Source organism: Ranitomeya variabilis, chromosome 2 (assembly GCF_051348905.1).
Source record: "Ranitomeya variabilis isolate aRanVar5 chromosome 2, aRanVar5.hap1, whole genome shotgun sequence".
In the NCBI taxonomy this organism is placed as follows: Eukaryota; Metazoa; Chordata; class Amphibia; order Anura; family Dendrobatidae; genus Ranitomeya; species Ranitomeya variabilis.
In genome coordinates this window covers 357464936-358440110 of record NC_135233.1, presented here as the reverse complement: position 1 = coordinate 358440110, position 975175 = coordinate 357464936, and the positions used below count along the sequence as shown (strand labels likewise).

The window sequence follows — 975175 nt, the reverse complement described above, 5'->3', positions numbered from 1 at the left end:
ATATGTGTTTTTCTGCTTGTGAATGCATATTTAATGTGGATCAATTTAGTATCCAAAAGAGTTGGCTCTATTTGGTGATTGAAACCAATTGATTCTGCTCACTAAAAAGTGGCCTGACGATCACTAACCCTGACTTCACGCCAAGCTGAGACTGAGTATGCACTGACAGCAGAAGTATTGTGCAACAGCTGTAACTCTGCACTTTACCTCATCTAACCTGGTTTTATTGATTACATGTTGGAACACTGCCCTGTACTTGCAAGAATATAAATACACAAGCATAGAAAACAGAAGGAGCTGTAGGGGCTGAGGCTCAAGATGGCTCTGTCTATTTCAGCAACGATTCTCCTGGCTACTGGAGTCACTCTCCTTATTTATCTCATGAAATGGTGGGGTAAGGTCAAACAGAAGGACCTGCCACCAGGACCTACCCCTCTGCCCGGCTTGGGGAATATCCTTCAGATCAGCACTACAGAAATGCCACAGTCATTAATTAAGGTAAGAAAACTTATTTGTAATCTTACTCTTCATACGGAACTGGTTATATAGTGATTCCAACAATAACTTTGCTGTGAAAGTAACAGTAGTTTCAGCATAATCCAGTGATAGATAAAGGAAACCTTAGGGATTGTGAGTACTCTAGGTGAAATGCCGAGAGACAAAGAAAACCCTATATTAAGGGTCACCTATCTAACCCAAGAAGAGGTATGAAACCTGCTAAATAAGATTAAAATAGATAAATCTCCGGGTCCCGTCGACATACACCCACGAGTACTAAGAGAACTAAGTAATGTAATAGTGTAGCGCCCCCACCGCCGCAGGGCCGAGGAGTACCCGGTACCGGGCCTCTTTGAGTCTCTGCTCTGGGGTTGTCACGGTGGCTAGACCCGGCCTGTGACCCTGCTGAGGGGCGTACAGTAATAGTTGTGGATAATGGTGATAAATGGTGCGGTGTAGTGCCGGTCGCAGTTAATAACGAGGACACCAAGTTGCAGTCTCTTTACCTCTTTACTGAAGATCTCTGCGTCCTCAGTCCGGAATCCAGATAACCAGGCTGCGCAAGTCCGGCCAGTCCAATGGCACCTCCGGAGTTCTCTTAACAGGTGGAAATCTGTGCCTTCCTTCTAGCGCTAGGTGTTGCGGTCCTTCCCTGCTGTGCTTACGGAAAGTCCCCACAACTGTTGTGTCCGTTTCTTAAGTTCCCTCACAACTCGATTAGATGATGTTCTGCTAATCCTCCGTCCCTCCCTGATGTTACGGTTGGGACGGCACCCGTTTGACGGGTAGGCTCGGAGCTCTTCCGGGACCCTAGAGTCGCCCCTCTCCACAAGTTGCCCCCCAAGACTGCATAGGTGATTTTGATGAGACAGCCCGCCTTTGACTGACTGTCCTGCCATTGGTTTAGAGTATTGCTTGAAGCTAGATATTGTAATCCTCCCTCGGCGTTCCGGCCGCCGGTTGTGCGCCTCAGTAGGATGTTGCCTCGGTCTTACAGCACGACCCCTACTGGTATTCTCCTTGTTGCTTTGATCTCGTTTCTCACTCAGCACAATCTATCTCGCTTCCAATCCCTCCTTGGGCACCGCCGCTATGCTGAGCAGGCACGGTCCCGTTACGTTCGCTCAAATTGCCAAGCCTCTGTCAGGATCCCACCCCTGACAGGGACCCTACCGAATCTTCTCCCGCAACACCCTCTGCCACAAGGTGTTGCCTGGCTCCAACCCAGTCAGCTTTCTGTCTAACTTCCTGCCCGACCCCCAGTTTACCCGCAATGGTGGGGAGTGGCCTAGTGAATAGAACCCTTAGCTCCCCCCGGTGGCCCGGCTGTGAAATGTATTGGTGTCTGTGATACCTGGTCAGATGAACTCCTTCAGTGCCATCAGACGTACCATAGCTCCCCTTAGTGGCGGAGCCACAGTACTGCAACAACCAGGACTCTGGGGCGCTGCACTCCCCCCTGGTTAAATCCAGTACTCCTGGACTGGGAAGAAAACAACAATACAGGTTAGCAAAAAGACATACAATTTTGTTGAGTGCAATAACAATAAGCATATTTGAACAGAGCTTCCCTTTATGGGAGGTGAGGACACTTGAACGTTACAAACATGGTTAAATATCATAGCAACGTGCTATAAATAACTTTTCTTACCCAACCGGGTATTCTACTTAGTACAAACTCTTGAACAATAATTTAACATCGCCTTTAAGGACGTACACTCTGAATCCGCTAAAGACCTTCTTATAATCACATTATAAGGCAATTTAACTTTTACATTCTCCTTCTTTAAATCTGCAGGACCGCCTGTCCTAACGGCACCAGACCTACTGCCTCTCCTTTCTTACAGGACCGCTCCTTTCAGCCCGAGCCTTCTGTCTTTTCAACTACTATACATAGTATAGAACATAACATTACTTTCAGTTTAGGATCAATGAGCCATCTCTATATGGCTCCTAAGAGGACTCACTAACTAACCCCAGTAGGGAGCACCTTTAAGAAGGTGCAAACTATTTACAAAGAGTTTGTATCATGCACTGTTCATGATTGCGGCAGTTCTGGAAACTTGTGCAAAACTTAGAAGAAGTAAACAAAACAATAGGGATCCCGGGTCAACAAAGGGATCCCTTTAAAAGTTAACCCAGGACGGGTTTAGCAGCAAACAGTAGACAAACAGTTAAGCAAGGAACTATTTACATTCTCGTGGTATCGAGGTTTATCCTTCCAAGTCTGGAGGTGGCCTCCGTGAGTACTGCTCTCCTCCCGCCACCACATAAAGGGTGTCTGCCCCCTGGATAGGGGTCTGGGTACTCACGGTTCTCCTCGGAGTGATGGTCCGCAGACATTTGGCACACAGGGAGATTGGAGCAATGACCGCTGGTCTTGGTGAATCATCGGAGGGTGGTGCTGTCACTTCCGGCTTGTATTTACGCACGTGCAAGGCATACCACCCTTTGTCTCCCCAGTGGCAGGTATACCAAACTCGGTCTCCCGGGTAGAGATCCCGGCCCGGGTGTCCCTCGATGAGGTGCGCCTCCACATCCCTCCGGTTTACAAACACTTCCAAGGCAAGACCGGGCTCCTTAATGAAGCCCCAACCTCCCTGCAGCCGGAAGGTGCTGATCATGCCATAGCGCTGCGGGCCCCAGTTCTCCTCGGCAGTCTGCCTGATCTGGGCTTTAGCTTGAAGGTCCTTCTCCCGCTCTGCCTGTTGCCGGAGCTCCTTCTTGCGGGCCCACTCCTCTTCCTGCTGGCGCAGCTGCTGACGGTATTCCCTCTGGCGGATGACCTCGATACTCTCCCCCTCCTCCTGGGCGTCCCCTGGGAACCCAATCAGGTTGGTGGCGGCCGCGCGGGTCCACTTGAAGGTCACCCATTCTCCCTGGAGCTTCACGGGCTGCTTGATTGGTCGCAGGGGGCTGTCGGCCGCCTGCAGAGTTTCCCAGAGCCTCTCGCATTCAATGCGGCTACACACCCGCCCGGGTGGTCGTGGTGGAGGTAAGTCCACATCCACTAGCAAGGGCCCTTCGATCGCCGCGGCAGGATCGGCGTTGTTACCTGCCTCCGGAGCATCTCCGGTGCCGGTCTCCTCTGCCGTCGGCTGTGGGATCGGTGCCTGGTGCTGGTGCGGCCCCTCGCCGGTGATGGTCGCTCGCTGGCACAGACTCCGGAACTGCCGGCACAGCTCCTCTACCTCAGCCCCGAGGATTTCCTGATCTGCGCAGCCTGGTAAGAGTTCCCTCGGCTCCCATTGGCAGGGCCTGGTACGGGTCTTCTCCCCCTCTCCTGGGTGACTTCCGCGCTCCATGCTGCCAATCGGATTCTGCCTCGTGGCGTCCAGCGGTTCTTGCTCCTCCCCGTCCGGAGGGCGGCCTCTCTCTCCTCCACCATCCCACACTAGGAGGCGGGCCTTTCTCGTTGATGGGCATATCTTCCGGACATAGTAGTATCTGTGAGGGGCGGGTTCCATCTTCGCGCCACTCTTCCAGGCTATGCCCACGATGACACGCCCCATCCTTCCTGCGCGCCACATAGTACTGTAATGGCGGCGGTTTTGGCGGGGAATGGCGCAGCACGGTCTTTGTAACAGAGTACAGTCCAAGCACAATAAATCACAGTTCCAAGGCACACATGACCTGATTCTTCAGGCTTAAGTAGATCCTGTTCGTGACGCCAAGTTGAAGCGCCCCCACCACCGCAGGGCCGAGGGGTACCCGGTACCGGGCCTCTTTGAGTCTCTGCTCTGGGGTTGTCATGGTGGCTAGACCCGGCCCGTGACCCTGCTGAGGGGCATACAGTAATAGTTGTGGATAATGGTGATAAATGGTGCGGTGTAGTGCCGGTCGCAGTAAATAACGAGGACACCAAGTTGCAGTCTCTTTACCTCTTTACTGAAGATCTCTGCGTCCTCAGTCCGGAATCCAGATAACCAGGCTGCGCAAGTCCGGCCGGTCCAATGGCACCTCCGGAGTTCTCTTAACAGGTGGAAATCTGTGCCTTCCTTCTAGCGCTAGGTGTTGCGGTCCTTCCCTGCTGTGCTTACGGAAAGTCCCCACAACTGTTGTGTCCGTTTCTTAAGTTCCCTCACAACTCGATTAGATGATGTTCTGCTAATCCTCCGTCCCTCCCTGATGTTACGGTTGGGACGGCACCCGTTTGACGGGTAGGCTCGGAGCTCTTCCGGGACCCTAGAGTCGCCCCTCTCCACAAGTTGCCCCCCAAGACTGCATAGGTGATTTTGATGAGACAGCCCGCCTTTGACTGACTGTCCTGCCGTTGGTTTAGAGTATTGCTTGAAGCTAGATATTGTAATACTCCCTCAGCGTTCCGGCCGCCGGTTGTGCGCCTCAGTAGGATGTTGCCTCGGTCTTACAGCACGACCCCTACTTGTATTCTCCTTGTTGCTTTGATCTCGTTTCTCACTCAGCACAATCTATCTCGCTTCCAATCCCTCCTTGGGCACCGCCGCTATGCTGAGCAGGCACGGTCCCGTTACGTTTGCTCAAATTGCCAAGCCTCTGTCAGGATCCCACCCCTGACAGGGACCCTACCGAATCTTCTCCCGCAACACCCTCTGCCACAAGGTGTTGCCTGGCTCCAACCCAGTCAGCTTTCTGTCTAACTTCCTGCCCGACCCCCAGTTTACCCACAATGGTGGGGAGTGGCCTAGTGAATAGAACCCTTAGCTCCCCCCGGTGGCCCGGCTGTGAAATGTATTGGTGTCTGTGATACCTGGTCAGATGAACTCCTTCAGTGCCATCAGACGTACCATAGCTCCCCTTAGTGGCGGAGCCACAGTACTGCAACGACCAGGACTCTGGGGCGCTGCAATAGACAAACCATTATTTCTTATATTTAGGGACTCTATAGCAACAGGGTTTTTCCACAGGACTGGCACATAGCAAATGTGGTACCAATATTCAAAAATAGCTGTAAAAGTGAACCTGGAAATTATAAGCCAGTAAGTAACCTCTATCATTGGTAAAATATTTGAAGGGTTTCTGAGGAATGTTATTCTGGATTATCTCAATGAGAATAACTGTTTAACTCCCTATCAGCATGGGTTTTTGAGGAATCGCTCCTGTCAAACCAATCTAATCAGTTTTTATGAAGAGGTAGCTATACTGGACCAAGCTGAGTCACTGGACGTGGTATATCTTGAGTTTTCTAAAGTGTTTGATACCGGGCCACACAAGAGGTTGGTACAAAAAATGAGAATACTGGGTCTGGGGGAAAATGTGTGTAAATGGGTAAGTAGCTGACTTAGAAAGCAGAGAGTGGTTATAAATGGTATATTCTCTAACTGGGTCGCTGTGACCAGTGGGGTACCGCAGGGGTCGGTGCTGGGACCTGTTTTCTTTAACATATTTATTAATGATCTGGTAGAAGGTTTACACAGTAAAACATATTTGCAGATGATGCAAAACTATGTAAAGCAGTCAATACAAGAGAAGATAGTATTCTGCTACAGATTTATCTGGATAAGTTGGAAACTTGGGCAAAAAGGTGGCAGATGCGGTTTAACAATGATAAATGTAAGGTCATACTCATGGGAAGAAGGAATCAATATCACCATTACACACTGAATGGGAAACCACTGGGTAAAGCTAACATGGAGAAGGACTTGGGGATCCTAGTTAAGTCTATGTTCACATTTGCGGTCTGCGCCGCAGCGTCGGGCGCCGCAGCGTCGCCGCATGCGTCATGCGCCCCTATATTTAACATGGGGGCGCATGGACATGCGTTGCACTTGCGTTTTGCGACCCATGCGTCACTGTGGCGCACGCGTCCGGGCGCAGAGGACGCAGCAAGTTGCATTTTTGCTGCGTCCAAAATCAACCTAAAAAAGGACGCATGCATCGCAAAACGCAGCGTTTTGCATGCATTTTGCTGCGTTTTTGTTTGCGTTGTGCATTGCGTCGCCAACGCTGCGGCGCACAACGCAAATGTGAACGTAGCCTAAGATAGATATACCTGGAGCAGCCAGTGCCAGGCAGCGGCTGTCAAGGCAAACAGAATCATGGGGACCATTAAAAGAGGTCTGGATACACATGATGAGAACATTATACTGCCTCTGTACAAATCCCTGGTTAGATCACACATGGAGTACTGTGAACAGTTTTGGGTACCAGTGCTCAGGAAGGATATAATGGAACTAGAGAGCGTAAAAAGGAGGGCAACAAAATTAATAAATGGGAGAGGGAACTACAATACCCATAGAGATTAGCAAAAATAGGATTATTTAGTCTAGAAAAAAGACGACTGAGGGGCGATCTAATAACCAAGTATAAGTATATAAAGGGACAATACAAATATCTCTCTGAGGACATGTTTATGCCAAGGAAGGTGACGGTCACATGGGGGCATTCTCTGGAGGAGAGAAGGTTTTTCCACCAACATAGAAGATTCTTTACTGTTACGACAGTGAGAATCTGGAATCTAACTATGTTACTATGTTACTCTATAAAATCACTGTTACATTGGCTAATTTATCACAGTTTGTTCCTCCTGCTCAGTTGGCTAAATACAGATGGCCATAAACAGCAGCCTATACTCCCCTGTCAAAATTACAGTGTGAAAGAAAAGAGAAAAAGAGGGGTATTTGATGCCCCCACTTCTTATGTTGGACTGATAAATACTTAAAAAGGAAGATATTATGATGATTATTGAAAGTTAGACAACCTGAAAACCTAATTCCAAAAAGATGTGACACTGTGTAAGATGATACAATTACAATCTATGTATATAAAAATGTGTGTGTGTGTGTGTGTGTGTGTGTGTGTGTGTGTGTGTGTGTGTGTGTGTGTGTGTGTGTGTGTGTGTGTGTGTGTGTGTGTGTGTGTGTGTGTGTGTGTGTGTGTCGGCAACCAATCACTAAGCATCTTTCATTTCACCAGAGCTGTTTATAAGAAGCTGAGCTGTGATTGGTTGCTATGAGCAACAGTTTTCCTTGTAGAAAGTTGTAGTAACTGAGGCCTATTATTCTTATAATTTCTATGGTGCTATCGTCCTTCTGTAAAGCTGGAAATAACATCATTTATTACTGTGCCGACACAGACTGCAGGTGGAGCCCAGGGAGAGCCCAGTATCATACAAGATAGGATTAGATACAAGGCTCAGCAGACTGTATCACACAGGATAGGATTAGATACACGACCCAGTATCACACAGGACAGGATTAGATACATGGCTCAGCAGACAGTAACACACAGGATAGGATTAGATGCACAGCCAAATATCACACAGGATAGGATTAGATACACAGCTCAGCAGACAGTATCACACAGGATAGGATTAGATACACGGCTCAGCAGACTGTATCACACAGGAAAGGATTAGAAACACGGCTCTGCAGACTGTATCACACAGGATAGGATTACAGACACAGCTCAGCAGACAGTATCACACAGGACAGGATTAGATACGTGGCTCAGCAGACAGTAACACACAGGATAGGATTAGAGACACAGCTCAGTAGACAGTATCACACAGGATACGATTAGAGACACAGCTCAGCACACAGTATCACACAGGATAGGATTAGAGACACAGCTCAGCACACAGTATCACACAGGATAGGATTAGTTACACGACTCAGCGGACTGTATCACACTTCATATGATTAGTTACATGACTCAGCAGACAGTATCACACAGGATAGGATTAGAGACACAGCTCAGTAGACAGGATCACACAGGATAGGATTAGAGACACAGCTCAGCACACAGTATCACACAGGATAGGATTAGTTACACGACTCAGCAGACAGTAACACACAAGATAGGATTAGATACATGGTTCAGCACACAGAATCACACAGGATAGGATTAGAGACACAGCTCAGTAGACTGTATCACACATGATAGGATTAGTTACACAGTTCAGGAGACAGTATCATACAGGATAGGCTTAGGTATACAGCTCAGCAGACAGTATCACACAGGACAGAATTAGATACACAGTTCAGCAGACGGTATCACACAGGATAGGATTAGATACACAGCTCAGCAGTCAGTATCACACAGGATAGGATTAGATACACAGCTCAGCAGACAGTAACACACAGGATAGGATTAGATACACAATTCAGGAGACAGTATCACACAGGATAAGATTAGGTACACAGCTCAGCAGACAGAATCACACAGGACAAAATTAGATACACAGCTCAGGAGACGATATCACACAGGATAGGATTAGATACACAGCTCAGCAGCAGGATTTGCCAAAGGAGAGGACCTTTTCATTCCAAGAATTCCACTTATTCCATCTGATTTGCCTTTTGATTTTAAACGCCTCCAGTTTCCACTTCGACTGGCATTTGCAATGTCCATTAACAAGGCTCAGGGACAGTCCTTGAAAGTAGTGGGGATTAGGGTTGAGCGAAACGGGTCGATCATTTTCAAAAGTCGCCGACTTTTGGCTAAGTCGGCGTCTCATGAAACCCGATCCGACCCCTGTGCTTGTCGGCCATGCGGTACGCGACTTTCGCGCCAAAGTCGCGTTTCAATGACGCGAAAAGCGCCATTTCTCAGCCAATGAAGGTGAACGCAGAGTGTGGGCAGCGTGATGACATAGATCCTGGTCCCCACCATCTTAGAGAAGGGCATTGCAGTGATTGGCTTGCTGTCTGCGGCGTCACAGGGGCTATAAAGGGGCGTTCCCGCCGACCGCCATCTTACTGCTGCTGATCTGAGCTTAGGGACAGGTTGCTGCCGCTTCATCAGAAGCAGGGAGAGCGTTAGGCAGGGTCCACTAACCACCAAACCGCTTGTGCTGCAGCGATTTCCACTGTCCAACACCACCTTCGGTGTGCAGGAACAGTGGAAGCTATTTTTTTTTTTTTTTCCCCTCAGCGCTGTAGCTCATTGGGCTGCCCTAGAAGGCTCCGTGATAGCTGTATTGCTGTGTGTACGCCACTGTGGAAACCAACTGCTTTTTTCAAAGCACATATCCTCTTGTTCCTTCCTTTCTGCACAGCTATCTTTTTTGTTTGTCCACACTTTTTATTTAATTTGTGCATCAGTCCACTCCTATTGCTGCCTGCCATACCTGGCTTACATTACTGCAGGGAGATAGTAATTGTAGGACAGTTTTTTTTTTTTTTTTGTTTTTTTTTTGTGGGAGATTAAGATTGGCATTTCTGCTACAGTGCCATCCCTGTGTGTGCCATCTCTCACTGAGTGGGCCATAGAAAGCCTATTTATTTTTTCCGTGATTTGTGTTCTAAAATCTACCTCAACACAGAAACACTACATCAATCAGTGGGAGAAAAATATTGGCCTCAGTCAGGGCTTGTGTGCCACTGCTGTGTGTGCGCTATCTCTCATTCAGTGGGCTATAGCAAGCCTATATTTTTTTTTTTTTTTTTTTTTTAATATTATTTGGTTTCAAAAGTCTCCCTGAAAAAAAAAAAAAACCTAAAAAAACAGTGGGAGAGTAATATTGCCCTTTCAGCTTGTGTGCCAGTCTTGACTCCTGGGTGTGCCACCTCTCTCCCTCTCATTCAGTGGGCCATAGAAAGCCTATTTATTTTTTTTTTTAAATATTATTGGGTTTCTAAAGTCTCCCTGAAAAAACAAAAAATACATAAAAAAACAGTGGGAGAGTAATATTGCCCTTTCAGCTTGTGTGCCAGTCTTGACTCCTGGGTGTGCCACCTCTCTCCCTTTCATTCAGTGGGCCATAGAAAGCCTATTTTTTTTTTTTTAATATTATTTGGTTTCTAATTCTCCCTGAAAAAAAAAAAAAAACCTAAAAAAACAGTGGGAGAGTAATATTGCCCTTTCAGCTTGTGTGCCAGTCTTGACTCCTGGGTGTGCCACCTCTCTCCCTCTCATTCAGTGGGCCATAGAAAGCCTATTTATTTTTTTTTTTAAATATTATTGGGTTTCTAAAGTCTCCCTGAAAAAACAAAAAATACATAAAAAAACAGTGGGAGAGTAATATTGCCCTTTCAGCTTGTGTGCCAGTCTTGACTCCTGGGTGTGCCACCTCTCTCCCTTTCATTCAGTGGGCCATAGAAAGCCTATTTATTTTTTCCGTGATTTGTGTTCTAAATTCTACCTCAACACAAAAACACTACATCAATCAGTGGGAGAAAAATATTGGCCTCAGTAAGGGCTTGTGTGCCACTGCTGTGTGTGCTATCTCTCATTCAGTGGGCTATAGCAAGCCTATTTTTTTTTTTTTTTTTTTTTTTTTTTTAATATTATTTGGTTTCTAAAGTCTCCCTGAAAAAAAAAAAAAACCTAAAAAAACAGTGGGAGAGTAATATTGCCCTTTCAGCTTGTGTGCCAGTCTTGACTCCTGGGTGTGCCACCTCTCTCCCTCTCATTCAGTGGGCCATAGAAAGCCTATTTATTTTTTTTTTAAATATTATTGGGTTTCTAAAGTCTCCCTGAAAAAACAAAAAATACATAAAAAAACAGTGGGAGAGTAATATTGCCCTTTCAGCTTGTGTGCCAGTCTTGACTCCTGGGTGTGCCACCTCTCTCCCTTTCATTCAGTGGGCCATAGAAAGCCTATTTTTTTTTTTTTTAATATTATTTGGTTTCTAATTCTCCCTGAAAAAAAAAAAAAAACCTAAAAAAACAGTGGGAGAGTAATATTGCCCTTTCAGCTTGTGTGCCAGTCTTGACTCCTGGGTGTGCCACCTCTCTCCCTTTCATTCAGTGGGCCATAGAAAGCCTATTTTTTTTTTTTTTAATATTATTTGGTTTCTAATTCTCCCTGAAAAAAAAAAAAAAACCTAAAAAAACAGTGGGAGAGTAATATTGCCCTTTCAGCTTGTGTGCCAGTCTTGACTCCTGGGTGTGTCACCTCTCTCCCTCTCATTCAGTGGGCCATAGAAAGCCTATTTATTTTTTTTTTTAAATATTATTGGGTTTCTAAAGTCTCCCTGAAAAAACAAAAAATACATAAAAAAACAGTGGGAGAGTAATATTGCCCTTTCAGCTTGTGTGCCAGTCTTGACTCCTGGGTGTGCCACCTCTCTCCCTTTCATTCAGTGGGCCATAGAAAGCCTATTTTTTTTTTTTTTAATATTATTTGGTTTCTAATTCTCCCTGAAAAAAAAAAAAAAACCTAAAAAAACAGTGGGAGAGTAATATTGCCCTTTCAGCTTGTGTGCCAGTCTTGACTCCTGGGTGTGCCACCTCTCTCCCTCTCATTCAGTGGGCCATAGAAAGCCTATTTATTTTTTTTTTTAAATATTATTGGGTTTCTAAAGTCTCCCTGAAAAAACAAAAAATACATAAAAAAACAGTGGGAGAGTAATATTGCCCTTTCAGCTTGTGTGCCAGTCTTGACTCCTGGGTGTGCCACCTCTCTCCCTTTCATTCAGTGGGCCATAGAAAGCCTATTTTTTTTTTTTTTTTAATATTATTTGGTTTCTAATTCTCCCTGAAAAAAAAAAAAAAACCTAAAAAAACAGTGGGAGAGTAATATTGCCCTTTCAGCTTGTGTGCCAGTCTTGACTCCTGGGTGTGTCACCTCTCTCCCTCTCATTCAGTGGGCCATAGAAAGCCTATTTATTTTTTTTTTTAAATATTATTGGGTTTCTAAAGTCTCCCTGAAAAAACAAAAAATACATAAAAAAACAGTGGGAGAGTAATATTGCCCTTTCAGCTTGTGTGCCAGTCTTGACTCCTGGGTGTGCCACCTCTCTCCCTCTCATTCAGTGGGCCATAGAAAGCCTTTTTTTTTTTTGGTTTTTTTAATATTATTTGGTTTCTAAAGTCTCCCTGAAAAAAACAAAAAAAACATAAAAAACAGTGGGAGAGTAATATTGCCCTTTCAGCTTGTGCGCCAGTCTTGACTCCTGGTTGTGCCACCTCTCTCTCTCTAATTGTGGGCCATAGAAAGCCTTTTTTTTTTTTTTTTTTAATATTATTTGGTTTCTAAAGTCTCCCTGAGAAAAAAAAATAAATAAATTAGGTGGGAGATTAATATTGACATTAGTGCTTGAGTGACAGTCCTGCGTGTGTGTCATCTCTGTGATTTTGTGCCACAGAAAACAGAGTGTGTAACATTGTGCCTGATTTTCCTTGTGGTCTCACCAACCTGTTAAGGGATATTGAAATCATACTGAAGTTATAGCTCACCGTGTAAGTTGTTTGATAGCAACAAATAAAGTTACTTTGGTTAAGATTTTAAAACAATGAGGAAGTCTGGTGCAAGAGGTCGTCGTGGGCGTTCATTGTCAGCTGGTAATGATGGTAGTGGTAGTGGAGCATCAGGTGGTCGTGGGGATAAAAATATTCCACCTAAGTCTGGAGCTGTGGAGCCAGTTTCGTCGTCAGGCTACACAAGGCCTCGAACGCTCTCTTTTCTGGGAGTAGGAAAACCGCTTTTAAAGGCGGAGCAGCAACAGCAAGTTTTGGCTTACATTGCAGACTCAGCCTCTAGCTCTTTTGCCTCCTCTTCCGAAACTGGTAAATGTAAAAGCAGCGCGTCGCTTGTGGATGTTCACGGTCAGGGACAAGTCGCTTCCTTGTCCTCCTCAGCAAAAACTACAACAAGAGAGAAGGATGCAGCAGGCGACACAACGGGTCACTCCATGGAGCTCTTTACACATACCGTCCCTGGCTTAGAAAGTGAAACATTTAACAGGCCATGCCCATTACAAGTATATTCTGACATGGAGTGCACTGATGCACAGCCACAGCCAGAGTACTATGCTGCTCCTTTGACTCAGACCACCACATTGCCCTCTCAGGGTACAGATCCACAATCAGACCCTGATGAGACTATGTTGCCCCGCCACGAACGCTATACCACCGACCGACACAGTGACACAGACGAAGTTGCACACGAGCTCGAAGAGGAGGTAATAGATGACCCAGTTATTGACCCCGATTGGCAGCCATTGGGGGAACAGGGTGCAGGCGGCAGTAGTTCAGAAGCGGAGGTGGAGGAGGGGCCGCAGCAGGCATCAACATCGCAACAGGTTCCATCTGCCGGGCCCGTATCTGGACCAAAACGCGTGTCAAAGCCAAAACCTGTTGGAGCACAGCGTTGCCATCCGGTTAAAGCTCAGTCTGCAATCCCTGAAAAGGGATCAGAGTCTAGGAAGAGTGCAGTCTGGCATTTTTTTAAACAACATCCAACTGATCAGCGCAAAGTCATCTGTCAAAAATGTTCAACTAGCTTAAGCAGAGGTCAGAATCTGAAAAGTCTAAATACTAGTTGCATGCATAGACACTTAACCACCATGCATTCTCAAGCCTGGACTAACTACCAAACGTCCCTCAAGGTTGTAGCACCCTCGGCCAATGAAGCTAGTCAGCAACGCAACATCCCTTCCGTCACTGTAAGGCCACCATTTTCCGCACCACCGGCAGTATCTGTGCAGGTTTCTTTGCCAGCCAAAAGCAGTCAGGGTCAGGGAATCACCAGTTTTGTAGGAGGAAATATTGCATGTAGGGCACCGGCGGAAACAATACCGTCTCCAACCGTCTCTCAGTCTGCCATGTCCACCGGCACACCCGAAAGTTCCACGATCTACAGCTCTCCAGTCCAGCTCACCCTACATGAGACTCTGGTTAGAAAAAGGAAGTACTTATCCTCGCATCCGCGTACACAGGGTTTTAACGCCCACATAGCTAGACTAATCTCGTTAGAGATGATGCCCTACCGGTTAGTTGAAAGCGAAGCTTTCAAAGCCCTGATGGAGTACGCTGAACCACGATACGAGCTACCCAGTCGACACTTTTTTTCCAGAAAAGCCATCCCAGCCCTGCACCAGCATGTTAAACAGCGCATCGTCCATGCACTCAGGCAATCTGTGAGTACAAAGGTGCACCTGACTACAGATGCATGGACCAGTAGGCATGGCCAGGGACGTTATGTGTCCATCACGGCACACTGGGTGAATGTGGTGGATGCAGGGTCCACAGGCGACATCAATTTAGGGACAGTTGTGCCTAGCCCACGGTCTAGGAAACAGTTGGCTGTAGGCGTTCGCACCCCCTCCTCCTCCTCCTCGTCCTCCTGCAGAAGCTACAGCTCTTCCACAGAACGCAGTCGGCCAACCACTCCATCGGCAGATGACACTGTTGCACACCAGTTGTCCCATTATGGGCCAGCTACTGCCAAGCGTCAGCAGGCTGTATTGGCTATGAAGTGTTTGGGCGACAACAGACACACCGCGGAAGTTCTGTCCGAGTTCTTGCAACAAGAAACGCAGTCGTGGCTGGGCACAGTAGATCTTGAGGCAGGCAAGGTAGTGAGTGATAACGGAAGGAATTTCATGGCTGCCATCTCCCTTTCCCAACTGAAACACATTCCTTGCCTGGCTCACACCTTAAACCTGGTGGTGCAGTGCTTATTGAAAACTTATCCTGGGTTCTCCGACCTGCTCCTCAAAGTGCGTGCACTTTGCTCACATATCCGACGTTCGCCTGTACACGCCAGCCGTATGCAGACCTATCAGCGGTCTTTGAACCTTCCCCAGCATCGCCTAATCATAGACGTTGCAACAAGGTGGAACTCAACACTGCACATGCTTCAGAGACTGTGCGAACAGAGGCGTGCTGTTATTTATTTGTGGGAGGATACACGGGCAGGCAGTAGGATGGCAGACATGGAGTTGTCAGGTGTGCAGTGGTCGAAGATACAAGACATGTGTCAAGTCCTTCAGTGTTTTGAGGAATGCACACGGCTGGTTAGTGCAGACAACGCCGTAATAAGCATGAGCATCCCCCTAATGCGTCTGCTGATGCAAAGTTTGACGCACATAAAGGAGCAGGCGTCTGCACCAGAGGAAGAGGGAAGCCTTGATGACAGTCAGCCATTGTCTGGTCAGGGCAGTGTACAGGACGAGGTAGCGGGCGAAGAGGAGGTGGAGGACGAGGAGGATGATGGGGATGAGTATATTTTTAATGCGGAAACTTTCACGGGGGCACAGGAAATTGGTTGCGTGTCACGGCCGGGTTCTGGTTTTTTGAGGGACACAAGTGACGTAGATTTGCCTGCAACTGCCCCTCAACCAATCACAACCGGAGATTTGACAAGTGGAACTTTGGCCCACATGGCGGATTATGCCTTACGTATCCTACAAAGGGACACACGCATTACGAAAATGATGAACGATGACGATTACTGGTTGGCCTGCCTCCTTGATCCACGCTATAAAGGCAAATTGCAAAATATTATGCCACATGAGAACTTGGAACTAATATTAGCAACCAAACAATCAACTCTTGTTGACCGTTTGCTTCAGGCATTCCCAGCACACAGCGCACGTGATCGTTCTCACACGAGCTCCAGGGGGCAGCAGACTAGGAGTGTTAGGGGTGCACACATCAGAAGTGGCGTTGGACAGAGGGGTTTTCTGACCAGGTTGTGGAGTGATTTTGCTATGACCGCAGACAGGACAGGTACTGCTGCATCAATTGAAAGTGACAGGAGACAACATTTGTCCAGTATGGTTACTAACTATTTTTCATCCCTTATCGATGTTCTCCCTCAACCGTCATTCCCATTTGATTACTGGGCCTCCAAATTAGACACCTGGCCAGAATTGGCAGAATATGCATTGCAGGAGCTTGCTTGCCCGGCAGCAAGTGTCCTATCAGAAAGAGTATTCAGTGCTGCAGGGTCAATATTAACCGAAAAAAGGACTCGTCTGGCTACCCAAAATGTTGACGATCTAACATTCATTAAAATGAACCACAACTGGATTTCAAAATCTTTTGCCCCACCTTGCCCGGCCGACACCTAGCTTTCCTATGAAAAGCTCTTGCCTGTGAATTACTTTTCTAATGTCTAATTTGCTGCTGCAGATTGTACAGCATACGACATGTTTACACCTCCCTAAATGGCCAAACTCCCCACACGGGGCCGTGGTATCGCGACTTGGCGCAAGCACCCGTGAGACTGCTGTTTGTCTGAAGAGGTGGGTGTGCTCGCTTTTGGTTGACGGCATTGCTACTGGGTCCCTCATAGTACAATGTAGTGTCTCTGGCGGTGGTGGTGCGCACCCAACGTCAGACACACCGTTGTAACATGAGTGGCCCTGGGGCGGTCCCGCCGGCCTCAAGAGAGTTCCCCCCTACCCCAGCTCAAACTGGGCTCTACTACGTGCAAAATTATGTCGCACAGCTCCACCAATCTTTAGTCTATTCGCTGACATCATTCAATGTCTGGCACTGACAATACAAATTTGTAGACATCTATGATGCAACTTAAAGTAGTCTGTGTCTGTGTCCTATATTGGCACCATTAAATAGTTACTGCCAAATTACTATGTCAGAAACACAGCAGATGAGCCCACCCCTGTACCTAAGTATGCCATCTTTTTTTTTGTTTTGGTTGTTTTGCGAGACATTAACATCTATTTATATTTTGGGAGTACTGGGACAGACACTCCTTGCACTACTCCTCCACTCAGCACCAAGCTGCCTGCCCGTGTATCCATGTAACCGCTGTAAAACTGCCATGAGCCTATTGTTTGTTATTTTAGGCCTTTGATAGCCTGTCTGCGGTCCCTACTCCTCCACTGACCACCAAGCTGCCTGCCCGTGTATCCATGTAACCGCTGTAAAACTGCCATGAGCCTATTGTTTGTTATTTTAGGCCTTTGAAGCCTTTCTGCGCTCCCTCCTTCCACTAGTCCTCCACTGACCAGACCACTGCTGCCCGTGTACCCCTGGAACCAATTTTAAAGTGCCTACAGCCAGCCCATTTTATTGTGTTAGGCCTTCGAAGCCTGTCTGCGGTCCATACTTCCACTAGGCCTCCACTGACCAGACCACTGCTGCCCGTGTACCCCTGGAACCAATTTTAAAGTGCCTACAGCCAGCCCATTTTATTGTGTTAGGCCTTCGAAGCCTGTCTGCGGTCCATACTTCCACTAGTCCTCCACTGACCAGACCACTGCTGCCCGTGTACCCCTGGAACCAATTTTAAAGTGCCTACAGCCAGCCCATTTTATTGTGTTAGGCCTTCGAAGCCTGTCTGCGGTCCCTCCTTCCACTAGGCCTCCACTGACCAGACCACTGCTGCCCGTGTACCCCTGGAACCAATTTTAAAGTGCCTACAGCCAGCCCATTTTATTGTGTTAGGCCTTCGAAGCCTGTCTGCGGTCCATACTTCCACTAGGCCTCCACTGACCAGACCACTGCTGCCCGTGTACCCCTGGAACCAATTTTAAAGTGCCTACAGCCAGCCCATTTTATTGTGTTAGGCCTTCGAAGCCTGTCTGCGGTCCATACTTCCACTAGGCCTCCACTGACCAGACCACTGCTGCCCGTGTACCCCTGGAACCAATTTTAAAGTGCCTACAGCCAGCCCATTTTATTGTGTTAGGCCTTCGAAGCCTGTCTGCGGTCCCTCCTTCCACTAGGCCTCCACTGACCAGACCACTGCTGCCCGTGTACCCCTGGAACCAATTTTAAAGTGCCTACAGCCAGCCCATTTTATTGTGTTAGGCCTTCGAAGCCTGTCTGCGGTCCATACTTCCACTAGGCCTCCACTGACCAGACCACTGCTGCCCGTGTACCCCTGGAACCAATTTTAAAGTGCCTACAGCCAGCCCATTTTATTGTGTTAGGCCTTCGAAGCCTGTCTGCGGTCCATACTTCCACTAGGCCTCCACTGACCAGACCACTGCTGCCCGTGTACCCCTGGAACCAATTTTAAAGTGCCTACAGCCAGCCCATTTTATTGTGTTAGGCCTTCGAAGCCTGTCTGCGGTCCCTCCTTCCACTAGGCCTCCACTGACCAGACCACTGCTGCCCGTGTACCCCTGGAACCAATTTTAAAGTGCCTACAGCCAGCCCATTTTATTGTGTTAGGCCTTCGAAGCCTGTCTGCGGTCCATACTTTAAATACTCCTCCACTCAGCACCAAGCTGCCTGCCCGTGTATCCATGTAACCGCTGTAAAACTGCCATGAGCCTATTGTTTGTTATTTTAGGCCTTTGATAGCCTGTCTGCGGTCCCTACTCCTCCACTGACCACCAAGCTGCCTGCCCGTGTATCCATGTAACCGCTGTAAAACTGCCATGAGCCTATTGTTTGTTATTTTAGGCCTTTGAAGCCTTTCTGCGCTCCCTCCTTCCACTAGTCCTCCACTGACCAGACCACTGCTGCCCGTGTACCCCTGGAACCAATTTTAAAGTGCCTACAGCCAGCCCATTTTATTGTGTTAGGCCTTCGAAGCCTGTCTGCGGTCCATACTTCCACTAGTCCTCCACTGACCAGACCACTGCTGCCCGTGTACCCCTGGAACCAATTTTAAAGTGCCTACAGTCAGCCCATTTTATTGTGTTAGGCCTTCGAAGCCTGTCTGCGGTCCATACTTCCACTAGGCCTCCACTGACCAGACCACTGCTGCCCGTGTACCCCTGGAACCAATTTTAAAGTGCCTACAGCCAGCCCATTTTATTGTGTTAGGCCTTCGAAGCCTGTCTGCGGTCCATACTTCCACTAGGCCTCCACTGACCAGACCACTGCTGCCCGTGTACCCCTGGAACCAATTTTAAAGTGCCTACAGCCAGCCCATTTTATTGTGTTAGGCCTTCGAAGCCTGTCTGCGGTCCATACTTTAAATACTCCTCCACTCACCACCAAGCTGCCTGCCCGTGTATCCATGTAACCGCTGTAAAACTGCCATGAGCCTATTGTTTGTTATGTTAGGCCTTTGATAGCCTGTCTGCGGTCCTTACTTTAAATACTCCTCCACTCACCACCTAGCTGCCTGTGTATCCATGTAACCGATGTAAAACTGCCATGACTGCCTACTGTTTGTTATTTTAGGCCTTTGATAGCCTGTCTGCGGCCCCTACTTGCAATACTCCTCCACTGACCACAATGCTGCCTGGAGTGCCTGCCTGTGTATCCATGTAACCGATGTAAAACTGCCATGACTGCCTACTGTTTGTTATTTTAGGCCTTTGATAGCCTGTCTGCGGCCCCTACTTGCAATACTCCTCCACTGAGCACAATGCTGCCTGGAGTGCCTGCCTGTGTATCCATGTAACCGATGTAAAACTGCCATGACTGCCTACTGTTTGTTATTTTAGGCCTTTGATAGCCTGTCTGCAGCCCCTACTTGCAATACTCCTCCACTGACCACACCAATGCTGCCCGTGTACCCCTGGAACCTATTTAAAAGTTCATAGAGCCTAGTTATATATTTTATTTACTATTAATAAGGCCATGATGGACTACGCTGTACCACGCTACAAGCTAACCAGTCGACACTTCTTTTGCGAGAAAAGCCATCCCAACCCTCCACCAGCATGTAGAAGACCGCATTGTCCATGCACTCTGGCAATCTGTGAGTACAAAGGTGCACCTGACAACAGACGCATGGACCTGTAGGCATGGCCACGGAAGATTACGTGTCCATTACGGCGCAATGGGTTAATGTGGTGGATGCATGGTCCACAGGGGACAGCCTACTAAGTCTGTCTGCAGTCCCTAATTCAAATTGTCCTCCACTGTCTAAATCGGAACTTCCACCTTCTGGCTTTCGGCCTATAGTATCAGAAATTAAACTGCATTTGGCCTTCAACTTTGGTTAGGGCCTACTAACGGCTTCTGCCCCTCCCTGGTGTTGCCCTCAACTAAATAAAGCTGAGCTTCAACCTTCCGGCTCTCATTATGTGGTTTTAAAAAAAAAAATGGTGGTTAGGGCCTACTAACGGCTTCTGCCCCTCCCTGGTGTTGTCCTCAACTAAATAAAGCTGAGCTTCAACCTTCCGGCTCTCATTAAGTGGTTTTAAAAAAAAAATGGTGGTTAGGGCCTACTAACGGCTTCTGCCCCTCCCTGGTGTTGTCCTCAACTAAATAAAGCTGAGCTTCAACCTTCCGGCTCTCATTAAGTGGTTTTAAAAAAAAAAAAAATGGTGGTTAGGGCCTACTAACGGCTTCTGCCCCTCCCTGGTGTTGTCCTCAACTAAATAAAGCTGAGCTTCAACCTTCCGGCTCTCATTAAGTGGTTTTAAAAAAAAAAAAAATGGTGGTTAGGGCCTACTAACGGCTTCTGCCCCTCCCTGGTGTTGTCCTCAACTAAATAAAGCTGAGCTTCAACCTTCCGGCTCTCATTAAGTGGTTTTAAAAAAAAAATGGTGGTTAGGGCCTACTAACGGCTTCTGCCCCTCCCTGGTGTTGTCCTCAACTAAATAAAGCTGAGCTTCAACCTTCCGGCTCTCATTAAGTGGTTTTAAAAAAAAAAAAAATGGTGGTTAGGGCCTACTAACGGCTTCTGCCCCTCCCTGGTGTTGTCCTCAACTAAATAAAGCTGAGCTTCAACCTTCCGGCTCTCATTATGTGGTTTTAAAAAAAAAATGGTGGTTAGGGCCTACTAACGGCTTCTGCCCCTCCCTGGTGTTGTCCTCAACTAAATAAAGCTGAGCTTCAACCTTCCGGCTCTCATTAAGTGGTTTTAAAAAAAAAAAAAATGGTGGTTAGGGCCTACTAACGGCTTCTGCCCCTCCCTGGTGTTGTCCTCAACTAAATAAAGCTGAGCTTCAACCTTCCGGCTCTCATTAAGTGGTTTTAAAAAAAAAAAAAATGGTGGTTAGGGCCTACTAACGGCTTCTGCCCCTCCCTGGTGTTGTCCTCAACTAAATAAAGCTGAGCTTCAACCTTCCGGCTCTCATTATGTGGTTTTAAAAAAAAAAATGGTGGTTAGGGCCTACTAACGGCTTCTGCCCCTCCCTGGTGTTGTCCTCAACTAAATAAAGCTGAGCTTCAACCTTCCGGCTCTCATTAAGTGGTTTTTAAAAAAAAATGGTGGTTAGGGCCTACTAACGGCTTCTGCCCCTCCCTGGTGTTGTCCTCAACTAAATAAAGCTGAGCTTCAACCTTCCGGCTCTCATTAAGTGGTTTTAAAAAAAAAAAAATTGGTGGTTAGGGCCTACTAACGGCTTCTGCCCCTCCCTGGTGTTGTCCTCAACTAAATAAAGCTGAGCTTCAACCTTCCGGCTCTCATTAAGTGGTTTTAAAAAAAAAAAAAATGGTGGTTAGGGCCTACTAACGGCTTCTGCCCCTCCCTGGTGTTGCCCTCAACTAAATAAAGCTGAGCTTCAACCTTCTGCTCCAAATTACCATTTTAAAAAATGCAATAGGCTTTTCCGGCCTACTAAAGGTGTCTGCCCCTCCCTGGTGTTGTCCTCAACTGAACAAAGCTGAGCTTCCACATTCTGGCTTTCGCCCTATACTATCAGATATTAAACTGCATTTGGCCTACTAGTGTGGTTAGGCCCTTGAAACAGTGTCTGCTGCTCTTGGGTTTGCTACTCCACTGAACAAAGCAATGCCGCCTGTTTAGTCCTGTTACCAATTTTGAACTGCATGTAGCCTACTTTATTCTTTGGCCCTATATCTGTTTCCTCCTCATCCTGCCCATTGCCCAGCCACTGCTAAATGAGTCTGCTGGTACATTGACCTAGACCACTACATTCCCCTTGTACTCTACACAGCCAGAATCTGTCCCTGCTGAAAGTAAGGTTCCCCTTCCCGCATGTTATACCACCTTACACAGGGACAAAGAGGAAGGTGCAGATGAAAGTGCAGGTTCCTTCATCAGGTGGGGGGGCATACTCGTTGGCGACGTCACTGGCACAGGGCCCCTCAGAGTACGCAAAAGTGTCGCTGCTGGTGGGAGGCGCCCCCGCCATGCAAACACACCGCCGTACTTTGAGGGGCCCTGTGCCAGTGGCAATGCGAACGAGTGGGCCCCCCCTGCTTGCTCAGGATCACAGCACTTGCAACTTTTAAATACTTACCTTTCCCTGCAACACCGCCGTGACGTAGTCCGCATTTCCTGGGCCCACGAAAAACTTGAGCCAGCCCTACTCCCCCCACAACTTTCCCCCAATTCCCTATGCCCAACTATTATTATACAGTTAATTAAGATTGGCAAGCTTCAGAAACAAGAATGGATGTTTTTGGCATTAAAATGGGCACTGTAGGTGTTTTCCTGGCCTCCACTCACTGCCGACTATGCTTCCCCATTGACTTGCATTGGGTTTCGTGTTTCGGTCGATCCCCGACTTTTAGCGATAATCGGCCGACTGCACTCGACTCGACTCTGGACAAAATCGGGTTTCCCAAAACCCTACTCGATCTTAAAAAAATGAAAGTCGCTCAACCCTAGTGGGGATCAATTTGCAATCTCCATGGTTTTCCCATGGTCAACTTTACGTGGCCTTTTCAAGAGTTGGAACTGCCAAAAATCTGTTCATCTTTGCAATGGCAGTGATATCCCTAAAGAATGTGCTTTCGGGGTCGGGGTGAGGGGACGCAGAACGGACACACAGCATCTCCGTTATAGGTAATATCTTCATTTAGAATTGATTTTTGGGACTAGTATTTGACTTGCTGTGGGCAACGCTGACATTGTGATTTGCTTTAGCCCTACATTTGTATTGATCAATAAGTGGATGTTACATTTATATAATACTGCTTTATTTCATTATATTATTAACCCCACATGGCTAAATGTCATATCTGTGTGCCTCTCACAAGCAAATTCTTTAGGGATATCACTGCCATTGCATGTTTAGTCCCAGTTTTCATTGATACATATAGGGAGCACATATGTTGATCATATAACATTTAGTATCATTACACTTGTTTAATATATCTGTGGTGCCTCATAAATTATTTCTTATAAGCATAGCAGTGTTTTTGTGTCTGCATTATGATTGTTAATGTACAATATCCCTCGCACCATTAACTTTAGTTTATTATTGATGTGTTCATCTGTTCAGTGTCACTTGACAGTAATTTTGCTTTTTAATTGGTTTTATGTATTACTAAATAAAAGTTATTTTTTATTCCTATTGTGGAGCGCCCCCAGATGCAGGGCCGCAGGGTACTCGGTACCGGGCTTCTCTGTCTCAGTTCTGGGGTTGTCACGGTGGCTAGACCCGGTCCGTGACCCTGCTAAGGGGCGTCCAGTGAAAGGTGTAGGTGAGGCGTGGTGCAAGTCGCGATGAATAACGAGGACACAGGGTTGCAGTCTCTTTACCTCTTTACTAAGGGCTTCGGGATCCTCAATCAAGTGGTTGAGAAAATATTGGATTCTCGTTTTTCGAGGCGGAGGCTTCAGTATCTTGTCAAGTGGAAGGGTTATGGCCAGGAGGATAATTCTTGGGTGGTTGCCTCCGATGTTCATGCCGCCGATTTGGTTCGTGCTTTTCACTTGGCTCGTCCTGATCGGCCTAGGGGCTCTGGTGAGGGTTCGGTGACCCCTCCTCAAGGGGGGGTACTGTTGTGAATTCCGCTCTTGGGCTCCCTCCGGTTGTTGTAAGTAGCACTTTTGTGAGTTCTGCTCTTGGGCTCCCTCAGGTGGTTTTGAGTGGTATGGCTGCTTCTTGGATTTAGCATCAGCAGCTGCTTCCACTGATCGTCTTTCTGGCTCGGCTATTTTAGTCTGGCCTTATCCCTCAATCAATGCCAGTTGTCAATTGTTCCTGCTTGGAGTCACGGCTCTTTTGGATTTCCCTGACACTCTGACCTGTTCAGCAAAGATAAGTCCTTGCTTGTCCTTTTGCAGTCCTCTTGTTGTGGACTTATTGTTCAGCACATTCTATGTTTTGCTCATTTGTCCAGCTTATCAGTATGGATCTATTCAGCTAAGCTGGAAGCTCTGGGCAGCAGATTTTGCCCTCCACACCTTTAGTCAGGTGTGGAGATTTTTGCATTTCTCTGCGGTGGACTTTTTCTAGTTTTTATTACTGACCGCACAGTGTTCTGTCCTGTACTATCTATCTAGCTAGAAGTGGCCTCCTTTGCTGAATCTTGTTTCATTCTATGTATGTCATTTCCTTCTCCTCTCACAGTCATTATTTGTGGGGGGCTGTCTGTCCTTTGGGGATTTTCTCTGAGGCAAGATAGCTTTCCTGTTTCTACCTTTAGGGGTAGCTAGTTCTCCGGCTGTGACGAGGTGTCCAGGGAGTGACAGGAACATCCCACGGCTACTTCTAGTGTTGTGTTAAGATCAGGAACTGCGGTCAGTATAGTTACCACCTGCTCAGAGCTAGTCGCATGTCGCTCCTAAATCACCAGTCCATAACAACTGTAATGGCGGTGGTTTTGGCGGGAATTTTTGGCGGTAAATAGCAATACACAGTTTTCGCAATAAGTCACAGTTCAAGCACAGTTCAAGCACAATTCAGACACAGTTCCAAGGCACACGTGACCTGATTCTTCAGGCTTAAGTAGATCCTGTTCGTGATGCCAAAATTGGAGTGGCCCCCAGACGCAGGGCAGCGGGGTACTCGGTACTGGGTCTCTCAGTTCCAGGGATGTCATGGTGGCCCGACCCGGTCCGTGGCCCTGCTAAGGGGCGCCCAATTAAAGATGTAGGTGACGGTGTAGGTCGCAGTAAATAACGAGGACACAGGGTTGCAGTCTCTTTACCTCTTTACTGAAGGCTTTGGCATCCACAATCCAGAGCACTGCTAACAGGGCTGGCTGAGACCGGCCGGTCCGAATGCACATCCAGAGTTCCCTTTGCAGGTGGAAATCAGTAGCCTACCTACTAGCGCCTGGGTGTTGTAGTACTTCCCTGCTGAGCACCACGGGATAGTCCTCACAACTGTCGTGTATGTTTCTGTTCTTTCTCTCTCTTCGTCCCCCAGATGATATGGCTAGGACGCACCCGTATGACGGGGTAGGCCTGGAGCTATTTTATAGGGACCCTAGGGACGCCCCTCTCCCACAGTTTGCCTCTGTTGTCTTCGTTAGGTGTAATGGTGAGACAGCCAACCTGTAGTTAACTGCCCGGCCGTAGTCTAAAGTAATGCGTGGAGTCTCTTACTTTCTCTGCGTTCCGGCCACCGGCTACGCGCCTCAATAGGATGTTGCCTCGATCTTACAGCATGACTCCTACTGGTGTTATCTCCTTTTTGCTGTATTCCCGTTTCTCACTCTTCACAATAAACCTCGCTTCTTGTCCTTTCCTAGGACTCTGCCAGGATCCCACCCCTGACAGGTCCTCTCTCTAGCTCTTCCCAGCTACTTTCTCCCCCACTTCCTGTCCAACTTCCCAGTTTTACCAAAGTGTGAGGGGTGGCCAACTAGATAGAACCACTCCCCCTGGTGGCCGGAGTGTGAAGTGTAATGTGTGTCTGTGATACCTGGTCATGTGAACTCCTTTAGTGCCATCAGACATACCATCACTTCCCTTAGCGGCGGAGCGACAGTACTGCAATGACCAGGACTCTAGGGTGCTGCACTCCCCCCCGGTTAAATCCAGTACTCCCGGACTGGGAAAAGAAAAACAATACATGTTAACAACAAACATACAAAGTTTTGAAATGCAATAAACAAGTAATAAGTAATAATAACAGTGCTTCCCTTTATGGGAGGTGAGGACTCTTGAACGTTGCGAAAGTTTGGTCATGCACAGTTTATGACTCTCAGTCCAGTGGCTGTAACTTTAAAACAGCAGGGACCCCGGGTAAACAAAGGGGTCCCTTTTGAAAGTTTTTGGAGCAATTCACTGTCCATTGCCCCGTTGTCCATTTTTAAACTTATAACAAAGATATTTACACAAACACAATTAGCAACTTTTGTTAATACCTCCAAGTTTTGTAGCGAAGGGGACTTTGATTCTTGGTGCTACGTGTAGACCTCCGTAGTGCAGGGATTGCTATTGGCCTAGCAGGGCTCGCTATGCTTGCTACCACTGGTGTAGTGCACTGCCTTCTAGCTACGCTTCTAGTGAGTCTGGGTAGCACTGGCATGCTGGATCTCTCAGAGCTGCTGCTAGCAACAGTGGGTATGGCAGATTCGCCGATAGCAGAGTGAGGCTCCGCCGCTCCGACGGTGGGCATGGCATCGTCCGGCGGGGTCTGTGGTGATGGTGGGTCTGGGGGATCTGGCACCACGTTTAGTTCAGGGGGTTCGGTTGATGAAACGTTAATACAGGTACCACGATGGCCTGGTTTATCTGAGTCCACGACGGGAAAATCGCCAAGAACAGTGTGTATCATCTTCTCCTCTTCTACAGGTGGAGAGGTTCTTGGATCTGTTTCCTTCTCTCTCAACTTGTCAGGGCATACCTTAAGGTGGTCTCTGGATATTGCCGTTGAGGTTTCCCCCCCATCTTTGCTGATGATGACACAGACTTTAGTATTGTCGAAATCGGACGGCAGGATGGTATACGGTTCTGCTTCCCATTGGTTGTCAAGCTTGTGTAGCCTTCTCTTCCGCTTGAGTACTTGCTCACCAGGTGGCAAGGGAATCGCAGGAGCATGCTGGTTGTAGTTCCTTTCCTGTTTTTGCCTGGCCTGAGCGAGACTTCTTTCCATGCACTCCTGTACTTTGCGGTACCTTTGCTGCCTCTCTGTATCCCAATCGGCATCCGGCGAGGCATCTTTGGGGGTTAGATCCCCCATATCCAGATCAATGGGCAACTTGCTAGACCTTCCTCGCATGAGGTACGCCAGAGTGCAGTTAGTAGAGTTCACTGGGATGTGATTGTACATGTCTACCAGGTCGGGCAATTTTGTGGGCCACAAGTTCCGTTCTTCTACAGGCAAGGTCTTCAGTAAGTTGATCACCACTTGGTTCATCTTTTCACGCATCCCGTTGGTTTGTGGATGGTACGGTGTGGTTCTGATCTTCTTACACCCGTACAGATGGCAGAACTCCTGGAACACCTCTGCCTCGAATGCTGGTCCCTGATCGGTCAGTACCTTCTCCGGATACCCATGGGGCCTACAGAAGTACTGCTGGAAGGCTTTGGCGGCCGTCCTGGCCGTTAGATCCTTGACAGGTACAACCACCAGGAACCTGGAGTAGTGATCCACTATGGTGAGAGCATAGATATAGCCCGACCGGCTAGGCGTCAGCTTCACGTGGTCTAGCGCGACCAGTTCTAGCATCCGTTTGGTCATGATGGGCTGCAAGGGAGCCCGTTGGCTGTCATGGTCCTTCCGGCGTAGGCTGCACGGGCCACACTCCCAACACCACTGCTCAATGGCTCTTTTCATGCCAATCCAATAGAATCTTCCTCAGAGCAGTCTCTCCAACTTCCTCCACCCGAAGTGTCCAGCCCCATCGTGGTACGCTCCCAGTACCATGGGTGCATCTTGCCTTGGAACCACTATCTGCCATACCAATTCATGGGTGCGGGGGTCGATACTCCTTCGGCACAGCTTACCATCGTGAATAAACAGCTTGATTCTCCCCTTCCACAGCTGTTGGGTTTCTTGTGGATCATCCGGGCTGGGATGCAAACCTGCCTGCGTCAGGAGCTCTTTCACCCGACGGACCGCAAGGTCACCATCCTGGGTCTCTGCCCACCCGTGACGGGGCAGGGGATTCAGCGTGGCATACTGGTTGTTTTTGTGCCTGTTCTTCACATGATGGGAGCATTGAGTGGCTTTGGGGCGATGGAAAGCCGGCAGTTCTACTTCCTCAAGGGCCTCCGGGTCCTCCCCCGTTTCTGGCAAATTGGGCATTCGGGACAAGGCATTGGCATTCGCATTCTTGTGTCCTGCCCGGTACTGGATGGTGAAATCGTAATTGGACAGCCGGGCCATCCACCGCTGTTCCAAGGCCCCGAGTTTTGCCGTGTCCATGTGCGTTAGTGGATTGTTATCCGTGAAGACGGTGAATTTCGCTGAGGCCAGGTAGTGCTTGAACTTCTCCGTCACTGCCCAAACGATGGCGAGAAATTCCAGCTTGAAGGAACTGTAGTTGTCAGGGTTCCTTTCCGTGGGACGAAGTTTCCTGCTGGCGTAAGCGATTACCCTCTCCTTGCCTTTCTGAACCTGGGACAACACAGCTCCCAGTTCTACGTTGCTGGCATCCGTATACAGTACAAACGGTTGATCATACTCAGGTTAGGCCAGTACCTCGTCTCCCGTCAGCGCCATCTTCAAGCAAGTGAATGACTCTTCCAGTCCTTCGTTCCAATCAAATGGGGTGCTCTTCCCCTTGGTCTTCTTGGATTGGCCCACCAACAGATCTTGCAATGGCGCGGCCTTCTTGGTGAAGTCCTTGATGAACCTCCTGTAATAGCCTACCAACCCGAGGAACTGCCGGACTTCATGGAGGTTGCTGGGTTTTGGCCAGTCCTTAATCACTGTAACCTTGTCGGGGTCTGGGGCCACTCCTTCAGCACTCACCACATGGCCGAGGTACTGCACTTTGGGTTTCAGCAGGTGGCATTTGGATGGTTTCACCTTCAAGCCAAAGTTGGACAGGGCTTCAAACACCTCGGCCAGGTGCTTCAGATGGTCTTCATAGGCCTTGGAGAAGACAATGACATTGTCCAGATACAGCACTACGGTTTCAAAGTTCTTGTACCCCAGACAGCACTCCATTATCCTCTGTAACGTCCCCGGGGCATTGCACAATCCGAAGGGCATGTAGTTGAATTCACAGAGACCCATCGGCATCGTGAAGGCCGTCTTCTCCTTGTCCGCCTCCGCTACGGGAACCTGCCAGTACCCACTGGTGAGATCCAAGGTAGAGAAGTAGTTAGCAGATTTTAACGCAGCCAGTGACTCCTCTTTCCTGGGCAGTGGGTATGCATCTTTACGTGTAATGCGATTTAACTGTCTATAATCCACACACATTCTTATTGTGCCATCTTTCTTCTTAACGAGGACTAATGGAGCTGCCCAGGGGCTACAACTGTCCCTCACTACCCCAGCCTCCTTCATCTCTCGCAACATGTCCTTTGCACACTGATAATGAGCTGGGGGTACAGGACGGTATCTCTCTTTTATGGGTCGATGATCCCCTGTGGGGATATGATGTTGGATCCCTTTCACCTGCCCAAAATCTAGGGGGTGTTTGCTAAAGACCCATTCGTACTCATGAACCACCCTGTAGGCCCCCTGTTTCTGGTGAGGTGGGGTAGAGTCAGTGCCCACGTGTAATTCCCGACACCAATCTTTCGGTTGCCCTGCAGAACCGTTGTTCTCTGCCGGATCAGACGGGACAAAGGGCCCAGGTGCCTGTATCACACTACTATTAACAGTAAACAGTTTGGCAAGTGTGGCATATTTGGTTAGCTGGACTTCTTCCTCCCCACAATTGAGAACACGTACTGGCACCCTCCCCTTGCGGACATCAACCACCCCTCTGGCTGTCAGGAGGGTAGGCCTATTATCTGAATATACAGGTTCTACCAGGGCCTGATAGTCTTTACCCCTGAGGCCCATGGCTGCCCGACACCATATTAACATTTCACTCCTGGGAGGTATCGTAATGGGGTTTGAATCACTCACTGTGACACGACCAATTTCACCACCAGTCAGCTCTACCTGCTGTCTTTGCATTAGGGCCCTGATTTCTTTTTGCAGGACACGTTGTTCACTGTAGCCAGCTATTTCTGCGACCTGTTGTAATAGGACAATAACTTCTGCAAGACAATTTTCTATAACATTAGTACCAATGGTCATGATGGGATTACACTCACGGCGGTCAATATCAACAATTACAATCCCTTGGGCCTTCAATTCCACCCGCCCCACTTTGATGGTGACCTCTTTATACCCCACTTGTGGCAATGGCGGACCATTACTGGCTATTATGGTGAAATCATTATCGGGGCCACGAGTAATATCGGTGTCCTCCCAATACCGTCTATAAAGCACGTAAGGCATAGTCGTCACCTGAGAACCGGTGACCAGCTGAGCGTTCATGGGGATACCGTCGATCACAACAGGAAGAACTGGTCGCCCTCCAACGTATTTGGCTCTCCAATGCTGCGGGCCTGATCGTCCTACTCCTGGGGGTTGGCCCTTTGCCCCAGGGGTTGCTCATTTAAAGGACTGTACCTTGCAAGGTGGCCCACCTGGTGGCAGCGGCAGCAGATAGGTCGTCCGTCCCGATGGAAGCGATTGTCGTCCCTGCCTCTGGTCGGTGGAGTCCTCCTCTGTCGCATCCAGGGGAAATCCTCTGGTCTGGAGGCCAGCTGGATCTTCTCCTTGGGGGCCTCCTGTAGGGACTGCACGGTCCGGGCTAGGGCAGCATCGCTCTTGGTCAGCTCCTGCATCTGGAGGCGGAGTCCTGCAGGGAAGTCATCCTCTAGGCTCTGGGCATCGGCCTCGGCGGCAACTGGGGCATCCGACGCCACCTCCTGGTGGTATGTGAGAGCGGGACGCCTGGGAGGCACTGCACGGCTGGGCTGTTGCTCTTGTAGCGCCTGGATGGCTTTATCCTTGAATTGCGCAAAAGTCAGGTCTGGATTCTGCATGGCCAGGAAGTGCAATTGACCCCTTTGGTGGCTGCACAGGAGCCCCTCAATGAACCGCTCCTTCAGGAGTTTTTCTTCATCTTGCATGCTGCCGGGGTCACTCTGTTTGATGGCCCGCAGCGCCTCCTGGAGGTTAAGGGCATAGTCCCGTAAGCTATCCTGTGGCCTCTGCTTGCACCCATAGAAAGTCAGCTTAATTTCTGTAGCGGTGCAGGTGTCAAAGGTGGCTTTAAGCTTTTCAAAGTCCCTTATCCGCGGCAGGCCAGGACTTCACTTCCCTCAGAGCCGCCCCAAGGAGTTGGCCTGTTATCATATGAACTTTCTGGGGCTCTGTCAAGGGATAGAACTCAAGCAGGCTGCAGATCCCCTCTTTAAAGTCAGTTAATGTATGTGACGCTCCAGAGTATTGCGGGAGCCAGGTTGCTCCAGGTAGGTACGGCATGGAGAAGGGCATGATGGCTGTTGTAGCCGCAGCAGCCTCCAGCTGGCGGATAGGGGCGGCGAGCTGCGGCAACCGGCTGTGGTACAAGGCCCGCGGCAGCGTCTACTGTGGGGGCCGAAGATGCCTCCGGGTCTGCGGCTGCAACCGCCGCCTCTGCTCCCCCCGACTCAGACATGGCCACTCCTTCCCCCTGCTAACCTGCTGGAAGTTGGTGTTCCTCTTCCGGGATCGTCGCTTTACCGCATCTTCTGGTTCCGTGCTCTTTTTGCCCAGCTCCGCCCACGAAGCCATGGCTCCTCCCTTCGTGCGCGGCGATGGCGGATTTTGGCGGCAAATAGCAACACACAGTCTGTGCAATAAATCACAGTTCAAGCACAGTAAATCACAGTTCCAAGGCACACATGACCTGATTCTTCAGGCTTAAGTAGATCCTGTTCGTGACGCCAAGTTTGGAGCGCCCCCAGACGCAGGGCCGCGGGGTACTCGGTACCGGGCTTCTCTGTCTCAGTTCTGGGGTTGTCACGGTGGCTAGACCCAGTCCGTGACCCTGATAAGGGGCGTCCAGTGAAAGGTGTAGGTGAGGCGTGGTGCAAGTCGCGATGAATAACAAGGACACAGGGTTGCAGTCTCTTTACCTCTTTACTGAGGGCTTCGGGATCCTCAATCCAGAGTACTGTTAACAGGGCTGGCTGAGACTGGCCGGTCCGAAGGCACATCCAGAGTTTCTTTTGCAGGTGGAAATCAGTGTCTACCTTCTAGCGCCTGTGTGTTGTAGTACCTCTCTGCTGAGCACCACGGGATAGTCCTCACAACTGTCGTGTATGTTTCTGTTCTTTCTCTCTCTCTTCGTCCCCCAGATGATATGGCTAGGACACACTCGTATGACGGGGTAGGCCTGGAGCTATTTTATAGTGACCGTAGGGACGCCCCTCTCCCAAAGTTTGCCTCCGTTGTCTTCGTTAGGTGTAATGGTGAGACAGCCAACCTGTAGTTAACTGCCCGGCCGTAGTCTAAAGTGTCATGAATCCCCAATGGCTAGGGATAGCACAGGACAAGCAAAGTACAAATAAATAACGGACGAGCTCTAGGGTGATGGAACCTGGGCTGACCGCTGCCCTACGCCTGACAAACGCAACTAGAGATAGCCAGAGAGCGTGCCTATGTTGGTTCTAGACGCCACGCACCAGCCTAAGAGCTAACTAGTACTGCAGAGAAAATAAAGACCTCACTTGCCTCCAGAGGAATGAACCCCAAAAGATATAGTTGCCCCCCACATGTATTGACGGTGAAATGAGAGGAAGGCACACACATAGAGATGATATATATAGCTTTAGCAAATTGAGGCCCGCTGTAAACTAGAAAGCAGAACGATACAAAAGGGGACTGAGCGGTCAGCAAAAAACCCTAATCAAAAAAACCATCCTGAGATTACAAGAACCCATGTGCCAACTCATGGCACATGGGGAGAACCTCAGTCCACTAGAGCTACCAGCTAGCATAGAGACATAATAAGCAAGCTGGACAAAAAACCAAACAACTGAAAATCAGCACTTAGCTTATCCTGAAAGATCTGGGAGCAGGTAGGCAGGAACCAAACAGAGCACATCTGAATACATTGATAGCCGGCAAGGGAATGACAGAAAGGCCAGGTAAAATAGGAAACACCCAGCCTCTGATGGACAGGTGGAAACCAAAGGCCGCAACCCACCAAAGTCACCCAGTACCAGCAGTAACCACCAGAGGGAGCCCACAAACAGAATCCACAACAGTACCCCCCCCTTGAGGAGGGGTCACCGAACCCTCACGAGAACCCCCAGGGCGATCAGGGTGAGCTCTATGGAAGGCGCGGACCAAATCAGTCGCATGAACATCGGAGGCGACCACCCAGGAATTATCCTCCTGACCATAACCCTTCCACTTAACCAAATACTGGAGTTTGCGTCTGGAAACACGAGAATCCAAGATCTTTTCAACAACATACTCCAATTCTCCCTCCACCAGCACCGGAGCAGGAGGCTCAACCGAAGGAACAACGGGCACCTCATACCTCCGCAACAACGACCGATGGAACACATTATGAATAGCAAACGATGCTGGGAGATCCAAACGAAAAGATACAGGGTTAAGAATCTCCGAGATCCTATAAGGACCGATGAACCGAGGCTTGAACTTAGGAGAAGAGACCTTCATAGGGACAAAACGAGAAGACAACCACACCAAATCCCCAACAAGAAGTCGGGGACCCACGCGGCGACGGCGATTAGCAAACTGCTGAGTCTTCTCCTGAGATAACTTCAAATTGTCCACCACCTGATTCCAAATCTGATGTAGCCTGTCCACCACCACGTCCACTCCAGGACAATCCGAAGACTCCACCTGACCAGAGGAAAAACGAGGATGAAACCCCGAATTACAAAAAAAAGGAGAGACCAACGTGGCAGAACTAGCCCGATTATTAAGAGCAAATTCGGCCAGTGGCAAAAAAGCAACCCAGTCATCTTGATCAGCAGAAACAAAACACCTCAAATAAGTTTCCAAGGTCTGATTAGTTCGCTCCGTCTGGCCATTCGTCTGAGGATGGAATGCAGACGAGAAAGACAAATCAATGCCCATCTTGGCACAAAACGTCCGCCAAAATCTAGACACAAACTGGGATCCCCTGTCAGAAACGATATTCTCCGGAATCCCATGCAAACGAACCACGTTCTGAAAAAATAAAGGGACCAACTCAGAGGAGGAGGGCAACTTAGGCAAGGGCACCAAATGAACCATCTTAGAAAAGCGGTCACACACAACCCAGATAACGGACATTTTCTGTGAAACCGGGAGATCAGAAATAAAATCCATGGAAATGTGCGTCCAAGGCCTCTTCGGGATGGGCAAGGATAACAACAACCCACTGGCCCGTGAACAGCAAGGCTTAGCTCGAGCACACACTTCACAAGACTGCACAAAGGTACGCACATCCCTAGACAAGGAAGGCCACCAAAAAGACCTGGCCACCAAGTCTCTCGTTTTTAAATATTCCAGGATGACCAGCCAACACAGAAGAATGGACCTCGGAGATGACTCTACTGGTCCAATCATCCGGAACAAACAGTCTTTCTGGTGGACATCGATCCGGTTTATCCACCTGAAACTCCTGCAATGCGCGTCGCAAGTCTGGGGATACGGCGGACAATATTACCCCATCCCTAAGGATACCAGTAGGCCCAGAGTCTCCAGGAGAGTCAGGCACAAAACTCCTGGAAAGAGCATCTGCCTTCACATTCTTTGAACCTGGCAGGTATGAAACCACGAAATTGAAACGAGAAAAAAACAACGACCAACGAGCCTGTCTAGGATTCAAACGCCTGGCAGACTCAAGGTAAATGAGATTCATGTGATCAGTCAAGACCACCACACGATGTTTAGCACCCTCAAGCCAATGACGCCACTCCTCAAATGCCCACTTCATGGCCAAAAGCTCCCGATTACCCACATCATAATTGCGCTCGGCGGGCGAGAATTTTCTAGAGAAGAATGCACATGGCTTCATCACCGAGCCATTAGAACTTCTCTGTGACAAAACCGCCCCCGCTCCAATCTCGGAAGCATCAGCCTCAACCTGAAAAGGAAGTGAAACATCTGGTTGACACAACACAGGAGCAGAAGAAAACCGGCGCTTAAGTTCCCGAAAGGCCTCCACGGCCGCAGGAGACCAATCAGCAACATCAGCACCCTTTTTAGTCAAATCAGTCAAAGGTTTAACAATACTGGAAAAATTAGCAATGAACCGACGATAAAAATTAGCAAACCCCAAGAACTTCTGAAGGCTCTTAACAGATGTAGGTTGTGTCCAGTCACAAATAGCCTGAACCTTGACGGGATCCATCTCAATAGTAGAAGGAGAAAAAATGTACCCCAAAAAAGAAATCTTCTGGACTCCGAAGAGACACTTTGAGCCCTTCACAAACAGAGAATTGGCCCGCAGAACCTGAAACACCTTCCTGACCTGTAGAACATGAGACTCCCAGTCATCAGAAAACACCAAAATATCATCCAAATACACAATCATAAACTTATCCAGATATTCACGGAAAATATTGTGCATAAAGGACTGAAAGACTGACGGAGCATTGGAGAGTCCAAAAGGCATTACCAAATACTCAAAATGGCCCTCAGGCGTATTAAATGCGGTTTTCCACTCATCACCCTGTTTTATCCGCACCAGATTATACGCACCGCGAAGATCTATCTTAGTGAACCACCTAGCCCCCTTAATGCGAGCAAACAAATCAGTTAATAATGGCAATGGATACTGATATTTGACTGTAATCTTATTCAGAAGGCGATAATCTATACAAGGCCTCAGGGAACCATCTTTTTTTGCCACGAAAAAAAAACCTGCTCGCAGAGGGGATGAAGATGGACGAATATGTCCCTTTTCCAAGGACTCCTTAATATAATTCCGCATAGCAGTATGCTCTGGCAGTGACAGATTAAATAAACGACCCTTAGGGAACTTACTGCCAGGAATCAATTCTATAGCACAGTCACACTCTCTATGAGGAGGGAGCGAATTGAGCTTAGGCTCCTCAAAAACATCCCTATAGTCAGACAAAAACGCAGGGATCTCAGAAGGAGTAGATGAAGCGATTGAAATCGGAGGTGCATCATCATGAACCCCCTGACATCCCCAGCTTAGCACAGACATTGTTTTCCAGTCCAGGACAGGATTATGAATTTGTAACCATGGCAGACCAAGCACTAGTACATCATGTAAATTATACAGTACAAGGAAGCGAATCACCTCCTGATGAACGGGAGTCATGCGCATGGTCACTTGTGTCCAATACTGCGGTTTATTCATAGCCAATGGTGTAGAGTCAATTCCCTTCAGAGGAATAGGAACTTCCAGAGGCTCCAGACTAAAACCGCAGCGTTTAGCAAATGACCAATCCATAAGACTCAGGGCAGCGCCCGAATCCACATAGGCATCGACGGAAATGGAAGACAGTGAAAAAATCAGAGTCACAGACAAAATGAACTTAGGCTGCAGAGTATCAATGGCAAAAGATTTATCAACCCTTTTTGTGCATTTAGAGCATGCTGATATAACATGAGCTGAATCACCACAATAAAAACACAATCCATTTTTACGCCTATAATTTTGCCGTTCACTTCTGGACTGAATTCTATCACATTGCATAGTCTCAGGTGCCTGTTCAGAAGACACCGCCAACTGGTGCACGGGTTTGCGCTCCCGTAAACGCCGATCAATCTGAATGGCCATAGCCATAGACTCATTCAGACCAGTAGGCGTAGGGAACCCCACCATAATATCCTTAATGGCCTCAGAAAGACCATTTCTGAAGTTTGCAGCCAGGGCGCACTCATTCCACTGAGTAAGCACCGACCATTTCCGAAATTTTTGACAATATATTTCCGCTTCATCATGCCCCTGAGAGAGGGCTAATAAAGCCTTTTCAGCCTGAATTTCCAGGTTAGGTTCCTCATAGAGCAATCCCAATGCCAGAAAAAACGCATCCACACTGAGCAATGCAGGATCCCCTGGTGCCAATGCAAATGCCCAATTCTGAGGGTCGCCCCGCAGGAAAGATATGACAATCTTGACCTGTTGAGCAGGGTCTCCAGAGGAGCGAGATTTTAAAGAAAGAAACAATTTACAATTGTTCCTGAAATTCAGGAAGGTAGATCTATCTCCAGAAAAAAACTCTGGAATAGGAATTCTAGGTTCAGACATGGGAGTGTGAACAACAAAATCCTGTATGTTTTGAACTTTTGCCGCGAGATTACTCAGGCTGGAAGCCAAACTCTGGACATCCATGTTAAACAGCTAAGATCAGAGCCATTTAAGGGTTAAGAGGAGGTAAGAAGCAGCTAGACAGCAATCAAGGGCTAGGCAGCAAACTCTGAAGGGAAAAAAAAAAATTTCCCTTGAACACTTCTTTTTCTCCTGCTTCAGCCCAAACAATTAACACTTTGTGGGCCGGCTATACTGTCATGAATCCCCAATGGCTAGGGATAGCACAGGACAAGCAAAGTACAAATAAATAACGGACGAGCTCTAGGGTGATGGAACCTGGGCTGACCGCTGCCCTACGCCTGACAAACGCAACTAGAGATAGCCAGGGAGCGTGCCTACGTTGGTTCTAGACGCCACGCACCAGCCTAAGAGCTAACTAGTACTGCAGAGAAAATAAAGACCTCACTTGCCTCCAGAGGAATGAACCCCAAAAGATATAGTTGCCCCCCACATGTATTGACGGTGAAATGAGAGGAAGGCACACACATAGAGATGATATATATAGCTTTAGCAAATTGAGGCCCGCTGTAAACTAGAAAGCAGAACGATACAAAAGGGGACTGAGCGGTCAGCAAAAAACCCTAATCAAAAAAACCATCCTGAGATTACAAGAACCCATGTGCCAACTCATGGCACATGGGGAGAACCTCAGTCCACTAGAGCTACCAGCTAGCATAGAGACATAATAAGCAAGCTGGACAAAAAACCAAACAACTGAAAACCAGCACTTAGCTTATCCTGAAAGATCTGGGAGCAGGTAGGCAGGAACCAAACAGAGCACATCTGAATACATTGATAGCCGGCAAGGGAATGACAGAAAGGCCAGGTAAAATAGGAAACACCCAGCCTCTGATGGACAGGTGGAAACCAAAGGCCGCAACCCACCAAAGTCACCCAGTACCAGCAGTAACCACCAGAGGGAGCCCACAAACAGAATCCACAACACTAAAGTAATGCGTGGAGTCTCTTACTTCCTCAGCGTTCCGGCCACCGGCTACGCGCCTCAATAGGATGTTGCCTCGATCTTACAGCATGACTCCTACTGGTGTTATCTCCTTTTTGCTGTATTCCCGTTTCTCACTCTTCACAATAAACCTTGCTTCTTGTCCTTTCCTAGCACTCTGCCAGGATCCCACCCCTGACAGGCCCTCTCTCTAGCTCTTCCCAGCTACTTTCTCCCCCACTTCCTGTCCAACCCCCCAGTTTTACCAAAGTGTGAGGGGTGGCCTACTAGCTAGAACCACTCCCCCTGGTAGCTGGAGTGTGAAGTGTAATGTGTGTCTGTGATACCTGGTCAGGTGAACTCCTTTAGTGCCATCAGACATACCATCACTCCCCTTAGCGGCGGAGCGACAGTACTGCAATGACCAGGACTCTGGGCCGCTGCAATTGCATTCAAGATCTCTTCATATTTCCATAAGTACTATGTAAAATATGGAATTGTGTGGTATTGTATGTAGAAGTGACCCTTTTATTACTTTGGACATATTGGTTGATAAACTGAACATTTTGCAGTGGTCTCTAATTTTTTTCTATATAAATATATATATATATATATATATATATAGTACAGACCAAAGGTTTGGACACACCTCCTCATTTAAAGATTTTTCTGTATTTTCATGACTATGAAAATTGTACATTCACACTGAAGGCATCAAAACTATGAATTAACACATGTGGAATTATATACTTAACAAAAAAGTGTGAAACAACTGAAATTATGTCTTATATTCTAGGTTCTTCAAAGTGGCCACCTTTTGCTTTGATGACTGCTTTGCACACTCTTGGCCTTCTCTTGATGAGCTTCAAGAGGTAATCACTGGGAATGGTTTTTACTTCACAGGTGTGCCCTGTCGGGTTTAATAAGTGGGATTTCTTGCCTTATAAATGGGGTTGGGACCATCAGTTGTGTTGTGCAGAAGTCTGGTGGATACACACCTGATAGACCTACTGAATAGACTGTTAGAATTTGTATTATGGCAAGAAAAAAGCAGCTAAGTAAAGAAAAATGAGTGGCCATCATTATTTTAAGAAATGAAAGTCAGTCAGTCCAAAAAATTGGGAAAACTTTGAAAGTGCCCCCAAGTGCAGTGGCAAAAACCATCAAGCGCTAAAAAGAAACTGGCTCACATGAGGACCGCACCAGGAAAGGAAGACTGTTATGGTTCTCAATGGCAAGAGAACATAGCCCAGCAAACATAAGAACTAGCTCTTGGAAGGATGGAAACTAAACTGACCATGAACTAAACCTGCCGCACAACTAACAGTAGCCGGGTAGCGTTGCCTACGTTTTATCCCTAGACGCCCAGCGCCAGCCGGAGGACTAACTAATCCTGGCAGAGGAAAATATAGTCCTGGCTCACCTCTAGAGAAATTTCCCCGAAAGGCCGACAGAGGCCCCCACATATATTGGCGGTGATTTTAGATGAAAATGACAAACGTAGTATGAAAATAGGTTTAGCAAAATTGAGGTCCGCTTACTAGATAGCAGGAAGACAGAAAGGGCACTTTCATGGTCAGCTGAAAACCCTATCAAAACACCATCCTGAAATTACTTTAAGACTCTAGTATTAACTCATAACATCAGAGTGGCAATTTCAGATCACAAGAGCTTTCCAGACACAGAAACGAAACTACAGCTGTGAACTGGAACAAAATGCAAAAACAAACGAGGACTAAAGTCCAACTTAGCTGGGAGTTGTCTAGCAGCAGGAACATGCACAGAAAGGCTTCTGATTACAATGTTGACCGGCATGGAAGTGACAGAGGAGCAAGGCTAAATAGCGACTCCCACATCCTGATGGAAACAGGTGAACAGAGGGGATGATGCACACCAGTTCAATTCCACCAGTGGCCACCGGGGGAGCCCAAAATCCAATTTCACAACAGTACCCCCCCCCTCAAGGAGGGGGCACCGAACCCTCACCAGAACCACCAGGGCGATCAGGATGAGCCCTATGAAAGGCACGGACCAGATCGGAGGCATGAACATCAGAGGCAGTCACCCAAGAATTATCCTCCTGACCGTATCCCTTCCATTTGACCAGATACTGGAGTTTCCGTCTGGAAACACGGGAGTCCAAGATTTTTTTCACAACGTACTCCAACTCGCCCTCAACCAACACCGGAGCAGGAGGCTCAACGGAAGGCACAACCGGTACCTCATACCTGCGCAATAATGACCGATGAAAAACATTATGAATAGAAAAAGATGCAGGGAGGTCCAAACGGAAGGACACAGGGTTAAGAATCTCCAATATCTTGTACGGGCCGATGAACCGAGGCTTAAACTTAGGAGAAGAAACCCTCATAGGGACAAAACGAGAAGACAACCACACCAAGTCCCCAACACAAAGCCGAGGACCAACCCGACGCCGGCGGTTGGCAAAAAGCTGAGTCTTCTCCTGGGACAACTTCAAATTGTCCACTACCTGCCCCCAAATCTGATGCAACCTCTCCACCACAGCATCCACTCCAGGACAATCCGAAGATTCCACCTGACCAGAAGAAAATCGAGGATGAAACCCCGAATTACAGAAAAAAGGAGACACCAAGGTGGCAGAGCTGGCCCGATTATTGAGGGCAAACTCCGCTAAAGGCAAAAAAGCAACCCAATCATCCTGATCTGCAGACACAAAACACCTCAAATATGTCTCCAAGGTCTGATTCGTCCGCTCGGTCTGGCCATTAGTCTGAGGATGGAAAGCAGACGAGAAAGACAAATCTATGCCCATCCTAGCACAGAATGCTCGCCAAAATCTAGACACGAATTGGGTTCCTCTGTCAGAAACGATATTCTCCGGAATACCATGCAAACGGACCACATTTTGAAAAAACAGAGGAACCAACTCGGAAGAAGAAGGCAACTTAGGCAGGGGAACCAAATGGACCATCTTAGAGAAACGGTCACACACCACCCAGATGACAGACATCTTCTGAGAAACAGGAAGATCCGAAATAAAATCCATCGAGATGTGCGTCCAAGGCCTCTTCGGGATAGGCAAGGGCAACAACAATCCACTAGCCCGAGAACAACAAGGCTTGGCCCGAGCACAAACGTCACAAGACTGCACAAAGCCTCGCACATCTCGAGACAGGGAAGGCCACCAGAAGGACCTTGCCACCAAATCCCTGGTACCAAAGATTCCAGGATGACCTGCCAACGCAGAAGAATGAACCTCAGAAATGACTTTACTGGTCCAATCATCAGGAACAAACAGTCTACCAGGTGGGCAACGATCAGGTCTATCCGCCTGAAACTCCTGCAAGGCCCGCCGCAGGTCTGGAGAAACGGCAGACAATATCACTCCATCCTTAAGGATACCTGTAGGTTCAGAATTACCAGGGGAGTCAGGCTCAAAACTCCTAGAAAGGGCATCCGCCTTAACATTCTTAGAACCCGGCAGGTAGGACACCACAAAATTAAACCGAGAGAAAAACAACGACCAGCGCGCCTGTCTAGGATTCAGGCGTCTGGCGGACTCAAGATAAATTAGATTTTTGTGGTCAGTCAATACCACCACCTGATGTCTAGCCCCCTCAAGCCAATGACGCCACTCCTCAAAAGCCCACTTCATGGCCAAAAGCTCCCGATTCCCAACATCATAATTCCGCTCGGCGGGCGAAAATTTACGCGAAAAAAAAGCACAAGGTCTCATCACGGAGCAATCGGAACTTCTCTGCGACAAAACCGCCCCAGCTCCGATTTCAGAAGCGTCGACCTCAACCTGAAAAGGAAGAGCAACATCAGGCTGACGCAACACAGGGGCAGAAGAAAAGCGGCGCTTAAGCTCCCGAAAGGCCTCCACAGCAGCAGGGGACCAATCAGCAACATCAGCACCCTTCTTAGTCAAATCAGTCAATGGTTTAACAACATCAGAAAAACCAGCAATAAATCGACGATAAAAGTTAGCAAAGCCCAAAAATTTCTGAAGACTCTTAAGAGAAGAGGGTTGCGTCCAATCACAAATAGCCTGAACCTTGACAGGATCCATCTCGATGGAAGAGGGGGAAAAAATATATCCCAAGAAGGAAATCTTTTGAACCCCAAAAACGCACTTAGAACCCTTCACACACAAGGAATTAGACCGCAAAACCTGAAAAACCCTCCTGACCTGCTGGACATGAGAGTCCCAGTCATCCGAAAAAATCAAAATATCATCCAGATACACAATCATAAATTTATCCAAATAATCACGGAAAATGTCATGCATAAAGGACTGAAAGACCGAAGGGGCATTTGAAAGACCAAAAGGCATCACCAAATACTCAAAGTGGCCCTCGGGCGTATTAAATGCGGTTTTCCACTCATCCCCCTGCTTAATTCGCACCAAATTATACGCCCCACGGAGATCTATCTTAGAGAACCACTTGGCCCCCTTTATGCGAGCAAACAAATCAGTCAGCAGTGGCAACGGATATTGATATTTAACCGTGATTTTATTCAAAAGCCGATAATCAATACACGGCCTCAAAGAGCCATCTTTCTTAGCCACAAAGAAAAAACCGGCTCCTAAGGGAGATGACGAAGGACGAATATGTCCCTTTTCCAAGGACTCCTTTATATATTCTCGCATAGCAGCATGTTCAGGCACAGACAGATTAAATAAACGACCCTTAGGGTATTTACTACCCGGAATCAAATCTATGGCACAATCGCACTCCCGGTGCGGAGGTAATGAACCAAGCTTAGGTTCTTCAAAAACGTCACGATATTCAGTCAAGAATTCAGGAATCTCAGAGGGAATAGATGATGAAATGGAAACCACAGGTACGTCCCCATGCGTCCCCTTACATCCCCAGCTTAACACAGACATAGCTTTCCAGTCAAGGACTGGGCTATGAGATTGCAGCCATGGCAATCCAAGCACCAACACATCATGTAGGTTATACAGCACAAGAAAGCGAATAATCTCCTGGTGATCCGGATTAATCCGCATAGTTACTTGTGTCCAGTATTGTGGTTTATTACTAGCCAATGGGGTGGAGTCAATCCCCTTCAGGGGTATAGGAGTTTCAAGAGGCTCTAAATCATACCCACAGCGTTTGGCAAAGGACCAATCCATAAGACTCAAAGCGGCGCCAGAGTCGACATAGGCGTCCGCGGTAATAGATGATAAAGAACAAATCAGGGTCACAGATAGAATAAACTTAGACTGTAAAGTGCCAATTGAAACAGACTTATCAAGCTTCTTAGTACGCTTAGAGCATGCTGATATAACATGAGTTGAATCACCGCAATAGAAGCACAACCCATTTTTTCGTCTAAAATTCTGCCGTTCACTTCTGGACAGAATTCTATCACATTGCATATTCTCTGGCGTCTTCTCAGTAGACACCGCCAAATGGTGCACAGGTTTGCGCTCCCGCAGACGCCTATCGATCTGGATAGCCATTGTCATGGACTCATTCAGACCCGCAGGCACAGGGAACCCCACCATAACATCCTTAATGGCATCAGAGAGACCCTCTCTGAAATTCGCCGCCAGGGCGCACTCATTCCACTGAGTAAGCACAGCCCATTTACGGAATTTCTGGCAGTATATTTCAGCTTCGTCTTGCCCCTGAGATAGGGACATCAAGGCCTTTTCCGCCTGAAGCTCTAACTGAGGTTCCTCATAAAGCAACCCCAAGGCCAGAAAAAACGCATCCACATTGAGCAACGCAGGATCCCCTGGAGCCAATGCAAAAGCCCAATCCTGAGGGTCGCCCCGGAGCAAGGAAATCACAATCCTGACCTGCTGTGCAGGATCTCCAGCAGAGCGAGATTTCAGGGACAAAAACAACCTGCAATTATTTTTGAAATTTTGAAAGCAAGATCTATTCCCCGAGAAAAATTCAGGCAAAGGAATTCTAGGTTCAGATATAGGAACATGAACAACAAAATCTTGTAAATTTTGAACTTTCGTGGTGAGATTATTCAAACCTGCAGCTAAACTCTGAATATCCATTTTAAACAGGTGAACACAGAGCCATTCCAGGATTAGAAGGAGAGAGAGAGAGAAAGGCTGCAATATAGGCAGACTTGCAAGAGATTCAATTACAAGCACACTCAGAACTGAAGGAAAAAAAAAAAAAAAAAAAAAAAATCTTCAGCAGACTTCTCTTTTCTCTCCTTTCTCTGTCAATTAATTTAACCCTTTGTGGCCGGTCAAATTGTTATGGTTCTCAATGGCAAGAGAACATAGCCCAGCAAACATAAGAACTAGCTCTTGGAAGGATGGAAACTAAACTGACCATGAACTAAACCTGCCGCACAACTAACAGTAGCCGGGTAGCGTTGCCTACGTTTTATCCCTAGACGCCCAGCGCCAGCCGGAGGACTAACTAATCCTGGCAGAGGAAAATATAGTCCTGGCTCACCTCTAGAGAAATTTCCCCGAAAGGCCGACAGAGGCCCCCACATATATTGGCGGTGATTTTAGATGAAAATGACAAACGTAGTATGAAAATAGGTTTAGCAAAATTGAGGTCCGCTTACTAGATAGCAGGAAGACAGAAAGGGCACTTTCATGGTCAGCTGAAAACCCTATCAAAACACCATCCTGAAATTACTTTAAGACTCTAGTATTAACTCATAACATCAGAGTGGCAATTTCAGATCACAAGAGCTTTCCAGACACAGAAACGAAACTACAGCTGTGAACTGGAACAAAATGCAAAAACAAACGAGGACTAAAGTCCAACTTAGCTGGGAGTTGTCTAGCAGCAGGAACATGCACAGAAAGGCTTCTGATTACAATGTTGACCGGCATGGAAGTGACAGAGGAGCAAGGCTAAATAGCGACTCCCACATCCTGATGGAAACAGGTGAACAGAGGGGATGATGCACACCAGTTCAATTCCACCAGTGGCCACCGGGGGAGCCCAAAATCCAATTTCACAACAGAAGACCAAGAGTCACTTCTGCTTCTGAGGATGTTTATCCAAGTCACCAGCCTCAGAAATCACAGGTTAACAGCAGCTCAGTTTAGAGACCAGGTCAATGCCACACAGAGTTCTAGCAGCAGACACATCTCTACAACAACTGTTAAGAGGAGACTTTGTGCAACAGGCCTTCATGGTAAAATAGCTGCCAGGAAACCACTGCTAAGGACAGGCAACAAGCAGAAGAGACTTGTTTGGGCTAAAGAATACAAGGAATGGACATTAGACCAGTGTAAATCTGTGTTTTGGTCTGATGGGTCCAAATTTGAGATCTTTGGTTCCAACCACGGTGTATTTGTGCGACACAGAAAAGGTGAATGGATGGACTCTACATGCCTGGTTCCCACCGTGAAGCATGGAGGATGAGGTGTGATGGTGTGGGGGTGCTTTGCTGGTGACAATGTTGGGGATTTATTCAAAATTGAAGGCATACTGAACCAGCATGGCTACCACTGCATCTTGCAGCGGCATTCTATTCCAATCGGTTTGCATTTAGTTGGACCATAATTTGTTTTTCAACAGGACAATGACCCCAAACACACCTCCAGGCTGTGTAAGAGCTATTTGACCAAGAAGGAGAGTGATGGGGTGCTACGCCAGATGGCCTGGCCTCCACAGTCACCAGACCTGAACCCAATCGAGATGGTTTGGGGTGAGCTGGACCGCAGAGTGAAGGCAAAAGGGCCAACAAGTGATAAGCATCTCTGGGAACTCCTTGAAGATTGTTGGCAGACCATTCCCGGTGACTACCTCTTGAAGCTCATCAAGAGAGTGCCAAGACGGTGCAAAGCAGTCATCAAAGCAAAAGGTGGCTACTTTGAAGAACCTAGAATAAGAATAAGAATGCCTTCAATGTGAATGTACAATTTTCATAGTCATGAAAATACAGAAAAATCTTTAAATGAGAAGGTGTATCCAAATTTTTGGTCTGTACTGTATATATATATATATATATATATATATATATATATATATATATATATATATATTATGCAAACCCATAGTTCTGTGCCAACATTTTATGCAGATATGATGATAATTGTAAGTTGATGTCACTGCACAATCCCACACAAAGTACTGTGAAAAGTGTCAGACAGTTGTGGAAAAAATGCTGCAAGATAAGAATTCTATCTATCTATCTATCTATCTATCTATCTATCTATCTATCTATCTATCTATTCTATCTGTCTATACATTATAACATTAGTTTCACTGTCAAAAATTAAAAGTGCTTAGGACAGTATACTTTTATTAGGATCCTGTATAATAAGCTGATTATAAAGGATGCCTGCCACTATGTACCATCAGCATTTAGCTGTGAGCTGTGAAAAAACCCTGCAACAAGTATTTAATGTGTCTGCAGCACCTCCACAGGAGAAATGAAGTATTACATTTTGCCCTTAATTGACTAAATGTAATCCAAGCACATGTTGGCTCCTCCAGTGATAAGCTCTTTGTACATTCTACTCTTCTCACCAGCTAATAAATTTGGCACCTACTATGGGATTCCTACTATAAACTCAAAAATGTATACGTCTGTGTACAGTAAAGATATATATCTTTGTACCGTGTTAGCCAGTGGATAGAAAAATATTTAGAATTGAGAGTCCTCAGTGGTTGATACCTTTTAATGGCTAACTGATATCTATCCACTGGCTAACACGGTACCAAGATATATATCTTTCCTGTATCCAGTTAGCCATTAAAAGGTATCAACCACTGAGGACTCTCAATTCTAAATATTTATATATGTCTGTGTAGCAATTACATCTTTTCTTCAGGGATCTCAACATTATTTACATTTTTAGGCTGGCTTCACACTTGCGTTGGGCAGAGCTGCAAAGGGCTGCGTAGTTCCTCCATTAAGCCCTGCCCACTGCCGCACCTCTTCCATTCATATCTGCCTATGTCGGCAGGCGTCCTGAGTACCTATCCTTAACATTGGGTATGCAGGCTATGCGAATGTATGCAGATGCCTACGCATGCATCGTTTTGACGCTGCACCGAACTGCATCGATCGCAACATGTTGCATTTTGTTGCCGTCACGCAGCGTAAAATGAGCGTAGCCCTCCTCAGCTGTGCCCACTGCAAGTGTGAAACCAGCTTTAGATAGTAAATATACAGTTTTTGCCTACAGTATATCTTACTTGTTTGGAGGATAAATTCACCAGATTTTAAGATTTTTATTTCTCTCTAGCTAAGTGAGACGTATGGACCTGTTTATACCATCTATTTTTCAAACCATCGGACCATAGTACTGATTGGGTATGATGCCGTGAAGGAAGCATTGGTGGACTGCAGTGACGCATTTAGTAACAGGGGAGACATAGGAACAGGAGAGCTTTTTTTTAAAGATTTTGGTAAGTTAAAGTAAATTTGTGTAATACCAAAAATATGATACTTTGCCATGATATTAACTTCTGCCATCTGACATACTATCCCATCCATGTACCCTGGCCCGTCTGACCATGGACAGGATAGCACATCGTTGGCGATCATCCGCGCACACGGGTGGTATGTTGCCGATAACAGGCGGATGTCAGCTGATTCTCACAGCTGATACCTGGCCCTTTAACCCCCGGAACACTGCGATGATGGAAGATCGCAGTGTTCTGGTGCCGACAGAGGCATAGAGAAGCATTGCGCAGGGAGGGGGCTCCCTGCGTGCTTCCCTCAGAACAATGCGATGTGATCGCGTTGTCCTGAGGTTCTCCTTTCAAACCTCCAGCTCCAAGATGGCCTTCCGGGTACTGCAGGGAGGTGGCCTCTCAGTGCCTGTTGAGAGCAGGCATCGGCAAGCCTCCTTCACTTCCTGTCAGATCGCTGATCAGATACAGTGTAGTGCAAAGTGTCAGATCAGCGATCTGACTTTATATAGTGATGTCTCATCCTGGGACAATGTAAAAAAAATATATATATATTAGCATATGTAAAAATATTTGTTTTCAAATTCCTAAATATAGAAAAAAATTTCCAATAAATATATTTCTTTATGCAAATAAAAAAAACAATAAAAGTACATATATTTAGTATCGCCGTGACTGTAATGACCCGACCTGTAAAGCTGTCCCACTAGTTAACCCCTTTAGTGAACCCAATAAAAAACAAAAAAAGGCTCAAAAACAATGTTTTATCATCATACCGCCGAACAGCAAGTGGAATAACACTCGATCAAAAAGCCGGATATAAATAAACATGTTACCGGTGAAAACGACATCTTGTCCCGCAAAAATCGAGCTACAATACAACATCATCATCGAAAAATTAAAAAAGTTATAGCTCTCAGAGTAAAATGATGCAAAAATAATTATTTTTCTATAAAATAGTTTTTATTGTATAAAAGCGCCAAAACATAAAAAAATGATATAAATGAGGTATCGCTGTAATAGTACTAACCCAAAGAATAGAACTGCTTTATCAATTTTACCACACACGAAACGGTAAAAACGCCTCTCCAAAAGAAATTCATGAATTGCTGGTTTTTGTTCATTCTGCTTCCCAAAAATCATAATAAAAAGTGATCAAAAAATGTCATGTGCCCTAAAATGGTACCAATAAAAACGTCAACTCGTCCCACAAAAAACAAAACCTCACATGACTCTGTGGGCCAAAATATGGAAAAATTATAGCCCTCAAAATATGGTGATGAAAAACTATTTTTTGCAATAAAAAGCATCTTTTAGTGTGTGACAGCTGCCAAACATAAAAATCAGCTATAAATAGTAAATCAAACCCCTCTTTATCACCCCCTTAGTTAGGGAAAAATAATAAAATAAGAAGTTATTTATTTCCATTTTCCCATTAGGGTTAGGGTTAGGGTTGAGCCTAAAGTTAGGGTTAGGGTTGGGGCTAAAGTTAGGGTTAGGGTTGGGGCTAAAGTTAGGGTTAGGGTTGGGGCTAAAGTTAGGGTTAGGGTTTGAATTAGGGTTAAGGTTGGGATTAGGATTGGGATTAGGGTTAGGGGTGTGTTAGGGTTAGGTTTGTGGTTAGGGTTATGGTTAGGGTAGGGATTAGGTTTAGAGGTGTGTTGGGGTTAGGGTTGGAGTTAGAATTGGGGGGTTTCCACTGTTTAGGCACATCAGGGGATCTCCAAATGTGACATGGTGTGCAATCACAATTCCAGCCAATTCTGAGTTGAAAAAATCAAATGGTGCTCCTTCCCTTCCGAGCTCTGCTGTGTGCCTAGTGACTTACCCCCACATATAGGGTATCGGCATACTCAGGACATATTGAACAACTTTTGGAATCCAATTTCTCCTGTAACCTTTGTGAAAATAAAAAATTGGGGGCGAAAAGATAATTTTTGTAAAAAATTATGATTTTTTAGTTTTACGGCTGTACGTTATAAACTTCTGTGAAGCACTTGGGGGTTCAAAGTGCTCACCACACATCTAGATAAGTTCCTTAAAGGGTCTAGTTTCCAAAATGATGTCATTTGGGGGCTTTCCACTGTTTAGGCACATCAGGGGCTCTCCAAACGTAACATAGCGTCCAATCTCAATTCCAGCCAATTTTGCCTTGAAAACTCAAACGGCGCTCCTTCAATTCCAAGCTCTGCCATGTGCCCAAAAAGTGGTTCACCTGCATAAATGGGATATCAGCGTATTCAGAACAAATTGTACAACAACTTTGGGGTCCAACTTCTCCTGTTACTTTTGGTAAATAAAACAAATTGGATCAGAAGTAAATGTTTTGTGAAAAAAAATTAAATGTTCATTTTTTTTAAACATTCCAAAAATTCCTGTGAAGATCCTGAAGGGTTAATAAACTTCTTGAATGTGATGTTCAGCACCTTGAGGGATGCAGTTTTTAGAATGGTGTCAATATTGGGTATTTTCTATCATATAGACCCCTCAAAGTGACTTCAAATGTGATGTGGTCCCCCCAAAAAAATGGTGTTGTAAAAATGAGAAATCTCTGTTTAACTTTTAACCCTTATAACTTCCTAATAAAAAAAATGTTGTTTCCAAAATTGTGCTGATGTTAAGTAAACATGTGGGAAATGTTAATTATTAAGTATTTTGTGTGACATATCTCTCTGATTTAAGGGCATGAAAATGCAAAGTTGGAAAATTGTGAAATTTTCGCCAAATTTCAGTTTTTTTCACAAATAAACATGTCATATCAAATAAATATTACCACTATCATGAATTACAATATGTTACTAGAAAATAATGTCAGAAACACTGGGATTCATGCAAGCATTCCAGAGTTATTACCTTATAAAGGGACAGTGGTTAGAATTGTAAAAATTGGCCCGGTCATTAACATGCAAACCACCCTCGGGGGTAAAGGGGTTAATATAAAATATTCAACATCACTACATGTAAACCATATAATTATAGTACACTGCTCAAAAAAAATAAAGGGAACACTAAAATACCACATCCTACATATCACTGAATGAAATATTTCTGTTGCAAATCTTTATTCATTACATAGTTGAATGTGTTGAGAACAATAAAACATAAAAATTATCAATGTAAATCACAACTGATATCCCATGGAGAAGGTATGGAGTTGGAATGATGCTCAAAATCAAAGTGGAAAATCAAATTACAGGCTGATCCAACTTCAGTGGAAGTGCCTCAAGACAAGGAAATGATGTTCAGTTGTGTGTGTGTTGCCTACATGTGCCTGTATGACCTCCCTATAATGCCTGGGCATGCTCCTGATGAGGCGGCGGATGGTCTCCTGAGGGATCTCCTCCCGGACCTGGACTAAAGCATCCGCCAACTCCTTGACAGTCTGTGGTGCAAAGTGACGTTGGTGGATGGGGCGAGACATGATGTCCCAGATGTGTTCAATCAGATTCAGGTCTGGGGAATGGGTGGGCCAGTCCATAGCTTCAATGCCTTCATCTTGCAGGAACTGCTGACTCACTCCAGCCACATGAGGTTTGGCATTGTCCTGCATTAGGAGGAGCCCAGGGCCAACCGTACCAGCATATGATCTCACAAGGGGTCTGAGGATCTCATCTCGGTACCTAATGGCAGTCAGGCTACCTCTGGTGAGCACATGGAGGGCTGTGCGGCCCTCCACCCCACAGCATTACTGACCCACTGCCAAACCGGTCATGCTGAAGGATGTTGCAGGCAGCAGATTGCTCTCCATAGCGTCTTCAGACTCTGTCACATCTGTCACATGTGCTCAGCATGAACCTGCTTTCATCTGTGAAGAGCACAGGGTGCCAGTGGTAAATTTGCCAATCCTGGTGTTCTTTGGCAAATGCCAATCATCCTGCACGGTGTTGGGCTGTGAGCACAACCCTCATCTGTGGACGTCGGGCACTCAGACCATTCTCATGGAGTCGGTTTTTAACTGCTTGTGCAGACACATGCACATTTGTGGCCTGCTGGAGGTCATTTTGCAGGGCTCTGGCAGTGCTCCTCCTGTTCCTCCTTGCACAAAGGCTGAGGTAGCGATCCTGCTGCTGGGTTGTTGCCCTCCTACAACCCCCTCCACATCTCCTGCTAGTTCCTCCAGCCTCTGGACACTACTCTGACAGACACAGCAAACCCTCTTGCTACAGGTTGCAATGATGTGCCCTCCTGGATGAGCTGCACTACCTGAGCCACTTGTGTGGGTTGTAGAGTCCGTCTCATGCTACCACGAGTGTGAAAGCACAACCAACATTCAAAAGTGACCAAAACATCAGCCAGAAAGCATTGGTACTGAGATGTGGTCTGGTCCCCACCTGCAGAACCACTCCTTTATTGAGTGTGTCTTGATAATTTCCAATAATTTCCATCTGTTGTCTATTCCATTTGCACAACGGCATGTGAAATTGATTGTCAATCAGTGTTGTTTCCTAAGTGGACAGTTTTATTTCACAAGAGTTTGATGTACTTGGAGTTATATTCTGTTGATTAAGTGTAGCCTTTATTTTTTTGAGCAGTGTATTATCTACAATACTTGATTGGTGATGGTGATGATAGTGGGCAGAATTATTATGCAAGGGATTATTATGACTATGTCATCATTTTTATATAGATTTTACAACTACAGCAAGTTTTGCACTTTGGATGAAGCAGATCAGGTGACTTGTATTTGTGTAATGAAGGGGGATGGAGTCTAAGGATACAACACCCTTTATGAAGGTGTGCATAATTTTGAAGAACCTGTGCCTGGATCAGTAATGGGAACAGACCTCCACTTCCACTCAGACAATAGCAAGATATAGTTGGGGGACATTTATGTGCTGAAATTATTAAAGATGAGCTTACTGGATGGTTACAGATTGAAGATGGACTTAAAATCAACTCCCAAACCTGCTGCCAGGTTTTAGAATACAAGCAGTGGCACAGGTCAAAGTCTGTATCTTTCAGGAACATCATGGTTCTTCTGCAGGACAATTCTCCAAAAATGTCAGAAATGTATTTTTGTACATTGTGAGATACTTAATTATTATTTTCATGTTAGCAGATGAAAATACATAATTGAGCTGGAAAAATTTATGCTTTTTCATTCATAATAATTCTGCACACTAATAGTTGTTCGATAATTCTGCACACAGATATTCTCCTAAAAGAGACAAATTCTCATTTTTACTTTCTTAATTACCACATATACTTGTGTATAAGGGTGGTTTCAAACTTGCGTTTTTGTCTGCAGCGTTTTTTGCACAAAAAACGCATGCGTTTTTTCCCCTATATTTAAAATTGAAAACGCATGCGTTTTTTTTGTACGCGTTTGGTCGCATTTTCAAACGCATGCGTTTTTTTCTGCATGCGTCATTTTCAGAAATGCTGCCTGCAGTATTTTCTTGCGCGTTTTTTTTGCCGCGAAAAAACGCATGCGTTTTTTCACGGCAAAAAAATGCATTGCTGTCTATGTAAACGCATGCGTTTTTAAGCACATGCGTTTGTTTGCGTTAAAAACGCATGCGTTTTTATTGGAAAAAAACAGAAAACACACTGAAAAGTCACCCACCACCATCAAGGTGATAAAGGGATCCAAACCCTAACCCTAACCCTACCCCTAACCTCACCCCTAACCGTTTAATGAACATTTTCTGACAGTCATAGTGCCACGTATTTCAGTGCCACGTATTTCAGTGCCACGATATTTCAGTGCCACGATATTTCAGTGCCACGTATTTCAGTGCCACGTATTTCAGTGCCACGTATTTCAGTGCCACGTATTTCAGTGCCACGTATTTCAGTGCCACGTATTTCAGTGTCACGTATTTAGGGTAGGGTTAAGTGTAGGGTTAAATATGTGGCACTGAAATATCGTGGCATTTATGTGAAATACGTGGCACTTAAATACATGGCACTTATATACGTGGCACTTAAATACGTGGCACTTATATACGTGGCACTTAAATACGTGGCACTTATATATGTGGCACTTAAATACGTGGCCACTGAAATATCGTGGCACTTATATACGTATATACGTATATAAACGTATTTCAGTGCCACGCATTTCAGGTTAGGGTTAGGGGTAGGGTTAGGGGTAGGGTTAGGGGTAGGGTTAGGGTTAGGGGTAGGGTTAGGGGTAGGGTTAGGGGTAGGGTTAGGGTTTTTTGTTTTTTTCTTGTTTTCTTGGGGTTTTCTATAAAAATGCATGCGTCTAAAAAACGCATGCATTTTACCGCGTTTACATGCGTTTTTTCACACATGCGTTTTTTTAAGAAACGCATGCAGATAAAAACGCAAGTGTGAAACCAGCCTAAGCCAAGTTTTTCAGCACTTTTTAGTGTTGAAAATGCCCCCCTCGGCTTATACACGAGTCAATTGTCCCAGAGGGCCGGCTGTTGAGGGGGAGCACTCAAGCAGCGGGTGACTGAGGCAGGAGCCGGCGGCTGTGGCTGCAACTGTGCACGTTGCTAAAGAGAAATTAATATTAATTTCTCTTTTAGCGTGCACAGTGACACCCGCAGCTGCCAGCATCCAGAAGACATCCTACTCACGTCCCTGCAAGCCCTGCCTCTCTTTGGTTCCGGTGTCCAGCAGCTCTTCCTGTGCCGTGAGATCATGTGGCCCTGCTCATTAAGGTAATTAATTTGCATGCATCTCCACTCCCATAGGCGTGGAGATGTGGGCATATTCATTACACTAATGAACGGGGCCATGTGATTGGCTAGCACAGGAGGAGCTGCTGGACGCCGGAACCAAAGAGATGCAGGGCGTGCAGGAGGTGAGTAGGATGGTTTTTTTTTTCTTCTTTTTGTAATAGAAGCCATGCATACCAGGACGGGAGGGGGGAGCCATGCATACCAGGACAGCGACGAGGGGAGCCATGCATACAAGGACAGCGATGAGGGGAGCCAGGTATGCAAGGAGAGGGACGGGGGAGCCACGCATACCAGGACAAGGATTAGGGGGACAATGCATACCCGGCTTATACTCGAGTCAATAAGCTTACCCAGTTTTTCGGGGCAAAATTAGGTGCCTCGGCTTATACTCGGGTGGCTTATGCTCAAGTAAAAACGGTATTAAGGTTTCAGGTTTATTAACCAACAACACTACAGTCATTCAATAATAATAATAATAAAAAAAAAAATAATCATGAAAAATACAAATTGGAGAACAATTGTGCTCACAGTGTACGTCTTGCTGATGTTGACCTGACAGGTGTGTAGGGCCCGTAACCTTTGTCAGGGCATGGTTATCAGTTGGAAACAGTAGCTTGTAAAATGGAGAATGGAAACCAAGAAAGCTGACCTGTTTCACTCAAGCTGCTCTAGCTACTATAATAAGGTCTACTGTGCAAATAAAGACTAAGGGTACCGTCACACAGTGCCATTTTCATCGCTACGACGGAACGATTCGTGACGATGCAGCGTCGTATAAGTATCGCTCCAGCGTCGTATACTGCGGTCACACGTTGCAATACACGGCGCTGGAGCGATAATTTCATGACGTATTTGCGATGTAGAAGCCGTTGGTTACTGTGCGCACATCGTATACAACCTGTGTCACACAATGCAATCATGCCGCCACAGCGGGACACTAGACGACGAAAGAAAGTTTCAAACGATCTGCTACGACGTACGATTCTCAGCGGGGATCTGGATCGCAGTAGCGTGTCAGACACTTCGATATCGTAAATGCATCGCTGGAACGTCACGAATCGTGCCGTCGTAGCGATCAAAATTGCACTGTGTGACGGTACCCTTAGAATACAAACTTCCACAATCTAGATTTAGAAACTATTTAACCAAATGATTGATCTTACAGGGGTAATTGCAAGCAGTGGAGAAAGGTGGAAAATCCTTCGTCGATTTTCCTTAACAACTTTGAGAAATTTTGGAATGGGAAAAAGAAGCATTGAAGAAAGAATCCAAGAAGAGGCCAAATGTCTCACCAAGAAATTTATGAAGGATAAAGGTGGGTGCTAATTATATACTACACTAGCTATGAACCAGCATCTCTCAACCTGGACCATCATTTCAGAGTTTGACAACTTAAAGGGTTGTGCCACCATAATAAACTCAGCAGAAAAGGTGGAAATAAATAGTTTTGTACGTTACATTTATTAAAAATTATACTCCAATCAAAAAATAACAAGGTTTCGTCTTTTGAAGCAAGCACTCCCTGGCATTATTCCATTCCGCCATCCCACTGACCAATTAGCTGGCCAAGCATGCACAGTTCCTGACATAATATGAGTTCCCCCCAACTGCCCACCTCCAGTGTGTACAACGTATGGTCCCTGCGCTCAACCCTCATTGGTCTGACAGCTAGCGCAAGGAGCAGATTCCGGAAAGCACAGAAGTGTGTCAGTGATTTTCCCCTTGCTTTTGCAGGTCTGACCCCTAGGTGAGATTGTTCTGCTTCACAGAGCTGTGTGATCACAATTGCAGACAAACAATTCCCGCATTCAAACAGGTCTGTAAAGCAGGACTATCTCATCCAGCGGTCAGACTTTTTTGAAACTTCTGGATGGTTGGGAACCCTGGTCACTAGGAATATGAAAAGATTGACTGGGAAAACAAAAGATTAGATATGGTGAAATATACCATTATCGATCATTCTTTTTCTCTGTGTACAAATAAAAAATTGTTCGAATACTCACTGCAGTATTAGCTCAATGGCTTATCCACTGATGGGTACAGTTAACTTTACCATGAGCTCACATGTCACAACACACTATAGATCTGAAGTCCTACTGTGTAAAGTTTGCCATTGTCCATATTTTCTTACTATATGTATTGCATTGTATAGTAATGACTGACCACATGGTTATATTTGCCTACAGACTCTCCAATTAATCCAGTTCATATAATGCGACTCACTGTTTCCAATGTCATTTGCTCCATTGTATTTGGTGAAAGATTTGACTATGAAGACAAAACATTCTTAACCCTCATTTCACTTTTTAATGAAATTACAGAGCTGTTGAACAGCACTTCAGGACAGGTAAATAATTGCATGCTACCAACTACAACCAAACTCTATGTTGTCCTATTTTGCAGTCATATTCCATTCTGTCAGACCTGTGTAACACCCCAGGTAACTGGTTGTTACAGTGATGTTGCCTTCCCTTTGGGGAGGGTGATATCATTCTTTGAGGCAAGGAGGATTCCCTTTATCGGGTAACGCACCTACATACAACACATTCTGAATTCAGGCCTGAAGGGGTAGCTCTGAACCTGGATTCAGGGGAGCTTTCCCAGCTTTAAGTATTCTGGTCTGGAGGAGGAGTTAGTCAGTTGGTCCAGGGAGACCAGAGAGATGAGTCTGAAGAGACAATGGAGGAGTGAGGACTGAGAGCAGAGTTGCCGTGCATGCACGAGAAAGTGGTGCAGTCCTTGGAAAGGAAGAGAGTTGGACAGAGATTGCCAGAGAGGAGCTTGTCTGGGAACATCAGCTTGGGTGGAGCTGGTAAGAAAGGAGTATAGCTGAGTAGATATGGGAGTCTGCAGCTCCTGGCAGAAAGTGGAAGAGAGCAGTGAAAAGGACCAGTTGGGCCGTGCAGCAGGCGTGCGAGCTGCAGCTCCAGGAAAGGAAGATAACTTGAAGGGTTACATGTTAGTGAGCATCAGAGGAAAGAAGCACAGGAGAAGGAAAAGGCTTGGAGGGGAATTGTGACCGGGCACCCTCTGGGCCAAAGCACAGAAACAGGGCACCAGGAGCCTGAGGCTGTGTTGAACTCCAGGTCGCATGGCAGAACCAAAGGGCATAGGACTTTAGGTAATTTGCCTGCACCCAGACCTGAAGGTGCAGCAGTATACAAGGAGCCCAGGTCGTAATAGAGACCCTATAAAAATGCTCACACTGCCCACCATATAGATAACTGTCCCAGGACAGGAAAGGGAGGACTTTGCCAGCAAGCTACAGGCAGCAAGGACCTCGCATACCAGCACGAGTAGGAAGGCTTATGGACCTCACCTGGTAGAGGGATACACCACTGCCTCCAGGCCGGCCGGACGATATCACCACCTGTTTATGGTACCCTAGACTGTGGCCTACTACCACCAGTAAACCAAGTAAAGATGTTACAACTCTGTGTCCTCCATTTATTTTCCGGCATACACCATTCCTGCCCGACACACTGGGAGCCCTGGAGACTTCGCTTCACCTGTGGGAAGCGTCACTATCTTTGCTGCATTAACATCACCCCAGAGAACCCTGTTAAGCAGTGTCGGTCCCCGCTGACCGAGAACCACAGGTGGCATCACAAACAAAAACTTTATTAAACCCTTTAAAGACCTTTCCCCCCTTTTCCTTGAGCACTCAGAGCCACGAACCGAGTCGCTGCCACTGTGACCACCACTTTAATTGCGACCGAACCCAGTGACCGAGTACGCCACTGCCCTGGCGGGAGGCTCACCTCTATATCGGTATATTGACAAAAATAGGGGGAAAATAACAGGGAACATGGAGCCCGATTCAACAAGACTGGCATTTATTTTTACATTGATCTTGATGAAGAGAAAAGGTGGAGTCCAAGGCACTTGAATGCTTAAGAGGGGCACACCTCTTAATGAATCAAGTGAGGCACAAGGTGGCATGCCCATCCGTATCCACCTTGCCACAAAGCTTATTCCTGTTAGAGACCATACTAAGATTTGTGGCATAAATATCGCTACCATGCATCATAAATTGGACGAGATAGAGTTGTCTTGCTCGTCACACCCCACTCCCAGGTCTGCTGAGTTTGTCAGAACTGGGCAAAATGGTCTTTGTTCAAAAATTGGGTCTTTTTGAAGCTTTTTAATGCCAGAATTCTGTCATGAAGGTTTTGTTGATTTGGGGCAATGGGCCATTTGAAGTCTGAAATCATGGGGACATGTATGATTTTTAAGTGTAGATTCACTGTATCATCAGCAACTTCTTTTCAAAAAGTAGGGCATAGAATTTAAATATGACACTGACGTAACAAAATAATAGTAAAATCATGTTTTTCTATCACTTCTTCTCTTAATAAGCTCCTCTTCATGTTCCCAAGAATAATGTCCCACATTCCTGGTCCTCATCGGAGGATCATTCAAATTATGAATAATTGGAAGCAATTTATTAAGGAGATGACAGAGACACATCGAGCCACCCTGGATGAAAACTGCCCTCGCGACTTCATAGATTGCTTTCTCATGAAGATGGAAGAGGTACGTTTCTTGATAATGTTAGATATTTTGAGATTTGAAGGAATTTAAAATTCAACTAGCTTTGAAAAACGGCTTTGAAATAAACGTGAATGAATTGATCTTCAGAAAACTGACCTTGAGTCAAATTTCCTGAAATATGCAGAAACTCACAAGTTCAAATCCAAATATGCAAAGTCGCCATTTAACACTGCTGAAGGTTTAGAAAGTGGAATAATATCAAGTGCGGCTGCACAGGCTTCCCGTTAATGTCCTTCAGCTATCACATTACTTAACTCAGCCAATGAGGAAGGTTATCACGGCTACTATAGAATATGGGGGGAGGCCAGAAAGCACAATATGCGGCCTGTACTGTGTAGGGACAGGAGGTCAGAGAGCACAGATTTTTCCACGTAGGGATAAAAAAAATACCTAATCTGAATGTGATGTACTAATTCAGTGCTCAAGTACCGAATATACTTGAGTTTAAACTAACCGGAGTGTAAGCCGAGGCACCTACATTTGCCACGGAAAACTGGGTAAGCTTATTGACTCGAGTATAAGCCGGGTATGCATTGTCCCCTCATCCCTGTCCTGCTATGAATGGCTCCCCCTTCCCTGTCCTGGTATGAATGCCTCCCAATCCCTGTCCCTGTCTGCATGCCTCCCCTATTCTTGTCATTGTTTTGCATGCTTACCCCTTTCCTGTCCTGGTATGAATGCCCCCCATCCCTGCCCCTGTCTGCATGCCTCCCCCATTCCTTCCCTGCATGCATGCCTCCCCTGTTCAGTCCCTGTATGCATGCATGCCCTGTTCAGTCCCTGTATGCATGCCTCCCCCGTTGAGTCCCTGTATGCATGCCTCCCCCATTCCTTCCCTGTATGCATGCCTCTCACATTCAGTCCCTGTATGCATGCCTCCCCCATTCCTTCCCTGTGTGCATGCCTTTCCCATTCTGTCCCTGTATGCATGCCTCCCCCATTCAGTCCCTGTATGCATGTCTCCCCAATTCAGTCCCTGTATGCATGCCTCCCCAATTCAGTCCCTGTATGCCTGCCTCCCACGTTCCATCTCTGTTTGAATGCCTCCCCTTTCCCTGTTCAGGTATAAATGCCTCCCTTCGTTCTGTCTCTGTATGCATGCCTCCCCGTTGAGTCCCTGTATGCATGCCTCCCCCATTCCTTCCCTGTATGCATTCCTTTCCCATTCTGTCCCTGTATGCATGCCTCCCACATTCAGTCCCTGTATGCATGCCTCCCCTATTCAGTCCCTGTATGCATGCCTCCCACGTTCCATCTTTGTATGAATGCCTCCCCTTTCCCTGTTCAGGTATAAATGCCTCCCTTCATTCTGTCTCTGTATGCATGCCTCCCCCATTCCGTCCCTGTATGCATGCCTCCTTATTCCCTATCCTTGTTTGCATGTTTCCTATTGAAAAAAAAAAAAAAAAAACTTCATACTCACATACCTGCGCGCCCTGGGTGCTGGCACTGCTGGGAATCTAATTCTGGCCGCCGGTGCCTGCCTGCAGCTCTTCCTGTGCTCAGCGGTCACGTGGTACCGCTCATTAAGGTGATGAATATGCGCTCCATGCCTATGGGAATGGAGAAACGTCCATATTCATCGCCTTAATGAGTGGTACCACGTGACCGCTGAGCACTGGTAGAGCTGCAGACAGGCGCGGGTGGCTGGAAGAGATGCAGTGCCAGCACCGAGGGCATGCAGGTAGGTGAGTACGATGTGTGCACCCGCTCCTGGAACCCGCTGCTTCGCCGCCCCCCTTTCCCCCACCGGCTTTCTGTACCGTGACTTGTGTATAAGCTGAAAGGGGCGTTTTCTTCACAAAAAATGTCCTGAAAAACTCGGCTTATACACTAGTATATACGGTATATTAAAAGTGTGATTTGCAGTGCTAGTGATATATAGTGAAGTGCTGGACCTGTATTCAGTGTGACAGCAAATAGATTGATATGTGATAATCTGTAGTAACAGAACCTTAATAAAAGCCTTTTTTTTAAATTCTTTACCTACTGTAAAATAGGGCAATATTAAACCCCACAGTGTTATTTTTGATACTAATAGAAAATATTGCATCCATAGCTTGTGAGTCATAGAAAGTGTGATTCTTGCAATGTAAGATGGGCAAGCCACATTTTTTACATCTTAAAGAAAAATGTCTTTAATATGCGAATTGTAAAAAAAAATATTTTGTATACTTTGTTGTTGTAATAGTCCAAAATTAGACTGGTACACATCACTCAAATACAGCAGTTAGTTACTACTGGTTACCATCTGTTTTTTCCTAGAGAGAAAGGTTGAGGTCACTTGGACATTACTAAGGCTTTATAAACCTCAAAATACAGTTCAATACAGTCCTATCAGATGTCACAGTTTTATATACATGTTTTCTGGGCAATCAGAGGCTTTTTAGTGTCATGATTCACAGAAAATATATTCACTATGAATCAAACCTTTCTGCAAAATTCTGAAATCAATCATTCCTTTTCATTGCTCTTGTTTTGACTCTTATTTCATCTTTAAAGAGCTTAAAGGCTTGTGATAAATTTTCATATTTAAAATAATGGTGAGTTTTATTTATTTTTTGTAGGAAAAAAAGAATCAAGATACAGAATTTCGTGAGGAGAATCTACAGGCAACAATAGCAGACTTATTCCTTGCTGGAACAGAGACGACAAGTTTGACTCTGAGATACGGTTTTCTTATACTCATGAAACATCCAGAAATGCAAGGTAATAATTTTAATGTATTTTTATATAATTTAATAAAGTCCTCTCATAGCATCATGGCACGAGTAGTGGTAGAATTTTAGCGTTGCCCATCAGGGTACATGGTAGCCTTGGGGATCTTGTTAAAGATTTTGCATTGGAGCCTAGGAGTTTCATATTGAAAATTAAAATGTTATCTGTATTTAATTTGCTTAATAAAAGAACATAAATATGATGCTGAGTCAATTCATACAGACAAGAGATGAGTTGGGATAGTCAAGGAGTCCAAGGGCAAAAACCAAGAGGATACGTCGTAAACAGAGGGAAGAGATAAACGCATAGTCAGGTAACGGACCAAGGTCAAAATACCAAGAAGATAGGAGATCAGAACTGTTGTGAATTCTGCTCTTGGGTTCCCTCCGGTGGTTGTTGGTGGTAATACAGTTGTCCCTGGGTTGCAATCCTGGGCAGGTGTCCATGCTGATTGCTGCTCTGACTGGGGTATTTAGGTGTGCAGGATTCATTAGCCCTTGCCAGTTGTCCATTGTTCTTGGAGGGTTTACATCTCTGTCTGGTTCCTCCTGCCCTGCTGCCTTCAGCAAAGATAAGTGTCTGGTTTTGTTTCTACAGCACGCATGCTGTGTTCTTTTTACAATTCAGTGCTATTTATTGTTTTTTCTTGTCCAGCTTAGACTGTGTTTGGATTTGTTCAGTCAAGTTGGATTCTCAGGAGATGCAGATATACATTCCATGTCTTTAGTTAGATGGTGGAATTTTTGTATTATCTGCTGTGGATATTTTTAGGGTTTTAATACTGACCGCTTAGTATTCTGTCCTATCCTTTCCTATTTAGCTAGCGTGGCCTCTTTTGCTAAATCCTGATTTCTGCCTGCGTGTGTCTTTCCTCTAATACTCACAGTCAATATTTGTGGGGGCTGCCTATCCTTTGGGGTTCTGCTCTGAGGCAAGATAGAATTCCCATTTCCATCTATAGGGGTATTTAGTCCTCCGGCTGTGTCGAGGTGTCTAGGATATGTTAGGTACACCCCACGGCTACTTCTAGTTGCGGTGTCAGTTTAGGGTTTGCGGTCAGTACAGATTCCACCTACTCCTGAGAAAGTCTCATGCTGCTCCAAAGTCACCGGATCATAACACAGAACACAAGGGTTAAACAGACGGATGGTCATAGCAAGGCCCAAGGTTAGGCAACGAAAGATCATCTAGCACAGAAAAAAACAACCACACCTGGATAAAACTACGCTTGGCAGAGGTCTGGTACTAACAGCAAAGCTAAGTAGCTGGACAATCACCTAGGACAATGAACACCTAGAGACAACCAGCAGCTCCCAGTCTCAGACTGGACAGCCAAGCTGTCAATCTAAATGCCCACAGCTCAGCACACCCCTGCACTAGACTGGTCACTGAGCTGTCAAAGTACTGACAGCTTCAGCACCAATAACCTCAACCTTCTCTCTGTGTGACGCCATATTGTGCCTCCGTCTGCAATGCTTTTTGCATAAAATGGCTTGTGATGAAACAACATAAGAAATTTAATCTCAAGAATGTTATTTAAATCCACAAAAAATATTTCTATGGAATTGGAAGCATAAGGATGTATTTAATAAGCTACAAAACACAGCCTGGGAGAAAAATGTGGTCTGTGGTGCCGTTGCTGATGGTGTCCAACAATATGGCTGCATAGTTTTCTGTCAAATCAGAGCAAAGAGGAGCAGCTTGGGAGCAGGGATGAGTAAGTACAAATTATGTATTTTATAGCCATCTGTGACCCCCATATATATGGCATCCCTTGACCACTAATTGTCACTTTATAAAGGTGTATATTGGTTAGAAGTAGCTGCCTATGAATCTGGCTCTCTCCATTTCAGATAATGGGAGTTGCCAATCTGTTGTATACCAATGATATTAAACTGGCAGTCTATAATGGAGAAAGTCACATGCAGGGTCTTCTCCCCTCTGGAGTACTGATTAAGAGGGAAGAACCCACCAGTCTCCTAAAAGGTACAGTAGGAGTCTGGAAGTGGAACTTGCATCTATCATACATATGGATACACGGGGGGGTCAGCGAGTGCTGTAGTCCGCTAGTCAAAACCACATGGACCAGGTATGATCCCAACGAATGCCCGCTCTCCTTTTATCGTGGGCATAATTCTACTCAGACAACACAGGGTGAGGGTAAAACAGTGTGGTAATACTTTATTGAACCACAAAACAGACAAATAACACATAGAACAGTCCCAGCAAAATACCCAAGATGTTGCAAAATTAAAGAGACTCACCGTTCAGTTGACTCACAGGGAAAAAAACAACTGTGATTTCAGAGCTTCCAGGGTCAACTATCCCACCTGTGGCAGGAACAGAGAGGAGGCAATGACGTAAAAACAAGCTTAGGAAGCTGACAGTCCATTGAGGTACAACACCATGTAGGAGGGAGGATCACAACCTGGCTTCTCTGAACATTTCCATGGAATCAGGTGACGGTGGGTCCAAACGTATCCATGGATTCAGTGATGGTCAATGGAGCAAATGTGTATTCTTTCAGCCTGAGCCATGGTCCCCTAAGCTGGCATCCTGTAGAATGTCAAATCTGTGTCCCTTGTGATTGGGCCATAATGTCATGGCTGACTGCTGTCTTGTAGAGTGTTCCTCGGTGTGGTTTTGTAGAGAGTCTCTGGTAGGGTTGAGCGAAACGGGTCGATCATTTTCAAAAGTCGCCGACTTTTGGCTAAGTCGGCGTCTCATGAAACCCGATCCGACCCCTGTGCTTGTCGGCCATGCGGTACGCGACTTTCGCGCCAAAGTCGCGTTTCAATGACGCGAAAAGCGCCATTTCTCAGCCAATGAAGGTGAACGCAGAGTGTGGGCAGCGTGATGACATAGATCCTGGTCCCCACCATCTTAGAGAAGGGCATTGCAGTGATTGGCTTGCTGTCTGCGGCGTCACAGGGGCTATAAAGGGGCGTTCCCGCCGACCGCCATCTTACTGCTGCTGATCTGAGCTTAGGGAGAGGATGTTGCCGCTTTGTCAGAAGCAGGGATAGCGTTAGGCAGGGTCCACTAACCACCAAACCGCTTGTGCTGTAGCGATTTCCACTGTCCAACACCACCTTCGGTGTGCAGGAACAGTGGAAGCTATTTTTTTTTTTTTTTCCTCAGCGCTGTAGCTCATTGGGCTGCCCTAGAAGGCTCCGTGATAGCTGTATTGCTGTGTGTACGCCACTGTGGAAATCAACTGCTTTTTTCAAAGCACATATCCTCTTGTTCCTTTCTGCACAGCTATCTTTTTTGTTTGTCCACACTTTTTATTTAATTTGTGCATCAGTCCACTCCTATTGCTGCCTGCCATACCTGGCTTAGATTACTGCAGGGAGATAGTAATTGTAGGACAGTCCCTGTTTTTTTTTTTTTTTTTTTTTTGTGGGAGATTAAGATTGGCATTTCTGCTACAGTGCCATCCCTGTGTGTGCCATCTCTCACTGAGTGGGCCATAGAAAGCCTATTTATTTTTTCCGTGATTTGTGTTCTAAATTCTACCTCAACACAAAAACACTACATCAATCAGTGGTAGAAAAATATTGGCCTCAGTCAGGGCTTGTGTGCCACTGCTGTGTGTGCTATCTCTCATTCAGTGGGCTATAGAAAGCCTATTTATTTATTTATTTATTTTTCTTATTATTTGGTTTCTAAAGTCTCCCTGAAAAAAAAAAAACATAAAAAAACAGTGGGAGAGTAATATTGCCCTTTCAGCTTGTGTGCCAGTCTTGACTCCTGGGTGTGCCACCTCTCTCCCTCTCATTCAGTGGGCCATAGAAAGCCTATTTATTTTTTTTTTAAATATTATTGGGTTTCTAAAGTCTCCCTTAAAAAACAAAAAATACATAAAAAAACAGTGGGAGAGTAATATTGCCCTTTCAGCTTGTGTGCCAGTCTTGACTCCTGGGTGTGCCACCTCTCTCATTCAGTGGGCCATAGAAAGCCTATTTATTTATTTTTTTTTTCTTATTATTTGGTTTCTAAAGTCTCCCTGAAAAAAAATAAAAAATAAAAAAACAGTGGGAGAGTAATATTGCCCTTTCAGCTTGTGTGCCAGTCTTGACTCCTGGGTGTGCCACCTCTCTCTCTCATTCAGTGGGCCATAGAAAGCCTATTTATTTTTTTGGTTTTTTTAATATTATTTGGTTTCTAAAGTCTCCCTGAAAAAAAAAAAACCATAAAAAAACAGTGGGAGAGTAATATTGCCCTTTCAGCTTGTGTGCCAGTCTTGACTCCTGGGTGTGCCACCTCTCTCCCTCTCATTCAGTGGGCCATAGAAAGCCTATTTTTTTTTTTTTTTTTTAAATATTATTGGGTTTCTAAAGTCTCCCTTAAAAAACAAAAAATACATAAAAAAACAGTGGGAGAGTAATATTGCCCTTTCAGCTTGTGTGCCAGTCTTGACTCCTGGGTGTGCCACCTCTCTCTCTCATTCAGTGGGCCATAGAAAGCCTATTTATTTTTTTGGTTTTTTTAATATTATTTGGTTTCTAAAGTCTCCCTGAAAAAAAAAAAATACATAAAAAAACAGTGGGAGAGTAATATTGCCCTTTCAGCTTGTGTGCCAGTCTTGACTCCTGGGTGTGCCACCTCTCTCATTCAGTGGGCCATAGAAAGCATTTTTTTTTTCCTTGATTTGTGTTCTAAAATCTACCTCAACACAAAAACACTACATCAATCAGTGGGAGAAAAATATTGGCCTCAGTCAGGGCTTGTGTGCCACTGCTGTGTGTGCTATCTCTCATTCAGTGGGCTATAGAAAGCCTATTTATTTATTTATTTTTTTTCTTTCTTATTATTTGGTTTCTAAAGTCTCCCTGAAAAAAAAAAAAAAAAAAAAACAGTGGGAGAGTAATATTGCCCTTTCAGCTTGTGTGCCAGTCTTGACTCCTGGGTGTGCCACCTCTCTCTCATTCAGTGGGCCATAGAAAGGCTATTTATTTTTTTGGTTTTTTTAATATTATTTGGTTTCTAAAGTCTCCCTGAAAATAAAAGAAAAAAAACTTAAAAAAACAGTGGGAGAGTAATATTGCCCTTTCAGCTTGTGCGCCAGTCTTGACTCCTGGGTGTGCCACCTCTCTCTCTCTAATTGTGGGCCATAGAAAGCCTTTTTTTTTTTGTTTTTTTTTTAATATTATTTGGTTTCTAAAGTCTCCCTGAGAAAAAAAAATAAATAAATTAGGTGGGAGATTAATATTGACATTAGTGCTTGAGTGACAGTCCTGCGTGTGTGTCATCTCTGTGATTTTGTGCCACAGAAAACAGAGTGTGTAACATTGTGCCTGATTTTCCTTGTGGTCTCACCAACCTGTTAAGGGATATTGAAATCATACTGAAGTTATAGCTCACCGTGTAAGTTGTTTGACAGCAACAAATAAAGTTACTTTGGTTAAGATTTTAAAACAATGAGGAAGTCTGGTGCAAGAGGTCGTCGTGGGCGTTCATTGTCAGCTGGTAATGATGGTAGTGGTAGTGGAGCATCAGGTGGTCGTGGGGATAAAAATATTCCACCTAAGTCTGGAGCTGTGGAGCCAGTTTCGTCGTCAGGCTACACAAGGCCTCGAACGCTCTCTTTTCTGGGAGTAGGAAAACCGCTTTTAAAGGCGGAGCAGCAACAGCAAGTTTTGGCTTACATTGCAGACTCAGCCTCTAGCTCTTTTGCCTCCTCTTCCGAAACTGGTAAATGTAAAAGCAGCGCGTCGCTTGTGGATGTTCACGGTCAGGGACAAGTCGCTTCCTTGTCCTCCTCAGCAAAAACTACAACAAGAGAGAAGGATGCAGCAGGCGACACAACGGGTCACTCCATGGAGCTCTTTACACATACCGTCCCTGGCTTAGAAAGTGAAACATTTAACAGGCCATGCCCATTACAAGTAGATTCTGGCATGGAGTGCACTGATGCACAGCCACAGCCAGAGTACTATGCTGCTCCTTTGACTCAGACCACCACATTGCCCTCTCAGGGTACAGATCCACAATCAGACCCTCATGAGACTATGTTGCCCCGCCACGAACGCTATACCACCGACCGACACAGTGACACAGACGAAGTTGCACACGAGCTCGAAGAGGAGGTAATAGATGACCCAGTTATTGACCCCGATTGGCAGCCATTGGGGGAACAGGGTGCAGGCGGCAGTAGTTCAGAAGCGGAGGTGGAGGAGGGGCCGCAGCAGGCATCAACATCGCAACAGGTTCCATCTGCCGGGCCCGTATCTGGCCCAAAACGCGTGTCAAAGCCAAAACCTGTTGGAGGACAGCGTGGCCATCCGGTTAAAGCTCAGTCTGCAATCCCTGAAAAGGGATCCGAGTCTAGGAAGAGTGCAGTCTGGCATTTTTTTAAACAACATCCAACTGATCAGCGCAAAGTCATCTGTCAAAAATGTTCAACTAGCTTAAGCAGAGGTCAGAATCTGAAAAGTCTAAATACTAGTTGCATGCATAGACACTTAACCACCATGCATTTTCAAGCCTGGACTAACTACCAAACGTCCCTTAAGGTTGTAGCACCCTCGGCCAATGAAGCTAGTCAGCAACGCAACATCCCTTCCGTCACTGTAAGGCCACCATTTTCCGCACCACCGGCAGTATCTGTGCAGGTTTCTTTGCCAGCCAAAAGCAGTCAGGGTCAGGGAACCACCAGTTTTGTAGGAGGAAATATTGCATCTAGGGCACCGGCGGAAACAATACCGTCTCCAACCGTCTCTCAGTCTGCCATGTACACCGGCACACCCGAAAGTTCCACGATCTCCAGCTCTCCAGTCCAGCTCACCCTACATGAGACTCTGGTTAGAAAAAGGAAGTACTTATCCTCGCATCCGCGTACACAGGGTTTTAACGCCCACATAGCTAGACTAATCTCGTTAGAGATGATGCCCTACCGGTTAGTTGAAAGCGAAGCTTTCAAAGCCCTGATGGAGTACGCTGAACCACGATACGAGCTACCCAGTCGACACTTTTTTTCCAGAAAAGCCATCCCAGCCCTGCACCAGCATGTTAAACAGCGCATCGTCCATGCACTCAGGCAATCTGTGAGTACAAAGGTGCACCTGACTACAGATGCATGGACCAGTAGGCATGGCCAGGGACGTTATGTGTCCATCACGGCACACTGGGTGAATGTGGTGGATGCAGGGTCCACAGGCGACATCAATTTAGGGACAGTTGTGCCTAGCCCACGGTCTAGGAAACAGTTGGCTGTAGGCGTTCGCACCCCCTCCTCCTCCTCCTCCTCGTCCTCCTGCGGAAGCTACAGCTCTTCCACAGAACGCAGTCTGCCAACCACTCCATCGGCAGATGACACTGTTGCACACCAGTTGTCCCATTATGGGCCAGCTACTGCCAAGCGTCAGCAGGCTGTATTGGCTATGAAGTGTTTGGGCGACAACAGACACACCGCGGAAGTTCTATCCGAGTTCTTGCAACAAGAAACGCAGTCGTGGCTGGGCACAGTAGATCTTGAGGCAGGCAAGGTAGTGAGTGATAACGGAAGGAATTTCATGGCTGCCATCTCCCTTTCCCAACTGAAACACATTCCTTGCCTGGCTCACACCTTAAACCTGGTGGTGCAGTGCTTATTGAAAACTTATCCTGGGTTCTCCGACCTGCTCCTCAAAGTGCGTGCACTTTGCTCACATATCCGACGTTCGCCTGTACACGCCAGCCGTATGCAGACCTATCAGCGGTCTTTGAACCTTCCCCAGCATCGCCTAATCATAGACGTTGCAACAAGGTGGAACTCAACACTGCACATGCTTCAGAGACTGTGCGAACAGAGGCGTGCTGTTATTTATTTGTGGGAGGATGCACGGGCAGGCAGTAGGATGGCAGACATGGAGTTGTCAGGTGTGCAGTGGTCTAAGATACAAGACATGTGTCAAGTCCTTCAGTGTTTTGAGGAATGCACACGGCTGGTTAGTGCAGACAACGCCGTAATAAGCATGAGCATCCCCCTAATGCGTCTGCTGATGCAAAGTTTGACGCACATAAAGGAGCAGGCGTCTGCACCAGAGGAAGAGGAAAGCCTTGATGACAGTCAGCCATTGTCTGGTCAGGGCAGTGTACAGGACGAGGTAGCGGGCGAAGAGGAGGTGGAGGACGAGGAGGATGATGGGGATGAGTATATTTTTAATGCCGAACCTTTCCCGGGGGCACAGGAAATTGGTTGCGTGTCACGGCCGGGTTCTGGTTTTTTGAGGGACACAAGTGACGTAGATTTGCCTGCAACTGCCCCTCAACCAATCACAACCGGAGATTTGACAACTGGAACTTTGGCCCACATGGCGGATTATGCCTTACGTATCCTAAAAAGGGACACACGCATTACGAAAATGATGAACGATGACGATTACTGGTTGGCCTGCCTCCTTGATCCACGCTATAAAGGCAAATTGCAAAATATTATGCCACATGAGAACTTGGAACTAATATTAGCAACCAAACAATCAACTCTTGTTGACCGTTTGCTTCAGGCATTCCCAGCACACAGCGCACGTGATCGTTCTCACACGAGCTCCAGGGGGCAGCAGACTAGGAGTGTTAGGGGTGCACACATCAGAAGTGGCGTTGGACAGAGGGGTTTTCTGACCAGGTTGTGGAGTGATTTTGCTATGACCGCAGACAGGACAGGTACTGCTGCATCAATTGAAAGTGACAGGAGACAACATTTGTCCAGTATGGTTACTAACTATTTTTCATCCCTTATCGATGTTCTCCCTCAACCGTCATTCCCATTTCATTACTGGGCCTCCAAATTAGACACCTGGCCAGAATTGGCAGAATATGCATTGCAGGAGCTTGCTTGCCCGGCAGCAAGTGTCCTATCAGAAAGAGTATTCAGTGCTGCAGGTTCAATATTAACCGAAAAAAGGACTCGTCTGGCTACCCAAAATGTTGACGATCTAACATTCATTAAAATGAACCACAACTGGATTTCGAAATCTTTTGCCCCACCTTGCCCGGCCGACACCTAGCTTTCCTATGAAAAGATCTTGCCTGTGAATTACTTTTCTAATGTCTAATTTGCTGCAGCTGATTGTACAGCATACGACATGTTTACACCTCCCTAAATGGCAAAACTCCCCACACGGGGCCGTGGTATCGCGACTTGGCGCAAGCACCCGTGAGACTGCTGTTTGTCTGAAGAGGTGGGTGTGCTCGCTTTTGGTTGACGGCATTGCTACTGGGTCCCTCATAGTACAATGTAGTGTCTCTGGCGGTGGTGGTGCGCACCCAACGTCAGACACACCGTTGTAACATGAGGGGCCCTGGGGCGGTCCCGCCGGCCTCAAGAGAGTTCCCCCCTACCCCAGCTCAAAATGTGCTCTACCACGTGCAAAATTATGTCGCACAGCTCCACCAATCTTTAGTCTATTCGCTGACATCATTCAATGTCTGGCACTGACAATACAAATTTGTAGACATCTATGATGCAACTTAAAGTAGTCTGTGTCTGTGTCCTATATTGGCACCATTAAATAGTTACTGCCAAATTACTATGTCAGAAACTCAGTAGATGAGCCCACCCCTGTACCTAAGTATGCCACCTTTTTTTTTGTTTTGGTTGTTTTGCGAGACATTAACATCTATTTATATTTTGGGAGTACTGGGACAGACACTCCTTGCACTACTCCTCCACTCACCACCAAGCTGCCTGTGTATCCATGTAACCGCTGTAAAACTGCCATGAGCCTATTGTTTGTTATTTTAGGCCTTTGATAGCCTGTCTGCGGTCCCTACTTTAAATACTCCTCCACTCACCACCAAGCTGCCTGTGTATCCATGTAACCGATGTAAAACTGCAGTATTTTGCTTATAAAAAATAAAATACTGGAGAGATATCAAATGCAGACATTTTAACATTAAAAACAAAAACACATACAACAAAAAACTGGTACAGTACAAAAATTGGCCACCAGCTACAAAAACTTTCTCCTGCAAGTAGTTAACTGAAAGGTTTTTTTCCATTGAAAACACAGATATGGCATCCACCGAGTGTTGTCCTGTCGCGTCTTCTTTATATTATTGCCAAGAAGCTGCAACTGAATAAAGCTGAGCTTCTACCTTCTGCCTCTTATTAACTGCTTTTTTTAAAAAAAATTGTCCACCAGCTACAAAAACTTGCTCCTGCAAGTAGTTAACTGAAAGGTTTTTTTCCATTGAAAACACAGATATGGCATCCACCGAGTGTTGTCCTGTCGCGTCTTCTTTATATTATTGCCAAGAAGCTGCAACTGAATAAAGCTGAGCTTCTACCTTCTGCCTCTTATTAACTGCTTTTTTTTTATAAAATTGGCTGTTCCGGCCTACTAAAGGTGTCTGTCTGCCCCTGCCTGGTGTTGTCCTCAACTGAATAAAGCTGAGCTTCAACCTTCAGTTCCAAATTACCATTTTTAAAAATGCAATTGGCTGTTCCGGCCTACTAAAGGTGTCTGTCTGCCCCTGCCTGGTGTTGTCCTCAACTGAATAAAGCTGAGCTTCTACCTTCTGCCTCTTACTAACTGCTGTTTTTTTAAAAAATTGGCTGTTCCGGCCTACTAAATGTGTCTGTCTGCCCCTGCCTGGTGTTGTCCTCAACTGAATAAAGCTGAGCTTCAACCTTCAGTTCCAAATTACCATTTTTAAAAATGCAATTGGCTGTTCCGGCCTACTAAAGGTGTCTGTCTGCCCCTGCCTGGTGTTGTCCTCAACTGAATAAAGCTGAGCTTCTACCTTCTGCCTCTTACTAACTGCTGTTTTTTTAAAAAATTGGCTGTTCCGGCCTACTAAAGGTGTCTGTCTGCCCCTGCCTGGTGTTGTCCTCAACTGAATAAAGCTGAGCTTCTACCTTCTGCCTCTTACTAACTGCTGTTTTTTTAAAAAATTGGCTGTTCCGGCCTACTAAAGGTGAATGTCTGCCCCTGCCTGGTGTTGTCCTCAACTGAATAAAGCTGAGCTTCTACCTTCTGCCTCTTACTAACTGCTGTTTTTTTAAAAAATTGGCTGTTCCGGCCTACTAAATGTGTCTGTCTGCCCCTGCCTGGTGTTGTCCTCAACTGAATAAAGCTGAGCTTCAACCTTCAGTTCCAAATTACCATTTTTAAAAATGCAATTGGCTGTTCCGGCCTACTAAAGGTGTCTGTCTGCCCCTGCCTGGTGTTGTCCTCAACTGAATAAAGCTGAGCTTCTACCTTCTGCCTCTTACTAACTGCTGTTTTTTTAAAAAATTGGCTGTTCCGGCCTACTAAATGTGTCTGTCTGCCCCTGCCTGGTGTTGTCCTCAACTGAATAAAGCTGAGCTTCAACCTTCAGTTCCAAATTACCATTTTTAAAAATGCAATTGGCTGTTCCGGCCTACTAAAGGTGTCTGTCTGCCCCTGCCTGGTGTTGTCCTCAACTGAATAAAGCTGAGCTTCTACCTTCTGCCTCTTACTAACTGCTGTTTTTTTAAAAAATTGGCTGTTCCGGCCTACTAAAGGTGTCTGTCTGCCCCTGCCTGGTGTTGTCCTCAACTGAATAAAGCTGAGCTTCTACCTTCTGCCTCTTACTAACTGCTGTTTTTTTAAAAAATTGGCTGTTCCGGCCTACTAAAGGTGTCTGTCTGCCCCTGCCTGGTGTTGTCCTCAACTGAATAAAGCTGAGCTTCTACCTTCTGCCTCTTACTAACTGCTGTTTTTTTTAAAAATTGGCTGTTCCGGCCTACTAAATGTGTCTGTCTGCCCCTGCCTGGTGTTGTCCTCAACTGAATAAAGCTGAGCTTCAACCTTCTGTTCCAAATTACCATTTTTAAAAATGCAATTGGCTGTTCCGGCCTACTAAAGGTGAATGTCTGCCCCTGCCTGGTGTTGTCCTCAACTGAATAAAGCTGAGCTTCAACCTTCAGTTCCAAATTACCATTTTTAAAAATGCAATTGGCTGTTCCGGCCTACTAAAGGTGTCTGTCTGCCCCTGCCTGGTGTTGTCCTCAACTGAATAAAGCTGAGCTTCTACCTTCTGCCTCTTACTAACTGCTGTTTTTTTAAAAAATTGGCTGTTCCGGCCTACTAAAGGTGTCTGTCTGCCCCTGCCTGGTGTTGTCCTCAACTGAATAAAGCTGAGCTTCAACCTTCAGTTCCAAATTACCATTTTTAAAAATGCAATTGGCTGTTCCGGCCTACTAAAGGTGTCTGTCTGCCCCTGCCTGGTGTTGTCCTCAACTGAATAAAGCTGAGCTTCTACCTTCTGCCTCTTACTAACTGCTGTTTTTTTAAAAAATTGGCTGTTCCGGCCTACTAAAGGTGAATGTCTGCCCCTGCCTGGTGTTGTCCTCAACTGAATAAAGCTGAGCTTCAACCTTCAGTTCCAAATTACCATTTTTAAAAATGCAATTGGCTGTTCCGGCCTACTAAAGGTGTCTGTCTGCCCCTGCCTGGTGTTGTCCTCAACTGAACAAAGCTGAGCTTCCACATTCTGGCTTTCGCCCTATACTATCAGATATTAAACTGCATTTGGCCTACTAGTGTGGTTATGCCCTTGAAACAGTGTCTGCTGCTCTTGGGTTTGCTACTCCACTGAACAAAGCAATCCCGCCTGTTCAGTCCTGTTACCAATTTTGAACTGCATTTAGCCTACTTTATTCTTTGGCCCTATATCTGTTTCCTCCTCATCCTGCCCATTGCCCAGCCACTGCTAGATGAGTCTGCTGGTACATTGACCTAGACCACTACATTCCCCTTATACTCTACACAGCCAGAATCTGACCCTGCTGAAAGTAAGGTTCCCCTTCCCGCATGTTATACCACCTTACACAGGGACAGAGAGGAAGGTGCAGATGAAAGTGCAGGTTCCTTCATCAGGTGGGGGGGCATACTCGTTGGCGACGTCACTGGCACAGGGCCCCTCAGAGTACGCAAAAGTGTCGCTGCTGGTGGGAGGCGCCCCCGCCATGCAAACACACATCGCTGTACTTTGAGGGGCCCTGTGCCAGCGCCAATGCGAACGAGTGGGCCCCCCCTGCTTGCTCAGGATCACAGCACTTGCAACGTTGAAATACTTACCTTTCCCTGCAACACCGCCGTGACATAGTCCGCATTTCCTGGGCCCACGAAAAACTTGAGCCGGCCCTACTCCCCCCACAACTTTTGCCAAATGACCCCCAATTCCCTATGCCCAACTATTATTATAAAGTTAATTAAGATTGACAAGCTTCAGAAACAAGAATGGATGTTTTTGGCATTAAAATGGGCACTGTAGGTGTTTTCCTGGCCTCCACTCACTGCCGACTATGCTTCCCCATTGACTTGCATTGGGTTTCGTGTTTCGGTCGATCCCCGACTTTTAGCGATAATCGGCCGACTGCACTCGACTCGACTCTGGACAAAATCGGGTTTCACAAAACCCGACTCGATCTTAAAAAAATGAAAGTCGCTCAACTCTAGTCTCTGGTTCTTTGGATCGCTTGGATGTCTTGTAACACAGGCATATCCCCTTTTTATAGTTCACAACTATCATCCTTAATACCATCTTCCACAGGTCAAGTTGAAGTGGTAATGAGGTTAGCACGCATTGTTAGGGTTCGAGTTCCCATCTCTGCACAGGGGGATTCTCGGGCCATCTCCACTGCGGTCTCCCATTCTTCTCCTGCCGCAGTGGAGTCTGCTCAGCGGAGACATCGGTCCCAGCGTCTCGCTCAGTCTGACTCTGTACAGAGAGTTACTGCTGCCTTTCCTGCTTCTGCCATTGAAGTCAGGGCTGGGCAGCGGCGAGCAGATGCTTCTGGGACTAAGTCCTGCTTTTCTCGTTCTGAGCATGCCCAGAGTAAGATCTCTCAGTGGAGATCGAGGGTCACATGATCAGACACTGCAGCTAAGGTCCTATTGGTGCTCACGCTCTGTGGCAGCTTCTCATTGGTCCTTTCTGGAAGGTCCTGTACGTACTGCAACTATTTAAGGCTCGCATAGCCGCACGGCCATGCGCTAGTATTGCCCTTTATTTATGTACTTTGCGCCAGTGTGGTCTTGTATGAGTGTGTTCAGGGACCCGGCTGAAATAAGCCCCTAGAATGCTGGCACCTCCGGCGAGGAGTTTGTATGCTTGGTTATTCAGGGACCTGGCGTTAATAAGCCCCTAGAATGCTGGCATCTCCAGCGAGGAGTTTCGTGTGCATGCATGACCACTGACTGCTCTTGTTTAGGCAGTTAGCCTGTGCCTCTGTGGAGTCTAACAGGGCACAGTGCTTTGAGTTCACGGCTGCTCTGTGAAGTAACAGAGTTAGCTAACACCGCCATTTAGTTCCGCTATTTGCTAGCAGCAGGTTCTCCTGCACGGTGGACCCCGGGCTGCGAACGCATCTATCATAATAAAATCTATATATTCATTTGGTGCGTTCCTCTAGCCCTAACATAATACTAGCGCCAGGGTCTGGCTAGTAAATGGCGGACATACAGCAATCTTTGCGGTATATCCAGCAGCTGGAGGGTAGGTTGGTGGCTCTCTAGAGCTCAACCTCAGCTGTGGATATTTCCACAGTTGCTATACAGGCTGCTAGCGTGGCTGCAGCAACCTTGTCCATTGCCACCCCTGTTCCGACATTTTCGCGCCTCCCGCTGCCAGAAAAATTTTCTGGAGAAAGCAGATCTTGTAGGGGATTTGTGAGTCAGTGCTCTATTCACCTCGAGCTACTGGCTGCACGTTTTCCTACAGAGCGGGCTAAGGTGGGATTTATTGTGTCCCTCTTGTCGGACAGGGCGTTGGAAAGGGCTGTGGGAGTGTGACGATCGTGTGGTGCAGAGTGCTCCGTTGTTTCTGAGCACTCTGAAACAGGTCTTCCTAGGATAGGACCTCAAGTCACCCATGATATGGCGCTCCAACTGCTGGCATTAACTCAGGGTGAGTCCTTGGTCAGCCAATTTGCCATCCGTTTCCGAACTTTAGCTTCCGAGCTGGAGTGGTTGGATAAAGACCTTATCCCCATATTTTGGAGGGGGCTGGCTGATCACGTTAAGGACGCTCTGGCCACTAGGGAGATTCCAGCCACACTGGAGGAGTTAATATCTGTCTCTACCCGTATTGACCTCCGTTTTAACGAGCGGAGGTTAGAGCGAGCCCAGTGTAGGCAGAGATTTTGGCTGGCTCCCACCTTCGCCAAACCTCTGGAATCTCCGGTCCAGTTTCCTGAGTCACATGAGTCCAGGGAGGTGTCTCGAGCGGGTTCTAAGTCCCAGACCGCTTGGTCACCCAAGGTCTGTCATGTTTGCCAGCAGTCTGGACATCTTGCCACCAGATGTTCCCAGCGGTCGAGGAGACGTCAGCCTCTAGTGGTAGTCGGTGGAGGTACACTAGATACGGCGACGTTTGCCTCAAAATTGTCCTTTAAGGGGACAATTATTATTGGATCATCTTCCCACTCAGTAGAGCTCTGCGTGGACTCTGGGGCGGAGGGCAATTTTATGTCTTCCGCCTTCGCCCAACATCACGCAATACCCCTGGTTACGCAACCAGTTACGGTACGAGTGGTGAATGGATCGACACTGCCCTCACAGATAACTCACCAGACCATTCCTTTTACTCTGTCCATGTCGCCATCCCATCAGGAGACAATATCTCTGCTCGTCATACCTGAGGGAATTGATGAGGTCCTGTTGGGAATACCTTGGTTACGGTACCACTCTCCACATATCGAGTGATCCTCAGGCAGAATTTTGGGATGGGGTGAGTCTTGTGAGGGTAGGTGTCAAAGGGAGTGCTTTCAGGTTGCTACTACAAAGGTACCCGCAGATCTATCCTCTCTCCCCAAACAATACTGGTCTCATGCGGATGTGTTCTCCAAAAAGGCGGCGGAGACCCTTTCGCCTCACTGCCCCTATGACTGTCCTATTGACCTCTTGCCTGGTGCTGAGCCTTCCCGGGGTCAAGTTTATCCGTTATCTCTCCCGGAGATGGAGGCTATGTCTCAGTACATCCAAGAGAATCTGGCAAGAGGGTTCATCAGGAAGTCAGTGTCGCCTGCTGGGGCTGGGTTCTTCTTTGTTCAGAAGAAGAATGGAGAACTGCGTCCATGTATAGATTACAGGGGTCTTAACGCCATCACCGTTAAGAACAAGTACCCATTACCCCTGATATCTGAGCTTTTTAATAGGCTATGGGGAGCAAGGGTATTTACAAAATTAGATCTGCGGGGTGCTTTCAACCTGATTCGCATCCGTGAGGGGGACGAATGGAAGACGGCTTTTAACACCAGGGATGGGCACTATGAGTATCTGGTGATGCCCCTCGGGCTCTGTAATGCCCCAGCTGTTTTCCAAGACTTTGTGAACGACATCTTCCGGGATATGCTCACCACCTCGGTCGTAGTCTATCTGGATGATATTCTCATCTACTCTCCAGATATTGACTCCCATCGGAGAGATGTTCGCAAAGTCTTTGACCTCTAACGGGCAAACTCCCTCTACGCTAAGTTGGAGAAGTGTGTGTTTGAGCAGGAGTCCTTGCCATTTCTTGGTTATATCATCTCTGCCCAGGGTTTGGCTATGGATCCTGCCAAGCTACAGGCTGTGAAGGACTGGCAGGAACCCCATTCTCTTAAAGCGGTGCAGCGCTTTATGGGGTTCATTAACTACTATCGACAGTTCATTCCACACTTCTCAACTTTGGTAGCTCCCTTGGTTGCCCTTACCGAGAAGGGAGCAAATCCCAAATTGTGGTCTGAGGAGGTCTCCAAGGCCTTTAATTCCATAAAGTCACACTTCGCCAGCGCTCCCATCCTACATCGCCCCGATGTAGACAAACCATTTATCATGGAGGTGGATGCCTCATCTGTTGGTGCTGGAGCAGTCCTCTTCTAAAAAGATGCTCAGGGTTGGAAGCATCCTTGCTTCAACTTTTCTAAGACCTTCCCACCAGCAGAGAGGAATTATTCCATCGGGGACAGGGAGTTGCTGGCCATGAAGTTGGCTTTCTCGGAGTGGAGACATCTCTTGGAGGGATCTCGTTTTCCTTTCCAAGTCTTCACAGACCATAAAAATTTGGTGTACCTGCAGACAGCCCAGCGGTTAAATTCTCGCCAGGCTAGATGGTCCTTGTTCTTCTCCCGGTTCCATTTCACCCTCCATTTTCTTTTGAGGGAGAAGAACATTCATGCCGAAGCTCTCTCTCGCTCCGTTTTGTCATCTGTGGAGGAGGAAGAGGAGCCTCGGCTTATTGTCCCCACGGAGAGTCTGAGAACCGTAGCTCCGGTTTCGCTAGTGTCTGAGCCTCCGGGCAAGACTTTCGTACCATCAAGTTTGCGACCGGAGGTTCTCTCGTGGGCTCATTCGTCCAGGGTGGATGGACATTTTGGGACAAAAAGGACATCTGAGCTGTTGGCGAGGACGTACTGATGGCCATATATGGTCTGTGATGTCAGGGATTATATTCAGGCGTGTGTCTCCTGCGCCAAAAATAAGTCTCCTCAACAACGGCCAGCTGGGTTACTCTATCCATTGCCGGTGGCAGACAGGCCCTGGGAGATGGTCGGGATGGACTTTGTGGTGGGTTTGCCCAAGTCTCAGGGCTGTACCATCATTTGGGTTATCACTGATCATTTTTCCAAAATGGTGCATTTGGTGCTGCTTCCATGGTTTCCTTCGGCATGTGCCTTGGCAGCATTGCTCAAAAAGCACATCTTCCACCTACATGGTATGCCAGACAAAATTATCAGTGACCGGGGTCCCCAGTTTGCGTCTTGGTTCTGGACAGAGCTTTGCCGTCTTCTCAGCATTGAGTTAAATCTCTCTTCCGCATATCATCCCGAGACGAATGGATTGGTAGAGAGGGCCAATCAGACCTTGGTCACATACCTGCGACATTTTGTCTCAGCCAGGCAGGATGACTGGGCGTCCTTGCTACCATGGGCAGAGTTTGCGCTGAACAATGCGGTAGCCGACTCCACTGGACAAACCCCATTCCTCCTCAACTATGGTCAGCATCCGCGGGTACCAGTGCCTATGCCCGTGTCTTCTGCTGACTCCAGGGTGGCAGACTGGGCTGTGGAAGCATGGGATATTTGGGACCGCACTCAGGATGCCATTCAGGCCTCCAAGGAGAGAATGAGGTCCTCCGCCGATGCACATCGGCGCCCCGCTCTGACCTTTGCTCCTGGCGACTTGGTGTGGCTCTCCGCCCGTAACATCAGGCTGCGTGTTGAGTCCACTAAGTTTGCACCTCGCTACTTGGGTCCTTTCAAGGTCCTTGAACAGGTTAACCCTGTGGTCTATCGTTTAGCCCTTCCGCCACGACTGGGTATCACCGACACCTTTCATGTGTCCCTCTTGAAACCTGTATACATGTCCTGGTTTTTCGAGTCATCTGCCTTGACATCGGGTTTGTCTACGGATGATTACGAGGTGAATGCTATTTTGGGGTGCAAGGTGGTTCGTGGCAAAAAAATAGGGTTCAAGTTCCCGTCTCTGCACAGGGGGAATCTCGGGCCATCTCCGCTGCGGTCTCCCATTCTTCTCCTGCCGCAGTGGAGTCTGCTCAGCGGAGACGTCGGTCCCAGCGTCTCGCTCAGTCTGACTCTGTACAGAGAGTTACTGCTGCTTTTCCTGCTTCTGCCAATTGAAGTCAGTGCTGGGCAACGGCGAGCAGACGCTTCTGGGACTAAGTCCTGCTTTTATCGTTCTGAGCATGCCCAGAGTAAGATCTCTCAGTGGAGATCGGGGGTCAAATGATCAGACACTGCAGCTAAGGTCCTGTAGGTGCTCACGCTCTGTGGCAGCCTCTCATTGGTCTTTTCTGGAAGGTCCTGTATGTGCTGCAACTATTTAAGGCTCGCATGGCCCCTAGAATGCTGGCACCTCCGGCGAGGAGTTTCGTGTGCATGCATGACCACTGACTGCTCTTGTTTAGGCAGTTAGCCTGTGCCTCTGTGGAGTCTAACAAGGCGCAGTGCTTTGAGTTCACGGCTGCTCTGTGAAATAACAGAGTTAGCTAACACTGCCATTTAGTTCCGCTATTTGCTAGCAGCAGGTTCTCATGGTGGACCCCGTGCTGCGAACGCATTTATCATAATAAAATCTATATATTCATTTGGTGCGTTCCGCTAGCCCTAACAAGCATAATTTGATTATTTATAGTTTACCCTTCAATGATTGCAAGTCAACAAACTGCATGGCCTGGTATAATGTGTAATCAACATATTAGCAAACATCATTGTTCAGTGACCTTGCATCCATGTTTTGCAAATATAACGGTACAATAAACTGTGGGAGCTGATAAAAAAGGTAAATAACCATTAATCAAGTTAAAAATATTAATTCAACCTGCAAGAAAAGTCAGCATAAAGATAACAGTTTATGACTCCTGCATTATTGAATTTATGTCTGGGTAATTAAGATTAAATGCTGTATTGTCACAATGCACATACCCTTATGGCATATTCTGTTGGTTCTTTTGATATTGTATAAATGTCTCAATCTATATATATATAATCGTCTAAGGTCCATTTCCGTCTGTTTGTCTGTAACTGAAATCCCATGTCGCTGATTGGTCGCGCCCGGCTGGCAGCGACCGATCAGCGATATTGGGGTGGGATTTAAACACCGCTTCACTTTTTACTATTGATGCTGCCGTGGCAGCATCAATAGTAAAAAGATATAATGTTAAAAATAATAATAAAAAAATTGTGATATTCTCACCCTCCCTGCATCCCTGGCAGCTGTTCCCGCTCCTTGCGATGCTCCGGTCCCAGTAATGCTTTGCAGTAATGACCCCAGATGACTTAGTGGTCTCGTGAGACCGCTACATCATCACGGGTTATTGCCACAAAGCATCACTGGGAAAGGACCTGGCGGGAGCATCACTAAAGGCCTGGGCTGGATCCGGGGGCCGCCGGAAGGTGAGTATATAACTATTTTTTATTTTAATTATTTTAACAGGGATATGGTGCCCACACTGCTATATACTACGTGGGCTGTGTTATATACTGCATGGACTGTGCTATGTACTACATGGGCTGTGCTATATACTACATGGGCTGTGTTATATGCTACGTGGGCTGTGTTATATACTACGTGGGCTGTGTTATATACTACGTGGGCTGTGTTATATACTACATGGGCTGTGTTATATGCTACGTGGGCTGTGTTATATACTACGTGGGCTGTGTTATATACTACGTGGGCTGTGTTATATACTATGTGAGCTGTGCTATATACTATGTGGCTCTGCTATATACTATGTGGCTGTGCTATATAATAGGTGGCTGTGCTCTGTGCTATGTGGGCTGTGTTATATGCTATGTGGGCTTTTATATACTACATGACTGTGCTATATACTACGAGGCTGTGCTATATACTACATGGCTGTGCTATATACTACGTGGGCTGTGTTATAGGCTACGTGGGCCATGCAATATAATAAATGGCTGTGTTATATGCTATGTGGCTGTGCTATATGCTATGTGGGCTGTGTTATATGCCGCATGGCTGTGTTATATGCTACATGGCTTTGCTATATACTACATGGCTGTGTTACATACTACGTGGCTGTGCTATATACTATGTGCTCTGTGTCGTATGCTACGTGGGCTGTGCAATATACTATGTGGCTGTGTTATATACTGCGTGGCTGTGTTATATGCTATGTGGTTGTGCTATATGCTATATTAGCTGTGTTATATACTATGTGGGCTGTGTTATATGCTACGTGGCTGTGCTATATTTCTCTGCTGTATCTGTGCATCATGAATTGTGGTATGTGTTAAAGGGGGGCCCACTAAGACTCTTTCGCCCGGGGCCCTCAAAACCTGGAGCCGGCACTGGCTTCACTGATTGGCGCGGGATTTGAACCACACTTTGCTGATTGGTAGCGCCCGGGCCAGCCGCGACCAATCAGCGATATTGGTGCAGATTTAGACACCGCTTCACTGATTGGTAGCGCCTGGCTGGCCACTGCCAATCAACGACAGGTGCAGTCCAGCCACGAATTGGCGCGAGATTTGAACCACGTGTTAGGGCTGGCAGAATGCACCGAGTAAATATAGAGATGTTATTTGGTGCGTTCGCAGCATGGGGTCACCGTACAGGAATAGAACCTGCTGCTAGCAAAAGGCGGCACTATATGGAGGTAGAAGCGATCTCTGTTGCTTCACAGAGTCGCTATAAAGAAAGGACTGTTGTTATGATCCGGTGACCCTGGAGCCGCATGAGACTATCTCTGGAGTAGGTGGTACCTGTACTGACCACAATCCTAAACTGACACCGCAACTAGAAGTAGCCGTGGGGTGTTCCTAACATGGCCTAGACACCTCGACACAGCCGGAGGACTAAATACCCCTAAAGTTGGAAATGGGAATTCTATCTTGCCTCAGAGCAGAACCCCAAAGGATAGGCAGCCCCCACAAATATTGACTGTGAGTATTAGAGGAAAGACACACGCAGGCAGAAATCAGGATTTAGCAAAAGAGGCCACGCTAGCTAAATAGGAAAGGATAGGACAGAATACTAAGCGGTCAGTATTAAAACACTAAAAACATCCACAGCAGGAAATACTAATATTCTACATCTAACTAAAGACATAGAATGTATACCTGCATCTCCAGAGTTACCAGCAAGACAGAAAAATCCAAACAAAGTCTAAGCTGGACAAAAACACAATAAATTGCACTGAACAGAAAAGCACACTGCATGCATGCTACAGAGAAAAAAACAGACACTTATCTTAGGTGAATTGACAGCAGGGCATGAGGAGCCAGACAGAGATGTAATCCCTCCATGAACAATGAACAACTGGCAGGGAATGCTGGATCCTACACACCTAAATACCTAATAGAGCTGCAATCAGCAGAAACACCTGCCCTGGACTACAATCCAGAGACAACTGCACTACCACTAACAACCACCGGAGGGAGCCCAAGATCAGAATTCACAACAGTACCCCCCCTTGAAGAGGGGTCACGGAACCCTCACCAGAGCCCCCAGGCCGATCAGGATGAGCCAGATGAAAGGCACGGACCAAATCAGCAGCATGGACATCAGAGGCAAAAACCCAAGAATTATCCTCCTGGCCATAACCCTTCCATTTGACAAGGTACTGAAGCTTCCGTCTCGAAAAATGAGAATCCAAAATCTTCTCAACCACATACTCCAACTCCCCATCAACCAACACAGGGGCAGGAGGATCAACAGATGGAAGAACAGGCACCACATATTTCTGCAATAAAGATCTATGGAAAACATTATGAATAGCAAAAGAGGCCGGAAGGGCCAAACGAAAAGACACCGGATTGATAATCTCAGATGTCCTATAAGGACCAATAAACCGAGGCTTGAACTTAGGGGAAGAAACCTTCATAGGAACATGACGGGAAGACAACCAGACCAAATCCCCTACCCGAAGCCGGGAACCAACACACCGATGACGGTTAGCAAAATGCTGAGCCTCCTCCTGAGACAACACCAAATTGTCCACCACATGAGCCCAAATTTGCTGCAACCTGTCAACCACAGAATCCACACCAGGACAATCAGAAGGCTCAACCTGCCCTGAAGAAAAACGAGGATGAAAACCAAAATTACAAACGAAGGGCGAAACCAAGGTAGCCGAACTAGCCCGATTATTAAGGGAAAACTCGGCCAATGGCAAGAAAGCCACCCAATCATCCTGATCAGCAGACACAAAGCATCTCAAATAAGTTTCCAAAGTCTGATTAGTTCGCTCGGTTTGGCCATTTGTCTGAGGATGAAATGCAGAAGAAAAAGACAAATCAATGCCCAGCCTAGCACAAAAGGCCCGCCAAAACCTAGAAACAAACTGGGAACCTCTGTCGGACACAATATTCTCCGGAATACCATACAAACGAACCACATGCTGAAAAAACAATGGAACCAAATCAGAAGAGGAAGGCAACTTAGAAAAAAGGCACCAAATGAACCATCTTAGAAAACCTGTCACTAACCACCCAGATAACCGTCATCCTCTGGGAAACCGGAAGATCTGAAATAAAATCCATAGAAATATGCGTCCAAGGCCTCTCAGGGACCGGCAAAGGCAAAAGCAACCCACTAGCGCGGGAACAACAAGGCTTGGCCCGCGCACAAGTCCCACAGGACTGCACAAAAGAACGCACATCCCGCGACAAAGAAGGCAACCAAAAAGACCTACCAACCAAATCTCTGGTACCAAAAATACCAGGATGGCCAGCCAACACAGAACAATGAACCTCAGAAATCACTCTACTAGTCCATCTATCAGGAACAAACAGTCTCCCCACTGGACAGCGGTCAGGTTTATCAGCCTGAAATTCCTGAAGAACCCGTCGTAAATCAGGGGAGATGGCAGAAAGGACCACCCCTTCCTTCAGAATGCCGACCGGTTCAAGGACCTCAGGAGAATCAGGCAAAAAGCTCCTAGAGAGGGCATCAGCCTTAATATTCTTAGAACCCGGAAGATACGAGACCATGAAATCAAAACGGGAGAAAAACAGGGACCATCGAGCCTGTCTAGGATTCAGCTGTTTGGCAGACTCGAGGTAAATCAGATTTTTATGATCGGTCAAGACCACAATACGGTGCTTGGCTCCCTCAAGCCAATGTCGCCATTCCTGGAACGCCCACTTCATAGCCAACAACTCCCAATTGCCGGCATCATAATTACGTTCAGCAGGCAAAAACTTTCGGGAAAAGAAGGCACATGGTTTCATCAAGGAACCATCAGAATTCCTCTGAGATAAAACGGCCCCTGCCCCAATCTCAGAAGCGTCAACCTCAACCTGAAATGGAAGAGAAACATCCAGCTGACGCAACACCGGGGCAGAAGTAAATCGGCGTTTAAGCTCCTGAAAGGCAGCGACAGCCGCAGAGGACCAATTCGTCACATCAGCGCCTTTTTTCATCAAATCGGTCAGGGGTTTAACCACACTGGAGAAGTTAGCGATAAAACGGCGATAAAAATTAGCAAAGCCCAAAAATTTCTGAAGGTTCTTCACGGATGTGGGCTGAATCCAATCATGAATGGCCTGAACCTTAACCGGATCCATCTCTATAGATGAGGGAGAAAAAATGAAGCCCAAAAAAGAAACCTTCTGCACTCCAAAGAGACACTTAGACCCCTTCACAAATAAAGCATTATCACGAAAGATCTGAAATACCATATACCTAACCTGTTTCACATGAGACTCCCAATCATCGGAAAAAATCAAAATGTCATCCAAATATACAATCATGAATTTATCAAGATAATTCCGGAAGATATCGTGCATGAAGGACTGAAAAACAGATGGAGCATTAGAGAGCCCGAATGGCATCACAAGGTATTCAAAATGGCCTTCGGGCGTATTAAACACAGTTTTCCATTCGTCACCTTGCTTAATACGAACAAGATTATATGGCCCTCGAAGGTCAATCTTAGTAAACCAACTAGCCCCCTTAATCCTAGCAAACAAATTGGAAAGCAAAGGCAAAGGGTATTGAAATTTGACCGTGATCTTATTCAAGACGCGATAATCAATACAGGGTCTCAAGGAACCATCCTTCTTGGAAACAAAAAAAAATCCCGCACCCAATGGTGAAGAAGATGGCCGAATATGCCCTTTCTCCAAAGACTCCTTAACATAACTCCGCATGGCGGTATGTTCAGGCACAGACAGGTTGAAAAGTCAGCCCTTAGGAAACTTACAGCCTGGAATCAAGTCAATAGCACAATCACAGTCCCTATGCGGTGGAAGGGAACTGGACTTGGGCTCATCGAATACATCCTGAAAATCAGACAAAAACTCTGGAACTTCAGAAGGGGGGAAGAAGAGATTGACATCAAAGGAACGTCATTATGAACCCCCTGACAACCCCAACTAGTCACAGACATAGATTTCCAATCCAACACCGGATTATGTACCTGCAACTATGGAAAACCCAGCACAATAGCATCATGCAAATTATGCAACACCAGAAAACGACAATCTTCCTGATCGGCTGGCGCCATGCACATGGTCACCTGTGTCCAAAACTGGGGTTTATTTTTAGCCAAAGGTGTAGCATCAATGCCCCTTAAAGGAATAGGATTCTGCAAAGACTGCAAGGGAAAACCACAACGTCTAGCAAATTCAAAGTCCATTAAGTTCAAAGCGGCGCCTGAATCCACAAACGCCATGACAGAAAATGACTATAGTGAGCAGATCAAGGTCACAGATAACAGAAATTTAGGATGTACAGTACTGATGGTAACTGAACTAGCGATACTCTTTGTACGCTTAGGGCAGACCGAAATGACATGAGAAGCATCGCCAGAGTAAAAACACAACCCATTCTGACGTCTGAATCCCCGTTGTTCCGCTCTAGACAGAATCCTATCACACTGCATAGGCTCAGGTATCAGCTCTGAGGACAATGCCACGGTGCGCACAGTTCTGCGCTCACGCAAGCGACGATCAATCTGAATGGCCAGAGACATAGAATCACTCAGACCAATAGGCGTGGGAAACCCCACCATAACATCTTTAACCGATTCAGAAAGACCCTTTCTGAAAATGGCCGCCAAAGCATCCTCTGTTGTGAATTCCGCTCTTGGGCTCCCTCCGGTGGTTGTAAGTGGCACTTTTGTGAGTTCTGCTCTTGGGCTCCCTCTGGTGGTTTTAAGTGGTACGGCTGCTCCTTGGATTTAGCAGTTAGCAGCTGCTTCCACTGATCGTCTATTCTGGCTCGGCTATGTAGCCTGGCTCTATCCTTCAGCCAGTGCCAATTGTCAATGGTTCCTGGTTGGATTCACATCTCTGTTTGGATTTCCCTGATATTCTGACCAGTTCAGCAAAGATAAGTCCTTGCTTGTTCTTTTGCTGTCCACTTATTGTGGACTTTATCATTCAGCACATTCTATGTTTTTTCTTGTCCAGCTTGTCAGTATGGATTTATTCAGTTAAGCTGGAAGCTCTGGGAAGCAGATTTACCCTCCACACCTTTAGTCAGGTGTGGAGATTTTTGTAAACTCTGTGGTGGATTTTTTTAGTTTTTAATACTGACCGCACAGTATTCTGTCCTGTTCTATCTATCTAGCTAGATTGGCCTCCTTTGCTACATCCTGGTTTCATTTTGCGTATGTCATTTCCCTCTCCGCTCACAGTCAATATTTGTGGGGGGCTGGCTATCCTTTGGGAATTTTCTCTGAGGCAAGATAGCTTTCCTGTTTCCATCTTTAAGGGTAGTTAGTCCTCCGGCTATGACGAGGTGTCTAGGGAGTGACAGGAACATCCCACGGCTACTTCTAGTGTTGTGTTAAGCTCAGGAACTGCGGTTAGTACAGGTACCACCTCCTGCAGAGCTCGTCCCATGTTGCTCCTAAACCACCAGTTCATAACAGTACAACTGGCCAAAAATGAATTAAATGCATCTCCAAAGAAGGAAAAAAAAAGTTCTGAGCCATTTTTTTTTCTGCAGTCTGTTTTGTCTTTTTTTTCCTCTTAATCTCTGGGTGGTTCAGGATTTTGGCGCTGGCATGGATGTTCAGGGTTTATTTTCTCGTGTGGATCAACTTGGTGCAAGAGTACAGAGTATCCAAGATTATGTTGTCCAGACTCCGGCTTTAGAGCCTAGAATTCCTACTCCTGATTTGTTTTTTGGGGACAGATCCAAGTTTTTGAAATTTAAAAAGAACTGCAAATTGTTTTTTGCTTTGAAACCCCGTTCCTCTGGTGATCCCATTCAGCAGGTTAAAATCGTCATCTCTCTGCTGCGTGGTGACCCTCAGGACTGGGCATTCTCCCTTGAATCAGGGGATCCGGCATTGCTTAATGTAGACGCATTTTTTCAAGCGCTCGGATTATTGTATGACGAACCTAACTCTGTGGATCATGCAGAAAAAATCTTGTTGGCCCTGTGTCAGGGTCAGGAAGCGGCAGAATTATACTGCCAGAAATTTAGAAAATGGTCTGTGCTCACTAAATGGAATGAGGAGGCTCTGGCAGCAATTTTCAGAAAGGGTCTTTCTGAAGCCCTTAAAGATGTTATGTTGGGGTTCCCCACGCCTACTGGTTTGAGCAAATCTATGTCTCTAGCCATTCAGATTGATCGGCGCCTGCGCGAGTGCAAAGTCGTGCACCATATGGCAGTGTCCTCTGAGCAGAGTCCTGAGCCTATGCAATGTGATAGGATTTTGACTAGAGCAGAACGGCAGGGATTCAGACGTCAGAATAGGCTGTGTTTTTACTGTGGTGATTCTGCTCATGTTATTTCTGATTGCCCTAAGCATACTAAGAGGGTCGCTAGGTCTGTTACCATCAGTACTGTACAGCCTAAATTTCTCTTATCTGTGACCCTGATTTACTCGTTATCTTCCTTTTCTGTCATGGCATTTGTGGATTCAGGCGCTGCCCTGAACTTAATGGACTTGGAATTCGCCAGGCGCTGTGGTTTTTCCTTGCAGCCTTTGCAGAGCCCTATTCCTTTGAGGGGCATTGATGCTACACCGTTGGCCAAAAATAAGCCTCAGTATTGGACTCAGCTGACCATGTGCATGGCTCCAGCACATCAGGAAGATTGCTGTTTTCTGGTGTTGCATAATTTGCATGATGTTGTTGTACTGGGTTTTCCATGGTTACAGGTACATAATCCGGTGCTGGATTGGAAATCTATGTCTGTGACTAGTTGGGGTTGTCAAGGGGTACATAGTGATGTTCCTTTGATGTCAATTTCCTCTTCCCCCTCTTCTGAAGTTCCTGAGTTTTTGTCGGATTTCCAGGATGTATTTGATGAGCCCAAGTCCAGTTCCCTTCCTCCACATAGGGACTGTGATTGTGCTATTAATTTGATTCCTGGCTGTAAGTTCCTTAAGGGCTGACTTTTCAATCTATCTGTGCCAGAGCATGCCGCCATGCGGAGTTATGTTAATGAGTCTTTGGAGAAGGGGCATATTCGGCCTTCTTCGTCACCATTGGGAGCAGGATTCTTTTTTGTTGCCAAGAAGGATGGCTCCTGGAGACCCTGTATTGATTATCGCCTTCTTAATAAGATCACGGTCAAATTCCAATACCCCTTACCTTTGCTTTCTGATTTGTTTGCTCGGTTAAGGGGGCTGGTTGGTTTACTAAGATTGACCTTCGAGGGGCATATAATCTTGTTCGTATTAAACAGGGTGACGAATGGAAAACTGCATTTAATATGCCCGAAGGCCATTTTGAATACCTTGTGATGCCTTTCGGGCTCTCTAATGCTCCTTCTGTATTTCAGTCCTTCAAGCATGATATTTTCCGCAATTATCTTGATAAATTCATGATTGTGTATTTGGATGATATTTTGATTTTTTCCAATGATTGGGAGTCTCATGTGAAGCAGGTCAGGATGGTATTCCAGATCGTTCGTGATAATGCTTTATTTGTGAAAGGGTCTAAGTGCCTATTTGGAGTTCAGAAGGTCTCTTTTTTGGGTTTTATTTTTTCTCTCTCGTCTAGAGAAATGGATCCTGTTAAGGTCCAAGCCATTCATGATTGGATTCAACCCACATCTGTGAAGAGCCTACAGAAATTTTTGGGCTTTGCTAATTTTTATCGCCGTTTCATTGCCAACTTTTCCAGTGTGGTTAAGCGCCTGACCGATTTGACGAAGAAGGGCGCTGATGTGACGAATTGGTCCTCTGCGGCTCTTGAGACCTTTCAGGAGCTTAAACGCCAATTTACTTCAGCCCCTGTGTTGCGTCAGCCGGATGTTTCTCTTGCTTTTCAGGTTGAGGTTGACGCTTCTGAGATTGGGGCAGGGGCCGTTTTGTCTCAGAGGAGTTCTGATGGTTCTTTGATGAAACCGTGTGCTTTTTTTTCCAGAAAGTTTTCGCCTGCGGAGCGCAATTATGATGTCGGCAATCGGGAGTTGTTGGCTATGAAGTGGGCATTTGAGGAGTGGCGACATTGGCTTGAGGGAGCCAAGCACCGTGTTGTGGTCTTGACCGATCATAAGAATCTGATTTACCTCGAGTCGGCCAAGCAGCTGAACCCTAGACAGGCTCGATGGTCCCTGTTTTTCTCCCGTTTTGATTTTGTGGTCTCGTATCTTCCAGGATCTAAGAATGTTAAGGCTGATGCCCTCTCTAGGAGTTTTTTGCCTGATTCTCCGGGAGTCCTTGAGCCGGTTGGAATTCTTAAGGAAGGGGTGATTCTTTCTGCCATCTCCCCTGATTTAGGGCGGGTGCTTCAGGAATTTCAGGCTGATAAACCTGACCGCTGTCCAGTGGGGAAGCTGTTTGTTCCTGATAGATGGACAAGTAGGGTAATTTCTGAGCTTCATTGTTCGGTGTTGGCTGGTCATCCTGGGATTTTTGGTACCAGAGATTTGGTTGCTAGGTCCTTTTGGTGGCCTTCCTTGTCGAGGGATGTGCGTTCTTTTGTGCAGTCCTGTGGGACTTGTGCCCGGGCCAAGCCTTGCTGTTCCCGCGCTAGTGGGTTGCTTTTGCCTTTGCCGGTCCCTGAGAGGCCTTAGACGCATATTTCCATGGATTTTATTTCGGATCTTCCTGTTTCCCAGAAGATGTCTGTTATCTGGGTGGTTTGTGACCGGTTCTCTAAAATGGTCCATTTGGTACCTTTGCCTAAATTGCCTTCCTCCTCTGATTTGGTTCCATTGTTTTTTTAGCATGTGGTTCTTTTGCATGGCATTCCGGAGAATATTGTGTCTGACAGAGGTTCCCAGTTTGTTTCTAGGTTTTGGCGGGCCTTTTGTGTTAGGATGGGCATTGATTTGTCTTTTTCTTCGGCGTTCCATCCTCAGACAAATGGCCAAACTGAGTGAACTAATCAGACCTTGGAAACCTATTTGAGATGCTTTGTGTCTGCTGACCAGGATGATTGGGTGGCTTTCTTGCCGTTGGCCGAGTTTGCCCTCAATAATTGGGCTAGTTCGGCTACTTTGGTTTCGCCTTTCTTTTGTAATTTTGGTTTTCATCCTCGTTTTTCTTCGGGGCAGGTTGAGCCTTCTGATTGTCCTGGTGTGGATTCTGTGATGGACAGGTTACAGCAGATTTGGACTCATGTGGTAGACAATTTGACGTTGTCTCAGGAAAAGGCTCAACGTTTTGCTAACCGCCGTCGGTGTGTTGGTCCCCGGCTTCGGGTGGGGGATTTAGTCTCGTTATCTTCTCGTGATGTTCCTATGAAGGTTTCTTCCCCTAAGTTCAAGCCTCGGTTTATTGGTCCTTATAAGATTTCTGAGATTATCAATCCGGTATCTTTTCGTTTGGCCCTTCCAGCCTCTTTTGCCATCCATAATGTTTTCCATAGATCTTTGTTACGGAGATATGTGGTGCCCGTTGTTCCCTCTGTTGATCCTCCTGCCCCGGTGTTGGTTGAAGGGGAGTTGGAATATGTGGTGGAGAAAATTTTGGATTCTCGTTTTTCGAGGCGGAGGCTTCAGTATCTTGTCAAGTGGAAGGGTTATGGCCAGGAGGATAATTCTTGGGTTGTTGCCTCCGATGTCCATGCCGCTGATTTGGTTTGTGCTTTTCACTTGGCTCGTCCTGATCGGCCTGGGGGCTCTGGTGAGGGTTCAGTGACCCCTCCTCAAGGGGGGGGTACTGTTGTGAATTCCACTCTTGGGCTCCCTCCGATGATTGTAAGTGGCACTTTTGTGAGTTCTGCTCTTGGGCTCCCTCCGGTGGTTTTAAGTGGTATGGCTGCTCCTTGGATTTAGCAGTCAGCAGCTGCTTCCACTGATCATCTATTCTGGCTCGGCTATATAGCCTGGCTCTATCCTTCAGCCAGTGCCAGTTGTCAATGGTTCCTGGTTGGATTCACATCTCTGCTTGGATTTCCCTGATATTCTGACCAGTTCAGCAAAGATAAGTCCTTGCTTGTTCTTTTGCTGTCCACTTATTGTGGACTTTATCGTTGAGCACATTCTATGTTTTATCTTGTCCAGCTTGTCAGTATGGATTTATTCAGTTAAGCTGGAAGCTCTGGGAAGCAGATTTACCCTCCACACCTTTAGTCAGGTGTGGAGATTTTTGTAAACTCTGTGGTGGATTTTTCTAGTTTTTAATACTGACCGCACAGTATTCTGTCCTGTTCTATCTATCTAGCTAGATTGGCCTCCTTTGCTACATCCTGGTTTCATTCTGCATATGTCATTTCCCTCTCCGCTCACAGTCAATATTTGTGGGGGGCTGGCTATCCTTTGGGAATTTTCTCTGTGGCAAGATAGCTTTCCTGTTTCCATCTTTAGGGGTAGTTAGTCCTCCGGCTGTGACGAGGTTTTCTAGGGAGTGACAGGAACATCCCACGGCTACTTCTAGTGTTGTGTTAAGCTCAGGAACTGCGGTTAGTACAGGTACCACCTCCTCCAGAGCTCGTCCCATGTTTCTCCTAAACCACCAGTTCATAACAATCCTCATTCCATTTAGTCAGCACAGACCATTTTCTAAATTTCTGACAATACAATTCTGCTGCTTCTTGACCCTGAAACAGGGCCAACAAGGTCTTCTCAGCATGATCCACAGAATTTGGTTCATCATATAATAACCCCAGAGCCTGAAAAAAGGCGTCTACATTAAGCAAGGCCGGATTCCCAGATTCCAGGGAAAATCCCCAATCCTGAGGATTGCCACGCAGCAGGGAGATGACAATTTTAACCTGCTGAATGGGATCACCAGAGGAACGAGGTTTCAGAGCAAAAAACAGTTTACAGTTATATTTAACCCCTTCACCCCGAAGCCTGTTTTCACCTAAGTGACAGGGCCAATTTTTAGAATTCTGACCACTGTCACTTTTTGAGGTCATAACTCTAAAACTCTTCAACGGATCCTGGTGATTCTGACACTGTTGATATATTGTACTTCATTATAGTGGTAAAACTTATTCGATATGACTTGCATTTATTTGTGAAAAAAGCAAAAATTTGTCGAAAATTATGAAAATTTAGCAATTTTCAAACTTTTAGTTTTTATGCCCTTAAATTAGAGTTATATCTCATAATATAGTTAATAAACAACATTTCCCACGTGACTGATTTACATCAGCACAATTTTGGAAACATAATTTTTTTTGTTAGGGAGTTATAAGGGTTAAAATTTGACCAGCGATTTCTCATTTTTGGAACAAAAATTGCAAAACCATTTTTTTTACGGACCACCTCACACTTGAAGTGACTTTGAGGGGTCTATATGACAGAAAATGCCCAAAAGTGACACCATTCTAAAAACTGCACCCCTCAAGGTACTCAAAACCACATTCAAAAAGTTTATTAACCCTTCAGGTGCTTCACAGGAATTTTTGGACTGTTTAAAAAAAATTGAACATTTAACTTTTTTTTCACAAAATTTTTACTTCAGATCCAATTTATTTTATTTTACCAAGTGTAACAGGAGAAATTGGACCAAAAAAGTCATTGCACAATTTGTCCTGAGTATGCCGATACCCCACATGTTGGGGTAAACCATTGATTGGGCACATGGCAGAGCTCGGAAGGGAAGGAGCGCCATTTGACTTTTCAATGCAAGATTTGCTGGAATTGAGATCGGAACCCATGTCGCGATTGGAGAGCCCCTGACGTGCCTAAACAGTGGAAACCCCCACAAGTGACATCATTTTGGAAAGTAGACCCTCTAAGGAACTAATCTAGATGTGTGGTGAGCACTTTGAACCTCCAAGTGCTTCACAGAAGTTTATAATGTAGAGCCGTAAAAAAAATTCATATTAATTTTCACAAAAAAATGATATTTTTGCCCCAAATTTTTTATTTTCCCAAGGGTAACAGTATAAATTGGACCCCAAAAGCTGTTGTGCAATTTGTCCTGAGTACGCTGATACTTCATATATGGGGATAAACCACTGTTTGAGCGCATGGCAGAGCGCGGAAGGGAAGGAGCGCCATTTGACTTTTCAATGCAAAATTGGCTGGAATTGAGATCGGAACCCATGTCATGTTTGGAGAGCCCCTGACGTGCCTAAACAGTGGAAACCCCCACAAGTGACACCATTTTGGAAAGTAGACCCTCTAAGGAACTAATTTAGATGTGTGGTGAGCACTTTGAACCTCCAAGTGCTTCACAGAAGTTTATAATGTAGAGCCGTAAAAAAAATTCATATTAATTTTCACAAAAAATGATATTTTTGCCCCAAATTTTTTATTTTCCCAAGGGTAACAGGATAAATTGGACCACAAATGTTGTTGTGCAATTTGTCCTGAGTACGCTGATACTTCATATATGGTGATAAACCACTGTTTGAGCTCATGGCAGAGTGCGGAAGGGAAGGAGCGCCATTTGACTTTTCAATGCAAAATTGGCTGGAATTGAGATCGGAACCCATGTCGTGTTTGGAGAGCTCCTGACGTGCCTAAACAGTGGAAACTCCCACAAGTGACACCATTTTGGAAAGAAGACCCCCTAAGGAATTTATCTAGATGTGTGGTGAGCACTTTTAACCCCCAATTGTTTTACTAAAGTTTAGAATGTAGCGCTGTGAAAATTAAAAAATCATTTTTTCTTTCCACAAAATGATGTTTTAGCCTGCAATTTTTTTTCCCAAGGGTAACAGGAGAAATTGGACCACAAAAGTTATTGTCCAATTTGTCCTGAGTATGCTGATACCCCATACATTGGGGGGAACCACTGTTTGGGCGCACGGCAGAGCTCGGAAGGGAAGGAGCGCCGTTTGAAATGCAGACAGATGGATTGGTCTGCAGGTGTCATGTTGCATTTGCAGAGCCCCTGATGTACCTAAACAGTAGAAAACCCCCACAAGTGACCCCATATTGGAAACTAGACCCCCCACCGAACTTATCTAGATGTGTTGTGAGAACTTTGAACCAACAAGTGTTTCACTACAGTTTATCACGCAGAGCCGTGAAAATAAAAAATTTTTTTTTTTCCACGAAACTGATATTTTAGCCCCCACGTTTTTATTTTCCCAAGAGTAACAGGACAAATTGGACCCCAAAAGTTGTTGTCCAACTTGTCCTGAGAACGCTGATACCCCATATGTTGGGGGGAACCACTGTTTGGGTGCACAAGAGAACTCGGAAGGGAAGGAGCACTGTTTTAGTTTTAGTTAGCCACTTTCACACTAGCATTTTTTTGCATACGTCGCAATGCGTCGTTTTGGCGAAAAAACGCATCCTGCAAAGTCATCTGCAGGATGCGTTTTTTCCCCATAGACTAACATTAGCGACGCATTGGGACGTATTGACACACGTCGCAACCGTCGTGTGACGGTTGCGTCATGTTGTGGCGGACAGCCGGCAGCAAAAAACGTTACATGCAACTTTTTTTGTGCCGACGGTCCACCATTTCCGACCATGCATGCGCGGCTGGAACTCCGCCCCCACCTCCCCGCACCTCACAATGGGGCAGCGGATGCGTGGAAAAACAGCATCCGCTGCCCCCATTGTGCGGCGCTTGCACAGTATGCGTCGGTATGTCGGGCCGACGCAGCGCGACGGCCCCGTACCGACGCTAGTGTGAAAGTGGCCTAACGGGAAAATGAAAATAAATATATTTTTTAAAATTTTATTATTTTTCCCTAACTAAGGGGGTGATGAAGGGGATTTTTATGGTTGGCAGCCATCAAAAAATAGTTTTTGCATCACCACATTTTGAGAGCTATAATTTATCCATATTTTGGCCCACAGAGTCATGTGAGATCTTGTTTTTTTTTGGGACGAGTTGACGTTTTTATTGGTACCATTTTCGGGCACATGACATTTTTTGATCGCTTTTTATTCCGATTTTTGGGAGGTGGAATGAACAAAAACCAGCAATTCCTGAAATTCTTTTAGGGGGGCGTTTATACCATTCCACGTGTGGTAAAATTGATAAAGCAGTTTTATTCTTCAGGTCAGTACGATTACAGCAATACCTCATTTATGTAATTTTTTTATGTTTTGGCGCTTTTACACTATAAAAACTATTTTATATATTATTCTGAGAGCTATAACTTTTTTATTTTTCTGCTGATGATGCTGTATGGCGGCTTTTTTTTGCGGGACAAGATGACGTTTTTAGCGGTACCATGGTTATTTATATCCGTCTTTTTGATCGCGTGTTATTCCACTTTTTGTTTGGCGGTATGAGAATAAAGCGTTGTTTTTTGCCTCGTTTTTTTTTTTTTTTTTTTTTTTTTTTTAAACGGTGTTCACTGAAGGGGTTAACTAGTGATATAGTTTTTATAGGTGGGGTCATTACGGACGCGGCGATCCTAAATGTGTGTACTTTTATTGTGTGATTTTTTTTATTTAGATAAAGAAATGTATTTTTGAGAATATATATATATATTTTTTTCTTTATTTAGGAATTTTTTTTTCTTTTTTTTTTACACATGTGAACATTTTTTTTTTACTTTTTTACTTTGTCCCAGGGGGGGACATCACAGATCGGTGATCTGACAGTGTGCACAGCACTCTGTCAGATCACCGATCTGAGAGGCACGTTCCAGAGGCTTGCCGGCTCCTGCTATTAGGAACTCTCAGCAGCTGCCGGCAAGCTCATCTTATGACCTGGAAGGAGTCCCGCGGCCATCTTGGATCCGGGGACTCCTTCCAGATCACCGGAGCAGCGCGATCTCATCGCGTTGCTCCGGTGGGAGAGCGCAGGGAGCCCCCATCCCTGCGCGATCCCCCTCTATGCTACTGTCACTATTGACAGTGGCATCAGAGGGGTTAAATGCCCGCGATCGGCGATAGCACCGATCGTGGGCATTGCTGCGGGGTGTCAGCTGTCATGTACAGCTGACACCCACACCCGATCACCGCGGTGCTCAGTGCGAGACCGCGGTGATCGGTGCGCCGTACTAGTACTGCGGCTGGCACAAATGCAGTGCCGGCAGCGCCATTGGCACGAAGGGGTTAAAACTCAAAAATTTGGACCTGTCCCCAAAAAACAAATCAGGAGTAGGAATCCTAGGTTCTAAAACCGGAGTCTGAACAATATAATCGGAAATACCCTGTACCCTAGCAGCAAGTTGGTCTACACGAGAAGCTAATCCCTGAACATCCATGCCAGCACAAAACTCCTCAGTCACCCAGAGGAAAAGAGGGAAGAAAAGACAAAACAGACTACAGAAAAAAAAATGGCTCAGCACTTTTCTTCCCTTCTTCTGAGATGCTTTTAACTCATTGTTGGCCAGTTGTACTGTTATGATCCGGTGACCCTGGAGCCGCATGAGACTATCTCTGGAGTAGGTGGTACCTGTACTGACCGCAATCCTAAACTGACACCGCAACTAGAAGTAGGCGTGGGGTTTACCTAACACGGCCTAGACATCTCGACACAGCCGGAGGACTAAATACCCCTATAGATGGAAATGGGAATTCTATCTTGCCTCAGAGCAGAACCCCAAAGGATAGGCAGCCCCCCACAAATAATGACTGTGAGTAATAGCGGAAAGACACACGCAGGCAGAAATCAGGATTTAGCAAAAGAGGCCACGCTAGCTAAATAGGAAAGGTTAGGACAGAATACTAAGCGGTCAGTATTAAAACCCTAAAAATATCCACAGCAGACAATACAAAAATTCCACCATCTAACTAAAGACATGGAATGTATATCTGCATCTCCTGAGAATCCAACTTGACTGAAAAATCCAAACACAGTCTAGCTGGAGAAGAAAAAACATTGAATAGTACTGAATTGTAAAGCAAACAGCATGTGTGCTGCAGAAACAAAACCAGACACTTATCTTTGCTGATTTGGCAGCAGGGCAGGAGGAACCAGACAGAGATGCAAAACCTCCAAGAACAATGGACAACTGGCAAGGGCTAATGAATCCTGCACACCTAAATATCCCAGTAGGAGCTGCAATCAGAAGGGACACCTGCCCAGGATTGCAACCCAGGGACAACTGTATTACTACCAACAACCACCGGAGGGAACCCAAGAGCAGAATTCACAACAGTACCCCCCCTTGAGGAGGGGTCACCGAACCCTCACCAGAGCCCCCCAGGCCAATCAGGACAAGCCAGATGAAAGGCATGGACCAAATCAGCAGCATGGACATCAGAGGCAAAAACCCAAGAATTATCCTCCTGGCCATAACCCTTCCATTTGACAAGGTACTGAAGCCTCCGCCTCGAAAAGCGAGAATCCAAAATCTTCTCAACCACATACTCCAACTCCCCATCAACCAACACAGGGGCCGGAGGATCAACAGAGGGAACAATGGGCACCACATATTTCCGCAATAAAGATCTATGGAAGACATTATGGATAGCAAAAGAGGCCGGAAGGGCCAATCGAAAAGACACCGGATTAATAATCTCAGAAATCTTATAAGGACCAATAAAGCGAGGCTTAAACTTAGGGGAAGAAACCTTCATAGGAACATGACGGGAAGACAACCAGACCAGATCCCCAACCCGAAGCCGGGAACCAACACACTGACGACGGTTAGCAAAACGTTGAGCCTCCTCCTGAGACAACACCAAATTGTCCACCACATGAGCCCAAATCTGCTGCAACCTGTCAACCACAGAATCCACACCAGGACAGTCAGAAGACTCAACCTGCCCCGAAGAAAAACGAGGATGAAAACCAAAATTACAAACGAAGGGCGAAACCAAGGTAGCCGAACTAGCCCGATTATTAAGGGCAAACTCGGCCAATGGCAAGAAAGCCACCCAATCATCCTGATCAGCAGACACAAAGCATCTCAGATAAGTTTCCAAAGTCTGATTAGTTGTTGTGAATTCCGTTCTTGGGCTCCATCCTGTTGTTATGAATGGTATTTTTGTGAGTTCTGCTCTTGGGCTCCCTCTGGTGGTTTCGAGTGGAACTTAGCAGCTGCATTCACTAATCGGTTCCCTGGTCTTGTTATTTAACAGGGCTCTAGTCTGTAGTCAATGCCAGCTGTCAATGTTTTTCCTGTGGATTCAGTCCTCTCCTGGAAGTACTCTGTTGGCCAGTCCATTTCAGCTTAAGATAAGTTCTGCTAGTTCTTGGGTGTATCCCTGCTTTTGACCTTCTGTTCAGGTTTAAGTTATGTCTCTTTTGTCCAGCTTGTCATTATGAATTATTCAGGCTAGTTGGAAGCTCTGGGGTAGCAGATTTGCCCCTCCACACCGTGAGTCAGTGTGGAGGTTATTTTTTGTAAACTCTGCGTGGACATTTAGTTTTTATACTGACCGCACAGTAGCCTTTTCTATCTCTGTCTATTTAGATAGTAATGGCCTCCTTTGCTAAAATCTAGTTTCATTTCTGAGTTTGTAATTTCCCTCTCCACTCACCGTCAATATTTGTGGGGGGCTATCTTTCCTTTGGGGGTTTCTCTGAGGCGAGATAGTTTTCTGTTTCCATCTTCAGGGGTAGTTAGTTCTTAGGCTGTGAAGTGGCGTCTAGGCAGAGATAGGAACGCTCCACGGCTATTTCTAGTGTTGGTGTTAGGTGTAGGGATTGCGGTCAGTAAAGCTACCACCTCCTCAGAGCTTGTACATTATTTGTTTTACCCACTAGGTCATTTCAGTGCTGCTCCGTAATCACCAGGTCATCATAGTGATTACTGTCGGTGGAGCTGCCACCTCCTCTGAGCTTGTCCATGATTGGTTTTACCCACCAGGTCATCTCAGTGCTGCTCCATAACCACCAGGTCATAACAGTACAGCTGGCCCACAATGTGTTAAATGCATCTCAAAAGAGGGAAAAGAAAGTTCTGAGTCAGTGTTTTTTTTTTCTTGTTGCTTGTTTTGTCTTTTTTTTCCCCTTGATCTTTGGATGGTTCAGAATTTGGGTACTGAGATGGAGGTTCAGGGTCTGTCTGCGCGTGTTGATCATCTCGCTGCAAGGGTACAGAATATCCAAGAATATGTTGTCCAGACTCCGGTTTCTGAGCCTAGAATTCCTATTCCTGATTTGTTTTCTGGGGATAGATCAAACTTTTTGAACTTCAAAAATAATTGCAGATTGTTTTTTGCTCTGAGACCCCGTTCCTCTGGTGACTCCGTTCAGCAGGTGAAGATTGTTATTTCTCTGCTCCGTGGAGACCCGCAAGACTGGGCATTCTCCCTTGAGCCAGGGAATCCTGCATTGCTCAATGTAGATGCATTTTTTCAAGCACTCGGAATGCTTTATGATGAACCTAATTCTGTGGATCAGGCAGAAAAAATCTTGCTGGCTCTTTGTCAGGGGCAGGAAGCAGCAGAAATATATTGTCAGAAATTTAGAAAGTGGTCTGTGCTTACAAAATGGAATGATGATGCCCTGGCAGCTATTTTCAGAAAGGGTCTTTCTGAAGCCATTAAAGATGTTATGGTGGGGTTCCCCACGCCTGCTGGTTTGAATGAATCAATGTCTCTGGCCATTCAGATTGATCGGCGCCTACGTGAACGTAAGGTGGTGCACCATTTGGCGGTGTCCTCTGGGCAGAGTTCTGAGCCTATGCAACGTGATAGGATTTTGACGAGAACAGAACGGCAGGAGTTCAGACGTCAGAATGGGCTGTGTTTTTACTGTGGTGACGCTACTCATGCCATCTCTGACTGCCCGAAGCGCACTAAGAAGGTCGCTAGGTCGGTTACCATCAGTACTGTACAGCCTAAATTTCTCTTGTCTATTACCCTGATTTGCTCATTGTCGTCCTTTTCTGTAATGGCATTTGTGGATTCTGGCGCTGCCCTGAACTTAATGGACCTAGAATTTGCCAAGCGCTGTGGTATTTCCTTGGAGCCTTTGCAGAGCCCTATTCCCTTGAGGGGGATTGATGCTACGCCATTGGCCAAGAATAAACCTCAGTACTGGACACAGTTAGCCATGATCATGGCTCCGGCACATCAGGAAAACATTCGCTTTTTGGTGTTGCATAATTTGCATGATGTGGTTGTGCTGGGGTTTCCATGGTTACAGGTACATAATCCAGTGCTGGATTGGAAATCTATGTCTGTGACTAGTTGGGGTTGTCAGGGGATACATAGTGATATTCCTCTGATGTCAATTTCATCATCCCCTTCTTCTGAAGTTCCTGAGTTTTTGTCGGATTTCCAGGATATATTTGAGGAGCCCAAATCCAGTCCCCTGCCTCCTCATAGGGACTGTGATTGCGCCATTAATTTGATTCCTGGCTGTAAGTTCCCTAAGGGCCGACTTTTCAATCTGTCTGTGCCAGAGCATGCCGCTATGCGGAGTTATGTAAAGGAGTCCTTGGAGAAGGGGCATATTCGCCCGTCTTCGTCACCGTTGGGAGCGGGGTTCTTTTTTGTTGCCAAGAAGGATGGATCCTTGAGGCCCTGTATAGATTATCGCCTTCTCAATAAGATCACGGTCAAATTCCAGTACCCTTTGCCTTTGCTCTCTGATTTGTTTGCTCGGATTAAAGGGGCTAGCTGGTTTACCAAGATTGACCTTCGAGGGGCATATAATCTTGTCCGCATCAAACAGGGTGATGAATGGAACACAGCATTTAATACGCCCGAAGGCCATTTTGAATATCTTGTGATGCCTTTCGGGCTCTCTCTAATGCTCCATCTGTGTTTCAGTCCTTTATGCATGATATTTTCCGGGAGTATCTGGATAAATTCATGATTGTATATTTGGATGATATTTTGGTTTTTTCCGATGATTGGGAGTCTCATGTGAAGCAGGTCAGGATGGTATTTCAGATTCTTCGTGCTAATGCACTGTTTGTGAAGGGGTCTAAGTGCCTTTTTGGAGTTCAGAAGGTTTCTTTTCTGGGGTTCATTTTTTCCCCTTCGGCTATTGAAATGGACCCTGTTAAGGTCCCGGCTATTTATGATTGGACTCAACCCACATCTGTGAAGAGCCTTCAGAAATTTTTGGGCTTTGCTAATTTTTATCGCCGCTTCATTGCTAATTTTTCTACTGTGGTTAAACCTCTGACCGATTTGACCAAGAAAGGTGCTGATGTGGTGAATTGGTCCTCTGCGGCTGTGGAGGCCTTTCAGGAGCTTAAGCGTCGTTTTACTTCTGCCCCTGTGTTGCGTCAGCCAGATGTTTCTCTCCCTTTTCAGGTTGAGGTTGACGCTTCTGAGATTGGGGCAGGAGCTGTTCTGTCTCAGAGAAGTTCTGGTGGCTCTGTATTGAAACCATGTGCTTTCTTCTCTAGAAAGTTTTCGCCTGCTGAGCGTAATTATGATGTCGGCAATCGGGAGTTGTTGGCTATGAAGTGGGCATTTGAGGAGTGGCGACATTGGCTTGAGGGAGCTAGGCATCGTGTTGTGGTCTTGACCGATCACAAGAATCTGATTTACCTTGAGTCTGCCAAGCGGTTGAATCCTAGACAGGCTCGGTGGTCTTTGTTTTTCTCCCGTTTCGATTTTGTGGTCTCGTATCTTCCGGGATCTAAGAATGTGAAGGCTGATGCCCTGTCTAGGAGTTTTTTGCCTGATTCTCCGGGAGTCCTTGAGCCGGCTGGTATTCTCAAGGAGGGGGTGATTCTTTCTGCCATCTCCCCTGATTTGCGGCGGGTGCTTCAGGAGTTTCAGGCTGATAGACCCGACCGCTGTCCTGTGGGGAAATTGTTTGTTCCTGATAGATGGACTAGTAAGGTGATTTCTGAGATTCATTGTTCTGTATTGGCTGGTCATCCTGGGATCTTTGGTACCAGAGATTTGGTTTCCAGGTCCTTTTGGTGGCCTTCTTTGTCACGGGATGTGCGTTCCTTCGTGTAGTCCTGTGGGATCTGTGCCCGGGCTAAGCCCTGTTGTTCTCGTGCCAGTGGGTTGCTTTTGCCTTTGCCTATCCCTGAGAGGCCCTGGACGCATATTTCCATGGATTTTATTTCTGATCTTCCTGTTTCCCAGAAGATGTCTGTCATCTGGGTGGTTTGTGACCGGTTTTCTAAAATGGTCCACTTGGTACCTTTGCCTAAGTTGCCTTCCTCCTCTGATTTGGTTCCTTTATTTTTTCAGCATGTGGTTCATTTGCATGGTATTCCGGAGAATATTGTGTCTGACAGAGGTACCCAGTTTGTCTCTAGGTTTTGGCGGTTCTTTTTGTGTTAGAATGGGCATTAATTTGTCTTTTTCTTCGGCATTTCACCCTCAGACAAATGGACAGACGGAGCGAACCAATCAGACCTTGGAAACCTATTTGAGATGCTTTGTGTCTGCTGATCAGGATGATTGGGTTACCTTTTTGCCGTTGGCCGAGTTTGCCCTTAATAATCGGGCTAGTTCGGCTACTTTGGTTTCGCCTTTTTTTTGTAACTTAGGTTTTCATCCTCGTTTTTCCTCAGGGCAGGTTGAGCCTTCGGACTGTCTTGGGGTAGATTCTGTGGTGGACAGGTTGCAGTGGATTTGGACTCATGTGGTGGACAATTTAACATTGTCTCAGGAAAAGGCTCAACATTTTGCTAACCGCCGTCGGTGCGTTGGTCCCCGGCTTCGGGTTGGGGATTTGGTCTGGTTGTCTTCTCGTCATGTTCCTATGAAGGTCTCTTCCCCTAAGTTCAAGCCTAGTTTTATTGGTCCTTATAGGATTTCGGAAATTATCAATCCGGTGTCTTTTCGTTTGGCCCTTCCAGCTTCTTTTGCCATTCATAATGTGTTCCATAGATCTTTGTTGCGGAGATATGTGGTGCCCATGGTCCCCTCCGTTGACCCTCCTGCTCCGGTGTTGGTTGAGGGGGAATTGGAATATGTGGTGGAGAAGATTTTGGATTCTCGTCTTTCGAGGCGGAAACTTCAGTATCTGGTCAAGTGGAAGGGTTATGGCCAGGACGATAATTCTTGGGTTTTTGCCTCCGATGTCCATGCTGCCGATTTGGTACGTGCTTTTCATTTGGCTCGTCCCGATCGGCCTGGGGGCTCTGGTGAGGGTTCGGTGACCCCTCCTCAAGGGGGGGGTGCTGTTGTGAATTCCGTTCTTGGGCTCCATCCTGTGGTTATGAATGGTATTTTTGTGAGTTCTGCTCTTGGGCTCCCTCTGGTGGTTTCGAGTGGAACTTAGCAGCTGCATTCACTAATCGGTTCCCTGGTCTTGTTATTTAACAGGGCTCTAGTCTGTAGTCAATGCCAGCTGTCAATGTTTTTCCTGTGGATTCAGTCCTCTCCTGGAAGTACTCTGTTGGCCAGTCCATTTCAGCTTAAGATAAGTTCTGCTAGTTCTTGGGTGTATCCCTGCTTTTGACCTTCTGTTCAGGTTTACGTTATGTCTCTTTTGTCCAGCTTGTCATTATGAATTATTCATCAAGCTAGTTGGAAGCTCTGGGGTAGCAGATTTGCCCCTCCACACCGTGAGTCGGTGTGGAGGTTATTTTTTGTAAACTCTGCGTGGACATTTAGTTTTTATACTGACCACACAGTAGCCTTTTCTATCTCTGTCTATTTAGATAGTAATGGCCTCCTTTGCTAAAATCTAGTTTCATTTCTGAGTTTGTCATTTCCCTCTTCACTCACCGTCAATATTTGTGGGGGGCTATCTTTCCTTTGGGGGTTTCTCTGAGGCGAGATAGTTTTCCGTTTCCATCTTCGGGGTAGTTAGTTCTTAGGCTGTGAAGAGGCGTCTAGGCAGAGATAGGAACGCTCCATGGCTATTTCTAGTGTTGGTGTTAGGTGTAGGGATTGCGGTCAGTAAAGCTACCACCTCCTCAGAGCTTGTACATTATTTGTTTTACCCACTAGGTCATTTCAGTGCTGCTCCGTAATCACAAGGTCATCATAATGATTACTGTCGGTGGAGCTGCCACCTCCTCTGAGCTTGTCCATGATTGGTTTTACCCACCAGGTCATCTCAGTGCTGCTCCATAACCACCAGGTCATAACATTAGTTCGCTCGATCTGGCCATTTGTCTGAGGATGAAATGCGGAAGAAAAAGACAAATCAAGGCCCAGCCTAGCACAAAAGGCCCGCCAAAACCTAGAAACAAACTGGGAACCTCTGTCGGACACAATATTCTCCGGAATACCATACAAACGAACCACATGCTGAAAAAACAATGGAACCAAATCAGAAGAGGAAGGCAATTTAGGCAAAGGCACCAAATGAACAATCTTAGAGAACCGGTCACAAACAACCCAGATGACCGACATCCTCTGGGAAACCGGAAGATCAGAAATAAAATCCATAGAAATATGCGTCCAGGGCCTCTCAGGGACCGGCAAAGGCAAAAGCAACCCACTAGCATGCGAACAACAAGGCTTGGCCCTCGCACAAGTCCCACAGGACTGCACAAAAGAATGCACATCACGTGACAAAGAAGGCCACCAAAAGGACCTACCAACCAAATCTCTGGTACCAAAAATACCAGGATGGCCAGCCAACACAGAACAATGAACCTCAGAAATCACTCTACTAGTCCATCTATCAGGAACAAACAGTTTCCCCACTGGACAGCGGTCAGGTTTATCAGCCTGAAATTCCTGAAGAACCCGTCGTAAATCAGGGGAAATGGCAGAAAGGACCACCCCTTCTTTCAGAATGCCGACCGGTTCAAGGACCTCAGGAGAATCAGGCAAAAAACTCCTAGAGAGGGCATCAGCCTTAATATTCTTAGAACCCGGAAGATACAAGACCACGAAATCAAAACAAGAAAAAAAAGGACCATCAAGCCTGTCTAGGATTCAGCCGTCTGGCAGACTCGAGGTAAATCAGATTTTTATGATCGGTCAAGACCACAATACGGTGCTTAGCTCCCTCAAGCCAATGTTGCCACTCCTCAAACGTCCACTTCATAGCCAACAACTCCCGATTTCCGACATCATAATTGCATTCAGCAGGCGAAAACTTACTGGAAAAGAAGGCGCACGGTTTCATCAAGGAACCAACAGGATCCCTCTGAGACAAAATGGCCCCTGCCTTAATCTCAGAAGCGTCAACCTCAACCTGAAACGGAAGAGAAACATCCGGTTGACGCAACACCAGGGCAGAAGTAAATCAGCGTTTAAGCTCCTGAAAGGCAGAGACAGCCGCAAAAGATCAATTCGTCACATCAGCGCCTTTCTTCGTCAAATCGGTCAAGGGTTTAACCACACTGGAGAAGTTAGCAATGGAACGGCGATAAAAATTAGCAAAGCCCAAAAATTTCTGAAGGCTCTTCACGGATGTGAGTTGAATCCAATCATGAATGGCCTGAACCTTAACCGGATCCATCTCTATAGATGAGGGAGAAAAAATGAAGCCCAAAAAAGAAACCTTCTGCACTCCAAAGAGACACTTAGACCCCTTCACAAATAAAGCATTATCACGAAGGATCTGAAATACCATCCTGACCTGTTCCACATGAGACTCCCAATCATCGGAAAAAATTAAAATGTCATCCAAATATACAATCATGAATTTATCAAGATAAGTCCGGAAGATATCGTTCATGAAGGACTGAAAAACAGATGGAGCATTAGAGAGGCCGAATGGCATCACAAGGTATTCAAAATGGCCTTTGGGCGTATTAAACGCAGTTTTCCATTCATCACCCTGCTTAATACGAGCAAGATTATATGCACCCCCCGAAGGTCAATCTTCGTAAACCAACTAGCCCCCTTAATCCTAGCAAACAAATCGGAGAGCAGAGGTAAAGGGTATTGAAACTTGACCGTGATCTTATTCAAGAGGCGATATTCAATACAGGGTCTCAAGGAGCCATCCTTCTTAGCAACAAAAAAATCCCACTCCCAACAGTGAAGAAGATGGCCGAATATGTGCTTTCTCCAAAGACTCCTTAACATAACTCCGCATGGCGGTATGTTCAGGCACAGACAGGTTGAAAAGTCGGCCCTTAGGAAACTTATAGCCTGGAATCAAATCAATCGCACAATCACAGTCCCTATGCGGTGGAAGGGAACTGGACTTGGGCTCATCGAATACATCCTGAAAATCAGACAAAAACTCTGGAATTTCAGAAGAGGAAGAAGAGGAGATTGACATCAAAGGATCGTCATTATGAACCCCCTGACATCCTCAACTAGTCACAGACATAGACTTCCAATCCAACACAGGATTATGTACCTGCAACCACGGAAAACCCAGCACGATAGCATATGCAAATTATGCAACACCAGAAATCGACAATCTTCCTGATGGGCTGGCGCCATGCACATGGTCACCTGTGTCCAGAACTGGGGCTTATTTTTAGCCAAAGGTGTAGCATCAATGCCCCTTAAAGGAATAGGGTTCTGCAAAGACTGCAAGGGAAAACCACAACGCCTGGCAAACTCAATGTCCATTAAGTTCAAGGCGGCGCCTGAATCCACAAACGCCATAACAGAAAATGATGACAATGAGCAGATCAAAGACACAGATAACAGAAATTTAGGTTGTACAGTACTGATGGTAAATGAACTAGCGATCCTCTTGATACGCTTAGGGCAGACTGAAATGACATGAGAAGCATCGCCACAATAAAAACACAACCTATTCTGACGTCTGAATCCTTGTTGTTCCGTTCTAGACAGAATCCTATCACACTGCATTGGCTCAGGCATCTGCTGTGAGGATAACGCCACAGCGCGCACAGTTCTGCGCTCCCGCAAGCGCCGATCAATCTGAATGGCCAGAGACATAGAATTACTCAGACCGAAAGGCGTGGGAAACCCCACCATAACATCTTTAACGGATTCAGAAAGACCCTTTATGAAAATTGCCGCCAAAGCATCATCATTCCATTTAGTCAACACAGACCATTTTCTAAATTTCTGACAATACAATTCTGCCGCTTCTTGACACTGAGACAGGGCCAACAAGGTCTTCTCTGCTTGATCCACAGAATTTGGTTCATCATATAATAATCCTAAAGCCTGAAAAAAGGCATCTACATTAAGCAAGGCTGGATTCCCAGATTCCAGGGAAAATGCCCAATCCTGAGGATCACCACGCAGCAGGGAGATGACAATTTTAACCTGCTGAATGGAATCACCAGAGGATCGAGGTCTCAGAGCAAAAAACAGTTTACAATTGTTTTTAAAACTCAAAAATTTGGACCTGTCCCCAAAAAACAAATCAGGAGTAGGAATCTTAGGCTCTAAAACTGGAGTCTGAACAATATAATCAGAAATCAGGATTTAGCAAAAGAGGCCACGCTAGCTAAATAGGAAAGAATAGGACAGGATACTAAGCGGTCAGTATTAAAACCCTAAAAATATCCACAGCAGACAATACAAAAATTCCATCTAAATAAAGACATGGAATGTATATCTGCATCTCCTGAGAATCCAACTTGACTGAAAAATCCAAACACAGTCTAGCTGGACAAGAAAAAACATTGAATAGTACTGAATTGTAAGCACACAGCATGTGTGCTGCAGAAACAAAACCAGACACTTATCTTTGCTGATTTGGCAGCAGGGCAGGAGGAACCAGACAGAGATGCAAAACCTCCAAGAACAATGGACAACTGGCAAGGGCTAATAAATCCTGCACACCTAAATATCCCAGTCAGAGCTGCAATCTGCAGGGACACCTGCCCAGGATTGCAACCCAGGGACAACTGTATTACTACCAACAACCACCGGAGGGAACCCAAGAGCAGAATTCACAACAGAGTGTATAATGTTGCCTTAAGAAAGTTAAATAGTAATAATGTTACATATGAATAGTATGTAGTTGGTAGGTAGTAATAGGAAATGTTTGATGATGTTCTTTGAAAATTGAGGACCAGAGAAAGTTGAAGACTTTCAATAAAGTGAACCCGTAGGGGTTAGTGAGTCCTCCGGAAAGCCATAAGGAGATGGTTGGTGAATCTGTACTTAGGAAGATAAAGAAGAGTTAGTTTGCACTGTAGCGTTTTATAGTATGCTTTTAGTGGGTACCTGCCCTTACGCCCTTGAAGGAAAAGTTAAATTATTGTTCAGAATTTGCACTTAGTAGATAGAATGCCCGGCTGGGTAATGATGGTTATTTATAGTTAGATATTTAATAAGTGTTATTTAAAAATGTAAGCCCAATGCAAATATGTTTCTGTTTGTAACGTTCAAGTGTCCTCACCTCCCATAAAGGGAAGCACTGCTAAATTTACTTGTTTATTGCACATTTCAAAATTTTGTATGTCTTTTGCTAACATGTATTGTTGTTCTTCTTTCCCAGTCCGGGAGTACTGGATTTAACCGGGGGGAGTGCAGCGTCCCAGAGTCCTGGTCGTTGCAGTAACGTCACTCTGCCACTAAGGGGAGTGATGGTACGTCTGATTGCACTAAAAGAGTTCACCTGACCAGGTATCACAGTCACACATTACACTTCACATTCTGGCCACCAGGGGGAGCAAAAGGTGCTATGTATTACGCCACTCCTCACACTCTGGGGGTTGGATAGGAAGTTAGAGAGAAGCTGACTGGGTTTTGCCCAGGTAACATCTAGTGAGAGGAGAGCGTTACTTGGGAAGATTCAGGGGGGTCCCTGTCAGGGGTGGGATCCTGACAGTGGCCTAGCAAAAGGACAGATCGTTATGGAGCCGTGCCTGCATCTCATTGCGGCGGCATCTTAAGAAAGGACATGAAGAGATATATATTGTGGAGAAGTGAGAAACGAGATCACAGCACGAAAGAGATAGAACCAGTAGGAGTCGTGTCCCGAGATCGGCAACATCCTATTGAGGCACGTAGCCGGCGGCAGGAATGCCGAGGATGTATTGGGCTCTACGCATTACTTCGAACCAATGGCAGGGCAGTTAACTATAGGTTGGCTGTCTCACCTTTTACACCTAATGAAGACAACGGAGGCAATTGTGGGTGAGGGGCATCTCTAGGGTCCCTATAAAATAACTCCAGGCCTACCCCGTCATACGGGTGTGTCCCATCCATATCATCTGGGGGACGGAGAGAGAAAGAACAGAAACTTACATGACAGTTGTGAAGACTATCCCGTGGTGCTCAGCAGGGAAGTACTACAACACCCAGGCACTAGTAGGTAGGCTACTGATTTCCACCTGCAAAGGGAACTCTGGATGTGCCTTCGGACCGGCCGGTCTCAGCCAGCCCTGTTAGCAGTGCTCTGGATTGCGGATGCCGAAGCCTTCAGTAAAGAGGTAAAGAGACTGCAACCCTGCGTCCTCGTTATTTACTGCGACCTACACCGTCACCTACATCTTTAATTGGGCGACCCTTAGCAGGGCCACGGACCGGGTCGGGTCACCTTGACATCCCTAGAACCGAGAGACCCGATACCGAGTACCCCACTGCCCTGTGTCTGGGGGCCGCTCCACTTTACAATTTAATTTTTACATAAGTTACGATCAATTACTGTGGTGTACATATGCATTATGCTTTTACTCTAGGTTATATTTGGAGCGCCCCCATGGTCGCAGGGCTGAGGGGTACCCGATACCGGGCCTCTCTGTCTCAGTTCTGGGATTGTCACGGTGGCTAGACCCGGTCCGTGTCCCTGCTAAGGGGCGTCCAATGAAAGTTGAGAATGATAATGTGTGGTGCAGGTCGCGATGAATAACGAGGACATAGGGTTGCAGTCTCTTTACCTCTTTACTGAAGGCTTCAGGATCCTCAATCCAGAGTACGGTTAACAGGGCTGTCTGAGACCGGCCGGTCCGATGGCACCTCCAGAGTTCCCTTTGCAGGTGGAAATCTGTGCCTTCCTTCTAGCGCCTGTGTGTTGTAGTCCTTCCCTGCTGAGCACCACGGGATAGTCCTCACAACTGTTGTGTCTGTTTCTGATGTTCCCTCACAACTGATTCTGATGTTCTTCTCCGTCCCCCAGATGATATGGCTAGGACGCACTCATATGACGGGTAGGCCTGGAGTTCTTCCGGGACCCTAGTGACGCCCCTCTCCCACAATTGCCCCCTATGTCTGCTTAGGTGATTTAGGTGAGACAGCCCCCCTGTAACTGACTGTTCTGCCGTTGGTTTGAAGTAAAGCCTGGAGCCAATACTTCCTCGGCATTTCCGGCCACCGTCTACGCGCCTCAGTAGGATGTTGCCTCGATCTTACAGCACGACTCCTACTGGTGTTTTCTCCTTGTTGCTATGATCTCGTTTCTCACTCTTCGCAATAAACCTCGCGTCTTGTACTTTCTTGGGGTACCGCTGCAATGAAGTGCAGGCGCGGTCCCGTAATGTTCTTTCTTGTTCGCTAGGCCTCTGTCAGGATCCCACCCCTGACAGGGACCCCCCTGATTCTTCCCCTGCAACACCCTCTGCCACAGGATGTTGCCTGGTTCCAACCCAGTGAGCTTCTCCCTAACTTTCTATCCAACCCCCAGTTTTACCAGATTGTGAGGAGTGGCCTAATGCATAGTGCCCTTTGCTCCCCCTGGAGGCCAGACTGTGAAGTGTATTGGAGCCTGTGATACCTGGTCAGGTGAACTCCTTCAGTGCAATCAGACGTACCATAGCCCCCCTTAGTGGCGGAGCAACACTACTGCAATGACCAGGACGCTGGGGCACTGCACTCCCCCCCGGTTAAATCCAGTACTCCCGGACTGGGAAGAAAACAACATTACATGTCAATAGTGTTGAGCATTCCGATACTGCAAGTATCGGGTATCGGCCGATACTTGCGGGTATCGGAATTCCGATACCGAGATCCGATACTTTTGTGGTATCGGGTATCGGTATCGAAACAACATTAATGTGTAAAATAAAGAATTAAAATAAAAAATATTGCTATACTCACCTCTCCGACGCAGCCTAGACCTCACCGAAGGAACCGGCAGCGTTCTGTGCTTAAAATGCGCGCGTTTACTTCCTTCCGTGACGTCACGGCTTGTGATTGGTCGCGTGCCGCCCATGTGGCGGCGACGCGACCAATCACAGCAAGCCGTGACGTAATTTTCAGGTCCTGGATGCCTAATTCTAGGCATTCAGGATTTTAAAATTACGTTCCGGCTTGTGATTGGTCGCGTCGCGGTCACATGGGCAACGCGACCAATCACAAGCCATGACGTCACGGGAGGCAGGACACGCGCGCATTTTAAAATTACGTCACGGCTTGTGATTGGTTGCGTGCCGCCCATGTGACCGCGACGCGACCAATCACAGCAAGCCGTGACGTAATTTCAGGTCCTGAATGCAGAAATAGGCATTCAGGACCTGAAATTACGTCACGGCTTGCTGTGATTGGTCGCGTCGCGGCCACATGGGCGGCACGCGACCAATCACAAGCCGTGACGTCACGGAAGGAAGTAAACGCGCGCATTTTAAGCACAGAATGCTGCCGGTTCCCTCGGTGAGGTCCAGGCTGGGTCGGAGAGGTGAGTATGGCAATATTTTTTATTTTAATTCTTTATTTTACACATTAATATGGATCCCAGGGCCTGAAGGAGAGTTTCCTCTCCTTCAGACCCTGGGAACCATCAGGAATACCGTCCGATACTTGAGTCCCATTGACTTGTATTGGTATCGGGTATCGGTATCAGATTAGATCCGATACTTTGCCGGTATCGGCCGATACTTTCCGATACCGATACTTTCAAGTATCGGACAGTATCGCTCAACACTACATGTCAACAAAAAGACGTACAATTTTTGAAATGCAATAACAAGTAATAAGTAATAAGAACAGTGCTTCCCTTTATGGGAGGTGAGGACTCTTAAACGTTACAAACATGGTTAAATATTTTAAATAACATACTATAAATAACTTCTATTACCCAGCCGGGCATTCTACTTAGTGCAATTTCTGAACAATAATTTAACTTTGCCTCTAAGGACGTATAAGCTGAATCCACTAAAGGCTTACTATAAGACTAACTTTTTCTTTAAGGGCGTATAAGCTAAACCCACTAAAGACTTACTCATAAAACACTACAATGCTAATCAACTTTTCTTCATTTTTCCAACTTTACATTCGCAGGACCGCCTGTCTATCTGCCCCAGGCCTACTGCCTCTCCCTCTTTTGCAGGACCGCCTAGTTCCTCGTCTGGGCCTACTGCCTTTCTCTTTCTATACACAGTATAGGACTTATCAACCTTCTCTCAGCACAAGATCACTGAGCCATCTCTGTATGGCTCCTAGGAGGACTCACCATCTAACCCCGTACGGGTTCACTTCCCTGTCCTCAGTCTTTAACAACATTATCAAACATTTTCTATAACTAACTAGCTAACTACATGTTACTTCTACATATAAACATTATTACTACTTCTCTTAAGGCAACATTATACTTTAAGTGCTATTGGTGAAAGTTCCCTTTAAGAGGGAACCAAGTCTCTTGGAGGTAGCGCAACTTCTCAAGCTGCAAGTTTGTGTAAGGCAGGGACTCCTGTACTGTTTCCAGGAACAGATTCTTCGCAGAGTCCTTTTTCCTGTAAAACCAGTAGGGGACACCTTTAAGAAGGTGCAAACTATTTACAATAAGTTTGTAATCATGCAGTGTTCATGATCCAGTAGTTCTTTCCAACAGTGATAAACAAAAACAAGACAAAAAGGCAAAAATAGGGATCCCGGGTAAACTAAGGGATCCCTTTAAGAGTTAACCCTGGTTGGGTGGTAGCAGCAGAAACACATGGAAAGACAAACAGTTAACTATATACATTCTGTAAAGCATTCATGCTTACTCAGGTTCAGGCGGCCTCCACCGAGGCTTCACCTGGCAGGTGGCCCTCTGCGGCCCAGGCAGGCCGGACTCCAATTCTACTCCTGATGCCAGGTGTACCCCATGGGCTTGGGTCTTCTGCATGAACAGGTCGTGCGCTGCGATGAGTGTCTGCGTGGGTCGATGGATGATGCTGGCGGCGGCAGAGGCTGCAGCAGCTACTTCAGCGGCAAGCTCCTCCCCCTCGGTTCGGGATACCACCAGGACGGCCGTACAGCGCTGCATATCCTGGGCCCACCAGCTGCTTCCCTTTAGACGCCGGCGATACGTCACCACATCTCCTGGCTTCAGGAGGGACTTGGCGCCGTCTCCACACAGGCAGGGCTCCACTTCGTCCCGGGTGATGCAGACCCTCAGGGCTGCTCCAATCTCCTGCACGAAGCCCTTCCCTTCCTGGGGCTGGTAAACGATTACGATGCCCCATTTCGGCAGGGAGCCCTCCAGCAGCTCGCCTCGCGCCTCCCGCTCCACTTCCCGCTGGAACTCCGCGACCAGGTGGTTCCTATATTCTCCCCAAGGGAAGGGCCCCAGGTCTGCCCCCCCCGGTGCTTTGGGGCCAGGCAGCGGGAACACTGGGGCACCAGTGGTCGCAGCGGCGGCCGGGTCTGGTGCAGAGGTGAGGCGGCCTCCCTGGGGGTCGCGGCACTCAGTACCCCCACTTGGGGTAACTCCTCTGGCACCACTTCACTCTCCTGAGGGAGGCACACGGGCTGGGGACCGTTCAGGAAGAGGATGCCCCATCGACAGCTCCCACGGATCCAAATCCTCCAGCGGGGGCATATCGGAATAATCCTTGGGTGACAGGGGTCGATGCGGGGCCATCCTTTTCTGTAGGCCTTCTCTGGTCTCCAGTCCTACCTCATCTGAGTCATAGTTTCGTTTATGTGGTCTCCACCCGCCATAGAGGATCAGGAGGCAGATCTCCCATGCTGACGGGCACGTCTCCAGGACACAGAAATATTCAGACTGGGCGGCCATTGCCTTTCGCGCTCTCCAGCTCAGGTTCGCCCACTCCACGCCCTTCTTCTTCTCCTGCGCTTCTCGGAGTGCTGTAATGGCAGCGGTTTTGGTGGGCATTTTGGGCGGCAAGCGGCAATGCACAGTCTTTGCAATAAGTCACAGTCCAAGCACAATAAATCACAGTTCCAAGGCACACATGACCTGATTCTTCAGGCTTAAGTAGATCCTGTTCGTGACGCCAAGTTGGAGCGCCCCCACGGTCGCAGGGCCGAGGAGTACCCGGTACCGGGCCTGTCTCAGTTCTGGGATTGTCACGGTGGCTAGACCCGGTCTGTGACTCTGCTAAGGGGCGTCCAATGAAAGTTGAGAATGATGATGTGTGGTGCAGGTTGCGATGAATAACAAGGACACAGGGTTGCAGTCTCTTTACCTCTTTACTGAAGGCTTCAGGATCCTCAATCCAGAGTACGGTTAACAGGGCTGTCTGAGACCGGCCGGTCCGATGGCACCTCCAGAGTTCCATTTGCAGGTGGAAATCTGTGCCTTCCTTCTAGCGCCTGTGTGTTGTAGTCCTTCCCTGCTGAGCACCACGGGATAGTCCTCACAACTGTTGTGTCTGTTTCTGATGTTCCCTCACAACTGATTCTGATATTCTCCTCCATCCCCCAGATGATATGGCTAGGACGCACCCGTATGACGGGTAGGCCTGGAGTTCTTCCGGGACCCTAGTGACGCCCCTCTCCCACAATTGCCCCCTATGTCTGCTTAGGTGATTTAGGTGAGACAGCCCGCCTGTAACTGACTGTCCTGCTGTTGGTTTGAAGTAAGGCTTGGAGCCAATACTTCCTCGGCGTTTCCGGCCACCGGCTACGCGCCTCAGTAGGATGTTGCCTCAATCTTACAGCACGACTCCTACTGGTATTTTCTCCTTGTTGCTATGATCTCATTTCTCATTCTTCGCAATAAACCTCGCTTCTTCTCCTTTCTTGGTGTAACGCCGCAATGAAGTGCAGGCGCGGTCCCGAAACGTTCTTTCCTGTTCGCTAGGCCTCTGTCAGGATCCCACCCTTGACAGGGACCCCCCTGAATCTTCCCCTGCAACACCCTCTGCCACAGGATGTTGCCTGGTTCCAACCCAGTCAGCTTCTCCCTAACTTTCTATCCAACCCGCAGTTTTACCAGATTGTGAGGAGTGGCCTAATGCATAGTGCCCTTTGCTCCCCCTGGAGGCCAGACTGTGAAGTTTATCAGTGTCTGAGATACCTGGTCAGATGAACTCCTTCAGTGCCATCAGACGTACCATAGCCCCCCTTAGTGGTGGAGCAACAGTACTGCAACGACCAGGACTCTTGGGCGCTGCATATTCATTAGACAGCATGGGGATTGCAAATTACTTCTTTTATCTGCTTTAGTTGTGATATGAGCACTTTTTTATAACATATACTTTATTGGTTCCAGAGTAAGAAGATATATTGACAACAGCCATTCAAATAATTCCAATCATTAACTAATAGTACAAGGTTTGGTCAATATTCCAAACTACTTCCGTACAAGGAACCAGAAATTTTTTAACAATAACCCAGACTTAAATAAATAACACAAATAATTGCTCTTTTTGGTAATGTCAGTTATGAAGTGCTAACCTTGACAATTTGTAATGTTACATAACAAATATCAGGAATTCTATGCTGCCTATTTGTAAACAAAGGATTATAATGGACATTTATGTTAGGAGTTTTAATTTCTATCAATCACAAGAGTACTTCGAGTAAATAAACCATTTTTCGCAGATAACTTTAAATTATTTAACCCTGCCAGGCGACTGGCTATCATGTGTACCATAATACAATTAGGCCGGCATCACACTAGCGAGTTTTACGGACGTATGAGCGCAGAATATACGTCTAGAAAATACTCATTGCACACGGCCCAACGATTCTCTATGGGGCAGCTCCTATCTGCCGTATATTACGCATCCGTAATACACGGTATGTTACGGGCGTAGAAAATCGCAGCATGCTGCGTTTGTCAGGGTATTGTGCAAAAAATACGCCAATGAAAGTCTAAGGGTGCGAGAAAATTACAGATTACACACAGACCATGCGTGTGACTTGCGAGAAATACGCAGCGGTGTTCTCTAGAAGTGCCAGTAATTCAGTGCAGTGTACAGTAAAATCACACTGACAGGTTAGAATAGAATAGGTAGAATAAATGTGTACACATAGAATAGGTATATATATATATATATATGTCAGTGAGACACACAGGGCTGTGGAGTCGGAGTCGTGGAGTCGGAGTTAGTTTTGGTTGGAGTCGGAGTCGGTAGAAATGTACTCCAGCTTTACAAAAATGTATTAATATTTCATAATTGAACTTTCATATGAATTTTATAAATGTTACTCAAATATATATGTTCTATCAAACTATGAACAACAGTGATAAGTAGTGTTGAGCATTCCGATACCGCAAGTATCGGGTATCGGCCGATACTTGCGGTATCGGAATTCCGATACCGGGATTCCGATACTTGCCGCGTATCGGATACCGGAATCGGAAGTTCCCAGATTCAAAATTCCGAAATTCAGCCAATGAGAATGATTCCAAGTGTGGGCACATCCTGTTTAGCATGGAGGGCATGAAACTACTGGCAAGGCTGTGATTGGCTGCTGAAATGATGTCATGATGCAGTTTAAAAGTCGCTGGCGCCATTTTCTGATCACTCTGCTGTGAATTCAGTTAGTGACAGGACGCTGTTTGCTGACTGAGGGCCAGTTTAGAGATAGCGATTTGCTTCTTTGTGCTTTCCAAAGGCTAATTTAGCAACCGCTGTGTTCACCTACTATTCACCTTGCTTTTGCCTTGTAGCGCTGTTTTCACAGCGATCTGCAAGGTCTGTGTGTGTGCGTGAGTGCAGCCCACTCTCTAGTCTGAGTGCAGCCACATAGGCCATCCATAGCTGGTTGTATTCAGTTCAGGGAGGGTGGTTCATTGCCTCATACTGTTCTTTTTTTTTTTTTTTTTTCAAGTAGTGTAGTCTGCTGCTAATTTATTCAAAAAAATCCTATTAGTGTCTTTCCACCCGTCTCCAGCTAATTTGTGGAAAAACACTACATAGGATAAAGTAGAGGAGGGTTTTTGGGCCTTGCAGCGCCGTTTACGGCTGTCTGCACGGTCTCCGTGTGACTGCAGCTCGCCCTGTAGTCTGTGAGCAGCCGTAGCCTGGTTGTCTCCAGCTCAGGGTTGTTCACTGCGTCATACCGCCAAATCAATTTTAATTTTTTTTCAAGTAGTGTAGTCTGCTGCTAATTAATTTAAAAAAATCCTATTAGTGTCTTTCCACCCGTCTCCAGCTAATTTGTGGAAAAACACTACATAGGATAAAGTAGAGGAGGGTTTTTGGGCCTTGCAGCGCCGTTTACGGCTGTCTGCACGGTCTCCGTGTGACTGCAGCTCGCCCTGTAGTCTGTGAGCAGCCGTAGCCTGGTTGTCTCCAGCTCAGGGTTGTTCACTGCGTCATACCGCCAAATCAATTTTAATTTTTTTTCAAGTAGTGTAGTCTGCTGCTAATTAATTTAAAAAAATCCTATTAGTGTCTTTCCACCCGTCTCCAGCTAATTTGTGGAAAAACACTACATAGGATAAAGTAGAGGAGGGTTTTTGGGCCTTGCAGCGCCGTTTACGGCTGTCTGCACGATCTCCGTGTGACTGCAGCTCGCCCTGTAGTCTGTGAGCAGCCGTAGCCTGGTTGTCTCCAGCTCAGGGTTGTTCACTGCGTCATACCGCCAAATCAATTTTAATTTTTTTTCAAGTAGTGTAGTCTGCTGCTAATTAATTTAAAAAAATCCTATTAGTGTCTTTCCACCCGTCTCCAGCTAATTTGTGGAAAAACACTACATAGGATAAAGTAGAGGAGGGTTTTTGGGCCTTGCAGCGCCGTTTACGGCTGTCTGCACGGTCTCCGTGTGACTGCAGCTCGCCCTGTAGTCTGTGAGCAGCCGTAGCCTGGTTGTCTCCAGCTCAGGGTTGTTCACTGCGTCATACCGCCAAATCAATTTTAAATTTTTTTTCAAGTAGTGTAGTCTGCTGCTAATTAATTTAAAAAAATCCTATTAGTGTCTTTCCACCCGTCTCCAGCTAATTTGTGAAAAACACTACATAGGATAAAGTAGAGGAGGGTTTTTGGGCCTTGCAGCGCCGTTTACGTCTGTCTGCACGGTCTCTGTGTGACTGCAGCTCTATCTGTTGTCAGTTCAGCCCCCAAAAAAGAAATAAATAATAAAGTTCACCAAACACACCAGTGACACCACTTTACATTTCTGTAGGCCACATTAGCTCATATTAAAGTCTAGTCCACACTTTAGAAAATTAGTGTTTCTTATACCTGTTAGGAGGAGTTGCTCAGGAATAAGCACACAAATCCGTTAGTACTTTTCTGCTTATCTTTATCAGTCAACCAAGATGAAGAAGGCAGTGAGTAAGGCACGTGGGCGTGGGCGTGGGCGCGGAGCAGGGAGGGGACGTGGGGATTCTGTGCCTGCTGCGGGCACCGGTGACTCATCAGCACCCACTGTCACCAGGCAACAGTCGTTCATGCGCAGCTTTGTGTCAGAGCGTCGTACACCGCTGCTGCGTCAAGACCAAATTGAAGCTGTTGTCGGATGGATGGCAGCTAATGCATCAAATTCCATTAGTGCCACATCCTCTCAGACACAGAGCACTGGAGAGCAGCCATCTGTCTCTTCACCACCTGCCAAATTGCCCAGGCAGACAGAGAGCCCAGGACAGGAGCCGTCTCTACTTCTGTTCTCTGAATCTCTTGGCTTGGAAACAGGGGGCCAGCCAAGCAGCATTGGAGAAATGGAAGAAGAGGCAGGGTGCAGTGATGCCCAACAGCTTTTTCTGTCTTCCTCTGAAGAGGCGGGTGGGCCAGTGGCTCCGGTCACCACATCGCAGGCCGCATCAGCTGATGATGACACTCAGGTGCCACTTACTGGTGCGTGCTCTGCTGCTGAGACTACCCAGGAGGAGCAGTTGGGGGCAGAGGGTAGTGTAGATGATGAGGTCCTCGACCCATCTTGGCGTGAGGGACAGGAAGGTGGTGGGAGCAGCTCTGAGGAAGAGATTCCCCGTACGGCCCAAAGAGGGAGAGGGAGGGGGAAGACCGCGGATCCTGCAGCCTCCGCTTTGGCACCCGTTAGGAGCATGTCTCTTCCAAAAGCCAAAAAGGGCGCTCCCAAGACTTGCAGTGCCTGGTCCTTTTTTGACACAGTTGCAGATGACATTTGCTATGTCAGATGCAACGTGTGTCATCAAAAAGTCAAAAGAGGGAAAAATGTCAGCAACCTCAATACCTCCAACATGTGGAAACATGTGCGCAACAGGCACCCGGCGGAGTTAGAAAAACACACTGAAGAGGTAGGCCAACCAACAGCGGCAGCTACCACCTCTTCAGCTCGTGTTGCCTCTTCCTCTAGCTCACACGCAGCTGGTTCGGCTTCCTCCCAGGATCGCCGTGGAAGAACCTCTGGCCCTGTTGTCCAGAAACCCGCTGTAATTCCACCCGCAGCACCACTTTCCCAGTCATCCACACACTCCCAGCCCAGTCTACAGCCATCGGTAGTACAGGCATGGGAGAAAAGGCGGCCTTTCTCGTCAAACCACCCACGAGCACAGGCTCTGACTGCAGGCATTGCCAAACTGCTGTCACTGGAAATGCTGTCATTCAGGCTGGTGGAGACTGACAGCTTCCGTGACTTGATGTCATTGGCAGTCCCACAGTACAATGTGCCCAGCCGCTTTTACTTCAGCAGGCAAGCCGTCCCTGCCCTGCACAAGCATGTGGAGGGACACATAAAACACGCGCTTCTGAACGCCGTCAGTAGCAAGGTCCACCTCACCACCGATGCGTGGACCAGTCAACATGGACAGGGGCGATACCTTTCCCTCACTGCCCATTGGGTTAATGTCGTTGAGCCAGGTACAGACCGTGCGAGTGGCGCAGGACGTGTCCTGCCCACTCCAAGGATTGCAGGAATCCATTCTGTACGCATTGACTCCTCCTCTTACACCAGTTCCTCAGAATCATCGCTGCAGGAGCCGTCACAGTCCACCTCCACATGGACCCGTGATGAACATGTACCTGTTACGACCGACATGAGCACAGCCGTGGCCAAACGTCAACAGGCCGTGTTGAAATTAATTTTTTTGGGGAATCGTAGCCACACAGCGCAGGAGCTCTGGAATGCCATCAAGCAGGAGAGCGATGTGTGGTTTGTGCCAGCGAATCTCCAGCCAGGCATGGTAGTGTGTGATAATGGCCGAAATCTGGTGGCAGCTCTGGGCCTCGGCAACCTCACTCACATCCCATGTCTGGCACATGTGCTCAATTTGGTCGTGCAGAGCTTTTTGAGGGACTATCCGGATCTTGATGCACTGCTGCACGAGGTCCGCCTAGAGTGTGCTCACTTGCGGCGTTCCAGCACGGCAAAAGCACGCATTGCGGCTCTGCAGCGCCGACACCGCCTGCCGGAACATCGCATCATATGTGACCTACCTACCAGGTGGAATTCCACGTTACATATGTTGGAGCGGTTGTGTGAGCAGCAGCAAGCTGTAATGGAGTACCAGCTGCTTCAGGCGCAAAAAAGTCGCAGTCAGCGCCGTACAGACTTCACAACCACAGAGTGGGCCACTATGAATGACGTCTGCCAGGTTTTGCGTCCCTTTGATTATTCCACGCGGATGGCGAGTGCAGATGATGCACTAGTCAGCATGACTGTCCCCCTTATCTGCCTGCTTGAAAAATCACTGCAAGCGCTAAGGGATGATGTTGTGGAAGAGGTGGAGGATGAGGATTCACCATTTCCATCATCTTCTGGACAGTCAGCGCCACGTGGTTCCTCACAAACGCGTAGGCAGGGGACAGTTTGTGAGGAGGATGAGGAGGAGTCAATGGAGGAGGAAGACGTCCGTCCAGAGGAGGGAGTTACCGAATTGTCCAGTACTCAGTGTGTACAGCGAGGGTGGGGTGATGACGAGCAGGCAGAGATCACGCCTCCAGCAGGGGACAGCGTTTCTTGGGCAGTTGGCAGTCTGCAGCACATGGTGGATTACATGCTGCAGTGCCTGAGAAACGACCGCCGCATCGCCCACATTCTCAACATGTCTGATTATTGGGTGTTCACCCTCCTCGATCCTCGCTACCGGGACAACGTAGAAAGCCTCATCACACCGTTGAACCGGGAGCGAAAAATGCGGGAGTACCAAGACACACTGGTCAATTCCATCATCTTCTCCATTCCAACTGAGAGAAGTGCTGCTAGTGCATTACAAAGCAGCTCAGTGCGTCCAGGCAGTGGAGGAGGTTCTGCACAAAGAGGGAGCAGAAGCAGTGCCTCTGCCCAAGGCAAGACCAGTATGGCCCAACTGTGGCACAGTTTTCTGTGCCCCCCACAAAAGTCTACACCATCACAGACGGCTCCAGTCAGCAGGAGGCAACGGTTCCGTCAGATGGTGACAGACTACATGTCTTGCCCTCTTGCTGTACTCCCAGACGGCTCTTCCCCTTTCAAGTTTTGGGTCTCAAAGCTGGATACATGGCCAGAGCTAAGCCAGTATGCATTGGAGGTGCTGTCTTGCCCTGCGGCCAGTGTATTATCGGAACGTGTCTTTAGTGCTGCAGGTGGTGTACTAACTGACCGTCGCATGCGACTATCCTCCGATAACGTTGACCGGCTTACTTTCCTGAAAATGAACAAGGCCTGGATCTCGCAGGAATTTGCCACTCCTCCTCCTGATTAAATAATTAGGTCACTGTATACGTTATCCAGGTCTCCTGTTGTGTTCATCTTTCTACCACCTGAACTTAAATTCCTGTGCTCCAACACCGCCAGTTGAGGCTCAGAAGTGCCGTCTGCACAGTCAAAACATACGACCCAGTGTTATTGGGTTTCAGTAACGTCAGCTGATCCCCAGCTGTGTAGCCGGCAATGTGTCATGCGACCGCCACGCTGACACAACAACTGAAATGTAAGGGAATCTGTCCCCCCCCCCCCAAGGCGTTTGTTACTGAAAGAGCCACCTTGTGCAGCAGTAATGCTGCACAAGGAAAAGGTAGCTATTTTTGTTTAGCTCCTTGCACACGCAGAACTTAACACTTATAAAATGTGTCCACTGATACCGTAAAACCGTCCCGGAGGTGGGACTTTCCTTCGTAATGTGACGCAGCACAGCCGTCATTCCTACCCCCACGGCGCCGCGCACCGGCTCCTCAGCGTTGTTTTATTCCGTCCCGGAGCCTGCGCTGTTATGTTATCCCGTGGCCAGGCACACTTAGCGCTGCCCGTCTTCTGGCATCATTTGGTGTCAGGATGGCTGCGCCTGTGCGGCCGCGCTGGCAGAGAGCCCGCCTCGCAGTGTCTTCTGATTTAATCCCACTGGGGGCCTGGGATCCATGGACATGCGCAGTGCATATCTGAACCTCCACCTCTCACTCATTTCCCTATGGCTTCTTCAGACTGTTCGGTGTCAGCTGGTCCCTAATAGCATGCCACGGCCGTGACACCGCACAGTCTTAAGAAGCCGTAGGGAGGGGAGTGAGAGGCGAGGATATGCACTGCGCATGTCCATGGATCCCAGGCCCCCAGTGGGATTAAATCAGAAGACACTGCGAGGCGGGCTCTCTGCCAGCGCGGCCGCACAGGCGCAGCCATCCTGACACCAAATGATGCCAGAAGACGGGCAGCGCTAAGTGTGCCTGGCCATGGGATAACATAACAGCGCAGGCTCCGGGACGGAATAAAACAACGCTGAGGAGCCGGTGCGCGGCGCCGGGGGGGTAGGAATGACGGCTGTGCTGCGTCACATTACGAAGGAAAGTCCCACCTCCGGGACGGTTTTACGGTTGCAGGGGACACATTTTATAAGTGTTTAGTTCTGTGTTTGCAAGGAGCATGATGAAAAGAGCCACCTTTTCCTTTTGCATCTTTTGTGCTGCACAAGCTGGCTCTTTCAGCTACAAACGCCTTGGGGGGGGGTTAAAGGTTCCCTTTCGACTTTCTCAGGCTTCGGCCTACATTGTGTTCCTCTGCTTTTCCACCTGTCCCTGGGCTCCAACACCGCCAGTTGCCGTCCAGAAGTGCTGTACGCACAGTCAACAGTCCCTCCTCTGTTATTGGGGTTCAGTAACGTCAGCTGTTCCCCTGCTGTGTGTGTGGCAATCCCTCCTACCTCCTCCAACCTCCTCCAACCTCCTCCTCCTCCACCTGTCCCTGGGCTCCAACACCGCCAGTTGCCGTCCAGAAGTGCTGTACGCACAGTCAACAGTCCCTCCTCTGTTATTGGGGTTCAGTAACGTCAGCTGTTCCCCTGCTGTGTGTGTGGCAATCCCTCCTCCAACCTCCTCCAACCTCCTCCTCCTCCACCTGTCCCTGGGCTCCAACACCGCCAGTTGCCGTCCAGAAGTGCTGTACGCACAGTCAACAGTCCCTCCTCTGTTATTGGGGTTCAGTAACGTCAGCTGTTCCCCTGCTGTGTGTGTGGCAATCCCTCCTACCTCCTCCAACCTCCTCCAACCTCCTCCTCCTCCTCCACCTGTCCCTGGGCTCCAACACCGCCAGTTGCCATCCAGAAGTGCTGTACGCACAGTCAACAGTCCCTCCTCTGTTATTGGGGTTCAGTAACGTCAGCTGTTCCCCTGCTGTGTGTGTGGCAATCCCTCCTACCTCCTCCAACCTCCTCCAACCTCCTCCTCCTCCACCTGTCCCTGGGCTCCAACACCGCCAGTTGCCGTCCAGAAGTGCTGTACGCACAGTCAACAGTCCCTCCTCTGTTATTGGGGTTCAGTAACGTCAGCTGTTCCCCTGCTGTGTGTGTGGCAATCCCTCCTACCTCCTCCAACCTCCTCCAACCTCCTCCTCCTCCACCTGTCCCTGGGCTCCAACACCGCCAGTTGCCGTCCAGAAGTGCTGTACGCACAGTCAACAGTCCCTCCTCTGTTATTGGGGTTCAGTAACGTCAGCTGTTCCCCTGCTGTGTGTGTGGCAATCCCTCCTCCAACCTCCTCCAACCTCCTCCTCCTCCACCTGTCCCTGGGCTCCAACACCGCCAGTTGCTGTCCAGAAGTGCTGTACGCACAGTCAACAGTCCCTCCTCTGTTATTGGGGTTCAGTAACGTCAGCTGTTCCCCTGCTGTGTGTGTGGCAATCCCTCCTACCTCCTCCAACCTCCTCCTCCTCCACCTGCCCCTGGGCTCCAACACCGCCAGTTGCCGTCCAGAAGTGCTGTACGCACAGAGCCAAACACCTCGCCAATGTGTTAGTGGGGTTCAGCACCGCCAGCTGTTCCCCTGCTGTGTATACGGCAACGTGTACTGCGACCGCCACGCAGGCACAACAAGTTAAATTTAAGGGAACCTGTCCCCCCCCCCCAGGCGTTTGTTACTGAAGGAGCCACCTTGTGCAGCAGTAATGATGCAAAGGGAAAAAGTGCCTCTTTTCGTGGTGCTCCTTGCAGATGCTGAACCTAACACTTATGAAATGTGTCCCCTCACAGCGTTCAACCGTCCGGTAGGTGGAACTTTCCTTTGTCATGTGACGCAGCACAGCCGTCATTTTTACCCCCTTGTCGCCGTGCGCCGCCTCCTCAGCGTTGTTTGAATCTGTCCCGGAGCCTGCGCTGTTAGGTTACCCCTTGGCCATGCACACATTTTGCGCTGCCCGTCTTCTGACATCATTTGCTGTCAGGCTGGCTGCGCCTGTGCGGGTGCGCTGTCCGAGATTCAGCCTCGCGGTGTCGTCTAATGTAATCCCACCGCGGGCCTGGGATCCGTGTCCATGCGCAGTGCATATCCTCGCCTCTCACTCCCCTCCCTACGGCTTCTTCAGACTGTTCGGTGTCAGCTGATCCCTAATAGCATGCCACGGCCGTGACACCGCACAGTCTTAAGAAGCCGTTGGGAGGGGTGTGAGAGGCGAGGATATGCACTGCGCATGGACACGGATCCCAGGCCCGCGGTGGGATTACATTAGACGACACCGCGAGGCTGAATCTCGGACAGCGCACCCGCACAGGCGCAGCCAGCCTGACAGCAAATGATGTCAGAAGACGGGCAGCGCAAAATGTGTGCATGGCCAAGGGGTAACCTAACAGCGCAGGCTCCGGGACAGATTCAAACAACGCTGAGGAGGCGGCGCACGGCGACAAGGGGGTAAAAATGACGGCTGTGCTGCGTCACATGACAAAGGAAAGTTCCACCTACCGGACGGTTGAACGCTGTGAGGGGACACATTTCATAAGTGTTAGGTTCAGCATCTGCAAGGACCATAATTAAAAGAGCTAAGTTTACCTTTTCCAGCATTAGTGCTGTACACGATGGCTCTTCCAGCTACAAACGCCTGGGGGGGGGGTTAAAGGTTTCCTTTCAACTTGCTCCAGTGCAGGCTTCGGCCTACACTCTGCTCCCCCTGCAGAGCCCGGGCTCCAACACCGCCAGTTGGGGCCCGGTACTGCTAGCTGCACAGAGAAAAACACCTCGCCAATGTGTCAGTGGGGTTCAGCACCGCCAGCTGTTCCCCTGCTGTGCAGCCGGCAACGTGTCCTGCAACTGCCACGCAGGCACAACAGACCCAAAAGCTGCCGCCAGTGCAGGCTTCGGCCTACACTCTGCTCCATCTCCTCCTCCTGCTGACCCCGGGCTCCAACACCGCCAGTTGGGGCCCGGTACTGCTAGCTGCACAGAGAAAAACACCAGCCAATGTGTCAGTGGGGTTCAGCACCGCCAGCTGTTCCCCTGCTGTGCAGCCGGCATCGTGTCCTGCAAAAGCCACGCAGACACAAGAACTGAAATTGAAGGGAACCTGTCCCCCCTCCCCCAGGCGTTTGTACGTTTTTAAGGCCACCTTGTACAGCGGTAATGCTGCATGTGTGCAAGGTGGCTCATAAACGTATTCTCCTCGCACATGTGGAACGGAAAACACGTCTAAAATGTGTCCTCTGTGTGACCATTTAACCGTCCCGGTGGTGTGACTTTCCTTTGTAATGACACGCTGCAACCCCCTTGGTAGCGCTGCCCGTCTTCTGGCATCATTGTTTGGCTGCCTGCGCCTCTGCGGCCGCCCTGACCCACACAACGCCCCTCGGTGTCTTATTTCTTGGGACTGCGAGGGTGTGTTTGATGGGCATGAGCAGTGCATCAGTTCGCCTGTCCCTCATCTCCTTCCGCCTTCTTCAGACTGTGCGGCTTCATGGCCGTGGCATGCGATAAGGGATCAGCTGACGCCACATAGTCTGAAGCAGGTGTAAGAACCCAAGCGAGAGGCGAACATATGAACTGCGCCAGGCCATGAATCCCAGCCCCGCAGTGTTTTAACTATGTCAATACACTGCGGGGCTGTGATTCATGGGCATCGCGAACCGCACCAGCCAACATTAAATGAGGTCAGAAGATGGGCAGCGCTAACAGCGCTAGGCCAGGGGATAACACGACAGCGCAGACTCCTGTACAGCAAATAACAACGCTCAGGAGGCTGCACCCAGCACCAAGGTGGGATTCTTGACATCTGTGCTGCGTCTCATTACAAAGGGAACTCGCGCCTCCAACACAGTTTGACTGTATAAAGGGCTAAATGTTATACGTGTTCCATTCAGCGTGTGCAAGGAGCCAAATTAAAAGAGCAACCTTTGACTTGTGCACCACTACTGCTGCATAAGCTGTGGCTCTTCTACTTTGTAACCCCTGAGGGGGGGTTAAAGGTTACCTTTGAAATTGGTTCGATTAGGCTTCGGCCTACACTCTGCTCCCCCTGCAGAGCCCGGGCTCCAACACCGCCAGTTGGGGCCCGGTACTGCTAGCTGCACAGAGAAAAACACCAGCCAATGTGTCAGTGGGGTTCAGCACCGCCAGCTGTTCCCCTGCTGTGCAGCCGGCAACGTGTCCTGCAACTGCCACGCAGGCACAACAGACCCAAAAGCTGCCGCCAGTGCAGGCTTCGGCCTACACTCTGCTCCATCTCCTCCTCCTGCTGACCCCGGGCTCCAACACCGCCAGTTGGGGCCCGGTACTGCTAGCTGCACAGAGAAAAACACCAGCCAATGTGTCAGTGGGGTTCAGCACCGCCAGCTGTTCCCCTGCTGTGCAGCCGGCATCGTGTCCTGCAAAAGCCACGCAGACACAAGAACTGAAATTGAAGGGAACCTGTCCCCCCTCCCCCAGGCGTTTGTACGTTTTTAAGGCCACCTTGTACAGCGGTAATGCTGCATGTGTGCAAGGTGGCTCATAAACGTATTCTCCTCGCACATGTGGAACGGAAAACACGTCTAAAATGTGTCCTCTGTGTGACCATTTAACCGTCCCGGTGGTGTGACTTTCCTTTGTAATGACACGCTGCAACCCCCTTGGTAGCGCTGCCCGTCTTCTGGCATCATTGTTTGGCTGCCTGCGCCTCTGCGGCCGCCCTGACCCACACAACGCCCCTCGGTGTCTTATTTCTTGGGACTGCGAGGGTGTGTTTGATGGGCATGAGCAGTGCATCAGTTCGCCTGTCCCTCATCTCCTTCCGCCTTCTTCAGACTGTGCGGCTTCATGGCCGTGGCATGCGATAAGGGATCAGATGACGCCGCACAGTCTGAAGCGGGTGTAAGGACCCGAGTGTGAGAGGCGAACATATGTGCTGCGCCAGGCCCTGCATCCCAGCCCCGCAGTGTTTTAACAATGTTAAGACACTGCGGGGCTGGGATTCATGGTCATCGCGAACCGCACCGGCCGACATTAAATGATGCCAGAACATGGGCAGCGCTAACAGCGCTAGGCCAGGGGATAACACGACAGCGCAGACTCCTGTACAGCAAATAACAACGCTCAGGAGGCTGCACCCAGCACCAAGGTGGGATTCTTGACATCTGTGCTGCGTCTCATTACAAAGGGAACTCGCGCCTCCAACACAGTTTGACTGTTTAAAGGGCTAAATGTTATACGTGTTTCATTCAGCGTGTGCAAGGAGCGAAATTAAAAGAGCAACCTTTGACTTGTGCAGCACTACTGCTGCATAAGCTGTGGCTCTTCAACTTTGTAACCCCTGAGGGGGGGTTAAAGGTTACCTTTGAAATTGGTTCGATTAGGCTTCGGCCTACACTCTGCTCCCCCTGCAGAGCCCTGGGCTCCAACACCGCCAGTTGGGGCCCGGTACTGCTAGCTGCACAGAGAAAAACACCAGCCAATGTGTCAGTGGGGTTCAGCACCGCCAGCTGTTCCCCTGCTGTGCAGCCGGCAACGTGTCCTGCAACTGCCACGCAGGCACAACAGACCCAAAAGCTGCCGCCAGTGCAGGCTTCGGCCTACACTCTGCTCCATCTCCTCCTCCTGCTGACCCCGGGCTCCAACACCGCCAGTTGGGGCCCGGTACTGCTAGCTGCACAGAGAAAAACACCAGCCAATGTGTCAGTGGGGTTCAGCACCGCCAGCTGTTCCCCTGCTGTGCAGCCGGCATCGTGTCCTGCAAAAGCCACGCAGACACAAGAACTGAAATTGAAGGGAACCTGTCCCCCCTCCCCCAGGCGTTTGTACGTTTTTAAGGCCACCTTGTACAGCGGTAATGCTGCATGTGTGCAAGGTGGCTCATAAACGTATTCTCCTCGCACATGTGGAACGGAAAACACGTCTAAAATGTGTCCTCTGTGTGACCATTTAACCGTCCCGGTGGTGTGACTTTCCTTTGTAATGACACGCTGCAACCCCCTTGGTAGCGCTGCCCGTCTTCTGGCATCATTGTTTGGCTGCCTGCGCCTCTGCGGCCGCCCTGACCCACACAACGCCCCTCGGTGTCTTATTTCTTGGGACTGCGAGGGTGTGTTTGATGGGCATGAGCAGTGCATCAGTTCGCCTGTCCCTCATCTCCTTCCGCCTTCTTCAGACTGTGCGGCTTCATGGCCGTGGCATGCGATAAGGGATCAGCTGACGCCACATAGTCTGAAGCAGGTGTAAGAACCCAAGCGAGAGGCGAACATATGTACTGCGCCAGGCCATGAATCCCAGCCCCGCAGTGTTTTAACTATGTCAATACACTGCGGGGCTGTGATTCATGGGCATCGCGAACCGCACCAGCCAACATTAAATGAGGTCAGAAGATGGGCAGCGCTAACAGCGCTAGGCCAGGGGATAACACGACAGCGCAGACTCCTGTACAGCAAATAACAACGCTCAGGAGGCTGCACCCAGCACCAAGGTGGGATTCTTGACATCTGTGCTGCGTCTCATTACAAAGGGAACTCGCGCCTCCAACACAGTTTGACTGTTTAAAGGGCTAAATGTTATACGTGTTTCATTCAGCGTGTGCAAGGAGCGAAATTAAAAGAGCAACCTTTGACTTGTGCAGCACTACTGCTGCATAAGCTGTGGCTCTTCTACTTTGTAACCCCTGAGGGGGGGTTAAAGGTTACCTTTGAAATTGGTTCGATTAGGCTTCGGCCTACACTCTGCTCCCCCTGCAGAGCCCTGGGCTCCAACACCGCCAGTTGGGGCCCGGTACTGCTAGCTGCACAGAGAAAAACACCAGCCAATGTGTCAGTGGGGTTCAGCACCGCCAGCTGTTCCCCTGCTGTGCAGCCGGCAACGTGTCCTGCAACAGCCACGCAGGCACAACAGACCCAAAGCTGCCGCCAGTGCAGGCTTCGGCCTACACTCTGCTCCATCTCCTCCTCCTGCTGACCCCGGGCTCCAACACCGCCAGTTGGGGCCCGGTACTGCTAGCTGCACAGAGAAAAACACCAGCCAATGTGTCAGTGGGGTTCAGCACCGCCAGCTGTTCCCCTGCTGTGCAGCCGGCATCGTGTCCTGCAAAAGCCACGCAGACACTTGCTCTTGTACCTTCTGCTCCCCATCCTGGTTCCAGTACCGTCAGCTGGTTCCGGGCAGAGCCTTTGGCTTAGGTGCCTCCCTCTGGGTATCCGAGTTCCACCAACGTCAGGTGGTCCTTGGTAGTGCTTTCAGGCACGGGTACCTCCTGCTTAGTAACCGGGTTCCAGTAACGTCAGCTGGTCCTCGGTAGTTCCATTGGCTCTTGGACCTTCGGCTACCCATCCGGGTTCCAGCACCGTCAGCTGGTTCTCGGCAGTGTCTTTTGCTCTTGTACCTTCTGCTCCCCATCCTGGTTCCAGTACCGTCAGCTGGTTCCGGGCAGAGCCTTTGGCTTAGGTGCCTCCCTCTGGGTATCCGAGTTCCACCAACGTCAGGTGGTCCTTGGTAGTGCTTTCAGGCACGGGTACCTCCTGCTTAGTAACTGGGTTCCAGTAACGTCAGCTGGTCCTCGGTAGTTCCATTGGCTCTTGGACCTTCGGGTAGCCATCCGAGTTCCAGTTCCATCAGCTGGTTCTCGGCATTTTCTCAGCCTTCTTGTACCTTCTGCTACATTTCCAAGTTCAAGAGACTAAACACGATGACCCGGAAGACCACCCCTAAGATGACGACGACACCAGAGACGACAACCACCGTGATGACGACGACCCTGGAGACGATGACCCCGAAGACCACCCCGATGACGACGACCCCGGAGACGACGACCCTGAAGACCACCCCGATGACGACGACCCCGGAGACGACGACCCTGGAGACGACGACGACCTGGAAGACCGAGAAGCAGAAGAACAAGAGGCTGCAGAACAAAGAGCAGAAGAACATTAAGCATAACACTAAATATCAGAGCAAAAAATATTATCTAAATTATAAGCAGAAGAAGACTAAGCAGTGTATGGGGGTGAGTCCGTTCCTCCTCGTGGTGCCCCTGGATAAAGCCTGATGCTGCAGGCCAAACTGAACGCGGACAAATGTAACTCTTTTGTGACAGGCAGAACGGAAGGTGTAATCTTCAAAGTTTTATAGATAACAACTACGGGAATGCCTGTCACAAATAAGAATATGATGAAGAAGTAGAATATGATGAAGATAATAGTAAAATAAAAAGAATATGAACAATGTAACCAAAAAAATAATAGGTAGAAGATGAAGAAGAAGATGAATAAGGTGAAGAAGTTGATGTCAAAGAAGCTGATGATGAGGATAATGAAGAAGAAAGTGTGGGAGAAGTAAAAAAGAAGGTGAAGGGCGTGGAAGTAGTGAAACATCAATATCTGACAAAATAAAAAAAAAAATTAACATAGTCAAAATCTTTCTACCGCCGAACGTCATAAAAAACCCCCAAAATCCTGCTATTCTATTACATTGGGCTAAACCTCTGTGCCTTTAATGTCTCCGCCACGTCCCCCAATACATCCTACATTATTCTTAGTTGTTTTCCTTCATGTAGAATGAACCTACAAGTTTATAAAGGGTTTATTTTAATTCCGATATTTTCGTCCCATTGACTTGCATTGGGATCGGGTATCGGTATCGGATTGGATCCGATATTTTGACGGTATCGGCCGATACTTTCCGATACCGATACTTTCCGATATCGGAAAGTATCGCTCAACACTAGTGATAAGCAGTTCTGCTGGAGATAGAGACATTTCTTACTTATTGTGTGTCACTGTTCTCCACTATCCTTATCTAATCTTATACTTGGTTAACCTCATGCTGCCCCAACCCCCGTACTTACAATGTATTAAATTGAAAGTGAAAATGTGTTGCAAATTCTTAGTAGTAAAGCTCCTCCTCTAGACTAGATGTTTACTAGGTATGCGTCTTTCAAGCATCTCACAGCTGCTACTCAGAAGAGGAAGACTTTAAGAAGTATTATCCTTTCAACAAACTTTGCATCAGTTAACTGTGAGTACATGAGGAATAACAGTATTACTGACCACTATATCAGTTGTACAGCCTGGCAATAATTTTGTACAATTGTTTTTAGGAAAAACAATTGTCATTTGGATTGTGAATGCAGAATTAAAAACCTGAGAATGTCAAAGAAGCGTCACATTAAATCAGCTGTATTTGAACATTTCACAATCACTCAAGATAGAAAACATTATGTCTGTCAGTGTATGACAAATGATCCAGACGAAAACAAATGTTGTGAAGCCAAGATCAGTGCATATTCAGACAAAGATAAAAATGCTCCTATCAGAGCTTCTAATCTAAAGAGACATTTGCAGCGCTTTCATCCAGAAGTACTGAAAGCAGTGGATGAGAAAGACTGCATCCAAACCAATGAACCAGTGCCCAGCTCTTCCAGCCAAACAAAGGAGCAGAGAACTTTGCAGCCATCAGTTGCAAGATATTTTGTCAGTGACAAAGTTACTGTGACAATGACAGTAGACACATTTAAAAAACAGATTATAGAGCTTGTTGTAAAGGATAGTGTGCCTTTTTCATTATTTTCACGACCAGCTTTTATGTGTCTGAATGGGGAAATGGCCCGCAAGCTTGGTGTTTCTCTGGAGAGAGTATTAGAAAAGTAGTAATCGAAGAAGCTTTTAAACAAAAGGAAGAACTTAAAAAAACTCTCAAGGGGCGCTTTCTGTTTCTTAAAATGGATGCCTGCACACGTCACAGAGTGATCTATTTTGCCATCAATGCCCGATTTGTTTGTGACAAAAATGAAATAGTTACCAAGACATTGGCAGTAAAAGACACCAAAGCTCATCACACCAGTGAGTTTCTCCAGGTCTTGGTGGAAAAGGTTCTGCAAGACTATGAACTATGCTTCAAATATGATAAGTACTATTAAGCTAATTAATGATAGTAATGATGGTGACCAGCAGCTAGAAGAACATTCTGGGTCCACAGACACAGAAATGTTTGAAATAGAGGAACACAGTATTGTAACTGAGGAGCAAACTCAAGTTGCTTCAGATGAACAGCAACATGATAGTTTAGATGATCTTGTTGAAACTGTGTCAATACGTTCTTTCATTCATCACATGCGCTGTGTTGTGCATACGCTACAGCTGGCTATAAGAGACAGTCTGCAAGAAGGACATGCTGCTGCACTGATTGGCAAGGTAAGAAGATTGGCTATTGTTGCCAGAACCCCTAAAGTTGACTCAATTTTGAAGAGACGTGCTGGAAAAAGGGCAATTATTGATCAAGCCACACGATGGGGCAGTACTTACTTAATGATTCAGCGCTTGGTTGAACTGAAAACCTTTCTTGTAGACATGGCTAACCCTCAACTGACGCTAAATGAAAGTCAGTGGAATCAGGTGACTGAGCTGGAAAAATTGCTAGAGCACCCATTTACAGTGACTAAAAAATTACAAGCAAAGGACTTACCTCCAGGTATTTTGTTAAAGGAGTGGAAGAACCTGATGTTTCGCCTGTCCCAAAGAGGAGGGTTAATTGCTAGTGGCATTGCTACATCAATGAAACAGAGAGAGGAGCTACTATTACAAAATAACATTCTTTTGGCAACTGTTTATGTAGACCCAATGCATCAGATTCTTCTAGATGATCAACAGCTAACTAAAGGAAAAGAAGCTCTGTTTGAAATAGCAGTAATGATGAAATGGTTGCAGAACAGTCAGGAGGAACAAGAAGAATTTGGTCGTCCTGCCACATCTTCACCCTCATCAACTGATGAAGAATTTAATTTTGAAAAATATTTGGATCACAAGGACCGTGCAAAGCGTTCCCGCATAGAAGAAGAGTCATCCCCATCAAAGAACACAGCCAGTACATTTCAGCAGAACTTTTCATGTTCACTAAAAGAAATTGAGAAATTTGACCGTTCATCAAAAATAACAGAGCAACAAGCGACTCCTCTGTATCCTGACATTGTCAGAGATGTTGCCCGCGTGGTTACTGCTTTGCCACCAACCCAAGTTAGTGTAGAGAGGCTGTTCTCTGCTCTCAAAATAATTAGATCAGATTTGAGGGCTTCCATGAAGGAGGATCTGACAGAGGCAATACTTTTTCTGAGGACAAATTTATAGATTTCTTCTTATTAACTGCATAACAGTATTTATTGCATATTTACTTACAAGAGTTTATAAAAGTTTATAAAAGTTATTTGCTTTATTCTTATTGTATTCTATTAAATATAGTTTTTGCTGTAAGTGGTCTGATTACACTTATGTGATGGTGAGAAACTGAATAAGCACCATGTTAATATTTTACAACAGTAAATTTATTGTTACAAATTGGCTATTTATGAAGGACTCGGAGTCAGAGTCGGAGTCAGAGTCAGAGTCAGAGTCGGAATCAGAGTCAGAGTTGGAACCTGATAAAATCCAGGAGTCGGAGTCGCAACTGTGGCTTACCGTCTCCACAGCCCTGGAGACACATACTGTATATATATATATATGTATATATATATACAGTATATATATATATATATATATATATATATATATATATATATTTAATTTAGCGCTAGATAGCAGAAAAGCTGGGGAATGCAGGGGAATGTACTGTGGTTACCTCGAGTCGCGATGATGCACCCTCTGCTGGATGAACTCATATGAACTCGAGCCTGGGAACGTTTCAGAATATTTTCCCAGGCTCGAGTTCATATGAGTTCATCCAGCAGAGGGTGCATCACCGCGACTCAAGGTAACTACAGTACATTCCCCTGCATTCCATTCATTCACCAAGTTTTACAGGCAGAAGCACAGCTGCATTAGCAGAGCTCCTGGGTGTAAAATCATTTAACCCTTTCAGATGGATTTACAGCGTGGGACAAGACTGAGTGACGGAAGGTATGGAATATTGTTGTTTGTTTTTTTAACTTTATTTCAGGTGACAAGGGTCTTCAGGTGGATTAAGAGTATAATGAAATATTAAAACACTATGTGTCTTTATTTCATTCAAATACTTTTTAATAATGTGTGTGTGTTTTATTAACCATTTCGTACTATTGGATTAATAAAAGATAGGTGTCATAATTGACGCCTCTCCATTATTAAACTGGCTTAATGTCACCTGTTATGACCTGGTGGTTACGGAGCAGTACTGAGATGACCTGGTGGGTAAAACCAATCATGGACAAGCTCAGAGGAGGTGGCAGCTCCACCGACAGTAATCACTATGATGACCTGGTGATTACGGAGCAGCACTGAAATGACCTAGTGGGTGAAACAAATAATGTACAAGCTCTGAGGAGGTGGTAGCTTTACTGACTGCAATCCCTACACCTAACACCAACACTAGAAATAGCCATGGAGCGTTCCTATCTCTGCCTAGACACATCTTCACAGCCTAAGAACTAACTACCCCTGAAGATGGAAACGGAAAACTATCTCGCCTCAGAGAAACCCCCAAAGGATAGATAGCCCCCCACAAAGATTGACGGTGGGTGGAGAGGGAAATGACAAACTCAGAAATGAAACAAGATTTTAGCAAAGGAGGCCATTACTATCTAAATAGACAGAGATAGAAAAGGCTACTGTGCGGTCAGTATAAAAACTAAATGTCCACGCAGAGTTTACAAAAAATAACCTCCACACCGTCTCACGGTGTGGAGGGGCAAATCTGCTACCCCAGAGCTTCCAACTAGCCTGAATAATTCATAATGACAAGCTGGACAAAAGAGACATAACTTAAACCTGAACAGAAGGTCAAAAGCAGGGATACACCCAAGAACTAGCAGAACTTATCTTAAGCTGAAATGGACTGGCCAACAGAGCACTTCCAGGAGAGGACTGAATCCACAGGAAAAACATTGACAGCTGGCATTGACTACAGACTAGAGCCCAGTTAAATAACAAGACCAGGGAACCGATTAGTGAATGCAGCTGCTAAGTTCCACTCAAAACCACCAGAGGGAGCCCAAGAGCAGAACTCCCAAAAATACCATTCATAACCACAGGATGGAGCCCAAGAATGGAATTCACAACAGTCACCTTACAATTGCAAGGTGACATTAACCCTTCATTACCCCATATCCCACCGCTACAGGGGAGTGGGAAGAGAGAGGCTAAGTGCCAGAATAGGCGCATCTTACAGATGTGCCTTTTCTGGGGTGCCTGGGGGCAGATGCTTTTAGCCAGGGGGGGCAATAACCATGGTCCCTCTCTAGACTATTAATATCTGACCTCAGTCACTGGCTTTCCCACTCTTGTGGAGAAAATTGCGTGGGAGCCCACGCCAATTTTTTCCGGGATTTAACCCTTTAATTTAATAGCTAGAGACCCCAAATTTGACACAAAGACACTTCTTACATTAGTAAAGAGGAATATGTAATAAAAGAAGGGATATGAGATGGTTTACTGTATATAAACCATGTCTCATATCCTGTCGGGTTTGGAAAGGAGATAGGAAAAGCCGGCAATTGAATTACCGGCTTTTCTGCTATCTAGCGCTGAATTAAATATAAATATATATATATATATATATATATATATATATATATATATATATATGTGTGTCTCACTGACATATATGTATATAGACTGTACTGTATATATGTTTTTAAGAATATTTGAGCAGATGGATCCATGATATGTCCATTTTGCAAGCCTGCGAGAAAAAAATCGCTGTACGGAAGCCATACAGATGCCATACGGATGACACACGGATACATTTGTGTGTAAAAATCGCATCCTCACATTGAATACGAAACAGTGTTTTGGGACAATTACTGCGTATTACGGCCGTAAAAAACGGACCGTATTTACTTACGCCTAGTGTGACGCCGGCCTTATAATGAATTTTTCTCATTGTCTCCTGCAGTAAAGGAATTGTAACACTTTTCCAATTCTTTGCTATATTGACTCTTGTAGCTATAAGGATGTGGCTTGTAATTACTGCGTCCTAGTATTGGAGTTGCTCTAATTTCAGAGATAATAAAGCTGATGCAGGATCCCACACTATGTCATATCCCAGTACCCCTGAAATCAAACTATAAATCTGTAACCAGTAAGTGCGGATTAGGGGCCATGACCACCAAATATTCAACAAATTACCCGCCTCTGATTGACACAATACGGGGTGAAATACCACCTGTATAAAATCTTCCTAGAAGATTCCAAATGGTTTATGCAATGTGAAGACTTTTTGTCTATCTGGAACGCCTGTGACCATTCTTCCTGGGTATTCCTGAGAATTTATAGCTTATTATGCTCTAGAAATCCCTTTAGAAGAGTCCCTATTAATAGAAAAATAGTATTCATACTCAGATTTTAAGCTTTCTGACCCATTATTCATACTGTTCATAAAATGTCTAAATTGAAGGTATTTGAAAAAGTCTCTCTTATTAAAGCTATATTTATCCACTAGTGAAGAAAATGGAGATAGAGCATTAGCTTGCATCAAGTTCCCCAATCGAGTTATTGCACTTTCTATCCAATTATCTAGCTTAAGGAATGGGATGGCATACTGCAGTGTTTCAAGCGGAACATTATCCAATCTAAAGGGGACCAGTTTATATCCTATATTTTTATTCCTCCAAAGGTTTATTCCAGCTATAATTGTAGGGGAAGTATTGGAAGAGAAATTCCTAGATAATCTTAGGTGCCATAGGAAGTGGGACAATATGAGCATTTTTGTGTTACATTGTTTACATTTTGTTGCTACGGCGATTGACTACCTTTCCACTCAGCTCCAGATCCAGATCTACTGTTATCAGTCTTGCATAGTAATAAGTATCTTGACCACATCATTGGCTGTTTACAGAGCAGTTCTCCTATTCACCACTCACTTTCCTGAAATTTTCCAATGGCCCTTCTATCTCTATATACAAATACAGTGATAAAAGTGTAAACTTTAGAACATGCCACTGTCACACCTGAATGTTTTATAGAATCACATTCAACTCAGAAGAAGGACAAATCTACTAAACTAGAAATGTCAGTCAAGAAGGAGCGATGGATTCCCAGCAACAAGGAACTGAATAGCCTGGGTAGCTGTGGGCTCCTAAAGACACATATTGAGCATACCCATTTTAGGCTATGTGCCCACAATCCGGATATAGCAAAGTTTTGGAAGTAGCACATTTTAGCTGCATCCAAAATGTTGCATTCTAATCACGCAGGTAAATCCGCATGTGTTCATTGAACAATGAGGATTTATCGCATATAATGAGCACAGTGGGCATCAGGTTTCTATAAATCCCATCCACTGTGCTTGTAACCAATAACTCAGCAGTTTGGACACATCGCAGGTGAGCTGCCTCCAAACTGCTGCTATTCTGGATTGTGGGCACATACCCTTAACTTTTCAAGCAATCTTCAGCTGTTATTTGGTTGTAATTGCAAAATAGATATAATTTGAATATAATTCTAGATTGAAAAATATTTCCATTGTTCCATTTTTGTTAACTTCAGAGAAGATCCACAATGAAATTGACAGTGTAATAGGGAAAGACCGCTGTCCATCAATAGAAGACAAAAGTAAAATGCCATATACAGAAGCCGTAATCCATGAGATCCAGAGATTTGCTGATATTGTTCCTGGAGGAGTTCCACATGCTGTCAGCAAGGACACAACCTTCAGAGGATTTCACATTCCAAAGGTAGAGTACGCTGATCCTCTCAATCTTTGATCATATTTGCCAGCCTTTGGTGGTTGGTATCCGCAAGATGGGTAGCTTAGTGGTATGAGAAGAGAGCCTTCACAAATTTTCAAACATGGTCACTCTCTCTTTTAGGGATCTTGGTCCTCCCTGCACAAACTCCACCCAATCGTCTTTCCAAGTCCAGTCTCAACCTTTCAGAAACATAAGAACCTTCTCAGGGCCAGAAATATTTCTTAACTGTAGTACAGGAGGTCTCACCTTTTTTTCTGGAGCTTCCTAAGCATACAATCTTCTCAGTCTATGAATCAAATGCAGTATGTAGGAATCGAGTACATCGGACAGGATTGGATCCCTTTGTCTCTAGTGGCGGCCATACCTACAATGGAGGAAATAAGTATTTGATCTCTTGCTGATTTAGTAAGTTTGCCCACTGACAAAGACATGAACACTCTATACTTTTAAGGATAGGCTATTTTTAACATTGAGAGATAGAATATCAAAAGTAAAATCCAGAAAATCACGTTGTATAAATTATATTAATTTATTTGCATTTTGCAGTGAGAAATAAGTATTTGATCCCCTACCAACCATTAAAGATCTGGCTCCTACAGAGCAGTTAGATGCTCCAAATCAACTCGAGACCTGCATTAAAGACAGCCGTCTTACATAGTCACCTTTATAAAAGGCTCCTGTCCACAGACTCAATCAGTCAGACTCTAACCTCCACAACATGGTTATGACCAAAGAGCTTTGTAAGGATGTCAGGGACAAGATCATAGACCTGCACAAAGCTAGAAATGGCTATAAAACCATAAATAAGATGCTGGGTGAGAAGGAAACAACTGTTGGTGCAATAGTAAGAAAATGGAACAAATACAAAATGACTGTCAATCGACATCGATATGGGGCACCATGCAGAATCACACCTCTTGGAGTATCCTTGATCATAAGGAAGGTGAGAGATCAGCCTAAAGCTACACAGGGGGAGCTTGCTAATCATCTCAAGGCAGCTGGGACCACAGTCACCAAAAAAAAAACATTTGTAACACATTACGCCTTAAAGGTTTAAAATCCTGCAGTGCTTGCAAGGTCACCCTGCTCAAGAAGGCACATATGCAGGCCCATCTGAAGTTTGTCAATGAACACCTGTATAATTCTGTGAATGATTGGGCGAAGGTGCTGTGGTCAGATGAGACTGAAAATTGAGGTCTTTGGCATTAACTCAACTTGCTGTGTTTGGAGGAAGAGAAATGCTGCCTATGACCCAAAGAACACCATCCCCACTGTCAAGCATGGAGGTAAAAACATTATGTTTTGGAGCTTTTCTCTGCTAAGGGCACAGGACTACTTCACTGCATCAATGGGAAAATGGATAGAGCCATGTACCGTAAAGTCCTGAGTGACATCCTCCTTCCCTTCGCCAGGACTTTAAAAATGGTTTCAGCAAGACAATCACTCAAAACATACAGCCAAGGCAGCAAAGGACTGGCTCAAAAAGAAGCACAATAAGGCCATAGAGTGGCTATAGAAAACTTATGGAGGGAGCTGAAGCTTGGAGTTGCCAAGCAAAAGCCTCAAAATTTTAAAGATTTAGAAATGATCTGCATAGAGGAGTGGACCAAAATTCCTATTTACATGTGTGCAAACCTCATCATCCACTACAAAAAACGTCTGACTGCTGAGCTTGCCAACAAGGGTTTTGCCACCAAATATTAAGTCTTATTTGCCAGAGGGATCAAATGCTTATTTCTCACTTCAAAATGCAAATACATTTATATAACTTAAACAATGTGATTTTTCTGGATTTTATTTTTTATATTCTATCTTTTAATGTTAAAATTAACCTATCCTTAACCCCTTCGCGCCATCCGCCGTACCAGTACGGCGCTGCCGGCACTGCATTTGTGCCAGCCGCAGTACTAGTACGGCGGACCAATCACCGCGGTCTCGCGCTGAGCGCCGTGGTGATCGGGTGCGGGTGTCAGCTGTATATGAGAGCTGAAACCCCGCAGCAATGCCCACGATCGGCGCTATCGCCGATCGCGGGCATTTAACCCCTCTGATGCCGCTGTCAGTAGTGACAGCTGCATAGAGGTGGATCGCGCAGGGACGGGGGCTCCCTGCGCTCTCCCACCGGAGCAACGCGATGAGATCGCACTGGTCCGGTGACCTGGAAGGAGTCCCTGGATCCAAGATGGCCGCTGGACTCCTTCCGGGTCATTTACTGACCTGGCTTGCCGGCGCCTGCTGAGAGTTCCTAATAGCAGGCGCCGGCAAGCCTCTGGAACGTGCCTGTCACATTGTTGATCTGACAGAGTGCTAAATGCCAGAAACCGGCAGCCCAGCAAGGAAATAAAGTAATGCTATAAAGTGCAAACGTGCTATAAACAATAGCCGGGAGCTGCAGTGCACACAGAATAAGTAAAATCAGTTAATTACCCATGTGGGATGATGTAGAGGTCTCGTCTGGCACCCAGTCACATACCCCAACGCGCGTTTCGCGTTTGAACGTTGCCGCTTCCTCAGGGGGCGTGGCCTAATTGCGATCCCAGTCCCATATACATAGTGGTCACATCCGATCATGTGACCGAGTAACAACTGTGACAATGCGCATGCGTGAGCCGCAAATTCAACTCCGTGCATCCCAAGCCTCACTCCCATCACGTCGGCGCCGGTCACGTGAGCGGGCGGGCGCCACGCCCCCAACACATGACACGGGACCGCGCTACAGGAAGAGGACAGGAGATAACACAGGATGGATTATGCGGTGTGTGAACAGGTGACTGTATAACAAAGTGATGGAATAAATAGTGAAAGGATCATATTGCATTAAAAACCATACTCCTTTATATATATAGAAACACATGCGTGAATGATAATAATTAGTGATAGATTCCCTGAACTTCAGTCTCTAAGATCCATGAGAGATATCAGGACTAAAACCCAACATAATGCAAGGTATAAGGATCAGAAGAAGACTGAACAGGGAAAATTAATAATGTGCGATACAAAGAGGTGTTAAAATAAATGGTAATAGCAAAAGATAACGAGATTAACAAGAATAAAATATCCAAACGGCGTAAATGGTCAGGCCAACCATAGAGGGCATACAACATGAAAAAGAGAGCACATCCACAGATAGGTAATGTAGAGCAATTAGCCATAAAACGTATGTATAAAGTCCTCAGTCGGTTATATCTACAATGGCCATCTTTCCAATTTATAATGTCCACTCTAAATTCTGTATAGTACTCAGATGTTAAATCTTGTGGATCTTCAGTTCCATTACAGCCACAAATTGGTATCCACGGCTGGTAAATATCACATAAACGCCGTCAAGAAATAATCACACACTAAAATATGAGACAAAAACACACAATTAAAAACTGATGAGACATGATGAGGACAGCAGGAAATGCCAAAGACAAAGGAAAAAAGCCCATAATATGCTACATCTCTTAAAGATAAGAGGAAAATCCATGTGCCTCGTTAAGGCCTGTGGGTGTCATAGTGCCCAATGTGGAAATCCAGCGACACTCTCTTTGTGCCAAGATGCGCTTGGTATTTCCCCCTCTAATGCCACATTTCACAAGATCGATACCCCGTACCATAAAGGATTTCGGGTTACATCCATGGGACTGCAAAAAGTGACGTGGTATTGTTTTAAGTTGTGTTATATCTGTCTCATTTGCCGCTGCCAGTATGTCCCGTACGTGTTCCCGAGTACGGGTACCAAGACGGCGGGAAGTTAGACCAATATAAATCTTAGGACAGCTACAAGTAGCATAATATACCACATGCGTGGTGTTACAATTTATGTGGTAATTGATGGAAAAGATTTTTTGGCCATCAGCAGATTCAAAAGTGGCAGTACGACAGATATTCACACAAGAGATACAGTCCCCACATTGATAGCAGCCATGAGGAGGTCCACCAGATCCAAAATTATATGTACGTATTTTGGGGACATAGTGACTTGACACCAATAAGTCCCTAAGATTTTTACTGCGTCTTGCGGTCATTAGAGGATACTTGGTCAGACATTTAGACAATACCGGGTCACTATGGAGAATGCTCCAATTTTTCTGGAGACAGTCCCTCATAGTGGACCACTCACCATTAAAGGTAGAGATAAATCTTACCGCATTTTGCTGTTCAAAGGTTTTCAATTTGTTTTTACCAGTGTATAGCAATTCATCACGTGGTGCATATTTAGCTCTTAGATATCCTTTCTTAATGCTTCTATTACTATATCCCCTGGCCTGGAACCTGACTTTCAAGTCAGCTGCCTGTGCCTCAAATTTAGTGGTGGAGGAACAGATCCGCTTCATCCTGAGGTGTTGGCCAACTGGGATGGCCCTAACTGTACTATACGGATGGCTTGATTCTGCATGTAACAGGGAGTTGACCGACGTGGACTTCCTAAAAACATCGGTCTGCAAATACCTGTCACCATCAACCTCAATCTTGATGTCCAGGAAGTCCACCTCGGTCCTACTCACCTGGTACGTCAATTTGATGTTATACGTATTTTCATTGAGCTGATCCATGAACTCATGTAAAGCCACATCAGATCCTTGCCATATAATGAACAGATCGTCAATGTAGCGCAGCCAGCACTGCACATGGTCCGCGGCCCGCGGCCCTCCCCCGCCAAAGATCTCCCTCTCCCAATATCCTAGGAAGAGATTGGCGAAAGAGGGCGCACAAGCCGCGCCCATGGCAGTGCCGCGCTGCTGTAAATAGAAAACATCCTTAAAAACAAAAAAATTCTTTGTCAGGATAAATGTCAAGAGTTCCATGATCAGCTCACAAATGGCCCCATCCCAGTTGCTGGTACCCAGGAAGAAGCGGACCGCCTCCAAACCATCGTCATGGCCAATGCAGGTATATAGGGACTGTATGTCTGCAGTCACAAGATACATATCCTCCTCCAATTGTATCCCATTGATCCGACACAGGACGTTCGACGTGTCTCTGGCATACGAGGGGAGCGACTCAACCAATGGTTTTAAATAGTAATCCACAAATTTACATATGGGGTCGCTCAACCCCCCTATGCCAGAAACTATCGGACGGCCCGGTGGGTCAATGGGATTTTTATGAATCTTAGGGATAAAATAGAGTGTTGGAACCCTGGGGAATTTTGTCAATAGGCCGTCCAACACATGTTTGGGAATAATACCTCTATCATAGGCATCAACCAAAATCCCCTCCAGTTGGTGAGAAAAGGCCTCAGTGGGGTTATACTCCAGTTTCTTATATGTCTCCTTGTCCCTAAGATGTTTGAATGCCTCTTTCTCATAGAGAACATTGGTCCAGATCACCACGTTTCCCCCCTTGTCCGCCGGTTTGATAACTACATCATCATATTTTCTTAATTGTTCCAAGGCCAGTCTTTGCCTAGATGTTAAATTGTCATGTTTACGCCTTGTTGAAATTCTTTGAAAGTCCTGCAGGACCATCTTGGTAAAAATCTCCACTGCTGGACACGCAGACAAGGGAGGAAACCTGGTAGATCTAGGCCGACAATCACTCGGGAAAGTACTTACCACTCCTGAGGTCTGTTCTTCCAAGAGGTCCTCCAATGCCATGAGCGCCTCCCTCTCCACATCATCATCACCCACAGACAGGTGACCATCCCTCTCAAATAATTTTCTAAAGATCAATTTCCTTGAGAACAAGTATAAGTCCTTGGTAGCTGTAAAGAGATTAAATTTATTAGTAGGGGAAAAAGTCAAACCCCTCTGTAGCACATCCAATTGATCTTTAGACAATGTATAATGAGAAAGGTTAATCACCTCAAGACCTTTGTTACTTTTTTTATTCTGTTGAGTGGCTTGGGTATTTTTGCGTTTAGCCCCACCTCTCTCACGATTAAGGCCAGAATTACGTAGGTCATAAAATCTTGGTTGATTTTTATTTGACTCTTCACTTGAAGCAATGGATACCGTGGAGGCAGATCTGGCACGGGAGGACCCCCTCGAACGATGACCCCTTCTATTCCATCTATAGATCATATTGGACTGTTGGTCACCCAGGTCACGTTGAAACTTGCGTGATTTATTTTCACATATGTTTTTTTCCCACTTACTGAATTCACTCTCCAGTTCAGTATTAAATTGAGTTAGAGCATCAGTGGACAGATCTTGCTTAAGTTTACTCTGAAGTTCCTCAATTTTTTTGTCCAATATGTCCAGATTAGATTGATTATTGTGGGCTAACAATTCCATAAAGCCTCTAGAACAGGTAGTGGCTAATTCCTCCCATTTTTCTCGAAAATTAGCATCCTCTACTTCGAATGAGGGGAATACCTGCACCCTTAATCCCCGTGGTATGAGTTGCTTTTCCAAATATTTATTTAAAAATGCCCGATTCCACCAAATACGTAGGCGTTTGTTAAGATGGTCTTTCAATTGTCTAAAAATTTCCTGCTTATCACCACCATTACCCATCAGAGATGCACCAGGATCGTCACAGAACACATCATTAAGTTGTATCAGCCACGTCTGTTCACGGGCTTTGTAATCCATGTGGGAGCTGATTTTAGATGCTGTAAAAATATACAGAGATGAGCATACATATAAAGGAACATCAGCCGTATGTTGCTTAACCAAAAAATAGCGACTCAACCATAGATATAAAACTAATTGGAGAACCATGAGTCAAAAAAGGGTTGCCAAACGTATTTAAATCAAATAGTACAAACTTTATTAAAGGTACAATCAGATAATGAATAAAATATTACCACTTATAATAAAGTGACACAGTGACTACATCCGTGGATACAATGGTGAGCTGAGAACACCAGTACGAGACCTAAAAAGTCCTAAGGTATATACATATATAAGGTTCGTATATTTTCACAGTCATGTGTGCTAACAGCTAAATGCCAGAAACCGGCAGCCCAGCAAGGAAATAAAGTAATGCTATAAAGTGCAAACGTGCTATAAACAATAGCCGGGAGCTGCAGTGCACACAGAATAAGTAAAATCAGTTAATTACCCATGTGGGATGATGTAGAGGTCTTGTCCGGCACCCAGTCACATACCCCAACGCGCGTTTCGCGTTTGAACGTTGCCGCTTCCTCAGGGGGCGTGGCCTAATTGCGATCCCAGTCCCATATACATAGTGGTCACATCCGATCATGTGACCGAGTAACAACTGTGACAATGGCACATGGTTAGGGTTAGGGTTGGGGTTAGGGCTAGGGTTAGGGCTGGGGTTAAGGTTGGGGTTAGGATTTCAGTTAGAATTGGGGGTTTCCACTGTTTAGGCACATCAGAGTCTCTCCAAACGCAACATGGCGTCCGATCTCAATTCCAGCCAATTCTGCTTTGAAAAACTAAAACAGTGCTCCTTCCCTTCCGAGTTCTCCTGTGCACCCAAACAGTGGTCCCCCCCAACACATGGGGTATCAGCGTTCTCAGGACAAGTTGGACAACAACTTTTGGGGTCCAATTTGTTCTGTTACCCTTGGGAAAATAAAAACGTGGGGGCTAAAATATCATTTTCGTGGAAAAAAAAAAAATTTTTATTTTCATGGCTCTGCGTTATAAACTGTAGTGAAACACTTGTTGATTCAAAGTTCTCACAACACATCTAGATAAGTTCCGTGGGGGTCTAGTTTCCAATATGGGGTCACTTGTAGGGGGTTTCTACTGTTTAGGTACATCAGGGGCTCTGCAAATGCAACATGACACCTGCAGACCAATCCATCTAAGTCTGCATTTCAAACGGCACTCCTTCCCTTCCGAGCTCTGCCGTGCGCCCAAACAGTGGTTCTCCCCCCACGTATGGAATATCAGCATACTCAGGACAAATTGGACAATAACTTTTGTGGTCCAATTTCTCCTGTTACCCTTGGGAAAAAAAAAATTGCGGGCTGAAACATCATTTTGTGGAAAGAAAAAAATGATTTTTTTAATTTTCACAGCGCTACATTCTAAGCTTTAGTGAAACAATTGGGGGCTAAAAGTGCTCACCACACATCTAGATAAGTTCCTTAGGGGGTCTTCTTTCCAAAATGGGGTCCATTGTGGGGGGTTTCCACTGTTTAGGCATGTCAGGGGTAGGGTTGAGTGAAACGGATTCTTCATTTTCATAAGTCGCCGACTTTTGGCAAAGTCGGCGTCTCATGAAACCGAGCCGATCCCTGTGTGGGGTCGGCCATGCGGTACGCGACTTTCACGCCAAAGTTGCGTTTCAATGACGCTAAAAGCGCCATTTATCAGCCAATGAAGGTGGACGCAGAGTGTGGGCAGCGTGATGACATAGATCTCAGTCCCCACCATCTTAGAGAAGGGCATTGCAGTGATTGGCTTGCTTTCTGCGGCGTCACAGGGGCTATAAAGGGGCGTTCCCGCCGACCACCATCTTACTGCTGCTGATCTGAGCGTAGGGAGAGGTTGCTGCAGCTTCTTCGGAAGCAGGGATAGTTTTAGGCAGGGTACATAAAGCCACAAACCGCTTGTGCTGTAGCGATTTCCACTGTCCAATACCACCTTTTGTTTGCAGGACAGTGGAAGCTACATTTTTTTTTCCTCAGCGCTGTAGCTCATTGCTTTGTGTGTACGCCGCTGTGTAAACCAACTGCTTTTTTCAAAGCACAAATCCTGTTTTTCCTTCCTTTCTGCACAGCTATCTTGTGTGTTTGTCCACACTTTTGTGTGCAGCAGTCCTTTTTACAGCTGCCTGCCATACTTTTCTGAGATAACTGCAGGGAGATAAATATTGGCAAGTCTGCCTCCGTTCCATTGCTGTGTGTGGCATCTCTCTCTCATTGTGTGGCACCGAAAACACTGTGTAATACTTGGCCTTTTTTTTTTTTTTTTTCTAAATTCTCCCTTTTCCAAAAAAAAAATTAGTAGGAGATAAATATTGTCAAGTCTGCCTCCGTGCCATTGCTGTGTGTGGCATCTCTCTCTCATTGTGTGCCACTGAAAACACTGTGTAATAGTTGGCCTTTTTTTTTTTTTTGGGGTACATTCTCCCTTTTAAAAAAAAAAAAAAGATATTGGGAGATAAATATTGGCAAGTCTGCCTCCGTGCCATTGCTGTGTGTGGCATCTCTCTCTCATTGTGTGCCACTGAAAACACTGTGTAATACTTGGCCATTTTTTTTGGGGGGGGTACATTCTCCCTTTTCAAAAAAAAAAAAATTATTGGGAGATAAATATTGGCAAGTCTGCCTCCGTTCCATTGCTGTGTGTGGCATCTCTCTCTCATTGTGTGGCACCGAAAACACTGTGTAATACTTGGCCTTTTTTTTTTTTTCTAAATTCTCCCTTTTCCCAAAAAAAAATTAGTGGGAGATAAATATTGTCAAGTCTGCCTCCGTGCCATTGCTGTGTGTGGCATCTCTCTCTCATTGTGTGCCACTGAAAACACTGTGTAATAGTTGGCCATTTTTTTTTTTTTGGGGTACATTCTCCCTTTTCAAAAAAAAAAAAAGATATTGGGAGATAAATATTGGCAAGTCTGCCTCCGTGCCATTGCTGTGTGTGGCATCTCTCTCTCATTGTGTGCCACTGAAAACACTGTGTAATACTTGGCCATTTTTTTTTGGGGGGGTACATTCTCCCTTTTCAACAAAAAAAAAATTATTGGGAGATAAATATTGGCAAGTCTGCCTCCGTGCCATTGCTGTGTGTGGCATCTCTCTCTCATTGTGTGGCACCGAAAACACTGTGTAATACTTGGCCTTTTTTTTTTTTCTAAATTCTCCCTTTTCCCCAAAAAAAATTAGTGGGAGATAAATATTGTCAAGTCTGCCTCCGTGCCATTGCTGTGTGTGGCATCTCTCTCTCATTGTGTGCCACTGAAAACACTGTGTAATACTTGGCCTTTTTTTGGGGGGGTACATTCTCCCTTTTCCCCAAAAAAAATGAGTGGGAGATAAATATTGTCAAGTCTGCCTCCGTGCCATTGCTGTGTGTGGCATCTCCCTCTCATTGTGTGCCACTGAAAACACTGTGTAATACTTGCCCATTTTTTTTGGGGGGGGTACATTCTCCCTTTTCCCCAAAAAAAATTAGTGGGAGATAAATATTGGCAAGTCTGCCTCCGTGCCATTGCTGTGTGTGGCATCTCTCTCTCATTGTGTGCCACTGAAAACACTGTGTAATAGTTGGCCATTTTTTTGGGGAGGGGTACATTCTCCCTTTTCAAAAAAAAATAAAAATATTGGGAGATAAATATTGGCAAGTCTGCCTCTGTGCCATTGCTGTGTGTGGCATCTCTCTCTCAATGTGTGCCACTGAAAACACTGTGTAATACTTGGCCATTTTTTTTTTTGGGGGGGTACATTCTCCCTTTTCCAAAAAAAAAATTAGTGGGAGATAAATATTGTCAAGTCTGCCTCCGTGCCATTGCTGTGTGTGGCATCTCTCTCTCATTGTGTGCCACTGAAAACACTGTGTAATAGTTGGCCATTTTTTTGGGGAGGGGTACATTCTCCCTTTTCAAAAAAAAATAAAAATATTGGGAGATAAATATTGGCAAGTCTGCCTCTGTGCCATTGCTGTGTGTGGCATCTCTCTCTCAATGTGTGCCACTGAAAACACTGTGTAATACTTGGCCATTTTTTTTTTTTGGGGGGTACATTCTCCCTTTTCCAAAAAAAAAATTAGTGGGAGATAAATATTGTCAAGTCTGCCTCCGTGCCATTGCTGTGTGTGGCATCTCTCTCTCATTGTGTGCCACTGAAAACACTGTGTAATACTGGGCCTTTTTTTTTTTTTTTTTTTAGGGTTAATTCTCCCAGAAAAAAAAAAATAGTGGGAGATTAAGATTGGCATTTCTGCTTGAGTGCTGGGCCTGTGTGTGCCATCTGTCTCAAATTATTGGGCCACAGAAAACCTAGTGTGTAACATTGGGCCTGATTTTCCTTTCAGTGTCAGGCACCTATAAAGGTATATGTAAATCCTACAGAAGTTTGAGTTCACCTTATAAGTTGTTTTACAGTAACAAATAGTGTTACTTTGGTTACGTTTTGCAAGCAATGAGGAAGTCTAGTGGAAGAGGTCGTGGCCGTGGGCAGTCATTGTCAGCTGGTAATGATGGTAGTGGTGGTGGAGCATCAGGTGGTCGTGGTAAAAGCAGTACAGCACCTAAGTCTCGATTTGTTGAGCCAGGTTCGTTGTCTGGCTACACAAGGCCTCGAACGCTCTCTTTTCTGGGAGTAGGAAAACCACTTTTGAAGCCGGAGCAGCAGGAACAAGTATTGGCTTTCATTGCTGACTCTGCCTCTAGCTCTTTCGCCTCCTCCTCGGAAAGTGCCAAGTGTCAGAGCAGTGCATCGTCAGTGGATGCTCCCGGTCAGGGACAAGTCGCTTCCTTGTCTTCTTCACCCAGAACAAGAGAGAAGGATGCGTCAGGAGACACAACGGGTTACTCCATGGAGCTCTTTACACATACCGTTCCTGGGTTAGACAGTGAAACAGTTAACAGGCCATGTCCATTAGAAGTTGAATCGGACATGGAGTGCACAGATGCACAGCCACAGCCAGATTACTATGCTGTTCCTTTGACTCAGACCAGAACATTGCCCTCGCAGTGTACTGAGGCAGAATCAAACCCAGCAGAGACTATGGTGCCCCGTCACGGGCGCTATACCACCGGCTTACACGGTGACACAGACGAAATCGCACACGACATAGAAGAGGAGGTCATAGATGACCCAGTTGTGGACCCCGATTGGCAGCCATTGGGGGAACAGGGTGCAGGCGGCAGTAGTTCTGAAGCGGAGGAGGAGGAGCCGCAGCAGGCATCAACATCACAACAGGTTCCATCTACCAGGCCCGTATCTGGCCAAAAACGCGTGGCAAAACCAAAACCAGTTGGAGGACAGCGTGGCCATCCGGTTAAAGAAGCTCAGTCTGCAATGCCTGAAAAGGTATCCGATAGTAGAAAGAGTGTAGTCTGGCATTTTTTTAAACAACATCCAAATGATCAGCGCAAAGTCATCTGTCAAAAATGGTCAACAACCTTAAGCAGAGGTCAGAATCTTAAAAGTCTAAATACAAGTTGCATGCATAGACATTTATCCACCATGCATTTGCAAGCCTGGACTAACTACCAAACGTCCCTAAAGGTTGCAGCACCCTCGGCCAATGAAGCTAGTCAGCAACGCTACATCCCTTCCCTCCCTGTAAGCCGACCATTTCCCACACCACCTGCAGTATCTGTGCAGCTTTCGTCGCCAGGCCAAAGCAGTCAGGGAATCACCAGGTTAGTAGTAGGAAACACTGCATGTAGGGCACCGGCAAGAATACCATCTCCAACCCTCTCTCAGTCACCCATGTCCACCGGCACCACCGCTAGTTCCACGATCTCCCGCTCTCCAGTCCAGCTCACCCTACATGAGACTCTTGTTAGGAAAAGGAAGTACTCATCCTCGCATCCGCGTACACAGGGTTTGAATGCCCACATTGCTAGACTAATCTCATTAGAGATGATGCCCTACCGGTTAGTTGAAAGCGAAGCTTTCAAAGCGCTGATGGACTACGCTGTACCACGCTACGAACTACCCAGTCGGCACTTCTTTTCTAGAAAAGCCATCCCAGCCCTCCAACAGCATGTTAAAGACCGCATCGTCCATGCACTCAGGCAGTCTGTGACTACAAAGGTGCACCTGACAACAGATGCCTGGACCAGTAGGCATGGCCAGGGACATTACGTGTCCATCACGGCACACTGGGTGAATGTGGTGGATGCAGGGTCCACAGGGGACAGCAATATTGGGACAGTTTTGCCTAGTCCACGGTCAAGGAAAGAGTTGGCTGTAGGCGTTCGCCCCCCCTCCTCCTCTTCCTCCTCCTCATGCAGAAGCGAGAGCTCGTCCACACACCGCAGTCGCACATCCACTCCATCCGCAGCTGCCACTGTTGCACACCAGGTGTGCCATTATGGGACAGCTAGTGGCAAGCGTCAGCAGGCTGTATTGGCAATGAAGTGTTTGGGCGACAACAGACACACCGCGGAAGTTCTGTCCGAGTTCTTGCAGAATGAAACTCAGTCATGGCTGGGCACTGTACATCTTGAGGCAGGCAAGGTTGTGAGTGATAACGGAAGGAAATTCATGGCTGCCATAGCCCTTTCCCAACTGAAACACATTCCTTGCCTGGCTCACACCTTAAACCTGGTGGTGCAGTGCTTCCTGAAAAGTTACCCGGGGTTACCCGACCTGCTCCTCAAAGTGCGCAGACTTTGCTCGCATATCCGCCGTTCGCCCGTACACTCCAGCCGTATGCAGAACTATCAGCGGTCTTTGAACCTTCCCCAGCATCGCCTAATCATCGACATTTCAACAAGTTGGAACTCCACACTGCACATGCTTCAGAGACTGTGCGAACAGAGGCGTGCTGTTATGTTTTTGTGGGAGGATACACATACACGGGCAGGCAGTTGGATGGCAGACATGGAGTTGTCAGGTGTGCAGTGGTCGAAGCTACAAGACCTGTGTCAAGTCCTTCAGTGTTTTGAGGAATGCACACGGCTGGTTAGTGCAGACAACGCCATAATAAGCATGAGCATCCCCCTAATGCGTCTGCTGATGCAAAGTTTGACGCACATAAAGGAGCAGGCGTCTGCAGCTGAGGAAGAGGAAAGCCTTGATGACAGTCAGCCATTGTCTGGTCAGGGCCGTGTAGAGGACGCGGTAGCGGGCGAAGAGGAGGAGGAGGACGAGGAGGATGATGGGGATGAGTACTTTTTTAATGAGGAAGCTTCTCCTGGGCCAACAGAAATTAGTGACGTTGCAAGGCCGGGTTCTGTTTTTTTAAGGGAGACAAGTGACGTAGATTTGCCTGTAACTGCCCCTCAAACCAGCACAACCGCAGATTTGCCAACAGGAACTTTGGCCCACATGGCGGATTATGCCTTACGTATCCTCAAAAAGGACCCACGCATTACTAAAATGATGAGCGATGACGATTACTGGTTGGCCTGCATCCTTGACCCTCGCTATAAAGGCAAATTGCAAAATATTATGCCACATGAAAACCTCGAACAAATCTTAGCAACCAAACAAACTACTCATGTAGACCGTTTGATTCAGGCATTCCCAGCACACAGCGCCGGTGATGGTTCTCACACAAGCTGCAGGGGGCTACATGGCAGAGGTGTTAGAGGTGCACAGATCAGAAGTGGCGTTGGACAGAGGGGTTTTCTGACCAGGTTGTGGAGTGATTTCGCAATGACCGCACACAGGACAGGTACTGCAGCATCTATTCAAAGTGACAGGAGACAACATTTGTCCAGTATGGTTACTAACTATTTTTCAGCCCTTATCGATGTTCTCCCTCAACCGTCATTCCCATTTGATTACTGGGCATCAAAATTAGACACCTGGCCTGAATTGGCAGAATATGCGTTGCAGGAGCTTGCTTGCCCAGCAGCTATTCTGCTATCAGAAAGAGTATTCAGTGCTGCTGGTTCAATATTAACCGAAAAAAGGACTCGTCTGGCTACCCAAAATGTGGATGATCTCACCTTCATTAAAATGAACCACTCCTGGATTTCGAATGATTTTGCCCCACCTTTCCCGGCTGACACCTAGCTTTCCTATAAAAAGGTGTTGCTTGTGGACTGGTCTTACTGAGTGTTCAAATCTCTTAATTTGCATACGACATGTTTACACATCCCCCAATGGGAAAACTCCCCCCACGGGGCCGTTGTCTCACTCTCGACACTTGGCGCAAGCACCCGTTAGTTACAGTACTGTTTGTCAGAAGAGGTGGGTGTGCTCGCTTTTGGTCGACAGCACTGCCACTGGGTCCCTCATAGTACAATGTAGTGTCTCTGGCGGTGGTGGTGCGCACCCAACGTCAGACACACCGTTGTAACATGAGGGGCCCTGGGGCGGTACCGCCGGCCACAAGAGAGTCCCCCCCCAGCTCAAACTGTGCTCTACCACGTGCAAAATTATCTCGCAAAGCTCCAACAATGTTTAGTCTATGCGCTGACATCATTCAATGCTTGGCACTGACAAACAATAACAATTTCTTGACATCTATGATGCTAGTTAAAGTAGTCTGGGTCAGTGTCCTATATTGACACCAGTACATACTAATTTACTGCCAAATTACTGTGTCATAAACTCTGCAGATGAGCCCACCCCTGTACCTAAGCATGCCACCCTTTTTTTATTTATAGTTGTTTTGCGAGACATTAACATCTATTTATTTTTTGGGAGTACTAACTGTGTCACACACTTCTTGCAATACTCCTCCACTGACCAGTGACCACAATGCTGCCTGGAGTGCCTGCCTGTGTATCCATGTAACCGATTTCAAACTGCCATGACTGCCTACTGTTTGTTATTTTAGGCCTTTGTGAGCCTGTCTGCGGCCGCTACTTGCAATACTCCTCCACCGACCACAATGCTGCCTGGAGTGCCTGCCTGTGTATCCATGTAACCGATTTCAAACTGCCATGACTGCCTACTGTTTGTTATTTTAGGCCTTTGTGAGCCTGTCTGCGGCCCCTACTTGCAATACTCCTCCACTGACCACAATGCTGCCTGGAGTGCCTGCCTGTGTATCCATGTAACCGATTTCAAACTGCCATGACTGCCTACTGTTTGTTATTTTAGGCCTTTGTGAGCCTGTCTGCGGCCCCCACTTGCAATACTCCTCCACTGACCACAATGCTGCCTGCCTGCCTGTGTATCCATGTAACCGATTTCAAACTGCCATGACTGCCTACTGTTTGTTATTTTAGGCCTTTGTGAGCCTGACTGCGGCCCCTACTTGCAATACTCCTCCACTGACCACAATGCTGCCTGCCTGTGTATCCATGTAACCGATTTCAAACTGCCATGACTGCCTACTGTTTGTTATTTTAGGCCTTTGTGAGCCTGTCTGCGGCCCCTACTTGCAATACTCCTCCACTGACCACAATGCTGCCTGCCTGCCTGTGTATCCATGTAACCGATTTCAAACTGCCATGACTGCCTACTGTTTGTTATTTTAGGCCTTTGTGAGCCTGTCTGCGGCCCCTACTTGCAATACTCCTCCACTGACCACAATGCTGCCTGCCTGCCTGTGTATCCATGTAACCGATTTCAAACTGCCATGACTGCCTACTGTTTGTTATTTTAGGCCTTTGTGAGCCTGTCTGCGGCCCCTACTTGCAATACTCCTCCACTGACCACAATGCTGCCTGCCTGTGTATCCATGTAACCGATTTCAAACTGCCATGACTGCCTACTGTTTGTTATTTTAGGTCTTTGTGAGCCTGTCTGCGGCCCCTACTTGCAATACTCCTCCACTGACCACAATGCTGCCTGTGTATCCATGTAACCGATTTCAAACTGCCATGACTGCCTACTGTTTGTTATTTTAGGCCTTTGTTAGCCTGTCTGCGGCCCCTACTTGCAATACTCCTCCACTGACCACAATGCTGCCTGTGTATCCATGTAACCGATTTCAAACTGCCATGACTGCCTACTGTTTGTTATTTTAGGCCTTTGTGAGCCTGTCTGCGGCCCCTACTTGCAATACTCCTCCACTGACCACACCAATGCTGCCCGTGTACCCCTGGAACCTATTTAAAAGTTCATAGAGCCTAGTTATATATTTTATTTACTATTAATAAGGCCATGATGGACTACGCTGTACCACGCTACAAGCTAACCAGTCGACACTTCTTTTGCGAGAAAAGCCATCCCAACCCTCCACCAGCATGTAAAAGACCGCATTGTCCATGCACTCTGGCAATCTGTGAGTACAAAGGTGCACCTGACAACAGACGCATGGACCTGTAGGCATGGCCATGGAAGATTACGTGTCCATTACGGCGCAATGGGTTAATGTGTTGGATGCATGGTCCACAGGGGACAGCCTACTAAGTCTGTCTGCAGTCCCTAATTCAAATTGTCCTCCACTGTCTAAATCGGAGCTTCCACCTTCTGGCTTTCAGTCAAAAGCAGGAAGACTCAAAGATCAATCCAAAGACTGAAAGGGCCAAGCAAAGGAGCTGTGTCTTCTGGAGAAACCTCATAGCATAGTAAAAAGTATTTTTGGGGCATTTTCAATTTGGACTAAATTTGATTTGGACTGAATCGATTCTGCCCAAGACAAATTTCAGCAGATTCGTTCATCTCTACTTCATAGGAACAACTTAACAGACCTCACTTTTAACAATTCCATTTTTTCTAGATATGCATATTCATACATTCTCTTTCAGGGAAGCTTGGTGCTCCCAGTTCTGACTTCTGTTCTGAAAGACCCCAAACATTTCAAGAACCCAGAGGAGTTTGATCCCGGACGCTTTCTTAATGAGAAAGGCTGCGTTAAGAAGAGTGATGCCTTTATGCCATTCTCTACAGGTAAGATGTTATTACTTGATTGTGCTTTGTTAATACTGAATTTAAGCTTCAGTATGTGAAAATATTTTTATATGGTTGGTTGACAGACTGGTATTAGGAAGATCAGAAATATTACTTGATATGATTTAGGAATCAATTGTTTGTGTGTTTTTAAACCCACTGAATACATTTACATTTATCACATAAAACAGTGTAACACATGACTCAAAGGTTTTTTTGGACTGAGAAATTTTCTGCATCTCAGAAAAGGTCTGAGCTATTGTCTATGGTAGGAAGGTGCTAACCTGGCATGTCATGACTCATAACCAGGATTATCAATTTGATTTTGAACTATTTCTGAACAGTTTATCAATAAATCAAGGACAGGCAATATTTTTTACAGACACATTGTAAAACCATGGCAAATCATTAAGATTATCTAATATAAATTACAGGCAGTACATTGAGACTTTTGACATTATTGCAAAGTTATAAACTTAAAAGTGTTTTCCAGGAATGATCATTTTTATCCAAAAGCTCATTCTGGATGAAAATAATAAACTGAGCATTATTTATTTACTTGCTCCATTACTTTACTTGCTGCAGCGTCCGCACTTCACTGCTGCCTTCAATGATTGCTTAGAGGCTGCACCGCTGACTCCACAATGGTGACTTCACAAATGGCAGTAAATGTCCGAGCTACAGCCAATTATTCAGCTCGGAGTTTTTGCTGATTTAGATGGCATGAGCACCAGAGCTTATTGTTTGGCTGCTGTAATCGTAACATCACACCTGGAGCCTGTGGACTATCACTGGAGGCAGTGGTGAAGACCGGCGCTGGAAAGCAGTAAGTATTTAGTTCTCCAATTAGGGAAGTGAAAATTACATACTGACCCTTCAAATCATTCTTCAAACTGTATTATGCTAAAAAGAAAACAGGACGCCTGCCCATCCATCCTCTGTTGATTTACAAAAAGGCAATTAAAAATGTTTTTTCTAAATCAAACAACGCCTTTAACTTGACTACTTATGGTGTTTGCTCTTTCTGTTTTCTCAGGCAAACTTATGTGTTTGGGAGAAGGCCTGGCTCGCATGGAGCTCTTCCTCTTTCTAACCACCATACTGCAGAAGTTCACCCTGGAGCCCACTGTAGACAGAAAGAATCTGAGCATAAGACCGCTGCCCAACACCAATGCTTCAAGACCTCAGTCCTACCAGATGAATGTTGTCCCTCGTTTCTGAGCTGAAGATGAACTTATTGACTAAAGGAACCTTATAAGTTCTAGAAATTAGAAAATAAGAAAGCTGCTCTAATATAAAAAAAAAATTGAAATAAATACAAAGATTGTGTGCAAAAAATTATACATTTTTTAATTCTATTTTTAATATCTGTTATGCCTGTACGAGTGTACAAAATATCATATAACTCTCAAGAACTGTAATCATTTTACGCTAAAATAAAGATTAAGCTTGTATGACAAATGTTTTATTTTATGCAAAGGAGTCACAACTTTGGCTAAGTTCACATCTACACTGGAGGCTTTGTTTGTAGCTCGGCTATTTTGACCGGTAAAATAGAACAAAAATGACAAAGGCTCAATTGAGCACATCATAGTCAACTGAGTCTGTCTGGTGCTGCTATTGTCCATCATGTAGCTGCCATTAATTTCTGTTCCTACGATGGAGTGAAACAATAGGTTAAACAGGATAAATATGAATGAAGCTTTATTTTGCTTGTTGCATGTGCATTATTTTGGTGAAAGTTCAGTCTTTAGGTATCTAATATTTCCCATGCGAATTGTGGATTATTGGATCGTGCATATGAGCAGCAACTCACACATTATCCAAAGTGGATGGGATAAAGAAATATCAGGCAGATATCTTTTACCATTTCAAAATTCTTTCCTTCTTAACTGAGTTCATCTATTAACCAGTTGATACATCTATTATTGTCAACAAATAAACATGACTATTATAGCCAATGGTCAATTTGTCCATTATAGTTAATTAATGAACATAACCATCAACTAATGCCATGATAGTCAAGTGCCAAACATGCCTCTGATAATAAAATGATCAAACTCTCCTTGATAGTCAAACTTTGAAGATTGTCTAAACATTCTGTATCCTTGTTCACCCAATATGAGCTATTACTCTCTACCAAAAACAAGTCCGTAATTTGAGTTTTTGGAAAATGAATAAAAGTAGACAAATTTAAAGATCCATTGAGTACTTTTCATTTTCAGAAAGGTAACTAGCAAAAAAATATATAATATTTTTGGAGGGATTTGCAAGTTTGGCAGTGGGGAGAATCCCTCCCTCCACTCCGGGTTTTGGGAGTGGCTCTATGTCCACGAGTCACTTTTAAAATTCTCAGTTTTTTCTTGGGTGTGTCAGCTTTTGGTTTGCCAGCTACAGAGCAGGAGGCTCTGTGCAACCCAGGTCTGTGTGAAGATAATACAGTGCCAGGTACTTCAAAGCTGCTGATGCATCCAAGAGACACGGTGGGCCCACAGTAAAGCGTTAGGACATGGACTGTTTTGAGGACCTGGCTTTGTACTATTGGATATCGCTTGCCTGTTTTGTGAGTTTTCTGGAATAAAGACATTTTATGATGAACTTTCTTGGGTCCCTGCCTATCTATTGCACTGTGTGAACACCGCTGCACTACAATATGTCCTCAGCAATCAGCAAATCTGGGTAGTATTCCATGAGAATAGTAAGAGGAGGATTCAGCCATAGTATTCTCCATTAGAGTTTTGGCTGTCAGAGGGGTGGGTGTCATGTCTGATTAATCAAGGAGAAGTAGCTAGAGGACAAGATAGCTCAATAAGGTGTTATCCACATAACAGTATTGGCCATAGAAGCAGTTTTGCTCACCTGGTTCGGTTGTGTGAGATACAACACTTAGAGGGCATAGATAAATGGAATCCCAGCTGCTGTAGTGCCACAGGTTGGAAAATCCAAAGCAATGATTGATTAAGAAAGGTAAAACTCCCTTTGTCCTACTTGTGTTTGATTTGTTTCTTGAAAGGATTCATGCCAGCAGTGCAGCAGACCTGTTTTTCCTCCCTCCATTAATCCATGCCAGATTTATCATAGCACTCCAAACTAGTGACAGACCATACTCCACTGATCCAGTACAAAGAGCCAGCTCTTATCTGTGAATGATGGGAGCCAGCAGCCCACTGAGAGCCACTTGCAGTTTCTAATTGACTCTCACTGGGGGTAAAATTACTGTTAGTCCGCCAGTGGTATAAATTCTCAGTTTTCACTGTGTCATACTGTGAGGAGTTTCCATAAATATGTGTTTTTCTGCTTGTGAATGCATATTTAATGTGGATCAATTTAGTATCCAAAAGAGTCGGCTCTATTTGGTGATTGAAACCAATTGATTCTGCTCACTAAAAAGTGGCCTGACGATCACTAACCCTGACTTCACGCCAAGCTGAAACTGAGTAAGCACTGACAGCAGAAGTATTGTGCAACAGCTGTAACTCTGCACTTTACCTCATCTAACCTGGTTTTATTGATTACATGTTGGAACACTGCCCTGTACTTGCAAGAATATAAATACACAAGCATAGAAAACAGAAGGAGCTGTAGGGGCTGAGGCTCAAGATGGCTCTGTCTATTTCAGCAACGATTCTCCTGGCTACTGGAGTCACTCTCCTTATTTATCTCATGAAATGGTGGTGTAAGGTCAAACAGAAGGACCTGCCACCAGGACCTACCCCTCTGCCCGGCTTGGGGAATATCCTTCAGATCAGCACTACAGAAATGCCACAGTCATTAATTAAGGTAAGAAAACTTATTTTTAATCTTACTCTTCATACGGAACTGGTCATATAGTGATTCCAACAATAACTTTGCTGTGAAAGTAACAGTAGTTTCAGCATAATCCAGTGATAGATAAAGGAAACCTTAGGGATTGTGAGTACTCTAGGTGAAATGCCGAGAGACAAAGAAAACCCTATATTAAGGGTCACCTATCTAACCCAAGAAGAGGTATGAAACCTGCTAAATAGGATTAAAATAGATAAATCTCCAGGTCCCGTCGACATACACCCACGAGTACTAAGAGAACTAAGTAATGTAATAGACAAACCATTATTTCTTATATTTAGGGACTCTATAGCAACAGGGTTTTTCCACAGGACTGGCACATAGCAAATGTGGTACCAATATTCAAAAATAGCTGTAAAAGTGAACCTGGAAATTATAAGCCAGTAAGTAACCTCTATCATTGGTAAAATATTTGAAGGGTTTCTGAGGAATGTTATTCTGGATTATCTCAATGAAAATAACTGTTTAACTCCATATCAGCATGCGTTTATGAGGAATCGCTCCTGTCAAACCAATCTAATCAGTTTTTATGAAGAGGTAGCTATACTGGACCAAGCTGAGTCACTGGACGTGGTATATCTTGAGTTTTCTAAAGTGTTTGATACCGGGCCACACAAGAGGTTGGTACAAAAAATGAGAATACTAGGTCTGGGGGAAAATGTGTGTAAATGGGTAAGTAGCTGACTTAGAAAGCAGAGAGTTGTTATAAATGGTATATTCTCTAACTGGGTCGCTGTGACCAGTGGGGTACCGCAGGGGTCGGTGCTGGGACCTGTTTTCTTTAACATATTTATTAATGATCTGGTAGAAGGTTTACACAGTAAAACATATTTGCAGATGATGCAAACCTATGTAAGGCAGTGAATACAAGAGAAGATAGTATTCTGCTACAGATTGATCTGGATAAGTTGGAAACTTGGGCAAAAAGGTGGCAGATGCGGTTTAACAATGATAAATGTAAGGTCATACTCATGGGAAGAAGGAATCAATATCACCATTACACACTGAATGGGAAACCACTGGGTAAAGCTAACATGGAGAAGGACTTGGGGATCCTAGTTAAGTCTATGTTCACATTTGCGGTCTGCGCCGCAGCGTCGGGCGCCGCAGCGTCGCCGCATGCGTCGTGCGCCCCTATATTTAACATGGGGGCGCATGGACATGCGTTGCACTTGCGTTTTGCGACGCATGCATCACTGCGGCGCACGCGTCCGGGCGCAGAGGACGCAGCAAGTTGCATTTTTGCTGCGTCCAAAATCAACCAAAAAAAGGACGCATGCATCGCAAAACGCAGCGTTTTGCATGCATTTTGATGCGTTTTTGTTTGCGTTGTGCGTTGCGTCGCCGACGCTGCGGCGCACAACGTAAATGTGAACGTAGCCTAAGATAGATATACCTGGAGCAGCCAGTGCCAGGCAGCGGCTGTCAAGGCAAACAGAATCATGGGGACCATTAAAAGAGGTCTGGATACACATGATGAGAACATTATACTGCCTCTGTACAAATCCCTGGTTAGATCACACATGGAGTACTGTGAACAGTTTTGGGTACCAGTGCTCAGGAAGGATATAATGGAACTAGAGAGCGTAAAAAGGAGGGCAACAAAATTAATAAATGGGAGAGGGAACTACAATACCCATAGAGATTAACAAAAATAGGATTACTTAGTCTAGAAAAAAGACGACTGAGGGGCGATCTAATAACCAAGTATAAGTATATAAGGGGACAATACAAATATCTCTCTGAGGACATGTTTACGCCAAGGAAGTTGACGGTCACATGGGGGCATTCTCTGGAGGAGAGAAGGTTTTTCCACCAACATAGAAGATTCTTTACTGTTACGACAGTGAGAATCTGGAATCTAACTATGTTACTATGTTACTCTATAAAATCACTGTTACATTGGCTAATTTATCACAGTTTGTTCCTCCTGCTCAGTTGGCTAAATACAGATGGCCATAAACAGCAGCCTATACTCCCCTGTCAAAATTACAGTGTGAAAGAGAAAAAGAGGGGCATTTGATGCCCCCACTTCTTATGTTGGACTGATAAATACTTAAAAAGGGAGATATTATGATGATTATTGAAAGTTAGACAACCTGAAAACCTAATTCCAAAAAGATGTGACACTGTGTAAGATCATACAATTACAATCTATGTATATAAAAATGTGTGTGTGTGCGTGTGTGTGCGTGCGTGCGTGTGTGTGTGTGTGTGTGTGTGTGTGTGTCGGCAACCAATCACTAAGCATCTTTCATTTCACCAGAGCTGTTTATAAGAAGCTGAGCTGTGATTGGTTGCTATGAGCAACAGTTTTCCTTGTAGAAAGTTGTAGTAACTGAGGCCTATTATTCTTATCATTTCTATGGTGCTATCGTCCTTCTGTAAAGCTGGAAATAACATCATTTATTACTGTGCCGACACAGACTGCAGGTGGAGCCCAGGGAGAGCCCAGTATCATACAAGATAGGATTAGATACAAGGCTCAGTATCACACAGGACAGGATTAGATACATGGCTCAGCAGACAGTAACACACAGGATAGGATTAGATGCACAGCCAAATATCACACAGGATAGGATTAGATACACAGCTCAGCAGACAGTATCACACAGGATAGGATTAGATACACGGCTCAGCAGACTGTATCACACAGGAAAGGATTAGAAACACGGCTCTGCAGACTGTATCACACAGGATAGGATTAGAGACACAGCTCAGCAGACTGTATCACACAGGATAGGATTAGTTACATGGCTCAGTAGACAGTATCACACAGGATAGGTTAAGAGACACAGCTCAGCACACAGTATCACACAGGATAGGATTAGAGACACAGCTCAGTAGACAGTATCACACAGGATAGGATTAGAGACACAGCTCAGTAGACAGTATCATACAGGATAGGATTAGAGACACAGCTCAGTAGACAGTATCACACAGGATAGGATTAGAGACACAGCTCAGCACACAGTATCACATAGGATAGGATTAGTTACATGACTCAGCGGACTGTATCACACTTCATATGATTAGTTACAAGACTCAGCAAACAGTATCACACAGGATAGGATTAGATACACAGCTCAGCAGCAGGATTTGCCAAAGGAGAGGACCTTTTCATTCCAAGAATTCCACTTATTCCATCTGATTTGCCTTTTGATTTTAAACGCCTCCAGTTTCCACTTCGACTGGCATTTGCAATGTCCATTAACAAGGCTCAGGGACAGTCCTTGAAAGTAGTGGGGATCAATTTGCAATCTCCATGCTTTTCCCATGGTCAACTTTACGTGGCCTTTTCAAGAGTTGGAACTGCCAAAAATCTGTTCATCTTTGCAATGGCAGTGATATCCCTAAAGAATGTGCTTTCGGGGTCGGGGTGAGGGGACGCAGAACGGACACACAGCATCTCCGTTATAGGTAATATCTTCATTTAGAATTGATTTTTGGGACTAGTATTTGACTTGCTGTGGGCAACGCTGACATTGTGATTTGCATTAGCCCTACATTTGTATTGATCAATAAGTGGATGTTACATTTATATAATACTGCTTTATTTCATTATATTATTAACCCCACATGGCTAAATGTCATATCTGTGTGCCTCTCACAAGCAAATTCTTTAGGGATATCACTGCCATTGCATGTTTAGTCCCAGTTTTCATTGATACATATAGGGAGCACATATGTTGATCATATAACATTTAGTATCATTACACTTGTTTAATATATCTGTGGTGCCTCATAAATTATTTCTTATAAGCATAGCAGTGTTTTTGTGTCTGCATTATGATTGTTAATGTACAATATCCCTCGCACCATTAACTTTAGTTTATTATTGATGTGTTCATCTGTTCAGTGTCACTTGGCAGTAATTTTGCTTTTTAATTGGTTTTATGTATTACTAAATAAAAGTTATTTTTTATTCCTATTGTGGAGCACCCCCAGACGCAGGGCCGCAGGGTACTCGGTACCGGGCTTCTCTGTCTCAGTTCTGGGGTTGTCACGGTGGCTAGACCCGGTCCGTGACCCTGCTAAGGGGCGTCCAGTGAAAGGTGTAGGTGAGGCGTGGTGCAAGTCGCGATGAATAACGAGGACACAGGGTTGCAGTCTCTTTACCTCTTTACTGAGGGCTTCGGGATCCTCAATCAGAGTACTGTTAACAGGGCTGGCTGAGACCGACCGGTCCGACAGCACATCCAGAGTTTCCTTTGCAGGTGGAAATCAGTGTCTACCTTCTAGCGCCTGTGTGTTGTAGTACCTCCCTGCTGAGCACCACGGGATAGTCCTCACAACTGTCGTGTATGTTTCTGTTCTTTCTCTCTCTTCGTCCCCCAGATGATATGGCTAGGACGCACCCGTATGACGGGGAAGGCCTGGAGCTATTTTATAGGGACCCTAGGGATGCCCCTCTCCCACAGTTTGCCTCTGTTGTCTTCGTTAGGTGTAATGGTGAGACAGCCAACCTGTAGTTAACTGCCCGGCCGTAGTCTAAAGTAATGCGTGGAGTCTCTTACTTTCTGTGCGTTCCGGCCACCGGCTACGCGCCTCAATAGGATGTTGCCTCGATCTTACAGCATGACTCCTACTGGTGTTATCTCCTTTTTGCTGTATTCCCGTTTCTCACTCTTCACAATAAACCTCGCTTCTTGTCCTTTCCTAGGACACTGCCAGGATCCCACCCCTGACAGGTCCTCTCTCTAGCTCTTCCCAGCTACTTTCTCCCCCACTTCCTGTCCAACTTCCCAGTTTTACCAAAGTGTGAGGGGTGGCCAACTAGATAGAACCACTCCCCCTGGTGGCCGGAGTGTGAAGTGTAATGTGTGTCTGTGATACCTGGTCATGCGAACTCCTTTAGTGCCATCAGACATACCATCACTCCCCTTAGCGGTGGAGCGACAGTACTGCAATGACCAGGACTCTAGGGCGCTGCACTCCCCCCCGGTTATATCCAGTACTCCCGGACTGGGAAAAGAAAAACAATACATGTTAACAACAAATGTTGTGAATTTGCTTTTTGGCTCCCTCTAGTGGTTACTAGTTATTTGACTCTGGGTTTTTCTGTCATCCCTTGTATTCTCACCTGGGTCGTTAGTTCAGGGGTGTTGCTATATAAGCTCCCTGGACCTTCAGTTCAATGCCTGGCAACGTAGTAATCAGAGCTAATCTGCTGTGCTCTTGTCTACTGATCCTGGTTCCTGCTAGATCAAGCTAAGTCTGCTTCTTTGCTTTTTTTGCTATTTGTTTTGATTGCTTTTTTTGTCCAGCTTGTCCTAAACTGTTCCTGACTTTGCTGGAAGCTCTAGGGGGCTGGCGTTCTCCCCCCGGACCGTTAGTCGGTTCGGGGGTTCTTGAATTTCCAGCGTGGATTTTGTTAGGGTTTTTGTTGACCATATAAATTATCTTTCTATATTCTGCTATTAGTGAAGCGGGCCTCTCTTTGCTAATCCTAGTTCATTTCTGTGTTTGTCATTTCCTCTTACCTCACCGTTATTATTTGTGGGGGGCTTGTATCCAACTTTGGGGTCCCTTTCTCTGGAGGCAAGAGAGGTCTTTGTTTTCCTCTTCTAGGGGTAGTTAGATTCTCCGGCTGGCGCGAGTCATCTAGCGATCAACGTAGGCATGATCCCCGGCTACTTCTAGTGTTGGCGTTAGGATTAGATATATGGTCAATCCAGTTACCACTGCCCTATGAGCTGGATTTTTGTATTTTGCAGACTTACTAGTGCCTCTGAGACCCTCGCCATTGGGGTCATAACAAACAAACATACAAAGTTTTGAAATGCAATAAACAAGTAATAAGTAATAATAACAGTGCTTCCCTTTATGGGAGGTGAGGACTCTTGAACGTTGCGAAAGTTTGGTCATGCACAGTTTATGACTCTCAGTCCAGTGGCTGTAACTTTAAAACAGCAGGGACCCCGGGAAAACAAAGGGGTCCCTTTTGAAAGTTTTTGGAGCAATTCACTGTCCATTGCCCCTTTGTCCATTTTTAAACTTATAACAAAGATATTTACACAAACACAATTAGCAACTTTTGTTAATACCTCCAAGTTTTGTAGCGATGGGGAGTTTGATTCTTGGTGCTACGTGTAGACCTCCGTAGTGCAGGGATTGCTATTGGCCTAGCAGGGCTCGCTATGCTTGCTACCACTGGTGTAGTGCACTGCCTTCTAGCTACGCTTCTAGTGAGTCTGGGTAGCACTGGCATGCTGGATCTCTCAGAGCTGCTGCTAGCAACAGTGGGTATGGCAGATTCGCCGATAGCAGAGTGAGGCTCCGCCGCTCCGACGGTGGTCATGGCATCGTCCGGCGGGGTCTGTGGTGATGGTGGGTCTGGGGGATCTGGCACCACGTTAAGTTCAGGGGGGTTCGGTTGATGAAACGTTAATACAGGTACCACGATGGCCTGGTTTATCTGAGTCCACGACGGGAAAATCGCCAAGAACAGTGTGTATCATCTTCTCCTCTTCTACAGGTGGAGAGGTTCTTGGATCTGTTTCCTTCTCTCTCAACTTGTCAGGGCATACCTTAAGGTGGTCTCTGGATATTGCCTTTGAGGTTTCCCCCCCATCTTTGCTGATGATGACACAGACTTTAGTATTGTCGAAATCGGACGGCAGGATGGTATACGATTCCGCTTCCCATTGGTTGTCAAGCTTGTGTAGCCTTCTCTTCCGCTTGAGTACTTGCTCACCAGGTGGCAAGGGAATCGCAGGAGCATGCTGGTTGTAGTCCCTTTCCTGTTTTTGCCTGGCCTGAGCGAGACTTCTTTCCATGCACTCCTGTACTTTGGGGTACCTTTGCTGCCTCTCTGTATCCCAATCGGCATCCGGCGAGGCATTTTTGGGGGTTAGAACCCCCATATCCAGATCAATGGGCAACTTGCTAGACCTTCCTCGCATGAGGTACGCCAGAGTGCAGTTAGTAGAGTTCACTGGGATGTGATTGTACATGTCTACCAGGTCGGGCAATTTTGTGGGCCACAAGTTCCGTTCTTCTACAGGCAAGGTCTTCAGTAAGTTGATCACCACTTGGTTCATCTTTTCACGCATCCCGTTGGTTTGTGGATGGTATGGTGTGGTTCTGATCTTCTTACACCCGTACAGATGGCAGAACTCCTGGAACACCTCCGCCTCGAATGCTGGTCCCTGATCGGTCAGTACCTTCTCCGGATACCCATGGGGCCTACAGAAGTACTGCTGGAAGGCTTTGGCGGCCGTCCTGGCCGTTACATCCTTGACAGGTACAACCACCAGGAACCTGGAGTAGTGATCCACTATGGTGAGAGCATAGATATAGCCCGACCGGCTAGGCGTCAGCTTCACGTGGTCTAGCGCGACCAGTTCTAGCGTCTGTTTGGTCATGATGGGCTGCAAGGGAGCCCATTGGCTGTCATGGTCCTTCCGGCGTAGGCTGCACGGGCCACACTCCCAACACTACTGCTCAATGGCTCTTTTCATGCCAATCCAATAGAATCTTCCTCGGAGCAGTCTCTCCAACTTCCTCCACCCGAAGTGTCCAGCCCCATCGTGGTACGCTCCCAGTACCATGGGTGCATCTTGCCTTGGAACCACTATCTGCCATACCAATTCATGGGTGCGGGGGTCGATACTCCTTCGGCACAGCTTACCATCGTGAATAAACAGCTTGATTCTCCCCTTCCACAGCTGTTGGGTTTCTTGTGGATAATCCGGGCTGGGATGCAAACCTGCCTGCGTCAGGAGCTCTTTCACCCGACGGACCGCAGGGTCACCATCCTGGGTCTCTGCCCACCCGTGACGGGGCAGGGGATTCAGCGTGGCATACTGGTTGTTTTTGTGCCAGTTCTTCACATGATGGGAGCATTGAGTGGCTTTGGGGCGATGGAAAGCTGGCAGTTCTACTTCCTCAAGGGCCTCCGGGTCCTCCCCCATTTCTGGCAAATTGGGCATTCGGGACAAGGCATCGGCATTCGCATTCTTGTGTCCTGCCCTGTACTGGATGGTGAAATCGTAATTGGACAGCCGGGCCATCCACCGCTGTTCCAAGGCCCTGAGTTTTGCCGTGTCCATGTGCGTTAGTGGATTGTTATCCGTGAAGACGGTGAATTTCGCTGAGGCCAGGTAGTGCTTGAACCTCTCCGTCACTGCCCAAACGATGGCGAGAAATTCCAGCTTGAAGGAACTGTAGTTGTCAGGGTTCCTTTCCGTGGGACGAAGTTTCCTGCTGGCGTAAGCGATTACCCTCTCCTTGCCTTTCTGGACCTGGGACAACACAGCTCCCATTTCTACGTTGCTGGCATCCGTATACAGTACAAACGGTTGATCATACTCAGGTTAGGCCAGTACCTCGTCTCCCGTCAGCGCCATCTTCAAGCAAGTGAATGACTCTTCCAGTCCTTCATTCCAATCAAATGGGGTGCTCTTCCCCTTGGTCTTCTTGGATTGGCCCACCAACAGATCTTGCAATGGCGCGGCCTTCTTGGTGAAGTCCTTGATGAACCTCCTGTAATAGCCTACCAACCCGAGGAACTGCCGGACTTCATGGAGTTTGCTGGGTTTTGGCCAGTCCTTAATCACTGTAACCTTGTCGGGGTCTGGGGCCACTCCTTCAGCACTCACCACATGGCCGAGGTACTGCACTTTGGGTTTCAGCAGGTGGCATTTGGATGGTTTCACCTTCAAGCCAAAGTTGGACAGGGCTTCAAACACCTCAGCCAGGTGCTTCAGATGGTCTTCATAGTCCTTGGAGAAGACAATGACATTGTCCAGATGCAGCAGTACGGTTTCAAAGTTCTTGTACCCCAGACAGCACTCCATCATCCTCTGGAATGTCCCTGGGGCATTGCACAATCCAAAGGGCATGTAGTTGAATTCACAGAGACCCATCGGCATCGTGAAGGCCGTCTTCTCCTTGTCCGCCTCCGCTACGGGAACCTGCCAGTACCCACTGGTGAGATCCAAGGTAGAGAAGTAGTTAGCAGATTTTAACGCAGCCAGTGACTCCTCTTTCCTGGGCAGTGGGTATGCATCTTTACGTGTAATGCGATTTAACTGTCTATAATCCACACACATTCTTATTGTGCCATCTTTCTTCTTAACGAGGACTAATGGAGCTGCCCAGGGGCTACAACTGTCCCTCACTACCCCAGCCTCCTTCATCTCTCGCAACATGTCCTTTGCACACTGATTATGAGCTGGGGGTACAGGACGGTATCTCTCTTTTATGGGTCGATGATCCCCTGTTGGGATATGATGTTGGATCCCTTTCACCTGCCCAAAATCTAGGGGGTGTTTGCTAAAGACCCGTTCGTACTCATGAACCACCCTGTAGGCCCCCTGTTTCTGGTGAGGTGGGGTAGAGTCAGTGCCCACGTGTAATTCCCGACACCAATCTTTCGGTTGCCCTGCAGTACCGTTGTTCTCCGCCGGATCAGACGGGACCAAGGGCCCAGGTGCCTGTATCACACTACTATTAACAGTAAACAGTTTGGCAAGTGTGGCATATTTGGTTAGCTGGACTTCTTCCTCCCCACAATTGAGAACACGTACTGGCACCCTCCCCTTGCGGACATCAACCACCCCTCTGGCTGTCAGGAGGGTAGGCCTATTATCTGAATATACAGGTTCTACCAGGGCCTGATAGTCTTTACCCCTGAGGCCCATGGCTGCCCGACACCATATTAACATTTCACTCCTGGGGGGTAGTATCGTAATGGGGTTTGAATCACTCACTGTGACACGACCAATTTCACCACCAGTCAGCTCTACCTGCTGTCTTTGCATTAGGGCCCTGATTTCTTTTTGCAGGACACGTTGTTCACTGCAGCCAGCTGTTTCTGCGACCTGTTGTAATAGGACAATAACTTCTGCAAGACAATTTTCTATAACATTAGTACCAATGGTCATGATGGGATTACACTCACGGCGGTCAATATCAACAATTACAATCCCTTGGGCCTTCAATTCCACCCGCCCCACTTTGATGGTGACCTCTTTATACCCCACTTGTGGCAATGGCGGACCATTACTGGCTATTATGGTGAAATCATTATCGGGGCCACGAGTAATATCGGTGTCCTCCCAATACCGTCTATAAAGCACGTAAGGCATAGTCGTCACCTGAGAACAGGTGACCAGCAGAGCGTTCATGGGGATACCGTCGATCACAACAGGAAGAACTGGTCACCCTCCAACGTATTTGGCTCTCCAATGCTGCGGGCCTGATCGTCCTACTCCTGGGGGTTGGCCCTTTGCCCCAGGGGTTGCTCATTTAAAGGACTGTACCTTGCAAGGTGGCCCACCAGGTGGCAGCGGCGGCAGATAGGTCGTCCGTCCCGATGGAAGCGATTGTCGTCCCTGCCTCTGGTCGGTGGAGTCCTCCTCTGTCGCATCCAGGGGACATCCTCTGGTCTGGAGGCCAGCTGGATCTTCTCCTTGGGGGCCTCCTGTAGGGACTGCACGGTCCGGGCTAGGGCAGCATCGCTCTTGGTCAGCTCCTGCATCTGGAGGCGGAGTCCTGCAGGGAAGTCATCCTCTAGGCTCTGGGCATTGGCCTCGGCGGCAACTGGGGCATCCGACGCCACCTCCTGGTGTTATGTGAGAGCGGGACGCCTGGGAGGCACTGCACGGCTGGGCTGTCGCTCTTGTAGCGCCTGGATGGCTTTATCCTTGAATTGTGCAAAAGTCAGGTCTGGATTCTGCATGGCCAGGAAGTGCAATTGACCCCTTTGGTGGCTGCACAGGAGCCCCTCAATGAACCGCTCCTTCAGGAGTTTTTCTTCATCTTGCATGCTGCCGGGGTCACTCTGCTTGATGGCCCGCAGCGCCTCCTGGAGGTTAAGGGCATAGTCCCGTAAGCTATCCTGTGGCCTCTGCTTGCACCCATAGAAAGTCAGCTTAATTTCTGTAGCGGTGCAGGTGTCAAAGGTGGCTTTAAGCTTTTCAAAGACCTGCTGTGCAGTTCCCTTATCCGTGGCAGGCCAGGACTTCACTTCCCTCAGAGCTGCCCCAAAGAGTTGGCCTGTTATCATATGAACTTTCTGGGGCTCTGTCAAGGGATAGAACTCAAGCAGGCTGCAGATCCCTTCTTTAAAGTCAGTTAATGTATGTGACGCTCCAGAGTATTGCGGGAGCCAGGTTGCTCCAGGTAGGTACGGCATGGAGAAGGGCATGATGGCTGTTGTAGCCGCAGCAGCCTCCGGCTGGCGGATAGGGGCGGCGAGCTGCGGCAACCGGCTGTGGTACAAGGCCCGCGGCAGCGTCTACTGTGGGGGCCGAAGATGCCTCCGGGTCTGCGGCTGCAACCGCCGCCTCTGCTCCCCCCGACTCAGACATGGCCACTCCTTCCCCCTGCTAACCTGCTGGAAGTTGGTGTTCCTCTTCCGGGATCGTCGCTTTACCGCATCTTCTGGTTCTGCGCTCTTTTTGCCCAGCTCCACCCACGAAGCTATGGCTCCTCCCTTCGTGCACGGCGATGGCGGATTTTGGCGGCAAATAGCAACACACAGTCTGTGCAATAAATCACAGTTCAAGCACAGTAAATCACAGTTCCAAGGCACACATGACCTGATTCTTCAGGCTTAAGTAGATCCTGTTCGTGACGCCAAGTTTGGAGCGCCCCCAGACGCAGGGCCGCGGGGTACTCGGTACCGGGCTTCTCTGTCTCAGTTCTGGGGTTGTCACGGTGGCTAGACCTGGTCCGTGACCCTGCTAAGGGGCATCCAGTGAAAGGTGTAGGTGAGGCGTGGTGCAAGTCGCGATGAATAACGAGGACACAGGGTTGCAGTCTCTTTACCTCTTTACTGAGGGCTTCGGGATCCTCAATCCAGAGTACTGTTAACAGGGCTGGCTGAGACTGGCCGGTCCGAAGGCACATCCAGAGTTTCCTTTGCAGGTGGAAATCAGTGTCTACCTTCTAGTGCCTGTGTGTTGTAGTACCTCCCTGCTGAGCACCACGGGATAGTCCTCACAACTGTCGTGTATGTTTCTGTTCTTTCTCTCTCTCTTTGTCCCCCAGATGATATGGCTAGGACACACCCATATGACGGGGTAGGCCTGGAGCTATTTTATAGGGACCCTAGGGACGCCCCTCTCCCACAGTTTGCCTCCGTTGTCTTCGTTAGGTGTAATGGTGAGACAGCCAACCTGTAGTTAACTGCCCGGCCGTAGTCTAAAGTAATGCGTGGAGTCTCTTACTTTCTCAACGTTCCGGCCACCGGCTACGCGCCTCAATAGGATGTTGCCTCGATCTTATAGCACGACTCCTACTGGTGTTATCTCCTTTTTGCTGTATTCCCGTTTCTCACTCTTCACAATAAACCTCGCTTCTTGTCCTTTCCTAGCACTCTGCCAGGATCCCACCCCTGACAGGCCCTCTCTCTAGCTCTTCCCAGCTACTTTCTCCCCCACTTCCTGTCCAACCCCCCAGTTTTACCAAAGTGTGAGGGGTGGCCTACTAGCTAGAACCACTCCCCCTGGTAGCTGGAGTGTGAAGTGTAATGTGTGTCTGTGATACCTGGTCAGGTGAACTCCTTTAGTGCCATCAGATATACCATCACTCCCTTTAGCGGCGAAGCGACAGTACTGCAATGACCAGGACTCTGTGGCGCTGCAATTGCATTCAAGATCTCTTCATATTTCCATAAGTACTATGTAAAATATGGAATTGTGTGGTATTGTATGTAGAAGTGACCCTTTTATTACTTTGGACATATTGGTTGATAAACTGAACATTTTGCAGTGGTCTCTAAATTTTTTCTATATATATATATATATATATATATATATATATATATATATATATATATATATATATACACTCACCGGCCACTTTATTAGGTACACCATGCTAGTAACGGGTTGGACCCCCTTTTGCCTTCAGAACTGCCTCAATTCTTCGTGGCATAGATTCAACAAGGTGCTGGAAGCATTCCTCAGAGATTTTGGTCCATATTGACATGATGGCATCACACAGTTGCCGCAGATTTGTCGGCTGCACATCCCAAAGATGCTCCATACAAGGCAGGATGGATCCATGCTTTCATGTTGTTTACGCCAAATTCTGACCCTACCATCCTAATGTCGCAGCAGAAATCGAGACTCATCAGACCAAGCAACGTTTTTCCAATCTTCTACTGTCCAATTTCGATGAGCTTGTACAAATTGTAGCCTCAGTTTCCTGTTCTTAGCTGAAAGGAGTGGTACCCGGTGTGGTCTTCTGCTGCGGTAGCCCATCTGCCTCAAAGTTCAACGCACTGTGCGTTCAGAGATGCTCTTAGGCCTACCTTGGTTGTAACGGGTGGCGATATGAGTCACTGTTGCCTTTCTTTCAGCTCGAACCAGTCTGCCCATTCTCCTCTGACCTCTGGCATCAACAAGGCATTTCCGCCCACAGAACTGCCGCTCACTGGATTTTTTTTCTTTTTCGGACCACTCTGTAAACCCTAGAGATGGTTGTGCGTGAAAATCCCAGTAGATCAGCAGTTTCTGAAATACTCAGACCAGCCCTTCTGGCACCAACAACCATGCCACGTTCAAAGGCACTCAAATCACCTTTCTTCCCCATACTGATGCTCGGTTTGAACTGCAGGAGATTGTCTTGACCATGTCTACATGCCTAAATGCACTGAGTTGCCGCCATGTGATTGGCTGATTAGAAATTAAGTGTTAACAAGAAGTTGGACAGGTGTACCTAATAAAGTGGCCAGTGAGTGTATATATATATAGTACAGACCAAAAGTTTGGACACACCTCCTCATTTAAAGATTTTTCTGTATTTTCATGACTATGAAAATTGTACATTCACACTGAAGGCATCAAAACTATGAATTAACACATGTGGAATTATATACTTAACAAAAAAGTGTGAAACAACTGAAATCATGTCTTATATTCTAGGTTCTTCAAAGTGGCCACCTTTTGCTTTGATGACTGCTTTGCACACTCTTGGCATTCTCTTGATGAGCTTCAAGAGGTAATCACTGGGAATGGTTTTTACTTCACAGGTGTGCCCTGTCGGGTTTAATAAGTGGGATTTCTTGCCTTATAAATGGGGTTGGGACCATCAGTTGTGTTGTGCAGAAGTCTGGTGGATACACACCTGATAGACCTACTGAATAGACTGTGAGAATTTGTATTATGGCAAGAAAAAAGCAGCTAAGTAAAGAAAAATGAGTGGCCATCATTATTTTAAGAAATGAAAGTCAGTCAGTCCAAAAAATTGGGAAAACTTTGAAAGTGCCCCCAAGTGCAGTGGCAAAAACCATCAAGCGCTACAAAGAAACTGGCTCACATGAGGACCGCGCCAGGAAAGGAAGACCAAGAGTCACTTCTGCTTCTGAGGATGTTTATCCAAGTCACCAGCCTCAGAAATCACAGGTTAACAGCAGCTCAGTTTAGAGACCAGGTCAATGCCACACAGAGTTCTAGCAGCAGACACATCTCTACAACAACTGTTAAGAGGAGACTTTGTGCAACAGGCCTTCATGGTAAAATAGCTGCCAGGAAACCACTGCTAAGGACAGGCAACAAGCAGAAGAGACTTGTTTGGGCTAAAGAATACAAGGAATGGACATTAGACCAGTGTAAATCTGTATTTTGGTCTGATGGGTCCAAATTTGAGATCTTTGGTTCCAACCACGGTGTCTTTGTGCGACACAGAAAAGGTGAATGGATGGACTCTACATGCCTGGTTCCCACCGTGAAGCATGGACGATGAGGTGTGATGGTGTGGGGGTGCTTTGCTGGTGACACTGTTGGGGATTTATTCAAAATTGAAGGCATACTGAACCAGCATGGCTACCACTGCATCTTGCAGCGGCATTCTATTCCAATCGGTTTGCATTTAGTTGGACCATAATTTATTTTTCAACAGGACAATGACCCCAAACACACCTCCAGGCTGTGTAAGAGCTATTTGACCAAGAAGGAGAGTGATGGGGTGCCTCCACAGTCACCAGACCTGAACCCAATTGAGATGGTTTGGGGTGAGCTGGACCGCAGAGTGAAGGCAAAAGGGCCAACAAGTGATAAGCATCTCTGGGAACTCCTTGAAGATTGTTGGCAGACCATTCCCGGTGACTACCTCTTGAAGCTCATCAAGAGAATGCCAAGAGTGTGCAAAGCAGTCATCAAAGCAAAAGGTGGCTACTTTGAAGAACCTAGAATAAGAATAAGAATGCCTTCAATGTGAATGTACAATTTTCATAGTCATGAAAATACAGAAAAATCTTTAAATGAGAAGGTGTGTCCAAATTTTTGGTCTGTACTGTATATATATATATATATATATATATATATATATATATATATATATAGTATGCAAACCCATAGTTCTGTGCCAACATTTTATGCAGATATGATGATAATTGTAAGTTAATGTCAGTGCACAATCCCACACAAAGTACTGTGAAAAGTGTCAGACAGTTGTGGAAAAAATGCTGCAAGATAAGAATTCTATCTATCTATCTATCTATCTATCTATCTATCTATCTATCTATCTATTCTATCTGTCTATACATTATAACATTAGTTTCACTGTCAAAAATTAAAAGTGCTTAGGACAGTATACTTTTATTAGGATCCTGTATAATAAGCTGATTATAAAGGATGCCTGCCACTATGTACCATCAGCATTTAGCTGTGAGCTGTGAAAAAACCCTGCAACAAGAATTTAATGTGTCTGCAGCACCTCCACAGGAGAAATGAAGTATTACATTTTGCCCTTAATTGACTAAATGTAATCCAAGCACATGTTGGCTCCTCCAGTGAGATGCACTTTGTACATTCTACTCTTCTCACCAGCTAATAAATTTGGCACCTACTATGGGATTCCTACTATAAACTCAAAAATGTATACGTCTGTGTACAGTAAAGATATATATCTTTGTACCGTGTTAGCCAGTGGATAGAAAAATATTTAGAATTGAGAGTCCTCAGTGGTTGATACCTTTTAATGGCTAACTGATATCTATCCACTGGCTAACACGGTACCAAGATATATATCTTTCCTGTATCCAGTTAGCCATTAAAAGGTATCAACCACTGAGGACTCTCAATTCTAAATATTTATATACGTCTGTATAGCAATTACATCTTTTCTTCAGGGATCTCAACATTTTTTACATTTTTAGGCTGGCTTCACATTTGCGTTGGGCAGAGCTGCGAAGGGCTGCATAGTTCCTCCATTAAGCCCTGCCCACTGCCGCACCTCTTCCATTCATATCTGCCTATGTCGGCAGGCGTCCTGAGTACCTATCCTTAACATTGGGTATGCAGGCTATGCGAATGTATGCAGATGCCTACGCATGCATCATTTTGACGCTGCACCGAACTGCATCGAACGCAACATGTTGCATTTTGTTGCCGTCACGCAGCGTAAAATGAGTGTAGCCCTCCTCAGTTGTGACCAATGCAAGTGTGAAACCAGCTTTAGATAGTAAATATACAGTTTTTGCTTACAGTATATCTTACTTGTTTGGAGGATAAATTCACCAGATTTTAAGATTTGTATTTCTCTCTAGCTAAGTGAGACGTATGGACCTGTCTATACCATCTATTTTTCAAACCATCGGACCATAGTACTGATTGGGTATGATGCCGTGAAGGAAGCATTGGTGGACTGCAGCGACGCATTTAGTAACAGGGGAGACATAGGACCAGGAGAGCTTTTTTTTAAAGATTTTGGTAAGTTAAAGTAAATTAGTGTAATACCAAAAATATGATACTTTGCCATGATATTAACCCCTTTCTGCCATCTGACGTACTATCCCATCCATGTACCCTGGCCCGTCTGACCATGGACAGGATAGCACATCATTGGCGATCGTCCGCGCACACGGGTGGTATGTTGCCGATAGCAGGCGGATGTCAGCTGATTCTCACAGCTGATACCTGGCACTTTAACCCCCGGAACACTGTGATGATTCAAGATCGCAGTGTTCTGGTGCCGGCAAAGGCATAGAGAAACATTGCGCAGGGAGGGGGCTCCCTGCGTGCTTCCCTCAGAACAATGCGATGTGATTACGTTGTCCTGAGGTTCTCCTTTCAGACCTCCAGCTCCAAGATGGCCTTCCGGGTACTGCAGGGAGGTGGCCTCTCAGTGCCTGTTGAGAGCAGGCATCGGCAAGCCTCCTTCACTTCTTGTCAGATCGCTGATCAGATACAGTGTAGTGCAAAGTGTCAGATCAGCGATCTGACTTTATATAGTGATGTCCCATCCTGGGACAATGTAAAAAAATAAAAAAAAATATTAGCATGTGTAAAAATATTTTTTTTCAAATTCCTAAATATATAAAAAAAATTCCAATAAATATATTTCTTTATGCAAATAAAAAAAACAATAAAAGTAAACATATTTAGTATCGCCGTGACTGTAATGACCCGACCTGTAAAGCTGTCCCACTAGTTAACCCCTTTAGTGAACCCAATAAAAAACAAAAAAAGGCACAAAAACAATGTTTTATCATCATACCGCCGAACAACAAGTGGAATAACACTAGATCAAAAAGCCAGATATAAATAAACATGTTACCGGTGAAAACGACATCTTGTCCCGCAAAAATCGAGCTACAATACAACATCATCATCGAAAAATTAAAAAAGTTATAGCTCTCAGAGTAAAATGATGCAAAAATAATTATTTTTCTATAAAATAGTTTTTATTGTATAAAAGCACCAAAACATAAAAAAATGATATAAATGAGGTATCGCTGTAATAGTACTAACCCAAAGAATAGAACTGCTTTATCAATTTTACCACACACGAAACGGTAAAAACGCCCCTCCAAAAGAAATTCATGAATTGCTGGTTTTTGTTCATTCTGCTTCCCAAAAATCATAATAAGAAGCGATCAAAAAATGTCATGTGCCCTAAAATGGTACCAATAAAAACGTCAACTCGTCCCACAAAAAAACAAAACCTCACATGACTCTGTGGGCCAAAATATGGAAAAATTATAGCCCTCAAAATGTGGTGATGAAAAACTATTTTTTGCAATAAAAAGCATCTTTTAGTGTGTGACAGCTGCCAAACATAAAAATCAGCTATAAATAGTAAATCAAACCCCTCTTTATCACCCCCTTAGTTAGGGAAAAATAATAAAATAAAAAGTTATTTATTTCCATTTTCCCATTAGGGTTAGGGTTAGGGTTGAGCCTAAAGTTAGGGTTAGGGTTGGGGCTAAAGTTAGGGTTAAAGTTAGGGTAGGGGCTAAAGTTAGGGTTAGGGTTTTGACTAAAGTTAGGGTTAGGGTTGGGGCTAAAGTTAGGGTTAGCGTTGGGACTAAAGTTAGGGTTAGGGTTGGGGCTAAAGTTCGGGTTAGGGTTTGAATTAGGGTTAGGGTTGGGATTAGGATTGGGATTAGGGTTAGGGGTGTGTTAGGGTTAGGTTTGTGGTTAGGGTTATGGTTAGGGTAGGGATTAGGTTTAGGGGTGTGTTGGGGTTAGGGTTGGAGTTAGAATTAGGGGGTTTCCACTGTTTAGGCACATCAGGGGATCTCCAAATGTGACATGGCGTGCGATCACAATTCCAGCCAATTCTGAGTTGAAAAAATCAAATGGTGCTCCTTCCCTTCCAAGCTCTGCTGTGCGCCTAGTGACTTACCCCCACATATAGGGTATCGACGTACTCAGGACAAATTGAACAACTTTTGGAATCCAATTTCTCCTGTTACCTTTGTGAAAATAAAAAATTGGGGGCAAAAAGATAATTTTTGTAAAAAATTATGATTTTTTATTTTTACGGCTGTACGTTATAAACTTCTGTGAAGCACTTGGGGGTTCAAAGTGCTCACCACACATCTAGATAAGTTCCTTAGAGGGTCTAGTTTCCAAAATGATGTCATTTGGGGGCTTTCCACTGTTTAGGCACATCAGGGGCTCTCCAAACGCAACATAGCGTCCAATCTCAATTCCAGCCAATTTTGCCTTGAAAACTCAAACGGCGCTCCTTCAATTCCAAGCTCTGCCATGCACCCCAAAAGTGGTTCACCTGCATAAATGGGATATCAGCGTATTCAAAACAAATTGTACAACAACTTTGGGGTCCAATTTCTCCTGTTACTTTTGGTAAATAAAACAAATTGGATCAGAAGTAAATGTTTTGTGAAAAAAATTTAAATGTTCATTTTTTTTAAACATTCCAAAAATTCCTGTGAAGATCCTGAAGGGTTAATAAACTTCTTGAATGTTGAATGTTTTTAGAATGGTGTCAATATTGGGTATTTTCTATCATATAGACCCCTCAAAGTGACTTCAAATGTGATGTGGTCCCCCCCAAAAAATGGTGTTGTAAAAATGAGAAATCTCTGTTTACATTTTAAACCTTATAACTTCCTAATAAAAACAAATGTTGTTTCCAAAATTGTGCTGATGTTAAGTAAACATGTGGGAAATGTTACTTATTAAGTATTTTGTGTGACATATCTCTCTGATTTAAGGGCATGAAAATGCAAAGTTGGAAAATTGTGAAATTTTCGCCAAATTTCAGTTTTTTTCACAAATAAACATAAGTCATATCAAATAAATATTACCACTATCATGAATTACAATATGTCACTAGAAAATAATGTCAGAAACACTGGGATTCATGCAAGCATTCCAGAGTTATTACCTTATAAAGGGACAGTGGTCAGAATTGTAAAAAATGGCCCGGTCATTAACATGCAAACCACCCTCGGGGGTAAAGGGGTTAATATAAAATATTCAACATCACTACATGTAAACCATATAATTATAGTACACTGCTCAAAAAAAATAAAGGGAACACTAAAATACCACATCCTACATATCACTGAATGAAATATTTCTGTTGCAAATCTTTATTCATTACATAGTTTAATGTGTTGAGAACAATAAAACATAAAAATTATCAATGTAAATCACAACTAATGTCCCATGGAGAAGGTATGGAGTTGGAATGATGCTCAAAATCAAAGTGGAAAATCAAATTACAGGCAGATCCAACTTCAGTGGAAGTGCCTCAAGACAAGGAAATGATGTTCAGTTGTGTTTGTGTTGCCTCCATGTGCCTGTATGACCTCCCTATAATGCCTGGGCATGCTCCTGATGAGGCGGTGGATGGTCTCCTGAGGGATCTCCTCCCAGACCTGGACTAAAGCATCCGCCAAATCCTGGACAGTCTGTGGTGCAAAGTGACGTTGGTGGATGGTGCGAGACATGATGTCCCAGATGTGTTCAATCGGATTCAGGTCTGGGGAATGGGTGGGCCAGTCCATAGCTTCAATGCCTTCATCTTGCAGGAACTGCTGACTCACTCCAGCCACATGAGGTTTGGCATTGTCCTGCATTAGGAGGAGCCCAGGGCCAACCGTACCAGCATATGATCTCACAAGGGGTCTGAGGATCTCATCTCGGTACCTAATGGCAATCAGGCTACCTCTGGTGAGCACATGGAGGGCTGTGCGGCCCTCCAAAGAAATGCCACCCCACAGCATTACTGACCCACTGCCAAACCGGTCATGCTGAAGGATGTTGCAGGCAGCTGATCGCTCTCCATAGCATCTTCAGACTCTGTCACATCTGTCACATGTGCTCAGCATGAACCTGCTTTCATCTGTGAAGAGCACAGGGTGCCAGTGGCGAATTTTCCAATCCTGGTGTTCTTTGGCAAATGCCAATCATCCTGCACGGTGTTGGGCTGTGAGCACAACCCTCATCTGTGGACGTCGGGCACTCAGACCATTCTCATGGAGTCGGTTTCTAACTGCTTGTGCAGACACATGCACATTTGTGGCCTGCTGGAGGTCATTTTGCAGAGCTCTGGCAGTGCTCCTCCTGTTCCTCCTTGCAAAAAGGCTGAGGTAGCGATCCTGCTGCTGGGTTGTTGCCCTCCTACAACCCCCTCCACATCTCCTGCTAGTTCCTCCAGCCTCTGGACACTACGCTGACAGACACAGCAAACCCTCTTGCTACAGGTTGCAATGATGTGCCCTCCTGGATGAGCTGCACTACCTGAGCCACTTGTGTGGGTTGTAGAGTCTGTCTCATGCTACCACGAGTGTGAAAGCACAACCAACATTCAAAAGTGACCAAAACATCAGCCAGAAAGCATTGGTACTGAGATGTGGTCTGTGGTCCCCACCTGCAGAACCACTCCTTTATTGAGTGTGTCTTGATAATTTCCAATAATTTCCATCTGTTGTCTATTCCATTTGCACAACAGCATGTGAAATTGATTGTCAATCAGTGTTGTTTCCTAAGTGGACAGTTTTATTTCACAAGAGTTTGATGTACTTGGAGTTATATTCTGTTGGTTAAGTGTAGCCTTTATTTTTTTGAGCAGTGTATTATCTACAATACTTGATTGGTGATGGTGATGATAGTGGGCAGAATTATTATGCAAGGGATTATTATGACCATGTCATCATTTTTATATAGATTTTACAACTACAGCAAGTTTTGCATTTTGGATGAAGCAGATCAGGTGACTTGTATTTGTGTAATGAAAGGGGATGGAGTCTAAGGATACAACACCCTTTATGAAGGTGTGCATAATTTTGAAGAACCTGTGCCTGGATCAGTAATGGGAACAGACCTCCACTTCCACTCAGACAATAGAAAGATATAGTTGGGGGACATTTATGTGCTGAAATTATTAAAGTTGAGCTAACTGGATGGTCACAGATTGAAGATGGACTTAAAATCAACTCCCAAACCTGCTGCCAGGTTTTAGAAAACAAGCAGTGGCACAGGTCAAAGTCTGTATCTTTTAGGAACATTATGGTTCTTCTGCAGGACAATTCTCCACAAATGTCAGAAATGTATTTTTGTACATTGTGAGATACTTAATTATTTTCATGTTAGCAGATATTTTCATATATAATACATAATAATTATAATTATAATTATATAATAATAATTACATAATTGAGCTGGAAAAATTTATGCTTTTTCATTCATAATAATTCTGCACACTAATAGTTGTTCGATAATTCTGCACACAGATATTCTCCTAAAAGAGACACAATCTCATTTTTACTTTCTTAATTACTATATATACTTGTTGCATATAAGAAAGAAAAAAGTTGCAGCACTCACCCCGTGTATTTCTTCTGTTCTTTATTCAAACATACATATCCTCAGTGGGATGTGGCACATAGGACGGCTTGGGCTTGTGAGGGGAGCAGGGATGTGCAGAGACGAGACGGACGAACGGCCGTCGTCCGTCTCGTCTCTGCACATCCCTGCTCCCCTCACAAGCCCAAGCCGTCCTATGTGCCACATCCCACTGAGGATATGTATGTTTGAATAAAGAACAGAAGAAATACACGGGGTGAGTGCTGCAACTTTTTTCTTTCTTATATGCAATTCTTATCAAATGCGGTACTATTTTTGCAAAGCACCACCCTTATCCTTCAATATACTGCTTCATAAAAGAAACCCTCAGCTAAGGAACGATTCCTATGCCGGCATTACGTACAAATTTTACACGCCTTAATCAGTGCCAGTATTTCACTCTTTTTATGGTCAGCTATATATACTTGTGTATAAGCCGAGTTCTTCAGCACTTTTTAGTGTTGAAAATGCCCCCCTCGGCGTATACACGAGTAAATTGTCCCAGAGGGCCGGCTGGTGAGGGGGAGCACTGGAGCAGCGGGTGACTGAGGCAGGAGCCGGCGGCTGTGGCTGTAACTGTGCACGCTGCTAAAGAGAAATTAATATTAATTTCTCTTTTAGCGTGCACGGTGACACCCGCAGCTGCCAGCATCCAGAAGACATCCTACTCACGTCCCTGCAAGCCCTGCATCTCTTTGGTTCCGGTGTCCAGCAGCTTTTCCTGTGCCGTGAGATCATGTGGCCCTGCTCATTATGGTAATTAATTTGCATGCATCTCCACTCCCACAGGCATGGAGATGTGGGCATATTCATTACACTAATGAATGGGGCCATGTGATTGGCTAGCACAGGAAGAGCTGCTGGACGCCGGAACCAAAAAGATGCAGGGCGTGCAGGAGGTGAGTAGGATGTTTTTTTTTCTTCTTTTTGTAATAGGAGCCATGCATACCAGGACGGGAGGGGGGAGCCATGCATACCAGGACAGCGACGAGGGGAGCCATGCATACAAGGACAGCGATGAGGGGAGCCAGGTATGCAAGGAGAGGGACGGGGGAGCCACGCATACCAGGAGAAGGATGAGGGGTCAATGCATACCCGGCTTATACTCGAGTCAATAAGCTTACCCAGTTTTTCGTGGCAAAATTAGGTGCCTCGGCTTATACTCGGGTGGATTATGCTCGAGTAAAAACGGTATTAAGGTTTCAGGTTTATTAACCAACAACACTACAGTCATTCAATAATAATAATAATTTAAAAAAAAATAATCATGAAAAATACAAATTGGAGAATAATTGTGCTCACAGTGTACGTCTTGCTGATGTTGACCTGACAGGTGTGTAGGGCCTGTAACCTTTGTCAGGGCATGGTTATCAGTTGGAAACAGTAGCTTGTAAAATGGAGAATGGAAACCAAGAAAGCTGACCTGTTTCACTCAAGCTGCTCTAGCTACTATAATAAGGTCTACTGTGCACATAAAGACTTAGAATACAAACTTCCACAATCTAGATTTAGAAACTATTTAACCAAATGATTGAACTTACAGGGGTAATTGCAAGCAATGGAGAAAGGTGGAAAATCCTTCGTCGATTTTCCTTAACAACTTTGAGAAATTTTGGAATGGGAAAAAGAAGCATCGAAGAAAGAATCCAAGAAGAGGCCAAATGTCTCACCGAGAAATTTATGAAGGATAAAGGTGGGTGCTAATTATATACTACACTAGCTATGAACCAGCAACTCTCAACCTGGACCATCATTTCAGAGTTTGACAACTTAAAGGGTTGTGCCACCATAATAAACTCAGCAGAAAAGGTGGAAATAAATAGTTTTGTAAGTTACATTTATTCAAAATTATACTCCAATCAAAAAATAACAAGGTTTCATCTTTTGAAGCAAGCACTCCCTGGCATTATTCCATTCTGTCCTCCCACTGACCAACCACTGACCAATCAGCTGGCCAAGCATGCACAGTTCCTGACATAATATGAGTTCCCCCCAACTGCCCACCTCCAGTGTGTACAACGTATGCTCCCTGCGCTGAACCCTCATTGGTCTGACAGCTAGCGCAGGGAGCAGATTCCCGAAAGCACAGAAGGGTGTCAGTGATTTTCCCCTTGCTTTTGCAGGTCTGACCCCTAGGTGAGATTGTTCTGCTTCACAGAGCTGTGTGATCACAATTGCAGACAAACGATTCCCGCATTCAAACAGGTCTGTAAAGCAGGACTATCTCATCCAGCGGTCAGACTTTTTTGAAACTTCTGGATGGTTGGGAACCCTGGTCCCTAGGAATATGAAAAGATTGACTGGGAAAACAAAAGATTAGTTATGGTGAAATATACCATTATCGATCATTCTTTTTCTCTGTGTACAAATAAAAAATTGTTCGAATACTCACTGCAGTATTAGCTCAATGGCTGATCCACTGATGGGTACAGTTAACTTTACCATGAGCTCACATGTCACAACACACTATAGATCTGAAGTCCTACTGTGTAAAGTTTGCCATTGTCCATATTTTCTTACTATATGTATTGCATTGTATAGTAATGACTGACCACATGGTTATATTCCCCTACAGACTCTCCAATTAATCCAGTTCATATAATGCGACTCACTGTTTCCAATGTCATTTGCTCCATTGTATTTGGTGAAAGATTTGACTATGAAGACAAAACATTCTTAACCCTCATTTCACTTTTTAATGAAATTACAGAGCGGTTGAACAGCACTTCAGGACAGGTAAATAATTGCATGCTACCAACTACAACCAAACTCTATGTTGTCCTATTTTGCAGTCATATTCCATTCTGTCAGACCTGTGTAACACCCCAGGTAACTGGTTGTTACAGTGATGTTGCCTTCCCTTTGGGGAGGGTGATATCATTCTTTGAGGCAAGGAGGATTCCCTTTATCGGGTAACGCACCTACATACAGCACATTCTGAATTCAGGCCTCAAGGGGTAGCTCTGAACCTGGATTCAGAGGAGCTTTCCCAGCTTTAAGTATTCTGGTCTGGAGGAGGAGTTAGTCAGTTGCGGACTGAGAGCAGAGTTGCCGTGCATGCACGAAAAAGTGGTGCAGTCCTTGGAAAGGAAGAGAATTGGACAGAGATTGCCAGAGAGGAGCTTGTCTGGGAACATCAGCTTGGGTGGAGCTGGTAAGAAAGGAGTATAGCTGAGTAGATATGGGAGTCTGCAGCTCCTGGCAGAAAGTGGAAGAGAGCAGTGAAAAGGACCAGTGGGGCCGTGCAGCAGGCGTGTGAGCTGCAGCTCCAGGAAAGGAAGATAACTTGAAGGGTTACATGTTAGTGAGCATCAGAGGAAAGAAGCACAGGAGAAGGAAAAAGCTTGGAGGGGAATTGTGACCGGGCACCCTCTGGGCCAAAGCACAGAAACAGGGCACCAGGAGCCTGAGGCTGTGTTGAACTCCAGGTCGCATGGCAGAACCAGAGGGCATAGGACTTTATGTAATTTGCCTGCACCCAGACCTGAAGGTGCAGCAGTATCCAAGGAGCCCAGGTCGTAATAGAGACCCTCTAAAAATGCTCACACTGCCCACCATATAGATAACTGTCCCAGGACAGGAAAGGGAGGACTTTGCCAGCAAGCTACAGGCAGCAAGGACCTCGCATACCAGCAGGAGTAGGAAGGCTTACGGACTTCGCCTGGTAGAGGGATCCACCACTGCCTCCAAGCCAGCCGGACGATATCACCACCTGTTCATGGTACCCTAGACTGTGGCCTACTACCACCAGTAAACCAAGTAAAGACGTTACAACTCTGTGTCCTCCTTTTATTTTCCGGCATACACCATTCCTGCCCGACACACTGGGAGCCCTGGAGACTTCGCTTCACCTGTGGGAAGCGTCACTATCTTTGCTGCATTAACATCACCCCAGAGAACCCTGTTAAGCAGTGTCGGTCCCCGCTGACCGAGAACCACAGGTGGCGTCACAAACAAAAACTTTATTAAACCCTTTAAAGACCTTTCCCCCCTTTTCCTTGAGCACTCAGAGCCATGGACCGAGTTGCTGCCACTGTGACCACCTCTTTAATTGCGACCGAACCCAGTAACCGAGTACGCCACTGCCCTGGTGGGAGGCTCACCTCTATATCGGTATATTGACAAAAATAGGGGGAAAATAACAGGGAACATGGAGCCCGATTCAACAAGACTGGCATTTATTTTTACATTGATCTTGATGAAGAGAAAAGGTGGAGTCCAAGGCACTTGAATGCTTAAGAGGGGCACACCTCTTAATGAATCAAGTGAGGCACAAGGTGGCATGCTCGTCCGTATCCACCTTGCCACAAAGCTTATTCCAGTTAGAGACCATACTAAGATTTGTGGCATAAATATCGCTACCATGCATCATAAATTGGACGAGATAGAGTTGTCTTGCTCGTCACACCCCACTCCCAGGTCTGCTGAGTTTGTCAGAACTGGGCAAAATGGTCTTTGTTCAAAAATTGGGTCTTTTTGAAGCTTTTTAATGCCAGAATTCTGTCATGAAGGTTTTGTTAATTTGGGGCAATGGGCCATTTGAAGTCTGAAATCATGGGGACATGTATGATTTTTAAGTGTAGATTCACTGTATCATCAGCAACTTATTTTCAAAAAGTAGGGCATAGAATTTAAATATGACACTGACGTAACAAAATAATAGTAAAATCATGTTTTTCTATCACTTCTTCTCTTAATAAGCTCCTCTTCATGTTCCCAAGAATAATGTCCCACATTCCTGGTCCTCATCGGAGGATCATTCAAATTATGAATAATTGGAAGCAATTTATTAAGGAGATGACAGAGACACATCGAGCCACCCTGGATGAAAACTGCCCTCGCGACTTCATAGATTGCTTTCTCATGAAGATGGAAGAGGTACGTTTCTTGATAATGTTAGATATTTTGAGATTTGAAGGAAATTAAAATTCAACTAGCTTTGAAAAACGGCTTTGAAATAAACGTGAATGAATTGATCTTCAGAAAACTGACCTTGAGTCAAATTTCCTGAAATATGCAGAAACTCACAAGTTCAAATCCAAATATGCAAAGTCGCCATTTAACACTGCTGAAGGTTTAGAAAGTGGAATAATATCAAGTGCGGCTGCCCAGCTTCCCGTTATTGTCCTTCAGCTATCACATTACTTAACTCAGCCAATGAGGAAGGTTATCACGGCTACTATAGAATATGGGGGGAGGCCAGAAAGCACAATATGCGGCCTGTACTGTGTAGGGACAGGAGGTCAGAGAGCACAGATTTTTCCAAGTAGGGAAAAAAAAAAAAAAACCTAATCTGAATGTGATGTACTAATTCAGTGCTCAAGTACCGAATATACTTGAGTTTAAACTAACCGGAGTATAAGCCGAGGCACCTACATTTGCCACTTAAAACTGGGTAAGCTTATTGACTCGAGTATAAGCCGGGTATGCATTGTCCCCTCATCCCTGTCCTGCTATGCATGGCTCCCCCATCCCTGTCCTGGTATGAATGCCTCTCCATCCCTGTCCCTGTCTGCATGCCTCCCCTATCCTTGTCATTGTTTTGCATGCTTACCCCTTTCCTGTCCTGGTATGAATGCCCCCCATCCCTGCCCCTGTCTGCATGCCTCCCCCATTCCTTCCCTGCATGCATGCCTCCCCTGTTCAGTCCCTGTATGCATGCCTCCCCCATTCCTTCCCTGTGTGCATGCCTTTCCCATTCAGTCCCTGTATGCATGCCTCCCCCATTCAGTCCCTGTATGCATGCCTCCCCCATTCCTTCCCTGTATGCATGCCTCTCACATTCAGTCCCTGTATGCATGCCTCCCCCATTCCTTCCCTGTGTGCATGCCTTTCCCATTCAGTCCCTGTATGCATGCCTCCCCCTTTCAGTCCCTGTATGCATGCCTCCCCCATTCAGTCCCTGTATGCATGCCTTCCCAATTCAGTCCCTGTATGCATGCCTCCCACGTTCCATCTCTGTTTGAATGCCTCCCCTTTCCCTGTTCAGGTATAAATGCCTCCCTTCGTTCTGTCTCTGTATGCATGCCTCCCCGTTGAGTCCCTGTATGCATGCCTCCCCCATTCCTTCCCTGTATGCATTCCTTTCCCATTCTGTCTCTGTATGCATGCCTCCCCCATTCAGTCCCTGTATGCATGCCTCCCCTATTCAGTCCCTGTATGCATGCCTTCCCTATTCAGTCCCTGTATGCATGCCTCCCACGTTCCATCTTTGTATGAATGCCTCCCCTTTCCCTGTTCAGGTATAAATGCCTCCCTTCATTCTGTCTCTGTATGCATGCCTCCCCCATTCCGTCCCTGTATGCATGCCTCCTTATTCCCTATCCTTGTTTGCATGTTTCCTATTGAAAAAAAAACAAAAAAAAAACTTCATACTCACATACCTGCGCGCCCTGGGTGCTGGCACTGCTGGCAATCTAATTCTGGCCGCCAGTGCCTGCCTGCAGCTCTTCCTGTGCTCAGCGGTCACGTAGTACCGCTCATTAAGGTGATGAATATGCGCTCCATGCCTATGGGAATGGAGAAACGTCCATATTCATCGCCTTAATGAGTGGTACCACGTGACTGCTGAGCACTGGTAGAGCTGCAGACAGGCGCGGGTGGCTGGAAGAGATGCAGTGCCAGCACCGAGGGCATGCAGGTAGGTGAGTATGATGTGTGCGCCCGCTCCTGGAACCCGCTGCTCCGCTGCCCCCCTTTCCCCCACCGGCTTTCTGTACCGTGACTTGTGTATAAGCTGAGAGGGGCGTTTTCTTCACAAAAAATGTCCTGAAAAACTCAGCTTATACACTAGTATATACGGTATATTAAAAGTGTGATTTGCAGTGCTAGTGATATATAGTGAATAGTGTTGAGCAATACCTTCCGATATCGGAAAGTATCAGTATCGGAAAGTATCGGCCGATACCGTCAAAGTATCGGATCTAATCCGATACCGATACCCGATCCCAATGCAAGTCAATGGGACGAAAATATCGGAATTAAAATAAACCCTTTCTTTCCTTGTAGGTTCATTCTACATGAAGGAAAACAACTAAGAATAATGTAGGATGTATTGGGGGAGGTGGTGGAGACATTAAAGGCACAGAGGTTTAGCCCAATCAAATAGAATAGCAGGATTTTTTTTTTTTTTTATGACGTTCAGCGTTAGAAAGATTTTGACTATGTTATTTTTTTTTTTATTTTGTCAGATATTGATGTTTCACTACTTCCACGCCCTTCACCTTCATTTTTACTTCTCCCACACTTTCTTCTTCATTATCCTCATCATCAGCTTCTTTGACATCAACTTCTTCACCTTATTCATCTTCTTCTTCATCTTCTACCTATTATTTTTTTTGTTACATTGTTCATATTCTTTTTATTTTACTATTATCTGCTTCATATTCAACTTCTTCATCATATTCTTATTTGTGACAGGCATTCCCGTAGTTGTTATCTATAAAAGTTTGAAGATTACACCTACTGTTCTGCCTGTCACAAAACAGTTACATTTGTCCGCGTTCAGTTTGGCCTGCAGCATCAGACTTTATCCAGGGGCACCACGAGGAGGAACGGACTCACCCCCATACACTGCTTAGTCTTCTTCTGCTTATAATTTAGATAATATCTTTTGCTCTGATATTTAGTCTTATGCTTAATGTTCTTCTGCTCTTTGTTCTGCAGCCTCTTGTTCTTCTGCTTCTCGGTCTTCCAGGTCGTCGTCGTCTCCAGGGTCATCGTCTCCGGGGTCGTCGTCATCGGGGTGGTCTTCAGGGTCATCGTCTCCAGGGTCGTTGTCATCTCAGTGGTTGTCGTCTCTGGTGTCGTCGTCATCTTAGGGGTGGTCTTCCGGGTCATCGTCTTTAGTCTTTTGAACTTGGAACTTGGAAATGTAGCAGAAGGTACAAGAAGGCTGAGAAAATGCCAAGAAACAGCTGATGGAACTGGAACTCGGATGGCTACCCGAATGTCCAAGAGCCAATGGAACTACCGAGGACCAGCTGACGTTACTGGAACCCGGTTACTAAGCAGGAGGTACCCGTGCCTGAAAGCACTACCAAGGACCACCTGACGTTGGTGGAACTCAGATACCCAGAGGGAGGCACCTAAGCCAAAGGCACTGCCCGGAACCAGCTGACGGTACTGGAACTAGGATGGGGAGCAGAAAGTACAAGAGCAAAAGACACTGCCGAGAACCAGCTGACGGTACTGGAACCCGGATGGGTAGCTGAATGTCCAAGAGCCAATGGAACTACCGAGGACCAGCTGACGTTACTGGAACCCGGTTACTAAGCAGGAGGTAACCGTGCCTGAAAGCACTACCAAGGACCACCTGACGTTGGTGGAACTCGGATACCCAGAGGGAGGCACCTAAGCCAAAGGCTCTGCCCGGAACCAGCTGATGGTACTGGAACCAGGATGGGGAGCAGAAGGTACAAGAGCAAAAGACACTGCCGAGAACCAGCTGACGGTACTGGAACCCGGATGGGTAGCTGAAGGTCCAAGAGCCAATGGAACTACCGAGGACCAGCTGATGTTACTGGAACCCGGTTACTAAGCAGGAGGTACCCGTGCCTGAAAGCACTACCAAGGACCACCTGACGTTGGTGGAACTCGGATACCCAGAAGGAGGCACCTAAGCCAAAGGCTCTGCCCGGAACCAGCTGACGGTGCTGGAACCAGGATGGGGACCTATTCAAGCTTGTCTTCCTAGAGCCCCAACTAGCAGTGTTGGAGCAAAGGGTCAGCAGGGGGAGCAGAGTGTAGGCCGAAGCCTGCACTGGCGTCAGCTTTGGGTCTGTTGTGTCTGCGTGGCGTTTGCAGGACACATTGCCGGCTACACAGCAGGGGAACAGCTGGCGGTGCTGAACCCCACTGACAGAGTGGCGGGTGTTTTGCTCTGTGCAGCCAGCACTTCCGGACAGCAACTAGCGTTGTTGGAGCCCAGGGTCAGCAGGAGGAGTAGAGGGAGCAGAGTGTAGGCCGAAGCCTAATTGAACCGAGTTTAAAGGTAACCTTTAACCCCCCCTCAGGGGTTACAAACTACAAGAGCCACAGCTTGGGCAGCAGTAATGCTGCACAAGTCAAAGGTTGCTCTTTTAATTTTGCTCCTTGCATACGCAGAAAGAAACACGTATAACATTTAGGCCCTTAAGCAGTCAAACTGTTTTGGAGGCGTGAGTTCCCTTTTTAATGAGACGCAGCACAGCTGTCAAAAATCCCACCTTGGTGCTGGGCGCGGCCTCCTGAGCGTTGTTATTTGCTGCACAGGAGTCTGCGCTGTCGTGTTATCCCTTGGCCTTGCACTGTTAGCGCTGCCCATCTTCTGACATCATTTAATGTTGGCCGGTGCGGTTCGCGATGACCATGAATCCCAGCCCCGCAGTGTCTTTACATTGTTAAAACACTGCGGGGCTGGGATTCATGGCCTGGCGCAGTACATATGTTTGCCTCTCACACTCGGGTCCTTACACCTGCTTCAGACTGTGCGGCGTCAGCTGATCCCTTGTCGCATGCCACGGCCATGAAGCCGCACAGTCTGAAGAAGGCCGAAGGAGATGAGGGACAGGCGAACATATGCACTGCTCATGCCCATCAATCACACCCTCGCAGTCAAAATAAATAAGACACCGAGGGGCGTTGTGTGGGCCAGGGCGGCCGCAGAGGCGCAGCCAGCCAAACAATGATGCCAGAAGACGGGCAGCGCTACCAAGGGGGTTGCAGCGTGTCATTACAAAGGAAAGTCACACCTCAGGGACGGTTTAATGGTCACAGAGGACACATTTTAGACATGTTCAGTTCCATGTGTGCAAGGGGAATAAGTTTCTGAGCCACCTTGCACACATGCAGCATTACTGCTGTACAAGGTGGCTTTGAAACATACAAACGCCTGGGGGAGGGGGGACAGGTTCCCTTCAATTTCAGTTCTTCTGTCTGCGTGGCTGTTGCAGGACACGATGCCGGCTACACAGCAGGGGAACAGCTGGCGGTGCTGAACCCCACTGACACATTGGCGAGGTGTTTGGCTCTGTGCAGCCAGCACTTCTGGGCCCCAACTGGCGTTGTTTGAGCCCAGGGCCAGCAGGAGGAGGAGAGGGAGCGGAGTGTAGGCTGAAGCCTGCACTGGTGGCAGCTTTGTGTCTGCGTGGCTGTTGCAGGACACGATGCCGGCTACACAGCAGGGGAACAGCTGGCGGTGCTGAACCCCACTGACAGAGTGGCGTGTGTTTTGCTCTGTGCAGCCAGCACTTCCGGACAGTAACTAGCGGTGTTGGAGGCCGGGCTCTGCAGGTGGAGCAGAGTGTAGGCCGAAGCCTAATTGAACCGATTTTAAAGGTAACCTTTAACCCCCCCTCAGGTGTTACAAACTACAAGAGCCACAGCTTATGCAGCAGTAGTGCTGCACAAGTCAAAGGTTGCTCTTTTAATTTTGTTCTTTGCACAAGCTGAATGAAACACGTACAACATTTTGGCCCTTATACAGTCAATCTGTCTTGGAGGCGGGAGTTCCCTTCGTAATGAGATGCAGCACAGCTGGCAAAAATACCACCTTGGTGCTTGGCGCGGCCTCCTGAGCATCGCATTTTGCTGTACAGGAGTCTGCGTTGTTGCGTTATCCCTTGGCCATGCGCTGCCCGTCTTCTGACATCATTTCATGTCGGCTGGTGCGTTTCGCGATGCCCATGAATCCCAGCCCCGCAGTGTCTTTACAGTGTTTTTACAGTGTTTCACACTGCGGGGCTGGGATTCGTGGCCTGGCGCAGTACATATGTTCGCCTCTCGCTCGTGTCCTTACACCTGCTACAGACTGTGCGGCATCAGCTGATCCCTTATCGCATGCCACGGTCATGAAGCAACACAGTCTGAAGAAGGCGGAAGGAGCAGAGTGACAGCCTGGCGAAGATATGCACTGCTCATGCCCGTCAATCACACCCTCGCAGTCAAAATAAATAAGACATCGAGGGGCGTTGTGTCGGGCAGGGCGGCCGCAGAGGCGCAGCCAGCCAAACAATGATGTCAGAAGAAGGGCTGTGCTACCAAGGGGGTTGTTGCGTGTCATTACAAAGGAAAGTCACACCTCAGGGACATTTTAATGGTCTCAGGGGACACATTGTAGACGTGTTCTGTTCCACGTGTGCAAGGAGAATAAGTTAATGAGCCACCTTGCACACATGCAGCATTACTGCTGTACAAGGTGGCTGTAAAACATACAAACACCTGGGGGAAGGGGGACAGGTTCCCTTCAATTTCAGTTCTTGTGTCTGCGTGGCTGTTGCAGGACACGATGCCGGCTACACAGCAGGGGAACAGCTGGCGGTGCTGAACCCCACTGACAGAGTGGCGTGTGTTTGGCTCTGTGCAGCCAGCACTTCTGGGCCCCAACTGGCGGTGTTAGAGCCCAGGGTCAGCAGGAGGAGTAGAGGGAGCAGAGTGTAGGCCGAAGCCTGCACTGGCGGCAGCTTTAGGTCTGTTGTGTCTGCGTGGCTGTTGCAGGACACATTGCCGGCTACACAGCAGGGGTACAGCTGGCGTTGCTGAACCCCACTGACACATTGGCTGGTGTTTTTCTCTGTGCAGCTAGCACATCTGGGCGCCAACTGGCGGTGTTAGAGCCCAGGGTCAGCAGGAGGAGCATAGTGTAGGCCGAAGCCTGCACTGGAGCAAGTTGAAAGGGAACCTTTAACCCCCCCCAGGGGTTTGTAGCTGAAAGAGCCATATTGTACAGCACTAATGCTGGAAAAGGTAAACTTAGCTCTTTTAATTATGGTCCTTGCAAACGCTGAACTTGACACTTATGAAATGTGTCCCCTCACACCGTTAAACCGTCCGGTCGGAGGGACTTTCCTTTGTCATGTGACGCAGCACAGCTGTCATTCTTACCCCCTTGGCGCCGTGCGCCGCCTCCTCAGCGTTGTTTGAATCTGTCCCGGAGCCTGCGCTGTTATGTTAGCCCTTGTCCATGCACACATTTTGCGCTGCCCATCTTCTGACATCATTTGGTGTCAGGCTGGCTGTGCCTGTGCGGCTGCGCTGGCCAAGATCCCGCCTCGCTGTGTCATCTAATGTAATCACTCTGCGGACCTGTGATCCATGGGCATGCACAGTGCATATCCTTGCCTCTCACTCCCCTCCTTCCATCTTCTTCAGACTGTGCGGCGTCATGGCCGTGGCATGCTATTAGGGATCAGCTGACGGCGCACAGTCTGAAGAAGGCTGAGGGAGATGAGAGAGAGGCGGAGGTTAAGATATGCACTGCGCATGTCCATGGATCACAGGCCCGCAGTGGGATTAAATCAGAAGACACTACGAGGCGGGATCTCGTCCAGCGCGGCCGCACAGGCGCAGCCAGCCTGACACCAAATGATGTCAGAAGATGGGCAGCGCAAAATGTGTGCATGGACAAGGGCTAACATAACAGCGCAGGCTCCGGGACAGATTCAAACAACGCTGAGGAGGCGGCGCACGGCGCCAAGGGGGTAAGAATGACAGCTGTGCTGCGTCACATGACAAAGGAAAGTCCCTCCGACCGGACGGTTTAACGGTGTGAGGGGACACATTTCATAAGTGTCAAGTTCAGAGTGTGCAAGGAGCACCACAAAAAGAGCCACTTTTTCCTTTTGCATCATTATTACTGCTGCACAAGGTGGCTCTTTCAGTAACAAACGCCTGGGGGGGGGTGGCTTTCAGGTTCCCTTAAATTTAAGTTGTTGTGTCTGCGTGGCTGTTGCAGGACACGTTGCCGGCTACACAGCAGGGGAGCAGCAGGCATTACTGAACCCCACTAACACATTGGCGATGTGTTTGGCTCTGTGCGGACAGCACTTCTGGACAACAACTAGCAGTGTTGGAGCCCAGGGACAGCAGGATGAGGAGGAGGAGGTGGAGGAGATAGGAGGGATTGCCACACACACAGCTGGGGAACAGCTGACGTTACTGAACCCCAATAACAGAGGAGCGACTGTTGACTGTGCGGACAGCACTTCCGGACAGCAACTAGCGGTGTTGGAGCCCAGGGACAGCAGGAGGAGGAGGTGAAGGAGATAGGAGGGATTGCCACACACACAGCTGGGGAACAGCTGACGTTGCTTAACCCCAATAACAGAGGAGCGACTGTTGACTGTGCGGACAGCACTTCCGGACAGCAACTAGCGGTGTTGGAGCCCAGGGACAGCAGGAGGAGGAGGTGGAGGAGATAGGAGGGATTGCCACACACACAGCTGGGGAACAGCTGACGTTACTGAACCCCAATAACAGAGGAGCGACTGTTGACTGTGCGGACAGCACTTCCATACAACAACTAGCGGTGTTGGAGCCCAGGGACAGCAGGATGAGGAGGAGGAGGTGGAGGAGATAGGAGGGATTGCCACACACACAGCTGGGGAACAGTTGACGTTACTGAACCCCAATAACAGAGGAGCGACTGTTGACTGTGCGGACAGCACTTCCAGACAACAACTAGCAGTGTTGGAGCCCAGGGACAGCAGGATGAGGAGGAGGAGGTGGAGGAGATAGGAGGGATTGCCACACACACACCTGGGGAACAGCTGACGTTACTGAACCCCAATAACAGAGGAGCGACTGTTGACTGTGCGGACAGCACTTCCGGACAACAACTAGCGGTGTTGGAGCCCAGGGACAGCAGGAGGAGCAGAGGAACACAGTGTAGGCCGAAGCCCGATTGGAGAAAGTCGAAAGGGAACCTTTAACCCCCCCCCAAGGCGTTTGTAGCTGAAAGAGCCAGCTTGTGCAGCACAAAGGATGCAAAAGGAAAAGGTGGCTCTTTTCATTATGCTCCTTGCAAACACAGAACTAAACACATATTATAAAATGTGTACCCTGATACCGTGAGAGTGTCCCGGAGGTGGGACTTTCCTTCGTAATATGACGCAGCACAGCCGTCATTCCTACCCCCTTGGCGCCGTGCGTTGGCTCCTCAGCGTTGTTTGATTCTGTCCCGGAGCGTGCGCTGTTATGTTATCCCTTGGCCAGGCACACTTAGCGCTGCCCATCTTCTGACATCATTTGGTGTCAGTCTGGCTGCGCCTGTGTGGACGCACTGGCCGAGAGCCTGCCTCGCAGTGTCATCTAATGTAATCCAACTGCGGGCCTGGGATCCGTGGCCATGCGCAGTGCATATCCTCGCCTCTCACTCCCCTCCCTACGGCTTCTTCAGACTGTGCGGCGTCACGGCCGTGGCATGCTATTAGGGATCAGCTGACGGCGCACAGTCTGAAGAAGGTGTAGGGAGATGAGTGAGAGGCGGAGGTTCAGATATGCACTGCGCATGTCCATGGATCTCAGGCCTGCAGTGGGATTAAATCAGAAGACACTGCGAGGCGGGATCTCGGCCAGCGCGGCCGCACAGGCGCAGCCAGCCTGACACCAATGTCAGAAGACGGGCAGCGCTAAGTGTGCCTGGCCAAGGGATAACATAACAGCGCAGGCTTCGAGACAGAATCAAACAACGCTGAGGAGCCGGCACACGTCACCGGGGGGTAAGAATGACGGCTGTGCTGCGTCACATTACGAAGGAAAGTCCCACCTCCGGGACAGTTTTACGGTATCAGTGGACACATTTTATAAGTGTTAAGTTCTGCGCGTGCAAGGAGCAAAACAAAAATAGCTACCTTTTCCTTGTGCAGCATTACTGCTGCACAAGGTGGCTCTTTCAGTAACAAACGCCTTGGGGGGGGACAGGTTCCCTTACATTTAAGTTGTTGTGTCAGCGTCGCGGTCGAAGGACACATTGCCGGCTACACAGCTGGGGATCAGCTGACGTTACTGAAACCCAATAACACTGGGTCGTATGTTTTGACTGTGCAGACGGCACTTCTGAGCCTCAACTGGCGGTGTTGGAGCCCAGGAATTTAAGTTCAGGTGGTAGAAAGATGAACACAACAGGAGACCTGGATACTGTAGACAGTCACCTAATTATTTAATCAGGAAGAGGAGTGGCAAATTCCTGCGAGATCTAGGCCTTGTTCATTTTCAGGAAAGTAAGCCGGTCAACATTATCGGAGGATAGTCGCATGCGACGGTCAGTTAGTACACCACCTGCAGCACTAAAGACGCGTTCCGATAATACACTAGCCGCAGGGCAAACCAGCACCTCCAATGCATACTGGCTTAGCTCTGGACATGTATCCAGCTTTGAGACCCAAAACTTGAAAGGGGAAGAGCCGTCTGGGAGTACAGCAAGAGGGCAAGACATGTAGTCTGTCACCATCTGACGAAACCATTGCCTCCTGCTGACTGGAGCCGTCTGTGATGGTGTAGACTTTTGTGGCGGGCACACAAAACTGTGCCACGGTTGGGCCATACTGGTCTTGCCTTGGGCAGAGGCACTGCTTCTGCTCCCTCTTTGTGCAGAGCCTCCTCCACTGCCTGGACGCACTGAGCTGCTTTGTAATGCACTAGCAGCACTTCTCTCAGTTGGAATGGAGAAGATGATGGAATTCACCAGTGTGTCTTGGTACTCCCGCATTTTTCGCTCCCGGTTCAACGGTGTGATGAGGCTTTCTACTTTGTCCCGGTAGCGAGGATCGAGGAGGGTGAACACCCAATAATCAGACATGTTGAGAATGTGGGCGATGCGGCGGTCGTTTCTCAGGCACTGCAGCATGTAATCCACCATGTGCTGCAGACTGCCAACTGACCAAGAAACGCTGTCCCCTGCTGGAGGCGTGATCTCTGCCCGCTCGTCATCACCCCACCCTCGCTGTACACACTGAGTACTGGACAATTGTGTAACTCCCTCCTCTGGACGGATGTCTTCCTCCTCCATTGACTCCTCCTCATCCTCCTCACAAAGTGTCCCCTGCCTACGCGTTTGTGAGGAACCACATGGTGCTGACTGTCCAGAAGATGATGGAAATGGTGAATCCTCATCCTCCACCTCTTCCACAACATCATCCATTAGCGCTTGCAGTGATTTTTCCAGCAGGCAGATAAGGGGGACAGTCATGCTGACTAGGGCATCATCTGCACTCGCCATCCGCGTGGAATAATCGAAGGGACGCAAAACCTGGCAGATGTCCTTCATAGTGGCCCACTCTGTGGTTGTGAAGTCTGAACGGCGCGGAGTGCGACTTCTTTGTGCCTGATGCAGCTGGTACTCCATTACAGCTTGCTGCTGCTCACACAACCACTCCAACATATGTAACGTGGAATTCCACCTGGTAGGTAGGTCACATATGATGCGATGTTCCGGCAGGCGGTGTCGGTGCTGCAGGGCCACAATGCGCGATTTTGCCGTGCTGGAACGCCGCAAGTGAGCACTCTCTAGGCGAACCTTATGCAGCAGTGCATCAAGATCCGGATAGTCCCTCAAAAAACTCTGCACGACCAAATTGAGCACATGTGCCAGACATGGGATGTGAGTGAGGTTGCCGAGGCCCAGAGCTGCCACCAGATTTCGGCCATTATCACACACTACCATGCCTGGCTGGAGATTCGCTGGCACAAACCACACATCGCTCTCCTGCTTGATGGCATTTCAGAGCTCCTGCGCTGTGTGGCTTCGATTCCCCAAAGAAATTAATTTCAAGACGGCCTGTTGACGTTTGGCCACGGCTGTGCTCATGTCGGTCGTAACAGGTAAACGTTCATCACGGGTCCATGTGGAGGTGGACTGTGACGGCTCCTGCAGCAATGATTCTGAGGAACTGGTGTAAGAGGAGGAGTCAATGCGTACAGAATGGATTCCTGCAATCCTTGGAGTGGGCAGGACACGTCCTGCGCCACTCGCACGATCTGTACCCGGCTCAACAACATTAACCCAATGGGCAGTGAGGGAAAGGTATCGCCCCTGTCCATGTTGACTGGTCCACGCATCGGTGGTGAGGTGGACCTTGCTACTGACGTTGTTCAGTAGCGCGTGTTTTATGTGTCCCTCCACATGCTTGTGCAGGGCAGGGACAGCTTGCCTGCTGAAGTAAAAGCGGCTGGGCACATTGTACTGTGGGACTGCCTATGACATCAAGTCACGGAAGCTGTCAGTCTCCACCAGCCTGAATGACAGCATTTCCAGTGACAGAAGTTTGGCAATGCCTGCAGTCAGAGCCTGTGCTCGTGGGTGGTTTGACGAGAAAGGCCGCCTTTTCTCCCATGCCTGTACTACCGATGGCTGTAGACTGGGCTGGGAGTGTGTGGATGACTGGGAACATGGTGCTGCGGGTGGAATTACAGTGGGTCTCTGGACAACAGGGCCAGAGGTTCTTCCACGGCGATCCTGGGAGGAAGCCGAACCAGCTGCGTGTGAGCTGGAGGAAAAGGCAACACGAGCTGAAGAGGTGGTAGCTGCCACTGTTGGTTGGCCTAGCTCTTCAGTGTGTTTTTCTAACTCCGCCGCATGCCTGGTGCGCACATGTTTCCTCATGTTGGAGGTATTGAGGTTGCTGACATTTCGACCTCTTTTGACTTTGTAATGACACACCTTGCATTTGACATAGCAAATGTCATCTGCAACTGTGTCAAAAAAGGACCAGGCACTGCAAGTCTTGGGAGCGCACTTTTTGGCTTTTGGAAGAGACATGCTCCTAACGGGTGCCAAAGTGGAGGCTGCAGGATCTGCAGTCTTCCCCCTCCCTCTCCCTCTTTGGCCCGTTCGGGGAATCTCTTCCTCAGAGCTGCTCCCACCACCTTCCTGTCCCTCACGTCAAGATGGATCAAGGTCCTCATCATCTACACTACCCTCTGCCATCAACTGCTCCTCCTGGGTAGTCTCAGCAGCAGAGCACGCACCAGAAAGTGGCAGCTGAGTGTCATCAGCGGATGCGTCCTGCGATGTGGTGACCGGAGGCACTGGCCCACCCGCCTCTTCAGAGGAAGAGAGAAAAAGCTGTTGGGCATCACTGCACCCTGCCTCTTCTTCCATTTCTCCAATGCTGCTTGGCTGGCCCCCTGTTTCCAAGCCAAGAGATTCAGAGAACAGAAGTAGAGACGGCTCCTGTCCTGGGCTCTCTGTCTGCCTGGACAATTTGGCAGGTGGTGAAGAGACAGATGGGTGCTCTCCAGTGCTCTGTGTCTGAGAGGATGTGGCACTAATTGAAGTCGATGCGTTAGCTGCCATCCATCCGACAACGGCTTCAATTTGTTCTTCACGCAGCAGCGGTGTACGGCGCTCTGCGACAAAGCTGCGCATGAAGGACTGTTCCCTGGTGAAACTGGGTGCTGAGGAGTCACCGGTGCCCGCAGCAGGCACAGAATCCCCACGTCCTCTCCCTGCTCCGTGCCCACGCCCACGTGCCTTACTCCTTGCCTTCTTCATCTTGGTTGACTGATAAAGATAAGCAGAAAAGTACTAACGGCTTTGTGTGCTTATTCCTGAACAGCTCCGAGTCCTAACAGGTATAAGAAACACTAATTTTCTAAAGTGTGGACTAGACTTTAATATGAGCTAATGTGGCCTACAGAAATGTAAAGTGGTGTGTTTGGTGAACTTTATTATTTATTTATTTTTGGGGGGCTGAACTGACAACAGAGAGAGCTGCACTCACACGGAGACCGTGCAGACAGCCGTAAACGGCGCAGAAAGGCCCAAAAACCCTCCTCTACGTTATCCTATGTAGTGTTTTTCCACAAGTTAGCTGGATACGGGTGGAAAGACACTAATAGGAATTTTTTGAAAAAATATGCAGCAGCCTGCACTACTTAAAACAAAAGGAAAATTGATTTTACGGTATGACGCAGTGAAGAACCCTGAGCTGGATACAACCAGGCTATGGCTGCTCACAGACTACAGGGCAAGCTGCAGTCACACGGAGACCGTGCAGACAGCCGTAAACGGCGCTGCAAGGCCCAAAAAACCTCCTCTACTTTATCCTATGTAGCGTTTTTCCACAAGTTAGCTGGATACGGGTGGAAAGTCACTAATAGGAATTATTAGAAAAAATGAGCAGCAGACTACACTACTTAAAAAAAAAAAATAGAACAGTATGAGGCAATGAACCACCCTCCCTGAACTGAATACAACCAGCTATGGCCTATGGCTGCACACAGACTAGAGAGTGGGCTGCACTCACACACACACACAGACCTTCTAAGAACAGGCACCACTGATACATAACTTAGAGAAAAGTACCGGGAAAATATACCCTATACATTGGACAAAAATTCCTGTAACAAGGACACTCCGAGACAATCTAACCTACAGCATACTATGGAGTACATAGTCCCATACACAAATGTAAGATTTGTAACACGATTTTATTAATAGTCATAAACTAAATAATGATTAAATAAATACATACAAGCTGACAATACAAGGTACAGAAATGGTGCAAATACAGGCAGACACAGACTACCATAGTGGCAGTATGGGATATAGCAGCTGAATTTCAGATTCCTCCTAAAAAGTGCTTAGTGCATAACAAAATGCCAATAAGTATGTGGCTAAGTCCCTATATATGCTGGGATTGCTTCTGTAGCATCCTACCAAACCACTACTCTAGAGAAGGGGAGGGAAGGAGGAGGAAAGTGCCGCTAATCTTACCCATGTGTAAATGCCGGTAGTGTGTCTCCAGCAGCCCCGACGCGCGTTTCGTGTTGGGCTTCCTCGGGGGGCTGTGAATGTGTGTGCTTTGAGCGTTTATTTATATCGTGGGTGCACCTGTGTTTGATTATCGGCGCCATTATTGGCGCATGCGCACCGTCGCACAGGCCCGTTCTTGTGCATCGGCTCCTGCTCTTCCTGTGACAGGGCGGGGAGAGGGAAATCCCTCGTGACGTCACTAAACCGCCGCGTCACATCCTGGAGGCAGGAGGAGATGCACACCGGGTTTCTGCCGCACTGCGCATGCGCGCGCGCCGCTATCGCCATTTTGGAGAAGGGAAGACTACTGCTGGTGAGTATTAAGTGCAATCATAAAGTGAAGTTACGCTATCTAGAAAAGTAAGCGTAAATAAAGTGTCTAAGTGCAGTATGGATTGCTGATAGGGGAAAGGGGAAACCCTCAACTGCAGCCACACTACAATGTGCAAAAAAAAAAAAAATAAAAAAAATAAAAGAAATATATACCTTAGTAACTGCTCCTGGTGACTACTACATAAAATCTTATAATAGTACCACTGACTAAAAGGGGTAAACACCCTTACACTGTCTAAATGTGATATAAAGTGCTAGTGAAGGGGGAAACAACCCATATCTTCAGCCTCACAATTTATAGACCGCTCACAAGAGTGATGTGGCAAAAAAATATATATTATAAATATTAATAGCTGCTCCTGATAAATACTACATACAGACAAAAATAAGAATGCTAGATAAGAGGGTCAACACACATACACTAACAAAGTGTGATATACACTCACTGGCCAAAGTGTGATATACACCTGTCCAACTTCTTGTTAACACTTAATTTCTAATCAGCCAATCACATGGCGGCAACTCAGTGCATTTAGGCATGTAGACATGGTCAAGACAATCTCCTGCAGTTCAAACCGAGCATCAGTATGGGGAAGAAAGGTGATTTGAGTGCCTTTGAACGTGGCATGGTTGTTGGTGCCAGAAGGGCTGGTCTGAGTATTTCAGAAACTGCTGATCTACTGGGATTTTCACGCACAACCATCTCTAGGGTTTACAGAGAATGGTCCGAAAAAGAAAAAAAATCCAGTGAGCGGCAGTTCTGTGGGCGGAAATGCCTTGTTGATGCCAGAGGTCAGAGGAGAATGGGCAGACTGGTTCGAGCTGATAGAAAGGCAACAGTGACTCAAATCGCCACCCGTTACAACCAAGGTAGGCCTAAGAGCATCTCTGAACGCACACTGCGTCGAACTTTGAGGCAGATGGGCTACAGCAGCAGAAGACCACACCGGGTACCACTCCTTTCAGCTAAGAACAGGAAACTGGGGCTACAATTTGTACAAGCTCATCGAAATTGGACAGTAGAAGATTGGAAAAACGTTGCTTGGTCTGATGAGTCTCGATTTCTGCTGCGACATTCGGATGGTAGGGTCAGAATTTGGCGTAAACAACATGAAAGCATGGATCCATCCTGCCTTGTATGGAGCATCTTTGGGATGTGCAGCCGACAAATCTGCGGCAACTGTGTGATGCTATCATGTCAATATGGACCAAAATCTCTGCGGAATGCTTCCAGCACCTTGTTGAATCTATGCCACGAAGAATTGAGGCAGTTCTGAAGGCAAAAGGGGTCCAACCCGTTACTAGCATGGTGTACCTAATAAAGTGGCCGGTGAGTGTAAAGTGCTAATGGAGGGAGAAGCGAACCCATATCTTCAACCTCACTATAATGTGAAAGAATATAGACTACTCACATCAGCGGAATTACATAATAAAATATTAATGAAGGAAAATATTACATGAACATGTATACATAATTTAGGACCTAGATCCCATTAAACTAGTGCACACTAAATGAAAAACATATACATAGACAAAATATAAAAACACCCAGACAACAGGGAGATAAATACAACAATATACTCTCGTCTTCAATCAGAAGGTCTTCAGCAGAGTTTTTTTCCCCTTTTTCATATGATGTCTTGCTTGAAGTGCCATTTAATGCCACGACAGAACTCAAACGCTCAAAGGGTAGATACATGGGAACAGTAAACCAATAGGACGAAATTACTGCATAAAAGAAGATAAAAACACACAAAATTAAAATCCAGAAGATCACAGAGACTTTGAACCGACCCGACCACACCTAGAGGAAAGATGAAAAGCTCAATTGCTCGTTTAAACCGTGTGGGGACATAGGGCCTAAAATAGCTATCCAGCGACATTCCAATTGTGCTAATGTCCGTTTCATATCCCCACCTCTAATACCACACCTCACATGGTCAATACCAAAGATTTTTAATTCCTTTGGATTGCACTCATGATGGAGCCTAAAATGGCGTGGTATGGTTTTTAAAGTGGCGATGTCTTCCACCTCATTTGCCACCATTATGTCTCTAATATGCTCACGTGTCCTGATTCTGAGTTCTCGTGAAGTGAGACCCACATAGAATAGGCCACATGAGCATTTAGCCAGGTATACTACAAATGTAGTACTACAGCTAATGTAGTCCGTGATTTTAAATTCTTTACTCCCGTCAGCCGAGGTGAAAGACACCGCCCTCATATGGTTACGGCAGGCTAGACAATCTCCACATGGATAGAATCCCCACCTACGTTTACCTGCTCCGAAAATAGCCGGGGCCTTAGTTACGTAATGGCTCCTAACCAAGATGTCTCTCAGATTCTTCCCCCTCCTTGCTGTCATGAGAGGTTCATCCGAGAGACATTTAGCAAGTGTGGGTTCGGTTTTCAAAATAGGCCAATGTCTGCTAAGAATTTTTCTCATCACTCCCCATCGGTGATTAAAAGTGGATATATATCGAATTTTACCCCCTTCTTCCTTTTCAGGTTTTCGCAATTGGGAAAGTAAATCTCGTCTCTTCTGATTTTTGGCACGGGTCAATCCCCGTTTTATGCTCCTATTGCTGTACCCTCGTGCACAAAATCTCTCCCCAAGGTCCACAGACTGTCTGTCAAACGCCTCCTCTGTAGAGCAAATTCTTCTCATCCTCAAGAATTGCCCAATCGGTATGGCCCCAATCGTGGAGCCGAGGTGAGATGATGAGGCATGGAGGAGTGAGTTGACAGATGTTTCTTTCCTAAACACATCCGTGTGTAAGTAGCCATCCTCTTGAACCAGCAGCAGAATATCCAAGAATGATATTTGTTTGCAGCTATAATTATAGGTGAGCCTGATGTTGAGGCTGTTGCAATTCAAATCCTGCATGAACAGCTTCAATTGTTCCGCCGAACCATGCCAAATAAACAGAATATCATCGATATACCGATACCACCCCAGAATCCACGAGGCGGAATGCACGCCCCCCTGAAATATGCCCCTCTCCCAAAAACCAAGGAAGAGGTTGGCATAGGAGGGCGCGCACGCTGCCCCCATAGCTGTTCCGCGGCTCTGGAGGTAGTATCGGTCCTTAAAAGTAAAAAAATTGTGTGTAAGGATGAAATGCAACAGCCTCAACACCAGGCCACAGGTCTCCGGTTCAATGCTGCTGGATCCAAGAAAGAAGTCCACCGCCTCCAAACCATCATCATGGCGGATGGAGGTATAAAGCGTCTCAACATCCGCCGTGACTAAAAGCATCTCTGACTCCAGTGTGAGGCCATCCAATCTTCTCAGGACGTCCGTAGTGTCTCTGACATAGGAGGGTAGGGTTTCCACTTGTGATCTAAGGTAATGATCTATGAATTTGCATACAGGATTACACAGGTTCACAGCCGTTTCCATTGATCAAATGGACTTCAAAGCGCGTGAAAAGACGTGGCTTTTACAGCTGGACAAGGTTTTCAGCGGTGGTGCTGGTACAGTTTTAGATTCCAGATCCAGAGATTTATCCGACCTGACTACTAAATATAAAGATTTATTACAAAAAAGGACCCGCCTGTGGTGGAACAAGTCCTTTTTGGAAAGATATATTTCATGTGGTCTGATCCCCAGAGGACTTCGTGTCCAGGTCTTCCCTTCATTTTTTATAGAGGACGATACATTTAAAAATCAATGGGAGGAAGCCGCATCAACATGCTCCAAAAGCTTCATGGCACTTTTGATTAAAAATAATGAGTTAACTATGAGTGGGATTGATAAAGACCTGGGTGAGATTCAGGAAGAGATTAACAACATGCTCACTCCTGAGAATGAGACTGTGTTTAAGAACGATCTGGACGCAGAAATTCAAAAATGGGAGAAGGAGATTGTGGCCACTAAAACAAAAAAATACCAACGAGACGTTTCAGATGCCCAGAATAACAGGGTATATAGATGGAGGACGAACCCCACCAATAGGAGACTAACATCAAGGGCAAGGTCAGTGTCCTTCTCATCTGTTTCATCAGTGGATGAGAGGGCATCTGTTAGTGATAAGGGAAGAAACGGACCTGAGAAGGTTGATATACAGAAGGATCGGTGGTAAAAAGTGACTAGATTTGGAAATAAAAGGAAAACCCCCACATCTCCACAGAAGGAGAAAAGACCTAAAAATGCTAATCTAGAGGTAATAAATCTCTCACAAATTCCACTTACGGAGGCACAATGTGAAGTGTTGAGTTTGGGTTTATCGTTTTCTCCCTGTAATAACTATGATTACTTCACAGCACTAAAGGACCTCCACCTTTTTGCACGAAAGCTTGTCCTGAAAAAGCTTCACTTCCGTTCTGCAACGGAGAGTACATATATCACTGAACAGGAAGCTATTTCCATATTGGAGGAGTTGGAGAATGAGGCTACAGGCCTATCTACAGGTATTCCCCCTCCACCCATTTCTGCTAAGTCCACCACGTTTCCTCCCTTGTCACTCTGCCCACAGGTGGAAATCTTTACAAACCTGGTTGCCGCAGATCTAAAGCATATTAATAATAAAAACAAAAAGGATAATCTCACTATGCGCCAGAGGAATGCCCTGCGTGAGATTATGGCATTTGAAAATGTGGTAATTAAACCTTCGGACAAGGGTGAAAACGTGGTGGTGTGGCTTTCTGATAAGTATGAAAGGGAGGCCTTTAAACAACTGCGAAATAGAGAAACATACACGTTACTCACTAAAAATCCCCTCTCTGATTTTATGTCTGAGCTTGTTGAGATTTTTGAGGAAGCTTTGTATAAGGGGACCATCAACAAGAAAACATTTGATGGACTGGTGGTCAAACATCCGGTAGTACCTACCTTTTATCTCCTCCCCAAGGTCCACAAGGATTCTGTCAACCCTCCAGGGCGTCCGATTGTCTCTGGCATGGGAGGGATGTGTGGTCCTGTATGCAAATTCATAGATCATTACCTTAGATCACAAGTGGAAACCCTACCCTCCTATGTCAGAGACACTACGGACGTCCTGAGAAGACTGGATGGCCTCACACTGGAGTCAGAGATGCTTTTAGTCACGGCGGATGTTGAGACGCTTTATACCTCCATCCGCCATGATGATGGTTTGGAGGCGGTGGACTTCTTTCTTGGATCCAGCAGCATTGAACCGGAGACCTGTGGCCTGGTGTTGAGGCTGTTGCATTTCATCCTTACACACAATTTTTTTACTTTTAAGGACCGATACTACCTCCAGAGCCGCGGAACAGCTATGGGGGCGGCGTGCGCGCCCTCCTATGCCAACCTCTTCCTTGGTTTTTGGGAGAGGGGCATATTTCAGGGGGGCATGCATTCCGCCTCGTGGATTCTGGGGTGGTATCGGTATATCGATAATATTCTGTTTATTTGGCATGGTTCGGCGGAACAATTGAAGCTGTTCATGCAGGATTTGAATCGCAACAGCCTCAACATCAGGCTCACCTATAATTATAGCTGCAAAGAAATATCATTCTTGGATATTCTGCTGCTGGTTCAGGAGGATGGCTACTTACACCCGGATGTGTTTAGGAAAGAAACATCTGTCAACGCACTCCTCCATGCCTCATCATCTCACCTCGGCTCCACGATTGGGGCCATACCGATTGGGCAATTCTTGAGGATGAGAAGAATTTGCTCTACAGAGGAGGCGTTTGACAGACAGTCTGTGGACCTTGGGGAGAGATTTCGTGCATGAGGGTACAGCAATAGGAGCATAAAACGGGGATTGACCCGTGCCAAAAATCAGAAGAGACGAGATCTACTTTCCCAATTTCGAAAACCTGAAAAGGAAGAAGGGGATAAAATTCGATATATATCCACTTTTAATATGCGAACTGTAAAATAAAATATTTTGTATACTTTGTTGTTGTAATAGTCCAAAATTAGACCGGTACACATCACTCAAATACAGCAGTTAGTTACTACTGGTTACCATCTGTTTTTTCCTAGAGAGAAAGGTTGAGGTCACTTGGACACTACTAAGGCTTTATAAACCTCAAATTACAGTTCAATACAGTCCTATCAGATGTCACAGTTTTATATACATGTTTTCTGGGCAATTAGAGGCTTTTTAGTGTCATGATTCACAGAAAATATATTCACTATGAATCAACCCTTTCTGCAAAATTCTGAAATCAATCATTCCTTTTCATTGCTCTTGTTTTGACTCTTATTTCATCTTTAAAGAGCTTAAAGGCTTTTGATAAATTTTCATATTTAAAATAATGGTGAGTTTTATTTATTTTTTGTAGGAAAAAAAGAATCAAGATACAGAATTTTGTGAGGAGAATCTACAGGCAACAATAGCAGACTTATTCCTTGCTGGAACAGAAACAACAAGTTTGACTTTGAGATACGGTTTTCTTATACTCATGAAATATCCAGAAATACAAGGTAATAATTTTAATGTATTTTTATATAATTTAATAAAGTCCTCTCATAGCATCATGGCACGAGTAGTGGTAGAATTTTAGCATTGCCCATCAGGGTACATGGTAGCCTTGGTGATCTTGTTAAAGATTTTGCATTGGAGCCTAGGAGTTTCATATTGAAAATTAAAATGTTATCTGTATTTAATTTGCTTAATAGAAGAACATAAATATGATACTGAGTCATTTCATACAGACAAGAGATGAGTTGGGATAGTCAAGGAGTCTGAGGGCAAAAGCCAAGAGGACACATCGTAAACATAGGGAAGAGATAAAAGCATAGTCAGGTAACGGACCAAGGTCAAAATACCAAGAAGATAGGAGATCAGAACACAAGGGTTAAACAGACGGATGGTCATAGCAAGGTCCAAGGTTAGGCAACGAAAGATCATCTAGCACAGAAAAAAACAACCACACTTAGATAAAGCTACGCTTGGCAGAGGTCTGGTACTAACAGCAAAGCTAAGTAGCTGGACAATCACCTAGGACAATGAACACCTAGAGACAGCCAGCAGCTCCCAGTCTCAGACTGGACAGCCAAGCTGTCAATCTAAATGCCCACAGCTCAGCACACCCCTGCACTAGACTGGTCACTGAGCTGTCAAAGTACTGACAGCTTCAGCACCACGAACCTCAACCTTCTCTCTGTGTGACGCCATATTGTGCCTCCGTCTGCAATGCTTTTTGCATAAAATGGCTTGTGATGAAACAACACAAGAAATTTAATCTCAAGAATTTTATTTAAATCCACAAAAAATATTTCTATGGAATTGGAAGCATAAGGATGTATTTAATAAGCTACAAAACACAGCCTGGGAGAAAAATGTGGTCTGTGGTGCCATTGCTGATGGTCTCCAACAATATGGCTGCATAGTTTTCTGTCAAATCAGAGCAAAGAGGAGCAGCTTGGGAGCAGGGATGAGTAAGTACAAATTATGTATTTTATAGCCATCTGTGACCCCCATATATTAGGACAATGGCATCCCTTGACCACTAATTGTCACTTTATAAAGGTGTATATTAGTTAGAAGTAGCTGCCTATGAATCTGGCTCTCTCCATTTCAGATAATGGGAGTTACCAATCTGTTGTATAACAATGATATTAAACTGGCAGTCTATAATGGAGAAAGTCACATGCAGGGTCTTCTCCCCTCTGGAGTACTGATTAAGAGGGAAGAACCCACCAGTCTCCTAAAAGGTACAGTAGGAGTCTGGAAGTGGAACTTGCATCTATCATACATATGGATACACAGGGGGTCAGCGAGTGCTGTAGTCCGCTAGTCAAAACCACATGGACCAGGTATGATCCCAACGAATGCCCGCTCTCCTTTTACCGTGGGCATAATTCTACTCAGACAACACAGGGTGAGGGTAAAACAGTGTGGTAATACTTTATTGAACCACAAAACAGACAAATAACACATAGAACAGTCCCAGCAAAATACCCAAGATGTTGCAAAATTAAAGAGGCTCACCGTTCAGTTGACTCACAGGGAAAAAAACAACTGTGATTTCAGAGCTTCCAGGGCCAACTATCCCACCTGTGGCAGGAACAGCGAGGAGGCAATGACGTAAAAACAAGCTTAGGAAGCTGACAGTCCTTTGAGGTACAACACCATGTAGGAGGGAGGATCACAACCTGGCTTCTCTGAACATTTCCATAGAATCAGGTTACGGTGGGTCCAAACGTATCCATGGATTCAGTGATGGTCAATGGAGCAAATGTGTATTCTTTCATTCTGAGCCTTGGTCCCCTAAGCTGGCATCCTGTAGAATGTCAAATCTGTGTCCGTTGTGATAGGGCCATGATGTCATGGCTGCTGTCTTGTAGAGTGTTCCTCGGTGTGGTTTTGTAGAGAGTCTCTGGTTCTTTGGATTGCTTGGATGTCTTGTAATACAGGCATCTCCCCTTTTTATAGTTCACAACTATCATCCTTAATACCATCATCCACAGGTCAAGTTGAAGTGGTAATGAGGTTAGCACGCATTGTTAGGGTTCGAGTTCCCGTCTCTGCACAGGGTGAATCTCGGGCCATCTCCGCTGCGGTCTCCCATTCTTCTCCTGCTGCAGTGGAGCCTGCTCAGTGGAAACGTCGGTCCCAGCGTCTCGCTCAGTCTGACTCTGTACAGAGAGTTAGTGCTGCTTTTCCTGCTTCTGCCATTGAAGTCAGTGCTAGGCAGCGGCGAGCAGACGCTTCTGGGACTAAATCCTGCTTTTATCGTTCTGAGCATGCCCAGAGTAAGATCTCTCAGTGGAGATCGAGGGTCACATGACCAGACACTGCAGCTAAGGTCCTGTAGGTGCTCACACTCTGTGGCAGCCTCTCATTGGTCCTTTCTGGAAGGTCCTGTACGTGCTGCAACTATTTAAGGCTCGCATGGCCCCTAGAATGCTGGCACCTCCAGCGAGGAGTTTCGTGTGCATGCATGACCACTGACTGCTCTTGTTTAGGCAGTTAGCCTGTGCCTCTGTGGAGTCTAACAGGGCGCAGTGCTTTGAGTTCACGGCTGCTCTGTGAAGTAACAGAGTTAGCTAACACCGCCATTTAGTTCCGCTATTTGCTGGCATCAGGTTCTCACGGTGGACCCCGGGCTGCGAACGCATCTATCATAATAAAATCTATATATTCATTTGGTGCGTTCCGCTAGCCCTAACACGCATAATTTGATTATTCATGGTTTACCCTTCAATGATTGCAAGTCAACAAACTACATGGCCTGGTATAATGTGTAATCAACATATTAGCAAACATCATTGTTCAGTGACCTTGCATCCATGTTTTGCAAAGATAACGGTACAATAAACTGTGGGAGCTGATAAAAAAGGTAAATAACCATTAATCAAGTTAAAAATATTAATTCAACGTGCAAGAAAAGTCAGCATAAAGATAACAGTTTATGACTCCTGCATTATTGAATTTATGTCTGGGTAATTAAGATTAAATGCTGTATTGTCACAATGCATATACCCATTATGGCATATTCTGTTGGTTCTTTTGATATTGTATAAATGTCTCAATCTATATATATATAATCGTCTAAGGTCCATTTCCGTCTGTTTGTCTGTAACTGAAATCCCATGTCGCTGATTGGTCGCGCCCGGCCGGCAGCGACCGATCAGCGATATTGGGGTGGGATTTAAACACCGCTTCACTTTTTACTATTGATGCTGCCTATGCAGCATCAATAGTAAAAAGATATAATGTTAAAAATAATAATAAAAAAAATCGTGATATTCTCACCCTCCTGCATCCCTGGCAGCTTTTCCCGCTCCTTGCGATGCTCCGGTCCCAGTAATGCTTTGCAGTAATGACCCCAGATGACGTAGTGGTCTCGTGAGACCGCTACATCATCACGGGTTATTGCCACAAAGCATCACTGGGAAAGGACCTGGCGGGAGCATCGCTAAAGGCCTGGGCTGGATCCGGGGGCCGCCGGAAGGTGAGTATATAACTATTTTTTATTTTAATTATTTTAACAGGGATATGGTGCCCACACTACTATATACTACGTGGGCTGTGTTATATACTGCGTGGACTGTGCTATATACTACATGGGCTGTGCTATATACTACATGGGCTGTGTTATATGCTACATGGGCTGTGTTATATACTATGTGGGCTGTGTTATATACTACGTGGGCTGTGTTATATACTATGTGAGCTGTGCTATATACTATGTGGCTGTGCTATATACTATGTGGCTGTGCTATATACTAGGTGGCTGTGCTATGTGCTATGTGGGCTGTGTTATATGCTATGTGGGCTGTTATATACAACATGATTGTGCTATATACTAAGTGGCTGTGATATATACTACATGGCTGTGCTATATACTACGTGGGCTGTGTTATATGCTACGTGGGCCATGCAATATAATACATGGCTGTGTTATATACTATGTGGCTGTGTTATATCTTATGTGGCTGTGCTGTATGCTATGTGGGCTGTGTTATATGCTACATGGCTGTGTTATATGCTACATGGCTTTGCTATATACTACATGGCTGTGTTACATACTACGTGGCTGTGCTATATACTATGTGCTCTGTGTCATATGCTACGTGGGCTGTGCAGTATACTATGTGGTTGTGTTATATACTGCGTGGCTGTGTTATATGCTATGTGGTTGTGCTATATGCTATATTAGCTGTGTTATATACTATGTGGGCTTTGTTATATGCTATGTGGCTGTGCTATATTTCTCTGCTGTATCTGTGCATCATGAATTGTGGTATGTGTTAAAGGGGGGCCCACTAAGACTCTTTCGCCCGGGGCCCTCAAAACCTGGAGCCGGCACTGGCTTCACTGATTGGCGCGGGATTTGAACCACACTTTGCTGATTGGTAGCGCCCGGGCCAGCCGCGACCAATCAGCGATATTGGTGCAGATTTAGACACCGCTTCACTGATTGGTAGCGCCTGGCTGGCCACTGCCAATCAACGACAGGTGCAGTCCAGCCACGAATTGGCGCGAGATTTGAACCACGTGTTAGGGCTGGCAGAATGCACCGAGTAAATATAGAGATGTTATTTGGTGCGTTCGCAGCATGGGGTCACCGTACAGGAATAGAACCTGCTGCTAGCAAAAGGCGGCACTATATGGAGGTAGAAGCGATCTCTGTTGCTTCACAGAGTCGCTATAAAGAAATTACTGTGTCCTGTTAAACTCCACAGGAATACACAGTAACTGCTGAGCAAATAGCAGCTTCTGGTCACGCAGTCAAGGAGGCAAACATACAATCTCCTCACCGGAGGTGCCGGTATTCTAAGTGGCTTATTTGTTATGGAACCGGTGATTAGGTGCACCAGAAATGACCTGATAGTTAAACACGGAATCGGGACGAGCTCTGGGGAAATGGGAACTCTGCTGACCGCAAACCCTACTCCTATCAACACAACTAGAAATAGCCGTGGAGCGTGCCTGACTCTGCCTAGATGCCTCTTCACAGCCTAAGAGCTAACTTCCCCTAAAGAAAGAAAACACAGCCTCACTTGCCTCAGAGAAATTTCCACAAAGGTAAAAGCAGCCCCCCACAGGTATTGACTGTGAGATAAGAGGAAATCACAAACACAGGATGAAATAGGTTTTAGCAAAGAGAGGCCAGTCTAACTAAACAGATTTGAGGACAGAAAAGGTATCTTTGCGGTCAACACAAAAAGCTACAAAAAACCACGCAGAGTGTGCAAGAAATACCCCCGCACCGACTCACGATGCGGTGGTGCCACTCTGCACCCCCAGAGGTTCCAGCTAGCCAGATAATTTCATGATAGCAAGCTGGACTAAAACTTAGCAAGAAAAACAATATGTATCAGATGAACAAGCAGGAACTTAGCTTGAGCTGGAGTAGACAGGTCCACAGAAAGATCCAGGAGGGATCCAAACCAGTACTAGAACATTGACAGCTGGCATGGAGTAATGATCTGAGTGGAGTTAAATAGAGAATCCAGCCTAGCCCATAACGAGGGCAGCTGGAGAAGGAATCTCAGAACCAGCAGCTCCACTCACAGACACCAGAGGGAGTCCACGGACAGAACTCACCGAAGTACCATTCATGACCACAGGAGGGAGTTCGAGAACGGAATTCACAACAGTACCCCCCCTTGAGGAGGGGTCACCGAACCCTCACCAGAGCCCCCAGGCCGATCAGGATGAGCCAAATGAAAGGCACGAACTAAATCGGCAGCATGGACATCAGAGGCAACAACCCAGGAATTATCCTCCTGACCATAGCCCTTCCATTTGACCAAGTACTGAAGTTTTCGTCTCGAAATGCGAGAATCCAAAATCTTCTCCACCACATACTCCAACTCCCCCTCGACCAACACCGGAGCAGGAGGATCAACGGAGGGAACCATAGGCGCCACATATCTCTGCAGCAACGACCTATGGAACACATTATGGATGGCAAAAGAAGCAGGAAGGGCCAAACGAAACAATACAGGATTAAGAATTTCAGAAATCTTATAAGGACCAATGAAACGAGGCTTAAACTTAGGAGAAGAAACCTTCATAGGAACATAACGAGATGACAACCTAACCAAATCCCCAACACAAAGTCGGGGACCAACACGGCGACGGCGGTTAGCGAAACGTTGAGCCTTCTCTTGGGACAAAGTCAAATTGTCCACCACATGAGTCCAAATTTGTTGCAACCTGTCCACCACAGAATCCACACCAGGACAGTCCGAAGGCTCAACCTGCCCTGAAGAAAAACGAGGATGAAAACCAGAATTACAAAAAAAAGGCGAAACAAAAGTAGCCGAACTGGCCCGATTATTAAGGGCGAACTCAGCCAATGGCAAGAAGGTCACCCAATCATCCTGATCCGCAGAAACAAAGCATCTCAGATAAATTTCCAAAGTCTGATTGGTTCGTTCGGTTTGGCCATTTGTCTGAGGATGGAAAGCCGAAGAAAAAGACAAATCAATGCCCATCTTAGCACAAAAGGACCGCCAAAACCTTGAAACAAACTGGGAACCTCTGTCAGACACGATGTTCTCTGGAATGCCATGCAAACGAACCACATGTTGGAAAAATAATGGAACCAAATCAGTGGAAGAAGGCAATTTAGGCAAGGGTACCAAATGGACCATTTTAGAGAAGCGATCGCAAACCACCCAGATGACCGACATCCTTTGAGAAACAGGAAGATCTGAAATAAAATCCATGGAAACATGCGTCCAAGGCCTTTTCGGGACCGGCAAGGGCAAAAGTAACCCACTGGCACGAGAACAGCAGGGCTTAGCCCGAGCACAAGTCACACAAGACTGCACAAAAGAACGCACATCCCGCGACAAGGAAGGCCACCAAAAGGACCTAGCCACCAAATCTCTGGTACCAAAAATTCCAGGATGACCAGCCAACACCGAACAATGAACCTCAGACATAACTCTATTAGTCCATCTATCAGGGACAAACAGTTTCTCCGCTGGACAACGGTCAGGTCTATCAGCCTGGAACTCCTGCAGCACCCGCCGCAAATCAGGGGAGATGGCAGACAGAACTACCCCCTCTCTGAGAATACCAGCCGGCTCAGGAACCCCAGGAGAATCAGGCACAAAACTCCTTGAAAGGGCATCAGCCTTCACATTCTTAGAACCCGGAAGGTACGAAACCACAAAATTGAAACGGGAGAAAAACAGCGACCAACGAGCCTGTCTAGGATTCAACCGCTTGGCAGACTCGAGATAAGTCATATTCTTGTGATCTGTCAAGACCACCACGCGATGCTTGGCTCCTTCAAGCCAATGTCTCCACTTCTCGAATGCCCACTTCATAGCCAACAACTCCCAAGAGGCATTCAGGACCTGAAATTACGTCACGGCTTGCTGTGATTGGTCGCGTCGCGGTCACATGGGCGGCACGCAACCAATCACAAGCCGTGACGTAATTTTAAAATGCGCGCGTTTCCTGCCTCCCGTGACGTCATGGCTTGTGATTGGTCGCGTCGCCCATGTGACCGCAACGCGACCAATCACAAGCCGGAACGTAATTTTAAACTCCTGAATGCCTAGAATTAGGCATTGAGGACCTGAAAATTACGTCACGGCTTGCTGTGATTGGTCGCGTTGCGGCCACATGGGCGGCACGCGACCAATCAACAAGCCGTGACGTCACGGAAGGAAGTAAACGTGCGCATTTTAAGCAAAGAACGCTGCCGGTTCCCTCGGTGAGGTCCAGGCTGCGTCGGAGAGGTGAGTATAGCAATATTTTTTATTTTAATTCTTTCTTTTACACATTAATGTTGTTTCGATACCGATACCCGATACCACAAAAGTATCAGATCTCGGTATCGGAATTCCGATACCCGCAAGTATCGGCCGATACCCGATACTTGCGGTATCGGAATGCTCAACACTAATCTCGATAGTAGAAGGGGAAAAAATGAAGCCCAAAAAGGAAACCTTCTGAACTCCAAAGAGACACTTAGATCCCTTCACAAACAAGGAATTAGCACGAAGGACCTGGAAAACCATTCTGACCTGCTTCACATGAGACTCCCAATCATCAGAAAAGACCAAAATATCATCCAAATATACGATCATGAATCTATCCAGATACTTTCAGGAGCTGTCATGCATAAAGGACTGAAACACAGAGGGAGCATTTGAAAGGCCGAATGGCATCACCAAGTACTCAAAATGGCCATCGGGCGTATTAAATGCTGTTTTCCATTCATCGCCCTGTTTAATACGCACGAGATTATACGTCCCTCGAAGGTCTATCTTGGTGAACCAACTAGCCCCCTTAATCCGAGCAAATAAATCAGACAGTAGAGGCAAAGGGTACTGAAATTTGGCCGTGATTTTATTAAGAAGGCGGTAATCTATACAAGGTCTCAGAGAACCATTCTCATTGGCCACAAAAAAGAACCCTACTCCCAATAGTGACGACGACGGGCGAATATGCCCTTTCTCCAAGGACTCCTTTATATAACTCCGCATAGCGGCGTGTTCTGGTACAGACAAATTGAAAAGTCGTCCCTTAGGGAACTTGCTACCAGGAATCAAATTAATAGCACAATCACAATCCCTATGAGGAGGTAGGGCACTAGACTTGGGCTCATCAAATACATCCCGGTAATCTGACAAAAACTCAGGGACTTCTGAAGGAGTGGATGAAGAAATTGACAATAATGGAACATCCCCATGTACCCCTTGACAACCCCAACTGGACACTGACATTGATTTCCAATCCAATACTGGATTATGGACCTGCAGCCATGGCAAACCCAACACGACCACATCATGCAGATTATGCAACACCAAAAAGCGAATATCCTCCTGATGCGCAGGAGCCATGCACATGGTCAACTGGGTCCAGTACTGAGGCTTATTCTTTGCCAAAGGCGTAGCATCAATTCCCCTCAAAGGAATGGGATGCTGCAAGGGCTCCAAGAAAAAACCACAGCGCCTGGCAAACTCTAAGTCCATCAAGTTCAGGGCAGCGCCCGAATCCACAAATGCCATAACAGAGTAGGACGACAATGAGCAAATCAGAGTAACAGATAAGAGAAATTTAGGCTGCACAGTACTAATGGTGACAGACCTAGCGAACCTCTTAGTGCGCTTGGGACAATCAGAGATAGCATGAGAGGAGTCACCACAGTAAAAACACAGCCCATTCTGACGTCTGTGTTCTTGCCGTTCAACTCTGGTAAAAGTCCTATCACATTGCATAGGCTCAGGCCTCCGCTCAGCGAGGGCAGCTGAGAAACCCAACCTCAAAAATCTGTTCCACTCAAAGCCACCAGAGGGTGTCCAAGGACAGAACTCACCAAAGTACCATTCACGACCACAGGAGGGAGCCCGAGAACGGAATTCACAACAGTACCCCCCCCTTGAGTAGGGGTCACCGAACCCTCACCAGAGCCCCCAGGCCGATCAGGACGAGCCAAATGAAAGGCACAAACCAAATCGGCAGCATGGACATCGGAGGCAACAACCCAGGAATTATCCTCCTGACCATAGCCCTTCCATTTAACCAGGTACTGAAGCTTCCGTCTCGAAATACGAGAATCTAAAATCTTCTCCACCACATACTCCAACTCCACCTCAACCAACACCGGAGCAGGAGGATCAACGGAAGGAACCATAGGCGCCACATATCTCCGCAACAACGACCTATGGAACACATTATGGATGGCAAAAGAAGCCGGAAGGGCCAAACGAAACGACACAGGATTGATAATTTCAGAAATCTTATAAGGACCAATGAAACGAGGCTTGAACTTAGGAGAAGAAACCTTCATAGGAACATAACGAGAAGACAACCAAACCAAATCCCCAACACGAAGTCGGGGACCAACACAGCGACGGCGGTTAGCAAAACGTTGCGTCTTCTCCTGAGACAACGTCAAATTGTCCACCACGTGAGTCCAAATTTGCTGCAACCTGTCCACCACAGAATGCACACCAGGACAGTCAGAAGGCTCAACCTGCCCTGAAGAAAAACGAGGATGAAAACCAGAATTACAAAAAAAAGGCGAAACCAAAGTAGCAGAACTAGCCCTATTATTAAGGGCGAACTCGGCCAATGGCAAGAAGGTCACCCAATCATCCTGATCAGCAGAAACAAAGCATCTCAGATAGGTTTCCAAGGTCTGATTGGTTCATTCGGTTTGGCCATTTGTCTGAGGATGGAACGCTGAAGAAAAAGACAAATCAATGCCCATCTTAGCACAAAAGGACCGCCAAAACATAGAAACAAACTGGGAACCTCTGTCCGACACAATGTTCTCCGGAATGCCATGCAAACGAACCACATGCTGAAAAAATAATGGAACCAAATCAGAGGAGGAAGGCAATTTAGGCAAGGGTACCAAATGGACCATCTTAGAAAACCGATCACAAACCACCCAGATGACAGACATCCTTTGAGAGACAGGAAGATCAGAAATAAAATCGATGGAAATATGCGTCCAGGGCCTCTTCGGGACAGGTAAAGGCAAAAGCAACCCACTGGCACGAGAACAGCAAGGTTTGGCCCGAGCACAAGTCCCACAGGACTGCACAAAAGAACGCACATCCCGTGACAAAAAAGGCCACCAAAAGGACCTAGCAACCAAATCTCTGGTACCAAAAGTCCCAGGATGACCAGCCAATACTGAACAATGAACCTCAGAAATAACCCTACTAGTCCATCTATCAGGGACAAACAGTTTCTCCACTGGACAGCGGTCAGGTCTATCAGCCTGAAACTCCTGCAGCACCCGCCGCAAATCATGGGAGATGGCAGACAGAATCACTTCCTCTTTGAGAATACCAGCCGGCTCAGGGACTCCCGGAGAATCAGGCAAAAAACTCCTAGAAAGGGCATCAGCCTTCACATTCTTAGATCCCGGAAGGTATGAGACCACAAAATCGAAACGGGAGAAAAACAGTGACCATCGAGCCTGTCTAGGATTCAACCGCTTGGCGGACTCGAGGTAAGTCAGATTCTTGTGATCAGTCAGGACCACCACGCGATGTTTGGCTCCCTCAAGCCAATGTCGCCACTCCTCGAATGCCCACTTCATAGCCAACAACTCCCGATTGCCGACATCATAATTACGCTCAGCAGGCGAAAACTTTCTAGAAAAGAAAGCACATGGCTTCATCAAAGAGCCCCCATCAGATCTTCTCTGAGACAAAACAGCCCCTGCCCCAATCTCAGAAGCATCAACCTCGACCTGAAAAGGGAGCAAAACATCTGGCTGACGCAACACAGGGGCCGAAGTAAAACGACATTTAAGCTCCTGAAAAGCCTCAACGGCCGCAGGGGACCAATTCACCACATCAGCGCCTTTCTTCGTCAAATCAGTCAAAGGCTTAACCACACTAGAAAAATTAGCGATGAAGCGACGGTAAAAATTAGCAAAGCCCAGGAACTTCTGAAGACTCTTCACAGATGTAGGTTGAGTCCAATCATAAATGGCCTGAACTTTAACAGGGTCCATCTCGATAGTAGAAGGGGAAAAAATGAAGCCCAAAAAGGAAACCTTCTGAACTCCAAAGAGGCATTTACACCCCTTCACAAACAACGCATTAGCACGAAGGACCTGGAACACCATCCTGACCTGCCTCACATGAGACTCCCAATCATCCGAAAAGACCAAAATATCATCCAAATATACAATCATGAACCTATCCAGATACTTCCGGAAGATGTCGTGCATAAAGGACTGAAACACAGATGGAGCATTAGAAAGCCCGAATGGCATCACCAGGTACTCAAAATGGCCCTCGGGCGTATTAAATGCTGTTTTCCATTCATCGCCCTGTTTAATACGCACAAGATTATACGCCCCTCGAAGGTCAATCTTGGTAAACCAAGTAGCCCCCTTAATCCGAGCAAACAAATCAGACAACAGAGGCAAAGGGTACTGAAATTTGACCGTGATTTTATTGAGAAGGCGGTAATCTATACAGGGTCTCAGAGAGCCATCCTTCTTGGCCACAAAAAAGAACCCTGCTCCCAACGGTGAGGAAGACGGGCGAATATGCCCTTTCTCCAAGGACTCCTTTACATAACTCCGCATAGCGGCATGTTCTGGCACAGATAAATTGAACAGTCGGCCCTTAGGGAACTTACTACCTGGAATCAAATTAATAGCGCAATCACAGTCCCTATGAGGAGGTAGGGCACTGGACTTGGGCTCATCAAATACATCCTGGTAATCCGACAAAAACTCAGGGACTTCAGAAGGAGTGGAAGAAGAAATTGACATCAAAGGAACATCACTATGTATTCCTTGACAACCCCAACTAGACACAGACATTGATTTCCTATCCAGTACTGGATTATGAACCTGTAACCATGGCAAACCCAACACGACAACATCATGCAAATTATGCAACACCAAAAAGCGAATATTTTCCTGATGTGCGGGAGCCATGTACATGGTCAGCTGAGTCCAGTACTGAGGTTTATTCTTGGCCAATGGCGTTGCATCAATCCCCCTTAAGGGAATAGGACTCTGCAAAGGCTGCAAGAAAAAACCACAGCGCCGGGCAAACTCCAAGTCCATCAAGTTCAGGGCAGCGCCCGAATCCACAAATGCCATAACAGAGTAGGACGACAATGAGCAAATCAGAGTAACAGATAAGAGAAATTTAGGCTGCACAGTACTAATGGTGACAGACCTAGCGAACCTCTTAGTGCGCTTAGGACAATCAGAGATAGCATGAGAGGAGTCACCACAGTAAAAACACAGCCCATTCTGATGTCTGTGTTCTTGCCGTTCAACTCTGGTCAAAGTCCTATCACATTGCATAGGCTCAGGCCTCCGCTCAGAGGACACCGCCAAATGGTGCACAACTTTGCGCTCGCGCAAACGCCGATCAATCTGAATGGCCAAAGACATTGATTCATTCAGACCAGCAGGCGTGGGGAACCCCACCATAACATCTTTAAGGGCTTCAGAAAGACCCTTTCTGAAAATTGCTGCCAGGGCACACTCATTCCATTGTGTAAGCACAGACCACTTTCTAAACTTCTGGCAATATACTTCTGCTTCATCCTGACCCTGACATAGAGTCAGCAAGATCTTTTCTGCCTGATCCACAGAACTTGGTTCGTCATAAAGCAATCCAAGCGCTAGAAAAAATGCATCTACATTAAGCAATGCAGGATTTCCTGGCTCAAGGGAGAATGCCCAGTCTTGCGGGTCGCCACGCAACAAAGAAATATTAATCTTTACTTGCTGAATGGGGTCACCAGAGGAGCGGGGTTTCAGAGCAAGAAACAGTCTGCAATTATTTTTGAAATTCAAAAATTTAGATCTATCCCCAGAAAACAAATCAGGAATTGGAATTCTAGGCTCTAACATCGGATTCTGAACTACATAATCTTGAATACTTTGTACCCTTGCAGTGAGTTGATCCACACAAGAGGACAAACCTTGAATATCCATATCTACACCTGAGTCCTGAACCACCCAGAGGTTAAGGGGAAAAGAAAGACAAAACAAGCTGCAAAGAAAAAAAAATTGACTCAGAACTTCTCTTATCCCTCTTTTGAGATGCATTAACACTTTGTTGGCCAGCTGTACTGTTATGGACCTGGTGGTTAGGAGCACCCAAAATGACCTGATGGTTAAAACAGGAAAACCTGGGACAAGCTCTGAGGAGGTGGTAACTCTGCTGACCGCAATCCCTAATCCTATCACACACACTAGAAATAGCCGTGGAGCGTGCCTAACTCTCCCTAGACGCCTCTTCACAGCCTAAGAGCTAACTACCCCTAAGGATAGAAATAGCAGCCTACCTTGCCTCAGAGAAATTCCCCAAAGTAAAGGTAGCCCCCCACAAATATTGACTGTGAGTTAAGAGGGATGTAACAAACACAGGAATGAAACAGATTTTAGCAAAGGAGGCCGAATCTTCTCTAGATAGACAGAGGATAGGAAAGAGAATTGTGCGGTCAGTATTAAAAACTACAAAAACCACGCAGAGTGTGCAAAAAGACCTCCACACCGACTCACGGTGTGGAGGTGCAGCTCTGCACCCCCAGAGCTTCCAGCTAGCACGGAAATATCATAATAGCAAGCTGGACTAGAAACATAGCATGTACTGAGAAATATATTCAAAAAACAATGAACAGCAAATGAACTAGCAGGGACTTAGCTTCTGCTGGAGTAGACAGGTCATCTGAGAAATCCAAGAGAGATCTGAACCAGTACTGAGACATTGACAGCTGGCATGAACTAACGACCTGGGCAGAGTTAAATAGGGAAGCCAGCAGAAGCAATAAGCGAGGGCAGCTGAGAAAGCCAACCTCAAAAATTAGCAGTTCCACTCAAAGCCACCAGAGGGTGTCCAAGGACAGAACTCACCAAAGTGCCATTCACGACCACAGGAGGGAGCCCGAGAACGGAATTCACAACAGTAGACCACAGGGTTATCCTGTTCAAGGACCTTGAAAGGGCCCAAGTAGCGAGGTGCAAACTTAGTGGACTCAACTCGCAGCCTGATGTTACGGGCGGAGAGCCACACCAAGTTGCCAGGAGCAAAGGTCGGAGTGGGGCGCCGATGTGCATCGGCAGAGGACCTCATTCTCTCCTTGGAGGCCCAAATGGCATCCTGAGTGTGGTCCCAAATATCCTGTGCCTCCACAGCCCAGTCTGCCACCCTGGAGTCAGCGGAAGACACGGGCATAGGCACAGGTACCCGCGGATGCTGACCATAGTTAAGGAGGAATGGGGTTTGTCCAGTGGAGTCAGCTACCGCATTGTTCAGCGCAAACTTCGCCCACGGTAGCAGGGAAGCCCAGTCATCCTGCCTGGCTGAGACAAAATGTCCCAGATATGTGACCAAGGTCTGTTTGGCCCTCTCTACAAACCCATTCATCTCAGGATGATATGTGGAAGAGAGATTCAACTCAATGCTGAGAAGACAACAAAGCTCTCTCCAGAACCGAGACGCAAACTGGGGACCCCGGTCACTGACAATTTTGTCCGTCATACCATGTAGGCGGAAGATGTGTTTTATGAACAACGCTGCCAAGGCCCGTGCAGAAAGTAGCTGTGGAAGCGGCACCAAATGCACCATTTTAGAAAAATGATCGGTGATAACCCAAATGATGGTACAGCCACGAGACTTGGGCAAACCCACCACAAAGTCCATCCCGACCATCTCCCAGGGCCTGTCTGCCACTGGCAAGGGATAGAGTAACCCAGCTGGCCGTTGTCAAGGAGACTTATTTTTGGCGCAGGAGACACATGCCCGAATATAATCTCCGACGTCACGGACTATATGTGGCCACCAGTACGTCCTCGCCAACAGCTCAGATGTCCTCTTTTTCCCAAAGTGTCCACCCACCCTGGACGAATGAGCCCAAGAGAGAACCTCCGGTCACAAATTAATGGGTACAAAAGTCTTGCCGGAGGCATAGACTCTAGCAAAACCGGAGCTACGGTTCTCAAGCTCTCAGAAGGGCAATAAGCCGAGGCTCCCCTTCCTCCTCCTCCTCAGATGACACAACAGAGTGAGAGAGGGTGTTAGCACGAATTTTCTTCTCCCCAGCTAGATAATGGAGGGTGAAGTGGAACCGGGAGAAGAACAAGGACCATCTGGCCTGACGAGAATTTAGCCGCTGGGCTGTTTGTAAATAAACCAAATTTTTATGGTCCTTGAACACCTGGAAGAGAAAGCGAGCCCCCTCCAAAAGATGTCTCCACTCCGAGAAGGCTAACTTCATTACTAGCAACTCCCTGTCCCTGATGGAATAATTCCTCTCCGCTGGTGTGAAGGTCTTGGAGAAGAAGAAGCAAGGATGCTTCTGAACTTGAGCATCCTTTTGGAAGAGGACTGCTCCTGCACCAACGGATGAGGCATCCACCTCCATTATAAACGGCTCATCAACATCGGGATGATGTAGGATGGGAGCGCTAGCAAAATGAGACTTAATAGAAGAAAAAGCCTTGGAGACCTCTTCAGACCACAATTTGGGATTTGCTCCCTTCTTGGTGAGGGCTACCAAGGGAGCTACCAAAGTTGAGTAGTGGGGAATGAACTGATGATAGTAATTTAGGAACCCCATAAAGCGCTGCACCGCTTTAAGAGAATGGGGTTCTTGCCAGTCCATCACAGCCTGTAGTTTGGCAGGATCCATAGCCAATCCCTGGGCAGAGATGATATAGCCCAGGAAAGGTAAAGACTCCTGCTCAAACATACACTTCTCCAACTTTGCATAGAGGGAGTGTGCCCTAAGAGGTCAAAGACTCTGGTGGTAACATCTCTCCAGTGGGAGTCAATATCTGGAGAGAAGATGAGAATATCATCCAGATAGACTATGACCGAGGTGGAGAGCATATCCCGGAAGATATCGTTGACAAAGTCTTGGAAAACAGCTGGGGCATTACAGACCCCAAAGGGCATCACCAGATACTCATAGTGCCCATCCCTGGTATTAAATGCCGTCTTCCACTCGTCCCCCTCACGGATGCGAATCAGGTTATAAGCTCCCCACAGATCTAATTTGGTAAATACCCTTGCTCCCCATAGCCTATCAAAAAGCTCAGAAATCAGGGGCAATGGGTATTTATTCTTGACGGGGATGGCATTAAGACCCCTGTAATCTAGGCAAGGACGTAATTCTCCGTTCTTCTACTGCACGAAGAAGAACCCCGCCCCTGCAGGTGACACAGACTTCCTAATGAACCCTCTTGCCAAATTCTCCTGGATGTATTGGGACATAGCCTCCGTTTCCGGGAGAGAGAGGGGATAGACCCGTCCCCGAGGAGGTTCTGCTCCAGGCAAGAGATCAATAGGACAGTCATAGGGATGGTGAGGCGGAAGGGTCTCCGCAGCTTTTTTGGAGAAGACGTCTGCATAGGACCAATAGCACTTGGGAAGGGAAGAGAGATCTGCGGATATCTCAGCAGAGGAAACCTGAATGCACTCCCTCACACATCTGCCCTTACATGAATCACTCCAACCCAATATCCTCCCAGAGGTCCACTCAATATGTGGGGAGTGGAAACGGAGCCAGGGTATTCCCAGCAGAATCTCGTCCATTCCCTCGGGAAGAACAATAAGGGAAATAATCTCCTGGTGGGAAGGGGACATAGATAATGTGAAAGGGACAGTCTGGTGTGTGATTTGTGAGGGAAGTGTCGACCCATTCACTACTCTAACAGTCACCGGATTGGCGAGCATCACCAGAGGTGTTGCATGGTGCAGAGCAAAAGCAGAGGACATAAAATTCCCCTCTGCTCCAGAGTCCACACAAAGCTCTACTGTTAGAGAGGATGAGCCTAACATGATTGTCCCTTTGAAGGACAGCTTGGAGGAAAACGCTGCTGTGTCTAGTGAACCTCCTCCAATGGTTACTAGACGCGATCGTTTACCCGACCGCCGTGGAAATTTATTTGCATAATGTCCTTGTTGTTGGCAATTTCTACAAACCACGGGTACTCGAGCGGTTCAATACTTAGGTCCCGCTCGAGAAACCTCCATGGCCTCATGGGAGTCGGATGCCTGAACGGAAGATTCTAGAGGTCTGGCGAAGGTGGGAGCCAGCCGAAACCTCTGCCTACACTGGGTCCGCTATAACCTCCGCTCGTTAAAACGGAGGTCGATGCGGGTAGATATAGTAATGAGCTCTTCCAGTGTGACGGGAATCTCCCTGGTGGCCAAGGTGTCCTCCAAATGGTCTGCCAGTCCTTTCCAGAACACCGGAATAAGGACTTTATCTGGCCACTCCAGCTCAGAGACCAGAGTCCGGAATTGGACGGCAAACTGGCTGACCATGGACGAACCCTGTGCTATTGCCAACAATTGGAGCGCGGTATCGTGGGTGACACGAGGTCCCAAAAAGACCTGTTTCAGAGCGTCCAGGAAGAGAGGAGCACTCTGCACCACACAATCATTACACTCCCATAGCGGCATTGCCCACTCCAACGCCCTGCCCGACAAAAGGGATAAAATAAATCCCACTTTTGCCCGTTCCATAGGAAAACGTGCAGCCAGGAGCTCAAGACTTATGGAGCACTGACTCATGAATCCCCGACATAGCTTACTTTCACCAGCAAACTTGTCTAGAAGCTTGAGACGGGATAAAGTCAGAGCAAGGGTGGCAGAGGGCAAACTGGCTACAGCAACACTGGCAGCCTGAGCAGCGACTGCGGTAACATCCACAACTGAGGTTGCGCGCTCAAGAGCCGCCAACCTAACCTCCAGCTGCTGGATGTACCGCTGATCATCCGCCATTTACCAGCCAGACCCTGGAGCTAGTATACTGTTAGGGCTGGCGGAATGTACCGAGTAAATATAAAGATGTTATTTGGTGCGTTCGCAGACCGGGGTCCACCGTGCAGGAAAAGAACCTGCTGCTGGCAAACAGCAGCACTATATGGCGGTAGAAGCGATCTCTGTTGCTTCACAGAGTCGCTATAAAGAAAGGACTGTTTCCTGTTAAACTCCACTGGAATACACAGTAACTGCTGAGCAAATAGCAGCTTGTGGTCACGCAGTCAAGGAGGCAAACATACAATCTCCTCACCGGAGGAGCCGGTATTCTAGGTGGCTTATTTCAGCCGGGGCCCTGAAACCATACACACAATCTCCTCACCGGAGGTGCCGGTATTCTAAGTGGCTTATTTCAGCCAGGTCCCTGAATCCACACAAGTGTGACCACATTGGCACAAAACTCATAACATGCATTGATACTAGCGCATGGCCGTGCAGGCATGCGAACCTTATATAGCTGCAGCCAGTACAAGACCTTCCTAGAAGGACCAATGAGAGGCTGCCACAGAGCCTGAGCACCTTCAGGACCTTCCTGGAGAACCAATGGGCTTTGCTGCAGTATCCAAGCATGTGACCCTCGATCTCCAATGAGAGATCTTACCCTGGGCATGCTCAGAAGGAGAAAAGTGGGACTTAGTCCCAAAAGCATCTGCTCGCCGCTGACCAGCACTGGTTTCAATGGCAGAAGCTGGAAAAGAAGGAGTAAGTTAGTAACCCTTTGCACAGAGTCAGACTGAGCGAGACGCTGGTACCGACGTCTCCGCTGAGGAGGCTCCACTGCAACAGGGGAAGAATGGAAGACCACAGCCCGAGATTTCCCCTGTGCAGAGGCAGGAACTCGACCCCTAACACCACGCTTCGCTGATTGGTCGCACCTGGCCGGCCTGCCGAATCCAGTATATTCATTGCATTATTCTTAAATCTTCATAAATAAACTACATTCATATTCTAGAATACCCAATGCGTTAGAATCGGGCCACCATCTAGTTTTTAATATAATTGTTTTACTTACTTAAATACTTATTTATATAGCACCATCATATTCCACAATGCTTAGTGCAGCACCCCAGAGTCCTGGTCGTTGCAGTAACGTTGCTCTGCCACTAAGGGGAGTGATGGTACGTCTGATTGCACTAAAAGAGCACCTGACCAGGTATCACAGTCACACATTACACTTCACATTCTGGCCACCAGGGGGAGCAAAAGGTGCTATGTATTAGGCCACTCCTCACACTCTGGTAAAACTGGGGGTTGGATAGGAAGTTAGAGAGAAGCTGACTGGGTTTTGCCCAGGTAACATCTAGTGAGAGGAGAGCGTTACTTGGGAAGATTCAGGGGGGTCCCTGTCAGGGGTGGGATCCTGACAGTGGCCTAGCAAAAGGACAGATCGTTACGGAGCCGTGCCTGCACCTCATTGCGGGGGCATCTTAAGAAAGGACACGAAGAGAGGTATATTGTGGAGAAGTGAGAAACGAGATCACAGCACAAAGGAGATAGAACCAGTAGGAGTCGTGCCCCGAGATCGGCAACATCCTACTGAGGCGCGTAGCCGGCGGCAGGAATGCCGAGGATGTAATGGGCTCTACGCATTACTTTGAACCAACGGCAGGGCAGTTAACTATAGGTTGGCTGTCTCACCTTTTACACCTAATGAAGACAATGGAGGCAATTGTGGGAGAGGGGCGTCTCTAGGGTCCCTATAAAATAACTCCAGGCCTACCCCGTCATACGGGTGCGTCCTATCCATATCATCTGGGGGACGGAGAGAGAAAGAACAGAAACATACACGACAGTTGTGAGGACTATCCCGTGGTGCTCAGCAGGGAAGTACTACAACACCCAGGCGCTAGTAGGTAGGCTACTTATTTCCACCTGCAAAGGGAACTCTGGATGTGCCTTCGGACCGGCCGGTCTCAGCCAGCCCTGTTAGCAGTGCTCTGGATTGCGGATGCCAAAGCCTTCAGTAAGGAGGTAAAGAGACTGCAACCCTGTGTCCTCGTTATTTACTGCGACCTACACCGTCACCTACATCTTTAATTGGGCACCCCTTAGCAGGGCCATGGACCGGGTCGGGCCACCTTGACATCCCTAGAACCGAGAGACCCGGTACCGAGTACACCACTGCCCTGCATCTGGGGGCCGCTCCACTTTACACTTTAATTTTTACATAAGTTACGATTAATTACTGTGGTGTACATATGCATTATGCTTTTACTCTAGGTTATATTTGGAGCGCCCCCACGGTCGCAGAGCCGAGGGGTACCCGGTACCGGGCCTCTCTGTCTCAGTTCTGGGATTGTCATGGTGGCTAGACCCGGTCCGTGACCCTGCTAAGGGGCGGCCAATGAAAGTTGAGAATGATGATGTGTGGTGCAGGTCGCGATGAATAATGAGGACACAGGGTTGCAGTCTCTTTACCTCTTTACTGAAGGCTTCAGGATCCTCAATCCAGAGTACAGTTAACAGGGCTGTCTGAGACCGGCCGGTCCGATGGCACCTCCAGAGTTCCCTTTGTAGGTGGAAATCTGTGCCTTCCTTCTAGTGCCTGTGTGTTGTAGTCCTTCCCTGCTAAGCACCACGGGATAGTCCTCACAACTGTTGTGTCTGTTTCTGATGTTCCCTCACAACTGATTCTGATGTTCTTCTCCATCCCCCAGATGATATGGCTAGGACGCACTCATATGACGGGTAGGCCTGGAGTTCTTCCGGGACCCTAGTGACGCCCCTCTCCCACAATTGCCCCCTATGTCTGCTTAGGTGATTTAGGTGAGACAGCCCGCCTGTAACTGACTGTCCTGCCATTGGTTTGAAGTAAGGCTTGGAGCCAATACTTCCTCGGCATTTCCGGCCACCGGCTACGCGCCTCAGTAGGATGTTGCCTCGATCTTACAGCACGACTCCTACTGGTGTTTTCTCCTTGTTGCTATGATCTCATTTCTCACTCTTCGCAATAAACCTCGCTTCTTGTCCTTTCTTGGGGTACCGCCGCAATGAAGTGCAGGCGCGGTCCCGTAATATTCTTTCCTGTTCGCTAGGCCTCTGTCAGGATCCCACCCCTGACAGGGACCCCCCTGAATCTTCCCCTGCAACACCCTCTGCCACAGGATGTTGCCTGGTTCCAACCCAGTCAGCTTCTCCCTAACTTTCTATCCAACCCCCAGTTTTACCAGATTGTGAGGAGTGGCCTAATGCATAGTGCCCTTTGCTCCCCCTGGAGGCCAGACTGTGAAGTGTATTGGTGCCTGTGATGCCTGGTCAGGTGAACTCCTTCAGTGCAATCAGACGTACCATAGCCCCCCTTAATGGCGGAGCAACAGTACTGCAACGACCAGGACTCTGGGGCGCTGCACTCCCCCCCGGTTAAATCCAGTACTCCCGTACTGGGAAGAAAACAACAATACATGTCAACAAAAAGACGTACAATTTTTGAAATGCAATAACAAGTAATAAGTAATAAGAACAGTGCTTCCCTTTATGGGAGGTGAGGACTCTTAAACGTTACAAACATGGTTAAATATTTTAAATAACATACTATAAATAACTTCTATTACCCAGCCGGGCATTCTACTTAGTGCAATTTCTGAACAATAATTTAACTTTGCCTCTAAGGACGTATAAGCTGAATCCACTAAAGGCTTACTATAAGACTAACTTTTTCTTTAAGGGCGTATAAGCTAAACCCACTAAAGACTTACTCATAAAACACTACAATGCTAATCAACTTTTCTTCATTTTTCCAACTTTACATTCGCAGGACCGCCTGTCTATCTGCCCCAGGCCTACTGCCTCTTGCTCTTTTGCAGGACCGCCTAGTTCCTCGTCTGGGCCTACTGCCTTTCTCTTTCTATACACAGTATAGGACTTATCAACCTTCTCTCAGCACAAGATCACTGAGCCATCTCTGTATGGCTCCTAGGAGGACTCACCATCTAACCCCATACGGGTTCACTTCCCTGTCCTCAGTCTTTAACAACATTATCAAACATTTTCTATAACTAACTAGCTAACTACATGTTACTTCTACATATAAATATTATTACTACTTCTCTTAAGGCAACATTATACTTTAAGTGCTATTGGTGAACGTTCTCTTTAAGAGGGAACCAAGTCTCTTGGAGGTAGCGCAACTTCTCAAGCTGCAAGTTCGTGTAAGGCAGGGACTCCTGTACTGTTTCCAGGAACAGATTCTTCGCAAAGAGTCCTTTTTCTTGTAAAACCAGTAGGGGGCACCTTTAAGAAGGTGCAAACTATTTACAATAAGTTTGTAATCATGCAGTGTTCATGATCCAGTAGTTCTTTCCAACAGTGATAAACAAAAACAAGACAAAAAGGCAAAAATAGGGATCCCGGGTAAACTAAGGGATCCCTTTAAGAGTTAACCCTAGTCGGGTGGTAGCAGCAGAAACACATGGAAAGACAAACAGTTAACTATATACATTCTGTAAAGCATTTATGCTTACTCAGGTTCTGGCGGCCTCCACCGAGGCTTCACCTGGCAGGTGGCCCTCTGCGGCCCAGGCAGGCCGGACTCCAAGTCTACTCCCGGTGCCAGGTGTACCCCATGGGTGTGGGTCTTCTGCACGACCAGGTCGTGCGCTGCGATGAGTGTCTGCCTGGGTCGATGGATGATGCTGGCGGCGGCAGAGGCTGCAGCAGCTGCTTCAGCGGCAAGCTCCTCCCCCTCGGTTCGGGATACCGCCAGGACGGCCGTACAGCGCTGCATATCCCGGGCCCACCAGCTGCTTCCCTTTAGACGCTGGCGATACGTCACCACATCTCCTGGCTGCAGGAGGGACTTGGCGCAGTCTCCACACAGGCAGGGCTCCACTTCGTCCTGGGTGATGCGGACCTTCAGGGCTGCTCCAATCTCCTGCACGAAGCCCTTCCCTTCCTGGGGCTGGTAGACGATTATGACACCCCATCAGGAATTCTATGCTGCCTAATTTTAAACAAAGGATTATAATGGACATTTATGTTAGGAGTTTTAACCCCTTAAGCCCCGAGGGTGGTTTGCACGTTAATGACAGGGCCAATTTTTACAATTCTGACCACTGTCCCTTTATGAGGCTATAACTCTGGAACGCTTTGACGGATCTTGGTGATTCTGACATTGTTTTCTCGTGACATATTGTACTTCATGTTAGTGGTAAAATTTATTCGATATAACTTGCGTTTATTTGTGAAAAAAATGGAAATTTGGCGAAAATTTTGAAAATTTCGCAAGTTTCCAACTTTGAATTTTTATGCCCTTAAATCACAGACATATGTCATGCAAAATACTTAATAAGTAACATTTCCCACATGTCTACTTTACATCAGCACAATTTTGGAACCAAAATTTTTTTTGTGACCGAGTTATAAGGGTTAAAAGTTGACCAGCAATTTCTCATTTTTACAACACCATTTTTTTTTAGGGACCACATCTCATTTGAAGTCATTTTGAGGGGTCTATATGATAGAAAATACCCAAGTGTGACACCATTCTAAAAACTGCACACCTCAAGGTGCTCAAAACCACATTCAAGAAGTTTATTAACCCTTCAGGTGTTTCACAGGAGTTTTTGGAATGTTTAAATAAAAATGAACATTTAACTTTTTTTCACACAAAATTTATTTCAGCTCCAATTTGTTTTATTTTACCAAGGGTATCAGGAGAAAATGGACCCCCAAAGTTGTTGTACAATTTGTCCTGAGTACGCTGATACCCCATATGTGGGGGTAAACCACTGTTTGGGCGCATGGCAGAGCTCGGAAGGAAAGGAGCGCCATTTGACTTTTCAATGCAAAATTGACTGGAATTGAGATGGGACGCCATGTTGTGTTTGGAGAGCCCTTGATGTGCCTAAACATTGAAACCCCCTACAAGTGACACCATTTTGGAAAGTAGACCCCCTAAGGAACTTATCTAGATGTGTGGTGAGCACTTTGACCCACCAAGTGCTTCACAGAAGTTTATAATGCAGAGTCGTAAAAATAAAAAATCATATTTTTTCACAAAAATTATCTTTTCGCCCCCAATTTTTTATTTTCCCAAGAGTAAGAGAAGAAATTGGACCCCAAAAAATGTTATGCAATTTGTCCTGAGTACGCTGATACCCCATATGTGGGTGTAAACCATTGTTTGGGCGCATAGCAGAGCTTGGAAGGGAAGGAGCGCCATTTGACTTTTCAATGCAAAATTGACTGGAATTGCGATGAGACGCCATGTTGCGTTTGGAGAGCCCCTGATGTGCCTAAACACTGAAATCCCCTACAAGTGACACCATTTTGGAAAGTAGACCCCCTAGGAACTTATCTAGATGTGTGGTGAGCACTTTGACCCACCAAGTGCTTCACAGAAGTTTATAATGCAGAGCCGTAAAAATAAAAAATCATATTTTTTCACAAAAATTATCTTTTCGCCCCCAATTTTTTATTTTCCCAAGGGTAAGAGAATAAATTGGACCACAAAAAATGTTGTGCAATTTGTCCTGAGTACGCTGAGACCCCATATGTGGGTGTAAACCATTGTTTGGGCGCATAACAGAGCTTGGAAGGGAAGGAGCGCCATTTGACTTTTCAATGCAAAACTGACTGGAATTGAGATGGGACGCCATGTTGCGTTTGGAGAGCCCCTGATGTGCCTAAACATTGAAACCCCCCACAAGTGACACCATTTTGGAAAGTAGACCCCCTAAGGAACTTATCTAGATGTGTTTTGAGAGCTTTGAACCCCAAAGTGTTTCACTACAGATTATAACGCAGAGCCGTGAAAATATATATATTTTTTTTTTCACAAAAATGATTTTTTAGCCCCCAGCTTTGTATTTTTACAAGGGTAACAGAACAAATTGGACCCCAAAATTTGTTGTCCAATTTGTCCTGAGTACGCTGATACCCCATATGTGGGGGGAACCACTGTTTGGGTGCATGACAGAGCTCGGAAGGGAAGGAGCGCCATTTGGAATGCAGACTTAAATGGATTGGTCTGCAGCCGTCACATTGCATTTGCAGAGCCCCTGATGTACCAAACAGTACAAACCCCCCACAAGTGACCCCATATTGGAAACTAGTCCTCCCAAGGAACCTATCTAGATGTGTTGTGAGAACTTTGAACCCCCAAGTGTTTCACTACACTTTATAACGCAAAGCCGTGAAAATAAAAATTCTTTTTTTTTTCACAAAAATGATTTTTTAGCCCCCAGTTTTGTATTTTCACAAAGGTAACAGGATAAATTAGACCCCAAAGGTTGTTGTCCAATTTGTCCTGAGTATGCTGATACCCCATATGTGGGGGGGAACCACTGTTTGGGCGCATGACAGAGCTTGGAAGGGAAGGAGCGCCATTTGGAATGCAGACTTAAATGGATTGGTCTGCAGGCGTCATGTTGCATTTGCAGAGCCCCTGATGTACCCAAAACAGTACAAACCCCCCACAGGTGACCCCATATTGGAAACTAGACCTCACAAGGAACTTATCTAGATGTGTTGTGAGAACTTTGAACCCCCAAGTGTTTCACTACACTTTATAACGCAAAGCCGTGAAAATAAAAATTCTTTTTTTTATTTCACAAAAATTCTTTTTTAGCCCCCAGTTTTGTATTTTCACAAGGGTAACAGGATAAATTAGACCCCAAAAGTTGTTGTCCAATTTGTCCTGAGTACGCTGATACCCCATATGTGGGGGGGAACCACTGTTTGGGCGCATGACAGAGCTCAGAAGGGAAGGAGCGCCATTTGGAATGCAGACTTAAATGGATTGGTCAGCAGCCGTCACGTTGCATTTGCAGAGCCCATGATGTACCCAAACAGTACAAACCCCACACAAGTGACCCCATATTGGAAACTAGACCTCCAAAGGAACTTATCTAGATGTGTTGTGAGAACTTTGAACCCCCAAGTGTTTCACTACAGTTTATAACGCAGAGCCGTGAAAATAAAACATTTTTTTTCTCACAAAAACAATTTTTAGCCACCCAAATTTTTAATTTTCCCAAGGATAACAAAAGAACTTGGACCCCAGAAGTTGTTGTTCAATTTGTCCCGAGTACGCTGATAACCCATATGTTGGGGTAAACCCCTTTTTGGGCGCACGGGAGAGCTCAGAAGGGAAGGAGCACTGTTTCACTTTTTCAACGCAGAATTGGCTGGAATTGAGATTGGACGCCATGTCGCGTTTGGAGAGCCCCTGATGTGCCTGGACAGTGGAAACTCCCCAATTCTACCTGAAACCCTAACCCAAACACACCCCTAACCCTAATCCCAACGGTAACCCTAACCACACCCCTAGCCCTGACACACCAATAATTCTAATCCCAACCCTAATCCAAACCGTAAATGTAATTCAAACCCTAACCCTAACTTTAGCCCCAACCCTAACCCTAACTTTAGCCCCAACCCTAACCCTAACTTTACCTCCAACCCTAGCCCTAACCCTAACCCTAGCCACAACCCGAACCCTAGCCCTAACCCTAACTCTAGCCCTAACCCTAACCCTAGCCCTAATGGGAAAATGGAAATAAATACATTTTTTTAATTTTATTATTTTTCCCTAACTAAGTGGGTGATGAAGGAGGGTTTGATTTACTTTTATAGCTTTTTTTATATCGGATTTTTATGATTGGCAGCTGTCACACACTAAAAGACGCTTTTTATAGCAAAAAAGTTTTTGCGTCTCCACATTTTGAGACCTATAATTTTTCCACATTTTGCTCCACAGAGTCATGTGAGGTCTTGTTTTTTGCGGGACGAGTTGACGTTTTTATTGGTAACATTTTCGGACACGTGACCATTTTTTATCACTTTTTATTCCGATTTTTGTGAGGCAGAATGACCAAAAACCTGCTATTCATGAATTTCTTTTGGGAGAGGCGTTTATACCGTTCCTCGTTTGGTAAAATTGATAAAGCAGTTTTATTCGACGGGTCAGTACGATTACAGCGATATCTCATTTATATCATTTTTTTATGTTTTGGCGCTTTTATACGATAAAAACTATTTTATAGAAAAAATAATTATTTTGGTATCGCTTTATTCTCAGGACTATAACTTTTTTATTTTTTTGCTGATGATGCTGTATGGCAGCTTGTTTTTTGCGGGACAAGATGACGTTTTCAGTGGTACAATGATTATTTATATCAGTCTTTTTGATCGCGTGTTATTCCACTTTTTGTTCGGCGGTATGGTAATAAAGCGTTGTTTTTTGCCTCGTTTTTTTTTTTCTTACGGTGTTTACTGAAGGGGTTAACTAGTAGGGCAGTTTTATAGGTTGGGTCGTTACGGACGCGGCGATACTAAATATGTGAACTTTTATTGTTTTGTTTTTTTTATTTAGATAAAGAAATGTATTTATGGGAATAATATATATAAAAAAATAATATATATATTTTTTTTATTAATTATTTAGGAATTTTTTTATTTTTTTTTTTACACATGTGGAAAAAATTTTTTTTTTACTTTTTTACTTTGTCCCAAGGGGGGACATCACAGATCGATGATCTGGTGTCAGATCACCGATCTCACTTACATCGGTGCAGGCTTACCAGCGTCTGCTCTGAGCAGGCGCTCGGTAAGCCACCTTTCTCCCTGCAGGACCCGGATGCCGTGGCCATCTTGGATCCGGGACCTGCAGGGAGAAGGAGGTAGGAGACCCTCGGAGCAACGCGATCACATCGCGTTGCTCCGGGGGTCTCAGGGAAGCCCGCAGGGAGCCCCCTCCCTGCGCGATGCTTCCCTATACCGCCGGTACACTGCGATTATGTTTGATCGCGGTGTGCCGGGGGTTAATGTGCCAGGGGCGGTCCGTGACCGCTCCTGGCACATAGTGCCGGATGTCAGCTGCGATAGGCAGCTCCTATCTGCCGTATATTACGCATCCGTAATACACGGTATGTTACGGGCGTAGAAAATTGCAGCATGCTGCGTTTGTCAGCGTATTGTGCAAAAAATACGCCAATCAAAGTCTATGGGTGCGAGAAAATTACAGATTACACACAGACCATGCGTGTGACTTGCGAGAAATACGCACTGGTGTTCTATAGAAATGCCGGTAATTCAGTGCAGTGTACAGTAAAATCACACTGACAGAATAGAATAGAATAGGTAGAATAAATGTATACACATAGAATAGGTATATATATATATATATATATATATATATATATATATCCACAAAATGAGAAGAAAATCGGACCGCACCAACAGCCTGTACAAAAGACGTGATGGGAACCGCTCACCTGCGTGCTGATAGCCAAAGCCTCCAGTCCTGGGTGCGAAGCTCCGTGAAAGAGATGCATCAATGGATTACGATGGGAGAAGAAGGCACGCACCCACAGGATGTCCGATGCAGGTAACTTTATTGTAGTAAAAGACACATCTTCACAGCCGGGGGTGCTGTACAAGGAGTGCGGCGATGCTAGACAACAGCTGTTTCGCGCCAGCCAAGCACGAAACAGCTGTTGTCTAGCATCGCCGCACTCCTTGTACAGCACCCCCGGCTGTGAAGATGTGTCTTTTACTACAATAAAGTTACCTGCATCGGACATCCTGTGAGTGCGTGCCTTCTTCTCCCATCATAATATATATATATATATATATATATATATATATATATATGTCAGTGAGACACACAGGGCTGTGGAGTCGGAGTCGTGGAGTTGGAGTTAGTTTTGGTTGGAGTCGGAGTCGGTAGAATTGTACCAACTCCGACTCCAGCTTTAAAAAATTTTTATTAATATTTCATAATTGAACTTTCATATGAATTTTATAAATGTTACTCAAATATATATGTTCTATCAAACTATGAACAACAGTGATAAGCAGTTCTGCTGGAGATAGAGACATTTCTTACTTATTGTGTGTCACTGTTCTCCACTGCCCTTATCTAATCTTATACTTGGTTAACCTCATGCTGCCCCAACCCCCCTACTTACAATGTATGAAATTGAAAGTGAAAATGTGTTGCAAATTCTTAGTAGTAAAGCTCCTCCTCTAGACTAGATGTTTACTAGGTGTGCGTCTTCCAAGCATCTCACAGCTGCAACTCAGAAGAGGAAGACTGTAAGAAGTATTATCCTTTCAACAAACTTTGCATCAGTTAACTGTGAGTACATGAGGAATAACAGTATTACTGACCACTATATCAGTTGTACAGCCTGGCAATAATTTTGTACAATTGTTTTTAGGAAAAACAATTGTCATTTGGATTGTGAATGCAGAATTAAAAACCTGAGAATGTCAAAGAAGCGTCACATTAAATCAGCTGTATTTGAACATTTCACCGTCACTCAAGATAGAAAACATTATGTTTGTCAGTGTATGACAAATGATCCAGACGAAAACAAATGCTGTGAAGCCAAGATCAGTGCATATTCAGACAAAGATAAAAATGCTCCTATCAGAGCTTTGCAGCGCTTTCATCCAGAAGTACTGAAAGCAGTGGATGAGAAAGACTGCATCCAAACCAATGAACCAGTGCCCAGCTCTTCCAGCCAAACAAAGGAGCAGAGAACTTTGCAGCCATCAGTTGCAAGATATTTTGTCAGTGACAAAGTTACTGTGACAATGACAGTAGACACATTTAAAAAACATTATAGAGCTTGTTGTAAAGGATAGTGTGCCTATTTCATTATTTTCATGACCAGCTTTTATGTGTCTGAATGGGGAAATGACCCGCAAGCTTGGTGTTTCTCTGGAGAGAGTATTAGAAAATTAGTAATCGAAGAAGCTTTTAAACAAAAGGAAGAACTTAAAAAAACTCTCAAGGGGCGCTTTCTGTTTCTTAAAATGGATGCCTGCACACGTCACAGAGTGAACTATTTTGCCATCAATGTCCGATTTGTTTGTGACAAAAATGAAATAGTTACCAAGACATTGGCAGTAAAAGACACCAAAGCTCATCACACCAGTGAGTTTCTCCAGGTCTTGGTGGAAAAGGTTCTGCAAGACTATGAACTATGCTTCAAATATGATAAGTACTATTAAGCTAATGAATGATAGTAATGATGGTGACCAGCAGCTAGAAGAACATTCTGGGTCCACAGACACAGAAATGTTTGAAATAGAGGAACACAGTATTGTAACTGAGGAGCAAACTGAAGTTGCTTCAGATGAACAGCAACATGATAGTTTAGATGATCTTGTTGAAACTGTGTCAATGCGTTCTTTCATTCATCACATGCGCTGTGTTGTGCATACGCCACAGCTGGCTATAAGAGACAGTCTGCAAGAAGGACATGCTGCTGCACTGATTGGCAAGGTAAGAAGATTTGCTACTGTTGCCAGAACCCCTAAAGTTGACTCAATTTTGAAGAGACGTGCTGGAAAAAGGGCAATTATTGATCAAGCCACACGATGGGGCAGTACTTACTTAATGATTCAGCGCTTGGTTGAACTGAAAACCTTTCTTGTTGACATGGCTAACCCTCAACTGATGCTAAATGAAAGTCAGTGGAATCAGGTGACTGAGCTGGAAAAATTGCTAGAGCACCCATTTACAGTGACTAAAAAATTACAAGCAAAGGACTTACCTCAAGGTATTTTGTTAAAGGAGTGGAAGAACCTGATGTTTCGCCTGTCCCAAAGAGGAGGGTTAATTGCTAGTGGCATTGCTACATCAATGAAACAGAGAGAGGAGCTACTATTACAAAATATATACAATAAACCAGTTGAGTGGCGCTGCGTATTACAGGGTACTTATTTCTGCTGCGAATAAAACAATCTCCACCATTGATTGTGTATGTAATAAATGAATCTAAAAATTGGATATATGTTATATCCGTATTCGCGCTAATAAAAACCCAAGGAGAAAAAAATGAAAGAATATGAAGACTTGCGCTGGACTGCAGCCTGTGCTGGATTACTTCATTGCTGAGAATGCAGGATGGCATAACAAAATATGAAAATAACTCCAGATTAGATAAATGGTAATGAAAATCTTACCCTGCACCAGCGTTCAGACTGACATGAAAAAGTGCTTGATTGCAGACTGTATTCCTCACACTGGATGGAATGCTTGGTTGTAGGCTGTCTTTTTTCCAGCAACGGCTGGCAGCGTTGTGCTGAAAGAGTAGTGAATCACTGGGTCTGCCCGCATGCGGTGGCTGCCTCGGCCGATGTCAGCTCACCGTTGCGTTCAGCTTGCACTTGCGGCGACTGTTATTCGTGCATGCAGGTGAATTTCCCTCTAGGTGCGCGAGGTGAGGCGACGCCACGGAAGGACTTGCTTGCCGATGTGAGTAACGTGACCGCCCACGTGAGTAGAAAGTGCACTACGGATGGCGGTAGGGACCACAACAGTTCAACGTGTTTCGGAGACGTCTGTCTCCTTCCTCAGGAATGAGCCCTACCCCATAGTCACTGTCCTTATAACCGCCATCCGTCCATTCAAATCACTGAAATCCAAAAAGCTCCACCCCGCTGTTTAGTCCATTAGGGATAACAGTATTTAGGGTGAAGATCCATCTTGTCTCTGCTCTTGACATGGCTTTGATGTAATTACCCCCCCTCCAGTGTGGAACTATTCTATCAATGCCTGTAACCTCTGTACCCCACAGGGATCCATTGTGATGTTCGGAAAAATGCTTTGAAAGGGGATGCCCTGTAAAGTTCTTCTTTATGTTCTGAATATGCTCGCTAATCCTTATTTTTAACGGTCTTTTTGTACGACCTATATAGACCTTTTTGCATGGACATCTTATAGCATATATAACCCCTTTAGTAGAGCAAGTAATGAAATCCTTTATAGTAAATTCAGCCTCATCTTTACAAAAATTGCTTTGTTTTTTAGTTTTTACCTGTTTACACATGGTACATTTTTGACAGGGAAAAAAACCTTTTAACAGCTCCCGAGATAGAGTGGTTTGTTTGAAGTTAGAATTATTTTGTATAGTGGGAGCTATAAGGTTGCCTAGATTCCGGCATTTTTTGTATATAAAGCGGGGCTGATCTGATATTAGGTCCCCCAAAATCTTGTCGTTTTTTAGAACGTGCCAATGTTTTTTCACTATTTTTCTCAGAATATGTGAATTGGCATTATACTGAGTAATAATTGGGGTAGAGTTTAGTTCATCCTTGCTTTTAGTACTTGAGTTAAAAAACTCCTGACGGGGTTTAGAGAAAGCATCTTTCATGGCCTTCTCCAGCATTTCTTCGTTATATCCTTTTTGAAGAAATTTTTTGGTGAGAATTTCTGCCTCTTTGTCAAGGTCCAGAGGTTTTGAGCAGTTTCTATGGATTCTCATGTATTGACTTTTGGGAATGTTCAACAGCCTTTGAGGGAGGTGACAACTGTCTAGAGGAATAAAACTATTGGAGTCTGTCGGTTTATGAAAGGTGCGCGTGTGGATAGTACCTTCCTCTATAAAAATGGTGAGATCCAAAAAATTAATTTCCAGATTTGACCGTTCATCAAAAATAACAGTGCAACAAGCGACTCCTCTATATCCTGACATTGTCAGAGATGTTGCCCGAGTGGTTACTGCTTTGCCACCAACCCAAGTTAGTGTAGAGAGGTTGTTCTCTGCTCTCAAAATAATTAGATCAGATTTGAGGGCATCCATGAAGGAGGATCTGACAGAGGCAATACTTTTTCTGAGGACAAATTTATAGATTTCTTCTTATTAACTGCATAACAGTATTTATTGCATATTTACTTACAAGAGTTTAGAAAAGTTTATAAAAGTTATTTGCTGTATTCTTATTGTATTCTAATAAATATAGTTTTTGCTCTAAGTGGTCTGATTACTTATATGATGGTGACAAACTGAATAAGCACGATGTTAATATTTTACAACAGTAAATTTATTGTTACAAATTGGCCATTTATGAAGGAGTCGGAGTCAGAGCCGGAGTCGGAGTCAGAGTCAGAGTCAGAGTCGGAGTCGGAGTCAGAGTTGGATCCTGATAAAATCCAGGAGTCGGAGTTGCAACTGTGGCTTACCGACTCCACAGCCCTGGAGACACATACTGTATATATATATATACACTCACTGGCCACTTTATTAGGTACACCTGTCCAACTTCTTGTTAACACTTAATTTCTAATCAGCCAATCACATGGCGGCAACTCAGTGCATTTAGGCATGTAGACATGGTCAAGACAATCTCCTGCAGTTCAAACCGAGCATCAGTATGGGGAAGAAAGGTGATTTGAGTGCCTTTGAATGTGGCATGGTTGTTGGTGCCAGAAGGGCTGGTCTGAGTATTTCAGAAACTGCTGATCTACTGGGATTTTCACGCACAACCATCTCTAGGGTTTACAGAGAATGGTCCGAAAAAGAAAAAAAATCCAGTGAGCGGCAGTTCTGTGGGCGGAAATGCCTTGTTGATGCCAGAGGTCAGAGGAGAATGGGCAGACTGGTTCGAGCTGAAAGAAAGGCAACAGTGACTCAAATCGCCACCCATTACAACCAAGGTAGGCCTAAGAGCATCTCTGAACGCACAGTGCGTCGAACTTTGAGGCAGATGGGCTACAGCAGCAGAAGACCACACCGGGTACCACTCCTTTCAGCTAAGAACAGGAAACTGAGGCTACAATTTGTACAAGCTCATCGAAATTGGACAGTAGAAGATTGGAAAAACGTTGCTTGGTCTGATGAGTCTCGATTTCTGCTGCGACATTCGGATGGTAGGGTCAGAATTTGGCGTAAACAACATGAAAGCATGGATCCATCCTGCCTTGTATGGAGCATCTTTGGGATGTGCAGCCGACAAATCTGCGGCAACTGTGGATGCCATCATATCAATATGGACCAAAATCTCTGAGGAATGCTTCCAGCACCTTGTTGAATCTATGCCACGAAGAATTGAGGCAGTTCTGAAGGCAAAAGGGGGTCCAACCCGTTACTAGCATGGTGTACCTAATAAAGTGGCCGGTGAGTGTATATATATATATATATATATATATATATATATATATATATATATATATATATATAAATATTTATATTTAATTCAGCGCTAGATAGCAGAAAAGCCGGGGAATGCAGGGGAATGTACTGTAGTTACCTCGAGTCGCGATGATGCACCCTCTGCTGGATGAACTCATATGAACTCGAGCCTGGGAACTTTTCAGAACGCCAATTTTTTCCGGGATTTAACCCTATAATTTAATAGCTAGAGACCCCAAATTTGACACAAAGACACTTCTTGCATTAGTAAAGAGGAATATGTAATAAAAGAAGGGATATGAGATGGTGTACTGTATATAAACCATGTCTCATATCCTGTCGGGTTTGTGAAGGAGATAGGAAAAGCCGGCAATTGAATTACCGGCTTTTCTGCTATCTAGCGCTGAATTAAATATAAATATATATATATATATATATATATATATATATATATATATATATATATATATGTGCCTCACTGACATATATATATATATATATATATATATATATATATATATATATACAGTATTTATATATATATATATAGACTGTATATATGTTTTTAAGAATATTTGAGCCGATGGATCCATGATATGTCCATTTTGCAAGCCTGCGAGAAAAAAATCGCCGTACGGAAGCCATACAGATGCCATACGGATGACACACGGATACAATTGTGTGTAAAAATCGCATCCTCACATTGAATATGGAACAGTGTTTTGGGACAATTACTGCGTATTACGGCCATAAAAAACGGACCGTATTTACTTACGCCTAGTGTGACGCCGGCCTTATAATGAATTTTTTCTCATTGTCTCCTGCAGTAAAGGAATTGTAACACTTTTCCAATTCTTTGCTATATTGACTCTTGTAGCTATAAGGATGTGGCTTGTAATTACTGCGTCCTAGTACTGGAGTTGCTCTAATTTCAGAGATAATAAAGCTGTTGCAGGATCCCACACTATGTCATATCCCAGTACCCCTGAAATCAAACTATAAATCTGTATCCAGTAAGTGCGGATTAGGGGACATGACCACCAAATATTCAACAAATCACCCGCCTCTGATTGACACGATACGGGGTGAAATACCACCTGTATAAAATCTTCCTAGAAGATTCCAAATGGTTTATGCAATGTGAAGACTTTTTGTCTATCTGGAACGCCTGTGACCATTCTTCCTGGGTAAAAGTACAGCCTAAGGCTCTTTCCCACCTTGTAACAAAAGGCAAAGATTAAAGCTCAGTGAAAGAATTTATCGCTTATTATGCTCTAGAAATCCATTTAGAAGAGTCCCTATTAATAGAAAAATAGTATTCATACTCAGATTTTAAGCTTTCTGACCCATTATTCATACTGTTCATAAAATGTCTAATTTGAAGGTATTTGAAAAAGTCTCTCTTATTAATGCTATATTTATCCACTATTGAAGAAAATGGAGATAGAGCATTAGCTTGCCTCAAGTTCCCCAATCGAGTTATTCCACTTTCTATCCAATTATCTAGCTTAAGGAATGGGATGGCATACTGCAGTGTTTCAAGCGGAACATTATCCAATCTAAAGGGGACCAGTTTATATCCTATATTTTTATTCCTCCAAAGGTTTATTCCAGCTATAATTGTAGGGGAAGTATTGGAAGAGAAATTCCTAGATAATCTTAGGTGCCATAGGAAGTGGGACAATATGAGCACTTTTGTGTTACATTGTTTACATTTTGTTGCTACGGCGATTGACTACCTTTCCTCTCAGCTCCAGATCCAGATCTACTGTTATCAGTCTTGCATAGTCATAAGTATCTTGACCACATCATTGGCTGTTTACAGAGCAGTTCTCCTATTCACCACTCACTTTCCTGAAATTTTTCAATGGCCCTTCTATCTCTATATACAAATACAGTGATAAAAGTGTAAACTTTAGAACATGCCACTGTCACACCTGAATGTTTTATAGAATCACATTCAACTCAGAAGAAGGACAAATCTACTAAACTAGAAATGTCAGTCAAGAAGGAGCGATGGATTCCCAGCAACAAGGAACTGAATAGCCTGGGTAGCTGTGGGCTCCTAAAGACACATATTGAGCATACCCATTTTAGGCTATGTGCCCACGATCAGGATATAGCAAAGTTTTGGAAGTAGCACATTTTAGCTGCATCCAAAATGTATTCTAATCACGCAGGTAAATCCGCATGTGTTCATTGAACAATGAGGATTTATCGCATATAATGAGCACAGTGGGCATCAGGTTTCTATAAATCCCATCCACTGTGCTTGTAACCAATAACTCAGCAGTTTGGACACATCGCAGGTGAGCTGCCTCCAAACTGCTGCTATTCTGGATTGTGGGCACATACCCTTAACTTTACAAACAATCTTCAGCTGTTATTTGGTTGTAATTGCAAAATAGATATAATTTGAATATAATTCTAGATTGAAAAATATTTCCATTGTTCCATTTTTGTTAACTTCAGAGAAGATCCACAATGAAATTGACAATGTAATAGGGAAAGACCGCTGTCCATCAATAGAAGACAGGAGTAAAATGCCGTATACAGAAGCCGTAATCCATGAGATCCAGAGATTTGCTGATATTGTTCCTGGAGGAGTTCCACATGCTGTCAGCAAGGACACAACCTTCAGAGGATTTCACATTCCAAAGGTAGAGTACGCTGCTCCTCTCAATCTTTGATCATATTTGCCAGCCTTTGGTGGTTGGTATCAGCAAGATGGGTAGCTTAGTGATATGAGAAGAGAGCCTTCACAAATTTTCAAACATGGTCACTCTCTCTTTTAGGGATCTTGGCCCTCCCTGCACAAACTCCAACCAATCATCTTTCCAAGTCCAGTCTCAACCTTTCAGAAACATAAGAACCTTCTCAGGGCCAGAAAGATTTCTTAACTGTAGTACAGGAGGTCTCACCTTTTTTTTCTGGAGCTTCCTGAGCATACAATCTTCTCAGTCTATGAATCAAATGCAGTATGTAGGAATCGAGTACATTGGACAGGATTGGATCCCTTTGTCTCTAGTGGCGGCCATACCTACAATGGAGGAAATAAGTATTTGATCTCTTGCTGATTTAGTAAGTTTGCCCACTGACAAAGACATGAACACTCTATACTTTTAAGGATAGGTATTTTTAACATTGAGAGATAGAATATCAAAAGTAAAATCCAGAAAATCACATTGTATAAATTATATTAATTTATTTGCATTTTGCAGTGAGAAATAAGTATTTTATCCCCTACCAATCATTAAGAGATCTGGCTCCTACAGAGCAGTTAGACGCTGCTAATCAATTCGTTACCTGCATTAAAGACAGCTGTCTTACATAGTCTCCTTTATAAAAGGCTCCTGTCCACAGACTCAATCAGTCAGACTCTAACCACCACAACATGGTTATGACCAAAGAGCTTTGTAAGGATGTCAGGGACAAGATCATAGACCTGCACAAAGCTAGAAATGGCTATAAAACCATAAATAAGATGCTGGGTGAGAAGGAAACAACTGTTGGTGCAATAGTAAGAAAATGGAACAAATACAAAATGACTGTCAATCGACATCGATCTGGGGCACCATGCAGAATCACACCTCTTGGAGTATCCTTGATCATGAGGAAGGTGAGAGATCAGCCTAAAGCTACACAGGGGGAGCTTGCTAATCATCTCAAGGCAGCTGGGACCACAGTCACCAAAAAAAAACACATTTGTAACACTACGCTGTTGTGAATTCCGTTCTCGGGCTCCCTCCTGTGGTCATGAGTGGTACTTTGTGAGTTCTGTTCATGGGCTCCCTCTGGTGGCCTTTAGTGATATGGCTGTCTGTAGCTGCTCCAGCTGCCTCGTTTTCTGCTATGCTGGTTCCCTATTTAACTCCGCCTGGACCTTTACTTGTTGCCAGCTGTCGTTGTATTCAGTACTGGTTCAGAACCCTCTTGGACTTCCTTGTGACCTGTCTCTTCGTGGAGAAGCTAAGTTCATGCTAGTCCATTTTTGCTCATTGCAATTTGTAAATGTTTCTCTGTATATGATGAGTTCAGTCCCGCTTGCTTATATGCTATTTGATTGCTAGCTGGAAGCTCTGGGGTGCGGAGTTGCGCCCCTCACATCGTGAGTCGGTGTGAGGGTCTTTTGCATTCTCTGCATGGATAATTTTCGTAGTGTTTTATACTGACCGCACAGTTCCCTTACTATCTTCTATCTATCTAGTGATTAGCGGGCCTCATTTGCTAAAACCTGTTTTCATTCTATGTTTGTGTTTTCTCCTTAACTCTCCGTTATTATTTGTGGGGGGCTGTCTAAACTTTGGGGGAAATTTCTCTGAGGCAAGTGAGGCTTTGTTTCTCTCTAGGGATAGCCAGTTTCTCAGGCTGTGAAGAGGCATCTAGGCACTTAGGAACGCTCCATGGCTGCCTTTAGTGTGTGTTTGATAGGATCAGGATTGCGGTCAGTAAAGTTCCCACATTCCCAGAGCTTGTCCTTATGTTCTAGTTTACCCATCAGGTCATTCATGTGTCCTTACCACCAGGACCATAACAGTACAGCTGGCCAGTAAAGTGTTAATGCATCGCAAAAGAGGGATAATTTGAAGAAAATTTCTACCAATCCAAAAAAATATTATTTGCCAGCAAGGTAGTAATGGTAATGAATTGGGCTAAAATGTAACTTTTAATTATACTATTTAAAACCAATTTGAGACAAGAACAACAAACCAACAAACACTAAAATGGAAAACACCCACTAGGCCCAATATTTAATGGTATATGTGGGCAGTAATATTGCTTAATTAAATACTCTTAATCTCTCATAAGATGACCTCATATAAATATATCAAAGCAATATAAGGACAAGTGCTCTTTTTTACCACGCGGAATCTTACTGAACCATATATAATTATACCAGATATTCTCAGTAATCTACAACTATCATGTGTCACCCAGTAGAAATGTTGTTTATATTAAATCTAAGCAACATTGCTAGATAAATTACCGCATGGTGATATTAATTACAAAAAGCATCTTTTTTTATATATAAAATGGAACAGTCTCACCCAGATATCATGTTCAGCAGACTTCCTGGTCTCGAGGACCGCTCCATACAATTCCTCTGTTGGTCCACAGATGGGGGATGGACGTACACAAAACAAACCCACCAGCTTTCAACCCACCAGTTGGATCCTCAACTAGAGGCAATTGTTAACCCCCTGGCCTCCCGACGCGTTTCCTTTCATCATCAGGGGAGGATTAAATAAACTGCCAACTCGGGGAGAAGGTGTTTTCCTCACAGGGAATAAACAACCTTCTTATTTGACTTCATCTTGCGGTCTGCCGCCGCTCTTGTCTCCGTCATTTATACTGATTCCCTTATTCAGGGTAACTCCTTCTAAACATAACAAAAACCCACCTCTTCATTTCTGGAGTCAGAGAATATGCTCCACGTGCGTTTCTTCTAGGAGACGCCAAAGAGGATCAGCCCCCTCACTACAGCGTCATACAAACGCCCACTTTATGTGTCATCCCCAAACGCCTGTGTAAATCTGCGTTCCAGGCGGCCGATATGTGCCTCACTTCCGGTGCACAAAACCGGGGGTAACAATTGCTACTCTTCCCACTGCAACTTAAATATCCCGGAACCAAAAGTCAGCACATTTCTACCCGTTCCTAGAAATTTCTCCAAACTCAGTTTTTTTTGGGAAAAAACCGAAAGAGAGGTGCGGTACTTCTCAATTTCATAAATTACACTAAAAATGTTTCTTAGAATTCATTTTTGACTCAATTTTAATATCATTATCCTGCCACCTCAAAATATAAGGGAGGAAGAAAAATTGGCATATACTAATTCTGGTTTAGACGCATCACACGGTATACATGGATCTGAAAGAAAGAAAAGTAAAGAGAGGTGCACATACTACAATAACACCCTACTCTTCACTATCTGTACCCTACCTAACTGCGGGGGTTGGCACCCTACATAAACGAGATGGCGCCCCCACTCCACGACGGCTAGCCCTAGACTCACCCTATAGCACCCTATCTCATGGTGATGAAAAATAGAAAAGATGACTAAATTATATTGTATAGAGTGCAGAAGCAAAGATTATCACTCTATTTATAAGAAAAATTCAAATATCATAGATGATAGGGGCCAGGGGTATGTGCCTGTTATCAAAACTGCACTTTACCCTGCCTATACAGTGGAGGTTGGCACCCTACATAACACGACAATAGTGGCGCCCCCACTCAACGGCGGCTATACCCTGTGTCTCCCTAACTCAAGCTGTTTATAAAAAACAACTGAAGGTGAGGGTCTCGTTGAGGCCTGTGGGTGACTGTGTTTTCAAACGATGTATCCACCTTGCTTCACACTGCAACACCCTCTGATCCCAATCTCCCCCCCTTTTTGGCTTTTCAACTTTATCAATACCCATGAATCTCAAATGGGAGTAGTTTCCATTATGGACGGCATTAATATGTCTAGAAAGCGGAGTGTCTCTCTCGAGCTCAATATCTCTCAGATGTTCGCCTACTCTTCTACGTAATTCTCTGATCGTCTTTCCTACATATTCTAGACCACAAATGCAATCCACCTTATAAACCACTCCCTTTGTCCTACAATTTATGAAATGTCTTATTTCAAATTTCTTTTTTGTATTATTGCTCTCAAAGAATTTTCCTTTGGTTATTACTGGACAAGCCACACATCCACTGCCAGTGTAGCACCCCTTTATCTCTTGTGTCAGCCACATTTCCTTTTTTGGTGCAACATAGTGGCTAGACACCAATCTGTCCTTCAAAGATCTCCCCTTTTGGAATGTAATTTTTGGCTGAGGTCCCACCACATCACCAATGTCCTCGTCCATTCTCAGAATTGGCCAATGTCTCTTCAGAATTGATCGTATCTGATCTGCTCCATTATTATAGGTAGTGATGAACCTGCAACTTTGTGACTCTGGCTGGGATACCACAGGTCTTAAAAGCTGTGTCCGATCAAGTTTTTTTGTTTCGTTAAATGCCTTCTTTAGGACTCCCTGTGGATATCCCCTATTCAGGAACCGTTTACGCAGGTCCTCTGCCTGATCTAAGAAGTCAGTCTCCAGGGTACAATTCCGTTTCAGACGGAGATATTGCCCTTTCGGAATGCCCTTCCTCAGAGGTATTGGATGGTGACTCTCCCATCTGAGGAGGGCATTCGTGGAGGTAGGTTTTCGATAGACTTTGGTGTTAAGCAGGCCATTCACATCTTTCCGGATTAGCACATCCAAAAAAGCCAGTTCTGTAGAATGGCATTCAAAAGTAAAAAACAGACCCAGGGAGTTATTGTTCAGTTTTGTCACAAAACTTCTCAAGCTCAACAAATCACCATTCCAAATTACCAGGACATCATCTATATAGCGTGCCCATATCGCAATTTTGGCCGATTCTTCCACAAAATCATCCCCGAAGACACAGTTCTCCTCCCACCAGCCCAGGAGCAAGTTTGCATACGAGGGCGCACAAGGGCTACCCATCGCAGTGCCCCTGAGCTGGTGGTAAAAGTGACCGTCAAATAGAAAGAAATTAGTGGTCAGACAAAAGTCCAGCAAACTCAGGACAAATTGGTTATGTGGCCCAAATTGTCGGCCCCTTGTATTCAAAAAGGACTCAACAGCTTTTAATCCATCCTGATGGTTAATGGATGAATAGAGGGCCTCCACATCAATACTACACAAGAGGGATTTTGGTTCCACCTGTATGCCCTCCATTCTCCTTAGTAAGTCTGTTGAGTCTTTCACAAAAGAGTTCAAGGACATAACAAAGGGTTTCAGGATCTCATCAATGTATACTCCCGCATGGTGACCAATACTGCCAATTCCCGAGACTATAGGCCTCCCCTTCAGAGGGGATAGGCCCTTGTGGATCTTGGGTAGGCAGTAAAAAGTCGCCAAGACGGGGTGAGTGGGGAGTATGAAATCATGTTCATTTTTATCAATAACCAACTTATCTAAACCCTCTCTCAGAATGAGTTTCAACCATTTCAGAAACTCCGGCAAAGGATTCGAAACCAGATGTTCATAACCTTCCTTATCTTTCAAGATGTTATGGCACATCTCCTGATAGGTTTTATTGTCCATCACTACGATCTTGCCTCCTTTGTCAGAAGGCTTCACCGTGAGATCTTTATCATTCTCAATAGATTTTAGTGCCTCCATTTCCATTTTTGTCAGGTTTCGATGGCCACCCAGCCTTTTACCTTCCAATTTCTCAAAATCTTTTGAAACCAATTCTAGAAACACATCAAATGTTGATTGATCACCTTGTACAGGAGGCATTCTTTTACTTTTAGATTTTAATTGAGTAAACGGACCTTCCCCTGTAGATCCCGGGACTGGTTCTGATAAGTCATATAGTAATCTCACGTCAGATAACAGAGAGTCAGGAATATCCATATTCTGACAAAGTCTTTTATCTTCTCTAATGAAGTGCTTTCGCCACTTCAGCTTTCTTACAAAGAGGTGAAGATCTTTTAAACTGTCAAAAGTTTGGAAGTCAGATGTCGGGACAAACTTTAGGCCTTTATTGAGGACTTTAGTTTCATTATCTGTCAGACTTTTTGAGGATAGATTAATAATCTGGGATTCCTCTATGGGTTCTGCCCGCTGAGGTTCATCCGATTCCTCAGGGGGTACCCCTGATCTAAAAAACGACCCCCAGTTGGTCTCTCATTTGGTCGCCCCCTCTGGCCCCCACGTCCCCGTTATCTGTTTCTCCCAGACTTGTGCCGTGACTCAACGTCTGACAAATCAGTATCCGTCGAGGAAAGATCAGTCTCGAAATTTCGTGATGTGTTTCTACTGGTAGAGAATTGATATGCTTTTTTATCTCTAAAGTCTTGTAAATCTCTTACGAAGTTACGATGCTTACTTTTAATTATACTATTTAAAACCAATTTGAGACAAGAACAACAAACCAACAAACACTAAAATGGAAAACACCCACTAGGCCCAATATTTAATGGTATATGTGGGCAGTAATATTGCTTAATTAAATACTCTTAATCTCTCATAAGATGACCTCATATAAATATATCAAAGCAATATAAGGACAAGTGCTCTTTTTTACCACGCGGAATCTTACTGAACCATATATAATTATACCAGACTAGATGGCAGCCCGATTCTAAAGAATCGGGAGTCTAGAATCCATATATACTTTATTTATTCAAATGTAAGAATAATACAATTAATAAATAATAGTAAGAAAGAACAAAAAATGGCTGCACTCACCAGCTCTTGACAATTCTTGTTATTTAAGGTACAGTTACACAGGATCCATGAACATGCTTATGAGGGGAGTGATGAAAGACATCAGACAACAACTTTGCGTGTTGTGGCAAATGCCACAACAACGGTTCTTTGCTTAAGAACAATAATGTAAATAATAAATAATATGTATCAATAACTATGTATATTGGTATGTTCTTTCTTGGCACAAATTGCAGGAAGTTGTATTCTAGGCAATTATATATTAGATGGGCATTTCCTGAAGGAAATACATGGTGCTTGAACAGTGCTACCAGCTTTACAGCAGCACTTTTCACACACGGGACTGGGGGGCGCACTTACTTTTGCACCCGGGGGCGCGCTTACTTTTGCACCCGGGGGCGCACTTACTTTTGCACCCGGAGGCGCACTTACTTTTGCACCCGGGGGCGCACTTACTTTTGCACCCGGGGGCGCACTTACTTTTGCACCCGGGGGCGCACTTACTTTTGCACCCGGGGGCGCACTTACTTTTGCACCCGGGGGCGCACTTACTTTTGCACCCGGGGGCCCACTTACTTTTGCACCCGGGGGCGCACTTACTTTTGGGGCCGCACTTACTTTTGCTGGACGGGGCTCCTCGGCCTCCGATTTGGTTGGTGGGGCCCCTCGTCCTCCGATTTGGTTGGTGGGGCCCCTCGGCCTTCGATTTGGTGGGCGGGGCCCCTCGGCCTCCGATTTGGTTGGTGTGGACCCTCGGCCTCCGATTTGGTTGGCGGGGACCCTCGGCCTCCGATTTGGTGGGCGGGGACCCTCGGCCTCCGATTTGGTGGGCGGGGACCCTCGGCCTCCGATTTGGTGGGCGGGGACCCTCGGCCTCCGATTTGGTAGGCGGGGCCCCTCGGCCTCCGATTTGGTGGGCGGGGACCCTCGGCCTCTGATTTGGTGGGCGGGGCCCCTTGGCCTCCGATTTGGTGGGCGGGGACCCTCGGCCTCCGATTTGGTGGGCGGGGCCCCTCGGCCTCCGATGTGGTGGTCGGGGCCCCTCGGCCTCCGCTTTGGTGGGCGGGGCCGGGCCCCTCGGCCTCCACTTTGGTGGGCGGGGCCGCTCGGCCTTCGATTTGTTGGGCGGGGCTCCTCGGCCTCCGATTTGGTTGGCGGGGCCCCTCGGCCTCCGATTTGGTTGGCGGGGCCCCTTATCCTCTGATTTGGTGGGCGGGAACCCTCGGCCTCCGATTTGGTGGGCGGGGACCCTCGGCCTCCGATTTGGTGGGCGGGGCCCCTCGGCCTCCGATTTGGTGGGTGGGGACCCTCGGCCTCCGATTTGGTGGGCGGGGACCCTCGGCCTCTGACTTGGTGGACGGGGACCCTCGGCCTCCGATTTGGTGGGCGGGGACCCTCGGCCTCCGATTTGGTGGACGGGGACCCTCGGCCTCCGATTTGGTGGGCGGGGACCCTCGGCCTCTGATTTGGTGGGCGGGGACCCTCGGCCTCCGATTTGGTGGGCGGGGCCCCTCGGCCTCCGATTTGGTAAGTGGGGCCCCTCGGCCTCCGATGTGGTGGGCGGGCCCCTCGGCCTCCGCTTTGGTGGGCGGGGCCAGGCCCCTCGGCCTCCGCTTTGGTGGGCGGGGCCGCTCGGCCTTCGATTTGGTGGGCGGGGCTCCTCGGCCTCCGATTTGGTTGGCGAAGCCCCTCGGCCTCCGATTTGGTTGGCGGGGCCCCTCGGCCTCCGATTTGGTGGGCGGGGACTCTCGGCCTCCGATTTGGTGGGCGGGGACCCTCAGCCTCCGATTTGGTGGGCGGGGACCCTTGGCCTCCGATTTGGTGGGCAGTGACCCTCGGCCTCCGATTTGGTGGTCGGGGACCCTCGGCCTCCGCTTTGGTGGGCGGGGCCCCTCGGCCTCCGATTTGGTGGGCGGGGTCCCTCTGCCTCCGATTTGGTGTGCGGGGACCCTCGGCCTCCGCTTTCGTGGGCGGGGCCCCTCGACCTTCGATTTGGTGGGCGGGGCTAATCGGCCTCCGATTTGGTTGGTGGGGCCCCTCGGCCTCCAATTTGGTGGGCGGGGACCCTCGGCCTCCGATTTGGTGGGCGGGGACCCTCGGCCTCCGATTTGGTGGGCGGGGACCCTCGGCCTCCGCTTTGGTGGGTGGGGCCCGTTGGTCTCCGATTTGTTGGGCGGGGCCCCTCGGCCTCCGATTTGGTTGGTGTGGACCCTCGGCCTCCGATTTGGTTGGTGTGGACCCTCGGCCTCCGATTTGGTGGGCGGGGACCCTCGGTCTCCGATTTGGTGGGCGGGGACCCTCGGCCTCCGATTTGGTGGGCGGGGACCCTCGGCCTACGATTTGGTAGGCGGGGACCCTCGGCCTCCGATTTGGTAGGCGGGGCCCCTCGGCCTCCGATTTGGTGGGCGGGGACCCTCGGCCTCCAATTTGGTGGGCGGGGACCCTCGGCCTCCGATTTGGTGGGTGGGGCCCCTCGGCCTCCGATTTGGTGGGCGGGGCCCCTCGGCCTCCGATTTGGTGGGCGGGGCCCCTCGGCCTCCGATGTGGTGGTCGGGGCCCCTCGGCCTCTGCTTTGGTGGGCGGGGCCGGGCCCCTCGGCCTCCGCTTTGGTGGGCGGGGCCGCTCGGCCTTCGATTTGTTGGGCGGGGCTCCTCGGCCTCCGATTTGGTTGGCGGGGCCCCTCGGCCTCCGATTTGGTTGGCGGGGCACCTCGGCCTCCGATTTGGTGGGCGGGGACCCTCAGCCTCCGATTTGGTGGGCCGGGCCCCTCGGCCTCCGATTTGGTTGGTGGGGCCCCTCGGCCTCCGATTTGGTTGGTGTGGTCCCTCGGCCTCCGATTTGGTTGGTGTGGACCCTCGGCCTCCGATTTGGTGGTCGGGGACCCTCGGCCTCCGATTTGGTGGGCGGGGACCCTCGGCCTCCAATTTGGTGGGTGGGGACCCTCGGCCTCCGATTTGGTGGGCGGGGACCCTCGGCCTCCGATTTGGTAGGCGGGGCCCCTCGGCCTCCGATTTGGTGGGCGGGGACCCTCGGCCTCCAATTTGGTGGGCGGGGACCCTCGGCCTCCGATTTGGTGGGCGGGGACCCTCGGCCTCCGATTTGGTGGGCGGGGACCCTCAGCCTCCGATTTGGTGGGCGGGGCCCCTCGGCCTCCGATTTGGTGGGCGGGGCCCCTCGGCCTCCGATGTGGTGAGCGGGGCCCCTCGGCCTCCGCTTTGGTGGGCGGGGCCGGGCCCCTTGGCCTCCGCTTTGGTGGGCGGGGCCCCTCGGCCTCCGATTTGGTTGGCGGGGCCCCTTATCCTCCGATTTGGTGGGCGGGGACCCTCGGCCTCCGATTTGGTGGGCGGGGACCCTCGGCCTCCGATTTGGTGGGCGGGGCCCCTCGGCCTCCGATTTGGTTGGCGGGGCCCCTCGGCCTCCGATTTGGTGGGCGGGGACCTTCGGCCTCCGATTTGGTGGGCGGGGCCCCTTGGCCTCCGATTTGGTTGGTGGGGCCCCTCGGCCTCCGATTTGGTGGGCGGGGACCCTCGGCCTCCGATTTGGTGGGCGGGGACCCTCGGCCTCCGATTTGGTGGGCGGGGACCCTCGGCCTTTGATTTGGTGGGCGGGGACCCTCGGCCTCCGATGTAGTGGGCGGGGCCCCTCGGCCTCCGATGTGGTGGGCGGGGCCCCTCGGCCTCCGCTTTGGTGGGCGGGGCCAGTCCCCTCGGCCTCTGCTTTGGTGGGCGGGGCCGCTCGGCCTTCGATTTGGTGGGCGGGGCTCCTCGGCCTCCGATTTGGTTGGCGAAGCCCCTCGGCCTCCGATTTGGTTGGCGGGGCCCCTCGGCCTCCAATTTGGTGGGTGGGGACTCTCGGCCTCCGATTTGGTGGGCGGGGACCCTCGGCCTCCGATTTGGAGGGCGGGGACCCCCGGCCTCCGATTTGGTGGGCGGGGCCCCTCGGCCTCCGATTTGGTGGGCGGGGACCCTCGTCCTCCGATTTGGTGGGCGGGGACCCTCGGCCTCCGATTTGGTAGGCGGGGCCCCTCGGCCTCCGATTTGGTGGGCGGGGACCCTCGGCCTCCGATTTGGTGGGCGGGGACCCTCGGCCTCCGATTTGGTTGGTGGGGACCCTCGGCCTCCGATTTGGTGGGCGGGGACCCTCGGCCTCCGATTTGGTGGGCGGGGACCCTCGGCCTCCGATTTGGTGGGCGGGGACCCTCGGCCTCCGATTTGGTGGGCGGGGCCCCTCGGCCTCCGATTTGGTGGGCGGGGCCCCTCGGCCTCCGATGTGGTGGTCGGGGCCCCTCGGCCTCCGCTTTGGTGGGCGGGCCGGGCCCCTCGGCCTCCGCTTTGGTGGGTGGGGCCGCTCGGCCTTCGATTTGGTTGGCGGGGCCCCTCGGCCTCCGATTTGGTTGGCGGGGCCCCTCGGCCTCCGATTTGGTGTGTGCTCTGCCTGGGGCCACTGTGCTCTGCCTGGGGCCCCATATGCTGCCTGGGGCCCCTGTGCTCTGCATGGGGCCCCATGTTCTGCCTGGGGCCCCTGTGCTCTGCCTGGGGCCACTGTGCTCTGCCTGGGGCCCCATGTTCTGCCTGGGGCCACTGTGCTCTGCCTGGGGCCCCATAAGCTGCCTGGGGCCCCTGTGCTCTGCCTGGGACCACTGTGCTCTGCCTGGGGCCCCATATGCTGCCTGGGGCCCCTGTGCTCTGCCTGGGGCCACTGTGCTCTGCCTGGGGCCCCATATGCTGCCTGGGGCCCCTGTGCTCTGCCTGGGGCCCCATATGCTGCCTGGGGCCCCTGTGCTCTGCCTGGGCCCCCTGTGCTCTGCCTGGGGCCCCTGTGCTCTGCCTGGGGCCACTGTGCTCTGCCTGGGGCCCCATATGCTGCCTGGGGCAACTGTGCTCTGCCTGGGGCCCCATATGCTGCCTGGGGCCCCTGTGCTCTGCCTGGGGCCCCTGTGCTCTGCCTGGGGCCCCATATGCTGCCTGGGGCCCCTGTGCTCTGCCTGGGGCCCCTGTGCTCTGCCTGGGGCCCCATGTTCTGCCTGGGGCCCCTGTGCTCTGCCTGGGGCCACTGTGCTCTGCCTGGGGCCCCATATGCTGCCTGGGGCCCCTGTGCTCTGCCTGGGGCCCCATATGCTGCCTGGGGCCCCTGTGCTCTGCCTGGGGCCCCTGTGCTCTGCCTGGGGCCCCATGTTCTGCCTGGGGCCCCTGTGCTCTGCCTGGGGCCACTGTGCTCTGCCTGGGGCCCCATATGCTGCCTGGGGCCCCTGTGCTCTGCCTGGGGCCCCATATGCTGCCTGGGGCCCCTGTGCTCTGCCTGGGACCACTGTGCTCTGCCTGGGGCCCCATAGGCTGCCTGGGGCCCCTGTGCTCTGCCTGGGGCCACTGTGCTCTGCCTGGGGCCCCATATGCTGCCTGGGGCCCCTGTGCTCTGCCTGGGGCCCCATATGCTGCCTGGGGCCCCTGTGCTCTGCCTGGATGTAGGACACTGGTGACGTCACTTATCTCCGGACATTAGCTCCGGACATTAGCTCCGGACATTAGCTCCGGACAAAGCCACGGAAGTTGGCACAAATTGCAGGAAGTAGTATTCTAGGCAATTATATATTAGATATTCTCAGTAATCTACAACTATTATGTGTCACCCAGTAGAAATGTTGTTTATATTAAATCTAAGCAACATTGCTAGATAAATTACCGCATGGTGATATTAATTACAAAAAGCATCTTTTTTTATATATAAAATGGAACAGTCTCACCCAGATATCATGTTCAGCAGACTTCCTGGTCTCGAGGACCGCTCCATACAATTCCTCTGTTGGTCCACAGATGGGGGATGGACGTACACAAAACAAACCCACCAGCTTTCAACCCACCAGTTGGATCCTCAACTAGAGGCAATTGTTAACCCCCTGGCCTCCCGACGCGTTTCCTTTCATCATCAGGGGAGGATTAAATAAACTGCCAACTCGGGGAGAAGGTGTTTTCCTCACAGGGAATAAACAACCTTCTTATTTGACTTCATCTTGCGGTCTGCCGCCGCTCTTGTCTCCGTCATTTATACTGATTCCCTTATTCAGGGTAACTCCTTCTAAACATAACAAAAACCCACCTCTTCATTTCCGGAGTCAGAGAATATGCTCCACGTGCGTTTCTTCTAGGAGACGCCAAAGAGGATCAGCCCCCTCACTACAGCGTCATACAAACGCCCACTTTATGTGCCATCCCCAAACGCCTGTGTAAATCTGCGTTCCAGGCGGCCGATATGTGCCTCACTTCCGGTGCACAAAACCGGGGGTAACAATTGCTACTCTTCCCGCTGCAACTTAAATATCCCGGAACCAAAACTCGGCACATTTCTACCCGTTCCTAGAAATTTCTCCAAACTCAGGTTTTTTTGGGGAAAAAAACGAAAGAGAGGTGCGGTACTTCTCAATTTCATAAATTACACTAAAAATGTTTCTTAGAATTCATTTTTGACTCAATTTTAATATTATTATCCTGCCACCTCAAAATATAAGGGAGGAAGAAAAATTGGCATATACTAATTCTGGTTTAGACGCATCACACGGTATACATGGATCTGAAAGAAAGAAAAGTAAAGAGAGGTGCACATACTACAATAACACCCTACTCTTCACTATCTGTACCCTACCTAACTGCGGGGGTTGGCACCCTACATAAACGAGATGGCGCCCCCACTCCACGACGGCTAGCCCTAGACTCACCCTATAGCACCCTATCTCATGGTGATGAAAAATAGAAAAGATGACTAAATTATATTGTATAGAGTGCAGAAGCAAAGATTATCACTCTATTTATAAGAAAAATTCAAATATCATAGATGATAGGGGCCAGGGGTATGTGCCTGTTATCAAAACTGCACTTTACCCTGCCTATACAGTGGAGGTTGGCACCCTACATAACACGACAATAGTGGCGCCCCCACTCAACGGCGGCTATACCCTGTGTCTCCCTAACTCAAGATGTTTATAAAAAACAACTGAAGGTGAGGGTCTCGTTGAGGCCTGTGGGTGACTGTGTTTTCAAACGATGTATCCACCTTGCTTCACACTGCAACACCCTCTGATCCCAATCTCCCCCCCTTTTTGGCTTTTCAACTTTATCAATACCCATGAATCTCAAATGGGAGTAGTTTCCATTATGGACGGCATTAATATGTCTAGAAAGCGGAGTGTCTCTCTCTCGAGCTCAATATCTCTCAGATGTTCGCCTACTCTTCTACGTAATTCTCTGATCGTCTTTCCTACATATTCTAGACCACAAATGCAATCCGCCTTATAAACCACTCCCTTTGTCCTACAATTTATGAAATGTCTTATTTCAAATTTCTTTTTTGTATTATTGCTCTCAAAGAATTTTCCTTTGGTTATTACTGGACAAGCCGGTTTTGTGCACCGGAAGTGAGGCACATATCGGCCGCCTGGAACGCAGATTTACACAGGCGTTTGGGGATGACACATAAAGTGGGCGTTTGTATGACGCTGTAGTGAGGGGGCTGATCCTCTTTGGCGTCTCCTAGAAGAAACGCACGTGGAGCATATTCTCTGACTCCGGAAATGAAGAGGTGGGTTTTTGTTATGTTTAGAAGGAGTTACCCTGAATAAGGGAATCAGTATAAATGACGGAGACAAGAGCGGCGGCAGACCGCAAGATGAAGTCAAATAAGAAGGTTGTTTATTCCCTGTGAGGAAAACACCTTCTCCCCGAGTTGGCAGTTTATTTAATCCTCCCCTGATGATGAAAGGAAACGTGTCGGGAGGCCAGGGGGTTAACAATTGCCTCTAGTTGAGGATCCAACTGGTGGGTTGAAAGCTGGTGGGTTTGTTTTGTGTACGTCCATCCCCCATCTGTGGACCAACAGAGGAATTGTATGGAGCGGTCCTCGAGACCAGGAAGTCTGCTGAACATGATATCTGGGTGAGACTGTTCCATTTTATATATAAAAAAAAGATGCTTTTTGTAATTAATATCACCATGCAGTAATTTATCTAGCAATGTTGCTTAGATTTAATATAAACAACATTTCTACTGGGTGACACATGATAGTTGTAGATTACTGAGAATATCTGGTATAATTATATATGGTTCAGTAAGATTCCGCATGGTAAAAAAGAGCACTTGTCCTTATATTGCTTTGATATATTTATATGAGGTCATCTTATGAGAGATTAAGAGTATTTAATTAAGCAATATTACTGCCCACATATACCATTAAATATTGGGCCTAGTGGGTGTTTTCCATTTTAGTGTTTGTTGGTTTGTTGTTCTTGTCTCAAATTGGTTTTAAATAGTATAATTAAAAGTTACATTTTAGCCCAATTCATTACCATTACTACCTTGCTGGCAAATAACATCGCAAAAGAGGGATAAGAGAAGTTCTGAGTTCATTTTTTTTTCTCTGCAGTGTGTTTAGCCTCTCTCCTCCCCTTAATCTCTGAGTGGTTCCAGACTCAGCTGCAGATATGGACATTCAGAGTCTGTCCTCTAGTGTGGATCATCTCACTGCAAGGGTACAAAGCATTCAGGATTATGTAGTTCACAGTCCTGTGTCAGAGCCTAAGATACCAATTCCTGAGTTGTTCTATGGAGATAGATCTAAGTTCTTGAATTTCAAAAATAATTGCAAATTGTTTCTTTTTCTGAGACCCCGTTCCTCTGGTGATCCTGTTCAGCAAGTTAAAATTATTATTTCTTTGTTACGTGGTGACCCTCAAGATTGGGCATTCTCCCTGGCACCAGGAGATCCTGCATTGCTAAATGTGGATGCGTTTTTTCTGGCGCTTGGATTGCTTTATGAGGAACCTAATCTAGTGGACCAGGCAGAAAAGATTTTGCTGACTCTGGCTCAGGGTCAGGATGAAGCTGAGGTTTACTGTCAGAAGTTTAGGAAGTGGTCTGTGCTCACTCAATGGAATGAGTGTGCCCTGGCAGCAATTTTTAGAAAGGGTCTTTCTGAAGCCCTTAAGGATGTTATGGTGGGGTTCCCCACGCCTGCGGGTCTGAATGAGTCAATGTCTTTGGCCATTCAGATTTATCGACGTTTGCGGGAGCGCAAACCTGTGCACCATCTGGCGGTGTTTCCTGAGCAGAAGCCTGAGTCTATGCAATGTGACAGGATTCTGACCAGAAGTGAACGGCAAAATCACAGACGTCAGAATGGCTTGTGCTTTTACTGTGGTGACTAGTGTTGAGCATTCCGATACCGCAAGTATCGGGTATCGGCCGATACTTGCGGTATCGGAATTCCGATACCGGGATTCCGATACTTGCCGCATATCGGATACCGGAATCGGAAGTTCCCAGATTCAAAATTCCGAAATTCAGCCAATGAGAATGATTCCAAGTGTGGGCACATCCTGTTTAGCATGGAGGGCATGAAACTACTGGCAAGGCTGTGATTGGCTGCTGAAATGATGTCATGATGCAGTTTAAAAGTCGCTGGCGCCATTTTGCGATCACTCTGCTGTGAATTCAGTTAGTGACAGGACGCTGTTTGCTGACTGAGGGACAGTTTAGAGATAGCGATTTGCTTCTTTGTGCTTTCCAAAGGCTAATTTAGCAACCGCTGTGTTCACCTACTATTCACCTTGCTTTTGCCTTGTAGCGCTGTTTTCACAGCGATCTGCAAGGTCTGTGTGTGTGTGTGTGTGTGAGTGCAGCCCACTCTCTAGTCTGAGTGCAGCCACATAGGCCATCCATAGCTGGTTGTATTCAGTTCAGGGAGGGTGGTTCATTGCCTCATACTGTTCTTTTTTTTTTTTTTTTTTCAAGTAGTGTAGTCTGCTGCTAATTTATTCAAAAAAATCCTATTAGTGTCTTTCCACCCGTCTCCAGCTAATTTGTGGAAAAACACTACATAGGATAAAGTAGAGGAGGGTTTTTGGGCCTTGCAGCGCCGTTTACGGCTGTCTGCACGGTCTCCGTGTGACTGCAGCTCGCCCTGTAGTCTGTGAGCAGCCGTAGCCTGGTTGTCTCCAGCTCAGGGTTGTTCACTGCGTCATACCGCCAAATCAATTTTAATTTTTTTTCAAGTAGTGTAGTCTGCTGCTAATTAATTTAAAAAAATCCTATTAGTGTCTTTCCACCCGTCTCCAGCTAATTTGTGGAAAAACACTACATAGGATAAAGTAGAGGAGGGTTTTTGGGCCTTGCAGCGCCGTTTACGGCTGTCTGCACGGTCTCCGTGTGACTGCAGCTCGCCCTGTAGTCTGTGAGCAGCCGTAGCCTGGTTGTCTCCAGCTCAGGGTTGTTCACTGCGTCATACCGCCAAATCAATTTTAATTTTTTTTCAAGTAGTGTAGTCTGCTGCTAATTAATTTAAAAAAATCCTATTAGTGTCTTTCCACCCGTCTCCAGCTAATTTGTGGAAAAACACTACATAGGATAAAGTAGAGGAGGGTTTTTGGGCCTTGCAGCGCCGTTTACGGCTGTCTGCACGGTCTCCGTGTGACTGCAGCTCGCCCTGTAGTCTGTGAGCAGCCGTAGCCTGGTTGTCTCCAGCTCAGGGTTGTTCACTGCGTCATACCGCCAAATCAATTTTAATTTTTTTTCAAGTAGTGTAGTCTGCTGCTAATTAATTTAAAAAAATCCTATTAGTGTCTTTCCACCCGTCTCCAGCTAATTTGTGGAAAAACACTACATAGGATAAAGTAGAGGAGGGTTTTTGGGCCTTGCAGCGCCGTTTACGGCTGTCTGCACGGTCTCCGTGTGACTGCAGCTCGCCCTGTAGTCTGTGAGCAGCCGTAGCCTGGTTGTCTCCAGCTCAGGGTTGTTCACTGCGTCATACCGCCAAATCAATTTTAATTTTTTTTCAAGTAGTGTAGTCTGCTGCTAATTAATTTAAAAAAATCCTATTAGTGTCTTTCCACCCATCTCCAGCTAATTTGTGGAAAAACACTACATAGGATAAAGTAGAGGAGGGTTTTTGGGCCTTGCAGCGCCGTTTACGTCTGCCTGCACGGTCTCTGTGTGACTGCAGCTCTATCTGTTGTCAGTTCAGCCCCCCAAAAAGAAATAAATAATAAAGTTCACCAAACACACCAGTTACACCACTTTACATTTCTGTAGGCCACATTAGCTCATATTAAAGTCTAGTCCACACTTTAGAAAATTAGTGTTTCTTATACCTGTTAGGAGGAGTTGCTCAGGAATAAGCACACAAATCCGTTAGTACTTTTCTGCTTATCTTTATCAGTCAACCAAGATGAAGAAGGCAGTGAGTAAGGCACGTGGGCGTGGGCGTGGGCGCGGAGCAGGGAGGGGACGTGGGGATTCTGTGCCTGCTGCGGGCACCGGTGACTCATCAGCACCCACTTTCACCAGGCAACAGTCGTTCATGCGCAGCTTTGTGTCAGAGCGCCGTACACCGCTGCTGCGTCAAGACCAAATTGAAGCTGTTGTCGGATGGATGGCAGCTAATGCATCAACTTCCATTAGTGCCACATCCTCTCAGACACAGAGCACTGGAGAGCAGCCATCTGTCTCTTCACCACCTGCCAAATTGCCCAGGCAGACAGAGAGCCCAGGACAGGAGCCGTCTCTACTTCTGTTCTCTGAATCTCTTGGCTTGGAAACAGGGGGCCAGCCAAGCAGCATTGGAGAAATGGAAGAAGAGGCAGGGTGCAGTGATGCCCAACAGCTTTTTCTGTCTTCCTCTGAAGAGGCGGGTGGGCCAGTGGCTCCGGTCACCACATCGCAGGCCGCATCAGCTGATGATGACACTCAGGTGCCACTTACTGGTGCGTGCTCTGCTGCTGAGACTACCCAGGAGGAGCAGTTGGGGGCAGAGGGTAGTGTAGATGATGAGGTCCTCGACCCATCTTGGCGTGAGGGACAGGAAGGTGGTGGGAGCAGCTCTGAGGAAGAGATTCCCCGTACGGCCCAAAGAGGGAGAGGGAGGGGGAAGACCGCGGATCCTGCAGCCTCCGCTTTGGCACCCGTTAGGAGCATGTCTCTTCCAAAAGCCAAAAAGGGCGCTCCCAAGACTTGCAGTGCCTGGTCCTTTTTTGACACAGTTGCAGATGACATTTGCTATGTCAGATGCAACGTGTGTCATCAAAAAGTCAAAAGAGGTCGAAATGTCAGCAACCTCAATACCTCCAACATGTGGAAACATGTGCGCAACAGGCACCCGGCGGAGTTAGAAAAACACACTGAAGAGGTAGGCCAACCAACAGCGGCAGCTACCACCTCTTCAGCTCGTGTTGCCTCTTCCTCTAGCTCACACGCAGCTGGTTCGGCTTCCTCCCAGGATCGCCGTGGAAGAACCTCTGGCCCTGTTGTCCAGAGACCCGCTGTAATTCCACCCGCAGCACCACTTTCCCAGTCATCCACACACTCCCAGCCCAGTCTACAGCCATCGGTAGTACAGGCATGGGAGAAAAGGCGGCCTTTCTCGTCAAACCACCCACGAGCACAGGCTCTGACTGCAGGCATTGCCAAACTGCTGTCACTGGAAATGCTGTCATTCAGGCTGGTGGAGACTGACAGCTTCCGTGACTTGATGTCATTGGCAGTCCCACAGTACAATGTGCCCAGCCGCTTTTACTTCAGCAGGCAAGCCGTCCCTGCCCTGCACAAGCATGTGGAGGGACACATAAAACACGCGCTTCTGAACGCCGTCAGTAGCAAGGTCCACCTCACCACCGATGCGTGGACCAGTCAACATGGACAGGGGCGATACCTTTCCCTCACTGCCCATTGGGTTAATGTCGTTGAGCCAGGTACAGACCGTGCGAGTGGCGCAGGACGTGTCCTGCCCACTCCAAGGATTGCAGGAATCCATTCTGTACGCATTGACTCCTCCTCTTACACCAGTTCCTCAGAATCATCGCTGCAGGAGCCGTCACAGTCCACCTCCACATGGACCCGTGATGAACGTGTACCTGTTACGACCGACATGAGCACAGCCGTGGCCAAACGTCAACAGGCCGTGTTGAAATTAATTTTTTTGGGGAATCGTAGCCACACAGCGCAGGAGCTCTGGAATGCCATCAAGCAGGAGAGCGATGTGTGGTTTGTGCCAGCGAATCTCCAGCCAGGCATGGTAGTGTGTGATAATGGCCAAAATCTGGTGGCAGCTCTGGGCCTCGGCAACCTCACTCACATCCCATGTCTGGCACATGTGCTCAATTTGGTCGTGCAGAGCTTTTTGAGGGACTATCCGGATCTTGATGCACTGCTGCACAAGGTCCGCCTAGAGTGTGCTCACTTGCGGCGTTCCAGCACGGCAAAAGCGCGCATTGCGGCTCTGCAGCGCCGACACCGCCTGCCGGAACATCGCATCATATGTGACCTACCTACCAGGTGGAATTCCACGTTACATATGTTGGAGCGGTTGTGTGAGCAGCAGCAAGCTGTAATGGAGTACCAGCTGCTTCAGGCGCAAAAAAGTCGCAGTCAGCGCCGTACAGACTTCACAACCACAGAGTGGGCCACTATGAATGACGTCTGCCAGGTTTTGCGTCCCTTTGATTATTCCACGCGGATGGCGAGTGCAGATGATGCACTAGTCAGCATGACTGTCCCCCTTATCTGCCTGCTTGAAAAATCACTGCAAGCGCTAAGGGATGATGTTGTGGAAGAGGTGGAGGATGAGGATTCACCATTTCCATCATCTTCTGGACAGTCAGCGCCACGTGGTTCCTCACAAACGCGTAGGCAGGGGACAGTTTGTGAGGAGGATGAGGAGGAGTCAATGGAGGAGGAAGACGTCCGTCCAGAGGAGGGAGTTACCGAATTGTCCAGTACTCAGTGTGTACAGCGAGGGTGGGGTGATGACGAGCAGGCAGAGATCACGCCTCCAGCAGGGGACAGCGTTTCTTGGGCAGTTGGCAGTCTGCAGCACATGGTGGATTACATGCTGCAGTGCCTGAGAAACGACCGCCGCATCGCCCACATTCTCAACATGTCTGATTATTGGGTGTTCACCCTCCTCGATCCTCGCTACCGGGACAACGTAGAAAGCCTCATCACACCGTTGAACCGGGAGCGAAAAATGCGGGAGTACCAAGACACACTGGTCAATTCCATCATCTTCTCCATTCCAACTGAGAGAAGTGCTGCTAGTGCATTACAAAGCAGCTCAGTGCGTCCAGGCAGTGGAGGAGGCTCTGCACAAAGAGGGAGCAGAAGCAGTGCCTCTGCCCAAGGCAAGACCAGTATGGCCCAACTGTGGCACAGTTTTCTGTGCCCCCCACAAAAGTCTACACCATCACAGACGGCTCCAGTCAGCAGGAGGCAACGGTTCCGTCAGATGGTGACAGACTACATGTCTTGCCCTCTTGCTGTACTCCCAGACGGCTCTTCCCCTTTCAAGTTTTGGGTCTCAAAGCTGGATACATGGCCAGAGCTAAGCCAGTATGCATTGGAGGTGCTGTCTTGCCCTGCGGCCAGTGTATTATCGGAACGTGTCTTTAGTGCTGCAGGTGGTGTACTAACTGACCGTCGCATGCGACTATCCTCCGATAACGTTGACCGGCTTACTTTCCTGAAAATGAACAAGGCCTGGATCTCGCAGGAATTTGCCACTCCTCCTCCTGATTAAATAATTAGGTCACTGTATACGTTATCCAGGTCTCCTGTTGTGTTCATCTTTCTACCACCTGAACTTAAATTCCTGTGCTCCAACACCGCCAGTTGAGGCTCAGAAGTGCCGTCTGCACAGTCAAAACATACGACCCAGTGTTATTGGGTTTCAGTAACGTCAGCTGATCCCCAGCTGTGTAGCCGGCAATGTGTCATGCGACCGCCACGCTGACACAACAACTGAAATGTAAGGGAATCTGTCCCCCCCCCCCCAAGGCGTTTGTTACTGAAAGAGCCACCTTGTGCAGCAGTAATGCTGCACAAGGAAAAGGTAGCTATTTTTGTTTAGCTCCTTGCACACGCAGAACTTAACACTTATAAAATGTGTCCACTGATACCGTAAAACCGTCCCGGAGGTGGGACTTTCCTTCGTAATGTGACGCAGCACAGCCGTCATTCCTACCCCCACGGCGCCGCGCACCGGCTCCTCAGCGTTGTTTTATTCCGTCCCGGAGCCTGCGCTGTTATGTTATCCCGTGGCCAGGCACACTTAGCGCTGCCCGTCTTCTGGCATCATTTGGTGTCAGGATGGCTGCGCCTGTGCGGCCGCGCTGGCAGAGAGCCCGCCTCGCAGTGTCTTCTGATTTAATCCCACTGGGGGCCTGGGATCCATGGACATGCGCAGTGCATATCTGAACCTCCACCTCTCACTCATTTCCCTATGGCTTCTTCAGACTGTTCGGTGTCAGCTGGTCCCTAATAGCATGCCACGGCCGTGACACCGCACAGTCTTAAGAAGCCGTAGGGAGGGGAGTGAGAGGCGAGGATATGCACTGCGCATGTCCATGGATCCCAGGCCCCCAGTGGGATTAAATCAGAAGACACTGCGAGGCGGGCTCTCTGCCAGCGCGGCCGCACAGGCGCAGCCATCCTGACACCAAATGATGCCAGAAGACGGGCAGCGCTAAGTGTGCCTGGCCACGGGATAACATAACAGCGCAGGCTCCGGGACGGAATAAACCAACGCTGAGGAGCCGGTGCGCGGCGCCGGGGGGGTAGGAATGACGGCTGTGCTGCGTCACATTACGAAGGAAAGTCCCACCTCCGGGACGGTTTTACGGTTGCAGGGGACACATTTTATAAGTGTTTAGTTCTGTGTTTGCAAGGAGCATGATGAAAAGAGCCACCTTTTCCTTTTGCATCTTTTGTGCTGCACAAGCTGGCTCTTTCAGCTACAAACGCCTTGGGGGGGGGTTAAAGGTTCCCTTTCGACTTTCTCAGGCTTCGGCCTACATTGTGTTCCTCTGCTTTTCCACCTGTCCCTGGGCTCCAACACCGCCAGTTGCCGTCCAGAAGTGCTGTACGCACAGTCAACAGTCCCTCCTCTGTTATTGGGGTTCAGTAACGTCAGCTGTTCCCCTGCTGTGTGTGTGGCAATCCCTCCTACCTCCTCCAACCTCCTCCAACCTCCTCCTCCTCCACCTGTCCCTGGGCTCCAACACCGCCAGTTGCCGTCCAGAAGTGCTGTACGCACAGTCAACAGTCCCTCCTCTGTTATTGGGGTTCAGTAACGTCAGCTGTTCCCCTGCTGTGTGTGTGGCAATCCCTCCTACCTCCTCCAACCTCCTCCAACCTCCTCCTCCTCCACCTGTCCCTGGGCTCCAACACCGCCAGTTGCCGTCCAGAAGTGCTGTACGCACAGTCAACAGTCCCTCCTCTGTTATTGGGGTTCAGTAACGTCAGCTGTTCCCCTGCTGTGTGTGTGGCAATCCCTCCTACCTCCTCCAACCTCCTCCTCCTCCACCTGTCCCTGGGCTCCAACACCGCCAGTTGCCGTCCAGAAGTGCTGTACGCACAGTCAACAGTCCGTCCTCTGTTATTGGGGTTCAGTAACGTCAGCTGTTCCCCTGCTGTGTGTGTGGCAATCCCTCCTACCTCCTCCAACCTCCTCCAACCTCCTCCTCCTCCACCAGTCCCTGGGCTCCAACACCGCCAGTTGCCGTCCAGAAGTGCTGTACGCACAGTCAACAGTCCCTCCTCTGTTATTGGGGTTCAGTAACGTCAGCTGTTCCCCTGCTGTGTGTGTGGCAATCCCTCCTACCTCCTCCAACCTCCTCCAACCTCCTCCTCCTCCACCTGTCCCTGGGCTCCAACACCGCCAGTTGCCGTCCAGAAGTGCTGTACGCACAGTCAACAGTCCCTCCTCTGTTATTGGGGTTCAGTAACGTCAGCTGTTCCCCTGCTGTGTGTGTGGCAATCCCTCCTACCTCCTCCAACCTCCTCCAACCTCCTCCTCCTCCACCTGTCCCTGGGCTCCAACACCGCCAGTTGCCGTCCAGAAGTGCTGTACGCACAGTCAACAGTCCCTCCTCTGTTATTGGGGTTCAGTAACGTCAGCTGTTCCCCTGCTGTGTGTGTGGCAATCCCTCCTACCTCCTCCAACCTCCTCCAACCTCCTCCTCCTCCACCTGTCCCTGGGCTCCAACACCGCCAGTTGCCGTCCAGAAGTGCTGTACGCACAGTCAACAGTCCCTCCTCTGTTATTGGGGTTCAGTAACGTCAGCTGTTCCCCTGCTGTGTGTGTGGCAATCCCTCCTACCTCCTCCAACCTCCTCCAACCTCCTCCTCCTCCACCTGTCCCTGGGCTCCAACACCGCCAGTTGCCGTCCAGAAGTGCTGTATGCACAGTCAACAGTCCCTCCTCTGTTATTGGGGTTCAGTAACGTCAGCTGTTCCCCTGCTGTGTGTGTGGCAATCCCTCCTACCTCCTCCAACCTCCTCCAACCTCCTCCTCCTCCACCTGTCCCTGGGCTCCAACACCGCCAGTTGCCATCCAGAAGTGCTGTACGCACAGTCAACAGTCCCTCCTCTGTTATTGGGGTTCAGTAACGTCAGCTGTTCCCCTGCTGTGTGTGTGGCAATCCCTCCTACCTCCTCCAACCTCCTCCAACCTCCTCCTCCTCCACCTGTCCCTGGGCTCCAACACCGCCAGTTGCCGTCCAGAAGTGCTGTACGCACAGTCAACAGTCCCTCCTCTGTTATTGGGGTTCAGTAACGTCAGCTGTTCCCCTGCTGTGTGTGTGGCAATCCCTCCTACCTCCTCCAACCTCCTCCAACCTCCTCCTCCTCCACCTGTCCCTGGGCTCCAACACCGCCAGTTGCCGTCCAGAAGTGCTGTACGCACAGTCAACAGTCCCTCCTCTGTTATTGGGGTTCAGTAACGTCAGCTGTTCCCCTGCTGTGTGTGTGGCAATCCCTCCTACCTCCTCCAACCTCCTCCAACCTCCTCCTCCACCTGTCCCTGGGCTCCAACACCGCCAGTTGCCGTCCAGAAGTGCTGTACGCACAGTCAACAGTCCCTCCTCTGTTATTGGGGTTCAGTAACGTCAGCTGTTCCCCTGCTGTGTGTGTGGCAATCCCTCCTACCTCCTCCAACCTCCTCCAACCTCCTCCTCCTCCACCTGTCCCTGGGCTCCAACACCGCCAGTTGCCGTCCAGAAGTGCTGTACGCACAGTCAACAGTCCCTCCTCTGTTATTGGGGTTCAGTAACGTCAGCTGTTCCCCTGCTGTGTGTGTGGCAATCCCTCCTACCTCCTCCAACCTCCTCCAACCTCCTCCTCCTCCACCTGTCCCTGGGCTCCAACACCGCCAGTTGCCGTCCAGAAGTGCTGTACGCACAGTCAACAGTCCCTCCTCTGTTATTGGGGTTCAGTAACGTCAGCTGTTCCCCTGCTGTGTGTGTGGCAATCCCTCCTACCTCCTCCAACCTCCTCCAACCTCCTCCTCCTCCACCTGTCCCTGGGCTCCAACACCGCCAGTTGCCGTCCAGAAGTGCTGTACGCACAGTCAACAGTCCCTCCTCTGTTATTGGGGTTCAGTAACGTCAGCTGTTCCCCTGCTGTGTGTGTGGCAATCCCTCCTCCAACCTCCTCCAACCTCCTCCTCCTCCACCTGTCCCTGGGCTCCAACACCGCCAGTTGCCGTCCAGAAGTGCTGTACGCACAGTCAACAGTCCCTCCTCTGTTATTGGGGTTCAGTAACGTCAGCTGTTCCCCTGCTGTGTGTGTGGCAATCCCTCCTACCTCCTCCAACCTCCTCCAACCTCCTCCTCCTCCACCTGTCCCTGGGCTCCAACACCGCCAGTTGCCGTCCAGAAGTGCTGTACGCACAGTCAACAGTCCCTCCTCTGTTATTGGGGTTCAGTAACGTCAGCTGTTCCCCTGCTGTGTGTGTGGCAATCCCTCCTACCTCCTCCAACCTCCTCCAACCTCCTCCTCCTCCACCTGTCCCTGGGCTCCAACACCGCCAGTTGCCGTCCAGAAGTGCTGTACGCACAGTCAACAGTCCCTCCTCTGTTATTGGGGTTCAGTAACGTCAGCTGTTCCCCTGCTGTGTGTGTGGCAATCCCTCCTCCAACCTCCTCCAACCTCCTCCTCCTCCACCTGTCCCTGGGCTCCAACACCGCCAGTTGCCGTCCAGAAGTGCTGTACGCACAGTCAACAGTCCCTCCTCTGTTATTGGGGTTCAGTAACGTCAGCTGTTCCCCTGCTGTGTGTGTGGCAATCCCTCCTACCTCCTCCAACCTCCTCCAACCTCCTCCTCCTCCACCTGTCCCTGGGCTCCAACACCGCCAGTTGCCGTCCAGAAGTGCTGTACGCACAGTCAACAGTCCCTCCTCTGTTATTGGGGTTCAGTAACGTCAGCTGTTCCCCTGCTGTGTGTGTGGCAATCCCTCCTACCTCCTCCAACCTCCTCCAACCTCCTCCTCCTCCACCTGTCCCTGGGCTCCAACACCGCCAGTTGCCGTCCAGAAGTGCTGTACGCACAGTCAACAGTCCCTCCTCTGTTATTGGGGTTCAGTAACGTCAGCTGTTCCCCTGCTGTGTGTGTGGCAATCCCTCCTCCAACCTCCTCCAACCTCCTCCTCCTCCACCTGTCCCTGGGCTCCAACACCGCCAGTTGCCGTCCAGAAGTGCTGTACGCACAGTCAACAGTCCCTCCTCTGTTATTGGGGTTCAGTAACGTCAGCTGTTCCCCTGCTGTGTGTGTGGCAATCCCTCCTCCAACCTCCTCCAACCTCCTCCTCCTCCACCTGTCCCTGGGCTCCAACACCGCCAGTTGCCGTCCAGAAGTGCTGTACGCACAGAGCCAAACACCTCGCCAATGTGTTAGTGGGGTTCAGCACCGCCAGCTGTTCCCCTGCTGTGTATACGGCAACGTGTACTGCGACCGCCACGCAGGCACAACAAGTTAAATTTAAGGGAACCTGTCCCCCCCCCCCAGGCGTTTGTTACTGAAGGAGCCACCTTGTGCAGCAGTAATGATGCAAAGGGAAAAAGTGCCTCTTTTCGTGGTGCTCCTTGCAGATGCTGAACCTAACACTTATGAAATGTGTCCCCTCACAGCGTTCAACCGTCCGGTAGGTGGAACTTTCCTTTGTCATGTGACGCAGCACAGCCGTTATTTTTACCCCCTTGTCGCCGTGCGCCGCCTCCTCAGCGTTGTTTGAATCTGTCCCGGAGCCTGCGCTGTTAGGTTACCCCTTGGCCATGCACACATTTTGCGCTGCCCGTCTTCTGACATCATTTGCTGTCAGGCTGGCTGCGCCTGTGCGGGTGCGCTGTCCGAGATTCAGCCTCGCGGTGTCGTCTAATGTAATCCCACCGCGGGCCTGGGATCCGTGTCCATGCGCAGTGCATATCCTCGCCTCTCACTCCCCTCCCTACGGCTTCTAAAGACTGTTCGGTGTCAGCTGATCCCTAATAGCATGCCACGGCCGTGACACCGCACAGTCTTAAGAAGCCGTAGGGAGGGGAGTGAGAGGCGAGGATATGCACTGCGCATGGACACGGATCCCAGGCCCGCGGTGGGATTACATTAGACGACACCGCGAGGCTGAATCTCGGACAGCGCACCCGCACAGGCGCAGCCAGCCTGACAGCAAATGATGTCAGAAGACGGGCAGCGCAAAATGTGTGCATGGCCAAGGGGTAACCTAACAGCGCAGGCTCCGGGACAGATTCAAACAACGCTGAGGAGGCGGCGCACGGCGACAAGGGGGTAAAAATGACGGCTGTGCTGCGTCACATGACAAAGGAAAGTTCCACCTACCGGACGGTTGAACGCTGTGAGGGGACACATTTCATAAGTGTTAGGTTCAGCATCTGCAAGGACCATAATTAAAAGAGCTAAGTTTACCTTTTCCAGCATTAGTGCTGTACACGATGGCTCTTCCAGCTACAAACGCCTGGGGGGGGGGTTAAAGGTTTCCTTTCAACTTGCTCCAGTGCAGGCTTCGGCCTACACTCCGCTCCCCCTGCTCCTCCTGCTGACCCTGGGCTCTAACACCGCCAGTTGGGGCCCAGATGTGCTAGCTGCACAGAGAAAAACACCTCGCCAATGTGTCAGTGGGGTTCAGCACCGCCAGCTGTTCCCCTGCTGTGCAGCCGGCATCGTGTCCTGCAAAAGCCACGCAGACACCAGAACTGAAATTGAAGGGAACCTGTCCCCCCTCCCCCAGGCGTTTGTACGTTTTTAAGGCCACCTTGTACAGCGGTAATGCTGCATGTGTGCAAGGTGGCTCATAAACGTATTCTCCTCGCACATGTGGAACGGAAAACACGTCTAAAATGTGTCCTCTGTGTGACCATTTAACCGTCCCGGTGGTGTGACTTTCCTTTGTAATGACACGCTGCAACCCCCTTGGTAGCGCTGCCCGTCTTCTGGCATCATTGTTTGGCTGCCTGCGCCTCTGCGGCCGCCCTGACCCACACAACGCCCCTCGGTGTCTTATTTCTTGGGACTGCGAGGGTGTGTTTGATGGGCATGAGCAGTGCATCAGTTCGCCTGTCCCTCATCTCCTTCCGCCTTCTTCGGACTGTGCGGCTTCATGGCCGTGGCATGCGATAAGGGATCAGCTGACGCCACATAGTCTGAAGCAGGTGTAAGAACCCAAGCGAGAGGCGAACATATGTACTGCGCCAGGCCATGAATCCCAGCCCCGCAGTGTTTTAACTATGTCAATACACTGCGGGGCTGTGATTCATGGGCATCGCGAACCGCACCAGCCAACATTAAATGAGGTCAGAAGATGGGCAGCGCTAACAGCGCTAGGCCAGGGGATAACACGACAGCGCAGACTCCTGTACAGCAAATAACAACGCTCAGGAGGCTGCACCCAGCACCAAAGTGGGATTCTTGACATCTGTGCTGCGTCTCATTACAAAGGGAACTCGCGCCTCCAACACAGTTTGACTGTATAAAGGGCTAAATGTTATACGTGTTCCATTCAGCGTGTGCAAGGAGCCAAATTAAAAGAGCAACCTTTGACTTGTGCACCACTACTGCTGCATAAGCTGTGGCTCTTCTACTTTGTAACCCCTGAGGGGGGGTTAAAGGTTACCTTTGAAATTGGTTCGATTAGGCTTCGGCCTACACTCTGCTCCCCCTGCAGAGCCCGGGCTCCAACACCGCCAGTTGGGGCCCGGTACTGCTAGCTGCACAGAGAAAAACACCTCGCCAATGTGTCAGTGGGGTTCAGCACCGCCAGCTGTTCCCCTGCTGTGCAGCCGGCAACGTGTCCTGCAACAGCCACGCAGGCACAACAGACCCAAAGCTGCCGCCAGTGCAGGCTTCGGCCTACACTCTGCTCCCTCTCCTCCTCCTGCTGACCCCGGGCTCCAACACCGCCAGTTGGGGCCCGGTACTGCTAGCTGCACAGAGAAAAACACCTCGCCAATGTGTCAGTGGGGTTCAGCACCGCCAGCTGTTCCCCTGCTGTGCAGCCGGCATCGTGTCCTGCAAAAGCCACGCAGACACTTGCTCTTGTACCTTCTGCTCCCCATCCTGGTTCCAGTACCGTCAGCTGGTTCCGGGCAGAGCCTTTGGCTTAGGTGCCTCCCTCTGGGTATCCGAGTTCCACCAACGTCAGGTGGTCCTTGGTAGTGCTTTCAGGCACGGGTACCTCCTGCTTAGTAACCGGGTTCCAGTAACGTCAGCTGGTCCTCGGTAGTTCCATTGGCTCTTGGACCTTCGGCTACCCATCCGGGTTCCAGCACCGTCAGCTGGTTCTCGGCACTGTCTTTTGCTCTTGTACCTTCTGCTCCCCATCCTGGTTCCAGTACCGTCAGCTGGTTCCGGGCAGAGCCTTTGGCTTAGGTGCCTCCCTCTGGGTATCCGAGTTCCACCAACGTCAGGTGGTCCTTGGTAGTGCTTTCAGGCACGGGTACCTCCTGCTTAGTAACCGGGTTCCAGTAACGTCAGCTGGTCCTCGGTAGTTCCATTGGCTCTTGGACCTTCGGGTAGCCATCCGAGTTCCAGTTCCATCAGCTGGTTCTCGGCATTTTCTCAGCCTTCTTGTACCTTCTGCTACATTTCCAAGTTCAAGAGACTAAACACGATGACCCGGAAGAACACCCCTAAGATGACGACGACACCAGAGACGACAACCACCGTGATGACGACGACCCTGGAGACGATGACCCTGAAGACCACCGTGATGACGACGACCCCGGAGACGACGACCCTGAAGACCACCCCGATGACGACGACCCGGGAGACGACGACCCTGGAGACGACGACCCTGGAGACGACGACGACCTGGAAGACCGAGAAGCAGAAGAACAAGAGGCTGCAGAACAAAGAGCAGAAGAACATTAAGCATAACACTAAATATCAGAGCAAAAAATATTATCTAAATTATAAGCAGAAGAAGACTAAGCAGTGTATGGGGGTGAGTCCGTTCCTCCTCGTGGTGCCCCTGGATAAAGCCTGATGCTGCAGGCCAAACTGAACGCGGACAAATGTAACTGTTTTGTGACAGGCAGAACGGAAGGTGTAATCTTCAAACTTTTATAGATAACAACTACAGGAATGCCTGTCACAAATAAGAATATGATGAAGAAGTAGAATATGATGAAGATAATAGTAAAATAAAAAGAATATGAACAATGTAACCCAAAAAATAATAGGTAGAAGATGAAGAAGAAGATGAATAAGGTGAAGAAGTTGATGTCAAAGAAGCTGATGATGAGGATAATGAAGAAGAAAGCGTGGGAGAAGAAAAAAATAAGGTGAAGGGCGTTGAAGTAGTGAAACATCAATATGTGGCATAAAAAAAAAAAAATTAACATAGTCAAAATCTTTCTAACGCCGAACGTCATCCAAAAAAAAAAAAAACCCTGCTATTCTATTACATTGGGCTAAACCTCTGTGCCTTTAATGTCTCCGCCACGTCCCCCAATACATCCTACATTATTCTTAGTTGTTTTCCTTCATGTAGAATGAACCTACAAGTGTATAAAGGGTTTATTTTAATTCCGATATTTTCGTCCCATTGACTTGCATTGGGATCGGGTATCGGTATCGGATTGGATCCGATATTTTGACGGTATCGGCCGATACTTTCCGATACCGATACTTTCCGATATCGGAAAGTATCGCTCAACACTAGTGGTGACTCCACTCATGTTATCTCTGATTGTTCTTAGCGCACCAAGAGGTTCGCTAAGCCTGTCACCATTGGTACTGTACAGCCTAAATTCATTTTGTCTGTTACTTTGATTTGTTCTCTGTCATCCTACTCAGTTATGGCCTTTGTGGATTCAGGCGCTGCCCTGAATTTGATGGATTTGTCATTTGCCAGGCGCTGTGGTTTTATTTTGTAGCCTTTGCAATTCCCTATTCCATTAAAGGGAATTGATGCTACGCCATTGGCCAAGAATAAGCCTCAGTACTGGACTCAAGTGACCATGTGCATGACTCCTGCACATCAGGAGGTTATTCGCTTTCTGGTGTTACATAATTTGCATGATGTTGTCGTGTTTGGTCTGCCATGGCTGCAGGTTCATAATCCAGTCCTGGATTGGAAAGCAATGTCTGTGTCTAGTTGGGGTTGCCAAGGGGTACATGGCGATGTTCCTTTGTTGTCAATAGCTTCTTCTACTCCTTCTGAAGTCCCTGAGTTTTTGTCGGATTACCAGGATGTATTTGATGAGCCCAAATCCAGTGCCCTACCTCCTCATAGGGATTGTGATTGTGCTATAAATTTGATTCCTGGTAGTAAGTTCCCTAAGGGTCGACTTTTTAATTTGTCTGTGCCAGAACATGCCGCTATGCGAAGTTATATAAAGGAGTCTTTGGAGAAAGGGCATATTCGTCCATCCTCGTCACCTTTGGGTGCAGGGTTCTTCTTTGTGGCCAAGAAGGATGGATCTCTGAGACCCTGTATAGATTATTGCCTTCTTCCTCTGATTTGGTTCCGCTGTTTTTTCAGAATGTAGTTCGTTTGCATGGTATCCCGGAGAATATTGTGTCTGACAGAGGGTCCCAGTTTGTGTCCAGATTCTGGCGGTCCTTTTGTGCTAAGATGGGCATTGATTTGTCTTTTTCTTCGGCCTTCCATCCTCAGACGAATGGCCAAACCGAACGAACTAATCAGACCTTGGAAACTTATCTGAGATGTTTTGTTTCTGCGGATCAGGATGATTGGGTGACTTTTTTGCCATTGGCTGAGTTCGCCCTCAATAATCGGGCTAGTTCTGCTACTTTGGTTTCACCTTTTTTTTGTAATTCTGGTTTTCATCCTCGTTTTTCCTCAGGTCAGGTTGAACCTTCTGACTGTCCTGGGGTGGATTCTGTGGTGGAGAGGTTACAGCAGATTTGGAACCATGTTGTGGACAATTTGGCTTTGTCACAGGAGAAGGCTCAGCGCTTTGCTAATCGCCGTCGCTGTTTGGGTCCCCGACTTCGTGTGGGGGATTTGGTTTGGTTGTCTTCTCGTTTTGTTCCCATGAAGGTTTCCTCTCCTAAGTTCAAGCCTCGTTTCATCGGTCCATATAAGATTTCAGAAATCCTCAATCCTGTGTCATTTCATTTGGATCTCCCGGCAGCTTTTACCATTCATAATGTTTTCCATAGGTCACTGTTGCGGAGGTATGTGGTGCCGGTGGTTCCTTCTGTTGATCCTCCTGCTCCGGTGTTGGTCGAGGGAGAATTGGAGTATGTGGTAGAGAAGATCTTGGATTCTCGCATTTCGAGATGGAGGCTTCAGTATTTGGTTAAATGGAAGGGCTATGGTCAGGAGGATAATTCCTGGGTGGTTGCCTCTGATGTCCATGCTGCCGATTTGGTTCGTGCCTTTCATTCGGCTCATCCTGATCGGCCTGGGGGCTCTGGTGAGGGTTCGGTGACCCCTCCTCAAGGGGGGGTACTCTTGTGAATTCCGTTCTCGGGCTCCCTCCTGTGGTCATGAGTGGTACTTTGTGAGTTCTGTTCATGGGCTCCCTCTGGTGGCCTTTAGTGATATGGCTGTCTGTAGCTGCTCCAGCTGCCTCGTTTTCTGCTATGCTGGTTCCCTATTTAACTCCGCCTGGACCTTTACTTGTTGCCAGCTGTCGTTGTATTCAGTACTGGTTCAGAACCCTCTTGGACTTCCTTGTGACCTGTCTCCTCGTGGAGAAGCTAAGTTCATGCTAGTCCATTTTTGCTCATTGCAATTTGTAAATGTTTCTCTGTATATGATGAGTTCAGTCCAGCTTGCTTATATGCTATTTGATTGCTAGCTGGAAGCTCTGGGGTGCGGAGTTGCGCCCCTCACATCGTGAGTCGGTGAGAGGGTCTTTTGCATTCTCTACGTGGATAATTTTCGTAGTGTTTTATACTGACCGCACAGTTCCCTTACTATCTTCTATCTATCTAGTGATTAGCAGGCCTCATTTGCTAAAACCTGTTTTCATTCTATGTTTGTGTTTTCTCCTTAACTCACCGTTATTATTTGTGGGGGGCTGTCTAAACTTTGGGGGAAATTTCTCTGAGGCAAGTGAGGATTTGTTTCTCTCTAGGGGTAGCCAGTTTCTCAGGCTGTGAAGAGGCATCTAGGCACTTAGGAACGCTCCACGGCTGCCTTTAGTGTGTGTTTGATAGGATCAGGATTGCGGTCAGTAAAGTTCCCACATTCCCAGAGCTTGTCCTTATGTTCTAGTTTACCCATCAGGTCATTCGTGTGTCCTTACCACCAGGACCATAGCACTACGCCTTAAAGGTTTAAAATCCTGCAGTGCTTGCAAGGTCCCCCTGGTCAAGAAGGCACATATGCAGGCCCATCTGAAGTTTGTCAATGAACACCTGCATAATTCTGTGAATGACTTGGCGAAGGTGCTGTGGTCAGGTGAGACTGAAAATTGAGGTCTTTGGCATTAACTCAACTTGCTGTGTTTGGAGGAAGAGAAATGCTGCCTATGACCCAAAGAACACCATCCCCACTGTCAAGCATGGAGGTAAAAACATTATGTTTTGGAGCTTTTCTCTGCTAAGGGCACAGGACTACTTCACTGCATTAATGGAAAATGGATGGAGCCATGTACCGTAAAGTCCTGAGTGACATCCTCCTTCCCTTCGCCAGGACATTAAAAATGGTTTCAGCAAGACAATCACCCAAAACATACAGCCAAGGCAGCAAAGGACTGGCTCAAAAAGAAGCACAATAAGGCCATAGAGTGGCTATAAAAAACTTATGGAGGGAGCTGAAGCTTGGAGTTGCCAAGCAAAAGCCTCAAAATTTTAAAGATTTAGAAATGATCTGCACAGAGGAGTGGACCAAAATTCATATTTACATGTGTGCAAACCTCATGATCAACTACAAAAAACGTCTGACTGCTGAGCTTGCCAACAAGGGTTTTGCCACCAAGTATTATTTGCCAGAGGGATCAAATGCTTATTTCTCACTTCAAAATGCAAATACATTTATATAACTTAAACAATGTGATTTTTCTGGATTTTATTTTTTATATTCTATCTTTTAATGTTAAAATGAACCTATCCTTAACCCCTTCGCGCCATCCGCCGTACTAGTACGACGCTGCCGGTACTGCATTTGTGCCAGCCGCAGTACTAGTACGGCGGACCGATCACCGCGTATATGACAGCTGACACCCCGCAGCAATGCCCACAATCGGCGCTATCGCCAATCGCAGGCATTTAACCCCTCTGATGCCGCTGTCAGTAGTGACAGTGGCATAGAGGTGGATCGCGCAGGGACGGGGGCTCCCTGCGCTCTCCCACCGGAGCAACGCGATGAGATCGCGCTGCTCCGGTGACCTGGAAGGAGTCCCCGGATCCAAGATGGCCGCGGGACTCCTTCCGGGTCATTTACTGACCTGGCTTGCCGGCGTCTGCTGAGAGTTCCTAATAGCAGGCGCCGGCAAGCCTCTGGAACGTGCCTGTCACATCGTTGATCTGACCGAGTGCTATGCACACTGTCAGATCAACAATCTGATCTAAAACAGTGATGTCCCACCCTGGGACAATGGTAAAAAGTAAAAAAAAAAAAAATACAATGTATAAAAAATAAAATAAAAAAATCCCCAAAATAAAGAAAAAAAAAACATTTCCCAGTAATTCCATTTATTTTTGTAAATAAAAAAAAAAACAATAAAAGTACACATATTTGGTATTGCCGTGTCTGTAACGACCCGCTCTATAAAAGTATCCCACTAGTTAACCCCTTCAGTCATCACCGCAAAAAAAAAAAAAAAAAACAAGGCAAAAAACAACGCTTTATTATCATACAGGCGAACAAAAAGTGGAATAACACGCGATCAAAAAGACGGATATAAATAACCATGATACCGCTGAAATCATCATCTTGTTTAGCAAAAAAAAAGCCACCATACAGCATCATCAACAGAAAAATAAAAAAGTTACAGCTCTCAGAATAAAGCGATGCAAAAACAATTATTTTTTTATATAAAATAGTTTTTATTGTGTAAAAGCGCCAAAACATAAAAAAATTTCATAAATGAGGTATCGCTGTAATCGTACTGACCTGAAGAATAAAGCTGCTTTATCAATTTTACCAGACGTGGAACGGTATAAAAGCCCCCCCTAAAAGAATTTCAGGAATTGCTGGTTTTTGTTCATTCTGCCTCCCAAAAATCGAAATAAAAAGCGATTAACAAATGTCATGTGCCCAAAAATGGTACCAATAAAATTGTCAGCTCGTCCCGCAAAAAACAAGATTTCACATGACTCTGTGGGCCAAAATATGGATAAATTATAGCTCTCAAAATGTGGTGATGCAAAAACTATTTTTTGTAATAAAAAGCGTCTTTTAGTGTGTGATGGCTGCCAACCATAAAAATCCACCAAAAAAATGCTATAAAAGTAAATCAAACCCCCCTTCATCACCCCCTTAGTTAGGGAAAAATAATAAAATTTTAAAAAATGTATGTATTTCCATTTTCCCATTAGGGTTAGGGCTACGGTTAGGGCTAGAGTTAGGGCTAGGGTTAGGGTTAGGGTTAGGGTTGGGGTTAGGGCTAGGGTTAGGGCTGGGGTTAAGGTTGGGGTTAGGATTTCAGTTAGAATTGGGGGTTTCCACTGTTTAGGCACATCAGGGGCTCTCCAAACGTGACATGGCGTCCGATCTCAATTCCAGCCAATTCTGCTTTGAAAAACTAAAACAGAGCTCCTTCCCTTCTGAGTTCTCCTGTGCGCCCAAACAGTTGTCCCCCCCCAACACATGGGGTATCAGCGTTCTCAGGACAAGTTGGACAACAACTTTTGGGGTCCAATTTGTCCTGTTACCCTTGGGAAAATAAAAACGTGGGGGCTAAAATATCATTTTCATTGAAAAAAAAAGATTTTTTATTTTCATGGCTCTGCGTTATAAACTGTAGTGAAACACTTGTTGGTTCAAAGTTCTCACAACACATCTAGATAAGTTCCTTGGGGGGTCTAGTTTCCATTATGGGGACACTTTTGGGGGGTTTCTACTGTTTAGGTACATCAGGGGCTCTGCAAATTCAACATGACGCCTGCAGACCAATCCATCTAAGTCTGCATTTCAAACGGCGCTCTTTCCCTTCCGAGCTCTGCCGTGCGCCCAAACAGTGGTTCCCCCCCATATATGGGGTATCAGCGTACTCAGGACAAATTGGATAACAACTTTTGTGGTCCAATGTCTCCTGTTACCTTTAGGAAAATAAAAACGTGGGGGCTAAAATATCATTTTTGTGGAAAAAAAAATATTTTTTATTTTCACGGCTCTGCGTTATAAACTGTAGTGAAACATTTGTTGGTTCAAAGTTCTCACAACACATCTAGATAAGTTCCGTGGGGGGTCTAGTTTCCAATATGGGGTCACTTGTGGGGGTTTCTACTGTTTAGGTACATCAGGGGCTCTGCAAATGCAACATGACACCTGCAGACCAATCCATCTAAGTCTGCATTTCAAACGGCGCTCCTTCCCTTCCGAGCTCTGCCGTGCGCCCAAACAGTGGTTCCCCCCCCCCATGTGTGGGATATCAGCATACTCAGGACAAATTGGACAATAACTTTTGTGGTCCAATTTCTCCTGTTACCCTTGGGAAAAAAAAAAATTGCGGGCTGAAACTTCATTTTGTGGAAAGTAAAAATTATTTTTTTAATTTTCACAGCGCTACATTCTAAGCTTTAGTGAAACAATTGGGGGTTAAAAGTGCTCACCACACATCGAGATAAGTTCCTTAGGGGGTCTTCTTTCCAAAATGGGGTCCATTGTGGGGGGTTTCCACTGTTTAGGCATGTCAGGGGCTCTCCAAAGGCGAAATGGGTTCCGATCTCAATTCCAGCCAATTTTGTATTGAAAAGTCAAACGGCGCTCCTTCCCTTCTGAGCTCTGTCATGTGCTCAAACAGTGGTTTATCCCCACATATCAAGTATCAGCGTACTCAGGACAAATTGCACAACAACTTTTGAGGTCCAATTCATCCTGTTACCCTTGGGAAAATAAAAAATTGGGGGCAAAAAGATCATTTTTTGTGAAAATTAATATGAAATTTTTTTTACGGCTCTACATTATAAACTTCTGTGAAGCACTTGGAGGTTCAAAGTGCTCAACACACATCTAGATTAGTTCCTTAGAGGGTCTACTGTCCAAAATGGTGTCACTTGTGGGGGTTTCTACTGTTTAGGCACGTCAGGGGCTCTCCAATCGAGCCATGGGTTCCGATCTCAATTTCAGCAAATCTTGCATTGAAAAGTCAAATGGCGCTCCTTCCCTTCCGAGCTCTGCCATGTGCCCAATCAATGGTTTACCCCAACATGTGGGGTATCAGCGTACTCAGGACAAATTGTACAACAACTTTTGTGGTCCAATTTCTCCTGTTACCCTTGGTAAAATAAAACAAATTGGATCTGAAGTAAAAATTTTGTGAAAAAAAAGTTAAATGTTCAATTTTTTTTAAACATTCCAAAAATTCCTGTGAAGCACCTGAGGGGTTAATAAACTTTTTGAATGTGGTTTTGAGTACCTTGAGGGGTGCAGTTTTTAGAATGGTGTCACTTTTGGGCATTTTCTGTCATATAGACCCCTCAAAGTCACTTCAAGTGTGAGGTGGTCCGTAAAAAAAATGGTTTTGCAAATTTTATTGCAAAAATGAGAAATCGCTGGTCAACTTTTAACCCTTATAACTCCCTAACAAAAAAAAATTATGTTTCCAAAATTGTGCTGATGTAAAGCAGACATGTGGGAAATGTTGTTTATTAACTATACTATGTGACATAACTCTCTAATTTAAGGGCATAAAAACTAAAAGTTTGAAAATTGCTAAATTTTCATAATTTTCGACAAATTTTTGTTTTTTTCACAAATAAATGCAAGTCATATCGAAGAAGTTTTACCACTATCACGAAGTGCAATATGTCATATGAAAATAATGTCAGAATCACCAGGATCCGTTGAAGCGTTTCAGAGTTATGACCTCATAAAGTGACAGTGGTCAGAATTGTAAAAATTGGCCCTGTCACTTAGGTGAAAACAGGCTTCGGGGTGAAGGGGTTAAAATTATAGACTATTCATGTCTTTGTCAGTGGGCAAACTTACAAAATCAGCAAGGAATCAAATACTTATTTCCACCACTGTATAGTGTGTGTAAGTTGTTATAGTCAACAGGTTTCTCGCTCTCTTTCTTGCTCACTGTGTCTCTATCTCCTGTGGAGTGCGAGCTGTTATGATCATTAGGGTCCCTTTTCTATCTCTTCTTTAGTTTGTAAGCTATTATGGTTAGCATGGTCTTCCTTCCTATAGGGTGTAAGCTCTTATGTTCTGCAGCTTCCTCTCTCTCTTTCCAGTAGTTGTAAGCTCTTATTTTCTTCAAGGTCTATTCTCTCATCTGTAGAGTGTTAGCTCCTATTGTCAGCAGGGTCATTTTTTTCTCTCTCTCTCCTTTAACCCCTTCACCCCAAAGCCTGTTTTCACCTAAGTGACACGGCCAATTTTTACAATTCTGACCACTGTCACTTTATGAGGTCATAACTCTGAAACGCTTCAACGGATCCTGGTGATTCTGAGATTGTTTTCTCGTGACATATTGTACTTTATGATAGTGGTAAAACTTCTTCGATATGACTTGCATTTATTTGTGAAAAAAACAGAAATTTGTCGAAAATTATGAAAATTTAGCAATTTTCAAATTTTTCGTTTTTATGCCCTTAAATTAGAGAGTTATATCACATAATATAGTTAATAAACAACATTTCCCACATGTCTGCTTTACATCAGTACAATTTTGGAAACATAATTTTTTTTGTTAGGGAGTTATAAGGGTTAAAAGTTGACCAGCGATTTCTCATTTTTGCAACAAAATTTGCAAAACCATTTTTTTTACGGACCACCTCACACTTGAAGTGACTTTGAGGGGTCTATATGACAGAAAATGTCCAAAAGTGACACCATTCTAAAAACTGCACCCCTCAAGGTACTCTAAACCACATTCAAAAAGTTTATTAACCCTTCAGGTGCTTCACAGGAATTTTTGGAATGTTTAAAAAAAATTGAACATTTAACTTTTTTTTCACAAAATTTTTACTTCAGATCCAATTGTTTTATTTTACCAAGGGTAACAGGAGAAATTGGACCAAAAAAGTTGTTTTACAATTTGTCCTGAGTACGCCGATACCCCACATGTTGGGGTAAACCATTGATTGGGCACATGGCAGAGCTCGGAAGGGAAGGAGCGCCATTTGACTTTTCAATGCAAAATTGGCTGGAATTGAGATCGGAACCCATGTCGTGTTTGGAGAGCCCCTGACGTGCCTAAACAGTGGAAACCCCCACAAGTGACACCATTTTGGAAAGTAGACCCTCTAAGGAACTAATCTAGATGTGTGGTGAGCACTTTGAACCTCCAAGTGCTTCACAGAAGTTTATAATGTGGAGCCGTAAAAAAAATTAATATTAATTTTCACAAAAAATGATCTTTTTGCCCCAAATTTTTTATTTTCCCAAGGGTAGCAGGATAAATTGGACCCCAAACGTTGTTGTGCAATTTGTCCTGAGTACGCTGATACTTCATATATGGGGATAAACCACTGTTTGGGCGCATGGCAGGGCTCGGAAGGGAAGGAGCGCCATTTGACTTTTCAATGCAAAATTGGCTGGAATTGAGATCGGAACCCATGTCGTGTTTGGAGAGCCCCTGACGTGCCTAAACAGTGGAAACCCCCACAAGTGACACCATTTTGGAAAGTAGACCCTCTAAGGAACTAATCTAGATGTGTGGTGAGCACTTTGAACCTCCAAGTGCTTCACAGAATTTTATAATGTGGAGCCGTAAAAAAAATTAATATTAATTTTCACAAAAAATGATCTTTTTGCCCCAAATTTTTTATTTTCCCAAGGGTAGCAGGATAAATTGGACCCCAAAAGTTGTTGTGCAATTTGTTCTGAGTACGCTGATACTTCATATATGGGGATAAACCACTGTTTGGGCGCATGGCAGAGCTCGGAAGGGAAGGAGCGCCATTTGACTTTTCAATGCAAAATTGGCTGGAATTGAGATCGGAACCCATGTCGTGTTTGGAGAGCCCCTGACGTGCCTAAACAGTGGAAACCCCCACAAGTGACACCATTTTGGAAAGTAGACCCTCTAAGGAACTAATCTAGATGTGTGGTGAGCACTTTGAACCTCCAAGTGCTTCACAGAAGTTTATAATGTGGAGCCGTAAAAAAAATTAATATTAATTTTCACAAAAAATGATCTTTTTGCCCCAAATTTTTTATTTTCCCAAGGGTAGCAGGATAAATTGGACCCCAAAAATTGTTGTGCAATTTGTCCTGAGTACGCTGATACTTCATATATGGGGATAAACCACTGTTTGGGCGCATGGCAGAGCTCGGAAGGGAAGGAGCGCCATTTGACTTTTCAATGCAAAATTGGCTGGAATTGAGATCGGAACCCATGTCGTGTTTGGAGAGCCCCTGAAGTGCCTAAACAGTGGAAACCCCCAGAAGTGACACCATTTTGGAAAGTAGACCCTCTAAGGAACTAATCTAGATGTGTGGTGAGCACTTTGAACCTCCAAGTGCTTCACAGAAGTTTATAATGTGGAGCCGTAAAAAAAAATTAATATTAATTTTCACAAAAAATGATATTTTTGCCCCAAATTTTTTATTTTCCCAAGGGTAGCAGGATAAATTGGACCCCAAAAGTTGTTGTGCAATTTGTCCTGAGTACGCTGATACTTCATATATGGGGATAAACCACTGTTTGGGCGCATGGCAGAGCTCGGAAGGGAATGAGCGCCATTTGACTTTTCAATACAAAATTGGCTGGAATAGAGATCGGAACCCATGTCGTGTTTGGAGAGCCCCTGACGTGCCTAAACAGTGGAAACCCCCAGAAGTGACACCATTTTGGAAAGAAGACCCCCTAAGGAACTTATTTAGATGTGTGGTGAGCACTTTTAACCCCCAGTTGTTTCACTAAAGTTTAGAATGTAGCGCTGTGAAAATCAAAAAATCATTTTTTCTTTCCACAAAATGATGTTTTAGCCCGCAATTTTTTTCCCCCAAGGGTAACAGGAGAAATTGGACCACAAAAGTTATTGTCCAATTTGTCCTGAGTACGCTGATACCCCACACATTGGGGGGAACCACTGTTTGGGCGCACGGCAGAGCTCGGAAGGGAAGGAGCGCCGTTTGAAATGCAGACTTAGATGGATTGGTCTGCAGGTGTCATGTTGCATTTGCAGAGCCCCTGATGTACCTAAACAGTAGAAACCCCCCACAAGTGACCCTATATTGGAAACTAGACCCCCCACGGAACTTATCTAGATGTGTTGTGAGAACTTTGAACCAACAAGTGTTTCACTACAGTTTAACACGCAGAGCCGTGAAAATAAAAAATATTTTTTTTTCCACAAAAATTATATTTTAGCCCCCACATTTTTATTTTCCCAAGGGTAACAGGAGAAATTGGACAACAAAAGTTGTTGTGCAATTTGTCCTGAGTACGCTGATACCCCATATATGGGGGGGAACCACTGTTTGGGCGCATGGCAGAGCTCGGAAGGGAAGGAGCGCCGTTTGAAATGCAGACTTAGATGGATTGGTCTGCAGGTGTCATGTTGCATTTGCAGAGCCCCTGATGTACCTAAACAGTAGAAACCCCCCACAAGTGACCCCATATTGGAAACTATACCCCCCACGGAACTTATCTAGATGTGTTGTGAGAACTTTGAACCAACAAGTGTTTCACTACAGTTTATCACGCAGAGCCATGAAAATAAAAAAAAATTTTTTTTCCACGAAAATTATATTTTAGCCCTCACATTTTTATTTTCCCAAGGGTAACAGGAGAAATTGGACAACAAAAGTTGTTGTCCAATTTGTCCTGAGTACGCTGATACTTCATATATGGGGATAAACCACTGTTTGGGTGCACGGCAGAGCTCGGAAGGGAAGGAGCGCCGTTTGAAATGCAGACTTAGATGGATTGGTCTGCAGGTGTCATGTTGCATTTGCAGAGCCCCTGATGTACCTAAACAGTAGAAACCCCCCACAAGTGACCCCATATTGGAAACTAGACCCCCCACGGAACTTATCTAGATGTGTTGTGAGAACTTTGAACCCCCAAGTGCTTCACTACAGTTTATAACGCAGAGCCGCGAAAATAAAAAATATATTTTTTTCCACGAAAATTATATTTTAGCCCCCATGTTTTTATTTTCCCAAGGATAAGGCTGGTTTCACACTTGCGTTTTTTTTAAAAACGCATGTGTGAAAAAACGCATGTAATCGCGGTAAAACGCATGCGTTTTTTTAGACGCATGCGTTTTTATAGAAAAACACAAGAAAACAAGAAAAAACCAAAAAACCCTAACCCTACCCCTAACCCTACCCCTACCCCTAACCTGAAATACGTGGCACTGAAATACGTGGCACTGAAATACGTTTATATACGTATATAAGTGCCACGATATTTCAGTGGCCACGTATATAAGTGCCACGTATATAAGTGCCACGTATATAAGTGCTACGTATATAAGTGCCACGTATTTAAGTGCCACGTATTTAAGTGCCACGTATTTAAGTGCCACGTATTTCACGTAAATGCCACGATATTTCAGTGCCACGTATTTCACTGAAATACCGTGGCACTTAAATACGTGGCACTGAAATATCGTGGCACTGAAATATCGTGGCACTGAAATATCATGGCACTGAAATACGTGGCACTGAAATACGTGGCACTGAAATACGTGGCACTATGACTGTCAGAAAATGTTCATTAAACGGTTAGGGATGAGTTTAGGGGTAGGGTTAGGGTTAGGGTTTGGATCCCTTTATCACCTTGATGGTGGTGGGTGACTTTTCAGTGTGTTCTGTTTTTTTTCTATAAAAACGCATGCGTTTTTAACGCAAACAAACGCGTTGAGATCGGACGCCATGTCGCGTATGGAGAGCCCCTGATGTGCCTAAACAGTGAAAACTCCCCAATTCTAACTGAAACCCTAACCCCAACCCTAACCCTAGTCCTAACCCTAGCGCTACTTTCACACTAGCGTTTTTTTTGCATACGTCGCAATGCGTCGTTTTGGCGAAAAAACGCATCCTGCAAAGTCATCTGCAGGATGCGTTTTTTCCCCATAGACTAACATTAGCGACGTATTGACACACGTCGCAAGCGTCGTGCGACGGTTGCGTCGTGTTGTGGCGGACAGCCGGCAGCAACAAACGTTACATGTAACTTTTTTTGTGCCGACGGTCCACCATTTCCGACCGCGCATGCGCGGCTGGAACTCCGCCCCCACCTCCCCGCACCTCACAATGGGGCAGCGGATGCGTGGAAAAACAGCATACGCTGCCCCCGTTGTGCGGCGCTTGCACAGTATGCGTCGGTATGTCGGGCCGACGCAGCGCGACGGCCCCGTACCGACGCTAGTGTGAAAGTAGCCTAACGGGAAAATGGAAATAAATATATTTTTTAAAATTTTATTATTTTTCCTAACTAAGGGGGTGATGAAGGGGGATTTGATTTACTTATATAGCGTTTTTTGGGCGGATTTTTATGGTTGGCAGCCGTCACACACTAAAAGACGCTTTTTATTGCAAACAATAGTTTTTGCATCACCACATTTTGAGAGCTATAATTTTTCCATATTTTGGTCCACAGAGTCATGTGAGATCTTGTTTTTTGCGGGACGAGTTGACGTTTTTGCTGGTACCATTTTCGGGTACATGACATTTTTTGATCGCTTTTTATTCCGATTTTTGGGAGGCAGAATGAACAAAAACCAGCAATTCCTGAAATTCTTTTAGGGGGTGCGTTTATACCGTTCCGCGTTTGGTAAAAAGGATAAAGCAGTTTTATTCGTCGGGTCAGTACGATTACAGCGATAACTCATTTATATAATTTTTTTATGTTTTGGCGCTTTTACACAATAAAAACTATTTTATATAAAAAATAATTGTGTTTGCATCGCTTTATTCTGAGAGCTATAACTTTTTTATTTTTCTGCTGATGATGCTGTATGGCGGCTTTTTTTTGCGAGACAAGATGACGTTTTCAGCGGTACCATGGTTATTTATATCCGTCTTTTTGATCGCGTGTTATTTTACTTTTTGTTTGGCGGTATGAGAATAAAGCGTTGTTTTTTGCCTCGTTTTTTTTTTTTTTTTTTTTACGGTGTTCACTGAAGGGGTTAACTAGTGATATAGTTTTATAGGTGGGGTTGTTACGGACGCGGCGATACTAAATATGTGTACTTTTATTGTGTGGTGTTTTTTTTATTTAGATAAAGAAATGTATTTATGGGAATATATTTTTTTTTTTTTCTTTATTTAGGAATTTTTTTTTTTTTTTTTTACACATTTGGAAAAATTTTTTTTTTACTTTTTTACTTTGTCCCAGGAGGGGACATCACAGATCGGTGATCAGACCGTGTGCACAGCACTCGGTCTGATCACCGATGTGACAGGCACGTTCCACAGGCTTGCCGGCGCCTGCTATGAGGATTCTCAGCAGACGCCGGCAAGCAGGGTCATCTTATGACCCGGAAGGAGTCCCGCGGCCATCTTGGATCCGGGGACTCCTTCCAGGTCACCGGAGCAGCGCGATCTCATCGCGCTGCTCCGGTGGGAGAGCGCAGGGAGCCCCCGTCCCTGCGCGATCCCCCTCTATGCCGCTGTCACTATTGACAGCGGCATCAGAGGGGTTAAATGCCCGCGATCGGCGACAGCGCCGATCGTGGGCATTGCTGCGGGGTGTCAGCTGTCATATACAGCTGACACCCGCACCCGATCACCGCGGCGCTCAGCATGAGACCGCGGTGATCGGGGCGCCGTACTAGTACTGCGGCTGGCACTAATGCAGTGCCGGCAGCGCCGTACTAGTACGGCGCATGTCACGAAGGGGTTAATGTGTAAACACTTATGGTCAGCAGGGTCCTCTCTCTTTTTCTCTCTATCTATATCTCTCCTAAGGGTTGTAATCTCTTATGATCATCTGGGTTGTTTCTCTATCTCTTCTGTAATGTGTAATCTCTTAAAGGTACCTTCGCACTGAACGATATCGCTAGCGATCCGTGACATTGCAGCGTCCTGGATAGCGATATTATTGAGTTTGACAGGCAGCAGCGATCAGGATCCTGCTGTGCCATCGTTGGTCGGAGCAGAAAGGCCAGAACTTTATTTTGTCGCTGGATCTCCCGTAGACATCGCTGAATCGGCATGTGTGACGCCGATTCAGCGATGTCTTCACTGGTAAACAGGGTAAACATCGGGTTGCTAAGCGCAGGGCCACGCTTAGTAACCCAATGTTTACCCTGGTTACCAGCGTAAACGTAAAAAAAAACAAACACTACATACTTACATTCTGGTTTCTGTCCCCTGGCGCTGTGCTTCTCTGCACTGTGTCAGCGCCGGCCGGAAAGCAGTGACGTCACCGCTGTGCTTTCCGGCTGGCGCTTACACAGTGCAGAGAAGCACAGCGCCGGGGGACAGACACCGGAATGTAAGTATGCAGTGTTTGGGGTTTTTTACGTTTACGCTGGTAACCAGGGTAAACTTCAGGTTACTAAGCGCGGCCCTGCGCTTAGTAACCCGATGTTTACCCTGGTTACCAGGGGACTTCGCATAGTTGGTCGCTGGAGAGCTGTCTGTGTGACAGCTCTCCAGCGACCACACAGCGACGCTGCAGCGATCGGGATCATTGTCTAGATCGCTGCAGCTTCGCTAAATGTGACGGTACCTTAAGAATAAGCTCTTATCATCAGTGGTGTTTTCTCTCTTTTTTAGTGCGTAAGCTCTTATGGTCAGAGTAATTTTCTCTCTACTGTAGAGTGTAAACGTTTATGATCAGTAGGGTCCTCTCTTTCTCATCTGTAGTGTGAAAACTCTTCTTATGGTCAGTGGGGTCCTCTCTCTCATCTGAAGTGTGTAAGCTATCATGGTCACCGGAGCTCTTTCTCTTCTCTCCTTTACATATATTTTCCAAGAAAATACAAGCTTTCCAATATGGAAATTCGCACAAATTTACTGAAAATCAAATTTTGGGGGAGAAATTTGGCAAACTCAGTGAATTTAAATTTTAAAACATGTGCTCAACCTTACATAGGACTGATAACAGCATCTCATGAGGAGAATGGTAAAGAGGAAGGTGACTGAGATTTTAGAAGTTAACTCATCTCCTGGAATGCAAACCAGGGTCTAGGAAAATTTTGTGGCTTGATCTCCTTTTGCAGTGATTGTCTTGTCAATATCAATAAGCCTACAGTCACTCTGTGTGACTGCAGACTTATGAATTCCCTCAGTACACTCACTTTACGCTGCGGGAATTCACCATTTTTTAAGTCCGGACCAGTGGGTATATATGTGTTATACATAATCCCTGCCAGAACCGGCCCAGTTGGAGTGGTGTCGCTTCCATACACTAGCATAGACTGGGGCAGCGCCCTCTAGTTGGCCACACCCACTGGACTACTGTGTTGAGGACTCACTGCTATTCATTTAAATAGCAACTAAAATTGCAACTTTAAATTAACTAGGCCCCATCCATCTACCTGCTTACTTCCAGATAGCTAAGTGTTGTTAACAACCCTGTATTATGTAGTGCTGAATCATACATCTTAAAACAAACATACACTTTCATTAAGCATTTATCATAAAACATCTTCCTCTTGCTCCCTCTTGTCTTTGAGTTGGTCTTTAGATTGGTCTTTGGATTTTCTGTCACTGACTATCCTCACATATTATTGATGTCAATGACGTGTATCGTGTTCCAAGTGACTAAGTGAGGTCTAGTCAAAGCCGGAAGACTCAAGGATCAATCCAAAGACTGAAAGGGCCAAGCAAGAGCTGTGTCTTCTGGAGAAACCTCATAGCATATTAAAATGTCTTTTCAGGGCATTTTCAATTTGGACTAAATTTTATTTGGACCAAATCGATTCTGCCCAAGACAAATTTCAGCAGATTCATTCATCTCTACTTCATAGGAATAACTTAACAGACCTCACTTTTAACAATTCCATTTTTTCTAGATATGCATATTCATACATTCTCTTTCAGGGAAGCTTGGTGTTCCCAGTCCTGACTTCTGTTCTGAAAGACCCCAAACATTTCAAGAACCCAGAGGAGTTTGATCCCGGACGCTTTCTTAATGAGAAAGGCTGCGTTAAGAAGAGTGATGCCTTTATGCCATTCTCTACAGGTAAGATGTTATTACTTGATTGTGCTTTGTTAATACTGAATTTAAGCTTCAGTATGTGAAAATATTTTTATATGGTTGGTTGACAGACTGGTATTAGGAAGATCAGAAATATTACTTGATATGATTTAGGAATCAATTGTTTGTGTGTTTTTAAACCCACTGAATACATTTACATTTATCACATAAAACAGTGTAACACATGACTCAAAGGTTTTTTTGGACTGAGAAATTTTCTGCATCTCAGAAAAGGTCTGAGCTATTGTCTATGGTAGAAAGATGCTAACCTGGCATGTCATGACTCGTAACCAGGATTATCAATTTGATTTTGAACTATTTCTGAACAGTTTATCAATAAATCAAGGACAGGCAATATTTTTTACAGACACATTGTAAAACCATGGCAAATCATTAAGATTATCTAATATAAATTACAGGCAGTACATTGAGACTTTTGACATTATTGCAAAGTTATAAACTTAAAAGTGTTTTCCAAGAATGATCATTTTTATCCAAAAGCTCATTCTGGATGAAAATAATAAACTGAGCATTACTTATTTACTTGCTCCATTACTTTACTTGCTGCAGCGTCCGCACTTCACTGCTGCCTTCAATGATTGCTTAGAGGCTGCACCGCTGACTCCACAACGCTGACTTCACAAATGGCAGTAAATGTCCGAGCTACAGCCAATTATTCAGCTCAGAGTTTTTGCTGATTTAGATGGCATGAGCAGCAGAGCTTATTGTTTGGCTGCTGTAATCGTAACATCACACCTGGAGCCTGTGAACTATCACTGGAGGCAGTGGTGAAGACCGGCGCTGGAACGCAGTATTTAGTTCTCCAATTAGGGTAGTGAAAATTACATACTGACCCTTCAAATCATTCTTCAAACTGTATTATGCTAAAAAGAAAACAGGACGCCCGCCCATCCATCCTCTGTTGATTTACAAAAAGGCAATTAAAAATGTTTTTTCTAAATCAAACAATGCCTTTAACTTGACTACTTATGGTGTTTGCTCTTTCTGTTTTCTCAGGCAAACGTATGTGTTTGGGAGAAGGCCTGGCTCGCATGGAGCTCTTCCTCTTTCTAACCACCATACTGCAGAAGTTCACCCTGGAGCCCACTGTAGACAGAAAGAATCTGAGCATAAGACCCGAGCCCAAAACCAATGGATCAAGACCTCAGTCCTACCAGATGAATGTTGTCCCTCGTTTCTGAGCTGAATATTAACTTATTGACTAAAGGAACCTTATAAGTTCTAGAAATTAGAAAATAAGAAAGCTGCTCTAATATAAAAAAAAATGAAATAAATACAAAGATTGTGTGCAAAAAATTATAAATTTTTTTAATTCTATTTTTAATATCTGTTATGCCTGTACGAGTGTACAAAATATCATATAACTCTCAAGAACTGTAATCATTTTACGCTAAAATAAAGATTAAGCTTGTATGACAAATGTTTTATTTTATGCAAAGGAGTCACAACTTTTGGCTAAGTTCACATCTACACTGGAGGCTTTGTTTGTAGCTCGGCTATTTTGACCGGTAAAATAGAAGAAAAATGACAAAGGCTCAATTGAGCACATCATAGTCAACTTGGTCTGTCTGGTGCTGCTATTGTCCATCATGTAACTGCCATTAATTTCTGTTCCTACGATGGAGTGAAACAATAGGTTAAACAGGATAAATATGAATGAAGCTTTATTTTGCTTGTTGCATGTGCATTATTTTGGTGAAAGTTCAGTCTTTAGGTATCTAATATTTCCCATGCGAATTGTGGATTATTGGATCGTGCATATGAGCAGCAACTCACACATTATCCAAAGTGGATGGGATAAAGAAAGATCAGGCAGATATCTTTTACCATTTCAAAATTCTTTCCTTCTTAACTGAGTTCATCTATTAACCAGTTGATACATCTATTATTGTCAACAAATAAACATGACTATTATAGCCAATGGTCAATTTGTCCATTATAGTTAATTAATGAACATGACCATGACAATCAACTAATGCCATGATAGTCAAGTGCCAAACATGCCTCTGATAATAAAATGATCAAACTCTCCTTGATAGTCAAACTTTGAAGATTGTCTAAACATTCTGTATCCTTGTTCACCCAATATGAGCTATTACTCTCTACCAAAAACAAGTCCGTAATTTGAGTTTTTGGAAAATGAATAAACGTAGACAAATTTAAAGATCCATTGAGTACTTTTCATTTTCAGAAAGGTAACTAGCAAAAAAATATGTAATATTTTTGGAGGGATTTGCAAGTTTGGCAGTGGGGAGAATCCCTCCCTCCACTCCGGGTTTTGGGAGTGGCTCTATGTCCACGAGTCACTTTTAAAATTCTCAGTTTTTTCTTGGGTGTGTCAGTTTTTGTTTTGCCAGCTACAGAGCAGGAGGCTCTGTGCAACCCAGGTCTGTGTGAAGATAATACAGTGCCAGGTACTTCAAAGCTGCTGATGCATCCAAGAGACACGGTGGGCCCACAGTAAAGCGTTAGGACATGGACTGTTTTGAGGACCTGGCTTTGTACTATTGGATATCGCTTGCCTGTTTTGTGAGTTTTCTGAAATAAAGACATTTTATGATGAACTTTCTTGGGTCCCTGCCTATCTATTGCACTGTGTGAACACCGCTGCACTACAATATGTCCTCAGCAATCAGCAAATCTGGGTAGTATTCCATGAGAATAGTAAGAGGAGGATTCAGCCATAGTATTCTCCATTAGAGTTTTGGCTGTCAGAGGGGTGGGTGTCATGTCTGATTAATCAAGGAGAAGTAGCTAGAGGACAAGATAGCTCAATAAGGTGTTATCCACATAACAGTATTGGCCATAGAAGCAGTTTTGCTCACCTGGTTCGGTTGTGTGAGATACAACACTTAGAGGGCATAGATAAATGGAATCCCAGCTGCTGTAGTGCCACAGGTTGGAAAATCCAAAGCAATGATTGATTAAGAAAGGTAAAACTCCCTTTGTCCTACTTGTGTTTGATTTGTTTCTTGAAAGGATTCATGCCAGCAGTGCAGCAGACCTGTTTTTCCTCCCTCCATTAATCCATGCCAGATTTATCATAGCACTCCAAACTAGTGACAGACCATACTCCACTGATCCAGTACAAAGAGCCAGCTCTTATCTGTGAATGATGGGAGCCAGCAGCCCACTGAGAGCCACTTGCAGTTTCTAATTGACTCTCACTGGGGGTAAAATTACTGTTAGTCCGCCAGTGGTATCAATTCTCAGTTTTCACTGTGTCATACTGTGAGGAGTTTCCATAAATATGTGTTTTTCTGCTTGTGAATGCATATTTAATGTGGATCAATTTAGTATCCAAAAGAGTTGGCTCTATTTGGTGATTGAAACCAATTGATTCTGCTCACTAAAAAGTGTCCTGACGATCACTAACCCTGACTTCACGCCAAGCTGAGACTGAGTAAGCACTGACAGCAGAAGTATTGTGCAACAGCTGTAACTCTGCACTTTACCTCATCTAACCTGGTTTTATTGATTACATGTTGGAACACTGCCCTGTACTTGCAAGAATATAAATACACAAGCATAGAAAACAGAAGGAGCTGTAGGGGCTGAGGCTCAAGATGGCTCTGTCTATTTCAGCAACGATTCTCCTGGCTACTGGAGTCACTCTCCTTATTTATCTCATGAAATGGTGGGGTAAGGTCAAACAGAAGGACCTGCCACCAGGACCTACCCCTCTGCCCGGCTTGGGGAATATCCTTCAGATCAGCACTACAGAAATGCCACAGTCATTAATTAAGGTAAGAAAACTTATTTGTAATCTTACTCTTCATACGGAACTGGTTATATAGTGATTCCAACAATAACTTTGCTGTGAAAGTAACAGTAGTTTCAGCATAATCCAGTGATAGATAAAGGAAACCTTAAGGCCCCGTCTCACATAGCGAGATCGCTAGCGAGATCGCTGCTGAGTCACAAGTTTTGTGACGCAACAGCGACCTCCATAGCGATCTCGCTATGTGTGACACGTACCAGCGATCAGGCCCCTGCTGCGAGATCGCTGGTCGTGTCGGAATGGCCTGGACCTTTTTTTGGTCGTTGAGGCCCCGCTGACATTGCTGAATCGGTGTGTGTGACACCGATCCAGCGATGTCTTCACTGGTAACCAGGGTAAACATCGGGTTACTAAGCGCAGGGCCGCGCTTAGTAACCCGATGTTTACCCTGGTTACCAGCGTAAATGTAAAAAAAAAAAAACAGTACATACTCGCCTTCTGATGTCCGTCAGGTCCCTTGCCGTCTGCTTCCTGCTCTCACTGACTCCCGGCCGTACAGTGAGAAGTGAGAGCACAGCAGTGACGTCACCGCTGCGCTCTGCTCTCAGTGTACGGCGGCTCAGTCAGAGCAGGAAGCAGACGGCAAGGGACCTGGACACCGAAAGGCGAGTATGTAGTGTTTGTTTTTTTTGGTAACCAGGGTAAACATCGGGTTACTAAGCGCGGCCCTGCGCTTAGTAACCCGATGTTTACCCTGGTTACCCGGGTGCTGCAGGGGGACTTCGGCATCGTTGAAGACAGTTTCAACGATGCCGAAGTCGTTCCCCTGATCGTTGGTCGCTGGAGAGAGCTGTCTGTGTGACAGCTCCCCAGCGACCACACAGCGACTTACCAACGATCACGGCCAGGTCATATCGCTGGTCGTGATCGTTGGTAAATCGCTATGTGAGACGGGGCCTTTAGGGATTGTGAGTACTCTAGGTGAAATGCCGAGAGACAAAGAAAACCCTATATTAAGGGTCACCTATCTAACCCAAGAAGAGGTATGAAACCTGCTAAATAAGATTAAAATAGATAAATCTCCAGGGCCTGTCGACATACACCCACGAGTACTAAGAGACCTAAGTAATGTAATAGACAAACCATTATTTCTTATATTTAGGAATTATATATAGCAACAGGGTTTTTCCACAGGACTGGCACATAGCACATGTGGTACCAATATTCAAAAATAGCTGTAAAAGTGAACCTGGAAATTATAGGCCAGTAAGTCTAACCTCTATCATTGGTAAAATATTTGAAGGGTTTCTGAGGAATGTTATTCTGGATTATCTCAATGAAAATAACTGTTTAACTCCATATCAGCATGTGTTTATGAGGAATCGCTCCTGTCAAACCAATCTAATCAGTTTTTATGAAGAGGTAGCTATACTGGACCAAGCTGAGTCACTGGACGTGGTATATCTTGAGTTTTCTAAAGCGTTTGATACCGGGCCACACAAGAGGTTGGTACAAAAAAATGAGAATACTGGGTCTGGGGGAAAATGTGTGTAAATGGGTAAGTAGCTGACTTAGAAAGCAGAGAGTTGTTATAAATGGTATATTCTCTAACTGGGTCGCTGTGACCAGTGGGGTACCGCAGGGGTCGGTGCTGGGACCTGTTTTCTTTAACATATTTATTAATGATCTGGTAGAAGGTTTACACAGTAAAACATATTTGCAGATGATGCAAAACTATGTAAAGCAGTCAATACAAGAGAAGATAGTATTCTGCTACAGATCGATCTGGATAAGTTGGAAACTTGGGCAAAAAGGTGGCAGATGCGGTTTAACAATGATAAATGTAAGGTCATACTCATGGGAAGAAGGAATCAATATCACCATTACACACTGAATGGGAAACCACTGGGTAAAGCTAACATGGAGAAGGACTTGGGGATCCTAGTTAAGATAGATATACCTGGAGCAGCCAGTGCCAGGCAGCGGCTGTCAAGGCAAACAGAATCATGGGGACCATTAAAAGAGGTCTGGATACACATGATGAGAACATTATACTGCCTCTGTACAAATCCCTGGTTAGATCACACATGGAGTACTGTGAACAGTTTTGGGTACCAGTGCTCAGGAAGGATATAATGGAACTAGAGAGTGTAAAAAGGAGGGCAACAAAATTAATAAATGGGAGAGGGAACTACAATACCCATAGAGATTAGCAAAAATAGGATTATTTAGTCTAGAAAAAAGACGACTGAGGGGCGATCTAATAACCAAGTATAAGTATATAAGGGGACAATACAAATATCTCTCTGAGGACATGTTTACGCCAAGGAAGGTGACGGTCACATGGGGGCATTCTCTGTGTCTGGAGGAGAGGTTTTTCCACCAACATAGAGGAGGTGGTGATGGCGAACTCAGTCTAGGGGTTCAAGAGAGGCCTGGATGTCTCCCTGGAGTGTAACAATATTGTACCTTACAGTTATTAGGTTCTTTAGAAGGACGTAGATCTGGGGATTTATTCTTACAGAATATAGGCTGAACTCGATGGCAAATGTCTTTTTTCGGCCTTGCTAACTATGTTACTCTATAAAATCACTGTTACATTGGCTAATTTATCACAGTTTGTTCCTCCTGCTCAGTTGGCTAAATACAGATGGTCATAAACAGCAGCCTATACTCCCCTGTCAAACTTACAGTGTGAAAGAGAAAAAGAGGGGCATTTGATGCCCCCACTTCTTATGTTGAACTGATAAATACTTAAAAAGGGAGATATTATGATGATTATTGAAAGTTAGACAACCTGAAAACCTAATTCCAAAAAGATGTGACACTGTGTAAGATGATACAATTACAATCTATGTATATAAAAATGTGTGTGTGTGGGTGTGTGTGTGTGTGTGTGTGTGTGTGTGTGTGTGTGTGTGTGTGTGTGTGTGTGTGTGTGTGTCAGCAACCAATCACTAAGCATCTTTCATTTCACTAGAGCTGTTTATAAGAAGCTGAGCTGTGATTTGTAGTAACTGAGGCCTATTATTCTTATCATTTCTATGGTGCTATCGTCCTTCTGTAAAGCTGGAAATAACATCATTTATTACTGTGCCGACACAGACTGCAGGTGGAGCCCAGGGAGAGCCCAGTATCATACAAGATAGGATTAGACACAAGGCTCAGCAGACTGTATCACACAGGATAGGATTAGATACACGACCCAGTATCACACAGGACAGGATTAGATACATGGCTCAGCAGACAGTAACACACAGGATAGGATTAGATACACAGCCAAATATCACACAGGATAGGATTAGATACACGGCGCAGCAGACAGTATCACACAGGATAGGATTAGATACACGGCTCAGCAGACTGTATCACACAGGATAGGATTACAAACACGGCTCTGCAGACTGTATCACACAGGATAGGATTAGAGACACAGCTCAGCAGACAGTATCACACAGGACAGGATTAGATACGCGGCTCAGCACACAGTATCACACAGGATAGGATTAGAGACACAGCTCAGCAGACTGTATCACACAGGATAGGATTAGTTACATGACTCAGCAGACAGTAACACACAGGATAGGATTAGAGACACAGCTCAGTAGACAGTATCACACAGGATAGGTTTAGAGACATAGCTCAGCAGTAGTGTTGAGCGATACCGTCCGATACTTGAAAGTATCGGTATCGGAAAGTATCGGCCAATACCGGCAAAGTACCGGATCTGATCCGATACCGATACCTGATACCAATACAAGTCAATGGGACTCAAGTATCGGAAGGTATCCCTGATGGTTCCCAGGGTCTGAAGGAGAGGAAACTCTCCTTCAGGCCCTGGGATCCATATTAATGTGTAAAATAAAGAATTAAAATAAAAAATATTGATATACTCACCTCTCCGACGCAGCCTGGACCTTACCGCTGTGAACCGGCAGCCTTCTTTGCTTAAAATGAGCGCGTTCAGCACCTTCCATGACGTCACGGCTTCTGATTGGTCGCGTGCCGCTCATGTGACAGCCACGCGACCAATCAGAAGCCGTGACATCATCCCTCAGGTCCTAAATTCCTAGAAGGTTCTTCAAAGTGGCCACCTTTTGCTTTGATGACTGCTTTGCACACTCTTGGCATTCTCTTGATTAGCTTCAAGAGGTAATCACTGGGAATGGTTTTTACTTCACAGGTGTGCCCTGTCGGGTTTAATAAGTGGGATTTCTTGCCTTATAAATGGGGTTGGGACCATCATTTGTTTTGTGCAGAAGTCTGTTGAATACACACCTGATAGACCTACTGAATAGACTGTTAGAATTTGTATTATGGCAAGAAAAAAGCAGCTAAGTAAAGAAAAACGAGTGGCCATCATTATTTTAAGAAATGAAGGTCAGTCCGAAAAATTGGGAAAACTTTGAAAGTGTCCCCAAGTGCAGTGGCAAAAACCATCAAGTGCTACAAAGAAACTGGCTCACATGAGGACCGCGCCAGGAAAGGAAGACCAAGAGTCACCTCTGCTTCTGAGGATGTTTATCCGAGTCACCAGCCTCAGAAATCAGAGGTTAACAGCAGCTCAGATTAGAGACCAGGTCAATGCCACACAGAGTTCTAGCAGCAGACACATCTCTACAACAACTGTTAAGAGGAGACTTTGTGCAACAGGCCTTCATGGTAAAATAGCTGCCAGGAAACCACTGCTAAGGACAGGCAACAAGCAGAAGAGACTTGTTTGGGCTAAAGAATACAAGGAATGGACATTAGACCAGTGTAAATCTGTGTTTTGGTCTGATGAGTCCAAATTTGAGATCTTTGGTTCCAACCACGGTGTCTTTGTGTGACACAGAAAAGGTGAATGGATGGACTCTACATGCCTGGTTCCCACCATGAAGCATGGAGGATGAGGTGTGATGGTGTGGGGGTGCTTTGCTGGTGACACTGTTGGGGATTTATTCAAAATTGAAGGCATACTGAACCAGCATGTCTACCACTGCATCTTGCAGCGGCATTCTATTCCAATCGGTTTGCATTTAGTTGGACCCTAATTTATTTTTCAACAGGACAATGACCCCAAACACACCTCCAGGCTGTGTAAGAGTTATTTGACCAAGAAGGAGAGTGATGGGGTGCTACGCCAGATGGCCTGGCCTCCACAGTCACCAGACCTGAACCCAATCGAGATGGTTTGGGGTGAGCTGGACCGCAGAGTGAAGGCAAAAGGGCCAACAAGTGATAAGCATCTCTGAGAACTCCTTGAAGATTGTTGGCAGACCATTCCCGGTGACTACCTCTTGAAGCTCATCAAGAGAATGCCAAGAGTGTGCAAAGCAGTCATCAAAGCAAAAGGTGGCTACTTTGAAGAACCTAGAATAAGAATAAGAATGCCTTCAATGTAAATGTACAATTTTCATAGTCATGAAAATATATATATATATAGTATTCAAACCCATAGTTCTGTGCCAACATTTTATGCAGATATGATGATAATTGTAAGTTAATGTCAGTGCACAATCCCACACAAAGTACTGTGAAAAGTGTCAGACAGTTGTGGAAAAAATGCTGCAAGATAAGAATTCTATCTATCTATCTATCTATCTATCTATCTATCTATCTATCTATCTATCCATTATAACATTAGTTTCACTGTCAAAAATTAAAAGCGCTTAGGACAGTATACTTTTATTAGGATCCTGTATAATAAGCTGATTATAAAGGATGCCTGCCACTATGTACCATCAGCATTTAGCTGTGAGCTGTGAAAAAACCCTGCAACATGTATTTAATGTGTCTGCAGCACCTCCACAGGAGAAATGAAGTATTACATTTTGCCCTTAATTGACTAAATGTAATCCAAGCACATGTTGGCTCCTCCAGTGAGATGCTCTTTGTTCATTCTACTCTTCTCACCAGCTAATAAATTTGGCACCTACTATGGGATTCCTACTATAAACTCAAAAATGTATACGTCTGTGTACAGTAAAGATATATATCTTTGTACCGTGTTAGCCAGTGGATAGAAAAATATTTAGAATTGAGAGTCCTCAGTGGTTGATACCTTTTAATGGCTAACTGATATCTATCCACTGGCTAACACGGTACCAAGATATATATCTTTCCTGTATCCAGTTAGCCATTAATAGGTATCAACCACTGAGGACTCTCAATTCTAAATATTTATATACGTCTGTGTAGCAATTACATCTTTTCTTCAGGGATCTCAACATTTTTTACATTTTTAGGCTGGCTTCACACTTGCGTTGGGCAGAGCTGCGAAGGGCTGCATAGTTCCTCCATTAAGCCCTGCCCACTGCCGCACCTCTTCCATTCATATCTGCCTATGTCGGCAGGCGTCCTGAGTACCTATCCTTAACATTGGGTATGTAGGCTATGCGAATGTATGCAGATGCCTACGCATGCATCATTTTGACGCTGCACCGAACTGCATCGAACGCAACATGTTGCATTTTGTTGCCGTCACGCAGCGTAAAATGAACGTAGCCCTCCTCAGCTGTGCCCAATGCAAGTGTGAAACCAGCTTTAGATAGTAAATATACAGTTTTTGCTTACAGTATATCTTACTTGTTTGGAGGATAAATTCACCAGATTTTAAGATTTTTATTTCTCTCTAGCTAAGTGAGACGTATGGACCTGTCTATACCATCTATTTTTCAAACCATAGGACCATAGTACTGATTGGGTATGATGCCGTGAAGGAAGCATTGGTGGACTGCAGCGACGCATTTAGTAACAGGGGAGACATAGGAACAGGAGAGCTTTTTTTTAAAGATTTTGGTAAGTTAAAGTAAATTAGTGTAATACCAAAAATATGATACTTTGCCATGATATTAACCCCTTTCTGCCATCTGACGTACTATCCCATCCATGTACCCTGGCCCGTCTGACCATGGACAGGATAGCACATCATTGGCGATCATCCGCGCACACTGGTGGTATGTTGCCGATAGCAGGCGGATGTCAGCTGATTCTCACAGCTGATACCTGGCCCTTTAACCCCCGGAACACTGTGATGATGCAAGATCGCAGTGTTCTGGTGCCGGCAGAGGCATAGAGAAGCATTGCGCAGGGAGGGGGCTCCCTGCGTGCTTCCCTCAGAACAATGCGATGTGATCGCGTTGTCCTGAGGTTCTCCTTTCAGACCTCCAGCTCCAAGATGGCCTTCCGGGTACTGCAGGGAGGTGGCCTCTCAGTGCCTGTTGAGAGCAGGCATCGGCAAGCCTCCTTCACTTCCTGTCAGATCGCTGATCAGATACAGTGTAGTGCAAAGTGTCAGATCAGCGATCTGACTTTATATAGTGATGTCCCATCCTGGGACAATGTAAAAAAATTAAAAAAAATATTAGCATGTGTAAAAATATTTTTTTTCAAATTCCTAAATATAGAAAAAAAATTCCAATAAATATATTTCTTTATGCAAATAAAAAAAACAATAAAAGTACACATATTTAGTATCGCCGTGACTGTAATGACCCAACCTGTAAAGCTGTCCCACTAGTTAACCCCTTTAGTGAACCCAATAAAAAACAAAAAAAGGCACAAAAACAATGTTTTATCATCATACCGCCGAACAACAAGTGGAATAACACTCGATCAAAAAGCCAGATATAAATAAACATGTTACCGGTGAAAACGACATCTTGTCCCGCAAAAATCGAGCTACAATACAACATCATCATCGAAAAATTAAAAAAGTTATAGCTCTCAGAGTAAAATGATGCAAAAATAATTATTTTTATATAAAATAGTTTTTATTGTATAAAAGCGCCAAAACATAAAAAAATGATATAAATGAGGTATCGCTGTAATAGTACTAACCCAAAGAATAGAACTGCTTTATCAATTTTACCACACACGAAACGGTAAAAACGCCCCTCCAAAAGAAATTCATGAATTGCTGGTTTTTGTTCATTCTGCTTCCCAAAAATCATAATAAGAAGCGATCAAAAAATGTCATGTGCCCTAAAATGGTACCAATAAAAACGTCAACTCGTCCCACAAAAAAACAAAACCTCACATGACTCTGTGGGCCAAAATATGGAAAAATTATAGCCCTCAAAATGTGGTGATGAAAAACTATTTTTTGCAATAAAAAGCATCTTTTAGTGTGTGACAGCTGCCAAACATAAAAATCAGCTATAAATAGTAAATCAAACCCCTCTTTATCACCCCCTTAGTTAGGGAAAAATAATAAAATAAAAAGTTATTTATTTCCATTTTCCCATTAGGGTTAGGGTTAGGGTTGAGCCTAAAGTTAGGGTTAGGGTTGGGGCTAAAGTTAGGGTTAGGGTTGGGGCTAAAGTTAGGGTTAAAGTTAGGGTAGGGGCTAAAGGTAGGGGCTAAAGTTAGGGTTAGGGTTGGGACTAAAGTTAGGGTTAGGGTTGGGGCTAAAGTTAGGGTTAGCGTTGGGACTAAAGTTAGGGTTAGGGTTGGGGCTAAAGTTAGGGTTAGGGTTTGAATTAGGGTTAGGGTTGGGATTAGGATAGGGATTAGGGTTAGGGGTGTGTTAGGGTTAGGTTTGTGGTTAGGGTTATGGTTAGGGTAGGGATTAGGTTTAGGGGTGTGTTGGGGTTAGGGTTGGAGTTAGAATTAGGGGGTTTCCACTGTTTAGGCACATCAGGGGATCTCCAAATGTGACATGGCGTGCGATCACAATTCCAGCCAATTCTGAGTTGAAAAAATCAAATGGTGCTCCTTCCCTTCCAAGCTCTGCTGTGCGCCTAGTGACTTACCCCCACATATAGGGTATCGACGTACTCAGGACAAATTGAACAACTTTTGGAATCCAATTTCTCCTGTTCCCTTTGTGAAAATAAAAAATTGGGGGCAAAAAGATAATTTTTGTAAAAAATTATGATTTTTTATTTTTACGGCTGTACGTTATAAACTTCTGTGAAGCACTTTGGGGTTCAAAGTGCTCACCACACATCTAGATAAGTTCCTTAGAGGGTCTAGTTTCCAAAATGTTGTCATTTGGGGGCTTTCCACTGTTTAGGCACATCAGGGGCTCTCCAAACGCAACATAGCGTCCAATTTTGCCTTGAAAACTCAAACGGCGCTCCTTCAATTCCAAGCTCTGCCATGCGCTCCAAAAGTAGTTCACCTGCATAAATGGGATATCAACGTATTCAAAACAAATTGTACAACAACTTTGGGGTCCAATTTCTCCTGTTACTTTTGGTAAATAAAACAAATTGGATCAGAAGTAAATGTTTTGTGAAAAAAATTTAAATGTTCATTTTTTTTAAACATTCCAAAAATTCCTGTGAAGATCCTGAAGGGTTAATAAACTTCTTGAATGTTGAATGTTTTTAGAATGGTGTCAATATTGGGTATTTTCTATCATATAGACCCCTCAAAGTGACTTCAAATGTGATGTGGTCCCCCCCAAAAAATGGTGTTGTAAAAATGAGAAATCTCTGTTTAACTTTTAACCCTTATAACTTCCTAATAAAAAAAAATGTTGTTTCCAAAATTGTGCTGATGTTAAGTAAACATGTGGGAATTGTTACTTATTAAGTATTTTGTGTGACATATCTCTCTGATTTAAGGGCATGAAAATGCAAAGTTGGAAAATTGTGAAATTTTCGCCAAATTTCAGTTTTTTTCACAATAAGTCATATCAAATAAATATTACCACTATCATGAATTACAATATGTCACTAGAAAATAATATCAGAAACACTGGGATTCATGCAAGCATTCCAGAGTTATTACCTTATAAAAGGACAGTGGTCAGAATTGTAAAAAATGGCCCGGTCATTAACATGCAAACCACCCTCGGGGGTAAAGGGGTTAATATAAAATATTCAACATCACTACATGTAAACCATATAATTATAGTACACTGCTCAAAAAAAATAAAGGGAACACTAAAATACCACATCCTACATATCACTGAATGAAATATTTCTGTTGCAAATCTTTATTCATTACATAGTTTAATGTGTTGAGAACAATAAAACATAAAAATTATCAATGTAAATCACAACTAATGTCCCATGGAGAAGGTATGGAGTTGGAATGATGCTCAAAATCAAAGTGGAAAATCAAATTACAGGCTGATCCAACTTCAGTGGAAGTGCCTCAAGACAAGGAAATGATCTTCAGTTGTGTTTGTGTTGCCTCCATGTGCCTGTATGACCTCCCTATAATGCCTGGGCATGCTCCTGATGAGGCGGTGGATGGTCTCCTGAGGGATCTCCTCCCAGACCTGGACTAAAGAATCCGCCAAATCCTGGACAGTCTGTGGTGCAAAGTGACGTTGGTGGATGGTGCGAGACATGATGTCCCAGATGTGTTCAATCGGATTCAGGTCTGGGGAATGGGTGGGCCAGTCCATAGCTTCAATGCCTTCATCTTGCAGGAACTGCTGACTCACTCCAGCCACATGAGGTTTGGCATTTTCCTGCATTAGGAGGAGCCCAGGGCCAACCGTACCAGCATATGATCTCACAAGGGGTCTGAGGATCTCATCTCGGTACCTAATGGCAATCAGGCTACCTCTGGTGAGCACATGGAGGGCTGTGCGGCCCTCCAAAGAAATGCCACCCCACAGCATTACTGACCCACTGCCAAACCGGTCATGCTGAAGGATGTTGCAGGCAGCTGATCGCTCTCCATAGCATCTTCAGACTCTGTCACATCTGTCACATGTGCTCAGCATGAACCTGCTTTCATCTGTGAAGAGCACAGGGTGCCAGTGGCGAATTTTCCAATCCTTGTGTTCTTTGGCAAATGCCAATCATCCTGCATGGTGTTGGACTGTGAGCACAACCCTCATCTGTGGACGTCGGGCACTCAGACCATTCTCATGGAGTCGGTTTCTAACTGCTTGTGCAGACACATGCACATTTGTGGCCTGCTGGAGGTCATTTTGCAGAGCTCTGGCAGTGCTCCTCCTGTTCCTCCTTGCACAAAGGATGAGGTAGCGATCCTGCTGGTGGGTTGTTGCCCTCCTACAACCCCCTCCACATCTCCTGCTAGTTCCTCCAGCCTCTGGACACTACGCTGACAGACACAGCAAACCCTCTTGCTACAGGTTGCAATGATGTGCCCTCCTGGATGAGCTGCACTACCTGAGCCACTTGTGTGGGTTGTAGAGTCCGTCTCATGCTACCACGAGTGTGAAAGCACAACCAACATTCAAAAGTGACCAAAACATCAGCCAGAAAGCATTGGTACTGAGATGTGGTCTGTGGTCCCCACCTGCAGAACCACTCCTTTATTGAGTGTGTCTTGATAATTTCCAATAATTATAGTGCTTTGGAACAAAGCACTATACTGTTATTCCATCGTGGATAACTTCTTCTTATTATAGTGCTTTGGAACAAAGCACTATACTGTTATTCCACCGTGGATAACTTCTTCTTCTTATTATTCTTATTATAGTGCTTTGGAACAAAGCACTATACTGTTATTCCACCGTGGATAACTTCTTCTTATTATAGTGCTTTGGAACAAAGCACTATACTGTTATTCCACCGTGGTAAACTTCTTCTTATTCTTATTATTCAGTCCGCACGTAATGCGGCCCGAACCGCTAAACTCACAGACTCCAGTGAGGTGTCATTTCGAAGCCAGCGTTCCTGAGAGGTGTGCTAAGTATTTTTCGTGCCGATCGGATTTGTAGTTTTTGCGCAATTTGTGTTTGAAAAAAGTCTTTCAATGCGTTTCAATAGGGAAATTGTCCCATACGTTTATAATGGGCTGGTTTCTGAGGCAATTTCTAAAAATAACTGCCACCTGGCTGATTAGCTCATTGATATGCGCAGTCAGACACAGTTACTATGCCAACGCCTATGAAGTCTACATCAGCTCACCAGGTCACAAGTTTTGTCAGATAATATCAGCTCTTAAAGTGACAGTACAGCACAATTCCAAACCACTATCTGTAGTCTTATGATTATTAGACTGTGGCCCGATTCTAACTCATCGGGTATTCTAGAATATGTATGTCCACGAAGTATATTGCACAGCCACGCAGTATACAGTGCAGAGCCGCGCAGTACACAGCGCAGAGCCGCGCAGTACACAGCGCAGAGCCGCGCAGTACACAGCGCAGAGCCGCGCAGTACACAGCGCAGAGCCGCGCAGTACACATCGCAGAGCCGCGCAGTACAAAGCGCAGAGTCGCGCAGTACACAGCGAGCCGCGCAGTATACAGCGCAGAGCCGCGCAGTACACAGCGCAGAGCCGCGCAGTACACAGCGCAGAGCCGCGCAGTACACAGCGCAGAGCCGCGCAGTACAAAGCGCAGAGCCGCGCAGTATAAAGCGCAGAGCCGCGCAGTACACAGCGCAGAGCCGCGCAGTACACAGCGCAGAGCCGCGCAGTATAAAGCGGAGAGCCGCGCAGTACACAGCGCAGAGCCGCGCAGTACACAGCGCAGAGCCGCGCAGTACACAGCGCAGAGCCGCGCAGTACACAGCGCAGAGCCGCGCAGTACACAGCGCAGAGCCGCGCAGTATACAGCGCAGAGCCGCGCAGTACACAGCGCAGAGCCGCGCAGTACAGAGCGCAGAGCCGCGCAGTATACCGCGCAGAGCCGTGCAGTGCACAGCGCAGAGCCGCGCAGTACACAGCGCAGAGCCGCGCAGTATAAAGCGCAGAGCCGCGCAGTGTAAAGCGCAGAGCCGCGCAGTACACAGCGCAGAGCCGCGCAGTACACAGCGCAGAGCCGCGCAGTACACAGCGCAGAGCCGCGCAGTACACAGCGCAGAGCCGCGCAGTACACAGCGCAGAGCCGTGCAGTACACAGCGCAGAGCCGCGCAGTATACAGCGCAGAGCCGCGCAGTACACAGCGCAGAGCCGCCCAGTATACAGCGCAGAGCCGCGCAGTATACAGCGCAGAGCCGCGCAGTACACAGCGTAGAGCCACGCAGTATACAGCGCAGAGCCGCGCAGTATACAGCGCAGAGCCGCGTAGTATACAGCGCAGAGCCCCGCAGTATACAGTGCAGAGCCCCGCAGTATACAGCGCAGAGCCGTGCAGTACACAGTGCAGAGCCGTGCAGTACACAGCGCAGAGCCGCGCAGTATACAGCGCAGACACACGCAGTACACAGCACGGACACGTGCAGTACACAGCGCAGAGCCGCGCAGTACACAGCGCAGAGCCGCGTAGTATACAGCGAAGAGCCACGCAGTATATAGCGCAGAGCCGCGCAGTACAAAGCGCAGAGCCGCGCAGTATACAGCGCAGAGCCGCGTAGTATACAGCGCAGAGCCACGCAGTATACAGCGCAGAGCCACGCAGTATACAGCGCAGAGCCACGTAGTTATACTGCCCAGTCACGTAGTATATTGTCTAGTCACATAGTATACTGCATATCCCTGTTAAAAAAAAAAAAAGAATTAAAATAAAAAAGTTACATACTCACCTCCTGGAGCGGCCGGTATCTGATGGTTGTTGCACCTCCTAGAGCGGCCGGTACACGATGCTTGTTGCACCTGGAGTGGCCGGTACCCGATGCTTGTTGCGCGCTCCGGTCCCAAGAGTGCATTGCGGTCTCATGAGATGATGACGTAGCGGTGTTGTGAGACAGAAAGACGGAAGTGCCCTTAGACAATTATATAGTAGATTACCCCGCTCACCAAATCGGACCCCGAGGGGCCCGGCCCACCAAATCGGACCCAGAGTGACCCCGCCCACCAAATCGGACCCAGAGTGACCCCGCCCACCAAATCGGACCCAGAGTGGCTCCGCCCACCAAATCGAACCCAGAGTGACCCCTTCCACCAAATCAGACCCAGAGTGACCCCTTCCACCAAATCGGACCCAGAGTGACCCCACCCACCAAATCGGACCCTGAGGTGCCCAGCCCACCAAATGAGACCCTGAGGTGCCCAGCCCACCAAATCGGACCGAGTGACCCCACCCACCAAATTGGTCCCTAAGGTGCCCCGCCCACCAAATCGGACCCAGAGTGGCTCCGCCCACCGAATCGGACCCAGAGTGGCCGCGCCCACAGAATCGGACCAAAAGTGACCCCGCCCACCGAATCGGACCTAGATTTACCCCGCCCACAAAATCAGACCCAGATTGACCCAACCCACCAAATCGGACCGCCTGAGGGGCACCCAAGTGTGAAAGTCTTGCAGGGGCAGCCCGGGCACCATTCCAAAGCACTATCTGTAGTTCCTTCAGGAAATACCCATCTAGTTATTATTATAGTGCTTTGGAACAAAGCACTATACTGTTATTCCACCGTGGATAACTTCTTCTTCTTCTTATTCTTATTATAGTGCTTTGGAACAAAGCACTATACTGTTATTCCACCGTGGTAAACTTCTTCTTATTCTTATTATTCAGTCCGCACGTAATGCGGCCCGAACCGCTAAACTCACAGACTCCAGTGAGGTGTCATTTCGAAGCCAGCGTTCCTGAGAGGTGTGCTAAGTATTTTTCGTGTCGATCGGATTTGTAGTTTTTGCGCAATTTGTGTTTGAAAAAAGTCTTTCAATGCGTTTCAATGGAGAAATTTTCCTATACGTTTATAATGGGCTGGTTTCTGAGGCAATTTCTAAAAATAACTGCCACCTGGCTGATTAGCTCATTGATATGCGCAGTCAGACACAGTTACTATGCCAACGCCTATAAAGTCTATCAGCTCACCAGGTCACAAGTTTTGTCAGATAATATCAGCTCTTAAAGTGACAGTACAGCACAATTCCAAACCACTATCCGTAGTCTTATGATTATTAGACTGTGGCCCGATTCTAACTCATCGGGTATTCTAGAATATGCATGTCCACGTAGTATATTGCACAGCCACGCAGTATACAGTGCAGAGCAGTGCAGTACACAGCGCAGAGCCGCGCAGTACACAGCGCAGAGCCGCGCAGTACACAGCGCAGAGCCGCGCAGTATAAAGCGCAGAGCCGCGCAGTACACAGCGCAGAGCCGCGCAGTACACAGCGCAGAGCCGTGCAGTACACAGCGCAGAGCCGCGCAGTATAAAGCGCAGAGCCGTGCAGTACACAGCGCAGAGCCGCGCAGTACACAGCGCAGAGCCGTGCAGTACACAGCGCAGAGCCGCGCAGTATAAAGCGCAGAGCCGTGCAGTACACAGCACAGAGCCGCGCAGAGCCGCGCAGTACACAGCGCAGAGCTGCGCAGTATAAAGCGCAGAGCCGCGCAGTACACAGCGCAGAGCCGCGCAGTACACAGCGCAGAGCCGTGCAGTACACAGCGCAGAGCCGCGCAGTTTAAAGCGCAGAGCCGTGCAGTACACAGCGCAGAGCCGCGCAGTACACAGCGCAGAGCCGTGCAGTACACAGCGCAGAGCCGCGCAGTTTAAAGCGCAGAGCCGTGCAGTACACAGCGCAGAGCCGCGCAGTATAAAGCGCAGAGCCGTGCAGTACACAGCGCAGAGCCGCGCAGTACACAGCGCAGAGCCGCGCAGTACACAGCGCAGAGCCGCGCAGTATAAAGCGCAGAGCCGCGCAGTATAAAGCGCAGAGCCGCGCAGTACACAGCGCAGAGCCGCGCAGTACACAGCGCACAGCCGTGCAGTACACAGCGCAGAGCCGCGCAGTATAAAGCGCAGAGCCGTGCAGTACACAGCGCAGAGCCGCGCAGTACACAGCGCAGAGCCGTGCAGTACACAGCGCAGAGCCGTGCAGTATAAAGCGCAGAGCCGTGCAGTACACAGCGCAGAGCCGTGCAGTACACAGCGCAGAGCCGCGCAGTACACAGCGCAGAGCCATGCAGTACACAGCGCAAAGCCGCGCAGTATAAAGCGCAGAGCCGCGCAGTAGAAAGCGGAGAGCCGCGCAGTACACAGCGCAGAGCCGAGCAGTACACAGCGCAGAGCCGCGCAGTAGACAGCGCAGAGCCGTGCAGTACAGAGCGCAGAGCCGCACAGTATAAAGCGCAGAGCCGCGCAGTATACCGCGCAGAGCCGTGCAGTACACAGCGCAGAGCCGCGCAGTACACAGCGCAGAGCCGCGCAGTACACAGCGCAGAGCCGCGCAGTACACAGCGCAGAGCCGCGCAGTACACAGCGCAGAGCCGAGCAGTACACAGCGCAGAGCCGCGCAGTACACAGCGCAGAGCCGCGCAGTACACAGCGCAGAGCCGCGCAGTATACAGCGCAGAGCTGCGCAGTACACAGCGCAGAGCCGCGCAGTACAGAGCGCAGAGCCGCACAGTATAAAGCGCAGAGCCGCGCAGTACACAGCGCAGAGCCGCGCAGTACACAGCACAGAGCCACGCAGTATACAGCGCAGAGCCACGTAGTTATACTGCCCAGTCACGTAGTATATTGTCCAGTCACATAGTATACTGCATATCCCTGTTAAAAAAAAAAGAATTAAAATAAAAAAGTTACATACTCACCTCCTGGAGCGGCCGGTATCTGATGGTTGTTGCACCTCCTAGAGCGGCCGGTACACGATGCTTGTTGCACCTGGAGTGGCCGGTACCCGATGCTTGTTGCGCGCTCCGGTCCCAAGAGTGCATTGCGGTCTCACGAGATGATGACGTAGCGGTGTTGTGAGACAGAAAGACGGAAGTGCCCTTAGATAATTAGATAGTAGATTACCCCGCTCACCAATTCGGAACCCGAGAGGCCCGGCCCACCAAATCGGACCCCGAGGGGCCCGGCCCACCAAATCGGACCCAGAGTGACCCCGCCCCCTAAATCAGACCCAGAGTGACCCCGCCCACCAAATCGGACCCAGAGTGGCTCCGCCCACCAAATCGGACCCAGAGTGACCCCTTCCACCAAATCAGACCCAGAGTGACCCCTTCCACCAAATCGGACCCAGAGTGACCCCTTCCACCAAATCGGGCCCAGAGTGACCCCGCCCACCAAATCGGACCCAGAGTGACCCCACCCACCAAATCGGACCCTGAGGTGCCCAGCCCACCAAATCAGACCCTGAGGTGCCCAGCCCACCAAATCGGACCGAGTGACCCCACCCACCAAATTGGTCCCTAAGGTGCCCCGCCCACCAAATCGGACCCAGAGTGGCTCCGCCCACCGAATCGGACCCAGAGTGGCCGCGCCCACAGAATCGGACCAAAAGTGACCCCGCCCACCGAATCGGACCTAGATTTACCCCGCCCACAAAATCAGACCCAGATTGACCCAACCCACCAAATCGGACCGCCTGAGGGGCACCCAAGTGTGAAAGTCTTGCAGGGGCAGCCCGGGCACCATTCCAAAGCACTATCTGTAGTTCCTTCAGGAAATACCCATCTAGTTCTTATTATTATTCAGTCCGCACGTAATGCGGCCCGAACCGCTTCACTCACAGACTCCAGTGAGGTGTCATTTCGAAGCCAGCGTCCCCAAGAGGTGTGCTAGGTATTTTTCGTGTCGATCGGATTTGTAGTTTTGGCGCAATTTGCGTTTGAAAATGTTTTTTCCCCTCATTGTAATGCTTTTCAATAGGGAAATTTTCACATAGGTTATAATGGCCGGGTTTCTGAGGCAATTTGAAATGTACCTGCCACCTGGCTGATTAGCTCATTGATATGCTCAGTCAGGCCCAGTTACTATGCCAACGCCTGCGAACTGTACATGACCCTAGCAGGACAGTTTTGGCAGATAATATCAGCTCTTAAAGTGATAGCACAGCACAATTTCAAAGCACTATCTATAGTCTTATTATAATTATTGCCCCGCTCACCAAATCGGACCCAGCCCGCCAAATCGGACCCAGAGTGGCGCCGCCCGCCAAATCGAACCCAGAGTGGCGCCGCCCGCCAAATCGGACCCAGAGTGGCGCCGCCCGCCAAATCGGACCCAGGGTGGCGCCGCCCGCCAAATCGGACCCAGGGTGGCGCCGCCCGCCAACTCGGACCCAGGGTGGCGCCGCCCGCCAAATCGGACCCAGGGTGGCGCCGCCCGCCAAATCGGACCCAGGGTGGCGCCGCCCGCCAAATCGGACCCAGGGTGGCGCCGCCCGCCAAATCGGACCCAGAGTGGCGCCGCCCGCCAAATCGGACCCAGAGAGGCGCCGCCCGCCAAATCGGACCCAGAGTGGCGCCGCCCGCCAAATCGGACCCGGAGTGGCGCCGCCCGCCAAATCGGACCCGGAGTGGCGCCGCCCGCCAAATCGGACCCGGAGTGGCGCCGCCCGCCAAATCGGACCCGGAGTGGCGCCGCCCGCCAAATCGGACCCGGAGTGGCGCCGCCCGCCAAATCGGACCCGGAGTGGCGCCGCCCGCCAAGTCGGACCCGGAGTGGCGCGGCCCGCCAAATCGGACCCGGAGTGGCGCGGCCCGCCAAATCGGACCCGGAGTGGCGCGGCCCGCCAAATCGGACCCGGAGTGGCGCGGCCCGCCAAATCGGACCCGGAGTGGCGCGGCCCGCCAAATCGGACCCGGAGTGGCGCGGCCCGCCAAATCGGACCCGGAGTGGCGCGGCCCGCCAAATCGGACCCGGAGTGGCGCGGCCCGCCAAATCGGACCCCGAGTGGCGCGGCCCCCCAAATCGGACCCCGAGTGGCGCGGCCCCCCAAATCGGACCCCGAGTGACCCGGGCCACCAAATCGGACCCAGAGTGGCCTCAACCCTGAGGGGCTACAACTACCAAACCAGCACCTGAGGGGCACCCAAGTGTGAAAGTCTTGCAGGGGCAGCCCGGGCACCATTCCAAAGCACTATCTGTAGTTCCTTCAGGAAATACCCATCTAGTTCTTATTATTATTCAGTCCGCACGTAATGCGGCCCGAACCGCTTCACTCACAGACTCCAGTGAGGTGTCATTTCGAAGCCAGCGTCCCCAAGAGGTGTGCTAAGTATTTTTCGTGTCGATCGGATTTGTAGTTTTGGCGCAATTTGCGTTTGAAAATGTTTTTTCCCCTCATTGTAATGCTTTTCAATAGGGAAATTTTCACATAGGTTATAATGGCCGGGTTTCTGAGGCAATTTGAAATGTACCTGCCACCTGGCTGATTAGCTCATTGATATGCTCAGTCAGGCCCTGTTACTATGCCAACACCTGCGAACTGTACATGACCCTAGCAGGACAGTTTTGGCAGATAATATCAGCTCTTAAAGTGATAGCACAGCACAATTTCAAAGCACTATCTATAGTCTTATTATAATTATTGCCCCGCTCACCAAATCGGACCCAGCCCGCCAAATCGGACCCAGAGTGGCGCCGCCCGCCAAATCGGACCCAGAGTGGCGCCGCCCGCCAAATCGGACCCAGAGTGGCGCCGCCCGCCAAATCGGACCCAGAGTGGCGCAGCCCGCCAAATCGGACCCAGAGTGGCGCCGCCCGCCAAATCGGACCCAGAGTGGCGCCGTTCGGCCAAATCGGACCCAGAGTGGCGCCGCCCGCCAAATCGGACCCAGAGTGGCGCCGCCCGCCAAATCGAACCCAGAGTGGCGCCGCCCGCCAAATCGGACCCAGAGTGGCGCCGCCCGCCAAATCGGACCCAGAGTGGCGCCGCCCGCCAAATCGGACCCAGAGTGGCGCCGCCCGCCAAATCGGACCCAGAGTGGCGCCGCCCGCCAAATCGGACCCAGAGTGGTGCCGCCCGCCAAATCGGAACCAGAGTGGCGCCGCCCGCCAAATCGGACCCAGAGTGGCGCCGCCCGCCAAATCGGACCCAGAGTGGCGCCGCCCGCCAAATCGGACCCAGAGTGGCGCCGCCCGCCAAATCGGACCCAGAGTGGCGCCGCCCGCCAAATCGGACCCAGAGTGGCGCCGCCCGCCAAATCGGACCCAGAGTGGCGCCGCCCGCCAAATCGGACCCAGAGTGGCGCCGCCCGCCAAATCGGACCCAGAGTGGCGCCGCCCGCCAAATCGGACCCAGAGTGGCGCCGCCCGCCAAATCGGACCCAGAGTGGCGCCGCCCGCCAAATCGGGCCCAGAGTGACCCGGGTTGACCAAATCGGGCCCAGAGTGACCCGGGCCACCAAATGGGACCAGAGTGACCCGGGCCACCAAATGGGACCCAGAGTGACCCGGCCCACCAAATGGGACCCAGAGTGACCCGGCCCACCAAATGGGAGCCAGAGTGACCCGGCCCACCAAATGGGACCCAGAGTGACCCGGCCCACCAAATGGGACCCAGAGTGACCCGGCCCACCAAATGGGACCCAGAGTGACCCGGCCCACCAAATGGGACCCAGAGTGACCCGGCCCACCAAATGGGACCCAGAGTGACCCGGCCCACCAAATGGGACCCAGAGTGACCCGGCCCACCAAATGGGACCCAGAGTGACCCGGCCCACCAAATGGGACCCAGAGTGACCCGGGCCACCAAATCGGACCCAGAGTGACCCGGGCCACCAAATCGGACCCAGAGTGACCCGGGCCACCAAATCGGACCCAGAGTGACCCGGGCCACCAAATCGGACCCAGAGTGACCCGGGCCACCAAATCGGACCCAGAGTGACCCGGGCCACCAAATCGGACCCAGAGTGACCCGGGCCACCAAATCGGGCCCAGAGTGACCCGGGTTGACCAAATCGGGCCCAGAGTGACCCGGGCCACCAAATCGGGCCCAGAGTGACCCAGGCCACCAAATGGGACCCAGAGTGACCCGGCCCACCAAATGGGACCCAGAGTGACCCGGCCCACCAAATGGGACCCAGAGTGACCCGGCCCACCAAATGGGACCCAGAGTGACCCGGCCCACCAAATGGGACCCAGAGTGACCCGGCCCACCAAATGGGACCCAGAGTGACCCGGCCCACCAAATGGGACCCAGAGTGACCCGGCCCACCAAATGGGACCCAGAGTGACCCGGCCCACCAAATCGGACCCAGAGTGACCCGGCCCACCAAATCGGACCCAGAGTGACCCGGCCCACCAAGCCTCAACCCTGAGGGCTACAACTACCAAACCAGCGCCTGAGGGGCACCCAAGTGTGAAAGTCTTGCAGGGGCAGCCCGGGCACCATTCCAAAGCACTATCTGTAGTTCCTTCAGGAAATACCCATCTAGTTATTCTTATTATTATTCACTCCGCACGTAATGCGGCCCGAACCGCTTCACTCACAGACTCCAGTGAGGTGTCATTTCGAAGCCAGCGTCCCCAAGAGGTGTGCTAAGTATTTTTCGTGTCGATCGGATTTGTAGTTTTGGCGCAATTTGCGTTTGAAAATGTTTTTTCCCCTCATTGTAATGCATTTCAATAGGGAAATTTTCCCATAGGTTATAATGGCCGGGTTTCTGAGGCAATTTGAAATGTACCTGCCACCTGGCTGATTAGCTCATTGATATGTGCAGTCAGGCCCAGTTACTATGCCAACGCCTGCGAACTGTACATGACCCCAGCACAGTTTTGCCAGATAATATCAGCTCTTAAAGTGATAGCACAGCACAATTTCAAAGCACTATCTGTAGTCTTATTATAATTATTGCCCCGCTCACCAAATCGGACCCAGAGTGGCGCCGCCCGCCAAATCGGACCCAGAGTGGCGCCGCCCGCCAAATCGGACCCAGAGTGGCGCCGCCCGCCAAATCGGACCCAGAGTGGCGCCGCCCGCCAAATCGGACCCAGAGTGGCGCCGCCCGCCAAATCGGACCCAGAGTGGCGACGCCCGCCAAATCGGACCCAGTGTGGCGCCGCCCGCCAAATCGGACCCAGTGTGGCGCCGCCCGCCAAATCGGACCCAGAGTGGCGCCGCCCGCCAAATCGGACCCAGAGTGGCGCCGCCCGCCAAATCGGACCCAGAGTGGCGCCGCCCGCCAAATCGGACCCAGAGTGGCGCCGCCCGTTAAATCGGACCCAGTGTGGCGCCGCCCGCCAAATCGGACCCAGAGTGGCGCCGCCCGACAAATCGGACCCAGAGTGGCGCCGCCCGCCAAATCGGACCCGGAGTGGCGCCGCCCGCCAAATCGGACCCGGAGTGGCGCCGCCCGCCAAATCGGACCCGGAGTGGCGCCGCCCGCAAAATCGGACCCGGAGTGGCGCCGCTCACCAAATCGGACCCGGAGTGGCGCCGCCCGCCAAATCGGACCCAGAGTGGCGCCGCCCGTTAAATCGGACCCAGTGTGGCGCCGCCCGCCAAATCGGACCCAGAGTGGCGCCGCCCGCCAAATCGGACCCAGAGTGGCGCCGCCCGTTAAATCGGACCCAGTGTGGCGCCGCCCGCCAAATCGGACCCAGAGTGGCGCCGCCCGCCAAATCGGACCCAGAGTGGCGCCGCCCGCCAAATCGGACCCAGAGTGGCGCCGCCCGCCAAATCGGACCCAGAGTGGCGCCGCCCGCCAAATCGGACCCAGAGTGGCGCCGCCCGCCAAATCGGACCCAGAGTGGCGCCGTTCGGCCAAATCGGACCCAGAGTGGCGCCGCCCGCCAAATCGGACCCAGAGTGGCGCCGCCCGCCAAATCGGACCCAGAGTGGCGCCGCCCGCCAAATCGGACCCAGAGTGGCGCCGCCCGCCAAATCGGACCCAGAGTGGCGCCGCCCGCCAAATCGGACCCAGAGTGGCGCCGCCCGCCAAATCGGACCCAGAGTGGCGCCGCCCGCCAAATCGGACCCAGAGTGGCGCCGCCCGCCAAATCGGACCCAGAGTGGCGCCGCCCGCCAAATCGGACCCAGAGTGGCGCCGCCCGCCAAATCGGACCCAGGGTGGCGCCGCCCGCCAAATCGGACCCGGAGTGGCGCCGCCCGCCAAATCGGACCCGGAGTGGCGCCGCCCGCCAAATCGGACCCGGAGTGGCGCCGCCCGCCAAATCGGACCCGGAGTGGCGCCGCCCGCCAAATCGGACCCGGAGTGGCGCCGCCCGCAAAATCGGACCCGGAGTGGCGCCGCTCACCAAATCGGACCCGGAGTGGCGCCGCCCGCCAAATCGGACCCGGAGTGGCGCTGCCTGCCAAATCGGACCCAGAGTGGCGCCGCCCGCCAAATCGGACCCAGAGTGGCTACAACTACCAAAACAGCGCCTGAGGGGCACCCAAGTGTGAAAGTCTTGCTGGGGCAACCTAGGCACCATTCCAAAGCACTATCTGTAGTTCCTTCAGGAAATACCCATCTAGTTCTTATTATTATAGTGCTTTGGAACAAAGCACTATACTGTTATTCCACCGTGGATAACTTCTTCTTATTATAGTGCTTTGGAACAAAGCACTATACTGTTATTCCACCGTGGTAAACTTCTTCTTATTATAGTGCTTTGGAACAAAGCACTATACTGTTATTCCACCGTGGTAAACTTCTTCTTATTATAGTGCTTTGGAACAAAGCACTATACTGTTATTCCACCGTGGTAAACTTCTTATTATAGTGCTTTGGAACAAAGCACTATACTGTTATTCCACCGTGGTAAACTTCTTATTCTTATTATTATTATTCAGTCCGCACGTAATGCGGCCCGAACCGCTAAACTCACAGACTCCAGTGAGGTGTCATTTCGAAGCCAGCGTTCCTGAGAGGTGTGCTAAGTATTTTTCGTGTCGATCGGATTTGTAGTTTTGGCGCAATTTGCGTTTGAAAAAAGTGTCTCAATGCGTTTCAATAGGGAAATTTTCCAATACGTTTATAATGGGCCTGATTTCTGAGGCAATTTCTAAAAATAACTGCCACCTGGCTGATTAGCTCACTGATATGCGCAGTGAGACCCAGTTACTATGCCAACGCCTATAAACTCTACATCAGCCCACCAGGTCACAAGTTTTGTCAGATAATGTCCGCTCTTAAAGTGACAGTAGAGCACAATTCCAAAACACTATCTGTAGTCTTATAATTATTGCCCCGCTCACCAAATCGGACCCAGCCCACCAAATCGGACCAGAGTGCCCCCTCTTGCCAAATCGGACCCAGAGTGGCGCCGCCCGCCAAATCGGACCCAGAGTGGCGCCGCCCGCCAAATCGGACCCAGAGTGGCGCCGCCCGCCAAATCGGACCCAGAGTGGCGCCGCCCGCCAAATCGGACCCAGAGTGGCGCCGCCCGCCAAATCGGACCCAGAGTGGCGCCGCCCGCCAAATCGGACCCAGAGTGGCGCCGCCCGCCAAATCGGACCCAGAGTGGCGCCGCCCGCCAAGTCGGACCTAGAGTGGCGCCGCCCGCCAAATCGGACCCAGAGTGGCGCCGCCCGCCAAATCGGACCCAGAGTGGCGCCGCCCGCCAAATCGGACCCAGAGTGGCGCCGCCCGCCAAATCGGACCCAGAGTGGCGCCGCCCGCCAAATCGGACCCAGAGTGGCGCCGCCCGCCAAATCGGACCCAGAGTGACCCGGCCCACCAAATCGGACCCAGAGTGACCCGGCCCACCAAATCGGACCCATAGTGACCCGGCCCACCAAATCGGACCCAGAGTGACCCGGCCCACCAAATCGGACCCAGAGTGACCCGGCCCACCAAATCGGACCCAGAGTGAGCCGGGCCACCAAATCGGACCCAGAGTGACCCAGGCCACCAAATCGGACCCAGAGTGACCCGGGCCACCAAATCGGACCCAGAGTGACCCGGGCCACCAAATCGGACCCAGAGTGACCCGGGCCACCAAATCGGACCCAGAGTGAACCGGGCCACCAAGTCGGACCCAGAGTGACCCGGCCCACCAAGTCGGACCCAGAGTGACCCGGCCCACCAAATCGGACCCAGAGTGACCCGGCCCACCAAATCGGACCCAGAGTGACCCGGCCCACCAAATCGGACCCAGAGTGACCCGGCCCACCAAATCGGACCCAGAGTGACCGGGCCCACCAAATCGGACCCAGAGTGACCCGGCCCACCAAATCGGACCCAGAGTGACCCGGGCCACCAAATCGGACCCAGAGTGACCCGGGCCACCAAATCGGACCCAGAGTGACCCGGGCCACCAAAATCGGACCCAGAGTGACCCGGGCCACCAAATCGGACCCAGAGTGACCCGGGCCACCAAATCGGACCCAGAGTGACCCGGGCCACCAAATCGGACCCAGAGTGACCCGGGCCACCAAATCGGACCCAGAGTGACCCGGGCCACCAAGTCGAACCCAGAGTGACCCGGCCCACCAAGTCGGACCCAGAGTGACCCGGCCCACCAAATCGGACCCAGAGTGACCCGGCCCACCAAATCGGACCCAGAGTGACCCGGCCCACCAAATCGGACCCAGAGTGACCCGGCCCACCAAATCGGACCCAGAGTGACCCGGCCCACCAAATCGGACCCAGAGTGGCCTCAACCCTGAGGGGCTACAACTACCAAACCAGCGCCTGAGGGGCACCCAAGTGTGAAAGTCTTGCAGGGGCAGCCCGGGCACCATTCCCAAGCACTATCTGTAGTTCCTTCAGGAAATACCCATCTAGTTCTTATTATTATTATTCAGTCCGCACGTAATGCGGCCCGAACCGCTAAACTCACAGACTCCAGTGAGGTGTCATTTCGAAGCCAGCGTTCCTGAGAGGTGTGCTAAGTATTTTTCGTGTCGATCGGATTTGTAGTTTTGGCGCAATTTGCGTTTGAAAAAGGTGTCTCAATGCATTTCAATAGGGAAATTTTCCAATACGTTTATAATGGGCCTGATTTCTGAGGCAATTTCTAAAAATAACTGCCACCTGGCTGATTACCTTATTGATATGCGCAGTGAGACCCAGTTACTATGCCAACGCCTATAAACTCTACCAGCCCACCAGGTCACAAGTTTTGTCAGATAATATCAGCTCTTAAAGTGACAGTACAGCACAATTACAAAGCACTATCTGTAGTCTTATCATTATTGCCCCGCTCACCAAATCGGACCCAGCCCACCAAATCGGACCAGAGTGCCCCCGCTTGCCAAATCGGACCCAGAGTGCCCCCGCCCGCCAAATCGGACCCAGAGTGGCGCCGCCCGTCAAGTCGGACCCAGAGAGGCGCCGCCCGCCAAATCGGACCCAGAGTGGCGCCGCCCGCCAAATCGGACCCAGAGTGGCGCCGCCCGCCAAATCGGACCCAGAGTGGCGCCGCCCGCCAAATCGGACCCAGAGTGGCGCCGCCCGCCAAATCGGACCCAGAGTGGCGCCGCCCGCCAAATCAGACCCAGAGTGACCCGGCCCACCAAATCGGACCCAGAGTGACCCGGCCCACCAAATCGGACCCAGAGTGACCCGGCCCACCAAATCGGACCCAGAGTGACCCGGCCCACCAAATCGGACCCAGAGTGACCCGGGCCACCAAATCGGACCCAGAGTGGCCTCAACCCTGAGGGGCTACAACTACCAAACCAGCGCCTGAGGGGCACCCAAGTGTGAAAGTCTTGCAGGGGCAGCCCGGGCACCATTCCAAAGCACTATCTGTAGTTCCTTCAGGAAATACCCATCTAGTTTCCATCTGTTGTCTATTCCACTTGCACAACAGCATGTGAAATTGATTGTCAATCAGTGTTGCTTCCTAAGTGGACAGTTTTATTTCACAAGAGTTTGATGTACTTGGAGTTATATTCTGTTGGTTAAGTGTAGCCTTTATTTTTTTGAGCAGTGTATTATCTACAATACTTGATTGGTGATGGTGATGATAGTGGGCAGAATTATTATGCAAGGGATTATTATGACTATGTCATCATTTTTATATAGATTTTACAACTACAGCAAGTTTTGCATTTTGGATGAAGCAGATCAGGTGACTTGTATTTGTGTAATGAAGGGGGATGGAGTCTAAGGATACAACACCCTTTATGAAGGTGTGCATAATTTTGAAGAACCTGTGCCTGGATCAGTAATGGGAACAGACCTCCACTTCCACTCAGACAATAGCAAGATATAGGTGGGGGACATTTATGTGCTGAAATTATTAAAGATGAGCTAACTGGATGGTTACAGATTGAAGATGGACTTAAAATCAACTCCCAAACCTGCTGCCAGGTTTTAGAAAACAAGCAGTGGCACAGGACAAAGTCTGTATCTTTCAGGAACATCATGGTTCTTCTGCAGGACAATTCTCCACAAATGTCAGAAATGTATTTTTGTACATTGTGAGATACTTAATTATTTTCATGTTAGCAGATATACATAATTGAGCTGGAAAAATTTATGCTTTTTCATTCATAATAATTCTGCACACTAATAGTTGTTCGATAATTCTGCACACAGATATTCTCCTAAAAGAGACACAATCTCATTTTTACTTTCTTATTACCATATATACTTGTGTATAAGCCCAGTTTTTCAGCACTTTTTAGTGTTGAAAATGCCCCCCTCGGCTTATACACGAGTCAATTGTCCCAGAGGGCCGGCTGGTGAGGGGGAGCACTGGAGCAGCGGGTGACTGAGGCAGGAGCCGGCGGCTGTGGCTGTAACTGTGCACGCTGCTAAAGAGAAATTAATATTAATTTCTCTTTTAGCGTGCACGGTGACACCCGCAGCTGCCAGCATCCAGAAGACATCCTACTCACGTCCCTGCAAGCCCTGCATCTCTTTGGTTCCGGTGTCCAGCAGCTCTTCCTGTGCCGAGAGATCATGTGGCCCTGCTCATTAAGGTAATTAATTTGCATGCATCTCCACTCCCACAGGCATGGAGATGTGGGCATATTCATTACACTAATGAATGGGGCCATGTGATTGGCTAGCACAGGAAGAGCTGCTGGACGCCGGAACCAAAGAGATGCAGGGCGTGCAGGAGGTGAGTAGGATGTTTTTCTTTTCTTCTTTTTGTAATAGGAGCCATGCATACCAGGACGGGAGGGGGGAGCCATGCATACCAGGACAGCGACGAGGGGAGCCATGCATACAAGGACAGCGATGAGGGGAGCCAGGTATGCAAGGAGAGGGACGGGGGAGCCACGCATACCAGGACAAGGATGAGGGATCAATGCATACCCGGCTTATACTTGAGTCAATAAGCTTACCCAGTTTTTCGTGGCAAAATTAGGTGCCTCGGCTTATACTCGGGTGGATTATGCTCGAGTAAAAACGGTATTAAGGTTTCAGGTTTATTAACCAACAACACTACAGTCATTCAATAATAATAATAATTTAAAAAAAAATAATCATGAAAAATACAAATTGGAGAATAATTGTGCTCACAGTGTACGTCTTGCTGATGTTGACCTGACAGGTGTGTAGGGCCTGTAACCTTTGTCAGGGCATGGTTATCAGTTGGAAACAGTAGCTTGTAAAATGGAGAATGGAAACCAAGAAAGCTGACCTGTTTCACTCAAGCTGCTCTAGCTACTATAATAAGGTCTACTGTGCAAATAAAGACTTAGAATACAAACTTCCACAATCTAGATTTAGAAACTATTTAACCAAATGATTGAACTTACAGGGGTAATTGCAAGCAATGGAGAAAGGTGGAAAATTCTTCGTCGATTTTCCTTAACAACTTTGAGAAATTTTGGAATGGGAAAAAGAAGCATCGAAGAAAGAATCCAAGAAGAGGCCAAATGTCTCACCGAGAAATTTATAAAGGATAAAGGTGGGTGCTAATTATATACTACACTATCTATGAACCAGCATCTCTCAACCTGGACCATCATTTCAGAGTTTGACAACTTAAAGGGTTGTGCCACCATAATAAACTCAGCAGAAAAGGTGGAAATAAATAGTTTTGTAAGTTACATTTATTCAAAAATATACTCCAATCAAAAAAATAACAAGGTTTCATCTTTGGAAGCAAGCACTCCCTGGCATTATTCCATTCTGTCCTCCCACTGACCAACCACTGACTAATCAGCTGGCCAAGCATGCACAGTTCCTGACATAATATGAGTTCCCCCCAACTGCCCAACTTCAGTGTGTACAACGTATGGTCCCTGCGCTGAACCCTCATTGGTCTGACAGCTAGCGCAGGGAGCAGATTCCCGAAAGCACAGAAGGGTGTCAGTGATTTTCCCCTTGCTTTTGCAGGTCTGACCCCTAGGTGAGATTGTTCTGCTTCACAGAGCTGTGTGATCACAATTGCAGACAAACGATTCCCGCATTCAAACAGGTCTGTAAAGCAGGACTATCTCATCCAGCGGTCAGACTTTTTTGAAACTTCTGGATGGTTGGGAACCCTGGTCCCTAGGAATATGAAAAGATTGACTGGGAAAATAAAAGATTAGTTATGGTGAAATATACCATTATCGATCATTCTTTTTCTCTGTGTACAAATAAAAAATTGTTCGAATACTCACTGCAGTATTAGCTCAATGGCTTATCCACTGATGGGTACAGTTAACTTTACCATGAGCTCACATGTCACAACACACTATAGATCTGAAGTCCTACTGTGTAAAGTTTGCCATTGTCCATATTTTCTTACTATATGTATTGCATTGTATAGTAATGACTGACCACATGGTTATATTCCCCTACAGACTCTCCAATTAATCCAGTTCATATAATGCGACTCACTGTTTCCAATGTCATTTGCTCCATTGTATTTGGTGAAAGATTTGACTATGAAGACAAAACATTCTTAACCCTCATTTCACTTTTTAATGAAATTACAGAGCTGTTGAACAGCACTTCAGGACAGGTAAATAATTGCATGCTACCAACTACAACCAAACTCTATGTTGTCCTATTTTGCAGTCATATTCCATTCTGTCAGACCTGTGTAACACCCCAGGTAACTGGTTGTTACAGTGATGTTGCCTTCCCTTTGGGGAGGGTGATATCATTCTTTGAGGCAAGGAGGATTCCCATTATCGGGTAACGCACCTACATACAACACATTCTGAATTCAGGCCTGAAGGGGTAGCTCTGAACCTGGATTCAGAGGAGCTTTCCCAGCTTTAAGTATTCTGGTCTGGAGGAGGAGTTAGTCAGTTGGTCCAGGGAGACCAGAGAGATGAGTCTGAAGAGACAATGGAGGAGTGAGGACTGAGAGCAGAGCTGCCGTGCATGCACGAAAAAGTGGTGCAGTCCTTGGAAAGGAAGAGAATTGGACAGAGATTGCCAGAGAGGAGCTTGTCTGGGAACATCAGCTTGGGTGGAGCTGGTAAGAAAGGAGTATAGCTGAGTAGATATGGGAGTCTGCAGCTCCTGGCAGAAAGTGGAAGAGAGCAGTGAAAAGGACCAGTGGGGCCGTGCAGCAGGCGTGTGAGCTGCAGCTCCAGGAAAGGAAGATAACTTGAAGGGTTACATGTTAGTGAGCATCAGAGGAAAGAAGCACAGGAGAAGGAAAAAGCTTGGAGGGGAATTGTGACCGGGCACCCTCTGGGCCAAAGCACAGAAACAGGGCACCAGGAGCCTGAGGCTGTGTTGAACTCCAGGTCGCATGGCAGAACCAGAGGGCATAGGACTTTATGTAATTTGCCTGCACCCAGACCTGAAGGTGCAGCAGTATCCAAGGAGCCCAGGTCGTAATAGAGACCCTCTAAAAATGCTCACACTGCCCACCATATAGATAACTGTCCCAGGACAGGAAAGGGAGGACTTTGCCAGCAAGCTACAGGCAGCAAGGACCTCGCATACCAGCAGGAGTAGGAAGGCTTACGGACTTCGCCTGGTAGAGGGATCCACCACTGCCTCCAGGCCAGCCGGACGACATCACCACCTGTTCATGGTACCCTAGACTGTGGCCTACTACCACCAGTAAACCAAGTAAAGACGTTACAACTCTGTGTCCTCCATTTATTTTCCGGCATACACCATTCCTGCCCGACACACTGGGAGCCCTGGAGACTTCGCTTCACCTGTGGGAAGCGTCACTATCTTTGCTGCATTAACATCACCCCAGAGAACCCTGTTAAGCAGTGTCGGTCCCCGCTGACCGAGAACCACAGGTGGCGTCACAAACAAAAACTTTATTAAACCCTTTAAAGACCTTTCCCCCCTTTTCCTTGAGCACTCAGAGCCACGGACCGAGTCGCTGCCACTGTGACCACCTCTTTAATTGCGACCGAACCCAGTAACCGAGTACGCCACTGCCCTGGTGGGAGGCTCACCTCTATATCGGTATATTGACAAAAATAGGGGGAAAATAACAGGGAACATGGAGCCCGATTCAACAAGACTGGCATTTATTTTTACATTGATCTTGATGAAGAGAAAAGGTGGAGTCCAAGGCACTTGAATGCTTAAGAGGGGCACACCTCTTAATGAATCAAGTGAGGCACAAGGTGGCATGCCCGTCCGTATCCACCTTGCCACAAAGCTTATTCCAGTTAGAGACCATACTAAGATTTGTGGCATAAATATCGCTACCATGCATCATAAATTGGACGAGATAGAGTTGTCTTGCACGTCACACCCCACTCCCAGGTCTGCTGAGTTTGTCAGAACTGGGCAAAATGGTCTTTGTTCAAAAATTGGGTCTTTTTGAAGCTTTTTAATGCCAGAATTCTGTCATGAAGGTTTTGTTGATTTGGGGCAATGGGCCATTTGAAGTCTGAAATCATGGGGACATGTATGATTTTTAAGTGTAGATTCACTGTATCATCAGCAACTTATTTTCAAAAAGTAGGGCATAGAATTTAAATATGACACTGACGTAACAAAATAATAGTAAAATCATGTTTTTCTATCACTTCTTCTCTTAATAAGCTCCTCTTCATGTTCCCAAGAATAATGTCCCACATTCCTGGTCCTCATCGGAGGATCATTCAAATTATGAATAATTGGAAGCAATTTATTAAGGAGATGACAGAGACACATCGCGCCACCCTGGATGAAAACTGCCCTCGCGACTTCATAGATTGCTTTCTCATGAAGATGGAGGAGGTACGTTTCTTGATAATGTTAGATATTTTGAGATTTGAAGGAAATTAAAATTCAACTAGCTTTGAAAAACGGCTTTGAAATAAACGTGAATGAATTGATCTTCAGAAAACTGACCTTGAGTCAAATTTCCTGAAATATGCAGAAACTCACAAGTTCAAATCCAAACATGCAAAGTCGCCATTTAACACTGCTGAAGGCTTAGAAAGTGGAATAATATCAAGTGCGGCTGCACAGGCTTCCCGTTAATGTCCTTCAGCTATCACATTACTTAACTCAGCCAATGAGGAAGGTTATCACGGCTACTATAGAATATGGGGGGAGGCCAGAAAGCACAATATGCGGCCTGTACTGTGTAGGGACAGGAGGTCAGAGAGCACAGATTTTTCCACGTAGGGATAAAAAAAATACCTAATCTGAATGTGATGTACTAATTCAGTGCTCAAGTACCGAATATACTTGAGTTTAAACTAACCGGAGTATAAGCCGAGGCACCTACATTTGCCACTTAAAACTGGGTAAGCTTATTGACTCGAGTATAAGCCGGGTATGCATTGTCCCCTCATCCCTGTTCTGCTATGCATGGCTCCCCCTTCCCTGTCCTGGTATGAATGCCTCCCCATCCCTGTCCCTGTCTGCATGCCTCCCCTATCCTTGTCATTGTTTTGCATGCTTACCCCTTTCCTGTCCTGGTATGAATGCCCCCCATCCCTGCCCCTGTCTGCATGCCTCCCCCATTCCTTCCCTGCATGCATGCCTCCCCTGTTCAGTTCCTGTATGCATGCCTCCCCCGTTGAGTCCCTGTATGCATGCCTCCCCCATTCCTTCCCTGTATGCATGCCTCTCACATTCAGTCCCTGTATGCATGCCTCCCCCATTCCTTCCCTGTGTGCATGCCTTTCCCATTCAGTCCCTGTATGCATGCCTCCCCCATTCAGTCCCTGTATGCATGCCTCCCCCATTCAGTCCCTGTATGCATGCCTCCCCAATTCAGTCCCTGTATGCATGCCTCCCACGTTCCATCTCTGTTTGAATGCCTCCCCTTTCCCTGTTCAGGTATAAATGCCTCCCTTCGTTCTGTCTCTGTATGCATGCCTCCCCGTTGAGTCCCTGTATGCATGCCTCCCCCATTCCTTCCCTGTATGCATTCCTTTCCCATTCTGTCCCTGTATGCATGCCTCCCCCATTCAGTCCCTGTATGCATGCCTCCCCTATTCAGTCCCTGTATGCATGCCTCCCCTATTCAGTCCCTGTGTGCTTGCCTCCCACGTTCCATCTTTGTATGAATGCCTCCCCTTTCCCTGTTCAGGTATAAATGCCTCCCTTCATTCTGTCTCTGTATGCATGCCTCCCCCATTCCGTCCCTGTATGCATGCCTCCTTATTCCCTATCCTTGTTTGCATGTTTCCTATTGAAAAAAAACAAAAAAAAAACTTCATACTCACATACCTGCGCGCCCTGGGTGCTGGCACTGCTGGCAATCTAATTCTGGCCGCCAGTGCCTGCCTGCAGCTCTTCCTGTGCTCAGCGGTCACGTGGTACCGCTCATTGAGGTGATGAATATGCGCTCCATGCCTATGGGAATGGAGAAACGTCCATATTCATCGCCTTAATGAGTGGTACCACGTGACCGCTGAGCACTGGTAGAGCTGCAGACAGGCGCGGGTGGCTGGAAGAGATGCAGTGCCAGCACCGAGGGCATGCAGGTAGGTGAGTATGATGTGTGCGCCCGCTCCTGGAACCCGCTGCTCCGCCGCCCTCCTTTCCCCCACCGGCTTTCTGTACCGTGACTTGTATATAAGCTTAGAGGGGCGTTTTCTTCACAAAAAATGTCCTGAAAAACTCAGCTAATACACTAGTATATACGGTATATTAAAAGTGTGATTTGCAGTGCTAGTGATATATAGTGAATAGTGTTGAGCGATACCTTCCGATATCGGAAAGTATCGGTATCGGAAAGTATCGGCCGATACCGTCAAAGTATCGGATCTAATCCGATACCGATACCCGATCCCAATGCAAGTCAATGGGACGAAAATATCGGAATTAAAATAAACCCTTTCTTTCCTTGTAGGTTCATTCTACATGAAGGAAAACAACTAAGAATAATGTAGGATGTATTGGGGGAGGTGGCGGAGACATTAAAGGCACAGAGGTTTAGCCCAATCAAATAGAATAGCAGGAATTTTTTTTTTTTATGACGTTCGGCGTTAGAAAGATTTTGACTATGTTAATTTTTTTTTTATTTTGTCAGATATTGATGTTTCACTACTTCCACGCCCTTCACCTTCTTTTTTACTTCTCCCACACTTTCTTCTTCATTATCCTCATCATCAGCTTCTTTGACATCAACTTCTTCACCTTATTCATCTTCTTCTTCATCTTCTACCTATTATTTTTTTTGTTACATTGTTCATATTCTTTTTATTTTACTATTATCTGCTTCATATTCAACTGCTTCATCATATTCTTATTTGTGACAGGCATTCCCGTAGTTGTTATCTATAAAAGTTTGAAGATTACACCTTCTGTTCTGCCTGTCAAAAAACAGTTACATTTGTCCGCGTTCAGTTTGGCCTGCAGCATCAGGCTTTATCCAGGGGCACCATGAGGAGGAACGGACTCACCCCCATACACTGCTTAGTCTTCTTCTGCTTATAATTTAGATAATATCTTTTGCTCTGATATTTAGTCTTATGCTTAATGTTCTTCTGCTCTTTGTTCTGCAGCCTCTTGTTCTTCTGCTTCTCGGTCTTCCAGGTCGTCGTCGTCTCCAGGGTCGTCGTCTCTGGGGTCGTCGTCATCGGGGTGGTCTTCAGGGTCATCGTCTCCAGGGTCGTTGTCATCTCAGTGGTTGTCGTCTCTGGTGCCGTCGTCATCTTAGGGGTGGTCTTCCGGGTCATCGTCTTTAGTCTCTTGAACTTGGAAATGTAGCAGAAGGTACAAGAAGGCTGAGAAAATGCCAAGAAACAGCTGATGGAACTGGAACTCGGATGGCTACCCGAATGTCCAAGAGCCAATGGAACTACCGAGGACCAGCTGACGTTTCTGGAACCCGGTTACTAAGCAGGAGGTACCCGTGCCTGAAAGCACTACCAAGGACCACCTGACGTTGGTGGAACTCGGATACCCAGAGGGAGGCACCTAAGCCAAAGGCTCTGCCCGGAACCAGCTGACGGTACTGGAACCAGGATGGGGAGCAGAAGGTACAAGAGCAAAAGACACTGCCGAGAACCAGCTGACGGTACTGGAACCCGGATGGGTAGCCGAATGTCCAAGAGCCAATGGAACTACCGAGGACCAGCTGACGTTACTGGAACCCGGTTACTAAGCAGGAGGTACCCGTGCCTGAAAGCACTACCAAGGACCACCTGACGTTGGTGGAACTCGGATACCCAGAGGGAGGCACCTAAGCCAAAGGCTCTGCCCGGAACCAGCTGATGGTACTGGAACCAGGATGGGGAGCAGAAGGTACAAGAGCAAAAGACACTGCCGAGAACCAGCTGACGGTACTGGAACCCGGATGGGTAGCCGAAGGTCCAAGAGCCAATGGAACTACCGAGGACCAGCTGATGTTACTGGAACCCGGTTACTAAGCAGGAGGTACCCGTGCCTGAAAGCACTACCAAGGACCACCTGACGTTGGTGGAACTCGGATACCCAGAAGGAGGCACCTAAGCCAAAGGCTCTGCCCGGAACCAGCTGACGGTGCTGGAACCAGGATGGGGACCTATTCAAGCTTGTCTTCCTAGAGCCCCAACTAGCAGTGTTGGAGCAAAGGGTCAGCAGGGGGAGCAGAGTGTAGGCCGAAGCCTGCACTGGCGTCAGCTTTGGGTCTGTTGTGTCTGCGTGGCGTTTGCAGGACACGTTGCCGGCTACACAGCAGGGGAACAGCTGGCGGTGCTGAACCCCACTGACAGAGTGGCGGGTGTTTTGCTCTGTGCAGCCAGCACTTCCGGACAGCAACTAGCGTTGTTGGAGCCCAGGGTCAGCAGGAGGAGTAGAAAGAGCAGAGTGTAGGCCGAAGCCTAATTGAACCGATTTTAAAGGTAACCTTTAACCCCCCCTCAGGGGTTACAAACTACAAGAGCCACAGCTTGGGCAGCAGTAATGCTGCACAAGTCAAAGGTTGCTCTTTTAATTTTGCTCCTTGCACACGCAGAAAGAAACACGTATAACATTTAGGCCCTTAAGCAGTCAAACTGTTTTGGAGGCGTGAGTTCCCTTTGTAATGAGACGCAGCACAGCTGTTAAAAATCCCACCTTGGTGCTGGGCGCGGCCTCCTGAGCGTCGTTATTTGCTGCACAGGAGTCTGCGCTGTCGTGTTATCCCTTGGCCTTGCGCTGTTAGCGCTGCCCGTCTTCTGACATAATTTAATGTTGGCCTTTGCGGTTTGCGATGACCATGAATCCCAGCCCCACAGTGTCTTTACATTGTTAAAACACTGCGGGGCTGGGATTCGTGGCCTGGCGCAGTACATATGTTCTCCTCTCACACTCGGGTCCTTACACCTGCTTCAGACTGTGCGGCGTCAGCTGATCCCTTGTCGCATGCCACGGCCATGAAGCCGCACAGTCTGAAGAAGGCCGAAGGAGATGAGGGACAGGCGAACATATGCACTGCTCATGCCCATCAATCACACCCTCGCAGTCAAAATAAATAAGACACCGAGGGGCGTTGTGTGGGCCAGGGCGACCGCAGAGGCGCAGCCAGCCAAACAATGATGCCAGAAGACGGGCAGCGCTACCAAGGGGGTTGCAGCGTGTCATTACAAAGGAAAGTCACACCTCAGGGACGGTTTAATGGTCACAGAGGACACATTTTAGACGTGTTCAGTTCCACGTGTGCAAGGGGAATAAGTTTCTGAGCCACCTTGCACACATGCAGCATTACTGCTGTACAAGGTGGCTGTGAAACATACAAACGCCTGGGGGAGGGGGGACAGGTTCCCTTCAATTTCAGTTCTTGTGTCTGCGTGGCTGTTGCAGGACACGATGCCGGCTACACAGCAGGGCAACAGCTGGCGGTGCTGAACCCCACTGACACATTGGCGAGGTGTTTGGCTCTGTGCAGCCAGCACTTCTGGGCCCCAACTGGCGTTGTTAGAGCCCAGGGTCAGCAGGAGGAGGAGAGGGAGCGGAGTGTAGGCCGAAGCCTGCACTGGTGGCAGCTTTGTGTCTGCGTGGCTGTTGCAGGACACGATGCCGGCTACACAGCAGGGGAACAGCTGGCGGTGCTGAACCCCACTGACAGAGTGGCGTGTGTTTTGCTCTGTGCAGCCAGCACTTCCGGACAGTAACTAGCGGTGTTGGAGCCCGGGCTCTGCAGGTGGAGCAGAGTGTAGGCCGAAGCCTAATTGAACCGATTTTAAAGGTAACCTTTAACCCCCCCTCAGGGGTTACAAACTACAAGAGCCACAGCTTATGCAGCAGTAGTGCTGCACAAGTCAAAGGTTGCTCTTTTAATTTTGTTCCTTGCACAAGCTGAATGAAACACGTACAACATTTTGGCCCTTATACAGTCAATCTGTCTTGGAGGCGGGAGTTCCCTTCGTAATGAGACGTAGCACAGCTGGCAAAAATACCACCTTGGTGCTTGGCGCGGCCTCCTGAGCATCGCATTTTGCTGTACAGGAGTCTGCGTTGTTGCGTTATCCCTTGGCCATGCGCTGCCCGTCTTCTGACATCATTTCATGTCGGCTGGTGCGTTTCGCGATGCCCATGAATCCCAGCCCCGCAGTGTCTTTACAGTGTTTCACACTGCGGGGCTGGGATTCATGGCCTGGCGCAGTACATATGTGCGCCTCTCGCTCGTGTCCTTACACCTGCTACAGACTGTGCGGCGTCAGCTGATCCCTTAACGCATGCCACGGCCATGAAGCCGCACAGTCTGAAGAAGGCGGAAGGAGCAGAGTGACAGCCTGGCGAAGATAAGCACTGCTCATGCCCGTCAATCACACCCTCGCAGTCAAAATAAATAAGACATCGAGGGGCGTTGTGTCGGGCAGGGCAGCAGCAGAGGCGCAGCCAGCCAAACAATGATGTCAGAAGAAGGGCTGTGCTACCAAGGGGGTTGTTGCGTGTCATTACAAAGGAAAGTCACACCTCAGGGACGTTTTAATGGTCTCAGGGGACACATTGTAGACGTGTTCTGTTCCACGTGTGCAAGGAGAATAAGTTTATGAGCCACCTTGCACACATGCAGCATTACTGCTGTACAAGGTGGCTGTAAAACATACAAACACCTGGGGGAGGGGGGACAGGTTCCCTTCAATTTCAGTTCTTGTGTCTGCGTGGCTGTTACAGGACACGATGCCGGCTACACAGCAGGGGAACAGCTGGCGGTGCTGAACCCCACTGACAGAGTGGCGTGTGTTTGGCTCTGTGTAGCCAGCACTTCTGGGCCCCAACTGGCGGTGTTAGAGCCCAGGGTCAGCAGGAGGAGTAGAGGGAGCAGAGTGTAGGCCGAAGCCTGCACTGGCGGCAGCTTTAGGTCTGTTGTGTCTGCGTGGCTGTTGCAGAACACGTTGCCGGCTACACAGCAGGGGTACAGCAGGCGTTGCTGAACCCCACTGACACATTGGCTGGTGTTTTTCTCTGTGCAGCTAGCACATCTGGGTGCCAACTGGCGGTGTTAGAGCCCAGGGTCAGCAGGAGGAGCATAGTGTAGGCCGAAGCCTGCACTGGAGCAAGTTGAAAGGGAACCTTTAACCCCCCCCCAGGGGTTTGTAGCTGAAAGAGCCATATTGTACAGCACTAATGCTGGAAAAGGTAAACTTAGCTCTTTTAATTATGGTCCTTGCAAACGCTGAACTTGACACTTAAGAATTGTGTCCCCTCACACCGTTAAACCGTCCGGTCGGAGGGACTTTCCTTTGTCATGTGACGCAGCACAGCTGTCATTCTTACCCCCTTGGCACCGTGCGCCGCCTCCTCAGCGTTGTTTGAATCTGTCCCGGAGCCTGCGCTGTTATGTTAGCCCTTGTCCATGCACACATTTTGTGCTGCCCATCTTCTGACATCACTTGGTGTCAGGCTGGCTGCGCCTGTGCGGCTGCGCTGGCCAAGATCCCGCCTCGCTGTGTCATCTAATGTAATCACTCTGCGGACCTGTGATCCATGGGCATGCGCAGTGCATATCCTTGCCTCTCACTCCCCTCCTTCCAGCTTCTTCAGACTGTGCGGCGTCATGGCCGTGGCATGCTATTAGGGATCAGCTGACGGCGCACAGTCTGAAGAAGGCTGAGGGAGATGAGAGAGAGGCGGAGGTTAAGATATGCACTGCGCATGTCCATGGATCTCAGGCCCGCAGTGGGATTAAATCAGAAGACACTATGAGGCGGGATCTCGTCCAGCGCGGCCGCACAGGCGCAGCCAGCCTGACACCAAATGATGTCAGAAGATGGGCAGCGCAAAATGTGTGCATGGACAAGGGCTAACATAACAGCGCAGGCTCCGGGACAGATTCAAACAATGCTGAGGAGGCGGCGCACGGCGCCAAGGGGGTAAAAATGACAGCTGTGCTGCTTCACATGACAAAGGAAAGTCCCTCCGACCGGATGGTTTAACGGTGTGAGGGGACACATTTCATAAGTGTCAAGTTCAGAGTGTGCAAGGAGCACCACAAAAAGAGCTACTTTTTCCTTTTGCATCATTATTACTGCTGCACAAGGTGGTTCTTTCAGTAACAAACACCTGGGGGGGGGGGGTGGCTTCCAGGTTCCCTTAAATTTAAGTTGTTGTGTCTGCGTGGCTGTTGCAGGACACGTTGCCGGCTACACAGCAGGGGAGCAGCAGGCATTACTGAACCCCACTAACACATTGGCGAGGTGTTTGGCTCTGTGCGGACAGCACTTCCGGACAATAACTAGCGGTGTTGGAGCCCAGGGACAGCAGGATGAGGAGGAGGAGGTGGAGGAGATAGGAGGGATTGCCACACACACAGCTGGGGAACAGCTGACGTTACTGAACCCCAATAACAGAGGAGCGACTGCTGACTGTGCGCACAGCACTTCTGGACAGCAACTAGCAGTGTTGGAGCCCAGGGACAGCAGGAGGAGGAGGTGGAGGAGATAGGAGGGATTGCCACACACACAGCTGGGGAACAGCTGACGTTACTGAACCCCAATAACAGAGGAGCGACTGTTGACTGTGCGGACAGCACTTCCGGACAGCAACTAGCGGTGTTGGAGCCCAGGGACAGCAGGAGGAGGAGGTGGAGGAGATAGGAGGGATTGCCACACACAGCTGGGGAACAGCTGACGTTGCTGAACCCCAATAACAGAGGAGCGACTGTTGACTGTGCGGACAGCACTTCCGGACAGCAACTAGCGGTGTTGGAGCCCAGGGACAGCAGGAGGAGGAGGTGGAGGAGATAGGAGGGATTGCCACACACACAGCTGGGGAACAGCTGACGTTACTGAACCCCAATAACAGAGGAGCGACTGTTGACTGTGCGGACAGCACTTCCAGACAACAACTAGCGGTGTTGGAGCCCAGGGACAGCAGGATGAGGAGGAGGAGGTGGAGGAGATAGGAGGGATTGCCACACACACAGCTGGGGAACAGCTGACGTTAGTGAACCCCAATAACAGAGGAGCGACTGTTGACTGTGCGGACAGCACTTCCAGACAACAACTAGTGGTGTTGGAGCCCAGGGACAGCAGGATGAGGAGGAGGAGGTGGAGGAGATAGGAGGGATTGCCACACACACAGCTGGGGAACAGCTGACGTTACTGAACCCCAATAACAGAGGAGCGACTGTTGACTGTGCGGACAGCACTTCCAGACAACAACTAGCAGTGTTGGAGCCCAGGGACAGCAGGATGAGGAGGAGGAGGTGGAGGAGATAGGAGGGATTGCCACACACACAGCTGGGGAACAGCTGACGTTACTGAACCCCAATAACAGAGGAGCGACTGTTGACTGTGCGGACAGCACTTCCAGACAACAACTAGCGGTGTTGGAGCCCAGGGACAGCAGGATGAGGAGGAGGAGGTGGAGGAGATAGGAGGGATTGCCACACACACAGCTGGGGAACAGCTGACGTTACTGAACCCCAATAACAGAGGAGCGACTGTTGACTGTGCGGACAGCACTTCTGGACAGCAACTAGCGGTGTTGGAGCCCAGGGACAGCAGGAGGAGGAGGTGGAGGAGATAGGAGGGATTGCCACATACACAGCTGGGGAAAAGCTGACGTTACTGAACCCCAATAACAGAGGAGCGACTGTTGACTGTGCGGACAGCACTTCCAGACAACAACTAGCGGTGTTGGAGCCCAGGGACAGCATAATGAGGAGGAGGAGGTGGAGGAGATAGGAGGGATTGCCACACACACAGCTGGGGAACAGCTGACGTTACTGAACCCCAATAACAGAGGAGCGACTGTTGACTGTGCGGAGAGCACTTCCGGACAACAACTAGCGGTGTTGGAGCCCAGGGACAGCAGGAGGAGCAGAGGAACACAGTGTAGGCCGAAGCCCGATTGGAGAAAGTTGAAAGGGAACCTTTAACCCCCCCCCAAGGCGTTTGTAGCTGAAAGAGCCAGCTTGTGCAGCACAAAGGATGCAAAAGGAAAAGGTGGCTCTTTTCATTATGCTCCTTGCAAACACAGAACTAAACACATATTATAAAATGTGTCCCCTGATACCGTGAGAGCGTCCCGGAGGTGGGACTTTCCTTCGTAATATGACGCAGCACAGCCGTCATTCCTACCCCCTTGGCGCCGTGCGTTGGCTCCTCAGCGTTGTTTGATTCCGTCCCGGAGCATGCGCTGTTATGTTATCCCTTGGCCAGGCACACTTAGCGCTGCCCATCTTCTGACATCATTTGGTGTCAGTCTGGCTGCGCCTGTGCGGACGCGCTGGCCGAGAGCCCGCCTCGCAGTGTCATCTAATGTAATCTAACCACGGGCCTGGGATCCGTGGCCATGCGCAGTGCATATCCTCGCCTCTCACTCCCCTCCCTACGGCTTCTTCAGACTGTGCGGCGTCACGGCCGTGGCATGCTATTAGGGATCAGCTGACAGCGCACAGTCTGAAGAAGGTGTAGGGAGATGAATGAGAGGCGGAGGTTCAGATATGCACTGCGCATGTCCATGGATCTCAGGCCTGCAGTGGGATTAAATCAGAAGACACTGCGAGGCGGGATCTCGGCCAGCGCGGCCGCACAGGCGCAGCCAGCTTGACACCAAATGATGTCAGAAGACGGGCAGCGCTAAGTGTGCCTGGCCAAGGGATAACATAACAGCGCAGGCTTCGAGACAGAATCAAACAACGCTGAGGAGCCGGCGCACGTCGCCGGGGGGTAAGAATGACAGCTGTGCTGCGTCACATTACGAAGGAAAGTCCCACCTCCGGGACGGTTTTACGGTATCAGTGGACACATTTTATAAGTGTTATGTTCTGCGCGTGCAAGGAGCAAAACAAAAATAGCTACCTTTTCCTTGTGCAGCATTACTGCTGCACAAGGTGGCTCTTTCAGTAACAAACGCCTTGGGGGGGAACAGGTTCCCTTACATTTAAGTTGTTGTGTCAGCGTGGCAGTCGCAGGACACATTGCCGGCTACACAGCTGGGGATCAGCTGACGTTACTGAAACCCAATAACACTGGGTCGTATGTTTTGACTGTGCAGACGGCACTTCTGAGCCTCAACTGGCGGTGTTGGAGCCCAGGAATTTAAGTTCAGGTGGTAGAAAGATGAACACAACAGGAGACCTGGATACTGTAGACAGTCACCTAATTATTTAATCAGGAAGAGGAGTGGCAAATTCCTGCGAGATCCAGGCCTTGTTCATTTTCAGGAAAGTAAGCCGGTCAACGTTATGGGAGGATAGTCGCATGCGACGGTCAGTTAGTACACCACCTGCAGCACTAAAGACGCGTTCCGATAATACACTAGCCGCAGGGCAAGCCAGCACCTCCAATGCATACTGGCTTAGCTCTGGACATGTATCCGGCTTTGAGACCCAAAACTTGAAAGGGGAAGAGCCGTCTGGGAGTACAGCAAGAGGGCAAGACATGTAGTCTGTCACCATCTGACGAAACCGTTGCCTCCTGCTGACTGGAGCCGTCTGTGATGGTGTAGACTTTTGTGGCGGGCACACAAAACTGTGCCACGGTTGGGCCATACTGGTCTTGCCTTGGGCAGAGGCACTGCTTCTGCTCCCTCTTTGCGCAGAGCCTCCTCCACTGCCTGGACGCACTGAGCTGCTTTGTAAGGCACTAGCAGCACTTCTCTCAGTTGGAATGGAGAAGATGATGGAATTCACCAGTGTGTCTTGGTACTCCTGCATTTTTCGCTCCCGGTTCAACGGTGTGATGAGGCTTTCTACGTTGTCCCGGTAGCGAGGATCGAGGAGGGTGAACACCCAATAATCAGACATGTTGAGAATGTGGGCGATGCGGCGGTCGTTTCTCAGGCACTGCAGCATGTAATCCACCATGTGCTGCAGACTGCCAACTCGCCAAGAAATGCTGTCCCCTGCTGGAGGCGTGATCTCTGCCCGCTCGTCATCACCCCACCCTCGCTGTACACACTGAGTACTGGACAATTGTGTAACTCCCTCCTCTGGACGGATGTCTTCCTCCTCCATTGACTCCTCCTCATCCTCCTCACAAAGTGTCCCCTGCCTACGCGTTTGTGAGGAACCACGTGGTGCTGACTGTCCAGAAGATGATGGAAATGGTGAATCCTCATCCTCCACCTCTTCCACAACATCATCCCTTAGCACTTGCAGTGATTTTTCAAGCAGGCAGATAAGGGGGACAGTCATGCTGACTAGTGCATCATCTGCACTCGCCATCCGCGTGGAATAATCGAAGGGACGCAAAACCTGGCAGACGTCCTTCATAGTGGCCCACTCTGTGGTTGTGAAGTCTGAACGGCGCGGAGTGCGACTTCTTTGCGCCTGATGCAGCTGGTACTCCATTCCATTACAGCTTGCTGCTGCTCACACAACCACTCCAACATATGTAACGTGGAATTCCACCTGGTAGGTAGGTCACATATGATGCGATGTTCCGGCAGGCGGTATCGGCGCTGCAGGGCCGCAATGCGCGATTTTGCCGTGCTGGAACGCCGCAAGTGAGCACTCTCTAGGCGAACCTTATGCAGCAGTGCATCAAGATCCGGATAGTCCCTCAAAAAACTCTGCACGACCAAATTGAGCACATGTGCCAGACATGGGATGTGAGTGAGGTTGCCGAGGCCCAGAGCTGACACCAGATTTCGGCCATTATCACACACTACCATGCCTGGCTGGAGATTCGCTGGCACAAACCACACATCGCTCTCCTGCTTGATGGCATTCCAGAGCTCCTGCGCTGTGTGGCTTCGATTCCCCAAAGAAATTAATTTCAAGATGGCCTGTTGACGTTTGGACACGGCTGTGCTCATGTCGGTCGTAACAGGTAAACGTTCATCACGGGTCCATGTGGAGGTGGACTGTGACGGCTCCTGCAGCAATGATTCTGAGGAACTGGTGTAAGAGGAGGAGTCAATGCGTACAGAATGGATTCCTGCAATCCTTGGAGTGGGCAGGACACGTCCTGCGCCACTCGCACGATCTGTACCCGGCTCAACAACATTAACCCAATGGGCAGTGAGGGAAAGGTATCGCCCCTGTCCATGTTGACTGGTCCACGCATCGGTGGTGAGGTGGACCTTGCTACTGACGGTGTTCAGTAGCGCGTGTTTTATGTGTCCCTCCACATGCTTGTGCAGGGCAGGGACAGCTTGCCTGCTGAAGTAAAAGCGGCTGGGCACATTGTACTGTGGGACTGCCAATGACATCAAGTCACGGAAGCTGTCAGTCTCCACCAGCCTGAATGACAGCATTTCCAGTGACAGAAGTTTGGCAATGCCTGCAGTCAGAGCCTGTGCTCGTGGGTGGTTTGACGAGAAAGGCCACCTTTTCTCCCATGCCTGTACTACCGATGGCTGTAGACTGGGCTGGGAGTGTGTGGATGACTGGGAACGTGGTGCTGCGGGTGGAATTACACACCTTGCATTTGACATAGCAAATGTCATCTGCAACTGTGTCAAAAAAGGACCAGGCACTGCAAGTCTTGGGAGCGCCCTTTTTGGCTTTTGGAAGAGACATGCTCCTAACGGGTGCCAAAGTGGAGGCTGCAGGATCCGCAGTCTTCCCCCTCCCTCTCCCTCTTTGGCCCGTTCGGGGAATCTCTTCCTCAGAGCTGCTCCCACCACCTTCCTGTCCCTCACGCCAAGATGGATCAAGGACCTCATCATCTACACTACCCTCTGCCATCAACTGCTCCTCCTGGGTAGTCTCAGCAGCAGAGCATGCACCAGAAAGTGGCACCTGAGTGTCATCAGCGGATGCGTCCTGCGATGTGGTGACCGGAGGCACTGGCCCACCCGCCTCTTCAGAGGAAGAGAGAAAAAGCTGTTGGGCATCACTGCACCCTGCCTCTTCTTCCATTTCTCCAATGCTGCTTGGTTGGCCCCCTGTTTCCAAGCCAAGAGATTCAGAGAACAGAAGTAGAGACGGCTCCTGTCCTGGGCTCTCTGTCTGCCTGGGCAATTTGGCAGGTGGTGAATAGACAGATGGGTGCTCTCCAGTGCTCTGTGTCTGAGAGGATGTGGCACTAATTGAAGTCGATGCGTTAGCTGCCATCCATCCGACAACGGCTTCAATTTGTTCTTCACTCAGCAGCGGTGTACGGCGCTCTGCGACAAAGCTGCGCATGAAGGACTGTTCCCTGGTGAAACTGGGTGCTGAGGAGTCACCAGTGCCCGCAGCAGGCACAGAATCCCCACGTCCTCTCCCTGCTCCGCGCCCACGCCCATGTGCCTTACTCCTTGCCTTCTTCATCTTGGTTGACTGATAAAGATAAGCAGAAAAGTACTAACGGCTTTGTGTGCTTATTCCTGAACAGCTCCGAGTCCTAACAGGTATAAGAAACACTAATTTTCTAAAGTGTGGACTAGACTTTAATATGAGCTAATGTGGCCTACAGAAATGTAAAGTGGTGTGTTTGGTGAACTTTATTATTTATTTATTTTTGGGGGGCTGAACTGACAACAGAGAGAGCTGCACTCACATGGAGACCGTGCAGACAGCCCTAAGAGGCGCTGCAAGGCCCAAAAACCCTCCTCTACGTTATCCTATGTAGTGTTTTTCCACAAGTTAGCTGGATACGGGTGGAAAGACACTAATAGGAATTTTTTGAAAAAATGTGCAGCAGCCTGCACTACTTAAAACAAAAGGAAAATTGATTTTACGGTATGACGCAGTGAAGAACCCTGAGCTGGATACAACCAGGCTATGGCTGCTCACAGACTACAGGGCGAGCTGCAGTCACACGGAGACTGTGCAGACAGCCGTAAACGGCGCTGCAAGGCCCAAAAAACCTCCTCTACTTTATCCTATGTAGTGTTTTTCCACAAGTTAGCTGGATACGGGTGGAAAGTCACTAATAGGAATTATTAGAAAAAATGAGCAGCAGACTACACTACTTGAAAAAAAAAAAAAAATAGAACAGTATGAGGCAATGAACCACCCTCCCTGAACTGAATACAACCAGCTATGGCCTATGGCTGCACACAGACTAGAGAGTGGGCTGCACTCACACACACACACAGACCTTGCAGATCGCTGTGAAAACAGCGCTGCAAGGCAAAAGCAAGGTGATTAGTAGGTGAACACAGCGGTTGCTAAATTAGCCTTGGAAAAGAACAATGAAGCAAATCGCTATCTCTAAACTGGCCCTCAGTCAGCAAACAGCGTCCTGTCACTAACTGAATTCACAGCAGAGTGAGCGCAAAATGGCGCCAGCGACTTTTAAACTGCAGCATGACATCATTTCAGCAGCCAATCACAGCCTTGCCAGTAGTTTCATGCCCTCCATGCTGAATAGGATGTGCCCACACTTGGAATCATTCTCATTGGCTGAATTCATGCAAATTTGTGCAGTTTGAATCCTGGGAACTTCCGATTCCGGTATCCGATACGCGGCAAGTATCGGATCTCGGTATCGGAATTCCGATACCGCTAAGTATCGGACGATACCCGATACTTGCGGTATCGGAATTCTCAACACTAATAGTGAAGTGCTGGACCTGTATTCAGTGTGACAGCAAATAGATTGATATGTGATAATCTGTAGTAACAGAACCTTAATAAAAGCATTTTTTATTCATTCTTTACCTACTGTAAAATAGGGCAATATTAAACCCCACAGTGTTATTTTTGATACTAATAGAAAATATTGCATCCATAGCTTGTGAGTCATAGAAAGTGTGATTCTTGCAACGTAAGATGGGCAAGCCACATTTTTTACATCTTAAAGAAAAATATCTTTAATATGCGAACTGTAAAATAAAATATTTTGTATACTTTGTTGTTGTAATAGTCCAAAATTAGACCGGTACACATCACTCAAATACAGCAGTTAGTTACTACTGGTTACCATCTGTTTTTTCCTAGAGAGAAAGGTTGAGGTCACTTGGACATTACTAAGGCTTTATAAACCTCAAATTACAGTTCAATACAGTCCTATCAGATGTCACAGTTTTATATACATGTTTTCTGGGCAATTAGAGGCTTTTTAGTGTCATGATTCACAAAAAATATATGCACTATGAATCAAACCTTTCTGCAAAATTCTGAAATCAATCATTCCTTTTCATTGCTCTTGTTTTGACTCTTATTTCATCTTTAAAGAGCTTAAAGGCTTTTGATAAATTTTCATATTTAAAATAATGGTGAGTTTTATTTATTTTTTGTAGGAAAGAAAGAATCAAGATACAGAATTTTGTGAGGAGAATCTACAGGCAACAATAGCAGACTTATTCCTTGCTGGAACAGAAACAACAAGTTTGACTTTGAGATACGGTTTTCTTATACTCATGAAATATCCAGAAATACAAGGTAATAATTTTAATGTATTTTTATATAATTTAATAAAGTCCTCTCATAGCATCATGGCACGAGTAGTGGTAGAATTTTAGCATTGCCCATCAGGGTACATGGTAGCCTTGGTGATCTTGTTAAAGATTTTGCATTGGAGCCTAGGAGTTTCATATTGAAAATTAAAATGTTATCTGTATTTAATTTGCTTAATAAAAGAACATAAATATGATGCTGAGTCATTTCATACAGACAAGACATGAGTTGGGATAGTCAAGGAGTCCGAGGGCAAAAGCCAAGAGGATACGTCGTAAACAGAGGGAAGAGATAAAAGCATAGTCAGGTAACGGACCAAGGTCAAAATACCAAGATAGGAGATCAGAACACAAGGGTTAAACAGACGGATGGTCATAGCAAGGTCCAAGGTTAGGCAACGAAAGATCATCTAGCACAGAAAAAAACCAACCACACTTAGATAAAGCTACGCTTGGCAGAGGTCTGGTACTAACAGCAAAGCTAAGTAGCTGGACAATCACCTAGGACAATGAACACCTAGAGACAGCCAGTAGCTCCCAGTCTCAGATTGGACAGCCAAGCTGTCAATCTAAATGCCCACAGCTCAGCACACCCCTGCACTAGACTGGTCACTGAGCTGTCAAAGTACTGACAGCTTCAGCACCACGAACCTCAACCTTCTCTCTGTGTGACGCCATATTGTGCCTCCGTCTGCAATGCTTTTTGCATAAAATGGCTTGTGATGAAACAACATAAGAAATTTAATCTCAAGAATTTTATTTAAATCCACAAAAAATATTTCTATGGAATTGGAAGCATAAGGATGTATTTAATAAGCTACAAAACACAGCCTGGGAGAAAAATGTGGTCTGTGGTGCCGTTGCTGATGGTCTCCAACAATATGGCTGCATAGTTTTCTGTCAAATCAGAGCAAAGAGGAGCAGCTTGGGAGCAGGGATGAGTAAGTACAAATTATGTATTTTATAGCCATCTATGACCCCCATATATTAAGACAATGGCATCCCTTGACCACTAATTGTCACTTTATAAAGGTGTATATTAGTTAGAAGTAGCTGCCTATGAATCTGTCTCTCTCCATTTCAGATAATGGGAGTTGCCAATCTGTTGTATAACAATGATATTAAACTGGCAGTCTATAATGGAGAAAGCCACATGCAGGGTCTTCTCCCCTCTGGAGTACTGATTAAGAGGGAAGAACCCACCAGTCTCCTAACAGGTACAGTAGGAGTCTGGAAGTGGAACTTGCATCTATCATACATATGGATACACAGGGGGTCAGCGATTGCTGTGGTCCGCTAGTCAAAACCATATGGACCAGGTATGATCCCAAAGAATGCCCGCTCTCCTTTTACCTTGGGCATAATTCTACTCAGACAACACAGGGTGAGGGTAAAACAGTGTGGTAATACTTTATTGAACCACAAAACAGACAAATAACACATAGAACAGTCCCAGCAAAATACCCAAGATGTTGCAAAATTAAAGAGACTCACCGTTCAGTTGACTCACAGGGAAAAAAACAACTGTGATTTCAGAGCTTCCAGGGCCAACTATCCCACCTGTGGCAGGAACAGAGAGGAGGCAATGACGTAAAAACAAGCTTAGGAAGCTGACAGTCCATTGAGGTACAACGCCATGTAGGAGGGAGGATCACAACCTGGCTTCTCTGAACATTTCCATGGAATCAGGTGACGGTGGGTCCAAACGTATCCATGGATTCAGTGATGGTCAATGGAGCAAATGTGTATTCTTTCAGCCTGAGCCATGGTCCCCTAAGCTGGCATCCTGTAGAATGTCAAATCTGTGTCCCTTGTGATTGGGCCATGATGTCATGGCTGACTGCTGTCTTGTAGAGTGTTCCTCGGTGTGGTTTTGTAGAGAGTCTCTGGTTCTTTGGATCGCTTGGATGTCTTGTAACACAGGCATATCCCCTTTTTATAGTTCACAACTATCATCCTTAATACCATCTTCCACAGGTCAAGTTGAAGTGGTAATGAGGTTAACACGCATTGTTAGGGTTCGAGTTCCCGTCTCTGCACAGGGGGAATCTCGGGCCATCTCCGCTGCGGTCTCCCATTCTTCTCCTGCTGCAGTGGAGTCTGCTCAGCGGAGACGTCAGTCCCAGCGTCTCGCTCAGTCTGACTCTGTACAGAGAGTTACTGCTGCTTTTCCTGCTTCTGCCATTGAAGTCAGTGCTGGGCAGCGGCGAGCAGACGCTTCTGGGACTAAGTCCTGCTTTTCTCGTTCTGAGCATGCCCAGAGTAAGATCTCTCAGTGGAGATCGAGGGTCACATGATCAGACACTGCAGCTAAGGTCCTGTAGGTGCTCACACTCTGTGGCAGCTTCTCATTGGTCCTTTCTGGAAGGTCCTGTACGTGCTGCAACTATTTAAGGCTCGCATAGCCGCACGGCCATGTGCTAGTATTGCTCTTTATTTATGTACTTTGTGCCAGTGTGGTCTTGTATGAGTGTGTTCAGGGACCTGGCTGAAATAAGCCCCTAGAATGCTGGCACCTCCGGCGAGGAGTTTGTATGCTTGGGTATTCAGGGACCTGGCCGAAATAAGCCCCTAGAATGCTGGCACCTCCGGCGAGGAGTTTCGTGTACATGCATGACCACTGACTGCTCTTGTTTAGGCAGTTAGCCTGTGCCTCTGTGGAGTCTAACAGGGCGCAGTGCTTTGAGTTCACGGCTGCTCTGTGAAGTAACAGAGTTAGCTAACACCGCCATTTAGTTCCGCTATTTGCTAGCAGCAGGTTCTCCTGCACGGTGGACCCCGGGCTGCGAACGCATCTATCATAAAAAAATCTATATATTCATTTGGTGCGTTCTGCTAGCCCTAACATAATACTAGAGCCAGGGTCTGGCTAGTAAATGGCGGACATACAGCAATCTTTGCGGTATATCCAGCAGCTGGAGGGTAGGTTGCTTTCGAGAGCTCAATCTCAGATGTGGATATTTCCGTAGTTGCTGTACAGGCTGCTAGCGTGGCTGCAGCAACCTTGTCCATTGCCACCCCTGTTCCGACATTTTTGCGCCTCCCGCTGCCAGAAAAATTTTCTGGAGAAAGCAGATCTTGTAGGGGATTTGTGAGTCAGTGCTCTATTCACCTCAAGCTACTGGCTGCACGTTTTCCTACAGAGTGGGCTAAGGTGGGATTTATTGTGTCCCTCTTGTCGGACAGGGCGTTGGAAAGTGCTGTGGGAGTGTGACGATTGTGTGGTGCAGAGTGCTCCGTTGTTTCTGAGCACTCTGAAACAGGTCTTCCTAGGACCTCAAGTCACCCATGATATGGTGCTCCAACTGCTGGCATTAACTCAGGGTGAGTCCTTGGTCAGCCAATTTGCCATCCGTTTCTGAACTTTAGCTTCAGAGCTGGAGTGGTTGGATAAAGCCCTTATCCCCATATTTTGGAGGGGGCTGGCTGATCACGTTAAGGACGCTCTGGCCACTAGGGAGATTCCAGCCACACTGGAGGAGTTAATATCTGTCTCTACCCGTATTGACCTCCGTTTTAACGAGCACAGGTTAGAGCGAGCCCAGTGTGGGCAGAGGTTTGAGCTGGCTCCCACCTTCGCCAAACCTCTGGAATCTCCGGTCCAGTTTCCTGAGTCACATGAGTCCAGGGAGGTGTCTCGAGCGGGTTCTAAGTCCCGGACTGCTTGGTCACCCAAGGTCTGTCATTAGTGTTGAGCGATACCGTCCAATACTTGAAAGTATCGGTATCGGAAAGTATCGGCCGATACCGGCAAAGTATCGGATCTAATCCGATACCGATACCCGATACCAATACAAGTCAATGGGACTCAAGTATCGGAAGGTATCCCTGATGGTTCCCAGGGTCTGAAGGAGAGGAAACTCTCCTTCAGGCCCTGGGAACCAAAATAATGTGTAAAATAAAGAATTAAAATAAAAAATATTGATATACTCACCTCTCCGACACAGCCTGGACATCACCGCTGGTAACCGGCAGCCTGCTTTGTTTAAAATGAGCACGTTCAGTACCTTCCATGACGTCACGGCTTCTGATTGGTCGCGTGCCGCTCATGTGACCGCCACGCGACCAATCAGAAGCCGTGACGTCATCCCTCAGGTCCTAAATTCCTAATTCTAGGAATTTAGGACCTGAGAATTACATCACGGCTTGTGATTGGTCGCGTGGCGGTCACATGGGCGACCGCGACCAATCACAAGCCGTGACGTCATCTAAGGCCCTGAACGCGCTCATTCTTAGGAAGGAAGGCTGCCGGAAAGAAGCCGAGGGTGAGTATATTCCTATTAGGTATATACTCACCCTCAGACGCGCCCTGCTTCTTTCCGGCAGCCTTCCTTCTTAAGAATGAGCACGTTCAGGGCCTTAGATGACGTCACGGCTTCTGATTGGTCGCGGCCACCCATGTGACCGCCACGCGACCAATCACAAGCCGTGACGTAATTCTCAGGTCCTAAATTCCTAGAATTAGGAATTTAGGACCTGAGGGATGACGTCACGGCTTGTGATTGGTTGCGTGGCGGTCACATGAGCGGCACGCGACCAATCAGAAGCCGTGACTTCATGGAAGGTACTGAACGCGCTCATTTTAAACAAAGCAGGCTGCCGGTTACCAGCGGTGATGTCCAGGCTGCGTCGGAGAGGTGAGTATATCAATATTTTTTATTTTAATTCTTTATTTTACACATTAATATGGTCCCGATACCGATTCCCGATACAACAAAAGTATCGGATCTCGGTATCGGAATTCCGATACGGCAAGTATCGGCCGATACCCGATAATTGCGGTATCGGAATGCTCAACACTATCTGTCATGTTTGCCAGCAGTCTGGACATCTTGCCACAAGATGTTCCCAGCGGTCGAGGAGACGTCAGCCTCTAGTGGTAGTCGGTGGAGGTACACTAGATACGGCGACGTTTGCCTCAAAATTGTCCTATAAGGGGACAATTATTATTGGATCATCTTCCCACTCAGTAGAGCTCTGCGTGGACTCTGGGGCGGAGGGCAATTTTATGTCTTCCGCCTTCGCCCAACATCACGCAATACCCCTGGTTACGCAACCAGTTACGGTACGAGTGGTGAATGGGTCGACACTAGTGTTGAGCGATACCTTCCGATATCGGAAAGTATCGGTATCGGAAAGTATCGGCCGATACCGTCAAAGTATCGGATCTAATCCGATACCGATACCCGATCCCAATGCAAGTCAATGGGACCAAAATATCGGAATTAAAATAAACCCTTTCTTAACTTGTAGGTTCATTCTACATGAAGGAAAACAACTAAGAATAATGTAGGATGTATTGGGGGACGTGGCGGAGACATTAAAGGCACAGAGGTTTAGCCCAATCTAATAGAATAGCAGGATTTTGTTTTGTTTTTTATGACGTTCGGCGTTAGAAAGATTTTGACTATGTTAATTTTTTTTTTATTTTGTCAGATATTGATGTTTCACTACTTCCACACCCTTCACCTTCTTTTTTACTTTTCCCACACTTTCTTCTTCATTATCCTCATCATCAGCTTCTTTGACATCAACTTCTTCACCTTATTCATCTTCTTCTTCATCTTCTACCTATTTTTTTTTTTTTTACATTGTTCATATTCTTTTTATTTTACTATTATCTTCTTCATATTCAAATTCTTCATCATATTCTTATTTGTGACAAGCATTCCCGTAGTTGTTATCTATAAAAGTTTGAAGATTACACCTTCCGTTCTGCCTGTCACAAAACGGTTAGATTTGTCCGCGTTCAGTTTGGCCTGCAGCATCAGGCTTTATCCAGGGGCACCACGAGGAGGAACGGACTCACCCCCATACACTGCTTAGTCTTCTTCTGCTTATAATTTAGATAATATCTTTTGCTCTGATATTTAGTGTTATGCTTAATGTTCTTCTGCTCTTTGTTCTGCAGCCTCTTGTTCTTCTGCTTCTCGGTCTTCCAGGTCGTCGTCGTCTCCAGGGTCGTCGTCTCCGGGGTCGTCGTCATCGGGGTGGTCTTCAGGGTCATCGTCTCCAGGGTCGTTGTCATCTCAGTGGTTGTCGTCTCTGGTGTCGTCGTCATCTTAGGGGTGGTCTTCCGGGTCGTCGTCTTTAGGGTCTTGAACTTGGAAATGTAGCAGAAGGTACAAGTAGGCTGAGAAAATGCCGAGAAACAGCTGATGGAACTGGAACTCGGATGGCTACCCGAAGGTCCAAGAGCCAATGGAACTACCGAGGACCAGCTGACGTTACTGGAACCCAGTTACTAAGCAGGAGGTACCCGTGCTGAAAGCACTACCAAGGACCACCTGACGTTGGTGGAACTCAGATACCCAGAGGGAGGCACCTAAGCCAAAGGCTCTGCCCAGAACCAGCTGACGGTACTGGAACCAGGATGGGGAGCAGAAGGTACAAGAACAAAAGACACTGCCGAGAACCAACTGACGGTACTGGAACCCGGATGGGTAGCCGAAGGTCCAAGAGCCAATGGAACTACCGAGGACCAGCTGACGTTACTGGAACCCGGTTACTAAGCAGGAGGTACCCATGCCTGAAAGCACTACCAAGGACCACCTGACGTTGGTGGAACTCGGATACCCAGAGGGAGGCACCTAAGCCAAAGGCTCTGCCCGGAAACAGCTGACGGTGCTGGAACCAGGATGGGGACCTATTCAAGCTTGTCTTCCTAGAGCCCCAACTAGCAATGTTGGAGCAAAGGGTCAGCAGGGGGAGCAGAGTGTAGGCCGAAGCCTGCACTGGCGGCAGCTTTGTGTCTGCGTGGCTGTTGCAGGACACGTTGCCGGCTACACAGCAGGGGAACAGCTGGCAGTGCTGAACCCCACTGACACATTGGCGGGTGTTTTTCTCTGTGCAGCTAGCAGTACCGGGCACCAACTGGCGGTGTTAGAGCCCAGGCTCTGCAGGGGGAGCAGAGTGTAGGCCGAAGCCTAATTGAACCAATTTTAAAGGTAACCTTTAACCCCCCCTCAGGGGTTACAAACTACAAGAGCCACAGCTTATGCAGCAGTAGTGCTGCACAAGTCAAAGGTTGCTCTTTTAATTTAGTTCCTTGCACAAGCTGAAGGAAACACGTACAACATTTTGGCCCTTATACAGTCAATCTGTCTTGGAGGCGGGATGTTATGACCCCAATGGCGAGGGTCTCAGAGATATCGGCAAGTCTGCGAAGTACAAAAATCCAGCTCATAGGGCAGTGGTAACTGGGTTGACCATATATCTACTCCTAACGCCAACACTAGAAGTAGCCGGGGAACATGCCTACGTTGGTCGCTAGATGTCTCGCGCCAGCCGGAGAGCTAACTACCCCTAGAAGAGGAAAACAAAGACCTCTCTTGCCTCCAGAGAAAAGACCCCAAAAGTTGGATACAAGCCCCCCACAAATAATAACGGTGAGGTAAGAGGAAATGACAAACACAGAGATGAACTAGGTTTAGCAAAGAGAGGCCCACTTACTAATAGCAGAATGTAGTAAGATAACTTATATGGTCAACAAAAACCCTATCAAAAATCCACACTGGAGATTCAAGAACCCCCGAACCGTCTAACGGCCCGGGGGGAGAACTCCAGCCTCCCTAGAGCTTCCAGCAAGGATAGGATACAGATTATGTACAAGCTGGACAAAAATGCAAACACAAACAAATAGCAAAAAGCAAGAAAGCAGACTTAGCTTAATCAAGCAGGAACCAGGATCAGTAGACAAGAGCACTACAGATTAGCTCTGATATCAACGTTGCCAGGCATAGAACTGAAGGTCCAGGGAGCTTATATAGCAACACCCCTGACCTAACGACCCAGGTGAGCATACAAGGGATGAATGACATACCCAGAGTCAAATCACTAGTAGCCACTAGAGGGAGCCAAAAGGTAAATTCACAACAGCGGGAGTTCCCTTCGTAATGAGACGCAGCACAGCTGGCAAAAATACCACCTTGGTGCTTGGCGCGGCCTCCTGAGCATCGCATTTTGCTGTACAGGAGTCTGTGTTGTTGCGTTATCCCTTGGCCATGCGCTGCCCGTCTTCTGACATCATTTCATGTCGGCTGGTGCGGTTCGCGATGCCCATGAATCCCAGCCCCGCAGTGTCTTTACAGTGTTTGACACTGCGGGGCTGGGATTCATGGCCTGGCGCAGTACATATGTTCGCCTCTCGCTCGTGTCCTTACACCTGCTACAGACTGTGCGGCGTCAGCTGATCCCTTATCGCATGCCGCGGCCATGAAGCCGCACAGTCTGAACAAGGCAGAAGGAGCTGAGTGACAGCCTGGCGAAGATATGCACTGCTCATGCCCGTCAATCACACCCTCGCAGTCAAAATAAATAAGACACCGAGGGGCGTTGTGTGGGTCAGGGCGGCCGCAGAGGCGCAGCCAGCCAAACAATGATGCCAGAAGACGGGCAGCGCTACCAAGGGGGTTGCAGCGTGTCATTACAAAGGAAAGTCACACCTCCGGGATGGTTAAATGGTCACAGAGGACACATTTTTGACGTGTTCAGTTCCACATGTGCAAGGAGAATAAGTTTATGAGCCACCTTGCACACATGCAGCATTACCGCTGTACAAGGTGGCTGTAAAACATACAAACGCCTGGGGGAGGGCGGACAGGTTCCCTTCAATTTCAGTTCTTGTGTCTGCGTGGCTGTTGCAGGACACGATGCCGGCTACACAGCAGGGGAACAGCAGGCGGTGCTGAACCCCACTGACACATTGGCTGGTGTTTTTCTCTGTGCAGCTAGCAGTACCGGGCACCAACTGGCGGTGTTAGAGCCCAGGGTCAGCAGGAGGAGGAGAGGGAGCAGAGTGTAGGCCGAAGCCTGCACTGGCGGCAGCTTTGTGTCTGCGTGGCTGTTGCAGGACACGTTGCCGGCTACACAGCAGGGGAACAGCTGGCGGTGCTGAACCCCACTGACACATTGGCGGGTGTTTTTCTCTGTGCAGCTAGCAGTACCGGGCACCAACTGGCGGTGTTAGAGCCCGGGCTCTGCAGGGGGAGCAGAGTGTAGGCCGAAGCCTAATTGAACCAATTTTAAAGGTAACCTTTAACCCCCCCTCAGGTGTTACAAACTAGAAGAGCCACGCCTTATGCAGCAGTAGTGCTGCACAAGTCAAAGGTTGCTCTTTTAATTTAGTTCCTTGCACAAGCTGAAGGAAACACGTACAACATTTTGGCCCTTATACAGTCAATCTGTCTTGGAGGCGGGAGTTCCCTTCGTAATGAGACGCAGCACAGCTGGCAAAAATACCACCTTGGTGCTTGGCACGGCCTCCTGAGCATCGCATTTTGCTGTACAGGAGTGTGCGTTGTTGCGTTATCCCTTGGCCATGCGCTGCCCGTCTTCTGACATCATTTCATGTCGGCTGGTGCGTTTCGCGATGCCCATGAATCCCAGCCCCGCAGTGTCTTTACAATGTTTCACACTGCGGGGCTGGGATTCATGGCCTGGCGCAGTACATATGTTCGCCTCTCGCTCGTGTCCTTACACCTGCTACAGACTGTGCGGCGTCAGCTGATCCCTTATCGCATGCCACGGCCATGAAGCCGCACAGTCTGAAGAAGGCGGAAGGAGCTGAGTGACAGCCTGGCGAAGATATGCACTGCTCATGCCCGTCAATCACACCCTCGCAGTCAAAATAAATAAGACACCGAGGGGCGTTGTGTGGGTCAGGGCGGCCACAGAGGCGCAGCCAGCCAAACAATGATGCCAGAAGACGGGCAGCGCTACCAAGGGGGTTGCAGCGTGTCATTACAAAGGAAAGTCACACCTCCGGGACGGTTAAATGGTCACAGAGGACACATTTTTGACGTGTTCAGTTCCACATGTGCAAGGAGAATAAGTTTATGAGCCACCTTGCACACATGCAGCATTACCGCTGTACAAGGTGGCTGTAAAACATACAAACGCCTGGGGGAGGCTCCTCAGCGTTGTTTGAATCTGTCCCGGAGTCTGCGCTGTTATGTTATCCCTTGGCCAGGCACACTTAGCGCTGCCCGTCTTCTGACATCATTTGGTGTCAGGATGGCTGCGCCTGTGCGGCCGCGCTGGACGAGATCCCGCCTCGCTGTGTCATCTAATGTAATCACTCTGCGAACCTGTGATCCATGGGCATGAGCAGTGCATATCCTCGCCTCTCACTCCCCTCCCTACGGCTTCTTCAGACTGTGCGGCGTCACGGCCGTGGCATGCTATTAGGGATCAGCTGACAGCGCACAGTCTGAAGAAGGTGTAGGGAGATGAGTGAGAGGCGGAGGTTAAGATATGCACTGCTAATGTCCATGGATCACAGGTCCGCAGTGGGATTAAATCAGAAGAAACTACGAGGCGGGATCTCGTCCAGCGCGGCCGCACAGGCGCAGCCATCCTGACACCAAATGATGTCAGAAGACGGGCAGCGCTAAGTGTGCCTGGCCAAGGGATAACATAACAGCGCAGACTCCGGGACAGATTCAAACAACGCTGAGGAGGAGGCGCACGGCGCCAAGGGGGTAAGAATGACGGCTGTGCTGCGTCACATGACAAAGGAAAGTTCCACCGACCGGACGGTTTAACCATGTGAGGGGACACATTTCATAAGTGTTAGGTTCAGCATGTGCAAGGAGCACCACGAAAAGAGGCACTTTTTCCCTTTGCATCATTAATGCTGCACAAGGTGTCTCCTTCAGTAACAAACGCCTGGGGGGGGGACAGGTTCCCTTAAATTTAACTTGCTGTGCCTGCGTGGCGGTCGCAGGACACGTTGCCGTATACACAGCAGGGGAGCAGCAGGCATTACTGAACCCCACTAACACATTGGCGAGGTGTTTGGCTCTGTGCGGACAGCACTTCTGGATGGCAACTAGCGGTGTTGGAGCCTAGGGACAGGAGGAGGAGGAGGTGGAGGAGATAGGAGAGATTGCCACACACACAGCTGGGGAACAGCTGACGTTACTGAACCCCAATAACAGAGGAGGGACTGTTGGGACTGTGCGGACAGCACTTCTGGACGGCAACTAGCGGTGTTGGAGCCCAGGGACAGGAGGAGGAGGAGGTGGAGGAGATAGGAGGGATTGCCACACACACAGCTGGGGAACAGCTGACGTTACTGAACCCCAATAACAGAGGAGGGACTGTTGGGACAGTGTGGACAGCACTTCTGGATGGCAACTAGCGGTGTTGGAGCCCAGGGACAGGAGGAGGAGGAGGTGGAGGAGATAGGAGGGATTGCCACACACACAGCTGGGGAACAGCTGACGTTACTGAACCCCAATAACAGAGGAGGGACTGTTGGGACTGTGCGGACAGCACTTCTGGACGGCAACTAGCGGTGTTGGAGCCCAGGGACAGGAGGAGGAGGAGGTGGAGGAGATAGGAGAGATTGCCACACACACAGCTGGGGAACAGCTGACGTTACTGAACCCCAATAACAGAGGAGGGACTGGTTGGGACTGTGCGGACAGCACTTCTGGATGGCAACTAGCGGTGTTGGAGCCCAGGGACAGGAGGAGGAGGAGGTGGAGGAGATAGGAGGGATTGCCACACACACAGCTGGGGAACAGCTGACGTTACTGAACCCCAATAACAGAGGAGCGACTGTTGGGACTGTGCGGACAGCACTTCTGGACGGCAACTAGTGGTGTTGGAGCCCAGGGACAGGAGGAGGAGGAGGTGGAGGAGATAGGAGGGATTGCCACACACACAGCTGGGGAACAGCTGACGTTACTGAACCCCAATAACAGAGGAGGGACTGTTGGGACTGTGCGGACAGCACTTCTGGACGGCAACTAGCGGTGTTGGAGCCCAGGGACAGGAGGAGGAGGAGGTGGAGGAGATAGGAGGGATTGCCACACACACAGCTGGGGAACAGCTGACGTTACTGAACCCCAATAACAGAGGAGGGACTGTTGGGACTGTGCGGACAGCACTTCTGGACGGCAACTAACGGTGTTGGAGCCCAGGGACAGGAGGAGGAGGTGGAGGAGATAGGAGGGATTGCCACACACACAGCTGGGGAACAGCTGACGTTACTGAACCCCAATAACAGAGGAGGGACTGTTGGGACTGTGCGGACAGCACTTCTGGACGGCAACTAGCGGTGTTGGAGCCCAGGGACAGGAGGAGGAGGAGGTGGAGGAGATAGGAGGGATTGCCACACACACAGCTGGGGAACAGCTGACGTTACTGAACCCCAATAACAGAGGAACGACTGTTGGGACTGTGCGGACAGCACTTCTGGACGGCAACTAGCGGTGTTGGAGCCTAGGGACAGGAGGAGGAGGAGGTGGAGGAGATAGGAGGGATTGCCACACACACAGCTGGGGAACAGCTGACGTTACTGAACCCCAATAACAGAGGAGGGACTGTTGGGACTGTGCGGACAGCACTTCTGGACAGCAACTAGCGGTGTTGGAGCCCAGGGACAGGAGGAGGAGGAGGTGGAGGAGATAGGAGGGATTGCCACACACACAGCTGGGGAACAGCTGACGTTACTGAACCCCAATAACAGAGGAGGGACTGTTGGGACTGTGCGGACAGCACTTATGGACGGCAACTAGCGGTGTTGGAGCCCAGGGACGGGAGGAGGAGGAGGTGGAGGAGATAGGAGGGATTGCCACACACACAGCTGGGGAACAGCTGACGTTACTGAACCCCAATAACAGAGGAGGGACTGTTGGGACTGTGCGGACAGCACTTCTGGACGGCAACTAGCGGTGTTGGAGCCCAGGGACAGGAGGAGGAGGAGGTGGAGGAGATAGGAGGGATTGCCACACACACAGCTGGGGAACAGCTGACGTTACTGAACCCCAATAACAGAGGAGGGACTGTTGGGACTCTGCGGACAGCACTTCTGGACGGCAACTAGCGGTGTTGGAGCCCAGGGACAGGAGGAGGTGGAGGTGGAGGAGATAGGAGGGATTGCCACACACACAGCTGGGGAACAGCTGACGTTACTGAACCCCAATAACAGAGGAGCGACTGTTGACTGTGCGTACAGCACTACCAGTCAACAACTAGCGGTGTTGGAGCCCAGGGACAGCAGGAGGAGCAGAGGAACACAGTGTAGGCCGAAGCCTGATTGGAGAAAGTCGAAAGGGAACCTTTAACCCCCCCCCCCAAGGCGTTTGTAGCTGAAAGAGCCAGCTTGTGCAGCACAAAGGATGCAAAAGGAAAAGGTGGCTCTTTTCATTATGCTCCTTGCAAACACAGAACTAAACACTTATAAAATGTGTCCCCTGATACCGTGAGACCGTCCCGGAGGTGGGACTTTCCTTCGTAATATGACGCAGCACAGCTGTCATTCCTACCCCCTTGGCGCCGTGCCCCGGCTCCTCAGCGTTGTTTGATTCCGTCCCGGAGCCTGCGCTGTTATGTTATCCCTTGGCCAGGCACACTTAGCGCTGCCCATCTTCTGACATCATTTGGTGTCAGGCTGGCTGCGCCTGTGCGGCCGCGCTGGCCGAGAGCCCGCCTCGCAGTGTCGTCTAATGAAATCCCACCGCGGGCCTGGGATACGTGGCCATGCGCAGTGCATATCCTCGCCTCTCACTCCCCTCCCTACGGGTTCTTCAGACTGTGCGGCGTCACGGCCGTGGCATGCTATTAGGGATCAGCTGACGGCACACAGGCTGAAGAAGGCGTAGGGAGATGAGTGAGAGGCGGAAGTTCAGATATGCACTGCGCATGTCCATGGATCTCAGGCCCCCAGTGGAATTAAATCAGAAGACACTGCGAGGCGGGCTCTCGGACAGCGCGGCCGCACAGGCGCAGTCAGCCTGACATCAAATGATGTCAGAAGAGGGCAGCGCTAAGTGTGCCTGGCCAAGGTATAACATAACAGCGCAGGCTCCGGGACGGAATCAAACAACGCTGAGGAGCCGGGGCACGGCGCCAAGGGGGTAGGAATGACAGCTGTGCTGCGTCATATTACGAAGGAAAGTCCCACCTTCGGGACGGTTTTACGGTATCAGTGGACACATTTTATAAGTGTTAAGTTCTGCGTGTGCAAGGAGCTAAACAAACATAGCTACCTTTTCCTTGTGCAGCATTATTGCTGCACAAGGTGGCTCTTTCAGTAACAAACGCCTTGGGGGGGGGGGACAGGTTCCCTTACATTTCAGTTGTTGTGTCAGCGTGGCGGTCGCAGGACACATTGCCGGCTACACAGCTGGGGATCAGCTGACGTTACTGAAACCCAATAACACTGGGTCGTATGTTTTGACTGTGCAGACGGCACTTCAGAGCCTCAACTGGCGGTGTTGGAGCCCAGGAATTTAAGTTCAGGTGGTAGAAAGATGAACACAACAGGAGACCTGGATAACGTAGACAGTCACCTAATTATTTAATCAGGAAGAGGAGTGGCAAATTCCTGCGAGATCCAGGCCTTGTTCATTTTCAGGAAAGTAAGCCGGTCAACGTTATCGGAGGATAGTCGCATGCGACGGTCAGTTAGTACACCACCTGCAGCACTAAAGACGCGTTCCGATAATACACTAGCCGCAGGGCAAGCCAGCACCTCCAATGCATACTGGCTTAGCTCTGGCCATGTATCCAGCTTTGAGACCCAAAACTTGAAAGGTGAAGAGCCGTCTGGGAGTACAGCAAGAGGGCAAGACATGTAGTCTGTCACCATCTGACGGAACCGTTGCCTCCTGCTGACTGGAGCCGTCTGTGATGGTGTAGACTTTTGTGGCGGGCACAGAAAACTGTGCCACAGTTGGGCCATACTGGTCTTGCCTTGGGCAGAGGCACTGCTTCTGCTCCCTCTTTGTGCAGAGCCTCCACCACTGCCTGGACGCACTGAGCTGCTTTGTAATGCACTAGCAGCACTTCTCTCACTTGGAATGGAGAAGATGATGGAATTCACCAGTGTGTCTTGGTACTCCCGCATTTTTCACTCCCGGTTCAACGGTGTGATGAGGCTTTCTACGTTGTCCCGGTAGCGAGGATCGAGGAGGGTGAACACCCAATAATCAGACATGTTGAGAATGTGGGCGATGCGGCGGTCGTTTCTCAGGCACTGCAGCATGTAATCCACCATGTGCTGCAGACTGCCAACTGGCCAAGAAACGCTGTCCCAGTGCTGGAGGCATGATCTCTGCCCGCTCGTCATCACCCCACCCTTGCTGTACACACTGAGTACTGGACAATTGTGTAACTCCCTCCTCTGGACGGATGTCTTCCTCCTCCATTGACTCCTCCTCATCCTCCTCACAAACTGTCCCCTGCCTACGCGTTTGTGTGGAACCACGTGACGCTGACTGTCCAGAAGATGATGGAAATGGTGAATCCTCATCCTCCACCTCTTCCACAACATCATCCCTTAGCGCTTGCAGTGATTTTTCAAGCAGGCAGATAAGGGGGACAGTCATGCTGACTAGTGCATCATCTGCACTCGCCATCCGCGTGGAATAATCGAAGGGACGCAAAACCTGGCAGACGTCATTCATAGTGGCCCACTCTGTGGTTGTGAAGTCTGAATGGCGCTGAGTGCGACTTCTTTGCGCCTGATGCAGCTGGTACTCCATTACAGCTTGCTGCTGCTCACACAACCGCTCCAACATATGTAACGTGGAATTCCACCTGGTAGGTAGGTCACATACGATGCGATGTTCCGGCAGGCGGTGTCGGTGCTGCAGAGCCGCAATGCGCACTTTTGCCGTGCTGGAACGCCGCAAGTGAGCACACTCTAGGCGGACCTTGTGCAGCAGTGCATCAAGATCCGGATAGTACCTCAAAAAACTCTGCACGACCAAATTGAGCACATGTGCCAGACATGGGATGTGAGTGAGGTTGCCGAGGCCCAGAGCTGCCACCAGATTTCGGCCATTATCACACACTACCATGCCTGGCTGGAGATTCGCTGGCACAAACCACACATCGCTCTCCTGCTTGATGGTATTCCAGAGCTCCTGCGCTGTGTGGCTTCGATTCCCCAAAGAAATTAATTTCAAGACGGCCTGTTGACGTTTGGCCACGGCTGTGCTGATGTCGGTCGTAACAGGTAAACGTTCATCACGGGTCCATGTGGAGGTGGACTGTGACGGCTCCTGCAGCGATGATTCAGAGGAACTGGTGTAAGAGGAGGAGTCAATGCGTACAGAATGGATTCCTGCAATCCTTGGAGTGGGCAGGACACGTCCTGCGCCACTCACACGATCTGTACCCGGCTCAACGACATTAACCCAATGGGCAGTGAGGGAAAGGTATCGCCCCTGTCCATGTTGACTGGTCCACGCATCGGTGGTGAGGTGGACCTTGCTACTGACGGCATTCAGTAGCGCGTGTTTTATGTGTCCCTCCACATGCTTGTGCAGGGCAGGGACGGCTTGCCTGCTGAAGTAAAAGCGGCTGGGCACATTGTACTGTGGGACTGCCAATGACATCAAGTCACGGAAGCTGTCAGTCTCCACCAGCCTGAATGACAGCATTTCCAGTGACAGAAGTTTGGCAATGCCTGCAGTCAGAGCCTGTGCTCGTGGGTGGTTTGACGAGAAAGGCCGCCTTTTCTCCCATGCCTGTACTACCGATGGCTGTACACTGGGCTGGGAGTGTGTGGATGACTGGGAAAGTGGTGCTGCAGTTGGAATTACAGCGGGTCTCTGGACAACAGGGCCAGAGGTTCTTCCACAGCGATCCTGGGAGGAAGCCGAACCAGCTGCGTGTGAGCTGGAGGAAGAGGCAACACGAGCTGAAGAGGTGGTAGCTGCCGCTGTTGGTTGGCCTAGCTCTTCAGTGTGTCTTTCTAACTCTGCCGCGTGCCTGGTGCGCACATGTTTCCACATGTTGGAGGTATTGAGGTTGCTGACATTTCGACCTCTTTTGACTTTGTGATGACACACCTTGCATTTGACATAGCAAATGTCATCTGCAACTGTGTCAAAAAAGGACCAGGCACTGCAAGTCTTGGGAGCGCCCTTTTTGGCTTTTGGAAGAGACATGCTCCTAACGGGTGCCAAAGCGGAGGCTGCAGGATCCGCAGTCTTCCCCCTCCCTCTCCCTCTTTGGGCCGTACGGGGAATCTCTTCCTCAGAGCTGCTCCCACCACCTTCCTGTCCCTCACGCCAAGATGGGTCAAGGACCTCATCATCTACACTACCCTCTGCCCCCAACTGCTCCTCCTGGGTAGTCTCAGCAGCAGAGCACGCACCAGAAAGTGGCACCTGAGTGTCATCAGCAGATGCGTCCTGCGATGTGGTGACCGGAGGCACTGGCCCACCCGCCTCTTCAGAGGAAGAGAGAAAAAGCGGTTGGGCATCACTGCACCCTGCCTCTTCTTCCATTTCTCCAATGCTGCTTGGCTGGCCCCCTGTTTCCAAGCCAAGAGATTCAGAGAACAGAAGTAGAGACGGCTCTTGTCCTGGGATCTCTGTCTGCCTGGGCAATTTGGCAGGTGGTGAAGAGACAGATAGCTGCTCTCCAGTGCTCTGTGTCTGAGAGGATGTGGCACTAATTGAAGTTGATGCATTAGCTGCCATCCATCCGACAACGGCTTCTATTTGTTCTTCACGCAGCAGCGGTGTACGGCGCTCTGCGACAAAGCTGCGCATGAAGGACTGTTCCCTGGTGAAAGTGGGTGCTGATGAGTCACCGGTGCCCGCAGCAGGCACAGAATCCCCACGTCCTCTCCCTGCTCCGCGCCCACGCCCACGTGCCTTACTCACTGCCTTCTTCATCTTGGTTGACTGATAAAGATAAGCAGAAAAGTACTAACGGCTTTGTGTGCTTATTCCTGAACAACTCCTAACAGGTATAAGAAACACTAATTTTCTAAAGTGTGGACTAGACTTTAATATGAGCTAATGTGGCCTACACAAATGTAAAGTGGTGTCACTGGTGTGTTTGGTGAACTTTATTATTTATTTATTTTTTGGGGGCTGAACTGACAACAGAGAGAGCTGCAGTCACACGGAGACCGTGCAGACAGCCGTAAACGGCGCTGCAAGGCCCAAAAACCCTCCTCTACGTTATCCTATGTAGTGTTTTTCCACAAGTTAGCTGGAGACGGGTGGAAAGACACTAATAGGAATTTTTTGAAAAAATGTGCAGCAGCCTGCACTACTTAAAACAAAAGGAAAATTGATTTTACGGTATGACGCAGTGAAGAACCCTGAGCTGGAGACAACCAGGCTATGGCTGCTCACAGACTACAGGGCGAGCTGCAGTCACACGGAGACCGTGCAGACAGCCGTAAACAGCGCTGCAAGGCCCAAAAACCCTCCTCTACGTTATCCTATGTAGTGTTTTTCCACAAGTTAGCTGGAGGCGGGTGGAAAGACACTAATAGGAATTTTTTGAAAAAATGTGCAGCAGCCTGCACTACTTAAAACAAAAGGAAAATTGATTTTACGGTATGACGCAGTGAAGAACCCTGAGCTGGAGACAACCAGGCTATGGCTGCTCACAGACTACAGGGCGAGCTGCAGTCACACGGAGACCGTGCAGACAGCCGTAAACGGCGCTGCAAGGCCCAAAAACCCTCCTCTACGTTATCCTATGTAGTGTTTTTCCACAAGTTAGCTGTAGACGGGTGGAAAGACACTAATAGGAATTTTTGAAAAAATGTGCAGCAGCCTGCACTACTTAAAACAAAAGGAAAATTGATTTTTCGGTATGACGCAGTGAAGAACCCTGAGCTGGAGACAACCAGGCTATGGCTGCTCACAGACTACAGGGCGAGCTGCAGTCACACGGAGACCGTGCAGACAGCCGTAAACGGCGCTGCAAGGCCCAAAAACCCTCCTCTACGTTATCCTGTGTAGTGTTTTTCCACAAGTTAGCTGGAGACGGGTGGAAAGACACTAATAGGAATTTTTTGAAAAAATGAGCAGCAGACTACACTACTTGAAAAAAAAAAAAAAAAAAAGAACAGTATGAGGCAATGAACCACCCTCCCTGAACTGAATACAACCAGCTATGGATGGCCTATGGCTGCACTCAGACTAGAGAGTGGGCTGCACTCACACACACACACAGACCTTGCAGATCGCTGTGAAAACAGCGCCACAAGGCAAAAGCAAGGTGATTAGTAGGTGAACACAGCGGTTGCTAAATTAGCCTTTGAAAAGCACAAAGAAGCAAATCGCTATCTCTAAACTGGCCCTCAGTCAGCAAACAGCGTCCTGTCACTAACTGAATTCACAGCAGAGTGAGCGCAAAATGGCGCCAGCGACTTTTAAACTGCATCATGACATCATTTCAGCAGCCAATCACAGCCTTGCCAGTAGTTTCAGGCCCTCCATGCTGAACAGGATGTGCCCACACTTGGAATCATTCTCATTGGCTGATTTCGTACAAATTTGTGCAGTTTGAATCCTGGGAACTTCCGATTCCGGTATCCGATACGCGGCAAGTATCGGATATCGGTATCGGAATTCCGATACCGCTAAGTATCGGCCGATACCCGATACTTGCGGTATCGGAATGCTCAACACTATTCGACATTGCCCTCACAGATAACTCACCAGACCATTCCTTTTACTCTGTCCATGTCGCCATCCCACCAGGAGACAAAATCTCTGCTCGTCATACCTGAGGGAATTGATGAGGTCCTGTTGGGAATACCTTGGTTACGGTACCACTCTCCACATATCGAGTGGTCCTCAGGCAGAATTTTGGGATGGGGTGAGTCTTGTGAGGGTAGGTGTCAAAGGGAGTGCGTTCAGGTTGCTACTACAGAGGTACCCGAAGATCTATCCTCTCTCCCCAAACAATACTGGTCTCATGTGGACGTGTTCTCCAAAAAGGCGGCGGAGACCATTCCGCCTCACCGCCCCTATGACTGTCCTATTGACCTCTTGCCTGGTGCTGAGCCTCCCCGAGGTCAAGTTTATCCATTATCTCTCCCGGAGATGGAGGCTATGTCTCAGTACATCCAAGAGAATCTGGCAAGAGGGTTCATCAGGAAGTCGGTGTCACCTGCTGGGGCTGGGTTCTTCTTTGTTCAGAAGAAGAATGGAGAACTGCGTCCATGTATAGATTACAGGGGTCTTAACGCCATCACCGTTAAGAACAAGTACCCATTACCCCTGATATCTGAGCTTTTTGATAGGCTATGGGGAGCAAGGGTATTTACAAAATTAGATCTGCGGGGTGCTTATAACCTGATTCGCATCCGTGAGGGGGACGAATGGAAGACGGCTTTTAACACCAGGGATGGGCACTATGAGTATCTGGTGATGCCCTTCGGGCTCTGTAATGCCCCAGCTGTTTTCCAAGACTTTGTGAACGACATCTTCCGGGATATGCTCACCACCTCGGTCGTAGTCTATCTGGATGATATTCTCATCTACTCTCCAGATATTGACTCCCATCGGAGAGATGTTCGCAAAGTCTTTGACCTCTTACGAGCAAACTCCCTCTACGCTAAGTTGGAGAAGTGTGTGTTTGAGCAGGAGTCCTTGCCATTTCTTGGTTATATCATCTCTGCCCAGGGTTTGGCTATGGATCCTGCCAAGCTACAGGCTGTGATGGACTGGCAGGAACCCCATTCTCTTAAAGCAGTGCAGCGCTTTATGGGGTTCATAAACTACTATCGACAGTTCATTCCACACTTCTCAACTTTGATAGCTCCCTTGGTTGCCCTTACCAAGAAGGGAGCAAATCCCAAATTGTGGTCTGAGGAGGTCTCCAAGGCCTTTAATTCCATAAAGTCACACTTCGCTAGCGCTCCCATCCTACATCGCCCCGATGTAGACAAACCATTTATCATGGAGGTGGATGCCTCATCTGTTGGTGCTGGAGCAGTCCTCTTCCAAAAAGATGCTCAGGGTTGGAAGCATCCTTGCTTCATCTTTTCTAAGACCTTCCCACCAGCAGAGAGGAATTATTCCATTGGGGTCAGGGAGTTGCTGGCCATGAAGTTGGCTTTCTCAGAGTGGAGACATCTCTTGGAGGGATCTCGCTTTCCTTTCCAAGTCTTCACAGACCATAAAAATTTGGTATACCTGCAGACAGCCCAGCGGTTAAATTCTCGCCAGGCTAGATGGTCCTTGTTCTTCTCCCGGTTCCATTTCACCCTCCATTTTCTTTTGGGGGAGAAGAACATTCATGCCGACGCTCTCTCTCACTCCGTTGTGTCATCTGTGGAGGAGGAAGAGGAGCCTCAGCTTATTGTCCTCACGGAGAGTCTGAGAACCATAGCTCCGGTTTCGCTAGTGTCTGAGCTTCCGGGCAAGACTTTCGTACCATCCAGTTTGCGACCGGAGGTTCTCTAGTGGGCTCATTCGTCCAGGGTGGATGGACATTTTGGGACAAAAAGGACATCTGAGCTGTTGGCGAGGACGTACTGGTGGCCACATATGGTCTGTGATGTTAGGGATTATATTCAGGCGTGTGTCTCCTGCGCCAAAAATAAGTCTCCTCAACAATGGCCAGCTGGGTTACTCTATCCATTGCCGGTGGCAGACAGGCCCTGGGAGATGGTCGGGATGGACTTTGTGGTGGGTTTGCCCAAGTCTCAGGGCTGTACCATCATTTGGGTTATCACTGATCATTTTTCCAAAATGGTGCATTTAGTGCCGCTTCCATGGTTACCTTCGGCATGGGCCTTGGCAGCATTGCTCAAAAAGCACATCTTCCACCTACATGGTATGCCAGACAAAATTGTCAGTGACCGGGGTCCCCAGTTTGCGTCTCGGTTCTGGAGAGAGCTTTGCCGTCTTCTCAGCATTGAGTTAAATCTCTCTTCGGCATATCATCCCGAGACGAATGGATTGGTAGAGAGGGCCAATCAGACCTTGGTCACATACCTGCAACATTTTGTCTCAGCCAGGCAGGATGACTAGGCGTCCTTGCTACCGTGGGCAGAGTTTGCACTGAACAATTCGGTAGCCGACTCCACTGGACAAACCCCATTCCTCCTCAAATATGGTCAGCATCCGCGGGTACCTGTGCCTATGCCCGTGTCTTCTGCTGACTCCAGGGTGGCAGACTGGGCTGTGGAAGCATGGGATATTTGGGACCACACTCAGGATGCCATTCAGGCCTCCAAGGAGAGAATGAGTTCCTCCGCCGATGCACATGTTTTGCCACGTACCACCTTGCACCCCAAAATAGCGTTCACCTCGTAATCGTCCGTAGACAAACCCGATGTCCTGGCAGATGACTCGAAAAACCGAGACATGTATACGGGTTTCAAGAGGGACACAAGAAAGGTGTCGGTGATACCCAGGCGTGGTGGAAGGGCTAAATGGTAGACCACAGGGTTATCCTGTTCAAGGACCTTGAAAGGGCCCAAGTAGCGAGGTGCAAACTTAGTGGACTCAACTCGCAGCCTGATGTTACGGGTGGAGAGCCACACCAAGTTGCCAGGAGCAAAGGTCGGAGCGGGGCGCCGATGTGCATCGGCGGAGGACCTCATTCTCTCCTTGGAGGCCCAAATGGCATCCTGAGTGCGGTCCCAAATATCCCGTGCCTCCACAGCCCAGTCTGCCACCCTGGAGTCAGCGGAAGACACGGGCATAGGCACAGGTACCCGCGGATGCTGACCATAGTTAAGGAGGAATGGGGTTTGTCCAGTGGAGTCGGCTACGGCGTTGTTCAGCGCAAACTTCGCCCATGGTAGCAGGGAAGCCCAGTCATCCTGCCTGGCTGAGACAAAATGTCCCAGATATGTGACCAAGGTCTGTTTGGCCCTCTCTACAAACCCATTCATCTCGGGATGATATGCGGAAGAGAGATTCAACTCAATGCTGAGAAGACGACAAAGCTCTCTCCAGAACCGAGATGCAAACTGGGGACCCCGGTCACTGACAATTTTGTCCGTCATACCGTGTAGGTGGAAGATGTGTTTTATGAACAACGCTGCCAAGGCCCATGCAGAAAGTAACCGTGGAAGCGGCACCAAATGCACCATTTTAGAAAAATGATCGGTGATAACCCAAATGATGGTACAGCCACGAGACTTGGGCAAACCCACCACAAAGTCCATCCCGACCATCTCCCAGGGCCTGTCTGCCACTGGCAAGGGATAGAGTAACCCAGCTGGCCGTTGTCGAGGAGAGTTATTTTTGGCGCAGGAGACACATGCCCGAATATAATCTCCGACGTCACGGACTATATGTGGCCACCAGTACGTCCTCGCCAACAGCTCAGATGTCCTCTTTGTCCCAAATTGTCCACCCACCCTGGATGAATGAGCCCAAGAGAGAACCTCCGGTCACAAATTAATGGGTACAAAAGTCTTGCCGGAGGCATAGACTCTAGCAAAACCGGAGCTACGCTTCTCAAGCTCTCAGAAGGGACAATAAGCCGAGGCTCCCCTTCCTCCTCCTCCTCAGATGACACAACAGAGTGAGAGAGGCGTCAGCACGAATTTATTTCTCACCAGCGAGATAATGGAGGGTGAAGTGGAACCGGGAGAAGAACAAGGACCATCTGGCCTGATGAGAATTTAGCCGCTGGGCTGTTTGTAAATAAACCAAATTTTTGGGGTCCGTGAACACCTGGAAGGGAAAGCGAGCCCCCTCCAAAAGATGTCTCCACTCCGAGAAGGCTAACTTCATTACTAGCAACTCCCTGTCCCCGATGGAATAATTCCTCTCCGCTGATGTGAAGGTCTTGGAGAAGAAGAAGCAAGGATGCTTCTGAACTTGAGCATCCTTTTGGAAGAGGACTGCTCCTGCACCAACGGATGAGGCATCCACCTCCATTATAAACGGCTTATCAACATCGGGACGATGTAGGATGGGAGCGCTAGCAAAATGAGACTTAATAGAAGAAAAAGCCTTGGAGATCTCTTCAGACCACAATTTGGGATTTGCTCCCTTCTTGGTGAGGGCTACCAAGGGAGCTACCAAAGTTGAGAAGTGGGGAATGAACTGATGATAGTAATTTATGAACCCCATAAAGCACTGCACCGCTTTAAGAGAATGGGGTTCTTGCCAGTCCATCACAGCCTGTAGTTTGGCAGGATCCATAGCCAATCCCTGGGCGGAGATGATATAGCCCAGGAAAGGTAAAGACTCCTGCTCAAACATACACTTCTCCAACTTTGCATAGAGGGAGTTTGCCCATAAGAGGTCGAAGACTCTGGTAACATCTCTCCGGTGGGAGTCAATATCTGGAGAGAAGATGAGGATATCATCCAGATAGACTATGACCGAGGTGGAGAGCATATCCCGGAAGATATCGTTGACAAAGTCTTGGAAAACAGCTGGGGCATTACAGACCCCGAAGGGCATCACCAGATACTCATAGTGCCCATCCCTGGTATTAAACACCGTCTTCCACTCGTCCCCCTCACGGATGCGAATCAGGTTATAAGCTCCCGAGTCCCCACAGATCTAATTTGGTAAATACCCTTGCTCCCCGTAGCCTATCAAAGAGCTCAGAAATCAGGGGCAATGGGTATTTATTCTTATCGGTGATGGCATTAAGACCCCTGTAATCTATGCAAGGACGTAATTCTCCGTTCTTCTTCTGCACGAAGAAGAACCCCGCCCCTGCAGGTGACACAGACTTCCTAATGAACCCTCTTGCCAAATTCTCCTGGATGTATTGGGACATAGCCTCCGTTTCCGGGAGAGAGAGGGGATAGCCCCGTCCCCGAGGAGGTTCAGCTCCAGGCAAGAGATCAATAGGACAGTCATAGGGACGGTGAGATGGAAGGGTCTCCGCAGCTTTTTTGGAGAAGACATCTGCATAGGACCAATAGCACTTGGGAAGGGAAGAGAGATATGCGGGTATCTCAGCAGAGGAAACCTGAACGCACTCCGTCACACATCTGCCCTTACATGAATCACTCCAACCCAATATCCTTCCAGAGGTCCACTCAATATGTGGGGTGTGGAAACGGAGCCAGGGTATTCCCAGCAGAATCTCGTCCATTCCCTCGGGAAGAACAATAAGGGAAATAATCTCCTGGTGGGAAGGGGACATAGATAATGTGAAAGGGACAGTCTGGTGTGTGATTTGTGAGGGAAGTGTCGACCCATTCACTACTCTAACAGTCACCGGTTTGGCGAGCATCACCAGAGGTGTTGCATGGCGCAGAGCAAAAGCAGAGGACATGAAATTCCCCTCTGCTCCAGAGTCCACACAAAGCTCTACTGTTAGAGAGGATGAGCCTAACATGATTGTCCCTTTGAAGGACAGCTTGGAGGAAAACGCTGCTGTGTCTAGTGAACCTCCTCCAATGGTTACTAGACGCGATCGTTTACCCGACCGCCGTGGACATTTATTTGCATAATGTCCTTGTTGTTGGCAATTTCTACAAACCACGGGTACTCGAGCGGTTCAATACTTAGGTCCCGCTCGAGAAACCTCCAAAACGGAGGTCGATGCGGGTAGATATAGTAATGAGCTCCTAAAGTGTGGCGGGAATCTCCCTGGTGGCCAAGGTGTCCTCCACATGGTCTGCCAGTCCTTTCCAGAACACCGGAATAAGGACTTTTTCTGGCCACTCCAGCTCAGAGACCAGAGTCCGGAATTGGACGGCAAACTGGCTGACCATGGACGAACCCTGTGCTATTGCCAACAATTGGAGCGCGGTATCGTGGGTGACATGAGGTCCCAAAAAGACCTGTTTCAGAGCGTCCAGGAAGAGAGGAGCACTCTGCACCACACGATCATTACGCTCCCATAGCGGCGTTGCCCACTCCAACACCCTGCCCAACAAAAGGGATAAAATAAATCCCACTTTCGCCCGTTCCGTAGGAAAACGTGCAGCCAGGAGCTCAAGACTTATGGAGCACTGACTCACGAATCCCCCACATAGCTTACTTTCACCAGCAAACTTGTCTGGAAGCGGGAGACGGGATAAAGTCAGAGCAACGGTGGCAGAGGGCAAACTGGCTGCAGCTACACTGGCAGCCTGAGCAGCGACTGCGGTAACATCCACAACTGAGGTTGCGCGTTCAAGAGCCGCCAACCTACCCTCCAGCTGCTGGATGTACCGCTGATCATCCGCCATTTACCAGCCACACCCTGGCGCTAGTATACTGTTAGGGCTGGCGGAATGCACCGAGTAAATATAGAGATGTTATTTGGTGCGTTCGCAGCCCGGGGTCCACCGTGCAGGAAAAGAACCTGCTGCTGGCAAACAGCAGCACTATATGGCAGTAGAAGCGATCTCTGTTGCTTCACAGAGTCGCTATAAAGAAAGGACTGTGTCCTGTTAAACTCCACTGGAATACACAGTAACTGCTGAGCAAATAGCAGCTTGTGGTCACGCAGTCAAGGAGGCAAACATACAATCTCCTCACCGGAGGAGCCGGTATTCTAGGTGGCTTATTTCAGCCGGGGCCCTGAAACCATACACACAATCTCCTCACCGGAGGTGCCGGTATTCTAAGTGCCTTATTTCAGCCGGGTCCCTGAATCCACACAAGCGTGACAACATTGGCGCAAAACTCATAACATGCATTGATACTAGCGCATGGCCGTGCGGCCATGCGAACCTTATATAGCTGCAGCAAGTACAAGACCTTCCTAGAAGGACCAATGAGAGGCTGCCACAGAGCCTGAGCACCTTCAGGACCTTCCTGGAGAACCAATGGGCTTTGCTGCAGTATCCAAGCATGTGACCCTCGATCTCCAATGAGAGATCTTACCCTGGGCATGCTCAGAAGGAGAAAAGCGGGACTTAGTCCCAAAAGCATCTGTTCGCCACTGACCAGCACTGGCTTCAATGGCAGAAGCTGGAAAAGCAGCAGTAACCCTTTGCACAGAGTCAGACTGAGCGAGACGCTGGGACCGACGTCTCCGCTGAGGAGGCTCCACTGCAACAGGGGAAGAATGGAAGACCGCAGCGGAGATGGCCCGAGATTCCCCCTGTGCAGAGGCGGGAACTCGACCCCTAACACCACGCTTCGCTGATTGGTCGCACCTGGCCGGCCGCCGAGTGCTGTGTATTCATTGCATTATTCTTAAATCTTCATAAATAAACTACATTCATATTCTAGAATACCCAATGCGTTAGAATCGGGCCACCATCTAGTTTTTAATATAATTGTTTTACTTACTTAAATACTTATTTATATAGCGCCATCATATTCCACAATGCTTAGTACAGCACCCCAGAGTCCTGGTCGTTGCAGTAATGTCGCTCTGCCACTAAGGGGAGTGATGGTACGTCTGATTGCACTAAAAGAGTTCACCTGACCAGGTATCACAGTCACCCATTACACTTCACACTCTGGCCACCAGGGGGAGCAAAGGGTTCTATGTTTTAGGCCACTCCTCACAATCTGGTAAAACTGGGGGTTGGATAGGAAGTTAGAGAGAAGCTGACTGGGTTTTGCCCAGGTAACATCTAGTGAGAGGAGATCGTTACTTGGGAAGATTCAGGGGGGTCCCTGTCAGGGGTGGGATCCTGACAGTGGCCTAGCAAAAGGACAGATCATTACGGAGCCTTGCCTGCACCTCATTGCGGCGGCATCTTAAGAAAGGACACGAAGTGAGGTATATTGTGGAGAAGTGAGAAACGAGATCACAGCACAAAGGAGATAGAACCAGTAGGAGTCGTGCCCCGAGATCGGCAACATCCTACTGAGGCGCGTAGCCGGCGGCCGGAACGCCGAGAAAGTATTGGGCTCTACACATTACTTCGAACCAACGGCAGGGCAGTTAACTATACGTTGGCTGTCTCACCTTTTACACCTAATGAAGACAAAGGAGGCAATTGTGGGAGAGGGGCATCTCTAGGGTCCCTATAAAATAACTCCAGGCCTACCCCGTCATACGGGTGCATCCTATCCATATCATCTGGGGGACGGAGAGAGAAAGAACAGAAACATACACGACAGTTGTGAGGACTATCCCGTGGTGCTCAGCAGGGAAGTACTACAACACCCAGGCGCTAGTAGGTAGGCTACTGATTTCCACCTGCAAAGGGAACTCTGGATGTGCATTCGGACCGGCCGGTCTCAGCCAGCCCTGTTAGCAGTGCTCTGGATTGTGGATGCCAAAGCCTTCAGTAAAGAGGTAAAGAGACTGCAACCCTGTGTCCTCGTTATTTACTGCGACCTACACCGTCACCTACATCTTTAATTGGGCGCCCCTTAGCAGGGCCACGGACCGGGTCGGGCCACCATGACATCCCTGGAACTGAGAGACCCAGTACCGAGTACCCCGCTGCCCTGCGTCTGGGGGCCACTCCAATTTTGGCATCACGAACAGGATCTACTTAAGCCTGAAGAATCAGGTCACGTGTGCCTTGGAACTGTGTCTGAATTGTGCTTGAACTGTGCTTGAACTGTGACTTATTGCGAAAACTGTGTATTGCTATTTACCGCCAAAAATTCCCACCAAAACCACCGCCATTACAGTTGTTATGGACTGGTGATTTAGGAGCGACATGCGACTAGCTCTGAGCAGGTGGTAACTATACTGACCGCAGTTCCTGATCTTAACACAACACTAGAAGTAGCCGTGGGATGTTCCTGTCACTCCCTGGACACCTCGTCACAGCCGGAGAACTAGCTACCCCTAAAGGTAGAAACAGGAAAGCTATCTTGCCTCAGAGAAAATCCCCAAAGGACAGACAGCCCCCCACAAATAATGACTGTGAGAGGAGAAGGAAATGACATACATAGAATGAAACAAGATTCAGCAAAGGAGGCCACTTCTAGCTAGATAGATAGTACAGGACAGAACACTGTGCGGTCAGTAATAAAAACTAGAAAAAGTCCACCGCAGAGAAATGCAAAAATCTCCACACCTGACTAAAGGTGTGGAGGGCAAAATCTGCTGCCCAGAGCTTCCAGCTTAGCTGAATAGATCCATACTGATAAGCTGGACAAATGAGCAAAACATAGAATGTGCTGAACAATAAGTCCACAACAAGAGGACTGCAAAAGGACAAGCAAGGACTTATCTTTGCTGAACAGGTCAGAGTGTCAGGGAAATCCAAAAGAGCCGTGACTCCAAGCAGGAACAATTGACAACTGGCATTGATTGAGGGATAAGGCCAGACTAAAATAGCCGAGCCAGAAAGACGATCAGTGGAAGCAGCTGCTGATGCTAAATCCAAGAAGCAACCATACCACTCAAAACCACCTGAGGGAGCCCAAGAGCAGAACTCACAAAAGTGCTACTTACAACAACCGGAGGGAGCCCAAGAGCGGAATTCACAACAGTACCCCCCCTTGAGGAGGGGTCACCGAACCCTCACCAGAGCCCCTAGGCCGATCAGGACGAGCCAAGTGAAAAGCACGAACCAAATCGGCGGCATGAACATCGGAGGCAACCACCCAAGAATTATCCTCCTGGCCATAACCCTTCCCCTTGACAAGATACTGAAGCCTCCGCCTCGAAAAACGAGAATCCAATATTTTCTCAACCACATATTCCAACTCCCCCTCAACCAACACTGGGGCAGGAGGATCAACAGAGGGAACAACGGGTACCACATATCTACGCAACAAAGATCTATGGAAAACATTGTGGATGGCAAAAGAGGCTAGAAGGGCCAAACGAAAAGACACTGGATTGATAATCTCAGAAATCTTATAAGGACCAATAAACCGAAGCTTGAACTTAGGGGAAGAAACCTTCATAGGAACATGACGAGAAGATAACCAGACTAAATCCCCCACCCGCAGCTGAGGACCAACACACCGACGGCGGTTAGCAAAACGCTGAGCCTTTTCCTGAGACAATGTCAAATTGTCTACCACATGAGTCCAAATCTGCTGTAACCTGTCCATCACAGAATCTACACCAGGACAATCAGAAGGCTCAACCTGCCCTGAAGAAAAACGAGGATGGAAACCAAAATTACAAAAAAAAGGCGAAACCAAAGTAGCCAAACTGGCCCGATTATTAAGAGCAAACTCGGCCAACGGCAAGAAAGCCACCCAATCATCCTGATCAGCAGACACAAAGCATCTCAAATAGGTTTCCAAGGTTTGATTAGTTCGCTCAGTTTGGCCATTTGTCTGAGGATGGAACGCCGAAGAAAAAGACAAATTAATGCCCATCCTAGCACAAAAGGCCCGCCAAAACCTGGAAACAAACTGGGAACCTCTGTCAGACACAATATTTTCCAGAATGCCATGCAAACGAACCACATGCTGAAAAAACAATGGAACCAAATCAGAGGAGGAAGGCAATTTAGGCAAAGGTACCAAATGGACAATTTTAGAGAACCGGTCACAAACCACCCAGATAACAGACATCCTTTGGGACACAGGAAGATCCGAAATAAAATCCATGGAAATATGCGTCCAGGGCCTCTCAGGGACAGGCGAAGGCAAAAGCAACCCACTAGCGCGGGAACAACAAGGCTTAGCCCGGGCACAAGTCCCATAGGACTGCACAAAAGAACGCACATACCGCGACAAGGAAGGCCACCAAAAGGACCTAGCAACCAAATCTCTGGTACCAAAAATCCCAGGATGACCGGCCAACACCAAACAATGGACCTCAGAAATTACCTTACTTGTCCATCTATCAGGAACAAACAGCTTCCCCATAGGACAGCGGTCAGGTTTATCAGCCTGAAATTCCTGAAGCACCCGTCGTAAATCAGGGGAGATGGCAGAAAGAACCACCCCTTCCCTAAGAATGCCAACCGGCTCAAGAACTCCAGGAGAATCAGGCAAAAAACTCCTAGAGAGGGCATCCGCTTTAACATTCTTAGATCCCGGAAGATATGAGACCACAAAATCGAAACGGGAGAAAAACAGGGACCATCGAGCCTGTCTAGGGTTCAGCCGCTTGGCCGACTCGAGGTAAATTAGATTCTTATGATCGGTCAAGACCACAACGCGGTGCCTGGCTCCCTCAAGCCAATGTCGCCACTCCTCAAATGCCCACTTCATAGCCAACAACTCCCGATTGCCAACATCATAATTGCGTTCCGCAGGCAAAAACTTTCGGGAAAAGAAGGCACATGGTTTCATCAAGGAACCATCAGAATTCCTCTGTGACAAAACGGCCCCTGCCCCAATCTCAGAAGCGTCAACCTCAACCTGAAAAGGAAGAGAAATATCAGGCTGACGCAACACAGGGGCAGAAGTAAATTGGCGTTTAAGCTCCTGAAAGGCCTCAACAGCCGCAGAGGACCAATTCGTCAGATCAGCGCCTTTCTTCGTCAAATCGGTCAGGGGTTTAACCACACTGGAGAAGTTGGCAATGAAACGGCGATAAAAATTAGCAAAGCCCCAAAATTTCTGAAGGCTCTTCACAGATGTGGGCTGAATCCAGTCATGAATGGCTTGGACCTTAACAGGATCCATTTCTATAGACGAAGGAGAAAAAAAATAAACCCCAAAAAAGAGACCTTCTGAACTCCAAATAGGCACTTAGACCCCTTCACAAATAGGGCATTATCACGAAGGATCTGGAATGCCATCCTGACCTGCTTCACATGAGACTCCCAATCATCGGAAAAAATCAAAATATCATCCAAATACACAATCAAGAATTTATCAAGATAATTGCGGAAAATATCATGCATGAAGGACTGAAATACAGAAGGAGCATTAGAAAGCCCGAAAGGCATCACAAGGTATTCAAAATGGCCTTCGGGCGTATTAAATGCAGTTTTCCATTCGTCACCCTGTTTAATACGAACAAGATTATATGCCCCTCGAAGGTCAATCTTGGTAAACCAACTAGCCCCCTTAAACCTAGCAAACAAATCTGAAAGCAAAGGTAAAGGGTATTGGAATTTGACCATGATCTTATTAAGAAGGCGATAATCAATACAGGGTCTCAAGGAGCCATCCTTCTTGGCAACAAAAAAGAATCCCGCTTCCAATGGTGACGAAGACGGCCGAATATGCCCCTTCTCCAAAGACTCCTTAACAAAGCTCCGCATGGCGGCATGCTCTGGCACAGATAGATTGAAAAGTCGGCCCTTAGGGAACTTACAGCCAGGAATCAAGTCAATAGCACAATCACAGTCCCTATGTGGAGGAAGGGAACTGGACTTTGGCTCATCGAATACATCCTGGAAATCTGACAAAAATTCAGGAACATCAGAAGAGGGGGAAGAGGAAATTGACATCAAAGGAACGACACTATGTACCCCTTGACAACCCCAACTAGTCACAGACATAGATTTCCAATCCAGCACTGGATTGTGTACTTGTAACCATGGAAAACCCAGTGCAACAACATCATGTAAATTATGCAACACCAGAAAACGGCAATCTTCCTGATGTGCTGGAGCCATGCACATAGTCAGCTGAGTCCAATACTGAGGTTTATTCTTGGCCAACGGTGTAGCATCAATACCCCTCAGAGGAATAGGGCTCTGCAAAGGCTGCAAAGAAAAACCACAGCGCCTGGCGAATTCTAAGTCCATTAAGTTCAGGGCAGCGCCTAAATCCACAAATGCCAAGACAGAAAAGGATGACAATGAGCAAATCAGGGTCACAGACAGGAGAAATTTAGGCTGTACGGTACTGATGGTAACAGATCTAGCGACCCTCTTAATACGCTTAGGGCAATCAGAAATAGCATGAGCAGAATCACCACAGTAAAAACACAGCCCATTCTGACGTCTGTATCCCCTCTGTTCTGCTCTAGTCAAAATCCTATCACATTGTATAGGCTCAGGACTCTGTTCAGAGGACGCTGCCATATGGTGCACCACTTTGCGCTCGCGCAGAGGCCGATCAATCTGAATGGCTAGAGACATAGATTCGCTCAAACCAACAGGCATGGGGAACCCCACCATAACGTCTTTAAGGGCTTCAGAAAGACCCTTTCTGAAAATTGCTGCCAGAGCGTCCTCATTCCATTTAGTGAGCACAGACCATTTTCTAAATTTCTGGCAGTATAATTCTGCCGCTTCCTGACCCTGACACAGGGCCAACAAGGTTTTTTCCGCATGATCCACAGAGTTAGGTTCGTCATACAATAAACCGAGCGATTGAAAAAATGCATCTACATTAAGCAATGCCGGATCCCCTGACTCAAGGGAGAATGCCCAGTCCTGAGGGTCACCACGCAGCAAATAAATAACTATATTAACTTGCTGAATGGGATCACCAGAGGAACGGGGTTTCAGAGCAAAAAACAATTTGCAGTTATTTTTAAAGTTCAAAAACTTGGATCTATCCCCATAAAACAAATCTGGAGTAGGAATTCTAGGCTCTAAAACCGGAGTCTGAACAACATAATCTTGGATACTCTGTACTCTTGCAGCAAGCTGATCCACACGAAAAAACAAACCCTGAACATCCATGCGCGCGCCCAAATCCTGAACCACCCAGAGATTAAGAGGAAGGAAAAAGACAAAACAGACTAAAGAAAAAAAAATGGCTCAGAACTCTTTTTCTTTTCCTTCTTTTGAGATGCATTCAACTCATTTTTGGCCAGTTGTACTGTTATGGACTGGTGATTTAGGAGCGACATGCGACTAGCTCTGAGCAGGTGGTAACTATACTGACCGCAGTTCCTGATCTTAACACAACACTAGAAGTAGCCGTGGGATGTTCCTGTCACTCCCTGGACACCTCGTCACAGCCGGAGAACTAGCTACCCCTAAAGGTAGAAACAGGAAAGCTATCTTGCCTCAGAGAAAATCCCCAAAGGACAGACAGCCCCCCACAAATAATGACTGTGAGAGGAGAAGGAAATGACATACATAGAATGAAACAAGATTCAGCAAAGGAGGCCACTTCTAGCTAGATAGATAGTACAGGACAGAACACTGTGCGGTCAGTAATAAAAACTAGAAAAAGTCCACCGCAGAGAAATGCAAAAATCTCCACACCTGACTAAAGGTGTGGAGGGCAAAATCTGCTGCCCAGAGCTTCCAGCTTAGCTGAATAGATCCATACTGATAAGCTGGACAAATGAGCAAAACATAGAATGTGCTGAACAATAAGTCCACAACAAGAGGACTGCAAAAGGACAAGCAAGGACTTATCTTTGCTGAACAGGTCAGAGTGTCAGGGAAATCCAAAAGAGCCGTGACTCCAAGCAGGAACAATTGGCAACTGGCATTGATTGAGGGATAAGGTCAGACTAAAATAGCCGAGCCAGAAAGACGATCAGTGGAAGCAGCTGCTGATGCTAAATCCAAGAAGCAGCCATACCACTCAAAACCACCGGAGGGAGCCCAAGAGCAGAACTCACAAAAGTGCTACTTTCAACCACCGGAGGGAGCTCAAGAGCGGAATTCACAACATACAGTGCCACGAGGAGCGCAGGAGAAGAAGAAGGGTGTGGATTTGTGGGCGTGAACAAACTGAAGAACGCGAAAAACAATGGTCGCCCAGTCTAAGTATTTCTGTACTTTGAGGATGTGTCCGTCAGCAGCCGAGATCCGCCTCCTGATTCTCAACGGAGGGCGGAGACAAAGAAAGCGAAACCGCCCATGAAGGAGAGATCGGGAAAAGGACCAGGAAGAAGAAAACCACGTGGAGGACGCCATGGCGAGCTGCCCAGGACCAGAGCGTGGGAACGGAGCAGAGTACTCCCCCAGCTACCCGGAGGGGCACCGTAACCAGGCCTCCATGGCTGATACTGATTTCCTGCAGGCCGGAATGGAGGAGTTGATTGACCAGCTCCTGCGGATGTGGGTAACCACCAGGGCCGCATACCGGATGACACTTGCGGAGGATTCCTCAACACCGCCACCGCTTCCTACATCGCTACAGGAGCCGTTGCCAACACCGTCGCGGACTCCACCACCAGCAGAACCAGCCGACATCGAGAACACCGCTGCGGCAGGTAAGAATGCCGACCCTGCTCCAGTGACTGAGAAACTATTGATAGGCCCCGTCGCATCGCCACCTGCTGCCCTGACTAACACTACCTCTGCACTAACGAGTCCCAGCACTACTACCACTGTGTGCATCATTCTTACTACTGAACCTACTACCAAGACTGACAACCAAACCCAGAGTCCTGATGACTTAACTATACCTGAAAAACCGATTAGTGACATTGATACCGCATCGGATGAGAAGTCGAACACAGATCTTCCCAGACCAGGAAGTGTTTGCTACCAACTGATGCCTTGCAACCTACAACAAGAATAAACCTCGGAGCCATGAAGATGTAAATAGTTAACTGTTTGTTTTCCTGTTTTTGCTGCTTAAAACCCGACCAGGGTTACTTCTTAAAGGGATCCCTTTGTTGACCCGGGATCTCTATTGTTTTATGTTTTTGCACAAGTTTTCCACGTTTATCAAAGACTTCCGAATCATGGACGGTGAATGATTCACAAACTGATGTTGTATATAGTTTGCACCTTCTTAAAGGTGCCCTCTACTGGTTTTACAAAAAGAAGAGCTTTTTGAAGAGACTGTTCCGGATTACAGCGCAGGAGTTCTTGCTTTATCAGACTTGCAAATCGATAGTTTGCACTACCTCAAAAAGACTTGAGATGTCCCTCTTAAAGGGAATGTATAATGTTGCCTTAAGAAAGTTAAATAGTAATAATGTTACATAGGAATAGTATGTAGTTGGTAGATAGTAATAGGAAATGTTTGATGATGTTCTTTGAAAATTGAGGACCAGAGAAAGTTGAAGACTGAGTTTCAATAAAGTGATCCCGTAGGGGTTAGTGAGTCCTCCGGAAAGCCATAAGAAGATGGTTGGTGAATCTGTACTTAGGAAGATAAAGAAGAGATAGTTTGCACTATAGCGTTTTATAGTATGCCTTTAGTGGGTACCTGCCCTTACGCCCTTAAAGGAAAAGTTAAATTATTGTTCAGAATTTGCACTTAGTAGATAGAATACCCGGCTGGGTAATGATGGTTATTTATAGTTAGATATTTAATAAGTGTTATTTAAAAATGTAAGCCCAATGTAAATATGTTTCTGTTTGTAACGTTCAAGTGTCCTCACCTCCCATAAAGGGAAGCACTGCTAAATTTACTTGTTTATTGCATTTCAAAATTTTGTATGTCTTTTGCTAACATGTATTGTTGTTCTTTCCCAGGAGTACTGGATTTAACCGGGGGGGAGTGCAGCGCCCCAGAGTCCTGGTCGTTGCAGTAACGTCACTCTGCCACTAGGAGGAGTGATGGTACGTCTGATTGCACTAAAAGAGTTCACCTGACCAGGTATCACACTCACACATTACACTTCACATTCTGGCCACCAGGGGGAGCAAAAGGTGCTATGTATTAGGCCACTCCTCACACTCTGGTAAAACTGGGGGTTGAATAGGAAGTTAGAGAGAAGCTGACTGGGTTTTGCCCAGGTAACATCTAGTGAGAGGAGAGCGTTACTTGGGAAGATTCAGGGGGGTCCCTGTCAGGGGTGGGATCCTGACAGTGGCCTAGCAAAAGGACAGATCGTTACAGAGCCGTGCCTGCACCTCACGGCATCTTAAGAAAGGACACAAAGCGAGGTATATTGTGGAGAAGTGAGAAACGAGATCCAGCACAAAGGAGATAGAACCAGTAGGAGTCATGCCCCGTGATCGGCAAAATCCTACTGAGGCGCGTAGCCAGCGGCAGGAATGCCGAGGATGTATTGGGCTCTACGCATTACTTCGAACCAACGGCAGGGCAGTTAACTATAGGTTGGCTGTCTCACCTTTTACACCTAATGAAGACAACGGAGGCAATTGTGGGAGAGGGGCGTCTCTAGGGTCCCTATAAAATAACTCCAGGCCTACCCCGTCATACGGGTGCGTCCTATCCATATCATCTGGGGGACGGAGAGAGAAAGAACAGAAACATACACGACAGTTGTGAGGACTATCCCGTGGTGCTCAGCAGGGAAGTACTACAACACCCAGGCGCTAGTAGGTAGGCTACTGATTTCCACCTGAAAAGGGAACTCTGGATGAGCCTTCGGACCGGCCGGTCTCAGCCAGCCCTGTTAGCAGTGCTCTGGATTGCGGATGCCGAAGCCTTCAGTAAAGAGGTAAAGAGACTGCAACCCTGTGTCCTCGTTATTTACTGCGACCTACATCGTCACCTACATCTTTAATTGGGCGCCCCTTAGCAGGGCCACGGACCGGGTCGGGCCACCTTGACATCCCTAGAATCGAGAGACCCAGTACCGAGTACCCCTCTGCCCTGCGTCTGGGGCCGCTCCACTTTACACTTTAATTTTTACATAAGTTACGATTAATTACTGTGGTGTACATATGCATTATGCTTTTACTCTAGGTTATATTTGGAGCGCCCCCACGGTCGCAGGGCCGAGGGGTACCCGGTACCGGGCCTCTCTGTCTCAGTTCTGGGATTGTCATGGTGGCTAGACCCAGTCCGTGACCCTGCTAAGGGGCATCCAATGAAAGTTGAGAATGATGATGTGTGGTGCAGGTCGCGATGAATAACGAGGACACAGGGTTGCAGTCTCTTTACCTCTTTACTGAAGGCTTCAGGATCCTCAATCCAGAGTACGGTTAACAGGGCTGTCTGAGACCGGCCGGTCCGATGGCACCTCCAGAGTTCCCTTTGCAGGTGGAAATCTGTGCCTTCCTTCTAGTGCCTGTGTGTTGTAGTCCTTCCCTGCTGAGCACCACGGGATAGTCCTCACAACTGTTGTGTCTGTTTCTGATGTTCCCTCACAACTGATTCTGATGTTCTTCTCTGTCCCCCAGATGATATGGCTAGGACGCACCCGTATGATGGGTAGGCCTGGAATTCTTCCGGGACCCTAGTGACGCCCCTCTCCCACAATTGCCCCCTATGTCTGCTTAGGTGATTTAGGTGAGACAGCCCGCCTGTAACTGACTGTCCTGCCGTTGGTTTGAAGTAAGGCTTGGAGCCAATACTTCCTCGGCATTTCCGGCCACCGGCTACGCGCCTCAGTAGGATGTTGCCTCGATCTTACAGCATGACTCCTACTGGTGTTTTCTCCTTGTTGCTATGATCTCCTTTCTCACTCTTCGCAATAAACCTCGCTTCTTGTCCTTTCTTGGGGTACCGCCACAATGAAGTGCAGGCGCGGTCCCGTAAAGTTCTTTCCTGTCGCTAGGCCTCTGTCAGGATCTCACCCCTGACAGGGACCCCCCTGAATCTTCCCCTGCAACACCCTCTGCCACAGAATGTTGCCTGGTTCCAACCCAGTCAGCTTCTCCCTAACTTTCTATCCAACCCCCAGTTTTACCAGATTGTGAGGAGTGGCCTAATGCATAGTGCCCTTTGCTCCCCCTGGAGGCCAGACTGTGAAGTGTATCGGTGTCTGTGATACCTGGTCAGATGAACTCCTTCAGTGCCATCAGACGTACCATAGCCCCCCTTAGTGGCGGAGCAACAGTACTGCAACGACCAGGACTCTGGGGCGCTGCATATTCATTAGACAGCATGGGGATTGCAAATTACTTCTTTTATCTGCTTTAGTTGTGATATGAGCACTTTTTTTATAACATAAACTTTATTGGTTTCAGAGTAAGAAGATACATTGACAACAGCCATTCAAATAATTCCAATCATTAACTAATAGTACAAGATTTGGTCAATATTCCAAACTACTTCCGTACAAGGAAACAGAAATTTTTTAACAATAACCCAGACTTAAATAAATAACACAAATAATTGCTCTTTTTGGTAATGTCAGTTATGAAGTGCTAACCTTGACAATTTGTAATGTTACATAACAAATATCAGGAATTCTATGCTGCCTAATTGTAAACAAAGTATTATAATGGACATTTATGTTAGGAGTTTTAATTTCTATCAATCACAAAAGTACTTCGAGTAAATAAACCATTTTTCGCAGATAACTTTAAATTATTTAACCCTGCCAGGCGACTGGCTATCATGTGTACCATGATACAATTAGGCCGGCGTCACACTAGCGAGTTTTACGGACGTATGAGCGCAGAAAATACGTCCAGAAAATACTCATTGCACACGGCCCAATGATTCTCTATGGGGCAGCTCCTATCTGCCGCATCCGTAATACACGGTATGTTACGGGCGTAGAAAATCGCAGCATGCTGCGTTTGTCAGCGTATTGTGCAAAAAATACGCCAATGAAAGTCTATGGGTGCGAGAAAATTACAGATTACACACAGACCATGCATGTGACTTGCGAGAAATACGCACCGGTGTTCTATAGAAATGCCGGTAATTCAGTGCAGTGTACAGTAAAATCACACTGACAGAATAGAATAGAATAGGTAGAATAAATGTGTACACATAGAATAGGTATATATATATATATATATATATATATATATATATATATATCAGTGAGATACACAGGGTTGTGGAGTCGGAGTCGTGGAGTCGGAGTTAGTTTTGGTTGGAGTCGGAGTGAGTAGAAATGTACCGACTCCGACTCCAGCTTTAAATAAAATGTATTAATATTTCATAATTGAACTTTCATATGAATTTTATAAATGTTACTCAAATATATATGTTCTATCAAACGATGAACAACAGTGATAAGCAGTTCTGCTGGAGATAGAGACATTTCTTACTTATTGTGTGTCACTGTTCTCCACTGCCCTTATCTAATCTTATACTTGGTTAACCTCATGCTGCCCCAACCCCCCTACTTACAATGTATGAAATTGAAAGTGAAAATGTGTTGCAAATTCTTAGTAGTAAAGCTCCTCCTCTAGACTAGATGTTTACTAGGTGTGCGTCTTCCAAGCATCTTACAGCTGCTACTCAGAAGAGGAAGACTGTAAGAAGTATTATGATTTCAACAAACTTTGCATCAGTTAACTGTGACTACATGAGGAATAACAGTATTACTGACCACTATATCAGTTGTACGGCCTGGCAATAATTTTGTACAATTGTTTTTAGGAAAAACAATTGTCATTTGGCTTGTGAATGCAGAATTAAAAACCTGAGAATGTCAAAGAAGCGTCACATTAAATCAGCTGTATTTGAACATTTCACCGTCACTCAAGATAGAAAACATTATGTTTGTCAGTGTATGACAAATGATCCAGACGAAAACAAATGCTGTGAAGCCAAGATCAGTGCATATTCAGACAAAGATAAAAATGCTCCTATCAGAGCTTCTAATCTAAAGAGACATTTGCAGTGCTTTCATCCAGAAGTACTGAAAGCAGTGGATGAGAAAGACTGCATCCAAACCAATGAACCAGTGCCCAGCTCTTCCAGCCAAACAAAGGAGCAGAGAACTTTGCAGCCATCAGTTGCAAGATATTTTGTCAGTGACAAAGTTACTGTGACAATGACAGTAGGCACATTTAAAAAACAGATTATAGAGCTTGTTGTAAAGGATAGTGTGCCTATTTCATTATTTTCACGACCAGCTTTTATGTGTCTGAATGGGGAAATGGCCCGCAAGCTTGGTGTTTCTCTGGAGAGAGTATTAGAAAATTAGTAATCGAAGAAGCTTTTAAACAAAAGGAAGAACTTAAAAAAACTCTCAAGGGGCGCTTTCTGTTTCTTAAAATGGATGCCTGCACACGTCACAGAGTGAACTATTTTGCCGTCAATGTCCGATTTGTTTGTGACAAAAATGAAATAGTTACCAAGACATAGGCAGTAAAAGACACCAAAGCTCATCACACCAGTGAGTTTCTCCAGGTCTTGGTGGAAAAGGTTCTGCAAGACTATGAACTATGCTTCAAATATGATAAGTACTATTAAGCTAATGAATGATAGTAATGATGGTGACCAGCAGCTACAAGAACATTCTGGGTCCACAGACACAGAAATGTTTGAAATAGAGGAACACAGTATTGTAACTGAGGAGCAAACTCAAGTTGCTTCAGATGAACAGCAACATGATAGTTTAGATTAGGGTTGAGCGAAACGGATCGTTCATTTTCATAAGTCGCCGACTTTTGGCAAAGTCGGCGTCTCATGAAACCGAGCCGATCCCTGTGTGGGGTCTGCCATGCGGTACGCGACTTTCGCGCCAAAGTCGCGTTTCAATGACGCTAAAAGCGCCATTTCTCAGCCAATGAAGGTGGACGCAGAGTGTGAACAGCGTGATGACATAGATCTCAGTCCCCATCATCTTAGAGAAGGGCATTGCAGTGATTGGCTTGCTTTCTGCGGCGTCAAAGGGGCTATAAAGGGGAGAGGTTGCTGCAGCTTCTTCGGAAGCAGGGATAGTGATAGCCAGGGTACATAAAGCTACAAACCGCTTGTGCTGTAGCGATTTCCACTGTCCAACACCACCTTTTGATTGCAGGGACAGTGGAAGCTACATTTTTTTTTCCTCAGCGCTTTAGCTCATTGGGCTTCACTAGAAGGCTCCCTGACCCTGATAGCTGCGTTGCTGTGCCTGTGTGTACGCCGCTGTGCAAACCAACTGCTTTTTTCAAAGCACAAATCCTGTTTTTCCTTACTTTCTGCACAGCTATCTTGTGTGTTTGTCCACACTTTTGTGTGCAGCAGTCCTTTTTATAGCTGCCTGCCATACTTTTCTGAGATAACTGCAGGGAGATAAATATTGGCAAGTTTGCCTCCGTACCATTGCTGTGTGTGGTATCTGTCTCTCATTGTGTGCCACCGAAAACACTGTGTAATACTTGGCCCTTTTTTTTTTTTTGCTAAATTCTCCCTTTTCCCCAAAAAAAATTAGTGGGAGATAAATATTGGCAAGTCTGTCTCCGTGCCATTGCTGTGTGTGGCATCTGTCTGTCATTGTGTGGCACCGAAAACACTGTGTAATACTTGGCCATTTTTTTTTTTTTGGGTACATTCTCCCTTTTCCAAAAAAAAAATTAGTGGGAGATAAATATTGGCAAGTCTGCCTCCGTGCCATTGCTGTGTGTGGCATCTGTCAGTCATTGTGTGGCACCGAAAACACTGTGTAATACTTGGCCATTTTTTTTTTGGGGGGGGGGTACATTCTCCTTTTTCCAAAAAAAAAAAATAGTGGGAGATAAATATTGGCAAGTCTGCCTCCGTGCCATTGCTGTGTGTGGCATCTGTCTGTCATTGTGTGGCACCGAAAACACTGTGTAATACTTGGCCATTTTTTTTTGTTTGGGTACATTCTCCCTTTTCCAAAAAAAAAATTAGTGGGAGATAAATATTGGCAAGTCTGCCTCCGTGCCATTGCTGTGTGTGGTATCTGTCCCTCATTGTGTGCCACCAAAAACCAGTGTGTGATACTTGGCCTTTTTTATTGTTTTTGGGTACATTCTCCCTTTTCAAAAAAAAATAATTTGTGGGAGATAAATATTGGCAAGTCTGCCTCCGTGCCAGTCCTGTGTGTGGCATCTGTCTCTCATTGTGTGCCACCAAAAACCAGTGTGTGATACTTGGCCATTTTTTTTTTTTTTGGGTACATTCTCCCTTTTCAAGAAAAAATAATTAGTGGGAGATAAATATTGGCAAGTCTGCCTCCGTGCCATTGCTGTGGGTGGCATCTCTCTCTCATTGTGTGCCACCGAAAACCACTGTGTAATACTGGGCCTTTTTTTTATTTTTGGGTAAATTCTCCCTTTTAAAAAAAAAAAAATTTGTGGGTGATAAATATTGGCAAGTCTGCTTGAGTGCTGCTCCTGTGTGTGCCATATGTCTCAAATTATTGGGGCACAGAAAGCCTAGTGTGTAACATTGGGCCTGATTTTCCTTTCAGTGTCAGGCACCTATAAAGGTATATATAAATCCTACAGAAGTTTGAGTTCACCTTATAAGTTGTTTTACAGTAACAAATAGCGTTACTTTGGTTACGTTTTGCAAACAATGAGGAAGTCTAGTGGAAGAGGTCGCGGCCGTGGGCGGTCATTGTCAGCTGGTAATGATGGTAGTGGTGGTGGAGCATCAGGTGGTCGTGGTAAAAGCAGTACAGCACCTAAGTCTCGAGTTGTTGAGCCAAAAACGTCGTCTGCCTACACAAGTCCTCGAACGCTCTCTTTTCTGGGAGTAGGAAAACCACTTTTGAAGCCGGAGCAGGAGGAACAAGTATTGGCTTTCATTGCTCACTCTGCCTCTAGCTCTTTCGCCTCCTCCTCGGAAAGTGCCAAATGTCAGAGCAGTGCATCATCAGTGGATGCTCCTGGTCAGGAACAAGTCGCTTCCTTGTGTCCTTCACCCAGAACAACAGTGAAGGATGCGTCAGTCGACACAACAGGTTACTCCATGGAGCTCTTTACACATACCATTCCTGGGTTAGACAGTGAAACAGTTAACAGGCTATGCCCATTAGAAGTTGAATCGGACATGGAGTGCACAGATGCACAGCCACAGCCAGATTACTATGCTGTTCCTTTGACTCAGACCAGAACATAGCCCTCGCAGTGTACTGAGGCAGAATCAAACCCAGCGGAGACTATGGTGCCCCGTCACGAACGCTATACCACCGGCTTACACGGTGACACAGACGAAGTTGCACACGACATAGAAGAGGAGGTCATAGATGACCCAGTTGTTGACCCCGATTGGCAGCCATTAGGGGAACAGGGTGCAGGCGGCAGTAGTTCAGAAGCGGAGGAGGAGCCGCAGCAGGCATCAACATCACAACAGGTTCCATCTACCGTGCCCGTATCTGGCCAAAAACGCGTGGCAAAACCAAAACCTGTTGGAGGACAGCGTGGCCATCCGGTTAAAGAAGCTCAGTCTGCAATGCCTGAAAAGGTATCCGATAGTAGAAAGAGTGCAGTCTGGCATTTTTTTAAACAACATCCAAATGATCAGCGCAAAGTCATCTGTCAAAAATGTTCAACTACCTTAAGCAGAGGTCAGAATCTTAAAAGTCTAAATACAAGTTGCATGCATAGACATTTATCCACCATGCATTTGCATGCCTGGAATAACTACCAAATGTCCCTAAAGGTTGCAGCACCCTCGGCCAATGAAGCTAGTCAGCAACGCTACATCCCTTCCCTCACTGTAAACCCACCATTTCCCGCACCACCTGCAGTATCTGTGCAGCTTTCGTCACCAGGCCAAAGCAGTCAGGGAATCACCAGGTTTGCAGTAGGAAACACTGCATGTAGGGCACCGGCAAGAATACCATCTCCAACCCTCTCTCACTCACCCATGTCCACCGGCACCACCGCTAGTTCCACGATCTCCAGCTCTCCAGTCCAGCTCACCCTACATGAGACTCTTGTTAGGAAAAGGAAGTACTCATCCTCGCATCCGCGTACACAGGGTTTGAATGCCCACATTGCTAGACTAATCTCATTAGAGATGATGCCCTACCGGTTAGTTGAAAGCGAAGCTTTCAAAGCGCTGATGGACTACGCTGTACCACGCTACAAGCTACCCAGTCGGCACTTCTTTTCTAGAAAAGCCATCCCAGCCCTCCAACAGCATGTTAAAGACCGCATCGTCCATGCACTCAGGCAGTCTGTGACTACAAAGGTGCACCTGACAACAGATGCATGGACCAGTAGGCATGGCCAGGGACGTTACGTGTCCATCACGGCACACTGGGTGAATGTGGTGGATGCAGGGTCCACAGGGGACAGCAATATTGGGACAGTTTTGCCTAGTCCACGGTCAAGGAAAGAGTTGGCTGTAGGCGTTCGCCCCCCCTCCTCCTCTTCCTCCTCCTCATGCAGAAGCGAGAGCTCGTCCACACACCGCAGTCACACATCCACTCCATCCGCAGCTGCCACTGTTGCACACCAGGTGTGCCATTATGGGAAAGCTAGTGGCAAGCGTCAGCAGGCTGTATTGGCAATGAAGTGTTTGGGCGACAACAGACACACCGCGGAAGTTCTGTCCGAGTTCTTGCAGAATGAAACTCAGTCATGGCTGGGCACTGTACATCTTGAGGCAGGCAAGGTTGTGAGTGATAACGGAAGGAATTTCATGGCTGCCATAGCCCTTTCCCAACTGAAACACATTCCTTGCCTGGCTCACACCTTAAACCTGGTGGTGCAGTGCTTCCTGAAAAGTTACCCGGGGTTACCCGACCTGCTCCTCAAAGTGCGCAGACTTTGCTCGCATATCCGCCGTTCGCCCGTACACTCCAGCCGTATGCAGAACTATCAGCGGTCTTTGAACCTTCCTCAGCATCGCCTAATCATCGACATTTCAACAAGGTGAAACTCCACACTGCACATGCTTCAGAGACTGTGCGAACCGAGGCGTGCTGTTATGTTTTTGTGGGAGGATACACATACACGGGCAGGCAGTTGGATGGCAGACATGGAGTTGTCAGGTGTGCAGTGGTCGAAGCTACAAGACCTGTGTCAAGTCCTTCAGTGTTTTGAGGAATGCACACGGCTGGTTAGTGCAGACAACGCCATAATAAGCATGAGCATCCCCCTAATGCGTCTGCTGATGCAAAGTTTGACGCACATAAAGGAGCAGGCGTCTGCAGCCGAGGAAGAGGAAAGCCTTGATGACAGTCAGCCATTGTCTGGTCAGGGCCGTGTAGAGGACGCGGTAGCGGGCGAAGAGGAGGAGGAGGACGAGGAGGATGATGGGGATGAGTACTTTTTGAATGAGGAAGCTTCTCCTGGGCCAACAGAAATTAGTGGCGTTGCAAGGCTGGGTTCTGTTTTTTTAAGGGAGACAAGTGACGTAGATTTGCCTGTAACAGCCCCTCCAACCAGCACAACCGCAGATTTGACAACTGGAACTTTGGCCCACATGGCGGATTATGCCTTACGTATCCTCAAAAGGGACACACGCATTATTAAAATGATGAGCGATGACGATTATTGGTTGGCCTGCATCCTTGACCATCGCTATAAAGGCAAATTGCAAAATATTATGCCACATGAGAACCTCGAACAAATATTAGCAACCAAACAAGCTACTCTTGTAGACCGTTTGATTCAGGCATTCCCAGCACACAACGCCGGTGATGGTTTTCAGTCTCACACAAGCTGCAGGGGGCTACATGGCAGAGGTGTTAGAGGTGCACAAATCAGAAGTGGCGTTGGACAGAGGGGTTTTCTGACCAGGTTGTGGAGTGATTTCGCAATGACCGCAGACAGGACAGGTACTGCAGCATCTATTCAAAGTGACAGGAGACAACATTTGTCCAGTATGGTTACTAACTATTTTTCTTCCTTTATCGATGTTCTCCCTCAAACGTCATTCCCATTTGATTACTGGGCATCAAAATTAGACACCTGGCCTGAATTGGCAGAATATGCGTTGCAAGAGCTTGCTTGCCCAGCAGCTAGTGTGCTATCAGAAAGAGTATTCAGTGCTGCTGGTTCAATATTAACCAAAAAAAGGACTCGTCTGGCTACCCAAAATGTGGATGATCTCACCTTCATTAAAATGAACCACTCCTGGATTTCAAATTATTTTGCCCCACCTTTCCCGGCTGACACCTAGCTTTCCTATAAAAAGGTCTTGCTTGTGGACTGGTCTTACTGAGTGTTCCAATCTGTTAATTTGCAGCAGCTGTTTGTCCAGCATACGACATGTTTACACCTCCCCCAATGGGAAAAATCCCCCCACGGGGCCGTTGTCTCGCCACTTGGCGCAAGCACCCGTTACAGTGCTGATTGTCTGAAGAGGTGGGTGTGCCCGCTTTTGGTCAACGGCACTGCCACTGGGTCCCTCATAGTACAATGTAGTGTCTCTGGCGGTGGTGGTGCGCACCCAACGTCAGACACACCATTGTAACATGAGGGGCCCTGGGGCGGTACCGCCGGCCACAAGAGAGTTCCCCCCCCCCCAGCTCAAACTGTGCTCTACCACGTGCAAAATTATCTCGCACAGCTCCACCAATGTTTAGTCTATGCACTGACATCATTCAATGCCTGGCACTGACAAACAATACCAATTTGTTTGCATCTATGATGCTAGTTAAAGTAGTCTGGGTCAGTGTCTTATATTGACACCAGTAAATACTAATTTACTGCCAAATTACTTTGTCATAAACTCTGCAGTTGAGCCCACCCCTGTACCTAAGCATGACACCCTTTTTTTACTTATAGTTGTTTTGCGAGACATTAACATCTATTTATTTTTTTGGAGTACTAACTGTGTCAGACACTCCTTGCAATACTTCTCCACTGACCACAATGCTGCCTGCCTGTGCATCCATGTAACCGATATAAAACTGCCATGAGCCTATTGTTTGTTATTTTTGGCCTTTGATAGCCTGTCTGCGGTCCCTACTTGCATTACTCCTCCACTGACCACAATGCTGCCTGCCTGTGCATCCATGTAACCAATGTAAAACTGCCATGAGCCTATTGTTTGTTATTTTAGGCCTTTGATAGCCTGTCTGCGGTCCCTACTTGCATTACTCCTCCACTGACCACAATGCTGCCTGCCTGTGTATCCATGTAACCGATATAAAACTGCCATGAGCCTATTGTTTGTTATTTTAGGCCTTTGATAGCCTGTCTGCGGTCCCTACTTGCATTACTCCTCCACTGACCACAATGCTGCCTGCCTGTGCATCCATGTAACCGATATAAAACTGCCATGAGCCTATTGTTTGTTATTTTAGGCCTTTGATAGCCTGTCTGCGGTCCCTACTTGCACTACTCCTCCACTGACCACAATGCTGCCTGCCTGTGCATCCATGTAACCGATGTAAAACTGCCATAAGCCTATTGTTTGTTATTTTAGGCCTTTGATAGCCTGTCTGCGGTCCCTACTTGCATTACTCCTCCACTGACCACACCAATGCTGCCCGTTTACCCCTGGAACTTATTTTACAGTGCATAGAGCCTATTTTTTTATTTTATTTAATATTAATAAAGCCATGATGGACTACACTGTACCACGCTATGGGCTACCCAGTTGACAATTCTTTTGCGAGAAAAGCCATCCCACCCCTCCACCAGCATGTAAAAGACCGCATTGTCCATGCACTATGTCAATCTGTGAGTCCAAAGGTACACCTGACAACAGACACATGGACCTGTAGGCATGGCCACGGAAGGTTACGTGTCCTTTGTGGCGCAATGGGTTAATGTATTGGATGCATGGTCCACACAGGGGACAGCCTGGTAAGTCTGTCTGCAGTCCCTAATTCAAGTTGTCCTCAAATGAATAAATCTGAGCTTCAACCTTCTGGCTCTCATTAAGTGCTGTTGTTTAAAAAAGAATTGGTGTTTAGGGCCTACTAACGGTGTCTGCCCCTCCCTGGTGTTGACCTCAACTGAATACAGCTGAGCTTCAACCTTCTGGCTCTCATTAAGTGCTGTTATTTAAAAAAAAATGGTGTTTAGGGCCTACTAACGGTGTCTGCCCCTCCCTGGTGTTGACCTCAACTGAATACAGCTGAGCTTCAATCTTCTGGCTTTCGGCCTATAGTATCAGATATTAAACTGCATTTGGCCTTCAACTTTGGTTACAGCCTACTAACGGTGTCTGCCCCTCCCTGGTGTTGAGTCTGACCTCAACTGAATACAGCTGAGCTTCAACCTTCTGGCTCTCATTAAGTGCTGTGTTTTTAAAAATTGGTGGTTAGGGCCTACTAACGGTGTCTGCCCCTCCATGTTGTTTGTCCTCAACTGAATAAAGCTGAGCTTCAACCTTCTGGCTTTTGGTCTACAGTAGCAGATATTAAACTGCATTTGGCCTACTAGTGTGGTTGGGCCCTTAAAACAGTGTCTGCTGCTCTTGGGTTTGCTACTCCACTGAACAAAGCAATGCCGCCTGTTTAGTCCTGTTACCAATTTTGAACTGCATTTAGCCTACTTTATTCTTTGGCCCTATATCTGTTTCCTCCTCATCATGCCCATTGCCCAGCCACTGCTAGATGAGTCTGCTGGTACATTGACCTAGACCACTACATTCCCCTTGCACTCTACACAGCCAGAATCTGACCCTGCTGAAAGTAAGGTTCCCCTTCCCGCATGTTATACCACCTTACACAGGGACAAAGAGGAAGGTGCAGATGAAAGTGCAGGTTCCTTCATCAGGTGGGGGGGGCATACTCGTTGGCAACGTCACGGGCACAGGGCCCCTCAGAGTATGCAAAAGTGTCGCTGCCGGTGGGAGGCGCCCCCGCCATGCAAACACACCGCTGTACTTTGAGGGGCCCTGTGCCAGTGCCAATGCGAACGAGTGGGCCCCCCCCTGCTTGCTCAGGATCACAGCACTTGCAACGTTGAAATACTTACCTCTCCCTGCTCCACCGCCGTGATGGAGTCCACATTTCCTGGGCCCACTAAAGCCTTGAACCAGCCCTACCCCCCACAACTTTTGCCAAATGACCCCCAATTTCCTATGCCCAACTATTGTTATAAAGTTAATTAAGATTGACAAGCTTCAGAAACAAGAATGGATGTTTTTGGCATTAAAATGGGCACTGTAGGTGTTTTCCTGGCCTCCACGCACTGCCGACTATGCTTCCCCATTGACTTGCATTGGGTTTCGTGTTTCGGTCGATCCCCGACTTTTAGCGATAATCGGCCGACTGCACTCGACTCGACTCTGGACAAAGTCGGGTTTCACAAAACCCGACTCGATCTTTAAAAAATGAAAGTCGCTCAACCCTAGTTTAGATGATCTTGTTGAAACTGTGTCAATACGTTCTTTCATTCATCACATGCGCTGTGTTGTGCATACGCTACAGCTGGCTATAAGAGACAGTCTGCAAGAAGGACATGCTGCTGCACTGATTGGCAAGGTAAGAAGATTGGCTACTGTTGCCAGAACCCCTAAAGTTGACTCAATTTTGAAGAGACGTGCTGGAAAAAGGGCAATTATTGATCAAGCCACACGATGGGGCAGTACTTACTTAATGATTCAACGCTTGGTTGAACTGAAAACCTTTCTTGTAGACATGGCTAACCCTCAACTGACGCAAAATGAAAGTCAGTGGAATCAGGTGACTGAGCTGGAAAAATTGCTAGAGCACCCATTTACAGTGACTAAAAAATTACAAGCAAAGGACTTACCTCCAGGTATTTTGTTAAAGGAGTGGAAGAACCTGATGTTTCGCCTGTCCCAAAGAGGAGGGTTAATTGCAAGTGGCATTGCTACATCAATGAAACAGAGAGAGGAGCTACTATTACAAAATAACATTCTTTTGGCAACTGTTTATGTAGACCCAATGCATCAGATTCTTCTAGATGATCAACAGCTAACTAAAGGAAAAGAAGCTCTGTTTGAAATAGCAGTAATGATGAAATGGTTGCAGAACAGTCAGGAGGAACAAGAAGAATTTGGTCGTCCTGCCACATCTTCACCCTCATCAACTGATGAAGAATTTAATTTTGAAAAATATTTGGATCACAAGGACCGTGCAAAGCGTTCCCGCATAGAAGAAGAGTCATCCCCATCAAAGAACACAGCCAGTACATTTCAGCAGAACTTTTCATGTTCACTAAAAGAAATTGAGAAATTTGACCGTTCATCAAAAATAACAGTGCAACAAGCGACTCCTCTGTATCCTGACATTGTCAGAGATGTTGCCCGAGTGGTTACTGCTTTGCCACCAACCCAAGTTAGTGTAGAGAGGTTGTTCTCTGCTCTCAAAATAATTAGATCAGATTTGAGGGCATCCATGAAGGAGGATCTGACAGAGGCAATACTTTTTCTGAGGACAAATTTATAGATTTCTTCTTATTAACTGCATAACAGTGTTTATTATATATTTACTTACAAGAGTTTAGAAAAGTTTATAAAAGTTATTTGCTTTATTCTTATTGTATTCTAATAAATATAGTTTTTGCTCTAAGTGGTCTGATTACTTATATGATGGTGAGAAACTGAATAAGCACGATGTTAATATTTTACAACAGTAAATTTATTGTTACAAATTGGCCATTTATGAAGGAGTCGGAGTCAGAACCGGAGTCGGAGTCAGAGTCAGAGTCAGAGTCAGAGTCAGAGTCGGAGTCGGAGTCGGAGTCGGAGTCGGAGTCGGAGTCGGAGTCGGAGTCAGAGTTGGAACCTGATAAAATCCAGGAGTCGGAGTCGCAACTGTGGCTTACTGACTCCACAGCCCTGGAGACACATACTGTATATATATATATATATATATATATATTTATATTTAATTCAGCGCTAGATAGCAGAAGAGCCGGGGGAATGCAGGGGAATGTACTGTAGTTACCTTGAGTCGCGATGATGCACCCTCTGCTGGATGAACTCATATGAACTCGAGCCTGGGAACTTTTCAGAATATTTTCCCAGGCTCGAGTTCATATAAGTTCATCCAGCAGAGGGTGCATCACCGCGACTCAAGGTAACTACAGTACATTCCCCTGCATTCCATTCATTCACCAAGTTTTACAGGCAGAAGCACAGCTGCATTAGCAGAGCTCCTGGGTGTAAAATGATTTAACCCCTTCAAATGGATTTACAGCGTGGGACAAGACTGAACGACGGAAGGTATGGAATATTGTTGTTTGGTTTTTTAACTTTATTTCAGGTGACAAGGGTCTTCAGGTGGATTAAGAGTATAATAAAATATTAAAACACTATGTGTCTTTATTTCATTAAAATACTTTTTAATAATGTGTGTGTTTTATTAACCATTTCGTACTATTGGATTAATAATAGATAGGTGTCATAATTAACGCCTCTCCATTATTAAACTGGCTTAATGTCACCTTACAATAGCAAGGTGACATTAACCCTTCATTACCCCATATCCCACCGCTACAGGGGAGTGGGAAGAGAGAGGCTAAGTGCCAGAATAGGCGCATCTTACAGATGTGCTTTTTCTGGGGTGGCTGGGGGCAGATGTTTTTAGCCAGGGGGGGCAATAACCATGGTCCCTCTCTAGACTATTAATATCTGCCCTCAGTCACTGGCTTTCCCACTCTTGCGGAGAAAATTGCGTGGGAGCCCACGCCAATTTTTTTCGGGATTTAACCCTTTAATTTAATAGCTAGAGACCCCAAATTTGACACAAAGACACTTCTTACATTAGTAAAGAGGAATGTGTAATAAAAGAAGGGATATGAGATGGTTTACTGTATATAAACCATGTCTCATATCCTGTCAGGTTTGTGAAGGAGATAGGAAAAGCCGGCAATATTGAATTACCGGCTTTTCTGCTATCTAGCGCTGAATTAAAATATATATATATATATATATATATATATATATATATATATGTGTGTCTCACTGACATATATATATATATATATATATATATATATATATATATATAGACTGTACATATGTTTTTAAGAATATTTGAGCCGATGGATCCATGATATGTCCATTTTGCAAGCCAGCGAGAAAAAAATCGCCGTACGGAAGCCATACAGATGCCATACGGATGACACACGGATACATTTGTGCGTAAAAATCGCATCCTCACATTGAATACGGAACAGTGTTTTTGGGACAATTACTGCGTATTACGGCTGTAAAAAACGGACCGTATTTACTTACTCCTAGTGTGACGCCAGCCTTATAATGAATTTTTCTCATTGTCTCCTGCAGTAAAGGAATTGTAACACTTTTCCAATTCTTTGCTATATTGACTCTTGTAGCTATAAGGATGTGGCTTGTAATTACTGCGTCCTAGTATTGGAGTTGCTCTAATTTCAGAGATAATAAAGCTGATGCAGGATCCCACACTATGTCATATCCCAGTACCCCTGAAATCAAACTATAAATCTGTAACCAGTAAGTGCGGATTAGGGGACATGACCACCAAATATTCAACAAATCACCCGCCTCTGATTGACACGATACGGGGTGAAATACCACCTGTATAAAATCTTCCTAGAAGATTCCAAATGGGTTATGCAATGTGAAGACTTTTTGTCTATCTGGAACGCCTGTGACCATTCTTCCTGGGTAAAAGTACAGCCTAAGGCTCTTTCCCACCTTGTAACAAAAGGCAAATATTAAAGCTCAGTAAAAGAATTTATAGCTTATTATGCTCTAGAAATCCATTTAGAAGAGTCCCCATTAATAGAAAAATAGTATTCATACTCAGATTTTAAGCTTTCTGACCCATTATTCATACTGTTCATAAAATGTCTAATTTGAAGGTATTTGAAAAAGTCTCTCTTATTAATGCTATATTTATCCACTATTGAAGAAAATGGAGATAGAGCATTAGCTTGCATCAAGTTCCCCAATCAAGTTATTCCACTTTCTATCCAATTATCTAGCTTAAGGAATGGGATGGCATACTGCAGTGTTTCAAGCGGAACATTATCCAATCTAAAGGGGACCAGTTTATATCCTATATTTTTATTCCTCCAAAGGTTTATTCCAGCTATAATTGTAGGGGAAGTATTGGAAGAGAAATTCCTAGATAATCTTAGGTGCCATAGGAAGTGGGACAATATGAGCACTTTTGTGTTACATTGTTTACATTTTGTTGCTACGGCGATTGACTACCTTTCCTCTCAGCTCCAGATCCAGATCTACTGTTATCAGTCTTGCATAGTAATAAGTATCTTGACCACATCATTGGCTGTTTACAGAGCAGTTCTCCTATTCACCACTCATTTTCCTGAAATTTTCCAATGGCCCTTCTATCTCTATATACAAATACAGTGATAAAAGTGTAAACTTTAGAACATGCCACTGTCAGACCTGAATGTTTTATAGAATCGCATTCAACTCAGAAGAAGGACAAATCTACTAAACTAGAAATGTCAGTCAAGAAGGAGCAATGGATTCCCAGCAACAAGGAACTGAATAGCCTGGGTAGCTGTGGGCTCCTAAAGACACATATTGAGCATACCCATTTTAGGCTATGTGCCCACGATCAGGATATAGCAAAGTTTTGGAAGTAGCACATTTTAGCTACATCCAAAATGTTGCATTCTAATCACGCAGGTAAATCCGCATGTGTTCATTGAACAATGAGGATTTATCGCATATAATGAGCACAGTAGGCATCAGGTTTCTATAAATCCCATCCACTGTGCTTGTAACCAATAACTCAGCAGTTTGGACACATCGCAGGTGAGCTGCCTCCAAACTGCTGCTATTCTGGATTGTGGGCACATACCCTTAACTTTTCAAACAATCTTCAGCTGTTATTTGGTTGTAATTGCAAAATAGATATAATTTGAATATAATTCTAGATTGAAAAATATTTCAATTGTTCCATTTTTGTTAACTTCAGAGAAGATCCACAATGAAATTGACAGTGTAATAGGGAAAGACCGCTGTCCATCAATAGAAGACAAAAGTAAAATGCCGTATACAGAAGCTGTAATCCATGAGATCCAGAGATTTGCTGATATTGCTCCTGCCGGAGTTCCACATGCTGTCAGCAAGGACACAACCTTCAGAGGATTTCACATTCCAAAGGTAGAGTACGCTGCTCCTCTCAATCTTTGATCATATTTGCCAGCCTTTGGTGGTTGGTATCAGCAAGATGGGTAGCTTAGTGGTATGAGAAGAGTGCCTTCACAAATATTCAAACATGGTCACTCTCTCTTTTAGGGATCTTGGCCCTCCCTGCACAAACTCCACCCAATCGTCTTTCCAAGTCTCAGTCTCAACCTTTCAGAAACATAAGAACCTTCTCAGGGCCAGAAAGATTTCTTAACTGTAGTACAGGAGGTCTCACCTTTTTTTCTGGAGCTTCCTGAGCATACAATCTTCTCAGTCTATGAATCAAATGCAGTATGTAGGAAGCGAGTACATCGGACAGGATTGGATCCCTTTGTCTCTAGTGGCGGCCATACCTACAATGGAGGAAATAAGTATTTGATCTCTTGCTGATTTAGTAAGTTTGCCCACTGACAAAGACATGAACACTCCATACTTTTAAGGATAGGCTATTTTTAACATTGAGAGATAGAATATCAAAAGTAAAATCCAGAAAATCACATTGTATAAATTATATTAATTTATTTGCATTTTGCAGTGAGAAATAAGTATTTGATCCCCTACCAACCATTAAAGATCTGGCTCCTACAGAGCAGTTAGACGCTCCTAATCAACTCGAGACCTGCATTAAAGACAGCCGTCTTACATAGTCACCTTTATAAAAGGCTCCTGTCCACAGACTCAATCAGTCAGACTCTAACCTCCACAACATGGTTATGACCAAAGAGCTTTGTAAGGATGTCAGGGACAAGATCATAGACCTGCACAAAGCTAGAAATGGCTATAAAACCATAAATAAGATGCTGGGTGAGAAGGAAACAACTGTTGGTGCAATAGTAAGAAAATGGAACAAATACAAAATGACTGTCAATCGACATCGATCTGGGGCACCATGCAGAATCACACCTCTTGGAGTATTCTTGATCATAAGGAAGGTGAGAGATCAGCCTAAAGCTACACAGGGGGAGCTTGCTAATCATCTCAAGGCAGCTGGGACCACAGTCACAAAAAAAAAACATTTGTAACACATTACGCCTTAAAGGTTTAAAATACTGCAGTGCTTGCAAGGTCCCCCTGCTCAAGAAGGCACATATGCAGGCCCAGCTGAAGTTTGTCAATGAACACCTGTATAATTCTGTGAATGATTGGGCGAAGGTGCTGTGGTCAGATGAGACTGAAAATTGAGGTCTTTGGCATTAACTCAACTTGCTGTGTTTGGAGGAAGAGAAATGCTGCCTATGACCCAAAGAACACCATCCCCACTGTCAAGCATGGAGGTAAAAACATTATGTTTTGGAGCTTTTCTCTGCTAAGGGCACAGGACTACTTCACTGCATCAATGGGAAAATGGATAGAGCCATGTACCGTAAAGTCCTGAGTGACATCCTCCTTCCCTTCGCCAGGACATTAAAAATGGTTTCAGCAAGACAATCACCCAAAACATACAGCCAAGGCAGCAAAGGACTGGCTCAAAAAGAAGCACAATAAGGCCATAGAGTGGCTATAGAAAACTTATGGAGGGAGCTGAAGCTTGGAGTTGCCAAGCAAAAGCCTCAAAATTTTAAAGATTTAGAAATGATTTGCAAAGAGGAGTGGACCAAAATTCCTATTTACATGTGTGCAAACCTCATCATCAACTACAAAAAACGTCTGACTGCTGAGCTTGCCAACAAGGGTTTTGCCACCAAGTATTAAGTCTTATTTGCCAGAGGGATCAAATGCTTATTTCTCACTTCAAAATGCAAATACATTTATATAACTTAAACAATGTGATTTTTCTGGCTTTTATTTTTTATATTCTATCTTTTAATGTTAAAATTAACCTATCCTTAACCCCTTTGCGCCATCCGCCGTACTAGTACGGCGCTGCCGGCACTGCATTTGTGCCAGCCGCAGTACTAGTACGGCAGACCGATCACCGCGGTCTCGCGCTGAGCGCCGCGGTGATCGGGTGCGGGTGTCAGCTATATATGACAGCTGAAACCCCGCAGCAATGCCCACGATCGTCGCTATCGCCGATCACGGGCATTTAACCCCTCTGATGCCGCTGTCAGTAGTGACAGCTGCATAGAGGTGGATCGCGAAGGGACAGGGGCTCCCTGCGCTCTCCCACCGGAGCAACGCGATGAGATTGCGCTGCTCCGGTGACCTGGAAGGAGTCCCTGGATCCAAGATGGCCGCAGGACTCCTTCCGGGTCATTTACTGACCTGGCTTGCCGGCGCCTGCTGAGAGTTACTAATAGCAGGCGCCGGCAAGCCTCTGGAACGTGCCTGTCACATCGTTGATCTGACAGAGTGCTATGCACAGTGTCAGATCAACGATCTGATCTAAAACAGTGATGTCCCACCCTGGGACAATGGTAAAAAGTGAAAAAAAATAAAATACAATGTATAAAAAATAAAATAAAAAATCCCCAAATAAAGAAAAAAAAAACATTTCCCAGTAATTCCATTTATTTTTGTAAATAAAAAAACAACAATAAAAGTACACATATTTGGTATCGCCGCGTCCGTAACGACGCGCTCTATAAAACTATCCCACTAGTTAACCCCTTCAGTGAACACCACAAAAAATAAAAATAAAAAACAAGGCAAAAAACAACACTTTATTATCATACAGGCGAACAAAAAGTGGAATAACACGCGATCAAAAAGATGGATACAAATAAAAATGGTACCGTTGAAAACGTCATCTTGTCCTGCAAAAAAAAAGCCACCATTCGGCATCATCAACAGAAAAATAAAAAAGTTATACCTCTCTGAATAAAGCGATGCAAAAACAATTATTTTTTTATATAAAATAGTTTTTATTGTGTAAAAGCGCCAAAACATAAAAAAATTACATAAATGAGGTATCGCTGTAATAGTACTGACCTGAAGAATAAAGCTGCTTTATCAATTTTACCACATGTGGAACGGTATAAATGCCCCCCCTAAAAGAATTTCAGGAATTGCTGGTTTTTGTTCATTCCGCCTCTCAAAAATCGGAATAAAAAGCGATCAAAAAATGTCATGTGCCCGAAAATGGTACCAATAAAAACGTCAACTCGTCCCGCAAAAAACAAGATCTCACATGACTCTGTGGGCCTTAATATGGATAAATTATAGCTCTCAAAATGTGGTGATGCAAAAACTATTTTTTGTAATAAAAAGCGTCTTTTAGTGTGTGATGGCTGCCAACCATAAAAATCCACCAAAAAACGCTATAAAAGTAAATCAAACCCCCCTTCATCACCCCCTTAGTTAGGGAAAAATAGTAAAATTTTAAAAAATGTATGTATTTCCATTTTCCCATTAGGGTTAGGGTTAGGGCTACGGTTAGGGCTAGAGTTAGGGCTAGGGTTAGGGTTAGGGTTAGGGTTGGATTTAGGGCTAGGGTTAGGGCTGGGTGTCGTGGTTCTCAATGGCAAGAGAACGTAATTAAGCATACAAAAGGACTAGCTCTTGGAAGATGGGAACTCGAGCTGACCATGAGCTAAACCTACCGCACAACTAACAGTGGCCGGGTAGCGTGCCTACGTTTTATCCCTAGACGCCCAGCGCCAGCCGGAGAACTGACTGACCCTAGCAGAGAAGCATAACCCATTTTTTCGCCTAAAATTCTGTCGTTCGCTTCTGGACAGAATTCTATCACATTGCATAATCTCTGGCGTCTTCTCAGTAGACCCCGCCAAATGGTGCACAGGTTTGCACTCCCGCAAACGCCGATCAATCTGAATAGCCATTGTCATGGACTCATTCAGACCTGTAGGCACAGGGAACCCCACCATAACATCTTTAATGGCATCAGAGAGACCCTCTCTGAATTTCGCCGCCAGGGCGCACTCATTCCACTGAGTAAGCACAGACCACTTACGAAATTTTTGGCAGTATATTTCAGCCTCATCTTGCCCTTGAGACAGGGCCATTAAGGCTTTTTCAGCCTGAATTTCTAAATGAGGTTCCTCATAAAGCAACCCCAAAGCCAGGAAAAACGCATCCACATTGAGCAACGCAGGATCCCCTGGTGCCAAAGCAAATGCCCAATCCTGAGGGTCGCCCCGGAGCAAGGAAATTACAATCCTGACCTGCTGTGCAGGATCTCCAGCGGAGCGAGATCTCAGAGACAAAAATAATTTACAATTATGTTTGAAATTCTGGAAGCGAGATCTATCCCCAGAGAAAAATTCAGGTAAAGGAATTCTAGGTTCAGATGTAGGAGCATGAATAACGAAATCCTGTAAGCTTTGAACCTTCATAGCGAGATTATTCAAACCTGTAGCTAAACTCTGAGGATCCATATTAATCAGGTGAAATCAGAACCATTCAAGGATTAGAAGGAGAGAGAGACGAAGGCTGCAGTAAGCAGAGATGCTAGTGAATCAACTAATGAGCAAACTCAGGAAAAAGAAAAAAAAAAAAATCTCTGCAGACTTCTTTTCTCTCCTTTCTTCTGCCAATTATTTTAACTCTTGGCCGGCCAAACTGTCATGGTTCTCAATGGCAAGAGAACGTAATTAAGCATACAAAAGGACTAGCTCTTGGAAGATGGGAACTCGAGCTGTCCATGAGCTAAACCTACCGCACAACTAACAGTGGCCAGGTAGCGTGCCTACGTTTTATCCCTAGACGCCCAGCGCCAGCCGGAGAACTGACTGACCCTAGCAGAGGAAAATACAGACCTGGCTTACCTCTAGAGAAATTTTCCCCAAAAGGCAGACAGTAGCCCCCACATATATTGGCGGTGATTTTAGAGGAAATTGACATACGAAGTATGAAGATAGGTTTAGCAAATTGAGGTCCGCTTACTAGATAGTAGGAAGACAGAAAAGGGAACTTCACGGTCAGCTGAAAACCCTTTCAAAATACCATCCTGAAATTACTTTAAGACTCTAATATCAACTCATGACACCAGAGTGGCAATTTCAGCTCACAAGAGCTTCCAGCCTCAGAAATATTCAATCACAGAGAACTGGAACAAAAATGCAAAACAAACTTAGGACAACAAGTCCAACTTAGCTGATAGTTGTCTAGGAGCAGGAACATGCAACAGAAAGGCTTCTGGTAACATTGTTGGCCGGCATAGAAATGACTGAGGAGCAAGGCTAAATAGAAAACTCCCACATCCAGATGGAAAACAGGTGAACAGAGGAGATGAAGCACACAAGTGCAGTACCACCAGAAACCACCGGGGGAGCCCAGAAACCAAATTCACAACAGCTGGGGTTAAGGTTGGGGTTAGGATTTCAGTTAGAATTGGGGGTTTCCACTGTTTAGGCACATCAGAGGCTCTCCAAACGCGACATGGCGTCCGATCTCAATTCCAGCTAATTCTGCTTTGAAAAACTAAAACAGTGCTCCTTCCTTCCGAGTTCTCCTGTGCACCCAAACAGTGGTCCCCCCAACACATGGGGTATCAGCGTTCTCAGAAAAAGTTGGACAACAACTTTTGGGGTCCAATTTGTTCTGTTACCCTTGGGAAAATAAAAACGTGGGGGCTAAAATATCATTTTCATGGAAAAAAAAAGATTTTTTATTTTCACGGCTCTGCGTTATAAACTGTAGTGAAACACTTGTTGGTTCAAAGTTCTCACAACACATCTAGATAAGTTCCTTGGGGGGTCTAGTTTCCAATATGGGGTCACTTTTTGGGGGTTTCTACTGTTTAGGTACATCAGGGGCTCTGCAAATGCAACATGACGCCTGCAGACCAATCCATCTAAGTCTGCATTTCAAACGGCGCTCTTTCCCTTCCGAGCTCTGCTGTGTGCCCAAACGGTGGTTCCCCCCCATATATGGGGTATCAGCGTACTCAGGACAAATTGGATAACAACTTTTGTGGTCCAATTTCTCCTGTTACCTTTAGGAAAATAAAAATGTGGGGGCTAAAATATCATTTTCGTGGAAAAAAATATTTTTTATTTTTATGGCTCTGCGTTATAAACTGTAGTGAAACACTTGTTGGTTCAAAGTTCTCACAACACATCTAGATAAGTTCCGTGGGGGGGTCTAGTTTCCAATATGGGGTCACTTGTGGGGGGTTTCTACTGTTTAGGTACATCAGGGGCTCTGCAAATGCAACATGACACCTGCAGACCAATCCATCTAAGTCTGCATTTTAAACGGCGCTCCTTCCCTTCCGAGCTCTGCCGTGCGCCCAAACAGTGGTTCTCCCCCCATGTATGGGATATCAGCATACTCAGGACAAATTGGACAATAACTTTTGTGGTCCAATTTCTCCTGTTACCCTTGGGAAAAAAAATTGCGGGCTGAAACATCATTTTGTGGAAAGAAAAAAATGATTTTTTTAATTTTCACAGCGCTACATTCTAAGCTTTAGTGAAACAATTGGGGGCTAAAAGTGCTCACCACACATCTAGATAAGTTCCTTAGGGGGTCTTCTTTCCAAAATGGGGTCCATTGTGGGGGGTTTCCACTGTTTAGGCATGTCAGGGGCTCTCCAAAGGCGACATGGGTTCCGATCTCAATTCCAGCCAATTTTGCATTGAAAAGTCAAACGGCGCTCCTTCCCTTCTGAGCTCTGCCATGTGCTCAAACAGTGGTTTATCCCCATATATGCAGTATCAGCATACTCAGGACAAATTGCACAACAACGTCTGAGGTCCAATTTATCCTGTTACCCTTGGGAAAATAAAAAATTTGGGGCAAAAATATCATTTTTGTGAAAATTAACATGAAATTTTTTTTACGGCTCTACATTATAAACTTCTGTGAAGCACTTGGAGGTTCAAAGTGCTCAACACACATCTAGATTAGTTCCGTAAAGGGTCTACTTTCCAAAATGGTGTCACTTGTGGGGGTGTCCACTGTTTAGGCACGTCAGGGGCTCTCCAATTGAGCCATGGGTTCCGATCTCAATTCCAGCAAATCTTGCTTTGAAAAGTCAAATGGCGCTCCTTCCATTCTGAGCTCTGCCATGTGCCCAATCAATGGTTTACCCCAACATGTGGGGTATCGGCGTACTCAGGACAAATTGTACAACAACTTTTGTGGTCCAATTTCTCCTGTTACTCTTGGTAAAATAAAACAAATTGGATCTGAAGTAAAAATTTTGTGAAAAAAAAATTAAATGTTCAATTTTTTTTAAACATTCCAAAAATTCCTGTGAAGCACCTGAGGGGTTAATAAACTTTTTGAATGTGGTTTTGAGTACCTTGAGGGGTGCAGTTTTTAGAATGGTGTCACTTTTGGGCATTTTCTGTCATATAGACCCCTCAAAGTCACTTCAAGTGTGAGGTGGTCCGTAAAAAAAATGGTTTTGCAAATTTTGTTGCAAAAATGAGAAATCGCTGGTCAATTTTTAACCCTTATAACTCCCTAACAAAAAAAAAATTATGTTTCCAAAATTGTGCTGATGTAAAGCAGACATGTGGGAAATGTTGTTTATTAACTATATTATGTGGTATAACTCTCTAATTTAAGGGCATAAAAACTAAAAGTTTGAAAATTGCTAAATTTTCATAATTTTCGACAAATTTTTGTTTTTTTCACAAATAAATGCAAGTCATATCGAAGAAGTTTTCCCAATATCATGAAGTACAATATGTCATGAGAAAACAATGTCAGAATCACCAGGATCCGTTGAAGCTTTTCAGAGTTATGACCTCATAAAGTGACAGTGGTCAGAATTGTTAAAATTGGCCCTGTCACTTAGGTGAAAACAGGCTTCGGGGTGAAGGGGTTAAAATTATAGACTATTCATGTCTTTGTCAGTGGGCAAACTTACAAAATCAGCAAGGAATCAAATACTTATTTCCACCACTGTATAGTGTGTGTAAGTTTTTATATTCAACAGGTTTCTCTCTCTCTTTCTTGCTCACTGTGTCTCTATCTCCTGTGGAGTGCGAGCTGTTATGATCATTAGGGTCCCTTTTCTATCTCTTCTTTAGTTTGTAAGCTATTATGGTGAGCATGGTCTTCCTTCCTATAGAGTGTAAGCTCTTATGTTCTGCAGCTTCCTCTCTCTCTTTCCAGTAGTTGTAAGCTCTTATTTTCTTCAAGGTCTATTCTCTCATCTGTAGAGTGTTAGCTCCTATTGTCAGCAGGGTCATTTTTTCCTCTCTCTCCTTTAATGTGTAAACACTTATGGTCAGCAGGGTCCTCTCTCTATTTCTCTCTATCTATATCTCTCCTAAGGGTTGTAATCTATTATGATCATCTGGGTTGTTTCTCTATCTCTTCTGTAATGTGTAATCTCTTAAAGGTACCTTCACACTGAACGATATCGCTAGCGTTCCGTGACGTTGCAGCATCCTGGCTAGCGATCTCGTTGAGTTTGACAGGCAGCAGCGATCAGGATCCTGCTGTGCCATCGTTGGTCGGAGCAGAAAGGCCAGAACTTTATTTCGTCGCTGGATCTCCCGCAGACATCGCTGAATCGGTGTGTGTGATGCCGATTCAGCGATGTCTTCACTGGTAACCAGGGTAAACATCGGGTTACCGAGTGCAGGGCCGCGCTTAGTAACCCGATGTTTACCCTGGTTACCAGCGTAAACGTAAAAAAATCAAACACTACATACTTACATTCCGGTGTCTGTCTCCCGGCGCTGTGCTTCTCTGCACTGTGTCAGCGCCGGCCGTCCGGAAAGCAGAGCACAGCGGTGACGTCACCGCTGTGCTTTCCGGCTGGCGCTTACACAGTGCAGAGAAGCACAGCGCCGGGGGAAAGACACCGTAATGTAAGTATGTAGTGTTTGTTTTTTTTTACGTTTACGCTGGTAACCAGGGTAAACATCAGGTTACTAAGCGCGGCCCTGCACTTAGTAACCCGATGTTTACCCTGGTTACCCAGGGACCTCGGCATCGTTGGTCGCTGGAGAGCTGTCTGTGTGACAGCTCTTCAGCGACCACACAGCGACGCTGCAGCGATCGGGATCGTTGTCTAGATCGCTGCAGCGTCGCTAAATGTGACGGTACCTTAAGAATAAGCTCTTATCATCAGTGGTGTTTTCTCTCTTTTTTAGTGTGTAAGCTCTTATGGTCAGAGTAATTTTCTCTCTACTGTAGAGTGTAAACTTTTATGATCAGTAGGGTCCACTCTTTCTCTTCTGTAGTGTGAAATCTCTTCTTATGGTCAGTGGGGTCCTCTCTCTCATCTGAAGAGTGTAAGCTATCATGGTCACCAGAGCTCTTTCTCTTCTCTCCTTTACATATATTTTCCAAGAAAATACAAGCTTTCCAATATGGAAATTCGCACAAATTTACTGAAAATCTAATTTTGGGGGAGAAGTTTGGCAAACTCAGTGAATTTAAATTTTAAAACATGTGCTCAACCTTACATAGGACTGATAACAACATCTCATGAGGAGAATGGTAAAGAGGAAGGTGACTGAGATTTTAGAAGTTAACTCATCTCCTGGAATGCAAACCAGGGTCTAGGAAAGTTTTGTGGCTTGATCTCCTTTTGCAGTGATTGTCCTGTCAATATCAATAAGCCTACAGTCACTCTGTGTGACTGCAGACTTATGAATTCCCTCAGTACACTCACTTTATGCTGCGGGAATTCACCATTTTTTAAGTCCGGACCAGAGGGTATATATGTGTTATACATAATCCCTGCCAGAGCCTGCCCAGTTGGAGTGGTGTCGCTTCCATACACTAGTATAGACTGGGGCAGTGCCCTCTAGTTGGCCACACCCACTGGACTACTGTGTTGAGGACTCACTGCTATTCATTTAAATAGCAAATAAAATTGCAACTGTAAATTAACTAGGCCCCATCCATCTACCTGCTTACTTCCAGATAGCTAAGTGTTGTTAACAACCCTGTATTATGTAGTGCTGAATCATACATCTTAAAACAAACATACACTTTCATTAAGCATTTATCATAAAACATCTTCCTCTTGCTCCCTCTTGTCTTTGAGTTGGTCTTTAGATAGGTCTTTGGATTTTCTGTCACTGACTATCCTCACATATTATTGATGTTAATGATGTGTATCGTGCTCCAAGTGACTAAGTGAGGTCTAGTCAAAGCCGGAAGACTCAAAGATCAATCCAAAGACTGAAAGGGCCAAGCAAGAGCTATGTCTTCTGGAGAAACCTCATAGCATATTAAAATGTCTTTTCAGGGCATTTTCAATTTGGACTAAATTTTATTTGGACCAAATCGATTCTGCCCAAGACAAATTTCAGCAAATTCATTCATCTCTACTTCATAGGAATAACTTAACAGACCTCACTTTTAACAATTCAATTTTTCTAGATATGCATATTCATACATTCTCTTTCAGGGAAGCTTGGTGCTCCCAGTTCTGACTTCTGTTCTGAAAGACCCCAAACATTTCAAGAACCCAGAGGAGTTTGATCCAGGACGCTTTCTTAATGAGAAAGGCTGCGTTAAGAAGAGTGATGCCTTTATGCCATTCTCTACAGGTAAGATGTTATTACTTGATTGTGTTTTGTGAATACCGAATTTAAGCTTCAGTATGTGAAAATATTTTTATATGGTTGGTTGACAGACTGGTATTAGGAAGATCAGAAATATTACTTGATATGATTTAGGAATCAATTGTTTGTGTGTGTTTTTAAACCCACTGAATACATTTACATTTATCACATAAAACAGTGTAACACATGACTCAAAGGTTTTTTTGGACTGAGAAATTTTCTGCATCTCAGAAAAGGTCTGAGCTATTGTCTATGGTAGAACGGTGCTAACCTGGCATGTCATGACTCGTAACCAGGATTATCAATTTGATTTTGAACTATTTCTGAACAGTTTATCAATAAATCAAGGACAGGCAATATTTTTTACAGACACATTGTAAAACCATGGCAAATCATTAAGATTATCTAATATAAATTACAGGCAGTACATTGAGACTTTTGACATTATTGCAAAGTTATAAACTTAAAAGTGTTTTCCAAGAATGATCAGTTTTATCCAAAAGCTCATTCTGGATGAAAAAAATAAACTGAGCATTACTTATTTACTTGCTTCATTACTTTACTTGCTGCAGCGTCCGCACTTCACTGCTGCCTTCAATGATTGCTTAGAGGCTGCACCGCTGACTCCACAACGCTGACTTCACAAATGGCAGTAAATGTCCGAGCTACAGCCAATTATTCAGCTCGGAGTTTTTGCTGATTTAGATGGCATGAGCAGCAGAGCTTATTGTTTGGCTGCTGTAATCGTAACATCACACCTGGAGCCTGTGGACTATCACTGGAGGCAGTGGTGAAGACCGGCGCTGGAAAGCAGTAAGTATTTAGTTCTCCAATTAGGGAAGTGAAAATTACATACTGACCCTTCAAATCATTCTTCAAACTGTATTATGCTAAAAAGAAAACAGGACGCCTGCCCATCCATCCTCTGTTGATTTACAAAAAGGCAATTAAAAATGTTTTTTCTAAATCAAACAACGCCTTTAAACTTGACTACTTATGGTGTTTGCTCTTTCTGTTTTCTCAGGCAAACGCTTGTGTTTGGGAGAAGGCCTGGCTCGCATGGAGCTCTTCCTCTTTCTAACCACCATACTGCAGAAGTTCACCCTGGAGCCCACTGTAGACAGAAAGAATCTGAGCATAAGACCTGAGCCCAACACCAATGCTTCAAGACCTCAGTCCTACCAGATGAATGTTGTCCCTCGTTTCTGAGCTGAAGATTAACTTATTGACTAAAGGAACCTTATAAGTTCTAGAAATTAGAAAATAAGAAAGCTGCTCTAATATAAAAAAAAATTGAAATAAATACAAAGATTGTGTGCAAAAAATTATAAATTTTTTTAATTCTATTTTTAATATCTGTTATGCCTGGACGAGTGTACAAAATATCATATAACTCTCAAGAACTGTAATCATTTTACGCTAAAATAAAGATTAAGCTTGTATGACAAATGTTTTATTTTATGCAAAGGAGTCACAACTTTTGGCTAAGTTCACATCTACACTGGCGGCTTTGTTTGTAGCTCGGCTATTTTGACCGGTAAAATAGAAGAAAAATGACAAAGGCTCAATTGAGCACATCATAGTCAACTTGGTCTGTCTGGTGCTGCTATTGTCCATCATGTAACTGCCATTAATTTCTGTTCCTACGATGGAGTGAAACAATAGGTTAAACAGGATAAATATGAATGAAGCTTTATTTTGCTTGTTGCATGTGCATTATTTTGGTGAAAGTTCAGTCTTTAGGTATCTAATATTTCCCATGCGAATTGTGGATTATTGGATCGTGCATATGAGCAGCAACTCACACATTATCCAAAGTGGATGGGATAAAGAAAGATCAGGCAGATATCTTTTACCATTTCAAAATTCTTTCCTTCTTAACTGAGTTCATCTATTAATCAGTTGATACATCTATTATTGTCAACAAATAAACATGACTATTATAGCCAATGGTCAATTTGTCCATTATAGTTAATTAATGACCATGACCATCAACTAATGCCATGATAGTCAAGTGCCAAACATGCCTCTGATAATAAAATGATCAAACTCTCCTTGATAGTCAAACTTTGAAGATTGTCTAAACATTCTGTATCCTTGTTCACCCAATATGAGCTATTACTCTCTACCAAAAACAAGTCCGTAATTTGAGTTTTTGGAAAATGAATAAACATAGACAAATTTAAAGATCCATTGAGTACTTTTCATTTTCAGAAAGGTAACTAGCAAAAAAATATATAATATTTTCGGAGGGATTTGCAAGTTTGGCAGTGGGGAGAATCCCTCTCTCCACTCCGGGTTTTGGGAGTGGCTCTATGTCCACAAGTCACTTTTAAAATTCTCAGTTTTTGTTTTGCCAGCTACAGAGCAGGAGGCTCTGTGCAACCCAGGCCTGTGTGAAGATAATACAGTGCCAGGTACTTCAAAGCTGCTGATGCATCCAAGAGACACGGTGGGCCCACAGTAAAGCGTTAGGACATGGACTGTTTTGAGGACCTGGCTTTGTACTATTGGATATCGCTTGCCTGTTTTGTGAGTTTTCTGGAATAAAGACATTTTATGATGAACTTTCTTGTGTCCCTGCCTATCTATTGCACTGTGTGAACACCGCTGCACTACAATATGTCCTCAGCAATCAGCAAATCTGGGTAGTATTCCATGAGAATAGTAAGAAGAGGATTCAGCCATAGTATTCTCCATTAGAGTTTTGGCTGTCAGAGGGGTGGGTGTCATGTCTGATTAATCAAGGAGAAGTAGCTAGAGGACAAGATAGCTCAATAAGGTGTTATCCGCATAACAGTATTGGCCATAGAAGCAGTTTTGCTCACCTGGTTCGGTTGTGTGAGATACAACACTTAGAGGGCATAGATAAATGGAATCCCAGCTGCTGCTGTAGTGCCACAGGTTGGAAAATCCAAAGCAATGATTGATTAAAGAAAGGTAAAACTCCCTTTGTCCTACTTGTGTTTGATTTGTTTCTTGAAAGGATTCATGCCAGCAGTGCAGCAGACCTGTTTTTCCTCCCTCCATTAATCCATGCCAGATTTATCATAGCACTCCAAACTAGTGACAGACCATACTCCACTGATCCAGTACAAAGAGCCAGCTGTTATCTGTGAATGATGGGAGCCAGCAGCCCACTGAGAGCCACTTGCAGTTTCTAATTGACTCTCACTGGGGGTAAAATTACTGTTAGTCCGCCAGTGGTATCAATTCTCAGTTTTCACTGTGTCATACTGTGAGGAGTTTCCATAAATATGTGTTTTTCTGCTTGTGAATGCATATTTAATGTGGATCAATTTAGTATCCAAAAGAGTCGGCTCTATTTGGTGATTGAAACCAATTGATTCTGCTCACTAAAAAGTGGCCTGACGATCACTAACCCTGACTTCACGCCAAGCTGAGACTGAGTAAGCACTGACAGCAGAAGTGTTGTGTAACAGCTGTAACTCTGCACTTTACCTCATCTAACCTGGTTTTATTGATTACATGTTGGAACACTGCCCTGTACTTGCACGAAAAATACACAATGAAACAGAACAGACGGAGCTGTAGGGGCTGAGGCTCAAGATGGCTCTGTCTATTTCAGCAACAATTCTCCTGGCTACTGGAGTCACTCTCCTTATTTATCTCATGAAATGGTGGGGTAAGATCAAACAGAAGGACCTGCCACCAGGACCTACCCCTCTGCCCGGCTTGGGGAATATCCTTCAGATCAGCACTACAGAAATGCCACAGTCATTAATTAAGGTAAGAAAACTTATTTGTAATCTTACTCTTCATACGGAACTGGTTAGGCTACGTTCACATTAGCGTTAAGCTAATGTGCGTCGGGTTTGCGTCGGCGACGCAGCGGCGACGCATGCGTCATGCGCCCCTATACTTAACATGGGGGACGCATGCGTTTTTTTTCGTTGCGTTGTGCGACACATGCGTCTTTTTTGCCGCAAGCGTCGGACCAAGAAAACGCAACAAGTTGCATTTTTCTTGCGTCCGATTTTCAGCAAAAACCGACGCATGCGTCGCAAAACGCAGCGTTTTTGCGTGCGTTTTGACGCGTTTTTGCGTGCGTTGTGCGTTGCGTCGCCGACGCAACGGTGCACAACGCTAGTGTGAACGTAGCCTAATATAGTGATTCCAACAATAACTTTGCTGTGAAAGTAACAGTAGTTTCAGCATAATCCAGTGATAGATAAAGGAAACCTTAGGGATTGTGAGTACTCTAGGTGAAATGCCGAGAGACAAAGAAAACCCTATATTAAGGGTCACCTATCTAACCCAAGAAGAGGTATGAAACCTGCTAAATAAGATTAAAATAGATAAATCTCCAGGTCCCGTCGACATACACCCACGAGTACTAAGAGAACTAAGTAATGTAATAGACAAACCATTATTTCTTATATTTAGGGACTCTATAGCAACAGGGTTTTTCCATAGGACTGGCACATAGCAAATGTGGTACCAATATTCAAAAATAGCTGTAAAAGTGAACCTGGAAATTTTAGGCCAGTAAGTCTAACCTCTATCATTGGTAAAATATTTGAAGGGTTTCTGAGGAATGTTATTCTGGATTATCTCAATGAAAATAACTGTTTAACTCCATATCAGCATGCGTTTATGAGGAATCGCTCCTGTCAAACCAATCTAATCAGTTTTTATAAAGAGGTAGCTATACTGGACCAAGCTGAGTCACTGGACGTGGTATATCTTGAGTTTTCTAAAGCGTTTGATACCGGGCCACACAAGAGGTTGGTACAAAAAAATGAGAATACTGGGTCTGGGGGAAAATGTGTGTAAATGGGTAAGTAGCTGACTTAGAAAGCAGAGAGTTGTTATAAATGGTATATTCTCTAACTGGGTCGCTGTGACCAGTGGGGTACCGCAGGGGTCGGTGCTGGGACCTGTTTTCTTTAACATATTTAATAATGATCTGGTAGAAGGTTTACACAGTAAAACATATTTGCAGATGATGCAAAACTATGTAAAGCAGTCAATACAAGAGAAGATAGTATTCTGCTACAGATCGATCTGGATAAGTTGGAAACTTGGGCAAAAAGGTGGCAGATGCGGTTTAACAATGATAAATGTAAGGTCATACTCATGGGAAGAAGGAATCAATATCACCATTACACACTGAATGGGAAACCACTGGGTAAAGCTAACATGGAGAAGGACTTGGGGATCCTAGTTAAGATAGATATACCTGGAGCAGCCAGTGCCAGGCAGCGGCTGTCAAGGCAAACAAAATCATGGGGACCATTAAAAGAGGTCTGGATACACATGATGAGAACATTATACTGCCTCTGTACAAATCCCTGGTTAGATCACACATGGAGTACTGTGAACAGTTTTGGGTACCAGTGCTCAGGAACGATATAATGGAACTAGAGAGCGTAAAAAGGAGGGCAACAAAATTAATAAATGGGAGAGGGAACTACAATACCCATAGAGATTAGCAAAAATAGGATTATTTAGTCTAGAAAAAAGACGACTGAGGGGCGATCTAATAACCAAGTATAAGTATATAAGGGGACAATACAAATATCTCTCTGAGGACATGTTTACGCCAAGGAAGGTGACGGTCACATGGGGGCATTCTCTGTGTCTGGAGGAGAGGTTTTTCCACCAACATAGAAGATTCTTTACTGGTAGGGCAGTGAGAATCTGGAATTCCTTGCCCGAGGAGGTGGTGATGGCGAACTCAGTCTAGGGGTTCAAGAGAGGCCTGGATGTCTCCCTGGAGTGTAACAATATTGTACCTTACAGTTATTAGGTTCTTTAGAAGGACGTAGATCTGGGGATTTATTCTTACAGAATATAGGCTGAACTCGATGGCAAATGTCTTTTTTCGGCCTTGCTAACTATGTTACTCTATAAAATCACTGTCACATTGGCTAATTTATCACAGTTTGTTCCTCCTGCTCAGTTGGCTAAATACAGATGGCCATCCCCTGTCAAACTTACAGTGTGAAAGAGAAAAAGAGGGGTATTTGATGCCCCCACTTCTTATGTTGGACTGATAAATACTTAAAAAGGGAGGTATTATGATGATTATTGAAAGTTAGACAACCTGAAAACCTAATTCCAAAAAGATGTGACACTGTGTAAGATGATACAATTACAATCTATGTATATAAAAATGTGTGTGTGTGTGTGTGTGTGTGTGTGTGTGTGTGTGTGTGTGTGTGTGTGTGTGCGTGTGTGTGTGTGTGTGTGTGTGTGTGTGTGTCGGCAACCAATCACTAAGCATCTTTCATTTCACCAGAGCTGTGTTTATAAGAAGCTGAGCTGTGATTGGTTGCTATGAGCAACAGTTTTCCTTTTTGAAAGTTGTAGTAACTGAGGCCTATTATTCTTATCATTTCTATGGTGCTATCGTCCTTCTGTAAAGCTGGAAATAACATCATTTATTACTGTGCCGACACAGACTGCAGGTGGAGCCCAGGGAGAGCCCAGTATCATACAAGATAGGATTAGACACAATGCTCAGCAGACTGTATCACACAGGATAGGATTAGATACACGACCCAGTATCACACAGGACAGGATTAGATACATGGCTCAGCAGACAGTAACACACAGGATAGGATTAGATACACAGCCAAATATCACACAGGATAGGATTAGATACACGGCGCAGCAGACAGTATCACACAGGATAGGATTAGATACACGGCTCAGCAGACTGTATCACACAGGACAGGATTAGATACGCGGCTCAGCACACAGTATCACACAGGATAGGATTAGAGACACAGCTCAGCAGACAGTATCACACAGGACAGGATTAGATACGCGGCTCAGCACACAGTATCACACAGGATAGGATTAGAGACACAGCTCAGCAGACTGTATCACACAGGACAGGGTTAGTTACATGACTCAGCAGACAGTAACACACAGGATAGGATTAGAGACACAGCTCAGTAGACAGTATCACACAGGATAGGTTTAGAGACACAGCTCAGCACTAGTGTTGAGCAATACCGTCCGATACTTGAAAGTATCGGTATCGGAAAGTATCGGCCAATACCGGCAAAATATCGGATCTGATCCGATACCGATACCCGATACCAATACAAGTCAATGGGACTCAAGTATCGGAAGGTATCCCTGATGGTTCCCAGGGTCTGAAGGAGAGGAAACTCTCCTTCAGGCCCTGGGATCCATATTAATGTGTAAAATAAAGAATTAAAATAAAAAATATTGATATACTCACCTCTCCGACGCAGCCTGGACCTTACCGCTGTGAACCGGCAGCCTTCTTTGCTTAAAATGAGCGTGTTCAGCACCTTCCATGACGTCACGGCTTCTGATTGGTCACGTGCCGCTCATGTGACCGCCACGCGACCAATCAGAAGCCGTGACATCATCCCTCAGGTCCTAAATTCCTAGAAGGGAATTTAGGACCTGAGGGATGACGTCGCGGCTTGTGATTGGTCGCGTGGCGGTCACATGAGCGGCACGCGACCAATCAGAAGCCGTGACGTCATGGAAGGTGCTGAACGCGCTCATTTTAAACAAAGAAGGCTGCCGGTTACCAGCAGTGATGTCCAGGGGCCTCCGGACAGGTGAGTATATCAATATTTTTTATTTTAATTCTTTATTTTACACATTCATATGGATCCCAGGGCCTGAAGGAGAGTTTCCTCTCCTTCAGACCCTGGGAACCATACACTGGAAACTTCCAATTCCGATTCCCGATACCACAAAAGTATCGGATCTCGGTATCGGAATTCCGATACCGCAAGTATCGGCCGATACCCGATACTTGTGGTATCGGAATGCTCAACACTACTCAGCACACAGTATCACACAGGATAGGATTAGAGACACAGCTCAGTAGACAGTATCACACAGGATAGGATTAGAGACACAGCTCAGCACACAGTATCACACAGGATAGGTTTAGAGACACAGCTCAGTAGACAGTATCACACAGGATAGGATTAGATACACGGCTCAGCGGACTGTATCACACTTCATATGATTAGTTACAAGACTCAGCAAACAGTATCACACAGGATAGGATTAGTTACACCACTCAGCAGACAGTAACACACAAGATAGGATTAGATACATGGTTCAGCACACAGAATCACACAGGATAGGATTAGAGACACAGCTCAGTAGACTGTATCACACATGATAGGATTAGTTACACAGTTCAGGAGACAGTATCATACAGGATAGGTTTAGGTATACAGCTCAGCAGACAGTATCACAGAGGACAGAATTAGATACACAGTTCAGCAGACGGTATCACACAGGATAGGATTAAATACACAGCTCAGCAGTCAGTATCACACAGGATAGGATTAGATACACAATTCAGGAGACAGTATCACACAGGATAAGATTAGGTACACAGCTCAGCAGACAGAATCACACAGGACAGAATTAGATACACAGCTCAGGAGATGATATCACCCAGGATAGGATTAGATACACAGCTCAGCAGCAGGATTTGCCAAAGGAGAGGACCTTTTCATTCCAAGAATTCCACTTATTCCATCTGATTTGCCTTTTGATTTTAAAAGCCTCCAGTTTCCACTTCGACTGGCATTTGCAATGTCCATTAACAAGGCTCAGGGACAGTCCTTGAAAGTAGTGGGGATCAATTTGCAATCTCCATGCTTTTCCCATGGTTAACTTTACGTGGCCTTTTCAAGAGTTGGAACTGCCAAAAATCTGTTCATCTTTGCAATGGCAGTGATATCCCTAAAGAATGTGCTTTCGGGGTCGGGGTGAGGGGACGCAGAACAGACACACAGCACCTCCGTTATAGGTAATATCTTCATTTAGGATTGATTTTTGGGACTAGTATTTGACTTGCTGTGGGCAACACTGACATTGTGATTTGCATGTATTGAATTTGATGTATTGATCAATAAGGGGATGTTACATTTATATAATACCGCTTTATTTCATTATATTACTAACCCCACATGGCTAAATGTCATATCTGTGTGCCTCTCACAAGCAAATTCTTTAGGGATATCACTGCCATTGCATGTTTAGTCCCAGTTTTCATTGATACATATAGGGAGCACATATGTTGATCATATAACATTTAGTATCATTACACTTGCTTAATATATCTGTGGTGCCTCATAAATTATTTCTTATAAGCATAGCAGTGTTTTTGTGTCTGCATTATGATTGTTAATGTACAATATCCCTCGCACCATTAACTTTAGTTTATTATTGATGTGTTCACCTGTTCAGTGTCACTTGACAGTAATTTTGCTTTTTAATTGGTTTTATGTATTACTAAATAAAAGTTATTTTTTATTCCTATTGTGGAGCGCCCCCAGACGCAGGGCCGCAGGGTACTCGCTACCGGGCTTCTCTGTCTCAGTTCTGGGGTTGTCACGGTGGCTAGACCCGGTCCGTGACCCTGCTAAGGGGCGTCCAGTGAAAGGTGTAGGTGAAGCGTGGTGCAAGTCACGATGAATAACGAGGACACAGGGTTGCAGTCTCTTTACCTCTTTACTGAGGGCTTCGGGATCCTCAATCCAGAGTACTGTTAACAGGGCTGGCTGAGACCGACCGGTCCGACGGCACATCCAGAGTTTCCTTTGCAGGTGGAAATCAGTGTCTACCTTCTAGCACCTGTGTGTTGTAGTACCTCCCTGCTGAGCACCACGGGATAGTCCTCACAACTGTCGTGTATGTTTCTGTTCTTTCTCTCTCTTCGTCCCCCAGATGATATGGCTAGGATGCACCCGTATGACGGGGAAGGCCTGGAGCTATTTTATAGGGACCCTAGGGACGCCCCTCTCCCACAGTTTGCCTCTGTTGTCTTCGTTAGGTGTAATGGTGAGACAGCCAACCTGTAGTTAACTTCCCGGCCGTAGTCTAAAGTAATGCGTGGAGTCTCTTACTTTCTCGGCATTCCGGCCACCGGCTACGCGCCTCAATAGGATGTTGCCTCGATCTTACAGCACGACTCCTACTGGTGTTAGCTCCTTTTTGCTGTATTCCCATTTCTCACTCTTCACAATAAACCTCGCTTCTTGTCCTTTCCCAGGACTCTGCCAGGATCCCACCCCTGACAGGCCCTCTCTCTAGCTCTTCCCAGCTACTTTCTCCCCCACTTCCTGTCCAACCCCCCAGTTTTACCAAAGTGTGAGGGGTGGCCTACTAGATAGAACCACTCCCCCTGGTGGCCGGAGTGTGAAGTGTAATGTGTGTCTGTGATACCTGGTAAGGTGAACTCCTTTAGTGCCATCAGACATACCATCACTCCCCTTAGCGGCGGAGTGACAGTACTGCAACGACCAGGACTCTGGGGCGCTGCAATTGCATTCGAGATCTCTTCATATTTCCATAAGTACTATGTAAAATATGGAATTGTATGGTATTGTATGTAGAAGTGCCCCTTTTATTACTTTGGACATATTGGTTGATAAACTGAACATTTTTGCAGTGGTCTCTTAATTTTTTCTATATATATATATATAGTACAGACCAAAAGTTTGGACACACCTTCTCATTTAAAGATTTTTCTGTATTTTCATGACTATGAAAATTGTACATTCACACTGAAGGCATCAAAACTATGAATTAACACATGTGGAATTATATACTTAACAAAAAAGTGTGAAACAACTGAAATTATGTCTTATATTCTAGGTTCTTCAAAGTGGCCACCTTTTGCTTTGATGACTGCTTTGCACACTCTTGGCATTCTCTTGATGAGCTTCAAGAGGTAATCACTGGGAATGGTTTTTACTTCACAGGTGTGCCCTGTCGGGTTTAATAAGTGGGATTTCTTGCCTTATAAATGGGGTTGGGACCATCAGTTGTGTTGTGCAGAAGTCTGTTGGATACACACCTGATAGACCTACTGAATAGACTGTTAGAATTTGTATTATGGCAAGAAAAAGCAGCTAAGGAAAGAAAAACGAGTGGCAATCATTATTTTAAGAAATGAAGGTCAGTCCGAAAAATTGGGAAAACTTTGAAAGTGTCCTCAAGTGCAGTGGCAAAAACCATCAAGCGCTACAAAGAAACTGGCTCACATGAGGACCGCGCCAGGAAAGGAAGACCAAGAGTCACCTCTGCTTCTGAGGATGTTTATCCGAGTCACCAGCCTCAGAAATCAGAGGTTAACAGCAGCTCAGATTAGAGACCAGGTCAATGCCACACAGAGTTCTAGCAGCAGATACATCTCTACAACAACTGTTAAGAGGAGACTTTGTGCAACAGGCCTTCATCGTAAAATAGCTGCCAGGAAACCACTGCTAAGGATAGGCAACAAGCAGAAGAGACTTGTTTGGGCTAAAGAATACAAGGAATGGACATTAGACCAGTGTAAATCTGTGTTTTGGTCTGATGAGTCCAAATTTGAGATCTTTGGTTCCAACCACGGTGTCTTTGTGTGACACAGAAAAGGTGAATGGATGGACTCTACATGCCTGGTTCCCACCATGAAGCATGGAGGATGAGGTGTGATGGTGTGGGGGTGCTTTGCTGGTGACACTGTTGGGGATTTATTCAAAATTGAAGGCATACTGAACCAGCATGTCTACCACTGCATCTTGCAGCGGCATTCTATTCCAATCGGTTTGCATTTAGTTGGACCCTAATTTATTTTTCAACAGGACAATGACCCCAAACACACCTCCAGGCTGTGTAAGAGTTATTTGACCAAGAAGGAGAGTGATGGGGTGCTACGCCAGATGGCCTGGCCTCCACAGTCACCAAACCTGAACCCAATCGAGATGGTTTGGGGTGAGCTGGACCGCAGAGTGAAGGCAAAAGGGCCAACAAGTGATAAGCATCTCTGAGAACTCCTTGAAGATTGTTGGCAGACCATTCCCAGTGACTACCTCTTGAAGCTCATCAAGAGAATGCCAAGAGTGTGCAAAGCAGTCATCAAAGCAAAAGGTGGCTACTTTGAAGAACCTAGAATAAGAATAAGAATGCCTTCAATGTAAATGTACAATTTTCATAGTCATGAAAATATATATATAGTATGCAAACCCATAGTTCTGTGCCAACAGTTTATGCAGATATGATGATAATTGTAAGTTAATGTCAGTGCACAATCCCACACAAAGTACTGTGAAAAGTGTCAGACAGTTGTGGAAAAAATGCTGCAAGATAAGAATTCTATCTATCTATCTATCTATCTATCTATCTATCTATCTATCTATCTATCTATTCTATCTGTCTATACATTATAACATTAGTTTCACTGTCAAAAATTAAAAGCGCTTAGGACAGTATACTTTTATTAGGATCCTGTATAATAAGCTGATTATAAAGGATGCCTGCCACTATGTACCATCAGCATTTAGCTGTGAGCTGTGAAAAAACCCTGCAACAAGAATTTAATGTGTCTTCAGCACCTCCACAGGAGAAATGAAGTATTACATTTTGCCCTTAATTGACTAAATGTAATCCAAGCACATGTTGGCTCCTCCAGTGAGATGCTCTTTGTTCATTCTACTCTTCTCACCAGCTAATAAATTTGGTAGCTACTATGGGATTCCTACTATAAACTCAAAAATGTATACGTCTGTGTACAGTAAAGATATATATCTTTGTACCATGTTAGCCAGTGGATAGAAAAATATTTAGAATTGAGAGTCCTCAGTGGTTGATACCTTTTAATGGCTAACTGATATCTATCCACTGGCTAACACGGTACCAAGATATATATCTTTCCTGTATCCAGGTAGCCATTAAAAGGTATCAACCACTGAGGACTCTCAATTCTAAATATTTATATACGTCTGTGTAGCAATTACATCTTTTCTTCAGGGATCTCAACATTTTTTACATTTTTAGGCTGGCTTCACACTTGCGTTGGGCAGAGTTGCGAAGGGCTGCGTAGTTCCTCCATTAAGCCCTGCCCACTGCCGCACCTCTTCCATTCATATCTGCCTATGTCGGCAGGCGTCCTGAGTACCTATCCTTAACATTGGGTATGCAGGCTATGCGAATGTATGCGGATGCCTACGCATGCATCGTTTTGACGCTGCACCGAACTGCATCGAACGCAACATGTTGCATTTTGTTGCCGTCACGCAGCGTAAAATGAACGTAGCCCTCCTCAGCTGTGCCCAATGCAAGTGTGAAACCAGCTTCAGATAGTAAATATACAGTTTTTGCCTACAGTATATCTTACTTGTTTGGAGGATAAATTCACCAGATTTTAAGATTTTTATTTCTCTCTAGCTAAGTGAGACGTATGGACCTGTCTATACCATCTATTTTTCAAACCATCGGACCATAGTACTGATTGGGTATGATGCCGTGAAGGAAGCATTGGTGGACTGCAGCGACGCATTTAGTGACAGGGGAGACATAGGAACAGGAGAGATTTTTTTTAAAGATTTTGGTAAGTTAAAGTAAATTAGTGTAATACCAAAAATATGATACTTTGCCATGATATTAACCCCTTTCTGCCATCTGACGTACTATCCCATCCATGTACCCTGGCCCGTCTGACCATGGACAGGATAGCACATCATTGGCGATCGTCCGCGCACACGGGTGGTATGTTGCCGATAGCAGGCGGATGTCAGCTGATTCTCACAGCTGATACCTGGCCCTTTAACCCCCGGAACACTGTGATGATGCAAGATCGCAGTGTTCTGGTGCCGGCAGAGGCATAGAGAAGCATTGCGCAGGGAGGGGGCTCCCTGCGTGCTTCCCTCAGAACAATGCGATGTGATCGCGTTGTCCTGAGGTTCTCCTTTCAGACCTCCAGCTCCAAGATGGCCTTCCGGGTACTGCAGGGAGGTGGCCTCTCAGTGCCTGTTGAGAGCAGGCATCGGCAAGCCTCCTTCACTTCCTGTCAGATCGCTGATCAGATACAGTGTAGTGCAAAGTGTCAGATCAGCGATCTGACTTTATATAGTGATGTCTAGGGTTGAGCGACTTTCATTTTTTTAAGATCGAGTAGGGTTTTGGGAAACCCGATTTTGTCCAGAGTCGAGTCGAGTGCAGTCGGCCGATTATCGCTAAAAGTCGGGGATCGACCGAAACACGAAACCCAATGCAAGTCAATGGGGAAGCATAGTCGGCAGTGAGTGGAGGCCAGGAAAACACCTACAGTGCCCATTTTAATGCCAAAAACATCCATTCTTGTTTCTGAAGCTTGCCAATCTTAATTAACTGTATAATAATAGTTGGGCATAAGGAATTGGGGGAAAGTTGTGGGGGGAGTAGGGCTGGCTCAAGTTTTTCGTGGGCCCAGGAAATGCGGACTACGTCACGGCGGTGTTGCAGGGAAAGGTAAGTATTTAAAAGTTGCAAGTGCTGTGATCCTGAGCAAGCAGGGGGGGCCCACTCGTTCGCATTGCCACTGGCACAGGGCCCCTCAAAGTACGGCGGTGTGTTTGCATGGCGGGGGCGCCTCCCACCAGCAGCGACACTTTTGCGTACTCTGAGGGGCCCTGTGCCAGTGACGTCGCCAACGAGTATGCCCCCCCACCTGATGAAGGAACCTGCACTTTCATCTGCACCTTCCTCTTTGTCCCTGTGTAAGGTGGTATAACATGCGGGAAGGGGAACCTTACTTTCAGCAGGGTCAGATTCTGGCTGTGTAGAGTACAAGGGGAATGTAGTGGTCTAGGTCAATGTACCAGCAGACTCATTTAGCAGTGGCTGGGCAATGGGCAGGATGAGGAGGAAACAGATATAGGGCCAAAGAATAAAGTAGGCTACATGCAGTTCAAAATTGGTAACAGGACTAAACAGGCGGCATTGCTTTGTTCAGTGGAGTAGCAAACCCAAGAGCAGCAGACACTGTTTCAAGGGCCTAACCACACTAGTAGGCCAAATGCAGTTTAATATCTGATAGTATAGGGCGAAAGCCAGAATGTGGAAGCTCAGCTTTGTTCAGTTGAGGACAACACCAGGGAGGGGCAGACACCTTTAGTAGGCCGGAAAAGCCTATTGCATTTTTTAAAATGGTAATTTGGAGCAGAAGGTTGAAGCTCAGCTTTATTTAGTTGAGGGCAACACCAGGGAGGGGCAGAAGCCGTTAGTAGGCCCTAACCACCATTTTTTTTTTTTTTAAAACCACTTAATGAGAGCCGGAAGGTTGAAGCTCAGCTTTATTTAGTTGAGGACAACACCAGGGAGGGGCAGAAGCCGTTAGTAGGCCCTAACCACCATTTTTTTTTTTTTTAAAACCACTTAATGAGAGCCGGAAGGTTGAAGCTCAGCTTTATTTAGTTGAGGACAACACCAGGGAGGGGCAGAAGCCGTTAGTAGGCCCTAACCACCATTTTTTTTTAAAAACCACTTAATGAGAGCCGGAAGGTTGAAGCTCAGCTTTATTTAGTTGAGGACAACACCAGGGAGGGGCAGAAGCCGTTAGTAGGCCCTAACCACCATTTTTTTTTTAAAACCACTTAATGAGAGCCGGAAGGTTGAAGCTCAGCTTTATTTAGTTGAGGACAACACCAGGGAGGGGCAGAAGCCGTTAGTAGGCCCTAACCACCATTTTTTTTTTTTAAACCACATAATGAGAGCCGGAAGGTTGAAGCTCAGCTTTATTTAGTTGAGGACAACACCAGGGAGGGGCAGAAGCCGTTAGTAGGCCCTAACCACCAATTTTTTTTTTTTTAAAACCACTTAATGAGAGCCGGAAGGTTGAAGCTCAGCTTTATTTAGTTGAGGACAACACCAGGGAGGGGCAGAAGCCGTTAGTAGGCCCTAACCAAAGTTGAAGGCCAAATGCAGTTTAATTTCTGATACTATAGGCCGAAAGCCAGAAGGTGGAAGTTCCGATTTAGACAGTGGAGGACAATTTGAATTAGGGACTGCAGACAGACTTAGTAGGCTGTCCCCTGTGGACCATGCATCCACCACATTAACCCATTGCGCCGTAATGGACACGTAATCTTCCGTGGCCATGCCTACAGGTCCATGCGTCTGTTGTCAGGTGCACCTTTGTACTCACAGATTGCCAGAGTGCATGGACAATGCGGTCTTCTACATGCTGGTGGAGGGTTGGGATGGCTTTTCTCGCAAAAGAAGTGTCGACTGGTTAGCTTGTAGCGTGGTACAGCGTAGTCCATCATGGCCTTATTAATAGTAAATAAAATATATAACTAGGCTCTATGAACTTTTAAATAGGTTCCAGGGGTACACGGGCAGCATTGGTGTGGTCAGTGGAGGAGTATTGCAAGTAGGGGCTGCAGACAGGCTATCAAAGGCCTAAAATAACAAACAGTAGGCAGTCATGGCAGTTTTACATCGGTTACATGGATACACAGGCAGGCACTCCAGGCAGCATTGTGCTCAGTGGAGGAGTATTGCAAGTAGGGGCCGCAGACAGGCTATCAAAGGCCTAAAATAACAAACAGTAGGCAGTCATGGCAGTTTTACATCGGTTACATGGATACACAGGCAGGCACTCCAGGCAGCATTGTGGTCAGTGGAGGAGTATTGCAAGTAGGGGCCGCAGACAGGCTATCAAAGGCCTAAAATAACAAACAGTAGGCAGTCATGGCAGTTTTACATCGGTTACATGGATACACAGGCAGCTAGGTGGTGAGTGGAGGAGTATTTAAAGTAAGGACCGCAGACAGGCTATCAAAGGCCTAACATAACAAACAATAGGCTCATGGCAGTTTTACAGCGGTTACATGGATACACGGGCAGGCAGCTTGGTGGTGAGTGGAGGAGTATTTAAAGTATGGACCGCAGACAGGCTTCGAAGGCCTAACACAATAAAATGGGCTGGCTGTAGGCACTTTAAAATTGGTTCCAGGGGTACACGGGCAGCAGTGGTCTGGTCAGTGGAGGACTAGTGGAAGTATGGACCGCAGACAGGCTTCGAAGGCCTAACACAATAAAATGGGCTGGCTGTAGGCACTTTAAAATTGGTTCCAGGGGTACACGGGCAGCAGTGGTCTGGTCAGTGGAGGCCTAGTGGAAGTATGGACCGCAGACAGGCTTCGAAGGCCTAACACAATAAAATGGGCTGGCTGTAGGCACTTTAAAATTGGTTCCAGGGGTACACGGGCAGCAGTGGTCTGGTCAGTGGAGGCCTAGTGGAAGTATGGACCGCAGACAGGCTTCGAAGGCCTAACACAATAAAATGGGCTGGCTGTAGGCACTTTAAAATTGGTTCCAGGGGTACACGGGCAGCAGTGGTCTGGTCAGTGGAGGCCTAGTGGAAGGAGGGACCGCAGACAGGCTTCGAAGGCCTAACACAATAAAATGGGCTGGCTGTAGGCACTTTAAAATTGGTTCCAGGGGTACACGGGCAGCAGTGGTCTGGTCAGTGGAGGCCTAGTGGAAGGAGGGACCGCAGACAGGCTTCGAAGGCCTAACACAATAAAATGGGCTGGCTGTAGGCACTTTAAAATTGGTTCCAGGGGTACACGGGCAGCAGTGGTCTGGTCAGTGGAGGCCTAGTGGAAGTATGGACCGCAGACAGGCTTCGAAGGCCTAACACAATAAAATGGGCTGGCTGTAGGCACTTTAAAATTGGTTCCAGGGGTACACGGGCAGCAGTGGTCTGGTCAGTGGAGGACTAGTGGAAGTATGGACCGCAGACAGGCTTCGAAGGCCTAACACAATAAAATGGGCTGGCTGTAGGCACTTTAAAATTGGTTCCAGGGGTACACGGGCAGCAGTGGTCTGGTCAGTGGAGGACTAGTGGAAGGAGGGAGCGCAGAAAGGCTTCAAAGGCCTAAAATAACAAACAATAGGCTCATGGCAGTTTTACAGCGGTTACATGGATACACGGGCAGGCAGCTTGGTGGTCAGTGGAGGAGTAGGGACCGCAGACAGGCTATCAAAGGCCTAAAATAACAAACAATAGGCTCATGGCAGTTTTACAGCGGTTACATGGATACACGGGCAGGCAGCTTGGTGCTGAGTGGAGGAGTAGTGCAAGGAGTGTCTGTCCCAGTACTCCCAAAATATAAATAGATGTTAATGTCTCGCAAAACAACCAAAACAAAAAAAAAGATGGCATACTTAGGTACAGGGGTGGGCTCATCTGCTGTGTTTCTGACATAGTAATTTGGCAGTAACTATTTAATGGTGCCAATATAGGACACAGACACAGACTACTTTAAGTTGCATCATAGATGTCTACAAATTTGTATTGTCAGTGCCAGACATTGAATGATGTCAGCGAATAGACTAAAGATTGGTGGAGCTGTGCGACATAATTTTGCACGTAGTACAGCCCAGTTTGAGCTGGGGTAGGGGGGAACTCTCTTGAGGCCGGCGGGACCGCCCCAGGGCCACTCATGTTACAACGGTGTGTCTGACGTTGGGTGCGCACCACCACCGCCAGAGACACTACATTGTACTATGAGGGACCCAGTAGCAATGCCGTCAACCAAAAGCGAGCACACCCACCTCTTCAGACAAACAGCAGTCTCACGGGTGCTTGCGCCAAGTCGCGATACCACGGCCCCGTGTGGGGAGTTTGGCCATTTAGGGAGGTGTAAACATGTCGTATGCTGTACAATCTGCAGCAGCAAATTAGACATTAGAAAAGTAATTCACAGGCAAGAGCTTTTCATAGGAAAGCTAGGTGTCGGCCGGGCAAGGTGGGGCAAAAGATTTTGAAATCCAGTTGTGGTTCATTTTAATGAATGTTAGATCGTCAACATTTTGGGTAGCCAGACGAGTCCTTTTTTCGGTTAATATTGACCCTGCAGCACTGAATACTCTTTCTGATAGGACACTTGCTGCCGGGCAAGCAAGCTCCTGCAATGCATATTCTGCCAATTCTGGCCAGGTGTCTAATTTGGAGGCCCAGTAATCAAATGGGAATGACGGTTGAGGGAGAACATCGATAAGGGATGAAAAATAGTTAGTAACCATACTGGACAAATGTTGTCTCCTGTCACTTTCAATTGATGCAGCAGTACCTGTCCTGTCTGCGGTCATAGCAAAATCACTCCACAACCTGGTCAGAAAACCCCTCTGTCCAACGCCACTTCTGATGTGTGCACCCCTAACACTCCTAGTCTGCTGCCCCCTGGAGCTCGTGTGAGAACGATCACGTGCGCTGTGTGCTGGGAATGCCTGAAGCAAACGGTCAACAAGAGTTGATTGTTTGGTTGCTAATATTAGTTCCAAGTTCTCATGTGGCATAACATTTTGCAATTTGCCTTTATAGCGTGGATCAAGGAGGCAGGCCAACCAGTAATCGTCATCGTTCATCATTTTCGTAATGCGTGTGTCCCTTTGTAGGATACGTAAGGCATAATCCGCCATGTGGGCCAAAGTTCCACTTGTCAAATCTCCGGTTGTGATTGGTTGAGGGGCAGTTGCAGGCAAATCTACGTCACTTGTGTCCCTCAAAAAACCAGAACCCGGCCGTGACACGCAACCAATTTCCTGTGCCCCCGTGAAAGTTTCCGCATTAAAAATATACTCATCCCCATCATCCTCCTCGTCCTCCACCTCCTCTTCGCCCGCTACCTCGTCCTGTACACTGCCCTGACCAGACAATGGCTGACTGTCATCAAGGCTTCCCTCTTCCTCTGGTGCAGACGCCTGCTCCTTTATGTGCGTCAAACTTTGCATCAGCAGACGCATTAGGGGGATGCTCATGCTTATTACGGCGTTGTCTGCACTAACCAGCCGTGTGCATTCCTCAAAACACTGAAGGACTTGACACATGTCTTGTATCTTCGACCACTGCACACCTGACAACTCCATGTCTGCCATCCTACTGCCTGCCCGTGTATCCTCCCACAAATAAATAACAGCACGCCTCTGTTCGCACAGTCTCTGAAGCATGTGCAGTGTTGAGTTCCACCTTGTTGCAACGTCTATGATTAGGCGATGCTGGGGAAGGTTCAAAGACCGCTGATAGGTCTGCATACGGCTGGCGTGTACAGGCGAACGTCGGATATGTGAGCAAAGTGCACGCACTTTGAGGAGCAGGTCGGAGAACCCAGGATAAGTTTTCAATAAGCACTGCACCACCAGGTTTAAGGTGTGAGCCAGGCAAGGAATGTGTTTCAGTTGGGAAAGGGAGATGGCAGCCATGAAATTCCTTCCGTTATCACTCACTACCTTGCCTGCCTCAAGATCTACTGTGCCCAGCCACGACTGCGTTTCTTGTTGCAAGAACTCGGACAGAACTTCCGCGGTGTGTCTGTTGTCGCCCAAACACTTCATAGCCAATACAGCCTGCTGACGCTTGGCAGTAGCTGGCCCATAATGGGACAACTGGTGTGCAACAGTGTCATCTGCCGATGGAGTGGTTGGCCGACTGCGTTCTGTGGAAGAGCTGTAGCTTCTGCAGGAGGACGAGGAGGAGGAGGAGGGGGTGCGAACGCCTACAGCCAACTGTTTCCTAGACCGTGGGCTAGGCACAACTGTCCCTAAATTGATGTCGCCTGTGGACCCTGCATCCACCACATTCACCCAGTGTGCCGTGATGGACACATAACGTCCCTGGCCATGCCTACTGGTCCATGCATCTGTAGTCAGGTGCACCTTTGTACTCACAGATTGCCTGAGTGCATGGACGATGCGCTGTTTAACATGCTGGTGCAGGGCTGGGATGGCTTTTCTGGAAAAAAAGTGTCGACTGGGTAGCTCGTATCGTGGTTCAGCGTACTCCATCAGGGCTTTGAAAGCTTCGCTTTCAACTAACCGGTAGGGCATCATCTCTAACGAGATTAGTCTAGCTATGTGGGCGTTAAAACCCTGTGTACGCGGATGCGAGGATAAGTACTTCCTTTTTCTAACCAGAGTCTCATGTAGGGTGAGCTGGACTGGAGAGCTGTAGATCGTGGAACTTTCGGGTGTGCCGGTGGACATGGCAGACTGAGAGACGGTTGGAGACGGTATTGTTTCCGCCGGTGCCCTACATGCAATATTTCCTCCTACAAAACTGGTGATTCCCTGACCCTGACTGCTTTTGGCTGGCAAAGAAACCTGCACAGATACTGCCGGTGGTGCGGAAAATGGTGGCCTTACAGTGACGGAAGGGATGTTGCGTTGCTGACTAGCTTCATTGGCCGAGGGTGCTACAACCTTGAGGGACGTTTGGTAGTTAGTCCAGGCTTGAGAATGCATGGTGGTTAAGTGTCTATGCATGCAACTAGTATTTAGACTTTTCAGATTCTGACCTCTGCTTAAGCTAGTTGAACATTTTTGACAGATGACTTTGCGCTGATCAGTTGGATGTTGTTTAAAAAAATGCCAGACTGCACTCTTCCTAGACTCTGATCCCTTTTCAGGGATTGCAGACTGAGCTTTAACCGGATGGCAACGCTGTGCTCCAACAGGTTTTGGCTTTGACACGCGTTTTGGTCCAGATACGGGCCCGGCAGATGGAACCTGTTGCGATGTTGATGCCTGCTGCGGCCCCTCCTCCACCTCCGCTTCTGAACTACTGCCGCCTGCACCCTGTTCCCCCAATGGCTGCCAATCGGGGTCAATAACTGGGTCATCTATTACCTCCTCTTCGAGCTCGTGTGCAACTTCGTCTGTGTCACTGTGTCGGTCGGTGGTATAGCGTTCGTGGCGGGGCAACATAGTCTCATCAGGGTCTGATTGTGGATCTGTACCCTGAGAGGGCAATGTGGTGGTCTGAGTCAAAGGAGCAGCATAGTACTCTGGCTGTGGCTGTGCATCAGTGCACTCCATGTCAGAATATACTTGTAATGGGCATGGCCTGTTAAATGTTTCACTTTCTAAGCCAGGGACGGTATGTGTAAAGAGCTCCATGGAGTGACCCGTTGTGTCGCCTGCTGCATCCTTCTCTCTTGTTGTAGTTTTTGCTGAGGAGGACAAGGAAGCGACTTGTCCCTGACCGTGAACATCCACAAGCGACGCGCTGCTTTTACATTTACCAGTTTCGGAAGAGGAGGCAAAAGAGCTAGAGGCTGAGTCTGCAATGTAAGCCAAAACTTGCTGTTGCTGCTCCGCCTTTAAAAGCGGTTTTCCTACTCCCAGAAAAGAGAGCGTTCGAGGCCTTGTGTAGCCTGACGACGAAACTGGCTCCACAGCTCCAGACTTAGGTGGAATATTTTTATCCCCACGACCACCTGATGCTCCACTACCACTACCATCATTACCAGCTGACAATGAACGCCCACGACGACCTCTTGCACCAGACTTCCTCATTGTTTTAAAATCTTAACCAAAGTAACTTTATTTGTTGCTATCAAACAACTTACACGGTGAGCTATAACTTCAGTATGATTTCAATATCCCTTAACAGGTTGGTGAGACCACAAGGAAAATCAGGCACAATGTTACACACTCTGTTTTCTGTGGCACAAAATCACAGAGATGACACACACGCAGGACTGTCACTCAAGCACTAATGTCAATATTAATCTCCCACCTAATTTATTTATTTTTTTTTCTCAGGGAGACTTTAGAAACCAAATAATATTAAAAAAAAAAAAAAAAAGGCTTTCTATGGCCCACAATTAGAGAGAGAGAGGTGGCACAACCAGGAGTCAAGACTGGCGCACAAGCTGAAAGGGCAATATTACTCTCCCACTGTTTTTTATGTTTTTTTTGTTTTTTTCAGGGAGACTTTAGAAACCAAATAATATTAAAAAAACCAAAAAAAAAAAAGGCTTTCTATGGCCCACTGAATGAAAGGGAGAGAGGTGGCACACCCAGGAGTCAAGACTGGCACACAAGCTGAAAGGGCAATATTACTCTCCCACTGTTTTTTTAGGTTTTTTTTTTTTTTTCAGGGAGAATTAGAAACCAAATAATATTAAAAAAAAAAAAAATAGGCTTTCTATGGCCCACTGAATGAAAGGGAGAGAGGTGGCACACCCAGGAGTCAAGACTGGCACACAAGCTGAAAGGGCAATATTACTCTCCCACTGTTTTTTTATGTATTTTTTGTTTTTTCAGGGAGACTTTAGAAACCCAATAATATTTTAAAAAAAAAATAAATAGGCTTTCTATGGCCCACTGAATGAGAGGGAGAGAGGTGGCACACCCAGGAGTCAAGACTGGCACACAAGCTGAAAGGGCAATATTACTCTCCCACTGTTTTTTTAGGTTTTTTTTTTTTTTTCAGGGAGAATTAGAAACCAAATAATATTAAAAAAAAAAAAAAAAAAAAAAAAAATAGGCTTGCTATAGCCCACTGAATGAGAGATAGCACACACAGCAGTGGCACACAAGCCCTTACTGAGGCCAATATTTTTCTCCCACTGATTGATGTAGTGTTTTTGTGTTGAGGTAGAATTTAGAACACAAATCACGGAAAAAATAAATAGGCTTTCTATGGCCCACTGAATGAAAGGGAGAGAGGTGGCACACCCAGGAGTCAAGACTGGCACACAAGCTGAAAGGGCAATATTACTCTCCCACTGTTTTTTTATGTATTTTTTGTTTTTTCAGGGAGACTTTAGAAACCCAATAATATTAAAAAAAAAAAATAAATAGGCTTTCTATGGCCCACTGAATGAGAGGGAGAGAGGTGGCACACCCAGGAGTCAAGACTGGCACACAAGCTGAAAGGGCAATATTACTCTCCCACTGTTTTTTTAGGTTTTTTTTTTTTTTTCAGGGAGAATTAGAAACCAAATAATATTAAAAAAAAAAAAATAGGCTTTCTATGGCCCACTGAATGAAAGGGAGAGAGGTGGCACACCCAGGAGTCAAGACTGGCACACAAGCTGAAAGGGCAATATTACTCTCCCACTGTTTTTTTATGTATTTTTTGTTTTTTTCAGGGAGACTTTAGAAACCCAATAATATTTAAAAAAAAAAATAAATAGGCTTTCTATGGCCCACTGAATGAGAGGGAGAGAGGTGGCACACCCAGGAGTCAAGACTGGCACACAAGCTGAAAGGGCAATATTACTCTCCCACTGTTTTTTTATGTATTTTTTGTTTTTTTCAGGGAGACTTTAGAAACCCAATAATATTTAAAAAAAAAAATAAATAGGCTTTCTATGGCCCACTGAATGAGAGGGAGAGAGGTGGCACACCCAGGAGTCAAGACTGGCACACAAGCTGAAAGGGCAATATTACTCTCCCACTGTTTTTTTAGGTTTTTTTTTTTTTTCAGGGAGACTTTAGAAACCAAATAATATTAAAAAAAAAAAAAAAAAAAAAAAAAATAGGCTTGCTATAGCCCACTGAATGAGAGATAGCACACACAGCAGTGGCACACAAGCCCTTACTGAGGCCAATATTTTTCTCCCACTGATTGATGTAGTGTTTTTGTGTTGAGGTAGAATTTAGAACACAAATCACGGAAAAAATAAATAGGCTTTCTATGGCCCACTGAATGAAAGGGAGAGAGGTGGCACACCCAGGAGTCAAGACTGGCACACAAGCTGAAAGGGCAATATTACTCTCCCACTGTTTTTTTATGTATTTTTTGTTTTTTTCAGGGAGACTTTAGAAACCCAATAATATTTAAAAAAAAAAATAAATAGGCTTTCTATGGCCCACTGAATGAGAGGGAGAGAGGTGGCACACCCAGGAGTCAAGACTGGCACACAAGCTGAAAGGGCAATATTACTCTCCCACTGTTTTTTTATGTATTTTTTGTTTTTTTCAGGGAGACTTTAGAAACCCAATAATATTTAAAAAAAAAAATAAATAGGCTTTCTATGGCCCACTGAATGAGAGGGAGAGAGGTGGCACACCCAGGAGTCAAGACTGGCACACAAGCTGAAAGGGCAATATTACTCTCCCACTGTTTTTTTAGGTTTTTTTTTTTTTTCAGGGAGACTTTAGAAACCAAATAATATTAAAAAAAAAAAAAAAAAAAAAAAAATAGGCTTGCTATAGCCCACTGAATGAGAGATAGCACACACAGCAGTGGCACACAAGCCCTTACTGAGGCCAATATTTTTCTCCCACTGATTGATGTAGTGTTTTTGTGTTGAGGTAGAATTTAGAACACAAATCACGGAAAAAATAAATAGGCTTTCTATGGCCCACTGAATGAAAGGGAGAGAGGTGGCACACCCAGGAGTCAAGACTGGCACACAAGCTGAAAGGGCAATATTACTCTCCCACTGTTTTTTTATGTATTTTTTGTTTTTTCAGGGAGACTTTAGAAACCCAATAATATTTAAAAAAAAAAATAAATAGGCTTTCTATGGCCCACTGAATGAGAGGGAGAGAGGTGGCACACCCAGGAGTCAAGACTGGCACACAAGCTGAAAGGGCAATATTACTCTCCCACTGTTTTTTTAGGTTTTTTTTTTTTTTTCAGGGAGAATTAGAAACCAAATAATATTAAAAAAAAAAAAATAGGCTTTCTATGGCCCACTGAATGAAAGGGAGAGAGGTGGCACACCCAGGAGTCAAGACTGGCACACAAGCTGAAAGGGCAATATTACTCTCCCACTGTTTTTTTATGTATTTTTTGTTTTTTTCAGGGAGACTTTAGAAACCCAATAATATTTAAAAAAAAAAATAAATAGGCTTTCTATGGCCCACTGAATGAGAGGGAGAGAGGTGGCACACCCAGGAGTCAAGACTGGCACACAAGCTGAAAGGGCAATATTACTCTCCCACTGTTTTTTTAGGTTTTTTTTTTTTTTCAGGGAGACTTTTGAAACCAAATAATATTAAAAAAAAAAAAAAAAAAAAAAAATATAGGCTTGCTATAGCCCACTGAATGATAGCGCACACACAGCAGTGGCACACAAGCCCTGACTGAGGCCAATATTTTTCTCCCACTGATTGATGTAGTGTTTCTGTGTTGAGGTAGATTTTAGAACACAAATCACGGAAAAAATCAATAGGCTTTCTATGGCCCACTCAGTGAGAGATGGCACACACAGGGATGGCACTGTAGCAGAAATGCCAATCTTAATCTCCCACAAAAAAAAAACAAAAAAAAAAAAAAACTGTCCTACAATTACTATCTCCCTGCAGTAATGTAAGCCAGGTATGGCAGGCAGCAATAGGAGTGGACTGATGCACAAATTAAATAAAAAGTGTGGACAAACAAAAAAGATAGCTGTGCAGAAAGGAAGGAACAAGAGGATATGTGCTTTGAAAAAAGCAGTTGGTTTCCACAGTGGCGTACACACAGCAATACAGCTATCACGGAGCCTTCTAGGGCAGCCCAATGAGCTACAGCGCTGAGGGGAAAAAAAAAAAAAAATAGCTTCCACTGTTCCTGCACACCGAAGGTGGTGTTGGACAGTGGAAATCGCTGCAGCACAAGCGGTTTGGTGGTTAGTGGACCCTGCCTAACGCTCTCCCTGCTTCTGACGAAGCGGCAGCAACCTGTCCCTAAGCTCAGATCAGCAGCAGTAAGATGGCGGTCGGCGGGAACGCCCCTTTATAGCCCCTGTGACGCCGCAGACAGCAAGCCAATCACTGCAATGCCCTTCTCTAAGATGGTGGGGACCAGGATCTATGTCATCACGCTGCCCACACTCTGCGTTCACCTTCATTGGCTGAGAAATGGCGCTTTTCGCGTCATTGAAACGCGACTTTGGCGCGAAAGTCGCGTACCGCATGGCCGACAAGCACAGGGGTCGGATCGGGTTTCATGAGACGCCGACTTAGCCAAAAGTCGGCGACTTTTGAAAATGATCGACCCGTTTCGCTCAACCCTAGTGATGTCCCATCCTGGGACAATGTAAAAAAATTAAAAAAAATATTAGCATGTGTAAAAATATTTTTTTTCAAATTCCTAAATAGAGAAAAAAATTTCCAATAAATATATTTCTTTATGCAAATAAAAAAAACAATAAAAGTACACACATTTAGTATCGCCGTGACTGTAATGACCCAACCTGTAAAGCTGTCCCACTAGTTAACCCCTTTAGTGAACCCAATAAAAAACAAAAAAAGGCACAAAAACAATGTTTTATCATCATACCGCCGAACAACAAGTGGAATAACACTCGATCAAAAATCCAGATATAAATAAACATGTTACCGGTGAAAACGACATCTTGTCCCGCAAAAATCGAGCTACAATACAACATCATCATCGAAAAATTAAAAAAGTTATAGCTCTCAGAGTAAAATGACGCAAAAATAATTATTTTTCTATAAAATAGTTTTTATTGTATAAAAGCGCCAAAACATAAAAAAATGATATAAATGAGGTATCGCTGTAATAGTACTAACCCAAAGAATAGAACTGCTTTATCAATTTTACCACACACGAAACGGTAAAAACGCCCCTCCAAAAGAAATTCATGAATTGCTGGTTTTTGTTCATTCTGCTTCCCAAAAATCATAATAAAAAGCGATCAAAAAATTTCATGTGCCCTAAAATGGTACCAATAAAAACGTCAACTCGTCCCACAAAAAACTCAACCACACATGACTCTGTGGGCCAAAATATGGAAAAATTATAGCCCTCAAAATGTGGTGATGAAAAACTATTTTTTGCAATAAAACACATCTTTTAGTGTGTGACAGCTGCCAAACATAAAAATCAGCTATAAATAGTAAATCAAACCCCTCTTTATCACCCCCTTAGTTAGGGAAAAATAATAAAATAAAAAGTTATTTATTTCCATTTTCCCATTAGGGTTAGGGTTAGGGTTGAGCCTAAAGTTAGGGTTAGGGTAGGGGCTAAAGTTAGGGTTAGGGTTGGAGCTAAAGTTAGGGTTAAAGTTAGGGTTGGGGCTAAAGTTAGGGTTAGGGTTGGGACTAAAGTTAGGGTTAGGGTTGGGGCTAAAGTTAGGGTTAGGGTTTGAATTAGGGTTAGGGTTGGGATTACGATTGGGATTAGGGTTAGGGGTGTGTTAGGGTTAGGTTTGTGGTTAGGGTTATGGTTAGGGTAGGGATTAGGTTTAGGGGTGTGTTGGGGTTAGGGTTGGAGTTAGAATTAGGGGGTTTCCACTGTTTAGGCACATCAGGGGATCTCCAAATGTGGCATGGCGTGCGATCACAATTCCAGCCAATTCTGAGTTGAAAAAATCAAATGGTGCTCCTTCCCTTCCAAGCTCTGCTGTGCGCCTAGTGACTTACCCCCACATATAGGGTATTGGCGTACTCAGGACAAATTGAACAACTTTTGGAATCCAATTTCTCCTGTTACCTTTGTGAAAATAAAAAATTGGGGGCAAAAAGTTAATTTTTGTAAAAAATTAAGATTTTTTATTTTTACGGCTGTACGTTATAAACTTCTGTGAAGCACTTGGGGGTTCAAAGTGCTCACCACACATCTAGATAAGTTCCTTAGAGGGTCTAGTTTCCAAAATGATGTCATTTGGGGGCTTTCCACTGTTTAGGCACATCAGGGGCTCTCCAAACGCAACATAGCGTCCAATCTCAATTCCAGCCAATTTTGCCTTGAAAACTCAAACGGCGCTCCTTCAATTCCAAGCTCTGCCATGCGCCCAAAAAGTGGTTCACCTGCATAAATGGTATATCGTATGGTATTCAAAACAAATTGTACAACAACTTTGGGGTCCAATTTCTCCTGTTACTTTTGGTAAATAAAACAAATTGGATCAGAAGTAAATGTTTTGTGAAAAAAATTTAAATGTTCATTTTTTTTTAAACATTCCAAAAATTCCTGTGAAGATCCTGAAGGGTTAATAAACTTCTTGAATGTGATGTTCAGCACCTTGAGGGATGCAGTTTTTAGAATGGTGTCAATATTGGGTATTTTCTATCATATAGACCCCTCAAAGTGACTTCAAATGTGATGTGGTCCCCACAAAAAATGGTGTTGTCAAAATGAGAAATATCTGTTTAACTTTTAACCTTTATAACTTCCTAATAAAAAAAAATGTTGTTTCCAAAATTGTGCTGATGTTAAGTAAACATGTGGGAAATGTTACTTATTAAGTATTTTGTATGACATATCTCTCTGATTTAAGGGCATGAAAATGCAAAGTTGGAAAATTGTGAAATTTTCGCCAAATTTCAGTTTTTTTCACAAATAAACATAAGTCATATCAAATAAATATTACCACTATCATGAATTACAATATGTCACTAGAAAATAATGTCAGAAACACTGGGATTCATGCAAGCATTCCAGAGTTATTACCTTATAAAGGGACAGTGGTCAGAATTGTAAAAAATGGCCCGGTCATTAACATGCAAACCACCCTCGGGGGTAAAGGGGTTAATATAAAATATTCAACATCACTACATGTAAACCATATAATTATAGTACACTGCTCAAAAAAAATAAAGGGAACACTAAAATACCACATCCTACATATCACTGAATGAAATATTTCTGTTGCAAATCTTTATTCATTACATAGTTGAATGTGTTGAGAACAATAAAACATAAAAATTATCAATGTAAATCACAACTAATATCCCATGGAGAAGGTATGGAGTTGGAATGATGCTCAAAATCAAAGTGGAAAATCAAATTACAGGCTGATCCAACTTCAGTGGAAGTGTCTCAAGACAAGGAAATGATGTTCAGTTGTGTGTGTGTTGCCTCCATGTGCCTGTATGACCTCCCTATAATGCCTGGGCATGCTCCTGATGAGGCGGCGGATGGTCTCCTGAGGGATCTCCTCCCAGACCTGGACTAAAGCATCCGCCAACTCCTGGACAGTCTGTGGTGCAAAGTGACGCTGGTGGATGGTGCGAGACATGATGTCCCAGATGTGTTCAATCGGATTCAGGTCTGGGGAATGGGTGGGCCAGTCCATAGCTTCAATGCCTTCATCTTGCAGGAACTGCTGACTCACTCCAGCCACATGAGGTTTGGCATTGTTCTGAAATAGGAGGAGCCCAGGGCCAACCGTACCAGCATATGATCTCACAAGGGGTCTGAGGATCTCATCTCGGTACCTAATGGCAGTCAGGCTACCTCTGGTGAGCACATGGAGGGCTGTGCGGCCCTCCAAAGAAATGCCACCCCACAGCATTACTGACCCACTGCCAAACCGGTCATGCTGAAGGATGTTGCAGGCAGCAGATAGCTCTCCATAGCATCTTCAGACTCTGTCACATCTGTCACACGTGCTCAGCATGAACCTGCTTTCATCTGTGAAGAGCACAGGGTGCCAGTGGTGAATTTGCCAATCCTGGTGTTCTTTGGCAAATGCCAATCATCCTGCACGGTGTTGGGCTGTGAGCACAACCCTCATCTGTGGACGTCGGGCACTCAGACCATTCTCATGGAGTCGGTTTCTAACTGCTTGTGCAGACACATGCACATTTGTGGCCTGCTGGAGGTCATTTTGCAGAGCTCTGGCAGTGCTCCTCCTGTTCCTCCTTGCACAAAGGCTGAGGTAGCGATCCTGCTGCTGGGTTGTTGCCCTCCTACAACCCCCTCCACATCTCCTGCTAGCTCCTCCAGCCTCTGGACACTACGCTGACAGACACAGCAAACCCTCTTGCTACAGGTTGCAATGATGTGCCCTCCTGGATGAGCTGCACTACCTGAGCCACTTGTGTGGGTTGTAGAGTCCGTCTCATGCTACCACGAGTGTGAAAGCACAACCAACATTCAAAAGTGACCAAAACATCAGCCAGAAAGCATTGGTACTGAGATGTGGTCTGTCGTCCCCACCTGCAGAACCACTCCTTTATTGAGTGTGTCTTGATAATTTCCAATAATTTCCATCTGTTGTCTATTCCATTTGCACAACAGCATGCGAAATTGATTGTCAATCAGTGTTGTTTCCTAAGTGGACAGTTTTATTTCACGAGAGTTTGATGTACTTGGAGTTATATTCTGTTGGTTAAGTGTAGCCTTTATTTTTTTGAGCAGTGTATTATCTACAATACTTGATTGGTGAAGGTGATGATAGTGGGCAGAATTATTATGCAAGGGTTTATTCTGACCATGTCATCATTTTTATATAGATTTTACAACTACAGCAAGTTTTGCATTTTGGATGAAGCAGATCAGGTGACTTGTATTTGTGTAATGAAGGGGGATGGAGTCTAAGGATACAACACCCTTTATGAAGGTGTGCATAATTTTGAAGAACCTGTGCCTGGATCAGTAATGGGAACAGACCTCCACTTCCACTCAGACAATAGCAAGATATAGGTGGGGGACATTTATGTGCTGAAATTATTAAAGATGAGCTAACTGGATGGTTACAGATTGAAGATGGACTTAAAATCAACTCCCAAACCTGCTGCCAGGTTTTAGAAAACAAGCAGAGGCACAGAACAAAGTCTGTATCTTTCAGGAACATCATGGTTCTTCTGCAGGACAATTCTCCACAAATGTCAGAAATGTATTTTTGTACATTGTGAGATACTTAATTATTTTCATGTTAGCAGATGAAAATACATAATTGAGCTGGAAAAATGTATGCTTTTTCATTCATAATAATTCTACACACTAATAGTTGTTCGATAATTCTGCACACAGATATTCTCCTAAAAGAGACACAATCTCATTTTTACTTTCATAATTACCATATATACTTGTGTATAAGCCGAGTTTTTCAGCACTTTTTAGTGTTGAAAATGCCCCCCTCGGCTTATACATGAGTCAATTGTCCCAGAGGGCCGGCTGGTGAGGGGGAGCACTGGAGCAGCGGGTGACTGAGGCAGGAGCCGGCGGCTGTGGCTGTAACTGTGCACGCTGCTAAAGAGAAATTAATATTAATTTCTCTTTTAGCGTGCACGGTGACACCCGCAGCTGCCAGCATCCAGAAGACATCCTACTCACGTCCCTGCAAGCCCTGCATCTCTTTGGTTCCGGTGTCCAGCAGCTCTTCCTGTGCCGAGAGATCATGTGGCCCTGCTCATTAAAATAATTAATTTGCATGCATCTCCACTCCCATAGGCATGGAGATGTGGGCATATTCATTACACTAATGAATGGGGCCATGTGATTGGCTAGCACAGGAAGAGCTGCTGGACGCCGAAACCAAAGAGATGCAGGGCGTGCAGGAGGTGAGTAGGATGTTTTTTTTTTCTTCTTTTTGTAATAGGAGCCATGCATACCAGGACGGGAGGGGGGAGCCATGCATACCAGGACAGCGACGAGGGGAGCCATGCATACAAGGACAGCGATGAGGGGAGCCAGGTATGCAAGGAGAGGGACAGGGGAGCCACGCATACCAGGACAAGGATTAGGGGGACAATGCATACCCGGCTTATACTCGAGTCAATAAGCTTACCCAGTTTTTCGTGGCAAAATTAGGTGCCTCGGCTTATACTCGGGTGGATTATGCTCGAGTAAAAACGGTATTAAGCTTTCAGGTTTATTAACCAACAACACTACAGTCATTCAATAATAATAATAATAATAATTTTAAAAAAAATAATCATGAAAAATACAAATTGGAGAACAATTGTGCTCACAGTGTACGTCTTGCTGATGTTGACCTGACAGGTGTGTAGGGCCTGTAACCTTTGTCAGGGCATGGTTATCAGTTGGAAACAGTAGCTTGTAAAATGGAGAATGGAAACCAAGAAAGCTGACCTGTTTCACTCAAGCTGCTCTAGCTACTATAATAAGGTCTACTGTGCACATAAAGACTAAAGGCCCCGTCTCACATAGCGAGATCGCTAGCGAGATCGCTGCTGAGTCACTAGTTTTGTGACGTAACAGCGACCTCAGTAGCGATCTCGCTATGTGTGACACGTACCAGCGATCAGGCCCCTGCTGTGAGATCGCTGGTCGTGTCGGAATGGCCTGGACCGTTTTTTGGTCGTTGAGGTCCCGCTGACATCGCTGAATCGGTGTGTGTGACACCGATCCAGCGATGTCTTCACTGGTAACCAGGGTAAACATCGGGTTACTAAGCGCAGGGCCGCGCTTAGTAACCAGATGTTTACCCTGGTTACCAAAAAAAACAAACAGTACATACTCACCATCTGATGTCCGTCAGGTCCCTTGCCGTCCGCTTCCTGCTCTGAGTGCCGCCGTACAGTGAGAGCGCAGCACAGCAGTGACGTCACCGCTGCGCTCTGCTCTCACTGTACTGAAGCTCAGTCAGAGCAGGAAGCAGACGGCAAGGGACCTGACGGACACCGAAAGGCGAGTATGTACTGTTTGTTTTTTTTGGTAACCAGGGTAAACATCGGGTTACTAAGCGCGGCCCTGCGCTTAGTAACCCGATGTTTACCCTGGTTACCCGGGTGCTGCAGGGGGACTTCGGCATCGTTGAAGACAGTTTCAACGATGCCGAAGTCGTTCCCCTGATCGTTGGTCGCTGGAGAGAGCGGTCTGTGTGACAGCTCCCCAGCGACCACACAACGACTTACCAACGATCACGGCCAGGTCGTATCGCTGGTCGTGATCGTTGGTAAATCGCTATGTGTGACGGGGCCTTTAGAATACAAACTTCCACAATCTAGATTTAGAAACTATTTAACCAAATGATTGAACTTACAGGGGTAATTGCAAGCAATGGAGAAAGGTGGAAAATCCTTCGTCGATTTTCCTTAACAACTTTGAGAAATTTTGGAATGGGAAAAAGAAGCATCGAAGAAAGAATCCAAGAAGAGGCCAAATGTCTCACCGAGAAATTTATGAAGGATAAAGGTGGGTGCTAATTATATACTACACTAGCTATGAACCAGCATCTCTCACCCTGGACCATCATTTCAGAGTTTTACAACTTAAAGGGTTAAGTTACATTTATTAAAAAATTATACTCCAATCAAAAAATAACAAGGTTTCATCTTTTGAAGCAAGCACTCCCTGGCATTATTCCATTCTGTCCTCCCACTGACCAATCAGCTGGCCAAGCATGCACAGTTCCTGACATAATATGAGTTCCCCCCAACTGCCCACCTCCAGTGTGTACAAAGTATGCTCCCTGCGCTCAACCCTCATTGGTCTGACAGCTAGCGCAAGGAGCAGATTCTGGAAAGCACAGAAGTGTGTCAGTGATTTTCCCCTTGCTTTTGCAGGTCTGACCCCTAGGTGAGATTGTTCTGCTTCACAGAGCTGTGTGAACACAATTGCAGACAAACAATTCCTGCATTCAAACAGGTCTGTAAAGCAGGACTATCTCATCCAGCGGTCAGACTTTTTTGAAACTTCTGGATGGTTGGGAACCCTGGTCCCTAGGAATATGAAAAGATTGACTGGGAAAACAAAAGACTAGTTATGTTGAAATATACCATTATCGATTATTCTTTTTCTCTGTGTACAAATAAAAAATTGTTTGAATACTCACTGCAGTATTAGCTCAATGGCTGATCCACTGATGGGTACAGTTAACTTTACCATGAGCTCAGATGTCACAACACACTATAGATCTGAAGTCCTACTGTGTAATGTTTGCCATTGTCCATATTTTCTTACTATATGTATTGCATTGTATAGTAATGACTGACCACATGGTTATATTTGCCTACAGACTCTCCAATTAATCCAGTTCATATAATGCGACTCACTGTTTCCAATGTCATTTGCTCCATTGTATTTGGTGAAAGATTTGACTATGAAGACAAAACATTCTTAACCCTCATTTCACTTTTTAATGAAATTACAGAGCTGTTGAACAGCACTTCAGGACAGGTAAATAATTGCATGCTACCAACTACAACCAAACTCTATGTTGTCCTATTTTGCAGTCATATTCCATTCTGTCAGACCTGTGTAACACCCCAGGTAACTGGTTGTTACAGTGATGTTGCCTTCCCTTTGGGGAGGGTGATATTCTTTGAGGCAAGGAGGATTCCCTTTATCGGGTAACGCACCTACATACAACACATTCTGAATTCAGGCCTGAAGGGGTAGCTCTGAACCTGGATTCAGGGGAGCTTTCCCAGCTTTAAGTATTCTGGTCTGGAGGAGGAGTTAGTCAGTTGGTCCAGGGAGACCAGAGAGATGAGTCTGAAGAGACAATGGAGGAGTGAGGACTGAGAGCAGAGTTGCCGTGCATGCACGAGAAAGTGGTGCAGTCCTTGGAAAGGAAGAGAGTTGGACAGAGATTGCCAGAGAGGAGCTTGTCTGGGAACAACAGCTTGGGTGGAGCTGGTAAGAAAGGAGTATAGCTGAGTAGATATGGGAGTCTGCAGCTCCTGGCAGAAAGTGGAAGAGAGCAGTGAAAAGGACCAGTGTGGCCGTGCAGCAGGCGTGTGAGCTGCAGCTCCAGGAAAGGAAGATAACTTGAAGGGTTACATGTTAGTGAGCATCAGAGGAAATAAGCACAGGAGAAGGAAAAGGCTTGGAGGGGAATTGTGACCGGGCACCCTCTGGGCCAAAGCACAGAAACAGGGCACCAGGAGCCTGAGGCTGTGTTGAACTCCAGGTCGCATGGCAGAACCAGAGGGCATAGGACTTTATGTAATTTGCCTGCACCCAGACCTGAAGGTGCAGCAGTACACAAGGAGCCCAAGTCGTAATAGAGACCCTATAAAAATGCTCACACTGCCCACCATATGGATAACTGTCCCAGGACAGGAAAGGGAGGACTTTGCCAGCAAGCTACAGGCAGCAAGGACCTCGCATACCAGCATGAGTAGGAAGGCTTATGGACCTCACCTGGTAGAGGGATCCACCACTGCCTCCAGGCAGGCCGGCTGGACGATATCACCACCTGTTCATGGTACCCTAGACTGTGGCCTACTACCACCAGTAAACCAAGTAAAGACGTTACAACTCTGTGTCCTCCATTTATTTTCCGGCATACACCATTCCTGCCCGGCACACTGGGAGCCCTGGAGACTTCGCTTCACCTGTGGGAAGCGTCACTATCTTTGCTGCATTAACATCACCCCAGAGAACCCTGTTAAGCAGTGTCGGTCCCCGCTGACCGAGAACCACAGGTGGCGTCACAAACAAAAACTTTATTAAACCCTTTAAAGACCTTTCCCCCCTTTTTTTGAGCACTCAGAGCCACGGACCGAGTTGCTGCCACTGTGACCACCTCTTTAATTGCGACCGAACCGAGTACGCCACTGCCCTGGCGGGAGGCTCACCTCTATATCGGTATATTGACAAAAATAGGGGGAAAATAACAGGGAACATGAAGCCCGATTCAACAAGACTGGCATTTATTTTTACATTGATCTTGATGAAGAGAAAAGGTGGAGTCCAAGGCACTTGAATGCTTAAGAGGGGCACACCTCTTAATGAATCAAGTGAGGCACAAGGTGGCATGCCCATCCGTATCCACCTTGCCACAAAGCTTATTCCAGTTAGAGACCATACTAAGATTTGTGGCATAAATATCGCTACCATGCATCATAAATTGGACGAGATAGAGTTGTCTTGCTCGTCACACCCCACTCCCAGGTCTGCTGAGTTTGTCAGAACTGGGCAAAATGGTCTTTGTTCAAAAATTGGGTCTTTTTGAAGCTTTTTAATGCCAGAATTCTGTCATGAAGGTTTTGTTGATTTGGGGCAATGGGCCATTTGAAGTCTGAAATCATGGGGACATGTATGATTTTTAAGTGTAGATTCACTGTATCATCAGCAACTTCTTTTCAAAAAGTAGGGCATAGAATTTAAATATGACACTGACGTAACAAAATAATAGTAAAATCATGTTTTTCTATCACTTCTTCACTTAATAAGCTCCTCATCATGTTCCCAAGAATATTGTCCAACATTCCTGGTCCTCATCGGAGGATCATTCAAATTATGAATAATTTGAAGCAATTTATTAAGGAGATGACAGAAACACATCGAGCCACCCTGGATGAAAACTGCCCTCGCGACTTCATAGATTGCTTTCTCATGAAGATGGAAGAGGTACGTTTCTTGATAATGTTAGATATTTTGAGATTTGAAGGAAATTAAAATTCAACTAGCTTTGAAAAATGGCTTTGAAATAAATGTGAATGAATTGATCTTCAGAAAACTGACCTTGAGTCAAATTTCCTGAAATATGCAGAAACTCACAAGTTCAAATCCAAACATGCAAAGTCGCCATTTAACACTGCTGAAGGCTTAGAAAGTGGAATAATATCAAGTGCGGCTGCACAGGCTTCCCGTTAATGTCCTTCAGCTATCACATTACTTAACTCAGCCAATGAGGAAGGTTATCACGGCTACTATAGAATATGGGGGGAGGCCAGAAAGCACAATATGCGGCCTGTACTGTGTAGGGACAGGAGGTCAGAGAGCACAGATTTTTCCACGTAGGGATAAAAAAAATACCTAATCTGAATGTGATGTACTAATTCAGTGCTCAAGTACCGAATATACTTGAGTTTAAACTAACCGGAGTATAAGCCGAGGCACCTACATTTGCCACGGAAAACTGGGAAAGCTTATTGACTCGAGTATAAGCCGGGTATGCATTGTCCCCTCATCCCTGTCCTGCTATGCATGGCTCCCCCTTCCCTGTCCTGGTATGAATGCCTCCCCATCCCTGTCCCTGTCTGCATGCCTCCCCTATCCTTGTCATTGTTTTGCATGCTTACCCCTTTCCTGTCCTGGTATGAATGCCCCCCATCCCTGCCCCTGTCTTCATGCCTCCCCCATTCCTTCCCTGCATGCATGCCTCCCCTGTTCAGTCCCTGTATGCATGCATCCCCTGTTCAGTCCCTGTATGCATGCCTCCCCCGTTGAGTCCCTGTATGCGTGCCTCCCCCATTCCTTCCCTGTATGCATGCCTCTCACATTCAGTCCCTGTATGCATGCCTCCCCCATTCCTTCCCTGTGTGCATGCCTTTCCCATTCAGTCCCTGTATGCATGCCTCCCCCATTCAGTCCCTGTATGCATGCCTCCCCCATTCAGTCCCTGTATGCATGTCTCCCCAATTCAGTCCCTGTATGCATGCCTCCCACGTTCCATCTCTGTTTTAATGCCTCCCCTTTCCCTGTTCAGGTATAAATGCCTCCCTTCGTTCTGTCTCTGTATGCATGCCTCCCCGTTGAGTCCCTGTATGCATGCCTCCCCCATTCCTTCCCTGTATGCATGCCTCTCCCTTTCAGTCCCTGTATGCATGCCTCCCCCATTCCTTCCCTGTATGCATTCCTTTCCCATTCTGTCCCTGTATGCATGCCTCTCCCATTCAGTCCCTTTATGCATGCCTCCCCCATTCAGTCCCTGTATGCATGCCTCCCACGATCCATCTTTGTATGAATGCCTCCCCTTTCCCTGTTCAGGTATAAATGCCTCCCTTCATTCTGTCTCTGTATGCATGCCTCCCCCATTCCGTCCCTGTACGCATGCCTCCTTATTCCCTATCCTTGTTTGCATGTTTCCTATTGAAAAAAAACAAAAAAAACTTCATACTCACCTACCTGCGTGCCCTGGGTGCTGGCACTGCTGGCAATCTAATTCTGGCCGCCGATGCCTGCCTGCAGCTCTTCCTGTGCTCAGCGGTCACGTGGTACCGCTCATTAAGGTGATGAATATGCGCTCCATGCCTATGGGAATGGAGAAACGTCCATATTCATCGCCTTAATGAGTGGTACCACGTGACCGCTGAGCACTGGTAGAGCTGCAGACAGGCGCGGGTGGCTGGAAGAGATGCAGTGCCAGCACCGAGGGCATGCAGGTAGGTGAGTATGATGTGTGCGCCCGCTCCTGGAACCCGCTGCTCCGCCGCCCCCCTTTCCCCCACCGGCTTTCTGTACCGTGAATTGTGTATAAGCTGAAAGGGGCGTTTTCTTCACAAAAAATGTCCTGAAAAACTCGGCTTATACACTAGTATATACGGTATATTAAAAGTGTGATTTGGAGTGCTAGTGATATATAGTGAAGTGCTGGACCTGTATTCAGTGTGACAGCAAATAGATTGATATGTGAAAATCTGTAGTAACAGAACCTTAATAAAAGCCTTTTTTTTAAATTCTTTACCTTCTGTAAAATAGGGCAATATTAAACCCCACAGTGTTATTTTTGATACTAATAGAAAATATTGCATCCATAGCTTGTGAGTCATAGAAAGTGTGATTCTTGCAATGTAAGATGGGCAAGCCACATTTTTTGTACATCCTAAAGAAAAATATCTTTAATATGCGAATTGTAAAAAAAAATATTTTGTATACTTTGTTGTTGTAATAGTCCAAAATTAGACTGGTATACATCACTCAAATACAGCAGTTAGTTACTACTGGTTACCATCTGTTTTTTCCTAGAGAGAAAGGTTGAGGTCACTTGGACATTACTAAGGCTTTATAAACCTCAAAATACAGTTCAATACAGTCCTATCAGATGTCACAGTTTTATATACATGTTTTCTGGGCAATTAGAGGCTTTTTAGTGTCATGATTCACAGAAAATATATTCACTATGAATCAAACCTTTCTGCAAAATTCTGAAATCAATCATTCCTTTTCATTGCTCTTGTTTTGACTCTTATTTCATCTTTAAAGAGCTTAAAGGCTTTTGATAAATTTTCATATTTAAAATAATGGTGAGTTTTATTTATTTTTTGTAGGAAAAAAAGAATCAAGATACAGAATTTCATGAGGAGAATCTACAGGCAACAATAGCAGACTTATTCCTTGCTGGAACAGAAACAACAAGTTTGACTTTGAGATACGGTTTTCTTATACTCATGAAACATCCAGAAATGCAAGGTAATAATTTTAATGTATTTTTATATAATTTAATAAAGTCCTCTCATAGCATCATGGCACGAGTAGTGGTAGAATTTTAGCATTGCCCATCAGGGTACATGGTAGCCTTGGTGATCTTGTTAAAGATTTTGCATTGGAGCCTAGGAGTTTCATATTGAAAATTAAAATGTTATCTGTATTTAATTTGCCTAATAAAAGAACATAAATATGATGCTGAGTCATTTCATACAGACAAGACATGAGTTGGGATAGTCAAGGAGTCCGAGGGCAAAAGCCAAGAGGATACGTCGTAAACAGAGGGAAGAGATAAAAGCATAGTCAGGTAACGGACCAAGGTCAAAATACCAAGATAGGAGATCAGAACACAAGGGTTAAACAGACGGATGGTCATAGCAAGGTCCAAGGTTAGGCAACGAAAGATCATCTAGCACACAAAAAACCAACCACACTTAGATAAAGCTACGCTTGGCAGAGGTCTGGTACTAACAGCAAAGCTAAGTGGCTGGACAATCACCTAGGACAATGAACACCTAGAGACAGCCAGTAGCTCCCAGTCTCAGACTGGACAGCCAAGCTGTCAATCTAAAAGCCCACAGCTCAGCACACCCCTGCACTAGACTGGTCACTGAGCTGTCAAAGTACTGACAGCTTCAGCACCACGAACCTCAACCTTCTCTCTGTGTGACGCCATATTGTGCCTCCGTCTGCAATGCTTTTTGCATAAAATGGCTTGTGATGAAACAATATAAGAAATTTAATATCTAGAATTTTATTTAAATCCACAAAAATATTTCTATGGAATTGGAAGCATAAGGATGTATTTAATAAGCTACAAAACACAGCCTGGGAGAAAAATGTGGTCTGTGGTGCCGTTGCTGATGGTCTCCAACAATATGGCTGCATAGTTTTCTGTCAAATCAGAGCAAAGAGGAGCAGCTTGGGAGCAGGGATGAGTAAGTACAAATTATGTATTTTATAGCCATCTGTGACCCCCATATATTAGGACAATGGCATCCCTTGACCACTAATTGTCACTTTATATAGGTGTATATTAGTTAGAAGTAGCTGCCTATGAATCTGGCTCTCTCCATTTCAGATAATGGGAGTTGCCAATCTGTTGTATAACAATGATATTAAACTGGCAGTCTATAATGGAGAAAGTCACATGCAGGGTCTTCTCCCCTCTGGAGTACTGATTAAGAGGGAAGAACCCACCAGTCTCCTAACAGGTACAGTAGGAGTCTGGAAGTGGAACTTGCATCTATCATACATATGGATACACAGGGGGTCAGCAAGTGCTGTAGTCCGCTAGTCAAAACCACATGGACCAGGTATGATCCCAACGAATGCCCGCTCTCCTTTTACCGTGGGCATAATTCTACTCAGACAACACAGGGTGAGGGTAAAACAGTGTGGTAATACTTTATTGAACCACAAAACAGACAAATAACACATAGAACAGTCCCAGCAAAATACCCAAGATGTTGCAAAATTAAAGAGACTCACCGTTCAGTTGACTCACAGGGAAAAAAACAACTGTGATTTCAGAGCTTCCAGGGCCAACTATCCCACCTGTGGCAGGAACAGAGAGGAGGCAATGACGTAAAAACAAGCTTAGGAAGCTGACAGTCCATTGAGGTACAACACCATGTAGGAGGGAGGATCACAACCTGGCTTCTCTGAACATTTCAATGGAATCAGGTGACGGTGGGTCCAAACGTATCCATGGATTCAGTGATGGTCAATGGAGCAAATGTATTCTTTCAGCCTGAGCCATGGTCCCCTAAGCTGGCATCCTGTAGAAAGTCAAATCTGTGTCCCTTGTGATTGGGCCATGATGTCATGGCTGCTGTCTTGTAGAGTGTTCCTCGGTGTGGTTTTGTAGAGAGTCTCTGGTTCTTTGGATTGCTTGGATGTCTTGTAACACAGGTATATCCCCTTTTTATAGTTCACAACTATCATCCTTAATACCATCATCCACAGGTCAAGTTGAAGTGGTAATGAGGTTAACATGCATTGTTAGGGTTCGAGTTCCCGTCTTTGCACAGGGGGAATCTCGGGCCATCTCCGCTGCGGTCTCCCATTCTTCTCCTGCCGCAGTGGAGTCTGCTCAGCGGAGACATCGGTCCCAGCGTCTCGCTCAGTCTGACTCTGTACAGAGAGTTACTGCTGCTTTTCCTGCTTCTGCCATTGAAGTCAGTGCTGGGCAGCGGCGAGCAGACGCTTCTGGGACTAAGTCCTGCTTTTCTCGTTCTGAGCATGCCCAGAGTAAGATCTCTCAGTGGAGATCGAGGGTCACATGATCAGACACTGCAGCTAAGGTCCTGTAGGTGCTCACGCTCTGTGGCAGCTTCTCATTGGTCCTTTCTGGAAGGTCCTGTACGTGCTGCAACTATTTAAGGCTCGCATAGCCGCACGGCCATGCGCTAGTATTGCTCTTTATTTATGTACTTTGCGCCAATGTGGTCTTGTATGAGTGTGTTCAGGGACCCGGCTGAAATAAGCCCCTAGAATGCTGGCACCTCCGGCGAGGAGTTTGTATGCTTGGGTATTCAGGGACCTGGCCGAAATAAGCCCCTAGAGTGCTGGCACCTCCGGCGAGGAGTTTCGTGTACATGCATGACCACTGACTGCTCTTGTTTAGGCAGTTAGCCTGTGCCTCTGTGGAGTCTAACCGGGCGCAGTGCTTTGAATTCACGGCTGCTCTGTGAAGTAACAGAGTTAGCTAACACCGCCATTTAGTTCCGCTATTTGCTAGCAGCAGGTTCTCCTGCACGGTGGACCCCGGGCTGCGAACGCATCTATCATAATAAAATCTATATATTCATTTGGTGCATTCCGCTAGCCCTAACATAATACTAGAGCCAGGGTCTGGCTGGTAAATGGCGGACATACAGCAATCTTTGCGGTATATCCAGCAGCTGGAGGGTAGGTTGCTCTCGAGAGCTCAACCTCAGCTGTGGATATTTCCGCAGTTGCTGTACAGGCTGCTAGCGTGGCTGCAGCAACCTTGTCCATTGTCACCCCTGTTCCGACATTTTCGCGCCTCCCGCTGCCAGAAAAATTTTCTGGAGAAAGCAGATCTTGTAGGGGATTTGTGAGTCAGTGCTCTATTCACCTTGAGCTACTGGCTGCACGTTTTCCTACAGAGTGGGCTAAGGTGGGATTTATTGTGTCCCTCTTGTCGGACAGGGCGATGGAAAGGGCTGTGGGAGTGTGACGATCGTGTGGTGCAGAGTGCTCTGTTGTTTCTGAGCACTCTGAAACAGGTCTTCCTAGGACCTCAAGTCACCCATGATATGGTGCTCCAACTGCTGGCATTAACTCAGGGTGAGTCCTTGGTCAGCCAATTTGCCATCCGTTTCCGAACTTTAGCTTCAGAGCTGGAGTGGTTGGATAAAGCCCTTATCCCCATATTTTGGAGGGGGCTGGCTGATCACGTTAAGGACGCTCTGGCCACTAGGGAGATTCCATCCACACTGGAGGAGTTAATATCTGTCTCTACCCGTATTGACCTCCGTTTTAACGAGCGGAGGTTAGAGCGAGCCCAGTGTAGGCAGAGGTTTCAGCTGGCTCCCACCTTCGCCAAACCTGTGGAATCTCCGGTCCAGTTTCCTGAGTCACATGAGTCCAGGGAGGTGTCTCGAGCGGGTTCTAAATCCCGGACTGCTTGGTCACCCAAGTTCTGTCATGTTTGCCAGCAGTCTGGATATCTTGCCACCAGATGTTCCCAGCGGTCGAGGAGACGTCAGCCTCTAGTGGTAGTCGGTGGAGGTACACTAGATACGGCGACGTTTGCCTCAAAATTGTCCTTTAAGGGGACAATTATTATTGGATCATCTTCCCACTCAGTAGAGCTCTGCGTGGACTCTGGGGCGGAGGGCAATTTTATGTCTTCCGCCTTCGCCCAACATCACGCAATACCCCTGGTTACACAACCAGTTACGGTACGAGTGGTGAATGGTTCGACACTGCCCTCACAGATAACTCACCAGACCATTCCTTTTACTCTGTCCATGTCGCCATCCCATCAGGAGACAATATCTCTGCTCGTCATACCTGAGGGAATTGATGAGGTCCTGTTGGGAATACCTTGGTTATGGTACCACTCTCCACATATCGAGTGGTCCTCAGGCAGAATTTTGGGATGGGGTGAGTCTTGTGAGGGTAGGTGTCAAAGGGAGTGCGTTCAGGTTGCTACTACAGAGGTACCCGCAGATCTATCCTCTCTCCCCAAACAATACTGGTCTCATGTGGACGTGTTCTCCAAAAAGGCGGCGGAGACCCTTCCGCCTCACCGCCCCTATGACTGTCCTATTGACCTTTTGCCTGGTGCTGAGCCTCCCCGAGGTCAAGTTTATCCGTTATCTCTCCCGGAGATGGAGGCTATGTCTCAGTACATCCAAGAGAATCTGGCAAGAGGGTTCATCAGGAAGTCAGTGTCGCCTGCTGGGGCTGGGTTCTTCTTTGTTCAGAAGAAGAATGGAGAACTGCGTCCATGTATAGATTACAGGGGTCTTAACGCCATCACCGTTAAGAACAAGTACCCATTACCCCTGATATCTGAGCTTTTTGATAGGCTATGGGGAGCAAGGGTATTTACAAAATTAGATCTGCGGGGTGCTTACAACCTGATTCGCATCCATGAGGGGGACAAATGGAAGACAGATTTTAACACCAGGGATGGCCACTATGAGTATCTGGTGATGCCTTTCGGGCTCTGTAATGCCCCAGCTGTTTTCCAAGACTTTGTGAACGACATCTTCCGGGATATGCTCACCACCTCGGTCGCAGTCTATCTGGATGATATTCTCATCTACTCTCCAGATATTGACTCCCATCGGAGAGATGTTCGCAAAGTCTTTGACCTCTTATGGGCAAACTCCCTCTATGCTAAGTTGGAGAAGTGTGTGTTTGAGCAGGAGTCCTTGCCATATCTTGGTTATATCATCTCTGCCCAGAGTTTGGCTATGGATCCTGCCAAGCTACAGACTGTGATGGACTGGCAGGAACCCCATTCTCTTAAAGCGGTGCAGCGCTTTATGGGGTTCATTAACTACTATCGACAGTTCATTCCACACTTCTCAACTTTGGTAGCTCCCTTGGTTGCCCTTACCAAGAAGGGAGCAAATCCCAAATTGTGGTCTGAGGAGGTCTCCAAGGCCTTTAATTCCATAAAGTCACACTTCGCTAGCACTCCCATCCTACATCGCCCCGATGTAGACAAACCATTTATCATGGAGGTGGATGCCTCATCTGTTGGTGCTGGAGCAGTCCTCTTCCAAAAAGATGCTCAGGGTTGGAAGCATCCTTGCTTCATCTTTTCTAAGACCTTCCCACCAGCAGAGAGGAATTATTCCATCGGGGACAGGGAGTTGCTGGCCATGAAGTTGGCTTTCTCGGAGTGGAGACATCTCTTGGAGGGATCTCGTTTTCCTTTCCAAGTCTTCACAGACCATAAAAATTTGGTGTACCTGCAGACAGCCCAGCGGCTAAATTCTCGCCAGGCTAGATGGTCCTTGTTCTTCTCCCGGTTCCATTTCACCCTCCATTTTCTTTTGGGGGAGAAGAACATTCATGCCGATGCTCTCTCTCGCTCCGTTGTGTCATCTGTGGAGGAGGAAGAGGAGCCTCGGCTTATTGTCCCCACGGGAGGAGAGTCTGAGAACCGTAGCTCCGGTTTCGCTAGTGTCTGAGCCTCTGGGCAAGACTTTCGTACCATCCAGTTTGCGACCGGAGGTTCTCTCGTGGGCTCATTCGTCAAGGGTGGATGGACATTTTGGGACAAAAAGGACATCTGAGCTGTTGGCGAGGACGTACTGGTGGCCACATATGGTCCGTGATTTCAGGGATTATATTTAGGCGTGTGTCTCCTGCGCCAAAAATAAGTCTCCTCGACAATGGCCAGCTGGGTTACTCTATCCATTGCCGGTGGCAGACAGGCCCTGGGAGATCAAAAATAAAAAATAGGAAGTCAGGCCGCACCCTAAATTAATAACGTCTCTATGGACAACAGGGTGCCCGTCCACACCAGGGGATCCATCCCAGTATAACGTCCAAATGCAAAAGAAGAAACAGACAGCACCACAGCAATTGTGACAGAACAGCTTACGTGTTTATTCTGCCATCTGCAACGTTTCGGTCCTGAGACCTGCTTGATAAAGGTCTCAGGACCGAAACGTTGCAGATGGCAGAATAAACACGTAAGCTGTTCTGTCACAATTGCTGAGGCCCTGGGAGATGGTCGGGATGGACTTTGTGGTGGGTTTGCCCAAGACTCAGGGCTGTACCATCATTTGGGTTATCACTGATCATTTTTCCAAAATGGTGCATTTGGTGCCGCTTCCATGGTTACCTTCGGCATGGGCCTTGGCAGCATTGCTCAAAAAGCACATCTTCCACCTACATGGTATGCCAGACAAAATTGTCAGTGACCGGGGTCCCCAGTTTGCGTCTCGGTTCTGGAGAGAGCTTTGCCGTCTTCTCAGCATTGAGTTAAATCTCTCTTCCGCATATCATCCCGAGACGAATGGATTGGTAGAGAGGGCCAATCAGACCTTGGTCACATACCTGCGACATTTTGTCTCAGCCAGGCAGGATGACTGGGTGTCCTTGTTACCGTGGGCAGAGTTTGCGCTGAACAATTCGGTAGCCGACTCCACTGGACAAACCCCATTCCTCCTCAACTATGGTCAGCATCCGCGGGTACCTGTGCCTATACCCGTGTCTTCTGCTGACTCCAGGGTGGCAGACTGGGCTGTGGAAGCATGGGATATTTGGGACCGCACTCAGGATGCCATTCAGGCCTCCAAGGAGAGAATGAGGTCCTCCGCCGATGCACATCGGTGCCCCGCTCCGACCTTTGCTCCTGGCGACTTGGTGTGGCTCTCCGCCCGTAACATCAGGCTGCGTGTTGAGTCCACTAAGTTTGCACCTTGCTACTTGGGTCCTTTCAAGGTCCTCGAACAAGTTAACCCTGTGGTCTATCGTTTAGCCCTTCCGGCACGCCTGGGTATCACCGACACCTTTCATGTGTCCCTCTTGAAACCTGTATACATGTCCCGGTTTTCCGAGTCATCTGCCTTGACATCGGGTTTGTCTACGGACGATTACGAGGTGAATGCTATTTTGGGGTGCAAGGTGGTTTGTGGCAAAAAAATTTATTTGGTGAACTGGAAGGGTTACGGTCCTGAGGATAGGTCCTGGGAGCCTGCTGAGCGCATTCGGGCTCCGTAGCTCATTGCTGCCTTTGAGCGTAGCGGGGCCCAAGGACAGGGGGGCCCTAGGGGGGGGGTTATGTTAGGGTTCGAGTTCCCGTCTCTGCACAGGGGGAATCTCGGGCCATCTCCGAAGTCTCCCATTCTTCTCCTGCCACAGTGGAGTCTGCTCAGCGGAGACGTCAGTCCCAGCGTCTCGCTCAGTCTGACTCTGTACAGAGAGTTACTGCTGCTTTTCCTGCTTCTGCCATTGAAGTCAGTGCTGGGCAGCAGCGAGCAGACGCTTCTGGGACTATGTCCTGCTTTTATCGTTCTGAGCATGCCCAGAGTAAGATCTCTCAGTGGAGATCGAGGGTCACATGATCAGACACTGAAGCTAAGGTCCTGTAGGTGCTCACGCTCTGTGGCAGCCTCTCATTGGTCCTGTACGTGCTTCAAATATTTAAGGCTCGCATGGCCCCTAGAATGCTGGCACCTCCGGCGAGGAGTTTCGTGTGCATGCATGACCACTGACTTCTCTTGTTTAGGCAGTTAGCCTGTGCCTCTGTGGAGTCTAACAGGGCGCAGTGCTTTGAGTTCACGGCTGCTCTGTGAAGTAACAGAGTTAGCTAACTCCGCCATTTAGTTCCGCTATTTGCTAGCAGCAGGTTCTCCTGCACGGTGGACCCCGGGCTGTGAACGCATCTATCATAATAAAATCTATATATTCATTTGGTGCGTTCCGCTAGCCCTAACACGCATAATTTGATTATTTATAGTTTACCCTTCAATGATTGCAAGTCAACAAACTGCATGGCCTGGTATAATGTGTAATCAACATATTAGCAAACATCATTGTTCAGTGACCTTGCATCCATGTTTTGCAAAGATAATGGTACATTAAACTGTGGGAGCTGATAAAAAAGGTAAATAACCATTAATCAAGTTAAAAATATTAATTCAACCAGCAAGAAAAGTCAGCATAAAGATAACAGTTTATGACTCCTGCATTATTGAATTTATGTCTGGGTAATTAAGATTAAATGCTGTATTGTCACAATGCACATACCCATTATGGCATATTCTGTTGGTTCTTTTGATATTGTATAAATGTCTCAATCTATATATATATAATCGTCTAAGGTCCATTTCCGTCTGTTTGTCTGTAACTGAAATCCCATGTCGCTGATTGGTCGCGCCCGGCCAGCAGCGACCGATCAGCGATATTGGGGTGGGATTTAAACACCGCTTCACTTTTTACTATTGATGCTGCCTATGCAGCATCAATAGTAAAAAGATATAATGTTAAAAATAATAATTAAAAAAAATCGTGATATTCTCACCCTCCTGCATCCCTGGCAGCTTTTCCCGCTCCTTGCGATGCTCCGGTCCCAGTAATGCCTTGCAGTAATGACCCCAGATGACGTAGTGGTCTCGTGAGAACGCTACATCATCACGGGTTATTGCCACAAAGCATCACTGGGAAAGGACCTGGCGGGAGCATCGCTAAAGGCCTGGGCTGGATCCGGGGGCCGCCAGAAGATGATATAACTATTTTTTATTTTAATTATTTTAACAGGGATATGGTGCCCACACTGCTATATACTAGGTGGGCTGTGTTATATACTGCGTGGACTGTGCTATGTACTACATGGGCTGTGCTATATACTACATGGGCTGTGTTATATGCTACGTGGGCTGTGTTATATACTAAGTGGGCTGTGTTATATACTACATGGGCTGTGTTATATACTATGTGACCTGTGCTATATACTATGTGGCTGTGCTATATACTATGTGGCTGTGCTATATACTAGGTGGCTGTGCTATGTGCTATGTGGGCTGTGTTATATGCTATGTGGGCTGTTATATACTACATGACTGTGCTATATACTATGTGGCTGTGCTATATACTACATGTCTGTGCTATATACTACGTGGGATGTGTTATATGCTATGTGGGCCATGCAATATAATACATGGCTGTGTTATATACTATGTGGCTGTGTTATATGCTATGTGGCTGTGTTATATGCTACATGGCTGTGTTATATGCTACATGGCTTTGCTATATACTACATGGCTGTGTTACATACTACGTGGCTGTGCTATATACTATGTGCTCTGTGTCATATGCTACGTGGGCTGTGCAATATACTATGTGGCTGTGTTATATACTGCGTGGCTGTGTTATATGCTATGTGGTTGTGCTATATGCTATATTAGCTGTGTTATATACTATGTGGGCTGTATTATATGCTACGTGGCTGTGCTATATTTCTCTGCTGTATCTGTGCATCATGAATTGTGGTATGTGTTAAAGGGGGGCCCACTAAGACTCTTTCGCCCGGGGCCCTCAAAACCTGGAGCCGGCACTGGCTTCACTGATTGGCGCGGGATTTGAACCACACTTCGCTGATTGTTAGCGCCCGGGCCGGCCGCGACCAATCAGCGATATTGGTGCGGATTTAGACACCGCTTCACTGATTGGTAGCGCCTGGCTGGCCACTGCCAATCAACGACAGGTGCAGTCCAGCCGCGAATTGGCGCGAGATTTGAACCACGTGTTAGGGCTGGCAGAACGCACCGAGTAAATATAGAGATGTTATTTGGTGCGTTCGCAGCATGGGGTCACCGTGCAGGAAAAGAACCTGCTGCCAGCAAAAGGCGGCACTATAAGGAGGTAGAAGCGATACCCTCCAGCTGCTGGATGTACCGCTGATCATCCGCCATTTACCAGCCACACCCTGGCGCTAGTATACTGTTAGGGCTGGCGGAATGCACCGAGTAAATATAGAGATGTTATTTGGTGCGTTCGCAGCCCGGGGTCCACCGTGCAGGAAAAGAACCTGCTGCTGGCAAACAGCAGCACTATATGGCAGTAGAAGCGATCTCTGTTGCTTCACAGAGTCGCTATAAAGAAAGGACTGTGTCCTGTTAAACTCCACAGGAATACACAGTAACTGCTGAGCAAATAGCAGCTTGTGGTCACGCAGTCAAGGAGGCAAACATACAATCTCCTCACCGGAGGTGCCGGTATTCTAAGTGGCTTATTTCAGCCGGGTCCCTGAATCTCCACAAGCGTGACCACATTGGCGCAAAACTCATAACATGCATTGATACTAGCACATGGCCGTGCGGCCATGTGAACCTTATATAGCTGCAGCAAGTACAAGACCTTCCTAGAAGGACCAATGAGAGGCTGCCACAGAGCCTGAGCACCTTCAGGACCTTCCTGGAGAACCATTGGGCTTTGCTGCAGTATCCAAGCATGTGACCCTCGATCTCCAATGAGAGATCTTACCCTGGGCATGCTCAGAAGGAGAAAAGCAGGACTTAGTCCCAGAAGCGTCTGCTCGCTGCTGCCCAGCACTGGCTTCAATGGCAGAAGCTGGAAAAGCAGCAGTAACCCTTTGCACAGAGTCAGACTGAGCGAGACGCTGGGACCGACGTCTCCACTGAGTAGGCTCCACTGCGGCAGCAGGAGTATGGGAGACCGCAGCGGAGATGGCCCGAGATTCCCCCTGTGCAGAGGCGGGAACTCGACCCCTAACATCACCCCCCCTAGGGCCCCCCTCCCTGGATCCCGCTACACTCGAAGGCAGCAATGAGCTGCGGAGCCTGAATGTGGTCAGCAGGCCCCCAGGACCTGTCCTCAGGACCATAACTCTTCCAGTCCACCAAATAAAATGTTTTGCCACGTACCACCTTGCACCCCAAAATAGCGTTCACCTCGTAATCGTCCGTAGACGAACCCGATGTCCTGGCAGATGACTCGAAAAACCGAGACATGTATACGGGTTTCAAGAGGGACACAAGAAAGGTGTCGGTGATACTCAGGCGTGGTGGAAGGGCTAAATGGTAGACCACAGGGTTATCCTGTTCAAGGACCTTGAAAGGGCCCAAGTAGCGAGGTGCAAACTTAGTGGACTCAACTCGCAGCCTGATGTTACGGGCGGAGAGCCACACCAAGTTGCCAGGAGCAAAGGTCGGAGCGGGGCGCCGATGTGCATCGGCGGAGGACCTCATTCTCTCCTTGAAGGCCCAAAAGGCATCCTGAGTGCGGTCCAAAATATCCCGTGCCTCCACAGCCCAGTCTGCCACCCTGGAGTCAGCGGAAGACACGGGCATAGGCACAGGTAACCGCGGATGCTGACCATAGTTAAGGAGGAATGGGGTTTGTCCAGTGGAGTCGGCTACGGCGTTGTTCAGAGCAAACTTCGCCCACGGTAGCAGGGAAGCCCAGTCATCCTGCCTGGCTGAGACAAAATGTCCCAGATATGTGACCAAGGTCTGTTTGGCCCTCTCTACAAAACCATTCATCTCGGGATGATATGCGGAAGAGAGATTCAACTCAATGCTGAGAAGACGACAAAGCTCTCTCCAGAACCGAGATGCAAACTGGGGACCGCGGTCACTGACAATTTTGTCCGTCATACCGTGTAGGTGGAAGATGTGTTTTATGAACAACGCTGCCAAGGCCCGTGCAGAAAGTAACCGTGGAAGCGGCACCAAATGCACCATTTTAGAAAAATGATCGGTGATAACCCAAATGATGGTACAGCCACGAGACTTGGGCAAACCCACCACAAAGTCCATCCCGACCATCTCCCAGGGCCTGTCTGCCACTGGCAAGGGATAGAGTAACCCAGCTGGCCGTTGTCGTGGAGACTTATTTTTGGCGCAGGAGACACATGCCCGAATATAGTCTCCGACGTCACGGACTATATGTGGCCACCAGTACGTCCTCGCCAACAGCTCAGATGTCCTCTTTGTCCCAAAGTGTCCACCCACCCTGGATGAATGAGCCCAAGAGAGAACCTCCGGTCACAAATTAATGGGTACAAAAATCTTGCCGGAGGCATAGACTCTAGCAAAACCGGAGCTACGGTTCTCAAGCTCTCAGAAGGGACAATAAGCCGAGGCTCCCCTTCCTCCTCCTCCTCAGATGACACAACAGAGTGAGAGAGGGCGTCAGCACGAATTTTCTTCTCCCCAGCGAGATAATGGACGGTGAAGTGGAACCGGGAGAAGAACAAGGACCATCTGGCCTGATGAAAATTTAGCCGCTGGCCTGTTTGTAAATAAACCAAATTTTTGGGGTCTGTGAACACCTGGAAGGGAAAGCGAGCCCCCTCCAAAAGATGTCTCCACTCCGAGAAGGCTAACTTCATTACTAGCAACTCCCTGTCCCCGATGGAATAATTCCTCTCTGCTGGTGTGAAGGTCTTGGAGAAGAAGAAGCAAGGATGCTTCTGAACTTGAGCATCCTTTTGGAAGAGGACTGCTCCTGCACCAACGGATGAGGCATCCACCTCCATTATAAACGGCTTATCAACATCGGGACGACGTAGGATGGGAGCGCTAGCAAAATGAGACTTAATAGAAGAAAAAGCCTTGGAGACCTCTTCAGACCACAATTTGGGATTTGCTCCCTTCTTGGTGAGGGCTACCAAGGGAGCTACCAAAGTTGAGAAGTGGGGAATGAACTGATGATAGTAATTTATGAACCCCATAAAGCGCTGCACCGTTTTAAGAGAATGGGGTTCTTGCCAGTCCATCACAGCCTGTAGTTTGGCAGGAGCCATAGCCAATCCCTGGGCAGAGATGATATAGCCTAGGAAAGGTAAAGACTCCTGCTCAAACATACACTTCTCCAACTTTGCATAGAGGGAGTTTGCCCATAAGAGGTCGAAGACTCTGGTAACATCTCTCCGGTGGGAGTCAATATCTGGAGAGAAGATGAGAATATCATCCAGATAGACTATGACCGAGATGGAGAGCATATCCCGGAAGATATCATTGACAAAGTCTTGGAAAACAGCTGGGGCATTACAGACCCCGAAGGGCATCACCAGATACTCATAGTGCCCATCCCTGGTATTAAACACCGTCTTCCACTCGTCCCCCTCACGGATGCGAATCAGGTTATAAGCTCCCCGCAGATCTAATTTGGTAAATACCCTTTGTGATGCAGTGACCCCTGTAACAGGTAGGGGGCGCTGCATGGTCTCCCCGGTATGTGCACGGAGTCGTATTGAGGCCGTAAGGATCGACCTGCAGTGATGTCAGGATCACGTGACCAGCCCATGTGATCCCTTACTGTGGGTGTGCTTACAGGTACATAACGTGACCAGGGTGTGGGTCACAAGGGGTTCCGGAGGGCCTGTGCATGGGCTGTGTATGCACATGGTTTGGACCTGGTGGCCTGGGTGTTGGACTAAGTCCTGAATAGCACCCAGACAGGCCACATGCCTCTGTGGTGCACGGTCCCCGGTGGGATGGACGTTCTGAAGACCACAGTGTGATCATGGTCCTGGACAGTCTGTGCTAGAAGCTCCTGTGAGTGGAGTCTTCTTGGAGCACCTGAGAGACTGTGGACCTGGATGATCGGTGTTGGGGAAGCTACCGTCCTTCGGTGGCTCTGGACTGACTGATGTGTGCCGGCCAGGCAAGTTGGTGAACCCCGTAAGGCAGTTTCCCCAGGCGAGAGGACTGACAAGGAGTCAGCAGACGGAGCAGGAGCTCCCATAAGGTACCATTCACTGGTGGTGCTTGTTATGTTCTATGAACTGTGTGGTAACCCACCGCAACTGGTCAGGAGAGGACCAGCATGTTTAGTTGCTGCAGACTAAGGATATGAAACCTGATGTGATGTTCCGGTACAGTGTGTAATTGGACTGTTCATGATGTGGTTTATGAGGCATAATAAACCAAATAGACTGTTTTGTTTTAAAAACCCATGCCCGTGTGCTGAATATCGCGGCCAAGCGAGTGTCCCCCAATACACTCAGTAGGAATAGTCTTACACCTTGCTCCCTGTAGCCTATCAAAGAACTCAGAAATCAGGGGCAATGGGTATTTATTCTTAACGGTGATGGCATTAAGACCCCTGTAATCTATGCAAGGACGTAATTCTCCGTTCTTCTTCTGCACGAAGAAGAACCCCGCCCCTGCAGGTGACACAGACTTCCTAATGAACCCTCTTGCCAAAATCTCCTGGATGTATTGGGACATAGCCTTCGTTTCCGGGAGAGAGAGGGGATAGACCCGTCCCCGAGGAGGTTCAGCTCCAGGCAAGAGATCAATAGGACAGTCATAGGGACGGTGAGGCGGAAGGGTCTCCACAGCTTTTTTGGAGAAGGCGTCTGCATAGGACCAATAGCACTTGGGAAGGGAAGAGAGATCTGCGGGTATCTCAGCAGACGAAACCTGAACGCACTCCCTCACACATCTGCCCTTACATGAATCACTCCAACCCAATATCCTCCCAGAGGTCCACTCAATATGTGGGGAGTGGAAACGGAGCCAGGGTATTCCCAGCAGAATCTCGTCCATTCCCTCGGGAAGAACAATAAGGGAAATAATCTCCTGGTGGGAAGGGGACATAGATAATGTGAAAGGGACAGTCTGGTGTGTGATTTGTGAGGGAAGTGTCGACCCATTCACTACTCTAACAGGCACCGGTTTGGCGAGCATCACCAGAGGTGTTGCATGGCGCAGAGCAAAAGCAGAGGACATGAAATTCCCCTCTGCTCCAGAGTCCACACAAAGCTCTACTGTTAGAGAGGATGAGCCTAACATGATTGTCCCTTTGAAGGACAGCTTGGAGGAAAACGCTGCTGTGTCTAGTGAACCTCCTCCAATGGTTACTAGACGCGATCGTTTACCCGACCGCCGTGGACATTTATTTGCATAATGTCCTTGTTGTTGGCAATTTCTACAAACCACGGGTACTCGAGCGGTTCAGTACTTAGGTCCCGCTCGAGAAACCTCCATGGCCTCATGGGAGTCGGACGCCTGAACGGAAGATTCTAGAGGTCTGGCGAAGGTGGGAGCCAGCCGAAACCTCTGCCTACACTGGGTCCGCTATAACCTCCGCTCGTTAAAACGGAGGTCGATGCGGGTAGATATAGTAATGAGCTCCTACAGTGTGGCGGGAATCTTCCTGGTGGCCAAGGTGTCCTCCACATGGTCTGCCAGTCCTTTCCAGAACACCGGAATAAGGACTTTATCTGGCCACTCCAGCTCAGAGACCAGAGTCCGGAATTGGACCGCAAACTGGCTGACCATGGACGAACCCTGTGCTATTGCCAACAATTGGAGCGCGGTATCATGGGTGACACGAGGTCCCAAAAAGACCTGTTTCAGAGCATCCAGGAAAAGAGGAGCACTCTGCACCACACGATCATTACGCTCCCATAGCGGCGTTGCCCACTCCAATGCCCTGCCCGACAAAAGGGATAAAATAAATCCCACTTTCGCCCATTCCGTAGGAAAACGTGCAGCCAGGAGCTCAAGACTTATGGAGCACTGACTCACGAATCCCCCACATAGCTTACTTTCACCAGCAAACTTGTCTGGAAGCGGGAGATGGGATAAAGTCGGAGCAAGGGTGGCAGAGGGCAAACTGGCTGCAGCTACACTGGCAGCCTGAGCAGCGACTGCGGTAACATCCACGACTGAGGTTGCGCGCTCAAGAGCTGCCAACCTACCCTCCAGCTGCTGGATGTACCGCTGATCATCCGCCATTTACCAGCCAGACCCTGGCGCTAGCATACTGTTAGGGCTGGCGGAATGCACCGAGTAAATATAGAGATGTTATTTGGTGCGTTCGCAGCCCGGGGTCCACCGTGCAGGAAAAGAACCTGCTGCTGGCAAACAGCAGCACTATATGGCGGTAGAAGCGATCTCTGTTGCTTCACAGAGTCGCTATAAAGAAAGGACTGTGTCCTGTTAAGCTCCACTGGAATACACAGTAACTGCTGAGAAAATAGCAGCTTGTGGTCACACAGTCAAGGAGGCAAACATACAATCTCCTCACCGGAGGAGCCAGTATTCTAGGTGGCTTATTTCAGCCGGGGCCCTGAAACCATACACACAATCTCCTCACCGGAGGTGCCGGTATTCTAAGTGGCTTATTTCAGCCGGGTCCCTGAATCCACACAAGCGTGACCACATTGGCGCAGAACTCATAACATGCATTGATACTAGCGCATGGCCGTACGGCCATGCGAACCTTATATAGCTGCAGCAAGTACAAGACCTTCCTAGAAGGACCAATGAGAGGCTGCCACAGAGCCTGAGCACCTTCAGGACCTTCCTGGAGAACCAATGGGCTTTGCTGCAGTATCCAAGCATGTGACCCTCGATCTCCAATGAGAGATCTTACCCTGGGCATGCTCAGAAGGAGAAAAACGGGACTTAGTCCCAAAAGCATCTGCTCGCCACTGACCAGCACTGGCTTCAATGGCAGAAGCTGGAAAAGCATCAGTAACCCTTTGCACAGTCAGACTGAGCGAGACGCTGGGACCGACGTCTCCGCTGAGGAGGCTCCACTGCAACAGGGGAAGAATGGAAGACCGCAGCGGAGATGGCCCGAGATTCCCCCTGTGCAGAGGTGGGAACTCGACCCCTAACACCATGCTTCGCTGATTGGTCGCGCCTGGCCGGCTGCCGAGTCCTGTGTATTCATTGCATTATTCTTAAATCTTCATAAATAAACTACATTCATATTCTAGAATACCCAATGCGTTAGAATCGGGCCACCATCTAGTTTTTAATATAATTGTTTTACTTACTTAAATACTTATTTATATAGCGCCATCATATTCCACAATGCTTAGTGCAGCACCCCAGAGTCCTGGTCGTTGCAGTAACGTCGCTCTGCCACTAAGGGGAGTGATGGTACATCTGATTGCACTAAAAGAGTTCACCTGACCAGGTATCACAGTCACACATTACACTTCACATTCTGGCCACCAGGGGGAGCAAAAGGTGCTATGTATTAGACCACTCCTCACACTCTGGTAAAACTGGGGGTTGGATAGGAAGTTAAAGAGAAGCTGACTGGGTTTTGCCCAGGTAACATCTAGTGAGAGGAGAGCGTTACTTGGGAAGATTCAGGGGGGTCCCTGTCAGGGGTGGGATCCTGACAGTGGCCTAGCAAAAGGACAGATCGTTACGGAGCCGTGCCTGCACCTCACTGCGGCGGCATCTTAAGAAAGGACACGAAGAGAGGTATATTGTGGAGAAGTGAGAAACGAGATCACAGCACAAAGGAGATAGAACCAGTAGGAGTCGTGCCCCGAGATCGGCAACATCCTACTGAGGTGCGTAGCCGGCGGCCGGAACGCCGAGAAAGTATTGGGCTCTACACAATACTTCGAACCAACGGCAGGGCAGTTAACTATAGGTTGGCTGTCTCACCTTTTACACCTAATGAAGACAACGGAGGCAATTGTGGGAGAGGGGCATCTCTAGGGTCCCTATAAAATAACTCCAGGCCTACCCCGTCATACGGGTGCATCCTATCCATATCATCTGGGGGACGGAGAGAGAAAGAACAGAAACATACACGACAGTTGTGAGGACTATCCCGTGGTGCTCAGCAGGGAAGTACTACAACACCCAGGCGCTAGTAGGTAGGCTACTGATTTCCACCTGCAAAGGGAACTCTGGATGTACCTTCGGACCGGCCGGTCTCAGCCAGCCCTGTTAGCAGTGCTCTGGATTGCGGATGCCAAAGCCTTCAGTAAAGAGGTAAAGAGACTGCAACCCTGTGTCCTCGTTACTTACTGCGACCTACACCGTCACCTACATCTTTAATTGGGCGCCCCTTAGCAGGGCCACGGACCGGGTCGGGCCACCGTGACATCCCTGGAACTGAGAGACCCAGTACCGAGTACCCCTCTGCCCTGCGTCTGGGGCCGCTCCACTTTACACTTTAATTTTTACATAAGTTACGATTAATTACTGTGGTGTACATATGCATTATGCTTTTACTCTAGGTTATATTTGGAGCGCCCCCACGGTCGCAGGGCCGTACCCAAGGTTGAGGGGTACCCGGTACCGGGCCTCTCTGTCTCAGTTCTGGGATTGCCACGGTGGCTAGACCCGGTCCGTGACCCTGCTAAGGGGCATCCAATGAAAGTTGAGAATGATGATGTGTGGTGCAGGTCGCGATGAATAACGAGGACACAGGGTTGCAGTCTCTTTACCTCTTTACTGAAGGCTTCAGGATCCTCAATCCAGAGTATGGTTAACAGGGCTGTCTGAGACCGGCCGGTCCGATGGCACCTCCAGAGTTCCCTTTGCAGGTGGAAATCTGTGCCTTCCTTCTAGCGCCTGTGTGTTGTAGTCCTTCCCTGCTAAGCACCACGGGATAGTCCTCACAACTGTTGTGTCTGTTTCTGATGTTCCCTCACACCCGATTCTGATGTTCTTCTCTGTCCCCCAGATGATATGGCTAGGACGCACCTGTATGACGGGTAGGCATGGAGTTCTTCCGGGACCCTAGTGACGCTCCTCTCCCACAATTGCCCCCTATGTCTGCTTAGGTAATTTAGGTGAGACAGCCCGCCTGTAACTGACTGTCCTGCCGTTGGTTTGAAGTAAGGCTTGGAGCCAATACTTCCTCGGCGTTTCCGGCCACCGGCTACGCGCCTCAGTAGGATGTTGCCTCGATCTTACAGCACGACTCCTACTGGTGTTTTCTCCTTGTTGCTATGATCTCGTTTCTCACTCTTCGCAATAAACCTCGCTTCTTGTCCTTTCTTGGGGTACCGCCGCAATGAAGTGCAGGCGCGGTCCCGTAAAGTTCTTTCCTGTTCGCTAGGCCTCTATCAGGATCTCACCCCTGACAGGGACCCCCCTGAATCTTCCCCTGCAACACCCTCTGCCACAGGATGTTGCCTGGTTCCAACCCAGTCAGCTTCTCCCTAACTTTCTATCCAACCCCCAGTTTTACCAGATTGTGAGGAGTGGCCTAATGCATAGTGCCCTTTGCTCCCCCTGGAGGCCAGACTGTGAAGTGTATCGGTGTCTGTGATACCTGGTCAGATGAACTCCTTCAGTGCCATCAGACGTACCATAGCCCGCCTTAGTGGCGGAGCAACAGTAATGCAACGACCAGGACTCTGGGGCGCTGCATATTCATTAGACAGCATGGGGATTGCAAATTACTTCTTTTATCTGCTTTAGTTGTGATATGAGCACTTTTTTTATAACATAAACTTTATTGGTTCCAGAGTGAGAAGATACATTGACAAGAGCCATTCAAATAATTCCACTCATTACCTAATAGTACAAGATTTGGTCAATATTCCAAACTACTTCCGTACAAGGAAACAGAAATTTTTTAACAATAACCCAGACTTAAATAACACAAATAATTGCTCTTTTTGGTAATGTCAGTAATGAAGTGCTCACCTTGACAATTTGTAATGTTACATAACAAATATCAGGAATTCTATGCTGCCTAATTTTAAACAAAGTATTATAATGGACATTTATGTTAGGAGTTTTAATTTCTATCAATCACAAGAGTACTTCGAGTAAATAAACCATTTTTCGTAGATAACTTTAAATTATTTAACCCTGCCAGGCGACTGGCTATCATGTGTACCTTAATACAATTAGGCCGGTGTCACACTAGCGAGTTTTACGGACGTATGAGCGCAGAAAATACGTCCAGAAAATACTCATTGCACACGGCCCAATGATTCTCTATGGGGCAGCTCCTATCTGCCGTATATTACGCATCCGTAATACACGGTATGTTACGGGCGTAGAAAATCGCAGCATGCTGCGTTTGTCAGCGTATTGTGCAAAAAATACGCCAATGAAAGTCTATGGGTGCGAGAAAATTACAGATTACACACAGACCATGCATGTGACTTGCGAGAAATATGCACCGGTGTTCTATAGAAATGCCGGTAATTCAGTGCAGTATACAGTAAAATCACACTGACAGAATAGAATAGGTAGAATAAATGTGTACACATAGAATAGGTATATATATATATATATATATGTCAGTGAGATACACAGGGCTGTGGAGTCGGAGTCGTGGAGTCGGAGTTAGTTTTGGTTGGAGTCGGAGTCAGTAGAAATGTACCGACTCCGACTCCAGCTTTAAATAAAATGTATTAATATTTCATAATTGAACTTTCATATGAATTTTATAAATGTTACTCAAATATATATGTTCTATCAAACTATGAACAACAGTGATAAGCAGTTCTGGAGATAGAGACATTTCTTACTTATTGTGTGTCACTGTTCTCCACTGCCCTTATCTAATCTTATACTTGGTTAACCTTATGCTGCCCCAGCCCCCCTACTTACAATGTATGAAATTGAAAGTGAAAATGTGTTGCAAATTCTTAGTAGTAAAGCTCCTCCTCTAGACTAGATGTTTACTAGGTGTGCGTCTTCCAAGCATCTTACAGCTGCTACTGAGAAGAAGAAGACTGTAAGAAGTATTATCCTTTCAACAAACTTTGCATCAGTTAACTGTGAGTACATGAGGAATAACAGTATTACTGACCACTATATCAGTTGTACGGCCTGGCAATAATTTTGTACAATTGTTTTTAGGAAAAACAATTGTCATTTGGATTGTGAATGCAGAATTAAAAACCTGAGAATGTCAAAGAAGCGTCACATTAAATCAGCTGTATTTGAACATTTCACCGTCACTCAAGATAGAAAACGTTATGTTTGTCAGTGTATGACAAATGATCCAGACGAAAACAAATGCTGTGAAGCCAAGATCAGTGCATATTCAGACAAAGATAAAAATGCTCCTATCAGAGCTTCTAATCTAAAGAGACATTTGCAGCGCTTTCATCCAGAAGTACTGAAAGCAGTGGATGAGAAAGACTGCATCCAAACCAATGAACCAGTGCCCAGCTCTTCCAGCCAAACAAAGGAGCAGAGAACTTTGCAGCCATCAGTTGCAAGTAGTGTTGAGCATTCCGATACCGCAAGTATCGGGTATCGGCCGATACTTGCGGGTATCGGAATTCCGATACCGAGATCCGATACTTTTGTGGTATCGGGAATCGGTATCGGGATTAATATCAATGTGTAAAAGAAAGAATTAAAATAAAAAATAGGGATATACTAACCTCTCCGACGCAGCCTGAACTTTACCGCCGTAACCGGGAGCCGTTGTACCTAAAAATGCGCGCTTGAAGGGCCTTAGATGACGTCACGGCGCTCTGATTGGTCCGTAGCGGTCGCGTGACCACTACGGACCAATCACAAAGCCGTGACGTCACCTAAGGTCTTTCAAGTGCTTGAAAGACCTTAGGTGACGTCACTGCTTTGTGATTGGTCGCGTAGCGGTCACGCGACCGCTACGCTACCAATCAGAAGCTGCGGACGTCTTCTAAGGTATTTCAAGCGCTTGAAAGACCTTAGGTGACGTCACGGCTTTGTGATTGGTCCGTAGCGGTCACGCGACCGCTACGGACCAATCAGAGCGCCGTGACCTCATCTAAGGCCCTTCAAGCGCGCATTCTTAGGTACAACGGCTCCCGGTTACGGCGGTAAAGTCCAGGCTGCGTCGGAGGGTGAGTATATCCCTATTTTTTATTTTAATTCTTTCTTTTACACATTGATATGGATCCCAGGGCCTGAAGGAGAGTTTCCTCTCCTTCAGACCCTGGGAACCATACAGGATACCGTCCGATACTTGGTGTCCCATTGACTTGTATTGGTATCGGGTATCGGTATCGGATTAGATCCGATACTTTGCCGGTATCGGCCGATACTTTACGATACCGATAATTTCAAGTATCGGACGGTATCGCTCAACACTAGTTGCAAGATATTTTGTCAGTGACAAAGTTACTGTGACAATGACAGTAGACACATTTAAAAAACAGATTATAGAGCTTGTTGTAAAGGATAGTGTGCCTATTTCATTATTTTCACAACCAGCTTTTATGTGTCTGAATGGGGAAATGGCCCGCAAGCTTGGTGTTTCTCTGGAGAGAGTATTAGAAAATTAGTAATCGAAGAAGCTTTTAAACAAAAGGAAGAACTTAAAAAACTCTCAAGGGGCGCTTTCTGTTTCTTAAAATGGATGCCTGCACACGTCACAGAGTGAACTATTTTGCCATCAATGTCCGATTTGTTTGTGACAAAAATGAAATAGTTACCAAGACATTGGCAGTAAAAGACACCAAAGCTCATCACACCAGTGAGTTTCTCCAGGTCTTGGTGGAAAAGGTTCTGCAAGACTATGAACTATGCTTCAAATATGATAAGTACTATTAAGCTAATGAATGATAGTAATGATGGTGACCAGCAGCTAGAAGAACATTCTGGGTCCACAGACACAGAAATGTTTGAATTAGAGGAACACAGTATTGTAACTGAGGAGCAAACTCAAGTTGCTTCAGATGAACAGCAACATGATAGTTTAGATGATCTTGTTGAAACTGTGTCAATACGTTCTTTCATTCATCACATGCGCTGTATTGTGCATACGCTACAGCTGGCTATAAGAGTCAGTCTGCAAGAAGGACATGCTGCTGCACTGATTGGCAAGGTAAGAAGATTGGCTACTAGTGTTGAGCGATACCGTCCAATACTTGAAAGTATCGGTATCGAAAAGTATTGGCCGATAACGGCAAAGTATCTGATCTAATCCGATACCGATACCCGATACCAATACAAGTCAATGGGACTCAAGTATCGGACGGTATCCCTGATGGTTCCCAGGGTCTGAAGGAGAGGAAACTCTCCTTCAGGCCCTGGGATCCATATTAATGTGTAAAATAAAGAATTAAAATAAAAAATATTGATATACTCACCTCTGCGACGCAGCCTGCACCTTACCGAGGGAACCGGCAGTCTTCTTTGCTTAAAATGCGCGCGTTTACTGCCTTCCGTGACGTCACGGCTTCTGATTGGTCGCGTGCCGCCCATGTGACCGCGACGCGACCAATCACAACAAGCCGTGACGTAATTTTCAGGTTCTGAATGCCTTAGGCATTCAGGACCTGAAAATTACGTCACGGCTTGTTGTGATTGGTTGCGCGCGGTCACATGGGCTGCACGCGACCAATCAGAAACCGTGACGTAATTTTCAGGTCCTGAATGCCTAGAATTAGGCATTCAGGACCTGAAAATTACGTCACGGCTTGTTGTGATTGGTCGTGTCGTGGTCACATGGGCGGCACGCGACCAATCAGAAGCCGTGACGTCACGGAAGGCGCTGAACGCGCTCATTTTAAGCAAAGAAGGCTGCCGGTTACTACCAGGGCGCGTCAGAGGGTGAGTATATCCCTATTTTTTATTTTAATTCTTTATTTTTTACATGGATATGGATCCCAGGGCCTGAAGGAGAGTTTCCTCTCCTTCAGACCCTGGAAACCATACACTGGGAACTTCCGATTCCGATTCCCGATACCACAAAAGTATCGGATCTCGGTATCGGAATTCCGATACCCGCAAGTATCGGCCGATACCCGATACTTGCGGTATCGGAATGCTCAACACTATTGGCTACTGTTGCCAGAAGTTGACTCAATTTTGAAGAGAAGTGCTGGAAAAAGGGCAATTATTGATCAAGCCACACGATGGGGCAGTACTTACTTAATGATTCAACGCTTGATTGAACTGAAAACCTTTCTTGTAGACATGGCTAACCCTCAGCTGACGCTAAATGAAAGTCAGTGGAATCAGGTGACTGAGCTGGAAAAATTGCTAGAGCACCCATTTACAGTGACTAAAAAATTACAAGCAAAGGACTTACCTCCAGGTATTTTGTTAAAGGAGTGGAAGAACCTGATGCTTCGCCTGTCCCAAAGAGGAGGGTTAATTGCAAGTGGCATTGCTACATCAATGAAACAGAGAGAGGAGCTACTATTACAAAATAACATTCTTTTGGCAACTGTTTATGTAGACCCAATGCATCGGATTCTTCTAGATGATCAACAGCTAACTAAAGGAAAAGAAGCTCTGTTTGAAATAGCAGTAATGATGAAATGGTTGCAGAACAGTCAGGAGGAACAAGAAGAATTTGGTCGTCCTGCCATATCTTCACCCTCATCAACTGATGAAGAATTTAATTTTGAAAAATATTTGGATCACAAGGACCGTGCAAAGCGTTCCCGCATAGAAGAAGAGTCATCCCCATCAAAGAACACAGCCAGTACATTTCAGCAGAACTTTTCATGTTCACTAAAAGAAATTGAGAAATTTGACCGTTCATCAAAAATAACAGTGCAACAAGCGACTCCTCTGTATCCTGACATTGTCAGAGATGTTGCCCGAGTGGTTACTGCTTTGCCACCAACCCAAGTTAGTGCAGAGAGGTTGTTCTCTGCTCTCAAAATAATTAGATCAGATTTGAGGGCATCCATGAAGGAGGATCTGACAGAGGCAATACTTTTTCTGAGGACAAATTTATAGATTTCTTCTTATTAACTGCATAACAGTGTTTATTGCATATTTACTTACAAGAGTTTAGAAAAGTTTATAAAAGTTATTTGCTTTATTCTTATTGTATTCTAATAAATATAGTTTTTGCTCTAAGTGGTCTGATTACTTATATGATGGTGAGAAACTGAATAAGCACGATGTTAATATTTTACAACAGTAAATTTATTGTTTCAAATTGGCCATTTATGAAGGAGTCGGAGTCAGAGCCAGAGTCAGAGTCAGAGTCGGAGTCAGAGTTGGAACCTGATAAAATCCAGGAGTCAGAGTCGCAACTGTGGCTTACCGTCTCCACAGCCCTGGAGACACATACTGTGTGTATATATATATATATATATATATATTTAATTCAGCGCTAGATAGCAGAAAAGCCGGGGGAATGCAGGGGAATGTACTGTAGTTACCTCGAGTCGCGATGATGCACCCTCTGCTGGATGAACTCATATGAACTCGAGCCTGGGAACTTTTCAGAATATTTTCCCAGGCTCGAGTTCATATAAGTTCATCCAGCAGAGGGTGCATCACCGCGACTCAAGGTAACTACAGTACATTCCCCTGCATTCCATTCATTCACCAAGTTTTACAGGCAGAAGAACAGCTGCATTAGCAGAGCTCCTGGGTGTAAAATGATTTAACCCCTTCAGATGTATTTACAGCGTGGGACAAGACTGAACGACGGAAGGTATGGAATATTGTTGTTTGTTTTTTTAACTTTATTTCAGGTGACAAGGGTCTTCAGGTGGATTAAGAGTATAATAAAATATTAAAACACTATGTGTCTTTATTTCATTAAAATACTTTTTAATATTGTGTGTGTGTTTTATTAACCATTTCGTACTATTGGATTAATAATAGATAGGTGTCATAATTGACGCCTCTCCATTATTAAACTGGCTTAATGTCACCTTACAATAGCTAGGTGACATTAACCCTTCATTACCCCATATCCCACCGCTACAGGGGAGTCGGAAGAGAGAGGCTAAGTGCCAGAATAGGCGCATCTTACAGATGTGCCTTTTCTGGGGTGGCTGGGGGCAGATGTTTTTAGCCAGGGGGGGCAATAACCATGGTCCCTCTCTAGACTATTAATATCTGCCCTCAGTCACTGGCTTTCCCACTCTTGCGGAGGAAATTGCGTGGGAGCCCATGCCAATTTTTTCCGGGATTTAACCCTTTAATTTAATAGCTAGAGACCCCAAATTTGACACAAAGACACTTCTTACATTAGTAAAGAGGAATATGTAATAAAAGAAGGGATATGAGATGGTTTACTGTATATAAACCATGTCTCATATCCTGTCGGGTTTGTGAAGGAGATAGGAAAAGCCGGCAATTGAATTACCGGCTTTTCTGCTATCTATCGCTGAATTAAATATAAATATATATACAGTATATATATATATATATATATATATATATATGTGTGTGTCTCACTGACATATATATATAGACTGTACTGTATATATGTTTTTAAGAATATTTGAGCAGATGGATCCATGATATGTCCATTTTGCAAGCCTGCGAGAAAAAAATCGCCGTACGGAAGCCATACAGATGCCATACGGATGACACACGGATACATTTGTGCGTAAAAATCGCATCCTCACATTGAATACGGAACAGTGTTTTGGGACAATTACTGCGTATTACGGCTGTAAAAAACGGACCGTATTTACTTACTCCTAGTGTGACGCCGGCCTTATAATGAATTTTTCTCATTGTCTCCTGCAGTAAAGGAATTGTAACACTTTTCCAATTCTTTGCTATATTGTCTCTTGTAGCTATAAGGATGTGGCTTGTAATTACTGCGTCCTAGTATTGGAGTTGCTCTAATTTCAGAGATAATAAAGCTGTTGCAGGATCCCACACTATGTCATATCCCAGTACCCCTGAAATCAAACTATAAATCTGTAACCAGTAAGTGCGGATTAGGGGACATGACCACCAAATATTCAACAAATCACCCGCCTCTGATTGACACGATACGGGGTGAAATACCACCTGTATAAAATCTTCCTAGAAGATTCCAAATGGGTTATGCAATGTGAAGACTTTTTGTCTATCTGGAACGCCTGTGACCGTTCTTCCTGGGTAAAAGTACAGCCTAAGGCTCTTTCCCACCTTGTAACAAAAGGCAAATATTAAAGCTCAGTAAAAGAATTTATAGCTTATTATGCTCTAGAAATCCATTTAGAAGAGTCCCTATTAATAGAAAAATAGTATTCATACTCAGATTTTAAGCTTTCTGAACCATTATTCATACTGTTCATAAAATGTATAATTTGAAGGTATTTGAAAAAGTCTCTCTTATTAATGCTATATTTATCCAATAGTGAAGAAAATGGAGATAGAGCATTAGCTTGCATCAAGTTCCCCAATCGAGTTATTCCACTTTCTATCCAATTATCTAGCTTAACCCCTTCACCCCCAAGGGTGGTTTGCACGTTAATGACCGGGCCAATTTTTACAATTCTGACCACTGTCCCTTTATGAGGCTATAACTCTGGAACGCTTTGACGGATCTTGGCGATTCTGACACTGTTTTCTCGTGACATATTGTACTTCATGATAAAGGTAAAATTTATTCGATATAACTTGCGTTTATTTGTGAAAAAAATGGAAATTTGGCGAAAATTTTGAAAATTTTGCAATTTTCCAACTTTGAATTTTTGTGCCCTTAAATCACAGACATATGTCACGCAAAATACTTAATACGTAACATTTCCCACATGTCTACTTTACATCAGTACAATTTTGGAACCAAAATTTTTTTTTGTGACGGAGTTATAAGGGTTAAAAGTTGACCAGCAATTTCTCATTTTTACAACACCATTTTTTTTTAGGGACCACATCTCATTTGAAGTCATTTTGAGGGGTCTATATGATAGAAAATACTCAAGTGTGACACCATTCTAAAAACTGCACCCCTCAAGGTGCTCAAAACCACATTCAAGAAGTTTATTAACCCTTCAGGTGTTTCACAGGAATTTTTGGAATGTTTAAATAAAAATGAACATTTAACTTTTTTTCACACAAAATTTATTTCAGCTCCAATTTGTTTTATTTTACCAAGGGTAACAGGAGAAAATGGACCCCCAAAGTTGTTGTACAATTTGTCCTGAGTACGATGATACCCCATATGTGGGTGTAAACCATTGTTTAGGCGCATGGCAGAGCTTGGAAGGGAAGGAGCGCCATTTGACTTTTCAATGCAAAATTGACTGGAATTGAGATGGGACGCCATGTTGCGTTTGGAGAGCCCCTGATGTGCCTAAACATTGAAACTCCCTACAAGTGACACCATTTTGGAAATTAGACCCCCTAAGGAACTTATCTAGATGTGTGGTGAGCACTTTGACCCACCAAGTGCTTCACAGAAGTTTATAATGCAGAGCCGTAAAAATAAAAAATAATATTTTTTCACAAAAATGATCTTTTCGCCCCCAATTTTTTATTTTCCCAAGGGTAAGAGAAGAAATTGGACCCCAAAAAATGTTGTGCAATTTGTCCTGAGTACGCTGATACCCCATATGTGGGTGTAAACCATTGTTTGGGCGCATGGCAGAGCTTGGAAGGGAAGGAGCGCCATTTGACTTTTCAATGCAAAATTGACTGGAATTGAGATGGGACGCCATGTTGCGTTTGGAGAGCCCCTGATGTGCCTAAACATTGAAACTCCCTACAAGTGACACCATTTTGGAAAGTAGACCCCCTAAGGAACTTATCTAGATGTGTGGTGAGCACTTTGACCCACCAAGTGCTTCACAGAAGTTTATAATGCAGAGCCGTAAAAATAAAAAATCATATTTTTTCACAAAAATGATCTTTTCGCCCCCAATTTTTTATTTTCCCAAGGGTAAGAGAAGAAATTGGACCCCAAAAAATGTTGTGCAATTTGTCCTGAGTACGCTGATACCCCATATGTGGGTGTAAACCATTGTTTGGGCGCATGGCAGAGCTTGGAAGGGAAGGAGCGCCATTTGACTTTTCAATGCAAAATTGACTGGAATTGAGATGGGACGCCATGTTGCGTTTGGAGAGCCCCTGATGTGCCTAAACATTGAAACTCCCTACAAGTGACACCATTTTGGAAAGTAGACCCCCTAAGGAACTTATCTAGATGTGTGGTGAGCACTTTGACCCACCAAGTGCTTCACAGAAGTTTATAATGCAGAGCCGTAAAAATAAAAAATCATATTTTTTCACAAAACTGATCTTTTCGCCCCCAATTTTTTATTTTCCCAAGGGTAAGAGAAGAAATTGGACCCCAAAAAATGTTGTGCAATTTGTCCTGAGTACGCTCATACCCCATATGTGGGTGTAAACCATTGTTTGGGCGCATGGCAGAGCTTGGAAGGGAAGGAGCGCCATTTGACTTTTCAATGCAAAATTGACTGGAATTGAGATGGGACGCCATGTTGCGTTTGGAGAGCCCCTGATGTGCCTAAACATTGAAACTCCCTACAAGTGACACCATTTTGGAAAGTAGACCCCCTAAGGAACTTATCTAGATGTGTGGTGAGCACTTTGACCCACCAAGTGCTTCACAGAAGTTTATAATGCAGAGCCGTAAAAATAAAAAATCATATTTTTTCACAAAAATGATCTTTTCGCCCCCAATTTTTTATTTTCCCAAGAGTAAGAGAAGAAATTGGACCCCAAAAAATGTTGTGCAATTTGTCCTGAGTACGCTGATACCCCATATGTGGGTGTAAACCATTGTTTGGGCGCATGGCAGAGCTTGGAAGGGAAGGAGCGCCATTTGACTTTTCAATGCAAAATTGACTGGGATTGAGATGGGACGCCATGTTGCGTTTGGAGAGCCCCTGATGTGCCTAAACATTGAAACTCCCTACAAGTGACACCATTTTGGAAAGTAGACCCCCTAAGGAACTTATCTAGATGTGTTTTGAGAGCTTTGAACCCCCAAGTGTTTCACTACAGATTATAACGCAGAGCCGTGAAAATAATTTTTTTTTTTTTCTCAAAAATGATTTTTTAGCCCCCAGCTTTGTATTTTTACAAGGGTAACAGGATAAATTAGACCCCAAAAGTTGTTGTCCAATTTGTCCTGAGTACGCTGATACCCCATATGTCGGGGGGAACCACTGTTTGGGCGCATGACAGAGCTCGGAAGGGAAGGAGCGCCATTTGGAATGCAGCCTTAAATGGATTGCAGGCGTCACGTTGCATTTGCAGAGCCCCTGATGTACCCAAACAGTACAAACCCCCCACAAGTGACCCCATATTGGAAACTAGACCTCCCAAGGAACTTATCTAGATGTGTTGTGAGAACTTTGAACCCCCAAGTGTTTCACTACAGTTTATAATGCAGAGCCGTGAAAATAAAACATCTTTTTTTTCCCACAAAAATGATTTTTAGCCCCCCAAATTTTTATTTTCCTAAGGATAACAAGAGAACTTGGACCCCAGAAGTTGTTGTTCAATTTGTCCCGAGTACGCTGATAACACATATGTTGGGGTAAACCCCTTTTTGGGCGCACGGGAGAGCTCGGAAGGGAAGGAGCACTGTTTTACTTTTTCAACGCAGAATTGGCTGGAATTGAGATTGGACGCCATGTCGCGCTTGGAGAGCCCCTGATGTGCCTGGACAGTGGAAACCCCCCAATTCTACCTGAAACCCTAACCCAAACACACCCCTAACCCTAATCCCAACGGTAACCCTAACCACACCCCTAGCCCTGACACACCCATAATTCTAATCCCAACCCTAATCCAAACGTAAATGTAATCCAAACCCTAACCCTAACTTTAGCCCCAACCCTAACTTTAGCCCCAACCCTAACTTTACCTCCAACCCTAGCCCTAACCCTAACCCTACCCCTAACCCTAACCCTAAACGTGACTGAAATACGTGGCACTGAAATACGTGGCACTGAAATACGTGGCACTGAAATACGTGGCACTGAAATACGTGATACGTGGCACTTAAATACGTGGCACTGAAACACGTGGCACTGAAATACGTGGCACTGAAATACGTGGCACTGAAATACGTGGCACTGAAATACGTGGCACTGAAATACGTGGCACTTAAATAAGTGGCACTGAAATATGTGATATGTGGCACTGAAATACGTGGCACTGAAATACGTGGCACTGAAATACGTGGCACTGAAATACGTGGCACTGAAATACGTGATACGTGGCACTTAAATACGTGGCACTGAAATACGTGGCACTGAAATACGTGGCACTGAAATACGTGGCACTGAAATACGTGGCACTTAAATACGTGGCACTTAAATAAGTGGCACTGAAATATGTGATATGTGGCACTGAAATACGTGGCACTGAAATACGTGGCACTGAAATACGTGGCACTGAAATACGTGGCACTGAAATACGTGGCACTGAAATACGTGGCACTGAAATATGTGATACGTGGCACTTAAATACGTGGCACTGAAACACGTGGCACTGAAATACGTGATATGTGGCACTGAAATACGTGGCACTGAAATACGTGGCACTGAAATACGTGCAACTGAAATACGTGGTACTAAAATATGTGGCACTGAAATACGTGATACGTGGCACTGAAATACGTGGCACTGAAACACGTGGCACTGAAATACGTGATACGTGGCACTGAAATACATGGCACTGAAATACGTGGCACTGAAATACGTGGCACTGAAATACGTGGCACTGAAATACGTGGCACTGAAATACGTGGCACTATGACTGTCAGAAAATGTTCATTAAACGGTTAGGGGTGAGGTTAGGGGTAGAGTTAGGGTTAGGGTTTGGATCCCTTTATCACCTTGATGGTGGTGGGTGGCTTTTCAGTGTGTTTTCTGTTTTTTTTCGATAAAAATGCATGCGTTTTTAACGCAAACAAACGCATGTGCTTAAAAACGCAAGAAAATACTGCAGGTTGTATTTCTGAAAATGAACGCATGCAGAAAAAAATCGCATGCGTTTGAAAACGCGACCAAACGCGTACAAAAAAACCGCATGCGTTTTCAATGTTAAATATAGGGAAAAAACGCATGCGTTTTTTTGTGCAAAAAACGCTGCAGACAAAAACGCAAGTGTGAAACCAGCGACGCTTTTTATAGCAAAAAAGTTTTTGCGTCTCCACATTTTGAGACCTATAATTTTTCCACATTTGCTCCACAGAGTCATGTGAGGTCTTGTTTTTTGCGGGACGAGTTGACGTTTTTATTGGTAACATTTTCGGACACGTGACCGTTTTTGATCGCTTTTTATTCCGATTTTTGTGAGGCAGAATGACCAAAAACCTGCTATTCATGAATTTCTTTTGGGAGAGGCGTTTATACCGTTCCGGGTTTGGTAAAATTGATAAAGCAGTTTTATTCGTCGGGTCAGTATGATTACAGCGATATCTCATTTATATCATTTTTTTTATGTTTTGGCGCTTTTATACGATAAAAACTAAAATATAGAAAAAATAATTATTTTGGTATCGCTTTATTCTCAGGACTATAACTTTTTTATTTTTTTGCTGATGATGCTGTATGGCGGCTTGTTTTTTGCAGGACAAGATGACGTTTTCAGCGGTACCATGGATATTTATATCAGTCTTTTTGATCGCGTGTTATTCCACTTTTTGTTCGGCGGTATGGTAATAAAGCGTTGTTTTTTGCCTCGTTTTTTTTTTTTTTTTCTTACGGTGTTTACTGAAGGGGTTAACTAGTGTGGCAGTTTTATAGGTTGGGTCGTTACGGACGTGGCGATACTAAATATGTGTACTTTTATTGTTTTTTTTTTTTAATTTAGATAAAGAAATGTATTTATGGGAATAATATATATATTTTTTTTTCATTATTTTGGAATATTTTTTTTTATTTTTTTTTACACATTTGGAAATTTTTTTTTTAACTTTTTTACTTTGCCCCAGGGGGGGACAATACAGATCGGTGATCTGCCAGTTTGCATAGCACTCTGACAGATCACCGATCTGCGAGAAGTACAGGCTGCTTCACAGTGCCTGCTCTGAGCAGGCGTCTGTGAAGCCACCTCCCTCCCTGCAGGACCCGGATCCGCGGCCATCTTGGATCCGGGTCTGGAGCAGGCAGGGAGGGAGGTAAGACCCTCGCAGCAACGCGATCACATCGCGTTGCTGCGGGGGGCTCAGGGAAGCCCGCAGGGAGCCCCCTCCCTGCGCGATGCTTCCCTGCACCGCCGGCACATCGCGATCATGTTTGATCGCGGTGTGCCGGGGGTTAATGTGCCGGGGGCGGTCCGTGACCGCTCCTGGCACATAGTGCCGGATGTCAGCTGCGATATGCAGCCGACACCCGGCCGCGATCGGCCGCGCTCCCCCCGTGAGCGCGGCCGATCGGCTATGACGTACTATCCCGTCGGCGGTCATACGGGCCCACCCCACCTCGACGGGATAGTACGTCAAATGTCGGGAAGGGGTTAAGGAATGGGATGGCATACTGCAGTGTTTCAAGCGGAACATTATCCAATCTAAAGGGGACCAGTTTATATCCTATATTTTTATTCCTCCAAAGGTTTATTCCAGCTATAATTGTAGGGGAAGTATTGGAAGAGAAATTCCTAGATAATCTTAGGTGCCATAGGAAGTGGGACAATATGAGCACTTTTGTGTTACATTGTTTACATTTTGTTGCTACGGCGATTGACCACCTTTCCTCTCAGCTCCAGATCCAGATCTACTGTTATCAGTCTTGCATAGTCATAAGTATCTTGACCACATCATTGGCTGTTTACAGAGCAGTTCTCCTATTCACCACTCACTTTCCTGAAATTTTTCAATGGCCCTTCTATCTCTATATACAAATACAGTGATAAAAGTGTAAACTTTAGAACATGCCACTGTCAGACCTGAATGTTTTATAGCATCACATTCAACTCAGAAGAAGGACAAATCTACTAAACTAGAAATGTCAGTCAAGAAGGAGCAATGGATTCCCAGCAACAAGGAACTGAATAGCCTGGGTAGCTGTGGGCTCCTAAAGACACATATTGAGCATACCCATTTTAGGCTATGTGCCCACGATCAGGATATAGCAAAGTTTTGGAAGTAGCACATTTTAGCTGCATCCAAAATGTTGCATTCTAATCACGCAGGTAAATCCGCATGTGTTCATTGAACAATGAGGATTTATCGCATATAATGAGCACAGTAGGCATCAGGTTTCTATAAATCCCATCCACTGTGCTTGTAACCAATAACTCAGCAGTTTGGACACATCGCAGGTGAGCTGCCTCCAAACTGCTGCTATTCTGGATTGTGGGCACATACCCTTAACTTTTCAAACAATCTTCAGCTGTTGTATTGGTTGTATTTGCAAAATAGATATAATTTGAATATAATTCTAGATTGAAAAATATTTCCATTGTTCCATTTTTGTTAACTTCAGAGAAGATCCACAATGAAATTGACAATGTAATAGGGAAAGATCGCTGTCCATCAATAGAAGACAAAAGTAAAATGCCGTATACAGAAGCCGTAATCCATGAGATCCAGAGATTTGCTGATATTGTTCCTGCAGGACTTCCACATGCTGTCAGCAAGGACACAACCTTCAGAGGATTTCACATTCCAAAGGTAGAGTACACTGCTCCTCTCAATCTTTGATCATATTTGCCAGTCTTTGGTGGTTGGTATCAGCAAGATGGGTAGCTTAGTGGTATGAGAAGAGTGCCTTCACAAATTTTCAAACATGGTCACTCTCTCTTTTAGGGATCTTGGTCCTCCCTGCACAAACTCCACCCAATCGTCTTTCCAAGTCCAGTCTCAACCTTTCAGAAACATAAGAACCTTCTCAGGGCCAGAAAGATTTCTTAACTGTAGTACAGGAGGTCTCACCTTTTTTTCTGGAGCTTCCTGAGCATAGTTACATAGTTACATAGTTACATAGTTACATAGTTATTAAGGTTGAAGGAAGACTTTAAGTCTATCTAGTTCAACCCATAGCTAGTGTTGAGCATTCCGATACCGCAAGTATCGGGTATCGGCCGATACTTGCGGTATCGGAATTCCGATACCGAGTTCCGATACTTTTGTTGTATTGGGAATCGGTATCGGATCCATATTAATGTGTAAAGTAAAGAATTAAAATAAAAAATATTGATATACTCACCTCTCCGGAGGCCCCTGCACCTTACCGCTGTTAACCGGCAGCCTTCTTTGCTTAAAATGAGCGCGTTTAGGGCCTTCCATGACGTCACGGCTTCTGATTTGTCGCGTGCCGCTCATGTGACCGCCATGCGACCAATCACAAGCCGCGACGTCATTCTCAGGTCCTAAATTCCTAATTCTAGGAATTTAGGACCTGAGAATGACGTCACGGCTTCTGATTGGTCGCGTGCCGCTCATGTGACCGCCACGCGACCAATCACAAGCCGTGACGTCATTCTCAGGTCCTAAATTCCTAATTCTAGGAATTTAGGACCTGAGAATGACGACACGGCTAATGATTGGTCGCGTGGCGGTCACATGAGCGGCACGCGACCAATCAGAAGCCGTGACATCATGGAAGGCCCTAAACGCGCTCATTTTAAGCAAAGAAGGCTGCCGGTTAACAGCGGTAAGGTGCAGGGGCCTCCGGAGCGGTGAGTATATCAATATTTTTTATTTTAATTCTTTATTTTACACATTAATATGGATCCCAGGGCCTGAAGGATGGTTTCCTCTCCTTCAGACCCTGGGAACCATCAGGATACCTTCCGATATTTGGTGTCCCATTGACTTGCATTGGTATCGGGTATTGGTATCGGCGATATCCGATACTTTTCGGGTATCGGCCGATACTATCCGATACCGATACTTTCAAGTATCGGATGGTATCGCTCAACACTACCCATAGCCTAACCTAACATGCCCTAACATGTTGATCCAGGGGAAGGCAAAAAAAACCCATGTGGTAAGAGTAAGCTCCACCATGGGGAAAAAAATTCCTTCCCGACCCCACATATGGCAATCAGACTAGTTCCCTGGATCAACGCCTTATCAAGGAATCTAATATATATACCCTGAAACATTATACTTTTCCAGAAAGGTATCCAGTCCCCTCTTAAATTTAAGTAATGAATCACTCATTACAACATTATACGGCAGAGAGTTCCATAGTCTCACTGCTCTTACAGTAAAGAATCCGCATCTGTTATTATGCTTAAACCTTTTTTCCTCCAGACGTAGAGGATGCCCCCTTGTCCCTGTCACCGGTCTATGATTAAAAAGATCATCAGAAAGGTCTTTGTACTGTCACCTCATATATTTATACATTAACATAAGATCACCCCTTAGCCTTCGTTTTTCCAAACTAAATAGCCCCAAGTGTAATAACCTATCTTGGTATGGCAGACCCCCCAGTCCTCTAATAACCTTGGTCGCTCTTCTCTGCACCCGCTCCAGTTCAGCTATGTCTTTCTTATACACCGGAGACCAGAACTGTGCACAGTATTCTAAGTGTGGTCGCACTAGTGACTTGTATAGAGGTAAAATTATGTTCTCCTCATGAGCATCTATGCCTCTTTTAATGCATCCCATTATTTTATTTGCCATTGTAGCAGCTGCCTGACACTGGCCACTGAATATGAGTCTGTCATCCACCCATACACCCAGGTCTTTTTCATTGACGGTTTTGCCAGAGTTTTAGAATTAAGCACATAGTTATACATCTTATTACTTCTACCCAAGTGCATGACCTTACATTTATCCCCATTAAAGCTCATTTGCCATTTATCAGCCCAAGCTTCTAGTTTACATAAATCATCCTGTAATATAAAATTGTCCTCCTATGTATTGATTACCCTGCAGAGTTTAGTGTCATCTGAAAATATTGAAATTCTACTCTGAATGCCCCCTACAAGGTCATTAATAAATATGTTAAAAAGAAGAGGGCCCAATACTGACCCCTGTGGTACCCCATTACTAACCGCAACCCAGTCCGAGTGTGCTCCATTAATAACCACCCTTTGTTTCCTATCCCTGAGCCAGCTCTCAACCCACTTGCACATATTTTCCCCTATCCCCATTATTCTCATTTTATGTATCAACCTTTTATGTGGCACCGTATCAAAAGCTTTTGAAAAGTCCATATACACTACATCTACTGGGTTCCCTTGGTCCAGTCCGGAACTTACCTCTTCATAGAAGCTGATCAAATTAGTCTGACATGAACGGTCCCTAGTAAACCCATGCTGATACTGGGTCATGAGGCTACTCCTCTTCAGATACTCCAGTATAGCATCCCTTAGAATGCCCTCCGGGATTTTACCCACAGTAGAGGTTAAGCTTACTGGCCTATAATTTCCGAGTTCAGTTTTTGTCCCCTTTTTGAATATTGGCACCACATTTGCTATACGCCAGTCCTGTGGTACAGACCCTGTTATTATGGACTCTTTAAAGATTAAAAATAATGGTCTATCAATGACTGTACTTAATTCCTGCAGTACTCGGGGGTGTATCTCATCCGGGCCCGGAGATTTGTCAATTTTTGTGATTTTTAGACGCCGCCGTACTTCCTGCTGGGTTAAGCAGGTAACATTTAATTGGGAATTTTTATCACTAGTCATATTGGCTGCCATGGGAATTTCTTTTGTAAATACTGATGAAAAAAAGTCATTTAGCATATTGGCTTTTTCCTCATCCTCATCCACCATTTCACCCAGACTATTTTTAAGGGGGCCAACACTATCATTTTTTAGTTTCTTACTATTTATGTAGTTAAAGAATATTTTGAGGTTATTTTTGCTCTCTCTGGCAATGAGTCTCTCTGTCTCAATCTTTGCTGCCTTGATTTGCTTTTTACAGAATTTATTATTTTTTTTTGTATTTATTTAATGCCTCCTCACTACCTACTTCCTTTAATTCTCTAAATGCTTTCTTTTTGTCACTTATTGCGCCCCTTACAGCTCTATTTAGCCATATCGGTTTCCTCCTATTTCTAGTATGTTTATTCCCATACGGTATATACTGTGCACAGGTCCTATCCAGGATGCTAATAAACGTCTCCCATTTTCTTTGTGTACTTTTATGTCTCAGGATATCGTCCCAGTTAATTGCACCAAGATCCTCTCCCATCCTTTTGGAAATTTGCCCTCCTGAAGTTTAGTGTCCTTGTCACCACTCTACTACACATCTTATTAAAGGAGCCATGAAAACTTATTATTTTGTGATCACTATTCCCCAAGTGACCCCCAACCCTTATATTTGATATGCGGTCTGGCCTGTTGGTTAATATTAGGTCTAGCAGTGCCCCCCTTCTTGTTGGGTCCTGAACCAGTTGTGAAAGGTAATTGTCTCTCATAGTTGTCAAAAACCGATTACCTTTACTGGAACTGCAGGTTTCTGTTCCCCAATCTGTTTCAGGGTAGTTGAAGTCCCCCATAATAATGACTTCTCCTTGAGTCGCAGCTTCATCTATTTGCTTTACGAGGATATTCTCCATTGCTTCCATTATTTTTGGGGACTTATAACAAACCCCTATCAGTGATTTATTATTTTTTCCCCCATACAAGGGGAGCATACAATCTTCTCAGTCTATGAATCAAATGCAGTATGTAGGAATCGAGTACATCGGACAGGATTGGATCCCTTTGTCTCTAGTGGCGGCCATACCTACAATGGAGGAAATAAGTATTTGATCTCTGCTATTTTTAACATTGAGAGATAGAATATCAAAAGTAAAATCCAGAAAATCACATTGTATAAATTATATTAATTTATTTGCATTTTGCAGTGAGAAATAAGTATTTGATCCCCTACCAACCATTAAGAGATCTGGCTCCTACAGAGCAGTTAGACGCTCCTAATCAACTCGAGACCTGCATTAAAGACAGCTGTCTTACATAGTCACCTTTATAAAAGGCTCCTGTCCACAGACTCAATCAGTCAGACTCTAACCTCCACGACATGGTTATGACCAAGAGCTTTGTAAGGATGTCAAGGACAAGATCATAGACCTGCACAAAGCTAGAAATGGCTATAAAACCATAAATAAGATGCTGGGTGAGAAGGAAACAACTGTTGGTGCAATAGTAAGAAAATGGAACAAATACAAAATGACTGTCAATCGACATCGATCTGGGGCACCATGCAGAATCACACCTCTTGGAGTATCCTTGATCATGAGGAAGGTGAGAGATCAGCCTAAAGCTACACAGGGGGAGCTTGCTAATCATCTCAAGGCAGCTGGGACCACAGTCACCAAAAAAAAGACATTTGTAACACATTACGCCTTAAAGGTTTAAAATCCTGCAGTGCTTGCAAGGTCCCCCTGCTCAAGAAGGCACATATGCAGGCCCATCTGAAGTTTGTCAATGAACACCTGTATAATTCTGTGAATGATTGGGCGAAGGTGCTGTGGTCAGATGAGACTGAAAATTGAGGTCTTTGGCATTAACTCAACTTGCTGTGTTTGGAGGAAGAGAAATGCTGCCTATGACCCAAAGAACACCATCCCCACTGTCAAGCATGGAGGTAAAAACATTATGTTTTGGAGCTTTTCTCTGCTAAGGGCACAGGACTACTTCACTGCATCAATGGGAAAATGGATGGAGCCATGTACCATAAAGTCCTGAGTGACATCCTCCTTCCCTTCGCCAGGACATTAAAAATGGTTTCAGCAAGACAATCACCCAAAACATACAGCCAAGGCAGCAAAGGACTGGCTCAAAAAGAAGCACAAGAAGGCCATAGAGTGGCTATAGAAAACTTATGGAGGGAGCTGAAGCTTGGAGTTGCCAAGCAAAAGCCTCAAAATTTTAAAAATTTAGAAATGATCTGCAAAGAGGAGTGGACCAAAATTCCTATTTACATGTGTGCAAACCTCATCATCAACTACAAAAAACGTCTGACTGCTGAGCTTGCCAACAAGGGTTTTGCCACCAAGTATTAAGTCTTATTTGCCAGAGGGATCAAATGCTTATTTCTCACTTCAAAATGCAAATATATTTATATAACTTAAACAATGTGATTTTTCTGGATTTTATTTTTTATATTCTATCTTTTAATGTTAAAATTAACCTATCCTTAAAATTATAGACTATTCATGTCTTTGTCAGTGGGCAAACTTACGAAATCAGCAAGGAATCAAATACTTATTTCCACCACTGTATAGTGTGTGTAAGTTTTTATAGTCAATAGGTTTCTCTCTCTCTTTCTTGCTCACTGTGTCTCTATCTCCTGTGGAGTGCGAGCTGTTATGATCATTAGGGTCCCTTTTCTATCTCTTCTTTAGTTTGTAAGCTATTATGGTGAGCATGGTCTTCCTTCCTATAGAGTGTAAGCTCTTATGTTCTGCAGCTTCCTCTCTCTCTTTCCAGTAGTTGTAAGCTCTTATTTTCTTCAAGGTCTATTCTCTCATCTGTAGAGTGTTAGCTCCTATTGTCAGCAGGGTCATTTTTTTCTCTCTCTCTCCTTTAATGTGTAAACACTTATGGTCAGCAGGGTCCTCTCTCTTTTTCTCTCTATCTATATCTCTCCTAAGGGTTGTAATCTCTTATGATCATCTGGGTTGTTTCTCTATCTCTTCTGTAATGTGTAATCTCTTAAGAATAAGCTCTTATCATCAGTGGTGTTTTCTCTCTTTTTTAGTGTGTAAAGGTACCTTCACACGAAGCGACGCTGCAGCGATAGCGACAACGATGCCGATCGCTGCAGCGTCGCTGTTTAGTCGCTGTGTGGTCGCTGGGGAGCTGTCACACAGACCGCTCTCCAGCGACCAACGATGCCGAGGTCCCCGGGTAACCAGGGTAAACATCGGGTTGCTAAGCGCAGGGCCGCGCTTAGTAACCCGATGTTTACCCTGGTTACCAGCATAAAAGTAAAAAAAACAAACAGTACATGCTCACCTGCGCGTCCCCCGGCGTCCGCTTCCTGACACTGACTGAGCTCCGGCCCTAACAGCACAGCGGTGACGTCACCGCTGTGCTTTCACTTTCACTTTAGGGCCGGTGCTCAGTGTCAGGAAGCTGACGCTGGGGGACGCGCAAGTGAGTATGTACTGTTTGTTTTTTTTAATTTTACGCTGGTAACCAGGGTAAACATCGGGTTACTAAGCGCGGCCCTGCGCTTGGTAACCCGATGTTTACCCTGGTTACCAGTGTAAAACATCGCTGGTATCGTTGCTTTTGCTTTCAAACACAACGATACACGGCGATCGGACGACCAAATAAAGTTCTGGACTTTATTCAGCGACCAGCGACATCACAGCAGGATCCTGATCGCTGCTGCGTGTCAAACTAAACGATATCGCTAGCCAGGACGCTGCAACGTCACGGATCGCTAGCGATATCGCTACAAAGTCGTTTCGTGTGAAGGTACCTTAAGCTCTTATGGTCAGAGTAATTTTCTCTCTACTGTAGAGTGTAAACTTTTATGATCAGTAGGGTCCACTCTTTCTCATCTGTAGTGTGAAAACTCTTCTTATGGTCAGTGGGGTCCTCTCTCTCATCTGAAGAGTGTAAGCTATCATGGTCACCAGAGCTCTTTCTCTTCTCTCCTTTACATATATTTTCCAAGAAAATACAAGCTTTCCAATATGGAAATTCGCACAAATTTACTGAAAATCAAATTTTGGGGGAGAAATTTGGCAAACTCAGTGAATTTAAATTTTAAAACATGTGCTCAACCTTACATAGGACTGATAACAGCATCTCATGAGGAGAATGGTAAAGAGGAAAGTGACTGAGATTTTAGAAGTTAACTCATCTCCTGGAATGCAAACCAGGGTCTAGGAAAGTTTTGTGGCTTGATCTCCTTTTGCAGTGATTGTCCTGTCAATATCAATAAGCCTACAGTCACTCTGTGTGACTGCAGACTTATGAATTCCCTCAGTACACTCACTTTACGCTGCGGGAATTCACCATTTTTTAAGTCAGGACCAGAGGGTATATATGTGTTATACATAATCCCTGCCAGAGCCTGCCCAGTTGGAGTGGTGTCGCTTCCATACACTAGTATAGACTGGGGCAGTGCCCTCTAGTTGGCCACACCCACTGGACTACTGTGTTGAGGACTCACTGCTACTCATTTAAATAGCAACTAAAATTGCAACTTTAAATTAACTAGGCCCCATCCATCTACCTGCTTACTTCCAGATAACAACACTTAGCTAACAACCCTGTATTGTGTAGTGCTGAATCATACATCTTAAAACAAACATACACTTTCATTAAGCATTTATCATAAAACATCTTCCTCTTGCTCCCTCTTGTCTTTGAGTTGGTCTTTAGATTGGTCTTTGGATTTTCTGTCACTGACTATCCTCACACATTATTAATGTCAATGACGTGTATCGTGTTCCAAGTGACTAAGTGAGGTCTAGTCAAAGCCGGAAGACTCAAAGATCAATCCAAAGACTGAAAGGGCCAAGCAAGAGCTGTGTCTTCTGGAGAAACCTCATAGCATATTAAAATGTCTTTTCAGGTCATTTTCAATTTGGACTAAATTTTATTTGGACCAAATCGATTCTGCCCAAGACAAATTTCAGCAGATTCATTCATCTCTACTTCATAGGAATAACTTAACAGACCTCACTTTTAACAATTCCATTTTTCTAGATATGCATATTCATACATTCTCTTTCAGGGAAGCTTGGTGCTCCCAGTTCTGACTTCTGTTCTGAAAGACCCCAAACATTTCAAGAACCCAGAGGAGTTTGATCCCGGACGCTTTCTTAATGAGAAAGGCTGTGTTAAGAAGAGTGATGCCTTTATGCCATTCTTTACAGGTAAGATGTTATAACTTGATTGTGATCTGTGAATACTGAATTTAAGCTTCAGTATGTGAAAATATTTTTATATGGTAGGTTGACAGACTGGTATTAGGAAGATCAGAAATTTTACTTGATATGATTTAGTAATCAATTGTTTGTGTGTGTCTTTAAAGCCACTGAATTAATTTACATTTATCACATAAAACAGTTAAAGACACGACTCAAAGATTTTTTTTGGACTGAGAAATTTGCGGCATCTCAGAAAAGGTCTGAGCTATTGTCTATGATAGAAAGGTGCTAACCTGGCATGTCATGACTTTTAACCAGGGTTATCAATTTGATTTTGTACTATTTCTGAACAGTTTATCAATAAATCAAGGACGCTCAATATTTTTTACAGAGACATTGTAAAACCATGGCAAATCAATAAGATTAATATAACAAGCCAAAAAGCAAGATGTATCCAGTCAGAATACTTCAAGAAAATCTCTAGTAGAAAGTATATAAATAGCCAAGAGAATACCTTATGAACAAAGTTAAAACATAACCTTTAATACTACTAATATAAAAACATTTTTATGGACAGTAAACGTGATAAAGTGCAGGCAGTGCATAAATACCAGTGCTCAATAAAAAAAATGGTTTAGTCTCACCAAATCAGTTGTTTGTTCCTGGCAGGAGCTTATTGATGCTTGGAGGGGGAAGGGGGAAAATTGGTTACTATACTACCCCAGTCGTGCCCCTGTATTGCTCCTGCCCTGACAAGGGCAGTAAACAAGTCAGGCTAGATACTTGTACCCACCACACATAAATTAGACTTCCCTACGCGTTTCCTCTCACATAAGGGAGATTCATCAGGGGAATATAAGAATATAAAGAATTGTGGGATATTCTACTTAGAAAAAGTGCCCCTCCATCGGGAGGTGACTACTATGTGTCCGATGCACCCGGTTTTAGGTATGGACCAATAGTAGTCACCTCCCGATGGAGGGGCACTTTTTCTAAGTAGAATATCCCACAATTCTTTATATTCTTATATTCCCCTGATGAATGTCCCTTATGTGAGAGGAAACGCGTAGGGAAGTCTAATTTATGTGTGGTGGGTACAAGTATCTAGCCTGACTTGGGTACTGCCCTTGTCAGGGCAGGAGCAATACAGGGGCACGACTGGGGTAGTATAGTAACCAATTTTCCCCCTTCCCCCTCCAAGCATCAATAAGCTCCTGCCAGGAACAAACAACTGATTTGGTGAGACTAAACCATTTTTTTTATTGAGCACTGGTATTTATGCACTGCCTGCACTTTATCACGTTTACTGTCCATAAAAATGTTTTTATATTAGTAGTATTAAAGGTTATGTTTTAACTTTGTTCATAAGGTATTCTCTTGGCTATTTATATAAATCAATAAGATTATCTAATACAAATTACTGGCAGTACATTGAGACTTTTGACATTATTGCAAAGTTACAAACTTAAATGTGTTTTCCAAGAATGATCATTTTTTATCCAAAAGCTCATTCTGGATAAAAATAATAAATGTGCGTTACTTATTTACTTGCTCAATTACTTTACTTGCTGCAGTGTCCGCACTTCACTGCTGCCTTCGATGATTGTTTACAGGCTGCGCCGCTGACTCCACAACGCTGACTTCACAAATGACAGTAAATGTCCAAGCTACAGCCAGTTATTCAGCTCGGAGTTATTTGCTGATTTAGATGGCATGAGCAGCAGAGCTTATTGTTTGGCTGTGCAGTGATGTCTGCTATAATCATAACATCACCTCTGCAGCCTGTGAACTATCACTGGAGGCAGTGGTGAAGACCGGCGCTGGAACGCAGTAAGTATTTAGTTCTTCAATTAGGGAAGTGAAAATGACATACTGACTCTTTAAATTATTCTTCAAACTGGATTATGCTGAAAAGAAAACAGGATGCCTGCCCATTCTCTGTTGATTTACAAAAGGGCAATTAAAAATGTTTTTTCTAAATCAAACAACGCCTTTAACTTGACCACTTATGGTGTTTGTTCTTTCTGTTTTCACAGGTAAACGTATGTGTTTGGGAGAAGGCCTGGCTCGCATGGAGCTCTTCCTCTTTCTAACCTCCATACTTCAGAAGTTCACCTTGGAACCCACTGTAGACAGAAAGAATCTGAGCATAAGACCCGAGCCCAACACCAATGCTTCAAGACCTCAGTCCTACCAGATGAATGTTGTCCCTCGTTTCTGAGCTGAAGATGAACTTCTTGCCTAAAGGAACCTTAGAAGTTCTAGAACTTAAAAAATAAGAAAGCTGCTCTAATATTAAAAAATATAAATTGAAATAAATACAAAGATTGTGTGCAAAAAAATTAGAATTTTTCTTTACTCTATTTTTTATATCTACCATGCCTGTATGACTGTATAAAATATCATATAACTCTGAAGAACTGTAATCATTTTATGCTAAAATAAAGATTAAGCTTGTATAACTATTTTATTTTATGCAAAGGAGTCACAACTTTGGCTAAGTTCACATCTACACTGGAGGCTTTGTTTGTAACTCAGCTATTTTGACCTGTAAAATAGTAGAACAATGACAAAGGCTCAACTGAGAACATCATAGTCAACTGGGTCTGGCTGGTGCTGCTATTGTCCATCATGTAACTGCCATTAATTTCTGCTCCTATGATGGAGTTGTTAGAGAAGGGATTTCCAACCCACTCAGGTATTCTGTCTTTTAGGTACCTACGCAATGAAGCAATAATCAGAGAGACACACGCTCGTTGTCTGTCCAAAATATTCTCTGGTCTTTATTTTTAGGGCTGAGCTTTTAAAGGCCCAAGACCAAAAGGAAATGTAGAGTGACATAATAAATTGGCAAGGAGATATATTATACAAAGAGTTGTCATACACATCCTGGTATCCAAGATAGATCACGTGAGAAGAATGTTGGGGGGGGGGTCTTTGCACATGCCTGTGGTTTCATAAGATGTTGGCTGGACATTGACATTCTTGGATGGATAAAGACAGAAACAGACATAGAATCGGCGATTCTGAGAAATTCTGACCACTACTATGTGGAATGTCCAGGAAATTGTCCACAAGGGGAGGTGCAGCGCCCCAGAGTCCAGGTCGTTGCAGTATTGTCGCTCTTCCACCAGGGGGAGTGATGGTACGTCTGATGGCACTAAAGGAGTTCACCTGACCAGGTATCACAGTCACACACTACACTTCACACTCCAACCACCAGGGGGAGCAAAGGGTTCTATGTATTAGGCCACTCCTCACACTCGGGTAAAACTGGGGGTTGGATAGGAAGTTAGAGGAGAACGCTACTGGGTGAGACCCAGGAAAGACCTATCAGGCAGACAGGGGAGAAGGAGGAACATCTGAGCTGCAGACAGAGGTCCCTGTCAGGGATGGGATCCTGGCAGAGACTCAGCAAGAGATAGAACGTTATGGAGCTGCGCCTGCACCTCATTGCGGCAGCATCCTAAGAAAGGACAAGAAGCAGAGTATATATAACTGGGCTGTCTGAGACCGGCCGGTCCGAAGGCACATCCAGAGTTCCCTTTGCAGGTGGAAATCAGTGCCTACCTACTAGCGCCTGGGTGTTGTAGTACTTCCCTGCTGAGCACCACGGGATAGTCCTCACAACTAGGGTTGAGCGAAACGGATCGTTCATTTTCATAAGTTGCCGACTTTTGGCAAAGTCGGCGTCTCATGAAACCCGACCCGATCCCTGTGTGGGGTCGGCCATGCGGTACGCGACTTTCGCGCCAAAGTCGCGTTTCAATTACGCTAAAAGCGCCATTTCTCAGCCAATGAAGGTGGACGCAGAGTGTGGGCAGCGTGATGACATAGATATCTGTCCCCACCATCTTAGAGAAGGGCATTGCAGTGATTGGCTTGCTTTGTGCGGCGTCACAGGGGCTATAAAGGGGCGTTCCTGCCGACCGCCATCTTACTGCTGCTGATCTGAGCGTAGGGAGAGGTTGCTGCCGCTTCGTCAGAAGCAGGGAGAGCGTTAGGCAGGGTACATAAAGCCCCAAACCGCTTGTGCTGTAGCGATTTCCACTGTCCAACACCACCTTTTGTTTGCAGGGACAGTGGAAGCTACATTTTTTTTCCTCAGCGCTGTAGCTCATTGGGCTGCCCTAGAAGGCTTCCTGATAGCTGCGTTGCTGTGTGTGTATGCCGCTGTGCAAACCAACTGCTTTTTTCAAAGCACAAATCCTGTTGTTCCTTCCTTTCTGCACAGCTATCTTGTGTGTTTGTCCACACTTTTGTGTGCAGCAGTCCTTTTTATAGCTGCCTGCCATACTTTTCTGAGATTACTGCAGGAGGATAAAGATTGGCAAGTCTGCCTCTGTGCCAGTCCTGTGTGTGGCATCTGTCTCTCATTGTGTGCCACCGAAAACCACTGTGTAATACTGTGCCATTTTTATTTTTTTCTAAATTCTCCCTGTAAAAAAAAAAAAAAATTAGTGGGAGATAAAGATTGGCAAGTCTGCCTCTGTGCCATTGCTGTGTGTGGCATCTGTCTCATTGTGTGCCACTGAAAACCACTGTATAATACTGGGCCATTTTTTTTTTTTTTCTAAATTCTCCCTGTAAAAAAAAAAAAAATAGTGGGAGATAAAGATTGGCAAGTCTGCCTCTGTGCCATTGCTGTGTGTGGCATCTGTCTCTCATTGTGTGCCACCGAAAACCAGTGTGTAATACTGGGCCATTCTTTTTTGGGCGGTAAATTCTCCCTGTAAAAAAAAAATAATTAGTGGGAGATAAAGATTGGCAAGTCTGCCTCTGTGCCAGTCCTGTGTGTGGCATCTGTCTCTCATTGTGTGCCACCAAAAACCACTGTGTAATACTGGGCCATTTTTTTTTTTCTAAATTCTCCCTGTAAAAAAAAAAATAATTAGTGTGAGATAAAGATTGGCAAGTCTGCCTCTGTGCCATTGCTGTGTGTGGCATCTGTCTCATTGTGTGCCACCGAAAACCACTGTGTAATACTGGGCCATTTTTTTTTTTCTAAATTCTCCCTGTAAAAAAAAAATAAATAGTGGGAGATAAAGATTGGCAAGTCTGCCTCTGTGCCATTGCTGTGTGTGGCATCTGTCTCATTGTGTGCCACCGAAAACCACTGTGTAATACTGGGCCATTTTTTTTTTTTTCTAAATTCTCCCTGTAAAAAAAAAAAAATTAGTGGGAGATAAAGATTGGCAAGTCTGCCTCTGTGCCATTGCTGTGTGTGGCATCTGTCTCTCATTGTGTGCCACCAAAAACCAGTGTGTAATACTGGGCCATTATTTTTTTGGGGGGTAAATTCTCCCTGTAAAAAAAAAAATTAATAGTGGGAGTCTGGGAGATAAAGATTGGCAAGTCTGCCTCTGTGCCAGTCCTGTGTGTGGCATCTGTCTCTCATTGTGTACCACAGAAAACCACTGTGTAATACTGGGCCATTTTTTTTTTTCTAAATTCTCCCTGTAAAAAAAAAAAAAATAGTGGGAGATAAAGATTGGCAAGTCTGCCTCTGTGCCATTGCTGTGTGTGGCATCTGTCTCTCATTGTGTGCCACCGAAAACCAGTGTGTAATACTGGGCCATTCTTTTTTTTGGGGTAAATTCTCCCTGTAAAAAAAAAATAATTAGTGGGAGATAAAGATTGGCAAGTCTGCCTCTGTGCCATTGCTGTGTGTGGCATCTGTCTCTCATTGTGTGCCACCGAAGACCACTGTGTAATACTGGGCCATTTTTTTTTTCTAAATTCTCCCTGTAAAAAAAAAAATAATTAGTGGGAGATAAAGATTGGCAAGTCTGCCTCTGTGCCATTGCTGTGTGTGGCATCTGTCTCATTGTGTGCCACCGAAAACCACTGTGTAATACTGGGCCATTTTTTTTTCTAAATTCTCCCTGTAAAAAAATAAATAGTCGGAGATAAAGATTGGCAAGTCTGCCTCTGTGCCATTGCTGTGTGTGGCATCTGTCTCTCATTGTGTGCCACCAAAAACCAGTGTGTCATACTGGGCCAATATTTTTTTTGGGGGTAAATTCTCCCTGTAAAAAAAAAATTAATAGTGGGAGTCTGGGAGATAAAGATTGGCAAGTCTGCCTCTGTGCCAGTCCTGTGTGTGGCATCTGTCTCTTATTGTGTGCCTCAGAAAACCACTGTGTAATACTGGGCCATTTTTTTTTTCTAAATTCTCCCTGTAAAAAAAAAATAATTAGTGGGAGATAAATATTGGCAAGTCTGCCTCTGTGCCAGTCCTGTGTGTGGCATCTGTCTCATTGTGTGCCACCGAAACCCAGTGTGTAATAATGTGCCATTCTTTTTTGGGGGGTAAATTCTCCCTGTAAAAAAAAAATTAATAGTGGGAGTCTGGGAGATAAAGATTGGCAAGTCTGCCTCTGTGCCAGTCCTGTGTGTGGCATCTGTCTCTCATTGTGTGCCACAGAAAACCACTGTGTAATACTGGGCCATTTTTTTTTTCTAAATTCTCCCTGTAAAAAAAAATAATTAGTGGGAGATTAATATTGGCAAGTCTGCCTCTGTGCCAGTCCTGTGTGTGGCATCTGTCTCATTGTGTGCCACCGAAACCCAGTGTGTAATACTGGGCCATTCTTTTTTGTGGGGTAAATTCTCCCTGTAAAAAAAAAATTAATAGTGGGAGTCTGGGAGATAAAGATTGGCAAGTCTGCCTCTGTGCCATTGCTGTGTGTGGCATCTGTCTCATTGTGTGCCACCGAAAACCACTGTGTAATACTGGGCCATTTTTTTTTCTAAATTCTCCCTGTAAAAAAAAAAATAATTAGTGGGAGATAAAGTTTGGCAAGTCTGCTTCTGTGCCATTGCTGTGTGTGGCATCTGTCTCTCATTGTGTGCCACCGAAAACCAGTGTGTAATACTGGGCCATTCTTTTTTTTCTGGGTAAATTCTTCCTGTAAAAAAAAATTTATAGTGGGAGTCTGGGAGATAAAGATTGGCAAGTCTGCCTCTGTGCCCGTCCTGTGTGTGGCATCTGTCTCTCATTGTGTGCCACCGAAAACCACTGTGTAATACTGGGCCATTCTTTTTATTGGGTAAATTCTCCCTGTAAAAAAAAATAATAATTAGCGGTAGATAAAGATTGGCAAGTCTGCCTCTGTGCAATCGTGTGTGTGGCATCTGTCTCTCATTGTGTGCCACCGAAAACCACTGTGTAATACTGGGCCATTCTTTTTTTTGGGTAAATTCTCCCTGTAAAAAAAAATAATAATTAGCGGGAGATAAAGATTGGCAAGTCTGCCTCTGTGCCATTGCTGTGTGTGGCATCTGTCTCTCATTGTGTGCCACCGAAGACCACTGTGTAATACTGGGCCATTTTTTTTTTTTCTAAATTCTCCCTGTAAAAAAAAAAATAATTAGTGGGAGATAAAGATTGGCAAGTCTGCCTCTGTGCCATTGCTGTGTGTGGCATCTGTCTCATTGTGTGCCACCGAAAACCACTGTGTAATACTGGGCCATTTTCTTTTCTAAATTCTCCCTGTAAAAAAAAAATAATAGTGGGAGTCTGGGAGATAAAGATTGGCAAGTCTGCCTCTGTGCCAGTCCTGTGTGTGGCATCTGTCTCTCATTGTGTGCCACAGAAAACCACTGTGTAATACTGGGCCATTTTTTTTTTTTCTAAATTCTCCCTGTAAAAAAAAATAATTAGTGGGAGATTAATATTGGCAAGTCTGCCTCTGTGCCAGTCCTGTGTGTGGCATCTGTCTCATTGTGTGCCACCGAAACCCAGTGTGTAATACTGGGCCATTCTTTTTTGTGGGGTAAATTCTCCCTGTAAAAAAAAAATTAATAGTGGGAGTCTGGGAGATAAAGATTGGCAAGTCTGCCTCTGTGCCATTGCTGTGTGTGGCATCTGTCTCATTGTGTGCCACCGAAAACCACTGTGTAATACTGGGCCATTTTTTTTTTCTAAATTCTCCCTGTAAAAAAAAAAATAATTAGTGGGAGATAAAGTTTGGCAAGTCTGCTTCTGTGCCATTGCTGTGTGTGGCATCTGTCTCTCATTGTGTGCCACCGAAAACCAGTGTGTAATACTGGGCCATTCTTTTTTTTCTGGGTAAATTCTTCCTGTAAAAAAAAATTTATAGTGGGAGTCTGGGAGATAAAGATTGGCAAGTCTGCCTCTGTGCCCGTCCTGTGTGTGGCATCTGTCTCTCATTGTGTGCCACCGAAAACCACTGTGTAATACTGGGCCATTCTTTTTATTGGGTAAATTCTCCCTGTAAAAAAAAATAATAATTAGCGGTAGATAAAGATTGGCAAGTCTGCCTCTGTGCAATCGTGTGTGTGGCATCTGTCTCTCATTGTGTGCCACCGAAAACCACTGTGTAATACTGGGCCATTCTTTTTTTTTGGGTAAATTCTCCCTGTAAAAAAAAATAATAATTAGCGGGAGATAAAGATTGGCAAGTCTGCCTCTGTGCCATTGCTGTGTGTGGCATCTGTCTCTCATTGTGTGCCACCGAAGACCACTGTGTAATACTGGGCCATTTTTTTTTTTTTCTAAATTCTCCCTGTAAAAAAAAAAATAATTAGTGGGAGATAAAGATTGGCAAGTCTGCCTCTGTGCCATTGCTGTGTGTGGCATCTGTCTCATTGTGTGCCACCGAAAACCACTGTGTAATACTGGGCCATTTTCTTTTCTAAATTCTCCCTGTAAAAAAAAAATAATAGTGGGAGTCTGGGAGATAAAGATTGGCAAGTCTGCCTTTTTCCCATTGCTATGTGTGGCATCTGTCTCATTGTGTGCCACCAAAAACCACTGTGTAATATTGGGCCATTTTTTTTTCCAAATTCTCCCTGTAAAAAAAAAATAATTAGTGGGAGATAAAGATTGGTAAGTCTGCCTCTGTGCCAGTCCTGTGTGAGGCATCTGTCTCTCATTGTGTGCCACCGAAAACCAGTGTGTAATACTGGGCCATTCTTTTTTTTGGGGGGTAAATTCTCCCTGTAAAAATAAAATAATTAGTGGGAGATAAAGATTGGCAAGTCTGCCTCTGTGCCATTGCTGTGTGTGGCATCTGTCTCATTGTGTGCCACCGAAAACCACTGTGTAATACTCGGCTATTTTTTTTTTCTAAATTCTCCCTGTAAAAAAAAAAAATTAGTGGGAGATAAAGATTGACAAGTCTGCCTCTGTGCCATTGCTGTGTGTGGCATCTGTCTCTCATTGTGTGCCACCAAAAACCAGTGTGTAATACTGGGCCATTATTTTTTTGGGGGGTAAATTCTCCCTGTAAAAAAAAAATTAATAGTGGGAGTCTGGGAGATAAAGATTGGCAAGTCTGCCTCTGTGCCAGTCCTGTGTGTGGCATCTGTCTCTCATTGTGTGCCACTGAAAACCAGTGTGTAATACTGTGCCATTCTTTCTTTTGGGGGTAAATTCTCCCTGTAAAAAAAAAAATAATTAGTGGGAGATAAAGATTGGCAAGTCTGCCTCTGTGCCAGTCCTGTGTGTGGCATCTGTCTCTCCTTGTGTGCCACGGAAAACCACTGTGTAATACTGGGCCATTTTATTTTTCTAAATTCTCCCTGTAAAAAAAAAAATAATTAGTGGGAGATAAAGATTGGAAAGTCTGCTTCTGTGCCATTGCTGTGTGTGGCATCTGTCTCTCATTGTGTGCCACCGAAAACCAGTGTGTATTACTGGGCCATTCTTTTTTTTCTGGGTAAATTCTTCCTGTAAAAAAAAATTTATAGTGGGAGTCTGGGAGATAAAGATTGGCAAGTCTGCCTCTGTGCCCGTCCTGTGTGTGGCATCTGTCTCTCATTGTGTGCCACCGAAAACCACTGTGTAATACTGGGCCATTCTTTTTTTTTGGGTAAATTCTCCCTGTAAAAAAAAATAATAATTAGCGGGAGATAAAGATTGGCAAGTCTGCCTCTGTGCAAGTCCTGTGTGTGGCATCTGTCTCTCATTGTGTGCCACCGAAAACCACTGTGTAATACTGGGCCATTTTTTTTTTCTAAATTCTCCCTGTAAAAAAAATAATGATTAGTGGGAGATAAAGATTGGCAAGTCTGCCTCTTTGCCATTGCTGTGTGCGGCATCTGTCTCTCATTGTGTGCCACTGAAAACCAGTGTGTAATACTGGGCCATTCTTTCTTTTTTGGGTAAATTCTCCTGTAAAAAAAAAATAATTAGTGGGAGATAAAGATTGGCAAGTCTGCCTCTGTGCTATTGCTGTGTGTGGCATCTGTCTCATTGTGTGCCACCGAAAACTACTGTGTAATACTGGGCCTTTTATTTTTTTTTTCTAAATTCTCCTTGTAAAAAAAATAATAATTAGTGGGAGATAAAGGTTGGCAAGTCTGCCTCTGTGCCATTGCTGTGTGTGGCATCTGTCTCTCATTGTGTGCCACTGAAAACCAGTGTGTAATACTGGGCCATTCTTTCTTTTTTGGGTAAATTCTCCCTGTAAAAAAAAAATAATTAGTGGGAGATAAAGATTGGCAAGTCTGCCTCTGTGCCAGTCCTGTGTGTGGCATCTGTCTCTCATTGTGTGCCACCGAAAACCACTGTGTAATACTGGGCCATTTTTTGTTTTCTAAATTCTCCCTGTAAAAAAAAAAATAATAGTGGGAGTCTGGGAGATAAAGATTGGCAAGTCTGCCTTTGTCCCATTGCTATGTGTGGCATCTGTCTCATTGTGTGCCACCAAAAACCACTGTGTAATACTGGGCCATTTTTTTTTTTCCAAATTTTCCCTGTAAAAAAAAAATAATTAGTGGGAGATAAAGATTGGCAAGTCTGCCTCTGTGCCATTGCTGTGTGTGGCATCTGTCTCTCACTGTGTGCCACCGAAAACCAGTGTGTAATACTGGGCCATTCTTTTTTTGGGGGGTAAATTCTCCCTGTAAAAAAAAAAAATTAATAGTGGGAGTCTGGGAGATAAAGATTGGCAAGTCTGCCTCTGTGCCAGTCCTGTGTGTGGCATCTGTCTCTCATTGTGTGCCACCGAAAACCACTGTGTAATACTGGGCCATTTTTTTTTTCCCAAATTCTCCCTGTAAAAAAAAAATAATTAGTGGGAGATAAAGATTGGCAAGTCTGCCTCTGTGCCATTGCTGTGTGTGGCATCTGTCTCATTGTGTGCCACCGAAAACCACTGTGTAATACTCGGCTATTTTTTTTTTTCTAAATTCTCCCTGTAAAAAAAAAAAATTAGTGGGAGATAAAGATTGACAAGTCTGCCTCTGTGCCATTGCTGTGTGTGGCATCTGTCTCTCATTGTGTGCCACCGAAAACCAGTGTGTAATACTGGGCCATTTTTTTGGGGGGGTAAATTCTCCCTGTAAAAAAAAAATTAATAGTTGGAGTCTGGGAGATAAAGATTCGCAAGTCTGCCTCTGTGCCATTGCTGTGTGTGGCATCTGTCTCATTGTGTGCCAACGAAAACCACTGTGTAATACTGGGCCATTTTTTTTTTTTCTAAATTCTCCCTGTAAAAAAAAAAAATTAGTGGGAGATAAAGATTGGCAAGTCTGCCTCTGTGCCATTGCTGTGTGTGGCATCTGTCTCTCAATGTGTGCCACCGAAAACCAGTGTGTAATACTGGGCCATTCTTTCTTTTTTGGGTAAATTCTCCCTGTAAAAAAAAACATTAATAGTGGGAGTCTGGGAGATAAAGATTGGCAAGTCTGCCTCTGTGCCAGTCCTGTGTGTGGCATCTGTCTCTCATTGTGTGCCACAGAAAACCAGTGTGTAATACTGGGCCAATCTTTTGTTTTTGGGTAAATTCTCCCTGTAAAAAAAAAAATAATTAGTGGGAGATAAAGATTGGCAAGTCTGCCTCTGTGCCATTGCTGTGTGTGGCATCTGTCTCATTGTGTGCCATCGAAAACCACTGTGTAATACTGGGCCATTTTTTTTTTCTAAATTCTCCCTGTAAAAAAAAAACAATTAGTGGGAGATAAAGATTGGCAAGTCTGCCTCTGTGCCATTGCTGTGTGTGGCATCTGTCTCTCATTGTGTGCCACTGAAAACCAGTGTGTATTACTGGGCCATTCTTTTTTTTCTGGGTAAATTCTTCCTGTAAAAAAAAATTTATAGTGGGAGTCTGGGAGATAAAGATTGGCAAGTCTGCCTCTGTGCCCGTCCTGTGTGTGGCATCTGTCTCTCATTGTGTGCCACCGAAAACCACTGTGTAATACTGGGCCATTCTTTTTTTTTGGGTAAATTCTCCCTGTAAAAAAAAATAATAATTAGCGGGAGATAAAGATTGGCAAGTCTGCCTCTGTGCAAGTCCTGTGTGTGGCATCTGTCTCTCATTGTGTGCCACCGAAAACCACTGTGTAATACTGGGCCATTTTTTTTTTTCTAAATTCTCCCTGTAAAAAAAATAATAATTAGTGGGAGATAAAGATTGGCAAGTCTGCCTCTGTGCCATTGCTGTGTGCGGCATCTGTCTCTCATTGTGTGCCACTGAAAACCAGTGTGTAATACTGGGCCATTCTTTCTTTTTTGGGTAAATTCTCCTGTAAAAAAAAAATAATTAGTGGGAGATAAAGATTGGCAAGTCTGCCTCTGTGCTATTGCTGTGTGTGGCATCTGTCTCATTGTGTGCCACCGAAAACCACTGTGTAATACTGGGCCTTTTATTTTTTTTTCTAAATTCTCCTTGTAAAAAAAATAATAATTAGTGGGAGATAAAGATTGGCAAGTCTGCCTCTGTGCCATTGCTGTGTGTGGCATCTGTCTCTCATTGTGTGCCACTGAAAACCAGTGTGTAATACTGGGCCATTCTTTCTTTTTTGGGTAAATTCTCCCTGTAAAAAAAAATAATTAGTGGGAGATAAAGATTGGCAAGTCTGCCTCTGTGCCAGTCCTGTGTGTGGCATCTGTCTCTCATTGTGTGCCACCGAAAACCACTGTGTAATACTGGGCCATTTTTTGTTTTCTAAATTCTCCCTGTAAAAAAAAAAATAATAGTGGGAGTCTGGGAGATAAAGATTGGCAAGTCTGCCTTTGTCCCATTGCTATGTGTGGCATCTGTCTCATTGTGTGCCACCAAAAACCACTGTGTAATACTGGGCCATTTTTTTTTTTCCAAATTTTCCCTGTAAAAAAAAAAAAATTAGTGGGAGATAAAGATTGGCAAGTCTGCCTCTGTGCCATTGCTGTGTGTGGCATCTGTCTCTCACTGTGTGCCACCGAAAACCAGTGTGTAATACTGGGCCATTCTTTTTTTGGGGGGTAAATTCTCCCTGTAAAAAAAAAAAATTAATAGTGGGAGTCTGGGAGATAAAGATTGGCAAGTCTGCCTCTGTGCCAGTCCTGTGTGTGGCATCTGTCTCTCATTGTGTGCCACCGAAAACCACTGTGTAATACTGGGCCATTTTTTTTTCCCAAATTCTCCCTGTAAAAAAAAAATAATTAGTGGGAGATAAAGATTGGCAAGTCTGCCTCTGTGCCATTGCTGTGTGTGGCATCTGTCTCATTGTGTGCCACCGAAAACCACTGTGTAATACTCGGCTATTTTTTCTTTTCTAAATTCTCCCTGTAAAAAAAAAAAATTAGTGGGAGATAAAGATTGACAAGTCTGCCTCTGTGCCATTGCTGTGTGTGGCATCTGTCTCTCATTGTGTGCCACCGAAAACCAGTGTGTAATACTGGGCCATTTTTTTGGGGGGGTAAATTCTCCCTGTAAAAAAAAAATTAATAGTTGGAGTCTGGGAGATAAAGATTCGCAAGTCTGCCTCTGTGCCATTGCTGTGTGTGGCATCTGTCTCATTGTGTGCCAACGAAAACCACTGTGTAATACTGGGCCATTTTTGTTTTTTTCTAAATTCTCCCTGTAAAAAAAAAAATTAGTGGGAGATAAAGATTGGCAAGTCTGCCTCTGTGCCATTGCTGTGTGTGGCATCTGTCTCTCATTGTGTGCCACCGAAAACCAGTGTGTAATACTGGGCCATTCTTTCTTTTTTGGGTAAATTCTCCCTGTAAAAAAAAACATTAATAGTGGGAGTCTGGGAGATAAAGATTGGCAAGTCTGCCTCTGTGCCAGTCCTGTGTGTGGCATCTGTCTCTCATTGTGTGCCACAGAAAACCAGTGTGTAATACTGGGCCAATCTTTTGTTTTTGGGTAAATTCTCCCTGTAAAAAAAAAAATAATTAGTGGGAGATAAAGATTGGCAAGTCTGCCTCTGTGCCATTGCTGTGTGTGGCATCTGTCTCATTGTGTGCCATCGAAAACCACTGTGTAATACTGGGCCATTTTTTTTTTCTAAATTCTCCCTGTAAAAAAAAAACAATTAGTGGGAGATAAAGATTGGCAAGTCTGCCTCTGTGCCATTGCTGTGTGTGGCATCTGTCTCTCATTGTGTGCCACTGAAAACCAGTGTGTAATACTGGGCCATTCTTTCTTTTTTGGGTAAATTCTCCCTGTAAAAAAAAAATAATTAGTGGGAGATAAAGATTGGCAAGTCTGCCTCTGTGCCAGTCCTGTGTGTGGCATCTGTCTCTCATTGTGTGCCACCAAAAACCACTGTGTAATACTGGGCCATTTTTTGTTTTCTAAATTCTCCCTGTAAAAAAAAAACATAATAGTGGGAGTCTGGGAGATAAAGATTGGCAAGTCTGCCTTTGTCCCATTGCTATGTGTGGCATCTGTCTCATTGTGTGCCACCAAAAACCACTGTATAATATTGGGCCATTTTTTTTTTTCCAAATTCTCCCTGTAAAAAAAAAATAATTAGTGGGAGATAAAGATTGGCAAGTCTGCCTCTGTGCCATTGCTGTGTGTGGCATCTGTCTCTCACTGTGTGCCACCGAAAACCAGTGTGTAATACTGGGCCATTCTTTTTTTGGGGGGTAAATTCTCCCTGTAAAAAAAAAAAATTAATAGTGGGAGTCTGGGAGATAAAGATTGGCAAGTCTGCCTCTGTGCCAGTCCTGTGTGTGGCATCTGTCTCTCATTGTGTGCCACCGAAAACCAGTGTGTAATACTGGGCCATTCTTTTTTTTGGGGGGTAAATTCTCACTGTAAAAAAAAAATAATTAGTCGGAGATAAAGATTGGCAAGTCTGCCTCTGTGCCAGTCCTTTGTGTGGCATCTGTCTCTCATTGTGTGCCACCGAAAACCACTGTGTAATACTGGGCCATTTTTTTTTCCCAAATTCTCCCTGTAAAAAAAAAATAATTAGTGGGAGATAAAGATTGGCAAGTCTGCCTCTGTGCCATTGCTGTGTGTGGCATCTGTCTCCCACTGTGTGCCACCGAAAACCAGTGTGTAATACTGGGCCATTCTTTTTTTGGGGGGTAAATTCTCCCTGTAAAAAAAAAAAATTAATAGTGGGAGTCTGGGAGATAAAGATTGGCAAGTCTGCCTCTGTGCCAGTCCTGTGTGTGGCATCTGCCTCTCATTGTGTGCCACCGAAAACCAGTGTGTAATACTGGGCCATTCTTTTTTTGGGGGGGTAAATTCTCCCTGTAAAAAAAAAATAATTAGTGGGAGATAAAGATTGGCAAGTCAGCCTCTGTGCCATTGCTGTGTGTGGCATCTGTCTCATTGTGTGCCACCGAAAACCACTGTGTAATACTCGGCTATTTTTTTTTTCTAAATTCTCCCTGTAAAAAAAAAAAAAATTGGTGGGAGATAAAGATTGGCAAGTCTGCCTCTGTGCCATTGCTGTGTGTGGCATCTGTCTCTCATTGTGTGCCACCGAAAACCAGTGTGTAATACTGGGCCATTCTTTTCTTGGGGTAAATTCTCCCTGTAAAAAAAAAATTAATAGTTGGAGTCTGGGAGATAAAGATTCACAAGTCTGCCTCTGTGCCATTGCTGTGTGTGGCATCTGTCTCATTGTGTGCCACCGAAAACCACTGTGTAATACTGGGCCATTTTTTTTTTCTAAATTCTCCCTGTAAAAAAAAAAAATTAGTGGGAGATAAAGATTGGCAAGTCTGCCTCTGTGCCATTGCTGTGTGTGGCAACTGTCTCTCATTGTGTGCCACCGAACACCAGTGTGTAATACTGGGCCGTTCTTTTTTTGGGGGGTAAATTCTCCCTGTAAAAAAAAAATTAATAGTGGGAGTCTGGGAGATAAAGATTGGCAAGTCTGCCTCTGTGCCATTGCTGTGTGTGGCATCTGTCTCATTGTGTGCCAACGAAAACCACTGTGTAATACTGGGCCATTTTTTTTTTTCTAAATTCTCCCTGTAAAAAAAAAAAATAGTGGGAGATAAAGATTGGCAAGTCTGCCTCTGTGCCATTGCTGTGTGTGGCATCTGTCTCTCATTGTGTGCCACCGAAAACCAGTGTGTAATACTGGGCCGTTCTTTTTTTTTTTGGGTAAATTCTCCCTGTAAAAAAAAAAATTAATAGTGGGAGTCTGGGAGATAAAGATTGGCAAGTCTGCCTCTGTGCCATTGCTGTGTGTGGCATCTGTCTCATTGTGTGCCAACGAAAACCACTGTGTAATACTGGGCCATTTTTTTTTTTCTAAATTCTCCCTGTAAAAAAAAAAAAATAGTGGGAGATAAAGATTGGCAAGTCTGCCTCTGTGCCATTGCTGTGTGTGGCATCTGTCTCTCATTGTGTGCCACCGAAAACCAGTGTGTAATACTGGGCCATTCTTTCTTTTTTGGGTAAATTCTCCCTGTAAAAAAAAACATTAATAGTGGGAGTCTGGGAGATAAAGATTGGCAAGTCTGCCTCTGTGCCAGTCCTGTGTGTGGCATCTGTCTCTCATTGTGTGCCACAGAAAACCAGTGTGTAATACTGGGCCATTCTTTTGTTTTTGGGTAAATTCTCCCTGTAAAAAAAAAAATAATTAGTGGGAGATAAAGATTGGCAAGTCTGCCTCTGTGCCATTGCTGTGTGTGGCATCTGTCTCTCATTGTGTGCCACCGAAAACCAGTGTGTAATACTGGGCCATTCTTTTTTGGGGGGGTAAATTCTCCCTGTAAAAAAAAAATTAATAGTGGGAGTCTGGGAGATAAAGATTCGCAAGTCTGCCTCTGTGCCTTTGCTGTGTGTGGCATCTGTCTCATTGTGTGCCACCGAAAACCACTGTGTAATACTGGGCCATTTATTTTTTTCTAAATTCTCCCTGTAAAAAAAAAAATAGTGGGAGATAAAGATTGGCAAGTCTGCCTCTGTGCCATTGCTGTGTGTGGCATCTGTCTCTCATTGTGTGCCACCGAAAACCAGTGTGTAATACTGGGCCGTTCTTTTTTTTTTGGGTAAATTCTCCCTGTAAAAAAAAAATTAATAGTGGGAGTCTGGAAGATAAAGATTGGCAAGTCTGCCTCTGTGCCATTGCTGTGTGTGGCATCTGTCTCATTGTGTGCCACCGAAAACCACTGTGTAATACTGGGCCATTTTATTTTTTCTAAATTCTCCCTGTAAAAAAAAAAATTTAGTGGGAGATAAAGATTGGAAGTCTGCCTCTGTGCCATTGCTGTGTGTGGCATCTGTCTCTCATTGTGTGCCACCGAAAACCAGTGTGTAATACTGGGCCATTCTTTTCTTGGGGGGTAAATTCTCCCTGTAAAAAAAAAATAATAGTGGGAGTCTGGGAGATAAAGATTGGCAAGTCTGCCTCTGTGCCATTGCTGTGTGTGGCATCTGTCTCATTGTGTGCCACAGAAAACCACTGTGTAATACTGGGCCATTTTTTTTTTCTAAATTCTCCCTGTAAAAAAAAAAAAATTAGTGGGAGATAAGGATTGTGTTAATCAGCTGAAAGAGTATGACCCATTATAAAACATAACTTTTACTAGTATTATTAAAATGGACAAATATACAAATAAAGGTGCTCACGCCAAAAACTGTGCACGTTAAAAAACTGGTTCAATCTCACCGATTGTAGACTTGGGGTACCCACATAGATGAAAAAAGGGGGTCCCAGGGAGGGTCCAGTGAAGCAGTAGGAATATGGGGCGGGGACCTGTTCCCTACTCCCCTGTCGTGCCCCAGCAATTACTCCTGTCCTTACAAGGACAGGCCCAAATAAGCCCTGCTATGGACACCCCCCACCAAATGTAATGTACTAAGCGCCTCCCAACGCGTTTCTTCTCCAGTAACGGAAATTCATCAGGGGAGTTTAAAGAGATCCATGAATAAAGTATGCTCAGATGTCCATAATATTCAAGGTATAAGCAGTGGCTGTATACCATCCAAACAAATAGGTCTTCCAATGTGGCCGTCTGCCACAATCAGTGAGTGAGCCGACCATGGCACCCGCTGCCTGCTTATAAAGTGATCGTGCCGCCCCTAGGGGGGGTTTACATGATCAATAACCACCCCCACCATCCCTAGTTTCTGCACCTTACCGGACCGCTCCGGAACACACGCCGGCTTATTTGCATGACACCCGTGCTAACGCAGCCTATTCCCAGCATATCGCCCATACCGGAAGTACCGGCGCCATCTTGGAAGACTCATTTCCGGTGCATCGCTGTAATTATGCGCTCCAGAGATGGAACGCAAGCTTCAAAGATGCTGACGTCACATGGGTGGCTGATTTACAATGCGCCGCTGTATTACTGCGCTCCACATAGTGGAACGTAAGCGGCTACCCAGACGGGCGTAGCCGCATGCGCAGTGCTGCATACAGTCCCCGCTTCATGTAAGTGCACAAAGCATCCCAAGCTGTATTGAACGGCACTACAGAGTACAATCTGAACATATCTTATGTATACCATTTGACAACAACCTGTTATATGTATAAATGTACAAACATACACCTACCGGAAGTATCCAGATAAAGGTGTTATCTATTATATAACAAAAGGTATCACGACACAGATGGCTAGAAGTGTCCAAACACAATCTTGTCACATATATAAATATAGGAGCACAAACCAACCGAGAGTGTCCAGACGGAGATATTTACTATTGTATAGCAGGGGCCATTACAGGTAGCTGGAAGTGTCCAAACAAAATAGTATATAAAATTAGATTCTGTTTGCATTGCAGAAAAATTCAACATATGTATTGTTGGAAATGTCCAACCGGTATGATAACGTGGTGTGTCCAAACGGTATGATACACAAAAAGTGTATCCTGTTAAACAACAGGAGATACAAATACGTAAGATAGCAGCCGTATCAGTGGCTTAGAGATGGAGATGTGAGGAGCAAAAAACATAGGGCAGTTGAAAAGCCCAGGAAGAAATTAGATACTAGCAGAAGACAATTGTCACTTAGCAGCAAGAGTAATTTCATAGTTATCATAAAATATGTCCTAAATACCATCCATGTCCCTCATTTCCTGGAAAATCGCCCGATATAACAGAAAAACTTTAAGCTATCGGTACCAGTTAAATTATAAAGAGGGAGGGAAGAGGAGCAGAATAGTGATCCTGCATAAACAGATTGCAGACGTTTTGTTTATTATGACTAGCTTAGAGATCAGCAGGTAGAAACACCGCCCCACGTGTAAACACATCATGAGGACAATATTATTTCCTAAAAAGGATTAGAAGTGGGGTAAGGACAAACATTCTCGGAAGAGAGGGCTACATAATCACGGGAGAGAACACCAGGAGGAGCACAGGGAATTAGAATCAACCACAGCTTATAGAAAACAGCCAAAGTTGAGCTGCTCGTTGAGTCCATGGGGATGACAGGTATCCAGCAAAAATATCCACCTTGCCTCTCTTTGTAGTAGGATTTTATCAAAATCACTTCCCCTAGGTGGCGGGGTAACCTTGTCGATCCCCATGAAACTCAAAACCCCGACATCTCCACCATGGTCCGCATTCACATGTCTGGCAATGGGGGTATCTCTCTGGTTACGGATGTCCCCCAGATGCTCCCCTACCCATCTCCTGAGTTCCCGGGTAGTTTTACCAATATAGGAGATGCCACAGGTACACACAGCTCGATACACCACTCCTTTAGATTTACAATTAATAAATTGGATTGGATTGGCAAGTCTGCCTCTGTGCCATTGCTGTGTGTGGCATCTGTCTCTCATTGTGTGCCACCGAAAACCAGTGTGTAATACTGGGCCATTCTTTCTTTTTTGGGTAAATTCTCCCTGCAAAAAAAAAAATAATAGTGGGAGTCTGGAAGATAAAGATTGGCAAGTCTGCCTCTGTGCCATTGCTGTGTGTGGCATCTGTCTCATTGTGTGCCACCGAAAACCACTGTGTAATACTGGGCCATTTTATTTTTTCTAAATTCTCCCTGTAAAAAAAAAAAATTTAGTGGGAGATAAAGATTGGAAGTCTGCCTCTGTGCCATTGCTGTGTGTGGCATCTGTCTCTCATTGTGTGCCACCGAAAACCAGTGTGTAATACTGGGCCATTCTTTTTTTGGGGGGTAAATTCTCCCTGTAAAAAAAAAATAATAGTGGGAGTCTGGGAGATAAAGATTGGCAAGTCTGCCTCTGTGCCATTGCTGTGTGTGGCATCTGTCTCATTGTGTGCCACAGAAAACCACTGTGTAATACTGGGCCATTTTTTTTTTCTAAATTCTCCCTGTAAAAAAAAAAATAATTAGTGGGAGATAAGGATTGTGTTAATCAGCTGAAAGAGTATGACCCATTATAAAACATAACTTTTACTAGTATTATTAAAATGGACAAATATACAAATAAAGGTGCTCACGCCGAAAACTGTGCACGTTAAAAAACTGGTTCAATCTCACCGATTGTAGACTTGGGGTACCCACATAGATGAAAAAAGGGGGTCCCAGGGAGGGTCCAGTGAAGCAGTAGGAATATGGGGCGGGGACCTGTTCCCTACTCCCCTGTCGTGCCCCAGCAATTACTCCTGTCCTTACAAGGACAGGCCCAAATAAGCCCTGCTATGGACACCTACCACCAAATGTAATGTACTAAGCGCCTCCCAACGCGTTTCTTCTCCAGTCACGGAAATTCATCATGGGAGTTTAAAGAGATCCATGAATAAAGTATGCTCAGATGTCCATAATATTCAAGGTATAAGCAGTGGCTGTATACCATCCAAACAAATAGGTCTTCCAATGTGGCCGTCTGCCACAATCAGTGAGTGAGCCGACCATGGCACCCGCTGCCTGCTTATAAAGTGATCGTGCCGCCCCTAGGGGGGGTTTACATGATCAATAACCACCCCCACCATCCCTAGTTTCTGCACCTTACCGGACCGCTCCGGAACGCACGCCGGCTTATTTGCATGACACCCGTGTTAACGCAGCCTATTCCCAGCATATCGCCCATACCGGAAGTACCGGCGCCATCTTGGAAGACTCATTTCCGGTGCGTCGCTGACTGTAATTATGCGCTCCAGAGATGGAACGCAAGCTTCAAAGATGCTGACGTCACATGGGTGGCTGATTTGCAATGCGCCGCTGTATTACTGCGCTCCACATAGTGGAACGTAAGCGGCTACCCAGACGGGCGTAGCCGCATGCGCAGTGCTGCATACAGTCCCCGCTTCATGTAAGTGCACAAAGCATCCCGAGCTGTATTGAACGGCACTACAGAGTACAATCTGAACATATCTTATGTATACCATTTGACAACAACCTGTTATATGTATAAATGTACAAACATACACCTACCGGAAGTATCCAGATAAAGGTGTTATCTATTATATAACAAAAGGTATCACGACATAGATGGCTAGAAGTGTCCAAACACAATCTTGTCACATATATAAATATAGGAGCACAAACCAACCGAGAGTGTCCAGACGGAGATATTTACTATTGTATAGCAGGGGCCATTACAGGTAGCTGGAAGTGTCCAAACAAAATAGTATATAAAATTAGATTCTGTTTGCATTGCAGAAAAATTCAACATATGTATTGTTGGAAATGTCCAACCGGTATGATAACGTGGTGTGTCCAAACGGTATGATACACAAAAAGTGTATCCTGTTAAACAACAGGAGATACAAATACGTAAGATAGCAGCCGTATCAGTGGCTTAGAGATGGAGATGTGAGGAGCAAAAAACATAGGGCAGTTGAAAAGCCCAGGAAGAAATTAGATACTAGCAGAAGACAATTGTCACTTAGCAGCAAGAGTAATTTCATAATTATCATAAAATATGTCCTAAATACCATCCATGTCCCTCATTTCCTGGAAAATCGCCCGATATAACAGAAAAACTTTAAGCTATCGGTACAAGTTAAATTATAAAGAGGGAGGGAAGAGGAGCAGAATAGTGATCCTGCATAAACAGATTGCAGACGTTTTGTTTATTATGACTAGCTTAGAGATCAGCAGGTAGAAACACCGCCCCACGTGTAAACACATCATGAGGACAATATTATTTCCTAAAAAGGATTAGAAGTGGGGTAAGGACAAACATTCTCGGAAGAGAGGGCTACATAATCACGGGAGAGAACACCAGGAGGAGCACAGGGAATTAGAATCAACCACAGCTTATAGAAAACAGCCAAAGTTGAGCTGCTCGTTGAGTCCATGGGGATGACAGGTATCCAGCAAAAATATCCACCTTGCCTCTCTTTGTAGTAGGATTTTATCAAAATCACCTCCCCTAGGTGGCGGGGTAACCTTGTCGATCCCCATGAAACTCAAAACCCCGACATCTCCACCATGGTCCGCATTCACATGTCTGGCAATGGGGGTATCTCTCTGGTTACGGATGTCCCCCAGATGCTCCCCTACCCGTCTCCTGAGTTCCCGGGTAGTTTTACCAATATAGGAGATGCCACAGGTACACACAGCTCGATACACCACTCCTTTAGATTTACAATTAATAAATTGGATTGGATTGGCAAGTCTGCCTCTATGCCATTGCTGTGTGTGGCATCTGTCTCTCATTGTGTGCCACCGAAAACCAGTGTGTAATACTGGGCCATTCTTTCGTTTTTGGGTAAATTCTCCCTGCAAAAAAAAAATTAATAGTGGGAGTCTGGGAGATAAAGATTGGTAAGTCTGCCTCTGTGCCAGTCCTGTGTGTGGCATCTGTCTCTAATTGTGTGCCACAGAAAACCAGTGTGTAATACTGGGCCATTCTTTTTTTTTTGGGTAAATTCTCCCTGTAAAAAAAAAATAATTAGTGGGAGATAAAGATTGGCAAGTCTGCCTCTGTGCCAGTCCTGTGTGTGGCATCTGTCTCTCATTGTGTGCCACCAAAAACCACTGTGTAATACTGGGCCATTTTTTGTTTTCTAAATTCTCCCTGTAAAAAAAAAACATAATAGTGGGAGTCTGGGAGATAAAGATTGGCAAGTCTGCCTTTGTCCCATTGCTATGTGTGGCATCTGTCTCATTGTGTGCCACCAAAAACCACTGTGTAATATTGGGCCATTTTTTTTTTTCCAAATTCTCCCTGTAAAAAAAAAATAATTAGTGGGAGATAAAGATTGGCAAGTCTGCCTCTGTGCCATTGCTGTGTGTGGCATCTGTCTCTCACTGTGTGCCACCGAAAACCAGTGTGTAATACTGGGCCATTCTTTTTTTGGGGGGTAAATTCTCCCTGTAAAAAAAAAAAATTAATAGTGGGAGTCTGGGAGATAAAGATTGGCAAGTCTGCCTCTGTGCCAGTCCTGTGTGTGGCATCTGTCTCTCATTGTGTGCCACCGAAAACCAGTGTGTAATACTGGGCCATTCTTTTTTTTGGGGGGTAAATTCTCACTGTAAAAAAAAAATAATTAGTCGGAGATAAAGATTGGCAAGTCTGCCTCTGTGCCAGTCCTTTGTGTGGCATCTGTCTCTCATTGTGTGCCACCGAAAACCACTGTGTAATACTGGGCCATTTTTTTTTCCCAAATTCTCCCTGTAAAAAAAAAATAATTAGTGGGAGATAAAGATTGGCAAGTCTGCCTCTGTGCCATTGCTGTGTGTGGCATCTGTCTCCCACTGTGTGCCACCGAAAACCAGTGTGTAATACTGGGCCATTCTTTTTTTGGGGGGTAAATTCTCCCTGTAAAAAAAAAAAATTAATAGTGGGAGTCTGGGAGATAAAGATTGGCAAGTCTGCCTCTGTGCCAGTCCTGTGTGTGGCATCTGCCTCTCATTGTGTGCCACCGAAAACCAGTGTGTAATACTGGGCCATTCTTTTTTTGGGGGGGTAAATTCTCCCTGTAAAAAAAAAATAATTAGTGGGAGATAAAGATTGGCAAGTCAGCCTCTGTGCCATTGCTGTGTGTGGCATCTGTCTCATTGTGTGCCACCGAAAACCACTGTGTAATACTCGGCTATTTTTTTTTTCTAAATTCTCCCTGTAAAAAAAAAAAAAATTGGTGGGAGATAAAGATTGGCAAGTCTGCCTCTGTGCCATTGCTGTGTGTGGCATCTGTCTCTCATTGTGTGCCACCGAAAACCAGTGTGTAATACTGGGCCATTCTTTTCTTGGGGTAAATTCTCCCTGTAAAAAAAAAATTAATAGTTGGAGTCTGGGAGATAAAGATTCGCAAGTCTGCCTCTGTGCCATTGCTGTGTGTGGCATCTGTCTCATTGTGTGCCACCGAAAACCACTGTGTAATACTGGGCCATTTTTTTTTTCTAAATTCTCCCTGTAAAAAAAAAAAATTAGTGGGAGATAAAGATTGGCAAGTCTGCCTCTGTGCCATTGCTGTGTGTGGCAACTGTCTCTCATTGTGTGCCACCGAACACCAGTGTGTAATACTGGGCCGTTCTTTTTTTGGGGGGTAAATTCTCCCTGTAAAAAAAAAATTAATAGTGGGAGTCTGGGAGATAAAGATTGGCAAGTCTGCCTCTGTGCCATTGCTGTGTGTGGCATCTGTCTCATTGTGTGCCAACGAAAACCACTGTGTAATACTGGGCCATTTTTTTTTTTCTAAATTCTCCCTGTAAAAAAAAAAAATAGTGGGAGATAAAGATTGGCAAGTCTGCCTCTGTGCCATTGCTGTGTGTGGCATCTGTCTCTCATTGTGTGCCACCGAAAACCAGTGTGTAATACTGGGCCGTTCTTTTTTTTTTTGGGTAAATTCTCCCTGTAAAAATAAAAATTAATAGTGGGAGTCTGGGAGATAAAGATTGGCAAGTCTGCCTCTGTGCCATTGCTGTGTGTGGCATCTGTCTCATTGTGTGCCAACGAAAACCACTGTGTAATACTGGGCCATTTTTTTTTTTCTAAATTCTCCCTGTAAAAAAAAAAAAATAGTGGGAGATAAAGATTGGCAAGTCTGCCTCTGTGCCATTGCTGTGTGTGGCATCTGTCTCTCATTGTGTGCCACCGAAAACCAGTGTGTAATACTGGGCCATTCTTTCTTTTTTGGGTAAATTCTCCCTGTAAAAAAAAACATTAATAGTGGGAGTCTGGGAGATAAAGATTGGCAAGTCTGCCTCTGTGCCAGTCCTGTGTGTGGCATCTGTCTCTCATTGTGTGCCACAGAAAACCAGTGTGTAATACTGGGCCATTCTTTTGTTTTTGGGTAAATTCTCCCTGTAAAAAAAAAAATAATTAGTGGGAGATAAAGATTGGCAAGTCTGCCTCTGTGCCATTGCTGTGTGTGGCATCTGTCTCTCATTGTGTGCCACCGAAAACCAGTGTGTAATACTGGGCCATTCTTTTTTTGGGGGGTAAATTCTCCCTGTAAAAAAAAAATTAATAGTGGGAGTCTGGGAGATAAAGATTCGCAAGTCTGCCTCTGTGCCTTTGCTGTGTGTGGCATCTGTCTCATTGTGTGCCACCGAAAACCACTGTGTAATACTGGGCCATTTATTTTTTTCTAAATTCTCCCTGTAAAAAAAAAAATAGTGGGAGATAAAGATTGGCAAGTCTGCCTCTGTGCCATTGCTGTGTGTGGCATCTGTCTCTCATTGTGTGCCACCGAAAACCAGTGTGTAATACTGGGCCGTTCTTTTTTTTTTGGGTAAATTCTCCCTGTAAAAAAAAAATTAATAGTGGGAGTCTGGAAGATAAAGATTGGCAAGTCTGCCTCTGTGCCATTGCTGTGTGTGGCATCTGTCTCATTGTGTGCCACCGAAAACCACTGTGTAATACTGGGCCATTTTATTTTTTCTAAATTCTCCCTGTAAAAAAAAAAATTTAGTGGGAGATAAAGATTGGAAGTCTGCCTCTGTGCCATTGCTGTGTGTGGCATCTGTCTCTCATTGTGTGCCACCGAAAACCAGTGTGTAATACTGGGCCATTCTTTTCTTGGGGGGTAAATTCTCCCTGTAAAAAAAAAATAATAGTGGGAGTCTGGGAGATAAAGATTGGCAAGTCTGCCTCTGTGCCATTGCTGTGTGTGGCATCTGTCTCATTGTGTGCCACAGAAAACCACTGTGTAATACTGGGCCATTTTTTTTTTCTAAATTCTCCCTGTAAAAAAAAAAAAATTAGTGGGAGATAAGGATTGTGTTAATCAGCTGAAAGAGTATGACCCATTATAAAACATAACTTTTACTAGTATTATTAAAATGGACAAATATACAAATAAAGGTGCTCACGCCAAAAACTGTGCACGTTAAAAAACTGGTTCAATCTCACTGATTGTAGACTTGGGGTACCCACATAGATGAAAAAAGGGGGTCCCAGGGAGGGTCCAGTGAAGCAGTAGGAATATGGGGCGGGGACCTGTTCCCTACTCCCCTGTCGTGCCCCAGCAATTACTCCTGTCCTTACAAGGACAGGCCCAAATAAGCCCTGCTATGGACACCCCCCACCAAATGTAATGTACTAAGCGCCTCCCAACGCGTTTCTTCTCCAGTCACGGAAATTCATCAGGGGAGTTTAAAGAGATCCATGAATAAAGTATGCTCAGATGTCCATAATATTCAAGGTATAAGCAGTGGCTGTATACCATCCAAACAAATAGGTCTTCCAATGTGGCCGTCTGCCACAATCAGTGAGTGAGCCGACCATGGCACCCGCTGCCTGCTTATAAAGTGATCGTGCCGCCCCTAGGGGGGGTTTACATGATCAATAACCACCCCCACCATCCCTAGTTTCTGCACCTTACCGGACCGCTCCGGAACACACGCCGGCTTATTTGCATGACACCCGTGCTAACGCAGCCTATTCCCAGCATATCGCCCATACCGGAAGTACCGGCGCCATCTTGGAAGACTCATTTCCGGTGCATCGCTGACTGTAATTATGCGCTCCAGAGATGGAACGCAAGCTTCAAAGATGCTGACGTCACATGGGTGGCTGATTTACAATGCGCCGCTGTATTACTGCGCTCCACATAGTGGAACGTAAGCGGCTACCCAGACGGGCGTAGCCGCATGCGCAGTGCTGCATACAGTCCCCGCTTCATGTAAGTGCACAAAGCATCCCGAGCTGTATTGAACGGCACTACAGAGTACAATCTGAACATATCTTATGTATACCATTTGACAACAACCTGTTATATGTATAAATGTACAAACATACACCTACCGGAAGTATCCAGATAAAGGTGTTATCTATTATATAACAAAAGGTATCACGACACAGATGGCTAGAAGTGTCCAAACACAATCTTGTCACATATATAAATATAGGAGCACAAACCAACCGAGAGTGTCCAGACGGAGATATTTACTATTGTATAGCAGGGGCCATTACAGGTAGCTGGAAGTGTCCAAACAAAATAGTATATAAAATTAGATTCTGTTTGCATTGCAGAAAAATTCAACATATGTATTGTTGGAAATGTCCAACCGGTATGATAACGTGGTGTGTCCAAACGGTATGATACACAAAAAGTGTATCCTGTTAAACAACAGGAGATACAAATACGTAAGATAGCAGCCGTATCAGTGGCTTAGAGATGGAGATGTGAGGAGCAAAAAACATAGGGCAGTTGAAAAGCCCAGGAAGAAATTAGATACTAGCAGAAGACAATTGTCACTTAGCAGCAAGAGTAATTTCATAATTATCATAAAATATGTCCTAAATACCATCCATGTCCCTCATTTCCTGGAAAATCGCCCGATATAACAGAAAAACTTTAAGCTATCGGTACCAGTTAAATTATAAAGAGGGAGGGAAGAGGAGCAGAATAGTGATCCTGCATAAACAGATTGCAGACGTTTTGTTTATTATGACTAGCTTAGAGATCAGCAGGTAGAAACACCGCCCCACGTGTAAACACATCATGAGGACAATATTATTTCCTAAAAAGGATTAGAAGTGGGGTAAGGACAAACATTCTCGGAAGAGAGGGCTACATAATCACGGGAGAGAACACCAGGAGGAGCACAGGGAATTAGAATCAACCACAGCTTATAGAAAACAGCCAAAGTTGAGCTGCTCGTTGAGTCCATGGGGATGACAGGTATCCAGCAAAAATATCCACCTTGCCTCTCTTTGTAGTAGGATTTTATCAAAATCACTTCCCCTAGGTGGCGGGGTAACCTTGTCGATCCCCATGAAACTCAAAACCCCGACATCTCCACCATGGTCCGCATTCACATGTCTGGCAATGGGGGTATCTCTCTGGTTACGGATGTCCCCCAGATGCTCCCCTACCCGTCTCCTGAGTTCCCGGGTAGTTTTACCAATATAGGAGATGCCACAGGTACACACAGCTCGATACACCACTCCTTTAGATTTACAATTAATAAATTGGATTGGATTGGCAAGTCTGCCTCTGTGCCATTGCTGTGTGTGGCATCTGTCTCTCATTGTGTGCCACCGAAAACCAGTGTGTAATACTGGGCCATTCTTTCTTTTTTGGGTAAATTCTCCCTGCAAAAAAAAAAATAATAGTGGGAGTCTGGAAGATAAAGATTGGCAAGTCTGCCTCTGTGCCATTGCTGTGTGTGGCATCTGTCTCATTGTGTGCCACCGAAAACCACTGTGTAATACTGGGCCATTTTATTTTTTCTAAATTCTCCCTGTAAAAAAAAAAAATTTAGTGGGAGATAAAGATTGGAAGTCTGCCTCTGTGCCATTGCTGTGTGTGGCATCTGTCTCTCATTGTGTGCCACCGAAAACCAGTGTGTAATACTGGGCCATTCTTTTTTTGGGGGGTAAATTCTCCCTGTAAAAAAAAAATAATAGTGGGAGTCTGGGAGATAAAGATTGGCAAGTCTGCCTCTGTGCCATTGCTGTGTGTGGCATCTGTCTCATTGTGTGCCACAGAAAACCACTGTGTAATACTGGGCCATTTTTTTTTTCTAAATTCTCCCTGTAAAAAAAAAAATAATTAGTGGGAGATAAGGATTGTGTTAATCAGCTGAAAGAGTATGACCCATTATAAAACATAACTTTTACTAGTATTATTAAAATGGACAAATATACAAATAAAGGTGCTCACGCCGAAAACTGTGCACGTTAAAAAACTGGTTCAATCTCACCGATTGTAGACTTGGGGTACCCACATAGATGAAAAAAGGGGGTCCCAGGGAGGGTCCAGTGAAGCAGTAGGAATATGGGGCGGGGACCTGTTCCCTACTCCCCTGTCGTGCCCCAGCAATTACTCCTGTCCTTACAAGGACAGGCCCAAATAAGCCCTGCTATGGACACCCCCCACCAAATGTAATGTACTAAGCGCCTCCCAACGCGTTTCTTCTCCAGTCACGGAAATTCATCATGGGAGTTTAAAGAGATCCATGAATAAAGTATGCTCAGATGTCCATAATATTCAAGGTATAAGCAGTGGCTGTATACCATCCAAACAAATAGGTCTTCCAATGTGGCCGTCTGCCACAATCAGTGAGTGAGCCGACCATGGCACCCGCTGCCTGCTTATAAAGTGATCGTGCCGCCCCTAGGGGGGGTTTACATGATCAATAACCACCCCCACCATCCCTAGTTTCTGCACCTTACCGGACCGCTCCGGAACGCACGCCGGCTTATTTGCATGACACCCGTGCTAACGCAGCCTATTCCCAGCATATCGCCCATACCGGAAGTACCGGCGCCATCTTGGAAGACTCATTTCCGGTGCGTCGCTGACTGTAATTATGCGCTCCAGAGATGGAACGCAAGCTTCAAAGATGCTGACGTCACATGGGTGGCTGATTTACAATGCGCCGCTGTATTACTGCGCTCCACATAGTGGAACGTAAGCGGCTACCCAGACGGGCGTAGCCGCATGCGCAGTGCTGCATACAGTCCCCGCTTCATGTAAGTGCACAAAGCATCCCGAGCTGTATTGAACGGCACTACAGAGTACAATCTGAACATATCTTATGTATACCATTTGACAACAACCTGTTATATGTATAAATGTACAAACATACACCTACCGGAAGTATCCAGATAAAGGTGTTATCTATTATATAACAAAAGGAATCACGACATAGATGGCTAGAAGTGTCCAAACACAATCTTGTCACATATATAAATATAGGAGCACAAACCAACCGAGAGTGTCCAGACGGAGATATTTACTATTGTATAGCAGGGGCCATTACAGGTAGCTGGAAGTGTCCAAACAAAATAGTATATAAAATTAGATTCTGTTTGCATTGCAGAAAAATTCAACATATGTATTGTTGGAAATGTCCAACCGGTATGATAACGTGGTGTGTCCAAACGGTATGATACACAAAAAGTGTATCCTGTTAAACAACAGGAGATACAAATACGTAAGATAGCAGCCGTATCAGTGGCTTAGAGATGGAGATGTGAGGAGCAAAAAACATAGGGCAGTTGAAAAGCCCAGGAAGAAATTAGATACTAGCAGAAGACAATTGTCACTTAGCAGCAAGAGTAATTTCATAATTATCATAAAATATGTCCTAAATACCATCCATGTCCCTCATTTCCTGGAAAATCGCCCGATATAACAGAAAAACTTTAAGCTATCGGTACAAGTTAAATTATAAAGAGGGAGGGAAGAGGAGCAGAATAGTGATCCTGCATAAACAGATTGCAGACGTTTTGTTTATTATGACTAGCTTAGAGATCAGCAGGTAGAAACACCGCCCCACGTGTAAACACATCATGAGGACAATATTATTTCCTAAAAAGGATTAGAAGTGGGGTAAGGACAAACATTCTCGGAAGAGAGGGCTACATAATCACGGGAGAGAACACCAGGAGGAGCACAGGGAATTAGAATCAACCACAGCTTATAGAAAACAGCCAAAGTTGAGCTGCTCGTTGAGTCCATGGGGATGACAGGTATCCAGCAAAAATATCCACCTTGCCTCTCTTTGTAGTAGGATTTTATCAAAATCACCTCCCCTAGGTGGCGGGGTAACCTTGTCGATCCCCATGAAACTCAAAACCCCGACATCTCCACCATGGTCCGCATTCACATGTCTGGCAATGGGGGTATCTCTCTGGTTACGGATGTCCCCCAGATGCTCCCCTACCCGTCTCCTGAGTTCCCGGGTAGTTTTACCAATATAGGAGATGCCACAGGTACACACAGCTCGATACACCACTCCTTTAGATTTACAATTAATAAATTGGATTGGATTGGCAAGTCTGCCTCTATGCCATTGCTGTGTGTGGCATCTGTCTCTCATTGTGTGCCACCGAAAACCAGTGTGTAATACTGGGCCATTCTTTCGTTTTTGGGTAAATTCTCCCTGCAAAAAAAAAATTAATAGTGGGAGTCTGGGAGATAAAGATTGGTAAGTCTGCCTCTGTGCCAGTCCTGTGTGTGGCATCTGTCTCTAATTGTGTGCCACAGAAAACCAGTGTGTAATACTGGGCCATTCTTTTTTTTTTGGGTAAATTCTCCCTGTAAAAAAAAAATAATTAGTGGGAGATAAAGATTGGCAAGTCTGCCTCTGTGCCAGTCCTGTGTGTGGCATCTGTCTCTCATTGTGTGCCACCAAAAACCACTGTGTAATACTGGGCCATTTTTTGTTTTCTAAATTCTCCCTGTAAAAAAAAAACATAATAGTGGGAGTCTGGGAGATAAAGATTGGCAAGTCTGCCTTTGTCCCATTGCTATGTGTGGCATCTGTCTCATTGTGTGCCACCAAAAACCACTGTGTAATATTGGGCCATTTTTTTTTTTCCAAATTCTCCCTGTAAAAAAAAAATAATTAGTGGGAGATAAAGATTGGCAAGTCTGCCTCTGTGCCATTGCTGTGTGTGGCATCTGTCTCTCACTGTGTGCCACCGAAAACCAGTGTGTAATACTGGGCCATTCTTTTTTTGGGGGGTAAATTCTCCCTGTAAAAAAAAAAAATTAATAGTGGGAGTCTGGGAGATAAAGATTGGCAAGTCTGCCTCTGTGCCAGTCCTGTGTGTGGCATCTGTCTCTCATTGTGTGCCACCGAAAACCAGTGTGTAATACTGGGCCATTCTTTTTTTTGGGGGGTAAATTCTCACTGTAAAAAAAAAATAATTAGTCGGAGATAAAGATTGGCAAGTCTGCCTCTGTGCCAGTCCTTTGTGTGGCATCTGTCTCTCATTGTGTGCCACCGAAAACCACTGTGTAATACTGGGCCATTTTTTTTTCCCAAATTCTCCCTGTAAAAAAAAAATAATTAGTGGGAGATAAAGATTGGCAAGTCTGCCTCTGTGCCATTGCTGTGTGTGGCATCTGTCTCCCACTGTGTGCCACCGAAAACCAGTGTGTAATACTGGGCCATTCTTTTTTTGGGGGGTAAATTCTCCCTGTAAAAAAAAAAAATTAATAGTGGGAGTCTGGGAGATAAAGATTGGCAAGTCTGCCTCTGTGCCAGTCCTGTGTGTGGCATCTGCCTCTCATTGTGTGCCACCGAAAACCAGTGTGTAATACTGGGCCATTCTTTTTTTGGGGGGGTAAATTCTCCCTGTAAAAAAAAAATAATTAGTGGGAGATAAAGATTGGCAAGTCAGCCTCTGTGCCATTGCTGTGTGTGGCATCTGTCTCATTGTGTGCCACCGAAAACCACTGTGTAATACTCGGCTATTTTTTTTTTCTAAATTCTCCCTGTAAAAAAAAAAAAAATTGGTGGGAGATAAAGATTGGCAAGTCTGCCTCTGTGCCATTGCTGTGTGTGGCATCTGTCTCTCATTGTGTGCCACCGAAAACCAGTGTGTAATACTGGGCCATTCTTTTCTTGGGGTAAATTCTCCCTGTAAAAAAAAAATTAATAGTTGGAGTCTGGGAGATAAAGATTCGCAAGTCTGCCTCTGTGCCATTGCTGTGTGTGGCATCTGTCTCATTGTGTGCCACCGAAAACCACTGTGTAATACTGGGCCATTTTTTTTTTCTAAATTCTCCCTGTAAAAAAAAAAATTAGTGGGAGATAAAGATTGGCAAGTCTGCCTCTGTGCCATTGCTGTGTGTGGCAACTGTCTCTCATTGTGTGCCACCGAACACCAGTGTGTAATACTGGGCCGTTCTTTTTTTGGGGGGTAAATTCTCCCTGTAAAAAAAAAATTAATAGTGGGAGTCTGGGAGATAAAGATTGGCAAGTCTGCCTCTGTGCCATTGCTGTGTGTGGCATCTGTCTCATTGTGTGCCAACGAAAACCACTGTGTAATACTGGGCCATTTTTTTTTTTCTAAATTCTCCCTGTAAAAAAAAAAAATAGTGGGAGATAAAGATTGGCAAGTCTGCCTCTGTGCCATTGCTGTGTGTGGCATCTGTCTCTCATTGTGTGCCACCGAAAACCAGTGTGTAATACTGGGCCGTTCTTTTTTTTTTTGGGTAAATTCTCCCTGTAAAAAAAAAAAATAATAGTGGGAGTCTGGGAGATAAAGATTGGCAAGTCTGCCTCTGTGCCATTGCTGTGTGTGGCATCTGTCTCATTGTGTGCCAACGAAAACCACTGTGTAATACTGGGCCATTTTTTTTTTTCTAAATTCTCCCTGTAAAAAAAAAAAAATAGTGGGAGATAAAGATTGGCAAGTCTGCCTCTGTGCCATTGCTGTGTGTGGCATCTGTCTCTCATTGTGTGCCACCGAAAACCAGTGTGTAATACTGGGCCATTCTTTCTTTTTTGGGTAAATTCTCCCTGTAAAAAAAAACATTAATAGTGGGAGTCTGGGAGATAAAGATTGGCAAGTCTGCCTCTGTGCCAGTCCTGTGTGTGGCATCTGTCTCTCATTGTGTGCCACAGAAAACCAGTGTGTAATACTGGGCCATTCTTTTGTTTTTGGGTAAATTCTCCCTGTAAAAAAAAAAATAATTAGTGGGAGATAAAGATTGGCAAGTCTGCCTCTGTGCCATTGCTGTGTGTGGCATCTGTCTCTCATTGTGTGCCACCGAAAACCAGTGTGTAATACTGGGCCATTCTTTTTTTGGGGGGTAAATTCTCCCTGTAAAAAAAAAATTAATAGTGGGAGTCTGGGAGATAAAGATTCGCAAGTCTGCCTCTGTGCCTTTGCTGTGTGTGGCATCTGTCTCATTGTGTGCCACCGAAAACCACTGTGTAATACTGGGCCATTTATTTTTTTCTAAATTCTCCCTGTAAAAAAAAAAATAGTGGGAGATAAAGATTGGCAAGTCTGCCTCTGTGCCATTGCTGTGTGTGGCATCTGTCTCTCATTGTGTGCCACCGAAAACCAGTGTGTAATACTGGGCCGTTCTTTTTTTTTTGGGTAAATTCTCCCTGTAAAAAAAAAATTAATAGTGGGAGTCTGGAAGATAAAGATTGGCAAGTCTGCCTCTGTGCCATTGCTGTGTGTGGCATCTGTCTCATTGTGTGCCACCGAAAACCACTGTGTAATACTGGGCCATTTTATTTTTTCTAAATTCTCCCTGTAAAAAAAAAAATTTAGTGGGAGATAAAGATTGGAAGTCTGCCTCTGTGCCATTGCTGTGTGTGGCATCTGTCTCTCATTGTGTGCCACCGAAAACCAGTGTGTAATACTGGGCCATTCTTTTCTTGGGGGGTAAATTCTCCCTGTAAAAAAAAAATAATAGTGGGAGTCTGGGAGATAAAGATTGGCAAGTCTGCCTCTGTGCCATTGCTGTGTGTGGCATCTGTCTCATTGTGTGCCACAGAAAACCACTGTGTAATACTGGGCCATTTTTTTTTTCTAAATTCTCCCTGTAAAAAAAAAAAAATTAGTGGGAGATAAGGATTGTGTTAATCAGCTGAAAGAGTATGACCCATTATAAAACATAACTTTTACTAGTATTATTAAAATGGACAAATATACAAATAAAGGTGCTCACGCCAAAAACTGTGCACGTTAAAAAACTGGTTCAATCTCACCGATTGTAGACTTGGGGTACCCACATAGATGAAAAAAGGGGGTCCCAGGGAGGGTCCAGTGAAGCAGTAGGAATATGGGGCGGGGACCTGTTCCCTACTCCCCTGTCGTGCCCCAGCAATTACTCCTGTCCTTACAAGGACAGGCCCAAATAAGCCCTGCTATGGACACCCCCCACCAAATGTAATGTACTAAGCGCCTCCCAACGCGTTTCTTCTCCAGTCACGGAAATTCATCAGGGGAGTTTAAAGAGATCCATGAATAAAGTATGCTCAGATGTCCATAATATTCAAGGTATAAGCAGTGGCTGTATACCATCCAAACAAATAGGTCTTCCAATGTGGCCGTCTGCCACAATCAGTGAGTGAGCCGACCATGGCACCCGCTGCCTGCTTATAAAGTGATCGTGCCGCCCCTAGGGGGGGTTTACATGATCAATAACCACCCCCACCATCCCTAGTTTCTGCACCTTACCGGACCGCTCCGGAACACACGCCGGCTTATTTGCATGACACCCGTGCTAACGCAGCCTATTCCCAGCATATCGCCCATACCGGAAGTACCGGCGCCATCTTGGAAGACTCATTTCCGGTGCATCGCTGTAATTATGCGCTCCAGAGATGGAACGCAAGCTTCAAAGATGCTGACGTCACATGGGTGGCTGATTTACAATGCGCCGCTGTATTACTGCGCTCCACATAGTGGAACGTAAGCGGCTACCCAGACGGGCGTAGCCGCATGCGCAGTGCTGCATACAGTCCCCGCTTCATGTAAGTGCACAAAGCATCCCGAGCTGTATTGAACGGCACTACAGAGTACAATCTGAACATATCTTATGTATACTGTTGTGAATTTGGATTCTGGGCTCCCCCGGTGGCCGCTTGTGGAATTGGACTTGTCATCCTCTTTCCTGTTTCACCTGATTCCATCAGTAGTGGGTGTCGCTATTTAAGCTCATTTCTCTGGTGGTTTCTTGCCGGTCAACAATGTTATCTGATGCCTCTCAGTGCTTGTTCCTGCTTCTAGACAACTACTGATAAGTTGGACTTTTGTCCATGTTTTGTTTTGCCTATTTGTTCCAGTTCGCAGCTGAAGTTTTGTTACTGTGTCTGGAAAGCTCTCGTCGATCAGGGATTGCTACTCTGGCGTTATGAGTTAATGCCAGAGTTTAAGGTAATCTCTGGATGGTGTTTTGTTAGTATTTTTCTGCTGACCATGAAAGTATACTATCTGTCTTCTGCTATCTAGTAAGCGGACCTCAAATTTGCTAAGACTATTTTCCTGCTGCGTTTGTTGTTTCATCTGAACTCACCGTCATTATATGTGGGGGGCTACTGTCTTCTTTGGAATATTTCTCTAGAGGTGAGCCAGGTCTTATATTTCCCTCTGCTAGCTATTTAGGTCTTAGGCCAGAGCTGGGCATCTAGCGATAAATAGGAAATGCTACCTGGCTATTTCTAGTTGCGCGGCAGGCTTAGTTCATGGTCAGTATAGTTCCATCTTCCGAGAGCTTGTCCCTCTATAGGCTTGCTATGATCTCTGCCTGCAGAGATCATGACAGTTTGACCGGCCAATAAAGTGTTAAAGACCCAGGTTGAGAAAGGAGAGTTATAAGAAGTCTGCTGGAATTTTTTTTTTTTTTTCCTCCAGTCTGCCTTGCTGCAGTCTTTTTTCTCTCTCTCCTCCTAATCTCTGTATGCTCTGTGTGCACCTGACAATAATGGATCTCCAGAGTGTAACTGCGGGTTTGAATAATCTCATCACGAAAGTACAAAATTTACAAGATTTTGTGGTACATGCTCCGGTATCTGAGCCGAGAATTCCTTTGCCGGAGTTCTTCACAGGGAATAGAGCTAGCTTCCAGAATTTCCGAAATAATTGTAAGCTTTATTTGTCCCTGAAGTCTCGTTCAGCTGGAGACCCTGCTCAGCAGGTTAGGATTGTGATTTCCTTGCTCAGGGGTGACCCTCAAGATTGGGCCTTCTCATTGCCAGCAGGGGATCCTGCGTTACGCGATGTGGATGCGTTTTTTCTGGCCTTGGGCTTGCTTTATGAGGAACCTCATTTGGAACTTCAGGCAGAAAAAACTTTGATGGCACTATCTCAGGGGCAAGACGAAGCTGAAGTTTTCTGCCAAAAATTCCGTAAATGGTCTGTGCTTACTCAGTGGAATGAGTGCGCCTTGGCGGCAACTTTCAGAGAAGGTCTCTCTGATGCCGTTAAGGATGTTATGGTGGGGTTCCCTTTGCCTGCAGGTCTGAATGAGTCCATGACAATGGCTATTCAGATTGATAGGCGTCTGCGGGAGCGCAAACCGATGCACCATCTGGCGGTGTCTATGGAAAAGACGCCAGAAAGTATGCAGTGTGATAGAATTCTGTCCAGGAGCGAGCGACAGAATTTTAGACGGAAGAATGGATTGTGTTTCTATTGTGGGGATTCTACTCATGTTATATCGGCATGCTCTAGGCGTACAAAGAAGCTTGATAAGTCTGTTTCTATTGGCACCATTCAGTCTAAGTTTATTTTGTCTGTAACCCTGATTTGCTCTTTGTCATCCATTGCCACGGACGCCTATGTTGACTCTGGCGCCGCTCTGAGTCTTATGGATTGGTCCTTTGCCAATCGTTGTGGTTTTGATTTAGAGCCTTTGGAGACTCTTATTCCTCTGAAGGGGATTGACTCCACCCCATTGGCTAATAATAAACCACAATACTGGACACAAGTAACCATGCGTATCAATCCGGATCACCAGGAGATTATTCGTTTCCTGGTGCTGTATAATTTACATGACGATTTGGTACTGGGATTGCCATGGTTGCAGTCTCACAACCCAGTCTTGGACTGGAGAGCTATGTCTGTGTTGAGCTGGGGATGTAAGGGTATTCATGGGGACGTACCTTTGGTTTCTATTTCGTCGTCCATTCCCTCTGAAGTCCCTGAGTTCCTCTCTGATTATCAAGACGTCTTTGACGAACCCAAGCTTGGGTCGTTACCTCCGCACCGTGAGTGCGATTGTGCCATAGATTTGATACCGGGTTGTAAATATCCAAAGGGTCGTTTGTTTAATTTGTCTGTGCCGGAACATGCTGCTATGCGGGAATATATAAAGGAGTCTTTGGAAAAGGGACATATTCGTCCATCTTCTTCTCCCTTGGGAGCTGGGTTTTTCTTTGTCTCAAAAAAAGACGGCTCTTTGAGACCATGTATTGATTATCGGCTTCTGAATAAGATCACTGTTAAGTATCAATACCCATTGCCATTGCTTACTGATTTGTTTGCTCGTATAGAGGGTGCTAAGTGGTTCTCTAAAATTGATCTTCGTGGGGCGTATAATTTGGTGCGGATCAGGCAGGGGGATGAGTGGAAGACCGCATTTAATACGCCCGAGGGCCACTTTGAGTATTTGGTCATGCCTTTTGGTCTTTCTAATGCCCCTTCAGTTTTCCAGTCTTTTATGCATGATATTTTCCGCGATTTTCTGGATAAATTTATGATAATATATCTGGATGATATTCTGATTTTTTCTGATGACTGGGACTCTCATGTCCAGCAGGTCAGGAGAGTTTTTCAGGTTCTGCGGTCTAATTCTTTATGTGTGAAGGGGTCTAAGTGCGTTTTTGGGGTCCAGAAAATTTCCTTTTTGGGGTATATTTTTTCTCCCTCTTCCATTGAGATGGATCCCGTCATGGTGCAAGCTATTTGTGACTGGACTCAGCCCTCCTCTCTTAAGGGTCTTCAGAGATTTTTGGGCTTTGCCAACTTTTACCGCCGATTTATTGCTGGTTTTTCGGATGTCGTTAAACCACTGACTGATTTGACCAGACAAGGCGCTGATGTTGCTAATTGGTCCCCTCATGCTGTAGAGGCCTTTCAGGAGCTTAAGCGCCGTTTTGCCTCTGCCCCTGTGTTGCGTCAGCCTGATGTGAATCTGCCTTTTCAGGTTGAGGTTGACGCTTCGGAGATCGGAGCTGGGGCAGTGTTGTCGCAGAAAGGTTCCGACTGCTCCGTCATTAGGCCTTGTGCCTTCTTTTCTCGCAAATTTTCGCCCGCAGAGCGGAATTATGATGTTGGGAATCGGGAGCTTTTGGCCATGAAGTGGGCGTTTGAGGAGTGGCGCCATTGGCTCGAGGGGGCTAGGCATCAGGTGGTGGTATTGACTGACCACAAAAATTTGATTTATCTTGAGACTGCCAGACGCCTGAATCCTAGACAGGCGCGCTGGTCTTTATTTTTTTCTCGCTTTAATTTTGTGGTGTCATACCTACCGGGTTCTAAGAATGTTAAGGCAGATGCCCTTTCTAGGAGTTTTGACCCGGACTCTCCTAGTAATTCTGAAACCACAGGTATCCTTAGGGAGGGAGTAATTTTGTCGGCCGTTTCTCCTGATCTGCGGCGGTCCTTGCAAGAGTTTCAGGCGGATAGACCGGATCGTTGTCCGCCTGATAGACTGTTTGTTCCGGATGATTGGACCAGCAGAGTCATCTCTGAGGTACATTCTTCTGCATTGGCAGGTCATCCCGGAATTTTTGGTACCAGGGATTTGGTGGCAAGATCCTTCTGGTGGCCTTCTCTGTCACGAGATGTGCGAGTCTTTGTGCAGTCATGTGACGTTTGTGCTCGGGCCAAGTCTTGTAGTTCTCGGGCTAGCGGACTGCTGTTGCCCTTGCCTATTCCTAAGAGGCCTTGGACACACATCTCGATGGATTTTATTTCAGATCTGCCTGTTTCCCAGAAGATGTCTGTCATCTGGGTGGTCTGTGACCGTTTCTCTAAAATGGTCCATTTGGTTCCTCTGCCCAAGTTGCCTTCTTCTTCTGAGTTGGTTCCTCTGTTTTTTCAGAATGTTGTCCGATTGCACGGTATTCCTGAGAATATTGTTTCTGACAGAGGTACCCAATTTGTGTCTAGATTTTGGCGGGCATTCTGTGCTAGGATGGGCATAGATTTGTCTTTTTCATCTGCTTTTCACCCTCAGACTAATGGCCAGACCGAGCGGACTAATCAGACCCTTGAGACATATCTGAGGTGTTTTGTCTCTGCTGACCAGGATGATTGGGTTGCTTTTTTGCCATTGGCAGAGTTCGCCCTCAATAATCGGGCCAGTTCTTCCACCTTGGTGTCCCCGTTTTTCTGTAATTCGGGGTTTCACCCTCGATTTTCCTCTGGTCAGGTGGAATCCTCGGATTGTCCTGGAGTGGATGCGGTGGTGGAGAGATTGCATCACATCTGGGGGCAGGTTATGGACAATTTGAAGTTGTCCCAGGAGAAGACTCAGCGTTTTGCCAACCGTCATCGTCGTGTTGGTTCTCGGCTTTGTGTTGGAGATTTAGTGTGGTTGTCTTCTCGTTTTGTCCCTATGAGGGTCTCTTCTCCTAAGTTTAAACCTCGGTTCATCGGCCCTTATAGAATATTGGAGATTCTTAATCCTGTTTCTTTCCGTTTGGACCTCCCTGCGTCCTTTTCCATTCATAACGTTTTTCATCGGTCGTTATTGCGCAGGTATGAGGTACCTGTTGTACCTTCTGTTGAGCCTCCTGCTCCGGTGTTGGTTGAGGGTGAGTTGGAGTACGTTGTGGAGAAAATTTTGGACTCTCGTGTTTCCAGACGGAAACTCCAGTATCTGGTCAACTGGAAGGGTTACGGCCAGGAGGATAATTCTTGGGTCAATGCATCTGATGTTCATGCTTCTGATCTTGTTCGTGCCTTCCATAGGGCTCATCCTGGTCGCCCTGGTGGATCTGGTGAGGGTTCGGTGCCCCCTCCTTGAGGGGGGGGTACTGTTGTGAATTTGGATTCTGGGCTCCCCCGGTGGCCGCTTGTGGAATTGGACTTGTCATCCTCTTTCCTGTTTCACCTGATTCCATCAGTAGTGGGTGTCGCTATTTAAGCTCATTTCTCTGGTGGTTTCTTGCCGGTCAACAATGTTATCTGATGCCTCTCAGTGCTTGTTCCTGCTTCTAGACAACTACTGATAAGTTGGACTTTTGTCCATGTTTTGTTTTGCCTATTTGTTCCAGTTCGCAGCTGAAGTTTTGTTACTGTGTCTGGAAAGCTCTCGTCGATCAGGGATTGCTACTCTGGCGTTATGAGTTAATGCCAGAGTTTAAGGTAATCTCTGGATGGTGTTTTGTTAGTATTTTTCTGCTGACCATGAAAGTATACTATCTGTCTTCTGCTATCTAGTAAGCGGACCTCAAATTTGCTAAGACTATTTTCCTGCTGCGTTTGTTGTTTCATCTGAACTCACCGTCATTATATGTGGGGGGCTACTGTCTTCTTTGGAATATTTCTCTAGAGGTGAGCCAGGTCTTATATTTCCCTCTGCTAGCTATTTAGGTCTTAGGCCAGAGCTGGGCATCTAGCGATAAATAGGAAATGCTACCTGGCTATTTCTAGTTGCGCGGCAGGCTTAGTTCATGGTCAGTATAGTTCCATCTTCCGAGAGCTTGTCCCTCTATAGGCTTGCTATGATCTCTGCCTGCAGAGATCATGACAGTATACCATTTGACAACAACCTGTTATATGTATAAATGTACAAACATACACCTACCGGAAGTATCCAGATAAAGGTGTTATCTATTATATAACAAAAGGTATCACGACACAGATGGCTAGAAGTGTCCAAACACAATCTTGTCACATATATAAATATAGGAGCACAAACCAACCGAGAGTGTCCAGACGGAGATATTTACTATTGTATAGCAGGGGCCATTACAGGTAGCTGGAAGTGTCCAAACAAAATAGTATATAAAATTAGATTCTGTTTGCATTGCAGAAAAATTCAACATATGTATTGTTGGAAATGTCCAACCGGTATGATAACGTGGTGTGTCCAAACGGTATGATACACAAAAAGTGTATCCTGTTAAACAACAGGAGATACAAATACGTAAGATAGCAGCCGTATCAGTGGCTTAGAGATGGAGATGTGAGGAGCAAAAAACATAGGGCAGTTGAAAAGCCCAGGAAGAAATTAGATACTAGCAGAAGACAATTGTCACTTAGCAGCAAGAGTAATTTCATAATTATCATAAAATATGTCCTAAATACCATCCATGTCCCTCATTTCCTGGAAAATCGCCCGATATAACAGAAAAACTTTAAGCTATCGGTACCAGTTAAATTATAAAGAGGGAGGGAAGAGGAGCAGAATAGTGATCCTGCATAAACAGATTGCAGACGTTTTGTTTATTATGACTAGCTTAGAGATCAGCAGGTAGAAACACCGCCCCACGTGTAAACACATCATGAGGACAATATTATTTCCTAAAAAGGATTAGAAGTGGGGTAAGGACAAACATTCTCGGAAGAGAGGGCTACATAATCACGGGAGAGAACACCAGGAGGAGCACAGGGAATTAGAATCAACCACAGCTTATAGAAAACAGCCAAAGTTGAGCTGCTCGTTGAGTCCATGGGGATGACCGGTATCCAGCAAAAATATCCACCTTGCCTCTCTTTGTAGTAGGATTTTATCAAAATCACTTCCCCTAGGTGGCGGGGTAACCTTGTCGATCCCCATGAAACTCAAAACCCCGACATCTCCACCATGGTCCGCATTCACATGTCTGGCAATGGGGGTATCTCTCTGGTTACGGATGTCCCCCAGATGCTCCCCTACCCGTCTCCTGAGTTCCCGGGTAGTTTTACCAATATAGGAGATGCCACAGGTACACACAGCTCGATACACCACTCCTTTAGATTTACAATTAATAAATTGGATTGGATTGGCAAGTCTGCCTCTGTGCCATTGCTGTGTGTGGCATCTGTCTCTCATTGTGTGCCACCGAAAACCAGTGTGTAATACTGGGCCATTCTTTCTTTTTTGGGTAAATTCTCCCTGCAAAAAAAAAAATAATAGTGGGAGTCTGGAAGATAAAGATTGGCAAGTCTGCCTCTGTGCCATTGCTGTGTGTGGCATCTGTCTCATTGTGTGCCACCGAAAACCACTGTGTAATACTGGGCCATTTTATTTTTTCTAAATTCTCCCTGTAAAAAAAAAAAATTTAGTGGGAGATAAAGATTGGAAGTCTGCCTCTGTGCCATTGCTGTGTGTGGCATCTGTCTCATTGTGTGCCACAGAAAACCACTGTGTAATACTGGGCCATTTTTTTTTTCTAAATTCTCCCTGTAAAAAAAAAAATAATTAGTGGGAGATAAGGATTGTGTTAATCAGCTGAAAGAGTATGACCCATTATAAAACATAACTTTTACTAGTATTATTAAAATGGACAAATATACAAATAAAGGTGCTCACGCCGAAAACTGTGCACGTTAAAAAACTGGTTCAATCTCACCGATTGTAGACTTGGGGTACCCACATAGATGAAAAAAGGGGGTCCCAGGGAGGGTCCAGTGAAGCAGTAGGAATATGGGGCGGGGACCTGTTCCCTACTCCCCTGTCGTGCCCCAGCAATTACTCCTGTCCTTACAAGGACAGGCCCAAATAAGCCCTGCTATGGACACCCCCCACCAAATGTAATGTACTAAGCGCCTCCCAACGCGTTTCTTCTCCAGTCACGGAAATTCATCATGGGAGTTTAAAGAGATCCATGAATAAAGTATGCTCAGATGTCCATAATATTCAAGGTATAAGCAGTGGCTGTATACCATCCAAACAAATAGGTCTTCCAATGTGGCCGTCTGCCACAATCAGTGAGTGAGCCGACCATGGCACCCGCTGCCTGCTTATAAAGTGATCGTGCCGCCCCTAGGGGGGGTTTACATGATCAATAACCACCCCCACCATCCCTAGTTTCTGCACCTTACCGGACCGCTCCGGAACGCACGCCGGCTTATTTGCATGACACCCGTGCTAACGCAGCCTATTCCCAGCATATCGCCCATACCGGAAGTACCGGCGCCATCTTGGAAGACTCATTTCCGGTGCGTCGCTGACTGTAATTATGCGCTCCAGAGATGGAACGCAAGCTTCAAAGATGCTGACGTCACATGGGTGGCTGATTTACAATGCGCCGCTGTATTACTGCGCTCCACATAGTGGAACGTAAGCGGCTACCCAGACGGGCGTAGCCGCATGCGCAGTGCTGCATACAGTCCCCGCTTCATGTAAGTGCACAAAGCATCCCGAGCTGTATTGAACGGCACTACAGAGTACAATCTGAACATATCTTATGTATACCATTTGACAACAACCTGTTATATGTATAAATGTACAAACATACACCTACCGGAAGTATCCAGATAAAGGTGTTATCTATTATATAACAAAAGGTATCACGACATAGATGGCTAGAAGTGTCCAAACACAATCTTGTCACATATATAAATATAGGAGCACAAACCAACCGAGAGTGTCCAGACGGAGATATTTACTATTGTATAGCAGGGGCCATTACAGGTAGCTGGAAGTGTCCAAACAAAATAGTATATAAAATTAGATTCTGTTTGCATTGCAGAAAAATTCAACATATGTATTGTTGGAAATGTCCAACCGGTATGATAACGTGGTGTGTCCAAACGGTATGATACACAAAAAGTGTATCCTGTTAAACAACAGGAGATACAAATACGTAAGATAGCAGCCGTATCAGTGGCTTAGAGATGGAGATGTGAGGAGCAAAAAACATAGGGCAGTTGAAAAGCCCAGGAAGAAATTAGATACTAGCAGAAGACAATTGTCACTTAGCAGCAAGAGTAATTTCATAATTATCATAAAATATGTCCTAAATACCATCCATGTCCCTCATTTCCTGGAAAATCGCCCGATATAACAGAAAAACTTTAAGCTATCGGTACAAGTTAAATTATAAAGAGGGAGGGAAGAGGAGCAGAATAGTGATCCTGCATAAACAGATTGCAGACGTTTTGTTTATTATGACTAGCTTAGAGATCAGCAGGTAGAAACACCGCCCCACGTGTAAACACATCATGAGGACAATATTATTTCCTAAAAAGGATTAGAAGTGGGGTAAGGACAAACATTCTCGGAAGAGAGGGCTACATAATCACGGGAGAGAACACCAGGAGGAGCACAGGGAATTAGAATCAACCACAGCTTATAGAAAACAGCCAAAGTTGAGCTGCTCGTTGAGTCCATGGGGATGACAGGTATCCAGCAAAAATATCCACCTTGCCTCTCTTTGTAGTAGGATTTTATCAAAATCACCTCCCCTAGGTGGCGGGGTAACCTTGTCGATCCCCATGAAACTCAAAACCCCGACATCTCCACCATGGTCCGCATTCACATGTCTGGCAATGGGGGTATCTCTCTGGTTACGGATGTCCCCCAGATGCTCCCCTACCCGTCTCCTGAGTTCCCGGGTAGTTTTACCAATATAGGAGATGCCACAGGTACACACAGCTCGATACACCACTCCTTTAGATTTACAATTAATAAATTGGATTGGATTGGCAAGTCTGCCTCTATGCCATTGCTGTGTGTGGCATCTGTCTCTCATTGTGTGCCACCGAAAACCAGTGTGTAATACTGGGCCATTCTTTCGTTTTTGGGTAAATTCTCCCTGCAAAAAAAAAATTAATAGTGGGAGTCTGGGAGATAAAGATTGGTAAGTCTGCCTCTGTGCCAGTCCTGTGTGTGGCATCTGTCTCTAATTGTGTGCCACAGAAAACCAGTGTGTAATACTGGGCCATTCTTTTTTTTTTGGGTAAATTCTCCCTGTAAAAAAAAAAAATAATTAGTGGGAGATAAAGATTGGCAAGTCTGCCTCTGTGCCATTGCTGTGTGTGGCATCCGTCTCTCATTGTGTGCCACCGAAAACCAGTGTGTAATACTGGGCCATTTTTTTGGGGGGGGTAAATTCTCCCTGTAAAAAAAAAAATAATAGTGGGAGTCTGGGAGATAAAGATTGGCAAGTCTGCCTCTGTGCCATTGCTGTGTGTGACATCTGTCTCATTGTGTGCCACAGAAAACCACTGTGTAATACTGGGCCATTTTTTTTTTCTAAATTCTCCCTGTAAAAAAAATAATAATTAGTGGGAGATAAGGATTGTGTTAATCAGCTGAAAGAGTATGACCCATTATAAAACATAACTTTTACTAGTATTATTAAAATGGACAAATATACAAATAAAGGTGCTCACGCCGAAAACTGTGCACGTTAAAAAGCTGGTTCAATCTCACCGATTGTAGATTTGGGGTACCCACATAGATGAAAAAAGGGGGTCCCAGGGAGGGTCCAGTGAAGCAGTAGGAATATGGGGCGGGGACCTGTTCCCTACTCCCCTGTCGTGCCCCAGCAATTACTCCTGTCCTTACAAGGACAGGCCCAAATAAGCCCTGCTATGGACACCCCCCACCAAATGTAATGTACTAAGCGCCTCACAACGCGTTTCTTCTCCAGTCACGGAAATTCATCAGGGGAGTTTAAAGAGATCCATGAATAAAGTATGCTCAGATGTCCATAATATTCAAGGTATAAGCAGTGGCTGTATACCATCCAAACAAATAGGTCTTCCAATGTGGCCGTCTGCCACAATCAGTGAGTGAGCCGACCATGGCACCCGCTGCCTGCTTATAAAGTGATCGTGCCGCCCCTAGGGGGGGGTTACATGATCAATAACCACCCCCACCATCCCTAGTTTCTGCACCTTACCGGACCGCTCCGGAACGCACGCCGGCTTATTTGCATGACACCCGTGCTAACGCAGCCTATTCCCAGCATATCGCCCATACCGGAAGTACCGGCGCCGTCTTGGAAGACTCATTTCCGGTGCGTCGCTGTAATTATGCGCTCCAGAGATGGAACGCAAGCTTCAAAGATGCTGACGTCACATGGGTGGCTGATTTACAATGCGCCGCTGTATTACTGCGCTCCACATAGTGGAACAGTCCCCGCTTCATGTAAGTGCACAAAGCATCCCGAGCTGTATTGAACGGCACTACAGAGTACAATCTGAACATATCTTATGTATGCCATTTGACAACAACCTGTTATATGTATAAATGTACAAACATACACCTACCGGAAGTATCCAGATAAAGGTGTTATCTATTATATAACAAAAGGTATCACGACACAGATGGCTAGAAGTGTCCAAACACAATCTTGTCACATATATAAATATAGGAGCACAAACCAACCGAGAGTGTCCAGACGGAGATATTTACTATTGTATAGCAGGGGCCATTACAGGTAGCTGGAAGTGTCCAAACAAAATAGTATATAAAATTAGATTCTGTTTGCATTGCAGAAAAATTCAACATATGTATTGTTGGAAATGTCCAACCGGTATGATAACGTGGTGTGTCCAAACGGTATGATACACAAAAAGTGTATCCTGTTAAACAACAGGAGATACAAATACGTAAGATAGCAGCCGTATCAGTGGCTTAGAGATGGAGATGTGAGGAGCAAAAAACATAGGGCAGTTGAAAAGCCCAGGAAGAAATTAGATACTAGCAGAAGACAATTGTCACTTAGCAGCAAGAGTAATTTCATAATTATCATAAAATATGTCCTAAATACCATCCATGTCCCTCATTTCCTGGAAAATCGCCCGATATAACAGAAAAACTTTAAGCTATCGGTACAAGTTAAATTATAAAGAGGGAGGGAAGAGGAGCAGAATAGTGATCCTGCATAAACAGATTGCAGATGTTTTGTTTATTATGACTAGCTTAGAGATCAGCAGGTAGAAACACCACCCCACGTGTAAACACATCATGAGGCCAATATTATTTCCTAAAAAGGATTAGAAGTGGGGTAAGGACAAACATTCTCGGAAGAGAGGGCTACATAATCACGGGAGAGAACACCAGGAGGAGCACAGGGAATTAGAATCAACCACAGCTCATAGAAAACAGCCAAAGTTGAGCTGCTCGTTGAGTCCATGGGGATGACAGGTATCCAGCAAAAATATCCACCTTGCCTCTCTTTGTAGTAGGATTTTATCAAAATCACCTCCCCTAGGTGGCGGGGTAACCTTGTCGATCCCCATGAAGCTCAAAACCCCGACATCTCCACCATGGTCCGCATTCACATGTCTGGCAATGGGGGTATCTCTCTGGTTACGGATGTCCCCCAGATGCTCCCCTACCCGTCTCCTGAGTTCCCGGGTAGTTTTACGAATATAGGAGATGCCAGAGGTACACACAGCTCGATACACCACTCCTTTAGATATACAATTAATAAATTGGATTGGATTGGCAAGTCTGCCTCTGTGCCATTGCTGTGTGTGGCATCTGTCTCTCATTGTGTGCCACCGAAAACCAGTGTGTAATACTGGGCCATTCTTTCTTTTTTGGGTAAATTCTCCCTGCAAAAAAAAAATTAATAGTGGGAGTCTGGGAAATAAAGATTGGCAAGTCTGCCTCTGTGCCAGTCCTGTGTGTGGCATCTGTCTCTAATTGTGTGCCACAGAAAACCAGTGGGTAATACTGGGCCATTCTTTTTTTTTTGGGTAAATTCTCCCTATAAAAAAAAAAAATAATTAGTAGGAGATAAAGATTAGCAAGTCTGCCTCTGTGCCAGTCCTGTGTGTGGCATCTGTCTCACATTGTGTGCAACCGAAAAACAATGTGTAATACTGGGCCATTTTTTATTTCTAAATTCTCCCTGTAAAAAAAAAATAATTAGTGTGAGATAAAGATTGGCAAGTCTGCCTCTGTGCCATTGCTGTGTGTGGCATCTGTCTCATTGTGTGCCACCGAAAACCACTGTGTAATACTGGGCCATTTTTTTTTCTAAATTCTCCCTGCAAAAAAAAAAAAATTAGTGGGAGATAAAGATTGGCAAGTCTGCCTCTGTGCCATTGCTGTGTGTGGCATCTGTCTCTCATTGTGTGCCACCGAAAACCAGTGTGTAATACTGGGCCATTCTTTTTTTTGGGATAAATTCTCCCTGTAAAAAAAAAATTAATAGTGGGAGTCTGGGAGATAAAGATTGGCAAGTCTGCCTCTGTGCCAGTCCTGTGTGTGGCATATGTCTCTCATTGTGTGCCACCGAAAACCAGTGTGTAATACTGGGCCATTTTTTTTTTCTAAATTCTCCCTGTAAAATAAAAATAATTAGTGGGAGATAAAGATTGGCAAGTCTGCCTCTGTGCCATTGCTGTGTGTGGCATCTGTCTCTCATTGTGTGCCACCGAAAACCAGTGTGTAATACTTGGCCATTATTTTTTGGGGGGTAAAATCTCCCTGTAAAAAAAAAAAATTAATAGTGGGAGTCTGGGAGATAAAGATTGGCAAGTCTGCCTCTGTGCCAGTCCTGTGTGTGGCATCTGTCTCTCATTGTGTGCCACAGAAAACCACTGTGTAATACTGGGCCATTTTTTTTTCTAAATTCTCCCTGTAAAAAAAATATAATTATTGGGAGATAAAGATTGGCAGGTCTGCCTCTGTGCCAGTCCTGTGTGTGGCATCTGTCTCTCATTGTGTGCCACCAAAAACCACTGTGTAATACTGGGCCATTTTTTTTTCTAAATTCTCCCTGTAAAAAAAAAAATAATTAGTGGGAGATAAAGATTGGCAAGTCTGCCTCTGTCCCATTGCTGTGTGTGGCATCTGTCTCATTGTGTGCCACCGAAAACCACTGTGTAATACTGGGCCATTTTTTTTTTTTTCTAAATTCTCCCTGTAAAAAAAAAATGATTAGTTGGAGATAAAGATTGGCAAGTCTGCCTCTGTGCCATTGTTGTGTGTGGCATCTGTCTCATTGTGTGCCACCGAAAACCACTGTGTAATACTGGGCCATTTTTTTTTTCTAAATTCTCCCTGTAAAAAAAAAAAAAATTAGTGGGAGATAAAGATTGGCAAGTCTGCCTCTGTGCCATTGCTGTGTGTGGCATCTGTCTCTCATTGTGTGCCACCGAAAACCAGTGTGTAATACTGGGCCATTCTTTCTTTTTTGGGTAAATTCTCCCTGTAAAAAAAAAATTAATAGTGGGAGTCTGGGTGATAAAGATTGGCAAGTCTGCCTCTGTGCCATTGCTGTGTGTGGCATCTGTCTCATTGTGTGCCACCGAAAACCACTGTGTAATACTGGGCCATTTTTTTTTTCTAAATTCTCCCTGTAAAAAAAAAATAATTAGTGGGAGATAAAGATTGGCAAGTCTGCCTCTGTGCCATTGCTGTGTGTGGCATCTGTCTCTCATTGTGTGCCACCGAAAACCAGTGTGTAATAATGGGCCATTCTTTCTTTTTTGGGTAAATTCTCCCTGTAAAAAAAAATTAATAGTGGGAGTCTGGGAGATAAAGATTGGCAAGTCTGCCTCTGTGCCAGTCCTCTGTGTGGCATCTGTCTCTCATTGTGTGCCACAGAAAACCACTGTGTAATACTGGGCCATTTTTTTTTCTAAATTCTCCCTGTAAACAAAATATAATTATTGGGAGATAAGGATTGGCAAGTCTGCCTCTGTGCCAGTCCTGTGTGTGGCATCTGTCTCTCATTGTGTGCCACCAAAAACCACTGTGTAATACTGGGCCATTTTTTTTTCTAAATTCTCCCTGTAAAAAAAAAAAAAATTAGTGGGAGATAAAGATTGGCAAGTCTGCCTGTGTCCCATTGCTGTGTGTGGCATCTGTCTCATTGTGTGCCACCGAAAACCACTGTGTAATACTGGGCCATTTTTTTTTCTAAATTCTCCGTGTAAAAAAAAAAAAATTAGTGGGAGATAAAGATTGGCAAGTCTGCCTCTGTGCCATTGCTGTGTGTGGCATCTGTCTCTCATTGTGTGCCACCGAAAACCAGTGTGTAATACTGGGCCATTCTTTTTTTGGGGGGTAAATTCTCCCTGTAAAAAAAAAATAATTAGTGGGAGATAAAGATTGGCAAGTGTGCCTCTGTGCCAGTCCTGTGTGTGGCATCTGTCTCTCATTGTGTGCCACCGAAAACCACTGTGTAATACTGGGCCATTTTTTTTTTCTAAATTCTCCCTGTAAAAAAAAAAATGATTAGTGGGAGATAAAGATTGGCAAGTCTGCCTCTGTGCCATTGCTGTGTGTGGCATCTGTCTCATTGTGTGCCACCGAAAACCACTGTGTAATACTGGGCCATTTTTTTTTTCTAAATTCTCCCTGTAAAAAAAAAAAAAATTAGTGGGAGATAAAGATTGGCAAGTCTGCCTCTGTGCCATTGCTGTGTGTGGCATCTGTCTCTCATTGTGTGCCACCGAAAACCAGTGTGTAATACTGGGCCATTCTTTTTTTGGGGGGTAAATTCTCCCTGTAAAAAAAAAAAATAATAGTGGGAGTCTGGGTGATAAAGATTGGCAAGTCTGCCTCTGTGCCATTGCTGTGTGTGGCATCTGTCTCATTGTGTGCCACCGAAAACCACTGTGTAATACTGGGCCATTTTTTTTTTCTAAATTCTCCCTGTAAAAAAAAAAATAATTAGTGGGAGATAAAGATTGGCAAGTCTGCCTCTGTGCCATTGCTGTGTGTGGCATCTGTCTCTCATTGTGTGCCACCGAAAACCAGTGTGTAATACTGGGCCATTCTTTCTTTTTTGGGTAAATTCTCCCTGTAAAAAAAAAATTAATAGTGGGAGTCTGGGAGATAAAGATTGGCAAGTCTGCCTCTGTGCCAGTCCTGTGTGTGGCATCTGTCTCTCATTGTGTGCCACAGAAAACCAGTGTGTAATACTGGGCCATTCTTTTTTTGGGGGGTAAATTCTCCCTGTAAAAAAAAAATAATTAGTGGGAGATAAAGATTGGCAAGTCTGCCTCTGTGCCAGTCCTGTGTGTGGCATCTGTCTCTCATTGTGTGCCACCAAAAACCACTGTGTAATACTGGGCCATTTTTTTTTCTAAATTCTCCCTGTAAAAAAAAAAAAAATTAGTGGGAGATAAAGATTGGCAAGTCTGCCTGTGTCCCATTGCTGTGTGTGGCATCTGTCTCATTGTGTGCCACCGAAAACCACTGTGTAATAATGGGCCATTTTTTTTTCTAAATTCTTCCTGTAAAAAAAAAAAAATTAGTGGGAGATAAAGATTGGCAAGTCTGCCTCTGTGCCATTGCTGTGTGTGGCATCTGTCTCTCATTGTGTGCCACCGAAAACCAGTGTGTAATACTGGGCCATTCTTTTTTTGGAGGGTAAATTCTCCCTGTAAAAAAAAAATAATTAGTGGGAGATAAAGATTGGCAAGTGTGCCTCTGTGCCAGTCCTGTGTGTGGCATCTGTCTCTCATTGTGTGCCACCGAAAACCACTGTGTAATACTGGGCCATTTTTTTTTTCTAAATTCTCCCTGTAAAAAAAAAAATGATTAGTGGGAGATAAAGATTGGCAAATCTGCCTCTGTGCCATTGCTGTGTGTGGCATCTGTCTCATTGTGTGCCACCGAAAACCACTGTGTAATACTGGGCCATTTTTTTTTTCTAAATTCTCCCTGTAAAAAAAAAAAAAATTAGTGGGAGATAAAGATTGGCAAGTCTGCCTCTGTGCCATTGCTGTGTGTGGCATCTGTCTCTCATTGTGTGCCACCGAAAACCAGTGTGTAATACTGGGCCATTCTTTTTTTGGGGGGTAAATTCTCCCTGTAAAAAAAAAAATTAATAGTGGGAGTCTGGGTGATAAAGATTGGCAAGTCTGCCTCTGTGCCATTGCTATGTGTGGCATCTGTCTCATTGTGTGCCACCAAAAACCACTGTGTAATACTGGGCCATTTTTTTTTTCTAAATTCTCCTTGAAAAAAAAAAATTAGTGGGAGATAAAGATTGGCAAGTCTGCCTCTGTGCCATTGCTGTGTGTGGCATCTGTCTCTCATTGTGTGCCACTGAAAACCAGTGTGTAATACTGGGCCATTCTTTTTTTTTTGGGTAAATTCTCCCTGTAAAAAAAAAAAAATTAATAGTGGGAGTCTGGGAGATAAAGATTGGCAAGTCTGCCTCTGTGCCATTGCTGTGTGTGGCATCTGTCTCTCATTGTGTGCCACCGAAAACCACTGTGTAATACTGGGCCATTCTTTCTTTTTTGGGTAAATTCTCCCTGTAAAAAAAAATTAATAGTGGGAGTCTGGGAGATAAAGATTGGCAAGTCTGCCTCTGTGCCAGTCCTGTGTGTGGCATCTGTCTCTCATTGTGTGCCACAGAAAACCAAGTGTGTAATATTGTTTTTTTTTGTTTTTTTTTTAAATTCTCCCCCCCCAAAAAAAAGTGGGAGATTAAGATTGGCATTTCTGCTTGAGTGCTGGTCCTGTGTGTGCCATCTGTTTCAAATTATTGGGGCACAGAAAACCTAGTGTGTAACATTGGGCCTGATTTTCCTTTCAGTGTCAGGCACCTATAAAGCTATATATAAATCCAGCAGAAGTTTGAGTTCACCTTATAAGTTGTTTTACAGTAACAAATACCGTTACTTTGGTTACGTTTTGCAAACAATGAGGAAGTCTAGTGGAAGAGGTCGTGGCCGTGGGCGGTCATTGTCAGCTTGTAATGATGGTAGTGGTGGTGGAGCATCAGGTGGTCATGGTAAAAGCAGTACAGCACCTAAGTCTCGAGTTGTTGAGCCAGGTTCGTTGTCTGGCTACACAAGGCCTCGAACGCTCTCTTTTCTGGGAGTAGGAAAACCACTTCTGAAGCCGGAGCAGGAGGAACAAGTATTGGCTTTCATTGCTGACTCTGCCTCTAGCTCTTTCGCCTCCTCCTCGGAAAGTGCCAAATGTCAGAGCAGTGCATCGTCAGTGGATGCTCCTGGTCAGGAACAAGTCGCTTCCTTGTGTCCTTCACCCAGAACAACAGTGAAGGATGCGTCAGTCGACACAACAGGTTACTCCATGGAGCTCTTTACACATACCTTTCCTGGGTTAGACAGTGAAACAGTTAACAGGCCATGCCCATTAGAAGTTGAATCGGACATGGAGTGCACAGATGCACAGCCACAGCCAGATTACTATGCTGTTCCTTTTACTCAGACCAGAACATTGCCCTCACAGTGTACTGAGGCAGAATCAAACCCAGTGGAGACTATGGTGCCCCGTCCCGAACGCTATACCACCGGCTTACACGGTGACACAGACGAAGTTGCACACGACATAGAAGAGGAGGTCATAGATGACCAAGTTGTTGACCCCGATTGGCAGCTATTAGGGGAACAGGGTGCAGGCGGCAGTAGTTCTGAAGCGGAGGAGGAGCCACAGCAGGCATCAACATCACAACAGGTTCCATCTTCCGGGCCCGTATCTGGCCAAAAACGCGTGGCAAAATCAAAACCAGTTGGAGGACAGCGTGGCCATCCGGTTAAAGAAGCTCAGTCTGCAATGCCTGAAAAGGTATCCGATAGTAGAAAGAGTGCAGTCTGGCATTTTTTAAAACAACATCCAAATGATCAGCGCAAAGTCATCTGTCAAAAATGTTCAACTACCTTAAGCAGAGGTCAGAATCTTAAAAGTCTAAATACAAGTTGCATGCATAGACATTTATCCACCATGCATTTGCAAGCCTGGACTAACTACCAAACGTCCCTAAAGGTTGCAGCACCCTCGGCCAATGAAGCTAGTCAGCAACGCTACATCCCTTCCCTCACTGTAAACCCACCATTTCCCGCACCACCTGCAGTATCTGTGCAGCTTTCTTCACCAGGCCAAAGCAGTCAGGGAATCACCAGGTTTGCAGTAGGAAACACTGCATGTAGGGCACTGGCAAGAATACCATCTCCAACCCTCTCTCACTCACCCATGTCCACCGGCACCACCGCTAGTTCCACGATCTCCAGCTCTCCAGTCCAGCTCACCCTACATGAGACTCTTGTTAGGAAAAGGAAGTACTCATCCTCGCATCCGCATACACAGGGTTTAAACGCCCACATTGCTAGACTAATCTCATTAGAGATGATGCCCTACCGGTTAGTTGAAAGCGAAGCTTTCAAAGCGCTGATGGACTAAGCTGTACCATGCTACGAGCTACCCAGTCAACACTTCTTTTCTAGAAAAGCCATTCCAGCCCTCCAACAGCATGTTAAAGACTGCATCATCCATGCACTCAGGCAGTCTGTGACTACAAAGGTGCACCTGACAACAGATGCATGGACCAGTAGGCATGGCCAGGGACGTTACGTGTCCATCACGGCACACTGGGTGAATGTGGTGGATGCAGGATCCACAGGGGACAGCAATATTGGGACAGTTCTGCCTAGCCCACGGTCGAGGAAAGAGTTGGCTGTAGGCGTTCGCCCCCCCTCCTCCTCTTCCTCCTCCTCCTGCAGAAGCGAGAGCACAGACCGCAGTCGCACATCCACTCCATCCGCAGCTGCCACTGTTGCACACCAGGTGTGCCATTATGGGACAGCTAGTTGCAAGCGTCATCAGGCTGTATTGGCAATGAAGTGTTTGGGCGACAACAGACACACCGCGGAAGTTCTGTCCGAGTTCTTGCAGAAAGAAACTCAGTCATGGCTGGGCACTGTTCATCTTGAGGCAGGCAAGGTAGTGAGTGATAACGGAAGGAATTTCATGGCTGCCATAGCCCTTTCCCAACTGAAACACATTCCTTGCCTGGCTCGCACCTTAAACCTGGTGGTGCAGTGCTTCCTGAAAAGTTATCCGGGGTTACCCGACCTGCTCCTCAAAGTGCGCAGACTTTGCTCGCATATCTGCCGTTCGCCCGTACACTCCAGCCGTATGCAGAACTATCAGCGTTCTTTGAACCTTCCTCAGCATCGCCTAATCATCGATGTTGCAACAAGGTGGAACTCCACACTGCACATGCTTCAGAGACTGTGCGAACAGAGGCGTGCTGTTATGTATTTGTGGGAGGATACACGGGCAGGCAGTTGGATGGCAGACATGGAGTTGTCAGGTGTGCAGTGGTCGAAGCTACAAGACCTGTGTCAAGTCCTTCAGTGTTTTGAGGAATGCACACGGCTGGTTAGTGCAGACAACGCCATAATAAGCATGAGCATCACCCTAATGCGTCTGCTGATGCAAAGTTTGATGCACATAAAGGAGCAGGCGTCTGCAGCCGAGGAAGAGGAAAGCCTTGATGACAGTCAGCCATTGTCTGGTCAGGGCCGTGTAGAGGACGCGGTAGCAGGCGAAGAGGAGGAGGAGGACGAGGAGGATGATGGGGATGAGTACTTTTTTAATGAGGAAGCTTCTCCTGGGCCAACAGAAATTAGTGGCGTTGCAAGGCCGGGTTCTGTTTTTTTAAGGGAGACAAGTGACGTAGATTTGCCTGTAACTGCCCCTCAAACCAGCACAACCGCAGATTTGACAACTGGAACTTTGGCCCACATGGCGGATTATGCATTACGTATCCTCAAAAGGGACCCACGCATTATTAAAATGATGAGCGATGACGATTACTGGTTGGCCTGCATCCTTGACCCTCGCTATAAAGGCAAATTGCAAAATATTATGCCACATGAGAACCTCGAACAAATATTAGCAACCAAACAAGCTACTCTTGTAGACCGTTTGATTCAGGCATTCCCAGCACACAGCGCCGGTGATGGTTCTCACACAAGCTGCAGGGGGCTACAGGGCAGAGGTGTTAGAGGTGCACAGATCAGAAGTGGCGTTGGACAAAGGGGTTTTCTGACCAGGTTGTGGAGTAATTTCGCAATGACCGCAGACAGGACAGGTACTGCAGCATCTATTCAAAGTGACAGGAGACAACATTTGTCCAGTATGGTTATTAACTATCTTTCATCCCTTATCGATGTTCTCCCTCAACCGTCATTCCCATTTGATTACTGGGCATCCAAATTAGACACCTGGCCTGAATTGGAAGAATATGCATTGCAGGAGCTTGCTTGCCCAGCAGCTAGTGTGCTATCAGAAAGAGTATTCAGTGCTGCTGGTTCAATATTAACCGAAAAAAGGACTCGTCTGGCTACCCAAAATGTGGATGATCTCACCTTCATTAAAATGAACCACTCCTGGATTTCAAATTATTTTGCCCCACCTTTCCCGGCTGACACCTAGCTTTCCTATAAAAAGGTCTTGCTTGTGGACTGGTCTTACTGAGTGTTCCAATCTCTTAATTTGCAGCAGCTGTTTGTCCAGCATACGACATGTTTACACCTCCCTCAATGGGAAAACTCCCCCCACGGGGCCGTGGTCTCGCCACTCGGCGCAAGCACCCGTTAGGGTGCTGTTTGTCTGAAGAGGTGGGTGTGCCCGCTTTTGGTCGACGGCACTGCCACTGGGTCCCTCATAGTACAATAAAGTGTCTCTGGTGGTGGTGGCGCGCACCCAACGTCAGACACACCGTTGTAACATGAGGGGCCCTGGGACGGTACCGCCGGCCACAAGAGAGTTTCCCCCCCCCAGCTCAAACTGCGCTCTACCACGTGCAAAATTATCTCGCACAGCTCTACCAATGTTTAGTCTATGCGCTGACATCATTCAATGCCTGGCACTGACAATACCAATTTGTTGACATCTAGGATGCTAGTTAAAGTAGTCTGGTTCACTGTCCTATATTGACACCAGTAAATACTTACTGCCAAATTACTTTGTCAGAAACTCAGCAGATGAGCCCACCCCTGTACCTAAGCATGCCACACTTTTTTTTTGTTGTTGTTGTTTTGCGAGACATTAACATCTATTTATTTTTTGTGAGTACTAACTGTGTCAGACACTCCTTGCAATCCTCCTCCGCTGACCACAATGTTGCCTGTGTATCCATGTAACCTATTTAAAACTGCCATGAGCCTGTTTTTAGTTATTTTAGGCCTTCATTAGCCTGTCTGCGGTCTCTACTTGCAATACTCCTCCACTGACCACAATGCTGCCTGTGTATCCATGTAACCTATTTAAAACTGCCTTGAGCCTATTTTTTGTTATTTTAGGCCTTCGTTAGCCTGTCTGCGGTCCCTACTTGCAATACTCCTCCACTGACCGCAATGCTGCCTGTGTATCCATGTAACTTATTTAAAACTGCCATGAGCCTATTTTTAGTTATTTTAGGCCTTCATTAGCCTGTCTGCGGTCCCTATTGCAATACTCCTCCACTGACCACAATGCTGCCTGTGTATCGATTTAACCTATTTAAAACTGCCTTGAGCCTATTTTTTGTTATTTTAGGCCTTCGTTAGCCTGTCTGCGGTCCCTACTTGCAATACTCCTCCACTGACCACAATGCTGCCTGTGTATCCATGTAACCTATTTAAAACTGCCATGAGCCTATTTTTTGTTATTTTAGGCCTTCGTTAGCCTGTCTGCGGTCCCTACTTGCAATACTCCTCCACTGACCACAATGCTGCCTGTGTATCCATGTAACCTATTTAAAACTGCCATGAGCCTATTTTTTGTTATTTTAGGCCTTCGTTAGCCTGTCTGCGGTCCCTACTTGCAATACTCCTCCACTGACCACAATGCTGCCTGTGTATCCATGTAACCTATTTAAAACTGCCTTGAGCCTATTTTTAGTTATTTTAGGCCTTTATTAGCCTGTCTGCGGTCCATACTTGCAATACTCCTCCACTGACCACAATACTGCCTGTGTATCCATGTAACCTATTTAAAACTGCCTTGAGCCTATTTTTTGTTATTTTAGGCATTCGTTAGCCTGTCTGCGGTCCCTACTTGCAATACTCCTCCACTGACCACAATGCTGCCTGTGTATCCATGTAATCTATTTAAAACTGCCATGAGCCTATTTTTAGTTATTTTAGGCCTTCGTTAGCCTGTCTGCGGTCCCTACTTGCAATACTCCTCCACTGACCACAATGCTGCCTGTTTATCCATGTAACCTATTTAAAACTGCCTTGAGCCTATTTTTAGTTATTTTAGGCCTTCGTTAGCCTGTCTGTGGTCCCTACTTGCAATACACCTCCACTGACCACAATGCTGCCTGTGTATCCATGTAACCTATTTAATACTGCCATGAGCCTATTTTTAGTTATTTTAGGCCTTCGTTAGCCTGTCTGCGGTCCCTACTTGCAATACTCCTCCACTGACCACAATGCTGCCTGTGTATCCGTGTAACCTATTTAAAACTGCCTTGAGCCTATTTTTAGTTATTTTAGGCCTTCGTTAGCCTGTCTGCGGTCCCTACTTGCAATACTCCTCCACTGACCACAATGCTGCCTGTGTATCCATGTAACCTATTTAAAACTGCCTTGAGCCTATTTTTTGTTATTTTAGGCCTTCGCTAGCCTGTCTGCGGTCCCTACTTGCAATACTCCTCCACTGACCACAATGCTGCCTGTGTATCCATGTAACCTATTTAAAACTGCCTTGAGCCTATTTTTAGTTATTTTAGGCCTTCATTAGCCTGTCTGCGGTCCCTACTTGCAATACTCCTCCACTGACCACAATGCTGCCTGTGTATCCATGTAACCTATTTAAAACTGCCTTGAGCCTATTTTTTGTTATTTTAGGCATTCGTTAGCCTGTCTGCGGTCCCTACTTGCAATACTCATCCACTGACCACAATGCTGCCTGTGTATCCATGTAATCTATTTAAAACTGCCATGAGCCTATTTTTTGTTATTTTAGGCCTTCGTTAGCCTGTCTGCGGTTCCTACTTGCAATTCTCCTCCACTGACCACAATGCTGCCTTTGTATCCATGTAACCTATTTAAAACTGCCTTGAGCCTATTTTTTGTTATTTTAGGCCTTCGTTAGCCTGTCTGCGGTCCCTACTTGCAATACTTCTCCACTGACCACAATGCTGCCTGTGTATCCATGTAACCTATTTAAATCTGCCATGAGCCTATTTTTTGTTATTTGAGGCCTTCGTTAGCCTGTCTGCGGTCCCTACTTGCAATACTCCTCCACTGACCACAATGCTGCCTGTTTATCTATGTAACCTATTTAAAACTGCCTTGAGCCTATTTTAAGTTATTTTAGGCCTTTGTTAGCCTGTCTGCGGTCCCTACTTGCAATACTCCTCCACTGACCACAATGCTGCCTTTGTATCCATGTAACCTATTTAAAACTGCCTTGAGCCTATTTTTTGTTATTTTAGGCCTTCGTTAGCCTGTCTGCGGTCCCTACTTGCAATACTCCTCCACTGACCACAATGCTGCCTGTGTATCCATGTAACCTTTTTAAAACTGCCTTGAGCCTATTTTTTGTTATTTTAGGCCTTCATTAGCCTGTCTGCGGTCCCTACTTGCAATACTCCTTCACTGACAAGAATGCTGCCTGTGTATCCATGTAACCTATTTAAAACTGCCATGAGCCTATTTTTTGTTATTTGAGGCCTTCGTTAGCCTGTCTGCGGTCCCTACTTGCAATACTCCTCCACTGACCACAATGCTGCCTGTGTATCCATGTAACCTATTTAAAACTGCCTTGAGCCTATTTTTAGTTATTTTAGGCCTTCATTAGCCTGTCTGCGGTCCCTACTTGCAATACTCCTCCACTGACCACAATGCTGCCTGTGTATCTATGTAACCTATTTAAAACTGCCTTGAGCCTATTTTTTGTTATTTTAGGCCTTCGTTAGCCTGTCTGCGGTCCCTACTTGCAATACTCCTCCACTGACCACAATGCTGCCTGTGTATCCATGTAACCTATTTAAAACTGCCATGAGCCCATTTTTAGTTATTTTAGGCCTTCATTAGCCTGTCTGCGGTCCCTACTTGCAATACTCCTCCACTGACCACAATGCTGCCTGTGTATCTATGTAACCTATTTAAAACTGCCTTGAGCCTATTTTTTGTTATTTTAGGCCTTCGTTAGCCTGTCTGTGGTCCCTACTTGCAATACTCCTCCACTGACCACAATGCTGCCTGTGTATCCATGTAACCTATTTAAAACTGCCATGAGCCTATTTTTAGTTATTTTAGGCCTTCGTTAGCCTGTCTGCGGTCCCTACTTGCAATACTCCTCCACTGACCACAATGCTGCCTGTGTATCCATGTAACCTATTTAAAACTGCCTTGCGCATATTTTTAGTTATTTTAGGCCTAGTAAGCCTGTCTGCGGTCCCTCCTTGCAATCCTCCTCCGCTGACCACACCAATGCTGCCCGTGTACCCCTGGAACCTATTTAAAAGTTCATAGAGCCTATTTATATATTTTATTTAATATTAATAAAGCCATGATGGACTACGCTGTTCCACGCTACAAGCTAACCAGTCGACACTTCTTTTGCGAGAAAAGCCATCCCAACCCTCCACCAGCATGTAAAAGACCGCATTGTCCATGCACTCTGGCAATCTGTGAGTACAAAGGTTCACCTGACAACAGACGCATGGACCTGTAGGCATGGCCACGGAAGGTTACGTGTCCATTACGGCGCAATGGGTTAATGTGGTGGATGCATGGTCCACAGGGGACAGCCTACTAAGTCTGTCTGCAGTCCCTAATTCAAATTGTCCTCCACTGTCTAAATCTGAGCTTCAACCTTCAGGCTCTCATTAAGTGCTTTTTTAACCAAAAATTGGTGGTTGGGGCCTAATAACTCTGTTTGCCGCTCCCTGGTGTTGACCTCAACTGAATAAAGCTGAGCTTCAGTCTTTAGGCTTTCGGCCTAAAGTATCAGATATTAAACTGCATTTGGCCTTCAACTTTGGTTACGGCCTACTAACGGTGTCTGCCGCTCCTTGGTGTTGACCTCAACTGAATAAAGCTGAGCTTCAACCTTCTGGCTCTCATTAAGTGCAGTTTTTTAAAAAACTTAGTGGTTGGGGCCTACTAACGGTGTCTGCCGCTCCCTGGTGTTGACCTCAACTGAATAAAGCTGAGCTTCAGTCTTTAGGCTTTCGGCCTAAAGTATCAGATATTAAACTGCATTTGGCCTTCAACTTTGGTTACGGCCTACTAACGGTGTCTGCCGCTCCCTGGCGTCGTCCTCAACTGAATAAATCTGAGCTTCAACCTTCTGGCTCTCATTAAGTGCTGTTTTTTAAAAAACTTGGTGGTTGGGGCCTACTAACGGTGTCTGCCGTTCCCTGGTGTCGTCCTCAACTGAATAAATCTGAGCTTCAACCTTCTGGCTCTCATTAAGTGCTGTTTTTTAAAAAGCTTGGTGGTTGGGGCCTACTAACGGTGTCTGCCGCTCCCTGGTGTTGACCTCAACTGAATAAAGCTGAGCTTCAACCTTCTGGCTCTCATTAAGTGCTGTTTTTTAAAAAGCTTGGTGGTTGGGGCCTACTAACGGTGTCTGCCGCTCCCTGGTGTTGACCTCAACTGAATAAAGCTGAGCTTCAGTCTTTAGGCTTTCGGCCTAAAGTATCAGATATTAAACTGCATTTGGCCTTCAACTTTGGTTACGGCCTACTAACGGTGTCTGCCGCTCCCTGGTGTCATCCTCAACTGAATAAATCTGAGCTTCAACCTTCTGGCTCTCATTAAGTGCTGTTTTTTAAAAAACTTGGTGGTTGGGGCTTACTAACGGTGTCTGCCGTTCCCTGGTGTCGTCCTCAACTAAATAAATCTGAGCTTCAACCTTCTGGCTCTCAATAAGTGCTGTTTTTTAAAAAGCTTGGTGGTTACGGCCTACTAACGGTGTCTGCCGCTTCCTGGTGTTGACCTCAACTGAATAAAGCTGAGCTTCAACCTTCTGGCTTTCATTAAGTGCTGTTTTTTAAAAAACTTGGTGGTTGGGGCCTACTAACAGTGTCTGGCGCTTCCTGGTGTTGTCCTCCACTGTATAAAGCTGAGCTTCAGTCTTTAGGCTTTTGGCCTATAGTAGCAGATATTAAACTGCATTTGGCCTAATAGTGTGGTTGGGCCCTTAAAACAGTGTCTGCTGCTCCTGGGTTTGCTCCTCCACTGAACAAAGCAATGCCGCCTGTTTAGTCCTGTTACCAATTTTGAACTGCATTTAGCCTACTTTATTCTTTGGCCCTATATCTGTGTTTCCTCCTCATCCTGCCCATTGCCCAGCCACTGCTAGATGAGTCTGCTGGTACATTGACCTAGACCACTACATTCCCCTTGCACTCTACACAGCCAGAATCTGACCCTGCTGAAAGTCTGGTTCCCCTTCCCGCATGTTATACCACCTTACACAGGGACAAAGAGGAAGGTGCAGATGAAAGTGCAGGTTCCTTCATCAGGTGGGGGGGTATACTCGTTGGCGACGTCACTGGCACAGGGCCCCTCAGAGTATGCAAAAGTGTCGCTGCTGGTGGGAGGCGCCCCCGCCGTGCAAACACACCGCTGTACTTTGAGGGGCCCTGTGCCAGTGCCAATGCCAACGAGTGGGCCCCCCCTGCTTGCTTAGGATCACAGAACTTGCAAACTTGACATACTTACCTCTCACTGCTCCACCGCCGTGACGTAGTCCACGTTTCCTGGGCCCACTAAAACCTTGAACCAGCCCTACCCCCCACAACTTTTGCCAAATGACCCCCAATTTCCAATGCCCAACTATTATTATAAAGTTATTTAAGATTGACAAGCTTCAGAAACAAGAATGGATGTTTTTGGCATTAAAATGGGCACTGTAGGTGTTTTACTGGCCTCCACTCACTGCCGACTATGCTTCCCCATTGACTTGCATTGGGTTTCGTGTTTCGGTCGATCCCCGACTTTTAGCGATAATCGGCCGAATGCACTCGACTCGACTCTGGACAAAGTCGGGTTTTGCAAAACCCGACTCGATCTTAAAAAAATGAAAGTCGCTCAACCCTACTCACAACTGTCGTGTATGTTTCTGTTCTTTCTCTCCGTCCCCCAGATGATATGGATAGGACGCACCCGTATGATGGGGTAGGCCTGGAGTTATTTTATAGGGACCCTAGAGACGCCCCTCTCCCACAATTGCCTCCGTTGTCTTCATTAGGTAATTTAGGTGAGGCAGCCAACCTATAATTAACTGCCCTGCCATTGGTTTGAAGTAATGCGTGGAGCCCAATACTTCCTCGGCGTTCCGGCCACCGGCTACGCGCCTCAGTAGGATGTTGCTGATCTCGGGGCACGACTCCTACTGGTTCTCTCGCCTTTGTGCTGTGATCTCGTTTCTCACTTCTCCACAATAAACCTCGCTTCTAGTCCTTTCTTAAGATACCGCCGCAATGAAGTGCAGGTGCGGCTCTGTAACGATCTGTCATTTTCGCTAGGCCTCTGTCAGGATCCCACCCCTGACAGGGACCCCCCTGAATCTTCCCAAGCAACCTCTTCTCTCGCTAGGTGTTGCCTGGGCAAAACCCAGACAGCTTCTGCCTAACATCCTATCCAGCCCCCAGTTTTACCAGATTGTGAGGAGTGGCCTAATACATAGAACCCTTTGCTCCCCCTGGTGGCCAGAGTGTGAAGTGTAATGTGTGACTGTGATACCTGGTCAGGTGAACTCCTTAAGTGCCATCAGACGTACCATCACTCCCCTTAGTGGCGGAGCGACAGTACTGCAACGACCAAGACTCTGGGGCGCTGCACTCCCCCCCGGTTAAATCCAGTACTCCCAGACTGGGAAAGAAGAACAACAATACATGTTAGCAAAAGACATACAAAATTTTGAAATGCAATAAACAAGTAAATTTAACAGAGCTTCCCTTCATGGGAGGTGAGGACACTTGAGCGTTACAAACGGAAACATATTTACATTTTTACTCAAGGTTATAAATAACACTTATGACTGACTCGACTATAAATAACCATCATTACCCAGCCAGGTATTCTATCTACTAAGTGCAAATTTTGAACAATAATTTACCTTTTCTTTAAGGGCGTATAAGCTGAACCCACTAAAGGCTTACTATAAAACTCTAAAGTATAAATTTACTTTGTCTTTATTTCTCTTTTCTAAATGCAACATTTTTCTTTACTCTCTGATTTCAAACATGCAGGACCGCCTGGCTACTCATCCGGGCCTACTGCATCTTTTCTTCTATAAGCTCAATTTTATTCACAGTATAAGATCAATCAATCATCTCTCTATGGTTTCCAGGAGGACTCACTAACCCCTACGGGTTCATTTTCATTGAAATTCGGATTCCAACTCTTTCCTGTCCTCAACCTCTAGTAACATCATTGAACATTTCCTATTATTTGTTAAATAACTACACACTATTCATTACTATTCAACATTCTCAAAGTAACATTATACTTAAGTGCAACACATGAACATTCCCTTTAAGAGGGGACCAAGTCTCCTTGAGGTAGTGCAGACAATCTATCTGCAAGTCTGTTTAAGGCGAGAACTTCTGCGCTGTATTTAAGAACAGTCTCTTCAAAAAGTTCTCCTTTTTGTAAAACCAGTAGGGGGCACCTTTAAGAAGGTGCGAACTTTTTACAACACAGTTTGTGAACCATTCATCGTCCATGATTCGGCAGTCCTTGTAAACAATGATGAACAAAAGCAAAAAAAAACAAAAAAAAAAAACAATAGGGATCCCGGGTCAACTAAGGGATCCCTTTAAGAACAACCCTGGTCGGGTATTAGCAGCAACACAGCAGAAAGACAAACAGTTAACTATTTACAGTTCCATGACTTTGGGGCTTACTCTGATTCTGGCGACAGCGGCTTCACCTCACCGACCACCCTTCTCAGCTGAGAACGTGTGGGACCCCAAGTCACACGATGGGCCTGGGCAGCCTGGTGGTCCATAGCGGAGGCTTCTGTCATCTTTCCCGCAACGGGTACGGTCCCCTGAGTCTCAGTAGCGGCCTGAAGAGTCGCGCACCGCTGGACACCCCTGGCCGTCCAACTGGTCCCTCTTTGCCACCGGGTGTAGGTCACGGCATCCCCAGGTTCCAGGTCGCGATCCGCATCGATCTCTCCATAGCAAGGCTCCACCTCGCTCCGGGTGACGTGGACCTTTAGTGGCTCCCCAATCTCCTGGATGACTCCCCTTCCTTCCTGGGAGTTAAAGATTACCACCACACCCCACTTTGATGGTGGGACCTCCACATCACCCGTTAGGTTGATCGGGGCCACAGGTCGGGTCTGTTTCCTCCATGCCGCCACCAGGTGTCGTCGGTGTTCCGTCACTGGCAGGATCCTCAGGTCCGGCTCCCGCAGCTCACGATCCACTGGCAGGGTTCGCGGGTCTGCCGCTGTCGGATCGGATAGATTGGGGGACACGGAGGACAGGCGGATCTCCGTAGGGTGGCCCAACCGGGAACTCACATGAGCGTGGGCCTCTCGGCAGCGCTCCAGCTGCCGGGCTTCAACTGTGGCTACTTAGTCATCAGGCGACTGTCTGCTGGGCCTCCCCATCGGCAGCTCCGCGTTGGCCAGTCCCTGCAGCAACGGTGAATCCGGGACTGCTGCAGGTGATGCAGCCCTGCGCTGTTGTGAATTCTGCTCTTGGGTTCCCCCCGGTGGTTGCTGGTGGTAATGCAGTTGTCCCTGGGTTGCAATCCTGTGCAGGTGTTCCTGCTGATTGCAGCTCTGACTTGGGTATTTAGGTGTGCAGGATTCATTAGCCCTTGCCAGTTGTCCATTGTTCTTGGAGGTTATGCATCTCTGTCTGGTTTCTCCTGCCCTGCTGCCAAATCAGCCAAGATAAGTGTCTGGTTTTGTTTCTGCTGCACACAAGCGGTGTGATTTACAATTCAGTGCTATTCATTGTTTTTTCTTGTCCAGCTTAGACTGTGTTTGGATATTTTCAGTCCAGTTGGATTCTCAGGAGATGCAGAGATACATTCCATGACTTTAGTTAGTTGGTGGAATTTTTGTATTATCTGCTGTGGATATTTTTAGGGTTTTAATACTACCGCTTAGTATTCTGTCCTATCCTTTCCTATTTAGCTTGCATGGCCCCTTTTGCTAAATCCTGATTTCTGCCTGCGTTTGTCTTTCCTCTTATACTCACAGTCAATATTTGTGGGGGGCTGCCTATCCTTTGGGGTTCTGCTCTGAGGCAAGATAGAATTCCCATTTCCATCTATAGGGGTATTTAGTCCTCCGGCTGTGTCGAGGTGTCTAGGATGTGTTAGGTACACCCCACGGCTACTTCTAGTTGCGGTGTCAGTTTAGGGTTTGCGGTCAGTACAGGTTCCACCTTCTCCTGAGAAAGTCTCATGCGGCTCCAAGGTCACCGGATCATAACAGTACAACTGGCCAACAATGAGTTGAATGCATCTCAGGAGAAGGGAAGAAAGGTGTTGAGACATTTTTTTTTCTGTAGTCTGCTTGGTCTCTTCTTCCCTCTTTTTACCTGGGTGGCTGAGGTGTCTTGTGCTAGCATGGATGTTCAGGGATTGACTTTTCATGTGGACCAGCTTGCTGCTAGGGTACAGGATATTTCTGATTATATTGTTCAGACTCCAGTTTTGGAGCCTAGGATTCCTACTCCTGATTTGTTTTTTGGGGACAGGTCCAAGTTTTTGAGTTTTAAAAACATCTGTAAACTGTTTTTTGCTCTGAAACCTCGATCTTCTGATGATCCCATTCAGCAGGTTAAAATTATCATCTCCCTGCTGCGTGGCGATCCTCAGGATTCGGCATTTTCCCTGGAATCTGGGAATCCGGCCTTGCTTAATGTAGACGCCTTTTTTCAGGCTTTAGGATTATTATATGATGAACCAAATTCGGTTGATCAAGCTGAGAAGACCTTGTTGGCCCTGGTTCAGGGTCAAGAAGCAGCAGAGTTGTATTGTCAGAAATTTAGAAAATGGTCTGTGTTGACAAAATGGAATGATGATGCTTTGGCAGCAATTTTAAGAAAGGGTCTTTCTGAAGCCGTCAAAGATGTTATGGTGGGGTTTCCCACGCCTTTCGGTCTGAATGATTCTATGTCTCTGGCCATTCAGATTGATCGGCGGTTGCGGGAGCGCAGAACTGTGCGCGCTGCGGAGTTGTTCTCAGAGCAGATGCCTGAGCCAATGCAGTGTGATAGGATTCTGTCTAGAACGGAACAACATGGATTCAGATGTCAGAATAGGTTGTGTTTTTATTGTGGCGATGCTTGTCATGTCATTTCAGTCTGCCCTAAGCGTACAAAGAGGATTGCTACTTCATTTACCATCAGTACTGTACAAACTAAATTTCTGTTATCTGTGTCCTTGATATGCTCATTGTTATCATTTTCTGTCATGGCGTTTGTGGATTCAGGCGCCGCTTTGAACTTAATGGACTTTGAGTTTGCCAGGCGTTGTGGATTTCCCTTGCAGTCTTTGCAGAACCCTATTCCTTTAAGGGGCATTGATGCAACACCTTTGGCTAACAATAAGCCCCAGTCCTGGACACAGGTGACCATGTGTGTTGTGAATTCCGTTCTCGGGCTCCCTCCTGTGGTCATGAGTGGTACTTTGTGAGTTCTGTTCATGGGCTCCCTCTGGTGGCCTTTAGTGATATGGCTGTCTGTAGCTGCTCCAGCTGCCTCGTTTTCTGCTATGCTGGTTCCCTATTTAACTCCGCCTGGACCTTTACTTGTTGCCAGCTGCCGTTGTATTCAGTACTGGTTCAGAACCCTCTTGGACTTCCTTGTGACCTGTCTCCTCATGGAGAAGCTAAGTTCATGCTAGTCCATTTTTGCTCATTGCAATTTGTAAATGTTTCTCTTTATATGATGAGTTCAGTCCAGCTTGCTTATATGCTATTTGATTGCTAGCTGGAAGCTCTGGGGTGCGGAGTTGCGCCCCTCACATCGTGAGTCGGTGTGGGGGTCTTTTGCATTCTCTGCATGGATAATTTTCGTAGTGTTTTATACTGACCGCACAGTTCCCTTGCTATCTTCTATCTATCTAGTGATTAGCGGGCCTCATTTGCTAAAACCTGTTTTCATTCTGTGTTTGTGTTTTCTCCTTAACTCACCGTTATTATTTGTGGGGGGCTGTCTAAACTTTGGGGGAAATTTCTCTGAGGCAAGTGAGGCTTTGTTTCTCTCTAGGGGTAGCCAGTTTCTCAGGCTGTGAAGAGGCGTCTAGGCACTTAGGAACGCTCCACGGCTGCCTTTAGTGTTTGTTTGATAGGATCAGGATTGCTGTCAGTAAAGTTCCCACATTCCCAGAGCTTGTCCTTATGTTCTAGTTTACCCATCAGGTCATTCATGTGTCTTTACCACCAGGACCATAACAGTACAGCTGGCCGGAAAAGTGTTATTGCATCGCAAAAGAGGGATAAGAGAAGTTCTGAGCTCATTTTTTTTTCTCTGCAGTGTGTTTAGCCTCTCTCCTCCCCTTAATCTCTGGGTGGTTCCGGACTCAGCTGCAGATATGGACATTCAGAGTCTGTCCTCTAGTGTGGATCATCTCGCTGCAAGGGTACAAAGCATTCAGGATTATGTAGTTCACAGTCCTGTGTCAGAGCCTAAGATACCAATTCCTGAGTTGTTCTATGGAGATAGATCTAAGTTCTTGAATTTCAAAAATAATTGCAAATTGTTTCTTTCTCTGAGACCCCGTTCCTCTGGTGATCCTGTTCAGCAAGTTAAAATTATTATTTCTTTGTTACATGGTGACCCTCAAGATTGGGCATTCTCCCTGGCGCCAGGAGATCCTGCATTGCTAAATGTGGATGCGTTTTTTCTGGCGCTTGGATTGCTTTATGAGGAACCTAATCTAGTGGACCAGGCAGAAAAGATTTTGCTGACTCTGTCTCAGGGTCAGGATGAAGATAAGGTTTACTGTCAGAAGTTTAGGAAGTGGTCTGTGCTCACTCAATGGAATGAGCACCAAGAGGTTCGCTAAGCCTGTCACCATTGGTACTGTACAGCCTAAATTCATTTTGTCTGTTACTTTGATTTGTTCTCAGTCATCCTACTCAGTTATGGCCTTTGTGGATTCAGGCGCTGCCCTGAATTTGATGGATTTGTCATTTGCCAGGCGCTGTGGTTTTATTTTGGAGCCTTTGCAATTCCCTATTCCATTAAAGGGAATTGATGCTATGCCATTGGCCAAGAATAAGCCTCAGTACTGGACTCAAGTGACCATGTGCATGAATCCTGCACATCAGGAGGTTATTCGCTTTCTGGTGTTACATAATTTGCATGATGTTGTCGTGTTGGGTCTGCCATGGCTGCAGGTTCATAATCCAGTCCTGGATTGGAAAGCAATGTCTGTGTCTAGTTGGGGTTGCCAAGGGGTACATGGCGATGTTCCTTTGTTGTCAATAGCTTCTTCTACTCCTTCTGAAGTCCCTGAGTTTTTGTCGGATTACCAGGATGTATTTGATGAGCCCAAATCCAGTGCCCTACCTCCTCATAGGGATTGTGATTGTGCTATAAATTTGATTCCTGGTAGTAAGTTCCCTAAGGGTCGACTTTTTAATTTGTCTGTGCCAGAACATGCCGCTATGCGAAGTTATATAAAGGAGTCTTTGGAGAAAGGGCATATTCGTCCGTCCTCGTCACCTTTGGGTGCAGGGTTCTTCTTTGTGGCCAAGAAGGATGGTTCTCTGAGACCCTGTATAGATTATCGCCTTCTAAATAAAATCACGGTCAAATTTCAGTACCCTTTGCCTCTGCTGTCTGATCTGTTTGCTCGGATTAGGGGGGCTAGTTGGTTCACCAAGATAGATCTTCGAGGGGCTTATAATCTTGTGCGCATAAAACAGGGCGATGAATGGAAAACGGCATTTAATACGCCCGAAGGCCATTTTGAGTACTTGGTGATGCCTTTTGGGCTTTCTAATGCCCCTTCCGTGTTTCAGTCCTTCATGCACGACATCTTCCGAGAATATCTGGATAGATTTATGATTGTGTACCTGGATGATATTTTGGTCTTTTCTGATGATTGGGAGTCTCATGTGAAGCAGGTCAGGATGGTATTTCAGGTCCTGCGTGCCAATGCCTTGTTTGTGAAGGGCTCTAAGTGTCTCTTCGGAGTCCAGAAGATTTCCTTTTTGGGCTTTATTTTCTCCCCTTCTACTATTGAGATGGATCCAGTTAAGGTCCAGGCCATTTATGACTGGACTCAACCTACATCGGTGAAGAGTCTTCAGAAGTTCTTGGGCTTTGCTAATTTTTACCGTCGCTTCATCACTAATTTTTCCAGTGTGGTTAAGCCTTTGACGGATCTGACCAAAAAGGGTGCTGATGTGGCGAATTGGTCTTCTGCGGCCGTTGAAGCCTTTCAGGAGCTGAAACGTCGATTTTCTTCGGCTCCTGTCTTGCGTCAGCCGGATGTTTCTCTTCCTTTCCAGGTCGAGGTTGATGCTTTGGAGATTGGAGCAGGGGCTGTTTTGTCGCAGAAAAGCTCTGATGGCTCTGTGATGAGGCCATGTGCTTTCTTTTCTAGAAAGTTTTTGCCTGCCGAGCGGAATTATGATGTTGGTAATCGGGAGTTGTTGGCAATGAAGTGGGCATTCGAGGAGTGGCGGCATTGGCTTGAGGGAGCCAAACATCGCGTGGTGGTCTTGACGGATCACAAGAATTTGATGTATCTCGAGTCTGCCAAGCGGTTAAATCCTAGACAGGCTCGATGGTCGCTGTTTTTCTCCCGTTTCGATTTCGTGGTCTCGTACCTTCCGGGTTCGAAGAATGTTAAGGCTGATGCCCTTTCCAGGAGTTTTGTGCCTAACTCTCCGGGAGTTTCTGAACCAGTTGGTATCCTCAGGGAAGGGGTGATTTTGTCTGCCATCTCTCCTGATTTGCGGCGGGTGCTGCAGGAATTTCAGGCCGATAAACCGGGCCGTTGTCCACCGGAGAGACTGTTTGTCCCGGATAGATGGACCAGTAAAGTTATTTCAGAGGTTCATTTTTCGGTGTTGGCGGGTCATCCTGGAATTTTTGGTACCAGGGATTTGGTGGCTAGGTCCTTTTGGTGGCCTTCCTTGTCGCGGGATGTGCGTTCCTTTGTGCAGTCCTGTGGGATTTGTGCTCGGGCCAAGCCTTGCTGTTCTCGTGCCAGTGGATTGCTTTTGCCTTTGCCTGTCCCAAAGAGGCCGTGGACGCATATTTCCATGGATTTTATTTCGGATCTTCCGGCCTCTCAGAGGATGTCTGTCATCTGGGTGATCTGTGATCGTTTTTCTAAGATGGTCCATTTGGTGCCCTTGTCTAAGTTGCCTTCTTCCTCTGATTTGGTTCTGCTGTTTTTTCAGAATGTAGTTCGTTTGCATGGTATCCCGGAGAATATTGTGTCTGACAGAGGGTTCCAGTTTGTGTCCAGATTCTGGCGGTCCTTTTGTGCTAAGATGGGCATTGATTTGTCTTTTTCTTCGGCCTTCCATCCTCAGACGAATGGCCAAACCGAACGAACTAATCAGACCTTGGAAACTTATCTGAGATGTTTTGATTCTGCGGATCAGGATGATTGGGTGACTTTTTTGCCATTGGCTGAGTTCGCCCTCAATAATCGGGCTAGTTCTGCTACTTTGGTTTCACCTTTTTTTTGTAATTCTGGTTTTCATCCTCGTTTTTCCTCAGGTCAGGTTGAACCTTCTGACTGTCCTGGGGTGGATTCTGTGGTGGATAGGTTACAGCAGATTTGGAACCATGTTGTGGACAATTTGGCTTTGTCACAGGAGAAGGCTCAGCGCTTTGCTAATCGCCGTCGCTGTGTGGGTCCCCGACTTCGTGTGGGGGATTTGGTTTGGTTGTCTTCTCGTTTTGTTCCCATGAAGGTTTCCTCTCCTAAGTTCAAGCCTCGTTTCATCGGTCCTTATAAGATTTCAGAAATCCTCAATCCTGTGTCATTTCGTTTGGATCTCCCGGCAGCTTTTACCATTCATAATGTTTTCCATAGGTCATTGTTGCAGAGGTATGTGGTGCTAATCAATATGTGGTATTGATTATCGCCTCATGAATAAGATCACGGTCAAGTTTCAATACCCCTTACCTCTGCTTTCTGATTTGTTTGCTAGGATTAAGGGGGCTAGTTGGTTTACGAAGATTGACCTTCGGGGGGCATATAATTTTGTTCGTATTAAGCAGGGTGATGAATGGAAAACTGTGTTTAATACGCCCGAAGGTCATTTTGAATACCTTGTGATGCCATTCGGGCTCTCTAATGCTCCATCTGTTTTTCAGTCCTTCATGCACAATATCTTCCGGACTTATCTTGATAAATTCATGATTGTATATTTGGATGACATTTTAATTTTTTCCGATGATTGGGAGTCCCATGTGGAACAGGTCAGGATGGTATTTCAGATCCTTCGTGATAATGCCTTGTTTGTGAAGGGGTCTAAGTGTCTCTTTGGAGTGCAGAAGGTTTCTTTTTTGGGCTTAATTTTTTCTCCCTCATCTATAGAGATGGATCCTGTTAAGGTTCAGGCCATTCATGATTGGATTCAACCCACATCCATGAAGAGCTTTCAGAAATGTTTGGGCTTTGCTAATTTTTATCACCGTTTCATTGCTAACTTCTCCAGTGTGGTTAAACCCTTGACCGATTTGACGAAGAAAGGCGCTGATGTGACGAATTGGTCCTCTGCCGCTGTCTCTGCCTTTTAGGAGCTTAAACACCGATTTACTTCTGCCCCGGTGTTGCGTCAACCGGATGTTTCTCTTCCGTTTCAGGTTGAGGTTGACGCTTCTGAGATTGGGGCAGGGGCCGTTTTGTCTCAGAGGGATCCTGTTGGTTCCTTGATGAAACCGTGTGCATTCTTTTCCCGTAAATTTTTGCCTGCTGAACGCAATTATGATGTCGGCAATCGGGAGTTGTTGGCTATGAAGTGGGCATTTGAGGAGTGGCGACATTGGCTTGAGGGAGCTAAGCACCGTATTGTGGTCTTGACTGATCATAAAAATCTGATTTACCTCGAGTCTGCCAAGTGGCTGAATCCTAGACAGGCTCGATGGTCCTTGTTTTTTTCCCGCTTTGATTTCGTGGTCTCGTATCTTCCGGGTTCTAAGAACATTAAGGCTGATGCCCTCTCTAGGAGTTTTTTGCCCGATTCTCCTGAGGTCCTTGAACCGGTCGGCATTCTGAAAGAAGGGGTGGTTCTTTCTGCCATTTCCCCTGATTTACGACGGGTTCTTCAGGAATTTCAGGCTGACAAACCTGACCGCTGTCCAGCGGGGAAATTGTTTGTTCCTGATAGATTGACTAGTAGAGTGATTTCTGAGGTTCATTGTTCTGTGTTGGCTGGCCATCCTGGTATTTTTGGTACCAGAGATTTGGTGGGTAGGTCCTTTTGGTGGCCTTCTTTGTCACGTGATGTGCATTCTTTTGTGCAGTCCTGTGGGACTTGTGCGCGGGCCAAGCCTTGTTGTTCCCGTGCTAGCGGGTTGCTTTTGCCTTTGCCGGTCCCTGAGAGGCCTTGGACGCATATTTCTATGGATTTTATTTCTGATCTTCCGGTTTCCCAGAGGATGTCTGTTATCTGGGTTGTTTGTGACCGGTTCTCTAAGATGGTTCATTTGGTGCCTTTGCCTAAATTGCCTTCCTCTTCTGATTTGGTTCCGTTGTTTTTTCAGCATGTGGTTCGTTTGCATGGTATTCCGGAGAATATAGTGTCTGACAGAGGTTCCCAGTTTGTTTCTAGGTTTTGGCGGGCCTTTTGTGCTAGGCTGGGCATTGATTTGTCTTTTTCTTCCGCATTTCATCCTCAGACAAATGGCCAGACCGAGCGAACTAATCAGACTTTGGAAACTTATTTGAGATGCTTTGTGTCTGCTGATCAGGATGATTGGGGGGCTTTCTTGCCATTGGCCGAGTTTGCCCTTAATAATCGGGCTAGTTCGGCTTCCTTGGTTTCGCTCTTTTTTTGTAATTTTGGTTTTCTTCCTCGTTTTTTTTCGGGGCAGGTTGAGCCTTCGGAGTGTCCTGGTGTGGATTCTGTGGTTGACAGGTTGCAGCAGATTTGGACTCATGTGGTGGACAATTTGGTGTTGTCCCAGGAGGAGGCTCAATGTTTTGCTAACCGTCGTCGGTGTGTTGGTTCCCGGCTTCGGGTGGGGGATCTGGTTTGGTTGTCTTCCCGTCATGTTCCTATGAAGGTTTCTTCCCCTAAGTTTAAGCCTCGGTTTATTGGTCCTTATAGGATTTCTGAGATTATTAATCCGGTGTCTTTTCGACTGGCCCTTCCGGCCTCTTTTGCTATCCATAATGTCTTCCATAGATCTTTATTGCTGAAATATGTGGTGCCCGTTGTTCCCTCTGTTGATCCTCCGGCCCCTGTGTTGGTTGATGGGGAGTTGGAGTATGTGGTTGAGAAAATGTTGGATTCTCGCTTTTCGAGGCGGAGGCTTCAGTACCTTGTCAAATGGAAAGGTTATGGCCAGGAGGATAATTCTTGGGTTTTTGCCTCTGATGTCCATGCTGCTGATTTGGTCCGTGCCTTTCATCTGGCTCGTCCTAATCGGCCTGGGGGCTCTGGTGAGGGTTCGGTGACCCCTCCTCAAGGGAGGATACTGTTGTGAATTCTGCTCTTGGGTTCTTCCCGGTGGTGGCTGGTGGTAATGCAGTTGTCCCTGGGTTGAAATCCTGGGCAGGTGTTCCTGCTGATTGCAGCTCTGACTTGGGTATTTAGGTGTGCAGGATTCATTAGCCCTTGCCAGTTATCCATTGTTCTTGGAGGTAATTCATCTCTGTCTGGTTCCTCCTGCCCTGCTGCCAAATCAGCCAAGATAAGTGTCTGGTTTTGTTTCTGCTGCACACATGCGGTGTGCTTTACAATTCAGTGCTATTCATTGTTTTTTCTTGTCCAGCTTAGACTGTGTTTGGATATTTTCAGTCCAGTTGGATTCTCAGGAGATGCAGAGATACATTCCATGACTTTAGTTAGTTGGTGGAATTTTTGTATTATCTGCTGTGGATATTTTTAGGGTTTTAATACTACCGCTTAGTATTCTGTCCTATCCTATCCTATTTAGCTAGCATGGCCTCTTTTGCTAAATCCTGATTTCTGCCTGCGTTTGTCTTTCCTCTTATACTCACAGTCAATATTTGTGGGGGGCTGCCTATCCTTTGGGTTCTGCTCTGAGGCAAGATAGAATTCCCATTTCCATCTATAGGGGTATTTAGTCCTCCGGCTGTGTCGAGGTGTCTAGGATGTGTTAGGTACACCCCACGGCTACTTCTAGTTGCGGTGTCAGTTTAGGGTTTGCGGTCAGTACAGGTTCCACCTTCTCCTGAGAAAGTCTCATGCAGCTCCAAGGTCACCAGATCATAACACTGCGCCGAGCTGGGTCGTCCCCATGCGGTGTCCTGGAAGTCGCCATCTTTGTCCCCTCCTCTGGATCTTCTTCCCGCGCTCTTTTTTGGGGCAGCCCCGTCTCCATGGTCTCCACCCTCCATAGAGAATGAGGAGGCGGACCTCAGCTGCTGACGGACACGTCCTCAGGATGCAGCAATACTTAGACTGGGCGGCCATTGTTCTTCGCGCTCTTCAGCTTGTTCACGCCCACAAGTTCACGCCCTTCTTCTGTGCTCTGCGTTGCGCTGTAATGGCGGCGGATTGGGCGGGAATCTTTGGCGGCAATAGCAATACACAGTCTTTGCAATAAATCACGGTTCAAGCACAATTCAATCACAGTTCCAAGGCACACATGACCTCATTCTCCAGGCTTAAGTAGATCCTGTTCGTGACGCCAAGTTGGAGCGGCCCCCAGACGCAGGACGGCGGGGTACTCGGTACCGGGTCTATCGGTTCTGAGGATGTCACGGTGGCCCGACCCGGTCCGTGGTCCTGCTAAGGGTCGCCCATTAAAAGGTGTAGGTGATGGTGTAGGTTGCGGTAAATAACGAGGACACAGGGTTGCAGTCTCTTTACCTCTTTACTAAAGACTTCGGCATCCGCAATCCAGAGCACTGTTAACTGGGCTGTCTGAGACCGGCCTGTCCGAAGGCACATCCAGAGTTCCCTTTGCAGGTGGAAATCAATGCCTACCTACTAGCGCCTGGGTGTTGGAGTACTTCCCTGCTGAGCACCACGGGATAGTCCTCACAACTGTCGTGTATGTTTCTGTTCTTTCTCTCCGTCCCCCAGATGATATGGATAAGACGCACCCGTATGACGGGGTAGGCCTGGAGTTATTTTGTAGGGACCCTAGAGACGCCCCTCTCCCACAATTGCCTCCGTTGTCTTCATTAGGTGATTTAGGTGAGGCAGCCAACCTATAATTAACTGCCCTGCCGTTTTTTTGAAGTAATGCGTGGAGCCCAATACTTCCTCGGCGTTCCGGCCACCGGCTACGCGCCTCAGTAGGATGTTGCCGATCTCGGGGCACGACTCCTACTGGTTCTCTTGCCTTTGTGCTGTGATCTCTTTCTCACTTCTCCACAATAAACCTCGCTTCTAGTCCTTTCTTAAGATACCGCCGCAATGAAGTGCAGGCGCGGCTCCGTAATGATCTGTCCTTTTCGCTAGGCCTCTGTCAGGATCCCACCCCTGACAGGGACCCCCCTGAATCTTCCCAAGCAACCTCTTCTCTCGCTAGGTGTTGCCTGGGCAAAACCCAGAGAGCTTCTGCCTAACTTCCTATCCAGCCCCCAGTTTTACCAGATTGTGAGGAGTGGCCTAATACATAGAACCCTTTGCTCCCCCTGGTGGCCAGAGTGTGAAGTGTAATGTGTGACTGTGATACCTGGTCAGGTGAACTCCTTAAGTGCCATCAGACGTACCATCACTCCCCTTAGTGGCGGAGCGACAGTACTGCAATGACCAAGACTCTGGGGCGCTGCACTCCCCACCGGTTAAATCCAGTACTCCCAGACTGGGAAAGAAGAACAACAATACATGTTAGCAAAAGACATACAAAATTTTGAAATGCAATAAACAAGTAAATTTAACAGAGCTTCCCTTTATGGGAGGTGAGGACACTTGAGCGTTACAAACGGAAACATATTTACATTTTTACTCAAGGTTATAAATAACACTTATGACTAACTCAACCATAAATAACCATCATTACCCAGCCGGGTATTCTATCTACTAAGTGCAAATTTTGAACAATAATTTAACTTTTCCTTTAAGGGCGTGTAAGCTGAACCCACTACACTGTGTTCCAAATTATTATGCAAATAATATTTCCCCATATTTTCTCTAAATTACCTATCTGAATTGCAGTCATTGTTATTTTCCAGTCATCTACTATTCTAGTATAATTGCAATGTTTTGGAAAAAAGTCCCTATGAAAACAGTATCTTTTTAAAAAAAAATAAACACTCAAAATGCATGTTCCAAATTATTATGCACAGCAGAGTTTTCAACCTTTTTTTTTTATTTTGTACAAAAAAATGGTCAATTGTGAAGTTATAAGCATTATCAGCTTATTACAAAATGAAATCAAACAGTTTTCAAGTGAAAACTTTATTCTAGGTGATATTACTTTTGCACATAGGACCCCTTGTTGGAAAGAAGCTTCTGAACTCTCTCGTCCATTGAATTTGTCAGTTTTTGGATGGTTTCTGCTTCAATTGTTTTGCATGTGGACAGAATACCCTCCCAGAGCTGTTGCTTAGATGTGAACTGCCTCCCGCCATCATAGACACTCCTTTTGATGATGCTCCAGAGGTTCTCAATGGGGTTGAGGTCAGGGGAAGATGGTGGCCACACCATAAGTTTGTCCTCTTTTATGCCCATAGCAGCCAGAGATGCAGATGTGTTTTTTGCAGCATGAGACGGTGCATTATCATGCATGAAAATGATCTTGCTGCGGAAAGCACGGTTCTTCCTCTTGAACCATGGCAGGAAGTGTTGTTTTAGAAACGCCACATAGATTATGGAGTTCATCTTTACCCCTTCAGGGATCATAAAGGGGCCGACAATCTCTCTCCCCATGATTCCAGCTCAAAACATTACTCCACTTCCTCCTTGTTGGCGCCTTAGCCGTGTTTTCATGGGGTGTCCATCCTCCACTCTATCCATCTGGACCATCGAGCGTTGCACTGCACTCATCGGTGAACAAAACAGTTTGGAAGTCAGTCTTCATGTATCGTTTGGCCCACTGGAGCCGTTTCTGCTTGTTGCAGTGGATAGAGGTGGTCGACAGGATGGCTTATGCACAGCTGCAAACCTCTGAAGGACCCTGCATCTTGTTGTTCTGGGGACGTTGGAGGCACCAGCAGCTTCAAAAACTTGTCTGCTGCTATGACAAGGCATTTTTGCAGCTGCTCTTTTAACCTTACGCAATTGCCTGTTGGAAAGAGTCCTCAATTTTTCCCTATCAGCACGCACACGTGTGTGCTGGGAATCAGCTACATACTTCTTGATTGTGCGATGATCACGATGAAGTGTCTTGGCAATGTTGATTGTAGTCATGCCTTGACCTAAATACTCCACAATTTGTTGCTTCTCAGCAGCCGACAAATCCTTTTTCTTTCCCATTTTGGCAAAAAATGTAGGCTGCTTAATAATGTGGAACAGCCTTCTTAAGTAGTCTTGCCTTTATTTGGACACACCTGCCAAACTAATTTGCACAGGTATCTGCAATTGCTTTCAGTGATATAAAGAGCCCTGACACACATCATCATCAATGAGTTTAAATGACAAACAAAAAAATTCTAACCTTATCACTCCTAAACTCTATGTGCATAATAATTTGGAACACAGTGTAAAGGCTTACTATAAAACTCTAAAATATAAATTTACTTTGTCTTTATTTCTCTCTTCTAAATGCAACATTTTTCTTTACTCTCTGATTTCGAACATGCAGGACCGCCTGGCTACTCGTCCGGGCCTACTGCCTCTTTTCTTCTATAAGCTCAATTTTATTCACAGTATAAGATCAATCAACCATCTCTCTATGGTTTCCAGGAGGACTCACTAACTCCTACGGGTTCACTTTCATTGAAATTCGGCTTCCAACTCTTTCCTGTCCTCAACCTCTAGTAACATCAATGAACATTTCCTATTATTTCTTAAATAACTACACACTATTCATTACTATTCAACATTCTCAAAGTAACATTATACTTAAGTGCAACACATGAACATTCCCTTCAAGAGGGGACCAAGTCTCCTTGAGGTAGTGCAGACTCTCTATCTGCAAGTCCGTTTAAGGCGAGAACTTCTGCGCTGTATTCAAGAACAGTCTCTTCAAAAAGTTCTCCTTTTTGTAAAACCAGTAGGGTTCACCTTTAAGAAGGTGCAAACTATTTACAACACAGTTTGTGAACCATTCACCGTCCATGATTCGGCAGTCCTTGTAAACAATGATGAACAAAAGCAAAAACAAACAAACAAAAAAAAACAATAGGGATCCCGGGTCAACTAAAGGATCCCTTTAAGAACAACCCTGGTTGGGTATTAGCAGCAACACAGCAGGAAGACAAACAGTTAACTATTTACAGTTCCATGACTTTGGGGCTTACTCTGATTCTGGCGACAGCGGCTTCACCTCACCGACCACCCTTCTCAGCCGAGAACGTGTGGGACCCCAAGTCACACGATGGGCCTGGGCAGCCTGGTGGTCCGTAGCGGAGGCTTCTGTCATCTTTCCCGCAATGGGTACGGTCCCCTGAGGCTCAGTAGCGGCCTGAAGAGTCGTGCATCGCTGGACACCCCTGGCCGTCCAACCGGTCCCTCTTTGCCACCGGGTGTAGGTCATGGCATCCCCGGGTTCCAGGTCGCGATCCGCATCGAACTCTCCATAGCAAGGCTCCACCTCGCTCCGGGTGACGTGGACCTTTAGTGGCTCCCCAATCTCCTGGATGACTCCCCTTCCTTCCTGGGAGTTAAAGATTACCACTACACCCCACTTTGATGGTGGGACCTCCACATCACCCGTTAGGTCGATCGGGGCCACAGGTCGGGGCTGTTTCCTCCACGCCACCACCAGGTGTGGTCGGTGTTCAGTCACTGGCAGGATCCTCAGGTCCGGCTCCCATGGCTCACGATCCACTGGCAGGGTTCGCGGGTCTGCCGCTGTCGGATTGGATAGATTGGGGGACACGGAGGACAGGCGGATCTCCGTAGGGTGGCCCAACCGGGAACTCACATGAGCGTGGGCCTCTCGGCAGCGTGCCAGCTGCCGGGCTTCAGCTGCGGCTACCTAGTCATCAGGCGACTGTCTGCTGGGCCTCCCCATCGGCAGCTCCGCGATGGCCAGTCCCTGCAGCAACGGTGAATCCAGGACTGCTGCGGGTGATGCAGCCCTGCGCCGAGCTGGGTCGTCCCCATGGGGTGTCCTGGAAGTCGCCATCTTTGTCCCCTTCTCTGGATCTATTTCCCGTGCTCTTTTTTTGGGGCGGCCCCGTCTCCATGGTCTCCACCCTCCATAGAGAATGAGGAGGCGGACCTCAGCTGCTGACGGACACGTCCTCAGGATACAGCAATACTTAGACTGGGCGACCATTGTTCTTTGCACTCTTCAGCTTGTTCATGCCCACAAGTCCACTGTTATGACCCCAATGGCGAGGGTCTCAGAGGAACGTAGAAGTCTGCAGAATACAAAAATCCAGCTCATAGGGCAGTGGTAACTGGGTTGACCATATATCTACTCCTAACGCCAACACTAGAAGTAGCCGGGGATCATTCCTACGTTGATTCTAGATGACACGCGCCAGCCGGAGAATCTAGCTACCCCTAGTAGAGGAAAACAAAGACCTTTCTTGCCTCCAGAGAAGGGGACCCCAAAGCTTTAGAAGCCCCCCACAAATAATGACGGTGAGGTAAGAGGAAATGACAAACACAGAAATGAACCAGGTTTAGCACAGAGAGGCCCGCTTACTGATAGCAGAATAAAGAAAGGTAACTTATATGGTCAACAAAAACCCTATCAAAATCCACACTGGAAATTCAAGAACCCCCGAACCGTCTAACGGTCCGGGGGGAGAACACCAGCCCCCCAAGAGCTTCCAGCAAAGGTCAGGATATAGATTTGGAACAAGCTGGACAAAAATACAAAACCAAAACAAATAGCAAAAAGCAAAAGGCAGACTTAGCTGATATAACTGGAACCAGGATCAGTAGACAAGAGCACAGCAGACTAGCTCTGATAACTACGTTGCCAGGCATAGAACTGAAGGTCCAGGGAGCTTATATAGCAACACCCCTAACTAACGACCCAGGTGCGGATAAAAGGAATGACAGAAAAACCAGAGTCAAAAAACTAGTAACCACTAGAGGGAGCAAAAAGCAAATTCACAACAGTACCCCCCCCTTAGTGAGGGGTCACCGAACCCTCACCACGACCACCAGGGCGATCAGGATGAGCGGCATGAAAGGCACGAACTAAATCGGCCGCATGAACATCAGAGGCGACCACCCAGGAATTATCCTCCTGACCATAGCCCTTCCACTTGACCAGGTACTGAAGCCTCCGCCTGGAGAGGCGAGAATCCAAGATCTTCTCCACCACGTACTCCAACTCGCCCTCAACCAACACCGGAGCAGGAGGCTCAGCAGAAGGAACTACAGGCACAATGTACCGCCGCAACAAGGACCTATGAAATACATTGTGAATAGCAAACGACACAGGAAGATCCAGACGAAAAGACACAGGATTAAGGATTTCCAATATCTTGTAAGGCCCAATAAAACGAGGTTTAAATTTGGGAGAGGAGACCTTCATAGGAACAAAGCGGGAAGAAAGCCATACCAAATCCCCAACGCGTAGTCGGGGACCCACACCGCGGCGGCGGTTGGCAAAGCGCTGAGCCTTCTCCTGTGACAACTTCAAGTTGTCCACCACATGATTCCAGATCTGCTGCAACCTATCCACCACAGAATCCACCCCAGGACAGTCAGAAGGCTCCACATGACCCGAAGAAAAGCGAGGATGGAAACCAGAGTTGCAGAAAAAAGGCGAAACCAAGGTGGCGGAACTAGCCCGATTATTAAGGGCAAACTCAGCCAACGGCAAGAATGTAACCCAATCGTCCTGATCAGCAGAGACAAAACACCTCAAATAAGCCTCCAAAGTCTGATTGGTTCGCTCCGTCTGTCCATTAGTCTGAGGATGGAAAGCAGACGAAAACGACAACTCAATGCCCATCCTACTACAAAAGGATCGCCAGAACCTGGAAACGAACTGGGATCCTCTGTCTGACACAATATTCTCAGGGATGCCGTGCAAACGAACCACGTTCTGGAAAAACACAGGAACCAGATCGGAAGAGGAAGGCAGCTTAGGCAAAGGAACCAAATGGACCATCTTGGAGAAGCGATCACATATCACCCAGATAACGGACATGCCCTGAGATAGCGGAAGATCAGAAATGAAATCCATGGAGATATGTGTCCAAGGTCTCTTCGGGACAGGCAAGGGCAAGAGCAAACCGCTGGCACGAGAACAGCAAGGCTTAGCTCGAGCACAAGTCCCACAGGACTGCACAAATGACCGCACATCCCTTGACAAGGAAGGCCACCAAAAGGACCTGGCCACCAGATCTCTGGTGCCAAAAATTCCCGGGTGACCTGCCAACACCGAGGAATGAACCTCGGAAATGACTCTGCTGGTCCACTTATCCGGGACAAACAGTCTGTCAGGTGGACAAGACTCAGGCCTATCAGCCTGAAATCTCTGCAACACACGTCGCAGATCCGGAGAAATAGCTGACAAGATAACTCCATCTTTAAGAATACCAACAGGATCAGCGACTCCAGGAGCATCAGGCACAAAGCTCCTAGAAAGAGCATCGGCCTTCACATTCTTTGAACCTGGTAAATACGAGACAACAAAATCAAAGCGGGAGAAAAACAATGACCAGCGGGCCTGTCTAGGATTAAGGCGTTTAGCAGACTCGAGATACATCAGATTTTTGTGATCAGTCAAGACCACCACACGATGCTTAGCACCCTCGAGCCAATGACGCCACTCCTCAAATGCCCATTTCATGGCCAACAACTCCCGATTGCCCACATCATAATTTCGCTCGGCAGGCGAAAACTTCCTAGAGAAAAAGGCACAAGGTTTCATAACAGAGCAATCAGGGCCTCTCTGCGACAAAACGGCCCCGGCCCCAATCTCCGAAGCATCCACCTCAACCTGAAAGGGAAGTGAGACGTCAGGCTGGCACAAAACAGGCGCCGAAGTAAACCGGCGTTTCAACTCCTGGAAAGCCTCCACGGCAGCAGGAGCCCAGTTAGCTACATCGGAGCCCTTCTTGGTCATATCCGTCAAAGGTTTCACAATGCTAGAAAAATTAGCGATAAAACGACGATAGAAGTTAGCGAAGCCCAAGAACTTCTGAAGACTCTTAACTGACGAGGGCTGAGTCCAATCAAGAATAGCTCGGACCTTGACTGGGTCCATCTCCACAGCAGAAGGGGAAAAAATGAACCCCAAAAAGGGAACCTTCTGTACACCAAAGAGACACTTTGAGCCCTTGACAAACAAAGAATTTTCACGCAAAATTTTAAAGACCAACCTGACCTGCTCCACATGCGAATCCCAATTATCAGAAAAAACCAAAATATCATCCAGATAAACAATCAAAAATTTATCCAGATACTTCCGGAAAATGTCATGCATAAAGGACTGAAAAACTGAAGGCGCATTGGAGAGCCCAAAAGGCATCACCAAGTACTCAAAATGACCTTCGGGCGTATTGAATGCGGTTTTCCATTCATCACCTTGCTTAATGCGCACAAGGTTGTACGCACCACGAAGGTCTATCTTGGTGAACCACTTGGCACCCTTAATCCGGGCAAACAAGTCAGACAACAGCGGTAAAGGATACTGAAATTTGACAGTGATCTTATTTAAAAGCCGATAATCAATACAAGGTCTCAAAGATCCGTCCTTTTTTGCCACAAAAAAGAATCCCGCACCAAGAGGGGAAGAAGACGGACGAATATGTCCTTTCTCCAAAGACTCCTTGATATATGAACGCATAGCGGTATGTTCAGGTACCGACAGATTAAACAGTCTTCCCTTAGGAAATTTACTGCCTGGGATCAAATCTATAGCACAGTCACAGTCCCTATGAGGAGGCAGTGCACTGGACTCAGACTCACTGAAAACATCCTGATAATCAGACAAATACTCCGGAACTTCCGAAGGCGTAGAAGAAGCAATAGACACAGGCAGGGAATCCCCATGAATACCACGACAGCCCCAACTTGAGACTGACATAGCCTTCCAGTCCAGGACTGGATTATGGGTCTGTAACCATGGCAGCCCTAAAACAACCAAATCATGCATTTTATGTAAAACCAGGAAACGTATCACCTCGTGGTGTTCAGGAGTCATGCACATGGTAACCTGTGTCCAATACTGCGGTTTATTTGCTGCCAATGGTGTAGCATCAATACCCCTAAGAGGAATAGGATTTTCTAATGGTTCAAGAGTAAAACCACAGCTCTTAGCAAATGAGAGATCCATGAGACTCAGGGCAGCACCTGAATCTACAAACGCCATGACAGGATAAGATGACAGTGAGCAAATCAAAGTTACAGACAGAATAAATTTAGGTTGCAAATTACCAACGGTGACAGGACTAACAACCTTAGCTATACGTTTAGAGCATGCTGAGATAACATGTGTAGAATCACCACAGTAGTAGCACAAGCCATTCCGGCGTCTATGAATTTTCCGCTCATTTCTAGTCAGGATTCTATCACATTGCATTAAATCAGGTGTCTGTTCAGACAACACCATGAGGGAATTTGCGGTTTTTCTATCACATTGCACCGAATTAGGTGTCTGTTCAGACAACACCATGAGGGAATTTGCGGTTTTGCACTCCCGCAACCGCCGGTCAATTTGAATAGCCAGTGCCATAGTATCATTCAGACCTGTGGGAATGGGAAAACCCACCATAACATTCTTAATGGCTTCAGAAAGGCCATTTCTAAAATTAGCGGCCAGTGCACACTCGTTCCAATGTGTCAGCACGGACCATTTCCGAAATTTTTGGCAATACACTTCAGCCTCGTCTTGCCCCTGAGACATAGCCAGCAAGGCCTTTTCTGCCTGAATCTCAAGATTGGGTTCCTCATAAAGTAAACCGAGCGCCAGAAAAAACGCATCAAGATCAGCCAATGCCGGATCTCCTGGCGCCAGCGAAAAAGCCCAATCCTGAGGGTCGCCCCGTAAGAACGAAATAACAATTTTTACTTGCTGAGCAGAATCTCCAGATGAACAGGGTCTCAGGGACAAAAACAATTTACAATTATTCACGAAATTCCTAAACTTAAACCTGTCTCCGGAAAACAGTTCAGGAATCGGTATTTTAGGTTCTGACCTAGGATTTCTAATAACATAGTCTTGTATGCCCTGCACACGAGTAGCCAGCTGGTCCACACTTGTAATCAAGGTCTGGACATTCATGTCTGCAGCAAGCATAGCCACTCTGAGGTAAAGGGGAAGGAAAAAAAAAAAAAAAAACTCAGAATCTTCTTTCTTATAATCCCTCTTCTGCAATGCATTAAACATTTAATACTGGCCTGGCAAACTGTTATGACCCCAATGGCGAGGGTCTCAGAGGAACGTAGAAGTCTGCAGAATACAAAAATCCAGCTCATAGGGCAGTGGTAACTGGGTTGACCATATATCTACTCCTAACGCCAACACTAGAAGTAGCCGGGGATCATTCCTACGTTGATTCTAGATGACACGCGCCAGCCGGAGAATCTAGCTACCCCTAGTAGAGGAAAACAAAGACCTTTCTTGCCTCCAGAGAAGGGGACCCCAAAGCTTTAGAAGCCCCCCACAAATAATGACGGTGAGGTAAGAGGAAATGACAAACACAGAAATGAACCAGGTTTAGCACAGAGAGGCCCGCTTACTGATAGCAGAATAAAGAAAGGTAACTTATATGGTCAACAAAAACCCTATCAAAATCCACACTGGAAATTCAAGAACCCCCGAACCGTCTAACAGTCCGGGGGGAGAACACCAGCCCCCCAAGAGCTTCCAGCAAAGGTCAGGATATAGATTTGGAACAAGCTGGACAAAAATACAAAACCAAAACAAATAGCAAAAAGCAAAAGGCAGACTTAGCTGATATAACTGGAACCAGGATCAGTAGACAAGAGCACAGCAGACTAGCTCTGATAACTACGTTGCCAGGCATAGAACTGAAGGTCCAGGGAGCTTATATAGCAACACCCCTAACTAACGACCCAGGTGCGGATAAAAGGAATGACAGAAAAACCAGAGTCAAAAAACTAGTAACCACTAGAGGGAGCAAAAAGCAAATTCACAACAGTCCACGCCCTTCTTCTGCACTCCGCGTTGCGCTGTAATGGCGGCGGTTTTGGCAGGAATCTTTGGCGGCAATAGCAATACACAGTCTTTGCAATAAATCACGGTTCAAGCACAATTCAATCACAGTTCCAAGGCACACATGACCTCATTCTTCAGGCTTAAGTAGATCCTGTTCGTGACGCCAAGTTGGAGCGGCCCCCAGACGCAGTACGGCGGGGTACTCGGTACCGGGTCTATCGGTTCTGAGGATGTCACGGTGGCCAGACCCGGTCCATGGTCCTGCTAAGGGGCGCCCATTAAAAGGTGTAGGTGATGGTGTAGGTTGTGGTAAATAACGAGGACACAGGGTTGCAGTCTCTTTACCTCTTTACTGAAGGCTTCGGCATCCACAATCCAGAGCACTGTTAACTGGGATGTCTGAGACCGGCCGGTCCGAAGGCACATCCAGAGTTCCCTTTGCAGGTGGAAATCAGTGCCTACCTGCTAGCGCCTGGGTGTTGGAGTACTTCCCTGCTGAGCACCACGGGATAGTCCTCACAACTGTCGTGTATGTTTCTGTTCTTTCTCTTCGTCCCCCAGATGATATGGATAGGACGCACCCGTATGATGGGGTAGGCCTGGAGTTATTTTATAGGGACCCTAGAGACGCCCCTCTCCCACAATTGCCTCCGTTGTCTTCATTAGGTGATTTCGGTGAGGCAGCCAACCTATAATTAACTGCCCTGCCGTTGGTTTGAAGTAATGCGTGGAGCCCAATACTTCCTCGGCGTTCCGGCCACCGGCTACGCACCTCAGTAGGATGTTGCCGATCTCGGGGCACGACTCCTACTGGTTCTCTTGCCTTTGTGCTGTGATCTTGTTTCTCACTTCTCCACAATAAACCTCGCTTCTAGTCCTTTCTTAAGATACCGCCGCAATGAAGTGCAGGCGCGGCTCCGTAACGATCTGTCCTTTTCGCTAGGCCTCTGTCAGGATCCCACCCCTGACAGGTAACCCCCTGAATCTTCCCAAGCAACCTCTTCTCTCACTAGGTGTTGCCTGGGCAAAACCCAGTCAGCTTCTGCCTAACTTCCTATCCAGCCCCCAGTTTTACCAGATTGTGAGGAGTGGCCTAAAACATAGAACCCTTTGCTCCCCCTGGTGGCCAGAGTGTGAAGTGTAATGGGTGACTGTGATACCTGGTCAGGTGAGCTCCTTAAGTGCCATCAGACGTACCATCACTCCCCTTAGTGGCGGAGCGACAGTACTGCAATGACCAAGACTCTGGGGCGCTGCACTAGATCAAAGCACAAGGAGATAACACCGGGAGGAGTTCTGCCTTAAGATCGGCAACATCCTTCTGAGGCGCGTAGCCGGTGGCCGGAACACCGAGGGAGTAATAGGCTCTACGCATTACTTGAAACTACAGCAGTACAGTTAATTCCAAGTTGGCTGCCCAACGTTTAACCTAATGAAGACAACGGAGGCAAATTGTGGGAGAGGGGTGTCTCTAGGGTCCCTATAAAATAGCTCCAGGCCTACCCCGTCATATGGGTCGTCCTATCCATATCATCTGGGGGACGTAGAAAGAGAATATCAGAAACATACACGACAGTTGTGAGGACTATCCCGTGGTGCTCAGCAGGGAGGTACTACAACACACAGGCGCAAGAAGGAAGGCTGCTGATTTCCACCTACAAATCATATATAGATATCATATATATAGATAGTATGCCCAGCTGGGTAATAATAATTATTTATAGCTAGTTATTAGTGTTGTGCGATAACGTACGATACTTGAAAGTATCGGTATCGGAAAGTATCGGCCGATACCGGCAAAGTATCGGATCTGATCCGATACCGATACCCGATACCAATACAAGTCAATGGGACTCAAGTATCGGAAGGTATCCCTGATGGTTCCCAGGGTCTGAAGGAGAGGAAACTCTCCTTCAGGCCCTGGGATCCATATTAATGTGTAAAATAAAGAATTAAAATAAAAAATATTGATATACTCACCTCTCCGACGCAGCCTGGACCTTACCGCTGTGAACCGGCAGCCTTCTTTGCTTAAAATGAGCGCGTTCAGCACCTTCCATGACGTCACGGCTTCTGATTGGTCGCGTGCCGCTCATGTGACCGCCACGCGACCAATCCGAAGCCGTGACGTCATCCCTCAGGTCCTAAATTCCTAGAAGGGAATTTAGGACCTGAGGGATGACGTCGCGGCTTGTGATTGGTCGCGTGGCGGTCACATGAGCGGCACGCGACCAATCAGAAGCCGTGACGTCATGGAAGGTGCTGAACGCGCTCATTTTAAACAAAGAAGGCTGCCGGTTACCAGCGGTGATGTCCAGGGGCCTCCGGACAGGTGAGTATATCAATATTTTTTATTTTAATTCTTTATTTTACACATTCATATGGATCCTAGGGCCTGAAGGAGAGTTTCCACTGGAAACTTCCGATTCCGATTCCCGATACCACAAAAGTATCGGATCTCGGTATCGGAATTCCGATACCGCAAGTATCGGCCGATACCCGATACTTGCGGTATCGGAATGCTCAACACTACTAGTTATTTAATAAAAAGAGAGCATGCGGCTGTAAAAGCCACACCAAAGAAACGACCAAAAACAGTCCATGGATGTATAAAAAGGCAAATACTTTATTTGTAAATAATAAAGACAGACAGTACAACAGGTAAGGGGACAGCATGCAATACAGATATCCAAGGAATTAACAGCGGTAAGACATGCACAGGTGTGCACACATACAGGGACCCACCAAAAATAAATACCAATACAGAGTAGCCACCATTAGCAAAATTGCAGTTGTTAGTCCCCTTACCTGTTGTACTGTCTGTCTTTATTATCTAATATATAAAGCTGAATGTGTGTGTGTGTGTATGTATGTATGTATGTATGTATGTCCGGGATTGGCATCTGAACCGTAGCAGCTACAGCCACAAAATTTTGCACAGTCACACGTCTGGACCCCGAGAGCGTCATAGGCTATGTTGTGAGGTGAAATTTTAACCCCGCGCTTTCCAATTCACCAAACAATTTTGCCCCTATCTACATAATGGGGAAAAAGTGAAAGGAAAAGTGTTGGAGGCGTCGCAGCTACAGGCACAAAATTTTGCACAGTCACACGTCTGGACCCTGAGAGCGTCAAAGCTATATTGTGAGGTGAAATTTTAACCCCGCGCTTTCCAAGTCACCAAACAATTTTGCCCCTATCTACATAATGGGGAAAAAATGAAAGGAAAAGTGTTGGAGGCAAATTAACAGCTGCCAGATGTGAACAAGGGGGACTTAAAGAATGACAGCGATGGCACCAAAGAGTATATACTGTACAGTTGCTAAGGTGGGGCCCCAACATGGGATAATCACACCACCACGGGGATATGAACACACACACAAAATGCGCCACACACTACCACGTGCTCGAACACATATACCACCCTCAGTGCACATTTCACCACACATACACCAACCTCGCCACATAAAAGTAGAAACACAAAAGTCGCCGCTCAAAACTCGCCACGCGCAAAACTCTCCACATGCAAAACTCGCCACACGTGCAAAACTCGCCACACGCAAAACTTGCACACGCAGAAAAATTGCCACACGCAGAAAAATTGCCACATGCACAAAAGTTGCAACACATGCAAAAGTTGCCTCACACAAAACTTGCACATACTCAAAAGGCACCACACATAAAACTCGCCACGCGCAAAACTCGCCATGCGCAAAACTTGCTGCACACAACTTGCTACACTAACCTGTCACATGCAACTCGACACACAAAAAGTTGCTACACGCATGTCGCCACACAAAACTCATCTCACAAAAGTCCCTACATGCATGTCGCCACACGCAACTCAACACACACAACTTGACACACGAAACTCGCCCTAAAACACACACAAGTCTGGTATCCTTCAAAAATAAAAATCTGATTAATAAGCAGACAAACTACAAGAGCAACAAATGTACCATATAGGAATCCGGCAGCTGTCAGTCACATGACCAGTCTATTATGTGTATGTGTGAGCTAATATATACTGCCAGGGGGTGGGCTTACTGTTGGCTGGGGATTTATCAGGCTGCCATTTTAGCTTACAAATACTGAGGTAAAAATACTGACCAAATAACGTGTGAACGAGGGCTAATACAGGAGGAGATGGCATACAGCTATATACTATATACAGGAGATGACACACAGGTATATACTATTTACAGGGGAGATGACACACAGGTATATACTATATACAGGAGGAGATGACACACAGATATATACTATATACAGGAGAGATGACACACAGGTATATACTATATAGAGGAGGAGATGACATACAGGTACATACTACATACAGGAGGAGATGACATACAGGTATATACTATATACAGGAGGAGATGACACACAGGTATATACTATATACAGGAGCAGATTACCTACAGGTATATAGTATATACAGGAGGAGATGACACAGGTATATGCTATGTATAGGAGGAGATGACATACAGGTATATACTATATACAGGAGATGACACACAGATATATACTATATATAGGTGAGATGACACACAGGTATATACTATATACAGGAGATTACATACAGGTATATCTAATATATAAAGCTGAATGTGTGTATGTATGTATGTGTGTATGTCCGGGATTGGCATCTGTACCGTCGCAGCTACAGCCACAAAATTTTGCACAGTCACACGTCTGGACCCCGAGAGCGTCATAGGCTATGTTGTGAGGTGAAATTTTAACCCCGCGCGTTCCAATTCACCAAACAATTTTGCTCCTATCTACATAATGGGGAAAAAGTGAAGGGAAAAGTGTTGGAGGAAAATTGACAGCTGCCAGATGTGAACAATGAGGACTTAAAGAATGAGAGCGATGGCGACAAAGAGTATATACCGTACAGTTGCTAAGGTGGGGCCCCGACATGGGATACTCACCACACACGGGGATATGAACACAAACACAAAATGCGCCACACACTACCACGTGCTTGAACACATATACCACCCTCAGCACACATTTCACCACACACACACACCAACCTCGCCACATAAAAGTCGAAACACAAAAGTCACCACTCAAAACTCGCTACATGCAAAACTCGCCATATGCAAAACTAGGCTCACGCAAAACTCGCCACACGTGCAAAACTCACCTCATGGAAAACTCACCTCATGCAAAACTTGCACACACAGAAAAATTGCCACATGTACAAAAGTTGCACCACATGCAAAAGTTGCCTCACACAAAACTTGCACATACTCAAAATGCACCACACATAAAACTCGCCACGCGCAAAACTCGCCATGCACAAATCTTGCTGCACACAACTTGCTACACTAACCTGTCACATGCAACTCAACACACAAAATGTTGCTACACGCATGTCGCCACACAAAACTCATCTCACAAAAGTCGCTACATGCATGTCGCCACACGCAACTCAACACACACAACTTGACACATAAAACTCGCCCTAAAACACACACAAGTCTGGTATTGTCCTTCAAAAATAAAAATCTGATTAATAAGCAAACTACAAGAGCAACAAATGTACCATATAGGAAATACGGCAGCTGTCAGTCACATGACCTGTCTATTATGTGTATGTGTGAGCTAATATATACTGCCAGGGGGGAGGGCTTCCTGTTGGCTGGGGATTTATCAGGCTGCCAATAGCAACCAATCACAGCTCAGCTTCTATTTTGCTACAGTTAATTAACCTGAGCTCTGATTGGTTAATATAGGCAACAAAGACATTCTCAGTATAACAAAGCTAATATATGTTGTGAAATGCTTCTATTTGCTTAGTTTTTGCCTTTTAATAATTACATTTCTATCTATTTGTTTTGTGGTTTTTGTGTGCAGAATAAATTTTTGTTAACACATTCTATTTTGCTAACAGCAGTCATTAACCCGGGCGAAGCCGGGTAGTACAGCTAGTTTACAAATAAAGTATTTGCCTTTTTATACATCCATGGACTGTTTTTGGTCGTTTCTTTGGTGTGGCTTTTACAGCCGCATGCTCTCTTTTTGTGTCGTGTTCAGCGACTAGTCCATATCTAGTTAGTCCTTTCTATTTAGCTGGCTATTCATTATTATGATTGATTGTTACACAGTCTTTACATTTACATATTTGCCATGCTGATTTTCTTTGTAAGTACCCTTTTTGGTTAGTTATTTAATAAGTGTTATTTAAAATCTTAAGCACAATGTAAATGTGTTTTTGTTTGTAACGTTCAAGTGTTCTCACCTCCCATAAAGGGAAGCACTGTTATATTTAATTGTTTACAGCATTCCAAAAATGTTGTATGTCTTTTGCTAACATGTATTGTTGTTCTTCTTTTCCCAGTCCGGGAGTACTGGATTTAACGGGGGGGAGTGCAGCGCCCCAGAGTCCAGGTCGTTGCAGTATTGTCGCTCTTCCACCAGGGGGAGTGATGGTACGTCTGATGGCACTAAAGGAGTTCACCTGACCAGGTATCACAGTCACACACTACACTTCGCACTCCAACCACCAGGGGGAGCAAAGGGTTCTATGTATTAGGCCACTCCTCACACTCGGGTAAAACTGGGGGTTGGATAGGAAGTTAGAGGAGAATGCTACTGGGTGAGACCCAGGAAAGACCTGTCAGGCAGACAGTGGGAGAAGAAGGAACATTTGAGCTGCAGACAGAGGTCCCTGTCAGGGGTGGGATCCTGGCAGAGACTCAGCAAGAGATAGAACATTACGGAGCTGCGCCTGCACCTCATTGCGGCAGCATCCTAAGAAAGGACAAGAAGCGGAGTATATTGTGGAGAAGTGAGAAACGAGATCAAAGCACAAGGAGATAACACCGGGAGGAGTTCTGCCTTAAGATCGGCAATATCCTTCTTAGGCGCGTAGCCGGTGGCCAGAACACCGAGGGAGTAATAGGTTCTACGCATTACTTCAAACTACGACAGGACAGTTAATTCCAAGTTGGCTGCCCAACCTTTAACCTAATGAAGACAACGGAGGCAAATTGTGGGAGAGGGGCATCTCTAGGGTCCCTATAAAATAGCTCCAGGCCTACCCCGTCATACGGGTCGTCCTATCCATATCATCTGGGGGACGTAGAAAGAGAATATCAGAAACATACACGACAGTTGTGTGGACTATCCCGTGGTGCTCAGCAGCGAGGTACTACAACACACAGTCGCAAGTAGGAAGGCTGCTGATTTACAGCTGCAAAGGGAACTATGGATGTGTCTTCGGACCGGCCAGCCAGCCCCGTTAGCAGTGCTCTGGATTGTGGACGTTGAAGTCTACAGTAAAAGGTAAAGAGACTGCAACCTTGTGTCCTCATTATTTACTGTGACCTACACCATCATCATCTACCTTACTGGGATGCCCTGGGGACATACTTCACCTGTGGGAAGGTATACCATCTAGCTGCCATTCCATCACCCCAGCGGACCCCTCAGCAGCGTCGGTCATCCTGACCGAATACCACAGGTGGCGTCACGAACACTTGACAAACTTCACCCCTTTAATTGGGCACCCCTTAGCAGGGCCACGGACCGGGTCGGGCCACCGTGACATTCCCAGAACCGAGACAGAGGGACCCGGTACCGAGTACCCCACTGCCGTGTGCCTGGGGGCGATCCAGAGACAGATGATTACATCTTGCTCAATATTTGTTTTTCTGTAATTCTGTTATATAAAAGTGAAGATTAATCATTTCTTTAACAATTCCCCTCTTTTTATAATCTGATCTACCTTGCCCTAGCTGATCCCTTCCTGTTACTCAGGTCTGCAAGATAACCCTACTTCACGAAATACATGGCTTATCCAGTGTATATCATGGGATACCGACATGCTGTGTATCCATTCAAATTATACTTGTGGGTCAGACCTTGTGTTCCTTCTAACCCTATTTCTATCGAGGGATTATTATAAGGGGATGATATAGATAAATTTTTATGACATAGAAGTACAGACATTTATATTAATATATTAAAATATATATTAGAAAATAGAATATAGGTTTTGTTTGTTAGTATAATTCATAGAGTCCATATTGTCAATGAGTCTTTGTAAGTTCTCTGTGGGCTCTTTGTCTTTTATCAGACCTTTGGTCTTCTGAAATACAATCCGCCAAGTCTACTGAAGTTTGCTTGTTGCAGAATATGCATTCAGGTTGGAGTGTAGTTATTGAGGTAGTCATCACTTGGGTTTGCTTTATTATCAAGGTAACGATCAATTTTAGCTTTACGTTTACCTGGAAAACATTTACAATTAGAACTGAGAATTTTCTTTATTGCATAACAAATAACTTTATCATCACTGCAATGATTAGTATCACTAAAGCTGCTTGAATTAGGACATGAATTACACCCGATATCCATCCACCTATTCCTTTGAACAGGTTCACGGGGTTTATCCATAAGAGACATTCAGGGAGGGGTAAATCATCCAGTGAATTAGCTTTTTGCACCCCTTCCCTTTATCATTTCAAGTTATTCTATATCATGAGTAATTCTCATTAGTCCGGAAGGATCTATATAGCGGCAACAGGCAGGTCCTACCACCTGACAGAAGCCTCCTTGAGAGGCTGTGACAAAATTATGTACTATAGAATGATGATTAATAATAGCTATAAGCTGTTTCATGTAGGCTGATTCAACATTTAGAGCATCAAATAAATAATCAGTTATACTATAAAAAATGTCACCTAGTCGATAAATACCAACACATATTCATAGATGCCTACCTCTAGAAGCTGTATGAAATTAATTTGAGGTAGCTGGAGCAGGGACAATGGTCAGGCAATGCACTTTTCCCACATTTAGGCATACACAGACTACGCATCCCTATAAGAATCTAGCAGCAGCACTATGGAATTCTGGGGTCACCCAATTAGCTTTTACCTAACTTTCCTTTGCATCTTTGGACTGATGGGATAGTCCATGAGAGAGAGCGTACATCATGGGGAACAGTGCCCTAGGAAGGCAGTACTTACTATCCATTTTCCACAAACCATCTTCTTCCTTCACACAGGAGTGCCTTTGTCAATCTTCTTTTTCGGTGCAGAGTCCTGATCTTGCAGTCTCTGAAGTAGTTGTAAGTCCATCCCCCCGGACACCTGTACAGTGTATATTTCTGCGGGGAGAGGTAGCAGCGCAGCAGCTTTTGCTGCAAGGTCAGCTCTGCTGTTGCCTTCGGCTTCCCTAGTGCGCTCTCTAGTATGAGCCTGCACCTTGATTATTGCAACTTTCTTTGGCAGTTCTAGCGCCCTGAGGAGCTGAGCAACCAAGTCTGCATTTTTAATGGGTTTACCAGAAGAACCAATAAACTTTCTGCTCTTCCATATGGGACTGCAATCATGGAAAATGCCAAATGCGTGGCACTAGGGTTGAGCGAAACGGATCGGACAATTTCAAAAGTCGCCGACTTTTGGCAAAGTCGGGTTGAGCGAAACCCGACCCGATCCCACTGTGGGATTGGCCATGTGGTCGGCGACCTTCGCGCCAAAGATGCATTTCGTATGACGCTTTAAGCGCAATATCTCAGCCAATGAAGGTGCACGAGTGTGGGCAGCGTGATGACATAGGTCTCGGTCCCCACCATCTTAGAGAAGGGCATGGCAGTGATTGGCTTGCTTTCTGCGGCGTCACAGGGGCTATAAAGGGGCATGCACGCCGACCGCCATCTCACTTCTGCCGATCTGAGCATAGAGAGAGTTTGCTGCAGCTTCGTCAGAAGCAGGGATATTGTTAGGGAGGAAAGATTAACCCCCAAACCGCTTGTGCTATAGCGATTTCCACTGTCCAACACCACCTTTTCTTTGCAGTGACAGTGGAGGCTATATCTTTGTGCATCAGCTCTGTAGCTTATAAGGCTCCCTGATAGCTGCGTTGCTGTGTGTAGGCCGCTGTGCATACCAACTGCTTTTTTAAAAGCAAAAATCCTGTTGCTCCTTTCTGCACAGTTATCTTGTTTATTTGTCCACATTTTTGTGTGCAGCAGTCCTTTTTATTGCTGGTTGCCATACTTGTCCTGACTGAGATCATTGTAGGGAGATTGTTATTGTAGTACAGCCCCTTTTTTTTTTAAATATATCTGCCAGCCACTCTCTGCCACTGAAACTGTGTAGTGTAATTCAGTGGGCCTGATTTGTTTCTGCTGTCTCTCACACATAAAAAGGGAGATTTATATTGCCACAAAGTGCATCTGCGTCCGTACTGTTTGTGGCTTATCTGCCAGTCACTGAAACTGTGTAGTGTAATACAGTGGGCCTGATTTTTTTTCTGCTGTCTCCCACACATAAAAAGGGAGATTTATACTGCCACAAAGTGCATCTGCGTCCGTCCTGTTTGTGGCATATCTGCCAGCCACTGTCTGCCACTGAAACTGTGTAGTGAAATACAGTGGGCCTGATTTTTTTCTGCTGTCTCCCACACATAAAAAGGGAGATTTATACTGCCACAAAGTGCATCTGCATCAGTCCTGTTTGTGGCATATCTGCCAGCCACTGAAACTGTGTAGTGTAACACAGAGGGCCTGATTTTTTTTCTGCTGTCTCCCACACATAAAAAGGGAGATTTATATTGCCACAAAGTGCATCTGCGTCCGTACTGTTTGTGGCTTATCTGCCAGTCACTGAAACTGTGTAGTGTAATACAGTGGGCCTGATTTTTTTTCTGCTGTCTCCCACACATAAAAAGGGAGATTTATACTGCCACAAAGTGCATCTGCGTCCGTCCTGTTTGTGGCATATCTGCCAGCCACTGTCTGCCACTGAAACTGTGTAGTGAAATACAGTGGGCCTGATTTTTTTCTGCTGTCTCCCACACATAAAAAGGGAGATTTATACTGCCACAAAGTGCATCTGCATCAGTCCTGTTTGTGGCATATCTGCCAGCCACTGTCTGCCACTGAAACTGTGTAGTGTAATACAGTGGGCCTGATTTTTTCTGCTGTCTCCCACACATAAAAAGGGAGATTTATGCTGCCACAAAGTGCATCTGCGTCAGTCCTGTTTGTGGCATATCTGCCAGCCACTGAAACTGTGTAGTGTAACACAAAGGGCCTGATTTTTTTTCTGCTGTCTCCCACACATAAAAAGGGAGATTTATATTGCCACAAAGTGCATCTGCGTCCGTTCTGTTTGTGGCTTATCTGCCAGTCACTGAAACTGTGTAGTGTAATACAGTGGGCCTGATTTTTTTTCTGCTGTCTCCCACACTTAAAAAGGGAGATTTATACTGCCACAAAGTGCATCTGCATCAGTCCTGTTTGTGGCATATCTGCCAGCCACTGTCTGCCACTGAAACTGTGTAGTGTAATACAGTGGGCCTGTTTTTTTTCTGCTGTCTCCCACACATAAAAAGGGAGATTTATACTGCCACAAAGTGCATCTGCATCAGTCCTGTTTGTGGCATATCTGCCAGCCACTGTCTGCCACTGAAACTGTGTAGTGTAATACAGTGGGCCTGATTTTTTCTGCTGTCTCCCACACATAAAAAGGGAGATTTATGCTGCCACAAAGTGCATCTGCGTCAGTCCTGTTTGTGGCATATCTGCCAGCCACTGAAACTGTGTAGTGTAACACAAAGGGCCTGATTTTTTTTCTGCTGTCTCCCACACATAAAAAGGGAGATTTATATTGCCACAAAGTGCATCTGCGTCCGTTCTGTTTGTGGCTTATCTGCCAGTCACTGAAACTGTGTAGTGTAATACAGTGGGCCTGATTTTTTTTCTGCTGTCTCCCACACTTAAAAAGGGAGATTTATACTGCCACAAAGTGCATCTGCATCAGTCCTGTTTGTGGCATATCTGCCAGCCACTGTCTGCCACTGAAACTGTGTAGTGTAATACAGTGGGCCTGTTTTTTTTCTGCTGTCTCCCACACATAAAAAGGGAGATTTATACTGCCACAAAGTGCATCTGCATCAGTCCTGTTTGTGGCATATCTGCCAGCCACTGTCTGCCACTGAAACTGTGTAGTGTAATACAGTGGGCCTGTTTTTTTTCTGCTGTCTCCCACACATAAAAAGGGAGATTTATACTGCCACAAAGTGCATCTTCATCAGTCCTGTTTGTGGCTTATCTGCCAGCCACTGAAACTGTATAGTGTAATACATTGGGCTGGTTTTTTTTCTGCTGTCTCCCACACATAAAGAGGGAGATTTATACTGCCACAAAGTGCATCTGCGTCCGTCCTGTTTGTGGCATATCTGTCAGCCACTGTCTGCCACTGAAACTGTGTAGTGTAATGCAGTGGGACATTTTTTTTCTGCTGTCTCCCACACATAAAAAGGGAGATTTATACTGGAACAACGTGTATCTACATCAGTCCTGTTTGTGGCATATCTGCCAGCCACTGTCTGCCACTGAAACTGTGTAGTGTAATACAGTGGGCCAGTTTTTTTTCTGCTGTCTCCCACACATAAAAAGGGAGATTTATACTGCCACAAACTGCATCTGTGTCACTCCTGTTTGTGGCATATCTGCCAGCCACTGTCTGCCACTGAAACTGTGTAGTGTAATACAGTGGGCCTGTTTTTTTCTGCTGTCTCCCACACATAAAAAGGGAGATTTATACTGCCACAAAGTGCATCTGCATCAGTCCTGTTTGTGGCATATCTGCCAGCCACTGTCTGCCACTGAAACTGTGTAGTGTATTACAGTGGGCCGTTTTTTTTTCTGCTGTCTCCCACACATAAAAAGGGAGATTTATACTGCCACAAAGTGCATCTGCGTCAGTCCTGTTTGTGGCATATCTGCCAGCCACTGTCTGCCACTGAAACTGTGTAGTGTAATACAGTGGGCCTGATTTTTTTCTGCTGTCTCCTACACATAAAAAGGGACATTTATATTGCCACTAAGTGCATCTGCGTCGGTTCTATTTGGCGTGTATCTGCCATTCACTTTCTGCCACTTATACTGTATAGTGTAATACAGTGGGCCTGAATTTTGCAGCAGTCTCCCACACATATAGAAAGGGAGATTTAAATTCACAACAAGTTTACATACACCTTCTACCTTGTTTTACAGTAGCATCTAACGGTTGTTAGTTTGGTTACATTTTCCCAAGAATGAGGAAGTCTGGTGGAAGAGGTCATGGCCGTGGGCGGTCATTGGCAGCTGGTAATGATGGTGGTGGTGGTGGTGGAGCATCTGGTGGTAGTGGGAAAAGCAAAATAGCACCTAAGGCTCAAGTTGTTGAGCCAGCGTCATCGTCTGGATACACTAGGCCTCGAAGGCTCCCTTTTCTGGGAGTAGGAAAACCATTTTTAAAGCCGGAGCAGCAGGAAAAAGTTTTGGTTTTCCTTGCTGACTCAGCCTCTAGCTCTTTCGCCTCCTCTTCCGAAAGTTCCAAATGTAAAAGCTGCGAGTCGTCAGTGGATGCTCACGTCAGGAACAAGTCGCTTCCATGTGTCCTTGACCCAAAGCAAAAGTGAAGGATGCGGCAGGCGACACTACAGTTTACTCCATGGAGCTCTTTACACATACTGTGCCAGGGTTAGAAAGGGAAATAGTTCACAGCCCATTACAAGATGAATCGGACATGGAGTGCACAGATGCACAGCCACAGCTAGATTATTATGCTGTTCCATTGACTCAGATCACAACATTGCCCTCGCAGTGTACTGAGCCAGAATCTAACCCTGATGAGAATATGGTGCCCCGTCCCGAACGCTATAGCACCTTACACGGTGTCACAGAGGACGGTGCACAGGACATTGAAGAGGAGGTGATAGATGACCCAGTTGTTGACCCCGATTGGCAGCCATTGGGGGAACAGGGTGCTGCTGGCAGTAGCTCTGAAGCGGAGGAGGATGAGCCGCAGCAGGCACCAACATCGCAACAGCTTTCGTCTAGCAGGCCCGTATCTGGCCAAAAACGTGTGTCAAAACCAAAAACAGTTTTAGGACAGCGTGGCCATCCCGTGACAGTAGCACAGCATGCAATGCCTGAAAAGGTATTCGATAGTAGGAAGAGTGCAGTCTGGCAATTTTTTAACCAAGATCCGAAAGATCAGTGCAAAGTTATCTGTAAAAAATGCTCAAGGACCTTTAGCAGAGGGCAGAATGTCAAAAATTTAAATACAACGTGCATGCGTAGACATTTTAACCAGCATGCACTTGCAAACCTGGACTAACTACCAAACATCCCGTAATGTAGGTGCACCCTCTCAGAATGAAGCTAGTCAGCAACGCTACATTGCTTCCCTCACTATAAGCCCACCTGTTATGACACCACCAGTAACAAATGTGGAGGTATTGTCGCAAGTTCAAAGCAGTCAGGGAATCACAAGGTTCTTGGTTGGAAACACTGTAGGTAGGCCCACATCAAGAATACCATCACCAAGCCTCTCTCAATCTGCCATGTCCACCACCACCCCCGCTAGTTCCACCATATGCAGCTCTCCAGTCCAGCTCAGCCTACAAGAGACTTTCGATAGGAAAAGAAAGTACTCTTCCTCTCATCCGCATACACAGGGTTTGAACGGCTATATTGCTTGACTAATCTCGTTAGAGATGATGCCGTACCGGTTGGTTGAAAGCGAAGCTTTCAAAGCCCTGATGGCCTACGCATTACCACGCTATGACCTACCCAGTCGACACTTCTTTGTGAGAAAAGCCATCCCAGAAGTCCACCAACATGTCAAAGAACGCATTGTCCATGCACTGAGGCAATCGGTCATTAGAAAGGCGCCCCTCACAACTGATGCATGGACCAATAGGCATGGTGAGGGACATTACGTGTCCATCACGGCACACTGGGTTAATGTGGTGGATGCAGGGTCCACAGGGGACAGCCATAGTGGCACAGTTCTGCCTAGCCCACGGTCTAGGAAACAGTTGGCTGTAGGTGTTTGCACCTCCTTCTCCTCCAGAAACGAAAGCTTGTCCACAGAGCCCGGTCGCACGAACACTCCACCTGCAGCTGCCAGTGTTGCACCCGTGGTGTCCCATTATGGAACAGCTAGTGGTAAGCATCAGCAGGCTGTGTTGGAAATGAAGTGTTTGGGCGACAACAGACACACCACAGAAGTTCTGGCCAAGTTCTTGCAGCAAGAAACTCATTCATGGCTGGGCAGTGTACATCTTGAGGCAGGCAAGGTAGTCAGTGATAACGGAAGGAATTTTATGGTTGCCATAGCCCTTTCCGAAATGAAACACATTCCTTGCCTGGGTCACACCTTGAACCTTGTGGTGCAGTGCTTCCTCAAGAATTACCCTGATTTACCAGCCTCGCTCCTGAAGGTGCGCAGACTTTGCTCGCACATCCGCCGGTCGCCCGTACACTCCAGCCGTATGCTTAACCATCAGCAATCGCTGAATCTTCCCCAGCACCACCTAATAATAGACGTTGCACCAAGGTGGAACTCCACACTGCACATGATTCAGAGGCTGTGCGAACAGAGGCGTGCTGTCATGTATTTGTGGGAGGATACACGTACACGGGCAGGCAGTTGGATGGCAGACATGGAGTTGTCTGGTGTGCAGTGGTCGAATCTCCAAGACCACTGTCAAGTCCTTCAGAGTTTTGAGGAATGCACACAGCTGGTCAGTGCGGACGATGCCATCATAAGCATGAGCATCCCACTAATGCGTCTGCTGATGCAAAGTTTGACGCACATCAAGGAGCAGGTGTCTGCGGTCGAGGAGGAGGGAAGCCTTGATGACAGTCAGCCATTGTCCGGTCAGGGAATTCTCCGGGATGAGGTGGCGGATGAAGAGGAGGAGGAGGAGGAGGGGGATGATGGGGCTGAATATCTATGGGAGGAGGATGCTTCTCAGGGGGCAATAGAAACTGGTGGCATTGCAAGGTCAGGTACAGGGTTTTTGAGGGCCACAAGTGAGGTAGATTTTCAAGAAAGTGCTCCTCAACCCAGCACAAGCAGTGAATTGACACCTGGAACTTTGGCCCACATGGCAGAGTATGCCTTGCGTATCCTAAAATGGGACCCCCGCATTATCAAAATGATGACCGATGACGATTACTGGTTGGCCTGCCTTCTGGATCCAAGATACAAAGGCAAATTACAAAATATCATGCCACATGAGAACCTTGAGCAAATATTGGCTACCAAACAAGCAACTCTTGTAGACCGTTTGGTTCAGGCATTCCCAGCACACAGCGGCGCTGATGGTTCTCACACGAGCTGTAGGGGGCAACATGGCAGAGGTGCTAGAGGTGCACAAAGCCGAAGTGGCATTGGACAGAGGGGATTTCTCACCAGGTTGTGGGGTGATTTCGCAATGACCGCAGACACGACAGGTACTGCTGCATCGATTCAAAGTGACAGGAGACAGCATTTGTCCAGTATGGTTACCAACTATTTTTCCGCCAATATCGATGTTCTCCCTCACAGGTCATTCCCCTTTGATTATTGGGCATCTAAACTAGACACCTGGCTCGAATTGGCAGAATGTGCATTACAGGAGCTCGCTTGCCCAGCTGCTAGTGTGCTCTCAGAAAGCGTCTTCAGTGCTGCTGGTTCAATACTGACCGAAAAAAGGACACGTCTGGCTCCCCGAAATGTTGATGATCTAACCTTCATTAAAATGAACCAATCATGGATTTCAAATTATTTTGCCCCACCTTCCCCTGCTGACACGTAGCTTGCCAGAAAAATTTCTTGTTTTTGGCCTCCTCTTACTGACTGCTCCAATTCCGCCATTTGCAGGTGCTGAATGTCCACCATAGGCCATTTGTATACCTCCCTAAATGGGCTGACTCCCCCTACAGGGCCGTGGTCACAACGTGGCGCAAGCACCTGTGCGAGTGCCGTTTGCCTGGACAGGTGGGTGTGCCCACTCTTGGGCCACGGCACTGGCACAGGGTCCCTCATAGTACAATGAAGTGTCTCTGACGGTGGTGGTGCACAACCAACATCAGACACACCGTCATAATATGAGGGGCCCTGGGCCAGTACCGGCGCCCACGAGAGAGTGTTCCCCCCAGCTCGAACTGTGCTCTAACACTTGCAAAACTTACCTCTCCCTGCCGCACCACTGTGTAGTCTGTGCTGTTAAATCCTTAAATGGCACAGCCATAACAAATTTGTTGCAATGATAGTAAAAAAATACAGGGGCCGTAGCCTCCATTTAGACCCCTTAATGCTTTGCGCCAACTACCCCTGTCTGCAACTCTGCAGAGCAGCCCACCCCTGTACCTCGCTATGCCACCAGTTTATTTATGACCAATTACTTGCCTGACATTTAGCCCACTTTAGTATTTTGGCCTACTAACTGTGTCAGCCACTTCTAACAGTTGACCTCCGCTGAACAAAGCTATGCCACCTCTGTACTCCTGTTACCGATTGTGAACTGCATGTAGCCTACTTACTTATTTGTGCCTAGTAACTTTGTCAGCCTCTCATAACAGTTGTCCTCCCATGCTGAAAAAAGCTAGGCCATCTGGTTAGTCCTGCTAGCAGTTTTGAACTGCATTTAGCCATCTTTTTTTTAGGTTAGGTCTCTGTCTGTCTGTCTGTCCAAACATAACAACTGTCCCCCCCCCCCCCCGAAACAAGCTAGGCCGCCCGGTTAGTCCTGCTAGCAGTTTTGAACTGCATTTAGACACCTTTTTTTTAGGTTAAGCCTCTGTCTGTCTGTCCAAACATAGCAACTGTCCCCCCCTGAAAAAAGCTAGGCCGCCTGGTTATTCCTGCTAGCAGTTTTGAACTGCATTTAGCCACCTTTTTTTAGTTTAGGCCTCTGTCTGTCTGTCCAAACATCACAACTGCCCCCCCCGAAACAAGCTAGGCCGCCTGGTTAGTCCTGCTAGCAGTTTCGAACTGCATTTAGACACCTTTTTTTAGGTTAGGCCTCTGTCTGTCTGTCTGTCCAAACATAGCAACTGCCCCCCCCCTGAAAAAAACTAGGCCGCCTGGTTAGTCCTGCTAGCAGTTTTGACCCGCATTTAGCCACCTTTTTTTAGGTTAGGCCTCTGTCTGTCTGTCTGTCTGAGCCACTTATTACAGTAGTCCTCCGCTGAACCCAGCTATGCCGCCTGTGTACTCCTGTTACCAATTTGGAACTGCATTCAGCCAACTGTTTTATTTTAGGACAACTCAGTCTGTCTGAGCCACTTATTACAGTTGTCCTCCTCCTTCCCTGAACCAAGCTATGCTGCCTGTGTACTCCTCTTACCAATCTAGAACAGCATTTAGCCCACTTATTTATTTTGTCCTAGTAACTGTGTCAGACTCTCACAACAGTTGTCCTCCACCGCTGAACCCAGCAAGGCCGCCTGTGTACTCCTCTTACCAATTGTGAACTGTATATAGCCTTCTTTTTTATTTTACGCCTACTCAGTGTGTCAGAGCCACTAATTACACTTGTTCTCCTCCACTGAACCACGCTATGCTGACTGTGTACTCCTATTACAAATTTTGAACTGCAATTTGCCACCTTTTTTAATTGTAGGCCTACTCTGTCTGTCTGAGCCACTTATTACAGTTGTCCTCCGCTGAACAAAGCTATGCCGCCTGTGTACTCCACTAACCAATTTTGAACTGCATTTTGCCTACTTTCTTAGTTATGCCTAATAACTGTGTCTGCCTCCCATTACAGTTGTCCTCCACTCAACAAAGCTGAGCCTCAGTTTTCATCCGATATCAGATATTAAACTGCATTTAGCCTACTTGTTTGGTTTGGCCCTACTAATGGTGTCTGCTGCTCCTTGCTTTTCTCCTCCACTGAACAAAGCTGAGCTTCAATCTTCAGGCTTTCGGCCTATAGGAATTTTTAAACTGCATTTGGCCTACTAGTTTGGTTGGGCCCTAGTAACGGTGTCTGCCGCTCCTTGCTTTTCTCCTCCACTGAATAAAGCTGAGCTTCAATTTTCAGGCTATATCAGATATTAAACTGCATTTGGCCTACTTGTTTGGTTGGGCCTACTATTGGTGTCTGCCGCTGCTTGCTGTTCTCCTCCACTGAACACAACTGAGCTTCAATTTTCAGGCTATGTCAGATATTAAACTGCATTTGGCCTACTTGTTTGGTTGGGCCTACTAACGGTGTCTGCCGCTGCTTGCTGTTCTCCTCCACTGAACACAGCTGAGCTTCAATTTTCAGGCTATGTCAGATATTAAACTGCATTTGGCCTACTTGTTTGGTTGGGCCTACTAACGGTGTCTGCCGCTGCTTTGTGTTCTCCTCCACTGAACAAAGCAGTGCCGCCTGTTTACTCCTGTTACCAATTTTGAACTTCATTTGGCCTACTTTATTACTTGAGCCTACTAACTGTGTCTGCCACTCATTACAGTTTTCCTCCACTGAACAAAGCAATGCTGCCTGTTTAGTCCTGTTACCAATTTTGAACTGCATTTAGCATACTTTATTCTTTGGGCCTATATCTGTGTTTCCTCCTCACCCTGCCCATTGTTCAGCCACTGCTAGATGAGTCTGCTGGTACATTGACCCAGACCACTACATTCCCCTTGCACTCTACACAGCCGGTATCTGACCCTGCTGAAAGTCTGGTTACCCTTCCCGCATACTATACCACCTTACACGGGGACAAAGAGGAAGGTGCAGATGACAGTGCAGGTTCCTTCATCAGGTGGGGAGGCATACTCATTTGCGACGTCACTGGCACAGGGCCCCTCATAGTACGCAAAAGTGTCTCTGCCGGTGGGAGGCGCCCCCGCCGTCAAACACACCGCCATACTTTGAGGGGCACTGTGCCAGTGCCAATGCGAACGAGTGGGCCCCCCTGCTTGCTCGGTATCACAGCACTTGCAAAGTTTTAATACTTAACTCTCCTGGCTCCACCGCCGTGATGTAGTCCGCGTTTGCTGGGCCCACAAAAAACTTGAGCCAGCCCTACCCCCCTCCCCACAACTTTAGCCAAATGACCCCCAATTTTCAATACCTAACTATTATTATAAGGTAAATTAAGATTCACAAGCTTAAGTGACAAGAATTGATGTTTTTGACATTAAAATGGGCACTGTAGGTGTTTTCCTGTCCTCCACTCACTGCCGACTTTGATTCCCCATTGACTTACATTGGGTTTCGTGTTTCGGACGATCCCCGACTTTTCGCAATAATCGGCTGATTTCACTCGACTCGACTTGCTAAACCTAGTTCATCTCTGTGTTTGTCATTTCCTCTTACCTCACCGTTATTATTTGTGGGGGGCTTGTATCCAACTTTTGGGGTCTATTCTCTGGAGGCAAGAGAGGTCTTTGTTTTCCTCTTCTAGGGGTAGTTAGTCCTCCGGCTGGCGCGAGACATCTAGCGACCTACGTAGGCATGTTCCCCGGCTACTTCTAGTGTTGGCGTTAGGAGTAGATATATGGTCAACCCAGTTACCACTGCCCTATGAGCTGGATTTTTGTACTTCGCAGACTTGCTGATATCTCTGAGACCCTCGCCATTGGGGTCATAACTAGTGTTGAGCATTCCGATACTGCAAGTATCGGGTATCGGCCGATACTTGCTGTATCGGAATTTCCGATACCGAGATCCGATACTTTTGTGGTATCGGGTATCGGGTATCGCAACAACATTAATGTAATAATGTGTAAAAAAGAGAATTAAAATAAAAAATATCGCTATACTCACCTGTCCGACGCAGCCTGGACCTCAGCGAGGGAACCGGCAGCGTTGTTTGTTTAAATTTCGCGCTTTTACTTGGTTACGTGAAGTCCCGGCTTGTGATTGGTCAGGGCGGCCATGTTGCCGGGACGCGGACCAATCACAGCAAGCCGTGACGAAATTACGTCACGGCTTGCTGTGATTGGTCCGCGTCCCGGCAACATGGCCGCCATTAACCAATCACAAGCCGTGACGTCACGGGAGGCTGGACATGCGCGTATTTTGAAAAGCGCGCGTGTCCAGCCTCCAGTGACGTCCCGGCAACATGGCCGCCATTAACCAATCACAAGCCGTGACGTCACGGGAGGCTGGACATGCGCGTATTTTGAAAAGCGCGCGTGTCCAGCCTCCAGTGACGTCCCGGCAACATGGCCGCCATTAACCAATCACAAGCCGTGACGTCACGGGAGGCTGGACATGCGCGTATTTTGAAAAGCGCGCGTGTCCAGCCTCCAGTGACGTCCCGGCAACATGGCCGCCATTAACCAATCACAAGCCGTGACGTCACGGGAGGCTGGACATGCGCGTATTTTGAAAAGCGCGCGTGTCCAGCCTCCAGTGACGTCCCGGCAACATGGCCGCCATTAACCAATCACAAGCCGGGACGTCACTGGAGGCTGGACACGCGCGCTTTTCAAAATACGCGCATGTCCAGCCTCCCGTGACGTCACGGCTTGTGATTGGTTAATGGCGGCCATGTTGCCGGGACGCGGACCAATCACAGCAAGCCGTGACGTAATTTCGTCACGGCTTGCTGTGATTGGTCCGCGTCCCGGCAACATGGCCGCCCTGACCAATCACAAGCCGGGACGTCACTGGAGGCTGGACACGCGCGCTTTTCAAAATACGCGCATGTCCAGCCTCCCGTGACGTCACGGCTTGTGATTGGTTAATGGCGGCCATGTTGCCGGGACGCGGACCAATCACAGCAAGCCGTGACGTAATTTCGTCACGGCTTGCTGTGATTGGTCCGCGTCCCGGCAACATGGCCGCCCTGACCAATCACAAGCCGGGACTTCACGTAACCAAGTAAAAGCGCGAATTTTAAACAAACAACGCTGCCGGTTCCCTCGCTGAGGTCCCGGCTGCGTCGGACAGGTGAGTATAGCGATATTTTTTATTTTAATTCTTTATTTTACACATTAATATGGTTCCCAGGGCCTGAAGGAGAGTTTCCTCTCCTTCAGACCCTGGGAACCATCAGGAATACCGTCCGATACTTGAGTCCCATTGACTTGTATTGGTATCGGGTATCGGTATCGGATTGGATCCGATACTTTGCCGGTATCGGCCGATACTTTCCGATACCGATACTTTCAAGTATTGGACGGTATCGCTCAACACTAGTCATAACAGTTTGCCAGGCCCGTATTAAATGTTAAATGCATTGCAGAAGCGGGATTATAAGAAAGAAAGTTCTGAGTTTTTTTTTTCTCTCTCTCATTTTTTTTTTTCTTTTCCCCTTTACCTCTGAGTGGCTTGTGATTGCTGCAGACATGAATGTCCAGACCTTGATTACAAGTGTGAACCAGCTTGCTGCTCGTGTGCAGGGCATACAAGATTATGTTACCAGAAATCCTATGTCAGAACCTAAGATACCGATTCCTGAACTGTTTTCCGGAGACCGATTTAAGTTTAGAAATTTCAGGAATAATTGTAAATTGTTTTTGTCCCTGAGACCCTGTTCCTCTGGAGACTCCGCTCAGCAAGTGAAAATTGTTATTTCTTTTTTACGGGGCGACCCTCAGGATTGGGCTTTCTCGCTGGCGCCAGGAGATCCGGCATTGGCTGATATTGATGCGTTTTTTCTGGCGCTCGGTTTGCTTTATGAGGAACCCAATCTTGAGATTCAGGCAGAAAAAGCCTTGCTGGCTATGTCTCAGGGCCAGGACGAGGCTGAAGTGTATTGCCAAAAATTTCGGAAATGGTCCGTGCTGACCCAGTGGAACGAGTGTGCATTGGCTGCAAATTTTAGAAATGGTCTTTCTGAAGCCATTAAGAATGTGATGGTGGGTTTTCCCATTCCCACAGGTCTGAATGATTCTATGGCCCTGGCTATTCAGATTGACCGGCGGTTGCGGGAGCGCAAAACCGCAAATTCCCTCATGGTGTTGTCTGAACAGGCACCTGAATTAATGCAATGTGATAGAATCCTGACTAGAAATGAGCGGAAAATTCATAGACGCCAGAATGGCTTGTGTTACTACTGTGGTGATTCTACACATGTTATCTCAGCATGCTCTAAACGTCTTACTAAGGTTGTTAGTCCGGTCGTCATTGGTAATTTGCAACCTAAATTTATTCTATCTGTAACTTTGATTTGCTCACTGTCATCGTATCCTGTCATGGCGTTTGTGGACTCAGGTGCTGCCCTGAGCCTTATGGATCTGTCATTTGCCAAGCGCTGCGGATTTGTTCTTGAGCCATTGGAAAATCCTATCCCTCTTAGGGGTATTGATTCTACGCCATTGGCAAAAAATAAACCGCAGTTTTGGACACAAGTTACCATGTGCATGACTCCCGAACATCGGGAGGTAATACGTTTTCTTGTTCTGCATAAAATGCATGATTTGGTTGTTTTGGGTTTGCCATGGTTACAGACCCATAATCCAGTCTTGGACTGGAAGGCTATGTCAGTGTCAAGTTGGGGCTGCCGTGGAATTCATGGAGATTCCCTGCCCTTGTCTATTGCTTCTTCTACGCCTTCGGAAGTTCCGGCGTATTTGTCTGATTATCAGGATGTCTTCAGCGAGTCTAAGTCCAGTGCACTGCCTCCTCATAGGGAATGTGACTGTGCAATAGATTTGATCCCTGGCAGTAAGTTTCCTAAGGGGAGACTGTTTAATCTGACGGTACCTGAACATACCGCGATGCGTTCATATATCAGGGAGTCTCTTGAGAAGGGGCATATCCGTCCTTCTTCTTCTCCTCGGGATTCTTTTTTGTGGCCAAAAAGGACGGATCTTTGAGGCCTTGTATTGACTATCGGCTTTTAAATAAGATCACTGTCAAATTTCAGTATCCTTTGCCGTTGTTGTCAGATTTGTTCGCTCGGATTAAAGGTGCCAAGTGGTTCACCAAGATAGACCTTCGTGGTGCGTACAACCTTGTGCGCATTAGGCAGGGCGATGAATGGAAAACCGCATTCAATACGCCCGAAGGTCATTTTGAGTACTTGGTGATGCCATTTGGGCTCTCTAATGCACCTTCAGTTTTTCAGTCCTTCATGCATGACATTTTCCGGAAGTATCTGGATAAATTTTTGATTGTTTATCTGGATGATATTCTGGTTTTTTCTGATGATTGGGACTCGCATGTGGAGCAGGTAAGGATGGTTTTTGAGATTTTGCGTGAAAATTCTTTGTTTGTAAAAGGCTCAAAGTGTCTCTTTGGTGTACAGAAGGTTCCCTTTTTGGGGTTCATTTTTTCCCCTTCTGCTGTGGAGATGGATCCAGTCAAGGTCCGAGCTATTCATGATTGGACTCAACCCTCGTCAGTTAAGAGTCTTCAGAAGTTCTTGGGTTTTGCTAACTTCTACCGTCGTTTTATCGCAAATTTCTCTAGCGTTGTTAAACCGCTTACGGATATGACCAAGAAAGGCTCTGATGTAGCTAACTGGGCTCCTGCTGCCGTGGAGGCTTTCCAGGAGTTGAAACGCCGGTTTCCTTCGGCGCCTGTTTTGTGCCAGCCTGACGTCTCACTTCCCTTTCAGGTTGAGGTGGATGCTTCGGAGATTGGGGCAGGGGCCGTTTTGTCGCAGAGAGGCCCTGGTTGCTCTACTATGAGACCTTGTGCCTTTTTCTCTAGGAAGTTTTCGCCGGCAGAGCGAAATTATGACGTGGGCAATCGGGAGTTATTGGCCATGAAGTGGGCATTTGAGGAGTGGCGTCATTGGCTCGAGGGTGCTAAGCATCGGGTGGTGGTCTTGACTGATCACAAAAATTTGATGTATCTCGAGTCTGCTAAACGCCTGAATCCTAGACAGGCCCGCTGGTCATTGTTTTTCTCCCGTTTTGACTTTGTGGTCTCGTATTTACCAGGTTCTAAGAATGTGAAGGCCGATGCTCTGTCTAGGAGCTTTGTGCCTGATGCTCCTGGAGTCGCTGAACCTGAGGGTATTCTTAAGGAAGGAGTTATCTTGTCAGCGATTTCTCCAGATCTGCGACGTGTGTTGCAGAGATTTCAGGCTGGTAGGCCTGACTCTTGTCCACCTGACAGATTGTTTGTGCCTGCTAAATGGACCAGCAGAGTCATTTCCGAGGTTCATTCCTCAGTGTTGGCAGGGCACCCGGGAATTTTTGGCACCAGAGATCTGGTGGCCAGGTCCTTTTGGTGGCCTTCCTTGTCAAGGGATGTGCGGTCATTTGTGCAGTCCTGCGGTACTTGTGCTCGAGCTAAGCCTTGCTGTTCTCGTGCCAGCGGGTTGCTCTTGCCCTTGCCTGTCCCGAAGAGACCTTGGACACACATGTCTATGGATTTCATTTCGGATCTCCCGGTGTCTAAAGGCATGTCTGTCATCTGGGTGATATGTGATCGTTTCTCCAAGATGGTCCATCTGGTTCCTTTGCCTAAGCTGCCTTCCTCTGCTGATCTGGTTCCTGTGTTCTTCCAGAACGTGGTTCGTTTGCACGGCATTCCTGAGAATATTGTGTCGGACAGAGGATCCCAGTTTGTTTCCAGGTTCTGGCGATCCTTTTGTGGTAGGATGGGCATTGATTTGTCGTTTTCGTCCGCTTTTCATCCACAGACTAACGGACAAACGGAACGAACTAATCAGACTCTGGAGGCGTATTTGAGGTGTTTTGTCTCTTCTGATCAGGATGATTGGGTGACCTTCTTGCCGTTGGCTGAATTTGCCCTTAATAATCGGGCTAGTTCTGCCACCTTGGTTTCGCCATTTTTCTGCAACTCCGGTTTCCATCCTCGTTTTTCCTCGGGACATGTGGAGCCTTCTGAATGTCCTGGAGTGGATTCTGTGGTGGATAGGTTGCAGCGGATCTGGAATCATGTGGTGGACAACTTGAAGTTGTCACAGGAGAAGGCTCAGCGTTTTGCCAATCGCCGCCGCGGTGTGGGTCCCCGACTTCGTGTTGGGGATTTGGTAAGGCTGTCTTCTCGATTTGTTCCTATGAAGGTCTCCTCTCCCAAATTTAAGCCTCGATTCATTGGTCCTTACAAGATATTGGAGATCCTTAATCCTGTATCCTTTCGCCTGGATCTTCCGGTGTCGTTTGCCATTCACAACGTATTTCATAGGTCCTTGTTGCGGCGGTACGTTGTGCCTGTGGTTCCTTCTGCTGAGCCTCCTGCTCCGGTGTTGGTTGAGGGCGAGTTGGAGTACGTGGTGGAGAAGATCTTAGATTCTCGTCTCTCCAGGCGGAGGCTTCAGTACCTGGTCAAGTGGAAGGGCTATGGTCAGGAGGATAATTCCTGGGTGGTCGCCTCTGATGTGCATGCGGCCGATTTAGTTCGCGCCTTTCACGCCGCTCATCCTGATCGCCCTGGTGGTCTTGGTGAGGGTTCGGTGACCCCTCACTAAGGGGGGGGTACTGTTGTGAATTTACCTTTTGGCTCCCTCTAGTGGCTACTAGTGTTTTTACTCTGGGTATGTCTATCATCCCTTGTATGCTCACCTGGGTCGTTAGGTCAGGGGTGTTGCTATATTAGCTCCCTGGACCTTCAGTTCAATGCCTGGCAACGTTGATATCAGAGCTAATCTGTAGTGCTCTTGTCTACTGATCCTGGTTCCTGCTTGATTAAGCTAAGTCTGCTTTCTTGCTTTTTGCTATTGTTTTGGTTTTGTATTTTTGTCCAGCTTGTACATAATCTGTATCCTATCCTTGCTGGAAGCTCTAGGGAGGCTGGAGTTCTCCCCCCGGGCCGTTAGACGGTTCGGGGGTTCTTGAATCTCCAGTGTGGATTTTCGTTAGGGTTTTTGTTGACCATATAAGTTATCTTACTACATTCTGCTATTAGTGAGTGGGCCTCTCTTTGCTAAACCTAGTTCATCTCTGTGTTTGTCATTTCCTCTTACCTCACCGTTATTATTTGTGGGGGGCTTGTATCCAACTTTTGGGGTCTATTCTCTGGAGGCAAGAGAGGTCTTTGTTTTCCTCTTCTAGGGGTAGTTAGTCCTCCGGCTGGCGCGAGACATCTAGCGACCTACGTAGGCATGTTCCCCGGCTACTTCTAGTGTTGGCGTTAGGAGTAGATATATGGTCAACCCAGTTACCACTGCCCTATGAGCTGGATTTTTGTACTTCGCAGACTTGCTGATATCTCTGAGACCCTCGCCATTGGGGTCATAACAGTATGGCTGACCCTTGTTTCACATTAATAACACATCAGATAGAGGGTGCATGATTTATGATGCAGAGGGAATCCATTCTCTACAGTAGCCGATCAGCCCTAGGAATATTGTCAGTGTACTTATGGAAGTGGGCACAATTGCTCAGCTTATGGCCTTTTACCCTTTCTGGTGTTATGTGTTTCAGCTGAGGTGAAATGCAGCGACCTAAGAAAACAACTTTTTCCTCTTCTTTTTTTTTTTCTTTTTTTTTATCTCTTGAAACCTTAGGCCATGTGCACACGTTCAGGATTTTTAGCGTTTTTTCGCGTTTTTTCGCTATAAAAACGTGATAAAAACGCGAAAAAAAACGCTAACATATGCCTCCTATTATTTACAGTGTATTCCGCATTTTTTGTGCAAATGTTGCGATTTTTTCCACGAAAAAATCGCATCGCGGAAAAAAAAGCAACATGTTCATTAAAAATGCGGAATTGCGGGGATTCCGCACACCTAGGGGTCCATTGATCTGCTTACTTCCCGCACGGGGCTGTGCACACCATGCGGGAAGTAAGCAGATTATGTGCGGTTGGTACCCAGGGTGGAGGAGAGGAGACTCTCCTCCACGCACTGGGCACCATATAAGTGGTCAAAAATAAAGAATTAAAATAAAAAATAGTCCTATACTCACCCTCGATGTCTTCCCGCCTCTCAGCTGCATGCTGCCGCTTCGGTTCCTGTAGCTGATGTGCGGTGGAGGACCTGTGATGACGTCACGGTCTTGTGACCGTCCTGTGATTGGTCGAGACCGGTCATGTGACCGCGACGTCATGGAAGGTCCTGCGCGCGCACACCATCTATACGGAACGGACGCCGGTGAGGATATCAGCTGTCTGCGGGTGAGTATAAGCATTTTTTTTATTTTTTTTATTATTTTTAAACATTCTATCTTTTACTATAGATGCTGCATAAGCTGCATCTATAGTAAAAAGATGGTCACACTTGTCAAACAGTATGTTTGACAAGTGTGACCAACCTGTCAGTCAGTTTTCCAAGCGATGCTACAGATCGCTTGGAAAACTTTAGCATTCTGCAAGCTAATTACGCTTGCAGAATGCTAAAAAAACGCGAAAAAAACGGAAAAAAAACGCAAAAAAAAAAATGCGGATTTCTTGCAGAAAATTTCCGGTTTTCTTCAGGAAATTTCTGCAAGAAATCCGCAACGTGTGCACATACCCTAACATCCTTCATGGTACAAAAAGATTAGCAAAGAATCTGTTTCAATTAGACATACCTGGTTGCTCTCTGCTCAGGGGATATTGTCTAATACCCACCGGTACAGTACCTGGCTTCAATTTGTTGGATACTTGTGTTATCCTTAACAAACCAACATCTCTCTTATCCTTTACCCATACTGCAGCTGATATTTGCTTGAGCATTTGCTGAACGTCTTCATCTTTGTCAATTAGCAGCTTTTCATCATCTAGCTAAATTAGCGGCATCATAGTGGAGAGGGTTGCTCCAGACAATGGACCTGTAACAGTAATACTTTTCTTCCAAACAATAACTGCATTCATTGCACTCAGGATATCAGCACCTATCAAGCTTAGGACATTTATCTGAGACTAGCAATTGGGCACACGAGTCTGTGGTCCGTGCTATTCACACATTCTTGGGTTCTGTTTCATGCAAGGGATAGACTGCCCCATCTGTCCCTACACCCTTTACTGTTTTCCCTGTCATGAATCGTTGTGGCATAACCTTTTTCTTATATCAGTACGACACGCCCCCGTATCAATCAGGCATTTTAATTGTGTGAAAGTGATGGCCATCCTGTGGAGGAACCACTATTTTTGTTTACTCTTCTCTGGTGACCAATCCCATCTTTCCTTTACTTCTCTCCCCCTGTTCCCCTGTGATATATACCTGCCAGCTGCAGCGCAGTTTTCTCAGCATTATTAAATACATCCGGAGATATATTCACCATAACAGGGGTTTGCTTTTGCTGCTTATTTTGCTTTCCTACTGTTAATCTGGTCCTCTATCCTCCTAAACATGGGAAGGGACTGATCGAGCGTAGCAGAGATACCTATCAGCTGTACCCTCCATGGCTTTATAAAACCCAAGGGGATTTTTATACGGGTCTGGAAAACTATTCGCCATGGCGAGTTGCTCAGACCTGCTCCATGGTTTATACCAAGTAGTGGTATCTATCTTTGTGTTTTCCTCTCCAATCTCCTGTGGTCTGCTGGTGGTCTGTGTTATTACAGGGAGGGCTATTGCAGTGTCACCCCTCTCAGTCATAGCACAGAAGTCATATTGGGTTTTTCATTTATCTTGTGGCTTGTTACATTTATCCCAGATCCAGATAGTGGATCTTATGGCTCTTCTATCCCTCTGCCTATCCTGTTGATTGCCTGCGTGCACTGGGGGTTGTGGGTGTGTGGGACTACTTTCTGTAGCCCCCACCAACCCTTCACTGGACCGGTCATCTCCTATACACCTCTATTTGCTGTCTCCTCTGCTTAGGACCAACTTTTTTTTTTTTTTCCTTCCACCTGGAGGAGGTGTAGGAGTAGTCTTTAAGTGAAACCTATCTTCACTCTGTTCTGTGAGGACCTCCTGCTGCTGGGGGCTCAGAGAAGCTAGAACTAGAGATTGCTCCTTTTTCACACTCATTCTTTGCTGAGCAGATGTTAGGCTACGTTCACATTTGCGTTGTGCGCCGCAGCGTCGGCGCCGCAGCGCACAACGCAAACAAAAACGCGGCAAAACGCATGCACAACGCTGCGTTTTGCGCCGCATGCGTCCTTTTTTTCATTGATTTCGGACGCAGCAAAAATGCAACTTGCTGCGTCCTCTGCGCCCCGACGCGGGCGCCGCAGGGACGCATGCGGCGCCAAACGCAAGTGCACCGCATGTACATGCGCCCCCATGTTAAATATAGGGGCGCATGATGCATGCGGCGCCGCTGCGGCGCCCGACGCTGCGGCGAGGACCGCAAATGTGAACGTAGCCTTAGAGGGGACAGTGCTCTCCCTCCCTCCTGCTGCAGGGGCAGAGGGTGATATCTGTTCTGTCTGACTCAATGAGGGAGGGGCTGCTTGTGCCTGCTCTGGCTGGGTCTGTAAAGGAGGGGCTGCCTGTTCCAGGGGGGACAAAGCTGCAGATTTCTTTACATACATCCTGCTCCTCAAATGCGCTTCATCACTATCATCATCATCATCCTTCTCAGTATTAAAATATGGATCATGTCATTCAGAGGTTCTGATCCACACTGCAACTTGCATCCCATAGTCATTTTTATCAATCCATGTGGCATGCTTCTTACTTAAATGCTCCTATCTCTCAGCATCCAAACATCCATTCCTTGGCATTCCTGCCTTTTCTAGAATTATTAGCGGTATCCTTATCTACTTTATTTCCCACCAGGTCCTTTATCTTATATCTCGGATCCGTAATCTATCCTGACCTGGTTAATCTATCACCCATAACAGCTGTCAAAGGTAGCGACCCCTATCTTCAGCCCTGTTATGTATAAGCTGGATCCCACTGGTCTACTATGATAGCCAGCAATCCTGCTTTCAAAGCAATAAGCTGAACCGTAACTCTGTTCTGTCCTGATGCTGATGCACAGTCCTGGAAAAGTAGATCACTATGAACAACGCAGTTCCAACCACAAGCGCTGTATACTCCTCATACATCTAGATCTGAGTCCTCACTAGACTCTGAATATGCAAGGTCTATTCCTGAATCCACTCCGGGTTCAATAAGATAATATTCGTCCGTGACATTATCTTTCCACCTTGGCATATACCATCTAGAGTCTAATATATCTACCCAGCTTCTGATCAATCCATGAGGATGAGTTACTATATGACAAGAGTACTCTCTGCGCCTAAACTGGTGAACTGAACATAGACACTTTTCACACAGCATGTGGTACACACATGGGAAGCATTTGTCTGATTTTTCAATCACATCCATACCCACGGTACTTCTGTACTTTCTCGCTCCTCACATTGTCTCAAAATGCTCTAGTGCCAATGGACAAAAACATAAATCACATCTATTTGTGGAATCTCTTACTTGGTTCACTATATCCTCTAATTCATTTCCTATCTGAGTACGGGATTGTATACAAAAATGAGCATTTATGTTCACATAGATTGTCTTCACGTGCTCTTTCCCATTTCACTACAAACTCCCGTCCGGGACCTTCCTGTAAGTTTTTTCAAGTAGCAACTAAGCGGAGAGTTTTATATACTCACTGCTTCTAATGAGAAGGCTATTTATATACTGAGCACACATCATTTAGTCTCCATACATCATGAGCGCTGCTCCGTACCCCACAACACAGATTCAGCAATATATCAGAAACCCAGTGTAATCAGAACAGTTCAGCACAACCTGAAACAATAGGTTAAACAGGATAAATATGAATGAAGATTTATTTTGCTTGTTGCATGTGCATTATTTTGGTTAAAGTTCAGTTTTAGGTATCTAATATTTTCCATGTGAATTGCTGATTATTGGATTGTGCATATGAGCAGCAAGTTAATGTTGTTTTGACCAGTCACAAATTATCCACTCTTAAAGTGGATGGGATAAAGAAAGATCAGGTAGATATCCTTTTTCACTTCAAATTCCTTTCCTTCTTTACTGAGTTGAACTGTTAATCAGTTGATGCATCTATTATTGTCAAGAAATAAACATGACCATTATAGCCAGTGGTCAATTTGTCCATTATAGCTAATTAATGAACATGGCCATGATAATCAACTAATGCCATGATAGTCAAGTCACAAACATGCCTCTGACAATAAAACGATCAAACTCTCCTTGATAGTCAAACATTCAAGATTGCCTAAATATTTTGTATCCTTTTTCATCTAATATGAGCTATTACTCTCTACCAAAAACCCAACCGTAATAGCAGTTTTTGGAAAATGAAGGAACGTAGACAAATTTAAAGATACATTGTGTACTTTTCATTCTCAGATAGGTAGATAGCAAAAAAATCTATAATATTTTTGGAGGGTTTTGCAAGTTTGATAGTGGGGAAAATACCTCCCTCCACTCCAGGTTTTGGGAGGGGCTCTATGTCCACGATTCACCTTTAAAATTCTCAGTTTTGTCTTGAGTGTGTCAGCTTTTGTTTTGCCAGCTGCAGAGCAGGAGGCTCTGTGCAACCCAGGCATGTATGAAGTTAGCACAGAGCCAGGTACTTCAAAGTTGCTGACACATCCAAGAGATACGGTGGGCCCACAGCAACGCATAAGGACACGGAGGAGCCGGCTTCGAACAGGAGGATATTTCTAACCTGGTTTGTGGGTTTTCTGGAATAAAGACATTTTATGTTGAACCTTATTGGGTCCCTTCCTATCTGTCAAACTGTGTGAACACCGCTGCACTACAATATTTACTCAGCAATCAGCAAATCTGGGTAGTATTCAAAGAGAAGAGTTAAGGTACCTTCACACGAAGCGACGCTGCAGCGATAGCGACAACGATGCCGATCGCTGCAGCGTCGCTGTTTGGTCACTGGAGAGCTGTCACACAGACCGCTCTCCAGCGACCAACGATGCCGAGGTCCCCGGGTAACCAGGGTAAACATCGGGTTGCTAAGCGCAGGGCCGCGCTTAGTAACCCGATGTTTACCCTGGTTACCAGCGTAAAATGTAAAAAAAACCAAACAGTACATACTTACATGCGTCCCCCGGCGTCCGCTTCCTGCACTGTGTGAGCGCCGGCAGTAGCAGGGCACAGCGGTGACGTCACCGCTGTGCTGTGCTTTCACTTTCACTTTGCGGCGCTCAGTCAGTGTGGGAAGCGGACGCCAGGGGACGCATGTAAGTATGTACTGTTTGGTTTTTTTACATTTTACGCTGGTAACCAGGGTAAACATCGGGTTACTAAGCGCGGCCCTGCGCTTAGTAACCCGATGTTTACCCTGGTTACCAGTGTAAAATATCGCTGGTATCGTTGCTTTTGCTGTCAAACACAACGATACACGGCGATCGGACGACCAAATAAAGTTCTGAACTTTATTCAGCGACCAGCGACATCACAGCAGGATCCTGATCGCTGCTGCGTGTCAAACTAAACGATATCGCTAGCCAGGACGCTGCAACGTCACGGATCGCTAGCGATATCGTTACAAAGTCGTTTCGTGTGAAGGTACCTTAAGAGGAGGATGCAGCCATAGTATTCTCCATTGTAGTTTTGGCTGTCATTGGGGTGGGTGTCATGTCTGATTAATCAAAGAGAAGTAGCCAGACAAGATAGCTCAATAAAGGTGTTATCCGGATAACAGTATTGACCATAGAAGCAGTTTTGCTCACCTGGTTCGGTTGTGTAAGAGGTCATAGATAAATGAAATCCCAGCTGCTGTAGCACCATAGGTTGGAAAATCCAACGTAATGATGGATTAAGGAAGGGAAGACTCCTTATGTACTACTTGTGTTTGACTTATTACTTGATCGGATTCATGCCAGCATTGCAGCAGACCTGTTTTTCCTCCATTAATTCATGCTTGATTTATCATAGCACTCCAAACTAGTAACAGACCATTCTCCACCGATCCCGTACAAAGAGCCAGCTCTTATCTGTGAATGATGGGAACCAGCAGCCCACTGAGAGCCACTTGCAGTTTCTGATTGACTCACTGGGGGTAAAATTAGTATGCAAGGCTACCGATGAAATCAACCACCGGTTTTCACTGTGTCATACTATGAGGATTTTTCCATAAATATGGGTTTTTCTGCTTGTGAATGCATATTTAAAGTGGATCTATTTGGTATCCAAAAGAGTCGGCTCTTTTTGGTGATTGAAGCCAAATGATTCTGCTCACCAAAACGTGGCCTGCCAATCACTAACTCTGACTGCTCCACTCATTTCTTCTGGTCAGACTGGAAGGGTGGCAGCTTCTTCTTCATCTGCACCCATTTAGGGTGGGCATTCTTCACAGGGGGATGCGGCCTTCTTTCCTTTGGCACCAAATCTCTTTCATGACACCAACGAAAGGTGGCACCCTCCTTCATTTTCGCACCACTGGCTTTCTCCTTGCCAGTGTTCGGCTCCATGTAACAAAAAATAGGATCAAAAAGGTGCACCTATCCTAACACTGCCCCTACACTTCGCTGCTCTCCCTGCCTGGCAGTGGAGGTTGGCACCCTGATAAAGTCGATTCTGGCGCCCCCACTCAACGGCGGCTATCCACTGCTCACCCTATCAACCACCTATGTCACTATAGGTGGGAAAACAATGAGCTATAAAAAGAGATGAAGTACAGTGAGGAGAAAACAGTAGCAAAAATAGGTGCACACAAAAAAATATCCCCAATGTTGTCCAATTGAAAGATAATTTGATGCATATAGGACAATAATGGCAAAGGAAATAATAATCCAATAGAAAAAATGGTTCAAGAAGAAAATACTATATAAACCAAAACTGTACAGGAACAGCCTATCTCAGCCATGGGTAGGGTAAGCCCAATATGAGCCTAAGTAGCACAGTCAGTGCAATCTTTTAACCCTATGGCATATGACTTAATGCTGTTAACTTCAGACAATGGATGATTAACAATAGCAGATAACCAATAGTGTACAGTCTGGTATCAGTATGAAGCTATTTTGTTACATGTCACTGGGATTTTTTGAATCTTAAGATATATTTAATAAAAAGTATTTTAAGGGATTACATGTTCACACAGTTAAAAATATTCCCTAAACTCAGATATTGTTATTACTTTAGAAATTCAGTGTTCGGCTCCATCTTAAAGTCACTGTCAGCTGCCATCTTTAACTCTTTCACGGCGGTCAACAATTCACAAAGCTCGGGAGTCTTCTCCATCAGCATCTCAAAGTCGCTGTCAGCCTCTCGTCCGGTTGCAATGGGGAAAGGTTCCGGGACCGCCATCTCAGCTGCTACCGCCCGGGTCGTAGATCCCGGATCCTTCACTAACAGTCTTAGGGTTTCAGGGCTGCTGGGTTCTGTCCTACCGACTACACCAAATGTAGCAAGGTGGCATGGATTGATAGTCATGGGCGAGTTAACTAGGTCACAGTCAGTGAGCACCACGGCCCCTTGCACATAAATAGACAGTTCTAGTCCCTTCCCTGAATCACAGTGAGTTACCTCAGATATACAGATGCTCTCCATGCTGAAACGGATGCACCACACATCACATTCTTTAGGGCCCAACTGTCATGATTCCCAATGGCAGGGACTTAGGCAAAAACGGACTAGCTCTAGGAAGATGGTAACTCAGATGACCGCGATGCTGAACCTAACACACAAATAACAATAGCCGGGGGGCGTGCCTACGTTTTTTATCCCTAGACGTCTCGCACAAGCCGGAGATCTAGCTACCCCTAGTAGAGGAATACACAGACCTGACTTGCCTCCAGGGAAACCCCAAAAGTGATAGTAGCCCCCCACATATAATAACGGTTAGGTAAGAGGAAAACACGTACGCAGTATGAATATAGGTTCAGCAAAGAGAGGCCCTCTGACTAGATAGCAGAAAATACAAAAGAGGACTTCGCGGTCACCTCAAAACCCTAATCAGCCATCCTGAAATTACTTTAACTCCGATATCAACTCATGACACCGGAGTAGAAATTTCAGATCACTAGAGCTTCCAGCAGCAAGAGTGTATAAATGCGTGCTGGACAAAACAAACACAAAAATACAAAAGATCCAACTTAGCTGAATTGCAGACTTGGAGCAGGTAGCAAGCAACAGAGGTGCTCTGATAACATTGATTGCCGGCACTAGAATGACTGAGAAGCCAAACTAAATAGGAAACTCCCAATTCCTGATGGGAACAGGTGCACTGGAAACAAAAGACAAAAGTAAGCCAGTACCACCAGTAGCCACCAGAGGGAGCCAAAAACAGAAATCACAACAGTACCCCCCCCTTAAGGAGGGGGCACCGAACCCTCATGAGAACCACCAGGGCGATCTGGATGCGCCCTATGAAAGGCGCGAACCAAATCAGAGGCATGAACATCAGAGGCAGTCACCCAAGAATTATCTTCCTGACCGTATCCCTTCCATTTAACCAAATATTGAAGTCTCCGTCTGGAAACGCGAGAGTCCAAAATCTTTTCCACAACATTCTCCAATTCACCCTCCACCAGCACAGGAGCAGGAGGCTCAACAGAAGGAACAACCGGTACCTCGTACCTCCGCAACAACGACCGATGGAAGACATTATGAATGGCGAAAGATGCTGGTAGGTCCAAACGAAAAGATACAGGATTAAGAATCTCCAAAATCTTATAAGGACCTATGAACCGAGGTTTAAACTTAGGAGAAGAGACCTTCATAGGGACAAAACGAGAAGATAACCACACCAAGTCCCCAACACGAAGACGATGACCCACACGACGATGACGATTAGCAAACTGCTGAGTCTTCTCCTGAGACAACTTCAAATTGTCCACCACATGACTCCAAATCCGGTGCAGTCTATCCACCACAGTATCCACTCCAGGGCAATCCGAAGATTCCACCTGGCCAGATGAAAAACGAGGGTGAAACCCTGAATTGCAAAAGAAAGGAGAAACCAGAGTGGCAGAACTGGCCCGATTATTAAGGGCAAACTCTGCCAACGGCAAAAAGGCGACCCAATCATCCTGATCAGCAGACACAAAACACCTCAAATAAGTCTCCAAGGTCTGATTAGTTCGCTCCGTCTGGCCATTAGTCTGAGGATGGAAAGCAGACGAGAAAGATAAATCAATGCCCATCCTGGCACAGAACGCTCGCCAGAACCTAGACACAAATTGAGATCCCCTGTCAGAAACGATGTTTTCCGGGATACCATGTAAACGAACCACATTCTGAAAAAACAAAGGAACCAACTCCGATGAAGAAGGCAATTTGGGCAAGGGTACCAAATGAACCATCTTAGAAAAACGGTCACACACCACCCAAATGACGGACATTTTCTGAGAAACCGGGAGGTCCGAGATAAAGTCCATAGAGATGTGCGTCCACGGCCTCTTCGGAATAGGCAAGGACAACAACAATCCACTAGCCCGAGAACAGCAAGGCTTGGCCCGAGCACAAACATCACAAGACTGTACAAAAGTACGAACATCCCGAGACAGGGAAGGCCACCAGAAGGACCTGGCCACCAAATCTCTGGTACCAAAGATTCCAGGGTGGCCTGCCAACACAGAAGAATGAACCTCCGAGATGACTCTACTGGTCCACTCATCTGGAACAAACAGTCTCCCAGGCGGACAACGATCAGGCCTATCAGTCTGAAACTCCTGCAAAGCACGTCGCAAGTCTGGGGAGACAGCAGACAAAATCACCCCATCCTTAAGGATACCCGTAGGCTCAGAGTCACCAGAGGAGTCAGGCTCAAAACTCCTAGAAAGGGCATCTGCCTTCACATTTTTCGAACCCGGCAAGTATGAAACTACAAAATTAAACCGGGAGAAAAACAACGACCAGCGCGCCTGTCTAGGATTCAGACGCCTGGCAGACTCAAGGTAAATCAGATTCTTGTGATCAGTCAAGACCACCACCTGATGTCTAGCACCCTCAAGCCAATGACGCCACTCCTCAAATGCCCACTTCATAGCCAAGAGCTCCCGATTACCGACATCATAATTTCGCTCGGCGGGCGAAAACTTTCGAGAGAAGAATGCACATGGTCTCATCACTGAGCAATCGGGACTTCTCTGCGACAAAACCGCCCCCGCTCCAATCTCGGAAGCATCAACCTCGACCTGAAAAGGGAGCGAAACATCAGGCTGGCGCAACACAAGGAAGCGAATCACCTCCCGATGGTCAGGAGTCATACACATAGTCACTTGTGTCCAGTATTGTGGTTTATTCCTAGCCAATGGTGTGGAGTCGATACCCTTCAAAGGGATAGGAACTTCCAAAGGCTCTAGGCAAAACCCACAGCGTCTGGCAAAGGACCAATCCATAAGACTCAAGGAAGCGCCAGAATCCACATAGGCATCCACGGTAATAGATGATAATGAACAAATCAAAGTTACAGACAAAATAAACTTAGACTGTAAAGTGCCAATTCCAAAATACTTATCACCCTTTTTTGTGCGTTTAGAGCATGCTGATATAACATGAGCAGAATCACCACAGTAGAAGCACAACCCATTTTTACGTCTATAATTCTGCCGTTCATTTCTGGACAGAATTCTATCACATTGCATATTCTCCGGTGCCTGCTCAGAAGACACAGCCAAATGGTGCACAGGTTTGCGCTCCCGTAAACGCCGATCAATCTGAATAGCCATAGTCATGGATTCATTCAGACCTGTGGGTGTAGGAAACCCCACCATGACATCTTTAACGGCGTCAGAGAGACCTTCTCTGAAATTCACCGCCAGGGCGCACTCATTCCACTGAGTAAGCACAGACCATTTTCGAAATTTTTGACAATATATTTCAGCTTCATCATGCCCCTGAGAGAGGGCCATCAAGGCTTTTTCAGCCTGAATCTCCAAATTAGGTTCCTCATAGAGCAACCCCAGTGCCAGAAAAAACGCATCCACATTGAGCAGCGCAGGATCCCCTGGTGCCAATGCAAATGCCCAATTCTGGGGGTCACCCCGCAACAAGGAAATAACAATTTTAACCTGCTGAGCGGGGTCTCCAGCGGAGCGAGATCTCAGAGAAAGAAACAATTTACAATTGTGCTTAAAATTCAAAAAACGAGATCTATCTCCAGAAAAGAACTCAGGTATAGGAATCTTGGGTTCAAACATAGGAGCATGTATAACAAAGTCTTGGATATTTTGAACTTTAGAGGCAAGAGTATTCAGGTTTGAAGCTAAACTCTGGATATCCATTTCTCAACAGCTGAGATCTGAGCCATTCAGGGATTAAGAGGAGAGAAAAAAAAAAAAAACTGCAGATTGCAATTATGGCTAGACAGAACTTCTGAGTAAAAAAAAAAGTGTCAGAAACTTCTTTTTTCTCTCTTTCTTCAGCCAATACCTTTAATACATTTTGGGCCGGCAATACTGTCATGATTCCCAATGGCAGGGACTTAGGCAAAAACGGACTAGCTCTAGGAAGATGGTAACTCAGATGACCGCGATGCTGAACCTAACACACAAATAACAATAGCCGGGGGGCGTGCCTACGTTTTTTATCCCTAGACGTCTCGCACCAGCCGGAGATCTAGCTACCCCTAGTAGAGGAATACACAGACCTGACTTGCCTCCAGAGAAACCCCAAAAGTGATAGTAGCCCCCCACATATAATAACGGTTAGGTAAGAGAAAAACACGTACGCAGTATGAATATAGGTTCAGCAAAGAGAGGCCCTCTGACTAGATAGCAGAAAATACAAAAGAGGACTTCGCGGTCACCTCAAAACCCTAATCAGCCATCCTGAAATTACTTTAACTCCGATATCAACTCATGACACCGGAGTAGTAATTTCAGATCACTAGAGCTTCCAGCAGCAAGAGTGTATAAATGCGTGCTGGACAAAACAAACACAAAAATACAAAAGATCCAACTTAGCTGAATTGCAGACTTGGAGCAGGTAGCAAGCAACAGAGGTGCTCTGATAACATTGATTGCCGGCACTAGGATGACTGAGAAGCCAAACTAAATAGGAAACTCCCAATTCCTGATGGGAACAGGTGCACTGGAAACAAAAGACAAAAGTAAGCCAGTACCACCAGTAGCCACCAGAGGGAGCCAAAAACAGAAATCACAACACCCAACAGTGGCAACTTGTTTAATAAAGGTGATGTAAAGAAAAACGTACAAATCCTGAGCTGTCACTAGTCACAGCAGCGGCTGCAGCAGCAGAGGCAGTAGCTCCCAGTCAGCTCCCAGGAGCTAAAAGTCTCTTGGTGGGCACATGTACAGTCCTGATGCCCCGCTCCTGCTGCCTGGCAGTCCATTGGCAGCTTTATCCCCTCCAGGGGTATGGCATGCTCCCAACAGGGGAGCACAGCCTGCCACGGGCAAGCCTGCTTGAGCACTGAACTGCAGACAGGGACTTCCTGTCTGCTTGGAAGCTGCTAGCTCTGCCTCCTCAGTTAACCCCTTACTATCCCTAAACTACATCCATTATATAGTAGAATAACAGAACATTAGGGCAAATCAAACACAGCACATACATGAACAAAAATAGTAAACATCGCAGGACAATACACATTAACCCCTTTCTGCCATCAGATGTACTATTCTGTCCATGTGGGGTGGGCCCTACTTCCCAAGGACGGAATAGTACATCCAGCGCGATCAGCCGCGCTTACGGGGGGAGCGCGGCCGATCGCAGCCGGGTTTCAGCTGACTATCGCAGCTGACATCCGGCACTATGTGCCAGGAGCGGTCACGGACCGCCCCCGACACATTAACCCCCGGCACACTGCAATCAAACATGATTGCAGTGTCCCGGCGGTACAGGGAAGCATCGCGTAGGGAGGGGGCTCCCTGCGTGCTTCCCTGAGACGATCGGTACAAAGCGATGTGCTCACCTTGTACCGAGCATCTCCTCCCTGCAATCCCCAGATCCAAAATGGCCATGGAGCTGCATCCGGGTCCTGCAGGGAGGTGACGTCACAGCGCCTGCTCAGCGCAGGTGCCAGGAAGCTTCTGTGCATGTCAGATCGCCGATCTGACACAGTACACAGATAAGTGTCAGATCGGTGATCTGTCACTTTACTGTGATGCCCCCCCCTGGGGCAAAGTAAAAATGTAAAAAAATAAATAAATTACATGTGTAAAAAAATAAAAATAAAAAAAAATTACTAAATAAATAATAATAAAAAATATATATATTGTTCCAATAAATATTTTCCTTTAGCTAAATAAAAATAAAAAAACAATAAAAGTACACATATTTAGTATCGCCGCATCCGTAACGACCCGACCTATAAAAAAAAAGAAAAAGCACGCGATCAAACAGACGGAAATAAATAACCATAGTACCGGTGAAAACGTCATCTTGTCCCACAAAAAACGAGCCACTATACAGCATCATCAGCGAAAAAATAAAAAAGTTATTGTCCTCAGAATAAAGCGATGCAAAAATAATTATTTTTTCTATAAAATAGTTTTTATTGTATAAAAGCGCCAAAACATAAAAAAATGATATAAATGAGGTATCGCTGTAATCATACTGACCCGAAGAATAAAACTGCTTTATCAATTTTACCAAACACGGAACGGTATAAACGCCCCCCCAAAAAGAAATTCATGAATAGCTGGTTTTTGGTCATTCTGCCTCACAAAAATCGGAATAAAAAGCGATCAAACAATGTCACGTGCCCGAAAATGTTACCAATAAAAACGTCAACTCGTCCCACAAAAAACAAGACCACACATGACTCTGTGGACCAAAATATAGAAAAATTATAGCACTCAAAATGTGGTAATGCAAAAAACATTTTTTTGCAATAAAAAGCGTCTTTTAGTGTGTGACGGCTGCCAATCAAAAATCCGCTAGAAAACGCGCTATAAATAGTAAATCAAACGCCCCTTCATCACCTCTTAGTTACGAAAAATTAAAAAATGTATTTATTTCCATTTTCCCATTAGGGTTAGGGTTAGGGCTATGGTTAGAGTTAGGACTAGGGTTAGGGCTAGGGTTAGGGCTAGGGTTAGGGCTAGGGTTAGGGCAAGGGTTAGTGTTGAGGCTAGGGTTAGGGCTACAGTTAGGGTAAGGGTGGGGCTAAAGTTAGGGTTAGGGCTAAAGTTAGGGTTGGCGCTAAAGTTAGGGTTTGGATTACATTTACGGTTGGGAATAGGGTTGGGATTAGGGTTAGGGGTGTGTCAGGGTTAGGGGTGTGGTTAGGGTTACAGTTGAGATTAGGGTTAGGGGTGTGTTTGGATTAGGGTATCAGTTATAATTGGGGGTTTCCACTGTTTAGGCACATCAGGGGCTCTCCAAATGCAACATTGCGTCCGATCTCAATTCCAGCCAATTCTGCGTTGAAAAAGTAAAACCATACTCCTTCCCTTCTGAGCTCTCCCGTGCTCACAAACAGGGGTTTACTGTTGTGAATTCTGCTCTTGGGCTCCCTCCGGTGGTTGTTAGTGGTAGTGCAGTTGTCTCTGGGTTGTAATTCTGGACAGGTGTTTCTGCTGATTGCAGCTCTATTAGGTATTTAGGTGTGTAGGATCCAGGAGTCCCTGCCAGTTGTCCATTGTTCTTGGAGGGATTGCATCTCTGTCTGGCACCTCATGCCCTGCTGTCAATTCAGCTAAGATAAGTGTCTGGTTTTTTGTCACTGAATGTGTGCTTTACTGTTCAGTGCAATTTATTGTGTTTTAGTCCAGCTTAGACTTTGTTTGGATTTTTCTGTCATGCTGGATTCTCTGGAGATGCAGATATACATTCTATGTCTTTAGTTAGATGTAGAATATTAGTATTATCTGCTGTGGATATTTTGAGAGTTTTAATACTGACCGCTTAGAATTCTGTCCTATCCTTTTCTATTTAGCTAGAAGTGCCTCTTTGCTAAATCCTGTTTTTCTGCCTGCGTACGTCTTTCCTCTTAAACTCACAGTCAATATTTGTGGGGGGCTGCCTATCCTTTGGGGTTCTGCTCTGAGGCAAGATAGAATTCCCATTTCCAACTTTAGGGGTATTTAGTCCTCCGGCTATGTCGAGGTGTCTAGGCCGTGTTAGGTACACCCCACGGCTACTTCTAGTTGCGGTGTCAGTTTAGGGTTGCGGTCAGTACAGGTACCACCTACTCCAGAGATAGTCTCATGCGGCTCCAGGGTGACTGGATCATAACAGTACAACTGGCCAACAATGAGTTAAATGCATCTCAGAAGAAGGGAAGAAAAGTGTTGAGCCATTTTTTTTTTCTGTAGTCTGTTTTGTCTTTCCTTCCCTCTTTTCCTCTGGGTGACTGAGGAGTTTTGTGCTAGCATGGATGTTCAGGGATTAGCTTCTCATGTAGACCAACTTGCTGCTAGGGTACAGGGCATTTCCGATTATATTGTTCAGACTCCGGTTTTAGAGCCCAGGATTCCTACTCCTGATTTGTTTTTTGGGGACAGGTCCAAATTTTTGAGTTTTAAAAATAACTGTAAACTGTTTTTTGCTCTGAAACCTCGTTCCTCTGGTGATCCCATTCAGCAGGTTAAAATTGTCATCTCCCTGCTGCGTGGCGATCCTCAGGATTCGGCATTTTCCCTGGAATCTGGGAATCCGGCCTTGCTTAATGTAGACGCCTTTTTTCAGGCTCTAGGGTTATTATATGATGAACGAAATTCTGTGGATCATGCGGAGAAGACCTTGTTGGCCCTGTTTCAGGGTCAAGAAGCGGCAGAATTGTATTGTCAGAAATTTAGAAAATGGTCTGTGCTGACTAAATGGAATGAGGATGCTTTGGCTGAAATTTTCAGAAAGGGTCTTTCTGAATCTGTTAAAGATGTTATGGTGGGGTTTCCCATGCCTATTGGTCTCAGTGATTCTATGTCTCTGGCCATTCAGATTGATAGGCGCTTGCGAGAGCGCAGAACTGTGCGCACTGTGGCGTTGTCCACAGAGCAGATACCTGAGCCTATGCAGTGTGATAGGATTCTGTCTAGAGCGGATCAACGGGGATTTAGATGTCAGAATAGGTTATGTTTTTACTGTGGCGATGCTTCTCATGTCATTTCGGTCTGCCCTAAGCGTACAAAGAGAATCGCTAGTTCAGTTACCATCAGTACTGTACAACCTAAATTTCTGTTATCTGTGACCTTGATCTGCTCATTGTCGTCATTTTCTGTCATGGCGTTTGTGGATTCAGGCGCCGCTTTGAACTTAATGGACTTTGAATTTGCAGGGCGTTGTGGTTTCCCCTTGCAGTCTTTGCAGAACCCTATTCCTTTAAGGGGCATTGATGCTACACCTTTGGCTAAAAATAAACCCCAGTTTTGGACACAGGTGACCATGTGCATGGCGCCAGCCCATCAGGAAGATTGTCGTTTTCTGGTGTTGCATAATTTGCATGATGCTATTTTGCTGGGTTTTCCATGGTTGCAGGTACATAATCCGGTGTTGGATTGGAAATCTATGTCTGTGACTAGTTGGGGTTGTCAGGGGATTCATAATGACGTTCCTTTGATGTCAATCTCCTCTTCCCCCTCTTCTGAAATTCCAGAGTTTTTGTCTGATTTTCAGTATGTATTCGATGAGCCCAAGTCCAGTTCCCTTCCACCGCATAGGGACTGTGATTGTGCTATTGACTTGATTCCAGGCTGTAAGTTTCCTAAGGGCCGACTTTTCAACCTGTCTGTGCCTGAACATACCGCCATGCGGAGTTATGTTAAGGAGTCTTTGGAGAAAGGGCATATTTGGACATCTTCTTCACCATTGGGAGCGGGATTTTTTTTTGTTGCCAAGAAGGATGGCTCCTTGAGACCCTGTATTGATTATCGCCTCTTGAATAAGATCATGGTCAAATTTCAATACCCTTTGCCTTTGCTTTCCGATTTGTTTGCTAGGATAAAGGGGGCTAGTTGGTTTACTAAGATTGACCTTCGAGGGGCCTATAATCTTGTTCGTATTAACACTAGAAGTCCCGGGAATTTCAAGATCCCCCCCTGAAGTCCTGAGAAAGGGTCAAATGACCCTTAGTCCATATTGACACCTTAATTAGCATCCTTTCATTTGTAAGGCCATGTGCACACGTTCAGGATTTTTAGCGTTTTTCACGTTTTTTCGCTATAAAAACGTGATAAAAACGCGAAAAAAACGCTAACATATGCCTCCTATTATTTACAAGGTATTCCGCATTTTTTGTGCAAATGTTGCGATTTTTTCCGCGAAAAAATCGCATAGCGGAAAAAAAAGCAACATGTTCATTAAAAATGCGGAATTGCAGGGATTCCGCACACCTAGGAGTCCATTGATCTGCTTACTTCCCGCACGGGGCTGTGCACACCATGCGGGAAGTAAGCAGATTATGTGCGGTTGGTACCCAGGGTGGAGGAGAGGAGACTCTCCTCCACGCACTGGGCACCATATAAGTGGTCAAAAAATAAGAAATAAAATAAAAAATAGTCCTATACTCACCCTCGATGTCCCGCGCAGTGTTCCCGCCTCACCGCTGCACGCTGCCGTTCGGTTCCTGTAGCTGATGTGCGGCGAAGGACCTTGCCGATGACGTCACTGTCCTGTGATTGGTCGTGAGCGGTCATGTGACCGCTCACGTGACCGTGACGTCACGGAAGGCCCTGTGCGCACAGACCAGCTATAGGAAGAGGAGCCGGACGCCGCTGATGAGATGTCTGGGTGAGTATAAGCATTTTTTTATTTTTTTTATTATTTTTAAACATTCTATCTTTTACTATAGATGCTGCATAAGCTGCATCTATAGTAAAAAGTTGGTCACACTTGTCAAACAGTATGTTTGACAAGTGTGACCAACTTGTCAGTCAGTTTTCCAAGCGATGCTACAGATCGCTTGGAAAACTTAGCATTCTGCAAGCTAATTACGCTTGCAGAATGCTAAAAAAACGCGAAAAAAACGGAAAAAAAACGCAAAAAAAAAAATGCGGATTTCTTGCAGAAAATTTCCGGTTTTCTTCAGGAAATTTCTGCAAGAAATCTGCAACGTGTGCACATGGCCTTAATGTGCTCTTGCCTGAGGAATCTGCAGGGGGGATTATCTAAGATAAGAGTGTGTGAACAGAAGAATGCAAGCTATTCCTGAGTGTGGGGGTTGCTGCTCACAAGAAAGAGATGCTGGCTTCACAGTGCCTTTTTTGCCTGATCGTTTGCATCCTGTTTTGCAGTGGTTGGTGCAGAGAAGGTACAGTCATCCAGAGAATGGCCCGGGGATCGCCTCTGAACTACAAGCTGGTTCCGAGGCGATCCTTCACAGACGTTCGCCGGCGACATGTCCGCATGTGTCATGTCACCAGTGATGCCCCGGCGATGTGCACGCGCACGTGATCGCCCGCACATCGCCGGGAATCGTCTCCCCATGTGACGGCCCCATTAGGGCCCAGGAGTGACTCCAAAACCCAGAACAGGTGTCAATCTTGAAAGAAAACTGATCAGGAACTGAAGTGTGTCCCTAGCCAAAGAATGTGAGCTGCTCCTGAGTGTCTGCCCACCCCCCCAGCTGCATTGCATTAGCAAATTTGCATGCAGCTTTATGTGCTGTGGGGGAGAAACCTATTTTGTTCACAGGAAAGAAAATGGAGAGAAGGCACACCATTGAAGAGGCATTGGAACTGATTCTGAGCAACACAAACCCTTCTGACTCAGATGGAGAAGACATAGTCCTTCAACCGGATTCGGACTCTGAGCTGTCTTCAGGTTAGGCTGGCTTCACACTCCCTTTTTTGCCTGTTCATTTGGATCCTATGTTTTGCAGGGGTTGGTGCAGATAAGGGTCGGTGCGGGGCAGGTGTGGTGCGTGGGCAGTACGCTGCGGTGCAGGGTGGGTGTGGTGCCTGACTATCTTTTTTATTTTGAACCAAAACAAAATGCTTATTTGAAATTATTTATCTTGCAGATGAGGAGACTCTGCCTCTACCAAAAAAGAGAGCTCGGTTGGTGAGTGAGCCGACAGAGACCGCAAAAGATGGCACAGTGTGGCATGAAGTACAAGTGGGGAAACATCTCCATTTGACTCCAATAGAACCGTACCCTACAGAAGGAGAGCCAAGTGCTAAGGCCAGACGAAGTGTCCAGAGTCGCCTTCAGAGCTTCCTCTGTTTTATCAGTCTTGACATGCTTCGTAGCATTGAAGAATGGACTACTCAACATGCACGTCACACAGAGCAGGTGGATTGGTTCATGGATCTCCCGGAACTAATGGCATTTATTTCAGTCATTATCTTGCGGAGGGTGACTAAGGTTCCATCACTACGTGACAGCTGGTCAGCAAACCTGGGAAACTCAAGGATCATTGCCACTATGACCCGAAACCGCTTTCAAGACATCATGCAACATCTACGCTTTGATGACATGTTCACGCGTAGTGAGCGAGTGGTGACCGATAAGTTTGCTGCAATCTCCGATGTGTGGAGATCGTTTGTCACCAACTGCATTGCATCCTACAACCCTGGTCGACACATCACTATTGATAAACAGCTTTTCCCGTCAAAGACTCGCTGCTGTTTTCTGCAATACATTGCAACAAAACGAGACAAGTTTGGCATCAAGTTTTGGGTGGCTTGCGACTTGAAATCAAAGTACATCTGTAATGTCCTCCCATATCTTGGCAAGGACCCCAGTCGTCCCAGCGGGGAGAGACTGTCCAAAACTGTAGTGATGAGGCTGATGGAACCATTCATGGACAAGGGCAGAACTGTAACCACGGACAATTTCTTTACATCATTGTCACTTGCACAACGACTGCTTAGCCGGGAAACCACTATCCTCGGCACAGTCAACAAGAGTCGCCGGGAAATTCCTCAATCCGCTAGACAGATGGACCGCACTGAATTCACCGCTCAGGTGTTTTCAACCACTGGTGCCACACTGACAGTGTATGCACCCAAACGAAAGAAGGCCGTCTACATTCTCAGCAGCATGCACAGCGTGGTTGAGACTGAGGATACCAACAAAAGGAAGCCAAACACGGTCACACAATACAACCACACAAAGTGCGGTGTGGATGTAATGGACCAAATGGTGCGGGAGTACAGCGTGCGTGCAGGAACACGGAGATGGCCAGTCGCTGTGTTCTACAACATGATTGACATGGCAGCACTCAATGCTCATGTTCTTTATCAGGCATGCACTGGGGTGCAGGAGAGACGGGTGGACTTCCTGGTTGAGCTTGCTAAAGAGTTAGGTGGCCGTCATGTGACTGAAAAGAAGGCACGCAAGGAGAAACTCCTTTGGCAACTTCCTTCCACACCCAGCCCTGGCAAAATTGTGAAGTGTCAGGTCAACCATCAATGCACGAACAATTGTGCAACTGAGAGATGTGTTGACTGCTACAAATACACGTGTGGCAAATGTACCAGGGACATACCCAGGCAGTGCCAGGTATGTTCCGACATGTTCAGACAGACTGCTGAGTGAGTGCTGAAATGCTAGTCACACAAGGACATGCCACTCACACACACAGCCCCCCACTGCAGCCTATTGAAAATATGTGTGGAATTGTTTTATTCCTTGTATTTTTTTAACATTTTTATAACAAAAATAAAAAGCATCCTTTGATGCGTGCTCCTTTACTCCCCTACCCCCATGTATTTGTCTTTACACTTTCCCCCCTCCCCTCTTCCCACTCCTCCACTAACATCCCTCCCTGTTGTATAATTTGATTATATTGTTTTCTTGTTCACTGTTTTATCACATTTGTTTGGCCATGCCGCTTATACACTGCTCATCTTGAAAATGTGACTATTTGTTTGATGTTGGTGTGAAATAACCCTTTAGTGAAAAAAAAATCTTATTGGTTTTTAAAAAAAAAATAAAAAGCATCGAAACAAATAACAGTTGTTCTTTTGTATATTTTTCACACTAAAATTTCAGTCCTCTTGTGCAAATTTTTTTCGCGCCAAATTTGCACAAGAATGAACATGCTGCGATTTTTTTTCGCTAGTGTGATTGAGGCCTAAAGGTACAGTTACACGTTACGATCTCGTTGACGATATCGTTTGAAAACGTCACGTGATCACGTCGTTCATGCGATGTCGTTTTCACATTGTTGCGTGTAACGTGAAGATATCGGACGAACACATCGTTGGATCGCTGATCGCAGATTTGAGGTCAGGATCTCAAATCTGACGATCCTCGTCCAATTATGTGTCAGAAGATGTGCAGCATCGTTCAGTGTAGCGCTGAGATGAACGATGTCGGTCTAAATTCTCCTATTCCTGCCATTGTGATAAATCGTTCTGCAAACGTTTGCAATGAGGCTAACGCGGAGCCAAAATTTACATCGTTAACAAGATAGTTGCATGTGACGCCTCTTGGACGATGTGAAACTGATTGCACGAACGATGTGATCACGTGACATTTCTAACTATATCGTCGACGAGATCGTAACATGTAACTGTACCTTTGACCGCTGCGGATCCGCAGCAGTTTCTCCTGAGTTTACAGTACAATGTAAACTTATGGGAAACAAAAAACGCTGTGCACATGCTGCGGAAAAATCCACGTGGAAACACTGCGGATTACATTCCGCAGCATGTCACTTCTTTTCTGCGGATTTTCACCTGCTCCAATAGGAAACTGCAGATGAAAATCCGCAGAAGAAACCGCAGTAAAAAACGCGATAAATCCGCAGTAAAAACCGCAAAGGGTTTTCACTGCGGATTTTGGAATTCCGCTGCGGAAAAATCCGCAGTGGAATCCGCAAAGTGTGCACATAGCCTTAGACACAAATGCTTCTGGTCATTACTCACAGCTGTACCTTGCTCTAACATTTCTAATTCTCTATTTAAAATATATAAAAAATGATTCATTGTTTCAGCGCTTTTTTGCTCAAATAAAACTAAACTAAATACAATATGTATAGTCTTTATATTATCAAATACAATAAACTGAACAGAACTAACTTGAAACTTGAAACTACATGGGTAAACTCGATGGAAAACAGCAAACAACCTCCTGTGGTGCAACAGTAATGGCCCTAATTACAGAACAAAAGACAGTGAATAGAGATAAGATAAGCTATAGATAAAATCCTTTAGGTCATTTGACCCTTCTCTGGGTTTCAAAGGTAGAAATGTCAAATGACCCATCTCTGGGACTTCTAGTGTTAAGCAGGGTGACGAATGGAAAACTGCGTTTAATACGCCTGAAGGCCATTTTCAATACCTTGTGATGCCATTCGGGCTCTCTAATGCTCCATCTGTTTTTCAGTCCTTCATGCATGATATCTTCCGGAATTATCTTGATAAATTCATGATTGTATATTTGGATGACATTTTGATTTTTTCCGATGATTGAGAGTCTCATGTGAAACAGGTCAGGATGGTATTTCAGATCCTTCGTGATAATGCTTTATTTGTGAAGGGGTCTAAGTGTCTCTTTGGAGTGCAGAAGGTTTCTTTTTTGGGCTTCATTTTTTCTCCCTCATCTATAGAGATGGATCCAGTTAAGGTTCAGGCCATTCATGATTGGATTCAGCCCACATCCGTGAAGAGCCTTCAGAAATTTTTGGGCTTTGCTAATTTTTATCGCCGTTTCATTGCTAACTTCTCCAGTGTGGTTAAACCCCTAACCGATTTGACGAAGAAAGGCGTTGATGTGACGAATTGGTCCTCTGCGGCTGTCTCTGCCTTTCAGGAGCTTAAACGCCGATTTACTTCTGCCCCGATGTTGCGTCAGCCGGATGTTTCTCTTCCATTTTAGGTTGAGGTTGACGCTTCTGAGATTGGGGCAGGGGCCGTTTTGTCTCATAGGAATTCTGATGGTTCCTTGATGAAACCATGTGCCTTTTCCCGAAAGTTTTTGCCTGCTGATTGCAATTATGATGTCGGCAATCGGGAGTTGTTGGCTATGAAGTGGGCGTTCGAGGAATGGCGACATTGGCTTGAGGGAGCCAAGCACCGTATTGTGGTCTTGACCGATCATAAAAATCTGATTTACCTCGAGTCTGCCAAACGGCTGAATCCTAGACAGGCTCGATGGTCCCTGTTTTTCTCCCGTTTTGATTTTGTGGTCTCGTATCTTCCGGGTTCTAAGAATATTAAGGCTGATGCCCTCTCTAGGAGCTTTTTGCCTGATTCTCCTGAGGTCCTTGAACCGGTCGGCATTCTGAAGGAAGGGGTGGTCCTTTCTGCCATCTCCCCTGATTTACGACGGGTTCTTCAGGAATTTCAGGCTGACAAACCTGACCGCTGTCCAGTGGGGAAACTGTTTGTTCCTGATAGATGGACTAGTAGAGTGATTTCTGAGGTTCATTGTTCTGTGTTGGCTGGTCATCCTGGTATTTTTGGTACCAGAGATTTGGTTGGTAGGTCCTTTTGGTGGCCTTCTTTGTCACGGGATGTGGGTTCTTTTGTGCAGTCCTGTGGGACTTGTGCGTGGGCCAAGCCTTGTTGTTCCCGCGCTAGTAGGTTGCTTTTGCCTTTGCCGGTCCCTGAGAGGCCCTGGACACATATTTCTATGGATTTTATTTCAGATCTTCTGGTTTCCCAGAGGATGTCGGTTATCTGGGTTTTTTGTGACCGGTTTTCTAAGATGGTTCATTTGGTGCCTTTGCCTAAATTGCCTTCCTCTTCTGATTTGGTTCCGTTGTTTTTTCAGCATGTGGTTCGTTTGCATGGTATTCCGGAGAATATTGTGTCCGACAGAGGTTCTCAGTTTGTTTCTAGGTTTTGGCGGCCTTTTGTGCTAGGCTGGGCATTGATTTGTCTTTTTCTTCCGTATTTCATCCTCAGACAAATGGCCAGACTGAGCGAACTAATCAGACTTTGGAAACTTATTTGAGATGCTTTGTGTCTGCTGATCAGGATGATTGGGTGGCTTTTTTGCCATTGGCCGAGTTTGCCCTTAATAATCGGGCTAGTTCGGCTCGTTTTTCTTCAGGGCAGGTTGAGCCTTCTGACTGTCCTGGTGTGGATTCTGTGGTGGACAGGTTACAGCAGATTTGGACTCATGTGGTGGACAATTTGACGTTGTCTCAGGAAAAGGCTCAACGTTTTGCTAACCATCGTCGGTGTGTTGGTCCCCGGCTTCGTTTTGGGGATTTAGTCTGGTTTTCTTCTCGTCATGTTCCTATGAAGGTTTCTTCCCCTAAGTTCAAGCCTCGCTTTATTGGTCCTTATAAGATTTCTGAAATTATCAATCCGGCATCTTTTCGTTTGGCCCTTCCAGCTTCTTTTTCCATCCATAATGTTTTCCATAGATCTTTGTTGCGGAGATATGTGGTGCCCGTTGTTCCCTCTGTTGACCCTCCTGCTCCGGTGTTGGTTGAGGGGGAGTTGGAATATGTGGTGGAGAAGATTTTGAATTCTCGTTTTTCTAGGCATAAGCTTCAGTATCTGGTCAAGTGGAAGGGTTATGACCAGGAGGATAATTCTTGGGTTTTTGCCTCCGATGTCCATGCTGCCGATTTGGTTCGTGCTTTTCTCTTGGCTCGTCCTGATCGGCCTGGGGGCTCTGGTGAGGGTTCGGTGACCCCTCCTCAAGGGGGGGTACTGTTGTGAATTCCGTTCTTGGGCTCCCTCCGGTGGTTGTGAATGGCACTTTTGTGAATTCTGCCCTTGGGCTCCCTCTGGTGGTTTCAAGTGGAACTGCTGCTCCTTGGGTTTAGCATTAGCAGCTGCTTCCACTGATCGTCTCTCCTGGCTCTGCTATTTAACCTGGCTCTGGTCTTCAGTCTGTGACAGCTGTCAATGTTTCTGGGTTGGATTCAGATCTCTCCTTGGATTTCTCTTATGGCCTGTCCATTTCAGCAAAAGATAAGTTCTTACTTGTTCTTTTGGTTGTCCATTTGCTGTGGACTTAATCGCTCAGCTCATGTTATGTTTTTTCTTGTCCAGCTTGTCAGTATGATATATTCAGTCGAGCTGGAAGCTCTGGGGAAGCAGATCTGCCCTCCACACCGTGAGTCGGTGTGGAGATTATTTTTGTAAACTCTGCGTGGACTTTTAGTTTTTAATACTGACCGCACAGTATCCTTTCCTATTCTGTCTATCTAGATTAGTAGTGGCCTCCTTTGCTAAAATCTGTTTTCATTTCTGTGTATGTCATTTCCCTCTCCACTCACAGTCAATATTTGTGGGGGGCTATCTTTCCTTTTGGGGATTTTCTCTGAGGCAAGATAGCTTTCTTTTTCCATCTTTGGGGAAAGTTAGTTCTCAGGCTGTGACGAGGTGTCTAGGGAGTGACAGGAACATCCCACGGCTACTTCTAGTGTGGGTGTTAGGATTAGGAACTGCGGTCAGTACAGATATGTTGCTCCTTAACCACCAGGTCATAACAGCTGCCTATCCTTTGGGGTTCTGCTCTGAGGTAAGATAGAATTCCCATTTCCAACTTTAGGGGTATTTAGTCCTCCAGCTGTGTCGAGGTGTCTAGGCCGTGTTAGGTACACCCCACGGCTACTTCTAGTTGCGGTGTCAGTTTAGGGTTGCGGTCAGTACAGGTACCACCTACTCCAGAGATAGTCTCATGCGGCTCCAGGGTCACTGGATCATAACAGTTTACCCCAACACATGTGGTATCAGCGTACTCAGGATACATTGGTCAACAGCTTTTGGGGTCCAATTTCTTCTGTTACTCTTGGGAAAATACAAAACTGGGGGCTAAAAAACATTTTTGTGGGAAATAAAATGATTTTTTATTTTCACGGCTCTGCGTTATAAACTGTAGTGAAACACTTGGGGGTTCAAAGTTCTCACAACACATCTAGATAAGTTCCTTGGGGGGTCTAGTTTCCAATATGGGGTCACTTATTTGGGGTTTCTACTCTTTAGTTACATCATGGGCTCTGCAAATGCAACATGACGCCTGCAGACCAATCCATCTAAGTCTGCATTCCAAATGGCACTCCTTCCCTTCCGAGCTCTGCCATGCGCCCAAACGGTGGTTTCCCCCACATATTGGGTATCAGCATCCTCAGAACAAATTGACAACAACTTTTAGGGTTCAATTTACACTGTTTCCCTTGGAAAAATACAAAACTGGGGGCTAAAAAATAATTTTTGTGGAAAAAAAAGGATTTTTTATTTTCACGGCTCTGCGTTATAAACTGTAGTGAAACACTTGGGGGTTCAAAGCTCTCACAACTAGGGTTGAGCAACTTTTACTTTTTCAGTATCAAGTCGGGTTTCGCTAAACCCGACTTTGTTAAAAGTCGGGTCGGGTGAAATCGGCCGATTATTTCGAAAAGTCGGGGATCCGACCGAAACACGAAACCCAATGCAAGTCAATGGAGAATCAAAGTCGGCAGTGAGTGGAGGACAGGAAAACACCAACAGAGCCCATTTTAATGCCAAAAACATAAATTCTTGTTACTTAAGCTTGTCAATCTTAATTTACCTTATAATAATAGTTAGCCATTGAAAATTTGGGGGTCATTTGGCAACAGTTGTGGGGGGAGTAGGGCTGGCCCAAGTTTTTCGTGGGCCCAGGAAACACGGACTACATCACGGCGGTGGAGCAGGGAGAGGTAAGTATTTCAACTTTGCAAGTGCTGTGATCATGAGCAAGCAGGGGGGGCACACTCGTTCGCATTGCCACTGACACAGGGCCCCTCAAAGTACGGCGCTGTGATTGACGGCGGGGGCGCCTCCCACCGGCAGAGACACTTTTGCGTACTATGAGGGGCCCTGTGCCAGTGACGTCGCCAATGAGTATGTCCCCCCCACCTGTTGAAGGAACCTGCACTTTCATCTGCACCTTCCTCTTTGTCCCCATGTAAGGTGGTATAGTATGCGGGAAGGGGAACCTGAGTTTCAGCAGGGTCAGATTCAGGCTATGTAGAGTGCAAGGGGAATGTAGTAGTCTCTGTCAATGTACCAGCAGACTCATCTAGCAGTGGCTGGGCAATGGGCAAGAATGAGGAGGAAACACAGATATAGGCCCAAAATAAAAAAAAGTAGGCTAAAAGCTGTTAAAAATTGGTAACAGGAGTAATCAGGCGGCATTGGTTTGTTCAGTGGAGGAGAACAACAATCAGCGGCAGACACCGTTAGTAGGCCCAACCAAACAAGTAGGCCAAATGCGGTTTCATATTCTAAATATAGGCCGAAAGCCTGAAGATTGAAGCTCAGCTTTGTGTAGTAGAGGAAAACAAGAGGCAGCAGCAGACAACGTTACTAGGCCCAAACCAAGAACTAGGCCAAATGTAGTTTCATATTGTTGTTACAGGCCGAAAGCCTGAAGCTTCAAGCTCAGCTTTGTTTAGTAGAGGAAAACAAGAGGCGGCAGCAGACAATGTTACTAGGCCCAACCCAACAAGTAGGCCAAATGCTGTTTAATATAAAAAATATTTAAACGAAAGCCTGAAGATTGAAGCGCAAGAAAAATAAACCAGGAGAACACCAAGGAGCGGCAGACACCGTTAGTAGGCCCCAACCCAACAAGTAGGCCAAATGCAGTTTAATATTTGAAACGGGACAACAGTTGAAGTTCAGCTTTGTTCAGTGAAGGAAAAAAAAGAAGCAGCGGCAGACACCGTTATTATGCCCAAATAATAAAGACATTGGTAGTAGGTGCAAAGTATTAAATGGAGGCCAGGGCCCCTGTATATTTTAACTATCATCTATCATTTCAAATAATTCGTATTGGCAGTGCCATTTAAGGTTTTAACCGCACAGACTACACAGTGGTGGAGCTTTGAGAGGTAGTATTGCAAGTGGTAGAGCACCGTTCAAGCTGGGGGGGAACACTCTCTCATGGGCGGCGGTACTGGCACAGGGCCCCTCATGTTACGACGGTGTAATATGAGTTGTGGTTCAGTGTCTCCCCCCAAAAAATGAGGAAGTCTGGTGGAAGAGGCCGTGGGCGGGGGTTGCCAGCTGGTACTGATGGTGCTGCATCTCGTGGTAGTTGCAAAAGAACAGTAGCACCTAAGGCTGGAGGTGTTCAGCCTGCGTCATCGTCTGGCTACACAAGGCCTCGAAGGCTCCCTTACCTGGGAATAGGAAAACAGCTTTTAAAGCCAGAGAAGCAGGAAAAAGTGTTGTCTTTCCTTGCTGACTCACCCTCTAGCTCTTTCGCCTCCTCTTCCCAAAGTTCTAAATGTAAGAGCAGCCAGTCGTCAGTGGATGCTCCCGGTCAGGAAAAAGACGTTTCCTTGTGTCCTTCTCCCAAACCAAAAGAGAAAGATGCAGCAGGCGACACTACAGGTTACTCCATGGAGCTCTTTACACATACCGTGCCTGGGTTAGAAAAAGAAATTGTACACTGCCAATTACAGGAAGAATCGGACATGGAGTGCACTGATGCACAGCCACAGCTAGATTGTGATGCTGTTCCATTGACTCTGATCACTACATTGCCCTCGCAGTTTGCTGAGCCAGAATGTGACCCTGATGAGACTATTGTGCCCTGTCCCGAACGCTATAGCACCTTACACGGTGACACTGAGGAAGGTGCACATGACATTGAGGAGGAGGTGATAGATGACCCAGTTGTTGACCCAGATTGCCAGCCATTGGGGGAAGAGGGTGCCGCTGCCACTAGCTCAGAAGCAGAGGAGGATGATCCGCAGCAGCCATCTACTTTTCAACAACTGTCATCTGGCAGGCCCGTATCAGGCCAAAAAAGTTTGCGAAAAACAAAAACAGTTTTAGGAGAGCGTGGCCATTCGGTGAAAGTAGCACAGCGCACAATGCCTGAAAAGGTTTTCGATAGTAGGAAGAGTGTAGTGTAACAATTTTTAAACCAAGATCAGAATGATCAGTCAAAAGTTATCTGTAAGAAATGCTCAAAGACCTTTAGCAGAGAGAAGAATCTTCAAAATTTAAATACAACGTGCATGCTTAGACATTTAACCAGCATGCACTTGCAAGCCTGGACTAACTACCAAACGTCCCGTACCATTGGTGCACCTGCTCGGAATGAAGGTAGTCAGCAATGCTACATTGCTTCCCTCACTGTAAGCCCACCGGTTAGGACACCACCAGCAACAAATGTGGAGGTATCGTCATAAGGCCAAAGCAGTCAGGGAATCACAAGGTTATTGGTAGGAAAGACTGTATGTAGGCCAACAAGAAGAATACCATAACAAACTCTCTCTCAATCCGCCATGTCCACCACCACCACCACCGCTAGTTACACCATATGCAGCTCTCCAGTCCAGCTCACCCTTCAAGAGACTCTCGTTAGGAAAAGAAAGTACTCATCCTCTCATCCGCGTACACAGGATTTGAATGCCCACATTGCTATACTAATCTCATTACAGATGATGCCCTACCGTTTGGTTGAAAGCGAAGCTTTCAAAGACCTGATGGCCAACGCCAGCATGTCAAAGACCGCATTGTCCATGCCTTGAGGCAATCAGTCAGTGGAAAGGTGCACCTCACATCAGATGCATGGACCAGTAGGCATGGCCGGGGACGTTATGTGTCCATCACGGCACACTGGGAAAATGTGTAGGATGCAGGGTCCACAGGGGGCAGCCATAGTGGGACAGTTCAGCCTATCCCACAGTCTAAGGAAACAGTTGGCATAAGGCGTTCGTCACTCCTCCTCCTCCTCCTCCAGAAGCGAAAGCTCATGCACAGAGCGCAGTCGCCCTACCACTCCATCCGCAGCTGCCAGTGTTGCACACGGGGTGTCCCATTATCGAACAGCTAGTGGTAAGCGTCAGCAGGCTGTGTTTCAAATGAAGTGTTTGGGCGACAACAGACACACCGCAGAAGTACTGGTGGAGTACTTGCAGCAACAAACTCAGTTATGGCTGGGCAGTGTACATCTTGAGGCAGGCAAGGTATTCAGTGATAACGGAAGGAATTTTATGGCTGCCATAGCCCTTTCAAAACTGAAACACATACCTTGCCTGGCTCACACCTTTAACCTGGTGGTGCAGGGCTTCCTCAAAAATTATCCAAAGTTACCAGCCCTGCTCCTGAAGGTGCGAAGACTTTGCTCGCACATCCGCCGGATGCCCATACACTCCAGCCGTATGCTGAACCATCAGCGATCGCTGAATCTTCCCCAGTACCGCCTAATAATCGACGTTGCAACAAGGTGGAACTCCACACTGCACATGATTCAGAGGCTGTGCGAACAGAGGCGTGCTGTAATTAATTTGTGGGAGGATACACGGGCAGGCACTTGGATGGCAGACATGGAGTTGTCTGGTGTGCAGTGGTTGACGCCATCATAAGCATTAACATCCCACTTATGCATCTGTTGATGCAAAGTTTGACACACATTAAGGAGCAGGCATCTGCAGCCGAGAAGGAGGGAAGCCTTGATGACAGTCAGCCATTGTCTGCTCAGGGAACTGTCCAGGACGAATTGGACGAAGAGGATGAGGAGGAGGATGATGGGGATGAATATGTATGGGAGGAGGATGATTCTCAGGTGGCAATAGAAACTGGTGGCATTGCAAGGACTGGTACAGGTTTATTGCGGGACACTTGTGATGTTGATTTGCAAGAAAGTGGTCCTCAATCCAGCAGAAACAGTTAATTGACACCTGGAACATTGGCCCACATGGCTGAGTATGCCTTGCGTATCCTAAAAAGGGACCCCCGCATTGTTAAAATGATGACTGATGATGACAACTGGTTGGCCTGCCTCCTGGATACAAGATATAAAGGAAAACTGCAAAATATCATGCCACATGAGAACCTAGGTCAAATATTGGCTACCAAACAAGCAACTCTTGTAGACCGTTTGGTTCAGGCATTCCCAGCACACAGCGGCGGTGATGGTTCTCACACGAGCTGCAGGGGGCAACATGGCAGAGGTGCTAGAGGTGCAGAAATCCGAAGTGGCGTTGGACAGAGGGGTTTTATGACAAGGTTGTGTAATGATTTCGCAATGACCGCTGACACGACAGGGACAGCTGCATCGATTCAAAGTGACAGGAGACAGCATTTGTCCAGTATGGTTACAAACTACTTTTCCGCCCTTATCGATGTTCTCCCCCACAGGTCATTCCCCTTTGATTACTGGGCATCTAAACTAGACACCTGGCCTGAATTGCCAGAATATGGATTACAGGACCTCGATTGCCCTGCTGTCAGTGTGCTTTCAGAAAGAGTGTTCAGTGCTGCTGGTTCAATACTGACCGAAAAAAGGACACGTCTGGCTACCAAAAATGTTGATTAGCTAACCTTCATTTAAATTAACCAATCATGGATTTCACATTCTTTTGCCCCACCTTCCCCTGCTGACACGTAGCTTGCCTGAAAGCTGACTTGCTTTTGAGGGGAGACACAGAACCCCAACTCTGGCCCTGTGGTATAACAGAACACTATGAACGTGGCAGAAAGTGGCTGCCTGATATACGACACACTAGCAGTACAGCTTAATATACACTGTGTGAGAATTTGAATCTCCATTTTTTTGGGGGGAGACACTGAACCCTAACTCTGGCCCTGTGATATAACACAACACTATGAACGTGGCAGAAAGTGGCTGCCTGATATATGACGCACTAGTAGTACAGCTGAATATACACTGTGTGAGAATTTGAATCTCCATTTTTTGGGGGGAGACACTGAATCCTAACTCTGGCCCTGTGGTATAACACAACACTATGAACGTGGCAGAAAGTGGCTGCCTGATATACGACGCATTAGCAGTACAGCTGAATATACTCTGTGTGAGAATTTGAATCTCCAATTTTTGGGGGGAGACACTGAACCCTAACTCTGGCCCTGTGATATAACACAACACTATGAACGTGGCAGAAAGTGGCTGCCTGATATACGACGCACTAGCAGTACAGCTGAATATACTCTGTGTGAGAATTTGAATCTCCATTTTTTGGGGGGAGACACTGAACCCTAACTCTGGCCCTGTGATATAACACAACACTATGAACGTGGCAGAAAGTGGCTGCCTGATATACGACGCACTAGCAGTACAGCTGAATATACTCTGTGTGAGAATTTGAATCTCCATTTTTTGGGGGGAGACACTGAACCCTAACTCTGGCCCTGTGATATAACACAACACTATGAACGTGGCAGAAAGTGGCTGCCTGATATACGACGCACTAGCAGTACAGCTGAATATACACTGTGTGAGAATTTGAATCTCCATTTTTTGGGGGGAGACACTGAACCCTAACTCTGGCCCTGTGATATAACACAACACTATGAACGTGGCAGAAAGTGGCTGCCTGATATACGATGCACTAGCAGTACAGCTGAATATACACTGTGTGAGAATTTGAATCTCCATTTTTTGGGGGGAGACACTGAACCCTAACTCTGGCCCTGTGGTATAACACAACACTATGGACGTGGCAGAAAGTGGCTGCCTGATATACGACACACTAGCAGTACAGCTGAATATACACTGTGTGAGAATTTGAATCTCCATTTTTTGGGGGGAGACACTGAACCCTAACTCTGGCCCTGTGGTATAACACAACACTATGAACGTGGCAGAAAGTGGCTGCCTGATATACGACGCACTAGCAGTACAGCTGAATATACACTGTGTGAGAATTTGAATCTCCATTTTTTGGGTGGAGACACTGAACTCTAACTCTGGCCCTGTGGTATAACACAACACTATGAACGTGGCAGAAAGTGGCTGGAATTATTATAAAGAAAAAAAAAAGGTACTGCCATAACATGCTCCCTAGTCCCTACAATGATCTCAGGACAAGTATGGCAGCAATAAAAAGGACTTCAGAACAAAAAAGTGTGGACAAATAAACAAGACAGGTAACTGTGCAGAAAGGAGCATCAGGATTTTTGCTTTCAAAAAAGCAGTTGGTTTGCACAGCACCGTGCAAACAGCTATGCAGCTGATGCACTAAAATACGACCTCCACTGTCCCTGGACAAAAAGGTGGTGTTGGACAGTGGAAATCGCTACAGCACAAGCGGTTTGGGGGTTAATCTTCCCTGCCTAACTATATCCCTTCTTCTGATGAAGCTGCAGCAACCTCTCCCTATGCTAAGATCGGCAGAAGTAAGATGGCGGTCAGCATGCACGCCCCTTTATAGCCCTTGTGACGCCACAGAAAGCAAGCCAATCACTGCCATGCCCTTGTCTAAGATGGTGGGTACAGAGACCTATGTCATCACGCTGCCCACACTCTGCGTCCTCCTTCATTGGATGAAAAACGGCGGTAACAGCATCATACGAAACGCGACTTTGGCGCTCTGATCGCCGACCGCATGGCTGATCCCACACTAGGATCGGTTCAGGTTTCATGAAACCCGACTTTGCCTAAAAGTCGGCGATTTATGAAAATGACCGATCCATTTCGCTCAACCCTACTCACAACACATCTAGATGAGTTCCTAAGGGGTCTACTTTCCAAAATAGTGTCACTTGTGGGGGTTTCAATGTTTAGACACATCAGTGGCGCTCCAAACGCAACATGGCGTCCCATCTCAATTCCAGTCTATTTTGCATTGAAAAGTCAAATGGTGCTCCTTCCCTTCCGAGCTCTGCCATGCGCCCAAACAGTGGTTTACCCCCACATATGGGGTATCAGCGTACTCAGGACAAATTGTACAACAACTTTTGGAGTCCAATTTCTTCTCTTACCCTTGGGAAAATAAAAAATTGGGGGTGACAAGATCATTTTTGTGAAAAAATATGATTTTTTTATTTTTATGGCTCTGCATTATAAACTTCTGTGAATCACTTAATAGGTCAAAGTGCTCACCACACATCTAGTTAAGTTCCTTAGGGGGTCTACTTTCCAAAATGGTGTCACTTGTGGGGGGTTTCAATGTTTAGGCACATCAGGGGCTCTCCAAACGCAACATGGCATCCCATCTGAATTCCAGTCAATTTTGCATTGAAAAGTCAAATGGCGCTCCTTCGTTTCCGTGCTCTGCCATGCACCCAAACAGTGGTTTACCCCAACATATGTGGTATCGGCGTACTCAGGACAAATTGTACAACAACTTTTGTGGTCCATTTTCTCCTGTTACCCTTGGTAAAATAAAACAAATTGGAGCTGAAGTAAATTTTTTGTGCAAAAAAGTTAAATGTTCATTTTTATTTAAACATTCCAAAAATTCCTGTGAAACACCTGAAGGGTTAATAAACTTCTGGTGGTTTTGAATGTGGTTTTGAGCACCTTGAGGGGTGCAGTTTTTAGAATGGTGTCACACTTGGTTATTTTCCATCATATAGACCCCTCAAAATGACTTCAAATGAGATGTGGTCCCTAAAAAAAAAATGGTGTTGTAAAAATGAGAAATTGCTAGTCAACTTTTAACCCTTATAACTCCCGAACAAAAAAAATTTGGGTTCCAAAATTGTGCTAAAGTAAAGTAGACATGTATTTTGTGTGACATATCTCTGTGATTTAATTGTATAAAAATTCAAAGTTGGAAAATTGCGAAATTTCCAAAATTTTCACCAAATTTCCGTTTTTTTCACAAATAAGCGCAGGTAATATCAAAGAAATTTTACCGCTATCATGAAGTACAATATGTCTTGAGAAAACAGTGTCAGAATCACCGGGATTCGTTGAAGCCTTCCAGAGTTATAACCTCATAAAAGGACAGTGGTCAGAATTGTAAAACTTGGCCCGGTCATTAACGTGCAAACCACCCTTGGGGGTAAAGGGGTTAATGACCACATACAGAGGAGGAGAGAGGGAGCAATTGAGGGTCCCCACCCCCTCCTTACACCACTCCCTCCTAAAACATGGTTGTCGTCACCAACCATGACGGCACCTGTGGAGCTAAAACAGCAGGTATAAAACAGTAATAACAGTATTGCAGTCTTTTAATTGATATTGCTGGCAAATCAGACTTGACCTCAGCTCAACTAGGGTTAAACTTTAGCACAAAAAAGGTCTCAGTCTCTCTTAAAGTGGGTTCATCTGACCCTGGTCCCCTTGTTCCTGAGACCAGTAAAACAAGTATCCTGGCCCGATGGCCACTCACACAGTCCTCACTGTCTTGACCTGGCTTTGTCTTCGGGTACTCCTCATTAGCTTCTTCCCCTCCCTCCTTTGACCAGATCAAGGGCTTACTAACAAATTTGTGCACTGTGCTTAACAGCGGGCTAGTCCAAGGTTAAAATGGGGCAAAGTTTCAGGCTAAAGAAGTCAGTCCTTGCAGAAGCTACACGCACAGTTCCTTGTAGCCAACCCTCATAGAGTTTTCAGGCTTGTGATCCAGCAGTGAGTGCGCAAACATGCGCCAATAAACTGGGAGGACGGGGAAAACAAACACAGTTCTTTATCGGTGGCTGTGATGGTCACCATTGGCACTCAGTCCTTATTGCAGTACAGGGCTCACTGCCCTTTTAGAGATGTGAAACAGTCTCTTCACATTTTCCTTAGGCACAAGCGGCACACCATTTTTTAACGGGGCAGCCTCATTTAATGCAAGGTAGCGGGGCGACATAGTTGGCCACAATTTGACTTCAGATAACAATAAAAATATGGTCAGAGGAGCCACTGGAGATCGACTCACCACTGTTCCTCCGACTTCTTTCCTTCAGCAACGGTTGACTAAGCAATCTTGGAGCCTACCACTCCCGTGACCCGCCTGTGGTCACTGCTTCCTTGAAGGGCCCCTCTGACCTCTGTCTCATTGCAGGAGCTGCGGTCATTGCAAGTGATTGCCTGACACACTTTGCCTCCTGCGCCTGCCTCTCATTGATGTCGAAGACCACTGTGACCACCACAGCATTCAGTCCTCGGGGTAACAACAGGTGCAGGGACTGGGAAGAGGGTAAGCGTCACACTCACTGTGACTGCATCCAGCTGCGACGGTCCTCCACTGCGGCCATACGAACTTAGAAGAGCACAAAAGTCCCCAAATAAAATAGTACCAAATTTATTCAAAACAACACATATATAGCACATAAAAAATAGTAGCATTGAAATTAGAGACAAAGTCAGATAGTGATTCTTACAGGTATAAAGCACAGGATCCACCTGTGATGTAGTGGAAGGGAGGGCAGAATATAGCAGCAGATAAAGTAAAGTGCATGTGCAAAACAACCATGGGTGGCCCTAACTAGATATAAGTCTGAATTCAGACTAAAATACCCACCTGTTCTAATACCCAACTAGTATAAAGTTAGTATCAACCGGTAGTAAAATATGTAGCAATGTTGAGCAAAGAACCCCAAATGGGTGATAAAGTCAACAACCGAGAGTCATATATAGACACTTAGTAAAAAGGTGTATATCGCTTTAAGGGAACAGAAAAATGTTTAAATGCGCCAGAAACTGCCCTTAGGGCTCATACTCACATGCGAGAAACTCGGATGAGTCTCGCACGTCAATACCCGGCACTGCACCCGTCACTCAGGAGCGGAGCGTGAGGCTGAATGTATTGCTATGCGGCCGCACACTCCAATCCAAGTGCCGGGTGCAGTGCTGGGTATTGACGTGCGATAGTCATCCGACTTTCTCGCATGTGAGTATGAGCCCTTACCCATATTCTCCACTTGGGGACCTGGTGAAGCAGGATAGGGACTTTCAATCTGCTTGGAAGCTGCTAGCCCAGCCTCCTCAGTTAACCCCTTACTATCCCTAAACTACATACATTGTATGGTAGAATAACAGAGCATTAGTACAAATCAAACACAGCACATACATGAACACATATAGTAAATGTCGCAGGACAATACACATTAATGAACACATACAGAGGAGGAGAGAGGGAGCAATTGAGGGTCCTACCACCTCCTTACATTAGCACTAAGAGCAGAAGTATTGTGTAACAACTGTAACTTTGCACTCTACACTTGCCCAACCTGTATTCATTGATTACATGTTGGAACGCAGCCTGTTCCTGCACTAATATAAATACACAAGGAAACAGAGCAGACAGAGCTGTAGGGTCTGAGGCTCAAGATGGCTCTGTCTATCTCAGCAACGATTCTCCTGGTTACTGGAGTCACTCTCCTTATTTATCTCATGAAATGGTGGGGTAATGTCAAACAGAAGGACCTGCCCCCAGGACCTACCCCTTTGCCTGTCTTGGGGAATATCTTTCAGATCAGCACTTCAGAAATGCCACAGTCATTAATTAAGGTAAGAAAACTTATTTGTAAACTTACTCTACATATGGAACTGGTTATATAGCGATTCCTACTATAACTTTGCTGTGAAAGTAGTTTCAGCATAATCCAGTGATAGATAAGGGAAACCTCAGGGAATGTAGGTACTCTATACAATCACTGTCATATTAGCTAATTCATCACAGTTTGTCCCTCCTGCTCAGTTGGCTAAATACAGATGGCCATAAACAGCAACCTATACTTTTCTGTCAAACTCACAGTGAGAAAGAGATAAAAGAGGGGTATTTGATGCCCCCATTGCTGTTTAATTCTATTAGGACTGATACTACTTAAAAAGGGAGATATTATGATGATTATTGAAAGTTAGACAACCTGAAACCCTAATTCCAAAAAGTTGTGACACTGTGTAAGATGAAAAAATTACAATAATTTATAAATATCTTACAGACGTATTTTATTTACAACAAAACATAGAACACAGATAAGTGGGTAAAAGCTTGTAATTTTTCTATTTCATTTGAAATAACTAACTTATTTAAAAATTACTTGCAGCAAGACATCTGAAAACTATGTGACATGATTAACAAAAGGCTATAAAAATAAGTGGTTCTATTGAAGAACAGCTAGAGTCAATTTTCAACTAAGTCACATGACTGTATAAAAAGAGCATATTAGAGAGACAGGGTCTCTCAGAAGCAAAGATTGTCAGAGGTTTACTAGTCTATGAACAACTGCCTCTAAAAATCAATTCAGAAAAATGTTCCCCAAAATAAAATTGCAAAAACTTTGAATATCCCTCTATCCACAGTACATGATATCTTCAAAATATTGAGATATACTGTAAAAATCCCTGTGCAGAAGGGTTGAGGCTGGCGTTTAATATTTAATACGGGTCCCCAGGTGACACAGCAATAAAAGAAGGTAAATCACTACATGGACTCACTAATACTTCCAGAAATCATTGTTTGTGAATCCTTTGCAATGTAATTCCAAAATGAAGGTCAAAGATCTATCATGCAAAGAAGAAGCCAAATATCAACACAATCCAGAAAAGCTGCCATCTTCTCCAGGCCAAATCTCATTTATAATGGACTGAGGCAAAATTGAAAACTGTTCTTTGGACAGATGAATCAAAACTGTGTCCTGCAGACTCAAGATGTGAGGGACCACCCAGCTTGTTATCTGTGAACAATTCTGCATTAGTGCCTATGGCAGGAGCAGTTTTCACCTGAAAGGCGCTGTCAATGCTGAGCATTATATTGAGATGTTAGAGCAACATACGATCCAAGCATACAATGTATGTTTCAGGGAAGCCCATACTTATTTCAGCAGGACAATGATAAACCACATACTGCATCCTTCACTGCATAGCATAGTTCCACAGAAGAAGAGTTCGGATGATGAATCGCCATCTCCAGTCCAGACCTTTCACCAAGAGAAATTATTTGGCGCATTAAAAAACAGAAATTTCAGTAAAGACCCAGAACTCAGGAGAAGGGAGAATCAGATATCAGAATGGGACAACGTTCCTCTTCCAAATTCTATCAAATGTCTCCTTGCTTCCCAGACATTTACAGACTGTTATAAGAAGAAAAGTAGCTATTACACAATGGTAGACATAGACATAGCCATAAACATAGCCCAACCATTTTGGAGTTTTCTTCCTGCCATAAACTTCTAAATAGTTTTTTTTTCTAATCAAATGGAAAAATGTCCAACGTTAAACTTCTGACCTGTGTTCTTTGTTCTATTTTGAATAAAACCCACAGTACTGTACCAACATTTTATGCAGTTATGATGATAAATGTAAGTTAATGTCAGTACACAATCCCACACAGAGGACTGGGCAAAAGTTTTAGACAGGTGTGTAAAAAATGCTGCAAGATAAGAAATCAATCTATCTATCTATCTATTTATCTATCTTTATGTTATAACATTAGTTTCACTGTCAAAAATAAAAATTATAAGTACTTAGGACAGTATACTTTTATTAGGATCCTGTATAATAAACAGATCAGAAAGGATCCCTGCTAATAATACCATCAGCAATTAGCAGTGATCTATGGAAAAACCCAGCAACAAGTGTTTAATGTGCCTGCAGCACCTCCACAGGAGAAATGAAGTATTACATTTTGTCCTTTAAAATTAATTGGCTAAATGTAATCCAAGTACATGTTGGGTCCTCCAATGAGAAGCTCTTTGTACATTCTGCTCTTCTCACCAGCTAATAAATTGGCACCTACTATGGGATTCCTACTATAAACTCAAAAGTGTATAGGTCTGTGTAGAAATTACATTTTAGCATAAGGGATCTCAACATTTTTTACACATTTAGAGGGTAAATAAACAGTTTTTACCTACAGTATATCTTACTTGTTTGGAGGATAAATTCACATTCACCTGTTTTTAATTTTTTTATATCTCTATAGCTAAGTGAGACGTATGGACCTGTCTATACCATCTATATTTCAAACTTTCGGACCATAGTACTGATTGGGTACGATACCGTGAAGGAAGCATTGGTGGACTGCAGTGACGCATTTAGTGACAGGGGAGACATGGGAGCAGGAGAGCTTTTTTCTAAAGATTTTGGTAAGTTGTTTAATTAAATTACCGTATTTTCCGGCGTATAAGACGACTTTTTAACCCCTGAAAATCTTCTTAAAAGTCGGGGGTCGTCTTATACGCCGGGAATCGTCTTGTACGCCGGGTGTATATGGTGGGTGGGGGGGGAGTGGTCCTGATGACGACGAGGGGGCGTCTCACAGGAAAGTGAGTATCCCCCATTACCTTATCGTAGCGCTGCAGCGTGGGGTCTCTGTGCTGGGAGCGGCGGCTGCTGTGCTGTGGTGCGGCGGCTCCTCTTCTGCAGTGTGGGGCCTCTGGTGCTGTGGGGCGGGGGCGGCGGCATATCTTCATGCAGTCGGGGCTCCTCCAGCATCTCAAAGCCTGGAAGCCCTGCCGGCAACTCCATCGGTGTAATGCGGTGGCCTCCGGGAAAATGGCCGCTGCTTAGATTCAGATCTCGTGTCCCGAGATTTCGGGACGAGATCTGAATCTGAGCATGCGCAGCCCCCAGCGGCCATTTTCCCGGAGGCCACCGCATCGCACCTATTGAGCTGCCTCCGGGAAAATGGCCGCTGCTCAGATTCAGATCTCGTCTCCCGAGATCTCGGGACGAGATCTGAATCTGAGCAGCGGCCATTTTCCCGGAGGCCACCGCATTGTACCGATGGAGTTGCCGGTGGGGCCTCCAGGCTTTAATGAGATGCCGGAGGAGCCCCGACTGCATAAAGATACGCCGCGCCGCCACCCCACAGCACAGAGGCCCCACACTGCAGAAGAGGAGCCGCCGCACCACAGCACAGCAGCCGCCGCTCCCAGCACAGAGACCCCAAGCTGCAGCGCTATGATAAGGTAATGGGGGATACTCACTTTCCTGTGAGACGCCCCCTCGTCGTCATCAGGATCACTCCCCCCCCCCAAAAGGCACATATTCACCGGCCCTATAAGACGACATACGGTGTATAAGAAGACCCCCAACTTTTAAGAAGATTTTATATTTTAACTGGTAAAGTTGGGAGGTCGTCTTATACGCCCAGTCGTCTTATACGCCCGAAAATACGGTAGTATAATAGCAAAAATATGATACTTTACCATAATATTAATGTAAAATATTAATTACTACTACATAAAAAAAACATATATTTATAGTATTATCTACACTACTTGATTAGTGATGGTGATGATAGTGGGAAGAATAATTACACACGTAGTCAAAATTGTTGATACCCCTCGTTTAATGACAGAAAAAACCAAAATGGTCACAGAAATAACTTGAATCTGACAAAAGTAATAATAAATAAAAGATCTATGAAAATGAACAAATGAAAGTTAGACATTGCTTTTCAACCATGCTGCCACAAAATTTAAAAAAAGAAATAAAACTCATGACATAGGCCTGGACAGAAATGATAGTACCCCTGAAAATAATGTGACAAAAGGGACATGTTTAATCGCGGTGAGTCCACTAATTAGCATCACAGGTGTCTACAATCTTGGAATCTGTGAGTGGGCCTGTATATACACTACCATTCAAAAGTTTAGGATCACTTAGAAATTTCCTTATTTTTGAAAGAAAAGCACAGTTTTTTCCAATGGAGCTAACATTAAATAATTCAGAAATACACTCTATACATTGTTAATGTGGTAAATGACTATTTTAGCTGCAGACATCTGCTTTGTAATGCAATATCTTCACAGGTGTATAGAGGCCCATTTCCAACAACCATCACTCCAGTGTTCTTATGGTACTTTGTGTTTGCTAACTGTGTAAGAAGGCTAAGGGATGGTTAGAATACCCTTGAAAACCCTTGTGCAAGTATGTTCGCACAGCTAAAAACAGTTTGGCTGATTGGAGAACCTATAAGCCTGAACGTTCTTTGAGCTAGTTGAGAATCTGGAGCATTACATTTGTTGGATCCATTAAACTCTCAAAAATGGCCAAAAAAAAGAACTTTCAGGTGAAACTCGACAGTCTATTCTTCTTCTTAGAAATGAAGGCTATTCCATGAGAGAAATTGCCAAGAAACTGAAGGTTTCCTACAACGGTGTGTACTACTCCCTTCAGAGGAGAGCACAAACAGGCTCTAACCAGAGTAGAAAGAGAAGTGGGAGGGCCCGCTGCACAACTGAGCAACAAGACAAGTACATTAGAGTCTGTAGTTTAAAAAATCGACCCCTCACAGGTCCTCAACTGGCAGTTTCATTAAATAGTACACGAAAAACTCCAGTGTCAATGTCTATAGTGAAGAGGCGACTCCATAATGCTGGCCTTCAGGGCAGAGTGGCAAAGAAAAAGCCATATCTGAGACTGGCTAATAAAAGGAAAAGATTAATATGGGCAAAAGAACACAGACATTGGACAGAGGAAGATTGGAAAAAAGTGTTATGGACAGACGAATCCAAGGTGTTTGGATCACACAGAAGAACATTTGCGAGATGCAGAACAACTGGAACGATGCTGGAAGAGTGTCTGACGCCATCTGTCAAGCATGGTGGAGGTAATGTGATGGTCTGTGGTTGCTTTGGTGCAGGTAAAGTGTGAGATTTGTACAAGGTAAAAGGGATTTTGATTAAGGAAGGCTATCACTCCATTTTGCTACGTCATGCCATACCCTGTGGACAGCGCTTGATTGGAGCCAGTTTCACCCTACAACAGGACAATGACCCAATGCACACCTCCAAATTATGAAATAACTATTTAGGGAAGAAGCAGGCAGCTGGTATTCTATCTGTAATGGAGTGGCCAGCACAGTCGCCAGATCTCAACCCTATTGAGCTGTTGAGGGAGCAGCTTGACCGCATGGTCCCATCAAGCCAAACCAACTTGTGGAAGGGGCTTCTGGAAGCATGGGGTGAAATTTTGCCTGATTACCTCAGCAAATTAACTGATAGAATGCCAAAGGTCTGAAATGCTGTAATTGCTGCAAAGGGAGCATTCTTTGAAGCAAAGTTTGAAGGAGAAAATTATTATTTCAAATAAAAATCATTTTTCAAACCTTGTCAATATCTGGACTAGATTTTCAATTCATTTGGCAACTCATTTGATTAATAAAAGTTTGAGTTTTCATGGAAAACACAACATTTTCTGGGTGACCCTAAACTTTTGAACGGTAGTGTAGGGCTACAGATACTCACTGTGCTATTTGGTGACATGGTGTGACTCAACATGGACCAGAGGAGGCGAAGGAAAGAGTTGTCTCAGGAGATTAGAAAGAAATTATAGACAAACATGTTAAAAGTAAAAGTTATAAGACCATCTCCAAGCAGCTTGATGACTGTGTTCCTGTGACTACAGCTGCATATATTATTCAGAAATTTAAGATCCATGGGACAGTAGTCAGCCTCCCTGGATGTGGCCGCTGGAGGAAAATTGATGACAAATCAAAGAGATGGATAACACAAATGGTAACAAAAGAGTCCAGAAAAACTTCCAAACAGATTAAAGGTGAACTTCAAGCTCAAGGAACATCAGTGTCAGATCGCACCATCCGTCGTTGTATGAGCCAAAGTGGACTTCATGGGGGACGTCCAATGAGAACACAATTGTTAAAAAAAATCATAAAAAAGCCAGTCTGGAATTTGCCAAACTACATGTTGACAAGCCACATAGCTTCTGGGAGAACGTCCTGTGGACAGATGAGACAAAAATGGAACTTTTTGGCAAGGCACATCAGTTCTATGTTAACTGACAGAAAAATGAAGCATATCAAGAAAAGAACACTTTCCCTACTGTGAAACATGGAGGAGGCTTTGTTATGTTTTGGGTCTGCTTGGCTGCATCTGGCACAGGGTGTCTAGAATCTGTCCAGGGTACAATGAAATCTCAAGACTATCAAGGGATTCTAGAGAGAAATGTGCTGCCCAGTGTCAGAAAGCTTTGTCTCAGTCACAGGTCATGTGTCTTGCAACAGGATAATGACCCAAAACACACAGCTAAAAACACCCAAGAATGGCTAAGAGGAAAACATTGGACTATTCTGAACTGGCCTTCTATGAGCCCTGACCTAAATCCTATTGAGCATCTTTGAAAAGAGCTGAAACATGCTGTCTGGAAAAGGTAACCTTCAAACATGGATCAGTTTGCTCTTGAGGAGTGGGCCAAAATACCTGTTGAGAGGTGCAGAAGTCTCATTGACAGTTACAGGAATCGCATGATTGCAATGATTGCCTCAATAGGTTGTGCAACAAAATATTAAGTTAAGGGTACCATCATTTCTGTCCAGGCCTATTTCATGAGGTTTATTTTTTTTTTAATTTTGTGGAAGTGTGGTTGAAAAGCTATGTCTGACTTTCATTTGTTCATTTTCATAGATTTTTTATTTATTATTACTTTTATTTCTGTGACCATTGTGGGTTTTTCTGACATTAAACGAAGGGCACCAACGATTTTGACCACGTGTGTATGCAAGGGAGTATTGTGACCATGTCATCATTTTTAAACAGATTTTACAACTCCACCAAGTTTTGAATATTGTATGAAGCAGATCAGGTGACTTGTATTTGTGCAATGAAGGGGGATGCAGACTAAGGATACAACACCCTTTATCAAGGTGTGCATAATTTTCAAAGGACATGTGGCTAGATCAGTAATGGGCACAGACCTTCACTTCCACTCAGACGCTAGCAAGATATAGGTGGGGTACTATTATGGGCTGAAATTATTAAAGATGAGCTAACTGGATCTTTAGAGTTTGAAGAGGGACTTAAAATCAACTCCCAGACCTGCTGCCAGGTTTTAGGAAACACTTTCTTCACGCTGTGGCACAGGAGACGGGACGATATCTCAAGGGAGAGTGCAGGGCATATATATGCAGGGGTAGCTGTGGACTGCCCTTGTAAGGGCAGGAGTCTTTTGGGGATAGCCTAACGGTAGCCCTATAGGGATGGACATAGGGATTGTAGTCCCTTCTTTTCTCCGGACCATTACCTGATCAGGACATATCCGGTGCTCCTTTGCCCACGAGATTTGGTGAGACTGTTCCACGTTTTTTACTTGTCTTATCATGAACAGCCTTACATTTACTGCTATGGTTGAAGGTAGCCAACCAAATTGTTTTCATATGCGGCTATGTGTGTGTAAAAATTGACGCTGTTCTATTTATGTGTTTTTGTTTACAGCGTTTATTATAACTTTAAACATTACACCATAGTTCTTTGATTCCGTAAATAGAGACGTCATCGGAATCTTTTATCCTATAGGTTGTTGGTCTCTGATACCTATTATATGGCAGAGACGAGACCTTTATTTTTTGTTTTTTCACTTGGGTGATTTTCTCTTTTATGTATCTTTGATGTATTAAAAGTTACGTTTTAATATTTCCACTTCATGCTTTATTATGATTAATTGTTAGTGGTACCAATTGTGTTATTTATATTTCTAACACTGGGATTGCTTTGTTTCTACTTCACGCTGTGGCACAGGACAAGATTTGCATCTTTCGGGAACATCATGATTGTTCTCTAGGACAACACTCTATCACAGCATCAAAGCCTCCACTGATCAGCTGCAAGAGGAAGGACAAGATCAGCTATACCTGTCTCACACCAGTTCCAGAACTACTGGGATTGTCACCAGTGTTGCAGGGGGGAAGATTTTCAGACAAGGACAGAACCTTACATGTGACTGTTGTAGGCGGAGCCAGGTTAAAAAGCACTGCATGCGGTAAAAGTGCCAGAGCCGAGGAAGGCAAGCTAAGTGGGCAGTCAGGTGCAGTACTAGTAGAGACTGCGGAGCACCCATTGAGTGCAGGCCGACTTGACAGATCCTCTGCGTACCGGGCTACTGTGAGCAGCCGACAGGCTGCCAGGTTCCTGCTTACCTCCACACCAGGAGGCGACTCAGAGTTAAGACCAGTGACTGTAACGTGCGTGCAGCACAGTGAGAAACAGGTGACTAGGCCAGAACCCCTTAGCCTGGTACCTGTGTACACTGCGGAGCGAGGCTTCGTTCCGGCAGTACTTCGTACTTGACTGAGAACAGCGTTAGGTGTTCGGGAGTGCAGGAGCACTCTGCATTCTTCAAAGACTCGTCACCCGCTCCATGGATTTGAACCCCGTACTTTACAGACACGTCTGTGACTTCATGTGCCGCTGTTGTCGGTGCCACCGTTGTCGGTGCCACCGTTGGAGAACCAAGATGCTGCAATCAAGCAAACTACAGACTGATAAGTTTATTTGCCTTTATTTCTTCCTATTGAACTATCATTCATCCCTGCTCTGCCCCTTCTTAGCTCCCAGTTCTGCCCTTCTCCTTTACACACCTCCCGATACCCTATACTCCCTGCCAGGAGAATACCTGTTGTTAATAAACCTGTTAAATCTTGATCTGCCTCCTGTCCGTTACGACATCTCAAGTTCCTGCAATTTCTACATGGCTGCCAGTAAAGGCATTAAAGATGAAAGAATAGTGACATGGCCCCTTCTTCCCCTGACCTAAACCCTACTGAGACCTTTTGGTCTCTTTTAAATGGTATATTTCTGGTCAGGTAAAACAGGGAAAGCTCTGCGGTATGTCTGGGGGGGGGGGGCTGCGGTTGGTACTACCCAAAAAGTTGATTTTATGATTGTTATTGAAAAGAATGGTACCTATATTGGTCAATGAGATTTTTCTTGAAATGTAATTTTTATTATTTTTATGTTAACAGATGAAAATAAATAATTGAGTTGGAAAAATGTATGTTATTCCACTTAGTTGCATAATAATTCTGTACACTAATAATTGTCTGATAATTCTGCACAAAAATATTCTACTAAGTACAACATCTCACTTTCTCAATTATGAAGGTTTCAGGTTTATTAATCTTATGGATTGAATTGTGCACACAGTGTACGTCTTTCTGATGTTGACCTGATGTGTGTAGGGCTCGTAACATTTGTCAGAGCATGCTTATCAGTTGGACACAGTAGATTGTAAAATGGAGATTTGAAACCAAGAAAACTGACCTGTTTGACTCAAGCTGCTCTAGCTACTATAATGAGGTCTACTGTGCACAACAAAGACTTAGAAGACAAAATTCCTCAATCTAGATTTAGAAACTATTTAACCACATCATTGAACTTACAGGGGTCATTTCGAGCAGTGGAGAAAGGTGGAAAATCCTTCGTCGATTTTCCTTAATAACTTTGAAAAATTTTGGAATGGGAAAAAGAAGCATCGAAGATAGAATCCAAGAAGAGTCTCAATGTCTCACCGAGAAATTTATGAAGGATAAAGGTAGGTGGATAATCATATATTACACTGGCTATGGACCAGCATCTCTCAACCTGGACCATAATTTCAGATTTTGACAACTTAAAGGGTTGTGCCACCATAAAAAATGCATTTAACGAAGCAGAAAAGGTGGAATAAATAGTTTTGTAATTTACAGTATTTAAAAATTAAACTTCAATCAAAACATAAGAATGTTTTTTCTTTTAAAGCAAACGCCCGCTGGCATTATTCCATTCCGCCATCCCAGTGACCGATCAGCTGGCCAAGCATGCACAGTTCCTGACATCATAAGAGTTCCCACCAACTGCCCACCTCCAGTGTGCACAACCTATGCTCCCTGCGCTCAACCCACATAGGTCTGACAGCTAGCGCAGGGAGCAGATTCCCGAAAGCACAGAAGGGTGTCAGTGATTCTTCCCCTTGTATTTGCAGGTCTGACCCCTAGGTGAGATCGTTCTATTTCACAGAGCTGTGTGAATGCGATTGCAGACAGACAATTCCCATGCTCACAAAGGTCTGTGAAGCAGAATGATATCACCCAGGGGTCAAACTTTTTTGATACTTCTGGATGGTTGGGAACCCTGCCCCCTAGGAATATGAAAGGATTGACGGGGAAAACAAAAGATTATTTTGAAATATACCATTATTGATCATTTTTTTTCTGTGTCTACAATTAAGGGTATGTTTGAATACTCACTGCAGTATTAGCTCAATAGCTGATCCACCGATGGGTAGAGTTAACTTTACTTTGAGCTCACATTACACAACAGACTATAGATCTGCGGTTCTACTGTGTAATTTTTACCATTGTCCATATTTTCCTGTTATACAGTATGTATCGCATTGTATAGTAATGACTGACGACATGGTTATATTTCCTTACAGACTCTCCAATTAATCCAGTACATATAATGCGACTTGTTGTTTCCAATGTCATTTGCTCCATTGTATTTGGCGAAAGATTTGACTATGAAGACAAAAAATTCTTAACCCTCATTTCATATTTTAATGAAATTGCGGAGCTGTTCAACAGCAGCTCAGGACAGGTAAATAATTGTATGCTACCGACTACAACCAAACTCTATGTTGTCCTATTCTGCAGTAATATTCCATTCTGTCAAACCTCCATATCGGTAGCTTAACAAAAAATAGAGGACAAATAACAAAGAACATGATGCCCAGTTCAACAAGACTGACATTTTTTACATTGATCTTGATGAGATATGGTGCAGTCCAAGGTACTTGATTACTTAAGAGGGGCATACCTCTTAATGAATCAGGTAAAGCCCAAAGTGGCATGCACCTCCGTGTCCACCTCAAAGCAAAGCTTATTCCAGTCAGAGACCGTCATAAGATTTGTGGGATAAGTAACGCTATGACTCATCCTAAAGTGAACGAGACAGGGTTGGCTTGCTCCGTCATGCCCCAATCCCCGCTGGTCTTTGCTTTAAAAAAAGTGGGTCTTTTAAAAACTTTTTACTCAGGAATTCTGTCATCAAAACTTTGTTGAATTGAGGCCATTGGCCATTTGTAGTCTGAAATCATGGAGATGTGTGTCATTTTTGTAATTTTAGAATCACTGAATCATCAGCAACTTCTTTTCAAAAAGTAGGGCATAGAATTCAAATATGACACTGATGTAACAAAATAATAGTAAAATCATGTTTTTCTATCACTTCTTTCATTAATAAGGTCCTCTTCATGTTCCCAAGAATAATGTCCTACATTCCTGGTCCTTATAAGAGGCTCATTAAAATTATGAACAATGTTAAACAATTTATTAAGGAGATAACAGAGACACATCGAGCCACCCTGGATGAAAACTGCCCTCGTGATTTCATAGATTGCTTTCTCATGAAGATGGAAGAGGTACATTTCTTGATAGTGTTAGCTATTTTGACATTTGAAGGTGTTTGTACAGAATGTGCACAGAAAATAAAAAATTCAACTAGCTTTGAAAAACGGCATTGAAATAAACGTGAATGGATTGATCTACGGAGAATTGACCTTGAGTCGAATTTCCTGAAATATGCAGATACCCACAAGTTCAAATCCAAACATGCAAATTCACCATTTAACACACTGCTGAAGGCTCAGAAAGTGGGATAATAACGTTAGGCGCTACAACACGGGCTTCCCATTAATGTCCTTCAGCTATCACAAGATATAACTCAGCCAATCAGGAAGGTTAATACGGCAGTATAAAAGATGGGGGGAGGCCCGAAAGCACAAGTTTCGGCCTGTTCTGTGTAGGGATAGGAGGTCAGAGGGCACAAATTATTCCTCGTATGGATAGAAAAATACCTAATCTTAATGACACACTAATTCAGTGCTCAAGTGTATTAAAAATGTGATGGGAGTGCTAGTGCTAGTGATACTGATAGTGAAGTGCTGGACTTAAATTCAGTGTGACTGCGAATTGATTGATATGTGATAATCTGTAGTAACAGAACCTTAATCAAAGCCTTTTTTTAAATTCTTTACATACTGTAAAAGAGGGCAATATTAAACCCCTCAGTGTTATTTTTGATACTAATACAAATTATTGCATCCAAAGCTTGTGAGTCACAGAAAGTTTGATTCTTGCAACATAAGGTGGGCAAGCCATATCTTTTACATCTTAAAGAAGAAAAATCTCTAGAATATTCGCATTGTAAAAAATAATTATTTTGCATACTTTGTTGTTGCAATAGTCCAATATTAGACCGGTACATGTCACTGAAATACAGCAGACAGTTACAACCGGTTACCATCCGTTTTTCCCTAGCTAGAAAGGTTGAAGTCACTTCGACATTACTAAGGCTTTGTTTGCATTATAAACCTCAAAATTGTTCAATACAATCCTCTGAGATGTCAGAGATTTATTTACAGGTGCTTCTCACAAAATTAGAATATCATCAAAAAGTTCATTTATTGCAGTTCATCAATACAAAAAGTGAAAGTCATATAATGTAAAGAGTCTTTATAAACAGAGAAATGTATTTCAAGTGTTTATTTCTGTTAATGTTGATGATTATGGATAACAGCCAATGAAAGCCCAAAAGTCATTATCTCAGTAAAATACAATTAATAAAAAACACCTGCATAGTCTTCATAACATTTAAAAAGGTCCCTTAGTCTGTTTCAGTAGGCTCCACAATCATGGGGAAGACTGCTAACTAGACAGATGTCCAGAAGGCAGTCATTGACACACTCCACAAGGGGGTAAACCACAAAAGGTCATTGCTAAAGATGCTAGCTGTTCACAGTGTGCTGTATCCAAGCATATTAATGGAGAGTTGAGTGGAAAGAAAAAGTGTGGCTGAAAAAGGTGCACAAGCAACCGGGATAACCACAGCCTTGAAAGGATTGATAAGAAAAGGCCATTCAAAAATTTGGGGGAGATTCACAAAGAATGGATTGCTGCTAGAGTCATTGATTCAAGAGCCACCATACACAGACATATCCAGGACAATGGCTACAAGTGTCGCATTCCTTATGTTAAGCCACTCATGACCAATAAACAATGCGTCTTACCTGAGCCAAGGAGAAAAAGAACTGGACTGTTGCTTAGTAGTCCAAGTTGTTGTTTTCAGATGCAAGTAAATTTGCATTTCATTTGGAAATCAAGGTCCAAGAGTCTGAAAGAGAGGGACACAATCCAAGCTGCTTGAAGTCTAGTGTGAAGTTTCCACAATCCCTGATGTTTTGGAGAGCCATGTCATCTGCTGGTGTACGTCCACCTTGTTTTATCAAGACCAAAGTCAGTGTAGCTGTCGACGAGGACATTTTAGATCAGTTCATGCTTCCCTCTGCCGACAAGTTTTTTGGAGATGGAAATTTCATTCTCCAGCAGGACTTGGCTCCTGTTCACACTGCCAAAAGTACCAATACCTGTTTAAAAACAACAGTATCTCTGTGCTTGATTGGCCAGCAAACTCGCCTGTCCTTAACCCCCATAGAGAATCTATGGGGTATTGTCAAGAGGAAGATGAGAGACACCAGACCCAACAATGCAGACGACCTGAAGGCTGATATCAAAGCAACCTGGGGTTCCATAGCTCCTCGGCAGTGCTGCAGGCTGATCGCCTTCATGCCACACCGCATGGATGCAGTAATTGATGCAAATGGAGTGCAGACCAAGTATTGAGTGCATTTACTGAATATAAATTTCAGTAGGCCAACATTTCAGTTTTAAAATAATTTTTCAAGCTGGTGTTATAAAGTATTCTAATTTACTGAGAAACAAACTTTGGGGTTTTTATTGGCTGTAAGCCATAATCATCAACATTAACAGAAATAAACATTTGAAATAGATCACTCTGTTTATAATGACTCTATATAATATATGAGTTTCACTTTTTGTATTGAATAACTCAAATAAATTAACTTTTTGATGATATTCTAATTTTGTGAGAAGCATCTGCACATATTTTCTGGGCAATTAGAGGGTTTTTAATATCATGATTCACAGAAAATATATTCACCATGAATCAAACCTTTCTTCAAAATTCAGAAATCAATCATTCCATTTCATTACTCTTGTTTTGACTATTATTTCATCTTTAAAGAGCTTAAAGGCTTTTGACAAATTTTCATATTTGAAAAAATGGTGACTATTATTTATTTATTTTTTGTAGGAAAAAAAAAATCCAGATACAGAATTTCACGAAGAGAATCTACAGGGTACAATATTAGACTTATTCAGTGCTGGGACAGAGACGATAAGTTTGACTCTGAGATACGGTTTCCTTATACTCATGAAATATCCAGAAATACAAGGTAATAATTTTAATGTATTTTTATATAATTTAATAAAATGTCCTCTTATAGCATCATGGCATGAGTAGTGGTAGCACTTTAGCACTGGTGTCTTAATGGGTCCAAATTTATGCCCATCAGGGTACATGGTAACTTTGGGGATCTTGTTACAGATTTTACATTGGAGCCTAGAAGTTTCATATTGAAAATTTAAATGTTATCTGTAATTAATTTGCTTAATAAAAGAAAAGAAATATGACGCTGAGTCACATCACACAGACAAGCCATGAGTCGGGATTGTCAAGGAGTCCGAGGTCAAAAGCCAAGAAGACACATCATAAACAGAGGGAAGAGACAAAGTCATAGTCAGGTAGCGGTCCAAGGTCAAAATACCAGGAAGATAGTGGATCAGAATGCAGGAGTTAAACAAATGGATGGTCAGAGCAAGTTCCAAGGTTAGGCAATGAAAGATCATCAAGCAAAACACTAGGCAGAGAGAAAACCAACCACATTTAGCTAAAGCTATGTCTGGCAGAGGTCTGAAACTAACAGACTAGCTAAGTAGCCAGACAATTACGTAGGACAATGTACACCTAGAAAAAGCCAGCACCTCCCAAGATCAGATTAGACTGCTGAGCTGAATCAAAACATGGTGACGTTGCTGATGGTCTCCAACAATATGACTATCTAAGTACTTTGCAAATGCTGTCAAATCAGAGTAAAGAGGAGCAGCATGGGAGCTGGGATGGGTAAGTATTAATGATGCATTTGTGGCCATCTCTGTGACCCTCAAATATTAGAACAATGGCATTCATTGACCACTAATTGTCACTTTAGAAAGGAGAATATGAGTTGGAAATAGCTGCCTATGAATTTGGATCTCTCCATTTCAGATAATGGGTGTTGCCACTCTATTGTATAACAATGGTATAACACTGGCAGCCTATAATGGAGAAAGTCACATGCAGGGTCTTCTCCCCTCTGGAGTACTAATTAAAAGAAGAACCCCTCAGTCTCCTAAAGGGTACAGTAAGAGTCTGGAAGTAGAACTTGCATTTATCAGACATATGGATACACTGGGCTCAGAGGGTGCTCTAGTCTGCTAGCCGAAACAGCATGGGCCAGGGATCATCCCACTGAATGCCTGCTCTCCTTTTACCATGGGCATAATACTATTCAGACAACACAAGGTGAGGCTAAAACAGTGTGGCAATTCTTTATTGATACACAAAACAGGCAAATAACATATAGAACACTACCAGCAAAATACTCAAGATGGTGCAAAATTAAAGAGTCTCACCCTTCGGCTTAATTACCAGGAAAAGAGCATCTGTGACTTCAGAGATTCCAGGGCCAACTACCCCCACTTGTGGCACGCACAGAGAGGAGGTAACGATGTAACAACAAGATTAGGAAGCTGACAGTCCATTCAGGTATGAGGCCAGGCGACTGGAGGGTCACAACCTGGCTTCTCTGAACATCTCCGTGTAGTCAGGTGACCGGTGGGCCCAAATCCTGGCTTCCCCAAACGTATCCATGGGATCACTGATCGTCAGTCTAGCAGATGTGTAATCTTTCAGCCTGGGCGATGGTCACAACTGTCTTTCTTTAAGCAATCATCCACAGGTTAAGAAGAAGGGGTGATGAGCTTAACCCGCATAGTTTGATTATTTATATCTTACCCTTAAATGATTGCAAGTCAACAAACTGCATTGCCTGCTATAATGTGTAATCAACATATTAGCAAGCATCATTGTTCAGTTAACTTGCATCCATGTTTTGCAAAGATAACAGTACAATAAACTGTAGGAGTTGATATAAGAGGTAAATAACCATTCATCAAGTTACAAATATCAATTCAACCTACAAAAAGAGTAAGCATAAAGATAACAGTTTATGCCTTCTGGATTATTGAATTTACTTCTGGATAATTAAGATTATAAGCAGTGTCGTCACAATATACATACCCAGTATGGTACATTCTTTTGATTCTTTTGATATTTTATAAAGGACCCAGATTGTAATATATTTGTTTTACTTACTTAATCCCTTTCTGCCATCGGACGGAATAGTACGTCTGATGGCAGAAAACCCGATTTTTTCCGCTGGAGCCTGCATTAAAGCTGGGACATATCAGCTGTTTTGAACAGCTGACATGTGCCCACAATAGGCGCGGGTGGAATCGCGATCCACTCGCACCTATTAACTAGTTAAATACCGCTGTCAAACTCCGACAGCAGCATTTAACAAGCGCTTCCGGCCATTCGGCCGGAATTGCGTGCTCCGGTACCCCCGTCACATGATTGGGGGTCATTGGTACATTGGCATAACAACCAGAGGTCTCCTTTAGATATCTATGGTTATTTATGCTAGATTGCTCTGAGCGCCACCCTGTGGTCGGTGCTCATATCAATGCGGTAATTCAGCTACATGGTGCGATCTGAGCATTGCTGCTATGTAGTAGAGCAGACCAGGCTATGCCAGCTTCTAGCCTCCCATGGAGGCTATTGAAGCATGGCAAAAGTAGAAAACAAAAGTTTTAAAAAATATGAATAAAATTAAAAAATATATAAAAGTTTAAATTACCCTACTTTCGCCCTATCCAAAATAAAACGATAAAAAAAAATATCAAACCTACACATCTTTGGTATCACCACGTTCAGAATCTATCAATAAAAAAAAGAATTAACCTGATCATTAAATGGCGTAGCGAGAAAAAATTCAAAACGCCAGAATTATGCTTCTTTGGTCGCAGCGACATTGCATTGAAATGCAATAGCGGGCGATCAAAAGATCGTATCTGCACTGCAATGGTATCATTAGAAACGTCAGCTCGGCACGCAAAAAGATAAGCTCTCAACCAACCTGAGATCATGAAAAATGGAGACTCTATGGGTCTCGGAAAATTGCACAATTGTTTTATTTTTTTTTAGCAAAGTTTGGATTTTTTTTTTACCACTTAAATAAAAAGTAACCTTGACATGTTTGGTGTCTATGAACTCAGAATGACCTGGAAAATCATGATGGCAGTTTTAGCATTTAGTGAACCTAGCAAAAAAGCCAAACAAAAAACATGTGTCTGACTGCACTTTTTTTGCAATTTCATCTCATTTGGAATTTTTTTCCTGTTTTCTAGTACATGACATGGTAAAAGCAATGGTGTCGTTCCAAACTACAACTCGTCCCGCAAAAAATAAGCCCTCACATGGCCATATTGACAGAAAAATAAAAAGTTATGGCTCCGGGAAGGAGGGGAGTGAAAAACGAAAACGCAAAGCCAAAAAAGCTCCAGGGGTTAAGGGGTTAAATAATGCCATCATATTCCACAATGTTTTACACTTTAATTATTACATTTGTTACCATTTATTACTGCCGTGTGCATATGTATTATGTTTTTATTCTAGGTTATATTCATTAGACAACATGGAGATTGCAAATTACTATTCTATCTGCTATAGTTGTGATATGAGAGCTTTTGCATTACATTGTTTTAATTTTGTTTCTAATGTGACTGACTGCTTTTTCTCTCAGCTACAGATTAAGATCTACTGTTATCATTCTTGCAAAGTCATAAGTCCCTGGCCCACACCATTGGTTGTTTACAGAGCAGTTCTTCTATTCTCTGCTCACTTGCCTGGAATTTTTCATTAGCCCTGTTATATCTATATACAAATACAGTGATAAAAGTGTAGACTTTAGAACATGCCACTGTCAGACCTGAATGTTTTACAGTAGCACATTCAGCTCAGCAAAAGGACAAAGCTACTAACCTAGAAATATCAGTCACACAGGAGTAGGGTTGAGCGAAACGGATCGGACAAATTGAAAAATCACCGACTTTCATGAAACCCGACCCGATCCCACTGTGGGATCGGCCATGCGGTCGGCGATCTGCGCGCCAAAGTTGCGTTTCGTATGACGCGTTCAGCGCCATTTCTCAGCCAATAAAGGAGGACGCAGAGTGTGGGCAGCGTGATGACATAGGTCTCGGTCCCCACCATCTTAGAGAAGGGCATGACAGTGATGGCTTGCTTTCTGCAGCGTCACAGGGGCTATAAAGGGGCGTGCACGCCGACCACCATCTTACTTCTGCCGATCTTAGCATAGGGAGAGGTTGCTGCAGCTTCGCCAGAAGCAGGGATATTGTTAGGGAGGAAATATTAACCCCAAAACCGCTTGTGCTGTAGCGATTTCCACTGTCCAACACCACCTTTTTTTTGCAGGGACAGTGGAGGCTAGATTTTTGTGCATCAGCTCTGTAGCTTATTAGGCTGCCTTATAAGGCTCCCTGATAGCTGCATTGCTGTTTGCACCGCTGCTGTGCAAACCAACTGCTTTTTTAAAAGCAAAAATCCTGTTGCTTCTTTCTGCAGTTATCTTGTTTATTTGTCCACACTTTTGTGTGCAGCAGTCCTTTTTGTTGCTGCCATACTTGTCCTGAGATCATTGTAGGGAGATTGAAATTGTACTACAGTCCTTGGATTTTTTCAGATATCTTCCAGCCACTTGCTGCCACTTACATTGCGTTGTGTTACACACTGGGCCTGAGTTGTGGTGCTGTCTCCCCCCAAAAAAAGGGAGATTAAAATTGTCACAAAGTGGATATACGTCAGTTCTGTTAGTTTGTCATATATCAGCCAGCCACTTGCTGCCACTCACATTGCGTTGTAAAATACACTGGGCCTGAGTTTGGGTTCTGTGTCCCAAAAAAAAAGTGAGATTGAAATTCTCACACAGTGGATATACCCCAGTCCTCTTAGTTTGTGGTGTATCAGCCAGCCACTTGCTGCCACTCACATTGCGTTGTGTTACACACTGGGCCTGAGTTTGGGTTCTGTGTCCAAAAAAAAAAGTGAGATTGAAATTCTCACAAAGTGGATATACCTCTGTCCTCTTAGTTTGTGGTGTATCAGCCAGCCACTTGCTGCCACTCACATTGCATTGTGTTACACACTGGGCCTGAGTTGTGGTGCTGTCTCCCCCCCAAAAAAGGGAGATTCAAATTTTCACAAAGTGGATATACCTCAGTCTTAGTTTCTCGTGTATCAGCCAGCCACTTGCTGCCACTCACATTGCGTTGTAAAATACACTGGGCCTGAGTTTGGGTTCTGTGTCCAAAATAAAAAATGAGATTGAAATGCGCACAAAGTGGATATACCTCAGTCCTCTTAGTTTCTCGTGTATCAGCCAGCCACTTGCTGCCACTCACATTGCGTTGTAAAATACACTGGGCCTGAGTTGTGGTTCAGTCTCCCCAAAATAAAAAGGGAGATTTAAATTCTCAACAAGTTTATATACACCTTCTACCTTGTTTTACAGTACCATATAATGGTTGTTATTTTGGTTACATTTTCCCAAAAATGAGGAAGTCTGGTGGAAGAGCCCGTGGGCGGTGGTAGCCAGCTGGTACTGATGGTGGTGGTGGAGCATCTGGTGGTAGTGGGAAAAACAAAATAGCACCTAAGGCTGGAGGTGTTGAGCCAGCGTCATCGTCTGGCTACACAAGGCCTCGAAGGCTCCCTTATCTGGCAGTAGGAAAACAGCTTTTAAAGCCGGAGCAGCAGGAAAAAGTTTTTGCTTTCATTGCTGACTCAGCCTCTAGCTCTTTCGCCTCCTCTTCAGAAAGTTCCAAATATAAAAGCTGCAAGTCGTCAGTGGATGCTCCTGGTCAGGAAGAAGTCGCTTCCTTGTGTCCTTCACCCAAACCAACAGTGAAGGATGCGTCAGGCGACACAACAGGTTACTCCATGGAGCTCTTTACACATACCGTGCTTGGGTTAGAAAGGGAAATTGTTAACAGCCCATAACAAGATGAATTGTACATGGAGTGCACTGGTGCACAGCCACAGCTAGATTACTATGCTGTTCCATTGACTCAGATCACTACATTGCCCTCGCAGTGTACTTAGCCAGAAACTGACCCTGATGAGACTATGGTGCCCTGTCCTGAACGCTATAGCACCTTACACGGTGACACAGAGAAAAGTGCACATGACATTGAAGAGGAGGTGATAGATGACCCAGTTGTTGACCCAGATTGGCAGCCATTGGGGAAGAGGGTGCTGCTGACAGTAGCTCAGAAGCGGAGGAGGATGATCCGCAGCAGACATCTACATCGCAACAGCTTTCATCTGGCAGGCCCGTCTCAGGCCAAAAACATTTGTCAACAAAAAAAAAACAGTTGTAGGACAGAGTGGCCATCCGTTGAAAGTAGCACAGCGTGCAATGCCTGAAAAGGTATTCCATAGTAGGAATAGTGGAGTGTGGCAATTTTTTAACCAAGATCCGAATGATCAGTGCAAAGTTATCTGTAAGAAATGCTCAAAGACCTTTAGCAGAGGGAAGAATCCCCAAAATTTAAATACAACGTGCATGCGTAGACATTTAACCAGCATGCACTTGCAAGCCTGGTCTAACTACCAAACGTCCTGTACCATTTGTGCACCTGCTCAGAATGAAGGTAGTCAGCAAAGCTACATTGCTTCCCTCACTGTAAGCCCACAGGTTAGGACACCACCAGCAGCAAATGTGGAGGTATCGTCGCAAGGCCAAAGCAGTCAGAGAATCACAAGGTTTTTGGTGGAAACGCTGTATGTAGGTCAACATCAAGAATACCATCACCAACCCTCTCTCAATAAGCCATGTCCACCACCACCACCACCTCTTGTTCCACCATATGCAGCTCTCCAGTTCAGCTCATCCTACAAGAGACTCTCACTAGGACAAGAAAGTACTCATCCTCTCATCCGCGTACACAGGGTTTGAACGCCCACATTGCTAGCCTAATCTCGTTAGAGATGATGCCCTACCGGTTGGTTGAAAGCGAAGCTTTCAAAGACCTGATGGCCTACGCAGTACCACGCTATAACCTACCCAGTCGGCACTTCTTTGCAAGAACAGCCATCCCAGCCCTCCACCAGCATGTCAAAGACCGCTGTCACGGGAAGCCTAGGTAGGCAAGAGCTAATAACCCAGGCCCCTGCGATTTCCCTCAACTCTGGGAAACCCTGACTGACCCTCTCCCAGAGTTTACACTAATAGTGTGCATGTCTGGGCCTCCACCCTCACCCTGTCTCCTGTTTCAACCCTAGGCTGAAACCTCCACCCACCACCCAGTGAAGAGACCACTAACCAATACCCACAGTTAGCACAGACATGGATAACGGAAAATATACACCACGCCGCAGTCACTCAGGAATACACAATAAATGCACAGGGCAAAACAAATACAAATATAGGAAGGAGTAAAATATGACAAAAGGAAATGTACACCACCAGATACGATACTCTTTTCCTAGACCACCACTCCAGACCGAGATAACCAAGCACAAGACAGAAGCTATAATCGGCGATGCCCAATGTTCAGAAGAACAATTTAAAGGCAGTGGGTGTGACCCAGCTTCCAATCCGAGCACCAGCTAAATTAACCCTGGACCAGCTAGACAAAATCTAGCCGACGCCACTGAGCGCATAGTGGACAAAAGCGGAATTACCGCTGTCTGTCGAACGCCCTAGTATGAACAGCGTCCGACATGACAACCGCATTGTCCATGCACTGAGGCAATGTCAGTGGAAAGGTGCACCTCACAACAGATGCATGGACTAGTAGGCATGGCCAGGGACGTTACGTGTTCATCACAGTGCACTGGGTTAATGTGGTGGATGCAGGGTCCACAGGGGACAGCCATAGTGTGACAGTTCTGCCTACCCCACAGTCTAGGAAGCAGTTGGCTGTAGGCATTCACCACCACTCCTTCTCTTCCTCCCCCTCCTCCTCCAGAAGCCAAAGCTCGTCCACAGAGCGCAGTCGCACGACCACCCCATCCGCAGCTGGCAGTGTTGCACACGAGGTATCTCATTATCGAGCAGCTAGTGATAAGTGGCAGCAGGCTGTGTTGCAAATGAAGTGTTTGGACGACAACAGACACACCGCAGAAGTTCTGGCCGAGTACTTGCAGCAAGAAACTCAGTCATGGCTGGGCAGTGTACATCTTGAGGCAGGCAAGGTAGTCAGTGATAACGGAAGGAATTTTATGGCTGTCATAGCCCTTTCAGAACTGAAACACATACCTTGCCTGGCTCACACCTTGAACCTTGTGGTGCAGTGCTTCCTGAAAAATTATCCGGGGTTACCAGCCCTGCTCCTCAAGGTGCGAAGACTTTGCTCGCACATCCGCCCGTCGCCCGCACACTCCAGCTGTATGCTGAACCATCAGCGATCTCTGTATCTTCCCCAGCACCGCCTAATAATCGACGTTGCAACAAGGTGGAACTCCACACTGCACATGCTTCAGAGACTGTGCGAACAGAGGTGTGCTGTAATCTATTTGTGGGAGGATACACATACACGGGCAGGCAGTTGGATGGCAGACATGGAGTTGTCTGGTGTGCAGTGGTCGAAGCTACAAGACCTCTGTCAAGTCCCTCAGTGTTTTGAGGAATGCACACGGCTGGTAAGTGCAGACGAAGCCATCATAAGCATGAGCATCCCACTAATGCGTCTGCTGATGCAAAGTTTGACGCACATTAAGGAGCAGGCGTCTGCAGCCGAGGATGAGGGAAGCCTTGATGACAGTCAGCCATTGTCTGCTCAGTGAACTCTCCTGGACAAGGTGGCGGACGAAGAGGAGGAGGAAGGGATGATGGGTATGAATATTTATGGGAGGAGGACGCTTCTCAGGGGGCAATAGTAACTGGCGGCGTTGCAAGGTCAGGTACAGGGTTTTTGCAGGACATAAGTGATGTTGATTTGCAAGAAAGTGCTCCTCAACCCAGCACAAGCAGTGAATTGACACCTGGAACATTGGCCCACATGGCTGAGTATACCTTGCGTATAATAAAAAGGGACCCCTGCATTATCAAAATGATGACCAATGACTAGGGTTGAGCGACTTTTACTTTTTTAGGATCGAGTCAGGTTTTGCGAAACCGACTTTGTCAAAAGTCGAGTCGAGTGAAATCGGCCGATTATCGTGAAAAGTCGGGGATCGACCGAAACACGAAACCCAAGGCAAGTCAATGGGGAATCAAATGCAGCAGTGAGTGGAGGACAGAAAAACACCTACAGTGCCCATTTAAAATGTTAAAAACATCAATTCTTGTCACTTAAGCTTGTGAATCTTAATTTACCTTATAATAACATTTAGTCATTGAAAATTGGGGGTCATTTGGCTAAAGTTGTAGTTTTTTGTGGGCCCAGGAAACGCGGACTACATCACGGTGGTGGAGCCGGGAGAGGTAAGTATTAAAATTTTGTGAGTGCTGTGATCCCGAGCAAGCGGGGGGGCCCACTTATTCGCATTGGCACTGGCACAGGGCCCCTCAAAGTATGGCGGTGTGTTTGATGGCGGGGGCGCCTCTGACCGACAGAGACACTTTTGTGTACTATGAGGGGCCCTGTGCCAGTGACGTCGCCAACGAGTATGCCCCCCCACCTGATGAAGGAACCTGCACTGTCATCTGCCCCTTTCTCTTTGTCCCCGTGTAAGGTGGTATGGTATGCAGGAAGGGAAACCAGACTTTCAGCAGGGTCAGATACTGGCTGTGTAGAGTGCAAGGGGAATGTAGTGGACTCTGGGTCATTGTACCAGCAGACTCATCTAGCAGTGGCTGGGCAATGGGCAGGGTGAGGAGGAAACACAGATATAGGCCCAAAGAATAAAGTAGGCTAAATGCAGTTTAAAGATTCCTATAGGCCGAAAGTCTGAAGATTGAAGCTCAGCTATATTCAGTGAAGGAGAACACCAAGGAGCAGCAGACACCGTTACTAGTGCCCAACCAAACTAGTAGGTCAAATGCATTTTAAAAATTCCTATAGGCCGAAAGCCTGAAGATTGAAGCTCAGCTACATTCAGTGGAGGAGAACACCAAGGAGCAGCAGACACCGTTACTAGGGCCCAACCAAACTAGTAGGCCAAATGCAGTGTAATATCTGATAAAGGCTGAAAATTGAAGCTCAGCTGTGTTCAGTGGAGGGGAATACCAAGCAGCCGCAGACACCGTTAGTAGGCCCAACCAAATAAGTAGGCCAAATTCAGTGTAATATCTGATATAGCCTGAAAAGTGAAGCTCAGCTATATTCAGTGGAGGAGGACACAAAGGAGCAGCAGACACGTTACTAGGGCCCAACCAAACTAGTAGGCCTAATGCAGTTTAAAAATTCCTTTTGGCAGAAAGCCTCAAGATTGAAGCTCAGCTATATTTAGTGGAGGAGAACACCAAGGAGCAGCAGACACCGTTGCTATGGCCCAACCAAACAAGTAGGCCAAATGCAGTGTAATATCTGATATAGCCTGAAAATTGAAGCTCAGCTGTGTTCAGTGGAGGAGAACACCAATGAGCAGCAGACACCGTTACTAGGGCCCAACCAAACTAGTAGGTCAAATGCATTTTAAAAATTCTTTTAGGCAGAAAGCCACAAGATTGAAGCTCAGCCGTGTTCAGTGGAGGAGAACACCAAGCAGCGGCAGACACCGTTAGTAGGCCAAACCAAACAAGTAGGCCAAATTCAGTGTAATATCTGATATAGCCTGAAAATTGAAGGTCAGCTTTGTTGAGTGGAGGAGAACTGTAATGGGAGGCAGACACAGTTAGTAGGCATAATTAGGAAAGTAGGCAAAATTGGTTAGTGGAGTACACAGGCGGCATAGCTTTGTTCAGCGGAGGACAACAGTAATAAGTGGCTCAGACAGACAGAGTAGGCCTATAATTAAAAAAGGTGGCAAATTGCAGTTCAAAATTTGTAATTGGAGTACACAGTCGGCATAGCGTGGTTCAGCGGAGGAGGACAAGTGTAATTAGTGGCTCTGACACACTGAGTAGGCGTAAAATAAGAAAGAAGGCTATATACAGTTCACAATTGGTAAGAGGAGTACACAGGCGGACTTGCTGGGTTCAGCGGTGGAGGACAACTGTGGTGAGAGTCTGACACAATTACTAGGACAAAATAAATAAGTTGGCTAAATGCTGTTCTAGATTGTTAAGAGGAGTGCACAGGCGGCATTAGGGTTGAGCGAAACAGATCGGCCAATTTCAAAAGTCGCCGACTTTTGGGAAAGTCGGGTTTCGTGAAACGTGACCCGATCTCACTGTGGGATCGGGTCGGCCATCGGTGATCTTCGCTCCAAAGTCAGGTTTTGTTTTTATATACATATATATATATATATATGTCATTGAGACACATATATATATACAGTATATATTTATATTTATATTTACTTCAGCGCGATATATGTGAAAAGCCGGTAATTCAATTGCCTGCTTTTCATTTCTCCTGCCTAAACCCGACATGATATGAGACATGGTTTACATACAGTAAACCATGTCATATCCCCCTTTTTTTTGCATATTCCACACTACTAATGTTAGTAGTGTGTATGTGCAAAATTTTGGCGCTGTAGCTATTAAATTTAAGGGTTAAATCGCGGAAAAAATTGGCGTGGGCTCCAGCGCAATTTTCTCTGCCTGAGTGGTAAAGCCAGCGACTGAGGGCAGATATTGATAGCCTAGAGAGGGTCCATGGTTATTGGCCCCCCCTGGCTACAAACATCTGCACCCAGCCACCCCAGAAAAGGCACATCTGGAAGATGCGCCTATTCTGGCACTTGGCCACTCTCTTCCCACTCCCGTGTAGCGGTGGGATATGGGGTAATGAAGGGTTAATGTCACCTTGCTATTGTAAGGTGACATTAATCCAGATTAATAATGGAGAGGCGTCAATTATGACACCTATCCATTATTAATCCAATTGTATGAAATGGTTAAAAAAAACAAACACAATATTGCAAAGTATTTTAATGAAATAAACACACAGGTTGTTGTAATATTTTATTGTTCTCTCAATCCACCTGAAGGCCCTGGCTCTGTAACAAAGGAAACATAATAAACCAACAATATACATACCATCCGTAGATCTGTAACGTCCCACGATGTAAATGCATCTGAAAGGGTTAAAATATTTTACAGGCAGGAGCTCTGCTAATGCAGCTGTGCTCGTGCCTGTAAACCCCGGGGAATGAAGGTAATGTAGGTCAATGACCTATAGTTACCTTCAGTCGCGGTGATCTACCCTCTGCTGGATGTCCTCATATGACGTCGAGCGTGGGAAAAAGTTCCCAGGCTCCAGTTCATGAGGACATCCAGCAGAGGGCGCATCACCGCGACTGAAGGTAACTATAGGTCATTGACCTATATTTCCTTCATTCCCCGGGGTTTACAGGCACGAGCACAGCTGCATTAGCAGAGCTCCTGCCTGTAAAATATTTTAACCATTTCAGATGGATTTACATCAAGGGACGTTACAGATCATCGGATGGTATGTATATTGTTGGTTTATTATGTTTCCTTTGTTACAGAGCGAGGGCCTTCAGGTGGATTGAGAGAACAATAAAATATTACAACAACCTGTGTGTTTATTTCATTAAAATACTTTGCAATAGTGTGTGTGTGTGTTTTTTTAACCATTTCATACAATTGGATTAATAATGGATAGGTGTCATAATTGACGCCTCTCCATTATTAATCTGGCTTAATGACACCTTACAATAGCAAGGTGGCATTAACCCTTCATTACCCCATATCCCACCGCTACACGGGAGTGGGAAGAGAGTGGCCAAGTGCCAGAATAGGCGCATCTTCCAGATGTGCCTTTTCTGGGGTGGCTGGGTGCAGATGTTTGTAGCCAGGTGGGGCCAATAACCATGGACCCTCTCTAGGCTATTAATATCTGCCCTCAGTCACTGGCTTTACCACTCTGGTGGAGAAAATTGCGCAGGAGCCCACGCCAATTTTTTCCGCGATTTAACCCTTAAATTTAATAGCTACAGTGCCGAAATTTTGCACATACACACTACTAACATTAGTAGTGTGGAATACGCAAAAAAACCGGGGATATGACATGGTTTACTATATGTAAACCATGTCTCATATCATGTCGGGTTTAGGCAGGAGAAATGAAAAGCCGGCAATTGAATTACCGGCTTTTCACATATATCGCGCTGAAGTAAATATAAAAATATATAGATTTTCCATTACCTGGCATTGGGTTTCGTGTTTCGGCCAATCCCCGACCCTAACTTTTCAAGAAGATCGGCCGATTTCACTCGACTCGACTTTTGAGAAAGTCTGGTTTCGTGAAACCCGACTCGACCTCAAAAAAGGAAAAGTCGCTCAACCCTAGGCGGCATAGCTTGGTTCAGGGAAGGACGAGGACAACTGTAATAAGTGGCTCAGACAGACTGAGTAGTCCTAAAATAAAACAGTTGGCTGAATGCAGTTCCAAATTGGTAACAGGAGTACACAGGCGGCATGGCTGGGTTAAGCGGAGGACTACTGTAATAAGTGGCTCAGACAGACAGACAGACAGAGGCCCAACCTAAAAAAAGGTGTCTAAATGCAGTTCAAAACTGCTAGCAGGACTAACCAGGCGGCCAAGCTTGTTTCAGGGGGGGACAGTTGTAATGTAAGTGATGTTGATTTGCAAGAAAGTGCTCCTCAACCCAGCACAAGCAGTGAATTGACACCTGGAACATTGGCCCACATGGCTGAGTATGCCTTGCGTATAATAAAAAGGGACCCCTACATTATCAAAATGATGACCAATGACTAGGGTTGAGCGACTTTTACTTTTTTAGGATCGAGTCAGGTTTTGCGAAACCGACTTTGTCAAAAGTCGAGTCGAGTGAAATCGGCCGATTATCGTGAAAAGTCGGGGATCGACCGAAACACGAAACCCAAGGCAAGTCAATGGGGAATCAAATTCAGCAGTGAGTGGAGGACAGAAAAACACCTACAGTGCCCATTTAAAATGTCAAAAACATCAATTCTTGTCACTTAAGCTTGTGAATCTTAATTTACCTTATAATAACATTTAGTCATTGAAAATTGGGGGTCATTTGGCTAAAGTTGTAGTTTTTTGTGGGCCCAGGAAACGCGGACTACATCACGGTGGTGGAGCCGGGAGCGGTAAGTATTAAAATTTTGTGAGTGCTGTGATCCCGAGCAAGCGGGGGGGCCCACTTATTCGCATTGGCACTGGCACAGGGCCCCTCAAAGTATGGCGGTGTGTTTGATGGTGGGGGCGCCTCTGACCGACAGAGACACTTTTGTGTACTATGAGGGGCCCTGTGCCAGTGACATCGCCAACGAGTATGCCCCCCCACCTGATGAAGGAACCTGCACTGTCATCTGCCCCTTTCTCTTTGTCCCCGTGTAAGGTGGTATGGTATGCAGGAAGGGAAACCAGACTTTCAGCAGGGTCAGATACTGGCTGTGTAGAGTGCAAGGGGAATGTAGTGGACTCTGGGTCATTGTACCAGCAGACTCATCTAGCAGTGGCTGGGCAATGGGCAGGGTGAGGAGGAAACACAGATATAGGCCCAAAGAATAAAGTAGGCTAAATGCAGTTTAAAGATTCCTATAGGCCGAAAGTCTGAAGATTGAAGCTCAGCTATATTCAGTGGAGGAGAACACCAAGGAGCAGCAGACACCGTTACTAGTGCCCAACCAAACTAGTAGGTCAAATGCATTTTAAAAATTCCTATAGGCCGAAAGCCTGAAGATTGAAGCTCAGCTACATTCAGTGGAGGAGAACACCAAGGAGCAGCAGACACCGTTACTAGGGCCCAACCAAACTAGTAGGCCAAATGCAGTGTAATATCTGATAAAGGCTGAAAATTGAAGCTCAGCTGTGTTCAGTGGAGGGGAATACCAAGCAGCCGCAGACACCGTTAGTAGGCCCAACCAAATAAGTAGGCCAAATTCAGTGTAATATCTGATATAGCCTGAAAAGTGAAGCTCAGCTATATTCAGTGGAGGAGGACACCAAGGAGCAGCAGACACCGTTACTAGGGCCCAACCAAACTAGTAGGCCTAATGCAGTTTAAAAATTCCTTTTGGCAGAAAGCCTCAAGATTGAAGCTCAGCTATATTTAGTGGAGGAGAACACCAAGGAGCAGCAGACACCGTTGCTATGGCCCAACCAAACAAGTAGGCCAAATGCAGTGTAATATCTGATATAGCCTGAAAATTGAAGCTCAGCTGTGTTCAGTGGAGGAGAACACCAATGAGCAGCAGACACCGTTACTAGGGCCCAACCAAACTAGTAGGTCAAATGCATTTTAAAAATTCTTTTAGGCAGAAAGCCACAAGATTGAAGCTCAGCTGTGTTCAGTGGAGGAGAACACCAAGCAGCGGCAGACACCGTTAGTAGGCCAAACCAAACAAGTAGGCCAAATTCAGTGTAATATCTGATATAGCCTGAAAATTGAAGGTCAGCTTTGTTGAGTGGAGGAGAACTGTAATGGGAGGCAGACACAGTTAGTAGGCATAACTAGGAAAGTAGGCAAAATTAGTTAGTGGAGTACACAGGCGGCATAGCTTTGTTCAGCGGAGGACAACAGTAATAAGTGGCTCAGACAGACAGAGTAGGCCTATAATTAAAAAAGGTGGCAAATTGCAGTTCAAAATTTGTAATTGGAGTACACAGTCGGCATAGCGTGGTTCAGCGGAGGAGGACAAGTGTAATTAGTGGCTCTGACACACTGAGTAGGCGTAAAATAAGAAAGAAGGCTATATACAGTTCACAATTGGTAAGAGGAGTACACAGGCGGACTTGCTGGGTTCAGCGGTGGAGGACAACTGTGGTGAGAGTCTGACACAATTACTAGGACAAAATAAATAAGTTGGCTAAATGCTGTTCTAGATTGTTAAGAGGAGTGCACAGGCGGCATTAGGGTTGAGCGAAACAGATCGGCCAATTTCAAAAGTCGCCGACTTTTGGGAAAGTCGGGTTTCGTGAAACGTGACCCGATCTCACTGTGGGATCGGGTCGGCCATCGGCGATCTTCGCTCCAAAGTCAGGTTTTGTTTATATATATATATATATATATATATATATATATATATATATATATATATATATATATATATCATTGAGACACATATATATATACAGTATATATTTATATTTATATTTACTTCAGCGCGATATATGTGAAAAGCCGGTAATTCAATTGCCTGCTTTTCATTTCTCCTGCCTAAACCCGACATGATATGAGACATGGTTTACATACAGTAAACCATGTCATATCCCCCTTTTTTTTGCATATTCCACACTACTAATGTTAGTAGTGTGTATGTGCAAAATTTTGGCGCTGTAGCTATTAAATTTAAGGGTTAAATCGCGGAAAAAATTGGCGTGGGCTCCAGCGCAATTTTCTCTGCCTGAGTGGTAAAGCCAGCGACTGAGGGCAGATATTGATAGCCTAGAGAGGGTCCATGGTTATTGCCCCCCCCTGGCTACAAATATCTGCCCCCAGCCACCCCAGAAAAGGCACATCTGGAAGATGCGCCTATTCTGGCACTTGGCCACTCTCTTCCCACTCCCGTGTAGCGGTGGGACATGGGGTAATGAAGGGTTAATGTCACCTTGCTATTGTAAGGTGACATTAATCCAGATTAATAATGGAGAGGCGTCAATTATGACACCTATCCATTATTAATCCAATTGTATGAAATGGTTAAAAAAAACACACACAATATTGCAAAGTATTTTAATGAAATAAACACACAGGTTGTTGTAATATTTTATTGTTCTCTCAATCCACCTGAAGGCCCTCGCTGTTATGACCCCAATGGCGAGGGTCTCAGAGATATCAGCAAGTCTGCGAAGTACAAAAATCCAGCTCATAGGGCAGTGGTAACTGGGTTGACCATATATCTACTCCTAACGCCAACACTAGAAGTAGCCGGGGAACATGCCTACGTTGGTCGCTAGATGTCTCGCGCCAGCCGGAGGACTAACTACCCCTAGAAGAGGAAAACAAAGACCTCTCTTGCCTCCAGAGAATAGACCCCAAAAGTTGGATACAAGCCCCCCACAAATAATAACGGTGAGGTCAGAGGAAATGACAAACACAGAGATGAACTAGGTTTAGCAAAGAGAGGCCCACTCACTAATAGCAGAATGTAGTAAGATAACTTATATGGTCAACGAAAACCCTAACAAAAATCCACACTGGAGATTCAAGAACCCCCGAACCGTCTAAGGGCCCGGGGGGAGAACTCCAGCCTCCCTAGAGCTTCCAGCAAGGACAGGATACAGATTATGTACAAGCTGGACAAAAATGCAAACAAAATCAATAGCAAAAAAGCAATAAAGCAGACTTAGCTTAATCAAGCAGGAACCAGGATCAGTAGACAAGAGCACTACAGATTAGCTCTGATATCAACGTTGCCAGGCATTGAACTGAAGGTCCAGGGAGCTAATATAGCAACACCCCTGACCTAACGACCCAGGTGAGCATACAAGGGATGATAGACATACCCAGAGTAAAAACACTAGTAGCCACTAGAGGGAGCCAAAAGGTAAATTCACAACACTACCCCCCCCTTAGTGAGGGGTCACCGAACCCTCACCAAGACCACCAGGGCGATCAGGATGAGCGGCGTGAAAGGCGCAAACTAAATCGGCCGCATGCACATCAGAGGCGACCACCCAGGAATTATCCTCCTGACCATAGCCCTTCCACTTGACCAGGTACTGAAGCCTCCGCCTGGAGAGATGAGAATCTAAGATCTTCTCCACCACGTACTCCAACTCGCCCTCAACCAACACCGGAGCAGGAGGCTCAGCAGAAGGAACCACAGGCACAACGTACCGCCGCAACAAGGACCTATGAAAAACGTTGTGAATGGCAAACGACACCGGAAGATCCAGGCGAAAGGAAACAGGATTAAGGATCTCCAATATCTTGTAAGGACCAATGAACCGAGGCTTAAATTTGGGAGAGGAGACCTTCATAGGAACAAATCGAGAAGACAGCCATACCAAATCCCCAACACGAAGTCGGGGACCCACACCGCGGCGGCGATTGGCAAAACGCTGAGCCTTCTCCTGTGACAACTTCAAGTTGTCCACCACATGATTCCAGATCCGCTGCAACCTATCCACCACAGAATCCACTCCAGGACAGTCAGAAGGCTCCACATGTCCCGAGGAAAAACGAGGATGGAAACCGGAGTTGCAGAAAAATGGCGAAACCAAGGTGGCAGAACTAGCCCGATTATTAAGGGCAAATTCAGCCAACGGCAAGAAGGTCACCCAATCATCCTGATCAGAAGAGACAAAACACCTCAAATACGCCTCCAGAGTCTGATTAGTTCGTTCCGTTTGTCCGTTAGTCTGTGGATGAAAAGCGGACGAAAACGACAAATCAATGCCCATCCTACCACAAAAGGATCGCCAGAACCTGGAAACAAACTGGGATCCTCTGTCCGACACAATATTCTCAGGAATGCCGTGCAAACGAACCACGTTCTGGAAAAACACAGGAACCAGATCAGCAGAGGAAGGCAGCTTAGGCAAAGGAACCAGATGGACCATCTTGGAGAAACGATCACATATCACCCAGATGACAGACATGCCTTTAGACACCGGAAGATCCGAAATGAAATCCATAGAGATGTGTGTCCAAGGTCTCTTCGGGACAGGCAAGGGCAAGAGCAACCCGCTGGCACGAGAACAGCAAGGCTTAGCTCGAGCACAAGTACCGCAGGACTGCACAAATGACCGCACATCCCTTGACAAGGAAGGCCACCAAAAGGACCTGGCCACCAGATCTCTGGTGCCAAAAATTCCCGGGTGCCCTGCCAACACTGAGGAATGAACCTCGGAAATGACTCTGCTGGTCCATTTAGCAGGCACAAACAATCTGTCAGGTGGACAAGAGTCAGGCCTACCAGCCTGAAATCTCTGCAACACACGTCGCAGATCTGGAGAAATCGCTGACAAGATAACTCCTTCCTTAAGAATACCCTCAGGTTCAGCGACTCCAGGAGCATCAGGCACAAAGCTCCTAGACAGAGCATCGGCCTTCACATTCTTAGAACCTGGTAAATACGAGACCACAAAGTCAAAACGGGAGAAAAACAATGACCAGCGGGCCTGTCTAGGATTCAGGCGTTTAGAAGACTCGAGATACATCAAATTTTTGTGATCAGTCAAGACCACCACCCGATGCTTAGCACCCTCGAGCCAATGACGCCACTCCTCAAATGCCCACTTCATGGCTAATAACTCCCGATTGCCCACATCATAATTTCGCTCTGCCGGCGAAAACTTCCTAGAGAAAAAGGCACAAGGTCTCATAGTAGAGCAACCAGGGCCTCTCTGCAACAAAACGGCCCCTGCCCCAATCTCCGAAGCATCCACCTCAACCTGAAAGGGAAGTGAGACGTCAGGCTGGCACAAAACAGGCGCCGAAGTAAACCGGCGTTTCAACTCCTGGAAAGCCTCCACGGCAGCAGGAGCCCAGTTAGCTACATCAGAGCCTTTCTTGGTCATATCCGTCAGCGGTTTAACAACGCTAGAGAAATTTGCGATAAAACGACGGTAGAAGTTAGCAAAACCCAAGAACTTCTGAAGACTCTTAACTGACGAGGGTTGAGTCCAATCATGAATAGCTCGGACCTTGACTGGATCCATCTCCACAGCAGAAGGGGAAAAAATGAACCCCAAAAAGGGAACCTTCTGTACACCAAAGAGACACTTTGAGCCTTTTACAAACAAAGAATTTTCACGCAAAATCTCAAAAACCATCCTGACCTGCTCCACATGCGAGTCCCAATCATCAGAAAAAACCAGAATATCATCCAGATAAACAATCAAAAATTTATCCAGATACTTCCGGAAAATGTCATGCATGAAGGACTGAAAAACTGAAGGTGCATTAGAGAGCCCAAATGGCATCACCAAGTACTCAAAATGACCTTCGGCGTATTGAATGCGGTTTTCCATTCATCGCCCTGCCTAATGCGCACAAGGTTGTACGCACCACGAAGGTCTATCTTGGTGAACCACTTGGCACCTTTAATCCGGGCAAACAAATCTGACAACAACGGCAAAGGATACTGAAATTTGACAGTGATCTTATTTAAAAGCCGATAGTCAATACAAGGCCTCAAAGATCCGTCCTTTTTGGCCACAAAAAAGAATCCCGCACCAAGAGGGGAAGAAGAAGGACGGATATGCCCCTTCTCAAGAGACTCCTTGATATATGAACGCATCGCGGTATGTTCAGGTACCGACAGATTAAACAGTCTCCCCTTAGGAAACTTACTGCCAGGGATCAAATCTATTGCACAGTCACATTCCCTATGAGGAGGCAGTGCACTGGACTTAGACTCGCTGAAGACATCCTGATAATCAGACAAATACGCTGGAACTTCCGAAGGCGTAGAAGAAGCAATAGACAAGGGCAGGGAATCTCCATGAATTCCATGGCAGCCCCAACTTGACACTGACATAGCCTTCCAGTCCAAGACTGGATTATGGGTCTGTAACCATGGCAAACCCAAAACAACCAAATCATGCATTTTATGCAGAACAAGAAAACGTATTACCTCCCGATGTTCGGGAGTCATGCACATGGTAACCTGTGTCCAAAACTGCGGTTTATTTTTTGCCAATGGCGTAGAATCAATACCCCTAAGAGGGATAGGATTTTCCAATGGCTCAAGAACAAATCCGCAGCGCTTGGCAAATGACAGATCCATAAGGCTCAGGGCAGCACCTGAGTCCACAAACGCCATGACAGGATACGATGACAGTGAGCAAATCAAAGTTACAGATAGAATAAATTTAGGTTGCAAATTACCAATGACGACCGGACTAACAACCTTAGTAAGACGTTTAGAGCATGCTGAGATAACATGTGTAGAATCACCACAGTAGTAACACAAGCCATTCTGGCGTCTATGAATTTTCCGCTCATTTCTAGTCAGGATTCTATCACATTGCATTAATTCAGGTGCCTGTTCAGACAACACCATGAGGGAATTTGCGGTTTTGCGCTCCCGCAACCGCCGGTCGATTTGAATAGCCAGGGCCATAGAATCATTCAGACCTGTGGGAATGGGAAAACCCACCATCACATTCTTAATGGCTTCAGAAAGACCATTTCTAAAATTTGCAGCCAATGCACACTCGTTCCACTGGGTCAGCACGGACCATTTCCGAAATTTTTGGCAATACACTTCAGCCTCGTCCTGGCCCTGAGACATAGCCAGCAAGGCTTTTTCTGCCTGAATCTCAAGATTGGGTTCCTCATAAAGCAAACCGAGCGCCAGAAAAAACGCATCAATATCAGCCAATGCCGGATCTCCTGGCGCCAGCGAGAAAGCCCAATCCTGAGGGTCGCCCCGTAAAAAAGAAATAACAATTTTCACTTGCTGAGCGGAGTCTCCAGAGGAACAGGGTCTCAGGGACAAAAACAATTTACAATTATTCCTGAAATTTCTAAACTTAAATCGGTCTCCGGAAAACAGTTCAGGAATCGGTATCTTAGGTTCTGACATAGGATTTCTGGTAACATAATCTTGTATGCCCTGCACACGAGCAGCAAGCTGGCCCACACTTGTAATCAAGGTCTGGACATTCATGTCTGCAGCAATCACAAGCCACTCAGATGTAAAGGGGAAAAGAAAAAAAAAAAAAATGAGAGAGAGAAAAAAAACCTCAGAACTTTCTTTCTTATAATCCCGCTTCTGCAATGCATTTAACATTTAATATTGGCCTGGCAAACTGTTATGACCCCAATGGCGAGGGTCTCAGAGATATCAGCAAGTCTGCGAAGTACAAAAATCCAGCTCATAGGGCAGTGGTAACTGGGTTGACCATATATCTACTCCTAACGCCAACACTAGAAGTAGCCGGGGAACATGCCTACGTTGGTCGCTAGATGTCTCGCGCCAGCCGGAGGACTAACTACCCCTAGAAGAGGAAAACAAAGACCTCTCTTGCCTCCAGAGAATAGACCCCAAAAGTTGGATACAAGCCCCCCACAAATAATAACGGTGAGGTCAGAGGAAATGACAAACACAGAGATGAACTAGGTTTAGCAAAGAGAGGCCCACTCACTAATAGCAGAATGTAGTAAGATAACTTATATGGTCAACGAAAACCCTAACAAAAATCCACACTGGAGATTCAAGAACCCCCGAACCGTCTAAGGGCCCGGGGGGAGAACTCCAGCCTCCCTAGAGCTTCCAGCAAGGACAGGATACAGATTATGTACAAGCTGGACAAAAATGCAAACAAAATCAATAGCAAAAAAGCAATAAAGCAGACTTAGCTTAATCAAGCAGGAACCAGGATCAGTAGACAAGAGCACTACAGATTAGCTCTGATATCAACGTTGCCAGGCATTGAACTGAAGGTCCAGGGAGCTAATATAGCAACACCCCTGACCTAACGACCCAGGTGAGCATACAAGGGATGATAGACATACCCAGAGTAAAAACACTAGTAGCCACTAGAGGGAGCCAAAAGGTAAATTCACAACACCTCGCTCTGTAACAAAGGAAACATAATAAACCAACAATATACATACCATCCGTAGATCTGTAACGTCCCACGATGTAAATCCATCTGAAAGGGTTAAAATATTTTACAGGCAGGAGCTCTGCTAATGCAGCTGTGCTCGTGCCTGTAAACCCCGGGGAATGAAGGTAATGTAGGTCAATGACCTATAGTTACCTTCAGTCGCGGTGATCCACCCTCTGCTGGATGTCCTCATATGACGTCGAGCGTGGGAAAAAGTTCCCAGGCTCCAGTTCATGAGGACATCCAGCAGAGGGCGCATCACCGCGACTGAAGGTAACTATAGGTCATTGACCTATATTTCCTTCATTCCCCGGGGTTTACAGGCACGAGCACAGCTGCATTAGCAGAGCTCCTGCCTGTAAAATATTTTAACCATTTCTGATGGATTTACATCGTGGGACGTTACAGATCATCGGAGGGTATGTATATTGTTGGTTTATTATTTTACAAAGCGAGGGTCTTCCGGTTGTTTGAGAGAACAATAAAATATTACAACAACCTATGTGTTTATTTCATTAAAATACTTTGCAATATTGTGGGTGTGTGTTTTTTTAACCATTTCATACAATTGGATTAATAATGGATAGGTGTCATAATTGACGCCTCTCAATTATTAATCTGGCTTAATGACACCTTACAATAGCAAGGTGGCATTAACCCTTCATTACCCCATATCCCACCGCTACACGGGAGTGGGAAGAGAGTGGTCAAGTGCCAGAATAGGCGCATCTTCCAGATGTGCCTTTTCTGGGGTGGCTGGGTGCAGATGTTTGTAGCCAGGTGGGGCCAATAACCATGGACCCTCTCTAGGCTATTAATATCTGCCCTCAGTCACTGGCTTTACCACTCTGGCGGAGAAAATTGCGCAGGAGCCCACGCCAATTTTTTCCGCGATTTAACCCTAAAATTTAATAGCTACAGCGCCAAAATTTTGCACATACACACTACTAACATTAGTAGTGTGGAATACGCAAAAAAAAAAAAGGGGATATGACATGGTTTACTATATGTAAACCATGTCTCATATCATGTCGGGTTTAGGTAGGAGAAATGAAAAGCCGGCAATTGAATTACCGGCTTTTCACATATATCGCGCTGAAGTAAATATAAAAATATATAGATTTTCCATTACCTGGCATTGGGTTTCGTGTTTCGGCCAATCCCCGACCCTAACTTTCCAAGAAGATCGGCCGATTTCACTCAACTCGACTTTTGAGAAAGTCTGGTTTCGTGAAACCCGACTCGACCTCAAAAAAGGAAAAGTCGCTCAACCCTAGGCGGCATAGCTTGGTTCAGGGAAGGACGAGGACAACTGTAATAAGTGGCTCAGACAGACTGAGTAGTCCTAAAATAAAACAGTTGGCTGAATGCAGTTCCAAATTGGTAACAGGAGTACACAGGCGGCATGGCTGGGTTAAGCGGAGGACTACTGTAATAAGTGGCTCAGACAGACAGACAGACAGAGGCCCAACCTAAAAAAAGGTGTCTAAATGCAGTTCAAAACTGCTAGCAGGACTAACCAGGCGGCCAAGCTTGTTTCAGGGGGGGACAGTTGTAATGTTAGGACAGACAGACAGACAGAGGCCTAACCTAGAAAAAGGTGTCTAAATGCAGTTCAAAACTGCTAGCAGGACTAACCAGTCAGCCTAGGTTGTTTCAGGGGGGGACAGTTGTAATGTTTGGACAGACAGACAGACAGAGGCCTAACATAAAAAAGGTGGCTAAATGCAGTTCAAAACTGCTAGCAGGACTAAGCAGGCGGCCTAGCTTGTTTCAGGGGGGGGGGGACTGTTGTAATGTGTGGCGAAGACAGACAGACAGACAGAGGCCTAACCTATAAAAGAGGTGTATAAATGCAGTTCAAAACTGCTAGCAGGACTAAGCAGGCGGCCTAGCTTGTTTCAGGGGGGGACAGTTGTAATGTTAGGACAAACAGACAGACAGACAGAGGCCTAACCTAAAAAAAGGTGGCTAAATGCAGTTCAAAACTGCTAGCAGGAATAACCAGGCGGCCTAGTTTGTTTCGGGGGGGACAGTTGTTATGTTTGGACAGACAGACAGACAGAGGCCTAACCTAAAAAAAGGTGTCTAAATGCAGTTCAAAACTGCTTGCAGGACTAACCAGGCGGCCTAGCTTTTTTCAGGGGGGGGGCAGTTGTAATGTGTGGCAAAGACAGACAGACAGACAGACAGAGGCCTAACCTAAAAAAAGGTGGCTAAATGCAGTTCAAAACTGGTAGCAGGACTGAGCAGGCGGCCTATCTTGTTTCAGCGTGGGTGGACAATTGTTATGAGAGGATGACACAGTTACTAGGCACAAATAAGCAAGTAGGCTACATGCAGTTCACAATCGGTAACAGTAGTACAGAGGTGGCATAGCTTTGTTAAATGGAGGTCAACTGTTAGAAGTGGCTGACACAGTTAGTAGGCCAAAATACTAAAGTGGGCTAAATGTCAGCCAAGGAATTGGTCATAAATAAATTGGTGGCATAGCAAGGTACAGGGGTGGGCTCCTCTGCAGAGTTGCAGACAGGGGTAGTTGGCGCAAAGTATTAAGGGGTCTAAATGGAGGCCACGGCCCCTGTATTTTTTAACTATCATCTATCATTGCAACAAATTTGTTATGGCAGTGCCATTTAAGGATTTAACAGCACAGACTACACAGTGGTGGGGCAGGGAGAGGTAAGTTTTGCAAGTGTTAGAGCACAGTTCGAGCTGGGGGGAACACTCTCTCATGGGCGGCGGTACTGGCCCAGGGCCCCTCAGATTACGATGGTGTGTCTGACGTTGGCTGTGCACCACCACTGTCAGAGACACTTCATTGTACTATGAGGGACCCTGTGCCAGTGCCGTGGCCCAAGAGTGGGCACACCCACCTGTCCAGGCAAACGGCACTTGCACGGGTGCTTGCACCACGTTGTGACCATGGCCCTGTGGGGGGAGTCAGCCCATTTAGGGAGGTATACAAATGGCCTATGGTGGACATTCGGCACCTGCAAATGGCGGAATTGGAGCAGTCAGTAAGAGGAGGCAAAAAAACAAGAAATTTTTCTGGAAATCTACGTGTCAGCAGGAGAAGGTGGGGCAAAATAATTCGAAATCCATGATAGGTTAATTTTAATGAAGGTTAGATCATCAACATTTCGGGGAGCCAGACGTGTCCTTTTTTCGGTCAGTATTGAACCAGCAGCACTGAAGACTCTGAGAGCACACTAGCAGCTGGGCAAGCGAGCTCCTGTAATGCATATTCTGCTAATTCGGGCCAGGTGTCTAGTTTAGATGCCCAGTAATCAAAGGGGAATGACCTGTGAGGGAGAACATTGATATTGGTGGAAAAATAGTTGGTAACCAAACTGGACAAATGCTGTCTCCTGTCACTTTGAATCGATGCAGCAGTACCTGTCGTGTCTGCGGTCATTGCGAAATCACTCCACAACCTGGTGAGAAATCCCCTCTGTCCAATGCCACTTCGACTTTCTGCACCTCTAGCACCTCTGCCAAGTTGCCCCCTACAGCTCGTGTGAGAACCATCAGCGCCGCTGTGTGCTGGGAATGCCCGAACCAAACGGTCTACAAGAGTTGCTTGTTTGGTAGCCAATATTTGCTCAAGGTTCTCATGTGGCATATTTTGTCATTTGCCTTTGTATCGTGGATCCAGGAGGCAGGCCAACCAGTAATCATCATCGGTCATCATTTTGATAATGCAGGGGTCCCGTTTTAGGATACGCAAGGCATACTCTGCCATGTGGGCCAAAGTTCCAGGTGTCAATTCACTGCTTGTGCTGGGTTGAGGAGCACTTTCTTGAAAATCTACCTCACTGTGGCCCTCAAAAACCCTGTACCTGACCTTGCAATGCCACCAGTTTCTATTGCCCCCTGAGAAGCATCCTCCTCCCATAGATATTCAGCCCCATCATCCTCCTCCTCCTCCTCTTCATCCGCCACCTCGTCCCGGTGAATTCCCTGACCAGACAATGGCTGACTGTCATCAAGGCTTCCCTCTGCCTCGGCCGCAGATGCCTGCTCCTTGATGTGTGTCAAACTTTGCATCAGCCGATGCATTAGTGGGATGCTCATGCTTATGATGGCATTGTCCGCACTGACCAGCCATGTGCATTCCTCAAAACACTGAAGGACTAGTGTTGAGCGATACCGTCCGATACTTGAAAGTATCGGTATCGGATAGTATTGGCCGATACCCGAAAAGTATCGGATATCGCCGATACCGATACCCGATACCAATACAAGTCAATGGGACACCAAGTATCGGAAGGTATCCTGTATGGTTCCCAGGGTCTGAAGGAAACTCTCCTTCAGGCCCTGGGATCCATATTAATGTGTAAAATAAAGAATAAAAATAAAAAATATTGATATACTCACCTCTCCGACACAGCCTGGACCTTACCGATGTAACCGGCATCTTCCGTTCCTAAGAATGAGCGCTTGAAAGACCTTAGATGACGTCGCGGCTTGTGATTGGTCGCGTGGCGGTCACGTGATCAATATTTTTTATTTTTATTCTTTATTGTACACACTAATATCGATCCCGATACCGATTCTCGATATCACAAAAGTATCGGATCTCGGTATCGGAATTCCGATACCGCAAATATCGGCCGATACCCGATACTTGCGGTATCGGAATGCTCAACACTATGAAGGACTTGACAGAGGTCTTGGAGCTTCGACCACTGCACACCAGACAACTCCATGTCTGCCATCCAACTGCCTGCCCGTGTATGTGTATCCTCCCACAAATACATGACAGGACGCCTCTGTTCGCACAGACTCTGAAGCATGTGCAGTGTAGAGTTCCACCTTGTTGCAACATCTATTATTAGGCGGTGCTGGGGAAGATTCAGCGATCGCTGATGGTTAAGAATACGGCTGGAGTGTACGGGCGACCGGCGGATGTGCGAGCAAAGTCTGCGCACCTTCAGGAGCAGGGCTGGTAAATCAGGGTAATTCTTGAGGAAGCACTGCACCACCAGGTTCAAGGTGTGAGCCAGGCAAGGTATGTGTTTCAGTTGTGAAAGGGCTATGGCAGCCATAAAATTCCTTCCTTTATCACTGACTACCTTGCCTGCCTCAAGATGTACACTGCCCAGCCATGAATGAGTTTCTTGCTGCAAGAACTCAGCCAGAACTTCCGCGATGTGTCTGTTGTCGCCCAAACACTTCATTTCCAACACAGCCTGCTGACGCTTACCACTAGCTGTTCCATAATGGGAAACCACGGGTGCAACACTGGCAGATGCAGATGGAGTGTTCGTGCGACTGAGCTCTGTGGACGAGCTTTCGCTTCTGGAGGAGGAGCAGGAGGAGGAGGTGCAAACGCCTACAGCCAACTGTTTCCTAGACTGTGGGCTAGGCAGAACTGTGCCACTATGGCTGTCTCCTGTGGACCCTGCATCCACCACATTAACCCAGTGTGCCATGATGAACACGTAACGTCCCTGGCCATGCCTACTGGTCCATGCATCAGTTGTGAGGTGCGCCTTTCTACTGACCGATTGCCTCAGTGCATGGACAATGCGTTCTTTGACATGTTGGTGGAGTGCTGGGATGGCTTTTCTAGCAAAGAAGTGTTGACTGGGTAGGTCATAGCGTGGTACTGCGTAGGCCATCAGGGCTTTGAAAGCTTTGCTTTCAACCAACCGATACGGCATCATCTCTAACAAGATTAGTCGAGCAATGTAGCCGTTCAAACCCTGTGTACGCGGATGAGAGGAAGAGTACTTTCTTTTCCTATCGAGAGTCTCTTGTAGGCTGAGCTGGACTGGAGAGCTGCATATGGTGGAACTAGCGGGGATGGTGGTGGACATGGCAGATTGAAAGAGGCTTGGTGATGGTATTCTTGATATGGGCCTACCTACAGTGTTTCCAACCAAGAACCTTGTGATTCCCTGACTGCTTTGGCCTTGCGACAAAACCTCCACATTTGTTACTGGTGGTGTCATAACCGGTGGGCTTCCAGTGAGGGAAGCAATGTTGCGTTGCTGACTAACTTCAATTTGAGCAGGTGCATCAATGATACGGGAAGTTTGGTAGTTAGTCCATGCTTCCAAGTGCCTGCTGGTTAGATGTCTACGCATGCACGTTGTATTTAAACTTTGTAGATTCTTCCCTCTGCTAAAGGTCTTGGAGCATTTCTTACATATAACTTTGGACTGATCATTCGAATCTTGGTTAAAAAATTGCCACACTGCACTCGTCCTACTATGGAATACCTTTTCAGGCTTTGCATGCCGTGCTACTGTCACAGGATTGCAATGCTGTCCTACACCTGTTGTGTTTTTTGACACACGTTTTGGGCCTGAGGTGGGCCTGCCAGATGAAAGCTGTTGCGATGTTGATGCCTGCTGCGGCTCATCCTCCTCCGCTTCAGAGCTACTGCCAGCGGCACCCTGTTCCCCAATGGCTGCCAATCGGGGTCAACAACTGGGTCATCTATCACCTCCTCTTCAATGTCCTGTGCACCGTCCTCTGTGACACCGTGTAAGGTGCTATAGCATTCGGGACGGGGCACTATAGTCTCAACAGGGTCAGATTCTGGCTCAGTACACTGCGAGGGCAATGTAGTGATCTGAGTCAATGGAACAGCATAATAATCTAGCTGTGGCTGTGCATCTGTGCACTCCATGTCCGATACATCTTGTAATGGGCTTTGAACTATTTCCCTTTCTAACCCTGGCACGGTATGTGTAAAGAGCTCCATGGAGTAAACTGTAGCGTCGCCTCCTGCATCCTTCACTTTTGCTTTGGGTGAAGGACACAAGGAAGCGACTTGTTCCTGACCATGAGCATTCACTGACGACTCGCTGCTTTTACATTTGGAACTTTCAGAAGAGGAGGCGAAAGAGCTAGAGGCTGAGTCAGCAAGGAAAGCCAAAACTTTTTCCTGCTGCTCCGGCTTTAAAAGTGGTTTTCCTACTCCCAGAAAAGGGAGCCTTCGAGGCCTTGTGTAGCCAGACGATGACGCTGGCTCAACAACTTGAGCCTTAGGTGCTATTTTGCTTTTCCCACTACCACCAGATGCTCCACCACCACCATCATTACCAGCTGGCAATGACCGCCCACGGCCATGACCTCTTCCACCAGACTTCCTCATTCTTGGGAAAATGTAACCAAACTAACAACCGTTAGATGCTACTGTAAAACAAGGTAGAAGGTGTATGTAAACTTGTTGTGAATTTAAATCTCCCTTCCTATATGTGTGGGAGACTGCTGCAAAATTCAGGCCCACTGTATTACACTACAAAGTATAAGTGGTGGAAAGTGACTGGCAGATACACGCCAAACAGAACAGACGCAGATGCACTTAGTGGCAGTTTAAATTTCCCTTTTTATGCTTGGGAGACAGCAGAAAAAAAACAGGCCCTCTGTATTACACTACACAGTTTCAGTGGCAGACAGTGGCTGGCAGATATGCCACAAACAGGACTGACGCTGAGGCACTTTGTGGCAGTTTCAATCTCCCTATTTATGTGTGGGAGACAGCAGAAAAAAAACAGGCCCACTGTATTACACTACACAGTTTCAGTGGCAGACAGTGGCTGGCAGATATGCCACAAACAGGACTGACGCTGATCCACTTTGTGGCAGTTTAAATCTCCCTTTTTATGTGTGGGAGACAGCAGAAAAAAAACAGGCCCACTGTATTACACTACACAGTTTCAGTGGCAGACAGTGGCTGGCAGATATGCCACAAACAGGACTGACACAGATGCAGTTTGTGGCAGTTTTAATCTCCCTTTTTATGTGTGGGGGACAGCAGAAATAAAAAAGGCCCACTGTATTACACTACACAGTTTCAGTGGCAGACAGTGGCTGGCAGATATGAAACAAACAGGACTGACGCAGATGCACTTTGTGGCAGTATAAATGTCCCTTTGTTTGTGTGGGAGACAGCAGAAAAAAAACAGGCCCACTGTATTACACTACACAGTTTCAGTGGCAGACAGTGGCTGTCAGATAGGCCACAAACAGGACTGACGCTGATGCACTTTGTGGCAGTTTAAATCTCCCTTTTTATGTGTAGGAGACAGCAGAAAAAAAACAGGCCCACTGTATTACACTACACAGTTTCAGTGGCAGACAGTGGCTGGCAGATATGCCACAAACAGGACTGACGCTGATGCACTTTGTGGCAGTTTAAATCTCCCTTTTTATGTGTGGGAGACAGCAGCAAAAAAAACAGGCCCACTGTATTACACTACATAATTTCAGTGGCAGACAGAGGCTGGCAGATATGCCACAAACAGGACTGACGCTGATGCACTTTGTGGCAGTTTAAATCTCCCTTTTTATGTGTGGGAGACAGCAGCAAAAAAAACAGGCCCACTGTATTACACTACATAATTTCAGTGGCAGACAGTGGCTGGTAGATATGCCACAAACAGGACTGATGCTGATGCACTTTGTGGCAATTTAAATCTCCCTTTTTATGTGTGGGGGACAGCAGGAAAAAAAAGGCCCACTGTATTACACTACACAGTTTCAGTGGCAGAAAGTGGCTGGCAGATATGCCACAAACAGGACTGACGCTGATGCAATTTGTGGCAGTTTAAATCTCCCTTTTTATGTGTGGGAGACAGCAGAAAATAAACAGGCCCACTGTATTACACTACACAGTTTCAGTGTCAGACAGTGGCTGGCAGATATGCCACAAACAGGACTGACGCTGATGCACTTTGTGGCAGTTTAAATCTCTCTTTTTATGTGTGGGAGAGAGGAGAAAAAAACAGGCCCACTGTATTACACTACACAGTTTCAGTGGCAGACAGTGGCTGGCAGATATGCCACAAACAGGTCTGACGCAGATGCACTTTGTGGCAGTATAAATCTCCCTTTTTTGTGTGGGAGACAGCAGAAAAAAAACAGGCCCACTGTATTACACTACACAGTTTCAGTGCCAGAAAGTGGCTGGCAGATATGCCACAAACAGGACTGATGCAGATGCACTTTGTGGCAGTTTACATCTCCCTTTTTATGTGTGGGGGACAGCAGAACAAAAACAGGCACACTGTATTACACTACACAGTTTTAGTGGCAGACAGTGGCTGGCAGATATGCCACAAACAGGACTGACGCTGAAGCACTTTTTGGCAGTTTAAATCTCCCTTTTTATGTGTGGGGGACAGCAGAAAATAAACAGGCCCACTGTATTACACTACACAGCTTCATTGGCTGACAGTGGTGGTAGATATGCCACAAACAGGACTGACACTGATGCACTTCGTGGCAGTTTAAATCTCCCTTTTTATGTGTGGGGGACAGCAGAAAAAAAACAGGCCCACTGTATTACACTACACAGTTTCAGTGGCAGACAGTGGCTGGCAGATATATTAAAAAAAGGGACTGTACTACAGTAACAATCTCCCTACAATGATCTCAGTCAGGAAAAGTATAAGCCAGCAATAAAATGGACTGCTGCACACAAAAGTGTGGACAAATAATCAAGAGAACTGTGCAGAAAGGAAAGAGCACCAGGATTTTTGCTTTTAAAAAAGCAGTTGGTTTGCACAGCGGCCTACACACAGCAACGCAGCTATCAGGGAAACTTATAAGCTACCGAGCTGATGCACAGAAATCTAGCCTCCACTGTCCCTGCAAAGAAAAGGTGGTGTTGGACAGTGGAAATCGCTACAGCACAAGCAGTTTGGGGGTTAATCTTCCCTCCCTAACTATATCCCTGCTTCTGGCGAAGCTGCAGCAATCTCTCCCTATGCTACGATCGGCAGAAGTAAGATGGCGGTCGGCGTGCACACCCCTTTATAGCCCCTGTGACGCTGCAGAAAGCAAGCCAATCACTGCCATGCCCTTCTCTAAGATGGTGGGGACCGAGACCTATGTCATCACGCTGCCCACACTCTGTGTGCACCTTCATTGGCTGAGAAATGGCGCTTAAAGCGTCATACGAAACGCGACTTTGGCGCGAAGATCGCCGACCGCGTTGCCGATCCCACGCTGGGATCAGGTCGGGTTTCACGAAACCCGACTTTGCCAAAAGTCGGCGACTTTTGAAATTGTCAGATCCGTTTCGCTCAACCCTACCGATGACGTTTACTGGTTAGCCTGCCTCCTGGATCCACGATATAAAGGAAAATTACAAAATATCATGCCACATGAGAACCTTGAGCAAATATTGGCTACCAAACAAGCAACTCTTGTAGACCGTTTGGTTCAGGCATTCCCAGCACACAGCGGCGGTGATGGTTCTAACACGAGGCGTAGTGGGCAACATGGCAGAGGTGTTAGAGGTGCACAAATCCAAAGTGGCATTGGACAGAGGGGTTTTATGAATGGGTTGTGGAGTGATTTTGCAATGACCACTGACACGACAGGTACTGCTGCATCGATTCAAAGTGACAGGAGACAGTATTTGTCCAGTATGGTTACAATACAAACTACTTTTCCACCCTTATCGATGTTCTCCCTCACAGGTCATTCCCCTTTGATTACTGGGCATCTAAAATAGACACCTGGCCTGAATTGGCAGAATATGCATTACAGGAGCTCGCTTGCCCTGCTGCTAGTGTGCTATCCGAAAGAGTCTTCAGTGCGGCTGGTTCAATACTGACCAAAAAAAGGACACGTCTGGCTACCCGAAGTGTCGATGATCTAACCTTCAATAAAATGAACCAATCATGGATTTCCAATTATTTGGCCCCACCTTCCCCTGCTGACACGTAGCTTGCCTGTAAAATGTCTTGCTTTTGGCCTCCTCTAACTGACTGTTCTAATTCCTCCATTTGCAGCTGCTGAATGTCCACCATAGGCCATTTTTATACCTCCCTAAATGGGCTGACTCCCCCCACAGGGCCGTGGTCACCACCTGGTGTAAGCACCCGTGCGAGTGCGTTTGCCTTGGGCGACGGCACTGGTCCCTCATAGTACAATGAAGTGTCTCTGACAGTGGTGGTGCATAACCAACGTCAGACACACCGTCGTAATATGAGGGGCCCTGTGCCAGTACCGCCGCCCACGAGAGAGTGTCCCCCCCTGTTCGAACAGTGCTCTACCACTTGCAATACTTACCTCTCCCTGCTCCACCACAGTGTAGTCTGTGCTGATAAATCCTTCAATGGCACTGCCAATACAAATTTGTGGAAATGATAGATGATAGTTAAAATATACAGGGTCTTAACTAGACCAGTTAATACGTTGCGCCTACTACCAGTGTCTGCTACTCAGCAGAGGAGCCCACCCCTGTACCTAACTATGCCACCTGGTTCTTTCTGAAAAAATTTATGGCAGACATTTTGCCTACTTTATTATTAGGGCCTACTCACTGTGTCAGCCACTCCTTACAATTGTCCTCTGCTGATCCAAGCAATGCCGCCTGGTTATTCCTGCTACCAATTTTGAACTGCATTTAGCCCACTTACTTATTTGGGCCTACTCACTGTGTCAGCCTCTCCTTACATGTGTCCTCCGCTGAACCAATCAATGCCGCCTGGTTATTCCTGTTACCAGTTTTGAACTGCATTTAGCCCACTTACTTATTTGGGCCTACTCACTGTGTCAGCCACTCCTTACAATTGTCCTCCGCTGAACCAAGCAATGCCGCCTGGTTATTCCTGTTATCAGTTTTGAACTGCATTTAGCCCACTTACTTATTTGGGCCTACTCACTGTGTCAGCCACTCCTTACAATTGTCCTCCGCTGAACCAAGCAATGCCGCCAGTTTAGTCCTGTTACCTATTTTGAACTGCAGTCAGCCTACTTACTTTTTTGGGCCTACTAACTGTGTCAGCCTCTCATTATTGTTGTTCTCCTCCACTGAACAAAGCTGAGCAGCCACTTTACTCTTGTTTTGAATATTAAACTGCATTTGGCCTACTTGTTTGGTTGGGCCTACTAACGGTGTCTGCCGCTGCTTGTTGTTCTCCTCCACTGAACAAAGCTGAGCCGCCACTTTACTCCTGTTTTGAATATTAAACTGCATTTGGCCTACTTGGTTGGGCCTACTAACGGTGTCTGCCGCTCCTTGCTTTTCTCCTCCACTGAACAAAGCTGAGCCGCCACTTTACTCCTGTTTTGAATATTAAACTGCATTTGGCCTACTTGTTTGGTTGGGCCCACTAATGGTGTCTGCCGCTGCTTGTTGTTCTCTGTTGTGAATTCCGCTCTTGGGCTCCCTCCGGTGGTTGTAAGTGGCACTTTTGTGAGTTCTGCTCTTGGGCTCCCTCCGGTGGTTTTGAGTGGAATGGCTGCTTCTTGGATTTAGCATCAGCAGCTGCTTCCACTGATCGTCTTTCTGGCTCGGCTATTTTAGTTTGGCCTTATCCCTCACTCAATGCCAGTTGTCAATTGTTCCTGCTTGGAGTCACAGCTCTTTTGGATTTCTCTGACACTCCGACCAGTTCAGCAAAGATAAGTCCTTGCTTGTCCTTTTGCAGTCCACTTGTTGTGGACTTATTGTTCAGCTCATTTTATGTTTTTTCTCTTAGTCCAGCTTATCAGTATGGATCTATTCAGCTAAGCTGGAAGCTCTGGGCAGCAGATTTTGCCCTCCACACCTTTAGTCAGGTGTGGAGGTTTTTACATTCTCTGCGGTGGACTTATTCTAGTTTTTATTGCTGACCGCACAGTGTTCTGTCCTGTACTATCTGTCTAGCTAGAAGTGGCCTCCTTTGCTACATCTTGTTTCATTCTACGTATGTCATTTCCCTCTCCACTCACAGTCATTATTTGTGGGGGGCTGTCCTATCCTTTGGGGATTTTCTCTGAGGCAAGATAGCTTTCCTGTTTCTACCTTTAGGGGTAGTTAGCTCTTAGGCTGTGACGAGGTGTCTAGGGAGTGACAGGAACATCCCACAGCTACTTCTAGTGCTGTGTTGAGATCAGGAACTGCGGTCAGTATAGTTACCACCTGCTCAGAGCTCGTCGCATGTCGCTCCTAAATCACCAGTCCCTAACAGTACAACTGGCCAAGAATGAGTTAAATGCATCTCAAAAGAAGGAAAAAAAAAAAAAGAGTTCTGAGCCATTTTTTTTTGTCTTTAGTCTGTTTTGTCTTTTTTTCCTCTTAATCTCTGGGTGGTTCAGGATTTTGGCATGGGCATGAATGTTCAGGGTTTGTTTTCTCGTGTGGATCAGCTTGCTGCAAGAGTACAGAGTATTCAAGATTATGTTGTTCAGACTCCGGCTTTAGAGCCTAGAATTCCTACTCCAGATTTTTTTTTATTGGGATAGATCCAAATTTTTGAACTTTAAAAATAACTGCAAATTGTTTTTTGCTCTGAAACCCTGTTCCTCTGGTGATCCCATTCAGCAAGTTAAAATAGTCATTTCTCTGCTGCGTGGTGACCCTCAGGACTGGGCATTCTCCCTTGAGTCAGGGGATCCGGCATTGCTTAATGTAGATGCATTTTTTCAATCGCTCGGATTATTGTATGATGAACCTAACTCCGTGGAGCATGCAGAAAAAACCTTGTTGGCCCTGTGTCAGGGTCAGGAAGTGGCAGAATTATACTGCCAGAAATTTAGAAAATGGTCTGTGCTCAATAAATGGAATGAGGATGCTCTGGCAGCAATTTTCAGAAAGGGTCTTTCTGAAGCCCTTAAAGATGTTATGGTGGGGTTCCCCACACCTGTTGGTTTGAGTGAATCTATGTCTCTAGCCATTCAGGTTGATCGGCGCCTGCGCGAGCGCAAAGTGGTGCACCATATGGCAGTGTCCTCTGAGTCCTGAGCCTATGCAATGTGATAGGATTTTGACTAGAGCAGAACAGCAGGGATACAGACGTCAGAATGGGCTGTGTTTTTACTGTGGCGATTCTGCTCATGCTATTTCTGATTGCCCTAAGCGTATTAAGAGGGTCGCTAGATCTGTTACCATCAGTAGTGTACAGCCTAAATTTCTCCTGTCTGTGACCCTGATTTGCTCATTGTCATCTTTTTCTGTCATGGCATTTGTGGATTCAGGCGCTGCCCTGAACTTAATGGACTTAGAATTCGCCAGGCGCTGTGGTTTTTCTTTGCAGCCTTTGCAGAGCCCTATTCCTTTGAGGGGTATTGATGCTACACCGTTGGCCACGAATAAACCTCAGTATTGGACTCAGCTGACTATGTGCATGGCTCCAGCACATCAGGAAGATTGCCGTTTTCTGGTGTTGCATAATTTACATGATGTTGTTGTACTGGTTTTTCCATGGTTACAAGTACACAATCCAGTGCTGGATTGGCAATCTATGTCTGTGACTAGTTGGGGTTGTCAAGGGGTACACGGTGACGTTCCTTTGATGTCAATTTCCTCTTCCCCCTCTTCTGATGTTCCTGAATTTGTGTCAGATTTCCAGGATGTATTTGATGAGCCCAAGTCCAGTTCCCTTCCTCCACATAGGGACTGTGATTGTGCTATTGACTTGATTCCTGGCTGTAAGTTCCCTAAGGGCCGACTTTTCAATCTGTCTGTGCCAGAGCATGCCGCCATGCGGAGTTATGTTAAGGAGTCTTTGGAGAAGGGGCATATTCCGCCGTCTTCGTCACCATTGGGAGCGGGATTCTTTTTTGTTGCCAAGAAGGATGGCTCCTTGAGACCCTGTATTGATTATCGCCTTCTTAATAAGATCACGGTCAAATTCCAATACCCTTTACCTTTGCTTTCTGATTTGTTTGCTCAGATTAAGGGGGCTAGTTGGTTTACCAAGATTGACCTTCGAGGGGCATATAATCTTGTTCGTATTAAACAGGGTGACGAATGGAAAACTGCATTTAATATGCCCGAAGGCCATTTTGAATACCTTGTGATGCCTTTCGGGCTTTCTAATGCTCCTTCTGTATTTCAGTCCTTCCTGCATGATATTTTCCGCAATTATCTTGATAAATTCTTGATTGTGTATTTGGATGATATTTTGATTTTTTCCGATGATTGGGAGTCTCATGTGAAGCAGGTCAGGATGGTATTCCAGATCCTTCCTGATAATGCCTTATTTGTGAAGGGGTCTAAGTGCCTATTTGGAGTTCAGAAGGTCTCTTTTTTGGGGTTTATTTTGTCTCCTTCGTCTATAGAAATGGATCCTGTTAAGGTCCAAGCCATTCATGACTGGATTCAACCCACATCTGTGAAGAGCCTTCAGAAAATTTTGGGCTTTGCTAATTTTTTTTGCCGTTTCATTGCCAACTTTTCCAGTGTGGTTAAGCCCCTGACCGATTTGACGAAGAAAGGCGCTGATGTGACAAATTGGTCCTCTGCGGCTGTTGAGGCCTTTCAGGAGCTTAAACGCCGATTTACTTCTGCTCCTGTGTTGCGTCAGCCGGATGTTTCTCTTCCTTTTCAGGTTGAGGTTGACGCTTCTGAGATTGGGGCAGGGGCCGTTTTGTCACAGAGGAATTCTGATGGTTCCTTGATAAAACCGTGTGCCTTCTTTTCCCGAAAGTTTTCGCCTGCGGAACGCAATTATGATGTCGGCAATCGGGAATTATTGGCTATGAAGTGGGCATTTGAGGAGTGGTGACATTGGCTTGAGGGAGCCAAGCACCGCGTTGTGGTCTTGACCAATCATAAGAATCTGATTTACCTCAAGTCGGCCAAGCGGCTGAACCCTAGACAGGCTTGATGGTCCCTGTTTTTCTCCCGTTTCGATTTTGTGGTCTCATATCTTCCGGGATCTAAGAATGTTAAAGCCGACGCCCTCTCTAGGAGTTTTTTGCCGGATTCTCCTGGAGTCCTTGAGCCGGTTGGCATTCTTAGGGAAGGGGTGATTCTTTCTGCCATCTCCCCTGATTTGCGGCGGGTGCTTCAGGAATTTCAGGCTGATAAGCCTGACCGCTGTCCTATGGGGAAGCTGTTTGTTCCTGATAGATGGACAAGTAAGGTAATTTCTGAGGTCCATTGTTCGGTGTTGGCCAGTCATCCTGGGATTTTTGGTACCAGAGATTTGGTTGCTAGGTCCTTTTGGTGGCATTCCTTGTTGCGGAATGTGCGTTCTTTTGTGCAGTCCTGTGGGACTTGTGCCCAGGCTAAGCCTTGCTGTTCCCACGCTAGTGGGTTGCTTTCGCCTTTGCCTGTCCCTGAGAGGCCCTGGACGCATATTTCCATGGATTTTATTTCGGATCTTCCTGTGTCCCAGAAGATGTCTGTTATCTGGGTGGTTTGTGACCGGTTCTCTAAAATGGTCCATTTGGTACCTTTGCCTAAATTGCCTTCCTCCTCTGATTTGGTTCCATTGTTTTTTCAGCATGTGGTTCGTTTGCATGGCATTCCAGAGAATATTGTGTCTGACAGAGGTTCCCAGTTTGTTTCTAGGTTTTGGCGGGCCTTTTGTGCTAGGATGGGCATTAATTTGTCTTTTTCTTCGGCGTTCCATCCTCAGACAAATGGCCAGACTGAGCGAACTAATCAAACCTTGGAAACCTATTTGAGATGCTTTGTGTCTGCTGATCAGGATGATTGGGTGGCTTTCTTGCCGTTGGCCGAGTTTGCCCTTAATAATCGGGCCAGTTCGGCTACTTTGGTTTCGCCTTTCTTTTGTAATTTTGGTTTCCATCCTCGTTTTTCTTCAGGGCAGGTTGAGCCTTCTGATTGTCCTGGTGTGGATTCTGTGATGGACAGGTTACAGCAGATTTGGACTCATGTGGTAGACAATTTGACGTTGTCTCAGGAAAAGGCTCAACGTTTTGCTAACCGCCGTCGGTGTGTTGGTCCTCGGCTTTGGGTGGGGGATTTAGTCTGGTTATCTTCTCGTCATGTTCCTATGAAGGTTTCTTCCCCTAAGTTCAAGCCTCGGTTTATTGGTCCTTATAAGATTTCTCAGATTATCAATCCAGTGTCTTTTCGTTTGGCTCTTCCAGCCTCTTTTGCCATCCACAATGTTTTCCATAGATCTTTGTTGCGGAGATATGTGGTACCCATTGTTCCCTCTGTTGATCCTCCTGCCCCGGTGTTGGTTGAGGGGGAGTTGGAATATGTGGTTGAGAAAATTTTGGATTCTCGTTTTTCGAGGCGGAGACTTCAGTATCTTGTCAAGTGGAAGGGTTATGGCCAGGAGGATAATTCTTGGGTTGTTGCCTCCGATGTCCATGCCGCCAATTTGGTTTGTGCTTTTCACTTGGCACGTCCTGATCGGCCTGGGGGCTCTGGTGAGGGTTCGGTGACCCCTCCTCAAGGGGGGGGTACTGTTGTGAATTCCGCTCTTGGGCTCCCTCCGGTGGTTGTAAGTGGCACTTTTGTGAGTTCTGCTCTTGGTCTCCCTCCGGTGGTTTTGAGTGGAATGGCTGCTTCTTGGATTTAGCATCAGCAGCTGCTTCCACTGATCGTCTTTCTGGCTTGGCTATTTTAGTCTGGCCTTATCCCTCACTCAATGCCAGTTGTCAATTGTTCCTGCTTGGAGTCACAGCTCTTTTGGATTTCTCTGACACTCCGACCAGTTCAGCAAAGATAAGTCCTTGCTTGTCCTTTTGCAGTCCACTTGTTGTGAACTTATTGTTCAGCTCATTTTATGTTTTTTCTCTTAGTCCAGCTTATCAGTATGGATCTATTCAGCTAAGCTGGAAGCTCTGGGCAGCAGATTTTGCCCTCCACACCTTTAGTCAGGTGTGGAGATTTTTGCATTTCTTTGCGGTGGACTTTTTCTAGTTTTCATTACTGACCGCACAGTGTTCTGTCCTGTACTATCTGTCTAGCTAGAAGTGGCCTCCTTTGCTACATCTTGTTTCATTCTACATATGTCATTTCCCTCTCCACTCACAGTCATTATTTGTGGGGGGCTGTCCTGTCCTTTGGGGATTTTCGCTGAGGCAAGATAGCTTTCCTGTTTTAACCTTTAGGGGTAGTTAGCTCTTAGGCTGTGATGAGGTGTCTAGGGAGTGACAGGAACATCCCACGGCTACTTCTAGTGTTGTGTTGAGATCAGGAACTGCGGTCAGTATAGTTACCACCTGCTCAGAGCTCGTTGCATGTCGCTCCTAAATCACCAGTCCCTAACAGTTCTCCTCCACTGAACAAAGCTGAGCCGCCAGTTTACTCCTGTTTCGAATATTAAACTGCATTTGGCCTACTTGTTTGGTTGGGCCTACTAACGGTGTCTGCTGCTGCTTGTTGTTCTCCTCCACTGAACAAAGCTGAGCCGCCAGTTTACTCCTGTTTTGAATATTAAACTGCATTTGGCCTACTTGTTTGGTTGGGCCTACTAACGGTGTCTGCCGCTGCTTGTAGTTCTCCTCCACTGAACAAAGCTGAACCGCCATTTTACTCCTGTTTCGAATATTACACTGCATTTGGCCTACTTGGTTGGGCCTACTAACGGTGTCTGCTGCTCCTTGCTTTTCTCCTCCACTGAACAAAGCTGAGTCGCCACTTTTCTCCTGGTTCAAATATTAAACTGCATTTGGCCTACATATTTGGTTGGGCCTACTAACGATGTCTGCCGCTGCTTGTTGTTCTCCTCCACTGAACAAAGCTGAGCCACCTGTTTAGTCCTTTTACCAGTTTTGAACTGCATTTAGACTACTTATTTGGGCCTACTAACTGTGTCTGCCTCCCATTACAGTTGTCCTCCGCTGAACAAAGCTATGCCACCAGTTTACTCCTGTTACCAATTTTGAACTGCTTTTAGCCTACTTACTTATTTGGGCCTACTCACTGTGTCAGCCTCTCATTACAGTTGTCCTCCACTGAACAAATCAATGCCGCCTGGTTAGTCCTGTTACCAATTTTGAACTGCATTTAGCCCACTTTATTATTTGGGCCTAGATCTGTGTTTCCTCCTCATCCTGCCCACTGCCCAGCCACTGCTAGATGAGTCTGCTGGTACATTGACCCAGAGTCCACTACATTCCCCGTGCACTCTACACAGCCAGAATCTGACCCAGCTGAAAGTCAGGTTCCCCTTCCCGCATACTATACCACCTTACACGGGGACAAAGAGAAAGGTGCAGATGAAAGTGCAGGTTCCTTCATCAGGTGGGGGGCATACTCTTTGGCGACGTCACTGGCACAGGGCCCCTCATAGTACGCAAAAGTGTCTCTGCCAGTGGGAGGCGCCACTGTCGTCAAACACACCGCCGTACTTTGAGGGGCCCTGTGCCAGTGCAAACGAGTCTGCCCCCCTGCTTGCTCAGGAACACAGCACTTGCAAAGTTGAAATACTTACCTCTCCCTGCTCCACCGCCGTGACTTAGTCCGCGTTTCCTGGGCCCACGAAAAACTTGAGCCAGCCCTACCCCCCCACAACTTTAGCCAAATGACCCCCAATTTTCAATGCCTAACTATTATTATAAGGTAAATTAATATTGACAAGCTTAAGTAACAAGAGTTGATGTTTTGGGCATTAAAATGGGCACTGTAGGTGTTTTCCTGTCCTCCACTCACTGCCGTCTTTGAATCCCCATTGACTTGCATTGGGTTTCGTGTTTCGATTGGCCCCCGACTTTTCGCAATAATCGGCCGATTTCACCCGACCCGACTAAAAAAGTAAAAGTCGCTCAACTCTACACAAGAGTGCTGGATTCCCAGCAACAAGGAATTGAATAGGCTGGGAAGGTGTGTGCTCCTAAAGACACATGTTGAGCGTAGCCCACAATCTTGATATAGCAGCGTTTTGGAGCAGCACATTTTAGCTGCCTCCAAAACACTGCATTCTAATCATGCAGGTAAATTTGCATGTGTTCATTGAATCATGTGGATTCACCGCATATAATGAATTGCTATGGATCAGACTACACAGTGGAGACTAGCCTCTGAGCTGCAGATAATTGACATACTGCAGCATCAAATGGAAGTAGGCATCGGGTTTCTATAAATCCCATATACTGTGCTTGTAACCAAGAACTCAGTGGTTTAGACACATCGCAGTTGAGCTGCATCCAAACCGCTGCTATTCCGGATTGTGGGCACATAACCTTAACTTTTCAAATGATCTTCAGCTGTTATTTGGTTGTAATTGCAAATAGATACATTTTGAATATAATTCTAGATTGAAAAATATTTCCACTGTTCCATTTTTGTGAACTTCAGAGAAGATCCACAAAGAAATTGATGATGTAATAGGGAAAGATCGCAGTCCATCAATAGAAGACAAGAGTAAAATGCCGTATACAGAAGCTGTAATCCACGAGATCCAGAGATTTGCTGATATACTCCCCGAAGGAGTTCCACGTGCTGTTAGCAGGGACACAACCTTCAGAGGATTTCACATTCCAAAGGTAGAGTACGCTGATCCTCTCAATCTTTTGATCATGTTTGCTAACCTTTGATGGTTGGTGTCAGGAAGATGGGTAGTTTAGTGGTATGAGAAGAGGGCCTTCACAAATTGTCAAGCATAGTCACACTCTCTTTTAGGAATCTTGGCCCTCCCTGCACAAACTCCACCCAATCATTTCTCCAATGCTCAATCTCAACCTTTCCGAAACATAAGAAACTTTTCAGGGCCATAGAGATTTCTTAACTGTAGTTCAGGAGGTCTCCCCTTTTTTCTGGAGCTTCCTGAGCATACAATCTTCTCAGTGTATGAATCAAATGCAGTATGTAGGAACCGAGTACATCGGACATGATTGGATCCCTTTGTCACTCGTGGTGGCCATACATATAGTGTGTGTAAAGGTACCGTCACATTAAGCGACGCTGCAGCGATAGCGACAACGATGCCGATCGCTGCAGCGTCGCTGTTTGGTCGCTGGAGAGCTGTCACACAGACCGCTCTCCAGCGACCAACGATGCCGAGGTCCCCGGGTAACCAGGGTAAACATCGGGTTGCTAAGCGCAGGGCCGCGCTTAGTAACCCGATGTTTACCCTGGTTACCATCGTAAAAGTAAAAAAAACAAACAGTACATACTCACCTTCGCGTCCCCCGGCCTCCGCTTCCCTGCACTGTGTGAGCGCCGGCCCTAACAGCAGATGTCACCGCTGTGCTTTTACTTTCACTTTAGGGCCGGCGCTCAGTCAGAGCAGGAAGCGGACGGCAGGGAACGCGCAGGTGAGTATGTACTGTTTGTTTTTTTTACTTTTACGCTGGTAACCAGGGTAAACATCGGGTTACTAAGCGTGGCCCTGCGCTTAGTAACCCGATATTTACCCTGGTTACCAGCGTAAAACATCGCTGGTATCGTTGATTTTGGTGTCAAACCTGACGATAAACGCCGGACTGACGACCAAATTAAGTTCTGAACTTTCTTCAATGACCAGCGATATCACAGCAGGATCCTGATCGCTGCTGTGTGTCAAACTAAACGATATCGCTAGCCAGGACGCTGCAACATCACGGATCGCTAGCGATATCGTTTAGTGTGACGGTACCTTAAGCTCTTACAGTCAAAGGTTTCTTATCTCTCTTTCTTGCTCATTGTGTCTCTATCTCCTATGGAGTGCGAGCTGTTATGATCATTAGGGTCCTTTTTCTTTCTCTTCTGTAGTTTGGAAGCTATTATGGTTAGCATGTTCCTCTTTCCTATAGAGTGTAAGCTGTTATGGTCTGCAGAGTCCTCTCTATCTTTCCAATAGTTGTAAGCTCTTATTCTCATCAAGGTCTATTCTCTCGACTGTAGAATGTTAGCTCCTATTGTCAGCAGGGTCATTTCTCTCTCTCTCCTTTAGCGTGTAAACGCTTATGGTCAGCAGGATCCTCTCTTTTTCCTTTAGAGTCTAAAGGTACCTTCACACGAAACGACATTATAACGATATCGCTAGCAATCCGTGACGTTGCAGCGTCCTCGCTAGCGATATCGTTTCGTTTGACACGCAGCAGCGATCAGGATCCTGCTGTGATGTCGCTGGTCGCTGAATAAAGTCCAGAACTTTATTTGGTCGTCCGATCGCTGTGTATCGTTGTGTTTGAAAGCAAAAGCAACGATACCAGCGATATTTTACACTGGTAACCAGGGTAAACATCGGGTTACTAAGCGCAGGGCCGCGCTTAGTTACCCGATGTTTACCCTGGTTACTAGCGTAAAATGTAAAAAAAACAAACAGCACATACTCACATTGCGTCCCCTGCAGTCTGCTTCCTCCTCTGACTCAGCGCCGCAAAGTGAAAGTGAAAGCAGCACAGCGGTGACGTCACCGCTCTGCTCTCACTGTACGGCGCTCAGTCAGTCAGGAAGTGGACGCAGGGGGACGTGAATGTAAGTATGTGCTGTTTGTTTTTTTTAGATTTTACGCTGGTAACCAGGGTAAACATCGGGTTACTAAGCGCGGCCCTGCGCTTAGTTACCCGATGTTTACCCTGGTTACCAGGGGACCTCGGCATAGTTGATCGCTGGAGAGCGGTCTGTGTGACAGCTCTCCAGCGACCAAACAGCGACGCTGCAGCGATCGACATCGTTGTCGCTATCGCTGCAGCGTCGCTTCGTGTGAAGGTACCTTAAGCTCTTATGGTCAGCAGGGTCCACTCTCTTTTTCTCTCTATCTATATCTTTCCTATGGATTGTAAACTATGATGATTATCTGGGTCTCTTTCTCTATCTCTTCTGTAATGAGTAATCTCTTAGGAATAAGCTCTTATCATTATTGGTGTTTTCTCTCTCTTCTTTAGTGTGTAAAGGCCCCGTCACACATAGCGAGATCGCTGCTGAGTCACAAGTTTTGTGACGCAACAGCGACCTCAGTAGCGATCTCGCTATGTGTGACATGTACCAGCGATCAGGCCCCTGCTGTGAGATCGCTGGTCATGTCGGAATGGCCTGGACCGTTTTTTGGTCGTTGAGGTCCCGCTGACATCGCTGAATCGGTGTGTGTGACACCGATCCAGCGATGTCTTCACTGGTAACCAGGGTAAACATCGGGTTACTAAGCGCAGGGCCGCGCTTAGTAACCCGATGTTTACCCTGGTTACCAGCGTAAATGTAAAAAAAAACAAACAGTACATACTCACCATCTGATGTCCGTCAGGTCCCTTGCCGTCTGCTTCCTGCTCTGACTGAGATCCGGCCGTACAGTGAGAGCAGGGCGCAGCGGTGACGTCACCGCTGCGCTCTGCTCTCACTGTACGGCGGCTCAGTCAGAGCAGGAAGCAGACGGCAAGGGACCTGACGGACATCAGATGGTGAGTATGTACTGTTTTGTTTTTTTTTGGTAACCAGGGTAAACATCGGGTTACTAAGCGCGGCCCTGTGCTTAGTAACCCGATGTTTACCCTGGTTACCCGGGTGCTGCAGGGGGACTTCGGCATCGTTGAAGACAGTTTCAACGATGCCGAAGTCGTTCCCCTGATCGTTGGTCGCTGGAGAGAGCGGTCTGTGTGACAGCTCCCCAGCGACCACACAGCGACAAAACAGCAACGCTGCAGCGATCAGCATCGTTGTCTGTATCGCTGCAGCGTCGCTGTGTGTGACGGGGCCTCAAGCTCTTATGGTCAAAGATGTTCTCTCTCTAGTGTAGAGTGTAAACGTTTATGATCAGTAGGGTCCTCTCTTTCTCATCTGTAGTGTGTAAACTCTTCTTAGGTGAGTGGGGTCCTCTCTCTCACCTGAAGAGTGTAAGCTATCATGGTCACTGGTGCTCTTTGTCTTCTCTCCTTTACACATATTTTCCAAGCAATTACAAACTTTCCAATATTTAAATTTGCATAAATTTATTTGCCGCAAATCAAATTTGTGGGGGGGGGGAATTTGGCAACTCGGTGAATTCAAATTTTAAAAGATCTGCTCATCCTTATCTAACAAGGGGGGGGGGTAGTTGTGGCTGAGCTATTTAAAGGCACAGTACATAGACAGAGTCCACTGAGCAAACGATCTGCGAGCACCCCCGATTCCTTGTACATAGATAGACGGGACTGGTACAGCTTTTCCCGCAGGTTACCGTCTCTTCATCTGGTCACAGCAGTCCAGGCAATTAAGGCTCCAGGAATGCAGTTGTACTCCAACAGGGAAAAGTATCTTTTATTGAATAATGATTAAGGATGGACAAAAAGACAATTTCACACTGGCGTCCTGCTCTCTCCCTGACACTTGCTGTGGCTGGTCGTACCCACAACAGCCGCAGCAGCCAAAGTTCACAGTAGTCCAATCGCTGAGATCTTCAGCGAAGGCGCTTTCAAAGACCTGGGGACCTGTGTTGTAGTCCTTCAGTCAGTAGTAGCCTTTGGTCCAGGACAACAGATCTCTCCCATTTGGGAATCTGGCAATGCGCCTTCTGCAGTACACGACTGCCCTGGTCAACAATCCCGGCAGTTCTGAGGAAGCAGCAGCTTCCTCTCTCCTGGGGGCTGCAGGTCCAGCCCCCTTATTTAACTAATTATGTCCCTAACTAAACTGGCATAATAGGGAAACATGCACATTACAATACAAATACAGCTCAATATACTACATTACATCACAGTACATTAGAAGGTATAAAACATATATAGAACATTAAAGGTACATAACATATCTACCTAAAGGTGCATGGGGCTCACACAGAGCGGGTGCAGCTGAGGAGACCGTCCACCTCCTTACACTTACATAGGACTGATAACAGCATCTCATCAGGAGAATAGTAAGGAGGACAGTGACTGGGATTTTAAGAGTTAACTCATCTCCTTTAATGCAAACCAGGGTCTAGGAAAGGGTTGGTGGTTAATCTCCTTTTAAAGGGATTGTCTGGTCAATATCAATAAGTCTGCAGTCACTCTGTGCAACTGCAGACTTATGAATACCCCCAGTGCACACACTGTGTGCTGCGGAGATTCGCCAATTTTTGAGAAGGGATTGGAGGGTATGTATGTGTTACACATACTCCCATTCAGAGCCAGTCTAGAGGGCGTGGCTTTGTTTCCATACAAATGTATGGAGTGAGACATCGCCCTCTAATTGGCCACGCCCACTGGACTACTGCATTGAGGACTCACTGCTGCTTACTAAACTAGCAACTAGAATTGCAACTGTATATGAACTAGGCCCCATCCATCTACCTGCTTACTTCCAGATAGCTAAGTGTTGCTAACAACCCTGTATTGTGTAGTGCTGAATCATGCATCTTAAAACATTCACTTTCATTGAGCATTTAGCATAAAACATCTTCCTCTTGCTCCCTCTGGTCTTCGAGTTGGTCTTAAGATCAGTCTTTAGATTGGTCTTTGGATTTTCTGTCACTGACTATCCTCACATATTATTAATGTCAATGATGTGTATCGTGTTCCAAGTGACTAAGTGAGGTCTTGTCAAAGCCGGGAGACTCAAGGATCAATCCAAAGACTGAAAGGGCCAAGCAAAGGTGCTGTGGGGTCTGGAGAAACCTCATAGCATATTAAACGTCTTTTCGGGGCATTTTCAATTTGGAATAAATTTGATTTGGACTGAATCGATTCTGCCCAAGACAAATTTCAGCAGATTCATTCATCTCTACTTCATAGGAATAACTAAACAGACCTCACTTTTAACAATTCCATTTTTCTAGCTATGCATATTCATACATTACCTTTCAGGGAAGCTTGGTGTTCCCAGTCCTGACTTCTGTTCTGAAAGACCCCAAACATTTCAAGAACCCAGAGGAGTTTGATCCCGAACGCTTTCTTAATGAGAAAGGCTGCGTTAAGAAGAGTGATGCCTTTATGCCATTCTCTACAGGTAAGATGTTATTACTTGATTGTGATCTGTGAATACTGAATTTAAGCTTCAGTATATTAAAATATTTTAATATGGTTGGTTAACAGACTGGTATTAGGAAGGTCAGAAATATTACTTGATATGATTTAGGAGTCATTTGTTTGCGTGTTTTTAAACCCACTGAATTAATTTACATTTATCACATAAAACAGTGTAACACATGACTCAAAGGTTTTTTTGGACTGAGAAATTTGCGGCATCTCAGAAAAGGCCTGAGCTATTGTCTATGGTAGAAAGGTGCTAACCTGGCATGTCATGACTTTTAACCATTTAAAAATATAGTGCACGTCACTCTGTAGCTGTGGGGGTGCTTGGAGAGGGATACCACTCCCTAGTCACGTACAAATCAAAAAAATCCGGCACTCAAAAATGTCTGCAGTTAAGATTTATTTCAATGCAATCCCAAACTTATAACGTTTCGGTCTGTAAAGGTACCTTCACACGAAACGACTTTGTAACGATAACGATAGCGATCCGTGACGTTGCAGCGTCCTGGCTAGCGATATCGTTTCGTTTGACACGCAGCAGCGATCAGGATCCTGCTGTGATGTCGCTGGTCGCTGAATAAAGTTCAGAACTTTATTTGGTCGTCCGATCGCCGTGTATCGTTGTGTTTGACAGCAAAAGCAACGATACCAGCGATATTTTACACTGGTAACCAGGGTAAACATCGGGTTACTAAGCGCAGGGCCGCGCTTAGTAACCCGATATTTACCCTGGTTACCAGCGTAAAATGTAAAAAAAACAAACAGTACATGCTCACCTGCGCGTCCCCCGGTGTCCGCTTCCCACACTGACTGAGCGCCGCAAAGTGAAAGTGAAAGCACAGCACAGCGGTGACGTCACCGCTGTGCCCTGCTACTGTGCCCTGCTTCAGTGGCAGGAAGCGGACGCCGGGGGACGCATGTAAGTATGTAGTGTTTGTTTTTTTTACATTTTACGCTGGTAACCAGGGTAAACATCGGGTTACTAAGCGCGGCCCTGCGCTTAGCAACCCGATGTTTACCCTGGTTACCCGGGGACCTCGGCATCGTTGGTCGCTGGAGAGCGGTCTGTGTGACAGCTCTCCAGGGATCAAACAGCGACGCTGCAGCGATCGGCATCATTGTCGCTATCGCTGCAGTGTCGTTTCGTGTGAAGGTACCTTTACTTAGACCTTCTTCAGACTAGGATTGAAAAACAAAACAAACAATCAGATTCAACAGTTAATACACAAATGCCTTAGATTTAGGCAACAAAATGTAACGTCCTGGCTTTTACACACAGCGTCACTAAAGAGGCTATATATACATATCAGCAAGAAAACTATTATAGATGTCATATAGAATACATAGGGAACATGGTATCATAAAATGGCAATGCTTAGAATAAAGTGTACAACACTTATCTATATATATAATTGTCTAAGGGTTTTTCCATCTGTCTGTCTGTCTGTCTTTCTGTCTGTCTGTCTGTCTGTCCTGGAAATCCCAGCATGGCGACGATGATGTCATAATGGAAATCCCGCGTCTCTGATTGGTTGAGGCCGCCAGGCCTCGACCAATCAGCGATGGGCACAGTATCGACGTAGATGTCATAATGGTTGCCATGGCGACGATTATGTCATAAAGGTTGCCTCGACCAATCAGCGACGGGCACAGTCTGCCGCGAATTCTGGAATCATCATTGTCCATATACTACAGGGACATGCATATTCTAGAATACCCGATGCGTTAGAATCGGGCCACAGTCTAGTTAGTATAGAATCATATACAAATGTATAAAAAGAAAAAAGCTACATAATTTCTAAGTATATGTACTGATACATTGTAACAAAATAGCCATCACAAAAGCTTTAATTCATGTAACAAAAAGCAATGAGGACAATGTCGTTATAGATCATAAAAAGATTACTTGTGTACCTCATGGGTTTATGGAGATGAGAAACTATATATAGAAAAATCTAGAAAAAATATGAAAAAATACTAAACGTAGGGTGAAAAATGAAGGTAGGGAGGGGGAGGGGGATGGGGAAAGGAAAAGAAAAAAGAAAAAAAATAAAAAAAAAAAATAAAAAAATGCTGGCAAAAAGGACAAAGGAAAAAGGAAACAAGTTCCCTGTGGCTATTCATAGATCAAATTGGCTGTTAGAGAGAGAACACAAAGTCCATAGGAAGACTGATAAGTGTAAATAAAGAGTGCTGCTATAATGCTTACCGGATTGCTGAAAGGTGAAAAGCAACAACTGTGAGCGGCGCGTAGTTCAGGATAAGCTCCTATTGGTAACAGCCGACTCATGGAGCTTTAAATACAAGATAAGGGTGGAGGAGTGTCGGACAATGAATTACGCGCCTATAGTGACGGAAATGATGTGGGAGGGCGCGATGTCCTTCTGGTAGGTCTGCGCATGTCACATCCTGTGTGTGACGTGGGGTGAGGCGCACTGCTGGAACGCAAACAACGTCCCAGTGTATGGACGTAGTGAAAGTGCGCTGGTCCTGTGTTGATGGGCGGTGATATGGGTGGAGCGCACTGTTGGAATGCACAGCTGATGCTGTGCTAAAGTGCGCATGTCCGGTCTGTGAATGAACACCGGTGGCAGCAGCTAAAACAAGAAGGACAGTGATTAATAAAGAAATAGTGGTATTAAGTAATATAAATATAATGTGCCAATGAAACAACAAGAATTAAATAATTATAATGAAGAAAATAAAGAATAAAAGGAATAAAAAAAAAAAATAAAAGAATTATAAAAAATGGATAAAATTAAAATTAATGAATAAAAAAATAAAAAATAGAAGATAAAATATGAAAATTAAAAATAAGACAAAAATTGAAAAATGAAAAGTTAAAAAATATAAAAAAGTATGAACTGAAAAAAAAGGAAGCAAAAAGAAGCAAAAACTCCATATCCTTCTGGTGAGATGATCAATTGTGAGATTGAGCGAACTGTAAGAGAAAGAAAAAATAATCTCCAGCATGGATCTTCTAAAAAGTCAATTTATTAGAAACACTTTAAAATGCAAACATTTGCAAAAAAGAGATGGGGGTCCCAGGTGGTCAACGCCGACGCGTTTCGACCATCAGGTCTTAGTCATGGCATGGCATGGCACTGTAAGAGAAGGAACACTATTAGGCAAGACATAGGCAATATCTTAAATGTTCACAATATCATATTCTCTGTTCAGTCCCATGGGTTACATACTTTGTAAGTAGTGTATCCAGTACGCTTCCCTTAATTTGAGTCGTCTGACCCGGTTACCCCCTCGTCTGTTAGGAAGAACCTGCTCCAGTACTAGGAACCTTAATTGTGCTATTGTATGGCCTGCATTATGAAAATGATGTGGGATGGGAAGATGGTCCCTTCCACACCGTATGTCAGATTTATGGTGAGAAATACGGGCTTTCACCGCCTGAGTAGTCTCGCCTACGTATATTTTGCCACAAGGACACTTAATTGCATAAACAAAGTATTGAGAGTCGCAAGTAAAAAACCTTGTATGGGGATATCAGTTCCTGTGAATGGGTGTGAAATTTTGTGGCCCTTAAGGACATTGGCACACTGTGCAAACTGACTTTTAACCAGGATTATCAACTTGATTTTGTACTATTTCTGGACAGTTTATCAATAAATCAAGGACACTCAATATTTTTTTACCGACACATTGTAAAACCATGGTAAATCATTATCTAATATAATTTACTGGCAGTAAACTGAGACTTTTGACATTATTGCAAAGTTATAAACTTAAAGGTGTTTTCCAAGAATAAATATTTTTCTCCAGAAGCTAATTCTGAATGAAAATAATAAATGTGCATTACTTATTTACTTGCTCAATTACTTTACTTGCTGCATTGTCCGCACTTCACTGCTGCCTTCGATGATTGTTTACAGGCTGCGCCGCTGACTCCACAACGCTGACTTCACAAATGGCAGTAAATGTCCAAGCTACAGCCAATTATTCAGCTCGGAGTTTTTGCTGATTTAGATGGCATGAGCACCAGAGCTTATTGTTTGGCTGCTGTAATCGTACCATCACCTCTGCAGCCTGTGAACTATCACTGGAGGCAGTGGTGAAGACCGGCGCTGGAAAGCAGTAAGTATTTAGTTCTCCAATTAGGGTAGTGAAAATTACATACTACTGACCCTTTAAATCATTCTTCAAGCTGGATTATGCTGAAAAGAAAACAGGACGCCTGCCCATCCTCTGTTGATTTACAAAAAGGCAATTAAAAATGTTTTTTCTAAATCAAACAACGCCTTTAACTTGACTACTTATGGTGTTTGATCTCTCTGTTTTCTCAGGCAAACGCTTGTGTTTGGGAGAAGGCCTGGCTCGCATGGAGCTCTTCCTCTTTCTAACCACCATACTGCAGAAGTTCACCCTGGAGTCCACTGTAGACAGAAAGAATCTGAGCATAAGACCCGAGCCCAACACCAATGCTTCAAGACCTCAGTCCTACCAGATGAATGTTGTCCCTCGTTTCTGAGCTGAAGATGAACTGCTTGCCTAAAGGAACCTTAGAAGTTCTAGAACTTAGAAAATAAGAAATCTGCTCTAATATTAAAATATATAAATTGAAATAAATACAAAGATTGTGTGCAAAAAAATTATATATTTTTTTTAATTCTATTTTTAATATCTGTTATGCCTGTACGAGTGTACAAAATATCATATAACTCTCAAGAACTGTAATCATTTTATGCTAAAATAAAGCTTTTATGACAAATGTTTTATTTTATGCAAAGGAGTCACAACTTTGGCTACGTTCACATCTACACTGGAGGCTTTGTTTGTAGCTCAGCTATTTTGACGTAAAATAGTAGAACAATGATAAAGGCTCAACTGAGCACATCATAGTCCACTGGGTCTGTCGGGTGCTGCTATAGTCCATCGTGTAACTGCCATTAATTTCTGTTCCTACGATGGAGTGAAACAATAGGTTAAACAGGATAAATATGAATGAAGCTTTATTTTGCTTGTTACATGTGCATTATTTTGGTTAAAGTTCAGTCTTTAGGTATCTAATATTTCCCATGCGAATTTTTGATTATTGGATTGTGCATATGAGCAGCAACTCAATGATGTATTGACCAGTCACAAATTATCCAGTCTCAAAATTGATGGGATAAAGAAAGATCAGGCAGATATTGTTTTCCATTTCAAATTCCTTTCCTTCTAATGAGTTGAACTAGTAACCAGTTGATGCATCTATTATTATCAGCAAATAAACATGACCATTATAGCCAATGGTCAATTTGTCCATTATAGTAAATTAATGAACATGACCCTGACAATCAACTAATGCCCATGATAGTCAAGTCACAAACATGCCTGTGACAATAAAATGATCAAACTCTCCTTGATAGTCAAACATTGAAAATTCAAACGACAAATTGTCCAACTGTGATTACACAGTAGACAAACCAAAGAGAACCATTAAATTCCAAAAAGATAAACTTGTATTGATAATTATTAAAATACATACAGAACATGTTTCCTCAAAATACCCAGTAGAGGGCACCAGAATATCAACCCAGACCAAAAATAAGAAATGAAATGAATAACTTACTCAATAAAAATTGATATCCATTAAATAGATACTTAATTACATATGTAATAATTATGCTGGCAAGATGAGGCACTGCTTTATAAATGAAGAGGGTCCCAACTAAATAAGATTGTATAAGATTAGAACGGGGTCTATAAAGTGTCCAAGGAAATCAAGAGACCCGTAATCCAAATAACAATGGTAGCCCTGTCTTTAAAGTGTAGCCAATTATACACCAAACAAAGGTATATACCTGAATTTAAATGGCCATGGGTAAATATAGGTGGTCAGGTCAGGCAATTCCCCCTCACCATGACGCGCGTTTCGCCCTTAGCTTCTTCCGCTCCCGAAGAAGCTAAGGGCGAATCTTATACAATCCTATTTGGTTGGGTCCCTCTTCATTTATAAAGCAGTACCTCATGTTGCCAACATAATTATTACACATTTATTAAATTTTCTATTTAATTAATGTCAATTTTTATTGAGTAAGTAATTAATTTCTAATTTTTGGTCAGGGTTGGTATTCTGGTGCCCTTTACTGGGTATTTTGAGGAAACAGGTTCTGCATCTGTATTTTAATATTTATTAGTGATGGGCGAGCACTAAAATGCTCGGGTGCTCGTTGCTCGGGTCGAGCAATTTGTAATACTCAGGTACTCAACCAGAACAACGAGCCCAATGTAAGTCTAAGGGCAGAGAAAAACATGAGCATTTTTACCGTGATCCCACCCGGGGGTACCTTTAAGGTCTAAAAACATCTGAAAATGATGGAAACACTGCTCAAATGACATTGGAACATCATGGGGATCGCCCCTGGATGCATTTCTGACTCCTAGGTCACAGCTGTGAGCAATGCTGTCAGAGTCTTACGCCATTTTTACAGGCACACCCAAAAACATATAAAATGAAACCAAAATGGATTTTCCTGGGTAATATGTTATGGAGCATCATTTCCAGGGTAATGACTTTTATATAAGGCAAAATAATTAACCCAAAACAAAAATGTTCCTCCACCACTTGGGTTATGTTCACATCCAGCGTTTTTGAAGCGTTTTTCAACTTCAGCATTGCTTTCAACCAATACAAATACATTCACATGGAAATGTCATTGTAACATTTAACAACCTTAGCTGGCCACATGATGGGTAACACATCATCATACACTTCTTGTTTCATTTATGAAGGAGGGACTCAAAGCCACAAAGCCCATTTTTATAGTGGCATCAGGCAGCATTAATATTCTTAAAGGGCCATTATTAAACAGTGGGTGTACTATACTGTTATTGCCTATGCAGTGAGTGACTGGGCTGCCAAAAGTTAGGATGCACCACAATACCCCTTTCACCAGACATACAGGAGGGCCTCCTGAAAAAATGTTCCTATTATAAGAAAGTGGGTCTCCCATAGTGTTTGCCTATGCATTGTATGTAAGGCCTGCCCTGCACCAAAGTTACAGGCACCTCAATAAGCCTTTCAGCCCATGCACTGGATGGCCACATGAAAACTTAGTTCACATTATTCATTTGTTACTGATGTACTGTTTACCTATGCATTGAATGCAAGGCTTGCCCTGCCCCAAAGTTACAAACACCCCAATAAGCCTTTGAGCCCACATACTGCATGGCCACAGGAAAACTTAGTTCACATTATTCATTTGGTACTGCCATACTGTTTGCTTAGGCATTGAATGCAAGGCCTGTCCTGCACCAAATACACACGCACCCCACTAAGCTTTGGAAGAAACGTAGAGGCGTGCCTCCTGAAAACAATGTTCCCATTATTAGGACGTGGATCTCCCATAGTGTTTGCCTATGCAGTGTATGCATGGCCTGCAAAAAATTAGGAGGCACTCCAATGCCCTTTGAAAGAGATGTGGATGAGTGCCTCATAAAAAAAGTTTCCCATTATAAAGGAGCGGGTCTCCTATACCTGTAATGCCCACACACTAAGTGTATGGACTGGGAAACATTTCCCCCTGCGGGGTACACATTTATTAAAAAAAAAAAAAATTCACGCGAATCATGAACACCCTTGAAAAAAATTGAGTGACTGTAGCATCAAGGAACACGTACACCCTGGTGTTCTAGTGGTGGTGGATGATGAGGAGAAGGAAGAGGATAACACCAAATAGCCAAAATCAGTAAGCGTATACCCATGTGTGGGCATGAAGAGGTGCATGGGAATACACCTCCCAAAAAAAGACACTGTATTGGAGGTTATGTTTCGCTGTCATTCGGTGGTGTACAGAAGTCTGGCGCAATCCAGCCCTTGTTCATTTTTATAAGCCTATCAGTATTTTCAGTTGACAGGCGGATGCACTGATCAGTTATAATTCCACCAGCGGCACTAAAAACCCGCTCTGAAAAAACGCTAGCGGCAGGGCAGGCCAGGACCTCCAAGGCGTAGAGAGCCAGTTCATGCCACATGTCCAGCTTGGATACCGAATAATTAAAAGGCACAGAGGAATCATGGAGGACATTGGTACGGTAAGCAAAGTACTCCCTCGGCATCTTCCCAAACATTGCACAACTTGTGACAGTACCCCGCACCTCTGGGCCAGGGTGATAGGAGGGTCTAAGAAAACTCTCCCAGCTCTTTGCCAGTGCTACATTACCTCTGCTGGATTGGAGTTGTATCTCTCTCTCCTGTACTCCTTGGTTGTCCAACGAACTATGACATCTGCCACCAGCATTCTCAGATGGCAATTTTTTTATTAATTCAGCAACAAGGGCCCTCTGGTACTGCACCATTTTAGTAGACCTGTCTGCCTCTGGAGGAAGAGATTGAAAGTTCTCCTTGTAGCGTGGGTCTAGAAGTGTCACCAACCAGTAATGAGTGTCACCGAACATTTTAATAATACGAAGGTCACGGGAAAGGCAGCGCAACATAAAGTCAGCCATGTGTGCCAGACTGCTAACAGGCAAGACTTCCATGTATTCACCAACATGTTGACTGACCATGCTGTCCTCCTCCTCCCTGTCCTCAGGCCATCCACGCTGAACAGATGGTATGACAGTTGTGCTTGTAGTACCATCTATAGCGTATGAAAGTAGCTCCTGATGTTCCTCCTCCTCCTCTTCCTCATTGTCTACCAATCCACGTTGTGATGACATAAGGCTGGGCTGTGTGTAATCACCCTGTATGGTTCCTTGCTCCATGTTTTCATGCTCCGCCTGCAATGCATCCTCTTAAATTGTGAGCAGAGAGCTTTTCAGAATGCAGAGAAGCGGGATGATGACGCTAATTATGGCATCATCACCGTTCACCATCTTGGTGGAGTCCTGCCATTTTTGTAGGATGGTACATATGTCTGACTTCCATGTCCACTCCTGAGGTCTTATGTGTGGAGTCTTAACTGAATAACGATGGCCTTTTTGATTCTGGTAGTCAACAACTGCCCTCTTCTGCTCACAAATCCTTTCCAACATATGCAGTGTAGAGTTCCAAGGCGTGGGGACATCACACACCAGTCAGTGAGCCAGAAGCTGCAAACACTGCTGAAGCACGGCAAGGGCAGCTGAAGATGTAGCTGACTTTCTAAAATGGGCACACATGTGGCGTACTTTCACATGCAGATCTGGTAGCTCCGGGTAGCTTTTGAGAAACCATTGAATGACGAGGTTAAGCATATGGTCCAGGCATGGTACGTGTGTGAGGTAACCTCGCCTCAGAGCTGCCACGAGTTTCTGGCCATTGTCACACATGACCATGCCTGGCTGTAGGTTCAGAGGTGTCAGCCACAAATCTGACTGCTCTTTCAGAACTGTCCACAACTCTTCAGCATTGTGGGGTTTGTCACCTAAGAAGATTAGCTTCAGGACAGCCTGTTGCCACTTGGCTGAGGCAGTGCTGCAGTGCTTCCAGCTTGGAACTGATGTGCTCATTTCAGAGATGGAGGTTAAAGAGGAGGAGGAGGAGTAAGTGCAGGAGCTGTAGACTGCGGGGGCAACCCTGATTGATGTAGGGCCCGCAATCCTCGGCATCGAGAGGACGTGTTCCATCCAAAGGTCTGATTGGGTTCCAGCTTCCACTATGTTAACCCAGTGTACTGTCAATGAAATGTGCCATCCCTGCCGACAAGCACTTATCCACATGTCCATGGTTAGGTCCACTTTCTCAGTAACAGCATTGTTGAGGGCATGGGTAATGTTGTGGAACACGTGCTTGTGTAATGCCGGTATGGCACACCAGGAGAAATACTGGCAGCGGGAGACCAAGTACCTTGGGACGGCTGCCGCCATCAGGTTGCGGAAAGCTTCCATCTCCACAAGCATAAAAGGCAACATTATGAGCGCAAGCAGATGTGAAATGTGTGAATTTAGTACTGTTGCCAGTGGGGCATTGGCTGCTTATTTCCACTTGTTTTCCAATGACTGGGAAATGGACAACTGAAGGCTGCGCTGGGACAAGGACGTGGACGTGCTTGATGATGGTGCTAGTTGACGGACACTATGCAGGACCATTACCCAGTGTAGGCAGAGGTTTCGGCTGGCTCCTAACTTAGCCAGACCTCTGGAATTCCCTGATCAGGCCTCCAAGACACAAGAGGCCATGGAGGTTTCGTAAGCGGGATCTAAGTCCCGGGTCGCTTGTGTTTCCATGGTCTGTTCTGTCTGTCAGCAGTCGGGACATTTTGATAAGAGATGTCCCCAGCGATCGGGAAATGACCGCGTCTAGTGGCCATAGGAGGAGGCTCACTAGACACAGCAGTGTTTTCCTCTAAACTGTCCTTCAAAGGGACACTTACCATAGTTCCATCCACTCATGTGGTAGAGCTTTGTATGGATTCCGGGGTGGAGGGCAATTTCATGTCTTCTGCCTTCGCCCAACGGCACGCTACACTCCTGGTGATGCTTGCCAAACCAGTGAAGGTACGAGTGGTAAATGGGTCAACACTAGTGTTGAGCGATACCGTCCGATACTTGAAAGTATCGGTATCGGAAAGTATCGTCCGATACCGGCAAAGTATCGGATCCAATCCGATACCGATACCCGATACCAATACAAGTCAATGGGACTCATGTATCGGACGGTATCCCTGATGGTTCCCAGGGTCTGAAGGAGAGGAAACTCTCCTTCAGGCCCTGGGAACCATATAAATGTGTAAAAGAAAGAATTAAAATAAAAAATATCGCTATACTCACCTCTCCGACGCAGCCGGGACCTCAGCGAGGGAACCGGCAGCGTTGTTTGTTTAAAATTCGCGCTTTTACTTGGTTACGTGAATTCCCGGCTTGTGATTGGTCAGGGCGGCCATGTTGCCGGGACGCGGACCAATCACAGCAAGCCGTGACGAAATTACGTCACGGCTTGCTGTGATTGGTCCGCGTCCCGGCAACATGGCCGCTATTAACCAATCACAAGCCGTGACGTCACGGGAGGCTGGACACGCGCGCTTTTTAAAAAACGCGCAAGTCCAGCCTCCCGTGACGTCACGGCTTGTGATTGGTTAATGGCGGCCATGTTGCCGGGACGCGGACCAATCACAGCAAGCCGTGACGTAATTTCGTCACGGCTTGCTGTGATTGGTCCGCGTCCCGGCAACATGGCGCCGTGACCAATCATAAGCCAGGACGTCACTGGAGGCTGGACACGCGCGCTTTTTAAAAAACGCGCAAGTCCAGCCTCCCGTGACGTCACGGCTTGTGATTGGTTAATGGCGGCCATGTTGCCGGGACGCGGACCAATCACAGCAAGCCGTGACGTAATTTCGTCACGGCTTGCTGTGATTGGTCCGCGTCCCGGCAACATGGCCGCCCTGACCAATCACAAGCCGGGAATTCACGTAACCAAGTAAAAGCGCGAATTTTAAACAAACAACGCTGCCGGTTCCTTCGCTGAGGTCCAGGCTGCGTCGGAGAGGTGAGTATAGCGATATTTTTTATTTTAATTCTTTCTTTTACACATTTTTAAATTAATGTTGTTTCGATACCGATACCCGATATCACAAAAATATCGGATCTCGGTATCGGAAATTCCGATACAGCAAGTATCGGCCGATACCCGATACTTGCAGTATCGGAATGCTCAACACTAGTCAACACTTCCCTCACAGATTACACACCACACCGTCCCACTCACTCTCTCCATGTCTCCTTCCCATCAGGAGATTATCTCCCTATTAGTCATACTCGAGGGTATTGATGAGATCCTGATAGGAGTACCTTGGCTACGCTACCACTCTCCTCATATTGAGTGGTCCTCTGGGAGGATTCTAGGATGCAGTGAATCTTGTGAGGGTAGATGTCTGAGGGAGTGCATTCAGGTTGCTTCTACAGAGGCACCCGCAGATCTTTCCTCTCTCCCCAAACACTATTGTCCCTATACAGACGTGTTCTCCAAAAATGCTGCTGAGACCCTTGCACCTCAACGCCCCTATTACTTTCCTATTGACCTCTTGCCTGGTGCTGAGCCTCCCCAGGGTTGAGTCTACCCATTTTCTCTCCCGGAGATGAAGGCAATGTCTTAGTACATGCAGGAGAATCTGGCAAGAGGATTCATTAATAAGTCAGTGTCCCCTGCAGGGGCCGGGTTCTTCTTTGTGCAAAAGAAGAATGGAGAATTACGTCCATGCATAGACTACAGGGGTCTTAATGCCATAACCGTTAAGAATAAGTACTCTCGGCCCCTTATTTCAGAGCTCTTCGATAGGCTGCAGGGAGCAAGGGTATTTACTAAGCTTGATCTGCGGGGGGTTTACAACCTGATTTGCATCCGTGAGGGGGACGAATGGAAGATGGCATTTAACACCAGGGATGGCCACTATGAATACCTGGTGATGTCCTTTGGGTTCTGTAATGCCCCAGGCCGTTTTCCAAGACTTTGTGAACAATATCTTCCAGGATATGCTAACCACCTCGGTCGTAGTCTATCTGGATGATATTCTCATCTACTCTCCGGATATAGACTCCCACCAGAGAGATATTTGCAAAGTCTTCAACCTCCTATGGGCCAACTCCCTCTATACTAAGTTGGAGAAGTATGTGTTTCAGCATTTCAGCAGGAGTCCTTGCCTTTCCTGAGCTATATCATCTCCGCCCAGAGATTAGCCATGGATCCTGCCAAGCTCAGGTTGTGATGGACTGGCAGGAGCCCATTTTCTTAAACTGGTGCAGCACTTTATGGAGTTCATCAATTATTATCGCCAGTTCATTCCCCACTGCTCAACCTTGGTAGCTCCTCTGGTTGCCCCCACCAAGATGGGAGCTAATCCCAAATTGTGGTCGAAGGAGGTCTCCAAGGCCTTCCTCTCTATTAAGTCACACTTCGCTTGTGCTCCCATTTTACATTGCCCCGATGTTGACAAAACATTTATCATGGAGGTGGATGCCTCTTCCGTTGGTGCTGGAGCTGTCCTCTTCCAGAAGGATGCTCAAGGTGGGAAGAATCCTTGCTTCTTCTTCTCCAACACCTTCACATCGGCGGACAGGAATTATTATTATTAACAGGGAGTTCCTAGCAATGAAGTTGGCCTTTTCAAAGTGGAGACAATTCCTGGAGGGGGCTCATTATCCCTTCCAAGTATTCACCGACCACAAAAATTTGGTATATTTCCATTTCACCATCCATTTTCTATCCAGGGAGATGAACACTCGTGCTGACATTCTCTCTCGCTCCGTATTGTCATCTGAGGAGGGAGAACTGTGGCTCCTGTTTTGCTGGAGTCTGTGCCTCGGGGCAAGACATTTGTCCCACCTAATTTGTGACTGGAGGTTCTCTCTTGGGCTCATTTGTCCAGGGTGGTTGGACATTTTGGGACTAAGAGGACATCTGAGGACGTACTGGTGGCCGCATGTGGCCGTGACGTCGGGGACTATATTGGGGCATGTCAATCAAATATTATAAGTTAAACCACACCTCATGCAGCCAGAGTCCTACAGAACACTATTTAGGACGCTGTTGTGAACTCCGTTTTCAGGCTCCCTCTTGTGGTCACAGATGGTATTGTGTGACTTTGGTTTTTTGGCTCCCCCTGGTGGTTTGGTTTATTATCCTGCGGGTCTGGCTGGATCAGCTGCCTCGTTATTCACCAGGGAGGTTCCTATTTAGCTCTGCTTCACTTCCACTTGTTGCCGGCTGTCAATGTATTCAGTGCTATTCTGATTACTCCTGATTATCTCGTTTTCTGCCTCTTCAGGATAAGCTAAGTTCTGTTTGAATATTTTTTGCTCATCTGCCTGCAATATGATTTCTGTGTAAGATGAGTCTAGTCCAGCTTGCTAATATGTGATTTCTTGTTGCTGGTAAGCTCTGGGGTACGGAGTTGCTTCCCCCGCACCGTTAGTTGGTGCGGGGGCTCGAGCAATCTCTGCGTGGATATTTTGAATAGGGTTTTTTTATTGACCGCACAGTTTCCTTCCTATTTTCTGCTATCTAGTATTAGCGGGCCTCATTTGCTAAATCTGACTTCATCTCTATGTTTGTGCTTTCCCCTTAACTCACCGTTAATATTTGTGGGGGGCTATTCTATATCTTTGGGGTAATTCCACTGAGGCAAGAGAGGACTTTCTTTCCCTCCAGGAATAGTCAGTTTCTCAGGCCGTGAAGAGACGTCTAGGATTTTCGGTAATGTTCCACGGCTACTTATAGTTGTTTGCGGATAGGATCAGGTTGTGGTCAATCTAGTTACCACCTCCCCAGAGCTTGTCGTCTGTTCAGTTACTTAGCTTGTCCGTCCTGCGATCCTTGCCACTAGGATCATAACAGTACAGCCGGCCAGTAAAGTGTTAATTGCATGGCAGAAGCAGGAGAAAAGAAACTTGGAGAAATTTTTTTTTTTTTTTTTTGCTGCCGTGTGTCTAGCTGCTGTGTGTCTGGCTTCTCTCCTCCTCTTAATCTTGGTGTGGCTCTGAGTTCAGCTGCTGATATGGATATCCAGAGTTTAGCCTCCAGTGTAGATCATCTTGCTGCAAGGGTACAAAGTATTCAGGATTTTGTTGTGCACAGTCCTATGTCAGAGCCTAGAATACCTATTCCGGAGTTGTTTTCTGGAGATAGAACTAGGTTCCTGAATTTTAAGAACAATTGCAAATTGTTTCTTTCTTTGAAACCTCGTTCCTCTGGGGATTCTGTTCAGCAAGTTAAGATTATTATTTCTTTCTTGCGTGGCGATCCTCAAGATTGGGCTTTCGCATTGGCTCCAGGGGATCCTGCATTGCTCAGTGTGGATGCGTTTTTTCTGGCCCTTGGATTGCTCTATGAGGAACCTAATCTTGAGAACCAGGCTGAAAAAGCGTTGTTGGCCCTCTCTCAGGGGCAAGATGATGCAGAGGTGTACTGCCAGAAATTTCGGAAATGGTCGGTGCTTACTCAATGGAATGAGTGTGCCCTGGCTGCAAATTTCAGAAAAGGTCTTTCTGAAGCCATTAAGAATGTCATGGTGGGGTTCCCTACGCCTGCAGGTCTGAATGAGTCAATGACTCTGCCATTCAGATTGATCGGCGTTTGCGGGAGCGCAAACCTGCGCATCATTTGGCGGTGTCTGCTGAACAGACACCTGAGTCTATGCAATGTGATAGAATTCTGACCAGAAGTGAACGGCAAAATTATAGACGGCAAAATGGGTTGTGCTTTTACTGTGGTGACTCAGCTCATGTTATCTCAGCATGCTCTAAGCGCACAAGAAAGATTGATAAATCTGTCACCTTCGTTACTTTACAGCCTAAGTTTATTTTGTCTGTTACCCTGATTTGTTCCCTGTCATCTTACCCGGTTATGGCTTTTGTGGATTCAGGTGCTGCCCTGAGTCTGATGGATTTGTCATTTGCCAGGCGCTGTGGTTTTGTTTTGGAGCCTTTAAAATTCCCTATTCCACTAAGGGGAATTGATGCTACACCGTTGGCTACGAATAAACCTCAGTACTGGACACAAGTGACCATGTGCATGACTCCTGTTCATCAGGAGGTGATTCGCTTTCTTGTATTGCATAATTTGCATGATGTTGTCGTGTTGGGCCTGCCATGGTTGCAGACTCATAATCCAGTCCTGGATTGGAAAGCAATGTCTGTGTCAAGTTGGGGTTGTCAGGGAATTCATGGCGAAGCTCCTGTGGTGTCTATTGCTTCATCCACTCCTTCTGAGGTCCCTGTGTTTTTGTCGGATTACCAGGATGTATTTGATGAGCCCAAACTCAGTTCTCTACCTCCTCATAGGGATTGTGATTGTGCTATAAATTTGATTCCTGGTAGTAAGTTTCCTAAGGGACGACTTTTCAATTTGTCAGTGCCGGAGCATGCTGCTATGCGGAGTTATATAATGGAGTCTTTGGAGAAAGGACTTATTCGCCCCTCCTCCTCCCCTCTTGGTGCGGGGTTCTTTTTTGTGGCTAAGAAGGATGGTTCCCTGAGACCTTGTATTGATTATCGCCTTCTAAACAAAATCACGGTCAAATTTCAGTATCCTTTGCCATTGTTATCTGATCTGTTTGCTCGCATTAGGGGGTCTAGTTGGTTCACCAAGATAGATCTTCGTGGTGCTTATAACCTTGTGCGTATTAAGCAGGGTGATGAATGGAAAACTGCATTTAATACGCCCGAAGGCCATTTTGAGTACTTGGTGATGCCTTTTGGACTTTCTAACGCTCCTTCTGTCTTTCAGTCCTTTATGCACGACATCTTCCATGAATATCTGGATAAATTTATGATTGTGTATCTGGATGATATTCTGTTTTTTTCGGATGATTGGGAGTCCCATGTTAAGCAGGTCAGGATGGTGTTTCAGGTCCTGCGTGCCAATGCTTTATTTGTGAAGGGCTCAAAATGTCTTTTTGGAGTCCAGAAGGTTTCTTTTTTGGGTTTCATTTTTTCTCCTTCTGCTATTGAGATGGACCCAGTCAAGGTTCAGGCTATTCATGACTGGACTCAGCCTACATCTGTTAAGAGTCTTCAGAAGTTCTTGGGTTTTGCTAATTTTTACCGTCGCTTCATTGCTAATTTTTCTGGTGTTGTTAAGCCATTGACGGATTTGACCAAGAAGGGTTCTGATGTTACTAATTGGTCTCCTGCGGCTGTGGAGGCCTTTCGGGAGCTGTAGCGCCGGTTTTCTTCGGCTCCGGTCTTATGTCAGCCAGACGTCTCCCTTCCTTTCCAGGTCGAGGTTGATGCTTCTGAGATTGGAGCGGGGGCTGTTTTGTCGCAGAGAAGCTCTGATGGCTCTGTGATGAAGCCATGTGCTTTCTTTTCAAGAAAGTTTTCGCCTGCCGAGCGGAATTATGATGTTGGTAATCGGGAGTTGTTGGCTATGAAATGGGCATTTGAGGAGTGGCGACATTGGCTCGAGGGAGCTAAGCATCGTGTGGTGGTCTTGACTGATCACAAGAATTTGATTTATCTCGAGTCGGCCAAGCGGTTGAATCCTAGACAGGCTCGTTGGTCGTTGTTTTTCTCTCGTTTTGATTTCGTGGTCTCATACCTGCCTGGTTCGAAGAATGTGAAGGCTGATGCTCTTTCTAGGAGTTTTGTGCCTGACTCTCCTGGTGATTCAGAGCCAGCTGGTATCCTCAGAGAAGGGGTGATTTTGTCTGCCATCTCCCCAGATTTGCAACGAGTGCTGCAGGAGTTTCAGGCGGATAGACCTGACTGTTGTCCACCAGAGAGACTGTTTGTCCCGGATAGATGGACCAGCAGAGTTATTTCCGAGGTTCATTCTTCGGTGTTGGCAGGCCATCCTAGGATTTTTGGTACCAGAGATTTGGTGGCTAGGTCCTTCTGGTGGCCTTCCTTGTCGCGGGATGTGCGTTCCTTTGTGCAGTCTTGTGGAATTTTTGCTCGGGCTAAGCCTTGCTGTTCTCGTGCCAGTGGCTTGTTGTTACCTTTGCCTGTCCCGAAGAGGCCTTGGACGCACATTTCCATGGATTTTATTTCAGATCTCCCTGTCTCTCAGAGAATGTCTGTCATTTGGGTGGTGTGTGATCGTTTTTCTAAGATGGTCCATTTGGTGCCCTTGCCTAAGTTGCCTTCCTCATCCGAGTTGGTTCCTCTGTTTTTTCAAAATGTGGTTCGTTTGCACGGGATCCCTGAAAATATTGTTTCCGACAGAGGATCCCAGTTTGTGTCTAGATTTTGGTGGACCTTTTGTGCTAAGATGGGCATTAATTTGTCTTTTTCGTTGGCCTTCCATCCTCAGACGAATGGCCAAACTGAGCGCACTAATCAGACTTTGGAAACCTATTTAAGATGTTTTGTTTCTGCTGATCAGGACGACTGGGTGACTTTTTTGCCATTGGCCGAGTTTGCCCTTAATAATCGGGCTAGTTCTGCTACTTTGGTTTCGCCTTTTTTTTGTAATTCAGGGTTTCATCCTCGTTTTTCCTCAGGTCAGGTGGAGCCTTCTGACTGTCCTGGAGTGGATGTTGTGGCGGATAGGTTGCATCAGATTTGGAATCATGTGGTGGACAATTTGAAGCTGTCACAAGAGAAGGCTCAGCGCTTTGCCAACCGCCGTCGTTGTGTGGGTCCCCGACTTCGCGTTGGGGACTTGGTGTGGTTGTCTTCTCGCTTTGTTCCTATGAAGGTCTCCTCTCCTAAGTTTAAGCCTCGGTTTATCGGTCCTTATAAGATTTTGGAAGTCCTGAACCCTGTGTCATTTCGTTTGGACCTCCCGGCATCGTTTGCTATTCATAATGTGTTCCATCGGTCGTTGTTGCGGAGGTATGTGGTGCCTGTGGTTCCTTCGGTTGAGCCTCCTGCCCCTGTGCTGGTTGAGGGAGAATTGGAATACGTGGTGGAGAAGATCTTGGATTCTCGTATTTCTAGACGGAGGCTTCAGTAATAATAATAATAATTTTATTTATATAGCGCCAACATATTCCGCAGCGCTTTACAACTTATAGAGGGGACTTATACAGACAAAAGACATTACAGCATAACAGAAATCACAGTTCAAAACAGATACCAGTAGGAATGAGGGCCCTGCTCGCAAGCTTACAATCTATGAGGTTTTGGTTAAGTGGAAAGGCTATGGTCAGGACGATAATTCCTGGGTTGTCGCCTCTGATGTTCATGCGGCCGATTTGGTTCGTGCCTTCCATGTGGCTCACCCTGATTGCCCTGGGGGTTTTGATGAGGGTTCGGTGACCCCTCCTCAAGGGGGGGTACTGTTGTGAACTCCGTTTTCAGGCTCCCTCTTGTGGTCACAAATGGTATTGTGTGACTTTGGTTTTTTGGCTCCCCCTGGTGGTTTGGTTTATTATCCTGCGGGTCTAGCTGGATCAGCTGCCTCGTTATTCACCAGGGAGGTTCCTATTTAGCTCTGCTTCACTTCCACTTGTTGCCGGCTGTCAATGTATTCAGTGCTATTCTGATTACTCCTGATTATCTCGTTTTCTGCCTCTTCAGGATAAGCTAAGTTCTGTTTGAATATTTTTTGCTCATCTGCCTGCAATATGATTTCTGTGTAAGATGAGTCTAGTCCAGCTTGCTAATATGTGATTTCTTGTTGCTGGTAAGCTCTGGGGTACGGATTTGCTTCCCCCGCACCGTTAGTTGGTGCGGGGGCTCGAGCAATCTCTGCGTGGATATTTTGAATAGGGTTTTTTTATTGACCGCACAGTTTCCTTCCTATTTTCTGCTATCTAGTATTAGCGGGCCTCATTTGCTAAAATCTGATTTCATCTCTGTTTGTGCTTTCCCCTTAACTCACCGTTAATATTTGTGGGGGGCTATTCTATATCTTTGGGGTCATTCCACTGAGGCAAGAGAGGACTTTCTTTCCCTCCAGGAACAGTCAGTTTCTCAGGCCGTGAAGAGACGTCTAGGATTTTCAGGTAACGTTCCACGGCTACTTATAGTTGTTTGCGGATAGGATCAGGTTGCAGTCAATCTAGTTACCACCTCCCCAGAGCTAGTCGTCTGTTCAGTTACTTAAGGCCCCGTCACACACAGCGACGCTGCAGCGATACAGACAACGATGCTGATCGCTGCAGCGTCGCTGTTTTGTCGTTGTGTGGTCGCTGGGGAGCTGTCACACAGACCGCTCTCTCCAGCGACCAACGATCAGGGGAACGACTTCGGCATCGTTGAAACTGTCTTCAACGATGCCAAAGTCCCCCTGCAGCACCCGGGTAGCCAGGGTAAACATCGGGTTACTAAGCGCAGGGCCGCGCTTAGTAACCCGATGTTTACCCTGGTTACCAAAAAAAACAAACAGTACATGCTCACCATCTGATGTCCGTCAGGTCCCTTGCCGTCTGCTTCGCTTCCTGCTCTGACTGAGCCGCCGTACAGTGAGAGCAGGAAGCAGACGGCAAGGGACCTGACGGACATCAGATGGTGAGCATGTACTGTTTTTTTTTTTTTACATTTACGCTGGTAACCAGGGTAAACATCGGGTTACTAAGCGCGGCCCTGCGCTTAGTAACCCGATGTTTACCCTGGTTACCAGTGAAGACATCGCTGGATCGGTGTCACACACACCGATTCAGCGATGTCAGCGGGACCTCAACGACCAAAAAACGGTCAAGGCCATTCTGACACGACCAGCGATCTCGCAGCAGGGGCCTGGTCGCTGGTACGTGTCACACATAGCGAGATCGCTACTGAGGTCGCTGTTGCGTCACAAAACTTGTGACTCAGCAGCGATCTCGCTAGCGATCTCGCTATGTGTGACGGGGCCTTTAGCTTGTCCATCCTGCGATCCTTGCCACTAGGATCATAACAGGACGCACGTCACAACCAGGGAGTTCATGCCAGAAAAAAAGTCCATACCAAGTAGCAAAAAAGGACAGCTCCTCAAATGTTGATGAAAAAAAGTCACATTTTATTCTGCCTCACGTGGCAACATTTTGATCCAAAAGATCTTTCTCAAGAATTGGTCTCCTCGGCAGCGCCCCATTGGGTTACTATATGCCCTGTAGGTAGCGGATAGGCCCTGGGAGATGGTCGGGATGGACTTTGTGGTGCGCTTACCCAAGTCCCATAGCTGCACCGATATCTGGGTAGTGACCGACCATTTCTTCAAAATGGTGCATCTGGTGCCACTTCCTCAGGTACCTTCTGCACGGGCCTTGGTGGCGTTGTTAATCAAACACGTTTTTCGCCTACACGGCATGCCTGACAAAATAGTCAGTGACTGAGGTCCCCAGTTTGCGTCTCGGTTTTGGAGAGAGCTCTGTCGTTTGCACAGCATAGAGTTAAATCTCTCTTTGTCTTACCATCCCAAAACGAATGGGTTGGTAGAGAGGGCCAAACAGACCCTGGTAACATATCTGCAACATTTTTTCTGTGCCAGGCAGGATGACTGGGCACCCTTACTACCATTGGCAGAGTTTGTGCTGAACAACGTGGTTGCCAACTCCACTGGGCAGACCCTGTTCCTCCTTAATTACGGCCAGCATCCGTGTGTCCTTGTGCCCATGCCCATGTCGTCCACCAACTCTAGGGTGGCAGACTGGGCAGTGGAGGCGCTTGACATTTGACACACAGGACACCATCTGGGCCTCCAAGGTGAGAATGAGGGTCTCTGCCAATGCACACCGGCGCTGTGCTCTGACTTTTGCCCCTGGTGACTTAGTGTGGCTCTCCGCCTGTAACATCAGGCTGTGGGTTGAGTCCACTAAGTTTGCTCCTCACTACATATGTCCCTTCAAGGTCCTGGAATAGGTCAACACTGTGGTCTATCATCTGGCCCTTCCTCCATGCCTAGGTATCACCGACACCTTTCATGTGTCTCTCTTAAAACCCGTTCACATGTCCCATTTTTCTGAATCATCTGCCGGGACATCAGGCTCGTCCACAGATGATTACGAGGTGAACACAATTGTTGGGTGCAAGCTAGTACGTGGCAAAAAGTACTTTCTGGTGGACTGGAAAGGTCATGGCCCAGAGTACAGGACCTGAGAACCTATTGAGCACATTCGGGCACCTCAGCTCGTTGCAGCCTTTGAGTATAGCGAGGCCCAAGGGGGGGGGGGCCCTAGAAGGAGGAATAATGTTAGATGTTGAGTTCCCGCTGCTGCATAGGGGGAATCTTGAACCATGTCCTCTGAGGTCTCCCATTCTTCCTCAGCTGCAGGGGATCCTGCTCAGCAGAGACATCGGTCCCAGGGTCTTGCTCAGGCTGATGCTGTGCATCTGGTTACTGCTGCCGTGCATCTGGTTACTGCTGCCATCCCAGGTCCAACTATTGTAACCAGCATTAGTCAGCGGTGAGCAGACCTTGCTGGGACTAAGTCCTGCTTTTTGCCTACTGTGCATGCCCGTGAGATGACCACTCATTGGTGGTCGGAGGTCACATGCACAGGTCCTCAGGCGGCTCTGACTGGTCCACTGGCAAGGTCCTGGAAGGCTGTGACCAAAAAAGGTTTGCGTGGCCACTCAGCCATGCGCTAGCATATTCCGAAATCGTGGTGTTTGTGGATGCGTGTATGATACTGGTGAAAACTCATTATTATCCCCTTCCCTAACGATGTTGTCTGAGTCTGGGTGTTTGGAGCTAATACAGTGCCAGTCAGTGCATACCAGCACAGTGCACGATTACCAGCGTCAACTAGTGGCGTTCACCAGCGCTACGCTGCGCGCACTTAGTGCTCTAAATTTATTAGTTAGATTTGTCTTGGCATCGCAGGTGCGACGTCATGCACTTAGTAGGTCTAGAGGTCCTTAGGGCTGAGTACTGTGACTGTACACTAGTGCTCATTCTGCTGTGCTCTGTGAGGTTTAACAGGGTGCGGCATTCATATTCTGCGGTACTGCCGCTCTGTGAGGCATCAGTGTCCGTCTCAGTACATACCGTGTGACATTAACCCACGTGTCTCTGCCATTGCCGAGCAGCAGGTTACATCTCTGCACGGTGGACCCCGGGCGGCGAACGCACCTTATTACCATCCTTATATTATTTGGTGCGTTCCGCCAGTCCTAACACCTGAAATGCCCAAATTTGTAGCCCATAGATAGATCTGGCGTCTGACAGAGAAACCACAATGCTCAATATGTGGCCTGTATTTTTGTACTTTTTACCCAAAAATACTGCATAGAACTAAAGTAACAGACAGCGAATACAGTAGAATGTAGGCCTGAAATGGCCACATTTGTAGTCCACAGATAGATCTTGCATCTGACAGAGGTACCACACTGTTCAATATGTTGCCTGTATTTTTGTACTTTTTTACCCCAAAATACTGTATAGAAATAGGGTAACAGACAGCAAATACAGTGGAATTGAGGCCTGAAATGCCCAAATTTGTAGCCCACAGATAGATCAGGGGTCTGACAGATGTACCACACTGTTCAATATGTGGCCTGTATTTTTTACCCCGAAATACTGAATAGAACGAGGGTTACACATAGCCAATACAATGGAATGGAGGTCTGAAGATGCTGAAATTTGTAGCCCACAGATAGATCAGGCATCTGACAGAGGTACCACAATGTTCAATATGTGAACAAGCAAAAAAAAATGGGGGCTCTAGATTGCTTTGGAATAAAATATTCAGGATTAAGATACCCAAAAAATTCTTCCTAGCCACTGATACATAGGGCTAGGTATACGCCTATGTAATAGGCAGCAGCAGCACACAGTAATGGAATGGACCCGCTTGATGTATGCAATGATATCTATATACCCACAAACAGTGCCTGAATGCCTTGCACTGATATGTATAGAGCCACATACACTCCCCTGCCTACCAAGCACTGCAATCTAGTTACTTGTTATTCTTTAGAAGGACTGTTGGTTTAGCTAGATTTGTGGATTCTGTGATGGTATACCCACACTGACTAATAAATCCCCAAATCTGACCCTATCTCAGCAGCAGCTCTCCCAACACTGTCTGAATCCGGAGCTGAATGCGCCGAGCAGGGCGGCGCCAGGTCTCTTATAGACCTGATGATGCTGTGCGGACAGCCAATCACTGTAATACCACAACAAAGATGGCTGCGGCATTACAGTGCATGGCACACAATTCCTGCATGTTGATTGGCTCTCTAAAGACTGCCAAACATGCAGGGAGTTTAGAACAACAAATGGCGGTTTGTAGAAGGAGCTCTAGCGGCCCTCCCAATGAGGAGGAAATAAGTGCACAGGTACCCGCAGCTCCAGTCAGATACCCCACAACGGGGGAGAAAGACTTGCAACAGGAACAGAATAGCCTTGTCTCAGGAGCGTAGAAGGAGAACACAGACACCAGTTAGGGTAAAACTACAACACGTTTCAACGGCGTGCGCCGTCTTCTTCAGGTGGATATATCCACCTGAAGAAGACGGCACACGCCGTTGAAACACGTTGTGGTTTTACCCTAACTGGTGTCTGTGTTCTCCTTCTGCGCGCCTGAGACTGGCTATTCTGTTCCTGTTGCAAAACATGCAGGGAGGAAATTTGAGTTCCAACCAAGCAATCCCGGAAATGCTCGGTGCTCACCGAGTACCGAGAGTATAGTGATACTTGCTCATCACTAATATTTATCAATAAAAGTTTATCTTTTTGGATTTAAATGGTTCTCTGTGGTTTGTCTACTGTCTAATCACAGTCGGACAATTTGTTGTTTTGATTATTTAGAAGTGCCATTTCATAAATTTTTTAGGACAATTTCTTGGTAACTAAACATTGAAGATTGTCCAAGCATTCTGTATCCTTGTTCATCCAATATAAGCTATTACAATCTCCCCAAAACACATCCTTAATTTAAGTTTTTAGAAAATAAAGGAGCATAGACAAATTTAAAGATCCATTGAGTACTTTTCATTCTCAGACAGATAGATAGAAAAAAAAATTACCATATTTCTTGGACTATAAGACACACCGGACAAAAATAATAATAATAATAATTTTATTTATATAGCGCTAACATATTCCGCAGCGCTTTACAAATTATAGAGCGGACTTTTACAGACAATAAACATTACAGCATAACAGAAATCACAGTTCAAAATAGATACCAAGAGGAATAAGGGCCCTGCTCGCAAGCTTACAAACTATGAAGAAAAGAGGAGACACGAGAGGTGGATGGTAACAATTGCTTTAGTTTTTCAGACCAGCCATAATGTAAGGCTCGGGTGTTCGTGTAAAGCTGCATGAACCAGTTCACTGCCTAAGTATGTAGCAGTACAGACACAAAGGGCTATTAACTGTATACAGTGTATGAGAACATGATGCAAGGAACCTGATTATGGTTTAAGTTGTTTTTTTTTTTAATGGTCCACACAGGGATAGTTAGGTTAATGCGTTGAGACGGTAGGCCAATCTGAACAAATGAGCTTAAAACTGTAGGGATTGGGGATTAATCGTATTAACCTGGGTAGTGCATTCCAAAGAATCGGCGCAGCAAGTGTAAAGTCTTGGAGATGGGAGTGGGAGGTTCTGATTATTGAGGATGCTAACCTGAGGTCATTAGCGGAGCGGAGGGCACGGGTAGGGTGGTAGACTGAGACCAGGGAGGAGATGTAGGGTGGTGCTGAGCCATGGAGAGCTTTGTGGATGAGGGTAGTAGTTTTTTACTGGATTCTGGAGTGGATGGGTAGCCAGTGTAATGACTGGCACAAGGTAGAGGCATCGGTGTAATGGTTGGTGAGGAATATGATCCTGGCAGCATTCAGGACAGATTGGAGGGGGGGAGAGTTTGGTAAGAGGGAGGCCATTTAGGAGAGAGTTACAATAGTCCAGATGAGAATTAATGAGTGAAACAGTAAGAGTTTTTGCAGAGTCAAAAGTAAGAAAAGGGCGAATTCTAGAAATGTTTTTGAGATGCAGATAAGAAGAGCGAGCCAGTGATCGGATGTGGGGGGTGAATGAAAGCTTGGAATCAAGTATGACCCCAAGGCAGTGGGCATGTTGCTTTGGAGTAATGGTGGAACCACACACGGAGATGGCAATGTGTTATGATCCTTAGTGGTTGAGGATCACGAATTACTCCAGCTAAGTAACAAACATAGGACAAGCTCTAGGGAGGTGGCAAACTGGACTGACCGCAAATCTGAACCTATCCAAACACACTAGAAGTAGCCGGTGAACATGCCTAAAAAATCCTAGACGTCTCGAGCCAGCCTGAGGAACTAACTACCCCTAGAGAGAAAGAAAGACCTCTCTTGCCTCCAGAGAAATAATCCAATAATCCCCAAAGATATAGAAGCCCCCAACAAATAATAACGGTGAGGTAAGAGGAAGGCACATACACAGGGGTGAAAACAGATTCAGCAAATGAGGCTCACTAATACTAGATAGCAGAAAATAGTAAGGGGTCTGTGCGGTCAGTAAAAAACCCTAACAAAATATCCACACTGAGATTTCAAGAACCCCCGCACCAAATAACGATGAGGGGGGAGAAACTCAGTCCCCTAGAGCAACCAGCAAGCAAGGAGATCACATCTTAGCAAGCTGGACAAGAAACATGATGAATGCTGATAATCAAAAAATGAACGGACAAAAACTTAGCTTGTCTTGGAGAGGCTGGGAGCAAGGTAATCACAAGGAATCTGAAGAGCACTGAATACATTGATAGCAGGCAAGGAACTGAGTATCCAGGTGAGTTAAATAGGAAACGAACCAAGGATAACGAACCAGCTGATGCAGCCAACCTGCAGAAGACAACACTACACAGTACCGCTTGTGACCACTAGAGGGAGCCTAAAAATAGAGTTCACAACAGTACCCCCCCTTGAGGAGGGGTCACCGAACCCTCATCAAGACCCCCAGGGCGATCAGGATGAGCCGCGTGGAAGGCACGAACCAAATCGGCCGCATGAACATCAGAGGCGACAACCCAGGAATTATCCTCCTGACCATAGCCCTTCCACTTCACCAAATACTGAAGCCTCCGTCTAGAGATACGAGAATCCAAAATCTTCTCCACCACGTACTCCAATTCACCCTCGACCAGCACCGGAGCAGGAGGCTCAACAGAAGGAACCACAGGCACCACATACCTCCGCAACAAAGACCTATGGAACACATTATGAATGGCAAACGATGCTGGGAGATCCAAACGAAAAGACACCGGGTTAAGGATTTCCAAGATCTTATAAGGACCGATGAAGCAAGGCTTGAATTTAGGAGAGGAGACCTTCATAGGAACATACCGAGAAGACAGCCACACCAAATCCCCAACACGAAGTCGGGGACCCACACCGTGGCGGCGGTTGGCAAAGAGCTGAGCCTTCTCCTGTGACAACCTCAAATTGTCCACCACATGGTTCCAAATCTGCTGCAACCTATCCACCACAGAATCCACCCCAGGACAGTCAGAAGACTCAACCTGACTCGAGGAAAAACGAGGATGGAAACCAGAATTGCAGAAAAAAGGCAAAACCAAAGTAGCAGAACTAGCCCGATTATTAAGGGCAAACTCGGCCAATGGCAAAAAAGTCACCCAATCATCCTGATCAGCAGAAACAAAACATCTCAATTAAGTTTCCAACGTCTGATTAGTTCGCTCGGTTTGGCCATTAGTCTGAGGATGGAAGGCCGACGAAAAAGATAAATCAATGCCCATCTTAGCACAAAAAGTCCGCCAAAACCTGGACACAAACTGGAATCCTCTATCAGACACAAAATTTTCAGGAATGCCGTGCAAGCGAACCACATTCTGAAAAAATAGAGGAACCAAATCAGAGGAGGAAGGCAACTTAGGCAAGGGCACCAAATGGACCATCTTGGAAAAACGATCACACACCACCCAGATGACAGACATTTTCTGAGATACTGGAAGATCCGAAATAAAATCCATGGAAATGTGCGTCCAAGGCCTTTTCGGGACAGGCAAAGGCAAAAGTAAACCGCTGGCACGAGAACAGCAAGGCTTAGCCCGAGCACAAATCCCACAAGACTGCACAAAGGAACGCACATCCCGCGACAAGGAAGGCCACCAGAAGGACCTAGCCACCAAATCTCTGGTACCAAAAATCCCAGGATGACCCGCCAACACCGAAGAATGAACCTCGGAAATAACTCTGCTGGTCCATCTATCCGGGACAAACAGTCTCTCTGGTGTACAACGGTCAGGTCTATCCGCCTGAAATTTCTGCAGCACTCGTCGCAAATCTGGGGAAATGGCAGACAAAATCACTCCCTCTCTGAGAATACCAGCCGGCTCAGAAACTCCCGGAGAGTCAGGCACAAAACTCCTAGAAAGTGCATCAGCCTTCACGTTCTTCGAACCAGGCAGGTATGAGACCACAAAGTTGAAATGGGAGAAAAACAGCGACCAACGAGCCTGTCTAGGATTCAGGCGCTTGGCAGATTCGAGGTAAATCAGGTTTTTGTGATCAGTCAAGACCACCACACGATGTTTAGCTCCTTCGAGCCAATGTCGCCACTCCTCAAATGCCCACTTCATAGCCAACAACTCCCAATTACCAACATCATAATTCCGCTCGGCAGGCGAAAACTTTCTTGAAAAGAAAGCACATGGCTTCATCACCGAGCCATCAGAGCTTCTCTGCGACAAAACAGCCCCTGCTCCAATCTCAGAAGCATCAACCTCGACCTGGAAGGGGAGAGAGACATCTGGTTGACATAAGACTGGAGCTGAAGAAAACCGGTGCTTCAGTTCCCGAAAGGCCTCCACGGCCGCAGGAGACCAATTAGTCACATCAGAACCATTCTTGGTCAAATCCGTCAAAGGTTTAACCACGCTAGAAAAATTAGCGATGAAACGACGGTAAAAATTAGCAAAACCCAAGAACTTATGAAGACTCTTAACAGACGTAGGCTGAGTCCAGTCATGAATAGCCTGGACCTTGACTGGGTCCATCTCCACAGTAGAAGGAGAAAAAATAAAACCCAAAAAGGAGACCTTCTGTACTCCGAAGAGGCATTTTGAGCCCTTCACAAATAAAGCATTAGCACGCAGGACCTGAAACACCATCCTGACCTGCTTCACATGGGACTCCCAATCATCAGAAAAGACCAAAATGTCATCCAGATAAACAATCATAAATTTATCCAGATATTCTCGGAAGATGTCATGCATGAAGGACTGAAACACAGAAGGAGCATTAGAGAGTCCAAAAGGCATCACTAAGTACTCAAAATGGCCTTCGGGCGTATTAAATGCTGTTTTCCATTCATCTCCCTGCTTAATGCGCACAAGGTTATACGCACCACGGAGATCTATCTTAGTGAACCAACTGGCCCCCTTAATCCGAGCAAACAAATCAGACAATAGTGGCAAAGGATACTGAAATTTGACTGTGATTTTATTCAGAAGACGATAATCTATACAAGGTCTCAAAGAACCGTCCTTCTTGGCCACAAAAAAAAATCCTGCACCAAGAGGGGAAGAGGATGGGCGAATATGTCCCTTCTCCAAAGACTCCTTTATATAACTCCGCATCGCGGCATGCTCTGGTATAGACAAATTAAAAAGTCGTCCCTTAGGGAATTTACTACCAGGAATTAAATTTATAGCACAGTCACAATCCCTATGAGGAGGCAGGGCACTGGACCTGGGCTCATTAAATACATCCTGGTAGTCAGACAAATACTCAGGGACCTCAGAAGGAGTGGAAGAAGCAATAGACACCAACGGAGTATCGCCATGAATTCCCTGACAACCCCAACTTGACACAGACATAGCTTTCCAATCTAAAACTGGATTATGAGCCTGCAGCCATGGCAGACCCAAAACGACAACATCATGCAAATTATGCAGAACGAGAAAGCGAATCACCTCCTGATGTACGGGAGTCATGCACATGGTCATTTGCGTCCAATACTGAGGCTTATTCTCAGCCAATGGCGTAGCATCAATTCCCCTCAGAGGAATAGGAAATTCCAAAGGCTCCAGGACAAAACCTCAGCACCTGGCAAACGACAAATCCATCAGATTCAGGGCAGCACCCGAATCCACAAAAGCCATAACCGGGTAGGACGACAAAGAACAAATCAAAGTAACAGACAAAATAAATTTAGGATGTATCGTACCAATGGTGACAGGTTTAGCGATTTTTTTTAAACGTTTAGAGCATGCTGAGATAACATGAGTAGAATCACCACAGTAAAAGCACAACCCATTTTGATGTCTATGACTTTGTCGCTCAAATCTGGTCAGAGTTCGGTCACATTGCATAGACTCAGGTCTCTGTTCAGAAAATACCGCCAAAGGATGAACAGGTTTGCGCTCCCGCAAACGCCGATCAACCTGAATGGCTAAAGCCATAGAATCACTCAGACTTGTAGGGGTGGGAAACCCCACCATAACATTCTTAACGGCCTCAGAAAGACCTTCTCTGAAATTTGCAGCCAGGGCACACTCATTCCATTGAGTAAGCACCGACCATTTCCGAAATTTTTGACAATACACCTCTGCTTCATCCAGACCTTGAGAGATAGCCATCAACGCTTTTTCTGCCTGATTCTCAAGATTAGGCTCCTCATAAAGCAGTCCAAGAGCCAGAAAAAATGCATCTACATTAAGCAATGCAGGATCTCCTGGCGCCAGAGAGAAGGCCCAATCTTGAGGGTCGCCGCGCAACAAGGAGATAACAATTTTAACTTGCTGAGCGGAATCACCAGAGGAACGAGGTCTCAGAGACAGAAATAACTTACAATTATTCTTAAAATTCTGAAACCTAGATCTATCTCCAGAAAACAACTCAGGAATGGGTATCTTTGGTTCTGACATAGGGCTATGAATAACAAAATCCTGAATACTTTGCACCCGTGCAGTAAGATGATCCACACTAGAAGTCAGAGTCTGAATATTCATGTCTGCAGCTGAGCTCAAAACCACCCAGAGTTCAAGGGGATGAAAGAAACTAAACAGACTGCAGCAAAGGAAAAGCGGGAGGAAAAAAAAAAAATGTACTCAGGTCTTCTTTTTATCCCACTTCTGCGATGCATTAAACACTTTTTTGGCCTGCTATACTGTTATGATCCTTAGTGGTTGAGGATCACGAATTACTCCAGCTAAGTAACAAACATAGGACAAGCTCTAGGGAGGTGGCAAACTGGACTGACCGCAAATCTGAACCTATCCAAACACACTAGAAGTAGCCGGTGAACGTGCCTAAAAAATCCTAGACGTCTCGAGCCAGCCTGAGGAACTAACTACCCCTAGAGAGAAAGAAAGACCTCTCTTGCCTCCAGAGAAATAATCCCCAAAGATATAGAAGCCCCCAACAAATAATAACGGTGAGGTAAGAGGAAGGCACATACACCGGGGTGAAAATAGATTCAGCAAATGAGGCCCACTAATACTAGATAGCAGAAAATAGTAAGGGGTCTGTGCGGTCAGTAAAAAACCCTAACAAAATATCCACACTGAGATTTCAAGAACCCCCGCACCAACTAACGGTGTGGGGGGAGAAACTCAGTCCCCTAGAGCAACCAGCAAGCGAGGAGATCACATCTTAGCAAGCTGGACAAGAAACATGATGAATGCTGATAATCAAAAAATGAACGGACAAAAACTTAACTTGTCTTGGAGAGGCTGGGAGCAAGGTAATCACAAGGAATCTGAAGAGCACTGAATACATTGATAGCAGGCAAGGAACTGAGTATCCAGGTGAGTTAAATAGGAAACGAACCAAGGATAACGAACCAGCTGATGCAGCCAACCTGCAGAAGACAACACTACACAGTACCGCTTGTGACCACTAGAGGGAGCCTAAAAATAGAGTTCACAACAGCAATGTCAGGCAAAGGAAGGTTAGTAGAGGGAGAAAACACGAGGAGTTTAGTTTTTGACAGGTTCAGTTTCAGATAGAGGGAGGACATGATGTTAGAGACAGGGGTAAAACAATCACTGGTGTTTTCTAAAAAGGTCGGCGTGATATCAGGAGAAGAAGTGTATAATTGGGTGTCATCAGCATAGAGATGGTACTGGAAACCAAATCTACTGATTGTTTGTCCAATAGGGGCAGTATGCAAATAGAAGATGAGGGAGCCTGAGACTGATCCTTGAGGAACCCCAACAGTAAGGGGAAGGTGAGAGGAGGAGGAACCAGCAAAAGATACAGTGAAGGATCGGTCAGAGAGATAGGAGGAGGACCAGGAGAGAATGGTGTCCTTGAGGCCGATGGAGCGGAGCATAGTGAGGAGGAGCTGATGATCCACAGTGTCGAATGCTGCGGAGAAATCCAAGAGAATTAGCATGGAGTAGTGACCATTAGATTTAGCTATTAGTAGGTCATTAGAGACTTTAGTGAGGGCAGTTTCAATAGAGTGCAAAGAGCGGAAACCAGATTGAAGAGGGTCAAGAAGAGAGTTATCTGAGAGATAGCGGGTAAGACGGGAGTGGACCAGGCGTTCGAGGAGTTTAGAGATGAAGGGAAGATTAGAGACAGGTCTATAATTAGCGGCACAGTTTTGATCGAGGGATGGTTTTTTAAGTAATGGATGGATGATGGCATGCTTAAATGAGGAGGGAAAAATACCAGAAGTGAGAGAAAGGTTGAATATTTTGGTTAGGTAAGAGGTGACAGCCGGGGAAAGGGACTGGAGGAGATGTGACGGAATGGGGTCACTGGTGCAAGTGGTTGGGCGAGAAGATGCAAGGAGCCTGATTACTTCTTCTTCTGTAACTGGTTCAAAGTCAGAGAGTGAAATAGATGCAGTGGGTGAGGGACGACAGTGCATGGTATGAAGGGATTGGGAGATAATTTCCTGTCAAATATGGTCAATTTTTTCTTTGAAGTAATTGGCCAGATCGTCAACGTGGAGATCCATGGTTGGGGCCTGCACTCTTGGGTTGAGTAGGGACTGGAAAGTGTCAAAGAGATGTTTAGGGTTATTGGACAGCGAGGTGGTGAGGGTGTTGAAAGTGGTGAGTAGGGTTGAGCGACTTTCATTTTTTTAAGATCGAGTAGGGTTTTGGGAAACCCGATTTTGTCCAGAGTCGAGTCGAGTGCAGTCGGCCGATTATCGCTAAAAGTCGGGGATCGACCGAAACACGAAACCCAATGCAAGTCAATGGGGAAGCATAGTCGGCAGTGAGTGGAGGCCAGGAAAACACCTACAGTGCCCATTTTAATGCCAAAAACATCCATTCTTGTTTCTGAAGCTTGCCAATCTTAATTAACTGTATAATAATAGTTGGGCATAGGGAATTGGGGGAAAGTTGTGGGGGGAGTAGGGCTGGCTCAAGTTTTTCGTGGGCCCAGGAAATGCGGACTACGTCACGGCGGTGTTGCAGGGAAAGGTAAGTATTTAAACGTTGCAAGTGCTGTGATCCTGAGCAAGCAGGGGGGGGCCCACTCGTTCGCATTGGCACTGGCACAGGGCCCCTCAAAGTACGGCGGTGTGTTTGCATGGCGGGGGCGCCTCCCACCAGCAGCGACACTTTTGCGTACTCTGAGGGGCCCTGTGCCAGTGACGTCGCCAACGAGTATGCCCCCCCACCTGATGAAGGAACCTGCACTTTCATCTGCACCTTCCTCTTTGTCCCTGTGTAAGGTGGTATAACATGCGGGAAGGGGAACCTTACTTTCAGCAGGGTCAGATTCTGGCTGTGTAGAGTACAAGGGGAATGTAGTGGTCTAGGTCAATGTACCAGCAGACTCATTTAGCAGTGGCTGGGCAATGGGCAGGATGAGGAGGAAACAGATATAGGGCCAAAGAATAAAGTAGGCTAAATGCAGTTCAAAATTGGTAACAGGACTAAACAGGCGGCATTGCTTTGTTCAGTGGAGTAGCAAACCCAAGAGCAGCAGACACTGTTTCAAGGGCCTAACCACACTAGTAGGCCAAATGCAGTTTAATATCTGATAGTATAGGGCGAAAGCCAGAATGTGGAAGCTCAGCTTTGTTCAGTTGAGGACAACACCAGGGAGGGGCAGACACCTTTAGTAGGCCGGAAAAGCCTATTGCATTTTTTAAAATGGTAATTTGGAGCAGAAGGTTGAAGCTCAGCTTTATTCAGTTGAGGGCAACACCAGGGAGGGGCAGAAGCCGTTAGTAGGCCCTAACCACCATTTTGTTTTTTAAAAACCACTTAATGAGAGCCGGAAGGTTGAAGCTCAGCTTTATTCAGTTGAGGGCAACACCAGGGAGGGGCAGAAGCCGTTAGTAGGCCCTAACCACCATTTTGTTTTTTAAAAACCACTTAATGAGAGCCGGAAGGTTGAAGCTCAGCTTTATTCAGTTGAGGACAACACCAGGCAGGGGCACACAGACAGACACCTTTAGTAGGCCGGAAAAGCCTATTGCATTTTTTAAAATGGTAATTTGGAGCAGAAGGTTGAAGCTCAGCTTTATTCAGTTGAGGACAACACCAGGCAGGGGCACACAGACAGACACCTTTAGTAGGCCGGAAAAGCCTATTGCATTTTTTAAAATGGTAATTTGGAGCAGAAGGTTGAAGCTCAGCTTTATTTAGTTGAGGGCAACACCAGGGAGGGGCAGAAGCCGTTAGTAGGCCCTAACCAAAGTTGAAGGCCAAATGCAGTTTAATTTCTGATACTATAGGCCGAAAGCCAGAAGGTGGAAGCTCCGATTTAGACAGTGGAGGACAATTTGAATTAGGGACTGCAGACAGACTTAGTAGGCTGTCCCTTGTGGACCATGCATCCAACACATTAACCCATTGCGCCGTAATGGACACGTAATCTTCCGTGGCCATGCTTACAGGTCCATGCGTCTGTTGTCAGGTGCACCTTTGTACTCACAGATTGCCAGAGTGCATGGACAATGCGGTCTTCTACATGCTGGTGGAGGGTTGGGATGGCTTTTCTCGCAAAAGAAGTGTCGACTGGTTAGCTTGTAGCGTGGTACAGCGTAGTCCATCATGGCCTTATTAATAGTAAATAAAATATATAACTAGGCTCTATGAACTTTTAAATAGGTTCCAGGGGTACACGGGCAGCATTGGTGTGGTCAGTGGAGGAGTATTGCAAGTAGGGGCTGCAGACAGGCTATCAAAGGCCTAAAATACCAAACAGTAGGCACTCATGGCAGTTTTACATCAGTTACATGGATACACAGGCAGGCACTCCAGGCAGCATTGTGGTCAGTGGAGGAGTATTGCAAGTAGGGGCCGCAGACAGGCTATCAAAGGCCTAAAATAACAAACAGTAGGCAGTCATGGCAGTTTTACATCGGTTACATGGATACACAGGCAGGCAGCATTGTGGTCAGTGGAGGAGTATTGCAAGTAGGGGCCGCAGACAGGCTATCAAAGGCCTAAAATAACAAACAGTAGGCAGTCATGGCAGTTTTACATCGGTTACATGGATACACAGGCAGGCACTCCAGGCAGCATTGTGGTCAGTGGAGGAGTATTGCAAGTAGGGGCCGCAGACAGGCTATCAAAGGCCTAAAATAACAAACAATAGGCTCATTGCAGTTTTACAGCGGTTACATGGATACACAGGCAGCTAGGTGGTGAGTGGAGGAGTATTTAAAGTAAGGACCGCAGACAGGCTATCAAAGGCCTAACATAACAAACAATAGGCTCATGGCAGTTTTACAGCGGTTACATGGATAGACGGGCAGGCAGCTTGGTGGTGAGTGGAGGAGTATTTAAAGTAGGGACCGCAGACAGGCTTCAAAGGCCTAACATAAAAAAATGGGCTGGCTGTAGGCACTTTATAATTGGTTCCAGGGGTACACGGGCAGCAGTGGTCTGGTCAGTGGAGGACTAGTGGAAGGAGGGACCGCAGACAGGCTTCAAAGGCCTAACATAAAAAAATGGGCTGGCTGCAGGCACTTTATAATTGGTTCCAGGGGTACACGGGCAGCAGTAGTCTGGTCAGTGGAGGACTAGTGGAAGGAGGGACCGCAGACAGGCTTCAAAGGCCTAACATAAAAAAATGGGCTGGCTGTAGGCACTTTATAATTGGTTCCAGGGGTACACGGGCAGCAGTGGTCTGGCAAGTAGAGGACTAGTGGAAGGAGGGACCGCAGACAGGCTTCAAAGGCCTAACATAAAAAAATGGGCTGGCTGTAGGCACTTTATAATTGGTTCCAGGGGTACACGGGCAGCAGTGGTCTGGTCAGTGGAGGACTAGTGGAAGGAGGGACCGCAGACAGGCTTCAAAGGCCTAACATAAAAAAATGGGCTGGCTGTAGGCACTTTATAATTGGTTCCAGGGGTACACGGGCAGCAGTGGTCTGGCCAGTGGAGGACTAGTGGAAGGAGGGACCGCAGACAGGCTTCAAAGGCCTAACATTAAAAAATGGGCTGGCTGTAGGCACTTTATAATTGGTTCCAGGGGTACACGGGCAGCAGTGGTCTGGTCAGTGGAGGACTAGTGGAAGGAGGGACCGCAGACAGGCTTCGAAGGCCTAACATAAAAAAATGGGCTGGCTGTAGGCACTTTATAATTGGTTCCAGGGGTACACGGGCAGCAGTGGTCTGGTCAGTGGAGGACTAGTGGAAGGAGGGACCGCAGACAGGCTTCGAAGGCCTAAAATAACAAACAATAGGCTCATGGCAGTTTTACAGCGGTTACATGGATACACGGGCAGGCAGCTTGGTGGTCAGTGGAGGAGTATTTAAAGTAGGGACCGCAGACAGGCTATCAAAGGCCTAAAATAACAAACAATAGGCTTATGGCAGTTTTACAGCGGTTACATGGATACACGGGCAGGCAGCTTGGTGGTCAGTGGAGGAGTATTTAAAGTAGGGACCGCAGACAGGCTATCAAAGGCCTAAAATAACAAACAATAGGCTCATGGCAGTTTTACAGCGGTTACATGGATACACGGGCAGGCAGCTTGGTGGTGAGTGGAGGAGTATTTAAAGTAGGGACCGCAGACAGGCTATCAAAGGCCTAAAATAACAAACAATAGGCTCATGGCAGCTTTACAGCGGTTACATGGATACACAGGCAGCTTGGTGGTGAGTGGAGGAGTATTTAAAGTAGGGACCGCAGACAGGCTATCAAAGGCCTAAAATAACAAACAATAGGCTTATGGCAGTTTTACAGCGGTTACATGGATACACGGGCAGGCAGCTGGTGATGAGTCGAGGAGTATTTAAAGTAGGGACCGCAGACAGGCTATCAAAGGACTAAAATAACAAACAATAGGCTCATGGCAGCTTTACAGCGGTTACATGGATACACAGGCAGCTTGGTGGTGAGTGGAGGAGTATTTAAAGTAGGGACCGCAGACAGGCTATCAAAGGCCTAAAATAACAAACAATAGGCTTATGGCAGTTTTACAGCGGTTACATGGATACACGGGCAGGCAGCTGGTGATGAGTGGAGGAGTATTTAAAGTAGGGACCGCAGACAGGCTATCAAAGGCCTAAAATAACAAACAATAGGCTCATGGCAGTTTTACAGCGGTTACATGGATACACGGGCAGGCAGCTTGGTGGTGAGTGGAGGAGTATTTAAAGTAGGGACCGCAGACAGGCTATCAAAGGCCTAAAATAACAAACAATAGGCTCATGGCAGCTTTACAGCGGTTACATGGATACACAGGCAGCTTGGTGGTGAGTGGAGGAGTATTTAAAGTAGGGACCGCAGACAGGCTATCAAAGGCCTAAAATAACAAACAATAGGCTTATGGCAGTTTTACAGCGGTTACATGGATACACGGGCAGGCAGCTGGTGATGAGTGGAGGAGTATTTAAAGTAGGGACCGCAGACAGGCTATCAAAGGCCTAAAATAACAAACAATAGGCTCATGGCAGTTTTACAGCGGTTACATGGATACACGGGCAGGCAGCTTGGTGGTGAGTGGAGGAGTATTTAAAGTAGGGACCGCAGACAGGCTATCAAAGGCCTAAAATAACAAACAATAGGCTCATGGCAGCTTTACAGCGGTTACATGGATACACAGGCAGCTTGGTGGTGAGTGGAGGAGTATTTAAAGTAGGGACCGCAGACAGGCTATCAAAGGCCTAAAATAACAAACAATAGGCTTATGGCAGTTTTACAGCGGTTACATGGATACACGGGCAGGCAGCTGGTGATGAGTGGAGGAGTATTTAAAGTAGGGACCGCAGACAGGCTATCAAAGGCCTAAAATAACAAACAATAGGCTCATGGCAGCTTTACAGCGGTTACATGGATACACAGGCAGCTTGGTGGTGAGTGGAGGAGTAGTGCAAGGAGTGTCTGTCCCAGTACTCCCAAAATATAAATAGATGTTAATGTCTCGCAAAACAACCAAAACAAAAAAAAAGGTGGCATACTTAGGTACAGGGGTGGGCTCATCTACTGAGTTTCTGACATAGTAATTTGGCAGTAACTATTTAATGGTGCCAATATAGGACACAGACACAGACTACTTTAAGTTGCATCATAGATGTCTACAAATTTGTATTGTCAGTGCCAGACATTGAATGATGTCAGCGAATAGACTAAAGATTGGTGGAGCTGTGCGACATAATTTTGCACGTGGTAGAGCACATTTTGAGCTGGGGTAGGGGGGAACTCTCTTGAGGCCGGCGGGACCGCCCCAGGGCCCCTCATGTTACAACGGTGTGTCTGACATTGGGTGCGCACCGCCACCGCCAGAGACACTACATTGTACTATGAGGGACCCAGTAGCAATGCCGTCAACCAAAAGCGAGCACACCCACCTCTTCAGACAAACAGCAGTCTCACGGGTGCTTGCGCCAAGTCGCGATACCACGGCCCCGTGTGGGGAGTTTTGCCATTTAGGGAGGTGTAAACATGTCGTATGCTGTACAATCAGCTGCAGCAAATTAGACATTAGAAAAGTGATTCACAGGCAAGAGCTTTTCATAGGAAAGCTAGGTGTCGGCCGGGCAAGGTGGGGCAAAAGATTTCGAAATCCAGTTGTGGTTCATTTTAATGAATGTTAGATCGTCAACATTTTGGGTAGCCAGACGAGTCCTTTTTTCGGTTAATATTGAACCTGCAGCACTGAATACTCTTTCTGATAGGACACTTGCTGCCGGGCAAGCAAGCTCCTGCAATGCATATTCTGCCAATTCTGGCCAGGTGTCTAATTTGGAGGCCCAGTAATCAAATGGGAATGACGGTTGAGGGAGAACATCGATAAGGGATGAAAAATAGTTAGTAACCATACTGGACAAATGTTGTCTCCTGTCACTTTCAATTGATGCAGCAGTACCTGTCCTGTCTGCGGTCATAGCAAAATCACTCCACAACCTGGTCAGAAAACCCCTCTGTCCAACGCCACTTCTGATGTGTGCACCCCTAACACTCCTAGTCTGCTGCCCCCTGGAGCTCGTGTGAGAACGATCACGTGCGCTGTGTGCTGGGAATGCCTGAAGCAAACGGTCAACAAGAGTTGATTGTTTGGTTGCTAATATTAGTTCCAAGTTCTCATGTGGCATAATATTTTGCAATTTGCCTTTATAGCGTGGATCAAGGAGGCAGGCCAACCAGTAATCGTCATCGTTCATCATTTTCGTAATGCGTGTGTCCCTTTTTAGGATACGTAAGGCATAATCCGCCATGTGGGCCAAAGTTCCAGTTGTCAAATCTCCGGTTGTGATTGGTTGAGGGGCAGTTGCAGGCAAATCTACGTCACTTGTGTCCCTCAAAAAACCAGAACCCGGCCGTGACACGCAACCAATTTCCTGTGCCCCCGGGAAAGGTTCGGCATTAAAAATATACTCATCCCCATCATCCTCCTCGTCCTCCACCTCCTCTTCGCCCGATACCTTGTCCTGTACACTGCCCTGACCAGACAATGGCTGACTGTCATCAAGGCTTTCCTCTTCCTCTGGTGCAGACGCCTGCTCCTTTATGTGCGTCAAACTTTGCATCAGCAGACGCATTAGGGGGATGCTCATGCTTATTACGGCGTTGTCTGCACTAACCAGCTGTGTGCATTCCTCAAAACACTGAAGGACTTGACACATGTCTTGTATCTTAGACCACTGCACACCTGACAACTCCATGTCTGCCATCCTACTGCCTGCCCGTGTATCCTCCCACAAATAAATAACAGCACGCCTCTGTTCGCACAGTCTCTGAAGCATGTGCAGTGTTGAGTTCCACCTTGTTGCAACGTCTATGATTAGGCGATGCTGGGGAAGGTTCAAAGACCGCTGATAGGTCTGCATACGGCTGGCGTGTACAGGCGAACGTCGGATATGTGAGCAAAGTGCACGCACTTTGAGGAGCAGGTCGGAGAACCCAGGATAAGTTTTCAATAAGCACTGCACCACCAGGTTTAAGGTGTGAGCCAGGCAAGGAATGTGTTTCAGTTGGGAAAGGGAGATGGCAGCCATGAAATTCCTTCCGTTATCACTCACTACCTTGCCTGCCTCAAGATCTACTGTGCCCAGCCACGACTGCGTTTCTTGTTGCAAGAACTCGGACAGAACTTCCGCGGTGTGTCTGTTGTCGCCCAAGCACTTCATAGCCAATACAGCCTGCTGACGCTTGGCAGTAGCTGGCCCATAATGGGACAACTGGTGTGCAACAGTGTCATCTGCCGATGGAGTGGTTGGCAGACTGCGTTCTGTGGAAGAGCTGTAGCTTCTGCAGGAGGACGAGGAGGAGGAGGAGGAGGGGGTGCGAACGCCTACAGCCAACTGTTTCCTAGACCGTGGGCTAGGCACAACTGTCCCTAAATTGATGTCGCCTGTGGACCCTGCATCCACCACATTCACCCAGTGTGCCGTGATGGACACATAACGTCCCTGGCCATGCCTACTGGTCCATGCATCTGTAGTCAGGTGCACCTTTGTACTCACAGATTGCCTGAGTGCATGGACGATGCGCTGTTTAACATGCTGGTGCAGGGCTGGGATGGCTTTTCTGGAAAAAAAGTGTCGACTGGGTAGCTCGTATCGTGGTTCAGCGTACTCCATCAGGGCTTTGAAAGCTTCGCTTTCAACTAACCGGTAGGGCATCATCTCTAACGAGATTAGTCTAGCTATGTGGGCGTTAAAACACTGTGTACGCGGATGCGAGGATAAGTACTTCCTTTTTCTAACCAGAGTCTCATGTAGGGTGAGCTGGACTGGAGAGCTGGAGATCGTGGAACTTTCGGGTGTGCCGGTGTACATGGCAGACTGAGAGACGGTTGGAGACGGTATTGTTTCCGCCGGTGCCCTAGATGCAATATTTCCTCCTACAAAACTGGTGGTTCCCTGACCCTGACTGCTTTTGGCTGGCAAAGAAACCTGCACAGATACTGCCGGTGGTGCGGAAAATGGTGGCCTTACAGTGACGGAAGGGATGTTGCGTTGCTGACTAGCTTCATTGGCCGAGGGTGCTACAACCTTGAGGGACGTTTGGTAGTTAGTCCAGGCTTGAAAATGCATGGTGGTTAAGTGTCTATGCATGCAACTAGTATTTAGACTTTTCAGATTCTGACCTCTGCTTAAGCTAGTTGAACATTTTTGATAGATGACTTTGCGCTGATCAGTTGGATGTTGTTTAAAAAAATGCCAGACTGCACTCTTCCTAGACTCGGATCCCTTTTCAGGGATTGCAGACTGAGCTTTAACCGGATGGCAACGCTGTGCTCCAACAGGTTTTGGCTTTGACACGCGTTTTGGGCCAGATACGGGCCCGGCAGATGGAACCTGTTGCGATGTTGATGCCTGCTGCGGCCCCTCCTCCACCTCCGCTTCTGAACTACTGCCGCCTGCACCCTGTTCCCCCAATGGCTGCCAATCGGGGTCAATAACTGGGTCATCTATTACCTCCTCTTCGAGCTCGTGTGCAACTTCGTCTGTGTCACTGTGTCGGTCGGTGGTATAGCGTTCGTGGCGGGGCAACATAGTCTCATCAGGGTCTGATTGTGGATCTGTACCCTGAGAGGGCAATGTGGTGGCCTGAGTCAAAGGAGCAGCATAGTACTCTGGCTGTGGCTGTGCATCAGTGCACTCCATGTCAGAATCTACTTGTAATGGGCATGGCCTGTTAAATGTTTCACTTTCTAAGCCAGGGACGGTATGTGTAAAGAGCTCCATGGAGTGACCCGTTGTGTCGCCTGCTGCATCCTTCTCTCTTGTTGTAGTTTTTGCTGAGGAGGACAAGGAAGCGACTTGTCCCTGACCGTGAACATCCACAAGCGACGCGCTGCTTTTACATTTACCAGTTTCGGAAGAGGAGGCAAAAGAGCTAGAGGCTGAGTCTGCAATGTAAGCCAAAACTTGCTGTTGCTGCTCCGCCTTTAAAAGCGGTTTTCCTACTCCCAGAAAAGAGAGCGTTCGAGGCCTTGTGTAGCCTGACGACGAAACTGGCTCCACAGCTCCAGACTTAGGTGGAATATTTTTATCCCCACGACCACCTGATGCTCCACTACCACTACCATCATTACCAGCTGACAATGAACGCCCACGACGACCTCTTGCACCAGACTTCCTCATTGTTTTAAAATCTTAACCAAAGTAACTTTATTTGTTGCTGTCAAACAACTTACACGGTGAGCTATAACTTCAGTATGATTTCAATATCCCTTAACAGGTTGGTGAGACCACAAGGAAAATCAGGCACAATGTTACACACTCTGTTTTCTGTGGCACAAAATCACAGAGATGACACACACGCAGGACTGTCACTCAAGCACTAATGTCAATATTAATCTCCCACCTAATTTATTTTTTTTTTTCCTCAGGGAGACTTTAGAAACCAAACAATATTAAAAAAAAAAAAAAAAAAAAGGCTTTCTATGGCCCACAATTAGAGAGAGAGAGGTGGCACACCCAGGAGTCAAGACTGGCGCACAAGCTGAAAGGGCAATATTACTCTCCCACTGTTTTTTTAAGGTTTTTTTTTATTTCAGGGAGACTTTAGAAACCAAATAATATTAAAAAAACAAAAAAAAAAAATAGCCTTTCTATGGCCCACTGAATGAGAGAGAGGGGTGGCACACCCAGGAGTCAAGACTGGCACACAAGCTGAAAGGGCAATATTACTCTCCCACTGTTTTTTTATGTTTTTTTTTTTTTTTTCAGGGAGACTTTAGAAACCAAATAATATTAAAAAAACCAAAAAAAAAAATAGCCTTTCTATGGCCCACTGAATGAGAGAGAGAGGTGGCACACCCAGGAGTCAAGACTGGCACACAAGCTGAAAGGGCAATATTACTCTCCCACTGTTTTTTTATTTATTTTTATTTTTTTTCAGGGAGACTTTAGAAACCAAATAATAAGAAAAAAAGTAAATAAATAGGCTTTCTATAGCCCACTGAATGAGAGATAGCACACACAGCAGTGGCACACAAGCCCTGACTGAGGCCAATATTTTTCTCCCACTGATTGATGTAGTGTTTTTGTGTTGAGGTAGATTTTAGAACACAAATCAAGGAAAAAAAAAAAATGCTTTCTATGGCCCACTGAATGAGAGAGAGGTGGCACACCCAGGAGTCAAGACTGGCACACAAGCTGAAAGGGCAATATTACTCTACCACTGTTTTTTTATGTATTTTTTGTTTTTTAAGGGAGACTTTAGAAACCCAATAATATTTAAAAAAAAAAAAAAAAAGGCTTTGTATGGCCCACAATTAGAGAGAGAGGTGGCACACCCAGGAGTCAAGACTGGCACACAAGCTGAAAGGGCAATATTACTCTCCCACTGTTTTTTTATGTATTTTTTGTTTTTTTAAGGGAGACTTTAGAAACCCAATAATATTTAAAAAAAAAAAAAAAAAAGGCTTTGTATGGCCCACAATTAGAGAGAGAGGTGGCACACCCAGGAGTCAAGACTGGCACACAAGCTGAAAGGGCAATATTACTCTCCCACTGTTTTTTTAGGTATTTTTTTTTTTTCAGGGAGACTTTAGAAACCAAATAATATTAAAAAAAATAAATAAATAAATAGGCTTTCTATAGCCCACTGAATGAGAGATAGCACACACAGCAGTGGCACACAAGCCCTGACTGAGGCCAATATTTTTCTCCCACTGATTGATGTAGTGTTTTTGTGTTGAGGTAGAATTTAGAACACAAATCACGGAAAAAATAAATAGGCTTTCTATGGCCCACTCAGTGAGAGATGGCACACACAGGGATGGCACTGTAGCAGAAATGCCAATCTTAATCTCCCACAAAAAAAACAAAAAAAAAACAGGGACTGTCCTACAATTACTATCTCCCTGCAGTAATCTAAGCCAGGTATGGCAGGCAGCAATAGGAGTGGACTGATGCACAAATTAAATAAAAAGTGTGGACAAACAAAAAAGATAGCTGTGCAGAAAGGAAGGAACAAGAGGATATGTGCTTTGAAAAAAGCAGTTGGTTTCCACAGTGGCGTACACACAGCAATACAGCTATCACGGAGCCTTCTAGGGGGCAGCCCAATGAGCTACAGCGCTGAGGGGAAAAAAAAAAAAAATAGCTTCCACAGTCCCTGCACACCGAAGGTGGTGTTGGACAGTGGAAATCGCTGCAGCACAAGCGGTTTGGTGGTTAGTGGACCCTGCCTAACGCTCTCCCTGCTTCTGACGAAGCGGCAGCAACCTGTCCCTAAGCTCAGATCAGCAGCAGTAAGATGGCGGTCGGCGGGAACGCCCCTTTATAGCCCCTGTGACGCCGCAGACAGCAAGCCAATCACTGCAATGCCCTTCTCTAAGATGGTGGGGATCAGGATCTATGTCATCACGCTGCCCACACTCTGCGTTCACCTTCATTGGCTGAGAAATGGCGCTTTTCGCGTCATTGAAACGCGACTTTGGCGCAAAAGTCGCGTACCGCATGGCCGACAAGCACAGGGGTCGGATCGGGTTTCATGAGACGCCGACTTAGCCAAAAGTCGGCAACTTTTGAAAATGATCGACCTGTTTCGCTCAACCCTAGTGGTGAGCTTCATCCAGGGCACTTTGCAGGGTTTCATTGTAATGCTTCAGTGCAGAATCAGGACATGAGATGGAGGAGATAGGGGCCAATGATTACTGCAAGTTCTTCATAAGTTTCTGGGTGTTAATGGCCTGTATGTTTCTATAAGTGTGGAAAGTGGGGGTGACCTGAGCAGGATGGCAGTTCTTGATAGAGAATGAAAGAAGGCTGTGGTCAGAGAGTGGGACAGGGGAGTTTGTGAAATCATCCACTGAGCAAAGCCGGGAGAAGACCAAGTCAAGGGAGTTTCCATCTTCATGCGTGGGAGAGTTAGTATGCTGCGAGAGGTCGAAAGAGGAGGTTAGAGATAAAAGGTGAAAAGCATATGGGGAGAGGGGAGAAGCAATGGGGATGTTAAAATCACCCATGATGAGGGTGGGGGTGTCACAGGAGAGAAAGTGTGGAAGCCAGGTGGCAAAGTGATCCTGGAACTGATGAGAGGGGCCGGGAGGACAATACACCACCGCCACTCGCATGGAGAAGGGGATGTAGAGTCTGACAGCATGGACCTCAAAGGAATGGAAGACAAGTGAGGGTACTTGGGGGATAACTTGGAAGGTACATTTGGGTGAAAGGAGCAGACCAATGCCTCCACCTGCTCTGTTGCCCGATCTTGGGGTATGAGAAAAGTGTAGCCCACCATATGAAAGAGCAGCAGCAGCGGTGGTGTCTGACTGCTGGATCCAGGTTTCAGTAAGAGCCAGGAGATTAAGAGAATTAGAAAGGAAGAAGTCATGGATGAAGGAGAGTTTATTTCACTCAGAGCAAGAATTCCAAAGGGCACAATTGAAGGAGGCAGAAGGCATGTATGGGATATTAATAAGGTTAGAGGGGTTTCTGAGTGTAGCAGTTGTGAGGTTTGACTGGCTATAATATAGGGGGCCGGGGTTGGGAAAGATGTCTCCAGCGACTAGGAGGAGGATACAAAAAGAGTGAGCAGATGGTTAAGTGATTTGTGAGAGCGTCTCTTGTGTTGGATGGTGGGACTGAATGGATCTGCGCTGTTAAGCAGTGTGAACAGAGCGTGAGTGCTATACATAGGAGAGGCAAGGACAGAGGGGCCGATATGGATGGAGTGTAAAGAGTTATGCAAGGGCGGTGAATGTGAGTGAATGCAGCAGCCAGGATATAGATTATACAAATACATATGGTGAGTATTTGTTCTGTACCAAATGAATAGGGAATAGATTTAGATTGTCTTACCTGTCTCCTGCCCTGTCTAACTGCCATGTTATAACTGCTAGTACTTAGAAAAAGTACTTTAAATAAATGTACACGAATAATAGTGCACGGATGCACCCCTGCCCGAATGAGTCCCCAAAGTATGTCTACATTTATAGAAGGCTAGCTCTTAGATCTCACTTTTTTTTTCCTCTCGTTACCAATCAATCTAACTCAGTTGAGACAGCAGGACACAATAAATGTAGTAAACTGATAAACAAATGTCCAGGTCTACATGGATCATAAACCGCTTTGAAACAGTTATGTGATTACTCTGCATGAGGACAAGCAGAAGTGAGTTAAATATCTATAAACAAAAACAATTGCTTACTAAGATGGCTAACAAATCTAGAAACATGCAGAATTCAATGCCGAAGATAGAATGACAGATACTATTCGGGCTGCTTGCTGTCAGGTACTGGAGCAATAGACCTGCAGGGTATTTCAGTTCATAGAATGAATGATAAGTTTACTATCCGGGCTGCTTGCTGTCAGGGACTGGAGCAAAAGACATGCAGGGTATTTCAGTTCAGAGAATGAATGATAAGTTTACCTGTATGAAGATATGTATGACAATAAGACGCACCTATGTTTTAATAAAGATTATTATTATTATAGAGGAGGAAAACCAAAAAAAACTGAAGCAAAATATGTGGTCAATTCTGTACTAATATTCCCTATCCTGGTATATATGGTGCCCTCATCACTCTCCTGGTATACATGGTCCCTTCATTCCCATCCTGGTTTGCATGGACCCCTCATCATGATCCTGATATGCATTATGCATGGCCCCCCTCATCCTTATCCTGGTATGTATAGCCCTCTCATCCCTATCCTGGTATGCGCGGCTCTCCCATCCCAATCCTGGTATGCATTGCCCCTCATCCCTATCCTGGTATGCATGGTCCCCTCAATTCCCAGTCTGGTATTCATGTTCCCCTGGATCCCCATTCTGGAATGCATGGTCCTCTCATCCCCATCCTGGAATGCATGGCGCCCAAAACCTTCCTGGAATGCATGGCCCCCATTAGAAAAATATAAAAAAATAAACCATTCTGCTTACCTTCCCTGCGCTCACTCACAGCATCCTGTTCTGATGTTGGCAGCCAATTTATGATTGCAAGCAGCGTATGGCAGGGAGGTCATGAGCTGCTTACAAGCCGAGGACAGCTGCCGGAATACTCACTGCTCCCCACTCACATGGGCATGAGGAGCTGTGAATATTCATTTCTCTTCAGCAGCAGTCACAGGTGTTAGTTGCGGCAGCCGGCTCCTGCCTCCTGTGATAAGCTGCTCCTCCTTTGCCACTTCTTCTCCTTCCATCCAAAGCCACAGCAGGTATATCTGGACTATAAGATGCATCTTATAGTCCGAAAAATATGGTATATGATTCTGTCAAGCAAAAGGCAAACGTTTACTACAGTATGAATGGTCAGATGGTGGTATAATCCAATGGTTTCCTCTCTCCAGTCCTCTTTTCTGGCTTTCTTTTAGACATTCAAACAACCTTCTTTGGCTATTCCTTTTCCTTGCTTCCAGCAAAGAATATCCTTTCTGATCAATATGCTCTCAAGTATCATAAACCAGAGGATCAATTTGCACATGCAGCTGTACAGGCTAGAGTTTTTTCATGTCTCCGATTGGTCTTAACTAGTCCCCAAGGGGTAACACATGAATTGGCAAGAGTTACTCAGCCCTACTTGCTAGCTTTCAATAAGCCATACATTTTATCTTGGGCTTCTCCTGCTTTTTGCCTCATTGTTGGTATACATACAGTATGTCAGCTCTGTGCATGAAAGAACACAGAAGCTTGGTGACAGGAACAGTTTCAAAGCTCTTACATTTCCCCTTTTTTTATCAATGCCTGGGCATTCCCTTTTCATCCTTTTCATGTGCTGACACCACCTTGTTTTTTTTGTTCATGATAGATATCTCCAGCATCAGTAGTTTTTTCAATGTAGCAGCTATTGTGACTCATGAGACATTATTATGGGCGTAGCACCTTTTTATATCCTGGGAACCTCACAAACTTTCTTCTTTTTTATTGTCTTGTGCTTTTGAGATACTTTTAGATTTGCTGCCACCATGGTGTCACATACACTCAAGTTGTTCAGAACATCAAGACCCATCAATTTGGATGCTTTCTCTTTCCGACAATGTGGCACAATCAGAGCCCATTGGTACCACAAAGCTTGACAGTCCAGCTCCTGGAACCACACCACAGGCATGCATCTAATCTTCTTGTCACAATTGATGAAATTTGCAAAAGAATCTCCAAACTGAGTCTCCTGAGCATAATTAAAGATATAATAACAGTGAGCCATAAAAGAACACTCCACTAGCATAGACTGAGATACTGCAAGACATACACTCAGTGAAGATCATGTTTCATAATTGCAGAAATGCATACATCTATTTTTGCAAATTGTAGACTGTTTATGATACCCAAATAGAGGCCACCTCATACCCATCCTGGCCTGCATGGTCCCCACATCGGTATCCTTGTATGCATGGCTCTTCATCCCTATCGTGGTATGCATGGCCCCTCATCAATATCCTGATATTCATGGCTCCTCATCCCTATCCTGGTATGCATGGCTCCTCATCCCTATCCTTGTATGCATGGCCCCCAACAGAACAATGTAAAAAAAAACATCCTACTTGCCTTCCTACACTCCCACGCCTATTGGTGTGGAGGGCAGTGAATATTCATTCCCTTAAGTAGCGGGCACACGTGATCGCCTAGCCACTCCAAGAAGCTGGTGGCTGCGACTGCTGTACATGCTATTAAAGAGAAATGAATATTCACTGCTAGCATAATGAATATTAATTTCTCTTTAGCAATGGGCACAGACTTAAGCAGCAGCAGCCGGGCCCTGCCTCCTGTGACTCGCTGCTTCGCCGCTGCCACTCCCCTCCATATTCTGGGACCCTCATTCGAGTGTAAGCCGAGGGGGGTTTTCAGCATGAAAAAAATTTGCTGAAAAAATCAGCTTATGCTCAAGTATCTATATATATAATTGTCTAAGGGTTTTTCTGTCTGTCTGTCTGTCTGTCTGTCTGTCCTGGAAATCCCGCGTCTCTGATTGGTCGAGGCCGCCAGGCCTCGAACAATCAGCGACGGGCACAGCATGGCGACGATGATGTCATAAAGGTTGCCTCGACCAATCAGCAATCAGCGACGGGCAAAGTCTGCCGCAAATTCGCCTCGACCAATCAGCGACGGGCACAGTATCGACGTAGATGTCATAATGGTTGCCATGGCGACGATGATGTCATAAAGGTTGCCTCGACCAATCAGCGACGGGCACAGTCTGCCGCGAATTCTGGAATCATCATTGTCCATATACTACGAGGACATGCATATTCTAGAATACCCGATGCATTAAAATCGGGCCATAGTCTAGTATAAGATAGTTCTCTAAATATGTTAAACACTAGATGGTGGCCCGATTCTAACGCATCGGGTATTCTAGAATATGTATATAGTTTATTTATGATGTTTTCAGAATAATTCAATTTATACACAGGATTCGGCCGGCCAGGCTCAACCAATTAGCGGACTGCGCCTGTCGCTGATTGTTCGCGTCCAGCTGGACGCGAACAATCAGTGAAGCCAGGGCCTGCTCCAGGTTTTTGAGGACCCTGGGCGAAAGAGTCAAAGTCGGCGCTCTTTAACACATACCACGATTCATGATGCACAGATACAGCAGAGAAATATAGCACAGCCAAGTAGCATATAACACAGCCTACATAGCATATAACACAGCCCACGTAGCATATAACACAGCCACAAAGCATATAGCACAGACCACGTAGTATATAGCACAGGCTACACATCACATTTACAGGGTAAACATCGGGTTACTAAGCGCAGGGCCGCACTTAGTAACCCGATGTTTACCCTGGTTACCATCGTAAATGTAAAAAAAAAAAAACAGTACATACTCACATTCCGGTGTCAAGTCCCTCGCTGTCAGCTTCCCGCACTGACTGTGAGTGCCGGCCGTAAAGTAAAAGCAGAGCGCAGCGGTGACGTCACTGCTGTGCTCTGCTTTTACTTTACGGCCGGCACTCAGTCAGTGCGGGAAGCTCTGAGCAGCAGCGCGGACGCCGGGGGACGTGACAGACATCAGAGGGTGAGTATGTACTGGGTTTTTTTTTACTTTTACAATGGTAACCAGGGTAAATATCGGGTTACTAAGCACGGCCCTGCACTTAGTAACCCGATATTTACCCTGGTTACCATTGTAAAACATCGCTGGCATCGTTGCTTTTGCTGTCAAACACAACAATACACGCCGATCTGACGACTAAATAAATTTCTGGACTTTCAGCAACGACCAGCGATATCACAGCAGGATTCTGATCGCTGCTGCGTGTCAAACACAACGATATCGCTATCCAGGACGCTGCAACGTCACGGATCGCTATCGTTATCGTTGCAAAGTCATTTAGTGTGAAGGTACCTTAAGTACAAGTAAGATACACTCACCTTACAAGGTTGTGTGAGACACAACTAGTGAAAAAAACAGATGCGGCAGCTTCCATAATGAGTATCAGGACTGAGATTGCTAGGGAATGGAAGTGATCTGCGCTTACTGGAAGGATGACATATAGGATAAATTATGGCAACATGGCACTTATATATATAAAAAAAAAGCAATTTAAAAACCTTGCATGTACCACAAAATTTAACTAAAAACTACATATTAGCACCAAAAAAACAATACCTCAAGAAAACTCCTTTGACTGCAAAATAAAATAATTAACTGGTCTCAGAAAATGGCGGTACAAAATAAATAATTTTTTCAGGGTTCAACATTTTTTTAAGTCACTAAAATAATAAAAAAAACTACACAAGTTTATTTTCGCCATCATCATGCTGTCCTAAAGAATCATGTTGCCAGAACATTGAATGCCATAAACATGCAAACCAAAGCACCACGGCAAAAGTGGGTTTTTTTTCACGATTTCATCACAGTTGGAATTTTTTTTCCTTATTTGTCCTACAAGAAATAAGGCTGCGTCAATGGAAGAACAAAAATCTAATGCTTTTGTAAGGCGAGGAGGTAAAACAATAGCGCAAAAGTGAAAATATTTGTTTCTCAAAGGGGTTAAATTATATTTGATTACAGCAGCAGTTACAATACATTGTGAAATACATTGTGAAATACAGCAATAACTTTGCTATAACATTGCACTTTAACCGTGTTCAGCCTGTTTGCAAGTTGGATCGCTGCCCTGTACCTGGCTGAACTTACACAGTAAACACTGAGCTGTAGTCACAGCGGCTCAGGATGGCTCTCAACATCGCAGCAACACTTCTTCTGGCTACTGGGGTTACTTTCCTTATCTATCTCATTAAATGGTGGAGTAGGGTCAAGCAGAAGAACCTCCCTCCAGGACCTACACCTCTGCCTGGATTAGGGAATATGTTTCAGATCAGCAATACAGAAATGCCACAGTCATTAGTTCAGGTACGTACACTTACTTGAAATCTTACCCTTTTTCCTGAACTGGTTATATAGCAATTACAGGTATAAATCGGTTATCTGAAAAGCTGAGGGTCCTCTGGACATAGACAAGGAAAGCTGCAGAGAATTCATATTCCCTGCAGTTGTTCTGTAAGCCTAACATCATTTGCAAGTTATTTTACGACTGTTTGTGCCCACAGTTCAGTCAGCTTTACAAAAAAAACAGTGCTCAATCTGCCTGCAGCACCTCCACAGGAGAAATTAGGCATTACAGAGTGAATATTGAAATTAACAAGCAAATCTGATCTATGGACCTTTTGGGTTCTCTACATAGTCTTTGTAGATGCTCTTCTCTCTCTGATGAAAAGAGGTACTGAAGATGGAACTTCTCAATTCCCTGACTATGTATTAATGTTTTCTATGTGTATCTCAACCTCCAGGATCCAGAAAGCCTTTCCCATGATCCATACACATAAGATAGCTACAGGCTGGCACTATAGCACTCAGGTCAGCCGAGCATTCATGTGTTTTAACTGTAAAAGAGGATAATGCCTCATATGCCAGTTGACTCTTATTTCCCCTGAAATCACAAAGTTCGGGCATGAAAATTCCAGTTGCCAGATCCGTTACTACTCTGATAATATCTGTCACATGGTCAGCAGACCCAGCCAATATCAGTAGGTTCAGATGACTTTCATCTGATATGGGGTTATTAATTATATGGCTCCCTCTTATGTTGACCATATGTGATGGTGGGTGGCTGAATGTTCATTTGGACTACAACTATCACTCCCACCTTTCCATATATTTAAACTCTCGACTTCACATGTTTTTAATGTAAAGCAGTGGTCAAAGGCTTGAACACTTGAATTTAGGAATGTCAGATCCTTATTTTCTCGAAAATCATTTGTCAGGGAAGAGATTCAAAAGGCTAAGTTAAGTAATAGAACACGGCACTCCCAAAATGCTGGTGCACATGTAGGGGCCCAACCCTTAGTAAATGTAACCTAGAAGAACGTGGCAATCAAACTGCAATACAAGATGCTTTATTCATAGGTGAAATCCACAGTGAAAAACAAAAAGTTTCAGTCAAATCATAGACCAAAATGTTATGGTTTTTCACCGTGGATTGCCCCTACTGTATGAATAAAACATCTTGTGTCATAATTTGAGTGACAAGTTCTTCTAGATTATAATTTTAAAAATTCCTTTGATGGTTTGATCCCCCATATTTAGATGTGCTCTACTGATTTTAGCCTAATGTTTGTGAAGGCCTTAAGAATTTTAATTAATACCCTTTTTTATATATATATATCTATATATCTCTAAAGCTGAGTAAGACGTATGGACCTGTTTATACCATCTACTTAGCAAACGTCCGGACCATAGTACTTATCGGGTACGATGCCGTGAAGGAAGCATTGGTGGACCGCAGTGATGCGTTCAGTGATAGGGGAGAAATAGGAGCAGGAGATGTCTTCTATAAACAGTTTGGTAAGTCGATAAACTAAATAACTAAAATAACTATAACGGATTATTTTCTGTGATTTGAATACTAGATATTCTAAAATGTCATATAGTGGCATACATTTTTGGTAAAATATGTGTAATATTTGACAGATGACGTACATTATATAAAGAGTACGGAGCAATAAAAGTATATTTCTCTCACAGTTCGTAGCACACAGATATCAGCGAGGGCAATATATATGGCCATTCCTTATGTAACCATTCCATTCCTTATGTAACCTGTTTTACAGGTTGTAATATCTCCGCTGTTCTGAACCTCTGTACCTTGTATGCGTGATAGCTTCATAGGATTAGTATATAATTATTAAAAGGTGTTACCTGATACGCAAAAAATATAAATTTTCACAGAAACAGCACCTCTAATTGGCTGTGTCTAGTATTGCATTGTGCAACTATTTAACCCCTTAGTGACAGAGCCAATTTGGTACTTAATGATCGAGCCAATTTTTACAATTCTGACCACTGTCACTTTATGAGGTTATAAAACTGGAACGCTTTAACAGATCCTGCTGATTCTGAGACTGTTTTTTGTGACATATTGTACTTCATGTTAGTGGTAACATTTCTTCGATATTACTTGCGATTATTTATGAAAAAACAGAAATATGGCGAAAAGTTTGCAATTTTCAAACTTTGTATTTTTATGCCCTTAAATCAGAGAGATATGTCACAAAAAATAGTTAATAAATAACATTTCCCACATGTCTACTTTACATCAGCACAATTTTGGAAACAATTTTTTTTTTGTTAGGGAGTTATAAGGGTTAAAAGTTGACCAGCAATTTCTCATTTTTACAACACCATTTTTTTTTAGGGACCACATTTGAAGTCATTTTGAGGGCTCTATATGATAGAAAATAACCAAGTGTGACACCATTCTAAAAACTGCACCCCTCAAGGTGCACAAAACCACATTCAAGAAGTTTATCAACCCTGTACATGCTTCACAGGAACTGAAACAATGTGGAAGGAAAAAATGAACATTTAACTTTTTTTGCAAACATTTTATTTCAGAACCCTTTTTTTTATTTTCACAAAGTGCGTCGGTACGTCGGGCCGACGCATTGCGACCGCCCTGTACCGATGCAAGTGTGAAAGAAGCCTAACCCTAGCTCTATCCCTAACCCTAAATTTAGCCCCACACGTAACCCTAAATTTAGCCCCAACCCTAACCCTAACTGTTATGGTCCCGGTGGTTAGGAACACATGAAATGACCTGATAGGTAAACCAGAAATAAAGGACAAGCTCTGGGAATGTGGGAACTTTACTGACCGCAACCCTGATCCTATCAACACACACTATAGGCAGCCGTGGATCGTTCCTGACTCGGCCTAGACGCCTCTTCACAGCCTGAGAACTAGCTATCCCTAGAGAGAAACAAAGCCTCACTTGCCTCAGAGAAATTTACCCCAAAGTATAGATAGCCCCCCCACAAATAATAACGGTGAGATAAGGGGAAAACACAAACATAGAAATGAAAACAGGTTTTAGCAAATGAGGCCCACTAATAACTAAATAGTCGGAAGATAGCAAGGAATCTGTGCGGTCAGTATAAAATACTACCAAAATTATCCATGCAGAGAATACAAAAACCCCCCACACCGACTCACGATGTGAGGGGCGCAACTCTGCATCCCAGAGCTTCCAGCAAGCAAGAAAATAGCATATAAGCAAGCTGGACTGAAATCATCATATACTGAGAAACATTTTCAAAAAGCAATGAGCAAAAATGAACTAGCATGAACTTAGCTTCCCCAGGAGGAGACAGGTCACAAGGGAAGTCCCAGAGAGATCTGAACCAGTACTGAATACAACGACAGCAGGCAACAAGTAAAGGTCCAGGTGGAGTTAAATAAGCAGCCAGCAAAGCAGAAAACGAGGCAGCTGGAGCCCAGCTACAGACCAGCCATATCACTCATGACCACAGGAGGGAGCCCGAGAACGGAATTCACAACACCTAACCCTAACTTTAGCTCCAACCCTAACCCTAACCATAAATTTAGCCACAACTCCTCTAGCTGCTGCCCGCAGATCATGGCGGGCGCACTGCGCATGCTCCTGCCATTTTTTTTACCGGATGAAGAAGCCGGTGGGCAGGAGGGGAAGCAGGAGGACCCAGGGACACCGGTAAGTATAACAGGGTCCTTGAATCCCCATATTTCTCTGTCCTCTGATGTGCGATCACATCAGAGGACAGAGAATGACAGACTACTTTTTTTTTTTGCGGTCGCCGGTAAACAGTTAATTACCGGCGATCGCAAAACAGGGGTCGGTAAAAAACGACCCCGATCATGTTCTTTGGGGTCTCGGCTACCCCGGCAGTCAAGACCCCAAAGATCTTCCGGGTGCCAGCCGTCGGGCGCACTGCGCATGCGCCCACCATTTTTTGGCCGGAACAAGATGGCGGCGCCCATCGGTAGCCACGAGGAGCACCAGGGGAGACAGGTGAGTATCGGGGGGCGATCAGGGACCCCATTTCTCTGTCCTCTGATGTGCAATCACATCGGAGGACAGAGAAATTAAATGGGAAATCGCGTTTTTGGGGTTTTTTTTGCGACCGCTGGTAAATGGTTAATTACTGGCAATCGCAACCCGGGGGTCGGTAAAAAAAACCCTAATCTGACTCTGGGGGGTGCTATTCACTTTTTCCACAGCGCCATTAATTAATGGAACTGTGGTTTAAGTACCCTTAACTGCCACCATTAAAAGGCGTATCGGCGGTCGTTAAGGGGTTAAAGGGAACCTGTCACCCCCAGGGCATTTTTAAGTAAAAGAGCCACCTTCAGTAGCACTAAGGCTGCATTCTGTGAAAGTTGCTCTTATGTTTAGCATCCCTAGGAATGCTGAAATATTCGCTTTTACAAATTGCCCGCCATACCTCTATTGTGTCCAGGAGGTGTGCTTTCTCCCCCATGTCAACCACCTCAGAGACTTCAATCATCTCCCTCTTGCGTCTGTGTGCCTCCTCCAAAATACATGACCAGCCCCTGCACTCCCTGCAGTTTATCGGGCATACGCTGTGCGTGCTGCCAAGGAACTTACATCAGGATATCACACCTGTGCACAGTGGAGGCCCCAGATCCCGCCCTGCAGTGTGTTATGATGTATTCAAACTGCAGGGCTGGGAATCTGACGCCTGCTCAGTGGAGTGGGTCACTGTGCTCCATTGAAGATTTGTGAAGTCTCGCGAGACTTCAGCACCATCTTCAATGGAGCACGGTGACTGGCTCCACTGCACAGGCGCCAGATTCCCAGCCCCGCAGTATGAATACATCATAACACACTGTTGGGTGGGATCTGAGGCCTTGGCAATATGAAGGAGCCGGTGACGTCACAAGGAGGCAGCACCTGGAGGACACAGGGGGATGATTGATGCCTCGGAAGCACTGGGGGAGAAGACAAACCTCCAATAGAGGCATGGTGGGCAATTTATAAAAGTGAATATTTCAGCATTCCTAGGGATGCTAAACATAAGATCCACCTTTACAGAATGCAGCCTTAGTGCTGCTGAAGGTGGCTCTTTTACTTAAAAATGCCATGGGGGGGTGACAGGTTCCCTTTAATTAAATTGACTAGAACTGCAATACCAAACACAGCACACAAACAGAAATAGCAATTTTTCTCTACGTATAAAAAGTAAACTCTTTTCCTTTAGCTTTTGGTAAGGCCACATTTCAACTACATCATTCTGCATTTCCAAAAGGGAAAAGTCTAAAGTCTCAATGTCAAAACATTTTTAGACAGCACTGTTTGCAAGCATGTTGTGTTTACTATGCTGTTTGTTTTTCAGGATGTTTCAACATTGTTTGTACAACTTTTGTAAGCAGAAAGCATTATTTTTGTTTAGATTTTGAGGTTTTTAGTGAAATAAATTTAGCAGTTTATCAAATGTTTTATACAACTTTAATGGCGTAGAAAAGTTGCAAGTTTTGGTGAATGCTTTATGTTTAGTGATGGGTGAACCCGAACAATAAAATTTGGTTTCCGTACCAAACACCTACTGTTTGGGCATGGACTTCAACTTCATCTACATGACAGCGTGAGAAACTTTGGCTGCTCTGATTTGCAGTAAAATTATTACCACCGGTCAGAGAGCTGTAGTTCCCACACTGTGAGATGACAGCATGAGCTGGCAGCTGTAAACAGCAGTAAAAAGGTTATTGCCAATTACAGAGGCGAAGGCTGATAAAAGTACTACTCCCATCAGCCCAAGCCTGCTGTAGCTGAAAACAGCTTCAGCAGGCACCACTGATGGGAGTATGGGGGCTGATGAGAGAGCCTGTGCTCTAGATAAAAAAAAATGTAAAAAAGTGACATGGGGCCTCTTCTATATTTGATAACTAGCATGGCAAAACTGACAGCTGTGATCTGCAACCCTCAGCTGTCAGTTTTATCATGGCTGGCTATCAAGAATAGAGGGGTACCGCTGCAGTTTTTTACATTATTTAAATAAATAATATAAAAAAATAGAGGTGGGTAACCCACATTTTTTACATCCAGTAGACAGCTGGGGGCTGGTATTCCCAAGATGGTAAGGTGCCATGGATACTCGCCCCATCCAGCCTTAAAATAGCAGCCTGCAGCTGCCCCAGAAAAGTCATATCTATGAGAAAAGCCAATTCTGGTGCTTTGCCCAGCTCTTCCCACTTGCCCTGTGACAGTGGCAAGTGGGGTAATATTTGTGGTGTTGAAGACATCATCAGGTGACATCAAGCCCACAGTTTACTAATGGAGAAGCATATTTAAGACGCCTATCCATTACTAACCCCCATATGACCCAATAGTCATATTGTAAATAAAAAACACCCTAAATAAAGTATTTTGTTTGAAATGAAAATTCACACTCTGTCTTTACAGATAACAGATTTAAGATATCAAACATAGTTATACTCACATTACGCCAATTCCATTGAAGCCCTTGTCCCTTGTAAAAAAGAAACAATAATAAACAACCATATCCCTCACTTGTCCGATGTGAAGATGTCCCATGCCGTCATCCATGTCTGTGACCACTAGATAATGAGGTGGTGTGAGCGCAGTTGTATGCTTTAGCTTGGCTGGTTGTCAAAAATGGGAGGACCCCATGCTGCGGCTGTTAGTTTTTTCATGCTGGTTTTCAAAAATAGAACAGAAATTTAAAAAAATATTTATTTATTTACAGCGTGGGTACCGGCTGATGAATACTCCCATCAGTGGTGTCTTGTCTCACTGTTATCAGTGACAGCTGGCATAGGCTGATATGAGCAGTACTCTATAATCATCTGATGCCTGTGACCAGAGGTAAACTTTTTACCCTCAATCACAGCTGCCTGCTCACACTGTCATCTGACAGGGTGGGAACTGCAGCTTTCTGACTGGAGGTGATACTCTTACCATTGATCAGAGGCTGTATTTTCCACACTTCCCTGCAGATGACAGAGTTGCAAACAATGGATGTTCCAGCCCCTCATTCATCAGAATGTAGTCTGGGTTCGGGTACTCTTCTGATACCCAAACCAAACTTTTTTTCCCAATGTTCGGCTGAACCTGAACATCCAGAGGTTCGCCCATCACTATTTATGATGCATTTTGTTACACCTTTGTTAGGTTCACCAGGAGAAGGCTGAAGCTTCTGCAGACTAAAAGGAGTGCATGTATTCAAAATTTGTTCCATTGTACTCTATTTATTTTTTGCATCGCTACATCTTTCACCTGATTGTATATCACACCCTGCTGTTTTTTAAGTACTCACTTCCAAGCGCTTGAGTTTTCTGTCTGATTCTGATTAAATATCTTCAATTTCAGTTGTTTTACCCTCTATGCTCTGATATCTATCCCATGATCGTTCAGCACAGCATAATATAGGCAGCAAGAGACAATGTGATTATCCTGCCATCTATTTGTTTCTAAATAATATAAAAAAGATCTCCTTGATTATTATTTTGTCTTATCATCATCAGTAACTGTGATGACAGTTTCTGTCCAACTCTTGTGGAGAACTTATGTGCAGCAGTCCATAAAGTTTGATAAGACTAGGAACCTACCCTGTAGAACTTATAAAACAATTGACTCTCTTGGGATCAAATATAACTTCCTTCAAAGTCTGTATCTTTGAATGTTTGCCAAAGCAGTCTTGGAAACATTTGCCTTCCAACTTAATTCAACCCTTCCCACCATTCTATCTTCTTTTGCATTGTGTTCTGTAAAAGTTTATTCTCATTTCTCCTGTGTGTTTTAAATTCAGTAAATCTTTTTCTTACATTAAAAATATGGGGATATTAAATAAAATAAATTATGTATATAGATCCATTTGATGTGAATTGGGCTAATTTGCAATACTTGACACATCGTGTGGAAAGGTGTGGCATTAATTATGGTAGAAAGATACCTATGTTTTTCTAATCTTGGTCAACCTGCTTAACAAATGCTTGAAATTACAGGAGTCATTGCAAGCAATGGAGACAGGTGGAAAATCCTTCGCCGATTTTCCTTGACAACTTTAAGAAATTTTGGAATGGGAAAGAGAAGCATCGAAGAAAGAATCCAAGAAGAAGCACAATGTCTAACTGAGAAATTAATGAAGGATAAAGGTGGGTTGAGTTCCAAAAATGGATTTCATGGTCTCAGACCGGGCCATACATATTAGAAATCTTTTCATCAACAACCATTTATCCAGTCATGCCCATGAACATGTGTGTGCGTTCTTGGAGAACATTCCTGATTATAGATTCTCCTTATTCCAACTTCTACGATAACTAAACTGTCAGACTAGATCTATGGCTGATTCCTTGACTCAAAAGATACTACTAGCATTAACATGATCAGTATGGCCATTTCTAATGAGGTCACCATACAATGTGGACTGCACATCAGCAGTCACTGTGTAGTAACCCTTAACTTGGTCTATATTTTCTCAATGTCCCTAATGTATTGTAGAGTTAAACAGTAACTAAACTTTTTTTAATAATTTTGTCCAACATGGAAATTTGTGAAACTTTCCAAATCATTTTGTTTGAGAATTTTTGTCTTCATCTTTGAAAAAAAACATGTAATTGACTTCCATCCCCTGCTTTTTTCCAGTCTATTTGCCTGCCTTTAGGTGCATTGAATTGACCCTTTGTTACTGCCATCATCAGCACCCCAAATGAGTACATTTTGATATCAGTGCAGCTAAAGACAGGAAAATAGACTGGGGAGAAGCAAGGGATGGAAGCCAATTACATACATTTTTATACAGGAATGAAGACAAATTTGCAAAACTTCATAACTTTCCATACTGGACAAAATTATATAAAAAATACAAATAAATAAAAGGTTAGTTATTCTTTAAACCATTGACTGACAACCTCTTTATATTTGCCTATTTTGCTACAGACACTCCAATTAACCCAGAAAATATAATGCGATCTTCTGTTTCTAATGTCATCTGCTCTGTCGTGTTTGGGGAAAGATTCGACTACGAAGATGAAAAATTCTTGATGCTTTTGTCAAATTTCAATGATATTATCAAGCTGTTTAACAGCGATTCTGGACAGGTAAACATTGCAAAGATTCTAAAACTATTTGGGTGTAATGTAATTAGCATGAATTTTAAAAATAAATTGGTTTTCTTCTGGCCACATGGTTGAAGGTAAACTACTCAGTGTCTATTACACATATCTATGCATAGATATCCATCAGTCTAGGTAATATAAGCATCAATAGACCAATAGTTGAATGCCTGGACACTTTTGCTCAGATTTTAGTTTTTGGCACAGAAAAGGAACACAAGATCAATTGAGAGAGCCACAACAACTTTACAGACAGAATTGATAAAAAAAATCCTACATTTTTTATCTACAGCAACCATACAGACAGGGGCTTTGCTATAGGAGGTGCTAAGGTGGTGTTAGGGGTCGAATTTAATTTGGTGGACTGGAAGGGTTACGGTCCTGAGGATAGGTCCTGGGAGCCTGCTGAGCGCATTCAGGCTCCGCAGCTCATTGCTGCCTTCGAACGTAGCGAGGCCCAAGGGGGGGGCCCTAGGAGGGGGGGTAATGTTAGGGGTCGAGTTCCCTCCTCTGCACAGGGGGAATCTCGGTCCATGTCCACTGCGGTCTCCCATTCTTCTCCTGCCGCAGTGGAGCCTGCTCAGTGGAGACGTCGGTCCCAGCGTCTCGCTCAGTCTGACTCTGTGCTAAGGGCTACTGCTGCCTTTCCTGCTTCTGCCATTGAAGTCGGTGCTGGGCAGCGGTGAGCAGACGCTTCTGGGTCTAAGTCCTGCTTTGCTCGTTCTGAGCATGCCCAGAGTAAGATCTCTCAGTGGATGCTCAAGGTCGGAAGCATCCTTGCTTCTTCTTTTCTAAGACTTTCTCCCCAGCAGAGAGGAATTATTCCATCGGGGACAGGGAGTTGCTAGCCATGAAGTTGGCATTCTCGGAGTGGAGACATCTCATGGAGGGAGCTCGTTTTCCCTTCCAAGTCTACACAGATCACAAAAATTTGGTGTACCTGCAGACAGCCCAGTGGTTAAATTCTCACCAGGCCAGATGGTCCTTGTTCTTCTCCCGGTTTCATTTCACCCTCCATTTCCTTTCTGGGGAGAAGAACATTCGTGCCGATGCTCTCTCTCGCTCCGTTGTGTCACCTGTGGAGGAGGAAGAGGAGCCTCGGCTTATTGTCCCCACCGAGAGCCAGAGAACTGTGGCCCCAGTTTCGCTAGGGTCTGTGCCTTCGGGCAAGACTTTTGTACCATCCGGTTTGTGACCGGAGGTTCTCTCTTGGGCACACTCGTCCAGGGTGGGTGGACATTTTGGTTCCAAAAGGACATCTGAGTTACTGGCGAGGACATACTGGTGGCCGCATATGGCTCGTGATGTCGCAGACTATGTTCGGGCGTGTGTCTCCTGCGCCAAAAATAAGTCTCCTCGACAACGGCCAACTGGGTTATTATATCCTCTGCCGGTGGCAGATAGGCCCTGGGAGATGGTCGGGATGGACTTTGTGGTGGGTTTGCCCAAGTCTCGTGGCTGTACCATCATTGGGTTATCACCGATCATTTTTCAAAATGGTGCACTTCGTGCCGCTTCCACGGCTACCTTCTGCATGGGCCTTGGCAGCATTGTTTATTAAACACATCTTCCGCCTACACGGTATGCCAGACAAAATTGTCAGTGACCGGGGTCCCCAGTTTACGTCTCAGTTCTGGAGAGAGCTTTGTCATCTTCTCAGTATTGAGTTAAATCTCTCTTCTGCTTATCATCCCGAGACGAATGGGTTGGTAGAGAGGGCCAACCAGACCTTGGTCACATATCTGCAACATTTTGTCTCAGCCAGGCAGGATGACTGGGCATCCTTGCTATTTTGGGCAGAGTTTGCACTGAACAACGCTGTAGCCGACTACACTGGACAGAAGCCATTCCTCCTTAATTATGGTCAGCATCCGCGGATACCTGTGCCCATGCCCGTGTCTTCCGCCGACTCCAGGGTGGCAGACTGGGCTGTGGAGGCACGGGACAATTGGGACCACACTCAGGATGCCATTCGGGCCTCTAAGGAGAGAATGAGGTCTTCCGCCGATGCACATCGGTGCCCCGCTCCGACCTTTGCTCCAGGCGATTTAGTGTGGCTCTCCGCCCGTAACATCAGGCTGCGTGTTGAGTCCACTAAGTTTGCTCCTCGCTACTTTGGTCCCTTCAAGGTCCTCGAACAGGTTAATCCTGTGGTCTACCGTCTAGCTCTTCCTCCACGCCTAGGTATCACCGACACCTTTCATGTGTCCCCCCTTAAGCCCGTATACATGTCCCAGTTTTCTGAGTCATCTGCCGGGACATCGGGTTTGTCTACGGACGACTACGAGGTGAACGCTATTTTGGGGTACAAGGTGGTTCGTGGCAAAAAATTTTATTTGGTGGACTGGGAGGGTTACGGTCCTGAGGATAGGTCCTGGGAGCCTGCTGAGCGCATTCGGGCTCCGCAGCTCATTGCTGCCTTCAAACGTAGCGAGGCCCAAGGAGGGGGGCCCTAGGAGGGGGGGTAATGTTAGGGGTCGAGTTCCCTCCTCTGCACAGGGGGAATCTCAGTCCATCTCCGCTACGGTCTCCCATTCTTCTCCTGCCGCAGTGGAGCCTGCTCAGTGGAGACGTCGTTCCTAGCTTCTCGCTCAGTCTGACTCTGTGCTAAGAGTTACTGCTGCCTTTCCTGCTTCTGCCATTGAAGTCGGTGCTAGGCAGCGGCAAACAGACACTTCTGGGTCTAAGTCCTGCTTTGCTCGTTCTGAGCATGCCCAGAGTAAGATCTCTCAGTGTAGATCGAGGGTCACATGATCTGATACTGCAGCTAAGGTCATTGGCTACTTCAGCAAGGTCCTGTAGGTGCTCACGCTCTGGTGTAGCTTCTCATTGGTCCTTCTAGGAAGGTCCTGTTCGTGCTCCAGCTATTTAAGGTTCGCATGACCGCACGGCCATGCGCTAGTATTGTTCTTTGTTAAGTGCTTTGCTCCAGTGTGGTCACGAGAGTATGTGTTCAGGGACCCGGCTGAAATAACCTTCTTGACCTGTCCTCTGCTCTTGACACAGTCGATCACTGCCTACTGCTACAGATTCTTTCTTCCCTTGGCATCAAAGACCTTGCCCTGTCCTGGATTGCCTCATACCTTTCCGACCACACATTTAGTGTTTCCCACTCCCACACTACCTCCTCATCCCGCCCTCTCTCTGTTGGAGTCCCTCAAGGCTTTGTCCTAGGGCCCCTACTTTTCTCCATCTATACCCTTGGCCTAGGGCAACTCATAAAGTCCCATGGCTTCCAGTACCACCTGTATGCGGACGACACTCAGATCTACCTCTCTGGCTCAGATGTCGCCTCTCTTCTGTCCAGAATCCCGGAGTTTCTGTCAGCCATATCCTCCTTCTTCACCTCTCGCTTGCTAAAACTTAATGTAGACAAAACCAAACTCATCATCTTTCCCCCATCTCACGTATCCCCCCTACCTGATCTATCTATTATGGTAAACGGCATCACGTTCTCTCCCGCACCTGAAATCCGCTGCCTCGGGGTAACTCTCAACTCTGCCTTGTCCTTCAAACCGCACGTTCAAACTCTTGCCACCTCCTGTCGCCTCCAACTCAAAAATATTGCCAGAATCCGTCCCTTCCTCACCCCACAATCTAATAAGACTCTTCTGCATGCCCTTATCATCTCCCGCCTTGACTACTGCAACACCCTCCTCTGTGGCCTCCCCGCTAACTCTCTTGCACCACTCCAGTCTGTCCTCAACTCTGCTGCCCGGCTAATCCACCTCTCTCCTCGCTACTTCCCTGCTTCTCCCCTTTGCAAATCCTTCCACTGGCTCCCAATTCCCAACGAATCCAGTTCAAACTACTAACGCTGATCTGCAAAGCCATCCACAACCTGTCCCCTCCCTATATCTCTGAACTAATCTCCCAATACCTTCCCTCACGTATGCTCCGATCCTCCCAAGACCTCCTACTCTCCACCACACTTATTCGGTCCTCACACAACCGCCTCCAAGATTTCTCCCGAATATCCCCCATCCTCTGGAATTTCATGCCTCAACACGTCCGACTATCCACCACCCTCGGATCCTTCAGACGGAACCTGAAAACCCATCTCTTCAAGAAAGCCTACAGCCTGCAATAACCATTCTGCCGCCTCGCCATCGCCAGAGCTGCCGCCTCACCACCGCCAGAGCTGCTGCACCTCCAACCATCTGTCTCTTCCCCACTATCCAATAGAATGTAAGTCCGCAAGGACAGGGTCCTCTCCCCTCTGTACCAGTCTGTCACTGTAAACTTGATTACTGTAAATGATATTTATAACCCTGTATGTAACCCCTTTCTCATGTACAGCACCATGGAAATAATGGTGCTATATAAATAAATAATAATAATAATAATAAATAAGCCCCTAGAATGCTGGCACCTCCGGCGAGGAGTTTGTGTTTGAATGTGTTCAGGGACCCGGCTGAAATAAGCCCCTAGAATGCTGGCACCTCCGGCGAGGAGTTTTGTGTGCATGCGTGACCACTGACTGCTCTCTGTGTGGGCAGTTAGCCTGTGCCTCTGTGAAGCCTAACAGGGCACAGTGCCTTTCTTTCACGACTACTCGGTGAAGTAACTGAGTTAGTCCATACCGCCATATCGTGCCTCCGTTGCTAGCAGCAGGTGCTCCTGCACGGTGGACCCCTGGCTGCGAACGCACCAATATCAATAAAACATCTCTATTTATTCGGTGCGTTCCGCTAGCCGTAACAGGTGGCACTTGCTTTTGGGTCCATGTGTTTCATCAAATACTTCTTGGCCTCATAGGAACACATACATTTGGTAGTTTATCAAGAAGTAGTGGGCAAATGGAATTAATCAGACTGCACAAGGTTTCTTTATAGTCTGCAACCCTAGAGACAGAAAGGTTTGCATAGAAACTGTAGACAAAATGTTAGCAGATTTTTCAATTAAAGGGAACCTGTCACCACGTTTTTGGAAGATGGGATAAAAATAGCGTTAAATAGGGGCAGAGGTGGGCGTTACATTAGTGTGTGTGTTATGCGTTTATTACCCACCTAAGTTGCCGAAATAACTTTGCAAAGTCTCCGTTTTCGCCTGTCAATCAGGCTGGTCAGGTCACATGGGCGTGGTGTCTTCACCCAGATTTGGCGTAGTTTTCCGTTGGTGGCGTAGTGGTGTGCGCATGCCCAAAGTCCGGAATCCTCTTCCAGGGGATTTAAAATAGCGCGGTGTTCGTTATTGCATTGGTGATCGGTGGGCGCGGCCATCTTCCTTTGGCCGCGCGTGCGCAGAAGCGGCGCTCTGCTGGCCGCGGCTTCAGGAAAATGGCCGCGGGATGCCGCGCGTGCGCAGATGGATATCGCGGCGGCCATTTTCATGAAGCCGCGGCCAGCAGAGCGCCGCTTCTGCGCACGCGCGGCCAAAGGAAGATGGCCGCGCCCACCGATCACCAATGCAATAACGAACACCGCGCTATTTTAAATCCCCTGGAAGAGGATTCCGGACTTTGGGCATGCGCACACCACTACGCCACCAACGGAAAACTACGCCAAATCTGGGGGAAGACAACGCCCATGCGACCTGACCAGCCTGATTGACAGGCGAAAACGGAGACTTTGCAAAGTTATTTCGGCAACTTAGGTTGGTAATAAACGCATAACACACACACTAATGTAACGCCCACCTCTGCCCCTATTTAACTCTATTTTTATCCCATCTTCCAAAAACGTGGTGACAGGTTCCCTTTAAGACTTTCTGCAAATTATGTTTTTTTTATATACTTTAGATGCCTTGAAGCAGTACTAACACATTTTCTGAAAAAAGTGGAGATATTCTTCAAAAATATTGAAATTGTAGAAGTATATCGTAATTATAGATCTGAATATTCTTTTTCTACTGCTTTTCTCTTTTCCATCAGCTTTTTAACATGTTCCCAACCATAATGTCCTACCTTCCTGGTCCTCACCAGAAGATTTTCAAAGTTACAGACAACCTGAAACAATTTATTAAAAAGATGATAAACGACCATCAAGCTACCCTGGATGAGAACTTTCCTCGTGACTTCATAGATTGTTTCCTCATAAAGATGAAAGAGGTGAAAATGTAGATATAATTTTTTTTCCAAGGTATCAAAATGAAGTAATTTTTGAGAAATCTTTGAAATCAATTTAACCTCAATGAGCAACTAACTACATTTCTAACAATTTTTGATCATTAAAATATTGATGAATTCAAATTTTTAGGAAAAAGAAAATTCAGATACAGAATTTCATGAGAAAAACCTAGCGGCGACGATATTTGATTTATTTTTTGCTGGATCAGAGACGACAAGTCTGACTCTGAGATATGGTTTTCTAACATTAATGAAATATCCAGAAATACAAGGTAATTATTCTAATGTAATTTGTAACATTTCTTTTTATACAGGAAAGATATATATCTTGTACCGTGTTAGCCAGTGGATAGAAAAATGTTTAGACTTGAGAGTCCTCAGTGGTTGATACCTTTTAATGGCTAACTGAAAAGATAGTAACAAATTGCAAGCTTTCGAGACTAACTACTTAGGTCCCTTCATCAGGCATTTACTAATACAATTGCTGAAGAGAATCACATATTTATTATACGTATTGTGCATAAATATGTGATTTTTCAGAATTTGTATTAGTCTATGCCTGATGAAGGGACCTGAGTAGTCTCGAAAGCTTGCAATTTGTTACCATCTTTTCAGTTAGCCATTAAAAGGGATCAACCACTGAGGACTCTCAATTCTAAAAATGTTTCTATCATGTTTTGGTAATGTTCTTCTTACAGAATCATAGCTACAAGAGTTACAAGCCCACATCAAGCTCACATCTTAAAGAGGACCTGCCACTTGTCATAAAAATTTAGTTTTGTTCTTACCTAGTGCAAATGGCGCTGAGCTCCTGTTCACCTCTGTGTTCTTGAGATATGTTCCTTCTTCCCTGGCATGGTCCTCATGAAGACATCCATAGAGATGTGATGAGGACCATGCCTACTTTGCTAAATAGGCTAGATTTTTATACAGGTCAGAGAAGACAGATGCAGGAACAAAAAAAAAAAAAAAAAAAAAAAAACTATGCCAGATTCAGGGAGACAGAGAAATTTGCACTAGGTTAAAAAAATACATGTTTATGACAAGTGACAAGACTTTGTTTAGACTTAAGAAGACAAAAATTACTGACATTTAAGAAGAAGCCTATAGATTTCTACTGGGGCATTTTTATCTCTCTATGTTGTATGGTTCTGTGGACATTAGTTTGGTCTTAACAAGTTTGTACAATTATAAAATATACTGACTGAAATACGTCCTGTCTTTGTAAATTTCAGAGAAAATCCACAAAGAGATTGACAATGTAATAGGCAAAGATCGCAGTCCTTCAATGGAAGATAAGAGTAAAATGCCGTATACAGACGCCATAATCCATGAGATCCAGAGATTTGCTGATATTGTCCCATCAGGATTGCAGCACGCTACCAGCAAGGACACAACATTCAGAGGTTACCACATTCCAAAGGTGCAGTAAGCCAGTCTTATCAGCTTATCGACTTAGCACTTTATATGTTACTATTTTTAAGATTAATACTTTCTACTTCAAACCTTGTATTACGTGTATTTATTACTATGCTGTAAACTAAGGATCTATTTACACTTCGCGATATGAAACATTAAAGGGATGTTACCACAAACAAAGTTAATTTTATTTGACATTTTAATCAATACATCTTTGAAAACTAATAATTTCCACGATTGGATATGTTTTAAAGAATGATCCTGTGCTGAGATAATCATATTAGAGAAGGGCGGACCTATGGATGTTTGAGTCCGGCGGGTTCGGCCAAACAAAAAGTTTGGGTTCCAGAACCCGAAGAGTATGCGGACCCAAATCCGAACCCAGACCCCATTCACTTGAATGGGGGACCGAACATTCAGTGTTTGCCACTATGTCGTGTCCATAACAGTGTGGCAAACACCGCTTCTAAACAGTGGGGAAATCATCCCCTCCGGTCAGAGAGCCGCGGTTCCCACACTGCCAAAACACAACGTGAGCGCTCAGCTGTGATCGGAGGTATAAAGTTTACCTCCGGTCATTGGAGTCAGAGGATGGGACTACTGATCCCATCATCCGACACCTGCTGCCGCTAATAACAGTGAGAGCAGGAGCAGCTGATGGGAGTATTCAAAAGCCGCTCCTGCACTGTAAATAAATAATAAAAAAGGCATGGTTTCCCCTGCATTTTTGATAACCAGCCAGGCAAAACTCACAGCTGGGGGCTGCAACTCTCAGCTGTCAGCTTCATCATGGCTGATTATTAAGAATAGAGGGGTCCCCACACTGTTTTTTTATTATTATTTAAATAAATAATTTAAAGAAACAGTGTGCCCCCCCCCCCCCATTTTTGGCACCCAGCCTTGCTAAAGCAGACATCTGGGGGCTGGTATTCTCAGGCTGGAAAAGGGCCATGGATATTTTTCCCCTGTCTAAAAATAGCAACCCGCAGCTGAATAGAAAAGGCACATCTATTAGGTGCACCAATTCTGGTGCTTTGCCCGGCTCTTCCGACTAGCCCTGTAGTGGTGGCAAGTGGGGTTTATATTTTTGGGGTTGATGTCAACTTTGTATTGTCAGGTAACATCAAGCCCACGGCTTAATATTGACACCTATCAATTACTAATCCTATAGTTGTATGGTAAATAAAGACACAGCCAGAATAAAGTCCTTCATTAGAAATAAAAAAACACAGTTTTACTTTATTTACAAATAGCAAACACAGTTATACTCACCTAATGCCTAGTTCCACCGAATCCCTCCTTCTCTTGTAGTAAAGATAAAATGAAAAAACAACAATATCCCTCCCCTGTCAGTCGTTCTGTCCCATGCCGCAATCCATGTCTGGGGGATAAATAGTTTTCAACCTGGATGGTGCCAATATGCGACTGTCTAGGCAGAGAACAACTTGTGACTGCGTGGCTTCGAGCATAGCTTCAATGACCGGCGGTGATGTTATTGAGTTTACCTCCAGTCACTGAGGGTCTGTTCCCAGCTGGGCTGAACTGCGTTGACCTTGGTGAGATCCTCGCTATCAGCGTGAGAGTTTTTCTCATGGTGCTAGCGGGGATCTGACTGAAGTCAACGCAGTTCAGCCCAGCTGGGAACGGATCCTCAGTGACCAGTGACATGAACCCCCAGCTGTAAGTTTTGCCTGACTGGTTATCAAAGAAAAGGGGAACCCACACCGTTGTTTAAAAAAGTTATTTATTTATATCGCAGGTGCGGGCTATCAGCCTCTCCTGCCCTCACTGTTATTAGCGGTAGCAGGTGTTGGATGATGAGATCAGTAGTGTCATCAACTGACACCAGTGACCATAGGTAAACTTTATACCTCCAATCATAGCTGAGTGCTCACACTGTCTTTGGACGGAATGGGAACCGTTGACCTCTGACCAGCGGGGATGATTTCAGTGCCAATCAGAAGCGGTGTTTACCGTGCTGCCAAGAACATGACAGGGCAACAAGCACCTGGTGTTCGGGCAGCCGAACCCGAACAGTAACACGGACTTCCTGGAAAAGTCGGTGCTCGTGCCCAAACAGTAGGTGTTCGGTACGGACGCCAAACTTTACTGTTCGGGTTCACCCATCTCTAAATCTTATATATATGCCCCTGCTGTGTACTGTGTAATGGCTGTGGCTGACCGTGCAGGAACGTGGTCTGATCATACCACAGCTCCTGGGCAGGGGAGGACACAAGAGAGTAATAAGGCATTATAGCAGAGTATCCCAGCTGAGTATTTCTTTGAGGTAAAAAAATGCTTAATAACAGACAGTGGAATGATTTGCCGCACAAAAAGAATAAATTGTGATCCCATGCTGTCTTGTTTGTATACTCTCTTTTGCATCTCCCCCTTAGCAGGACATGTGGTATGATCAGGCCATGTTCCTGCACGGTCAGCCACAGCCATTACACAGTATATAGCAGGGAAACATTTATAAGATTATCTCAGTTAAGAAACATTTGTTTTAACACATTGAATTGTGAAAGTTATTTTTATTTCAAGATTTATTAATTAAAATGTACTTTGATCGTGGAGAAAATGACCACTGACCAGTAATATGTTTACTCATCGGTATTTATTTAACATCCTGTTTGTACAGGCAGATGTGCACGCAATGATCAGCGAGAGATGGTTCGTTGTACATAAGTTGCCATTGTTCTTGACAGTGCAGGACAATGTGCTGCCAAGAATGAAGATCTTTTGGGGAACCCGAAAGATCATTATATACGATAAATAGACGTTTTGCTCATATATCGTTGTCAGCCTGTTTAGACTGCATGATTATATAGAAACGAGCGTTCCTAGGTACACTTGCTTATGATATTAATTCAGTGTAAATGGACCATAAAGGTGTTGTCCACTCTTCAGGCAACCCCATCTCAATGATTATTTATCCCAGTAAAATAATAACACCTATACTGACATTTGGTGTGGGGGCATTTCCATCGGTGTCAGCATAGGCTCTCCTGGGGTCGCTGATTGGCCACAGTCATGGTGTAAAATAATGTCACATGAGCCCCTGGAGAGCCAGTGCTGACACCACTGGAACAGAGGCAGCACCAGAGGTCAGAATAGGTGTTATTATTTTCCTTGTCGGAAACATAGTGAATAAAAAAGGATTGTCCAAGTAGTTGATAACGCCTCAAATTATGATGCCAGTAAAAATACTACGGTCATGTGAAACCCAAAGCCAAACATAAAGAAAATTTGTTGATCTGTCTAATGTCTTGGTTCCAAACATCTGATCATTTGACATCCAAACATGACTTAACACTTTCTAGATTTCCAGTTTATATTTCATACACTTATTTACAGGGGACTATGGTGTTTCCGATCCTGACATCTGTCCTCAAAGACCCCAAACTATTTAAGAATCCAGACGAATTTGATCCAGGACATTTTCTTAGTGAGAAAGGTTCCTTTAAGAAAAATGATGCATTTATGCCATTCTCTGCAGGTAAGAGATATTGTTCAGATATTGTCAGCAGACGCTCTCTGCTCCATCATTTTATTGAACTGTACCTGCGCCATAGACGCCGGTATAGTTGAATGCATCAGCGCTGATGGGGGGCAGTCGGCGCTGGCGGGGGGAGTCGGCACTGGTGGCAGGTGACTGGCTGGGGGCCACTGGGGGAGCGGGGGGCCCTAGGCAGCTGCCTGGTCTGCCTGCCGCTAATGCCGGTCCAGATGGTAACACTGATTGCAAATATCATTTACTATACAAGTTCTTTGCGAATGGAGTATTAGTGCTCATTCGTGACCTCCGCTACATTCACTTCCATGGGTTTATAGAAGTATTAGTGCACATACAGTATGTGACCATCATTCTTAAACACAATAGAAAGCAGTGAAACTTCTAAAAATTGGAAAGGGGATTTGATTTGAATAGAATAAATTAAGTGTGTTTTGAATTTGCTACAAGGTGGTTAAATAAATAATATTTCTTATACTCACCTCTTCGCATCGCAAATATCAAGATATCGTTATGTTCAGGAGGGTAGGTCCTACTAACATATGCCCTTTAATATGGGTGTTCTAAAAAGGATTGATACCTAATACGTCCTCATCGATAGTCTAGTCTTATTTATCAAGTCTAATTTACTTATTTATTTACTAAAATTTATTAAGAGGGCTGTGTTCATAAATGAATCAGAAACATCTTACCCCAGCACACCTCCTAATTAAGATCAGGGCCTTAGTGTAATACAGAAAGTATCATAAATGCCTTGCTTATTGGCCTTAGAATGATAACAGTTGGCAAGAAAATTTTCATTAGGAATAAATCCCAAAAGTGAGCATAGAAAACTGCTCCTCGTTTGACATACAGTACATTAAAATGATTGCAAAAATTTTTTAGAGACTACAAATATTTCTGAATTGATGTGATTGTGATGGAACCTGACCATAAGTGTACAGTTCCCCTGCAGTGCCCCCACAGGGAGAAAAAAGCATTTCCTTCCAATTGAAATTAATAGCCTCATTGATAATAGCCAATGTTTTTTGTTTTCTCAGGCAAGCGGATGTGTATGGGAGAAGGCCTGGCTCGCATGGAGCTCTTCCTCTTTCTAACCACCATACTGCAGAAGTTCACCTTGGAGCCCACTGTAGACAGAAAGAATCTGAGTATAAGACCGCTGCCCAACACCAATGGATCAAGACCTCAGTCCTACCAGATGAATGTTGTCCCTCGTTTCTGAGCTGAAAACCAACGTCTTGCCCAAAAGAAGCCTAGAAGTTCTAGAATTTACAAAATAAGAAAGCTGCTCTAATACTGGAGTAATATCAACTAATAAAACATTACTTTATTGCACAAAAATTCATATAGACTCCCTTTATTTAATTTTTAGTGGTCATTCCACAATAATAATGTACAAAATAAAATATAATTTTCAACATTCATAATCATTTTATGTTAATAAAAATATTGGCCTGTAACAAGTTTGTTGCCCTCTGTGATGTATGTTATTTTTTGTTTTTCTTGATTTTTTCTTTTACTAATGCCTGTGTTAAACTACTACCTTTTGCAACAGAATTGCATAACTTTGGCTATGCTCACATGTGTAGTTTGTCCAATATAATGATGGCACTATGACAAAGGAGTAATACATTCATATACAGCGGGTACGGAAAGTATCCATTCCCCTTTACATTTTTCACTCTTTGTTTCATTGCAGCCATTTATTAAATTCAAAAAAAGTTAATTTATTTCACATTATGTACACTCTGCACCCCATCTTGACTGAAAAAAAAATGTAGAAATTTTAGCAAATTTAATAAAAGGAAAAACTGAAATTTCACATGATCATAAGTATTCAGACCCTTTGCTCAGACACTCATATTTTAATCACATGTTGTCCATTTCCTTGTGATCTTCCTTGAGATGGTTCTACTACTTCATTGGAGACCACCTGTGTTTAGTTAAACTGATAGGTAACGGTCAGGTAGATTGCGGTCTAAAGGGAGCACATAAGAAGCAGATAAATCGGATAGATGAACACTCCACCGCAGCTCCAGCTGTGTACCTCCAGTGGAGGATAGATGCAATAGTAGAATAAAGTGATGGTCAGAAGAGCGCTAGGAACTCCAAGACACAGTTGATTTAGGTGAATCCACAATGCATTTCGACGGTACCCCGTCTTCATCAGGTGGAGATTTATTAATGACAAACAGGAAGAAGTATTTAAACAAAATTCGACCAATCAAAGTTAAAATGCAAACATCGTGTCACTTGATGGTATCACATGATGAAGTGAAATCACATGGGAACCACATGCATAATGACAAAAAATTGGTACAAATAGAACATGGACAGAAATTGCAAACATCATAAGAAAGATAAATCTTTCATAAAAAATAATAAAAAAAAGTGAGCACCATACATGTTCATAAAAAATAATATAAATGAAATAATACATTAGGTTATCTGCTAACTTTTTCAGTTATACGGTATAATCTCTCCGAGATCATGAATGGAACAAAGACATCATAGAAAAGAAATAGAATAAAATGATACATCAAGGGCAAGATATATAATAATAAGATATTGTTAAAATAAAAATAATACATTGGGCTATCTGCTAACTTTTTCAATGGTGAGGTTTAATCCCTCAGGGGATAGGATAGAACTTGATGTGGAAAGGCACACACCTGTCTATATAAGAACTCACAGCTCACAATGCATTTCAGACCAAATGAGAATCTGTTATGGACCTAGTGGTTAGGTGCACCCGGAATGACCTGATAGTTAATCTCGGAATCGGGACAAGCTCTGGGGAAGTGGGAACTCTGCTGACCGCAAACCCTACTCCTATCACACACACTAGAACTAGCCGTGGAGCGTGCCTAACTCTGCCTAGACGCCTCTTCACAGCCTAAGAGCTAACTACCCCTAAAGATAGGAAATAAAGCCTCACCTTGCCTCAGAGAAATTCCCCAAAGGAAAAGGCAGCCCCCCACAAGTATTGACTGTGAGTTAAGAGGAAATCACAAACACAGGAATGAAAATAGGTTTTAGCAAAGGAGGCCAGTCTAACTAAACAGATTGAGGATAGGAAAGGGATCTTTGCGGTCAACACAAAAAACTACAAAATACCACGCAGAGTGCGCAAAAAGACCCCCGCACCAACTCACGGTGCGGTGGTGCCACTCTGCACCCCCAGAGCTTCCAGCTAGCAAGACAATATCATGATAGCAAGCTGGACTAGAACTTAGCAAGAAAACAATGAACAACAAATGAACACGCAGGAACATAGCTTCTGCTGAAGTAGACAGGTCATAAGAAAGCTCCAGAGAGATCTGAACCAGTGCTAAGACATCGACAGCTGGCATGAACTAACGATCTGAGTGGAGTTAAATAGAGCAGCCAGTCCAGCCACAAACGAGGGCAGCTGAGGAAGGAATCTCAAGACTAGTAGTTCCATTCACAGCCACCAGAGGGAGTTCACAGACAGAACTCGCCGAAGTACCATTCATGACCACAGGAGGGAGTTCGAGAACGGAATTCACAAGAGTACCCCCCCTTGAGGAGGGGTCACCGAACCCTCACCAGGGCCCCCAGGCCGATCAGGACGAGCCAAATGAAAGGCACGAACTAAATCGGCAGCATGGACATCAGAGGCAACAACCCAGGAATTATCCTCCTGACCATAGCCCTTCCATTTGACCAGGTACTGAAGTTTCCGTCTCGAAATACGAAAATCCAAAATCTTCTCCACCACATACTCTAACTCCCCCTCGACCAACACCGGAGCAGGAGGATCAACGGAGGGAACCATAGGCGCCACATATCTCCGCAGCAACGACCTATGGAACACATTATGGATGGCAAAAGAAGCTGGAAGGGCCAAACGAAATGACACAGGATTGAGACTTTCAGAAATCTTATAAGGACCAATGAAACAAGGCTTAAACTTAGGAGAAGAAACCTTCATAGGAACATAACGAGACGACAACCAAACCAAGTCCCCAACATGAAGTTGGGGACCAACACAGCGACGGCGGTTAGCAAAACGTTGAGCCTTCTCCTGGGACAATGTCAAATTGTCCACCACGTGATTCCAAATTTGTTGCAACCTGTCCACCACAGAATCTACACCAGGACAGTCCGAAGGCTCAACCTGCCCTGAAGAAAAACGAGGATGAAAACCAGAATTACAAAAAAAAGGCAAAACCAAAGTAGCCGAACTGGCCCGATTATTAAGGGCGAACTCAGCCAATGGCAAGAAGGTCACCCAATCATCCTGATCAGCAGAAACAAAGCATCTCAGATATGTTTCCAAAGTCTGATTGGTTCGTTCGGTTTGGCCATTTGTCTGAGGATGGAAAGCCGAAGAAAAAGACAAATCAATGCCCATCTTAGCACAAAAGGACCGCCAAAACCTTGAAACAAACTGGGAACCTCTGTCAGACACGATGTTCTCCGGAATGCCATGCAACCGAACCACATGCTGGAAAAATAATGGAACCAAATCAGAGGAGGAAGGCAACTGAGGCAAGGGTACCAAATGGACCATTTTGGAGAAGCGATCACAAACCACCCAGATGACCGACATCTTTTGAGAAACAGGGAGATCTGAAATAAAATCCATGGAAACATGCGTCCAGGGCCTCTTCGGGACCGGCAAGGGCAAAAGTAACCCACTGGCACGAGAACAGCAGGGCTTAGCCCGAGCACAAGTCCCACAGGACTGCACAAAAGAACGCACAACCCGCGACAAGGAAGGCCACCAAAAGGACCTAGCCACCAAATCTCTGGTACCAAAAATCCCAGGATGACCAGCCAACACCGAACAATGAACCTCAGAGATAACTCTATTAGTCCATCTATCAGGGACAAACAGTTTCTCCGCTGGACAACAGTCAGGTCTATCAGCCTGGAACTCCTGCAGCACCCGCCACAAATCAGGGGAGATGGCAGACAGAATTACCCCCTCTTTGAGAATACCAGTCGGCTCAGGAACTCCAGGAGAATCAGGCACAAAACTCCTTGAAAGGGCATCAGCCTTCACATTCTTAGAACCCGGAAGGTATGAAACCACAAAATCGAAACGGGAGAAAAACAGCGACCATCGAGCCTGTCTAGGATTCAACCGCTTGGCAGACTCAAGATAAGTCAAATTCTTGTGATCCGTTAACCCCTTCATGACCCAGCCTATTTTGGCCTTAATGACCTTGCCGTTTTTTGCAATTCTGACCAGTGTCCCTTTATGAGGTAATAACTCAGGAACGCTTCAACGGATCCTAGCGATTCTGAGATTGTTTTTTTCGTGACATATTGGGCTTCATGTTAGTGGTAAATTTAGGTCGATAATTTCTGAGTTTATTTGTGAAAAAAATGGAAATTTGGCAAAAATTTTGAAAATTTCGCAATTTTCACATTTTGAATTTTTATTCTGTTAAACCAGAGAGTTATGTGACACAAAGTAGTTAATAAATAACATTTCCCACATGTGTACTTTACATCAGCACAATTTTGGAAACAAATTTTTTTTGTGCTAGGAAGTTATAAGGATTAAAATTTGACCAGTGATTTCTCATTTTTACAACAAAACTTACAAAACCATTTTTTTAAGGGACCACCTCACATTTGAAGTCAGTTTGAGGGGTCTATATGGCTGAAAATACCCAAAAGTGACACCATTCTAAAAACTTCACCCCTCAAGGTGCTCAAAACCACATTCAAGAAGTTTATTAACCCTTCAGGTGTTTCACAGCAGCAGAAGCAACATGGAAGTAAAAAATGAACATTTAACTTTTTAGTCACAAAAATGATTTGTTAGCGAAAAATTTTTTATTTTCCCAAGGGTAAAAGGAGAAACTGGTCACGAACGTTGTTGTCCAATTTGTCCTGAGTACGCTGATACCTCATATGTGGGGGTACACCACTGTTTGGGCGCAAGGCAGGGCTCGGAAGAAAGGAGCGCCATTTGACTTTTTCAATGAAAAATTGGCTCCAATCTTTAGCGGACACCATGTCGCGTTTGGAGAGCCCCCGTGTGCCTAAACATTGGAGCTCCCCCACAAGTGACCCCATTTTGGAAACTAGACCCCCCAAGGAACTTATCTAGAAGCATAGTGAGCACTTTAAACCCCCAGGTGCTTCACAAATTGATCCGTAAAAATGAAACAGTACTTTTTTTTCACAAAAACATTATTTTAGCCTCAGTTTTTTCATTTTCACATGGGCAACAGGAAAAAATGGATCGTAAAATTTGTTGTACAATTTCTCCTGAGTACACCGATACCTCACATGTGGGGGTAAACCACTGTTTGGGCACATGGTAAGGCTCGGAAGGGAAGGAGCGCCATTTGACTTTTTGAATGAAAAATTATCTCCATCGCTAGGAGACACCATGTCACGTTTGGAGAGCCCCTGTGTGCCTAAACATTGGAGCTCCCCCACAAGTGACCCCATTTTGGAAACTAGACCCCCCAAGGAACTTATCTAGAAGCATAATGAGCACTTTAAACTCTCAGGTGCTTCACAAATTGATCCGCAAAAATGAAAAAGTACTTTTTTTCACACAAAATTTCTTTTAGCCTCAATTTTTTCATTTTCACATGGGCAACAGGATAAAATGGATCCTAAAGTTTGTTGGGCAATTTCTCCTGAGTACGCCGATACCTCATATGTGGGGGTAAACCACTGTTTGGGTGCACGGCAAGGCTCGGAAGGGGAGGCGTGCCATTTGACTTTTTGAATGGAAAATTAGCTCCAATCGTTAGCGGACACCATGTCGCGTTTGGAGAGCCCCTGTGTGCCTAAACATTAAAGCTCCCCTACAAGTGACCCCATTTTGGAAACTAGACCCCCCAAGGAACTTATCTAGATGCATAGTGAGCACTTATAACCCCCAGGTGCATCAAAGAAGTTTATAACGCAGAGCCGTCAAAATAAAAAATAATTTTTCTTTCCTCAAAAATGATTTTTAGCCCAGAATTTTTTATTTTCCCAAGGGTAATAGGAGAAATTGGACCCCAAATGTTGTTGTCCAGTTTGTCCTGAGTACGATGATACCCCATATGTGGTGGTAAACCACTGTTTGGGCGCACCGCAGGGCTCGGAAGGGAAGGCACGCCATTTGGCTTTTTGAATGGAAAATTAGCTCCAATCATTAGCGGACACCATGTCGCGTTTGGAGAGCCCCTGTGTGCCTAAACATTGGAGCTCCCGCACAAGTGACCCCATTTTGGAAACTAGACCTCCCAAGGAACTAAACTAGATGTGTGGTGAGCACTTTGAACCCCCAAGTGCTTCACAGAAGTTTATAACGCAGAGCCATGAAAATAAAAAATAATTTTTCTTTTCTCAAAAATGATTTTTTAGCCCACAATTTTTTATTTTCCCAAGGGTAACAGGAGAAATTGGACCCCAAAAGTTGTTGTCCAGTTTCTCCTGAGTACTCTGATACCCCATATGTGGGGGTAAACCACTGTTTTGGCACACGTCGGGGTTTGGAAGGGAAGTAGTGACGTTTTGAAATGCAGACTTTGATGGAATGCTCTGCGGGCGTCAGGTTGCGTTTGCAGAGCCCCTGATGTGCCTAAACAGTAGGAACTCCCCACAAGTGACCCCATTTTGGAAACTAGACCCCCAAGGGAACTTATCTAGATGTGTGGTGAGCACTTTGAACCCCCAAGTGCTTCACAGAAGTTTATAACGCAGAGCTGTGAAAATAATAAATGTGTTTCCTTTCCTCAAAAATATTTTTTTAGCCCAGAATTTTTTATTTTTGCAAGGGTAACAGGAGAAATTTGACCACAAAAGTTGTTTTCCAGTTTCTCCTGAGTACGCTGATACCCAATATGTGGGGGTAAACCACTGTTTGGGCACATGCCGGGGCTCGGAAGGGAAGTAGTGATGTTTTGGAATGCAGACTTTGATGGAATGGTCTGCGGGCATCATGTTATGTTTGCAGAGCCCCAGATATGCCTAAACAGTAGAAACCCCCCACAAGTGACCCCATTTTGGAAACTAGACCCCCCACGGAACTTATCTAGATGTGTGGTGAGCACGTTCAACCCCCAAGAGCTTCACAGAAGTTTACAACGCAGAGCTGTGAAAATAAAAAATCATTTTTCTTTCCTCAAAAAAGATGTTTTAGCAAGCAATTTTTTATTTTCACAAGGGTAACAGGAGAAATTGGACACCAATATTTGTTGCCCAGTTTGTTGTGAGTACGCTGATACCCCATATGTGGGGGTAAACCACTGTTTGGGCACACGTCAGGGCTCGGAAGGGAAGTAGTGACATTTGAAATGCAGACTTTGATGGAATGGTCTGCGGGCGTCACATTGCATTTGCAGAGCCCCTGATGTGCCTAAACAGTAGAAACCCCCCATAAGTGACCCCAGTTTGGAAACTAGACCCCCCAAGGAACTTATCTAGATGTGTGATGAGCACGTTCAACCCCCAAGTGCTTCACAGAAGTTTACAACGCAGAGCCGTGAAAATAAAAAATCATTTTTCTTTCCTCAAAAAAGATGTTTTAGCAAGCATTTTTTTATTTTCACAAGGGTAACAGGAGAAACTGGGCCCCAATATTTGTTGCCAAGTTTGTTGTGAGTATGCTGGTACCCCATATGTGGGGGTAAACCACTGTTCGGGCGCACGTCAGGGCTCGGAAGGGAAGTAGTGACATTTGAAATGCAGACTTTGATGGAATGGTCTGCGGGCATCACGTTGCATTTGCAGAGGCCCTGATGTGCCTAAATAGTAGAAACACCCCACAAGTGACCCCATTTTGGAAACTAGACCTCCGAAGGAACTTATCTAGATGTGTGGTGAGCACTTTCAACCCCCAAGTGCTTCACAGAAGTTAATAACGCAGAGCCGTGAAAATAAAAAATAATTGTTCTTTCCTCAAAAATTATGTTTTAGCAAGTAATTTTTTATTTTTGCAAGGGTAACAGGAGAAATTGGACCCCAACAGTTGTTGCCCAGTTTTTCCTGAGTATGCTGGTACCCCAAATGTGGGGGTACACCACTGTTTGGGCGCACGTCGGGGCTTGGAAGGGAGGGAGCACCATTTGACTTTTTGAACACAAGATTGGCTGGAATCAATGGTGGCGCCATGTTGCGTTTGGAGACCCCTAATGTGCCTAAACAGTGGAAACCCCTCAATTCTAACTTCAACACTAACCCCAACACACCCCTAATCCTAATCCCAACTGTAGCCATAACCCTAATCACAACCCTAACCCCAAGACACCCCTAACCACAACCCTAACCCCAACAAACCCGTAACCCTAATTCCAACCCTAACCCTAATCCTAACCCTAATCCCAACCCTAACCCTAATCCCAACCCTAACCACAACTGTAACCCCAACACACCCCTAACCCTATCCGTAACCCTAACCACAAGCCTAATCTTAACCCTATTTCCAACTCTAGCCCTAATTCCAACCCTAACTCTAATTCCAACCCTAACCCTAAGGCTATGTGCCCACGTTGCGGATTCGTGTAAGATTTTTCCGCACGATTTTTGAAAAATCTGCAGGTAAAAGGCACTGCGTTTTACCTGCGGATTTACAGCAGATTTCCAGTGTTTTTTTGTGCGGATTTCACCTGGGAATTCCTATTGAGGAACAGGTGTAAAACGCTGCGGAATCCGCACAAAGAATTGACATGCTGCGGAAAATACAACGCAGCGTTTCTGCACGGAATTTTCCGCACCATAAGCACAGCGGATTTGGTTTTCCATAGGTGTACATGGTACTGTAAACCTGATGGAAAACTGCTACGAATTTGCAGCGACCAATCCGCTGCGGATCCGCGGCCAATCCGCTGCGGATCCGCGGCCAAATCCGCACTGTGTGCACATGCCTTAACCCTAACCCTACCCCTAACCCTAACCCTAACCCTAACCCTACCCCTAGTTCTAACCCTAGTTCTAACCCTAACCCTAGTGGAAAAAGAAAAAAAAAATATTTTCTTTATTTTATTATTGTCCCTACCTATGGGGGTGATAAAGGGGGGGGGGTTTATTTATTATTTTTTTATTTTGATCGCTGTGATAGAACCTACCACAGCGATCAAAATGTACTTTGTAATGAATCTGCCGGCTTTTGGAAGATGGAGGCGCCCAGGGAGAAGACAGACCGACTTCGGGAGGCTCGGTAAGTATCAGGGGGTGGTGGGGGGGTGGATCGGAGCACAGGGGGGGGATCGGAGGATGGGGGGAGCGGACAGGAGCACGGGGGAGCGGACAGGGGGAGGGAGGGGGGAACCGGACAGAACGGAGGACTGGGGAGGAGATCGGGGGTGGTGGGGGGGGCCGAACATGATTTCCAGCCATGGCATATGCTATTGCAGCATCGGCCATGGCTGGATTGCAATATTTCACCATTTCCATAGATGAAATATTGCAAATTGCTCTGATTGGCTGTTGCACTTTCAACAGCCAATCAGAGCGATCGTAGCCACGTGGGGGCAAAGCCACCCCCCCTGGGCTGAAGTACAACTCCCCCTCTCCCTGCAGATTGGGTGAAATAGGAGTTAACCCTTTCACCCGATCTGCAGGGACGCGATCATTCCATGATGCCACATAGGCGTCTTGGGTCGGATTGGCACCGACTTTCATGACGCCTACGTGGCGTCAAAGGTCGGGAAAGGGTTAAGACCACCACGCGATTCTTGGCTCCTTCAAGCCAATGTCGCCACTCCTCGAATGCCCACTTCATAGCCAATAACTCCCGATTGCCAACATCATAATTACGCTCAGCAAGTGAAAACTTTCTAGAAAAGAAAGCACATGGCTTCATCACAGAGCCATCAGAACTTCTCTGAGACAAAACAGCCCCTGCTCCAATCTCAGAAGCATCAATCTCGACCTGAAAAGGGAGTGAAACATCTGGCTGACACAACACAGGAGCCGAAGAGAAACGACGTTTCAACTCCTGAAAAGCCTCAACGGCCGCAGAGGACCAATTCACCACATCAGCACCCTTCTTGGTCAAATCAGTCAACGGTTTAACAACACTAGAAAAATTAGCGATGAAGCGACGGTAAAAATTAGCAAAGCCCAGGAATTTCTGAAGGCTTTTCACAGATGTAGGCCGAGTCCAATCATAAATGGCCTGAACTTTAACAGGATCCATCTCGATAGTAGAAGGGGAAAAAATGAAGCCCAAAAAGGAAACCTTCTGAACTCCAAAAAGACATTTAGATCCCTTCACAAACAAGGAATTAGCACGAAGGACCTGGAACACCATTCTGACCTGCTTCACATGAGACTCCCAATCATCCGAAAAGACCAAAATATCATCCAAATATACAATCATGAATCCAGATATTTTTGGAAGATGTCATGCATAAAGGACTGAAACACAGAGGGAGCATTAGAAAGCCCGAATGGCATCACCAGGTACTCAAAATGGCCCTCGGGCGTATTAAATGCTGTTTTCCATTCATCGCCCTGTTTAATACACACAAGATTATACGCCCCTCGAAGATCTATCTTGGTGAACCAACTAGCCCCCTTAATCCGAGCAAACAAATCAGACAGTAGAGGCAAAGGGTACTGAAATTTGACCGTGATTTTATTGAGAAGGCGGTAATCTATACAAGGTCTCAAAGAACCATCCTTCTTGGCCACAAAAAAGAACCCTGCTCCCAATGGTGACGACGACGGGCGAATATGCCCTTTCTCCAAGGACTCCTTTATGTAACTCCGCATAGCGGCGTGTTCTGGCACAGATAAATTGAAAAGTCGTCCCTTAGGGAACTTGCTACCAGGAATCAAATTAATAGCACAATCACAATCCCTATGAGGAGGTAGGGCACTGGACTTGGGCTCATCAAATACATCCCGGTAATCCGACAAAAACTCAGGGACTTCAGAAGGAGTGGAGGAAGAAATTGACAACAATGGAACATCACCATGTAGGAAAAGGAAGGAGATCCAGCTCAACGATATAGTGAAAAAAATCCGTAACTTTATTCACTTCAAATCATATAGGATGAAGGACGTAACATCAGCAAGCAATAAGAATAAAAACAAGATCCAAGATCAACGCGTTTCTGGTGACAAAGCACCCTTAGTCATGATACTTGGTATACGTCATGGCCCATACTTTTATACTGGTATCCGGCAAACACACCGGTATGACAATTGGTTGGCTTAATTATCCAGCAAAGTAGAGACACATGGGAATGAATACAAAACAGACATCATTGTAAAAGCAAGGCAAATATTCAAACTAGATGGAAAAGCAGAGATACAGAAAATACAAATATACAAAATCACATATAAAAGTTCAGGAAAATTACAAAAGGTGTAAAAATTTATAGAAATTTGAATATATACAATATATGGTGCAAATAATTTATATAGTTGTATGAATCTGGAATAATCCAATGTAAAAACTTGTTCACTAGAAAAAATTAATTAATTAATTGTCAAAAGAAAAAAGGAGAATGAAATTTAATTTAATTGAAGAAAAAATGAAAAATAATTAATAATATAGAAAATTTATTAAAGAATAATAATTTTGAACGAAAAAATAACGTTAATAATAATAATAATAATACATTGGATCATACCAGATTCTGACAAATACCTATGTCAGAAAGACAAATAATGGCAATATAATACTATATGCCATAATTCATAATGTATGAAAAGAGGCAACATAAGTTTATTCAGTACATTTACAATCATGAACATTTGTTGATTTAATTTAGTTTTGTCAGTTTAAATAGATAAGAGCAGAAATGTTCCAAGAAACTAACTAAAATTGAACACGAATGATTGCAGACAGCAATGTGCGCCTATTAAATTCAAAGATGTAATGTATAGAACCTCACAAAAAATGGAGCTATGAATTCCTTATGAGAATCATCTGTAAAATGTGAATGGAGGAACAAAATGAACAACAGCAAGCCCCCACAAATCGGAGGCTAATATATACAGGATAAGCTCGGTCGCAAGTACAGACACCACCACAGTGCCGACACGGCTGGACAGCAAGAATTCAAGCCGTATAGTATTCCAATTCCAAGTTTACAACACTCATGAATTTGTGAATGGATATGGGTGAGGGAACAAGATAAACAACGGCAAGCCTCTCACAAATCAAAGGCTAACACATGTAAGATAAGCTCGAACGCAAATGCAGACACCATCATAATGCCGATACGGTCAGATGGTGAGAGAAGAGGAAAGGCAAATAAGCAAGATGCCATAAGTAAATATAGTAGACTATTTTGTTATATCATTCTACTATCGGGAAAGAGCAAATTCTACCCTATTAATGATATTGTTAAGTTAGTAGAATAAATTAAACAATTGACTGAGGAATACAACCAATATAATTGCTAATATGACAACCAATGTAACAGGGAAATAACCCTAATACCTATATGTTGGCAAAAGCCTAGTAAAAAAGCATTATATCCTTTCTTTTATTCAGACCATGCGGTGTTCTAGTTCCAAGCTTAAAAATCCACCAGGTTTCTCTATTTCTGAGAGTTACCTCAATATCTCCTCCTCTAAATGGTTTGTGGGTTTTTTCGATCGCATAAATTCTGAGTGACTCAAGATTGGACTGGTGCTGGTTAATAAAGTGTTGTGAGACTTGTGAGGTGTTTCTATTGATGTTGATATTCTCAACATCATAGATGTGTTCTCGAATTCTTGTTTTCAGGGAACGTATAGTACTACCAACATATTTAAGATGACAAGCTATACACTCCATGATATAGACCACATTTTTGGTATTACAATTCAGGAATGTTTTAATAAAATAAGTATTCTGATTACCAACATCAGTGAAATCACGACATTTCAGCGAAAATTTGCAGGTTTTGCATGCTATAGCACCACATTTGTAAAAGCCCTTAGTACTGAGCCAATGAAAAGGCTGCACAGAAGGAGCAGTAAGAGAGCTTGATGATAAACTGGAGCCTAAAGAAGGCGCTTTTCTGGACACAATCCTGCATCCATTGTTCAATATCTCAGCAATATCGGGATCCTCTTTTAAGATAGTGAGATTATTATAGATTAGTTTTTTAATTGAAGCAAATTGATTGCTGAACTGAAAGACCACGGTAATTGGATTTTGGGAAGGTGTACTTAAAATTTGTTTGTTTTGGAAACGTGGTCGCCGTGCGACAATTTTTTCTGCTCTTTGTAAATACCCCTTACTATAGCCTCTCTGTGCAAGTCTGTCTTTTATACCAACCACTTCTTGGGAATAATCTTCCTGTGTGCTACAATTACGTTTTGCTCTCACCATCTCACCTACAGGAATGCTTTTTATTGTATGTTTAGGGTGGTGACTATTTGCCCGCAATATCGTGTTTCCCGCTGTAGTTTTACGAAAGGTGGAGGTAACAATGGGAGTATTGGAAATACCTTTCAATTTTAAATCCAGAAACTCTATACAAATGTGGTCTTGACGTGAAATAAAGCTGAGATTGAAGGGGTTACAATTAAAGTAGTCTGTTAAATCTTGCACGGTAGATACATCGGAATTCCAGATGATGATAATATCATCGATGTATCTACCGTACCAACGTATGCAGTTTTTAAATGGATTCTCAGAGCTATAAATATATGATTCTTCCCACCAACTCATTACCAAATTGGCAATGGAAGGCGAGTATTTAGCACCCATAGAAACACCACTAATTTGCATAAAATACGTTTGGTTGAAACAAAAGAAATTAGTGGTCATGAGGAAAGAAGTGACCTCTATGACATAAGATTGAAGGTCCAGAGAAAAATCACTATATTTTTGCATGTGAAATTTGAGTGCATATAACGCCACCTCGTATGGTATGGATGTATACAGCGAGGTAACATCTGAAGTGATCCATGAGAAATTGGGCTGCCAAATAAAATTCTCCATGAAATTAAGAACATCAGTGCTGTCTCTGAGATAGCCAGGTGTTCTCTGGACGAGAGGCTGGAGGAGCAGATCCAGCCACTCTCCCAGCCTCTCACCCAGAGACCCAATGCCTGACACAATTGGCCTCATTGGTGGTGGATATTTATTTTTGTGGGTTTTGGGTAAAGCATACAGTATTGGGGTCACCGGACTAGAAACTTTAAGGTAATCACTTTCCTTTTTATTAAAGAAACCCATACTGAAACCATCGTCTATAAGACTGAAAATTCTGCTCTTGATTAGTGAAGTGGGGTTAGCAGGCAAGCACTTGTACACAGTAAGATCGGAAAGCATGTTATTAACCCATGAGATATAATTATCCTTGTCCATTACGACAACGGAACCACCCTTGTCAGAGTTTTTGATGACAAGGTCATCATTATTTTGTAGTTCATGTAATGCCTTTTGTAATCTGGGTTTAAGGTTATTGTTGTACAAGTGTCTGTCTCGCACACCCTCTGAAAGACTTCTCAACTGAGATTCCATGACATTTTGGAATCTATCCATAGCAGGTTTACGTGACTGAACAGGATAGTAACGGGGGTTGGGTACCCTCATTAAGTTTTTCGGAGTATTGGTGTCATTACTCACATCCAAATTTTCATCCTGCAACTCTAATAAACACATAAGTGATAATTGATCTGGAAAATCAAAAGACTTAAAGACATTATCATTGGAATTAATATTGCAATTCATTTCTGTTGAATCATCTTTGAAATGCAGTTTTAAAGCAATGTTTCTAATAAATCTATTTACATCGCAGATAGTGGAAAAAAGATCAAAGTTGCGGCTAGGTACAAAATTAAGACCATATGATAAAAGTTCTTGTTGGTCATCTGTCAAAGAAATAGAAGAAATGTTCACAACATTGAAATGTCCTAGCGTTGGTGTCTGAGATGATATCTCGGAGGATTTCTGTTTATTTCGATGTTTCCTTCCTTTTCTCCGGTAAACCTTCTTTTGTTGGTAAATGGAGGTTTGCTTTTTTTGAAATAAGAGTTTTTTGAGCTTTGTGCAGGTTCGGAATCTGAGTCCTCTGTGACTCCAGTCGAGGTATCCAGGTCTGATGAACTGAACGTGACCTGTCTCTGCATGCGGTTTCTATAAGTGCGGTTTTTATGGGGTTTAAGAATTGATTTTTGGGATTGATTCATTTTATCCCATCTCCCCCATTCGTAAACCTGTTCATTGGCATAATCGTAAAGGTCACGGTCCAGCTTGCGTCTTTTCATGTCCATAATATTTTCTTCTGCTTTGGAGATTTTAGAGTTACTAGTATTGATAAACTCATCAAATTGTGCAGATGTCATTTTGTCCTTTACCTCCTTGGTAGTAGTCTCGATGTCCTGCTGTAGTTTTGTTAAGGAATTTTCTTCATGTTGTATAATTAAGGCAATTAATTTCAGGGAACAATCAGATAGAATTGTGTTCCATTCCTGAACGAAAATGTCTGAGAACACAGTGCTCGGGATTTTTTTCAATCTCAGCCCTCTTGGGATAACATTTTTTTCTTTATAGTTTTTCAATGAACTGAGATCCCACCAAAGGCGATTTTCTTTGAGCATTAAAGATAATAAATTATCAAGTAATAAATCTTTGTTGTTAAATGTTGGAGTTTCCTCCATTGCTGACAGTGCAAACAATTTCTCTGCTTTGTTTTGTCTTTTCGACATGTCCATCTTATCAAGCCAAAGTCTATTGCGCTGATGTAAAAATGAGTCCTTTTGGCAGAATTATATATATGATAGGAGTCTAGGCAAGCACGGAGACACCAATAAATTAAATAGAACAAAAGAAAGTCCAGCTCACCACATCGGAGCACAGGGGGGGGATCGGAGGATGGGGGGAGCGGACAGGAGCACGGGGGAGCGGACAGGGGGAGGGAGGGGGGAACCGGACAGAACGGAGGACTGGGGAGGAGATCGGGGGTGGTGGGGGGGGCCGAACATGATTTCCAGCCATGGCATATGCTATTGCAGCATCGGCCATGGCTGGATTGCAATATTTCACCATTTCCATAGATGAAATATTGCAAATTGCTCTGATTGGCTGTTGCACTTTCAACAGCCAATCAGAGCGATCGTAGCCACGTGGGGGCAAAGCCACCCCCCCTGGGCTGAAGTACAACTCCCCCTCTCCCTGCAGATTGGGTGAAATAGGAGTTAACCCTTTCACCCGATCTGCAGGGACGCGATCATTCCATGATGCCACATAGGCGTCTTGGGTCGGATTGGCACCGACTTTCATGACGCCTACGTGGCGTCAAAGGTCGGGAAAGGGTTAAGACCACCACGCGATTCTTGGCTCCTTCAAGCCAATGTCGCCACTCCTCGAATGCCCACTTCATAGCCAATAACTCCCGATTGCCAACATCATAATTACGCTCAGCAAGTGAAAACTTTCTAGAAAAGAAAGCACATGGCTTCATCACAGAGCCATCAGAACTTCTCTGAGACAAAACAGCCCCTGCTCCAATCTCAGAAGCATCAATCTCGACCTGAAAAGGGAGTGAAACATCTGGCTGACACAACACAGGAGCCGAAGAGAAACGACGTTTCAACTCCTGAAAAGCCTCAACGGCCGCAGAGGACCAATTCACCACATCAGCACCCTTCTTGGTCAAATCAGTCAACGGTTTAACAACACTAGAAAAATTAGCGATGAAGCGACGGTAAAAATTAGCAAAGCCCAGGAATTTCTGAAGGCTTTTCACAGATGTAGGCCGAGTCCAATCATAAATGGCCTGAACTTTAACAGGATCCATCTCGATAGTAGAAGGGGAAAAAATGAAGCCCAAAAAGGAAACCTTCTGAACTCCAAAAAGACATTTAGATCCCTTCACAAACAAGGAATTAGCACGAAGGACCTGGAACACCATTCTGACCTGCTTCACATGAGACTCCCAATCATCCGAAAAGACCAAAATATCATCCAAATATACAATCATGAATCCAGATATTTTTGGAAGATGTCATGCATAAAGGACTGAAACACAGAGGGAGCATTAGAAAGCCCGAATGGCATCACCAGGTACTCAAAATGGCCCTCGGGCGTATTAAATGCTGTTTTCCATTCATCGCCCTGTTTAATACACACAAGATTATACGCCCCTCGAAGATCTATCTTGGTGAACCAACTAGCCCCCTTAATCCGAGCAAACAAATCAGACAGTAGAGGCAAAGGGTACTGAAATTTGACCGTGATTTTATTGAGAAGGCGGTAATCTATACAAGGTCTCAAAGAACCATCCTTCTTGGCCACAAAAAAGAACCCTGCTCCCAATGGTGACGACGACGGGCGAATATGCCCTTTCTCCAAGGACTCCTTTATGTAACTCCGCATAGCGGCGTGTTCTGGCACAGATAAATTGAAAAGTCGTCCCTTAGGGAACTTGCTACCAGGAATCAAATTAATAGCACAATCACAATCCCTATGAGGAGGTAGGGCACTGGACTTGGGCTCATCAAATACATCCCGGTAATCCGACAAAAACTCAGGGACTTCAGAAGGAGTGGAGGAAGAAATTGACAACAATGGAACATCACCATGTAGGAAAAGGAAGGAGATCCAGCTCAACGATATAGTGAAAAAAATCCGTAACTTTATTCACTTCAAATCATATAGGATGAAGGACGTAACATCAGCAAGCAATAAGAATAAAAACAAGATCCAAGATCAACGCGTTTCTGGTGACAAAGCACCCTTAGTCATGATACTTGGTATACGTCATGGCCCATACTTTTATACTGGTATCCGGCAAACACACCGGTATGACAATTGGTTGGCTTAATTATCCAGCAAAGTAGAGACACATGGGAATGAATACAAAACAGACATCATTGTAAAAGCAAGGCAAATATTCAAACTAGATGGAAAAGCAGAGATACAGAAAATACAAATATACAAAATCACATATAAAAGTTCAGGAAAATTACAAAAGGTGTAAAAATTTATAGAAATTTGAATATATACAATATATGGTGCAAATAATTTATATAGTTGTATGAATCTGGAATAATCCAATGTAAAAACTTGTTCACTAGAAAAAATTAATTAATTAATTGTCAAAAGAAAAAAGGAGAATGAAATTTAATTTAATTGAAGAAAAAATGAAAAATAATTAATAATATAGAAAATTTATTAAAGAATAATAATTTTGAACGAAAAAATAACGTTAATAATAATAATAATAATACATTGGATCATACCAGATTCTGACAAATACCTATGTCAGAAAGACAAATAATGGCAATATAATACTATATGCCATAATTCATAATGTATGAAAAGAGGCAACATAAGTTTATTCAGTACATTTACAATCATGAACATTTGTTGATTTAATTTAGTTTTGTCAGTTTAAATAGATAAGAGCAGAAATGTTCCAAGAAACTAACTAAAATTGAACACGAATGATTGCAGACAGCAATGTGCGCCTATTAAATTCAAAGATGTAATGTATAGAACCTCACAAAAAATGGAGCTATGAATTCCTTATGAGAATCATCTGTAAAATGTGAATGGAGGAACAAAATGAACAACAGCAAGCCCCCACAAATCGGAGGCTAATATATACAGGATAAGCTCGGTCGCAAGTACAGACACCACCACAGTGCCGACACGGCTGGACAGCAAGAATTCAAGCCGTATAGTATTCCAATTCCAAGTTTACAACACTCATGAATTTGTGAATGGATATGGGTGAGGGAACAAGATAAACAACGGCAAGCCTCTCACAAATCAAAGGCTAACACATGTAAGATAAGCTCGAACGCAAATGCAGACACCATCATAATGCCGATACGGTCAGATGGTGAGAGAAGAGGAAAGGCAAATAAGCAAGATGCCATAAGTAAATATAGTAGACTATTTTGTTATATCATTCTACTATCGGGAAAGAGCAAATTCTACCCTATTAATGATATTGTTAAGTTAGTAGAATAAATTAAACAATTGACTGAGGAATACAACCAATATAATTGCTAATATGACAACCAATGTAACAGGGAAATAACCCTAATACCTATATGTTGGCAAAAGCCTAGTAAAAAAGCATTATATCCTTTCTTTTATTCAGACCATGCGGTGTTCTAGTTCCAAGCTTAAAAATCCACCAGGTTTCTCTATTTCTGAGAGTTACCTCAATATCTCCTCCTCTAAATGGTTTGTGGGTTTTTTCGATCGCATAAATTCTGAGTGACTCAAGATTGGACTGGTGCTGGTTAATAAAGTGTTGTGAGACTTGTGAGGTGTTTCTATTGATGTTGATATTCTCAACATCATAGATGTGTTCTCGAATTCTTGTTTTCAGGGAACGTATAGTACTACCAACATATTTAAGATGACAAGCTATACACTCCATGATATAGACCACATTTTTGGTATTACAATTCAGGAATGTTTTAATAAAATAAGTATTCTGATTACCAACATCAGTGAAATCACGACATTTCAGCGAAAATTTGCAGGTTTTGCATGCTATAGCACCACATTTGTAAAAGCCCTTAGTACTGAGCCAATGAAAAGGCTGCACAGAAGGAGCAGTAAGAGAGCTTGATGATAAACTGGAGCCTAAAGAAGGCGCTTTTCTGGACACAATCCTGCATCCATTGTTCAATATCTCAGCAATATCGGGATCCTCTTTTAAGATAGTGAGATTATTATAGATTAGTTTTTTAATTGAAGCAAATTGATTGCTGAACTGAAAGACCACGGTAATTGGATTTTGGGAAGGTGTACTTAAAATTTGTTTGTTTTGGAAACGTGGTCGCCGTGCGACAATTTTTTCTGCTCTTTGTAAATACCCCTTACTATAGCCTCTCTGTGCAAGTCTGTCTTTTATACCAACCACTTCTTGGGAATAATCTTCCTGTGTGCTACAATTACGTTTTGCTCTCACCATCTCACCTACAGGAATGCTTTTTATTGTATGTTTAGGGTGGTGACTATTTGCCCGCAATATCGTGTTTCCCGCTGTAGTTTTACGAAAGGTGGAGGTAACAATGGGAGTATTGGAAATACCTTTCAATTTTAAATCCAGAAACTCTATACAAATGTGGTCTTGACGTGAAATAAAGCTGAGATTGAAGGGGTTACAATTAAAGTAGTCTGTTAAATCTTGCACGGTAGATACATCGGAATTCCAGATGATGATAATATCATCGATGTATCTACCGTACCAACGTATGCAGTTTTTAAATGGATTCTCAGAGCTATAAATATATGATTCTTCCCACCAACTCATTACCAAATTGGCAATGGAAGGCGAGTATTTAGCACCCATAGAAACACCACTAATTTGCATAAAATACGTTTGGTTGAAACAAAAGAAATTAGTGGTCATGAGGAAAGAAGTGACCTCTATGACATAAGATTGAAGGTCCAGAGAAAAATCACTATATTTTTGCATGTGAAATTTGAGTGCATATAACGCCACCTCGTATGGTATGGATGTATACAGCGAGGTAACATCTGAAGTGATCCATGAGAAATTGGGCTGCCAAATAAAATTCTCCATGAAATTAAGAACATCAGTGCTGTCTCTGAGATAGCCAGGTGTTCTCTGGACGAGAGGCTGGAGGAGCAGATCCAGCCACTCTCCCAGCCTCTCACCCAGAGACCCAATGCCTGACACAATTGGCCTCATTGGTGGTGGATATTTATTTTTGTGGGTTTTGGGTAAAGCATACAGTATTGGGGTCACCGGACTAGAAACTTTAAGGTAATCACTTTCCTTTTTATTAAAGAAACCCATACTGAAACCATCGTCTATAAGACTGAAAATTCTGCTCTTGATTAGTGAAGTGGGGTTAGCAGGCAAGCACTTGTACACAGTAAGATCGGAAAGCATGTTATTAACCCATGAGATATAATTATCCTTGTCCATTACGACAACGGAACCACCCTTGTCAGAGTTTTTGATGACAAGGTCATCATTATTTTGTAGTTCATGTAATGCCTTTTGTAATCTGGGTTTAAGGTTATTGTTGTACAAGTGTCTGTCTCGCACACCCTCTGAAAGACTTCTCAACTGAGATTCCATGACATTTTGGAATCTATCCATAGCAGGTTTACGTGACTGAACAGGATAGTAACGGGGGTTGGGTACCCTCATTAAGTTTTTCGGAGTATTGGTGTCATTACTCACATCCAAATTTTCATCCTGCAACTCTAATAAACACATAAGTGATAATTGATCTGGAAAATCAAAAGACTTAAAGACATTATCATTGGAATTAATATTGCAATTCATTTCTGTTGAATCATCTTTGAAATGCAGTTTTAAAGCAATGTTTCTAATAAATCTATTTACATCGCAGATAGTGGAAAAAAGATCAAAGTTGCGGCTAGGTACAAAATTAAGACCATATGATAAAAGTTCTTGTTGGTCATCTGTCAAAGAAATAGAAGAAATGTTCACAACATTGAAATGTCCTAGCGTTGGTGTCTGAGATGATATCTCGGAGGATTTCTGTTTATTTCGATGTTTCCTTCCTTTTCTCCGGTAAACCTTCTTTTGTTGGTAAATGGAGGTTTGCTTTTTTTGAAATAAGAGTTTTTTGAGCTTTGTGCAGGTTCGGAATCTGAGTCCTCTGTGACTCCAGTCGAGGTATCCAGGTCTGATGAACTGAACGTGACCTGTCTCTGCATGCGGTTTCTATAAGTGCGGTTTTTATGGGGTTTAAGAATTGATTTTTGGGATTGATTCATTTTATCCCATCTCCCCCATTCGTAAACCTGTTCATTGGCATAATCGTAAAGGTCACGGTCCAGCTTGCGTCTTTTCATGTCCATAATATTTTCTTCTGCTTTGGAGATTTTAGAGTTACTAGTATTGATAAACTCATCAAATTGTGCAGATGTCATTTTGTCCTTTACCTCCTTGGTAGTAGTCTCGATGTCCTGCTGTAGTTTTGTTAAGGAATTTTCTTCATGTTGTATAATTAAGGCAATTAATTTCAGGGAACAATCAGATAGAATTGTGTTCCATTCCTGAACGAAAATGTCTGAGAACACAGTGCTCGGGATTTTTTTCAATCTCAGCCCTCTTGGGATAACATTTTTTTCTTTATAGTTTTTCAATGAACTGAGATCCCACCAAAGGCGATTTTCTTTGAGCATTAAAGATAATAAATTATCAAGTAATAAATCTTTGTTGTTAAATGTTGGAGTTTCCTCCATTGCTGACAGTGCAAACAATTTCTCTGCTTTGTTTTGTCTTTTCGACATGTCCATCTTATCAAGCCAAAGTCTATTGCGCTGATGTAAAAATGAGTCCTTTTGGCAGAATTATATATATGATAGGAGTCTAGGCAAGCACGGAGACACCAATAAATTAAATAGAACAAAAGAAAGTCCAGCTCACCACATCGGAGCACAGGGGGGGGATCGGAGGATGGGGGGAGCGGACAGGAGCACGGGGGAGCGGACAGGGGGAGGGAGGGGGGAACCGGACAGAACGGAGGACTGGGGAGGAGATCGGGGGTGGTGGGGGGGGCCGAACATGATTTCCAGCCATGGCATATGCTATTGCAGCATCGGCCATGGCTGGATTGCAATATTTCACCATTTCCATAGATGAAATATTGCAAATTGCTCTGATTGGCTGTTGCACTTTCAACAGCCAATCAGAGCGATCGTAGCCACGTGGGGGCAAAGCCACCCCCCCTGGGCTGAAGTACAACTCCCCCTCTCCCTGCAGATTGGGTGAAATAGGAGTTAACCCTTTCACCCGATCTGCAGGGACGCGATCATTCCATGATGCCACATAGGCGTCTTGGGTCGGATTGGCACCGACTTTCATGACGCCTACGTGGCGTCAAAGGTCGGGAAAGGGTTAAGACCACCACGCGATTCTTGGCTCCTTCAAGCCAATGTCGCCACTCCTCGAATGCCCACTTCATAGCCAATAACTCCCGATTGCCAACATCATAATTACGCTCAGCAAGTGAAAACTTTCTAGAAAAGAAAGCACATGGCTTCATCACAGAGCCATCAGAACTTCTCTGAGACAAAACAGCCCCTGCTCCAATCTCAGAAGCATCAATCTCGACCTGAAAAGGGAGTGAAACATCTGGCTGACACAACACAGGAGCCGAAGAGAAACGACGTTTCAACTCCTGAAAAGCCTCAACGGCCGCAGAGGACCAATTCACCACATCAGCACCCTTCTTGGTCAAATCAGTCAACGGTTTAACAACACTAGAAAAATTAGCGATGAAGCGACGGTAAAAATTAGCAAAGCCCAGGAATTTCTGAAGGCTTTTCACAGATGTAGGCCGAGTCCAATCATAAATGGCCTGAACTTTAACAGGATCCATCTCGATAGTAGAAGGGGAAAAAATGAAGCCCAAAAAGGAAACCTTCTGAACTCCAAAAAGACATTTAGATCCCTTCACAAACAAGGAATTAGCACGAAGGACCTGGAACACCATTCTGACCTGCTTCACATGAGACTCCCAATCATCCGAAAAGACCAAAATATCATCCAAATATACAATCATGAATCCAGATATTTTTGGAAGATGTCATGCATAAAGGACTGAAACACAGAGGGAGCATTAGAAAGCCCGAATGGCATCACCAGGTACTCAAAATGGCCCTCGGGCGTATTAAATGCTGTTTTCCATTCATCGCCCTGTTTAATACACACAAGATTATACGCCCCTCGAAGATCTATCTTGGTGAACCAACTAGCCCCCTTAATCCGAGCAAACAAATCAGACAGTAGAGGCAAAGGGTACTGAAATTTGACCGTGATTTTATTGAGAAGGCGGTAATCTATACAAGGTCTCAAAGAACCATCCTTCTTGGCCACAAAAAAGAACCCTGCTCCCAATGGTGACGACGACGGGCGAATATGCCCTTTCTCCAAGGACTCCTTTATGTAACTCCGCATAGCGGCGTGTTCTGGCACAGATAAATTGAAAAGTCGTCCCTTAGGGAACTTGCTACCAGGAATCAAATTAATAGCACAATCACAATCCCTATGAGGAGGTAGGGCACTGGACTTGGGCTCATCAAATACATCCCGGTAATCCGACAAAAACTCAGGGACTTCAGAAGGAGTGGAGGAAGAAATTGACAACAATGGAACATCACCATGTACCCCTTGACAACCCCAACTGGACACAGACATTGATTTCCAATCCAACACTGGATTATGGACCTGTAGCCATGGCAAACCCAACACGACCACATCATTCAGATTATGCAACACCAAAAAGCGAATATCCTCCTGATGTGCAGGAGCCATGCACATGGTCAACTGAGTCCAGTACTGAGGTTTATTCTTGGCCAAAGGCGTAGCATCAATTCCCCTCAATGGAATAGGATGCTGCAAGGGCTCCAAGAAAAAACCACAGCGCCTGGCCAACTCCAAGTCCATCAAATTCAGGGCAGCACCTGAATCCACAAATGCCATAACAGAGTAGGATGACAAAGCGCAAATCAGAGTAACGGACAAAAGAAATTTAGGCTGTACAGTACCAATGGTGACGGACCTAGCGAACCACTTAGTGCGCTTAGGACAATCAGAGATAGCATGAGTGGAGTCACCACAGTAAAAACACAGCCCATTCTGACGTCTGTGTTCTTGCCGTTCAGCTCTGGTCAAAGTCCTATCACATTGCATAGGCTCAGGCCTCTGCTCAGAGGATACCGCCAAATAGTGCACAGTTTTGCGCTCACGTAAGCGCCGATCGATCTGTATAGCCAAGGACATTGATTCATTCAGACCAGCAGGCGTGGGGAACCCCACCATAACATCCTTAAGGCCCTCAGAAAGACACTTTCTGAAAATTGCTGCCAGGGCACACTCATTCCATTGAGTAAGCACAGACCACTTTCTGAACTTCTGGCAATATACCTCCGCTTCATCCTGACCCTGACACAAAGCCAGCAAAATTTTCTCTGCCTGATCCACAGAATTCAGTTCATCATAAAGCAATCCCAGCGCCAGAAAAAACGCATCTACATTACGCAATTTTTTTTTTCATTAGAACACAGCTTTGAAGCACATGACCACACCAGGTAATGATAAAATAAATACCTTTATTAATATTCATTTAAAAATGTACAAGAACAGTGCCAAGTCACATGTTGACTAACAATAATTTATAACATAACCAGAGTACAAATAATGAGGAGAAATGGGTGCACCCACTAAAATGTGCTGCACCATGGAAACAGCATGGGTCTCTGAGCGGGAGATATCAAGGAGTCATAGGTAAATCTACTAAAGTGCTTAGTGCATAAAGTGCCAATGATAATAAGGCTACCTCATTGCAAGGTGAATGTACCAATGTCCCATCAAAAAACCGTGTACCCATCAAAGATCCTTACCCATACTCGAATCCACGTGCACGCACCCGCGCCCCAACGCGCGTTTCGCCCTCGGCTTCCTCGGGGGGCGACGCGATCAAACCATCCCATTACCCGGTTTTTATAATGGGATGGTTTGATCGCGTCGCCCCCCGAGGAAGCCGAGGGCGAAACGCGCGTTTATGCACTAAGCACTTTAGTAGATTTACCTATGACTCCTTGATATCTCCCGCTCAGAGACCCATGCTGTTTCCATGGTGCAGCACATTTTAGTGGGTGCACCCATTTCTCCTCATTATTTGTACTCTGGTTATGTTATAAATTATTGTTAGTCAACATGTGACTTGGCACTGTTCTTGTACATTTTTAAATGAATATTAATAAAGGTATTTATTTTATCATTACCTGGTGTGGTCATGTGCTTCAAAGCTGTGTTCTAATGAGTTATTTGGAAGCATCACTTTTCTAGTCTTTGAGTAGCTTTAAGGGGTGGTCCCAAAGTCTACTATGGTACTGGTTTCTGAGATTGTGTATCTACATTACGCAATGCAGGATCTCCTGGTGCCAGGGAGAATGCCCAGTCTTGAGGGTCGCCACGTAACAAAGAAATAATGATTTTTACTTGCTGAATGGGGTCACCAGAAGAGCGGGGTTTCAGAGCAAGAAATAGTTTACAATTATTTTTGAAATTCAGAAACTTAGATCTATCCCCAGAAAACAAATCAGGAATTGGAATTCTAGGTTCTAACATAGGATTCTGAACTACATAATTTTGAATGCTTTGTACCCTTGCAGTGAGTTGATCCACACTAGAGGACAGACCCTGAATGTCCATATCTACATCTGAGTCCTGAACCACCCAGAGGTTAAGGGGAAAAGAAAGACAAAACACACTGCAGAGAAAAAAAATGGTCTCAGAACTTCTCTTATCCCTCTATTGAGATGCATTAACACTTTGTGGGCCAGCTGTACTGTTATGGACCTAGTGGTTAGGTGCACCCGGAATGACCTGATAGTTAATCTCAGAATCGGGACAAGCTCTGGGGAAGTGGGAACTCTGCCGACCGCAAACCCTACTCCTATCACACACACTAGAACTAGCCATGGAGCGTGCCTAACTCTGCCTAAACGCCTCTTCACAGCCTAAGAGCTAACTACCCCTAAAGATAGGAAATAAAGCCTCACCTTGCCTCAGAGAAATTCCCCAAAGGAAAAGGCAGCCCCCCACACGTATTGACTGTGAGTTAAGAGGAAATCACAAACACAGGAATGAAAATAGCTTTTAGCAAAGGAGGCCAGTCTAACTAAACAGATTGAGGATAGGAAAGGGATCTTTGTGGTCAACACAAAAAACTACAAAATACCACGCAGAGTGCGCAAAAAGACCCCCGCACCGACTCACGGTGCGGTGGTGCCACTCTGCACCCCCAGAGCTTCCAGCTAGCAAGACAATATCATGATAGCAAGCTGGACTAGAACTTAGCAAGAAAACAATGAACAACAAATGAACACGCAGGAACATAGCTTCTGCTGAAGTAGACAGGTCATAAGAAAGCTCCAGAGAGATCTGAACCAGTGCTAAGACATTGACAGCTGGCATGAACTAACGATCTGAGTGGAGTTAAATAGAGCAGCCAGTCCAGCCACAAACGAGGGCAGCTGAGGAAGGAATCTCAAGACTAGTAGTTCCACTCACAGCCACCAGAGGGAGTTCACAGACAGAACTCGCCGAAGTACCATTCATGACCACAGGAGGGAGTTCGAGAACGGAATTCACAACAAGAATCATGATGTCGAAGGAACTGGCCAAGGAGCTCAGAGACAGCATAGTGGCAAGGCACAGATCTGGCCAAGGTTACAACAGAATTTCTGCAGTACTCAAGGTTCCTAAGAGCACAATGGCCTCCATAATCCTTAAATGGAAGAAGTTTTGGATCACCAGAAGTCTTCCTAGATCTGGCCATCCAGCCAAACTGAGCAATCGTGGGAGAAGAGCCATGGTGAGAGAGGTAAAGAAGGACCCCAAGATCACTGTGGCTGAGCTCCAGAAATGCAGTAGGGAGATGGGGGAAAGTTCCACAAAGTCAACTGTCACTGCAGCCCTCCACCAGTCAGGCCTTTATGCCAGAGTGGCCAGACAGAAGCCTCTCCTCAGTGCAAGACATATGAAAGCCCACATAGAGTTTGCTAAAAAAAACACATGAAGGACTCCCAGACTATGAGAAATAAAATTCTCTGATGAGACGAAGATAGACCTTTTTTGGTGATAATTCTAAGCGGTATGTGTAGAGAAAACCAGGCACTGCTCATCACCTGCCCAATACAATCCCAACAGTGAAACATGGCGGTGGCAGTATCATGCTATGGGGGTGTTTTTCAGCTGCAGGGACAGAATTACTTGTCCTCATTGAAGGAAAAATGAATGCGGCCAAGTACAGAGATATCCTGGATGAAAACCTCTTCCAGAGTGCTCTGGACCTCAGACTTGGCCAAAGGTTCACCTTCCAACAAGACAATGACCCTAAGCACACAGCTAAAATAACAAAGGAGTGGCTTCAGAACAACTCTGTGACCATTCTTGACTGGCCCAGTAAGAGCCCTGACCTAAACCCAACTGTGCATCTCTGGAGACACCTGAAAATGGCTGACCCTCAACGTTCATCATCCAACCTGACGGAACTGGAGAGGATCTGCAAGGAAGAATGGCAGATGATCCACAAATCCAGGTGTGAAAAACATGTTGCATCATTCCCAAGAAGATTCATGGCTGTACTAGCTCAAAAGGGTGCTTCTATTCAATTCTGAGCAAAGGGTCTGAATACTTATGACCATGTGATATTTCCAATTTTTTCTTTTTTAATAAGTTTGCAAAAATTTCTACATTTCTGTTTTTTTCAATCAAGATGGAGTGCAGAGTGTACATTAATGAGAAATAAATTAACTTTTTTGAATTTACCAAATGGCTGCAATGAAACAAAGAGTGAAAAACTTAAAGGGGTCTGAATACTTTCCATACCCACTGTATAGTCAGTTAGGTCCATCCATTTTTGGCTAATGGTGTTCACCTTGTAATGCATGTGACACTATTACGGTATTTAATTTGTTATTCTGCTTCTGCGATGGAGCGTAAAAATGCAATTAACAATTAAAATGAGAACAGTTTTATGTTGCTTCTTGCATGTGCATTATTTTGGTTACAATGTCTTCTTCATGCATTGAATGCAGCTCATACACGTTGGTAATGATTGTATTGTTTGTATAAGCAAACAACTCATTGAGTAATTGATCTGTCACATATCTGACTATAAGGCTAAGTTCACACGTAGCAGAATTGCCGCGGAAATTTCCGCGGCAATTCTGCGCCTCCTGCCGCGGGTATATCGCATGCAGACTTAGCATGCATATACCCGCAGAAAACTAGCGTTTTGCAAGCATAATTAGCTTGCAGAATGCTAGAGTTTTCCAAGCGATCTGTAGCATCGCTTGGAAAACTGTTTGACAGGTTGGTCACACTTGTCAAACATAGTGTTTGACAAGTATGACCAACTTTTTACTATAGATGCTGCCTATGCAGCATCTATAGTAAAAGGTAGAATGTTAAAAAAAAATAAATAAATAAAAAAAAAGGTTATACTCAACTCAGCGGCTTCCGTTCCTAATTGATGCTGTGTTCAGGACCTTCCATTGACGTCGCGGTCACGTGACCGCGACGTCATCGCAGGTCCTTCACACACACCACAGAAGCCGCTGAGGAGGTCGGGCCGCCAGAAGGTGAGTATATCGCTATTTTTTATTTTAATTCTTTTTTTTTTAAAACAATTATATGGTGCCCAGTCTGTGGAGGAAAGTCTCCTCCCCTCCACCCTGGGTACCAACCGCACCTGATCTGCTTACTTCCCGCATGGTGTGCACAGCCCCATGCGGGAAGTAAGCAGATCAATGCACTCCTATGTGTGCAGAATCGCCGCGATTCCGCAATTTTAATGAACATGCTGCCTTTTTTTCTGGATTGCGATTCCGCTCAGGAAAAAAATGCAGCATGTGCACATAACTATGTGTTACATAGGATGCTTAATGTTAGCGTTTTTTTCACGGTTTTATAGCGTTTTTATAGCGAAAAACCGTGAAAAAAACGCAAAAAATCTGCTACGTCTGCACACAGCCTTAAGGATCTGGACTTACCAGGGGGCCCTGTTGGGTTGCATCCATGGTGTAGCTGCTGGCCAGAGGAGTGAGTTTGAGGTAAGAGTAGTCAAACTAGCTGGGTCATGAACTGGTGGTATAGAATTAGGAGACAAAACCATATTCATATAAATAGCCAGGGTCAGGTGCCAGGAAGTCAATCAAAGCAGGGCCATATAAGCCAAGGTCTAGATCAGGTAGGGTGGGGGGAGCATGGAGATATACATAGCTTCACAGGCTGGGTCTAGCAACAGAAGAAAAGTACCAGACTTAAGAGTACATGAAGCAATTAAATAGCAGCTCCAAGCTGATGGTGTGGTTCTGCCTTATTGACCACAGCAGGGAGCTTATTACCTCTGCTGAACACCAGGACAACATATTCTCTCCTAAGTTGAGGGACATCATAAGTCACAGTCACACCAGTATTCTTATCTGAACAGTTCACCTGTGCCACCCAGAGATGCCAGTGTTCATAGAATCATGGAATGTCATAGTTGGAAGGGACCTCCAGGGTCATTGTGTCCAACTCCTAGCTCAATGGAGGAGTCACTAAACCGTCTCAGACAGATGTCTGTCCAGCCGCTTTGTGAAGACTTCCATTGAAGGAGAACTCTCCACTCCTCATGGCTTAATGTTCCACTCATTGATCACCCTCGCTGTCAAAATGTTTTTTTCTAATATCTAATCTGTATTTTATCCTTTTCAGTTTCATTCCATTGCGTCTCGTGTTTCCTTTTGCAAATGAGAATAATGATGATCCCTCTACACTGTGACAACCTTTCAGATATTTGTAGACAGCTATTAAGTCTCCTCTTAGCCTTCTATTTGCAAGCTAAACACTCCAAGATCCTTTAACTGTTCCTCGTAGGACATGGTGAGTGGACTGCAAACTGTCTCTTCTCTGTACTTGCTCCAATCAGGGGCAGACAATCACAGTCAAGGGCTCCTGTTCAGGACTTGTGTCTGGGATCCTCTATCAAGTCACACCCAGATAAACACACACACATTTAGGATTCGCTCACACTACTTAATAACACAGCCGAGTGCTCTCTGATGTTTTATTGCAGATCTGCAATTTTTTTCTCTCATTCCAATTCACCAGTAACATGAAAAATGCTGACAGGAAATATGCCCACAGAAAAATGCCCACTGACATGAATGCTCACAGGAAAATTGCTCACATGAAAAATTGCCCAAATGGACAAAAAAACAACAGTTTATTAAAATAGTTTAAAACAGTTTATTAACCCTTTCACTACATTCACCGTACATGTATGACGCATATCGGAAGCGGGTGTATGAAGCGGGTTCCCCCAGCGAGTCCACCCATACCCGGCAGGTGATAGCTATGTATAACAGTGAGGACATGCCGCTAACAATCACGATTGTTAACCTGTTAAATGCCACTATCAATACAGCAGCATTTAACACACGCAGATGCTACCGCGTGCATAATTTTCTCCGTCTGTCAGCAGACCACTGATGTGATCGTGGCTTCTCGATGGGTTATCATGACAGCCGGAAGTCAGCTGATGGCCTCTTTGCCTGTCATTATGGAGCTCCTTTGAAACCATTCATATGGCCGGGCTTCAAAGGAGACTGTGGTTTCTGGTACATACAGCCACCACTGTTAATAGCACAAGCAATCAGACTACAGTAACCTCAAGTCCCTAAGAGGGCTAACAGTAACAGTAAAAAATAAAAAAAACTCAGAAAGCTACAAGTTCAAATCACTCCCCTTTTCCCTGCTGAAAATAATGTATTAATTTTTTTTTTAAAAGACACATGCTGTATATTGTGAATTATAATATGCACAAGACCATAATACGCACCCCAAAATTAGGGGAAGAAAATGGGAAAAAGTTTTTTCATAAATGGTGGTGCATCTTATAGTCAGCTAATATGGTAGCTTACTGGGGGGTCCACTGCAATGGAGTGGGGTCCCAGGAGGCAGGGTCGCTTCTACATGAAGCTGGCAGCGGCAGCAAGAGTGGCGCAATGCTATAGATCCCGGTCTGGGAGGAGGGGGTGTTTGGCAGTGTGAGGCTGCAGCGGACATGGGCTTTCAGAAAATGTCAGGAGTCCCTGCACTTCCCATCCCTTTCACTGTGTTGGATTTCAGGAAAATGGTCGCCAGTGGAGGCACATGCGCAGATTGAGATATCTGGAGACGTGATCTCAATCTGCTCATGTGTTGCCTCCGTCAGCCATTTTTCTGAAGTGAAAAGGATGGGAAATGAGGGGACTCCCGACATTTTCTAAATGCTTGGAACCTGCCTCAGCCTCGCACTGCCAAACACTTAACATTGTTCCACTTCTGCTGCCACTGCCAGTTTCCTGCAGCAGTGACCCTGCCTCCTGGAACCCTGCCTCACCGCAGCCATAAAACACTGTAAAAGGAAAAAATTCAAGAACACCAAAGTTACGTTTTTTGATCTCCGCAAGTCTACAAAAAAGGCTATAGTAAGTGATCAAAAGGTCACTAGTAAAAATGTTGTCTCACCCCACAAAAAATAAGCCATCAGACAGCTCTATCGGCAGAAAAATAAAAATGGTGTCCCAAACCCAAACATTTTTTTTTGCAAACTTCAGATTTTCTTTCACCACTATAACATTTATAAAATTGGATGTGTTGGGTATTGCCGTAATCACATTGATGAGGAGGATCATATTGCATGGTAATTTTTACTACAAAATGTATACTGTAAAAGCAATTCCAAAAAAAAATGTCAGATTTGCGTTTTTTCCATAATTTACCATACTTGGAATTTTTTTCCCATTTTCCAGTACACTATGTGGTAAAATAAATGATGTCATACAAAAGTACAACCTGTCCCACATGAAAGAAGCCCTCACAGGCCAATGTGGACAGAAAAATAAGAGTTATGGATCTGAGTACAAGAGGAGGAAATAGCAGAAATACAAAAATGTAAATTGGCAGGGGTTAAAGAGGGCTAAGACTGTATTCACACACGGAAAATTGGGCACATGTCTGTACAACTGTGGTCACACTGTATACAGGATTTGGAGCTATATAACATATTACAAGTCGGGGGAAAGGTGATAAATGTTATTTTGTTATTTTGTCCATCTGGGCAATTTTTCGTGCGGGCAGTTATCCGTGTGGGCAGTTTTCTGAGTGGGCAATTTACTTTTTCGACAATTTTCCTTGTGGGCAATTTTCCTGTAGGCATTCCTTCCTGTGGGCTTTTTTCTGTGGACAATTTTCCGTGTTGGCAATTTTCTGTGTGGGGCATTTTTCTGTGTGGGAAAATTTCTGTGTAGGCAAATTTCCTTCAGGGCAACTTTTCTGTGGACATTTATGACTGTGAGTGTTTTTCTGATCACTCACGCACCCATAAAAATCTATGGGTGCATGTGAAACATCGGACAGCAATCTTATGTCAGCTGAGGGCAGTCGGAAGCACGTGCACAGAGACAATGGAGATGGAGAAATGAAGTTCTCCGTCTTCTCTACATCTGACTTATGCTTCTTTCATGCAAGAAAATCGGATCCTAATCAGGTAACTCTCAGACACTCTGACAGAGTTTGAGACGAGTGTCACCTGAATGTGATCTAATTCTCTCACATAACAGAAGATATGTTCGTGTGAGGAAGCCCTAACAAGTACACTGCTCAAAAAAAAGGGAACACTTAAACAACAGAATACAACTCCAAGTAAATCAAACTTCTGTGAAATCAAACTGTCCACTTAGGAAGCAAAACTGTTTGACAATCAATTTCACATGTTGTTGTACAAATGGAATAGACAACAGATGGAATTTATTGGCAATTAACAAGACACACTCAATAAAGGAGTGATTCTGCAGGTGGGGACCACAGACCACGACTCAGCACCAATGCTTTCTGGCTGATGTTTTGGTCACTTTTGAATGTTGGTCATGCTTTCACATTCGTGGTAGCATGAGACGGACTCTACAACTCACACAAGTGGCTCAGGTAGTGTAGCTCATCCAGGATGGCACATCAATGCGAGCTGTTTCAAGAAGGTTTGCTGTGTCTGTCAGTGTAGTGTCCAGAGGCTGGAGACACTACCAGGAGACAGGCCAGTACACCAGGAGGCATGGAGGGGGCCGTATGAGGGCAACACCTCAGCAGCAGGACCGCCACCTCAGCCTTTGTGCACGGAGGAACAGGAGCAGCACTGCCAGAGCCCTGTAAAATGACATCCAGCATGCCACAAATGTGCATTTGTCTGCACAAACGGTTAGAAACCAACTCCATGAGGATGGTCTGAGTGCCCGACGTCCACAGATAGGGGTTGTGCACACAGCCCAACAACATGCAAGGTGCTTGGCATTGACACAGAACACCAGGATTGGCAAATTCGCCACTGGCACCTTGTGCTCTTCACAGATGAAAGCAGGTTCACACTGAACACATGTGACAGATGTGACAGAGTTTGGAGGTGCCGTGAAGAGCAATCTGCTGCCTGCAGAATCATTCAGCATGACCGCTTTGGAAGAGGGTCAGTATTGGTGAGGGCTGGCATTTCTTTGGAGGGCCGCACAGCCCTTCTTGGGCTTGCCAGAGGTAGCCTGACTGCCATTAGGTGCTGAGATGAGATCCTCAGACCCCTTGTGAGACCATATGCTGGTGCGGTTGGCCCTGGGTTCCTCCTAATGCAGTACAATGCCAGACATCATGTGGCTGAAGTGTGTCAGCAGTTCCAGCAAGATGAAGGCATTGAAGCTATGGACTGGCCCGCCCAGTCCCCAGACCTGAATCAGATTGAACACATCTGGGACATCATGTCTCGCTCCATCCATCAATGTCACGTTGCACCACAGACTGTCCAGGCATTGGCAGATGCTTTAGTCCAGGTCTGGGAGGAGATTCCTCAGGAGACCATCCGCCACCTCATCAGGAGCATGCCCAGGCATTGTAGGGCGGTTATACAAGCACGTGGAGGCAACACACACACTACTGAGCATCATTTACTTGTTTTGAGGCATTTCCACTGAAGTTGGATCAGTCTGTAATTTGATTTTCCACTTTAATTTTGAGTATCGTTCCAAATCCAGGCCTCCGTGAGATATTAATCTTGATTTACATTGATAATTTTTATGTTTTATTGTTCTCAACGCTTTTCACTATGCAGTGAATAAAGATTTACAAGGATATTTTATTCAGTGATATCTAGGATGTGGTATTTTAGTGTTCCCTTTGTTTTTTGAGCAGTGTATATTCGTGTATATGCATATGAAACACAATATTATAAAATATGCACATTTACACATTATTATTGTGCATAGTAAACACCACAATAAAAAACATCACTCTCAGATCATGTTGGATTTAAAAAAACAAAACAAAAAAACAAAGATAGGCACATCATGTGATCGTATGTAAAAAGGCCATGCAAACAGCACACTGACCAATGCAAGTCAATGATGTAGTTGACATGATCATGTTAACTTATGTTTATTTGGAGAATAAAAGTGCAAGAGCAAATAAAATTGCAGTTTTTATTGGTGATGTATAAAAATATATGCAATGCCTGTAACTGTATAAGGGACCTCTGCAGATGCCTTACAGTGGCTATAGGGTAGTATTTACACTACGCCCCTAAGCATTTGTGTCTCTGCCTTCCAAGAAACCCCCCACTCACCCACATTGTGCAGATCCACATAATAGGAGTCTGTATGCTGTGATGCCTGATATCCAGGGCACACAGAGTTCCCCTCCCCCCACAGGGCTGTGTGTACACACACCATGGTAATCCCATTGTGTGGGCTACTGGCCAGTGATCCAGTCTATCTGAGGTGGCCGGTCTTGAAGACTATGAGTGCTTATAGCCTTTTTGCTTTAGAGGTTGCAAGTTCTTCTGCAAAGTTGGTCAACTTCACTAGTTCTGGCTAGTTTCAGTGTCCCTGTGTGTTCAGGGGCACCATGTAGAATGCACTATTTGGTTCAGGGTCACGATCATGCGGTTGGCTCGAACCTTCAATCAAGCAGGAGCACACAGTCCAGTAGCAAGCAGGAGTTGTGCTGATTTCTTAGATGATCATCCCATTAGTTTCTTTCCACCTCTTCTGCTGTTTATCAGTATACGATATAATTCATATGGAGATTTCTGCAACCAATTAATAAATCCAGGCTATTGTAGTATTACTATTTTGGTTTAGATAATTGGGTATATTTTGGTAAAGTCAAATCGATACAGTATATGACTTTTTTTCAAATGGACTCAGTAATCAGAAAATGTGTTTAGTAGCCAAAGAGCGGGGGAGGAGGAGGATCCAGCTGCAGTATTCCCCCATTGCAATGTCTGCTGTGAGAGGGGTGGATGCAACGCCTGATTACAAAAGCACTCTAAAATCACGCCAAAATGAGACATCCCTCTCAGCAAGACTGAAAATATTGTGTAATTCAGCTGTAACTGCACTTTACACTCACCCAACCTGTTCTCGCTGATAACATGTGGGAATGATGCCATGTTCCTGTCCGAATATAAATACACAGGACAGAGGACAGACTGGGCTATAGACACCGGGGCTCAGGATGGATCTGAACATGTCATCAACGCTTCTCCTGGCTACTGGAGTCAACCTCCTTATTTATCTCATTAAATGGTGGGGTAGGGTCAAACAGAAGGGCCTACCTCCAGGACCTACACCTCTGCCCTTCTTGGGGAATATCCTTCAGATCAGAACCTCAGAAATACCACAATCGTTCCTTAAGGTACATACACTTACGTGCAATCTTACTCTTCTTAGGAATTGGTTGCATGTTGATCCCTACCATACTGTAAATCTGTCGTGCAAAGGACAGTAGATTCAGAGAAATTCATTAATAGATGAGGGACATTTAACCGTTAAGGCTATGTGTAAAGGACGTCATTTTCTGGTGGACTCTACCTAAAATTTTCTTCTATAGGCGCTAAAAATGCTAAAACATATATATATACATATGCACCGCAAAGACAGAACTAATTATTGTGCATTTATTCAGCCTTTTTTTAGCTCCTTTTTAATCACTTCAGGATCTGAAGAATGTAAAGCAGCTAAAACACTAAAACAAATAACCTGACCAGTCTTCAGCTGCTTTGGAAACTGCTCACTAGTTTAATAAAAAAAAAAAGGCTAAAGGCCCCGTCTCACATAGCGAGATCGCTAGCGAGATCGCTGCTGAGTCACAAGTTTTGTGACGCAACAGCGACCTCCATAGCGATCTCGCTATGTGTGACACGTACCAGCGATCAGGCCCCTGCTGCGAGATCGCTGGTCGTGTCGGAATGGCCTGGACCTTTTTTTGGTCGTTGAGGCCCCGCTGACATTGCTGAATCGGTGTGTGTGACACCGATCCAGCGATGTCTTCACTGGTAACCAGGGTAAACATCGGGTTACTAAGCGCAGGGCCGCGCTTAGTAACCCGATGTTTACCCTGGTTACCAGCGTAAATGTAAAAAAAAACAAACAGTACATACTCGCCTTTCGGTGTCCAGGTCCCTTGCCGTCTGCTTCCTGCTCTCACTGACTCCCGGCCGTACAGTGAGAAGTGAGAGCACAGCAGTGACGTCACCGCTGCGCTCTGCTCTCAGTGTACGGCGGCTCAGTCAGAGCAGGAAGCAGACGGCAAGGGACCTGGACACCGAAAGGCGAGTATGTAGTGTTTGTTTTTTTTTACATTTACGCTGGTAACCAGGGTAAACATCGGGTTACTAAGCGCGGCCCTGCGCTTAGTAACCCGATGTTTACCCTGGTTACCCGGGTGCTGCAGGGGGACTTCGGCATCGTTGAAGACAGTTTCAACGATGCCGAAGTCGTTCCCCTGATCGTTGGTCGCTGGGGAGAGCGGTCTGTGTGACAGCTCCCCAGCGACCACACAGCGACTTACCAACGATCACGGCCAGGTCATATCGCTGGTCGTGATCGTTGGTAAATGAGACGGGGCCTTTAGGTGGAAAAGTCAACACATAAAGATGCCAAAGAAGATGCTTTAAATAAAATACCGCCGATGACTTCCTGAAATATTTTCTGCTTAGAAAACATAGAGGTTATGCCGGTGTCTAAAATAAATTGCATGCATTTACCATTAGGGGATGGAGCTACTCTATAAACCTATTGTCATACGGCTGCTTTTATGACATGTCTCTGCCTGCTACTCCTTTGGCTAATTACAGACTGCCTGAAAAAGCAACTTTATGATGATAAATGAAAGCTAGATAGTATCCTGTATATACCAGTATATGTACACTGTAATTATAACTAGATGGGTATTTCCTGAAGGAACTACAGATAGTGCTTTGGAATGGTGCCCGGGCTGCCCCTGCAAGACTTTCACACTTGGGTGCCCCTCAGGCGCTGGTTTGGTAGTTGTAGCCCCTCAGGGTTGAGGCCACTCTGGGTCCGATTTGGGGGGCGGGGTCACTCTGGGTCCGATTTGGGGGGCGGGGTCACTCTGGGTCCGATTTGGTGGCCCGGGTCACTCTGGGTCCGATTTCATGGCCCGGGTCACTCTGGGTCCGATTTGGTGGCCCGGGTCACTCTGGGTCCGATTTGGTGGCCCGGGTCACTCTGGGTCCGATTTGGTGGCCCGGGTCACTCTGGGTCCGATTTGGTGGCCCGGGTCACTCTGGGTCCGATTTGGTGGCCCGGGTCACTCTGGGTCCGATTTGGTGGGCCGGGTCACTCTGGGTCCGATTTGGTGGGCCGGGTCACACTTGGTCCGATTTGGTGGCCCGGGTCACTCTGGGTCCGATTTGGTGGCCCGGGTCACTCTGGGTCTGAGTTGGTGGCCCGGGTCACTCTGGGTCCGATTTGGCGGGTGACGCCACTCTGGGTCCGATTTGGCGGGCGGCGCCACTCTGGGTCCGATTTGGCGGGCGGCGCCACTGTGGGTCCGATTTGGCGGGCGGCGCCACTCTGGGTCCGATTTGGTGGGCGGCGCCACTCTGGGTCCGATTTGGCGGGCGGCGCCACTCTGGGTCCGATTTGGCGGGCGGCGCCACTCTGGGTCCGATTTGGCGGGCGGCGCCACTCTGGGTCCGATTTGGCGGGCGGCGCCACTCTGGGTCCGATTTGGAGGGCGGCGCCACTCTGGGTCCGATTTGGTTGGCGGCGCCACACTGTTTCCGATTTGGCGGGCGGCGCCACTCTGGGTCCGATTTGGCGGGCGGCGCCAATCTGGGTCCGATTTGGCGGGCGGCGCCACTCTGGGTCCGATTTGGCGGGCGCCGCCACTCTGGGTCCGATTTGGTTGGCGGCGCCACACTGTGTCCGATTTGGCGGGCGGCGCCACTCTGGGTCCGATTTGGCGGGCGGCGCCAATCTGGGTCCAATTTGGCGGGCGGCGCCAATCTGGGTCCAATTTGGCGGGCGGCGCCACTCTGGGTCCGATTAGGCGGGCGGCGCCACTCTGGGTCCGATTTGGCGGGCGGCGCCACTCTGGGTCCGATTTGGCGGGCGGCGCCACTCTGGGTCCGATTTGGCGGGCGGCGCCACTCTGGGTCCGATTTGGTGAGCGGGGCAATAATTATAATAAGACTACAGATAGTGCTTTGAAATTGTGCTGTGCTATCACTTTAAGAGCTGATATTATCTGGGAAAACTGTGCTGGTGTGGTCATGTACAGTTCGCAGGCGTTGGCATAGTAACTGGGCCTGACTGCGCATATCAATGAGCTAATCAGCCAGGTGGCAGGTACATTTCAAATTGCCTCAGAAACCCGGCCATTATAACCTATGGGAAAATTTCCCTATTGAAATGCATTACAATGAGGGGAAAAAACATTTTCAAACGCAAATTGCGCCAAAACTACAAATCCGATCGACACAAAAAATACTTGGGGACGCTGGCTTCGAAATGACACCTCACTGGAGTCTGTGAGTGAAGCGGTTCGGGCCGCATTACGTGCGGACTGAATAATAATAAGAACTAGATGGGTATTTCCTGAAGGAACTACAGATAGTGCTTTGGAATGGTGCCCGGGCTGCCCCTGCAAGACTTTCACACTTGGGTGCCCCTCAGGCGGTCCGATTTGGTGGGTTGGGTCAATCTGGGTCTGATTTTGTGGGCGGGGTAAATCTAGGTCCGATTCGGTGGGCGGGGTCACTTTTGGTCCGATTCTGTGGGCGCGGCCACTCTGGGTCCGATTCGGTGGGCGGAGCCACTCTGGGTCCGATTTGGTGGGCGGGGCACCTTAGGGACCAATTTGGTGGGTGGGGTCACTCGGTCCGATTTGGTGGGCTGGGCACCTCAGGGTCTGATTTGGTGGGCTGGGCACCTCAGGGTCCGATTTGGTGGGTGGGGTCACTCTGGGTCCGATTTGGTGGGCGGGGTCACTCTGGGCCCGATTTGGTGGAAGGGGTCACTCTGGGTCCGATTTGGTGGAAGGGGTCACTCTGGGTCTGATTTGGTGGAAGGGGTCACTCTGGGTCCGATTTGGTGGGCGGAGCCACTCTGGGTCCGATTTGGTGGGCGGGGTCACTCTGGGTCTGATTTAGGGGGCGGGGTCACTCTGGGTCCGATTTGGTGGGCCGGGCCCCTCGGGGTCCGATTTGGTGGGCCGGGCCTCTCGGGTTCCGAATTGGTGAGCGGGGTAATCTACTATCTAATTATCTAAGGGCACTTCCGTCTTTCTGTCTCACAACACCGCTACGTCATCATCTCGTGAGACCGCAATGCACTCTTGGGACCGGAGCGCGCAACAAGCATCGGGTACCGGCCACTCCAGGTGCAACAAGCATCGTGTACCGGCCGCTCTAGGAGGTGCAACAACCATCAGATACCGGCCGCTCCAGGAGGTGAGTATGTAACTTTTTTATTTTAATTTTTTTTTTTAACAGGGATATGCAGTATACTATGTGACTGGACAATATACTACGTGACTGGGCAGTATAACTACGTGGCTCTGCGCTGTATACTGCGTGGCTCTGTGCTGTATACTGCGTGGCTCTGCGCTGTATACTACGCGGCTCTGCGCTGTATACTACGCGGCTCTGCGCTGTATACTGCGTGGTTCTGCGCTGTGTACTGCGCGGCTCTGCGCTGTGTACTGCACGGCTCTGCGCTGTGTACTGCGCGGCTCTGCACTGTGTACTGCGCGTTCTGCGCTGTATACTGCGCGGCTCTGCGCTGTATACTGCGCAGCTCTGCGCAGCTCTGCGCTTTGTACTGCGCGGCTCTGCGCTATATACTGCGTGGCTCTTCGCTGTATACTACGCGGCTCTGCGCTGTGTACTGCGCGGCTCTGCGCTGTGTACTGCGCGTGTCCGTGCTGTGTACTGCGCGTGTCTGCGCTGTATACTGCGGGGCTCTGCACTGTATACTGCGGGGCTCTGCGCTGTATACTACGCGGCTCAGCGCTGTATACTGCGCGGCTCTGCGCTGCATACTGCGTGGCTCTACGCTGCGTACTGCGCGGCTCTGCGCTGTATACTGGGTGGCTCTGCGCTGTGTACTGCGCGGCTCTGTGCTGTGTACTGTGCGGCTCTGCACTGTGTACTGCGTGGCTCTGCGCTGTGTACTGCGCGGCTCTGCGCTGTGTACTGCGCGGCTCTGCGCTTTATACTGTGCGGCTCTGCGCTCTGTACTGCGCGGCTCTGCGCTGTGTACTGCGCAGCTCTGCGCTGTATACTGCGCGGCTCTGCGCTGTGTACTGCGCGGCTCTGCGCTGTGTACTGCGCGGCTCTGCGCTGTGTACTGCTCGGCTCTGCGCTGTGTACTGCGCGGCTCTGCGCTGTGTACTGCGCGGCTCTGCGCTGTGTACTGCGCGGCTCTGCGCTGTGTACTGCGCGGCTCTGCGCTGTGTACTGCGCGGCTCTGCGCGGTATACTGCGCGGCTTTGCGCTTTATACTGTGCGGCTCTGCGCTCTGTACTGCACGGCTCTGCGCTGTCTACTGCGCGGCTCTGCGCTGTGTACTGCTCGGCTCTGCGCTGTGTACTGCGCGGCTCTGCGCTTTATACTGCGCGGCTCTGCGCTTTATACTGCGCGGCTTTGCGCTGTGTACTGCATGGCTCTGCGCTGTGTACTGCGCGGCTCTGCGCTGTGTACTGCACGGCTCTGCGCTGTGTACTGCACGGCTCTGCGCTTTATACTGCGCGGCTCTGCGCTGTGTACTGCACGGCTCTGCGCTGTGTACTGCGCGGCTCTGCGCTGTGTACTGCACGGCTCTGCGCTTTATACTGCGCGGCTCTGCGCTGTGTACTGCACGGCTCTGCGCTGTGTACTGCGCGGCTCTGCGCTGTGTACTGCACGGCTCTGCGCTTTATACTGCGCGGCTCTGCGCTGTGTACTGCGCGGCTCTGCGCTGTGTACTGCGCGGCTCTGCGCTTTATACTGCGCGGCTCTGCGCTGTGTACTGCGCGGCTCTGCACTGTGTACTGCGCGGCTCTGCGCTGTGTACTGCACGGCTCTGCACTGTATACTGCGTGGCTGTGCAATATACTACGTGGACATGCATATTCTAGAATACCCGATGAGTTAGAATCGGGCCACAGTCTAATAATCATAAGACTACGGATAGTGGTTTGGAATTGTGCTGTACTGTCACTTTAAGAGCTGATATTATCTGACAAAACTTGTGACCTGGTGAGCTGATGTAGATTTCATAGGAGTTGGCATAGTAACTGTGTCTGACTGCGCATATCAATGAGCTAATCAGCCAGGTGGCAGTTATTTTTAGAAATTGCCTCAGAAACCAGCCCATTATAAACGTATAGGAAAATTTCTCCATTGAAACGCATTGAAAGACTTTTTTCAAACACAAATTGCGCAAAAACTACAAATCCGATCGACACGAAAAATACTTAGCACACCTCTCAGGAACGCTGGCTTCGAAATGACACCTCACTGGAGTCTGTGAGTTTAGCGGTTCGGGCCGCATTACGTGCGGACTGAATAATAAGAATAAGAAGAAGTTTACCACGGTGGAATAACAGTATAGTGCTTTGTTCCAAAGCACTATAATAATAAGAACTAGATGGGTATTTCCTGAAGGAACTACAGATAGTGCTTTGGAATGGTGCCCGGGCTGCCCCTGCAAGACTTTCACACTTGGGTGCCCCTCAGGCGCTGGCTTGGTAGTTGTAGCCCCTAAAGAGGTGAGGCCACTCTGGGTCCGATTTGGTGGGCGGAGTCACTCTGGGTCTGGGTGTTGGCTGCTGTGAGGAAGGAGCTCCTGGGAAGGGAGATTTTTTCATCTGGGACTCTTTGCCTGCCCCTTCCCAGGAAGCAAGGACTGTTCCTGGGACTGAGCTTCGGGGCTGAGCCCCTGGCTCCCACCCCCCGGTGCAAGCCGGCTGGGGGTGGGAGGCCTTGCAAATCATCGGGAGGCCCCGTGTGTTATCCAGCCAGTCCCAGGAGCAGAAAGCCATGGGAAAAAACAGTAAGAGCTCGGGGGGCCGCAGGCCCCAGAAGACCGGGGCCCCTAAGGCCGAGGCCGTGGCGGTTCCTCCTCCTGGAGGAGGAGAGGCGGCCAGTAGAGGTGTGGCGGTGGGCCCCCTGATATGGGGCTCTAAGGTGGCAGGGGAGCCGATCACCAACTACGGCTCCCGGATACACGCGCACCTCTACGAATACGGGGAGGCCGCCAAGAAGCTGAGGCTACTCCGGGAGGAGTTGAAGGGAGCCAGGGCAACTGCAAAGTGCCGGCTCCCTGCCTCAAGAAGAGCTGAGGTCTCCGCCACGGTGGAGAGGCTGAAGGGGTCGATAAACTCCCTGGAACAGCGTAGAGCGGAGATCCTGGCGGGAAGCGGCCCCTTCGAGGAGAAATTGCGCAACGAAGACCGGTTTAGGGCCATGACCGGTGGGTCTCCTGAGGGGTCAGGAGACCCCTACCAGGTGGAGAAAGAGGAGGAGGAGGAGGAAGATGGCGGTCCATCTGCGCCATATCCACCTGAAGGCCTGGGGAGTAACAGCACCCAGGTATCGTATAGCGGGATAGCCCCTGAGCAAGTGGCCCTCCCGTCGGACTCCAGTAACTCGGAGGAAAGCGGGAGCGAGGGGGAGGATGGTGGTGGTACCAGCAGTCAGGGGGGCTGCCTCATCCTGCAGCAAGTGCGGCAGATCGAGTCCCCAGCACGGTTTGGCGAGCTGTTGTTTGGGGACGAGGTCTGCGAGGATGGGGCAACCGGGAGGGGGAAAAAACGGAAGAAGGCGAAAAAGGAGTCCGTTGTAGAGAAATTGGTCTACGTCCCCCTTTCCGGGGTTCCCCTGTCCCGTTGTGCGGAACCCGCTACCCACCCCGGCTCGGGCCCTGTTGTGGGTCCGCAGCGAGGGAGCGGGGAGAGGAAAGTCTGCCCGGATCGGAGTGCCATGCCTGGTGGTGGTAGTTCTGATTCGGGCAGTGATATGGAGTGCGGTGCCGGTGGTAGTGTTTGTGGTGGAGGTGCTCGGGCCAAGTCCCCTGTGGCAAGGGGGGCTGGCCCGGCACCTGGTGTGCAGTCAGCCGGGGCCGCATCTCCGGCGGCGAGAGCTGGGGTGTCCGGGTCCCCCACATGCGGATCCGCTCATAAGGCTGGATCTTTTTCGGGGGCCCGGGGATCAGGAAAGGGCGCGTTTAAAGCTAAGACACAGTGCAAGGTGCTGGTCGCTCCCCTGCCGGTGTCCGTGGCCAGGTCGGGGACCCCCGTGTGCGGAGCCAGTGATGGATCCGTGCCGGGGGCCCCGCCACCACTGGACGCCGAGGGGGAGTGGCCTGTGCTGAGGGGTTCAGCGGTGGTGGCGGCTGGTGCGGGAGCTATGCCCCTTGGTGTCAGTACCGTGGGGGGCCCTGGGCGTACCCCGGGGTCTCCAGTGCGGGTGGCGTCGGGGGGCGTGGCTTCCCCAGCTGCGGCCCCAGTTGTCCCCTCCATGCCTGTGCCTGGGGCCCGTGAGGGGGGCGTGGCCTCCCCGAGTGTTGCCCGGCCCGCTGTGGTTGTGGCATGCGGGGGGGGTGTGCCCTCCTCGGCTGCTGTCCCACCCGCCTCTGTGGTTGCCGGCGGGGGGGGCGCAGCCTCGGTGGTCGCGGGACCCCCCGCTGTGATCGCGGGACCCCCCGCTGTGATCGCGGGACCCCCCGCTGTGAACGCGGCCGGTGGAGGGGGCGTGGCCTGTGCGGCTGCGGCCCCGCCTACTGGTGCTGTGTCCAGAGGAGGGGGCGTGGCCTCGGCGGGTCAGCCGCGAGTGGCTCCGCCCACTCAAAAAAATAACAGTGCTGCGGCAGTTAAGGCCGGCAAGGGGGTGCCGGGGTCCCCTGCCCACTTACCGTCATCTGGTGGTGCGGGGGCTCCGGTGCCTGAAGTTATGGCTACCCGTAGTCCCGGTGTGGAGCAGGGTCCGGAGGCAGAGTCCGGCCCTGCTCCGGATAACAAAGAAAAAAAAAAGGTCGCTGCAGAGGGCTCGGGAGGTGCTGCTGCTCCTGAGCTTGGGCAGAGCGGAATGACTGTTCAGCTCTGCTCTACGGGCCTTAAAGGGGCAGCGGCACCCCTGAGAAAAGTAAACAGTAAAGCTGCACCAGGAAGCATGCAGCAGGGGCCCCCAGCAGGAGGGAAAGTTAAAGAGAAAAAAAAACATACTGTTAATAATAATAATAAAAATAATACTGAGGTGAATGTGGCCGCGGCGACTGGGGATATAAATGACGGTATAGATGGTGTGCTGTGTGTTGAGGAAGTGGGGGTGGGTACGAGTGGTGTCACAAATGTTGCGGGTGTGGATAGTGGTACGGATGGTGGTGCGGATGATGGTATGGATGTGGGGGGTGGGGGGTGGGGGGGAGGCTGGTCCATCTGCCCCCCCAGTCGCTCCCCTCCCCCTTTCTTTTGCGAGGGTGGTGGCTGGGGCTCCAGGGGGTTCACGGGGGGCTCGGGGGGTCTCCTCGCCTCTGGGTTCCGGGGACAGCGTTTTGCAGCGCCGTTTTCTGGAAGCCCTAAAAAACGGAGAGCGGTCGATCCAGGTAGAGGGAAGAGAGGTGGACCTGTCTTTCTGGCTGGAGAGACATGGCCTGGCCGCCTTCCAAGATAGAAGGGAGGGGGAAACCGTATGGTCCCTCCCGACAGCCGGGCAGGGGGTGGCGAGGAGGAATGTAGTCCGTCTTCGCTGGAGGGGCAGTGAAGCTTGCCCACCCAGGAGTAGGGTGGTGGAGCTCCTCCTGAAGATGGGCTTTGGGGTAGTTGACATCTTTGCCCTGATTCATCCTGCGGCCACCCTCTTCTTTGACATCAGTTTCGTGCGGCCAGAGGGGCTTGAGCTCTTCTGGTCAAATTACGAGCTGGTGAAGGGGGAACCCGGCTGGCGAGACTTCGCTGTACAAGCGGTGTCTCGCCAAAATGGCGTGAAGAGGGTGACCGTTGTAACATGTAACGAGTCACTCTCTGGTGTTGACATCCTGACGTGGCTTTCCCGCTATGGGGAAGTCACGGACGTCCCTAAAAAAAATCTGGACGAATTTGGCATTTGGTCAGGGGGCTGGACCTTCATGATGAAGTTGAAGGTCTCAGGGGGTACTGTCACCCACATCCCTTCCTCGGCGTTCATTGGAAGGGACCGGATCCTGATCTTCTACCAGGGGCAGCCGAAGGTCTGTCACAGGTGCGGTGATCCCCGCCACTTCAGCGCAAGCTGCAAGGTGCAGAAATGTGCCTTGTGTGGCGGGGTAGGCCATCTCGCTGCATCCTGTAAGGATATTCGGTGTAACCTGTGTGGTGATCTAGGTCACCCGTACAGCCGCTGCCCTCGCTCTTTCTCTAATTCTGCTGCTGGCCGGGTGGGGGGAGGCCGTGGGGGGGAAACCTCTGGCGGTCCAACCTCTGCCGTGGTAGGCGGTGGTGGCGGGGAAGGGGCTGAGGGGCCAGTGAGGAAAGACAGAGCCCGGAATCCTGCCTACCAAAGGAGGCAGGAAAGGCGCCGCGGGGGTGGGGGGCAGGGAGAGCCTCAGGCAACTGGGGTAATGTCTGCTCCCCCCTCTGAGGCATCGGCTGTTGTCGCTGAGGCCCCGGGGGAGGCGGAAGTGTGCGAGGAGATCAGGAGGATGGAGAGGGAGGACAACAGGGCTGACTCCGACAACTCCTCCCAGTATGAAAGTGTGGATGAGGAGGTCACGGATCAGCCGACATTAGAACAGGGTGGTAACGCAAACCGTACCAAAAAAAGGGGGAAGAAGAAAAGGAAGGTTGTTAAGCCTTCTGGTCCTTCGCCCCCTCCCCTGACCGTGGGTGTGCCAACGGAAGGGCTCGCCGGCTCCCCTCTGATTGCCCTCTCCAACCGGTTCCAAGCCCTTGAGGACTCTGCTGAGCCGGAGGTCGAGGGTGAGGGGCCGGGGGCGGCACCTGGGGGGCTTTCGGGGGGCGGCGCAGTCTGTCCTCCGGGGGACGTTGTTTCCTCTGGGGGGGGGACTGACCCAGAACCCAGAGGCGAGGATACCAATAAAATGGATACCTCATCCTCTTTAAAGAGGAAGAATATGTCCGATCCAGTCCCTTCTTCGGGGGGGAAAAGTAAAGAGGATGGGGTGGGGAAGAAGAAGGCTGTCTAACTTAATCACCCATGATGGCTGAACTCACCCCGTTGACTCTGGCGTCGATTAATGTCGCCAGCATAAAGTCTGATGCGGCTAGATTTGCGGCCTTTGATTTTTTCACCCGATTTGAGGCTGAAATTTTGTTTTTGCAGGAGACCAGACTAACGGACATGGGGGTCATCCACAAGGCAAAAAAGGAGTGGAGGTGTGGGCCCTCATACTGGTCTCTTGCGGCCGAGCCGTATAGCGGGGTGGCGGTCCTTTTTAAGACCGCTGAGGTGGAATGCCGACGGGTTATTGAGATAGAAATGGGGAGGTGCCTGGTCTTAGACGTCTTCATGAGGGGACAGGAGCTTCGGCTCATAAACATCTACGGCCCACAGTCTAAGTGGGACCGTAAATGTCTCTTCATGAAGATCAAGCCCTTTCTTTTTACGAGCCGGCAGGTGGTCTTCGGTGGGGATTTCAACACCATTACGAGATCCCGTGATAGGGGAGGTCCCGGAGGCCGCCTGGCTTATGATAGCATAGCCCTAAATAGTCTAGCTAGTGAAGCTCGCCTGGTGGATGTCCACATACGGCACACCCCAGGTCACGAGGGTTTCACCTTTCATAGAGGTAGCAGTAGGTCTAGAATAGACAGGTTTCTTTTGAAGGAGGACGCCATCTTTTCTGCAGTGTCCGCCGTTGAGGTGGAGTTCTCCGATCACTGTTTAATTTTCTTTTCTCTGAATGTTACAGAGACCCCCCGGATGGGAAGAGGGCTGTGGAAGCTAAATTCATCCCTTCTGGAAGAGGCGGAGGCGAGACAATCCTTTGAGGCTTTTCTTCAGAGCCAGGTACCGCTTTTGGATCTCTGTAGTACTAAGTCTGAGTGGTGGGAGATCTTCAAGAAAAGGGTGGCGGGGTTCTTCCGTCAGCTCTCGAGCCTCAGAAGTCTGAACAGGCATCGCTTGTATCAAGACCTGAGGAGGAAACTCGAGCAGCTCGTCTCGACTGGAGGTGACCGAGAGGAAATCTCCAGAGTGAAATCTTTACTCAAGGGGTGTCAGTATGATAGGCACGCATCTTTGGTTTTTGAGAGGGATTTCGGGAAGTACCGCTCGCCCGACCCTTACAGAAACTGTAAGATGTCAGTGAATTGTAAGGTGGTGACAGGACTGATCGACAGTACGGGTTCCCTGAACAGATCCAAATCAGGGATCCTGGAGGTGGTCAGGTCCTTTTACTCACGCCTCTTGAGGAAGAGGGATCTGGATCGAGATGGGATGTCGGCTTTCCTGGCTGAAACTGTTCCTGAGCCAGGAGATGACCCCTCTCTTCATGTTTTGGCCGAGGTAATCAAGGAAGAGGAAGTGAGACTGGCCATTGATGGGCTCCGGCCCAAGAAATCGCCAGGTCCGGATGGCTTAACATCCGAGTTTTACAAGACTTTTAGGGACTCCTTGGTCCCCCTCTTGACTGAGGTGTTTAATGAGTGCCTCTCCTCGGGTGCTCTTCCCAGTTCAATGAGGAAGTCAGCCCTGATTATCTTGTCAAAGGGTAAGGACCCGTCCCATATCGAGAATTGGCGTCCCATAGCGCTCCTCGATACGGACCGAAAGATTCTGGCAAAGGTGTTGTTTAATCGGCTGGTGAAGTTTGCACCCCGGCTCCTTTCGGGGGCTCAGCACTGTTCTGTTCCAGGCCGCAGTACTTTTAGTGCTGTGCTCGGTGTCCGAGAGGCAGTGGAGCAGGGCATTGCAGGTCGCTGGAAGGGGTACTTGCTGTCCTTAGACCAGGCAAAGGCTTTTGACCGGGTGGATCATGAGTACCTCTGGTCTGTCCTTCTGAGGTATGGTCTGCCGGGGAGGTTTGTAAATTGGTTAAAGACCTTGTATGAAGGGGCTGAGACTTTCCCGCTCGTGAACGGTTGGGTTGGTCACTCTTTTGAGGTGAGCTCCGGGGTCCGTCAGGGCTGTCCTCTGAGCCCACTCTTATACGTGTTCGCGATCGATCCCTTCTTAAGGAGGGTAGATCGTGGACCGTTGGTGGGAGTCGGGATGGACCGGGCGGAGCCGGGGGCCACTCTGAGGGTGGTGGCGTACGCCGACGACGTCTCCCTTTTTGTATCCTCGAGAGAGGAGGCGGATTGGGTCATGTCTGAGGTCGTGCGCTACTCGGAGGCATCCGGGTCCATGATCAACCGGGAAAAGTGCGAGAGTCTCTGGCTGGGAGGGGGAGATCCAAGTTTTGATCTCCCGGACACCCTTCCAGGGCCCCAGTCCTCCGCTAAGATCTTAGGCATCAATTTTGGCCCAGGGGACTATCCCCAACAAAATTGGGAAGGCAGGCTCAAGATTGCCGCCCAGAAGGTGGACCAGTGGAAGGGTTGGTCTTTAACCCTGAGGGAAAGGGTCAGCCTGGCCAAGGGTTATTTGCTTCCTTTGTTAATTTACTTGGGCAGCGTCTGCATCTTGCCAGAATCTCTCTGGACGCGGGTCTATAGCCTGTTCTTCCAACTGTTATGGGGGAACAGGCTTAACCTAATCAAGAGGGAGGTCACGTACCGCACGAGGAGACTAGGTGGGTTGGGTATGGTCAACCCAGTGGTGTTCTTAGTGAACACCTTTCTTAAGACCAACATTGCCAACCTCTGGACAGAGAGGGCTCCTCCGTGGGTATTCTCCTGCAGGGGATGGTTTCGGCCTTTCTTCCAGGAATGGGAGACAGGAGGGCAGGTGAAGGACCTACGAACACCACATGGACATCTCCCGGCTTATGCTACCCCGGCTCTGAAGGTGATCCGCCGGTGGGGTCTGGGAATGTGGGAAATCAGGACCATGTCGAGGAAATCCCTTGACAGTAGGGTCCTGTTGACCCATTTCCAGAAGCCCCTGGTGCTCAGAGATTGCCCAGGCCGGGATCTGGAGGGGGGGCTCGGGTTGTTAAATTCTTCACGGATCCCCTCGAAGTTTTGGGACTTGACCTGGCGCTGCTTCCACGGGAGGCTGTATGTGAGGGACAATCTGAAGTACAGGAACTCTGATGATCGGGGTTGTCCCCGTGAAGAGTGTGGCGACATGCTGGAAAGCATGGAGCACTTCCTCCTTCAGTGTCCCTTTAATGCAGGGGTCTATAACCGGGTGGGTGCTTCCATAGGCTGGCCTAGGCTGGCATCCCTTTCCTATCCGGAGTGGGCTTATGGGGCATTCAGATCCCTTGGTGGCCGAGATCGGGGCACTTTATTCCTAGTTAGTGTAGTTGTTAGGTTCTACACCTGGAATGCACGGTGCCTAGTTTCAATGCAGCATAAAACCCTCCCCCGGGATGAGGTGGTTAGTAACATCTTGGGTGACCTGGGTAAGGTGCGCTCTTTGGAGTTCGGGAGGCTGGGTGCGAGGAGGGCCTCTTGGCTTTGGAGGGGTCTCTCCTTTTAATACGTACCCGAGGGAAAGCTTGGTTGAGTGATTAGGGGCTTCCTAGGTGTTTGGGAGGCTGGGTGGGAAGAGGGCCTCTTCACTTTTGGAGGGGTTTCTCTTTTTACTCTAGGGACAGATTGGTTGTGTGACTGGGAGAGGGAAAGATAAGGTGGTGTGGGGTGTTGAGGGACAGTTATATAGGGATAGATAGGGACAGGGAGGGACAGTCTAGGGATAGGTAGATAGTTAGTATTGTTAAGTTAGGTAGAGTAGGGATAGGTAGGGGCATGAAGGGACAGATAGGGTCAGCTTTTTGAGGGACAGTTTTAGTTGAGTAGGGACAGGGTGTTTGTGTTGGTGTTAGGGTCAGGGCCTCTTCAGACTCCTATTCCCTGGTGGTGGGCTGATGTGTGGCACGCTTAGCCTTTTTGTTTTGTTTCTGGTAGAATTAATGGATATCGGGCTTGAAGGTGCCGAACTTGGGCCTTACAGGTTAAAAGCTGTTGTTTTGGTATTGTGGTATTTTGATGTTGTGTTAGTAAAGTTATGATCTGTAAATAAAATTTTTGTATGTCTGTATTTTATCTTGTGGTATGTATAGTTAGTATGTTGTGGGGGGTGTAGTTTAGGTTGGGTGGGGGGTGTTTGTTGGGGGGTTGCATAAGGGCATATGGACCCTGGAAACAATATAAGGGCATGGAAACTTTCATGGACCCGGAGGAAAAAAGTGTGGTGTATTTTTCAGAGGGCATGAACTTGCATGGACCCGTGGTGGCAGTGTGGGTGGAGGGAAAAAAAAAAAAAAAAAAAAAATAATAAAAAAATAAAAATAAATAAATATATATAAAAATAAAAAAATATAAAAAAAAGTAAAAAAAAAAAAAAAGAGTTGTGGTAATTGCTGTGTTTAGAGTGTTATAGAGTGTTAAGTTTGTATAGCTAGGTTGGCCTTTTCTTTTCTTTTTTGGGCAGCATGGGCCAGATTTTCTTTTCTAGTTTTATATGTATATATGTAATTAAATAGTGGGGAGTGTGAGTGTATGTGTGAGTGTATGTGCGAATGAGTTTTTCTTTACTTTATATTTGTCTATTGGTTAGGAAAAATGGATGTGATGATTTTCCTGCTGGGGGTTTCCTAAAGCTGCGAAGTTAAGAGACTCTAAGAGGCGTGGGAAAAAAGACTTCTTAAATGCTGGTTTTATTTTTGTAAGATATGTTGTGTATTTCTGTTTTTGTTTGTGTTTTGTATTTTTTATAAATAAAAGAGTTCCTGAAGGAACTACAGATAGTGCTTTGGAATGGTGCCCGGGCTGCCCCTGCAAGACTTTCACACTTGGGTGCCCCTCAGGCGCTGGCTTGGTAGTTGTAGCCCCTAAAGAGGTGAGGCCACTCTGGGTCCGATTTGGTGGGCGGGGTCACTCTGGGACCAATTTGGCGGGCGGCGCCACTCTGGGTCCGATTTGGCGGGCGGCGCCACTCTGGGTCCGATTTGGCGGGCGGTGCCACTCTGGGTCCGATTTGGCGGGCGGCGCCACTCTGGGTCCGATTTGGCGGGCGGCGCCACTCTGGGTCCGATTTGGCGGGCGGCGCCACTCTGGGTCCGATTTGGCGGGCGGCGCCACTCTGGGTCCGATTTGGCGGGCGGCGCCACTCTGGGTCCGATTTGGCGGGCGGCGCCACTCTGGGTCCGATTTGGCGGGCGGCGCCACTCTGGGTCCGATTTGGCGGGCGGCGCCACTCTGGGTCCGATTTGGCGGGCGGCGCCAATCTGGGTCCGATTTGGCGGGCGGCGCCACTCTGGGTCCGATTTGGCGGGCGGCGCCACTCTGGGTCCGATTTGGTTGGCGGCGCCACACTGTGTCCGATTTGGCGGGCGGCGCCACTCTGGGTCCGATTTGGCGGGCGGCGCCAATCTGGGTCCAATTTGGCGGGCGGCGCCACTCTGGGTCCGATTTGGCGGGCGGCGCCACTCTGGGTCCGATTTGGCGGGCGGCGCCACTCTGGGTCCGATTTGGCGGGCGGCGCCACTCTGGGTCCGATTTGGCGGGCGGCGCCACTCTGGGTCCGATTTGGCGGGCGGCGCCACTCTGGGTCCGATTTGGCGGGCGGCGCCACTCTGGGTCCGATTTGGCGGGCGGCGCCACTCTGGGTCCGATTTGGCGGGCGGCGCCACTCTGGGTCCGATTTGGCGGGCGGCGCCACTCTGGGTCCGATTTGGCGGGCGGCGCCACTCTGGGTCCGATTTGGCGGCCCGGGTCACTCTGGGTCCGATTTGGCGGCCCGGGTCACTCTGGGTCCGATTTGGCGGCCCGGGTCACTCTGGGTCCGATTTGGCGGCCCGGGTCACTCTGGGTCCGATTTGGCGGCCCGGGTCCCTCTGGGTCCGATTTGGCGGCCCGGGTCACTCTGGGTCCGATTTGGCGGCCCGGGTCACTCTGGGTCCGATTTGGCGGCCCGGGTCACTCTGGGTCCGATTTGGCGGCCCGGGTCACTCTGGGTCCGATTTGGCGGCCCGGGTCACTCTGGGTCCGATTTGGCGGCCCGGGTCACTCTGGGTCCGATTTGGCGGCCCGGGTCACTCTGGGTCCGATTTGGCGGGCCGGGTCACTCTGGGTCCGATTTGGCGGCCCGGGTCACTCTGGGTCCGATTTGGCGGCCCGGGTCACTCTGGGTCCGATTTGGCGGGCCGGGTCACTCTGGGTCCGATTTGGCGGGCCGGGTCACTCTGGGTCCGATTTGGTGGGCCGGGTCACTCTGACTGACAGCAGGATAAGGGAATGGCTGATAACAGAGAATAGACTGACAGCAGGACAAGGGAATGGCTGATAACAGAGAGAATAGACTGACAGCAGGACAGGGGAATTGCTGATAACAGAGAGAAATAGACTGACAGCAGGACGGGGAATGGCTGATAACAGAAAGAATAGACTGACAGCAGGACAGGGGAATGGCTGATAACAGAGAAAAATAGACTGACAGCAGTACGGGGAATGGCTGATAACAGAGAGAAATAGACTGACAGCAGGACGGGGAATGGTTGATAACAGAGAGAATAGACTGAGCAGGACAGGGGAATGGCTGATAACAGAGAGAATAGACTGACAGCAGGACGGGGAATGGCTGATAACAGAGAGAATAGACTGACAGCAGGACAGGGGAATGGCTGATAACAGAGAGAAATAGACTGACAGCAGGACAGGGGAATGGCTGATAACAGAGAGAAATAGACTGACAGCAGGACGGGGAATGGCTGATAACAGAGAGAATAGACTGACAGCAGGACGGGGAATGGCTGATAACAGAGAGAAATAGACTGACAGCAGTACGTGGAATGGCTGATAACAGAGAGAAATAGATGGGTATTTCCTGAAGGAACTACAGATAGTGCTTTGGAATGGTGCCCGGGTTGCCCCAGCAAGACTTTCACACTTGGGTGCCCCTCAGGAGCTGGTTTGGTAGTTGTAGCCACTCTGGGTCCGATTTGGTGGGTGGGGCCCCTCAGGGGCCGATTTGGTGGGCGCTGTATACTGCGGGGCTCTGCGCTGTATACTGCGGGGCTCCGCGCTGTATGCTTCGTGGCTCCGCGCTGTATGCTGCATGGCTCTGCGCTGTATAATGCGCGGCTCTGCGCTGTATGCTGCGCGGCTCCACGCTGTATGCTGCGCGGCTCCGCGCTGTATGCTGCGCGGCTCCGCGCTGTATACTGCGCGGCTCTGCGCTGTATACTGCGCGGCTCTGCGCTGTATACTGCGCGGCTCTGCGCTGTATACTGCGCGGCTCTGCGCTGTGTACTGTAATAATAATAAGACTACAGATAGTGCTTTGAAATTGTGCTGTGCTGTCACTTTAAGAGCTGATATTATCTGGGAAAACTGTGCTGGTGTGGTCATGTACAGTTCGCAGGCGTTGGCATAGTAACTGGGCCTGACTGCGCATATCAATGAGCTAATCAGCCAGGTGGCAGGTACATTTCAAATTGCCTCAGAAACCCGGCCATTATAACCTATGGGAAAATTTCCCTATTGAAATGCATTACAATGAGGGGAAAAAACATTTTCAAACGCAAATTGCGCCAAAACTACAAATCCGATCGACACAAAAAATACTTAGCACACCTCTTGGGGACGCTGGCTTCGAAATGACACCTCACTGGAGTCTGTGAGTGAAGCGGTTCGGGCCGCATTACGTGCGGACTGAATAATAATAAGAACTAGATGGGTATTTCCTGAAGGAACTACAGATAGTGCTTTGGAATGGTGCCCGGGCTGCCCCTGCAAGACTTTCACACTTCGGTGCCCCTCAGGCGCTGGTTTGGTAGTTGTAGCCCCTCAGGGTTGAGGCTTGGTGGGCCGGGTCACTCTGGGTCCGATTTCGTGGGCCGGGTCACTCTGGGTCCGATTTGGTGGGCCGGGTCACTCTGGGTCCGATTTGGTGGGCCGGGTCACTCTGGGCCCGATTTGGTGGCCCGGGTCACTCTGGGCCCGATTTGGTCGGCCCGGGTCACTCTGGGCCCGATTTGGTCAACCCGGGTCACTCTGGGCCCGATTTGGTGGCCCGGGTCACTCTGGGCCCGATTTGGTGGCCCGGGTCACTCTGGGCCCGATTTGGTGGCCCGGGTCACTGTGGGCCCGATTTGGTGGCCCGGGTCACTCTGGGTCCGATTTGGTGGCCCGGGTCACTCTGGGTCCGATTTGGTGGGCCGGGTCACTCTGGGTCCGATTTGGTGGGCCGGGTCACTCTGGGTCCGATTTGGTGGCCCGGGTCACTCTGGGTCCGATTTGGTGGCCCGGGTCACTCTGGGTCCGATTTGGTGGCCCGGGACACTCTGGGTCCGATTTGGTGGCCCGGGACACTCTGGGTCCGATTTGGTGGCCCGGGTCACTCTGGTTCCGATTTGGTGGCCCGGGTCACTCTGGGTCCGATTTGGTGGCCCGGGTCACTCTGGGTCCGATTTGGTGGCCCGGGTCACTCTGGGTCCGATTTGGTGGCCCGGGTCACTCTGGGTCCGATTTGGTGGCCCGGGTCACTCTGGGTCCGATTTGGTGGCCCGGGTCACTCTGGGTCCGATTTGGTGGCCCGGGTCACTCTGGGTCCGATTTGACGGGCGGCGCCACTCTGGGTCCGATTTGACGGGCGGCGCCACTCTGGGTCCGACTTGGCGGGCGGCGCCACTCTGGGTCCGACTTGGCGGGCGGCGCCACTCTGGGTCCGATTTGGCGGGCGGCGCCACTCTGGGTCCGATTTGGCGGGCGGCGCCACTCTGGGTCCGATTTGGCGGGCGGCGCCACTCTGGGTCCGATTTGGCGGGCGGCGCCACTCTGGGTCCGATTTGGCGGGCGGCGCCACTCTGGGTCCGATTTGGCGGGCGGCGCCACTCTGGGTCCGATTTGGCGGGCGGCGCCACTCTGGGTCCGATTTGGCGGCCCGGGTCACTCTGGGTCCGATTTGGCGGCCCGGGTCACTCTGGGTCCGATTTGGTGGCCCGGGTCACTCTGGGTCCGATTTGGCGGGCGGCGCCACTCTGGGTCCGATTTGGCGGGCGGCGCCACTCTGGGTCCGATTTGGCGGGCGGCGCCTCTCTGGGTCCGATTTGGCGGGCGGCGCCACTCTGGGTCCGATTTGGCGGGCGGCGCCACTCTGGGTCCGATTTGGCGGGCGGCGCCACTCTGGGTCCGATTTGGCGGGCGGCGCCACTCTGGGTCCGATTTGGCGGGCGGCGCCACTCTGGGTCCGATTTGGTGGGCGGCGCCACTCTGGGTCCGATTTGGCGGGCGGCGCCACTCTGGGTCTGATTTGGCGGGCGGCGCCACTCTGGGTCCGACTTGGCGGGCGGCGCCACTCTGGGTCCGACTTGGCGGGCGGCGCCACTCTGGGTCCGACTTGGCGGGCGGCGCCACTCTGGGTCCGATTTGGCGGTCAGCGCCACTCTGGGTCCGATTTGGCGGGCGGCGCCACTCTGGGTCCGATTTGGCGGGCCGGGTCACTCTGGGTCCGATTTGGCGGGCCGGGTCACTCTGGGTCCGATTTGGCGGGCCGGGTCACTCTGGGTCCGATTTGGCGGGCCGGGTCACTCTGGGTCCGATTTGGCGGGCCGGGTCACTCTGGGTCCGATTTGGCGGGCCGGGTCACTCTGGGTCCGATTTGGCGGGCCGGGTCACTCTGGGTCCGATTTGGCGGGCCGGGTCACTCTGGGTCCGATTTGGCGGGCCGGGTCACTCTGGGTCCGATTTGGCGGGCGGCGCCACTCTGGGTCCGATTTGGCGGGCGGCGCCACTCTGGGTCCGATTTGGCGGGCCGCGCCACTCTGGGTCCGATTTGGCGGGCGGCGCCACTCTGCGTCCGATTTGGCGGCCCGGGTCACTCTGGGTCCGATTTGGCGGGCGGCGCCACTCTGGGTCCGATTTGGCGGGCGGCGCCACTCTGGGTCCGATTTGGCGGGCGGCGCCACTCTGGGTCCGATTTGGCGGGCGGCGCCACTCTGGGTCCGATTTGGTGGGCGGCGCCACTCTGGGTCCGATTTGGCGGGCGGCGCCACTCTGGGTCCGATTTGGCGGGCGGCGCCACTCTGGGTCCGATTTGGCGGGCTGGGTCCGATTTGGTGAGCGGGGCAATAATTATAATAAGACTATAGATAGTGCTTTGAAATTGTGCTGTGCTATCACTTTAAGAGCTGATATTATCTGCCAAAACTGTCCTGCTAGGCTAGGGTCATGTACAGTTTGCAGGCGTTGGCATAGTAACTGGGCCTGACTGAGCATATCAATGAGCTAATCAGCCAGGTGGCAGGTACATTTCAAATTGCCTCAGAAACCCGGCCATTATAACCTATGTGAAAATTTCCCTATTGAAAAGCATTACAATGAGGGGAAAAAACATTTTCAAACGCAAATTGCGCCAAAACTACAAATCCGATCGACACGAAAAATACTTAGCACACCTCTTGGGGACGCTGGCTTCGAAATGACACCTCACTGGAGTCTGTGAGTGAAGCGGTTCGGGCCGCATTACGTGCGGACTGAATAATAATAAGAATAAGAATAAGAAGAAGAAGTTATCCACGGTGGAATAACAGTATAGTGCTTTGTTCCAAAGCACTATAACAAGATGGGTATTTCCTGAAGGAACTACAGATAGTGCTTTGGAATGGTGCCCGGGCTGCCCCTGCAAGACTTTCACACTTGGGTGCCCCTCAGGCGCTGGTTTGGTAGTTGTAGCCCCTCAGGGTTGAGGCTTGGTGGGCCGGGTCACTCTGGGTCCGATTTGGTGGGCCGGGTCACTCTGGGTCCGATTTGGTGGGCCGGGTCACTCTGGGTCCCATTTGGTGGGCCGGGTCACTCTGGGTCCCATTTGGTGGGCCGGGTCACTTTGGGTCCCATTTGGTGGGCCGGGTCACTCTGGGTCCCATTTGGTGGGCCGGGTCACTCTGGGTCCCATTTGGTGGGCCGGGTCACTCTGGGTCCCATTTGATGGGCCGGGTCACTCTGGGTCCCATTTGGTGGGCCGGGTCACTCTGGGTCCCATTTGGTGGGCCGGGTCACTCTGGGTCCCATTTGGTGGCCCGGGTCACTCTGGGTCCCATTTGGTGGCCCGGGTCACTCTGGGCCCGATTTGGTCAGCCCGGGTCACTCTGGGCCCGATTTGGTCAACCCGGGTCACTCTGGGCCCGATTTGGTGGCCCGGGTCACTCTGGGCCCGATTTGGTGGCCCGGGTCACTCTGGGGCCGATTTGGTGGCCCGGGTCACTCTGGGTCCGATTTGGTGGCCCGGGTCACTCTGGGTCCGATTTGGTGGCCCGGGTCACTCTGGGTCCGATTTGGTGGCCCGGGTCACTCTGGGTCCGATTTGGTGGCCCGGGTCACTCTGGGTCCGATTTGGTGGCCCGGGTCACTCTGGGTCCGATTTGGTGGCCCGGGTCACTCTGGGTCCGATTTGGTGGCCCGGGTCACTCTGGGTCCGATTTGGTGGCCCGGGTCACTCTGGGTCCGATTTGGTGGCCCGGGTCACTCTGGGTCCGATTTGGTGGCCCGGGTCACTCTGGGTCCGATTTGGTGGCCCGGGTCACTCTGGGTCCGATTTGGTGGCCCGGGTCACTCTGGGTCCGATTTGGTGGCCCGGGTCACTCTGGGTCCGATTTGGTGGCCCGGGTCACTCTGGGTCCGATTTGGTGGCCCGGGTCACTCTGGGTCCGATTTGGTGGCCCGGGTCACTCTGGGTCCGATTTGGTGGCCCGGGTCACTCTGGGTCCGATTTGGTGGCCCGGGTCACTCTGGGTCCGATTTGACGGGCGCCGCCACTCTGGGTCCGACTTGACGGGCGGCGCCACTCTGGGTCCGACTTGGCGGGCGGCGCCACTCTGGGTCCGACTTGGCGGGCGGCGCCACTCTGGGTCCGACTTGGCGGGCGGTGCCACTCTGGGTCCGACTTGGCGGGCGGCGCCACTCTGGGTCCGACTTGGCGGGCGGCGCCACTCTGGGTCCGACTTGGCGGGCGGCGCCACTCTGGGTCCGACTTGGCGGGCGGCGCCACTCTGGGTCCGACTTGGCGGGCGGCGCCACTCTTGGTCCGATTTGGCGGGCCGGGTCACTCTGGGTCCGATTTGGCGGGCCGGGTCACTCTGGGTCCGATTTGGCGGGCCGAGTCACTCTGGGTCCGATTTGGCGGGCCGGGTCACTCTGGGTCCGATTTGGCGGGCCGGGTCACTCTGGGTCCGATTTGGCGGGCCGGGTCACTCTGGGTCCGATTTGGCGGGCCGGGTCACTCTGGGTCCGATTTGGCGGGCCGGGTCACTCTGGGTCCGATTTGGCGGGCCGCGCCACTCTGGGTCCGATTTGGCGGGCGGCGACACTCTGGGTCCGATTTGGCGGGCGGCGCCACTCTGGGTCCGATTTGGCGGGCGGCGCCACTCTGGGTCCGATTTGGCGGGCGGCGCCACTCTGGGTCCGATTTGGCGGCCCGGGTCACTCTGGGTCCGATTTGGCGGGCGGCGCCACTCTGGGTCCGATTTGGCGGGCGGCGCCACTCTGGGTCCGATTTGGCGGGCGGCGCCACTCTGGGTCCGATTTGGCGGGCGGCGCCACTCTGGGTCCGATTTGGCGGGCGGCGCCACTCTGGGTCCGATTTGGCGGGCGGCGCCACTCTGGGTCCGATTTGGCGGGCGGCGCCACTCTGGGTCCGATTTGGCGGCCCGGGTCACTCTGGGTCCGATTTGGCGGCCCGGGTCACTCTGGGTCCGATTTGGTGGCCCGGGTCACTCTGGGTCCGATTTGGCGGGCGGCGCCACTCTGGGTCCGATTTTGCGGGCGGCGCCACTCTGGGTCCGATTTGGCGGGCGGCGCCTCTCTGGGTCCGATTTGGCGGGCGGCGCAACTCTGGGTCCGATTTGGTGGGCGGCGCCACTCTGGGTCCGATTTGGCGGGCGGCGCCACTCTGGGTCCGATTTGGCGGGCGGCGCCACTCTGGGTCCGATTTGGCGGGCGGCGCCACTCTGGGTCCGATTTGGCGGGCGGCGCCACTCTGGGTCCGATTTGGCGGGCGGCGCCACTCTTGGTCTGATTTGGCGGGCGGCGCCACTCTGGGTCCGATTTGGCGGGCGGCGCCACTCTGGGTCCGATTTGGCGGGCGGCGCCACTCTGGGTCCGATTTGGCGGGCGGCGCCACTCTGGGTCCGATTTGGCGGGCGGCGCCACTCTGGGTCCGACTTGACGGGCGGCGCCACTCTGGGTCCGATTTGGCGGGCGGGGGCACTCTGGGTCCGATTTGGCAAGCGGGGGCACTCTGGTCCGATTTGGTGGGCTGGGTCCGATTTGGTGAGCGGGGCAATAATGATAAGACTACAGATAGTGCTTTGTAATTGTGCTGTACTGTCACTTTAAGAGCTGATATTATCTGACAAAACTTGTGACCTGGTGGGCTGATGTAGAGTTTATAGGCGTTGGCATAGTAACTGGGTCTCACTGCGCATATCAATGAGGTAATCAGCCAGGTGGCAGTTATTTTTAGAAATTGCCTCAGAAATCAGGCCCATTATAAACGTATTGGAAAATTTCCCTATTGAAATGCATTGAGACACTTTTTTCAAACGCAAATTGCGCCAAAACTACAAATCCGATCGACACGAAAAATACTTAGCACACCTCTCAGGAACGCTGGCTTCGAAATGACATCTCACTGGAGTCTGTGAGTTTAGCGGTTCGGGCCGCATTACGTGCGGACTGAATAATAATAATAAGAACTAGATGGGTATTTCCTGAAGGAACTACAGATAGTGCTTTGGAATGGTGCCCGGGCTGCCCCTGCAAGACTTTCACACTTGGGTGCCCCTCAGGCGGTCCGATTTGGTGGGTTGGGTCAATCTGGGTCTGATTTTGTGGGCGGGGTAAATCTAGGTCCGATTCGGTGGGCGGGGTCACTTTTGGTCCGATTCTGTGGGCGCGGCCACTCTGGGTCCGATTCGGTGGGCGGAGCCACTCTGGGTCCGATTTGGTGGGCGGGGCACCTTAGGGACCAATTTGGTGGGTGGGGTCACTCGGTCCGATTTGGTGGGCTGGGCACCTCAGGGTCTGATTTGGTGGGCTGGGCACCTCAGGGTCCGATTTGGTGGGTGGGGTCACTCTGGGTCCGATTTGGTGGGCGGGGTCACTCTGGGCCCGATTTGGTGGAAGGGGTCACTCTGGGTCCGATTTGGTGGAAGGGGTCACTCTGGGTCTGATTTGGTGGAAGGGGTCACTCTGGGTCCGATTTGGTGGGCGGAGCCACTCTGGGTCCGATTTGGTGGGCGGGGTCACTCTGGGTCTGATTTAGGGGGCGGGGTCACTCTGGGTCCGATTTGGTGGGCCGGGCCCCTCGGGGTCCGATTTGGTGGGCCGGGCCCCTCGGGGTCCGATTTGGTGAGCGGGGTAATCTACTATCTAATTATCTAAGGGCACTTCCGTCTTTCTGTCTCACAACACCGCTACGTCATCATCTCGTGAGACCGCAATGCACTCTTGGGACCGGAGCGCGCAACAAGCATCGGGTACCGGCCACTCCAGGTGCAACAAGCATCGTGTACCGGCCGCTCTAGGAGGTCCAACAACCATCAGATACCGGCCGCTCCAGGAGGTGAGTATGTAACTTTTTTATTTTAATTCTTTTTTTTTTTAACAGGGATATGCAGTATACTATGTGACTGGACAATATACTACGTGACTGGGCAGTATAACTACGTGGCTCTGCGCTGTATACTGCGTGGCTCTGTGCTGTATACTGCGTGGCTCTGCGCTGTATACTACGCGGCTCTGCGCTGTATACTACGCGGCTCTGCGCTGTATACTGCGTGGCTCTGCGCTGTGTACTGCGCGGCTCTGCGCTGTGTACTGCACGGCTCTGCGCTGTGTACTGCGCAGCTCTGCACTGTGTACTGCGCGTTCTGCGCTGTATACTGCGCAGCTCTGCGCAGCTCTGCGCTTTGTACTGCGCGGCTCTGCGCTATATACTGCGTGGCTCTTCGCTGTATACTACGCGGCTCTGCGCTGTGTACTGCGCGGCTCTGCGCTGTGTACTGCGCGTGTCCGTGCTGTGTACTGCGCGTGTCTGCGCTGTATACTGCGGGGCTCTGCACTGTATACTGCGGGGCTCTGCGCTGTATACTACGCGGCTCAGCGCTGTATACTGCGCGGCTCTGCGCTGCATACTGCGTGGCTCTACGCTGCGTACTGCGCGGCTCTGCGCTGTATACTGGGTGGCTCTGCGCTGTGTACTGCGCGGCTCTGTGCTGTGTACTGTGCGGCTCTGCACTGTGTACTGCGCGGCTCTGCGCTGTGTACTGCGCGGCTCTGCGCTGTGTACTGCGCGGCTCTGCGCTTTATACTGTGCGGCTCTGCGCTCTGTACTGCGCGGCTCTGCGCTGTGTACTGCGCGGCTCTGCGCTGTATACTGCGCGGCTCTGCGCTGTGTACTGCGCGGCTCTGCGCTGTGTACTGCGCGGCTCTGCGCTGTGTACTGCTCGGCTCTGCGCTGTGTACTGCGCGGCTCTGCGCTGTGTACTGCACGGCTCTGCGCGGTATACTGCGCGGCTCTGCGCTTTATACTGTGCGGCTCTGCGCTCTGTACTGCACGGCTCTGCGCTGTCTACTGCGCGGCTCTGCACTGTGTACTGCTCGGCTCTGCGCTGTGTACTGCGCGGCTCTCCGCTTTATACTGCGCAGCTCTGCGCTTTATACTGTGCGGCTTTGCGCTGTGTACTGCATGGCTCTGCGCTGTGTACTGCGCGGCTCTGCGCTGTGTACTGCACGGCTCTGCGCTGTGTACTGCACGGCTCTGCGCTTTATACTGCGCGGCTCTGCGCTGTGTACTGCACGGCTCTGCGCTGTGTACTGCGCGGCTCTGCGCTGTTTACTGCACGGCTCTGCGCTTTATACTGCGCGGCTCTGCGCTGTGTACTGCACGGCTCTGCGCTGTGTACTGCGCGGCTCTGCGCTTTATACTGCGCGGCTCTGCGCTGTGTACTGCACGGCTCTGCGCTGTGTACTGCGCGGCTCTGCGCTGTGTACTGCACGGCTCTGCGCTTTAAACTGCGCGGCTCTGCGCTGTGTACTGCACGGCTCTGCGCTGTGTACTGCGCGGCTCTGCGCTGTGTACTGCGCGGCTCTGCGCTGTGTACTGCACGGCTCTGTGCTTTATACTGCGCGGCTCTGCGCTGTGTACTGCACGGCTCTGCGCTGTGTACTGCGCGGCTCTGCGCTGTGTACTGCACGGCTCTGCGCTTTATACTGTGCGGCTCTGCGCTCTGTACTGCACGGCTCTGCGCTGTCTACTGCGCGGCTCTGCACTGTGTACTGCTCGGCTCTGCGCTGTGTACTGCGCGGCTCTCCGCTTTATACTGCGCAGCTCTGCGCTTTATACTGTGCGGCTTTGCGCTGTGTACTGCATGGCTCTGCGCTGTGTACTGCGCGGCTCTGCGCTGTGTACTGCACGGCTCTGCGCTGTGTACTGCACGGCTCTGCGCTTTATACTGCGCGGCTCTGCGCTGTGTACTGCACGGCTCTGCGCTGTGTACTGCGCGGCTCTGCGCTGTTTACTGCACGGCTCTGCGCTTTATACTGCGCGGCTCTGCGCTGTGTACTGCACGGCTCTGCGCTGTGTACTGCGCGGCTCTGCGCTTTATACTGCGCGGCTCTGCGCTGTGTACTGCACGGCTCTGCGCTGTGTACTGCACGGCTCTGCGCTTTAAACTGCGCGGCTCTGCGCTGTGTACTGCACGGCTCTGCGCTGTGTACTGCGCGGCTCTGCGCTGTGTACTGCGCGGCTCTGCGCTTTATACTGCGCGGCTCTGCGCTGTGTACTGCGCGGCTCTGCGCTGTGTACTGCGCGGCTCTGCGCTGTGTACTGCACGGCTCTGTGCTTTATACTGCGCGGCTCTGCGCTGTGTACTGCACGGCTCTGCGCTGTGTACTGCGCGGCTCTGCGCTGTGTACTGCACGGCTCTGCGCTTTATACTGCGCGGCTCTGCGCTGTGTACTGCACGGCTCTGCGCTGTGTACTGCGCGGCTCTGCGCTGTGTACTGCGCGGCTCTGCGCTTTATACTGCGCGGCTCTGCGCTGTGTACTGCGCGGCTCTGCGCTGTGTACTGCGCGGCTCTGCGCTGTGTACTGCGCGGCTCTGCGCTGTGTACTGCACGGCTCTGCACTGTATACTGCGTGGCTGTGCAATATACTACGTGGACATGCATATTCTAGAATACCCGATGAGTTAGAATCGGGCCACAGTCTAATAATCATAAGACTAAGGATAGTGGTTTGGAATTGTGCTGTACTGTCACTTTAAGAGCTGATATTATCTGACAAAACTTGTGACCTGGTGAGCTGATGTAGATTTCATAGGAGTTGGCATAGTAACTGTGTCTGACTGCGCATATCATTGAGCTAATCAGCCAGGTGGCTGTTATTTTTAGAAATTGCCTCAGAAACCAGCCCATTATAAACGTATAGGAAAATTTCTCCATTGAAATGCATTGAAAGACTTTTTTCAAACACAAATTGCGCAAAAACTACAAATCCGATCGACACGAAAAATACTTAGCACACCTCTCAGGAACGCTGGCTTCGAAATGACACCTCACTGGAGTCTGTGAGTTTAGCGGTTCGGGCCGCATTACGTGCGGACTGAATAATAAGAATAAGAAGAAGTTTACCACGGTGGAATAACAGTATAGTGCTTTGTTCCAAAGCACTATAATAAGAAGTTTACCACGGTGGAATAACAGTATAGTGCTTTGTTCCAAAGCACTATAATAATAAGAATAAGAAGAAGTTATCCACGATGGAATAACAGTATAGTGCTTTGTTCCAAAGCACTATAACAATAGTTTAACTAGATGGGTATTTCCTGAAGGAACTACAGATAGTGCTTTGGAATGGTGCCCGGGCTGCCCCTGCAAGACTTTCACACTTGGGTGCCCCTCAGGCGGTCCGATTTGGTGGGTTGGGTCAATCTGGGTCTGATTTTGTGGGCGGGGTAAATCTAGGTCCGATTCGGTGGGCGGGGTCACTTTTGGTCCGATTCTGTGGGCGCGGCCACTCTGGGTCCGATTCGGTGGGCGGGGCACCTTAGGGACCAATTTGGTGGGTGGGGTCACTCGGTCCGATTTGGTGGGCTGGGCACCTCAGGGTCTCATTTGGTGGGCTGGGCACCTCAGGGTCCGATTTGGTGGGTGGGGTCACTCTGGGTCCGATTTGGTGGAAGGGGTCACTCTGGGTCTGATTTGGTGGAAGGGGTCACTCTGGGTTCGATTTGGTGGGCGGAGCCACTCTGGGTCCGATTTGGTGGGCGGGGTCACTCTGGGTCCGATTTGGTGGGCGGGGTCACTCTGGGTCCGATTTGGTGAGCCGGGCCCCTCGGGGTCCGATTTGGTGAGCGGGGTAATCTACTATATAATTGTCTAAGGGCACTTCCGTCTTTCTGTCTCACAACACCGCTACGTCATCATCTCATGAGACCGCAATGCACTCTTGGGACCGGAGCGCGCAACAAGCATTGGGTACCGGCCACTCCAGGTGCAACAAGCATCGTGTACCGGCCGCTCTAGGAGGTGCAACAACCATCAGATACCGGCCGCTCCAGGAGGTGAGTATGTAACTTTTTTATTTTAATTCTTTTTTTTTTTTTTAACAGGGATATGCAGTATACTATGTGACTGGACAATATACTACGTGACTGGGCAGTATAACTACGTGGCTCTGCGCTGTATACTGCGTGGCTCTGCGCTGTATACTGCGTGGCTCTGCGCTGTATACTACGCGGCTCTGCGCTGTATACTACGCGGCTCTGCGCTGTATACTGCGCGGCTCTGCGCTTTGTACTGCGCGGCTCTGCGCTATATACTGCGTGGCTCTTCGCTGTATACTACGCGGCTCTGCGCTGTGTACTGCGCGGCTCTGCGCTGTGTACTGCGCGTGTCCGTGCTGTGTACTGCGTGTGTCTGCGCTGTATACTGCGCGGCTCTGCGCTGTGTACTGCGCGGCTCTGCACTGTGTACTGCACGGCTCTGCGCTGTATACTGCGGGGCTCTGCACTGTATACTGCGGGGCTCTGCGCTGTATACTACGCGGCTCTGCGCTGTATACTGCGCGGCTCTGCGCTGTATACTGCGTGGCTCTACGCTGTGTACTGCGCGGCTCTGCGCTGTATACTGCGCGGCTCTGCGCTGTATACTGGGCGCCTCTGCGCTGTGTACTGCGCGGCTCTGCGCTGTATACTGCTCGGCTCTGCGCTGTATACTGCGCGGCTCTGCGCTGTGTACGGCGCGGCTCTGCGCTGTGTACTGCGCGGCTCTGCGCTGTGTACTGCGCGGCTCTGCGCTGTGTACTGCGCGGCTCTGCGCTGTGTACTGCGCGGATCTGCGCTGTGTACTGCGCGGCTCTGCGCTGTGTACTGCGCGGCTCTGCGCTTTACACTGCGCGGCTCTGCGCTTTATACTGCGTGGCTCTGCGCTGTGTACTGCGCGGCTCTGCGCTGTGCACTGCACGGCTCTGCGCGGTATACTGCGCGGCTCTGCGCTCTGTACTGCGCGGCTCTGCGCTGTGTACTGCGCGGCTCTGCGCTGTATACTGCGCGGCTCTGCGCTGTGTACTGCGCGGCTCTGCGCTGTGTACTGCGCGGCTCTGCGCTGTGTACTGCGCGGCTCTCCGCTTTATACTGCGCGGCTCTGCGCTGTGTACTGCGCGGCTCTGCGCTGTGTACTGCGCGGCTCTGCGCTTTATACTGCGCGGCTCTGCGCTTTGTACTGCGCGGCTCTGCGCTGTGTACTGCGCGGCTCTGCGCTGTGTACTGCGCGGCTCTGCGCTGTGTACTGCGCGGCTCTGCGCTGTGTACTGCGCGGCTCTGCGCTGTATACTGCGCGGCTCTGCGCTGTGTACTGCGCGGCTCTGCGCTGTGTACTGCGCGGCTCTGCGCTGTGTACTGCGCGGCTCTGCGCTTTATACTGCGCGACTCTGCGCTTTGTACTGCGCGGCTCTGCGCTGTGTACTGCGCGGCTCTGCGCTGTGTACTGCGCGGCTCTGCGCTGTGTACTGCGCGGCTCTGCGCTGTGTACTGCGCGGCTCTGCGCTGTATACTGCGCGGCTCTGCGCTGTGTACTGCGCGGCTCTGCGCTGTGTACTGCGCGGCTCTGCGCTGTGTACTGCGCGGCTCTGCGCTTTATACTGCGCGGCTCTGCGCTTTATACTGCGCGACTCTGCGCTTTGTACTGCGCGGCTCTGCGCTGTGTACTGCGCGGCTCTGCGCTGTGTACTGCGCGGCTCTGCGCTGTGTACTGCGCGGCTCTGCGCTGTGTACTGCGCGGCTCTGCGCTGTGTACTGCGCGGCTCTGCGCTTTGTACTGCGCGACTCTGCGCTTTGTACTGCGCGGCTCTGCGCTGTGTACTGCGCGGCTCTGCGCTGTGTACTGCGCGGCTCTGCGCTGTGTACTGCGCGGCTCTGCGCTTTATACTGCGCGACTCTGCGCTTTGTACTGCGCGGCTCTGCGCTGTGTACTGCGCGGCTCTGCGCTGTGTACTGCGCGGCTCTGCGCTGTGTACTGCGCGGCTCTGCGCTGTGTACTGCGCGGCTCTGCACTGTATACTGCGTGGCTCTGTGCTGTGTACTGCGCGGCTCTGCGCTGTGTACTGCGCGGCTCTGCGCTGTGTACTGCGCGGCTCTGCGCTTTATACTGCGCGACTCTGCGCTTTGTACTGCGCGGCTCTGCGCTGTGTACTGCGCGGCTCTGCGCTGTGTACTGCGCGGCTCTGCGCTGTGTACTGCGCGGCTCTGCGCTTTATACTGCGCGACTCTGCGCTGTGTACTGCGCGGCTCTGCGCTGTGTACTGCGCGGCTCTGCGCTGTGTACTGCGCGGCTCTGCGCTGTGTACTGCGCGGCTCTGAGCTGTGTACTGCGCGGCTCTGCGCTGTGTACTGCGCGGCTCTGCGCTGTGTACTGCGCGGCTCTGCGCTGTGTACTGCGCGGCTCTGCGCTGTGTACTGCACGGCTCTGCACTGTATACTGCGTGGCTGTGCAATATACTTCGTGGACATACATATTCTAGAATACCCGATGAGTTAGAATCGGGCCACAGTCTAATAATCATAAGACTAAGGATAGTGGTTTGGAATTGTGCTGTACTGTCACTTTAAGAGCTGATATTATCTGACAAAACTTGTGACCTGGTGAGCTGATGTAGACTTCATAGGCGTTGGCATAGTAACTGTGTCTGACTGCGCATATCAATGAGCTAATCAGCCAGGTGGCAGTTATTTTTAGAAATTGCCTCAGAAACCAGCCCATTATAAACGTATGGGACAATTTCCCTATTGAAACGCATTGAAAGACTTTTTTCAAACACAAATTGCGCAAAAACTACAAATCCGATCGGCACGAAAAATACTTAGCACACCTCTCAGGAACGCTGGCTTCGAAATGACACCTCACTGGAGTCTGTGAGTTTAGCGGTTCGGGCCGCATTACGTGCGGACTGAATAATAAGAATAAGAAGAAGTTTACCACGGTGGAATAACAGTATAGTGCTTTGTTCCAAAGCACTATAATTAATGTCAAATTAAAGAGTTATCTACTTTAGATAATTTGATTTTCTTAGTAAGATTCGACAAAATAATCTGATTACAAAGTGTCCCCACTATTAGAATATTCATCAATCAGCTATGATCTATAAATATACCAAACAAGTGTTTACTGTGCTTACAACTCCTCCGCAGGAAAAATGAAGTATTACTTTTTTTATATACGGTAATACATGGAAATGTGTCCTCCAGAGAGATGCTCTTTGTACCAAGCTACTCTGCTCTCTGATAATATATGGGAGTCCTGAAATAAGGCCAAAACCATTAACTTAAAAATGTTTTGCTTCATACACCTTTAATAAGCGATCAATTTTTTTTTTCCTAAAACTTTTGGATAGCCATAGTGTTCTTGATTAGTGATGAGCGAATATACTCGTTACTCGAGATTTCCCGAGCACGCTCGGGGGTCCTCTGAGTATTTTTTAGTGCTCGGAGTTTTAGTTTTTCTTGCCGCAGCTGAATGATTTACATCTGTTAGCCAGCTTGATTACATGTGGGGATTCCCTAGCAACCAGGCAACCCCCACATGTACTTATGCTGGTTAACAGATGTAAATCATTCAGCTGCGGCAAGAAAAACTAAATCTCCCAGCACTAAAAAATACTCGGAGGACCCTCGAGCGTGCTCGAGAAATCTCGAGTATATTCGCTCATCACTATTCTTGATCATATCTGTAACATGCTAGTGCAGCAGCTTAAGTGCTACATGCTCCAAGTTTTAAGTTTTATATCTCTTTAGCTGAGTGAGACGTATGGACCTGTCTACACCATCTACTTTGCAAATGTTCGAACCATAGTACTGATTGGGTATGATGCCGTGAAGGAAGCATTGGTGGACTGTAGTGACGCATTTAGTGATAGGGGACACACAGGAGCAGGAGAATTTTTCACTAAGGATTTTGGTAAGTTGCTTAAGTAAAGTAATATAATGGCAATAATAGAATTTCAATGTGAACTAGATGGGTATTTCCTGAAGGAACTACAGATAGTGCTTTGGAATGGTGCCCGGGCTGCCCCTGCAAGACTTTCACACTTGGGTGCCCCTCAGGCGGTCCGATTTGGTGGGTTGGGTCAATCTGGGTCTGATTTTGTGGGCGGGGTAAATCTAGGTCCGATTCGGTGGGCGGGGTCACTTTTGGTCCGATTCTGTGGGCGCGGCCACTCTGGGTCCGATTCGGTGGGCGGAGCCACTCTGGGTCCGATTTGGTGGGCGGGGCACCTTAGGGACCAATTTGGTGGGTGGGGTCACTCGGTCCGATTTGGTGGGCTGGGCACCTCAGGGTCTGATTTGGTGGGCTGGGCACCTCAGGGTCCGATTTGGTGGGTGGGGTCACTCTGGGTCCGATTTGGTGGGCGGGGTCACTCTGGGCCCGATTTGGTGGAAGGGGTCACTCTGGGTCAGATTTGGTGGAAGGGGTCACTCTGGGTCTGATTTGGTGGAAGGGGTCACTCTGGGTCCGATTTGGTGGGCGGAGCCACTCTGGGTCCGATTTGGTGGGCGGGGTCACTCTGGGTCTGATTTAGGGGGCGGGGTCACTCTGGGTCCGATTTGGTGGGCCGGGCCCCTCGGGGTCCGATTTGGTGGGCCGGGCCTCTCGGGTTCCGAATTGGTGAGCGGGGTAATCTACTATCTAATTATCTAAGGGCACTTCCGTCTTTCTGTCTCACAACACCGCTACGTCATCATCTCGTGAGACCGCAATGCACTCTTGGGACCGGAGCGCGCAACAAGCATCGGGTACCGGCCACTCCAGGTGCAACAAGCATCGTGTACCGGCCGCTCTAGGAGGTGCAACAACCATCAGATACCGGCCGCTCCAGGAGGTGAGTATGTAACTTTTTTATTTTAATTCTTTTTTTTTTTAACAGGGATATGCAGTATACTATGTGACTGGACAATATACTACGTGACTGGGCAGTATAACTACGTGGCTCTGCGCTGTATACTGCGTGGCTCTGTGCTGTATACTGCGTGGCTCTGCGCTGTATACTACGCGCCTCTGCGCTGTATACTACGCGGCTCTGCGCTGTATACTGCGTGGCTCTGCGCTGTGTACTGCGCGGCTCTGCGCTGTGTACTGCACGGCTCTGCGCTGTGTACTGCACGGCTCTGCGCTGTGTACTGCGCGGCTCTGCGCTGTGTACTGCACGGCTCTGCGCTTTAAACTGCGCGGCTCTGCGCTGTGTACTGCACGGCTCTGCGCTGTGTACTGCACGGCTCTGCGCTGTGTACTGCGCGGCTCTGCGCTGTGTACTGCGCGGCTCTGCGCTTTATACTGCGCGGCTCTGCGCTGTGTACTGCGCGGCTCTGCGCTGTGTACTGCACGGCTCTGCGCTTTATACTGCGGGGCTCTGCACTGTATACTGCGGGGCTCTGCGCTGTATACTACGCGGCTCAGCGCTGTATACTGCGCGGCTCTGCGCTGCATACTGCGTGGCTCTACGCTGCGTACTGCGCGGCTCTGCGCTGTATACTGGGTGGCTCTGCGCTGTGTACTGCGCGGCTCTGTGCTGTGTACTGTGCGGCTCTGCACTGTGTACTGCACGGCTCTGCGCTGTGTACTGCGCGGCTCTGCGCTGTGTACTGCGCGGCTCTGCGCTTTATACTGTGCGGCTCTGCGCTCTGTACTGCGCGGCTCTGCGCTGTGTACTGCGCAGCTCTGCGCTGTATACTGCGCGGCTCTGCGCTGTGTACTGCGCGGCTCTGCGCTGTGTACTGCGCGGCTCTGCGCTGTGTACTGCACGGCTCTGCGCTGTGTACTGCGCGGCTCTGCGCTGTGTACTGCACGGCTCTGCGCGGTATACTGCGCGGCTCTGCGCTTTATACTGTGCGGCTCTGCGCTCTGTACTGCACGGCTCTGCGCTGTCTACTGCGCGGCTCTGCGCTGTGTACTGCTCGGCTCTGCGCTGTGTACTGCGCGGCTCTCCGCTTTATACTGCGCGGCTCTGCGCTTTATACTGCGCGGCTTTGCGCTGTGTACTGCATGGCTCTGCGCTGTGTACTGCGCGGCTCTGCGCTGTGTACTGCACGGCTCTGCGCTGTGTACTGCACGGCTCTGCGCTGTGTACTGCGCGGCTCTGCGCTGTGTACTGCACGGCTCTGCGCTTTAAACTGCGCGGCTCTGCGCTGTGTACTGCACGGCTCTGCGCTGTGTACTGCACGGCTCTGCGCTGTGTACTGCGCGGCTCTGCGCTGTGTACTGCGCGGCTCTGCGCTTTATACTGCGCGGCTCTGCGCTGTGTACTGCGCGGCTCTGCGCTGTGTACTGCACGGCTCTGCGCTTTATACTGCGCGGCTCTGCGCTGTGTACTGCACGGCTCTGCGCTGTGTACTGCGCGGCTCTGCGCTGTGTACTGCACGGCTCTGCGCTTTATACTGCGCGGCTCTGCGCTGTGTACTGCACGGCTCTGCGCTGTGTACTGCGCGGCTCTGCGCTGTGTACTGCGCGGCTCTGCGCTTTATACTGCGCGGCTCTGCGCTGTGTACTGTGCGGCTCTGCGCTGTGTACTGCGCGGCTCTGCGCTGTGTACTGCGCGGCTCTGCACTGTATACTGCGTGGCTGTGCAATATACTACGTGGACATGCATATTCTAGAATACCCGATGAGTTAGAATCGGGCCACAGTCTAATAATCATAAGACTACGGATAGTGGTTTGGAATTGTGCTGTACTGTCACTTTAAGAGCTGATATTATCTGACAAAACTTGTGACCTGGTGAGCTGATGTAGATTTCATAGGAGTTGGCATAGTAACTGTGTCTGACTGCGCATATCAATGAGCTAATCAGCCAGGTGGCAGTTATTTTTAGAAATTGCCTCAGAAACCAGCCCATTATAAACGTATAGGAAAATTTCTCCATTGAAACGCATTGAAAGACTTTTTTCAAACACAAATTGCGCAAAAACTACAAATCCGATCGACACGAAAAATACTTAGCACACCTCTCAGGAACGCTGGCTTCGAAATGACACCTCACTGGAGTCTGTGAGTTTAGCGGTTCGGGCCGCATTACGTGCGGACTGAATAATAAGAATAAGAAGAAGTTTACCACGGTGGAATAACAGTATAGTGCTTTGTTCCAAAGCACTATAATTATTCTATAATGCTACATACAGAACATACAATTATGAGATAATCTATTATAATTCAATGTTGGGGGTTTATTTTATTAAATATGGTGCATCTTGCTGTTGCTGATCTGACAGTTGTCTGGGGCTTGAAAGTAATGTCAAAGTTTTCTTATCAGTAGGACATCTTGAAAAATGGAGATGTAAAACCAACTAAAAAGACCTTTTTAACGCTAGCAGTTCTAGTTACTATACGAGTGGCCACAATAGACAACAAAGACTTAGTAGACAAAATTGTACAATCTAGATTTGAAGATATTTAATAAGACACTTGATCTTATAGGGGTAATTTCAAGCAGTGGAGAAAGATGGAAAGTACTTCGTCGATTTTCCTTGACAACTTTGAGAAATTTTGGAATGGGAAAGAGAAGCATCGAAGAAAGAATTCAAGAAGAAGCCCGATGTCTCACCGAGAAATTTATGAACGATAAAGGTTGATGGAGAGTAACTCTTTCAGTATTGAGAGCGTATCTAAAAATTATGGACAGCCAGAAAGTTATGTGCATATGGGTAAACCATTTGTAAACAATTTTTTTGACAAAGAGTTGAAAAAAGTCTCTTATTTGTAAGGACTGCCCTGGAACTTCTTAGTGGTTGGCAACATTGCCCAACCATAAATGTGCATGCTTAGACTATCAAAACAAAGGACAAGTCATGTTGAAATTCAACATTACCAATCCTTTTTTTTTCTCTGTTGTCTACAATTACGAGACTTTTTAAATATCCACATTTATATTAGATCAGTGGTTGATCCCATAAAGTTGATGGATCGAGCCAACATTAACATGCGCTTGTCATATTCAACAGATGACAGAGTGGCAATCCTCCTTTACCATTTTCCTAATATAAAGTATGTATGGTATGGTCTTTATATTTTCTTACAGGTTCACCAATCAACCCGATACATATACTGCGACTCACTGTTTCCAATGTCATTTGCTCTGTTGTGTTTGGAGAAAGATTTGACTATGAAGACCAAAAATTCTTGACCCTTTTGTCACATATTAATGACATTTCCAAGCTGTTCAACAGCCGTTTCGGACAGGTATAAAGTTAAATATTTCAACCTACAAACAAACCAAATGTTGTTCAGTAATGCAGTCATACTTCCTTCTGTCTGACCCCAACATTTGGTACCCTAACAAAAAATAGGGGGTAGATAATAGGGGCTATGACTGCAGAATTAGATGAGTCAGGATTTGCTTGTAGTCTGAAATCATGGAGACATGTCTCTTGTCTCTCAATACAAACTTATTCTTATAAAAGGTGATTTTGAATGTAAAGCAATAAAATAAAAGTAACATCATGTTTTTATATTTTTTTCATTCATTAGTTATTTAACATATTCCCGAAAATAATGTCCCACATTCCTGGTCCTCATCAGAAGATTATTAACTTTGTGGACAACCTGAAGCAATCTATTAAGGAGAAAATACAGACCCATCGAGACACCCATGACAAGGAATGTCCTCGTGACTTCATCGATTGCTTCCTCATGAAGATGGAAGAGGTGCAGTTCTACATTATTTTAGAATTTTTGACATTTGAGGGTTGCATATTTCATGCAGAGAATCTTCATAATAACTTCAGTTCATCTAGCTTTGATAATAATAATGTGTCGATATCAATGTTTTTATTGGTTGGTTTACTTTGTTTCCTGCTGCATTTAAAAAAGTGCTCATAAATCTTTGACAAATTTTGATAAGTAAAATATTAATGAATTTCAATTTATTTTTAGGAAAAAAAAAATCAAGATACAGAATTTCACGATGAGAATCTACTGAGTACAATATTAGACTTATTCCTTGCTGGAACAGAGAGGACCAGTATGACGCTGAGATATGGTTTTCTTATACTCATGAAATATCCAGAAATACAAGGTGATTACTTTACTGCATTTTTATATTATTTACTATGATTAGTGTTGAGCGATACCTTCCGATATCGGAAAGTATCGGTATCGGATTGGATCGGCCGATATCGGCAAAATATCGGATCTCGCCGATACCGAAACCCGATACCAATGCAAGTCAATGGAACGAAAATATCGGAATTAAAATAAACCCTTTCTTTCCTTGTAGGTTCATTCTACATGAAGGAAAACAACTAAGAATAATGTAGGATGTATTGGGGGAGGTGGCGGAGACATTAAAGGCATGGAGGTTTAGCCCAATCAAATAGAATAGCAGGAATTTTTTTTTTTTTTAAGATGTTCGGAGTTACAAAGATATTGACTATGTTAAGAATTTTTTTATTTTGTCAGATATTGATGTTTCACTACTTCCACGCCCTTCACCTTTTTTTTTACTTCTCCCACACTTTCTTCTTCATTATCATCAGCATCTTTGACATCAACTTCTTCTTCACCTTATTCATCTTCTTCTTCATCTTCTACCTATTATTTTTTTTGTTACATTCTTCATATTCTTTTTATTCAACTATTATTCTTCATCATATTCTACTTCTTCATCATATTCTTATTTGTGACAGGCATTCCTGTAGTTGTTATCTATAAAAGTTTGAAGATTACACCTTCCGTTCTGCCTTTCACAAAAGAGTTACATTTGTCCGCGTTCAGTTTGGCCTGCAGCATCAGGCTTTATCCAGGGGCACCACGAGGAGGAACGGACTCACCCCCATACACTGCTTAGTTTTCTTCTGCTTATAATTTAGATAATATCTTTTGCTCTGATATTTAGTGTTATGCTTAATGTTCTTCTGCTCTTTGTTCTGCAGCCTCTTGTTCTTCTGCTTCTCTTTCTTTCATGTCGTCGTCTCCAGGGTCGTCGTCTCCGGGGTCGTCGTCGTCATCGGGGTGGTCTTCAGGGTCATCGTCTCCAGGGTCGTCGTCATCTCAGTGGTTGTCTTCTCTGGTGTCGTCGTCATCTTAGGGGTGGTCTTCCGGGTCGTCGTCTTTAGGGTCTTGAACTTGGAAATGTAGCAGAAGGTACAAGAAGGCTGAGAAAATGCCGAGAACCAGCTGATGGAACTGGAACTCGGATGGCTACCAGAAGGTCCAAGAGCCAATGGAACTACCGAGGACCAGCTGACGTTACTGGAACCCGGTTACTAAGCAGGAGGTACCCGTGCCTGAAAGCACTACCAAGGACCACCTGACATTGGTGGAACTCGGATACACAGAAGGAGGCACCTAATCCAAAGGCTCTACCCGGAACCAGCTGACAGTACCTGAACCAGGATGGGGACCTATTCAAGATTGTCTTCCTAGAGCCCCAACTAGCGGTGTTGGAGCAAAGGGTCAGCAGGGGGAGCAGAGTGTAGGCCGAAGCCTGCACTCTGGAGGCAGCTTTGTGTCTGTGTGGCGTTTGAAGGACACATTGCCGGCTACACAGCAGGGGAACAGCTGGCGTTGCTGATCCCCACTGACACATTGGCGGGTGTTTTTCTCTGTGCAGCCAGCACTTCCAGGCACCAACTGGCAGTGTTAGAGCCCAGGGTCTGCTGGAGGAGCAGAGTGTAGGCCGAAGCCTAATTGAACCAATTTTAAAGGAAACCTTTAACACCCCTCAGGTGTTACAAACTAGAAGAGCCACCTTGTGCAGCAGTAATGCTGCACAAGTCAAAGATTGCTCTTTTACTTTTGTTCCTTGCACACGCTGAATGAAACACGTTTAAAATTTAGCCCCTTATACAGTCAAACTGTCTTTGAGGCGTGACTTTCCTTCTTAATGTGACGCAGCACAGCTGTCAAAACTACCACCTTGGTGCTGGGCGCAGCCTCCTGAGCGTTGCTTTTTGCTGTACAGGAGTCTGCCCTGTTGTGATATCCCTTGGCCCTGCGCTGTTAGCGCTGCCCGTCTTCTGACATCATTTCATGTCGGCCGGTGCGGTTCGCGATGCCCATGAATCCCAGCCCCGCAGTGTCTTTTCATTAATTCACACTGCGGGGCTGGGATTCATGGCCTTGCGCAGTAAATTTGTTCGCCTCTCACTCATGTCCTTACACCTGCTTCAGACTGTGCGGCGTCAGCTGGTCCCTTATCGCATGCCACGGCCATGAAGCCGCACCGTCTGAAGAAGGTGGAAGGAGATGAGTGACAGGCGAACATATGCACTGCTCATGCCCATCAATCACACCCTTGCAGTCAAAAGAAATAAGACACGAGGGGCGTTGTGTCGGGCAGGGCGGCCGCACAGGCGCAGCCAGCCAACCAATGATGTCAGAAGACGGGCAGCGCTACCAAGGGGGTTGCTGCGTGTCATTACAAAGGAAAGTCACACCTCAGGGACGGTTTAATGGTCTCAGGGGACACATTTTATACGTGTTGAGTTCGACGTGTGCAAGGAGAATAACTGAATGAGCCACCTTGTACAAATGCAGCATTACTGCTGTACAAGGTGGCTGTTATACATACAAACGCCTGGGGGGGGGCAGGTTCCCTTCAATTTCAGTTGTTGTGTCTGCGTGGCGTTTGCAGGACACGATGCCGGCTACACAGCAGGGGAACAGCTGGCGTTACTGAACCCCACTGACACATTGGCTGGTGTTTTTCTCTTTGCAGCCAGCAGTTCCGGGCACCAACTGGTGGTGTTAGAGCCCAGGGTCAGCAGGAGGAGCAGAGGAGCAGAGTGTAGGCCGAATCCTGCACTGGAGGCAGTTTTAGGTCTGTTGTGTCTGCGTGGCGTTTGCAGGACACGATGCCGGCTACACAGCAGGGGAACAGCTGGCGTTGCTGAACCCCTCTGACACCTTGGTGGGTGTTTTTCTCTGTGCAGCTAGCACTTCCGGGCACCAACTGACGGTGTTAGAGCCCTGGGTCAGCAGGAGGAGCAGAGGAGTAGAGTGTAGGCCGAAGCCTGCACTGGCGGCAGCTTTGTGTCTGCATGGCGTTTGCAGGACACGTTGCCGGCTACACAGCAGGGGAACAGCTGGCGTTGCTGATCCCCACTGACACATTGGCGGGTGTTTTTCTCTGTGCAGCCAGCACTTCCGGGCACCAACTGGTGGTGTTAGAGCCCAGGGTCTGCAGGAGGCGGAGAGTGTAGGCCGAAGCCTAATTGAACCAATTTTAAAGGTAACCTTTAACCCCCCCTCAGGTGTTACAAACTAGAAGAGCCACCTTGTGCAGCAGTAATGCTGCACAAGTCAAAGATTGCTCTTTTACTTTTGTTCCTTGCACACGCTGAATGAAACACGTTTAAAATTTAGCCCCTTATACAGTCAAACTGTCTTGGAGGCGTGACTTTCCTTCTTAATGAGACGCAGCACAGCTGTCAAAACTACCACCTTGGTGCTGGGCGCAGCCTCCTGAGCGTCGCTTTTTGCTGCACAGGAGTCTGCGCTGTTGTGTTATCCCTTGGTCCTGCGCTGTTAGCGCTGCCGTCTTCTGACATCATTTCATGTCAGCCGGTGCGGTTTGCGATGCCCATGAATCTCAGCCCCGCAGTGTCTTTTCATTAATTCACACTGCGGGGCTGGGATTCATGGCCTTGCGCAGTAAATATGTTCGCCTCTCACTCGTGTCCTTACACCTGCTTCAGACTGTGCGGCGTCAGCTGATCCCTTATTGCATGCCACGGCCATGAAGCCGCACAGTCTGAAGAAGGCGGAAGGAGATGAGTGACAGGCGAACATATGCACTGCTCATGCCCATCAATCACACCCTCGCAGTCAAAAGAAATAAGACACCGAGGGGCGTTGGGTCAGGCAGGGCGCCCGCACAGGCGCAGCCAGCCAACCAATGATGTCAGAAGACGGGCAGTGCTACCAAGGGGGTTGCTGCGTGTCATTACAAAGGAAAGTCACACCTCAGGGATGGTTTAATGGTCTCAGGAGACACATTTTATACGTGTTGAGTTCGACGTGTGCAAGGAGAATAACTGAATGAGCCACCTTGTACAAATGCAGCATTACTGCTGTACAAGGTGGCTGTTATACATACAAACGCCTGGGGGGGACAGGTTCCCTTCAATTTCAGTTGTTGTGTCTGCATGGCGTTTGCAGGACACGATGCCGGCTACACAGCAGGGGAACAGCTGGCGTTACTGAACCCCACTGACACATTGGCTGGTGTTTTTCTCTGAGCAGCCAGCAGTTCCGGGCACCAACTGGTGGTGTTAGGGCCCAGGGACAGCAGGAGGAGAGGGAGCAGAGTGTAGGCCGAAGCCTGCACTGGAGGCAGTTTTAGGTCTGTTGTGTCTGCGTGGCATTTGCAGGTGACGATGCCGGCTACACAGCAGGGGAACAGCTGGCGTTGCTGAACCCCTCTGACACCTTGGCGGGTGTTTTTCTCTGTGCAGCTAGCACTTCCGGGCACCAACTGGCGGTGTTTGAGCCCAGGGTCAGCAGGAGGAGCAGAGGAGCAGAGTGTAGGCCGAAGCCTGCACGGGCAGCAGCTTTGTGTCTGCGTGGCGTTTGCAGGACACGTTGCCGGCTACACAGCAGGGGAACAGCTGGCGTTGCTGATCCCCACTGACACATTGGCGGGTGTTTTTCTCTGTGCAGCCAGCACTTCCGGGCACCAACTGGCGGTGTTAGAGCCCAGGGTCTGCAGGAGGAGCAGAGTGTAGGCCGAAGCCTAATTGAACCAATTTTAAAGGTAACCTTTAACCCCCTCAGGTGTTACAAACTAGAAGAGCCACCTTGTGCAGCAGTAATGCTGCACAAGTCAAAGGTTGCTCTTTTAATTTTGTTCCTTGCACACGCTGAATGAAACACGTTTAAAATGTATCCCCTTTTACAGTCAAACTGTCTTGGAGGCGTGACTTTCCTTCTTAATGAGACGCAGCACAGCTGTCAAAACTACCACCTTGGTGCTGGGCGCCGCGTCCTGAGCATCGCTTTTTGCTGTACAGGAGTCTGCGCTGTTGTGATATCCCTTGGCCCTGAGCTGTTAGCGCTGCCTGTCTTCTGACATCATTTCATGTCGGCCGGTGCGGTTTGCGATGCCCATGAATCCCAGCCCCGCAGTGTCTTTTCATTAATTCACACTGCGGGGCTGGGATTCATGGCCTTGCGCAGTAAATATGTTCGCCTCTCACTCGTGTCCTTACACCTGCTTCAGACTGTGCGGCGTCAGCTGATCCCTTATCGCATGCCACGGCCATGAAGCCGCACAGTCTGAAGAAGGCGGAAGGAGATGAGTGACAGGCGAACATATGCACTGCTCATGCCCATCAATCACACCCTCGCAGTCAAAAGAAATAAGACACCGAGGGGTGTTGTGTCGGGCAGGGCGGCGGCACAGGCGTAGCCAGCCAACCAATGATGTCAGAAGACGGGCAACACTACCAAGGGGGTTGCTGCGTGTCATTACAAAGGAAAATCACACCTCAGGGACGGTTTAATGGTCTCAGGGGACACATTTTATACGTGTTGAGTTCGACATGTGCAAGGAGAATTGTTGTGAATTCTGCTCTTGGGCTCCCTCCGGTGGTTGTAAGTGGTAGCGCTGCTGTCTCTGAATCGCAGCATTTATCAGGTGTGTTCACTTTTTGCAATTTTGACTGGGCTATTTAGTCTTGCTTCACCCTTTAGTCAGTGCCAGTCGTCCATTGTTCCTGAGGATTCACATCCCTGCCTGGTATCTAATGCTTTGCAGTTCATTTCAACAAAGATAAGTTCTGGTCTTGATTTTTGCTGTCCACATGCTGTGGCCTTATTGTTCAGTTATTTACCATGTTTTTGTCTTGTCCAGCTTGGTCTGTATAAGGATTTGTTTAGCCAAGCTGGTATCTCTGCTGGAGATGCAGATATACCCTCCATATCTTTAGTTAGTTGTGGAGATTTTGTATTTTCTGTGGTGGATATTTTCTAGTGTTTTAATACTGACCGCATAGTACTCTGTCCTATCCTTTCTATTTAGCTAGAAGTGGCCTCCTTTGCTAAATTCTCATTTCAGTCTGTGTATGTTTTTTCCCTCTCCTCTCACATTCAATATTTGTGGGGGGCTGTCTATCCCTTGGGGATTTTCTCTGAGGCAAGATAGTTTTCCCTTTTCTATCTCTAGGGGTAATTAGTCCTCCGGCTGTGTCGAGATGTCTAGGGAGCGCTAGGTACATTCCACGGCTACTTCTAGTTGCGGTGTTAAGTTCAGGGTCTGCGGTCAGTACAGGTACCACCTTCTCCAGAGTACGTCTCATGCTGCTCTTAGGTCACCAGATCATAACAGAGAATAACTGAATGAGCCATCTTGTACAAATGCAGCATTACTGCTGTACAAGGTGGCTGTTATACATACAAACGCCTGGGGGGGCAGTTTCCCTTCAATTTCAGTTGTTGTGTCTGCGTGGCGTTTGCAGGACACGATGCCGGCTACACAGCAGGGAAACAGCTGGCGTTGCTGAGCCCCTCTGACACCTTGGCGGGTGTTTTTCTCTGTGCAGCCAGCACTTCCGGGCACCAACTGGCGGTGTTAGAGCCCAGGGTCTGCAGGAGGAGCAGAGTGTAGGCCGAAGCCTGCACTGGTGGCAGCTTTGTGTCTACTTGGCGTTTGCAGGACATGTTGCTGGCTACACAACAAGGGAACAGCTGGCGTTGCTGATCCCCACTGACACATTGGCGGGTGTTTTTCTCTGTGCAGCCAGCACTTCCGGGCACCAACTGGCGGTGTTAGAGCCCAGGGTCTGCAGGAGGAGCAGAGTGTAGGCCGAAGCCTAATTGAACCAATTTTAAAGGTAACCTTTAACCCCCTCAGGTGTTACAAACTAGAAGAGCCACCTTGTGCAGCAGTAATGCTGCACAAGTCAAATGTTGCTCTTTTAATTTTGTTCCTTGCACACGCTGAATGAAACACGTTTAAAATTTAGCCCCTTATACAGTCAAACTGTCTTGGAGGCGTAACTTTCCGTCTTAATGAGAAGCAGCACAGCAGTCAAAACTATCACCTTGGTGCTGGGCGCAGCCTCCTGAGCGTTGCATTTTGCTGTACATGCGTTTGCGCTGTTGTGTTATCCCTTGGCCCTGCGCTGTTAGCGCTGCCGGTCTTCTGACATCATTTCTGTTATGATCCGGTGACCTTGGAGCCGCATGAGAGACTTTCTCAGGAGTAGGTGGTACCTGTACTGACCGCAAACCCTAAACTAACACCGCAACTAGAAGTAGCTGTGGGATGTACCTAACACTTCCTAGACACCTCGACACAGCCAGAGGACTAAATACCTCTATAGATGGAAATGGGAATTCTATCTTGCCTCAGAGCAGAACCCCAAAGGATAGGCAGCCCCCCACAAATATTGACTGTGAGTATAAGAGGAAAGACACACGCAGGCAGAAAAACAGGATTTAGCAAAAGAGGCACTTCTAGCTAAATAGAAAAGGATAGGACAGAATACTAAGCGGTCAGTATTAAAATCCTAAAAATATCCACAGCAGATAATACAAATATTCTACATCTAACTAAAGACATAGAAAGTATATCTGCATCTCCTGAGAATCCAGCATGACTGAAAAATCCAATCAAAGTCTAAGCTGGACAAAAACACAATGAATTGCACTGAATTGCAAAGCACACTGCAAGTGTGCACAGAGACAAAAACCAGACACTTATCTTTAGCTGAATTGGCAGCAGGGCATGAGGAACCAGAGAGAGATGCAATCCCTCCAAGTACAATGGACAACTGGCAAGGACTCATGGATCCTGCAAACCTAAATACCTAGTAAAGCTGCAATCAGCAGAAACACCTGCCCTGGATTACAACCCCAAGACAACTGCACTACCACCAACAACCACCGGAGGGAGCCCAAGAGCAGAATTCACAACAGTACTCCCCCTTGAAGAGGGGTCACCGAACCCTCACCAGAGCCCCCAGGCTGATCAGGACGAGCCAGATGAAAGGCACGGACCAAATCAGCAGCATGGACATAAGAGGCAAAAACCCAAGAATTATCCTCCAGGCCATAACCCTTCCATTTGACAAGGTACTGAAGCCTCCGCCTCGAAAAGCGAGAATCCAAAATCTTCTCAACCACATACTCCAACTCCCCATCAACCAACACAGGAGCAGGAGGATCAACAGAGAGAACAACGGGCACCACATATTTCCGCAATAAAGATCTATGGAAAACATTATGGATGGCAAAAGAGGCCCGAAGGGCCAAACGAAAAGACACCGGATTGATAATCTCAGAAATCCTATAAGGACCAATAAACCGAGGCTTAAACTTAGGGGAAGAAACCTTCATAGGAACATGACAGGAAGACAACCAGACCAGATCCCCAACCCGAAGCCGGGAACCAACACACTGACGACGGTTAGCAAAACGTTGAGCCTCCTCCTGAGACAACACCAAATTGTCCACCACATGAGCCCAAATCTGCTGCAACCTGTCAACCACAGAATCCACACCAGGACAGTCAGAAGACTCAACCTGCCCCGAAGAAAAACGAGGATGAAAACCAAAATTACAAACGAAGGGCGAAACCAAGGTAGCCGAACTAGCCCGATTATTAAGGGCAAACTCGGCCAATGGCAAGAAAGCCACCCAATCATCCTGATCAGCAGACACAAAGCATCTCAAATAAGGTTTCTTAGTCTGATTAGTTTGCTCGGTCTGGCCATTTGTCTGAGGATGAAATGCGGAAGAAAAAGACAAATCAATGCCCAGCCTAGCACAAAAGGCCCGCCAAAACCTAGAAACAAACTGGGAACCTCTGTCGGACACAATATTCTCTGGAATACCATGCAAATGAACCACATGCTGAAAAAACAACAGAACCAAATCAGAAGAGGAAGGCAATTTAGGCAAAGGCACCAAATGAACCATCTTAGAAAACCGGTCACAAACCACCCAGATAACCGACATCCTCTGGGAAACCGGAAGATCTGAAATAAAATCCACAGAAATATGCGTCCAGGGCCTCTCAGGGACCGGCAAAGGCAAAAGCAACCCACTAGCACGGGAACAACAAAACTTGGCCCGCGCACAAGTCCCACAGGACATCACAAAAGAACGCACATCACGCGACAAAGAAGGCCACCAAAACGACCTACCAACCAAATCTCTGGTACCAAAAATACCAGGATGGCCAGCCAACACAGAACAATGAACCTCAGAAATCACTCTACTAGTCCATCTATCAGGAACAAACAGTTTCCCCAGTGGACAGCGGTCAGGTTTGTCAGCCTGAAATTCCTGCAGAACCCGTCACAAATCAGGGGAAATGGCAGAAAGGACCACCCCTTCCTTCAGAATGCCGACCGGCTCAAGTACCTCAGGAGAAGCAGGCAAAAAACTCCTAGAGAGGGCATCAGCCTTAATATTCTTAGAACCCGGAAGATACGAGACCACGAAATCAAAACGGGAGAAAAACAGGGACCATCGAGCCTGTCTAGGATTCAGCCGTTTGGCAGATTCGAGGTAAATCAGATTTTTATGATCGGTCAAGACCACAATACGGTGCTTGGCTCCCTCAAGCCAATGACGCCATTCCTCAAATGCCCACTTCATAGCCAACAACTCCCGATTGCCGACATCATAATTGCGTTCAGCAGGCGAAAACTTACGGGAAAAGAAGGCACACGGTTTCATCAAGGAACCATCAGAATTCCTCTGAGACAAAACGGCCCCTGCCCCAATCTCAGAAGCGTCAACCTCAACCTGAAACGGAAAAGAAACATCTGGCTGACGCAACACCGGGGCAGAAGTAAATCGGCGTTTAAGCTCCTGAAAGGCAGAGACAGCCACAGAGGACCAATTCGTTACATCAGCGCCTTTCTTCGTCAAATCGGTCAGGGGTTTAACCACACTGGAGAAGTTAGCAATGAAACGGCGATAAAAATTAGCAAAGCCCCAAAATTTCTGAAGGCTCTTCACGGATGTGGGCTGAATCCAATCATGAATGGCCTGAACCTTAACCAGATCCATCTCTATAGATGAGGGAGAAAAAATAAAGCCCAAAAAAGAAACTTTCTGCACTCCAAAGAGACACTTAGACCCCTTCACAAACAAAGCATTATCACGAAGGATCTGAAATACCATCCTGACCTGTTTCACATGAGACTCCCAATCATCGGAAAAAATTAAGATGTCATCCAAATATACAATCATGAATTTATCAAGATAATTCCAGAAGATATCATGCATGAAGGACTGAAAAACAGATGGAGCATTAGAGAGCCCGAATGGCATCACAAGGTATTCAAAATGGGCTTCGGGCATATTAAACGCAGTTTTCCATTCGTCACCCTGCTTAATACGAACAAGATTATATGCCCCTCGAAGGTCAATTTTAGTAAACCAACTAGCCCCCTTAATCCTGGCAAACAAATCGGAAAGCAAAGGTAAAGGGTATTGAAACTTGACCGTGATCTTATTCAAGAGGCGATAATCAATACAGGGTCTCAAGGAGCCATCCTTCTTAGCAACAAAAAAAAATCCCGCTCCCAACGGTGAAGAAGATGGCCGAATATGCCCTTTCTCCAAAGACTCCTTAACATAAGTCCGCATGGCGGTATGTTCAGGCACAGACAGGTTGAAAAGTCGGCCCTTAGGAAACTTACAGCCTGGAATCAAGTCAATAGCACAATCACAGTCCCTATGCGGTGGAAGGTAACTGGACTTGGGCTCCTCGAATACATCCTGAAAATCAGACAAAAACTCTGGAACTTCAGAAGAGGAGGAAGAGGAGATTGACATGACAGGAACGTCATTATGAACCCCCTGACAACCCCAACTAGTCACAGACATAGACTTCCAATCCAACACAGGATTATGTATCTGCAACCATGGAAAACCCAGCACAATAGCATCATGCAAATTATGCAACACCAGAAAACGACAATCTTCCTGATGGGCTGGCACCATGCACATTGTCACCTGTGTCCAAAACTGGGGTTTATTTTTAGCCAAAGGTGTAGCATCAATGCCCCTTAAAGGAATAGGGTTCTGCAAAGACTGCAAGGGGAAACCACAATGCCTGGCAAATTCAAAGTCCATTAAGTTCAAAGCGGCGCCTGAATCCACAAACACCATGACAGAAAATGACGACAATGAGCAGATCAAGGTCACAGATAACAGAAATTTAGGTTGTACGGTTCCGATGGTAACTGAACTAGCGATTCTCTTTGTACGCTTTGGGCAGACTGAAATGACATGAGATGCATCGCCACAATAAAAACACAACCTATTCTGACGTCTGAATCCTTGTCGTTCCGTTCTAGACAGAATCCTATCACACTGCATAGGCTCAGGCATCTGCTCTGAGGACAATGCCACAGCGGGCACAGTTCTGCGCTCCCACAAGCGCCGATCAATCTGAATGGCCAGAGACATAGAATCACTCAGACCAACAGGCGTGGGAAACCCCAAGATAACATCTTTAACAGATTCAGAAAGACCCTTTCTGAAAATTGCCGCCAAAGCATCTTCATTCCATTTAGTCAGCACAGACCATTTTCTAAATTTCTGACAATACAATTCTGCCGCTTCTTGACCCTGAGACAGGGCCAACAAGGTCTTCTCCGCTTGATCCACAGAATTTGGTTCATCATATAATAATCCTAGAGCCTGAAAAAAGGCATCAACATTAAACAAGGCCGGATTCCCAGATTCCAGGGAAAATGCCCAATCCTGAGGGTCGCCACACAGCAGGGAGATGACAATTTTAACCTGCTGAATGGGATCACCAGAGGAACGAGGCTTCAGAGCAAAAAACAGTTTACAGTTGTTTTTAAAACTCAAAAATTTGGACCTGTCCCCAAAAAACAAATCAGGAGTAGGAATCCTAGGCTCTAAAAGCGGAGTCTGAACAATATAATCAGAAATACCCTGTACCCTAGCAGCAAGCTGGTCTACACGAGAAACTAATCCCTGAACATCCATGCTAGCACAAGACTCCTCAGTCACCCAGAGGAAAAGAGGGAAGAATAGACAAAACAGGCTACAGAAAAAAAAATGGCTCTTTCTTCCCTTCTTCTGAGATGCATTTAACTCATTGTTGGCCAGTTGTACTGTTATGATCCGGTGACCTTGGAGCCGCATGAGAGACTTTCTCAGGAGTAGGTGGTACCTGTACTGACCGCAAACCCTAAACTAACACCGCAACTAGAAGTAGCCGTGGGATGCACCTAACACTTCCTAGACACCTCGACACAGCCGGAGGACTAAATACCCTTATAGATGGAAATGGGAATTCTATCTTGCCTCAGAGCAGAACCCCAAAGGATAGGCAGTCCCCCACAAATATTGACTGTGAGTATAAGAGGAAAGACACACGCAGGCAGAAAAACAGGATTTAGCAAAAGAGGCACTTCTAGCTAAATAGAAAAGGATAGGACAGAATACTAAGCGGTCAGTATTAAAATCCTAAAAATATCCACAGCAGATAATACAAATATTCTACATCTAACTAAAGACATAGAAAGTGTATCTGCATCTCCTGAGAATCCAGCATGACTGAAAAATACAAACAAAGTCTAAGCTGGACAAAAACACAATGAATTGCACTGAATTGCAAAGCACACTGCAAGTGTGCACAGAGACAAAAACCAGACACTTATCTTTAGCTGAATTGGCAGCAGGGCATGAGGAACCAGAGAGAGATGCAATCCCTCCAAGTACAATGGACAACTGGCAAGGACTCATGGATCCTGCAAACCTAAATACCTAGTAAAGCTGCAATCAGCAGAAACACCTGCCCTGGATTACAACCCCAAGACAACTGCACTACCACCAACAACCACCGGAGGGAGCCCAAAAGCAGAATTCACAACACATTTCATGTCGGCCGGTGCGGTTCGCGATGCCCATGAATCCCAGCCCTGCAGTGTCTTTTCATTAATTCACACTGCGGGGCTGGGATTCATGGCCTTGCGCAGTAAATATGTTCACCTCTCACTCGTGTCCTTACATCTGCTTCAGACTGTGCAGTGTCAACTGATCCCTTATCGCATGCCACGGCCATAAAGCCGCACAGTCTGAAGAAGGCGGAAGGAGATGAGTGACAGGCGAAAATATGCACTGCTCATGCCCATCAATCACACCCTCAGAATCAAAAGAAATAAGACACCGAGGGGCGTTGTGTCGGGCAGGGCGGCCGCACAGGCGCAGCCAGCCAACAAATGATGTCAGAAGATGGGCAGCGCTACCAAGGGTGTTGCTGCGTGTCATTACAAAGGCAAGTCACACCTCAAGGACGGTTTAATGGTCTCAGGGGACACATTTTATATGTGTTGAGTTCGAAGTGTGCAAGGAGAATAACTGAATGAGCCACCTCGTACAAATGCAGCATTACTGCTGCACAAGGTGGCTGTTATACATACAAACACGTGGGGGGGACAGGTTCCCTTCAATTTCAGTTGTTGTGTCTGCGTGGCGTTTGCAGGACACGATGCCGGCTACACAGCAGGGGAACAGCTGGCGTTACTGAACCCCACTGACACATTGGCTCGTGTTTTTCTCTGTGCAGCCAGCAGTTCCGGGCACCAACTGGCGGTGTTAGAGCCCAGGGACAGCAGGAGGAGAGGGAGCAGAGTGTAGGCCGAATGTTATGATCTGGTGGCCTAGGAGTAGCATGGACGAGCTCTGGAGTAGGTGGCCTCTATACTGACCGCAGACCCTGAACTTAACACCGCAACTAGAAGTAGCCGTGGAATGTTCCTGTCACTCCCTAGACACCTCGTCACAGCCGGAGGACTAATTACCCTTAAAGAAAGAAACAGGAAAACTATCTTGCCTCAGAGAAAATCCCCAAAAGAAAGACAGCCCCCCACAAATATTGACTGTGAGAGGAGAGGGAAATTACAAACGCAGACTGAAAACAGAATTTAGCAAAGGAGGCCACGCTACCTAGAAAGAAAAGACAGGACAGAGTACTGTGCGGTCAGTATTAAAATACTACAAAAATCCACCACAGAGAATACAAAAATCTCCACACCTAACTAAAGGCATGGAGGGTAACTCTGCAACTCCAGAGCTTCCAGCTTGGCTAAATAAATCCTTACACAGACAACGCTGGACAAGAAAAAACATAGCAATTCACTGAACTATAAAGTCCACCGCATGTGGACTGCAAAAACAAAGCCAGGACTTATCTTTGATGATTTGGACAATCCAGCAGGAGAAACCAAGCAGAGAAGTGAATCCTCCAGAAAACAATGGACAACTGGCACTCACTAAAGGGTGAAGCCAGACTAAATAGCCCCGTCCAAAGTGGAAGCACCTGATGACTGCTGTGAAGGACAAACAGCAGCACTACCACTTATAACCACCGGAGGGAGCCCAAGAGCAGAACCCACAACAGAATTCACAACAGTACCCCCCCCTTGAGGAGGGGTCACCGAGCCCTCCCCAGAGCCCCCAGGCCGATCCGGACGAGCCAAATGGAAGGCACGAACCAAATTGTCAGCATGAAAATCGGAGGCAACAACCCAAGAATTCTCCTCCTGGCCATAACCCTTCCACTTGACAAGATACTGAAGCCTCCGTCTTGAAAAATGAGAATCCAAGATCTTCTCCACAACATACTCCAACTCCCCATCAATCAACACCGGGGCAGGAGGATCAACAGAGGGAACCACGGGCACCACATATTTCCGCAACAAAGATCTATGAAAAACACTATGGATGGAAAAAGAGGCTGTAAGGGCGAAAAGACACTGGATTGATAATCTCAGAAATCCTATAAGGACCAATAAACCGAGGCTTGAACTTCGGGGAATAAACCTTCATAGGAACATGACGAGAAGACAACCAGACCAAATCCCCAACCTGAAGCCGGGAACCCACACGCCGACGACGGTTGGCAAAACGCTGAGCCTCCTCCTGAGACAACACCAAATTGTCCACAACATGAGCCCAAATCTGCTGCAACCTGTCAACCACAGAGTCCACCCCAGGACAATCAGAAGACTCAACCTGCCCTGAAGAAAAACGAGGATGAAACCCAGAATTACAAAAGAATGGTGAAACCAAGGTAGCAGAACTAGCCCGATTATTAAGGGCAAACTCGGCCAATGGCAAGAAAGCCACCCAATCATCCTGATCGGCAGACACAAAGCATCTCAAATAAGTTTCCAAAGTCTGGTTAGTTCGCTCGGTTTGGCCGTTTGTCTGAGGATGAAATGCGGAAGAAAAAGACAAATCAATGCCCAGCTTAGCACAAAAGGACCGACAAAACCTAGAAACAAACTGGGAACATCTATCGGACACAATATTCTCCGGAATGCCATGCAAACGAACCACATGCTGAAAAAACAACGGAACCAACTCAGAAGAGGAAGGCAATTTAGGCAAAGGTACCAAATGAACCATCTTAGAAAACCGGTCACAGACCACCCAGATAACAGACATCCTCTGGGAAACAGAAAGATCCGAAATAAAATCCATAGAAATATGCGTCCAAGGCCTCTCAGGGACCGGCAAAGGCAAAAGCAACCCACTGGCGCGGGAGCAGCAATGGTTGGCCCGCGCACAAGTCCCACAGGACTGCACAAAAGAATGCACATCCCGTGACAAAGAAGGCCACCAAAAGGACCTACTAACCAAATCTCTGGTACCAAAAATCCGAGGATGGCCAGCCAACACAGAACAGTGAACCTCAGAAATCACTTTACTAGTCCATCTGTCAGGAACAAACAGTTTCCCCGCTGGACAGCGATCAGGTTTATCAGCCTGAAACTCCTGAAGGACCCGTCGCAAATCAGGGGAGATGGCAGAAAGAATCACCCCCTCCTTCAGAATACCAACCGGCTCAAGAATCCCAGGGGAATCAGGCAAAAAACTCCTAGAGAGGGCATCAGCCTTAACATTCTTAGAACCCGGAAGATACGAGACAACAAAATCAAAACGGGAGAAAAACAGGGACCATCAGGCCTGTCTAGGATTCAGCCGTTTGGCAGACTCGAGGTAAATCAGATTCTTATGATCGGTCAAGACCACATTACGGTGCTTGGCCCCCTCAAGCCAATGTCGCCACTCCTCAAATGCCCACTTCATAGCCAACAACTCACGATTGCTGACATCATAATTGCGTTCCGCAGGCGAAAACTTTCGAGAAAAGAAGGCACACGGTTTCATCAAGGAACCATCAGAATTCCTCTGAGACAAAACGGACCCTGCCCCAATCTCAGAAGCGTCAACCTCAACCTGAAAAGGAAGAGAAACATCCGGCTGACGCAACACAGGGGCAGAAGTAAATCGGCGCTTAAGCTCCTGAAAGGCAGAAACAGCCTCAGAGGACCAATTCGCTACATCAGCGCCCTTCCTCGTCAAATCGGTCAGGGGTTTAACCACAATGGAGAAGTTGGCAATGAAACGGCGATAAAAATTAGCAAAGCCCAAAAATTTCTGAAGGCTCTTTATGGATGTAGGCTGGATCCAATCATGAATGGCCTGAACCTTAACCGGATCCATTTCTATAGATGATGGAGAAAAAATGAAGCCCAAAAAAGAAACCTTCTGTACTCCAAAGAGGCACTTAGACCCCTTCACAAACAAGGCATTATCATGAAGGACCTGAAATACCATCCTGACTTGTTTCACATGAGACTCCCAATCATCTGAAAAAATCAAAATATCATCCAAATATACAATAATGAATTTATCAAGATAATTCCGAAAAATATCATGCATGAAGGACTGAAACACAGATGGGGCATTAGAGAGTCCGAATGGCATCACAAGATATTCAAAATGGCCCTTGGGCGTATTAAACGCAGTTTTCCATTCGTCACCCTGCTTAATACGAACAAGATTATATGCCCCTCGAAGGTCAATCTTAGTAAACCAACTAGCCCCCTTAATCCTGGCAAACAAATCAGAAAGCAAAGGCAAAAGGTATTGGAATTTGACCGTGATCTTATTCAAGAGGCGATAATCAATACAGGGTCTCAAGGAGCCATCCTTCTTGGCAACAAAAAAAAACCCTGCTCCCAATGGAGAAGAAGATGGCCGAATATGCCCCTTCTCCAAGGACTCCTTTACATAACTCCACATGGCGGTATGTTCTGGCACAGACAGGTTGAAAAGTCGGCCCTTAGGAAACTTACAGCCTGGAATCAAGTCAATAGCACAATCACAGTCCCTATGCGGTGGAAGGGAACTGGACTTGGGCTCATCGAAAACATCCTGGAAATCTGACAGAAACTCAGGAATTTCAGAAGAGGGGGGGGAGGAAATTGACATCAAAGGAACATCACCATGAACCCCCTGACAACCCCAACTAGTCACAGACATAGATTTCCAATCCAACCCCGGATTATGTACCTGTAACCATGGAAACCCCAGCACAATAGCATCATGCAAATTATGCAACACCAGGAAACGACAATCTTCCTGATGGGCTGGCGCCATGCACATGGTTAACTGTGTCCAAAACTGGGGTTTATTTTTAGCCAATGGTGTAGAATCAATACCCCTCAAAGGTATAGGACTCCGCAAAGGCTGTAAGGGAAAACCACAATGTCTGGCAAATTCTAAGTCCATCAAATTTAAAGCGGCGCCTGAATCCACAAATGCCATGACAGAGAATGATGATAATGAGCAGATCAGGGTCACAGATAACATAAATTTAGGTTGTACAGTACTGATTGTAACGGAATTAGCGATTCTCTTGGCACACTTAGGGAAATCAGAAATAACATGAGCAGAATCGCCGCAGTAAAAGCACAACCTATTCTGATGTCTGAATCCTTGGTGTTCAGCTCTAGACACAATCCTATCACACTGCATAGGCTCAGGACTCCGCTCGGAAGACAACGCCATAGTGTGCACAACTCTGCGCTCACGCAAGCGCCGATCAATTTGAATGGCCAGAGACATAGAATCACTCAGACCTGCAGGCGTGGGGAACCCCACCATAACATCTTTAACAGATTCAGAAAGACCCTTTCTGAAAATTGCCGCCAAAGCATGCTCATTCCACTTAGTAAGCACAGACCATTTTCTAAATTTCTGGCAATATGATTCTGCCGCTTCTTGACCCTGACACAGGGCCAACAAGGTTTTCTCAGCATGATCCACAGAATTAGGTTCATCATACAATAACCCAAGCGCCTGAAAAAAGGTGTCTACATTAAGCAAGGCCAGATTCCCAGATTCCAGGGAAAATGCCCAATCCTGCGGGTCGCCACGCAACAGAGAAATGACAATTTTTACCTGCTGGATGGGATCACCAGAGGAACGGGGCTTCAGAGCAAAAAACAGTTTACAGTTATTTTTAAAGCTCAAAAATTTGGACCTGTCCCCAAAAAACAGATCGGGGATAGGAATTCTAGGCTCTAAAACAGGAGTCTGCACGATATAATCAGAAATACCCTGTACTCTAGCAGCAAGTTGATCCACCCGAGAAGCAAGTCCCTGAACATCCATGTCAGCGCCTAACTCCTGAGCCACCCAGAGGTGAAGAGGGAAAAAAAAACACAACAGAGTACAGAAAAAAAAATGGCTCAGCACTTTCTTTCCCTTCTTTTGAGATGCGGTTAACTCATTTTTGGCCAGTTGTACTGTTATGATCTGGTGGCCTAGGAGCAGCATGGACGAGCTCTGGAGTAGGTGGCCTCTATACTGACCGCAGACCCTGAACTTAACACCGCAACTAGAAGTAGCCGTGGAATGTTCCTGTCACTCCCTAGACACATTGTCACAGCCGGAGGACTAATTACCCCTAAAGAAAGAAACAGGAAAACTATCTTGCCTCAGAGAAAATCCCCAAAGGAAAGACAGCCCCCCACAAATATTGACTGTGAGAGGAGAGGGAAATTACAAACGCAGACTGAAAACAGAATTTAGCAAAGGAGGCCACGCTACCTAGAAAGAAAAGACAGGACAGAGTACTGTGCGGTCAGTATTAAAATAATACAAAAATCCACCACAGAGAATACAAAAATCTCTACACCTAACTAAAGGCATGGAGGGTAACTCTGCAACTCCAGAGCTTCCAGCTTGGCTGAATAAATCCTTACACAGACAAAGCTGGACAAGAAAAAACATAGCAATTCACTGAACTATAAAGTCCACCGCATGTGGACTGCAAAAACAAAGCCAGGACTTATCTTTGGACAATCCAGCAGGAGAAACCAAGCAGAGAAGTGAATCCTCCAGAAAACAATGGACAACTGGCACTCACTAAAGGGTGAAGCCAGACTAAATAGCCCCATCCAAAGTGGAAGCACCTGATGACTGCTGTGAAGGACAGACAGCAGCACTACCACATATAACCACCGCAGGGAGCCCAAGAGCAGAACCCACAACAGAATTCACAACAGCCGAAGCCTGCACTGGAGGCAATTTTAGGTCTGTTGTGTTCTCGTGGCGTTTGCAGGACACGATACCGGCTACACAGCAGGCGAACAGCTGGCGTTGCTGAACCCCTCTGACACTTTGGTGGGTGTTTTTCTCTGAGCAGCTAGCACTTCCGGGCACCAACTGGCAGTGTTAGAGCCCAGGGTCAGCAGAAGGAGCAGAGTGTAGGCCGATGCCTGCACTGGAGGCAGTTTTAGGTCTGTTGTGTCTGCGTGGCGTTTGCAGGACACGATGCCGGCTACACAGCAGGGGAACAGCTGGCATTGCTGAACCCCTCTGACACCTTGGCGGGTGTTTTTCTCTGTGTAGCTAGCACTTCCGGGCACAAACTGGCGGTGTTAGAGCCCAGGGTCAGCAGGAGGAGCAGAGTGTAGGCCGAAGCCTGCACTGGCAGCAGCTTTGTGTCTGCGTGGCGTTTGCAGGACACGTTGCCGGCTACACAGCAGGGGAACAGCTGGCGTTGCTGATCCCCACTGACACATTGGTGGGTGTTTTTCTCTGTGCAGCCAGCACTTCCGGGCACCAACTGGCGGTGTTAGAGCCCAGGGTCTGCAGGAGGAGCAGAGTGTAGGCCGAAGCCTAATTGAACCAATTTTAAAGGTAACCTTTAACCCCCCCTCAGGTGTTACAAACTAGAAGAGCCACCTTGTGCAGCAGTAATGCTGCACAAGTCAAAGGTTGCTTTTTTAATTTTGTTCCTTGCACACGCTGAATGAAACACGTTTAAAATTTAGCCCCTTATACAGTCAAACTGTCTTGGAGGCATGACTTTCCTTCTTAATGAGACGCAGCACAGCTGTCAAAACTACCACCTTGGTGCTGGGCGCAGCCTCCTGAGCGTCGCTTTTTGCTGCACAGGAGTCTGCGCTGTTGTGTTATCCCTTGGTCCTGCGCTGTTAGCGCTGCCCGTCTTCTGACATCATTTCATGTCAGCCGGTGCGGTTTGCGATGCCCATGAATCTCAGCCCCGCAGTGTCTTTTCATTAATTCACACTGCGGGGCTGGGATTCATGGCCTTGCGCAGTAAATATGTTCGCCTCTCACTCGTGTCCTTACACCTGCTTCAGACTGTGCGGCGTCAGCTGATCCCTTATCGCATGCCACGGCCATGAAGCCGCACAGTCTGAAGAAGGCAGAAGGAGATGAGTGACAGGCGAACATATGCACTGCTCATGCCCATCAATCACACCCTCGCAGTCAAAAGAAATAAGACACCGAGGGGTGTTGTGTCGGGCAAGGCGGCCGCACAGGCGCAGCCAGCCAACCAATGATGTCAGAAGACGGGCAGCACTACCAAGGGGGTTGCTGCGTGTCATTACAAAGGAAAGTTACACCTCAGGGACGGTTTAATGGTCTCAGGGGACACATTTTATACGTGTTGTGTTGTGAATTCTGTTTGTGGGCTCCCCCGGTGGTGTTTTATGGTATTGCCACTTATTTGCCTTCTTCTATCCTTGATCACCTGTTGACACCCATTAGGGGAGTTTCCTATTTAAGGCTGCTTGGCTGCTGGTCCGATGCCGGCCAACAATGTATCAGTAGCATTCTGTTGCATTCTCCTGCCTCAAGTTCCAGTTCAGCTAAGTTGAATTTTGTTCCTAGTTAATGTTATTTTTTGTCCAGCTATCTGCAATGTGACTCTCTGCAGCTGGAAGCTCTCGTGGACTGAAATTGCCACTCCAGTGGCATGAGTTGTCACTGGAGTTTTAAAGTAATTTCAGGATGGTGTTTTTGAGTAGTGTTTTGAAGTTGACCGTGAAGTAACTCTTTCCTGTACTTCTGCTATCTAGTAAGCGGACCTCACTGTGCTAAATCTGCTGTTCATCCTACGTATGTCTTTTCCTCTTGACTCACCGTCAATATTTGTGGGGGCCTGCTATCTCCTTTTGGGGTTCATCTCTGGAGGTAAGGCAGGCCTGTATATTCCTCTGATAGGGGTAGTTAGATCTCCGGCTGGCGCGTGGTGTCTAGGGCATCGTAGGAACACTCCCTGGCTACTTCCAGTGTTGTGTCAGGTTCAGGTCACGGTCACTTTAGTTTCCATCACCCGAGAGCTAGTCCGTTTGTTATTTTTGATTTCCCTGCCATTGGGAAAATCATAACAGTTTGGCCGGCCACATGTGTTAAAACTATGCACTAAAGCAGGAAAGGATATGAAAAGGTTTTTTTTTTCCTTCTGTGTTTGGAAAGTGCACCTTAGTGCTTATTTGTACTCCTTGCTTAAACTGCAGTCTTCAGCCTTTTTTTTTTTTTTTTCCTCTCCTCTTAATCTTTGAATGGCTTTGGTTACACCTGTTTGAATCATGGATCCACAGAGTTTGGTTGCAGGTCTGAATGACCTGGCTTCAAAGGTCCAGAACTTACAAGATTTTGTTATACGTGCTCCAATGTCTGAACCTAAGATCCCTATGCCTGAATTTTTTACCGGAGACAGATCCCGTTTTTTGAATTTCAGAGAGAATTGTAAATTGTTTTTGTCTCTGAAATCTCACTCTGCTGGTGATCCTGCGCAACAGGTTAAAATTGTTATTTCTCTATTGCGGGGTGACCCACAAAGTTGGGCATTTGCATTGTCGCCAGGGGATCCTGCGTTATTAAATGTAGATGCGTTTTTTCTGGCTTTGGGGTTGCTTTATGAAGAACCTAATTTAGAGATTTTGGCTGAGAAAGCCTTGATAGCTCTTTCCCAAGGGCAAGATGAAGCTGAGATATACTGCCAGAAATTTCGTAAATGGTCGGTACTTACTAAATGGAATGAGTGCGCTCTAGCAGCTAATTTCAGAGAAGGTCTCTCTGATGCCGTGAAGGATGTCATGGTGGGGTTCCCTGTGCCTACAGGTCTGAATGATGCCATGAAATTGGCTATCCAGATTGATCGGCGTTTACGGGAGCGCAAATCTGTGCACCATATGGCGGTATCTTCTGAGCAAAAATCTGTGCACCATATGGCGGTATCTTTTGAGCAAAAACCTGTGCACCATATGGCGGTATCTTCTGAGCAAAAACCTGTGCACCATATGGCGGTATCTTCTGAGCAAAAACCTGTGCATCATTTGGCGGTGACCTCTGAAAAGGCACCAGAGCATATGCAATGCGATAGTGTATTGTCTAGAGGCGAACGACAGAATTACAGGCGCAAAAATGGGTTGTGCTTCTATTGTGGAGATCCAGCTCATGTTATATCAGCATGCTCTAAACGCATAAAGAAGGTTGATAAAAAGGTTGATAAATCTTTTTCTATGGGTACCTTGCAGTCTAAATTTCTTTTGTCCGTGACATTGATTTGTACTTTATCATCTGTTACTGTGGATGCTTATGTGGATTCTGGCGCCGCTCTGAGTCTCATGGATTGGTCCTTTGCCAAGCATTGTGGGTTTGATTTAGAGCCTCTGGAGGTTTCTATTCCCTTAAAGGGTATTGATTCTACACCTTTGGCTAGCAATAAACCACAATATTGGACACAAGTGACTATGCATCTTTCCCCAGACCATCAGGAGATTATTCGTTTCCTTGTGTTATATAATCTACATGACGTATTAGTACTTGGATTACCATGGTTACAAATTCATAATCCAGTCTTGGACTGGAGATCAATGTCTGTGCTGAGTTGGGGATGTCGGGGGATTCATGGGGATGCACCTTTGGTTCCCATTTCTTCATCTACTCCCTCTGAGATCCCAGCATTTCTGTCAGATTTTTATGATGTCTTTCAGGAGCCTAAAACTGATTCTCTCCCCCCTCACAGAGAGTGTGACTGCGCTATTGAGTTGATTCCCGGTAGTAAATTTCCTAAGGGTCGCTTGTTTAATTTGTCTGTACCTGAACATACTGCTATGCGGGAGTATATCAGAGAATCTTTAGAAAAGGGTCATATTCGCCCCTCTTTGTCTCCATTGGGGGCAGGGTTTTTCTTTGTGGGTAAAAAGGATGGTTCATTGAGACCTTGTATCGACTATCGACTTCTGAATAAGATTACTGTTAAATACCAGTACCCGTTACCTTTACTGACTGATCTTTTTGCTCGCATAAAGGGGGCGAAGTGGTTCACTAAGATCGATCTACGTGGTGCGTATAATTTGGTGCGGATTAAGCAGGGGGATGAGTGGAAGACCGCATTTAATACGCCTGAAGGCCATTTTGAGTATTTGGTAATGCCTTTCGGTCTCGCGAATGCCCCTTCCGTTTTTCAGTCCTTTATGCACGATATTTTCCGTGAATATCTGGATAAATTTATGATTGTGTATTTGGATGATATTTTGATTTTTTCGGAGGACTGGGAATCTCATGTTCAACAGGTCAGGAGAGTTTTTCAGGTTTTACGAGCTAATTCTCTATTTGTGAAGGGCTCAAAGTGTATTTTTGGGGTTCAGAGAATTTCCTTTCTGGGATATATTTTTTCCCCTTCATCTGTGGAGATGGACCCTGTTAAGGTTCAGGCTATTTGTGATTGGATACAACCTACTTCTCTAAAGAGTCTTCAGAAATTCTTGGGATTTGCTAATTTCTATCGCCGATTCATAGCGGGTTTTTCTGCCATTGCTAAACCTTTGACTGATTTGACCAAGAAGGGTGCTGATGTTGCTAATTGGTCCTCTGCGGCTGTGGAGGCCTTTCGGGAGCTTAAGCGCCGCTTTTCTTCTGCTCCTGTGTTGCGCCAGCCTGATGTTTCGCTCCCGTTCCAGGTTGAAGTAGATGCTTCCGAGATCGGAGCAGGTGCAGTTTTGTCGCAGAAAGGTCCTGACTGCTCAGTGATGAGACCATGTGCGTTTTTCTCTCGAAAGTTTTCGCCCGCTGAGCGAAATTATGATGTTGGAAATCGGGAGCTCTTGGCCATGAAGTGGGCATTTGAGGAGTGGCGTCATTGGCTTGAGGGTGCTAGACACCAGGTGGTGGTCTTGACTGACCACAAAAATCTAATTTATCTTGAGTCAGCCAGGCGTCTGAATCCTAGACAGGCGCGCTGGTCGTTGTTTTTCTCTCGATTTAACTTTGTGGTCTCATATCTGCCTGGGTCTAAGAATGTGAGGGCGGATGCCCTCTCTAGGAGTTTTGAGCCTGACTCGCCTGGTGATTCCGAACCTACTGGCATCCTGAAGGATGGGGTGATATTGTCAGCTGTCTCCCCAGACCTGCGGCGCTCTTTGCAGGAGTTTCAGGTGGATAGGCCTGATCGCTGTCCGCCTGGTAGACTGTTTGTCCCTGATGACTGGACCAGTAGAGTTATTTCGGAGGTTCACTCTTCCGCGTTGGCAGGTCATCCTGGAATTTTTGGCACCAGGGATCTGGTGTCTAGGTCCTTCTGGTGGCCTTCCTTGTCTCGAGATGTACGTATTTTTGTGCAGTCTTGTGATGTTTGTGCTCGGGCTAAGCCCTGCTGTTCCCGGGCCAGCGGGTTGTTGTTGCCCTTGCCTATTCCTAAGAGGCCTTGGACGCACATCTCTATGGACTTTATTTCTGACCTTCCTGTTTCTCGTAGGATGTCCGTCATCTGGGTGGTGTGTGACCGTTTTTCCAAGATGGTTCACTTGGTACCCTTGCCCAAATTGCCCTCCTCCTCTGAGCTGGTCCCTCTATTTTTTCAGAATGTTGTGCGTTTGCATGGTATTCCTGAGAATATAGTTTCTGACAGGGGTACTCAGTTTGTGTCTAGATTTTGGCGGGCGTTCTGTGCCAGGATGGGCATCGACTTGTCGTTTTCGTCTGCATTCCATCCTCAGACTAATGGCCAGACTGAGCGTACTAATCAGACCTTGGAGACTTACTTGAGGTGTTTTGTGTCCGCTGATCAGGACGATTGGCTTGATTTTTTGCCATTGGCAGAGTTTGCCCTTAACAATCGGGCCAGTTCTGCCACTTTGGTTTCTCCATTTTTTTGTAATTCAGGGTTTCACCCTCGCTTTTCGTCCGGTCAATTGGAATCTTCGGATTGTCCTGGAGTAGATGCTGTGGTTGATAGAATGCATCAGATTTGGGGACAGGTTGTGGACAATCTGAAGTTGTCCCAGGAGAAGACTCAACAGTTCACTAATCGTCATCGGCGTGTCGGTCCTCGTCTTTGTGTTGGGGACCTGGTTTGGTTGTCTTCTCGATTTGTTCCTATGAAGGTCTCGTCTCCTAAGTTTAAGCCTCGGTTTATCGGCCCTTATAGGATTCTGGAGGTTCTCAATCCTGTGTCCTTTCGTTTGGACCTCCCAGCATCTTTTACTATTCATAATGTTTTTCATCGGTCATTATTGCGGAGGTATGAGGTGCCGGTTGTTCCGTCTGCTGATCCTCCTGCTCCTGTGCTGGTTGAGGGTGAGTTGGAGTATGTGGTAGAAAAGATCTTGGACTCCCGTGTTTCCAGACGGAAACTTCAGTATCTGGTTAAGTGGAAGGGCTATGGTCAGGAGGATAATTCTTGGGTGACAGCATCTGATGTTCATGCTCCTGATTTGGTTCGTGCATTCCATAGTGCTCGTCCAGATCGCCCTGGTGGTTCTGGTGAGGGTTCGGTGCCCCCTCCTTAAGGGGGGGGTACTGCTGTGAATTCTGTTTGTGGGCTCCCCCGGTGGTGTTTTATGGTATTGCCACTTATTTGCCTTCTTCTATCCTTGATCATGATCACCTGTTGACACCCATTAGGGGAGTTTCCTATTTAAGGCTGCTTGGCTGCTGGTCCGATGCCGGCCAACAATGTATCAGTAGCATTCTGTTGCATTCTCCTGCCTCAAGTTCCAGTTCAGCTAAGTTGAATTTTGTTCCTAGTTAATGTTATTTTTTGTCCAGCTATCTGCAATGTGACTCTCTGCAGCTGGAAGCTCTCGTGGACTGAAATTGCCACTCCAGTGGCATGAGTTGTCACTGGAGTTTTAAAGTAATTTCAGGATGGTGTTTTTGAGTAGTGTTTTGAAGTTGACCGTGAAGTAACTCTTTCCTGTACTTCTGCTATCTAGTAAGCGGACCTCACTGTGCTAAATCTGCTGTTCATCCTACGTATGTCTTTTCCTCTTGACTCACCGTCAATATTTGTGGGGGCCTGCTATCTCCTTTTGGGGTTCATCTCTGGAGGTAAGGCAGGCCTGTATATTCCTCTGATAGGGGTAGTTAGATCTCCGGCTGGCGCGTGGTGTCTAGGGCATCGTAGGAAACACTCCCCGGCTACTTCCAGTGTTGTGTCAGGTTCAGGTCACGGTCACTTTAGTTTCCATCACCCGAGAGCTAGTCCGTTTGTTATTTTTGATTTCCCTGCCATTGGGAAAATCATAACAGTGTTGAGTTCGACATGTGCAAGGAGAATAACTGAATGAGCCACCTTGTACAAATGCAGCATTACTGCTGTACAAGGTGGCTGTTATACATACAAACGCCTGGGGGGGCAGTTTCCCTTCAATTTCAGTTGTTGTGTCTGCGTGGCGTTTGCAGGACACGATGCCGGCTACACAGGAAGGGAACAGCTGGCGTTACTGAACCCCACTGACGCATTGGCTGGTGTTTTTCTCTGTGCAGCCAGCAGTTCCGTGCACCAACAGGCGGTGTTAGAGCCCCAGGGACAGCAGGAGGAGAGGGAGCAGAGTGTAGGCCGAAGCCTGCACTGGAGGCAGTTTTAGGTCTGTTGTGTCTGCATGGCGTTTGCAGGACACGATGCCGGCTACACAGCAGGGGAACAGCTGGCGTTGCTGAACCCCTCTGACACAGTGGCGAATGTTTTCTCTGTGCAGCCAGCACTTCCGGGCACCAACTGGTGGTGTTAGAGCCCAGGGACAGCAGGAGGAGCAGAGTGTAGGCCGAAGCCTGCACTGGAGCAAGTTGAAAGAGAACCTTTAACTCCCCCTCAGGCGTTTGTTGCTGAAAGAGCCATCTTGTACAGCACTAATGCTGCAAAAGGAAAAGGTGGCCTTTTAATTATGCTCCTTGTAAATGCTGAACTAGACACTTATGAAATGTGTCCCCTCACACCGTAAAACTGTCCCGGAGGTGGGTCTTTCCTTCGTAATGGGACGCAGCACAGCCGTCATTCCTACCCCCTTGGTGCCGTGTGCCGCCTCCTCAGCGTTGTTTGATTCTGTCACGGAGCCTGCGCTGTTGTGTTATCCCTTGGCCATGCACACTTAGTGCTACCCGTCTTCTGACATCATTTGGTGTCAGGCTGGCTGCGCCTGTGCGGCCGCGCTGGCCGAGATCCCGCCTCGCAGTGTCATCTAATGTAATCCCACTGCGGGCCTGGGATCCATGGGCATGCGCAGTGCATATCCTCGCCTCTCACTCCCCTCCCTCCGGCTTCTTCAGACTGTGCGGCGTCCCGGCCGTGGCATGCTATTAGGGATCAGCTGACGGCGCACAGTCTGAAGAAGGCGGAGGGAGATGAGTGAGAGCCTGTGGTGAAGATATGCACTGCGCATGCCCATGGATCCCAGGCCCGCAGTGTGATTAAATCAGAAGACACTGCGAGGCGGGATCGCTGCCAGCGCGGCCGCACAGGCGCAACCAGCCTGACACCAAATGATGTCAGAAGACGGGCAGCGCTAAGTGTGCCTGGCCAAGGGATAACATAACAGGGCAGGCTCCGTGACAGAATCAAACAACGCTGAGGAGGAGGGGCACAGCGCCAAGGGGGTAGGAATGACGGCTGTGCTGAGTCCCATTACAAAGGAAAGTCCCACCTCCGGGACGATTTAACGGTGTGAGGAGACACATTTCATAAGTGTTAGGTTCAGCGTGTGCAAGGAGCTCAACAAAAATAGGCACCTTTTCCTTGTGTAGCATTACTGCTGCACAATGTGGCTCTTTCAGTAACAAACGCCTGGGGGGGCAGGTTCCCTTAAATTTTAGTTGTGCCAGAGTGGTGGGCGCATGACACATTGCCGGATACACAGCATGGGAGCAGCAGGCGTTACTGAACCCCAAAAAACACTAAACAAGAAAAAGGATATGCATACTACTGGGATCAACCAGAAAATAATTTTATTAATGCAAAAAACACAAAGCAAGGTAGAACATACACTTAAAAACATTTAAAATCCAAAAAACAAACACATGGTCAATACACTATGTGTAAAACCCCCAGCAGGTGGAACCCAAATGCCACCAGCACCCAATAAATTACAATATATCAAACAAATGGCATTTATGTATACATGTCCAATCAAAAACCACCCATCTGCTATCGGCTATACCATACCTATATCTTGCAAATGGAACACACAATAGTGTAAGGAACCGGACACAAATTTCATATCCTAGACATAGTTACCAAAGTCATGCCCCACCAAGGCATGTGCCATGAAGTAATTAATAGGCGTAACCCCCAAACCTGGGAGCAAAACAAGTATTGAGGTCCAGGATCCTAACAGTAAAACTCACAAAGATAGGCGCCAGGTAGAGATGCAGCAGTAAAGATACTAGTAAAGGTGCTCGTGCTGGGGGGGCGTGAAAACCCCACGCGTATCGACGCTATGTAAGCGTCTTCATCAGGGGAGATATGATACGTTACTGAACCCCACTAACACATTGGCGAGGTGTTTGGCTCTGTGCAAACAGCACTTCCGGGCAGCAACCAGCAGTGTTGGAGCTCAGGGACAGCAGGAGGAGCAGAGTGTAGGCCGAAGCCTGCACTGGAGGCATGTAAATGTCTGTTAGTGTGCCAGCATGGCGGTCGCATGACACATTGCCGGATACACAGCAAGGGTGCAGCTGATGTTACTGAACCCCAATAACACGGCAGCAAGTGTTAACTGTGCAGCCAGCACTTCCAGGCACCAACTGGCGGTGTTAGAGCCCAGGGACAGCAGGAGGAGCAGATTGGAGGTATTGCCGCACACACAGCTGGGGAACAGCTGACGTTACTGAACCCCAATAACAGAGGAGCGACTGTTGACTGTGCGGACAGCACTTCCAGGCACCAACTGGCGGTGTTGGAGCCCAGGGACAGCAGGAGGAGCAGATTGGAGGTATTGCCGCACACACAGCTGGGGAACAGCTGACATTACTGAACCCCAATAACAGAGGAGCGACTGTTGACTGTGCGGACAGCAGTTCCAGGCACCAACTGGCGGTGTTGGAGACCAGGGACAGCAGGAGGAGCAGTTTAGAGGTATTGCCACACACACAGCTGGGGAACAGCTGACGTTACTGAACCCCAATAACAGAGGAGCGACTGTTGACTGTGCGGACAGCACTTCCAGGCACCATCTGGCGGTGTTAGAGCCCAGGGACAGCAGGAGGAGCAGATTGGAGGTATTGCCGCACACACAGCTGGGGAACAGATGACGTTACTGAACCCCAATAACAGAGGAGCGACTGTTGACTGTGCGGACAGCACTTCCAGGCACCAACTGGCAGTGTTGGAGCCCAGGGACAGCAGGAGGAGCAGATTGGAGGTATTGCCACACACACAGCTGGGGAACAGGTGATGTCACTGAACCCCAATAACAGAGGAGCGACTGTTGACTCTGCGGACAGCACTTCCAGGCACCAACTGGCGGTGTTGGAGCCCAGGGACAGCAGGAGGAGCAGAGGAACACAGTGTAGGCCGAAGCCTGATTGGAGCAGGTCGAAAGGGAACCTTTAACCCCCCCAAGGCGTTTGTAGCTGAAAGAGCCATCTTGTGCAGCACTAAGGATGCAAAAGGAAAAGGTGGCTCTTTTAATTATGCTCCTTGCAAACACAGAACTAAACACTTATAAAATGTGTCCCCTGATACCGTGAGACCGTCCCGGAGGTGGGACTTTCCTTTGTAATGGGACGCAGCACAGCCGTCATTCCTACCCCCTTGGTGCCGTGCGCCACCTCCTCAGAGTTGTTTGATTCTGTCCCGGAGCCTGCACTGTTATGTTATCCCTTGGCCAGGCGCACTTAGCGCTGCCCGTCTTCTGATATCATTTGGTGTCAGGCTGGCTGCGCCTGTGCGGCCGCGCTGGCCGAGATCCCGCCTCGCAGTGTCGTCTAATGTAATCCCACTGCGGGCCTGGGATCCATGGGCATGCGCAGAGCATATCCTCGCCTCTCACTCCCCTCCCTCCGGCTTCTTTAGACTGTGCGGCATCACGGCCGTGGCATGCTATTAGGGATCAGCTGACGGCGCACAGTCTGAAGAAGATGGAGGGAGATGAGTGAGAGCCTGAGGTGAAGATATGCACTGCGCATGCCCATGGTTCCCAGGCTCGCAGTGTGATTAAATCAGAAGACACAGCGAGGTGGGATCTCGGCCAGCGCGGCCGCACAGGAGCAGTCAGCCTGACACCAAATGATGTCAGAAGACGGGCAGCGCTAAGTGTGCCTGGCCAAGGGATAACATAACAGCGCAGGCTCCGGGACAGAATCAAACAACGCTGAGGAGGCGGCGCACGGCACCAAGGGGGTAGGAATGACGTCTGTGCTGCATCACATTACGAAGGAAAGTCCCACCTCCGGGACGGTTTTACGGTATCAGTGGACACATTTTATAAGTGTTAAGTTCTGCGTGTGGAAGGAGCTAAACTAAAATAGCTACCTTTTCCTTGTGCAGCATTACTGCTGCACAAGGTGGCTCTTTCAGTAACAAACGCCTGGGGAAGGGGACAGGTTCCCTTCAATTTCAGTTGTTGTGTCAGCGTGGAGGTCGCAGGGCACATTGCCGGCTACACAGCTGGGGATCAGCTGACGTTACTGAAACCCAATAACACTGGGTCGTATGTTTTGACTGTGCAGACGGCACTTCTGAGCCTCAACTGGCGGTGTTGGAGCCCAGGAATTACAGTTCAGGTGGTAGAAAGATGAACACAACAGGAGACCTGGATACTGTAGACAGTAACCCAATTATTTAATCAGGAAGAGGAGTGGCAAATTCCTGCGAGATCCAGGCCTGGTTCATTTTCAGAAAAGTAAGCCGGTCAACGTTATCGGAGGATAGTCGCATGCGACGGTCTGTTAGTACACCACCTGCAGCACTAAAGACGCGTTCCGATAATACACTAGCCGCAGGGCAAGCCAGCACCTCCAATGCATACTGGCTTAGCTCTGGCCATGTATCCAGCTTAGAGACCCAAAACTTGAAAGGGGAAGAGCCGTCTGGGAGTACAGTAAGAGGGCAAGACATGTAGTCTGTCACCATCTGACAGAACAGTTGCCTCCTGCTGACTGGATCCGCCTACGATGGTGTAGAAATTTGTGGCGGGCACACAAAACTGTGCCACAGTTGGGCCATACTGGTCTTGCCTTGGGCAGAGGCACTGCTTCTGCTCCCTCTTTGTGCAGAGCCTCCTCCACTGCCTGGACGCACTGAGCTGCTTTGTAAAGCACTAGCAGCACTTCTCTCAGTTGGACTGGAGAAGATGATGGAATTCACCAGTGAGTCTTAGTACTCCTGCATTTTACGTTCCCGGTTCAACGGTGTGATGAGGCTTTGTACATTGTCCCGGTAGCGAGGATCGAGGAGGGTGTACACCCAATAATCAGCCATGTTGAGAATGTGGGCGATGCGGCGATCGTTTCTCAGGCACTGCAGCATGTAATCAACCATGTGCTGCAGACTGCCAACTGGCCAAGAAACGCTGTCCCCTGCTTGAGGCATGATCTCTGCCCACTCTTCATCACCCCACCCTCGCTGTACACACTGAGTACTGGACAATTCGGTAACTCCCTCCTCTGGACGGATGTCTTCCTCCTCCATTGACTCCTCCTTATCCTCCTCACAAAGTGTCCCCTGCCTACGCATTTGTGAGGAACCACGTGGCGCTGACTGTCCAGAAGCTGATGGAAATGGTGAATCCTCATCCTCCACATCTTCCACAACATCATCCCTTAGCGCTTGCAGTGTTTGTTGAAGCAGGCAGATAAGGGGGACAGTCATGCTGACTAGTGCATCATCTGCACTCACCATCCGCGTGGAATAATCGAAGGGACGCAAAACCTGGCAGACGTCCTTCATAGTGGCCCACTCAGTGGTTGTGAAGTCTGAACGGCGCGGAGTGCGACTTCTTTGCGCCTGATGCAGCTGGTACTCCATTACTGCTTGCTGCTGCTCACACAACCGCTCCAACATATGTAACGTGGAATTCCACCTGGTAGGTAGGTCACATATGATGCGATGTTCCGGAAGGTGGAATCGGCGCTGCAGAGCTGCAATGTGCGATCTTGCCGTGCTGGAACGCCGCAAGTGAGCACACTCTAGGCGGACCTTGTGCAGCAGTGCATCAAGATCCAGATAGTCCCTCAAAAAACTCTGCACGACCAAGTAGAGCACATGTGCCAGACATGGGATGTGAGCGAGGTTACCGAGGCCCAGAGCTGCCACCAGATTTCGGCCATTATCACACACTACCATGCCTGGCTGGAGATTCGCTGCCACAAACCACACATCGCTCTCCTGCTTGATGGCATTCCAGAGCTCCTGCGCTGTGTGGCTTCGATTCCCCAAAGAAATTAATTTCAAGACGGCCTGTTGACGTTTGGCCACGGCTGTGCTCATGTCGGTCATAACAGGTAAACGTTCACGGGTCCATGTGGGAGGTGGACTGTGAAGGCTCCTGCAGCGATGATTCTGAGGAACTTGTGTATGAGGAGGAGTCAATGCCTACAGACTGGATTCCTGCAATCCTTGGAGTGGGCAGGACACGTCCTGCGTCACTCGCACGATCTGTACCCGGCTCAACAACATTAACCCAATGGGCAGTGAGGGAAAGGTATCGCCCCTGTCCATGGTGACTGGTCCACGCATCGGTGGTGAGGTTGACCTTGCTACTGATGGCTTTCAGTAGTGCGTGTTTTATGTGTCCCTCCACATGCTTGTGCAGGGCAGGGACGGCTTGCCTGCTGAAATAAAAGTGGCTGGGCACACTGTACTGTGGGACTGCCAATGCCATCAAGTCACGGAAGCTGTCAGTCTCCACCAGCCTGAATGACAGAATTTCCAGTGACAGAAGTTTGGCAATGCCTGCATTCAGAGCCTGTGCTCATGGGTAGTTTGCCGAGAATGGCTGCCTTTTCTCCCATGCCTGTACTACCGATGGCTGTAGACTGGGCTGGGAGTGCGAGGATGACTGGGAACGTGGTGCTGCGGGTGGAATTACAGTGGGTCTCTGGACAACAGTGCCAGAGGTTCTTCCATGGCGATCCTGGGAGGAAGCCGAACCAGCTGGGTGTGAGCTGGAGGAAGAGGCAACACGAGCTGAAGAGGTGGTAGCTGCCGCTGTTGGTTGGCCTAGGTCTTCAGTGTGTTTTTGTAACTCCACCGCGTGCCTGGTCCGCACATGTTTCCACATATTTGAGGTATTGAGGTTGCTGACATTTCTCCCTCTTTTGATTTTCTCATGACACACCTTGCATTTGACAAAGCAAATGTCATCTGCAACTGTGTCAAAAAAGGACCAGGCACTGCAAGTCTTGGGAGCGCCCTTTTTAGCTTTTGGAAGAGACATGCTCCTAATGGGAGCCGAAGTGGAGGCTACAGGCTCCGCAGTCTTCCCCCTCCCTCTCCCTCTTTGGCCCGTTCGGGGAATCTCTTCCTCAGAGCTGCTCCCACCACCTTCCTGTTCCTCACGCCACGATGGGTCAAGGACCTCATCATCTACACTACCCTCTGCCACCAACTGCTCCTCCTGGGTAGTCTCGGCAGCACAGCACGCACCAGAAAGTGGCACCTGAGTGTCATCATCAGGCGCGTACTGCGGTGTGGTGACCGGAGGCACTGGCCCACCCGCCTCTTCAGAGTCAGAGAGACAAAGCTGTTGCGCATCACTGCACACTGCCTCTTCTTCCATTTCTTCAATGCTGCTTGGCTGGCCCCCTGTTTCCAAGCCAAGAGATTCAGAGAACAGAAGTAGAGACGGCTCCTGTCCTGGGCTCTCTGACTGCCTGGGCAATTTGGCAGGTGGTGAAGAGACAGATGGGTGCTCTCCAGAGCTCTGTGCCTGAGAGGATGTGGCACTAATTGAAGTCGATGCGTTAGCTGCCATCCATCCGACAATGGCTTCAATTTGGTCTTCACGCAGCAGCGGTGTACGGCGCTCTCCGACAAAGCTGCGCATGAAGGACTGTTCCCTGCTGAAAATGGGTGATGATGAGTCACCGGTGCCCGCAGCAGGCACAGAATCCCCACGTCCTCTCCCTGCTCCGCGCCCACGCCCACGTGCCTTACTCCCTGCCTTCTTCATCTTGGTTGACTGATAAAGATAAGCAGAAAAGTACTAAGGGCTTAGTGTGCTTATTCCTGAACAGCTCCTAACAGGTATAAGAAACACTAATTTTCTAAAGTGTGGACTAGACTTTAATATGAGCTAATGTGGCCTACACAACTGTAAAGTGGTGTGTTTGGTGAACTTTATTATTATTATTTTTTTTTTTGCAGAACTGACTACAGGGCGAGCTGCACTCACACGGAGACCGTGCAGATAGCCGTAAACGGCGCTGCAAGGCCCAAAAGACCTCCTCTAGGTTATCCTATGTAGTGTTTTTCCACAATTTAGCTGGATACGGGTGGAAAGCCACTAATAGGAATTATTTGAAAAAATGTGCAGCAGGCTGCACTATTTGAAAAAAAGGACAATGGATAAAACAGTATGAGGCAGTGAACCACCCTGAGCAGAATACAACCGGCTATGGCTGCACACAGACTACAGAGTGGGCTGCACTCACACACACACACACACACACACAGAGACCTTGCAGATCGCTGTGAAAACAGCGCTGCAAGGCAAAAGCAAGGTGAACACACAGCGGTTGCTAAATTAGCCTGGGAAAAGCACAATGAAGCAAATCGCTATCTCAACTGGCCCTCAGTCAGAACACAGCGTCCTATGCCTAACTGAATTCACAGCAGAGTGAGCCAGAAATGGCGGCAGCGTTTTTTATAGTGCATCATGACATCATTTCAGCAGCCAATCACAGCCTTGCCAGTAGTTACATGCCCACCATGCTGAACAGGATGTGCCCACACTTGTAATCATTCCTCATTGGCTGAATTCGTGCAGTTTGAATTCTGGGAACTTCCGATTCCGGTATCCGATATGCGGTAAATATTGGAACTTGGTATCGGACTTCCGATACCGCAAATATCGGCCGATACCCGATACTTGAGGTATCGGAATGCTCAACACTAACTATGATCCCTTTATAGGATCATGCGAAGTGATCGGGAGTGAGATGTCACTCTTGCGCTGCAGCTGATGAATCCACAATGGTTTTCAACGGATAAAAACATATTAATTAAATAAGGTTTACAGGGTCAATGCATTTCGAGGTCACGCAGGACCTCTTCATCAGGACAGAAACCTGAAGTTTTAAGAAACACATACTACTAGATTAGGTTGGTCAGTTATTAGTTCATTAAAGTGCTTGTGCTTATCCCAATAGTGGTCACTTGCCAATAAGATGAAGTGTCAAGATTATATATGCAATGATGTTAAGCAGTTAGTAATATAATTGATTTCTATAGCACCTACACTCGACTACACTAGCTCTAAAGGAGTAGCAGGCTCATTATCAATGGCTCTGACAGAGTCTGCTTAAAGGGAATCTGTCACCACAAAAATCATATATGAGCTAAGGCCACCGGCATCAGGGGCTTATCTACAGCATTCTGTAATGCATTATGTAATGCTGTAGATAAGCCCCCGATGTAACCTGAAAGGTAAGAAAAACAGGTTATATTATACTCACCCAGGGGCAGTCCTGGTGCGGTCCGATCTGATGGGTGTCGCAGTCCGGGTCCGGCGCCTCCCATCTTCATATGATGACATCCTCTTCTTGTCTTCCTGCCACGGCACTAGCGCAGGCGTACTTTGACTGCCCTATTGAGGGCTGTCCCAAGCTAGTGTATGCTGTTAAAAGGAAGCAGCCATTAGCTTGGTCTCTGGACCACAGTATTAGCACAAACGATTTAGATTATGAAATGATGAAATGTGGCCTGGTGTCTGGCTCACACTATTAGCAGAAAGGATTTAGATTCTGAAATGTGGTCTGGTGTCTGGCCCACATTATTAGCATAAACGATTTAGATGCTGGAAGGTCGATTTCACACAAGATTTTATCTATTTGATCTATATGACTACTTGTAGCAGCAGCAGGAGCATTCTCTGTGCTGTTACACTGACAAAATGGCGTAAAAACAACATGTCTGCTTTTTAAAAGGAGCTGGACATGTGACTTTGGCAGCCAATAACAGAAGTCCTTGTGTCTGGACGTTGTGAATGGTTTCTGCAGCCTAATTTGCTGCCGGAATCTCCACACATTAAGTTAATTAAAAAAAACACAGTCCGCAGCTACTCTGAAATCTCCTCATCCCTCCCCTCATTATACAGAACCACAAAGTCCTAACAAAACCATTAATGAAAACTCCATCATTATTTGAACTTTAGCAGAATTTTGCCGATTTTGAGGATAATGTTCGGGAATCCGAACACAAATCCAAATTTGCAACATTCATGCCGTATTCAAGATTGGCAAAGTTCATTCATCTCTAGTCTTAAGAACGTCACAATGCACCTTTTTTCCAAATGTTATTGATTTGCAAAAAAAATAGAATATAGTTATCTACCCCCTTCTCATTCCTTCACCTACCTCAACTTTCTACACACATGAAATGCAGAACTCTTCCACCATAACTCTAAATTAAAAAAAATCTAAATCCATGAGATTAAAGGGAACATTTCACCCCCAAAATCGAAGGTGAGCTAAGGCCACTAGCATCAGGGGCTTATCTACAGCATTCTGTAATGCTGTAGATAAGCCCCCGATGATTCCTGAAAGATGAGAAAAAAAGAGGTTATATTATACTCACCCAGGGGCGGTCCCGGTCCGGTTCTGGTCCAATGGGCGTCGCGGTCTGGTCCGGGGCCTCCCATCTTCTTACGATGACGTCCTCTTCATATCTTCACACTGCGGCTCCGGCGCAGGCGTGCTTTGTCTGCCCTGCTGAGGGCAGAGCAAAGTACTGCAGTGCGCAGGCGCCGGGAAAGGTCATTCTGTAATGCTGTAGATAAGCCCCTTATGCTGGTGGGCTTAGCTCAACTTCGATTTTGGGGGTGACAGGTTCCCTTTAATTTCAGCAGTAGTTACACTATTAAGTCTGAACCTTTTCTGAGGTCATTCAGCAGGGAAGGATATCAAAAGTGTTTAGGAGACAGAATGCTGGCTTATTATTTAGTGACAGAGATAAGGCAGCAAACTAAATATTTGCTGCAGGCATGACACATGCACATAAAATTATGGAGCTGCAGTCACTCTGTGTCCGCATATGGTGCTTAGGTATGGAATGCCATTTGTGGACAACAGCGCAAAACAGGGGCATACTTGGAAATCAAGGTCTCATAGCAAAAGTCTTATTTGGACCAACCCTCCTCACACACCCCAAAAAATATTTGGTGGAATAGATTGGGTTATACTTCCCAGCAGGGGCGTAACTACCGCGGTCGCAGGGGTCGCAATTGCGACGGGGCCCGCAGTGCTTAGGGGCCCACCCAGTCCAGCAGACTGTGCGGGCTCCTAAGAACTCTAAGCTACAAAATGGGCCGCCGGCCCTTTAAATAATTCTTCCTTACAGGCCCTGCTGCGCGTGCACTCGCGATCACGGGTGGGACTGCACTTGTCCCGCAGCAGAGCCCCTCCACCGCAGAGAGCCGCACACCACTACTATAGCTGCCACTGCTCTGTGCGCACAGGACCTAGGATGAGGTCACAGGAGGGGAGGAGTTGGAGTCACATGATCAAGGGCTTCCGTGTAGTGCAGGACAGTAGTGCAGTGCTGTTTGTCATCATGCTGGAGGAGGGTAAGCTTTTGTGTGAGGTCAGGAGGGGTTTGGGTGGATGTAGCAGAGCAGTGTGTGTATGAGGTGTACAGAGCGGAGCCGTGTGTGTATGAGGTGTACGGAGCGGAGCCGTGTGTGTATGAGGTGTACGGAGCAGAGCTGGGTGTGCATGAGGTGTACGGAGCAGAGCCGGGTGTGTATGAGGTGTACGGAGCGGAGCCGGGTGTGTATGAGGTGTACGGAGCAGAGCCGGGTGTGTATGAGGTGTACGGAGCAGAGCCGGGTGTGCATGAGGTGTACGGAGCAGAGCCGGGTGTGTATGAGGTGTACGGAGCAGAGCCGGGTGTGTATGAGGTGTACGGAGCAGAGCCGGGTGTGCATGAGGTGTACGGAGCAGAGCCGGGTGTGCATGAGGTGTACGGAGCAGAGCTGGGTGTGTATGAGGTGTACGGAGCAGAGCCGGGTGTGTACGAGGTGTACGGAGCGGAGCCGGGTGTGTACGAGGTGTACGGAGCGGAGCCGGGTGTGTACGAGGTGTACGGAGCGGAGCCGGGTGTGTACGAGGTGTACGGAGCGGAGCCGTGTGTGTACGAGGTGTACGGAGCGGAGCCGTGTGTGTACGAGGTGTACGGAGCGGAGTCGGGGGTGTACGGAGCGGAGTCGGGTGTGTACGAGGTGTCGCATCTCTGCTTCAGGAAAATGGCCGCCGCAATCTCCATCTGCGCACGCGCGGCATCCCGCGGCCATTTTCCTGAAGCCGCGGCCAGCAGAGCGCCGCTTCTGCGCACGCGCGGCCAAAGGAAGATGGCCGCCCCCACCGATCACCAATGAAATGTCGCACATCACGCTATTTTCACTCCCCTGTGCAGTGGATTCGGGACCTTGGACATGCGCACACCACTACGCCACCACAGGAAAACTAAGCAAGATCTGGGGGAAGACACCACGCCCATCTGACCAGACCAGCCTGATTGACAGGCGAAAACGACTACTTTGGTAACGTATTTCGGCAGCATAAGTGGGGAATCGGGGTCCACAAAATACACTATTGCAATGCACAGCTCAGGCCCTATTTAACAGTATTTTTATCTCATACGGAAAAAACGGGGTGACAGGTTCCCTTTAAGAGAAAGCCAAAATAACCCCGGGACAGAAGGCGAGAGCAGGGGGGAGGTGCGGGACAGAGCCGCTTTAGGCTAGTTTCACACTAGCGTTAACTGCAATACGTCGCAAATGCGTCGTTTTGCCGAAAATACGCATCCAGCAAAAGTTCTTGCTGGATACGTTTTTTCGTCATAGACTAACATTAGCGACGCATTTGCGACGCATTGCCAAACGTCGCGTCCGTTTTGCGACGCTTGGGCGTGTGGTAGTGGACCGTCGGGAGAAAAAAAGTTTTTTGCTCCCGACGGTCCACTTTTTCCGACCGCGCATGCGCGGCCGGAACTCCGCCCCCACCTCCCCGCACTTCCCCGCACCTCACAATGGGGCAGCGGATGCGTGGGAAAAATGCATCCGCTGCCCCCGTTGTGCGGCGGAGACCACACTAGCGTCGGGAACGTCGGCCCGACGCACAGCGACGGGTTGTTCCCGACGCTAGTGTGAAACTAGCCTTAGTCAGGAGAAGCTGAGGAGCTGCAGCCGGTTTACATCAGCCACCCCTGTACCAGAGAGGAGATTGTGAGTTGTGTATATGAGCTGGTATCTCTGGTGTGTGTGTGTGTGTGTGTGTGTGTGTGTGGTATCTGTAGTGTGTGTGTGATAACTGTAGTATGTGTGTGATATCTGTAGTATGATGTGTGTGTGTGTGATATCTGTAGTGTGTGTATGTGTGTGTGTGTGTGATATCTGTAGTGTGTGTATGTGTGTGTGTGTGTGTGTGATATCTGTAGTGTGTGTGTGTGTGTGTGTTATCTGTAGTGTGTGTGTGTGTGATATCTGTAGTATGATGTGTGTGTGTGATATCTGTAGTATGTCTGTGTGTGTGTGTGATATCTGTAGTGTGTGTGTGTGATAACTGTAGTATGTGTGTGATATCTGTAATATGATGTGTGTGTGATATCTGTAGTGTGTGTAATAACTGATGTGTGTGTGTGTGATATCTGTAGTATGATGTGTGTGTGTGATATCTGTAGTGTGTGTGTGATATCTGTAGTATGTGTGTGTGTGAGGCAGCGGCGTAACTACTACGGTCGCAGCTGCAAGCGGCTCTGGCAGGTCAGGGGGCCGTGAGTCCCCTTGAGCCTGTCTCCCTTATGCTTGTGTCCCCATGTGCCAGTCTCCCTTGCCCATTAGTCCCTGTGTGTCCCCATGTGCCTGTCTCCCTTGTCCCCTTATGCTTGTGTCCCTTGTCCCCGTGTGCCAGTCTCCCTTGCCCATTAGTCCCTGTGTGTCCCCTTGAGCCTGTCTCCCTTATGCTTGTGTCCCCGTGTGCCAGTCTCCCTTGCCCATTAGTCCCTGTGTGTCCCCATGTGCCTTTCTCCTATGTCCCCTTGTGCTTGTGTCAGTCTCCTTTGTCCCCTTGTGCTTGTGTCAGTCTCCTTTGCCCACTAGTCCCTGTGTGTCAGTCTCCCTTTCCCACTTGTCCCTGTGTGTCCCCTTGTGCTTGTATCCCTTGTCCCCTTGTGTCAGTCTCTTGCTCACTAGTCCCTATGTGTCCCCTTGTGCCTGTCTCCCTTGTCCCCTTGTGCTTGTCCCTTGTCCCCGTGTGTCAGTCTCCATTGCCCACTAGTCCCCTTGTATCAGTCTCCCTTGCCCACTATTCCCCGTGTGTCAGTCTCCCTTGCCCACTAGTCCCCGTGTGCCCTTTGTGTCAGTCTCCCTTGCCCACTTGTGTCAGTCTCCCTTGCCCACTAGACCCCTTGTATCCTTCTCCCCTGCCTCCTAGCCCCCATGTGTCCCCTAGTGCCTGTCTTCCTTGCCCCCTTGTTCCCTCTCCTCTGCCCCCTCGTCACCATTTGCTCGTGTCTTTGTCACTGCCCCTGTATGGAGGGGCTGCATTATACTATACTGCAGTGTATTCTATGGGGCTTACATTGAATTTTATGGCGGGGGGGGCCCCATTTGGAAGTTCGCACCGGGGCCCATAACTTTGTAGTTACGCCACTGCTTCCCAGTCCCAACTTTTAAACAGGGAGAGTTTTATGTATTGTGGCAAGTACATAGTAATTATAACTATAGTGAATCCCCTTAGTATGCTGACCCACTAGTATACCCCTTTCATACCCTTAATTATGAAGCTCCAAAAGTGCCCCACCTTACACACAGACACTGAATGACCAACATAATGAAATACTCCCCCACAATTTCTCTTCATAACCCTGCCCCCAACACATGCACATAGTATGGTGACCATACAGTGGCTGCAACATGGTATAAAGCCCCCACAGTACCAGAAACACACTATCATGGCCCGCAAAGTCCTCCACACACAGTGTGATGCCCCCACATTTCCCTACATCCTCCCACACGTAATGTGACACACACAATATGATACACTTGCAGCACCCCATACAGTATGAGGGTCCGCATAACCTCCCCACACACAGCATGATGGCTCACACAGCTATTCACACAAAATTATGACCCTTAATTCTCCCTATACACATTATGATGGCCCCCAAAGTCACCTACACCACATCATGCCCACCATAAATACTAATATTTTAAATAAATACTATATTAGGTTGGTTTTAAATACATTATAAATATAATTATAAAATGTGTTGACTGAAAAATATGTTCTATCTCCTATTTATGCAAATTTCAGCAAAGATCCACAAAGAGATTGATAATGTAATAGGCAAAGATCGCTATCCATCAATAGAAGACAAGAGTAAAATGCCTTATACAGAAGCTGTAATCCACGAGACGCAGAGAATTGCTGATATCGCCCCTATAGGATTGCCCCATTCGGTCAGCAAGGACACAACCTTCAGAGGATATCACATTCCAAAAGTACAGTTTGTTGGTTTTCTCAACTCTTTGATCATATTTTCTAATGTTTGCTGGTTGGCATCAGGAAGATTGGTTGATGAGTGGCGCTAGTAGTGTGTTGCTACAAATTTTCAGACATAGTCATCCCCTTTATGATGTCACCCCTTACTTGTCCAATTTCCACTCATTTCATGCCACTCCCTACAACTTGGTGTCCACTTTTCTAAAAAACAGAAAAATTTCCAGGGCTTAGGAGTGTTAACTTTTTTGGGAGCTCAAGAGGTCTCCTCTTTTCTCAGTAGACTCTGTGACGTTCTGGAAGAGCTCACATGTTGCCATCTTTTAAATCTATGAACCAAGGTCAGGATTTACTTGCCTTGTCTTTCGAAACTTACAATACTCTTATTTACTGTATATAGTAACTGGACTGTATGCTTCGTGGCTAAATATATTCCCACAGAAACGTTATCTTTAAGGGACATTCCATACTGACAAAAATGTACTGGTATTCTCAATGTATAATTCTTCCTGTTAAAGAAAAGTAAATTGATATGTAAAGGATTTATCTAATTCATGGCAAACATTTAAGATTTAACTTGTGTAAATTCAGCAAAATATTGACTGCTGTTTTGATAGATTATTTTGAGATCCCAGAAGTGGTTAAAAAATAAGATTATTCACACCAGTCCTAGACCTCACCTCAACAGTCCTGCCATAGTAGCTCGCCACTTGGTCTTGCACTCATTGCCTTAAATCTTTGGATTAGTCATCAGATTGGTCTTTGGATATTACTTCCCTGATTTACATGTGGGGCACGATGGACATTATTGACGTCAATAACGTGTCGTGTCGCACAAGCAGGTACGGACTGGGGCCGAAATTAAGCCCTGGCATTTGAAATATTACCTTGGATGGAGGAAAGGAAGATTTTCTGTAAGACGAATATTTCTAATGATACCCGTGGGCTGAAGGGGCAAGTGACGGAGTCAGCAACTTTGTGTGCCATCACAACTCTTAACAGTATGGGTGTCTTGAGAACACCGATTCTGTTAACAATTTAGCAGACAAGGCAGCCCATGACCAGACAGGCCCTTCTGTTATTTGCCAGAATAGCCAGATGGCCAGTCCGGCCCTGCCCACAAGATATAGTGAAGCCATTTCAATGTCGCAAGATCCAAAGACTGAGCCGAAAAGTAAGAGGACTGAGCAGAGGACTGGTCGGGAGCTGTGGTAGCAGAACAGGTGAGAGTTGGACCGGACAGTTTAGTAATTTTAGAACCATTAACAGCCCCCCATTTACTTTTTATTTGGGCTTGGGGAGACCTGAGAGCATATTAAACATAATTTAATTTAGATTGAATCAAATCTGCTAGCCAATTTGAGTATATCTGCTCAAATGAATTTCAGGATATTTGCCTATCTCTACTCCATAGGAACAACCAGTTTCATGTCACTTTGAATACTTCTATTTTTCTAGATTTACCTGTTGGAAACATTTACTTTTAGGGAAGCTTGGTGTTTCCAGTCCTGACTTCTGTTCTGAAAGACCCCAAATATTTCAAGAACCCAGAGGAATTTGATCCTGAATGTTTTCTAAATGAGAAAGGCTGCGTTAAGAAAAGTGATGCATTGATGCCATTCTCTACAGGTAAGAGATTATTACTTGATAATAACAAAAAAGATCTGTGAACATTGGTTGAATTTATTCTTCAGTATATAAAAATATTGTGGTTGATGTATATAGGCTGGGATTAGAAAGGCCACAAAATATGACTTGGTGGATGATTGCAAGTATTCAATTACCCTGCAATATCCCCATAGGGCAGGGGTGGACAATTAATTTTCCCAAGGGGACACATGAGAGATCATGACTGTTGTGGAGGGCCAAACTAATAGCTTAAAATGAACCCCACACAGCCTCCCTATATACAGCATGAGCCCCACACAGCCTCCCTATAGATGGCATAATCCCCACACAGTGTCCCTATATACAACATGAGCCCCACACAGCCTCCCTATAGATGGCATAATCCCCACACAGCCTCCCCATATACAGCATGAGGCCCACACAGCCTCCCTATATACTGCATGAGCCCCACACAGCCTCCCCATATACAGCATGAGCCCCACACAGCCTCCCTATATACTGCATGAGGCCCACACAGCCTCCCCATGTACAGCATGAGCCACACATAGCCTCCACATGTACAGCATGAGCCCCACACTGCCTCCATATACAGCATAAGCCCCACACTGCCTCCCCATGTACAGCATGAGCCCCACACAGCTTGCCTATATACAGCATGAGCCCCACACAGCCTCTCCATGTACAGCATGAGCCCCACACTGACTCCCCATATACAGCATGAGGCCCACACAGCCTCCCCATGTACAGCATGAGCCCCACACAGCCTCTCCATGTACAGCATGAGCCCCACGCAGCCTCCCCATGTACAGCATGATCCCCATGCAGCCTCCCCATGTACAGCATGAACCACACACAGCCTCCCCTTATACAGCATGAGGCCCACACAGCACCTCATGTACAGCATGAGCCCCAAACAACCTCTCCATGTACAGCATGAGCCCCACAAAGCCTCCCATATACAGTATGAGCTGTTATGATCCTAGTGGCAAGGATCGCAAGTCGGACTAGCTAAGTAACTGAACAGTCTACTAGCTCTGGGGAAGTGGTAACTAGATTGACCGCAACCTGATCCTATCCGCAAACAACTATAGGCAGCCGTGGAACGTTACCTAAAAATCCTAGACGTCTCGTCACGGCCTGAGAAACTGACTATTCCTGGAGGGAAAGTAAGTCCTCACTTGCCTCAGTGGAATGCCCCCAAAGATATAGAATAGCCCCCCACAAATATTAACGGTGAGTTAAGGGGAAAGCACAAACGCAGAGATGAAATCAGATTTAGCAAATGAGGCCCGCTAATACTAGATAGCAGAAAATAGGAAGGAAACTGTGCGGTCAATAAAAAACCCTATTCAAAATATCCACGCAGAGATTGCTCGAGCCCCCGCACCAACTAACGGGGCGGGGGAAGCAACTCCGTACCCCAAAGCTTACCAGCAAAAAGAAATCACATGTTAGCAAGCTGGACTAGACTCATCATACACAGAAATCATATTGCAGGCAGATGAGCAAAAAATATTCAAACAGAACTTAGCTTATCCTGAAGAGGCAGAAAACGAGATAATCAGGAGTAATCAGAATAGCACTGAATACATTGACAGCCGGCAACAAGTGGAAGTGAAGCAGAGCTAAATAGGAGCCTCCCTGGTGAATAACGAGGCAGCTGATCCAGCAGACCCGCAGGATAATAAACCAAACCACCAGGGGGAGCCAAAAAACCAAAGTCACACAATACCATCTGTGACCACAAGAGGGAGCCTGAAAATGGAGTTCACAACAGTACCCCCCCCATTGAGGAGGGGTCACCGAACCCTCATCAAAACCCCCAGGGCGATCAGGGTGAGCCACATGGAAGGCACAAACCAAATCGGCCGCATGAACATCAGAGGCGACAACCCAGGAATTATCCTCCTGACCATAGCCTTTCCACTTAACCAAATACTGAAGCCTCCATCTAGAAATACGAGAATCCAAGATCTTCTCCACCACGTATTCCAATTCTCCCTCAACCAGCACAGGGGCAGGAGGCTCAACCGAAGGAACCACAGGCACCACATACCTCCGCAACAACGACCAATGGAACACATTATGAATAGCAAACGATGCCGGGAGGTCCAAATGAAATGACACAGGGTTAAGGACTTCCAAAATCTTATAAGGACCGATAAACCGAGGCTTAAACTTAGGAGAGGAGACCTTCATAGGAACAAAGCGAGAAGACAACCACACCAAATCCCCAACGCGAATTTGGGGACCCACACAGCGACGGCGGTTGGCAAAGCGCTGAGCCTTCTCTTGTGACGGCTTCAAATTGTCCACCACATGATTCCAAATCTGATGCAACCTATCCACCACAACATCCACTCCAGGACAGTCAGAAGACTCCACCTGACCCGAGGAAAAACGAGGATGAAACCCTGAATTACAAAAAAAAGGCGAAACCAAAGTAGCAGAACTAGCCCGATTATTAAGGGCAAACTCGGCCAATGGCAAAAAAGTCACCCAGTCGTCCTGATCAGCAGAAACAAAACATCTTAAATAGGTTTCCAAAGTCTGATTAGTGCGCTCGGTTTGGCCATTCGTCTGAGGATGGAAGGCCGACGAAAAAGACAAATTAATGCCCATCTTAGCACAAAAGGTCCGCCAAAATCTAGACACAAACTGGGATCCTCTGTCGGAAACAATATTTTCAGGGATCCCGTGCAAACGAACCACATTTTGAAAAAACAGAGGAACCAACTCGGAGGAGGAAGGCAACTTAGGCAAGGGCACCAAATGGACCATTTTAGAAAAACGATCACACACCACCCAAATGACCAACATTCTCTGAGAGACAGGGAGATCTGAAATAAAATCCAAGGAAATGTGCGTCCAAGGCCTCTTCGGGACAGGCAAAGGCAACAACAAGCCACTGGCACGAGAACAGCAAGGCTTAGCCAGAGCACAAATTCCACAAGACTGCACAAAGGAACGCACATCCCGCGACAAGGAAGGCCACCAGAAGGACCTAGCCACCAAATCTCTGGTACCAAAAATCCCAGGATAGCCTGCCAACACCGAAGAATGAACCTCGGAAATAACTCTGCTGGTCCATCTATCCGGGACAAACAGTCTCTCCGGTGGACAACGGTCAGGCCTATCCGCCTGAAACTCCTGCAGCACTCGTCGCAAATCTGGGGAGATGGCAGACAAAATCACCCCTTCTCTGAGGATACCAGCTGGCTCTGAATCACCAGGAGAGTCAGGCACAAAACTCCTAGAAAGAGCATCAGCCTTCATATTCTTCGAACCAGGCAGGTATGAGACCACGAAATCAAAACGAGAGAAAAGCAATGACCAACGAGCCTGTCTAGGATTCAGCCGCTTGGCCGTCTCGAGATAAATCAAATTCTTGTGATCAGTCAAGACCACCACACGATGCTTAGCTCCCTCGAGTCAATGTCGCCACTCCTCAAATGCCCACTTCATAGCCAACAACTCCCGATTACCAACATCATAATTCCGCTCGGCAGGCGAAAACTTTCTTGAAAAGAAAGCACATGGCTTCATCACAGAGCCACCAGAGCTTCTCTGTGACAAAACAGCCCCCGCTCCAATCTCAGAAGCATCAACCTCGACCTGGAAAGGAAGGGAGACGTCTGGCTGACATAAGACCGGAGCCGAAGAAAACCGGCGCTTCAGCTCCCGAAAGGCCTCCACAGGAGACCAATTAGTAACATCAGAACCCTTCTTGGTCAAATCCGTCAATGGCTTAACAACACCAGAAAAATTAGCGATGAAGCGACGGTAAAAATTAGCAAAACCCAAGAACTTCTGAAGACTCTTAACAGATGTAGGCTGAGTCCAGTCATGAATAGCCTGAACCTTGACTGGGTCCATCTCAATAGCAGAAGGAGAAAAAATGAAACCCAAAAAAGAGACCTTCTGGACTCCAAAAAGACATTTTGAGCCCTTCACAAATAAAGCATTGGCACGCAGGACCTGAAACACCATCCTGACCTGCTTAACATGGGACTCCCAATCATCCAAAAAAAACAGAATATCATCCAGATACACAATCATAAATTTATCCAGATATTCGCGGAAGATGTCGTGCATAAAGGACTGAAAGATAGAAGGAGCGTTAGAAAGTCCAAAAGGCATCACCAAGTACTCAAAATGGCCTTCGGGCGTATTAAATGCAGTTTTCCATTCATCACCCTTCTTAATACGCACAAGGTTATACGCACCACGAAGATCTATCTTGGTGAACCGACTAGACCCCCTAATGCGAGCAAACAGATCAGATAACAATGGCAAAGGATACTGAAATTTGACCGTGATTTTGTTTAGAAGGCGATAATCAATACAAGGTCTCAAGGAACCATCCTTCTTAGCCACAAAAAAGAACCCCGCACCAAGAGGGGAGGAGGAGGGGCGAATAAGTCCTTTCTCCAAAGACTCCTTTATATAACTCCGCATAGCAGCATGCTCCGGCACTGACAAATTGAAAAGTCGTCCCTTAGGAAACTTTCTACCAGGAATCTAATTTATAGCACAATCACAATCCCTATGAGGAGGTAGAGAACTGAGTTTGGGCTCATCAAATACATCCTGGTAATCTGACAAAAACACAGGGACCTCAGAAGGAGTGGATGAAGCAATTGACACCACAGGAGCGTCGCCATGAATTCCCTGACAACCCCAACTTGACACAGACATTGCTTTCCAATCCAGGACTGGATTATGAGTCTGCAACCATGGCAGGCCCAACACAACAACATCATGCAAATTATGCAATACAAGAAAGCGAATCACCTCCTGATGAACAGGAGTCATGCACATGGTCACTTGTGTCCAGTACTGAGGTTTATTCGTAGCCAATGGTGTAGCATCAATTCCCCTTAGTGGAATAGGGAACTTTAAAGGCTCCAAAACAAAACCACAGCGCCTGGCAAATGACAAATCCATCAGACTCAGGGCAGCACCTGAATCCACAAAAGCCATAACCGGGTAAGATGACAGGGAACAAATCAGGGTAACAGACAAAATAAACTTAGGCTGTAAAGTACCGATGGTGACAGATTTATCAATCATTTTTGTGCGCTTAGAGCATGCTGAGATAACATGAGCTGAGTCACCACAGTAAAAGCACAACCCATTTTGCCGTCTATAATTTTGCCGTTCACTTCTGGTCAGAATTCTATCACATTGCATAGACTCAGGTGTCTGTTCAGAAGAATCCGCCAAATGGTGCGCAGGTTTGCGCTCCCGCAAACGCCGATCAATCTGAATGGCCAGAGTCATTGACTCATTCAGACCTGCAGGCGTAGGGAACCCCACCATGACATTCTTAATGGCTTCAGAAAGACCTTTTCTGAAATTTGCAGCCAGGGCACACACATTCCATTGAGTAAGCACCGACCATTTACGAAATTTCTGGCAGTACACCTCTGCATCATCTTGCCCCTGAGAGAGGGCCAACAACGCTTTTTCAGCCTGGTTCTCAAGATTAGGTTCCTCATAGAGCAATCCAAGGGCCAGAAAAAGCGTATCCACACTGAGCAATGCAGGATCCCCTGGAGCCAATGCGAAAGCCCAATCTTGAGGATCGCCACGCAAGAAAGAAATAATAATCTTAACTTGCTGAACAGAATCCCCAGTGGAACGAGGTTTCAAAGAAAGAAACAACTTGCAATTGTTCTTAAAATTCAGGAACCTAGATCTATCTCCAGAAAACAACTCCGGAATAGGTATTCTAGGCTCTGACATAGGACTGTGCACAACAAAATCCTGAATACTTTGTACCCTTGCAGCAAGATGATCTACACTGGAGGCTAAACTCTGGATATCCATATCAGCAGCTGAACTCAGAGCCACACCAAGATTAAGAGGAGGAGAGAAGCCAGACACACAGCAGCTAGACACACGGCAGCAAAAAAAAAAAAAAAAAATATATCTCCAAGCTTCTTTTCTCCTGCTTCTGCCATGCAATTAACACTTTATAGGCCGGCTGTACTGTTATGATCCTAGTGGCAAGGATCGCAGGTCGGACTAGCTAAGTAACTGAACAGACTACTAGCTCTGGGGAAGTGGTAACTAGATTGACCGCAACCCGATCCTATCCGCAAACAACTATAGGCAGCCGTGGAACGTTACCTAAAAATCCTAGACGTCTCTTCACGGCCTGAGAAACTGACTATTCCTGGAGGGAAAGAAAGTCCTCTCTTGCCTCAGTGGAATGACCCCAAAGATATAGAATAGCCCCCCACAAATAATAACGGTGAGTTAAGGGGAAAGCACAAACGCAGAGATGAAATCAGATTTAGCAAATGAGGCCCGCTAATACTAGATAGCAGAAAATAGGAAGGGAACTGTGCGGTCAATAAAAAACCCTATTCAAAATATCCACGCAGAGATTGCTCGAGCCCCCGCACCAACTAACGGTGCGGGGGAAGCAACTCCGTACCCCAGAGCTTACCAGCAAAAAGAAATCACATATTAGCAAGCTGGACTAGACTCATCATACACAGAAATCATATTGCAGGCAGATGAGCAAAAAATATTCAAACAGAACTTAGCTTATCCTGAAGAGGCAGAAAACGAGATAATCAGGAGTAATCAGAATAGCACTGAATACATTGACAGCCGGCAACAAGTGGAAGTGAAGCAGAGCTAAATAGGAGCCTCCCTGGTGAATAACGAGGCAGCTGATCCAGCAGACCCGCAGGATAATAAACCAAACCACCAGGGGGAGCCAAAAAACCAAAGTCACACAATACCATCTGTGACCACAAGAGGGAGCCTGAAAACGGAGTTCACAACAATGAGCCCCACATAGCCTTCCCATGTACAGCATGAGCACCACAAAGCCTCCCCATGTCCAGCATGAGCCCCATGCAGCCTCCCCATGTACAGCATGAGCCCCATGCAGCCTCCCCATGTACAGCATGAGCCCCACATAGCCTCCCCATGTATGGCATGAGCCCCACAAAGCCTCCCCATGTACAGTATGAGCCACACATAGCCTCCCCATGTACAGCATGAGCCCCACAAAGCCTCCCCATGTACAGCATGAGCCCACCAAAGCCTCCCCATACACTGCATGAGGCCCAACACAGCCTCCTCAAACTGCATGAGCACCACACAACCTACTTATATACATCATGAGCCCCACAGTTTCTCCACATACTGAATGTGGCCCCACACAGCCTCCCATATACTGCATGATGCCTCCACAGCTTCCCCATAAACTGATTGAGCCCCCACACAGCCTCCCCATATATTGCATGACAGTATACAGCCTTCCCATAGCCTCACCATGTTCAGCATGTCACCTCCATAGCCACCCCATGTGCAGCATGATACCCCATAGCCTCCTAATGTGCAACATGACACACCCATAGCCTCCCTGTGCAGCATGACACCCCATAGCCTCCCCATGTGCTGCATGTCACCCCCATAGAATCCCGTTGTTCACCCCCACAGAATCCCCGTGTTCACCTCATTGAATCCCCATGTTTACCCCATAGAATCCCCATGTTCACCCCATAGAATCCCCATGTTCACCCAATAGCATCCCCATGTTCACCCCATAGCTTCCCCATGTTCACCCCATAGAATCCCCATGTTCACCCCAGTAGCATCCCCATGTTCACCACCATAGAATCCCCATGTTCACCAATAGAATCTCCATTTTCTCCCCCATAGAATCCCCATGTTCACCCCCATAGAATCCCCATGTTCACCCCAGTAGCATCCCCATATTCACCACCATAGAATCCCCATGTTCACCCCCATAGAATCCCCATTTTCTCCCCCATAGAATCCCCATGTTTACCCCATAGAATCCCCATGTTCACCCCCATAGAATCCTCATGTTCACCCCCATAGATGCCCCATGTTCACCCTATAGTATCCCCATGTTCATCCCATAGAATCCCCATGTTCACCCCATAGAATCCCCATGTTCACCCCAGTAGCATCCCCATGTTCACCACCATAGAATCCCCATGTTCACCAATAGAATCCCCATTTTCTCCCCCATAGAATCCCAATGTTCACCCCCATAGAATCCCCATGTTCACCCCATAAAATCCCCATGTTCACCCCATAGATTCCCCATGCTCTCTCCCATAGAATCCCCATGTTCACCCCATAGGATCCCCATGTTCACCTCCATAGAATCCCTATGTTCACCCCCATAGAATCCCTATGTTTATCCCATAGAATCCCCATGTTCATACACATTGTGTTGCTGCGGTTGCACCGTACGCAGTGAAGTGGCCGTGACCCACAAAGTTCAAACACAAAAGTCTCTTTAATGTGTTACTTCACAGGTGCATAGCACTTTATAGTAGATGACATCAATAGTTCAATACACACAGTTGCATCTCGTCTCAGTGCCCATTTCATAACACTACACATCATATGGCTTTAGATTGCAGTCCCTAAACAGGCCAGACCTTCCAGTATCTGTGGGGCGACCGCACGCCATATTACAGTCTCCAAACACAGCTTCACATGTTGCAGACACTACACATGCCAGTCCTCCTCTGATTTGTTCCCGTGGGTGTCCTGCACCACTGTATCACAGAATCTTTACTCACACAGTCATACACAGCCCAGGATATCTTCTGGATAACAGCCAGGCACCATATCCACCTGTTTCTAATCTTTTCACATGCCAGTCCTCTTTTGGGCACTGGATATCCACCTCTGGTTCACCTCCGAGCACAGGACTGTCCACTTACTACTCTTTCAGGCACAGGACATCCACCTCCAGCACCTCCGGGCATAGGAATGTCCACATTCGAGACCAGTTACCATGGACGACCTGCATCGCTGTGTATGCTGCGAGTGCCAGACTATTCAGCTGCCATAGCTTCTGGCTCCTCTGGCCTGTGCTGCTTCACACACACAGCCAGTGCAATGCAGGCCTCTGCTCTGCACAAGAGCACAAACCAGACTGACACTGACGTTGCACCTGACACCTGACACACCCATACCCCTTACTGCAGAGTTTTTAACAAACAAACCTGTGGCTTTCAGCCACATGGAAAACCCAGACCAGAAATCCGTGACTGCCATGCACACCTATGGACTTCATCTGTCTTCATGCACAACCTGGAGAGAACACACAGCGACCCCTACCCGTGAGGATGAACACTTGTTACCCCTTATGGGCACGAGACAGGACATCTGTATGACTCTTTGACATCCCCACACAAAACAACATTTTCAGTCTCTCTTGCCAACACCTCTAGGGGGAACCTATCGGGATTACAATCTGACCCTAATTTGGCGACCCCTATGGCAGGTACCTCAACATTTTCGGATTCTACCCCCGGCACAGCACATAAGCACATTCTCTGCTGCTTCCACTGCAGCCCCTACTGCTGCAGAACCTCTTGCTGCAACTGCAGCTCCTCCGCAACGCAGACATCATGGACCCGCCGATTCACAGTAAATCTTTGTAACCCCACCGAGTTACTGCTATTAGTCTTCAACCCACTGAGCCACAGCAAACTGCCTTGAAAATTTTTTTACAGCAGATTGCACAATGCTATGCAGCATGCTTTGGGATATGCCTCAGTTCACACTGCCCGCATTCTCCACCATATATAATGCTGCGGTAGCACCATACGCAGTAAAGAGGTGGTGAACCACAAAGTTTAAACACAAAAGTCTCTTTAATATGATACTTCACACATAAAGGTGCATAGCACTTTATAGTACATGAAATCAATAGTTCAATACAGACAGTTGCATCCCGTCTTAGTGCCCGTTTCGTAGCACTACACATCATACAGCTTTAGATTGCAGTCCCTAAACAGGCCAGACCTCTCCTTGTCCAGTATCTGTGGGGCGACTGCACGCCATATTACAGTCTCCAAATACAGCTTCACATGTTGCAGACACTACACACGCCAGTCGTAATCTGACTAGTTCCCATGGGTGTCCTGCACCACTGTATCATAGACTCTTTACTCACAGCCATACACAGCCTAGGATATCCCCCGGATAGCAGCCGGGCACCGGACGGGCATAGGACTGTCCACATCCAACTCTTTCAGGCACATGACATCCACCTTCGGTTCACGTCTGGACACAGGACTGTCCACATCTGACTCTTTCAGGCACAGGACTGTCTGCATCCGAGACCAGTTACCATGGATGACTTGCATCGCTGTGTACGCTGCGGGTACCAGGCTATTCAGCTTTCATATCTGCTGGCTCCATTGGCTTAGGATGCTTCCCACACACAGCCACCGATCTGCAGGCCTCTGCTCTGCACAAGAGCACACACCAGACTGACACTGACGTTGCACCTGACACCTGACACACCCATACCCCTTACTGCAGGGTTTTTAACAAACAAACCTGTGGCTTTCAGCAACATGGAAAACCCAGAATGGAAATCCGTGACTGCCATGCACACCTATGGACTTCATCTGTTTTCATGCACAACCTGGGGAGAACACACAGCGACCCATACCTGTGACACGAGTCACTGCCTCACAACATGAAAAAAAGCATACTCACCTCAGACCAGTTCCCAGGCACCCTGCTTCTGTTGCTGTCTCCGATGAACTGACTCTCCGGCGGTACACAGCTGACGCGATGATATAATGTAATCGCATCAGCTGTTTTACACACTGATTGGTGGAGGAAGTGGCCCCTCCACCACCAATGCTAACTGCGGGAGACAGCGAGTGAGCGGGCAACCATGGTGCGGACAGCGGACGTCAGGTTTTCAGCCCCATGGCTGTCTTAGTCCACTGGCCGGACTGAGACAGACAGAGGGCCAGATGTGGCCTGCAGGCCGCACTTTGCCCAGGTCTGCCATAGGGTATATTAAGTATTACGCAGTGGTGAATAAAATCAATCTTGACTTCTTATTTTCTATGCTTGTTCTGTTTCTCAGGCAAACGCTTGTGTTTGGGAGAAGGCCTGGCTCGCATGGAGCTCTTCCTCTTTCTTACCAACATACTGCAGAAGTTCACCTTGGAGCCCACTGTAGACAGAAAAAATCTGAGCATTAGACCTTTGCCCAACACCAATGCTTCAAGACCTCAGTCCTACCATATGAATGTCGTCCCTCGTTTCTGAGCTGAAGATCAACTTTTGAGAATTCTAGACTTTCTAGAATTTACTAAATATAAAGACTTCTCTAATAAATTATGCAATACAAATAAACAATATAATGGCTTTTCGGAAAAAAATATATTTTTCTATTTTATTTTTAGCATTGTTATGCCCGTATGAACAATCTCTATACATTGTGATTTTCAACATATGGAATCAGTTTATGTTAATAAAAACATTGTGACATGTCTCTAGTCTTATATTATTGTGTGTTTTTTTGAGTCTTGTATGATAATTGGTTCCTGATATGATGGAGCTGCATAACATAGGTTCATATCTCATCTGGCGGTTCTGGCTAGAGCTTTGATTTTTTTGTCCCAGCAGATAACTTTACAGTCAACTGGCTCTGCCAGGTGTCACTAGTGTCCAGTAAGTGCTATTAATTTCTTTACTCCTTCCTTTGATGGCGTGGAATAATGGAATAAACTATATATAAGGAACAAATTGTTATTTTGCTTGTTTCCTTGCATTACTTTGATTAAACTTCCTTTGTTATGTATCTAAAGATATCCGTTCACATGATTGATCAGGGGCGGACACTGACAGCTTGGGGCCCCTGTTCAAAAAATGTGTCTGGGCCCCCCTCCCTGCCGGGTACGTTGCTTATGATGAGGGCAATCTGACAATGGGACCCCTTGGGCCTCAGACTTTGAATAACAAGCCTCATTATTACTGCCCTGCAAGCAGGGGCGTACATAGCAATCACAGGACCACATATCAAAAGTTCTATTTGGACTTCTCCACACCTCTAAAAGATATATACATTTAAATTTTTTCAGTGGGTGAGGAAAGTATTCAGACCCATTTAAATTTTTCACTCTTTTTCTTTGCAGCCATTTTGTAAATTCAAAAAAGTTCTTTTTTTTTTCATTAATGTACACTCTGCCCCCCATGTTGATGAAAAAAAAAGAAATGTAGAATTTTTTGCAAATTTATAAAAAAAGAAAAAAAACTAAATATCACATTATCATAAGTATTCAGACCCTTTGCTCAGACACTCATATTTAAATCACATGCTGTCCATTTCCTTGTGATCCTCCTTGAGATGGTTGTGCTCCTTCATTGGAGTCCAGCTGTGTTTAATTAAACTGATAAGACATGATTTGGAAAGGCATACATCTGTCTATATAAGACCTCACAGCTCACAGTGCATGTCAGACCAAATGAGAATCATGAGGTCAAAGGACTGGCCAAGAAGCAAAGAGACAGAATTGTGGCAAGGCACAGATCTGGCCAAGGCTACAACAGAATTTCTGCAGTATTCAAGTTTCCTAAGAGCACAGTGGCCTCCATAATCTTTAAATGTAAGAAATTTGGGACCACCAGAAGTCTTCCTAGACTGGCTGTCCAGCCAAACTGAGCAATCGTGGGAGAAGAGCCTTGGTGAGAGAAGTTTAGAAGAACCCCAAGATCACTGTGGCTAAGTTCCAGAGATGCAGTAGGGAGGAGGGAGAAAGTTCCACAAAGTCAAGTATCACTGCAGCCCTCCACCCATCTGGCCTTTATGGCAGAGTGACCCGACAGAAGCCTCTCCTCAGTGCAAGACATATGAAAGTCTACATAGAGTTTGTTAAAAACACATGAAGGCTTTCAAGACTATGAGAAATAAGATTGCCTGGTTTGATGAGACGAAGATATACCTTTTTTGTGATAATTCTAAGCGGTATGTGTGGAGAAAACCAGGCACTGCTCATTGGAGTGCCCACTAGAGCTATGGGGTACTCATGCTGGGTTGGACAGGTCTTCAAGGGGATTGTCACAGCAGCAGTGACCCGGTCAATGGCCTTGGGCATTCAATAAAACTAAATTGAAAGGGGAATAAAGTTTATGGGTGATTAGTTTGTGGCGCCACCTGTGGTGTTTGGCAATGAGTGGCCGACGCTGCTTAAGGTGACCGCTGGGGCCAATGGTGACAAAGCTGGGATGGTTCTGCTCCCCACAGGTGGAGCAGGGCCACAGGGCTACCAGTATAGTTGGTAAGGGATCATAGGGATCATAGACGTTGGGGTGCAGGAAATAACGGGAGGACAAAAGAACTGGAGTTTCCTTTATTTGTAAGTTGCAGGTGCAGTCCAGGGCATGGGTAACACATGATGATTGAGTCTGGGCAGCCTGAAAGCAACTTCGGATCCTTCTAGCTAGGTGGGTTCAGAGGCCTTCCTTCTGCACTGTTCTCTTAGGCCCTTGCTGCTTTAAGCTCTGCTCAAGTTCCTCTCCTGCATGTTGCTTCTAACCTGTATGGCAGACAGCATGAGCCTATCCTGAGCACTGCCTTTCCACCGGCAGCCCTGGGCTCTTGGTCTGCTTTGGTGCCTCTGGGTGTTCAAGGTGCCAGTGAGCTAGCAGTTCCCTGCCCTCCAGATCCAGCTGTTGGGGCGTACAACACCCACACAGCCAATGACTCTGGAGTCCTATTTTGTTAGTGATCTGTTCTGGAGTGAGCTTGGTTACAGCTTCACTTCCCAAGTTCTCCTCGAGTTCCCTCTTCTCACTCCCTCAGACTCAGACAAGACTCACTAACTCCGCCTCCTGGCCAGAACTTATAGGGAAGCTCCCCTGATACCAGGTGTTAGAGCTCCCCCTTCTGGTCTGGGGTAATGAAAAGTGTTGGATGCTGGTATTACCTGGCAAGGGGAACCCTCCTTCCTTCCAGGCATGACATCACCCCCTATGAGGGAGGCAATGCCACTGTGGTAACTGGACTCCTGGGGTGCAACACTCATCACCTGCCAAACACAATTCCAACTGTGAAACATGGTGGTGGCAGTATCATGCTATGGGGGTGTTTTTCAGCTGCAGGGAAAGGACAACTGGTTGTCATTGAAGGAAACCTGAATGTGGCCAAGTACAGTGATATCCTGGATGAAAACCTCTTCCAGAGTGCTCTACACCTCAGACTTGGCCGAAGTTTCACCTTCCAACAATACAATGACCCTAAGAACACAGCTAAAATAACAAAGGAGTGGCTTCAGAACAACTCTGTGACCATTCTTGACTGGCCCAGCCAGAGCCCTGATCTAAACCCAATTGAGCATCTCTGGATAGACCTGAAAATGGCTGTCCACCAACGTTCACCATCCAGCCTGACAGAACTGGTGAGGATGTGCAAAGAAGAAAGGCAGAGGATCCCCAATTCCAGGTGTGAAAAACTTGTTGCATCATTCCCAAGAAGACTCCTGGCTGTACTAGCTCAAAAGGTGCTTCTACTCAATACTGAGCAAAGGGTCTGAATACTTATGATCATGTGATATTTAAGGTTTTTTTAAAATCAATTTGCAAAAATTACTACATTTCTGTTTTTCCAGTCAAGATGGAGTGCGGAGTGTACATTAATAAGAAAAAAAAAGGAACTTTTTTGAATTTGCCAAATGGCTGCAATGAAACAATGAAAAATAATATTTACTTATAAGGGACCTCACACATCATAAAAATACACATTGTCCAATTTTCTAGTGTTATTTTGTCTTTCTGAGGCTGGGAAACATGTTGGATTTTATCAAGAGTCAAGATTTATTGAAGGATGAATCTCATTTTTCTCTTAAATACAGTTTAACATGTCAATGAAAAATAGACTGTGCTTGGATGGGAAGACTCAGCCCCTTCTCCAGGTCTGAAGACTTGTGCTAAATGCTTCTTATGTGCCCATAATAAATTTAACTAATGTCAGGAGTCCCTGTGGTCGATCATCAGATCCAAGAATGGTTTGTTTTTCACTGACATGTGAAAAAAGCCTATATAGACTGTCAGGATGGAGTTCACAGTTCTCTAAACGACTCCATAAACCAAGCCAAATTTTAGATTTTACGCAAAACCCAATGCAGAGAAAGCTTTCTCCATTGAATAGGCTCCTAGTTGCATGAAGAATTATGGTACATCACATTTTGTGACACAAATGCTATATATGTAGCAAAAGTAGTTGGTTGATCTCTGGATAAAAGTTACCTTTTGGCCTCGAATTTTATGGAGTTGTAGTTAGGTTGGTTCTATGAACGGTCACTTCTTCTCCCTCCAGTCTGGGACTTCTGTAAGATCCTCAGTTAATTCAGATGTTTGCACTGAGCTCATTGCTGGGTCAGGACTGGCAGGAGACAAAGTCTGGCTCTAGCCAAAGATTAATCCCTTCACCCCACAGCCATTTCCAATTTCTGTTATTTGCTTCCTTTCCTCCCAGAACCATAACTTTTTTATTTTTCTATCAATATGGACATGTGAGGGCTTGTTTGTTGTGGGACCAGTTGTACTTTTGAAAGACATCATTTGTTTTACCAAATAGTGTACTGGAAAATGGGAAAAAATTCTAAGTGCGGTGACATTGCAAAAAAGTGCTATTGTGGCACCCCTGGAGTCCGATTGCCACAGTGGCATTGCCTCCCTCACAGGGGGTGATGTCATGCCTGGAAGAAAGAAGGGATCCCCTTAGCAGGTAACACTGGCATGCAACACTTTCCTGACCCCTGACCAGAAGGGGGAGATCTACACCCAGTTTCAGGGGAGCCGCTTTATAAGTTCTGGCCTGGAGGCGGGGCTAGTCAGTTAGTCTGAGGACAACAGAGAGGAGAGAGGAAGTCAAGGAGGAACCTGAGGATTGGAGCTGTAGATGAGCGCACCTCAGAGCCAAGTACTAGGGAATGGGTGCCGGAGTCTGTGGTTGTGCGGGTACTGAAGTCCCGGCAGTTAAATCAGGAGGACAGGTGACTGCAGGTCACCTGGCCCATCACAACATCTGAAGGCACAGCAGCAAATGAGAGCCCGGAGCCACCATGAAGGAGTGACACCTGTAATAGGCTCAAGCTGCCATACAGACAAGAAGGAGCAGAGGACTGAGCACAGCTTTAGGCAGCAAGGACCTCAAAATACAGTGCAATAGTAACATAGTAACATAGTTATTAAGGTTGAAGGAAGACTTTAAGTCCATCTAGTTCAACCCATAGCCTAACCTAACATGACCTAACATGTTGATCCAGAGGAAGGCAAAAAAAACCATGTGGCAAATAGTATGCTCCACTTTGGGGAAAAAAATTCCTTCCCGACTCCATATACGGCAATCAGACTAGTTCCCTGTATCAACGCCCTATCAAGGAATCTAGTATATATACCCTGTGACATTATACTTTTCCAGAAAGGTATCCAGTCCCCTCTTAAATTTAAGTAATGAATCACTCATTACAACTTCATGCGGCAGAGAGTTCCATAGTCTCACTGCTCTTACAGTAAAGAATCCGCGTCTGTTATTATGCTTAAACCTTCTTTCCTCCAGACGTAGATGATGCCCCCTTGTCCCTGCCTCAGGTCTATGATTAAAAAGATAATCAGAAAGGTCTTTGTACTGTCCCCTCATATATTTATACATTAAAATAAGATCACCCCTTAGTCTTCATTTTTCCAAACTAAATAGCCCCAAGTGTAATAACCTATCTTGGTATTGCAGACCCCCCAGTCCTCTAATAACCTTGGTCGCTCTTCTCTGCACCCGCCCTAGTTCAGCTATGTCTTTCTTATACACCGGAGACCAGAACTGTGCACAGTATTCTAAGTGTGGTCGAACTAGTGACTTGTATAGAGGTAAAATAATGTTCTCCTCATGAGCATCTATGCCTCTTTTAATGCATCCCATTATTTTATTTGCCTTTGTAGCAGCTGCCTGACACTGGCCACTAAATGTGAGTTTGTCATCCACCCATATTCCCAGGTCTTTTTCATCGACGGTTTTACCCAGAGTTTTAAAATTAAGCACATAGTTACACATCTTATTACTTCTACCCAAGTGCATGACCTTACATGTATCCCCATTAAAGCTCATTTGCCATTTATCAACCCAAGCTTCTAGTTTACATAAATCATCCTGTAATATAAAATTGTCCTCCTCTGTATTGATTACCCTGCAGAGTTTAGTGTCATCCGCAAATATTGAAATTCTGCTCTGAATGCCCCCTACAAGGTCATTAATAAATATGTTAAAAAAGAGGGCCCAATACTGACCCCTGTGGTACCCCACTGCTAACCGCGACCCAGTCCGAGTGTGCTCCATTAATAACCACCCTTTGTTTCCTTTCCCTGAGCCAGCTCTTAACCCACTTACACATATTTTCCCCTATCCCCATTATTCTCATTTTGTGTATCAACCTTTTGTGTGGCACCATTTCAAAAGCTTTTGAAAAGTCCATATACACTACGTCCACTGGGTTCCCTTGGTCCAGTCCGGAACTTACCTCTTCATAGAAGCTGATCAGATTAGTCTGACATGAACGGTCCCTAGTAAACCCGTGCTGATACTGGGTCATGAGGTTATTCCTCTTCAGATACTCCAGCATAGCATCCCTTAAAATGCCCTCCAGGATTTTACCCACAGTAGAGGTTAAGCTTACTGTCCTATAATTACCGAGTTCAGTTTTTGTCCCCTTTTTGAATATTGGCACCACATTTGCTATACGCCAGTCCTGTGGTACAGACCCTGTTATTATGGAGTCTTTAAAGATTAAAAATAATGGTCTATCAATGACTGTACTTAATTCCTGCAGTACTCGGGGGTGTATCCCATCCGGGCCCGGAGATTTGTCAATTTTAGTTATTTTTAGACGCCGCTGTACATCCTGCTGGGTTAAGCAGGTGACATTTAATGGGGAATTTTTATCACTAGTCATATTGTCTGCCATGGAATTTTCTTGTGTAAATACTGATGAAAAAAAGTCATTTAGCATATTGGCTTTTTCCTCATCCTCATCCACCATTTCCCCCAGACTATTGTTAAGGGGGCCAACACTATCATTTTTTAGTTTCTTACTATTTACGTAGTTAAAGAATATTTTGGGATTATTTTTACTCTCTCTGGCAATGAGTCTCTCTGTCTCAATCTTTGCTGCCTTGATTTGCTTTTTACAGAATTTATTTAATTTTCTATATTTATTTAATTCCTCATCACTACCTACTTCCTTTAATTCTCTAAATGCTTTCTTTTTGTCCCTTATTGCGCCCCTTACAGCTCTATTTAGCCATATTGGTTTCCTCCTATTTCTAGTATGTTTATTCCCATACGGTATATACTGTGCACAGGTCCTATCCAGGATGCTAATAAACGTCTCCCATTTTCTTTGTGTATTTTTATGTCTCAGGATATCGTCCCAGTTAATTGCACCAAGATCCTCTCTCATCAGTTGGAAATTTGCCCTCCTGAACTTTTAGTGTCCTTGTCACCCCTCTACTACACATCTTATTAAAGGATACATGAAAACTTATTATTTTGTGATCACTAGGGTTGAGCGACTTTTACTTTTTTAAGATCGAGTCGGGTTTTGCGAAACCCGACTTTCTCAAAAGTCAAGTCGAGTGAAATCGGCCGATTATCGCGAAAAGTCGGGGATCGACCGAAACACGAAACCCAATGCAAGTCAATGGGGAAGCATAGTCGGCAGTGAGTGGAGGCCAGGAAAACACCTACAGTGCCCATTTTAATGGCAAAAACATCCATACTTGTTACTGAAGCTTGTCAATCTTAATTTACTTTATAATAATAGTTAGGCATTGGAAATTGGGGGTAATTTGGCTAAAATTCTGCTGGGGTAGGGCTGGTTCAAGTTTTTAGTGGGCCCAGGAAACGTTGACTATGTCACGGCGGTGGAGCAGGGAGAGGTAAGTATTTCAACTTTGCTAGTGCTGTGATCCTGAGCAAGCAGGGGGGGCCCACTCGTTCGCATTGGTACTGGCATAGGGCCTCTCAAAGTACGGCGGTGTGTTTGCATGGCGGGGGCGCCTCCCACCGGCAGCAACACTTTTGCGTACTATGAGGGGCCCTGTGCCAGTGACGTCGCCAACGAGTATGCCCCCCCCACCTGATGAAGGAACCTACACTTTCATCTGCACCTTCCTCTTTGTCCCCGTGTAAGGTGGTATAGTATGCAGGAAGGGGAACCTGACTTTCAGCAGGGTCAGATTCTGGTTGTGTAGCGTGCAAGGGGAATGTTGTGGTCTGGGTCAATGTACCAGCAGACTCATCTAGCACTGGCTAGGCAATGGGCAGGATGAGGAGGAAACACAAATATAGGCCCAAATAATAAAGTAGGCTACATGCAGTTCAAAATTGGTAACAGGACTAAACAGGCGGCATTGCTTTGGTCAGTGGAGGACAACTGTAATGAGAGGCTGACACAGTGAGTAGGCCCAAATAAGTAAGTAGGCTAAATGCAGTTCAAAATTGGTAACAGTAGTAAACAGGCGGCACTGCTTTGATCAGTGGAGGAGAACAGCAAGGAGCGGCAGACACCGTTAGTAGGCCCACCCAAACTAGTAGCCCAAATGCAGTTTCAAAATTCCTATAGGCCGAAAGCCTGAAGATTGAAGCTCAGCTTTGTTCAGTGGAGGACAACACCAAGGAGCGGCAGACACCGTTATTAGGGCCCAACCAAACTAGTAGGCCAACTGCAGTGTTACATTAACAACTACTTAGTGAGAGCCTGAAGATTGAAGCTCGGGAAAGTAAACCTGGAGAACACCTTGGAGCGGCAGACACCGTTAGTAGGCCCCAACCAAACTAGTAGGCCAACTGCAGTGTTACATTAACAACTACTTAAAGAGAGCCTGAAGATTGAAGCTCCGGAAAGTAAACCTGGAGAACACCTTGTAGCGGCAGACACCGTTTGTAGAACCCAACCAAACTTGTAGCCCCAATGCAGTTTTCAAATTCCGATAAGCTGAAAACCTGACAATTGCAGCTCAGATTTTTTAAGAGGAGGACAGCTGTATTGAGGGGCGCAGACAGACACTGGTAGTAGGCCATACACTACAAAGTTGGCTCGATGCAGGTTTAAAAAAGGTTACAGGGGTACACGGGCAGCATTGGTGTGGTCAGCGGAGGACAATTGGAAGGAGGGACCGCAGACAGACTTAGTAGGCCTAAAATAACAAAAATTTGGCTCAATGCAGGTTTTATTAGTTGGTGTGGTCAGCGGAGGAAAATTGGAAGGTGTGTCTGACACAGTTAGTACTCCAAAATAATAAATACATGTTAATGTCTTGCCAAAAAATAAATAAATAAACAGGTGGCATACCTAGGTATAGGGGTGGGCTCCTCTGCTGACTTGCAGGCATTGGTATTTGGCGCAAAGTATTAACTGGTGTAAATGTAGGACAGGGCCCCTGAATATTTTTACTAGCATCATACATGTCAACAAATTGTTATTGGAAGTGCCATTGAAGGATTTAACCGCATAGACTAAACAGTGGTGGAGCAGTGAGAGATAATTTTGCAAGTGGTAGAGCACTGTTTGAGCTGGGGGGGACACTCTCTCATGGGCGGCGGTACTGGCCCAGGGCCCCTCATGTTACAACGGTGTGTCTGACGCTGGGTGCGCACCACCACCGCCAGAGACACTTCATTGTACTATGAGGGACCCTGTGCCTGTGCTGTCGCCCAAAAGTGGGCACTCCCACCTCTTCAGACAAACGGCACTCTCACGGGTGCTTGCGCCAAGTGGTGACTGACCAAGGCCCCATGGGTGGAGTCGGCCCATTTAGGGTGGTTTAAAAATGTCGTATAATGGACATACAGCAGCTGCAAATAGAGAAATTGGAACAGTCAGTAAGACCAGTCCAAAAGCAAGACCTTTTTACAGGAAAGCTAGGAGTCAGCCGGGAAAGGTGGGGCAAAATAATTAGAAATCCATGATTGATTCATTTTAATGATGGTTAGATCATCAAAATTTTGGGTAGCCAGACGAGTCCTTTTTTCGGTCAGTATTGAACCAGCAGCACTGAATACTCTTTCTGATAGCACACTAGCAGCTGGGCAGGCAAGCTCCTGTGAAGCATATTCTGCCAATTCAGGCCAGGTGTCTATTTTGGATGACCAGTATTCAAATGGGAATGACGTGTGAGGGATAACATCGATAAGAGCGGAAAAATAGTTAGTAACCATACTGGACAAATGTTGTCTCCTGTCACTTTGAATCGATGCTGCAGTACCTGTCGTGTCTGCGGTCATTGCGAAATCACTCCACAACCTGGTCATAAAACCCCTCTGTCCAACTCCACTTCTGATTTGTGCACCTCTAACACCTCTGCCATGATGCCCCCTGCAGCTCGTGTGAGAACCATCACCGCCGCTGTGTGCTGGGAATGCCTGAACCAAGTGGTCTACAAGAGTTGCTTGTTTGGTAGCCAATATTTGCTCAAGGTTCTCATGTGGCATTATACTTTGCAATTTCCCTTTATAGCGTGGATCCAGGAGGCAGGCCAACCAGTAATCGTCATCGGTCATCATTTTGATAATGCGGGGGTCCCTTTTTAGGATACGCAAGGCATAATCCGCCATGTGGGCCAATGTTCCAGGTGTCAATTCACTGCTTGTGCTGGGTTGAGGAGCACTTTCTGACAAATCAACATCACTTGTCTCCCTCAAAAACCCTGTACCTGACCTTGCAAAGCCACCAGTATGTATTGGCCCCTGAGAAGCTTCCTCCTCCCATAGATATTCATCCCCATCATCCTCCTCGTCCTCCTCCTCTTTGTCCGCCACCTCATCCAGGAGTCTTCCCTGAGCAGACAATGGCTGACTGTCATCAAGGCTTCCCTCCTCCTCTGCTGCAGACGCCTGCTCCTTAATGTGCGTCAAACTTTGCATCAGCAGACGCATTAGTGGGATGCTCATGCTTATGATGGCGTCGTCTGCACTAACCAGCCGTGTGCATTCCTCAAAACACTGAAGGACTTGACAGAGGTCTTGTAGCTTCGACCACTGCACACCTGTCAACTCCATGTCTGCCATCCAACTGCCTGCCCGTGTATGTGTATCCTCCCACAAATACATTACAGCACGCCTCTGTTTGCACAGCCTCTGAACCATGTGCAGTGTTGAGTTCCAACTTGTTGCAACATCGATTATTAGGCGGTGCTGGGGAAGCTTCAATGATCGCTGATGGTTCTGCATACGGCTGGAGTGTACGGGTGAACGGCGAATGTGCGAGCAAAGTCTGCGCACCTTCAGGAGCAGGTCGGATAACCCCGAATAACTTTTCAGGAAGCACTGCACCACCAGGTTCAAGTTGTGAGCCAGGCAAGGAATGTGTTTCAGTTGTGAAAGGGCTATGGCAGCCATAAAATTCCTTCCATTATCACTGACTACCTTGCCTGCCTCAAGATGTACACTGCCCAGCCATGACTGAGTTTCTTGCTGCAAGAACTCGGACAGAACTTCCGCGGTGTGTCTGTTGTCGCCCAAACACTTAATTTCCAATACAGCCTGCTGACGCTTGCCACTAGCTGTTCCATAATGGGACACCTCAGGTGCAACAGTGGCAGCTGAGGATGGAGAGGTCATGCGAATGCGGTCTGTGGACGAGCTCTCGCTTCTGCTAGAGGATGAGGAGGAGGAGGAGGGGTGGAGAACGCCTAGAGCCAACTGTTTCCTACACCGTGAGCTAGACAGAACTGTCCCAATCTGGCTGTCCCCTGTGGACCCTGCATCCAGCACATTAACCCAGTGTGCCGTGATGGACACGTAACGTCCCTGGCCATGCCTACTGGTCCATGCATCTGTTGTGAGGTGCACCTTTCTACTGACAGATTGCCGGAGTGCATGGACAATGCGGTCTTTTACATGCTGGTGGAGGGCTGGGATGGCTTTTCTCGAAAAGAAGTGTCGACTGGGTTGGTCGTAGAGTGGTACAGCGTAGGCCATCAGGGCTTTGAAAGCTTCGCTTTCAACCAACCAGTAGGGCATCATCTCTAACGAGATTAGTCTAGCAATGTGGGCGTTCAAACCCTGTGTACGCGGATGAGAGGCTGAGTACTTCCCTTTCCTAACGAGAGTCTCTTGTAGGGTGAGCTGAACTGGAGAGCTGCATATGGTGGAACTAGTTGGGGTGCTGGTGGACATGGCAGACTGAGAGAGGGTTGGTGATGGTATTCTTGCTGTTGGCCTACATACAGTGTTTCCTCCCAAGAACCTGGTGATTCCCTGACTGCTTTGGCCTTGCGACGATACCTCCACATTTGCTGCAGGTTGTGACCTAAACGGTGGGCTTACAGTGAGGGAAGGAATGTAGCATTGCTGACTAGCTTCATTGTGAGTGGGTGCAACAACATTACGGGACTTTTGGTAGTTAGTCCAGGCTTGCAAGTGCATTGCGGTTAAATGTCTACGCATGCCAGTTGTATTTAAATTTTTTACATTCTGACCTCTGCTAAAGGTCCTTGAGCATTTCTTACAGATCACTTTGCGCTGATAATTCGGATCTTGGTTAAAAAATTGCCAGACTGCACTCTTCCTACTATCGGATACCTTTTCAGGCATTTCACACTGTGCTACTTTAACCGGATGGCCACGTTGTCCTACAACTGTTTTTTGTTTTGATGCAAGTTTTTGGCCAGATACGGGCCTGCCAGATGAAAGCTGTTGCGATGTTGATGCCTACTGCGGCTCTTCCTCCTCCGCTTCAGAGCTACTGCCAGCGGCACCCTGTTCTCACAATGGCTGCCAATCGGGGTCAACAACTGGGTCATCTGTCACCTCCTCTTCCATGTCCTGTGCACCTTCCTCTGTGTCACCGTGTAAGCCGGTGCTATAGCGTTCGGGACGGGGCACCATAGTCTCATCAGGGTCAGATTCTGGCTCAGTACACTGCGAGGGCAATGTTGTGATCTGAGTCAATGGAACAGCATAATGATCTAGCTGTGGCTATGCATCTGTGCACTCCATGTCCGATTCATCTTGTAATAGGCATGGCCTGTTAACAATTTTTCTTTCTAACCCAGGCACGGTATGTGTAAAGAGCTCCATGGAGTAACCTGTTGTGTCGCCTGACGCATCCTTCACTGTTGTTGTGGGTGAAGGACACAAGGAAGCGACTTGTTCCTGACCGGAAGCATCCACTGACGACGCGCTGTTTTTAAATTTTGCACTTTTAGAAGAGGAGGCGAAAGAGTTAGAGGCAGAGGCAGCAAGGAAAGCCAAAACTTTTTCCTGCTGCTGCGGCTTTAAAAGCGGTTTTCCTACTCCCAGAAAAGGGAGCGTTCGAGGCCTTGTGTAGCCAGACGATGACGCTGGCTCAACAACTCGAGACTTAGAGGCTATATTGCTTTTCCCACGACCACCTGATGCTCCACGACCACCACCACTACCATCATTACCAGCTGGCAATGACCACCCACGGCCACGACCTCTTCCACCAGACTTCCTCATTCTTAGAAAAATGTAACCAAACTAACAACCGTTATATGGTCCTGTAAAACGAGGTAGAAGGTGTACGTAAACTTGTTGTGAATTTAAATCTCCCTTTTTATGTGTGGGAGAATGCAGGAAAAAATCAGGCCCACTGTATTACACTACACAGTTTGACTGGCAGAAAGAGGCTGGCAGATATGCCACTAACAGGACTGACGCAGATGCACACACTGGCAATATAAATCTCCCTCTTTATGTGTGGGAGACAGCAGAAAAATCAGGCCCACTGTATTACACTACACAGTTTGACTGGCAGAAAGAGGCTGGCAGATATGCCACTAGCAGGACTGACGCAGATGCACACACTGGCAATATAAATCTCCCTCTTTATATGTGGGAGACAGCAGAAAAATTAGGCCCACTGTATTACACTAAAAAGTTTGACTGGCAGAAAGAGGCTGGCAGATATGCCACTAGCAGGACTGATGCAGATACACACACTGGCAATATAAATCTCCCTCTTTATGTGTGGGAGACAGCAGAAAAATCAGGCCCACTGTATTACACTACACAGTTTGACTGGCAGAAAGAGGCTGGCAGATATGCCACTAGCAGGACTGACGCAGATGCACACACTGGCAATATAAATCTCCCTCTTTATGTGTGGGAGACAGCAGAAAAATCAGGCCAACTGTATTACACTACACAGTTTGACTGGCAGAAAGAGGCTGGCAGATATGCCACTAGCAGGACTGATGCAGATGCACACACTGGCAATATAAATCTCCCTCTTTATGTGTGGGAGACAGCAGAAAAATCAGGCCCACTCTATTACACTACACAGTTTGACTGGCAGAAAGAGGCTGGCAGATATGCCACTAGCAGGACTGACGCAGATGCACACACTGGCAATATACACTCACCGGCCACTTTATTAGGTACACCATGCTAGTAACGGGTTGGACCCCCTTTTGCCTTCAGAACTGCCTCAATTCTTCGTGGCATAGATTCAACAAGGTGCTGGAAGCATTCCTCAGAGATTTTGGTCCATATTGACATGATGGCATCACACAGTTGCCGCAGATTTGTCGGCTGCACATCCCAAAGATGCTCCATACAAGGCAGGATGGATCCATGCTTTCATGTTGTTTACGCCAAATTCTGACCCTACCATCCGAATGTCGCAGCAGAAATCGAGACTCATCAGACCAAGCAACGTTTTTCCAATCTTCTACTGTCCAATTTCGATGAGCTTGTACAAATTGTAGCCTCAGTTTCCTGTTCTTAGCTGAAAGGAGTGGTACCCGGTGTGGTCTTCTGCTGCTGTAGCCCATCTGCCTCAAAGTTCGACGCACTGTGCGTTCAGAGATGCTCTTAGGCCTACCTTGGTTGTAACGGGTGGCGATTTGAGTCACTGTTGCCTTTCTATCAGCTCGAACCAGTCTGCCCATTCTCCTCTGACCTCTGGCATCAACAAGGCATTTCCGCCCACAGAACTGCCGCTCACTGGATTTTTTTTCTTTTTCGGACCATTCTCTGTAAACCCTAGAGATGGTTGTGCATGAAAATCCCAGTAGATCAGTAGTTTCTGAAATACTCAGACCAGCCCTTCTGGCACCAACAACCATGCCACGTTCAAAGGCACTCAAATCACCTTTCTTCCCCATACTGATGCTCGGTTTGAACTGCAGGAGATTGTCTTGACCATGTCTACATGCCTAAATGCACTGAGTTGCCGCCATGTGATTGGCTGATTAGAAATTAAGTGTTAACAAGAAGTTGGACAGGTGTACCTAATAAAGTGGCCAGTGAGTGTAAATCTCCCTCTTTATGTGTGGGAGACAGCAGAAAAATCAGGCCCACTCTATTACACTACACAGTTTGACTGGCAGAAAGAGGCTGGCAGATATGCCAATAACAGGACTGACACAGATGCACACACTCGCAATATAAATCTCCCTCTTTATGTGTGGGAGACAGCAGAAAAATTAGGCCCACTGTATTACACTACACAGTTTGACTGGCAGAAAGAGGCTGGCAGATATGCCACTAGCAGGACTGACGCAGATTCACACACTGACAATATAAATCTCCCTCTTTATGTGTGGGAGACAGCAGAAAAATCAGGCCCACTCTATTACACTACACAGTTTGACTGGCAGAAAGAGGCTGGCAGATATGCCACTAACAGCACTGACACAGATGCACACACTGGCAATATAAATCTCTCTCTTTATGTGTGTGAGACAGCAGAAAAATCTCGCCCACCGTATTACACTACACAGTTTGACTGGCAGAAAGAGGCTGGCAGATATGCCACTAGCAGGACTGACGCAGATGCACACACTGGCAGTATAAATCTCCCTCTTTATGTGTGTGAGACAGCAGAGAAATCAGGCCCACTGTATTACAGTATAGTTTCTGTGGCAGAAAATGACTGACAGATACCACAGACAGGACTGGCGCAGATGCACAGATTACGCAATATTAATCTCCCTCTTTTTTTTATATGGGAGACTAGTGAATAAATCAGGCCCACTGTATTACATATAAATAACAAAATCCCAAATATATTAGATACCTTTAGATACCTTCATAAAACACTTTTTAGAACAAAATTCCCCTCATTTTTGTATGGGGAACAAAGGCATACCCACAAGAATAAAATTGAAAATACTTTATTAAATCACACATTTAGTGAACATTAAAATCCATGAAAGTAACCAAACAGGGTGAAATCTCAATAAAAACAATCAGTCACAGAGCAAACACGGTAAGCCATTCACAAAACTTAAATGTTAATAATGATATGTATATTGTGAACACTCCTTAAATACAGCTCAGCAAGTATGTATTAGCCACTGAAAAAAATCAGTCCTACGCACAGCATCCCCATACGGGCGTGATGAATAAAGTCATGAAACAAGCTGTATGTGTAACAACTAGTGTTGAGCATTCCGATACCGCAAGTATCGGGTATCGGCCGATACTTGCGGTATCGGAATTCCGATACCGGGATTCCGATACTTGCCGCGTATCGGATACCGGAATCGGAAGTCCCCAGATTCAAAATGCACAAATTCAGCCAATGAGAATGATTTCAAGTGTGGGCACATCCTGTTCAGCATGGAGGGCATGAAACTACTGGCATGGCTGTGATTGGCTGCTGAAATGATGTCATGATGCAGTTTAAAAGTCGCTGGCGCCATTTTGCGATCACTCTGCTGTGAATTCAGTTAGTGACAGGATGCTGTTTGCTGACTGAGGGCCAGTTTAGAGATAGCGATTTGCTTCTTTGTGCTTTCCAAAGGCTAATTTAGCAACCGCTGTGTTCACCTACTATTCACCTTGCTTTTGCCTTGTAGCGCTGTTTTCACAGCGATCTGCAAGGTCTGTGTGTGTGTGTGTGTGAGTGCAGCCCACTCTCTAGTCTGAGTGCAGCCACATAGGCCATCCATTGCTGGTTGTATTCAGTTCAGGGAGGGTGGTTCATTGCCTCATACTGTTCTTTTTTTTTTTTTTTTCCAAGTAGTGTAGTCTGCTGCTAAGTTTTAACAAAAAATCCTATTAGTGTCTTTCCACCCGTCTCCAGCTAATTTGTGGAAAAACACTACATAGGATAACGTAGAGGAGGGTTTTTGGGCCTTGCAGCGCCGTTTACTGCTGTCTGCACGGTCTCCGTGTGACTGCAGCTCGCCCTGTAGTCTGTGAGCAGCCATAGCCTGGTTGTCTCCAGCTCAGGGTTGTTCACTGCGTCATACCGCAAAATCAATTTTCATTTTGTTTTAAGTAGTGCAGGCTGCTGCACATTTTTTCAAAAAATTCCTATTAGTGTCTTTCCACCCGTCTCCAGCTAATTTGTGGAAAAACACTACATAGGATAACGTAGAGGAGGGTTTTTGGGCCTTGCAGCGCCGTTTACGGCTGTCTGCACGGTCTCCGTGTGACTGCAGCTCGCCCTGTAGTCTGTGAGCAGCCATAGCCTGGTTGTCTCCAGCTCAGGGTTCTTCACTGCGTCATACCGCAAAATCAATTTTCATTTTGTTTTAAGTAGTGCAGGCTGCTGCACATTTTTTCAAAAAATTCCTATTAGTGTCTTTCCACCCGTCTCCAGCTAACTTGTGGAAAAACACTACATAGGATAACCTAGAGGAGGGTTTTTGGGCCTTGCAGCGCCGTTTACGGCTGTCTGCACGGTCTCCGTGTGACTGCAGCTCTCTCTGTTGTCAGTTCAGCCCCCAAAAAATAAATAAATAATAAAGTTCACCAAACACACCAGTGACACCACTTTACATTTCTGTAGGCCACATTAGCTCATATTAAAGTCTAGTCCACACTTTAGAAAATTAGTGTTTCTTATACCTGTTAGGAGGAGTTGTTCAGGAATAAGCACACAAAGCTGTTAGTACTTTTCTGCTTATCTTTATCAGTCACCCAAGATGAAGAAGGCAGTGAGTAAGGCACGTGGGCGTGGGCGCGGAGCAGGGACGGGACGTGGGGATTCTGTGCCCGCTGCGGGCACCGGTGACTCATCAGCACCCACTTTCACAAGGGAACAGTCATTCATGCGCAGCTTTGTCGCAGAGCGCCGTACACCGCTGCTGCGTGAAGACCAAATTGAAGCTGTTGTCGGATGGATGGCAGCTAATGCATCAACTTCAATTAGTGCCACGTCCTCTCAGACACAGAGCACTGGAGAGCAGCCATCTGTCTCTTCACCACCTGCCAAATTGCCCAGGCAGACAGAGAGCCCAGGACAGGAGCCGTCTCTACTTCTGTTCTCTGAATCTCTTGGCTCGGAAACAGGGGGCCAGCCAAGCAGCATTGGAGAAATGGAAGAAGAGGCAGGGTGCAGTGATGCCCAACAGCTTTTTCTCTCTTCCTCTGAAGAGGCGGGTGGGCCAGTGGCTCCGGTCACCACATCGCAGGCCGCATCCGCTGATGATGACACTCAGGTGCCACTTACTGGTGCGTGCTCTGCTGCTGAAACTACCCAGGAGGAGCAGTTGGGGGCAGAGGGTAGTGTAGATGATGAGGTCCTTGACCCATCTTGGCGTGAGGGACAGGAAGGTGGTGGGAGCAGCTCTGAGGAAGAGATTCCCCGTACGGCCCAAAGAGGGAGAGGGAGGGGGAAGACTGCGGATCCTGCAGCCTCCGCTTTGGCACCCGTTAGGAGCATGTCTCTTCCAAAAGCCAAAAAGGGCGCTCCCAAGACTTGCAGTGCCTGGGCCTTTTTTGACACAGTTGCAGATGACATTTGCTATGTCAAATGCAAGGTGTGTCATCAGAAAGTCAAAAGAGGTCGAAATGTCAGCAGCCTCAATACCTCCAACATGTGGAAACATGTGCGCAACAGGCACGCGGCGTTGTTAGAAAAACACACTGAAGAGCTAGGCCAACCAACAGCGGCAGCTACCACCTCTTCAGCTCGTGTTGCCTCTTCCTCCAGCTCACACGCAGCTTGTTCGGCTTCCTCCCAGGATCGCCGTGGAAGAACCTCTGGCCCTATTGTCCAGAGACCCGCTGTAATTCCACCCGCAGCACCACTTTCCCAGTCATCCACACACTCCCAGCCCAGTCTACAGCCATCGGTAGTACAGGCATGGGAGAAAAGGCGGCCTTTCTCGTCAAACCACCCACGAGCACAGGCTCTGACTGCAGGCATTGCCAAACTTCTGTCACTGGAAATGCTGTCATTCAGGCTGGTGGAGACTGACAGCTTCCGTGACTTGATGTCATTGGCAGTCCCCCAGTACAATGTGCCCAGCCGCTTTTACTTCAGCAGGCAAGCCGTCCCTGCCCTGCACAAGCATGTGGAGGGACACATAAAACACGCGCTACTGAACGCCGTCAGTAGCAAGGTCCACCTCACCACCGATGCGTGGACCAGTCACCATGGACAGGGGCGATACCTTTCCCTCACTGCCCATTGGGTTAATGTCGTTGAGCCGGGTACAGACCGTGCGAGTGGCGCAGGACGTGTCCTGCCCACTCCAAGGATTGCAGGAATCCATTCTGTACGCATTGACTCCTCCTCCTACACCAGTTCCTCAGAATCATCGCTGCAGGAGCCGTCACAGTCCACCTCCACATGGACCCGTGATGAACGTGTACCTGTTACGACCGACATGAGCACAGCCATGGCCAAACGTCAACAGGCCGTCTTGAAATTAATTTCTTTGGGGAATCGAAGCCACACAGTGCAGGAGCTCTGGAATGCCATCAAGCAGGAGAGCGATGTGTGGTTTGTGCCAGCGAATCTCCAGCCAGGCATGGTAGTGTGTGATAATGGCCGAAATCTGGTGGCAGCTCTGGGCCTCGGCAACCTCACTCACATCCCATGTCTGGCACATGTGCTCAATTTGGTCGTGCAGAGTTTTCTGAGGGACTATCCGGATCTTGATGCACTGCTGCACAAGGTCCGACTAGAGTGTGCTCACTTGCGGCGTTCCAGCACGGCAAAAGCGCGCATTGCGGCTCTGCAGCGCCGACACCGCCTGCCGGAACATCGCATCATATGTGACCTACCTACCAGGTGGAATTCCATGTTACATATGTTGGAGCGGTTGTGTGAGCAGCAGCAAGCTGTAATGGAGTACCAGCTGCTTCAGGCGCAAAGAAGTCGTACTCAGCGCCGTACAGACTTCACAACCACAGAGTGGGCCACTATGAATGACGTCTGCCAGGTTTTGCGTCCCTTTGATTATTCCACGCGGATGGCGAGTGCAGATGATGCACTAGTCAGCATGACTGTCCCCCTTATCTGCCTGCTTGAAAAATCACTGCAAGCGCTAAGGGATGATGTTGTGGAAGAGGTGGAGGATGAGGATTCAGCATTTCCATCATCTTCTGGACAGTCAGCGCCACGTGGTTCCTCACAAACGCGTAGGCAGGGGACAGTTTGTGAGGAGGATGAGGAGGAGTCAATGGAGGAGGAAGACATCCGTCCAGAGGAGGGAGTTACACAATTGTCCAGTAGTCAGTGTGTACAGCGAGGGTGGGGTGATGACGAGCGGGCAGAGATCACGCCTCCAGCAGGGGACAGCGTTTCTTGGGCAGTTGGCAGTCTGCAGCACATTTTGGATTACATGCTGCAGTGCCTGAGAAACGACCGCCGCATCGCCCACATTCTCAACATGTCTGATTATTGGGTGTTCACCCTCCTCGATCCTCGCTACCGGGACAACGTAGAAAGCCTCATCACACCGTTGAACCGGGAGCGAAAAATGCGGGAGTACCAAGACACACTGGTGAATTCCATCATCTTCTCCATTCCAAGTGAGAGAAGTGCTGCTAGTGCATTCCAAAGCAGCTCAGTGCGTCCAGGCAGTGGTGGAGGCTCTGCACAAAGAGGGAGCAGAAGCAGTGCCTCTGCCCAAGGCAAGACCAGTATGGCCCAACTGTGGCACAGCTTTCTGTGCCCGCCACAAAAGTCTACACCATCACAGACGGCTCCAGTCAGCAGGAGGCAACGGTTCCGTCAGATGGTGACAGACTACATGTCTTGCCCTCTTGCTGTACTCCCAGACGGCTCTTCCCCTTTCAAGTTTTGGGTCTCAAAGCAGGATACATGGCCAGAGCTAAGCCAGTATGCATTGGAGGTGCTGTCTTGCCCTGCGGCCAGTGTATTATCGGAACGTGTCTTTAGTGCTGCAGGTGGTGTACTAACTGACCGTCGCATGCGACTATCCTCCGATAACGTTGACCGGCTTACTTTCCTGAAAATGAACAAGGCCTGGATCTCGCAGGAATTTGCCACTCCTCTTCCTGATTAAATAATTAGGTGACTGTCTACAGTATCCAGGTCTCCTGTTGTGTTCATCTTTCTACCACCCGAACTTAAATTCCTGGGCTCCAACACCGCCAATTCAGGCTCAGAAGTGCCGTCTGCACAGTAAAAACATACGACCCAGTGTTATTGGGTTTCAGTAACGTCAGCTGATCCCCTGCTGTGTGTGTGGCAATCCCTCCTACCTCCTCCACCTCCTCCTCCTCCACCTGTCCCTGGGCTCCAACACCGCTAGTTGTTGCCTGGTAGTGCTGTACGCGCAGTCCCGACAGTCCCTCCTCTGTTATTGGGGTTTAGTAACGTCAGCTGTTCCCCTGCTGTGTGTGTGGCAATCCCTCCTACCTCCTCCACCTCCTCCTCCTCCACCTGTCCCTGGGCTCCAACACCACTAGTTGCTGCCTGGTAGTGCTGTACGCGCAGTCCCGACAGTCCCTCCTCTGTTATTGGGGTTCAGTAACGTCAGCTGTTCCCCTGCTGTGTGTGTGGCAATCCCTCCTACCTCCTCCACCTCCTCCTCCTCCACCTGTCCCTGGGCTCCAACACCGCTAGTTGTTGCCTGGTAGTGCTGTACGCGCAGTCCCGACAGTCCCTCCTCTGTTATTGGGGTTCAGTAACGTCAGCCGTTCCCCTGCTGTGTGTGTGGCAATCCCTCCTACCTCCTCCACCTCCTCCTCCTCCACCTGTCCCTGGGCTCCAACACCGCTAGTTGTTGCCTGGTAGTGCTGTACGCGCAGTCCCGACAGTCCCTCCTCTGTTATTGGGGTTCAGTAACGTCAGCTGTTCCCCTGCTGTGTGTGTGGCAATCCCTCCTACCTCCTCCACCTCCTCCTCCTCCACCTGTCCCTGGGCTCCAACACCACTAGTTGTTGCCTGGTAGTGCTGTACGCGCAGTCCCGACAGTCCCTCCTCTGTTATTGGGGTTCAGTAACATCAGCTGTTCCCCTGCTGCGTGTGTGGCAATCCCTCCTACCTCCTCCACCTCCTCCTCCTCCACCTGTCCCTGGGCTCCAACACCGCTAGTTGTTGCCTGGTAGTGCTGTACGCGCAGTCCCGACAGTCCCTCCTCTGTTATTGGGGTTCAGTAACGTCAGCTGTTCCCCTGCTGTGTGTGTGGCAATCCCTCCTACCTCCTCCACCTCCTCCTCCTCCACCTGTCCCTGGGCTCCAACACCGCTAGTTGTTGCCTGGTAGTGCTGTACGCGCAGTCCCGACAGTCCTTCCTCTGTTATTGGGGTTCAGTAACGTCAGCTGTTCCCCTGCTGTGTGTGTGGCAATCCCTCCTACCTCCTCCACCTCCTCCTCCTCCACCTGTCCCTGGGCTCCAACACCGCTAGTTGTTGCCTGGTAGTGCTGTACGCGCAGTCCCGACAGTCCCTCCTCTGTTATTGGGGTTCAGTAACGTCAGCTGTTCCCCTGCTGTGTGTGTGGCAATCCCTCCTACCTCCTCCACCTCCTCCTCCTCCACCTGTCCCTGGGCTCCAACACCGCTAGTTGTTGCCTGGTAGTGCTGTACGCGCAGTCCCGACAGTCCCTCCTCTGTTATTGGGGTTCAGTAACGTCAGCTGTTCCCCTGCTGTGTGTGTGGCAATCCCTCCTACCTCCTCCACCTCCTCCTCCTCCACCTGTCCCTGGGCTCCAACACCGCTAGTTGCCGTCCAGAAGTGCTGTCCGCACAGAGCCAAACACCTCGGCAATGTGTTAGTGGGGTTCAGTAACGTCAGCTGTTCCCCTGCTGTGTATACGGCAACGTGTACTGCGACCACCACGCAGGCACAACAAGTTAAATTTAAGGGAACCTGTCCCCCCCCCAGGCGTTTGTTACTGAAGGAGCCACCTTGTGCAGCAGTAATGATGCAAAGGGAAAAAGTGCCTCTTTTCGTGGTGCTCCTTGCACATGCTGAACCTAACACTTATGAAAACTGTCCCCTCCTACCGTGATACCGTCCGGTAGGTGGAACTTTCCTTTGTGATGTGACGCAGCACAGCCGTCATTCTTACCCCCTTGGCGGCGTGCGCCGCCTCCTCAGCGTTGTTTGAATCAGTCCCGGAGCCTGCGCTGTTAGGTTAGCCCTTGGCCATGCACACATTTTGCGCTGCCCGTCTTCTGACATCATTTGGTGTCAGGCTGGCTGCGCCTGTGCGGCCGCGCTGGCCGAGATCCCGCCTCGAACTGTCTTCTGATTTCATCCCACTGGGGGCCTGAGATCCATGGACATGCGCAGTGCATATCTGAACCTCCACCTCTCACTCATCTCCCTACGGCTTCTTCAAACTGTGCGGTGTCAGCTGGTCCCTAATAGCATGCCACGGCCGTGACACCGCACAGTCTGAAGAAGCCGTAGGGAGGGGAGTGAGAGGCGAGGATATGCACTGCGCATGGCCACGGATCTCAGGCCCCCAGTGGGATTAAATCAGAAGACAGTACGAGCCAGCCTGACACCAAATGATGTCAGAAGACGGGCAGCGCAAAATGTGTGCATGGCCAAGGGCTAACCTAACAGCGCAGGCTCTGGGACTGATTCAAACAACGCTGAGGAGGCGGCGCACGGCGCCAAGGGGGTAAGAATGACGGCTGTGCTGCGTCACATCACAAAGGAAAGTTCCACCTACCGGATGGTATCACGGTAGGAGGGGACACTTTTCATAAGTGTTAGGTTCAGCATGTGCAAGGACCATAATTAAAAGAGCTAAGTTTACCTTTTCCAGCATTAGTGCTGTACACGATGGCTCTTTCAGCTACAAACGCCTGGGGGGGGGTTAAAGTTTCCCTTTCAACTTGCTCCAGTGCAGGCTTCGGCCTACACTCTGCTCCCTCTCCTCCTCCTGCTGACCCTGGGCTCCAACACCGCCAGTTGGGGCCCGGTACTGCTAGCTGCACAGAGAAAAACACCAGCCAATGTGTCAGTGGGGTTCAGCACCGCCAGCTGTTCCCCTGCTGTGCAGCCGGCAACGTGTCCTGCGACCGCCACGCAGGCACAACAGACCCAAAGCTGCCGCCAGTGCAGGCTTCGGCCTACACTCTGCTCCATCTCCTCCTCCTGCTGACCCTGGGCTCTAACACCGCCAGTTGGGGCCCGGTACTGCTAGCTGCACAGAGAAAAACACCAGCCAATGTGTCAGTGGGGTCCAGCACCGCCAGCTGTTCCCCTGCTGTGTAGCTGGCATCGTGTCCTGCAAAAGCCACGCAGACACAAGAACTGAAATTGAAGGGAACCTGTCCCCCCTCCCCCAGGCGTTTGTACGTTTTACAGCCACCTCGTACAGCGGTAATGCTGCATGTGTGCAAGGTGGCTCATAAACGTATTCTCCTCGCACATGTGGAACTGAAAACACGTCTGAAATGTGTCCTCTGTGTGACCATTTAACCGTCCCAGTGGTGTGACTTTCCTTTGTAATGACACGCTGCAACCCCCTTGGTAGCGCTGCCCGTCTTCTGGCCTCATTGTTTGGCTGCCTGCGCCTCTGCGGCCGCCCTGACCCACACAACGCCCCTCGGTGTCTTATTTATTGGGACTGCGAGGGTGTGATTGATGGGCATGAGCAGTGCATATCTTCGCCTGTTGTCACTCATCTCCTTCCGCCTTCTTCAGACTGTGCGGCTTCATGGCCGTGGCATGCGATAAGGGATCAGCTGACGCCGCACAGTCTGAAGCGGGTGTAAGGACCCGCGTGTGAGAGGCGAACATATGTGTTGCGCCAGGCAATGAATCCCAGCCCCGCAGTGTTTTAACAATGTTAAGACACTGCGGGGCTGGGATTCATGGTCATCGCGAACCGCAACGGCCGACATTACATGATGTCAGAAGATGGGCAGCGCTAACAGCGCTAGGCCAGGGGATAACACGACAGGGCAGACTCCTGTACAGCAAATAACAACGCTCAGGAGGCTGCACCCAGCACCAAGGTGGGATTCTTGACATCTGTGCTGCGTCTCTTTACGAAGGGAACTCACGCCTCAAAATCAGTTTGACTGTGTAAGGGCCTAAATGTTATACGTGTTCCTTTCAGCGTGTGCAAGGAGCAAAATTAATAGAGCAACCTTTGACTTGTGCGGCATTACTGCTGCATAAGCTGTGGCTCTTCTACTTTGTAACACCTGAGGGGGGGTTAAAGGTTACCTTTGAAATTGGTTCAATTAGGCTTCGGCCTACACTCTGCTCCCCCTGCAGAGCCCGGGCTCCAACACCGCCAGTTGGGGCCCGGTACTGCTAGCTGCACAGAGAAAAACACCAGCCAATGTGTCAGTGGGGTTCAGCACCGCCAGCTGTTCCCCTGCTGTGTAGCCGGCAACGTGTCCTGCGACCGCCACGCAGGCACAACAGACCCAAAGCTGCCGCCAGTGCAGGCTTCGGCCTACACTCCCCTCCCCCTGCTCCTCCTCCTGCTCCTCCTCCTGCTGACCCTGGGCTCTAACACCGCCAGTTGGGGCCCGGTACTGCTAGCTGCACAGAGAAAAACACCAGCCAATGTGTCAGTGGGGTCCAGCACCGCCAGCTGTTCCCCTGCTGTGTAGCCGGCAACGTGTCCTGCAAAAGCCACGCAGACACAAGAACTGAAATTGAAGGGAACCTGTCCCCCCTCCCCCAGGTGTTTCTATGTTTTACAGCCACCTTGTACAGCAGTAATACTGCATGTGTGCAAGGTGGCTCGGAAACTTATTCTCCTTGCCCATGGGGAACTGAACACGTCTAAAATGAGTCCTCTGAGACCATTAAAACGTCCCTCAGGTGTGATTTTCCTTTGTATTGACACGCAACAAGCTCCTTGGTAGCGCTGCCCGTCTTCTGGCCTCATTGTTTGGCTGGCTGCGCCTCTGCCGCCGCCTTGCCCCACACAACGCCCCTCGGTGTCTTATTTATTGGGACTGCGAGGGTGTGATTGATGGGCTTGATCGGTGCATTTCTTCGCCTGTCCCTCATCTCCTTCCGCCTTCTTCGGACTGTGCGGCTTCATGGCCGTGGCATGCGATAAGGGATCAGCTGACGCCGCATAGTCTGAAGCAGGTGTAAGAACCCAAGCGAGAGGCGAACATATGTACTGCACCAGGCCATGAATCCCAGCCCCGCAGTGTTTTAACAATGTTAAGACACTGCGGGGCTGGGACTCATGGTCATCGCAAACCGCAACGGCCGACATTACATGATGTCAGAGGATGGGCAGCGCTAACAGCGCAAGGCCAAGGGATAACACGACAGCGCAGACTCCTGTGCAGCAAATAAAGATGCTCAGGAGGCCGCGCCAAGCACCAAGGTGGCATTTTTGCCAGCTGTACTGCGTCTCTTTACGAAGGGAACTCACGCCTCAAAATCAGTTTGACTGTGTAAGGGCCTAAATGTTATACGTGTTCCTTTCAGCGTGTGCAAGGAGCAAAATTATTAGAGCAACCTTTGACTTGTGCGGCATTACTGCTGCATAAGCTGTGGCTCTTCTACTTTGTAACACCTGAGGGGGGGTTAAAGGTTACCTTTGAAATTGGTTCAATTAGGCTTCGGCCTACACTCTGCTCCCCCTGCAGAGCCCGTGCTCCAACACCGCCAGTTGGGGCCCGGTACTGCTAGCTGCACAGAGAAAAACACCAGCCAATGTGTCAGTGGGGTTCAGCACCGCCAGCTGTTCCCCTGCTGTGTAGCCGGCAACGTGTCCTGCGACCGCCACGCAGGCACAACAGACCCAAAGCTGCCGCCAGTGCAGGCTTCGGCCTACACTCCCCTCCCCCTGCTCCTCCTCCTGCTCCTCCTCCTGCTGACCCTGGGCTCTAACACCGCCAGTTGGGGCCCGGTACTGCTAGCTGCACAGAGAAAAACACCAGCCAATGTGTCAGTGGGGTCCAGCACCGCCAGCTGTTCCCCTGCTGTGTAGCCGGCAACGTGTCCTGCAAAAGCCACGCAGACACAAGAACTGAAATTGAAGGGAACCTGTCCCCCCTCCCCCAGGTGTTTCTATGTTTTACAGCCACCTTGTACAGCAGTAATACTGCATGTGTGCAAGGTGGCTCGGAAACTTATTCTCCTTGCCCATGGGGAACTGAACACGTCTAAAATGAGTCCTCTGAGACCATTAAAACGTCCCTCAGGTGTGATTTTCCTTTGTATTGACACGCAACAAGCTCCTTGGTAGCGCTGCCCGTCTTCTGGCCTCATTGTTTGGCTGGCTGCGCCTCTGCCGCCGCCTTGCCACACACAATGCCCCTCGGTGTCTTATTTATTGGGACTGCGAGGGTGTGATTGATGGGCTTGATCGGTGCATTTCTTCGCCTGTCCCTCATCTCCTTCCGCCTTCTTCGGACTGTGCGGCTTCATGGCCATGGCATGCGATAAGGGATCAGCTGACGCCGCATAGTCTGAAGCAGGTGTAAGAACCCAAGCGAGAGGCGAACATATGTACTGCACCAGGCCATGAATCCCAGCCCCGCAGTGTTTTAACAATGTAAAGACACTGCGGGGCTGGGATTCATGGTCATCGCTAGAGTTGAGCGACTTTCATTTTTTTAAGATCGAGTCGGGTTTTGTGAAACCCGATTTTGTCCAGAGTCGAGTCGAGTGCAGTCGGCCGATTATCGCTAAAAGTCGGGGATCGACCGAAACACGAAACCCAATGCAAGTCAATGGGGAAGCATAGTCGGCAGTGAGTGGAGGCCAGGAAAACACCTACAGTGCCCATTTTAATGCCAAAAACATCCATTCTTGTTTCTGAAGCTTGTCAATCTTAATTAACTTTATAATAATAGTTGGGCATAGGGAATTGGGGGTCATTTGGCAAAAGTTGTGGGGGGAGTAGGGCTGGCTCAAGTTTTTCGTGGGCCCAGGAAATGCGGACTACGTCACGGCGGTGTTGCAGGGAAAGGTAAGTATTTCAACGTGGCAAGTGCTGTGATCCTGAGCAAGCAGGGGGGGCCCACTCGTTCGCATTGGCACTGGCACAGGGCCCCTCAAAGTACAGCGGTGTGTTTGCATGGCGGGGGCGCCTCCCACCAGCAGCGACACTTTTGCGTACTCTGAGGGGCCCTGTGCCAGTGACGTCGCCAACGAGTATGCCCCCCCACCTGATGAAGGAACCTGCACTTTCATCTGCACCTTCCTCTCTGTCCCTGTGTAAGGTGGTATAACATGCGGGAAGGGGTACCTTACTTTCAGCAGGGTCAGATTCTGGCTGTGTAGAGTATAAGGGGAATGTAGTGGTCTAGGTCAATGTACCAGCAGACTCATCTAGCAGTGGCTGGGCAATGGGCAGGATGAGGAGGAAACAGATATAGGGCCAAAGAATAAAGTAGGCTAAATGCAGTTCAAAATTGGTAACAGGACTAAACAGGCGGCATTGCTTTGTTCAGTGGAGTAGCAAACCCAAGAGCAGCAGACACTGTTTCAAGGGCCTAACCACACTAGTAGGCCAAATGCAGTTTAATATCTGATAGTATAGGGCGAAAGCCAGAATGTGGAAGCTCAGCTTTGTTCAGTTGAGGACAACACCAGGCAGGGGCAGACAGACACCTTTAGTAGGCCGGAACAGCCAATTTTTTTAAAAAACAGCAGTTAGTAAGAGGCAGAAGGTAGAAGCTCAGCTTTATTCAGTTGAGGACAACACCAGGCAGGGGCAGACCCCTTTAGTAGGCCGGAACAGCCAATTGCATTTTTAAAAATGGTAATTTGGAACTGAAGGTTGAAGCTCAGCTTTATTCAGTTGAGGACAACACCAGGCAGGGGCAGACAGACACCTTTAGTAGGCCGGAACAGCCAATTTTTTTTAAAAAAACAGCAGTTAGTAAGAGGCAGAAGGTAGAAGCTCAGCTTTATTCAGTTGAGGACAATACCAGGCAGGGGCAGACAGACACCTTTAGTAGGCCGGAACAGCCAATTGCATTTTTAAAAATGGTAATTTGGAACTGAAGGTTGAAGCTCAGCTTTATTCAGTTGAGGACAACACCAGGCAGGGGCAGACAGACACCTTTAGTAGGCCGGAACAGCCAATGGCATTTTTAAAAATGGTAATTTGGAACTGAAGGTTGAAGCTCAGCTTTATTCAGTTGAGGACAACACCAGGCAGGGGCAGACAGACACCTTTAGTAGGCCGGAACAGCCAATGGCATTTTTAAAAATGGTAATTTGGAACTGAAGGTTGAAGCACAGCTTTATTCAGTTGCAGTTCTTGGCAATAATATAAAGAAGACGAGACAGGACAACACTCGTTGGATGCCATATCTGTGTTTTCACTGGAAAAAAAACTGTCATTTAACTACTTGTAGGAGAAAGTTTTTGTAGCTGGAGGCCACTTTTTGTATTGTACCAGTTTTTGGTTGTATGTTTGGAACTGAAGGTTGAAGCTCAGCTTTATTCAGTTGAGGACAACACCAGGCAGGGGCAGACAGACACCTTTAGTAGGCCGGAACAGCCAATTGCATTTTTAAAAATGGTAATTTGGAACTGAAGGTTGAAGCTCAGCTTTATTCAGTTGAGGACAACACCAGGCAAGGGCAGACAGACACCTTTAGTAGGCCGAAACAGCCAATTGCGTTTTTAAAAATGGTAATTTGGAACAGAAGGTTGAAGCACAGCTTTATTCAGTTGAGGACAACACCAGGCAGGGGCAGACAGACACCTTTAGTAGGCTGGAACAGCCAATTGCATTTTAAAAAATGGTAATTTGGAACTGAAGGTTGAAGCTCAGCTTTATTCAGTTGAGGACAACACCAGGCAGGGGCAGACCCCTTTAGTAGGCCGGAACAGCCAATTGCATTTTTAAAAATGGTAATTTGGAACAGAAGGTTGAAGCATAGCTTTGTTCAGTTGAGGACAACACCAGGCAGGGGCAGACAGACACCTTTAGTAGGCCGGAACAGCCAATGGCATTTTTAAAAATGGTAATTTGGAACAGAAGGTAGAAGCTCAGCTTTATTCAGTTGAGGACAACACCAGGCAGGGGCAGACATTCACCTTTAGTAGGCCGGAACAGCCAATTGCATTTTTAAAAATGGTAATTTGGAACTGAAGGTTGAAGCACAGCTTTATTCAGTTGAGGACAACACCAGGCAGGGGCAGACCCCTTTAGTAGGCCGGAACAGCCAATTGCATTTTTAAAAATGGTAATTTGGAACAGAAGGTTGAAGCACAGCTTTATTCAGTTGCAGCTTCTTGGCAATAATATAAAGAAGACGAGACAGGACAACACTCGTTGGATGCCATATCTGTGTTTTCACTGGAAAAAAAACTGTCATTTAACTACTTGTAGGAGAAAGTTTTTGTAGCTGGAGGCCACTTTTTGTATTGTACCAGTTTTTGGTTGTATGTTTGGAACTGAAGGTTGAAGCTCAGCTTTATTCAGTTGAGGACAACACCAGGCAGGGGCAGACAGACACCTTTAGTAGGCCGGAACAGCCAATTGCATTTTTAAAAATGGTAATTTGGAACTGAAGGTTGAAGCTCAGCTTTATTCAGTTGAGGACAACACCAGGCAGGGGCAGACCCCTTTATTAGGCAAGAACAGCCTATGGCATTTTTAAAAATGGTAATTTGGAACAGAAGGTAGAAGCTCAGCTTTATTCAGTTGAGGACAACACCAGGCAGGGGCAGACATTCACCTTTAGTAGGCCGGAACAGCCAATTGCATTTTTAAAAATGGTAATTTGGAACTGAAGGTTGAAGCACAGCTTTGTTCAGTTGAGGACAACACCAGGCAGGGGCAGACAGACACCTTTAGTAGGCCGGAACAGCCAATTTTTTTTAAAAAAAACAGCAGTTAGTAAGAGGCAGAAGGTAGAAGCTCAGCTTTATTCAGTTGAGGACAACACCAGGCAGGGGCAGACCCCTTTAGTAGGCCGGAACAGCCAATTGCATTTTTAAAAATGGTAATTTGGAACTGAAGGTTGAAGCACAGCTTTGTTCAGTTGAGGACAACACCAGGCAGGGGCAGACAGACACCTTTAGTAGGCCGGAACAGCCAATGGCATTTTTAAAAATGGTAATTTGGAACAGAAGGTAGAAGCTCAGCTTTATTCAGTTGAGGACAACACCAGGCAGGGGCAGACAGACACCTTTAGTAGGCAAGAACAGCCAATTGCATTTTTAAAAATGGTAATTTGGAACTGAAGGTTGAAGCTCAGCTTTATTCAGTTGAGGACAACACCAGGCAGGGGCAGACCCCTTTATTAGGCAAGAACAGCCAATGGCATTTTTAAAAATGGTAATTTGGAACAGAAGGTAGAAGCTCAGCTTTATTCAGTTGAGGACAACACCAGGCAGGGGCAGACCCCTTTTTAGTAGGCCGGAACAGCCAATTGCATTTTTAAAAATGGTAATTTGGAACAGAAGGTTGAAGCACAGCTTTGTTCAGTTGAGGACAACACCAGGCAGGGGCAGACAGACACCTTTAGTAGGCCGGAACCGCCAATTTTTTTTTTTAAAAACAGCAGTTAGTAAGAGGCAGAAGGTAGAAGCTCAGCTTTATTCAGTTGAGGACAACACCAGGCAGGGGCAGACCCCTTTAGTAGGCCGGAACAGCCAATTGCATTTTTAAAAATGGTAATTTGGAACTGAAGGTTGAAGCACAGCTTTGTTCAGTTGAGGACAACACCAGGCAGGGGCAGACAGACACCTTTAGTAGGCCGGAACAGCCAATGGCATTTTTAAAAATGGTAATTTGGAACAGAAGTTAGAAGCTCAGCTTTATTCAGTTGAGGACAACACCAGGCAGGGGCAGACAGACACCTTTAGTAGGCAAGAACAGCCAATGGCATTTTTAAAAATGGTAATTTGGAACAGAAGGTAGAAGCTCAGCTTTATTCAGTTGAGGACAACACCAGGCAGGGGCAGACAGACACCTTTAGTAGGCCGGAACAGCCAATGGCATTTTTAAAAATGGTAATTTGGAACTGAAGGTTGAAGCACAGCTTTGTTCAGTTGAGGACAACACCAGGCAGGGGCAGACAGACACCTTTAGTAGGCCGGAACAGCCAATTTTTTTTTAAAAAAGCAGTTAATAAGAGGCAGAAGGTAGAAGCTCAGCTTTATTCAGTTGCAGCTTCTTGGCAATAATATAAAGAAGACGCGACAGGACAACACTCGGTGGATGCCATATCTGTGTTTTCAATGGAAAAAAACCTTTCAGTTAACTACTTGCAGGAGAAAGTTGTTTTACCTGGTGGACAATTTTTTTTTTAAAAAAAGCAGTTAATAAGAGGCAGAAGGTAGAAGCTCAGCTTTATTCAGTTGCAGCTTCTTGGCAATAATATAAAGAAGACGCGACAGGACAACACTCGGTGGATGCCATATCTGTGTTTTCAATGGAAAAAAACCTTTCAGTTAACTACTTGCAGGAGAAAGTTTTTGTAGCTGGTGGCCAATTTTTGTACTGTACCAGTTTTTTTTTGTATGTGTTTTTGTTTTTAATGTTAAAATGTCTGCATTTGATATCTCTCCAGTATTTTCTTTTTTATAAGCAAAATACTGCAGTTTTACATCGGTTACATGGATACACGGGCAGGCAGCTTGGTGGTCAGTGGAGGAGTATTTAAAGTAGGGACCGCAGACAGGCTATCAAAGGCCTAAAATAACAAACAATAGGCTCATGGCAGTTTTACATCGGTTACATGGATACACAGGCAGCTTGGTGGTCAGTGGAGGAGTATTTAAAGTAGGGACCGCAGACAGGCTATCAAAGGCCTAAAATAACAAACAATAGGCTCATGGCAGTTTTACATCGGTTACATGGATACACGGGCAGGCAGCTTGGTGGTCAGTGGAGGAGTATTGCAAGGAGTGTCTGTCCCAGTACTCCCAAAATATAAATAGATGTTAATGTCTCGCAAAACAACCAAAAAAAAAAAAAGGTGGCATACTTAGGTACAGGGGTGGGCTCATCTGCTGAGTTTCTGACATAGTAATTTGGCAGTAACTATTTAATGGTGCCAATATAGGACACAGACACAGACTACTTTAAGTTGCATCATAGATGTCTACAAATTTGTATTGTCAGTGCCAGACATTGAATGATGTCAGCGAATAGACTAAAGATTGGTGGAGCTGTGCGACATAATTTTGCACGTGGTAGAGCACAGTTTGAGCTGGGGGAGGGGGGAACTCTCTTGAGGCCGGCGGGACCGCCCCAGGGCCCCTCATGTTACAACGGTGTGTCTGACGTTGGGTGCGCACCACCACCGCCAGAGACACTACATTGTACTATGAGGGACCCAGTAGCAATGCCGTCAACCAAAAGCGAGCACACCCACCTCTTCAGACAAACAGCAGTCTCATGGGTGCTTGCGCCAAGTCGCGATACCACGGCCCCATGTGGGGAGTTTGGCCATTTAGGGAGGTGTAAACATGTCGTATGCTGTACAATCAGCTGCAGCAAATTAGACATTAGAAAAGTAATTCACAGGCAAGAGCTTTTCATAGGAAAGCTAGGTGTCGGCCGGGCAAGGTGGGGCAAAAGATTTCGAAATCCAGTTGTGGTTCATTTTAATGAATGTTAGATCGTCAACATTTTGGGTAGCCAGACGAGTCCTTTTTTCGGTTAATATTGAACCTGCAGCACTGAATACTCTTTCTGATAGGACACTTGCTGCCGGGCAAGCAAGCTCCTGCAATGCATATTCTGCCAATTCTGGCCAGGTGTCTAATTTTGATGCCCAGTAATCAAATGGGAATGACGGTTGAGGGAGAACATCGATAAGGGATGAAAAATAGTTAGTAAGCATACTGGACAAATGTTGTCTCCTGTCACTTTCAATTGATGCAGCAGTACCTGTCCTGTCTGCGGTCATAGCAAAATCACTCCACAACCTGGTCAGAAAACCTCTCTGTCCAACGCCACTTCTGATGTGTGCACCCCTAACACTCCTAGTCTGTTGCCCCCTTGAGCTCGTGTGAGAACGATCACGTGCGCTGTGTGCTGGGAATGCCTGAAGGAAACGGTCAACAAGAGTTGATTGTTTGGTTGCTAATATTAGTTCCAAGTTCTCATGTGGCATAATATTTTGCAATTTGCCTTTATAGCGTGGATCAAGGAGGCAGGCCAACCAGTAATCGTCATCGTTCATCATTTTCGTTATGCGTGTGTCCCTTTTTAGGATACGTAAGGCATAATCCGCCATGTGGGCCAAAGTTCCAGTTGTCAAATCTCCGGTTGTGATTGGGTGAGGGGCAGTTGCAGGCAAATCTACGTCACTTGTGTCCCTCAAAAAACCAGAACCCGGCCTTGACACGCAACCAATTTCCAGTGCCCCCGGGAAAGGTTCCGCATTAAAAATATACTCATCCCCATCATCCTCCTCATCCTCCACCTTCTCTTCGCCCGCTACCTCGTCCTGTACACTGCCCTGACCAGACAATGGCTGACTGTCATCAAGGCTTTCCTCTTCCTCTGGTGCAGACGCCTGCTCCTTTATGTGCGTCAAACTTTGCATCAGCAGACGCATTAGGGGGATGCTCATGCTTATTACGGCGTTGTCTGCACTAACCAGCCGTGTGCATTCCTCAAAACACTGAAGGACTTGACACATGTCTTGTATCTTCGACCACTGCACACCTGACAACTCCATGTCTGCCATCCTACTGCCTGCCCGTGTATGTGTATCCTCCCACAAAAACATAACAGCCCGCCTCTGTTGGCACAGTCTCTGAAGCATGTGCAGTGTTGAGTTCCACCTTGTTGCAACGTCTATGATTAGGCGATGCTGGGGAAGGTTCAAAGACCGCTGATAGGTCTGCATACGGCTGGCGTGTACAGGCGAACGTCGGATATGTGAGCAAAGTCCACGCACTTTGAGGAGCAGGTCGGAGAACCCAGGATAAGTTTTCAATAAGCACTGCACCACCAGGTTTAAGGTGTGAGCCAGGCAAGGAATGTGTTTCAGTTGGGAAAGGGAGATGGCAGCCATGAAATTCCTTCCGTTATCACTAACTACCTTGCCTGCCTCAAGATCTACTGTGCCCAGCCACGACTGCGTTTCTTGTTGCAAGAACTCGGACAGAACTTCCGCGGTGTGTCTGTTGTCGCCCAAACACTTCATAGCCAATACAGCCTGCTGACGCTTGCCAGTAGCTGGCCCATAATGGGACAACTGGTGTGCAACAGTGTCATCTGCCGATGGAGTGGTTGGCCGACTGCGGTCTGTGGAAGAGCTGTAGCTTCTGCAGGAGGAGGAGGAGGAGGAGGGGGTGCGAACGCCTACAGCCAACTGTTTCCTACACCGTGGGCTAGGCACAACTGTCCCGAAATTGATGTCCCCTGTGGACCCTGCATCCACCACATTCACCCAGTGTGCCGTGATGGACACATAACGTCCCTGGCCATGCCTACTGGTCCATGCATCTGTAGTCAGGTGCACCTTTGTACTCACAGATTGCCTGAGTGCATGGACGATGCGCTGTTTAACATGCTGGTGCAGGGCTGGGATGGCTTTTCTGGAAAAAAAGTGTCGACTGGGTAGCTCGTATCGTGGTTCAGCGTACTCCATCAGGGCTTTGAAAGCTTCGCTTTCAACTAACCGGTAGGGCATCATCTCTAACGAGATTAGTCTAGCTATGTGGGCGTTAAAACCCTGTGTACGCGGATGCGAGGATAAGTACTTCCTTTTTCTAACCAGAGTCTCATGTAGTGTGAGCTGAACTGGAGAGATGGAGATCGTGGAACTTGCGGGTGTGCCGGTGGACATGGCAGACTGAGAGACGGTTGGAGACGGTATTGTTTCCGCCGGTGCCCTAGATGCAATATTTCCGCCTACAAAACTGGTGATTCCCTGACCCTGACTGCTTTTGGCTGGCAAAGAAACCTGCACAGATACTGCCGGTGGTGCGGAAAATGGTGGCCTTACAGTGACGGAAGGGATGTTGCGTTGATGACTAGCTTCATTGGCCGAGGGTGCTACAACCTTAAGGGACGTTTGGTAGTTAGTCCAGGCTTGAAAATGCATGGTGGTTAAGTGTCTATGCATGCAACTAGTATTGAGACTTTTCAGATTCTGACCTCTGCTTAAGCTAGTAGAACATTTTTGACAGATGACTTTGCGCTGATCAATTGGATGTTGTTTAAAAAAATGCCAGACTGCACTCTTCCTAGCATCGGATCCCTTTTCAGGGATTGCAGACTGAGCTTTAACCGGATGGCAACGCTGTGCTCCAACAGGTTTTGGCTTTGACACGCGTTTTGGGCCAGATAGGGGCCCGGCAGATGGAACCTGTTGCGATGTTGATGCATGCTACGGCCCCTCCTCCACCTCCGCTTCTGAACTACTGCTGCCTGCACCCTGTTCCCCCAATGGCTGCCAATCGGGGTCAACAACCGGGTCATCTATTACCTCCTCTTTGAGCTCGTGTGCAACTTCGTCTGTGTCACTGTGTCGGTCTGTGGTATAGCGTTCGTGGCGGGGCAACATAGTCTCATCAGGGTCTGATTGTGGATCTGTATCCTGAGAGGGCAATGTGGTGGTCTGAGTCAAAGGAGCAGCATAGTACTCTGGCTGTGGCTGTGCATCAGTGCACTCCATGTCAGAATCTACTTGTAATGGGCATGGCCTGTTAAGTGTTTCACTTTCTAAGCCAGGGACGGTATGTGTAAAGAGCTCCATGGAGTGACCCGTTGTGTCGCCTGCTGCATCCTTCTCTCTTGTTGTAGTTTTTGCTGAGGAGGACAAGGAAGCGACTTGTCCCTGACCGTGAACATCCACAAGCGACGCGCTGCTTTTACATTTACCAGTTTCAGAAGAGGAGGCAAAAGAGCTAGAGGCTGAGTCTGCAATGTAAGCCAAAACTTGCTGTTGCTGCTCCGGCTTTAAAAGCGTTTTTCCTACTCCCAGAAAAGAGAGCGTTCGAGGCCTTGTGTAGCCAGACGACGAAACTGGCTCCACAGCTCCAGACTTAGGTGGAATATTTTTATCCCCACGACCACCTGATGCTCCACTACCACTACCATCATTACCAGCTGACAATGAACGCCCACGGCCACGACCTCTTGCACCAGACTTCCTCATTGTTTTAAAAAATTAACCAAAGTAACTTTATTTGTTGCTGTCAAACAATTTACACGGTGAGCTATAACTTCAGTATGATTTCTATATCCCTTAACAGGTTGGTGAGACCACAAGGAAAATCAGGCACAATGTTACACACTCTGTTTTCTGTGGCACAAAATCACAGAGATGACACACACGCAGGACTGTCACTCAAGCACTAATGTCAATATTATTCTCCCACCTAATTTTTTTTTTTTTTTCTCAGGGAGACTTTAGAAACCAAATAAGATAAAATGTTTTTTTCAGGGACAATTTAGAAACCAAATACTAATAAAAAAAAATAAATAATAAAATAGCCTTTCTATGGCCCACAATTAGAGAGAGAGAGGTGGCACACCCAGGAGTCAAGACTGGCACACAAGCTGAAAGGGCAATATTACTCTCCCACTGTTTTTTTATGTATTTTTTTTTTCAGGGAGACTTTAGAAACCAAATAATATTAAAAAAAGCAAAAAAATAAATAGGCTTTCTATGGCCCACAATTAGAGAGAGAGAGAGGTGGCACACCCAGGAGTCAAGACTGGCACACAAGCTGAAAGGGCAATATTACTCTCCCACTGTTTTTTTATGTATTTTTTTTTTTCAGGGAGACTTTAGAAACCAAATAATATTAAACAAAGCAAAAAAATAAATAGGCTTTCTATGGCCCACAATTAGAGAGAGAGAGGTGGCACACCCAGGAGTCAAGACTGGCACACAAGCTGAAAGGGCAATATTACTCTCCCACTGTTTTTCTATGTATTTTTTTTTTCAGGGAGACTTTAGAAACCAAATAATATTAAAAAAAGCAAAAAAATAAATAGGCTTTCTATGGCCCACAATTAGAGAGAGAGAGGTGGCACACCCAGGAGTCAAGACTGGCACACAAGCTGAAAGGGCAATATTACTCTCCCACTGTTTTTTGATGTATTTTTTTTTTCAGGGAGACTTTAGAAACCAAATAATATTAAAAAAAGCAAAAAAATAAATAGGCTTTCTATGGCCCACAATTAGAGAGAGAGAGGTGGCACACCCAGGAGTCAAGACTGGCACACAAGCTGAAAGGGCAATATTACTCTCCCACTGTTTTTTTATGTATTTTTTTTTTCAGGGAGACTTTAGAAACCAAATAATATTAAACAAAGCAAAAAAATAAATAGGCTTTCTATGGCCCACAATTAGAGAGAGAGAGGTGGCACACCCAGGAGTCAAGACTGGCACACAAGCTGAAAGGGCAATATTACTCTCCCACTGTTTTTTTATGTATTTTTTTTTTCAGGGAGACTTTAGAAACCAAATAATATTAAACAAAGCAAAAAAATAAATAGGCTTTCTATGGCCCGCAATTAGAGAGAGAGAGGTGGCACACCCAGGAGTCAAGACTGGCACACAAGCTGAAAGGGCAATATTACTCTCCCACTGTTTTTTTTATGTATTTTTTTTTTTCAGGGAGACTTTAGAAACCAAATAATATTAAAAAAAGCAAAAAAATAAATAGGCTTTCTATGGCCCACAATTAGAGAGAGAGAGGTGGCACACCCAGGAGTCAAGACTGGCACACAAGCTGAAAGGGCAATATTACTCTCCCACTGTTTTTTTATGTATTTTTTTTTTCAGGGAGACTTTAGAAACCAAATAATATTAAAAAAGCAAAAAAATAAATAGGCTTTCTATGGCCCACAATTAGAGAGAGAGAGGTGGCACACCCAGGAGTCAAGACTGGCACACAAGCTGAAAGGGCAATATTACTCTCCCACTGTTTTTTTATGTATTTTTTTTTTCAGGGAGACTTCAGAAACCAAATAATATTAAACAAAGCAAAAAAATAAATAGGCTTTCTATGGCCCACAATTAGAGAGAGAGAGGTGGCACACCCAGGAGTCAAGACTGGCACACAAGCTGAAAGGGCAATATTACTCTCCCACTGTTTTTTTATGTATTTTTTTTTTTCAGGGAGACTTTAGAAACCAAACAATATTAAACAAAGCAAAAAAATAAATAGGCTTTCTATGGCCCACAATTAGAGAGAGAGAGGTGGCACACCCAGGAGTCAAGACTGGCACACAAGCTGAAAGGGCAATATTACTCTCCCACTGTTTTTTTATGTATTTTTTTTTTCAGGGAGACTTTAGAAACCAAATAATATTAAAAAAAGCAAAAAAATAAATAGGCTTTCTATGGCCCACAATTAGAGAGAGAGAGGTGGCACACCCAGGAGTCAAGACTGGCACACAAGCTGAAAGGGCAATATTACTCTCCCACTGTTTTTTATGTATTTTTTTTTTTCATGGAGACTTTAGAAACCAAATAATATTAAAAAAAGCAAAAAAATAAATAGGCTTTCTATGGCCCACAATTAGAGAGAGAGAGGTGGCACACCCAGGAGTCAAGACTGGCACACAAGCTGAAAGGGCAATATTACTCTCCCACTGTTTTTTTATGTATTTTTTTTTTCAGGGAGACTTTAGAAACCAAATAATATTAAAAAAAGCAAAAAAATAAATAGGCTTTCTATGGCCCACAATTAGAGAGAGAGAGGTGGCACACCCAAAAGTCAAGACTGGCACACAAGCTGAAAGGGCAATATTACTCTCCCACTGTTTTTTTATGTATTTTTTTTTTCAGGGAGACTTTAGAAACCAAATAATATTAAACAAAGCAAAAAAATAAATAGGCTTTCTATGGCCCACAATTAGAGAGAGAGAGGTGGCACACCCAGGAGTCAAGACTGGCACACAAGCTGAAAGGGCAATATTACTCTCCCACTGTTTTTTTACGTTTTTTTTTTTTTTTTCACGGAGACTTTAGAAACCCAATAATATTAAAAAAAACAAAAAAATAAATAGGCTTTGTATGGCCCACTGAATGAGAGATGGCACACACAGGAGTGGCACACAAGCCCTGACTGAGGTCAATATTTTTCTACCACTGATTGATGTAGTGTTTTTGTGTTGAGGTAGATTTTAGAACACAAATCAAGGAAAAAAATGAATAGGCTTTCTATGGCCCACTCAGTGAGAGATGGCACACACAGGGATGGCACTGTAGCAGAAATGCCAATCTTAATCTTCCACAAAAAAAAAAAAAAAAAACAGGGACTGTCCTACAATTACTATCTCCCTGCAGTAATGTAAGCCAGGTATGGCAGGCAGCAATAGGAGTGGACTGATGCACAAATTAAATAAAAAGTGTGGACAAACAAAAAAGATAGCTGTGCAGAAAGGAAGGAACAAGAGGATATGTGCTTTGAAAAAAGCAGTTGGTTTGCACAGTGGCATACACACAGCAATACAGCTATCACGGAGCCTTCTAGGGCAGCCCAATGAGCTACAGCGCTGAGGGAAAAAAAAAATGTAGCTTCCAGTGTCCCTGCACACCGAAGGTGGTGTTGGACAGTGGAAATCGCTACAGCACAAGCGGTTTGGTGGTTAGTGGACCCTGCCTAACGCTATCCCTGCTTCTGACGAAGCGGCAGCAACCTCTCCCTAAGCTCAGATCAGCAGCAGTAAGATGGCGGTCGGCGGGAACGCCCCTTTATAGCCCCTGTGACGCCACAGACAGCAAGCCAATCACTGCAATGCCCTTCTCTAAGATGGTGGGGACCAGGACCTATGTCATCACGCTGCCCACACTCTGCGTTCACCTTCATTGGCTGAGAAATGGCGCTTTTCGCGTCATTGAAACGCGACTTTGGCGCGAAAGTCGCGTACCGCATGGCCGACAAGCACAGGGGTCGGATCGGGTTTCATGAGACGCGGACTTAGCCAAAAGTCGGCGACTTTTGAAAATGAACGACCCGTTTCGCTCAACCCTAGTCATCGCAAACCGCAACGGTCGACATTACATGATGTCAGAGGATGGGCAGCACTAACAGCGCAAGGCCAAGGGATAACACTACAGCGCAGACTCCTGTGCAGCAAATAAAGATGCTCAGGAGGCCGCGCCAAGCACCAAGGTGGCATTTTTGCCAGCTGTACTGCGTCTCTTTACGAAGGGAACTCACGCCTCAAAATCAGTTTGACTGTGTAAGGGCCTAAATGTTATACGTGTTCCTTTCAGCGTGTGCAAGGAGCAAAATTAATAGAGCAACCTTTGACTTGTGCGGCATTACTGCTGCATAAGCTGTGGCTCTTCTACTTTGTAACACCTGAGGGGGGGTTAAAGGTTACCTTTGAAATTGGTTCAATTAGGCTTCGGCCTACACTCTGCTCCCCCTGCAGAGCCCGGGCTCCAACACCGCCAGTTGGGGCCCGGTACTGCTAGCTGCACAGAGAAAAACACCAGCCAATGTGTCAGTGGGGTTCAGCACCGCCAGCTGTTCCCCTGCTGTGTAGCCGGCAACGTGTCCTGCGACCGCCACGCAGGCACAACAGACCCAAAGCTGCCGCCAGTGCAGGCTTCGGCCTACACTCCCCTCCCCATGCTCCTCCTCCTGCTCCTCCTCCTGCTGACCCTGGGCTCTAACACTGCCAGTTGGGGCCCGGTACTGCTAGCTGCACAGAGAAAAACACCAGCCAATGTGTCAGTGGGGTCCAGCACCGCCAGCTGTTCCCCTGCTGTGTAGCCGGCAACGTGTCCTGCAAAAGCCACGCAGACACAAGAACTGAAATTGAAGGGAACCTGTCCCCCTCCCCCAGGTGTTTCTATGTTTTACAGCCACCTTGTACAGCAGTAATACTGCATGTGTGCAAGGTGGCTCGGAAACTTATTCTCCTTGCCCATGGGGAACTGAACACGTCTAAAATGAGTCCTCTGAGACCATTAAAACGTCCCTCAGGTGTGATTTTCCTTTGTATTGACACGCAACAAGCTCCTTGGTAGCGCTGCCCGTCTTCTGGCCTCATTGTTTGGCTGGCTGCGCCTCTGCCGCCGCCTTGCCCCACACAACGCCCCTCGGTGTCTTATTTATTGGGACTGCGAGGGTGTGATTGATGGGCTTGATCGGTGCATTTCTTCGCCTGTCCCTCATCTCCTTCCGCCTTCTTCGGACTGTGTGGCTTCATGGCCGTGGCATGCGATAAGGGATCAGCTGACGCCGCATAGTCTGAAGCAGGTGTAAGAACCCAAGCGAGAGGCGAACATATGTACTGCACCAGGCCATGAATCCCAGCCCCGCAGTGTTTTAACAATGTTAAGACACTGCGGGGCTGGGATTCATGGTCATCGCAAACCGCAACGGCCGACATTACATGATGTCAGAGGATGGGCAGCGCTAACAGCGCAAGGCCAAGGGATAACACGACAGCGCAGACTCCTGTGCAGCAAATAAAGATGCTCAGGAGGCCGCGCCAAGCACCAAGGTGGCATTTTTGCCAGCTGTACTGCGTCTCTTTACGAAGGGAACTCACGCCTCAAAATCAGTTTGACTGTGTAAGGGCCTAAATGTTATACGTGTTCCTTTCAGCGTGTGCAAGGAGCAAAATTAATAGAGCAACCTTTGACTTGTGCGGCATTACTGCTGCATAAGCTGTGGCTCTTCTACTTTGTAACACCTGAGGGGGGGTTAAAGGTTACCTTTGAAATTGGTTCAATTAGGCTTCGGCCTACACTCTGCTCCCCCTGCAGAGCCCGGGCTCCAACACCGCCAGTTGGGGCCCGGTACTGCTAGCTGCACAGAGAAAAACACCAGCCAATGTGTCAGTGGGGTTCAGCACCACCAGCTGTTCCCCTGCTGTGTAGCCGGCAACGTGTCCTGCGACCGCCACGCAGGCACAACAGACCCAAAGCTGCCGCCAGTGCAGGCTTCGGCCTACACTCCCCTCCCCCTGCTCCTCCTCCTGCTCCTCCTCCTGCTGACCCTGGGCTCTAACACCGCCAGTTGGGGCCCGGTACTGCTAGCTGCACAGAGAAAAACACCAGCCAATGTGTCAGTGGGGTCCAGCACCGCCAGCTGTTCCCCTGCTGTGTAGCCGGCAACGTGTCCTGCAAAAGCCACGCAGACACAAGAACTGAAATTGAAGGGAACCTGTCCCCCCTCCCCCAGGCGTTTGTACGTTTTACAGCCACCTCGTACAGCGGTAATGCTGCATGTGTGCAAGGTGGCTCATAAACTTATTCTCCTCGCACATGTGGAACTGAAAACACGTCTGAAATGTGTCCTCTGTGTGACCATTTAACCGTCCCGGTGGTGTGACTTTCCTTTGTAATGACACGCTGCAACCCCCTTGGTAGCGCTGCCCGTCTTCTGGCATCATTGTTTGGCTGCCTGCGCCTCTGCGGCCGCCCTGACCCACACAACGCCCCTCGGTGTCTTATTTATTTGGACTGCGAGGGTGTGATTGATGGGCTTGATCGATGCATTTCTTCGCCTGTCCCTCATCTCCTTCCGCCTTCTTCAGACTGTGCGGCTTCATGTCCGTGGCATGCGATAAGGGATCAGGTGACGCCGCACAGTCTGAAGCGGGTGTAAGGACCCGAGTGCGAGAGGCGAACATATGTACTGCGCCAGGCCATGAATCCCAGCCCCGCAGTGTTTTAACAATGTTAAGACACTGCGGGGCTAGGATTCATGGTCATCGCGAACCGCAACGGCCGACATTAAATGATGTCAGAAGATGGGCAGCGCTAACAGCGCAAGGCCAAGGGATAACACGACAGCGCAGACTCCTGTACAGCAAATAACAATGCTCAGGAGGCTGCACCCAGCACCAAGGTGGGATTCTTGACATCTGTGCTGCGTCTCATTACGAAGGGAACTCGCGCCTCCAACACAGTTTGACTGTATAAAGGGCTAAATGTTATACGTGTTTCATTCGGCGTGTGCAAGGAGAAAAATTAAAAGAGCAACCTTTGACTTGTGCGGCACTACTGCTGCATAAGCTGTGGCTCTTCTAGTTTGTAACCCCTGAGGGGGGGTTAAAGGTTACCTTTGAAATCGGTTCAATTAGGCTTCGGCCTACACTCTGCTCCACCGGCAGAGCCCGGGCTCCAACAACGCTAGTTGCTGTCCGGAAGTGCTGGCTGCACAGAGCCAAACACCTTGCCAATGTGTCAGTGGGGTTCAGCACTGCCAGCTGTTCCCCTGCTGTGTAGCCGGCAACGTGTCCTGCGACCGCCACGCAGGCACAACAGACCCAAAGCTGCCGCCAGTGCAGGCTTCGGCCTACACTCCCCTCCCCCTGCTCCTCCTTCTGCTGACCCTGGGCTCTAACACCGCCAGTTGGGGCTCTAGGAAGACGAGCTTGAATAGGTCCCCATCCTGGTTCCAGTACCGTCAGCTGGTTCCGGGCAGAGCCTTTGGCTTAGGTGCCTCCCTCTGGGTATCCGAGTTCCACCAACGTCAGGTGGTCCTTGGTAGTGCTTTCAGGCACGGGTACCTCCTGCTTAGTAACCGGGTTCCAGTAACGTCAGCTGGTCCTCGGTAGTTCCATTGGCTCTTGGACCTTCGGCTACCCATCCGGGTTCCAGTACCGTCAGCTGGTTCTCGGCAGTGTCTTTTGCTCTTGTACCTTCTGCTCCCCATCCTGGTTCCAGTACCGTCAGCTGGTTCCGGGCAGAGCCTTTGGCTTAGGTGCCTCCCTCTGGGTATCCGAGTTCCACCAACGTCAGGTGGTCCTTGGTAGTGCTTTCAGGCACGGGTACCTCCTGCTTAGTAACCGGGTTCCAGTAACGTCAGCTGGTCCACGGTAGTTCCATTGGCTCTTGGACCTTCGGGTAGCCATCCGAGTTCCAGATCCATCAGCTGTTTCTCGGCATTTTCTCAGCCTTCTTGTACCTTCTGCTACATTTCCAAGTTCAAGACCCTAAAGACGATGACCCGGAAGACCACCCCTAAGATGATGACGACACCAGAGACGACAACCACCGAGATGACGACGACCCTGGAGACGATGACCCTGAAGACGACCCCGATGACGACGACCCCGATGACGACGACCCCGGAGACGACGACCCTGGAGACGACGACGACATGGGAGACCGAGAAGCAGAAGAACAAGAGGCTGCAGAACAAAGAGCAGAAGAACATTAAGCATAAGACTAAATATCAGAGCAAAAGATATTATCTAAATTATAAGCAGAAGAAGACTAAGCAGTGTATGGGGGTGAGTCCGTTCCTCCTCGTGGTGCCCCTGGATAAAGCCTGATGCTGCAGGCCAAACTGAACGCGGACAAATGTAACTCTTTTGTGACAGGCAGAACGGAAGGTGTAATCTTCAAACTTTTATAGATAACAACTACGGGAATGCCTGTCACAAATAAGAATATGATGAAGAAGTTGAATATGAAAAAGATAATAGTTAAATAAATAAAAAGAATATGAACAATGTAAAAAAAAAAAATTAGAGGTAGAAGAAGATGAATAAGGTGAAGATAGTTGATGTCAAAGAAGCTGATGATGAGGATAATGAAGAAGAAAGTGTGGGAGAAGTAAAAAAGAAGGTGAAGGACGTGGAAGTAGTGAAACATCAATATCTGACAAAATAAAAAAAAAAAATAGTCAAAATCTTTCTAACGCCGACCGTCATAAAAAAAAACAAAAAAACCTGCTATTCTATTTGTTTGGGCTAAACCTCTGTGCCTTTAATGTCTCCGCCACCTCCCCCAATACATCCTACATTATTCTTAGTTGTTTTCCTTCATGTAGAATGAACCTACAAGGAAAGAAAGGGTTTATTTTAATTCCGATATTTTCGTCCCATTGACTTGCATTGGGATCGGGTATCGGTATCGGATTAGATCCGATACTTTGACGGTATCGGCCGATACTTTCCGATACCGATACTTTCCGATATCGGAAGGTATCGCTCAACACTAGTAACAACATGACAATGACTATTGACATGACAATGACATAGGGCCCCCCTATGGAAGAAGCCTGAGTGGCAAAACGGTGCTGTCGGGGTTGCAGCACAGGCACACGATTCCCTCACAACTTTTCATGTAAGTTCATTCTTATATACATTTGAACTAGCTCCTGACAGAGGCTTGCTTTTAGCTTTTATGCATTTATATATATGCAACGGCACTGCAGGATTGCACATGCTCATAGGCATATTAGCGTATTGCGTCTATTAGGTTGTATTTCAACCATAGGCTGTTAGCACTGTTGCACTTTATCGCTTACCTTCCACATATGTTAGCATTTTTTCACTGCAGTAGCCTGAACAGATATATCTGCATTCTGGGCGCATAGCCTTATAGTCATTGTCATGTTGTTACACATACAGCTTGTTTCATGACTTTATTCATCACGCTCGTATGGGGATGCTGTGCGTAGGATTGATTTTTTTCAGTGGCTAATACATACTTGCTGAGCTGTATTTAAGGAGTGTTCACAATATACATATCATTATTAACATTTAAGTTTTGTGAATGGCTTACCGTGTTTGCTCTGTGACTGATTGTTTTTATTGAGATTTCACCCTGTTTGGTTACTTTCGTGGATTTTAATGTTCACTAAATGTGTGATTTAATAAAGTATTTTCAATTTTATTCTTGTGGGTATGCCTTTGTTCCCCAGGACGGGCGCAGATGCACAGATTAGGCAATATTAATCTCCCTTTTTTTTTATATGGGAGACTAGAGAATAAATCAGGCACACTGTATTACAGTATATTTTCTGTGGCAGAAAATGACTGACAGATACCACAGACAGGACTGGCGCAGATGCACTGATTGGCAACATTAATCTCCCTTTTTAGGTGTGGGACAGTGCAGAAAAATACAGGCCCACTGTTTTACACTACACAGTTTCAGGGGCAGAAAGTGGCTGGAAGATATATATAAAAAAAAAAAAAAAAAAAAAGGGGGACTGTACTACAATTTCTATCTCCCTACAATAATCTCAGAAAAGTATGGCAGGCAGCAATAAAAAGGACTGCTGCACACAAAAGTGTGGACAAACAAACAAGATAGCTGTGCAGAAAGGAAGGAGCAGCAGGATTTGTGCTTTGAAAAAAGCAGTTGGTTTGCACAGCGGCGTACAAACAGCAATGCAGCTATCACGGAGCCTTCTAGGGCAGCCCAATAAGCTACAGAGCTGATGAAGAAAAATCTCGCCTCCACTGTCCCTGCAAAGAAAAGGTGGTGTTGGACAGTGGAAATAGCTACAGCACAAGCGGTTTGGGGGTAAATGTACCCTGCCTAACGCTATCCCTGCTTCTGACGAAGCGGCAGCAGACCTCTCCCTATGCTCAGATCGGCAGCAGTAAGATGGCGGTCGGCATGCACGCCCCTTTATAGCCCCTGTGATGCCGCAGACAGCAAGCCAATCACTGCCATGACCTTCTCTAAGATGGTGGGGACCGAGACCTATGTTATCACGCTGCCCACACTCTGCGTCTACCTTCATTGGCTGAGAAATGGCGCTGAACGCATCATATGAAACGCGACTTCGGCGCAAAGATCGAGTACCGCATGGCCGATCCCACACTGGGATCGGGTCAGGTTTCATGAAACCCGACTTTGCCAAAAGTCGGCGACTTATGAAAATGACCGATCCGTTTCGCTCAACCCTAGTGATCACTATTCCCCGAGTGACCCCCAACCCTTATATTTGATATGCGGTCTGGCCTGTTGGTTAATATTACGTCTAGCAGTGCCCCCCTTCTTGTTGGTCCTGAACCAGTTGTGAAAGGTAATTGTCTCTCATAGTTGTCAAAAACCGATTACCTTTGCTGGAACTGCAGGTTTCTGTTCCCCAATCTATTTCAGGGTAGTTGAAGTCCCCCATAATAATGACTTCTCCTTGAGTCGCAGCTTCATCTATTTGCTTTACGAGGATATTCTCCATTGCTTCCATTATTTTTGGAGATTTATAACAAACCCCTATCAGTAATTTATTATTTTTCCCCCTCCGCTTATCTCCACCCACAGGGACTCTACATTTTCATTAGATTCACCTATATTATCACGCAGGATGGGTTTTAAGGATGATTTTACATATAGACACACTCCTCCCCCTCGCCTATCCATTTGGTCATTTCTGAACAGACTATAACCCTGCAAGTTAATAGCCCAGTCATGGCTCTCATCCAGCCATGTTTCAGATATCCCCACCATGTCATAATTATGCTCCAACAACATTAGTTCTAATTTGTCCATTTTGTTGGCGAGGCTTCTGGCATTAGTATACATACACTTGATGTTCCTCTCTGTACCTCTATTCTTTCTTAAATTATTAACTGTTCTATCCCCACCCCCATGCCACCGCCACCCCCTACTTCCTTATTTGTGCCCAGGTCTCTATCTGCTCTATCTTCCCCTCCTATAAAATGAATACCACCCCCCCCATTCCCTAGTTTAAACACTCCTCCAACCTTCTAGCCATTTTCTCCCCCAGCACAGCTGCACCTTCCCCATTGAGATGCAGCCCGTCCCTAGCGTAGAGCCTGTAGCCAACTGAGAAGTCGGCCCAGATGTGCAGGAACCCAAACCCCTCCTTCCTACACCAATTCTTGAGCCACTTATTAACCTCCCTAATCTCCCGTTGCCTCTCTGGCGTGGCACGTGGTACAGGCAGTATTTCGGAAAATACCACGTTGGCGGTCCTTGCTTTCAGCTTGCAGCCTAATTCCCTGAAATCCCTGAAATCATCTTTAAGGACCTTCCACCTACCTCTAACTTTGTCATTTGTGCCAATGTGCACCATGACCGCTGGGTCCTCACCAGCCCCTCCCAGTAATCTGTCCACCCGATCAGAGCCACCACGAAGGAGTGACACCTGTAATAGGCTCAAGCTGTCTGCCATACAGACAAGAAGGAGCAGAGGACTGAGCACAGCTTTAGGCAGCAAGACCTCAAAATACAGTGCAATAGGGAGGCCTACTCTGAACTCACTTGGTTAGGTGGATCCCAAATTGCTTCCAGGCTGCCCAGATCTCTGTAACCATCTGTAATCAGTGTCATGGACTGCACCACAAACTGTGAGTAAAAGCAAAACTGCCCCCTGCTGTGTCCTCAGAGTTAATTACTGCACCCAGTAGCGTAGCTACCAGGGGGGCAGAGGGGGCGGTCGCCCCGGGCCCCTTGCTCTGAGGGGGCCCACCTGGAGCTACACTACTGTCAGGGCCGGCGTTAGGGGCCCCTGCCTCTGGTCAATGTTTATCTTTCATTTCCCCTGCGTTTGTACTGTGTATGTAGCTAAAGTAACATGCACGGTACAAACGCTCACAGGGAGTCAGCAGAGAGATGGAAGAGGCCTCCAATCAGAGTGCAGGGAGTGAGTCATGTGATCGCTCTCCTGCAGTCTGTGGAGGAGAGGGGGAAGGGAGGTTACTCACCACTCACCCAATCCCGGCTGAGCGCGCTCTGCTCAAAGCTGCTGTGCTGCAGAGAAGTGATCAGCTCCAGCAGCAGCAGCAGCCGGGGACGCAGGGGGACTGTGACCTGAGCTCACTGCCTACACATGTTGTCTGCAGCATCTGACTGGAAGGAGCAGCCCCCAGGACCAGAGGACACTCTCCACACAGCATGATGAGTATCTTGGCACATGTCACTTGCTTTTTGATATGTCTGATCTGTTGCCTTGAATACATACATACAGGCACAGTATATAAAGCAATGAAGGGAATGTCTTGTTTATCCTGCAATCTGGACAGACACTGAACACTGACATGTGATCGATAAGTGTCTTGGCACATAATGTATTTACTGCTGATTAGCTTATGAGAAGGAGAATGATTATTTTCTTAAGTTTGCGAGTGGCTGGAATCTTGCAGGACGGCTTTTACATGTGGGAGCCTGTCACCATATAAGGTCCAGCCAGCATCTGTGCGCCCTCACATGGTGTTCTAGAATGCTCTCTATGTCCCCAATCCTCTATGCAAGGTACAAAAAAGAGCTTTTATTATAATCACGGATGGCGCAGTCCGGGCGTCACAGTCTTGATCCGGCGCCGACCCTCTTCCTGTGATCGCTGTCCCTCTTCGTATGGAAGATGCGATACATCATGCATTCAGTGTCCTCTATCGCACTCCCGTGCACGTGCACTTCTCTTTGCCCTGCTGAAGTCAGAGCACAGTATTGTAGTGCGCATTCTCTGGTTTATTTCCAGGTCATCAGTGCCCTTTGGCCTTTCTCAGCGCATACACACTACAGTACTTGGCTCTGCTTTCAGCAGCCCAGAGAGAAGTGTGCCTGCACAGGAGCGCGATGGGTGACACTGTGTGGATGACGTAGGATGTGTCATCCAGATAAAGCAGTAATGGAGGATGGCGATCTTAAGTCAAGACCAGCGATGCCTTGGTGAGCGCCATTGGTGAGTATAATGAGAGGTAATTTTTATGCCTTGCGGAGGGGATTGGGGACACATTTATAGCCTTCCTTATAGAGGCTGCCTATGGCGAGCTGCATTATACTATACAGTCTTCCTATGTGAAGCGCATTATACTATAGGGTGTGCCTATGGGGAGTGCATGATACTATATGGAGGCCTATGGGGAATGTATTATACCATATTAAGGACTATCTGGTGTATTATGCTTTATGGAGGCTATCTAGAGGGCCATCATTCAGTGTGGAGATTACAGCAACGGGGCCATCATACAGTGTTGGAGCCAGTTTGGGGGATATTAAGGGGTCAGTATATACAGTGAGGGGGCATCATACTGTGTATAGGGGAGCTGTACGGGGGGGGAGACTCGGGACTTTATTAAATGTAAAGTGGGCACTTATTCTTATAGGGGAACTCAGGTTACTGTGACTATCAAAGGGTCACACACAAAGGGCATTACTACTTTCTAGGGGACAAAATGTGGGCACTGTTTTCTAGGGCACTTGCACCCGGCATTACTATATTATAGAGGGGTGCTTTAGAATTTAGAGGGCACAGAGAACCACACAGCAGGTGCAGTAATAGGGACACATATGGCAGCAGCGGCTCAGTATCGGGGTATCAGGTGCAGTAATAGGGACACATACGGCAGAGGCTCAGTATTAGGGCATCAGGTGCAGTAATAGGGACATATGGCAGCAGAGGCTCAGTATTGGGGTATCAGGGGCAGTAATAGGGACACGTACGGCAGCAGTGGCTCAGAATTGGGGTATCAGGTGCAGTAATAAGGACACATATGGCAGCAGCGGCTCAGTATTGGGGTATCAGGTGCAGTAATAGGGACACATATGGCAGCAGCAGCTCAGTATTGGGGTATCAGGTGCAGTAATAGGGACACATATGGCAGCAGAGGCTCAGTATTGGGGTATCAGGTGCAGTAATAGGGACATATGGCAGCAGAGGCTCAGTATTGGGGTATCAGGTGCAGTAATAGGGACATATGGCAGCAGCGGCTCAGTATTGGGGTATCGGGTGCAGTAATAAGGACACATATGGCAGCAGCGGCTCAGTATTGGGGTATCAGGTGCAGTAATAGGGACACATACGGCAGCAGCGGCTCAGTATTGGGGTATCAGGTGCAGTAATAGGGACACATACGGCAGCAGCGGCTCAGTATTGGGGTATCAGGTGCAGTAATAGGGACACATACGGCAGCAGCGGCTCAGTATTGGGGTATCAGGGGTAGTAATAGGGACACATACGGCAGCAGCGGCTCTGTATTGGGGTATCAGGTGCAATAATAGGGACACATACGGCAGCAGAGGCTCAGTATTGGGGTATCAGGGTCAGTAATAGGGACACATACGGCAGCAGTGGTTCAGTATTGGGATATCAGTAGGATGAGGAGTTTGTGCAGGTTGGGAATAGATGGTGATGGGGCTGGAATATGAGAAGTGAAATGTGTCTTTGTTGTAATCTCTGCAGATGAGTTGTAGCTGGAAGAAGTTGTCACGTCGGTCTGGGCCAGATGGAAAAGACGGGAAAAATTAACAATTTTATCAGAAAGAACGTCAGAGGTAAGTAATTATCTGTAACTATGCAGTGATCTCTTATATGTTCTGTAGGGCTGGTATCTACCACTGACCATATGGCGGTAATATCCATATTGGTCTTTATGTAGAGATTATCTTCAGTAATAGCGAGGTCATCTGCTGAGGTTCTCCTCCACTATTAGGGCGCATCACCGAATTGTAATAAAGGTTACCTGGTTAGGGGCCCACTCAGAAGCTTCGCCCCCCCTGGACCAAAACCCTAGCTACGCCTCTGACTGCACCATCCACTCTGCACTACAATCATCACTAATATCTTTCACATCATAAGTGCCCTGGGACTTAGCTGTACCTGAGGAGAGCTGTACCAAATCTGCTGCATCCTCATCAGCCCCAGCCACAATGGTCTCCTGCCGACCCCGGGTTGTCATGCCAGACTATCGGCGACCCGCGGTCATGTGATACGCTTCCAGCGCATTGGATATTATATGCTGCCGTCAGAGATTGATAGCGGCATTTAACATGTTAACAGCCGCGGGTGGATCACAATTGGTGATCAAACCAGCTCACATATGCCGAAAAAGATGCGATCTCATCGCCGGAGCCCACATCAAAGGGGGAGACATGACATACACCGTATATGTACGTAAGTATGTAAAGGACTTAAAAGTTAGTGCCAAATGCTAACAAATTTTACCATTAAGCAGAAACGTTACCAGAAGCTGATTTCAGACCATTAACAAAGCGTCAATTGACTGTATTCAAGCCTCTTAACCGGCTGACAAAGATTGAAAAGGGGTTAAAACGATCACTAATGATCATTGATGATACTGCCCTCATACAGTATCATGTTATCAGCAGCACTCCAACTGCACACATAGCGCAATGTGCTTCTGAGAACAATAACAATAACATAAAATAATAAAAATTTAAATTGCAGAATTGGGTTTTTTCGACCACCGCAACAGCGCTAAAGAAATGTAATAAGAGGAGTTGAAAACATCGTATCTAAGGTTGGGGTCACACTTGCAAGTAGGGTTGAGCGACTTTTACTTTTTTGGGGTCGAGTCGGGTTTTGCGAAACCCGACTTTGTCAAAAGTCGAGTCGAGTGAAATCGGCCAATCTTCTTGAAAAGTCGGGGTGGTTGTTCGGCCAAAACACGAAACCCAATGCAAGTCAATGGGGAAATGCAATTTCTTGTTACTTAAGCTTGTCAATCTTAATTTACCTTACAATAATAGGTAGCCATTGAAAATTTGGGGGGTCATTTGGCTAAAGTTGTGGGGGGTAGGGCTGGTTCAAGTTTTTAGTGGGCCCAGGAAATGTGGACTACATAGTTACATAGTTACATAGTTATTAAGGTTGAAGGAAGACTTTAAGTCCATCTAGTTCAACCCATAGCCTAGCATGCCCTAACATGTTGATCCAGGGGAAGGCAAAAAAAAACCCATGTGGTAAGAGTAAGCTCCATCATGGGGAAAAAAATTCCTTCCCGACCCCACATACGGCAATCAGACTAGTTCCCTGGATCAACGCCTTATCAAGGAATCTAATATATATACCCTGTAATATTATACTTTTCCAGAAAGGTATCCAGTCCCCTCTTAAATTGAAGCAATGAGTCACTCATTACAACATCATACGGCAGAGAGTTCCATAAGGCCCCGGCACACATAGCGATTTACCAATGATCACGACCAGCGATACGACCTGGCTGTGATCGTTGGTAAGTCGCTGTGTGGTCGCTGGGGAGCTGTCACACAGACAGCTCTCTCCAGCGACCAACGATCAGGGGAACGACTTCGGCATCGTTGAAACTGTCTTCAACGATGCCGAAGTCCCCCTGCAGCACCCGGGTAACCAGGGTAAACATCGGGTTACTAAGTGCAGGGCCGCGCTTAGTAACCCGATGTTTACCCTGGTTACCAAAAAAAACAAACAGTACATACTCACCATCTGATGTCCGTCAGGTCCCTTGCCGTCTGCTTCCTGCTCTGACTGAGTGCCGCCGTACAGTGAGAGCAGAGCGCAGCGGTGACGTCACCGCTGTGCTGTACTTTCACTTTCACTTTGCGGCGCTCAGTCAGTGTGGGAAGCAGACGGCAAGGGACCTGACAGACATCAGATGGTGAGTATGTACTGTTTGTTTTTTTTGGTAACCAGGGTAAACATCAGGTTACTAAGCGCGGCCCTGCGCTTAGTAACCCGATGTTTACCCTGGTTACCAGTGAAGACATCGCTGGATCGGTGTCACACACACCGATTCAGCGATGTCAGCGGGACCTCAACGACCAAAAAAAGGTCCAGGCCATTCCGACACGACCAGCGATCTCACAGCAGGGGCCTGATCGCTGGTACGTGTCACACATAGCGAGATCGCTACTGAGGTCGCTGTTGCGTCACAAAACTTGTGACTCAGCAGCGATCTCGCTAGCGATCTCGCTATGTGAGACGGGGCCTTTAGTCTCACTGCTCTTACAGTAAAGAATCCGCATCTGTTATTACGCTTAAACCTTTTTTCCTCCAGACGTAGAGGATGCCCCCTTGTCCCTGTCAGCGGTCTATGATTAAAAAGATCATCAGAAAGGTCTTTGTACTGTCCCCTCATATATTTATACATTAACATAAGATCACCCCTTAGTCTTCGTTTTTCCAAACTAAATAGCCCCAAGTGTAATAACCTATCTTGGTATTGCAGACCCCCCAGTCCTCTAATAACCTTGGTTGCTCTTCTCTGCACCCGCTCCAGTTCAGCTATGTCTTTCTTATACACCGGAGACCAGAACTGTGCACAGTATTCTAAGTGTGGTCGCACTAGTGACTTGTATAGAGGTAAAATTATGTTCTCCTCATGAGCATCTATGCCTCTTTTAATGCATCCCATTATTTTATTTGCCTTTGTAGCAGCTGCCTGACACTGGCCACTGAATATGAGTTTGTCATCCACTCATACACCCAGGTCTTTTTCATTGACGGTTTTGCCCAGAGTTTTAGAATTAAGCACATAGTTATACATCTTATTACTTCTACCCAAGTGCATGACCTTACATTTATCCCCATTAAAGCTCATTTGCCATTTATCAGCCCAAGCTTCTAGTTTACATAAATCAGCCTGTAATATAAAATTGTCCTCCCCTGTATTGATTACCCTGCAGAGTTTAGTGTCATCTGCAAATATTGAAATTCTACTCTTAATGCCCCCTACAAGGTCATTAATAAAAATGTTAAAAAGAAGAGGGCCCAATACTGACCCCTGTGGTACCCCACTACTAACCGTGACCCAGTCCGAGTGTGCTCCATTAATAACCACCCTTTGTTTCCTATCCCTGAGCCAACTCTCAACCCACTTGTACATATTTTCCCCTATCCCCATTATTCTCATTTTATGTATCAACCTTTTGTGTGGCACTGTATCAAAAGCTTTTGAAAAGTCCATATACACTACATCTACTGGGTTCCCTTGGTCCAGACCGGAACTTACCTCTTCATAGAAGCTGATCAAATTAGTCTGACATGATCGGTCCCTAGTAAACCCGTGCTGATACTGGGTCATGAGGTTATTCCTCTTCAGATACTCCAGTATAGCATCCCTTAGAATGCCCTCCAGGATTTTACCCACAGTAGAGGTTAAACTTACTGGCCTATAATTTCCGAGTTCAGTTTTTGTCCCCTTTTTGAATATTGGCACCACATTTGCTATACGCCAGTCCTGTGGTACAGACCCTGTTATTATGGACTCTTTAAAGATTAAAAATAATGGTCTATCAATGACTGTACTTAATTCCTGCAGTACTCGGGGGTGTATCCCATCCGGGCCCGGAGATTTGTCAATTTTTGTGATTTTTAGACGCCGCCGTACTTCCTGCTGGGTTAAGCAGGTAACATTAAATTGGGGATTATTATCACTAGTCATATTGGCTGCCATGTGATTTTCTTTTGTAAATACTGATGAAAAGAAGTCATTTAGCATATTGGCTTTTTCCTCATCCTCATCCACCATTTCACCCAGACTATTTTTAAGGGGGCCAACACTATCATTTTTTAGTTTCTTACTATTTATGTAGTTAAAGAATATTTTGGGGTTATTTTTGCTCTCTCTAGCAATGAGTCTCTCTGTCTCAATCTTTGCTGCCTTGATTTGCTTTTTACATAATTTATTTAATTTTTTGTATTTATTTAATGCCTCCTCACTACCTACTTCCTTTAATTCTCTAAATGCTTTCTTTTTGTCACTTATTGCGCCCCTTACAGCTTTATTTAGCCATATTGGTTTCCTCCTATTTCTAGTATGTTTATTCCCATACGGTATATACTGTGCACAGGTCCTATCCAGGATGCTAATAAATGTCTCCCATTTTCTTTGTGTATTTTTATGCCTCAGGATATCGTCCCAGTTAATTGCACCAAGATCCTCTCTCATCCGTTGGAAATTTGCCCTCCTGAAGTTTAGTGTCCTTGTCACCCCTCTACCACACATCTTATTAAAGGAGACCTGAAAACTTATTATTTCGTGATCGCTATTCCCCAAGTAACCCCCAACCCTTATATTTGATATGCGGTCTGGCCTGTTGGTTAATATTAGGTCTAGCAGTGCCCCCCTTCTTGTTGGGTCCTGAACCAGTTGTGAAAGGTAATTGTCTCTCATAGTTGTCAAAAACCGATTACCTTTACTGGAACTGCAGGTTTCTGTTCCCCAATCTATTTCAGGGTAGTTGAAGTCCCCCATAATAATGACTTCTCCTTGAGTCTACGTCACGGCGGTGGAGCAGTTAGAGGTAAGTATTGCAACGTTGCAAGTGCTGTGATCCTGAGCAAGCAGGGGGTCCCACTCGTTCGCATTGGCACTGGCACAGGGCCCCTGACAGTACGGTGGTGTGTTTGCACGGCGGGGGCGCCTCCCACCGGCAGCGACACTTTTGCGTACTATGAGGGGCCCTGTGCCAGTGATGTCGCCAACGAGTGGGCCCCCCCACCTGATGAAGGAACCTGCACTTTCACCTGCACCTTCCTCTTTTTCCCCGTGTAAGGTGGTATAGTATGCGGGAAGAGGAACCAGACTTTCAGCAGGGTCAGATTCAGGCTGTGTAGAGTGCAAGGGGAATGTAGTGGTCTGGGTCAATGTACCAGCAGGCTAATCTAGCAGTGGCTGGGCAATGGGCAGGATGAGGAAGACACACAGATCTAGTCCCAAATAATAAAGTGGCCTATATGCAGTTCAAAATTGGTAACAGGACTAACCAGGCGTCATTGCTTTGTTCAGTGGAGGACAACTGTAATGAGAGGCTGACACAGTGAGTAGGGCCAAATAAGTAACTAGGCTAAATGCAGTTCTAAATTGCTAACAGTAGGAAACAGGCAGCACTGCTATGTTCAGTGGAGGAGAACACCAAGCAGCGGCAGACACCGTTATTAGGCCCCAACCCAAGTAGTAGGGCAACAAAAGTGTTATATTTAAAAATACTAAATGAGAGCCTGAAGGTTGAAGCTCAGACAAGGAAACCTGGAGGAGAACACCAAGGAGGAGGAGAACACCAAGGAGCGGCAGACACCGTTACTAGGACCCAACCCAAGTAGTAGGGCAACAAAAGTGTTACATTTTAAAATACTTAATGAGAGCCTGAAGGTTGAAGCTCAGACAAGGAAACCTGGAGGAGAACACCAAGGAGGAGGAGAACACCAAGGAGCGGCAGACACCGTTACTAGGCCCCAACCCAAGTAGTAGGGCAACAAAAGTGTTACAGTTAAAAATACTTAATGAGAGCCAGAAGGTTGCAGCTCAGACAAGGAAATCTGTAGGAGAACACCAAGGAGGAGGAGAACACCAAGGAGCGGCAGACACCGTTACTAGGCCCCAACCCAAGTAGTAGGGCAACTGCAGTGTTACATTTAAAAATACTTAATGAGAGCCTGAAGGTTGAAGCTCAGACAAGGAAACCTGGAGGAGAACTGTTATGGACCTGGTGGTTAGGTGCACCAGGAATGACCTGATAGTTAAACACGGAATCGGGACGAGCTCTGGGGAAATGGGAACTCTGCTGACCGCAAACCCTACTCCTATCAACACAACTAGAAATAGCCGTGGAGCGTGCCTGACTCTGCCTAGACACCTCTTCACAGCCTAAGAGCTAACTACCCCTAAAGAAAGGAAACAAAGCCTCACTTGCCTCAGAGAAATTTCCCCAAAGGTAAAAGCAGCCCCCCACAAGTATTGACTGTGAGTTAAGAGGAAATCACAAACACAGGATGAAATAGGTTTTAGCAAAGAGAGGCCAGTCTAACTAAACAGATTGAGGATAGAAAAGGGATCTTTGCGGTCAACACAAAAAGCTACAAAAACCACGCAGAGTGTGCAAAAAATACCCCCGCACCGATTCACGGTGCGGTGGTGCCACTCTGCACCCCCAGAACTTCCAGCTAGCCAGGCAGTTTCATGATAGCAAGCTGGACTAGAACTTAGCAAGAAAACCATATGTAACAAATGAACAAGCAGGAACTTAGCTTGTGCTGGAGTAGACAGGTCCTCAGAAAGATCCAGGAGAGATCTGAACCAGTACTAGAACATTGACAGCTGGCATGGAGTAACGATCTGAGTGGAGTTAAATAGAGAATCCAGCCTAGCCCTAAACAAGAGCAGCTGGAGAAGGAATCTCAGAACCAGCAACTCCACTCACAGCCACCAGAGGGAGTCCACGGACAGAACTCACCGAAGTACCATTCATGACCACAGGAGGGAGTTCGAGAACGGAATTCACAACAGAGAACACCAAGGAGGAGGAGAACACCAAGGAGCGGCAGACACCGTTACTAGGCCCCAACCCAAGTAGTAGGGCAACAAAAGTGTTACAGTTAAAAATACTTAATGAGAGCCAGAAGGATGAAGCTCAGACAAGGAAATCTGGAGGAGAACACCAAGGAGGAGGAGAACACCAAGGAGCGGCAGACACCGTTACTAGGCCCCAACCAAAGTAGTAGGGCAACAAAAGTGTTACAGTTAAAAATACTTATTGACAGCCAGAAGTTTGAAGCTCAGACAAGGAAATCTGGAGGAGAACACCAAGGAGGAGGAGAACACCAAGGAGCGGCAGACACCATTACTAGGCCCCAACCCAAGTAGTAGGGCAACAAAAGTGTTACAGTTAAAAATACGTAATGAGAGCCAGAAGGTTGAAGCTCAGACAAGGAAACCTGGAGGAGAACAGCAAGGAGGAGGAGAACACCAAGGAGCGGCAGACGCCATTACTAGGCCCCAACCCAAGTAGTAGGGCAACAAAAGTGTTACATTTTAAAATACTTAATGAGAGCCTGAAGGTTTAAGCTCAGACAAGGAAACCTGGAGGAGAACACCAAGGAGCGGCAGACACCGTTACTAGGCCCCAACCCAAGTAGTAGGGCAACAAAAATGTTACAGTTAAAAATACTTAATGAGAGCCAGAAGGTTGAAGCTCAGACAAGGAAATCTGGAGGAGAACACCAAGGAGGAGGAGAACACCAAGGAGTGGCAGACACCGTTACTAGGCCCCAACCCAAGTAGTAGGGCAACTGCAGTGTTACATTTAAAAATACTTAATGAGAGCCAGAAGGTTGAAGCTCAGACAAGGAAACCTGGAGGAGAACACCAAGGAGGAGGAGAACACCAAGGAGCGGCAGACACCGTTACTAGGCCCCAACCCAAGTAGTAGGGCAATTGCAGTGTTACATTTAAAAATACTTAATGAGAGCCTGAAGGTTGAAGCTCAGCTTTTTCAGTGGAGGACAGCGTGATTTAGTGGCGCAGACAGACAAAGGTAGTATGTGTTAACTAAAAAAGTTGGCTCTATGCAGTTTTAAGTTGGTTACAGGGGTACACAGGCAGCATTGGTGTGGTCAGTGGAGGACAATTGGAAGGAGGGACCGCAGACTGACTTCCTAGGCCTAAAATAATAAAATAGGCTCTATGCAGCTTAAATTTGGCAACAGGGGTACACAGGCAGCATTGGTGTGGTCAGTGGAGGACAATTGGAAGGAGGGACCGCAGACAGACTTCCTAGGCCTAAAATAATAAAAAAGGCTCTATGCAGTTTTAAATTGGTTACAGGGGTACACAGGCAGCATTGGTGTGGTAAGTGGAGGACAATTGGAAGGAGGGACCGCAGAGAGACTTCCTAGGCCTAAAATAATAAAATAGGCTCTATGCAGTTTTAAATTGGTAACAGGGGTACACAGGCAGCATTGGTGTGGTCAGTGGAGGACAATTGGAAGGAGGGACCACAGACAGACTTCCTAGGCCTAAAATAATAAAATAGGCTCTATGCAACTTAAATTTGGCAACAGGGGTACACAGGCAGCATTGGTGTGGTCAGTGGAGGACAATTGGAAGGAGGGACCGCAGACTGACTTCCTATGCCTAAAATAATAAAATAGGCTCTATGCAGTTTTAAATTGGTTACAGGGGTACACAGGCAGCATTGGTGTGGTCAGTGGAGGACAATTGGAAGGAGTGTCTGACACAGTAAGTACTCCCAAAAACAAACTAGATGTTAATGTCTCCCAAAAAAAAACCAACCCCCCCAAAAAAAAGGATGGCATACTTAGGTACAGGGGTGTGATCCTATGCTGACTTTCAGACATTGTAATTTTGCGCAAAGTATTTACTGGTGTAAATGTAGGACAGGGCACCTGACTATTTTAACTAGCATCATACATGTCAACAAATTGTTATTGTCTGTGCCAGGCATGGAAGGATTTCAGCGCATAGACTAAACAGTGGTGGAGCCGGAACAGATAATTTTGCAAGTGGTAGAGCACTGTTTTACCTTGGGGGGGACACTCTCTCCTGGCCGGCGGTACAAGCCCAGGGCCCCTCATGTTACAACGGTGTGTCTGACGTTGGGTGCGCGCCACCACCACCAGAGACACTTCATTGTACTATGAGGGACCCAGTGCCAGTGCCGTCAACCAAAAGTGGGCACCCCCACCTCTTCAGACAAACGGCACTCTGACGGGTGCTTGCCACAAGTGGCGAGACCACGGCCCCATGGGGGGAGTTAGGGCATTTAGGGAGGTGTAAAGATGTCGTATGCTGGACAAACAGCAGCTGCAAATTAAGAGATTGGAACAGTCAGTAACACCAGTCGCAAAGCAAGACCTTTTTACAGGAAAGCTAGGTGTCAGCCGGGAAAGGTGGGGAAAAATAATTTGAAATCCATGAGTGGTTCATTTTAATGAAGGTTAGATCATCAACATTTTGGGAAGCCAGACGAGTCCTTTTTTCGGTCAGTATTGAACCAGCAGCACTGAATACTCTGTCTAACAGCACACTAGCTGCTGGGCAAGCAAGCTCCTGCAATGCATATTCAGCCAGTTCAGGCCAGGTGTCTATTTTGGATGCCCAGTAATCAAAGGGGAATGACGGTTGAGGGAGAACATCGCTAATGGAGGAAAAATAGTTAGTAACCATACTGGACAAATGTTGTCTCCTGTCACTTTGAATGGATGCTGCTGTACCTGTCGTGTCTGCGGTCATTGCGAAATCACTCCACAACCTGGTCAGAAAACCCCTCTGTCCTACGCCACTTCTGATCTGTGCACCTCTAACACCTCTGCCATGATGCCCCCTGCAGCTCGTGTGAGAACCATCACCGGCGCTGTGTGCTGGGAATGCCTGAATCAAACGGTCTACAAGAGTAGCTTGTTTGTTTGCCAATATCTGTTCGAGGTTCTCATGTGGCATGATATTTTGCAATTTGCCTTTATAGTGAGGATCAAGGAGGCAGGCCAACCAGTAATCGTCATCTGTCATCATTTTTATAATGCGTGGGTCCCTTTTGAGGATACGCAAGGCATAATCCGCCATGTGGGCCAATGTTCCAGTTGTCAAGTCAGTGCATATGCTGGGTTGAGGAGCACTTTCTGGCAAATCAACGTCACTTGTCTCCCTCAAAAACCCTGAACCCGGCCTTGCACCGCCAGCAGTTTCTATTGCCCCCTGAGAAGCTTCCTCATCCAAAAAATAGTCATCCCCATCATCCTCCTTGTCCTCCTCCTCTTGCCCGCCACCTCGTCCTGTAGACTTCCCTGAGCAGACAATGGCTGACTGTCATCAAGGCTTCCCTCCTCCTTGGCTGCAGACGCCTGTTCCTTTATGTGCATCAAACTTTGCATCAGCAGACGCATTTGGGGGATGCTCATGCTTATTACGGCGTTGTCTGCACCAACCAGCCATGTGCATTCCTCAAAACACTGAAGGACTTGACACAGGTCTTGGAGCTTCGACCACTGCACAGCTGACAACTCCATATCTGCCATCCAACTGCCTGCCCGTGTATGTGTATCCTCCCACAAATACATAACAGCACGCCTCTGTTCGCACAGTCTATGAAGCATGTGCAGTGTGGAGTTCCACCTTGTTGCAACGTCGATGATTAGGCTATGCTGGGGAAGGTTCAAAGACTGCTGATGGTTCTGCATACGGCTGGAGTGTACGGGCGAACGGCGGATGTGAGAGCAAAGTCTGCGCACTTTCAGCAGCAGGTCGGGTAACCCCGGATAACTTTTCAGGAAGCACTGCACCACCAGGTTTAAGGTGTGAGCCAGGCAAGGAATGTGTTTCAGTTGTGAAAGGGCTATGGCAGCCATAAAATTCCTTCCGTTATCACTCACTACCTTGCCTGCCTCAAGATGTACAGTTCCCAACCATGACCGAGTTTCTTGCTGCAAGAACTCGGACAGAACTTCCGCAGTGTGTCTGTTGTCGCCCAAACACTTCATTGCCAATACAGCCTGCTGACGCTTGCCACTAGCTGTTCCATAATTGGACACCTCGTGTGCAACAGTGGCAGCTGCGGATGGAGTGGTCGTGTGACTGCGGTCTGTGGACGAGCTCTCGCTTCTGCTGGAGGATGAGGAGGTGGGACGAACACCTACAGCCAACTGTTTCCTAGACCGTGGGCTAGGCAGAACTGTCCTAATATTACTGTCCCCTGTGGACCCTGCATCCACCACATTAACCCAGTGTGCCGTGCTGGAGACGTAACGCCCCTGGCCATGCCTACTGGTCCATGCATCTGTTGTCAGGTGCACCTTTCTACTCACAGATTGCCTGAGCGCATGGACAATGCGGTCTTTTACATGCTGGTGGAGGGCTGGGATGGCTTTTCTCGAAAAGAAGTGTCGACTGGGTAGCTCGTAGCATGGTACAGCGTAGTCCATCAGGGCTTTGAAAGCTTCAGTTTCAACTAACCGGTAGGGCATCATCTCTAATGAGATTAGTCTAGCAATGTGGGCGTTCAAACCCTGTGTACGCGGATGCGAGGATGAGTACTTCCTTTTCCTAACGAGAGTCTCATGTAGGGTGAGCTGGACTGGAGAGCTGCATACGGTGGAACTAGCGGGGGTGCCGGTGGACATGGGTGACAGAGAGGTTTGGTGATGGTATTCTTGATGGTGCCCTACATACAGTTTTTCCGACCATGAACCTGGTGATTCCCTGACTGCTTTGGCCTTGCGACGAAACCGCAACATTACCTGCAGGTGGTGTGGTAAACAGTGGGCTTACAGTGAGGGAAGGGATGCCGCCTTGCTGATTAGCTTCATTGTGAGAGGGTGCTACAACGTTAAGGGATGTTTGGTAGTTTGTCCAGGCTTGCAAGTGCATGGTGGTTAAATGTCTATGCATGCAACTTGTATTTAAATTTTTAACATTCTGACCTCTGCTGAAGGTCCTTGAGCATTTCTTACAGATGACTTTGCGCTGATCATTGGGATCTTGTTTAAAAAAATTCCAGACTGCACTCTTCCTATCGGATACCTTTTCAGGCATTGCACACTGAGCTACTTTAACCTGATGGCCACGCTGTCCTACAACTGGTTTTGATTTTGCCACACATTTTTGGCCAGATACGGGCCTGCCAGATGGAACCTGTTGCGATGTTGATGCCTGCTGCGGCTCCTCCTCCTCCGCTTCAGAGCTACTGCCGCCTGCACCCTGTTCCCCCAATGGCTGCCAATCGGGTCAACAACTGGGTCATCTATGACCTCCTCTTCTATGTTCTGTGCACCTTCCTCTGGGTCACCGTGTAAGCCGGTGCTATAGCGTTCGTGATGGGGCTCCATAGTCTCATCGGGGTCAGATTCTGGATCAGTACACTGTGAGGGCAATGTTCTGATCTGAGTCAAAGGAACAGCATAATAATCTGGCTGTGGCTGTGCATCTGTGCACTCCATGTCCGATTCATCTTGTAATGGGCATGGCCTGTTAACAATTTCCCTTGCTAACCCAGGCACGGTATGTGTAAAGAGCTCCATGGAGTAACCTGTTGTGTCGCCTGACGCATCCTTCACTGTTGTTCTGGGTGAAGGACACAAGGAAGCGACTTGTTCCTGACCGGGAGCATCCACTGACGACGCACTGCTCTGACATTTGGCACTTTCCGAGGAGGAGGCAAAAGAGCTAGAGGCAGAGTCAGCAATGAAAGCCAATACTTGTTCCTGCTGCTCCGGCTTCAAACGCGGTTTTCCTACTCCCAGAAAAGGCAGCCTTCGAGGCCTTGTGCAGCCAGACGATGATGCTGGCTCAACAACTCGAGACTTAGGGGCTATACTGCTTTTCCCACGACCACCTGATGCTCCACGACCACCACCACTACCATCATTACCAGCTGCCAATGACCGCCCACGGCCACGACCTCTTCCTCCAGACTTTCTCATTCTTGGAAAAATGTTACCAAACTAACAACCGTTATGTGGTCCTGTAAAACCAGGTACAAGGTGTGCGTGAACTTGTTGGGAATGTAAATCTCCCTTTTTTATGTGTGGGAGAATGCAGTGAAAAATGAGGCCCACTGTATTACACTAGACAGTTTGATTGGCAGAAAGAGGCTGGCAGATATGGCACTATACAGGAGTGACGCAGATAAAAACACTGGCAATAGAAATGTCCCTTTTTATGTGTGGGAGAATGCAGGGAAAAATCAGGCCCACTGTATTACACAACAACACAGTTTGATTAGCAGAAAGAGGCTGGCAGATATGGCAGTAACAGGAGTGACGCAGATAAAAACACTGGCAATAGAAATCTCCCTCTTTATGTGTGGGAGAATGCACTGAAAAATCAGGCCCACTGTATTACACAATACACAGTTTGATTAGCAGAAAGAGTCTGGCAAATATGGCACTAGCCGGACTGACGCAGATGCACACACTGGCAATAGAAATGTCCCTCTTTTTTTTATATGGGAGACAAGGGATTGAATCAGGCCCACTATATCACGGTATAGTTCCTGTGGCACAAAATGACTGACAGATACCACAGACAGCACTCGCACACATGCACAGGTTTGGCAAGATTATTCTCCCTTTATTTTAATTTTTTTGGGGGATATGTGAGACAAGTGATTTAATCTGGCCCACTGTTACACAGTAGGTTTTCTGTGGCAGAAAAAAAATAAATAAATGCCACACACAGGACTGGCACTAATGCAGATTTGCCAATCTTAATCTCCCACTTTTATTTTTTTTTCTGGGAGAATTGTGAAGAAATCAGGCCCACTGCTACACAGTAGGTTTTCTGTGGCAGAAAAAAAAAGACAGATGCCACACACAGGACTGGCACTAATGCAGATTTGCCAGTCTTAATCTCCCACTTTTTTTTTTATGGGAGAATTAGGAAGAAATCAGGCACACTGTTAGGGTATGTGTCCACGGTCAGGATGGTCGGCGGTATCGTCGGAGCGGCAAAGCCGCTCGGCGCTAAGCCCCGCCCCCTTCTGGGACGCGATGATGCCAGATGTATTAACTGTACACATCCGGGATCATCGCACTCCTCGCATAGGGCCCTGTGATATTCCTTGCGGCGACGCTGCGTCTCCGCAAGGAACACGGACATGCTGCGATCTGAAAAGATGCGCAGCGTGTCCGGAGTCGCAGGGCCGCCGCGTGCGTGTTTCCACGCATAGTGGACATGGGATTTCAAAAAATCCCCTCCACTATGCTGGAACATCTGGACGCTGCGTGTTTGACGCTGCGGCCCCACGCAGCATCAAACACGCAGCGTTAACTGACCGTGGACACATACCCTTTTACAGTAGGTTTTCTGTGGCAGAAAAAAAAGACAGATGCCACACACAGGACTGGCACCAATGCAGATTTGCCAGTCTTAATCTCCCACTTTTTTTTTTGTTTTATGGGAGAATTAGGAAGAAATCAGGCCCACTGTTATACAGTAGGTTTTCTGTGGCAGAAAGTGGCTTGAAGAGATATAACAAAAAAAAAAAAAGTACTACAATTACTATCTCCCTACAGTAATCTCAGAAAAGTGTGGCAGGCAGCAATAAAAAGGACTGCTGCACACAAAAGTCAAAAGTGTGGACAAACAAACAAGATAGCTGTGCAGAAAGGAAGGAGCAACAGGATTTGTGCTTTGAAAAAAGCAGTTGCTTTGCACAGTGGCGTACACACAGCAACGCAGCGATCAGGGAGCCTTATAACCTACAGAGCTGATGAAGAGAAATCTAGCCTCCACTGTCCCTGCAAAGAAAAGGTGGTGTTGGACAGTGGAAATCGCTGCAGCACAAGCGGTTTTGGGGTCAATTTACCCTGCCTAACGCTATCACTGCTTCTGACGAAGCGACAGCATCCTCTCCCTACGCTCAGATCAGCAGCAGTAAGATGGCGGTCGGCGGGAACGCCCCTTTATAGCCCCTGTGACGCCGCAGAAAGCAAGCCAATCACTGCCATGCCCTTCTCTAAGATGGTGGGGACCAGGACCTATGTCATCACGCTGCCCACACTCTGCGTGCACCTTCATTGGCTGAAAAATGGCGCTTTAAGCATCATATGAAACGCGACTTTGGCGCGAAGATCGTGTACCGCATGGCCGATCCCACGCTGGGATTGGGTCGGGTTTCATGAAACCCAACTTTGCCAAAAGTCGGCGACTTATGAAAATGACCGATCCGTTTCGCTCAACCCTACTTGCGAGTTCAATGTGAGAAACTCGCGCATCAAAACCAGCACTGCCTCCGGCACTTGGGTCCGGAGCGTGCGGCTGCATAGAAATGCATGGTCCCGAGTGCCGGCGGCAGTGCCGGAACTTGATGCGCAAGTTTCTCGCATTGAACTTGCAAGTGTAACCCCAGGTCAACCCAAAGTCACAGCTCCAAACCGTCCAGGATTCAGCAGGACTGTCCTGATTTGAGGGTTCATTCATACTGTCCTGACTTCTAAGGCCGGCCTCACACTAGCGAGTTTTACGGACGTAAGAGCGCAGAAATTACGTCCGTAAAACTCGCAAAATAAACGGCACAATTATTCTCAATGGGGCTGCTCCTATTAGCCGTATATTACGGTTCAGTATTATACGGCTTTCTACGGCCGTACAAAATCGCAGCATGCTGCGTTTGTCACCGTATTGCGCAAAAAAATCGCCAATGAAAGTCTATGGGGGCGAGAAAAATACGGATTCCACACTGACCAGCAGTGTGACTTGCGAGAAATACGCAGCGGTGTTAGTGAAAAGTCAGTAATTCAATTGCCGGCTTTTCAGTTCTCCTGCACAAACCCGACAGGATATGAGACATGGTTTACATACAGTAAACCATCTCATATCCCCTTTTTTTTTGCATATTCCACACTACTAATGTTAGTAGTGTGTATGTGCAAAATTTCAGTGCTGTAGCTGCTGAAATAAAGGGTTAAATGGCGGAAAAAATTGGCGTGGGCTCCCGCGCAATTTTCTCCGCCAGAATGGTAAAGCCAGTGACCGAGGGCAGATATTAATAGCCAGGAGAGGGTCCATGGTTATTGGCCCCCCCGTGGCTAAAAACATCTGCCCCCAGCCACCCCAGAAAAGGCACATCTGGAAGATGCGCCTATTCTGGCACTTGGCCACTCTCTTCCCACTCCCTGTAGCGGTGGGATATGGGGTAATGAAGGGTTAATGCCACCTTGCTATTGGAAGGTGACATTAAGCCAGATTAATAATGGAGAGGCGTCAATTATGTCACCTATCCATTATTAATCCAATAGTACTAAAGGGTTAAAAAACACACACACATGATTTAAAAGTATTTTAATGAAATAAACACAGTGGTTGTTGTAATAATTTATTGTTCTCTCAATCCATCAGGAACACCCTCGCTTGGAAAAATAATAAACGCACAAGATACATACCTTCTGGTGAACCGTCTCGTCCCACGAAGTAATCCATCTGAAGGGGTTAACTAATATTACAGGCAGGAGCCCTGCTAAATGCAGCTGTGCTCCGTGCTTGTAATTCCCCAGCGAATGAATGAAATGTAGGTCATTGACCTACATTTCCTTCAGTCGCGGTGAGGTGCCCTCTGGTGGATGTTCTCATGAACTGCAGCCTGGGAACTTTTTCCCACGCTCCAGGTCATATGAGGACATCCACCAGGGGGCGCCTCACCGCGACTGAAGGAAATGTAGGTCAATGACCTACATTTCATTCATTCGCTGGGGAATTACAAGCACGGAGCACAGCTGCATTTAGCAGGGCTCCTGCCTGTAATATTAGTTAACCCCTTCAGATGGATTACTTCGTGGGACGAGACGGTTCACCAGAAGGTATGTATCTTGTGCGTTTATTATTTTTCCAAGCGAGGGTGTTCCTGATGGATTGAGAGAACAATAAATTATTACAACAACCGCTGTGTTTATTTCATTAAAATACTTTTAAATCATGTGTGTGTGTGTGTTTTAACCCTTTAGTACTATTGGATTAATAATGGATAGGTGACATAATTGACGCCTCTCCATTATTAATCTGGCTTAATGTCACCTTCCAATAGCAAGGTGGCATTAACCCTTCATTACCCCATATCCCACCGCTACAGGGAGTGGGAAGAGAGTGGCCAAGTGCCAGAATAGGCGCATCTTCCAGATGTGCCTTTTCTGGGGTGGCTGGGGGCAGATGTTTGTAGCCACGGGGGGGCCAATAACCATGGACCCTCTCCTGGCTATTAATATCTGCCGTCAGTCACTGGCTTTACCACTCTGGCGGAGAAAATTGCGCGGGAGCCCACGCCAATTTTTTCCGCCATTTAACCCTTTATTTCAGCAGCTACAGCGCTGAAATTTTGCACATACACACTACTAACATTAGTAGTGTGGAATATGCAAAAAAAAAGGGGATATGAGATGGTTTACTGTATGTAAACCATGTCTCATATCCTGTCGGGTTTGTGCAGGAGAAATGAGAAGCCGGCAATTGGATTACCGGCTTTTAACACATATCGCGCTGAATGAAATCTAAATACAGAATATATATATATGTGTCTCAATGACATATATATATATATATATATATATATACTGTATATATGTTTTCCCGAACATTTGAGCACATAAATCCATTAGATGTCGGTTTTGCAAGCCTGCGCGAAAATCTCGCAGTACGGATGCCATACGGATTACATACGGAGGATGCCATGCGCAAAATACGCTGACACACCCTGACTACGGATCAATATTTTGGGAACATTTCTCCGTATTACGGCCGTAGTACGGACGTATAATACGTGGCGTATTGTCTTACGCCAAGTGTGACGCCGGCCTAATACTCAACTCTCTGCTCTTCGATATCTTCATCAAAGCTCCTCCTCAGGGGGCTGTGTCTCTCCACAGCTCACAATGATGTAGGTAGGAGAATTTATTAATCTTGAACTGTATTGCAGGCAGTGACCCCAGAAGCAGATTACCAGGTACATAGAGATACATTGTATAGCACAGTGTATTTCTATGTCTCTTGTATAATAGAGGTGAAGAAAAAGTCACTTTTTTTGTTCCTATAAAAACAACCAGAAATGATTTAAAAAAAAAATGATAAAAATCATTTTTTTTTCTTTTTAGTGAGTCTCCCTAGGACTCAAACCCACAGCCTCTATAATTGCAGGCAGGATCCAAAGCTGTTGATCTACAGGCTCCAGTGATGTCAATGAGGGGATCATAAAAATTTGAGCTTCATTGCAGCTGGTAACTTCATAGACAGATGATACTCGTACATAGAGATACATCTGAAAATAGCAGTCTACCTCTATGTATTTGTATTCTAGAGGGAAAATAAATGATGTTTTTTTTATAAAATAATAAACAATACAAATCAGACAGTAAGACGGACATATTTGGTGTCCCTGTAATTGTAACGACCTGCACAATCCAGAGATCAGATTATTTATAGGGATCATTAAATTGCATAATTCATATTTTTTCTCTATATAACCCATAAAAAGTAAAAAAAAATAATTTTTTAGCACAAACCGTTTTTTTACACATAGTGTAAATTATGTGGTTTTTTTTTTTACTGTGTTTTTTGTTTGCATTTCCTGCAGGAGACCACACCACATGACACAATAACAATCTTTCCTGATTATTTGTTTCGCTTCTTTTATGCGCTTTCCCCCGTATTGGCTGTGTTTTTGGTGCAGATGCGAATCCGAATTTTTTAATGCTTTCTTAATAGTACAGAAAGCTTTGATCCTATGCTTAAAACTGTAACGGCATTTTTTATTCCCTTGCATATTTTCAGGCTCTACATAGAAGATAAAAGAGAAAAAGGCAACCACCAAAACCCCAGAGATCAGCAGCGTTTTTAGACTCACCGAGGGCAGAGTTTTCATGAAATCACATCCACTTTGCTTGGATATTAAGGTGTTGTTCACATGTAGCGTAAATGCTGCTGTTTTTTTTATTTTTTACACACACAGAAATTCTGCTGCTTTAACTGTACAAGCAAAGTGGTTGTGATTTCATGAAAACTGCACCCCTGTACATCTAAAAACGCTACTGAATTATGCAGTTTTGGTGTTTATTTTTCTCTAAAGGTTTCTATGTGGAGTCTAAAAAACTACAGTTACTTTTTTAGCTGAAGAGCCAAACCTTTCTGTACAAAAAAAAAATGCAACAATAATCAAAGGATATTGTCATTGTGTAGTTTGGTGCTGACACCTGCAGAAAACAAAAAACAAGGTATTTTGAACATGACCATACAGACACCAAAAACCCAGATGTCATATAGTGAAGCTACATAAAATGGGAAAGTACTGGCTGCTCCAACTGTGAATGAAGGAACAAAAAATTATTCAAAGGGTCCTTAATAGAGATGAGCAGGATGCACAGATGGTGTTGCGACAGCCCTGGCTAATAAAAAGCCGTGCCAGGGACACCGGAAGGTAAGAGATTTGCAGCCTCCGGTCCAGCCACCAGAAAGCATTGACCTGTAAGCTGGATCAGAGTACCGTGAATTGATCCTCTCAGCTGTAGCCCCATCTGTCCTGATACAGGGGACAGTCCCAGATTTGAGTCTATGCCCTGCAGTCTTAGGCTGGTGTCACACTGGCGTGTTTTACAGACATATGAGAGGCGCAGAAAATACGGATTGCATACGGTACCATGATTCTCTATGGCCCTGCTCCTATCTGCCGTATTTTACTGATCCGTATTATACGGTCTTGTATGGCCATAGAAAATCGCAGCATGCTGCGTTTGTCACCGTATCGCGCAAAAAAATCACCAATGAAAGTCTATGGGGGCGAGAAAATTACGGATTACACATGGACCAGCAGTGTGACTTGCGAGAAATACGCAGCGGTATTCTATAGAAAAGCCGGTAATTCAATTGCCGGCTTTTGCTCTCTCCATCACAAACCCGACAGGATATGAGACATGGTTTACATACAGTAAACCATCTCATACCCCTTTTTTTTGCATATTCCACACTACTAATGTTAGTAGTGTGTATGTGCAATATTTGGGCGCTCTAGCTTGTAAAATAAAGGGTTAAATCGCGGAAAAAATTGGCGTGGGCTCTTAATCCACCTGAAGACCCTCGTTCTGTAAAAAAGGAAAAATAAAAAATCAAACAGTGAAGCAGCGTTTAAATCCTGCGCCA

The 975175-nt window shown here is 46.6% G+C and overlaps 6 protein-coding genes across 9 annotated transcripts; all 6 read left to right on the top strand.

Annotated features, from left to right (window-relative positions):
- Nucleotides 1-279: 279 nt before the first annotated feature.
- On the top strand, nt 280-294750 carry LOC143805904 (cytochrome P450 2C8-like). 3 transcript variants are annotated; one of them, XM_077285658.1, is made up of 9 exons: nt 280-498; nt 47055-47217; nt 183585-183734; nt 184617-184777; nt 186743-186919; nt 208146-208287; nt 244893-245080; nt 292017-292158; nt 293191-294750. In XM_077285658.1, the coding sequence occupies exons 1-9, from the start codon at nt 319-321 to the stop codon at nt 293373-293375; spliced, it is 1488 nt and encodes a 495-aa protein (XP_077141773.1). In that variant the 5' UTR covers nt 280-318; the 3' UTR covers nt 293376-294750. The 3 variants fall into 3 exon arrangements, with proteins under 3 accessions (XP_077141773.1, XP_077141770.1, XP_077141771.1); XM_077285655.1 differs by lacking the exons at nt 183585-183734; nt 184617-184777; nt 186743-186919; ... (2 more) ...; nt 292017-292158; nt 293191-294750 and adding exons at nt 55045-55194; nt 56066-56226; nt 58239-58415; ... (2 more) ...; nt 156017-156158; nt 157195-157637; XM_077285656.1 differs by lacking the exons at nt 280-498; nt 47055-47217 and adding exons at nt 159722-159938; nt 176488-176650.
- Nucleotides 294751-295721: 971 nt separating this feature from the next.
- LOC143805900 (cytochrome P450 2C8-like) lies at nt 295722-410239 on the top strand. Its single transcript, XM_077285652.1, has 9 exons — nt 295722-295940; nt 302533-302695; nt 324065-324214; nt 325098-325258; nt 327271-327447; nt 343201-343342; nt 397075-397262; nt 407518-407659; nt 408699-410239. The coding sequence occupies exons 1-9, from the start codon at nt 295761-295763 to the stop codon at nt 408881-408883; spliced, it is 1488 nt and encodes a 495-aa protein (XP_077141767.1). The 5' UTR covers nt 295722-295760; the 3' UTR covers nt 408884-410239.
- A 977-nt stretch (nt 410240-411216) lies between these two features.
- On the top strand, nt 411217-491576 carry LOC143805899 (cytochrome P450 2C8-like). Of its 2 annotated transcripts, none has more exons than XM_077285651.1 (9): nt 411217-411424; nt 420866-421028; nt 440889-441038; nt 441997-442022; nt 444027-444203; nt 446846-446987; nt 480802-480989; nt 488979-489120; nt 491151-491576. In XM_077285651.1, exons 1-9 carry the CDS (start codon nt 411245-411247, stop codon nt 491333-491335), a joined length of 1353 nt encoding a protein of 450 aa, XP_077141766.1. In that variant the 5' UTR covers nt 411217-411244; the 3' UTR covers nt 491336-491576. The 2 variants fall into 2 exon arrangements, with proteins under 2 accessions (XP_077141766.1, XP_077141765.1); XM_077285650.1 differs by having other exon boundaries at nt 441862-442022.
- Nucleotides 491577-639932: 148356 nt separating this feature from the next.
- Nucleotides 639933-707306, top strand: LOC143805901 (cytochrome P450 2A4-like). The gene is made up of 9 exons (XM_077285653.1): nt 639933-640178; nt 642595-642757; nt 649794-649943; nt 650826-650986; nt 651633-651809; nt 654560-654701; nt 697025-697212; nt 702406-702547; nt 706872-707306. Exons 1-9 carry the CDS (start codon nt 639999-640001, stop codon nt 707054-707056), a joined length of 1488 nt encoding a protein of 495 aa, XP_077141768.1. The 5' UTR covers nt 639933-639998; the 3' UTR covers nt 707057-707306.
- A 45868-nt stretch (nt 707307-753174) lies between these two features.
- Nucleotides 753175-774771, top strand: LOC143805898 (cytochrome P450 2C8-like). Its single transcript, XM_077285648.1, has 9 exons — nt 753175-753427; nt 754756-754918; nt 761375-761524; nt 762309-762469; nt 768357-768533; nt 768682-768823; nt 769787-769974; nt 773328-773469; nt 774525-774771. The coding sequence occupies exons 1-9, from the start codon at nt 753248-753250 to the stop codon at nt 774707-774709; spliced, it is 1488 nt and encodes a 495-aa protein (XP_077141763.1). The 5' UTR covers nt 753175-753247; the 3' UTR covers nt 774710-774771.
- Nucleotides 774772-810434: 35663 nt separating this feature from the next.
- Nucleotides 810435-903581, top strand: LOC143805897 (cytochrome P450 2G1-like). The gene is made up of 9 exons (XM_077285647.1): nt 810435-810614; nt 843605-843767; nt 847278-847427; nt 847879-848039; nt 848328-848504; nt 848733-848874; nt 890667-890854; nt 892340-892481; nt 903385-903581. The coding sequence occupies exons 1-9, from the start codon at nt 810435-810437 to the stop codon at nt 903567-903569; spliced, it is 1488 nt and encodes a 495-aa protein (XP_077141762.1). The 3' UTR covers nt 903570-903581.
- Nucleotides 903582-975175: the final 71594 nt, after the last annotated feature.

Excerpts from the sequence above, each read along its gene's own strand:
- LOC143805904 (XM_077285658.1), top strand. The coding sequence starts at position 319 with ATGGCTCTGTCTATTTCAGCAACGATTCTCCTGGCTACTGGAGTCACT. Across the intron at positions 186,920-208,145 it reads TTCTCATGAAGATGGAAGAG|GAAAAAAAGAATCAAGATAC; the intron begins GTACGTTTCTTG and ends TATTTTTTGTAG. Across the intron at positions 245,081-292,016 it reads GAGGATTTCACATTCCAAAG|GGAAGCTTGGTGTTCCCAGT; the intron begins GTAGAGTACGCT and ends ATTCTCTTTCAG.
- LOC143805901 (XM_077285653.1), top strand. The coding sequence starts at position 639,999 with ATGGCTCTGTCTATCTCAGCAACGATTCTCCTGGTTACTGGAGTCACT. Across the intron at positions 640,179-642,594 it reads TGCCACAGTCATTAATTAAG|CTAAGTGAGACGTATGGACC; the intron begins GTAAGAAAACTT and ends ATATCTCTATAG. Across the intron at positions 649,944-650,825 it reads GAAATTTATGAAGGATAAAG|ACTCTCCAATTAATCCAGTA; the intron begins GTAGGTGGATAA and ends ATTTCCTTACAG.
- LOC143805898 (XM_077285648.1), top strand. The coding sequence starts at position 753,248 with ATGGCTCTCAACATCGCAGCAACACTTCTTCTGGCTACTGGGGTTACT. Across the intron at positions 754,919-761,374 it reads TGTCTTCTATAAACAGTTTG|GAGTCATTGCAAGCAATGGA; the intron begins GTAAGTCGATAA and ends TTGAAATTACAG. Across the intron at positions 762,470-768,356 it reads TTAACAGCGATTCTGGACAG|CTTTTTAACATGTTCCCAAC; the intron begins GTAAACATTGCA and ends CTTTTCCATCAG.
- LOC143805899 (XM_077285650.1), top strand. The coding sequence starts at position 411,245 with ATGGCTCTGTCTATTTCAGCAACAATTCTCCTGGCTACTGGAGTCACT. Across the intron at positions 444,204-446,845 it reads TTCTCATGAAGATGGAAGAG|GAAAAAAAGAATCAAGATAC; the intron begins GTACGTTTCTTG and ends TATTTTTTGTAG. Across the intron at positions 489,121-491,150 it reads CTTTATGCCATTCTTTACAG|GTAAACGTATGTGTTTGGGA; the intron begins GTAAGATGTTAT and ends CTGTTTTCACAG.
- LOC143805897 (XM_077285647.1), top strand. The coding sequence starts at position 810,435 with ATGGATCTGAACATGTCATCAACGCTTCTCCTGGCTACTGGAGTCAAC. Across the intron at positions 843,768-847,277 it reads ATTTTTCACTAAGGATTTTG|GGGTAATTTCAAGCAGTGGA; the intron begins GTAAGTTGCTTA and ends TTGATCTTATAG. Across the intron at positions 848,875-890,666 it reads GAAATATCCAGAAATACAAG|CAAAGATCCACAAAGAGATT; the intron begins GTGATTACTTTA and ends TGCAAATTTCAG.
- LOC143805900 (XM_077285652.1), top strand. The coding sequence starts at position 295,761 with ATGGCTCTGTCTATTTCAGCAACGATTCTCCTGGCTACTGGAGTCACT. Across the intron at positions 324,215-325,097 it reads GAAATTTATAAAGGATAAAG|ACTCTCCAATTAATCCAGTT; the intron begins GTGGGTGCTAAT and ends ATTCCCCTACAG. Across the intron at positions 397,263-407,517 it reads GAGGATTTCACATTCCAAAG|GGAAGCTTGGTGCTCCCAGT; the intron begins GTAGAGTACGCT and ends ATTCTCTTTCAG.